Here is a 1,153,433-nt window from a genome sequence, read left to right on the forward strand (position 1 = left end):
GTACCCCTCCAAAACCTCCTGTCTCACTGGAACGTACCAATGCAGAATTCCACACAAATATGCTCTGAACCTGTACACGTCCATAAACTCCTTGTCTCACTGGAACGTACCACTGCTGAACTCCACACAAATATGCCCTGAACCTGTACCCTCCATAACCTCCCTGTCTCACTGGAACTTACCTATGCAGAATTCCAAACAAATATGCCCTGAACCTGTACCCACCCAGAACCTCCTTGTCTCACTGGAATGTACCAATGCAGAACTCCACACAAATTTGCCCTGAACCTGTACACCTCCATAACCTCCCTGTCTCACTGGAACGTACTAATGCAGAACTCCACACAAATTTGCCCTGAACCTGTACACCTCCATAACCTCCCTGTCTCACTGGAAAGTACCAATGCAGAAATACACTCAAATTTGCCCTGAACCTGTACACTCCATAACCTCCCTGTCTCACTGGAACGTACCAATGCAGAACTCCACACAAATCTGCCCTGAACCTGTACCCGTCCATAACCTCCCTGTCTCACTGGAAAGTCCCACTGCAGAACTCCACACTAATATGCCCTGAACGTGTACCCCTCCATAACCTCCCAGTCACACTGGAACGTACCAACGCAGAACTCCAAACAAATATACCCTGAACCTGTACCCCTCCAAAACGTCCCTGTCTGACTGGAACGTACCAATGCAGAACTCCACACAAATATGCTCTGAACCAGTACCCTCCATAACCTCCCTGTCTCACTGGAACGTACCAATGCAGAATTCCACACAAATATGCCCTGAACCTGTACCCGCCCATAACCTCCTTGTCTCACTGGAAAGTACCAATGCATAACTCCACACAAATTTGCCCTGAACCAGTATGCCTCCATAATCTCCCTGTCTCACTGGAAAGTACCAATGCAGAACTACATTCAGATTTGCCCTGAACCTGTACCCTCCATAACCTCCCTGTCTCACTGGAACGTACCAATGCAGAACTCCACACAAATATGCCCTGAACCTGTACCCTCCATAACCTCCCTGTCTCACTGGAACGTACCAATGCAGAACTCCACACAAATATGCCCTGAACCTGTACCCCTCCATAACCTCCCTGTCTCACTGGAACGCACCAATTCCGAACTCCACTCAAATACGCCCTGAACCTGTACCGTGCATAACCTCGCTGTCTCACTGGAACGTACCATTGCAGAACACCACACAAATATGCCCTGAACCTGTACCCCTCCAAAACCTCCTGTCTCACTGGAACGTACCAATGCAGAATTCCACACAAATATGCTCTGAACCTGTACACGTCCATAAATTCCTTGTCTAACTGGAACGTACCACTGCTGAACTCCACACAAATATGCCCAGAACCTGTACCCTCCATAACCTCCCTGTCTCACTGGAACGTCCCACTGCAGAATTCCACACAAATATGCCATGAACCTGTATCCTCCATAACCTCCCTGTCTCACTGGAAAGTACCAATGGAGAACTCCACACAAATATGCCCTGAACCTGTACCCGTCCATAACCTCGCTGTCTCAGTGGAACGTACCACTGCAGAACTCCACAGAAATATGCCCTGAAACTGTACCCTCCATAACCTCCCTGTCTCACTGGAACGTACCAATGCAGAACTACACACAAATTTGCCCTGAACCTGTACCCCTCCATAACCTCCCTGTCTCACTGGAACGTACCAATGCAGAACTCCACACAAATATGCCCTGAACCTGTACCCCTCCATAACCTCCCTGTCTCACTGGAACGTACCAATGCAGAACTCCACACAAGTGTGCCCTGAACCTGTACCCGTCCATAACCTCATGTCTCACTGGATCGTCCCACTGCAGATCTCCACACAAATATGCCCTGAACCTGTACCCTCCATAACTTCCCTGTCTAACTTGAACGTACCAATGCAGAATTCCACACAAATATAACCTGAACCTGTACCCCTCCAGAACCTCCCTGTCTCAAAGGAACGTACCAATGCAGAATTCCACACAAATATGCCCTGAACCTGTACCCCTCCATAACTTCCCTGTCTCACTGGAAGGTACCAATGCAGAACTCTACACAAATATGCCCTGAGCATGTACCCGTCCATAACCTCCCTGTCTCACTGGAACGTCACACTGCAGAACTCCACGCAAATATGCCATGAACCTGTACCCTCCATAACCCCACTGTCTCACTGGAAAGTACCAATGCAGAACTCCACACAAATATGCCCTGAACCTGTACCCGTCCATAACCTCCCTGTCTCACTGGAACGTACCACTGCAGAACTCCACACAAATATGCCCTGAACCTGTACCCCTCCATAACCTCCCTGTCTCACTGGAACGTACCAATGCAGAAATCCACACAAATATGCCCTGAACCTGTCCTCCACCTTAACCTCCCTGTCTCACTGGAACGTACCAATGCACAACTACACTCAAATTTGCTCTGAACCTGTACCCTCCATAATCTCCCTGTCTCACTGGAACGTACCAATGCAGAACTCCACACAAATATGCCCTGAACCTGTACCCCTCCGTAACCTCCCTGTCTCACTGGAACGCACCAATTCCGAGCTCCACTCAAATATGCCCTGAACCTGTACCGTGCATAACCTCGCTGTCTCACTGGAACGTACCATTGCAGAACACCACACAAATATGCCCTGAACCTGTACACGTCCATAAACTCCCTGTCTCACTGGAACGTCCCAATGCAGAACTCCACACAAATATGCCCTGAACCTGTACCCGTCCATAACCTCATGTCTCACTGGAACGTCCCACTGCAGATCTCCACACAAATATGCCCTGAACCTGTACCCTCCATAACTTCCCTGTCTAACTTGAACGTACCAATGCAGAACTCCAAAAAAATATGCCCTGAACCTGTACCCCTCCATAACCTCCCAGTCACACTGGAACGTACCAACGCAGAATTCCACACAAATATGCCCTGAACCTGTACCCTCATTAACATCCCTGTCTCACTGGAACTTACCAATGCAGAAATCCACACAAATATGCCCTGAACCTGTACTCCACCTTAACCTCCCTGTCTCACTGGAACGTACCAATGCAGAACTCCACACAAATATGCCCTGAATCTGTACCCCTCCATAACTTCCCTGTCTCACTGGAACGTACCAATGCAGAATTCCACACAAATATGCCCTGAACCTGTACCCCTCCATAACTTCCCTGTCTCACTGGAACGTACCAATGCAGAACTCTACACAAATATGCCCTGAACCTGTCCCCGTCCATAACCTCCCTGTCTCACTGGAACGTCCCACTGCAGAACTCCACTCAAATATGCCATGAACCTGTACCCTCCATAACCTCCCTGTCTCACTGGAAAGTACCAATGCAGAACTCCACACAAATATGACCTGAACCTGTACCCGTCCATAACCTCCCTGTCTCACTGGAACGTACCACTGCAGAACTCCACACAAATATGCCCAGAACCTGTACCCTCCATAACCTCCCTGTCTCACTGGAACGTACCAATGGAGAACTCCACACAAATTTGCCCTGAACCTGTACCCCTCCATAACCTCCCTGTCTCACTGGAACGTACCAATGCAGAAATCCACACAAATATGCCCTGAACCTGTACCCCACCTTAACCTCCCTGTCTCACTGGAACGTACCAATGCAGAACTCCACACAAATATGCCCTGAACCTGTACCCCTCCATATCCTCCCTGTCTCACTGGAACGCACCAATTCCGAACTCTACTCAAATACGCCCTGAACCTGTACCGAGCATAACCTCGCTGTCTCACTGGAACGTCCCACTGCAGAATTCCACACAAAATATGCCATGAACCGGTACCCTCCATAACCTCCCTGTGTCACAGGAACGTATCAATGCAGAACTCCACACAAGTGTGCCCTGAACCTGTACCCGTCCATAACCTCATGTCTCACTGGAACGTCCGACTGCAGATCTCCACACAAATATGCCCTGAACCTGTACCCTCCATAACTTCCCTGTCTAACTTGAACGTAGCAATGCAGAACTCCAAAAAAATATGCCCTGAACCTGTACCCCTCCATAACCTCCCAGTCACACTGGAACGTACCAACGCAGAATTCCACACAAATATACCCTGAACCTGTACCCCTCCAGAACCTCCCTGTCTCAAAGGAACGTACCAATGCAGACCTCCACACAAATATGCCCTGAACCTGTACCCTCCATAACATCCCTGTCTCACTGGAACTTACCAATGCAGAATTCCACACAAATATGCCCTGCACCTGTACCCACCCAGACCTCCTTGTCTCACTGGAATGTACCAATGCAGAACTCCACACAAATTTGCCCTGAACCTGTACCCCTCCATAACCTCCCTGTCTCACTGGAACGTACTAATGCAGAAATCCACACAAATATGCCCTGAACCTGTACTCCACCTTAACCTCCCTGTCTCACTGGAACGTACCAATGCAGAACTCCACACAAATATGCCCTGAATCTGTACCCCTCCATAACTTCCCTGTCTCACTGGAACGTACCAATGCAGAATTCCACACAAATATGCCCTGAACCTGTAACCCTCCATAACTTCCCTGTCTCATTGGAACGTCCCAACGCAGAACTCCACCCAAATATGCCCTGAACCTGTACCCTTCCATAACCACCCTGTCTCAGTGGAACGTACCACTGCAGAACTCCACACAAATATGCCCTGAACCTGTAACCTCCATAACCTCCCTTTCTCACTGGAACGTACCAATGCAGAAGTCCACACAAATATGCCCTGAACCTGTACCCCTCCATAACCTCCATGTCTCACTGGAACGTACCAATGCAGAACTCCACACAAATGTGCCCTGAACCTGTACCCGTCCATAACCTCATGTCTCACTGGAACGTCCCACTGCAGAACTCCCCACAAATATGCCCTGAACCTGTATCCCTCCATAACCTCCCAGTCACACAGGAACGTACCAACGCAGAACTCCACACAAATATACCCTGAACCTGTACCCCTCCATAACCTCCCTGTCTCACTGGAACGTACCAATGCAGACCTCCACAAAAATATGCCCTGAACCTGTACCCTCCATAACTTCCCTGTCTCACTGGAACTGACCTATGCAGAATTCCAAACAAATATGCCCTGAACCTGTACTCACCCAGAACCTCCTTGTCTCACTGGAATGTACCAATGCAGAACTCCACACAAATTTGCCCTGAACCTGTACACCTCCATAACCTCCGTGTCTCACTGGAACGTACTAATGCAGAACTCCACACAAATTTGCCCTGAACCTGTACACCTCCATAACCTCCCTGTCACACTGGAAAGTACCAATGCAGAAATACACTCAAATTTGCCCTGAACCTGTACACTCCATAACCTCCCTGTCTCACTGGAACGTACCAATGCAGAAATCCACAGAAATATGCCCTGAACCTGTACCCCTCCATAACCTCCCTGTCTCACTGGAACGTACCAATGCAGAACTCCACACAAATGTGCCCTGAACCTGGACCCGTCCATAACCTCCCTGTCTCACTGGAACGTCCCACTGCAGAACTCCACACAAATTTGCCCTGAACCTGTACACCTCCATAACCTCCCTGTCTCACTGGAACGTACTAATGCAGAACTCCACACAAATTTGCCCTGAACCTGTACACCTCCATAACCTCCCTGTCTCACTGGAAAGTACCAATGCAGAAATACACTCAAATTTGCCCTGAACCTGTACACTCCATAACCTCCCTGTCTCACTGGAACGTACCAATGCAGAACTCCACAGAAATATGCCCTGACCCTGTACCCTCCATAACCTCCCTGTCTCACTGGAACTTACCTATGCAGAATTCCAAACAAATATGCCCTGAACCTGTACCCACCCAGAACCTCCTTGTCTCACTGGAAAGTACCAATGCAGAAATACACTCAAATTTGCCCCGAACCTGTACACTCCATAACCTCCCTGTCTCACTGGAACGTACCAATGCAGAACTCCACAGAAATATGCCCTGAACCTGTACCCCTCCATAACCTCCCTGTCTCACTGGAACGTACCAATGCAGAACTCCACACAAATCTGCCCTGAACCTGTACCCGTCCATAACCTCCCTGTCTCACTGGAACGTCCCACTGCAGAACTCCACACAAATATGCCCTGAACGTGTACCCCTCCATAACCTCCCAGTCACACTGGAACGTACCAACGCAGAACTCCAAACAAATATACCCTGAACCTGTACCCCTCCAAAACGTCCCTGTCTGACTGGAACGTACCAATGCAGAATTCCACACAAATATGCCCTGAACCTGTACCCGCCCATAACCTCCTTGTCTCACTGGAAAGTACCAATGCATAACTCCACACAAATTTGCCCTGAACCAGTATGCCTCCATAATCTCCCTGTCTCACTGGAAAGTACCAATGCAGAACTACATTCAGATTTGCCCTGAACCTGTACCCTCCATAACCTCCCTGTGTCACTGGAACGTACCAATGCAGAACTCCTCACAAATATGCCCTGAACCTGTTCCCTCCATAACCTCCCTGTCTCACTGGAACGTACCAATGCAGAACTCCACACAAATATGCCCTGAACCTGTACCCCTCCATAACTTCCCTGTCTCACTGGAACGTACCAATGCAGAACTCTTCACAAATATGCCCTGAACCTGTCCCCGTCCATAACCTCCCTGTCTCACTGGAACGTCCCACTGCAGAACTCCACTCAAATATGCCATGAACCTGTACCCTCCATAACCTCCCTGTCTCACTGGAAAGTACCAATGCAGAACTCCACACAAATATGACCTAAACCTGTACCCGTCCATAACCTCCCTGTCTCACTGGAACGGACCACTGCAGAACTCCACACAAATATGCCCAGAACCTGTACCCTCCATAACCTCACTGTCTCACTGGAACGTACCAATGGAGAACTCCACACAAATTTGCCCTGAACCTGTAACCCACCTTAACCTCCCTGTCTCACTGGAACGTACCAATGCAGAACTCCACACAAATATGCCCTGAACCTGTACCCCTCCATATCCTCCCTGTCTCACTGGAACGCACCAATTCCGAACTCTACTCAAATACGCCCTGAACCTGTACCGAGCATAACCTCGCTGTCTCACTGGAACGTCCCACTGCAGAATTCCACACAAAATATGCCATGAACCGGTACCCTCCATAACCTCACTGTCCCACTGGAAAGTACCAATCAGAACTCCACACAAATATGCCCAGAACCTGTACCCGTCCATTACCTCCCTGTCTCACTGGAAAGTACCAAAGGAGAACTCCACACAAATTTGCCCTTAACCTGTACCCCTCCATAACCTCCCTGTCTCACTGGAACGTACCAATGCAGAAATCCGCACAAATATGCCCTGAACCTGTACTCCACCTTAACCTCCCTGTCTCAGTGGAACGTACCAATGCACAACTACACTCAAATTTGCCCTGAACTTGTACCCTCCATAACCTCCCTATCTCACTGGAACGTACCAATGCAGAACTCCACACAAATATGCCCTGAACCTGTACCCCTCCATAACCTCCCTGTCTCACTGGAACGCACCAATTCCGAACTCCACTCAAATATGCCCTGAACCTGTACCGTGCATAACCTCCCTATCTCACTGGTACGTACCAATGCAGATCTCCACACAAATATGCTCTGAACATGTACCCTCCATAACCTCCCTGTCTCACTGGAACGTACCAATGCAGAACTCCACACAAATATGCCTTGAACCTGTACCCCTCCATAACCTCCCTGTGTCACAGGAACGTATCAATGCAGAACTCCACACAAGTGTGCCCTGAACCTGTACCCGTCCATAACCTCATGTCTCACTGGAACGTCCCACTGCAGATCTCCACACAAATATGCCCTGAACCTGTACCCTCCATAACTTCCCTGTCTAACTTGAACGTACAAATGCAGACCTCCACACAAATATGCCCTGAACCTGTACCCTCCATAACATCCCTGTCTCACTGGAACTTACCAATGCAGAATTCCACACAAATATGCCCTGAACCTGTACCCACCCAGACCTCCTTGTCTCACTGGAATGTACCAATGCAGAACTCCACACAAATTTGCCCTGAACCTGTACCCCTCCATAACCTCCCTGTCTCACTGGAACGTACTAATGCAGAAATCCACACAAATATGCCCTGAACCTGTACTCCACCTTAACCTCCCTGTCTCACTGGAACGTACCAATGCAGAACTCCACACAAATATGCCCTGAATCTGTACCCCTCCATAACTTCCCTGTCTCACTGGAACGTACCAATGCAGAATTCCACACAAATATGCCCTGAACCTGTAACCCTCCATAACTTCCCTGTCTCACTGGAACGTCCCAACGCAGAACTCCACACAAATATGCCCTGAACCTGTACCCTCCATAACCTCACTGTCTCACTGCAACGTACCATTGCAGAACTCCACCCAAATATGCCCTGAACCTGTACCCTTCCATAACCACCCTGTCTCAGTGGAACGTACCACTGCAGAACTCCACACAAATATGCCCTGAACCTGTAACCTCCATAACCTCCCTGTCTCACTGGTACGTACCAATGCAGAACTACACACAAATTTGCCCTGAACCTGTACCCCTCCATAACCTCCCTTTCTCACTGGAACGTACCAATGCAGAAGTCCACACAAATATGCCCTGAACCTGTACCCCTCCATAACCTCCATGTCTCACTGGAACGTACCAATGCAGAACTCCACACAAATGTGCCCTGAACCTGTACCCGTCCATAACCTCATGTCTCACTGGAACGTCCCACTGCAGTACTCCCCACAAATATGCCCTGAACCTGTATCCCTCCATAACCTCCCAGTCACACAGGAACGTACCAACGCAGAACTCCACACAAATATACCCTGAACCTGTACCCCTCCATAACCTCCCTGTCTCACTGGAACGTACCAATGCAGACCTCCACAAAAATATGCCCTGAACCTGTACCCTCCATAACCTCCCTGTCTCACTGGAACTGACCTATGCAGAATTCCAAACAAATATGCCCTGAACCTGTACTCACCCAGAACCTCCTTGTCTCACTGGAATGTACCAATGCAGAACTCCACACAAATTTGCCCTGAACCTGTACACCTCCATAACCTCCCTGTCTCACTGGAATGTACCAATGCAGAACTCCACACAAATATGCCTTGAACCTGTACCCCTCCATAACCTCCCTGTGTCAATGGAACGTATCAATGCAGAACTCCACACAAGTGTGCCCTGAACCTGTACCCGTCCATAACCTCATGTCTCACTGGAACGTCCCACTGCAGATCTCCACACAAATATGCCCTGAACCTGTACCCTCCATAACTTCCCTGTCTAACTTGAACGTACAAATGCAGACCTCCACACAAATATGCCCTGAACCTGTACCCTCCATAACATCCCTGTCTCACTGGAACTTACCAATGCAGAATTCCACACAAATATGCCCTGAACCTGTACCCACCCAGACCTCCTTGTCTCACTGGAATGTACCAATGCAGAACTCCACACAAATTTGCCCTGAACCTGTACCCCTCCATAACCTCCCTGTCTCACTGGAACGTACTAATGCAGAAATCCACACAAATATGCCCTGAACCTGTACTCCACCTTAACCTCCCTGTCTCACTGGAACGTACCAATGCAGAACTCCACACAAATATGCCCTGAATCTGTACCCCTCCATAACTTCCCTGTCTCACTGGAACGTACCAATGCAGAATTCCACACAAATATGCCCTGAACCTGTAACCCTCCATAACTTCCCTGTCTCACTGGAACGTCCCAACGCAGAACTCCACACAAATATGCCCTGAACCTGTACCCTCCATAACCTCACTGTCTCACTGCAACGTACCATTGCAGAACTCCACCCAAATATGCCCTGAACCTGTACCCTTCCATAACCACCCTGTCTCAGTGGAACGTACCACTGCAGAACTCCACACAAATATGCCCTGAACCTGTAACCTCCATAACCTCCCTGTCTCACTGGTACGTACCAATGCAGAACTACACACAAATTTGCCCTGAACCTGTACCCCTCCATAACCTCCCTTTCTCACTGGAACGTACCAATGCAGAAGTCCACACAAATATGCCCTGAACCTGTACCCCTCCATAACCTCCATGTCTCACTGGAACGTACCAATGCAGAACTCCACACAAATGTGCCCTGAACCTGTACCCGTCCATAACCTCATGTCTCACTGGAACGTCCCACTGCAGAACTCCCCACAAATATGCCCTGAACCTGTATCCCTCCATAACCTCCCAGTCACACAGGAACGTACCAACGCAGAACTCCACACAAATATACCCTGAACCTGTACCCCTCCATAACCTCCCTGTCTCACTGGAACGTACCAATGCAGACCTCCACAAAAATATGCCCTGAACCTGTACCCTCCATAACCTCCCTGTCTCACTGGAACTGACCTATGCAGAATTCCAAACAAATATGCCCTGAACCTGTACTCACCCAGAACCTCCTTGTCTCACTGGAATGTACCAATGCAGAACTCCACACAAATTTGCCCTGAACCTGTACACCTCCATAACCTCCGTGTCTCACTGGAACGTACTAATGCAGAACTCCACACAAATTTGCCCTGAACCTGTACACCTCCATAACCTCCCTGTCTCACTGGAAAGTACCAATGCAGAAATACACTCAAATTTGCCCTGAACCTGTACACTCCATAACCTCCCTGTCTCACTGGAACGTACCAATGCAGAACTCCACAGAAATATGCCCTGAACCTGTACCCCTCCATAACCTCCCTGTCTCACTGGAACGTACCAATGCAGAACTCCACACAAATCTGCCCTGAACCTGTACACCTCCATAACCTCCCTGTCTCACTGGAACGTACTAATGCAGAACTCCACACAAATTTGCCCTGAACCTGTACACCTCCATAACCTCCGTGTCTCACTGGAACGTACTAATGCAGAACTCCACACAAATTTGCCCTGAACCTGTACACCTCCATAACCTCCCTGTCACACTGGAAAGTACCAATGCAGAAATACACTCAAATTTGCCCTGAACCTGTACACTCCATAACCTCCCTGTCTCACTGGAACGTACCAATGCAGAACTCCACAGAAATATGCCCTGAACCTGTACCCCTCCATAACCTCCCTGTCTCACTGGAACGTACCAATGCAGAACTCCACACAAATCTGCCCTGAACCTGTACCCGTCCATAACCTCCCTGTCTCACTGGAACGTCCCACTGCAGAACTCCACACAAATTTGCCCTGAACCTGTACACCTCCATAACCTCCCTGTCTCACTGGAACGTACTAATGCAGAACTCCACACAAATTTGCCCTGAACCTGTACACCTCCATAACCTCCCTGTCTCACTGGAAAGTACCAATGCAGAAATACACTCAAATTTGCCCTGAACCTGTACACTCCATAACCTCCCTGTCTCACTGGAACGTACCAATGCAGAACTCCACAGAAATATGCCCTGACCCTGTACCCTCCATAACCTCCCTGTCTCACTGGAACTTACCTATGCAGAATTCCAAACAAATATGCCCTGAACCTGTACCCACCCAGAACCTCCTTGTCTCACTGGAAAGTACCAATGCAGAAATACACTCAAATTTGCCCTGAACCTGTACACTCCATAACCTCCCTGTCTCACTGGAACGTACCAATGCAGAACTCCACAGAAATATGCCCTGAACCTGTACCCCTCCATAACCTCCCTGTCTCACTGGAACGTACCAATGCAGAACTCCACACAAATCTACCCTGAACCTGTACCCCTCCAAAACGTCCCTGTCTGACTGGAAGGTACCAATGCAGAATTCCACACAAATATGCCCTGAACCTGTACCCACCCAGACCTCCTTGTCTCACTGGAATGTACCAATGCAGAACTCCACACAAATTTGCCCTGAACCTGTACCCCTCCATAACCTCCCTGTCTCACTGGAACGTACTAATGCAGAAATCCACACAAATATGCCCTGAACCTGTACTCCACCTTAACCTCCCTGTCTCACTGGAACGTACCAATGCAGAACTCCACACAAATATGCCCTGAATCTGTACCCCTCCATAACTTCCCTGTCTCACGGGAACGTACAAATGCAGAATTCCACACAAATATGCCCTGAACCTGTACCCCTCCATAACTTCCCTGTCTCACTGGAACGTACCAATGCAGAACTCTACACAAATAAGCCCTGAACCTGTCCCCGTCCATAACCTCCCTGTCTCACTGGAACGTCCCACTGCAGAACTCCACTCAAATATGCCATGAACCTGTACCCTCCATAACCTCCCTGTCTCACTGTAAAGTACCAATGCAGAACTCCACACAAATATGACCTGAACCTGTACCCGTCCATAACCTCCCTGTCTCACTGGAACGTACCACTGCAGAACTCCACACAAATATGCCCAGAACCTGTACCCTCCATAACCTCCCTGTCTCACTGGAACGTACCAATGGAGAACTCCACACAAATTTGCCCTGAACCTGTACCCCTCCATAACCTCCCTGTCTCACTGGAACGTACCAATGCAGAAATCCACACAAATATGCCCTGAACCTGTACCCCACCTTAACCTCCCTGTCTCACTGGAACGTACCAATGCAGAACTCCACACAAATATGCCCTGAACCTGTACCCCTCCATATCCTCCCTGTCTCACTGGAACGCACCAATTCCGAACTCTACTCAAATACGCCCTGAACCTGTACCGAGCATAACCTCGCTGTCTCACTGGAACGTCCCACTGCAGAATTCCACACAAAATATGCCATGAACCGGTACCCTCCATAACCTCCCTGTCCCACTGGAAAGTACCAATGCAGAACTCCACACAAATATGCCCAGAACCTGTACCCGTCCATTACCTCCCTGTCTCACTGGAACGTACCAAAGGAGAACTCCACACAAATTTGCCCTTAACCTGTACCCCTCCATAACCTCCCTGTCTCACTGGAACGTACCAATGCAGAAATCCGCACAAATATGCCCTGAACCTGTACTCCACCTTAACCTCCCTGTCTCAGTGGAACGTACCAATGCACAACTACACTCAAATTTGCCCTGAACTTGTACCCTCCATAACCTCCCTATCTCACTGGAACGTACCAATGCAGAACTCCACACAAATATGCCCTGAACCTGTACCCCTCCATAACCTCCCTCTCTCACTGCAACGCACCAATTCCGAACTCCACTCAAATATGCCCTGAACCTGTACCGTGCATAACCTCCCTATCTCACTGGAACGTACCAATGCAGATCTCCACACAAATATGCTCTGAACTTGTACCCTCCATAACCTCCCTGTCTCACTGGAACGTACCAATGCAGAACTCCACACAAGTGTGCCCTGAACCTGTACCCGTCCATAACCTCATGTCTCACTGGAACGTCCCACTGCAGATCTCCACACAAATATGCCCTGAACCTGTACCCTCCATAACTTCCCTGTCTAACTTGAACGTACCAATGCAGAACTCCAAAAAAATATGCCCTGAACCTGTACCCCTCCATAACCTCCCAGTCACACTGGAACGTACCAACGCAGAATTCCACACAAATATACCCTGAACCTGTACCCCTCCAGAACCTCCCTGTCTCAAAGGAACGTACCAATGCAGACGTCCACACAAATATGCCCTGAACCTGTACCCTCCATAACATCCCTGTCTCACTGGAACATACCAATGCAGAATTCCACACAAATATGCCCTGAACCTGTACCCACCCAGACCTCCTTGTCTCACTGGAATGTACCAATGCAGAACTCCACACAAATTTGCCCTGAACCTGTACCCCTCCATAACCTCCCTGTCACACTAGAACGTACTAATGCAGAAATCCACACAAATATGCCCTGAACCTGTACTCCACCTTAACCTCCCTGTCTCACTGGAACGTACCAATGCAGAACTCCACACAAATATGCCCTGAATCTGTACCCCTCCATAACTTCCCTGTCTCACTGGAACGTACCAATGCAGAATTCCACACAAATATGCCCTGAACCTGTAACCCTCCATAACTTCCCTGTCTCACTGGAACGTCCCAACGCAGAACTCCACACAAATATGCCCTGAACCTGTACCCTCCATAACCTCACTGTCTCACTGCAACGTACCATTGCAGAACTCCACCCAAATATGCCCTGAACCTGTACCCTTCCATAACCACCCTGTCTCAGTGGAACGTACCACTGCAGAACTCCACACAAATATGCTCTGAACCTGTAACCTCCATAACCTCCCTGTCTCACTGGTACGTACCAATGCAGAACTACACACAAATTTGCCCTGAACCTGTACCCCTCCATAACCTGCCTTTCTCACTGGAACGTACCAATGCAGAAGTCCACACAAATATGCCCTGAACCTGTACCCCTCCATAACCTCCATGTCTCACTGGAACGTACCAATGCAGAACTCCACACAAATGTGCCCTGAACCTGTACCCGTCCATAACCTCATGTCTCACTGGAACGTCCCACTGCAGAACTCCCCACAAATATGCCCTGAACCTGTATCCCTCCATAACCTCCCAGTCACACAGGAACGTACCAACGCAGAACTCCACACAAATATACCCTGAACCTGTACCCCTCCATAACCTCCCTGTCTCACTGGAACGTACCAATGCAGAACTCCACACAAATCTACCCTGAACCTGTACCCCTCCAAAACGTCCCTGTCTGACTGGAAGGTACCAATGCAGAATTCCACACAAATATGCCCTGAACCTGTACCCACCCAGACCTCCTTGTCTCACTGGAATGTACCAATGCAGAACTCCACACAAATTTGCCCTGAACCTGTACCCCTCCATAACCTCCCTGTCTCACTGGAACGTACTAATGCAGAAATCCACACAAATATGCCCTGAACCTGTACTCCACCTTAACCTCCCTGTCTCACTGGAACGTACCAATGCAGAACTCCACACAAATATGCCCTGAATCTGTACCCCTCCATAACTTCCCTGTCTCACGGGAACGTACAAATGCAGAATTCCACACAAATATGCCCTGAACCTGTACCCCTCCATAACTTCCCTGTCTCACTGGAACGTACCAATGCAGAACTCTACACAAATAAGCCCTGAACCTGTCCCCGTCCATAACCTCCCTGTCTCACTGGAACGTCCCACTGCAGAACTCCACTCAAATATGCCATGAACCTGTACCCTCCATAACCTCCCTGTCTCACTGTAAAGTACCAATGCAGAACTCCACACAAATATGACCTGAACCTGTACCCGTCCATAACCTCCCTGTCTCACTGGAACGTACCACTGCAGAACTCCACACAAATATGCCCAGAACCTGTACCCTCCATAACCTCCCTGTCTCACTGGAACGTACCAATGGAGAACTCCACACAAATTTGCCCTGAACCTGTACCCCTCCATAACCTCCCTGTCTCACTGGAACGTACCAATGCAGAAATCCACACAAATATGCCCTGAACCTGTACCCCACCTTAACCTCCCTGTCTCACTGGAACGTACCAATGCAGAACTCCACACAAATATGCCCTGAACCTGTACCCCTCCATATCCTCCCTGTCTCACTGGAACGCACCAATTCCGAACTCTACTCAAATACGCCCTGAACCTGTACCGAGCATAACCTCGCTGTCTCACTGGAACGTCCCACTGCAGAATTCCACACAAAATATGCCATGAACCGGTACCCTCCATAACCTCCCTGTCCCACTGGAAAGTACCAATGCAGAACTCCACACAAATATGCCCAGAACCTGTACCCGTCCATTACCTCCCTGTCTCACTGGAACGTACCAAAGGAGAACTCCACACAAATTTGCCCTTAACCTGTACCCCTCCATAACCTCCCTGTCTCACTGGAACGTACCAATGCAGAAATCCGCACAAATATGCCCTGAACCTGTACTCCACCTTAACCTCCCTGTCTCAGTGGAACGTACCAATGCACAACTACACTCAAATTTGCCCTGAACTTGTACCCTCCATAACCTCCCTATCTCACTGGAACGTACCAATGCAGAACTCCACACAAATATGCCCTGAACCTGTACCCCTCCATAACCTCCCTCTCTCACTGCAACGCACCAATTCCGAACTCCACTCAAATATGCCCTGAACCTGTACCGTGCATAACCTCCCTATCTCACTGGAACGTACCAATGCAGATCTCCACACAAATATGCTCTGAACTTGTACCCTCCATAACCTCCCTGTCTCACTGGAACGTACCAATGCAGAACTCCACACAAGTGTGCCCTGAACCTGTACCCGTCCATAACCTCATGTCTCACTGGAACGTCCCACTGCAGATCTCCACACAAATATGCCCTGAACCTGTACCCTCCATAACTTCCCTGTCTAACTTGAACGTACCAATGCAGAACTCCAAAAAAATATGCCCTGAACCTGTACCCCTCCATAACCTCCCAGTCACACTGGAACGTACCAACGCAGAATTCCACACAAATATACCCTGAACCTGTACCCCTCCAGAACCTCCCTGTCTCAAAGGAACGTACCAATGCAGACGTCCACACAAATATGCCCTGAACCTGTACCCTCCATAACATCCCTGTCTCACTGGAACATACCAATGCAGAATTCCACACAAATATGCCCTGAACCTGTACCCACCCAGACCTCCTTGTCTCACTGGAATGTACCAATGCAGAACTCCACACAAATTTGCCCTGAACCTGTACCCCTCCATAACCTCCCTGTCACACTAGAACGTACTAATGCAGAAATCCACACAAATATGCCCTGAACCTGTACTCCACCTTAACCTCCCTGTCTCACTGGAACGTACCAATGCAGAACTCCACACAAATATGCCCTGAATCTGTACCCCTCCATAACTTCCCTGTCTCACTGGAACGTACCAATGCAGAATTCCACACAAATATGCCCTGAACCTGTAACCCTCCATAACTTCCCTGTCTCACTGGAACGTCCCAACACAGAACTCCACACAAATATGCCCTGAACCTGTACCCTCCATAACCTCACTGTCTCACTGCAACGTACCATTGCAGAACTCCACCCAAATATGCCCTGAACCTGTACCCTTCCATAACCACCCTGTCTCAGTGGAACGTACCACTGCAGAACTCCACACAAATATGCCCTGAACCTGTAACCTCCATAACCTCCCTGTCTCACTGGTACGTACCAATGCAGAACTACACACAAATTTGCCCTGAACCTGTACCCCTCCATAACCTGCCTTTCTCACTGGAACGTACCAATGCAGAAGTCCACACAAATATGCCCTGAACCTGTACCCCTCCATAACCTCCATGTCTCACTGGAACGTACCAATGCAGAACTCCACACAAATGTGCCCTGAACCTGTACCCGTCCATAACCTCATGTCTCACTGGAACGTCCCACTGCAGAACTCCCCACAAATATGCCCTGAAACTGTATCCCTCCATAACCTCCCAGTCACACAGGAACGTACCAACGCAGAACTCCACACAAATATACCCTGAACCTGTACCCCTCCATAACCTCCCTGTCTCACTGGAACGTACCAATGCAGACCTCCACAAAAATATGCCCTGAACCTGTACCCTCCATAACCTCCCTGTCTCACTGGAACTGACCTATGCAGAATTCCAAACAAATATGCCCTGAACCTGTACTCACCCAGAACCTCCTTGTCTCACTGGAATGTACCAATGCAGAACTCCACACAAATTTGCCCTGAACCTGTACACCTCCATAACCTCCGTGTCTCACTGGAACGTACTAATGCAGAACTCCACACAAATATACCCTGAACCTGTACCCCTCCATAACCTCCCTGTCTCACTGGAACGTACCAATGCAGACCTCCACAAAAATATGCCCTGAACCTGTACCCTCCATAACCTCCCTGTCTCACTGGAACTGACCTATGCAGAATTCCAAACAAATATGCCCTGAACCTGTACTCACCCAGAACCTCCTTGTCTCACTGGAATGTACCAATGCAGAACTCCACACAAATTTGCCCTGAACCTGTACACCTCCATAACCTCCGTGTCTCACTGGAACGTACTAATGCAGAACTCCACACAAATTTGCCCTGAACCTGTACACCTCCATAACCTCCCTGTCTCACTGGAAAGTACCAATGCAGAAATACACTCAAATTTGCCCTGAACCTGTACACTCCATAACCTCCCTGTCTCACTGGAACGTACCAATGCAGAACTCCACAGAAATATGCCCTGAACCTGTACCCCTCCATAACCTCCCTGTCTCACTGGAACGTACCAATGCAGAACTCCACACAAATCTGCCCTGAACCTGTACCCGTCCATAACCTCCCTGTCTCACTGGAACGTCCCACTGCAGAACTCCACACAAATTTGCCCTGAACCTGTACACCTCCATAACCTCCCTGTCTCACTGGAACGTACTAATGCAGAACTCCACACAAATTTGCCCTGAACCTGTACACCTCCATAACCTCCGTGTCTCACTGGAACGTACTAATGCAGAACTCCACACAAATTTGCCCTGAACCTGTACACCTCCATAACATCCCTGTCACACTGGAAAGTACCAATGCAGAAATACACTCAAATTTGCCCTGAACCTGTACACTCCATAACCTCCCTGTCTCACTGGAACGTACCAATGCAGAACTCCACAGAAATATGCCCTGAACCTGTACCCCTCCATAACCTCCCTGTCTCACTGGAACGTACCAATGCAGAACTCCACACAAATCTGCCCTGAACCTGTACCCGTCCATAACCTCCCTGTCTCACTGGAACGTCCCACTGCAGAACTCCACACAAATTTGCCCTGAACCTGTACACCTCCATAACCTCCCTGTCTCACTGGAACGTACTAATGCAGAACTCCACACAAATTTGCCCTGAACCTGTACACCTCCATAACCTCCCTGTCTCACTGGAAAGTACCAATGCAGAAATACACTCAAATTTGCCCTGAACCTGTACACTCCATAACCTCCCTGTCTCACTGGAACGTACCAATGCAGAACTCCACAGAAATATGCCCTGACCCTGTACCCTCCATAACCTCCCTGTCTCACTGGAACTTACCTATGCAGAATTCCAAACAAATATGCCCTGAACCTGTACCCACCCAGAACCTCCTTGTCTCACTGGAAAGTACCAATGCAGAAATACACTCAAATTTGCCCTGAACCTGTACACTCCATAACCTCCCTGTCTCACTGGAACGTACCAATGCAGAACTCCACAGAAATATGCCCTGAACCTGTACCCCTCCATAACCTCCCTGTCTCACTGGAACGTACCAATGCAGAACTCCACACAAATCTGCCCTGAACCTGTACCCGTCCATAACCTCCCTGTCTCACTGGAACGTCCCACTGCAGAACTCCACACAAATATGCCCTGAACGTGTACCCCTCCATAACCTCCCAGTCACACTGGAACGTACCAACGCAGAACTCCAAACAAATATACCCTGAACCTGTACCCCTCCAAAACGTCCCTGTCTGACTGGAACGTACCAATGCAGAATTCCACACAAATATGCCCTGAACCTGTACCCACCCAGACCTCCTTGTCTCACTGGAATGTACCAATGCAGAACTCCACACAAATTTGCCCTGAACCTGTACCCCTCCATAACCTCCCTGTCTCACTGGAACGTACTAATGCAGAAATCCACACAAATATGCCCTGAACCTGTACTCCACCTTAACCTCCCTGTCTCACTGGAACGTACCAATGCAGAACTCCACACAAATATGCCCTGAATCTGTACCCCTCCATAACTTCCCTGTCTCACGGGAAAGTACAAATGCAGAATTCCACACAAATATGCCCTGAACCTGTACCCCTCCATAACTTCCCTGTCTCACTGGAACGTACCAATGCAGAACTCTACACAAATAAGCCCTGAACCTGTCCCCGTCCATAACCTCCCTGTCTCACTGGAACGTCCCACTGCAGAACTCCACTCAAATATGCCATGAACCTGTACCCTCCATAACCTCCCTGTCTCACTGTAAAGTACCAATGCAGAACTCCACACAAATATGACCTGAACCTGTACCCGTCCATAACCTCCCTGTCTCACTGGAACGTACCACTGCAGAACTCCACACAAATATGCCCAGAACCTGTACCCTCCATAACCTCCCTGTCTCACTGGAACGTACCAATGGAGAACTCCACACAAATTTGCCCTTAACCTGTACCCCTCCATAACCTCCCTGTCTCACTGGAACGTACCAATGCAGAAATCCGCTCAAATATGCCCTGAACCTGTACTACACCTTAACCTCCCTGTCTCAGTGGAACGTACCAATGCACAACTACACTCAAATTTGCCCTGAACTTGTACCCTCCATAACCTCCCTATCTCACTGGAACGTACCAATGCAGAACTCCACACAAATATGCCCTGAACCTGTACCCCTCCATAACCTCCCTGTCTCACTGGAACGCACCAATTCCGAACTCCACTCAAATATGCCCTGAACCTGTACCGTGCATAACCTCCCTATCTCACTGGAACGTACCAATGCAGATCTCCACACAAATATGCTCTGAACTTGTACCCTCCATAACCTCCCTGTCTCACTGGAACGTACCAATGCAGAACTCCACACAAGTGTGCCCTGAACCTGTACCCGTCCATAACCTCATGTCTCACTGGAACGTCCCACTGCAGATCTCCACACAAATATGCCCTGAACCTGTACCCTCCATAACTTCCCTGTCTAACTTGAACGTACCAATGCAGAACTCCAAAAAAATATGCCCTGAACCTGTACACCTCCATAACCTCCCAGTCACACTGGAACGTACCAACGCAGAATTCCACACAAATATACCCTGAACCTGTACCCCTCCAGAACCTCCCTGTCTCAAAGGAACGTACCAATGCAGACCTCCACACAAATATGCCCTGAACCTGTACCCTCCATAACATCCCTGTCTCACTGGAACTTACCAATGCAGAATTCCACACAAATATGCCCTGAACCTGTACCCACCCAGACCTCCTTATCTCACTGGAACGTACCAATGCAGAACTCCACACAAATGTGCCCTGAACCTGTACCCGTCCATAACCTCATGTCTCACTGGAACGTCCCACTGCAGAACTCCCCACAAATATGCCCTGAACCTGTATCCCTCCATAACCTCCCAGTCACACAGGAACGTACCAACGCAGAACTCCACACAAATATACCCTGAACCTGTACCCCTCCATAACCTCCCTGTCTCACTGGAACGTACCAATGCAGACCTCCACAAAAATATGCCCTGAACCTGTACCCTCCATAACCACCCTGTCTCACTGGAACTGACCTATGCAGAATTCCAAACAAATATGCCCTGAACCTGTACTCACCCAGAACCTCCTTGTCTCACTGGAATGTACCAATGCAGAACTCCACACAAATTTGCCCTGAACCTGTACACCTCCATAACCTCCGTGTCTCACTGGAACGTACTAATGCAGAACTCCACACAAATTTGCCCTGAACCTGTACACCTCCATAACCTCCCTGTCTCACTGGAACGTACCAATGCAGAACTCCACACAAATCTGCCCTGAACCTGTACCCGTCCATAACCTCCCTGTCTCACTGGAACGTCCCACTGCAGAACTCCACACAAATTTGCCCTGAACCTGTACACCTCCATAACCTCCCTGTCTCACTGGAACGTACTAATGCAGAACTCCACACAAATTTGCCCTGAACCTGTACACCTCCATAACCTCCCTGTCTCACTGGAAATTACCAATGCAGAAATACACTCAAATTTGCCCTGAACCTGTACACTCCATAACCTGCCTGTCTCACTGGAACGTACCAATGCAGAACTCCACAGAAATATGCCCTGACCCTGTACCCTCCATAACCTCCCTGTCTCACTGGAACTTACCTATGCAGAATTCCAAACAAATATGCCCTGAACCTGTACCCACCCAGAACCTCCTTGTCTCACTGGAAAGTACCAATGCAGAAATACACTCAAATTTGCCCTGAACCTGTACACTCCATAACCTCCCTGTCTCACTGGAACGTACCAAAGCAGAACTCCACAGAAATATGCCCTGAACCTGTACCCCTCCATAACCTCCCTGTCTCACTGGAACGTACCAATGCAGAACTCCACACAAATCTGCCCTGAACCTGTACCCGTCCATAACCTCCCTGTCTCACTGGAACGTCCCACTGCAGAACTCCACACAAATATGCCCTGAACGTGTACCCCTCCATAACCTCCCAGTCACACTGGAACGTACCAACGCAGAACTCCAAACAAATATACCCTGAACCTGTACCCCTCCAAAACGTCCCTGTCTGACTGGAACGTACCAATGCAGAATTCCACACAAATATGCCCTGAACCTGTACCCGCCCATAACCTCCTTGTCTCACTGGAAAGTACCAATGCATAACTCCACACAAATTTGCCCTGAACCAGTATGCCTCCATAATCTCCCTGTCTCACTGGAAAGTACCAATGCAGAACTACATTCAGATTTGCCCTGAACCTGTACCCTCCATAACCTCCCTGTCTCACTGGAACGTACCAATGCAGACCTCCACAAAAATATGCCCTGAACCTGTACCCTCCATAACCACCCTGTCTCACTGGAACTGACCTATGCAGAATTCCAAACAAATATGCCCTGAACCTGTACTCACCCAGAACCTCCTTGTCTCACTGGAATGTACCAATGCAGAACTCCACACAAATTTGCCCTGAACCTGTACACCTCCATAACCTCCGTGTCTCACTGGAACGTACTAATGCAGAACTCCACACAAATTTGCCCTGAACCTGTACACCTCCATAACCTCCCTGTCACACTGGAAAGTACCAATGCAGAAATACACTCAAATTTGCCCTGAACCTGTACACTCCATAACCTCCCTGTCTCACTGGAACGTACCAATGCAGAACTCCACAGAAATATGCCCTGAACCTGTACCCCTCCATAACCTCCCTGTCTCACTGGAACGTACCAATGCAGAACTCCACACAAATCTGCCCTGAACCTGTACCCGTCCATAACCTCCCTGTCTCACTGGAACGTCCCACTGCAGAACTCCACACAAATTTGCCCTGAACCTGTACACCTCCATAACCTCCCTGTCTCACTGGAACGTACTAATGCAGAACTCCACACAAATTTGCCCTGAACCTGTACACCTCCATAACCTCCCTGTCTCACTGGAAAGTACCAATGCAGAAATACACTCAAATTTGCCCTGAACCTGTACACTCCATAACCTCCCTGTCTCACTGGAACGTACCAATGCAGAACTCCACAGAAATATGCCCTGACCCTGTACCCTCCATAACCTCCCTGTCTCACTGGAACTTACCTATGCAGAATTCCAAACAAATATGCCCTGAACCTGTACCCACCCAGAACCTCCTTGTCTCACTGGAAAGTACCAATGCAGAAATACACTCAAATTTGCCCTGAACCTGTACACTCCATAACCTCCCTGTCTCACTGGAACGTACCAATGCAGAAATCCACAGAAATATGCCCTGAACCTGTACCCCTCCATAACCTCCCTGTCTCACTGGAACGTACCAATGCAGAACTCCACACAAATCTGCCCTGAACCTGTACCCGTCCATAACCTCCCTGTCTCACTGGAACGTCCCACTGCAGAACTCCACACAAATATGCCCTGAACGTGTACCCCTCCATAACCTCCCAGTCACACTGGAACGTACCAACGCAGAACTCCAAACAAATATACCCTGAACCTGTACCCCTCCAAAACGTCCCTGTCTGACTGGAACGTACCAATGCAGAATTCCACACAAATATGCCCTGAACCTGTACCCGCCCATAACCTCCTTGTCTCACTGGAAAGTACCAATGCATAACTCCACACAAATTTGCCCTGAACCAGTATGCCTCCATAACCTCCCTGTCTCACTGGAAAGTACCAATGCAGAGCTCCACACAAATATGACCTGAACCTGTACCCGTCCATAACCTCCCTGTCTCACTGGAACGTACCACTGCAGAACTCCACACAAATATGCCCAGAACCTGTACCCTCCATAACCTCACTGTCTCACTGGAAAGTACCAATGCAGAACTCCACACAAATATGACCTGAACCTGTACCCGTCCATAACCTCCCTGTCTCACTGGAACGTACCACTGCAGAACTCCACACAAATATGCCCAGAACCTGTACCCTCCATAACCTCACTGTCTCACTGGAACGTACCAATGGAGAACTCCACACAAATTTGCCCTGAACCTGTACCCCTCCATAACCTCCCTGTCTCACTGGAACGTACCAATGCAGAAATCCACACAAATATGCCCTGAACCTGTACCCCACCTTAACCTCCCTGTCTCACTGGAACGTACCAATGCAGAACTCCACACAAATATGCCCTGAACCTGTACCCCTCCATATCGTCCCTGTCTCACTGGAACGCACCAATTCCGAACTCTACTCAAATACGCCCTGAACCTGTACCGAGCATAACCTCGCTGTCTCACTGGAACGTCCCACTGCAGAATTCCACACAAAATATGCCATGAATCGGTACCCTCCATAACCTCCCTGTCCCACTGGAAAGTACCAATGCAGAACTCCACACAAATATGCCCAGAACCTGTACCCGTCCATTACCTCCCTGTCTCACTGGAACGTACCAAAGGAGAACTCCACACAAATTTGCTCTTAACCTGTACCCCTCCATAACCTCCCTGTCTCACTGGAACGTACCAATGCAGAAATCCGCACAAATATGCCCTGAACCTGTACTCCACCTTAACCTCCCTGTCTCAGTGGAACGTACCAATGCACAACTACACTCAAATTTGCCCTGAACTTGTACCCTCCATAACCTCCCTATCTGACTGGAACGTACCAATGCAGAACTCCACACAAATATGCCCTGAACATGTACCCCTCCATAACCTCCCTGTCTCACTGGAACGCACCAATTCCGAACTCCACTCAAATATGCCCTGAACCTGTACCGTGCATAACCTCCCTATCTCACTGGTACGTACCAATGCAGATCTCCACACAAATATGCTCTGAACTTGTACCCTCCATAACCTCCCTGTCTCACTGGAACGTACCAATGCAGAACTCCACACAAATATGCCTTGAACCTGTACCCCTCCATAACCTCCCTGTGTCACAGGAACGTATCAATGCAGAACTCCACACAAGTGTGCCCTGAACCTGTACCCGTCCATAACCTCATGTCTAACTTGAACGTACCAATGCAGACCTCCACACAAATATGCCCTGAACCTGTACCCTCCATAACATCCCTGTCTCACTGGAACTTACCAATGCAGAATTCCACACAAATATGCCCTGAACCTGTACCCACCATAACCTCCCTGTCTCACTGGAACGTACTAATGCAGAAATCCACACAAATATGCCCTGAACCTGTACTCCACCTTAACATCCCTGTCTCACTGGAACGTACCAATGCAGAACTCCACACAAATATGCCCTGAATCTGTACCCCTCCATAACTTCCCTGTCTCACTGGAACGTACCAATGCAGAATTCCACACAAATATGCCCTGAACCTGTAACCCTCCATAACTTCCCTGTCTCACTGGAACGTCCCAACGCAGAACTCCACACAAATATGCCCTGAACCTGTACCCTCCATAACCTCACTGTCTCACTGCAACGTACCATTGCAGAACTCCACCCAAATATGCCCTGAACCTGTACCCTTCCATAACCACCCTGTCTCAGTGGAACGTACCACTGCAGAACTCCACACAAATATGCCCTGAACCTGTAACCTCCATAACCTCCCTGTCTCACTGGTACGTACCAATGCAGAACTACACACAAATTTGCCCTGAACCTGTACCCCTCCATAACCTCCCTTTCTCACTGGAACGTACCAATGCAGAAGTCCACACAAATATGCCCTGAACCTGTACCCCTCCATAACCTCCATGTCTCACTGGAACGTACCAATGCAGAACTCCACACAAATGTGCCCTGAACCTGTACCCGTCCATAACCTCATGTCTCACTGGAACGTCCCACTGCAGAACTCCCCACAAATATGCCCTGAACCTGTATCCCTCCATAACCTCCCAGTCACACAGGAACGTACCAACGCAGAACTCCACACAAATATACCCTGAACCTGTACCCCTCCATAACCTCCCTGTCTCACTGGAACGTACCAATGCAGACCTCCACAAAAATATGCCCTGAACCTGTACCCTCCATAACCTCCCTGTCTCACTGGAACTGACCTATGCAGAATTCCAAACAAATATGCCCTGAACCTGTACTCACCCAGAACCTCCTTGTCTCACTGGAATGTACCAATGCAGAACTCCACACAAATTTGCCCTGAACCTGTACACCTCCATAACCTCCGTGTCTCACTGGAACGTACTAATGCAGAACTCCACACAAATTTGCCCTGAACCTGTACACCTCCATAACCTCCCTGTCTCACTGGAAAGTACCAATGCAGAAATACACTCAAATTTGCCCTGAACCTGTACACTCCATAACCTCCCTGTCTCACTGGAACGTACCAATGCAGAACTCCACAGAAATATGCCCTGAACCTGTACCCCTCCATAACCTCCCTGTCTCACTGGAACGTACCAATGCAGAACTCCACACAAATCTGCCCTGAACCTGTACCCGTCCATAACCTCCCTGTCTCACTGGAACGTCCCACTGCAGAACTCCACACAAATTTGCCCTGAACCTGTACACCTCCATAACCTCCCTGTCTCACTGGAACGCACTAATGCAGAACTCCACACAAATTTGCCCTGAACCTGTACACCTCCATAACCTCCCTGTCACACTGGAAAGTACCAATGCAGAAATACACTCAAATTTGCCCTGAACCTGTACACTCCATAACCTCCCTGTCTCACTGGAACGTACCAATGCAGAACTCCACAGAAATATGCCCTGAACCTGTACCCCTCCATAACCTCCCTGTCTCACTGGAACGTACCAATGCAGAACTCCACACAAATCTGCCCTGAACCTGTACCCGTCCATAACCTCCCTGTCTCACTGGAACGTCCCACTGCAGAACTCCACACAAATTTGCCCTGAACCTGTACACCTCCATAACCTCCCTGTCTCACTGGAACGTACTAATGCAGAACTCCACACAAATTTGCCCTGAACCTGTACACCTCCATAACCTCCGTGTCTCACTGGAACGTACTAATGCAGAACTCCACACAAATTTGCCCTGAACCTGTACACCTCCATAACCTCCCTGTCTCACTGGAAAGTACCAATGCAGAAATACACTCAAATTTGCCCTGAACCTGTACACTCCATAACCTCCCTGTCTCACTGGAACGTACCAATGCAGAACTCCACAGAAATATGCCCTGAACCTGTACCCCTCCATAACCTCCCTGTCTCACTGGAACGTACCAATGCAGAACTCCACACAAATCTGCCCTGAACCTGTACCCGTCCATAACCTCCCTGTCTCACTGGAACGTCCCACTGCAGAACTCCACACAAATTTGCCCTGAACCTGTACACCTCCATAACCTCCCTGTCTCACTGGAACGTACTAATGCAGAACTCCACACAAATTTGCCCTGAACCTGTACACCTCCATAACCTCCCTGTCACACTGGAAAGTACCAATGCAGAAATACACTCAAATTTGCCCTGAACCTGTACACTCCATAACCTCCCTGTCTCACTGGAACGTACCAATGCAGAACTCCACAGAAATATGCCCTGAACCTGTACCCCTCCATAACCTCCCTGTCTCACTGGAACGTACCAATGCAGAACTCCACACAAATTTGCCCTGAACCTGTACACCTCCATAACCTCCCTGTCTCACTGGAACGTACTAATGCAGAACTCCACACAAATTTGCCCTGAACCTGTACACCTCCATAACCTCCCTGTCTCACTGGAAAGTACCAATGCAGAAATACACTCAAATTTGCCCTGAACCTGTACACTCCATAACCTCCCTGTCTCACTGGAACGTACCAATGCAGAACTCCACAGAAATATGCCCTGACCCTGTACCCTCCATAACCTCCCTGTCTCACTGGAACTTACCTATGCAGAATTCCAAACAAATATGCCCTGAACCTGTACCCACCCAGAACCTCCTTGTCTCACTGGAAAGTACCAATGCAGAAATACACTCAAATTTGCCCTGAACCTGTACACTCCATAACCTCCCTGTCTCACTGGAACGTACCAATGCAGAACTCCACAGAAATATGCCCTGAACCTGTACCCCTCCATAACCTCCCTGTCTCACTGGAACGTACCAATGCAGAACTCCACACAAATCTGCCCTGAACCTGTACCCGTCCATAACCTCCCTGTCTCACTGGAACGTCCCACTGCAGAACTCCACACAAATATGCCCTGAACGTGTACCCCTCCATAACCTCCCAGTCACACTGGAACGTACCAACGCAGAACTCCAAACAAATATACCCTGAACCTGTACCCCTCCAAAACGTCCCTGTCTGACTGGAACGTACCAATGCAGAATTCCACACAAATATGCCCTGAACCTGTACCCGCCCATAACCTCCTTGTCTCACTGGAAAGTACCAATGCATAACTCCACACAAATTTGCCCTGAACCAGTATGCCTCCATAATCTCCCTGTCTCACTGGAAAGTACCAATGCCGAACTACATTCAGATTTGCCCTGAACCTGTACCCTCCATAACCTCCCTGTCTCACTGGAACGTACCAATGCAGAACTCCACACAAATATGCCCTGAACCTGTACCCTCCATAACCTCCCTGTCTCACTGGAACGTACCAATGCAGAACTCCACACAAATATGCCCTGAACCTGTACCCCTCCATAACTTCCCTGTCTCATTGGAACGTACCAATGCAGAACTCTACACAAATATGCCCTGAACCTGTCCCCGTCCATAACCTCCCTGTCTCACTGGAACGTCCCACTGCAGAACTCCACTCAAATATGCCATGAACCTGTACCCTCCATAACCTCCCTGTCTCACTGGAAAGTACCAATGCAGAACTCCACACAAATATGACCTGAACCTGTACCCGTCCATAACCTCCCTGTCTCACTGGAACGTACCACTGCAGAACTCCACACAAATATGCCCAGAACCTGTACCCTCCATAACCTCACTGTCTCACTGGAACGTACCAATGGAGAACTCCACACAAATTTGCCCTGAACCTGTACCCCTCCATAACCTCCCTGTCTCACTGGAACGTACCAATGCAGAAATCCACACAAATATGCCCTGAACCTGTACCCCACCTTAACCTCCCTGTCTCACTGGAACGTACCAATGCAGAACTCCACACAAATATGCCCTGAACCTGTACCCCTCCATATCCTCCCTGTCTCACTGGAACGCACCAATTCCGAACTCTACTCAAATACGCCCTGAACCTGTACCGAGCATAACCTCGCTGTCTCACTGGAACGTCCCACTGCAGAATTCCACACAAAATATGCCATGAACCGGTACCCTCCATAACCTCCCTGTCCCACTGGAAAGTACCAATGCAGAACTCCACACAAATATGCCCAGAACCTGTACCCGTCCATTACCTCCCTGTCTCACTGGAACGTACCAAAGGAGAACTCCACACAAATTTGCCCTTAACCTGTACCCCTCCATAACCTCCCTGTCTCACTGGAACGTACCAATGCAGAAATCCGCACAAATATGCCCTGAACCTGTACTCCACCTTAATCTCCCTGTCTCACTGCAACGTACCATTGCAGAACTCCACCCAAATATGCCCTGAACCTGTACCCTTCCATAACCACCCTGTCTCAGTGGAACGTACCACTGCAGAACTCCACACAAATATGCCCTGAACCTGTAACCTCCATAACCTCCCTGTCTCACTGGTACGTACCAATGCAGAACTACACACAAATTTGCCCTGAACCTGTACCCCTCAATAACCTCCCTTTCTCACTGGAACGTACCAATGCAGAAGTCCACACAAATATGCCCTGAACCTGTACCCCTCCATAACCTCCATGTCTCACTGGAACGTACCAATGCAGAACTCCACACAAATGTGCCCTGAACCTGTACCCGTCCATAACCTCATGTCTCACTGGAACGTCCCACTGCAGAACTCCCCACAAATATGCCCTGAACCTGTATCCCTCCATAACCTCCCAGTCACACAGGAACGTACCAACGCAGAACTCCCCACAAATATGCCCTGAACCTGTATCCCTCCATAACCTCCCAGTCACACAGGAACGTACCAACGCAGAACTCCACACAAATATACCCTGAACCTGTACCCCTCCATAACCTCCCTGTCACACAGGAACGTACCAACGCAGAACTCCACACAAATATACCCTGAACCTGTACCCCTCCATAACCTCCCTGTCTCACTGGAACGTACCAATGCAGACCTCCACAAAAATATGCCCTGAACCTGTACCCTCCATAACCTCCCTGTCTCACTGGAACTGACCTATGCAGAATTCCAAACAAATATGCCCTGAACCTGTACTCACCCAGAACCTCCTTGTCTCACTGGAATGTACCAATGCAGAACTCCACACAAATTTGCCCTGAACCTGTACACCTCCATAACCTCCGTGTCTCACTGGAACGTACTAATGCAGAACTCCACACAAATTTGCCCTGAACCTGTACACCTCCATAACCTCCCTGTCTCACTGGAAAGTACCAATGCAGAAATACACTCAAATTTGCCCTGAACCTGTACACTCCATAACCTCCCTGTCTCACTGGAACGTACCAATGCAGAACTCCACAGAAATATGCCCTGAACCTGTACCCCTCCATAACCTCCCTGTCTCACTGGAACGTACCAATGCAGAACTCCACACAAATCTGCCCTGAACCTGTACCCGTCCATAACCTCCCTGTCTCACTGGAACGTCCCACTGCAGAACTCCGCACACATTTGCCCTGAACCTGTACACCTCCATAACCTCCCTGTCTCACTGGAACGTACTAATGCAGAACTCCACACAAATTTGCCCTGAACCTGTACACCTCCATAACCTCCGTATCTCACTGGAACGTACTAATGCAGAACTCCACACAAATTTGCCCTGAACCTGTACACCTCCATAACCTCCCTGTCACACTGGAAAGTACCAATGCAGAAATACACTCAAATTTGCCCTGAACCTGTACACTCCATAACCTCCCTGTCTCACTGGAACGTACCAATGCAGAACTCCACAGAAATATGCCCTGAACCTGTACCCCTCCATAACCTCCCTGTCTCACTGGAACGTACCAATGCAGAACTCTACACAAATATGCCCTGAACCTGTCCCCGTCCATAACCTCCCTGTCTCACTGGAACGTCCCACTGCAGAACTCCACACAAATTTGCCCTGAACCTGTACACCTCCATAACCTCCCTGTCTCACTGGAACGTACTAATACAGAACTCCACACAAATTTGCCCTGAACCTGTACACCTCCATAACCTCCCTGTCTCACTGGAAAGTACCAATGCAGAAATACACTCAAATTTGCCCTGAACCTGTACACTCCATAACCTCCCTGTCTCACTGGAACTTACCTATGCAGAATTCCAAACAAATATGCCCTGAACCTGTACCCACCCAGAACCTCCTTGTCTCACTGGAAAGTACCAATGCAGAAATACACTCAAATTTGCCCTGAACCTGTACACTCCATAACCTCCCTGTCTCACTGGAACGTACCAATGCAGAACTCCACAGAAATATGCCCTGAACCTGTACCCCTCCATAACCTCCCTGTCTCACTGGAACGTACCAATGCAGAACTCCACACAAATCTGCCCTGAACCTGTACCCGTCCATAACCTCCCTGTCTCACTGGAACGTCCCACTGCAGAACTCCACACAAATATGCCCTGAACGTGTACCCCTCCATAACCTCCCAGTCACACTGGAACGTACCAACGCAGAACTCCAAACAAATATACCCTGAACCTGTACCCCTCCAAAACGTCCCTGTCTGACTGGAACGTACCAATGCAGAATTCCACACAAATATGCCCTGAACCTGTACCCGCCCATAACCTCATTGTCTCACTGGAAAGTACCAATGCATAACTCCACACAAATTTGCCCTGAACCAGTATGCCTCCATAATCTCCCTGTCTCACTGGAAAGTACCAATGCAGAACTACATTCAGATTTGCCCTGAACCTGTACCCTCCATAACCTCCCTGTCTCACTGGAACGTACCAATGCAGAACTCCACAGAAATATGCCCTGAACCTGTACCCCTCCATAACCTCCCTGTCTCACTGGAACGTACCAATGCAGAACTCCACACAAATATGCCCTGAACCTGTACCCCTCCATAACTTCCCTGTCTCACTGGAACGTACCAATGCAGAACTCTACACAAATATGCCCTGAACCTGTCCCCGTCCATAACCTCCCTGTCTCACTGGAACGTCCCACTGCAGAACTCCACTCAAATATGCCATGAACCTGTACCCTCCATAACCTCCCTGTCTCACTGGAAAGTACCAATGCAGAACTCCACACAAATATGCCCTGAACCTGTACCCCTCCATATCCTCCCTGTCTCACTGGAACGCACCAATTCCGAACTCTACTCAAATACGCCCTGAACCTGTACCGAGCATAACCTCGCTGTCTCACTGGAACGTTCCACTGCAGAATTCCACACAAAATATGCCATGAACCGGTACCCTCCATAACCTCCCTGTCCCACTGGAAAGTACCAATGCAGAACTCCACACAAATATGCCCAGAACCTGTACCCGTCCATTACCTCCCTGTCTCACTGGAACGTACCAAAGGAGAACTCCACTCAAATTTGCCCTTAACCTGTACCCCTCCATAACCTCCCTGTCTCACTGGAACGTACCAATGCAGAAATCCGCACAAATATGCCCTGAACCTGTACTCCACCTTAACCTCCCTGTCTCAGTGGAACGTACCAATGCACAACTACACTCAAATTTGCCCTGAACTTGTACCCTCCATAACCTCCCTATCTCACTGGAACGTACCAATGCAGAACTCCACACAAATATGCCCTGAACCTGTACCCCTCCATAACCTCCCTGTCTCACTGGAACGCACCAATTCCGAACTCCACTCAAATATGCCCTGAACCTGTACCGTGCATAACCTCCCTATCTCACTGGTACGTACCAATGCAGATCTCCACACAAATATGCTCTGAACTTGTACCCTCCATAACCTCCCTGTCTCACTGGAACGTACCAATGCAGAACTCCACACAAATATGACTTGAACCTGTACCCCTCCATAACCTCCCTGTGTCACAGGAACGTATCAATGCAGAACTCCACACAAGTGTGCCCTGAACCTGTACCCGTCCATAACCTCATGTCTCACTGTAACGTCCCACTGCAGATCTCCACACAAATATGCCCTGAACCTGTACCCTCCATAACTTCCCTGTCTAACTTGAACGTACCAATGCAGAACTCCAAAAAAATATGCCCTGAACCTGTACCCCTCCATAACCTCCCAGTCACACTGGAACGTACCAACGCAGAATTCCACACAAATATACCCTGAACCTGTACCCCTCCAGAACCTCCCTGTCTCAAAGGAACGTACCAATGCAGACCTCCACACAAATATGCCCTGAACCTGTACCCTCCATAACATCCCTGTCTCACTGGAACTTACCAATGCAGAATTCCACACAAATATGCCCTGAACCTGTACCCACCCAGACCTCCTTGTCTCACTGGAATGTACCAATGCAGAACTCCACGCAAATTTGCCCTGAACCTGTACCCCTCCATAACCTCCCTGTCTCACTGGAACGTACTAATGCAGAAATCCACACAAATATGCCCTGAACCTGTACTCCACCTTAACCTCCCTGTCTCACTGGAACGTACCAATGCAGAACTCCACACAAATATGCCCTGAATCTGTACCCCTCCATAACTTCCCTGTCTCACTGGAACGTACCAATGCAGAATTCCACACAAATATGCCCTGAACCTGTACCCCTCCATAACTTCCCTGTCTCACTGGAACGTACCAATGCAGAACTCCACACAAATATGCCCTGAACCTGTACCCTCCATAACCTCACTGTCTCACTGCAACGTACCATTGCAGAACTCCACCCAAATATGCCCTGAACCTGTACCCTTCCATAACCACCCTGTCTCAGTGGAACGTACCACTGCAGAACTCCACACAAATATGCCCTGAACCTGTAACCTCCATAACCTCCCTGTCTCACTGGTACGTACCAATGCAGAACTACACACAAATTTGCCCTGAACCTGTACCCCTCCATAACCTCCCTTTCTCACTGGAACGTACCAATGCAGAAGTCCACACAAATATGCCCTGAACCTGTACCCCTCCATAACCTCCATGTCTCACTGGAACGTACCAATGCAGAACTCCACACAAATGTGCCCTGAACCTGTACCCGTCCATAACCTCATGTCTCACTGGAACGTCCCACTGCAGAACTCCCCACAAATATGCCCTGAACCTGTATCCCTCCATAACCTCCCAGTCACACAGGAACGTACCAACGCAGAACTCCACACAAATATACCCTGAACCTGTACCCCTCCATAACCTCCCTGTCTCACTGGAACGTACCAATGCAGACCTCCACAAAAATATGCCCTGAACCTGTACCCTCCATAACCTCCCTGTCTCACTGGAACTGACCTATGCAGAATTCCAAACAAATATGCCCTGAACCTGTACTCACCCAGAACCTACTTGTCTCACTGGAATGTACCAATGCAGAACCCCACACAAATTTGCCCTGAACCTGTACACCTCCATAACCTCCGTGTCTCACTGGAACGTACTAATGCAGAACTCCACACAAATTTGCCCTGAACCTGTACACCTCCATAACCTCCCTGTCTCACTGGAAAGTACCAATGCAGAAATACACTCAAATTTGCCCTGAACCTGTACACTCCATAACCTCCCTGTCTCACTGGAACGTACCAATGCAGAACTCCACAGAAATATGCCCTGAACCTGTACCCCTCCATAACCTCCCTGTCTCACTGGAACGTACCAATGCAGAACTCCACACAAATCTGCCCTGAACCTGTACCCGTCCATAACCTCCCTGTCTCACTGGAACGTCCCACTGCAGAACTCCACACAAATTTGCCCTGAACCTGTACAACTCCATAACCTCCCTGTCTCACTGGAACGTACTAATGCAGAACTCCACACAAATTTGCCCTGAACCTGTACACCTCCATAACCTCCCTGTCTCACTGGAAAGTACCAATGCAGAAATACACTCAAATTTGCCCTGAACCTGTACACTCCATAACCTCCCTGTCTCACTGGAACGTACCAATGCAGAACTCCACAGAAATATGCCCTGACCCTGTACCCTCCATAACCTCCCTGTCTCACTGGAACTTACCTATGCAGAATTCCAAACAAATATGCCCTGAACCTGTACCCACCCAGAACCTCCTTGTCTCACTGGAAAGTACCAATGCAGAAATACACTCAAATTTGCCCTGAACCTGTACACTCCATAACCTCCCTGTCTCACTGGAACGTACCAATGCAGAACTCCACAGAAATATGCCCTGAACCTGTACCCCTCCATAACCTCCCTGTCTCACTGGAACGTCCCACTGCAGAACTCCACACAAATATGCCCTGAACGTGTACCCCTCCATAACCTCCCAGTCACACTGGAACGAACCAACGCAGAATTCCACACAAATATGCCCTGAACCTGTACCCGCCCATAACCTCCTTGTCTCACTGGAAAGTACCAATGCATAACTCCACACAAATTTGCCCTGAACCAGTATGCCTCCATAATCTCCCTGTCTCAAAGGAAAGTACCAATGCAGAACTACATTCAGATTTGCCCTGAACCTGTACCCTCCATAACCTCCCTGTCTCACTGGAACGTACCAATGCAGAACTCCACACAAATATGCCCTGAACCTGTACCCTCCATAACCTCCCTGTCTCACTGGAACGTACCAATGCAGAACTCCACACAAATATGCCCTGAACCTGTACCCCTCCATAACCTCCCTGTCTCACTGGAACGTACCAATGCAGAATTCCACACAAATATGCCCTGAACCTGTACCCCTCCATAACCTCCCTGTCTCACTCGAACGCACCAATTCCGAACTCCACTCAAATACGCCCTGAACCTGTACCGTGCATAACCTCGCTGTCTCACTGGAACGTACCATTGCAGAACACCACACAAATATGCCCTGAACCTGTACCCCTCCAAAACCTCCTGTCTCACTGGAACGTACCAATGCAGAATTCCACACAAATATGCTCTGAACCTCTACACGTCCATAAACTCCTTGTCTCACTGGAACGTACCACTGCTGAACTCCACACAAATATGCCCTGAACCTGTATCCCTCCATAACCTCCCAGTCACACAGGAACGTACCAACGCAGAACTCCACACAAATATACCCTGAACCTGTACCCCTCCATAACCTCCCTGTCTCACTGGAACGTACCAATGCAGACCTCCAAACAAATATGCCCTGAACCTGTACTCACCCAGAACCTCCCTGTCTCACTGGAACGTACCAATGCAGAACTCTACACAAATATGCCCTGAACCTGTCCCCGTCCATAACCTCCCTGTCTCACTGGAACGTCCCACTGCAGAACTCCACTCAAATATGCCATGAACCTGTACCCTCCATAACCTCCCTGTCTCACTGGAAAGTACCAATGCAGAACTCCACACAAATATGACCTGAACCTGTACCCGTCCATAACCTCCCTGTCTCACTGGAACGTACCACTGCAGAACTCCACACAAATATGCCCAGAACCTGTACCCTCCATAACCTCACTGTCTCACTGGAACGTACCAATGGAGAACTCCACACAAATTTGCCCTGAACCTGTACCCCTCCATAACCTCCCTGTCTCACTGGAACGTACCAATGCAGAAATCCACACAAATATGCCCTGAACCTGTACCCCACCTTAACCTCCCTGTCTCACTGGAACGTACCAATGCAGAACTCCACACAAATATGCCCTGAACCTGTACCCCTCCATATCCTCCCTGTCTCACTGGAACGCACCAATTCCGAACTCTACTCAAATACGCCCTGAACCTGTACCGAGCATAACCTCGCTGTCTCACTGGAACGTTCCACTGCAGAATTCCACACAAAATATGCCATGAACCGGTACCCTCCATAACCTCCCTGTCCCACTGGAACGTACCAATGGAGAACTCCACACAAATTTGCCCTGAACCTGTACCCCTCCATAACCTCCCTGTCTCACTGGAACGTACCAATGCAGAAATCCGCACAAATATGCCCTGAACCTGTACTCCACCTTAACCTCCCTGTCTCAGTGGAACGTACTAATGCACAACTACACTCAAATTTGCCCTGAACTTGTACCCTCCATAACCTCCCTATCTCACTGGAACGTACCAATGCAGAACTCCACACAAATATGCCCTGAACCTGTACCCCTCCATAACCTCCCTGTCTCACTGGAACGCACCAATTCCGAACTCCACTCAAATATGCCCTGAACCTGTACCGTGCATAACCTCCCTATCTCACTGGTACGTACCAATGCAGATCTCCACACAAATATGCTCTGAACTTGTACCCTCCATAACCTCCCTGTCTCACTGGAACGTACCAATGCAGAACTCCACACAAATATGACTTGAACCTGTACCCCTCCATAACCTCCCTGTGTCACAGGAACGTATCAATGCAGAACTCCACACAAGTGTGCCCTGAACCTGTACCCGTCCATAACCTCATGTCTCACTGTAACGTCCCACTGCAGATCTCCACACAAATATGCCCTGAACCTGTACCCTCCATAACTTCCCTGTCTAACTTGAACGTACCAATGCAGAACTCCAAAAAAATATGCCCTGAACCTGTACCCCTCCATAACCTCCCAGTCACACTGGAACGTACCAACGCAGAATTCCACACAAATATACCCTGAACCTGTACCCCTCCAGAACCTCCCTGTCTCAAAGGAACGTACCAATGCAGACCTCCACACAAATATGCCCTGAACCTGTACCCTCCATAACATCCCTGTCTCACTGGAACTTACCAATGCAGAATTCCACACAAATATGCCCTGAACCTGTACCCACCCAGACCTCCTTGTCTCACTGGAATGTACCAATGCAGAACTCCACACAAATTTGCCCTGAACCTGTACCCCTCCATAACCTCCCTGTCTCACTGGAACGTACTAATGCAGAAATCCACACAAATATGCCCTGAACCTGTACTCCACCTTAACCTCCCTGTCTCACTGGAACGTACCAATGCAGAACTCCACACAAATATGCCCTGAATCTGTACCCCTCCATAACTTCCCTGTCTCACTGGAACGTACCAATGCAGAATTCCACACAAATATGCCCTGAACCTGTACCCCTCCATAACTTCCCTGTCTCACTGGAACGTACCAATGCAGAACTCCACACAAATATGCCCTGAACCTGTACCCTCCATAACCTCACTGTCTCACTGCAACGTACCATTGCAGAACTCCACCCAAATATGCCCTGAACCTGTACCCTTCCATAACCACCCTGTCTCAGTGGAACGTACCACTGCAGAACTCCACACAAATATGCCCTGAACCTGTAACCTCCATAACCTCCCTGTCTCACTGGTACGTACCAATGCAGAACTACACACAAATTTGCCCTGAACCTGTACCCCTCCATAACCTCCCTTTCTCACTGGAACGTACCAATGCAGAAGTCCACACAAATATGCCCTGAACCTGTACCCCTCCATAACCTCCATGTCTCACTGGAACGTACCAATGCAGAACTCCACACAAATGTGCCCTGAACCTGTACCCGTCCATAACCTCATGTCTCACTGGAACGTCCCACTGCAGAACTCCCCACAAATATGCCCTGAACCTGTATCCCTCCATAACCTCCCAGTCACACAGGAACGTACCAACGCAGAACTCCACACAAATATACCCTGAACCTGTACCCCTCCATAACCTCCCTGTCTCACTGGAACGTACCAATGCAGACCTCCACAAAAATATGCCCTGAACCTGTACCCTCCATAACCTCCCTGTCTCACTGGAACTGACCTATGCAGAATTCCAAACAAATATGCCCTGAACCTGTACTCACCCAGAACCTCCTTGTCTCACTGGAATGTACCAATGCCGAACCCCACACAAATTTGCCCTGAACCTGTACACCTCCATAACCTCCGTGTCTCACTGGAACGTACTAATGCAGAACTCCACACAAATTTGCCCTGAACCTGTACACCTCCATAACCTCCCTGTCTCACTGGAAAGTACCAATGCAGAAATACACTCAAATTTGCCCTGAACCTGTACACTCCATAACCACCCTGTCTCACTGGAACGTGCCAATGCAGAACTCCACAGAAATATGCCCTGAACCTGTACCCCTCCATAACCTCCCTGTCTCACTGGAACGTACCAATGCAGAACTCCACACAAATCTGCCCTGAACCTGTACCCGTCCATAACCTCCCTGTCTCACTGGAACGTCCCACTGCAGAACTCCACACAAATTTGCCCTGAACCTGTACACCTCCATAACCTCCCTGTCTCACTGGAACGTACTAATGCAGAACTCCACACAAATTTGCCCTGAACCTGTACACCTCCATAACCTCCCTGTCTCACTGGAAAGTACCAATGCAGAAATACACTCAAATTTGCCCTGAACCTGTACACTCCATAACCTCCCTGTCTCACTGGAACGTACCAATGCAGAACTCCACAGAAATATGCCCTGACCCTGTACCCTCCATAACCTCCCTGTCTCACTGGAACTTACCTATGCAGAATTCCAAACAAATATGCCCTGAACCTGTACCCACCCAGAACCTCCTTGTCTCACTGGAAAGTACCAATGCAGAAATACACTCAAATTTGCCCTGAACCTGTACACTCCATAACCTCCCTGTCTCACTGGAACGTACCAATGCAGAACTCCAAACAAATATACCCTGAACCTGTACCCCTCCAAAACGTCCCTGTCTGACTCGAACGTACCAATGCAGAATTCCACACAAATATGCCCTGAACCTGTACCCGCCCATAACCTCCTTGTCTCACTGGAAAGTACCAATGCATAACTCCACACAAATTTGCCCTGAACCAGTATGCCTCCATAATCTCCCTGTCTCACTGGAAAGTACCAATGCAGAACTACATTCAGATTTGCCCTGAACCTGTACCCTCCATAACCTCCCTGTCTCACTGGAACGTACCAATGCAGAACTCCACACAAATATGCCCTGAACCTGTACCCTCCATAACCTCCCTGTCTCACTGGAACGTACCAATGCAGAACTCCACACAAATATGCCCTGAACCTGTACCCCTCCATAACCTCCCTGTCTCACTGGAACGTACCAATGCAGAATTCCACACAAATATGCCCTGAACCTGTACCCCTCCATAACCTCCCTGTCTCACTCGAACGCACCAATTCCGAACTCCACTCAAATACGCCCTGAACCTGTACCGTGCATAACCTCGCTGTCTCACTGGAACGTACCATTGCAGAACACCACACAAATATGCCCTGAACCTGTACCCCTCCAAAACCTCCTGTCTCACTGGAACGTACCAATGCAGAATTCCACACAAATATGCTCTGAACCTCTACACGTCCATAAACTCCTTGTCTCACTGGAACGTACCACTGCTGAACTCCACACAAATATGCCCTGAACCTGTATCCCTCCATAACCTCCCAGTCACACAGGAACGTACCAACGCAGAACTCCACACAAATATACCCTGAACCTGTACCCCTCCATAACCTCCCTGTCTCACTGGAACGTACCAATGCAGACCTCCACAAAAATATGCCCTGAACCTGTACCCTCCATAACCTCCCTGTCTCACTGGAACTGACCTATGCAGAATTCCAAACAAATATGCCCTGAACCTGTACTCACCCAGAACCTCCTTGTCTCACTGGAATGTACCAATGCAGAACTCCACACAAATTTGCCCTGAACCTGTACACCTCCATAACCTCCGTGTCTCACTGGAACGTACTAATGCAGAACTCCACACAAATTTGCCCTGAACCTGTACACCTCCATAACCTCCCTGTCTCACTGGAAAGTACCAATGCAGAAATACACTCAAATTTGCCCTGAACCTGTACACTCCATAACCTCCCTGTCTCACTGGAACGTACCAATGCAGAACTCCACAGAAATATGCCCTGAACCTGTACCCCTCCATAACCTCCCTGTCTCACTGGAACGTACCAATGCAGAACTCCACACAAATCTGCCCTGAACCTGTACCCGTCCATAACCTCCCTGTCTCACTGGAACGTCCCACTGCAGAACTCCGCACACATTTGCCCTGAACCTGTACACCTCCATAACCTCCCTGTCTCACTGGAACGTACTAATGCAGAACTCCACACAAATTTGCCCTGAACCTGTACACCTCCATAACCTCCGTATCTCACTGGAACGTACTAATGCAGAACTCCACACAAATTTGCCCTGAACCTGTACACCTCCATAACCTCCCTGTCACACTGGAAAGTACCAATGCAGAAATACACTCAAATTTGCCCTGAACCTGTACACTCCATAACCTCCCTGTCTCACTGGAACGTACCAATGCAGAACTCCACAGAAATATGCCCTGAACCTGTACCCCTCCATAACCTCCCTGTCTCACTGGAACGTACCAATGCAGAACTCTACACAAATATGCCCTGAACCTGTCCCCGTCCATAACCTCCCTGTCTCACTGGAACGTCCCACTGCAGAACTCCACACAAATTTGCCCTGAACCTGTACACCTCCATAACCTCCCTGTCTCACTGGAACGTACTAATACAGAACTCCACACAAATTTGCCCTGAACCTGTACACCTCCATAACCTCCCTGTCTCACTGGAAAGTACCAATGCAGAAATACACTCAAATTTGCCCTGAACCTGTACACTCCATAACCTCCCTGTCTCACTGGAACTTACCTATGCAGAATTCCAAACAAATATGCCCTGAACCTGTACCCTCCATAACTTCCCTGTCTAACTTGAACGTACCAATGCAGAACTCCAAAAAAATATGCCCTGAACCTGTACCCCTCCATAACCTCCCAGTCACACTGGAACGTACCAACGCAGAATTCCACACAAATATACCCTGAACCTGTACCCCTCCAGAACCTCCCTGTCTCAAAGGAACGTACCAATGCAGACCTCCACACAAATATGCCCTGAACCTGTACCCTCCATAACATCCCTGTCTCACTGGAACTTACCAATGCAGAATTCCACACAAATATGCCCTGAACCTGTACCCACCCAGACCTCCTTGTCTCACTGGAATGTACCAATGCAGAACTCCACACAAATTTGCCCTGAACCTGTACCCCTCCATAACCTCCCTGTCTCACTGGAACGTACTAATGCAGAAATCCACACAAATATGCCCTGAACCTGTACTCCACCTTAACCTCCCTGTCTCACTGGAACGTACCAATGCAGAACTCCACACAAATATGCCCTGAATCTGTACCCCTCCATAACTTCCCTGTCTCACTGGAACGTACCAATGCAGAATTCCACACAAATATGCCCTGAACCTGTACCCCTCCATAACTTCCCTGTCTCACTGGAACGTACCAATGCAGAACTCCACACAAATATGCCCTGAACCTGTACCCTCCATAACCTCACTGTCTCACTGCAACGTACCATTGCAGAACTCCACCCAAATATGCCCTGAACCTGTACCCTTCCATAACCACCCTGTCTCAGTGGAACGTACCACTGCAGAACTCCACACAAATATGCCCTGAACCTGTAACCTCCATAACCTCCCTGTCTCACTGGTACGTACCAATGCAGAACTACACACAAATTTGCCCTGAACCTGTACCCCTCCATAACCTCCCTTTCTCACTGGAACGTACCAATGCAGAAGTCCACACAAATATGCCCTGAACCTGTACCCCTCCATAACCTCCATGTCTCACTGGAACGTACCAATGCAGAACTCCACACAAATGTGCCCTGAACCTGTACCCGTCCATAACCTCATGTCTCACTGGAACGTCCCACTGCAGAACTCCCCACAAATATGCCCTGAACATGTATCCCTCCATAACCTCCCAGTCACACAGGAACGTACCAACGCAGAACTCCACACAAATATACCCTGAACCTGTACCCCTCCATAACCTCCCTGTCTCACTGGAACGTACCAATGCAGACCTCCACAAAAATATGCCCTGAACCTGTACCCTCCATAACCTCCCTGTCTCACTGGAACTGACCTATGCAGAATTCCAAACAAATATGCCCTGAACCTGTACTCACCCAGAACCTCCTTGTCTCACTGGAATGTACCAATGCCGAACCCCACACAAATTTGCCCTGAACCTGTACACCTCCATAACCTCCGTGTCTCACTGGAACGTACTAATGCAGAACTCCACACAAATTTGCCCTGAACCTGTACACCTCCATAACCTCCCTGTCTCACTGGAAAGTACCAATGCAGAAATACACTCAAATTTGCCCTGAACCTGTACACTCCATAACCACCCTGTCTCACTGGAACGTGCCAATGCAGAACTCCACAGAAATATGCCCTGAACCTGTACCCCTCCATAACCTCCCTGTCTCACTGGAACGTACCAATGCAGAACTCCACACAAATCTGCCCTGAACCTGTACCCGTCCATAACCTCCCTGTCTCACTGGAACGTCCCACTGCAGAACTCCACACAAATTTGCCCTGAACCTGTACACCTCCATAACCTCCCTGTCTCACTGGAACGTACTAATGCAGAACTCCACACAAATTTGCCCTGAACCTGTACACCTCCATAACCTCCCTGTCTCACTGGAAAGTACCAATGCAGAAATACACTCAAATTTGCCCTGAACCTGTACACTCCATAACCTCCCTGTCTCACTGGAACGTACCAATGCAGAACTCCACAGAAATATGCCCTGACCCTGTACCCTCCATAACCTCCCTGTCTCACTGGAACTTACCTATGCAGAATTCCAAACAAATATGCCCTGAACCTGTACCCACCCAGAACCTCCTTGTCTCACTGGAAAGTACCAATGCAGAAATACACTCAAATTTGCCCTGAACCTGTACACTCCATAACCTCCCTGTCTCACTGGAACGTACCAATGCAGAACTCCACAGAAATATGCCCTGAACCTGTACCCCTCCTTAACCTCCCTGTCTCACTGGAACGTCCCACTGCAGAACTCCACACAAATATGCCCTGAACGTGTACCCCTCCATAACCTCCCAGTCACACTGGAACGAACCAACGCAGAACTCCAAACAAATATACCCTGAACCTGTACCCCTCCAAAACGTCCCTGTCTGACTGGAACGTACCAATGCAGAATTCCACACAAATATGCCCTGAACCTGTACCCGCCCATAACCTCCTTGTCTCACTGGAAAGTACCAATGCATAACTCCACACAAATTTGCCCTGAACCAGTATGCCTCCATAATCTCCCTGTCTCACTGGAAAGTACCAATGCAGAACTACATTCAGATTTGCCCTGAACCTGTACCCTCCATAACCTCCCTGTCTCACTGGAACGTACCAATGCAGAACTCCACACAAATATGCCCTGAACCTGTACCCTCCATAACCTCCCTGTCTCACTGGAACGTACCAATGCAGAACTCCACACAAATATGCCCTGAACCTGTACCCCTCCATAACCTCCCTGTCTCACTGGAACGTACCAATGCAGAATTCCACACAAATATGCCCTGAACCTGTACCCCTCCATAACCTCCCTGTCTCACTCGAACGCACCAATTCCGAACTCCACTCAAATACGCCCTGAACCTGTACCGTGCATAACCTCGCTGTCTCACTGGAACGTACCATTGCAGAACACCACACAAATATGCCCTGAACCTGTACCCCTCCAAAACCTCCTGTCTCACTGGAACGTACCAATGCAGAATTCCACACAAATATGCTCTGAACCTCTACACGTCCATAAACTCCTTGTCTCACTGGAACGTACCACTGCTGAACTCCACACAAATATGCCCTGAACCTGTATCCCTCCATAACCTCCCAGTCACACAGGAACGTACCAACGCAGAACTCCACACAAATATACCCTGAACCTGTACCCCTCCATAACCTCCCTGTCTCACTGGAACGTACCAATGCAGACCTCCACAAAAATATGCCCTGAACCTGTACCCTCCATAACCTCCCTGTCTCACTGGAACTGACCTATGCAGAATTCCAAACAAATATGCCCTGAACCTGTACTCACCCAGAACCTCCTTGTCTCACTGGAATGTACCAATGCAGAACTCCACACAAATTTGCCCTGAACCTGTACACCTCCATAACCTCCGTGTCTCACTGGAACGTACTAATGCAGAACTCCACACAAATTTGCCCTGAACCTGTACACCTCCATAACCTCCCTGTCTCACTGGAAAGTACCAATGCAGAAATACACTCAAATTTGCCCTGAACCTGTACACTCCATAACCTCCCTGTCTCACTGGAACGTACCAATGCAGAACTCCACAGAAATATGCCCTGAACCTGTACCCCTCCATAACCTCCCTGTCTCACTGGAACGTACCAATGCAGAACTCCACACAAATCTGCCCTGAACCTGTACCCGTCCATAACCTCCCTGTCTCACTGGAACGTCCCACTGCAGAACTCCGCACACATTTGCCCTGAACCTGTACACCTCCATAACCTCCCTGTCTCACTGGAACGTACTAATGCAGAACTCCACACAAATTTGCCCTGAACCTGTACACCTCCATAACCTCCGTATCTCACTGGAACGTACTAATGCAGAACTCCACACAAATTTGCCCTGAACCTGTACACCTCCATAACCTCCCTGTCACACTGGAAAGTACCAATGCAGAAATACACTCAAATTTGCCCTGAACCTGTACACTCCATAACCTCCCTGTCTCACTGGAACGTACCAATGCAGAACTCCACAGAAATATGCCCTGAACCTGTACCCCTCCATAACCTCCCTGTCTCACTGGAACGTACCAATGCAGAACTCTACACAAATATGCCCTGAACCTGTCCCCGTCCATAACCTCCCTGTCTCACTGGAACGTCCCACTGCAGAACTCCACACAAATTTGCCCTGAACCTGTACACCTCCATAACCTCCCTGTCTCACTGGAACGTACTAATACAGAACTCCACACAAATTTGCCCTGAACCTGTACACCTCCATAACCTCCCTGTCTCACTGGAAAGTACCAATGCAGAAATACACTCAAATTTGCCCTGAACCTGTACACTCCATAACCTCCCTGTCTCACTGGAACTTACCTATGCAGAATTCCAAACAAATATGCCCTGAACCTGTACCCACCCAGAACCTCCTTGTCTCACTGGAAAGTACCAATGCAGAAATACACTCAAATTTGCCCTGAACCTGTACACTCCATAACCTCCCTGTCTCACTGGAACGTACCAATGCAGAACTCCACAGAAATATGCCCTGAACCTGTACCCCTCCATAACCTCCCTGTCTCACTGGAACGTACCAATGCAGAACTCCACACAAATCTGCCCTGAACCTGTACCCGTCCATAACCTCCCTGTCTCACTGGAACGTCCCACTGCAGAACTCCACACAAATATGCCCTGAACGTGTACCCCTCCATAACCTCCCAGTCACACTGGAACGTACCAACGCAGAACTCCAAACAAATATACCCTGAACCTGTACCCCTCCAAAACGTCCCTGTCTGACTGGAACGTACCAATGCAGAATTCCACACAAATATGCCCTGAACCTGTACCCGCCCATAACCTCCTTGTCTCACTGGAAAGTACCAATGCATAACTCCACACAAATTTGCCCTGAACCAGTATGCCTCCATAATCTCCCTGTCTCACTGGAAAGTACCAATGCAGAACTACATTCAGATTTGCCCTGAACCTGTACCCTCCATAACCTCCCTGTCTCACTGGAACGTACCAATGCAGAACTCCACACAAATATGCCCTGAACCTGTACCCTCCATAACCTCCCTGTCTCACTGGAACGTACCAATGCAGAACTCCACACAAATATGCCCTGAACCTGTACCCCTCCATAACTTCCCTGTCTCACTGGAACGTACCAATGCAGAACTCTACACAAATATGCCCTGAACCTGTCCCCGTCCATAACCTCCCTGTCTCACTGGAACGTCCCACTGCAGAACTCCACTCAAATATGCCATGAACCTGTACCCTCCATAACCTCCCTGTCTCACTGGAAAGTACCAATGCAGAACTCCACACAAATATGACCTGAACCTGTACCCGTCCATAACCTCCCTGTCTCACTGGAACGTACCACTGCAGAACTCCACACAAATATGCCCAGAACCTGTACCCTCCATAACCTCACTGTCTCACTGGAACGTACCAATGGAGAACTCCACACAAATTTGCCCTGAACCTGTACCCCTCCATAACCTCCCTGTCTCACTGGAACGTACCAATGCAGAAATCCACACAAATATGCCCTGAACCTGTACCCCACCTTAACCTCCCTGTCTCACTGGAACGTACCAATGCAGAACTCCACACAAATATGCCCTGAACCTGTACCCCTCCATATCCTCCCTGTCTCACTGGAACGCACCAATTCCGAACTCTACTCAAATACGCCCTGAACCTGTACCGAGCATAACCTCGCTGTCTCACTGGAACGTTCCACTGCAGAATTCCACACAAAATATGCCATGAACCGGTACCCTCCATAACCTCCCTGTCCCACTGGAAAGTACCAATGCAGAACTCCACACAAATATGCCCAGAACCTGTACCCGTCCATTACCTCCCTGTCTCACTGGAACGTACCAAAGGAGAACTCCACTCAAATTTGCCCTTAACCTGTACCCCTCCATAACCTCCCTGTCTCACTGGAACGTACCAATGCAGAAATCCGCACAAATATGCCCTGAACCTGTACTCCACCTTAACCTCCCTGTCTCAGTGGAACGTACCAATGCACAACTACACTCAAATTTGCCCTGAACTTGTACCCTCCATAACCTCCCTATCTCACTGGAACGTACCAATGCAGAACTCCACACAAATATGCCCTGAACCTGTACCCCTCCATAACCTCCCTGTCTCACTGGAACGCACCAATTCCGAACTCCACTCAAATATGCCCTGAACCTGTACCGTGCATAACCTCCCTATCTCACTGGTACGTACCAATGCAGATCTCCACACAAATATGCTCTGAACTTGTACCCTCCATAACCTCCCTGTCTCACTGGAACGTACCAATGCAGAACTCCACACAAATATGACTTGAACCTGTACCCCTCCATAACCTCCCTGTGTCACAGGAACGTATCAATGCAGAACTCCACACAAGTGTGCCCTGAACCTGTACCCGTCCATAACCTCATGTCTCACTGTAACGTCCCACTGCAGATCTCCACACAAATATGCCCTGAACCTGTACCCTCCATAACTTCCCTGTCTAACTTGAACGTACCAATGCAGAACTCCAAAAAAATATGCCCTGAACCTGTACCCCTCCATAACCTCCCAGTCACACTGGAACGTACCAACGCAGAATTCCACACAAATATACCCTGAACCTGTACCCCTCCAGAACCTCCCTGTCTCAAAGGAACGTACCAATGCAGACCTCCACACAAATATGCCCTGAACCTGTACCCTCCATAACATCCCTGTCTCACTGGAACTTACCAATGCAGAATTCCACACAAATATGCCCTGAACCTGTACCCACCCAGACCTCCTTGTCTCACTGGAATGTACCAATGCAGAACTCCACACAAATTTGCCCTGAACCTGTACCCCTCCATAACCTCCCTGTCTCACTGGAACGTACTAATGCAGAAATCCACACAAATATGCCCTGAACCTGTACTCCACCTTAACCTCCCTGTCTCACTGGAACGTACCAATGCAGAACTCCACACAAATATGCCCTGAATCTGTACCCCTCCATAACTTCCCTGTCTCACTGGAACGTACCAATGCAGAACTCCACACAAATATGCCCTGAACCTGTACCCTCCATAACCTCACTGTCTCACTGCAACGTACCATTGCAGAACTCCACCCAAATATGCCCTGAACCTGTACCCTTCCATAACCACCCTGTCTCAGTGGAACGTACCACTGCAGAACTCCACACAAATATGCCCTGAACCTGTAACCTCCATAACCTCCCTGTCTCACTGGTACGTACCAATGCAGAACTACACACAAATTTGCCCTGAACCTGTACCCCTCCATAACCTCCCTTTCTCACTGGAACGTACCAATGCAGAAGTCCACACAAATATGCCCTGAACCTGTACCCCTCCATAACCTCCATGTCTCACTGGAACGTACCAATGCAGAACTCCACACAAATGTGCCCTGAACCTGTACCCGTCCATAACCTCATGTCTCACTGGAACGTCCCACTGCAGAACTCCCCACAAATATGCCCTGAACCTGTATCCCTCCATAACCTCCCAGTCACACAGGAACATACCAACGCAGAACTCCACACAAATATACCCTGAACCTGTACCCCTCCATAACCTCCCTGTCTCACTGGAACGTACCAATGCAGACCTCCACAAAAATATGCCCTGAACCTGTACCCTCCATAACCTCCCTGTCTCACTGGAACTGACCTATGCAGAATTCCAAACAAATATGCCCTGAACCTGTACTCACCCAGAACCTCCTTGTCTCACTGGAATGTACCAATGCAGAACCCCACACAAATTTGCCCTGAACCTGTACACCTCCATAACCTCCGTGTCTCACTGGAACGTACTAATGCAGAACTCCACACAAATTTGCCCTGAACCTGTACACCTCCATAACCTCCCTGTCTCACTGGAAAGTACCAATGCAGAAATACACTCAAATTTGCCCTGAACCTGTACACTCCATAACCTCCCTGTCTCACTGGAACGTACCAATGCAGAACTCCACAGAAATATGCCCTGAACCTGTACCCCTCCATAACCTCCCTGTCTCACTGGAACGTACCAATGCAGAACTCCACACAAATCTGCCCTGAACCTGTACCCGTCCATAACCTCCCTGTCTCACTGGAACGTACTAATGCAGAACTCCACACAAATTTGCCCTGAACCTGTACACCTCCATAACCTCCCTGTCTCACTGGAAAGTACCAATGCAGAAATACACTCAAATTTGCCCTGAACCTGTACCCCTCCATAACCTCCCTGTCTCACTGGAACGTACCAATGCAGAACTCTACACAAATATGCCCTGAACCTGTCCCCGTCCATAACCTCCCTGTCTCACTGGAACGTCCCACTGCAGAACTCCACACAAATTTGCCCTGAACCTGTACACCTCCATAACCTCCCTGTCTCACTGGAACGTACTAATACAGAACTCCACACAAATTTGCCCTGAACCTGTACACCTCCATAACCTCCCTGTCTCACTGGAAAGTACCAATGCAGAAATACACTCAAATTTGCCCTGAACCTGTACACTCCATAACCTCCCTGTCTCACTGGAACTTACCTATGCAGAATTCCAAACAAATATGCCCTGAACCTGTACCCACCCAGAACCTCCTTGTCTCACTGGAAAGTACCAATGCAGAAATACACTCAAATTTGCCCTGAACCTGTACACTCCATAACCTCCCTGTCTCACTGGAACGTACCAATGCAGAACTCCACAGAAATATGCCCTGAACCTGTACCCCTCCATAACCTCCCTGTCTCACTGGAACGTACCAATGCAGAACTCCACACAAATCTGCCCTGAACCTGTACCCGTCCATAACCTCCCTGTCTCACTGGAACGTCCCACTGCAGAACTCCACACAAATATGCCCTGAACGTGTACCCCTCCATAACCTCCCAGTCACACTGGAACGTACCAACGCAGAACTCCAAACAAATATACCCTGAACCTGTACCCCTCCAAAACGTCCCTGTCTGACTGGAACGTACCAATGCAGAATTCCACACAAATATGCCCTGAACCTGTACCCGCCCATAACCTCCTTGTCTCACTGGAAAGTACCAATGCATAACTCCACACAAATTTGCCCTGAACCAGTATGCCTCCATAATCTCCCTGTCTCACTGGAAAGTACCAATGCAGAACTACATTCAGATTTGCCCTGAACCTGTACCCTCCATAACCTCCCTGTCTCACTGGAACGTACCAATGCAGAACTCCACACAAATATGCCCTGAACCTGTACCCTCCATAACCTCCCTGTCTCACTGGAACGTACCAATGCAGAACTCCACACAAATATGCCCTGAACCTGTACCCCTCCATAACTTCCCTGTCTCACTGGAACGTACCAATGCAGAACTCTACACAAATATGCCCTGAACCTGTCCCCGTCCATAACCTCCCTGTCTCACTGGAACGTCCCACTGCAGAACTCCACTCAAATATGCCATGAACCTGTACCCTCCATAACCTCCCTGTCTCACTGGAAAGTACCAATGCAGAACTCCACACAAATATGACCTGAACCTGTACCCGTCCATAACCTCCCTGTCTCACTGGAACGTACCACTGCAGAACTCCACACAAATATGCCCAGAACCTGTACCCTCCATAACCTCACTGTCTCACTGGAACGTACCAGTGGAGAACTCCACACAAATTTGCCCTGAACCTGTACCCCTCCATAACCTCCCTGTCTCACTGGAACGTACCAATGCAGAAATCCACACAAATATGCCCTGAACCTGTACCCCACCTTAACCTCCCTGTCTCACTGGAACGTACCAATGCAGAACTCCACACAAATATGCCCTGAACCTGTACCCCTCCATATCCTCCCTGTCTCACTGGAACGCACCAATTCCGAACTCTACTCAAATACGCCCTGAACCTGTACCGAGCATAACCTCGCTGTCTCACTGGAACGTTCCACTGCAGAATTCCACACAAAATATGCCATGAACCGGTACCCTCCATAACCTCCCTGTCCCACTGGAAAGTACCAATGCAGACGTCCACACAAATATGCCCAGAACCTGTACCCGTCCATTACCTCCCTGTCTCACTGGAACGTACCAAAGGAGAACTCCACTCAAATTTGCCCTTAACCTGTACCCCTCCATAACCTCCCTGTCTCACTGGAACGTACCAATGCAGAAATCCGCACAAATATGCCCTGAACCTGTACTCCACCTTAACCTCCCTGTCTCAGTGGAACGTACCAATGCACAACTACACTCAAATTTGCCCTGAACTTGTACCCTCCATAACCTCCCTATCTCACTGGAACGTACCAATGCAGAACTCCACACAAATATGCCCTGAACCTGTACCCCTCCATAACCTCCCTGTCTCACTGGAACGCACCAATTCCGAACTCCACTCAAATATGCCCTGAACCTGTACCGTGCATAACCTCCCTATCTCACTGGTACGTACCAATGCAGATCTCCACACAAATATGCTCTGAACTTGTACCCTCCATAACCTCCCTGTCTCACTGGAACGTACCAATGCAGAACTCCACACAAATATGACTTGAACCTGTACCCCTCCATAACCTCCCTGTGTCACAGGAACGTATCAATGCAGAACTCCACACAAGTGTGCCCTGAACCTGTACCCGTCCATAACCTCATGTCTCACTGTAACGTCCCACTGCAGATCTCCACACAAATATGCCCTGAACCTGTACCCTCCATAACTTCCCTGTCTAACTTGAACGTACCAATGCAGAACTCCAAAAAAATATGCCCTGAACCTGTACCCCTCCATAACCTCCCAGTCACACTGGAACGTACCAACGCAGAATTCCACACAAATATACCCTGAACCTGTACCCCTCCAGAACCTCCCTGTCTCAAAGGAACGTACCAATGCAGACCTCCACACAAATATGCCCTGAACCTGTACCCTCCATAACATCCCTGTCTCACTGGAACTTACCAATGCAGAATTCCACACAAATATGCCCTGAACCTGTACCCACCCAGACCTCCTTGTCTCACTGGAATGTACCAATGCAGAACTCCACACAAATTTGCCCTGAACCTGTACCCCTCCATAACCTCCCTGTCTCACTGGAACGTACTAATGCAGAAATCCACACAAATATGCCCTGAACCTGTACTCCACCTTAACCTCCCTGTCTCACTGGAACGTACCAATGCAGAACTCCACACAAATATGCCCTGAATCTGTACCCCTCCATAACTTCCCTGTCTCACTGGAACGTACCAATGCAGAACTCCACACAAATATGCCCTGAACCTGTACCCTCCATAACCTCACTGTCTCACTGCAACGTACCATTGCAGAACTCCACCCAAATATGCCCTGAACCTGTACCCTTCCATAACCACCCTGTCTCAGTGGAACGTACCACTGCAGAACTCCACACAAATATGCCCTGAACCTGTAACCTCCATAACCTCCCTGTCTCACTGGTACGTACCAATGCAGAACTACACACAAATTTGCCCTGAACCTGTACCCCTCCATAACCTCCCTTTCTCACTGGAACGTACCAATGCAGAAGTCCACACAAATATGCCCTGAACCTGTACCCCTCCATAACCTCCATGTCTCACTGGAACGTACCAATGCAGAACTCCACACAAATGTGCCCTGAACCTGTACCCGTCCATAACCTCATGTCTCACTGGAACGTCCCACTGCAGAACTCCCCACAAATATGCCCTGAACCTGTATCCCTCCATAACCTCCCAGTCACACAGGAACATACCAACGCAGAACTCCACACAAATATACCCTGAACCTGTACCCCTCCATAACCTCCCTGTCTCACTGGAACGTACCAATGCAGACCTCCACAAAAATATGCCCTGAACCTGTACCCTCCATAACCTCCCTGTCTCACTGGAACTGACCTATGCAGAATTCCAAACAAATATGCCCTGAACCTGTACTCACCCAGAACCTCCTTGTCTCACTGGAATGTACCAATGCAGAACCCCACACAAATTTGCCCTGAACCTGTACACCTCCATAACCTCCGTGTCTCACTGGAACGTACTAATGCAGAACTCCACACAAATTTGCCCTGAACCTGTACACCTCCATAACCTCCCTGTCTCACTGGAAAGTACCAATGCAGAAATACACTCAAATTTGCCCTGAACCTGTACACTCCATAACCTCCCTGTCTCACTGGAACGTACCAATGCAGAACTCCACAGAAATATGCCCTGAACCTGTACCCCTCCATAACCTCCCTGTCTCACTGGAACGTACCAATGCAGAACTCCACACAAATCTGCCCTGAACCTGTACCCGTCCATAACCTCCCTGTCTCACTGGAACGTACTAATGCAGAACTCCACACAAATTTGCCCTGAACCTGTACACCTCCATAACCTCCCTGTCTCACTGGAAAGTACCAATGCAGAAATACACTCAAATTTGCCCTGAACCTGTACACTCCATAATCTCCCTGTCTCACTGGAACGTACCAATGCAGAACTCCACAGAAATATGCCCTGATCCTGTACCCCTCCATAACCTCCCTGTCTCACTGGAACGTCCCACTGCAGAACTCCACACAAATTTGCCCTGAACCTGTACACCTCCATAACCTCCCTGTCTCACTGGAACGTACTAATGCAGAACTCCACACAAATTTGCCCTGAACCTGTACACCTCCATAACCTCCCTGTCTCACTGGAAAGTACCAATGCAGAAATACACTCAAATTTGCCCTGAACCTGTACACTCCATAACCTCCCTGTCTCACTGGAACGTACCAATGCAGAACTCCACAGAAATATGCCCTGACCCTGTACCCTCCATAACCTCCCTGTCTCACTGGAACTTACCTATGCAGAATTCCAAACAAATATGCCCTGAACCTGTACCCACCCAGAACCTCCTTGTCTCACTGGAAAGTACCAATGCAGAAATACACTCAAATTTGCCCTGAACCTGTACACTCCATAACCTCCCTGTCTCACTGGAACGTACCAATGCAGAACTCCACAGAAATATGCCCTGAACCTGTACCCCTCCATAACCTCCCTGTCTCACTGGAACGTCCCACTGCAGAACTCCACACAAATATGCCCTGAACGTGTACCCCTCCATAACCTCCCAGTCACACTGGAACGAACCAACGCAGAACTCCAAACAAATATACCCTGAACCTGTACCCCTCCAAAACGTCCCTGTCTGACTGGAACGTACCAATGCAGAATTCCACACAAATATGCCCTGAACCTGTACCCGCCCATAACCTCCTTGTCTCACTGGAAAGTACCAATGCATAACTCCACACAAATTTGCCCTGAACCAGTATGCCTCCATAATCTCCCTGTCTCACTGGAAAGTACCAATGCAGAACTACATTCAGATTTGCCCTGAACCTGTACCCTCCATAACCTCCCTGTCTCACTGGAACGTACCAATGCAGAACTCCACACAAATATGCCCTGAACCTGTACCCTCCATAACCTCCCTGTCTCACTGGAACGTACCAATGCAGAACTCCACACAAATATGCCCTGAACCTGTACCCCTCCATAACCTCCCTGTCTCACTGGAACGTACCAATGCAGAATTCCACACAAATATGCCCTGAACCTGTACCCCTCCATAACCTCCCTGTCTCACTCGAACGCACCAATTCCGAACTCCACTCAAATACGCCCTGAACCTGTACCGTGCATAACCTCGCTGTCTCACTGGAACGTACCATTGCAGAACACCACACAAATATGCCCTGAACCTGTACCCCTCCAAAACCTCCTGTCTCACTGGAACGTACCAATGCAGAATTCCACACAAATATGCTCTGAACCTCTACACGTCCATAAACTCCTTGTCTCACTGGAACGTACCACTGCTGAACTCCACACAAATATGCCCAGAACCTGTACACTCCATAACCTCCCTGTCTCACTGGAACTGACCTATGCAGAATTCCAATCAAATATGCCCTGAACCTGTACTCACCCAGAACCTCCTTGTCTCACTGGAATGTACCAATGCAGAACTCCACACAAATTTGCCCTGAACCTGTACACCTCCATAACCTCCGTGTCTCACTGGAACGTACTAATGCAGAACTCCACACAAATTTGCCCTGAACCTGTACACCTCCATAACCTCCCTGTCTCACTGGAAAGTAGCAATGCAGAAATACACTCAAATTTGCCCTGAACCTGTACACTCCATAACCTCCCTGTCTCACTGGAACGTACCAATGCAGAACTCCACAGAAATATGCCCTGAACCTGTACCCCTCCATAACCTCCCTGTCTCACTGGAACGTACCAATGCAGAACTCCACACAAATCTGCCCTGAACCTGTACCCGTCCATAACCTCCCTGTCTCACTGGAACGTACCAATGCAGAACTCCACACAAATTTGCCCTGAACCTGTACACCTCCATAACCTCCCTGTCTCACTGGAACGTACTAATGCAGAACTCCACACAAATTTGCCCTGAACCTGTACACCTCCATAACCTCCCTGTCTCACTGGAAAGTACCAATGCAGAAATACACTCAAATTTGCCCTGAACCTGTACACTCCATAACCTCCCTGTCTCACTGGAACGTACCAATGCAGAACTCCACAGAAATATGCCCTGACCCTGTACCCTCCATAACCTCCCTGTCTCACTGGAACTTACCTATGCAGAATTCCAAACAAATATGCCCTGAACCTGTACCCACCCAGAACCTCCTTGTCTCACTGGAAAGTACCAATGCAGAAATACACTCAAATTTGCCCTGAACCTGTACACTCCATAACCTCCCTGTCTCACTGGAACGTACCAATGCAGAACTCCACAGAAATATGCCCTGAACCTGTACCCCTCCATAAACTCCCTGTCTCACTGGAACGTACCAATGCAGAACTCCACACAAATCTGCCCTGAACCTGTACCCGTCCATAACCTCCCTGTCTCACTGGAACGTCCCACTGCAGAACTCCACACAAATATGCCCTGAACGTGTACCCCTCCATAACCTCCCAGTCACACTGGAACGTACCAACGCAGAACTCCAAACAAATATACCCTGAACCTGTACCCCTCCAAAACGTCCCTGTCTGACTGGAACGTACCAATGCAGAATTCCACACAAATATGCCCTGAACCTGTACCCGCCCATAACCTCCTTGTCTCACTGGAAAGTACCAATGCATAACTCCACACAAATTTGCCCTGAACCAGTATGCCTCCATAATCTCCCTGTCTCACTGGAAAGTACCAATGCAGAACTACATTCAGATTTGCCCTGAACCTGTACCCTCCATAACCTCCCTGTCTCACTGGAACGTACCAATGCAGAACTCCACACAAATATGCCCTGAACCTGTACCCTCCATAACCTCCCTGTCTCACTGGAACGTACCAATGCAGAACTCCACACAAATATGCCCTGAACCTGTACCCCTCCATAACCTCCCTGTCTCACTGGAACGCACCAATTCCGAACTCCACTCAAATACGCCCTGAACCTGTACCGTGCATAACCTCGCTGTCTCACTGGAACGTACCATTGCAGAACACCACACAAATATGCCCTGAACCTGTACCCCTCCAAAACCTCCTGTCTCACTGGAACGTACCAATGCAGAATTCCACACAAATATGCTCTGAACCTCTACACGTCCATAAACTCCTTGTCTCACTGGAACGTACCACTGCTGAACTCCACACAAATATGCCCAGAACCTGTACCCTCCATAACCTCCCTGTCTCACTGGAACGAACCACTGCAGAATTCCACACAAATATGCCATGAACCTGTATCCTCCATAACCTCCCTGTCTCACTGGAAAGTACCAATGGAGAACTCCACACAAATATGCCCTGAACCTGTACCCGTCCATAACCTCACTGTCTCAGAGGAACGTACCACTGCAGAACTCCACAGAAATATGCCCTGAAACTGTACCCTCCATAACCTCCCTGTCTCACTGGAACGTACCAATGCAGAACTACACACAAATTTGCCCTGAACCTGTACCCCTCCATAACCTCCCTGTCTCACTGGAACGTACCAATGCAGAACTCCACACAAATATGCCCTGAACCTGTACCCCTCCATAACCTCCCTGTCTCACTGGAACGTACCAATGCAGAACTCCACACAAGTGTGCCCTGAACCTGTACCCGTCCATAACCTCATGTATCACTGGAACGTCCCACTGCAGATCTCCACACAAATATGCCCTGAACCTGTACCCTCCATAACTTCCCTGTCTAACTTGAACGTACCAATGCAGAACTCCAAAAAAATATGGCCTGAACCTGTACCCCTCCATAACCTCCCAGTCACACTGGAACGTACCAACGCAGAATTCCACACAAATATAACCTGAACCTGTACCCCTCCAGAACCTCCCTGTCTCAAAGGAACGTACCAATGCAGACCTCCACACAAATATGCCCTGAACCTGTACCCTCATTAACATCCCTGTCTCACTGGAACTTACCAATGAAGAATTCCACACAAATATGCCCTGTACCTGTACCCACCCAGACCTCGTTGTCTCACTGGAATGTACCAATGCAGAACTCCACACAACTTTGCCCTGAACCTGTACCCCTCCATAACCTCCCTGTCTCACTGGAACGTACTAATGCAGAAATCCACACAAATATGCCCAGAACCTGTACTCCACCTTAACCTCCCTGTCTCACTGGAACGTACCAATGCAGAACTCCACACAAATATGCCCTGAATCGGTACCCCTCCATAACTTCCCTGTCTCACTGGAACGTACCAATGCAGAATTCCACACAAATATGCCCTGAACCTGTACCCCTCCATAACTTCCCTGTCTCACTGGAAGGTACCAATGCAGAACTCTACACAAATATGCCCTGAGCATGTACCCGTCCATAACCTCCCTGTCTCACTGGAACGTCCCACTGCAGAACTCCACGCAAATATGCCATGAACCTGTACCCTCCATAACCCCCCTGTCTCACTGGAAAGTACCAATGCAGAACTCCACACAAATATGCCCTGAACCTGTACCCGTCCATAACCTCCCTGTCTCACTGGAACGTACCACTGCAGAACTCCACACAAATATGCCCAGAACCTGTACCCTCCATAACCTCCCTGTCTCACTCGAACGTACCAATGGAGAACTCCACACAAATTTGCCCTGAACCTGTACCCCTCCATAACCTCCCTGTCTCACTGGAACGTACCAATGCAGAAATCCACACAAATATGCCCTGAACCTGTACTCCACCTTAACCTCCCTGTCTCACTGGAACGTACCAATGCACATCTACACTCAAATTTGCTCTGAACCTGTACCCTCCATAATCTCCCTGTCTCACTGGAACGTACCAATGCAGAACTCCACACAAATATGCCCTGAACCTGTACCCCTCCATAACCTCCCTGTCTCACTGGAACGCACCAATTCCGAACTCCACTCAAATATGCCCTGAACCTGTACCGTGCATAACCTCGCTGTCTCACTGGAACGTACCATTGCAGAACACCACACAAATATGCCCTGAACCTGTACCCCTCCAAAACCTCCTGTCTCACTGGAACGTACCAATGCAGAATTCCACACAAATATGCCCTGAACCTGTACACGTCCATAAACTCCCTGTCTCACTGGAACGTCCCAATGCAGAACTCCACACAAATATGCCCTGAACCTGTACCCCTCCAGAACCTCCCTATCTCAAAGGAACGTACCAATGCAGACCTCCACACAAATATGCCCTGAACCTGTACCCTCATTAACATCCCTGTCTCACTGGAACTTACCAATGCAGAATTCCACACAAATATGCCCTGAACCTGTACCGACCCAGACCTCCTTGTCTCACTGGAATGTACCAATGCAGAACTCCACACAAATTTGCCCTGCACCTGTACCCCTCCATAACCTCCCTGTCTCACTGGAACGTACTAATGCAGAAATCCACACAAATATGCCCAGAACCTGTACTCCACCTTAACCTCCCTGTCTCACTGGAACGTACCAATGCAGAACTCCACACAAATATGCCCTGAATCGGTACCCCTCCATAACTTCCCTGTCTCACTGGAACGTACCAATGCAGAATTCCACACAAATATGCCCTGAACCTGTACCCCTCCAGAACCTCCCTGTCTCAAAGGAACGTACCAATGCAGACCTCCACACAAATATGCCCTGAACCTGTACCCTCATTAACATCCCTGTCTCACTGGAACTTACCAATGAAGAATTCCACACAAATATGCCCTGTACCTGTACCCACCCAGACCTCGTTGTCTCACTGGAATGTACCAATGCAGAACTCCACACAACTTTGCCCTGAACCTGTACCCCTCCATAACCTCCCTGTCTCACTGGAACGTACTAATGCAGAAATCCACACAAATATGCCCAGAACCTGTACTCCACCTTAACCTCCCTGTCTCACTGGAACGTACCAATGCAGAACTCCACACAAATATGCCCTGAATCGGTACCCCTCCATAACTTCCCTGTCTCACTGGAACGTACCAATGCAGAATTCCACACAAATATGCCCTGAACCTGTACCCCTCCATAACTTCCCTGTCTCACTGGAAGGTACCAATGCAGAACTCTACACAAATATGCCCTGAGCATGTACCCGTCCATAACCTCCCTGTCTCACTGGAACGTCCCACTGCAGAACTCCACGCAAATATGCCATGAACCTGTACCCTCCATAACCCCCCTGTCTCACTGGAAAGTACCAATGCAGAACTCCACACAAATATGCCCTGAACCTGTACCCGTCCATAACCTCCCTGTCTCACTGGAACGTACCACTGCAGAACTCCACACAAATATGCCCAGAACCTGTACCCTCCATAACCTCCCTGTCTCACTCGAACGTACCAATGGAGAACTCCACACAAATTTGCCCTGAACCTGTACCCCTCCATAACCTCCCTGTCTCACTGGAACGTACCAATGCAGAAATCCACACAAATATGCCCTGAACCTGTACTCCACCTTAACCTCCCTGTCTCACTGGAACGTACCAATGCACATCTACACTCAAATTTGCTCTGAACCTGTACCCTCCATAATCTCCCTGTCTCACTGGAACGTACCAATGCAGAACTCCACACAAATATGCCCTGAACCTGTACCCCTCCATAACCTCCCTGTCTCACTGGAACGCACCAATTCCGAACTCCACTCAAATATGCCCTGAACCTGTACCGTGCATAACCTCGCTGTCTCACTGGAACGTACCATTGCAGAACACCACACAAATATGCCCTGAACCTGTACCCCTCCAAAACCTCCTGTCTCACTGGAACGTACCAATGCAGAATTCCACACAAATATGCCCTGAACCTGTACACGTCCATAAACTCCCTGTCTCACTGGAACGTCCCAATGCAGAACTCCACACAAATATGCCCTGAACCTGTACCCCTCCAGAACCTCCCTATCTCAAAGGAACGTACCAATGCAGACCTCCACACAAATATGCCCTGAACCTGTACCCTCATTAACATCCCTGTCTCACTGGAACTTACCAATGCAGAATTCCACACAAATATGCCCTGAACCTGTACCGACCCAGACCTCCTTGTCTCACTGGAATGTACCAATGCAGAACTCCACACAAATTTGCCCTGCACCTGTACCCCTCCATAACCTCCCTGTCTCACTGGAACGTACTAATGCAGAAATCCACACAAATATGCCCAGAACCTGTACTCCACCTTAACCTCCCTGTCTCACTGGAACGTACCAATGCAGAACTCCACACAAATATGCCCTGAATCGGTACCCCTCCATAACTTCCCTGTCTCACTGGAACGTACCAATGCAGAATTCCACACAAATATGCCCTGAACCTGTACCCCTCCATAACTTCCCTGTCTCACTGGAAGGTACCAATGCAGAACTCTACACAAATATGCCCTGAGCATGTACCCGTCCATAACCTCCCTGTCTCACTGGAAGGTCCCACTGCAGAACTCCACGCAAATATGCCATGAACCTGTACCCTCCATAACCCCCCTGTCTCACTGGAAAGTACCAATGCAGAACTCCACACAAATATGCCCTGAACCTGTACCCGTCCATAACCTCCCTGTCTCACTGGAACGTACCACTGCAGAACTCCACACAAATCTGCCCAGAACCTGTACCCGTCCATAACCTCCCTGTCTCACTGGAACGTCCCACTGCAGAACTCCACACAAATATGCCCTGAACGTGTACCCCTCCATAACCTCCCAGTCACACTGGAACGTACCAACGCAGAACTCCAAACAAATATACCCTGAACCTGTACCCCTCCAAAACGTCCCTGTCTGACTGGAACGTACCAATGCAGAATTCCACACAAATATGCCCTGAACCTGTACCCGCCCATAACCTCCTTGTCTCACTGGAAAGTACCAATGCATAACTCCACACAAATTTGCCCTGAACCAGTATGCCTCCATAATCTCCCTGTCTCACTGGAAAGTACCAATGCAGAACTACATTCAGATTTGCCCTGAACCTGTACCCTCCATAACCTCCCTGTCTCACTGGAACGTACCAATGCAGAACTCCACACAAATATGCCCTGAACCTGTACCCTCCATAACCTCCCTGTCTCACTGGAACGTACCAATGCAGAACTCCACACAAATATGCCCTGAACCTGTACCCCTCCATAACCTCCCTGTCTCACTGGAACGCACCAATTCCGAACTCCACTCAAATACGCCCTGAACCTGTACCGTGCATAACCTCGCTGTCTCACTGGGTCGTACCATTGCAGAACACCACACAAATATGCCCTGAACCTGTACCCCTCCAAAACCTCCTGTCTCACTGGAACGTACCAATGCAGAATTCCACACAAATATGCTCTGAACCTCTACACGTCCATAAACTCCTTGTCTCACTGGAACGTACCACTGCTGAACTCCACACAAATATGCCCAGAACCTGTACCCTCCATAACCTCCCTGTCTCACTGGAACGAACCACTGCAGAATTCCACACAAATATGCCATGAACCTGTATCCTCCATAACCTCCCTGTCTCACTGGAAAGTACCAATGGAGAACTCCACACAAATATGCCCTGAACCTGTACCCGTCCATAACCTCCCTGTCTCAGTGGAACGTACCACTGCAGAACTCCACAGAAATATGCCCTGAAACTGTACTCTCCATAACCTCCCTGTCTCACTGGAACGTACCAATGCAGAACTACACACAAATTTGCCCTGAACCTGTACCCCTCCATAACCTCCCTGTCTCACTGGAACGTACCAATGCAGAACTCCACACAAATATGCCCTGAACCTGTACCCCTCCATAACCTCCCTGTCTCACTGGAACGTACCAATGCAGAACTCCACACAAGTGTGCCCTGAACCTGTACCCGTCCATAACCTCATGTATCACTGGAACGTCCCACTGCAGATCTCCACACAAATATGCCCTGAACCTGTACCCTCCATAACTTCCCTGTCTAACTTGAACGTACCAATGCAGAACTCCAAAAAAATATGGCCTGAACCTGTACCCCTCCATAACCTCCCAGTCACACTGGAACGTACCAACGCAGAATTCCACACAAATATAACCTGAACCTGTACCCCTCCAGAACCTCCCTGGCTCAAAGGAACGTACCAATGCAGACCTCCACACAAATATGCCCTGAACCTGTACCCTCATTAACATCCCTGTCTCACTGGAACTTACCAATGCAGAATTCCACACAAATATGCCCTGAACCTGTACCCACCCAGACCTCGTTGTCTCACTGGAATGTACCAATGCAGAACTCCACACAAATTTGCCCTGAACCTGTACCCCTCCATAACCTCCCTGTCTCACTGGAACGTACTAATGCAGAAATCCACACAAATATGCCCAGAACCTGTACTCCACCTTAACCTCCCTGTCTCACTGGAACGTACCAATGCAGAACTCCACACAAATATGCCCTGAATCGGTACCCCTCCATAACTTCCCTGTCTCACTGGAACGTACCAATGCAGAATTCCACACAAATATGCCCTGAACCTGTACCCCTCCATAACTTCCCTGTCTCACTGGAAGGTACCAATGCAGAACTCTACACAAATATGCCCTGAGCATGTACCCGTCCATAACCTCCCTGTCTCACTGGAACGTCCCACTGCAGAACTCCACGCAAATATGCCATGAACCTGTACCCTCCATAACCCCCCTGTCTCACTGGAAAGTACCAATGCAGAACTCCACACAAATATGCCCTGAACCTGTACCCGTCCATAACCTCCCTGTCTCACTGGAACGTACCACTGCAGAACTCCACACAAATATGCCCAGAACCTGTACCCTCCATAACCTCCCTGTCTCACTCGAACGTACCAATGGAGAACTCCACACAAATTTGCCCTGAACCTGTACCCCTCCATAACCTCCCTGTCTCACTGGAACGTACCAATGCAGAAATCCACACAAATATGCCCTGAACCTGTACTCCACCTTAACCTCCCTGTCTCACTGGAACGTACCAATGCACAACTACACTCAAATTTGCTCTGAACCTGTACCCTCCATAATCTCCCTGTCTCACTGGAACGTACCAATGCAGAACTCCACACAAATATGCCCTGAACCTGTACCCCTCCATAACCTCCCTGTCTCACTGGAACGCACCAATTCCGAACTCCACTCAAATATGCCCTGAACCTGTACCGTGCATAACCTCGCTGTCTCACTGGAACGTACCATTGCAGAACACCACACAAATATGCCCTGAACCTGTACCCCTCCAAAACCTCCTGTCTCACTGGAACGTACCAATGCAGAATTCCACACAAATATGCCCTGAACCTGTACACGTCCATAAACTCCCTGTCTCACTGGAACGTCCCAATGCAGAACTCCACACAAATATGCCCTGAACCTGTACCCCTCCAGAACCTCCCTATCTCAAAGGAACGTACCAATGCAGACCTCCACACAAATATGCCCTGAACCTGTACCCTCATTAACATCCCTGTCTCACTGGAACTTACCAATGCAGAATTCCACACAAATATGCCCTGAACCTGTACCGACCCAGACCTCCTTGTCTCACTGGAATGTACCAATGCAGAACTCCACACAAATTTGCCCTGCACCTGTACCCCTCCATAACCTCCCTGTCTCACTGGAACGTACTAATGCAGAAATCCACACAAATATGCCCAGAACCTGTACTCCACCTTAACCTCCCTGTCTCACTGGAACGTACCAATGCAGAACTCCACACAAATATGCCCTGAATCGGTACCCCTCCATAACTTCCCTGTCTCACTGGAACGTACCAATGCAGAATTCCACACAAATATGCCCTGAACCTGTACCCCTCCATAACTTCCCTGTCTCACTGGAAGGTACCAATGCAGAACTCTACACAAATATGCCCTGAGCATGTACCCGTCCATAACCTCCCTGTCTCACTGGAAGGTCCCACTGCAGAACTCCACGCAAATATGCCATGAACCTGTACCCTCCATAACCCCCCTGTCTCACTGGAAAGTACCAATGCAGAACTCCACACAAATATGCCCTGAACCTGTACCCGTCCATAACCTCCCTGTCTCACTGGAACGTACCACTGCAGAACTCCACACAAATATGCCCAGAACCTGTACCTTCCATAACCTCCCTGTCTCACTGGAACGTACCAATGGAGAACTCCACACAAATTTGACCTGAACCTGTACCCCTCCATAACCTCCCTGTCTCACTGGAACGTACCAATGCAGAAATCCACACAAATATGCCCTGAACCTGTACTCCACCTTAACCTCCCTGTCTCACTGGAACGTACCAATGCACAACTACACTCAAATTTGCTCTGAACCTGTACCCTCCATAATCTCCCTGTCTCACTGGAACGTACCAATGCAGAACTCCACACAAATATGCCCTGAACCTGTACCCCTCCATAACCTCCCTGTCTCACTGGAACGCACCAATTCCGAACTCCACTCAAATATGCCCTGAACCTGTACCGTGCATAACCTCGCTGTCTCACTGGATCGTACCATTGCAGAACACCACACAAATATGCCCTGAACCTGTACCCCTCCAAAACCTCCTGTCTCACTGGAACGTACCAATGCAGAATTCCACACAAATATGCCCTGAACCTGTACACGTCCATAAACTCCCTGTCTCACTGGAACGTCCCAATGCAGAACTCCACACAAATATGCCCTGAACCTGTACCCTCATTAACCTCCCTGTCTCACTGGAACGTACCAATGCAGAACTCCACACAAATATGCCCTGAATCGGTACCCCTCCATAACTTCCCTGTCTCACTGGAACGTACCAATGCAGAATTCCACACAAATATGCCCTGAACCTGTACCCCTCCATAACTTCCCTGTCTCACTGGAAGGTACCAATGCAGAACTCTACACAAATATGCCCTGAGCATGTACCCGTCCATAACCTCCCTGTCTCACTGGAAGGTCCCACTGCAGAACTCCACGCAAATATGCCATGAACCTGTACCCTCCATAACCCCCCTGTCTCACTGGAAAGTACCAATGCAGAACTCCACACAAATATGCCCTGAACCTGTACCCGTCCATAACCTCCCTGTCTCACTGGAACGTACCACTGCAGAACTCCACACAAATCTGCCCAGAACCTGTACCCGTCCATAACCTCCCTGTCTCACTGGAACGTCCCACTGCAGAACTCCACACAAATATGCCCTGAACGTGTACCCCTCCATAACCTCCCAGTCACACTGGAACGTACCAACGCAGAACTCCAAACAAATATACCCTGAACCTGTACCCCTCCAAAACGTCCCTGTCTGACTGGAACGTACCAATGCAGAATTCCACACAAATATGCCCTGAACCTGTACCCGCCCATAACCTCCTTGTCTCACTGGAAAGTACCAATGCATAACTCCACACAAATTTGCCCTGAACCAGTATGCCTCCATAATCTCCCTGTCTCACTGGAAAGTACCAATGCAGAACTACATTCAGATTTGCCCTGAACCTGTACCCTCCATAACCTCCCTGTCTCACTGGAACGTACCAATGCAGAACTCCACACAAATATGCCCTGAACCTGTACCCTCCATAACCTCCCTGTCTCACTGGAACGTACCAATGCAGAACTCCACACAAATATGCCCTGAACCTGTACCCCTCCATAACCTCCCTGTCTCACTGGAACGCACCAATTCCGAACTCCACTCAAATACGCCCTGAACCTGTACCGTGCATAACCTCGCTGTCTCACTGGGTCGTACCATTGCAGAACACCACACAAATATGCCCTGAACCTGTACCCCTCCAAAACCTCCTGTCTCACTGGAACGTACCAATGCAGAATTCCACACAAATATGCTCTGAACCTCTACACGTCCATAAACTCCTTGTCTCACTGGAACGTACCACTGCTGAACTCCACACAAATATGCCCAGAACCTGTACCCTCCATAACCTCCCTGTCTCACTGGAACGAACCACTGCAGAATTCCACACAAATATGCCATGAACCTGTATCCTCCATAACCTCCCTGTCTCACTGGAAAGTACCAATGGAGAACTCCACACAAATATGCCCTGAACCTGTACCCGTCCATAACCTCCCTGTCTCAGTGGAACGTACCACTGCAGAACTCCACAGAAATATGCCCTGAAACTGTACTCTCCATAACCTCCCTGTCTCACTGGAACGTACCAATGCAGAACTACACACAAATTTGCCCTGAACCTGTACCCCTCCATAACCTCCCTGTCTCACTGGAACGTACCAATGCAGAACTCCACACAAATATGCCCTGAACCTGTACCCCTCCATAACCTCCCTGTCTCACTGGAACGTACCAATGCAGAACTCCACACAAGTGTGCCCTGAACCTGTACCCGTCCATAACCTCATGTATCACTGGAACGTCCCACTGCAGATCTCCACACAAATATGCCCTGAACCTGTACCCTCCATAACTTCCCTGTCTAACTTGAACGTACCAATGCAGAACTCCAAAAAAATATGGCCTGAACCTGTACCCCTCCATAACCTCCCAGTCACACTGGAACGTACCAACGCAGAATTCCACACAAATATAACCTGAACCTGTACCCCTCCAGAACCTCCCTGGCTCAAAGGAACGTACCAATGCAGACCTCCACACAAATATGCCCTGAACCTGTACCCTCATTAACATCCCTGTCTCACTGGAACTTACCAATGCAGAATTCCACACAAATATGCCCTGAACCTGTACCCACCCAGACCTCGTTGTCTCACTGGAATGTACCAATGCAGAACTCCACACAAATTTGCCCTGAACCTGTACCCCTCCATAACCTCCCTGTCTCACTGGAACGTACTAATGCAGAAATCCACACAAATATGCCCAGAACCTGTACTCCACCTTAACCTCCCTGTCTCACTGGAACGTACCAATGCAGAACTCCACACAAATATGCCCTGAATCGGTACCCCTCCATAACTTCCCTGTCTCACTGGAACGTACCAATGCAGAATTCCACACAAATATGCCCTGAACCTGTACCCCTCCATAACTTCCCTGTCTCACTGGAAGGTACCAATGCAGAACTCTACACAAATATGCCCTGAGCATGTACCCGTCCATAACCTCCCTGTCTCACTGGAACGTCCCACTGCAGAACTCCACGCAAATATGCCATGAACCTGTACCCTCCATAACCCCCCTGTCTCACTGGAAAGTACCAATGCAGAACTCCACACAAATATGCCCTGAACCTGTACCCGTCCATAACCTCCCTGTCTCACTGGAACGTACCACTGCAGAACTCCACACAAATATGCCCAGAACCTGTACCCTCCATAACCTCCCTGTCTCACTCGAACGTACCAATGGAGAACTCCACACAAATTTGCCCTGAACCTGTACCCCTCCATAACCTCCCTGTCTCACTGGAACGTACCAATGCAGAAATCCACACAAATATGCCCTGAACCTGTACTCCACCTTAACCTCCCTGTCTCACTGGAACGTACCAATGCACAACTACACTCAAATTTGCTCTGAACCTGTACCCTCCATAATCTCCCTGTCTCACTGGAACGTACCAATGCAGAACTCCACACAAATATGCCCTGAACCTGTACCCCTCCATAACCTCCCTGTCTCACTGGAACGCACCAATTCCGAACTCCACTCAAATATGCCCTGAACCTGTACCGTGCATAACCTCGCTGTCTCACTGGAACGTACCATTGCAGAACACCACACAAATATGCCCTGAACCTGTACCCCTCCAAAACCTCCTGTCTCACTGGAACGTACCAATGCAGAATTCCACACAAATATGCCCTGAACCTGTACACGTCCATAAACTCCCTGTCTCACTGGAACGTCCCAATGCAGAACTCCACACAAATATGCCCTGAACCTGTTCCCCTCCAGAACCTCCCTATCTCAAAGGAACGTACCAATGCAGACCTCCACACAAATATGCCCTGAACCTGTACCCTCATTAACATCCCTGTCTCACTGGAACTTACCAATGCAGAATTCCACACAAATATGCCCTGAACCTGTACCGACCCAGACCTCCTTGTCTCACTGGAATGTACCAATGCAGAACTCCACACAAATTTGCCCTGCACCTGTACCCCTCCATAACCTCCCTGTCTCACTGGAACGTACTAATGCAGAAATCCACACAAATATGCCCAGAACCTGTACTACACCTTAACCTCCCTGTCTCACTGGAACGTACCAATGCAGAACTCCACACAAATATGCCCTGAATCGGTACCCCTCCATAACTTCCCTGTCTCACTGGAACGTACCAATGCAGAATTCCACACAAATATGCCCTGAACCTGTACCCCTCCATAACTTCCCTGTCTCACTGGAAGGTACCAATGCAGAACTCTACACAAATATGCCCTGAGCATGTACCCGTCCATAACCTCCCTGTCTCACTGGAAGGTCCCACTGCAGAACTCCACGCAAATATGCCATGAACCTGTACCCTCCATAACCCCCCTGTCTCACTGGAAAGTACCAATGCAGAACTCCACACAAATATGCCCTGAACCTGTACCCGTCCATAACCTCCCTGTCTCACTGGAACGTACCACTGCAGAACTCCACACAAATATGCCCAGAACCTGTACCTTCCATAACCTCCCTGTCTCACTGGAACGTACCAATGGAGAACTCCACACAAATTTGCCCTGAACCTGTACCCCTCCATAACCTCCCTGTCTCACTGGAACGTACCAATGCAGAAATCCACACAAATATGCCCTGAACCTGTACTCCACCTTAACCTCCCTGTCTCACTGGAACGTACCAATGCACAACTACACTCAAATTTGCTCTGAACCTGTACCCTCCATAATCTCCCTGTCTCACTGGAACGTACCAATGCAGAACTCCACACAAATATGCCCTGAACCTGTACCCCTCCATAACCTCCCTGTCTCACTGGAACGCACCAATTCCGAACTCCACTCAAATATGCCCTGAACCTGTACCGTGCATAACCTCGCTGTCTCACTGGATCGTACCATTGCAGAACACCACACAAATATGCCCTGAACCTGTACCCCTCCAAAACCTCCTGTCTCACTGGAACGTACCAATGCAGAATTCCACACAAATATGCCCTGAACCTGTACACGTCCATAAACTCCCTGTCTCACTGGAACGTCCCAATGCAGAACTCCACACAAATATGCCCTGAACCTGTACCCTCATTAACCTCCCTGTCTCACTGGAACGTACCAATGCAGAAATCCACACAAATATGCCCTGAACCTGTACTCCACCTTAACCTCCCTGTCTCACTGGAACGTACCAATGCACAACTACACTCAAATTTGCTCTGAACCTGTACCCTCCATAATCTCCCTGTCTCACTGGAACGTACCAATGCAGAACTCCACACAAATATGCCCTGAACCTGTACCCCTCCATAACCTCCCTGTCTCACTGGAACGCACCAATTCCGAACTCCACTCAAATATGCCCTGAACCTGTACCGTGCATAACCTCGCTGTCTCACTGGATCGTACCATTGCAGAACACCACACAAATATGCCCTGAACCTGTACCCCTCCAAAACCTCCTGTCTCACTGGAACGTACCAATGCCGAATTCCACACAAATATGCCCTGAACCTGTACACGTCCATAAACTCCCTGTCTCACTGGAACGTCCCAATGCAGAACTCCACACAAATATGCCCTGAACCTGTACCCTCATTAACATCCCTGTCTCACTGGAACTTACCAATGCAGAACTCCACACAAATATGCCCTGAACCTGTACCCTCATTAACATCCCTGTCTCACTGGAACTTACCAATGCAGAATTCCACACAAATATGCCCTGAACCTGTATCCTCCATAACCTCCCTGTCTCACTGGAAAGTACCAATGGAGAACTCCACACAAATATGCCCTGAACCTGTACCCGTCCATAACCTCCCTGTCTCAGTGGAACGTACCACTGCAGAACTCCACAGAAATATGCCCTGAAACTGTACCCTCCATAACCTCCCTGTCTCACTGGAACGTACCAATGCAGAACTACACACAAATTTGCCCTGAACCTGTACCCCTCCATAACCTCCCTGTCTCACTGGAACGTACCAATGCAGAACTCCACACAAATATGCCCTGAACCTGTACCCCTCCATAACCTCCCTGTCTCACTGGAACGTACCAATGCAGAACTCCACACAAGTGTGCCCTGAACCTGTACCCGTCCATAACCTCATGTATCACTGGAACGTCCCACTGCAGATCTCCACACAAATATGCCCTGAACCTGTACCCTCCATAACTTCCCTGTCTAACTTGAACGTACCAATGCAGAACTCCAAAAAAATATGGCCTGAACCTGTACCCCTCCATAACCTCCCAGTCACACTGGAACGTACCAACGCAGAATTCCACACAAATATAACCTGAACCTGTACCCCTCCAGAACCTCCCTGGCTCAAAGGAACGTACCAATGCAGACCTCCACACAAATATGCCCTGAACCTGTACCCTCATTAACATCCCTGTCTCACTGGAACTTACCAATGCAGAATTCCACACAAATATGCCCTGAACCTGTACCCACCCAGACCTCGTTGTCTCACTGGAATGTACCAATGCAGAACTCCACACAAATTTGCCCTGAACCTGTACCCCTCCATAACCTCCCTGTCTCACTGGAACGTACTAATGCAGAAATCCACACAAATATGCCCAGAACCTGTACTCCACCTTAACCTCCCTGTCTCACTGGAACGTACCAATGCAGAACTCAACACAAATATGCCCTGAATCGGTACCCCTCCATAACTTCCCTGTCTCACTGGAACGTACCAATGCAGAATTCCACACAAATATGCCCTGAACCTGTACCCCTCCATAACTTCCCTGTCTCACTGGAAGGTACCAATGCAGAACTCTACACAAATATGCCCTGAGCATGTACCTGTCCATAACCTCCCTGTCTCACTGGAACGTCCCACTGCAGAACTCCACGCAAATATGCCATGAACCTGTACCCTCCATAACCCCCCTGTCTCACTGGAAAGTACCAATGCAGAACTCCACACAAATATGCCCTGAACCTGTACCCGTCCATAACCTCCCTGTCTCACTGGAACGTACCACTGCAGAACTCCACACAAATATGCCCAGAACCTGTACCCTCCATAACCTCCCTGTCTCACTCGAACGTACCAATGGAGAACTCCACACAAATTTGCCCTGAACCTGTACCCCTCCATAACCTCCCTGTCTCACTGGAACGTACCAATGCAGAAATCCACACAAATATGCCCTGAACCTGTACTCCACCTTAACCTCCCTGTCTCACTGGAACGTACCAATGCACAACTACACTCAAATTTGCTCTGAACCTGTACCCTCCATAATCTCCCTGTCTCACTGGAACGTACCAATGCAGAATTCCACACAAATATGCCCTGAACCTGTACACGTCCATAAACTCCCTGTCTCACTGGAACGTCCCAATGCAGAACTCCACACAAATATGCCCTGAACCTGTACCCCTCCAGAACCTCCCTATCTCAAAGGAACGTACCAATGCAGACCTCCACACAAATATGCCCTGAACCTGTACCCTCATTAACATCCCTGTCTCACTGGAACTTACCAATGCAGAATTCCACACAAATATGCCCTGAACCTGTACCGACCCAGACCTCCTTGTCTCACTGGAATGTACCAATGCAGAACTCCACACAAATTTGCCCTGCACCTGTACCCCTCCATAACCTCCCTGTCTCACTGGAACGTACTAATGCAGAAATCCACACAAATATGCCCAGAACCTGTACTACACCTTAACCTCCCTGTCTCACTGGAACGTACCAATGCAGAACTCCACACAAATATGCCCTGAATCGGTACCCCTCCATAACTTCCCTGTCTCACTGGAACGTACCAATGCAGAATTCCACACAAATATGCCCTGAACCTGTACCCCTCCATAACTTCCCTGTCTCACTGGAAGGTCCCACTGCAGAACTCCACGCAAATATGCCATGAACCTGTACCCTCCATAACCCCCCTGTCTCACTGGAAAGTACCAATGCAGAACTCCACACAAATATGCCCTGAACCTGTACCCGTCCATAACCTCCCTGTCTCACTGGAACGTACCACTGCAGAACTCCACACAAATATGCCCAGAACCTGTACCTTCCATAACCTCCCTGTCTCACTGGAACGTACCAATGGAGAACTCCACACAAATTTGCCCTGAACCTGTACCCCTCCATAACCTCCCTGTCTCACTGGAACGTACCAATGCAGTAATCCACACAAATATGCCCTGAACCTGTACTCCACCTTAACCTCCCTGTCTCAGTGGAACGTACCAATGCACAACTACACTCAAATTTGCTCTGAACCTGTACCCTCCATAATCTCCCTGTCTCACTGGAACGTACCAATGCAGAACTCCACACAAATATGCCCTGAACCTGTACCCCTCCATAACCTCCCTGTCTCACTGGAACGCACCAATTCCGAACTCCACTCAAATATGCCCTGAACCTGTACCGTGCATAACCTCGCTGTCTCACTGGATCGTACCATTGCAGAACACCACACAAATATGCCCTGAACCTGTACCCCTCCAAAACCTCCTGTCTCACTGGAACGTACCAATGCAGAATTCCACACAAATATGCCCTGAACCTGTACACGTCCATAAACTCCCTGTCTCACTGGAACGTCCCAATGCAGAACTCCACACAAATATGCCCTGAACCTGTACCCTCATTAACATCCCTGTCTCACTGGAACTTACCAATGCAGAATTCCACACAAATATGCCCTGAACCTGTATCCTCCATAACCTCCCTGTCTCACTGGAAAGTACCAATGGAGAACTCCACACAAATATGCCCTGAACCTGTACCCGTCCATAACCTCCCTGTCTCAGTGGAACGTACCACTGCAGAACTCCACAGAAATATGCCCTGAAACTGTACCCTCCATAACCTCCCTGTCTCACTGGAACGTACCAATGCAGAACTACACACAAATTTGCCCTGAACCTGTACCCCTCCATAACCTCCCTGTCTCACTGGAACGTACCAATGCAGAAATCCACACAAATATGCCCTGAACCTGTACTCCACCTTAACCTCCCTGTCTCACTGGAACGTACCAATGCACAACTACACTCAAATTTGCTCTGAACCTGTACCCTCCATAATCTCCCTGTCTCACTGGAACGTACCAATGCAGAATTCCACACAAATATGCCCTGAACCTGTACACGTCCATAAACTCCCTGTCTCACTGGAACGTCCCAATGCAGAACTCCACACAAATATGCCCTGAACCTGTACCCCTCCAGAACATCCCTATCTCAAAGGAACGTACCAATGCAGACCTCCACACAAATATGCCCTGAACCTGTACCCTCATTAACATCCCTGTCTCACTGGAACTTACCAATGCAGAATTCCACACAAATATGCCCTGAACCTGTACCGACCCAGACCTCCTTGTCTCACTGGAATGTACCAATGCAGAACTCCACACAAATTTGCCCTGCACCTGTACCCCTCCATAACCTCCCTGTCTCACTGGAACGTACTAATGCAGAAATCCACACAAATATGCCCAGAACCTGTACTACACCTTAACCTCCCTGTCTCACTGGAACGTACCAATGCAGAATTCCACACAAATATGCCCTGAACCTGTACCCCTCCATAACTTCCCTGTCTCACTGGAAGGTACCAATGCAGAACTCTACACAAATATGCCCTGAGCATGTACCCGTCCATAACCTCCCTGTCTCACTGGAAGGTCCCACTGCAGAACTCCACGCAAATATGCCATGAACCTGTACCCTCCATAACCCCCCTGTCTCACTGGAAAGTACCAATGCAGAACTCCACACAAATATGCCCTGAACCTGTACCCGTCCATAACCTCCCTGTCTCACTGGAACGTACCACTGCAGAACTCCACACAAATATGCCCAGAACCTGTACCTTCCATAACCTCCCTGTCTCACTGGAACGTACCAATGGAGAACTCCACACAAATTTGCCCTGAACCTGTACCCCTCCATAACCTCCCTGTCTCACTGGAACGTACCAATGCAGAAATCCACACAAATATGCCCTGAACCTGTACTCCACCTTAACCTCCCTGTCTCAGTGGAACGTACCAATGCACAACTACACTCAAATTTGCTCTGAACCTGTACCCTCCATAATCTCCCTGTCTCACTGGAACGTACCAATGCAGAACTCCACACAAATATGCCCTGAACCTGTACCCCTCCATAACCTCCCTGTCTCACTGGAACGCACCAATTCCGAACTCCACTCAAATATGCCCTGAACCTGTACCGTGCATAACCTCGCTGTCTCACTGGATCGTACCATTGCAGAACACCACACAAATATGCCCTGAACCTGTACCCCTCCAAAACCTCCTGTCTCACTGGAACGTACCAATGCAGAATTCCACACAAATATGCCCTGAACCTGTACACGTCCATAAACTCCCTGTCTCACTGGAACGTCCCAATGCAGAACTCCACACAAATATGCCCTGAACCTGTACCCTCATTAACATCCCTGTCTCACTGGAACTTACCAATGCAGAATTCCACACAAATATGCCCTGAACCTGTATCCTCCATAACCTCCCTGTCTCACTGGAAAGTACCAATGGAGAACTCCACACAAATATGCCCTGAACCTGTACCCGTCCATAACCTCCCTGTCTCAGTGGAACGTACCACTGCAGAACTCCACAGAAATATGCCCTGAAACTGTACCCTCCATAACCTCCCTGTCTCACTGGAACGTACCAATGCAGAACTACACACAAATTTGCCCTGAACCTGTACCCCTCCATAACCTCCCTGTCTCACTGGAACGTACCAATGCAGAACTCCACACAAATATGCCCTGAACCTGTACCCCTCCATAACCTCCCTGTCTCACTGGAACGTACCAATGCAGAACTCCACACAAGTGTGCCCTGAACCTGTACCCGTCCATAACCTCATGTATCACTGGAACGTCCCACTGCAGATCTCCACACAAATATGCCCTGAACCTGTACCCTCCATAACTTCCCTGTCTAACTTGAACGTACCAATGCAGAACTCCAAAAAAATATGGCCTGAACCTGTACCCCTCCATAACCTCCCAGTCACACTGGAACGTACCAACGCAGAATTCCACACAAATATAACCTGAACCTGTACCCCTCCAGAACCTCCCTGGCTCAAAGGAACGTACCAATGCAGACCTCCACACAAATATGCCCTGAACCTGTACCCTCATTAACATCCCTGTCTCACTGGAACTTACCAATGCAGAATTCCACACAAATATGCCCTGAACCTGTACCCACCCAGACCTCGTTGTCTCACTGGAATGTACCAATGCAGAACTCCACACAAATTTGCCCTGAACCTGTACCCCTCCATAACCTCCCTGTCTCACTGGAACGTACTAATGCAGAAATCCACACAAATATGCCCAGAACCTGTACTCCACCTTAACCTCCCTGTCTCACTGGAACGTACCAATGCAGAACTCCACACAAATATGCCCTGAATCGGTACCCCTCCATAACTTCCCTGTCTCACTGGAACGTACCAATGCAGAATTCCACACAAATATGCCCTGAACCTGTACCCCTCCATAACTTCCCTGTCTCACTGGAAGGTACCAATGCAGAACTCTACACAAATATGCCCTGAGCATGTACCTGTCCATAACCTCCCTGTCTCACTGGAACGTCCCACTGCAGAACTCCACGCAAATAAGCCATGAACCTGTACCCTCCATAACCCCCCTGTCTCACTGGAAAGTACCAATGCAGAACTCCACACAAATATGCCCTGAACCTGTACCCGTCCATAACCTCCCTGTCTCACTGGAACGTACCACTGCAGAACTCCACACAAATATGCCCAGAACCTGTACCCTCCATAACCTCCCTGTCTCACTCGAACGTACCAATGGAGAACTCCACACAAATTTGCCCTGAACCTGTACCCCTCCATAACCTCCCTGTCTCACTGGAACGTACCAATGCAGAAATCCACACAAATATGCCCTGAACCTGTACTCCACCTTAACCTCCCTGTCTCACTGGAACGTACCAATGCACAACTACACTCAAATTTGCTCTGAACCTGTACCCTCCATAATCTCCCTGTCTCACTGGAACGTACCAATGCAGAACTCCACACAAATATGCCCTGAACCTGTACCCCTCCATAACCTCCCTGTCTCACTGGAACGCACCAATTCCGAACTCCACTCAAATATGCCCTGAACCTGTACCGTGCATAACCTCGCTGTCTCACTGGAACGTACCATTGCAGAACACCACACAAATATGCCCTGAACCTGTACCCCTCCAAAACCTCCTGTCTCACTGGAACGTACCAATGCAGAATTCCACACAAATATGCCCTGAACCTGTACACGTCCATAAACTCCCTGTCTCACTGGAACGTCCCAATGCAGAACTCCACACAAATATGCCCTGAACCTGTACCCCTCCAGAACCTCCCTATCTCAAAGGAACGTACCAATGCAGACCTCCACACAAATATGCCCTGAACCTGTACCCTCATTAACATCCCTGTCTCACTGGAACTTACCAATGCAGAATTCCACACAAATATGCCCTGAACCTGTACCGACCCAGACCTCCTTGTCTCACTGGAATGTACCAATGCAGAACTCCACACAAATTTGCCCTGCACCTGTACCCCTCCATAACCTCCCTGTCTCACTGGAACGTACTAATGCAGAAATCCACACAAATATGCCCAGAACCTGTACAACACCTTAACCTCCCTGTCTCACTGGAACGTACCAATGCAGAACTCCACACAAATATGCCCTGAATCGGTACCCCTCCATAACTTCCCTGTCTCACTGGAACGTACCAATGCAGAATTCCACACAAATATGCCCTGAACCTGTACCCCTCCATAACTTCCCTGTCTCACTGGAAGGTACCAATGCAGAACTCTACACAAATATGCCCTGAGCATGTACCCGTCCATAACCTCCCTGTCTCACTGGAAGGTCCCACTGCAGAACTCCACGCAAATATGCCATGAACCTGTACCCTCCATAACCCCCCTGTCTCACTGGAAAGTACCAATGCAGAACTCCACACAAATATGCCCAGAACCTGTACCCTCCATAACCTCCCTGTCTCACTGGAACGTACCAATGGAGAACTCCACACAAATTTGCCCTGAACCTGTACCCCTCCGTAACCTCCCTGTCTCACTGGAACGTACCAATGCAGAAATCCACAGAAATATGCCCTGAACCTGTACTCCACCTTAACCTCCCTGTCTCACTGGAACGTACCAATGCACAACTACACTCAAATTTGCTCTGAACCTGTACCCTCCATAATCTCCCTGTCTCACTGGAACGTACCAATGCAGAATTCCACACAAATATGCCCTGAACCTGTACACGTCCATAAACTCCCTGTCTCACTGGAACGTCCCAATGCAGAACTCCACACAAATATGCCCTGAACCTGTACCCCTCCAGAACCTCCCTATCTCAAAGGAACGTACCAATGCAGACCTCCACACAAATATGCCCTGAACCTGTACCCTCATTAACATCCCTGTCTCACTGGAACTTACCAATGCAGAATTCCACACAAATATGCCCTGAACCTGTACCGACCCAGACCTCCTTGTCTCACTGGAATGTACCAATGCAGAACTCCACACAAATTTGCCCTGCACCTGTACCCCTCCATAACCTCCCTGTCTCACTGGAACGTACTAATGCAGAAATCCACACAAATATGCCCAGAACCTGTACTACACCTTAACCTCCCTGTCTCACTGGAACGTACCAATGCAGAATTCCACACAAATATGCCCTGAACCTGTACCCCTCCATAACTTCCCTGTCTCACTGGAAGGTACCAATGCAGAACTCTACACAAATATGCCCTGAGCATGTACCCGTCCATAACCTCCCTGTCTCACTGGAAGGTCCCACTGCAGAACTCCACGCAAATATGCCATGAACCTGTACCCTCCATAACCCCCCTGTCTCACTGGAAAGTACCAATGCAGAACTCCACACAAATATGCCCTGAACCTGTACCCGTCCATAACCTCCCTGTCTCACTGGAACGTACCACTGCAGAACTCCACACAAATATGCCCAGAACCTGTACCTTCCATAACCTCCCTGTCTCACTGGAACGTACCAATGGAGAACTCCACACAAATTTGCCCTGAACCTGTACCCCTCCATAACCTCCCTGTCTCACTGGAACGTACCAATGCAGAAATCCACACAAATATGCCCTGAACCTGTACTCCACCTTAACCTCCCTGTCTCAGTGGAACGTACCAATGCACAACTACACTCAAATTTGCTCTGAACCTGTACCCTCCATAATCTCCCTGTCTCACTGGAACGTACCAATGCAGAACTCCACACAAATATGCCCTGAACCTGTACCCCTCCATAACCTCCCTGTCTCACTGGAACGCACCAATTCCGAACTCCACTCAAATATGCCCTGAACCTGTACCGTGCATAACCTCGCTGTCTCACTGGATCGTACCATTGCAGAACACCACACAAATATGCCCTGAACCTGTACCCCTCCAAAACCTCCTGTCTCACTGGAACGTACCAATGCAGAATTCCACACAAATATGCCCTGAACCTGTACACGTCCATAAACTCCCTGTCTCACTGGAACGTCCCAATGCAGAACTCCACACAAATATGCCCTGAACCTGTACCCTCATTAACATCCCTGTCTCACTGGAACTTACCAATGCAGAATTCCACACAAATATGCCCTGAACCTGTATCCTCCATAACCTCCCTGTCTCACTGGAAAGTACCAATGGAGAACTCCACACAAATATGCCCTGAACCTGTACCCGTCCATAACCTCCCTGTCTCAGTGGAACGTACCACTGCAGAACTCCACAGAAATATGCCCTGCAACTGTACCCTCCATAACCTCCCTGTCTCACTGGAACGTACCAATGCAGAACTACACACAAATTTGCCCTGAACCTGTACCCCTCCATAACCTCCCTGTCTCACTGGAACGTACCAATGCAGAACTCCACACAAATATGCCCTGAACCTGTACCCCTCCATAACCTCCCTGTCTCACTGGAACGTACCAATGCAGAACTCCACACAAGTGTGCCCTGAACCTGTACCCGTCCATAACCTCATGTATCACTGGAACGTCCCACTGCAGATCTCCACACAAATATGCCCTGAACCTGTACCCTCATTAACATCCCTGTCTCACTGGAACTTACCAATGCAGAATTCCACACAAATATGCCCTGAACCTGTACCCACCCAGACCTCGTTGTCTCACTGGAATGTACCAATGCAGAACTCCACACAAATTTGCCCTGAACCTGTACCCCTCCATAACCTCCCTGTCTCACTGGAACGTACTAATGCAGAAATCCACACAAATATGCCCAGAACCTGTACTCCACCTTAACCTCCCTGTCTCACTGGAACGTACCAATGCAGAACTCCACACAAATATGCCCTGAATCGGTACCCCTCCATAACTTCCCTGTCTCACTGGAACGTACCAATGCAGAATTCCACACAAATATGCCCTGAACCTGTACCCCTCCATAACTTCCCTGTCTCACTGGAAGGTACCAATGCAGAACTCTACACAAATATGCCCTGAGCATGTACCTGTCCATAACCTCCCTGTCTCACTGGAACGTCCCACTGCAGAACTCCACGCAAATATGCCATGAACCTGTACCCTCCATAACCCCCCTGTCTCACTGGAAAGTACCAATGCAGAACTCCACACAAATATGCCCTGAACCTGTACCCGTCCATAACCTCCCTGTCTCACTGGAACGTACCACTGCAGAACTCCACACAAATATGCCCAGAACCTGTACCCTCCATAACCTCCCTGTCTCACTCGAACGTACCAATGGAGAACTCCACACAAATTTGCCCTGAACCTGTACCCCTCCATAACCTCCCTGTCTCACTGGAACGTACCAATGCAGAAATCCACACAAATATGCCCTGAACCTGTACTCCACCTTAACCTCCCTGTCTCACTGGAACGTACCAATGCACAACTACACTCAAATTTGCTCTGAACCTGTACCCTCCATAATCTCCCTGTCTCACTGGAACGTACCAATGCAGAACTCCACACAAATATGCCCTGAACCTGTACCCCTCCATAACCTCCCTGTCTCACTGGAACGCACCAATTCCGAACTCCACTCAAATATGCCCTGAACCTGTACCGTGCATAACCTCGCTGTCTCACTGGAACGTACCATTGCAGAACACCACACAAATATGCCCTGAACCTGTACCCCTCCAAAACCTCCTGTCTCACTGGAACGTACCAATGCAGAATTCCACACAAATATGCCCTGAACCTGTACACGTCCATAAACTCCCTGTCTCACTGGAACGTCCCAATGCAGAACTCCACACAAATATGCCTGAACCTGTACCCCTCCAGAACCTCCCTATCTCAAAGGAACGTACCAATGCAGACCTCCACACAAATATGCCCTGAACCTGTACCCTCATTAACATCCCTGTCTCACTGGAACTTACCAATGCAGAATTCCACACAAATATGCCCTGAACCTGTACCGACCCAGACCTCCTTGTCTCACTGGAATGTACCAATGCAGAACTCCACACAAATTTGCCCTGCACCTGTACCCCTCCATAACCTCCCTGTCTCACTGGAACGTACTAATGCAGAAATCCACACAAATATGCCCTGAACCTGTACTACACCTTAACCTCCCTGTCTCACTGGAACGTACCAATGCAGAACTCCACACAAATATGCCCTGAATCGGTACCCCTCCATAACTTCCCTGTCTCACTGGAACGTACCAATGCAGAATTCCACACAAATATGCCCTGAACCTGTACCCCTCCATAACTTCCCTGTCTCATTGGAAGGTACCAATGCAGAACTCTACACAAATATGCCCTGAGCATGTACCCGTCCATAACCTCCCTGTCTCACTGGAAGGTCCCACTGCAGAACTCCACGCAAATATGCCATGAACCTGTACCCTCCATAACCCCCCTGTCTCACTGGAAAGTACCAATGCAGAACTCCTCACAAATATGCCCAGAACCTGTACCCTCCATAACCTCCCTGTCTCACTGGAACGTACCAATGGAGAACTCCACACAAATTTGCCCTGAACCTGTACCCCTCCGTAACCTCCCTGTCTCACTGGAACGTACCAATGCAGAAATCCACACAAATATGCCCTGAACCTGTACTCCACCTTAACCTCCCTGTCTCACTGGAACGTACCAATGCACAACTACACTCAAATTTGCTCTGAACCTGTACCCTCCATAATCTCCCTGTCTCACTGGAACATACCAATGCAGAACTCCACACAAATATGCCCTGAACCTGTACCCCTCCATAACCTCCCTGTCTCACTGGAACGCACCAATGCAGAACTCCACACAAATATGCCCAGAACCTGTACCCTCCATAACCTCCCTGTCTCACTGGAACGTACCAATGGAGAACTCCACACAAATTTGCCCTGAACCTGTACCCCTCCGTAACCTCCCTGTCTCACTGGAACGTACCAATGCAGAAATCCACACAAATATGCCCTGAACCTGTACTCCACCTTAACCTCCCTGTCTCACTGGAACGTACCAATGCACAACTACACTCAAATTTGCTCTGAACCTGTACCCTCCATAATCTCCCTGTCTCACTGGAACGTACCAATGCAGAACTCCACACAAATATGCCCTGAACCTGTACCCCTCCATAACCTCCCTGTCTCACTGGAACGCACCAATTCCGAACTCCACTCAAATATGCCCTGAACCTGTACCGTGCATAACCTCGCTGTCTCACTGGATCGTACCATTGCAGAACACCACACAAATATGCCCTGAACCTGTACCCCTCCAAAACCTCCTGTCTCACTGGAACGTACCAATGCAGAATTCCACACAAATATGCCCTGAACCTGTACACGTCCATAAACTCCCTGTCTCACTGGAACGTCCCAATGCAGAACTCCACACAAATATGCCCTGAACCTGTACCCTCATTAACATCCCTGTCTCACTGGAACTTACCAATGCAGAACTCCACACAAATATGCCCTGAACCTGTACCCACCCAGACATCCTTGTCTCACTGGAATGTACCAATGCAGAACTCCACACAAATTTGCCCTGAACCTGTACCCCTCCATAACCTCCCTGTCTCACTGGAACGTACTAATGCAGAAATCCACACAAATATGCCCAGAACCTGTACTCCACCTTAACCTCCCTGTCTCACTGGAACGTACCAATGCAGAACTCCACACAAATATGCCCTGAATCTGTACCCCTCCATAACTTCCCTGTCTCACTGGAACGTACCAATGCAGAATTCCACACAAATATGCCCTGAACCTGTACCCCTCCATAACTTCCCTGTCTCACTGGAACGTACCAATGCAGAACTCTACACAAATATGCCCTGAACCTGTACCCGTCCATAACCTCCCTGTCTCACTGGAACGTCCCACTGCAGAACTCCACGCAAATATGCCATGAACCTGCACCCTCCATAACCTCCCTGTCTCACTGGAACGTACAACTGCAGAAGTCCACACAAATATGCCCAGAACCTGTACCCTCCATAACCTCCCTGTCTCACTGGAACGTACCAATGGAGAACTCCACACAAATTTGCCCTGAACCTGTACCCCTCCATAACCTGCCTGTCTCACTGGAACGTACCAATGCAGAAATCCACACAAATATGCCCTGAACCTGTACTCCACCTTAACCTCCCTGTCTCACTGGAACGTACCAATGCACAACTACACTCAAATTTGCCCTGAACCTGTACCCTCCATAATCTCCCTGTCTCACTGGAACGTACCAATGCAGAACTCCACACAAATATGCCCTGAACCTGTACCCCTCCATAACCTCCCTGTCTCACTGGAACGCACCAATTCCGAACTCCACTCAAATATGCCCTGAACCTGTAACGTGCATAACCTCGCTGTCTCACTGGAACGTACCATTGCAGAACACCACACAAATATGCCCTGAACCTGTACCCCTCCAAAACCTCCTGTCTCACTGGAACGTACCAATGCAGAATTCCACACAAATATGCCCTGAACCTGTACACGTCCATAAACTCCCTGTCTCACTGGAACGTCCCACTGCTGAATTCCACACAAAATATGCCATGAACCGGTACCCTCCACAACCTCCCTGTCCCACTGGAACGTACCAACGCAGAACTACACACAAATATACCCTGAACCTGTAACCCTCCATAACCTACCTGTCTCACTGGAACGTACCAATTCAGATCTCCACACAAATATGCTCTGAACTTGTACCCTCCATAACCTCCCTGTCTCACTGGAACGTACCAATGCAGAACTCCACACTAATATGCCCTGAATCTGTACCCCTCCATAACCTCCCTGTCTCACTGGAACGTACCACTGCAGAACTCCACACAAATATGCCTTGAACCTGTACCCCTCCATAACCTCCCTGTGTCACAGGAACGTATCAATGCAGAACTCCACACAAGTGTGCCCTGAACCTGTACCCGTCCATAACCTCATGTCTCACTGGAACGTCCCACTGCAGATCTCCACACAAATATGCCCTGAACCTGTACCCTCCATAACTTCCCTGTCTAACTTGAACGTACCAATGCAGAACTCCAAAAAAATATGCCCTGAACATGTACCCCTCCATAACCTCCCAGTCACACTGGAACGTACCAACGCAGAATTCCACACAAATATACCCTGAACCTGTACCACTCCAGAACCTCCCTGTCTCAAAGGAACGTACCAATGCAGACCTCCACACAAATATGCCCTGAACCTGTACCCTCATTAACATCCCTGTCTCACTGGAACTTACCAATGCAGAATTCCACACAAATATGCCCTGAACCTGTACCCACCCAGACCTCCTTGTCTCACTGGAATGTACCAATGCAGAACTCCACACAAATTTGCCCTGAACCTGTACCCCTCCATAACCTCCCTGTCTCACTGGAACGTACTAATGCAGAAATCCACACAAATATGCCCTGAACCTGTACTCCACCTTAACCTCCCTGTCTCACTGGAACGTACCAATGCAGAACTCCACACTAATATGCCCTGAATCTGTACCCCTCCATAACCTCCCTGTCTCACTGGAACGTACCACTGCAGAACTCCACACAAATATGCCCAGAACCTGTACCCTCCATAACCTCCCTGTCTCACTGGAACGTACCAATGGAGAACTCCACACAAATTTGCCCTGAACCTGTACCCCTCCATAACCTCCCTGTCTCACTGGAACGTACCAATGCAGAAATCCACACAAATATGCCCTGAACCTGTACCCCACCTTAACCTCCCTGTCTCACTGGAACGTACCAATGCACAACTACACTCAAATTTGCCCTGAACCTGTACCCTCCATAATCTCCCTGTCTCACTGGAACGTACCAATGCAGAACTCCACACAAATATGCCCTGAACCTGTACCCCTCCATATCCTCCCTGTCTCACTGGAACGCACCAATTCCGAACTCCACTCAAATATGCCCTGAACCTGTACAGAGCATAACCTCGCTGTCTCACTGGAACGTCCCACTGCAGAATTCCACACAAAATATGCCATGAACCGGTACCCTCCATAACCTCCCTGTCCCACTGGAAAGTACCAATGCAGAACTCCACACAAATATGCCCAGAACCTGTACCCGTCCATTACCTCCCTGTCTCACTGGAACGTACCAAAGGAGAACTCCACACAAATTTGCCCTTAACCTGTACCCCTCCATAACCTCCCTGTCTCACTGGAACGTACCAATGCAGAAATCCGCACAAATATGCCCTGAACCTGTACTCCACCTTAACCTCCCTGTCTCAGTGGAACGTACCAATGCACAACTACACTCAAATTTGCCCTGAACCTGTACCCTCCATAACCTCCCTATCTCACTGGAACGTACCAATGCAGAACTCCACACAAATATGCCCTGAACCTGTACCCCTCCATAACCTACCTGTCTCACTGGAACGTACCAATTCAGATCTCCACACAAATATGCTCTGAACCTGTACCCTCCATAACCTCCCTGTCTCACTGGAACGTACCAATGCAGAACTCCACACAAATATGCCTTGAACCTCTACCCCTCCATAACCTCCCTGTGTCACAGGAACGTATCAATGCAGAACTCCACACAAGTGTGCCCTGAACCTGTACCCGTCCATAACCTCATGTCTCACTGGAACGTCCCACTGCAGATCTCCACACAAATATGCCCTGAACCTGTACCCTCCATAACTTCCCTGTCTAACTTGAACGTACCAATGCAGAACTCCAAAAAAATATGCCCTGAACATGTACCCCTCCATAACCTCCCAGTCACACTGGAACGTACCAACGCAGAATTCCACACAAATATACCCTGAACCTGTACCACTCCAGAACCTCCCTGTCTCAAAGGAACGTACCAATGCAGACCTCCACACAAATATGCCCTGAACCTGTACCCTCATTAACATCCCTGTCTCACTGGAACTTACCAATGCAGAATTCCACACAAATATGCCCTGAACCTGTACCCACCCAGACCTCCTTGTCTCACTGGAATGTACCAATGCAGAACTCCACACAAATTTTCCCTGAACCTGTACCCCTCCATAACCTCCCTGTCTCACTGGAACGTACTAATGCAGAAATCCACACAAATATGCCCTGAACCTGTACTCCACCTTAACCTCCCTGTCTCACTGGAACGTACCAATGCAGAACTCCACACTAATATGCCCTGAATCTGTACCCCTCCATAACCTCCCTGTCTCACTGGAACGTACCACTGCAGAACTCCACACAAATATGCCCAGAACCTGTACCCTCCATAACCTCCCTGTCTCACTGGAACGTACCAATGGAGAACTCCACACAAATTTGCCCTGAACCTGTACCCCTCCATAACCTCCCTGTCTCACTGGAACGTACCAATGCAGAAATCCACACAAATATGCCCTGAACCTGTACCCCACCTTAACCTCCCTGTCTCACTGGAACGTACCAATGCACAACTACACTCAAATTTGCCCTGAACCTGTACCCTCCATAATCTCCCTGTCTCACTGGAACGTACCAATGCAGAACTCCACACAAATATGCCCTGAACCTGTACCCCTCCATATCCTCCCTGTCTCACTGGAACGCACCAATTCCGAACTCCACTCAAATATGCCCTGAACCTGTACAGAGCATAACCTCGCTGTCTCACTGGAACGTCCCACTGCAGAATTCCACACAAAATATGCCATGAACCGGTACCCTCCATAACCTCCCTGTCCCACTGGAAAGTACCAATGCAGAACTCCACACAAATATGCCCAGAACCTGTACCCGTCCATTACCTCCCTGTCTCACTGGAACGTACCAAAGGAGAACTCCACACAAATTTGCCCTTAACCTGTACCCCTCCATAACCTCCCTGTCTCACTGGAACGTACCAATGCAGAAATCCGCACAAATATGCCCTGAACCTGTACTCCACCTTAACCTCCCTGTCTCAGTGGAACGTACCAATGCACAACTACACTCAAATTTGCCCTGAACCTGTACCCTCCATAACCTCCCTATCTCACTGGAACGTACCAATGCAGAACTCCACACAAATATGCCCTGAACCTGTACCCCTCCATAACCTACCTGTCTCACTGGAACGTACCAATTCAGATCTCCACACAAATATGCTCTGAACCTGTACCCTCCATAACCTCCCTGTCTCACTGGAACGTACCAATGCAGAACTCCACACAAATATGCCTTGAACCTGTACCCCTCCATAACCTCCCTGTGTCACAGGAACGTATCAATGCAGAACTCCACACAAGTGTGCCCTGAACCTGTACCCGTCCATAACCTCATGTCTCACTGGAACGTCCCACTGCAGATCTCCACACAAATATGCCCTGAACCTGTACCCTCCATAACTTCCCTGTCTAACTTGAACGTACCAATGCAGAACTCCAAAAAAATATGCCCTGAACCTGTACCCCTCCATAACCTCCCAGTCACACTGGAACGTACCAACGCAGAATTCCACACAAATATACCCTGAACCTGTACCCCTCCAGAACCTCCCTGTCTCAAAGGAACGTACCAATGACGACCTCCACACAAATATGCCCTGAACCTGTACCCTCATTAACATCCCTGTCTCACTGGAACTTACCAATGCAGAATTCCACACAAATATGCCCTGAACCTGTACCCACCCAGACCTCCTTGTCTCACTGGAATGTACCAATGCAGAACTCCACACAAATTTGCCCTGAACCTGTACCCCTCCATAACCTCCCTGTCTCACTGGAACGTACTAATGCAGAAATCCACACAAATATGCCCTGAACCTGTACTCCACCTTAACCTCCCTGTCTCACTGGAACGTACCAATGCAGAACTCCACACTAATATGCCCTGAATCTGTACCCCTCCATAACTTCCCTGTCTCACTGGAACGTACCAATGCAGAATTCCACACAAATATGCCCTGAACCTGTACCCCTCCATAACTTCCCTGTCTCACTGGAACGTACCAATGCAGAACTCTACACAAATATGCCCTGAACCTGTACCCGTCCATAACCTCCCTGTCTCAGTGGAACGTCCCACTGCAGAACTCCACTCAAATATGCCATGAACCTGTACCCTCCATAACCTCCCTGTCTCACTGGAAAGTACCCATGCAGAACTCCACACAAATATGACCTGAACCTGTACCCGTCCATAACCTCCCTGTCTCACTGGAACGTACCACTGCAGAACTCCACACAAATATGCCCAGAACCTGTACCCTCCATAACCTCCCTGTCTCACTGGAACGTACCAATGGAGAACTCCACACAAATTTGCCCTGAACCTGTACCCCTCCATAACCTCCCTGTCTCACTGGAACGTACCAATGCAGAAATCCACACAAATATTCCCTGAACCTGTACCCCACCTTAACCTCCCTGTCTCACTGGAACGTACCAATGCACAACTACACTCAAATTTGCCCTGAACCTGTACCCTCCATAATCTCCCTGTCTCACTGGAACGTACCAATGCAGAACTCCACACAAATATGCCCTGAACCTGTACCCCTCCATATCCTTCCTGTCTCACTGGAACGCACCAATTCCGAACTCCACTCAAATATGCCCTGAACCTGTACCGAGAATAACCTCGCTGTCTCACTGGAACGTCCCACTGCAGAATTCCACACAAAATACGCCATGAACCGGTACCCTCCATAACCTCCCTGTCCCACTGGAAAGTACCAATGCAGAACTCCACACAAATATGCCCAGAACCTGTACCCGTCCATTACCTCCCTGTCTCACTGGAACGTACCAAAGGAGAACTCCACACAAATTTGCCCTTAACCTGTACCCCTCCATAACCTCCCTGTCTCACTGGAACGTACCAATGCAGAAATCCGCACAAATATGCCCTGAACCTGTACTCCACCTTAACCTCCCTGTCTCAGTGGAACGTACCAATGCACAACTACACTCAAATTTGCCCTGAACCTGTACCCTCCATAACCTCCCTATCTCACTGGCACGTACCAATGCAGAACTCCACACAAATATGCCCTGAACCTGTACCCCTCCATAACCTCCCTGTCTCACTGGAACGCACCAATTCCGAACTCCTCTCAAATATGCCCTGAACCTGTACCGTGCATAACCTCCCTATCTCACTGGAACGTACCAATGCAGATCTCCACACAAATATGCTCTGAACCTGTACCCTCCATAACCTCCCTGTCTCACTGGAACGTACCAATGCAGAACTCCACACAAATATGCCTTGAACCTGTACCCCTCCATAACCTCCCTGTGTAACAGGAACGTATCAATGCAGAACTCCACACAAGTGTGCCCTGATCCTGTACCCGTCCATAACCTCATGTCTCACTGGAACGTCCCACTGCAGATCTCCACACAAATATGCCCTGAACCTGTACCCTCCATAACTTCCATGTCTAACTTGAACGTACCAATGCAGAACTCCAAAAAAATATGCCCTGAACCTGTACCCCTCCATAACCTCCCAGTCACACTGGAACGTACCAACGCAGAATTCCACACAAATATACCCTGAACCTGTACCCCTCCAGAACCTCCCTGTCTCAAAGGAACGTACCAATGCAGACCTCCACACAAATATGCCCTGAACCTGTACCCTCCATAACATCCCTGTCTCACTGGAACTTACCAATGCAGAATTCCACACAAATATGCCCTGAACCTGTACCCACCCAGACCTCCTTGTCTCACTGGAATGTACCAATGCAGAACTCCACACAAATTTGCCCTGAACCTGTACCCCTCCATAACCTCCCTGTCTCACTGGAACGTACTAATGCAGAAATCCACACAAATATGCCCTGAACCTGTACTCCACCTTAACCTCCCTGTCTCACTGGAACGTACCAATGCAGAACTCCACACTAATATGCCCTGAATCTGTACCCCTCCATAACTTCCCTGTCTCACTGGAACGTACCAATGCAGAATTCCACACAAATATGCCCTGAACCTGTACCCCTCCATAACTTCCCTGTCTCACTGGAACGTACCAATGCAGAACTCTACACAAATATGCCCTGAACCTGTACCCGTCCATAACCTCCCTGTCTCACTGGAACGTCCCACTGCAGAACTCCACTCAAATATGCCATGAACCTGTACCCTCCATAACCTCCCTGTCTCACTGGAAAGTACCAATGCAGAACTCCACACAAATATGACCTGAACCTGTACCCGTCCATAACCTCCCTGTCTCACTGGAATGTACCAATGCAGAACTCCACACAAATTTGCCCTGAACCTGTACCCCTCCATAACCTCCCTGTCTCACTGGAACGTACTAATGCAGAAATCCACACAAATATGCCCTGAACCTGTACTCCACCTTAACCTCCCTGTCTCACTGGAACGTACCAATGAAGAACTCCACACTAATATGCCCTGAATCTGTACCCCTCCATAACTTCCCTGTCTCACTGGAACGTACCAATGCAGAATTCCACACAAATATGCCCTGAACCTGTACCCCTCCATAACTTCCCTGTCTCACTGGAACGTACCAATGCAGAACTCTACACAAATATGCCCTGAACCTGTACCCGTCCATAACCTCCCTGTCTCACTGGAACGTCCCACTGCAGAACTCCACTCAAATATGCCATGAACCTGTACCCTCCATAACCTCCCTGTCTCACTGGAAAGTACCAATGCAGAACTCCACACAAATATGACCTGAACCTGTACCCGTCCATAACCTCCCTGTCTCACTGGAACGTACCACTGCAGAACTCCACACAAATATGCCCAGAACCTGTACCCTCCATAACCTCCCTGTCTCACTGGAACGTACCAATGGAGAACTCCACACAAATTTGCCCTGAACCTGTACCCCTCCATAACCTCCCTGTCTCACTGGAACGTACCAATGCAGAAATCCACACAAATATGCCCTGAACCTGTACCCCACCTTAACCTCCCTGTCTAACTGGAACGTACCAATGCACAACTACACTCAAATTTGCCCTGAACCTGTACCCTCCATAATCTCCCTGTCTCACTGGAACGTACCAATGCAGAACTCCACACAAATATGCCCTGAACCTGTACCCCTCCATATCCTCCCTGTCTCACTGGAACGCACCAATTCCGAACTCCACTCAAATATGCCCTGAACCTGTACCGAGCATAACCTCGCTGTCTCACTGGAACGTCCCACTGCAGAATTCCACACAAAATATGCCATGAACCGGTACCCTCCATAACCTCCCTGTCCCACTGGAAAGTACCAATGCAGAACTCCACACAAATATGCCCAGAACCTGTACCCGTCCATTACCTCCCTGTCTCACTGGAACGTACCAAAGGAGGACTCCACACAAATTTGCCCTTAACCTGTACCCCTCCATAACCTCCCTGTCTCACTGGAACGTACCAATGCAGAAATCCGCACAAATATGCCCTGAACCTGTACTCCACCTTAACCTCCCTGTCTCAGTGGAACGTACCAATGCACAACTACACTCAAATTTGCCCTGAACCTGTACCCTCCATAACCTCCCTATCTCACTGGAACGTACCAATGCAGAACTCCACACAAATATGCCCTGAACCTGTACCCCTCCATAACCTCCCTGTCTCACTGGAACGCACCAATTCCGAACTCCACTCAAATATGCCCTGAACCTGTACCGTGCATAACCTCCCTATCTCACTGGAACGTACCAATGCAGATCTCCACACAAATATGCTCTGAACTTGTACCCTCCATAACCTCCCTGTCTCACTGGAACGTACCAATGCAGAACTCCACACAAATATGCCTTGAACCTGTACCCCTCCATAACCTCCCTGTGTCACAGGAACGTATCAATGCAGAACTCCACACAAGTGTGCCCTGAACCTGTACCCGTCCATAACCTCATGTCTCACTGGAACGTCCCACTGCAGATCTCCACACAAATATGCCCTGAACCTGTACCCTCCATAACTTCCCTGTCTAACTTGAACGTACCAATGCAGAACTCCAAAAAAATATGCCCTGAACCTGTACCCCTCCATAACCTCCCAGTCACACTGGAACGTACCAACGCAGAATTCCACACAAATATACCCTGAACCTGTACCCCTCCAGAACCTCCCTGTCTCAAAGGAACGTACCAATGCAGACCTCCACACAAATATGCCCTGAACCTGTACCCTCCATAACATCCCTGTCTCACTGGAACTTACCAATGCAGAATTCCACACAAATATGCCCTGAACCTGTACCCACCCAGACATCCTTGTCTTACTGGAATGTACCAATGCAGAACTCCACACAAATTTGCCCTGAACCTGTACCCCTCCATAACCTCCCTGTCTCACTGGAACGTACTAATGCAGAAATCCACACAAATATGCCCTGAACCTGTACTCCACCTTAACCTCCCTGTCTCACTGGAACGTACCAATGCAGAACTCTACACAAATATGCCCTGAACCTGTACCCGTCCATAACCTCCCTGTCTCACTGGAACGTCCCACTGCAGAACTCCACGCAAATATGCCATGAACCTGCACCCTCCATAACCTCCCTGTCTCACTGGAACGTACAACTGCAGAAGTCCACACAAATATGCCCAGAACCTGTACCCTCCATAACCTGCCTGTCTCACTGGAACGTACCAATGGAGAACTCAACACAAATTTGCCCTGAACCTGTACCCCTCCATAACCTCCCTGTCTCACTGGAACGTACCAATGCAGAAATCCACACAAATATGCCCTGAACCTGTACTCCACCTTAACCTCCCTGTCTCACTGGAACGTACCAATGCACAACTACACTCAAATTTGCCCTGAACCTGTACCCTCCATAATCTCCCTGTCTCACTGGAACGTACCAATGCAGAACTCCACACAAATATGCCCTGAACCTGTACCCCTCCATAACCTCCCTGTCTCACTGGAACGCACCAATTCCGAACTCCACTCAAATATGCCCTGAACCTGTAACGTGCATAACTTCGCTGTCTCACTGGAACGTACCATTGCAGAACACCACACAAATATGCCCTGAACCTGTACCCCTCCAAAACCTCCTGTCTCACTGGAACGTACCAATGCAGAATTCCACACAAATATGCCCTGAACCTGTACACGTCCATAAACTCCCTGTCTCACTGGAACGTCCCACTGCTGAATTCCACACAAAATATGCCATGAACCGGTACCCTCCACAACCTCCCTGTCCCACTGGAATGTACCAATGCAGAACTCCACACAAATATGCCCAGAACCTGTACCCGTCCATAACCTCCCTGTCTCACTGGAACGTACCAACGCAGAACTACACACAAATATACCCTGAACCTGTAACCCTCCATAACCTACCTGTCTCACTGGAACGTACCAATTCAGATCTCCACACAAATATGCTCTGAACTTGTACCCTCCATAACCTCCCTGTCTCACTGGAACGTACCAATGCAGAACTCCACACTAATATGCCCTGAATCTGTACCCCTCCATAACCTCCCTGTCTCACTGGAACGTACCACTGCAGAACTCCACACAAATATGCCTTGAACCTGTACCCCTCCATAACCTCCCTGTGTCACAGGAACGTATCAATGCAGAACTCCACACAAGTGTGCCCTGAACCTGTACCCGTCCATAACCTCATGTCTCACTGGAACGTCCCACTGCAGATCTCCACACAAATATGCCCTGAACCTGTACCCTCCATAACTTCCCTGTCTAACTTGAACGTACCAATGCAGAACTCCAAAAAAATATGCCCTGAACATGTACCCCTCCATAACCTCCCAGTCACACTGGAACGTACCAACGCAGAATTCCACACAAATATACCCTGAACCTGTACCACTCCAGAACCTCCCTGTCTCAAAGGAACGTACCAATGCAGACCTCCACACAAATATGCCCTGAACCTGTACCCTCATTAACATCCCTGTATCACTGGAACTTACCAATGCAGAATTCCATACAAATATGCCCTGAACCTGTACCCACCCAGACCTCCTTGTCTCACTGGAATGTACCAATGCAGAACTCCACACAAATTTGCCCTGAACCTGTACCCCTCCATAACCTCCCTGTCTCACTGGAACGTACTAATGCAGAAATCCACACAAATATGCCCTGAACCTGTACTCCACCTTAACCTCCCTGTCTCACTGGAACGTACCAATGCAGAACTCCACACTAATATGCCCTGAATCTGTACCCCTCCATAACCTCCCTGTCTCACTGGAACGTACCACTGCAGAACTCCACACAAATATGCCCAGAACCTGTACCCTCCATAACCTCCCTGTCTCACTGGAACGTACCAATGGAGAACTCCACACAAATTTGCCCTGAACCTGTACCCCTCCATAACCTCCCTGTCTCACTGGAACGTACCAATGCAGAAATCCACACAAATATGCCCTGAACCTGTACCCCACCTTAACCTCCCTGTCTCACTGGAACGTACCAATGCACAACTACACTCAAATTTGCCCTGAACCTGTACCCTCCATAATCTCCCTGTCTCACTGGAACGTACCAATGCAGAACTCCACACAAATATGCCCTGAACCTGTACCCCTCCATATCCTCCCTGTCTCACTGGAACGCACCAATTCCGAACTCCACTCAAATATGCCCTGAACCTGTACAGAGCATAACCTCGCTGTCTCACTGGAACGTCCCACTGCAGAATTCCACACAAAATATGCCATGAACCGGTACCCTCCATAACCTCCCTGTCCCACTGGAAAGTACCAATGCAGAACTCCACACAAATATGCCCAGAACCTGTACCCGTCCATTACCTCCCTGTCTCACTGGAACGTACCAAAGGAGAACTCCACACAAATTTGCCCTTAACCTGTACCCCTCCATAACCTCCCTGTCTCACTGGAACGTACCAATGCAGAAATCCGCACAAATATGCCCTGAACCTGTACTCCACCTTAACCTCCCTGTCTCAGTGGAACGTACCAATGCACAACTACACTCAAATTTGCCCTGAACCTGTACCCTCCATAACCTCCCTATCTCACTGGAACGTACCAATGCAGAACTCCACACAAATATGCCCTGAACCTGTACCCCTCCATAACCTACCTGTCTCACTGGAACGTACCAATTCAGATCTCCACACAAATATGCTCTGAACCTGTACCCTCCATAACCTCCCTGTCTCACTGGAACGTACCAATGCAGAACTCCACACAAATATGCCTTGAACCTGTACCCCTCCATAACCTCCCTGTGTCACAGGAACGTATCAATGCAGAACTCCACACAAGTGTGCCCTGAACCTGTACCCATCCATAACCTCATGTCTCACTGGAACGTCCCACTGCAGATCTCCACACAAATATGCCCTGAACCTGTACCCTCCATAACTTCCCTGTCTAACTTGAACGTACCAATGCAGAACTCCAAAAAAATATGCCCTGAACATGTACCCCTCCATAACCTCCCAGTCACACTGGAACGTACCAACGCAGAGTTCCACACAAATATACCCTGAACCTGTACCACTCCAGAACCTCCCTGTCTCAAAGGAACGTACCAATGCAGACCTCCACACAAATATGCCCTGAACCTGTACCCTCATTAACATCCCTGTCTCACTGGAACTTACCAATGCAGAATTCCACACAAATATGCCCTGAACCTGTACCCACCCAGACCTCCTTGTCTCACTGGAATGTACCAATGCAGAACTCCACACAAATTTTCCCTGAACCTGTACCCCTCCATAACCTCCCTGTCTCACTGGAACGTACTAATGCAGAAATCCACACAAATATGCCCTGAACCTGTACTCCACCTTAACCTCCCTGTCTCACTGGAACGTACCAATGCAGAACTCCACACTAATATGCCCTGAATCTGTACCCCTCCATAACCTCCCTGTCTCACTGGAACGTACCACTGCAGAACTCCACACAAATATGTCCAGAACCTGTACCCTCCATAACCTCCCTGTCTCACTGGAACGTACCAATGGAGAACTCCACACAAATTTGCCCTGAACCTGTACCCCTCCATAACCTCCCTGTCTCACTGGAACGTACCAATGCAGAAATCCACACAAATATGCCCTGAACCTGTACCCCACCTTAACCTCCCTGTCTCACTGGAACGTACCAATGCACAACTACACTCAAATTTGCCCTGAACCTGTACCCTCCATAATCTCCCTGTCTCACTGGAACGTACCAATGCAGAACTCCACACAAATATGCCCTGAACCTGTACCCCTCCATATCCTCCCTGTCTCACTGGAACGCACCAATTCCGAAATCCACTCAAATATGCCCTGAACCTGTACAGAGCATAACCTCGCTGTCTCACTGGAACGTCCCACTGCAGAATTCCACACAAAATATGCCATGAACCGGTACCCTCCATAACCTCCCTGTCCCACTGGAAAGTACCAATGCAGAACTCCACACAAATATGCCCAGAACCTGTACCCGTCCATTACCTCCCTGTCTCACTGGAACGTACCAAAGGAGAACTCCACACAAATTTGCCCTTAACCTGTACCCCTCCATAACCTCCCTGTCTCACTGGAACGTACCAATGCAGAAATCCGCACAAATATGCCCTGAACCTGTACTCCACCTTAACCTCCCTGTCTCAGTGGAACGTACCAATGCACAACTACACTCAAATTTGCCCTGAACCTGTACCCTCCATAACCTCCCTATCTCACTGGAACGTACCAATGCAGAACTCCACACAAATATGCCCTGAACCTGTACCCCTCCATAACCTACCTGTCTCACTGGAACGTACCAATTCAGATCTCCACACAAATATGCTCTGAACCTGTACCCTCCATAACCTCCCTGTCTCACTGGAACGTACCAATGCAGAACTCCACACAAATATGCCTTGAACCTGTACCCCTCCATAACCTCCCTGTGTCACAGGAACGTATCAATGCAGAACTCCACACAAGTGTGCCCTGAACCTGTACCCGTCCATAACCTCATGTCTCACTGGAACGTCCCACTGCAGATCTCCACACAAATATGCCCTGAACCTGTACCCTCCATAACTTCCCTGTCTAACTTGAACGTACCAATGCAGAACTCCAAAAAAATATGCCCTGAACCTGTACCCCTCCATAACCTCCCAGTCACACTGGAACGTACCAACGCAGAATTCCACACAAATATACCCTGAACCTGTACCCCTCCAGCACCTCCCTGTCTCAAAGGAACGTACCAATGACGACCTCCACACAAATATGCCCTGAACCTGTACCCTCATTAACATCCCTGTCTCACTGGAACTTACCAATGCAGAATTCCACACAAATATGCCCTGAACCTGTACCCACCCAGACCTCCTTGTCTCACTGGAATGTACCAATGCAGAACTCCACACAAATTTGCCCTGAACCTGTACCCCTCCATAACCTCCCTGTCTCACTGGAACGTACTAATGCAGAAATCCACACAAATATGCCCTGAACCTGTACTCCACCTTAACCTCCCTGTCTCACTGGAACGTACCAATGCAGAACTCCACACTAATATGCCCTGAATCTGTACCCCTCCATAACTTCCCTGTCTCACTGGAACGTACCAATGCAGAATTCCACACAAATATGCCCTGAACCTGTACCCCTCCATAACTTCCCTGTCTCACTGGAACGTACCAATGCAGAACTCTACACAAATATGCCCTGAACCTGTACCCGTCCATAACCTCCCTGTCTCAGTGGAACGTCCCACTGCAGAACTCCACTCAAATATGCCATGAACCTGTACCCTCCATAACCTCCCTGTCTCACTGGAAAGTACCCATGCAGAACTCCACACAAATATGACCTGAACCTGTACCCGTCCATAACCTCCCTGTCTCACTGGAACGTACCACTGCAGAACTCCACACAAATATGCCCAGAACCTGTACCCTCCTTAACCTCCCTGTCTCACTGGAACGTACCAATGGAGAACTCCACACAAATTTGCCCTGAACCTGTACCCCTCCATAACCTCCCTGTCTCACTGGAACGTACCAATGCAGAAATCCACACAAATATTCCCTGAACCTGTACCCCACCTTAACCTCCCTGTCTCACTGGAACGTACCAATGCACAACTACACTCAAATTTGCCCTGAACCTGTACCCTCCATAATCTCCCTGTCTCACTGGAACGTACCAATGCAGAACTCCACACAAATATGCCCTGAACCTGTACCCCTCCATATCCTTCCTGTCTCACTGGAACGCACCAATTCCGAACTCCACTCAAATATGCCCTGAACCTGTACCGAGAATAACCTCGCTGTCTCACTGGAACGTCCCACTGCAGAATTCCACACAAAATACGCCATGAACCGGTACCCTCCATAACCTCCCTGTCCCACTGGAAAGTACCAATGCAGAACTCCACACAAATATGCCCAGAACCTGTACCCGTCCATTACCTCCCTGTCTCACTGGAACGTACCAAAGGAGAACTCCACACAAATTTGCCCTTAACCTGTACCCCTCCATAACCACCCTGTCTCACTGGAACGTACCAATGCAGAAATCCGCACAAATATGCCCTGAACCTGTACTCCACCTTAACCTCCCTGTCTCAGTGGAACGTACCAATGCACAACTACACTCAAATTTGCCCTGAACCTGTACCCTCCATAACCTCCCTATCTCACTGGCACGTACCAATGCAGAACTCCACACAAATATGCCCTGAACCTGTACCCCTCCATAACCTCCCTGTCTCACTGGAACGCACCAATTCCGAACTCCACTCAAATATGCCCTGAACCTGTACCGTGCATAACCTCCCTATCTCACTGGAACGTACCAATGCAGATCTCCACACAAATATGCTCTGAACCTGTACCCTCCATAACCTCCCTGTCTCACTGGAACGTACCAATGCAGAACTCCACACAAATATGCCTTGAACCTGTACCCCTCCATAACCTCCCTGTGTAACAGGAACGTATCAATGCAGAACTCCACACAAGTGTGCCCTGATCCTGTACCCGTCCATAACCTCATGTCTCACTGGAACGTCCCACTGCAGATCTCCACACAAATATGCCCTGAACCTGTACCCTCCATAACTTCCCTGTCTAACTTGAACGTACCAATGCAGAACTCCAAAAAAATATGCCCTGAACCTGTACCCCTCCATAACCTCCCAGTCACACTGGAACGTACCAACGCAGAATTCCACACAAATATACCCTGAACCTGTACCCCTCCAGAACCTCCCTGTCTCAAAGGAACGTACCAATGCAGACCTCCACACAAATATGCCCTGAACCTGTACCCTCCATAACATCCCTGTCTCACTGGAACTTACCAATGCAGAATTCCACACAAATATGCCCTGAACCTGTACCCACCCAGACCTCCTTGTCTCACTGGAATGTACCAATGCAGAACTCCACACAAATTTGCCCTGAACCTGTACCCCTCCATAACCTCCCTGTCTCACTGGAACGTACTAATGCAGAAATCCACACAAATATGCCCTGAACCTGTACTCCACCTTAACCTCCCTGTCTCACTGGAACGTACCAATGCAGAACTCCACACTAATATGCCCTGAATCTGTACCCCTCCATAACTTCCCTGTCTCACTGGAACGTACCAATGCAGAATTCCACACAAATATGCCCTGAACCTGTACCCCTCCATAACTTCCCTGTCTCACTGGAACGTACCAATGCAGAACTCTACACAAATATGCCCTGAACCTGTACCCGTCCATAACCTCCCTGTCTCACTGGAACGTCCCACTGCAGAACTCCACTCAAATATGCCATGAACCTGTACCCTCCATAACCTCCCTGTCTCACTGGAAAGTACCAATGCAGAACTCCACACAAATATGACCTGAACCTGTACCCGTCCATAACCTCCCTGTCTCACTGGAACGTACCACTGCAGAACTCCACACAAATATGCCCAGAACCTGTACCCTCCATAACCTCCCTGTCTCACTGGAACGTACCAATGGAGAACTCCACACAAATTTGCCCTGAACCTGTACCCCTCCATAACCTCCCTGTCTCACTGGAACGTACCAATGCAGAAATCCACACAAATATGCCCTGAACCTGTACCCCACCTTAACCTCCCTGTCTAACTGGAACGTACCAATGCACAACTACACTCAAATTTGCCCTGAACCTGTACCCTCCATAATCTCCCTGTCTCACTGGAACGTACCAATGCAGAACTCCACACAAATATGCCCTGAACCTGTACCCCTCCATATCCTCCCTGTCTCACTGGAACGCACCAATTCCGAACTCCACTCAAATATGCCCTGAACCTGTACCGAGCATAACCTCGCTGTCTCACTGGAACGTCCCACTGCAGAATTCCACACAAAATATGCCATGAACCGGTACCCTCCATAACCTCCCTGTCCCACTGGAAAGTACCAATGCAGAACTCCACACAAATATGCCCAGAACCTGTACCCGTCCATTACCTCCCTGTCTCACTGGAACGTACCAAAGGAGGACTCCACACAAATTTGCCCTTAACCTGTACCCCTCCATAACCTCCCTGTCTCACTGGAACGTACCAATGCAGAAATCCGCACAAATATGCCCTGAACCTGTACTCCACCTTAACCTCCCTGTCTCAGTGGAACGTACCAATGCACAACTACACTCAAATTTGCCCTGAACCTGTACCCTCCATAACCTCCCTATCTCACTGGAACGTACCAATGCAGAACTCCACACAAATATGCCCTGAACCTGTACCCCTCCATAACCTCCCTGTCTCACTGGAACGCACCAATTCCGAACTCCACTCAAATATGCCCTGAACCTGTACCGTGCATAACCTCCCTATCTCACTGGAACGTACCAATGCAGATCTCCACACAAATATGCTCTGAACTTGTACCCTCCATAACCTCCCTGTCTCACTGGAACGTACCAATGCAGAAATCCGCACAAATATGCCCTGAACCTGTACTCCACCTTAACCTCCCTGTCTCAGTGGAACGTACCAATGCACAACTACACTCAAATTTGCCCTGAACCTGTACCCTCCATAACCTCCCTATCTCACTGGAACGTACCAATGCAGAACTCCACACAAATATGCCCTGAACCTGTACCCCTCCATAACCTCCCTGTCTCACTGGAACGCACCAATTCCGAACTCCACTCAAATATGCCCTGAACCTGTACCGTGCATAACCTCCCTATCTCACTGGAACGTACCAATGCAGATCTCCACACAAATATGCTCTGAACTTGTACCCTCCATAACCTCCCTGTCTCACTGGAACGTACCAATGCAGAACTCCACACAAATATGCCTTGAACCTGTACCCCTCCATAACCTCCCTGTGTCACAGGAACGTATCAATGCAGAACTCCACACAAGTGTGCCCTGAACCTGTACCCGTCCATAACCTCATGTCTCACTGGAACGTCCCACTGCAGATCTCCACACAAATATGCCCTGAACCTGTACCCTCCATAACTTCCCTGTCTAACTTGAACGTACCAATGCAGAACTCCAAAAAAATATGCCCTGAACCTGTACCCCTCCATAACCTCCCAGTCACACTGGAACGTACCAACGCAGAATTCCACACAAATATACCCTGAACCTGTACCCCTCCAGAACCTCCCTGTCTCAAAGGAACGTACCAATGCAGACCTCCACACAAATATGCCCTGAACCTGTACCCTCCATAACATCCCTGTCTCACTGGAACTTACCAATGCAGAATTCCACACAAATATGCCCTGAACCTGTACCCACCCAGACATCCTTGTCTCACTGGAATGTACCAATGCAGAACTCCACACAAATTTGCCCTGAACCTGTACCCCTCCATAACCTCCCTGTCCCACTGGAACGTACTAATGCAGAAATCCACACAAATATGCCCTGAACCTGTACTCCACCTTAACCTCCCTGTCTCACTGGAACGTACCAATGCAGAACTCCACGCAAATATGCCCTGAATCTGTACCCCTCCATAATTCCCTGTCTCACTGGAACGTACCAATGCAGAATTACACACAAATATGCCCTGAACCTGTACCCCTCCATAACTTCCCTGTCTCAATGGAACGTACCAATGCAGAACTCTACACAAATATGCCCTGAACCTGTACCCGTCCATAACCTCCCTGTCTCACTGGAAAGTACCAATGCAGAACTCCACAAAAATATGACCTGAACCTGTACCCGTCCATAACCTCCCTGTCTCACTGGAACGTACCACTGCAGAACTCCACACAAATATGCCCAGTACCTGTACCCTCCATATCCTCCCTGTCTCACTGGAACGTACCAATGGAGAACTCCACACAAATTTGCCCTGAACCTGTACCCCTCCATAACCTCCCTGTCTCACTGGAACGTACCAATGCAGAAATCCACACAAATATGCCCTGAACCTGTACCCCACCTTAACCTCCCTGTCTCACTGGAACGTACCAATGCACAACTACACTCAAATTTGCCCTGAACCTGTACCCTCCATAATCTCCCTGTCTCACTGGAACGTACCAATTCCGAACTCCACTCAAATATGCCCTGAACCTGTACCGTGCATAACCTCGCTGTCTCACTGGAACGTACCATTGCAGAACACCACACAAATATGCCCTGAACCTGTACCCCTCCAAAACCTCCTGTCTCACTGGAACGTACCAATGCAGAATTCCACACAAATATGCCCTGAACCTGTACACGTCCATAAACTCCCTGTCTCACTGGAACGTCCCACTGCAGAATTCCACACAAAATATGCCATGAACCGGTACCCTCCATAACCTCCCTGTCCCACTGGAAAGTACCAATGCAGATCTCCACACAAATATGCCCAGAACCTGTACCCGTCCATTACCTCCGTGTCTCACTGGAACGTACCAAAGGAGAACTCCACACAAATTTGCCCTTAACCTGTACTCCTCCATAACCTCCCTGTCTCACTGGAACGTACCAATGCAGAAATCCGCACAAATATGCCCTGAACCTGTACTCCACCTTAACCTCCCTGTCTCACTGGAACGTACCAATGCACAACTACACTCAAATTTGCCCTGAACCTGTACCCTCCATAACCTCCCTATCTCACTGGAACGTACCAATGCAGAACTCCACACAAATATGCCCTGAACCTGTACCCCTCCATAACCTCCCTGTCTCACTGGAACGCACCAATTCCGAACTCCACTCAAATATGCCCTGAACCTGTACCGTGCATAACCTCGCTGTCTCACTGGAACGTACCATTGCAGAACACCTCACAAATATGCCCTGAACCTGTACCCCTCCAAAACCTCCTGTCTCACTGGAACGTACCAATGCAGAATTCCACACAAATATGCTCTGAACCTGTACACGTCCATAAACTCCTTGACTCACTGGAACGTCACACTGCAGAATTCCACACAAAATATGCCATGAACCGGTACCCTCCATAACCTCCCTGTCCCACTGGAATGTACCAATGCAGAACTCCACACAAATTTGCCCTGAACCTGTACCCCTCCATAACCTCCCTGTCTCACTGGAACGTACTAATGCAGAAATCCACACAAATATGCCCTGAACCTGTACTCCACCTTAACCTCCCTGTCTCACTGGAACGTACCAATGAAGAACTCCACACTAATATGCCCTGAATCTGTACCCCTCCATAACTTCCCTGTCTCACTGGAACGTACCAATGCAGAATTCCACACAAATATGCCCTGAACCTGTACCCCTCCATAACTTCCCTGTCTCACTGGAACGTACCAATGCAGAACTCTACACAAATATGCCCTGAACCTGTACCCGTCCATAACCTCCCTGTCTCACTGGAACGTCCCACTGCAGAACTCCACTCAAATATGCCATGAACCTGTACCCTCCATAACCTCCCTGTCTCACTGGAAAGTACCAATGCAGAACTCCACACAAATATGACCTGAACCTGTACCCGTCCATAACCTCCCTGTCTCACTGGAACGTACCACTGCAGAACTCCACACAAATATGCCCAGAACCTGTACCCTCCATAACCTCCCTGTCTCACTGGAACGTACCAATGGAGAACTCCACACAAATTTGCCCTGAACCTGTACCCCTCCATAACCTCCCTGTCTCACTGGAACGTACCAATGCAGAAATCCACACAAATATGCCCTGAACCTGTACCCCACCTTAACCTCCCTGTCTAACTGGAACGTACCAATGCACAACTACACTCAAATTTGCCCTGAAACTGTCCCCTCCATATCCTCCCTGTCTCACTGGAACGCACCAATTCCGAACTCCACTCAAATATGCCCTGAACCTGTACCGAGCATAACCTCGCTGTCTCACTGGAACGTCCCACTGCAGAATTCCACACAAAATATGCCATGAACCGGTACCCTCCATAACCTCCCTGTCCCACTGGAAAGTACCAATGCAGAACTCCACGCAAATATGCCCAGAACCTGTACCCGTCCATTACCTCCCTGTCTCACTGGAACGTACCAAAGGAGGACTCCACACAAATTTGCCCTTAACCTGTACACCTCCATAACCTCCCTGTCTCACTGGAACGTACCAATGCAGAAATCCGCACAAATATGCCCTGAACCTGTACTCCACCTTAACCTCCCTGTCTCAGTGGAACGTACCAATGCACAACTACACTCAAATTTGCCCTGAACCTGTACCCTCCATAACCTCCCTATCTCACTGGAACGTACCAATGCAGAACTCCACACAAATATGCCCTGAACCTGTACCCCTCCATAACCTCCCTGTCTCACTGGAACGCACCAATTCCGAACTCCACTCAAATATGCCCTGAACCTGTACCGTGCATAACCTCCCTATCTCACTGGAACGTACCAATGCAGATCTCCACACAAATATGCTCTGAACTTGTACCCTCCATAACCTCCCTGTCTCACTGGAACGTACCAATGCAGAACTCCACACAAATATGCCTTGAACCTGTACCCCTCCATAACCTCCCTGTGTCACAGGAACGTATCAATGCAGAACTCCACACAAGTGTGCCCTGAACCTGTACCCGTCCATAACCTCATGTCTCACTGGAACGTCCCACTGCAGATCTCCACACAAATATGCCCTGAACCTGTACCCTCCATAACTTCCCTGTCTAACTTGAACGTACCAATGCAGAACTCCAAAAAAATATGCCCTGAACCTGTACCCCTCCATAACCTCCCAGTCACACTGGAACGTACCAACGCAGAATTCCACACAAATATACCCTGAACCTGTACCCCTCCAGAACCTCCCTGTCTCAAAGGAACGTACCAATGCAGACCTCCACACAAATATGCCCTGAACCTGTACCCTCCATAACATCCCTGTCTCACTGGAACTTACCAATGCAGAATTCCACACAAATATGCCCTGAACCTGTACCCACCCAGACATCCTTGTCTCACTGGAATGTACCAATGCAGAACTCCACACAAATTTGCCCTGAACCTGTACCCCTCCATAACCTCCCTGTCCCACTGGAACGTACTAATGCAGAAATCCACACAAATATGCCCTGAACCTGTACTCCACCTTAACCTCCCTGTCTCACTGGAACGTACCAATGCAGAACTCCACGCAAATATGCCCTGAATCTGTACCCCTCCATAATTCCCTGTCTCACTGGAACGTACCAATGCAGAATTACACACAAATATGCCCTGAACCTGTACCCCTCCATAACTTCCCTGTCTCACTGGAACGTACCAATGCAGAACTCTACACAAATATGCCCTGAACCTGTACCCGTCCATAACCTCCCTGTCTCACTGGAAAGTACCAATGCAGAACTCCACAAAAATATGACCTGAACCTGTACCCGTCCATAACCTCCCTGTCTCACTGGAACGTACCACTGCAGAACTCCACACAAATATGCCCAGTACCTGTACCCTCCATATCCTCCCTGTCTCACTGGAACGTACCAATGGAGAACTCCACACAAATTTGCCCTGAACCTGTACCCCTCCATAACCTCCCTGTCTCACTGGAACGTACCAATGCAGAAATCCACACAAATATGCCCTGAACCTGTACCCCACCTTAACCTCCCTGTCTCACTGGAACGTACCAATGCACAACTACACTCAAATTTGCCCTGAACCTGTACCCTCCATAATCTCCCTGTCTCACTGGAACGTACCAATTCCGAACTCCACTCAAATATGCCCTGAACCTGTACCGTGCATAACCTCGCTGTCTCACTGGAACGTACCATTGCAGAACACCACACAAATATGCCCTGAACCTGTACCCCTCCAAAACCTCCTGTCTCACTGGAACGTACCAATGCAGAATTCCACACAAATATGCCCTGAACCTGTACACGTCCATAAACTCCCTGTCTCACTGGAACGTCCCACTGCAGAATTCCACACAAAATATGCCATGAACCGGTACCCTCCATAACCTCCCTGTCCCACTGGAAAGTACCAATGCAGATCTCCACACAAATATGCCCAGAACCTGTACCCGTCCATTACCTCCGTGTCTCACTGGAACGTACCAAAGGAGAACTCCACACAAATTTGCCCTTAACCTGTACTCCTCCATAACCTCCCTGTCTCACTGGAACGTACCAATGCAGAAATCCGCACAAATATGCCCTGAACCTGTACTCCACCTTAACCTCCCTGTCTCACTGGAACGTACCAATGCACAACTACACTCAAATTTGCCCTGAACCTGTACCCTCCATAACCTCCCTATCTCACTGGAACGTACCAATGCAGAACTCCACACAAATATGCCCTGAACCTGTACCCCTCCATAACCTCCCTGTCTCACTGGAACGCACCAATTCCGAACTCCACTCAAATATGCCCTGAACCTGTACCGTGCATAACCTCGCTGTCTCACTGGAACGTACCATTGCAGAACACCACACAAATATGCCCTGAACCTGTACCCCTCCAAAACCTCCTGTCTCACTGGAACGTACCAATGCAGAATTCCACACAAATATGCTCTGAACCTGTACACGTCCATAAACTCCTTGACTCACTGGAACGTCACACTGCAGAATTCCACACAAAATATGCCATGAACCGGTACCCTCCATAACCTCCCTGTCCCACTGGAAAGTACCAATGCAGAACTCCACACAAATATGCCTTGAACCTGTACCCCTCCATAACCTCTCTGTGTCACTGGAACGTATCAATGCAGAACTCCACACAAATATGCCCTGAACCTGTACCCGTCCATAACCTCCCTGTCTCACTGGAACGTCCCAACGCAGAACTCCACAGAAATATGCCCTGAACCTGTACCCTCCATACCCTCACTGTCTCACTGCAACGTACCATTGCAGAACTCCACACAAATATGCCCTGAACCTGTACCCTTCCATAACCTCCCTGTCTCAGTGGAACGTACCACTGCAGAACTCCACACAAATATGCCCTGAACCTGTAACCTCCATAACCTCCCTGTCTCACTGGTACGTACCAATGCAGAACTACACACAAATTTGCCCTGAACCTGTACCCCTCCATAACCTCCCTTTCTCACTGGAACGTCCCACTGCAGAACTCCACACAAATATGCCCTGAACCTGTATCCCTCCATAACCTCCCAGTCACACTGGAACGTACCAATGCAGACCTCCACACAAATATGCCCTGAACCTGTACCCTCCATAACCTCCCTGTCTCACTGGAACTTACCTATGCAGTATTCCAAACAAATATGCCCTGAACCTGTACCCACCCAGAACCTCCTTGTCTCACTGGAATGTACCAATGCAGAACTCCACACAAATTTGCACCTGAACCTGTACACCTCCATAACCTCCCTGTCTCACTGGAACGTACTAATGCAGAAATCCACACAAATATACCCTGAACCTGTACTCCACCTTAACCTCCCTGTCTCACTGGAAAGTACCAATGCAGAAATACACACAAATTTGCCCTGAACCTGTACCCTCCATAACCTCCCTGTCTCACTGGAACGTACCAATGCAGAACTCCACAGAAATATGCCCTGAACCTGTACCCCTCCATAACCTCCCTGTCTCACTGGAACGTTCCACTGCAGAACTCCTCACAAATATGCCCTGAACGTGTACCTTCCATAACCTCCCTGTCTCACTGGAAAGTACCAATGCAGAACTCCACACAAATATGCCCTGAACCTGTACCCGTCCATAATCTCCCTGTCTCACTGGAACGTGCCATGGCAGAACTCCACACAAATATGCCTTGAACCTGTACTCCTCCATAACCTCTCTGTGTCACTGGAACGTATCAATGCAGAACTCCACACAAATATGCCCTGAACCTGTACCCGTCCATAACCTCCCTGTCCCACTGGAACGTACTAATGCAGAAATCCACACAAATATGCCCTGAACCTGTACTCCACCTTAACCTCCCTGTCTCACTGAAACGTACCAATGCAGAACTCCACGCAAATATGCCCTGAATCTGTACCCCTCCATAATTCCCTGTCTCACTGGAACGTACCAATGCAGAATTACACACAAATATGCCCTGAACCTGTACCCCTCCATAACTTCCCTGTCTCACTGGAACGTACCAATGCAGAACTCTACACAAATATGCCCTGAACCTGTACCCGTCCATAACCTCCCTGTCTCACTGGAAAGTACCAATGCAGAACTCCACAAAAATATGACCTGAACCTGTACCCGTCCATAACCTCCCTGTCTCACTGGAACGTACCACTGCAGAACTCCACACAAATATGCCCAGTACCTGTACCCTCCATATCCTCCCTGTCTCACTGGAACGTACCAATGGAGAACTCCACACAAATTTGCCCTGAACCTGTACCCCTCCATAACCTCCCTGTCTCACTGGAACGTACCAATGCAGAAATCCACACAAATATGCCCTGAACCTGTACCCCACCTTAACCTCCCTGTCTCACTGGAACGTACCAATGCACAACTACACTCAAATTTGCCCTGAACCTGTACCCTCCATAATCTCCCTGTCTCACTGGAACGTACCAATTCCGAACTCCACTCAAATATGCCCTGAACCTGTACCGTGCATAACCTCGCTGTCTCACTGGAACGTACCATTGCAGAACACCACACAAATATGCCCTGAACCTGTACCCCTCCAAAACCTCCTGTCTCACTGGAACGTACCAATGCAGAATTCCACACAAATATGCCCTGAACCTGTACACGTCCATAAACTCCCTGTCTCACTGGAACGTCCCACTGCAGAATTCCACACAAAATATGCCATGAACCGGTACCCTCCATAACCTCCCTGTCCCACTGGAAAGTACCAATGCAGATCTCCACACAAATATGCCCAGAACCTGTACCCGTCCATTACCTCCGTGTCTCACTGGAACGTACCAAAGGAGAACTCCACACAAATTTGCCCTTAACCTGTACTCCTCCATAACCTCCCTGTCTCACTGGAACGTACCAATGCAGAAATCCGCACAAATATGCCCTGAACCTGTACTCCACCTTAACCTCCCTGTCTCACTGGAACGTACCAATGCACAACTACACTCAAATTTGCCCTGAACCTGTACCCTCCATAACCTCCCTATCTCACTGGAACGTACCAATGCAGAACTCCACACAAATATGCCCTGAACCTGTACCCCTCCATAACCTCCCTGTCTCACTGGAACGCACCAATTCCGAACTCCACTCAAATATGCCCTGAACCTGTACCGTGCATAACCTCGCTGTCTCACTGGAACGTACCATTGCAGAACACCACACAAATATGCCCTGAACCTGTACCCCTCCAAAACCTCCTGTCTCACTGGAACGTACCAATGCAGAATTCCACACAAATATGCTCTGAACCTGTACACGTCCATAAACTCCTTGACTCACTGGAACGTCACACTGCAGAATTCCACACAAAATATGCCATGAACCGGTACCCTCCATAACCTCCCTGTCCCACTGGAAAGTACCAATGCAGAACTCCACACAAATATGCCTTGAACCTGTACCCCTCCATAACCTCTCTGTGTCACTGGAACGTATCAATGCAGAACTCCACACAAATATGCCCTGAACCTGTACCCGTCCATAACCTCCCTGTCTCACTGGAACGTCCCAACGCAGAACTCCACAGAAATATGCCCTGAACCTGTACCCTCCATACCCTCACTGTCTCACTGCAACGTACCATTGCAGAACTCCACACAAATATGCCCTGAACCTGTACCCTTCCATAACCTCCCTGTCTCAGTGGAACGTACCACTGCAGAACTCCACACAAATATGCCCTGAACCTGTAACCTCCATAACCTCCCTGTCTCACTGGTACGTACCAATGCAGAACTACACACAAATTTGCCCTGAACCTGTACCCCTCCATAACCTCCCTTTCTCACTGGAACGTCCCACTGCAGAACTCCACACAAATATGCCCTGAACCTGTATCCCTCCATAACCTCCCAGTCACACTGGAACGTACCAATGCAGACCTCCACACAAATATGCCCTGAACCTGTACCCTCCATAACCTCCCTGTCTCACTGGAACTTACCTATGCAGTATTCCAAACAAATATGCCCTGAACCTGTACCCACCCAGAACCTCCTTGTCTCACTGGAATGTACCAATGCAGAACTCCACACAAATTTGCACCTGAACCTGTACACCTCCATAACCTCCCTGTCTCACTGGAACGTACTAATGCAGAAATCCACACAAATATACCCTGAACCTGTACTCCACCTTAACCTCCCTGTCTCACTGGAAAGTACCAATGCAGAAATACACACAAATTTGCCCTGAACCTGTACCCTCCATAACCTCCCTGTCTCACTGGAACGTACCAATGCAGAACTCCACAGAAATATGCCCTGAACCTGTACCCCTCCATAACCTCCCTGTCTCACTGGAACGTTCCACTGCAGAACTCCTCACAAATATGCCCTGAACGTGTACCTTCCATAACATCCCTGTCTCACTGGAAAGTACCAATGCAGAACTCCACACAAATATGCCCTGAACCTGTACCCGTCCATAATCTCCCTGTCTCACTGGAACGTGCCATGGCAGAACTCCACACAAATATGCCTTGAACCTGTACTCCTCCATAACCTCTCTGTGTCACTGGAACGTATCAATGCAGAACTCCACACAAATATGCCCTGAACCTGTACCCGTCCATAACCTCCCTGTCTCACTGGAACGTCCCAACGCAGAACTCCACACAAATATGCCCTGAACCTGTACCCTCCATACCCTCACTGTCTCACTGCAACGTACCATTGCAGAACTCCACACAAATATGCCCTGAACCTGTACCCTTCCATAACCTCCCTGTCTCAGTGGAACGTACCACTGCAGAACTCCACACAAATATGCCCTGAACCTGTACCCTCCATAACCTCCCTGTCTCACTGGTACGTACCAATGCAGAACTACACACAAATTTGCCCTGAACCTGTACCCCTCCATAACCTCCCTTTCTCACTGGAACGTACCAATGCAGAAGTCCACACAAATATGCCCTGAATCTGTACCCCTCCATAACCTCCATGTCTCACTGGAACGTACCAATGCAGAACTCCAAACAAATGTGCCCTGAACCTGTACCCGTCCATAACCTCATGTCTCACTGTAACGTCCCACTGCAGAACTCCACACAAATATGCCCTGAACCTGTATCCCTCCATAACCTCCCAGTCACACTGGAACGTACCAACGCAGAACTCAACACAAATATACCCTGAACCTGTACCCCTCCATAACCTCCCGATCTCACTGGAACGTACCAATGCAGACCTCCACACAAATATGCCCTGAACCTGTACCCTCCATAACCTCCCTGTCTCACTGGAACTTACCTATGCAGAATTCCAAACAAATATGCCCTGAACCTGTACCCACCCAGAACCTCCTTGTCTCACTGGAATGTACCAATGCAGAACTCCGCACAAATTTGCCCTGAACCTGTACACCTCCATAACCTCCCTGTCTCACTGGAACGTACTAATGCAGAAATCCACACAAATATACCCTGAACCTGTACTCCACCTTAACCTCCCTGTCTCACTGGAAAGTACCAATGCAGAAATACACTCAAATTTGCCCTGAACCTGTACCCTCCATAACCTCCCTGTCTCACTGGAACGTACCAATGCAGAACTCCACAGAAATATGCCCTGAACCTGTACCCCTCCATAACCTCCCTGTCTCACTGGAACGTACCAATGCAGAACTACACACAAATCTGCCCTGATCCTGTACCCGTCCATAATCTCCCTGTCTCACTGGAACGTCCCACTGCAGAACTCCACACAAATATGCCCTGAACGTGTACCTTCCATAACCTCCCTGTCTCACTGGAACGTACCAATGCAGAACTCCAAACAAATATGCCCTGAACCTGTACCCCTCCATAACCTCCCAGTCACACTGGAACGTACCAAAGCAGAACTCCAAACAAATATACCCTGAACCTGTACCCCTCCAAAACCTCCCTGTCTCACTGGAACGTACCAATGCAGAACTCCACACAAATATGCTCTTAACCTGTACCCTCCATAACCTCCCTTTCTCACTGGAACGTACCAATGCAGAATTCCACACAAATATGCCCTGAACCTGTACCCGCCCATAACCTCCTTGTCTCACTGGAAAGTACCAATGCATAACTCCACACAAATTTGCCCTGAACCAGTATGCCTCCATAATCTCCCTGTCTCACTGGAACGTACCAATGCAGAACTCCACACAAATATGCCCTGAACCTGTACCCCTCCAAAACCTCCTGTCTCACTGGAACGTACCAATGCAGAATTCCACACAAATATGCTCTGAACCTGTACACGTCCATAAACTCCTTGTCTCACGGGAACGTACCACTGCTGAACTCCACACAAATATGCCCAGAACCTGTACCCTCCAAAACATCCCTGTCTCACTGGAACGTCCCACTGCAGAATTCCACACAAATATGCCATGAACCTGTATCCTCCATAACCTCCCTGTCTCAATGGAAAGTACCAATGCAGAACTTCACACAAATATTCCCTGAACCTGTACCCGTCCATAACCTCCCTATCTCACTGGCACGTACCAATGCAGAACTCCACACAAATATGCCCTGAACCTGTACCCCTCCATAACCTCCCTGTCTCACTGGAACACACCAATTCCGAACTCCACTCAAATATGCCCTGAACCTGTACCGTGCATAACCTCCCTATCTCACTGGAACGTACCAATGCAGATCTCCACACAAATATGCTCTGAACCTGTACCCTCCATAACCTCCCTGTCTCACTGGAACGTACCAATGCAGAACTCCACACAAATATGCCTTGAACCTGTACCCCTCCATAACCTCCCTGTGTAACAGGAACGTATCAATGCAGAACTCCACACAAGTGTGCCCTGATCCTGTACCCGTCCATAACCTCATGTCTCACTGGAACGTCCCACTGCAGATCTCCACACAAATATGCCCTGAACCTGTACCCTCCATAACTTCCCTGTCTAACTTGAACGTACCAATGCAGAACTCCAAAAAAATATGCCCTGAACCTGTACCCCTCCATAACCTCCCAGTCACACTGGAACGTACCAATGCAGAATTCCACACAAATATGCCCTGAACCTGTACACGTCCATAAACTCCCTGTCTCACTGGAACGTCCCACTGCAGAATTCCACACAAAATATGCCATGAACCGGTACCCTCCATAACCTCCCTGTCCCACTGGAAAGTACCAATGCAGATCTCCACACAAATATGCCCAGAACCTGTACCCGTCCATTACCTCCGTGTCTCACTGGAACGTACCAAAGGAGAACTCCACACAAATTTGCCCTTAACCTGTACTCCTCCATAACCTCCCTGTCTCACTGGAACGTACCAATGCAGAAATCCGCACAAATATGCCCTGAACCTGTACTCCACCTTAACCTCCCTGTCTCACTGGAACGTACCAATGCACAACTACACTCAAATTTGCCCTGAACCTGTACCCTCCATAACCTCCCTATCTCACTGGAACGTACCAATGCAGAACTCCACACAAATATGCCCTGAACCTGTACCCCTCCATAACCTCCCTGTCTCACTGGAACGCACCAATTCCGAACTCCACTCAAATATGCCCTGAACCTGTACCGTGCATAACCTCGCTGTCTCACTGGAACGTACCATTGCAGAACACCACACAAATATGCCCTGAACCTGTACCCCTCCAAAACCTCCTGTCTCACTGGAACGTACCAATGCAGAATTCCACACAAATATGCTCTGAACCTGTACACGTCCATAAACTCCTTGACTCACTGGAACGTCACACTGCAGAATTCCACACAAAATATGCCATGAACCGGTACCCTCCATAACCTCCCTGTCCCACTGGAAAGTACCAATGCAGAACTCCACACAAATATGCCTTGAACCTGTACCCCTCCATAACCTCTCTGTGTCACTGGAACGTATCAATGCAGAACTCCACACAAATATGCCCTGAACCTGTACCCGTCCATAACCTCCCTGTCTCACTGGAACGTCCCAACGCAGAACTCCACAGAAATATGCCCTGAACCTGTACCCTCCATACCCTCACTGTCTCACTGCAACGTACCATTGCAGAACTCCACACAAATATGCCCTGAACCTGTACCCTTCCATAACCTCCCTGTCTCAGTGGAACGTACCACTGCAGAACTCCACACAAATATGCCCTGAACCTGTAACCTCCATAACCTCCCTGTCTCACTGGTACGTACCAATGCAGAACTACACACAAATTTGCCCTGAACCTGTACCCCTCCATAACCTCCCTTTCTCACTGGAACGTCCCACTGCAGAACTCCACACAAATATGCCCTGAACCTGTATCCCTCCATAACCTCCCAGTCACACTGGAACGTACCAATGCAGACCTCCACACAAATATGCCCTGAACCTGTACCCTCCATAACCTCCCTGTCTCACTGGAACTTACCTATGCAGTATTCCAAACAAATATGCCCTGAACCTGTACCCACCCAGAACCTCCTTGTCTCACTGGAATGTACCAATGCAGAACTCCACACAAATTTGCACCTGAACCTGTACACCTCCATAACCTCCCTGTCTCACTGGAACGTACTAATGCAGAAATCCACACAAATATACCCTGAACCTGTACTCCACCTTAACCTCCCTGTCTCACTGGAAAGTACCAATGCAGAAATACACACAAATTTGCCCTGAACCTGTACCCTCCATAACCTCCCTGTCTCACTGGAACGTACCAATGCAGAACTCCACAGAAATATGCCCTGAACCTGTACCCCTCCATAACCTCCCTGTCTCACTGGAACGTTCCACTGCAGAACTCCTCACAAATATGCCCTGAACGTGTACCTTCCATAACCTCCCTGTCTCACTGGAAAGTACCAATGCAGAACTCCACACAAATATGCCCTGAACCTGTACCCGTCCATAATCTCCCTGTCTCACTGGAACGTGCCATGGCAGAACTCCACACAAATATGCCTTGAACCTGTACTCCTCCATAACCTCTCTGTGTCACTGGAACGTATCAATGCAGAACTCCACACAAATATGCCCTGAACCTGTACCCGTCCATAACCTCCCTGTCTCACTGGAACGTCCCAACGCAGAACTCCACACAAATATGCCCTGAACCTGTACCCTCCATACCCTCACTGTCTCACTGCAACGTACCATTGCAGAACTCCACACAAATATGCCCTGAACCTGTACCCTTCCATAACCTCCCTGTCTCAGTGGAACGTACCACTGCAGAACTCCACACAAATATGCCCTGAACCTGTACCCTCCATAACCTCCCTGTCTCACTGGTACGTACCAATGCAGAACTACACACAAATTTGCCCTGAACCTGTACCCCTCCATAACCTCCCTTTCTCACTGGAACGTACCAATGCAGAAGTCCACACAAATATGCCCTGAATCTGTACCCCTCCATAACCTCCATGTCACACTGGAACGTACCAATGCAGAACTCCAAACAAATGTGCCCTGAACCTGTACCCGTCCATAACCTCATGTCTCACTGTAACGTCCCACTGCAGAACTCCACACAAATATGCCCTGAACCTGTATCCCTCCATAACCTCCCAGTCACACTGGAACGTACCAACGCAGAACTCCACACAAATATACCCTGAACCTGTACCCCTCCATAACCTCCCGATCTCACTGGAACGTACCAATGCAGACCTCCACACAAATATGCCCTGAACCTGTACCCTCCATAACCTCCCTGTCTCACTGGAACTTACCTATGCAGAATTCCAAACAAATATGCCCTGAACCTGTACCCACCCAGAACCTCCTTGTCTCACTGGAATGTACCAATGCAGAACTCCACACAAATTTGCCCTGAACCTGTACACCTCCATAACCTCCCTGTCTCACTGGAACGTACTAATGCAGAAATCCACACAAATATACCCTGAACCTGTACTCCACCTTAACCTCCCTGTCTCACTGGAAAGTACCAATGCAGAAATACACTCAAATTTGCCCTGAACCTGTACCCTCCATAACCTCCCTGTCTCACTGGAACGTACCAATGCAGAACTCCACAGAAATATGCCCTGAACCTGTACCCCTCCATAACCTCCCTGTCTCACTGGAACGTACCAATGCAGAACTACACACAAATCTGCCCTGATCCTGTACCCGTCCATAATCTCCCTGTCTCACTGGAACGTCCCACTGCAGAACTCCACACAAATATGCCCTGAACGTGTACCTTCCATAACCTCCCTGTCTCACTGGAACGTACCAATGCAGAACTCCAAACAAATATGCCCTGAACCTGTACCCCTCCATAACCTCCCAGTCACACTGGAACGTACCAAAGCAGAACTCCAAACAAATATACCCTGAACCTGTACCCCTCCAAAACCTCCCTGTCTCACTGGAACGTACCAATGCAGAACTCCACACAAATATGCTCTTAACCTGTACCCTCCATAACCTCCCTTTCTCACTGGAACGTACCAATGCAGAATTCCACACAAATATGCCCTGAACCTGTACCCGCCCATAACCTCCTTGTCTCACTGGAAAGTACCAATGCATAACTCCACACAAATTTGCCCTGAACCAGTATGCCTCCATAATCTCCCTGTCTCACTGGAACGTACCAATGCAGAACTCCACACAAATATGCCCTGAACCTGTACCCCTCCAAAACCTCCTGTCTCACTGGAACGTACCAATGCAGAATTCCACACAAATATGCTCTGAACCTGTACACGTCCATAAACTCCTTGTCTCACGGGAACGTACCACTGCTGAACTCCACACAAATATGCCCAGAACCTGTACCCTCCAAAACATCCCTGTCTCACTGGAACGTCCCACTGCAGAATTCCACACAAATATGCCATGAACCTGTATCCTCCATAACCTCCCTGTCTCAATGGAAAGTACCAATGCAGAACTTCACACAAATATTCCCTGAACCTGTACCCGTCCATAACCTCCCTATCTCACTGGCACGTACCAATGCAGAACTCCACACAAATATGCCCTGAACCTGTACCCCTCCATAACCTCCCTGTCTCACTGGAACACACCAATTCCGAACTCCACTCAAATATGCCCTGAACCTGTACCGTGCATAACCTCCCTATCTCACTGGAACGTACCAATGCAGATCTCCACACAAATATGCTCTGAACCTGTACCCTCCATAACCTCCCTGTCTCACTGGAACGTACCAATGCAGAACTCCACACAAATATGCCTTGAACCTGTACCCCTCCATAACCTCCCTGTGTAACAGGAACGTATCAATGCAGAACTCCACACAAGTGTGCCCTGATCCTGTACCCGTCCATAACCTCATGTCTCACTGGAACGTCCCACTGCAGATCTCCACACAAATATGCCCTGAACCTGTACCCTCCATAACTTCCCTGTCTAACTTGAACGTACCAATGCAGAACTCCAAAAAAATATGCCCTGAACCTGTACCCCTCCATAACCTCCCAGTCACACTGGAACGTACCAACGCAGAATTCCACACAAATATACCCTGAACCTGTACCCCTCCCGAACCTCCCTGTCTCAAAGGAACGTACCAATGCAGACCTCCACACAAATATGCCCTGAACCTGTACCCTCCATAACATCCCTGTCTCACTGGAACTTACCAATGCAGAATTCCACACAAATATGCCCTGAACCTGTACCCACCCAGACCTCCTTGTCTCACTGGAATGTACCAATGCAGAACTCCACACAAATTTGCCCTGAACCTGTACCCCTCCATAACCTCCCTGTCTCACTGGAACGTACTAATGCAGAAATCCACACAAATATGCCCTGAACCTGTACTCCACCTTAACCTCCCTGTCTCACTGGAACGTACCAATGCAGAACTCCACACTAATATGCCCTGAATCTGTACCCCTCCATAACTTCCCTGTCTCACTGGAACGTACCAATGCAGAATTCCACACAAATATGCCCTGAACCTGTACCCCTCCATAACTTCCCTGTCTCACTGGAACGTACCAATGCAGAACTCTACACAAATATGCCCTGAACCTGTACCCGTCCATAACCTCCCTGTCTCACTGGAACGTCCCACTGCAGAACTCCACTCAAATATGCCATGAACCTGTACCCTCCATAACCTCCCTGTCTCACTGGAAAGTACCAATGCAGAACTCCACACAAATATGACCTGAACCTGTACCCGTCCATAACCTCCCTGTCTCACTGGAATGTACCAATGCAGAACTCCACACAAATTTGCCCTGAACCTGTACCCCTCCATAACCTCCCTGTCTCACTGGAACGTACTAATGCAGAAATCCACACAAATATGCCCTGAACCTGTACTCCACCTTAACCTCCCTGTCTCACTGGAACGTACCAATGCAGAACTCCACACTAATATGCCCTGAATCCGTACCCCTCCATAACTTCCCTGTCTCACTGGAACGTACCAATGCAGAATTCCACACAAATATGCCCTGAACCTGTACCCCTCCATAACTTCCCTGTCTCACTGGAACGTACCAATGCAGAACTCTACACAAATATGCCCTGAACCTGTACCCGTCCATAACCTCCCTGTCTCACTGGAACGTCCCACTGCAGAACTCCACTCAAATATGCCATGAACCTGTACCCTCCATAACCTCCCTGTCTCACTGGAAAGTACCAATGCAGAACTCCACACAAATATGACCTGAACCTGTACCCGTCCATAACCTCCCTGTCTCACTGGAAAGTACCACTGCAGAACTCCACACAAATATGCCCAGAACCTGTACCCTCCATAACCTCCCTGTCTCACTGGAACGTACCAATGGAGAACTCCACACAAATTTGCCCTGAACCTGTACCCCTCCATAACCTCCCTGTCTCACTGGAACGTACCAATGCAGAAATCCACACAAATATGCCCTGAACCTGTACCCCACCTTAACCTCCCTGTCTAACTGGAACGTACCAATGCACAACTACACTCAAATTTGCCCTGAACCTGTACCCTCCATAATCTCCCTGTCTCACTGGAACGTACCAATGCAGAACTCCACACAAATATGCCCTGAACCTGTACCCCTCCATAACCTCCCTGTCTCACTGGAACGTCCCACTGCAGAACTCCACACAAATATGCCCTGAACCTGTACAGAGCATAACCTCGCTGTCTCACTGGAACGTCCCACTGCAGAATTCCACACAAAATATGCCATGAACCGGTACCCTCCATAACCTCCCTGTCCCACTGGAAAGTACCAATGCAGAACTCCACACAAATATGCCCAGAACCTGTACCCGTCCATTACCTCCCTGTCTCACTGGAACGTACCAAAGGAGAACTCCACACAAATTTGCCCTTAACCTGTACCCCTCCATAACCTCCCTGTCTCACTGGAACGTACCAATGCAGAAATCCGCACAAATATGCCCTGAACCTGTACTCCACCTTAACCTCCCTGTCTCAGTGGAACGTACCAATGCACAACTACACTCAAATTTGCCCTGAACCTGTACCCTCCATAACCTCCCTATCTCACTGGAACGTACCAATGCAGAACTCCACACAAATATGCCCTGAACCTGTACCCCTCCATAACCTACCTGTCTCACTGGAACGTACCAATTCAGATCTCCACACAAATATGCTCTGAACCTGTACCGTCCATAACCTCCCTGTCTCACTGGAACGTACCAATGCAGAACTCCACACAAATATGCCTTGAACCTGTACCCCTCCATAACCTCCCTGTGTCACAGGAACGTATCAATGCAGAACTCCACACAAGTGTGCCCTGAACCTGTACCCGTCCATAACCTCATGTCTCACTGGAACGTCCCACTGCAGATCTCCACACAAATATGCCCTGAACCTGTACCCTCCATAACTTCCCTGTCTAACTTGAACGTACCAATGCAGAACTCCAAAAAAATATGCCCTGAACCTGTACCCCTCCATAACCTCCCAGTCACACTGGAACGTACCAACGCAGAATTCCACACAAATATACCCTGAACCTGTACCCCTCCAGAACCTCCCTGTCTCAAAGGAACGTACCAATGACGACCTCCACACAAATATGCCCTGAACCTGTACCCTCATTAACATCCCTGTCTCACTGGAAATAACCAATGCAGAATTCCACACAAATATGCCCTGAACCTGTACCCACCCAGACCTCCTTGTCTCACTGGAATGTACCAATGCAGAACTCCACACAAATTTGCCCTGAACCTGTACCCCTCCATAACCTCCCTGTCTCACTGGAACGTACTAATGCAGAAATCCACACAAATATGCCCTGAACCTGTACTCCACCTTAACCTCCCTGTCTCACTGGAACGTACCAATGCAGAACTCCACACTAATATGCCCTGAATCTGTACCCCTCCATAACTTCCCTGTCTCACTGGAACGTACCAATGCAGAATTCCACACAAATATGCCCTGAACCTGTACCCCTCCATAACTTCCCTGTCTCACTGGAACGTACCAATGCAGAACTCTACACAAATATGCCCTGAACCTGTACCCGTCCATAACCTCCCTGTCTCAGTGGAACGTCCCACTGCAGAACTCCACTCAAATATGCCATGAACCTGTACCCTCCATAACCTCCCTGTCTCACTGGAAAGTACCCATGCAGAACTCCACACAAATATGACCTGAACCTGTACCCGTCCATAACCTCCCTGTCTCACTGGAACGTACCACTGCAGAACTCCACACAAATATGCCCAGAACCTGTACCCTCCATAACCTCCCTGTCTCACTGGAACGTACCAATGGAGAACTCCACACAAATTTGCCCTGAACCTGTACCCCTCCATAACCTCCCTGTCTCACTGGAACGTACCAATGCAGAAATCCACACAAATATGCCCTGAACCTGTACCCCACCTTAACCTCCCTGTCTAACTGGAACGTACCAATGCACAACTACACTCAAATTTGCCCTGAACCTGTACCCTCCATAATCTCCCTGTCTCACTGGAACGTACCAATGCAGAACTCCACACAAATATGCCCTGAACCTGTACCCCTCCATAACCTCCCTGTCTCACTGGAACGTCCCACTGCAGAACTCCACACAAATATGCCCTGAACCTGTACAGAGCATAACCTCGCTGTCTCACTGGAACGTCCCACTGCAGAATTCCACACAAAATATGCCATGAACCGGTACCCTCCATAACCTCCCTGTCCCACTGGAAAGTACCAATGCAGAACTCCACACAAATATGCCCAGAACCTGTACCCGTCCATTACCTCCCTGTCTCACTGGAACGTACCAAAGGAGAACTCCACACAAATTTGCCCTTAACCTGTACCCCTCCATAACCTCCCTGTCTCACTGGAACGTACCAATGCAGAAATCCGCACAAATATGCCCTGAACCTGTACTCCACCTTAACCTCCCTGTCTCAGTGGAACGTACCAATGCACAACTACACTCAAATTTGCCCTGAACCTGTACCCTCCATAACCTCCCTATCTCACTGGAACGTACCAATGCAGAACTCCACACAAATATGCCCTGAACCTGTACCCCTCCATAACCTACCTGTCTCACTGGAACGTACCAATTCAGATCTCCACACAAATATGCTCTGAACCTGTACCGTCCATAACCTCCCTGTCTCACTGGAACGTACCAATGCAGAACTCCACACAAATATGCCTTGAACCTGTACCCCTCCATAACCTCCCTGTGTCACAGGAACGTATCAATGCAGAACTCCACACAAGTGTGCCCTGAACCTGTACCCGTCCATAACCTCATGTCTCACTGGAACGTCCCACTGCAGATCTCCACACAAATATGCCCTGAACCTGTACCCTCCATAACTTCCCTGTCTAACTTGAACGTACCAATGCAGAACTCCAAAAAAATATGCCCTGAACCTGTACCCCTCCATAACCTCCCAGTCACACTGGAACGTACCAACGCAGAATTCCACACAAATATACCCTGAACCTGTACCCCTCCAGAACCTCCCTGTCTCAAAGGAACGTACCAATGACGACCTCCACACAAATATGCCCTGAACCTGTACCCTCATTAACATCCCTGTCTCACTGGAAATAACCAATGCAGAATTCCACACAAATATGCCCTGAACCTGTACCCACCCAGACCTCCTTGTCTCACTGGAATGTACCAATGCAGAACTCCACACAAATTTGCCCTGAACCTGTACCCCTCCATAACCTCCCTGTCTCACTGGAACGTACTAATGCAGAAATCCACACAAATATGCCCTGAACCTGTACTCCACCTTAACCTCCCTGTCTCACTGGAACGTACCAATGCAGAACTCCACACTAATATGCCCTGAATCTGTACCCCTCCATAACTTCCCTGTCTCACTGGAACGTACCAATGCAGAATTCCACACAAATATGCCCTGAACCTGTACCCCTCCATAACTTCCCTGTCTCACTGGAACGTACCAATGCAGAACTCTACACAAATATGCCCTGAACCTGTACCCGTCCATAACCTCCCTGTCTCAGTGGAACGTCCCACTGCAGAACTCCACTCAAATATGCCATGAACCTGTACCCTCCATAACCTCCCTGTCTCACTGGAAAGTACCCATGCAGAACTCCACACAAATATGACCTGAACCTGTACCCGTCCATAACCTCCCTGTCTCACTGGAACGTACCACTGCAGAACTCCACACAAATATGCCCAGAACCTGTACCCTCCATAACCTCCCTGTCTCACTGGAACGTACCAATGGAGAACTCCACACAAATTTGCCCTGAACCTGTACCCCTCCATAACCTCCCTGTCTCACTGGAACGTACCAATGCAGAAATCCACACAAATATTCCGTGAACCTGTACCCCACCTTAACCTCCCTGTCTCACTGGAACGTACCAATGCACAACTACACTCAAATTTGCCCTGAACCTGTACCCTCCATAATCTCCCTGTCTCACTGGAACGTACCAATGCAGAACTCCACACAAATATGCCCTGAATCTGTACCCCTCCATATCCTCCCTGTCTCACTGGAACGCACCAATTCCGAACTCCACTCAAATATGCCCTGAACCTGTACCGAGAATAACCTCGCTGTCTCACTGGAACGTCCCACTGCAGAATTCCACACAAAATACGCCATGAACCGGTACCCTCCATAACCTCCCTGTCCCACTGGAAAGTACCAATGCAGAACTCCACACAAATATGCCCAGAACCTGTACCCGTCCATTACCTCCCTGTCTCACTGGAACGTACCAAAGGAGAACTCCACACAAATTTGCCCTTAACCTGTACCCCTCCATAACCTCCCTGTCTCACTGGAACGTACCAATGCAGAAATCCGCACAAATATGCCCTGAACCTGTACTCCACCTTAACCTCCCTGTCTCAGTGGAACGTACCAATGCACAACTACACTCAAATTTGCCCTGAACCTGTACCCTCCATAACCTCCCTATCTCACTGGCACGTACCAATGCAGAACTCCACACAAATATGCCCTGAACCTGTACCCCTCCATAACCTCCCTGTCTCACTGGAACGCACCAATTCCGAACTCCACTCAAATATGCCCTGAACCTGTACCGTGCATAACCTCCCTATCTCACTGGAACGTACCAATGCAGATCTCCACACAAATATGCTCTGAACCTGTACCGTCCATAACCTCCCTGTCTCACTGGAACGTACCAATGCAGAACTCCACACAAATATGCCTTGAACCTGTACCCCTCCATAACCTCCCTGTGTAACAGGAACGTATCAATGCAGAACTCCACACAAGTGTGCCCTGATCCTGTACCCGTCCATAACCTCATGTCTCACTGGAACGTCCCACTGCAGATCTCCACACAAATATGCCCTGAACCTGTACCCTCCATAACTTCCCTGTCTAACTTGAACGTACCAATGCAGAACTCCAAAAAAATATGCCCTGAACCTGTACCCCTCCATAACCTCCCAGTCACACTGGAACGTACCAACGCAGAATTCCACACAAATATACCCTGAACCTGTACCCCTCCAGAACCTCCCTGTCTCAAAGGAACGTACCAATGCAGACCTCCACACAAATATGCCCTGAACCTGTACCCTCCATAACATCCCTGTCTCACTGGAACTTACCAATGCAGAATTCCACACAAATATGCCCTGAACCTGTACCCACCCAGACCTCCTTGTCTCACTGGAATGTACCAATGCAGAACTCCACACAAATTTGCCCTGAACCTGTACCCCTCCATAACCTCCCTGTCTCACTGGAACGTACTAATGCAGAAATCCACACAAATATGCCCTGAACCTGTACTCCACCTTAACCTCCCTGTCTCACTGGAACGTACCAATGCAGAACTCCACACTAATATGCCCTGAATCTGTACCCCTCCATAACTTCCCTGTCTCACTGGAACGTACCAATGCAGAATTCCACACAAATATGCCCTGAACCTGTACCCCTCCATAACTTCCCTGTCTCACTGGAACGTACCAATGCAGAACTCTACACAAATATGCCCTGAACCTGTACCCGTCCATAACCTCCCTGTCTCACTGGAACGTCCCACTGCAGAACTCCACTCAAATATGCCATGAACCTGTACCCTCCATAACCTCCCTGTCTCACTGGAAAGTACCAATGCAGAACTCCACACAAATATGACCTGAACCTGTACCCGTCCATAACCTCCCTGTCTCACTGGAATGTACCAATGCAGAACTCCACACAAATTTGCCCTGAACCTGTACCCCTCCATAACCTCCCTGTCTCACTGGAACGTACTAATGCAGAAATCCACACAAATATGCCCTGAACCTGTACTCCACCTTAACCTCCCTGTCTCACTGGAACGTACCAATGAAGAACTCCACACTAATATGCCCTGAATCTGTACCCCTCCATAACTTCCCTGTCTCACTGGAACGTTCCAATGCAGAATTCCACACAAATATGCCCTGAACCTGTACCCCTCCATAACTTCCCTGTCTCACTGGAACGTACCAATGCAGAACTCTACACAAATATGCCCTGAACCTGTACCCGTCCATAACCTCCCTGTCTCACTGGAACGTCCCACTGCAGAACTCCACTCAAATATGCCATGAACCTGTACCCTCCATAACCTCCCTGTCTCACTGGAAAGTACCAATGCAGAACTCCACACAAATATGACCTGAACCTGTACCCGTCCATAACCTCCCTGTCTCACTGGAACGTACCACTGCAGAACTCCACACAAATATGCCCAGAACCTGTACCCTCCATAACCTCCCTGTCTCACTGGAACGTACCAATGGAGAACTCCACACAAATTTGCCCTGAACCTGTACCCCTCCATAACCTCCCTGTCTCACTGGAACGTACCAATGCAGAAATCCACACAAATATGCCCTGAACCTGTACCCCACCGTAACCTCCCTGTCTAACTGGAACGTACCAGTGCACAACTACACTCAAATTTGCCCTGAACCTGTACCCTCCATAATCTCCCTGTCTCACTGGAACGTACCAATGCAGAACTCCACACAAATATGCCCTGAACCTGTACCCCTCCATATCCTCCCTGTCTCACTGGAACGCACCAATTCCGAACTCCACTCAAATATGCCCTGAACCTGTACCGAGCATAACCTCGCTGTCTCACTGGAACGTCCCACTGCAGAATTCCACACAAAATATGCCATGAACCGGTACCCTCCATAACCTCCCTGTCCCACTGGAAAGTACCAATGCAGAACTCCACACAAATATGCCCAGAACCTGTACCCGTCCATTACCTCCCTGTCTCACTGGAACGTACCAAAGGAGGACTCCACACAAATTTGCCCTTAACCTGTACCCCTCCATAACCTCCCTGTCTCACTGGAACGTACCAATGCAGAAATCCGCACAAATATGCCCTGAACCTGTACTCCACCTTAACCTCCCTGTCTCAGTGGAACGTACCAATGCACAACTACACTCAAATTTGCCCTGAACCTGTACCCTCCATAACCTCCCTATCTCACTGGAACGTACCAATGCAGAACTCCACACAAATTTGCCCTTAACCTGTACCCCTCCATAACCTCCCTGTCTCACTGGAACGTACCAATGCAGAAATCCGCACAAATATGCCCTGAACCTGTACTCCACCTTAACCTCCCTGTCTCAGTGGAACGTACCAATGCAGATCTCCACACAAATATGCTCTGAACTTGTACCCTCCATAACCTCCCTGTCTCACTGGAACGTACCAATGCAGAACTCCACACAAATATGCCTTGAACCTGTACCCCTCCATAACCTCCCTGTGTCACAGGAACGTATCAATGCAGAACTCCACACAAGTGTGCCCTGAACCTGTACCCGTCCATAACCTCATGTCTCACTGGAACGTCCCACTGCAGATCTCCACACAAATATGCCCTGAACCTGTACCCTCCATAACTTCCCTGTCTAACTTGAACGTACCAATGCAGAACTCCAAAAAAATATGCCCTGAACCTGTACCCCTCCATAACCTCCCAGTCACACTGGAACGTACCAACGCAGAATTCCACACAAATATACCCTGAACCTGTACCCCTCCAGAACCTCCCTGTCTCAAAGGAACGTACCAATGCAGACCTCCACACAAATATGCCCTGAACCTGTACCCTCCATAACATCCCTGTCTCACTGGAACTTACCAATGCAGAATTCCACACAAATATGCCCTGAACCTGTACCCACCCAGACCTCCTTGTCTCACTGGAATGTACCAATGCAGAACTCCACACAAATTTGCCCTGAACCTGTACCCCTCCATAACCTCCCTGTCTCACTGGAACGTACTAATGCAGAAATCCACACAAATATGCCCTGAACCTGTACTCCACCTTAACCTCCCTGTCTCACTGGAACGTACCAATGCAGAACTCCACACTAATATGCCCTGAATCTGTACCCCTCCATAACTTCCCTGTCTCACTGGAACGTACCAATGCAGAATTCCACACAAATATGCCCTGAACCTGTACCCCTCCATAACTTCCCTGTCTCACTGGAACGTACCAATGCAGAACTCTACACAAATATGCCCTGAACCTGTACCCGTCCATAACCTCCCTGTCTCACTGGAACGTCCCACTGCAGAACTCCACTCAAATATGCCATGAACCTGTACCCTCCATAACCTCCCTGTCTCACTGGAAAGTACCAATGCAGAACTCCACACAAATATGACCTGAACCTGTACCCGTCCATAACCTCCCTGTCTCACTGGAATGTACCAATGCAGAACTCCACACAAATTTGCCCTGAACCTGTACCCCTCCATAACCTCCCTGTCTCACTGGAACGTACTAATGCAGAAATCCACACAAATATGCCCTGAACCTGTACTCCACCTTAACCTCCCTGTCTCACTGGAACGTACCAATGAAGAACTCCACACTAATATGCCCTGAATCTGTACCCCTCCATAACTTCCCTGTCTCACTGGAACGTTCCAATGCAGAATTCCACACAAATATGCCCTGAACCTGTACCCCTCCATAACTTCCCTGTCTCACTGGAACGTACCAATGCAGAACTCTACACAAATATGCCCAGAACCTGTACCCGTCCATAACCTCCAAGTCTCACTGGAACGTCCCACTGCAGAACTCCACTCAAATATGCCATGAACCTGTACCCTCCATAACCTCCCTGTCTCACTGGAAAGTACCAATGCAGAACTCCACACAAATATGACCTGAACCTGTACCCGTCCATAACCTCCCTGTCTCACTGGAACGTACCACTGCAGAACTCCACACAAATATGCCCAGAACCTGTACCCTCCATAACCTCCCTGTCTCACTGGAACGTACCAATGGAGAACTCCACACAAATTTGCCCTGAACCTGTACCCCTCCATAACCTCCCTGTCTCACTGGAACGTACCAATGCAGAAATCCACACAAATATGCCCTGAACCTGTACCCCACCGTAACCTCCCTGTCTAACTGGAACGTACCAGTGCACAACTACACTCAAATTTGCCCTGAACCTGTACCCTCCATAATCTCCCTGTCTCACTGGAACGTACCAATGCAGAACTCCACACAAATATGCCCTGAACCTGTACCCCTCCATATCCTCCCTGTCTCACTGGAACGCACCAATTCCGAACTCCACTCAAATATGCCCTGAACCTGTACCGAGCATAACCTCGCTGTCTCACTGGAACGTCCCACTGCAGAATTCCACACAAAATATGCCATGAACCGGTACCCTCCATAACCTCCCTGTCCCACTGGAAAGTACCAATGCAGAACTCCACACAAATATGCCCAGAACCTGTACCCGTCCATTACCTCCCTGTCTCACTGGAACGTACCAAAGGAGGACTCCACACAAATTTGCCCTTAACCTGTACCCCTCCATAACCTCCCTGTCTCACTGGAACGTACCAATGCAGAAATCCGCACAAATATGCCCTGAACCTGTACTCCACCTTAACCTCCCTGTCTCAGTGGAACGTACCAATGCACAACTACACTCAAATTTGCCCTGAACCTGTACCCTCCATAACCTCCCTATCTCACTGGAACGTACCAATGCAGAACTCCACACAAATTTGCCCTTAACCTGTACCCCTCCATAACCTCCCTGTCTCACTGGAACGTACCAATGCAGAAATCCGCACAAATATGCCCTGAACCTGTACTCCACCTTAACCTCCCTGTCTCAGTGGAACGTACCAATGCAGATCTCCACACAAATATGCTCTGAACTTGTACCCTCCATAACCTCCCTGTCTCACTGGAACGTACCAATGCAGAACTCCACACAAATATGCCTTGAACCTGTACCCCTCCATAACCTCCCTGTGTCACAGGAACGTATCAATGCAGAACTCCACACAAGTGTGCCCTGAACCTGTACCCGTCCATAACCTCATGTCTCACTGGAACGTCCCACTGCAGATCTCCACACAAATATGCCCTGAACCTGTACCCTCCATAACTTCCCTGTCTAACTTGAACGTACCAATGCAGAACTCCAAAAAAATATGCCCTGAACCTGTACCCCTCCATAACCTCCCAGTCACACTGGAACGTACCAACGCAGAATTCCACACAAATATACCCTGAACCTGTACCCCTCCAGAACCTCCCTGTCTCAAAGGAACGTACCAATGCAGACCTCCACACAAATATGCCCTGAACCTGTACCCTCCATAACATCCCTGTCTCACTGGAACTTACCAATGCAGAATTCCACACAAATATGCCCTGAACCTGTACCCACCCAGACATCCTTGTCTCACTGGAATGTACCAATGCAGAACTCCACACAAATTTGCCCTGAACCTGTACCCCTCCATAACCTCCCTGTCTCACTGGAACGTACTAATGCAGAAATCCACACAAATATGCCCTGAACCTGTACTCCACCTTAACCTCCCTGTCTCACTGGAACGTACCAATGCAGAACTCCACGCAAATATGCCCTGAATCTGTACCCCTCCATAATTCCCTGTCTCACTGGAACGTACCAATGCAGAATTACACACAAATATGCCCTGAACCTGTACCCCTCCATAACTTCCCTGTCTCACTGGAACGTACCAATGCAGAACTCTACACAAATATGCCCTGAACCTGTACCCGTCCATAACCTCCCTGTCTCACTGGAACGTACCAATGCAGAAATCCGCACAAATATGCCCTGAACCTGTACTCCACCTTAACCTCCCTGTCTCAGTGGAACGTACCAATGCACAACTACACTCAAATTTGCCCTGAACCTGTACCCTCCATAACCTCCCTATCTCACTGGAACGTACCAATGCAGAACTCCACACAAATATGCCCTGAACCTGTACCCCTCCATAACCTACCTGTCTCACTGGAACGTACCAATTCAGATCTCCACACAAATATGCTCTGACCCTGTACCCTCCATAACCTCCCTGTCTCACTGGAACGTACCAATGCAGAACTCCACACAAATATGCCTTGAACCTGTACCCCTCCATAACCTCCCTGTGTCACAGGAACGTATCAATGCAGAACTCCACACAAGTGTGCCCTGAACCTGTACCCGTCCATAACCTCATGTCTCACTGGAACGTCCCACTGCAGATCTCCACACAAATATGCCCTGAACCTGTACCCTCCATAACTTCCCTGTCTAACTTGAACGTACCAATGCAGAACTCCAAAAAAATATGCCCTGAACCTGTACCCACCCAGACCTCCTTGTCACACTGGAACGTACCAACGCAGAATTCCACACAAATATACCCTGAACCTGTACCCCTCCAGAACCTCCCTGTCTCAAAGGAACGTACCAATGACGACCTCCACACAAATATGCCCTGAACCTGTACCCTCATTAACATCCCTGTCTCACTGGAAATAACCAATGCAGAATTCCACACAAATATGCCCTGAACCTGTACCCACCCAGACCTCCTTGTCTCACTGGAATGTACCAATGCAGAACTCCACACAAATTTGCCCTGAACCTGTACCCCTCCATAACCTCCCTGTCTCACTGGAACGTACTAATGCAGAAATCCACACAAATATGCCCTGAACCTGTACTCCACCTTAACCTCCCTGTCTCACTGGAACGTACCAATGCAGAACTCCACACTAATATGCCCTAAATCTGTACCCCTCCATAACTTCCCTGTCTCACTGGAACGTACCAATGCAGAATTCCACACAAATATGCCCTGAACCTGTACCCCTCCATAACTTCCCTGTCTCACTGGAACGTACCAATGCAGAACTCTACACAAATATGCCCTGAACCTGTACCCGTCCATAACCTCCCTGTCTCAGTGGAACGTCCCACTGCAGAAATCCACTCAAATATGCCATGAACCTGTACCCTCCATAACCTCCCTGTCTCACTGGAAAGTACCCATGCAGAACTCCACACAAATATGACCTGAACCTGTACCCGTCCATAACCTCCCTGTCTCACTGGAACGTACCACTGCAGAACTCCACACAAATATGCCCAGAACCTGTACCCTCCATAACCTCCCTGTCTCACTGGAACGTACCAATGGAGAACTCCACACAAATTTGCCCTGAACCTGTACCCCTCCATAACCTCCCTGTCTCACTGGAACGTACCAATGCAGAAATCCACACAAATATTCCCTGAACCTGTACCCCACCTTAACCTCCCTGTCTCACTGGAACGTACCAATGCACAACTACACTCAAATTTGCCCTGAACCTGTACCCTCCATAATCTCCCTGTCTCACTGGAACGTACCAATGCAGAACTCCACACAAATATGCCCTGAACCTGTACCCCTCCATATCCTCCCTGTCTCACTGGAACGCACCAATTCCGAACTCCACTCAAATATGCCCTGAACCTGTACCGAGAATAACCTCGCTGTCTCACTGGAACGTCCCACTGCAGAATTCCACACAAAATACGCCATGAACCGGTACCCTCCATAACCTCCCTGTCCCACTGGAAAGTACCAATGCAGAACTCCACACAAATATGCCCAGAACCTGTACCCGTCCATTACCTCCCTGTCTCACTGGAACGTACCAAAGGAGAACTCCACACAAATTTGCCCTTAACCTGTACCCCTCCATAACCTCCCTGTCTCACTGGAACGTACCAATGCAGAAATCCGCACAAATATGCCCTGAACCTGTACTCCACCTTAACCTCCCTGTCTCAGTGGAACGTACCAATGCACAACTACACTCAAATTTGCCCTGAACCAGTACCCTCCATAACCTCCCTATCTCACTGGCACGTACCAATGCAGAACTCCACACAAATATGCCCTGAACCTGTACCCCTCCATAACCTCCCTGTCTCACTGGAACGCACCAATTCCGAACTCCACTCAAATATGCCCTGAACCTGTACCGTGCATAACCTCCCTATCTCACTGGAACGTACCAATGCAGATCTCCACACAAATATGCTCTGAACCTGTACCCTCCATAACCTCCCTGTCTCACTGGAACGTACCAATGCAGAACTCCACACAAATATGCCTTGAACCTGTACCCCTCCATAACCTCCCTGTGTAACAGGAACGTATCAATGCAGAACTCCACACAAGTGTGCCCTGATCCTGTACCCGTCCATAACCTCATGTCTCACTGGAACGTCCCACTGCAGATCTCCACACAAATATGCCCTGAACCTGTACCCTCCATAACTTCCCTGTCTAACTTGAACGTACCAATGCAGAACTCCAAAAAAATATGCCCTGAACCTGTACCCCTCCATAACCTCCCAGTCACACTGGAACGTACCAACGCAGAATTCCACACAAATATACCCTGAACCTGTACCCCTCCAGAACCTCCCTGTCTCAAAGGAACGTACCAATGCAGACCTCCACACAAATATGCCCTGAACCTGTACCCTCCATAACATCCCTGTCTCACTGGAACTTACCAATGCAGAATTCCACACAAATATGCCCTGAACCTGTACCCACCCAGACCTCCTTGTCTCACTGGAATGTACCAATGCAGAACTCCACACAAATTTGCCCTGAACCTGTACCCCTCCATAACCTCCCTGTCTCACTGGAACGTACTAATGCAGAAATCCACACAAATATGCCCTGAACCTGTACTCCACCTTAACCTCCCTGTCTCACTGGAACGTACCAATGCAGAACTCCACACTAATATGCCCTGAATCTGTACCCCTCCATAACTTCCCTGTCTCACTGGAACGTACCAATGCAGAATTCCACACAAATATGCCCTGAACCTGTACCCCTCCATAACTTCCCTGTCTCACTGGAACGTACCAATGCAGAACTCTACACAAATATGCCCTGAACCTGTACCCGTCCATAACCTCCCTGTCTCACTGGAACGTCCCACTGCAGAACTCCACTCAAATATGCCATGAACCTGTACCCTCCATAACCTCCCTGTCTCACTGGAAAGTACCAATGCAGAACTCCACACAAATATGACCTGAACCTGTACCCGTCCATAACCTCCCTGTCTCACTGGAATGTACCAATGCAGAACTCCACACAAATTTGCCCTGAACCTGTACCCCTCCATAACCTCCCTGTCTCACTGGAACGTACTAATGCAGAAATCCACACAAATATGCCCTGAACCTGTACTCCACCTTAACCTCCCTGTCTCACTGGAACGTACCAATGAAGAACTCCACACTAATATGCCCTGAATCTGTACCCCTCCATAACTTCCCTGTCTCACTGGAACGTACCAATGCAGAATTCCACACAAATATGCCCTGAACCTGTACCCCTCCATAACTTCCCTGTCTCACTGGAACGTACCAATGCAGAACTCTACACAAATATGCCCTGAACCTGTACCCGTCCATAACCTCCCTGTCTCACTGGAACGTCCCACTGCAGAACTCCACTCAAATATGCCATGAACCTGTACCCTCCATAACCTCCCTGTCTCACTGGAAAGTACCAATGCAGAACTCCACACAAATATGACCTGAACCTGTACCCGTCCATAACCTCCCTGTCTCACTGGAACGTACCACTGCAGAACTCCACACAAATATGCCCAGAACCTGTACCCTCCATAACCTCCCTGTCTCACTGGAACGTACCAATGGAGAACTCCACACAAATTTGCCCTGAACCTGTACCCCTCCATAACCTCCCTGTCTCACTGGAACGTACCAATGCAGAAATCCACACAAATATGCCCTGAACCTGTACCCCACCTTAACCTCCCTGTCTAACTGGAACGTACCAATGCACAACTACACTCAAATTTGCCCTGAACCTGTACCCTCCATAATCTCCCTGTCTCACTGGAACGTACCAATGCAGAACTCCACACAAATATGCCCTGAACCTGTACCCCTCCATATCCTCCCTGTCTCACTGGAACGCACCAATTCCGAACTCCACTCAAATATGCCCTGAACCTGTACCGAGCATAACCTCGCTGTCTCACTGGAACGTCCCACTGCAGAATTCCACACAAAATATGCCATGAACCGGTACCCTCCATAACCTCCCTGTCCCACTGGAAAGTACCAATGCAGAACTCCACACAAATATGCCCAGAACCTGTACCCGTCCATTACCTCCCTGTCTCACTGGAACGTACCAAAGGAGGACTCCACACAAATTTGCCCTTAACCTGTACCCCTCCATAACCTCCCTGTCTCACTGGAACGTACCAATGCAGAAATCCGCACAAATATGCCCTGAACCTGTACTCCACCTTAACCTCCCTGTCTCAGTGGAACGTACCAATGCACAACTACACTCAAATTTGCCCTGAACCTGTACCCTCCATAACCTCCCTATCTCACTGGAACGTACCAATGCAGAACTCCACACAAATATGCCCTGAACCTGTACCCCTCCATAACCTCCCTGTCTCACTGGAACGCACCAATTCCGAACTCCACTCAAATATGCCCTGAACCTGTACCGTGCATAACCTCCCTATCTCACTGGAACGTACCAATGCAGATCTCCACACAAATATGCTCTGAACTTGTACCCTCCATAACCTCCCTGTCTCACTGGAACGTACCAATGCAGAACTCCACACAAATATGCCTTGAACCTGTACCCCTCCATAACCTCCCTGTGTCACTGGAACGTATCAATGCAGAACTCCACACAAGTGTGCCCTGAACCTGTACCCGTCCATAACCTCATGTCTCACTGGAACGTCCCACTGCAGATCTCCACACAAATATGCCCTGAACCTGTACCCTCCATAACTTCCCTGTCTAACTTGAACGTACCAATGCAGAACTCCAAAAAAATATGCCCTGAACCTGTACCCCTCCATAACCTCCCAGTCACACTGGAACGTACCAACGCAGAATTCCACACAAATATACCCTGAACCTGTACCCCTCCAGAACCTCCCTGTCTCAAAGGAACGTACCAATGCAGACCTCCACACAAATATGCCCTGAACCTGTACCCTCCATAACATCCCTGTCTCACTGGAACTTACCAATGCAGAATTCCACACAAATATGCCCTGAACCTGTACCCACCCAGACATCCTTGTCTCACTGGAATGTACCAATGCAGAACTCCACACAAATTTGCCCTGAACCTGTACCCCTCCATAACCTCCCTGTCTCACTGGAACGTACTAATGCAGAAATCCACACAAATATGCCCTGAACCTGTACTCCACCTTAACCTCCCTGTCTCACTGGAACGTACCAATGCAGAACTCCACGCAAATATGCCCTGAATCTGTACCCCTCCATAATTCCCTGTCTCACTGGAACGTACCAATGCAGAATTACACACAAATATGCCCTGAACCTGTACCCCTCCATAACTTCCCTGTCTCACTGGAACGTACCAATGCAGAACTCTACACAAATATGCCCTGAACCTGTACCCGTCCATAACCTCCCTGTCTCACTGGAAAGTACCAATGCAGAACTCCACAAAAATATGACCTGAACCTGTACCCGTCCATAACCTCCCTGTCTCACTGGAACGTACCACTGCAGAACTCCACACAAATATGCCCAGTACCTGTACCCTCCATATCCTCCCTGTCTCACTGGAACGTACCAATGGAGAACTCCACACAAATTTGCCCTGAACCTGTACCCCTCCATAACCTCCCTGTCTCACTGGAACGTACCAATGCAGAAATCCACACAAATATGCACTGAACCTGTACCCCACCTTAACCTCCCTGTCTCACTGGAACGTACCAATGCACAACTACACTCAAATTTGCCCTGAACCTGTACCCACCATAATCTCCCTGTCTCACTGGAACGTACCAATTCCGAACTCCACTCAGATATGCCCTGAACCTGTACCGTGCATAACCTCGCTGTCTCACTGGAACGTACCATTGCAGAACACCACACAAATATGCCCTGAACCTGTACCCCTCCAAAACCTCCTGTCTCACTGGAACGTACCAATGCAGAATTCCACACAAATATGCCCTGAACCTGTACACGTCCATAAACTCCCTGTCTCACTGGAACGTCCCACTGCAGAATTCCACACAAAATATGCCATGAACCGGTACCCTCCATAACCTCCCTGTCCCACTGGAAAGTACCAATGCAGATCTCCACACAAATATGCCCAGAACCTGTACCCGTCCATTACCTCCGTGTCTCACTGGAACGTACCAAAGGAGAACTCCACACAAATTTGCCCTTAACCTGTACTCCTCCATAACCTCCCTGTCTCACTGGAACGTACCAATGCAGAAATCCGCACAAATATGCCCTGAACCTGTACTCCACCTTAACCTCCCTGTCTCACTGGAACGTACCAATGCACAACTACACTCAAATTTGCCCTGAACCTGTACCCTCCATAACCTCCCTATCTCACTGGAACGTACCAATGCAGAACTCCACACAAATATGCCCTGAACCTGTACCCCTCCATAACCTCCCTGTCTCACTGGAACGCACCAATTCCGAACTCCACTCAAATATGCCCTGAACCTGTACCGTGCATAACCTCGCTGTCTCACTGGAACGTACCATTGCAGAACACCACACAAATATGCCCTGAACCTGTACCCCTCCAAAACCTCCTGTCTCACTGGAACGTACCAATGCAGAATTCCACACAAATATGCTCTGAACCTGTACACGTCCATAAACTCCTTGACTCACTGGAACGTCACACTGCAGAATTCCACACAAAATATGCCATGAACCGGTACCCTCCATAACCTCCCTGTCCCACTGGAAAGTACCAATGCAGAACTCCACACAAATATGCCTTGAACCTGTACCCCTCCATAACCTCTCTGTGTCACTGGAACGTATCAATGCAGAACTCCACACAAATATGCCCTGAACCTGTACCCGTCCATAACCTCCCTGTCTCACTGGAACGTCCCAACGCAGAACTCCACAGAAATATGCCCTGAACCTGTACCCTCCATACCCTCACTGTCTCACTGCAACGTACCATTGCAGAACTCCACACAAATATGCCCTGAACCTGTACCCTTCCATAACCTCCCTGTCTCAGTGGAACGTACCACTGCAGAACTCCACACAAATATGCCCTGAACCTGTACCCTCCATAACCTCCCTGTCTCACTGGTACGTACCAATGCAGAACTACACACAAATTTGCCCTGAACCTGTACCCCTCCATAACCTCCCTTTCTCACTGGAACGTCCCACTGCAGAACTCCACACAAATATGCCCTGAACCTGTATCCCTCCATAACCTCCCAGTCACACTGGAACGTACCAATGCAGACCTCCACACAAATATGCCCTGAACCTGTACCCTCCATAACCTCCCTGTCTCACTGGAACTTACCTATGCAGTATTCCAAACAAATATGCCCTGAACCTGTACCCACCCAGAACCTCCTTGTCTCACTGGAATGTACCAATGCAGAACTCCACACAAATTTGCACCTGAACCTGTACACCTCCATAACCTCCCTGTCTCACTGGAACGTACTAATGCAGAAATCCACACAAATATACCCTGAACCTGTACTCCACCTTAACCTCCCTGTCTCACTGGAAAGTACCAATGCAGAAATACACACAAATTTGCCCTGAACCTGTACCCTCCATAACCTCCCTGTCTCACTGGAACGTACCAATGCAGAACTCCACAGAAATATGCCCTGAACCTGTACCCCTCCATAACCTCCCTGTCTCACTGGAACGTTCCACTGCAGAACTCCTCACAAATATGCCCTGAACGTGTACCTTCCATAACCTCCCTGTCTCACTGGAAAGTACCAATGCAGAACTCCACACAAATATGCCCTGAACCTGTACCCGTCCATAATCTCCCTGTCTCACTGGAACGTGCCATGGCAGAACTCCACACAAATATGCCTTGAACCTGTACTCCTCCATAACCTCTCTGTGTCACTGGAACGTATCAATGCAGAACTCCACACAAATATGCCCTGAACCTGTACCCGTCCATAACCTCCCTGTCTCACTGGAACGTCCCAACGCAGAACTCCACACAAATATGCCCTGAACCTGTACCCTCCATACCCTCACTGTCTCACTGCAACGTACCATTGCAGAACTCCACACAAATATGCCCTGAACCTGTACCCTTCCATAACCTCCCTGTCTCAGTGGAACGTACCACTGCAGAACTCCACACAAATATGCCCTGAACCTGTACCCTCCATAACCTCCCTGTCTCACTGGTACGTACCAATGCAGAACTACACACAAATTTGCCCTGAACCTGTACCCCTCCATAACCTCCCTTTCTCACTGGAACGTACCAATGCAGAAGTCCACACAAATATGCCCTGAATCTGTACCCCTCCATAACCTCCATGTCTCACTGGAACGTACCAATGCAGAACTCCAAACAAATGTGCCCTGAACCTGTACCCGTCCATAACCTCATGTCTCACTGTAACGTCCCACTGCAGATCTCCACACAAATATGCCCTGAACCTGTATCCCTCCATAACCTCCCAGTCACACTGGAACGTACCAACGCAGAACTCCACACAAATATACCCTGAACCTGTACCCCTCCATAACCTCCCGATCTCACTGGAACGTACCAATGCAGACCTCCACACAAATATGCCCTGAACGTGTACCTTCCATAACCTCCCTGTCTCACTGGAACGTACCAATGCAGACCTCCACACAAATATGCCCTGAACCTGTACCCTCCATAACCTCCCTGTCTCACTGGAACTTACCTATGCAGAATTCCAAACAAATATGCCCTGAACCTGTACCCACCCAGAACCTCCTTGTCTCACTGGAATGTACCAATGCAGAACTCCACACAAATTTGCCCTGAACCTGTACACCTCCATAACCTCCCTGTCTCACTGGAACGTACTAATGCAGAAATCCACACAAATATACCCTGAACCTGTACTCCACCTTAACCTCCCTGTCTCACTGGAAAGTACCAATGCAGAAATACACTCAAATTTGCCCTGAACCTGTACCCTCCATAACCTCCCTGTCTCACTGGAACGTACCAATGCAGAACTCCACAGAAATATGCCCTGAACCTGTACCCCTCCATAACCTCCCTGTCTCACTGGAACGTACCAATGCAGAACTACACACAAATCTGCCCTGATCCTGTACCCGTCCATAACCTCCCTGTCTCACTGGAACGTCCCACTGCAGAACTCCACACAAATATGCCCTGAACGTGTACCTTCCATAACCTCCCTGTCTCACTGGAACGTACCAATGCAGAACTCCAAACAAATATGCCCTGAACCTGTACCCCTCCATAACCTCCCAGTCACACTGGAACGTACCAAAGCAGAACTCCAAACAAATATACCCTGAACCTGTACCCCTCCAAAACCTCCCTGTCTCACTGGAACGTACCAATGCAGAACTCCACACAAATATGCTCTTAACCTGTACCCTCCATAACCTCCCTTTCTCACTGGAACGTACCAATGCAGAATTCCACACAAATATGCCCTGAACCTGTACCCGCCCATAACCTCCTTGTCTCACTGGAAAGTACCAATGCATAACTCCACACAAATTTGCCCTGAACCAGTATGCCTCCATAATCTCCCTGTCTCACTGGAACGTACCAATGCAGAACTCCACACAAATATGCCCTGAACCTGTACCCCTCCAAAACCTCCTGTCTCACTGGAACGTACCAATGCAGAATTCCACACAAATATGCTCTGAACCTGTACACGTCCATAAACTCCTTGTCTCACGGGAACGTACCACTGCTGAACTCCACACAAATATGCCCAGAACCTGTACCCTCCAAAACCTCCCTGTCTCACTGGAACGTCCCACTGCAGAATTCCACACAAATATGCCATGAACCTGTATCCTCCATAACCTCCCTGTCTCAATGGAAAGTACCAATGCAGAACTTCACACAAATATTCCCTGAACCTGTACCCGTCCATAACCTCCCTGTCTCAGTGGAACGTACCACTGCAGAACTCCACAGAAATATGCCCTGAACCTGTACACCTCCATAACCTCCCTGTCTCACTGGAACGTACTAATGCAGAAATCCACACAAATATACCCTGAACCTGTACTCCACCTTAACCTCCCTGTCTCACTGGAAAGTACCAATGCAGAAATACACACAAATTTGCCCTGAACCTGTACCCTCCATAACCTCCCTGTCTCACTGGAACGTACCAATGCAGAACTCCACAGAAATATGCCCTGAACCTGTACCCCTCCATAACCTCCCTGTCTCACTGGAACGTTCCACTGCAGAACTCCTCACAAATATGCCCTGAACGTGTACCTTCCATAACCTCCCTGTCTCACTGGAAAGTACCAATGCAGAACTCCACACAAATATGCCCTGAACCTGTACCCGTCCATAATCTCCCTGTCTCACTGGAACGTGCCATGGCAGAACTCCACACAAATATGCCTTGAACCTGTACTCCTCCATAACCTCTCTGTGTCACTGGAACGTATCAATGCAGAACTCCACACAAATATGCCCTGAACCTGTACCCGTCCATAACCTCCCTGTCTCACTGGAACGTCCCAACGCAGAACTCCACACAAATATGCCCTGAACCTGTACCCTCCATACCCTCACTGTCTCACTGCAACGTACCATTGCAGAACTCCACACAAATATGCCCTGAACCTGTACCCTTCCATAACCTCCCTGTCTCAGTGGAACGTACCACTGCAGAACTCCACACAAATATGCCCTGAACCTGTACCCTCCATAACCTCCCTGTCTCACTGGTACGTACCAATGCAGAACTACACACAAATTTGCCCTGAACCTGTACCCCTCCATAACCTCCCTTTCTCACTGGAACGTACCAATGCAGAAGTCCACACAAATATGCCCTGAATCTGTACCCCTCCATAACCTCCATGTCTCACTGGAACGTACCAATGCAGAACTCCAAACAAATGTGCCCTGAACCTGTACCCGTCCATAACCTCATGTCTCACTGTAACGTCCCACTGCAGAACTCCACACAAATATGCCCTGAACCTGTATCCCTCCATAACCTCCCAGTCACACTGGAACGTACCAACGCAGAACTCCACACAAATATACCCTGAACCTGTACCCCTCCATAACCTCCCGATCTCACTGGAACGTACCAATGCAGACCTCCACACAAATATGCCCTGAACCTGTACCCTCCATAACCTCCCTGTCTCACTGGAACTTACCTATGCAGAATTCCAAACAAATATGCCCTGAACCTGTACCCACCCAGAACCTCCTTGTCTCACTGGAATGTACCAATGCAGAACTCCACACAAATTTGCCCTGAACCTGTACACCTCCATAACCTCCCTGTCTCACTGGAACGTACTAATGCAGAAATCCACACAAATATACCCTGAACCTGTACTCCACCTTAACCTCCCTGTCTCACTGGAAAGTACCAATGCAGAAATACACTCAAATTTGCCCTGAACCTGTACCCTCCATAACCTCCCTGTCTCACTGGAACGTACCAATGCAGAACTCCACAGAAATATGCCCTGAACCTGTACCCCTCCATAACCTCCCTGTCTCACTGGAACGTACCAATGCAGAACTACACACAAATCTGCCCTGATCCTGTACCCGTCCATAACCTCCCTGTCTCACTGGAACGTCCCACTGCAGAACTCCACACAAATATGCCCTGAACGTGTACCTTCCATAACCTCCCTGTCTCACTGGAACTTACCAATGCAGAACTCCAAACAAATATGCCCTGAACCTGTACCCCTCCATAACCTCCCAGTCACACTGGAACGTACCAAAGCAGAACTCCAAACAAATATACCCTGAACCTGTACCCCTCCAAAACCTCCCTGTCTCACTGGAACGTACCAATGCAGAACTCCACACAAATATGCTCTTAACCTGTACCCTCCATAACCTCCCTTTCTCACTGGAACGTACCAATGCAGAATTCCACACAAATATGCCCTGAACCTGTACCCGCCCATAACCTCCTTGTCTCACTGGAAAGTACCAATGCATAACTCCACACAAATTTGCCCTGAACCAGTATGCCTCCATAATCTCCCTGTCTCACTGGAACGTACCAATGCAGAACTCCACACAAATATGCCCTGAACCTGTACCCCTCCAAAACCTCCTGTCTCACTGGAACGTACCAATGCAGAATTCCACACAAATATGCTCTGAACCTGTACACGTCCATAAACTCCTTGTCTCACGGGAACGTACCACTGCTGAACTCCACACAAATATGCCCAGAACCTGTACCCTCCAAAACCTCCCTGTCTCACTGGAACGTCCCACTGCAGAATTCCACACAAATATGCCATGAACCTGTATCCTCCATAACCTCCCTGTCTCAATGGAAAGTACCAATGCAGAACTTCACACAAATATTCCCTGAACCTGTACCCGTCCATAACCTCCCTGTCTCAGTGGAACGTACCACTGCAGAACTCCACAGAAATATGCCCTGAACCTGTACCCTCCATAACGTCCCTGTCTCACTGGAACGTACCAATGCAGAACTCCACACAAATATGCCCTGAACCTGTACCCCTCCATAACCTTCCTGTCTCACTGGAACGTACCAATGCAGAACTCCACACAAGTGTGCCCTGAACCTGTACCCGTCCATAACCTCATGTCTCACTGGAACGTCCCACTGCAGATCTCCACACAAATATGCCCTGAACCTGTACCCTCCATAACTTCCCTGTCTAACTTGAACGTACCAATGCAGAACTCCAAAAAAATATGCCCTGAACCTGTACCCCTCCATAACCTCCCAGTCACACTGGAACGTACCAACGCAGAATTCCACACAAATATACCCTGAACCTGTACCCCTCCAGAACCTCCCTGTCTCAAAGGAACGTACCAATGCAGACGTCCAAACAAATATGCCCTGAATCTGTACCCCTCCATAATTCCCTGTCTCACTGGAACGTACCAATGCAGAATTACACACAAATATGCCCTGAACCTGTACCCCTCCATAACTTCCCTGTCTCACTGGAACGTACCAATGCAGAACTCTACACAAATATGCCCTGAACCTGTACCCGTCCATTACCTCCGTGTCTCACTGGAACGTACCAAAGGAGAACTCCACACAAATTTGCCCTTAACCTGTACTCCTCCATAACCTCCCTGTCTCACTGGAACGTACCAATGCAGAAATCCGCACAAATATGCCCTGAACCTGTACTCCACCTTAACCTCCCTGTCTCACTGGAACGTACCAATGCACAACTACACTCAAATTTGCCCTGAACCTGTACCCTCCATAACCTCCCTATCTCACTGGAACGTACCAATGCAGAACTCCACACAAATATGCCCTGAACCTGTACCCCTCCATAACCTCCCTGTCTCACTGGAACGCACCAATTCCGAACTCCACTCAAATATGCCCTGAACCTGTACCGTGCATAACCTCGCTGTCTCACTGGAACGTACCATTGCAGAACACCACACAAATATGCCCTGAACCTGTACCCCTCCAAAACCTCCTGTCTCACTGGAACGTACCAATGCAGAATTCCACACAAATATGCTCTGAACCTGTACACGTCCATAAACTCCTTGACTCACTGGAACGTCACACTGCAGAATTCCACACAAAATATGCCATGAACCGGTACCCTCCATAACCTCCCTGTCCCACTGGAAAGTACCAATGCAGAACTCCACACAAATATGCCTTGAACCTGTACCCCTCCATAACCTCTCTGTGTCACTGGAACGTATCAATGCAGAACTCCACACAAATATGCCCTGAACCTGTACCCGTCCATAACCTCCCTGTCTCACTGGAACGTCCCAACGCAGAACTCCACAGAAATATGCCCTGAACCTGTACCCTCCATACCCTCACTGTCTCACTGCAACGTACCATTGCAGAACTCCACACAAATATGCCCTGAACCTGTACCCTTCCATAACCTCCCTGTCTCAGTGGAACGTACCACTGCAGAACTCCACACAAATATGCCCTGAACCTGTACCCTCCATAACCTCCCTGTCTCACTGGTACGTACCAATGCAGAACTACACACAAATTTGCCCTGAACCTGTACCCCTCCATAACCTCCCTTTCTCACTGGAACGTCCCACTGCAGAACTCCACACAAATATGCCCTGAACCTGTATCCCTCCATAACCTCCCAGTCACACTGGAACGTACCAATGCAGACCTCCACACAAATATGCCCTGAACCTGTACCCTCCATAACCTCCCTGTCTCACTGGAACTTACCTATGCAGTATTCCAAACAAATATGCCCTGAACCTGTACCCACCCAGAACCTCCTTGTCTCACTGGAATGTACCAATGCAGAACTCCACACAAATTTGCACCTGAACCTGTACACCTCCATAACCTCCCTGTCTCACTGGAACGTACTAATGCAGAAATCCACACAAATATACCCTGAACCTGTACTCCACCTTAACCTCCCTGTCTCACTGGAAAGTACCAATGCAGAAATACACACAAATTTGCCCTGAACCTGTACCCTCCATAACCTCCCTGTCTCACTGGAACGTACCAATGCAGAACTCCACAGAAATATGCCCTGAACCTGTACCCCTCCATAACCTCCCTGTCTCACTGGAACGTTCCACTGCAGAACTCCTCACAAATATGCCCTGAACGTGTACCTTCCATAACCTCCCTGTCTCACTGGAAAGTACCAATGCAGAACTCCACACAAATATGCCCTGAACCTGTACCCGTCCATAATCTCCCTGTCTCACTGGAACGTGCCATGGCAGAACTCCACACAAATATGCCTTGAACCTGTACTCCTCCATAACCTCTCTGTGTCACTGGAACGTATCAATGCAGAACTCCACACAAATATGCCCTGAACCTGTACCCGTCCATAACCTCCCTGTCTCACTGGAACGTCCCAACGCAGAACTCCACACAAATATGCCCTGAACCTGTACCCTCCATACCCTCACTGTCTCACTGCAACGTACCATTGCAGAACTCCACACAAATATGCCCTGAACCTGTACCCTTCCATAACCTCCCTGTCTCAGTGGAACGTACCACTGCAGAACTCCACACAAATATGCCCTGAACCTGTACCCTCCATAACCTCCCTGTCTCACTGGTACGTACCAATGCAGAACTACACACAAATTTGCCCTGAACCTGTACCCCTCCATAACCTCCCTTTCTCACTGGAACGTACCAATGCAGAAGTCCACACAAATATGCCCTGAATCTGTACCCCTCCATAACCTCCATGTCTCACTGGAACGTACCAATGCAGAACTCCAAACAAATGTGCCCTGAACCTGTACCCGTCCATAACCTCATGTCTCACTGTAACGTCCCACTGCAGATCTCCACACAAATATGCCCTGAACCTGTATCCCTCCATAACCTCCCAGTCACACTGGAACGTACCAACGCAGAACTCCACACAAATATACCCTGAACCTGTACCCCTCCATAACCTCCCGATCTCACTGGAACGTACCAATGCAGACCTCCACACAAATATGCCCTGAACGTGTACCTTCCATAACCTCCCTGTCTCACTGGAACGTACCAATGCAGACCTCCACACAAATATGCCCTGAACCTGTACCCTCCATAACCTCCCTGTCTCACTGGAACTTACCTATGCAGAATTCCAAACAAATATGCCCTGAACCTGTACCCACCCAGAACCTCCTTGTCTCACTGGAATGTACCAATGCAGAACTCCACACAAATTTGCCCTGAACCTGTACACCTCCATAACCTCCCTGTCTCACTGGAACGTACTAATGCAGAAATCCACACAAATATACCCTGAACCTGTACTCCACCTTAACCTCCCTGTCTCACTGGAAAGTACCAATGCAGAAATACACTCAAATTTGCCCTGAACCTGTACCCTCCATAACCTCCCTGTCTCACTGGAACGTACCAATGCAGAACTCCACAGAAATATGCCCTGAACCTGTACCCCTCCATAACCTCCCTGTCTCACTGGAACGTACCAATGCAGAACTACACACAAATCTGCCCTGATCCTGTACCCGTCCATAACCTCCCTGTCTCACTGGAACGTCCCACTGCAGAACTCCACACAAATATGCCCTGAACGTGTACCTTCCATAACCTCCCTGTCTCACTGGAACGTACCAATGCAGAACTCCAAACAAATATGCCCTGAACCTGTACCCCTCCATAACCTCCCAGTCACACTGGAACGTACCAAAGCAGAACTCCAAACAAATATACCCTGAACCTGTACCCCTCCAAAACCTCCCTGTCTCACTGGAACGTACCAATGCAGAACTCCACACAAATATGCTCTTAACCTGTACCCTCCATAACCTCCCTTTCTCACTGGAACGTACCAATGCAGAATTCCACACAAATATGCCCTGAACCTGTACCCGCCCATAACCTCCTTGTCTCACTGGAAAGTACCAATGCATAACTCCACACAAATTTGCCCTGAACCAGTATGCCTCCATAATCTCCCTGTCTCACTGGAACGTACCAATGCAGAACTCCACACAAATATGCCCTGAACCTGTACCCCTCCAAAACCTCCTGTCTCACTGGAACGTACCAATGCAGAATTCCACACAAATATGCTCTGAACCTGTACACGTCCATAAACTCCTTGTCTCACGGGAACGTACCACTGCTGAACTCCACACAAATATGCCCAGAACCTGTACCCTCCAAAACCTCCCTGTCTCACTGGAACGTCCCACTGCAGAATTCCACACAAATATGCCATGAACCTGTATCCTCCATAACCTCCCTGTCTCAATGGAAAGTACCAATGCAGAACTTCACACAAATATTCCCTGAACCTGTACCCGTCCATAACCTCCCTGTCTCAGTGGAACGTACCACTGCAGAACTCCACAGAAATATGCCCTGAACCTGTACACCTCCATAACCTCCCTGTCTCACTGGAACGTACTAATGCAGAAATCCACACAAATATACCCTGAACCTGTACTCCACCTTAACCTCCCTGTCTCACTGGAAAGTACCAATGCAGAAATACACACAAATTTGCCCTGAACCTGTACCCTCCATAACCTCCCTGTCTCACTGGAACGTACCAATGCAGAACTCCACAGAAATATGCCCTGAACCTGTACCCCTCCATAACCTCCCTGTCTCACTGGAACGTTCCACTGCAGAACTCCTCACAAATATGCCCTGAACGTGTACCTTCCATAACCTCCCTGTCTCACTGGAAAGTACCAATGCAGAACTCCACACAAATATGCCCTGAACCTGTACCCGTCCATAATCTCCCTGTCTCACTGGAACGTGCCATGGCAGAACTCCACACAAATATGCCTTGAACCTGTACTCCTCCATAACCTCTCTGTGTCACTGGAACGTATCAATGCAGAACTCCACACAAATATGCCCTGAACCTGTACCCGTCCATAACCTCCCTGTCTCACTGGAACGTCCCAACGCAGAACTCCACACAAATATGCCCTGAACCTGTACCCTCCATACCCTCACTGTCTCACTGCAACGTACCATTGCAGAACTCCACACAAATATGCCCTGAACCTGTACCCTTCCATAACCTCCCTGTCTCAGTGGAACGTACCACTGCAGAACTCCACACAAATATGCCCTGAACCTGTACCCTCCATAACCTCCCTGTCTCACTGGTACGTACCAATGCAGAACTACACACAAATTTGCCCTGAACCTGTACCCCTCCATAACCTCCCTTTCTCACTGGAACGTACCAATGCAGAAGTCCACACAAATATGCCCTGAATCTGTACCCCTCCATAACCTCCATGTCTCACTGGAACGTACCAATGCAGAACTCCAAACAAATGTGCCCTGAACCTGTACCCGTCCATAACCTCATGTCTCACTGTAACGTCCCACTGCAGAACTCCACACAAATATGCCCTGAACCTGTATCCCTCCATAACCTCCCAGTCACACTGGAACGTACCAACGCAGAACTCCACACAAATATACCCTGAACCTGTACCCCTCCATAACCTCCCGATCTCACTGGAACGTACCAATGCAGACCTCCACACAAATATGCCCTGAACCTGTACCCTCCATAACCTCCCTGTCTCACTGGAACTTACCTATGCAGAATTCCAAACAAATATGCCCTGAACCTGTACCCACCCAGAACCTCCTTGTCTCACTGGAATGTACCAATGCAGAACTCCACACAAATTTGCCCTGAACCTGTACACCTCCATAACCTCCCTGTCTCACTGGAACGTACTAATGCAGAAATCCACACAAATATACCCTGAACCTGTACTCCACCTTAACCTCCCTGTCTCACTGGAAAGTACCAATGCAGAAATACACTCAAATTTGCCCTGAACCTGTACCCTCCATAACCTCCCTGTCTCACTGGAACGTACCAATGCAGAACTCCACAGAAATATGCCCTGAACCTGTACCCCTCCATAACCTCCCTGTCTCACTGGAACGTACCAATGCAGAACTACACACAAATCTGCCCTGATCCTGTACCCGTCCATAACCTCCCTGTCTCACTGGAACGTCCCACTGCAGAACTCCACACAAATATGCCCTGAACGTGTACCTTCCATAACCTCCCTGTCTCACTGGAACTTACCAATGCAGAACTCCAAACAAATATGCCCTGAACCTGTACCCCTCCATAACCTCCCAGTCACACTGGAACGTACCAAAGCAGAACTCCAAACAAATATACCCTGAACCTGTACCCCTCCAAAACCTCCCTGTCTCACTGGAACGTACCAATGCAGAACTCCACACAAATATGCTCTTAACCTGTACCCTCCATAACCTCCCTTTCTCACTGGAACGTACCAATGCAGAATTCCACACAAATATGCCCTGAACCTGTACCCGCCCATAACCTCCTTGTCTCACTGGAAAGTACCAATGCATAACTCCACACAAATTTGCCCTGAACCAGTATGCCTCCATAATCTCCCTGTCTCACTGGAACGTACCAATGCAGAACTCCACACAAATATGCCCTGAACCTGTACCCCTCCAAAACCTCCTGTCTCACTGGAACGTACCAATGCAGAATTCCACACAAATATGCTCTGAACCTGTACACGTCCATAAACTCCTTGTCTCACGGGAACGTACCACTGCTGAACTCCACACAAATATGCCCAGAACCTGTACCCTCCAAAACCTCCCTGTCTCACTGGAACGTCCCACTGCAGAATTCCACACAAATATGCCATGAACCTGTATCCTCCATAACCTCCCTGTCTCAATGGAAAGTACCAATGCAGAACTTCACACAAATATTCCCTGAACCTGTACCCGTCCATAACCTCCCTGTCTCAGTGGAACGTACCACTGCAGAACTCCACAGAAATATGCCCTGAACCTGTACCCTCCATAACGTCCCTGTCTCACTGGAACGTACCAATGCAGAACTCCACACAAATATGCCCTGAACCTGTACCCCTCCATAACCTTCCTGTCTCACTGGAACGTACCAATGCAGAACTCCACACAAGTGTGCCCTGAACCTGTACCCGTCCATAACCTCATGTCTCACTGGAACGTCCCACTGCAGATCTCCACACAAATATGCCCTGAACCTGTACCCTCCATAACTTCCCTGTCTAACTTGAACGTACCAATGCAGAACTCCAAAAAAATATGCCCTGAACCTGTACCCCTCCATAACCTCCCAGTCACACTGGAACGTACCAACGCAGAATTCCACACAAATATACCCTGAACCTGTACCCCTCCAGAACCTCCCTGTCTCAAAGGAACGTACCAATGCAGACGTCCAAACAAATATGCCCTGAATCTGTACCCCTCCATAATTCCCTGTCTCACTGGAACGTACCAATGCAGAATTACACACAAATATGCCCTGAACCTGTACCCCTCCATAACTTCCCTGTCTCACTGGAACGTACCAATGCAGAACTCTACACAAATATGCCCTGAACCTGTACCCGTCCATAACCTCCCTGTCTCACTGGAAAGTACCAATGCAGAACTCCACAAAAATATGACCTGAACCTGTACCCGTCCATAACCTCCCTGTCTCACTGGAACGTACCACTGCAGAACTCCACACAAATATGCCCAGTACCTGTACCCTCCATATCCTCCCTGTCTCACTGGAACGTACCAATGGAGAACTCCACACAAATTTGCCCTGAACCTGTACCCCACCTTAACCTCCCTGTCTCACTGGAACGTACCAATGCACAACTACACTCAAATTTGCCCTGAACCTGTACCCTCCATAATCTCCCTGTCTCACTGGAACGTACCAATTCCGAACTCCACTCAAATATGCCCTGAACCTGTACCGTGCATAACCTCGCTGTCTCACTGGAACGTACCATTGCAGAACACCACACAAATATGCCCTGAACCTGTACCCCTCCAAAACCTCCTGTCTCACTGGAACGTACCAATGCAGAATTCCACACAAATATGCCCTGAACCTGTACACGTCCATAAACTCCCTGTCTCACTGGAACGTCCCACTGCAGAATTCCACACAAAATATGCCATGAACCGGTACCCTCCATAACCTCCCTGTCCCACTGGAAAGTACCAATGCAGATCTCCACACAAATATGCCCAGAACCTGTACCCGTCCATTACCTCCGTGTCTCACTGGAACGTACCAAAGGAGAACTCCACACAAATTTGCCCTTAACCTGTACTCCTCCATAACCTCCCTGTCTCACTGGAACGTACCAATGCAGAAATCCGCACAAATATGCCCTGAACCTGTACTCCACCTTAACCTCCCTGTCTCACTGGAACGTACCAATGCACAACTACACTCAAATTTGCCCTGAACCTGTACCCTCCATAACCTCCCTATCTCACTGGAACGTACCAATGCAGAACTCCACACAAATATGCCCTGAACCTGTACCCCTCCATAACCTCCCTGTCTCACTGGAACGCGCCAATTCCGAACTCCACTCAAATATGCCCTGAACCTGTACCGTGCATAACCTCGCTGTCTCACTGGAACGTACCATTGCAGAACACCACACAAATATGCCCTGAACCTGTACCCCTCCAAAACCTCCTGTCTCACTGGAACGTACCAATGCAGAATTCCACACAAATATGCTCTGAACCTGTACACGTCCATAAACTCCTTGACTCACTGGAACGTCACACTGCAGAATTCCACACAAAATATGCCATGAACCGGTACCCTCCATAACCTCCCTGTCCCACTGGAAAGTACCAATGCAGAACTCCACACAAATATGCCTTGAACCTGTACCCCTCCATAACCTCTCTGTGTCACTGGAACGTATCAATGCAGAACTCCACACAAATATGCCCTGAACCTGTACCCGTCCATAACCTCCCTGTCTCACTGGAACGTCCCAACGCAGAACTCCACAGAAATATGCCCTGAACCTGTACCCTCCATACCCTCACTGTCTCACTGCAACGTACCATTGCAGAACTCCACACAAATATGCCCTGAACCTGTACCCTTCCATAACCTCCCTGTCTCAGTGGAACGTACCACTGCAGAACTCCACACAAATATGCCCTGAACCTGTACCCTCCATAACCTCCCTGTCTCACTGGTACGTACCAATGCAGAACTACACACAAATTTGCCCTGAACCTGTACCCCTCCATAACCTCCCTTTCTCACTGGAACGTCCCACTGCAGAACTCCACACAAATATGCCCTGAAACTGTATCCCTCCATAACCTCCCAGTCACACTGGAACGTACCAATGCAGACCTCCACACAAATATGCCCTGAACCTGTACCCTCCATAACCTCCCTGTCTCACTGGAACTTACCTATGCAGTATTCCAAACAAATATGCCCTGAACCTGTACCCACCCAAAACCTCCTTGTCTCACTGGAATGTACCAATGCAGAACTCCACACAAATTTGTACCTGAACCTGTACACCTCCATAACCTCCCTGTCTCACTGGAACGTACTAATGCAGAAATCCACACAAATATACCCTGAACCTGTACTCCACCTTAACCTCCCTGTCTCACTGGAACGTACCAATGCAGAACTCCACAGAAATATGCCCTGAACCTGTACCCCTCCATAACCTCCCTGTCTCACTGGAACGTTCCACTGCAGAACTCCTCACAAATATGCCCTGAACGTGTACCTTCCATAACCTCCCTGTCTCACTGGAAAGTACCAATGCAGAACTCCACACAAATATGCCCTGAACCTGTACCCGTCCATAATCTCCCTGTCTCACTGGAACGTGCCATGGCAGAACTCCACACAAATATGCCTTGAACCTGTACTCCTCCATAACCTCTCTGTGTCACTGGAACGTATCAATGCAGAACTCCACACAAATATGCCCTGAACCTGTACCCGTCCATAACCTCCCTGTCTCACTGGAACGTCCCAACGCAGAACTCCACACAAATATGCCCTGAACCTGTACCCTCCAACCCCTCACTGTCTCACTGCAACGTACCATTGCAGAACTCCACACAAATATGCCCTGAACCTGTACCCTTCCATAACCTCCCTGTCTCAGTGGAACGTACCACTGCAGAACTCCACACAAATATGCCCTGAACCTGTACCCTCCATAACCTCCCTGTCTCACTGGTACGTACCAATGCAGAACTACACACAAATTTGCCCTGAACCTGTAGCCCTCCATAACCTCCCTTTCTCACTGGAACGTACCAATGCAGAAGTCCACACAAATATGCCCTGAACCTGTACCCCTCCATAACCTCCATGTCTCACTGGAACGTACCAATGCAGAACTCCAAACAAATGTGCCCTGAACCTGTACCCGTCCATAACCTCATGTCTCACTGTAACGTCCCACTGCAGAACTCCACACAAATAAACCCTGAACCTGTATCCCTCCATAACCTCCCAGTCACACTGGAACGTACCAACGCAGAACTCCACACAAATATACCCTGAACCTGTACCCCTCCATAACCTCCCGATCTCACTGGAACGTACCAATGCAGACCTCCACACAAATATGCCCTGAACCTGTACCCTCCATAACCTCCCTGTCTCACTGGAACTTACCTATGCAGAATTCCAAACAAATATGCCCTGAACCTGTACCCACCCAGAACCTCCTTGTCTCACTGGAATGTACCAATGCAGAACTCCACACAAATTTGCCCTGAACCTGTACACCTCCATAACCTCCCTGTCTCACTGGAACGTACTAATGCAGAAATCCACACAAATATACCCTGAACCTGTACTCCACCTTAACCTCCCTGTCTCACTGGAAAGTACCAATGCAGAAATACACTCAAATTTGCCCTGAACCTGTACCCTCCATAACCTCCCTGTCTCACTGGAACGTACCAATGCAGAACTCCACAGAAATATGCCCTGAACCTGTACCCCTCCATAACCTCCCTGTCTCACTGGAACGTACCAATGCAGAACTACACACAAATCTGCCCTGATCCTGTACCCGTCCATAACCTCCCTGTCTCACTGGAACGTCCCACTGCAGAACTCCACACAAATATGCCCTGAACGTGTACCTTCCATAACCTCCCTGTCTCACTGGAACGTACCAATGCAGAATTCCACACAAATATGCCCTGAACCTGTACCCGCCCATAACCTCCTTGTCTCACTGGAAAGTACCAATGCATAACTCCACACAAATTTGCCCTGAACCAGTATGCCTCCATAATCTCCCTGTCTCACTGGAACGTACCAATGCAAAACTCCACACAAATATGCCCTGAACCTGTACCCCTCCAAAACCTCCTGTCTCACTGGAACGTACCAATGCAGAATTCCACACAAATATGCTCTGAACCTGTACACGTCCATAAACTCCTTGTCTCACGGGAACGTACCACTGCTGAACTCCACACAAATATGCCCAGAACCTGTACCCTCCAAAACCTCCCTGTCTCACTGGAACGTCCCACTGCAGAATTCCACACAAATATGCCATGAACCTGTATCCTCCATAACCTCCCTGTCTCAATGGAAAGTACCAATGCAGAACTTCACACAAATATTCCCTGAACCTGTACCCGTCCATAACCTCCCTGTCTCAGTGGAACGTACCACTGCAGAACTCCACAGAAATATGCCCTGAACCTGTACCCTCCATAACGTCCCTGTCTCACTGGAACGTACCAATGCAGAACTCCACACAAATATGCCCTGAACCTGTACCCCTCCATAACCTTCCTGTCTCACTGGAACGTACCAATGCAGAACTCCACACAAGTGTGCCCTGAACCTGTACCCGTCCATAACCTCATGTCTCACTGGAACGTCCCACTGCAGATCTCCACACAAATATGCCCTGAACCTGTACCCTCCATAACTTCCCTGTCTAACTTGAACGTACCAATGCAGAATTCCAAAAAAATATGCCCTGAACCTGTACCCCTCCATAACCTCCCAGTCACACTGGAACGTACCAACGCAGAATTCCACACAAATATACCCTGAACCTGTACCCCTCCAGAACCTCCCTGTCTCAAAGGAACGTACCAATGCAGACGTCCAAACAAATATGCCCTGAACCTGTACCCTCCATAACATCCCTGTCTCACTGGAACTTACCAATGCAGAATTCCACACAAATATGCGCTGAACCTCTACCCACCCAGACCTCCTTGTCTCACTGGAATGTACCAATGCAGAACTCCACACAAATTTGCCCTGAACCTGTACACCTCCATAACTTCCCTGTCTCACTGGTACGTACCAATGCAGAATTCCACACAAATATGCCCTGAACCTGTACCCCTCCATAACTTCCCTGTCTCACTGGAACGTACCAATGCAGAACTCTACACAAATATGCCCTGAACCTGTACCCGTCCATAACCTCCCTGTCTCACTGGAACGTCCCACTGCAGAACTCCACACAAATATGCCCAGAAACTGTACCCTCCATAACCTCCCTGTCTCACTGGAACGTACCAATGGAGAACTCCACACAAATTTGCCCTGAACCTGTACCGCTCCATAACCTCCCTGTCTCACTGGAACGTACCAAGGCAGAACTCCACACAAATATGCCCTGAACGTGTACCCCACCTTAACCTCCCTGTCTCACTGGAACGTACCAATGCACAACTACACTCAAATTTGCCCTGAACCTGTACCCTCCATAATCTCCCTGTCTCACTGGAACGTACCAATGCAGAACTCCACACAAATATGCCCTGAACCTGTACCCTCCATAATCTCCCTGTCTCACTGGAACGTACCAATGCAGAACTCCACACAAATATGCCCTGAACCTGTACCCCTCCATATCCTCCCTGTCTCACTCGAACGCACCAATTCCGAACTCCACTCAAATATGCCCTGAACCTGTACCGTGCATAACCTCGCTGTCTCACTGGAACGTACCATTGCAGAACACCACACAAATATGCCCTGAACCTGTACCCCTCCAAAACATCCTGTCTCACTGGAACGTACCAATGCAGAATTCCACACAAATATGCACTGAACCTGTACACGTCCATAAACTCCCTGTCTCACTGGAACGTCCCAATGCAGAATTCCACACAAAATATGCCATGAACCGGTACCCTCCATAACCTCCCTGTCCCACTGGAAAGTACCAATGCAGAACTCCACACAAATATGCCCAGAACCTGTACCCGTCCATAACCTCCCTGTCTCACTGGAACGTACCAAAGGAGAACTCCACACAAATTTGCCCTTAACCTGTACCCCTCCATAACCTCCATGTCTCACTGGAACGTACCAATGCAGAAATCCGCACAAATATGCCCTGAACCTGTACTCCACCTTATCCTCCCTGTCTCACTGGAACGTACCAATGCAGAACTCCAAACAAATATGCCCTGAACCTGTACCCCTCCATAACCTCCCAGTCACACTGGAACGTACCAAAGCAGAACTCCAAACAAATATACCCTGAACCTGTACCCCTCCAAAACCTCCCTGTCTCACTGGAACGTAACAATGCAGAACTCCACACAAATATGCTCTGAACCTGTACCCTCCATAACCTCCCTTTCTCACTGGAACGTACCAATGCAGAATTCCACACAAATATGCCCTGAACCTGTACCCGCCCATAACCTCCTTGTCTCACTGGAAAGTACCAATGCATAACTCCACACAAATTTGCCCTGAACCAGTATGCCTCCATAATCTCCCTGTCTCACTGGAACGTACCAATGCAGAACTCCACACAAATATGCCCTGAACCTGTACCCCTCCAAAACCTCCTGTCTCACTGGAACGTACCAATGCAGAATTCCACACAAATATGCTCTGAACCTGTACACGTCCATAAACTCCTTGTCTCACGGGAACGTACCACTGCTGAACTCCACACAAATATGCCCAGATCCTGTACCCTCCAAAACCTCCCTGTCTCACTGGAACGTCCCACTGCAGAATTCCACACAAATATGCCATGAACATGTATCCTCCATAACCTCCCTGTCTCAATGGAAAGTTCCAATGCAGAACTTCACACAAATATTCCCTGAACCTGTACCCGTCCATAACCTCGCTGTCTCACTGGAACGTACCATTGCAGAACACCACACAAATATGCCCTGAACCTGTACCCCTCCAAAACCTCCTGTCTCACTGGAACGTACCAATGCAGAATTCCACACAAATATGCTCTGAACCTGTACACGTCCATAAACTCCTTGACTCACTGGAACGTCACACTGCAGAATTCCACACAAAATATGCCATGAACCGGTACCCTCCATAACCTCCCTGTCCCACTGGAAAGTACCAATGCAGAACTCCACACAAATATGCCTTGAACCTGTACCCCTCCATAACCTCTCTGTGTCACTGGAACGTATCAATGCAGAACTCCACACAAATATGCCCTGAACCTGTACCCGTCCATAACCTCCCTGTCTCACTGGAACGTCCCAACGCAGAACTCCACAGAAATATGCCCTGAACCTGTACCCTCCATACCCTCACTGTCTCACTGCAACGTACCATTGCAGAACTCCACACAAATATGCCCTGAACCTGTACCCTTCCATAACCTCCCTGTCTCAGTGGAACGTACCACTGCAGAACTCCACACAAATATGCCCTGAACCTGTACCCTCCATAACCTCCCTGTCTCACTGGTACGTACCAATGCAGAACTACACACAAATTTGCCCTGAACCTGTACCCCTCCATAACCTCCCTTTCTCACTGGAACGTCCCACTGCAGAACTCCACACAAATATGCCCTGAAACTGTATCCCTCCATAACCTCCCAGTCACACTGGAACGTACCAATGCAGACCTCCACACAAATATGCCCTGAACCTGTACCCTCCATAACCTCCCTGTCTCACTGGAACTTACCTATGCAGTATTCCAAACAAATATGCCCTGAACCTGTACCCACCCAAAACCTCCTTGTCTCACTGGAATGTACCAATGCAGAACTCCACACAAATTTGTACCTGAACCTGTACACCTCCATAACCTCCCTGTCTCACTGGAACGTACTAATGCAGAAATCCACACAAATATACCCTGAACCTGTACTCCACCTTAACCTCCCTGTCTCACTGGAAAGTACCAATGCAGAAATACACACAAATTTGCCCTGAACCTGTACCCTCCATAACCTCCCTGTCTCACTGGAACGTACCAATGCAGAACTCCACAGAAATATGCCCTGAACCTGTACCCCTCCATAACCTCCCTGTCTCACTGGAACGTTCCACTGCAGAACTCCTCACAAATATGCCCTGAACGTGTACCTTCCATAACCTCCCTGTCTCACTGGAAAGTACCAATGCAGAACTCCACACAAATATGCCCTGAACCTGTACCCGTCCATAATCTCCCTGTCTCACTGGAACGTGCCATGGCAGAACTCCACACAAATATGCCTTGAACCTGTACTCCTCCATAACCTCTCTGTGTCACTGGAACGTATCAATGCAGAACTCCACACAAATATGCCCTGAACCTGTACCCGTCCATAACCTCCCTGTCTCACTGGAACGTCCCAACGCAGAACTCCACACAAATATGCCCTGAACCTGTACCCTCCAACCCCTCACTGTCTCACTGCAACGTACCATTGCAGAACTCCACACAAATATGCCCTGAACCTGTACCCTTCCATAACCTCCCTGTCTCAGTGGAACGTACCACTGCAGAACTCCACACAAATATGCCCTGAACCTGTACCCTCCATAACCTCCCTGTCTCACTGGTACGTACCAATGCAGAACTACACACAAATTTGCCCTGAACCTGTAGCCCTCCATAACCTCCCTTTCTCACTGGAACGTACCAATGCAGAAGTCCACACAAATATGCCCTGAACCTGTACCCCTCCATAACCTCCATGTCTCACTGGAACGTACCAATGCAGAACTCCAAACAAATGTGCCCTGAACCTGTACCCGTCCATAACCTCATGTCTCACTGTAACGTCCCACTGCAGAACTCCACACAAATAAACCCTGAACCTGTATCCCTCCATAACCTCCCAGTCACACTGGAACGTACCAACGCAGAACTCCACACAAATATACCCTGAACCTGTACCCCTCCATAACCTCCCGATCTCACTGGAACGTACCAATGCAGACCTCCACACAAATATGCCCTGAACCTGTACCCTCCATAACCTCCCTGTCTCACTGGAACTTACCTATGCAGAATTCCAAACAAATATGCCCTGAACCTGTACCCACCCAGAACCTCCTTGTCTCACTGGAATGTACCAATGCAGAACTCCACACAAATTTGCCCTGAACCTGTACACCTCCATAACCTCCCTGTCTCACTGGAACGTACTAATGCAGAAATCCACACAAATATACCCTGAACCTGTACTCCACCTTAACCTCCCTGTCTCACTGGAAAGTACCAATGCAGAAATACACTCAAATTTGCCCTGAACCTGTACCCTCCATAACCTCCCTGTCTCACTGGAACGTACCAATGCAGAACTCCACAGAAATATGCCCTGAACCTGTACCCCTCCATAACCTCCCTGTCTCACTGGAACGTACCAATGCAGAACTACACACAAATCTGCCCTGATCCTGTACCCGTCCATAACCTCCCTGTCTCACTGGAACGTCCCACTGCAGAACTCCACACAAATATGCCCTGAACGTGTACCTTCCATAACCTCCCTGTCTCACTGGAACGTACCAATGCAGAATTCCACACAAATATGCCCTGAACCTGTACCCGCCCATAACCTCCTTGTCTCACTGGAAAGTACCAATGCATAACTCCACACAAATTTGCCCTGAACCAGTATGCCTCCATAATCTCCCTGTCTCACTGGAACGTACCAATGCAAAACTCCACACAAATATGCCCTGAACCTGTACCCCTCCAAAACCTCCTGTCTCACTGGAACGTACCAATGCAGAATTCCACACAAATATGCTCTGAACCTGTACACGTCCATAAACTCCTTGTCTCACGGGAACGTACCACTGCTGAACTCCACACAAATATGCCCAGAACCTGTACCCTCCAAAACCTCCCTGTCTCACTGGAACGTCCCACTGCAGAATTCCACACAAATATGCCATGAACCTGTATCCTCCATAACCTCCCTGTCTCAATGGAAAGTACCAATGCAGAACTTCACACAAATATTCCCTGAACCTGTACCCGTCCATAACCTCCCTGTCTCAGTGGAACGTACCACTGCAGAACTCCACAGAAATATGCCCTGAACCTGTACCCTCCATAACGTCCCTGTCTCACTGGAACGTACCAATGCAGAACTCCACACAAATATGCCCTGAACCTGTACCCCTCCATAACCTTCCTGTCTCACTGGAACGTACCAATGCAGAACTCCACACAAGTGTGCCCTGAACCTGTACCCGTCCATAACCTCATGTCTCACTGGAACGTCCCACTGCAGATCTCCACACAAATATGCCCTGAACCTGTACCCTCCATAACTTCCCTGTCTAACTTGAACGTACCAATGCAGAACTCCAAAAAAATATGCCCTGAACCTGTACCCCTCCATAACCTCCCAGTCACACTGGAACGTACCAACGCAGAATTCCACACAAATATACCCTGAACCTGTACCCCTCCAGAACCTCCCTGTCTCAAAGGAACGTACCAATGCAGACGTCCAAACAAATATGCCCTGAACCTGTACCCTCCATAACATCCCTGTCTCACTGGAACTTACCAATGCAGAATTCCACACAAATATGCGCTGAACCTCTACCCACCCAGACCTCCTTGTCTCACTGGAATGTACCAATGCAGAACTCCACACAAATTTGCCCTGAACCTGTACACCTCCATAACTTCCCTGTCTCACTGGTACGTACCAATGCAGAATTCCACACAAATATGCCCTGAACCTGTACCCCTCCATAACTTCCCTGTCTCACTGGAACGTACCAATGCAGAACTCTACACAAATATGCCCTGAACCTGTACCCGTCCATAACCTCCCTGTCTCACTGGAACGTCCCACTGCAGAACTCCACACAAATATGCCCAGAAACTGTACCCTCCATAACCTCCCTGTCTCACTGGAACGTACCAATGGAGAACTCCACACAAATTTGCCCTGAACCTGTACCGCTCCATAACCTCCCTGTCTCACTGGAACGTACCAAGGCAGAACTCCACACAAATATGCCCTGAACGTGTACCCCACCTTAACCTCCCTGTCTCACTGGAACGTACCAATGCACAACTACACTCAAATTTGCCCTGAACCTGTACCCTCCATAATCTCCCTGTCTCACTGGAACGTACCAATGCAGAACTCCACACAAATATGCCCTGAACCTGTACCCCTCCATATCCTCCCTGTCTCACTCGAACGCACCAATTCCGAACTCCACTCAAATATGCCCTGAACCTGTACCGTGCATAACCTCGCTGTCTCACTGGAACGTACCATTGCAGAACACCACACAAATATGCCCTGAACCTGTACCCCTCCAAAACATCCTGTCTCACTGGAACGTACCAATGCAGAATTCCACACAAATATGCACTGAACCTGTACACGTCCATAAACTCCCTGTCTCACTGGAACGTCCCAATGCAGAATTCCACACAAAATATGCCATGAACCGGTACCCTCCATAACCTCCCTGTCCCACTGGAAAGTACCAATGCAGAACTCCACACAAATATGCCCAGAACCTGTACCCGTCCATAACCTCCCTGTCTCACTGGAACGTACCAAAGGAGAACTCCACACAAATTTGCCCTTAACCTGTACCCCTCCATAACCTCCATGTCTCACTGGAACGTACCAATGCAGAAATCCGCACAAATATGCCCTGAACCTGTACTCCACCTTATCCTCCCTGTCTCACTGGAACGTACCAATGCAGAACTCCAAACAAATATGCCCTGAACCTGTACCCCTCCATAACCTCCCAGTCACACTGGAACGTACCAAAGCAGAACTCCAAACAAATATACCCTGAACCTGTACCCCTCCAAAACCTCCCTGTCTCACTGGAACGTAACAATGCAGAACTCCACACAAATATGCTCTGAACCTGTACCCTCCATAACCTCCCTTTCTCACTGGAACGTACCAATGCAGAATTCCACACAAATATGCCCTGAACCTGTACCCGCCCATAACCTCCTTGTCTCACTGGAAAGTACCAATGCATAACTCCACACAAATTTGCCCTGAACCAGTATGCCTCCATAATCTCCCTGTCTCACTGGAACGTACCAATGCAGAACTCCACACAAATATGCCCTGAACCTGTACCCCTCCAAAACCTCCTGTCTCACTGGAACGTACCAATGCAGAATTCCACACAAATATGCTCTGAACCTGTACACGTCCATAAACTCCTTGTCTCACGGGAACGTACCACTGCTGAACTCCACACAAATATGCCCAGATCCTGTACCCTCCAAAACCTCCCTGTCTCACTGGAACGTCCCACTGCAGAATTCCACACAAATATGCCATGAACATGTATCCTCCATAACCACCCTGTCTCAATGGAAAGTTCCAATGCAGAACTTCACACAAATATTCCCTGAACCTGTACCCGTCCATAACCTCGCTGTCTCACTGGAACGTACCATTGCAGAACACCACACAAATATGCCCTGAACCTGTACCCCTCCAAAACCTCCTGTCTCACTGGAACGTACCAATGCAGAATTCCACACAAATATGCTCTGAACCTGTACACGTCCATAAACTCCTTGACTCACTGGAACGTCACACTGCAGAATTCCACACAAAATATGCCATGAACCGGTACCCTCCATAACCTCCCTGTCCCACTGGAAAGTACCAATGCAGAACTCCACACAAATATGCCTTGAACCTGTACCCCTCCATAACCTCTCTGTGTCACTGGAACGTATCAATGCAGAACTCCACACAAATATGCCCTGAACCTGTACCCGTCCATAACCTCCCTGTCTCACTGGAACGTCCCAACGCAGAACTCCACAGAAATATGCCCTGAACCTGTACCCTCCATACCCTCACTGTCTCACTGCAACGTACCATTGCAGAACTCCACACAAATATGCCCTGAACCTGTACCCTTCCATAACCTCCCTGTCTCAGTGGAACGTACCACTGCAGAACTCCACACAAATATGCCCTGAACCTGTACCCTCCATAACCTCCCTGTCTCACTGGTACGTACCAATGCAGAACTACACACAAATTTGCCCTGAACCTGTACCCCTCCATAACCTCCCTTTCTCACTGGAACGTCCCACTGCAGAACTCCACACAAATATGCCCTGAAACTGTATCCCTCCATAACCTCCCAGTCACACTGGAACGTACCAATGCAGACCTCCACACAAATATGCCCTGAACCTGTACCCTCCATAACCTCCCTGTCTCACTGGAACTTACCTATGCAGTATTCCAAACAAATATGCCCTGAACCTGTACCCACCCAAAACCTCCTTGTCTCACTGGAATGTACCAATGCAGAACTCCACACAAATTTGTACCTGAACCTGTACACCTCCATAACCTCCCTGTCTCACTGGAACGTACTAATGCAGAAATCCACACAAATATACCCTGAACCTGTACTCCACCTTAACCTCCCTGTCTCACTGGAAAGTACCAATGCAGAAATACACACAAATTTGCCCTGAACCTGTACCCTCCATAACCTCCCTGTCTCACTGGAACGTACCAATGCAGAACTCCACAGAAATATGCCCTGAACCTGTACCCCTCCATAACCTCCCTGTCTCACTGGAACGTTCCACTGCAGAACTCCTCACAAATATGCCCTGAACGTGTACCTTCCATAACCTCCCTGTCTCACTGGAAAGTACCAATGCAGAACTCCACACAAATATGCCCTGAACCTGTACCCGTCCATAATCTCCCTGTCTCACTGGAACGTGCCATGGCAGAACTCCACACAAATATGCCTTGAACCTGTACTCCTCCATAACCTCTCTGTGTCACTGGAACGTATCAATGCAGAACTCCACACAAATATGCCCTGAACCTGTACCCGTCCATAACCTCCCTGTCTCACTGGAACGTCCCAACGCAGAACTCCACACAAATATGCCCTGAACCTGTACCCTCCAACCCCTCACTGTCTCACTGCAACGTACCATTGCAGAACTCCACACAAATATGCCCTGAACCTGTACCCTTCCATAACCTCCCTGTCTCAGTGGAACGTACCACTGCAGAACTCCACACAAATATGCCCTGAACCTGTACCCTCCATAACCTCCCTGTCTCACTGGTACGTACCAATGCAGAACTACACACAAATTTGCCCTGAACCTGTAGCCCTCCATAACCTCCCTTTCTCACTGGAACGTACCAATGCAGAAGTCCACACAAATATGCCCTGAACCTGTACCCCTCCATAACCTCCATGTCTCACTGGAACGTACCAATGCAGAACTCCAAACAAATGTGCCCTGAACCTGTACCCGTCCATAACCTCATGTCTCACTGTAACGTCCCACTGCAGAACTCCACACAAATAAACCCTGAACCTGTATCCCTCCATAACCTCCCAGTCACACTGGAACGTACCAACGCAGAACTCCACACAAATATACCCTGAACCTGTACCCCTCCATAACCTCCCGATCTCACTGGAACGTACCAATGCAGACCTCCACACAAATATGCCCTGAACCTGTACCCTCCATAACCTCCCTGTCTCACTGGAACTTACCTATGCAGAATTCCAAACAAATATGCCCTGAACCTGTACCCACCCAGAACCTCCTTGTCTCACTGGAATGTACCAATGCAGAACTCCACACAAATTTGCCCTGAACCTGTACACCTCCATAACCTCCCTGTCTCACTGGAACGTACTAATGCAGAAATCCACACAAATATACCCTGAACCTGTACTCCACCTTAACCTCCCTGTCTCACTGGAAAGTACCAATGCAGAAATACACTCAAATTTGCCCTGAACCTGTACCCTCCATAACCTCCCTGTCTCACTGGAACGTACCAATGCAGAACTCCACAGAAATATGCCCTGAACCTGTACCCCTCCATAACCTCCCTGTCTCACTGGAACGTACCAATGCAGAACTACACACAAATCTGCCCTGATCCTGTACCCGTCCATAACCTCCCTGTCTCACTGGAACGTCCCACTGCAGAACTCCACACAAATATGCCCTGAACGTGTACCTTCCATAACCTCCCTGTCTCACTGGAACGTACCAATGCAGAATTCCACACAAATATGCCCTGAACCTGTACCCGCCCATAACCTCCTTGTCTCACTGGAAAGTACCAATGCATAACTCCACACAAATTTGCCCTGAACCAGTATGCCTCCATAATCTCCCTGTCTCACTGGAACGTACCAATGCAAAACTCCACACAAATATGCCCTGAACCTGTACCCCTCCAAAACCTCCTGTCTCACTGGAACGTACCAATGCAGAATTCCACACAAATATGCTCTGAACCTGTACACGTCCATAAACTCCTTGTCTCACGGGAACGTACCACTGCTGAACTCCACACAAATATGCCCAGAACCTGTACCCTCCAAAACCTCCCTGTCTCACTGGAACGTCCCACTGCAGAATTCCACACAAATATGCCATGAACCTGTATCCTCCATAACCTCCCTGTCTCAATGGAAAGTACCAATGCAGAACTTCACACAAATATTCCCTGAACCTGTACCCGTCCATAACCTCCCTGTCTCAGTGGAACGTACCACTGCAGAACTCCACAGAAATATGCCCTGAACCTGTACCCTCCATAACGTCCCTGTCTCACTGGAACGTACCAATGCAGAACTCCACACAAATATGCCCTGAACCTGTACCCCTCCATAACCTTCCTGTCTCACTGGAACGTACCAATGCAGAACTCCACACAAGTGTGCCCTGAACCTGTACCCGTCCATAACCTCATGTCTCACTGGAACGTCCCACTGCAGATCTCCACACAAATATGCCCTGAACCTGTACCCTCCATAACTTCCCTGTCTAACTTGAACGTACCAATGCAGAACTCCAAAAAAATATGCCCTGAACCTGTACCCCTCCATAACCTCCCAGTCACACTGGAACGTACCAACGCAGAATTCCACACAAATATACCCTGAACCTGTACCCCTCCAGAACCTCCCTGTCTCAAAGGAACGTACCAATGCAGACGTCCAAACAAATATGCCCTGAACCTGTACCCTCCATAACATCCCTGTCTCACTGGAACTTACCAATGCAGAATTCCACACAAATATGCGCTGAACCTCTACCCACCCAGACCTCCTTGTCTCACTGGAATGTACCAATGCAGAACTCCACACAAATTTGCCCTGAACCTGTACACCTCCATAACTTCCCTGTCTCACTGGTACGTACCAATGCAGAATTCCACACAAATATGCCCTGAACCTGTACCCCTCCATAACTTCCCTGTCTCACTGGAACGTACCAATGCAGAACTCTACACAAATATGCCCTGAACCTGTACCCGTCCATAACCTCCCTGTCTCACTGGAACGTCCCACTGCAGAACTCCACACAAATATGCCCAGAAACTGTACCCTCCATAACCTCCCTGTCTCACTGGAACGTACCAATGGAGAACTCCACACAAATTTGCCCTGAACCTGTACCGCTCCATAACCTCCCTGTCTCACTGGAACGTACCAAGGCAGAACTCCACACAAATATGCCCTGAACGTGTACCCCACCTTAACCTCCCTGTCTCACTGGAACGTACCAATGCACAACTACACTCAAATTTGCCCTGAACCTGTACCCTCCATAATCTCCCTGTCTCACTGGAACGTACCAATGCAGAACTCCACACAAATATGCCCTGAACCTGTACCCCTCCATATCCTCCCTGTCTCACTCGAACGCACCAATTCCGAACTCCACTCAAATATGCCCTGAACCTGTACCGTGCATAACCTCGCTGTCTCACTGGAACGTACCATTGCAGAACACCACACAAATATGCCCTGAACCTGTACCCCTCCAAAACATCCTGTCTCACTGGAACGTACCAATGCAGAATTCCACACAAATATGCACTGAACCTGTACACGTCCATAAACTCCCTGTCTCACTGGAACGTCCCAATGCAGAATTCCACACAAAATATGCCATGAACCGGTACCCTCCATAACCTCCCTGTCCCACTGGAAAGTACCAATGCAGAACTCCACACAAATATGCCCAGAACCTGTACACGTCCATAACCTCCCTGTCTCACTGGAACGTACCAAAGGAGAACTCCACACAAATTTGCCCTTAACCTGTACCCCTCCATAACCTCCATGTCTCACTGGAACGTACCAATGCAGAAATCCGCACAAATATGCCCTGAACCTGTACTCCACCTTATCCTCCCTGTCTCACTGGAACGTACCAATGCAGAACTCCAAACAAATATGCCCTGAACCTGTACCCCTCCATAACCTCCCAGTCACACTGGAACGTACCAAAGCAGAACTCCAAACAAATATACCCTGAACCTGTACCCCTCCAAAACCTCCCTGTCTCACTGGAACGTAACAATGCAGAACTCCACACAAATATGCTCTGAACCTGTACCCTCCATAACCTCCCTTTCTCACTGGAACGTACCAATGCAGAATTCCACACAAATATGCCCTGAACCTGTACCCGCCCATAACCTCCTTGTCTCACTGGAAAGTACCAATGCATAACTCCACACAAATTTGCCCTGAACCAGTATGCCTCCATAATCTCCCTGTCTCACTGGAACGTACCAATGCAGAACTCCACACAAATATGCCCTGAACCTGTACCCCTCCAAAACCTCCTGTCTCACTGGAACGTACCAATGCAGAATTCCACACAAATATGCTCTGAACCTGTACACGTCCATAAACTCCTTGTCTCACGGGAACGTACCACTGCTGAACTCCACACAAATATGCCCAGATCCTGTACCCTCCAAAACCTCCCTGTCTCACTGGAACGTCCCACTGCAGAATTCCACACAAATATGCCATGAACATGTATCCTCCATAACCTCCCTGTCTCAATGGAAAGTTCCAATGCAGAACTTCACACAAATATTCCCTGAACCTGTACCCGTCCATAACCTCCCTGTCTCAGTGGAACGTACCACTGCAGAACTCCACAGAAATATGCCCTGAACCTGTACCCTCCATAACCTCCCTGTCTCACTGGAACGTACTAATGCAGCACTACACACAAATTTGCCCTGAACCTGTACCCCTCCATAACGTCCCTGTCTCACTGGAACGTACCAATGCAGAACTCCACACAAATATGCTCTGAACCTGTACACGTCCATAAACTCCTTGTCTCACTGGAACGTCACACTGCAGAATTCCACACAAAATATGCCATGAACCGGTACCCTCCATAACCTCCCTGTCCCACTGGAAAGTACCAATGCAGAACTCCACACAAATATGCCTTGAACCTGTACCCCTCCATAACCTCTCTGTGTCACTGGAACGTATCAATGCAGAACTCCACACAAATATGCCCTGAACCTGTACCCGTCCATAACCTCCCTGTCTCACTGGAACGTCCCAACGCAGAACTCCACAGAAATATGCCCTGAACCTGTACCCTCCATACCCTCACTGTCTCACTGCAACGTACCATTGCAGAACTCCACACAAATATGCCCTGAACCTGTACCCTTCCATAACCTCCCTGTCTCAGTGGAACGTACCACTGCAGAACTCCACACAAATATGCCGTGAACCTGTACCCTCCATAACCTCCCTGTCTCACTGGTACGTACCAATGCAGAACTACACACAAATTTGCCCTGAACCTGTACCCCTCCATAACCTCCCTTTCTCAATGGAACGTCCCACTGCAGAACTCCACACAAATATGCCCTGAACCTGTATCCCTCCATAACCTCCCAGTCACACTGGAACGTACCAATGCAGACCTCCACACAAATATACCCTGAACCTGTACTCCACCTTAACCTCCCTGTCTCACTGGAAAGTACCAATGCAGAAATACACACAAATTTGCCCTGAACCTGTACCCTCCATAACCTCCCTGTCTCAGTGGAACGTACCAATGCAGAACTCCACAGAAATATGCCCTGAACCTGTACCCCTCCATAACCTCCCTGTCTCACTGGAACGTTCCACTGCAGAACTCCTCACAAATATGCCCTGAACGTGTACCTTCCATAACCTCCCTGTCTCACTGGAAAGTACCAATGCAGAACTCCACACAAATATGCCCTGAACCTGTACCCGTCCATAATCTCCCTGTCTCACTGGAACGTGCCATGGCAGAACTCCACACAAATATGCCTTGAACCTGTACTCCTCCATAACCTCTCTGTGTCACTGGAACGTATAAATGCAGAACTCCACACAAATATGCCCTGAACCTGTACCCGTCCATAACCTCCCTGTCTCACTGGAACGTCCCAACGCAGAACTCCACACAAATATGCCCTGAACCTGTACCCTCCATACCCTCACTGTCTCACTGCAACGTACCATTGCAGAACTCCACACAAATATGCCCTGAACCTGTACCCTTCCATAACCTCCCTGTCTCAGTGGAACGTACCACTGCAGACCTCCACACAAATATGCCCTGAACCTGTACCCTTCCATAACCTCCCTGTCTCAGTGGAACGTACCACTGCAGAACTCCACACAAATATGCCCTGAACCTGTACCCTCCATAACCTCCCTGTCTCACTGGTACGTACCAATGCAGAACTACACACAAATTTGCCCTGAACCTGTACCCCTCCATAACCTCCCTTTCTCAATGGAACGTCCCACTGCAGAACTCCACACAAATATGCCCTGAACCTGTATCCCTCCATAACCTCCCAGTCACACTGGAACGTACCAATGCAGACCTCCACACAAATATACCCTGAACCTGTACTCCACCTTAACCTCCCTGTCTCACTGGAAAGTACCAATGCAGAAATACACACAAATTTGCCCTGAACCTGTACCCTCCATAACCTCCCTGTCTCAGTGGAACGTACCAATGCAGAACTCCACAGAAATATGCCCTGAACCTGTACCCCTCCATAACCTCCCTGTCTCACTGGAACGTTCCACTGCAGAACTCCTCACAAATATGCCCTGAACGTGTACCTTCCATAACCTCCCTGTCTCACTGGAAAGTACCAATGCAGAACTACACACAAATATGCCCTGAACCTGTACCCGTCCATAATCTCCCTGTCTCACTGGAACGTGCCATGGCAGAACTCCACACAAATATGCCTTGAACCTGTACTCCTCCATAACCTCTCTGTGTCACTGGAACGTATAAATGCAGAACTCCACACAAATATGCCCTGAACCTGTACCCGTCCATAACCTCCCTGTCTCACTGGAACGTCCCAACGCAGAACTCCACACAAATATGCCCTGAACCTGTACCCTCCATACCCTCACTGTCTCACTGCAACGTACCATTGCAGAACTCCACACAAATATGCCCTGAACCTGTACCCTTCCATAACCTCCCTGTCTCAGTGGAACGTACCACTGCAGAACTCCACACAAATATGCCCTGAACCTGTACCCTCCATAACCTCCCTGTCTCACTGGTACGTACCAATGCAGAACTACACACAAATTTGCCCTGAACCTGTACCCCTCCATAACCTCCCTTTCTCACTGGAACGTACCAATGCAGAAGTCCACACAAATATGCCCTGAACCTGTACCCCTCCATAACCTCCATGTCTCACTGGAACGTACCAATGCAGAACTCCAAACAAATGTGCCCTGAACCTGTACCCGTCCATAACCTCATGTCTCACTGTAACGTCCCACTGCAGAACTCCACACAAATATGCCCTGAACCTGTATCCCTCCATAACCTCCCAGTCACACTGGAACGTACCAACGCAGAACTCCACACAAATATACCCTGAACCTGTACCCCTCCATAACCTCCCGATCTCACTGGAACGTACCAATGCAGACCTCCACACAAATATGCCCTGAACCTGTACCCTCCATAACCTCCCTGTCTCACTGGAACTTACCTATGCAGAATTCCAAACAAATATGCCCTGAACCTCTACCCACCCAGAACCTCCTTGTCTCACTGGAATGTACCAATGCAGAACTCCACACAAATTTGCCCTGAACCTGTACACCTCCATAACCTCCCTGTCTCACTGGAACGTACTAATGCAGAAATCCACACAAATATACCCTGAACCTGTACTCCACCTTAAACTCCCTGTCTCACTGGAAAGTACCAATGCAGAAATACACTCAAATTTGCCCTGAACCTGTACCCTCCATAACCTCCCTGTCTCACTGGAACGTACCAATGCAGAACTCCAAAGAAATATGCCCTGAACCTTTACCCCTCCATAACCTCCCTGTCTCACTGGAACGTACAAATGCAGAACTACACACAAATATGCTCTGAACCTGTACCCTCCATAACCTCCCTTTCTCACTGGAACGTACCAATGCAGAATTCCACACAAATATGCCCTGAACCTGTACCCGCCCATAACCTCCTTGTCTCACTGGAAAGTACCAATGCATAACTCCACACAAATTTGCCCTGAACCAGTATGCCTCCATAATCTCCCTGTCTCACTGGAACGTATAAATGCAGAACTCCACACAAATATGCCCTGAACCTGTACCCGTCCATAACCTCCCTGTCTCACTGGAACGTCCCAACGCAGAACTCCACACAAATATGCCCTGAACCTGTACCCTCCATACCCTCACTGTCTCACTGCAACGTACCATTGCAGAACTCCACACAAATATGCCCTGAACCTGTACCCTTCCATAACCTCCCTGTCTCAGTGGAACGTACCACTGCAGAACTCCACACAAATATGCCCTGAACCTGTACCCTTCCATAACCTCCCTGTCTCAGTGGAACGTACCACTGCAGAACTCCACACAAATATGCCCTGAACCTGTACCCTCCATAACCTCCCTGTCTCACTGGTACGTACCAATGCAGAACTACACACAAATTTGCCCTGAACCTGTACCCCTCCATAACCTCCCTTTCTCAATGGAACGTCCCACTGCAGAACTCCACACAAATATGCCCTGAACCTGTATCCCTCCATAACCTCCCAGTCACACTGGAACGTACCAATGCAGACCTCCACACAAATATACCCTGAACCTGTACTCCACCTTAACCTCCCTGTCTCACTGGAAAGTACCAATGCAGAAATACACACAAATTTGCCCTGAACCTGTACCCTCCATAACCTCCCTGTCTCAGTGGAACGTACCAATGCAGAACTCCACAGAAATATGCCCTGAACCTGTACCCCTCCATAACCTCCCTGTCTCACTGGAACGTTCCACTGCAGAACTCCTCACAAATATGCCCTGAACGTGTACCTTCCATAACCTCCCTGTCTCACTGGAAAGTACCAATGCAGAACTCCACACAAATATGCCCTGAACCTGTACCCGTCCATAATCTCCCTGTCTCACTGGAACGTGCCATGGCAGAACTCCACACAAATATGCCTTGAACCTGTACTCCTCCATAACCTCTCTGTGTCACTGGAACGTATAAATGCAGAACTCCACACAAATATGCCCTGAACCTGTACCCGTCCATAACCTCCCTGTCTCACTGGAACGTCCCAACGCAGAACTCCACACAAATATGCCCTGAACCTGTACCCTCCATACCCTCACTGTCTCACTGCAACGTACCATTGCAGAACTCCACACAAATATGCCCTGAACCTGTACCCTTCCATAACCTCCCTGTCTCAGTGGAACGTACCACTGCAGAACTCCACACAAATATGCCCTGAACCTGTACCCTCCATAACCTCCCTGTCTCACTGGTACGTACCAATGCAGAACTACACACAAATTTGCCCTGAACCTGTACCCCTCCATAAACTCCCTTTCTCACTGGAACGTACCAATGCAGAAGTCCACACAAATATGCCCTGAACCTGTACCCCTCCATAACCTCCATGTCTCACTGGAACGTACCAATGCAGAACTCCAAACAAATGTGCCCTGAACCTGTACCCGTCCATAACCTCATGTCTCACTGTAACGTCCCACTGCAGAACTCCACACAAATATGCCCTGAACCTGTATCCCTCCATAACCTCCCAGTCACACTGGAACGTACCAACGCAGAACTCCACACAAATATACCCTGAACCTGTACCCCTCCATAACCTCCCGATCTCACTGGAACGTACCAATGCAGACCTCCACACAAATATGCCCTGAACCTGTACCCTCCATAACCTCCCTGTCTCACTGGAACTTACCTATGCAGAATTCCAAACAAATATGCCCTGAACCTCTACCCACCCAGAACCTCCTTGTCTCACTGGAATGTACCAATGCAGAACTCCACACAAATTTGCCCTGAACCTGTACACCTCCATAACCTCCCTGTCTCACTGGAACGTACTAATGCAGAAATCCACACAAATATACCCTGAACCTGTACTCCACCTTAAACTCCCTGTCTCACTGGAAAGTACCAATGCAGAAATACACTCAAATTTGCCCTGAACCTGTACCCTCCATAACCTCCCTGTCTCACTGGAACGTACCAATGCAGAACTCCACAGAAATATGCCCTGAACCTGTACCCCTCCATAACCTCCCTGTCTCACTGGAACGTACAAATGCAGAACTACACACAAATATGCTCTGAACCTGTACCCTCCATAACCTCCCTTTCTCACTGGAACGTACCAATGCAGAATTCCACACAAATATGCCCTGAACCTGTACCCGCCCATAACCTCCTTGTCTCACTGGAAAGTACCAATGCATAACTCCACACAAATTTGCCCTGAACCAGTATGCCTCCATAATCTCCCTGTCTCACTGGAACGTACCAATGCAGAACTCCACACAAATATGCCCTGAAACTGTACCCCTCCAAAACCTCCTGTCTCACTGGAACGTACCAATGCAGAATTCCACACAAATATGCTCTGAACCTGTACACGTCCATAAACTCCTTGTCTCACGGGAACGTACCACTGCTGAACTCCACACAAATATGCCCAGAACCTGTACCCTCCAAAACCTCCCTGTCTCACTGGAACGTACCAATGCAGAAATCCACACAAATATGCCCTGAACCTGTACCCCACCTTAACCTCCCTGTCTCACTGGAACGTACCAATGCACAACTACACTCAAATTTGCCCTGAACCTGTACCCTCCATAATCTCCCTGTCTCACTGGAACGTACCAATTCCGAACTCCACTCAAATATGCCCTGAACCTGTACCGTGCATAACCTCGCTGTCTCACTGGAACGTACCATTGCAGAACACCACACAAATATGCCCTGAACCTGTACCCCTCCAAAACCTCCTGTCTCACTGGAACGTACCAATGCAGAATTCCACACAAATATGCCCTGAACCTGTACACGTCCATAAACTCCCTGTCTCACTGGAACGTCCCACTGCAGAATTCCACACAAAATATGCCATGAACCGGTACCCTCCATAACCTCCCTGTCCCACTGGAAAGTACCAATGCAGATCTCCACACAAATATGCCCAGAACCTGTACCCGTCCATTACCTCCGTGTCTCACTGGAACGTACCAAAGGAGAACTCCACACAAATTTGCCCTTAACCTGTACTCCTCCATAACCTCCCTGTCTCACTGGAACGTACCAATGCAGAAATCCGCACAAATATGCCCTGAACCTGTACTCCACCTTAACCTCCCTGTCTCACTGGAACGTACCAATGCACAACTACACTCAAATTTGCCCTGAACCTGTACCCTCCATAACCTCCCTATCTCACTGGAACGTACCAATGCAGAACTCCACACAAATATGCCCTGAACCTGTACCCCTCCATAACCTCCCTGTCTCACTGGAACGCACCAATTCCGAACTCCACCCAAATATGCCCTGAACCTGTACCGTGCATAACCTCGCTGTCTCACTGGAACGTACCATTGCAGAACACCACACAAATATGCCCTGAACCTGTACCCCTCCAAAACCTCCTGTCTCACTGGAACGTACCAATGCAGAATTCCACACAAATATGCTCTGAACCTGTACACGTCCATAAACTCCTTGACTCACTGGAACGTCACACTGCAGAATTCCACACAAAATATGCCATGAACCGGTACCCTCCATAACCTCCCTGTCCCACTGGAAAGTACCAATGCAGAACTCCACACAAATATGCCTTGAACCCGTACCCCTCCATAACCTCTCTGTGTCACTGGAACGTATCAATGCAGAACTCCACACAAATATGCCCTGAACCTGTACCCGTCCATAACCTCCCTGTCTCACTGGAACGTCCCAACGCAGAACTCCACAGAAATATGCCCTGAACCTGTACCCTCCATACCCTCACTGTCTCACTGCAACGTACCATTGCAGAACTCCACACAAATATGCCCTGAACCTGTACCCTTCCATAACCTCCCTGTCTCAGTGGAACGTACCACTGCAGAACTCCACACAAATATGCCCTGAACCTGTACCCTCCATAACCTCCCTGTCTCACTGGTACGTACCAATGCAGAACTACACACAAATTTGCCCTGAACCTGTACCCCTCCATAACCTCCCTTTCTCACTGGAACGTACCAATGCAGAAGTCCACACAAATATGCCCTGAACCTGTACCCCTCCATAACCTCCATGTCTCACTGGAACGTACCAATGCAGAACTCCAAACAAATGTGCCCTGAACCTGTACCCGTCCATAACCTCATGTCTCACTGTAACGTCCCACTGCAGAACTCCACACAAATATGCCCTGAACCTGTATCCCTGCATAACCTCCCAGTCACACTGGAACGTACCAACGCAGAACTCCACACAAATATACCCTGAACCTGTACCCCTCCATAACCTCCCGATCTCACTGGAACGTACCAATGCAGACCTCCACACAAATATGCCCTGAACCTGTACCCTCCATAACCTCCCTGTCTCACTGGAACTTACCTATGCAGAATTCCAAACAAATATGCCCTGAACCTCTACCCACCCAGAACCTCCTTGTCTCACTGGAATGTACCAATGCAGAACTCCACACAAATTTGCCCTGAACCTGTACACCTCCATAACCTCCCTGTCTCACTGGAACGTACTAATGCAGAAATCCACACAAATATACCCTGAACCTGTACTCCACCTTAAACTCCCTGTCTCACTGGAAAGTACCAATGCAGAAATACACTCAAATTTGCCCTGAACCTGTACCCTCCATAACCTCCCTGTCTCACTGGAACGTACCAATGCAGAACTCCACAGAAATATGCCCTGAACCTGTACCCCTCCATAACCTCCCTGTCTCACTGGAACGTACAAATGCAGAACTACACACAAATATGCTCTGAACCTGTACCCTCCATAACCTCCCTTTCTCACTGGAACGTACCAATGCAGAATTCCACACAAATATGCCCTGAACCTGTACCCGCCCATAACCTCCTTGTCTCACTGGAAAGTACCAATGCATAACTCCACACAAATTTGCCCTGAACCAGTATGCCTCCATAATCTCCCTGTCTCACTGGAACGTATAAATGCAGAACTCCACACAAATATGCCCTGAACCTGTACCCTTCCATAACCTCCCTGTCTCAGTGGAACGTACCACTGCAGAACTCCACACAAATATGCCCTGAACCTGTACCCTTCCATAACCTCCCTGTCTCAGTGGAACGTACCACTGCAGAACTCCACACAAATATGCCCTGAACCTGTATCCTCCATAACCTCCCTGTCTCACTGGTACGTACCAATGCAGAACTACACACAAATTTGCCCTGAACCTGTACCCCTCCATAACCTCCCTTTCTCAATGGAACGTCCCACTGCAGAACTCCACACAAATATGCCCTGAACCTGTATCCCTCCATAACCTCCCAGTCACACTGGAACGTACCAATGCAGACCTCCACACAAATATACCCTGAACCTGTACTCCACCTTAACCTCCCTGTCTCACTGGAAAGTACCAATGCAGAAATACACACAAATTTGCCCTGAACCTGTACCCTCCATAACCTCCCTGTCTCAGTGGAACGTACCAATGCAGAACTCCACAGAAATATGCCCTGAACCTGTACCCCTCCATAACCTCCCTGTCTCACTGGAACGTTCCACTGCAGAACTCCTCACAAATATGCCCTGAACGTGTACCTTCCATAACCTCCCTGTCTCACTGGAAAGTACCAATGCAGAACTCCACACAAATATGCCCTGAACCTGTACCCGTCCATAATCTCCCTGTCTCACTGGAACGTGCCATGGCAGAACTCCACACAAATATGCCTTGAACCTGTACTCCTCCATAACCTCTCTGTGTCACTGGAACGTATAAATGCAGAACTCCACACAAATATGCCCTGAACCTGTACCCGTCCATAACCTCCCTGTCTCACTGGAACGTCCCAACGCAGAACTCCACACAAATATGCCCTGAACCTGTACCCTCCATACCCTCACTGTCTCACTGCAACGTACCATTGCAGAACTCCACACAAATATGCCCTGAACCTGTACCCTTCCATAACCTCCCTGTCTCAGTGGAACGTACCACTGCAGAACTCCACACAAATATGCCCTGAACCTGTACCCTCCATAACCTCCCTGTCTCACTGGTACGTACCAATGCAGAACTACACACAAATTTGCCCTGAACCTGTACCGCTCCATAACCTCCCTTTCTCACTGGAACGTACCAATGCAGAAGTCCACACAAATATGCCCTGAACCTGTACCCCTCCATAACCTCCATGTCTCACTGGAACGTACCAATGCAGAACTCCAAACAAATGTGCCCTGAACCTGTACCCGTCCATAACATCATGTCTCACTGTAACGTCCCACTGCAGAACTCCACACAAATATGCCCTGAACCTGTATCCCTCCATAACCTCCCAGTCACACTGGAACGTACCAATGCAGACCTCCACACAAATATGCCCTGAACCTGTACCCTCCATAACCTCCCTGTCTCACTGGAACTTACCTATGCAGAATTCCAAACAAATATGCCCTGAACCTCTACCCACCCAGAACCTCCTTGTCTCACTGGAATGTACCAATGCAGAACTCCACACAAATTTGCCCTGAACCTGTACACCTCCATAACCTCCCTGTCTCACTGGAACGTACTAATGCAGAAATCCACACAAATATACCCTGAACCTGTACTCCACCTTAAACTCCCTGTCTCACTGGAAAGTACCAATGCAGAAATACACTCAAATTTGCCCTGAACCTGTACCCTCCATAACCTCCCTGTCTCACTGGAACGTACCAATGCAGAACTCCACAGAAATATGCCCTGAACCTGTACCCCTCCATAACCTCCCTGTCTCACTGGAACGTACAAATGCAGAACTACACACAAATATGCTCTGAACCTGTACCCTCCATAACCTCCCTTTCTCACTGGAACGTACCAATGCAGAATTCCACACAAATATGCCCTGAACCTGTACCCGCCCATAACCTCCTTGTCTCACTGGAAAGTACCAATGCATAACTCCACACAAATTTGCCCTGAACCAGTATGCCTCCATAATCTCCCTGTCTCACTGGAACGTACCAATGCAGAACTCCACACAAATATGCCCTGAAACTGTACCCCTCCAAAACCTCCTGTCTCACTGGAACGTACCAATGCAGAATTCCACACAAATATGCTCTGAACCTGTACACGTCCATAAACTCCTTGTCTCACGGGAACGTACCACTGCTGAACTCCACACAAATATGCCCAGAACCTGTACCCTCCAAAACCTCCCTGTCTCACTGGAACGTACCAATGCAGAAATCCACACAAATATGCCCTGAACCTGTACCCCACCTTAACCTCCCTGTCTCACTGGAACGTACCAATGCACAACTACACTCAAATTTGCCCTGAACCTGTACCCTCCATAATCTCCCTGTCTCACTGGAACGTACCAATTCCGAACTCCACTCAAATATGCCCTGAACCTGTACCGTGCATAACCTCGCTGTCTCACTGGAACGTACCATTGCAGAACACCACACAAATATGCCCTGAACCTGTACCCCTCCAAAACCTCCTGTCTCACTGGAACGTACCAATGCAGAATTCCACACAAATATGCCCTGAACCTGTACACGTCCATAAACTCCCTGTCTCACTGGAACGTCCCACTGCAGAATTCCACACAAAATATGCCATGAACCGGTACCCTCCATAACCTCCCTGTCCCACTGGAAAGTACCAATGCAGATCTCCACACAAATATGCCCAGAACCTGTACCCGTCCATTACCTCCGTGTCTCACTGGAACGTACCAAAGGAGAACTCCACACAAATTTGCCCTTAACCTGTACTCCTCCATAACCTCCCTGTCTCACTGGAACGTACCAATGCAGAAATCCGCACAAATATGCCCTGAACCTGTACTCCACCTTAACCTCCCTGTCTCACTGGAACGTACCAATGCACAACTACACTCAAATTTGCCCTGAACCTGTACCCTCCATAACCTCCCTATCTCACTGGAACGTACCAATGCAGAACTCCACACAAATATGCCCTGAACCTGTACCCCTCCATAACCTCCCTGTCTCACTGGAACGCACCAATTCCGAACTCCACCCAAATATGCCCTGAACCTGTACCGTGCATAACCTCGCTGTCTCACTGGAACGTACCATTGCAGAACACCACACAAATATGCCCTGAACCTGTACCCCTCCAAAACCTCCTGTCTCACTGGAACGTACCAATGCAGAATTCCACACAAATATGCTCTGAACCTGTACACGTCCATAAACTCCTTGACTCACTGGAACGTCACACTGCAGAATTCCACACAAAATATGCCATGAACCGGTACCCTCCATAACCTCCCTGTCCCACTGGAAAGTACCAATGCAGAACTCCACACAAATATGCCTTGAACCCGTACCCCTCCATAACCTCTCTGTGTCACTGGAACGTATCAATGCAGAACTCCACACAAATATGCCCTGAACCTGTACCCGTCCATAACCTCCCTGTCTCACTGGAACGTCCCAACGCAGAACTCCACAGAAATATGCCCTGAACCTGTACCCTCCATACCCTCACTGTCTCACTGCAACGTACCATTGCAGAACTCCACACAAATATGCCCTGAACCTGTACCCTTCCATAACCTCCCTGTCTCAGTGGAACGTACCACTGCAGAACTCCACACAAATATGCCCTGAACCTGTACCCTCCATAACCTCCCTGTCTCACTGGTACGTACCAATGCAGAACTACACACAAATTTGCCCTGAACCTGTACCCCTCCATAACCTCCCTTTCTCACTGGAACGTCCCACTGCAGAACTCCACACAAATATGCCCTGAACCTGTATCCCTCCATAACCTCCCAGTCACACTGGAACGTACCAATGCAGACCTCCACACAAATATGCCCTGAACCTGTACCCTCCATAACCTCCCTGTCTCACTGGAACTTACGTATGCAGTATTCCAAACAAATATGCCCTGAACCTGTACCTACCCAGAACCTCCTTGTCTCACTGGAATGTACCAATGCAGAACTCCACACAAATTTGCACCTGAACCTGTACACCTCCATAACCTCCCTGTCTCACTGGAACGTACTAATGCAGAAATCCACACAAATATACCCTGAACCTGTACTCCACCTTAACCTCCCTGTCTCACTGGAAAGTACCAATGCAGAAATACACACAAATTTGCCCTGAACCTGTACCCTCCATAACCTCCCTGTCTCACTGGAACGTACCAATGCAGAACTCCACAGAAATATGCCCTGAACCTGTACCCCTCCATAACCTCCCTGTCTCACTGGAACGTTCCACTGCAGAACTCCTCACAAATATGCCCTGAACGTGTACCTTCCATAACCTCCCTGTCTCACTGGAAAGTACCAATGCAGAACTCCACACAAATATGCCCTGAACCTGTACCCGTCCATAATCTCCCTGTCTCACTGGAACGTGCCATGGCAGAACTCCACACAAATATGCCTTGAACCTGTACTCCTCCATAACCTCTCTGTGTCACTGGAACGTACCAATGCAGACCTCCACACAAATATGCCCTGAACCTGTACCCTCCATAACCTCCCTGTCTCACTGGAACTTACGTATGCAGTATTCCAAACAAATATGCCCTGAACCTGTACCTACCCAGAACCTCCTTGTCTCACTGGAATGTACCAATGCAGAACTCCACACAAATTTGCACCTGAACCTGTACACCTCCATAACCTCCCTGTCTCACTGGAACGTACTAATGCAGAAATCCACACAAATATACCCTGAACCTGTACTCCACCTTAACCTCCCTGTCTCACTGGAAAGTACCAATGCAGAAATACACACAAATTTGCCCTGAACCTGTACCCTCCATAACCTCCCTGTCTCACTGGAACGTACCAATGCAGAACTCCACAGAAATATGCCCTGAACCTGTACCCCTCCATAACCTCCCTGTCTCACTGGAACGTTCCACTGCAGAACTCCTCACAAATATGCCCTGAACGTGTACCTTCCATAACCTCCCTGTCTCACTGGAAAGTACCAATGCAGAACTCCACACAAATATGCCCTGAACCTGTACCCGTCCATAATCTCCCTGTCTCACTGGAACGTGCCATGGCAGAACTCCACACAAATATGCCTTGAACCTGTACTCCTCCATAACCTCTCTGTGTCACTGGAACGTATCAATGCAGAACTCCACACAAATATGCCCTGAACCTGTACCCGTCCATAACCTCCCTGTCTCACTGGAACGTCCCAACGCAGAACTCCACACAAATATGCCCTGAACCTGTACCCTCCATACCCTCACTGTCTCACTGCAACGTACCATTGCAGAACTCCACACAAATATGCCCTGAACCTGTACCCTTCCATAACCTCCCTGTCTCAGTGGAACGTACCACTGCAGAACTCCACACAAATATGCCCTGAACCTGTACCCTCCATAACCTCCCTGTCTCACTGGTACGTACCAATGCAGAACTACACACAAATTTGCCCTGAACTTGTACCCCTCCATAACCTCCCTTTCTCACTGGAACGTACCAATGCAGAAGTCCACACAAATATGCCCTGAACCTGTACCCCTCCATAACCTCCATGTCTCACTGGAACGTACCAATGCAGAACTCCAAACAAATGTGCCCTGAACCTGTACCCGTCCATAACCTCATGTCTCACTGTAACGTCCCACTGCAGAACTCCACACAAATATGCCCTGAACCTGTATCCCTCCATAACCTCCCAGTCACACTGTAACGTACCAACGCAGAACTCCACACAAATATACCCTGAACCTGTACCCCTCCATAACCTCCCGATCTCACTGGAACGTACCAATGCAGACCTCCACACAAATATGCCCTGAACCTGTACCCTCCATAACCTCTCTGTCTCACTGGAACTTACCTATGCAGAATTCCAAACAAATATGCCCTGAACCTGTACCCACCCAGAACCTCCTTGTCTCACTGGAATGTACCAATGCAGAACTCCACACAAATTTGCCCTGAACCTGTACACCTCCATAACCTCCCTGTCTCACTGGAACGTACTAATGCAGAAATCCACACAAATATACCCTGAACCTGTACTCCACCTTAACCTCCCTGTCTCACTGGAAAGTACCAATGCAGAAATACACTCAAATTTGCCCTGAACCTGTACCCTCCATAACCTCCCTGTCTCACTGGAACGTACCAATGCAGAACTCCACAGAAATATGCCCTGAACCTGTACCCCTCCATAACCTCCCTGTCTCACTGGAACGTACCAATGCAGAACTACACACAAATCTGCCCTGATCCTGTACCCGTCCATAACCTCCCTGTCTCACTGGAACGTCCCACTGCAGAACTCCACACAAATATGCCCTGAACGTGTACCTTCCATAACCTCCCTGTCTCACTGGAACGTACCAATGCAGAACTCCAAACAAATATGCCCTGAACCTGTACCCCTCCATAACCTCCCAGTCACACTGGAACGTACCAAAGCAGAACTCCAAACAAATATACCCTGAACCTGTACCCCTCCAAAACCTCCCTGTCTCACTGAAACGTACCAATGCAGAACTCCACACAAATATGCTCTTAACCTGTACCCTCCATAACCTCCCTTTCTCACTGGAACGTACCAATGCAGAATTCCACACAAATATGCCCTGAACCTGTACCCGCCCATAACCTCCTTGTCTCACTGGAAAGTACCAATGCATAACTCCACACAAATTTGCCCTGAACCAGTATGCCTCCATAATCTCCCTGTCTCACTGGAACGTACCAATGCAGAACTCCACACAAATATGCCCTGAACCTGTACCCCTCCAAAACCTCCTGTCTCACTGGAACGTACCAATGCAGAATTCCACACAAATATGCTCTGAACCTGTACACGTCCATAAACTCCTTGTCTCACGGGAACGTACCACTGCTGAACTCCACACAAATATGCCCAGAACCTGTACCCTCCAAAATCTCCCTGTCTCACTGGAACGTCCCACTGCAGAATTCCACACAAATATGCCATGAACCTGTATCCTCCATAACCTCCCTGTCTCAATGGAAAGTACCAATGCAGAACTTCACACAAATATTCCCTGAACCTGTACCCGTCCATAACCTCCCTGTCTCACTGGAACGTTCCACTGCAGAACTCCTCACAAATATGCCCTGAACGTGTACCTTCCATAACCTCCCTGTCTCACTGGAAAGTACCAATGCAGAACTCCACACAAATATGCCCTGAACCTGTACCCGTCCATAATCTCCCTGTCTCACTGGAACGTGCCATGGCAGAACTCCACACAAATATGCCTTGAACCTGTACTCCTCCATAACCTCTCTGTGTCACTGGAACGTATAAATGCAGAACTCCACACAAATATGCCCTGAACCTGTACCCGTCCATAACCTCCCTGTCTCACTGGAACGTCCCAACGCAGAACTCCACACAAATATGCCCTGAACCTGTACCCTCCATACCCTCACTGTCTCACTGCAACGTACCATTGCAGAACTCCACACAAATATGCCCTGAACCTGTACCCTTCCATAACCTCCCTGTCTCAGTGGAACGTACCACTGCAGAACTCCACACAAATATGCCCTGAACCTGTACCCTCCATAACCTCCCTGTCTCACTGGTACGTACCAATGCAGAACTACACACAAATTTGCCCTGAACCTGTACCGCTCCATAACCTCCCTTTCTCACTGGAACGTACCAATGCAGAAGTCCACACAAATATGCCCTGAACCTGTACCCCTCCATAACCTCCATGTCTCACTGGAACGTACCAATGCAGAACTCCAAACAAATGTGCCCTGAACCTGTACCCGTCCATAACATCATGTCTCACTGTAACGTCCCACTGCAGAACTCCACACAAATATGCCCTGAACCTGTATCCCTCCATAACCTCCCAGTCACACTGGAACGTACCAATGCAGACCTCCACACAAATATGCCCTGAACCTGTACCCTCCATAACCTCCCTGTCTCACTGGAACTTACCTATGCAGAATTCCAAACAAATATGCCCTGAACCTCTACCCACCCAGAACCTCCTTGTCTCACTGGAATGTACCAATGCAGAACTCCACACAAATTTGCCCTGAACCTGTACACCTCCATAACCTCCCTGTCTCACTGGAACGTACTAATGCAGAAATCCACACAAATATACCCTGAACCTGTACTCCACCTTAAACTCCCTGTCTCACTGGAAAGTACCAATGCAGAAATACACTCAAATTTGCCCTGAACCTGTACCCTCCATAACCTCCCTGTCTCACTGGAACGTACCAATGCAGAACTCCACAGAAATATGCCCTGAACCTGTACCCCTCCATAACCTCCCTGTCTCACTGGAACGTACAAATGCAGAACTACACACAAATATGCTCTGAACCTGTACCCTCCATAACCTCCCTTTCTCACTGGAACGTACCAATGCAGAATTCCACACAAATATGCCCTGAACCTGTACCCGCCCATAACCTCCTTGTCTCACTGGAAAGTACCAATGCATAACTCCACACAAATTTGCCCTGAACCAGTATGCCTCCATAATCTCCCTGTCTCACTGGAACGTACCAATGCAGAACTCCACACAAATATGCCCTGAAACTGTACCCCTCCAAAACCTCCTGTCTCACTGGAACGTACCAATGCAGAATTCCACACAAATATGCTCTGAACCTGTACACGTCCATAAACTCCTTGTCTCACGGGAACGTACCACTGCTGAACTCCACACAAATATGCCCAGAACCTGTACCCTCCAAAACCTCCCTGTCTCACTGGAACGTACCAATGCAGAAATCCACACAAATATGCCCTGAACCTGTACCCCACCTTAACCTCCCTGTCTCACTGGAACGTACCAATGCACAACTACACTCAAATTTGCCCTGAACCTGTACCCTCCATAATCTCCCTGTCTCACTGGAACGTACCAATTCCGAACTCCACTCAAATATGCCCTGAACCTGTACCGTGCATAACCTCGCTGTCTCACTGGAACGTACCATTGCAGAACACCACACAAATATGCCCTGAACCTGTACCCCTCCAAAACCTCCTGTCTCACTGGAACGTACCAATGCAGAATTCCACACAAATATGCCCTGAACCTGTACACGTCCATAAACTCCCTGTCTCACTGGAACGTCCCACTGCAGAATTCCACACAAAATATGCCATGAACCGGTACCCTCCATAACCTCCCTGTCCCACTGGAAAGTACCAATGCAGATCTCCACACAAATATGCCCAGAACCTGTACCCGTCCATTACCTCCGTGTCTCACTGGAACGTACCAAAGGAGAACTCCACACAAATTTGCCCTTAACCTGTACTCCTCCATAACCTCCCTGTCTCACTGGAACGTACCAATGCAGAAATCCGCACAAATATGCCCTGAACCTGTACTCCACCTTAACCTCCCTGTCTCACTGGAACGTACCAATGCACAACTACACTCAAATTTGCCCTGAACCTGTACCCTCCATAACCTCCCTATCTCACTGGAACGTACCAATGCAGAACTCCACACAAATATGCCCTGAACCTGTACCCCTCCATAACCTCCCTGTCTCACTGGAACGCACCAATTCCGAACTCCACCCAAATATGCCCTGAACCTGTACCGTGCATAACCTCGCTGTCTCACTGGAACGTACCATTGCAGAACACCACACAAATATGCCCTGAACCTGTACCCCTCCAAAACCTCCTGTCTCACTGGAACGTACCAATGCAGAATTCCACACAAATATGCTCTGAACCTGTACACGTCCATAAACTCCTTGACTCACTGGAACGTCACACTGCAGAATTCCACACAAAATATGCCATGAACCGGTACCCTCCATAACCTCCCTGTCCCACTGGAAAGTACCAATGCAGAACTCCACACAAATATGCCTTGAACCCGTACCCCTCCATAACCTCTCTGTGTCACTGGAACGTATCAATGCAGAACTCCACACAAATATGCCCTGAACCTGTACCCGTCCATAACCTCCCTGTCTCACTGGAACGTCCCAACGCAGAACTCCACAGAAATATGCCCTGAACCTGTACCCTCCATACCCTCACTGTCTCACTGCAACGTACCATTGCAGAACTCCACACAAATATGCCCTGAACCTGTACCCTTCCATAACCTCCCTGTCTCAGTGGAACGTACCACTGCAGAACTCCACACAAATATGCCCTGAACCTGTACACTCCATAACCTCCCTGTCTCACTGGTACGTACCAATGCAGAACTACACACAAATTTGCCCTGAACCTGTACCCCTCCATAACCTCCCTTTCTCACTGGAACGTCCCACTGCAGAACTCCACACAAATATGCCCTGAACCTGTATCCCTCCATAACCTCCCAGTCACACTGGAACGTACCAATGCAGACCTCCACACAAATATGCCCTGAACCTGTACCCTCCATAACCTCCCTGTCTCACTGGAACTTACGTATGCAGTATTCCAAACAAATATGCCCTGAACCTGTACCTACCCAGAACCTCCTTGTCTCACTGGAATGTACCAATGCAGAACTCCACACAAATTTGCACCTGAACCTGTACACCTCCATAACCTCCCTGTCTCACTGGAACGTACTAATGCAGAAATCCACACAAATATACCCTGAACCTGTACTCCACCTTAACCTCCCTGTCTCACTGGAAAGTACCAATGCAGAAATACACACAAATTTGCCCTGAACCTGTACCCTCCATAACCTCCCTGTCTCACTGGAACGTACCAATGCAGAACTCCACAGAAATATGCCCTGAACCTGTACCCCTCCATAACCTCCCTGTCTCACTGGAACGTTCCACTGCAGAACTCCTCACAAATATGCCCTGAACGTGTACCTTCCATAACCTCCCTGTCTCACTGGAAAGTACCAATGCAGAACTCCACACAAATATGCCCTGAACCTGTACCCGTCCATAATCTCCCTGTCTCACTGGAACGTGCCATGGCAGAACTCCACACAAATATGCCTTGAACCTGTACTCCTCCATAACCTCTCTGTGTCACTGGAACGTATCAATGCAGAACTCCACACAAATATGCCCTGAACCTGTACCCGTCCATAACCTCCCTGTCTCACTGGAACGTCCCAACGCAGAACTCCACACAAATATGCCCTGAACCTGTACCCTCCATACCCTCACTGTCTCACTGCAACGTACCATTGCAGAACTCCACACAAATATGCCCTGAACCTGTACCCTTCCATAACCTCCCTGTCTCAGTGGAACGTACCACTGCAGAACTCCACACAAATATGCCCTGAACCTGTACCCTCCATAACCTCCCTGTCTCACTGGTACGTACCAATGCAGAACTACACACAAATTTGCCCTGAACTTGTACCCCTCCATAACCTCCCTTTCTCACTGGAACGTACCAATGCAGAAGTCCACACAAATATGCCCTGAACCTGTACCCCTCCATAACCTCCATGTCTCACTGGAACGTACCAATGCAGAACTCCAAACAAATGTGCCCTGAACCTGTACCCGTCCATAACCTCATGTCTCACTGTAACGTCCCACTGCAGAACTCCACACAAATATGCCCTGAACCTGTATCCCTCCATAACCTCCCAGTCACACTGTAACGTACCAACGCAGAACTCCACACAAATATACCCTGAACCTGTACCCCTCCATAACCTCCCGATCTCACTGGAACGTACCAATGCAGACCTCCACACAAATATGCCCTGAACCTGTACCCTCCATAACCTCTCTGTCTCACTGGAACTTACCTATGCAGAATTCCAAACAAATATGCCCTGAACCTGTACCCACCCAGAACCTCCTTGTCTCACTGGAATGTACCAATGCAGAACTCCACACAAATTTGCCCTGAACCTGTACACCTCCATAACCTCCCTGTCTCACTGGAACGTACTAATGCAGAAATCCACACAAATATACCCTGAACCTGTACTCCACCTTAACCTCCCTGTCTCACTGGAAAGTACCAATGCAGAAATACACTCAAATTTGCCCTGAACCTGTACCCTCCATAACCTCCCTGTCTCACTGGAACGTACCAATGCAGAACTCCACAGAAATATGCCCTGAACCTGTACCCCTCCATAACCTCCCTGTCTCACTGGAACGTACCAATGCAGAACTACACACAAATCTGCCCTGATCCTGTACCCGTCCATAACCTCCCTGTCTCACTGGAACGTCCCACTGCAGAACTCCACACAAATATGCCCTGAACGTGTACCTTCCATAACCTCCCTGTCTCACTGGAACGTACCAATGCAGAACTCCAAACAAATATGCCCTGAACCTGTACCCCTCCATAACCTCCCAGTCACACTGGAACGTACCAAAGCAGAACTCCAAACAAATATACCCTGAACCTGTACCCCTCCAAAACCTCCCTGTCTCACTGAAACGTACCAATGCAGAACTCCACACAAATATGCTCTTAACCTGTACCCTCCATAACCTCCCTTTCTCACTGGAACGTACCAATGCAGAATTCCACACAAATATGCCCTGAACCTGTACCCGCCCATAACCTCCTTGTCTCACTGGAAAGTACCAATGCATAACTCCACACAAATTTGCCCTGAACCAGTATGCCTCCATAATCTCCCTGTCTCACTGGAACGTACCAATGCAGAACTCCACACAAATATGCCCTGAACCTGTACCCCTCCAAAACCTCCTGTCTCACTGGAACGTACCAATGCAGAATTCCACACAAATATGCTCTGAACCTGTACACGTCCATAAACTCCTTGTCTCACGGGAACGTACCACTGCTGAACTCCACACAAATATGCCCAGAACCTGTACCCTCCAAAATCTCCCTGTCTCACTGGAACGTCCCACTGCAGAATTCCACACAAATATGCCATGAACCTGTATCCTCCATAACCTCCCTGTCTCAATGGAAAGTACCAATGCAGAACTTCACACAAATATTCCCTGAACCTGTACCCGTCCATAACCTCCCTGTCTCAGTGGAACGTACCACTGCAGAACTCCACAGAAATATGCCCTGAACCTGTACCCTCCATAACGTCCCTGTCTCACTGGAACGTACCAATGCAGAACTCCACACAAATATGCCCTGAACCTGTACCCCTCCATAACCTTCCTGTCTCACTGGAACGTACCAATGCAGAACTCCACACAAGTGTGCCCTGAACCTGTACCCGTCCATAACCTCATGTCTCACTGGAACGTCCCACTGCAGATCTCCACACAAATATGCCCTGAACCTGTACCCTCCATAACTTCCCTGTCTAACTTGAACGTACCAATGCAGAACTCCAAAAAAATATGCCCTGAACCTGTACCCCTCCATAACCTCCCAGTCACACTGGAACGTACCAACGCAGAATTCCACACAAATATACCCTGAACCTGTACCCCTCCAGAACCTCCCTGTCTCAAAGGAACGTACCAATGCAGACGTCCAAACAAATATGCCCTGAACGTGTACCCTCCATAACATCCCTGTCTCACTGGAACTTACCAATGCAGAATTCCACACAAATATGCGCTGAACCTGTACCCACCCAGACCTCCTTGTCTCACTGGAATGTACCAATGCAGAACTCCACACAAATTTGCCCTGAACCTGTACCCCTCCATAACTTCCCTGTCTCACTGGTACGTACCAATGCAGAATTCCACACAAATATGCCCTGAACCTGTACCCCTCCATAACTTCCCTGTCTCACTGGAACGTACCAATGCAGAACTCTACACAAATATGCCCTGAACCTGTACCCGTCCATAACCTCCCTGTCTCACTGGAACGTCCCACTGCAGAACTCCACACAAATATGCCCAGAAACTGTACCCTCCATAACCTCCCTGTCTCACTGGAACGTACCAATGGAGAACTCCACACAAATTTGCCCTGAACCTGTACCCCTCCATAACCTCCCTGTCTCACTGGAACGTACCAAGGCAGAACTCCACACAAATATGCCCTGAACGTGTACCCCACCTTAACCTCCCTGTCTCACTGGAACGTACCAATGCACAACTACACTCAAATTTGCCCTGAACCTGTACCCTCCATAATCTCCCTGTCTCACTGGAACGTACCAATTCCGAACTCCACTCAAATATGCCCTGAACCTGTACCGTGCATAACCTCGCTGTCTCACTGGAACGTACCATTGCAGAACACCAGACAAATATGCCCTGAACCTGTACCCCTCCAAAACATCCTGTCTCACTGGAACGTACCAATGCAGAATTCCACACAAATATGCACTGAACCTGTACACGTCCATAAACTCCCTGTCTCACTGGAACGTCCCACTGCAGAATTCCACACAAAATATGCCATGAACCGGTACCCTCCATAACCTCCCTGTCCCACTGGAAAGTACCAATGCAGAACTCCACACAAATATGCCCAGAACCTGTACCCGTCCATAACCTCCCTCTCTCACTGGAACGTACCAAAGGAGAACTCCACACAAATTTGCCCTTAACCTGTACCCCTCCATAACCTCCATGTCTCACTGGAACGTACCAATGCAGAAATCCGCACAAATATGCCCTGAACCTGTACTCCACCTTATCCTCCCTGTCTCACTGGAACGTACCAATGCAGAACTCCAAACAAATATGCCCTGAACCTGTACCCCTCCATAACCTCCCAGTCACACTGGAACGTACCAAAGCAGAACTCCAAACAAATATACCCTGAACCTGTACCCCTCCAAAACCTCCCTGTCTCACTGGAACGTAACAATGCAGAACTCCACACAAATATGCTCTGAACCTGTACCCTCCATAACCTCCCTTTCTCACTGGAACGTACCAATGCAGAATTCCACACAAATATGCCCTGAACCTGTACCCGCCCATAACCTCCTTGTCTCACTGGAAAGTACCAATGCATAACTCCACACAAATTTGCCCTGAACCAGTATGCCTCCATAATCTCCCTGTCTCACTGGAACGTACCAATGCAGAACTCCACACAAATATGCCTGAACCTGTACCCCTCCAAAACCTCCTGTCTCACTGGAACGTACCAATGCAGAATTCCACACAAATATGCTCTGAACCTGTACACGTCCATAAACTCCTTGTCTCACGGGAACGTACCACTGCTGAACTCCACACAAATATGCCCAGATCCTGTACCCTCCAAAACCTCCCTGTCTCACTGGAACGTCCCACTGCAGAATTCCACACAAATATGCCATGAACCTGTATCCTCCATAACCTCACTGTCTCAATGGAAAGTTCCAATGCAGAACTTCACACAAATATTCCCTGAACCTGTACCCGTCCATAACCTCCCTGTCTCAGTGGAACGTACCACTGCAGAACTCCACAGAAATATGCCCTGAACCTGTACCCTCCATAACCTCCCTGTCTCACTGGAACGTACTAATGCAGCACTACACACAAATTTGCCCTGAACCTGTACCCCTCCATAACGTCCCTGTCTCACTGGAACGTACCAATGCAGAACTCCACACAAATATGCCCTGAACCTGTACCCCTCCATAACCTCCCTGTCTCACTGGAACGTACCAATGCAGAACTCCACACAAGTGTGCCCTGAACCTGTACCGTGCATAACCTCGCTGTCTCACTGGAACGTACCATTGCAGAACACCACACAAATATGCCCTGAACCTGTACCCTTCCAAAACCTCCTGTCTCACTGGAACGTACCAATGCAGAATTCCACACAAATATGCTCTGAACCTGTACACGTCCATAAACTCCTTGTCTCACTGGAACGTCACACTGCAGAATTCCACACAAAATATGCCATGAACCGGTACCCTCCATAACCTCCCTGTCCCACTGGAAAGTACCAATGCAGAACTCCACACAAATATGCCTTGAACCTGTACCCCTCCATAACCTCTCTGTGTCACTGGAACGTATCAATGCAGAACTCCACACAAATATGCCCTGAACCTGTACCCGTCCATAACCTCCCTGTCTCACTGGAACGTCCCAACGCAGAACTCCACACAAATATGCCCTGAACCTGTACCCTCCATACCCTCACTGTCTCACTGCAACGTACCATTGCAGAACTCCACACAAATATGCCCTGAACCTGTATCCCTCCATAACCTCCCAGTCACACTGGAACGTACCAATGCAGACCTCCACACAAATATGCCCTGAACCTGTACCCTCCATAACCTCCCTGTCTCACTGGAACTTACCTATGCAGTATTCCAAACAAATATGCCCTGAACCTGTACCCACCCAGAACCTCCTTGTCTCACTGGAACGTACCAATGCAGAACTCCACAGAAATATGCCCTGAACCTGTACCCCTCCATAACCTCCCTGTCTCACTGGAACGTTCCGCTGCAGAACTCCTCACAAATATGCCCTGAACGTGTACCTTCCATAACCTCCCTGTCTCACTGGAACTTGCCATGGCAGAACTCCACACAAATATGCCTTGAACCTGTACTCCTCCATAACCTCTCTGTGTCACTGGAACGTATCAATGCAGAACTCCACACAAATATGCCCTGAACCTGTACCCGTCCATAAACTCCCTGTCTCACTGGAACGTCCCAACGCAGAACTCCACACAAATATGCCCTGAACCTGTACCCTCCATACCCTCACTGTCTCACTGCAACGTACCATTGCAGAACTCCACACAAATATGTCCTGAACCTGTACCCTTCCATAACCTCCCTGTCTCAGTGGAACGTACCACTGCAGAACTCCACACAAATATGCCCTGAACCTGTACCCTCCATAACCTCCCTGTCTCACTGGTACGTACCAATGCAGAACTACACACAAATTTGCCCTGAAACTGTACCCCTCCACAACCTCCCTTTCTCACTGGAACGTACCAATGCAGAAGTCCACACAAATATGCCCTGAACCTGTACCCCTCCATAACCTCCATGTCTCACTGGAACGTACCAATGCAGAACTCCAAACAAATGTGCCCTGAACCTGTACCCGTCCATAACCTCATGTCTCACTGTAACGTCCCACTGCAGAATTCCACACAAATATGCCCTGAACCTGTATCCCTCCATAACCTCCCAGTCACACTGGAACGTACCAACGCAGAACTCCACACAAATATACCCTGAACCTGTACCCCTCCATAACCTCCCGATCTCACTGGAACGTACCAATGCAGACCTCCACACAAATATGCCCTGAACCTGTACCCTCCATAACCTCCCTGTCTCACTGGAACTTACCTATGCAGAATTCCAAACAAATATGCCCTGAACCTCTACCCACCCAGAACCTCCTTGTCTCACTGGAATGTACCAATGCAGAACTCCACACAAATTTGCCCTGAACCTGTACACCTCCATAACCTCCCTGTCTCACTGGAACGTACTAATGCAGAAATCCACACAAATATACCCTGAACCTGTACTCCACCTTAAACTCCCTGTCTCACTGGAAAGTACCAATGCAGAAATACACTCAAATTTGCCCTGAACCTGTACCCTCCATAACCTCCCTGTCTCACTGGAACGTACCAATGCAGAACTCCACAGAAATATGCCCTGAACCTGTACCCCTCCATAACCTCCCTGTCTCACTGTAACGTACAAATGCAGAACTACACACAAATATGCTCTGAACCTGTACCCTCCATAACCTCCCTTTCTCACTGGAACGTACCAATGCAGAATTCCACACAAATATGCCCTGAACCTGTACCCGCCCATAACCTCCTTGTCTCACTGGAAAGTACCAATGCATAACTCCACACAAATTTGCCCTGAACCAGTATGCCTCCATAATCTCCCTGTCTCACTGGAACGTACCAATGCAGAACTCCACACAAATATGCCCTGAAACTGTACCCCTCCAAAACCTCCTGTCTCACTGGAACGTACCAATGCAGAATTCCACACAAATATGCTCTGAACCTGTACACGTCCATAAACTCCTTGTCTCACGGGAACGTACCACTGCTGAACTCCACACAAATATGCCCAGAACCTGTACCCTCCAAAACCTCCCTGTCTCACTGGAACGTCCCACTGCAGAATTGCACACAAATATGCCATGAACCTGTATCCTCCATAACCTCCCTGTCTCAATGGAAAGTACCAATGCAGAACTTCACACAAATATTCCCTGAACCTGTACCCGTCCATAACCTCCCTGTCTCAGTGGAACGTACCACTGCAGAACTCCACAGAAATATGCCCTGAACCTGTACCCTCCATAACCTCCCTGTCTCACTGGAACGTACTAATGCAGAACTACACACAAATTTGCCCTGAACCTGTACCCCTCCATAATGTCCCTGTCTCACTGGAACGTACCAATGCAGAACTCCACACAAATATGCCCTGAACCTGTACCCCTCCATAACCTCCCTGTCTCACTGGAACGTACCAATGCAGAACTCCACACAAGTGTGCCCTGAACCTGTACCCGTCCATAACCTCATGTCTCACTGGAACGTCCCACTGCAGATCTCCACACAAATATGCCCTGAACCTGTACCCTCCATAACTTCCCTGTCTAACTTGAACGTACCAATGCAGAACTCCAAAAAAATATGCCCTGAACCTGTACCCCTCCATAACCTCCCAGTCACACTGGAACGTACCAACGCAGAATTCCACACAAATATACCCTGAACCTGTACCCCTCCAGAACCTCCCTGTCTCAAAGGAACGTACCAATGCAGACGTCCAAACAAATATGCCCTGAACCTGTACCCTCCATAACATCCCTGTCTCACTGGAACTTACCAATGCAGAATTCCACACAAATATGCGCTGAACCTGTACCCACCCAGACCTCCTTGTCTCACTGGAATGTACCAATGCAGAACTCCACACAAATTTGCCCTGAACCTGTACCCCTCCATAACTTCCCTGTCTCACTGGTACGTACCAATGCAGAATTCCACACAAATATGCCCTGAACCTGTACCCCTCCATAACTTCCCTGTCTCACTGGAACGTACCAATGCAGAACTCTACACAAATATGCCCTGAACCTGTACCCGTCCATAACCTCCCTGTCTCACTGGAACGTCCCACTGCAGAACCACACAAATATGCCCAGAAACTGTACCCTCCATAACCTCCCTGTCTCACTGGAACGTACCAATGGAGAACTCCACACAAATTTGCCCTGAACCTGTACCCCTCCATAACCTCCCTGTCTCACTGGAACGTACCAAGGCAGAACTCCACACAAATATGCCCTGAACCTGTACCCCACCTTAACCTCCCTGTCTCACTGGAACGTACCAATGCACAACTACACTCAAATTTGCCCTGAACCTGTACCCTCCATAATCTCCCTGTCTCACTGGAACGTACCAATGCAGAACTCCACACAAATATGCCCTGAACCTGTACCCCTCCATATCCTCCCTGTCTCACTCGAACGCACCAATTCCGAACTCCACTCAAATATGCCCTGAACCTGTACCGTGCATAACCTCGCTGTCTCACTGGAACGTACCATTGCAGAACACCACACAAATATGCCCTGAACCTGTACCCCTCCAAAACATCCTGTCTCACTGGAACGTCCCACTGCAGAATTCCACACAAAATATGCCATGAACCGGTACCCTCCAAAACCTCCTGTCTCACTGGAACGTACCAATGCAGAATTCCACACAAATATGCCCTGAACCTGTACACGTCCATAAACTCCCTGTCTCACTGGAACTTACCAATGCAGAATTCCACACAAATATGCGCTGAACCTGTACCCACCCAGACCTCCTTGTCTCACTGGAATGTACCAATGCAGAACTCCACACAAATTTGACCTGAACCTGTACCCCTCCATAACTTCCCTGTCTCACTGGTACGTACCAATGCAGAATTCCACACAAATATGCCCTGAACCTGTACCCCTCCATAACTTCCCTGTCTCACTGGAACGTACCAATGCAGAACTTTACACAAATATGCCCTGAACCTGTACCCGTCCATAAACTCCCTGTCTCACTGGAACGTCCCACTGCAGAACTCCACACAAATATGCCCAGAACCTGTACCCTCCATAACCTCCCTGTCTCACTGGAACGTACCAATGGAGAACTCCACACAAATTTGCCCTGAACCTGTACCCCTCCATAACCTCCCTGTCTCACTGGAACGTACCAATGCAGAAATCCACACAAATATGCCCTGAACCTGTACCCCACCTTAACCTCCCTGTCTCACTGGAACGTACCAATGCACAACTACACTCAAATTTGCCCTGAACCTGTACCCTCCATAATCTCCCTGTCTCACTGGAACGTACCAATGCAGAACTCCACACAAATATGCCCTGTACCTGTACCCCACCATATCCTCCCTGTCTCACTCGAACGCACCAATTCCGAACTCCACTCAAATATGCCCTGAACCTGTACCGTGCATAACCTCGCTGTCTCACTGGAACGTACCATTGCAGAACACCACACAAATATCCCTGAACCTGTACCCCTCCAAAACATCCTGTCTCACAGGAACGTACCAATGCAGAATTCCACACAAATATGCCCTGAGCCTGTACACGTCCATAAACTCCCTGTCTCACTGGAACGTCCCACTGCATAATTCCACACAAAATATGCCATGAACTGGTACCCTCCATAACCTCCCTGTCCCACTGGAAAGTACCAATGCAGAACTCCACACAAATATGCCCAGAACCTGTACCCGTCCATAACCTCCCTGTCTCACTGGAACGTTCCAAAAGAGAACTCCACACAAATTTGCCCTTAACCTGTACCCCTCCATAACCTCCATTTCTCTCATGAACGTACCAATGCAGAAATCCGCACAAATATGCCCTGAACCTGTACTCCACCTTAACCTCCCTGTCTCACTGGAACGTACCAATGCACAACTACACTCAAATTTGCCCTGAACCTGTACCCTCCATAACCTCCCTATCTCGCTGGAACGTACCAATGCAGAACTCCACACAAAAATGCCCTGAACCTGTACCCCTCCATAACCTCCCTGTCTCACTGGAACGCACCAATTCCGAACTCCACTCAAAAATGCCCTGAACCTGTACCGTGCATAACCTCGCTGTCTCACTGGAAGGTACCAATGCAGAAATCCACACAAATATGTCCTGAACCTGTACCCCACCTTAACCTCCCTGTCTCACTGGAACGTACCAATGCACAACTACACTCAAATTTGCCCTGAACCTGTACCCTCCATAATCTCCCTGTCTCACTGGAACGTACCAATGCAGAACTCCACACAAATATGCCCTGAACCTGTACCCCTCCATATCCTCCCTGTCTCACTCGAACGCACCAATTCCGAACTCCACTCATATATGCCCTGAACCTGTACCGTGCATAACCTCGCTGTCTCACTGGAACGTACCATTGCAGAACATCACACAAATATGCCCTGAACCTGTACCCCTCCAAAACCTCCTGTCTCACTGGAACGTACCAATGCAGAATTCCACACAAATATGCCCTGAACCTGTACACGTCCATAAACTCCCTGTCTCACTGGAACTTACCAATGCAGAATTCCACACAAATATGCGCTGAACCTGTACCCACCCAGACCTCCTTGTCTCACTGGAATGTACCAATGCAGAACTCCACACAAATTTGACCTGATCCTGTACCCCTCCATAACTTCCCTGTCTCACTGGTACGTACCAATGCAGAATTCCACACAAATATGCCCTGAACCTGTACCCCTCCATAACTTCCCTGTCTCACTGGAACGTACCAATGCAGAACTCTACACAAATATGCCCTGAACCTGTACCCGTCCATAACCTCCCTGTCTCACTGGATCGTCCCACTGCAGAACTCCACACAAATATGCCCAGAACCTGTACCCTCCATAACCTCCCTGTCTCACTGGAACGTACCAATGGAGAACTCCACACAAATTTGCCCTGAACCTGTACCCCTCCATAACCTCCCTGTCTCACTGGAACGTACCAATGCAGAAATCCACACAAATATGCCCTGAACCTGTACCCCACCTTAACCTCCCTGTCTCACTGGAACGTACCAATGCACAACTACACTCAAATTTGCCCTGAACCTGTACCCTCCATAATCTCCCTGTCTCACTGGAACGTACCAATGCATAACTCCAGACAAATATGCCCTGAACCTGTACCCCACCATATCCTCCCTGTCTCACTCTAACGCACCAATTCCAAACTCCACTCAAATATGCCCTGAACCTGTACCGCTCCAAAACATCCTGTCTCACTGGAACGTACCAATGCAGAATTCCACACAAATATGCCCTGAACCTGTACACGTCCATAAACTCCCTGTCTCACTGGAACGTCCCACTGCAGAATTCCACACAAAATATGCCATGAACCGGTACCCTCCATAACCTCCCTGTCCCACTGGAAAGTACCAATGCAGAACTCCACACAAATATGCCCAGAACCTGTACCCGTCCATAACCTCCCTGTCTCACTGGAACGTTCCAAAGGAGAACTCCACACAAATTTGCCCTTAACCTGTACCCCTCCATAACCTCCATGTCTCTCTGAAACGTACCAATGCAGAAATCCGCACAAATATGCCCTGAACCTGTACTCCACCTTAACCTCCCTGTCTCACTGGAACGTACCAATGCACAACTACACTCAAATTTGCCCTGAACCTGTACCCTCCATAACCTCCCTATCTCACTGGAACGTACCAATGCAGAACTCCACACAAAAATGCCCTGAACCTGTACCCCTCCATAACCTCCCTGTCTCACTGGAACGCACCAATTCCGAACTCCACTCAAAAATGCCCTGAACCTGTACTGTGCATAACCTCGCTGTCTCACTGGAACGTACCATTGCAGAACACCACACAAATATTCCCTGAACCTGTACCCCTCCATAACCTCCCAGTCACACTGGAACGTACCAACGCAGAATTCCACACAAATATACCCTGAACCTGTACCCCTCCAGAACCTCCCTGTCTCAAAGGAACGTACCAATGCAGACCTCCAAACAAATATGCCCTGAACCTGTACCCACCCAGACCTCCTTGTCTCACTGGAATGTACCAATGCAGAACTCCGCACAAATTTGCCCTGAACCTGTACCCCTCCATAACCTCCCTGTCTCACTGGAACGTACTAATGCAGAAATCTACACAAATATGCCCTGAACCTGTACTCCACCTTAACCTCCCTGTCTCACTGGAACGTACCAATGCAGAACTCCACACAAATATGCCCTGAATCTGTACCCCTCCATAACTTCCCTGTCTCACTGGAACGTACCAATGCAGAATTCCACACAAATATGCCCTGAACCTGTACCCCTCCATAACTTCCCTGTCTCACTGGAACGTACCAATGCAGAACTCTACACAAATATGCCCTGAACCTGTACCCGTCCATAACCTCCCTGTCTCACTGGAACGTCCCACTGCAGAACTCCACGCAAATATGCCATGAACCTGTATGCACCATAACCTCCCTGGCTCACTGGAAAGTACCAATGCAGAACTCCACACAAATATGCCCTGAACCTGTACCCGTCCATAACCTCCCTGTCTCACTGGAACGTACCACTGCAGAACTCCACACAAATATGCCCAGAACCTGTACCCTCCATAACCTCCCTGTCTCACTGGAACGTACCAATGGAGAACTCCACACAAATTTGCCCTGAACCTGTACCCCTCCATAACCTCCCTGTCTCACTGGAACGTACCAATGCAGAAATCCACACAAATATGCCCTGAACCTGTACCCCACCTTAACCTCCCTGTCTCACTGGAACGTACCAATGCACAACTACACTCAAATTTGCCCTGAACCTGTACCCTCCATAATCTCCCTGTCTCACTGGAACGTACCAATGCAGAACTCCACACAAATATGCCCTGAACCTGTACCCCTCCATATCCTCCCTGTCTCACTCGAACGCACCAATTCCGAACTCCACTCAAATATGCCCTGAACCTGTACCGTGCATAACCTCGCTGTCTCACTGGAACGTACCATTGCAGAACACCACACAAATATGCCCTGAACCTGTACCCCTCCAAAACCTCCTGTCTCACTGGAACGTACCAATGCAGAATTCCACACAAATATGCCCAGAACCTGTACCCGTCCATAACCTCCCTCTCTCACTGGAACGTACCAAAGGAGAACTCCACACAAATTTGCCCTTAACCTGTACCCCTCCATAACCTCCCTGTCTCACTGGAACGTACCAATGCAGAAATCCGCACAAATATGCCCTGAACCTGTACTCCACCTTAACCTCCCTGTCTCACTGGAACGTACCAATGCACAACTACACTCAAATTTGCCCTGAACCTGTACCCTCCATAACCTCCCTATCTCACTGGAACGTACCAATGCAGAACTCCACACAAAAATGCCCTGAACCTGTACCCCTCCATAACCTCCCTGTCTCACTGGAACGCACCAATTCCGAACTCCACTCAAATATGCCCTGAACCTGTACCGTGCATAACCTCGCTGTCTCACTGGAACGTACCATTGCAGAACACCACACAAATATTCCCTGAACCTGTACCCCTCCAAAACCTCCTGTCTCACTGGAACGTACCAATGCAGAATTCCACACAAATATGCCCTGAACCTGTACACGTCCATAAACTCCTTGTCTCACTGGAACGTCCCACTGCAGAATTCCACACAAAATATGCCATGAACCGGTACCCTCCATAACCTCCCTGTCCCACTGGAAAGTACCAATGCAGAACTCCACACAAATATGCCCTGAACCTGTACCCGTCCATAACCTCCCTGTCTCACTGGAACGTACCATGGCAGAACTCCACACAAATATGCCTTGAACCTGTACCCCTCCATTTCCTCTCTGTGTCACTGGCACGTATCAATGCAGAACTCCACACAAATATGCCCTGAACCTGTACCCGTCCATAACCTCCCTGTCTCACTGGAACGTCCCAACGCAGAACTCCACACAAATATGCCCTGAACCTGTACCCTCCATACCCTCACTGTCTCACTGCAACGTACCATTGCAGAACTCCACACAAATATGCCCTGAACCTGTACCCTTCCATAACCTCCCTGTCTCAGTGGAACGTACCACTGCAGAACTCCACACAAATATGCCCTGAACCTGTACCCTCCATAACCTCCCTGTCTCACTGGTACGTACCAATGCAGAACTACACACAAATTTGCCCTGAACCTGTACCCCTCCATAACCTCCCTTTCTCACTGGAACGTACCAATGCAGAAGTCCACACAAATATGCCCTGAACCTGTACCCCTCCATAACCACCATGTCTCACTGGAACGTACCAATGCAGAACTCCACACAAATGTGCCCTGAACCTGTACCCGTCCATAACCTCATGTCTCACTGGAACGTCCCACTGCAGAACTCCACACAAATATGCCCTGAACCTGTATCCCTCCATAACCTCCCAGTCACACTGGAACGTACCAACGCAGAACTCCACACAAATATACCCTGAACCTGTACCCCTCCATAACCTCCCTGTCTCACTGGAACGTACCAATGCAGACCTCCACACAAATATGCCCTGAACCTGTACCCTCCATAACCTCCCTGTCTCACTGGAACTTACCTATGCAGAATTCCAAACAAATATGCCCTGAACCTGTACCCACCCAGAACCTCCTTATCTCACAAGAATGTACCAATGCAGAACTCCACACAAATTTGCCCTGAACCTGTACACCTCCATAACCTCCCTGTCTCACAGGAACGTACTAATGCAGAAATCCACACAAATATACCCTGAACCTATACTCCACCTTAACCTCCCTGTCTCACTGGAAAGTACCAATGCAGAAATACACTGAAATTTGCCCTGAACCTGTACCCACCATAACCTCCCTGTCTCACTGGAACGTACCAATGCAGAACTCCACAGAAATATGCCCTGAACCTGTACCCCTCCATAACCTCCCTGTCTCACTGGAACGTACCAATGCAGAACTCCACACAAATCTGCCCTGAACCTATACCCGTCCATAACCTCCCTGTCTCACTGGAACGTCCCACTGCAGAACTCCACACAAATATGCCCTGAACGTGTACCTTCCATTACCTCCCTGTCTCACTGGAAAGTACCAATGCAGAACCCCACACAAATATGCCCTGAACCTGTACCCGTCCATAATCTCCCTGTCTCACTGGAACGTACCATGGCAGAACTCCACACAAATATGCCTTGAACCTGTACCCCTCCATAACCTCTCTGTGTCACTTGAACGTAGCAATGCAGAACTCCGCACAAATATGCCCTGAACCTGTACCCGTCCATAACCTCCCTGTCTCACTGGAACGTCCCAACGCAGAACTCCACACAAATATGCCCTGAACCTGTACCCTCCATACCCTCACTGTCTCTCTGCAACGTACCATTGCAGAACTCCACACAAATATGCCCTGAACCTGTACCCTTCCATAACCTCCCTGTCTCAGTGGAACGTACCACTGCAGAACTCCACACAAATATGCCCTGAACCTGTACCCTCCATAACCTCCCTGTCTCACTGGTACGTACCAATGCAGAACTACACACAAATTTGCCCTGAACCTGTACCCCTCCATAACCTCCCTTTCTCACTGGAACGTACCAATGCAGAAGTCCACACAAATATGCCCTGAACCTGTACCCCTCCATAACCTCCATGTCTCACTGGAACGTACCAATGCAGAACTCCACACAAATGTGCCCTGAACCTGTACCCGTCCATAACCTCATGTCTCACTGGAACGTCCCACTGCAGAAATCCACACAAATATGCCCTGAACCTGTATCCCTCCATAACCTCCCAGTCAAACTGGAACGTACCAACGCAGAACTCCACACAAATATGCCCTGAACCTGTACCCACCCAGACCTCCTTGTCTCACTGGAATGTACCAATGCAGAACTCCGCACAAATTTGCCCTGAACCTGTACCCCTCCATAACCTCTCTGTCTCACTGGAACGTACTAATGCAGAAATCCACACAAATATGCCCTGAACCTGTACTCCACCTTAACCTCCCTGTCTCACTGGAACGTACCAATGCAGAACTCCACACAAATATGCCCTGAATCTGTACCCCTCCATAACTTCCCTGTCTCACTGGAACGTACCAATGCAGAATTCCACACAAATATGCCCTGAACCTGTACCCCTCCATAACTTCCCTGTCTCACTGGAACGTACCAATGCAGAACTCTACACAAATATGCCCTGAACCTGTACCCGTCCATAACCTGCCTGTCTCACTGGAACGTCCCACTGCAGAACTCCACGCAAATATGCCATGAACCTGTATGCTCCATAACCTCCCTGGCTCACTGGAAAGTACTAATGCAGAACTCCACACAAATATGCCCTGAACCTGTACCCGTCCATAACCTCCCTGTCTCACTGGAACGTACCACTGCAGAACTCCACACAAATATGCCCAGAACCTGTACCCTCCATAACCTCCCTGTCTCACTGGAACGTACCAATGGAGAACTCCACACAAATTTGCCCTGAACCTGTACCCCTCCATAACCTCCCTGTCTCACTGGAACGTACCAATGCAGAACTCCACACAAATATGCCCTGAAACTGTACCCCTCCATATCCTCCCTGTCTCACTCGAACGCACCAATTCCGAACTCCACTCAAATATGCCCTGAACCTGTACCGTGCATAACCTCGCTGTCTCACTGGAACGTACCATTGCAGAACATCACACAAATATGCCCTGAACCTGTACCCCTCCAAAACCTCCTGTCTCACTGGAACGTACCAATGCAGAATTCCACACAAATATGCCCTGAACCTGTACACGTCCATAAACTCCCTGTCTCACTGGAACTTACCAATGCAGAATTCCACACAAATATGCGCTGAACCTGTACCCACCCAGACCTCCTTGTCTCACTGGAATGTACCAATGCAGAACTCCACACAAATTTGACCTGAACCTGTACCCCTCCATAACTTCCCTGTCTCACTGGTACGTACCAATGCAGAATTCCACACAAATATGCCCTGAACCTGTACCCCTCCATAACTTCCCTGTCTCACTGGAACGTACCAATGCAGAACTTTACACAAATATGCCCTGAACCTGTACCCGTCCATAAACTCCCTGTCTCACTGGAACGTCCCACTGCAGAACTCCACACAAATATGCCCAGAACCTGTACCCTCCATAACCTCCCTGTCTCACTGGAACGTACCAATGGAGAACTCCACACAAATTTGCCCTGAACCTGTACCCCTCCATAACCTCCCTGTCTCACTGGAACGTACCAATGCAGAAATCCACACAAATATGCCCTGAACCTGTACCCCACCTTAACCTCCCTGTCTCACTGGAACGTACCAATGCACAACTACACTCAAATTTGCCCTGAACCTGTACCCTCCATAATCTCCCTGTCTCACTGGAACGTACCAATGCAGAACTCCACACAAATATGCCCTGAACCTGTACCCCACCATATCCTCCCTGTCTCACTCGAACGCACCAATTCCGAACTCCACTCAAATATGCCCTGAACCTGTACCGTGCATAACCTCGCTGTCTCACTGGAACGTACCATTGCAGAACACCACACAAATATCCCTGAACCTGTACCCCTCCAAAACATCCTGTCTCACTGGAACGTACCAATGCAGAATTCCACACAAATATGCCCTGAGCCTGTACACGTCCATAAACTCCCTGTCTCACTGGAACGTCCCACTGCATAATTCCACACAAAATATGCCATGAACTGGTACCCTCCATAACCTCCCTGTCCCACTGGAAAGTACCAATGCAGAACTCCACACAAATATGCCCAGAACCTGTACCCGTCCATAACCTCCCTGTCTCACTGGAACGTACCAATGCAGAACTCCACAGAAATATGCCCTGAACCTGTACCCCTCCATAACCTCCCTGTCTCACTGGAACGTACCAATGCAGAACTCCACACAAATCTGCCCTGAACCTATACCCGTCCATAACCTCCCTGTCTCACTGGAACGTCCCACTGCAGAACTCCACACAAATATGCCCTGAACGTGTACCTTCCATTACCTCCCTGTCTCACTGGAAAGTACCAATGCAGAACCCCACACAAATATGCCCTGAACCTGTACCCGTCCATAATCTCCCTGTCTCACTGGAACGTACCATGGCAGAACTCCACACAAATATGCCTTGAACCTGTACCCCTCCATAACCTCTCTGTGTCACTTGAACGTAGCAATGCAGAACTCCACACAAATATGCCCTGAACCTGTACCCGTCCATAACCTCCCTGTCTCACTGGAACGTCCCAACGCAGAACTCCACACAAATATGCCCTGAACCTGTACCCTCCATACCCTCACTGTCTCTCTGCAACGTACCATTGCAGAACTCCACACAAATATGCCCTGAACCTGTACCCTTCCATAACCTCCCTGTCTCAGTGGAACGTACCACTGCAGAACTCCACACAAATATGCCCTGAACCTGTACCCTCCATAACCTCCCTGTCTCACTGGTACGTACCAATGCAGAACTACACACAAATTTGCCCTGAACCTGTACCCCTCCATAACCTCCCTTTCTCACTGGAACGTACCAATGCAGAAGTCCACACAAATATGCCCTGAACCTGTACCCCTCCATAACCTCCATGTCTCACTGGAACGTACCAATGCAGAACTCCACACAAATGTGCCCTGAACCTGTACCCGTCCATAACCTCATGTCTCACTGGAACGTCCCACTGCAGAAATCCACACAAATATGCCCTGAACCTGTATCCCTCCATAACCTCCCAGTCAAACTGGAACGTACCAACGCAGAACTCCACACAAATATGCCCTGAACCTGTACCCACCCAGACCTCCTTGTCTCACTGGAATGTACCAATGCAGAACTCCGCACAAATTTGCCCTGAACCTGTACCCCTCCATAACCTCTCTGTCTCACTGGAACGTACTAATGCAGAAATCCACACAAATATGCCCTGAACCTGTACTCCACCTTAACCTCCCTGTCTCACTGGAACGTACCAATGCAGAACTCCACACAAATATGCCCTGAATCTGTACCCCTCCATAACTTCCCTGTCTCACTGGAACGTACCAATGCAGAATTCCACACAAATATGCCCTGAACCTGTACCCCTCCATAACTTCCCTGTCTCACTGGAACGTACCAATGCAGAACTCTACACAAATATGCCCTGAACCTGTACCCGTCCATAACCTGCCTGTCTCACTGGAACGTCCCACTGCAGAACTCCACGCAAATATGCCATGAACCTGTATGCTCCATAACCTCCCTGGCTCACTGGAAAGTACTAATGCAGAACTCCACACAAATATGCCCTGAACCTGTACCCGTCCATAACCTCCCTGTCTCACTGGAACGTACCACTGCAGAACTCCACACAAATATGCCCAGAACCTGTACCCTCCATAACCTCCCTGTCTCACTGGAACGTACCAATGGAGAACTCCACACAAATTTGCCCTGAACCTGTACCCCTCCATAACCTCCCTGTCTCACTGGAACGTACCAATGCAGAACTCCACACAAATATGCCCTGAAACTGTACCCCTCCATATCCTCCCTGTCTCACTCGAACGCACCAATTCCGAACTCCACTCAAATATGCCCTGAACCTGTACCGTGCATAACCTCGCTGTCTCACTGGAACGTACCATTGCAGAACATCACACAAATATGCCCTGAACCTGTACCCCTCCAAAACCTCCTGTCTCACTGGAACGTACCAATGCAGAATTCCACACAAATATGCCCTGAACCTGTACACGTCCATAAACTCCCTGTCTCACTGGAACTTACCAATGCAGAATTCCACACAAATATGCGCTGAACCTGTACCCACCCAGACCTCCTTGTCTCACTGGAATGTACCAATGCAGAACTCCACACAAATTTGACCTGAACCTGTACCCCTCCATAACTTCCCTGTCTCACTGGTACGTACCAATGCAGAATTCCACACAAATATGCCCTGAACCTGTACCCCTCCATAACTTCCCTGTCTCACTGGAACGTACCAATGCAGAACTTTACACAAATATGCCCTGAACCTGTACCCGTCCATAAACTCCCTGTCTCACTGGAACGTCCCACTGCAGAACTCCACACAAATATGCCCAGAACCTGTACCCTCCATAACCTCCCTGTCTCACTGGAACGTACCAATGGAGAACTCCACACAAATTTGCCCTGAACCTGTACCCCTCCATAACCTCCCTGTCTCACTGGAACGTACCAATGCAGAAATCCACACAAATATGCCCTGAACCTGTACCCCACCTTAACCTCCCTGTCTCACTGGAACGTACCAATGCACAACTACACTCAAATTTGCCCTGAACCTGTACCCTCCATAATCTCCCTGTCTCACTGGAACGTACCAATGCAGAACTCCACACAAATATGCCCTGAACCTGTACCCCACCATATCCTCCCTGTCTCACTCGAACGCACCAATTCCGAACTCCACTCAAATATGCCCTGAACCTGTACCGTGCATAACCTCGCTGTCTCACTGGAACGTACCATTGCAGAACACCACACAAATATCCCTGAACCTGTACCCCTCCAAAACATCCTGTCTCACTGGAACGTACCAATGCAGAATTCCACACAAATATGCCCTGAGCCTGTACACGTCCATAAACTCCCTGTCTCACTGGAACGTCCCACTGCATAATTCCACACAAAATATGCCATGAACTGGTACCCTCCATAACCTCCCTGTCCCACTGGAAAGTACCAATGCAGAACTCCACACAAATATGCCCAGAACCTGTACCCGTCCATAACCTCCCTGTCTCACTGGAACGTTCCAAAGGAGAACTCCACACAAATTTGCCCTTAACCTGTACCCCTCCATAACCTCCATTTCTCTCATGAACGTACCAATGCAGAAATCCGCACAAATATGCCCTGAACCTGTACTCCACCTTAACCTCCCTGTCTCACTGGAACGTACCAATGCACAACTACACTCAAATTTGCCCTGAACCTGTACCCTCCATAACCTCCCTATCTCGCTGGAACGTACCAATGCAGAACTCCACACAAAAATGCCCTGAACCTGTACCCCTCCATAACCTCCCTGTCTCACTGGAACGCACCAATTCCGAACTCCACTCAAAAATGCCCTGAACCTGTACCGTGCATAACCTCGCTGTCTCACTGGAAGGTACCAATGCAGAAATCCACACAAATATGTCCTGAACCTGTACCCCACCTTAACCTCCCTGTCTCACTGGAACGTACCAATGCACAACTACACTCAAATTTGCCCTGAACCTGTACCCTCCATAATCTCCCTGTCTCACTGGAACGTACCAATGCAGAACTCCACACAAATATGCCCTGAACCTGTACCCCTCCATATCCTCCCTGTCTCACTCGAACGCACCAATTCCGAACTCCACTCAAATATGCCCTGAACCTGTACCGTGCATAACCTCGCTGTCTCACTGGAACGTACCATTGCAGAACATCACACAAATATGCCCTGAACCTGTACCCCTCCAAAACCTCCTGTCTCACTGGAACGTACCAATGCAGAATTCCACACAAATATGCCCTGAACCTGTACACGTCCATAAACTCCCTGTCTCACTGGAACTTACCAATGCAGAATTCCACACAAATATGCGCTGAACCTGTACCCACCCAGACCTCCTTGTCTCACTGGAATGTACCAATGCAGAACTCCACACAAATTTGACCTGATCCTGTACCCCTCCATAACTTCCCTGTCTCACTGGTACGTACCAATGCAGAATTCCACACAAATATGCCCTGAACCTGTACCCCTCCATAACTTCCCTGTCTCACTGGAACGTACCAATGCAGAACTCTACACAAATATGCCCTGAACCTGTACCCGTCCATAACCTCCCTGTCTCACTGGATCGTCCCACTGCAGAACTCCACACAAATATGCCCAGAACCTGTACCCTCCATAACCTCCCTGTCTCACTGGAACGTACCAATGGAGAACTCCACACAAATTTGCCCTGAACCTGTACCCCTCCATAACCTCCCTGTCTCACTGGAACGTACCAATGCAGAAATCCACACAAATATGCCCTGAACCTGTACCCCACCTTAACCTCCCTGTCTCACTGGAACGTACCAATGCACAACTACACTCAAATTTGCCCTGAACCTGTACCCTCCATAATCTCCCTGTCTCACTGGAACGTACCAATGCATAACTCCAGACAAATATGCCCTGAACCTGTACCCCACCATATCCTCCCTGTCTCACTCTAACGCACCAATTCCAAACTCCACTCAAATATGCCCTGAACCTGTACCGTGCATAACCTCGCTGTCTCACTGGAACGTACCATTGCAGAACACCACACAAATATGCCCTGAACCTGTACCGCTCCAAAACATCCTGTCTCACTGGAACGTACCAATGCAGAATTCCACACAAATATGCCCTGAACCTGTACACGTCCATAAACTCCCTGTCTCACTGGAACGTCCCACTGCAGAATTCCACACAAAATATGCCATGAACCGGTACCCTCCATAACCTCCCTGTCCCACTGGAAAGTACCAATGCAGAACTCCACACAAATATGCCCAGAACCTGTACCCGTCCATAACCTCCCTGTCTCACTGGAACGTTCCAAAGGAGAACTCCACACAAATTTGCCCTTAACCTGTACCCCTCCATAACCTCCATGTCTCTCTGGAACGTACCAATGCAGAAATCCGCACAAATATGCCCTGAACCTGTACTCCACCTTAACCTCCCTGTCTCACTGGAACGTACCAATGCACAACTACACTCAAATTTGCCCTGAACCTGTACCCTCCATAACCTCCCTATCTCACTGGAACGTACCAATGCAGAATTCCACACAAAAATGCCCTGAACCTGTACCCCTCCATAACCTCCCTGTCTCACTGGAACGCACCAATTCCGAACTCCACTCAAAAATGCCCTGAACCTGTACTGTGCATAACCTCGCTGTCTCACTGGAACGTACCATTGCAGAACACCACACAAATATTCCCTGAACCTGTACCCCTCCATAACCTCCCAGTCACACTGGAACGTACCAACGCAGAATTCCACACAAATATACCCTGAACCTGTACCCCTCCAGAACCTCCCTGTCTCAAAGGAACGTACCAATGCAGACCTCCAAACAAATATGCCCTGAACCTGTACCCACCCAGACCTCCTTGTCTCACTGGAATGTACCAATGCAGAACTCCGCACAAATTTGCCCTGAACCTGTACCCCTCCATAACCTCCCTGTCTCACTGGAACGTACTAATGCAGAAATCTACACAAATATGCCCTGAACCTGTACTCCACCTTAACCTCCCTGTCTCACTGGAACGTACCAATGCAGAACTCCACACAAATATGCCCTGAATCTGTACCCCTCCATAACTTCCCTGTCTCACTGGAACGTACCAATGCAGAATTCCACACAAATATGCCCTGAACCTGTACCCCTCCATAACTTCCCTGTCTCACTGGAACGTACCAATGCAGAACTCTACACAAATATGCCCTGAACCTGTACCCGTCCATAACCTCCCTTTCTCACTGGAACGTCCCACTGCAGAACTCCACGCAAATATGCCATGAACCTGTATGCACCATAACCTCCCTGGCTCACTGGAAAGTACCAATGCAGAACTCCACACAAATATGCCCTGAACCTGTACCCGTCCATAACCTCCCTGTCTCACTGGAACGTACCACTGCAGAACTCCACACAAATATGCCCAGAACCTGTACCCTCCATAACCTCCCTGTCTCACTGGAACGTACCAATGGAGAACTCCACACAAATTTGCCCTGAACCTGTACCCCTCCATAACCTCCCTGTCTCACTGGAACGTACCAATGCAGAAATCCACACAAATATGCCCTGAACCTGTACCCCACCTTAACCTCCCTGTCTCACTGGAACGTACCAATGCACAACTACACTCAAATTTGCCCTGAACCTGTACCCTCCATAATCTCCCTGTCTCACTGGAACGTACCAATGCAGAACTCCACACAAATATGCCCTGAACCTGTACCCCTCCATATCCTCCCTGTCTCACTCGAACGCACCAATTCCGAACTCCACTCAAATATGCCCTGAACCTGTACCGTGCATAACCTCGCTGTCTCACTGGAACGTACCATTGCAGAACACCACACAAATATCCCTGAACCTGTACCCCTCCAAAACATCCTGTCTCACTGGAACGTACCAATGCAGAATTCCACACAAATATGCCCTGAGCCTGTACACGTCCATAAACTCCCTGTCTCACTGGAAAGTACCAATGCAGAACACCACACAAATATGCCCTGAACCTGTACCCCTCCAAAACCTCCTGTCTCACTGGAACGTACCAATGCAGAATTCCACACAAATATGCCCAGAACCTGTACCCGTCCATAACCTCCCTCTCTCACTGGAACGTACCAAAGGAGAACTCCACACAAATTTGCCCTTAACCTGTACCCCTCCATAACCTCCCTGTCTCACTGGAACGTACCAATGCAGAAATCCGCACAAATATGCCCTGAACCTGTACTCCACCTTAACCTCCCTGTCTCACTGGAACGTACCAATGCACAACTACACTCAAATTTGCCCTGAACCTGTACCCTCCATAACCTCCCTATCTCACTGGAACGTACCAATGCAGAACTCCACACAAAAATGCCCTGAACCTGTACCCCTCCATAACCTCCCTGTCTCACTGGAACGCACCAATTCCGAACTCCACTCAAATATGCCCTGAACCTGTACCGTGCATAACCTCGCTGTCTCACTGGAACGTACCATTGCAGAACACCACACAAATATTCCCTGAACCTGTACCCCTCCAAAACCTCCTGTCTCACTGGAACGTACCAATGCAGAATTCCACACAAATATGCCCTGAACCTGTACACGTCCATAAACTCCTTGTCTCACTGGAACGTCCCACTGCAGAATTCCACACAAAATATGCCATGAACCGGTACCCTCCATAACCTCCCTGTCCCACTGGAAAGTACCAATGCAGAACTCCACACAAATATGCCCTGAACCTGTACCCGTCCATAACCTCCCTGTCTCACTGGAACGTACCATGGCAGAACTCCACACAAATATGCCTTGAACCTGTACCCCTCCATTTCCTCTCTGTGTCACTGGCACGTATCAATGCAGAACTCCACACAAATATGCCCTGAACCTGTACCCGTCCATAACCTCCCTGTCTCACTGGAACGTCCCAACGCAGAACTCCACACAAATATGCCCTGAACCTGTACCCTCCATACCCTCACTGTCTCACTGCAACGTACCATTGCAGAACTCCACACAAATATGCCCTGAACCTGTACCCTTCCATAACCTCCCTGTCTCAGTGGAACGTACCACTGCAGAACTCCACACAAATATGCCCTGAACCTGTACCCTCCATAACCTCCCTGTCTCACTGGTACGTACCAATGCAGAACTACACACAAATTTGCCCTGAACCTGTACCCCTCCATAACCTCCCTTTCTCACTGGAACGTACCAATGCAGAAGTCCACACAAATATGCCCTGAACCTGTACCCCTCCATAACCACCATGTCTCACTGGAACGTACCAATGCAGAACTCCACACAAATGTGCCCTGAACCTGTACCCGTCCATAACCTCATGTCTCACTGGAACGTCCCACTGCAGAACTCCACACAAATATGCCCTGAACCTGTATCCCTCCATAACCTCCCAGTCACACTGGAACGTACCAACGCAGAACTCCACACAAATATACCCTGAACCTGTACCCCTCCATAACCTCCCTGTCTCACTGGAACGTACCAATGCAGACCTCCACACAAATATGCCCTGAACCTGTACCCTCCATAACCTCCCTGTCTCACTGGAACTTACCTATGCAGAATTCCAAACAAATATGCCCTGAACCTGTACCCACCCAGAACCTCCTTATCTCACAAGAATGTACCAATGCAGAACTCCACACAAATTTGCCCTGAACCTGTACACCTCCATAACCTCCCTGTCTCACAGGAACGTACTAATGCAGAAATCCACACAAATATACCCTGAACCTATACTCCACCTTAACCTCCCTGTCTCACTGGAAAGTACCAATGCAGAAATACACTGAAATTTGCCCTGAACCTGTACCCACCATAACCTCCCTGTCTCACTGGAACGTACCAATGCAGAACTCCACAGAAATATGCCCTGAACCTGTACCCCTCCATAACCTCCCTGTCTCACTGGAACGTACCAATGCAGAACTCCACACAAATCTGCCCTGAACCTATACCCGTCCATAACCTCCCTGTCTCACTGGAACGTCCCACTGCAGAACTCCACACAAATATGCCCTGAACGTGTACCTTCCATTACCTCCCTGTCTCACTGGAAAGTACCAATGCAGAACCCCACACAAATATGCCCTGAACCTGTACCCGTCCATAATCTCCCTGTCTCACTGGAACGTACCATGGCAGAACTCCACACAAATATGCCTTGAACCTGTACCCCTCCATAACCTCTCTGTGTCACTTGAACGTAGCAATGCAGAACTCCACACAAATATGCCCTGAACCTGTACCCGTCCATAACCTCCCTGTCTCACTGGAACGTCCCAACGCAGAACTCCACACAAATATGCCCTGAACCTGTACCCTCCATACCCTCACTGTCTCTCTGCAACGTACCATTGCAGAACTCCACACAAATATGCCCTGAACCTGTACCCTTCCATAACCTCCCTGTCTCAGTGGAACGTACCACTGCAGAACTCCACACAAATATGCCCTGAACCTGTACCCTCCATAACCTCCCTGTCTCACTGGTACGTACCAATGCAGAACTACACACAAATTTGCCCTGAACCTGTACCCCTCCATAACCTCCCTTTCTCACTGGAACGTACCAATGCAGAAGTCCACACAAATATGCCCTGAACCTGTACCCCTCCATAACCTCCATGTCTCACTGGAACGTACCAATGCAGAACTCCACACAAATGTGCCCTGAACCTGTACCCGTCCATAACCTCATGTCTCACTGGAACGTCCCACTGCAGAAATCCACACAAATATGCCCTGAACCTGTATCATTCCATAACCTCCCAGTCAAACTGGAACGTACCAACGCAGAACTCCACACAAATATGCCCTGAACCTGTACCCACCCAGACCTCCTTGTCTCACTGGAATGTACCAATGCAGAACTCCGCACAAATTTGCCCTGAACCTGTACCCCTCCATAATCTCTCTGTCTCACTGGAACGTACTAATGCAGAAATCCACACAAATATGCCCTGAACCTGTACTCCACCTTAACCTCCCTGTCTCACTGGAACGTACCAATGCAGAACTCCACACAAATATGCCCTGAATCTGTACCCCTCCATAACTTCCCTGTCTCACTGGAACGTACCAATGCAGAATTCCACACAAATATGCCCTGAACCTGTACCCCTCCATAACTTCCCTGTCTCACTGGAACGTACCAATGCAGAACTCTACACAAATATGCCCTGAACCTGTACCCGTCCATAACCTGCCTGTCTCACTGGAACGTCCCACTGCAGAACTCCACGCAAATATGCCATGAACCTGTATGCTCCATAACCTCCCTGGCTCACTGGAAAGTACCAATGCAGAACTCCACACAAATATGCCCTGAACCTGTACCCGTCCATAACCTCCCTGTCTCACTGGAACGTACCACTGCAGAACTCCACACAAATATGCCCAGAACCTGTACCCTCCATAACCTCCCTGTCTCACTGGAACGTACCAATGGAGAACTCCACACAAATTTGCCCTGAACCTGTACCCCTCCATAACCTCCCTGTCTCACTGGAACGTACCAATGCAGAAATCCACACAAATATGCCCTGAACCTGTACCCCACCTTAACCTCCCTGTCTCACTGGAACGTACCAATGCACAACTACACTCAAATTTGCCCTGAACCTGTACCCTCCATAATCTCCCTGTCTCACTGGAACGTACCAATGCAGAACTCCACACAAATATGCCCTGAACCTGTACCCCTCCATAACCTCCCTGTCTCACTGGAACGTACCAATGCAGAACCCCACACAAATATGCCCTGAACCTGTACCCGTCCATAATCTCCCTGTCTCACTGGAACGTACCATGGCAGAACTCCACACAAATATGCCTTGAACCTGTACCCCTCCATAACCTCTCTGTGTCACTTGAACGTAGCAATGCAGAACTCCACACAAATATGCCCTGAACCTGTACCCGTCCATAACCTCCCTGTCTCACTGGAACGTCCCAACGCAGAACTCCACACAAATATGCCCTGAACCTGTACCCTCCATACCCTCACTGTCTCTCTGCAACGTACCATTGCAGAACTCCACACAAATATGCCCTGAACCTGTACCCTTCCATAACCTCCCTGTCTCAGTGGAACGTACCACTGCAGAACTCCACACAAATATGCCCTGAACCTGTACCCTCCATAACCTCCCTGTCTCACTGGTACGTACCAATGCAGAACTACACACAAATTTGCCCTGAACCTGTACCCCTCCATAACCTCCCTTTCTCACTGGAACGTACCAATGCAGAAGTCCACACAAATATGCCCTGAACCTGTACCCCTCCATAACCTCCATGTCTCACTGGAACGTACCAATGCAGAACTCCACACAAATGTGCCCTGAACCTGTACCCGTCCATAACCTCATGTCTCACTGGAACGTCCCACTGCAGAAATCCACACAAATATGCCCTGAACCTGTATCCCTCCATAACCTCCCAGTCAAACTGGAACGTACCAACGCAGAACTCCACACAAATATGCCCTGAACCTGTACCCACCCAGACCTCCTTGTCTCACTGGAATGTACCAATGCAGAACTCCGCACAAATTTGCCCTGAACCTGTACCCCTCCATAACCTCCCTGTCTCACTGGAACGTACTAATGCAGAAATCCACACAAATATGCCCTGAACCTGTACTCCACCTTAACCTCCCTGTCTCACTGGAACGTCCCACTGCAGAACTCCACGCAAATATGCCATGAACCTGTATGCTCCATAACCTCCCTGGCTCACTGGAAAGTACCAATGCAGAACTCCAGACAAATATGCCCTGAACCTGTACCCGTCCATAACCTCCCTGTCTCACTGGAACGTACCACTGCAGAACTCCACACAAATATGCCCAGAACCTGTACCCTCCATAACCTCCCTGTCTCACTGGAACGTACCAATGGAGAACTCCACACAAATTTGCCCTGAACCTGTACCCCTCCATAACCTCCCTGTCTCACTGGAACGTACCAATGCAGAAATCCACACAAATATGCCCTGAACCTGTACCCCACCTTAACCTCCCTGTCTCACTGGAACGTACCAATGCACAACTACACTCAAATTTGCCCTGAACCTGTACCCTCCATAATCTCCCTGTCTCACTGGAACGTACCAATGCAGAACTCCACACAAATATGCCCTGAAACTGTACCCCTCCATATCCTCCCTGTCTCACTCGAACGCACCAATTCCGAACTCCACTCAAATATGCCCTGAACCTGTACCGTGCATAACCTCGCTGTCTCACTGGAACGTACCATTGCAGAACATCACACAAATATGCCCTGAACCTGTACCCCTCCAAAACCTCCTGTCTCACTGGAACGTACCAATGCAGAATTCCACAGAAATATGCCCTGAACCTGTACACGTCCATAAACTCCCTGTCTCACTGGAACTTACCAATGCAGAATTCCACACAAATATGCGCTGAACCTGTACCCACCCAGACCTCCATGTCTCACTGGAATGTACCAATGCAGAACTCCACACAAATTTGACCTGAACCTGTACCCCTCCATAACTTCCCTGTCTCACTGGTACGTACCAATGCAGAATTCCACACAAATATGCCCTGAACCTGTACCCCTCCATAACTTCCCTGTCTCACTGGAACGTACCAATGCAGAACTTTACACAAATATGCCCTGAACCTGTACCCGTCCATAAACTCCCTGTCTCACTGGAACGTCCCACTGCAGAACTCCACACAAATATGCCCAGAACCTGTACCCTCCATAACCTCCCTGTCTCACTGGAACGTACCAATGGAGAACTCCACACAAATTTGCCCTGAACCTGTACCCCTCCATAACCTCCCTGTCTCACTGGAACGTACCAATGCAGAAATCCACACAAATATGCCCTGAACCTGTACCCCACCTTAACCTCCCTGTCTCACTGGAACGTACCAATGCACAACTACACTCAAATTTGCCCTGAACCTGTACCCTCCATAATCTCCCTGTCTCACTGGAACGTACCAATGCAGAACTCCACACAAATATGCCCTGAACCTGTACCCCACCATATCCTCCCTGTCTCACTCGAACGCACCAATTCCGAACTCCACTCAAATATGCCCTGAACCTGTACCGTGCATAACCTCGCTGTCTCACTGGAACGTACCATTGCAGAACACCACACAAATATCCCTGAACCTGTACCCCTCCAAAACATCCTGTCTAACTGGAACGTACCAACGCAGAACTCCACACAAATATGCCCTGAACCTGTACCCACCCAGACCTCCTTGTCTCACTGGAATGTACCAATGCAGAACTCCGCACAAATTTGCCCTGAACCTGTACCCCTCCATAACCTCCCTGTCTCACTGGAACGTACTAATGCAGAAATCCACACAAATATGCCCTGAACCTGTACTCCACCTTAACCTCCCTGTCTCACTGGAACGTACCAATGCAGAACTCCACACAAATATGCCCTGAATCTGTACCCCTCCATAACTTCCCTGTCTCACTGGAACGTACCAATGCAGAATTCCACACAAATATGCCCTGAACCTGTACCCCTCCATAACTTCCCTGTCTCACTGGAACGTACCAATGCAGAACTCTACACAAATATGCCCTGAACCTGTACCCGTCCATAACCTGCCTGTCTCACTGGAACGTCCCACTGCAGAACTCCACGCAAATATGCCATGAACCTGTATGCTCCATAACCTCCCTGGCTCACTGGAAAGTACCAATGCAGAACTCCACACAAATATGCCCTGAACCTGTACCCGTCCATAACCTCCCTGTCTCACTGGAACGTACCACTGCAGAACTCCACACAAATATGCCCAGAACCTGTACCCTCCATAACCTCCCTGTCTCACTGGAACGTACCAATGGAGAACTCCACACAAATTTGCCCTGAACCTGTACCCCTCCATAACCTCCCTGTCTCACTGGAACGTACCAATGCAGAAATCCACACAAATATGCCCTGAACCTGTACCCCACCTTAACCTCCCTGTCTCACTGGAACGTACCAATGCACAACTACACTCAAATTTGCCCTGAACCTGTACCCTCCATAATCTCCCTGTCTCACTGGAACGTACCAATGCAGAACTCCACACAAATATGCCCTGAACCTGTACCCCTCCATAACCTCCCTGTCTCACTGGAACGTACCAATGCAGAACTCCACACAAATCTGCCCTGAACCTATACCCGTCCATAACCTCCCTGTCTCACTGGAACGTCCCACTGCAGAACTCCACACAAATATGCCCTGAACGTGTACCTTCCATTACCTCCCTGTCTCACTGGAAAGTACCAATGCAGAACCCCACACAAATATGCCCTGAACCTGTACCCGTCCATAATCTCCCTGTCTCACTGGAACGTACCATGGCAGAACTCCACACAAATATGCCTTGAACCTGTACCCCTCCATAACCTCTCTGTGTCACTTGAACGTAGCAATGCAGAACTCCACACAAATATGCCCTGAACCTGTACCCGTCCATAACCTCCCTGTCTCACTGGAACGTCCCAACGCAGAACTCCACACAAATATGCCCTGAACCTGTACCCTCCATACCCTCACTGTCTCTCTGCAACGTACCATTGCAGAACTCCACACAAATATGCCCTGAACCTGTACCCTTCCATAACCTCCCTGTCTCAGTGGAACGTACCACTGCAGAACTCCACACAAATATGCCCTGAACCTGTACCCTCCATAACCTCCCTGTCTCACTGGTACGTACCAATGCAGAACTACACACAAATTTGCCCTGAACCTGTACCCCTCCATAACCTCCCTTTCTCACTGGAACGTACCAATGCAGAAGTCCACACAAATATGCCCTGAACCTGTACCCCTCCATAACCTCCATGTCTCACTGGAACGTACCAATGCAGAACTCCACACCAATGTGCCCTGAACCTGTACCCGTCCATAACCTCATGTCTCACTGGAACGTCCCACTGCAGAAATCCACACAAATATGCCCTGAACCTGTATCCCTCCATAACCTCCCAGTCAAACTGGAACGTACCAACGCAGAACTCCACACAAATATGCCCTGAACCTGTACCCACCCAGACCTCCTTGTCTCACTGGAATGTACCAATGCAGAACTCCGCACAAATTTGCCCTGAACCTGTACCCCTCCATAACCTCCCTGTCTCACTGGAACGTACTAATGCAGAAATCCACACAAATATGCCCTGAACCTGTACTCCACCTTAACCTCCCTGTCTCACTGGAACGTACCAATGCAGAACTCCACACAAATATGCCCTGAATCTGTACCCCTCCATAACTTCCCTGTCTCACTGGAACGTACCAATGCAGAATTCCACACAAATATGCCCTGAACCTGTACCCCTCCATAACTTCCCTGTCTCACTGGAACGTACCAATGCAGAACTCTACACAAATATGCCCTGAACCTGTACCCGTCCATAACCTGCCTGTCTCACTGGAACGTCCCACTGCAGAACTCCACGCAAATATGCCATGAACCTGTATGCTCCATAACCTCCCTGGCTCACTGGAAAGTACCAATGCAGAACTCCACACAAATATGCCCTGAACCTGTACCCGTCCATAACCTCCCTGTCTCACTGGAACGTAAAACTGCAGAACTCCACACAAATATGCCCAGAACCTGTACCCTCCATAACCTCCCTGTCTCACTGGAACGTACCAATGGAGAACTCCACACAAATTTGCCCTGAACCTGTACCCCTCCATAACCTCCCTGTCTCACTGGAACGTACCAATGCAGAAATCCACACAAATATGCCCTGAACCTGTACCCCACCTTAACCTCCCTGTCTCACTGGAACGTACCAATGCACAACTACACTCAAATTTGCCCTGAACCTGTACCCTCCATAATCTCCCTGTCTCACTGGAACGTACCAATGCAGAACTCCACACAAATATGCCCTGAACCTGTACCCCTCCATAACCTCCCTGTCTCACTGGAACGTACCAATGCAGAACTCCACACAAATCTGCCCTGAACCTATACCCGTCCATAACCTCCCTGTCTCACTGGAACGTCCCACTGCAGAACTCCACACAAATATGCCCTGAACGTGTACCTTCCATTACCTCCCTGTCTCACTGGAAAGTACCAATGCAGAACCCCACACAAATATGCCCTGAACCTGTACCCGTCCATAATCTCCCTGTCTCACTGGAACGTACCATGGCAGAACTCCACACAAATATGCCTTGAACCTGTACCCCTCCATAACCTCTCTGTGTCACTTGAACGTAGCAATGCAGAACTCCACACAAATATGCCCTGAACCTGTACCCGTCCATAACCTCCCTGTCTCACTGGAACGTCCCAACGCAGAACTCCACACAAATATGCCCTGAACCTGTACCCTCCATACCCTCACTGTCTCTCTGCAACGTACCATTGCAGAACTCCACACAAATATGCCCTGAACCTGTACCCTTCCATAACCTCCCTGTCTCAGTGGAACGTACCACTGCAGAACTCCACACAAATATGCCCTGAACCTGTACCCTCCATAACCTCCCTGTCTCACTGGTACGTACCAATGCAGAACTACACACAAATTTGCCCTGAACCTGTACCCCTCCATAACCTCCCTTTCTCACTGGAACGTACCAATGCAGAAGTCCACACAAATATGCCCTGAACCTGTACCCCTCCATAACCTCCATGTCTCACTGGAACGTACCAATGCAGAACTCCACACAAATGTGCCCTGAACCTGTACCCGTCCATAACCTCATGTCTCACTGGAACGTCCCACTGCAGAAATCCACACAAATATGCCCTGAACCTGTATCCCTCCAAAACCTCCCAGTCAAACTGGAACGTACCAACGCAGAACTCCACACAAATATGCCCTGAACCTGTACCCACCCAGACCTCCTTGTCTCACTGGAATGTACCAAAGCAGAACTCCGCACAAATTTGCCCTGAACCTGTACCCCTCCATAACCTCCCTGTCTCACTGGAACGTACTAATGCAGAAATCCACACAAATATGCCCTGAACCTGTACTCCACCTTAACCTCCCTGTCTCACTGGAACGTACCAATGCAGAACTCCACACAAATATGCCCTGAATCTGTACCCCTCCATAACTTCCCTGTCTCACTGGAACGTACCAATGCAGAATTCCACACAAATATGCCCTGAACCTGTACCCCTCCATAACTTCCCTGTCTCACTGGAACGTACCAATGCAGAACTCTACACAAATATGCCCTGAACCTGTACCCGTCCATAACCTGCCTGTCTCACTGGAACGTCACACTGCAGAACTCCACGCAAATATGCCATGAACCTGTATGCTCCATAACCTCCCTGGCTCACTGGAAAGTACCAATGCAGAACTCCACACAAATATGCCCTGAACCTGTACCCGTCCATAACCTCCCTGTCTCACTGGAACGTACCACTGCAGAACTCCACACAAATATGCCCAGAACCTGTACCCTCCATAACCTCCCTGTCTCACTGGAACGTACCAATGGAGAACTCCACACAAATTTGCCCTGAACCTGTACCCCTCCATAACCTCCCTGTCTCACTGGAACGTACCAATGCAGAAATCCACACAAATATGCCCTGAACCTGTACCCCACCTTAACCTCCCTGTCTCACTGGAACGTACCAATGCACAACTACACTCAAATTTGCCCTGAACCTGTACCCTCCATAATCTCCCTGTCTCACTGGAACGTACCAATGCAGAACTCCACACAAATATGCCCTGAAACTGTACCCCTCCATATCCTCCCTGTCTCACTCGAACGCACCAATTCCGAACTCCACTCAAATATGCCCTGAACCTGTACCGTGCATAACCTCGCTGTCTCACTGGAACGTACCATTGCAGAACATCACACAAATATGCCCTGAACCTGTACCCCTCCAAAACCTCCTGTCTCACTGGAACGTACCAATGCAGAATTCCACACAAATATGCCCTGAACCTGTACACGTCCATAAACTCCCTGTCTCACTGGAACTTACCAATGCAGAATTCCACACAAATATGCGCTGAACCTGTACCCTTCCATAACCTCCCTGTCTCAGTGGAACGTACCACTGCAGAACTCCACACAAATATGCCCTGAACCTGTACCCTCCATAACCTCCCTGTCTCTCTGGTACGTACCAATGCAGAACTACACACAAATTTGCCCTGAACCTGTACCCCTCCATAACCTCCCTTTCTCACTGGAACGTACCAATGCAGAAGTCCACACAAATATGCCCTGAACCTGTACCCCTCCATAACCACCATGTCTCACTGGAACGTACCAATGCAGAACTCCACACAAATGTGCCCTGAACCTGTACCCGTCCATAACCTCATGTCTCACTGGAACGTCCCACTGCAGAACTCCACACAAATATGCCCTGAACCTGTATCCCTCCATAACCTCCCAGTCACACTGGAACGTACCAACGCAGAACTCCACACAAATATACCCTGAACCTGTACCCCTCCATAACCTCCCTGTCTCACTGGAACGTACCAATGCAGACCTCCACACAAATATGCCCTGAACCTGTACCCTCCATAACCTCCCTGTCTCACTGGAACTTACCTATGCAGAATTCCAAACAAATATGCCCTGAACCTGTACCCACCCAGAACCTCCTTATCTCACAAGAATGTACCAATGCAGAACACCACACAAATTTGCCCTGAACCTGTACACCTCCATAACCTCCCTGTCTCACAGGAACGTACTAATGCAGAAATCCACACAAATATACCCTGAACCTATACTCCACCTTAACCTCCCTGTCTCACTGGAAAGTACCAATGCAGAAATACACTGAAATTTGCCCTGAACCTGTACCCACCATAACCTCCCTGTCTCACTGGAACGTACCAATGCAGAACTCCACAGAAATATGCCCTGAACCTGTACCCCTCCATAACCTCCCTGTCTCACTGGAACGTACCAATGCAGAACTCCACACAAATCTGCCCTGAACCTATACCCGTCCATAACCTCCCTGTCTCACTGGAACGTCCCACTGCAGAACTCCACACAAATATGCCCTGAACGTGTACCTTCCATTACCTCCCTGTCTCACTGGAAAGTACCAATGCAGAACTCCACACAAATATGCCCTGAACCTGTACCCGTCCATAATCTCCCTGTCTCACTGGAACGTACCATGGCAGAACTCCACACAAATATGCCTTGAACCTGTACCCCTCCATAACCTCTCTGTGTCACTTGAACGTAGCAATGCAGAACTCCACACAAATATGCCCTGAACCTGTACCCGTCCATAACCTCCCTGTCTCACTGGAACGTCCCAACGCAGAACTCCACACAAATATGCCCTGAACCTGTACCCTCCATACCCTCACTGTCTCTCTGCAACGTACCATTGCAGAACTCCACACAAATATGCCCTGAACCTGTACCCTTCCATAACCTCCCTGTCTCAGTGGAACGTACCACTGCAGAACTCCACACAAATATGCCCTGAACCTGTACCCTCCATAACCTCCCTGTCTCACTGGTACGTACCAATGCAGAACTACACACAAATTTGCCCTGAACCTGTACCCCTCCATAACCTCCATGTCTCACTGGAACGTACCAATGCAGAACTCCACACAAATGTGCCCTGAACCTGTACCCGTCCATAACCTCATGTCTCACTGGAACGTCCCACTGCAGAAATCCACACAAATATGCCCTGAACCTGTATCCCTCCATAACCTCCCAGTCAAACTGGAACGTACCAACGCAGAACTCCACACAAATATACCCTGCACCTGTACCCCTCCATAACCTCCCTGTCTCACTGGAACGTATTAATGCAGACCTCCACACAAATATGCCCTGAACCTGTACCCTCCATAACCTCCCTGTCTCACTGGAACTTACCTATGCAGAATTCCAAACAAATATGCCCTGAACCTGTACCCACCCATAACATCCTTGTCTCACTGGAATGTACCAATGCAGAACTCCACACAAATTTGCCCTGAACCTGTACACCTCCATATCCTCCCTGTCTCACTGGAACGTACTAATGCAGAAATCCACACAAATATACCCTGAACCTGTACTCCACCTTAACCTCCCTGTCTCACTGGAAAGTACCAATGCAGAAATACACTCAAATTTGCCCTGAACCTGTACCCTCCATAACCTCCCTGTCTCACTGGAACGTACCAATGCAGAAATCCACAGAAATATGCCCTGAACCTGTACCCCTCCATAACCTCCCTGTCTCACTGGAACGCACCAATGCAGAACTCCACACAAATCTGCCCTGAACCTGTACCCGTCCATAACCTCCCTGTCTCACTGGAACGTCCCACTGTAGAACCCACACAAATATGCCCTGAACGTGTACCTTCCATAACCTCCCTGTCTCACTGGAACGTACCAATGCAGAACTCCAAACAAATATGCCCTGAACCTGTACCCCTCCATAACCTCCCAGTCACACTGGAACGTACCAAAGCAGATCTCCAAACAAATATGCCCTGAACCTGTACCGTGCATAACCTCGCTGTCTCACTGGAACGTACCATTGCAGAACACCACACAAATATGCCCTGAACCTGTACCCCTCCAAAACCTCCTGTCTCACTGGAACGTACCAATGCAGAATTCCACACAAATGTGCTCTGAACCTGTACACGTCCATAAACTCCTTGTCTCACTGGAACGTACCACTGCTGAACTCCACACAAATATGCCCAGAACCTGTACCCTCCATAACCTCCCTGTCTCACTGGAACGTACCAATGCAGAACTACACACAAATTTGCCCTGAACCTGTACCCCTCCATAACCTCCCTGTCTCACTGGAACGTACCAATGCAGAACTCCACACAAATATGCCCTGAACCTGTACCCCTCCATAACCTCCCTGTCTCACTGGAACGTACCAATGCAGAACTCCACACAAGTGTGCCCTGAACCTGTACCCGTCCATAACCTCATGTCTCAATGGAACGTCCCACTGCAGATCTCCACACAAATATGCCCTGAACCTGTACCCTCCATAACTTCCCTGTCTAACTTGAACGTACCAATGCAGAACTCCAAAAAAATATGCCCTGAACCTGTACCCCTCCATAACCTCCCAGTCACACTGGAACGTACCAACTCAGAATTCCACACAAATATACCCTGAACCTGTACCCCTCCAGAACCTCCCTGTCTCAAAGGAACGTACCAATGCAGACCTCCACACAAATATGCCCTGAACCTGTACCCTCATTAACATCCCTGTCCCACTGGAACTTACCAATACAGAATTCCACACAAATATGCCCTGAACCTGTACCCACCCAGACCTCCTTGTCTCACTGGAATGTACCAATGCAGAACTCCACACAAATTTGCCCTGAACCTGTACCCCTCCAAAACCTCCCTGTCTCACTGGAACGTACTAATGCAGAAATCCACACAAATATGCCCTGAACCTGTACTCCACCTTAACCTCCCTGTCTCACTGGAACGTACCAATGCAGAACTCCACACAAATATGCCCTGAATCTGTACCCCTCCATAACTTCCCTGTCTCACTGGAACGTACCAATGCAGAATTCCACACAAATATGCCCTGAACCTGTAACCCTCCATAACTTCCCTGTCTCACTGGAACGTACCAATGCAGAACTCTACACAAATATGCCCTGAACCTGTACCCGTCCATAACCTCCCTGTCTCACTGGAACGTACCAGTGCAGAACTCCACACAAATATGCCCAGAACCTGTACCCTCCATAACCTCCCTGTCTCACTGGAACGTACCAATGCAGAAATCCACAAAAATATGCCCTGAACCTGCACTCCACCTTAAACTCCCTGTCTCACTGGAACGTACCAATGCAGACTTCCACACAAATATGCCCTGAACCTGTACCCCTCTATAACCTCCCTGTCTCACTGGAACGTACCAATGCAGAAATCCACACAAATATGCCCTGAACCTGTACTCCACCTTAACCTCCCTGTCTCACTGGAACGTCCCAATGCACAACTACACTCAAATTTGCCCTGAACCTGTACCCTCCATAATCTCCCTGTCTCACTAGAACGTACCAATGCAGAACTCCACACAAATATGCCCTGAACCTGTACCCCTCCATAACCTCCCTGTCTCACTGGAACGCACCAATTCCGAACTCCACTCAAATATGCCCTGAACCTGTACCGTGCATAACCTCGCTGTCTCACTGGAACGTACCATTGCAGAACACCACACAAATATGCCCTGAACCTGTACCCCTCCAATACCTCCTGTCTCACTGGAACGTACCAATGCAGAATTCCACACAAATATGCCCTGAAACTGTACACGTCCATAAACTCCCTGTCTCACTGGAACGTCCCACTGCAGAACTCCACACAAATATGCCCTGAACCTGTATCCCTCCATAACCTCCCAGTCACACTGGAACGTACCAATGCAGGCCTCCACACAAATATGCCCTGAACCTGTACCCTCCATAACCTCCCTGTCTCACTGGAACTTACCTATGCAGAATTCCAAACAAATATGCCCTGAACCTGTACCCACCCAGAACCTCCTTATCTCACAAGAATGTACCAATGCAGAACTCCACACAAATTTGCCCTGAACCTGTACACCTCCATAACCTCCCTGTCTCACAGGAACGTACTAATGCAGAAATCCACACAAATATACCCTGAACCTATACTCCACCTTAACCTCCCTGTCTCACTGGATAGTACCAATGCAGAAATACACTGAAATTTGCCCTGAACCTGTACCCACCATAACCTCCCTGTCTCACTGGAACGTACCAATGCAGAACTCCACAGAAATATGCCCTGAACCTGTACCCCTCCATAACCTCCCTGTCTCACTGGAACGTACCAATGCAGAACTCCACACAAATCTGCCCTGAACCTATACCCGTCCTTAACCTCCCTGTCTCACTGGAACGTCCCACTGCAGAACTCCACACAAATATGCCCTGAACGTGTACCTTCCATTACCTCCCTGTCTCACAGGAAAGTACCAATGCAGAACTCCACACAAATATGCCCTGAACCTGTACCCGTCCATAATCTCCCTGTCTCACTGGAACGTACCATGGCAGAACTCCACACAAATATGCCTTGAACCTGTACCCCTCCATAACCTCTCTGTGTCACTTGAACGTAGCAATGCAGAACTCCACACAAATATGCCCTGAACCTGTACCCGTCCATAACCTCCCTGTCTCACTGGAACGTCCCAACGCAGAACTCCACACAAATATGCCCTGAACCTGTACCCTCCATACCCTCACTGTCTCTCTGCAACGTACCATTGCAGAACTCCACACAAATATGCCCTGAACCTGTACCCTTCCATAACCTCCCTGTCTCAGTGGAACGTACCACTGCAGAACTCCACACAAATATGCCCTGAACCTGTACCCTCCATAACCTCCCTGTCTCACTGGTACGTACCAATGCAGAACTACACACAAATTTGCCCTGAACCTGTACCCCTCCATAACCTCCGTTTCTCACTGGAACGTACCAATGCAGAAGTCCACACAAATATGCCCTGAACCTGTACCCCTCCATAACCTCCATGTCTCACTGGAACGTACCAATGCAGAACTCCACACAAATGTGCTCTGAACCTGTACCCGTCCATAACCTCATGTCTCACTGGAACGTCCCACTGCAGAAATCCACACAAATATGCCCTGAACCTGTATCCCTCCATAACCTCCCAGTCAAACTGGAACGTACCAACGCAGAACTCCACACAAATATACCCTGCACCTGTACCCCTCCATAACCTCCCTGTCTCACTGGAACGTATTAATGCAGACCTCCACACAAATATGCCCTGAACCTGTACCCTCCATAACCTCCCTGTCTCACTGGAACTTACCTATGCAGAATTCCAAACAAATATGCCCTGAACCTGTACCCACCCATAACATCCTTGTCTCACTGGAATGTACCAATGCAGAACTCCACACAAATTTGCCCTGAACCTGTACACCTCCATATCCTCCCTGTCTCACTGGAACGTACTAATGCAGAAATCCACACAAATATACCCTGAACCTGTACTCCACCTTAACCTCCCTGTCTCACTGGAAAGTACCAATGCAGAAATACACTCAAATTTGCCCTGAACCTGTACCCTCCATAACCTCCCTGTCTCACTGGAACGTACCAATGCAGAAATCCACAGAAATATGCTCTGAACCTGTACCCCTCCATAACCTCCCTGTCTCACTGGAACGCACCAATGCAGAACTCCACACAAATCTGCCCTGAACCTGTACCCGTCCATAACCTCCCTGTCTCACTGGAACGTCCCACTGTAGAACCCACACAAATATGCCCTGAACGTGTACCTTCCATAACCTCCCTGTCTCACTGGAACGTACCAATGCAGAACTCCAAACAAATATGCCCTGAACCTGTACCCCTCCATAACCTCCCAGTCACACTGGAACGTACCAAAGCAGATCTCCAAACAAATATGCCCTGAACCTGTACCGTGCATAACCTCGCTGTCTCACTGGAACGTACCATTGCAGAACACCACACAAATATGCCCTGAACCTGTACCCCTCCAAAACCTCCTGTCTCACTGGAACGTACCAATGCAGAATTCCACACAAATGTGCTCTGAACCTGTACACGTCCATAAACTCCTTGTCTCACTGGAACGTACCACTGCTGAACTCCACACAAATATGCCCAGAACCTGTACCCTCCATAACCTCCCTGTCTCACTGGAACGTCCCACTGCAGAATTCCACACAAATATGCCATGAACCTGTATCCTCCATAACCTCCCTGTCTCACTGGAAAGTACCAATGCAGAACTCCACACAAATATTCCCTGAACCTGTACCCGTCCATAACCTCCCTGTCTCAGTGGAACGTACCACTGCAGAACTCCACAGAAATATGCCCTGAACCTGTACCCTCCATAACCTCCCTGTCTCACTGGAACGTACCAATGCAGAACTACACACAAATTTGCCCTGAACCTGTACCCCTCCATAACCTCCCTGTCTCACTGGAACGTACCAATGCAGAACTCCACACAAATATGCCCTGAACCTGTACCCCTCCATAACCTCCCTGTCTCACTGGAACGTACCAATGCAGAACTCCACACAAGTGTGCCCTGAACCTGTACCCGTCCATAACCTCATGTCTCAATGGAACGTCCCACTGCAGATCTCCACACAAATATGCCCTGAACCTGTACCCTCCATAACTTCCCTGTCTAACTTGAACGTACCAATGCAGAACTCCAAAAAAATATGCCCTGAACCTGTACCCCTCCATAACCTCCCAGTCACACTGGAACGTACCAACTCAGAATTCCACACAAATATACCCTGAACCTGTACCCCTCCAGAACCTCCCTGTCTCAAAGGAACGTACCAATGCAGACCTCCACACAAATATGCCCTGAACCTGTACCCTCATTAACATCCCTGTCCCACTGGAACTTACCAATACAGAATTCCACACAAATATGCCCTGAACCTGTACCCACCCAGACCTCCTTGTCTCACTGGAATGTACCAATGCAGAACTCCACACAAATTTGCCCTGAACCTGTACCCCTCCAAAACCTCCCTGTCTCACTGGAACGTACTAATGCAGAAATCCACACAAATATGCCCTGAACCTGTACTCCACCTTAACCTCACTGTCTCACTGGAACGTACCAATGCAGAACTCCACACAAATATGCCCTGAATCTGTACCCCTCCATAACTTCCCTGTCTCACTGGAACGTACCAATGCAGAATTCCACACAAATATGCCCTGAACCTGTAACCCTCCATAACTTCCCTGTCTCACTGGAACGTACCAATGCAGAACTCTACACAAATATGCCCTGAACCTGTACCCGTCCATAACCTCCCTATCTCACTGGAACGTACCAGTGCAGAACTCCACACAAATATGCCCAGAACCTGTACCCTCCATAACCACCCTGTCTCACTGGAACGTACCAATGCAGAAATCCACACAAATATGCCCTGAACCTGCACTCCACCTTAAACTCCCTGTCTCACTGGAACGTACCAATGCAGACTTCCACACAAATATGCCCTGAACCTGTACCCCTCTATAACCTCCCTGTCTCACTGGAACGTACCAATGCAGAAATCCACACAAATATGCCCTGAACCTGTACTCCACCTTAACCTCCCTGTCTCACTGGAACGTCCCAATGCACAACTACACTCAAATTTGCCCTGAACCTGTACCCTCCATAATCTCCCTGTCTCACTAGAACGTACCAATGCAGAACTCCACACAAATATGCCCTGAACCTGTACCCCTCCATAACCTCCCTGTCTCACTGGAACGCACCAATTCCGAACTCCACTCAAATATGCCCTGAACCTGTACCGTGCATAACCTCGCTGTCTCACTGGAACGTACCATTGCAGAACACCACAGAAATATGCCCTGAACCTGTACCCCTCCAATACCTCCTGTCTCACTGGAACGTTCCAATGCAGAATTCCACACAAATATGCCCTGAAACTGTACACGTCCATAAACTCCCTGTCTCACTGGAACGTCCCACTGCAGAATTCCACACAAAATATGCCATGAACCGGTACCCACCATACCCTCCCTGTCCCACTGGAAAGTACCAATGCAGAACTCCACACAAATATGCCCAGAACCTGTACCCGTCCATAACCTCCCTGTCTCACTGGAACGTACCAACGCAGAACTACACACAAATATACCCTGAACCTGTAACCCTCCATAACCTACCTGTCTCACTGGAACGTACCAATTCAGATCTCCACACAAATATGCTCTGAACTTGTACCCTCCATAAACTCCCTGTCTCACTGGAACGTACCAATGCAGAACTCCACAAAAATATGCCTTGAACCTGTACCCCTCCATAACCTCCCTGTGTCACAGGAACGTATCAATGCAGAACTCCACACATGTGTGCCCTGAACCTGTACCCGTCCATAACCTCAGGTCTCACTGGAACGTCCCACTGCAGATCTCCACACAAATATGCCCTGAACCTGTACCCCTCCAATACCTCCTGTCTCACTGGAACGTACCAATGCAGAATTCCACACAAATATGCCCTGAAACTGTACACGTCCATAAACTCCCTGTCTCACTGGAACGTCCCACTGCAGAATTCCACACAAAATATGCCATGAACCGGTACCCACCATACCCTCCCTGTCCCACTGGAAAGTACCAATGCAGAACTCCACACAAATATGCCCAGAACCTGTACCCGTCCATAACCTCCCTGTCTCACTGGAACGTACCAACGCAGAACTACACACAAATATACCCTGAACCTGTAACCCTCCATAACCTACCTGTCTCACTGGAACGTACCAATTCAGATCTCCACACAAATATGCTCTGAACTTGTACCCTCCATAAACTCCCTGTCTCACTGGAACGTACCAATGCAGAACTCCACAAAAATATGCCTTGAACCTGTACCCCTCCATAACCTCCCTGTGTCACAGGAACGTATCAATGCAGAACTCCACACATGTGTGCCCTGAACCTGTACCCGTCCATAACCTCAGGTCTCACTGGAACGTCCCACTGCAGATCTCCACACAAATATGCCCTGAACCTGTACCCGTCCATAACCTCCCTGTCTAACTTGAACGTACCAATGCAGAACTCCAAAAAAATATGCCTGAACCTGTACCCCTCCATAACATCCCTGTCTCACTGGAACGTACCAATGGAGAACTCCACACAAATTTGCCCTGAACCTGTACCCCTCCATAACCTCCCTGTCTCACTGGAACGTACTAATGCAGAAATCCACACAAATATGCCCTGAACCTGTACTCCACCTTAACCTCCCAGTCTCACTGGAACGTACCAATGCAGAACTCCACACAAATATGCCCTGAATCTGTACCCCTCCATAACTTCCCTGTCTCACTGGAACGTACCAATGCAGAATTCCACACAAATATGCCCTGAACCTGTACCCCTCCATAACTTCCCTGTCTCACTGGAACGTACCAATGCAGACCTCTACACAAATTTGCCCTGAACCTGTACCCCTCCATAACCTCCCTGTCTCACTGGAACGTACCAATGCAGAGCTCCACACAAATATGCCATGAACCTGTACCCTCCATAACCTCCCTGTCTCACTGGAAAGTACCAATGCAGAACTCCACACAAATATGCCCTGAACCTGTACCCGTCCATAACCTCCCTGTCTCACTGGAACGTACCACTGCAGAACTCCACACAAATATGCCCAGAACCTGTACCCTCCATAACCTCCCTGTCTCACTGGAACGTACCAATGGAGAACTCCGCACAAATTTGCCCTGAACCTGTACCCCTCCATAACCTCCCTGTCTCACTGGAACGTACCAATGCAGAGCTCCACACAAATATACCCTGAACCTGTACCCCTCCATAACCTCCCTTTCTTACTGGAACGTACCAATGCAGAACTCCACACAAATATGCCCAGAACCTGTACCCTCCATAACCTCCCTGTCTCACTGGAACGTACCACTGCAGAACTCCACACAAATATGCCCAGAACCTGTACCCTCCATAACCTCCCTGTCTCCCTGGAACGTACCAATGGAGAACTCCACACAAATTTGCCCTGAACCTGTACCCCTCCATAACCTCCCTGTCTCACTGGAACGTACCAATGCAGAGCTCCACACAAATATACCCTGAACCTGTACCCCTCCATAACCTCCCTTTCTTACTGGAACGTACCAATGCAGAACTCCACACAAATATGCCCAGAACCTGTACCCTCCATAACCTCCCTGTCTCACTGGAACGTACCAATGGAGAACTCCACACAAATTTGCCCTGAACCTGTACCCGTCCATAACCTCCCTGTCTCACTGGAACGTACCAATGCAGAGCTCCACACAAATATACCCTGAACCTGTACCCCTCCATAACCTCCCTTTCTTACTGGAACGTACCAATGCAGAACTCCACACAAATATGCCCTGAACCTGTACCCGTCCATAACCTCCCTGTCTCACTGGAACGTACCACTGCTGAACTCCACACAAATATGCCCAGAACCTGTACCCGTCCATAACCTCCCTGTCTCACTGGAACGTCCCACTGCAGAACTGCACGCAAATATGCCATGAACCTGTACCCTCTATAACCTCCCTGTCTCACTGGAAAGTACCAATGCAGAACTCCACACAAATATGCCCTGAACCTGTACCAGTCCATAACCTCCCTGTCTCACTGGAACGTACCACTGCTGAACTCCACACAAATATGCCCAGAACCAGTACCCTCCATAACCTCCCTGTCTCACTGGAACGTACCAATGGAGAACTCCGCACAAATTTGCCCTGAACCTGTACCCCTCCATAACCTCCCTGTCTCACTGGAACGTACCAATGCAGAGCTCCACACAAATATACCCTGAACCTGTACCCCTCCATAACCTCCCTTTCTTACTGGAACGTACCAATGCAGAACTCCACACAAATATGCCCAGAACCTGTACCCTCCATAACCTCCCTGTCTCACTGGAACGTACCACTGCAGAACTCCACACAAATATGCCCAGAACCTGTACCCTCCATAACCTCCCTGTCTCCCTGGAACGTACCAATGGAGAACTCCACACAAATTTGCCCTGAACCTGTACCCCTCCATAACCTCCCTGTCTCACTGGAACGTACCAATGCAGAGCTCCACACAAATATACCCTGAACCTGTACCCCTCCATAACCTCCCTTTCTTACTGGAACGTACCAATGCAGAACTCCACACAAATATGCCCAGAACCTGTACCCTCCATAACCTCCCTGTCTCACTGGAACGTACCAATGGAGAACTCCACACAAATTTGCCCTGAACCTGTACCCGTCCATAACCTCCCTGTCTCACTGGAACGTACCAATGCAGAGCTCCACACAAATATACCCTGAACCTGTACCCCTCCATAACCTCCCTTTCTTACTGGAACGTACCAATGCAGAACTCCACACAAATATGCCCTGAACCTGTACCCGTCCATAACCTCCCTGTCTCACTGGAACGTACCACTGCTGAACTCCACACAAATATGCCCAGAACCTGTACCCGTCCATAACCTCCCTGTCTCACTGGAACGTCCCACTGCAGAACTGCACGCAAATATGCCATGAACCTGTACCCTCTATAACCTCCCTGTCTCACTGGAAAGTACCAATGCAGAACTCCACACAAATATGCCCTGAACCTGTACCAGTCCATAACCTCCCTGTCTCACTGGAACGTACCACTGCTGAACTCCACACAAATATGCCCAGAACCAGTACCCTCCATAACCTCCCTGTCTCACTGGAACGTACCAATGGAGAACTCCACAGAAATTTGCCCTGAACCTGTACCCCTCCATAACCTCACTGTCTCACTGGAACGTACCAATGCAGAAATCCACACAAATATGCCCTGAACCTGTACTCCACCTTAACCTCAGTGTCTCACTGGAACGTACCAATGCACAACTACACTCAAATTTGCCCTCAACCTGTACCTTCCATAACCTCCCTGTCTAACTGGAACGTACCAATGCAGAACTCCACACAAATATGCCCTGAACCTGTATCCCTCCATAACCTCCCTATCTCACTGGAACGCACCAATTCCGAACTCCACACAAATATGCCCTGAACCTGTACCCCACCTTAACCTCCCTGTCTCACTGGAACGTACCAATGCAGAACTCCACACAAATATGCCCTGAACCTGTACTGTGCATAACCTCGCTGTCTCACTGGAACGTACCATTGCAGAACACCACACAAATATGCCCTGAACCTGTACCCCTCCAAAACCTCCTGTCTCACTGGAACGTACCAATGCAGAATTCCACACAAATATGCCCTGAACCTGTACACGTCCATAAACTCCCTGTCTCACTGGAACGTCCCACTGCAGAATTCCACACAAAATATGCCATGAAACGGTACCCTCCATAACCTCCTTGTCCAACTGGAAAGTACCAATGCAGAACTCCACACAAATATGCCCAGAACCTGTACCCGTCCATAACCTCCCTGTCTCACTGGAACGTACCAACGCAGAACTACACACAAATATACCCTGAACCTGTAACCCTCCATAACCTACCTGTCTCACTGGAACGTTCCAATTCAGATCTCCACAAAAATATGCTCTGAACTTGTACCCTCCATAACCTCCCTGTCTCACTGGAACGTACCAATGCAGAACTCCACACAAATATGCCTTGAACCTGTACCCCTCCATAACCTCCCTGTCTCACTGGAACGTCCCAACGCAGAACTCCACACAAATATGCCCTGAACCTGTACATTCCATAACTTCCCTGTCTAACTGGTACGTACCAATGCAGAACTCCAAAAAAATACGCCCTGAACCTGTACCCCTCCATAACCTCCCAGTCACACTGGAACGTACCAACGCAGAGCTCCACACAAATAAACCCTGAACCTGTACCCCTCCATAAACTCCCTGTCTCAAAGGAACGTTCAAATGCAGACCTCCACACAAATATGCCCTGAACCTGTACCCTCCATAACCTCCCTGTCTCACTGGAACTTACCAATGCAGAATTCCACACAAATATGCCCTGACCCTGTACCCACCCAGAACCTCCTTGTCTCACTGGAATGTACCAATGCAGAACTCCACACAAATTTGCCCTGAACCTGTACCCCTCCATAACTTCCCTGTCTCACTGGTACGTACCAATGCAGAATTCCACACAAATATGCCCTGAACCTGTACCCCTCCATAACTTCCCTGTCTCACTGGAACGTACCAATGCAGAACTTTACACAAATATGCCCTGAACCTGTACCCGTCCATAAACTCCCTGTCTCACTGGAACGTCCCACTGCAGAACTCCACACAAATATGCCAAGAACCTGTACCCTCCATAACCTCCCTGTCTCACTGGAACGTACCAATGGAGAACTCCACACAAATTTGCCCTGAACCTGTACCCCTCCATAACCTCCCTGTCTCACTGGAACGTACCAATGCAGAAATCCACACAAATATGCCCTGAACCTGTACCCCACCTTAACCTCCCTGTCTCACTGGAACGTACCAATGCACAACTACACTCAAATTTGCCCTGAACCTGTACCCTCCATAATCTCCCTGTCTCACTGGAACGTACCAATGCAGAACTCCACACAAATATGCCCTGAACCTGTACCCCACCATATCCTCCCTGTCTCACTCGAACGCACCAATTCCGAACTCCACTCAAATATGCCCTGAACCTGTACCGTGCATAACCTCGCTGTCTCACTGGAACGTACCATTGCAGAACACCACACAAATATCCCTGAACCTGTACCCCTCCAAAACATCCTGTCTAACTGGAACGTACCAACGCAGAACTCCACACAAATATGCCCTGAACCTGTACCCACCCAGACCTCCTTGTCTCACTGGAATGTACCAATGCAGAACTCCGCACAAATTTGCCCTGAACCTGTACCCCTCCATAACCTCCCTGTCTCACTGGAACGTACTAATGCAGAAATCCACACAAATATGCCCTGAACCTGTACTCCACCTTAACCTCCCTGTCTCACTGGAACGTACCAATGCAGAACTCCACACAAATATGCCCTGAATCTGTACCCCTCCATAACTTCCCTGTCTCACTGGAACGTACCAATGCAGAATTCCACACAAATATGCCCTGAACCTGTACCCCTCCATAACTTCCCTGTCTCACTGGAACGTACCAATGCAGAACTCTACACAAATATGCCCTGAACCTGTACCCGTCCATAACCTGCCTGTCTCACTGGAACGTCCCACTGCAGAACTCCACGCAAATATGCCATGAACCTGTATGCTCCATAACCTCCCTGGCTCACTGGAAAGTACCAATGCAGAACTCCACACAAATATGCCCTGAACCTGTACCCGTCCATAACCTCCCTGTCTCACTGGAACGTACCACTGCAGAACTCCACACAAATATGCCCAGAACCTGTACCCTCCATAACCTCCCTGTCTCACTGGAACGTACCAATGGAGAACTCCACACAAATTTGCCCTGAACCTGTACCCCTCCATAACCTCCCTGTCTCACTGGAACGTACCAATGCAGAAATCCACACAAATATGCCCTGAACCTGTACCCCACCTTAACCTCCCTGTCTCACTGGAACGTACCAATGCACAACTACACTCAAATTTGCCCTGAACCTGTACCCTCCATAATCTCCCTGTCTCACTGGAACGTACCAATGCAGAACTCCACACAAATATGCCCTGAACCTGTACCCCTCCATAACCTCCCTGTCTCACTGGAACGTACCAATGCAGAACTCCACACAAATCTGCCCTGAACCTATACCCGTCCATAACCTCCCTGTCTCACTGGAACGTCCCACTGCAGAACTCCACACAAATATGCCCTGAACGTGTACCTTCCATTACCTCCCTGTCTCACTGGAAAGTACCAATGCAGAACCCCACACAAATATGCCCTGAACCTGTACCCGTCCATAATCTCCCTGTCTCACTGGAACGTACCATGGCAGAACTCCACACAAATATGCCTTGAACCTGTACCCCTCCATAACCTCTCTGTGTCACTTGAACGTAGCAATGCAGAACTCCACACAAATATGCCCTGAACCTGTACCCGTCCATAACCTCCCTGTCTCACTGGAACGTCCCAACGCAGAACTCCACACAAATATGCCCTGAACCTGTACCCTCCATACCCTCACTGTCTCTCTGCAACGTACCATTGCAGAACTCCACACAAATATGCCCTGAACCTGTACCCTTCCATAACCTCCCTGTCTCAGTGGAACGTACCACTGCAGAACTCCACACAAATATGCCCTGAACCTGTACCCTCCATAACCTCCCTGTCTCACTGGTACGTACCAATGCAGAACTACACACAAATTTGCCCTGAACCTGTACCCCTCCATAACCTCCCTTTCTCACTGGAACGTACCAATGCAGAAGTCCACACAAATATGCCCTGAACCTGTACCCCTCCATAACCTCCATGTCTCACTGGAACGTACCAATGCAGAACTCCACACAAATGTGCCCTGAACCTGTACCCGTCCATAACCTCATGTCTCACTGGAACGTCCCACTGCAGAAATCCACACAAATATGCCCTGAACCTGTATCCCTCCATAACCTCCCAGTCAAACTGGAACGTACCAACGCAGAACTCCACACAAATATGCCCTGAACCTGTACCCACCCAGACCTCCTTGTCTCACTGGAATGTACCAATGCAGAACTCCGCACAAATTTGCCCTGAACCTGTACCCCTCCATAACCTCCCTGTCTCACTGGAACGTACTAATGCAGAAATCCACACAAATATGCCCTGAACCTGTACTCCACCTTAACCTCCCTGTCTCACTGGAACGTACCAATGCAGAACTCCACACAAATATGCCCTGAATCTGTACCCCTCCATAACTTCCCTGTCTCACTGGAACGTACCAATGCAGAACTCCACACATGTGTGCCCTGAACCTGTACCCGTCCATAACCTCAGGTCTCACTGGAACGTCCCACTGCAGATCTCCACACAAATATGCCCTGAACCTGTACCCGTCCATAACCTCCCTGTCTAACTTGAACGTACCAATGCAGAACTCCAAAAAAATATGCCTGAACCTGTACCCCTCCATAACATCCCTGTCTCACTGGAACGTACCAATGGAGAACTCCACACAAATTTGCCCTGAACCTGTACCCCTCCATAACCTCCCTGTCTCACTGGAACGTACTAATGCAGAAATCCACACAAATATGCCCTGAACCTGTACTCCACCTTAACCTCCCAGTCTCACTGGAACGTACCAATGCAGAACTCCACACAAATATGCCCTGAATCTGTACCCCTCCATAACTTCCCTGTCTCACTGGAACGTACCAATGCAGAATTCCACACAAATATGCCCTGAACCTGTACCCCTCCATAACTTCCCTGTCTCACTGGAACGTACCAATGCAGACCTCTACACAAATTTGCCCTGAACCTGTACCCCTCCATAACCTCCCTGTCTCACTGGAACGTACCAATGCAGAGCTCCACACAAATATGCCATGAACCTGTACCCTCCATAACCTCCCTGTCTCACTGGAAAGTACCAATGCAGAACTCCACACAAATATGCCCTGAACCTGTACCCGTCCATAACCTCCCTGTCTCACTGGAACGTACCACTGCAGAACTCCACACAAATATGCCCAGAACCTGTACCCTCCATAACCTCCCTGTCTCACTGGAACGTACCAATGGAGAACTCCGCACAAATTTGCCCTGAACCTGTACCCCTCCATAACCTCCCTGTCTCACTGGAACGTACCAATGCAGAGCTCCACACAAATATACCCTGAACCTGTACCCCTCCATAACCTCCCTTTCTTACTGGAACGTACCAATGCAGAACTCCACACAAATATGCCCAGAACCTGTACCCTCCATAACCTCCCTGTCTCACTGGAACGTACCACTGCAGAACTCCACACAAATATGCCCAGAACCTGTACCCTCCATAACCTCCCTGTCTCCCTGGAACGTACCAATGGAGAACTCCACACAAATTTGCCCTGAACCTGTACCCCTCCATAACCTCCCTGTCTCACTGGAACGTACCAATGCAGAGCTCCACACAAATATACCCTGAACCTGTACCCCTCCATAACCTCCCTTTCTTACTGGAACGTACCAATGCAGAACTCCACACAAATATGCCCAGAACCTGTACCCTCCATAACCTCCCTGTCTCACTGGAACGTACCAATGGAGAACTCCACACAAATTTGCCCTGAACCTGTACCCGTCCATAACCTCCCTGTCTCACTGGAACGTACCAATGCAGAGCTCCACACAAATATACCCTGAACCTGTACCCCTCCATAACCTCCCTTTCTTACTGGAACGTACCAATGCAGAACTCCACACAAATATGCCCTGAACCTGTACCCGTCCATAACCTCCCTGTCTCACTGGAACGTACCACTGCTGAACTCCACACAAATATGCCCAGAACCTGTACCCGTCCATAACCTCCCTGTCTCACTGGAACGTCCCACTGCAGAACTGCACGCAAATATGCCATGAACCTGTACCCTCTATAACCTCCCTGTCTCACTGGAAAGTACCAATGCAGAACTCCACACAAATATGCCCTGAACCTGTACCAGTCCATAACCTCCCTGTCTCACTGGAACGTACCACTGCTGAACTCCACACAAATATGCCCAGAACCAGTACCCTCCATAACCTCCCTGTCTCACTGGAACGTACCAATGGAGAACTCCGCACAAATTTGCCCTGAACCTGTACCCCTCCATAACCTCCCTGTCTCACTGGAACGTACCAATGCAGAGCTCCACACAAATATACCCTGAACCTGTACCCCTCCATAACCTCCCTTTCTTACTGGAACGTACCAATGCAGAACTCCACACAAATATGCCCAGAACCTGTACCCTCCATAACCTCCCTGTCTCACTGGAACGTACCACTGCAGAACTCCACACAAATATGCCCAGAACCTGTACCCTCCATAACCTCCCTGTCTCCCTGGAACGTACCAATGGAGAACTCCACACAAATTTGCCCTGAACCTGTACCCCTCCATAACCTCCCTGTCTCACTGGAACGTACCAATGCAGAGCTCCACACAAATATACCCTGAACCTGTACCCCTCCATAACCTCCCTTTCTTACTGGAACGTACCAATGCAGAACTCCACACAAATATGCCCAGAACCTGTACCCTCCATAACCTCCCTGTCTCACTGGAACGTACCAATGGAGAACTCCACACAAATTTGCCCTGAACCTGTACCCGTCCATAACCTCCCTGTCTCACTGGAACGTACCAATGCAGAGCTCCACACAAATATACCCTGAACCTGTACCCCTCCATAACCTCCCTTTCTTACTGGAACGTACCAATGCAGAACTCCACACAAATATGCCCTGAACCTGTACCCGTCCATAACCTCCCTGTCTCACTGGAACGTACCACTGCTGAACTCCACACAAATATGCCCAGAACCTGTACCCGTCCATAACCTCCCTGTCTCACTGGAACGTCCCACTGCAGAACTGCACGCAAATATGCCATGAACCTGTACCCTCTATAACCTCCCTGTCTCACTGGAAAGTACCAATGCAGAACTCCACACAAATATGCCCTGAACCTGTACCAGTCCATAACCTCCCTGTCTCACTGGAACGTACCACTGCTGAACTCCACACAAATATGCCCAGAACCAGTACCCTCCATAACCTCCCTGTCTCACTGGAACGTACCAATGGAGAACTCCACAGAAATTTGCCCTGAACCTGTACCCCTCCATAACCTCACTGTCTCACTGGAACGTACCAATGCAGAAATCCACACAAATATGCCCTGAACCTGTACTCCACCTTAACCTCAGTGTCTCACTGGAACGTACCAATGCACAACTACACTCAAATTTGCCCTCAACCTGTACCTTCCATAACCTCCCTGTCTAACTGGAACGTACCAATGCAGAACTCCACACAAATATGCCCTGAACCTGTATCCCTCCATAACCTCCCTATCTCACTGGAACGCACCAATTCCGAACTCCACACAAATATGCCCTGAACCTGTACCCCACCTTAACCTCCCTGTCTCACTGGAACGTACCAATGCAGAACTCCACACAAATATGCCCTGAACCTGTACTGTGCATAACCTCGCTGTCTCACTGGAACGTACCATTGCAGAACACCACACAAATATGCCCTGAACCTGTACCCCTCCAAAACCTCCTGTCTCACTGGAACGTACCAATGCAGAATTCCACACAAATATGCCCTGAACCTGTACACGTCCATAAACTCCCTGTCTCACTGGAACGTCCCACTGCAGAATTCCACACAAAATATGCCATGAAACGGTACCCTCCATAACCTCCTTGTCCAACTGGAAAGTACCAATGCAGAACTCCACACAAATATGCCCAGAACCTGTACCCGTCCATAACCTCCCTGTCTCACTGGAACGTACCAACGCAGAACTACACACAAATATACCCTGAACCTGTAACCCTCCATAACCTACCTGTCTCACTGGAACGTTCCAATTCAGATCTCCACAAAAATATGCTCTGAACTTGTACCCTCCATAACCTCCCTGTCTCACTGGAACGTACCAATGCAGAACTCCACACAAATATGCCTTGAACCTGTACCCCTCCATAACCTCCCTGTCTCACTGGAACGTCCCAACGCAGAACTCCACACAAATATGCCCTGAACCTGTACATTCCATAACTTCCCTGTCTAACTGGTACGTACCAATGCAGAACTCCAAAAAAATACGCCCTGAACCTGTACCCCTCCATAACCTCCCAGTCACACTGGAACGTACCAACGCAGAGCTCCACACAAATAAACCCTGAACCTGTACCCCTCCATAAACTCCCTGTCTCAAAGGAACGTTCAAATGCAGACCTCCACACAAATATGCCCTGAACCTGTACCCTCCATAACCTCCCTGTCTCACTGGAACTTACCAATGCAGAATTCCACACAAATATGCCCTGACCCTGTACCCACCCAGAACCTCCTTGTCTCACTGGAATGTACCAATGCAGAACTCCACACAAATTTGCCCTGAACCTGTACCCCTCCATAACTTCCCTGTCTCACTGGTACGTACCAATGCAGAATTCCACACAAATATGCCCTGAACCTGTACCCCTCCATAACTTCCCTGTCTCACTGGAACGTACCAATGCAGAACTTTACACAAATATGCCCTGAACCTGTACCCGTCCATAAACTCCCTGTCTCACTGGAACGTCCCACTGCAGAACTCCACACAAATATGCCAAGAACCTGTACCCTCCATAACCTCCCTGTCTCACTGGAACGTACCAATGGAGAACTCCACACAAATTTGCCCTGAACCTGTACCCCTCCATAACCTCCCTGTCTCACTGGAACGTACCAATGCAGAAATCCACACAAATATGCCCTGAACCTGTACCCCACCTTAACCTCCCTGTCTCACTGGAACGTACCAATGCACAACTACACTCAAATTTGCCCTGAACCTGTACCCTCCATAATCTCCCTGTCTCACTGGAACGTACCAATGCAGAACTCCACACAAATATGCCCTGAACCTGTACCCCACCATATCCTCCCTGTCTCACTCGAACGCACCAATTCCGAACTCCACTCAAATATGCCCTGAACCTGTACCGTGCATAACCTCGCTGTCTCACTGGAACGTACCATTGCAGAACACCACACAAATATCCCTGAACCTGTACCCCTCCAAAACATCCTGTCTAACTGGAACGTACCAACGCAGAACTCCACACAAATATGCCCTGAACCTGTACCCACCCAGACCTCCTTGTCTCACTGGAATGTACCAATGCAGAACTCCGCACAAATTTGCCCTGAACCTGTACCCCTCCATAACCTCCCTGTCTCACTGGAACGTACTAATGCAGAAATCCACACAAATATGCCCTGAACCTGTACTCCACCTTAACCTCCCTGTCTCACTGGAACGTACCAATGCAGAACTCCACACAAATATGCCCTGAATCTGTACCCCTCCATAACTTCCCTGTCTCACTGGAACGTACCAATGCAGAATTCCACACAAATATGCCCTGAACCTGTACCCCTCCATAACTTCCCTGTCTCACTGGAACGTACCAATGCAGAACTCTACACAAATATGCCCTGAACCTGTACCCGTCCATAACCTGCCTGTCTCACTGGAACGTCCCACTGCAGAACTCCACGCAAATATGCCATGAACCTGTATGCTCCATAACCTCCCTGGCTCACTGGAAAGTACCAATGCAGAACTCCACACAAATATGCCCTGAACCTGTACCCGTCCATAACCTCCCTGTCTCACTGGAACGTACCACTGCAGAACTCCACACAAATATGCCCAGAACCTGTACCCTCCATAACCTCCCTGTCTCACTGGAACGTACCAATGGAGAACTCCACACAAATTTGCCCTGAACCTGTACCCCTCCATAACCTCCCTGTCTCACTGGAACGTACCAATGCAGAAATCCACACAAATATGCCCTGAACCTGTACCCCACCTTAACCTCCCTGTCTCACTGGAACGTACCAATGCACAACTACACTCAAATTTGCCCTGAACCTGTACCCTCCATAATCTCCCTGTCTCACTGGAACGTACCAATGCAGAACTCCACACAAATATGCCCTGAACCTGTACCCCTCCATAACCTCCCTGTCTCACTGGAACGTACCAATGCAGAACTCCACACAAATCTGCCCTGAACCTATACCCGTCCATAACCTCCCTGTCTCACTGGAACGTCCCACTGCAGAACTCCACACAAATATGCCCTGAACGTGTACCTTCCATTACCTCCCTGTCTCACTGGAAAGTACCAATGCAGAACCCCACACAAATATGCCCTGAACCTGTACCCGTCCATAATCTCCCTGTCTCACTGGAACGTACCATGGCAGAACTCCACACAAATATGCCTTGAACCTGTACCCCTCCATAACCTCTCTGTGTCACTTGAACGTAGCAATGCAGAACTCCACACAAATATGCCCTGAACCTGTACCCGTCCATAACCTCCCTGTCTCACTGGAACGTCCCAACGCAGAACTCCACACAAATATGCCCTGAACCTGTACCCTCCATACCCTCACTGTCTCTCTGCAACGTACCATTGCAGAACTCCACACAAATATGCCCTGAACCTGTACCCTTCCATAACCTCCCTGTCTCAGTGGAACGTACCACTGCAGAACTCCACACAAATATGCCCTGAACCTGTACCCTCCATAACCTCCCTGTCTCACTGGTACGTACCAATGCAGAACTACACACAAATTTGCCCTGAACCTGTACCCCTCCATAACCTCCCTTTCTCACTGGAACGTACCAATGCAGAAGTCCACACAAATATGCCCTGAACCTGTACCCCTCCATAACCTCCATGTCTCACTGGAACGTACCAATGCAGAACTCCACACAAATGTGCCCTGAACCTGTACCCGTCCATAACCTCATGTCTCACTGGAACGTCCCACTGCAGAAATCCACACAAATATGCCCTGAACCTGTATCCCTCCATAACCTCCCAGTCAAACTGGAACGTACCAACGCAGAACTCCACACAAATATGCCCTGAACCTGTACCCACCCAGACCTCCTTGTCTCACTGGAATGTACCAATGCAGAACTCCGCACAAATTTGCCCTGAACCTGTACCCCTCCATAACCTCCCTGTCTCACTGGAACGTACTAATGCAGAAATCCACACAAATATGCCCTGAACCTGTACTCCACCTTAACCTCCCTGTCTCACTGGAACGTACCAATGCAGAACTCCACACAAATATGCCCTGAATCTGTACCCCTCCATAACTTCCCTGTCTCACTGGAACGTACCAATGCAGAATTCCACACAAATATGCCCTGAACCTGTACCCCTCCATAACTTCCCTGTCTCACTGGAACGTACCAATGCAGAACTCTACACAAATATGCCCTGAACCTGTACCCGTCCATAACCTGCCTGTCTCACTGGAACGTCCCACTGCAGAACTCCACGCAAATATGCCATGAACCTGTATGCTCCATAACCTCCCTGGCTCACTGGAAAGTACCAATGCAGAACTCCACACAAATATGCCCTGAACCTGTACCCGTCCATAACCTCCCTGTCTCACTGGAACGTACCACTGCAGAACTCCACACAAATATGCCCAGAACCTGTACCCTCCATAACCTCCCTGTCTCACTGGAACGTACCAATGGAGAACTCCACACAAATTTGCCCTGAACCTGTACCCCTCCATAACCTCCCTGTCACACTGGAACGTACCAATGCAGAAATCCACACAAATATGCCCTGAACCTGTACCCCACCTTAACCTCCCTGTCTCACTGGAACGTACCAATGCACAACTACACTCAAATTTGCCCTGAACCTGTACCCTCCATAATCTCCCTGTCTCACTGGAACGTACCAATGCAGAACTCCACACAAATATGCCCTGAAACTGTACCCCTCCATAACCTCCCTGTCTCACTGGAACGTACCAATGCAGAACTCCACACAAATCTGCCCTGAACCTATACCCGTCCATAACCTCCCTGTCTCACTGGAACGTCCCACTGCAGAACTCCACACAAATATGCCCTGAACGTGTACCTTCCATTACCTCCCTGTCTCACTGGAAAGTACCAATGCAGAACCCCACACAAATATGCCCTGAACCTGTACCCGTCCATAATCTCCCTGTCTCACTGGAACGTACCATGGCAGAACTCCACACAAATATGCCTTGAACCTGTACCCCTCCATAACCTCTCTGTGTCACTTGAACGTAGCAATGCAGAACTCCACACAAATATGCCCTGAACCTGTACCCGTCCATAACCTCCCTGTCTCACTGGAACGTCCCAACGCAGAACTCCACACAAATATGCCCTGAACCTGTACCCTCCATACCCTCACTGTCTCTCTGCAACGTACCATTGCAGAACTCCACACAAATATGCCCTGAACCTGTACCCTTCCATAACCTCCCTGTCTCAGTGGAACGTACCACTGCAGAACTCCACACAAATATGCCCTGAACCTGTACCCTCCATAACCTCCCTGTCTCACTGGTACGTACCAATGCAGAACTACACACAAATTTGCCCTGAACCTGTACCCCTCCATAACCTCCCTTTCTCACTGGAACGTACCAATGCAGAAGTCCACACAAATATGCCCTGAACCTGTACCCCTCCATAACCTCCATGTCTCACTGGAACGTACCAATGCAGAACTCCACACAAATGTGCCCTGAACCTGTACCCGTCCATAACCTCATATCTCACTGGAACGTCCCACTGCAGAAATCCACACAAATATGCCCTGAACCTGTATCCCTCCATAACCTCCCAGTCAAACTGGAACGTACCAACGCAGAACTCCACACAAATATGCCCTGAACCGGTACCCACCCAGACCTCCTTGTCTCACTGTAATGTACCAAAGCAGAACTCCGCACAAATTTGCCCTGAACCTGTACCCCTCCATAACCTCCCTGTCTCACTGGAACGTACTAATGCAGAAATCCACACAAATATGCCCTGAACCTGTACTCCACCTTAACCTCCCTGTCTCACTGGAACGTACCAATGCAGAACTCCACACAAATATGCCCTGAATCTGTACCCCTCCATAACTTCCCTGTCTCACTGGAACGTACCAATGCAGAATTCCACACAAATATGCCCTGAACCTGTACCCCTCCATAACTTCCCTGTCTCACTGGAACGTACCAATGCAGAACTCTACACAAATATGCCCTGAACCTGTACCCGTCCATAACCTGCCTGTCTCACTGGAACGTCCCACTGCAGAACTCCACGCAAATATGCCATGAACCTGTATGCTCCATAACCTCCCTGGCTCACTGGAAAGTACCAATGCAGAACTCCACACAAATATGCCCTGAACCTGTACCCGTCCATAACCTCCCTGTCTCACTGGAACGTACCACTGCAGAACTCCACACAAATATGCCCAGAACCTGTACCCTCCATAACCTCCCTGTCTCACTGGAACGTACCAATGGAGAACTCCACACAAATTTGCCCTGAACCTGTACCCCTCCATAACCTCCCTGTCTCACTGGAACGTACCAATGCAGAAATCCACACAAATATGCCCTGAACCTGTACCCCACCTTAACCTCCCTGTCTCACTGGAACGTACCAATGCACAACTACACTCAAATTTGCCCTGAACCTGTACCCTCCATAATCTCCCTGTCTCACTGGAATGTACCAATGCAGAACTCCACACAAATATGCCCTGAAACTGTACCCCTCCATATCCTCCCTGTCTCACTCGAACGCACCAATTCCGAACTCCACTCAAATATGCCCTGAACCTGTACCGTGCATAACCTCGCTGTCTCACTGGAACGTACCATTGCAGAACATCACACAAATATGCCCTGAACCTGTACCCCTCCAAAACCTCCTGTCTCACTGGAACGTACCAATGCAGAATTCCACACAAATATGCCCTGAACCTGTACACGTCCATAAACTCCCTGTCTCACTGGAACTTACCAATGCAGAATTCCACACAAATATGCGCTGAACCTGTACCCTTCCATAACCTCCCTGTCTCAGTGGAACGTACCACTGCAGAACTCCACACAAATATGCCCTGAACCTGTACCCTCCATAACCTCCCTGTCTCACTGGTACGTACCAATGCAGAACTACACACAAATTTGCCCTGAACCTGTACCCCTCCATAACCTCCCTTTCTCACTGGAACGTACCAATGCAGAAGTCCACACAAATATGCCCTGAACCTGTACCCCTCCATAACCACCATGTCTCACTGGAACGTACCAATGCAGAACTCCACACAAATGTGCCCTGAACCTGTACCCGTCCATAACCTCATGTCTCACTGGAACGTCCCACTGCAGAACTCCACACAAATATGCCCTGAACCTGTATCCCTCCATAACCTCCCAGTCACACTGGAACGTACCAACGCAGAACTCCACACAAATATACCCTGAACCTGTACCCCTACATAACCTCCCTGTCTCACTGGAACGTACCAATGCAGACCTCCACACAAATATGCCCTGAACCTGTACCCTCCATAACCTCCCTGTCTCACTGGAACTTACCTATGCAGAATTCCAAACAAATATGCCCTGAACCTGTACCCACCCAGAACCTCCTTATCTCACAAGAATGTACCAATGCAGAACTCCACACAAATTTGCCCTGAACCTGTACACCTCCATAACCTCCCTGTCTCACAGGAACGTACTAATGCAGAAATCCACACAAATATACCCTGAACCTATACTCCACCTTAACCTCCCTGTCTCACTGGAAAGTACCAATGCAGAAATACACTGAAATTTGCCCTGAACCTGTACCCACCATAACCTCCCTGTCTCACTGGAACGTACCAATGCAGAACTCCACAAAAATATGCCCTGAACCTGTACCCCTCCATAACCTCCCTGTCTCACTGGAACGTACCAATGCAGAACTCCACACAAATCTGCCCTGAACCTATACCCGTCCATTACCTCCCTGTCTCACTGGAACGTCCCACTGCAGAACTCCACACAAATATGCCCTGAACGTGTACCTTCCATTACCTCCCTGTCTCACTGGAAAGTACCAATGCAGAACTCCACACAAATATGCCCTGAACCTGTACCCGTCCATAATCTCCCTGTCTCACTGGAACGTACCATGGCAGAACTCCACACAAATATGCCTTGAACCTGTACCCCTCCATAACCTCTCTGTGTCACTTGAACGTAGCAATGCAGAACTCCACACAAATATGCCCTGAACCTGTACCCGTCCATAACCTCCCTGTCTCACTGGAACGTCCCAACGCAGAACTCCACACAAATATGCCCTGAACCTGTACCCTCCATACCCTCACTGTCTCTCTGCAACGTACCATTGCAGAACTCCACACAAATATGCCCTGAACCTGTACCCTTCCATAACCTCCCTGTCTCAGTGGAACGTACCACTGCAGAACTCCACACAAATATGCCCTGAACCTGTACCCTCCATAACCTCCCTGTCTCACTGGTACGTACCAATGCAGAACTACACACAAATTTGCCCTGAACCTGTACCCCTCCATAACCTCCATGTCTCACTGGAACGTACCAATGCAGAACTCCACACAAATGTGCCCTGAACCTGTACCCGTCCATAACCTCATGTCTCACTGGAACGTCCCACTGCAGAAATCCACACAAATATGCCCTGAACCTGTATCCCTCCATAACCTCCCAGTCAAACTGGAACGTACCAACGCAGAACTCCACACAAATATACCCTGCACCTGTACCCCTCCATAACCTCCCTGTCTCACTGGAACGTATTAATGCAGACCTCCACACAAATATGCCCTGAACCTGTACCCTCCATAACCTCCCTGTCTCACTGGAACTTACCTATGCAGAATTCCAAACAAATATGCCCTGAACCTGTACCCACCCATAACATCCTTGTCTCACTGGAATGTACCAATGCAGAACTCCACACAAATTTGCCCTGAACCTGTACACCTCCATATCCTCCCTGTCTCACTGGAACGTACTAATGCAGAAATCCACACAAATATACCCTGAACCTGTACTCCACCTTAACCTCCCTGTCTCACTGGAAAGTACCAATGCAGAAATACACTCAAATTTGCCCTGAACCTGTACCCTCCATAACCTCCCTGTCTCACTGGAACGTACCAATGCAGAAATCCACAGAAATATGCCCTGAACCTGTACCCCTCCATAACCTCCCTGTCTCACTGGAACGCACCAATGCAGAACTCCACACAAATCTGCCCTGAACCTGTACCCGTCCATAACCTCCCTGTCTCACTGGAACGTCCCACTGTAGAACCCACACAAATATGCCCTGAACGTGTACCTTCCATAACCTCCCTGTCTCACTGGAACGTACCAATGCAGAACTCCAAACAAATATGCCCTGAACCTGTACCCCTCCATAACCTCCCAGTCACACTGGAACGTACCAAAGCAGATCTCCAAACAAATATGCCCTGAACCTGTACCGTGCATAACCTCGCTGTCTCACTGGAACGTACCATTGCAGAACACCACACAAATATGCCCTGAACCTGTACCCCTCCAAAACCTCCTGTCTCACTGGAACGTACCAATGCAGAATTCCACACAAATGTGCTCTGAACCTGTACACGTCCATAAACTCCTTGTCTCACTGGAACGTACCACTGCTGAACTCCACACAAATATGCCCAGAACCTGTACCCTCCATAACCTCCCTGTCTCACTGGAACGTACCAATGCAGAACTACACACAAATTTGCCCTGAACCTGTACCCCTCCATAACCTCCCTGTCTCACTGGAACGTACCAATGCAGAACTCCACACAAATATGCCCTGAACCTGTACCCCTCCATAACCTCCCTGTCTCACTGGAACGTACCAATGCAGAACTCCACACAAGTGTGCCCTGAACCTGTACCCGTCCATAACCTCATGTCTCAATGGAACGTCCCACTGCAGATCTCCACACAAATATGCCCTGAACCTGTACCCTCCATAACTTCCCTGTCTAACTTGAACGTACCAATGCAGAACTCCAAAAAAATATGCCCTGAACCTGTACCCCTCCATAACCTCCCAGTCACACTGGAACGTACCAACTCAGAATTCCACACAAATATACCCTGAACCTGTACCCCTCCAGAACCTCCCTGTCTCAAAGGAACGTACCAATGCAGACCTCCACACAAATATGCCCTGAACCTGTACCCTCATTAACATCCCTGTCCCACTGGAACTTACCAATACAGAATTCCACACAAATATGCCCTGAACCTGTACCCACCCAGACCTCCTTGTCTCACTGGAATGTACCAATGCAGAACTCCACACAAATTTGCCCTGAACCTGTACCCCTCCAAAACCTCCCTGTCTCACTGGAACGTACTAATGCAGAAATCCACACAAATATGCCCTGAACCTGTACTCCACCTTAACCTCCCTGTCTCACTGGAACGTACCAATGCAGAACTCCACACAAATATGCCCTGAATCTGTACCCCTCCATAACTTCCCTGTCTCACTGGAACGTACCAATGCAGAATTCCACACAAATATGCCCTGAACCTGTAACCCTCCATAACTTCCCTGTCTCACTGGAACGTACCAATGCAGAACTCTACACAAATATGCCCTGAACCTGTACCCGTCCATAACCTCCCTGTCTCACTGGAACGTACCAGTGCAGAACTCCACACAAATATGCCCAGAACCTGTACCCTCCATAACCTCCCTGTCTCACTGGAACGTACCAATGCAGAAATCCACACAAATATGCCCTGAACCTGCACTCCACCTTAAACTCCCTGTCTCACTGGAACGTACCAATGCAGACTTCCACACAAATATGCCCTGAACCTGTACCCCTCTATAACCTCCCTGTCTCACTGGAACGTACCAATGCAGAAATCCACACAAATATGCCCTGAACCTGTACTCCACCTTAACCTCCCTGTCTCACTGGAACGTCCCAATGCACAACTACACTCAAATTTGCCCTGAACCTGTACCCTCCATAATCTCCCTGTCTCACTAGAACGTACCAATGCAGAACTCCACACAAATATGCCCTGAACCTGTACCCCTCCATAACCTCCCTGTCTCACTGGAACGCACCAATTCCGAACTCCACTCAAATATGCCCTGAACCTGTACCGTGCATAACCTCGCTGTCTCACTGGAACGTACCATTGCAGAACACCACACAAATATGCCCTGAACCTGTACCCCTCCAATACCTCCTGTCTCACTGGAACGTACCAATGCAGAATTCCACACAAATATGCCCTGAAACTGTACACGTCCATAAACTCCCTGTCTCACTGGAACGTCCCACTGCAGAACTCCACACAAATATGCCCTGAACCTGTATCCCTCCATAACCTCCCAGTCACACTGGAACGTACCAACGCAGAACTCCACACAAATATACCCTGAACCTGTACCCCTCCATAACCTCCCTGTCTCACTGGAACGTACCAATGCAGACCTCCACACAAATATGCCCTGAACCTGTACCCTCCATAACCTCCCTGTCTCACTGGAACTTACCTATGCAGAATTCCAAACAAATATGCCCTGAACCTGTACCCACCCAGAACCTCCTTATCTCACAAGAATGTACCAATGCAGAACTCCACACAAATTTGCCCTGAACCTGTACACCTCCATAACCTCCCTGTCTCACAGGAACGTACTAATGCAGAAATCCACACAAATATACCCTGAACCTATACTCCACCTTAACCTCCCTGTCTCACTGGAAAGTACCAATGCAGAAATACACTGAAATTTGCCCTGAACCTGTACCCACCATAACCTCCCTGTCTCACTGGAACGTACCAATGCAGAACTCCACAGAAATATGCCCTGAACCTGTACCCCTCCATAACCTCCCTGTCTCACTGGAACGTACCAATGCAGAACTCCACACAAATCTGCCCTGAACCTATACCCGTCCATAACCTCCCTGTCTCACTGGAACGTCCCACTGCAGAACTCCACACAAATATGCCCTGAACGTGTACCTTCCATTACCTCCCTGTCTCACAGGAAAGTACCAATGCAGAACTCCACACAAATATGCCCTGAACCTGTACCCGTCCATAATCTCCCTGTCTCACTGGAACGTACCATGGCAGAACTCCACACAAATATGCCTTGAACCTGTACCCCTCCATAACCTCTCTGTGTCACTTGAACGTAGCAATGCAGAACTCCACACAAATATGCCCTGAACCTGTACCCGTCCATAACCTCCCTGTCTCACTGGAACGTCCCAACGCAGAACTCCACACAAATATGCCCTGAACCTGTACCCTCCATACCCTCACTGTCTCTCTGCAACGTACCATTGCAGAACTCCACACAAATATGCCCTGAACCTGTACCCTTCCATAACCTCCCTGTCTCAGTGGAACGTACCACTGCAGAACTCCACACAAATTTGCCCTGAACCTGTACACCTCCATATCCTCCCTGTCTCACTGGAACGTACTAATGCAGAAATCCACACAAATATACCCTGAACCTGTACTCCACCTTAACCTCCCTGTCTCACTGGAAAGTACCAATGCAGAAATACACTCAAATTTGCCCTGAACCTGTACCCTCCATAACCTCCCTGTCTCACTGGAACGTACCAATGCAGAAATCCACAGAAATATGCCCTGAACCTGTACCCCTCCATAACCTCCCTGTCTCACTGGAACGCACCAATGCAGAACTCCACACAAATCTGCCCTGAACCTGTACCCGTCCATAACCTCCCTGTCTCACTGGAACGTCCCACTGTAGAACCCACACAAATATGCCCTGAACGTGTACCTTCCATAACCTCCGTCTCACTGGAACGTACCAATGCAGAACTCCAAACAAATATGCCCTGAACCTGTACCCCTCCATAACCTCCCAGTCACACTGGAACGTACCAAAGCAGATCTCCAAACAAATATGCCCTGAACCTGTACCGTGCATAACCTCGCTGTCTCACTGGAACGTACCATTGCAGAACACCACACAAATATGCCCTGAACCTGTACCCCTCCAAAACCTCCTGTCTCACTGGAACGTACCAATGCAGAATTCCACACAAATGTGCTCTGAACCTGTACACGTCCATAAACTCCTTGTCTCACTGGAACGTACCACTGCTGAACTCCACACAAATATGCCCAGAACCTGTACCCTCCATAACCTCCCTGTCTCACTGGAACGTCCCACTGCAGAATTCCACACAAATATGCCATGAACCTGTATCCTCCATAACCTCCCTGTCTCACTGGAAAGTACCAATGCAGAACTCCACACAAATATTCCCTGAACCTGTACCCGTCCATAACCTCCCTGTCTCAGTGGAACGTACCACTGCAGAACTCCACAGAAATATGCCCTGAACCTGTACCCTCCATAACCTCCCTGTCTCACTGGAACGTACCAATGCAGAACTACACACAAATTTGCCCTGAACCTGTACCCCTCCATAACCTCCCTGTCTCACTGGAACGTACCAATGCAGAACTCCACACAAATATGCCCTGAACCTGTACCCCTCCGTAACCTCCCTGTCTCACTGGAACGTACCAATGCAGAACTCCACACAAGTGTGCCCTGAACCTGTACCCGTCCATAACCTCATGTCTCAATGGAACGTCCCACTGCAGATCTCCACACAAATATGCCCTGAACCTGTACCCTCCATAACTTCCCTGTCTAACTTGAACGTACCAATGCAGAACTCCAAAAAAATATGCCCTGAACCTGTACCCCTCCATAACCTCCCAGTCACACTGGAACGTACCAACTCAGAATTCCACACAAATATACCCTGAACCTGTACCCCTCCAGAACCTCCCTGTCTCAAAGGAACGTACCAATGCAGACCTCCACACAAATATGCCCTGAACCTGTACCCTCATTAACATCCCTGTCCCACTGGAACTTACCAATACAGAATTCCACACAAATATGCCCTGAACCTGTACCCACCCAGACCTCCTTGTCTCACTGGAATGTACCAATGCAGAACTCCACACAAATTTGCCCTGAACCTGTACCCCTCCAAAACCTCCCTGTCTCACTGGAACGTACTAATGCAGAAATCCACACAAATATGCCCTGAACCTGTACTCCACCTTAACCTCCCTGTCTCACTGGAACGTACCAATGCAGAACTCCACACAAATATGCCCTGAATCTGTACCCCTCCATAACTTCCCTGTCTCACTGGAACGTACCAATGCAGAATTCCACACAAATATGCCCTGAACCTGTAACCCTCCATAACTTCCCTGTCTCACTGGAACGTACCAATGCAGAACTCTACACAAATATGCCCTGAACCTGTACCCGTCCATAACCTCCCTGTCTCACTGGAACGTACCAGTGCAGAACTCCACACAAATATGCCCAGAACCTGTACCCTCCATAACCTCCCTGTCTCACTGGAACGTACCAATGCAGAAATCCACACAAATATGCCCTGAACCTGCACTCCACCTTAAACTCCCTGTCTCACTGGAACGTACCAATGCAGACTTCCACACAAATATGCCCTGAACCTGTACCCCTCTATAACCTCCCTGTCTCACTGGAACGTACCAATGCAGAAATCCACACAAATATGCCCTGAACCTGTACTCCACCTTAACCTCCCTGTCTCACTGGAACGTCCCAATGCACAACTACACTCAAATTTGCCCTGAACCTGTACCCTCCATAATCTCCCTGTCTCACTAGAACGTACCAATGCAGAACTCCACACAAATATGCCCTGAACCTGTACCCCTCCATAACCTCCCTGTCTCACTGGAACGCACCAATTCCGAACTCCACTCAAATATGCCCTGAACCTGTACCGTGCATAACCTCGCTGTCTCACTGGAACGTACCATTGCAGAACACCACACAAATATGCCCTGAACCTGTACCCCTCCAATACCTCCTGTCTCACTGGAACGTACCAATGCAGAATTCCACACAAATATGCCCTGAAACTGTACACGTCCATAAACTCCCTGTCTCACTGGAACGTCCCACTGCAGAACTCCACACAAATATGCCCTGAACCTGTATCCCTCCATAACCTCCCAGTCACACTGGAACGTACCAACGCAGAACTCCAAACAAATATACCCTGAACCTGTACCCCTCCATAACCTCCCTGTCTCACTGGAACGTACCAATGCAGACCTCCACACAAATATGCCCTGAACCTGTACCCTCCATAACCTCCCTGTCTCACTGGAACTTACCTATGCAGAATTCCAAACAAATATGCCCTGAACCTGTACCCACCCAGAACCTCCTTATCTCACAAGAATGTACCAATGCAGAACTCCACACAAATTTGCCCTGAACCTGTACACCTCCATAACCTCCCTGTCTCACAGGAACGTACTAATGCAGAAATCCACACAAATATACCCTGAACCTATACTCCACCTTAACCTCCCTGTCTCACTGGAAAGTACCAATGCAGAAATACACTGAAATTTGCCCTGAACCTGTACCCACCATAACCTCCCTGTCTCACTGGAACGTACCAATGCAGAACTCCACAGAAATATGCCCTGAACCTGTACCCCTCCATAACCTCCCTGTCTCACTGGAACGTACCAATGCAGAACTCCACACAAATCTGCCCTGAACCTATACCCGTCCATAACCTCCCTGTCTCACTGGAACGTCCCACTGCAGAACTCCACACAAATATGCCCTGAACGTGTACCTTCCATTACCTCCCTGTCTCACAGGAAAGTACCAATGCAGAACTCCACACAAATATGCCCTGAACCTGTACCCGTCCATAATCTCCCTGTCTCACTGGAACGTACCATGGCAGAACTCCACACAAATATGCCTTGAACCTGTACCCCTCCATAACCTCTCTGTGTCACTTGAACGTAGCAATGCAGAACTCCACACAAATATGCCCTGAACCTGTACCCGTCCATAACCTCCCTGTCTCACTGGAACGTCCCAACGCAGAACTCCACACAAATATGCCCTGAACCTGTACCCTCCATACCCTCACTGTCTCTCTGCAACGTACCATTGCAGAACTCCACACAAATATGCCCTGAACCTGTACCCTTCCATAACCTCCCTGTCTCAGTGGAACGTACCACTGCAGAACTCCACACAAATTTGCCCTGAACCTGTACACCTCCATATCCTCCCTGTCTCACTGGAACGTACTAATGCAGAAATCCACACAAATATACCCTGAACCTGTACTCCACCTTAACCTCCCTGTCTCACTGGAAAGTACCAATGCAGAAATACACTCAAATTTGCCCTGAACCTGTACCCTCCATAACCTCCCTGTCTCACTGGAACGTACCAATGCAGAAATCCACAGAAATATGCCCTGAACCTGTACCCCTCCATAACCTCCCTGTCTCACTGGAACGCACCAATGCAGAACTCCACACAAATCTGCCCTGAACCTGTACCCGTCCATAACCTCCCTGTCTCACTGGAACGTCCCACTGTAGAACCCACACAAATATGCCCTGAACGTGTACCTTCCATAACCTCCGTCTCACTGGAACGTACCAATGCAGAACTCCAAACAAATATGCCCTGAACCTGTACCCCTCCATAACCTCCCAGTCACACTGGAACGTACCAAAGCAGATCTCCAAACAAATATGCCCTGAACCTGTACCGTGCATAACCTCGCTGTCTCACTGGAACGTACCATTGCAGAACACCACACAAATATGCCCTGAACCTGTACCCCTCCAAAACCTCCTGTCTCACTGGAACGTACCAATGCAGAATTCCACACAAATGTGCTCTGAAACTGTACACGTCCATAAACTCCTTGTCTCACTGGAACGTACCACTGCTGAACTCCACACAAATATGCCCAGAACCTGTACCCTCCATAACCTCCCTGTCTCACTGGAACGTCCCACTGCAGAATTCCACACAAATATGCCATGAACCTGTATCCTCCATAACCTCCCTGTCTCACTGGAAAGTACCAATGCAGAACTCCACACAAATATTCCCTGAACCTGTACCCGTCCATAACCTCCCTGTCTCAGTGGAACGTACCACTGCAGAACTCCACAGAAATATGCCCTGAACCTGTACCCTCCATAACCTCCCTGTCTCACTGGAACGTACCAATGCAGAACTACACACAAATTTGCCCTGAACCTGTACCCCTCCATAACCTCCCTGTCTCACTGGAACGTACCAATGCAGAACTCCACACAAATATGCCCTGAACCTGTACCCCTCCATAACCTCCCTGTCTCACTGGAACGTACCAATGCAGAACTCCACACAAGTGTGCCCTGAACCTGTACCCGTCCATAACCTCATGTCTCAATGGAACGTCCCACTGCAGATCTCCACACAAATATGCCCTGAACCTGTACCCTCCATAACTTCCCTGTCTAACTTGAACGTACCAATGCAGAAATCCACACAAATATGCCCTGAACCTGTACTCCACCTTAACCTCCCTGTCTCACTGGAACGTACCAATGCAGAACTCCACACAAATATGCCCTGAATCTGTACCCCTCCATAACTTCCCTGTCTCACTGGAACGTACCAATGCAGAATTCCACACAAATATGCCCTGAACCTGTAACCCTCCATAACTTCCCTGTCTCACTGGAACGTACCAATGCAGAACTCTACACAAATATGCCCTGAACCTGTACCCGTCCATAACCTCCCTGTCTCACTGGAACGTACCAGTGCAGAACTCCACACAAATATGCCCAGAACCTGTACCCTCCATAACCTCCCTGTCTCACTGGAACGTACCAATGCAGAAATCCACACAAATATGCCCTGAACCTGCACTCCACCTTAAACTCCCTGTCTCACTGGAACGTACCAATGCAGACTTCCACACAAATATGCCCTGAACCTGTACCCCTCTATAACCTCCCTGTCTCACTGGAACGTACCAATGCAGAAATCCACACAAATATGCCCTGAACCTGTACTCCACCTTAACCTCCCTGTCTCACTGGAACGTCCCAATGCACAACTACACTCAAATTTGCCCTGAACCTGTACCCTCCATAATCTCCCTGTCTCACTAGAACGTACCAATGCAGAACTCCACACAAATATGCCCTGAACCTGTACCCCTCCATAACCTCCCTGTCTCACTGGAACGCACCAATTCCGAACTCCACTCAAATATGCCCTGAACCTGTACCGTGCATAACCTCGCTGTCTCACTGGAACGTACCATTGCAGAACACCACACAAATATGCCCTGAACCTGTACCCCTCCAATACCTCCTGTCTCACTGGAACGTACCAATGCAGAATTCCACACAAATATGCCCTGAAACTGTACACGTCCATAAACTCCCTGTCTCACTGGAACGTCCCACTGCAGAACTCCACACAAATATGCCCTGAACCTGTATCCCTCCATAACCTCCCAGTCACACTGGAACGTACCAACGCAGAACTCCACACAAATATACCCTGAACCTGTACCCCTCCATAACCTCCCTGTCTCACTGGAACGTACCAATGCAGACCTCCACACAAATATGCCCTGAACCTGTACCCTCCATAACCTCCCTGTCTCACTGGAACTTACCTATGCAGAATTCCAAACAAATATGCCCTGAACCTGTACCCACCCAGAACCTCCTTATCTCACAAGAATGTACCAATGCAGAACTCCACACAAATTTGCCCTGAACCTGTACACCTCCATAACCTCCCTGTCTCACAGGAACGTACTAATGCAGAAATCCACACAAATATACCCTGAACCTATACTCCACCTTAACCTCCCTGTCTCACTGGAAAGTACCAATGCAGAAATACACTGAAATTTGCCCTGAACCTGTACCCACCATAACCTCCCTGTCTCACTGGAACGTACCAATGCAGAACTCCACAGAAATATGCCCTGAACCTGTACCCCTCCATAACCTCCCTGTCTCACTGGAACGTACCAATGCAGAACTCCACACAAATCTGCCCTGAACCTATACCCGTCCATAACCTCCCTGTCTCACTGGAACGTCCCACTGCAGAACTCCACACAAATATGCCCTGAACGTGTACCTTCCATTACCTCCCTGTCTCACAGGAAAGTACCAATGCAGAACTCCACACAAATATGCCCTGAACCTGTACCCGTCCATAATCTCCCTGTCTCACTGGAACGTACCATGGCAGAACTCCACACAAATATGCCTTGAACCTGTACCCCTCCATAACCTCTCTGTGTCACTTGAACGTAGCAATGCAGAACTCCACACAAATATGCCCTGAACCTGTACCCGTCCATAACCTCCCTGTCTCACTGGAACGTCCCAACGCAGAACTCCACACAAATATGCCCTGAACCTGTACCCTCCATACCCTCACTGTCTCTCTGCAACGTACCATTGCAGAACTCCACACAAATATGCCCTGAACCTGTACCCTTCCATAACCTCCCTGTCTCAGTGGAACGTACCACTGCAGAACTCCACACAAATTTGCCCTGAACCTGTACACCTCCATATCCTCCCTGTCTCACTGGAACGTACTAATGCAGAAATCCACACAAATATACCCTGAACCTGTACTCCACCTTAACCTCCCTGTCTCACTGGAAAGTACCAATGCAGAAATACACTCAAATTTGCCCTGAACCTGTACCCTCCATAACCTCCCTGTCTCACTGGAACGTACCAATGCAGAAATCCAAACAAATATGCCCTGAACCTGTACCCCTCCATAACCTCCCAGTCACACTGGAACGTACCAAAGCAGATCTCCAAACAAAGATGCCCTGAACCTGTACCGTGCATAACCTCGCTGTCTCACTGGAACGTACCATTGCAGAACACCACACAAATATGCCCTGAACCTGTACCCCTCCAAAACCTCCTGTCTCACTGGAACGTACCAATGCAGAATTCCACACAAATGTGCTCTGAAACTGTACACGTCCATAAACTCCTTGTCTCACTGGAACGTACCACTGCTGAACTCCACACAAATATGCCCAGAACCTGTACCCTCCATAACCTCCCTGTCTCACTGGAACGTCCCACTGCAGAATTCCACACAAATATGCCATGAACCTGTATCCTCCATAACCTCCCTGTCTCACTGGAAAGTACCAATGCAGAACTCCACACAAATATTCCCTGAACCTGTACCCGTCCATAACCTCCCTGTCTCAGTGGAACGTACCACTGCAGAACTCCACAGAAATATGCCCTGAACCTGTACCCTCCATAACCTCCCTGTCTCACTGGAACGTACCAATGCAGAACTACACACAAATTTGCCCTGAACCTGTACCCCTCCATAACCTCCCTGTCTCACTGGAACGTACCAATGCAGAACTCCACACAAATATGCCCTGAACCTGTACCCCTCCATAACCTCCCTGTCTCACTGGAACGTACCAATGCAGAACTCCACACAAGTGTGCCCTGAACCTGTACCCGTCCATAACCTCATGTCTCAATGGAACGTCCCACTGCAGATCTCCACACAAATATGCCCTGAACCTGTACCCTCCATAACTTCCCTGTCTAACTTGAACGTACCAATGCAGAACTCCAAAAAAATATGCCCTGAACCTGTACCCCTCCATAACCTCCCAGTCACACTGGAACGTACCAACTCAGAATTCCACACAAATATACCCTGAACCTGTACCCCTCCAGAACCTCCCTGTCTCAAAGGAACGTACCAATGCAGACCTCCACACAAATATGCCCTGAACCTGTACCCTCATTAACATCCCTGTCCCACTGGAACTTACCAATACAGAATTCCACACAAATATGCCCTGAACCTGTACCCACCCAGACCTCCTTGTCTCACTGGAATGTACCAATGCAGAACTCCACACAAATTTGCCCTGAACCTGTACCCCTCCAAAACCTCCCTGTCTCACTGGAACGTACTAATGCAGAAATCCACACAAATATGCCCTGAACCTGTACTCCACCTTAACCTCACTGTCTCACTGGAACGTACCAATGCAGAACTCCACACAAATATGCCCTGAATCTGTACCCCTCCATAACTTCCCTGTCTCACTGGAACGTACCAATGCAGAATTCCACACAAATATGCCCTGAACCTGTAACCCTCCATAACTTCCCTGTCTCACTGGAACGTACCAATGCAGAACTCTACACAAATATGCCCTGAACCTGTACCCGTCCATAACCTCCCTGTCTCACTGGAACGTACCAGTGCAGAACTCCACACAAATATGCCCAGAACCTGTACCCTCCATAACCACCCTGTCTCACTGGAACGTACCAATGCAGAAATCCACACAAATATGCCCTGAACCTGCACTCCACCTTAAACTCCCTGTCTCACTGGAACGTACCAATGCAGACTTCCACACAAATATGCCCTGAACCTGTACCCCTCTATAACCTCCCTGTCTCACTGGAACGTACCAATGCAGAACTCCACAGAAATATGCCCTGAACCTGTACCCCTCCATAACCTCCCTGTCTCACTGGAACGTACCAATGCAGAACTCCACACAAATCTGCCCTGAACCTATACCCGTCCATAACCTCCCTGTCTCACTGGAACGTCCCACTGCAGAACTCCACACAAATATGCCCTGAACGTGTACCTTCCATTACCTCCCTGTCTCACAGGAAAGTACCAATGCAGAACTCCACACAAATATGCCCTGAACCTGTACCCGTCCATAATCTCCCTGTCTCACTGGAACGTACCATGGCAGAACTCCACACAAATATGCCTTGAACCTGTACCCCTCCATAACCTCTCTGTGTCACTTGAACGTAGCAATGCAGAACTCCACACAAATATGCCCTGAACCTGTACCCTCCATACCCTCACTGTCTCTCTGCAACGTACCATTGCAGAACTCCACACAAATATGCCCTGAACCTGTACCCTTCCATAACCTCCCTGTCTCAGTGGAACGTACCACTGCAGAACTCCACACAAATTTGCCCTGAACCTGTACACCTCCATATCCTCCCTGTCTCACTGGAACGTACTAATGCAGAAATCCACACAAATATACCCTGAACCTGTACTCCACCTTAACCTCCCTGTCTCACTGGAAAGTACCAATGCAGAAATACACTCAAATTTGCCCTGAACCTGTACCCTCCATAACCTCCCTGTCTCACTGGAACGTACCAATGCAGAAATCCACAGAAATATGCCCTGAACCTGTACCCCTCCATAACCTCCCTGTCTCACTGGAACGCACCAATGCAGAACTCCACACAAATCTGCCCTGAACCTGTACCCGTCCATAACCTCCCTGTCTCACTGGAACGTCCCACTGTAGAACCCACACAAATATGCCCTGAACGTGTACCTTCCATAACCTCCGTCTCACTGGAACGTACCAATGCAGAACTCCAAACAAATATGCCCTGAACCTGTACCCCTCCATAACCTCCCAGTCACACTGGAACGTACCAAAGCAGATCTCCAAACAAATATGCCCTGAACCTGTACCGTGCATAACCTCGCTGTCTCACTGGAACGTACCATTGCAGAACACCACACAAATATGCCCTGAACCTGTACCCCTCCAAAACCTCCTGTCTCACTGGAACGTACCAATGCTGAATTCCACACAAATGTGCTCTGAACCTGTACACGTCCATAAACTCCTTGTCTCACTGGAACGTACCACTGCTGAACTCCACACAAATATGCCCAGAACCTGTACCCTCCATAACCTCCCTGTCTCACTGGAACGTCCCACTGCAGAATTCCACACAAATATGCCATGAACCTGTATCCTCCATAACCTCCCTGTCTCACTGGAAAGTACCAATGCAGAACTCCACACAAATATTCCCTGAACCTGTACCCGTCCATAACCTCCCTGTCTCAGTGGAACGTACCACTGCAGAACTCCACAGAAATATGCCCTGAACCTGTACCCTCCATAACCTCCCTGTCTCACTGGAACGTACCAATGCAGAACTACACACAAATTTGCCCTGAACCTGTACCCCTCCATAACCTCCCTGTCTCACTGGAACGTACCAATGCAGAACTCCACACAAATATGCCCTGAACCTGTACCCCTCCATAACCTCCCTGTCTCACTGGAACGTACCAATGCAGAACTCCACACAAGTGTGCCCTGAACCTGTACCCGTCCATAACCTCATGTCTCAATGGAACGTCCCACTGCAGATCTCCACACAAATATGCCCTGAACCTGTACCCTCCATAACTTCCCTGTCTAACTTGAACGTACCAATGCAGAACTCCAAAAAAATATGCCCTGAACCTGTACCCCTCCATAACCTCCCAGTCACACTGGAACGTACCAACTCAGAATTCCACACAAATATACCCTGAACCTGTACCCCTCCAGAACCTCCCTGTCTCAAAGGAACGTACCAATGCAGACCTCCACACAAATATGCCCTGAACCTGTACCCTCATTAACATCCCTGTCCCACTGGAACTTACCAATACAGAATTCCACACAAATATGCCCTGAACCTGTACCCACCCAGACCTCCTTGTCTCACTGGAATGTACCAATGCAGAACTCCACACAAATTTGCCCTGAACCTGTACCCCTCCAAAACCTCCCTGTCTCACTGGAACGTACTAATGCAGAAATCCACACAAATATGCCCTGAACCTGTACTCCACCTTAACCTCACTGTCTCACTGGAACGTACCAATGCAGAACTCCACACAAATATGCCCTGAATCTGTACCCCTCCATAACTTCCCTGTCTCACTGGAACGTACCAATGCAGAATTCCACACAAATATGCCCTGAACCTGTAACCCTCCATAACTTCCCTGTCTCACTGGAACGTACCAATGCAGAACTCTACACAAATATGCCCTGAACCTGTACCCGTCCATAACCTCCCTGTCTCACTGGAACGTACCAGTGCAGAACTCCACACAAATATGCCCAGAACCTGTACCCTCCATAACCACCCTGTCTCACTGGAACGTACCAATGCAGAAATCCACACAAATATGCCCTGAACCTGCACTCCACCTTAAACTCCCTGTCTCACTGGAACGTACCAATGCAGACTTCCACACAAATATGCCCTGAACCTGTACCCCTCTATAACCTCCCTGTCTCACTGGAACGTACCAATGCAGAAATCCACACAAATATGCCCTGAACCTGTACTCCACCTTAACCTCCCTGTCTCACTGGAACGTCCCAATGCACAACTACACTCAAATTTGCCCTGAACCTGTACCCTCCATAATCTCCCTGTCTCACTAGAACGTACCAATGCAGAACTCCACACAAATATGCCCTGAACCTGTACCCCTCCATAACCTCCCTGTCTCACTGGAACGCACCAATTCCGAACTCCACTCAAATATGCCCTGAACCTGTACCGTGCATAATCTCGCTGTCTCACTGGAACGTACCATTGCAGAACACCACAGAAATATGCCCTGAACCTGTACCCCTCCAAAACCTCCTGTCTCACTGGAACGTTCCAATGCAGAATTCCACACAAATATGCCCTGAAACTGTACACGTCCATAAACTCCCTGTCTCACTGGAACGTCCCACTGCAGAATTCCACACAAAATATGCCATGAACCGGTACCCACCATACCCTCCCTGTCCCACTGGAAAGTACCAATGCAGAACTCCACACAAATATGCCCAGAACCTGTACCCGTCCATAACCTCCCTGTCTCACTGGAACGTACCAACGCAGAACTACACACAAATATACCCTGAACCTGTAACCCTCCATAACCTACCTGTCTCACTGGAACGTACCAATTCAGATCTCCACACAAATATGCTCTGAACTTGTACCCTCCATAAACTCCCTGTCTCACTGGAACGTACCAATGCAGAACTCCACAAAAATATGCCTTGAACCTGTACCCCTCCATAACCTCCCTGTGTCACAGGAACGTATCAATGCAGAACTCCACACATGTGTGCCCTGAACCTGTACCCGTCCATAACCTCAGGTCTCACTGGAACGTCCCACTGCAGATCTCCACACAAATATGCCCTGAACCTGTACCCCTCCAATACCTCCTGTCTCACTGGAACGTACCAATGCAGAATTCCACACAAATATGCCCTGAAACTGTACACGTCCATAAACTCCCTGTCTCACTGGAACGTCCCACTGCAGAATTCCACACAAAATATGCCATGAACCGGTACCCACCATACCCTCCCTGTCCCACTGGAAAGTACCAATGCAGAACTCCACACAAATATGCCCAGAACCTGTACCCGTCCATAACCTCCCTGTCTCACTGGAACGTACCAACGCAGAACTACACACAAATATACCCTGAACCTGTAACCCTCCATAACCTACCTGTCTCACTGGAACGTACCAATTCAGATCTCCACACAAATATGCTCTGAACTTGTACCCTCCATAAACTCCCTGTCTCACTGGAACGTACCAATGCAGAACTCCACAAAAATATGCCTTGAACCTGTACCCCTCCATAACCTCCCTGTGTCACAGGAACGTATCAATGCAGAACTCCACACATGTGTGCCCTGAACCTGTACCCGTCCATAACCTCAGGTCTCACTGGAACGTCCCACTGCAGATCTCCACACAAATATGCCCTGAACCTGTACCCGTCCATAACCTCCCTGTCTAACTTGAACGTACCAATGCAGAACTCCAAAAAAATATGCCTGAACCTGTACCCCTCCATAACATCCCTGTCTCACTGGAACGTACCAATGGAGAACTCCACACAAATTTGCCCTGAACCTGTACCCCTCCATAACCTCCCTGTCTCACTGGAACGTACTAATGCAGAAATCCACACAAATATGCCCTGAACCTGTACTCCACCTTAACCTCCCAGTCTCACTGGAACGTACCAATGCAGAACTCCACACAAATATGCCCTGAATCTGTACCCCTCCATAACTTCCCTGTCTCACTGGAACGTACCAATGCAGAATTCCACACAAATATGCCCTGAACCTGTACCCCTCCATAACTTCCCTGTCTCACTGGAACGTACCAATGCAGACCTCTACACAAATTTGCCCTGAACCTGTACCCCTCCATAACCTCCCTGTCTCACTGGAACGTACCAATGCAGAGCTCCACACAAATATGCCATGAACCTGTACCCTCCATAACCTCCCTGTCTCACTGGAAAGTACCAATGCAGAACTCCACACAAATATGCCCTGAACCTGTACCCGTCCATAACCTCCCTGTCTCACTGGAACGTACCACTGCAGAACTCCACACAAATATGCCCAGAACCTGTACCCTCCATAACCTCCCTGTCTCACTGGAACGTACCAATGGAGAACTCCACACAAATTTGCCCTGAACCTGTACCCCTCCATAACCTCCCTGTCTCACTGGAACGTACCAATGCAGAGCTCCACACAAATATACCCTGAACCTGTACCCCTCCATAACCTCCCTTTCTTACTGGAACGTACCAATGCAGAACTCCACACAAATATGCCCAGAACCTGTACCCTCCATAACCTCCCTGTCTCACTGGAACGTACCACTGCAGAACTCCACACAAATATGCCCAGAACCTGTACCCTCCATAACCTCCCTGTCTCCCTGGAACGTACCAATGGAGAACTCCACACAAATTTGCCCTGAACCTGTACCCCTCCATAACCTCCCTGTCTCACTGGAACGTACCAATGCAGAGCTCCACACAAATATACCCTGAACCTGTACCCCTCCATAACCTCCCTTTCTTACTGGAACGTACCAATGCAGAACTCCACACAAATATGCCCAGAACCTGTACCCTCCATAACCTCCCTGTCTCACTGGAACGTACCAATGGAGAACTCCACACAAATTTGCCCTGAACCTGTACCCGTCCATAACCTCCCTGTCTCACTGGAACGTACCAATGCAGAGCTCCTCACAAATATACCCTGAACCTGTACCCCTCCATAACCTCCCTTTCTTACTGGAACGTACCAATGCAGAACTCCACACAAATATGCCCTGAACCTGTACCCGTCCATAACCTCCCTGTCTCACTGGAACGTACCACTGCTGAACTCCACACAAATATGCCCAGAACCTGTACCCGTCCATAACCTCCCTGTCTCACTGGAACGTCCCACTGCAGAACTGCACGCAAATATGCCATGAACCTGTACCCTCTATAACCTCCCTGTCTCACTGGAAAGTACCAATGCAGAACTCCACACAAATATGCCCTGAACCTGTACCAGTCCATAACCTCCCTGTCTCACTGGAACGTACCACTGCTGAACTCCACACAAATATGCCCAGAACCAGTACCCTCCATAACCTCCCTGTCTCACTGGAACGTACCAATGGAGAACTCCACAGAAATTTGCCCTGAACCTGTACCCCTCCATAACCTCACTGTCTCACTGGAACGTACCAATGCAGAAATCCACACAAATATGCCCTGAACCTGTACTCCACCTTAACCTCAGTGTCTCACTGGAACGTACCAATGCACAACTACACTCAAATTTGCCCTCAACCTGTACCTTCCATAACCTCCCTGTCTAACTGGAACGTACCAATGCAGAACTCCACACAAATATGCCCTGAACCTGTATCCCTCCATAACCTCCCTATCTCACTGGAACGCACCAATTCCGAACTCCACACAAATATGCCCTGAACCTGTACCCCACCTTAACCTCCCTGTCTCACTGGAACGTACCAATGCAGAACTCCACACAAATATGCCCTGAACCTGTACCCCTCCAAAACCTCCTGTCTCACTGGAACGTACCAATGCAGAATTCCACACAAATATGCCCTGAACCTGTACACGTCCATAAACTCCCTGTCTCACTGGAACGTCCCACTGCAGAATTCCACACAAAATATGCCATGAAACGGTACCCTCCATAACCTCCCTGTCCAACTGGAAAGTACCAATGCAGAACTCCACACAAATATGCCCAGAACCTGTACCCGTCCATAACCTCCCTGTCTCACTGGAACGTACCAACGCAGAACTACACACAAATATACCCTGAACCTGTAACCCTCCATAACCTACCTGTCTCACTGGAACGTTCCAATTCAGATCTCCACAAAAATATGCTCTGAACTTGTACCCTCCATAACCTCCCTGTCTCACTGGAACGTACCAATGCAGAACTCCACACAAATATGCCTTGAACCTGTACCCCTCCATAACCTCCCTGTGTCACAGGAACGTATCAATGCAGAACTCCACACAAATATGCCCTGAACCTGTACCCGTCCATAACCTCCCTGTCTCACTGGAACGTCCCAACGCAGAACTCCACACAAATATGCCCTGAACCTGTACATTCCATAACTTCCCTGTCTAACTGGTACGTACCAATGCAGAACTCCAAAAAAATACGCCCTGAACCTGTACCCCTCCATAACCTCCCAGTCACACTGGAACGTACCAACGCAGAGCTCCACACAAATAAACCCTGAACCTGTACCCCTCCATAAACTCCCTGTCTCAAAGGAACGTACAAATGCAGACCTCCACACAAATATGCCCTGAACCTGTACCCTCCATAACCTCCCTGTCTCACTGGAACTTACCAATGCAGAATTCCACACAAATATGCCCTGACCCTGTACCCACCCAGAACCTCCTTGTCTCACTGGAATGTACCAATGCAGAACTCGACGCAAATGTGCCATGAACCTGTACCCTCCATAACCTCCCTGTCTCACTGGAAAGTACCAATGCAGAACTCCACACAAATATGCCCTGTACCTGTACCCGTCCATAACCTCCCTGTCTCACTGGAACGTACCACTGCTGAACTCCACACAAATATGCCCAGAACCTGTACCCTCCATAACCTCCCAGTCTCACTGGAACGTACCAATGGAGAACTCCACAGAAATTTGCCCTGAACCTGTACCCCTCCATAACCTCACTGTCTCACTGGAACGTACAATTGCAGAATTCCACACAAATATGCCCTGAACCTGTACACGTCCATAAACTCCCTGTCTCACTGGAACGTCCCACTGCAGAATTCCACACAAAATATGCCATGAACCGGTACCCTCCATAACCTCCCTGTCCCACTGGAAAGTACCAATGCAGAACTCTACACAAATATGCCCAGAACCTGTACCCGTCCATAACCTCCCTGTCTCACTGGAACGTACCAACGCAGAACTACACACAAATATGCCCTGAACCTGTAACCCTCCATAACCTACCTGTCTCACTGGAACGTACCAATTCAGATCTCCACAAAAATATGCTCTGAACTTGTACCCTCCATAACCTCCCTGTCTCACTGGAACGTACCAATGCAGAACTCCACACAAATATGCCTTGAACATGTACCCCTCCATAACCTCCCTGTGTCACAGGAACGTATCAATGCAGAACTCCACACAAATATGCCCTGAACCTGTACCCGTCCATAACCTCCCTGTCTCACTGGAACGTCCCAACGCAGAACTCCACACAAATATGCCCTGAACCTGTTCATTCCATAACTTCCCTGTCTAACTGGTACGTACCAATGCAGAACTCCAAAAAAATATGCCCTGAACCTGTACCCCTCCATAACCTCCCAGTCACACTGGAACGTACCAACGCAGAGCTCCACACAAATAAACCCTGAACCTGTACCCCTCCATAACCTCACTGTCTCAAAGGAACGTACAAATGCAGACCTCCACACAAATATGCCCTGAACCTGTACCCTCCATAACCTCCCTGTCTCACTGGAACTTACCAATGCAGAATTCCACACAAATATGCCCTGACCCTGTACCCATCCAGAACCTCCTTGTCTCACTGGAATGTACCAATGCAGAACTCAACACAAATTTGCCCTGAACGTGTACCCCTCCATAACCTCCCTGTCTCACTGGAACGTCCCACTGCAGAACTCCACGCAAATGTGCCATGAACCTGTACCCTCCATAACCTCCCTGTCTCACTGGAAAGTACCAATGCAGAATTCCACACAAATATGCCCTGAACCTGTACCCGTCCATAACCTCCCTGTCTCACTGGAACGTACCACTGCTGAACTCCACACAAATATGCCCAGATCCTGTACCCTCCATAACCTCCCTGTCTCACTGGAACGTACCAATGGAGAACTCCGCAGAAGTTTGCCCTGAACCTGTACCCCTCCATAACCTCACTGTCTCACTGGAACGTACCAATGCAGAAATCCACACAAATATGCCCTGAACCTGTACTCCACATTAACCTCAGTGTCTCACTGGAACGTACCAATGCACAACTACACTCAAATTTGCCCTGGACCTGGACCCTCCATAACCTCCCTGTCTCACTGGAACGTACAATTGCAGAACACCACACAAATATGCCCTGAACCTGTACCCCTCCAAAACCTTCTGTCTCACTGGAACGTACCAATGCAGAATTACACACAAATATGCCCTGAACCTGTACACGTCCATAAACTCCCTGTCTCACTGGAACGTCCCACTGCAGAATTCCACACAAAATATGCCATGAACCGGTACCCTCCATAACCTCCCTGTCCAACTGGAAAGTACCAATGCAGAACTCCACACAAATATGCCCTGAACCTGTACCCCTCCATAACCTCCCTGTCTCACTGGAACGCACCAATTCCGAACTCCACTCAAATATGCCCTGAACCTGTACCGTGCATAACCTCGCTGTCTCACTGGAACGTACCATTGCAGAACACCACACAAATATGCCCTGAACCTGTACCCCTCCAAAACCTCCTGTCTCTCTGGAACGTACCAATGCAGAATTCCACACAAATATGCCCTGAACCTGTACACGTCCATAAACTCCCTGTCTCACTGGAACGTCCCACTGCAGAATTCCACACAAAATATGCCATGAACCGGTACCCTCCATAACCTCCCTGTCCAACTGGAAAGTACCAATGCAGAACTCCACACAAATATGCCCAGAACCTGTACCCGTCCATAACCTCCCTGTCTCACTGGAACGTACCAACGCAGAACTACACACAAATATACCCTAAAACCTGTAACCCTCCATAACCTACCTGTCTCACTGGAACGTACCAATGCAGAACTCCACACAAATATGCCTTGAACCTGTACCCCTCCATAACCTCCCTGTGTCACAGGAACGTATCAATGCAGAACTCCACACAAATATGCCCTGAACCTGTACCCGTCCATAACCTCCCTGTCTCACTGGAACGTCCCAACGCAGAACTCCACACAAATATGCCAGGAACCTGTACATTCCATAACTTCCCTGTCTAACTGGTACGTACCAATGCAGAACTCCAAAAAAATATGCCCTGAACCTGTACCCCTCCATAACCTCCCAGTCACACTGGAACGTACCAACGCAGAGCACCACACAAATAAACCCTGAACCTGTACCCCTCCATAAACTCCCTGTCTCAAAGGAACGTACAAATGCAGACCTCCACACAAATATGCCCTGAACCTGTACCCTCCATAACCTCCCTGTCTCACTGGAACTTACCAATGCAGAATTCCACACAAATATGCCCTGACCCTGTACCCACCCAGAACCTCCTTGTCTCACTGGAATGTACCAATGCAGAACTCAACACAAATTTGCCCTGAACCTGTACCCCTCCATAACCTCCCTGTCTCACTGGAACGTCCCACTGCAGAACTCCACGCAAATGTGCCATGAACCTGTACCCTCCATAACCTCACTGTCTCACTGGAAAGTACCAATGCAGAACTCCACACAAATATGCCCTGAACCTGTACCCGTGCATAACCTCCCTGTCTCACTGGAACGTACCACTGCTGAACTCCACACAAATATGCCCAGAACCTGTACCCTCCATAACCTCCCTGTCTCACTGGAACGTACCAATGGAGAACTGCACAGAAATTTGCCCTGAACCTGTACCCCTCCATAACCTCACTGTCTCACTGGAACGTACCAATGCAGAAATCCACACAAATATGCCCTGAACCTGTACTCCACCTTAACCTCAGTGTCTCACTGGAACGTACCAATGCACAACTACACTCAAATTTGCCCTGAACCTGTACCCTCCATAACTTCCCTGTCTCACTGGAACGTACAAATGCAGAACACCACACAAATATGCCCTGAACCTGTACCCCTCCAAAACCTCCTGTCTCACTGGAACGTACCAATGCAGAATTCCACACAAATATGCCCTGAACCTGTACACGTCCATAAACTCCCTGTCTCACTGGAACGTCCCACTGCAGAATTCAACACAAAATATGCCATGAACCGGTACCCTCCATAACCTCCCTGTCCCACTGGAAAGTACCAATGCAGAACTCTACACAAATATGCCCAGAACCTGTACCCGTCCATAACCTCCCTGTCTCACTGGAACGTACCAACGCAGAACTACACACAAATATACCCTGAACCTGTATCCCTCCATAACCTACCTGTCTCACTGGAACGTACCAATTCAGATCTCCACAAAAATATGCTCTGAACTTGTACCCTCCATAACCTCCCTGTCTCACTGGAACGTACCAATGCAGAACTCCACACAAATATGGCTTGAACGTGTACCCCTCCATAACCTCCCTGTGCCACAGGAACGTATCAATGCAGAACTCCACTCAAATATGCCCTGAACCAGTACCCGTCAATAACCTCCCTGTCTCACTGGAACGTCCCAACGCAGAACTCCACACAAATATGCCCTGAACCTGTTCATTCCATAACTTCCCTGTCTAACTGGTGCGTACCAATGCAGAACGCCAAAAAAATATGCCCTGAACATGTACCCCCCCATAACCTCCCAGTCACACTGGAACGTACCAACGCAGAGCTCCACACAAATAAACCCTGAACCTGTACCCCTCCATAACCTCACTGTCTCAAAGGAACGTACAAATGCAGACCTCCACACAAATATGCCCTGAACCTGTACCCTCCATAACCTCCCTGTCTCACTGGAACTTACCAATGCAGAATTCCACACAAATATGCCCTGACCCTGTACCCACCCAGAACCTCCTTGTCTCACTGGAATGTACCAATGCAGAACTCAACACAAATTTGCCCTGAACCTGTACCCCTCCATAACCTCCCTGTCTCATTGGAACGTCCCACTGCAGAACTCCACGCAAATGTGCCATGAACCTGTACCCTCCATAACCTCCCTGTCTCACTGGAAAGTACCAATGCAGAACTCCACACAAATATGCCCTGAACCTGTACCCGTCCATAACCTCCCTGTCTCACTGGAACGTACCACTGCTGAACTCCACACAAATATGCCCAGAACCTGTACCCTCCATAACCTCCCTGTCTCACTGGAACGTACCAATGGAGAACTCCACAGAAATTTGCCCTGAACCTGTACCCCTCCATAACCTCACTGTCTCACTGGAACGTACCAATGCAGAAATCCACACAAATATGCCCTGAACCTGTACTCCACCTTAACCTCAGTGTCTCACTGGAACGTACCAATGCACAACTACACTCAAATTTGCCCGGAACCTGTACCCTCCATAACCTCCCTGTCTCACTGGAACGTACAATTGCAGAACACCACACAAATATGCCCTGAACCTGTACCCCTCCAAAACCTCCTGTCTCACTGGAACGTACCAATGCAGAATTCCACACAAATATGCCCTGAACCTGTACACGTCCATAAACTCCTGTCTCACTGGAACGTCCCACTGCAGAATTCCACACAAAATATGCCATGAACCGGTACCCTCCATAACCTCCCTGTCCCACTGGAAAGTACCAATGCAGAACTCCACACAAATATGCCCTGAACCTGTACCCGTCCATAACCTCCCTGTCTCACTGGAACGTACCAATGCAGAACTCCACACAAATATGCTCTGAACTTGTACCCTCCATAAACTCCCTGTCTCACTGGAACGTACCAATGCAGAACTCCACACAAATGTGCCTTGAACCTGTACCCCTCCATAACCTCCCTGTGTCACAGGAACGTATCAATGCAGAACTCCACACAAATATGCCCTGAACCTGTACCCGTCCATAACAACCCTGTCTCACTGGAACGTCCCAACGCAGAACTCCACACAAATATGCCCTGAACCAGTACCCTCCATAACCTCACTGTCACACTGCAACGTCCCAACGCAGAACTCCACACAAATATGCCCTGAACCTGTTCATTCCATAACTTCCCTGTCTAACTGGTGCGTACCAATGCAGAACGCCAAAAAAATATGCCCTGAACATGTACCCCCCCATAACCTCCCAGTCACACTGGAACGTACCAACGCAGAGCTCCACACAAATAAACCCTGAACCTGTACCCCTCCATAACCTCACTGTCTCAAAGGAACGTACAAATGCAGACCTCCACACAAATATGCCCTGAACCTGTACCCTCCATAACCTCCCTGTCTCACTGGAACTTACCAATGCAGAATTCCACACAAATATGCCCTGACCCTGTACCCACCCAGAACCTCCTTGTCTCACTGGAATGTACCAATGCAGAACTCAACACAAATTTGCCCTGAACCTGTACCCCTCCATAACCTCCCTGTCTCATTGGAACGTCCCACTGCAGAACTCCACGCAAATGTGCCATGAACCTGTACCCTCCATAACCTCCCTGTCTCACTGGAAAGTACCAATGCAGAACTCCACACAAATATGCCCTGAACCTGTACCCGTCCATAACCTCCCTGTCTCACTGGAACGTACCACTGCTGAACTCCACACAAATATGCCCAGAACCTGTACCCTCCATAACCTCCCTGTCTCACTGGAACGTACCAATGGAGAACTCCACAGAAATTTGCCCTGAACCTGTACCCCTCCATAACCTCACTGTCTCACTGGAACGTACCAATGCAGAAATCCACACAAATATGCCCTGAACCTGTACTCCACCTTAACCTCAGTGTCTCACTGGAACGTACCAATGCACAACTACACTCAAATTTGCCCGGAACCTGTACCCTCCATAACCTCCCTGTCTCACTGGAACGTACAATTGCAGAACACCACACAAATATGCCCTGAACCTGTACCCCTCCAAAACCTCCTGTCTCACTGGAACGTACCAATGCAGAATTCCACACAAATATGCCCTGAACCTGTACACGTCCATAAACTCCTGTCTCACTGGAACGTCCCACTGCAGAATTCCACACAAAATATGCCATGAACCGGTACCCTCCATAACCTCCCTGTCCCACTGGAAAGTACCAATGCAGAACTCCACACAAATATGCCCTGAACCTGTACCCGTCCATAACCTCCCTGTCTCACTGGAACGTACCAATGCAGAACTCCACACAAATATGCTCTGAATTTGTACCCTCCATAAACTCCCTGTCTCACTGGAACGTACCAATGCAGAACTCCACACAAATATGCCTTGAACCTGTACCCCTCCATAACCTCCCTGTGTCACAGGAACGTATCAATGCAGAACTCCACACAAATATGCCCTGAACCTGTACCCGTCCATAACAACCCTGTCTCACTGGAACGTCCCAACGCAGAACTCCACACAAATATGCCCTGAACCAGTACCCTCCATAACCTCACTGTCACACTGCAACGTAACATTGCAGAGCACCACACAAATATGCCCTGAACCTGTACCCCTCCATAACCTCCCTGTCTCAGTGGAACGTACCACTGCAGAACTCCACACAAATATGCCCTGAACCTGTACCCTCCATAACCTCCCTGTCTCACTGGAACGTACCAATGCAGAACTACGCACAAATTTGCCATGAACCTGTACCCCTCCATAACCTCCCTTTCTCACTGGAACGTACCAATGCAGAACTCCACACAAATATGGCCTGAACCTGTACCCCTCCATAACCTCATGTCTCACTGGAACGTCCCACTGCAGAACTCCACACAAAAATGCCCTGAACCTGTATCCCTCCATAACCTCCCAGTCACACTGGAACGTTCCAACGCAGAACTCCACACAAATATACCCTGAACCTGTCCCGCTCCATAACCTCCCTGTCTCACTGGAACGTACCAATGCAGACCTCCACACAAATATGCCCTGAACCTGTACCCTCCATAAACTGCCTGTCTCACTGGAACTTACCAATGCAGAATTCCACACAAATATGCCCTGAACCTGTACCCCTCCAAAACCTCCCTGTCTCACCGGAACATACCAATGCGGAATTCCACACAAATATGCCCTGAACCTGTACACGTCCATAAACTCCCTGTCTCACTGGAACGTCCCACTGCAGAATTCCACACTAATATGCCATGAACCGGTAGCCTCCATAACATCCCTGTCCCACTGGAAAGTACCAATGCAGAACTCCGCAAAAAATATGCACTGAACCTGTACCCCTCCATAACCTCCCTGTGTCACTGGAACGTACCAATGCAGAACTCCACACAAATATGCCCTGAACCTGTACCCGTCCATAACCTCCCTGTCTCACTGCAACGACCCAACGCAGAACTCCACACAAGTGTGCCCTGAACCTGTTCCCGTCCATAACCTCATGTCTCACTGGAACGTCCCACTGCAGAACTCCACACAAATATGCCCTGAACCTGTACACTCCATAACCTCACTGTCTCACTGGAACGTACCATTGCAGAACACCACACAAATATGCCCTGAACCTGTACCCCTCGATAACCTCCCTGTCTCACTGGAACGTACCAATGCAGAACTCCAAACAAATATGCCCTGAACCTGTACCCCTCCATAACTTCCCTGTCTCACTGGAACGTACCAATGCAGAACTCCACACAAATATGCCTTGAACCTGTACACGTCCATAACCACCCTGTCTCACTGGAACGTACCAATGCAGAACTCCACACAAATATGCCCTGAACCTGTACCCCTCCATATCCTCCCAGTCTCACTGGAACTTACCAATGCAGAACTCCACACAAAAATGCCCTGACCCTGTACCCCACCCTAACATCCCTGTCTGACTGGAACGAACCAATGCAGAAATCCACACAAATATGCCCTGTCCCTGTACCCCTACATAACCTCCCTGTCTCACTGTAAAGTACCAATGCAGAAGTCCACACAAATATGCCCTGTTCCTGTACCCCTCCATATCCTCCCTGTCTCACTGGAACGTACCAATGCAGAACTCCAAACAAATATGCCCTGAACCTGTACTCCTCCATAACCTCCCAGTCACACTGGAACGTACCAACGCAGAACTCCACACAAATATACCCTGAACCTGTACCCCTCCATAACCTCCTTGTCTCACTGGAACGTACCAATGCAGAACCCACACAAATATGCCCTGAACCTGTACCCTCCATAACCTCCCTGTCTCACTGGAATGTACCAATGCAGAACTCCACACAAATTTGCCCTGAATCTGTACCCCTCCATAACCTCCCTGTCTCACTGGAAAGTGCCAATGCAGAACTGCACTCAAATGTGCCCTGAACCTGTACACGTCCATAAACTCCCTGTCTCACTGGAACGTCCCACTGCAGAATTCCACACAAATATGCCATGTACCGGTACCCTCCATAACCTCCCAGTCCCACTGGAAAGTACCACTGCAGAACTCCACACAAATATGCCCTGAACCTGTACACATCCATAACCTCCCTGTCTCACTGAAACGTACCAATGCAGAACTCCACACAAATATGCCCTGAACTTGTACCCTCCATAACCTCCCTGTCTCACTGGAATGTACCAATGCAGAACTCCACACAAATTTGCCCTGAACCTGTACCCCTCCATAACCTCCCTGTCTCACTGGAACGTACCAATGCAGAACTCCACACAAATATGCCCTGAACCTGTACCCCTCCATAACCTCCCGGTCACACTGGAACGTACCAATGCAGAAGTCCACACAAATGTGCCCTGAACCTGTACCCGTCCATAACCTCCCTGTCTCACTGGAACGTACCAATGCAGAACTCCACACAAGTGTGCCCTGAACCTGTTCCCGTCCATAACCTCATGTCTCACTTGAACGTCCCACTGCAGAACTCCACACAAATATGCCCTGAACCTGTACCCTCCATAACTTCCCTGTCTAACTGGAACGTACCAATGCAGAACTCCAAAAAAATATGCCCTGAACTTGTACCCCTCCATAACCTCCCAGTCACACTGGAACGTACCAACGCAGAACTCCACAAAAATATACCCTGAACCTGTACCACTCCATAACCTCCCTGTCTCAAAGGAACGTACCAATGCAGAACTCCACACAAATATGCCCTGAACCTGTACCCTCCATAACCTCCCTGTCTCACTGGAACTTACCAATGCAGAATTCCACACAAATATGCCCTGAACCTGTACCCACCCAGAACCTCCTTGTCTCACTGGAATGTACCAATGCAGAACTCCACACAAATTTGCCCTGAACCTGTACCCCGCCATAACCTCCCTGTCTCACTGGAACGTACCAATGCAGAACTCCACACAAGTGTGCCCTGAACCTGTTCCCGTCCATAACCTCATGTCTCACTGGAACGTCCCACTGCAGAACTCCACACAAATATGCCCTGAACCTGTACCCTCCATATCTTCCCTGTCTAACTGGAACGTACCAATGCAGAACTCAACACAAATTTGCCCTGAACCTGTACCCCTCCATAACCTCCCTGTCTCATTGGAACGTCCCACTGCAGAACTCCACGCAAATGTGCCATGAACCTGTACCCTCCATAACCTCCCTGTCTCACTGGAAAGTACCAATGCAGAACTCCACACAAATATGCCCTGAACCTGTACCCGTCCATAACCTCCCTGTCTCACTGGAACGTACCACTGCTGAACTCCACACAAATATGCCCAGAACCTGTACCCTCCATAACCTCCCTGTCTCACTGGAACGTACCAATGGAGAACTCCACAGAAATTTGCCCTGAACCTGTACCCCTCCATAACCTCACTGTCTCACTGGAACGTACCAATGCAGAAATCCACACAAATATGCCCTGAACCTGTACTCCACCTTAACCTCAGTGTCCCACTGGAACGTACCAATGCACAACTACACTCAAATTTGCCCGGAACCTGTACCCTCCATAACCTCCCTGTCTCACTGGAACGTACAATTGCAGAACACCACACAAATATGCCCTGAACCTGTACCCCTCCAAAACCTCCTGTCTCACTGGAACGTACCAATGAAGAATTCCACACAAATATGCCCTGAACCTGTACACGTCCATAAACTCCCTGTCTCACTGGAACGTCCCACTGCAGAATTCCACACAAAATATGCCATGAACCGGTACCCTCCATAACCTCCCTGTCCCACTGGAAAGTACCAATGCAGAACTCCACACAAATATGCCCTGAACCTGTACCCTTCCATAACCTCCCTGTCTCACTGGAACGTACCAACGCAGAACTACACACAAATATACCCTGAACCTGTAACCCTCCATAACCTACCTGTCTCACTGGAACGTACCAATGCAGAACTCCACACAAATATGCTCTGAACTTGTACCCTCCATAAACTCCCTGTCTCACTGGAACGTACCAATGCAGAACTCCACACAAATATGCCTTGAACCTGTACCCCTCCATAACCTCCCTGTGTCACAGGAACGTATCAATGCAGAACTCCACACAAATATGCCCTGAACCTGTACCCGTCCATAACAACCCTGTCTCACTGGAACGTCCCAACGCAGAACTCCACACAAATATGCCCTGAACCAGTACCCTCCATAACCTCACTGTCACACTGCAACGTAACATTGCAGAGCACCACACAAATATGCCCTGAACCTGTACCGCTCCATAACCTCCCTGTCTCAGTGGAACGTACCACTGCAGAACTCCACACAAATATGCCCTGAACCTGTACCCTCCATAACCTCCCTGTCTCACTGGAACGTACCAATGCAGAACTACGCACAAATTTGCCATGAACCTGTACCCCTCCATAACCTCCCTTTCTCACTGGAACGTACCAATGCAGAACTCCACACAAATATGGCCTGAACCTGTACCCCTCCATAACCTCATGTCTCACTGGAACGTCCCACTGCAGAACTCCACACAAAAATGCCCTGAACCTGTATCCCTCCATAACCTCCCAGTCACACTGGAACGTTCCAACGCAGAACTCCACACAAATATACCCTGAACCTGTCCCGCTCCATAACCTCCCTGTCTCACTGGAACGTACCAATGCAGACCTCCACACAAATATGCCCTGAACCTGTACCCTCCATAAACTGCCTGTCTCACTGGAACTTACCAATGCAGAATTCCACACAAATATGCCCTGAACCTGTACCCCTCCAAAACCTCCCTGTCTCACCGGAACATACCAATGCGGAATTCCACACAAATATGCCCTGAACCTGTACACGTCCATAAACTCCCTGTCTCACTGGAACGTCCCACTGCAGAATTCCACACTAATATGCCATGAACCGGTAGCCTCCATAACATCCCTGTCCCACTGGAAAGTACCAATGCAGAACTCCGCAAAAAATATGCACTGAACCTGTACCCCTCCATAACCTCCCTGTGTCACTGGAACGTACCAATGCAGAACTCCACACAAATATGCCCTGAACCTGTACCCGTCCATAACCTCCCTGTCTCACTGCAACGACCCAACGCAGAACTCCACACAAGTGTGCCCTGAACCTGTTCCCGTCCATAACCTCATGTCTCACTGGAACGTCCCACTGCAGAACTCCACACAAATATGCCCTGAACCTGTACACTCCATAACCTCACTGTCTCACTGGAACGTACCATTGCAGAACACCACACAAATATGCCCTGAACCTGTACCCCTCGATAACCTCCCTGTCTCACTGGAACGTACCAATGCAGAACTCCAAACAAATATGCCCTGAACCTGTACCCCTCCATAACTTCCCTGTCTCACTGGAACGTACCAATGCAGAACTCCACACAAATATGCCTTGAACCTGTACACGTCCATAACCACCCTGTCTCACTGGAACGTACCAATGCAGAACTCCACACAAATATGCCCTGAACCTGTACCCCTCCATATCCTCCCAGTCTCACTGGAACTTACCAATGCAGAACTCCACACAAAAATGCCCTGACCCTGTACCCCACCCTAACATCCCTGTCTGACTGGAACGAACCAATGCAGAAATCCACACAAATATGCCCTGTCCCTGTACCCCTACATAACCTCCCTGTCTCACTGTAAAGTACCAATGCAGAAGTCCACACAAATATGCCCTGTTCCTGTACCCCTCCATATCCTCCCTGTCTCACTGGAACGTACCAATGCAGAACTCCAAACAAATATGCCCTGAACCTGTACTCCTCCATAACCTCCCAGTCACACTGGAACGTACCAACGCAGAACTCCACACAAATATACCCTGAACCTGTACCCCTCCATAACCTCCTTGTCTCACTGGAACGTACCAATGCAGAACCCACACAAATATGCCCTGAACCTGTACCCTCCATAACCTCCCTGTCTCACTGGAATGTACCAATGCAGAACTCCACACAAATTTGCCCTGAATCTGTACCCCTCCATAACCTCCCTGTCTCACTGGAAAGTGCCAATGCAGAACTGCACTCAAATGTGCCCTGAACCTGTACACGTCCATAAACTCCCTGTCTCACTGGAACGTCCCACTGCAGAATTCCACACAAATATGCCATGTACCGGTACCCTCCATAACCTCCCAGTCCCACTGGAAAGTACCACTGCAGAACTCCACACAAATATGCCCTGAACCTGTACACATCCATAACCTCCCTGTCTCACTGAAACGTACCAATGCAGAACTCCACACAAATATGCCCTGAACTTGTACCCTCCATAACCTCCCTGTCTCACTGGAATGTACCAATGCAGAACTCCACACAAATTTGCCCTGAACCTGTACCCCTCCATAACCTCCCTGTCTCACTGGAACGTACCAATGCAGAACTCCACACAAATATGCCCTGAACCTGTACCCCTCCATAACCTCCCGGTCACACTGGAACGTACCAATGCAGAAGTCCACACAAATGTGCCCTGAACCTGTACCCGTCCATAACCTCCCTGTCTCACTGGAACGTACCAATGCAGAACTCCACACAAGTGTGCCCTGAACCTGTTCCCGTCCATAACCTCATGTCTCACTTGAACGTCCCACTGCAGAACTCCACACAAATATGCCCTGAACCTGTACCCTCCATAACTTCCCTGTCTAACTGGAACGTACCAATGCAGAACTCCAAAAAAATATGCCCTGAACTTGTACCCCTCCATAACCTCCCAGTCACACTGGAACGTACCAACGCAGAACTCCACAAAAATATACCCTGAACCTGTACCACTCCATAACCTCCCTGTCTCAAAGGAACGTACCAATGCAGAACTCCACACAAATATGCCCTGAACCTGTACCCTCCATAACCTCCCTGTCTCACTGGAACTTACCAATGCAGAATTCCACACAAATATGCCCTGAACCTGTACCCACCCAGAACCTCCTTGTCTCACTGGAATGTACCAATGCAGAACTCCACACAAATTTGCCCTGAACCTGTACCCCGCCATAACCTCCCTGTCTCACTGGAACGTACCAATGCAGAACTCCACACAAGTGTGCCCTGAACCTGTTCCCGTCCATAACCTCATGTCTCACTGGAACGTCCCACTGCAGAACTCCACACAAATATGCCCTGAACCTGTACCCTCCATATCTTCCCTGTCTAACTGGAACGTACCAATGCAGAACTCAACACAAATTTGCCCTGAACCTGTACCCCTCCATAACCTCCCTGTCTCATTGGAACGTCCCACTGCAGAACTCCACGCAAATGTGCCATGACCCTGTACCCTCCATAACCTCCCTGTCTCACTGGAAAGTACCAATGCAGAACTCCACACAAATATGCCCTGAACCTGTACCCGTCCATAACCTCCCTGTCTCACTGGAACGTACCACTGCTGAACTCCACACAAATATGCCCAGAACCTGTACCCTCCATAACCTCCCTGTCTCACTGGAACGTACCAATGGAGAACTCCACAGAAATTTGCCCTGAACCTGTACCCCTCCATAACCTCACTGTCTCACTGGAACGTACCAATGCAGAAATCCACACAAATATGCCCTGAACCTGTACTCCACCTTAACCTCAGTGTCCCACTGGAACGTACCAATGCACAACTACACTCAAATTTGCCCGGAACCTGTACCCTCCATAACCTCCCTGTCTCACTGGAACGTACAATTGCAGAACACCACACAAATATGCCCTGAACCTGTACCCCTCCAAAACCTCCTGTCTCACTGGAACGTACCAATGAAGAATTCCACACAAATATGCCCTGAACCTGTACACGTCCATAAACTCCCTGTCTCACTGGAACGTCCCACTGCAGAATTCCACACAAAATATGCCATGAACCGGTACCCTCCATAACCTCCCTGTCCCACTGGAAAGTACCAATGCAGAACTCCACACAAATATGCCCTGAACCTGTACCCTTCCATAACCTCCCTGTCTCACTGGAACGTACCAACGCAGAACTACACACAAATATACCCTGAACCTGTAACCCTCCATAACCTACCTGTCTCACTGGAACGTACCAATGCAGAACTCCACACAAATATGCTCTGAACTTGTACCCTCCATAAACTCCCTGTCTCACTGGAACGTACCAATGCAGAACTCCACACAAATATGCCTTGAACCTGTACCCCTCCATAACCTCCCTGTGTCACAGGAACGTATCAATGCAGAACTCCACACAAATATGCCCTGAACCTGTACCCGTCCATAACAACCCTGTCTCACTGGAACGTCCCAACGCAGAACTCCACACAAATATGCCCTGAACCAGTACCCTCCATAACCTCACTGTCACACTGCAACGTAACATTGCAGAGCACCACACAAATATGCCCTGAACCTGTACCCCTCCATAACCTCCCTGTCTCAGTGGAACGTACCACTGCAGAACTCCACACAAATATGCCCTGAACCTGTACCCTCCATAACCTTCCTGTCTCACTGGAACGTCCCACTGCAGAACTCCACACAAATATGCCCTGAACCTGTACCCCACCAAAACCTCCCTGTCTCACTGGAACGTACCAATGCAGAATTCCACACAAATATGCCCTGAACCGGTACACGTCCATAAACTCCCTGTCTCTCTGGAACGTCCCACTGCAGAATTCCACACAAATATGCCATGTACCGGTACCCTCCATAACCTCCCAGTCCCACTGGAAAGTACAACTGCAGAACTCCACACAAATATGCCCTGAACCTGTACACATCCATAACCTCCCTGTCTCACTGAAACGTACCAATGCAGAACTCCACACAAATATGCCCTGAACTTGTACCCTCCATAACCTCCCTGTCTCACTGGAATGTACCAATGCAGAACTCCACACAAATTTGCCCTGAACCTGTACCCCTCCATAACCTCCCTGTCTCACTGGAACGTACCAATGCAGAACTCCACACAAATATGCCCTGAACCTGTACCCCTCCATAACCTCCCGGTCACACTGGAACGTACCAATGCAGAAGTCCACACAAATGTGCCCTGAACCTGTACCCGTCCATAACCTCCCTGTCTCACTGGAACGTACCAATGCAGAACTCCACACAAGTGTGCCCTGAACCTGTTCCCGTCCATAACCTCATGTCTCACTGGAACGTCCCACTGCAGAACTCCACACAAATATGCCCTGAACCTGTACCCTCCATAACTTCCCTGTCTAACTGGAACGTACCAATGCAGAACTCAACACAAATTTGCCCTGAACCTGTACCCCTCCATAACCTCCCTGTCTCATTGGAACGTCCCACTGCAGAACTCCACGCAAATGTGCTATGAACCTGTACCCTCCATAACCTCCCTGTCTCACTGGAAAGTACCAATGCAGAACTCCACACAAATATGCCCTGAACCTGTACCCGTCCATAACCTCCCTGTCTCACTGGAACGTACCACTGCTGAACTCCACACAAATATGCCCAGAACCTGTACCCTCCATAACCTCCCTGTCTCACTGGAACGTACCAATGGAGAACTCCACAGAAATTTGCCCTGAACCTGTACCCCTCCATAACCTCACTGTCTCACTGGAACGTACCAATGCAGAAATCCACACAAATATGCCCTGAACCTGTACTCCACCTTAACCTCAGTGTCTCACTGGAACGTACCAATGCACAACTACACTCAAATTTGCCCGGAACCTGTACCCTCCATAACCTCCCTGTCTCACTGGAACGTACAATTGCAGAACACCACACAAATATGCCCTGAACCTGTACCCCTCCAAAACCTCCTGTCTCACTGGAACGTACCAATGAAGAATTCCACACAAATATGCCCTGAACCTGTACACGTCCATAAACTCCCTGTCTCACTGGAACGTCCCACTGCAGAATTCCACACAAAATATGCCATGAACCGGTACCCTCCATAACCTCCCTGTCCCACTGGAAAGTACCAATGCAGAACTCCACACAAATATGCCCTGAACCTGTACCCGTCCATAACCTCCCTGTCTCACTGGAACGTACCAACGCAGAACTACACACAAATATACCCTGAACCTGTAACCCTCCATAACCTACCTGTCTCACTGGAACGTACCAATGCAGAACTCCACACAAATATGCTCTGAACTTGTACCCTCCATAAACTCCCTGTCTCACTGGAACGTACCAATGCAGAACTCCACACAAATATGCCTTGAACCTGTACCCCTCCATAACCTCCCTGTGTCACAGGAACGTATCAATGCAGAACTCCACACAAATATGCCCTGAACCTGTACCCGTCCATAACAACCCTGTCTCACTGGAACGTCCCAGCGCAGAACTCCACACAAATATGCCCTGAACCAGTACCCTCCATAACCTCACTGTCACACTGCAACGTAACATTGCAGAGCACCACACAAATATGCCCTGAACCTGTACCCCTCCATAACCTCCCTGTCTCAGTGGAACGTACCACTGCAGAACTCCACACAAATATGCCCTGAACCTGTACCCTCCATAACCTTCCTGTCTCACTGGAACGTCCCACTGCAGAACTCCACACAAATATGCCCTGAACCTGTACCCCACCAAAACCTCCCTGTCTCACTGGAACGTACCAATGCAGAATTCCACACAAATATGCCCTGAACCTGTACACGTCCATAAACTCCCTGTCTCTCTGGAACGTCCCACTGCAGAATTCCACACAAATATGCCATGTACCGGTACCCTCCAAAACCTCCCAGTCCCACTGGAAAGTACAACTGCAGAACTCCACACAAATATGCCCTGAACCTGTACACATCCATAACCTCCCTGTCTCACTGAAACGTACCAATGCAGAACTCCACACAAATATGCCCTGAACTTGTACCCTCCATAACCTCCCTGTCTCACTGGAATGTACCAATGCAGAACTCCACACAAATTTGCCCTGAACCTGTACCCCTCCATAACCTCCCTGTCTCACTGGAACGTACCAATGCAGAACTCCACACAAATATGCCCTGAACCTGTACCCCTCCATAACCTCCCGGTCACACTGGAACGTACCAATGCAGAAGTCCACACAAATGTGCCCTGAACCTGTACCCGTCCATAACCTCCCTGTCTCACTGGAACGTACCAATGCAGAACTCCACACAAGTGTGCCCTGAACCTGTTCCCGTCCATAACCTCATGTCTCACTGGAACGTCCCACTGCAGAACTCCACACAAATATGCCCTGAACCTGTACCCTCCATAACTTCCCTGTCTAACTGGAACGTACCAATGCAGAACTCAACACAAATTTGCCCTGAACCTGTACCCCTCCATAACCTCCCTGTCTCATTGGAACGTCCCACTGCAGAACTCCACGCAAATGTGCCATGAACCTGTACCCTCCATAACCTCCCTGTCTCACTGGAAAGTACCAATGCAGAACTCCACACAAATATGCCCTGAACCTGTACCCGTCCATAACCTCCCTGTCTCACTGGAACGTACCACTGCTGAACTCCACACAAATATGCCCAGAACCTGTACCCTCCATAACCTCCCTGTCTCACTGGAACGTACCAATGGAGAACTCCACAGAAATTTGCCCTGAACCTGTACCCCTCCATAACCTCACTGTCTCACTGGAACGTACCAATGCAGAAATCCACACAAATATGCCCTGAACCTGTACTCCACCTTAACCTCAGTGTCTCACTGGAACGTACCAATGCACAACTACACTCAAATTTGCCCGGAACCTGTACCCTCCATAACCTCCCTGTCTCACTGGAACGTACAATTGCAGAACACCACACAAATATGCCCTGAACCTGTACCCCTCCAAATCCTCCTGTCTCACTGGAACGTACCAATGCAGAATTCCACACAAATATGCCCTGAACCTGTACACGTCCATAAACTCCCTGTCTCACTGGAACGTCCCACTGCAGAATTCCACACAAAATATGCTATGAACCGGTACCCTCCATAACCTCCCTGTCCCACTGGAAAGTACCAATGCAGAACTCCACACAAATATGCCCTGAACCTGTACCCGTCCATAACCTCCCTGTCTCACTGGAACGTACCAACGCAGAACTATACACAAATATACCCTGAACCTGTAACCCTCCATAACCTACCTGTCTCACTGGAACGTACCAATGCAGAACTCCACACAAATATGCTCTGAACTTGTACCCTCCATAAACTCCCTGTCTCACTGGAACGTACCAATGCAGAACTCCACACAAATATGCCCTGAACCTGTACCCGTCCATAACAACCCTGTCTCACTGGAACGTCCCAACGCAGAACTCCACACAAATATGCCCTGAACCAGTACCCTCCATAACCTCACTGTCACACTGCAACGTAACATTGCAGAGCACCACACAAATATGCCCTGAACCTGTACCCCTCCATAACCTCCCTGTCTCAGTGGAACGTACCACTGCAGAACTCCACACAAATATGCCCTGAACCTGTACCCTCCATAACCTCCCTGTCTCACTGGAACGTACCAATGCAGAACTACGCACAAATTTGCCATGAACCTGTACCCCTCCATAACCTCCCTTTCTCACTGGAACGTACCAATGCAGAACTCCACACAAATATGGCCTGAACCTGTACCCCTCCATAACCTCATGTCTCACTGGAACGTCCCACTGCAGAACTCCACACAAAAATGCCCTGAACCTGTATCCCTCCATAACCTCTCAGTCACACTGGAACGTACCAACGCAGAACTCCACACAAATATACCCTGAACCTGTCCCGCTCCAGAACCTCCCTGTCTCACTGGAACGTACCAATGCAGACCTCCACACAAATATGCCCTGAACCTGTACCCTCCATAAACTGCCTGTCTCACTGGAACTTACCAATGCGGAATTCCACACAAATATGCCCTGAACCTGTACACGTCCATAAACTCCCTGTCTCACTGGAACGTCCCACTGCAGAATTCCACACAAATATGCCATGAACCGGTAGCCTCCATAACATCCCTGTCCCACTGGAAAGTACCAATGCAGAACTCCGCAAAAAATATGCACTGAACCTGTACCCCTCCATAACCTCCCTGTGTCACTGGAACGTACCAATGCAGAACTCCACACAAATATGCCCTGAACCTGTACCCGTCCATAACCTCCCTGTCTCACTGCAACGACCCAACGCAGAACTCCACACAAGTGTGCCCTGAACCTGTTCCCGTCCATAACCTCATGTCTCACTGGAACGTCCCACTGCAGAACTCCACACAAATATGCCCTGAACCTGTACACTCCATAACCTCACTGTCTCACTGGAACGTACCATTGCAGAACACCACACAAATATGCCCTGAACCTGTACCCCTCGATAACCTCCCTGTCTCACTGGAACGTACCAATGCAGAACTCCACACAAATATGCCCTGAACCTGTACCCCTCCATAACTTCCCTGTCTCACTGGAACGTACCAATGCAGAACTCCACACAAATATGCCTTGAACCTGTACACGTCCATAACCACCCTGTCTCACTGGAACGTACCAATGCAGAACTCCACACAAATATGCCCTGAACCTGTACCCCTCCATATCCTCCCAGTCTCACTGGAACTTACCAATGCAGAACTCCACACAAAAATGCCCTGACCCTGTACCCCACCCTAACATCCCTGTCTGACTGGAACGAACCAATGCAGAAATCCACACAAATATGCCCTGTCCCTGTACCCCTACATAACCTCCCTGTCTCACTGTAAAGTACCAATGCAGAAGTCCACACAAATATGCCCTGTTCCTGTACCCCTCCATAACCTCCCTGTCTCACTGGAACGTACCAATGCAGAACTCCAAACAAATATGCCCTGAACCTGTACTCCTCCATAACCTCCCAGTCACACTGGAACGTACCAACGCAGAACTATACACAAATATACCCTGAACCTGTAACCCTCCATAACCTACCTGTCTCACTGGAACGTACCAATGCAGAACTCCACACAAATATGCTCTGAACTTGTACCCTCCATAAACTCCCTGTCTCACTGGAACGTACCAATGCAGAACTCCACACAAATATGCCCTGAACCTGTACCCGTCCATAACAACCCTGTCTCACTGGAACGTCCCAACGCAGAACTCCACACAAATATGCCCTGAACCAGTACCCTCCATAACCTCACTGTCACACTGCAACGTAACATTGCAGAGCACCACACAAATATGCCCTGAACCTGTACCCCTCCATAACCTCCCTGTCTCAGTGGAACGTACCACTGCAGAACTCCACACAAATATGCCCTGAACCTGTACCCTCCATAACCTCCCTGTCTCACTGGAACGTACCAATGCAGAACTACGCACAAATTTGCCATGAACCTGTACCCCTCCATAACCTCCCTTTCTCACTGGAACGTACCAATGCAGAACTCCACACAAATATGGCCTGAACCTGTACCCCTCCATAACCTCATGTCTCACTGGAACGTCCCACTGCAGAACTCCACACAAAAATGCCCTGAACCTGTATCCCTCCATAACCTCTCAGTCACACTGGAACGTACCAACGCAGAACTCCACACAAATATACCCTGAACCTGTCCCGCTCCAGAACCTCCCTGTCTCACTGGAACGTACCAATGCAGACCTCCACACAAATATGCCCTGAACCTGTACCCTCCATAAACTGCCTGTCTCACTGGAACTTACCAATGCGGAATTCCACACAAATATGCCCTGAACCTGTACACGTCCATAAACTCCCTGTCTCACTGGAACGTCCCACTGCAGAATTCCACACAAATATGCCATGAACCGGTAGCCTCCATAACATCCCTGTCCCACTGGAAAGTACCAATGCAGAACTCCGCAAAAAATATGCACTGAACCTGTACCCCTCCATAACCTCCCTGTGTCACTGGAACGTACCAATGCAGAACTCCACACAAATATGCCCTGAACCTGTACCCGTCCATAACCTCCCTGTCTCACTGCAACGACCCAACGCAGAACTCCACACAAGTGTGCCCTGAACCTGTTCCCGTCCATAACCTCATGTCTCACTGGAACGTCCCACTGCAGAACTCCACACAAATATGCCCTGAACATGTACACTCCATAACCTCACTGTCTCACTGGAACGTACCATTGCAGAACACCACACAAATATGCCCTGAACCTGTACCCCTCGATAACCTCCCTGTCTCACTGGAACGTACCAATGCAGAACTCCACACAAATATGCCCTGAACCTGTACCCCTCCATAACTTCCCTGTCTCACTGGAACGTACCAATGCAGAACTCCACACAAATATGCCTTGAACCTGTACACGTCCATAACCACCCTGTCTCACTGGAACGTACCAATGCAGAACTCCACACAAATATGCCCTGAACCTGTACCCCTCCATATCCTCCCAGTCTCACTGGAACTTACCAATGCAGAACTCCACACAAAAATGCCCTGACCCTGTACCCCACCCTAACATCCCTGTCTGACTGGAACGAACCAATGCAGAAATCCACACAAATATGCCCTGTCCCTGTACCCCTACATAACCTCCCTGTCTCACTGTAAAGTACCAATGCAGAAGTCCACACAAATATGCCCTGTTCCTGTACCCCTCCATAACCTCCCTGTCTCACTGGAACGTACCAATGCAGAACTCCAAACAAATATGCCCTGAACCTGTACTCCTCCATAACCTCCCAGTCACACTGGAACGTACCAACGCAGAACTCCACACAAATATGCCCTTAACCTGTACCCCACCAAAACATCCCTGTCTCACTGGAACGTACCAATGCAGAATTCCACACAAATATGCCCTGAACCTGTACACGTCCATAAACTCCCTGTCTCACTGGAACGTCCCACTGCAGAATTCCACACAAATATGCCATGTACCGGTACCCTCCATAACCTCCCAGTCCCACTGGAAAGTACCACTGCAGAACTCCACACAAATATGCCCTGAACCTGTACACATCCATAACCTCCCTGTCTCACTGAAACGTACCAATGCAGAACTCCACACAAATATGCCCTGAACTTGTACCCTCCATAACCTCCCTGTCTCACTGGAATGTACCAATGCAGAACTCCACACAAATTTGCCCTGAACCTGTACCCCTCCATAACCTCCCTGTCTCACTGGAACGTACCAATGCAGAACTCCACACAAATATGCCCTGAACCTGTACCCCTCCATAACCTCCCGGTCACATTGGAACGTACCAATGCAGAAGTCCACACAAATGTGCCCTGAACCTGTACCCGTCCATAACCTCCCTGTCTCACTGGAACGTACCAATGCAGAACTCCACACAAGTGTGCCCTGAACCTGTTCCCGTCCATAACCTCATGTCTCACTTGAACGTCCCACTGCAGAACTCCACACAAATATGCCCTGAACCTGTACCCTCCATAACTTCCCTGTCTAACTGGAACGTACCAATGCAGAACTCCAAAAAAATATGCCCTGAACCTGTACCACTCCATAACCTCCCAGTCACACTGGAACGTACCAACGCAGAACTCCACAAAAATATACCCTGAACCTGTACCACTCCATAACCTCCCTGTCTCAAAGGAACGTACCAATGCAGAACTCCACACAAATATGCCCTGAACCTGTACCCTCCATAACCTCCCTGTCTCACTGGAACGTACCAATGCAGAACTCCACACAAATATGCCTTGAACCTGTACCCCTCCATAACCTCCCTGTGTCACAGGAACGTATCAATGCAGAACTCCACACAAATATGCCCTGAACCTGTACCCGTCCATAACAACCCTGTCTCACTGGAACGTCCCAACGCAGAACTCCACACAAATATGCCCTGAACCAGTACCCTCCATAACCTCACTGTCACACTGCAACGTAACATTGCAGAGCACCACACAAATATGCCCTGAACCTGTACCCCTCCATAACCTCCCTGTCTCAGTGGAACGTACCACTGCAGAACTCCACACAAATATGCCCTGAACCTGTACCCTCCATAACCTCCCTGTCTCACTGGAACGTACCAATGCAGAACTACGCACAAATTTGCCATGAACCTGTACCCCTCCATAACCTCCCTTTCTCACTGGAACGTACCAATGCAGAACTCCACACAAATATGGCCTGAACCTGTACCCCTCCATAACCTCATGTCTCACTGGAACGTCCCACTGCAGAACTCCACACAAAAATGCCCTGAACCTGTATCCCTCCATAACCTCCCAGTCACACTGGAACGTACCAACGCAGAACTCCACACAAATATGCCCTGAACCTGTACCCTCCATAAACTGCCTGTCTCACTGGAACTTACCAATGCAGAATTCCACACAAATATGCCCTGAACCTGTACCCCTCCAAAACCTCCCTGTCTCACCGGAACATACCAATGCGGAATTCCACACAAATATGCCCTGAACCTGTACACGTCCATAAACTCCCTGTCTCACTGGAACGTCCCACTGCAGAATTCCACACAAATATGCCATGAACCGGTAGCCTCCATAACATCCCTGTCCCACTGGAAAGTACCAATGCAGAACTCCGCAAAAAATATGCACTGAACCTGTACCCCTCCATAACCTCCCTGTCTCACTGGAACGTACCAATGCAGAACTCCACACAAATATGCCCTGAACCTGTACCCGTCCATAACCTCCCTGTCTCACTGCAACGACCCAACGCAGAACTCCACACAAGTGTGCCCTGAACCTGTTCCCGTCCATAACCTCATGTCTCACTGGAACGTCCCACTGCAGAACTCCACACAAATATGCCCTGAACCTGTACACTCCATAACCTCACTGTCTCACTGGAACGTACCATTGCAGAACACCACACAAATATGCCCTGAACCTGTACCCCTCGATAACCTCCCTGTCTCACTGGAACGTACCAATGCAGAACTCCACACAAATATGCCCTGAACCTGTACCCCTCCATAACTTCCCTGTATCACTGGAACGTACCAATGCAGAACTCCACACAAATATGCCTTGAACCTGTACACGTCCATAACCACCCTGTCTCACTGGAACGTACCAATGCAGAACTCCACACAAATATGCCCTGAACCTGTACCCCTCCATATCCTCCCAGTCTCACTGGAACTTACCAATGCAGAACTCCACACAAAAATGCCCTGACCCTGTACCCCACCCTAACATCCCTGTCTGACTGGAACGAACCAATGCAGAAATCCACACAAATATGCCCTGTCCCTGTACCCCTACATAACCTCCCTGTCTCACTGTAAAGTACCAATGCAGAAGTCCACACAAATATGCCCTGTTCCTGTACCCCTCCATAACCTCCCTGTCTCACTGGAACGTACCAATGCAGAACTCCAAACAAATATGCCCTGAACCTGTACTCCTCCATAACCTCCCAGTCACACTGGAACGTACCAACGCAGAACTCCACACAAATATACCCTGAACCTGTACCCCTCCATAACCTCCTTGTCTCACTGGAACGTACCAATGCAGAACTCCACACAAATATGCCCTGAACCTGTACCCTCCATAACCTCCCTTTCTCACTGGAACGTACCAATGCAGAACTCCACACAAATATGGCCTGAACCTGTACCCCTCCATAACCTCATGTCTCACTGGAACGTCCCACTGCAGAACTCCACACAAAAATGCCCTGAACCTGTATCCCTCCATAACCTCTCAGTCACACTGGAACGTACCAACGCAGAACTCCACACAAATATACCCTGAACCTGTCCCGCTCCATAACCTCCCTGTCTCACTGGAACGTACCAATGCAGACCTCCACACAAATATGCCCTGAACCTGTACCCTCCATAAACTGCCTGTCTCACTGGAACTTACCAATGCGGAATTCCACACAAATATGCCCTGAACCTGTACACGTCCATAAACTCCCTGTCTCACTGGAACGTCCCACTGCAGAATTCCACACAAATATGCCATGAACCGGTAGCCTCCATAACATCACTGTCCCACTGGAAAGTACCAATGCAGAACTCCGCAAAAAATATGCACTGAACCTGTACCCCTCCATAACCTCCCTGTGTCACTGGAACGTACCAATGCAGAACTCCACACAAATATGCCCTGAACCTGTACCCGTCCATAACCTCCCTGTCTCACTGCAACGACCCAACGCAGAACTCCACACAAGTGTGCCCTGAACCTGTTCCCGTCCATAACCTCATGTCTCACTGGAACGTCCCACTGCAGAACTCCACACAAATATGTCCTGAACCTGTACACTCCATAACCTCACTGTCTCACTGGAACGTACCATTGCAGAACACCACACAAATATGCCCTGAACCTGTACCCCTCGATAACCTCCCTGTCTCACTGGAACGTACCAATGCAGAACTCCACACAAATATGCCCTGAACCTGTACCCCTCCATAACTTCCCTGTCTCACTGGAACGTACCAATGCAGAACTCCACACAAATATGCCTTGAACCTGTACACGTCCATAACCACCCTGTCTCACTGGAACGTACCAATGCAGAACTCCACACAAATATGCCCTGAACCTGTACCCCTCCATATCCTCCCAGTCTCACTGGAACTTACCAATGCAGAACTCCACACAAAAATGCCCTGACCCTGTACCCCACCCTAACATCCCTGTCTGACTGGAACGAACCAATGCAGAAATCCACACAAATATGCCCTGTCCCTGTACCCCTACATAACCTCCCTGTCTCACTGTAAAGTACCAATGCAGAAGTCCACACAAATATGCCCTGTTCCTGTACCCCTCCATAACCTCCCTGTCTCACTGGAACGTACCAATGCAGAACTCCAAACAAATATGCCCTGAACCTGTACTCCTCCATAACCTCCCAGTCACACTGGAACGTACCAACGCAGAACTCCACACAAATATGCCCTGAACCTGTACCCCACCAAAACCTCCCTGTCTCACTGGAACGTACCAATGCAGAATTCCACACAAATATGCCCTGAACCTGTACACGTCCATAAACTCCCTGTCTCACTGGAACGTCCCACTGCAGAATTCCACACAAATATGCCATGTACCGGTACCCTCCATAACCTCCCAGTCCCACTGGAAAGTACCACTGCAGAACTCCACACAAATATGCCCTGAACCTGTACACATCCATAACCTCCCTGTCTCACTGAAACGTACCAATGCAGAACTCCACACAAATATGCCCTGAACTTGTACCCTCCATAACCTCCCTGTCTCACTGGAATGTACCAATGCAGAACTCCACACAAATTTGCCCTGAACCTGTACCCCTCCATAACCTCCCTGTCTCACTGGAACGTACCAATGCAGAACTCCACACAAATATGCCCTGAACCTGTACCCCTCCATAACCTCCCGGTCACACTGGAACGTACCAATGCAGAAGTCCACACAAATGTGCCCTGAACCTGTACCCGTCCATAACCTCCCTGTCTCACTGGAACGTACCAATGCAGAACTCCACACAAGTGTGCCCTGAACCTGTTCCCGTCCATAACCTCATGTCTCACTTGAACGTCCCACTGCAGAACTCCACACAAATATGCCCTGAACCTGTACCCTCCATAACTTCCCTGTCTAACTGGAACGTACCAATGCAGAACTCCAAAAAAATATGCCCTGAACCTGTACCACTCCATAACCTCCCAGTCACACTGGAACGTACCAACGCAGAACTCCACAAAAATATACCCTGAACGTGTACCACTCCATAACCTCCCTGTCTCAAAGGAACGTACCAATGCAGAACTCCACACAAATATGCCCTGAACCTGTACCCTCCATAACCTCCCTGTCTCACTGGAACGTACCAATGCAGAACTCCACACAAATATGCCTTGAACCTGTACCCCTCCATAACCTCCCTGTGTCACAGGAACGTATCAATGCAGAACTCCACACAAATATGCCCTGAACCTGTACCCGTCCATAACAACCCTGTCTCACTGGAACGTCCCAACGCAGAACTCCACACAAATATGCCCTGAACCAGTACCCTCCATAACCTCACTGTCACACTGCAACGTAACATTGCAGAGCACCACACAAATATGCCCTGAACCTGTACCCCTCCATAACCTCCCTGTCTCAGTGGAACGTACCACTGCAGAACTCCACACAAATATGCCCTGAACCTGTACCCTCCATAACCTCCCTGTCTCACTGGAACGTACCAATGCAGAATTACGCACAAATTTGCCATGAAACTGTACCCCTCCATAACCTCCCTTTCTCACTGGAACGTACCAATGCAGAACTCCACACAAATATGGCCTGAAGCTGTACCCCTCCATAACCTCATGTCTCACTGGAACGTCCCACTGCAGAACTCCACACAAAAATGCCCTGAACCTGTATCCCTCCATAACCTCCCAGTCACACTGGAACGTACCAACGCAGAACTCCACACAAATATGCCCTGAACCTGTACCCTCCATAAACTGCCTGTCTCACTGGAACTTACCAATGCAGAATTCCACACAAATATGCCCTGAACCTGTACCCCTCCAAAACCTCCCTGTCTCACCGGAACATACCAATGCGGAATTCCACACAAATATGCCCTGAACCTGTACACGTCCATAAACTCCCTGTCTCACTGGAACGTCCCACTGCAGAATTCCACACAAATATGCCATGAACCGGTAGCCTCCATAACATCCCTGTCCCACTGGAAAGTACCAATGCAGAACTCCGCAAAAAATATGCACTGAACCTGTACCCCTCCATAACCTCCCTGTGTCACTGGAACGTACCAATGCAGAACTCCACACAAATATGCCCTGAACCTGTACCCGTCCATAACCTCCCTGTCTCACTGCAACGACCCAACGCAGAACTCCACACAAGTGTGCCCTGAACCTGTTCCCGTCCATAACCTCATGTCTCACTGGAACTTCCCACTGCAGAACTCCACACAAATATGCCCTGAACCTGTACACTCCATAACCTCACTGTCTCACTGGAACGTACCATTGCAGAACACCACACAAATATGCCCTGAACCTGTACCCCTCGATAACCTCCCTGTCTCACTGGAACGTACCAATGCAGAACTCCACACAAATATGCCCTGAACCTGTACCCCTCCATAACTTCCCTGTATCACTGGAACGTACCAATGCAGAACTCCACACAAATATGCCTTGAACCTGTACACGTCCATAACCACCCTGTCTCACTGGAACGTACCAATGCAGAACTCCACACAAATATGCCCTGAACCTGTACCCCTCCATATCCTCCCAGTCTCACTGGAACTTACCAATGCAGAACTCCACACAAAAATGCCCTGACCCTGTACCCCACCCTAACATCCCTGTCTGACTGGAACGAACCAATGCAGAAATCCACACAAATATGCCCTGTCCCTGTACCCCTACATAACCTCCCTGTCTCACTGTAAAGTACCAATGCAGAAGTCCACACAAATATGCCCTGTTCCTGTACCCCTCCATAACCTCCCTGTCTCACTGGAACGTACCAATGCAGAACTCCAAACAAATATGCCCTGAACCTGTACTCCTCCATAACCTCCCAGTCACACTGGAACGTACCAACGCAGAACTCCACACAAATATACCCTGAACCTGTACCCCTCCATAACCTCCTTGTCTCACTGGAACGTACCAATGCAGAACTCCACACAAATATGCCCTGAACCTGTACCCTCCATAACCTCCCTGTCTCACTGGAATGTACCAATGCAGAACTCCACACAAATTTGCCCTGAATCTGTACCCCTCCATAACCTCCCTGTCTCACTGGAAAGTGCCAATGCAGAACTGCATTCAAATGTGCCCTGAACCTGTACCCGTCCATAACCTCCCTGTCTCACTGGAACGTCCCACTGCAGAACTCCACACAAATACGCCCTGAACCTGTACCCCACCAAAACCTCCCTGTCTCACTGGAACGTACCAATGCAGAATTCCACACAAATATGCCCTGAACCTGTACACGTCCATAAACTCCCTGTCTCACTGGAACGTCCCACTGCAGAATTCCACACAAATATGCCATGTACCGGTACCCTCCATAACCTCCCAGTCCCACTGGAAAGTACCACTGCAGAACTCCACACAAATATGCCCTGAACCTGTACACATCCATAACCTCCCTGTCTCACTGAAACGTACCAATGCAGAACTCCACAAAAAATATGCCCTGAACTTGTACCCTCCATAACCTCCCTGTCTCACTGGAATGTACCAATGCAGAACTCCACACAAATTTGCCCTGAACCTGTACCCCTCCATAACCTCCCTGTCTCACTGGAACGTACCAATGCAGAACTCCACACAAATATGCCCTGAACCTGTACCCCTCCATAACCTCCCGGTCACACTGGAACGTACCAATGCAGAACTCCACACAAATGTGCCCTGAACCTGTACCCGTCCATAACCTCCCTGTCTCACTGGAACGTACCAATGCAGAACTCCACACAAGTGTGCCCTGAACCTGTTCCCGTCCATAACCTCATGTCTCACTTGAACGTCCCACTGCAGAACTCCACACAAATATGCCCTGAACCTGTACCCGTCCATAACCTCCCTGTCTCACTGCAACGACCCAACGCAGAACTCCACACAAGTGTGCCCTGAACCTGTTCCCGTCCATAACCTCATGTCTCACTGGAACGTCCCACTGCAGAACTCCACACAAATATGCCCTGAACCTGTACACTCCATAACCTCACTGTCTCACTGGAACGTACCATTGCAGAACACCACACAAATATGCCCTGAACCTGTACCCCTCGATAACCTCCCTGTCTCACTGGAACGTACCAATGCAGAACTCCACACAAATATGCCCTGAACCTGTACCCCTCCATAACCTCCCGGTCACACTGGAACGTACCAATGCAGAAGTCCACACAAATGTGCCCTGAACCTGTACCCGTCCATAACCTCCCTGTCTCACTGGAACGTACCAATGCAGAACTCCACACAAGTGTGCCCTGAACCTGTTCCCGTCCATAACCTCATGTCTCACTGGAACGTCCCACTGCAGAACTCCACACAAATATGCCCTGAACCTGTACCCTCCATAACTTCCCTGTCTAACTGGAACGTACCAATGCAGAACTCAACACAAATTTGCCCTGAACCTGTACCCCTCCATAACCTCCCTGTCTCATTGGAACGTCCCACTGCAGAACTCCACGCAAATGTGCCATGAACCTGTACCCTCCATAACCTCCCTGTCTCACTGGAAAGTACCAATGCAGAACTCCACACAAATATGCCCTGAACCTGTACCCGTCCATAACCTCCCTGTCTCACTGGAACGTACCACTGCTGAACTCCACACAAATATGCCCAGAAACTGTACCCTCCATAACCTCCCTGTCTCACTGGAACGTACCAATGGAGAACTCCACAGAAATTTGCCCTGAACCTGTACCCCTCCATAACCTCACTGTCTCACTGGAACGTACCAATGCAGAAATCCACACAAATATGCCCTGAACCTGTACTCCACCTTAACCTCAGTGTCTCACTGGAACGTACCAATGCACAACTACACTCAAATTTGCCCGGAACCTGTACCCTCCATAACCTCCCTGTCTCACTGGAACGTACAATTGCAGAACACCACACAAATATGCCCTGAACCTGTACCCCTCCAAAACCTCCTGTCTCACTGGAACGTACCAATGCAGAATTCCACACAAATATGCCCTGAACCTGTACACGTCCATAAACTCCCTGTCTCACTGGAACGTCCCACTGCAGAATTCCACACAAAATATGCTATGAACCGGTACCCTCCATAACCTCCCTGTCCCACTGGAAAGTACCAATGCAGAACTCCACACAAATATGCCCTGAACCTGTACCCGTCCATAACCTCCCTGTCTCACTGGAACGTACCAACGCAGAACTATACACAAATATACCCTGAACCTGTAACCCTCCATAACCTACCTGTCTCACTGGAACGTACCAATGCAGAACTCCACACAAATATGCTCTGAACTTGTACCCTCCATAAACTCCCTGTCTCACTGGAACGTACCAATGCAGAACTCCACACAAATATGCCCTGAACCTGTACCCGTCCATAACAACCCTGTCTCACTGGAACGTCCCAACGCAGAACTCCACACAAATATGCCCTGAACCAGTACCCTCCATAACCTCACTGTCACACTGCAACGTAACATTGCAGAGCACCACACAAATATGCCCTGAACCTGTACCCCTCCATAACCTCCCTGTCTCAGTGGAACGTACCACTGCAGAACTCCACACAAATATGCCCTGAACCTGTACCCTCCATAACCTCCCTGTCTCACTGGAACGTACCAATGCAGAACTGCGCACAAATTTGCCATGAACCTGTACCCCTCCATAACCTCCCTTTCTCACTGGAACGTACCAATGCAGAACTCCACACAAATATGGCCTGAACCTGTACCCCTCCATAACCTCATGTCTCACTGGAACGTCCCACTGCAGAACTCCACACAAAAATGCCCTGAACCTGTATCCCTCCATAACCTCTCAGTCACACTGGAACGTACCAACGCAGAACTCCACACAAATATACCCTGAACCTGTCCCGCTCCATAACCTCCCTGTCTCACTGGAACGTACCAATGCAGACCTCCACACAAATATGCCCTGAACCTGTACCCTCCATAAACTGCCTGTCTCACTGGAACTTACCAATGCAGAATTCCACACAAATATGCCCTGAACCTGTACCCCTCCAAAACCTCCCTGTCTCACCGGTACATACCAATGCGGAATTCCACACAAATATGCCCTGAACCTGTACACGTCCATAAACTCCCTGTCTCACTGGAACGTCCCACTGCAGAATACCACACAAATATGCCATGAACCGGTAGCCTCCATAACATCCCTGTCCCACTGGAAAGTACCAATGCAGAACTCCGCAAAAAATATGCACTGAACCTGTACCACTCCATAACCTCCCTGTGTCACTGGAACGTACCAATGCAGAACTCCACACAAATATGCCCTGAACCTGTACCCGTCCATAACCTCCCTGTCTCACTGCAACGACCCAACGCAGAACTCCACACAAGTGTGCCCTGAACCTGTTCCCGTCCATAACCTCATGTCTCACTGGAACGTCCCACTGCAGAACTCCACACAAATATGCCCTGAACCTGTACACTCCATAACCTCACTGTCTCACTGGAACGTACCATTGCAGAACACCACACAAATATGCCCTGAACCTGTACCCCTCGATAACCTCCCTGTCTCACTGGAACGTACCAATGCAGAACTCCACACAAATATGCCCTGAACCTGTACCCCTCCATAACTTCCCTGTCTCACTGGAACGTACCAATGCAGAACTCCACACAAATATGCCTTGAACCTGTACACGTCCATAACCACCCTGTCTCACTGGAACGTACCAATGCAGAACTCCACACAAATATGCCCTGAACCTGTACCCCTCCATATCCTCCCAGTCTCACTGGAACTTACCAATGCAGAACTCCACACAAAAATGCCCTGACCCTGTACCCCACCCTAACATCCCCGTCTGACTGGAACGAACCAATGCAGAAATCCACACAAATATGCCCTGTCCCTGTACCCCTACATAACCTCCCTGTCTCACTGTAAAGTACCAATGCAGAAGTCCACACAAATATGCCCTGTTCCTGTACCCCTCCATAACCTCCCTGTCTCACTGGAACGTACCAATGCAGAACTCCAAACAAATATGCCCTGAACCTGTACTCCTCCATAACCTCCCAGTCACACTGGAACGTACCAACGCAGAACTCCACACAAATATACCCTGAACCTGTACCCCTCCATAACCTCCTTGTCTCACTGGAACGTACCAATGCAGAACTCCACACAAATATGCCCTGAACCTGTACCCTCCATAACCTCCCTGTCTCACTGGAATGTACCAATGCAGAACTCCACACAAATTTGCCCTGAATCTGTACCCCTCCATAACCTCCCTGTCTCACTGGAAAGTGCCAATGCAGAACTGCACTCAAATGTGCCCTGAACCTGTACCCGTCCATAACCTCCCTGTCTCACTGGAACGTCCCACTGCAGAACTCCACACAAATATGCCCTGAACCTGTACCCCACCAAAACCTCCCTGTCTCACTGGAACGTACCAATGCAGAATTCCACACAAATATGCCCTGAACCTGTACACGTCCATAAACACCCTGTCTCACTGGAACGTCCCACTGCAGAATTCCACACAATTATGCCATGTACCGGTACCCTCCATAACCTCCCAGTCCCACTGGAAAGTACCACTGCAGAACTCCACACAAATATGCCCTGAACCTGTAAACATCCATAACCTCCCTGTCTCACTGAAACGTACCAATGCAGAACTCCACACAAATATGCCCTGAACTTGTACCCTCCATAACCTCCCTGTCTCACTGGAATGTACCAATGCAGAACTCCACACAAATTTGCCCTGAACCTGTACCCCTCCATAACCTCCCTGTCTCACTGGAACGTACCAATGCAGAACTCCACACAAATATGCCCTGAACCTGTACCCCTCCATAACCTCCCGGTCACACTGGAACGTACCAATGCAGAAGTCCACACAAATGTGCCCTGAACCTGTACCCGTCCATAACCTCCCTGTCTCACTGGAACGTACCAATGCAGAACTCCACACAAGTGTGCCCTGAACCTGTTCCCGTCCATAACCTCATGTCTCACTTGAACGTCCCACTGCAGAACTCCACACAAATATGCCCTGAACCTGTACCCTCCATAACTTCCCTGTCTAACTGGAACGTACCAATGCAGAACTCCAAAAAAATATGCCCTGAACCTGTACCACTCCATAACCTCCCAGTCACACTGGAACGTACCAACGCAGAACTCCACAAAAATATACCCTGAACCTGTACCACTCCATAACCTCCCTGTCTCAAAGGAACGTACCAATGCGGAACTCCACACAAATATGCCCTGAACCTGTACCCTCCATAACCTCCCTGTCTCACTGGAACGTACCAATGCAGAACTCCACACAAATATGCCTTGAACCTGTACCCCTCCATAACCTCCCTGTGTCACAGGAACGTATCAATGCAGAACTCCACACAAATATGCCCTGAACCTGTACCCGTCCATAACAACCCTGTCTCACTGGAACGTCCCAACGCAGAACTCCACACAAATATGCCCTGAACCAGTACCCTCCATAACCTCACTGTCACACTGCAACGTAACATTGCAGAGCACCACACAAATATGCCCTGAACCTGTACCCCTCCATAACCTCCCTGTCTCAGTGGAACGTACCACTGCAGAACTCCACACAAATATGCCCTGAACCTGTACCCTCCATAACCTCCCTGTCTCACTGGAACGTACCAATGCAGAACTACGCACAAATTTGCCATGAACCTGTACCCCTCCATAACCTCCCTTTCTCACTGGAACGTACCAATGCAGAACTCCACACAAATATGGCCTGAACCTGTACCCCTCCATAACCTCATGTCTCACTGGAACGTCCCACTGCAGAACTCCACACAAAAATGCCCTGAACCTGTATCCCTCCATAACCTCCCAGTCACACTGGAACGTACCAACGCAGAACTCCACACAAATATACCCTGAACCTGTCCCGCTCCATAACCTCCCTGTCTCACTGGAACGTACCAATGCAGACCTCCACACAAATATGCCCTGAACCTGTACCCTCCATAAACTGCCTGTCTCACTGGAACTTACCAATGCAGAATTCCACACAAATATGCCCTGAACCTGTACCCCTCCAAAACCTCCCTGTCTCACTGGAACGTCCCACTGCAGAATTCCACACAAATATGCCATGAACCGGTAGCCTCCATAACATCCCTGTCCCACTGGAAAGTACCAATGCAGAACTCCGCAAAAAATATGCACTGAACCTGTACCCCTCCATAACCTCCCTGTGTCACTGGAACGTACCAATGCAGAACTCCACACAAATATGCCCTGAACCTGTACCCGTCCATAACCTCCCTGTCTCACTGCAACGACCCAACGCAGAACTCCACACAAGTGTGCCCTGAACCTGTTCCCGTCCATAACCTCATGTCTCACTGGAACGTCCCACTGCAGAACTCCACACAAATATGCCCTGAACCTGTACACTCCATAACCTCACTGTCTCACTGGAACGTACCATTGCAGAACACCACACAAATATGCCCTGAACCTGTACCCCTCGATAACCTCCCTGTCTCACTGGAACGTACCAATGCAGAACTCCACACAAATATGCCCTGAACCTGTACCCCTCCATAACTTCCCTGTCTCACTGGAACGTACCAATGCAGAACTCCACACAAATATGCCTTGAACCTGTACACGTCCATAACCACCCTGTCTCACTGGAACGTACCAATGCAGAACTCCACACAAATATGCCCTGAACCTGTACCCCTCCATATCCTCCCAGTCTCACTGGAACTTACCAATGCAGAACTCCACACAAAAATGCCCTGACCCTGTACCCCACCCTAACATCCCTGTCTGACTGGAACGAACCAATGCAGAAATCCACACAAATATGCCCTGTCCCTGTACCCCTACATAACCTCCCTCTCTCACTGTAAAGTACCAATGCAGAAGTCCACACAAATATGCCCTGTTCCTGTACCCCTCCATAACCTCCCTGTCTCACTGGAACGTACCAATGCAGAACTCCAAACAAATATGCCCTGAACCTGTACTCCTCCATAACCTCCCAGTCACACTGGAACGTACCAACGCAGAACTCCACACAAATATACCCTGAACCTGTACCCCTCCATAACCTCCTTGTCTCACTGGAACGTACCAATGCAGAACTCCACACAAATATGCCCTGAACCTGTACCCTCCATAGCCTCCCTGTCTCACTGGAATGTACCAATGCAGAACTCCACACAAATTTGCCCTGAATCTGTACCCCTCCATAACCTCCCTGTCTCACTGGAAAGTGCCAATGCAGAACTGCACTCAAATGTGCCCTGTACCTGTACCCGTCCATAACCTCCCTGTCTCACTGGAACGTCCCACTGCAGAACTCCACACAAATATGCCCTGAACCTGTACCCCACCAAAACCTCCCTGTCTCACTGGAACGTACCAATGCAGAATTCCACACAAATATGCCCTGAACCTGTACACGTCCATAAACTCCCTGTCTCACTGGAACGTCCCACTGCAGAATTCCACACAAATATGCCATGTACCGGTACCCTCCATAACCTCCCAGTCCCACTGGAAAGTACCACTGCAGAACTCCACACAAATATGCCCTGAACCTGTACACATCCATAACCTCCCTGTCTCACTGAAACGTACCAATGCAGAACTCCACACAAATATGCCCTGAACTTGTACCCTCCATAACCTCCCTGTCTCACTGGAATGTACCAATGCAGAACTCCACACAAATTTGCCCTGAACCTGTACCCCTCCATAACCTCCCTGTCTCACTGGAACGTACCAATGCAGAACTCCACACAAATATGCCCTGAACCTGTACCCCTCCATAACCTCCCGGTCACACTGGAACGTACCAATGCAGAAGTCCACACAAATGTGCCCTGAACCTGTACCCGTCCATAACCTCCCTGTCTCACTGGAACGTACCAATGCAGAACTCCACACAAGTGTGCCCTGAACCTGTTCCCGTCCATAACCTCATGTCTCACTTGAACGTCCCACTGCAGAACTCCACACAAATATGCCCTGAACCTGTACCCGTCCATAACCTCCCTGTCTCACTGCAACGACCCAACGCAGAACTCCACACAAGTGTGCCCTGAACCTGTTCCCGTCCATAACCTCATGTCTCACTGGAACGTCCCACTGCAGAACTCCACACAAATATGCCCTGAACCTGTACACTCCATAACCTCACTGTCTCACTGGAACGTACCATTGCAGAACACCACACAAATATGCCCTGAACCTGTACCCCTCGATAACCTCCCTGTCTCACTGGAACGTACCAATGCAGAACTCCATTCAAATATGCCCTGAACCTGTACCCCTCCATAACTTCCCTGTCTCACTGGAACGTACCAATGCAGAACTCCACACAAATATGCCTTGAACCTGTACACGTCCATAACCACCCTGTCTCACTGGAACGTACCAATGCAGAACTCCACACAAAAATGCCCTGACCCTGTACCCCACCCTAACATCCCTGTCTGACTGGAACGAACCAATGCAGAAATCCACACAAATATGCCCTGAACCTGTACCCGTCCATAACAACCCTGTCTCACTGGAACGTCCCAACGCAGAACTCCACACAAATATGCCCTGAACCAGTACCCTCCATAACCTCACTGTCACACTGCAACGTAACATTGCAGAGCACCACACAAATATGCCCTGAACCTGTACCCCTCCATAACCTCCCTGTCTCAGTGGAACGTACCACTGCAGAACTCCACACAAATATGCCCTGAACCTGTACCCTCCATAACCTCCCTGTCTCACTGGAACGTACCAATGCAGAACTGCGCACAAATTTGCCATGAACCTGTACCCCTCCATAACCTCCCTTTCTCACTGGAACGTACCAATGCAGAACTCCACACAAATATGGCCTGAACCTGTACCCCTCCATAACCTCATGTCTCACTGGAACGTCCCACTGCAGAACTCCACACAAAAATGCCCTGAACCTGTATCCCTCCATAACCTCTCAGTCACACTGGAACGTACCAACGCAGAACTCCACACAAATATACCCTGAACCTGTCCCGCTCCATAACCTCCCTGTCTCACTGGAACGTACCAATGCAGACCTCCACACAAATATGCCCTGAACCTGTACCCTCCATAAACTGCCTGTCTCACTGGAACTTACCAATGCAGAATTCCACACAAATATGCCCTGAACCTGTACCCCTCCAAAACCTCCCTGTCTCACCGGTACATACCAATGCGGAATTCCACACAAATATGCCCTGAACCTGTACACGTCCATAAACTCCCTGTCTCACTGGAACGTCCCACTGCAGAATACCACACAAATATGCCATGAACCGGTAGCCTCCATAACATCCCTGTCCCACTGGAAAGTACCAATGCAGAACTCCGCAAAAAATATGCACTGAACCTGTACCACTCCATAACCTCCCTGTGTCACTGGAACGTACCAATGCAGAACTCCACACAAATATGCCCTGAACCTGTACCCGTCCATAACCTCCCTGTCTCACTGCAACGACCCAACGCAGAACTCCACACAAGTGTGCCCTGAACCTGTTCCCGTCCATAACCTCATGTCTCACTGGAACGTCCCACTGCAGAACTCCACACAAATATGCCCTGAACCTGTACACTCCATAACCTCACTGTCTCACTGGAACGTACCATTGCAGAACACCACACAAATATGCCCTGAACCTGTACCCCTCGATAACCTCCCTGTCTCACTGGAACGTACCAATGCAGAACTCCACACAAATATGCCCTGAACCTGTACCCCTCCATAACTTCCCTGTCTCACTGGAACGTACCAATGCAGAACTCCACACAAATATGCCTTGAACCTGTACACGTCCATAACCACCCTGTCTCACTGGAACGTACCAATGCAGAACTCCACACAAATATGCCCTGAACCTGTACCCCTCCATATCCTCCCAGTCTCACTGGAACTTACCAATGCAGAACTCCACACAAAAATGCCCTGACCCTGTACCCCACCCTAACATCCCCGTCTGACTGGAACGAACCAATGCAGAAATCCACACAAATATGCCCTGTCCCTGTACCCCTACATAACCTCCCTGTCTCACTGTAAAGTACCAATGCAGAAGTCCACACAAATATGCCCTGTTCCTGTACCCCTCCATAACCTCCCTGTCTCACTGGAACGTACCAATGCAGAACTCCAAACAAATATGCCCTGAACCTGTACTCCTCCATAACCTCCCAGTCACACTGGAACGTACCAACGCAGAACTCCACACAAATATACCCTGAACCTGTACCCCTCCATAACCTCCTTGTCTCACTGGAACGTACCAATGCAGAACTCCACACAAATATGCCCTGAACCTGTACCCTCCATAACCTCCCTGTCTCACTGGAATGTACCAATGCAGAACTCCACACAAATTTGCCCTGAATCTGTACCCCTCCATAACCTCCCTGTCTCACTGGAAAGTGCCAATGCAGAACTGCACTCAAATGTGCCCTGAACCTGTACCCGTCCATAACCTCCCTGTCTCACTGGAACGTCCCACTGCAGAACTCCACACAAATATGCCCTGAACCTGTACCCCACCAAAACCTCCCTGTCTCACTGGAACGTACCAATGCAGAATTCCACACAAATATGCCCTGAACCTGTACACGTCCATAAACACCCTGTCTCACTGGAACGTCCCACTGCAGAATTCCACACAATTATGCCATGTACCGGTACCCTCCATAACCTCCCAGTCCCACTGGAAAGTACCACTGCAGAACTCCACACAAATATGCCCTGAACCTGTAAACATCCATAACCTCCCTGTCTCACTGAAACGTACCAATGCAGAACTCCACACAAATATGCCCTGAACTTGTACCCTCCATAACCTCCCTGTCTCACTGGAATGTACCAATGCAGAACTCCACACAAATTTGCCCTGAACCTGTACCCCTCCATAACCTCCCTGTCTCACTGGAACGTACCAATGCAGAACTCCACACAAATATGCCCTGAACCTGTACCCCTCCATAACCTCCCGGTCACACTGGAACGTACCAATGCAGAAGTCCACACAAATGTGCCCTGAACCTGTACCCGTCCATAACCTCCCTGTCTCACTGGAACGTACCAATGCAGAACTCCACACAAGTGTGCCCTGAACCTGTTCCCGTCCATAACCTCATGTCTCACTTGAACGTCCCACTGCAGAACTCCACACAAATATGCCCTGAACCTGTACCCTCCATAACTTCCCTGTCTAACTGGAACGTACCAATGCAGAACTCCAAAAAAATATGCCCTGAACCTGTACCACTCCATAACCTCCCAGTCACACTGGAACGTACCAACGCAGAACTCCACAAAAATATACCCTGAACCTGTACCACTCCATAACCTCCCTGTCTCAAAGGAACGTACCAATGCGGAACTCCACACAAATATGCCCTGAACCTGTACCCTCCATAACCTCCCTGTCTCACTGGAACGTACCAATGCAGAACTCCACACAAATATGCCTTGAACCTGTACCCCTCCATAACCTCCCTGTGTCACAGGAACGTATCAATGCAGAACTCCACACAAATATGCCCTGAACCTGTACCCGTCCATAACAACCCTGTCTCACTGGAACGTCCCAACGCAGAACTCCACACAAATATGCCCTGAACCAGTACCCTCCATAACCTCACTGTCACACTGCAACGTAACATTGCAGAGCACCACACAAATATGCCCTGAACCTGTACCCCTCCATAACCTCCCTGTCTCAGTGGAACGTACCACTGCAGAACTCCACACAAATATGCCCTGAACCTGTACCCTCCATAACCTCCCTGTCTCACTGGAACGTACCAATGCAGAACTACGCACAAATTTGCCATGAACCTGTACCCCTCCATAACCTCCCTTTCTCACTGGAACGTACCAATGCAGAACTCCACACAAATATGGCCTGAACCTGTACCCCTCCATAACCTCATGTCTCACTGGAACGTCCCACTGCAGAACTCCACACAAAAATGCCCTGAACCTGTATCCCTCCATAACCTCCCAGTCACACTGGAACGTACCAACGCAGAACTCCACACAAATATACCCTGAACCTGTCCCGCTCCATAACCTCCCTGTCTCACTGGAACGTACCAATGCAGACCTCCACACAAATATGCCCTGAACCTGTACCCTCCATAAACTGCCTGTCTCACTGGAACTTACCAATGCAGAATTCCACACAAATATGCCCTGAACCTGTACCCCTCCAAAACCTCCCTGTCTCACTGGAACGTCCCACTGCAGAATTCCACACAAATATGCCATGAACCGGTAGCCTCCATAACATCCCTGTCCCACTGGAAAGTACCAATGCAGAACTCCGCAAAAAATATGCACTGAACCTGTACCCCTCCATAACCTCCCTGTGTCACTGGAACGTACCAATGCAGAACTCCACACAAATATGCCCTGAACCTGTACCCGTCCATAACCTCCCTGTCTCACTGCAACGACCCAACGCAGAACTCCACACAAGTGTGCCCTGAACCTGTTCCCGTCCATAACCTCATGTCTCACTGGAACGTCCCACTGCAGAACTCCACACAAATATGCCCTGAACCTGTACACTCCATAACCTCACTGTCTCACTGGAACGTACCATTGCAGAACACCACACAAATATGCCCTGAACCTGTACCCCTCGATAACCTCCCTGTCTCACTGGAACGTACCAATGCAGAACTCCACACAAATATGCCCTGAACCTGTACCCCTCCATAACTTCCCTGTCTCACTGGAACGTACCAATGCAGAACTCCACACAAATATGCCTTGAACCTGTACACGTCCATAACCACCCTGTCTCACTGGAACGTACCAATGCAGAACTCCACACAAATATGCCCTGAACCTGTACCCCTCCATATCCTCCCAGTCTCACTGGAACTTACCAATGCAGAACTCCACACAAAAATGCCCTGACCCTGTACCCCACCCTAACATCCCTGTCTGACTGGAACGAACCAATGCAGAAATCCACACAAATATGCCCTGTCCCTGTACCCCTACATAACCTCCCTCTCTCACTGTAAAGTACCAATGCAGAAGTCCACACAAATATGCCCTGTTCCTGTACCCCTCCATAACCTCCCTGTCTCACTGGAACGTACCAATGCAGAACTCCAAACAAATATGCCCTGAACCTGTACTCCTCCATAACCTCCCAGTCACACTGGAACGTACCAACGCAGAACTCCACACAAATATACCCTGAACCTGTACCCCTCCATAACCTCCTTGTCTCACTGGAACGTACCAATGCAGAACTCCACACAAATATGCCCTGAACCTGTACCCTCCATAGCCTCCCTGTCTCACTGGAATGTACCAATGCAGAACTCCACACAAATTTGCCCTGAATCTGTACCCCTCCATAACCTCCCTGTCTCACTGGAAAGTGCCAATGCAGAACTGCACTCAAATGTGCCCTGTACCTGTACCCGTCCATAACCTCCCTGTCTCACTGGAACGTCCCACTGCAGAACTCCACACAAATATGCCCTGAACCTGTACCCCACCAAAACCTCCCTGTCTCACTGGAACGTACCAATGCAGAATTCCACACAAATATGCCCTGAACCTGTACACGTCCATAAACTCCCTGTCTCACTGGAACGTCCCACTGCAGAATTCCACACAAATATGCCATGTACCGGTACCCTCCATAACCTCCCAGTCCCACTGGAAAGTACCACTGCAGAACTCCACACAAATATGCCCTGAACCTGTACACATCCATAACCTCCCTGTCTCACTGAAACGTACCAATGCAGAACTCCACACAAATATGCCCTGAACTTGTACCCTCCATAACCTCCCTGTCTCACTGGAATGTACCAATGCAGAACTCCACACAAATTTGCCCTGAACCTGTACCCCTCCATAACCTCCCTGTCTCACTGGAACGTACCAATGCAGAACTCCACACAAATATGCCCTGAACCTGTACCCCTCCATAACCTCCCGGTCACACTGGAACGTACCAATGCAGAAGTCCACACAAATGTGCCCTGAACCTGTACCCGTCCATAACCTCCCTGTCTCACTGGAACGTACCAATGCAGAACTCCACACAAGTGTGCCCTGAACCTGTTCCCGTCCATAACCTCATGTCTCACTTGAACGTCCCACTGCAGAACTCCACACAAATATGCCCTGAACCTGTACCCGTCCATAACCTCCCTGTCTCACTGCAACGACCCAACGCAGAACTCCACACAAGTGTGCCCTGAACCTGTTCCCGTCCATAACCTCATGTCTCACTGGAACGTCCCACTGCAGAACTCCACACAAATATGCCCTGAACCTGTACACTCCATAACCTCACTGTCTCACTGGAACGTACCATTGCAGAACACCACACAAATATGCCCTGAACCTGTACCCCTCGATAACCTCCCTGTCTCACTGGAACGTACCAATGCAGAACTCCATTCAAATATGCCCTGAACCTGTACCCCTCCATAACTTCCCTGTCTCACTGGAACGTACCAATGCAGAACTCCACACAAATATGCCTTGAACCTGTACACGACCATAACCACCCTGTCTCACTGGAACGTACCAATGCAGAACTCCACACAAAAATGCCCTGACCCTGTACCCCACCCTAACATCCCTGTCTGACTGGAACGAACCAATGCAGAAATCCACACAAATATGCCCTGTCCCTGTACCCCTACATAACCTCCCTGTCTCACTGTAAAGTACCAATGCAGAACTCCAAACAAATATGCCCTGAACCTGTACTCCTCCATAACCTCCCAGTCACACTGGAACGTACCAACGCAGAACTCCACACAAATATACCCTGAACCTGTACTCCTCCATAACCTCCCAGTCACACTGGAACGTACCAACGCAGAACTCCACACAAATATACCCTGAACCTGTACCCCTCCATAACCTCCTTGTCTCACTGGAACGTACCAATGCAGAACTCCACACAAATATGCCCTGAACCTGTACCCTCCATAACCTCCCTGTCTCACTGGAATGTACCAATGCAGAACTCCACACAAATTTGCCCTGAATCTGTACCCCTCCATAACCTCCCTGTCTAACTGGAAAGTGCCAATGCAGAACTGCACTCAAATGTGCCCTGAACCTGTACCCGTCCATAACCTCCCTGTCTCACTGGAACGTCCCACTGCAGAACTCCACACAAATATGCCCTGAACCTGTACCCCACCAAAACCTCCCTGTCTCACTGGAACGTACCAATGCAGAATTCCACACAAATATGCCCTGAACCTGTACACGTCCATAAACTCCCTGTCTCACTGGAACGTCCCACTGCAGAATTCCACACAAATATGCCATGTACCGGTACCCTCCATAACCTCCCAGTCCCACTGGAAAGTACCACTGCAGAACTCCACACAAATATGCCCTGAACCTGTACACATCCATACCCTCCCTGTCTCACTGAAACGTACCAATGCAGAACTCCACACAAATATGCCCTGAACTTGTACCCTCCATAACCTCCCTGTTTCACTGGAATGTACCAATGCAGAACTCCACACAAATTTGCCCTGAACCTGTACCCCTCCATAACCTCCCTGTCTCACTGGAACGTACCAATGCAGAACTCCACACAAATATGCCCTGAACCTGTACCCCTCCATAACCTCCCGGTCACACTGGAACGTACCAATGCAGAAGTCCACACAAATGTGCTCTGAACCTGTACCCGTCCATAACCTCCCTGTCTCACTGGAACGTACCAATGCAGAACTCCACACAAGTGTGCCCTGAACCTGTTCCCGTCCATAACCTCATGTCTCACTTGAACGTCCCACTGCAGAACTCCACACAAATATGCCCTGAACCTGTACCCTCCATAACTTCCCTGTCTAACTGGAACGTACCAATGCAGAACTCCAAAAAAATATGCCCTGAACCTGTACCACTCCATAACCTCCCAGTCACACTGGAACGTACCAACGCAGAACTCCACAAAAATATACCCTGAACCTGTACCACTCCATAACCTCCCTGTCTCAAAGGAACGTACCAATGCAGAACTCCACACAAATATGCCCTGAACCTGTACCCTCCATAACCTCCCTGTCTCACTGGAACTTACCAATGCAGAATTCCACACAAATATGCCCTGAACCTGTACCCACCCAGAACCTCCTTGTCTCACTGGAATGTACCAATGCAGAACTCCACACAAATTTGCTCTGAACCTGTACCCCGCCATAACCTCCCTGTCTCACTGGAACGTACCAATGCAGAACTCCACACAAGTGTGCCCTGAACCTGTTCCCGTCCATAACCTCATGTCTCACTGGAACGTCCCACTGCAGAACTCCACACAAATATGCCCTGAACCTGTACCCTCCATAACTTCCCTGTCTAACTGGAACGCACCAATTCCGAACTCCACTCAAATATGCCCTGAACCTGTACCGTGCATAACCTCGCTGTCTCACTGGAATGTACCATTGCAGAACCCCACACAAATATGCCCTGAACCTGTACCCCTCCAAAACCTCCTGTCTCACTGGAACTTACCAATGCAGTATTCCACACAAATATGCTCTGAACCTGTACACGTCCATCAACTCCTTGTCTCACTGGAACGTCCCACTGCAGAATTCCACACAAAATATGCCATGAACCGGTACCCTCCATAACCTCTCTGTGTCACTGGAACGTATCAATGCAGAACTCCACACAAATATGCCCAGAACCTGTACCCGTCCATAACCTCCCTGTCTCACTGGAACGTCCCAACGCAGAACTCCACACAAATATGCCCTGAACCTGTACCCTCCATAACCTCACTGTCTCACTGCAACGTACCATTGCAGAACTCCACACAAATATGCCCTGAACCTGTACCCTTCCATAACCTCCCTGTCTCAGTGGAACGTACCACTGCAGAACTCCACACAAATATGCCCTGAACCTGTACCCTCCATAACCTCCCTGTCTCACTGGTACGTACCAATGCAGAACTACACACAAATTTGCCCTGAACCTGTACCCCTCCATAACCTCCCTTTCTCACTGGAACGTACCAATGCAGAAGTCCACACAAATATGCCCTGAACCTGTACCCCTCCATAACCTCCATGTCTCACTGGAACGTACCAATGCAGAACTCCACACAAATATGCCTTGAACCTGTACCCCTCCATAACCTCCCTGTGTCACAGAAACGTATCAATGCAGAACTCCACACAAATATGCCCTGAACCTGTACCCGTCCATAACCTCCCTTTCTCACTGGAACGTCCCAACGCAGAACTCCACACAAATATGCCCTGAACCTGTGCCCTCCTTAACCTCACTGTCACACTGCAACGTAACATTGCAGAGCACCACACAAATATGCCCTGAACCTGTACCCCTCCATAACCTCCCTGTCTCAGTGGAACGTACCACTGCAGAACTCCACACAAATATGCCCTGAACCTGTACCCTGCATAACCTCCCTGTCTCACTGGAACGTACCAATGCAGACCTCCACACAAATATGCCCTGAACCTGTTCCCTCCATAACCTCCCTGTCTCACTGGAACTTACCAATGCAGAATTCCACACAAATATGCCCTGAACATGCACCCATCCATTACCTACCCGTCTCCCTGGAACTAACCAATGCAGAACTCCACACAAATTTGCCCTGAACCTGTACCCTCCATAACATCCCTGTCTCGCTGGAACGTACCAATGCAGAACTCCACACAAATATGCCCTGAACCTGTACCCCTCCATAACCTCCCTGTATCACTGGAACGTACCAATGCAGAACTCCACACAAATATGCCCTGAACCTGTACCCCTCCATATCCTCCCAGGCTCACTGGAACTTACCAATGAAGAACTCCACACAAAAATGCCCTGACCCTGTATCTGACCCTAACATCCCTGTCTGACTGGAACGAACCAATGCAGAAATCCACACAAATATGCCCTGTCCCTGTACCCCTACATAACCTCCCTGTCTCACTGTAAAGTACCAATGCAGAAGTCCACACAAATATGCCCTGTTCCTGTACCCCTCCATAACCTCCCTGTATCACTGGAACGTACCAATGCAGAACTCCACACAAATAAGCCCTGAACATGTACCCCTCCATAACCTCCCTGTCCCACTGGAACTTACCAGTGCAGAACTCCACACAAATATGCCCTGAACCTGTACCCCTCCATAACCCCCCTGTCGCACTGGAACGTACCAATGCAGAACTCCACACAAATATGCCTGAACCTGTACCCCTCCATAACCCCCCTGTCGCACTGGAACGTACCAATGCAGAACTCCACACAAATATGCCCTGAACCTGTACCCTCCATAAACTCCCTGTCTCACTGGAACGTCCCACTGCAGAATTCCACACAAATATGCCATGTACCGGTACCCTCCATAACCTCCCTGTCTCACTGGAATGTACCAATGCAGAACTCCACACAAATTTGCCCTGAACCTGTACCCCTCCATAACCTCCCTGTCTCACTGGAACGTACCAATGCAGAACTCCACACAAATATGCCCTGAACCTGTACCCCTCCATAACCTCCCGGTCACACTGGAACGTACCAATGCAGAAGTCCACACAAATGTGCCCTGAACCTGTACCCGTCCATAACCTCCCTGTCTCACTGGAACGTACCAATGCAGAACTCCACACAAGTGTGCCCTGAACCTGTTCCCGTCCATAACCTCATGTCTCACTTGAACGTCCCACTGCAGAACTCCACACAAATATGCCCTGAACCTGTACCCGTCCATAACCTCCCTGTCTCACTGCAACGACCCAACGCAGAACTCCACACAAGTGTGCCCTGAACCTGTTCCCGTCCATAACCTCATGTCTCACTGGAACGTCCCACTGCAGAACTCCACACAAATATGCCCTGAACCTGTACACTCCATAACCTCACTGTCTCACTGGAACGTACCATTGCAGAACACCACACAAATATGCCCTGAACCTGTACCCCTCGATAACCTCCCTGTCTCACTGGAACGTACCAATGCAGAACTCCATTCAAATATGCCCTGAACCTGTACCCCTCCATAACTTCCCTGTCTCACTGGAACGTACCAATGCAGAACTCCACACAAATATGCCTTGAACCTGTACACGTCCATAACCACCCTGTCTCACTGGAACGTACCAATGCAGAACTCCACACAAAAATGCCCTGACCCTGTACCCCACCCTAACATCCCTGTCTGACTGGAACGAACCAATGCAGAAATCCACACAAATATGCCCTGTCCCTGTACCCCTACATAACCTCCCTGTCTCACTGTAAAGTACCAATGCAGAACTCCAAACAAATATGCCCTGAACCTGTACTCCTCCATAACCTCCCAGTCACACTGGAACGTACCAACGCAGAACTCCACACAAATATACCCTGAACCTGTACTCCTCCATAACCTCCCAGTCACACTGGAACGTACCAACGCAGAACTCCACACAAATATACCCTGAACCTGTACCCCTCCATAACCTCCTTGTCTCACTGGAACGTACCAATGCAGAACTCCACACAAATATGCCCTGAACCTGTACCCTCCATAACCTCCCTGTCTCACTGGAATGTACCAATGCAGAACTCCACACAAATTTGCCCTGAATCTGTACCCCTCCATAACCTCCCTGTCTAACTGGAAAGTGCCAATGCAGAACTGCACTCAAATATGCCCTGAACCTGTACCTCTCCATAACCTCCCTGTCTCACTGGAACGTACCACTGCAGAACTCCACACAAATATGCCCTGAACCTGAACCCCTCCATAACCTCCCAGTCACACTGGAAAGTACCACTGCAGAACTCCACACAAATATGCCCTGAACCTGTACCCCTCCAAAACCTCCCTGTCTCACTGGAACGTACCAATGCAGAACTCCACACAAATATGCCCTGAACCTGTACCCTCCATAACCTCCCTGTCTCACTGGAACGTACCAATGCAGAATTCCACACAAATATGCCCTGAACATGTACCCGCCCATAACCTCCTTGTCTCACTGGAACGTACCAATGCAGAACTCCAGACAAATTTGCCCTGAACCTGTACCCCTCCATAATCTCCCTGTCTCACTGGAACGTACCAATGCAGAACTCCACACAAATATGCCCTGAACCTGTATCCTCCATAAACTCCCTGTCTCACTGGAACGTACCAATGCAGAACTACACTCAAATATGCCCTGAACCTGTACCCTCCATAACATCCCTGTCACACTTGAACGTACAAATGCAGAACTCCACACAAATATGCCCTGAACCCGTATCCCACCAAAACCTCCTTGTCTCACTGGAACGTACCAATGCAGAACTCCACACAAATATGCCCTGAACCTGTACCCCTCCATAACCTCCCTGTCTCACTGGAACGCACCAATGCCGAACTCCACTCAAATATGCCCTGATCCTGTACCGTGCATAACCTCGCTGTCTCAATGCAACGTACCAATGCAGAACTACACACAAATATGCCCTGAACCTGTAACTCTCCATAACCTCCATGTCTCTCTGGAACGTACCAATGCAGAACTCCAAACAAATATGCCCTGAAACTGTACCCCTCCATAACCTCCCAGTCACACTGGAACGTACCACTGCAGAACTCCACACTAATATGCGCTGAACCTGTACCCCTCCAAAACCTCCCCGTCTCACTGGAACGTACGAATGCAGAACTCCACACAAATAAGCCCTGAACCTGTACCCTCCATAGCCTCTCTGTCTCACTGGAACGTACCAATGCAGAATTCCACAAAAATTTGCCCTGAACCTGTACCCCTCCATAATCTCCCTGTCTCACTGGAACGTACCAATGCAGAAATCCACAGAAATATGCCCTGAACCTGTACCCCACCATAACCTCACTGTCTCACTGGAACGTACCACTGTAGAACTCCACACAAATATGCCCTGAACATGTACCATCCATAACCTCCCTGTCTGACTGGAACGTACCAATGCAGAACTCCACACAAACATGCCATGAACCTGTATCCTCCATAACCTCCCTGTCTCACTGGAACGTGCCAAAGCAGAACTACACACAAATATGCCCTGAATCTGTACCCCTCCATAACCTCCCTGTCTCACTGGAACGCACCAATGCCGAACTCCACTCAAATATGCCCTGATGCTGTACCGTGCATAACCACCCTGTCTCACTGGAACGTACCATTGCAGAACACCACACAGATATGCCCTGAACCTGTACCTCTCCATAACCTCCCTGTCTCACTGGAACGTACCACTGCAGAACTCCACACAAATATGCCCTGAACCTGTACCCTGCATAACCTCGCTGTCTCAATGGAACGTACCAATGCAGAACTACACACAAATATGCCCTGAACCTGTACCTCTCCATAACCTCCCTGTCTCACTGGAACGTACCAATGCAGAAGTCCACACAAATATGCCCTGAACCTGTAACCCCCCATAACCTCCCTTTCTCACTGGAACATACCAATGCAGAACTCCACACAAATATGCCCTGAACCTGTACCCCTCCATAACCTCCCTGTCTGACTGGAACGTACCAATGCAGAACTCCACACAAACATGCCATGAACCTGTATCATCGATAACCTCCCTGTCTCACTGGAACGTACCAAAGCAGAACTACACACAAATATGCCCTGAATCTGTACCCCTCCATAACCTCCCTGTCTCACTGGAACGTACCAAAGCAGAACTCCAATCAAATATGCCCTGAACCTGTACCCTCCATAACCTCCCTTTCTCACTGGAACGCACGAATGCAGAACTCCGCACAAAAATGCCCAGCAACTGTACCCGCCCATAACCTCCTTGTCTGACTGGAACGTACCAATGCAGAACTCCACACAAACATGCCATGAACCTATATCCTCCATAACCTCCCTGTCTCACTGGAACGTACCAATGCAGAACTACACACAAATATGCCCTGAATCTGTACACCGCCATAACCTCCCTGTCTCACTGTAACATACCAAAGCAGAACTCCACACAAATATGCCCTGAACCTGTACCCCTCCATAACCTCCCTGTCTCACTGGAAAGTACCAATGCAGAAATCCACACAAATATGCCCTGAACCAGTACCGCTCCATAACCTCCCTGTCTGACTGGAGCGTACCAATGCAGAACTCCACACAAATATGCCATGAACCTGTATCCTCCATAACGTCCCTGTCTCACTGGAACGTACCAATGCAGAACTACACACAAATATGCCCTGAACGTGTACCCTCCATAACCTCCCTGTCTCACTGGAACGTCCCACTGCAGAACTCCACAGAAATATGCCCTGAACGTGTACCCTCCATAACCTCCCTGTCTCACTGGAACGTACCAATGCAGAACTCCACACGAATATGCCCTGAAACTGTACCCCTCCATAACCTCCCTGTCTCACTGGAACGTACCAATGCAGAACTCCACACAAATGTGCCCTGCACCAGTACCCGTCCATAACCTTCCTGTCTCACTGGAACGTCCCACTGCAGAACTCCACACAAATATGACCTGAACTTGTTCACTCCATAAAATCCCTGTCTCACTGGAACGTACCAAAGCAGAACTCCAAACAAATATGCCCTGAACGTGTACCCCTCCATAACCTCCCAGTCACACTGTAACGTACCAACACTGAACTCCAAACAAATATACCCTGAACCTGTACCCCTCCAAAACCTCCCTGTCTCACTGGAACGTACCAATGCAGAACTCCACTCAAATATGCCCTGAACCTGTACCCTCCATAACATCCCTGTCACACTTGAACGTACCAATGCAGAACTCCACACAAATATGCCCTGAACCCGTATCCCTCCATAAACTTCCTGTCTCACTGGAACGTCCCACTGCAGAACTCCACACAAATATGACCTGAACTTGTTCCCTCCTTAAAATCCTTGTCTCACTGGAACGTACCAAAGCAGAACTCCAAACAAATATGCCCTGAACCTGTACCCCTCCATAACCTCCCAGTCACACTGAAACGTACCAACGCAGAACTCCAAACAAATATACCCTGAACCTGTACCCCTCCAAAACCTCCCTGTCTCACTGGAACGTACCAATGCAGAACTCCACTCAAATATGCCCTGAACCTGTACCCTCCATAAGATCCCTATCACACTTGAACGTACCAATGCAGAACTCCACACAAATATGCCCTGAACCCGTATCCCTCCATAACCTCCTTGTCTCACTGGAACGTACCAATGCAGAACTCCACACAAATATGCCCTGAACCTGTACCCCTCCATAACATCCCTGTCTCACTGGAAAGCACCAATGCCGAACTCCACTCAATTAAGCCCTGAACCTGTACCCTCCATAACCTCCCTGTCTCACTGGAACGTACCAATGCAGAGCTACACACAAATTTGCCCTGAACCTGTACCCTCCATAATCTCCATGTCTCACTGGAACGTACCAATGCAGAACTCCACACAAATATGCCCTGAACCTGTACCGTGCATAACCTCGCTGTCTCAATGGAAAGTACCAATGCAGAACTACACACAAATATGCCCTGAAACTGTACCTCTCCATAACCTCCATGTCTCACTGGAACGTACCAATGCAGAACTCCAAACAAATATGCCCTGAACCTGTACCCCTCCATAACCTCCCAGTCACACTGGAACGTAGCACTGCAGAACTCCACACAAATATGCCCTGAACCTGTACCCCTCCAAAACCTCCCTGTCTCACTGGAACGTACGAATGCAGAACTCCACACAAATAAGCCCTGAACCTGTACCCTCCATAACCTCCATGTCTCACTGGAACGTACCAATGCAGAACTCCACACAAATATGCCCTGAACCTGTACCCCTCCATTACCTCCCTGTCTCACTGGAACGTCCCACTGCAGAACTCCACACAAACATGCCATGAACCTGTATCATCGATAACCTCCCTGTCTCACTGGAACGTACCAAAGCAGAACTACACACAAATATGCCCTGAATCTGTACCCCTCCATAACCTCCCTGTCTCACTGGAACGTACCAAAGCAGAACTCCAATCAAATATGCCCTGAACCTGTACCCTCCATAACCTCCCTTTCTCACTGGAACGCACGAATGCAGAACTCCGCACAAAAATGCCCAGCAACTGTACCCGCCCATAACCTCCTTGTCTGACTGGAACGTACCAATGCAGAACTCCACACAAACATGCCATGAACCTATATCCTCCATAACCTCCCTGTCTCACTGGAACGTACCAATGCAGAGCTACACACAAATTTGCCCTGAACCTGTACCCTCCATAATCTCCATGTCTCACTGGAACGTACCAATGCAGAACTCCACTCAAATATGCCCTGATCCTGTACCGTGCATAACCTCGCTGTCTCAATGCAACGTACCAATGCAGAACTACACACAAATATGCCCTGAACCTGTAACTCTCCATAACCTCCATGTCTCTCTGGAACGTACCAATGCAGAACTCCAAACAAATATGCCCTGAAACTGTACCCCTCCATAACCTCCCAGTCACACTGGAACGTACCACTGCAGAACTCCACACTAATATGCGCTGAACCTGTACCCCTCCAAAACCTCCCCGTCTCACTGGAACGTACGAATGCAGAACTCCACACAAATAAGCCCTGAACCTGTACCCTCCATAGCCTCTCTGTCTCACTGGAACGTACCAATGCAGAATTCCACAAAAATTTGCCCTGAACCTGTACCCCTCCATAATCTCCCTGTCTCACTGGAACGTACCAATGCAGAAATCCACAGAAATATGCCCTGAACCTGTACCCCACCATAACCTCACTGTCTCACTGGAACGTACCACTGTAGAACTCCACACAAATATGCCCTGAACATGTACCATCCATAACCTCCCTGTCTGACTGGAACGTACCAATGCAGAACTCCACACAAACATGCCATGAACCTGTATCCTCCATAACCTCCCTGTCTCACTGGAACGTGCCAAAGCAGAACTACACACAAATATGCCCTGAATCTGTACCCCTCCATAACCTCCCTGTCTCACTGGAACGCACCAATGCCGAACTCCACTCAAATATGCCCTGATGCTGTACCGTGCATAACCACCCTGTCTCACTGGAACGTACCATTGCAGAACACCACACAGATATGCCCTGAACCTGTACCTCTCCATAACCTCCCTGTCTCACTGGAACGTACCACTGCAGAACTCCACACAAATATGCCCTGAACCTGTACCCTGCATAACCTCGCTGTCTCAATGGAACGTACCAATGCAGAACTACACACAAATATGCCCTGAACCTGTACCTCTCCATAACCTCCCTGTCTCACTGGAACGTACCAATGCAGAAGTCCACACAAATATGCCCTGAACCTGTAACCCCCCATAACCTCCCTTTCTCACTGGAACATACCAATGCAGAACTCCACACAAATATGCCCTGAACCTGTACCCCTCCATAACCTCCCTGTCTGACTGGAACGTACCAATGCAGAACTCCACACAAACATGCCATGAACCTGTATCATCGATAACCTCCCTGTCTCACTGGAACGTACCAAAGCAGAACTACACACAAATATGCCCTGAATCTGTACCCCTCCATAACCTCCCTGTCTCACTGGAACGTACCAAAGCAGAACTCCAATCAAATATGCCCTGAACCTGTACCCTCCATAACCTCCCTTTCTCACTGGAACGCACGAATGCAGAACTCCGCACAAAAATGCCCAGCAACTGTACCCGCCCATAACCTCCTTGTCTGACTGGAACGTACCAATGCAGAACTCCACACAAACATGCCATGAACCTATATCCTCCATAACCTCCCTGTCTCACTGGAACGTACCAATGCAGAACTACACACAAATATGCCCTGAATCTGTACACCGCCATAACCTCCCTGTCTCACTGTAACATACCAAAGCAGAACTCCACACAAATATGCCCTGAACCTGTACCCCTCCATAACCTCCCTGTCTCACTGGAAAGTACCAATGCAGAAATCCACACAAATATGCCCTGAACCAGTACCGCTCCATAACCTCCCTGTCTGACTGGAGCGTACCAATGCAGAACTCCACACAAATATGCCATGAACCTGTATCCTCCATAACGTCCCTGTCTCACTGGAACGTACCAATGCAGAACTACACACAAATATGCCCTGAACGTGTACCCTCCATAACCTCCCTGTCTCACTGGAACGTCCCACTGCAGAACTCCACAGAAATATGCCCTGAACGTGTACCCTCCATAACCTCCCTGTCTCACTGGAACGTACCAATGCAGAACTCCACACGAATATGCCCTGAAACTGTACCCCTCCATAACCTCCCTGTCTCACTGGAACGTACCAATGCAGAACTCCACACAAATGTGCCCTGCACCAGTACCCGTCCATAACCTTCCTGTCTCACTGGAACGTCCCACTGCAGAACTCCACACAAATATGACCTGAACTTGTTCACTCCATAAAATCCCTGTCTCACTGGAACGTACCAAAGCAGAACTCCAAACAAATATGCCCTGAACCTGTACCCCTCCATAACCTCCCAGTCACACTGTAACGTACCAACACTGAACTCCAAACAAATATACCCTGAACCTGTACCCCTCCAAAACCTCCCTGTCTCACTGGAACGTACCAATGCAGAACTCCACTCAAATATGCCCTGAACCTGTACCCTCCATAACATCCCTGTCACACTTGAACGTACCAATGCAGAACTCCACACAAATATGCCCTGAACCCGTATCCCTCCATAAACTTCCTGTCTCACTGGAACGTCCCACTGCAGAACTCCACACAAATATGACCTGAACTTGTTCCCTCCTTAAAATCCTTGTCTCACTGGAACGTACCAAAGCAGAACTCCAAACAAATATGCCCTGAACCTGTACCCCTCCATAACCTCCCAGTCACACTGAAACGTACCAACGCAGAACTCCAAACAAATATACCCTGAACCTGTACCCCTCCAAAACCTCCCTGTCTCACTGGAACGTACCAATGCAGAACTCCACTCAAATATGCCCTGAACCTGTACCCTCCATAAGATCCCTATCACACTTGAACGTACCAATGCAGAACTCCACACAAATATGCCCTGAACCCGTATCCCTCCATAACCTCCTTGTCTCACTGGAACGTACCAATGCAGAACTCCACACAAATATGCCCTGAACCTGTACCCCTCCATAACATCCCTGTCTCACTGGAAAGCACCAATGCCGAACTCCACTCAATTAAGCCCTGAACCTGTACCCTCCATAACCTCCCTGTCTCACTGGAACGTACCAATGCAGAGCTACACACAAATTTGCCCTGAACCTGTACCCTCCATAATCTCCATGTCTCACTGGAACGTACCAATGCAGAACTCCACACAAATATGCCCTGAACCTGTACCGTGCATAACCTCGCTGTCTCAATGGAAAGTACCAATGCAGAACTACACACAAATATGCCCTGAAACTGTACCTCTCCATAACCTCCATGTCTCACTGGAACGTACCAATGCAGAACTCCAAACAAATATGCCCTGAACCTGTACCCCTCCATAACCTCCCAGTCACACTGGAACGTAGCACTGCAGAACTCCACACAAATATGCCCTGAACCTGTACCCCTCCAAAACCTCCCTGTCTCACTGGAACGTACGAATGCAGAACTCCACACAAATAAGCCCTGAACCTGTACCCTCCATAACCTCCATGTCTCACTGGAACGTACCAATGCAGAACTCCACACAAATATGCCCTGAACCTGTACCCCTCCATTACCTCCCTGTCTCACTGGAACGTCCCACTGCAGAACTCCACACAAATATGCCCTGAACGTGTACCCTCCATAACCTCCCTGTCTCACTGGAACGTGCCAAAGCAGAACTACACACAAATATGCCCTGAATCTGTACCCCTCCATAACCTCCCTGTCTCACTGGAACGCACCAATGCCGAACTCCACTCAAATATGCCCTGATGCTGTACCGTGCATAACCACCCTGTCTCACTGGAACGTACCATTGCAGAACACCACACAGATATGCCCTGAACCTGTACCTCTCCATAACCTCCCTGTCTCACTGGAACGTACCACTGCAGAACTCCACACAAATATGCCCTGAACCTGTACCCTGCATAACCTCGCTGTCTCAATGGAACGTACCAATGCAGAACTACACACAAATATGCCCTGAACCTGTACCTCTCCATAACCTCCCTGTCTCACTGGAACGTACCAATGCAGAAGTCCACACAAATATGCCCTGAACCTGTAACCCCCCATAACCTCCCTTTCTCACTGGAACATACCAATGCAGAACTCCACACAAATATGCCCTGAACCTGTACCCCTCCATAACCTCCCTGTCTAACTGGAACGTACCAATGCAGAACTCCACACAAACATGCCATGAACCTGTATCATCGATAACCTCCCTGTCTCACTGGAACGTACCAAAGCAGAACTACACACAAATATGCCCTGAATCTGTACCCCTCCATAACCTCCCTGTCTCACTGGAACGTACCAAAGCAGAACTCCAATCAAATATGCCCTGAACCTGTACCCTCCATAACCTCCCTTTCTCACTGGAACGCACGAATGCAGAACTCCGCACAAAAATGCCCAGCAACTGTACCCGCCCATAACCTCCTTGTCTGACTGGAACGTACCAATGCAGAACTCCACACAAACATGCCATGAACCTATATCCTCCATAACCTCCCTGTCTCACTGGAACGTACCAATGCAGAACTACACACAAATATGCCCTGAATCTGTACACCGCCATAACCTCCCTGTCTCACTGTAACATACCAAAGCAGAACTCCACACAAATATGCCCTGAACCTGTACCCCTCCATAACCTCCCTGTCTCACTGGAAAGTACCAATGCAGAAATCCACACAAATATGCCCTGAACCAGTACCGCTCCATAACCTCCCTGTCTGACTGGAGCGTACCAATGCAGAACTCCACACAAATATGCCATGAACCTGTATCCTCCATAACGTCCCTGTCTCACTGGAACGTACCAATGCAGAACTACACACAAATATGCCCTGAACGTGTACCCTCCATAACCTCCCTGTCTCACTGGAACGTCCCACTGCAGAACTCCACAGAAATATGCCCTGAACGTGTACCCTCCATAACCTCCCTGTCTCACTGGAACGTACCAATGCAGAACTCCACACGAATATGCCCTGAAACTGTACCCCTCCATAACCTCCCTGTCTCACTGGAACGTACCAATGCAGAACTCCACACAAATGTGCCCTGCACCAGTACCCGTCCATAACCTTCCTGTCTCACTGGAACGTCCCACTGCAGAACTCCACACAAATATGACCTGAACTTGTTCACTCCATAAAATCCCTGTCTCACTGGAACGTACCAAAGCAGAACTCCAAACAAATATGCCCTGAACCTGTACCCCTCCATAACCTCCCAGTCACACTGTAACGTACCAACACTGAACTCCAAACAAATATACCCTGAACCTGTACCCCTCCAAAACCTCCCTGTCTCACTGGAACGTACCAATGCAGAACTCCACTCAAATATGCCCTGAACCTGTACCCTCCATAACATCCCTGTCACACTTGAACGTACCAATGCAGAACTCCACACAAATATGCCCTGAACCCGTATCCCTCCATAAACTTCCTGTCTCACTGGAACGTCCCACTGCAGAACTCCACACAAATATGACCTGAACTTGTTCCCTCCTTAAAATCCTTGTCTCACTGGAACGTACCAAAGCAGAACTCCAAACAAATATGCCCTGAACCTGTACCCCTCCATAACCTCCCAGTCACACTGAAACGTACCAACGCAGAACTCCAAACAAATATACCCTGAACCTGTACCCCTCCAAAACCTCCCTGTCTCACTGGAACGTACCAATGCAGAACTCCACTCAAATATGCCCTGAACCTGTACCCTCCATAAGATCCCTATCACACTTGAACGTACCAATGCAGAACTCCACACAAATATGCCCTGAACCCGTATCCCTCCATAACCTCCTTGTCTCACTGGAACGTACCAATGCAGAACTCCACACAAATATGCCCTGAACCTGTACCCCTCCATAACATCCCTGTCTCACTGGAAAGCACCAATGCCGAACTCCACTCAATTAAGCCCTGAACCTGTACCCTCCATAACCTCCCTGTCTCACTGGAACGTACCAATGCAGAGCTACACACAAATTTGCCCTGAACCTGTACCCTCCATAATCTCCATGTCTCACTGGAACGTACCAATGCAGAACTCCACACAAATATGCCCTGAACCTGTACCGTGCATAACCTCGCTGTCTCAATGGAAAGTACCAATGCAGAACTACACACAAATATGCCCTGAAACTGTACCTCTCCATAACCTCCATGTCTCACTGGAACGTACCAATGCAGAACTCCAAACAAATATGCCCTGAACCTGTACCCCTCCATAACCTCCCAGTCACACTGGAACGTAGCACTGCAGAACTCCACACAAATATGCCCTGAACCTGTACCCCTCCAAAACCTCCCTGTCTCACTGGAACGTACGAATGCAGAACTCCACACAAATAAGCCCTGAACCTGTACCCTCCATAACCTCCATGTCTCACTGGAACGTACCAATGCAGAACTCCACACAAATATGCCCTGAACCTGTACCCCTCCATTACCTCCCTGTCTCACTGGAACGTCCCACTGCAGAACTCCACACAAATATGCCCTGAACGTGTACCCTCCATAACCTCCCTGTCTCACTGGAACGTACCAATGCAGAACTCCACACAAATATGCCCTGAACCTGTACCCCTCCATAACCTCCCTGTCTCACTGGAACGTACCAATGCAGAACTCCACACAAATGTGCCCTGAACCAGTACCCGTCCATAACCTCCCTGTCTCACTGGAACGTCCCTCTGCAGAACTCCACACAAATATGACCTGAACGTGTACCCTCCATAACCTCCCTGTCTCACTGTAACGTACCAAAGCAGAACTCCAAACAAATATACCCTGAACCTGTACCCCTCCAAATCCTCCCTGTCGCACTGGAACGTACCAATGCAGAACTCCACACAAATATGCCCTGAACCTGTACCCTCCATAACCTCCCTGTCTCACTGGAACATAACAATGCAGAATTCCACACAAATATGCCCTGAACCAGTACCCGCCCATAACCACCCTGTCTCACTATAAAGTACCAATGCAGATCTCCACACAAATATGCCCTGAACCTGTACCCCTCCAAACCTCCCTGTCTCACTGGAATGTACCAATGCAGAACTCCAATCAAATATGCCCTGAACCTGTACCCTCCATAACCTCCCTGTCTCACTGGAACGCACGAATGCAGAACTCCGCACAAAAATGCCCAGCAACTGTACCCGCCCGTAACCTCCTTGTCTGACTGGAACGTACCAATGCAGAACTCCACACAAACATGCCAAGAACCTGTATCCTCCATAACCTCCCTGTCTCACTGGAACGTACCAATGCAGAACTACACACAAATATGCCCTGAATCTGTACACCGCCATAACCTCGCTGTCTCACTGTAACATACCAAAGCAGAACTCCACACAAATATGCCCTGAACGTGTACCCTCCATAACCTCCCTGTCTCACTGGAACGTCCCACTGCAGAACTCCACACAAATATGCCCTGAACGTGTACCCTCCATAACCCCCCTGTCTCACTGGAACGTACCAATGCATAACTCCACACGAATATGCCCTGAAACTGTACCCCTCCATAACCTCCCTGTCTCACTGGAACGTACAAATGCAGAACTCCACACAAATGTGCCCTGCACCAGTACCCTTCCATAACCTTCCTGTCTCACTGGAACGTCCACTGCAGAACTCCACACAAATATGACCTGAACTTGTTCCCTCCATAAAATCCCTGTCTCACTGGAACGTACCAAAGCAGAACTCCAAACAAATATGCCCTGAACCTGTACCCCTCCATAACCTCTCAGTCACACTGGAACGTGCCAACGCAGAACTCCAAACAAATATATCCTGAACCTGTACCCCTCCAAAACCTCCCTGTCTCACTGGAACGTACCAATGCAGAACTCCACACAAATATGCCCTGAACCTGTACCCCTCCAAATCCTCCCTGTCGAACTGGAACGTACCAATGCAGAACTCCACACAAATATGCCCTGAACCTGTACCCTCCATAACCTCCCTGTCTCACTGGAAGATAACAATGCAGAATTCCACACAAATATGCCCTGAACCAGTACCCGCCCATAACCACCCTGTCTCACTATAAAGTACCAATGCAGATCTCCACACAAATATGCCCTGAACCTGTACCCCTCCAAACCTCCCTGTCTCACTGGAATGTACCAATGCAGAACTCCAATCAAATATGCCCTGAACCTGTACCCTCCATAACCTCCCTGTCTGACTGGCACGTACCAATGCAGAACTCCACACAAACATGCCATGAACCTGTATCCTCCATAACCTCCCTGTCTCACTGGAACATACCAAAGCAGAACTACACACAAATATGCCCTGAATCTGTACCCCTCCATAACCTCCCTGTCTCACTGGAACATACCAAAGCAGAACTCCACACAAATATGCCCTGAACCTGTACCCCTCCATAACCTCCCTGTCTCACTGGAAAGTACCAATGCAGAAATCCACACAAATATGCCCTTAACCTGTACCGCTCCATAACCTCCCTGTCTGACTGGAACGTACCAATGCAGAACTCCATTCAAATATGCCCTGATCCCGTACCGTGCATTACCTCCCTGTCTCACTGGAACGTACCATTGCAGAACTACACTCAAATATGCCCTGAACCTGTACCCTCCATAACATCCCTGTCTCACTTGAACGTACCAATGCAGAACTCCACACAAATATGCCCTGAACCCGTATCCCTCCATAACCTCCTTGTCTCACTGGAACGTACCAATGCAGAACTCCACTCAAATATGCCCTGATCCTGTACCGTGCATAACCACCCTGTCTCACTGGAACGTACCATTGCAGAACACCACACAAATATGCCCTGAACCTGTACCTCTCCATAACCTCCCTGTCTCACTGGAACGTACCACTGCAGAACTCCACACAAATATGCCCTGAACCTGAACCCCTCCATAACCTCCCAGTCACACTGGAAAGTACCACTGCAGAACTCCACACAAATATGCCCTGAACCTGTACCCCTCCAAAACCTCCCTGTCTCACTGGAACGTACCAATGCAGAACTCCACACAAATATGCCCTGAACCTGTACCCTCCATAACCTCCCTGTCTCACTGGAACGTACCAATGCAGAATTCCACACAAATATGCCCAAAACATGTACCCGCCCATAACCTCCTTGTCTCACTGGAACGTACCAATGCAGAACTCCAGACAAATTTGCCCTGAACCTGTACCCCTCCATAATCTCCCTGTCTCACTGGAACGTACCAATGCAGAACTCCACACAAATATGCCCTGAACCTGTATCCTCCATAAACTCCCTGTCTCACTGGAACGTACCAATGCAGAACTACACTCAAATATGCCCTGAACCTGTACCCTCCATAACATCCCTGTCACACTTGAACGTACAAATGCAGAACTCCACACAAATATGCCCTGAACCCGTATCCCACCAAAACCTCCTTGTCTCACTGGAACGTACCAATGCAGAACTCCACACAAATATGCCCTGAACCTGTACCCCTCCATAACCTCCCTGTCTCACTGGAACGCACCAATGCCGAACTCCACTCAAATATGCCCTGATCCTGTACCGTGCATAACCTCGCTGTCTCAATGCAACGTACCAATGCAGAACTACACACAAATATGCCCTGAACCTGTAACTCTCCATAACCTCCATGTCTCTCTGGAACGTACCAATGCAGAACTCCAAACAAATATGCCCTGAAACTGTACCCCTCCATAACCTCCCAGTCACACTGGAACGTACCACTGCAGAACTCCACACTAATATGCGCTGAACCTGTACCCCTCCAAAACCTCCCCGTCTCACTGGAACGTACGAATGCAGAACTCCACACAAATAAGCCCTGAACCTGTACCCTCCATAGCCTCTCTGTCTCACTGGAACGTACCAATGCAGAATTCCACAAAAATTTGCCCTGAACCTGTACCCCTCCATAATCTCCCTGTCTCACTGGAACGTACCAATGCAGAAATCCACAGAAATATGCCCTGAACCTGTACCCCACCATAACCTCACTGTCTCACTGGAACGTACCACTGTAGAACTCCACACAAATATGCCCTGAACATGTACCATCCATAACCTCCCTGTCTGACTGGAACGTACCAATGCAGAACTCCACACAAACATGCCATGAACCTGTATCCTCCATAACCTCCCTGTCTCACTGGAACGTGCCAAAGCAGAACTACACACAAATATGCCCTGAATCTGTACCCCTCCATAACCTCCCTGTCTCACTGGAACGCACCAATGCCGAACTCCACTCAAATATGCCCTGATGCTGTACCGTGCATAACCACCCTGTCTCACTGGAACGTACCATTGCAGAACACCACACAGATATGCCCTGAACCTGTACCTCTCCATAACCTCCCTGTCTCACTGGAACGTACCACTGCAGAACTCCACACAAATATGCCCTGAACCTGTACCCTGCATAACCTCGCTGTCTCAATGGAACGTACCAATGCAGAACTACACACAAATATGCCCTGAACCTGTACCTCTCCATAACCTCCCTGTCTCACTGGAACGTACCAATGCAGAAGTCCACACAAATATGCCCTGAACCTGTAACCCTCCATAACCTCCCTTTCTCACTGGAACATACCAATGCAGAACTCCACACAAATATGCCCTGAACCTGTACCCCTCCATAACCTCCCTGTCTGACTGGAACGTACCAATGCAGAACTCCACACAAACATGCCATGAACCTGTATCATCGATAACCTCCCTGTCTCACTGGAACGTACCAAAGCAGAACTACACACAAATATGCCCTGAATCTGTACCCCTCCATAACCTCCCTGTCTCACTGGAACGTACCAAAGCAGAACTCCAAACAAATATGCCCTGAACCTGTACCCCTCCATAACCTCCCAGTCACACTGGAACGTACCAACGCAGAACTCCAAACAAATATATCCTGAACCTGTACCCCTCCAAAACCTCCCTGTCTCACTGGAACGTACCAATGCAGAACTCCACTCAAATATGCCCTGAACCTGTACCCTCCATAACATCCCTGTCACACTTGAACGTCCCACTGCAGAACTCCACACAAATATGACCTGAACGTGTACCCTCCATAACCTCCCTGTCTCACTGTAACGTACCAAAGCAGAACTCCAAACAAATATACCCTGAACCTGTACCCCTCCAAATCCTCCCTGTCGAACTGGAACGTACCAATGCAGAACTCCACACAAATATGCCCTGAACCTGTACCCTCCATAACCTCCCTGTCTCACTGGAACATAACAATGCAGAATTCCACACAAATATGCCCTGAACCAGTACCCGCCCATAACCACCCTGTCTCACTATAAAGTACCAATGCAGATCTCCACACAAATATGCCCTGAACCTGTACCCCTCCAAACCTCCCTGTCTCACTGGAATGTACCAATGCAGAACTCCAATCAAATATGCCCTGAACCTGTACCCTCCATAACCTCCCTGTCTGACTGGCACGTACCAATGCAGAACTCCACACAAACATGCCATGAACCTGTATCCTCCATAACCTCCCTGTCTCACTGGAACATACCGAAGCAGAACTACACACAAATATGCCCTGAATCTGTACCCCTCCATAACCTCCCTGTCTCACTGGAACATACCAAAGCAGAACTCCACACAAATATGCCCTGAACCTGTACCCCTCCATAACCTCCCTGTCTCACTGGAAAGTACCAATGCAGAAATCCACACAAATATGCCCTTAACCTGTACCGCTCCATAACCTCCCTGTCTGACTGGAACGTACCAATGCAGAACTCCACACAAATATGCCATGAAACTGTATCCCCCATAACCTCCCTGTCTCACTGGAACGTACCAATGCAGAACTACACTCAAATATGCCCTGAACCTGTACCCTCCATAACATCCCTGTCTCACTTGAACGTACCAATGCAGAACTCCACACAAATATGCCCTGAATCCGTATCCCTCCATAACCTCCTTGTCTCACTGGAACGTACCAATGCAGAACTCCACTCAAATATGCCCTGATCCTGTACCGTGCATAACCACCCTGTCTCACTGGAACGTACCATTGCAGAACACCACACAAATATGCCCTGAACCTGTACCTCTCCATAACCTCCCTGTCTCACTGGAACGTACCATTGCAGAACTCCACACAAATATGCCCTGAACCTGAACCCCTCCATAACCTCCCAGTCACACTGGAAAGTACCACTGCAGAACTCCACACAAATATGCCCTGAACCTGTACCCCTCCAAAACCTCCCTGTCTCACTGGAACGTACCAATGCAGAACTCCACACAAATATGCCCTGAACCTGTACCCTCCATAACCTCCCTGTCTCACTGGAACGTACCAATGCAGAATTCCACACAAATATGCCCTTAACATGTACCCGCCCATAACCTCCTTGTCTCACTGGAACGTACCAATGCAGAACTCCAGACAAATTTGCCCTGAACCTGTACCCCTCCATAATCTCCCTGTCTCACTGGAACGTACCAATGCAGAAATCCACACAAATATGCCCTGAACCTGTATCCTCCATAAACTCCCTGTCTCACTGGAACGTACCAATGCAGAACTACACTCAAATATGCCCTGAACCTGTACCCTCCATAACATCCCTGTCACACTTGAACGTACAAATGCAGAACTCCACACAAATATGCCCTGAACCCGTATCCCACCAAAACCTCCTTGTCTCACTGGAACGTACCAATGCAGAACTCCACACAAATATGCCCTGAACCTGTACCCCTCCATAACCTCCCTGTCTGACTGGAACGCACCAATGCCGAACTCCACTCAATATGCCCTGATCCTGTACCGTGCATAACCTCGCTGTCTCAATGCAACGTACCAATGCAGAACTACACACAAATATGCCCTGAACCTGTAACTCTCCATAACCTCCATGTCTCACTGGAACGTACCAATGCAGAACTCCAAACAAATATGCCCTGAAACTGTACCCCTCCATAACCTCCCAGTCACACTGGAACGTACCACTGCAGAACTCCACACTAATATGCGCTGAACCTGTACCCCTCCAAAACCTCCCTGTCTCACTGGAACGTACGAATGCAGAACTCCACACAAATAAGCCCTGAACCTGTACCCTCCATAGCCTCTCTGTCTCACTGGAACGTACCAATGCAGAATTCCACAAAAATTTGCCCTGAACCTGTACCCCTCCATAATCTCCCTGTCTCACTGGAACGTACCAATGCAGAAATCCACAGAAATATGCCCTGAACCTGTACCCCACCATAACCTCACTGTCTCACTGGAACGTACCACTGTAGAACACCACACAAACATGCCATGAACCTGTATCCTCCATAACCTCCATGTCTCACTGGAACGTGCCAAAGCAGAACTACACACAAATATGCCCTGAATCTGTACCCCTCCATAACCTCCCTGTCTCACTGGAACGCACCAATGCCGAACTCCACTCAAATATGCCCTGATCCTGTACCGTGCATAACCACCCTGTCTCACTGGAACGTACCATTGCAGAACACCACACAGATATGCCCTGAACCTGTACCTCTCCATAACCTCCCTGTCTCACTGGAACGTACCACTGCAGAACTCCACACAAATATGCCCTGAACCTGTACCCAGCATAACCTCGCTGTCTCAATGGAACGTACCAATGCAGAACTACACACAAATATGCCCTGAATCTGTACCCCTCCATAACCTCCCTGTCTCACTGGAACGCACCAATGCCGAACTCCACTCAAATATGCCCTGATGCTGTACCGTGCATAACCACCCTGTCTCACTGGAACGTACCATTGCAGAACACCACACAGATATGCCCTGAACCTGTACCTCTCCATAACCTCCCTGTCTCACTGGAACGTACCACTGCAGAACTCCACACAAATATGCCCTGAACCTGTACCCTGCATAACCTCGCTGTCTCAATGGAACGTACCAATGCAGAACTACACACAAATATGCCCTGAACCTGTACCTCTCCATAACCTCCCTGTCTCACTGGAACGTACCAATGCAGAAGTCCACACAAATATGCCCTGAACCTGTAACCCTCCATAACCTCCCTTTCTCACTGGAACATACCAATGCAGAACTCCACACAAATATGCCCTGAACCTGTACCCCTCCATAACCTCCCTGTCTGACTGGAACGTACCAATGCAGAACTCCACACAAACATGCCATGAACCTGTATCATCGATAACCTCCCTGTCTCACTGGAACGTACCAAAGCAGAACTACACACAAATATGCCCTGAATCTGTACCCCTCCATAACCTCCCTGTCTCACTGGAACGTACCAAAGCAGAACTCCAAACAAATATGCCCTGAACCTGTACCCCTCCATAACCTCCCAGTCACACTGGAACGTACCAACGCAGAACTCCAAACAAATATATCCTGAACCTGTACCCCTCCAAAACCTCCCTGTCTCACTGGAACGTACCAATGCAGAACTCCACTCAAATATGCCCTGAACCTGTACCCTCCATAACATCCCTATCACACTTGAACGTCCCACTGCAGAACTCCACACAAATATGACCTGAACGTGTACCCTCCATAACCTCCCTGTCTCACTGTAACGTACCAAAGCAGAACTCCAAACAAATATACCCTGAACCTGTACCCCTCCAAATCCTCCCTGTCGAACTGGAACGTACCAATGCAGAACTCCACACAAATATGCCCTGAACCTGTACCCTCCATAACCTCCCTGTCTCACTGGAACATAACAATGCAGAATTCCACACAAATATGCCCTGAACCAGTACCCGCCCATAACCACCCTGTCTCACTATAAAGTACCAATGCAGATCTCCACACAAATATGCCCTGAACCTGTACCCCTCCAAACCTCCCTGTCTCACTGGAATGTACCAATGCAGAACTCCAATCAAATATGCCCTGAACCTGTACCCTCCATAACCTCCCTGTCTGACTGGCACGTACCAATGCAGAACTCCACACAAACATGCCATGAACCTGTATCCTCCATAACCTCCCTGTCTCACTGGAACATACCGAAGCAGAACTACACACAAATATGCCCTGAATCTGTACCCCTCCATAACCTCCCTGTCTCACTGGAACATACCAAAGCAGAACTCCACACAAATATGCCCTGAACCTGTACCCCTCCATAACCTCCTTGTCTCACTGGAAAGTACCAATGCAGAAATCCACACAAATATGCCCTTAACCTGTACCGCTCCATAACCTCCCTGTCTGACTGGAACGTACCAATGCAGAACTCCACACAAATATGCCATGAAACTGTATCCCCCATAACCTCCCTGTCTCACTGGAACGTACCAATGCAGAACTACACTCAAATATGCCCTGAACCTGTACCCTCCATAACATCCCTGTCTCACTTGAACGTACCAATGCAGAACTCCACACAAATATGCCCTGAACCCGTATCCCTCCATAACCTCCTTGTCTCACTGGAACGTACCAATGCAGAACTCCACTCAAATATGCCCTGATCCTGTACCGTGCATAACCACCCTGTCTCACTGGAACGTACCATTGCAGAACACCACACAAATATGCCCTGAACCTGTACCTCTCCATAACCTCCCTGTCTCACTGGAACGTACCATTGCAGAACTCCACACAAATATGCCCTGAACCTGAACCCCTCCATAACCTCCCAGTCACACTGGAAAGTACCACTGCAGAACTCCACACAAATATGCCCTGAACCTGTACCCCTCCAAAACCTCCCTGTCTCACTGGAACGTACCAATGCAGAACTCCACACAAATATGCCCTGAACCTGTACCCTCCATAACCTCCCTGTCTCACTGGAACGTACCAATGCAGAATTCCACACAAATATGCCCTTAACATGTACCCGCCCATAACCTCCTTGTCTCACTGGAACGTACCAATGCAGAACTCCAGACAAATTTGCCCTGAACCTGTACCCCTCCATAATCTCCCTGTCTCACTGGAACGTACCAATGCAGAAATCCACACAAATATGCCCTGAACCTGTATCCTCCATAAACTCCCTGTCTCACTGGAACGTACCAATGCAGAACTACACTCAAATATGCCCTGAACCTGTACCCTCCATAACATCCCTGTCACACTTGAACGTACAAATGCAGAACTCCACACAAATATGCCCTGAACCCGTATCCCACCAATACCTCCTTGTCTCACTGGAACGTACCAATGCAGAACTCCACACAAATATGCCCTGAACCTGTACCCCTCCATAACCTCCCTGTCTGACTGGAACGCACCAATGCCGAACTCCACTCAAATATGCCCTGATCCTGTACCGTGCATAACCTCGCTGTCTCAATGCAACGTACCAATGCAGAACTACACACAAATATGCCCTGAACCTGTAACTCTCCATAACCTCCATGTCTCACTGGAACGTACCAATGCAGAACTCCAAACAAATATGCCCTGAAACTGTACCCCTCCATAACCTCCCAGTCACACTGGAACGTACCACTGCAGAACTCCACACTAATATGCGCTGAACCTGTACCCCTCCAAAACCTCCCTGTCTCACTGGAACGTACGAATGCAGAACTCCACACAAATAAGCCCTGAACCTGTACCCTCCATAGCCTCTCTGTCTCACTGGAACGTACCAATGCAGAATTCCACAAAAATTTGCCCTGAACCTGTACCCCTCCATAATCTCCCTGTCTCACTGGAACGTACCAATGCAGAAATCCACAGAAATATGCCCTGAACCTGTACCCCACCATAACCTCACTGTCTCACTGGAACGTACCACTGTAGAACACCACACAAACATGCCATGAACCTGTATCCTCCATAACCTCCATGTCTCACTGGAACGTGCCAAAGCAGAACTACACACAAATATGCCCTGAATCTGTACCCCTCCATAACCTCCCTGTCTCACTGGAACGCACCAATGCCGAACTCCACTCAAATATGCCCTGATCCTGTACCGTGCATAACCACCCTGTCTCACTGGAACGTACCATTGCAGAACACCACACAGATATGCCCTGAACCTGTACCTCTCCATAACCTCCCTGTCTCACTGGAACGTACCACTGCAGAACTCCACACAAATATGCCCTGAACCTGTACCCAGCATAACCTCGCTGTCTCAATGGAACGTACCAATGCAGAACTACACACAAATATGCCCTGAACCTGTACCTCTCCATAACCTCCCTGTCTCACTGGAACGTACCAATGCAGAAGTCCACACAAATATGCCCTGAACCTGTAACCCTCCATAACCTCCCTTTCTCACTGGAACATACCAATGCAGAACTCCACACAGATATGCCCTGAACCTGTACCCCTCCATAACCTCCCTGTCTGACTGGAACGTACCAATGCAGAACTCCACACAAACATGCCATGAACCTGTATCATCGATAACCTCCCTGTCTCACTGGAACGTACCAAAGCAGAACTACACACAAATATGCCCTGAATCTGTACCCCTCCATAACCTCCCTGTCTCACTGGAACATACCAAAGCAGAACTCCACACAAATATGCCCTGAACCTGTACCCCTCCATAACCTACCTGTCTCACTGGAACATACCAAAGCAGAACTCCACACAAATATGCCCTGAACCTGTACCCCTCCATAACCTCCCTGTCTCACTGGAAAGTACCAATGCAGAAATCCACACAAATATGCCCTTAACCTGTACCGCTCCATAACCTCCCTGTCTGACTGGAACGTACCAATGCAGAACTCCACACAAATATGCCATGAAACTGTATCCCCCATAACCTCCCTGTCTCACTGGAGCGTACCAATGCAGAACTACACTCAAATATGCCCTGAACCTGTACCCTCCATAACATCCCTGTCTCACTTGAACGTACCAATGCAGAACTCCACACAAATATGCCCTGAACCCGTATCCCTCCATAACCTCCTTGTCTCACTGGAACGTACCAATGCAGAACTCCACTCAAATATGCCCTGATCCTGTACCGTGCATAACAACCCTGTCTCACTGGAACGTACCATTGCAGAACACCACACAAATATGCCCTGAACCTGTACCTCTCCATAACCTCCCTGTCTCACTGGAACGTACCACTGCAGAACTCCACAAAATCTGCCCTGAACCTGAACCCCTCCATAACCTCCCAGTCACACTGGAAAGTATCACTGCAGAACTCCACACAAATATGCCCTGAACCTGTACCCCTCCAAAACCTCCCTGTCTCACTGGAACGTACCAATGCAGAACTCCACACAAATATGCCCTGAACCTGTACCCTCCATAACCTCCCTGTCTCACTGGAACGTACCAATGCAGAATTCCACACAAATATGCCCTGAACATGTACCCGCCCATAACCTCCTTGTCTCACTGGAACGTACCAATGCAGAACTCCAGACAAATTTGCCCTGAACCTGTACCCCTCCATAATCTCCCTGTCTCACTGGAATGTACCAATGCAGAACTCCACACAAATATGCCCTGAACCTGTATCCTCCATAAACTCCCTGTCTCACTGGAACGTACCAATGCAGAACTACACTCAAATATGCCCTGAACCTGTACCCTCCATAACATCCCTGTCACACTTGAACGTACAAATGCAGAACTCCACACAAATATGCCCTGAACCCGTATCCCACCATAACCTCCTTGTCTCACTGGAACGTACCAATGCAGAACTCCACACAAATATGCCCTGAACCTGTACCCCTCCATAACCTCCCTGTCTCACTGGAACGCACCAATGCCGAACTCCACTCAAATATGCCCTGATCCTGTACCGTGCATAACCTCGCTGTCTCAATGCAACGTACCAATGCAGAACTACACACAAATATGCCCTGAACCTGTAACTCTCCATAACCTCCATGTCTCACTGGAAAGTACCAATGCAGAACTCCACAGAAATATGCCCTGAACCTGTACCCCACCATAACCTCACTGTCTCACTGGAACGTACCACTGTAGAACTCCACACAAATATGCCCTGAACATGTACCCTCCATAACCTCCCTGTCTGACTGGAACGTACCAATGCAGAACTCCACACAAACATGCCATGAACCTGTATCCTCCATAACCTCCCTGTCTCACTGGAACGTGCCAAAGCAAAACTACACACAAATATGCCCTGAATCTGTACCCCTCCATAACCTCCCTGTCTCACTGGAACGCACCAATGCCGAACTCCACTCAAATATGCCCTGATCCTGTACCGTGCATAACCACCCTGTCTCACTGGAACGTACCTTTGCAGAACACCACACAGATATGCCCTGAACCTGTACCTCTCCATAACCTCCCTGTCTCACTGGAACGTACCACTGCAGAACTCCACACAAATATGCCCTGAACCTGTACCCTGCATAACCTCGCTGTCTGACTGGAACGTACCAATGCAGAACTCCACACAAACATGCCATGAACCTGTATCATCGATATCCTCCCTGTCTCACTGGAACGTACCAAAGCAGAACTACACACAAATATGCCCTGAATCTGTACCCCTCCATTACCTCCCTGTCTCACTGGAACATACCAAAGCAGAACTCCACACAAATATGCCCTGAACCTGTACCCCTCCATAACCTCCCTGTCTCACTGGAAAGTACAAATGCAGAAATCCACACAAATATGCCTTGAACCTGTACCGCTCCATAACCTCCCTGTCTCACTGGAACGTACCAATGCAGAACTCCACACAAATATGACCTGAACGTGTACCCTCCATAAAATCCCTGTCTCACTGGAACGTACCAAAGCAGAACTCCAAACAAATATGCCCTGAACCTGTACCCCTCCATAACCTCCCAGTCACACTGGAACGTACCAACACAGAACTCCAAACAAATATACCCTGAAACTGTACCCCTCCAAAACCTCCCTGTCTCACTGGAACGTACCAATGCAGAACTCCACACAAATATGCCCTGAACCTGTACCCTCCATAACTTCCCTATCTCACTGGAACATACCAATGCAGAATTCCACACAAATATGCCCTGAACCTGTACCTCTCCATAACCTCCCTGTCTCACTGGAACGTACCACTGCAGAACTCCACACAAATAAGCCCTGAACCTGTACCCTCCATAGCCTCTCTGTCTCACTGGAACGTACCAATGCAGAATTCCACAAAAATTTGCCCTGAACCTGTACCCCTCCATAATCTCCCTGTCTCACTGGAACGTACCAATGCAGAAATCCACAGAAATATGCCCTGAACCTGTACCCCACCATAACCTCACTGTCTCACTGGAACGTACCACTGTAGAACACCACACAAACATGCCATGAACCTGTATCCTCCATAACCTCCATGTCTCACTGGAACGTGCCAAAGCAGAACTACACACAAATATGCCCTGAATCTGTACCCCTCCATAAACTCCCTGTCTCACTGGAACGCACCAATGCCGAACTCCACTCAAATATGCCCTGATCCTGTACCGTGCATAACCACCCTGTCTCACTGGAACGTACCATTGCAGAACACCACACAGATATGCCCTGAACCTGTACCTCTCCATAACCTCCCTGTCTCACTGGAACGTACCACTGCAGAACTCCACACAAATATGCCCTGAACCTGTACCCAGCATAACCTCGCTGTCTCAATGGAACGTACCAATGCAGAACTACACACAAATATGCCCTGAACCTGTACCTCTCCATAACCTCCCTGTCTCACTGGAACGTACCAATGCAGAAGTCCACACAAATATGCCCTGAACCTGTAACCCTCCATAACCTCCCTTTCTCACTGGAACATACCAATGCAGAACTCCACACAGATATGCCCTGAACCTGTACCCCTCCATAACCTCCCTGTCTGACTGGAACGTACCAATGCAGAACTCCACACAAACATGCCATGAACCTGTATCATCGATAACCTCCCTGTCTCACTGGAACGTACCAAAGCAGAACTACACACAAATATGCCCTGAATCTGTACCCCTCCATAACCTCCCTGTCTCACTGGAACATACCAAAGCAGAACTCCACACAAATATGCCCTGAACCTGTACCCCTCCATAACCTACCTGTCTCACTGGAACATACCAAAGCAGAACTCCACACAAATATGCCCTGAACCTGTACCCCTCCATAACCTCCCTGTCTCACTGGAAAGTACCAATGCAGAAATCCACACAAATATGCCCTTAACCTGTACCGCTCCATAACCTCCCTGTCTGACTGGAACGTACCAATGCAGAACTCCACACAAATATGCCATGAAACTGTATCCCCCATAACCTCCCTGTCTCACTGGAGCGTACCAATGCAGAACTACACTCAAATATGCCCTGAACCTGTACCCTCCATAACATCCCTGTCTCACTTGAACGTACCAATGCAGAACTCCACACAAATATGCCCTGAACCCGTATCCCTCCATAACCTCCTTGTCTCACTGGAACGTACCAATGCAGAACTCCACTCAAATATGCCCTGATCCTGTACCGTGCATAACCACCCTGTCTCACTGGAACGTACCATTGCAGAACACCACACAAATATGCCCTGAACCTGTACCTCTCCATAACCTCCCTGTCTCACTGGAACGTACCACTGCAGAACTCCACAAAATCTGCCCTGAACCTGAACCCCTCCATAACCTCCCAGTCACACTGGAAAGTATCACTGCAGAACTCCACACAAATATGCCGTGAACCTGTACCCCTCCAAAACCTCCCTGTCTCACTGGAACGTACCAATGCAGAACTCCACACAAATATGCCCTGAACCTGTACCTCTCCATAACCTCCCTGTCTCACTGGAACGTACCAATGCAGAAGTCCACACAAATATGCCCTGAACCTGTAACCCTCCATAACCTCCCTTTCTCACTGGAACATACCAATGCAGAACTCCACACAGATATGCCCTGAACCTGTACCCCTCCATAACCTCCCTGTCTGACTGGAACGTACCAATGCAGAACTCCACACAAACATGCCATGAACCTGTATCATCGATAACCTCCCTGTCTCACTGGAACGTACCAAAGCAGAACTACACACAAATATGCCCTGAATCTGTACCCCTCCATAACCTCCCTGTCTCACTGGAACATACCAAAGCAGAACTCCACACAAATATGCCCTGAACCTGTACCCCTCCATAACCTACCTGTCTCACTGGAACATACCAAAGCAGAACTCCACACAAATATGCCCTGAACCTGTACCCCTCCATAACCTCCCTGTCTCACTGGAAAGTACCAATGCAGAAATCCACACAAATATGCCCTTAACCTGTACCGCTCCATAACCTCCCTGTCTGACTGGAACGTACCAATGCAGAACTCCACACAAATATGCCATGAAACTGTATCCCCCATAACCTCCCTGTCTCACTGGAGCGTACCAATGCAGAACTACACTCAAATATGCCCTGAACCTGTACCCTCCATAACATCCCTGTCTCACTTGAACGTACCAATGCAGAACTCCACACAAATATGCCCTGAACCCGTATCCCTCCATAACCTCCTTGTCTCACTGGAACGTACCAATGCAGAACTCCACTCAAATATGCCCTGATCCTGTACCGTGCATAACCACCCTGTCTCACTGGAACGTACCATTGCAGAACACCACACAAATATGCCCTGAACCTGTACCTCTCCATAACCTCCCTGTCTCACTGGAACGTACCACTGCAGAACTCCACAAAATCTGCCCTGAACCTGAACCCCTCCATAACCTCCCAGTCACACTGGAAAGTATCACTGCAGAACTCCACACAAATATGCCCTGAACCTGTACCCCTCCAAAACCTCCCTGTCTCACTGGAACGTACCAATGCAGAACTCCACACAAATATGCCCTGAACCTGTACCCTCCATAACCTCCCTGTCTCACTGGAACGTACCAATGCAGAATTCCACACAAATATGCCCTGAACATGTACCCGCCCATAACCTCCTTGTCTCACTGGAACGTACCAATGCAGAACTCCAGACAAATTTGCCCTGAACCTGTACCCCTCCATAATCTCCCTGTCTCACTGGAATGTACCAATGCAGAACTCCACACAAATATGCCCTGAACCTGTATCCTCCATAAACTCCCTGTCTCACTGGAACGTACCAATGCAGAACTACACTCAAATATGCCCTGAACCTGTACCCTCCATAACATCCCTGTCACACTTGAACGTACAAATGCAGAACTCCACACAAATATGCCCTGAACCCGTATCCCACCATAACCTCCTTGTCTCACTGGAACGTACCAATGCAGAACTCCACACAAATATGCCCTGAACCTGTACCCCTCCATAACCTCCCTGTCTCACTGGAACGCACCAATGCCGAACTCCACTCAAATATGCCCTGATCCTGTACCGTGCATAACCTCGCTGTCTCAATGCAACGTACCAATGCAGAACTACACACAAATATGCCCTGAACCTGTAACTCTCCATAACCTCCATGTCTCACTGGAAAGTACCAATGCAGAACTCCACAGAAATATGCCCTGAACCTGTACCCCACCATAACCTCACTGTCTCACTGGAACGTACCACTGTAGAACTCCACACAAATATGCCCTGAACATGTACCCTCCATAACCTCCCTGTCTGACTGGAACGTACCAATGCAGAACTCCACACAAACATGCCATGAACCTGTATCCTCCATAACCTCCCTGTCTCACTGGAACGTGCCAAAGCAAAACTACACACAAATATGCCCTGAATCTGTACCCCTCCATAACCTCCCTGTCTCACTGGAACGCACCAATGCCGAACTCCACTCAAATATGCCCTGATCCTGTACCGTGCATAACCACCCTGTCTCACTGGAACGTACCTTTGCAGAACACCACACAGATATGCCCTGAACCTGTACCTCTCCATAACCTCCCTGTCTCACTGGAACGTACCACTGCAGAACTCCACACAAATATGCCCTGAACCTGTACCCTGCATAACCTCGCTGTCTGACTGGAACGTACCAATGCAGAACTCCACACAAACATGCCATGAACCTGTATCATCGATATCCTCCCTGTCTCACTGGAACGTACCAAAGCAGAACTACACACAAATATGCCCTGAATCTGTACCCCTCCATTACCTCCCTGTCTCACTGGAACATACCAAAGCAGAACTCCACACAAATATGCCCTGAACCTGTACCCCTCCATAACCTCCCTGTCTCACTGGAAAGTACAAATGCAGAAATCCACACAAATATGCCTTGAACCTGTACCGCTCCATAACCTCCCTGTCTCACTGGAACGTACCAATGCAGAACTCCACACAAATATGACCTGAACGTGTACCCTCCATTAAATCCCTGTCTCACTGGAACGTACCAAAGCAGAACTCCAAACAAATATGCCCTGAACCTGTACCCCTCCATAACCTCCCAGTCACACTGGAACGTACCAACACAGAACTCCAAACAAATATACCCTGAAACTGTACCCCTCCAAAACCTCCCTGTCTCACTGGAACGTACCAATGCAGAACTCCACACAAATATGCCCTGAACCTGTACCCTCCATAACTTCCCTATCTCACTGGAACATACCAATGCAGAATTCCACACAAATATGCCCTGAACCTGTACCTCTCCATAACCTCCCTGTCTCACTGGAACGTACCACTGCAGAACTCCACACAAATAAGCCCTGAACCTGTACCCTCCATAGCCTCTCTGTCTCACTGGAACGTACCAATGCAGAATTCCACAAAAATTTGCCCTGAACCTGTACCCCTCCATAATCTCCCTGTCTCACTGGAACGTACCAATGCAGAAATCCACAGAAATATGCCCTGAACCTGTACCCCACCATAACCTCACTGTCTCACTGGAACGTACCACTGTAGAACACCACACAAACATGCCATGAACCTGTATCCTCCATAACCTCCATGTCTCACTGGAACGTGCCAAAGCAGAACTACACACAAATATGCCCTGAATCTGTACCCCTCCATAACCTCCCTGTCTCACTGGAACGCACCAATGCCGAACTCCACTCAAATATGCCCTGATCCTGTACCGTGCATAACCACCCTGTCTCACTGGAACGTACCATTGCAGAACACCACACAGATATGCCCTGAACCTGTACCTCTCCATAACCTCCCTGTCTCACTGGAACGTACCACTGCAGAACTCCACACAAATATGCCCTGAACCTGTACCCAGCATAACCTCGCTGTCTCAATGGAACGTACCAATGCAGAACTACACACAAATATGCCCTGAACCTGTACCTCTCCATAACCTCCCTGTCTCACTGGAACGTACCAATGCAGAAGTCCACACAAATATGCCCTGAACCTGTAACCCTCCATAACCTCCCTTTCTCACTGGAACATACCAATGCAGAACTCCACACAGATATGCCCTGAACCTGTACCCCTCCATAACCTCCCTGTCTGACTGGAACGTACCAATGCAGAACTCCACACAAACATGCCATGAACCTGTATCATCGATAACCTCCCTGTCTCACTGGAACGTACCAAAGCAGAACTACACACAAATATGCCCTGAATCTGTACCCCTCCATAACCTCCCTGTCTCACTGGAACATACCAAAGCAGAACTCCACACAAATATGCCCTGAACCTGTACCCCTCCATAACCTACCTGTCTCACTGGAACATACCAAAGCAGAACTCCACACAAATATGCCCTGAACCTGTACCCCTCCATAACCTCCCTGTCTCACTGGAAAGTACCAATGCAGAAATCCACACAAATATGCCCTTAACCTGTACCGCTCCATAACCTCCCTGTCTGACTGGAACGTACCAATGCAGAACTCCACACAAATATGCCATGAAACTGTATCCCCCATAACCTCCCTGTCTCACTGGAGCGTACCAATGCAGAACTACACTCAAATATGCCCTGAACCTGTACCCTCCATAACATCCCTGTCTCACTTGAACGTACCAATGCAGAACTCCACACAAATATGCCCTGAACCCGTATCCCTCCATAACCTCCTTGTCTCACTGGAACGTACCAATGCAGAACTCCACTCAAATATGCCCTGATCCTGTACCGTGCATAACCACCCTGTCTCACTGGAACGTACCATTGCAGAACACCACACAAATATGCCCTGAACCTGTACCTCTCCATAACCTCCCTGTCTCACTGGAACGTACCACTGCAGAACTCCACAAAATCTGCCCTGAACCTGAACCCCTCCATAACCTCCCAGTCACACTGGAAAGTATCACTGCAGAACTCCACACAAATATGCCGTGAACCTGTACCCCTCCAAAACCTCCCTGTCTCACTGGAACGTACCAATGCAGAACTCCACACAAATATGCCCTGAACCTGTACCCTCCATAACCTCCCTGTCTCACTGGAACGTACCAATGCAGAATTCCACACAAATATGCCCTGAACATGTACCCGCCCATAACCTCCTTGTCTCACTGGAACGTACCAATGCAGAACTCCAGACAAATTTGCCCTGAACCTGTACCCCTCCATAATCTCCCTGTCTCACTGGAATGTACCAATGCAGAACTCCACACAAATATGCCCTGAACCTGTATCCTCCATAAACTCCCTGTCTCACTGGAACGTACCAATGCAGAACTACACTCAAATATGCCCTGAACCTGTACCCTCCATAACATCCCTGTCACACTTGAACGTACAAATGCAGAACTCCACACAAATATGCCCTGAACCCGTATCCCACCATAACCTCCTTGTCTCACTGGAACGTACCAATGCAGAACTCCACACAAATATGCCCTGAACCTGTACCCCTCCATAACCTCCCTGTCTCAATGGAACGCACCAATGCCGATCTCCACTCAAATATGCCCTGATCCTGTACCGTGCATAACCTCGCTGTCTCAATGCAACGTACCAATGCAGAACTACACACAAATATGCCCTGAACCTGTAACTCTCCATAACCTCCATGTCTCACTGGAAAGTACCAATGCAGAACTCCACAGAAATATGCCCTGAACCTGTACCCCACCATAACCTCACTGTCTCACTGGAACGTACCACTGTAGAACTCCACACAAATATGCCCTGAACATGTACCCTCCATAACCTCCCTGTCTGACTGGAACGTACCAATGCAGAACTCCACACAAACATGCCATGAACCTGTATCCTCCATAACCTCCCTGTCTCACTGGAACGTGCCAAAGCAAAACTACACACAAATATGCCCTGAATCTGTACCCCTCCATAACCTCCCTGTCTCACTGGAACGCACCAATGCCGAACTCCACTCAAATATGCCCTGATCCTGTACCGTGCATAACCACCCTGTCTCACTGGAACGTACCTTTGCAGAACACCACACAGATATGCCCTGAACCTGTACCTCTCCATAACCTCCCTGTCTCACTGGAACGTACCACTGCAGAACTCCACACAAATATGCCCTGAACCTGTACCCTGCATAACCTCGCTGTCTGACTGGAACGTACCAATGCAGAACTCCACACAAACATGCCATGAACCTGTATCATCGATATCCTCCCTGTCTCACTGGAACGTACCAAAGCAGAACTACACACAAATATGCCCTGAATCTGTACCCCTCCATTACCTCCCTGTCTCACTGGAACATACCAAAGCAGAACTCCACACAAATATGCCCTGAACCTGTACCCCTCCATAACCTCCCTGTCTCACTGGAAAGTACAAATGCAGAAATCCACACAAATATGCCTTGAACCTGTACCGCTCCATAACCTCCCTGTCTCACTGGAACGTACCAATGCAGAACTCCACACAAATATGACCTGAACGTGTACCCTCCATAAAATCCCTGTCTCACTGGAACGTACCAAAGCAGAACTCCAAACAAATATGCCCTGAACCTGTACCCCTCCATAACCTCCCAGTCACACTGGAACGTACCAACACAGAACTCCAAACAAATATACCCTGAAACTGTACCCCTCCAAAACCTCCCTGTCTCACTGGAACGTACCAATGCAGAACTCCACACAAATATGCCCTGAACCTGTACCCTCCATAACTTCCCTATCTCACTGGAACATACCAATGCAGAATTCCACACAAATATGCCCTGAACCTGTACCTCTCCATAACCTCCCTGTCTCACTGGAACGTACCACTGCAGAACTCCACACAAATATGCCCTGAACCTGTACCCTGCATAACCTCGCTGTCTCAATGGAACGTACCAATGCAGAACTACACACAAATATGCCCTGAACCTGTACCTCTCCATAGCCTCCCTGTCTCACTGGAACGTACCAATGCAGAAGTTCACACAAATATGCCCTCAACCTGTAACCCTCCATAACCTCCCTTTCTCACTGGAACATACCAATGCAGAACTCCACACTAATATGCCCTTAACCTGTACAGCTCCATAACCTCCCTGTCTGACTGGAACGTACCAATGCAGAACTCCACACAAATATGCCATGAAACTGTATCCTCCATAACCTCCCTGTCTCACTGGAACGTACCAATGCAGAACTACACTCAAATATGCCCTGATCCTGTACCGTGCATAACCACCCTGTCTCACTGGAACGTACCATTGCAGAACACCACACAAATATGCCCTGAACCTGTACCTCTCCATAACCTCCCTGTCTCACTGGAACGTACCACTGCAAAATTCCACACAAATATGCCCTGAACCTGAACCCCTCCATAACCTCCCAGTCACACTGGAAAGTACCACTGCAGAATTCCACACAAATATGCCCTGAACCTGTACCCCTCCAAAACCTCCCTGTCTCACTGGAACGTACCAATGCAGAACTCCACACAAATATGCCCTGAACCTGTACCCTCCATAACCTCCCTGTCTCACTGGAACGTACCAATGCAGAATTCCACACAAATATGCCCTGAACATGTACCCGCCCATAACCTCCTTGTCTCACTGGAACGTACCAATGCAGAACTCCAGACAAATTTGCCCTGAACCTGTACCCCTCCATAATCTCCCTGTCTCACTGGAACGTACCAATGCAGAACTCCACACAAATATGCCCTGAACCTGTATCCTCCATAAACTCCCTGTCTCACTGGAACGTACCAATGCAGAACTACACTCAAATATGCCCTGAACCTGTACCCTCCATAACATCCCTGTCACATTTGAACGTACAAATGCAGAACTCCACTCAAATATGCCCTGATCCTGTACCGTGCATAACCTCGCTGTCTCAATGCAACGTACCAATGCAGAACTCCACACAAACATGCCATGAACCTGTATCCTCCATAACCTCCCTGTCTCACTGGAACGTGCCAAAGCAGAACGACACACAAATATGCCCTGAATCTGTACCCCTCCATAACCTCCCTGTCTCACTGGAACGCACCAATGCCGAACTCCACACAAATATGCCCTGATCCTGTACCGTGCATAACCACCCTGTCTCACTGGAACGTACCATTGCAGAACATCACACAGATATGCCCTGAACCTGTACCTCTCCATAACCTCCCTGTCTCACTGGAACGTACCACTGCAGAACTCCACACAAATATGCCCTGAACCTGTACCCTGCATAACCTCGCTGTCTCAATGGAACGTACCAATGCAGAACTACACACAAATATGCCCTGAACCTGTACCTCTCCATAACCTCCCTGTCTCACTGGAACGTACCAATGCAGAAGTCCACACAAATATGCCCTGAACCTGTAACCCTCCATAACCTCCCTTTCTCACTGGAACATACCAATGCAGATCTCCACACAAATATGCCCTGAACCTGTACCCCTCCATAACCTCACTGTCTGACTGGAACGTACGAATGCAGAACTCCACACAAACATGCCATGAACCTGTACCTCTCCATAACCTCCCTGTCTCACTGGAACGTACCAATGCAGAACTCCACACAAATATGCCCTGAACCTGTACCCTGCATAACCTCGCTGTCTCAATGGAACGTACCAATGCAGAACTACACACAAATATGCCCTGAACCTGTGCCTCTCCATAACCTCCCTGTCTCACTGGAACGTACCAATGCAGAAGTCCACACAAATATGCCCTGAACCTGTAACCCTCCATAACCTCCCTTTCTCACTGGAACATACCAATGCAGAACTCCACACAAATATGCCCTGAACCTGTACCCCTCCATAACCTCCCTGTCTGACTGGAACGTACCAATGCAGAACTCCACACAAACATGCCATGAACCTGTATCATCGATAACCTCCCTGTCTCACTGGAACGTACCAAAGCAGAACTACACACAAATATGCTCTGAATCTGTACCCCTCCATAACCTCCCTGTCTCACTGGAACATACCAAAGCAGAACTCCACACAAATATGCCCTGAACCTGTACCCCTCCATAACCTCCCTGTCTCACTGGAAAGTACAAATGCAGAAATCCACACAAATATGCCCTGAACCTGTACCGCTCCAAAACCTCCCTGTCTCACTGGAACGTACCAATGCAGAACTCCACACAAATATGACCTGAACGTGTACCCTCCATAAAATCCCTGTCTCACTGGAACGTACCAAAGCAGAACTCCAAACAAATATGCCCTGAACCTGTACCCCTCCATAACCTCCCAGTCACACTGGAACGTACCAACGCAGAACTCCAAACAAATATACCCTGAAACTGTACCCCTCCAAAACCTCCCTGTCTCACTGGAACGTACCAATGCAGAACTCCACACAAATATGCCCTGAACCTGTACCCTCCATAACTTCCCTATCTCACTGGAACATACCAATGCAGAATTCCACACTAATAAGCCCTGAACCTGTACCCCTCCATAACCTCCCTGTCTGACTGGAACGTACCAATGCAGAACTCCACACAAACTTGCCATGAACCTGTATCCTCCATAACCTCCCTGTCTCACTGGAACGTACCAATGCAGAACTACACTCAAATATGCCCTGAACCTGTACCCTCCATAACATCCCTGTCTCACTTGAACGTACCAATGCAGAACTCCACACAAGTATGCCCTGAACCCGTATCCCTCCATAACCTCCTTGTCTCACTGGAACGTACCAATGCAAAACTCCACACAAATATGCCCTGAACCTGTACCCCTCCATAACCTTCCTGTCTCACTGGAACGCACCAATGCCGAACTCCACTCAAATATGCCCTGATCCTGTACCGTGCATAACCACCCTGTCTCACTGGAACGTACCATTGCAGAGCACCACACAAATATGCCCTGAACCTGTAACTCTCCATAACCTCCCTGTCTCACTGGAACGTACCACTGCAGAACTCCACACAAATATGCCCTGAACCTGAACCCCTCCATAACCTCCCAGTCACACTGGAAAGTACCACTGCAGAACTCCACACAAATATGCCCTGAACCTGTACCCCTCCAAAACCTCCTTGTCTCACTGGAACGTACCAATGCAGAACTCCAGACAAATTTGCCCTGAACCTGTACCCCTCCATAATCTCCCTGTCTCACTGGAACGTACCAATGCAGAACTCCACACAAATATGCCCTGAACCTGTATCCTCCATAAACTCCCTGTCTCACTGGAACGTACCAATGCAGAACTACACTCAAATATGCCCTGAACCTGTACCCTCCATAACATCCCTGTCACACTTGAACGTACAAATGCAGAACTCCACACAAATATGCCCTGAACCCGTATCCCACCATAACCTCCTTGTCTCACTGGAACGTACCAATGCAGAACTCCACACAAATATGCCCTGAACCTGTACCCCTCCATAACCTCCCTGTCTCACTGGAACGCACCAATGCCGAACTCCACTCAAATATGCCCTGATCCTGTACCGTGCATAACCTCGCTGTCTCAATGCAACGTACCAATGCAGAACTACACACAAATATGCCCTGATCCTGTAACTCTCCATAACCTCCATGTCTCACTGGAACGTACCAATGCAGAACTCCAAACAAATATGCCCTGAAACTGTACCCCTCCATAACCTCCCAGTCACACTGGAACGTACCACTGCAGAACTCCACACTAATATGCGCTGAACCTGTACCCCTCCAAAACCTCCCTGTCTCACTGGAACGTACGAATGCAGAACTCCACACAAATAAGCCCTGAACCTGTACCCTCCATAACCTCCCTGTCTGACTGGAACGTACCAATGCAGAACTCCACACAAATATGCCATGAAACTGTATCCTCCATAACCTCCCTGTCTCACTGGAACGTACCAATGCAGAACTACACTCAAATATGCCCTGATCCTGTACCGTGCATAACCACCCTGTCTCACTGGAACGTACCATTGCAGAACACCACACAAATATGCCCTGAACCTGTACCTCTCCATAACCTCCCTGTCTCACTGGAACGTACCACTGCAGAACTCCACACAAATATGCCCTGAACCTGAACCCCTCCATAACCTCCCAGTCACACTGGAAAGTACCACTGCAGAACTCCACACAAATATGCCCTGAACCTGTACCCCTCCAAAACCTCCCTGTCTCACTGGAACGTACCAATGCAGAACTCCACACAAATATGCCCTGAACCTGTACCCTCCATAACCTCCCTGTCTCACTGGAACGTACCAATGCAGAATTCCACACAAATATGCCCTGAACATGTACCCGCCCATAACCTCCTTGTCTCACTGGAACGTACCAATGCAGAACTCCAGACAAATTTGCCCTGAACCTGTACCCCTCCATAATCTCCCTGTCTCACTGGAACGTACCAATGCAGAACTCCACACAAATATGCCCTGAACCTGTATCCTCCATAAACTCCCTGTCTCACTGGAACGTACCAATGCAGAACTACACTCAAATATGCCCTGAACCTGTACCCTCCATAACATCCCTGTCACATTTGAACGTACAAATGCAGAACTCCACACAAATATGCCCTGAACCCGTATCCCACCATAACCTCCTTGTCTCACTGGAACGCACCAATGCCGAACTCCACTCAAATATGCCCTGATCCTGTACCGTGCATAACCTCGCTGTCTCAATGCAACGTACCAATGCAGAACTACACACAAATATGCCCTGAACCTGTAACTCTCCATAACCTCCATGTCTCACTGGAACGTACCAATGCAGAACTCCAAACAAATATGCCCTGAAACTGTACCCCTCCATAACCTCCCAGTCACACTGGAACGTACCACTGCAGAACTCCACACTAATATGCGCTGAACCTGTACACGTCCAAAACCTCCCTGTCTCACTGGAACGTACGAATGCAGAACTCCACACAAATAAGCCCTGAACCTGTACCCTCCATAGCCCCTCTGTCTCACTGGAACGTACCAATGCAGAATTCCACAAAAATTTGCCCTGAACGTGTACCCCTCCATAATCTCCCTGTCTCACTGGAACGTACCAATGCAGAACTCCACAGAAATATGCCCTGAACCTGTACCCCACCATAACCTCACTGTCTCACTGGAACGTACCACTGCAGAAGTCCACACAAATATGCCCTGAACATGTAACCCTCCATAACCTCCCTTTCTCACTGGAACATACCAATGCAGAACTCCACACAAATATGCCCTGAACCTGTACCCCTCCATAACCTCACGGTCTGACTGGAATGTACGAATGCAGAACTCCACACAAACATGCCATGAACCTGTATCATCGATAACCTCCCTATCTCACTGGAACATACCAATGCAGAATTCCACACAAATATGCCCTGAACCTGTACCTCTCCATAACCTCCCTGTCTCACTGGAACGTACCAATGCAGAACTCCACACAAATATGCCCTGAACCTGTACCCTGCATAACCTCGCTGTCTCAATGGAACGTACCAATGCAGAACTACACACAAATATGCCCTGAACCTGTGCCTCTCCATAACCTCCCTGTCTCACTGGAACGTACCAATGCAGAAGTCCACACAAATATGCCCTGAACCTGTAACCCTCCATAACCTCCCTTTCTCACTGGAACATACCAATGCAGAACTCCACACAAATATGCCCTGAACCTGTACCCCTCCATAACCTCCCTGTCTGACTGGAACGTACCAATGCAGAACTCCACACAAACATGCCATGAACCTGTATCATCGATAACCTCCCTGTCTCACTGGAACGTACCAAAGCAGAACTACACACAAATATGCTCTGAATCTGTACCCCTCCATAACCTCCCTGTCTCACTGGAACATACCAAAGCAGAACTCCACACAAATATGCCCTGAACCTGTACCCCTCCATAACGTCCCTGTCTCACTGGAAAGTACAAATGCAGAAATCCACACAAATATGCCCTGAACCTGTACCGCTCCATAACCTCCCTGTCTCACTGGAACGTACCAATGCAGAACTCCACACAAATATGACCTGAACGTGTACCCTCCATAAAATCCCTGTCTCACTGGAACGTACCAAAGCAGAACTCCAAACAAATATGCCCTGAACCTGTACCCCTCCATAACCTCCCAGTCACACTGGAACGTACCAACGCAGAACTCCAAACAAATATACCCTGAAACTGTACCCCTCCAAAACCTCCCTGTCTCACTGGAACGTACCAATGCAGAACTCCACACAAATATGCCCTGAACCTGTACCCTCCATAACTTCCCTATCTCACTGGAACATACCAATGCAGAATTCCACACAAATAAGCCCTGAACCTGTACCCCTCCATAACCTCCCTGTCTGATTGGAACGTACCAATGCAGAACTCCACACAAACTTGCCATGAACCTGTATCCTCCATAACCTCCCTGTCTCACTGGAACATACCAAAGCAGAACTACACACAAATATGCCCTGAATCTGTACCCCTCCATAACCTCCCTGTCTCACTGGAACATACCAAAGCAGAACTCCACACAAATATGCCCTGAACCTGTACCCCTCCATAACCTCCCTGTCTCACTGGAAAGTACCAATGCAGAAATCCACACAAATATGCCCTTAACCTGTACCGCTCCATAACCTCCCTGTCTGACTGGAACGTACCAATGCAGAACTCCACACAAATATGCCATGAAACTGTATCCTCCATAACCTCCCTGTCTCACTGGAACGTACCAATGCAGAACTACACTCAAATATGCCCTGAACCTGTACCCTCCATAACATCCCTGTCTCACTTGAACGTACCAATGCAGAACTCCACACAAGTATGCCCTGAACCCGTATCCCTCCATAACCTCCTTGTCTCACTGGAACGTACCAATGCAAAACTCCACACAAATATGCCCTGAACCTGTACCCCTCCATAACCTCCCTGTCTCACTGGAACGCACCAATGCCGAACTCCACTCAAATATGCCCTGATCCTGTACCGTGCATAACCACCCTGTCTCACTGGAACGTACCATTGCAGAACACCACACAAATATGCCCTGAACCTGTACCTCTCCATAACCTCCCTGTCTCACTGGAACGTACCACTGCAGAACTCCACACAAATATGCCCTGAACCTGAACCCCTCCATAACCTCCCAGTCACACTGGAAAGTACCACTGCAGAACTCCACACTAATATGCCCTGAACCTGTACCCCTCCAAAACCTCCTTGTCTCACTGGAACGTACCAATGCAGAACTACAGACAAATTTGCCCTGAACCTGTACCCCTCCATAATCTCCCTGTCTCACTGGAACGTTCCAATGCAGAACTCCACACAAATATGCCCTGAACCTGTATCCTCCATAAACTCCCTGTCTCACTGGAACGTACCAATGCAGAACTACACTCAAATATGCCCTGAACCTGTACCCTCCATAACATCCCTGTCACACTTGAACGTACAAATGCAGAACTCCACACAAATATGCCCTGAACCCGTATCCCACCATAACCTCCTTGTCTCACTGGAACGTACCAATGCAGAACTCCACACAAATATGCCCTGAACCTGTACCCCTCCATAACCTCCCTGTCTCACTGGAACGCACCAATGCCGAACTCCACTCAAATATGCCCTGATCCTGTACCGTGCATAACCTCGCTGTCTCAATGCAACGTACCAATGCAGAACTACACACAAATATGCCCTGATCCTGTAACTCTCCATAACCTCCAAGTCTCACTGGAACGTACCAATGCAGAACTCCAAACAAATATGCCCTGAAACTGTACCCCTCCATAACCTCCCAGTCACACTGGAACGTACCACTGCAGAACTCCACACTAATATGCGCTGAACCTGTACCCCTCCAAAACCTCCCAGTCACACTGGAACGTACCAATGCAGAACTCCACACAAATATGCCCTGAACGTGTACCCTCCATAACCTCCCTGTCTCACTGGAACGTACCACTGCAGAACTCCACACAAATATGCCCTGAACCTGTACCCTGCATAACCTCGCTGTCTCAATGGAACGTACCAATGCAGAACTACACACAAATATGCCCTGAACCTGTACCTCTCCATAGCCTCCCTGTCTCACTGGAACGTACCAATGCAGAAGTTCACACAAATATGCCCTCAACCTGTAACCCTCCATAACCTCCCTTTCTCACTGGAACATACCAATGCAGAACTCCACACAAATATGCCCTTAACCTGTACAGCTCCATAACCTCCCTGTCTGACTGGAACGTACCAATGCAGAACTCCACACAAATATGCCATGAAACTGTATCCTCCATAACCTCCCTGTCTCACTGGAACGTACCAATGCAGAACTACACTCAAATATGCCCTGATCCTGTACCGTGCATAACCACCCTGTCTCACTGGAACGTACCATTGCAGAACACCACACAAATATGCCCTGAACCTGTACCTCTCCATAACCTCCCTGTCTCACTGGAACGTACCACTGCAAAACTCCACACAAATATGCCCTGAACCTGAACCCCTCCATAACCTCCCAGTCACACTGGAAAGTACCACTGCAGAATTCCACACAAATATGCCCTGAACCTGTACCCCTCCAAAACCTCCCTGTCTCACTGGAACGTACCAATGCAGAACTCCACACAAATATGCCCTGAACCTGTACCCTCCATAACCTCCCTGTCTCACTGGAACGTACCAATGCAGAATTCCACACAAATATGCCCTGAACATGTACCCGCCCATAACCTCCTTGTCTCACTGGAACGTACCAATGCAGAACTCCAGACAAATTTGCCCTGAACCTGTACCCCTCCATAATCTCCCTGTCTCACTGGAACGTACCAATGCAGAACTCCACACAAATATGCCCTGAACCTGTATCCTCCATAAACTCCCTGTCTCACTGGAACGTACCAATGCAGAACTACACTCAAATATGCCCTGAACCTGTACCCTCCATAACATCCCTGTCACATTTGAACGTACAAATGCAGAACTCCACTCAAATATGCCCTGATCCTGTACCGTGCATAACCTCGCTGTCTCAATGCAACGTACCAATGCAGAACTCCACACAAACATGCCATGAACCTGTATCCTCCATAACCTCCCTGTCTCACTGGAACGTGCCAAAGCAGAACGACACACAAATATGCCCTGAATCTGTACCCCTCCATAACCTCCCTGTCTCACTGGAACGCACCAATGCCGAACTCCACACAAATATGCCCTGATCCTGTACCGTGCATAACCACCCTGTCTCACTGGAACGTACCATTGCAGAACATCACACAGATATGCCCTGAACCTGTACCTCTCCATAACCTCCCTGTCTCACTGGAACGTACCACTGCAGAACTCCACACAAATATGCCCTGAACCTGTACCCTGCATAACCTCGCTGTCTCAATGGAACGTACCAATGCAGAACTACACACAAATATGCCCTGAACCTGTACCTCTCCATAACCTCCCTGTCTCACTGGAACGTACCAATGCAGAAGTCCACACAAATATGCCCTGAACCTGTAACCCTCCATAACCTCCCTTTCTCACTGGAACATACCAATGCAGATCTCCACACAAATATGCCCTGAACCTGTACCCCTCCATAACCTCACTGTCTGACTGGAACGTACGAATGCAGAACTCCACACAAACATGCCATGAACCTGTACCTCTCCATAACCTCCCTGTCTCACTGGAACGTACCAATGCAGAACTCCACACAAATATGCCCTGAACCTGTACCCTGCATAACCTCGCTGTCTCAATGGAACGTACCAATGCAGAACTACACACAAATATGCCCTGAACCTGTGCCTCTCCATAACCTCCCTGTCTCACTGGAACGTACCAATGCAGAAGTCCACACAAATATGCCCTGAACCTGTAACCCTCCATAACCTCCCTTTCTCACTGGAACATACCAATGCAGAACTCCACACAAATATGCCCTGAACCTGTACCCCTCCATAACCTCCCTGTCTGACTGGAACGTACCAATGCAGAACTCCACACAAACATGCCATGAACCTGTATCATCGATAACCTCCCTGTCTCACTGGAACGTACCAAAGCAGAACTACACACAAATATGCTCTGAATCTGTACCCCTCCATAACCTCCCTGTCTCACTGGAACATACCAAAGCAGAACTCCACACAAATATGCCCTGAACCTGTACCCCTCCATAACCTCCCTGTCTCACTGGAAAGTACAAATGCAGAAATCCACACAAATATGCCCTGAACCTGTACCGCTCCAAAACCTCCCTGTCTCACTGGAACGTACCAATGCAGAACTCCACACAAATATGACCTGAACGTGTACCCTCCATAAAATCCCTGTCTCACTGGAACGTACCAAAGCAGAACTCCAAACAAATATGCCCTGAACCTGTACCCCTCCATAACCTCCCAGTCACACTGGAACGTACCAACGCAGAACTCCAAACAAATATACCCTGAAACTGTACCCCTCCAAAACCTCCCTGTCTCACTGGAACGTACCAATGCAGAACTCCACACAAATATGCCCTGAACCTGTACCCTCCATAACTTCCCTATCTCACTGGAACATACCAATGCAGAATTCCACACAAATAAGCCCTGAACCTGTACCCCTCCATAACCTCCCTGTCTGACTGGAACGTACCAATGCAGAACTCCACACAAACTTCCCATGAACCTGTATCCTCCATAACCTCCCTGTCTCACTGGAACGTACCAATGCAGAACTACACTCAAATATGCCCTGAACCTGTACCCTCCATAACATCCCTGTCTCACTTGAACGTACCAATGCAGAACTCCACACAAGTATGCCCTGAACCCGTATCCCTCCATAACCTCCCTGTCTCACTGGAACGCACCAATGCCGAACTCCACTCAAATATGCCCTGATCCTGTACCGTGCATAACCACCCTGTCTCACTGGAACGTACCATTGCAGAACACCACACAAATATGCCTTGATCCTGTAACTCTCCATAACCTCCCTGTCTCACTGGAACGTACCACTGCAGAACTCCACACAAATATGCCCTGAACCTGAACCCCTCCATAACCTCCCAGTCACACTGGAAAGTACCACTGCAGAACTCCACACAAATATGCCCTGAACCTGTACCCCTCCAAAACCTCCTTGTCTCACTGGAACGTACCAATGCAGAACTCCAGACAAATTTGCCCTGAACCTGTACCCCTCCATAATCTCCCTGTCTCACTGGAACGTACCAATGCAGAACTCCACACAAATATGCCCTGAACCTGTATCCTCCATAAACTCCCTGTCTCACTGGAACGTACCAATGCAGAACTACACTCAAATATGCCCTGAACCTGTACCCTCCATAACATCCCTGTCACACTTGAACGTACAAATGCAGAACTCCACACAAATATGCCCTGAACCCGTATCCCACCATAACCTCCTTGTCTCACTGGAACGTACCAATGCAGAACTCCACACAAATATGCCCTGAACCTGTACCCCTCCATAACCTCCCTGTCTCACTGGAACGCACCAATGCCGAACTCCACTCAAATATGCCCTGATCCTGTACCGTGCATAACCTCGCTGTCTCAATGCAACGTACCAATGCAGAACTACACACAAATATGCCCTGATCCTGTAACTCTCCATAACCTCCATGTCTCACTGGAACGTACCAATGCAGAACTCCAAACAAATATGCCCTGAAACTGTACCCCTCCATAACCTCCCAGTCACACTGGAACGTACCACTGCAGAACTCCACACTAATATGCGCTGAACCTGTACCCCTCCAAAACCTCCCTGTCTCACTGGAACGTACGAATGCAGAACTCCACACAAATAAGCCCTGAACCTGTACCCTCCATAACCTCCCTGTCTGACTGGAACGTACCAATGCAGAACTCCACACAAATATGCCATGAAACTGTATCCTCCATAACCTCCCTGTCTCACTGGAACGTACCAATGCAGAACTACACTCAAATATGCCCTGATCCTGTACCGTGCATAACCACCCTGTCTCACTGGAACGTACCATTGCAGAACACCACACAAATATGCCCTGAACCTGTACCTCTCCATAACCTCCCTGTCTCACTGGAACGTACCACTGCAGAACTCCACACAAATATGCCCTGAACCTGAACCCCTCCATAACCTCCCAGTCACACTGGAAAGTACCACTGCAGAACTCCACACAAATATGCCCTGAACCTGTACCCCTCCAAAACCTCCCTGTCTCACTGGAACGTACCAATGCAGAACTCCACACAAATATGCCCTGAACCTGTACCCTCCATAACCTCCCTGTCTCACTGGAACGTACCAATGCAGAATTCCACACAAATATGCCCTGAACATGTACCCGCCCATAACCTCCTTGTCTCACTGGAACGTACCAATGCAGAACTCCAGACAAATTTGCCCTGAACCTGTACCCCTCCATAATCTACCTGTCTCACTGGAACGTACCAATGCAGAACTCCACACAAATATGCCCTGAACCTGTATCCTCCATAAACTCCCTGTCTCACTGGAACGTACCAATGCAGAACTACACTCAAATATGCCCTGAACCTGTACCCTCCATAACATCCCTGTCACATTTGAACGTACAAATGCAGAACTCCACACAAATATGCCCTGAACCCGTATCCCACCATAACCTCCTTGTCTCACTGGAACGCACCAATGCCGAACTCCACTCAAATATGCCCTGATCCTGTACCGTGCATAACCTCGCTGTCTCAATGCAACGTACCAATGCAGAACTACACACAAATATGCCCTGAACCTGTAACTCTCCATAACCTCCATGTCTCACTGGAACGTACCAATGCAGAACTCCAAACAAATATGCCCTGAAACTGTACCCCTCCATAACCTCCCAGTCACACTGGAACGTACCACTGCAGAACTCCACACTAATATGCGCTGAACCTGTACACGTCCAAAACCTCCCTGTCTCACTGGAACGTACGAATGCAGAACTCCACACAAATAAGCCCTGAACCTGTACCCTCCATAGCCCCTCTGTCTCACTGGAACGTACCAATGCAGAATTCCACAAAAATTTGCCCTGAACGTGTACCCCTCCATAATCTCCCTGTCTCACTGGAACGTACCAATGCAGAACTCCACAGAAATATGCCCTGAACCTGTACCCCACCATAACCTCACTGTCTCACTGGAACGTACCACTGCAGAAGTCCACACAAATATGCCCTGAACATGTAACCCTCCATAACCTCCCTTTCTCACTGGAACATACCAATGCAGAACTCCACACAAATATGCCCTGAACCTGTACCCCTCCATAACCTCACGGTCTGACTGGAATGTACGAATGCAGAACTCCACACAAACATGCCATGAACCTGTATCATCGATAACCTCCCTATCTCACTGGAACATACCAATGCAGAATTCCACACAAATATGCCCTGAACCTGTACCTCTCCATAACCTCCCTGTCTCACTGGAACGTACCAATGCAGAACTCCACACAAATATGCCCTGAACCTGTACCCTGCATAACCTCGCTGTCTCAATGGAACGTACCAATGCAGAACTACACACAAATATGCCCTGAACCTGTGCCTCTCCATAACCTCCCTGTCTCACTGGAACGTACCAATGCAGAAGTCCACACAAATATGCCCTGAACCTGTAACCCTCCATAACCTCCCTTTCTCACTGGAACATACCAATGCAGAACTCCACACAAATATGCCCTGAACCTGTACCCCTCCATAACCTCCCTGTCTGACTGGAACGTACCAATGCAGAACTCCACACAAACATGCCATGAACCTGTATCATCGATAACCTCCCTGTCTCACTGGAACGTACCAAAGCAGAACTACACACAAATATGCTCTGAATCTGTACCCCTCCATAACCTCCCTGTCTCACTGGAACATACCAAAGCAGAACTCCACACAAATATGCCCTGAACCTGTACCCCTCCATAACGTCCCTGTCTCACTGGAAAGTACAAATGCAGAAATCCACACAAATATGCCCTGAACCTGTACCGCTCCATAACCTCCCTGTCTCACTGGAACGTACCAATGCAGAACTCCACACAAATATGACCTGAACGTGTACCCTCCATAAAATCCCTGTCTCACTGGAACGTACCAAAGCAGAACTCCAAACAAATATGCCCTGAACCTGTACCCCTCCATAACCTCCCAGTCACACTGGAACGTACCAACGCAGAACTCCAAACAAATATACCCTGAAACTGTACCCCTCCAAAACCTCCCTGTCTCACTGGAACGTACCAATGCAGAACTCCACACAAATATGCCCTGAACCTGTACCCTCCATAACTTCCCTATCTCACTGGAACATACCAATGCAGAATTCCACACAAATAAGCCCTGAACCTGTACCCCTCCATAACCTCCCTGTCTGATTGGAACGTACCAATGCAGAACTCCACACAAAATTGCCATGAACCTGTATCCTCCATAACCTCCCTGTCTCACTGGAACATACCAAAGCAGAACTACACACAAATATGCCCTGAATCTGTACCCCTCCATAACCTCCCTGTCTCACTGGAACATACCAAAGCAGAACTCCACACAAATATGCCCTGAACCTGTACCCCTCCATAACCTCCCTGTCTCACTGGAAAGTACCAATGCAGAAATCCACACAAATATGCCCTTAACCTGTACCGCTCCATAACCTCCCTGTCTGACTGGAACGTACCAATGCAGAACTCCACACAAATATGCCATGAAACTGTATCCTCCATAACCTCCCTGTCTCACTGGAACGTACCAATGCAGAACTACACTCAAATATGCCCTGAACCTGTACCCTCCATAACATCCCTGTCTCACTTGAACGTACCAATGCAGAACTCCACACAAGTATGCCCTGAACCCGTATCCCTCCATAACCTCCTTGTCTCACTGGAACGTACCAATGCAAAACTCCACACAAATATGCCCTGAACCTGTACCCCTCCATAACCTCCCTGTCTCACTGGAACGCACCAATGCCGAACTCCACTCAAGTATGCCCTGATCCTGTACCGTGCATAACCACCCTGTCTCACTGGAACGTACCATTGCAGAACACCACACAAATATGCCCTGAACCTGTACCTCTCCATAACCTCCCTGTCTCACTGGAACGTACCACTGCAGAACTCCACACAAATATGCCCTGAACCTGAACCCCTCCATAACCTCCCAGTCACACTGGAAAGTACCACTGCAGAACTCCACACAAATATGCCCTGAACCTGTACCCCTCCAAAACCTCCTTGTCTCACTGGAACGTACCAATGCAGAACTACAGACAAATTTGCCCTGAACCTGTACCCCTCCATAATCTCCCTGTCTCACTGGAACGTTCCAATGCAGAACTCCACACAAATATGCCCTGAACCTGTATCCTCCATAAACTCCCTGTCTCACTGGAACGTACCAATGCAGAACTACACTCAAATATGCCCTGAACCTGTACCCTCCATAACATCCCTGTCACACTTGAACGTACAAATGCAGAACTCCACACAAATATGCCCTGAACCCGTATCCCACCATAACCTCCTTGTCTCACTGGAACGTACCAATGCAGAACTCCACACAAATATGCCCTGAACCTGTACCCCTCCATAACCTCCCTGTCTCACTGGAACGCACCAATGCCGAACTCCACTCAAATATGCCCTGATCCTGTACCGTGCATAACCTCGCTGTCTCAATGCAACGTACCAATGCAGAACTACACACAAATATGCCCTGATCCTGTAACTCTCCATAACCTCCATGTCTCACTGGAACGTACCAATGCAGAACTCCAAACAAATATGCCCTGAAACTGTACCCCTCCATAACCTCCCAGTCACACTGGAACGTACCACTGCAGAACTCCACACTAATATGCGCTGAACCTGTACCCCTCCAAAACCTCCCTGTCTCACTGGAACGTACGAATGCAGAACTCCACACAAATAAGCCCTGAATCTGTACCCTCCATAACCTCCCTGTCTGACTGGAACGTACCAATGCAGAACTCCACACAAATATGCCATGAAACTGTATCCTCCATAACCTCCCTGTCTCACTGGAACGTACCAATGCAGAACTACACTCAAATATGCCCTGAACCTGTACCCTCCATAACATCCCTGTCTCACTTGAACGTACCAATGCAGAACTCCACACAAGTATGCCCTGAACCCGTATCCCTCCATAACCTCCTTGTCTCACTGGAACGTACCAATGCAGAACTCCACACAAATATGCCCTGAACCTGTACCCCTCCATAACCTCCCTGTCTCACTGGAACGCACCAATGCCGAACTCCACTCAAATATGCCCTGATCCTGTACCGTGCATAACCACCCTGTCTCACTGGAACGTACCATTGCAGAACACCACACAAATATGCCCTGAACCTGTACCTCTCCATAACCTCCCTGTCTCACTGGAACGTACCACTGCAGAACTCCACACAAATATCCCTGAACCTGAACCCCTCCATAACCTCCCAGTCACACTGGAAAGTACCACTGCAGAACTCCACACAAATATGCCCTGAACCTGTACCCCTCCAAAACCTCCTTGTCTCACTGGAACGTACCAATGCAGAACTCCAGACAAATTTGCCCTGAACCTGTACCCCTCCATAATCTCATTGTCTCACTGGAACGTACCAATGCAGAACTCCACACAAATATGCCCTGAACCTGTATCCTCCATAAACTCCCTGTCTCACTGGAACGTACCAATGCAGAACTACACTCAAATATGCCCTGAACCTGTACCCTCCATAACATCCCTGTCACACTTGAACGTACAAATGCAGAACTCCACACAAATATGCCCTGAACCCGTATCCCACCATAACCTCCTTGTCTCACTGGAACGTACCAATGCAGAACTCCACACAAATATGCCCTGAACCTGTACCCCTCCATAACCTCCCTGTCTCACTGGAACGCACCAATGCCGAACTCCACTCAAATATGCCCTGATCCTGTACCGTGCATAACCTCGCTGTCTCAATGCAACGTACCAATGCAGAACTACACACAAATATGCCCTGATCCTGTAACTCTCCATAACCTCCATGTCTCACTGGAACGTACCAATGCAGAACTCCAAACAAATATGCCCTGAAACTGTACCCCTCCATAACCTCCCAGTCACACTGGAACGTACCACTGCAGAACTCCACACTAATATGCGCTGAACCTGTACCCCTCCAAAACCTCCCTGTCTCACTGGAACGTACGAATGCAGAACTCCACACAAATAAGCCCTGAACCTGTACCCTCCATAGCCTCTCTGTCTCACTGGAACGTACCAATGCAGAATTCCACAAAAATTTGCCCTGAACCTGTACCCCTCCATAATCTCCCTGTCTCACTGGAACGTACCAATGCAGAACTCCACAGAAATATGCCCTGAACCTGTACCCCACCATAACCTCACTGTCTCACTGGAACGTACCACGGTAGAACTCCACACAAATATGCCCTGAACATGTACCCTCCATAACCTCCCTGTCTCACTGGAATGTACCAATGCAGAGCGACACACAAATTTGCCCTGAACCTGTACCCTCCATAACCTCCCTGTCTCACTGGAACGTACCAATGCAGAACTCCACACAAATATGCCCTGAACCTGTACCCCTCCATAAACTCCCTGTCTGACTGGAACGTACCAATGCAGAACTCCACGCAAATATGCCCTGAACCTGTACCCCTCCATAACCTCCCTGTCGCACTGGAACGTCCCACTGCAGAACTCCACACAAATATGCCCTGAACGTGTACCCTCCATAACCTCCCTGTCTCCCTGGAACGTACCAATGCAGAACTCCACACAAATATGCCCTGAACCTGTACCCCTCCAAAACCTCCCTGTCTCACTGGAACGTACCAATGCAGAACTCCACACAAATATGCCCTGAACCTGTACCCTCCATAACCTCCCTCTCTCACTGGAACGTACCAATGCAGAATTCCACACAAATATGCCCTGAACCTGTACCCGCCCATAACCTCCTTGTCTCACTGGAACGTACCAATGCAAAACTCCAGACAAATTTGCCCTGAACCTGTACCCCTCCATAATCTCCCTGTCTCACTGGAACGTACCAATGCAGAACTCCACACAAATATGCCCTGAACCTGTACCCCTCCATAACCTCCCTGTCTCACTGGAACGCACCAAGGCCGAACTCCACTCAAATATGCCCTGATCCTGTACCGTGCATAACCACCCTGTCTCACTGGAACGTACCATTGCAGAACACCACACAAATATGCCCTGAACCTGTACCTCTCCATAACCTCCCTGTCTCACTGGAACGTACCACTGCAGAACTCCACACAAATATGCCCTGAACCTGAACCCCTCCATAACCTCCCAGTCACACTGGAAAGTACCACTGCAGAACTCCACACAAATATGACCTGAACTTGTTCCCTCCATAAAATCCCTGTCTCACTGGAACGTACCAAAGCAGAACTCCAAACAAATATGCCCTGAACCTGTACCCCTCCATAACCTCCCAGTCACACTGGAACGTACCAACGCAGAACTCCAAACAAATATACCCTGAACCTGTACCCCTCCAAAACATCCCTGTCTCACTGGAACGTACTAATGCAGAACTCCACTCAAATATGCCCTGAACCTGTACCCCTCCATAACCTCCCTGTCTCACTGGAACGCACCAATGCCGAACTCCACTCAAATATGCCCTGATCCTGTACCGTGCATAACCTCGCTCTCTCAATGGAACGTACCAATGCAGAACTACACACAAATATGCCCTGAACCTGTACCTCTCCATAACCTCCATGTCTCACTGGAACGTACCAATGCAGAACTCCAAACAAATATGCCCTTAACCTGTACCCCTCCATAACCTCCCAGTCACACTGGAACGTACCACTGCAGAACTCCACACAAACATGCCCTGAACCTGTACCCCTCCAAAACCTCCCTGTCTCACTGGAACGTACGAATGCAGAACTCCACACAAATATGACCTGAACTTGTTCCCTCCATAAAATCCCTGTCTCACTGGAACGTACCAAAGCAGAACTCCAAACAAATATGCCCTGAACCTGTACCCCTCCATAACCTCCCAGTCACACTGGAACGTACCAACGCAGAACTCCAAACAAATATAACCTGAACCTGTACCCCTCCAAAACCTCCCTGTCTCACTGGAACGTACCAATGCAGAACTCCACTCAAACATGCCCTGAACCTGTATCCTCCATAACATCCCTGTCACACTTGAACGTACCAATGCAAAACTCCACACAAATATGCCCTGAACCCGTATCCCTCCATAACCTTCCTGTATCACTGGAACGTCCCACTGCAGAACTCCACACAAATATGACCTGAACTTGTTCCCTCCATAAAATCCCTGTCTCACTGGAACGTACCAAAGCAGAACTCCAAACAAATATGCCCTGAACCTGTACCCCTCCATAACCTCCCAGTCACACTGGAACGTACCAACGCAGAACTCCAAACAAATATACCCTGAACCTGTACCCCTCCAAAACATCCCTGTCTCACTGGAACGTACTAATGCAGAACTCCACTCAAATATGCCCTGAACCTGTACCCCTCCATAACCTCCCTGTCTCACTGGAACGCACCAATGCCGAACTCCACTCAAATATGCCCTGATCCTGTACCGTGCATAACCTCGCTCTCTCAATGGAACGTACCAATGCAGAACTACACACAAATATGCCCTGAACCTGTACCTCTCCATAACGTCCATGTCTCACTGGAACGTACCAATGCAGAACTCCAAACAAATATGCCCTTAACCTGTACCCCTCCATAACCTCCCAGTCACACTGGAACGTACCACTGCAGAACTCCACACAAACATGCCCTGAACCTGTACCCCTCCAAAACCTCCCTGTCTCACTGGAACGTACGAATGCAGAACTCCACACAAATAAGCCCTGAACCTGTACCCTCCATAACTTCCCTGTCTCACTGGAACGTACCAATGCAGAATTCCACACTAATATGCCCTGAACATGTACACTCCATAACCTCCCTGTCTCACTGGAACGTACCAATGAGGAACTCCACACAAATGTGCCCTGAACCAGTACCCGTCCATAACCTCCCTGTCTCACTGGAACGTCCCACTGCAGAACTCCACACAAATATGACCTGAACGTGTACCCTCCATAACCTCCCTGTCTCACTGTAACGTACCAAAGCAGAACTCCAAACAAATATGCCCTGAACCTGTACCCCTCCATAACCTCCCAATCACACTGGAACGTACCAACGCAGAACTCCAAACAAATATACCCTGAACCTGTACCCCTCCAAATCCTCCCTGTCTCACTGGAACGTACCAATGCAGAACTCCACACAAATATGCCCTGAACCTGTACCCTCCATAACCTCACTGTCTCACTGGAACGTAACAATGCAGAATTCCACAGAAATATGCCCTGAACCAGTACCCGCCCATAACCTCCCTGTCTCACTATAAAGTACCAATGCAGAACTCCACACAAATATGACCTGAACGTGTACCCCGCCATAACCTCCCTGTCTCACTGTAACATACCAAAGCAGAACTCCACACAAATATGCCCTGAACCTGTACCCCTCCATAACCTCCCTGTCTCACTGGAAAGTACCAATGCAGAAATCCACACAAATATGCCCTGAACCAGTACCGCTCCATAACCTCCCTGTCTGACTGGAGCGTACCAATGCAGAACTCCACACAAATATGCCATGAACCTGTATCCTCCATAACGTCCCTGTCTCACTGGAACGTACCAATGCAGAACTACACACAAATATGCCCTGAACGTGTACCCTCCATAACATCCCTGTCTCACTGGAACGTCCCATTGCAGAACTCCACACAAATATGCCCTGAACGTGTACCCTCCATAACCTCCCTGTCTCACTGGAACGTACCAATGCAGAACTCCACACGAATATGCCCTGAAACTGTACCCCTCCATAACCTCCCTGTCTCACTGGAACGTCCCACTGCAGAACTCCACACAAATATGACCTGAACTTGTTCCCTCCATAAAATCCCTGTCTCACTGGAACGTACCAAAGCAGAACTCCAAACAAATATGTCCTGACCCTGTACCCCTCCATAACCTCCCAGTCACACTGGAACGTACCAACGGTGAACTCCAAACATATATACCCTGAACCTGTACCCCTCCAAAACCTCCCTGTCTCACTGGAACGTACTAATGCAGAACTCCACTCAAATATGCCCTGAACCTGTACCCTCCATAACATCCCTGTCACACTTGAACGTACCAATGCAGAACTCCACACAAATATGCCCTGAACCGTATCCCTCCATAACCTTCCTGTATCACTGGAACGTCCCACTGCAGAACTCCACACAAATATGACCTGAACTTGTTCCCTCCATAAAATCCCTGTCTCACTGGAACGTACCAAAGCAGAACTCCAAACAAATATGCCCTGAACCTGTACCCCTCCATAACCTCCCAGTCACACTGGAACGTACCAACGCAGAACTCCAAACAAATATAACCTGAACCTGTACCCCTCCAAAACCTCCCTGTCTCACTGGAACGTACCAATGCAGAACTCCACTCAAACATGCCCTGAACCTGTATCCTCCATAACATCCCTGTCACACTTGAACGTACCAATGCAAAACTCCACACAAATATGCCCTGAACCCGTATCCCTCCATAACCTCCTTGTCTCACTGGAACGTACCAATGCAGAACTCCACACAAATATGCCCTGAACCTGTACCGTGCATAACCTCGCTCTCTCAATGGAACGTACCAATGCAGAACTACACACAAATATGCCCTGAACCTGTACCTCTCCATAACCTCCATGCCTCACTGGAACGTACCAAAGCAGAACTACACACAAATATGCCCTGAACCTGTACCGCGCCATAACCTCCCTGTCTCACTGTAATATACCAAAGCAGAACTCCACACAAATATGCCCTGAACCTGTACCCGTCCATAACCTCCCTGTCTCACTGGAATGTCCCACTGCAGAACTCCACACAAATATGACCTGAACGTGTACCCTCCATAACCTCACTGTCTCACTGTAACGTACCAAAGCAGAACTCCAAACAAATATGCCCTGAACCTGTACCCCTCCATAACCTCCCAGTCACACTGGAACGTACCAACGCAGAACTCCAAACAAATATACCCTGACCCTGTACCCCTCCAAATCCTCCCTGTCGCACTGGAACGTACCAATGCAGAACTCCACACAAATATGCCCTGAACCTGTACCCTCCATAACCTCCCTGTCTCACTGGAACATAACAATGCAGAATTCCACACAAATATGCCCTGAACCAGTACCCGCCCATAACCACCCTGTCTCACTATAAAGTACCAATGCAGATCTCCACACAAATATGCCCTGAACCTGTACCCCTCCAAACCTCCCTGTCTCACTGGAATGTACCAATGCAGAACTCCACACAAATATGCCCTGAACCCGTATCCCTCCATAACCTCCTTGTCTCACTGGAACGTACCAATGCAGAACTCCACACAAATATGCCCTGAACCTGTACCCCTCCATAACCTCCCTGTCTCACTGGAACGCACCAATGCCGAACTCCACTCAAATATGCCCTGATCCTGTACCGTACATAACCTCGCTCTCTCAATGGAACGTACCAATGCAGAACTACACACAAATATGCCCTGAACCTGTATCCTCCATAACATCCCTGTCACACTTGAACGTACCAATGCAAAACTCCACACAAATATGCCCTGAACCCGTATCCCTCCATAACCTTCCTGTATCACTGTAACGTCCCACTGCAGATCTCCACACAAATATGACCTGAACTTGTTCCCTCCATAAAATCCCTGTCTCACTGGAACGTACCAAAGCAGAACTCCAAACAAATATGCCCTGAACCTGTACCCCTCCATAACCTCCCAGTCACACTGGAACGTACCAACGCAGAACTCCAAACAAATATACCCTGAACCTGTACCCCTCCAAAACATCCCTGTCTCACTGGAACGTACTAATGCAGAACTCCACTCAAATATGCCCTGAACCTGTACCCCTCCATAACCTCCCTGTCTCACTGGAACGCACCAATGCCGAACTCCACTCAAATATGCCCTGATCCTGTACCGTGCATAACCTCGCTCTCTCAATGGAACGTACCAATGCAGAACTACACACAAATATGCCCTGAACCTGTACCTCTCCATAACCTCCATGTCTCACTGGAACGTACCAATGCAGAACTCCAAACAAATATGCCCTGAACCTGTACCCCTCCATAACCTCCCAGTCACACTGGAACGTACCACTGCAGAACTCCACACAAACATGCCCTGAACCTGTACCCCTCCAAAACCTCCCTGTCGCACTGGAACGTACGAATGCAGAACTCCACACAAATAAGCCCTGAACCTGTACCCTCCATAACTTCCCTGTCTCACTGGAACGTACCAATGCAGAATTCCACACTAATATGCCCTGAACATGTACACTCCATAACCTCCCTGTCTCACTGGAACGTACCAATGAGGAACTCCACACAAATGTGCCCTGAACCAGTACCCGTCCATAACCTCCCTGTCTCACTGGAACGTCCCACTGCAGAACTCCACACAAATATGACCTGAACGTGTACCCTCCATAACCTCCCTGTCTCACTGTAACGTACCAAAGCAGAACTCCAAACAAATATGCCCTGAACCTGTACCCCTCCATAACCTCCCAATCACACTGGAACGTACCAACGCAGAACTCCAAACAAATATACCCTGAACCTGTACCCCTCCAAATCCTCCCTGTCTCACTGGAACGTACCAATGCAGAACTCCACACAAATATGCCCTGAACCTGTACCCTCCATAACCTCACTGTCTCACTGGAACGTAACAATGCAGAATTCCACAGAAATATGCCCTGAACCAGTACCCGCCCATAACCTCCCTGTCTCACTATAAAGTACCAATGCAGAACTCCACACAAATATGACCTGAACGTGTACCCCGCCATAACCTCCCTGTCTCACTGTAACATACCAAAGCAGAACTCCACACAAATATGCCCTGAACCTGTACCCCTCCATAACCTCCCTGTCTCACTGGAAAGTACCAATGCAGAAATCCACACAAATATGCCCTGAACCAGTACCGCTCCATAACCTCCCTGTCTGACTGGAGCGTACCAATGCAGAACTCCACACAAATATGCCATGAACCTGTATCCTCCATAACGTCCCTGTCTCACTGGAACGTACCAATGCAGAACTACACACAAATATGCCCTGAACGTGTACCCTCCATAACATCCCTGTCTCACTGGAACGTCCCATTGCAGAACTCCACACAAATATGCCCTGAACGTGTACCCTCCATAACCTCCCTGTCTCACTGGAACGTACCAATGCAGAACTCCACACGAATATGCCCTGAAACTGTACCCCTCCATAACCTCCCTGTCTCACTGGAACGTCCCACTGCAGAACTCCACACAAATATGACCTGAACTTGTTCCCTCCATAAAATCCCTGTCTCACTGGAACGTACCAAAGCAGAACTCCAAACAAATATGTCCTGACCCTGTACCCCTCCATAACCTCCCAGTCACACTGGAACGTACCAACGGTGAACTCCAAACATATATACCCTGAACCTGTACCCCTCCAAAACCTCCCTGTCTCACTGGAACGTACTAATGCAGAACTCCACTCAAATATGCCCTGAACCTGTACCCTCCATAACATCCCTGTCACACTTGAACGTACCAATGCAGAACTCCACACAAATATGCCCTGAACCCGTATCCCTCCATAACCTTCCTGTATCACTGGAACGTCCCACTGCAGAACTCCACACAAATATGACCTGAACTTGTTCCCTCCATAAAATCCCTGTCTCACTGGAACGTACCAAAGCAGAACTCCAAACAAATATGCCCTGAACCTGTACCCCTCCATAACCTCCCAGTCACACTGGAACGTACCAACGCAGAACTCCAAACAAATATAACCTGAACCTGTACCCCTCCAAAACCTCCCTGTCTCACTGGAACGTACCAATGCAGAACTCCACTCAAACATGCCCTGAACCTGTATCCTCCATAACATCCCTGTCACACTTGAACGTACCAATGCAAAACTCCACACAAATATGCCCTGAACCCGTATCCCTCCATAACCTCCTTGTCTCACTGGAACGTACCAATGCAGAACTCCACACAAATATGCCCTGAACCTGTACCGTGCATAACCTCGCTCTCTCAATGGAACGTACCAATGCAGAACTACACACAAATATGCCCTGAACCTGTACCTCTCCATAACCTCCATGTCTCACTGGAACGTACCAAAGCAGAACTACACACAAATATGCCCTGAACCTGTACCGCGCCATAACCTCCCTGTCTCACTGTAATATACCAAAGCAGAACTCCACACAAATATGCCCTGAACCTGTACCCGTCCATAACCTCCCTGTCTCACTGGAATGTCCCACTGCAGAACTCCACACAAATATGACCTGAACGTGTACCCTCCATAACCTCACTGTCTCACTGTAACGTACCAAAGCAGAACTCCAAACAAATATGCCCTGAACCTGTACCCCTCCATAACCTCCCAGTCACACTGGAACGTACCAACGCAGAACTCCAAACAAATATACCCTGACCCTGTACCCCTCCAAATCCTCCCTGTCGCACTGGAACGTACCAATGCAGAACTCCACACAAATATGCCCTGAACCTGTACCCTCCATAACCTCCCTGTCTCACTGGAACATAACAATGCAGAATTCCACACAAATATGCCCTGAACCAGTACCCGCCCATAACCACCCTGTCTCACTATAAAGTACCAATGCAGATCTCCACACAAATATGCCCTGAACCTGTACCCCTCCAAACCTCCCTGTCTCACTGGAATGTACCAATGCAGAACTCCACACAAATATGCCCTGAACCCGTATCCCTCCATAACCTCCTTGTCTCACTGGAACGTACCAATGCAGAACTCCACACAAATATGCCCTGAACCTGTACCCCTCCATAACCTCCCTGTCTCACTGGAACGCACCAATGCCGAACTCCACTCAAATATGCCCTGATCCTGTACCGTACATAACCTCGCTCTCTCAATGGAACGTACCAATGCAGAACTACACACAAATATGCCCTGAACCTGTATCCTCCATAACATCCCTGTCACACTTGAACGTACCAATGCAAAACTCCACACAAATATGCCCTGAACCCGTATCCCTCCATAACCTTCCTGTATCACTGGAACGTCCCACTGCAGAACTCCACACAAATATGACCTGAACTTGTTCCCTCCATAAAATCCCTGTCTCACTGGAACGTACCAAAGCAGAACTCCAAACAAATATGCCCTGAACCTGTACCCCTCCATAACCTCCCAGTCACACTGGAACGTACCAACGCAGAACTCCAAACAAATATACCCTGAACCTGTACCCCTCCAAAACATCCCTGTCTCACTGGAACGTACTAATGCAGAACTCCACTCAAATATGCCCTGAACCTGTACCCCTCCATAACCTCCCTGTCTCACTGGAACGCACCAATGCCGAACTCCACTCAAATATGCCCTGATCCTGTACCGTGCATAACCTCGCTCTCTCAATGGAACGTACCAATGCAGAACTACACACAAATATGCCCTGAACCTGTACCTCTCCATAACCTCCATGTCTCACTGGAACGTACCAATGCAGAACTCCAAACAAATATGCCCTGAACCTGTACCCCTCCATAACCTCCCAGTCACACTGGAACGTACCACTGCAGAACTCCACACAAACATGCCCTGAACCTGTACCCCTCCAAAACCTCCCTGTCGCACTGGAACGTACGAATGCAGAACTCCACACAAATAAGCCCTGAACCTGTACCCTCCATAACTTCCCTGTCTCACTGGAACGTACCAATGCAGAATTCCACACAAATATGCCCTGAACATGTACACTCCATAACCTCCCTGTCTCACTGGAACGTACCAATGCAGAACTCCACACAAATGTGCCCTGAACCAGTACCCGTCCATAACCTCCCTGTCTCACTGGAACGTCCCACTGCAGAACTCCACACAAATATGACCTGAACGTGTACCCTCCATAACCTCCCTGTCTCACTGTAACGTACCAAAGCAGATCTCCAAACAAATATGCCCTGAACCTGTACCCCTCCATAACCTCCCAATCACACTGGAACGTACCAACGCAGAACTCCAAACAAATATACCCTGAACCTGTACCCCTCCAAATCCTCCCTGTCTCACTGGAACGTACCAATGCAGAACTCCACACAAATATGCCCTGAACCTGTACCCTCCATAACCTCACTGTCTCACTGGAACGTAACAATGCAGAATTCCACAGAAATATGCCCTGAACCAGTACCCGCCCATAACCTCCCTGTCTCACTATAAAGTACCAATGCAGAACTCCACACAAATATGACCTGAACGTGTACCCCGCCATAACCTCCCTGTCTCACTGTAACATACCAAAGCAGAACTCCACACAAATATGCCCTGAACCTGTACCCCTCCATAACCTCCCTGTCTCACTGGAAAGTACCAATGCAGAAATCCACACAAATATGCCCTGAACCAGTACCGCTCCATAACCTCCCTGTCTGACTGGAGCGTACCAATGCAGAACTCCACACAAATATGCCATGAACCTGTATCCTCCATAACGTCCCTGTCTCACTGGAACGTACCAATGCAGAACTACACACAAATATGCCCTGAACGTGTACCCTCCATAACATCCCTGTCTCACTGGAACGTCCCATTGCAGAACTCCACACAAATATGCCCTGAACGTGTACCCTCCATAACCTCCCTGTCTCACTGGAACGTACCAATGCAGAACTCCACACGAATATGCCCTGAAACTGTACCCCTCCATAACCTCCCTGTCTCACTGGAACGTCCCACTGCAGAACTCCACACAAATATGACCTGAACTTGTTCCCTCCATAAAATCCCTGTCTCACTGGAACGTACCAAAGCAGAACTCCAAACAAATATGTCCTGACCCTGTACCCCTCCATAACCTCCCAGTCACACTGGAACGTACCAACGGTGAACTCCAAACATATATACCCTGAACCTGTACCCCTCCAAAACCTCCCTGTCTCACTGGAACGTACTAATGCAGAACTCCACTCAAATATGCCCTGAACCTGTACCCTCCATAACATCCCTGTCACACTTGAACGTACCAATGCAGAACTCCACACAAATATGCCCTGAACCCGTATCCCTCCATAACCTTCCTGTATCACTGGAACGTCCCACTGCAGAACTCCACACAAATATGACCTGAACTTGTTCCCTCCATAAAATCCCTGTCTCACTGGAACGTACCAAAGCAGAACTCCAAACAAATATGCCCTGAACCTGTACCCCTCCATAACCTCCCAGTCACACTGGAACGTACCAACGCAGAACTCCAAACAAATATAACCTGAACCTGTACCCCTCCAAAACCTCCCTGTCTCACTGGAACGTACCAATGCAGAACTCCACTCAAACATGCCCTGAACCTGTATCCTCCATAACATCCCTGTCACACTTGAACGTACCAATGCAAAACTCCACACAAATATGCCCTGAACCCGTATCCCTCCATAACCTCCTTGTCTCACTGGAACGTACCAATGCAGAACTCCACACAAATATGCCCTGAACCTGTACCGTGCATAACCTCGCTCTCTCAATGGAACGTACCAATGCAGAACTACACACAAATATGCCCTGAACCTGTACCTCTCCATAACCTCCATGTCTCACTGGAACGTACCAAAGCAGAACTACACACAAATATGCCCTGAACCTGTACCGCGCCATAACCTCCCTGTCTCACTGTAATATACCAAAGCAGAACTCCACACAAATATGCCCTGAACCTGTACCCGTCCATAACCTCCCTGTCTCACTGGAATGTCCCACTGCAGAACTCCACACAAATATGACCTGAACGTGTACCCTCCATAACCTCACTGTCTCACTGTAACGTACCAAAGCAGAACTCCAAACAAATATGCCCTGAACCTGTACCCCTCCATAACCTCCCAGTCACACTGGAACGTACCAACGCAGAACTCCAAACAAATATACCCTGACCCTGTACCCCTCCAAATCCTCCCTGTCGCACTGGAACGTACCAATGCAGAACTCCACACAAATATGCCCTGAACCTGTACCCTCCATAACCTCCCTGTCTCACTGGAACATAACAATGCAGAATTCCACACAAATATGCCCTGAACCAGTACCCGCCCATAACCACCCTGTCTCACTATAAAGTACCAATGCAGATCTCCACACAAATATGCCCTGAACCTGTACCCCTCCAAACCTCCCTGTCTCACTGGAATGTACCAATGCAGAACTCCACACAAATATGCCCTGAACCCGTATCCCTCCATAACATCCCTGTCACACTTGAACGTACCAATGCAGAACTCCACACAAATATGCCCTGAACCCGTACCCCTCCATAACCTCCCTGTCTCACTGGAACGCACCAATGCCGAACTCCACTCAAATATGCCCTGATCCTGTACCGTACATAACCTCGCTCTCTCAATGGAACGTACCAATGCAGAACTACACACAAATATGCCCTGAACCTGTACCTCTCCATAACCTCCATGTCTCACTGGAACGTACCAATGCAGAACTCCAAACAAATATGCCCTGAACCTGTACCCCTCCATAACCTCCCAGTCACACTGGAACGTACCACTGCAGAACTCCACACAAACATGCCCTGAACCTGTACCCCTCCAAAACCTCCCTGTCTCACTGGAACGTACGAATGCAGAACTCCACACAAATAAGCCCTGAACCTGTACCCTCCATAACTTCCCTGTCTCACTGGAACGTACCAATGCAGAATTCCACACAAATATGCCCTGAACATGTACACTCCATAACATCCCTGTCTCACTGGAACGTACCAATGCAGAACTCCACACAAATATGCCCTGAACCTGTACCCCTCCATAACCTCCCTGTCTCACTGGAACGTCCCACTGCAGAACTCCACACAAATATGCCCTGAACGTGTACCCTCCATAACCTCCCTGTCTCACTGGAACGTACCATTGCAGAACTCCACACACATATGCCCTGAACCTGTACCCCTCCATAACCTCCCTGTCTCACTGGAACGTACCAATGCAGAACTCCACACAAATGTGCCCTGAACCTGTACCCGTCCATAACCTCCCTGTCTCACTGGAACGTCCCACTGCAGAACTCCACACAAATATGACCTGAACGTGTACCCTCCATAACCTCACTGTCTCACTGTAACGTACCAAAGCAGAACTCCAAACAAATATGCCCTGAACCTGTACCCCTCCATAACCTCCCAGTCACACTGGAACGTACCAACGCAGAACTCCAAACAAATATACCCTGACCCTGTACCCCTCCAAATCCTCCCTGTCGCACTGGAACGTACCAATGCAGAACTCCACACAAATATGCCCTGAACCTGTACCCTCCATAACCTCCCTGTCTCACTGGAACATAACAATGCAGAATTCCACACAAATATGCCCTGAACCAGTACTCGCCCATAACCACCCTGTCTCACTATAAAGTACCAATGCAGATCTCCGCACAAATATGCCCTGAACCTGTACCCCTCCAATCCTCCCTGTCTCACTGGAATGTACCAATGCAGAACTCCAATCAAATATGCCCTGAACCTGTACCCTCCATAACCTCCCTGTCTCACTGGAACGCACGAATGCAGAACTCCGCACAAAAATGCCCAGCAACTGTACCCCCCCATAACCTCCTTGTCTGACTGGAACGTACCAATGCAGAACTCCACACATACATGCCATGAACCTGTATCCTCCATAACATCCCTGTCTCACTGGAACGTACCAATGCAGAACTACACACAAATATGCCCTGAATCTGTACCCCGCCATAACCTCCCTGTCTCACTGTAACATACCAAAGCAGAACTCCACACAAATATGCCCTGAACCTGTACACCTCCATAACCTCCCTGTCTCACTGGAAAGTACCAATGCAGAAATCCACACAAATATGCCCTAAACCAGTACCGCTCCATAACCTCCCTGTCTGACTGGAGCGTACCAATGCAGAACTCCACACAAATATGCCATGAACCTGTATCCTCCATAACGTCCCTGTCTCACTGGAACGTACCAATGCAGAACTACACACAAATATGCCCTGAACGTGTACCCTCCATAACCTCCCTGTCTCACTGGAACGTCCCACTGCAGAACTCCACACAAATATGCCCTGAACGTGTACCCTCCATAACCTCCCTGTCTCACTGGAACGTACCAATGCCGAACTCCACACGAATATGCCCTGAAACTGTACCCCTCCATAACCTCCCTGTCTCACTGGAAAGTACCAATGCAGAAATCCACACAAATATGCCCTGAACCAGTACCGCTCCATAACCTCCCTGTCTGACTGGAGCGTACCAATGCAGAACTCCACACAAATATGCCATGAACCTGTATCCTCCATAACGTCCCTGTCTCACTGGAACGTACCAATGCAGAACTCCACACGAATATGCCCTGAAACTGTACCACTCCATAACCTCCCTGTCTCACTGGAACGTCCCACCGCAGAACTCCACACAAATATGACCTGAACTTGTTCCCTCCATAAAATCCCTGTCTCACTGGAACGTACCAAAGCAGAACTCCAAACAAATATGCCCTGACCCTGTACCCCTCCATAACCTCCCAGTCACACTGGAACGTACCAACGGTGAACTCCAAACATATATACCCTGAACCTGTACCCCTCCAAAACATCCCTGTCTCACTGGAACGTACTAATGCAGAACTCCACTCAAATATGCCCTGAACCTGTACCCTCCATAACATCCCTGTCACACTTGAACGTACCAATGCAGAACTCCACACAAATATGCCCTGAACCCGTATCCCTCCATAACCTTCCTGTATCACTGGAACGTCCCACTGCAGAACTCCACACAAATATGACCTGAACTTGTTCCCTCCATAAAATCCCTGTCTCACTGGAACGTACCAAAGCAGAACTCCAAACAAATATGCCCTGAACCTGTACCCCTCCATAACCTCCCAGTCACACTGGAACGAACCAACGCAGAACTCCAAACAAATATAACCTGAACCTGTACCCCTCCAAAACCTCCCTGTCTCACTGGAACGTACCAATGCAGAACTCCACTCAAACATGCCCTGAACCTGTATCCTCCATAACATCCCTGTCACACTTGAACGTACCAATGCAAAACTCCACACAAATATGCCCTGAACCCGTATCCCTCCATAACCTCCTTGTCTCACTGGAACGTACCAATGCAGAACTCCACACAAATATGCCCTGAACCTGTACCGTGCATAACCTCGCTCTCTCAATGGAACGTACCAATGCAGAACTACACACAAATATGCCCTGAACCTGTACCTCTCCATAACCTCCATGTCTCACTGGAACGTACCAAAGCAGAACTACACACAAATATGCCCTGAACCTGTACCGCGCCATAACCTCCCTGTCTCACTGTAATATACCAAAGCAGAACTCCACACAAATATGCCCTGAACCTGTACCCCTCCATAAACTCCCTGTCTCACTGGAAAGTACCAATGCAGAAATCCACACAAATATGCCCTGAAACAGTACCGCTCCATAACCTCCCTGTCTGACTGGAGCGTACCAATGCAGAACTCCACACAAATATGCCATGAACCTGTATCCTCCATAACGTCCCTGTCTCACTGGAACGTACCAATGCAGAACTACACACAAATATGCCCTGAACGTGTACCCTCCATAACCTCCCTGTCTCACTGGAACGTCCCACTGCAGAACTCCACACAAATATGCCCTGAACGTGTACCCTCCATAACCTCCCTGTCTCACTGGAACGTACCAATTCAGAACTCCACACGAATATGCCCTGAAACTGTACCCCTCCATAACCTCCTTGTCTGATTGGAACGTACCAATGCAGAACTCCACACAAACATGCCATGAACCTGTATCCTCCATAACCTCCCTGTCTGACTGGAGCGTACCAATGCAGAACTCCACACAAATATGCCCTGAACCTGTACCCCTCCATAACCTCCCTGTCTCACTGGAAAGTACCAATGCAGAAATCCACACAAATATGCCCTGAACCAGTACCGCTCCATAACCTCCCTGTCTGACTGGAGCGTACCAATGCAGAACTCCACACAAATATGCCATGAACCTGTATCCTCCATAACGTCCCTGTCTCACTGGAACGTACCAATGCAGAACTACACACAAATATGCCCTGAACGTGTACCCTCCATAACATTCCTGTCTCACTGGAACGTACCAATGCAGAACTCCACACGAATATGCCCTGAAACTGTACCACTCCATAACCTCCCTGTCTCACTGGAACGTCCCACCGCAGAACTCCACACAAATATGACCTGAACTTGTTCCCTCCATAAAATCCCTGTCTCACTGGAACGTACCAAAGCAGAACTCCAAACAAATATGCCCTGACCCTGTACCCCTCCATAACCTCCCAGTCACACTGGAACGTACCAACGGTGAACTCCAAACATATATACCCTGAACCTGTACCCCTCCAAAACATCCCTGTCTCACTGGAACGTACTAATGCAGAACTCCACTCAAATATGCCCTGAACCTGTACCCTCCATAACATCCCTGTCACACTTGAACGTACCAATGCAGAACTCCACACAAATATGCCCTGAACCCGTATCCCTCCATAACCTTCCTGTATCACTGGAACGTCCCACTGCAGAACTCCACACAAATATGACCTGAACTTGTTCCCTCCATAAAATCCCTGTCTCACTGGAACGTACCAAAGCAGAACTCCAAACAAATATGCCCTGAACCTGTACCCCTCCATAACCTCCCAGTCACACTGGAACGTACCAACGCAGAACTCCAAACAAATATAACCTGAACCTGTACCCCTCCAAAACCTCCCTGTCTCACTGGAACGTACCAATGCAGAACTCCACTCAAACATGCCCTGAACCTGTATCCTCCATAACATCCCTGTCACACTTGAACGTACCAATGCAAAACTCCACACAAATATGCCCTGAACCCGTATCCCTCCATAACCTCCTTGTCTCACTGGAACGTACCAATGCAGAACTCCACACAAATATGCCCTGAACCTGTACCCCTCCATAACCTCCCTGTCTCACTGGAACGCACCAATGCCGAACTCCACTCAAATATGCCCTGATCCTGTACCGTGCATAACCTCGCTCTCTCAATGGAACGTACCAATGCAGAACTACACACAAATATGCCCTGAACCTGTACCTCTCCATAACCTCCATGTCTCACTGGAACGTACCAATGCAGAACTCCAAACAAATATGCCCTGAACCTGTACCCCTCCATAACCTCCCAGTCACACTGGAACGTACCACTGCAGAACTCCACACAAACATGCCCTGAACCTGTACCCCTCCAAAACCTCCCTGTCTCACTGGAACGTACGAATGCAGAACTCCACACAAATAAGCCCTGAACCTGTACCCTCCATAACTTCCCTGTCTCACTGGAACGTACCAATGCAGAATTCCACACAAATATGCCCTGAACATGTACACTCCATAACCTCCCTGTCTCACTGGAACGTACCAATGCAGAACTCCACACAAATGTGCCCTGAACCAGTACCCGTCCATAACCTCCCTGTCTCACTGGAACGTCCCACTGCAGAACTCCACACAAATATGACCTGAACGTGTACCCTCCATAACCTCCCTGTCTCACTGTAACGTACCAAAGCAGAACTCCAAACAAATATGCCCTGAACCTGTACCCCTCCATAACCTCCCAATCACACTGGAACGTACCAACGCAGAACTCCAAACAAATATACCCTGAACCTGTACCCCTCCAAATCCTCCCTGTCTCACTGGAACGTACCAATGCAGAACTCCACACAAATATGCCCTGAACCTGTACCCTCCATAACCTCACTGTCTCACTGGAACGTAACAATGCAGAATTCCACAGAAATATGCCCTGAACCAGTACCCGCCCATAACCTCCCTGTCTCACTATAAAGTACCAATGCAGAACTCCACACAAATATGACCTGAACGTGTACCCCGCCATAACCTCCCTGTCTCACTGTAACATACCAAAGCAGAACTCCACACAAATATGCCCTGAACCTGTACCCCTCCATAACCTCCCTGTCTCACTGGAAAGTACCAATGCAGAAATCCACACAAATATGCCCTGAACCAGTACCGCTCCGTAACCTCCCTGTCTGACTGGAGCGTACCAATGCAGAACTCCACACAAATATGCCATGAACCTGTATCCTCCATAACGTCCCTGTCTCACTGGAACTTACCAATGCAGAACTACACACAAATATGCCCTGAACGTGTACCCTCCATAATATCCCTGTCTCACTGGAACGTCCCATTGCAGAACTCCACACAAATATGCCCTGAACGTGTACCCTCCATAACCTCCTGTCTCACTGGAACGTACCAATGCAGAACTCCACACGAATATGCCCTGAAACTGTACCCCTCCATAACCTCCCTGTCTCACTGGAACGTCCCACTGCAGAACTCCACACAAATATGACCTGAACTTGTTCCCTCCATAAAATCCCTGTCTCACTGGAACGTACCAAAGCAGAACTCCAAACAAATATGCCCTGACCCTGTACCCCTCCATAACCTCCCAGTCACACTGGAACGTACCAACGGTGAACTCCAAACATATATACCCTGAACCTGTACCCCTCCAAAACATCCCTGTCTCACTGGAACGTACTAATGCAGAACTCCACTCAAATATGCCCTGAACCTGTACCCTCCATAACATCCCTGTCACACTTGAACGTACCAATGCAGAACTCCACACAAATATGCCCTGAACCCGTATCCCTCCATAACCTTCCTGTATCACTGGAACGTCCCACTGCAGAACTCCACACAAATATGACCTGAACTTGTTCCCTCCATAAAATCCCTGTCTCACTGGAACGTACCAAAGCAGAACTCCAAACAAATATGCCCTGAACCTGTACCCCTCCATAACCTCCCAGTCACACTGGAACGTACCAACGCAGAACTCCAAACAAATATAACCTGAACCTGTACCCCTCCAAAACCTCCCTGTCTCACTGGAACGTACCAATGCAGAACTCCACTCAAACATGCCCTGAACCTGTATCCTCCATAACATCCCTGTCACACTTGAACGTACCAATGCAAAACTCCACACAAATATGCCCTGAACCCGTATCCCTCCATAACCTCCTTGTCTCACTGGAACGTACCAATGCAGAACTCCACACAAATATGCCCTGAACCTGTACCCCTCCATAACCTCCCTGTCTCACTGGAACGCACCAATGCCGAACTCCACTCAAATATGCCCTGATCCTGTACCGTGCATAACCTCGCTCTCTCAATGGAACGTACCAATGCAGAACTACACACAAATATGCCCTGAACCTGTACCTCTCCATAACCTCCATGTCTCACTGGAACGTACCAATGCAGAACTGCAAACAAATATGCCCTGAACCTGTACCCCTCCATAACCTCCCAGTCACACTGGAACGTACCACTGCAGAACTCCACACAAACATGCCCTGAACCTGTACCCCTCCAAAACCTCCCTGTCTCACTGGAACGTACGAATGCAGAACTCCACACAAATAAGCCCTGAACCTGTACCCTCCATAACTTCCCAATCACACTGGAACGTACCAACGCAGAACTCCAAACAAATATACCCTGAACCTGTACCCCTCCAAATCCTCCCTGTCTCACTGGAACGTACCAATGCAGAACTCCACACAAATATGCCCTGAACCTGTACCCTCCATAACCTCACTGTCTCACTGGAACGTACCAATGCAGAATTCCACACAAATATGCCCTGAACCTGTACCCGACCATAACCTCCCTGTCTCACTGGAACGTACCACTGCAGAACTCCACACAAATATGCCCTGAACCTGTACCCTCCATAACCTCCCTGTCTCACTGGAACGTACCAATGCAGAACTACACACAAATATGCCCTGAACCTGTACCCCTCCATAACCTGCCTGTCTCACTGGAACGCACCAATGCTGAACTCCACTCAAATGTGCCCTGATCCTGTACCCGACCATAAACTCCCTGTCTCACTGGAACGTCCCACTGCAGAACTCCACATAAATATGCCATGAACCGGTACCCTCCATAACCTCCCTGTCTCACTGGAAAGTACCAATGCAGAACTCGACACAAATATGCCGTGAACCTGTACCCTCCATAACCTCCCTGTCTCACTGGAACGTACCAATGCAGAACAACACACAAATATGCCCTGAACCTGTACCCCTCCATAACCTCCCTGTCTCAATGGAACGTACCAATGCAGAATTCCACACAAATATGCCCTGAACCTGTACCCCTCCATAACCTCCCTGTCTCACTGGAACACACCAATGCCGAACTCCACTCAAATAAGCCCTGATCCTGTACCCGACCATAACCTCCCTGTCTCACTGGAACGTACCAATGCAGAACTCCGCACAAATATGCCCTGAACCTGTACCCTCCATAACGTCCCTGTCTCACTGGAACGTACCAATGCAGAACTCCACACAAATATGCCCTGAACCTGTACCCCTCCATAACCTCCCTGTCTCACTGGAACGTACCAATGCAGAACTCCACACAAGTATGCCCAGAACCTGTACCCCTCCATAACCTCCCTGTCTCACTGGAACGTACCAATGCAGAACTCCACACAAATATGCCCTGAACCTGTACCCCTCCATAACTTCCCTGTCTCACTGGAACGCACCAATGCCGAACTCCACTCAAATATGCCCTGAACCTGTACCCCTCCATAACCTTCTGTCTCACTGGAACGTACCATTGCAGAACACCACACAAATATGCCCTGAAAGTTACCCGCCCATAACCTACTTGTCTCACTGGAACGCACCAATGCAGAACTCCACACAAATTTGCCCTGAACCTGCACCCCTCCATAACCTCCCTCTCTCACTGGAATGTACCAATGCAGAACTCCACACAAGTATGCCCTGAACCTGTACCCCTCCATAACCTCCCTGTCTCACTGGAACGTACCAATGCAGAACACCACACAAATATGCCCTGAACCTGTCCCCCTCCATAACCTACCTGTCTCAGTGGAACACACCAATGCCGAACTCCACTCAAATATGCCCTGATCCTGTACCCGACCATAACCTCCCTGTCTCACTGGAACGTACCAATGCAGAACTCCGCACAAATATGCCCTGAACCTGTACCCTCCATAACGTCCCAGTCTCACTGGAACGTACCAATGCAGAACTCCACACAAATATGCCCTGAACCTGTACACCTCCATAACCTCCTTGTCTCACTGGAACGCACCAATGCAGAACTCTACACAAATATGCCCTGAACCTGTACCCCTCCATAACCTCCCTGTCTCACTGGAACGTACCAATGCAGAACTCCACACAAGTATGCCCTGAACCTGTACCCCTCCATAACCTCCCTGTCTCACAGGAACGTACCAATGCAGAACTCCACACAAATATGCCCTGAACCTGTACCCCTCCATAACTTCCCTGTCTCACTGGAACGCACCAATGCCGAACTCCACTCAAATATGCCCTGAACCTGTACCCCTCCATAACCTCCCAGTCTCACTGGAACGTACCAATGCAGAACTCCACACAAATATGCCCTGAACCTGTCCCCCTCCATAACCTCCCTGTCTCACTGGAACGTACCAATGCAGAACTCCACACAAATATGCCCTGAACCTGTACCCCTCCATAACTTCCCTGTCTCACTGGAACGCACCAATGCCGAACTCCACTCAAATATGCCCTGAACCTGTACCCCTCCATAACCTCCCAGTCTCACTGGAACGTACCAATGCAGAACTCCACACAAATATGCCCTGAACCTGTACACCTCCATAACCTCCTTGTCTCACTGGAACGCACCAATGCAGAACTCTACACAAATATGCCCTGAACCTGTACCCCTCCATAACCTCCCTGTCTCACTGGAACGTACCAATGCAGAACTCCACAGAAATATGCCCTGAAAGTTACCCGCCCGTAACCTCCTTGGCTCACTGGAACGCACCAATGCAGAACTCCACACATATTTGCCCTGAACCTGTACCCATCGATAACTTCCCTGCCTCACTGGAAAGTACCAATGCAGAACTCCACACAAATATGCCCTGATCCTGTACCCGACCATAACCTCCCTGTCTCACTGGAACGTACCACTGCAGAACTGCACACAAATATGCCCTGAACCTGTAACCTCCATAACCTGCCTGTCTCACTGGAACGTACCAATGCAGAACTCCAGACAAATGTGCCCTGAACCTGTACACTCCATAACCTCCCTGACTAACTGGAACGTACAAATGCAGAACTACACTCAAATATGCCCTGAACCTGTACCCCTCCATAACCTCCCAGTCTCACTGGAACGTACCATTGCAGAACACCACACAAATATGCCCTGAACGTGTACCCGCCCATAAGCTCCTTGTCTCACTGGAACGTACCAACGCAGAACTCCACACAAATATGCCCTGAACCTGTACCCGACCATAACCTCCCTGTCTCACTGGAACGTACCAATGCAGAACTCCACACAAATATCCCCTGAACCTGTACCCGACCATAACCTCCCTGTCTCACTGGAACGCACCAATGCAGAACTCCACACAAATATGCCCTGAAACTGTACCCCTCCATAACCTCCCTGTCTCACTGGAACGTACCAATGCAGAACTCCACACAAATATGCCCTGAACCTGTCCCCCTCCATAACCTACCTGTCTCACTGGAACACACCAATGCCGAACTCCACTCAAATATGCCCTGATCCTGTACCCGACCATAACCTCCCTGTCTCACTGGAACGTACCAATGCAGAACTCCGCACAAATATGCCCTGAACCTGTACCCTCCATAACGTCCCTGTCTCACTGGAACGTACCAATGCAGAACTCCACACAAATATGCCCTGAACCTGTACACCTCCATAACCTCCTTGTCTCACCGGAACGCACCAATGCAGAACTCCACACAAATATGCCCTGAACCTGTACCCCTCCATAACCTCCCTGTCTCACTGGAACGTACCAATGCAGAACTCCACACAAGTATGCCCTGAACCTGTACCCCTCCATAACCTCCCTGTCTCACTGGAACGTACCAATGCAGAACTCCACACAAATATGCCCTGAACCTGTACCCCTCCATAACTTCCCTGTCTCACTGGAACGCACCAATGCCGAACTCCACTCAAATATGCCCTGAACCTGTACCCCTCCATAAACTTCTGTCTCACTGGAACGTACCATTGCAGAACACCACAGAAATATGCCCTGAAAGTTACCCGCCCATAAGCTCCTTGTCTCACTGGAACGTACCAATGCAGAACTCCACACAAATATGCCCTGAACCTGTACACGACCATAACCTCACTGTCTCACTGCAACGTACCAATGCAGAACTCCACACAAATATCCCCTGAACCTGTACCCGACCATAACCTCCCTGTCTCACTGGAACGCACCAATGCCGAACTCCACTCAAATATGCCCTGATCCTGTACCGTGCATAACCTCCCTGTCTCACTGGAACGTACCATTGCAGAACACCACACAAATATGCCCTGAACCTGTACCTTCCATAACCTCACTGTCTCACTGGAACGTACCAATGCAGAACTCCTCACAAATATGCCCTGAACCTGTAACCCTCCATAATCTCCCTGTCTCACTGGAACGTACCAATGCAGAACTACGCACCAATATGCCCTGAAACTGTACCCTCCATAACCTCCCTGTCTCACTGGAACGTACCAATGCAGAACTACACACAAATATGCCCTGAACCTGTACCACTCCATAACCTCCCTATCTCACTGGAACGTACCAATGCAGAACTACACACAAATATGCCCTGAACCTGTACACCTCCATAACTTCCCTGCCTCACTGGAAAGTACCAATGCAGAACTCCACACAAATATGCCCTGAACCTGTACCCGACCATAACCTCCCTGTCTCACTGGAACGTACCACTGCAGAACTGCACACAAATATGCCCTGAACCTGTACCCTCCATAACCTGCCTGTCTCACTGGAACGTACCAATGCAGAACTCCACACAAATATGCCCTGAACCTGTAGCCCTCCATAACCTCCCTGTCTCACTGGAACGTACCAATGCAGAATTCCACACAAATATGCCCTGAAAGTGTACCCGCCCATAACCTCCCTGTCTCACTGGAACGCACCAATGCAGAACTCCACACAAATTTGCCCTGAACCTGTACCCCTCAATAACCTCCCTGTCTCACTGGAACGTACCAATGCAGAACTCCACTCAAATATGCCCTGATCCTGTACCGTGCATAACCTCCCTCTCTCACTGGAATGTACCAATGCAGAATTCCACACAAATATGCCCTGAACGTGTACCCGCCCATAACCTCCTTGTCTCACTGGAACGCACCAATGCAGAACTCCACACAAATTTGCCCTGAACCTGTACCCCTCCATAACCTCCCTGTCTCACTGGAACGTACCAATGCAGAACTCCACACAAATATGCCCTGAACGTGTACCCGCCCATAACCTCCTTGTCTCACTGGAACGCACCAATGCAGAACTCCACACAAATTTGCCCTGAACCTGTACCCCTCCATAACCTCCCTGTCTCACTGGAACGTACCAATGCAGAACTCCACACAAATATGCCCTGAACGTGTACCCTCCATAACCTCCTGTCTCACTGGAACGTACCAATGCAGAACTCCACACGAATATGCCCTGAAACTGTACCCCTCCATAACCTCCCTGTCTCACTGGAACGTCCCACTGCAGAACTCCACACAAATATGACCTGAACTTGTTCCCTCCATAAAATCCCTGTCTCACTGGAACGTACCAAAGCAGAACTCCAAACAAATATGCCCTGACCCTGTACCCCTCCATAACCTCCCAGTCACACTGGAACGTACCAACGGTGAACTCCAAACATATATACCCTGAACCTGTACCCCTCCAAAACATCCCTGTCTCACTGGAACGTACTAATGCAGAACTCCACTCAAATATGCCCTGAACCTGTACCCTCCATAACATCCCTGTCACACTTGAACGTACCAATGCAGAACTCCACACAAATATGCCCTGAACCCGTATCCCTCCATAACCTTCCTGTATCACTGGAACGTCCCACTGCAGAACTCCACACAAATATGACCTGAACTTGTTCCCTCCATAAAATCCCTGTCTCACTGGAACGTACCAAATCAGAACTCCAAACAAATATGCCCTGAACCTGTACCCCTCCATAACCTCCCAGTCACACTGGAACGTACCAACGCAGAACTCCAAACAAATATAACCTGAACCTGTACCCCTCCAAAACCTCCCTGTCTCACTGGAACGTACCAATGCAGAACTCCACTCAAACATGCCCTGAACCTGTATCCTCCATAACATCCCTGTCACACTTGAACGTACCAATGCAAAACTCCACACAAATATGCCCTGAACCCGTATCCCCCCATAACCTCCTTGTCTCACTGGAACGTACCAATGCAGAACTCCACACAAATATGCCCTGAACCTGTACCCCTCCATAACCTCCCTGTCTCACTGGAACGCACCAATGCCGAACTCCACTCAAATATGCCCTGATCCTGTACCGTGCATAACCTCGCTCTCTCAATGGAACGTACCAATGCAGAACTACACACAAATATGCCCTGAACCTGTACCTCTCCATAACCTCGATGTCTCACTGGAACGTACCAATGCAGAACTGCAAACAAATATGCCCTGAACCTGTACCCCTCCATAACCTCCCAGTCACACTGGAACGTACCACTGCAGAACTCCACACAAACATGCCCTGAACCTGTACCCCTCCAAAACCTCCCTGTCTCACTGGAACGTACGAATGCAGAACTCCACACAAATAAGCCCTGAACCTGTACCCTCCATAACTTCCCAATCACACTGGAACGTACCAACGCAGAACTCCAAACAAATATACCCTGAACCTGTACCCCTCCAAATCCTCCCTGTCTCACTGGAACGTACCAATGCAGAACTCCACACAAATATGCCCTGAACCTGTACCCTCCATAACCTCACTGTCTCACTGGAACGTACCAATGCAGAATTCCACACAAATATGCCCTGAACCTGTACCCGACCATAACCTCCCTGTCTCACTGGAACGTACCACTGCAGAACTCCACACAAATATGCCCTGAACCTGTACCCTCCATAACCTCCCTGTCTCACTGGAACGTACCAATGCAGAACTACACACAAATATGCCCTGAACCTGTACCCCTCCATAACCTGCCTGTCTCACTGGAACGCACCAATGCTGAACTCCACTCAAATGTGCCCTGATCCTGTACCCGACCATAAACTCCCTGTCTCACTGGAACGTCCCACTGCAGAACTCCACATAAATATGCCATGAACCGGTACCCTCCATAACCTCCCTGTCTCACTGGAAAGTACCAATGCAGAACTCGACACAAATATGCCCTGAACCTGTACCCGACCATAACCTCCCTGTCTCACTGGAACGTACCACTGCAGAACTCCACACAAATATGCCGTGAACCTGTACCCTCCATAACCTCCCTGTCTCACTGGAACGTACCAATGCAGAACAACACACAAATATGCCCTGAACCTGTACCCCTCCATAACCTCCCTGTCTCAATGGAACGTACCAATGCAGAATTCCACACAAATATGCCCTGAACCTGTACCCCTCCATAACCTCCCTGTCTCACTGGAACACACCAATGCCGAACTCCACTCAAATAAGCCCTGATCCTGTACCCGACCATAACCTCCCTGTCTCACTGGAACGTACCAATGCAGAACTCCGCACAAATATGCCCTGAACCTGTACCCTCCATAACGTCCCTGTCTCACTGGAACGTACCAATGCAGAACTCCACACAAATATGCCCTGAACCTGTACCCCTCCATAACCTCCCTGTCTCACTGGAACGTACCAATGCAGAACTCCACACAAGTATGCCCTGAACCTGTACCCCTCCATAACCTCCCTGTCTCACTGGAACGTACCAATGCAGAACTCCACACAAATATGCCCTGAACCTGTACCCCTCCATAACTTCCCTGTCTCACTGGAACGCACCAATGCCGAACTCCACTCAAATATGCCCTGAACCTGTACCCCTCCATAACCTTCTGTCTCACTGGAACGTACCATTGCAGAACACCACACAAATATGCCCTGAAAGTTACCCGCCCATAACCTACTTGTCTCACTGGAACGCACCAATGCAGAACTCCACACAAATTTGCCCTGAACCTGCACCCCTCCATAACCTCCCTGTCTCACTGGAATGTACCAATGCAGAACTCCACACAAGTATGCCCTGAACCTGTACCCCTCCATAACCTCCCTGTCTCACTGGAACGTACCAATGCAGAACACCACACAAATATGCCCTGAACCTGTCCCCCTCCATAACCTACCTGTCTCAGTGGAACACACCAATGCCGAACTCCACTCAAATATGCCCTGATCCTGTACCCGACCATAACCTCCCTGTCTCACTGGAACGTACCAATGCAGAACTCCGCACAAATATGCCCTGAACCTGTACCCTCCATAACGTCCCAGTCTCACTGGAACGTACCAATGCAGAACTCCACACAAATATGCCCTGAACCTGTACACCTCCATAACCTCCTTGTCTCACTGGAACGCACCAATGCAGAACTCTACACAAATATGCCCTGAACCTGTACCCCTCCATAACCTCCCTGTCTCACTGGAACGTACCAATGCAGAACTCCACACAAGTATGCCCTGAACCTGTACCCTCCATAACCTCCCTGTCTCACTGGAACGTACCAATGCAGAACTACACACAAATATGCCCTGAACCTGTACCCCTCCATAACCTGCCTGTCTCACTGGAACGCACCAATGCTGAACTCCACTCAAATGTGCCCTGATCCTGTACCCGACCATAAACTCCCTGTCTCACTGGAACGTCCCACTGCAGAACTCCACATAAATATGCCATGAACCGGTACCCTCCATAACCTCCCTGTCTCACTGGAAAGTACCAATGCAGAACTCGACACAAATATGCCCTGAACCTGTACCCGACCATAACCTCCCTGTCTCACTGGAACGTACCACTGCAGAACTCCACACAAATATGCCGTGAACCTGTACCCTCCATAACCTCCCTGTCTCACTGGAACGTACCAATGCAGAACAACACACAAATATGCCCTGAACCTGTACCCCTCCATAACCTCCCTGTCTCAATGGAACGTACCAATGCAGAATTCCACACAAATATGCCCTGAACCTGTACCCCTCCATAACCTCCCTGTCTCACTGGAACACACCAATGCCGAACTCCACTCAAATAAGCCCTGATCCTGTACCCGACCATAACCTCCCTGTCTCACTGGAACGTACCAATGCAGAACTCCGCACAAATATGCCCTGAACCTGTACCCTCCATAACGTCCCTGTCTCACTGGAACGTACCAATGCAGAACTCCACACAAATATGCCCTGAACCTGTACCCCTCCATAACCTCCCTGTCTCACTGGAACGTACCAATGCAGAACTCCACACAAGTATGCCCAGAACCTGTACCCCTCCATAACCTCCCTGTCTCACTGGAACGTACCAATGCAGAACTCCACACAAATATGCCCTGAACCTGTACCCCTCCATAACTTCCCTGTCTCACTGGAACGCACCAATGCCGAACTCCACTCAAATATGCCCTGAACCTGTACCCCTCCATAACCTTCTGTCTCACTGGAACGTACCATTGCAGAACACCACACAAATATGCCCTGAAAGTTACCTGCCCATAACCTACTTGTCTCACTGGAACGCACCAATGCAGAACTCCACACAAATTTGCCCTGAACCTGCACCCCTCCATAACCTCCCTGTCTCACTGGAATGTACCAATGCAGAACTCCACACAAGTATGCCCTGAACCTGTACCCCTCCATAACCTCCCTGTCTCACTGGAACGTACCAATGCAGAACACCACACAAATATGCCCTGAACCTGTCCCCCTCCATAACCTACCTGTCTCAGTGGAACACACCAATGCCGAACTCCACTCAAATATGCCCTGATCCTGTACCCGACCATAACCTCCCTGTCTCACTGGAACGTACCAATGCAGAACTCCGCACAAATATGCCCTGAACCTGTACCCTCCATAACGTCCCAGTCTCACTGGAACGTACCAATGCAGAACTCCACACAAATATGCCCTGAACCTGTACACCTCCATAACCTCCTTGTCTCACTGGAACGCACCAATGCAGAACTCTACACAAATATGCCCTGAACCTGTACCCCTCCATAACCTCCCTGTCTCACTGGAACGTACCAATGCAGAACTCCACACAAGTATGCCCTGAACCTGTACCCCTCCATAACCTCCCTGTCTCACAGGAACGTACCAATGCAGAACTCCACACAAATATGCCCTGAACCTGTACCCCTCCATAACTTCCCTGTCTCACTGGAACGCACCAATGCCGAACTCCACTCAAATATGCCCTGAACCTGTACCCCTCCATAACCTCCCAGTCTCACTGGAACGTACCAATGCAGAACTCCACACAAATATGCCCTGAACCTGTCCCCCTCCATAACCTCCCTGTCTCACTGGAACGTACCAATGCAGAACTCCACACAAATATGCCCTGAACCTGTACCCCTCCATAACTTCCCTGTCTCACTGGAACGCACCAATGCCGAACTCCACTCAAATATTCCCTGAACCTGTACCCCTCCATAACCTCCCAGTCTCACTGGAACGTACCAATGCAGAACTCCACACAAATATGCCCTGAACCTGTACACCTCCATAACCTCCTTGTCTCACTGGAACGCACCAATGCAGAACTCTACACAAATATGCCCTGAACCTGTACCCCTCCATAACCTCCCTGTCTCACTGGAACGTACCAATGCAGAACTCCACAGAAATATGCCCTGAAAGTTACCCGCCCGTAACCTCCTTGGCTCACTGGAACGCACCAATGCAGAACTCCACACATATTTGCCCTGAACCTGTACCCATCGATAACTTCCCTGCCTCACTGGAAAGTACCAATGCAGAACTCCACACAAATATGCCCTGATCCTGTACCCGACCATAACCTCCCTGTCTCACTGGAACGTACCACTGCAGAACTGCACACAAATATGCCCTGAACCTGTACCCTCCATAACCTGCCTGTCTCACTGGAACGTACCAATGCAGAACTCCAGACAAATGTGCCCTGAACCTGTACACTCCATAACCTCCCTGACTAACTGGAACGTACAAATGCAGAACTACACTCAAATATGCCCTGAACCTGTACCCCTCCATAACCTCCCAGTCTCACTGGAACGTAGCATTGCAGAACACCACACAAATATGCCCTGAACGTGTACCCGCCCATAAGCTCCTTGTCTCACTGGAACGTACCAACGCAGAACTCCACACAAATATGCCCTGAACCTGTACCCGACCATAACCTCCCTGTCTCACTGGAACGTACCAATGCAGAACTCCACACAAATATCCCCTGAACCTGTACCCGACCATAACCTCCCTGTCTCACTGGAACGCACCAATGCAGAACTCCACACAAATATGCCCTGAAACTGTACCCCTCCATAACCTCCCTGTCTCACTGGAACGTACCAATGCAGAACTCCACACAAATATGCCCTGAACCTGTCCCCCTCCATAACCTACCTGTCTCACTGGAACACACCAATGCCGAACTCCACTCAAATATGCCCTGATCCTGTACCCGACCATAACCTCCCTGTCTCACTGGAACGTACCAATGCAGAACTCCGCACAAATATGCCCTGAACCTGTACCCTCCATAACGTCCCTGTCTCACTGGAACGTACCAATGCAGAACTCCACACAAATATGCCCTGAACCTGTACACCTCCATAACCTCCTTGTCTCACCGGAACGCACCAATGCAGAACTCCACACAAATATGCCCTGAACCTGTACCCCTCCATAACCTCCCTGTCTCACTGGAACGTACCAATGCAGAACTCCACACAAGTATGCCCTGAACCTGTACCCCTCCATAACCTCCCTGTCTCACTGGAACGTACCAATGCAGAACTCCACACAAATATCCCCTGAACCTGTACCCGACCATAACCTCCCTGTCTCACTGGAACGCACCAATGCCGAACTCCACTCAAATATGCCCTGATCCTGTACCGTGCATAACCTCCCTGTCTCACTGGAACGTACCATTGCAGAACACCACACAAATATGCCCTGAACCTGTACCTTCCATAACCTCACTGTCTCACTGGAACGTACCAATGCAGAACTCCTCACAAATATGCCCTGAACCTGTAACCCTCCATAATCTCCCTGTCTCACTGGAACGTACCAATGCAGAACTACGCACCAATATGCCCTGAAACTGTACCCTCCATAACCTCCCTGTCTCACTGGAACGTACCAATGCAGAACTACACACAAATATGCCCTGAACCTGTACCACTCCATAACCTCCCTATCTCACTGGAACGTACCAATGCAGAACTACACACAAATATGCCCTGAACCTGTACACCTCCATAACTTCCCTGCCTCACTGGAAAGTACCAATGCAGAACTCCACACAAATATGCCCTGAACCTGTACCCGACCATAACCTCCCTGTCTCACTGGAACGTACCACTGCAGAACTGCACACAAATATGCCCTGAACCTGTACCCTCCATAACCTGCCTGTCTCACTGGAACGTACCAATGCAGAACTCCACACAAATATGCCCTGAACCTGTAGCCCTCCATAACCTCCCTGTCTCACTGGAACGTACCAATGCAGAATTCCACACAAATATGCCCTGAAAGTGTACCCGCCCATAACCTCCCTGTCTCACTGGAACGCACCAATGCAGAACTCCACACAAATTTGCCCTGAACCTGTACCCCTCAATAACCTCCCTGTCTCACTGGAACGTACCAATGCAGAACTCCACTCAAATATGCCCTGATCCTGTACCGTGCATAACCTCCCTCTCTCACTGGAATGTACCAATGCAGAATTCCACACAAATATGCCCTGAACGTGTACCCGCCCATAACCTCCTTGTCTCACTGGAACGCACCAATGCAGAACTCCACACAAATTTGCCCTGAACCTGTACCCCTCCATAACCTCCCTGTCTCACTGGAACGTACCAATGCAGAACTCCACACAAATATGCCCTGAACGTGTACCCGCCCATAACCTCCTTGTCTCACTGGAACGCACCAATGCAGAACTCCACACAAATTTGCCCTGAACCTGTACCCCTCCATAACCTCCCTGTCTCACTGGAACGTACCAATGCAGAACTCCACACAAATATGCCCTGAACGTGTACCCTCCATAACCTCCTGTCTCACTGGAACGTACCAATGCAGAACTCCACACGAATATGCCCTGAAACTGTACCCCTCCATAACCTCCCTGTCTCACTGGAACGTCCCACTGCAGAACTCCACACAAATATGACCTGAACTTGTTCCCTCCATAAAATCCCTGTCTCACTGGAACGTACCAAAGCAGAACTCCAAACAAATATGCCCTGACCCTGTACCCCTCCATAACCTCCCAGTCACACTGGAACGTACCAACGGTGAACTCCAAACATATATACCCTGAACCTGTACCCCTCCAAAACATCCCTGTCTCACTGGAACGTACTAATGCAGAACTCCACTCAAATATGCCCTGAACCTGTACCCTCCATAACATCCCTGTCACACTTGAACGTACCAATGCAGAACTCCACACAAATATGCCCTGAACCCGTATCCCTCCATAACCTTCCTGTATCACTGGAACGTCCCACTGCAGAACTCCACACAAATATGACCTGAACTTGTTCCCTCCATAAAATCCCTGTCTCACTGGAACGTACCAAATCAGAACTCCAAACAAATATGCCCTGAACCTGTACCCCTCCATAACCTCCCAGTCACACTGGAACGTACCAACGCAGAACTCCAAACAAATATAACCTGAACCTGTACCCCTCCAAAACCTCCCTGTCTCACTGGAACGTACCAATGCAGAACTCCACTCAAACATGCCCTGAACCTGTATCCTCCATAACATCCCTGTCACACTTGAACGTACCAATGCAAAACTCCACACAAATATGCCCTGAACCCGTATCCCTCCATAACCTCCTTGTCTCACTGGAACGTACCAATGCAGAACTCCACACAAATATGCCCTGAACCTGTACCCCTCCATAACCTCCCTGTCTCACTGGAACGCACCAATGCCGAACTCCACTCAAATATGCCCTGATCCTGTACCGTGCATAACCTCGCTCTCTCAATGGAACGTACCAATGCAGAACTACACACAAATATGCCCTGAACCTGTACCTCTCCATAACCTCCATGTCTCACTGGAACGTACCAATGCAGAACTGCAAACAAATATGCCCTGAACCTGTACCCCTCCATAACCTCCCAGTCACACTGGAACGTACCACTGCAGAACTCCACACAAACATGCCCTGAACCTGTACCCCTCCAAAACCTCCCTGTCTCACTGGAACGTACGAATGCAGAACTCCACACAAATAAGCCCTGAACCTGTACCCTCCATAACTTCCCAATCACACTGGAACGTACCAACGCAGAACTCCAAACAAATATACCCTGAACCTGTACCCCTCCAAATCCTCCCTGTCTCACTGGAACGTACCAATGCAGAACTCCACACAAATATGCCCTGAACCTGTACCCTCCATAACCTCACTGTCTCACTGGAACGTACCAATGCAGAATTCCACACAAATATGCCCTGAACCTGTACCCGACCATAACCTCCCTGTCTCACTGGAACGTACCACTGCAGAACTCCACACAAATATGCCCTGAACCTGTACCCTCCATAACCTCCCTGTCTCACTGGAACGTACCAATGCAGAACTACACACAAATATGCCCTGAACCTGTACCCCTCCATAACCTGCCTGTCTCACTGGAACGCACCAATGCTGAACTCCACTCAAATGTGCCCTGATCCTGTACCCGACCATAAACTCCCTGTCTCACTGGAACGTCCCACTGCAGAACTCCACATAAATATGCCATGAACCGGTACCCTCCATAACCTCCCTGTCTCACTGGAAAGTACCAATGCAGAACTCGACACAAATATGCCCTGAACCTGTACCCGACCATAACCTCCCTGTCTCACTGGAACGTACCACTGCAGAACTCCACACAAATATGCCGTGAACCTGTACCCTCCATAACCTCCCTGTCTCACTGGAACGTACCAATGCAGAACAACACACAAATATGCCCTGAACCTGTACCCCTCCATAACCTCCCTGTCTCAATGGAACGTACCAATGCAGAATTCCACACAAATATGCCCTGAACCTGTACCCCTCCATAACCTCCCTGTCTCACTGGAACACACCAATGCCGAACTCCACTCAAATAAGCCCTGATCCTGTACCCGACCATAACCTCCCTGTCTCACTGGAACGTACCAATGCAGAACTCCGCACAAATATGCCCTGAACCTGTACCCTCCATAACGTCCCTGTCTCACTGGAACGTACCAATGCAGAACTCCACACAAATATGCCCTGAACCTGTACCCCTCCATAACCTCCCTGTCTCACTGGAACGTACCAATGCAGAACTCCACACAAGTATGCCCTGAACCTGTACCCCTCCATAACCTCCCTGTCTCACTGGAACGTACCAATGCAGAACTCCACACAAATATGCCCTGAACCTGTACCCCTCCATAACTTCCCTGTCTCACTGGAACGCACCAATGCCGAACTCCACTCAAATATGCCCTGAACCTGTACCCCTCCATAACCTTCTGTCTCACTGGAACGTACCATTGCAGAACACCACACAAATATGCCCTGAAAGTTACCCGCCCATAACCTACTTGTCTCACTGGAACGCACCAATGCAGAACTCCACACAAATTTGCCCTGAACCTGCACCCCTCCATAACCTCCCTGTCTCACTGGAATGTACCAATGCAGAACTCCACACAAGTATGCCCTGAACCTGTACCCCTCCATAACCTCCCTGTCTCACTGGAACGTACCAATGCAGAACACCACACAAATATGCCCTGAACCTGTCCCCCTCCATAACCTACCTGTCTCAGTGGAACACACCAATGCCGAACTCCACTCAAATATGCCCTGATCCTGTACCCGACCATAACCTCCCTGTCTCACTGGAACGTACCAATGCAGAACTCCGCACAAATATGCCCTGAACCTGTACCCTCCATAACGTCCCAGTCTCACTGGAACGTACCAATGCAGAACTCCACACAAATATGCCCTGAACCTGTACACCTCCATAACCTCCTTGTCTCACTGGAACGCACCAATGCAGAACTCTACACAAATATGCCCTGAACCTGTACCCCTCCATAACCTCCCTGTCTCACTGGAACGTACCAATGCAGAACTCCACACAAGTATGCCCTGAACCTGTACCCTCCATAACCTCCCTGTCTCACTGGAACGTACCAATGCAGAACTACACACAAATATGCCCTGAACCTGTACCCCTCCATAACCTGCCTGTCTCACTGGAACGCACCAATGCTGAACTCCACTCAAATGTGCCCTGATCCTGTACCCGACCATAAACTCCCTGTCTCACTGGAACGTCCCACTGCAGAACTCCACATAAATATGCCATGAACCGGTACCCTCCATAACCTCCCTGTCTCACTGGAAAGTACCAATGCAGAACTCGACACAAATATGCCCTGAACCTGTACCCGACCATAACCTCCCTGTCTCACTGGAACGTACCACTGCAGAACTCCACACAAATATGCCGTGAACCTGTACCCTCCATAACCTCCCTGTCTCACTGGAACGTACCAATGCAGAACAACACACAAATATGCCCTGAACCTGTACCCCTCCATAACCTCCCTGTCTCAATGGAACGTACCAATGCAGAATTCCACACAAATATGCCCTGAACCTGTACCCCTCCATAACCTCCCTGTCTCACTGGAACACACCAATGCCGAACTCCACTCAAATAAGCCCTGATCCTGTACCCGACCATAACCTCCCTGTCTCACTGGAACGTACCAATGCAGAACTCCGCACAAATATGCCCTGAACCTGTACCCTCCATAACGTCCCTGTCTCACTGGAACGTACCAATGCAGAACTCCACACAAATATGCCCTGAACCTGTACCCCTCCATAACCTCCCTGTCTCACTGGAACGTACCAATGCAGAACTCCACACAAGTATGCCCAGAACCTGTACCCCTCCATAACCTCCCTGTCTCACTGGAACGCACCAATGCCGAACTCCACTCAAATATGCCCTGAACCTGTACCCCTCCATAACCTTCTGTCTCACTGGAACGTACCATTGCAGAACACCACACAAATATGCCCTGAAAGTTACCCGCCCATAACCTACTTGTCTCACTGGAACGCACCAATGCAGAACTCCACACAAATTTGCCCTGAACCTGCACCCCTCCATAACCTCCCTGTCTCACTGGAATGTACCAATGCAGAACTCCACACAAGTATGCCCTGAACCTGTACCCCTCCATAACCTCCCTGTCTCACTGGAACGTACCAATGCAGAACACCACACAAATATGCCCTGAACCTGTCCCCCTCCATAACCTACCTGTCTCAGTGGAACACACCAATGCCGAACTCCACTCAAATATGCCCTGATCCTGTACCCGACCATAACCTCCCTGTCTCACTGGAACGTACCAATGCAGAACTCCGCACAAATATGCCCTGAACCTGTACCCTCCATAACGTCCCAGTCTCACTGGAACGTACCAATGCAGAACTCCACACAAATATGCCCTGAACCTGTACACCTCCATAACCTCCTTGTCTCACTGGAACGCACCAATGCAGAACTCTACACAAATATGCCCTGAACCTGTACCCCTCCATAACCTCCCTGTCTCACTGGAACGTACCAATGCAGAACTCCACACAAGTATGCCCTGAACCTGTACCCCTCCATAACCTCCCTGTCTCACAGGAACGTACCAATGCAGAACTCCACACAAATATGCCCTGAACCTGTACCCCTCCATAACTTCCCTGTCTCACTGGAACGCACCAATGCCGAACTCCACTCAAATATGCCCTGAACCTGTACCCCTCCATAACCTCCCAGTCTCACTGGAACGTACCAATGCAGAACTCCACACAAATATGCCCTGAACCTGTCCCCCTCCATAACCTCCCTGTCTCACTGGAACGTACCAATGCAGAACTCCACACAAATATGCCCTGAACCTGTACCCCTCCATAACTTCCCTGTCTCACTGGAACGCACCAATGCCGAACTCCACTCAAATATTCCCTGAACCTGTACCCCTCCATAACCTCCCAGTCTCACTGGAACGTACCAATGCAGAACTCCACACAAATATGCCCTGAACCTGTACACCTCCATAACCTCCTTGTCTCACTGGAACGCACCAATGCAGAACTCTACACAAATATGCCCTGAACCTGTACCCCTCCATAACCTCCCTGTCTCACTGGAACGTACCAATGCAGAACTCCACAGAAATATGCCCTGAAAGTTACCCGCCCGTAACCTCCTTGGCTCACTGGAACGCACCAATGCAGAACTCCACACATATTTGCCCTGAACCTGTACCCATCGATAACTTCCCTGCCTCACTGGAAAGTACCAATGCAGTACTCCACACAAATATGCCCTGATCCTGTACCCGACCATAACCTCCCTGTCTCACTGGAACGTACCACTGCAGAACTGCACACAAATATGCCCTGAACCTGTACCCTCCATAACCTGCCTGTCTCACTGGAACGTACCAATGCAGAACTCCAGACAAATGTGCCCTGAACCTGTACACTCCATAACCTCCCTGACTAACTGGAACGTACAAATGCAGAACTACACTCAAATATGCCCTGAACCTGTACCCCTCCATAACCTCCCAGTCTCACTGGAACGTAGCATTGCAGAACACCACACAAATATGCCCTGAACGTGTACCCGCCCATAAGCTCCTTGTCTCACTGGAACGTACCAACGCAGAACTCCACACAAATATGCCCTGAACCTGTACCCGACCATAACCTCCCTGTCTCACTGGAACGTACCAATGCAGAACTCCACACAAATATCCCCTGAACCTGTACCCGACCATAACCTCCCTGTCTCACTGGAACGCACCAATGCAGAACTCCACACAAATATGCCCTGAAACTGTACCCCTCCATAACCTCCCTGTCTCACTGGAACGTACCAATGCAGAACTCCACACAAATATGCCCTGAACCTGTCCCCCTCCATAACCTACCTGTCTCACTGGAACACACCAATGCCGAACTCCACTCAAATATGCCCTGATCCTGTACCCGACCATAACCTCCCTGTCTCACTGGAACGTACCAATGCAGAACTCCGCACAAATATGCCCTGAACCTGTACCCTCCATAACGTCCCTGTCTCACTGGAACGTACCAATGCAGAACTCCACACAAATATGCCCTGAACCTGTACACCTCCATAACCTCCTTGTCTCACCGGAACGCACCAATGCAGAACTCCACACAAATATGCCCTGAACCTGTACACGACCATAACCTCACTGTCTCACTGCAACGTACCAATGCAGAACTCCACACAAATATCCCCTGAACCTGTACCCGACCATAACCTCCCAGTCTCACTGGAACGCACCAATGCCGAACTCCACTCAAATATGCCCTGATCCTGTACCGTGCATAACCTCCCTGTCTCACTGGAACGTACCATTGCAGAACACCACACAAATATGCCCTGAACCTGTACCTTCCATAACCTCACTGTCTCACTGGAACGTACCAATGCAGAACTCCTCACAAATATGCCCTGAACCTGTAACCCTCCATAATCTCCCTGTCTCACTGGAACGTACCAATGCAGAACTACGCACCAATATGCCCTGAAACTGTACCCTCCATAACCTCCCTGTCTCACTGGAACGTACCAATGCAGAACTACACACAAATATGCCCTGAACCTGTACCCCTCCATAACCTCCCTATCTCACTGGAACGTACCAATGCAGAACTACACACAAATATGCCCTGAACCTGTACACCTCCATAACTTCCCTGCCTCACTGGAAAGTACCAATGCAGAACTCCACACAAATATGCCCTGAACCTGTACCCGACCATAACCTCCCTGTCTCACTGGAACGTACCACTGCAGACCTGCACACAAATATGCCCTGAACCTGTACCCTCCATAACCTGCCTGTCTCACTGGAACGTACCAATGCAGAACTCCACACAAATATGCCCTGAACCTGTAGCCCTCCATAACCTCCCTGTCTCACTGGAAAGTACCAATGCAGAATTCCACACAAATATGCCCTGAAAGTGTACCCGCCCATAACCTCCCTGTCTCACTGGAACGCACCAATGCAGAACTCCACACAAATTTGCCCTGAACCTGTACCCCTCAATAACCTCCCTGTCTCACTGGAACGTACCAATGCAGAACTCCACTCAAATATGCCCTGATCCTGTACCGTGCATAACCTCCCTCTCTCACTGGAATGTACCAATGCAGAATTCCACACAAATATGCCCTGAACGTGTACCCGCCCATAACCTCCTTGTCTCACTGGAACGCACCAATGCAGAACTCCACACAAATTTGCCCTGAACCTGTACCCCTCCATAACCTCCCTGTCTCACTGGAACGTACCAATGCAGAACTCCACACAAATATGCCCTGAACGTGTACCCGCCCATAACCTCCTTGTCTCACTGGAACGCACCAATGCAGAACTCCACACAAATTTGCCCTGAACCTGTACCCCTCCATAACCTCCCTGTCTCACTGGAACGTACCAATGCAGAACTCCACACAAATATGCCCTGAACGTGTACCCTCCATAACCTCCTGTCTCACTGGAACGTACCAATGCAGAACTCCACACGAATATGCCCTGAAACTGTACCCCTCCATAACCTCCCTGTCTCACTGGAACGTCCCACTGCAGAACTCCACACAAATATGACCTGAACTTGTTCCCTCCATAAAATCCCTGTCTCACTGGAACGTACCAAAGCAGAACTCCAAACAAATATGCCCTGACCCTGTACCCCTCCATAACCTCCCAGTCACACTGGAACGTACCAACGGTGAACTCCAAACATATATACCCTGAACCTGTACCCCTCCAAAACATCCCTGTCTCACTGGAACGTACTAATGCAGAACTCCACTCAAATATGCCCTGAACCTGTACCCTCCATAACATCCCTGTCACACTTGAACGTACCAATGCAGAACTCCACACAAATATGCCCTGAACCCGTATCCCTCCATAACCTTCCTGTATCACTGGAACGTCCCACTGCAGAACTCCACACAAATATGACCTGAACTTGTTCCCTCCATAAAATCCCTGTCTCACTGGAACGTACCAAAGCAGAACTCCAAACAAATATGCCCTGAACCTGTACCCCTCCATAACCTCCCAGTCACACTGGAACGTACCAACGCAGAACTCCAAACAAATATAACCTGAACCTGTACCCCTCCAAAACCTCCCTGTCTCACTGGAACGTACCAATGCAGAACTCCACTCAAACATGCCCTGAACCTGTATCCTCCATAACATCCCTGTCACACTTGAACGTACCAATGCAAAACTCCACACAAATATGCCCTGAACCCGTATCCCTCCATAACCTCCTTGTCTCACTGGAACGTACCAATGCAGAACTCCACACAAATATGCCCTGAACCTGTACCCCTCCATAACCTCCCTGTCTCACTGGAACGCACCAATGCCGAACTCCACTCAAATATGCCCTGATCCTGTACCGTGCATAACCTCGCTCTCTCAATGGAACGTACCAATGCAGAACTACACACAAATATGCCCTGAACCTGTACCTCTCCATAACCTCCATGTCTCACTGGAACGTACCAATGCAGAACTGCAAACAAATATGCCCTGAACCTGTACCCCTCCATAACCTCCCAGTCACACTGGAACGTACCACTGCAGAACTCCACACAAACATGCCCTGAACCTGTACCCCTCCAAATCCTCCCTGTCTCACTGGAACGTACCAATGCAGAACTCCACACAAATATGCCCTGAACCTGTACCCTCCATAACCTCACTGTCTCACTGGAACGTACCAATGCAGAATTCCACACAAATATGCCCTGAACCTGTACCCGACCATAACCTCCCTGTCTCACTGGAACGTACCACTGCAGAACTCCACACAAATATGCCCTGAACCTGTACCCTCCATAACCTCCCTGTCTCACTGGAACGTACCAATGCAGAACTACACACAAATATGCCCTGAACCTGTACCCCTCCATAACCTGCCTGTCTCACTGGAACGCACCAATGCTGAACTCCACTCAAATGTGCCCTGATCCTGTACCCGACCATAAACTCCCTGTCTCACTGGAACGTCCCACTGCAGAACTCCACATAAATATGCCATGAACCGGTACCCTCCATAACCTCCCTGTCTCACTGGAAAGTACCAATGCAGAACTCGACACAAATATGCCCTGAACCTGTACCCGACCATAACCTCCCTGTCTCACTGGAACGTACCACTGCAGAACTCCACACAAATATGCCGTGAACCTGTACCCTCCATAACCTCCCTGTCTCACTGGAACGTACCAATGCAGAACAACACACAAATATGCCCTGAACCTGTACCCCTCCATAACCTCCCTGTCTCAATGGAACGTACCAATGCAGAATTCCACACAAATATGCCCTGAACCTGTACCCCTCCATAACCTCCCTGTCTCACTGGAACACACCAATGCCGAACTCCACTCAAATAAGCCCTGATCCTGTACCCGACCATAACCTCCCTGTCTCACTGGAACGTACCAATGCAGAACTCCGCACAAATATGCCCTGAACCTGTACCCTCCATAACGTCCCTGTCTCACTGGAACGTACCAATGCAGAACTCCACACAAATATGCCCTGAACCTGTACCCCTCCATAACCTCCCTGTCTCACTGGAACGTACCAATGCAGAACTCCACACAAGTATGCCCTGAACCTGTACCCTTCCATAACCTCCCTGTCTCACTGGAACGTACCAATGCAGAACTCCACACAAATATGCCCTGAACCTGTACCCCTCCATAACTTCCCTGTCTCACTGGAACGCACCAATGCCGAACTCCACTCAAATATGCCCTGAACCTGTACCCCTCCATAACCTTCTGTCTCACTGGAACGTACCATTGCAGAACACCACACAAATATGCCCTGAAAGTTACCCGCCCATAACCTACTTGTCTCACTGGAACGCACCAATGCAGAACTCCACACAAATTTGCCCTGAACCTGCACCCCTCCATAACCTCCCTGTCTCACTGGAATGTACCAACGCAGAACTCCACACAAGTATGCCCTGAACCTGTACCCCTCCATAACCTCCCTGTCTCACTGGAACGTACCAATGCAGAACACCACACAAATATGCCCTGAACCTGTCCCCCTCCATAACCTACCTGTCTCAGTGGAACACACCAATGCCGAACTCCACTCAAATATGCCCTGATCCTGTACCCGACCATAACCTCCCTGTCTCACTGGAACGTACCAATGCAGAACTCCGCACAAATATGCCCTGAACCTGTACCCTCCATAACGTCCCAGTCTCACTGGAACGTACCAATGCAGAACTCCACACAAATATGCCCTGAACCTGTACACCTCCATAACCTCCTTGTCTCACTGGAACGCACCAATGCAGAACTCTACACAAATATGCCCTGAACCTGTACCCCTCCATAACCTCCCTGTCTCACTGGAACGTACCAATGCAGAACTCCACACAAGTATGCCCTGAACCTGTACCTCTCCATAACCTCCCTGTCTCACAGGAACGTACCAATGCAGAACTCCACACAAATATGCCCTGAACCTGTACCCCTCCATAACTTCCCTGTCTCACTGGAACGCACCAATGCCGAACTCCACTCAAATATGCCCTGAACCTGTACCCCTCCATAACCTCCCAGTCTCACTGGAACGTACCAATGCAGAACTCCACACAAATATGCCCTGAACCTGTCCCCCTCCATAACCTCCCTGTCTCACTGGAACGTACCAATGCAGAACTCCACACAAATATGCCCTGAACCTGTACCCCTCCATAACTTCCCTGTCTCACTGGAACGCACCAATGCCGAACTCCACTCAAATATGCCCTGAACCTGTACCCCTCCATAACCTCCCAGTCTCACTGGAACGTACCAATGCAGAACTCCACACAAATATGCCCTGAACCTGTACACCTCCATAACCTCCTTGTCTCACTGGAACGCACCAATGCAGAACTCTACACAAATATGCCCTGAACCTGTACCCCTCCATAACCTCCCTGTCTCACTGGAACGTACCAATGCAGAACTCCACAGAAATATGCCCTGAAAGTTACCCGCCCGTAACCTCCTTGGCTCACTGGAACGCACCAATGCAGAACTCCACACATATTTGCCCTGAACCTGTACCCATCGATAACTTCCCTGCCTCACTGGAAAGTACCAATGCAGAACTCCACACAAATATGCCCTGATCCTGTACCCGACCATAACCTCCCTGTCTCACTGGAACGTACCACTGCAGAACTGCACACAAATATGCCCTGAACCTGTACCCTCCATAACCTGCCTGTCTCACTGGAACGTACCAATGCAGAACTCCAGACAAATGTGCCCTGAACCTGTACACTCCATAACCTCCCTGACTAACTGGAACGTACAAATGCAGAACTACACTCAAATATGCCCTGAACCTGTACCCCTCCATAACCTCCCAGTCTCACTGGAACGTAGCATTGCAGAACACCACACAAATATGCCCTGAACGTGTACCCGCCCATAAGCTCCTTGTCTCACTGGAACGTACCAACGCAGAACTCCACACAAATATGCCCTGAACCTGTACCCGACCATAACCTCCCTGTCTCACTGGAACGTACCAATGCAGAACTCCACACAAATATCCCCTGAACCTGTACCCGACCATAACCTCCCTGTCTCACTGGAACGCACCAATGCAGAACTCCACACAAATATGCCCTGAAACTGTACCCCTCCATAACCTCCCTGTCTCACTGGAACGTACCAATGCAGAACTCCACACAAATATGCCCTGAACCTGTCCCCCTCCATAACCTACCTGTCTCACTGGAACACACCAATGCCGAACTCCACTCAAATATGCCCTGATCCTGTACCCGACCATAACCTCCCTGTCTCACTGGAACGTACCAATGCAGAACTCCGCACAAATATGCCCTGAACCTGTACCCTCCATAACGTCCCTGTCTCACTGGAACGTACCAATGCAGAACTCCACACAAATATGCCCTGAACCTGTACACCTCCATAACCTCCTTGTCTCACCGGAACGCACCAATGCAGAACTCCACACAAATATGCCCTGAACCTGTACCCCTCCATAACCTCCCTGTCTCACTGGAACGTACCAATGCAGAACTCCACACAAGTATGCCCTGAACCTGTACCCCTCCATAACCTCCCTGTCTCACTGGAACGTACCAATGCAGAACTCCACACAAATATGCCCTGAACCTGTACCCCTCCATAACTTCCCTGTCTCACTGGAACGCACCAATGCCGAACTCCACTCAAATATGCCCTGAACCTGTACCCCTCCATAAACTTCTGTCTCACTGGAACGTACCAATGCAGAACACCACAGAAATATGCCCTGAAAGTTACCCGCCCATAAGCTCCTTGTCTCACTGGAACGTACCAATGCAGAACTCCACACAAATATGCCCTGAACCTGTACACGACCATAACCTCACTGTCTCACTGCAACGTACCAATGCAGAACTCCACACAAATATCCCCTGAACCTGTACCCGACCATAACCTCCCAGTCTCACTGGAACGCACCAATGCCGAACTCCACTCAAATATGCCCTGATCCTGTACCGTGCATAACCTCCCTGTCTCACTGGAACGTACCATTGCAGAACACCACACAAATATGCCCTGAACCTGTACCTTCCATAACCTCACTGTCTCACTGGAACGTACCAATGCAGAACTCCTCACAAATATGCCCTGAACCTGTAACCCTCCATAATCTCCCTGTCTCACTGGAACGTACCAATGCAGAACTACGCACCAATATGCCCTGAAACTGTACCCTCCATAACCTCCCTGTCTCACTGGAACGTACCAATGCAGAACTACACACAAATATGCCCTGAACCTGTACCCCTCCATAACCTCCCTATCTCACTGGAACGTACCAATGCAGAACTACACACAAATATGCCCTGAACCTGTACACCTCCATAACTTCCCTGCCTCACTGGAAAGTACCAATGCAGAACTCCACACAAATATGCCCTGAACCTGTACCCGACCATAACCTCCCTGTCTCACTGGAACGTACCACTGCAGACCTGCACACAAATATGCCCTGAACCTGTACCCTCCATAACCTGCCTGTCTCACTGGAACGTACCAATGCAGAACTCCACACAAATATGCCCTGAACCTGTAGCCCTCCATAACCTCCCTGTCTCACTGGAAAGTACCAATGCAGAATTCCACACAAATATGCCCTGAAAGTGTACCCGCCCATAACCTCCCTGTCTCACTGGAACGCACCAATGCAGAACTCCACACAAATTTGCCCTGAACCTGTACCCCTCAATAACCTCCCTGTCTCACTGGAACGTACCAATGCAGAACTCCACTCAAATATGCCCTGATCCTGTACCGTGCATAACCTCCCTCTCTCACTGGAATGTACCAATGCAGAATTCCACACAAATATGCCCTGAACGTGTACCCGCCCATAACCTCCTTGTCTCACTGGAACGCACCAATGCAGAACTCCACACAAATTTGCCCTGAACCTGTACCCCTCCATAACCTCCCTGTCTCACTGGAACGTACCAATGCAGAACTCCACACAAATATGCCCTGAACGTGTACCCGCCCATAACCTCCTTGTCTCACTGGAACGCACCAATGCAGAACTCCACACAAATTTGCCCTGAACCTGTACCCCTCCATAACCTCCCTGTCTCACTGGAACGTACCAATGCAGAACTCCACACAAATATGCCCTGAACGTGTACCCTCCATAACCTCCTGTCTCACTGGAACGTACCAATGCAGAACTCCACACGAATATGCCCTGAAACTGTACCCCTCCATAACCTCCCTGTCTCACTGGAACGTCCCACTGCAGAACTCCACACAAATATGACCTGAACTTGTTCCCTCCATAAAATCCCTGTCTCACTGGAACGTACCAAAGCAGAACTCCAAACAAATATGCCCTGACCCTGTACCCCTCCATAACCTCCCAGTCACACTGGAACGTACCAACGGTGAACTCCAAACATATATACCCTGAACCTGTACCCCTCCAAAACATCCCTGTCTCACTGGAACGTACTAATGCAGAACTCCACTCAAATATGCCCTGAACCTGTACCCTCCATAACATCCCTGTCACACTTGAACGTACCAATGCAGAACTCCACACAAATATGCCCTGAACCCGTATCCCTCCATAACCTTCCTGTATCACTGGAACGTCCCACTGCAGAACTCCACACAAATATGACCTGAACTTGTTCCCTCCATAAAATCCCTGTCTCACTGGAACGTACCAAAGCAGAACTCCAAACAAATATGCCCTGAACCTGTACCCCTCCATAACCTCCCAGTCACACTGGAACGTACCAACGCAGAACTCCAAACAAATATAACCTGAACCTGTACCCCTCCAAAACCTCCCTGTCTCACTGGAACGTACCAATGCAGAACTCCACTCAAACATGCCCTGAACCTGTATCCTCCATAACATCCCTGTCACACTTGAACGTACCAATGCAAAACTCCACACAAATATGCCCTGAACCCGTATCCCTCCATAACCTCCTTGTCTCACTGGAACGTACCAATGCAGAACTCCACACAAATATGCCCTGAACCTGTACCCCTCCATAACCTCCCTGTCTCACTGGAACGCACCAATGCCGAACTCCACTCAAATATGCCCTGATCCTGTACCGTGCATAACCTCGCTCTCTCAATGGAACGTACCAATGCAGAACTACACACAAATATGCCCTGAACCTGTACCTCTCCATAACCTCCATGTCTCACTGGAACGTACCAATGCAGAACTGCAAACAAATATGCCCTGAACCTGTACCCCTCCATAACCTCCCAGTCACACTGGAACGTACCACTGCAGAACTCCACACAAACATGCCCTGAACCTGTACCCCTCCAAAACCTCCCTGTCTCACTGGAACGTACGAATGCAGAACTCCACACAAATAAGCCCTGAACCTGTACCCTCCATAACTTCCCAATCACACTGGAACGTACCAACGCAGAACTCCAAACAAATATACCCTGAACCTGTACCCCTCCAAATCCTCCCTGTCTCACTGGAACGTACCAATGCAGAACTCCACACAAATATGCCCTGAACCTGTACCCTCCATAACCTCACTGTCTCACTGGAACGTACCAATGCAGAATTCCACACAAATATGCCCTGAACCTGTACCCGACCATAACCTCCCTGTCTCACTGGAACGTACCACTGCAGAACTCCACACAAATATGCCCTGAACCTGTACCCTCCATAACCTCCCTGTCTCACTGGAACGTACCAATGCAGAACTACACACAAATATGCCCTGAACCTGTACCCCTCCATAACCTGCCTGTCTCACTGGAACGCACCAATGCTGAACTCCACTCAAATGTGCCCTGATCCTGTACCCGACCATAAACTCCCTGTCTCACTGGAACGTCCCACTGCAGAACTCCACATAAATATGCCATGAACCGGTACCCTCCATAACCTCCCTGTCTCACTGGAAAGTACCAATGCAGAACTCGACACAAATATGCCCTGAACCTGTACCCGACCATAACCTCCCTGTCTCACTGGAACGTACCACTGCAGAACTCCACACAAATATGCCGTGAACCTGTACCCTCCATAACCTCCCTGTCTCACTGGAACGTACCAATGCAGAACAACACACAAATATGCCCTGAACCTGTACCCCTCCATAACCTCCCTGTCTCAATGGAACGTACCAATGCAGAATTCCACACAAATATGCCCTGAACCTGTACCCCTCCATAACCTCCCTGTCTCACTGGAACACACCAATGCCGAACTCCACTCAAATAAGCCCTGATCCTGTACCCGACCATAACCTCCCTGTCTCACTGGAACGTACCAATGCAGAACTCCGCACAAATATGCCCTGAACCTGTACCCTCCATAACGTCCCTGTCTCACTGGAACGTACCAATGCAGAACTCCACACAAATATGCCCTGAACCTGTACCCCTCCATAACCTCCCTGTCTCACTGGAACGTACCAATGCAGAACTCCACACAAGTATGCCCTGAACCTGTACCCCTCCATAACCTCCCTGTCTCACTGGAACGTACCAATGCAGAACTCCACACAAATATGCCCTGAACCTGTACCCCTCCATAACTTCCCTGTCTCACTGGAACGCACCAATGCCGAACTCCACTCAAATATGCCCTGAACCTGTACCCCTCCATAACCTTCTGTCTCACTGGAACGTACCATTGCAGAACACCACACAAATATGCCCTGAAAGTTACCCGCCCATAACCTACTTGTCTCACTGGAACGCACCAATGCAGAACTCCACACAAATTTGCCCTGAACCTGCACCCCTCCATAACCTCCCTGTCTCACTGGAATGTACCAACGCAGAACTCCACACAAGTATGCCCTGAACCTGTACCCCTCCATAACCTCCCTGTCTCACTGGAACGTACCAATGCAGAACACCACACAAATATGCCCTGAACCTGTCCCCCTCCATAACCTACCTGTCTCAGTGGAACACACCAATGCCGAACTCCACTCAAATATGCCCTGATCCTGTACCCGACCATAACCTCCCTGTCTCACTGGAACGTACCAATGCAGAACTCCGCACAAATATGCCCTGAACCTGTACCCTCCATAACGTCCCAGTCTCACTGGAACGTACCAATGCAGAACTCCACACAAATATGCCCTGAACCTGTACACCTCCATAACCTCCTTGTCTCACTGGAACGCACCAATGCAGAACTCTACACAAATATGCCCTGAACCTGTACCCCTCCATAACCTCCCTGTCTCACTGGAACGTACCAATGCAGAACTCCACACAAGTATGCCCTGAACCTGTACCCCTCCATAACCTCCCTGTCTCACAGGAACGTACCAATGCAGAACTCCACACAAATATGCCCTGAACCTGTACCCCTCCATAACTTCCCTGTCTCACTGGAACGCACCAATGCCGAACTCCACTCAAATATGCCCTGAACCTGTACCCCTCCATAACCTCCCAGTCTCACTGGAACGTACCAATGCAGAACTCCACACAAATATGCCCTGAACCTGTCCCCCTCCATAACCTCCCTGTCTCACTGGAACGTACCAATGCAGAACTCCACACAAATATGCCCTGAACCTGTACCCCTCCATAACTTCCCTGTCTCACTGGAACGCACCAATGCCGAACTCCACTCAAATATGCCCTGAACCTGTACCCCTCCATAACCTCCCAGTCTCACTGGAACGTACCAATGCAGAACTCCACACAAATATGCCCTGAACCTGTACACCTCCATAACCTCCTTGTCTCACTGGAACGCACCAATGCAGAACTCTACACAAATATGCCCTGAACCTGTACCCCTCCATAACCTCCCTGTCTCACTGGAACGTACCAATGCAGAACTCCACAGAAATATGCCCTGAAAGTTACCCGCCCGTAACCTCCTTGGCTCACTGGAACGCACCAATGCAGAACTCCACACATATTTGCCCTGAACCTGTACCCATCGATAACTTCCCTGCCTCACTGGAAAGTACCAATGCAGAACTCCACACAAATATGCCCTGATCCTGTACCCGACCATAACCTCCCTGTCTCACTGGAACGTACCACTGCAGAACTGCACACAAATATGCCCTGAACCTGTACCCTCCATAACCTGCCTGTCTCACTGGAACGTACCAATGCAGAACTCCAGACAAATGTGCCCTGAACCTGTACACTCCATAACCTCCCTGACTAACTGGAACGTACAAATGCAGAACTACACTCAAATATGCCCTGAACCTGTACCCCTCCATAACCTCCCAGTCTCACTGGAACGTACCATTGCAGAACACCACACAAATATGCCCTGAACGTGTACCCGCCCATAAGCTCCTTGTCTCACTGGAACGTACCAACGCAGAACTCCACACAAATATGCCCTGAACCTGTACCCGACCATAACCTCCCTGTCTCACTGGAACGTACCAATGCAGAACTCCACACAAATATCCCCTGAACCTGTACCCGACCATAACCTCCCTGTCTCACTGGAACGCACCAATGCAGAACTCCACACAAATATGCCCTGAAACTGTACCCCTCCATAACCTCCCTGTCTCACTGGAACGTACCAATGCAGAACTCCACACAAATATGCCCTGAACCTGTACACGACCATAACCTCACTGTCTCACTGCAACGTACCAATGCAGAACTCCACACAAATATCCCCTGAACCTGTACCCGACCATAACCTCCCTGTCTCACTGGAACGCACCAATGCCGAACTCCACTCAAATATGCCCTGATCCTGTACCGTGCATAACCTCCCTGTCTCACTGGAACGTACCATTGCAGAACACCACACAAATATGCCCTGAACCTGTACCTTCCATAACCTCACTGTCTCACTGGAACGTACCAATGCAGAACTCCTCACAAATATGCCCTGAACCTGTAACCCTCCATAATCTCCCTGTCTCACTGGAACGTACCAATGCAGAACTACGCACCAATATGCCCTGAAACTGTACCCTCCATAACCTCCCTGTCTCACTGGAACTTACCAATGCAGAACTACACACAAATATGCCCTGAACCTGTACCCCTCCATAACATCCCTATCTCACTGGAACGTACCAATGCAGAACTACACACAAATATGCCCTGAACCTGTACACCTCCATAACTTCCCTGCCTCACTGGAAAGTACCAATGCAGAACTCCACACAAATATGCCCTGAACCTGTACCCGACCATAACCTCCCTGTCTCACTGGAACGTACCACTGCAGAACTGCACACAAATATGCCCTGAACCTGTACCCTCCATAACCTGCCTGTCTCACTGGAACGTACCAATGCAGAACTCCACACAAATATGCCCTGAACCTGTAGCCCTCCATAACCTCCCTGTCTCACTGGAACGTACCAATGCAGAATTCCACACAAATATGCCGTGAAAGTGTACCCGCCCATAACCTCCCTGTCTCACTGGAACGCACCAATGGAGAACTCCACACAAATTTGCCCTGAACCTGTACCCCTCAATAACCTCCCTGTCTCACTGGAACGTACCAATGCAGAACTCCACTCAAATATGCCCTGATCCTGTACCGTGCATAACCTCCCTCTCTCACTGGAATGTACCAATGCAGAATTCCACACAAATATGCCCTGAACGTGTACCCGCCCATAACCTCCTTGTCTCACTGGAACGCACCAATGCAGAACTCCACACAAATTTGCCCTGAACCTGTACCCCTCCATAACCTCCCTGTCTCACTGGAACGTACCAATGCAGAACTCCACACAAGTATGCCCTGAACCTGTACCCCTCCATAACCTCCCTGTCTCACTGGAACGCACCAACGCCGAACTCCACTCAAATATGCCCTGATCCAGTACCGTGCATAATCTCCCTGTCACACTGGAACGTACCATTGCAGAACACCACACAAATATGCCCTGAACCTGTGCCCCTCCATAACCTCCCTGTTTCACTGGAACGTACCAATGCAGAATTCCACACAAATATGCCCTGAACCTGTACCCGACCATAACCTCCCTGTCTCACTGGAACGTACCACTGCAGAACTACACACAAATATGCCCTGAACCTGTACCCCTCCATAACCTCCCTGTCTCACTGGAACGCACCAATGCCGAACTCCACTCAAATGTGCCCTGATCCTGTACCCGACCATAAACTCCCTGTCTCACTGGAACGTCCCACTGCAGAACTCCACACAAATATGCCATGAACCGGTACCCTCCATAACCTCCCTGTCTCACTGGAAAGTACCAATGCAGAACTCGACACAAATATGCCCTGAACCTGTACCCGACCATAACCTCCCTGTCTCACTGGAACGTACCACTGCAGAACTCCACACAAATATGCCGTGAACCTGTACCCTCCATAACCTCCCTGTCTCACTGGAACGTACCAATGCAGAACTACACACAAATATGCCCTGAACCTGTACCCCTCCATAACCTCCCTGTCTCAATGGAACGTACCAATGCAGAATTCCACACAAATATGCCCTGAACCTGTACCCCTCCATAACCTCCCTGTCTCACTGGAACACACCAATGCCGAACTCCACTCAAATATGCCCTGATCCTGTACCCGACCATAACCTCCCTGTCTCACTGGAACGTACCAATGCAGAACTCCGCACAAATATGCCCTGAACCTGTACCCTCCATAACGTCCCTGTCTCACTGGAACGTACCAATGCAGAACTCCACACAAATATGCCCTGAACCTGTACCCCTCCATAATCTCCCTGTCTCACTGGAACGTACCAATGCAGAACTCCACACAAGTATGCCCTGAACCTGTACCCCTCCATAACCTCCCTGTCTCACTGGAACGTACCAATGCAGAACTCCACACAAATATGCCCTGAACCTGTACCCCTCCATAACTTCCCTGTCTCACTAGAACGCACCAATGCCGAACTCCACTCAAATATGCCCTGAACCTGTACCCCTCCATAACCTTCTGTCTCACTGGAACGTACCATTGCAGAACACCACACAAATATGCCCTGAAATTTACCCGCCCATAACCTACTTGTCTCACTGGAACGCACCAATGCAGAACTCCACACAAATTTGCCCTGAACCTGTACCCCTCCATAACCTCCCTGTCTCACTGGAATGTACCAATGCAGAACTCCACACAAGTATGCCCTTATCCTGTACCCGACCATAACCTCCCTGTCTCACTGGAACGTACCAATGCAGAACTCCGCACAAATATGCCCTGAACCTGTACCCTCCATAACGTCCCTGTCTCACTGGAACGTACCAATGCAGAACTCCACACAAATATGCCCTGAACCTGTACCCCTCCATAACCTCCCTGTCTCACTGGAACGTACCAATGCAGAACTCCACACAAATATGCCCTGAACCTGTACACCTCCATAACCTACCTGTCTCACTGGAACACACCAATGCCGAACTCCACTCTAATATGCCCTGATCCTGTACCCGACCATAACCTCCCTGTCTCACTGGAACGTACCAATGCAGAACTCCGCACAAATATGCCCTGAACCTGTACCCTCCATAACGTCCCTGTCTCACTGGAACGTACCAATGCAGAACTCCACACAAATATGCCCTGAACCTGTACACCTCCATAACCTCCTTGTCTCACTGGAACGCACCAATGCAGAACTCCACACAACTATGCCCTGAACCTGTACCCCTCCATAACCTCCCTGTCTCACTGGAACGTACCAATGCAGAACTCCACACAAGTATGCCCTGAACCTGTACCCCTCCATAACCTCCCTGTCTCACTGGAACGTACCAATGCAGAACTCCACACAAATATGCCCTGAACCTGTACCCCTCCATAACTTCCCTGTCTCACTGGAACGCACCAATGCCGAACTCCACTCAAATATGCCCTGAACCTGTACCCCTCCATAAACTTCTGTCTCACTGGAACGTACCATTGCAGAACACCACAGAAATATGCCCTGAAAGTTGCCCGCCCGTAACCTCCTTGTCTCACTGGAACGCACCAATGCAGAACTCCACACATATTTCCCTGAACCTGTACACCTCCATAACCTCCCTGTCTCACTGGAACGTACCAATGCAGAACTACGCACAAATATGCCCTGAACCTGTACCCTCCATAACCTCCCTGTCTCACTGGAACGTACCAATGCAGAACTCCACACAAATTTGCCCTGAACCTGTACCACTCCATAACCTCCCTGTCTCACTGGAACGTACCAATGCAGAACTCCACACAAGTATGCCCTGAACCTGTACCCCTCCATAACCTCCCTGTCTCACTGGAACGCACCAATGCCGAACTCCACTCAAATATGCCCTGATCCAGTACCGTGCATAATCTCCCTGTCACATTGGAACGTACCATTGCAGAACACCACACAAATATGCCCTGAACCTGTGCCCCTCCATAACCTCCCTGTCTCACTGGAACGTACCAATGCAGAAGTCCACACAAATATGCCATGAACCTGTACCCGACCATAACCTCCCTGTCTCACTGGAACGTACCAATGCAGAACTCCGCACAAATATGCCCTGAACCTGTACCCTCCATAACGTCCCTGTCTCACTGGAACGTACCAATGCAGAACTCCACACAAATATGCCCTGAACCTGTACCCCTCCATAACTTCCCTGTCTCACTGGAACGTACCAATGCAGAACTCCACACAAATATGCCCTGAACCTGTACCCCTCCATAACCTACCTGTCTCACTGGAACACACCAATGCCGAACTCCACTCAAATATGCCCTGATCCTGTACCCGACCATAACCTCCCTGTCTCACTGGAACGTACCAATGCAGAACTCCGCACAAATATGCCCTGAACCTGTACCCTCCATAACGTCCCTGTCTCACTGGAACGTACCAATGCAGAACTCCACACAAATATGCCCTGAACCTGTACACCTCCATAACCTCCTTGTCTCACTGGAACGCACCAATGCAGAACTCCACACAACTATGCCCTGAACCTGTACCCCTCCATAACCTCCCTGTCTCACTGGAACGTACCAATGCAGAACTCCACACAAGTATGCCCTGAACCTGTACCCCTCCATAACCTCCCTGTCTCACTGGAACGTACCAATGCAGAACTCCACACAAATATGCCCTGAACCTGTACCCCTCCATAAACTTCTGTCTCACTGGAACGTACCATTGCAGAACACCACAGAAATATGCCCTGAAAGTTACCCGCCCGTAACCTCCTTGTCTCACTGGAACGCACCAATGCAGAACTCCACACATATTTCCCTGAACCTGTACACCTCCACAACCTCCCTGTCTCACTGGAACGTACCAATGCAGAACTACGCACAAATATGCCCTGAACCTGTACCCTCCATAACCTCCCTGTCTCACTGGAACGTACCAATGCAGAACTCCACACAAATTTGCCCTGAACCTGTACCACTCCATAACCTCCCTGTCTCACTGGAACGTACCAATGCAGAACTCCACACAAGTATGCCCTGAACCTGTACCCCTCCATAACCTCCCTGTCTCACTGGAACGCACCAATGCCGAACTCCACTCAAATATGCCCTGATCCAGTACCGTGCATAATCTCCCTGTCACATTGGAACGTACCATTGCAGAACACCACACAAATATGCCCTGAACCTGTGCCCCTCCATAACCTCCCTGTCTCACTGGAACGTACCAATGCAGAAGTCCACACAAATATGCCATGAACCTGTACCCGACCATAACCTCCCTGTCTCACTGGAACGTACCACTGCAGAACTCCACACAAATATGCCCTGAACCTGTACCCTCCATAACCTCCCTGTCTCACTGGAACGTACCAATGCAGAACTACACACAAATATGCCCTGAACCTGTACCCCTCCATAACATCCCTGTCTCACTGGAACGCACCAATGCCGAACTCCACTCAAATGTGCCCTGATCCTGTACCCGACCATAAAATCCCTGTCTCACTGGAACGTCCCACTGCAGAACTCCACACAAATATGCCATGAACCGGTACCCTCCATAACCTCCCTGTCTCACTGGAAAGTACCAATGCAGAACTCGACACAAATATGCCCTGAACCTGTACCCGACCATAACCTCCCTGTCTCACTGGAACGTACCACTGCAGAACTCCACACAAATATGCCGTGAACCTGTACCCTCCATAACCTCCCTGTCTCACTGGAACGTACCAATGCAGAACTGCACACAAATATGCCCTGAACCTGTACCCTCCATAACCTGCCTGTCTCACTGGAACGTACCAATGCAGAACTCCAGACAAATGTGCCCTGAACCTGTACACTACATAACCTCCCTGACTAACTGGAACGTACAAATGCAGAACTACACTCAAATATGCCCTGAACCTGTACCCCTCCATAACCTCCCAGTCTCACTGGAACGTACCATTGCAGAACACCACACAAATATGCCCTGAACGTGTACCCGCCCATAAGCTCCTTGTCTCACTGGAACGTACCAACGCAGAACTCCACACAAATATGCCCTGAACCTGTACCCGACCATAACCTCCCTGTCTCACTGGAACGTACCAATGCAGAACTCCACACAAATATCCCCTGAACCTGTACCCGACCATAACCTCCCTGTCTCACTGGAACGCACCAATGCAGAACTCCACACAAATATGCCCTGAACCTGTACCCCTCCATAACCTCCCTGTCTCACTGGAACGTACCAATGCAGAACTCCACACAAATATGCCCTGAACCTGTCCCCCTCCATAACCTACCTGGCTCACTGGAACACACCAATGCCGAACTCCACTCAAATATGCCCTGATCCTGTACCCGACCATAACCTCCCTGTCTCACTGGAACGTACCAATGCAGAACTCCGCACAAATATGCCCTGAACCTGTACCCTCCATAACGTCCCTGTCTCACTGGAACGTACCAATGCAGAACTCCACACAAATATGCCCTGAACCTGTACACCTCCATAACCTCCTTGTCTCACTGGAACGCACCAATGCAGAACTCCACACAAATATGCCCTGAACCTGTACCCCTCCATAACCTCCCTGTCTCACTGGAACGTACCAATGCAGAACTCCACACAAATATGCCCTGAACCTGTACCCCTCCATAACTTCCCTGTCTCACTGGAACGCACCAATGCCGAACTCCACTCAAATATGCCCTGAACCTGTACCCCTCCATAAACTTCTGTCTCACTGGAACGTACCATTGCAGAACACCACAGAAATATGCCCTGAAAGTTACCCGCCCGTAACCTCCTTGGCTCACTGGAACGCACCAATGCAGAACTCCACACATATTTGCCCTGAACCTGTACCCCTCCATAACCTCCCTGTCTCACTGGAACGTATCAATGCAGAACTACGCACAAATATGCCCTGAACCTGTACCCTCCATAACCTCCCTGTCTCACTGGAACGTACCAATGCAGAACTACACACAAATATGCCCTGAACCTGTACCCCTCCATAACCTCCCTATCTCACTGGAACGTACCAATGCAGAACTCCACACAAATATGCCCTGAACCTGTACCCCTCGATAACTTCCCTGCCTCACTGGAAAGTACCAATGCAGAACTCCACACAAATATGCCCTGATCCTGTACCCGACCATAACCTCCCTGTCTCACTGGAACGTACCACTGCAGAACTGCACACAAATATGCCCTGAACCTGTACCCTCCATAACCTGCCTGTCTCACTGGAACGTACCAATGCAGAACTCCAGACAAATGTGCCCTGAACCTGTACACTCCATAACCTCCCTGACTAACTGGAACGTACAAATGCAGAACTACACTCAAATATGCCCTGAACCTGTACCCCTCCATAACCTCCCAGTCTCACTGGAACGTACCATTGCAGAACACCACACAAATATGCCCTGAACGTGTACCCGCCCATAAGCTCCTTGTCTCACTGGAACGTACCAACGCAGAACTCCACACAAATATGCCCTGAACCTGTACCCGACCATAACCTCCCTGTCTCACTGCAACGTACCAATGCAGATCTCCACACAAATATCCCCTGAACCTGTACCCGACCATAACCTCCCTGTCTCACTGGAACGCACCAATGCCGAACTCCACTCAAATATGCCCTGATCCTGTACCGTGCATAACCTCCCTGTCTCACTGGAACGTACCATTGCAGAACACCACACAAATATGCCCTGAACCTGTACCTTCCATAACCTCACTGTCTCACTGGAACGTACCAATGCAGAACTCCTCACAAATATGCCCTGAACCTGTAACCCTCCATAATCTCCCTGTCTCACTGTAACGTACCAATGCAGAACTCCACACAAATATGCCCTGAACCTGTACCCCTCCATAACCTCCCTGTCTCACTGGAACGCACCAATGCCGAACTCCACTCAAATGTGCCCTGATCCTGTACCCGACCATAAACTCCCTGTCTCACTGGAACGTCCCACTGCAGAACTCCACACAAATATGCCATGAACCGGTACCCTCCATAACCTCCCTGTCTCACTGGAACGTACCAATGCAGAACTACGCACCAATATGCCCTGAACCTGTACCCTCCATAACCTCCCTGTCTCACTGGAACGTACCAATGCAGAACTACACACAAATATGCCCTGAACCTGTACCCCTCCATAACCTCCCTATCTCACTGGAACGTACCAATGCAGAACTACACACAAATATGCCCTGAACCTGTACACCTCCATAACTTCCCTGCCTCACTGGAAAGTACCAATGCAGAACTCCACACAAATATGCCCTGAACCTGTACCCGACCATAACCTCCCTGTCTCACTGGAACGTACCACTGCAGAACTGCACACAAATATGCATTGAACCTGTACCCTCCATAACCTGCCTGTCTCACTGGAACGTACCAATGCAGAACTCCACACAAATATGCCCTGAACCTGTAGCCCTCCATAACCTCCCTGTCTCACTGGAACGTACCAATGCAGAATTCCACACAAATATGCCCTGAAAGTGTACCCGCCCATAACCTCCCTGTCTCACTGGAACGCACCAATGCAGAACTCCACACAAATTTGCCCTGAACCTGTACCCCTCAATAACCTCCCTGTCTCACTGGAACGTACCAATGCAGAACTCCACTCAAATATGCCCTGATCCTGTACCGTGCATAACCTCCCTCTCTCACTGGAATGTACCAATGCAGAATTCCACACAAATATGCCCTGAACGTGTACCCGCCCATAACCTCCTTGTCTCACTGGAACGCACCAATGCAGAACTCCACACAAATTTGCCCTGAACCTGTACCCCTCCATAACCTCCCTGTCTCACTGGAACGTACCAATGCAGAACTCCACACAAGTATGCCCTGAACCTGTACCCCTCCATAACCTCCCTGTCTCACTGGAACGCACCAACGCCGAACTCCACTCAAATATGCCCTGATCCAGTACCGTGCATAATCTCCCTGTCACACTGGAACGTACCATTGCAGAACACCACACAAATATGCCCTGAACCTGTGCCCCTCCATAACCTCCCTGTTTCACTGGAACGTACCAATGCAGAATTCCACACAAATATGCCCTGAACCTGTACCCGACCATAACCTCCCTGTCTCACTGGAACGTACCACTGCAGAACTCCACACAAATATGCCCTGAACCTGTACCCTCCATAACCTCCCTGACTCACTGGAACGTACCAATGCAGAACTACACACAAATATGCCCTGAACCTGTACCCCTCCATAACCTCCCTGTCTCACTGGAACGCACCAATGCCGAACTCCACTCAAATGTGCCCTGATCCTGTACCCGACCATAAACTCCCTGTCTCACTGGAACGTCCCACTGCAGAACTCCACACAAATATGCCATGAACAGGTACCCTCCATAACCTCCCTGTCTCACTGGAAAGTACCAATGCAGAACTCGACACAAATATGCCCTGAACCTGTACCCGACCATAACCTCCCTGTCTCACTGGAACGTACCACTGCAGAACTCCACACAAATATGCCGTGAACCTGTACCCTCCATAACCTCCCTGTCTCACTGGAACGTACCAATGCAGAACTACACACAAATATGCCCTGAACCTGTACCCCTCCATAACCTCCCTGTCTCAATGGAACGTACCAATGCAGAATTCCACACAAATATGCCCTGAACCTGTACCCCTCCATAACCTCCCTGTCTCACTGGAACACACCAATGCCGAACTCCACTCAAATATGCCCTGATCCTGTACCCGACCATAACCTCCCTGTCTCACTGGAACGTACCAATGCAGAACTCCGCACAAATATGCCCTGAACCTGTACCCTCCATAACGTCCCTGTCTCACTGGAACGTACCAATGCAGAACTCCACACAAATATGCCCTGAACCTGTACCCCTCCATAACCTCCCTGTCTCACTGGAACGTACCAATGCAGAACTCCACACAAGTATGCCCTGAACCTGTACCCCTCCATAACCTCCCTGTCTCACTGGAACGTACCAATGCAGAACTCCACACAAATATGCCCTGAACCTGTACCCCTCCATAACTTCCCTGTCTCACTGGAACGCACCAATGCCGAACTCCACTCAAATATGCCCTGATCCTGTACCGTGCATAACCTCCCTGTCTCAATGGAACGTACCATTGCAGAACACCACACAAATATGCCCTGAACCTGTACCTTCCATAACCTCACTGTCTCACTGGAACGTACCAATGCAGAACTCCTCACAAATATGCCCTGAACCTGTAACCCTCCATAATCTCCCTGTCTCACTGGAACGTACCAATGCAGAACTCCACACAAATATGCCCTGAACCTGTACCCCTCCATAACCTCCCTGTCTCACTGGAACGCACCAATGCCGAACTCCACTCAAATGTGCCCTGATCCTGTACCCGACCATAAACTCCCTGTCTCACTGGAACGTCCCACTGCAGAACTCCACACAAATATGCCATGAACCGGTACCCTCCATAACCTCCCTGTCTCACTGGAACGTACCAATGCAGAACTACGCACCAATATGCCCTGAACCTGTACCCTCCATAACCTCCCTGTCTCACTGGAACGTACCAATGCAGAACTACACACAAATATGCCATGAACCTGTACCCCTCCATAACCTCCCTATCTCACTGGAACGTACCAATGCAGAACTACACACAAATATGCCCTGAACCTGTACACCTCCATAACTTCCCTGCCTCACTGGAAAGTACCAATGCAGAACTCCACACAAATATGCCCTGAACCTGTACCCGACCATAACCTCCCTGTCTCACTGGAACGTACCACTGCAGAACTGCACACAAATATGCCCTGAACCTGTACCCTCCATAACCTGCCTGTCTCACTGGAACGTACCAATGCAGAACTCCACACAAATATGCCCTGAACCTGTAGCCCTCCATAACGTCCCTGTCTCACTGGAACGTACCAATGCAGAATTCCACACAAATATGCCCTGAAAGTGTACCCGCCCATAACCTCCCTGTCTCACTGGAACGCACCAATGCAGAACTCCACACAAATTTGCCCTGAACCTGTACCCCTCAATAACCTCCCTGTCTCACTGGAACGTACCAATGCAGAACTCCACTCAAATATGCCCTGATCCTGTACCGTGCATAACCTCCCTCTCTCACTGGAATGTACCAATGCAGAATTCCACACAAATATGCCCTGAACGTGTACCCGCCCATAACCTCCTTGTCTCACTGGAACGCACCAATGCAGAACTCCACACAAATTTGCCCTGAACCTGTACCCCTCCATAACCTCCCTGTCTCACTGGAACGTACCAATGCAGAACTCCACACAAGTATGCCCTGAACCTGTACCCCTCCATAACCTCCCTGTCTCACTGGAACGCACCAACGCCGAACTCCACTCAAATATGCCCTGATCCAGTACCGTGCAGAATCTCCCTGTCACACTGGAACGTACCATTGCAGAACACCACACAAATATGCCCTGAAAGTTACCCGCCCGTAACCTCCTTGTCTCACTGGAACGCACCAATGCAGAACTCCACACATATTTCCCTGAACCTGTACACCTCCATAACCTCCCTGTCTCACTGGAACGTACCAATGCAGAACTACGCACAAATATGCCCTGAACCTGTACCCTCCATTACCTCCCTGTCTCACTGGAACGTACCAATGCAGAACTACACACAAATATGCCCTGAACCTGTACCCCTCCATAACCTCCCTGTCTCACTGGAACGCACCAATGCCGAACTCCACTCAAATGTGCCCTGATCCTGTACCCGACCATAAACTCCCTGTCTCACTGGAACGTCCCACTGCAGAACTCCACACAAATATGCCATGAACCGGTACCCTCCATAACCTCCCTGTCTCACTGGAAAGTACCAATGCAGAACTCGACACAAATATGCCCTGAACCTGTACCCGACCATAACCTCCCTGTCTCACTGGAACGTACCACTGCAGAACTCCACACAAATATGCCGTGAACCTGTACCCTCCATAACCTCCCTGTCTCACTGGAACGTACCAATGCAGAACTACACACAAATATGCCCTGAACCTGTACCCCTCCATAACCTCCCTGTCTCAATGGAACGTACCAATGCAGAATTCCACACAAATATGCCCTGAACCTGTACCCCTCCATAACCTCCCTGTCTCACTGGAACACACCAATGCCGAACTCCACTCAAATATGCCCTGATCCTGTACCCGACCATAACCTCCCTGTCTCACTGGAACGTACCAATGCAGAACTCCGCACAAATATGCCCTGAACCTGTACCCTCCATAACGTCCCTGTCTCACTGGAACGTACCAATGCAGAACTCCACACAAATATGCCCTGAACCTGTACCCCTCCATAACCTCCCTGTCTCACTGGAACGTACCAATGCAGAACTCCACACAAGTATGCCCTGAACCTGTACCCCTCCATAACCTCCCTGTCTCACTGGAACGTACCAATGCAGAACTCCACACAAATATGCCCTGAACCTGTACCCCTCCATAACTTCCCTGTCTCACTGGAACGCACCAATGCCGAACTCCACTCAAATATGCCCTGAACCTGTACCCCTCCATAACCTTCTGTCTCACTGGAACGTACCATTGCAGAACACCACACAAATATGCCCTGAAATTTACCCGCCCATAACCTACTTGTCTCACTGGAACGCACCAATGCAGAACTCCACACAAATTTGCCCTGAACCTGTACCCCTCCATAACCTCCCTGTCTCACTGGAATGTACCAATGCAGAACTCCACACAAGTATGCCCTGATCCTGTACCCGACCATAACCTCCCTGTCTCACTGGAACGTACCAATGCAGAACTCCGCACAAATATGCCCTGAACCTGTACCCTCCATAACGTCCCTGTCTCACTGGAACGTACCAATGCAGAACTCCACACAAATATGCCCTGAACCTGTACCCCTCCATAACCTCCCTGTCTCACTGGAACGTACCAATGCAGAACTCCACACAAATATGCCCTGAACCTGTACCCCTCCATAACCTACCTGTCTCACTGGAACACACCAATGCCGAACTCCACTCAAATATGCCCTGATCCTGTACCCGACCATAACCTCCCTGTCTCACTGGAACGTACCAATGCAGAACTCCGCACAAATATGCCCTGAACCTATACCCTCCATAATGTCCCTGTCTCACTGGAACGTACCAATGCAGAACTCCACACAAATATGCCCTGAACCTGTACACCTCCATAACCTCCTTGTCTCACTTGAACGCACCAATGCAGAACTCCACACAAATATGCCCTGAACCTGTACCCCTCCATAACCTCCCTGTCTCACTGGAACGTACCAATGCAGAACTCCACACAAGTATGCCCTGAACCTGTACCCCTCCATAACCTCCCTGTCTCACTGGAACGTACCAATGCAGAACTCCACACAAATATGCCCTGAACCTGTACCCCTCCATAACTTCCCTGTCTCACTGGAACGCACCAATGCCGAACTCCACTCAAATATGCCCTGAACCTGTACCCCTCCATAAACTTCTGTCTCACTGGAACGTACCATTGCAGAACACCACAGAAATATGCCCTGAATGTTACCCGCCCGTAACCTCCTTGTCTCACTGGAACGCACCAATGCAGAACTCCACACATATTTCCCTGAACCTGTACACCTCCATAACCTCCCTGTCTCACTGGAACGTACCAATGCAGAACTACGCACAAATATGCCCTGAACCTGTACCCTCCATAACCTCCCTGTCTCACTGGAACGTACCAATGCAGAACTACACACAAATATGCCCTGAACCTGTACCCCTCCATAACCTCCCTATCTCACTGGAACGTACCAATGCAGAACTCCACACAAATATGCCCTGAACCTGTACCCCTCCATAACTTCCCTGCCTCACTGGAAAGTACCAATGCAGAACTCCACACAAATATGCCCTGAACCTGTACCCGACCATAACCTCCCTGTCTCACTGGAACGTACCACTGCAGAACTGCACACAAATATGCCCTGAACCTGTACCCTCCATAACCTGCCTGTCTCACTGGAACGTACCAATGCAGAACTCCAGACAAATGTGCCCTGAACCTGTACACTCCATAACCTCCCTGACTCACTGGAACGTACAAATGCAGAACTACACTCAAATATGCCCTGAACCTGTACCCCTCCATAACCTCACTGTCTCACTGGAACATACCAATGCAGAACTCCACACAAATATGCCCTGAACCTGTAACCCTCCATAACCTCCCTGTCTCACTGGAACGTACCAATGCAGAATTCCACACAAATATGCCCTGAAAGTGTACCCGCCCATAACCTCCCTGTCTCACTGGAACGCACCAATGCAGAACTCCACACAAATTTGCCCTGAACCTGTACCCCTCAATAACCTCCCTGTCTCACTGGAACGTACCAATGCAGAACTCCACTCAAATATGCCCTGATCCTGTACCGTGCATAACCTCCCTCTCTCACTGGAATGTACCAATGCAGAATTCCACACAATTATGCCCTGAACGTGTACCCGCCCATAACCTCCTTGTCTCACTGGAACGCACCAATGCAGAACTCCACACAAATTTGCCCTGAACCTGTACCCCTCCATAACCTCCCTGTCTCACTGGAACGTACCAATGCAGAACTCCACACAAGTATGCCCTGAACCTGTACCCCTCCATAACCTCCTTGTCTCACTGGAACGCACCAATGCAGAACTACGCACCAATATGCCCTGAACCTGTACCCTCCATAACCTCCCTGTCTCACTGGAACGTACCAATGCAGAACTACACACAAATATGCCATGAACCTGTACCCCTCCATAACCTCCCTATCTCACTGGAACGTACCAATGCAGAACTACACACAAATATGCCCTGAACCTGTACACCTCCATAACTTCCCTGCCTCACTGGAAAGTACCAATGCAGAACTCCACACAAATATGCCCTGAACCTGTACCCGACCATAACCTCCCTGTCTCACTGGAACGTACCACTGCAGAACTGCACACAAATATGCCCTGAACCTGTACCCTCCATAACCTGCCTGTCTCACTGGAACGTACCAATGCAGAACTCCACACAAATATGCCCTGAACCTGTAGCCCTCCATAACGTCCCTGTCTCACTGGAACGTACCAATGCAGAATTCCACACAAATATGCCCTGAAAGTGTACCCGCCCATAACCTCCCTGTCTCACTGGAACGCACCAATGCAGAACTCCACACAAATTTGCCCTGAACCTGTACCCCTCAATAACCTCCCTGTCTCACTGGAACGTACCAATGCAGAACTCCACTCAAATATGCCCTGATCCTGTACCGTGCATAACCTCCCTCTCTCACTGGAATGTACCAATGCAGAATTCCACACAAATATGCCCTGAACGTGTACCCGCCCATAACCTCCTTGTCTCACTGGAACGCACCAATGCAGAACTCCACACAAATTTGCCCTGAACCTGTACCCCTCCATAACCTCCCTGTCTCACTGGAACGTACCAATGCAGAACTCCACACAAGTATGCCCTGAACCTGTACCCCTCCATAACCTCCCTGTCTCACTGGAACGCACCAACGCCGAACTCCACTCAAATATGCCCTGATCCAGTACCGTGCATAATCTCCCTGTCACACTGGAACGTACCATTGCAGAACACCACACAAATATGCCCTGAAAGTTACCCGCCCGTAACCTCCTTGTCTCACTGGAACGCACCAATGCAGAACTCCACACATATTTCCCTGAACCTGTACACCTCCATAACCTCCCTGTCTCACTGGAACGTACCAATGCAGAACTACGCACAAATATGCCCTGAACCTGTACCCTCCATAACCTCCCTGTCTCACTGGAACGTACCAATGCAGAACTACACACAAATATGCCCTGAACCTGTACCCCTCCATAACCTCCCTGTCTCACTGGAACGCACCAATGCCGAACTCCACTCAAATGTGCCCTGATCCTGTACCCGACCATAAACTCCCTGTCTCACTGGAACGTCCCACTGCAGAACTCCACACAAATATGCCATGAACCGGTACCCTCCATAACCTCCCTGTCTCACTGGAAAGTACCAATGCAGAACTCGACACAAATATGCCCTGAACCTGTACCCGACCATAACCTCCCTGTCTCACTGGAACGTACCACTGCAGAACTCCACACAAATATGCCGTGAACCTGTACCCTCCATAACCTCCCTGTCTCACTGGAACGTACCAATGCAGAACTACACACAAATATGCCCTGAACCTGTACCCCTCCATAACCTCCCTGTCTCAATGGAACGTACCAATGCAGAATTCCACACAAATATGCCCTGAACCTGTACCCCTCCATAACCTCCCTGTCTCACTGGAACACACCAATGCCGAACTCCACTCAAATATGCCCTGATCCTGTACCCGACCATAACCTCCCTGTCTCACTGGAACGTACCAATGCAGAACTCCGCACAAATATGCCCTGAACCTGTACCCTCCATAACGTCCCTGTCTCACTGGAACGTACCAATGCAGAACTCCACACAAATATGCCCTGAACCTGTACCCCTCCATAACCTCCCTGTCTCACTGGAACGTACCAATGCAGAACTCCACACAAGTATGCCCTGAACCTGTACCCCTCCATAACCTCCCTGTCTCACTGGAACGTACCAATGCAGAACTCCACACAAATATGCCCTGAACCTGTACCCCTCCATAACTTCCCTGTCTCACTGGAACGCACCAATGCCGAACTCCACTCAAATATGCCCTGAACCTGTACCCCTCCATAACCTTCTGTCTCACTGGAACGTACCATTGCAGAACACCACACAAATATGCCCTGAAATTTACCCGCCCATAACCTACTTGTCTCACTGGAACGCACCAATGCAGAACTCCACACAAATTTGCCCTGAACCTGTACCCCTCCATAACCTCCCTGTCTCACTGGAATGTACCAATGCAGAACTCCACACAAGTATGCCCTGATCCTGTACCCGACCATAACCTCCCTGTCTCACTGGAACGTACCAATGCAGAACTCCGCACAAATATGCCCTGAACCTGTACCCTCCATAACGTCCCTGTCTCACTGGAACGTACCAATGCAGAACTCCACACAAATATGCCCTGAACCTGTACCCCTCCATAACCTCCCTGTCTCACTGGAACGTACCAATGCAGAACTCCACACAAATATGCCCTGAACCTGTACCCCTCCATAACCTACCTGTCTCACTGGAACACACCAATGCCGAACTCCACTCAAATATGCCCTGATCCTGTACCCGACCATAACCTCCCTGTCTCACTGGAACGTACCAATGCAGAACTCCGCACAAATATGCCCTGAACCTATACCCTCCATAATGTCCCTGTCTCACTGGAACGTACCAATGCAGAACTCCACACAAATATGCCCTGAACCTGTACACCTCCATAACCTCCTTGTCTCACTTGAACGCACCAATGCAGAACTCCACACAAATATGCCCTGAACCTGTACCCCTCCATAACCTCCCTGTCTCACTGGAACGTACCAATGCAGAACTCCACACAAGTATGCCCTGAACCTGTACCCCTCCATAACCTCCCTGTCTCACTGGAACGTACCAATGCAGAACTCCACACAAATATGCCCTGAACCTGTACCCCTCCATAACTTCCCTGTCTCACTGGAACGCACCAATGCCGAACTCCACTCAAATATGCCCTGAACCTGTACCCCTCCATAAACTTCTGTCTCACTGGAACGTACCATTGCAGAACACCACAGAAATATGCCCTGAATGTTACCCGCCCGTAACCTCCTTGTCTCACTGGAACGCACCAATGCAGAACTCCACACATATTTCCCTGAACCTGTACACCTCCATAACCTCCCTGTCTCACTGGAACGTACCAATGCAGAACTACGCACAAATATGCCCTGAACCTGTACCCTCCATAACCTCCCTGTCTCACTGGAACGTACCAATGCAGAACTACACACAAATATGCCCTGAACCTGTACCCCTCCATAACCTCCCTATCTCACTGGAACGTACCAATGCAGAACTCCACACAAATATGCCCTGAACCTGTACCCCTCCATAACTTCCCTGCCTCACTGGAAAGTACCAATGCAGAACTCCACACAAATATGCCCTGAACCTGTACCCGACCATAACCTCCCTGTCTCACTGGAACGTACCACTGCAGAACTGCACACAAATATGCCCTAACCTGTACCCTCCATAACCTGCCTGTCTCACTGGAACGTACCAATGCAGAACTCCAGACAAATGTGCCCTGAACCTGTACACTCCATAACCTCCCTGACTCACTGGAACGTACAAATGCAGAACTACACTCAAATATGCCCTGAACCTGTACCCCTCCATAACCTCACTGTCTCACTGGAACATACCAATGCAGAACTCCACACAAATATGCCCTGAACCTGTAACCCTCCATAACCTCCCTGTCTCACTGGAACGTACCAATGCAGAATTCCACACAAATATGCCCTGAAAGTGTACCCGCCCATAACCTCCCTGTCTCACTGGAACGCACCAATGCAGAACTCCACACAAATTTGCCCTGAACCTGTACCCCTCAATAACCTCCCTGTCTCACTGGAACGTACCAATGCAGAACTCCACTCAAATATGCCCTGATCCTGTACCGTGCATAACCTCCCTCTCTCACTGGAATGTACCAATGCAGAATTCCACACAATTATGCCCTGAACGTGTACCCGCCCATAACCTCCTTGTCTCACTGGAACGCACCAATGCAGAACTCCACACAAATTTGCCCTGAACCTGTACCCCTCCATAACCTCCCTGTCTCACTGGAACGTACCAATGCAGAACTCCACACAAGTATGCCCTGAACCTGTACCCCTCCATAACCTCCTTGTCTCACTGGAACGCACCAATGCCGAACTCCACTCAAATATGCCCTGATCCAGTACCGTGCATAATCTCCCTGTCACATTGGAACGTACCATTGCAGAACACCACACAAATATGCCCTGAACCTGTGCCCCTCCATAACCTCCCTGTCTCACTGGAACGTACCAATGCAGAATTCCACACAAATATGCCATGAACCTGTACCCGACCATAACCTCCCTGTCTCACTGGAACGTACCACTGCAGAACTCCACACAAATATGCCCTGAACCTGTACCCTCCATAACCTCCCTGTCTCACTGGAACGTACCAATGCAGAACTACACACAAATATGCCCTGAACCTGTACCCCTCCATAACATCCCTGTCTCACTGGAACGCACCAATGCCGAACTCCACTCAAATGTGCCCTGATCCTGTACCCGACCATAAACTCCCTGTCTCACTGGAACGTCCCACTGCAGAACTCCACACAAATATGCCATGAACCGGTACCCTCCATAACCTCCCTGTCTCACTGGAAAGTACCAATGCAGAACTCGACACAAATATGCCCTGAACCTGTACCCGACCATAACATCCCTGTCTCACTGGAACGTACCACTGCAGAACTCCACACAAATATGCCGTGAACCTGTACCCTCCATAACCTCCCTGTCTCACTGGAACGTACCAATGCAGAACTACACACAAATATGCCCTGAACCTGTACCCCTCCATAACCTCCCTGTCTCAATGGAACGTCCCAATGCAGAATTCCACACAAATATGCCCTGAACCTGTACCCCTCCATAAACTCCCTGTCTCACTGGAACACACCAATGCCGAACTCCACTCAAAAATGCCCTGATCCTGTACCCGACCATAACCTCCCTGTCTCACTGGAACGTACCAATGCAGAACTCCGCACAAATATGCCCTGAACCTGTACCCTCCATAACGTCCCTGTCTCACTGGAACGTACCAATGCAGAACTCCACACAAATATGCCCTGAACCTGTACCCCTCCATAACCTCCCTGTCTCACTGGAACGTACAAATGCAGAACTCCACACAAGTATGCCCTGAACCTGTACCCCTCCATAACCTCCCTGTCTCACTGGAACGTACCAATGCAGAACTCCACACAAATATGCCCTGAACCTGTACCCCTCCATAACTTCCCTGTCTCACTGGAACGCACCAATGCCGAACTCCACTCAAATATGCCCTGAACCTGTACCCCTCCATAACCTCCCTGTCTCACTGGAACGTACCAATGCAGAACTCCACACAAATATGCCCTGAACCTGTCCCCCTCCATAACCTACCTGTCTCACTGGAACACACCAATGCCGAACTCCACTCAAATATGCCCTGATCCTGTACCCGACCATAACCTCCCTGTCTCACTGGAACGTACCAATGCAGAACTCCGCACAAATATGCCCTGAACCTGTACCCTCCATAACGTCCCTGTCTCACTGGAACGTACCAATGCAGAACTCCACACAAATATGCCCTGAACCTGTACACCTCCATAACCTCCTTGTCTCACTGGAACGCACCAATGCAGAACTCCACACAAATATGCCCTGAACCTGTACCCCTCCATAACCTCCCTGTCTCACTGGAACGTACCAATGCAGAACTCCACACAAGTATGCCCTGAACCTGTACCCCTCCATAACCTCCCTGTCTCACTGGAACGTACCAATGCAGAACTCCACACAAATATGCCCTGAACCTGTACCCCTCCATAACTTCCCTGTCTCACTGGAACGCACCAATGCCGAACTCCACTCAAATATGCCCTGAACCTGTACCCCTCCATAAACTTCTGTCTCACTGGAACGTACCATTGCAGAACACCACAGAAATATGCCCTGAAAGTTACCCGCCCGTAACCTCCTTGGCTCACTGGAACGCACCAATGCAGAACTCCACACATATTTGCCCTGAACCTGTACCCCTCCATAACCTCCCTGTCTCACTGGAACGTACCAATGCAGAACTACGCACAAATATGCCCTGAACCTGTACCCTCCATAACCTCCCTGTCTCACTGGAATGTACCAATGCAGAACTACACACAAATATGCCCTGAACCTGTACCCCTCCATAACCTCCCTATCTCACTGGAACGTACCAATGCAGAACTCCACACAAATATGCCCTGAACCTGTACCCCTCGATAACTTCCCTGCCTCACTGGAAAGTACCAATGCCGAACTCCACACAAATATGCCCTGATCCTGTACCCGACCATAACCTCCCTGTCTCACTGGAACGTACCACTGCAGAACTGCACACAAATATGCCCTGAACCTGTACCCTCCATAACCTGCCTGTCTCACTGGAACGTACCAATGCAGAACTCCAGACAAATGTGCCCTGAACCTGTACACTCCATAACATCCCTGACTAACTGGAACGTACAAATGCAGAACTACACTCAAATATGCCCTGAACCTGTACCCCTCCATAACCTCCCAGTCTCACTGGAACGTACCATTGCAGAACACCACACAAATATGCCCTGAACGTGTACCCGCCCATAAGCTCCTTGTCTCACTGGAACGTACCAACGCAGAACTCCACACAAATATGCCCTGAACCTGTACCCGACCATAACCTCCCTGTCTCACTGGAACGTACCAATGCAGAACTCCACACAAATATCCCCTGAACCTGTACCCGACCATAACCTCCCTGTCTCACTGGAACGCACCAATGCCGAACTCCACTCAAATATGCCCTGATCCTGTACCGTGCATAACCTCCCTGTCTCACTGGAACGTACCATTGCAGAACACCACACAAATATGCCCTGAACCTGTACCTTCCATAACCTCACTGTCTCACTGGAACGTACCAATGCAGAACTCCTCACAAATATGCCCTGAACCTGTAACCCTCCATAATCTCCCTGTCTCACTGGAACGTACCAATGCAGAACTCCACACAAATATGCCCTGAACCTGTACCCCTCCATAACCTCCCTGTCTCACTGGAACCCACCAATGCCGAACTCCACTCAAATGTGCCCTGATCCAGTACCCGACCATAAACTCCCTGTCTCACTGGAACGTCCCACTGCAGAACTCCACACAAATATGCCATGAACCGGTACCCTCCATAACCTCCCTGTCTCACTGGAACGTACCAATGCAGAACTACGCACCAATATGCCCTGAACCTGTACCCTCCATAACCTCCCTGTCTCACTGGAACGTACCAATGCAGAACTACACACAAATATGCCCTGAACCTGTACCCCTCCATAACCTCCCTATCTCACTGGAGCGTACCAATGCAGAACTCCACACAAATATGCCCTGAACCTGTACACCTCCATAACTTCCCTGCCTCACTGGAAAGTACCAATGCAGAACTCCACACAAATATGCCCTGAACCTGTACCCGACCATAACCTCCCTGTCTCACTGGAACGTACCACTGCAGAACTGCACACAAATATGCCATGAACCTGTACCCTCCATAACCTGCCTGTCTCACTGGAACGTACCAATGCAGAACTCCACACAAATATGCCCTGAACCTGTAACCCTCCATAACCTCCCTGTCTCACTGGAACGTACCAATGCAGAATTCCACACAAATATGCCCTGAAAGTGTACCCGCCCATAACCTCCCTGTCTCACTGGAACGCACCAATGCAGAACTCCACACAAATTTGCCCTGAACCTGTACCCCTCAATAACCTCCCTGTCTCACTGGAACGTACCAATGCAGAACTCCACTCAAATATGCCCTGATCCTGTACCGTGCATAACCTCCCTCTCTCACTGGAATGTACCAATGCAGAATTCCACACAAATATGCCCTGAACGTGTACCCGCCCATAACCTCCTTGTCTCACTGGAGCGCACCAATGCAGAACTCCACACAAATTTGCCCTGAACCTGTACCCCTCCATAACCTCCCTGTCTCACTGGAACGTACCAATGCAGAACTCCACACAAGTATGCCCTGAACCTGTACCCCTCCATAACCTCCCTGTCTCACTGGAACGCACCAATGCCGAACTCCACTCAAATATGCCCTGATCCAGTACCGTGCATAATCTCCCTGTCACACTGGAACGTACCATTGCAGAACACCACACAAATATGCCCTGAACCTGTGCCCCTCCATAACCTCCCTGTCTCACTGGAACGTACCATTGCAGAACACCACACAAATATGCCCTGAACCTGTACCTTCCATAACCTCACTGTCTCACTGGAACGTACCAATGCAGAACTCCTCACAAATATGCCCTGAACCTGTAACCCTCCATAATCTCCCTGTCTCACTGGAACGTACCAATGCAGAACTCCACACAAATATGCCCTGAACCTGTACCCCTCCATAACCTCCCTGTCTCACTGGAACCCACCAATGCCGAACTCCACTCAAATGTGCCCTGATCCTGTACCCGACCATAAACTCCCTGTCTCACTGGAACGTCCCACTGCAGAACTCCACACAAATATGCCATGAACCGGTACCCTCCATAACCTCCCTGTCTCACTGGAACGTACCAATGCAGAACTACGCACCAATATGCCCTGAACCTGTACCCTCCATAACCTCCCTGTCTCACTGGAACGTACCAATGCAGAACTACACACAAATATGCCCTGAACCTGTACCCCTCCATAACCTCCCTATCTCACTGGAGCGTACCAATGCAGAACTCCACACAAATATGCCCTGAACCTGTACACCTCCATAACTTCCCTGCCTCACTGGAAAGTACCAATGCAGAACTCCACACAAATATGCCCTGAACCTGTACCCGACCATAACCTCCCTGTCTCACTGGAACGTACCACTGCAGAACTGCACACAAATATGCCATGAACCTGTACCCTCCATAACCTGCCTGTCTCACTGGAACGTACCAATGCAGAACTCCACACAAATATGCCCTGAACCTGTAACCCTCCATAACCTCCCTGTCTCACTGGAACGTACCAATGCAGAATTCCACACAAATATGCCCTGAAAGTGTACCCGCCCATAACCTCCCTGTCTCACTGGAACGCACCAATGCAGAACTCCACACAAATTTGCCCTGAACCTGTACCCCTCAATAACCTCCCTGTCTCACTGGAACGTACCAATGCAGAACTCCACTCAAATATGCCCTGATCCTGTACCGTGCATAACCTCCCTCTCTCACTGGAATGTACCAATGCAGAATTCCACACAAATATGCCCTGAACGTGTACCCGCCCATAACCTCCTTGTCTCACTGGAACGCACCAATGCAGAACTCCACACAAATTTGCCCTGAACCTGTACCCCTCCATAACCTCCCTGTCTCACTGGAACGTACCAATGCAGAACTCCACACAAGTATGCCCTGAACCTGTACCCCTCCATAACCTCCCTGTCTCACTGGAACGCACCAATGCCGAACTCCACTCAAATATGCCCTGATCCAGTACCGTGCATAATCTCCCTGTCACACTGGAACGTACCATTGCAGAACACCACACAAATATGCCCTGAACCTGTGCCCCTCCATAACCTCCCTGTCTCACTGGAACGTACCAATGCAGAATTCCACACAAATATGCCCTGAACCTGTACCCGACCATAACCTCCCTGTCTCACTGGAACGTACCACTGCAGAACTCCACACAAATATGCCCTGAACCTGTACCCTCCATAACCTCCCTGACTCACTGGAACGTACCAATGCAGAACTACACACTAATATGCCCTGAACCTGTCCCCCTCCATAACCTACCTGTCTCACTGGAACACACCAATGCCGAACTCCACTCAAATATGCCCTGATCCTGTACCCGACCATAACCTCCCTGTCTCACTGGAACGTACCAATGCAGAACTCCGCACAAATATGCCCTGAACCTGTACCCTCCATAACGTCCCTGTCTCACTGGAACGTACCAATGCAGAACTCCACACAAATATGCCCTGAACCTGTACACCTCCATAACCTCCTTGTCTCACTGGAACGCACCAATGCAGAACTCCACACAAATATGCCCTGAACCTGTACCCCTCCATAACCTCCCTGTCTCACTGGAACGTACCAATGCAGAACTCCACACAAGTATGCCCTGAACCTGTACCCCTCCATAACCTCCCTGTCTCACTGGAACGTACCAATGCAGAACTCCACACAAATATGCCCTGAACCTGTACCCCTCCATAACTTCCCTGTCTCACTGGAACGCACCAATGCCGAACTCCACTCAAATATGCCCTGAACCTGTACCCCTCCATAAACTTCTATCTCACTGGAACGTACCATTGCAGAACACCACAGAAATATGCCCTGAAAGTTACCCGCCCGTAACCTCCTTGGCTCACTGGAACGCACCAATGCAGAACTCCACACATATTTGCCCTGAACCTGTACCCCTCCATAACCTCCCTGTCTCACTGGAACGTACCAATGCAGAACTACGCACAAATATGCCCTGAACCTGTACCCTCCATAACCTCCCTGTCTCACTGGAACGTACCAATGCAGAACTACACACAAATATGCCCTGAACCTGTACCCCTCCATAACCTCCCTATCTCACTGGAACGTACCAATGCAGAACTCCACACAAATATGCCCTGAACCTGTACCCCTCGATAACTTCCCTGCCTCACTGGAAAGTACCAATGCCGAACTCCACACAAATATGCCCTGATCCTGTACCCGACCATAACCTCCCTGTCTCACTGGAACGTACCACTGCAGAACTGCACAAAAATATGCCCTGAACCTGTACCCTCCATAACCTGCCTGTCTCACTGGAACGTACCAATGCAGAACTCCAGACAAATGTGCCCTGAACCTGTACACTCCATAACCTCCCTGACTAACTGGAACGTACAAATGCAGAACTACACTCAAATATGCCCTGAACCTGTACCCCTCCATAACCTCCCAGTCTCACTGGAACGTACCATTGCAGAACACCACACAAATATGCCCTGAACGTGTACCCGCCCATAAGCTCCTTTCTCACTGGAACGTACCAACGCAGAACTCCACACAAATATGCCCTGAACCTGTACCCGACCATAACCTCCCTGTCTCACTGGAACGTACCAATGCAGAACTCCACACAAATATCCCCTGAACCTGTACCCGACCATATCCTCCCTGTCTCACTGGAACGCACCAATGCCGAACTCCACTCAAATATGCCCTGATCCTGTACCGTGCATAACCTCCCTGTCTCACTGGAACGTACCATTGCAGAACACCACACAAATATGCCCTGAACCTGTACCTTCCATAACCTCACTGTCTCACTGGAACGTACCAATGCAGAACTCCTCACAAATATGCCCTGAACCTGTAACCCTCCATAATCTCCCTGTCTCACTGGAACGTACCAATGCAGAACTCCACACAAATATGCCCTGAACCTGTACCCCTCCATAACCTCCCTGTCTCACTGGAACGCACCAATGCCGAACTCCACTCAAATGTGCCCTGATCCTGTACCCGACCATAAACTCCCTGTCTCACTGGAACGTCCCACTGCAGAACTCCACACAAATATGCCATGAACCGGTACCCTCCATAACCTCCCTGTCTCACTGGAACGTACCAATGCAGAACTACGCACCAATATGCCCTGAACCTGTACCCTCCATAACCTCCCTGTCTCACTGGAACGTACCAATGCAGAACTACACACAAATATGCCCTGAACCTGTACCCCTCCATAACCTCCCTATCTCACTGGAACGTACCAATGCAGAACTCCACACAAATATGCCCTGAACCTGTACACCTCCATAACTTCCCTGCCTCACTGGAAAGTACCAATGCAGAACTCCACACAAATATGCCCTGAACCTGTACCCGACCATAACCTCCCTGTCTCACTGGAACGTACCACTGCAGAACTGCACACAAATATGCCATGAACCTGTACCCTCCATAACCTGCCTGTCTCACTGGAACGTACCAATGCAGAACTCCACACAAATATGCCCTGAACCTGTAACCCTCCATAACCTCCCTGTCTCACTGGAACGTACCAATGCAGAATTCCACACAAATATGCCCTGAAAGTGTACCCGCCCATAACCTCCCTGTCTCACTGGAACGCACCAATGCAGAATTCCACACAAATATGCCCTGAACGTGTACCCGCCCATAACCTCCTTGTCTCACTGGAACGCACCAATGCAGAACTCCACACAAATTTGCCCTGAACCTGTACCCCTCCATAACCTCCCTGTCTCACTGGAACGTACCAATGCAGAACTCCACACAAGTATGCCCTGAACCTGTACCCCTCCATAACCTCCCTGTCTCACTGGAACGCACCAATGCCGAACTCCACTCAAATATGCCCTGATCCAGTACCGTGCATAATCTCCCTGTCACACTGGAACGTACCATTGCAGAACACCACACAAATATGCCCTGAACCTGTGCCCCTCCATAACCTCCCTGTCTCACTGGAACGTACCAATGCAGAATTCCACACAAATATGCCCTGAACCTGTACCCGACCATAACCTCCCTGTCTCACTGGAACGTACCACTGCAGAACTCCACACAAATATGCCCTGAACCTGTACCCTCCATAACCTCCCTGACTCACTGGAACGTACCAATGCAGAACTACACACTAATATGCCCCGAACCTGTACCCCTCCATAACCTCCCTGTCTCACTGGAACGCACCAATGCCGAACTCCACTCAAATGTGCCCTGATCCTGTACCCGACCATAAACTCCCTGTCTCACTGGAGCGTCCCACTGCAGAACTCCACACAAATATGCCATGAACCGGTACCCTCGGTAACCTCCCTGTCTCACTGGAAAGTACCAATGCAGAACTCGACACAAATATGCCCTGAACCTGTACCCGACCATAACCTCCCTGTCTCACTGGAACGTACCACTGCAGAACTCCACACAAATATGCCGTGAACCTGTACCCTCCATAACCTCCCTGTCTCACTGGAACGTACCAATGCAGAACTACACACAAATATGCCCTGAACCTGTACCCCTCCATAACCTCCCTGTCTCAATGGAACGTACCAATGCAGAATTCCACACAAATATGCCCTGAACCTGTACCCCTCCATAACCTCCATGTCTCACTGGAACACACCAATGCCGAACTCCACTCAAATATGCCCTGATCCTGTACCCGACCATAACCTCCCTGTCTCACTGGAACGTACCAATGCAGAACTCCGCACAAATATGCCCTGAACCTGTACCCTCCATAACGTCCCTGTCTCACTGGAACGTACCAATGCAGAACTCCACACAAATATGCCCTGAACCTGTACCCCTCCATAACCTCCCTGTCTCACTGGAACGTACCAATGCAGAACTCCACACAAGTATGCCCTGAACCTGTACCCCTCCATAACCTCCCTGTCTCACTGGAACGTACCAATGCAGAACTCCACACAAATATGCCCTGAACCTGTACCCCTCCATAACCTCCCTGTCTCACTGGAACGTACCAATGCAGAACTCCACACAAGTATGCCCTGAACCTGTACCCCTCCATAACCTCCCTGTCTCACTGGAACGCACCAATGCCGAACTCCACTCAAATATGCCCTGATCCAGTACCGTGCATAATCTCCCTGTCACACTGGAACGTACCATTGCAGAACGCCACACAAATATGCCCTGAACCTGTGCCCCTCCATAACCTCCCTGTCTCACTGGAACGTACCAATGCAGAATTCCACACAAATATGCCCTGAACCTGTACCCGACCATAACCTCCCTGTCTCACTGGAACGTACCACTGCAGAACTCCACACAAATATGCCCTGAACCTGTACCCTCCATAACCTCCCTGACTCACTGGAACGTACCAATGCAGAACTACACACTAATATGCCCCGAACCTGTACCCCTCCATAACCTCCCTGTCTCACTGGAACGCACCAATGCCGAACTCCACTCAAATGTGCCCTGATCCTGTACCCGACCATAAACTCCCTGTCTCACTGGAGCGTCCCACTGCAGAACTCCACACAAATATGCCATGAACCGGTACCCTCGATAACCTCCCTGTCTCACTGGAAAGTACCAATGCAGAACTCGACACAAATATGCCCTGAACCTGTACCCGACCATAACCTCCCTGTCTCACTGGAACGTACCACTGCAGAACTCCACACAAATATGCCGTGAACCTGTACCCTCCATAACCTCCCTGTCTCACTGGAACGTACCAATGCAGAACTACACACAAATATGCCCTGAACCTGTACCCCTCCATAACCTCCCTGTCTCAATGGAACGTACCAATGCAGAATTCCACACAAATATGCCCTGAACCTGTACCCCTCCATAACCTCCATGTCTCACTGGAACACACCAATGCCGAACTCCACTCAAATATGCCCTGATCCTGTACCCGACCATAACCTCCCTGTCTCACTGGAACGTACCAATGCAGAACTCCGCACAAATATGCCCTGAACCTGTACCCTCCATAACGTCCCTGTCTCACTGGAACGTACCAATGCAGAACTCCACACAAATATGCCCTGAACCTGTACCCCTCCATAACCTCCCTGTCTCACTGGAACGTACCAATGCAGAACTCCACACAAGTATGCCCTGAACCTGTACCCCTCCATAACCTCCCTGTCTCACTGGAACGTACCAATGCAGAACTCCACACAAATATGCCCTGAACCTGTACCCCTCCATAACTTCCCTGTCTCACTGGAACGCACCAATGCCGAACTCCACTCAAATATGCCCTGAACCTGTACCCCTCCATAACCTTCTGTCTCACTGGAACGTACCATTGCAGAACCCCCACAAATATGCCCTGAAAGTTACCCGCCCATAACCTACTTGTCTCACTGGAACGCACCAATGCAGAACTCCACACAAATTTGCCCTGAACCTGTACCCCTCCATAACCTCCCTGTCTCACTGGAATGTACCAATGCAGAACTCCACACAAGTATGCCCTGAACCTGTACACCTCCATAACCTCCTTGTCTCACTGGAACGCACCAATGCAGAACTCCACACAAATATGCCCTGAACCTGTACCCCTCCATAACCTCCCTGTCTCACTGGAACGTACCATTGCAGAACACCACAGAAATATGCCCTGAAAGTTACCCGCCCGTAACCTCCTTGTCTCACTGGAACGCACCAATGCAGAACTCCACACATATTTGCCCTGAACCTGTACACCTCCATAAACTCCCTGTCTCACTGGAACGTACCAATGCAGAACTACGCACAAATATGCCCTGAACCTGTACCCTCCATAACCTCCCTGTCTCACTGGAACGTACCAATGCAGAACTACACACAAATATGCCCTGAACCTGTACCCCTCCATAACCTCCCTATCTCACTGGAACGTACCAATGCAGAACTCCACACAAATATGCCCTGAACCTGTACCCCTCCATAACTTCCCTGCCTCACTGGAAAGTACCAATGCAGAACTCCACACAAATATGCCCTGAACCTGTACCCGACCATAACCTCCCTGTCTCACTGGAGCGTCCCACTGCAGAACTCCACACAAATATGCCATGAACCGGTACCCTCGATAACCTCCCTGTCTCACTGGAAAGTACCAATGCAGAACTCGACACAAATATGCCCTGAACGTGTACCCGACCATAACCTCCCTGTCTCACTGGAACGTACCACTGCAGAACTCCACACAAATATGCCGTGAACCTGTACCCTCCATAACCTCCCTGTCTCACTGGAACGTACCAATGCAGAACTACACACAAATATGCCCTGAACCTGTACCCCTCCATAACCTCCCTGTCTCAATGGAACGTACCAATGCAGAATTCCACACAAATATGCCCTGAACCTGTACCCCTCCATAACCTCCATGTCTCACTGGAACACACCAATGCCGAACTCCACTCAAATATGCCCTGATCCTGTACCCGACCATAACCTCCCTGTCTCACTGGAACGTACCAATGCAGAACTCCGCACAAATATGCCCTGAACCTGTACCCTCCATAACGTCCCTGTCTCACTGGAACGTACCAATGCAGAACTCCACACAAATATGCCCTGAACCTGTACCCCTCCATAACCTCCCTGTCTCACTGGAACGTACCAATGCAGAACTCCACACAAGTATGCCCTGAACCTGTACCCCTCCATAACCTCCCTGTCTCACTGGAACGTACCAATGCAGAACTCCACACAAATATGCCCTGAACCTGTACCGCTCCATAACCTCCCTGTCTCACTGGAACGTACCAATGCAGAACTCCACACAAGTATGCCCTGAACCTGTACCCCTCCATAACCTCCCTGTCTCACTGGAACGCACCAATGCCGAACTCCACTCAAATATGCCCTGATCCAGTACCGTGCATAATCTCCCTGTCACACTGGAACGTACCATTGCAGAACACCACACAAATATGCCCTGAACCTGTGCCCCTCCATAACCTCCCTGTCTCACTGGAACGTACCAATGCAGAATTCCACACAAATATGCCCTGAACCTGTACCCGACCATAACCTCCCTGTCTCACTGGAACGTACCACTGCAGAAATCCACACAAATATGCCCTGAACCTGTACCCTCCATAACCTCCCTGACTCACTGGAACGTACCAATGCAGAACTACACACTAATATGCCCCGAACCTGTACCCCTCCATAACCTCCCTGTCTCACTGGAACGCACCAATGCCGAACTCCACTCAAATGTGCCCTGATCCTGTACCCGACCATAAACTCCCTGTCTCACTGGAGCGTCCCACTGCAGAACTCCACACAAATATGCCATGAACCGGTACCATCGATAACCTCCCTGTCTCACTGGAAAGTACCAATGCAGAACTCGACACAAATATGCCCTGAACCTGTACCCGACCATAACCTCCCTGTCTCACTGGAACGTACCACTGCAGAACTCCACACATATATGCCGTGAACCTGTACCCTCCATAACCTCCCTGTCTCACTGGAACGTACCAATGCAGAACTACACACAAATATGCCCTGAACCTGTACCCCTCCATAACCTCCCTGTCTCAATGGAACGTACCAATGCAGAATTCCACACAAATATGCCCTGAACCTGTACCCCTCCATAACCTCCATGTCTCACTGGAACACACCAATGCCGAACTCCACTCAAATATGCCCTGATCCTGTACCCGACCATAACCTCCCTGTCTCACTGGAACGTACCAATGCAGAACTCCGCACAAATATGCCCTGAACCTGTACCCTCCATAACGTCCCTGTCTCACTGGAACGTACCAATGCAGAACTCCACACAAATATGCCCTGAACCTGTACCCCTCCATAACCTCCCTGTCTCACTGGAACGTACCAATGCAGAACTCCACACAAGTATGCCCTGAACCTGTACCCCTCCATAACCTCCCTGTCTCACTGGAACGTACCATTGCAGAACCCCCACAAATATGCCCTGAAAGTTACCCGCCCATAACCTACTTGTCTCACTGGAACGCACCAATGCAGAACTCCACACAAATTTGCCCTGAACCTGTACCCCTCCATAACCTCCCTGTCTCACTGGAATGTACCAATGCAGAACTCCACACAAGTATGCCCTGAACCTGTACACCTCCATAACCTCCTTGTCTCACTGGAACGCACCAATGCAGAACTCCACACAAATATGCCCTGAACCTGTACCCCTCCATAACCTCCCTGTCTCACTGGAACGTACCATTGCAGAACACCACAGAAATATGCCCTGAAAGTTACCCGCCCGTAACCTCCTTGTCTCACTGGAACGCACCAATGCAGAACTCCACACATATTTGCCCTGAACCTGTACACCTCCATAAACTCCCTGTCTCACTGGAACGTACCAATGCAGAACTACGCACAAATATGCCCTGAACCTGTACCCTCCATAACCTCCCTGTCTCACTGGAACGTACCAATGCAGAACTACACACAAATATGCCCTGAACCTGTACCCCTCCATAACCTCCCTGTCTCACTGGAACGTACCAATGCAGAATTCCACACAAATATGCCCTGAAAGTGTACCCGCCCATAACCTCCCTGTCTCACTGGAACGCACCAATGCAGAACTCCACACAAATTTGCCCTGAACCTGTACCCCTCAATAACCTCCCTGTCTCACTGGAACGTACCAATGCAGAACTCCACTCAAATATGCCCTGATCCTGTACCGTGCATAACCTCCCTCTCTCACTGGAATGTACCAATGCAGAATTCCACACAAATATGCCCTGAACGTGTACCCGCCCATAACCTCCTTGTCTCACTGGAACGCACCAATGCAGAACTCCACACAAATTTGCCCTGAACCTGTACCCCTCCATAACCTCCCTGTCTCACTGGAACGTACCAATGCAGAACTCCACACAAGTATGCCCTGAACCTGTACCCCTCCATAACCTCCCTGTCTCACTGGAACGCACCAATGCCGAACTCCACTCAAATATGCCCTGATCCAGTACCGTGCATAATCTCCCTGTCACATTGGAACGTACCATTGCAGAACACAACACAAATATGCCCTGAACCTGTGCCCCTCCATAACCTCCCTGTCTCACTGGAACGTACCAATGCAGAATTCCACACAAATATGCCATGAACCTGTACCCGACCATAACCTCCCTGTCTCACTGGAATGTACCACTGCAGAACTCCACACAAATATGCCCTGAACCTGTACCCTCCATAACCTCCCTGTCTCATTGGAACGTACCAATGCAGAACTACACACAAATATGCCCTGAACCTGTACCCCTCCATAACCTCCCTGTCTCACTGGAACACACCAATGCCGAACTCCACTCAAATGTGCCCTGATCCTGTACCCGACCATAAACTCCCTGTCTCACTGGAACGTCCCACTGCAGAACTCCACACAAATATGCCATGAACCGGTACCCTCCATAACCTCCCTGTCTCACTGGAAGGTACCAATGCAGAACTCGACACAAATATGCCCTGAACCTGTACCCGACCATAACCTCCCTGTCTCACTGGAACGTACCACTGCAGAACTCCACACAAATATGCCGTGAACCTGTACCCTCCATAACCTCCCTGTCTCACTGGAACGTACCAATGCAGAACTACACACAAATATGCCCTGAACCTGTACCCCTCCATAACCTCCCTGTCTCAATGGAACGTACCAATGCAGAATTCCACACAAATATGCCCTGAACCTGTACACCTCCATAACCTCCCTGTCTCACTGGAACACACCAATGCCGAACTCCACTCAAATATGCCCTGATCCTGTACCCGACCATAACCTCCCTGTCTCACTGGAACGTACCAATGCAGAACTCCGCACAAATATGCCCTGAACCTGTACCCTCCATAACGTCCCTGTCTCACTGGAACGTACCAATGCAGAACTCCACACAAATATGCCCTGAACCTGTACCCCTCCATAACCTCCCTGTCTCACTGGAACGTACAAATGCAGAACTCCACACAAGTATGCCCTGAACCTGTACCCCTCCATAACCTCCCTGTCTCACTGGAACGTACCAATGCAGAACTCCACACAAATATGCCCTGAACCTGTACCCCTCCATAACTTCCCTGTCTCACTGGAACGCACCAATGCCGAACTCCACTCAAATATGCCCTGAACCTGTACCCCTCCATAACCTTCTGTCTCACTGGAACGTACCATTGCAGAACACCACACAAATATGCCCTGAAAGTTACCCGCCCATAACCTACTTGTCTCACTGGAACGCACCAATGCAGAACTCCACACAAATTTGCCCTGAACCTGTACCCCTCCATAACCTCCCTGTCTCACTGGAATGTACCAATGCAGAACTCCACACAAGTATGCCCTGAACCTGTACCCCTCCATAACCTCCCTGTCTCACTGGAACGTACCAATGCAGAACTCCACACAAATATGCCCTGAACCTGTACCCCTCCATAACTTCCCTGTCTCACTGGAGCGTCCCACTGCAGAACTCCACACAAATATGCCATGAACCGGTACCATCGATAACCTCCCTGTCTCACTGGAAAGTACCAATGCAGAACTCGACACAAATATGCCCTGAACCTGTACCCGACCATAACCTCCCTGTCTCACTGGAACGTACCACTGCAGAACTCCACACAAATATGCCGTGAACCTGTACCCTCCATAACCTCCCTGTCTCACTGGAACGTACCAATGCAGAACTACACACAAATATGCCCTGAACCTGTACCCCTCCATAACCTCCCTGTCTCAATGGAACGTACCAATGCAGAATTCCACACAAATATGCCCTGAACCTGTACCCCTCCATAACCTCCATGTCTCACTGGAACACACCAATGCCGAACTCCACTCAAATATGCCCTGATCCTGTACCCGACCATAACCTCCCTGTCTCACTGGAACGTACCAATGCAGAACTCCACACAAGTATGCCCTGAACCTGTACCCCTCCATAACCTCCCTGTCTCACTGGAACGTACCATTGCAGAACCCCCACAAATATGCCCTGAAAGTTACCCGCCCATAACCTACTTGTCTCACTGGAACGCACCAATGCAGAACTCCACACAAATTTGCCCTGAACCTGTACCCCTCCATAACCTCCCTGTCTCACTGGAATGTACCAATGCAGAACTCCACACAAGTATGCCCTGAACCTGTACACCTCCATAACCTCCTTGTCTCACTGGAACGCACCAATGCAGAACTCCACACAAATATGCCCTGAACCTGTACCCCTCCATAACCTCCCTGTCTCACTGGAACGTACCATTGCAGAACACCACAGAAATATGCCCTGAAAGTTACCCGCCCGTAACCTCCTTGTCTCACTGGAACGCACCAATGCAGAACTCCACACATATTTGCCCTGAACCTGTACACCTCCATAAACTCCCTGTCTCACTGGAACGTACCAATGCAGAACTACGCACAAATATGCCCTGAACCTGTACCCTCCATAACCTCCCTGTCTCACTGGAACGTACCAATGCAGAACTACACACAAATATGCCCTGAACCTGTACCCCTCCATAACCTCCCTGTCTCACTGGAACGTACCAATGCAGAATTCCACACAAATATGCCCTGAAAGTGTACCCGCCCATAACCTCCCTGTCTCACTGGAACGCACCAATGCAGAACTCCACACAAATTTGCCCTGAACCTGTACCCCTCAATAACCTCCCTGTCTCACTGGAACGTACCAATGCAGAACTCCACTCAAATATGCCCTGATCCTGTACCGTGCATAACCTCCCTCTCTCACTGGAATGTACCAATGCAGAATTCCACACAAATATGCCCTGAACGTGTACCCGCCCATAACCTCCTTGTCTCACTGGAACGCACCAATGCAGAACTCCACACAAATTTGCCCTGAACCTGTACCCCTCCATAACCTCCCTGTCTCACTGGAACGTACCAATGCAGAACTCCACACAAGTATGCCCTGAACCTGTACCCCTCCATAACCTCCCTGTCTCACTGGAACGCACCAATGCCGAACTCCACTCAAATATGCCCTGATCCAGTACCGTGCATAATCTCCCTGTCACATTGGAACGTACCATTGCAGAACACAACACAAATATGCCCTGAACCTGTGCCCCTCCATAACCTCCCTGTCTCACTGGAACGTACCAATGCAGAATTCCACACAAATATGCCATGAACCTGTACCCGACCATAACCTCCCTGTCTCACTGGAATGTACCACTGCAGAACTCCACACAAATATGCCCTGAACCTGTACCCTCCATAACCTCCCTGTCTCATTGGAACGTACCAATGCAGAACTACACACAAATATGCCCTGAACCTGTACCCCTCCATAACCTCCCTGTCTCACTGGAACACACCAATGCCGAACTCCACTCAAATGTGCCCTGATCCTGTACCCGACCATAAACTCCCTGTCTCACTGGAACGTCCCACTGCAGAACTCCACACAAATATGCCATGAACCGGTACCCTCCATAACCTCCCTGTCTCACTGGAAGGTACCAATGCAGAACTCGACACAAATATGCCCTGAACCTGTACCCGACCATAACCTCCCTGTCTCACTGGAACGTACCACTGCAGAACTCCACACAAATATGCTGTGAACCTGTACCCTCCATAACCTCCCTGTCTCACTGGAACGTACCAATGCAGAACTACACACAAATATGCCCTGAACCTGTACCCCTCCATAACCTCCCTGTCTCAATGGAACGTACCAATGCAGAATTCCACACAAATATGCCCTGAACCTGTACACCTCCATAACCTCCCTGTCTCACTGGAACACACCAATGCCGAACTCCACTCAAATATGCCCTGATCCTGTACCCGACCATAACCTCCCTGTCTCACTGGAACGTACCAATGCAGAACTCCGCACAAATATGCCCTGAACCTGTACCCTCCATAACGTCCCTGTCTCACTGGAACGTACCAATGCAGAACTCCACACAAATATGCCCTGAACCTGTACCCCTCCATAACCTCCCTGTCTCACTGGAACGTACAAATGCAGAACTCCACACAAGTATGCCCTGAACCTGTACCCCTCCATAACCTCCCTGTCTCACTGGAACGTACCAATGCAGAACTCCACACAAATATGCCCTGAACCTGTACCCCTCCATAACTTCCCTGTCTCACTGGAACGCACCAATGCCGAACTCCACTCAAATATGCCCTGAACCTGTACCCCTCCATAACCTTCTGTCTCACTGGAACGTACCATTGCAGAACACCACACAAATATGCCCTGAAAGTTACCCGCCCATAACCTACTTGTCTCACTGGAACGCACCAATGCAGAACTCCACACAAATTTGCCCTGAACCTGTACCCCTCCATAACCTCCCTGTCTCACTGGAATGTACCAATGCAGAACTCCACACAAGTATGCCCTGAACCTGTACCCCTCCATAACCTCCCTGTCTCACTGGAACGTACCAATGCAGAACTCCACACAAATATGCCCTGAACCTGTACCCCTCCATAACTTCCCTGTCTCACTGGAACGCACCAATGCCGAACTCCACTCAAATATGCCCTGAACCTGTACCCCTCCATAACCTTCTGTCTCACTGGAACGTACCATTGCAGAACCCCCACAAATATGCCCTGAAAGTTACCCGCCCATAACCTACTTGTCTCACTGGAACGCACCAATGCAGAACTCCACACAAATTTGCCCTGAACCTGTACCCCTCCATAACCTCCCTGTCTCACTGGAATGTACCAATGCAGAACTCCACACAAGTATGCCCTGAACCTGTACACCTCCATAACCTCCTTGTCTCACTGGAACGCACCAATGCAGAACTCCACACAAATATGCCCTGAACCTGTACCCCTCCATAAACTTCTGTCTCACTGGAACGTACCATTGCAGAACACCACAGAAATATGCCCTGAAAGTTACCCGCCCGTTACCTCCTTGTCTCACTGGAACGCACCAATGCAGAACTCCACACATATTTGCCCTGAACCTGTACACCTCCATAAACTCCCTGTATAACTGGAACGTACCAATGCAGAACTACGCACAAATATGCCCTGAACCTGTACCCTCCATAACCTCCCTGTCTCACTGGAACGTACCAATGCAGAACTACACACAAATATGCCCTGAACCTGTACCCCTCCATAACCTCCCTATCTCACTGGAACGTACCAATGCAGAACTCCACACAAATATGCCCTGAACCTGTACCCCTCCATAACTTCCCTGCCTCACTGGAAAGTACCAATGCAGAACTCCACACAAATATGCCCTGAACCTGTACCCGACCATAACCTCCCTGTCTCACTGGAACGTACCACTGCAGAACTGCACACAAATATGCCCTGAACCTGTACCCTCCATAACCTGCCTGTCTCACTGGAACGTACCAATGCAGAACTCCAGACAAATGTGCCCTGAACCTGTACACTCCATAACCTCCCTGACTCACTGGAACGTACAAATGCAGAACTACACTCAAATATGCGCTGAACCTGTACCCCTCCATAACCTCACTGTCTCACTGGAACGTACCAATGCAGAACTCCACACAAATATGCCCTGAACCTGTAACCCTCCATAACCTCCCTGTCTCACTCGAACGTACCAATGCAGAATTCCACACAAATATGCCCTGAAAGTGTACCCGCCCATAACCTCCCTGTCTCACTGGAACGCACCAATGCAGAACTCCACACAAATTTGCCCTGAACCTGTACCCCTCAATAACCTCCCTGTCTCACTGGAACGTACCAATGCAGAACTCCACTCAAATATGCCCTGATCCTGTACCGTGCATAACCTCCCTCTCTCACTGGAATGTACCAATGCAGAATTCCACACAAATATGCCCTGAAGGTATACCCGCCCATAACCTCCTTGTCTCACTGGAACGCACCAATCCAGAACTCCTCACAAATTTGCCCTGAACCTGTACCCCTCCATAACCTCCCTGTCTCACTGGAACGTACCAATGCAGAACTCCACACAAGTATGCCCTGAACCTGTACCCCTCCATAACCTCCCTGTCTCACTGGAACGCACCAATGCCGAACTCCACTCAAATATGCCCTGATCCAGTACCGTGCATAATCTCCCTGTCACATTGGAACGTACCATTGCAGAACACCACACAAATATGCCCTGAACCTGTGCCCCTCCATAACCTCCCTGTCTCACTGGAACGTACCAATGCAGAATTCCACACAAATATGCCATGAACCTGTACCCGACCATAACCTCCCTGTCTCACTGGAACGTACCACTGCAGAACTCCACACAAATATGCCCTGAACCTGTACCCTCCATAACCTCCCTGTCTCACTGGAACGTACCAATGCAGAACTACACACAAATATGCCCTGAACCTGTACCCCTCCATAACCTCCCTGTCTCACTGGAACACACCAATGCCGAACTCCACTCAAATGTGCCCTGATCCTGTACCCGACCATAAACTCCCTGTCTCACTGGAACGTCCCACTGCAGAACTCCACACAAATATGCCATGAACCGGTACCCTCCATAACCTCCCTGTCTCACTGGAAAGTACCAATGCAGAACTCGACACAAATATGCCCTGAACCTGTACCCGACCATAACCTCCCTGTCTCACTGGAACGTACCACTGCAGAACTCCACACAAATATGCCGTGAACCTGTACCCTCCATAACCTCCCTGTCTCACTGGAACGTACCAATGCAGAACTACACACAAATATGCCCTGAACCTGTACCCCTCCATAACCTCCCTGTCTCAATGGAACGTACCAATGCAGAATTCCACACAAATATGCCCTGAACCTGTACCCCTCCATAACCTCCCTGTCTCACTGGAACACACCAATGCCGAACTCCACTCAAATATGCCCAGATCCTGTACCCGACCATAACCTCCCTGTCTCACTGGAACGTACCAATGCAGAACTCCGCACAAATATGCCCTGAACCTGTACCCTCCATAACGTCCCTGTCTCACTGGAACGTACCAATGCAGAACTCCACACAAATATGCCCTGAACCTGTACCCCTCCATAACCTCCCTGTCTCACTGGAACGTACAAATGCAGAACTCCACACAAATTTGCCCTGAACCTGTACACCTCCATAACCTCCCTGTCTCACTGGAACGTACTAATGCAGAACTCCACACAAATTTGCCCTGAACCTGTACACCTCCATAACCTCCCTGTCTCACTGGAAAGTACCAATGCAGAAATACACTCAAATTTGCCCTGAACCTGTACACTCCATAACCTCCCTGTCTCACTGGAACGTACCAATGCAGAACTCCACAGAAATATGCCCTGACCCTGTACCCTCCATAACCTCCCTGTCTCACTGGAACTTACCTATGCAGAATTCCAAACAAATATGCCCTGAACCTGTACCCACCCAGAACCTCCTTGTCTCACTGGAAAGTACCAATGCAGAAATACACTCAAATTTGCCCTGAACCTGTACACTCCATAACCTCCCTGTCTCACTGGAACGTACCAATGCAGAACTCCACAGAAATATGCCCTGAACCTGTACCCCTCCTTAACCTCCCTGTCTCACTGGAACGTCCCACTGCAGAACTCCACACAAATATGCCCTGAACGTGTACCCCTCCATAACCTCCCAGTCACACTGGAACGAACCAACGCAGAACTCCAAACAAATATACCCTGAACCTGTACCCCTCCAAAACGTCCCTGTCTGACTGGAACGTACCAATGCAGAATTCCACACAAATATGCCCTGAACCTGTACCCGCCCATAACCTCCTTGTCTCACTGGAAAGTACCAATGCATAACTCCACACAAATTTGCCCTGAACCAGTATGCCTCCATAATCTCCCTGTCTCACTGGAAAGTACCAATGCAGAACTACATTCAGATTTGCCCTGAACCTGTACCCTCCATAACCTCCCTGTCTCACTGGAACGTACCAATGCAGAACTCCACACAAATATGCCCTGAACCTGTACCCTCCATAACCTCCCTGTCTCACTGGAACGTACCAATGCAGAACTCCACACAAATATGCCCTGAACCTGTACCCCTCCATAACCTCCCTGTCTCACTGGAACGTACCAATGCAGAATTCCACACAAATATGCCCTGAACCTGTACCCCTCCATAACCTCCCTGTCTCACTCGAACGCACCAATTCCGAACTCCACTCAAATACGCCCTGAACCTGTACCGTGCATAACCTCGCTGTCTCACTGGAACGTACCATTGCAGAACACCACACAAATATGCCCTGAACCTGTACCCCTCCAAAACCTCCTGTCTCACTGGAACGTACCAATGCAGAATTCCACACAAATATGCTCTGAACCTCTACACGTCCATAAACTCCTTGTCTCACTGGAACGTACCACTGCTGAACTCCACACAAATATGCCCTGAACCTGTATCCCTCCATAACCTCCCAGTCACACAGGAACGTACCAACGCAGAACTCCACACAAATATACCCTGAACCTGTACCCCTCCATAACCTCCCTGTCTCACTGGAACGTACCAATGCAGACCTCCACAAAAATATGCCCTGAACCTGTACCCTCCATAACCTCCCTGTCTCACTGGAACTGACCTATGCAGAATTCCAAACAAATATGCCCTGAACCTGTACTCACCCAGAACCTCCTTGTCTCACTGGAATGTACCAATGCAGAACTCCACACAAATTTGCCCTGAACCTGTACACCTCCATAACCTCCGTGTCTCACTGGAACGTACTAATGCAGAACTCCACACAAATTTGCCCTGAACCTGTACACCTCCATAACCTCCCTGTCTCACTGGAAAGTACCAATGCAGAAATACACTCAAATTTGCCCTGAACCTGTACACTCCATAACCTCCCTGTCTCACTGGAACGTACCAATGCAGAACTCCACAGAAATATGCCCTGAACCTGTACCCCTCCATAACCTCCCTGTCTCACTGGAACGTACCAATGCAGAACTCCACACAAATCTGCCCTGAACCTGTACCCGTCCATAACCTCCCTGTCTCACTGGAACGTCCCACTGCAGAACTCCGCACACATTTGCCCTGAACCTGTACACCTCCATAACCTCCCTGTCTCACTGGAACGTACTAATGCAGAACTCCACACAAATTTGCCCTGAACCTGTACACCTCCATAACCTCCGTATCTCACTGGAACGTACTAATGCAGAACTCCACACAAATTTGCCCTGAACCTGTACACCTCCATAACCTCCCTGTCACACTGGAAAGTACCAATGCAGAAATACACTCAAATTTGCCCTGAACCTGTACACTCCATAACCTCCCTGTCTCACTGGAACGTACCAATGCAGAACTCCACAGAAATATGCCCTGAACCTGTACCCCTCCATAACCTCCCTGTCTCACTGGAACGTACCAATGCAGAACTCTACACAAATATGCCCTGAACCTGTCCCCGTCCATAACCTCCCTGTCTCACTGGAACGTCCCACTGCAGAACTCCACACAAATTTGCCCTGAACCTGTACACCTCCATAACCTCCCTGTCTCACTGGAACGTACTAATACAGAACTCCACACAAATTTGCCCTGAACCTGTACACCTCCATAACCTCCCTGTCTCACTGGAAAGTACCAATGCAGAAATACACTCAAATTTGCCCTGAACCTGTACACTCCATAACCTCCCTGTCTCACTGGAACTTACCTATGCAGAATTCCAAACAAATATGCCCTGAACCTGTACCCACCCAGAACCTCCTTGTCTCACTGGAAAGTACCAATGCAGAAATACACTCAAATTTGCCCTGAACCTGTACACTCCATAACCTCCCTGTCTCACTGGAACGTACCAATGCAGAACTCCACAGAAATATGCCCTGAACCTGTACCCCTCCATAACCTCCCTGTCTCACTGGAACGTACCAATGCAGAACTCCACACAAATCTGCCCTGAACCTGTACCCGTCCATAACCTCCCTGTCTCACTGGAACGTCCCACTGCAGAACTCCACACAAATATGCCCTGAACGTGTACCCCTCCATAACCTCCCAGTCACACTGGAACGTACCAACGCAGAACTCCAAACAAATATACCCTGAACCTGTACCCCTCCAAAACGTCCCTGTCTGACTGGAACGTACCAATGCAGAATTCCACACAAATATGCCCTGAACCTGTACCCGCCCATAACCTCCTTGTCTCACTGGAAAGTACCAATGCATAACTCCACACAAATTTGCCCTGAACCAGTATGCCTCCATAATCTCCCTGTCTCACTGGAAAGTACCAATGCAGAACTACATTCAGATTTGCCCTGAACCTGTACCCTCCATAACCTCCCTGTCTCACTGGAACGTACCAATGCAGAACTCCACACAAATATGCCCTGAACCTGTACCCTCCATAACCTCCCTGTCTCACTGGAACGTACCAATGCAGAACTCCACACAAATATGCCCTGAACCTGTACCCCTCCATAACTTCCCTGTCTCACTGGAACGTACCAATGCAGAACTCTACACAAATATGCCCTGAACCTGTCCCCGTCCATAACCTCCCTGTCTCACTGGAACGTCCCACTGCAGAACTCCACTCAAATATGCCATGAACCTGTACCCTCCATAACCTCCCTGTCTCACTGGAAAGTACCAATGCAGAACTCCACACAAATATGACCTGAACCTGTACCCGTCCATAACCTCCCTGTCTCACTGGAACGTACCACTGCAGAACTCCACACAAATATGCCCAGAACCTGTACCCTCCATAACCTCACTGTCTCACTGGAACGTACCAATGGAGAACTCCACACAAATTTGCCCTGAACCTGTACCCCTCCATAACCTCCCTGTCTCACTGGAACGTACCAATGCAGAAATCCACACAAATATGCCCTGAACCTGTACCCCACCTTAACCTCCCTGTCTCACTGGAACGTACCAATGCAGAACTCCACACAAATATGCCCTGAACCTGTACCCCTCCATATCCTCCCTGTCTCACTGGAACGCACCAATTCCGAACTCTACTCAAATACGCCCTGAACCTGTACCGAGCATAACCTCGCTGTCTCACTGGAACGTTCCACTGCAGAATTCCACACAAAATATGCCATGAACCGGTACCCTCCATAACCTCCCTGTCCCACTGGAAAGTACCAATGCAGAACTCCACACAAATATGCCCAGAACCTGTACCCGTCCATTACCTCCCTGTCTCACTGGAACGTACCAAAGGAGAACTCCACTCAAATTTGCCCTTAACCTGTACCCCTCCATAACCTCCCTGTCTCACTGGAACGTACCAATGCAGAAATCCGCACAAATATGCCCTGAACCTGTACTCCACCTTAACCTCCCTGTCTCAGTGGAACGTACCAATGCACAACTACACTCAAATTTGCCCTGAACTTGTACCCTCCATAACCTCCCTATCTCACTGGAACGTACCAATGCAGAACTCCACACAAATATGCCCTGAACCTGTACCCCTCCATAACCTCCCTGTCTCACTGGAACGCACCAATTCCGAACTCCACTCAAATATGCCCTGAACCTGTACCGTGCATAACCTCCCTATCTCACTGGTACGTACCAATGCAGATCTCCACACAAATATGCTCTGAACTTGTACCCTCCATAACCTCCCTGTCTCACTGGAACGTACCAATGCAGAACTCCACACAAATATGACTTGAACCTGTACCCCTCCATAACCTCCCTGTGTCACAGGAACGTATCAATGCAGAACTCCACACAAGTGTGCCCTGAACCTGTACCCGTCCATAACCTCATGTCTCACTGTAACGTCCCACTGCAGATCTCCACACAAATATGCCCTGAACCTGTACCCTCCATAACTTCCCTGTCTAACTTGAACGTACCAATGCAGAACTCCAAAAAAATATGCCCTGAACCTGTACCCCTCCATAACCTCCCAGTCACACTGGAACGTACCAACGCAGAATTCCACACAAATATACCCTGAACCTGTACCCCTCCAGAACCTCCCTGTCTCAAAGGAACGTACCAATGCAGACCTCCACACAAATATGCCCTGAACCTGTACCCTCCATAACATCCCTGTCTCACTGGAACTTACCAATGCAGAATTCCACACAAATATGCCCTGAACCTGTACCCACCCAGACCTCCTTGTCTCACTGGAATGTACCAATGCAGAACTCCACACAAATTTGCCCTGAACCTGTACCCCTCCATAACCTCCCTGTCTCACTGGAACGTACTAATGCAGAAATCCACACAAATATGCCCTGAACCTGTACTCCACCTTAACCTCCCTGTCTCACTGGAACGTACCAATGCAGAACTCCACACAAATATGCCCTGAATCTGTACCCCTCCATAACTTCCCTGTCTCACTGGAACGTACCAATGCAGAACTCCACACAAATATGCCCTGAACCTGTACCCTCCATAACCTCACTGTCTCACTGCAACGTACCATTGCAGAACTCCACCCAAATATGCCCTGAACCTGTACCCTTCCATAACCACCCTGTCTCAGTGGAACGTACCACTGCAGAACTCCACACAAATATGCCCTGAACCTGTAACCTCCATAACCTCCCTGTCTCACTGGTACGTACCAATGCAGAACTACACACAAATTTGCCCTGAACCTGTACCCCTCCATAACCTCCCTTTCTCACTGGAACGTACCAATGCAGAAGTCCACACAAATATGCCCTGAACCTGTACCCCTCCATAACCTCCATGTCTCACTGGAACGTACCAATGCAGAACTCCACACAAATGTGCCCTGAACCTGTACCCGTCCATAACCTCATGTCTCACTGGAACGTCCCACTGCAGAACTCCCCACAAATATGCCCTGAACCTGTATCCCTCCATAACCTCCCAGTCACACAGGAACATACCAACGCAGAACTCCACACAAATATACCCTGAACCTGTACCCCTCCATAACCTCCCTGTCTCACTGGAACGTACCAATGCAGACCTCCACAAAAATATGCCCTGAACCTGTACCCTCCATAACCTCCCTGTCTCACTGGAACTGACCTATGCAGAATTCCAAACAAATATGCCCTGAACCTGTACTCACCCAGAACCTCCTTGTCTCACTGGAATGTACCAATGCAGAACCCCACACAAATTTGCCCTGAACCTGTACACCTCCATAACCTCCGTGTCTCACTGGAACGTACTAATGCAGAACTCCACACAAATTTGCCCTGAACCTGTACACCTCCATAACCTCCCTGTCTCACTGGAAAGTACCAATGCAGAAATACACTCAAATTTGCCCTGAACCTGTACACTCCATAACCTCCCTGTCTCACTGGAACGTACCAATGCAGAACTCCACAGAAATATGCCCTGAACCTGTACCCCTCCATAACCTCCCTGTCTCACTGGAACGTACCAATGCAGAACTCCACACAAATCTGCCCTGAACCTGTACCCGTCCATAACCTCCCTGTCTCACTGGAACGTACTAATGCAGAACTCCACACAAATTTGCCCTGAACCTGTACACCTCCATAACCTCCCTGTCTCACTGGAAAGTACCAATGCAGAAATACACTCAAATTTGCCCTGAACCTGTACCCCTCCATAACCTCCCTGTCTCACTGGAACGTACCAATGCAGAACTCTACACAAATATGCCCTGAACCTGTCCCCGTCCATAACCTCCCTGTCTCACTGGAACGTCCCACTGCAGAACTCCACACAAATTTGCCCTGAACCTGTACACCTCCATAACCTCCCTGTCTCACTGGAACGTACTAATACAGAACTCCACACAAATTTGCCCTGAACCTGTACACCTCCATAACCTCCCTGTCTCACTGGAAAGTACCAATGCAGAAATACACTCAAATTTGCCCTGAACCTGTACACTCCATAACCTCCCTGTCTCACTGGAACTTACCTATGCAGAATTCCAAACAAATATGCCCTGAACCTGTACCCACCCAGAACCTCCTTGTCTCACTGGAAAGTACCAATGCAGAAATACACTCAAATTTGCCCTGAACCTGTACACTCCATAACCTCCCTGTCTCACTGGAACGTACCAATGCAGAACTCCACAGAAATATGCCCTGAACCTGTACCCCTCCATAACCTCCCTGTCTCACTGGAACGTACCAATGCAGAACTCCACACAAATCTGCCCTGAACCTGTACCCGTCCATAACCTCCCTGTCTCACTGGAACGTCCCACTGCAGAACTCCACACAAATATGCCCTGAACGTGTACCCCTCCATAACCTCCCAGTCACACTGGAACGTACCAACGCAGAACTCCAAACAAATATACCCTGAACCTGTACCCCTCCAAAACGTCCCTGTCTGACTGGAACGTACCAATGCAGAATTCCACACAAATATGCCCTGAACCTGTACCCGCCCATAACCTCCTTGTCTCACTGGAAAGTACCAATGCATAACTCCACACAAATTTGCCCTGAACCAGTATGCCTCCATAATCTCCCTGTCTCACTGGAAAGTACCAATGCAGAACTACATTCAGATTTGCCCTGAACCTGTACCCTCCATAACCTCCCTGTCTCACTGGAACGTACCAATGCAGAACTCCACACAAATATGCCCTGAACCTGTACCCTCCATAACCTCCCTGTCTCACTGGAACGTACCAATGCAGAACTCCACACAAATATGCCCTGAACCTGTACCCCTCCATAACTTCCCTGTCTCACTGGAACGTACCAATGCAGAACTCTACACAAATATGCCCTGAACCTGTCCCCGTCCATAACCTCCCTGTCTCACTGGAACGTCCCACTGCAGAACTCCACTCAAATATGCCATGAACCTGTACCCTCCATAACCTCCCTGTCTCACTGGAAAGTACCAATGCAGAACTCCACACAAATATGACCTGAACCTGTACCCGTCCATAACCTCCCTGTCTCACTGGAACGTACCACTGCAGAACTCCACACAAATATGCCCAGAACCTGTACCCTCCATAACCTCACTGTCTCACTGGAACGTACCAATGGAGAACTCCACACAAATTTGCCCTGAACCTGTACCCCTCCATAACCTCCCTGTCTCACTGGAACGTACCAATGCAGAAATCCACACAAATATGCCCTGAACCTGTACCCCACCTTAACCTCCCTGTCTCACTGGAACGTACCAATGCAGAACTCCACACAAATATGCCCTGAACCTGTACCCCTCCATATCCTCCCTGTCTCACTGGAACGCACCAATTCCGAACTCTACTCAAATACGCCCTGAACCTGTACCGAGCATAACCTCGCTGTCTCACTGGAACGTTCCACTGCAGAATTCCACACAAAATATGCCATGAACCGGTACCCTCCATAACCTCCCTGTCCCACTGGAAAGTACCAATGCAGACGTCCACACAAATATGCCCAGAACCTGTACCCGTCCATTACCTCCCTGTCTCACTGGAACGTACCAAAGGAGAACTCCACTCAAATTTGCCCTTAACCTGTACCCCTCCATAACCTCCCTGTCTCACTGGAACGTACCAATGCAGAAATCCGCACAAATATGCCCTGAACCTGTACTCCACCTTAACCTCCCTGTCTCAGTGGAACGTACCAATGCACAACTACACTCAAATTTGCCCTGAACTTGTACCCTCCATAACCTCCCTATCTCACTGGAACGTACCAATGCAGAACTCCACACAAATATGCCCTGAACCTGTACCCCTCCATAACCTCCCTGTCTCACTGGAACGCACCAATTCCGAACTCCACTCAAATATGCCCTGAACCTGTACCGTGCATAACCTCCCTATCTCACTGGTACGTACCAATGCAGATCTCCACACAAATATGCTCTGAACTTGTACCCTCCATAACCTCCCTGTCTCACTGGAACGTACCAATGCAGAACTCCACACAAATATGACTTGAACCTGTACCCCTCCATAACCTCCCTGTGTCACAGGAACGTATCAATGCAGAACTCCACACAAGTGTGCCCTGAACCTGTACCCGTCCATAACCTCATGTCTCACTGTAACGTCCCACTGCAGATCTCCACACAAATATGCCCTGAACCTGTACCCTCCATAACTTCCCTGTCTAACTTGAACGTACCAATGCAGAACTCCAAAAAAATATGCCCTGAACCTGTACCCCTCCATAACCTCCCAGTCACACTGGAACGTACCAACGCAGAATTCCACACAAATATACCCTGAACCTGTACCCCTCCAGAACCTCCCTGTCTCAAAGGAACGTACCAATGCAGACCTCCACACAAATATGCCCTGAACCTGTACCCTCCATAACATCCCTGTCTCACTGGAACTTACCAATGCAGAATTCCACACAAATATGCCCTGAACCTGTACCCACCCAGACCTCCTTGTCTCACTGGAATGTACCAATGCAGAACTCCACACAAATTTGCCCTGAACCTGTACCCCTCCATAACCTCCCTGTCTCACTGGAACGTACTAATGCAGAAATCCACACAAATATGCCCTGAACCTGTACTCCACCTTAACCTCCCTGTCTCACTGGAACGTACCAATGCAGAACTCCACACAAATATGCCCTGAATCTGTACCCCTCCATAACTTCCCTGTCTCACTGGAACGTACCAATGCAGAACTCCACACAAATATGCCCTGAACCTGTACCCTCCATAACCTCACTGTCTCACTGCAACGTACCATTGCAGAACTCCACCCAAATATGCCCTGAACCTGTACCCTTCCATAACCACCCTGTCTCAGTGGAACGTACCACTGCAGAACTCCACACAAATATGCCCTGAACCTGTAACCTCCATAACCTCCCTGTCTCACTGGTACGTACCAATGCAGAACTACACACAAATTTGCCCTGAACCTGTACCCCTCCATAACCTCCCTTTCTCACTGGAACGTACCAATGCAGAAGTCCACACAAATATGCCCTGAACCTGTACCCCTCCATAACCTCCATGTCTCACTGGAACGTACCAATGCAGAACTCCACACAAATGTGCCCTGAACCTGTACCCGTCCATAACCTCATGTCTCACTGGAACGTCCCACTGCAGAACTCCCCACAAATATGCCCTGAACCTGTATCCCTCCATAACCTCCCAGTCACACAGGAACATACCAACGCAGAACTCCACACAAATATACCCTGAACCTGTACCCCTCCATAACCTCCCTGTCTCACTGGAACGTACCAATGCAGACCTCCACAAAAATATGCCCTGAACCTGTACCCTCCATAACCTCCCTGTCTCACTGGAACTGACCTATGCAGAATTCCAAACAAATATGCCCTGAACCTGTACTCACCCAGAACCTCCTTGTCTCACTGGAATGTACCAATGCAGAACCCCACACAAATTTGCCCTGAACCTGTACACCTCCATAACCTCCGTGTCTCACTGGAACGTACTAATGCAGAACTCCACACAAATTTGCCCTGAACCTGTACACCTCCATAACCTCCCTGTCTCACTGGAAAGTACCAATGCAGAAATACACTCAAATTTGCCCTGAACCTGTACACTCCATAACCTCCCTGTCTCACTGGAACGTACCAATGCAGAACTCCACAGAAATATGCCCTGAACCTGTACCCCTCCATAACCTCCCTGTCTCACTGGAACGTACCAATGCAGAACTCCACACAAATCTGCCCTGAACCTGTACCCGTCCATAACCTCCCTGTCTCACTGGAACGTACTAATGCAGAACTCCACACAAATTTGCCCTGAACCTGTACACCTCCATAACCTCCCTGTCTCACTGGAAAGTACCAATGCAGAAATACACTCAAATTTGCCCTGAACCTGTACACTCCATAATCTCCCTGTCTCACTGGAACGTACCAATGCAGAACTCCACAGAAATATGCCCTGATCCTGTACCCCTCCATAACCTCCCTGTCTCACTGGAACGTCCCACTGCAGAACTCCACACAAATTTGCCCTGAACCTGTACACCTCCATAACCTCCCTGTCTCACTGGAACGTACTAATGCAGAACTCCACACAAATTTGCCCTGAACCTGTACACCTCCATAACCTCCCTGTCTCACTGGAAAGTACCAATGCAGAAATACACTCAAATTTGCCCTGAACCTGTACACTCCATAACCTCCCTGTCTCACTGGAACGTACCAATGCAGAACTCCACAGAAATATGCCCTGACCCTGTACCCTCCATAACCTCCCTGTCTCACTGGAACTTACCTATGCAGAATTCCAAACAAATATGCCCTGAACCTGTACCCACCCAGAACCTCCTTGTCTCACTGGAAAGTACCAATGCAGAAATACACTCAAATTTGCCCTGAACCTGTACACTCCATAACCTCCCTGTCTCACTGGAACGTACCAATGCAGAACTCCACAGAAATATGCCCTGAACCTGTACCCCTCCATAACCTCCCTGTCTCACTGGAACGTCCCACTGCAGAACTCCACACAAATATGCCCTGAACGTGTACCCCTCCATAACCTCCCAGTCACACTGGAACGAACCAACGCAGAACTCCAAACAAATATACCCTGAACCTGTACCCCTCCAAAACGTCCCTGTCTGACTGGAACGTACCAATGCAGAATTCCACACAAATATGCCCTGAACCTGTACCCGCCCATAACCTCCTTGTCTCACTGGAAAGTACCAATGCATAACTCCACACAAATTTGCCCTGAACCAGTATGCCTCCATAATCTCCCTGTCTCACTGGAAAGTACCAATGCAGAACTACATTCAGATTTGCCCTGAACCTGTACCCTCCATAACCTCCCTGTCTCACTGGAACGTACCAATGCAGAACTCCACACAAATATGCCCTGAACCTGTACCCTCCATAACCTCCCTGTCTCACTGGAACGTACCAATGCAGAACTCCACACAAATATGCCCTGAACCTGTACCCCTCCATAACCTCCCTGTCTCACTGGAACGTACCAATGCAGAATTCCACACAAATATGCCCTGAACCTGTACCCCTCCATAACCTCCCTGTCTCACTCGAACGCACCAATTCCGAACTCCACTCAAATACGCCCTGAACCTGTACCGTGCATAACCTCGCTGTCTCACTGGAACGTACCATTGCAGAACACCACACAAATATGCCCTGAACCTGTACCCCTCCAAAACCTCCTGTCTCACTGGAACGTACCAATGCAGAATTCCACACAAATATGCTCTGAACCTCTACACGTCCATAAACTCCTTGTCTCACTGGAACGTACCACTGCTGAACTCCACACAAATATGCCCAGAACCTGTACACTCCATAACCTCCCTGTCTCACTGGAACTGACCTATGCAGAATTCCAATCAAATATGCCCTGAACCTGTACTCACCCAGAACCTCCTTGTCTCACTGGAATGTACCAATGCAGAACTCCACACAAATTTGCCCTGAACCTGTACACCTCCATAACCTCCGTGTCTCACTGGAACGTACTAATGCAGAACTCCACACAAATTTGCCCTGAACCTGTACACCTCCATAACCTCCCTGTCTCACTGGAAAGTAGCAATGCAGAAATACACTCAAATTTGCCCTGAACCTGTACACTCCATAACCTCCCTGTCTCACTGGAACGTACCAATGCAGAACTCCACAGAAATATGCCCTGAACCTGTACCCCTCCATAACCTCCCTGTCTCACTGGAACGTACCAATGCAGAACTCCACACAAATCTGCCCTGAACCTGTACCCGTCCATAACCTCCCTGTCTCACTGGAACGTACCAATGCAGAACTCCACACAAATTTGCCCTGAACCTGTACACCTCCATAACCTCCCTGTCTCACTGGAACGTACTAATGCAGAACTCCACACAAATTTGCCCTGAACCTGTACACCTCCATAACCTCCCTGTCTCACTGGAAAGTACCAATGCAGAAATACACTCAAATTTGCCCTGAACCTGTACACTCCATAACCTCCCTGTCTCACTGGAACGTACCAATGCAGAACTCCACAGAAATATGCCCTGACCCTGTACCCTCCATAACCTCCCTGTCTCACTGGAACTTACCTATGCAGAATTCCAAACAAATATGCCCTGAACCTGTACCCACCCAGAACCTCCTTGTCTCACTGGAAAGTACCAATGCAGAAATACACTCAAATTTGCCCTGAACCTGTACACTCCATAACCTCCCTGTCTCACTGGAACGTACCAATGCAGAACTCCACAGAAATATGCCCTGAACCTGTACCCCTCCATAAACTCCCTGTCTCACTGGAACGTACCAATGCAGAACTCCACACAAATCTGCCCTGAACCTGTACCCGTCCATAACCTCCCTGTCTCACTGGAACGTCCCACTGCAGAACTCCACACAAATATGCCCTGAACGTGTACCCCTCCATAACCTCCCAGTCACACTGGAACGTACCAACGCAGAACTCCAAACAAATATACCCTGAACCTGTACCCCTCCAAAACGTCCCTGTCTGACTGGAACGTACCAATGCAGAATTCCACACAAATATGCCCTGAACCTGTACCCGCCCATAACCTCCTTGTCTCACTGGAAAGTACCAATGCATAACTCCACACAAATTTGCCCTGAACCAGTATGCCTCCATAATCTCCCTGTCTCACTGGAAAGTACCAATGCAGAACTACATTCAGATTTGCCCTGAACCTGTACCCTCCATAACCTCCCTGTCTCACTGGAACGTACCAATGCAGAACTCCACACAAATATGCCCTGAACCTGTACCCTCCATAACCTCCCTGTCTCACTGGAACGTACCAATGCAGAACTCCACACAAATATGCCCTGAACCTGTACCCCTCCATAACCTCCCTGTCTCACTGGAACGCACCAATTCCGAACTCCACTCAAATACGCCCTGAACCTGTACCGTGCATAACCTCGCTGTCTCACTGGAACGTACCATTGCAGAACACCACACAAATATGCCCTGAACCTGTACCCCTCCAAAACCTCCTGTCTCACTGGAACGTACCAATGCAGAATTCCACACAAATATGCTCTGAACCTCTACACGTCCATAAACTCCTTGTCTCACTGGAACGTACCACTGCTGAACTCCACACAAATATGCCCAGAACCTGTACCCTCCATAACCTCCCTGTCTCACTGGAACGAACCACTGCAGAATTCCACACAAATATGCCATGAACCTGTATCCTCCATAACCTCCCTGTCTCACTGGAAAGTACCAATGGAGAACTCCACACAAATATGCCCTGAACCTGTACCCGTCCATAACCTCACTGTCTCAGAGGAACGTACCACTGCAGAACTCCACAGAAATATGCCCTGAAACTGTACCCTCCATAACCTCCCTGTCTCACTGGAACGTACCAATGCAGAACTACACACAAATTTGCCCTGAACCTGTACCCCTCCATAACCTCCCTGTCTCACTGGAACGTACCAATGCAGAACTCCACACAAATATGCCCTGAACCTGTACCCCTCCATAACCTCCCTGTCTCACTGGAACGTACCAATGCAGAACTCCACACAAGTGTGCCCTGAACCTGTACCCGTCCATAACCTCATGTATCACTGGAACGTCCCACTGCAGATCTCCACACAAATATGCCCTGAACCTGTACCCTCCATAACTTCCCTGTCTAACTTGAACGTACCAATGCAGAACTCCAAAAAAATATGGCCTGAACCTGTACCCCTCCATAACCTCCCAGTCACACTGGAACGTACCAACGCAGAATTCCACACAAATATAACCTGAACCTGTACCCCTCCAGAACCTCCCTGTCTCAAAGGAACGTACCAATGCAGACCTCCACACAAATATGCCCTGAACCTGTACCCTCATTAACATCCCTGTCTCACTGGAACTTACCAATGAAGAATTCCACACAAATATGCCCTGTACCTGTACCCACCCAGACCTCGTTGTCTCACTGGAATGTACCAATGCAGAACTCCACACAACTTTGCCCTGAACCTGTACCCCTCCATAACCTCCCTGTCTCACTGGAACGTACTAATGCAGAAATCCACACAAATATGCCCAGAACCTGTACTCCACCTTAACCTCCCTGTCTCACTGGAACGTACCAATGCAGAACTCCACACAAATATGCCCTGAATCGGTACCCCTCCATAACTTCCCTGTCTCACTGGAACGTACCAATGCAGAATTCCACACAAATATGCCCTGAACCTGTACCCCTCCATAACTTCCCTGTCTCACTGGAAGGTACCAATGCAGAACTCTACACAAATATGCCCTGAGCATGTACCCGTCCATAACCTCCCTGTCTCACTGGAACGTCCCACTGCAGAACTCCACGCAAATATGCCATGAACCTGTACCCTCCATAACCCCCCTGTCTCACTGGAAAGTACCAATGCAGAACTCCACACAAATATGCCCTGAACCTGTACCCGTCCATAACCTCCCTGTCTCACTGGAACGTACCACTGCAGAACTCCACACAAATATGCCCAGAACCTGTACCCTCCATAACCTCCCTGTCTCACTCGAACGTACCAATGGAGAACTCCACACAAATTTGCCCTGAACCTGTACCCCTCCATAACCTCCCTGTCTCACTGGAACGTACCAATGCAGAAATCCACACAAATATGCCCTGAACCTGTACTCCACCTTAACCTCCCTGTCTCACTGGAACGTACCAATGCACATCTACACTCAAATTTGCTCTGAACCTGTACCCTCCATAATCTCCCTGTCTCACTGGAACGTACCAATGCAGAACTCCACACAAATATGCCCTGAACCTGTACCCCTCCATAACCTCCCTGTCTCACTGGAACGCACCAATTCCGAACTCCACTCAAATATGCCCTGAACCTGTACCGTGCATAACCTCGCTGTCTCACTGGAACGTACCATTGCAGAACACCACACAAATATGCCCTGAACCTGTACCCCTCCAAAACCTCCTGTCTCACTGGAACGTACCAATGCAGAATTCCACACAAATATGCCCTGAACCTGTACACGTCCATAAACTCCCTGTCTCACTGGAACGTCCCAATGCAGAACTCCACACAAATATGCCCTGAACCTGTACCCCTCCAGAACCTCCCTATCTCAAAGGAACGTACCAATGCAGACCTCCACACAAATATGCCCTGAACCTGTACCCTCATTAACATCCCTGTCTCACTGGAACTTACCAATGCAGAATTCCACACAAATATGCCCTGAACCTGTACCGACCCAGACCTCCTTGTCTCACTGGAATGTACCAATGCAGAACTCCACACAAATTTGCCCTGCACCTGTACCCCTCCATAACCTCCCTGTCTCACTGGAACGTACTAATGCAGAAATCCACACAAATATGCCCAGAACCTGTACTCCACCTTAACCTCCCTGTCTCACTGGAACGTACCAATGCAGAACTCCACACAAATATGCCCTGAATCGGTACCCCTCCATAACTTCCCTGTCTCACTGGAACGTACCAATGCAGAATTCCACACAAATATGCCCTGAACCTGTACCCCTCCATAACTTCCCTGTCTCACTGGAAGGTACCAATGCAGAACTCTACACAAATATGCCCTGAGCATGTACCCGTCCATAACCTCCCTGTCTCACTGGAAGGTCCCACTGCAGAACTCCACGCAAATATGCCATGAACCTGTACCCTCCATAACCCCCCTGTCTCACTGGAAAGTACCAATGCAGAACTCCACACAAATATGCCCTGAACCTGTACCCGTCCATAACCTCCCTGTCTCACTGGAACGTACCACTGCAGAACTCCACACAAATCTGCCCAGAACCTGTACCCGTCCATAACCTCCCTGTCTCACTGGAACGTCCCACTGCAGAACTCCACACAAATATGCCCTGAACGTGTACCCCTCCATAACCTCCCAGTCACACTGGAACGTACCAACGCAGAACTCCAAACAAATATACCCTGAACCTGTACCCCTCCAAAACGTCCCTGTCTGACTGGAACGTACCAATGCAGAATTCCACACAAATATGCCCTGAACCTGTACCCGCCCATAACCTCCTTGTCTCACTGGAAAGTACCAATGCATAACTCCACACAAATTTGCCCTGAACCAGTATGCCTCCATAATCTCCCTGTCTCACTGGAAAGTACCAATGCAGAACTACATTCAGATTTGCCCTGAACCTGTACCCTCCATAACCTCCCTGTCTCACTGGAACGTACCAATGCAGAACTCCACACAAATATGCCCTGAACCTGTACCCTCCATAACCTCCCTGTCTCACTGGAACGTACCAATGCAGAACTCCACACAAATATGCCCTGAACCTGTACCCCTCCATAACCTCCCTGTCTCACTGGAACGCACCAATTCCGAACTCCACTCAAATACGCCCTGAACCTGTACCGTGCATAACCTCGCTGTCTCACTGGGTCGTACCATTGCAGAACACCACACAAATATGCCCTGAACCTGTACCCCTCCAAAACCTCCTGTCTCACTGGAACGTACCAATGCAGAATTCCACACAAATATGCTCTGAACCTCTACACGTCCATAAACTCCTTGTCTCACTGGAACGTACCACTGCTGAACTCCACACAAATATGCCCAGAACCTGTACCCTCCATAACCTCCCTGTCTCACTGGAACGAACCACTGCAGAATTCCACACAAATATGCCATGAACCTGTATCCTCCATAACCTCCCTGTCTCACTGGAAAGTACCAATGGAGAACTCCACACAAATATGCCCTGAACCTGTACCCGTCCATAACCTCCCTGTCTCAGTGGAACGTACCACTGCAGAACTCCACAGAAATATGCCCTGAAACTGTACTCTCCATAACCTCCCTGTCTCACTGGAACGTACCAATGCAGAACTACACACAAATTTGCCCTGAACCTGTACCCCTCCATAACCTCCCTGTCTCACTGGAACGTACCAATGCAGAACTCCACACAAATATGCCCTGAACCTGTACCCCTCCATAACCTCCCTGTCTCACTGGAACGTACCAATGCAGAACTCCACACAAGTGTGCCCTGAACCTGTACCCGTCCATAACCTCATGTATCACTGGAACGTCCCACTGCAGATCTCCACACAAATATGCCCTGAACCTGTACCCTCCATAACTTCCCTGTCTAACTTGAACGTACCAATGCAGAACTCCAAAAAAATATGGCCTGAACCTGTACCCCTCCATAACCTCCCAGTCACACTGGAACGTACCAACGCAGAATTCCACACAAATATAACCTGAACCTGTACCCCTCCAGAACCTCCCTGGCTCAAAGGAACGTACCAATGCAGACCTCCACACAAATATGCCCTGAACCTGTACCCTCATTAACATCCCTGTCTCACTGGAACTTACCAATGCAGAATTCCACACAAATATGCCCTGAACCTGTACCCACCCAGACCTCGTTGTCTCACTGGAATGTACCAATGCAGAACTCCACACAAATTTGCCCTGAACCTGTACCCCTCCATAACCTCCCTGTCTCACTGGAACGTACTAATGCAGAAATCCACACAAATATGCCCAGAACCTGTACTCCACCTTAACCTCCCTGTCTCACTGGAACGTACCAATGCAGAACTCCACACAAATATGCCCTGAATCGGTACCCCTCCATAACTTCCCTGTCTCACTGGAACGTACCAATGCAGAATTCCACACAAATATGCCCTGAACCTGTACCCCTCCATAACTTCCCTGTCTCACTGGAAGGTACCAATGCAGAACTCTACACAAATATGCCCTGAGCATGTACCCGTCCATAACCTCCCTGTCTCACTGGAACGTCCCACTGCAGAACTCCACGCAAATATGCCATGAACCTGTACCCTCCATAACCCCCCTGTCTCACTGGAAAGTACCAATGCAGAACTCCACACAAATATGCCCTGAACCTGTACCCGTCCATAACCTCCCTGTCTCACTGGAACGTACCACTGCAGAACTCCACACAAATATGCCCAGAACCTGTACCCTCCATAACCTCCCTGTCTCACTCGAACGTACCAATGGAGAACTCCACACAAATTTGCCCTGAACCTGTACCCCTCCATAACCTCCCTGTCTCACTGGAACGTACCAATGCAGAAATCCACACAAATATGCCCTGAACCTGTACTCCACCTTAACCTCCCTGTCTCACTGGAACGTACCAATGCACAACTACACTCAAATTTGCTCTGAACCTGTACCCTCCATAATCTCCCTGTCTCACTGGAACGTACCAATGCAGAACTCCACACAAATATGCCCTGAACCTGTACCCCTCCATAACCTCCCTGTCTCACTGGAACGCACCAATTCCGAACTCCACTCAAATATGCCCTGAACCTGTACCGTGCATAACCTCGCTGTCTCACTGGAACGTACCATTGCAGAACACCACACAAATATGCCCTGAACCTGTACCCCTCCAAAACCTCCTGTCTCACTGGAACGTACCAATGCAGAATTCCACACAAATATGCCCTGAACCTGTACACGTCCATAAACTCCCTGTCTCACTGGAACGTCCCAATGCAGAACTCCACACAAATATGCCCTGAACCTGTACCCCTCCAGAACCTCCCTATCTCAAAGGAACGTACCAATGCAGACCTCCACACAAATATGCCCTGAACCTGTACCCTCATTAACATCCCTGTCTCACTGGAACTTACCAATGCAGAATTCCACACAAATATGCCCTGAACCTGTACCGACCCAGACCTCCTTGTCTCACTGGAATGTACCAATGCAGAACTCCACACAAATTTGCCCTGCACCTGTACCCCTCCATAACCTCCCTGTCTCACTGGAACGTACTAATGCAGAAATCCACACAAATATGCCCAGAACCTGTACTACACCTTAACCTCCCTGTCTCACTGGAACGTACCAATGCAGAACTCCACACAAATATGCCCTGAATCGGTACCCCTCCATAACTTCCCTGTCTCACTGGAACGTACCAATGCAGAATTCCACACAAATATGCCCTGAACCTGTACCCCTCCATAACTTCCCTGTCTCACTGGAAGGTACCAATGCAGAACTCTACACAAATATGCCCTGAGCATGTACCCGTCCATAACCTCCCTGTCTCACTGGAAGGTCCCACTGCAGAACTCCACGCAAATATGCCATGAACCTGTACCCTCCATAACCCCCCTGTCTCACTGGAAAGTACCAATGCAGAACTCCACACAAATATGCCCTGAACCTGTACCCGTCCATAACCTCCCTGTCTCACTGGAACGTACCACTGCAGAACTCCACACAAATATGCCCAGAACCTGTACCTTCCATAACCTCCCTGTCTCACTGGAACGTACCAATGGAGAACTCCACACAAATTTGACCTGAACCTGTACCCCTCCATAACCTCCCTGTCTCACTGGAACGTACCAATGCAGAAATCCACACAAATATGCCCTGAACCTGTACTCCACCTTAACCTCCCTGTCTCACTGGAACGTACCAATGCACAACTACACTCAAATTTGCTCTGAACCTGTACCCTCCATAATCTCCCTGTCTCACTGGAACGTACCAATGCAGAACTCCACACAAATATGCCCTGAACCTGTACCCCTCCATAACCTCCCTGTCTCACTGGAACGCACCAATTCCGAACTCCACTCAAATATGCCCTGAACCTGTACCGTGCATAACCTCGCTGTCTCACTGGATCGTACCATTGCAGAACACCACACAAATATGCCCTGAACCTGTACCCCTCCAAAACCTCCTGTCTCACTGGAACGTACCAATGCAGAATTCCACACAAATATGCCCTGAACCTGTACACGTCCATAAACTCCCTGTCTCACTGGAACGTCCCAATGCAGAACTCCACACAAATATGCCCTGAACCTGTACCCTCATTAACCTCCCTGTCTCACTGGAACGTACCAATGCAGAACTCCACACAAATATGCCCTGAATCGGTACCCCTCCATAACTTCCCTGTCTCACTGGAACGTACCAATGCAGAATTCCACACAAATATGCCCTGAACCTGTACCCCTCCATAACTTCCCTGTCTCACTGGAAGGTACCAATGCAGAACTCTACACAAATATGCCCTGAGCATGTACCCGTCCATAACCTCCCTGTCTCACTGGAAGGTCCCACTGCAGAACTCCACGCAAATATGCCATGAACCTGTACCCTCCATAACCCCCCTGTCTCACTGGAAAGTACCAATGCAGAACTCCACACAAATATGCCCTGAACCTGTACCCGTCCATAACCTCCCTGTCTCACTGGAACGTACCACTGCAGAACTCCACACAAATCTGCCCAGAACCTGTACCCGTCCATAACCTCCCTGTCTCACTGGAACGTCCCACTGCAGAACTCCACACAAATATGCCCTGAACGTGTACCCCTCCATAACCTCCCAGTCACACTGGAACGTACCAACGCAGAACTCCAAACAAATATACCCTGAACCTGTACCCCTCCAAAACGTCCCTGTCTGACTGGAACGTACCAATGCAGAATTCCACACAAATATGCCCTGAACCTGTACCCGCCCATAACCTCCTTGTCTCACTGGAAAGTACCAATGCATAACTCCACACAAATTTGCCCTGAACCAGTATGCCTCCATAATCTCCCTGTCTCACTGGAAAGTACCAATGCAGAACTACATTCAGATTTGCCCTGAACCTGTACCCTCCATAACCTCCCTGTCTCACTGGAACGTACCAATGCAGAACTCCACACAAATATGCCCTGAACCTGTACCCTCCATAACCTCCCTGTCTCACTGGAACGTACCAATGCAGAACTCCACACAAATATGCCCTGAACCTGTACCCCTCCATAACCTCCCTGTCTCACTGGAACGCACCAATTCCGAACTCCACTCAAATACGCCCTGAACCTGTACCGTGCATAACCTCGCTGTCTCACTGGGTCGTACCATTGCAGAACACCACACAAATATGCCCTGAACCTGTACCCCTCCAAAACCTCCTGTCTCACTGGAACGTACCAATGCAGAATTCCACACAAATATGCTCTGAACCTCTACACGTCCATAAACTCCTTGTCTCACTGGAACGTACCACTGCTGAACTCCACACAAATATGCCCAGAACCTGTACCCTCCATAACCTCCCTGTCTCACTGGAACGAACCACTGCAGAATTCCACACAAATATGCCATGAACCTGTATCCTCCATAACCTCCCTGTCTCACTGGAAAGTACCAATGGAGAACTCCACACAAATATGCCCTGAACCTGTACCCGTCCATAACCTCCCTGTCTCAGTGGAACGTACCACTGCAGAACTCCACAGAAATATGCCCTGAAACTGTACTCTCCATAACCTCCCTGTCTCACTGGAACGTACCAATGCAGAACTACACACAAATTTGCCCTGAACCTGTACCCCTCCATAACCTCCCTGTCTCACTGGAACGTACCAATGCAGAACTCCACACAAATATGCCCTGAACCTGTACCCCTCCATAACCTCCCTGTCTCACTGGAACGTACCAATGCAGAACTCCACACAAGTGTGCCCTGAACCTGTACCCGTCCATAACCTCATGTATCACTGGAACGTCCCACTGCAGATCTCCACACAAATATGCCCTGAACCTGTACCCTCCATAACTTCCCTGTCTAACTTGAACGTACCAATGCAGAACTCCAAAAAAATATGGCCTGAACCTGTACCCCTCCATAACCTCCCAGTCACACTGGAACGTACCAACGCAGAATTCCACACAAATATAACCTGAACCTGTACCCCTCCAGAACCTCCCTGGCTCAAAGGAACGTACCAATGCAGACCTCCACACAAATATGCCCTGAACCTGTACCCTCATTAACATCCCTGTCTCACTGGAACTTACCAATGCAGAATTCCACACAAATATGCCCTGAACCTGTACCCACCCAGACCTCGTTGTCTCACTGGAATGTACCAATGCAGAACTCCACACAAATTTGCCCTGAACCTGTACCCCTCCATAACCTCCCTGTCTCACTGGAACGTACTAATGCAGAAATCCACACAAATATGCCCAGAACCTGTACTCCACCTTAACCTCCCTGTCTCACTGGAACGTACCAATGCAGAACTCCACACAAATATGCCCTGAATCGGTACCCCTCCATAACTTCCCTGTCTCACTGGAACGTACCAATGCAGAATTCCACACAAATATGCCCTGAACCTGTACCTTCCATAACCTCCCTGTCTCACTGGAACGTACCAATGGAGAACTCCACACAAATTTGCCCTGAACCTGTACCCCTCCATAACCTCCCTGTCTCACTGGAACGTACCAATGCAGAAATCCACACAAATATGCCCTGAACCTGTACTCCACCTTAACCTCCCTGTCTCACTGGAACGTACCAATGCACAACTACACTCAAATTTGCTCTGAACCTGTACCCTCCATAATCTCCCTGTCTCACTGGAACGTACCAATGCAGAACTCCACACAAATATGCCCTGAACCTGTACCCCTCCATAACCTCCCTGTCTCACTGGAACGCACCAATTCCGAACTCCACTCAAATATGCCCTGAACCTGTACCGTGCATAACCTCGCTGTCTCACTGGATCGTACCATTGCAGAACACCACACAAATATGCCCTGAACCTGTACCCCTCCAAAACCTCCTGTCTCACTGGAACGTACCAATGCAGAATTCCACACAAATATGCCCTGAACCTGTACACGTCCATAAACTCCCTGTCTCACTGGAACGTCCCAATGCAGAACTCCACACAAATATGCCCTGAACCTGTACCCTCATTAACCTCCCTGTCTCACTGGAACGTACCAATGCAGAAATCCACACAAATATGCCCTGAACCTGTACTCCACCTTAACCTCCCTGTCTCACTGGAACGTACCAATGCACAACTACACTCAAATTTGCTCTGAACCTGTACCCTCCATAATCTCCCTGTCTCACTGGAACGTACCAATGCAGAACTCCACACAAATATGCCCTGAACCTGTACCCCTCCATAACCTCCCTGTCTCACTGGAACGCACCAATTCCGAACTCCACTCAAATATGCCCTGAACCTGTACCGTGCATAACCTCGCTGTCTCACTGGATCGTACCATTGCAGAACACCACACAAATATGCCCTGAACCTGTACCCCTCCAAAACCTCCTGTCTCACTGGAACGTACCAATGCCGAATTCCACACAAATATGCCCTGAACCTGTACACGTCCATAAACTCCCTGTCTCACTGGAACGTCCCAATGCAGAACTCCACACAAATATGCCCTGAACCTGTACCCTCATTAACATCCCTGTCTCACTGGAACTTACCAATGCAGAACTCCACACAAATATGCCCTGAACCTGTACCCTCATTAACATCCCTGTCTCACTGGAACTTACCAATGCAGAATTCCACACAAATATGCCCTGAACCTGTATCCTCCATAACCTCCCTGTCTCACTGGAAAGTACCAATGGAGAACTCCACACAAATATGCCCTGAACCTGTACCCGTCCATAACCTCCCTGTCTCAGTGGAACGTACCACTGCAGAACTCCACAGAAATATGCCCTGAAACTGTACCCTCCATAACCTCCCTGTCTCACTGGAACGTACCAATGCAGAACTACACACAAATTTGCCCTGAACCTGTACCCCTCCATAACCTCCCTGTCTCACTGGAACGTACCAATGCAGAACTCCACACAAATATGCCCTGAACCTGTACCCCTCCATAACCTCCCTGTCTCACTGGAACGTACCAATGCAGAACTCCACACAAGTGTGCCCTGAACCTGTACCCGTCCATAACCTCATGTATCACTGGAACGTCCCACTGCAGATCTCCACACAAATATGCCCTGAACCTGTACCCTCCATAACTTCCCTGTCTAACTTGAACGTACCAATGCAGAACTCCAAAAAAATATGGCCTGAACCTGTACCCCTCCATAACCTCCCAGTCACACTGGAACGTACCAACGCAGAATTCCACACAAATATAACCTGAACCTGTACCCCTCCAGAACCTCCCTGGCTCAAAGGAACGTACCAATGCAGACCTCCACACAAATATGCCCTGAACCTGTACCCTCATTAACATCCCTGTCTCACTGGAACTTACCAATGCAGAATTCCACACAAATATGCCCTGAACCTGTACCCACCCAGACCTCGTTGTCTCACTGGAATGTACCAATGCAGAACTCCACACAAATTTGCCCTGAACCTGTACCCCTCCATAACCTCCCTGTCTCACTGGAACGTACTAATGCAGAAATCCACACAAATATGCCCAGAACCTGTACTCCACCTTAACCTCCCTGTCTCACTGGAACGTACCAATGCAGAACTCAACACAAATATGCCCTGAATCGGTACCCCTCCATAACTTCCCTGTCTCACTGGAACGTACCAATGCAGAATTCCACACAAATATGCCCTGAACCTGTACCCCTCCATAACTTCCCTGTCTCACTGGAAGGTACCAATGCAGAACTCTACACAAATATGCCCTGAGCATGTACCTGTCCATAACCTCCCTGTCTCACTGGAACGTCCCACTGCAGAACTCCACGCAAATATGCCATGAACCTGTACCCTCCATAACCCCCCTGTCTCACTGGAAAGTACCAATGCAGAACTCCACACAAATATGCCCTGAACCTGTACCCGTCCATAACCTCCCTGTCTCACTGGAACGTACCACTGCAGAACTCCACACAAATATGCCCAGAACCTGTACCCTCCATAACCTCCCTGTCTCACTCGAACGTACCAATGGAGAACTCCACACAAATTTGCCCTGAACCTGTACCCCTCCATAACCTCCCTGTCTCACTGGAACGTACCAATGCAGAAATCCACACAAATATGCCCTGAACCTGTACTCCACCTTAACCTCCCTGTCTCACTGGAACGTACCAATGCACAACTACACTCAAATTTGCTCTGAACCTGTACCCTCCATAATCTCCCTGTCTCACTGGAACGTACCAATGCAGAATTCCACACAAATATGCCCTGAACCTGTACACGTCCATAAACTCCCTGTCTCACTGGAACGTCCCAATGCAGAACTCCACACAAATATGCCCTGAACCTGTACCCCTCCAGAACCTCCCTATCTCAAAGGAACGTACCAATGCAGACCTCCACACAAATATGCCCTGAACCTGTACCCTCATTAACATCCCTGTCTCACTGGAACTTACCAATGCAGAATTCCACACAAATATGCCCTGAACCTGTACCGACCCAGACCTCCTTGTCTCACTGGAATGTACCAATGCAGAACTCCACACAAATTTGCCCTGCACCTGTACCCCTCCATAACCTCCCTGTCTCACTGGAACGTACTAATGCAGAAATCCACACAAATATGCCCAGAACCTGTACTACACCTTAACCTCCCTGTCTCACTGGAACGTACCAATGCAGAACTCCACACAAATATGCCCTGAATCGGTACCCCTCCATAACTTCCCTGTCTCACTGGAACGTACCAATGCAGAATTCCACACAAATATGCCCTGAACCTGTACCCCTCCATAACTTCCCTGTCTCACTGGAAGGTCCCACTGCAGAACTCCACGCAAATATGCCATGAACCTGTACCCTCCATAACCCCCCTGTCTCACTGGAAAGTACCAATGCAGAACTCCACACAAATATGCCCTGAACCTGTACCCGTCCATAACCTCCCTGTCTCACTGGAACGTACCACTGCAGAACTCCACACAAATATGCCCAGAACCTGTACCTTCCATAACCTCCCTGTCTCACTGGAACGTACCAATGGAGAACTCCACACAAATTTGCCCTGAACCTGTACCCCTCCATAACCTCCCTGTCTCACTGGAACGTACCAATGCAGTAATCCACACAAATATGCCCTGAACCTGTACTCCACCTTAACCTCCCTGTCTCAGTGGAACGTACCAATGCACAACTACACTCAAATTTGCTCTGAACCTGTACCCTCCATAATCTCCCTGTCTCACTGGAACGTACCAATGCAGAACTCCACACAAATATGCCCTGAACCTGTACCCCTCCATAACCTCCCTGTCTCACTGGAACGCACCAATTCCGAACTCCACTCAAATATGCCCTGAACCTGTACCGTGCATAACCTCGCTGTCTCACTGGATCGTACCATTGCAGAACACCACACAAATATGCCCTGAACCTGTACCCCTCCAAAACCTCCTGTCTCACTGGAACGTACCAATGCAGAATTCCACACAAATATGCCCTGAACCTGTACACGTCCATAAACTCCCTGTCTCACTGGAACGTCCCAATGCAGAACTCCACACAAATATGCCCTGAACCTGTACCCTCATTAACATCCCTGTCTCACTGGAACTTACCAATGCAGAATTCCACACAAATATGCCCTGAACCTGTATCCTCCATAACCTCCCTGTCTCACTGGAAAGTACCAATGGAGAACTCCACACAAATATGCCCTGAACCTGTACCCGTCCATAACCTCCCTGTCTCAGTGGAACGTACCACTGCAGAACTCCACAGAAATATGCCCTGAAACTGTACCCTCCATAACCTCCCTGTCTCACTGGAACGTACCAATGCAGAACTACACACAAATTTGCCCTGAACCTGTACCCCTCCATAACCTCCCTGTCTCACTGGAACGTACCAATGCAGAAATCCACACAAATATGCCCTGAACCTGTACTCCACCTTAACCTCCCTGTCTCACTGGAACGTACCAATGCACAACTACACTCAAATTTGCTCTGAACCTGTACCCTCCATAATCTCCCTGTCTCACTGGAACGTACCAATGCAGAATTCCACACAAATATGCCCTGAACCTGTACACGTCCATAAACTCCCTGTCTCACTGGAACGTCCCAATGCAGAACTCCACACAAATATGCCCTGAACCTGTACCCCTCCAGAACATCCCTATCTCAAAGGAACGTACCAATGCAGACCTCCACACAAATATGCCCTGAACCTGTACCCTCATTAACATCCCTGTCTCACTGGAACTTACCAATGCAGAATTCCACACAAATATGCCCTGAACCTGTACCGACCCAGACCTCCTTGTCTCACTGGAATGTACCAATGCAGAACTCCACACAAATTTGCCCTGCACCTGTACCCCTCCATAACCTCCCTGTCTCACTGGAACGTACTAATGCAGAAATCCACACAAATATGCCCAGAACCTGTACTACACCTTAACCTCCCTGTCTCACTGGAACGTACCAATGCAGAATTCCACACAAATATGCCCTGAACCTGTACCCCTCCATAACTTCCCTGTCTCACTGGAAGGTACCAATGCAGAACTCTACACAAATATGCCCTGAGCATGTACCCGTCCATAACCTCCCTGTCTCACTGGAAGGTCCCACTGCAGAACTCCACGCAAATATGCCATGAACCTGTACCCTCCATAACCCCCCTGTCTCACTGGAAAGTACCAATGCAGAACTCCACACAAATATGCCCTGAACCTGTACCCGTCCATAACCTCCCTGTCTCACTGGAACGTACCACTGCAGAACTCCACACAAATATGCCCAGAACCTGTACCTTCCATAACCTCCCTGTCTCACTGGAACGTACCAATGGAGAACTCCACACAAATTTGCCCTGAACCTGTACCCCTCCATAACCTCCCTGTCTCACTGGAACGTACCAATGCAGAAATCCACACAAATATGCCCTGAACCTGTACTCCACCTTAACCTCCCTGTCTCAGTGGAACGTACCAATGCACAACTACACTCAAATTTGCTCTGAACCTGTACCCTCCATAATCTCCCTGTCTCACTGGAACGTACCAATGCAGAACTCCACACAAATATGCCCTGAACCTGTACCCCTCCATAACCTCCCTGTCTCACTGGAACGCACCAATTCCGAACTCCACTCAAATATGCCCTGAACCTGTACCGTGCATAACCTCGCTGTCTCACTGGATCGTACCATTGCAGAACACCACACAAATATGCCCTGAACCTGTACCCCTCCAAAACCTCCTGTCTCACTGGAACGTACCAATGCAGAATTCCACACAAATATGCCCTGAACCTGTACACGTCCATAAACTCCCTGTCTCACTGGAACGTCCCAATGCAGAACTCCACACAAATATGCCCTGAACCTGTACCCTCATTAACATCCCTGTCTCACTGGAACTTACCAATGCAGAATTCCACACAAATATGCCCTGAACCTGTATCCTCCATAACCTCCCTGTCTCACTGGAAAGTACCAATGGAGAACTCCACACAAATATGCCCTGAACCTGTACCCGTCCATAACCTCCCTGTCTCAGTGGAACGTACCACTGCAGAACTCCACAGAAATATGCCCTGAAACTGTACCCTCCATAACCTCCCTGTCTCACTGGAACGTACCAATGCAGAACTACACACAAATTTGCCCTGAACCTGTACCCCTCCATAACCTCCCTGTCTCACTGGAACGTACCAATGCAGAACTCCACACAAATATGCCCTGAACCTGTACCCCTCCATAACCTCCCTGTCTCACTGGAACGTACCAATGCAGAACTCCACACAAGTGTGCCCTGAACCTGTACCCGTCCATAACCTCATGTATCACTGGAACGTCCCACTGCAGATCTCCACACAAATATGCCCTGAACCTGTACCCTCCATAACTTCCCTGTCTAACTTGAACGTACCAATGCAGAACTCCAAAAAAATATGGCCTGAACCTGTACCCCTCCATAACCTCCCAGTCACACTGGAACGTACCAACGCAGAATTCCACACAAATATAACCTGAACCTGTACCCCTCCAGAACCTCCCTGGCTCAAAGGAACGTACCAATGCAGACCTCCACACAAATATGCCCTGAACCTGTACCCTCATTAACATCCCTGTCTCACTGGAACTTACCAATGCAGAATTCCACACAAATATGCCCTGAACCTGTACCCACCCAGACCTCGTTGTCTCACTGGAATGTACCAATGCAGAACTCCACACAAATTTGCCCTGAACCTGTACCCCTCCATAACCTCCCTGTCTCACTGGAACGTACTAATGCAGAAATCCACACAAATATGCCCAGAACCTGTACTCCACCTTAACCTCCCTGTCTCACTGGAACGTACCAATGCAGAACTCCACACAAATATGCCCTGAATCGGTACCCCTCCATAACTTCCCTGTCTCACTGGAACGTACCAATGCAGAATTCCACACAAATATGCCCTGAACCTGTACCCCTCCATAACTTCCCTGTCTCACTGGAAGGTACCAATGCAGAACTCTACACAAATATGCCCTGAGCATGTACCTGTCCATAACCTCCCTGTCTCACTGGAACGTCCCACTGCAGAACTCCACGCAAATAAGCCATGAACCTGTACCCTCCATAACCCCCCTGTCTCACTGGAAAGTACCAATGCAGAACTCCACACAAATATGCCCTGAACCTGTACCCGTCCATAACCTCCCTGTCTCACTGGAACGTACCACTGCAGAACTCCACACAAATATGCCCAGAACCTGTACCCTCCATAACCTCCCTGTCTCACTCGAACGTACCAATGGAGAACTCCACACAAATTTGCCCTGAACCTGTACCCCTCCATAACCTCCCTGTCTCACTGGAACGTACCAATGCAGAAATCCACACAAATATGCCCTGAACCTGTACTCCACCTTAACCTCCCTGTCTCACTGGAACGTACCAATGCACAACTACACTCAAATTTGCTCTGAACCTGTACCCTCCATAATCTCCCTGTCTCACTGGAACGTACCAATGCAGAACTCCACACAAATATGCCCTGAACCTGTACCCCTCCATAACCTCCCTGTCTCACTGGAACGCACCAATTCCGAACTCCACTCAAATATGCCCTGAACCTGTACCGTGCATAACCTCGCTGTCTCACTGGAACGTACCATTGCAGAACACCACACAAATATGCCCTGAACCTGTACCCCTCCAAAACCTCCTGTCTCACTGGAACGTACCAATGCAGAATTCCACACAAATATGCCCTGAACCTGTACACGTCCATAAACTCCCTGTCTCACTGGAACGTCCCAATGCAGAACTCCACACAAATATGCCCTGAACCTGTACCCCTCCAGAACCTCCCTATCTCAAAGGAACGTACCAATGCAGACCTCCACACAAATATGCCCTGAACCTGTACCCTCATTAACATCCCTGTCTCACTGGAACTTACCAATGCAGAATTCCACACAAATATGCCCTGAACCTGTACCGACCCAGACCTCCTTGTCTCACTGGAATGTACCAATGCAGAACTCCACACAAATTTGCCCTGCACCTGTACCCCTCCATAACCTCCCTGTCTCACTGGAACGTACTAATGCAGAAATCCACACAAATATGCCCAGAACCTGTACAACACCTTAACCTCCCTGTCTCACTGGAACGTACCAATGCAGAACTCCACACAAATATGCCCTGAATCGGTACCCCTCCATAACTTCCCTGTCTCACTGGAACGTACCAATGCAGAATTCCACACAAATATGCCCTGAACCTGTACCCCTCCATAACTTCCCTGTCTCACTGGAAGGTACCAATGCAGAACTCTACACAAATATGCCCTGAGCATGTACCCGTCCATAACCTCCCTGTCTCACTGGAAGGTCCCACTGCAGAACTCCACGCAAATATGCCATGAACCTGTACCCTCCATAACCCCCCTGTCTCACTGGAAAGTACCAATGCAGAACTCCACACAAATATGCCCAGAACCTGTACCCTCCATAACCTCCCTGTCTCACTGGAACGTACCAATGGAGAACTCCACACAAATTTGCCCTGAACCTGTACCCCTCCGTAACCTCCCTGTCTCACTGGAACGTACCAATGCAGAAATCCACACAAATATGCCCTGAACCTGTACTCCACCTTAACCTCCCTGTCTCACTGGAACGTACCAATGCACAACTACACTCAAATTTGCTCTGAACCTGTACCCTCCATAATCTCCCTGTCTCACTGGAACGTACCAATGCAGAATTCCACACAAATATGCCCTGAACCTGTACACGTCCATAAACTCCCTGTCTCACTGGAACGTCCCAATGCAGAACTCCACACAAATATGCCCTGAACCTGTACCCCTCCAGAACCTCCCTATCTCAAAGGAACGTACCAATGCAGACCTCCACACAAATATGCCCTGAACCTGTACCCTCATTAACATCCCTGTCTCACTGGAACTTACCAATGCAGAATTCCACACAAATATGCCCTGAACCTGTACCGACCCAGACCTCCTTGTCTCACTGGAATGTACCAATGCAGAACTCCACACAAATTTGCCCTGCACCTGTACCCCTCCATAACCTCCCTGTCTCACTGGAACGTACTAATGCAGAAATCCACACAAATATGCCCAGAACCTGTACTACACCTTAACCTCCCTGTCTCACTGGAACGTACCAATGCAGAATTCCACACAAATATGCCCTGAACCTGTACCCCTCCATAACTTCCCTGTCTCACTGGAAGGTACCAATGCAGAACTCTACACAAATATGCCCTGAGCATGTACCCGTCCATAACCTCCCTGTCTCACTGGAAGGTCCCACTGCAGAACTCCACGCAAATATGCCATGAACCTGTACCCTCCATAACCCCCCTGTCTCACTGGAAAGTACCAATGCAGAACTCCACACAAATATGCCCTGAACCTGTACCCGTCCATAACCTCCCTGTCTCACTGGAACGTACCACTGCAGAACTCCACACAAATATGCCCAGAACCTGTACCTTCCATAACCTCCCTGTCTCACTGGAACGTACCAATGGAGAACTCCACACAAATTTGCCCTGAACCTGTACCCCTCCATAACCTCCCTGTCTCACTGGAACGTACCAATGCAGAAATCCACACAAATATGCCCTGAACCTGTACTCCACCTTAACCTCCCTGTCTCAGTGGAACGTACCAATGCACAACTACACTCAAATTTGCTCTGAACCTGTACCCTCCATAATCTCCCTGTCTCACTGGAACGTACCAATGCAGAACTCCACACAAATATGCCCTGAACCTGTACCCCTCCATAACCTCCCTGTCTCACTGGAACGCACCAATTCCGAACTCCACTCAAATATGCCCTGAACCTGTACCGTGCATAACCTCGCTGTCTCACTGGATCGTACCATTGCAGAACACCACACAAATATGCCCTGAACCTGTACCCCTCCAAAACCTCCTGTCTCACTGGAACGTACCAATGCAGAATTCCACACAAATATGCCCTGAACCTGTACACGTCCATAAACTCCCTGTCTCACTGGAACGTCCCAATGCAGAACTCCACACAAATATGCCCTGAACCTGTACCCTCATTAACATCCCTGTCTCACTGGAACTTACCAATGCAGAATTCCACACAAATATGCCCTGAACCTGTATCCTCCATAACCTCCCTGTCTCACTGGAAAGTACCAATGGAGAACTCCACACAAATATGCCCTGAACCTGTACCCGTCCATAACCTCCCTGTCTCAGTGGAACGTACCACTGCAGAACTCCACAGAAATATGCCCTGCAACTGTACCCTCCATAACCTCCCTGTCTCACTGGAACGTACCAATGCAGAACTACACACAAATTTGCCCTGAACCTGTACCCCTCCATAACCTCCCTGTCTCACTGGAACGTACCAATGCAGAACTCCACACAAATATGCCCTGAACCTGTACCCCTCCATAACCTCCCTGTCTCACTGGAACGTACCAATGCAGAACTCCACACAAGTGTGCCCTGAACCTGTACCCGTCCATAACCTCATGTATCACTGGAACGTCCCACTGCAGATCTCCACACAAATATGCCCTGAACCTGTACCCTCATTAACATCCCTGTCTCACTGGAACTTACCAATGCAGAATTCCACACAAATATGCCCTGAACCTGTACCCACCCAGACCTCGTTGTCTCACTGGAATGTACCAATGCAGAACTCCACACAAATTTGCCCTGAACCTGTACCCCTCCATAACCTCCCTGTCTCACTGGAACGTACTAATGCAGAAATCCACACAAATATGCCCAGAACCTGTACTCCACCTTAACCTCCCTGTCTCACTGGAACGTACCAATGCAGAACTCCACACAAATATGCCCTGAATCGGTACCCCTCCATAACTTCCCTGTCTCACTGGAACGTACCAATGCAGAATTCCACACAAATATGCCCTGAACCTGTACCCCTCCATAACTTCCCTGTCTCACTGGAAGGTACCAATGCAGAACTCTACACAAATATGCCCTGAGCATGTACCTGTCCATAACCTCCCTGTCTCACTGGAACGTCCCACTGCAGAACTCCACGCAAATATGCCATGAACCTGTACCCTCCATAACCCCCCTGTCTCACTGGAAAGTACCAATGCAGAACTCCACACAAATATGCCCTGAACCTGTACCCGTCCATAACCTCCCTGTCTCACTGGAACGTACCACTGCAGAACTCCACACAAATATGCCCAGAACCTGTACCCTCCATAACCTCCCTGTCTCACTCGAACGTACCAATGGAGAACTCCACACAAATTTGCCCTGAACCTGTACCCCTCCATAACCTCCCTGTCTCACTGGAACGTACCAATGCAGAAATCCACACAAATATGCCCTGAACCTGTACTCCACCTTAACCTCCCTGTCTCACTGGAACGTACCAATGCACAACTACACTCAAATTTGCTCTGAACCTGTACCCTCCATAATCTCCCTGTCTCACTGGAACGTACCAATGCAGAACTCCACACAAATATGCCCTGAACCTGTACCCCTCCATAACCTCCCTGTCTCACTGGAACGCACCAATTCCGAACTCCACTCAAATATGCCCTGAACCTGTACCGTGCATAACCTCGCTGTCTCACTGGAACGTACCATTGCAGAACACCACACAAATATGCCCTGAACCTGTACCCCTCCAAAACCTCCTGTCTCACTGGAACGTACCAATGCAGAATTCCACACAAATATGCCCTGAACCTGTACACGTCCATAAACTCCCTGTCTCACTGGAACGTCCCAATGCAGAACTCCACACAAATATGCCTGAACCTGTACCCCTCCAGAACCTCCCTATCTCAAAGGAACGTACCAATGCAGACCTCCACACAAATATGCCCTGAACCTGTACCCTCATTAACATCCCTGTCTCACTGGAACTTACCAATGCAGAATTCCACACAAATATGCCCTGAACCTGTACCGACCCAGACCTCCTTGTCTCACTGGAATGTACCAATGCAGAACTCCACACAAATTTGCCCTGCACCTGTACCCCTCCATAACCTCCCTGTCTCACTGGAACGTACTAATGCAGAAATCCACACAAATATGCCCTGAACCTGTACTACACCTTAACCTCCCTGTCTCACTGGAACGTACCAATGCAGAACTCCACACAAATATGCCCTGAATCGGTACCCCTCCATAACTTCCCTGTCTCACTGGAACGTACCAATGCAGAATTCCACACAAATATGCCCTGAACCTGTACCCCTCCATAACTTCCCTGTCTCACTGGAAGGTACCAATGCAGAACTCTACACAAATATGCCCTGAGCATGTACCCGTCCATAACCTCCCTGTCTCACTGGAAGGTCCCACTGCAGAACTCCACGCAAATATGCCATGAACCTGTACCCTCCATAACCCCCCTGTCTCACTGGAAAGTACCAATGCAGAACTCCTCACAAATATGCCCAGAACCTGTACCCTCCATAACCTCCCTGTCTCACTGGAACGTACCAATGGAGAACTCCACACAAATTTGCCCTGAACCTGTACCCCTCCGTAACCTCCCTGTCTCACTGGAACGTACCAATGCAGAAATCCACACAAATATGCCCTGAACCTGTACTCCACCTTAACCTCCCTGTCTCACTGGAACGTACCAATGCACAACTACACTCAAATTTGCTCTGAACCTGTACCCTCCATAATCTCCCTGTCTCACTGGAACATACCAATGCAGAACTCCACACAAATATGCCCTGAACCTGTACCCCTCCATAACCTCCCTGTCTCACTGGAACGCACCAATGCAGAACTCCACACAAATATGCCCAGAACCTGTACCCTCCATAACCTCCCTGTCTCACTGGAACGTACCAATGGAGAACTCCACACAAATTTGCCCTGAACCTGTACCCCTCCATAACCTCCCTGTCTCACTGGAACGCACCAATTCCGAACTCCACTCAAATATGCCCTGAACCTGTACCGTGCATAACCTCGCTGTCTCACTGGATCGTACCATTGCAGAACACCACACAAATATGCCCTGAACCTGTACCCCTCCAAAACCTCCTGTCTCACTGGAACGTACCAATGCAGAATTCCACACAAATATGCCCTGAACCTGTACACGTCCATAAACTCCCTGTCTCACTGGAACGTCCCAATGCAGAACTCCACACAAATATGCCCTGAACCTGTACCCTCATTAACATCCCTGTCTCACTGGAACTTACCAATGCAGAACTCCACACAAATATGCCCTGAACCTGTACCCACCCAGACATCCTTGTCTCACTGGAATGTACCAATGCAGAACTCCACACAAATTTGCCCTGAACCTGTACCCCTCCATAACCTCCCTGTCTCACTGGAACGTACTAATGCAGAAATCCACACAAATATGCCCAGAACCTGTACTCCACCTTAACCTCCCTGTCTCACTGGAACGTACCAATGCAGAACTCCACACAAATATGCCCTGAATCTGTACCCCTCCATAACTTCCCTGTCTCACTGGAACGTACCAATGCAGAATTCCACACAAATATGCCCTGAACCTGTACCCCTCCATAACTTCCCTGTCTCACTGGAACGTACCAATGCAGAACTCTACACAAATATGCCCTGAACCTGTACCCGTCCATAACCTCCCTGTCTCACTGGAACGTCCCACTGCAGAACTCCACGCAAATATGCCATGAACCTGCACCCTCCATAACCTCCCTGTCTCACTGGAACGTACAACTGCAGAAGTCCACACAAATATGCCCAGAACCTGTACCCTCCATAACCTCCCTGTCTCACTGGAACGTACCAATGGAGAACTCCACACAAATTTGCCCTGAACCTGTACCCCTCCATAACCTGCCTGTCTCACTGGAACGTACCAATGCAGAAATCCACACAAATATGCCCTGAACCTGTACTCCACCTTAACCTCCCTGTCTCACTGGAACGTACCAATGCACAACTACACTCAAATTTGCCCTGAACCTGTACCCTCCATAATCTCCCTGTCTCACTGGAACGTACCAATGCAGAACTCCACACAAATATGCCCTGAACCTGTACCCCTCCATAACCTCCCTGTCTCACTGGAACGCACCAATTCCGAACTCCACTCAAATATGCCCTGAACCTGTAACGTGCATAACCTCGCTGTCTCACTGGAACGTACCATTGCAGAACACCACACAAATATGCCCTGAACCTGTACCCCTCCAAAACCTCCTGTCTCACTGGAACGTACCAATGCAGAATTCCACACAAATATGCCCTGAACCTGTACACGTCCATAAACTCCCTGTCTCACTGGAACGTCCCACTGCTGAATTCCACACAAAATATGCCATGAACCGGTACCCTCCACAACCTCCCTGTCCCACTGGAACGTACCAACGCAGAACTACACACAAATATACCCTGAACCTGTAACCCTCCATAACCTACCTGTCTCACTGGAACGTACCAATTCAGATCTCCACACAAATATGCTCTGAACTTGTACCCTCCATAACCTCCCTGTCTCACTGGAACGTACCAATGCAGAACTCCACACTAATATGCCCTGAATCTGTACCCCTCCATAACCTCCCTGTCTCACTGGAACGTACCACTGCAGAACTCCACACAAATATGCCTTGAACCTGTACCCCTCCATAACCTCCCTGTGTCACAGGAACGTATCAATGCAGAACTCCACACAAGTGTGCCCTGAACCTGTACCCGTCCATAACCTCATGTCTCACTGGAACGTCCCACTGCAGATCTCCACACAAATATGCCCTGAACCTGTACCCTCCATAACTTCCCTGTCTAACTTGAACGTACCAATGCAGAACTCCAAAAAAATATGCCCTGAACATGTACCCCTCCATAACCTCCCAGTCACACTGGAACGTACCAACGCAGAATTCCACACAAATATACCCTGAACCTGTACCACTCCAGAACCTCCCTGTCTCAAAGGAACGTACCAATGCAGACCTCCACACAAATATGCCCTGAACCTGTACCCTCATTAACATCCCTGTCTCACTGGAACTTACCAATGCAGAATTCCACACAAATATGCCCTGAACCTGTACCCACCCAGACCTCCTTGTCTCACTGGAATGTACCAATGCAGAACTCCACACAAATTTGCCCTGAACCTGTACCCCTCCATAACCTCCCTGTCTCACTGGAACGTACTAATGCAGAAATCCACACAAATATGCCCTGAACCTGTACTCCACCTTAACCTCCCTGTCTCACTGGAACGTACCAATGCAGAACTCCACACTAATATGCCCTGAATCTGTACCCCTCCATAACCTCCCTGTCTCACTGGAACGTACCACTGCAGAACTCCACACAAATATGCCCAGAACCTGTACCCTCCATAACCTCCCTGTCTCACTGGAACGTACCAATGGAGAACTCCACACAAATTTGCCCTGAACCTGTACCCCTCCATAACCTCCCTGTCTCACTGGAACGTACCAATGCAGAAATCCACACAAATATGCCCTGAACCTGTACCCCACCTTAACCTCCCTGTCTCACTGGAACGTACCAATGCACAACTACACTCAAATTTGCCCTGAACCTGTACCCTCCATAATCTCCCTGTCTCACTGGAACGTACCAATGCAGAACTCCACACAAATATGCCCTGAACCTGTACCCCTCCATATCCTCCCTGTCTCACTGGAACGCACCAATTCCGAACTCCACTCAAATATGCCCTGAACCTGTACAGAGCATAACCTCGCTGTCTCACTGGAACGTCCCACTGCAGAATTCCACACAAAATATGCCATGAACCGGTACCCTCCATAACCTCCCTGTCCCACTGGAAAGTACCAATGCAGAACTCCACACAAATATGCCCAGAACCTGTACCCGTCCATTACCTCCCTGTCTCACTGGAACGTACCAAAGGAGAACTCCACACAAATTTGCCCTTAACCTGTACCCCTCCATAACCTCCCTGTCTCACTGGAACGTACCAATGCAGAAATCCGCACAAATATGCCCTGAACCTGTACTCCACCTTAACCTCCCTGTCTCAGTGGAACGTACCAATGCACAACTACACTCAAATTTGCCCTGAACCTGTACCCTCCATAACCTCCCTATCTCACTGGAACGTACCAATGCAGAACTCCACACAAATATGCCCTGAACCTGTACCCCTCCATAACCTACCTGTCTCACTGGAACGTACCAATTCAGATCTCCACACAAATATGCTCTGAACCTGTACCCTCCATAACCTCCCTGTCTCACTGGAACGTACCAATGCAGAACTCCACACAAATATGCCTTGAACCTCTACCCCTCCATAACCTCCCTGTGTCACAGGAACGTATCAATGCAGAACTCCACACAAGTGTGCCCTGAACCTGTACCCGTCCATAACCTCATGTCTCACTGGAACGTCCCACTGCAGATCTCCACACAAATATGCCCTGAACCTGTACCCTCCATAACTTCCCTGTCTAACTTGAACGTACCAATGCAGAACTCCAAAAAAATATGCCCTGAACATGTACCCCTCCATAACCTCCCAGTCACACTGGAACGTACCAACGCAGAATTCCACACAAATATACCCTGAACCTGTACCACTCCAGAACCTCCCTGTCTCAAAGGAACGTACCAATGCAGACCTCCACACAAATATGCCCTGAACCTGTACCCTCATTAACATCCCTGTCTCACTGGAACTTACCAATGCAGAATTCCACACAAATATGCCCTGAACCTGTACCCACCCAGACCTCCTTGTCTCACTGGAATGTACCAATGCAGAACTCCACACAAATTTTCCCTGAACCTGTACCCCTCCATAACCTCCCTGTCTCACTGGAACGTACTAATGCAGAAATCCACACAAATATGCCCTGAACCTGTACTCCACCTTAACCTCCCTGTCTCACTGGAACGTACCAATGCAGAACTCCACACTAATATGCCCTGAATCTGTACCCCTCCATAACCTCCCTGTCTCACTGGAACGTACCACTGCAGAACTCCACACAAATATGCCCAGAACCTGTACCCTCCATAACCTCCCTGTCTCACTGGAACGTACCAATGGAGAACTCCACACAAATTTGCCCTGAACCTGTACCCCTCCATAACCTCCCTGTCTCACTGGAACGTACCAATGCAGAAATCCACACAAATATGCCCTGAACCTGTACCCCACCTTAACCTCCCTGTCTCACTGGAACGTACCAATGCACAACTACACTCAAATTTGCCCTGAACCTGTACCCTCCATAATCTCCCTGTCTCACTGGAACGTACCAATGCAGAACTCCACACAAATATGCCCTGAACCTGTACCCCTCCATATCCTCCCTGTCTCACTGGAACGCACCAATTCCGAACTCCACTCAAATATGCCCTGAACCTGTACAGAGCATAACCTCGCTGTCTCACTGGAACGTCCCACTGCAGAATTCCACACAAAATATGCCATGAACCGGTACCCTCCATAACCTCCCTGTCCCACTGGAAAGTACCAATGCAGAACTCCACACAAATATGCCCAGAACCTGTACCCGTCCATTACCTCCCTGTCTCACTGGAACGTACCAAAGGAGAACTCCACACAAATTTGCCCTTAACCTGTACCCCTCCATAACCTCCCTGTCTCACTGGAACGTACCAATGCAGAAATCCGCACAAATATGCCCTGAACCTGTACTCCACCTTAACCTCCCTGTCTCAGTGGAACGTACCAATGCACAACTACACTCAAATTTGCCCTGAACCTGTACCCTCCATAACCTCCCTATCTCACTGGAACGTACCAATGCAGAACTCCACACAAATATGCCCTGAACCTGTACCCCTCCATAACCTACCTGTCTCACTGGAACGTACCAATTCAGATCTCCACACAAATATGCTCTGAACCTGTACCCTCCATAACCTCCCTGTCTCACTGGAACGTACCAATGCAGAACTCCACACAAATATGCCTTGAACCTGTACCCCTCCATAACCTCCCTGTGTCACAGGAACGTATCAATGCAGAACTCCACACAAGTGTGCCCTGAACCTGTACCCGTCCATAACCTCATGTCTCACTGGAACGTCCCACTGCAGATCTCCACACAAATATGCCCTGAACCTGTACCCTCCATAACTTCCCTGTCTAACTTGAACGTACCAATGCAGAACTCCAAAAAAATATGCCCTGAACCTGTACCCCTCCATAACCTCCCAGTCACACTGGAACGTACCAACGCAGAATTCCACACAAATATACCCTGAACCTGTACCCCTCCAGAACCTCCCTGTCTCAAAGGAACGTACCAATGACGACCTCCACACAAATATGCCCTGAACCTGTACCCTCATTAACATCCCTGTCTCACTGGAACTTACCAATGCAGAATTCCACACAAATATGCCCTGAACCTGTACCCACCCAGACCTCCTTGTCTCACTGGAATGTACCAATGCAGAACTCCACACAAATTTGCCCTGAACCTGTACCCCTCCATAACCTCCCTGTCTCACTGGAACGTACTAATGCAGAAATCCACACAAATATGCCCTGAACCTGTACTCCACCTTAACCTCCCTGTCTCACTGGAACGTACCAATGCAGAACTCCACACTAATATGCCCTGAATCTGTACCCCTCCATAACTTCCCTGTCTCACTGGAACGTACCAATGCAGAATTCCACACAAATATGCCCTGAACCTGTACCCCTCCATAACTTCCCTGTCTCACTGGAACGTACCAATGCAGAACTCTACACAAATATGCCCTGAACCTGTACCCGTCCATAACCTCCCTGTCTCAGTGGAACGTCCCACTGCAGAACTCCACTCAAATATGCCATGAACCTGTACCCTCCATAACCTCCCTGTCTCACTGGAAAGTACCCATGCAGAACTCCACACAAATATGACCTGAACCTGTACCCGTCCATAACCTCCCTGTCTCACTGGAACGTACCACTGCAGAACTCCACACAAATATGCCCAGAACCTGTACCCTCCATAACCTCCCTGTCTCACTGGAACGTACCAATGGAGAACTCCACACAAATTTGCCCTGAACCTGTACCCCTCCATAACCTCCCTGTCTCACTGGAACGTACCAATGCAGAAATCCACACAAATATTCCCTGAACCTGTACCCCACCTTAACCTCCCTGTCTCACTGGAACGTACCAATGCACAACTACACTCAAATTTGCCCTGAACCTGTACCCTCCATAATCTCCCTGTCTCACTGGAACGTACCAATGCAGAACTCCACACAAATATGCCCTGAACCTGTACCCCTCCATATCCTTCCTGTCTCACTGGAACGCACCAATTCCGAACTCCACTCAAATATGCCCTGAACCTGTACCGAGAATAACCTCGCTGTCTCACTGGAACGTCCCACTGCAGAATTCCACACAAAATACGCCATGAACCGGTACCCTCCATAACCTCCCTGTCCCACTGGAAAGTACCAATGCAGAACTCCACACAAATATGCCCAGAACCTGTACCCGTCCATTACCTCCCTGTCTCACTGGAACGTACCAAAGGAGAACTCCACACAAATTTGCCCTTAACCTGTACCCCTCCATAACCTCCCTGTCTCACTGGAACGTACCAATGCAGAAATCCGCACAAATATGCCCTGAACCTGTACTCCACCTTAACCTCCCTGTCTCAGTGGAACGTACCAATGCACAACTACACTCAAATTTGCCCTGAACCTGTACCCTCCATAACCTCCCTATCTCACTGGCACGTACCAATGCAGAACTCCACACAAATATGCCCTGAACCTGTACCCCTCCATAACCTCCCTGTCTCACTGGAACGCACCAATTCCGAACTCCTCTCAAATATGCCCTGAACCTGTACCGTGCATAACCTCCCTATCTCACTGGAACGTACCAATGCAGATCTCCACACAAATATGCTCTGAACCTGTACCCTCCATAACCTCCCTGTCTCACTGGAACGTACCAATGCAGAACTCCACACAAATATGCCTTGAACCTGTACCCCTCCATAACCTCCCTGTGTAACAGGAACGTATCAATGCAGAACTCCACACAAGTGTGCCCTGATCCTGTACCCGTCCATAACCTCATGTCTCACTGGAACGTCCCACTGCAGATCTCCACACAAATATGCCCTGAACCTGTACCCTCCATAACTTCCATGTCTAACTTGAACGTACCAATGCAGAACTCCAAAAAAATATGCCCTGAACCTGTACCCCTCCATAACCTCCCAGTCACACTGGAACGTACCAACGCAGAATTCCACACAAATATACCCTGAACCTGTACCCCTCCAGAACCTCCCTGTCTCAAAGGAACGTACCAATGCAGACCTCCACACAAATATGCCCTGAACCTGTACCCTCCATAACATCCCTGTCTCACTGGAACTTACCAATGCAGAATTCCACACAAATATGCCCTGAACCTGTACCCACCCAGACCTCCTTGTCTCACTGGAATGTACCAATGCAGAACTCCACACAAATTTGCCCTGAACCTGTACCCCTCCATAACCTCCCTGTCTCACTGGAACGTACTAATGCAGAAATCCACACAAATATGCCCTGAACCTGTACTCCACCTTAACCTCCCTGTCTCACTGGAACGTACCAATGCAGAACTCCACACTAATATGCCCTGAATCTGTACCCCTCCATAACTTCCCTGTCTCACTGGAACGTACCAATGCAGAATTCCACACAAATATGCCCTGAACCTGTACCCCTCCATAACTTCCCTGTCTCACTGGAACGTACCAATGCAGAACTCTACACAAATATGCCCTGAACCTGTACCCGTCCATAACCTCCCTGTCTCACTGGAACGTCCCACTGCAGAACTCCACTCAAATATGCCATGAACCTGTACCCTCCATAACCTCCCTGTCTCACTGGAAAGTACCAATGCAGAACTCCACACAAATATGACCTGAACCTGTACCCGTCCATAACCTCCCTGTCTCACTGGAATGTACCAATGCAGAACTCCACACAAATTTGCCCTGAACCTGTACCCCTCCATAACCTCCCTGTCTCACTGGAACGTACTAATGCAGAAATCCACACAAATATGCCCTGAACCTGTACTCCACCTTAACCTCCCTGTCTCACTGGAACGTACCAATGAAGAACTCCACACTAATATGCCCTGAATCTGTACCCCTCCATAACTTCCCTGTCTCACTGGAACGTACCAATGCAGAATTCCACACAAATATGCCCTGAACCTGTACCCCTCCATAACTTCCCTGTCTCACTGGAACGTACCAATGCAGAACTCTACACAAATATGCCCTGAACCTGTACCGAGCATAACCTCGCTGTCTCACTGGAACGTCCCACTGCAGAATTCCACACAAAATATGCCATGAACCGGTACCCTCCATAACCTCCCTGTCCCACTGGAAAGTACCAATGCAGAACTCCACACAAATATGCCCAGAACCTGTACCCGTCCATTACCTCCCTGTCTCACTGGAACGTACCAAAGGAGGACTCCACACAAATTTGCCCTTAACCTGTACCCCTCCATAACCTCCCTGTCTCACTGGAACGTACCAATGCAGAAATCCGCACAAATATGCCCTGAACCTGTACTCCACCTTAACCTCCCTGTCTCAGTGGAACGTACCAATGCACAACTACACTCAAATTTGCCCTGAACCTGTACCCTCCATAACCTCCCTATCTCACTGGAACGTACCAATGCAGAACTCCACACAAATATGCCCTGAACCTGTACCCCTCCATAACCTCCCTGTCTCACTGGAACGCACCAATTCCGAACTCCACTCAAATATGCCCTGAACCTGTACCGTGCATAACCTCCCTATCTCACTGGAACGTACCAATGCAGATCTCCACACAAATATGCTCTGAACTTGTACCCTCCATAACCTCCCTGTCTCACTGGAACGTACCAATGCAGAACTCCACACAAATATGCCTTGAACCTGTACCCCTCCATAACCTCCCTGTGTCACAGGAACGTATCAATGCAGAACTCCACACAAGTGTGCCCTGAACCTGTACCCGTCCATAACCTCATGTCTCACTGGAACGTCCCACTGCAGATCTCCACACAAATATGCCCTGAACCTGTACCCTCCATAACTTCCCTGTCTAACTTGAACGTACCAATGCAGAACTCCAAAAAAATATGCCCTGAACCTGTACCCCTCCATAACCTCCCAGTCACACTGGAACGTACCAACGCAGAATTCCACACAAATATACCCTGAACCTGTACCCCTCCAGAACCTCCCTGTCTCAAAGGAACGTACCAATGCAGACCTCCACACAAATATGCCCTGAACCTGTACCCTCCATAACATCCCTGTCTCACTGGAACTTACCAATGCAGAATTCCACACAAATATGCCCTGAACCTGTACCCACCCAGACATCCTTGTCTTACTGGAATGTACCAATGCAGAACTCCACACAAATTTGCCCTGAACCTGTACCCCTCCATAACCTCCCTGTCTCACTGGAACGTACTAATGCAGAAATCCACACAAATATGCCCTGAACCTGTACTCCACCTTAACCTCCCTGTCTCACTGGAACGTACCAATGCAGAACTCTACACAAATATGCCCTGAACCTGTACCCGTCCATAACCTCCCTGTCTCACTGGAACGTCCCACTGCAGAACTCCACGCAAATATGCCATGAACCTGCACCCTCCATAACCTCCCTGTCTCACTGGAACGTACAACTGCAGAAGTCCACACAAATATGCCCAGAACCTGTACCCTCCATAACCTGCCTGTCTCACTGGAACGTACCAATGGAGAACTCAACACAAATTTGCCCTGAACCTGTACCCCTCCATAACCTCCCTGTCTCACTGGAACGTACCAATGCAGAAATCCACACAAATATGCCCTGAACCTGTACTCCACCTTAACCTCCCTGTCTCACTGGAACGTACCAATGCACAACTACACTCAAATTTGCCCTGAACCTGTACCCTCCATAATCTCCCTGTCTCACTGGAACGTACCAATGCAGAACTCCACACAAATATGCCCTGAACCTGTACCCCTCCATAACCTCCCTGTCTCACTGGAACGCACCAATTCCGAACTCCACTCAAATATGCCCTGAACCTGTAACGTGCATAACTTCGCTGTCTCACTGGAACGTACCATTGCAGAACACCACACAAATATGCCCTGAACCTGTACCCCTCCAAAACCTCCTGTCTCACTGGAACGTACCAATGCAGAATTCCACACAAATATGCCCTGAACCTGTACACGTCCATAAACTCCCTGTCTCACTGGAACGTCCCACTGCTGAATTCCACACAAAATATGCCATGAACCGGTACCCTCCACAACCTCCCTGTCCCACTGGAATGTACCAATGCAGAACTCCACACAAATATGCCCAGAACCTGTACCCGTCCATAACCTCCCTGTCTCACTGGAACGTACCAACGCAGAACTACACACAAATATACCCTGAACCTGTAACCCTCCATAACCTACCTGTCTCACTGGAACGTACCAATTCAGATCTCCACACAAATATGCTCTGAACTTGTACCCTCCATAACCTCCCTGTCTCACTGGAACGTACCAATGCAGAACTCCACACTAATATGCCCTGAATCTGTACCCCTCCATAACCTCCCTGTCTCACTGGAACGTACCACTGCAGAACTCCACACAAATATGCCTTGAACATGTACCCCTCCATAACCTCCCTGTGTCACAGGAACGTATCAATGCAGAACTCCACACAAGTGTGCCCTGAACCTGTACCCGTCCATAACCTCATGTCTCACTGGAACGTCCCACTGCAGATCTCCACACAAATATGCCCTGAACCTGTACCCTCCATAACTTCCCTGTCTAACTTGAACGTACCAATGCAGAACTCCAAAAAAATATGCCCTGAACATGTACCCCTCCATAACCTCCCAGTCACACTGGAACGTACCAACGCAGAATTCCACACAAATATACCCTGAACCTGTACCACTCCAGAACCTCCCTGTCTCAAAGGAACGTACCAATGCAGACCTCCACACAAATATGCCCTGAACCTGTACCCTCATTAACATCCCTGTATCACTGGAACTTACCAATGCAGAATTCCATACAAATATGCCCTGAACCTGTACCCACCCAGACCTCCTTGTCTCACTGGAATGTACCAATGCAGAACTCCACACAAATTTGCCCTGAACCTGTACCCCTCCATAACCTCCCTGTCTCACTGGAACGTACTAATGCAGAAATCCACACAAATATGCCCTGAACCTGTACTCCACCTTAACCTCCCTGTCTCACTGGAACGTACCAATGCAGAACTCCACACTAATATGCCCTGAATCTGTACCCCTCCATAACCTCCCTGTCTCACTGGAACGTACCACTGCAGAACTCCACACAAATATGCCCAGAACCTGTACCCTCCATAACCTCCCTGTCTCACTGGAACGTACCAATGGAGAACTCCACACAAATTTGCCCTGAACCTGTACCCCTCCATAACCTCCCTGTCTCACTGGAACGTACCAATGCAGAAATCCACACAAATATGCCCTGAACCTGTACCCCACCTTAACCTCCCTGTCTCACTGGAACGTACCAATGCACAACTACACTCAAATTTGCCCTGAACCTGTACCCTCCATAATCTCCCTGTCTCACTGGAACGTACCAATGCAGAACTCCACACAAATATGCCCTGAACCTGTACCCCTCCATATCCTCCCTGTCTCACTGGAACGCACCAATTCCGAACTCCACTCAAATATGCCCTGAACCTGTACAGAGCATAACCTCGCTGTCTCACTGGAACGTCCCACTGCAGAATTCCACACAAAATATGCCATGAACCGGTACCCTCCATAACCTCCCTGTCCCACTGGAAAGTACCAATGCAGAACTCCACACAAATATGCCCAGAACCTGTACCCGTCCATTACCTCCCTGTCTCACTGGAACGTACCAAAGGAGAACTCCACACAAATTTGCCCTTAACCTGTACCCCTCCATAACCTCCCTGTCTCACTGGAACGTACCAATGCAGAAATCCGCACAAATATGCCCTGAACCTGTACTCCACCTTAACCTCCCTGTCTCAGTGGAACGTACCAATGCACAACTACACTCAAATTTGCCCTGAACCTGTACCCTCCATAACCTCCCTATCTCACTGGAACGTACCAATGCAGAACTCCACACAAATATGCCCTGAACCTGTACCCCTCCATAACCTACCTGTCTCACTGGAACGTACCAATTCAGATCTCCACACAAATATGCTCTGAACCTGTACCCTCCATAACCTCCCTGTCTCACTGGAACGTACCAATGCAGAACTCCACACAAATATGCCTTGAACCTGTACCCCTCCATAACCTCCCTGTGTCACAGGAACGTATCAATGCAGAACTCCACACAAGTGTGCCCTGAACCTGTACCCATCCATAACCTCATGTCTCACTGGAACGTCCCACTGCAGATCTCCACACAAATATGCCCTGAACCTGTACCCTCCATAACTTCCCTGTCTAACTTGAACGTACCAATGCAGAACTCCAAAAAAATATGCCCTGAACATGTACCCCTCCATAACCTCCCTGTCTCAAAGGAACGTACCAATGCAGACCTCCACACAAATATGCCCTGAACCTGTACCCTCATTAACATCCCTGTCTCACTGGAACTTACCAATGCAGAATTCCACACAAATATGCCCTGAACCTGTACCCACCCAGACCTCCTTGTCTCACTGGAATGTACCAATGCAGAACTCCACACAAATTTTCCCTGAACCTGTACCCCTCCATAACCTCCCTGTCTCACTGGAACGTACTAATGCAGAAATCCACACAAATATGCCCTGAACCTGTACTCCACCTTAACCTCCCTGTCTCACTGGAACGTACCAATGCAGAACTCCACACTAATATGCCCTGAATCTGTACCCCTCCATAACCTCCCTGTCTCACTGGAACGTACCACTGCAGAACTCCACACAAATATGTCCAGAACCTGTACCCTCCATAACCTCCCTGTCTCACTGGAACGTACCAATGGAGAACTCCACACAAATTTGCCCTGAACCTGTACCCCTCCATAACCTCCCTGTCTCACTGGAACGTACCAATGCAGAAATCCACACAAATATGCCCTGAACCTGTACCCCACCTTAACCTCCCTGTCTCACTGGAACGTACCAATGCACAACTACACTCAAATTTGCCCTGAACCTGTACCCTCCATAATCTCCCTGTCTCACTGGAACGTACCAATGCAGAACTCCACACAAATATGCCCTGAACCTGTACCCCTCCATATCCTCCCTGTCTCACTGGAACGCACCAATTCCGAAATCCACTCAAATATGCCCTGAACCTGTACAGAGCATAACCTCGCTGTCTCACTGGAACGTCCCACTGCAGAATTCCACACAAAATATGCCATGAACCGGTACCCTCCATAACCTCCCTGTCCCACTGGAAAGTACCAATGCAGAACTCCACACAAATATGCCCAGAACCTGTACCCGTCCATTACCTCCCTGTCTCACTGGAACGTACCAAAGGAGAACTCCACACAAATTTGCCCTTAACCTGTACCCCTCCATAACCTCCCTGTCTCACTGGAACGTACCAATGCAGAAATCCGCACAAATATGCCCTGAACCTGTACTCCACCTTAACCTCCCTGTCTCAGTGGAACGTACCAATGCACAACTACACTCAAATTTGCCCTGAACCTGTACCCTCCATAACCTCCCTATCTCACTGGAACGTACCAATGCAGAACTCCACACAAATATGCCCTGAACCTGTACCCCTCCATAACCTACCTGTCTCACTGGAACGTACCAATTCAGATCTCCACACAAATATGCTCTGAACCTGTACCCTCCATAACCTCCCTGTCTCACTGGAACGTACCAATGCAGAACTCCACACAAATATGCCTTGAACCTGTACCCCTCCATAACCTCCCTGTGTCACAGGAACGTATCAATGCAGAACTCCACACAAGTGTGCCCTGAACCTGTACCCGTCCATAACCTCATGTCTCACTGGAACGTCCCACTGCAGATCTCCACACAAATATGCCCTGAACCTGTACCCTCCATAACTTCCCTGTCTAACTTGAACGTACCAATGCAGAACTCCAAAAAAATATGCCCTGAACCTGTACCCCTCCATAACCTCCCAGTCACACTGGAACGTACCAACGCAGAATTCCACACAAATATACCCTGAACCTGTACCCCTCCAGCACCTCCCTGTCTCAAAGGAACGTACCAATGACGACCTCCACACAAATATGCCCTGAACCTGTACCCTCATTAACATCCCTGTCTCACTGGAACTTACCAATGCAGAATTCCACACAAATATGCCCTGAACCTGTACCCACCCAGACCTCCTTGTCTCACTGGAATGTACCAATGCAGAACTCCACACAAATTTGCCCTGAACCTGTACCCCTCCATAACCTCCCTGTCTCACTGGAACGTACTAATGCAGAAATCCACACAAATATGCCCTGAACCTGTACTCCACCTTAACCTCCCTGTCTCACTGGAACGTACCAATGCAGAACTCCACACTAATATGCCCTGAATCTGTACCCCTCCATAACTTCCCTGTCTCACTGGAACGTACCAATGCAGAATTCCACACAAATATGCCCTGAACCTGTACCCCTCCATAACTTCCCTGTCTCACTGGAACGTACCAATGCAGAACTCTACACAAATATGCCCTGAACCTGTACCCGTCCATAACCTCCCTGTCTCAGTGGAACGTCCCACTGCAGAACTCCACTCAAATATGCCATGAACCTGTACCCTCCATAACCTCCCTGTCTCACTGGAAAGTACCCATGCAGAACTCCACACAAATATGACCTGAACCTGTACCCGTCCATAACCTCCCTGTCTCACTGGAACGTACCACTGCAGAACTCCACACAAATATGCCCAGAACCTGTACCCTCCTTAACCTCCCTGTCTCACTGGAACGTACCAATGGAGAACTCCACACAAATTTGCCCTGAACCTGTACCCCTCCATAACCTCCCTGTCTCACTGGAACGTACCAATGCAGAAATCCACACAAATATTCCCTGAACCTGTACCCCACCTTAACCTCCCTGTCTCACTGGAACGTACCAATGCACAACTACACTCAAATTTGCCCTGAACCTGTACCCTCCATAATCTCCCTGTCTCACTGGAACGTACCAATGCAGAACTCCACACAAATATGCCCTGAACCTGTACCCCTCCATATCCTTCCTGTCTCACTGGAACGCACCAATTCCGAACTCCACTCAAATATGCCCTGAACCTGTACCGAGAATAACCTCGCTGTCTCACTGGAACGTCCCACTGCAGAATTCCACACAAAATACGCCATGAACCGGTACCCTCCATAACCTCCCTGTCCCACTGGAAAGTACCAATGCAGAACTCCACACAAATATGCCCAGAACCTGTACCCGTCCATTACCTCCCTGTCTCACTGGAACGTACCAAAGGAGAACTCCACACAAATTTGCCCTTAACCTGTACCCCTCCATAACCACCCTGTCTCACTGGAACGTACCAATGCAGAAATCCGCACAAATATGCCCTGAACCTGTACTCCACCTTAACCTCCCTGTCTCAGTGGAACGTACCAATGCACAACTACACTCAAATTTGCCCTGAACCTGTACCCTCCATAACCTCCCTATCTCACTGGCACGTACCAATGCAGAACTCCACACAAATATGCCCTGAACCTGTACCCCTCCATAACCTCCCTGTCTCACTGGAACGCACCAATTCCGAACTCCACTCAAATATGCCCTGAACCTGTACCGTGCATAACCTCCCTATCTCACTGGAACGTACCAATGCAGATCTCCACACAAATATGCTCTGAACCTGTACCCTCCATAACCTCCCTGTCTCACTGGAACGTACCAATGCAGAACTCCACACAAATATGCCTTGAACCTGTACCCCTCCATAACCTCCCTGTGTAACAGGAACGTATCAATGCAGAACTCCACACAAGTGTGCCCTGATCCTGTACCCGTCCATAACCTCATGTCTCACTGGAACGTCCCACTGCAGATCTCCACACAAATATGCCCTGAACCTGTACCCTCCATAACTTCCCTGTCTAACTTGAACGTACCAATGCAGAACTCCAAAAAAATATGCCCTGAACCTGTACCCCTCCATAACCTCCCAGTCACACTGGAACGTACCAACGCAGAATTCCACACAAATATACCCTGAACCTGTACCCCTCCAGAACCTCCCTGTCTCAAAGGAACGTACCAATGCAGACCTCCACACAAATATGCCCTGAACCTGTACCCTCCATAACATCCCTGTCTCACTGGAACTTACCAATGCAGAATTCCACACAAATATGCCCTGAACCTGTACCCACCCAGACCTCCTTGTCTCACTGGAATGTACCAATGCAGAACTCCACACAAATTTGCCCTGAACCTGTACCCCTCCATAACCTCCCTGTCTCACTGGAACGTACTAATGCAGAAATCCACACAAATATGCCCTGAACCTGTACTCCACCTTAACCTCCCTGTCTCACTGGAACGTACGAATGCAGAACTCCACACTAATATGCCCTGAATCTGTACCCCTCCATAACTTCCCTGTCTCACTGGAACGTACCAATGCAGAATTCCACACAAATATGCCCTGAACCTGTACCCCTCCATAACTTCCCTGTCTCACTGGAACGTACCAATGCAGAACTCTACACAAATATGCCCTGAACCTGTACCCGTCCATAACCTCCCTGTCTCACTGGAACGTCCCACTGCAGAACTCCACTCAAATATGCCATGAACCTGTACCCTCCATAACCTCCCTGTCTCACTGGAACGCACCAATTCCGAAATCCACTCAAATATGCCCTGAACCTGTACAGAGCATAACCTCGCTGTCTCACTGGAACGTCCCACTGCAGAATTCCACACAAAATATGCCATGAACCGGTACCCTCCATAACCTCCCTGTCCCACTGGAAAGTACCAATGCAGAACTCCACACAAATATGCCCAGAACCTGTACCCGTCCATTACCTCCCTGTCTCACTGGAACGTACCAAAGGAGAACTCCACACAAATTTGCCCTTAACCTGTACCCCTCCATAACCTCCCTGTCTCACTGGAACGTACCAATGCAGAAATCCGCACAAATATGCCCTGAACCTGTACTCCACCTTAACCTCCCTGTCTCAGTGGAACGTACCAATGCACAACTACACTCAAATTTGCCCTGAACCTGTACCCTCCATAACCTCCCTATCTCACTGGAACGTACCAATGCAGAACTCCACACAAATATGCCCTGAACCTGTACCCCTCCATAACCTACCTGTCTCACTGGAACGTACCAATTCAGATCTCCACACAAATATGCTCTGAACCTGTACCCTCCATAACCTCCCTGTCTCACTGGAACGTACCAATGCAGAACTCCACACAAATATGCCTTGAACCTGTACCCCTCCATAACCTCCCTGTGTCACAGGAACGTATCAATGCAGAACTCCACACAAGTGTGCCCTGAACCTGTACCCGTCCATAACCTCATGTCTCACTGGAACGTCCCACTGCAGATCTCCACACAAATATGCCCTGAACCTGTACCCTCCATAACTTCCCTGTCTAACTTGAACGTACCAATGCAGAACTCCAAAAAAATATGCCCTGAACCTGTACCCCTCCATAACCTCCCAGTCACACTGGAACGTACCAACGCAGAATTCCACACAAATATACCCTGAACCTGTACCCCTCCAGCACCTCCCTGTCTCAAAGGAACGTACCAATGACGACCTCCACACAAATATGCCCTGAACCTGTACCCTCATTAACATCCCTGTCTCACTGGAACTTACCAATGCAGAATTCCACACAAATATGCCCTGAACCTGTACCCACCCAGACCTCCTTGTCTCACTGGAATGTACCAATGCAGAACTCCACACAAATTTGCCCTGAACCTGTACCCCTCCATAACCTCCCTGTCTCACTGGAACGTACTAATGCAGAAATCCACACAAATATGCCCTGAACCTGTACTCCACCTTAACCTCCCTGTCTCACTGGAACGTACCAATGCAGAACTCCACACTAATATGCCCTGAATCTGTACCCCTCCATAACTTCCCTGTCTCACTGGAACGTACCAATGCAGAATTCCACACAAATATGCCCTGAACCTGTACCCCTCCATAACTTCCCTGTCTCACTGGAACGTACCAATGCAGAACTCTACACAAATATGCCCTGAACCTGTACCCGTCCATAACCTCCCTGTCTCAGTGGAACGTCCCACTGCAGAACTCCACTCAAATATGCCATGAACCTGTACCCTCCATAACCTCCCTGTCTCACTGGAAAGTACCCATGCAGAACTCCACACAAATATGACCTGAACCTGTACCCGTCCATAACCTCCCTGTCTCACTGGAACGTACCACTGCAGAACTCCACACAAATATGCCCAGAACCTGTACCCTCCTTAACCTCCCTGTCTCACTGGAACGTACCAATGGAGAACTCCACACAAATTTGCCCTGAACCTGTACCCCTCCATAACCTCCCTGTCTCACTGGAACGTACCAATGCAGAAATCCACACAAATATTCCCTGAACCTGTACCCCACCTTAACCTCCCTGTCTCACTGGAACGTACCAATGCACAACTACACTCAAATTTGCCCTGAACCTGTACCCTCCATAATCTCCCTGTCTCACTGGAACGTACCAATGCAGAACTCCACACAAATATGCCCTGAACCTGTACCCCTCCATATCCTTCCTGTCTCACTGGAACGCACCAATTCCGAACTCCACTCAAATATGCCCTGAACCTGTACCGAGAATAACCTCGCTGTCTCACTGGAACGTCCCACTGCAGAATTCCACACAAAATACGCCATGAACCGGTACCCTCCATAACCTCCCTGTCCCACTGGAAAGTACCAATGCAGAACTCCACACAAATATGCCCAGAACCTGTACCCGTCCATTACCTCCCTGTCTCACTGGAACGTACCAAAGGAGAACTCCACACAAATTTGCCCTTAACCTGTACCCCTCCATAACCACCCTGTCTCACTGGAACGTACCAATGCAGAAATCCGCACAAATATGCCCTGAACCTGTACTCCACCTTAACCTCCCTGTCTCAGTGGAACGTACCAATGCACAACTACACTCAAATTTGCCCTGAACCTGTACCCTCCATAACCTCCCTATCTCACTGGCACGTACCAATGCAGAACTCCACACAAATATGCCCTGAACCTGTACCCCTCCATAACCTCCCTGTCTCACTGGAACGCACCAATTCCGAACTCCACTCAAATATGCCCTGAACCTGTACCGTGCATAACCTCCCTATCTCACTGGAACGTACCAATGCAGATCTCCACACAAATATGCTCTGAACCTGTACCCTCCATAACCTCCCTGTCTCACTGGAACGTACCAATGCAGAACTCCACACAAATATGCCTTGAACCTGTACCCCTCCATAACCTCCCTGTGTAACAGGAACGTATCAATGCAGAACTCCACACAAGTGTGCCCTGATCCTGTACCCGTCCATAACCTCATGTCTCACTGGAACGTCCCACTGCAGATCTCCACACAAATATGCCCTGAACCTGTACCCTCCATAACTTCCCTGTCTAACTTGAACGTACCAATGCAGAACTCCAAAAAAATATGCCCTGAACCTGTACCCCTCCATAACCTCCCAGTCACACTGGAACGTACCAACGCAGAATTCCACACAAATATACCCTGAACCTGTACCCCTCCAGAACCTCCCTGTCTCAAAGGAACGTACCAATGCAGACCTCCACACAAATATGCCCTGAACCTGTACCCTCCATAACATCCCTGTCTCACTGGAACTTACCAATGCAGAATTCCACACAAATATGCCCTGAACCTGTACCCACCCAGACCTCCTTGTCTCACTGGAATGTACCAATGCAGAACTCCACACAAATTTGCCCTGAACCTGTACCCCTCCATAACCTCCCTGTCTCACTGGAACGTACTAATGCAGAAATCCACACAAATATGCCCTGAACCTGTACTCCACCTTAACCTCCCTGTCTCACTGGAACGTACGAATGCAGAACTCCACACTAATATGCCCTGAATCTGTACCCCTCCATAACTTCCCTGTCTCACTGGAACGTACCAATGCAGAATTCCACACAAATATGCCCTGAACCTGTACCCCTCCATAACTTCCCTGTCTCACTGGAACGTACCAATGCAGAACTCTACACAAATATGCCCTGAACCTGTACCCGTCCATAACCTCCCTGTCTCACTGGAACGTCCCACTGCAGAACTCCACTCAAATATGCCATGAACCTGTACCCTCCATAACCTCCCTGTCTCACTGGAAAGTACCAATGCAGAACTCCACACAAATATGACCTGAACCTGTACCCGTCCATAACCTCCCTGTCTCACTGGAACGTACCACTGCAGAACTCCACACAAATATGCCCAGAACCTGTACCCTCCATAACCTCCCTGTCTCACTGGAACGTACCAATGGAGAACTCCACACAAATTTGCCCTGAACCTGTACCCCTCCATAACCTCCCTGTCTCACTGGAACGTACCAATGCAGAAATCCACACAAATATGCCCTGAACCTGTACCCCACCTTAACCTCCCTGTCTAACTGGAACGTACCAATGCACAACTACACTCAAATTTGCCCTGAACCTGTACCCTCCATAATCTCCCTGTCTCACTGGAACGTACCAATGCAGAACTCCACACAAATATGCCCTGAACCTGTACCCCTCCATATCCTCCCTGTCTCACTGGAACGCACCAATTCCGAACTCCACTCAAATATGCCCTGAACCTGTACCGAGCATAACCTCGCTGTCTCACTGGAACGTCCCACTGCAGAATTCCACACAAAATATGCCATGAACCGGTACCCTCCATAACCTCCCTGTCCCACTGGAAAGTACCAATGCAGAACTCCACACAAATATGCCCAGAACCTGTACCCGTCCATTACCTCCCTGTCTCACTGGAACGTACCAAAGGAGGACTCCACACAAATTTGCCCTTAACCTGTACCCCTCCATAACCTCCCTGTCTCACTGGAACGTACCAATGCAGAAATCCGCACAAATATGCCCTGAACCTGTACTCCACCTTAACCTCCCTGTCTCAGTGGAACGTACCAATGCACAACTACACTCAAATTTGCCCTGAACCTGTACCCTCCATAACCTCCCTATCTCACTGGAACGTACCAATGCAGAACTCCACACAAATATGCCCTGAACCTGTACCCCTCCATAACCTCCCTGTCTCACTGGAACGCACCAATTCCGAACTCCACTCAAATATGCCCTGAACCTGTACCGTGCATAACCTCCCTATCTCACTGGAACGTACCAATGCAGATCTCCACACAAATATGCTCTGAACTTGTACCCTCCATAACCTCCCTGTCTCACTGGAACGTACCAATGCAGAAATCCGCACAAATATGCCCTGAACCTGTACTCCACCTTAACCTCCCTGTCTCAGTGGAACGTACCAATGCACAACTACACTCAAATTTGCCCTGAACCTGTACCCTCCATAACCTCCCTATCTCACTGGAACGTACCAATGCAGAACTCCACACAAATATGCCCTGAACCTGTACCCCTCCATAACCTCCCTGTCTCACTGGAACGCACCAATTCCGAACTCCACTCAAATATGCCCTGAACCTGTACCGTGCATAACCTCCCTATCTCACTGGAACGTACCAATGCAGATCTCCACACAAATATGCTCTGAACTTGTACCCTCCATAACCTCCCTGTCTCACTGGAACGTACCAATGCAGAACTCCACACAAATATGCCTTGAACCTGTACCCCTCCATAACCTCCCTGTGTCACAGGAACGTATCAATGCAGAACTCCACACAAGTGTGCCCTGAACCTGTACCCGTCCATAACCTCATGTCTCACTGGAACGTCCCACTGCAGATCTCCACACAAATATGCCCTGAACCTGTACCCTCCATAACTTCCCTGTCTAACTTGAACGTACCAATGCAGAACTCCAGAAAAATATGCCCTGAACCTGTACCCCTCCATAACCTCCCAGTCACACTGGAACGTACCAACGCAGAATTCCACACAAATATACCCTGAACCTGTACCCCTCCAGAACCTCCCTGTCTCAAAGGAACGTACCAATGCAGACCTCCACACAAATATGCCCTGAACCTGTACCCTCCATAACATCCCTGTCTCACTGGAACTTACCAATGCAGAATTCCACACAAATATGCCCTGAACCTGTACCCACCCAGACATCCTTGTCTCACTGGAATGTACCAATGCAGAACTCCACACAAATTTGCCCTGAACCTGTACCCCTCCATAACCTCCCTGTCCCACTGGAACGTACTATTGCAGAAATCCACACAAATATGCCCTGAACCTGTACTCCACCTTAACCTCCCTGTCTCACTGGAACGTACCAATGCAGAACTCCACGCAAATATGCCCTGAATCTGTACCCCTCCATAATTCCCTGTCTCACTGGAACGTACCAATGCAGAATTACACACAAATATGCCCTGAACCTGTACCCCTCCATAACTTCCCTGTCTCAATGGAACGTACCAATGCAGAACTCTACACAAATATGCCCTGAACCTGTACCCGTCCATAACCTCCCTGTCTCACTGGAAAGTACCAATGCAGAACTCCACAAAAATATGACCTGAACCTGTACCCGTCCATAACCTCCCTGTCTCACTGGAACGTACCACTGCAGAACTCCACACAAATATGCCCAGTACCTGTACCCTCCATATCCTCCCTGTCTCACTGGAACGTACCAATGGAGAACTCCACACAAATTTGCCCTGAACCTGTACCCCTCCATAACCTCCCTGTCTCACTGGAACGTACCAATGCAGAAATCCACACAAATATGCCCTGAACCTGTACCCCACCTTAACCTCCCTGTCTCACTGGAACGTACCAATGCACAACTACACTCAAATTTGCCCTGAACCTGTACCCTCCATAATCTCCCTGTCTCACTGGAACGTACCAATTCCGAACTCCACTCAAATATGCCCTGAACCTGTACCGTGCATAACCTCGCTGTCTCACTGGAACGTACCATTGCAGAACACCACACAAATATGCCCTGAACCTGTACCCCTCCAAAACCTCCTGTCTCACTGGAACGTACCAATGCAGAATTCCACACAAATATGCCCTGAACCTGTACACGTCCATAAACTCCCTGTCTCACTGGAACGTCCCACTGCAGAATTCCACACAAAATATGCCATGAACCGGTACCCTCCATAACCTCCCTGTCCCACTGGAAAGTACCAATGCAGATCTCCACACAAATATGCCCAGAACCTGTACCCGTCCATTACCTCCGTGTCTCACTGGAACGTACCAAAGGAGAACTCCACACAAATTTGCCCTTAACCTGTACTCCTCCATAACCTCCCTGTCTCACTGGAACGTACCAATGCAGAAATCCGCACAAATATGCCCTGAACCTGTACTCCACCTTAACCTCCCTGTCTCACTGGAACGTACCAATGCACAACTACACTCAAATTTGCCCTGAACCTGTACCCTCCATAACCTCCCTATCTCACTGGAACGTACCAATGCAGAACTCCACACAAATATGCCCTGAACCTGTACCCCTCCATAACCTCCCTGTCTCACTGGAACGCACCAATTCCGAACTCCACTCAAATATGCCCTGAACCTGTACCGTGCATAACCTCGCTGTCTCACTGGAACGTACCATTGCAGAACACCTCACAAATATGCCCTGAACCTGTACCCCTCCAAAACCTCCTGTCTCACTGGAACGTACCAATGCAGAATTCCACACAAATATGCTCTGAACCTGTACACGTCCATAAACTCCTTGACTCACTGGAACGTCACACTGCAGAATTCCACACAAAATATGCCATGAACCGGTACCCTCCATAACCTCCCTGTCCCACTGGAATGTACCAATGCAGAACTCCACACAAATTTGCCCTGAACCTGTACCCCTCCATAACCTCCCTGTCTCACTGGAACGTACTAATGCAGAAATCCACACAAATATGCCCTGAACCTGTACTCCACCTTAACCTCCCTGTCTCACTGGAACGTACCAATGAAGAACTCCACACTAATATGCCCTGAATCTGTACCCCTCCATAACTTCCCTGTCTCACTGGAACGTACCAATGCAGAATTCCACACAAATATGCCCTGAACCTGTACCCCTCCATAACTTCCCTGTCTCACTGGAACGTACCAATGCAGAACTCTACACAAATATGCCCTGAACCTGTACCCGTCCATAACCTCCCTGTCTCACTGGAACGTCCCACTGCAGAACTCCACTCAAATATGCCATGAACCTGTACCCTCCATAACCTCCCTGTCTCACTGGAAAGTACCAATGCAGAACTCCACACAAATATGACCTGAACCTGTACCCGTCCATAACCTCCCTGTCTCACTGGAACGTACCACTGCAGAACTCCACACAAATATGCCCAGAACCTGTACCCTCCATAACCTCCCTGTCTCACTGGAACGTACCAATGGAGAACTCCACACAAATTTGCCCTGAACCTGTACCCCTCCATAACCTCCCTGTCTCACTGGAACGTACCAATGCAGAAATCCACACAAATATGCCCTGAACCTGTACCCCACCTTAACCTCCCTGTCTAACTGGAACGTACCAATGCACAACTACACTCAAATTTGCCCTGAAACTGTCCCCTCCATATCCTCCCTGTCTCACTGGAACGCACCAATTCCGAACTCCACTCAAATATGCCCTGAACCTGTACCGAGCATAACCTCGCTGTCTCACTGGAACGTCCCACTGCAGAATTCCACACAAAATATGCCATGAACCGGTACCCTCCATAACCTCCCTGTCCCACTGGAAAGTACCAATGCAGAACTCCACGCAAATATGCCCAGAACCTGTACCCGTCCATTACCTCCCTGTCTCACTGGAACGTACCAAAGGAGGACTCCACACAAATTTGCCCTTAACCTGTACACCTCCATAACCTCCCTGTCTCACTGGAACGTACCAATGCAGAAATCCGCACAAATATGCCCTGAACCTGTACTCCACCTTAACCTCCCTGTCTCAGTGGAACGTACCAATGCACAACTACACTCAAATTTGCCCTGAACCTGTACCCTCCATAACCTCCCTATCTCACTGGAACGTACCAATGCAGAACTCCACACAAATATGCCCTGAACCTGTACCCCTCCATAACCTCCCTGTCTCACTGGAACGCACCAATTCCGAACTCCACTCAAATATGCCCTGAACCTGTACCGTGCATAACCTCCCTATCTCACTGGAACGTACCAATGCAGATCTCCACACAAATATGCTCTGAACTTGTACCCTCCATAACCTCCCTGTCTCACTGGAACGTACCAATGCAGAACTCCACACAAATATGCCTTGAACCTGTACCCCTCCATAACCTCCCTGTGTCACAGGAACGTATCAATGCAGAACTCCACACAAGTGTGCCCTGAACCTGTACCCGTCCATAACCTCATGTCTCACTGGAACGTCCCACTGCAGATCTCCACACAAATATGCCCTGAACCTGTACCCTCCATAACTTCCCTGTCTAACTTGAACGTACCAATGCAGAACTCCAAAAAAATATGCCCTGAACCTGTACCCCTCCATAACCTCCCAGTCACACTGGAACGTACCAACGCAGAATTCCACACAAATATACCCTGAACCTGTACCCCTCCAGAACCTCCCTGTCTCAAAGGAACGTACCAATGCAGACCTCCACACAAATATGCCCTGAACCTGTACCCTCCATAACATCCCTGTCTCACTGGAACTTACCAATGCAGAATTCCACACAAATATGCCCTGAACCTGTACCCACCCAGACATCCTTGTCTCACTGGAATGTACCAATGCAGAACTCCACACAAATTTGCCCTGAACCTGTACCCCTCCATAACCTCCCTGTCCCACTGGAACGTACTAATGCAGAAATCCACACAAATATGCCCTGAACCTGTACTCCACCTTAACCTCCCTGTCTCACTGGAACGTACCAATGCAGAACTCCACGCAAATATGCCCTGAATCTGTACCCCTCCATAATTCCCTGTCTCACTGGAACGTACCAATGCAGAATTACACACAAATATGCCCTGAACCTGTACCCCTCCATAACTTCCCTGTCTCACTGGAACGTACCAATGCAGAACTCTACACAAATATGCCCTGAACCTGTACCCGTCCATAACCTCCCTGTCTCACTGGAAAGTACCAATGCAGAACTCCACAAAAATATGACCTGAACCTGTACCCGTCCATAACCTCCCTGTCTCACTGGAACGTACCACTGCAGAACTCCACACAAATATGCCCAGTACCTGTACCCTCCATATCCTCCCTGTCTCACTGGAACGTACCAATGGAGAACTCCACACAAATTTGCCCTGAACCTGTACCCCTCCATAACCTCCCTGTCTCACTGGAACGTACCAATGCAGAAATCCACACAAATATGCCCTGAACCTGTACCCCACCTTAACCTCCCTGTCTCACTGGAACGTACCAATGCACAACTACACTCAAATTTGCCCTGAACCTGTACCCTCCATAATCTCCCTGTCTCACTGGAACGTACCAATTCCGAACTCCACTCAAATATGCCCTGAACCTGTACCGTGCATAACCTCGCTGTCTCACTGGAACGTACCATTGCAGAACACCACACAAATATGCCCTGAACCTGTACCCCTCCAAAACCTCCTGTCTCACTGGAACGTACCAATGCAGAATTCCACACAAATATGCCCTGAACCTGTACACGTCCATAAACTCCCTGTCTCACTGGAACGTCCCACTGCAGAATTCCACACAAAATATGCCATGAACCGGTACCCTCCATAACCTCCCTGTCCCACTGGAAAGTACCAATGCAGATCTCCACACAAATATGCCCAGAACCTGTACCCGTCCATTACCTCCGTGTCTCACTGGAACGTACCAAAGGAGAACTCCACACAAATTTGCCCTTAACCTGTACTCCTCCATAACCTCCCTGTCTCACTGGAACGTACCAATGCAGAAATCCGCACAAATATGCCCTGAACCTGTACTCCACCTTAACCTCCCTGTCTCACTGGAACGTACCAATGCACAACTACACTCAAATTTGCCCTGAACCTGTACCCTCCATAACCTCCCTATCTCACTGGAACGTACCAATGCAGAACTCCACACAAATATGCCCTGAACCTGTACCCCTCCATAACCTCCCTGTCTCACTGGAACGCACCAATTCCGAACTCCACTCAAATATGCCCTGAACCTGTACCGTGCATAACCTCGCTGTCTCACTGGAACGTACCATTGCAGAACACCACACAAATATGCCCTGAACCTGTACCCCTCCAAAACCTCCTGTCTCACTGGAACGTACCAATGCAGAATTCCACACAAATATGCTCTGAACCTGTACACGTCCATAAACTCCTTGACTCACTGGAACGTCACACTGCAGAATTCCACACAAAATATGCCATGAACCGGTACCCTCCATAACCTCCCTGTCCCACTGGAAAGTACCAATGCAGAACTCCACACAAATATGCCTTGAACCTGTACCCCTCCATAACCTCTCTGTGTCACTGGAACGTATCAATGCAGAACTCCACACAAATATGCCCTGAACCTGTACCCGTCCATAACCTCCCTGTCTCACTGGAACGTCCCAACGCAGAACTCCACAGAAATATGCCCTGAACCTGTACCCTCCATACCCTCACTGTCTCACTGCAACGTACCATTGCAGAACTCCACACAAATATGCCCTGAACCTGTACCCTTCCATAACCTCCCTGTCTCAGTGGAACGTACCACTGCAGAACTCCACACAAATATGCCCTGAACCTGTAACCTCCATAACCTCCCTGTCTCACTGGTACGTACCAATGCAGAACTACACACAAATTTGCCCTGAACCTGTACCCCTCCATAACCTCCCTTTCTCACTGGAACGTCCCACTGCAGAACTCCACACAAATATGCCCTGAACCTGTATCCCTCCATAACCTCCCAGTCACACTGGAACGTACCAATGCAGACCTCCACACAAATATGCCCTGAACCTGTACCCTCCATAACCTCCCTGTCTCACTGGAACTTACCTATGCAGTATTCCAAACAAATATGCCCTGAACCTGTACCCACCCAGAACCTCCTTGTCTCACTGGAATGTACCAATGCAGAACTCCACACAAATTTGCACCTGAACCTGTACACCTCCATAACCTCCCTGTCTCACTGGAACGTACTAATGCAGAAATCCACACAAATATACCCTGAACCTGTACTCCACCTTAACCTCCCTGTCTCACTGGAAAGTACCAATGCAGAAATACACACAAATTTGCCCTGAACCTGTACCCTCCATAACCTCCCTGTCTCACTGGAACGTACCAATGCAGAACTCCACAGAAATATGCCCTGAACCTGTACCCCTCCATAACCTCCCTGTCTCACTGGAACGTTCCACTGCAGAACTCCTCACAAATATGCCCTGAACGTGTACCTTCCATAACCTCCCTGTCTCACTGGAAAGTACCAATGCAGAACTCCACACAAATATGCCCTGAACCTGTACCCGTCCATAATCTCCCTGTCTCACTGGAACGTGCCATGGCAGAACTCCACACAAATATGCCTTGAACCTGTACTCCTCCATAACCTCTCTGTGTCACTGGAACGTATCAATGCAGAACTCCACACAAATATGCCCTGAACCTGTACCCGTCCATAACCTCCCTGTCCCACTGGAACGTACTAATGCAGAAATCCACACAAATATGCCCTGAACCTGTACTCCACCTTAACCTCCCTGTCTCACTGAAACGTACCAATGCAGAACTCCACGCAAATATGCCCTGAATCTGTACCCCTCCATAATTCCCTGTCTCACTGGAACGTACCAATGCAGAATTACACACAAATATGCCCTGAACCTGTACCCCTCCATAACTTCCCTGTCTCACTGGAACGTACCAATGCAGAACTCTACACAAATATGCCCTGAACCTGTACCCGTCCATAACCTCCCTGTCTCACTGGAAAGTACCAATGCAGAACTCCACAAAAATATGACCTGAACCTGTACCCGTCCATAACCTCCCTGTCTCACTGGAACGTACCACTGCAGAACTCCACACAAATATGCCCAGTACCTGTACCCTCCATATCCTCCCTGTCTCACTGGAACGTACCAATGGAGAACTCCACACAAATTTGCCCTGAACCTGTACCCCTCCATAACCTCCCTGTCTCACTGGAACGTACCAATGCAGAAATCCACACAAATATGCCCTGAACCTGTACCCCACCTTAACCTCCCTGTCTCACTGGAACGTACCAATGCACAACTACACTCAAATTTGCCCTGAACCTGTACCCTCCATAATCTCCCTGTCTCACTGGAACGTACCAATTCCGAACTCCACTCAAATATGCCCTGAACCTGTACCGTGCATAACCTCGCTGTCTCACTGGAACGTACCATTGCAGAACACCACACAAATATGCCCTGAACCTGTACCCCTCCAAAACCTCCTGTCTCACTGGAACGTACCAATGCAGAATTCCACACAAATATGCCCTGAACCTGTACACGTCCATAAACTCCCTGTCTCACTGGAACGTCCCACTGCAGAATTCCACACAAAATATGCCATGAACCGGTACCCTCCATAACCTCCCTGTCCCACTGGAAAGTACCAATGCAGATCTCCACACAAATATGCCCAGAACCTGTACCCGTCCATTACCTCCGTGTCTCACTGGAACGTACCAAAGGAGAACTCCACACAAATTTGCCCTTAACCTGTACTCCTCCATAACCTCCCTGTCTCACTGGAACGTACCAATGCAGAAATCCGCACAAATATGCCCTGAACCTGTACTCCACCTTAACCTCCCTGTCTCACTGGAACGTACCAATGCACAACTACACTCAAATTTGCCCTGAACCTGTACCCTCCATAACCTCCCTATCTCACTGGAACGTACCAATGCAGAACTCCACACAAATATGCCCTGAACCTGTACCCCTCCATAACCTCCCTGTCTCACTGGAACGCACCAATTCCGAACTCCACTCAAATATGCCCTGAACCTGTACCGTGCATAACCTCGCTGTCTCACTGGAACGTACCATTGCAGAACACCACACAAATATGCCCTGAACCTGTACCCCTCCAAAACCTCCTGTCTCACTGGAACGTACCAATGCAGAATTCCACACAAATATGCTCTGAACCTGTACACGTCCATAAACTCCTTGACTCACTGGAACGTCACACTGCAGAATTCCACACAAAATATGCCATGAACCGGTACCCTCCATAACCTCCCTGTCCCACTGGAAAGTACCAATGCAGAACTCCACACAAATATGCCTTGAACCTGTACCCCTCCATAACCTCTCTGTGTCACTGGAACGTATCAATGCAGAACTCCACACAAATATGCCCTGAACCTGTACCCGTCCATAACCTCCCTGTCTCACTGGAACGTCCCAACGCAGAACTCCACAGAAATATGCCCTGAACCTGTACCCTCCATACCCTCACTGTCTCACTGCAACGTACCATTGCAGAACTCCACACAAATATGCCCTGAACCTGTACCCTTCCATAACCTCCCTGTCTCAGTGGAACGTACCACTGCAGAACTCCACACAAATATGCCCTGAACCTGTAACCTCCATAACCTCCCTGTCTCACTGGTACGTACCAATGCAGAACTACACACAAATTTGCCCTGAACCTGTACCCCTCCATAACCTCCCTTTCTCACTGGAACGTCCCACTGCAGAACTCCACACAAATATGCCCTGAACCTGTATCCCTCCATAACCTCCCAGTCACACTGGAACGTACCAATGCAGACCTCCACACAAATATGCCCTGAACCTGTACCCTCCATAACCTCCCTGTCTCACTGGAACTTACCTATGCAGTATTCCAAACAAATATGCCCTGAACCTGTACCCACCCAGAACCTCCTTGTCTCACTGGAATGTACCAATGCAGAACTCCACACAAATTTGCACCTGAACCTGTACACCTCCATAACCTCCCTGTCTCACTGGAACGTACTAATGCAGAAATCCACACAAATATACCCTGAACCTGTACTCCACCTTAACCTCCCTGTCTCACTGGAAAGTACCAATGCAGAAATACACACAAATTTGCCCTGAACCTGTACCCTCCATAACCTCCCTGTCTCACTGGAACGTACCAATGCAGAACTCCACAGAAATATGCCCTGAACCTGTACCCCTCCATAACCTCCCTGTCTCACTGGAACGTTCCACTGCAGAACTCCTCACAAATATGCCCTGAACGTGTACCTTCCATAACATCCCTGTCTCACTGGAAAGTACCAATGCAGAACTCCACACAAATATGCCCTGAACCTGTACCCGTCCATAATCTCCCTGTCTCACTGGAACGTGCCATGGCAGAACTCCACACAAATATGCCTTGAACCTGTACTCCTCCATAACCTCTCTGTGTCACTGGAACGTATCAATGCAGAACTCCACACAAATATGCCCTGAACCTGTACCCGTCCATAACCTCCCTGTCTCACTGGAACGTCCCAACGCAGAACTCCACACAAATATGCCCTGAACCTGTACCCTCCATACCCTCACTGTCTCACTGCAACGTACCATTGCAGAACTCCACACAAATATGCCCTGAACCTGTACCCTTCCATAACCTCCCTGTCTCAGTGGAACGTACCACTGCAGAACTCCACACAAATATGCCCTGAACCTGTACCCTCCATAACCTCCCTGTCTCACTGGTACGTACCAATGCAGAACTACACACAAATTTGCCCTGAACCTGTACCCCTCCATAACCTCCCTTTCTCACTGGAACGTACCAATGCAGAAGTCCACACAAATATGCCCTGAATCTGTACCCCTCCATAACCTCCATGTCTCACTGGAACGTACCAATGCAGAACTCCAAACAAATGTGCCCTGAACCTGTACCCGTCCATAACCTCATGTCTCACTGTAACGTCCCACTGCAGAACTCCACACAAATATGCCCTGAACCTGTATCCCTCCATAACCTCCCAGTCACACTGGAACGTACCAACGCAGAACTCAACACAAATATACCCTGAACCTGTACCCCTCCATAACCTCCCGATCTCACTGGAACGTACCAATGCAGACCTCCACACAAATATGCCCTGAACCTGTACCCTCCATAACCTCCCTGTCTCACTGGAACTTACCTATGCAGAATTCCAAACAAATATGCCCTGAACCTGTACCCACCCAGAACCTCCTTGTCTCACTGGAATGTACCAATGCAGAACTCCGCACAAATTTGCCCTGAACCTGTACACCTCCATAACCTCCCTGTCTCACTGGAACGTACTAATGCAGAAATCCACACAAATATACCCTGAACCTGTACTCCACCTTAACCTCCCTGTCTCACTGGAAAGTACCAATGCAGAAATACACTCAAATTTGCCCTGAACCTGTACCCTCCATAACCTCCCTGTCTCACTGGAACGTACCAATGCAGAACTCCACAGAAATATGCCCTGAACCTGTACCCCTCCATAACCTCCCTGTCTCACTGGAACGTACCAATGCAGAACTACACACAAATCTGCCCTGATCCTGTACCCGTCCATAATCTCCCTGTCTCACTGGAACGTCCCACTGCAGAACTCCACACAAATATGCCCTGAACGTGTACCTTCCATAACCTCCCTGTCTCACTGGAACGTACCAATGCAGAACTCCAAACAAATATGCCCTGAACCTGTACCCCTCCATAACCTCCCAGTCACACTGGAACGTACCAAAGCAGAACTCCAAACAAATATACCCTGAACCTGTACCCCTCCAAAACCTCCCTGTCTCACTGGAACGTACCAATGCAGAACTCCACACAAATATGCTCTTAACCTGTACCCTCCATAACCTCCCTTTCTCACTGGAACGTACCAATGCAGAATTCCACACAAATATGCCCTGAACCTGTACCCGCCCATAACCTCCTTGTCTCACTGGAAAGTACCAATGCATAACTCCACACAAATTTGCCCTGAACCAGTATGCCTCCATAATCTCCCTGTCTCACTGGAACGTACCAATGCAGAACTCCACACAAATATGCCCTGAACCTGTACCCCTCCAAAACCTCCTGTCTCACTGGAACGTACCAATGCAGAATTCCACACAAATATGCTCTGAACCTGTACACGTCCATAAACTCCTTGTCTCACGGGAACGTACCACTGCTGAACTCCACACAAATATGCCCAGAACCTGTACCCTCCAAAACATCCCTGTCTCACTGGAACGTCCCACTGCAGAATTCCACACAAATATGCCATGAACCTGTATCCTCCATAACCTCCCTGTCTCAATGGAAAGTACCAATGCAGAACTTCACACAAATATTCCCTGAACCTGTACCCGTCCATAACCTCCCTATCTCACTGGCACGTACCAATGCAGAACTCCACACAAATATGCCCTGAACCTGTACCCCTCCATAACCTCCCTGTCTCACTGGAACACACCAATTCCGAACTCCACTCAAATATGCCCTGAACCTGTACCGTGCATAACCTCCCTATCTCACTGGAACGTACCAATGCAGATCTCCACACAAATATGCTCTGAACCTGTACCCTCCATAACCTCCCTGTCTCACTGGAACGTACCAATGCAGAACTCCACACAAATATGCCTTGAACCTGTACCCCTCCATAACCTCCCTGTGTAACAGGAACGTATCAATGCAGAACTCCACACAAGTGTGCCCTGATCCTGTACCCGTCCATAACCTCATGTCTCACTGGAACGTCCCACTGCAGATCTCCACACAAATATGCCCTGAACCTGTACCCTCCATAACTTCCCTGTCTAACTTGAACGTACCAATGCAGAACTCCAAAAAAATATGCCCTGAACCTGTACCCCTCCATAACCTCCCAGTCACACTGGAACGTACCAATGCAGAATTCCACACAAATATGCCCTGAACCTGTACACGTCCATAAACTCCCTGTCTCACTGGAACGTCCCACTGCAGAATTCCACACAAAATATGCCATGAACCGGTACCCTCCATAACCTCCCTGTCCCACTGGAAAGTACCAATGCAGATCTCCACACAAATATGCCCAGAACCTGTACCCGTCCATTACCTCCGTGTCTCACTGGAACGTACCAAAGGAGAACTCCACACAAATTTGCCCTTAACCTGTACTCCTCCATAACCTCCCTGTCTCACTGGAACGTACCAATGCAGAAATCCGCACAAATATGCCCTGAACCTGTACTCCACCTTAACCTCCCTGTCTCACTGGAACGTACCAATGCACAACTACACTCAAATTTGCCCTGAACCTGTACCCTCCATAACCTCCCTGTCTCACTGGAACGCACCAATTCCGAACTCCACTCAAATATGCCCTGAACCTGTACCGTGCATAACCTCGCTGTCTCACTGGAACGTACCATTGCAGAACACCACACAAATATGCCCTGAACCTGTACCCCTCCAAAACCTCCTGTCTCACTGGAACGTACCAATGCAGAATTCCACACAAATATGCTCTGAACCTGTACACGTCCATAAACTCCTTGACTCACTGGAACGTCACACTGCAGAATTCCACACAAAATATGCCATGAACCGGTACCCTCCATAACCTCCCTGTCCCACTGGAAAGTACCAATGCAGAACTCCACACAAATATGCCTTGAACCTGTACCCCTCCATAACCTCTCTGTGTCACTGGAACGTATCAATGCAGAACTCCACACAAATATGCCCTGAACCTGTACCCGTCCATAACCTCCCTGTCTCACTGGAACGTCCCAACGCAGAACTCCACAGAAATATGCCCTGAACCTGTACCCTCCATACCCTCACTGTCTCACTGCAACGTACCATTGCAGAACTCCACACAAATATGCCCTGAACCTGTACCCTTCCATAACCTCCCTGTCTCAGTGGAACGTACCACTGCAGAACTCCACACAAATATGCCCTGAACCTGTAACCTCCATAACCTCCCTGTCTCACTGGTACGTACCAATGCAGAACTACACACAAATTTGCCCTGAACCTGTACCCCTCCATAACCTCCCTTTCTCACTGGAACGTCCCACTGCAGAACTCCACACAAATATGCCCTGAACCTGTATCCCTCCATAACCTCCCAGTCACACTGGAACGTACCAATGCAGACCTCCACACAAATATGCCCTGAACCTGTACCCTCCATAACCTCCCTGTCTCACTGGAACTTACCTATGCAGTATTCCAAACAAATATGCCCTGAACCTGTACCCACCCAGAACCTCCTTGTCTCACTGGAATGTACCAATGCAGAACTCCACACAAATTTGCACCTGAACCTGTACACCTCCATAACCTCCCTGTCTCACTGGAACGTACTAATGCAGAAATCCACACAAATATACCCTGAACCTGTACTCCACCTTAACCTCCCTGTCTCACTGGAAAGTACCAATGCAGAAATACACACAAATTTGCCCTGAACCTGTACCCTCCATAACCTCCCTGTCTCACTGGAACGTACCAATGCAGAACTCCACAGAAATATGCCCTGAACCTGTACCCCTCCATAACCTCCCTGTCTCACTGGAACGTTCCACTGCAGAACTCCTCACAAATATGCCCTGAACGTGTACCTTCCATAACCTCCCTGTCTCACTGGAAAGTACCAATGCAGAACTCCACACAAATATGCCCTGAACCTGTACCCGTCCATAATCTCCCTGTCTCACTGGAACGTGCCATGGCAGAACTCCACACAAATATGCCTTGAACCTGTACTCCTCCATAACCTCTCTGTGTCACTGGAACGTATCAATGCAGAACTCCACACAAATATGCCCTGAACCTGTACCCGTCCATAACCTCCCTGTCTCACTGGAACGTCCCAACGCAGAACTCCACACAAATATGCCCTGAACCTGTACCCTCCATACCCTCACTGTCTCACTGCAACGTACCATTGCAGAACTCCACACAAATATGCCCTGAACCTGTACCCTTCCATAACCTCCCTGTCTCAGTGGAACGTACCACTGCAGAACTCCACACAAATATGCCCTGAACCTGTACCCTCCATAACCTCCCTGTCTCACTGGTACGTACCAATGCAGAACTACACACAAATTTGCCCTGAACCTGTACCCCTCCATAACCTCCCTTTCTCACTGGAACGTACCAATGCAGAAGTCCACACAAATATGCCCTGAATCTGTACCCCTCCATAACCTCCATGTCACACTGGAACGTACCAATGCAGAACTCCAAACAAATGTGCCCTGAACCTGTACCCGTCCATAACCTCATGTCTCACTGTAACGTCCCACTGCAGAACTCCACACAAATATGCCCTGAACCTGTATCCCTCCATAACCTCCCAGTCACACTGGAACGTACCAACGCAGAACTCCACACAAATATACCCTGAACCTGTACCCCTCCATAACCTCCCGATCTCACTGGAACGTACCAATGCAGACCTCCACACAAATATGCCCTGAACCTGTACCCTCCATAACCTCCCTGTCTCACTGGAACTTACCTATGCAGAATTCCAAACAAATATGCCCTGAACCTGTACCCACCCAGAACCTCCTTGTCTCACTGGAATGTACCAATGCAGAACTCCACACAAATTTGCCCTGAACCTGTACACCTCCATAACCTCCCTGTCTCACTGGAACGTACTAATGCAGAAATCCACACAAATATACCCTGAACCTGTACTCCACCTTAACCTCCCTGTCTCACTGGAAAGTACCAATGCAGAAATACACTCAAATTTGCCCTGAACCTGTACCCTCCATAACCTCCCTGTCTCACTGGAACGTACCAATGCAGAACTCCACAGAAATATGCCCTGAACCTGTACCCCTCCATAACCTCCCTGTCTCACTGGAACGTACCAATGCAGAACTACACACAAATCTGCCCTGATCCTGTACCCGTCCATAATCTCCCTGTCTCACTGGAACGTCCCACTGCAGAACTCCACACAAATATGCCCTGAACGTGTACCTTCCATAACCTCCCTGTCTCACTGGAACGTACCAATGCAGAACTCCAAACAAATATGCCCTGAACCTGTACCCCTCCATAACCTCCCAGTCACACTGGAACGTACCAAAGCAGAACTCCAAACAAATATACCCTGAACCTGTACCCCTCCAAAACCTCCCTGTCTCACTGGAACGTACCAATGCAGAACTCCACACAAATATGCTCTTAACCTGTACCCTCCATAACCTCCCTTTCTCACTGGAACGTACCAATGCAGAATTCCACACAAATATGCCCTGAACCTGTACCCGCCCATAACCTCCTTGTCTCACTGGAAAGTACCAATGCATAACTCCACACAAATTTGCCCTGAACCAGTATGCCTCCATAATCTCCCTGTCTCACTGGAACGTACCAATGCAGAACTCCACACAAATATGCCCTGAACCTGTACCCCTCCAAAACCTCCTGTCTCACTGGAACGTACCAATGCAGAATTCCACACAAATATGCTCTGAACCTGTACACGTCCATAAACTCCTTGTCTCACGGGAACGTACCACTGCTGAACTCCACACAAATATGCCCAGAACCTGTACCCTCCAAAACATCCCTGTCTCACTGGAACGTCCCACTGCAGAATTCCACACAAATATGCCATGAACCTGTATCCTCCATAACCTCCCTGTCTCAATGGAAAGTACCAATGCAGAACTTCACACAAATATTCCCTGAACCTGTACCCGTCCATAACCTCCCTATCTCACTGGCACGTACCAATGCAGAACTCCACACAAATATGCCCTGAACCTGTACCCCTCCATAACCTCCCTGTCTCACTGGAACACACCAATTCCGAACTCCACTCAAATATGCCCTGAACCTGTACCGTGCATAACCTCCCTATCTCACTGGAACGTACCAATGCAGATCTCCACACAAATATGCTCTGAACCTGTACCCTCCATAACCTCCCTGTCTCACTGGAACGTACCAATGCAGAACTCCACACAAATATGCCTTGAACCTGTACCCCTCCATAACCTCCCTGTGTAACAGGAACGTATCAATGCAGAACTCCACACAAGTGTGCCCTGATCCTGTACCCGTCCATAACCTCATGTCTCACTGGAACGTCCCACTGCAGATCTCCACACAAATATGCCCTGAACCTGTACCCTCCATAACTTCCCTGTCTAACTTGAACGTACCAATGCAGAACTCCAAAAAAATATGCCCTGAACCTGTACCCCTCCATAACCTCCCAGTCACACTGGAACGTACCAACGCAGAATTCCACACAAATATACCCTGAACCTGTACCCCTCCCGAACCTCCCTGTCTCAAAGGAACGTACCAATGCAGACCTCCACACAAATATGCCCTGAACCTGTACCCTCCATAACATCCCTGTCTCACTGGAACTTACCAATGCAGAATTCCACACAAATATGCCCTGAACCTGTACCCACCCAGACCTCCTTGTCTCACTGGAATGTACCAATGCAGAACTCCACACAAATTTGCCCTGAACCTGTACCCCTCCATAACCTCCCTGTCTCACTGGAACGTACTAATGCAGAAATCCACACAAATATGCCCTGAACCTGTACTCCACCTTAACCTCCCTGTCTCACTGGAACGTACCAATGCAGAACTCCACACTAATATGCCCTGAATCTGTACCCCTCCATAACTTCCCTGTCTCACTGGAACGTACCAATGCAGAATTCCACACAAATATGCCCTGAACCTGTACCCCTCCATAACTTCCCTGTCTCACTGGAACGTACCAATGCAGAACTCTACACAAATATGCCCTGAACATGTACCCGTCCATAACCTCCCTGTCTCACTGGAACGTCCCACTGCAGAACTCCACTCAAATATGCCATGAACCTGTACCCTCCATAACCTCCCTGTCTCACTGGAAAGTACCAATGCAGAACTCCACACAAATATGACCTGAACCTGTACCCGTCCATAACCTCCCTGTCTCACTGGAATGTACCAATGCAGAACTCCACACAAATTTGCCCTGAACCTGTACCCCTCCATAACCTCCCTGTCTCACTGGAACGTACTAATGCAGAAATCCACACAAATATGCCCTGAACCTGTACTCCACCTTAACCTCCCTGTCTCACTGGAACGTACCAATGCAGAACTCCACACTAATATGCCCTGAATCTGTACCCCTCCATAACTTCCCTGTCTCACTGGAACGTACCAATGCAGAATTCCACACAAATATGCCCTGAACCTGTACCCCTCCATAACTTCCCTGTCTCACTGGAACGTACCAATGCAGAACTCTACACAAATATGCCCTGAACCTGTACCCGTCCATAACCTCCCTGTCTCACTGGAACGTCCCACTGCAGAACTCCACTCAAATATGCCATGAACCTGTACCCTCCATAACCTCCCTGTCTCACTGGAAAGTACCAATGCAGAACTCCACACAAATATGACCTGAACCTGTACCCGTCCATAACCTCCCTGTCTCACTGGAAAGTACCACTGCAGAACTCCACACAAATATGCCCAGAACCTGTACCCTCCATAACCTCCCTGTCTCACTGGAACGTACCAATGGAGAACTCCACACAAATTTGCCCTGAACCTGTACCCCTCCATAACCTCCCTGTCTCACTGGAACGTACCAATGCAGAAATCCACACAAATATGCCCTGAACCTGTACCCCACCTTAACCTCCCTGTCTAACTGGAACGTACCAATGCACAACTACACTCAAATTTGCCCTGAACCTGTACCCTCCATAATCTCCCTGTCTCACTGGAACGTACCAATGCAGAACTCCACACAAATATGCCCTGAACCTGTACCCCTCCATAACCTCCCTGTCTCACTGGAACGTCCCACTGCAGAACTCCACACAAATATGCCCTGAACCTGTACAGAGCATAACCTCGCTGTCTCACTGGAACGTCCCACTGCAGAATTCCACACAAAATATGCCATGAACCGGTACCCTCCATAACCTCCCTGTCCCACTGGAAAGTACCAATGCAGAACTCCACACAAATATGCCCAGAACCTGTACCCGTCCATTACCTCCCTGTCTCACTGGAACGTACCAAAGGAGAACTCCACACAAATTTGCCCTTAACCTGTACCCCTCCATAACCTCCCTGTCTCACTGGAACGTACCAATGCAGAAATCCGCACAAATATGCCCTGAACCTGTACTCCACCTTAACCTCCCTGTCTCAGTGGAACGTACCAATGCACAACTACACTCAAATTTGCCCTGAACCTGTACCCTCCATAACCTCCCTATCTCACTGGAACGTACCAATGCAGAACTCCACACAAATATGCCCTGAACCTGTACCCCTCCATAACCTACCTGTCTCACTGGAACGTACCAATTCAGATCTCCACACAAATATGCTCTGAACCTGTACCGTCCATAACCTCCCTGTCTCACTGGAACGTACCAATGCAGAACTCCACACAAATATGCCTTGAACCTGTACCCCTCCATAACCTCCCTGTGTCACAGGAACGTATCAATGCAGAACTCCACACAAGTGTGCCCTGAACCTGTACCCGTCCATAACCTCATGTCTCACTGGAACGTCCCACTGCAGATCTCCACACAAATATGCCCTGAACCTGTACCCTCCATAACTTCCCTGTCTAACTTGAACGTACCAATGCAGAACTCCAAAAAAATATGCCCTGAACCTGTACCCCTCCATAACCTCCCAGTCACACTGGAACGTACCAACGCAGAATTCCACACAAATATACCCTGAACCTGTACCCCTCCAGAACCTCCCTGTCTCAAAGGAACGTACCAATGACGACCTCCACACAAATATGCCCTGAACCTGTACCCTCATTAACATCCCTGTCTCACTGGAAATAACCAATGCAGAATTCCACACAAATATGCCCTGAACCTGTACCCACCCAGACCTCCTTGTCTCACTGGAATGTACCAATGCAGAACTCCACACAAATTTGCCCTGAACCTGTACCCCTCCATAACCTCCCTGTCTCACTGGAACGTACTAATGCAGAAATCCACACAAATATGCCCTGAACCTGTACTCCACCTTAACCTCCCTGTCTCACTGGAACGTACCAATGCAGAACTCCACACTAATATGCCCTGAATCTGTACCCCTCCATAACTTCCCTGTCTCACTGGAACGTACCAATGCAGAATTCCACACAAATATGCCCTGAACCTGTACCCCTCCATAACTTCCCTGTCTCACTGGAACGTACCAATGCAGAACTCTACACAAATATGCCCTGAACCTGTACCCGTCCATAACCTCCCTGTCTCAGTGGAACGTCCCACTGCAGAACTCCACTCAAATATGCCATGAACCTGTACCCTCCATAACCTCCCTGTCTCACTGGAAAGTACCCATGCAGAACTCCACACAAATATGACCTGAACCTGTACCCGTCCATAACCTCCCTGTCTCACTGGAACGTACCACTGCAGAACTCCACACAAATATGCCCAGAACCTGTACCCTCCATAACCTCCCTGTCTCACTGGAACGTACCAATGGAGAACTCCACACAAATTTGCCCTGAACCTGTACCCCTCCATAACCTCCCTGTCTCACTGGAACGTACCAATGCAGAAATCCACACAAATATTCCGTGAACCTGTACCCCACCTTAACCTCCCTGTCTCACTGGAACGTACCAATGCACAACTACACTCAAATTTGCCCTGAACCTGTACCCTCCATAATCTCCCTGTCTCACTGGAACGTACCAATGCAGAACTCCACACAAATATGCCCTGAATCTGTACCCCTCCATATCCTCCCTGTCTCACTGGAACGCACCAATTCCGAACTCCACTCAAATATGCCCTGAACCTGTACCGAGAATAACCTCGCTGTCTCACTGGAACGTCCCACTGCAGAATTCCACACAAAATACGCCATGAACCGGTACCCTCCATAACCTCCCTGTCCCACTGGAAAGTACCAATGCAGAACTCCACACAAATATGCCCAGAACCTGTACCCGTCCATTACCTCCCTGTCTCACTGGAACGTACCAAAGGAGAACTCCACACAAATTTGCCCTTAACCTGTACCCCTCCATAACCTCCCTGTCTCACTGGAACGTACCAATGCAGAAATCCGCACAAATATGCCCTGAACCTGTACTCCACCTTAACCTCCCTGTCTCAGTGGAACGTACCAATGCACAACTACACTCAAATTTGCCCTGAACCTGTACCCTCCATAACCTCCCTATCTCACTGGCACGTACCAATGCAGAACTCCACACAAATATGCCCTGAACCTGTACCCCTCCATAACCTCCCTGTCTCACTGGAACGCACCAATTCCGAACTCCACTCAAATATGCCCTGAACCTGTACCGTGCATAACCTCCCTATCTCACTGGAACGTACCAATGCAGATCTCCACACAAATATGCTCTGAACCTGTACCGTCCATAACCTCCCTGTCTCACTGGAACGTACCAATGCAGAACTCCACACAAATATGCCTTGAACCTGTACCCCTCCATAACCTCCCTGTGTAACTTGAACGTACCAATGCAGAACTCCAAAAAAATATGCCCTGAACCTGTACCCCTCCATAACCTCCCAGTCACACTGGAACGTACCAACGCAGAATTCCACACAAATATACCCTGAACCTGTACCCCTCCAGAACCTCCCTGTCTCAAAGGAACGTACCAATGCAGACCTCCACACAAATATGCCCTGAACCTGTACCCTCCATAACATCCCTGTCTCACTGGAACTTACCAATGCAGAATTCCACACAAATATGCCCTGAACCTGTACCCACCCAGACCTCCTTGTCTCACTGGAATGTACCAATGCAGAACTCCACACAAATTTGCCCTGAACCTGTACCCCTCCATAACCTCCCTGTCTCACTGGAACGTACTAATGCAGAAATCCACACAAATATGCCCTGAACCTGTACTCCACCTTAACCTCCCTGTCTCACTGGAACGTACCAATGCAGAACTCCACACTAATATGCCCTGAATCTGTACCCCTCCATAACTTCCCTGTCTCACTGGAACGTACCAATGCAGAATTCCACACAAATATGCCCTGAACCTGTACCCCTCCATAACTTCCCTGTCTCACTGGAACGTACCAATGCAGAACTCTACACAAATATGCCCTGAACCTGTACCCGTCCATAACCTCCCTGTCTCACTGGAACGTCCCACTGCAGAACTCCACTCAAATATGCCATGAACCTGTACCCTCCATAACCTCCCTGTCTCACTGGAAAGTACCAATGCAGAACTCCACACAAATATGACCTGAACCTGTACCCGTCCATAACCTCCCTGTCTCACTGGAATGTACCAATGCAGAACTCCACACAAATTTGCCCTGAACCTGTACCCCTCCATAACCTCCCTGTCTCACTGGAACGTACTAATGCAGAAATCCACACAAATATGCCCTGAACCTGTACTCCACCTTAACCTCCCTGTCTCACTGGAACGTACCAATGAAGAACTCCACACTAATATGCCCTGAATCTGTACCCCTCCATAACTTCCCTGTCTCACTGGAACGTTCCAATGCAGAATTCCACACAAATATGCCCTGAACCTGTACCCCTCCATAACTTCCCTGTCTCACTGGAACGTACCAATGCAGAACTCTACACAAATATGCCCTGAACCTGTACCCGTCCATAACCTCCCTGTCTCACTGGAACGTCCCACTGCAGAACTCCACTCAAATATGCCATGAACCTGTACCCTCCATAACCTCCCTGTCTCACTGGAAAGTACCAATGCAGAACTCCACACAAATATGACCTGAACCTGTACCCGTCCATAACCTCCCTGTCTCACTGGAACGTACCACTGCAGAACTCCACACAAATATGCCCAGAACCTGTACCCTCCATAACCTCCCTGTCTCACTGGAACGTACCAATGGAGAACTCCACACAAATTTGCCCTGAACCTGTACCCCTCCATAACCTCCCTGTCTCACTGGAACGTACCAATGCAGAAATCCACACAAATATGCCCTGAACCTGTACCCCACCGTAACCTCCCTGTCTAACTGGAACGTACCAGTGCACAACTACACTCAAATTTGCCCTGAACCTGTACCCTCCATAATCTCCCTGTCTCACTGGAACGTACCAATGCAGAACTCCACACAAATATGCCCTGAACCTGTACCCCTCCATATCCTCCCTGTCTCACTGGAACGCACCAATTCCGAACTCCACTCAAATATGCCCTGAACCTGTACCGAGCATAACCTCGCTGTCTCACTGGAACGTCCCACTGCAGAATTCCACACAAAATATGCCATGAACCGGTACCCTCCATAACCTCCCTGTCCCACTGGAAAGTACCAATGCAGAACTCCACACAAATATGCCCAGAACCTGTACCCGTCCATTACCTCCCTGTCTCACTGGAACGTACCAAAGGAGGACTCCACACAAATTTGCCCTTAACCTGTACCCCTCCATAACCTCCCTGTCTCACTGGAACGTACCAATGCAGAAATCCGCACAAATATGCCCTGAACCTGTACTCCACCTTAACCTCCCTGTCTCAGTGGAACGTACCAATGCACAACTACACTCAAATTTGCCCTGAACCTGTACCCTCCATAACCTCCCTATCTCACTGGAACGTACCAATGCAGAACTCCACACAAATTTGCCCTTAACCTGTACCCCTCCATAACCTCCCTGTCTCACTGGAACGTACCAATGCAGAAATCCGCACAAATATGCCCTGAACCTGTACTCCACCTTAACCTCCCTGTCTCAGTGGAACGTACCAATGCAGATCTCCACACAAATATGCTCTGAACTTGTACCCTCCATAACCTCCCTGTCTCACTGGAACGTACCAATGCAGAACTCCACACAAATATGCCTTGAACCTGTACCCCTCCATAACCTCCCTGTGTCACAGGAACGTATCAATGCAGAACTCCACACAAGTGTGCCCTGAACCTGTACCCGTCCATAACCTCATGTCTCACTGGAACGTCCCACTGCAGATCTCCACACAAATATGCCCTGAACCTGTACCCTCCATAACTTCCCTGTCTAACTTGAACGTACCAATGCAGAACTCCAAAAAAATATGCCCTGAACCTGTACCCCTCCATAACCTCCCAGTCACACTGGAACGTACCAACGCAGAATTCCACACAAATATACCCTGAACCTGTACCCCTCCAGAACCTCCCTGTCTCAAAGGAACGTACCAATGCAGACCTCCACACAAATATGCCCTGAACCTGTACCCTCCATAACATCCCTGTCTCACTGGAACTTACCAATGCAGAATTCCACACAAATATGCCCTGAACCTGTACCCACCCAGACCTCCTTGTCTCACTGGAATGTACCAATGCAGAACTCCACACAAATTTGCCCTGAACCTGTACCCCTCCATAACCTCCCTGTCTCACTGGAACGTACTAATGCAGAAATCCACACAAATATGCCCTGAACCTGTACTCCACCTTAACCTCCCTGTCTCACTGGAACGTACCAATGCAGAACTCCACACTAATATGCCCTGAATCTGTACCCCTCCATAACTTCCCTGTCTCACTGGAACGTACCAATGCAGAATTCCACACAAATATGCCCTGAACCTGTACCCCTCCATAACTTCCCTGTCTCACTGGAACGTACCAATGCAGAACTCTACACAAATATGCCCTGAACCTGTACCCGTCCATAACCTCCCTGTCTCACTGGAACGTCCCACTGCAGAACTCCACTCAAATATGCCATGAACCTGTACCCTCCATAACCTCCCTGTCTCACTGGAAAGTACCAATGCAGAACTCCACACAAATATGACCTGAACCTGTACCCGTCCATAACCTCCCTGTCTCACTGGAATGTACCAATGCAGAACTCCACACAAATTTGCCCTGAACCTGTACCCCTCCATAACCTCCCTGTCTCACTGGAACGTACTAATGCAGAAATCCACACAAATATGCCCTGAACCTGTACTCCACCTTAACCTCCCTGTCTCACTGGAACGTACCAATGAAGAACTCCACACTAATATGCCCTGAATCTGTACCCCTCCATAACTTCCCTGTCTCACTGGAACGTTCCAATGCAGAATTCCACACAAATATGCCCTGAACCTGTACCCCTCCATAACTTCCCTGTCTCACTGGAACGTACCAATGCAGAACTCTACACAAATATGCCCAGAACCTGTACCCGTCCATAACCTCCAAGTCTCACTGGAACGTCCCACTGCAGAACTCCACTCAAATATGCCATGAACCTGTACCCTCCATAACCTCCCTGTCTCACTGGAAAGTACCAATGCAGAACTCCACACAAATATGACCTGAACCTGTACCCGTCCATAACCTCCCTGTCTCACTGGAACGTACCACTGCAGAACTCCACACAAATATGCCCAGAACCTGTACCCTCCATAACCTCCCTGTCTCACTGGAACGTACCAATGGAGAACTCCACACAAATTTGCCCTGAACCTGTACCCCTCCATAACCTCCCTGTCTCACTGGAACGTACCAATGCAGAAATCCACACAAATATGCCCTGAACCTGTACCCCACCGTAACCTCCCTGTCTAACTGGAACGTACCAGTGCACAACTACACTCAAATTTGCCCTGAACCTGTACCCTCCATAATCTCCCTGTCTCACTGGAACGTACCAATGCAGAACTCCACACAAATATGCCCTGAACCTGTACCCCTCCATATCCTCCCTGTCTCACTGGAACGCACCAATTCCGAACTCCACTCAAATATGCCCTGAACCTGTACCGAGCATAACCTCGCTGTCTCACTGGAACGTCCCACTGCAGAATTCCACACAAAATATGCCATGAACCGGTACCCTCCATAACCTCCCTGTCCCACTGGAAAGTACCAATGCAGAACTCCACACAAATATGCCCAGAACCTGTACCCGTCCATTACCTCCCTGTCTCACTGGAACGTACCAAAGGAGGACTCCACACAAATTTGCCCTTAACCTGTACCCCTCCATAACCTCCCTGTCTCACTGGAACGTACCAATGCAGAAATCCGCACAAATATGCCCTGAACCTGTACTCCACCTTAACCTCCCTGTCTCAGTGGAACGTACCAATGCACAACTACACTCAAATTTGCCCTGAACCTGTACCCTCCATAACCTCCCTATCTCACTGGAACGTACCAATGCAGAACTCCACACAAATTTGCCCTTAACCTGTACCCCTCCATAACCTCCCTGTCTCACTGGAACGTACCAATGCAGAAATCCGCACAAATATGCCCTGAACCTGTACTCCACCTTAACCTCCCTGTCTCAGTGGAACGTACCAATGCAGATCTCCACACAAATATGCTCTGAACTTGTACCCTCCATAACCTCCCTGTCTCACTGGAACGTACCAATGCAGAACTCCACACAAATATGCCTTGAACCTGTACCCCTCCATAACCTCCCTGTGTCACAGGAACGTATCAATGCAGAACTCCACACAAGTGTGCCCTGAACCTGTACCCGTCCATAACCTCATGTCTCACTGGAACGTCCCACTGCAGATCTCCACACAAATATGCCCTGAACCTGTACCCTCCATAACTTCCCTGTCTAACTTGAACGTACCAATGCAGAACTCCAAAAAAATATGCCCTGAACCTGTACCCCTCCATAACCTCCCAGTCACACTGGAACGTACCAACGCAGAATTCCACACAAATATACCCTGAACCTGTACCCCTCCAGAACCTCCCTGTCTCAAAGGAACGTACCAATGCAGACCTCCACACAAATATGCCCTGAACCTGTACCCTCCATAACATCCCTGTCTCACTGGAACTTACCAATGCAGAATTCCACACAAATATGCCCTGAACCTGTACCCACCCAGACATCCTTGTCTCACTGGAATGTACCAATGCAGAACTCCACACAAATTTGCCCTGAACCTGTACCCCTCCATAACCTCCCTGTCTCACTGGAACGTACTAATGCAGAAATCCACACAAATATGCCCTGAACCTGTACTCCACCTTAACCTCCCTGTCTCACTGGAACGTACCAATGCAGAACTCCACGCAAATATGCCCTGAATCTGTACCCCTCCATAATTCCCTGTCTCACTGGAACGTACCAATGCAGAATTACACACAAATATGCCCTGAACCTGTACCCCTCCATAACTTCCCTGTCTCACTGGAACGTACCAATGCAGAACTCTACACAAATATGCCCTGAACCTGTACCCGTCCATAACCTCCCTGTCTCACTGGAACGTACCAATGCAGAAATCCGCACAAATATGCCCTGAACCTGTACTCCACCTTAACCTCCCTGTCTCAGTGGAACGTACCAATGCACAACTACACTCAAATTTGCCCTGAACCTGTACCCTCCATAACCTCCCTATCTCACTGGAACGTACCAATGCAGAACTCCACACAAATATGCCCTGAACCTGTACCCCTCCATAACCTACCTGTCTCACTGGAACGTACCAATTCAGATCTCCACACAAATATGCTCTGACCCTGTACCCTCCATAACCTCCCTGTCTCACTGGAACGTACCAATGCAGAACTCCACACAAATATGCCTTGAACCTGTACCCCTCCATAACCTCCCTGTGTCACAGGAACGTATCAATGCAGAACTCCACACAAGTGTGCCCTGAACCTGTACCCGTCCATAACCTCATGTCTCACTGGAACGTCCCACTGCAGATCTCCACACAAATATGCCCTGAACCTGTACCCTCCATAACTTCCCTGTCTAACTTGAACGTACCAATGCAGAACTCCAAAAAAATATGCCCTGAACCTGTACCCACCCAGACCTCCTTGTCACACTGGAACGTACCAACGCAGAATTCCACACAAATATACCCTGAACCTGTACCCCTCCAGAACCTCCCTGTCTCAAAGGAACGTACCAATGACGACCTCCACACAAATATGCCCTGAACCTGTACCCTCATTAACATCCCTGTCTCACTGGAAATAACCAATGCAGAATTCCACACAAATATGCCCTGAACCTGTACCCACCCAGACCTCCTTGTCTCACTGGAATGTACCAATGCAGAACTCCACACAAATTTGCCCTGAACCTGTACCCCTCCATAACCTCCCTGTCTCACTGGAACGTACTAATGCAGAAATCCACACAAATATGCCCTGAACCTGTACTCCACCTTAACCTCCCTGTCTCACTGGAACGTACCAATGCAGAACTCCACACTAATATGCCCTAAATCTGTACCCCTCCATAACTTCCCTGTCTCACTGGAACGTACCAATGCAGAATTCCACACAAATATGCCCTGAACCTGTACCCCTCCATAACTTCCCTGTCTCACTGGAACGTACCAATGCAGAACTCTACACAAATATGCCCTGAACCTGTACCCGTCCATAACCTCCCTGTCTCAGTGGAACGTCCCACTGCAGAAATCCACTCAAATATGCCATGAACCTGTACCCTCCATAACCTCCCTGTCTCACTGGAAAGTACCAATGCAGAACTCCACACAAATATGACCTGAACCTGTACCCGTCCATAACCTCCCTGTCTCACTGGAACGTACCACTGCAGAACTCCACACAAATATGCCCAGAACCTGTACCCTCCATAACCTCCCTGTCTCACTGGAACGTACCAATGGAGAACTCCACACAAATTTGCCCTGAACCTGTACCCCTCCATAACCTCCCTGTCTCACTGGAACGTACCAATGCAGAAATCCACACAAATATTCCCTGAACCTGTACCCCACCTTAACCTCCCTGTCTCACTGGAACGTACCAATGCACAACTACACTCAAATTTGCCCTGAACCTGTACCCTCCATAATCTCCCTGTCTCACTGGAACGTACCAATGCAGAACTCCACACAAATATGCCCTGAACCTGTACCCCTCCATATCCTCCCTGTCTCACTGGAACGCACCAATTCCGAACTCCACTCAAATATGCCCTGAACCTGTACCGAGAATAACCTCGCTGTCTCACTGGAACGTCCCACTGCAGAATTCCACACAAAATACGCCATGAACCGGTACCCTCCATAACCTCCCTGTCCCACTGGAAAGTACCAATGCAGAACTCCACACAAATATGCCCAGAACCTGTACCCGTCCATTACCTCCCTGTCTCACTGGAACGTACCAAAGGAGAACTCCACACAAATTTGCCCTTAACCTGTACCCCTCCATAACCTCCCTGTCTCACTGGAACGTACCAATGCAGAAATCCGCACAAATATGCCCTGAACCTGTACTCCACCTTAACCTCCCTGTCTCAGTGGAACGTACCAATGCACAACTACACTCAAATTTGCCCTGAACCAGTACCCTCCATAACCTCCCTATCTCACTGGCACGTACCAATGCAGAACTCCACACAAATATGCCCTGAACCTGTACCCCTCCATAACCTCCCTGTCTCACTGGAACGCACCAATTCCGAACTCCACTCAAATATGCCCTGAACCTGTACCGTGCATAACCTCCCTATCTCACTGGAACGTACCAATGCAGATCTCCACACAAATATGCTCTGAACCTGTACCCTCCATAACCTCCCTGTCTCACTGGAACGTACCAATGCAGAACTCCACACAAATATGCCTTGAACCTGTACCCCTCCATAACCTCCCTGTGTAACAGGAACGTATCAATGCAGAACTCCACACAAGTGTGCCCTGATCCTGTACCCGTCCATAACCTCATGTCTCACTGGAACGTCCCACTGCAGATCTCCACACAAATATGCCCTGAACCTGTACCCTCCATAACTTCCCTGTCTAACTTGAACGTACCAATGCAGAACTCCAAAAAAATATGCCCTGAACCTGTACCCCTCCATAACCTCCCAGTCACACTGGAACGTACCAACGCAGAATTCCACACAAATATACCCTGAACCTGTACCCCTCCAGAACCTCCCTGTCTCAAAGGAACGTACCAATGCAGACCTCCACACAAATATGCCCTGAACCTGTACCCTCCATAACATCCCTGTCTCACTGGAACTTACCAATGCAGAATTCCACACAAATATGCCCTGAACCTGTACCCACCCAGACCTCCTTGTCTCACTGGAATGTACCAATGCAGAACTCCACACAAATTTGCCCTGAACCTGTACCCCTCCATAACCTCCCTGTCTCACTGGAACGTACTAATGCAGAAATCCACACAAATATGCCCTGAACCTGTACTCCACCTTAACCTCCCTGTCTCACTGGAACGTACCAATGCAGAACTCCACACTAATATGCCCTGAATCTGTACCCCTCCATAACTTCCCTGTCTCACTGGAACGTACCAATGCAGAATTCCACACAAATATGCCCTGAACCTGTACCCCTCCATAACTTCCCTGTCTCACTGGAACGTACCAATGCAGAACTCTACACAAATATGCCCTGAACCTGTACCCGTCCATAACCTCCCTGTCTCACTGGAACGTCCCACTGCAGAACTCCACTCAAATATGCCATGAACCTGTACCCTCCATAACCTCCCTGTCTCACTGGAAAGTACCAATGCAGAACTCCACACAAATATGACCTGAACCTGTACCCGTCCATAACCTCCCTGTCTCACTGGAATGTACCAATGCAGAACTCCACACAAATTTGCCCTGAACCTGTACCCCTCCATAACCTCCCTGTCTCACTGGAACGTACTAATGCAGAAATCCACACAAATATGCCCTGAACCTGTACTCCACCTTAACCTCCCTGTCTCACTGGAACGTACCAATGAAGAACTCCACACTAATATGCCCTGAATCTGTACCCCTCCATAACTTCCCTGTCTCACTGGAACGTACCAATGCAGAATTCCACACAAATATGCCCTGAACCTGTACCCCTCCATAACTTCCCTGTCTCACTGGAACGTACCAATGCAGAACTCTACACAAATATGCCCTGAACCTGTACCCGTCCATAACCTCCCTGTCTCACTGGAACGTCCCACTGCAGAACTCCACTCAAATATGCCATGAACCTGTACCCTCCATAACCTCCCTGTCTCACTGGAAAGTACCAATGCAGAACTCCACACAAATATGACCTGAACCTGTACCCGTCCATAACCTCCCTGTCTCACTGGAACGTACCACTGCAGAACTCCACACAAATATGCCCAGAACCTGTACCCTCCATAACCTCCCTGTCTCACTGGAACGTACCAATGGAGAACTCCACACAAATTTGCCCTGAACCTGTACCCCTCCATAACCTCCCTGTCTCACTGGAACGTACCAATGCAGAAATCCACACAAATATGCCCTGAACCTGTACCCCACCTTAACCTCCCTGTCTAACTGGAACGTACCAATGCACAACTACACTCAAATTTGCCCTGAACCTGTACCCTCCATAATCTCCCTGTCTCACTGGAACGTACCAATGCAGAACTCCACACAAATATGCCCTGAACCTGTACCCCTCCATATCCTCCCTGTCTCACTGGAACGCACCAATTCCGAACTCCACTCAAATATGCCCTGAACCTGTACCGAGCATAACCTCGCTGTCTCACTGGAACGTCCCACTGCAGAATTCCACACAAAATATGCCATGAACCGGTACCCTCCATAACCTCCCTGTCCCACTGGAAAGTACCAATGCAGAACTCCACACAAATATGCCCAGAACCTGTACCCGTCCATTACCTCCCTGTCTCACTGGAACGTACCAAAGGAGGACTCCACACAAATTTGCCCTTAACCTGTACCCCTCCATAACCTCCCTGTCTCACTGGAACGTACCAATGCAGAAATCCGCACAAATATGCCCTGAACCTGTACTCCACCTTAACCTCCCTGTCTCAGTGGAACGTACCAATGCACAACTACACTCAAATTTGCCCTGAACCTGTACCCTCCATAACCTCCCTATCTCACTGGAACGTACCAATGCAGAACTCCACACAAATATGCCCTGAACCTGTACCCCTCCATAACCTCCCTGTCTCACTGGAACGCACCAATTCCGAACTCCACTCAAATATGCCCTGAACCTGTACCGTGCATAACCTCCCTATCTCACTGGAACGTACCAATGCAGATCTCCACACAAATATGCTCTGAACTTGTACCCTCCATAACCTCCCTGTCTCACTGGAACGTACCAATGCAGAACTCCACACAAATATGCCTTGAACCTGTACCCCTCCATAACCTCCCTGTGTCACTGGAACGTATCAATGCAGAACTCCACACAAGTGTGCCCTGAACCTGTACCCGTCCATAACCTCATGTCTCACTGGAACGTCCCACTGCAGATCTCCACACAAATATGCCCTGAACCTGTACCCTCCATAACTTCCCTGTCTAACTTGAACGTACCAATGCAGAACTCCAAAAAAATATGCCCTGAACCTGTACCCCTCCATAACCTCCCAGTCACACTGGAACGTACCAACGCAGAATTCCACACAAATATACCCTGAACCTGTACCCCTCCAGAACCTCCCTGTCTCAAAGGAACGTACCAATGCAGACCTCCACACAAATATGCCCTGAACCTGTACCCTCCATAACATCCCTGTCTCACTGGAACTTACCAATGCAGAATTCCACACAAATATGCCCTGAACCTGTACCCACCCAGACATCCTTGTCTCACTGGAATGTACCAATGCAGAACTCCACACAAATTTGCCCTGAACCTGTACCCCTCCATAACCTCCCTGTCTCACTGGAACGTACTAATGCAGAAATCCACACAAATATGCCCTGAACCTGTACTCCACCTTAACCTCCCTGTCTCACTGGAACGTACCAATGCAGAACTCCACGCAAATATGCCCTGAATCTGTACCCCTCCATAATTCCCTGTCTCACTGGAACGTACCAATGCAGAATTACACACAAATATGCCCTGAACCTGTACCCCTCCATAACTTCCCTGTCTCACTGGAACGTACCAATGCAGAACTCTACACAAATATGCCCTGAACCTGTACCCGTCCATAACCTCCCTGTCTCACTGGAAAGTACCAATGCAGAACTCCACAAAAATATGACCTGAACCTGTACCCGTCCATAACCTCCCTGTCTCACTGGAACGTACCACTGCAGAACTCCACACAAATATGCCCAGTACCTGTACCCTCCATATCCTCCCTGTCTCACTGGAACGTACCAATGGAGAACTCCACACAAATTTGCCCTGAACCTGTACCCCTCCATAACCTCCCTGTCTCACTGGAACGTACCAATGCAGAAATCCACACAAATATGCACTGAACCTGTACCCCACCTTAACCTCCCTGTCTCACTGGAACGTACCAATGCACAACTACACTCAAATTTGCCCTGAACCTGTACCCACCATAATCTCCCTGTCTCACTGGAACGTACCAATTCCGAACTCCACTCAGATATGCCCTGAACCTGTACCGTGCATAACCTCGCTGTCTCACTGGAACGTACCATTGCAGAACACCACACAAATATGCCCTGAACCTGTACCCCTCCAAAACCTCCTGTCTCACTGGAACGTACCAATGCAGAATTCCACACAAATATGCCCTGAACCTGTACACGTCCATAAACTCCCTGTCTCACTGGAACGTCCCACTGCAGAATTCCACACAAAATATGCCATGAACCGGTACCCTCCATAACCTCCCTGTCCCACTGGAAAGTACCAATGCAGATCTCCACACAAATATGCCCAGAACCTGTACCCGTCCATTACCTCCGTGTCTCACTGGAACGTACCAAAGGAGAACTCCACACAAATTTGCCCTTAACCTGTACTCCTCCATAACCTCCCTGTCTCACTGGAACGTACCAATGCAGAAATCCGCACAAATATGCCCTGAACCTGTACTCCACCTTAACCTCCCTGTCTCACTGGAACGTACCAATGCACAACTACACTCAAATTTGCCCTGAACCTGTACCCTCCATAACCTCCCTATCTCACTGGAACGTACCAATGCAGAACTCCACACAAATATGCCCTGAACCTGTACCCCTCCATAACCTCCCTGTCTCACTGGAACGCACCAATTCCGAACTCCACTCAAATATGCCCTGAACCTGTACCGTGCATAACCTCGCTGTCTCACTGGAACGTACCATTGCAGAACACCACACAAATATGCCCTGAACCTGTACCCCTCCAAAACCTCCTGTCTCACTGGAACGTACCAATGCAGAATTCCACACAAATATGCTCTGAACCTGTACACGTCCATAAACTCCTTGACTCACTGGAACGTCACACTGCAGAATTCCACACAAAATATGCCATGAACCGGTACCCTCCATAACCTCCCTGTCCCACTGGAAAGTACCAATGCAGAACTCCACACAAATATGCCTTGAACCTGTACCCCTCCATAACCTCTCTGTGTCACTGGAACGTATCAATGCAGAACTCCACACAAATATGCCCTGAACCTGTACCCGTCCATAACCTCCCTGTCTCACTGGAACGTCCCAACGCAGAACTCCACAGAAATATGCCCTGAACCTGTACCCTCCATACCCTCACTGTCTCACTGCAACGTACCATTGCAGAACTCCACACAAATATGCCCTGAACCTGTACCCTTCCATAACCTCCCTGTCTCAGTGGAACGTACCACTGCAGAACTCCACACAAATATGCCCTGAACCTGTACCCTCCATAACCTCCCTGTCTCACTGGTACGTACCAATGCAGAACTACACACAAATTTGCCCTGAACCTGTACCCCTCCATAACCTCCCTTTCTCACTGGAACGTCCCACTGCAGAACTCCACACAAATATGCCCTGAACCTGTATCCCTCCATAACCTCCCAGTCACACTGGAACGTACCAATGCAGACCTCCACACAAATATGCCCTGAACCTGTACCCTCCATAACCTCCCTGTCTCACTGGAACTTACCTATGCAGTATTCCAAACAAATATGCCCTGAACCTGTACCCACCCAGAACCTCCTTGTCTCACTGGAATGTACCAATGCAGAACTCCACACAAATTTGCACCTGAACCTGTACACCTCCATAACCTCCCTGTCTCACTGGAACGTACTAATGCAGAAATCCACACAAATATACCCTGAACCTGTACTCCACCTTAACCTCCCTGTCTCACTGGAAAGCACCAATGCAGAAATACACACAAATTTGCCCTGAACCTGTACCCTCCATAACCTCCCTGTCTCACTGGAACGTACCAATGCAGAACTCCACAGAAATATGCCCTGAACCTGTACCCCTCCATAACCTCCCTGTCTCACTGGAACGTTCCACTGCAGAACTCCTCACAAATATGCCCTGAACGTGTACCTTCCATAACCTCCCTGTCTCACTGGAAAGTACCAATGCAGAACTCCACACAAATATGCCCTGAACCTGTACCCGTCCATAATCTCCCTGTCTCACTGGAACGTGCCATGGCAGAACTCCACACAAATATGCCTTGAACCTGTACTCCTCCATAACCTCTCTGTGTCACTGGAACGTATCAATGCAGAACTCCACACAAATATGCCCTGAACCTGTACCCGTCCATAACCTCCCTGTCTCACTGGAACGTCCCAACGCAGAACTCCACACAAATATGCCCTGAACCTGTACCCTCCATACCCTCACTGTCTCACTGCAACGTACCATTGCAGAACTCCACACAAATATGCCCTGAACCTGTACCCTTCCATAACCTCCCTGTCTCAGTGGAACGTACCACTGCAGAACTCCACACAAATATGCCCTGAACCTGTACCCTCCATAACCTCCCTGTCTCACTGGTACGTACCAATGCAGAACTACACACAAATTTGCCCTGAACCTGTACCCCTCCATAACCTCCCTTTCTCACTGGAACGTACCAATGCAGAAGTCCACACAAATATGCCCTGAATCTGTACCCCTCCATAACCTCCATGTCTCACTGGAACGTACCAATGCAGAACTCCAAACAAATGTGCCCTGAACCTGTACCCGTCCATAACCTCATGTCTCACTGTAACGTCCCACTGCAGATCTCCACACAAATATGCCCTGAACCTGTATCCCTCCATAACCTCCCAGTCACACTGGAACGTACCAACGCAGAACTCCACACAAATATACCCTGAACCTGTACCCCTCCATAACCTCCCGATCTCACTGGAACGTACCAATGCAGACCTCCACACAAATATGCCCTGAACGTGTACCTTCCATAACCTCCCTGTCTCACTGGAACGTACCAATGCAGACCTCCACACAAATATGCCCTGAACCTGTACCCTCCATAACCTCCCTGTCTCACTGGAACTTACCTATGCAGAATTCCAAACAAATATGCCCTGAACCTGTACCCACCCAGAACCTCCTTGTCTCACTGGAATGTACCAATGCAGAACTCCACACAAATTTGCCCTGAACCTGTACACCTCCATAACCTCCCTGTCTCACTGGAACGTACTAATGCAGAAATCCACACAAATATACCCTGAACCTGTACTCCACCTTAACCTCCCTGTCTCACTGGAAAGTACCAATGCAGAAATACACTCAAATTTGCCCTGAACCTGTACCCTCCATAACCTCCCTGTCTCACTGGAACGTACCAATGCAGAACTCCACAGAAATATGCCCTGAACCTGTACCCCTCCATAACCTCCCTGTCTCACTGGAACGTACCAATGCAGAACTACACACAAATCTGCCCTGATCCTGTACCCGTCCATAACCTCCCTGTCTCACTGGAACGTCCCACTGCAGAACTCCACACAAATATGCCCTGAACGTGTACCTTCCATAACCTCCCTGTCTCACTGGAACGTACCAATGCAGAACTCCAAACAAATATGCCCTGAACCTGTACCCCTCCATAACCTCCCAGTCACACTGGAACGTACCAAAGCAGAACTCCAAACAAATATACCCTGAACCTGTACCCCTCCAAAACCTCCCTGTCTCACTGGAACGTACCAATGCAGAACTCCACACAAATATGCTCTTAACCTGTACCCTCCATAACCTCCCTTTCTCACTGGAACGTACCAATGCAGAATTCCACACAAATATGCCCTGAACCTGTACCCGCCCATAACCTCCTTGTCTCACTGGAAAGTACCAATGCATAACTCCACACAAATTTGCCCTGAACCAGTATGCCTCCATAATCTCCCTGTCTCACTGGAACGTACCAATGCAGAACTCCACACAAATATGCCCTGAACCTGTACCCCTCCAAAACCTCCTGTCTCACTGGAACGTACCAATGCAGAATTCCACACAAATATGCTCTGAACCTGTACACGTCCATAAACTCCTTGTCTCACGGGAACGTACCACTGCTGAACTCCACACAAATATGCCCAGAACCTGTACCCTCCAAAACCTCCCTGTCTCACTGGAACGTCCCACTGCAGAATTCCACACAAATATGCCATGAACCTGTATCCTCCATAACCTCCCTGTCTCAATGGAAAGTACCAATGCAGAACTTCACACAAATATTCCCTGAACCTGTACCCGTCCATAACCTCCCTGTCTCAGTGGAACGTACCACTGCAGAACTCCACAGAAATATGCCCTGAACCTGTACACCTCCATAACCTCCCTGTCTCACTGGAACGTACTAATGCAGAAATCCACACAAATATACCCTGAACCTGTACTCCACCTTAACCTCCCTGTCTCACTGGAAAGTACCAATGCAGAAATACACACAAATTTGCCCTGAACCTGTACCCTCCATAACCTCCCTGTCTCACTGGAACGTACCAATGCAGAACTCCACAGAAATATGCCCTGAACCTGTACCCCTCCATAACCTCCCTGTCTCACTGGAACGTTCCACTGCAGAACTCCTCACAAATATGCCCTGAACGTGTACCTTCCATAACCTCCCTGTCTCACTGGAAAGTACCAATGCAGAACTCCACACAAATATGCCCTGAACCTGTACCCGTCCATAATCTCCCTGTCTCACTGGAACGTGCCATGGCAGAACTCCACACAAATATGCCTTGAACCTGTACTCCTCCATAACCTCTCTGTGTCACTGGAACGTATCAATGCAGAACTCCACACAAATATGCCCTGAACCTGTACCCGTCCATAACCTCCCTGTCTCACTGGAACGTCCCAACGCAGAACTCCACACAAATATGCCCTGAACCTGTACCCTCCATACCCTCACTGTCTCACTGCAACGTACCATTGCAGAACTCCACACAAATATGCCCTGAACCTGTACCCTTCCATAACCTCCCTGTCTCAGTGGAACGTACCACTGCAGAACTCCACACAAATATGCCCTGAACCTGTACCCTCCATAACCTCCCTGTCTCACTGGTACGTACCAATGCAGAACTACACACAAATTTGCCCTGAACCTGTACCCCTCCATAACCTCCCTTTCTCACTGGAACGTACCAATGCAGAAGTCCACACAAATATGCCCTGAATCTGTACCCCTCCATAACCTCCATGTCTCACTGGAACGTACCAATGCAGAACTCCAAACAAATGTGCCCTGAACCTGTACCCGTCCATAACCTCATGTCTCACTGTAACGTCCCACTGCAGAACTCCACACAAATATGCCCTGAACCTGTATCCCTCCATAACCTCCCAGTCACACTGGAACGTACCAACGCAGAACTCCACACAAATATACCCTGAACCTGTACCCCTCCATAACCTCCCGATCTCACTGGAACGTACCAATGCAGACCTCCACACAAATATGCCCTGAACCTGTACCCTCCATAACCTCCCTGTCTCACTGGAACTTACCTATGCAGAATTCCAAACAAATATGCCCTGAACCTGTACCCACCCAGAACCTCCTTGTCTCACTGGAATGTACCAATGCAGAACTCCACACAAATTTGCCCTGAACCTGTACACCTCCATAACCTCCCTGTCTCACTGGAACGTACTAATGCAGAAATCCACACAAATATACCCTGAACCTGTACTCCACCTTAACCTCCCTGTCTCACTGGAAAGTACCAATGCAGAAATACACTCAAATTTGCCCTGAACCTGTACCCTCCATAACCTCCCTGTCTCACTGGAACGTACCAATGCAGAACTCCACAGAAATATGCCCTGAACCTGTACCCCTCCATAACCTCCCTGTCTCACTGGAACGTACCAATGCAGAACTACACACAAATCTGCCCTGATCCTGTACCCGTCCATAACCTCCCTGTCTCACTGGAACGTCCCACTGCAGAACTCCACACAAATATGCCCTGAACGTGTACCTTCCATAACCTCCCTGTCTCACTGGAACTTACCAATGCAGAACTCCAAACAAATATGCCCTGAACCTGTACCCCTCCATAACCTCCCAGTCACACTGGAACGTACCAAAGCAGAACTCCAAACAAATATACCCTGAACCTGTACCCCTCCAAAACCTCCCTGTCTCACTGGAACGTACCAATGCAGAACTCCACACAAATATGCTCTTAACCTGTACCCTCCATAACCTCCCTTTCTCACTGGAACGTACCAATGCAGAATTCCACACAAATATGCCCTGAACCTGTACCCGCCCATAACCTCCTTGTCTCACTGGAAAGTACCAATGCATAACTCCACACAAATTTGCCCTGAACCAGTATGCCTCCATAATCTCCCTGTCTCACTGGAACGTACCAATGCAGAACTCCACACAAATATGCCCTGAACCTGTACCCCTCCAAAACCTCCTGTCTCACTGGAACGTACCAATGCAGAATTCCACACAAATATGCTCTGAACCTGTACACGTCCATAAACTCCTTGTCTCACGGGAACGTACCACTGCTGAACTCCACACAAATATGCCCAGAACCTGTACCCTCCAAAACCTCCCTGTCTCACTGGAACGTCCCACTGCAGAATTCCACACAAATATGCCATGAACCTGTATCCTCCATAACCTCCCTGTCTCAATGGAAAGTACCAATGCAGAACTTCACACAAATATTCCCTGAACCTGTACCCGTCCATAACCTCCCTGTCTCAGTGGAACGTACCACTGCAGAACTCCACAGAAATATGCCCTGAACCTGTACCCTCCATAACGTCCCTGTCTCACTGGAACGTACCAATGCAGAACTCCACACAAATATGCCCTGAACCTGTACCCCTCCATAACCTTCCTGTCTCACTGGAACGTACCAATGCAGAACTCCACACAAGTGTGCCCTGAACCTGTACCCGTCCATAACCTCATGTCTCACTGGAACGTCCCACTGCAGATCTCCACACAAATATGCCCTGAACCTGTACCCTCCATAACTTCCCTGTCTAACTTGAACGTACCAATGCAGAACTCCAAAAAAATATGCCCTGAACCTGTACCCCTCCATAACCTCCCAGTCACACTGGAACGTACCAACGCAGAATTCCACACAAATATACCCTGAACCTGTACCCCTCCAGAACCTCCCTGTCTCAAAGGAACGTACCAATGCAGACGTCCAAACAAATATGCCCTGAATCTGTACCCCTCCATAATTCCCTGTCTCACTGGAACGTACCAATGCAGAATTACACACAAATATGCCCTGAACCTGTACCCCTCCATAACTTCCCTGTCTCACTGGAACGTACCAATGCAGAACTCTACACAAATATGCCCTGAACCTGTACCCGTCCATAACCTCCCTGTCTCACTGGAAAGTACCAATGCAGAACTCCACAAAAATATGACCTGAACCTGTACCCGTCCATAACCTCCCTGTCTCACTGGAACGTACCACTGCAGAACTCCACACAAATATGCCCAGTACCTGTACCCTCCATATCCTCCCTGTCTCACTGGAACGTACCAATGGAGAACTCCACACAAATTTGCCCTGAACCTGTACCCCACCTTAACCTCCCTGTCTCACTGGAACGTACCAATGCACAACTACACTCAAATTTGCCCTGAACCTGTACCCTCCATAATCTCCCTGTCTCACTGGAACGTACCAATTCCGAACTCCACTCAAATATGCCCTGAACCTGTACCGTGCATAACCTCGCTGTCTCACTGGAACGTACCATTGCAGAACACCACACAAATATGCCCTGAACCTGTACCCCTCCAAAACCTCCTGTCTCACTGGAACGTACCAATGCAGAATTCCACACAAATATGCCCTGAACCTGTACACGTCCATAAACTCCCTGTCTCACTGGAACGTCCCACTGCAGAATTCCACACAAAATATGCCATGAACCGGTACCCTCCATAACCTCCCTGTCCCACTGGAAAGTACCAATGCAGATCTCCACACAAATATGCCCAGAACCTGTACCCGTCCATTACCTCCGTGTCTCACTGGAACGTACCAAAGGAGAACTCCACACAAATTTGCCCTTAACCTGTACTCCTCCATAACCTCCCTGTCTCACTGGAACGTACCAATGCAGAAATCCGCACAAATATGCCCTGAACCTGTACTCCACCTTAACCTCCCTGTCTCACTGGAACGTACCAATGCACAACTACACTCAAATTTGCCCTGAACCTGTACCCTCCATAACCTCCCTATCTCACTGGAACGTACCAATGCAGAACTCCACACAAATATGCCCTGAACCTGTACCCCTCCATAACCTCCCTGTCTCACTGGAACGCGCCAATTCCGAACTCCACTCAAATATGCCCTGAACCTGTACCGTGCATAACCTCGCTGTCTCACTGGAACGTACCATTGCAGAACACCACACAAATATGCCCTGAACCTGTACCCCTCCAAAACCTCCTGTCTCACTGGAACGTACCAATGCAGAATTCCACACAAATATGCTCTGAACCTGTACACGTCCATAAACTCCTTGACTCACTGGAACGTCACACTGCAGAATTCCACACAAAATATGCCATGAACCGGTACCCTCCATAACCTCCCTGTCCCACTGGAAAGTACCAATGCAGAACTCCACACAAATATGCCTTGAACCTGTACCCCTCCATAACCTCTCTGTGTCACTGGAACGTATCAATGCAGAACTCCACACAAATATGCCCTGAACCTGTACCCGTCCATAACCTCCCTGTCTCACTGGAACGTCCCAACGCAGAACTCCACAGAAATATGCCCTGAACCTGTACCCTCCATACCCTCACTGTCTCACTGCAACGTACCATTGCAGAACTCCACACAAATATGCCCTGAACCTGTACCCTTCCATAACCTCCCTGTCTCAGTGGAACGTACCACTGCAGAACTCCACACAAATATGCCCTGAACCTGTACCCTCCATAACCTCCCTGTCTCACTGGTACGTACCAATGCAGAACTACACACAAATTTGCCCTGAACCTGTACCCCTCCATAACCTCCCTTTCTCACTGGAACGTCCCACTGCAGAACTCCACACAAATATGCCCTGAAACTGTATCCCTCCATAACCTCCCAGTCACACTGGAACGTACCAATGCAGACCTCCACACAAATATGCCCTGAACCTGTACCCTCCATAACCTCCCTGTCTCACTGGAACTTACCTATGCAGTATTCCAAACAAATATGCCCTGAACCTGTACCCACCCAAAACCTCCTTGTCTCACTGGAATGTACCAATGCAGAACTCCACACAAATTTGTACCTGAACCTGTACACCTCCATAACCTCCCTGTCTCACTGGAACGTACTAATGCAGAAATCCACACAAATATACCCTGAACCTGTACTCCACCTTAACCTCCCTGTCTCACTGGAACGTACCAATGCAGAACTCCACAGAAATATGCCCTGAACCTGTACCCCTCCATAACCTCCCTGTCTCACTGGAACGTTCCACTGCAGAACTCCTCACAAATATGCCCTGAACGTGTACCTTCCATAACCTCCCTGTCTCACTGGAAAGTACCAATGCAGAACTCCACACAAATATGCCCTGAACCTGTACCCGTCCATAATCTCCCTGTCTCACTGGAACGTGCCATGGCAGAACTCCACACAAATATGCCTTGAACCTGTACTCCTCCATAACCTCTCTGTGTCACTGGAACGTATCAATGCAGAACTCCACACAAATATGCCCTGAACCTGTACCCGTCCATAACCTCCCTGTCTCACTGGAACGTCCCAACGCAGAACTCCACACAAATATGCCCTGAACCTGTACCCTCCAACCCCTCACTGTCTCACTGCAACGTACCATTGCAGAACTCCACACAAATATGCCCTGAACCTGTACCCTTCCATAACCTCCCTGTCTCAGTGGAACGTACCACTGCAGAACTCCACACAAATATGCCCTGAACCTGTACCCTCCATAACCTCCCTGTCTCACTGGTACGTACCAATGCAGAACTACACACAAATTTGCCCTGAACCTGTAGCCCTCCATAACCTCCCTTTCTCACTGGAACGTACCAATGCAGAAGTCCACACAAATATGCCCTGAACCTGTACCCCTCCATAACCTCCATGTCTCACTGGAACGTACCAATGCAGAACTCCAAACAAATGTGCCCTGAACCTGTACCCGTCCATAACCTCATGTCTCACTGTAACGTCCCACTGCAGAACTCCACACAAATAAACCCTGAACCTGTATCCCTCCATAACCTCCCAGTCACACTGGAACGTACCAACGCAGAACTCCACACAAATATACCCTGAACCTGTACCCCTCCATAACCTCCCGATCTCACTGGAACGTACCAATGCAGACCTCCACACAAATATGCCCTGAACCTGTACCCTCCATAACCTCCCTGTCTCACTGGAACTTACCTATGCAGAATTCCAAACAAATATGCCCTGAACCTGTACCCACCCAGAACCTCCTTGTCTCACTGGAATGTACCAATGCAGAACTCCACACAAATTTGCCCTGAACCTGTACACCTCCATAACCTCCCTGTCTCACTGGAACGTACTAATGCAGAAATCCACACAAATATACCCTGAACCTGTACTCCACCTTAACCTCCCTGTCTCACTGGAAAGTACCAATGCAGAAATACACTCAAATTTGCCCTGAACCTGTACCCTCCATAACCTCCCTGTCTCACTGGAACGTACCAATGCAGAACTCCACAGAAATATGCCCTGAACCTGTACCCCTCCATAACCTCCCTGTCTCACTGGAACGTACCAATGCAGAACTACACACAAATCTGCCCTGATCCTGTACCCGTCCATAACCTCCCTGTCTCACTGGAACGTCCCACTGCAGAACTCCACACAAATATGCCCTGAACGTGTACCTTCCATAACCTCCCTGTCTCACTGGAACGTACCAATGCAGAATTCCACACAAATATGCCCTGAACCTGTACCCGCCCATAACCTCCTTGTCTCACTGGAAAGTACCAATGCATAACTCCACACAAATTTGCCCTGAACCAGTATGCCTCCATAATCTCCCTGTCTCACTGGAACGTACCAATGCAAAACTCCACACAAATATGCCCTGAACCTGTACCCCTCCAAAACCTCCTGTCTCACTGGAACGTACCAATGCAGAATTCCACACAAATATGCTCTGAACCTGTACACGTCCATAAACTCCTTGTCTCACGGGAACGTACCACTGCTGAACTCCACACAAATATGCCCAGAACCTGTACCCTCCAAAACCTCCCTGTCTCACTGGAACGTCCCACTGCAGAATTCCACACAAATATGCCATGAACCTGTATCCTCCATAACCTCCCTGTCTCAATGGAAAGTACCAATGCAGAACTTCACACAAATATTCCCTGAACCTGTACCCGTCCATAACCTCCCTGTCTCAGTGGAACGTACCACTGCAGAACTCCACAGAAATATGCCCTGAACCTGTACCCTCCATAACGTCCCTGTCTCACTGGAACGTACCAATGCAGAACTCCACACAAATATGCCCTGAACCTGTACCCCTCCATAACCTTCCTGTCTCACTGGAACGTACCAATGCAGAACTCCACACAAGTGTGCCCTGAACCTGTACCCGTCCATAACCTCATGTCTCACTGGAACGTCCCACTGCAGATCTCCACACAAATATGCCCTGAACCTGTACCCTCCATAACTTCCCTGTCTAACTTGAACGTACCAATGCAGAACTCCAAAAAAATATGCCCTGAACCTGTACCCCTCCATAACCTCCCAGTCACACTGGAACGTACCAACGCAGAATTCCACACAAATATACCCTGAACCTGTACCCCTCCAGAACCTCCCTGTCTCAAAGGAACGTACCAATGCAGACGTCCAAACAAATATGCCCTGAACCTGTACCCTCCATAACATCCCTGTCTCACTGGAACTTACCAATGCAGAATTCCACACAAATATGCGCTGAACCTCTACCCACCCAGACCTCCTTGTCTCACTGGAATGTACCAATGCAGAACTCCACACAAATTTGCCCTGAACCTGTACACCTCCATAACTTCCCTGTCTCACTGGTACGTACCAATGCAGAATTCCACACAAATATGCCCTGAACCTGTACCCCTCCATAACTTCCCTGTCTCACTGGAACGTACCAATGCAGAACTCTACACAAATATGCCCTGAACCTGTACCCGTCCATAACCTCCCTGTCTCACTGGAACGTCCCACTGCAGAACTCCACACAAATATGCCCAGAAACTGTACCCTCCATAACCTCCCTGTCTCACTGGAACGTACCAATGGAGAACTCCACACAAATTTGCCCTGAACCTGTACCGCTCCATAACCTCCCTGTCTCACTGGAACGTACCAAGGCAGAACTCCACACAAATATGCCCTGAACGTGTACCCCACCTTAACCTCCCTGTCTCACTGGAACGTACCAATGCACAACTACACTCAAATTTGCCCTGAACCTGTACCCTCCATAATCTCCCTGTCTCACTGGAACGTACCAATGCAGAACTCCACACAAATATGCCCTGAACCTGTACCCTCCATAATCTCCCTGTCTCACTGGAACGTACCAATGCAGAACTCCACACAAATATGCCCTGAACCTGTACCCCTCCATATCCTCCCTGTCTCACTCGAACGCACCAATTCCGAACTCCACTCAAATATGCCCTGAACCTGTACCGTGCATAACCTCGCTGTCTCACTGGAACGTACCATTGCAGAACACCACACAAATATGCCCTGAACCTGTACCCCTCCAAAACATCCTGTCTCACTGGAACGTACCAATGCAGAATTCCACACAAATATGCACTGAACCTGTACACGTCCATAAACTCCCTGTCTCACTGGAACGTCCCAATGCAGAATTCCACACAAAATATGCCATGAACCGGTACCCTCCATAACCTCCCTGTCCCACTGGAAAGTACCAATGCAGAACTCCACACAAATATGCCCAGAACCTGTACCCGTCCATAACCTCCCTGTCTCACTGGAACGTACCAAAGGAGAACTCCACACAAATTTGCCCTTAACCTGTACCCCTCCATAACCTCCATGTCTCACTGGAACGTACCAATGCAGAAATCCGCACAAATATGCCCTGAACCTGTACTCCACCTTATCCTCCCTGTCTCACTGGAACGTACCAATGCAGAACTCCAAACAAATATGCCCTGAACCTGTACCCCTCCATAACCTCCCAGTCACACTGGAACGTACCAAAGCAGAACTCCAAACAAATATACCCTGAACCTGTACCCCTCCAAAACCTCCCTGTCTCACTGGAACGTAACAATGCAGAACTCCACACAAATATGCTCTGAACCTGTACCCTCCATAACCTCCCTTTCTCACTGGAACGTACCAATGCAGAATTCCACACAAATATGCCCTGAACCTGTACCCGCCCATAACCTCCTTGTCTCACTGGAAAGTACCAATGCATAACTCCACACAAATTTGCCCTGAACCAGTATGCCTCCATAATCTCCCTGTCTCACTGGAACGTACCAATGCAGAACTCCACACAAATATGCCCTGAACCTGTACCCCTCCAAAACCTCCTGTCTCACTGGAACGTACCAATGCAGAATTCCACACAAATATGCTCTGAACCTGTACACGTCCATAAACTCCTTGTCTCACGGGAACGTACCACTGCTGAACTCCACACAAATATGCCCAGATCCTGTACCCTCCAAAACCTCCCTGTCTCACTGGAACGTCCCACTGCAGAATTCCACACAAATATGCCATGAACATGTATCCTCCATAACCTCCCTGTCTCAATGGAAAGTTCCAATGCAGAACTTCACACAAATATTCCCTGAACCTGTACCCGTCCATAACCTCGCTGTCTCACTGGAACGTACCATTGCAGAACACCACACAAATATGCCCTGAACCTGTACCCCTCCAAAACCTCCTGTCTCACTGGAACGTACCAATGCAGAATTCCACACAAATATGCTCTGAACCTGTACACGTCCATAAACTCCTTGACTCACTGGAACGTCACACTGCAGAATTCCACACAAAATATGCCATGAACCGGTACCCTCCATAACCTCCCTGTCCCACTGGAAAGTACCAATGCAGAACTCCACACAAATATGCCTTGAACCTGTACCCCTCCATAACCTCTCTGTGTCACTGGAACGTATCAATGCAGAACTCCACACAAATATGCCCTGAACCTGTACCCGTCCATAACCTCCCTGTCTCACTGGAACGTCCCAACGCAGAACTCCACAGAAATATGCCCTGAACCTGTACCCTCCATACCCTCACTGTCTCACTGCAACGTACCATTGCAGAACTCCACACAAATATGCCCTGAACCTGTACCCTTCCATAACCTCCCTGTCTCAGTGGAACGTACCACTGCAGAACTCCACACAAATATGCCCTGAACCTGTACCCTCCATAACCTCCCTGTCTCACTGGTACGTACCAATGCAGAACTACACACAAATTTGCCCTGAACCTGTACCCCTCCATAACCTCCCTTTCTCACTGGAACGTCCCACTGCAGAACTCCACACAAATATGCCCTGAAACTGTATCCCTCCATAACCTCCCAGTCACACTGGAACGTACCAATGCAGACCTCCACACAAATATGCCCTGAACCTGTACCCTCCATAACCTCCCTGTCTCACTGGAACTTACCTATGCAGTATTCCAAACAAATATGCCCTGAACCTGTACCCACCCAAAACCTCCTTGTCTCACTGGAATGTACCAATGCAGAACTCCACACAAATTTGTACCTGAACCTGTACACCTCCATAACCTCCCTGTCTCACTGGAACGTACTAATGCAGAAATCCACACAAATATACCCTGAACCTGTACTCCACCTTAACCTCCCTGTCTCACTGGAAAGTACCAATGCAGAAATACACACAAATTTGCCCTGAACCTGTACCCTCCATAACCTCCCTGTCTCACTGGAACGTACCAATGCAGAACTCCACAGAAATATGCCCTGAACCTGTACCCCTCCATAACCTCCCTGTCTCACTGGAACGTTCCACTGCAGAACTCCTCACAAATATGCCCTGAACGTGTACCTTCCATAACCTCCCTGTCTCACTGGAAAGTACCAATGCAGAACTCCACACAAATATGCCCTGAACCTGTACCCGTCCATAATCTCCCTGTCTCACTGGAACGTGCCATGGCAGAACTCCACACAAATATGCCTTGAACCTGTACTCCTCCATAACCTCTCTGTGTCACTGGAACGTATCAATGCAGAACTCCACACAAATATGCCCTGAACCTGTACCCGTCCATAACCTCCCTGTCTCACTGGAACGTCCCAACGCAGAACTCCACACAAATATGCCCTGAACCTGTACCCTCCAACCCCTCACTGTCTCACTGCAACGTACCATTGCAGAACTCCACACAAATATGCCCTGAACCTGTACCCTTCCATAACCTCCCTGTCTCAGTGGAACGTACCACTGCAGAACTCCACACAAATATGCCCTGAACCTGTACCCTCCATAACCTCCCTGTCTCACTGGTACGTACCAATGCAGAACTACACACAAATTTGCCCTGAACCTGTAGCCCTCCATAACCTCCCTTTCTCACTGGAACGTACCAATGCAGAAGTCCACACAAATATGCCCTGAACCTGTACCCCTCCATAACCTCCATGTCTCACTGGAACGTACCAATGCAGAACTCCAAACAAATGTGCCCTGAACCTGTACCCGTCCATAACCTCATGTCTCACTGTAACGTCCCACTGCAGAACTCCACACAAATAAACCCTGAACCTGTATCCCTCCATAACCTCCCAGTCACACTGGAACGTACCAACGCAGAACTCCACACAAATATACCCTGAACCTGTACCCCTCCATAACCTCCCGATCTCACTGGAACGTACCAATGCAGACCTCCACACAAATATGCCCTGAACCTGTACCCTCCATAACCTCCCTGTCTCACTGGAACTTACCTATGCAGAATTCCAAACAAATATGCCCTGAACCTGTACCCACCCAGAACCTCCTTGTCTCACTGGAATGTACCAATGCAGAACTCCACACAAATTTGCCCTGAACCTGTACACCTCCATAACCTCCCTGTCTCACTGGAACGTACTAATGCAGAAATCCACACAAATATACCCTGAACCTGTACTCCACCTTAACCTCCCTGTCTCACTGGAAAGTACCAATGCAGAAATACACTCAAATTTGCCCTGAACCTGTACCCTCCATAACCTCCCTGTCTCACTGGAACGTACCAATGCAGAACTCCACAGAAATATGCCCTGAACCTGTACCCCTCCATAACCTCCCTGTCTCACTGGAACGTACCAATGCAGAACTACACACAAATCTGCCCTGATCCTGTACCCGTCCATAACCTCCCTGTCTCACTGGAACGTCCCACTGCAGAACTCCACACAAATATGCCCTGAACGTGTACCTTCCATAACCTCCCTGTCTCACTGGAACGTACCAATGCAGAATTCCACACAAATATGCCCTGAACCTGTACCCGCCCATAACCTCCTTGTCTCACTGGAAAGTACCAATGCATAACTCCACACAAATTTGCCCTGAACCAGTATGCCTCCATAATCTCCCTGTCTCACTGGAACGTACCAATGCAAAACTCCACACAAATATGCCCTGAACCTGTACCCCTCCAAAACCTCCTGTCTCACTGGAACGTACCAATGCAGAATTCCACACAAATATGCTCTGAACCTGTACACGTCCATAAACTCCTTGTCTCACGGGAACGTACCACTGCTGAACTCCACACAAATATGCCCAGAACCTGTACCCTCCAAAACCTCCCTGTCTCACTGGAACGTCCCACTGCAGAATTCCACACAAATATGCCATGAACCTGTATCCTCCATAACCTCCCTGTCTCAATGGAAAGTACCAATGCAGAACTTCACACAAATATTCCCTGAACCTGTACCCGTCCATAACCTCCCTGTCTCAGTGGAACGTACCACTGCAGAACTCCACAGAAATATGCCCTGAACCTGTACCCTCCATAACGTCCCTGTCTCACTGGAACGTACCAATGCAGAACTCCACACAAATATGCCCTGAACCTGTACCCCTCCATAACCTTCCTGTCTCACTGGAACGTACCAATGCAGAACTCCACACAAGTGTGCCCTGAACCTGTACCCGTCCATAACCTCATGTCTCACTGGAACGTCCCACTGCAGATCTCCACACAAATATGCCCTGAACCTGTACCCTCCATAACTTCCCTGTCTAACTTGAACGTACCAATGCAGAACTCCAAAAAAATATGCCCTGAACCTGTACCCCTCCATAACCTCCCAGTCACACTGGAACGTACCAACGCAGAATTCCACACAAATATACCCTGAACCTGTACCCCTCCAGAACCTCCCTGTCTCAAAGGAACGTACCAATGCAGACGTCCAAACAAATATGCCCTGAACCTGTACCCTCCATAACATCCCTGTCTCACTGGAACTTACCAATGCAGAATTCCACACAAATATGCGCTGAACCTCTACCCACCCAGACCTCCTTGTCTCACTGGAATGTACCAATGCAGAACTCCACACAAATTTGCCCTGAACCTGTACACCTCCATAACTTCCCTGTCTCACTGGTACGTACCAATGCAGAATTCCACACAAATATGCCCTGAACCTGTACCCCTCCATAACTTCCCTGTCTCACTGGAACGTACCAATGCAGAACTCTACACAAATATGCCCTGAACCTGTACCCGTCCATAACCTCCCTGTCTCACTGGAACGTCCCACTGCAGAACTCCACACAAATATGCCCAGAAACTGTACCCTCCATAACCTCCCTGTCTCACTGGAACGTACCAATGGAGAACTCCACACAAATTTGCCCTGAACCTGTACCGCTCCATAACCTCCCTGTCTCACTGGAACGTACCAAGGCAGAACTCCACACAAATATGCCCTGAACGTGTACCCCACCTTAACCTCCCTGTCTCACTGGAACGTACCAATGCACAACTACACTCAAATTTGCCCTGAACCTGTACCCTCCATAATCTCCCTGTCTCACTGGAACGTACCAATGCAGAACTCCACACAAATATGCCCTGAACCTGTACCCCTCCATATCCTCCCTGTCTCACTCGAACGCACCAATTCCGAACTCCACTCAAATATGCCCTGAACCTGTACCGTGCATAACCTCGCTGTCTCACTGGAACGTACCATTGCAGAACACCACACAAATATGCCCTGAACCTGTACCCCTCCAAAACATCCTGTCTCACTGGAACGTACCAATGCAGAATTCCACACAAATATGCACTGAACCTGTACACGTCCATAAACTCCCTGTCTCACTGGAACGTCCCAATGCAGAATTCCACACAAAATATGCCATGAACCGGTACCCTCCATAACCTCCCTGTCCCACTGGAAAGTACCAATGCAGAACTCCACACAAATATGCCCAGAACCTGTACCCGTCCATAACCTCCCTGTCTCACTGGAACGTACCAAAGGAGAACTCCACACAAATTTGCCCTTAACCTGTACCCCTCCATAACCTCCATGTCTCACTGGAACGTACCAATGCAGAAATCCGCACAAATATGCCCTGAACCTGTACTCCACCTTATCCTCCCTGTCTCACTGGAACGTACCAATGCAGAACTCCAAACAAATATGCCCTGAACCTGTACCCCTCCATAACCTCCCAGTCACACTGGAACGTACCAAAGCAGAACTCCAAACAAATATACCCTGAACCTGTACCCCTCCAAAACCTCCCTGTCTCACTGGAACGTAACAATGCAGAACTCCACACAAATATGCTCTGAACCTGTACCCTCCATAAACTCCCTTTCTCACTGGAACGTACCAATGCAGAATTCCACACAAATATGCCCTGAACCTGTACCCGCCCATAACCTCCTTGTCTCACTGGAAAGTACCAATGCATAACTCCACACAAATTTGCCCTGAACCAGTATGCCTCCATAATCTCCCTGTCTCACTGGAACGTACCAATGCAGAACTCCACACAAATATGCCCTGAACCTGTACCCCTCCAAAACCTCCTGTCTCACTGGAACGTACCAATGCAGAATTCCACACAAATATGCTCTGAACCTGTACACGTCCATAAACTCCTTGTCTCACGGGAACGTACCACTGCTGAACTCCACACAAATATGCCCAGATCCTGTACCCTCCAAAACCTCCCTGTCTCACTGGAACGTCCCACTGCAGAATTCCACACAAATATGCCATGAACATGTATCCTCCATAACCACCCTGTCTCAATGGAAAGTTCCAATGCAGAACTTCACACAAATATTCCCTGAACCTGTACCCGTCCATAACCTCGCTGTCTCACTGGAACGTACCATTGCAGAACACCACACAAATATGCCCTGAACCTGTACCCCTCCAAAACCTCCTGTCTCACTGGAACGTACCAATGCAGAATTCCACACAAATATGCTCTGAACCTGTACACGTCCATAAACTCCTTGACTCACTGGAACGTCACACTGCAGAATTCCACACAAAATATGCCATGAACCGGTACCCTCCATAACCTCCCTGTCCCACTGGAAAGTACCAATGCAGAACTCCACACAAATATGCCTTGAACCTGTACCCCTCCATAACCTCTCTGTGTCACTGGAACGTATCAATGCAGAACTCCACACAAATATGCCCTGAACCTGTACCCGTCCATAACCTCCCTGTCTCACTGGAACGTCCCAACGCAGAACTCCACAGAAATATGCCCTGAACCTGTACCCTCCATACCCTCACTGTCTCACTGCAACGTACCATTGCAGAACTCCACACAAATATGCCCTGAACCTGTACCCTTCCATAACCTCCCTGTCTCAGTGGAACGTACCACTGCAGAACTCCACACAAATATGCCCTGAACCTGTACCCTCCATAACCTCCCTGTCTCACTGGTACGTACCAATGCAGAACTACACACAAATTTGCCCTGAACCTGTACCCCTCCATAACCTCCCTTTCTCACTGGAACGTCCCACTGCAGAACTCCACACAAATATGCCCTGAAACTGTATCCCTCCATAACCTCCCAGTCACACTGGAACGTACCAATGCAGACCTCCACACAAATATGCCCTGAACCTGTACCCTCCATAACCTCCCTGTCTCACTGGAACTTACCTATGCAGTATTCCAAACAAATATGCCCTGAACCTGTACCCACCCAAAACCTCCTTGTCTCACTGGAATGTACCAATGCAGAACTCCACACAAATTTGTACCTGAACCTGTACACCTCCATAACCTCCCTGTCTCACTGGAACGTACTAATGCAGAAATCCACACAAATATACCCTGAACCTGTACTCCACCTTAACCTCCCTGTCTCACTGGAAAGTACCAATGCAGAAATACACACAAATTTGCCCTGAACCTGTACCCTCCATAACCTCCCTGTCTCACTGGAACGTACCAATGCAGAACTCCACAGAAATATGCCCTGAACCTGTACCCCTCCATAACCTCCCTGTCTCACTGGAACGTTCCACTGCAGAACTCCTCACAAATATGCCCTGAACGTGTACCTTCCATAACCTCCCTGTCTCACTGGAAAGTACCAATGCAGAACTCCACACAAATATGCCCTGAACCTGTACCCGTCCATAATCTCCCTGTCTCACTGGAACGTGCCATGGCAGAACTCCACACAAATATGCCTTGAACCTGTACTCCTCCATAACCTCTCTGTGTCACTGGAACGTATCAATGCAGAACTCCACACAAATATGCCCTGAACCTGTACCCGTCCATAACCTCCCTGTCTCACTGGAACGTCCCAACGCAGAACTCCACACAAATATGCCCTGAACCTGTACCCTCCAACCCCTCACTGTCTCACTGCAACGTACCATTGCAGAACTCCACACAAATATGCCCTGAACCTGTACCCTTCCATAACCTCCCTGTCTCAGTGGAACGTACCACTGCAGAACTCCACACAAATATGCCCTGAACCTGTACCCTCCATAACCTCCCTGTCTCACTGGTACGTACCAATGCAGAACTACACACAAATTTGCCCTGAACCTGTAGCCCTCCATAACCTCCCTTTCTCACTGGAACGTACCAATGCAGAAGTCCACACAAATATGCCCTGAACCTGTACCCCTCCATAACCTCCATGTCTCACTGGAACGTACCAATGCAGAACTCCAAACAAATGTGCCCTGAACCTGTACCCGTCCATAACCTCATGTCTCACTGTAACGTCCCACTGCAGAACTCCACACAAATAAACCCTGAACCTGTATCCCTCCATAACCTCCCAGTCACACTGGAACGTACCAACGCAGAACTCCACACAAATATACCCTGAACCTGTACCCCTCCATAACCTCCCGATCTCACTGGAACGTACCAATGCAGACCTCCACACAAATATGCCCTGAACCTGTACCCTCCATAACCTCCCTGTCTCACTGGAACTTACCTATGCAGAATTCCAAACAAATATGCCCTGAACCTGTACCCACCCAGAACCTCCTTGTCTCACTGGAATGTACCAATGCAGAACTCCACACAAATTTGCCCTGAACCTGTACACCTCCATAACCTCCCTGTCTCACTGGAACGTACTAATGCAGAAATCCACACAAATATACCCTGAACCTGTACTCCACCTTAACCTCCCTGTCTCACTGGAAAGTACCAATGCAGAAATACACTCAAATTTGCCCTGAACCTGTACCCTCCATAACCTCCCTGTCTCACTGGAACGTACCAATGCAGAACTCCACAGAAATATGCCCTGAACCTGTACCCCTCCATAACCTCCCTGTCTCACTGGAACGTACCAATGCAGAACTACACACAAATCTGCCCTGATCCTGTACCCGTCCATAACCTCCCTGTCTCACTGGAACGTCCCACTGCAGAACTCCACACAAATATGCCCTGAACGTGTACCTTCCATAACCTCCCTGTCTCACTGGAACGTACCAATGCAGAATTCCACACAAATATGCCCTGAACCTGTACCCGCCCATAACCTCCTTGTCTCACTGGAAAGTACCAATGCATAACTCCACACAAATTTGCCCTGAACCAGTATGCCTCCATAATCTCCCTGTCTCACTGGAACGTACCAATGCAAAACTCCACACAAATATGCCCTGAACCTGTACCCCTCCAAAACCTCCTGTCTCACTGGAACGTACCAATGCAGAATTCCACACAAATATGCTCTGAACCTGTACACGTCCATAAACTCCTTGTCTCACGGGAACGTACCACTGCTGAACTCCACACAAATATGCCCAGAACCTGTACCCTCCAAAACCTCCCTGTCTCACTGGAACGTCCCACTGCAGAATTCCACACAAATATGCCATGAACCTGTATCCTCCATAACCTCCCTGTCTCAATGGAAAGTACCAATGCAGAACTTCACACAAATATTCCCTGAACCTGTACCCGTCCATAACCTCCCTGTCTCAGTGGAACGTACCACTGCAGAACTCCACAGAAATATGCCCTGAACCTGTACCCTCCATAACGTCCCTGTCTCACTGGAACGTACCAATGCAGAACTCCACACAAATATGCCCTGAACCTGTACCCCTCCATAACCTTCCTGTCTCACTGGAACGTACCAATGCAGAACTCCACACAAGTGTGCCCTGAACCTGTACCCGTCCATAACCTCATGTCTCACTGGAACGTCCCACTGCAGATCTCCACACAAATATGCCCTGAACCTGTACCCTCCATAACTTCCCTGTCTAACTTGAACGTACCAATGCAGAACTCCAAAAAAATATGCCCTGAACCTGTACCCCTCCATAACCTCCCAGTCACACTGGAACGTACCAACGCAGAATTCCACACAAATATACCCTGAACCTGTACCCCTCCAGAACCTCCCTGTCTCAAAGGAACGTACCAATGCAGACGTCCAAACAAATATGCCCTGAACCTGTACCCTCCATAACATCCCTGTCTCACTGGAACTTACCAATGCAGAATTCCACACAAATATGCGCTGAACCTCTACCCACCCAGACCTCCTTGTCTCACTGGAATGTACCAATGCAGAACTCCACACAAATTTGCCCTGAACCTGTACACCTCCATAACTTCCCTGTCTCACTGGTACGTACCAATGCAGAATTCCACACAAATATGCCCTGAACCTGTACCCCTCCATAACTTCCCTGTCTCACTGGAACGTACCAATGCAGAACTCTACACAAATATGCCCTGAACCTGTACCCGTCCATAACCTCCCTGTCTCACTGGAACGTCCCACTGCAGAACTCCACACAAATATGCCCAGAAACTGTACCCTCCATAACCTCCCTGTCTCACTGGAACGTACCAATGGAGAACTCCACACAAATTTGCCCTGAACCTGTACCGCTCCATAACCTCCCTGTCTCACTGGAACGTACCAAGGCAGAACTCCACACAAATATGCCCTGAACGTGTACCCCACCTTAACCTCCCTGTCTCACTGGAACGTACCAATGCACAACTACACTCAAATTTGCCCTGAACCTGTACCCTCCATAATCTCCCTGTCTCACTGGAACGTACCAATGCAGAACTCCACACAAATATGCCCTGAACCTGTACCCCTCCATATCCTCCCTGTCTCACTCGAACGCACCAATTCCGAACTCCACTCAAATATGCCCTGAACCTGTACCGTGCATAACCTCGCTGTCTCACTGGAACGTACCATTGCAGAACACCACACAAATATGCCCTGAACCTGTACCCCTCCAAAACATCCTGTCTCACTGGAACGTACCAATGCAGAATTCCACACAAATATGCACTGAACCTGTACACGTCCATAAACTCCCTGTCTCACTGGAACGTCCCAATGCAGAATTCCACACAAAATATGCCATGAACCGGTACCCTCCATAACCTCCCTGTCCCACTGGAAAGTACCAATGCAGAACTCCACACAAATATGCCCAGAACCTGTACACGTCCATAACCTCCCTGTCTCACTGGAACGTACCAAAGGAGAACTCCACACAAATTTGCCCTTAACCTGTACCCCTCCATAACCTCCATGTCTCACTGGAACGTACCAATGCAGAAATCCGCACAAATATGCCCTGAACCTGTACTCCACCTTATCCTCCCTGTCTCACTGGAACGTACCAATGCAGAACTCCAAACAAATATGCCCTGAACCTGTACCCCTCCATAACCTCCCAGTCACACTGGAACGTACCAAAGCAGAACTCCAAACAAATATACCCTGAACCTGTACCCCTCCAAAACCTCCCTGTCTCACTGGAACGTAACAATGCAGAACTCCACACAAATATGCTCTGAACCTGTACCCTCCATAACCTCCCTTTCTCACTGGAACGTACCAATGCAGAATTCCACACAAATATGCCCTGAACCTGTACCCGCCCATAACCTCCTTGTCTCACTGGAAAGTACCAATGCATAACTCCACACAAATTTGCCCTGAACCAGTATGCCTCCATAATCTCCCTGTCTCACTGGAACGTACCAATGCAGAACTCCACACAAATATGCCCTGAACCTGTACCCCTCCAAAACCTCCTGTCTCACTGGAACGTACCAATGCAGAATTCCACACAAATATGCTCTGAACCTGTACACGTCCATAAACTCCTTGTCTCACGGGAACGTACCACTGCTGAACTCCACACAAATATGCCCAGATCCTGTACCCTCCAAAACCTCCCTGTCTCACTGGAACGTCCCACTGCAGAATTCCACACAAATATGCCATGAACATGTATCCTCCATAACCTCCCTGTCTCAATGGAAAGTTCCAATGCAGAACTTCACACAAATATTCCCTGAACCTGTACCCGTCCATAACCTCCCTGTCTCAGTGGAACGTACCACTGCAGAACTCCACAGAAATATGCCCTGAACCTGTACCCTCCATAACCTCCCTGTCTCACTGGAACGTACTAATGCAGCACTACACACAAATTTGCCCTGAACCTGTACCCCTCCATAACGTCCCTGTCTCACTGGAACGTACCAATGCAGAACTCCACACAAATATGCTCTGAACCTGTACACGTCCATAAACTCCTTGTCTCACTGGAACGTCACACTGCAGAATTCCACACAAAATATGCCATGAACCGGTACCCTCCATAACCTCCCTGTCCCACTGGAAAGTACCAATGCAGAACTCCACACAAATATGCCTTGAACCTGTACCCCTCCATAACCTCTCTGTGTCACTGGAACGTATCAATGCAGAACTCCACACAAATATGCCCTGAACCTGTACCCGTCCATAACCTCCCTGTCTCACTGGAACGTCCCAACGCAGAACTCCACAGAAATATGCCCTGAACCTGTACCCTCCATACCCTCACTGTCTCACTGCAACGTACCATTGCAGAACTCCACACAAATATGCCCTGAACCTGTACCCTTCCATAACCTCCCTGTCTCAGTGGAACGTACCACTGCAGAACTCCACACAAATATGCCGTGAACCTGTACCCTCCATAACCTCCCTGTCTCACTGGTACGTACCAATGCAGAACTACACACAAATTTGCCCTGAACCTGTACCCCTCCATAACCTCCCTTTCTCAATGGAACGTCCCACTGCAGAACTCCACACAAATATGCCCTGAACCTGTATCCCTCCATAACCTCCCAGTCACACTGGAACGTACCAATGCAGACCTCCACACAAATATACCCTGAACCTGTACTCCACCTTAACCTCCCTGTCTCACTGGAAAGTACCAATGCAGAAATACACACAAATTTGCCCTGAACCTGTACCCTCCATAACCTCCCTGTCTCAGTGGAACGTACCAATGCAGAACTCCACAGAAATATGCCCTGAACCTGTACCCCTCCATAACCTCCCTGTCTCACTGGAACGTTCCACTGCAGAACTCCTCACAAATATGCCCTGAACGTGTACCTTCCATAACCTCCCTGTCTCACTGGAAAGTACCAATGCAGAACTCCACACAAATATGCCCTGAACCTGTACCCGTCCATAATCTCCCTGTCTCACTGGAACGTGCCATGGCAGAACTCCACACAAATATGCCTTGAACCTGTACTCCTCCATAACCTCTCTGTGTCACTGGAACGTATAAATGCAGAACTCCACACAAATATGCCCTGAACCTGTACCCGTCCATAACCTCCCTGTCTCACTGGAACGTCCCAACGCAGAACTCCACACAAATATGCCCTGAACCTGTACCCTCCATACCCTCACTGTCTCACTGCAACGTACCATTGCAGAACTCCACACAAATATGCCCTGAACCTGTACCCTTCCATAACCTCCCTGTCTCAGTGGAACGTACCACTGCAGACCTCCACACAAATATGCCCTGAACCTGTACCCTTCCATAACCTCCCTGTCTCAGTGGAACGTACCACTGCAGAACTCCACACAAATATGCCCTGAACCTGTACCCTCCATAACCTCCCTGTCTCACTGGTACGTACCAATGCAGAACTACACACAAATTTGCCCTGAACCTGTACCCCTCCATAACCTCCCTTTCTCAATGGAACGTCCCACTGCAGAACTCCACACAAATATGCCCTGAACCTGTATCCCTCCATAACCTCCCAGTCACACTGGAACGTACCAATGCAGACCTCCACACAAATATACCCTGAACCTGTACTCCACCTTAACATCCCTGTCTCACTGGAAAGTACCAATGCAGAAATACACACAAATTTGCCCTGAACCTGTACCCTCCATAACCTCCCTGTCTCAGTGGAACGTACCAATGCAGAACTCCACAGAAATATGCCCTGAACCTGTACCCCTCCATAACCTCCCTGTCTCACTGGAACGTTCCACTGCAGAACTCCTCACAAATATGCCCTGAACGTGTACCTTCCATAACCTCCCTGTCTCACTGGAAAGTACCAATGCAGAACTACACACAAATATGCCCTGAACCTGTACCCGTCCATAATCTCCCTGTCTCACTGGAACGTGCCATGGCAGAACTCCACACAAATATGCCTTGAACCTGTACTCCTCCATAACCTCTCTGTGTCACTGGAACGTATAAATGCAGAACTCCACACAAATATGCCCTGAACCTGTACCCGTCCATAACCTCCCTGTCTCACTGGAACGTCCCAACGCAGAACTCCACACAAATATGCCCTGAACCTGTACCCTCCATACCCTCACTGTCTCACTGCAACGTACCATTGCAGAACTCCACACAAATATGCCCTGAACCTGTACCCTTCCATAACCTCCCTGTCTCAGTGGAACGTACCACTGCAGAACTCCACACAAATATGCCCTGAACCTGTACCCTCCATAACCTCCCTGTCTCACTGGTACGTACCAATGCAGAACTACACACAAATTTGCCCTGAACCTGTACCCCTCCATAACCTCCCTTTCTCACTGGAACGTACCAATGCAGAAGTCCACACAAATATGCCCTGAACCTGTACCCCTCCATAACCTCCATGTCTCACTGGAACGTACCAATGCAGAACTCCAAACAAATGTGCCCTGAACCTGTACCCGTCCATAACCTCATGTCTCACTGTAACGTCCCACTGCAGAACTCCACACAAATATGCCCTGAACCTGTATCCCTCCATAACCTCCCAGTCACACTGGAACGTACCAACGCAGAACTCCACACAAATATACCCTGAACCTGTACCCCTCCATAACCTCCCGATCTCACTGGAACGTACCAATGCAGACCTCCACACAAATATGCCCTGAACCTGTACCCTCCATAACCTCCCTGTCTCACTGGAACTTACCTATGCAGAATTCCAAACAAATATGCCCTGAACCTCTACCCACCCAGAACCTCCTTGTCTCACTGGAATGTACCAATGCAGAACTCCACACAAATTTGCCCTGAACCTGTACACCTCCATAACCTCCCTGTCTCACTGGAACGTACTAATGCAGAAATCCACACAAATATACCCTGAACCTGTACTCCACCTTAAACTCCCTGTCTCACTGGAAAGTACCAATGCAGAAATACACTCAAATTTGCCCTGAACCTGTACCCTCCATAACCTCCCTGTCTCACTGGAACGTACCAATGCAGAACTCCAAAGAAATATGCCCTGAACCTTTACCCCTCCATAACCTCCCTGTCTCACTGGAACGTACAAATGCAGAACTACACACAAATATGCTCTGAACCTGTACCCTCCATAACCTCCCTTTCTCACTGGAACGTACCAATGCAGAATTCCACACAAATATGCCCTGAACCTGTACCCGCCCATAACCTCCTTGTCTCACTGGAAAGTACCAATGCATAACTCCACACAAATTTGCCCTGAACCAGTATGCCTCCATAATCTCCCTGTCTCACTGGAACGTATAAATGCAGAACTCCACACAAATATGCCCTGAACCTGTACCCGTCCATAACCTCCCTGTCTCACTGGAACGTCCCAACGCAGAACTCCACACAAATATGCCCTGAACCTGTACCCTCCATACCCTCACTGTCTCACTGCAACGTACCATTGCAGAACTCCACACAAATATGCCCTGAACCTGTACCCTTCCATAACCTCCCTGTCTCAGTGGAACGTACCACTGCAGAACTCCACACAAATATGCCCTGAACCTGTACCCTTCCATAACCTCCCTGTCTCAGTGGAACGTACCACTGCAGAACTCCACACAAATATGCCCTGAACCTGTACCCTCCATAACCTCCCTGTCTCACTGGTACGTACCAATGCAGAACTACACACAAATTTGCCCTGAACCTGTACCCCTCCATAACCTCCCTTTCTCAATGGAACGTCCCACTGCAGAACTCCACACAAATATGCCCTGAACCTGTATCCCTCCATAACCTCCCAGTCACACTGGAACGTACCAATGCAGACCTCCACACAAATATACCCTGAACCTGTACTCCACCTTAACCTCCCTGTCTCACTGGAAAGTACCAATGCAGAAATACACACAAATTTGCCCTGAACCTGTACCCTCCATAACCTCCCTGTCTCAGTGGAACGTACCAATGCAGAACTCCACAGAAATATGCCCTGAACCTGTACCCCTCCATAACCTCCCTGTCTCACTGGAACGTTCCACTGCAGAACTCCTCACAAATATGCCCTGAACGTGTACCTTCCATAACCTCCCTGTCTCACTGGAAAGTACCAATGCAGAACTCCACACAAATATGCCCTGAACCTGTACCCGTCCATAATCTCCCTGTCTCACTGGAACGTGCCATGGCAGAACTCCACACAAATATGCCTTGAACCTGTACTCCTCCATAACCTCTCTGTGTCACTGGAACGTATAAATGCAGAACTCCACACAAATATGCCCTGAACCTGTACCCGTCCATAACCTCCCTGTCTCACTGGAACGTCCCAACGCAGAACTCCACACAAATATGCCCTGAACCTGTACCCTCCATACCCTCACTGTCTCACTGCAACGTACCATTGCAGAACTCCACACAAATATGCCCTGAACCTGTACCCTTCCATAACCTCCCTGTCTCAGTGGAACGTACCACTGCAGAACTCCACACAAATATGCCCTGAACCTGTACCCTCCATAACCTCCCTGTCTCACTGGTACGTACCAATGCAGAACTACACACAAATTTGCCCTGAACCTGTACCCCTCCATAACCTCCCTTTCTCACTGGAACGTACCAATGCAGAAGTCCACACAAATATGCCCTGAACCTGTACCCCTCCATAACCTCCATGTCTCACTGGAACGTACCAATGCAGAACTCCAAACAAATGTGCCCTGAACCTGTACCCGTCCATAACCTCATGTCTCACTGTAACGTCCCACTGCAGAACTCCACACAAATATGCCCTGAACCTGTATCCCTCCATAACCTCCCAGTCACACTGGAACGTACCAACGCAGAACTCCACACAAATATACCCTGAACCTGTACCCCTCCATAACCTCCCGATCTCACTGGAACGTACCAATGCAGACCTCCACACAAATATGCCCTGAACCTGTACCCTCCATAACCTCCCTGTCTCACTGGAACTTACCTATGCAGAATTCCAAACAAATATGCCCTGAACCTCTACCCACCCAGAACCTCCTTGTCTCACTGGAATGTACCAATGCAGAACTCCACACAAATTTGCCCTGAACCTGTACACCTCCATAACCTCCCTGTCTCACTGGAACGTACTAATGCAGAAATCCACACAAATATACCCTGAACCTGTACTCCACCTTAAACTCCCTGTCTCACTGGAAAGTACCAATGCAGAAATACACTCAAATTTGCCCTGAACCTGTACCCTCCATAACCTCCCTGTCTCACTGGAACGTACCAATGCAGAACTCCACAGAAATATGCCCTGAACCTGTACCCCTCCATAACCTCCCTGTCTCACTGGAACGTACAAATGCAGAACTACACACAAATATGCTCTGAACCTGTACCCTCCATAACCTCCCTTTCTCACTGGAACGTACCAATGCAGAATTCCACACAAATATGCCCTGAACCTGTACCCGCCCATAACCTCCTTGTCTCACTGGAAAGTACCAATGCATAACTCCACACAAATTTGCCCTGAACCAGTATGCCTCCATAATCTCCCTGTCTCACTGGAACGTACCAATGCAGAACTCCACACAAATATGCCCTGAAACTGTACCCCTCCAAAACCTCCTGTCTCACTGGAACGTACCAATGCAGAATTCCACACAAATATGCTCTGAACCTGTACACGTCCATAAACTCCTTGTCTCACGGGAACGTACCACTGCTGAACTCCACACAAATATGCCCAGAACCTGTACCCTCCAAAACCTCCCTGTCTCACTGGAACGTACCAATGCAGAAATCCACACAAATATGCCCTGAACCTGTACCCCACCTTAACCTCCCTGTCTCACTGGAACGTACCAATGCACAACTACACTCAAATTTGCCCTGAACCTGTACCCTCCATAATCTCCCTGTCTCACTGGAACGTACCAATTCCGAACTCCACTCAAATATGCCCTGAACCTGTACCGTGCATAACCTCGCTGTCTCACTGGAACGTACCATTGCAGAACACCACACAAATATGCCCTGAACCTGTACCCCTCCAAAACCTCCTGTCTCACTGGAACGTACCAATGCAGAATTCCACACAAATATGCCCTGAACCTGTACACGTCCATAAACTCCCTGTCTCACTGGAACGTCCCACTGCAGAATTCCACACAAAATATGCCATGAACCGGTACCCTCCATAACCTCCCTGTCCCACTGGAAAGTACCAATGCAGATCTCCACACAAATATGCCCAGAACCTGTACCCGTCCATTACCTCCGTGTCTCACTGGAACGTACCAAAGGAGAACTCCACACAAATTTGCCCTTAACCTGTACTCCTCCATAACCTCCCTGTCTCACTGGAACGTACCAATGCAGAAATCCGCACAAATATGCCCTGAACCTGTACTCCACCTTAACCTCCCTGTCTCACTGGAACGTACCAATGCACAACTACACTCAAATTTGCCCTGAACCTGTACCCTCCATAACCTCCCTATCTCACTGGAACGTACCAATGCAGAACTCCACACAAATATGCCCTGAACCTGTACCCCTCCATAACCTCCCTGTCTCACTGGAACGCACCAATTCCGAACTCCACCCAAATATGCCCTGAACCTGTACCGTGCATAACCTCGCTGTCTCACTGGAACGTACCATTGCAGAACACCACACAAATATGCCCTGAACCTGTACCCCTCCAAAACCTCCTGTCTCACTGGAACGTACCAATGCAGAATTCCACACAAATATGCTCTGAACCTGTACACGTCCATAAACTCCTTGACTCACTGGAACGTCACACTGCAGAATTCCACACAAAATATGCCATGAACCGGTACCCTCCATAACCTCCCTGTCCCACTGGAAAGTACCAATGCAGAACTCCACACAAATATGCCTTGAACCCGTACCCCTCCATAACCTCTCTGTGTCACTGGAACGTATCAATGCAGAACTCCACACAAATATGCCCTGAACCTGTACCCGTCCATAACCTCCCTGTCTCACTGGAACGTCCCAACGCAGAACTCCACAGAAATATGCCCTGAACCTGTACCCTCCATACCCTCACTGTCTCACTGCAACGTACCATTGCAGAACTCCACACAAATATGCCCTGAACCTGTACCCTTCCATAACCTCCCTGTCTCAGTGGAACGTACCACTGCAGAACTCCACACAAATATGCCCTGAACCTGTACCCTCCATAACCTCCCTGTCTCACTGGTACGTACCAATGCAGAACTACACACAAATTTGCCCTGAACCTGTACCCCTCCATAACCTCCCTTTCTCACTGGAACGTACCAATGCAGAAGTCCACACAAATATGCCCTGAACCTGTACCCCTCCATAACCTCCATGTCTCACTGGAACGTACCAATGCAGAACTCCAAACAAATGTGCCCTGAACCTGTACCCGTCCATAACCTCATGTCTCACTGTAACGTCCCACTGCAGAACTCCACACAAATATGCCCTGAACCTGTATCCCTGCATAACCTCCCAGTCACACTGGAACGTACCAACGCAGAACTCCACACAAATATACCCTGAACCTGTACCCCTCCATAACCTCCCGATCTCACTGGAACGTACCAATGCAGACCTCCACACAAATATGCCCTGAACCTGTACCCTCCATAACCTCCCTGTCTCACTGGAACTTACCTATGCAGAATTCCAAACAAATATGCCCTGAACCTCTACCCACCCAGAACCTCCTTGTCTCACTGGAATGTACCAATGCAGAACTCCACACAAATTTGCCCTGAACCTGTACACCTCCATAACCTCCCTGTCTCACTGGAACGTACTAATGCAGAAATCCACACAAATATACCCTGAACCTGTACTCCACCTTAAACTCCCTGTCTCACTGGAAAGTACCAATGCAGAAATACACTCAAATTTGCCCTGAACCTGTACCCTCCATAACCTCCCTGTCTCACTGGAACGTACCAATGCAGAACTCCACAGAAATATGCCCTGAACCTGTACCCCTCCATAACCTCCCTGTCTCACTGGAACGTACAAATGCAGAACTACACACAAATATGCTCTGAACCTGTACCCTCCATAACCTCCCTTTCTCACTGGAACGTACCAATGCAGAATTCCACACAAATATGCCCTGAACCTGTACCCGCCCATAACCTCCTTGTCTCACTGGAAAGTACCAATGCATAACTCCACACAAATTTGCCCTGAACCAGTATGCCTCCATAATCTCCCTGTCTCACTGGAACGTATAAATGCAGAACTCCACACAAATATGCCCTGAACCTGTACCCTTCCATAACCTCCCTGTCTCAGTGGAACGTACCACTGCAGAACTCCACACAAATATGCCCTGAACCTGTACCCTTCCATAACCTCCCTGTCTCAGTGGAACGTACCACTGCAGAACTCCACACAAATATGCCCTGAACCTGTATCCTCCATAACCTCCCTGTCTCACTGGTACGTACCAATGCAGAACTACACACAAATTTGCCCTGAACCTGTACCCCTCCATAACCTCCCTTTCTCAATGGAACGTCCCACTGCAGAACTCCACACAAATATGCCCTGAACCTGTATCCCTCCATAACCTCCCAGTCACACTGGAACGTACCAATGCAGACCTCCACACAAATATACCCTGAACCTGTACTCCACCTTAACCTCCCTGTCTCACTGGAAAGTACCAATGCAGAAATACACACAAATTTGCCCTGAACCTGTACCCTCCATAACCTCCCTGTCTCAGTGGAACGTACCAATGCAGAACTCCACAGAAATATGCCCTGAACCTGTACCCCTCCATAACCTCCCTGTCTCACTGGAACGTTCCACTGCAGAACTCCTCACAAATATGCCCTGAACGTGTACCTTCCATAACCTCCCTGTCTCACTGGAAAGTACCAATGCAGAACTCCACACAAATATGCCCTGAACCTGTACCCGTCCATAATCTCCCTGTCTCACTGGAACGTGCCATGGCAGAACTCCACACAAATATGCCTTGAACCTGTACTCCTCCATAACCTCTCTGTGTCACTGGAACGTATAAATGCAGAACTCCACACAAATATGCCCTGAACCTGTACCCGTCCATAACCTCCCTGTCTCACTGGAACGTCCCAACGCAGAACTCCACACAAATATGCCCTGAACCTGTACCCTCCATACCCTCACTGTCTCACTGCAACGTACCATTGCAGAACTCCACACAAATATGCCCTGAACCTGTACCCTTCCATAACCTCCCTGTCTCAGTGGAACGTACCACTGCAGAACTCCACACAAATATGCCCTGAACCTGTACCCTCCATAACCTCCCTGTCTCACTGGTACGTACCAATGCAGAACTACACACAAATTTGCCCTGAACCTGTACCGCTCCATAACCTCCCTTTCTCACTGGAACGTACCAATGCAGAAGTCCACACAAATATGCCCTGAACCTGTACCCCTCCATAACCTCCATGTCTCACTGGAACGTACCAATGCAGAACTCCAAACAAATGTGCCCTGAACCTGTACCCGTCCATAACATCATGTCTCACTGTAACGTCCCACTGCAGAACTCCACACAAATATGCCCTGAACCTGTATCCCTCCATAACCTCCCAGTCACACTGGAACGTACCAATGCAGACCTCCACACAAATATGCCCTGAACCTGTACCCTCCATAACCTCCCTGTCTCACTGGAACTTACCTATGCAGAATTCCAAACAAATATGCCCTGAACCTCTACCCACCCAGAACCTCCTTGTCTCACTGGAATGTACCAATGCAGAACTCCACACAAATTTGCCCTGAACCTGTACACCTCCATAACCTCCCTGTCTCACTGGAACGTACTAATGCAGAAATCCACACAAATATACCCTGAACCTGTACTCCACCTTAAACTCCCTGTCTCACTGGAAAGTACCAATGCAGAAATACACTCAAATTTGCCCTGAACCTGTACCCTCCATAACCTCCCTGTCTCACTGGAACGTACCAATGCAGAACTCCACAGAAATATGCCCTGAACCTGTACCCCTCCATAACCTCCCTGTCTCACTGGAACGTACAAATGCAGAACTACACACAAATATGCTCTGAACCTGTACCCTCCATAACCTCCCTTTCTCACTGGAACGTACCAATGCAGAATTCCACACAAATATGCCCTGAACCTGTACCCGCCCATAACCTCCTTGTCTCACTGGAAAGTACCAATGCATAACTCCACACAAATTTGCCCTGAACCAGTATGCCTCCATAATCTCCCTGTCTCACTGGAACGTACCAATGCAGAACTCCACACAAATATGCCCTGAAACTGTACCCCTCCAAAACCTCCTGTCTCACTGGAACGTACCAATGCAGAATTCCACACAAATATGCTCTGAACCTGTACACGTCCATAAACTCCTTGTCTCACGGGAACGTACCACTGCTGAACTCCACACAAATATGCCCAGAACCTGTACCCTCCAAAACCTCCCTGTCTCACTGGAACGTACCAATGCAGAAATCCACACAAATATGCCCTGAACCTGTACCCCACCTTAACCTCCCTGTCTCACTGGAACGTACCAATGCACAACTACACTCAAATTTGCCCTGAACCTGTACCCTCCATAATCTCCCTGTCTCACTGGAACGTACCAATTCCGAACTCCACTCAAATATGCCCTGAACCTGTACCGTGCATAACCTCGCTGTCTCACTGGAACGTACCATTGCAGAACACCACACAAATATGCCCTGAACCTGTACCCCTCCAAAACCTCCTGTCTCACTGGAACGTACCAATGCAGAATTCCACACAAATATGCCCTGAACCTGTACACGTCCATAAACTCCCTGTCTCACTGGAACGTCCCACTGCAGAATTCCACACAAAATATGCCATGAACCGGTACCCTCCATAACCTCCCTGTCCCACTGGAAAGTACCAATGCAGATCTCCACACAAATATGCCCAGAACCTGTACCCGTCCATTACCTCCGTGTCTCACTGGAACGTACCAAAGGAGAACTCCACACAAATTTGCCCTTAACCTGTACTCCTCCATAACCTCCCTGTCTCACTGGAACGTACCAATGCAGAAATCCGCACAAATATGCCCTGAACCTGTACTCCACCTTAACCTCCCTGTCTCACTGGAACGTACCAATGCACAACTACACTCAAATTTGCCCTGAACCTGTACCCTCCATAACCTCCCTATCTCACTGGAACGTACCAATGCAGAACTCCACACAAATATGCCCTGAACCTGTACCCCTCCATAACCTCCCTGTCTCACTGGAACGCACCAATTCCGAACTCCACCCAAATATGCCCTGAACCTGTACCGTGCATAACCTCGCTGTCTCACTGGAACGTACCATTGCAGAACACCACACAAATATGCCCTGAACCTGTACCCCTCCAAAACCTCCTGTCTCACTGGAACGTACCAATGCAGAATTCCACACAAATATGCTCTGAACCTGTACACGTCCATAAACTCCTTGACTCACTGGAACGTCACACTGCAGAATTCCACACAAAATATGCCATGAACCGGTACCCTCCATAACCTCCCTGTCCCACTGGAAAGTACCAATGCAGAACTCCACACAAATATGCCTTGAACCCGTACCCCTCCATAACCTCTCTGTGTCACTGGAACGTATCAATGCAGAACTCCACACAAATATGCCCTGAACCTGTACCCGTCCATAACCTCCCTGTCTCACTGGAACGTCCCAACGCAGAACTCCACAGAAATATGCCCTGAACCTGTACCCTCCATACCCTCACTGTCTCACTGCAACGTACCATTGCAGAACTCCACACAAATATGCCCTGAACCTGTACCCTTCCATAACCTCCCTGTCTCAGTGGAACGTACCACTGCAGAACTCCACACAAATATGCCCTGAACCTGTACCCTCCATAACCTCCCTGTCTCACTGGTACGTACCAATGCAGAACTACACACAAATTTGCCCTGAACCTGTACCCCTCCATAACCTCCCTTTCTCACTGGAACGTCCCACTGCAGAACTCCACACAAATATGCCCTGAACCTGTATCCCTCCATAACCTCCCAGTCACACTGGAACGTACCAATGCAGACCTCCACACAAATATGCCCTGAACCTGTACCCTCCATAACCTCCCTGTCTCACTGGAACTTACGTATGCAGTATTCCAAACAAATATGCCCTGAACCTGTACCTACCCAGAACCTCCTTGTCTCACTGGAATGTACCAATGCAGAACTCCACACAAATTTGCACCTGAACCTGTACACCTCCATAACCTCCCTGTCTCACTGGAACGTACTAATGCAGAAATCCACACAAATATACCCTGAACCTGTACTCCACCTTAACCTCCCTGTCTCACTGGAAAGTACCAATGCAGAAATACACACAAATTTGCCCTGAACCTGTACCCTCCATAACCTCCCTGTCTCACTGGAACGTACCAATGCAGAACTCCACAGAAATATGCCCTGAACCTGTACCCCTCCATAACCTCCCTGTCTCACTGGAACGTTCCACTGCAGAACTCCTCACAAATATGCCCTGAACGTGTACCTTCCATAACCTCCCTGTCTCACTGGAAAGTACCAATGCAGAACTCCACACAAATATGCCCTGAACCTGTACCCGTCCATAATCTCCCTGTCTCACTGGAACGTGCCATGGCAGAACTCCACACAAATATGCCTTGAACCTGTACTCCTCCATAACCTCTCTGTGTCACTGGAACGTATCAATGCAGAACTCCACACAAATATGCCCTGAACCTGTACCCGTCCATAACCTCCCTGTCTCACTGGAACGTCCCAACGCAGAACTCCACACAAATATGCCCTGAACCTGTACCCTCCATACCCTCACTGTCTCACTGCAACGTACCATTGCAGAACTCCACACAAATATGCCCTGAACCTGTACCCTTCCATAACCTCCCTGTCTCAGTGGAACGTACCACTGCAGAACTCCACACAAATATGCCCTGAACCTGTACCCTCCATAACCTCCCTGTCTCACTGGTACGTACCAATGCAGAACTACACACAAATTTGCCCTGAACTTGTACCCCTCCATAACCTCCCTTTCTCACTGGAACGTACCAATGCAGAAGTCCACACAAATATGCCCTGAACCTGTACCCCTCCATAACCTCCATGTCTCACTGGAACGTACCAATGCAGAACTCCAAACAAATGTGCCCTGAACCTGTACCCGTCCATAACCTCATGTCTCACTGTAACGTCCCACTGCAGAACTCCACACAAATATGCCCTGAACCTGTATCCCTCCATAACCTCCCAGTCACACTGTAACGTACCAACGCAGAACTCCACACAAATATACCCTGAACCTGTACCCCTCCATAACCTCCCGATCTCACTGGAACGTACCAATGCAGACCTCCACACAAATATGCCCTGAACCTGTACCCTCCATAACCTCTCTGTCTCACTGGAACTTACCTATGCAGAATTCCAAACAAATATGCCCTGAACCTGTACCCACCCAGAACCTCCTTGTCTCACTGGAATGTACCAATGCAGAACTCCACACAAATTTGCCCTGAACCTGTACACCTCCATAACCTCCCTGTCTCACTGGAACGTACTAATGCAGAAATCCACACAAATATACCCTGAACCTGTACTCCACCTTAACCTCCCTGTCTCACTGGAAAGTACCAATGCAGAAATACACTCAAATTTGCCCTGAACCTGTACCCTCCATAACCTCCCTGTCTCACTGGAACGTACCAATGCAGAACTCCACAGAAATATGCCCTGAACCTGTACCCCTCCATAACCTCCCTGTCTCACTGGAACGTACCAATGCAGAACTACACACAAATCTGCCCTGATCCTGTACCCGTCCATAACCTCCCTGTCTCACTGGAACGTCCCACTGCAGAACTCCACACAAATATGCCCTGAACGTGTACCTTCCATAACCTCCCTGTCTCACTGGAACGTACCAATGCAGAACTCCAAACAAATATGCCCTGAACCTGTACCCCTCCATAACCTCCCAGTCACACTGGAACGTACCAAAGCAGAACTCCAAACAAATATACCCTGAACCTGTACCCCTCCAAAACCTCCCTGTCTCACTGAAACGTACCAATGCAGAACTCCACACAAATATGCTCTTAACCTGTACCCTCCATAACCTCCCTTTCTCACTGGAACGTACCAATGCAGAATTCCACACAAATATGCCCTGAACCTGTACCCGCCCATAACCTCCTTGTCTCACTGGAAAGTACCAATGCATAACTCCACACAAATTTGCCCTGAACCAGTATGCCTCCATAATCTCCCTGTCTCACTGGAACGTACCAATGCAGAACTCCACACAAATATGCCCTGAACCTGTACCCCTCCAAAACCTCCTGTCTCACTGGAACGTACCAATGCAGAATTCCACACAAATATGCTCTGAACCTGTACACGTCCATAAACTCCTTGTCTCACGGGAACGTACCACTGCTGAACTCCACACAAATATGCCCAGAACCTGTACCCTCCAAAATCTCCCTGTCTCACTGGAACGTCCCACTGCAGAATTCCACACAAATATGCCATGAACCTGTATCCTCCATAACCTCCCTGTCTCAATGGAAAGTACCAATGCAGAACTTCACACAAATATTCCCTGAACCTGTACCCGTCCATAACCTCCCTGTCTCACTGGAACGTTCCACTGCAGAACTCCTCACAAATATGCCCTGAACGTGTACCTTCCATAACCTCCCTGTCTCACTGGAACGTCCCAACGCAGAACTCCACAGAAATATGCCCTGAACCTGTACCCTCCATACCCTCACTGTCTCACTGCAACGTACCATTGCAGAACTCCACACAAATATGCCCTGAACCTGTACCCTTCCATAACCTCCCTGTCTCAGTGGAACGTACCACTGCAGAACTCCACACAAATATGCCCTGAACCTGTACCCTCCATAACCTCCCTGTCTCACTGGTACGTACCAATGCAGAACTACACACAAATTTGCCCTGAACCTGTACCCCTCCATAACCTCCCTTTCTCACTGGAACGTCCCACTGCAGAACTCCACACAAATATGCCCTGAACCTGTATCCCTCCATAACCTCCCAGTCACACTGGAACGTACCAATGCAGACCTCCACACAAATATGCCCTGAACCTGTACCCTCCATAACCTCCCTGTCTCACTGGAACTTACGTATGCAGTATTCCAAACAAATATGCCCTGAACCTGTACCTACCCAGAACCTCCTTGTCTCACTGGAATGTACCAATGCAGAACTCCACACAAATTTGCACCTGAACCTGTACACCTCCATAACCTCCCTGTCTCACTGGAACGTACTAATGCAGAAATCCACACAAATATACCCTGAACCTGTACTCCACCTTAACCTCCCTGTCTCACTGGAAAGTACCAATGCAGAAATACACACAAATTTGCCCTGAACCTGTACCCTCCATAACCTCCCTGTCTCACTGGAACGTACCAATGCAGAACTCCACAGAAATATGCCCTGAACCTGTACCCCTCCATAACCTCCCTGTCTCACTGGAACGTTCCACTGCAGAACTCCTCACAAATATGCCCTGAACGTGTACCTTCCATAACCTCCCTGTCTCACTGGAAAGTACCAATGCAGAACTCCACACAAATATGCCCTGAACCTGTACCCGTCCATAATCTCCCTGTCTCACTGGAACGTGCCATGGCAGAACTCCACACAAATATGCCTTGAACCTGTACTCCTCCATAACCTCTCTGTGTCACTGGAACGTATCAATGCAGAACTCCACACAAATATGCCCTGAACCTGTACCCGTCCATAACCTCCCTGTCTCACTGGAACGTCCCAACGCAGAACTCCACACAAATATGCCCTGAACCTGTACCCTCCATACCCTCACTGTCTCACTGCAACGTACCATTGCAGAACTCCACACAAATATGCCCTGAACCTGTACCCTTCCATAACCTCCCTGTCTCAGTGGAACGTACCACTGCAGAACTCCACACAAATATGCCCTGAACCTGTACCCTCCATAACCTCCCTGTCTCACTGGTACGTACCAATGCAGAACTACACACAAATTTGCCCTGAACTTGTACCCCTCCATAACCTCCCTTTCTCACTGGAACGTACCAATGCAGAAGTCCACACAAATATGCCCTGAACCTGTACCCCTCCATAACCTCCATGTCTCACTGGAACGTACCAATGCAGAACTCCAAACAAATGTGCCCTGAACCTGTACCCGTCCATAACCTCATGTCTCACTGTAACGTCCCACTGCAGAACTCCACACAAATATGCCCTGAACCTGTATCCCTCCATAACCTCCCAGTCACACTGTAACGTACCAACGCAGAACTCCACACAAATATACCCTGAACCTGTACCCCTCCATAACCTCCCGATCTCACTGGAACGTACCAATGCAGACCTCCACACAAATATGCCCTGAACCTGTACCCTCCATAACCTCTCTGTCTCACTGGAACTTACCTATGCAGAATTCCAAACAAATATGCCCTGAACCTGTACCCACCCAGAACCTCCTTGTCTCACTGGAATGTACCAATGCAGAACTCCACACAAATTTGCCCTGAACCTGTACACCTCCATAACCTCCCTGTCTCACTGGAACGTACTAATGCAGAAATCCACACAAATATACCCTGAACCTGTACTCCACCTTAACCTCCCTGTCTCACTGGAAAGTACCAATGCAGAAATACACTCAAATTTGCCCTGAACCTGTACCCTCCATAACCTCCCTGTCTCACTGGAACGTACCAATGCAGAACTCCACAGAAATATGCCCTGAACCTGTACCCCTCCATAACCTCCCTGTCTCACTGGAACGTACCAATGCAGAACTACACACAAATCTGCCCTGATCCTGTACCCGTCCATAACCTCCCTGTCTCACTGGAACGTCCCACTGCAGAACTCCACACAAATATGCCCTGAACGTGTACCTTCCATAACCTCCCTGTCTCACTGGAACGTACCAATGCAGAACTCCAAACAAATATGCCCTGAACCTGTACCCCTCCATAACCTCCCAGTCACACTGGAACGTACCAAAGCAGAACTCCAAACAAATATACCCTGAACCTGTACCCCTCCAAAACCTCCCTGTCTCACTGAAACGTACCAATGCAGAACTCCACACAAATATGCTCTTAACCTGTACCCTCCATAACCTCCCTTTCTCACTGGAACGTACCAATGCAGAATTCCACACAAATATGCCCTGAACCTGTACCCGCCCATAACCTCCTTGTCTCACTGGAAAGTACCAATGCATAACTCCACACAAATTTGCCCTGAACCAGTATGCCTCCATAATCTCCCTGTCTCACTGGAACGTACCAATGCAGAACTCCACACAAATATGCCCTGAACCTGTACCCCTCCAAAACCTCCTGTCTCACTGGAACGTACCAATGCAGAATTCCACACAAATATGCTCTGAACCTGTACACGTCCATAAACTCCTTGTCTCACGGGAACGTACCACTGCTGAACTCCACACAAATATGCCCAGAACCTGTACCCTCCAAAATCTCCCTGTCTCACTGGAACGTCCCACTGCAGAATTCCACACAAATATGCCATGAACCTGTATCCTCCATAACCTCCCTGTCTCAATGGAAAGTACCAATGCAGAACTTCACACAAATATTCCCTGAACCTGTACCCGTCCATAACCTCCCTGTCTCACTGGAACGTTCCACTGCAGAACTCCTCACAAATATGCCCTGAACGTGTACCTTCCATAACCTCCCTGTCTCACTGGAAAGTACCAATGCAGAACTCCACACAAATATGCCCTGAACCTGTACCCGTCCATAATCTCCCTGTCTCACTGGAACGTGCCATGGCAGAACTCCACACAAATATGCCTTGAACCTGTACTCCTCCATAACCTCTCTGTGTCACTGGAACGTATAAATGCAGAACTCCACACAAATATGCCCTGAACCTGTACCCGTCCATAACCTCCCTGTCTCACTGGAACGTCCCAACGCAGAACTCCACACAAATATGCCCTGAACCTGTACCCTCCATACCCTCACTGTCTCACTGCAACGTACCATTGCAGAACTCCACACAAATATGCCCTGAACCTGTACCCTTCCATAACCTCCCTGTCTCAGTGGAACGTACCACTGCAGAACTCCACACAAATATGCCCTGAACCTGTACCCTCCATAACCTCCCTGTCTCACTGGTACGTACCAATGCAGAACTACACACAAATTTGCCCTGAACCTGTACCGCTCCATAACCTCCCTTTCTCACTGGAACGTACCAATGCAGAAGTCCACACAAATATGCCCTGAACCTGTACCCCTCCATAACCTCCATGTCTCACTGGAACGTACCAATGCAGAACTCCAAACAAATGTGCCCTGAACCTGTACCCGTCCATAACATCATGTCTCACTGTAACGTCCCACTGCAGAACTCCACACAAATATGCCCTGAACCTGTATCCCTCCATAACCTCCCAGTCACACTGGAACGTACCAATGCAGACCTCCACACAAATATGCCCTGAACCTGTACCCTCCATAACCTCCCTGTCTCACTGGAACTTACCTATGCAGAATTCCAAACAAATATGCCCTGAACCTCTACCCACCCAGAACCTCCTTGTCTCACTGGAATGTACCAATGCAGAACTCCACACAAATTTGCCCTGAACCTGTACACCTCCATAACCTCCCTGTCTCACTGGAACGTACTAATGCAGAAATCCACACAAATATACCCTGAACCTGTACTCCACCTTAAACTCCCTGTCTCACTGGAAAGTACCAATGCAGAAATACACTCAAATTTGCCCTGAACCTGTACCCTCCATAACCTCCCTGTCTCACTGGAACGTACCAATGCAGAACTCCACAGAAATATGCCCTGAACCTGTACCCCTCCATAACCTCCCTGTCTCACTGGAACGTACAAATGCAGAACTACACACAAATATGCTCTGAACCTGTACCCTCCATAACCTCCCTTTCTCACTGGAACGTACCAATGCAGAATTCCACACAAATATGCCCTGAACCTGTACCCGCCCATAACCTCCTTGTCTCACTGGAAAGTACCAATGCATAACTCCACACAAATTTGCCCTGAACCAGTATGCCTCCATAATCTCCCTGTCTCACTGGAACGTACCAATGCAGAACTCCACACAAATATGCCCTGAAACTGTACCCCTCCAAAACCTCCTGTCTCACTGGAACGTACCAATGCAGAATTCCACACAAATATGCTCTGAACCTGTACACGTCCATAAACTCCTTGTCTCACGGGAACGTACCACTGCTGAACTCCACACAAATATGCCCAGAACCTGTACCCTCCAAAACCTCCCTGTCTCACTGGAACGTACCAATGCAGAAATCCACACAAATATGCCCTGAACCTGTACCCCACCTTAACCTCCCTGTCTCACTGGAACGTACCAATGCACAACTACACTCAAATTTGCCCTGAACCTGTACCCTCCATAATCTCCCTGTCTCACTGGAACGTACCAATTCCGAACTCCACTCAAATATGCCCTGAACCTGTACCGTGCATAACCTCGCTGTCTCACTGGAACGTACCATTGCAGAACACCACACAAATATGCCCTGAACCTGTACCCCTCCAAAACCTCCTGTCTCACTGGAACGTACCAATGCAGAATTCCACACAAATATGCCCTGAACCTGTACACGTCCATAAACTCCCTGTCTCACTGGAACGTCCCACTGCAGAATTCCACACAAAATATGCCATGAACCGGTACCCTCCATAACCTCCCTGTCCCACTGGAAAGTACCAATGCAGATCTCCACACAAATATGCCCAGAACCTGTACCCGTCCATTACCTCCGTGTCTCACTGGAACGTACCAAAGGAGAACTCCACACAAATTTGCCCTTAACCTGTACTCCTCCATAACCTCCCTGTCTCACTGGAACGTACCAATGCAGAAATCCGCACAAATATGCCCTGAACCTGTACTCCACCTTAACCTCCCTGTCTCACTGGAACGTACCAATGCACAACTACACTCAAATTTGCCCTGAACCTGTACACTCCATAACCTCCCTATCTCACTGGAACGTACCAATGCAGAACTCCACACAAATATGCCCTGAACCTGTACCCCTCCATAACCTCCCTGTCTCACTGGAACGCACCAATTCCGAACTCCACCCAAATATGCCCTGAACCTGTACCGTGCATAACCTCGCTGTCTCACTGGAACGTACCATTGCAGAACACCACACAAATATGCCCTGAACCTGTACCCCTCCAAAACCTCCTGTCTCACTGGAACGTACCAATGCAGAATTCCACACAAATATGCTCTGAACCTGTACACGTCCATAAACTCCTTGACTCACTGGAACGTCACACTGCAGAATTCCACACAAAATATGCCATGAACCGGTACCCTCCATAACCTCCCTGTCCCACTGGAAAGTACCAATGCAGAACTCCACACAAATATGCCTTGAACCCGTACCCCTCCATAACCTCTCTGTGTCACTGGAACGTATCAATGCAGAACTCCACACAAATATGCCCTGAACCTGTACCCGTCCATAACCTCCCTGTCTCACTGGAACGTCCCAACGCAGAACTCCACAGAAATATGCCCTGAACCTGTACCCTCCATACCCTCACTGTCTCACTGCAACGTACCATTGCAGAACTCCACACAAATATGCCCTGAACCTGTACCCTTCCATAACCTCCCTGTCTCAGTGGAACGTACCACTGCAGAACTCCACACAAATATGCCCTGAACCTGTACCCTCCATAACCTCCCTGTCTCACTGGTACGTACCAATGCAGAACTACACACAAATTTGCCCTGAACCTGTACCCCTCCATAACCTCCCTTTCTCACTGGAACGTCCCACTGCAGAACTCCACACAAATATGCCCTGAACCTGTATCCCTCCATAACCTCCCAGTCACACTGGAACGTACCAATGCAGACCTCCACACAAATATGCCCTGAACCTGTACCCTCCATAACCTCCCTGTCTCACTGGAACTTACGTATGCAGTATTCCAAACAAATATGCCCTGAACCTGTACCTACCCAGAACCTCCTTGTCTCACTGGAATGTACCAATGCAGAACTCCACACAAATTTGCACCTGAACCTGTACACCTCCATAACCTCCCTGTCTCACTGGAACGTACTAATGCAGAAATCCACACAAATATACCCTGAACCTGTACTCCACCTTAACCTCCCTGTCTCACTGGAAAGTACCAATGCAGAAATACACACAAATTTGCCCTGAACCTGTACCCTCCATAACCTCCCTGTCTCACTGGAACGTACCAATACAGAACTCCACAGAAATATGCCCTGAACCTGTACCCCTCCATAACCTCCCTGTCTCACTGGAACGTTCCACTGCAGAACTCCTCACAAATATGCCCTGAACGTGTACCTTCCATAACCTCCCTGTCTCACTGGAAAGTACCAATGCAGAACTCCACACAAATATGCCCTGAACCTGTACCCGTCCATAATCTCCCTGTCTCACTGGAACGTGCCATGGCAGAACTCCACACAAATATGCCTTGAACCTGTACTCCTCCATAACCTCTCTGTGTCACTGGAACGTATCAATGCAGAACTCCACACAAATATGCCCTGAACCTGTACCCGTCCATAACCTCCCTGTCTCACTGGAACGTCCCAACGCAGAACTCCACACAAATATGCCCTGAACCTGTACCCTCCATACCCTCACTGTCTCACTGCAACGTACCATTGCAGAACTCCACACAAATATGCCCTGAACCTGTACCCTTCCATAACCTCCCTGTCTCAGTGGAACGTACCACTGCAGAACTCCACACAAATATGCCCTGAACCTGTACCCTCCATAACCTCCCTGTCTCACTGGTACGTACCAATGCAGAACTACACACAAATTTGCCCTGAACTTGTACCCCTCCATAACCTCCCTTTCTCACTGGAACGTACCAATGCAGAAGTCCACACAAATATGCCCTGAACCTGTACCCCTCCATAACCTCCATGTCTCACTGGAACGTACCAATGCAGAACTCCAAACAAATGTGCCCTGAACCTGTACCCGTCCATAACCTCATGTCTCACTGTAACGTCCCACTGCAGAACTCCACACAAATATGCCCTGAACCTGTATCCCTCCATAACCTCCCAGTCACACTGTAACGTACCAACGCAGAACTCCACACAAATATACCCTGAACCTGTACCCCTCCATAACCTCCCGATCTCACTGGAACGTACCAATGCAGACCTCCACACAAATATGCCCTGAACCTGTACCCTCCATAACCTCTCTGTCTCACTGGAACTTACCTATGCAGAATTCCAAACAAATATGCCCTGAACCTGTACCCACCCAGAACCTCCTTGTCTCACTGGAATGTACCAATGCAGAACTCCACACAAATTTGCCCTGAACCTGTACACCTCCATAACCTCCCTGTCTCACTGGAACGTACTAATGCAGAAATCCACACAAATATACCCTGAACCTGTACTCCACCTTAACCTCCCTGTCTCACTGGAAAGTACCAATGCAGAAATACACTCAAATTTGCCCTGAACCTGTACCCTCCATAACCTCCCTGTCTCACTGGAACGTACCAATGCAGAACTCCACAGAAATATGCCCTGAACCTGTACCCCTCCATAACCTCCCTGTCTCACTGGAACGTACCAATGCAGAACTACACACAAATCTGCCCTGATCCTGTACCCGTCCATAACCTCCCTGTCTCACTGGAACGTCCCACTGCAGAACTCCACACAAATATGCCCTGAACGTGTACCTTCCATAACCTCCCTGTCTCACTGGAACGTACCAATGCAGAACTCCAAACAAATATGCCCTGAACCTGTACCCCTCCATAACCTCCCAGTCACACTGGAACGTACCAAAGCAGAACTCCAAACAAATATACCCTGAACCTGTACCCCTCCAAAACCTCCCTGTCTCACTGAAACGTACCAATGCAGAACTCCACACAAATATGCTCTTAACCTGTACCCTCCATAACCTCCCTTTCTCACTGGAACGTACCAATGCAGAATTCCACACAAATATGCCCTGAACCTGTACCCGCCCATAACCTCCTTGTCTCACTGGAAAGTACCAATGCATAACTCCACACAAATTTGCCCTGAACCAGTATGCCTCCATAATCTCCCTGTCTCACTGGAACGTACCAATGCAGAACTCCACACAAATATGCCCTGAACCTGTACCCCTCCAAAACCTCCTGTCTCACTGGAACGTACCAATGCAGAATTCCACACAAATATGCTCTGAACCTGTACACGTCCATAAACTCCTTGTCTCACGGGAACGTACCACTGCTGAACTCCACACAAATATGCCCAGAACCTGTACCCTCCAAAATCTCCCTGTCTCACTGGAACGTCCCACTGCAGAATTCCACACAAATATGCCATGAACCTGTATCCTCCATAACCTCCCTGTCTCAATGGAAAGTACCAATGCAGAACTTCACACAAATATTCCCTGAACCTGTACCCGTCCATAACTTCCCTGTCTCAGTGGAACGTACCACTGCAGAACGCCACAGAAATATGCCCTGAACCTGTACCCTCCATAACGTCCCTGTCTCACTGGAACGTACCAATGCAGAACTCCACACAAATATGCCCTGAACCTGTACCCCTCCATAACCTTCCTGTCTCACTGGAACGTACCAATGCAGAACTCCACACAAGTGTGCCCTGAACCTGTACCCGTCCATAACCTCATGTCTCACTGGAACGTCCCACTGCAGATCTCCACACAAATATGCCCTGAACCTGTACCCTCCATAACTTCCCTGTCTAACTTGAACGTACCAATGCAGAACTCCAAAAAAATATGCCCTGAACCTGTACCCCTCCATAACCTCCCAGTCACACTGGAACGTACCAACGCAGAATTCCACACAAATATACCCTGAACCTGTACCCCTCCAGAACCTCCCTGTCTCAAAGGAACGTACCAATGCAGACGTCCAAACAAATATGCCCTGAACGTGTACCCTCCATAACATCCCTGTCTCACTGGAACTTACCAATGCAGAATTCCACACAAATATGCGCTGAACCTGTACCCACCCAGACCTCCTTGTCTCACTGGAATGTACCAATGCAGAACTCCACACAAATTTGCCCTGAACCTGTACCCCTCCATAACTTCCCTGTCTCACTGGTACGTACCAATGCAGAATTCCACACAAATATGCCCTGAACCTGTACCCCTCCATAACTTCCCTGTCTCACTGGAACGTACCAATGCAGAACTCTACACAAATATGCCCTGAACCTGTACCCGTCCATAACCTCCCTGTCTCACTGGAACGTCCCACTGCAGAACTCCACACAAATATGCCCAGAAACTGTACCCTCCATAACCTCCCTGTCTCACTGGAACGTACCAATGGAGAACTCCACACAAATTTGCCCTGAACCTGTACCCCTCCATAACCTCCCTGTCTCACTGGAACGTACCAAGGCAGAACTCCACACAAATATGCCCTGAACGTGTACCCCACCTTAACCTCCCTGTCTCACTGGAACGTACCAATGCACAACTACACTCAAATTTGCCCTGAACCTGTACCCTCCATAATCTCCCTGTCTCACTGGAACGTACCAATTCCGAACTCCACTCAAATATGCCCTGAACCTGTACCGTGCATAACCTCGCTGTCTCACTGGAACGTACCATTGCAGAACACCAGACAAATATGCCCTGAACCTGTACCCCTCCAAAACATCCTGTCTCACTGGAACGTACCAATGCAGAATTCCACACAAATATGCACTGAACCTGTACACGTCCATAAACTCCCTGTCTCACTGGAACGTCCCACTGCAGAATTCCACACAAAATATGCCATGAACCGGTACCCTCCATAACCTCCCTGTCCCACTGGAAAGTACCAATGCAGAACTCCACACAAATATGCCCAGAACCTGTACCCGTCCATAACCTCCCTCTCTCACTGGAACGTACCAAAGGAGAACTCCACACAAATTTGCCCTTAACCTGTACCCCTCCATAACCTCCATGTCTCACTGGAACGTACCAATGCAGAAATCCGCACAAATATGCCCTGAACCTGTACTCCACCTTATCCTCCCTGTCTCACTGGAACGTACCAATGCAGAACTCCAAACAAATATGCCCTGAACCTGTACCCCTCCATAACCTCCCAGTCACACTGGAACGTACCAAAGCAGAACTCCAAACAAATATACCCTGAACCTGTACCCCTCCAAAACCTCCCTGTCTCACTGGAACGTAACAATGCAGAACTCCACACAAATATGCTCTGAACCTGTACCCTCCATAACCTCCCTTTCTCACTGGAACGTACCAATGCAGAATTCCACACAAATATGCCCTGAACCTGTACCCGCCCATAACCTCCTTGTCTCACTGGAAAGTACCAATGCATAACTCCACACAAATTTGCCCTGAACCAGTATGCCTCCATAATCTCCCTGTCTCACTGGAACGTACCAATGCAGAACTCCACACAAATATGCCTGAACCTGTACCCCTCCAAAACCTCCTGTCTCACTGGAACGTACCAATGCAGAATTCCACACAAATATGCTCTGAACCTGTACACGTCCATAAACTCCTTGTCTCACGGGAACGTACCACTGCTGAACTCCACACAAATATGCCCAGATCCTGTACCCTCCAAAACCTCCCTGTCTCACTGGAACGTCCCACTGCAGAATTCCACACAAATATGCCATGAACCTGTATCCTCCATAACCTCACTGTCTCAATGGAAAGTTCCAATGCAGAACTTCACACAAATATTCCCTGAACCTGTACCCGTCCATAACCTCCCTGTCTCAGTGGAACGTACCACTGCAGAACTCCACAGAAATATGCCCTGAACCTGTACCCTCCATAACCTCCCTGTCTCACTGGAACGTACTAATGCAGCACTACACACAAATTTGCCCTGAACCTGTACCCCTCCATAACGTCCCTGTCTCACTGGAACGTACCAATGCAGAACTCCACACAAATATGCCCTGAACCTGTACCCCTCCATAACCTCCCTGTCTCACTGGAACGTACCAATGCAGAACTCCACACAAGTGTGCCCTGAACCTGTACCGTGCATAACCTCGCTGTCTCACTGGAACGTACCATTGCAGAACACCACACAAATATGCCCTGAACCTGTACCCTTCCAAAACCTCCTGTCTCACTGGAACGTACCAATGCAGAATTCCACACAAATATGCTCTGAACCTGTACACGTCCATAAACTCCTTGTCTCACTGGAACGTCACACTGCAGAATTCCACACAAAATATGCCATGAACCGGTACCCTCCATAACCTCCCTGTCCCACTGGAAAGTACCAATGCAGAACTCCACACAAATATGCCTTGAACCTGTACCCCTCCATAACCTCTCTGTGTCACTGGAACGTATCAATGCAGAACTCCACACAAATATGCCCTGAACCTGTACCCGTCCATAACCTCCCTGTCTCACTGGAACGTCCCAACGCAGAACTCCACACAAATATGCCCTGAACCTGTACCCTCCATACCCTCACTGTCTCACTGCAACGTACCATTGCAGAACTCCACACAAATATGCCCTGAACCTGTATCCCTCCATAACCTCCCAGTCACACTGGAACGTACCAATGCAGACCTCCACACAAATATGCCCTGAACCTGTACCCTCCATAACCTCCCTGTCTCACTGGAACTTACCTATGCAGTATTCCAAACAAATATGCCCTGAACCTGTACCCACCCAGAACCTCCTTGTCTCACTGGAACGTACCAATGCAGAACTCCACAGAAATATGCCCTGAACCTGTACCCCTCCATAACCTCCCTGTCTCACTGGAACGTTCCGCTGCAGAACTCCTCACAAATATGCCCTGAACGTGTACCTTCCATAACCTCCCTGTCTCACTGGAACGTGCCATGGCAGAACTCCACACAAATATGCCTTGAACCTGTACTCCTCCATAACCTCTCTGTGTCACTGGAACGTATCAATGCAGAACTCCACACAAATATGCCCTGAACCTGTACCCGTCCATAAACTCCCTGTCTCACTGGAACGTCCCAACGCAGAACTCCACACAAATATGCCCTGAACCTGTACCCTCCATACCCTCACTGTCTCACTGCAACGTACCATTGCAGAACTCCACACAAATATGTCCTGAACCTGTACCCTTCCATAACCTCCCTGTCTCAGTGGAACGTACCACTGCAGAACTCCACACAAATATGCCCTGAACCTGTACCCTCCATAACCTCCCTGTCTCACTGGTACGTACCAATGCAGAACTACACACAAATTTGCCCTGAAACTGTACCCCTCCACAACCTCCCTTTCTCACTGGAACGTACCAATGCAGAAGTCCACACAAATATGCCCTGAACCTGTACCCCTCCATAACCTCCATGTCTCACTGGAACGTACCAATGCAGAACTCCAAACAAATGTGCCCTGAACCTGTACCCGTCCATAACCTCATGTCTCACTGTAACGTCCCACTGCAGAATTCCACACAAATATGCCCTGAACCTGTATCCCTCCATAACCTCCCAGTCACACTGGAACGTACCAACGCAGAACTCCACACAAATATACCCTGAACCTGTACCCCTCCATAACCTCCCGATCTCACTGGAACGTACCAATGCAGACCTCCACACAAATATGCCCTGAACCTGTACCCTCCATAACCTCCCTGTCTCACTGGAACTTACCTATGCAGAATTCCAAACAAATATGCCCTGAACCTCTACCCACCCAGAACCTCCTTGTCTCACTGGAATGTACCAATGCAGAACTCCACACAAATTTGCCCTGAACCTGTACACCTCCATAACCTCCCTGTCTCACTGGAACGTACTAATGCAGAAATCCACACAAATATACCCTGAACCTGTACTCCACCTTAAACTCCCTGTCTCACTGGAAAGTACCAATGCAGAAATACACTCAAATTTGCCCTGAACCTGTACCCTCCATAACCTCCCTGTCTCACTGGAACGTACCAATGCAGAACTCCACAGAAATATGCCCTGAACCTGTACCCCTCCATAACCTCCCTGTCTCACTGTAACGTACAAATGCAGAACTACACACAAATATGCTCTGAACCTGTACCCTCCATAACCTCCCTTTCTCACTGGAACGTACCAATGCAGAATTCCACACAAATATGCCCTGAACCTGTACCCGCCCATAACCTCCTTGTCTCACTGGAAAGTACCAATGCATAACTCCACACAAATTTGCCCTGAACCAGTATGCCTCCATAATCTCCCTGTCTCACTGGAACGTACCAATGCAGAACTCCACACAAATATGCCCTGAAACTGTACCCCTCCAAAACCTCCTGTCTCACTGGAACGTACCAATGCAGAATTCCACACAAATATGCTCTGAACCTGTACACGTCCATAAACTCCTTGTCTCACGGGAACGTACCACTGCTGAACTCCACACAAATATGCCCAGAACCTGTACCCTCCAAAACCTCCCTGTCTCACTGGAACGTCCCACTGCAGAATTGCACACAAATATGCCATGAACCTGTATCCTCCATAACCTCCCTGTCTCAATGGAAAGTACCAATGCAGAACTTCACACAAATATTCCCTGAACCTGTACCCGTCCATAACCTCCCTGTCTCAGTGGAACGTACCACTGCAGAACTCCACAGAAATATGCCCTGAACCTGTACCCTCCATAACCTCCCTGTCTCACTGGAACGTACTAATGCAGAACTACACACAAATTTGCCCTGAACCTGTACCCCTCCATAATGTCCCTGTCTCACTGGAACGTACCAATGCAGAACTCCACACAAATATGCCCTGAACCTGTACCCCTCCATAACCTCCCTGTCTCACTGGAACGTACCAATGCAGAACTCCACACAAGTGTGCCCTGAACCTGTACCCGTCCATAACCTCATGTCTCACTGGAACGTCCCACTGCAGATCTCCACACAAATATGCCCTGAACCTGTACCCTCCATAACTTCCCTGTCTAACTTGAACGTACCAATGCAGAACTCCAAAAAAATATGCCCTGAACCTGTACCCCTCCATAACCTCCCAGTCACACTGGAACGTACCAACGCAGAATTCCACACAAATATACCCTGAACCTGTACCCCTCCAGAACCTCCCTGTCTCAAAGGAACGTACCAATGCAGACGTCCAAACAAATATGCCCTGAACCTGTACCCTCCATAACATCCCTGTCTCACTGGAACTTACCAATGCAGAATTCCACACAAATATGCGCTGAACCTGTACCCACCCAGACCTCCTTGTCTCACTGGAATGTACCAATGCAGAACTCCACACAAATTTGCCCTGAACCTGTACCCCTCCATAACTTCCCTGTCTCACTGGTACGTACCAATGCAGAATTCCACACAAATATGCCCTGAACCTGTACCCCTCCATAACTTCCCTGTCTCACTGGAACGTACCAATGCAGAACTCTACACAAATATGCCCTGAACCTGTACCCGTCCATAACCTCCCTGTCTCACTGGAACGTCCCACTGCAGAACCACACAAATATGCCCAGAAACTGTACCCTCCATAACCTCCCTGTCTCACTGGAACGTACCAATGGAGAACTCCACACAAATTTGCCCTGAACCTGTACCCCTCCATAACCTCCCTGTCTCACTGGAACGTACCAAGGCAGAACTCCACACAAATATGCCCTGAACCTGTACCCCACCTTAACCTCCCTGTCTCACTGGAACGTACCAATGCACAACTACACTCAAATTTGCCCTGAACCTGTACCCTCCATAATCTCCCTGTCTCACTGGAACGTACCAATGCAGAACTCCACACAAATATGCCCTGAACCTGTACCCCTCCATATCCTCCCTGTCTCACTCGAACGCACCAATTCCGAACTCCACTCAAATATGCCCTGAACCTGTACCGTGCATAACCTCGCTGTCTCACTGGAACGTACCATTGCAGAACACCACACAAATATGCCCTGAACCTGTACCCCTCCAAAACATCCTGTCTCACTGGAACGTCCCACTGCAGAATTCCACACAAAATATGCCATGAACCGGTACCCTCCAAAACCTCCTGTCTCACTGGAACGTACCAATGCAGAATTCCACACAAATATGCCCTGAACCTGTACACGTCCATAAACTCCCTGTCTCACTGGAACTTACCAATGCAGAATTCCACACAAATATGCGCTGAACCTGTACCCACCCAGACCTCCTTGTCTCACTGGAATGTACCAATGCAGAACTCCACACAAATTTGACCTGAACCTGTACCCCTCCATAACTTCCCTGTCTCACTGGTACGTACCAATGCAGAATTCCACACAAATATGCCCTGAACCTGTACCCCTCCATAACTTCCCTGTCTCACTGGAACGTACCAATGCAGAACTTTACACAAATATGCCCTGAACCTGTACCCGTCCATAAACTCCCTGTCTCACTGGAACGTCCCACTGCAGAACTCCACACAAATATGCCCAGAACCTGTACCCTCCATAACCTCCCTGTCTCACTGGAACGTACCAATGGAGAACTCCACACAAATTTGCCCTGAACCTGTACCCCTCCATAACCTCCCTGTCTCACTGGAACGTACCAATGCAGAAATCCACACAAATATGCCCTGAACCTGTACCCCACCTTAACCTCCCTGTCTCACTGGAACGTACCAATGCACAACTACACTCAAATTTGCCCTGAACCTGTACCCTCCATAATCTCCCTGTCTCACTGGAACGTACCAATGCAGAACTCCACACAAATATGCCCTGTACCTGTACCCCACCATATCCTCCCTGTCTCACTCGAACGCACCAATTCCGAACTCCACTCAAATATGCCCTGAACCTGTACCGTGCATAACCTCGCTGTCTCACTGGAACGTACCATTGCAGAACACCACACAAATATCCCTGAACCTGTACCCCTCCAAAACATCCTGTCTCACAGGAACGTACCAATGCAGAATTCCACACAAATATGCCCTGAGCCTGTACACGTCCATAAACTCCCTGTCTCACTGGAACGTCCCACTGCATAATTCCACACAAAATATGCCATGAACTGGTACCCTCCATAACCTCCCTGTCCCACTGGAAAGTACCAATGCAGAACTCCACACAAATATGCCCAGAACCTGTACCCGTCCATAACCTCCCTGTCTCACTGGAACGTTCCAAAAGAGAACTCCACACAAATTTGCCCTTAACCTGTACCCCTCCATAACCTCCATTTCTCTCATGAACGTACCAATGCAGAAATCCGCACAAATATGCCCTGAACCTGTACTCCACCTTAACCTCCCTGTCTCACTGGAACGTACCAATGCACAACTACACTCAAATTTGCCCTGAACCTGTACCCTCCATAACCTCCCTATCTCGCTGGAACGTACCAATGCAGAACTCCACACAAAAATGCCCTGAACCTGTACCCCTCCATAACCTCCCTGTCTCACTGGAACGCACCAATTCCGAACTCCACTCAAAAATGCCCTGAACCTGTACCGTGCATAACCTCGCTGTCTCACTGGAAGGTACCAATGCAGAAATCCACACAAATATGTCCTGAACCTGTACCCCACCTTAACCTCCCTGTCTCACTGGAACGTACCAATGCACAACTACACTCAAATTTGCCCTGAACCTGTACCCTCCATAATCTCCCTGTCTCACTGGAACGTACCAATGCAGAACTCCACACAAATATGCCCTGAACCTGTACCCCTCCATATCCTCCCTGTCTCACTCGAACGCACCAATTCCGAACTCCACTCATATATGCCCTGAACCTGTACCGTGCATAACCTCGCTGTCTCACTGGAACGTACCATTGCAGAACATCACACAAATATGCCCTGAACCTGTACCCCTCCAAAACCTCCTGTCTCACTGGAACGTACCAATGCAGAATTCCACACAAATATGCCCTGAACCTGTACACGTCCATAAACTCCCTGTCTCACTGGAACTTACCAATGCAGAATTCCACACAAATATGCGCTGAACCTGTACCCACCCAGACCTCCTTGTCTCACTGGAATGTACCAATGCAGAACTCCACACAAATTTGACCTGATCCTGTACCCCTCCATAACTTCCCTGTCTCACTGGTACGTACCAATGCAGAATTCCACACAAATATGCCCTGAACCTGTACCCCTCCATAACTTCCCTGTCTCACTGGAACGTACCAATGCAGAACTCTACACAAATATGCCCTGAACCTGTACCCGTCCATAACCTCCCTGTCTCACTGGATCGTCCCACTGCAGAACTCCACACAAATATGCCCAGAACCTGTACCCTCCATAACCTCCCTGTCTCACTGGAACGTACCAATGGAGAACTCCACACAAATTTGCCCTGAACCTGTACCCCTCCATAACCTCCCTGTCTCACTGGAACGTACCAATGCAGAAATCCACACAAATATGCCCTGAACCTGTACCCCACCTTAACCTCCCTGTCTCACTGGAACGTACCAATGCACAACTACACTCAAATTTGCCCTGAACCTGTACCCTCCATAATCTCCCTGTCTCACTGGAACGTACCAATGCATAACTCCAGACAAATATGCCCTGAACCTGTACCCCACCATATCCTCCCTGTCTCACTCTAACGCACCAATTCCAAACTCCACTCAAATATGCCCTGAACCTGTACCGCTCCAAAACATCCTGTCTCACTGGAACGTACCAATGCAGAATTCCACACAAATATGCCCTGAACCTGTACACGTCCATAAACTCCCTGTCTCACTGGAACGTCCCACTGCAGAATTCCACACAAAATATGCCATGAACCGGTACCCTCCATAACCTCCCTGTCCCACTGGAAAGTACCAATGCAGAACTCCACACAAATATGCCCAGAACCTGTACCCGTCCATAACCTCCCTGTCTCACTGGAACGTTCCAAAGGAGAACTCCACACAAATTTGCCCTTAACCTGTACCCCTCCATAACCTCCATGTCTCTCTGAAACGTACCAATGCAGAAATCCGCACAAATATGCCCTGAACCTGTACTCCACCTTAACCTCCCTGTCTCACTGGAACGTACCAATGCACAACTACACTCAAATTTGCCCTGAACCTGTACCCTCCATAACCTCCCTATCTCACTGGAACGTACCAATGCAGAACTCCACACAAAAATGCCCTGAACCTGTACCCCTCCATAACCTCCCTGTCTCACTGGAACGCACCAATTCCGAACTCCACTCAAAAATGCCCTGAACCTGTACTGTGCATAACCTCGCTGTCTCACTGGAACGTACCATTGCAGAACACCACACAAATATTCCCTGAACCTGTACCCCTCCATAACCTCCCAGTCACACTGGAACGTACCAACGCAGAATTCCACACAAATATACCCTGAACCTGTACCCCTCCAGAACCTCCCTGTCTCAAAGGAACGTACCAATGCAGACCTCCAAACAAATATGCCCTGAACCTGTACCCACCCAGACCTCCTTGTCTCACTGGAATGTACCAATGCAGAACTCCGCACAAATTTGCCCTGAACCTGTACCCCTCCATAACCTCCCTGTCTCACTGGAACGTACTAATGCAGAAATCTACACAAATATGCCCTGAACCTGTACTCCACCTTAACCTCCCTGTCTCACTGGAACGTACCAATGCAGAACTCCACACAAATATGCCCTGAATCTGTACCCCTCCATAACTTCCCTGTCTCACTGGAACGTACCAATGCAGAATTCCACACAAATATGCCCTGAACCTGTACCCCTCCATAACTTCCCTGTCTCACTGGAACGTACCAATGCAGAACTCTACACAAATATGCCCTGAACCTGTACCCGTCCATAACCTCCCTGTCTCACTGGAACGTCCCACTGCAGAACTCCACGCAAATATGCCATGAACCTGTATGCACCATAACCTCCCTGGCTCACTGGAAAGTACCAATGCAGAACTCCACACAAATATGCCCTGAACCTGTACCCGTCCATAACCTCCCTGTCTCACTGGAACGTACCACTGCAGAACTCCACACAAATATGCCCAGAACCTGTACCCTCCATAACCTCCCTGTCTCACTGGAACGTACCAATGGAGAACTCCACACAAATTTGCCCTGAACCTGTACCCCTCCATAACCTCCCTGTCTCACTGGAACGTACCAATGCAGAAATCCACACAAATATGCCCTGAACCTGTACCCCACCTTAACCTCCCTGTCTCACTGGAACGTACCAATGCACAACTACACTCAAATTTGCCCTGAACCTGTACCCTCCATAATCTCCCTGTCTCACTGGAACGTACCAATGCAGAACTCCACACAAATATGCCCTGAACCTGTACCCCTCCATATCCTCCCTGTCTCACTCGAACGCACCAATTCCGAACTCCACTCAAATATGCCCTGAACCTGTACCGTGCATAACCTCGCTGTCTCACTGGAACGTACCATTGCAGAACACCACACAAATATGCCCTGAACCTGTACCCCTCCAAAACCTCCTGTCTCACTGGAACGTACCAATGCAGAATTCCACACAAATATGCCCAGAACCTGTACCCGTCCATAACCTCCCTCTCTCACTGGAACGTACCAAAGGAGAACTCCACACAAATTTGCCCTTAACCTGTACCCCTCCATAACCTCCCTGTCTCACTGGAACGTACCAATGCAGAAATCCGCACAAATATGCCCTGAACCTGTACTCCACCTTAACCTCCCTGTCTCACTGGAACGTACCAATGCACAACTACACTCAAATTTGCCCTGAACCTGTACCCTCCATAACCTCCCTATCTCACTGGAACGTACCAATGCAGAACTCCACACAAAAATGCCCTGAACCTGTACCCCTCCATAACCTCCCTGTCTCACTGGAACGCACCAATTCCGAACTCCACTCAAATATGCCCTGAACCTGTACCGTGCATAACCTCGCTGTCTCACTGGAACGTACCATTGCAGAACACCACACAAATATTCCCTGAACCTGTACCCCTCCAAAACCTCCTGTCTCACTGGAACGTACCAATGCAGAATTCCACACAAATATGCCCTGAACCTGTACACGTCCATAAACTCCTTGTCTCACTGGAACGTCCCACTGCAGAATTCCACACAAAATATGCCATGAACCGGTACCCTCCATAACCTCCCTGTCCCACTGGAAAGTACCAATGCAGAACTCCACACAAATATGCCCTGAACCTGTACCCGTCCATAACCTCCCTGTCTCACTGGAACGTACCATGGCAGAACTCCACACAAATATGCCTTGAACCTGTACCCCTCCATTTCCTCTCTGTGTCACTGGCACGTATCAATGCAGAACTCCACACAAATATGCCCTGAACCTGTACCCGTCCATAACCTCCCTGTCTCACTGGAACGTCCCAACGCAGAACTCCACACAAATATGCCCTGAACCTGTACCCTCCATACCCTCACTGTCTCACTGCAACGTACCATTGCAGAACTCCACACAAATATGCCCTGAACCTGTACCCTTCCATAACCTCCCTGTCTCAGTGGAACGTACCACTGCAGAACTCCACACAAATATGCCCTGAACCTGTACCCTCCATAACCTCCCTGTCTCACTGGTACGTACCAATGCAGAACTACACACAAATTTGCCCTGAACCTGTACCCCTCCATAACCTCCCTTTCTCACTGGAACGTACCAATGCAGAAGTCCACACAAATATGCCCTGAACCTGTACCCCTCCATAACCACCATGTCTCACTGGAACGTACCAATGCAGAACTCCACACAAATGTGCCCTGAACCTGTACCCGTCCATAACCTCATGTCTCACTGGAACGTCCCACTGCAGAACTCCACACAAATATGCCCTGAACCTGTATCCCTCCATAACCTCCCAGTCACACTGGAACGTACCAACGCAGAACTCCACACAAATATACCCTGAACCTGTACCCCTCCATAACCTCCCTGTCTCACTGGAACGTACCAATGCAGACCTCCACACAAATATGCCCTGAACCTGTACCCTCCATAACCTCCCTGTCTCACTGGAACTTACCTATGCAGAATTCCAAACAAATATGCCCTGAACCTGTACCCACCCAGAACCTCCTTATCTCACAAGAATGTACCAATGCAGAACTCCACACAAATTTGCCCTGAACCTGTACACCTCCATAACCTCCCTGTCTCACAGGAACGTACTAATGCAGAAATCCACACAAATATACCCTGAACCTATACTCCACCTTAACCTCCCTGTCTCACTGGAAAGTACCAATGCAGAAATACACTGAAATTTGCCCTGAACCTGTACCCACCATAACCTCCCTGTCTCACTGGAACGTACCAATGCAGAACTCCACAGAAATATGCCCTGAACCTGTACCCCTCCATAACCTCCCTGTCTCACTGGAACGTACCAATGCAGAACTCCACACAAATCTGCCCTGAACCTATACCCGTCCATAACCTCCCTGTCTCACTGGAACGTCCCACTGCAGAACTCCACACAAATATGCCCTGAACGTGTACCTTCCATTACCTCCCTGTCTCACTGGAAAGTACCAATGCAGAACCCCACACAAATATGCCCTGAACCTGTACCCGTCCATAATCTCCCTGTCTCACTGGAACGTACCATGGCAGAACTCCACACAAATATGCCTTGAACCTGTACCCCTCCATAACCTCTCTGTGTCACTTGAACGTAGCAATGCAGAACTCCGCACAAATATGCCCTGAACCTGTACCCGTCCATAACCTCCCTGTCTCACTGGAACGTCCCAACGCAGAACTCCACACAAATATGCCCTGAACCTGTACCCTCCATACCCTCACTGTCTCTCTGCAACGTACCATTGCAGAACTCCACACAAATATGCCCTGAACCTGTACCCTTCCATAACCTCCCTGTCTCAGTGGAACGTACCACTGCAGAACTCCACACAAATATGCCCTGAACCTGTACCCTCCATAACCTCCCTGTCTCACTGGTACGTACCAATGCAGAACTACACACAAATTTGCCCTGAACCTGTACCCCTCCATAACCTCCCTTTCTCACTGGAACGTACCAATGCAGAAGTCCACACAAATATGCCCTGAACCTGTACCCCTCCATAACCTCCATGTCTCACTGGAACGTACCAATGCAGAACTCCACACAAATGTGCCCTGAACCTGTACCCGTCCATAACCTCATGTCTCACTGGAACGTCCCACTGCAGAAATCCACACAAATATGCCCTGAACCTGTATCCCTCCATAACCTCCCAGTCAAACTGGAACGTACCAACGCAGAACTCCACACAAATATGCCCTGAACCTGTACCCACCCAGACCTCCTTGTCTCACTGGAATGTACCAATGCAGAACTCCGCACAAATTTGCCCTGAACCTGTACCCCTCCATAACCTCTCTGTCTCACTGGAACGTACTAATGCAGAAATCCACACAAATATGCCCTGAACCTGTACTCCACCTTAACCTCCCTGTCTCACTGGAACGTACCAATGCAGAACTCCACACAAATATGCCCTGAATCTGTACCCCTCCATAACTTCCCTGTCTCACTGGAACGTACCAATGCAGAATTCCACACAAATATGCCCTGAACCTGTACCCCTCCATAACTTCCCTGTCTCACTGGAACGTACCAATGCAGAACTCTACACAAATATGCCCTGAACCTGTACCCGTCCATAACCTGCCTGTCTCACTGGAACGTCCCACTGCAGAACTCCACGCAAATATGCCATGAACCTGTATGCTCCATAACCTCCCTGGCTCACTGGAAAGTACTAATGCAGAACTCCACACAAATATGCCCTGAACCTGTACCCGTCCATAACCTCCCTGTCTCACTGGAACGTACCACTGCAGAACTCCACACAAATATGCCCAGAACCTGTACCCTCCATAACCTCCCTGTCTCACTGGAACGTACCAATGGAGAACTCCACACAAATTTGCCCTGAACCTGTACCCCTCCATAACCTCCCTGTCTCACTGGAACGTACCAATGCAGAACTCCACACAAATATGCCCTGAAACTGTACCCCTCCATATCCTCCCTGTCTCACTCGAACGCACCAATTCCGAACTCCACTCAAATATGCCCTGAACCTGTACCGTGCATAACCTCGCTGTCTCACTGGAACGTACCATTGCAGAACATCACACAAATATGCCCTGAACCTGTACCCCTCCAAAACCTCCTGTCTCACTGGAACGTACCAATGCAGAATTCCACACAAATATGCCCTGAACCTGTACACGTCCATAAACTCCCTGTCTCACTGGAACTTACCAATGCAGAATTCCACACAAATATGCGCTGAACCTGTACCCACCCAGACCTCCTTGTCTCACTGGAATGTACCAATGCAGAACTCCACACAAATTTGACCTGAACCTGTACCCCTCCATAACTTCCCTGTCTCACTGGTACGTACCAATGCAGAATTCCACACAAATATGCCCTGAACCTGTACCCCTCCATAACTTCCCTGTCTCACTGGAACGTACCAATGCAGAACTTTACACAAATATGCCCTGAACCTGTACCCGTCCATAAACTCCCTGTCTCACTGGAACGTCCCACTGCAGAACTCCACACAAATATGCCCAGAACCTGTACCCTCCATAACCTCCCTGTCTCACTGGAACGTACCAATGGAGAACTCCACACAAATTTGCCCTGAACCTGTACCCCTCCATAACCTCCCTGTCTCACTGGAACGTACCAATGCAGAAATCCACACAAATATGCCCTGAACCTGTACCCCACCTTAACCTCCCTGTCTCACTGGAACGTACCAATGCACAACTACACTCAAATTTGCCCTGAACCTGTACCCTCCATAATCTCCCTGTCTCACTGGAACGTACCAATGCAGAACTCCACACAAATATGCCCTGAACCTGTACCCCACCATATCCTCCCTGTCTCACTCGAACGCACCAATACCGAACTCCACTCAAATATGCCCTGAACCTGTACCGTGCATAACCTCGCTGTCTCACTGGAACGTACCATTGCAGAACAGCACACAAATATCCCTGAACCTGTACCCCTCCAAAACATCCTGTCTCACTGGAACGTACCAATGCAGAATTCCACACAAATATGCCCTGAGCCTGTACACGTCCATAAACTCCCTGTCTCACTGGAACGTCCCACTGCATAATTCCACACAAAATATGCCATGAACTGGTACCCTCCATAACCTCCCTGTCCCACTGGAAAGTACCAATGCAGAACTCCACACAAATATGCCCAGAACCTGTACCCGTCCATAACCTCCCTGTCTCACTGGAACGTACCAATGCAGAACTCCACAGAAATATGCCCTGAACCTGTACCCCTCCATAACCTCCCTGTCTCACTGGAACGTACCAATGCAGAACTCCACACAAATCTGCCCTGAACCTATACCCGTCCATAACCTCCCTGTCTCACTGGAACGTCCCACTGCAGAACTCCACACAAATATGCCCTGAACGTGTACCTTCCATTACCTCCCTGTCTCACTGGAAAGTACCAATGCAGAACCCCACACAAATATGCCCTGAACCTGTACCCGTCCATAATCTCCCTGTCTCACTGGAACGTACCATGGCAGAACTCCACACAAATATGCCTTGAACCTGTACCCCTCCATAACCTCTCTGTGTCACTTGAACGTAGCAATGCAGAACTCCACACAAATATGCCCTGAACCTGTACCCGTCCATAACCTCCCTGTCTCACTGGAACGTCCCAACGCAGAACTCCACACAAATATGCCCTGAACCTGTACCCTCCATACCCTCACTGTCTCTCTGCAACGTACCATTGCAGAACTCCACACAAATATGCCCTGAACCTGTACCCTTCCATAACCTCCCTGTCTCAGTGGAACGTACCACTGCAGAACTCCACACAAATATGCCCTGAACCTGTACCCTCCATAACCTCCCTGTCTCACTGGTACGTACCAATGCAGAACTACACACAAATTTGCCCTGAACCTGTACCCCTCCATAACCTCCCTTTCTCACTGGAACGTACCAATGCAGAAGTCCACACAAATATGCCCTGAACCTGTACCCCTCCATAACCTCCATGTCTCACTGGAACGTACCAATGCAGAACTCCACACAAATGTGCCCTGAACCTGTACCCGTCCATAACCTCATGTCTCACTGGAACGTCCCACTGCAGAAATCCACACAAATATGCCCTGAACCTGTATCCCTCCATAACCTCCCAGTCAAACTGGAACGTACCAACGCAGAACTCCACACAAATATGCCCTGAACCTGTACCCACCCAGACCTCCTTGTCTCACTGGAATGTACCAATGCAGAACTCCGCACAAATTTGCCCTGAACCTGTACCCCTCCATAACCTCTCTGTCTCACTGGAACGTACTAATGCAGAAATCCACACAAATATGCCCTGAACCTGTACTCCACCTTAACCTCCCTGTCTCACTGGAACGTACCAATGCAGAACTCCACACAAATATGCCCTGAATCTGTACCCCTCCATAACTTCCCTGTCTCACTGGAACGTACCAATGCAGAATTCCACACAAATATGCCCTGAACCTGTACCCCTCCATAACTTCCCTGTCTCACTGGAACGTACCAATGCAGAACTCTACACAAATATGCCCTGAACCTGTACCCGTCCATAACCTGCCTGTCTCACTGGAACGTCCCACTGCAGAACTCCACGCAAATATGCCATGAACCTGTATGCTCCATAACCTCCCTGGCTCACTGGAAAGTACTAATGCAGAACTCCACACAAATATGCCCTGAACCTGTACCCGTCCATAACCTCCCTGTCTCACTGGAACGTACCACTGCAGAACTCCACACAAATATGCCCAGAACCTGTACCCTCCATAACCTCCCTGTCTCACTGGAACGTACCAATGGAGAACTCCACACAAATTTGCCCTGAACCTGTACCCCTCCATAACCTCCCTGTCTCACTGGAACGTACCAATGCAGAACTCCACACAAATATGCCCTGAAACTGTACCCCTCCATATCCTCCCTGTCTCACTCGAACGCACCAATTCCGAACTCCACTCAAATATGCCCTGAACCTGTACCGTGCATAACCTCGCTGTCTCACTGGAACGTACCATTGCAGAACATCACACAAATATGCCCTGAACCTGTACCCCTCCAAAACCTCCTGTCTCACTGGAACGTACCAATGCAGAATTCCACACAAATATGCCCTGAACCTGTACACGTCCATAAACTCCCTGTCTCACTGGAACTTACCAATGCAGAATTCCACACAAATATGCGCTGAACCTGTACCCACCCAGACCTCCTTGTCTCACTGGAATGTACCAATGCAGAACTCCACACAAATTTGACCTGAACCTGTACCCCTCCATAACTTCCCTGTCTCACTGGTACGTACCAATGCAGAATTCCACACAAATATGCCCTGAACCTGTACCCCTCCATAACTTCCCTGTCTCACTGGAACGTACCAATGCAGAACTTTACACAAATATGCCCTGAACCTGTACCCGTCCATAAACTCCCTGTCTCACTGGAACGTCCCACTGCAGAACTCCACACAAATATGCCCAGAACCTGTACCCTCCATAACCTCCCTGTCTCACTGGAACGTACCAATGGAGAACTCCACACAAATTTGCCCTGAACCTGTACCCCTCCATAACCTCCCTGTCTCACTGGAACGTACCAATGCAGAAATCCACACAAATATGCCCTGAACCTGTACCCCACCTTAACCTCCCTGTCTCACTGGAACGTACCAATGCACAACTACACTCAAATTTGCCCTGAACCTGTACCCTCCATAATCTCCCTGTCTCACTGGAACGTACCAATGCAGAACTCCACACAAATATGCCCTGAACCTGTACCCCACCATATCCTCCCTGTCTCACTCGAACGCACCAATTCCGAACTCCACTCAAATATGCCCTGAACCTGTACCGTGCATAACCTCGCTGTCTCACTGGAACGTACCATTGCAGAACACCACACAAATATCCCTGAACCTGTACCCCTCCAAAACATCCTGTCTCACTGGAACGTACCAATGCAGAATTCCACACAAATATGCCCTGAGCCTGTACACGTCCATAAACTCCCTGTCTCACTGGAACGTCCCACTGCATAATTCCACACAAAATATGCCATGAACTGGTACCCTCCATAACCTCCCTGTCCCACTGGAAAGTACCAATGCAGAACTCCACACAAATATGCCCAGAACCTGTACCCGTCCATAACCTCCCTGTCTCACTGGAACGTTCCAAAGGAGAACTCCACACAAATTTGCCCTTAACCTGTACCCCTCCATAACCTCCATTTCTCTCATGAACGTACCAATGCAGAAATCCGCACAAATATGCCCTGAACCTGTACTCCACCTTAACCTCCCTGTCTCACTGGAACGTACCAATGCACAACTACACTCAAATTTGCCCTGAACCTGTACCCTCCATAACCTCCCTATCTCGCTGGAACGTACCAATGCAGAACTCCACACAAAAATGCCCTGAACCTGTACCCCTCCATAACCTCCCTGTCTCACTGGAACGCACCAATTCCGAACTCCACTCAAAAATGCCCTGAACCTGTACCGTGCATAACCTCGCTGTCTCACTGGAAGGTACCAATGCAGAAATCCACACAAATATGTCCTGAACCTGTACCCCACCTTAACCTCCCTGTCTCACTGGAACGTACCAATGCACAACTACACTCAAATTTGCCCTGAACCTGTACCCTCCATAATCTCCCTGTCTCACTGGAACGTACCAATGCAGAACTCCACACAAATATGCCCTGAACCTGTACCCCTCCATATCCTCCCTGTCTCACTCGAACGCACCAATTCCGAACTCCACTCAAATATGCCCTGAACCTGTACCGTGCATAACCTCGCTGTCTCACTGGAACGTACCATTGCAGAACATCACACAAATATGCCCTGAACCTGTACCCCTCCAAAACCTCCTGTCTCACTGGAACGTACCAATGCAGAATTCCACACAAATATGCCCTGAACCTGTACACGTCCATAAACTCCCTGTCTCACTGGAACTTACCAATGCAGAATTCCACACAAATATGCGCTGAACCTGTACCCACCCAGACCTCCTTGTCTCACTGGAATGTACCAATGCAGAACTCCACACAAATTTGACCTGATCCTGTACCCCTCCATAACTTCCCTGTCTCACTGGTACGTACCAATGCAGAATTCCACACAAATATGCCCTGAACCTGTACCCCTCCATAACTTCCCTGTCTCACTGGAACGTACCAATGCAGAACTCTACACAAATATGCCCTGAACCTGTACCCGTCCATAACCTCCCTGTCTCACTGGATCGTCCCACTGCAGAACTCCACACAAATATGCCCAGAACCTGTACCCTCCATAACCTCCCTGTCTCACTGGAACGTACCAATGGAGAACTCCACACAAATTTGCCCTGAACCTGTACCCCTCCATAACCTCCCTGTCTCACTGGAACGTACCAATGCAGAAATCCACACAAATATGCCCTGAACCTGTACCCCACCTTAACCTCCCTGTCTCACTGGAACGTACCAATGCACAACTACACTCAAATTTGCCCTGAACCTGTACCCTCCATAATCTCCCTGTCTCACTGGAACGTACCAATGCATAACTCCAGACAAATATGCCCTGAACCTGTACCCCACCATATCCTCCCTGTCTCACTCTAACGCACCAATTCCAAACTCCACTCAAATATGCCCTGAACCTGTACCGTGCATAACCTCGCTGTCTCACTGGAACGTACCATTGCAGAACACCACACAAATATGCCCTGAACCTGTACCGCTCCAAAACATCCTGTCTCACTGGAACGTACCAATGCAGAATTCCACACAAATATGCCCTGAACCTGTACACGTCCATAAACTCCCTGTCTCACTGGAACGTCCCACTGCAGAATTCCACACAAAATATGCCATGAACCGGTACCCTCCATAACCTCCCTGTCCCACTGGAAAGTACCAATGCAGAACTCCACACAAATATGCCCAGAACCTGTACCCGTCCATAACCTCCCTGTCTCACTGGAACGTTCCAAAGGAGAACTCCACACAAATTTGCCCTTAACCTGTACCCCTCCATAACCTCCATGTCTCTCTGGAACGTACCAATGCAGAAATCCGCACAAATATGCCCTGAACCTGTACTCCACCTTAACCTCCCTGTCTCACTGGAACGTACCAATGCACAACTACACTCAAATTTGCCCTGAACCTGTACCCTCCATAACCTCCCTATCTCACTGGAACGTACCAATGCAGAATTCCACACAAAAATGCCCTGAACCTGTACCCCTCCATAACCTCCCTGTCTCACTGGAACGCACCAATTCCGAACTCCACTCAAAAATGCCCTGAACCTGTACTGTGCATAACCTCGCTGTCTCACTGGAACGTACCATTGCAGAACACCACACAAATATTCCCTGAACCTGTACCCCTCCATAACCTCCCAGTCACACTGGAACGTACCAACGCAGAATTCCACACAAATATACCCTGAACCTGTACCCCTCCAGAACCTCCCTGTCTCAAAGGAACGTACCAATGCAGACCTCCAAACAAATATGCCCTGAACCTGTACCCACCCAGACCTCCTTGTCTCACTGGAATGTACCAATGCAGAACTCCGCACAAATTTGCCCTGAACCTGTACCCCTCCATAACCTCCCTGTCTCACTGGAACGTACTAATGCAGAAATCTACACAAATATGCCCTGAACCTGTACTCCACCTTAACCTCCCTGTCTCACTGGAACGTACCAATGCAGAACTCCACACAAATATGCCCTGAATCTGTACCCCTCCATAACTTCCCTGTCTCACTGGAACGTACCAATGCAGAATTCCACACAAATATGCCCTGAACCTGTACCCCTCCATAACTTCCCTGTCTCACTGGAACGTACCAATGCAGAACTCTACACAAATATGCCCTGAACCTGTACCCGTCCATAACCTCCCTTTCTCACTGGAACGTCCCACTGCAGAACTCCACGCAAATATGCCATGAACCTGTATGCACCATAACCTCCCTGGCTCACTGGAAAGTACCAATGCAGAACTCCACACAAATATGCCCTGAACCTGTACCCGTCCATAACCTCCCTGTCTCACTGGAACGTACCACTGCAGAACTCCACACAAATATGCCCAGAACCTGTACCCTCCATAACCTCCCTGTCTCACTGGAACGTACCAATGGAGAACTCCACACAAATTTGCCCTGAACCTGTACCCCTCCATAACCTCCCTGTCTCACTGGAACGTACCAATGCAGAAATCCACACAAATATGCCCTGAACCTGTACCCCACCTTAACCTCCCTGTCTCACTGGAACGTACCAATGCACAACTACACTCAAATTTGCCCTGAACCTGTACCCTCCATAATCTCCCTGTCTCACTGGAACGTACCAATGCAGAACTCCACACAAATATGCCCTGAACCTGTACCCCTCCATATCCTCCCTGTCTCACTCGAACGCACCAATTCCGAACTCCACTCAAATATGCCCTGAACCTGTACCGTGCATAACCTCGCTGTCTCACTGGAACGTACCATTGCAGAACACCACACAAATATCCCTGAACCTGTACCCCTCCAAAACATCCTGTCTCACTGGAACGTACCAATGCAGAATTCCACACAAATATGCCCTGAGCCTGTACACGTCCATAAACTCCCTGTCTCACTGGAAAGTACCAATGCAGAACACCACACAAATATGCCCTGAACCTGTACCCCTCCAAAACCTCCTGTCTCACTGGAACGTACCAATGCAGAATTCCACACAAATATGCCCAGAACCTGTACCCGTCCATAACCTCCCTCTCTCACTGGAACGTACCAAAGGAGAACTCCACACAAATTTGCCCTTAACCTGTACCCCTCCATAACCTCCCTGTCTCACTGGAACGTACCAATGCAGAAATCCGCACAAATATGCCCTGAACCTGTACTCCACCTTAACCTCCCTGTCTCACTGGAACGTACCAATGCACAACTACACTCAAATTTGCCCTGAACCTGTACCCTCCATAACCTCCCTATCTCACTGGAACGTACCAATGCAGAACTCCACACAAAAATGCCCTGAACCTGTACCCCTCCATAACCTCCCTGTCTCACTGGAACGCACCAATTCCGAACTCCACTCAAATATGCCCTGAACCTGTACCGTGCATAACCTCGCTGTCTCACTGGAACGTACCATTGCAGAACACCACACAAATATTCCCTGAACCTGTACCCCTCCAAAACCTCCTGTCTCACTGGAACGTACCAATGCAGAATTCCACACAAATATGCCCTGAACCTGTACACGTCCATAAACTCCTTGTCTCACTGGAACGTCCCACTGCAGAATTCCACACAAAATATGCCATGAACCGGTACCCTCCATAACCTCCCTGTCCCACTGGAAAGTACCAATGCAGAACTCCACACAAATATGCCCTGAACCTGTACCCGTCCATAACCTCCCTGTCTCACTGGAACGTACCATGGCAGAACTCCACACAAATATGCCTTGAACCTGTACCCCTCCATTTCCTCTCTGTGTCACTGGCACGTATCAATGCAGAACTCCACACAAATATGCCCTGAACCTGTACCCGTCCATAACCTCCCTGTCTCACTGGAACGTCCCAACGCAGAACTCCACACAAATATGCCCTGAACCTGTACCCTCCATACCCTCACTGTCTCACTGCAACGTACCATTGCAGAACTCCACACAAATATGCCCTGAACCTGTACCCTTCCATAACCTCCCTGTCTCAGTGGAACGTACCACTGCAGAACTCCACACAAATATGCCCTGAACCTGTACCCTCCATAACCTCCCTGTCTCACTGGTACGTACCAATGCAGAACTACACACAAATTTGCCCTGAACCTGTACCCCTCCATAACCTCCCTTTCTCACTGGAACGTACCAATGCAGAAGTCCACACAAATATGCCCTGAACCTGTACCCCTCCATAACCACCATGTCTCACTGGAACGTACCAATGCAGAACTCCACACAAATGTGCCCTGAACCTGTACCCGTCCATAACCTCATGTCTCACTGGAACGTCCCACTGCAGAACTCCACACAAATATGCCCTGAACCTGTATCCCTCCATAACCTCCCAGTCACACTGGAACGTACCAACGCAGAACTCCACACAAATATACCCTGAACCTGTACCCCTCCATAACCTCCCTGTCTCACTGGAACGTACCAATGCAGACCTCCACACAAATATGCCCTGAACCTGTACCCTCCATAACCTCCCTGTCTCACTGGAACTTACCTATGCAGAATTCCAAACAAATATGCCCTGAACCTGTACCCACCCAGAACCTCCTTATCTCACAAGAATGTACCAATGCAGAACTCCACACAAATTTGCCCTGAACCTGTACACCTCCATAACCTCCCTGTCTCACAGGAACGTACTAATGCAGAAATCCACACAAATATACCCTGAACCTATACTCCACCTTAACCTCCCTGTCTCACTGGAAAGTACCAATGCAGAAATACACTGAAATTTGCCCTGAACCTGTACCCACCATAACCTCCCTGTCTCACTGGAACGTACCAATGCAGAACTCCACAGAAATATGCCCTGAACCTGTACCCCTCCATAACCTCCCTGTCTCACTGGAACGTACCAATGCAGAACTCCACACAAATCTGCCCTGAACCTATACCCGTCCATAACCTCCCTGTCTCACTGGAACGTCCCACTGCAGAACTCCACACAAATATGCCCTGAACGTGTACCTTCCATTACCTCCCTGTCTCACTGGAAAGTACCAATGCAGAACCCCACACAAATATGCCCTGAACCTGTACCCGTCCATAATCTCCCTGTCTCACTGGAACGTACCATGGCAGAACTCCACACAAATATGCCTTGAACCTGTACCCCTCCATAACCTCTCTGTGTCACTTGAACGTAGCAATGCAGAACTCCACACAAATATGCCCTGAACCTGTACCCGTCCATAACCTCCCTGTCTCACTGGAACGTCCCAACGCAGAACTCCACACAAATATGCCCTGAACCTGTACCCTCCATACCCTCACTGTCTCTCTGCAACGTACCATTGCAGAACTCCACACAAATATGCCCTGAACCTGTACCCTTCCATAACCTCCCTGTCTCAGTGGAACGTACCACTGCAGAACTCCACACAAATATGCCCTGAACCTGTACCCTCCATAACCTCCCTGTCTCACTGGTACGTACCAATGCAGAACTACACACAAATTTGCCCTGAACCTGTACCCCTCCATAACCTCCCTTTCTCACTGGAACGTACCAATGCAGAAGTCCACACAAATATGCCCTGAACCTGTACCCCTCCATAACCTCCATGTCTCACTGGAACGTACCAATGCAGAACTCCACACAAATGTGCCCTGAACCTGTACCCGTCCATAACCTCATGTCTCACTGGAACGTCCCACTGCAGAAATCCACACAAATATGCCCTGAACCTGTATCATTCCATAACCTCCCAGTCAAACTGGAACGTACCAACGCAGAACTCCACACAAATATGCCCTGAACCTGTACCCACCCAGACCTCCTTGTCTCACTGGAATGTACCAATGCAGAACTCCGCACAAATTTGCCCTGAACCTGTACCCCTCCATAATCTCTCTGTCTCACTGGAACGTACTAATGCAGAAATCCACACAAATATGCCCTGAACCTGTACTCCACCTTAACCTCCCTGTCTCACTGGAACGTACCAATGCAGAACTCCACACAAATATGCCCTGAATCTGTACCCCTCCATAACTTCCCTGTCTCACTGGAACGTACCAATGCAGAATTCCACACAAATATGCCCTGAACCTGTACCCCTCCATAACTTCCCTGTCTCACTGGAACGTACCAATGCAGAACTCTACACAAATATGCCCTGAACCTGTACCCGTCCATAACCTGCCTGTCTCACTGGAACGTCCCACTGCAGAACTCCACGCAAATATGCCATGAACCTGTATGCTCCATAACCTCCCTGGCTCACTGGAAAGTACCAATGCAGAACTCCACACAAATATGCCCTGAACCTGTACCCGTCCATAACCTCCCTGTCTCACTGGAACGTACCACTGCAGAACTCCACACAAATATGCCCAGAACCTGTACCCTCCATAACCTCCCTGTCTCACTGGAACGTACCAATGGAGAACTCCACACAAATTTGCCCTGAACCTGTACCCCTCCATAACCTCCCTGTCTCACTGGAACGTACCAATGCAGAAATCCACACAAATATGCCCTGAACCTGTACCCCACCTTAACCTCCCTGTCTCACTGGAACGTACCAATGCACAACTACACTCAAATTTGCCCTGAACCTGTACCCTCCATAATCTCCCTGTCTCACTGGAACGTACCAATGCAGAACTCCACACAAATATGCCCTGAACCTGTACCCCTCCATAACCTCCCTGTCTCACTGGAACGTACCAATGCAGAACCCCACACAAATATGCCCTGAACCTGTACCCGTCCATAATCTCCCTGTCTCACTGGAACGTACCATGGCAGAACTCCACACAAATATGCCTTGAACCTGTACCCCTCCATAACCTCTCTGTGTCACTTGAACGTAGCAATGCAGAACTCCACACAAATATGCCCTGAACCTGTACCCGTCCATAACCTCCCTGTCTCACTGGAACGTCCCAACGCAGAACTCCACACAAATATGCCCTGAACCTGTACCCTCCATACCCTCACTGTCTCTCTGCAACGTACCATTGCAGAACTCCACACAAATATGCCCTGAACCTGTACCCTTCCATAACCTCCCTGTCTCAGTGGAACGTACCACTGCAGAACTCCACACAAATATGCCCTGAACCTGTACCCTCCATAACCTCCCTGTCTCACTGGTACGTACCAATGCAGAACTACACACAAATTTGCCCTGAACCTGTACCCCTCCATAACCTCCCTTTCTCACTGGAACGTACCAATGCAGAAGTCCACACAAATATGCCCTGAACCTGTACCCCTCCATAACCTCCATGTCTCACTGGAACGTACCAATGCAGAACTCCACACAAATGTGCCCTGAACCTGTACCCGTCCATAACCTCATGTCTCACTGGAACGTCCCACTGCAGAAATCCACACAAATATGCCCTGAACCTGTATCCCTCCATAACCTCCCAGTCAAACTGGAACGTACCAACGCAGAACTCCACACAAATATGCCCTGAACCTGTACCCACCCAGACCTCCTTGTCTCACTGGAATGTACCAATGCAGAACTCCGCACAAATTTGCCCTGAACCTGTACCCCTCCATAACCTCCCTGTCTCACTGGAACGTACTAATGCAGAAATCCACACAAATATGCCCTGAACCTGTACTCCACCTTAACCTCCCTGTCTCACTGGAACGTCCCACTGCAGAACTCCACGCAAATATGCCATGAACCTGTATGCTCCATAACCTCCCTGGCTCACTGGAAAGTACCAATGCAGAACTCCAGACAAATATGCCCTGAACCTGTACCCGTCCATAACCTCCCTGTCTCACTGGAACGTACCACTGCAGAACTCCACACAAATATGCCCAGAACCTGTACCCTCCATAACCTCCCTGTCTCACTGGAACGTACCAATGGAGAACTCCACACAAATTTGCCCTGAACCTGTACCCCTCCATAACCTCCCTGTCTCACTGGAACGTACCAATGCAGAAATCCACACAAATATGCCCTGAACCTGTACCCCACCTTAACCTCCCTGTCTCACTGGAACGTACCAATGCACAACTACACTCAAATTTGCCCTGAACCTGTACCCTCCATAATCTCCCTGTCTCACTGGAACGTACCAATGCAGAACTCCACACAAATATGCCCTGAAACTGTACCCCTCCATATCCTCCCTGTCTCACTCGAACGCACCAATTCCGAACTCCACTCAAATATGCCCTGAACCTGTACCGTGCATAACCTCGCTGTCTCACTGGAACGTACCATTGCAGAACATCACACAAATATGCCCTGAACCTGTACCCCTCCAAAACCTCCTGTCTCACTGGAACGTACCAATGCAGAATTCCACACAAATATGCCCTGAACCTGTACACGTCCATAAACTCCCTGTCTCACTGGAACTTACCAATGCAGAATTCCACACAAATATGCGCTGAACCTGTACCCACCCAGACCTCCATGTCTCACTGGAATGTACCAATGCAGAACTCCACACAAATTTGACCTGAACCTGTACCCCTCCATAACTTCCCTGTCTCACTGGTACGTACCAATGCAGAATTCCACACAAATATGCCCTGAACCTGTACCCCTCCATAACTTCCCTGTCTCACTGGAACGTACCAATGCAGAACTTTACACAAATATGCCCTGAACCTGTACCCGTCCATAAACTCCCTGTCTCACTGGAACGTCCCACTGCAGAACTCCACACAAATATGCCCAGAACCTGTACCCTCCATAACCTCCCTGTCTCACTGGAACGTACCAATGGAGAACTCCACACAAATTTGCCCTGAACCTGTACCCCTCCATAACCTCCCTGTCTCACTGGAACGTACCAATGCAGAAATCCACACAAATATGCCCTGAACCTGTACCCCACCTTAACCTCCCTGTCTCACTGGAACGTACCAATGCACAACTACACTCAAATTTGCCCTGAACCTGTACCCTCCATAATCTCCCTGTCTCACTGGAACGTACCAATGCAGAACTCCACACAAATATGCCCTGAACCTGTACCCCACCATATCCTCCCTGTCTCACTCGAACGCACCAATTCCGAACTCCACTCAAATATGCCCTGAACCTGTACCGTGCATAACCTCGCTGTCTCACTGGAACGTACCATTGCAGAACACCACACAAATATCCCTGAACCTGTACCCCTCCAAAACATCCTGTCTAACTGGAACGTACCAACGCAGAACTCCACACAAATATGCCCTGAACCTGTACCCACCCAGACCTCCTTGTCTCACTGGAATGTACCAATGCAGAACTCCGCACAAATTTGCCCTGAACCTGTACCCCTCCATAACCTCCCTGTCTCACTGGAACGTACTAATGCAGAAATCCACACAAATATGCCCTGAACCTGTACTCCACCTTAACCTCCCTGTCTCACTGGAACGTACCAATGCAGAACTCCACACAAATATGCCCTGAATCTGTACCCCTCCATAACTTCCCTGTCTCACTGGAACGTACCAATGCAGAATTCCACACAAATATGCCCTGAACCTGTACCCCTCCATAACTTCCCTGTCTCACTGGAACGTACCAATGCAGAACTCTACACAAATATGCCCTGAACCTGTACCCGTCCATAACCTGCCTGTCTCACTGGAACGTCCCACTGCAGAACTCCACGCAAATATGCCATGAACCTGTATGCTCCATAACCTCCCTGGCTCACTGGAAAGTACCAATGCAGAACTCCACACAAATATGCCCTGAACCTGTACCCGTCCATAACCTCCCTGTCTCACTGGAACGTACCACTGCAGAACTCCACACAAATATGCCCAGAACCTGTACCCTCCATAACCTCCCTGTCTCACTGGAACGTACCAATGGAGAACTCCACACAAATTTGCCCTGAACCTGTACCCCTCCATAACCTCCCTGTCTCACTGGAACGTACCAATGCAGAAATCCACACAAATATGCCCTGAACCTGTACCCCACCTTAACCTCCCTGTCTCACTGGAACGTACCAATGCACAACTACACTCAAATTTGCCCTGAACCTGTACCCTCCATAATCTCCCTGTCTCACTGGAACGTACCAATGCAGAACTCCACACAAATATGCCCTGAACCTGTACCCCTCCATAACCTCCCTGTCTCACTGGAACGTACCAATGCAGAACTCCACACAAATCTGCCCTGAACCTATACCCGTCCATAACCTCCCTGTCTCACTGGAACGTCCCACTGCAGAACTCCACACAAATATGCCCTGAACGTGTACCTTCCATTACCTCCCTGTCTCACTGGAAAGTACCAATGCAGAACCCCACACAAATATGCCCTGAACCTGTACCCGTCCATAATCTCCCTGTCTCACTGGAACGTACCATGGCAGAACTCCACACAAATATGCCTTGAACCTGTACCCCTCCATAACCTCTCTGTGTCACTTGAACGTAGCAATGCAGAACTCCACACAAATATGCCCTGAACCTGTACCCGTCCATAACCTCCCTGTCTCACTGGAACGTCCCAACGCAGAACTCCACACAAATATGCCCTGAACCTGTACCCTCCATACCCTCACTGTCTCTCTGCAACGTACCATTGCAGAACTCCACACAAATATGCCCTGAACCTGTACCCTTCCATAACCTCCCTGTCTCAGTGGAACGTACCACTGCAGAACTCCACACAAATATGCCCTGAACCTGTACCCTCCATAACCTCCCTGTCTCACTGGTACGTACCAATGCAGAACTACACACAAATTTGCCCTGAACCTGTACCCCTCCATAACCTCCCTTTCTCACTGGAACGTACCAATGCAGAAGTCCACACAAATATGCCCTGAACCTGTACCCCTCCATAACCTCCATGTCTCACTGGAACGTACCAATGCAGAACTCCACACCAATGTGCCCTGAACCTGTACCCGTCCATAACCTCATGTCTCACTGGAACGTCCCACTGCAGAAATCCACACAAATATGCCCTGAACCTGTATCCCTCCATAACCTCCCAGTCAAACTGGAACGTACCAACGCAGAACTCCACACAAATATGCCCTGAACCTGTACCCACCCAGACCTCCTTGTCTCACTGGAATGTACCAATGCAGAACTCCGCACAAATTTGCCCTGAACCTGTACCCCTCCATAACCTCCCTGTCTCACTGGAACGTACTAATGCAGAAATCCACACAAATATGCCCTGAACCTGTACTCCACCTTAACCTCCCTGTCTCACTGGAACGTACCAATGCAGAACTCCACACAAATATGCCCTGAATCTGTACCCCTCCATAACTTCCCTGTCTCACTGGAACGTACCAATGCAGAATTCCACACAAATATGCCCTGAACCTGTACCCCTCCATAACTTCCCTGTCTCACTGGAACGTACCAATGCAGAACTCTACACAAATATGCCCTGAACCTGTACCCGTCCATAACCTGCCTGTCTCACTGGAACGTCCCACTGCAGAACTCCACGCAAATATGCCATGAACCTGTATGCTCCATAACCTCCCTGGCTCACTGGAAAGTACCAATGCAGAACTCCACACAAATATGCCCTGAACCTGTACCCGTCCATAACCTCCCTGTCTCACTGGAACGTAAAACTGCAGAACTCCACACAAATATGCCCAGAACCTGTACCCTCCATAACCTCCCTGTCTCACTGGAACGTACCAATGGAGAACTCCACACAAATTTGCCCTGAACCTGTACCCCTCCATAACCTCCCTGTCTCACTGGAACGTACCAATGCAGAAATCCACACAAATATGCCCTGAACCTGTACCCCACCTTAACCTCCCTGTCTCACTGGAACGTACCAATGCACAACTACACTCAAATTTGCCCTGAACCTGTACCCTCCATAATCTCCCTGTCTCACTGGAACGTACCAATGCAGAACTCCACACAAATATGCCCTGAACCTGTACCCCTCCATAACCTCCCTGTCTCACTGGAACGTACCAATGCAGAACTCCACACAAATCTGCCCTGAACCTATACCCGTCCATAACCTCCCTGTCTCACTGGAACGTCCCACTGCAGAACTCCACACAAATATGCCCTGAACGTGTACCTTCCATTACCTCCCTGTCTCACTGGAAAGTACCAATGCAGAACCCCACACAAATATGCCCTGAACCTGTACCCGTCCATAATCTCCCTGTCTCACTGGAACGTACCATGGCAGAACTCCACACAAATATGCCTTGAACCTGTACCCCTCCATAACCTCTCTGTGTCACTTGAACGTAGCAATGCAGAACTCCACACAAATATGCCCTGAACCTGTACCCGTCCATAACCTCCCTGTCTCACTGGAACGTCCCAACGCAGAACTCCACACAAATATGCCCTGAACCTGTACCCTCCATACCCTCACTGTCTCTCTGCAACGTACCATTGCAGAACTCCACACAAATATGCCCTGAACCTGTACCCTTCCATAACCTCCCTGTCTCAGTGGAACGTACCACTGCAGAACTCCACACAAATATGCCCTGAACCTGTACCCTCCATAACCTCCCTGTCTCACTGGTACGTACCAATGCAGAACTACACACAAATTTGCCCTGAACCTGTACCCCTCCATAACCTCCCTTTCTCACTGGAACGTACCAATGCAGAAGTCCACACAAATATGCCCTGAACCTGTACCCCTCCATAACCTCCATGTCTCACTGGAACGTACCAATGCAGAACTCCACACAAATGTGCCCTGAACCTGTACCCGTCCATAACCTCATGTCTCACTGGAACGTCCCACTGCAGAAATCCACACAAATATGCCCTGAACCTGTATCCCTCCAAAACCTCCCAGTCAAACTGGAACGTACCAACGCAGAACTCCACACAAATATGCCCTGAACCTGTACCCACCCAGACCTCCTTGTCTCACTGGAATGTACCAAAGCAGAACTCCGCACAAATTTGCCCTGAACCTGTACCCCTCCATAACCTCCCTGTCTCACTGGAACGTACTAATGCAGAAATCCACACAAATATGCCCTGAACCTGTACTCCACCTTAACCTCCCTGTCTCACTGGAACGTACCAATGCAGAACTCCACACAAATATGCCCTGAATCTGTACCCCTCCATAACTTCCCTGTCTCACTGGAACGTACCAATGCAGAATTCCACACAAATATGCCCTGAACCTGTACCCCTCCATAACTTCCCTGTCTCACTGGAACGTACCAATGCAGAACTCTACACAAATATGCCCTGAACCTGTACCCGTCCATAACCTGCCTGTCTCACTGGAACGTCCCACTGCAGAACTCCACGCAAATATGCCATGAACCTGTATGCTCCATAACCTCCCTGGCTCACTGGAAAGTACCAATGCAGAACTCCACACAAATATGCCCTGAACCTGTACCCGTCCATAACCTCCCTGTCTCACTGGAACGTACCACTGCAGAACTCCACACAAATATGCCCAGAACCTGTACCCTCCATAACCTCCCTGTCTCACTGGAACGTACCAATGGAGAACTCCACACAAATTTGCCCTGAACCTGTACCCCTCCATAACCTCCCTGTCTCACTGGAACGTACCAATGCAGAAATCCACACAAATATGCCCTGAACCTGTACCCCACCTTAACCTCCCTGTCTCACTGGAACGTACCAATGCACAACTACACTCAAATTTGCCCTGAACCTGTACCCTCCATAATCTCCCTGTCTCACTGGAACGTACCAATGCAGAACTCCACACAAATATGCCCTGAAACTGTACCCCTCCATATCCTCCCTGTCTCACTCGAACGCACCAATTCCGAACTCCACTCAAATATGCCCTGAACCTGTACCGTGCATAACCTCGCTGTCTCACTGGAACGTACCATTGCAGAACATCACACAAATATGCCCTGAACCTGTACCCCTCCAAAACCTCCTGTCTCACTGGAACGTACCAATGCAGAATTCCACACAAATATGCCCTGAACCTGTACACGTCCATAAACTCCCTGTCTCACTGGAACTTACCAATGCAGAATTCCACACAAATATGCGCTGAACCTGTACCCTTCCATAACCTCCCTGTCTCAGTGGAACGTACCACTGCAGAACTCCACACAAATATGCCCTGAACCTGTACCCTCCATAACCTCCCTGTCTCTCTGGTACGTACCAATGCAGAACTACACACAAATTTGCCCTGAACCTGTACCCCTCCATAACCTCCCTTTCTCACTGGAACGTACCAATGCAGAAGTCCACACAAATATGCCCTGAACCTGTACCCCTCCATAACCACCATGTCTCACTGGAACGTACCAATGCAGAACTCCACACAAATGTGCCCTGAACCTGTACCCGTCCATAACCTCATGTCTCACTGGAACGTCCCACTGCAGAACTCCACACAAATATGCCCTGAACCTGTATCCCTCCATAACCTCCCAGTCACACTGGAACGTACCAACGCAGAACTCCACACAAATATACCCTGAACCTGTACCCCTCCATAACCTCCCTGTCTCACTGGAACGTACCAATGCAGACCTCCACACAAATATGCCCTGAACCTGTACCCTCCATAACCTCCCTGTCTCACTGGAACTTACCTATGCAGAATTCCAAACAAATATGCCCTGAACCTGTACCCACCCAGAACCTCCTTATCTCACAAGAATGTACCAATGCAGAACACCACACAAATTTGCCCTGAACCTGTACACCTCCATAACCTCCCTGTCTCACAGGAACGTACTAATGCAGAAATCCACACAAATATACCCTGAACCTATACTCCACCTTAACCTCCCTGTCTCACTGGAAAGTACCAATGCAGAAATACACTGAAATTTGCCCTGAACCTGTACCCACCATAACCTCCCTGTCTCACTGGAACGTACCAATGCAGAACTCCACAGAAATATGCCCTGAACCTGTACCCCTCCATAACCTCCCTGTCTCACTGGAACGTACCAATGCAGAACTCCACACAAATCTGCCCTGAACCTATACCCGTCCATAACCTCCCTGTCTCACTGGAACGTCCCACTGCAGAACTCCACACAAATATGCCCTGAACGTGTACCTTCCATTACCTCCCTGTCTCACTGGAAAGTACCAATGCAGAACTCCACACAAATATGCCCTGAACCTGTACCCGTCCATAATCTCCCTGTCTCACTGGAACGTACCATGGCAGAACTCCACACAAATATGCCTTGAACCTGTACCCCTCCATAACCTCTCTGTGTCACTTGAACGTAGCAATGCAGAACTCCACACAAATATGCCCTGAACCTGTACCCGTCCATAACCTCCCTGTCTCACTGGAACGTCCCAACGCAGAACTCCACACAAATATGCCCTGAACCTGTACCCTCCATACCCTCACTGTCTCTCTGCAACGTACCATTGCAGAACTCCACACAAATATGCCCTGAACCTGTACCCTTCCATAACCTCCCTGTCTCAGTGGAACGTACCACTGCAGAACTCCACACAAATATGCCCTGAACCTGTACCCTCCATAACCTCCCTGTCTCACTGGTACGTACCAATGCAGAACTACACACAAATTTGCCCTGAACCTGTACCCCTCCATAACCTCCATGTCTCACTGGAACGTACCAATGCAGAACTCCACACAAATGTGCCCTGAACCTGTACCCGTCCATAACCTCATGTCTCACTGGAACGTCCCACTGCAGAAATCCACACAAATATGCCCTGAACCTGTATCCCTCCATAACCTCCCAGTCAAACTGGAACGTACCAACGCAGAACTCCACACAAATATACCCTGCACCTGTACCCCTCCATAACCTCCCTGTCTCACTGGAACGTATTAATGCAGACCTCCACACAAATATGCCCTGAACCTGTACCCTCCATAACCTCCCTGTCTCACTGGAACTTACCTATGCAGAATTCCAAACAAATATGCCCTGAACCTGTACCCACCCATAACATCCTTGTCTCACTGGAATGTACCAATGCAGAACTCCACACAAATTTGCCCTGAACCTGTACACCTCCATATCCTCCCTGTCTCACTGGAACGTACTAATGCAGAAATCCACACAAATATACCCTGAACCTGTACTCCACCTTAACCTCCCTGTCTCACTGGAAAGTACCAATGCAGAAATACACTCAAATTTGCCCTGAACCTGTACCCTCCATAACCTCCCTGTCTCACTGGAACGTACCAATGCAGAAATCCACAGAAATATGCCCTGAACCTGTACCCCTCCATAACCTCCCTGTCTCACTGGAACGCACCAATGCAGAACTCCACACAAATCTGCCCTGAACCTGTACCCGTCCATAACCTCCCTGTCTCACTGGAACGTCCCACTGTAGAACCCACACAAATATGCCCTGAACGTGTACCTTCCATAACCTCCCTGTCTCACTGGAACGTACCAATGCAGAACTCCAAACAAATATGCCCTGAACCTGTACCCCTCCATAACCTCCCAGTCACACTGGAACGTACCAAAGCAGATCTCCAAACAAATATGCCCTGAACCTGTACCGTGCATAACCTCGCTGTCTCACTGGAACGTACCATTGCAGAACACCACACAAATATGCCCTGAACCTGTACCCCTCCAAAACCTCCTGTCTCACTGGAACGTACCAATGCAGAATTCCACACAAATGTGCTCTGAACCTGTACACGTCCATAAACTCCTTGTCTCACTGGAACGTACCACTGCTGAACTCCACACAAATATGCCCAGAACCTGTACCCTCCATAACCTCCCTGTCTCACTGGAACGTACCAATGCAGAACTACACACAAATTTGCCCTGAACCTGTACCCCTCCATAACCTCCCTGTCTCACTGGAACGTACCAATGCAGAACTCCACACAAATATGCCCTGAACCTGTACCCCTCCATAACCTCCCTGTCTCACTGGAACGTACCAATGCAGAACTCCACACAAGTGTGCCCTGAACCTGTACCCGTCCATAACCTCATGTCTCAATGGAACGTCCCACTGCAGATCTCCACACAAATATGCCCTGAACCTGTACCCTCCATAACTTCCCTGTCTAACTTGAACGTACCAATGCAGAACTCCAAAAAAATATGCCCTGAACCTGTACCCCTCCATAACCTCCCAGTCACACTGGAACGTACCAACTCAGAATTCCACACAAATATACCCTGAACCTGTACCCCTCCAGAACCTCCCTGTCTCAAAGGAACGTACCAATGCAGACCTCCACACAAATATGCCCTGAACCTGTACCCTCATTAACATCCCTGTCCCACTGGAACTTACCAATACAGAATTCCACACAAATATGCCCTGAACCTGTACCCACCCAGACCTCCTTGTCTCACTGGAATGTACCAATGCAGAACTCCACACAAATTTGCCCTGAACCTGTACCCCTCCAAAACCTCCCTGTCTCACTGGAACGTACTAATGCAGAAATCCACACAAATATGCCCTGAACCTGTACTCCACCTTAACCTCCCTGTCTCACTGGAACGTACCAATGCAGAACTCCACACAAATATGCCCTGAATCTGTACCCCTCCATAACTTCCCTGTCTCACTGGAACGTACCAATGCAGAATTCCACACAAATATGCCCTGAACCTGTAACCCTCCATAACTTCCCTGTCTCACTGGAACGTACCAATGCAGAACTCTACACAAATATGCCCTGAACCTGTACCCGTCCATAACCTCCCTGTCTCACTGGAACGTACCAGTGCAGAACTCCACACAAATATGCCCAGAACCTGTACCCTCCATAACCTCCCTGTCTCACTGGAACGTACCAATGCAGAAATCCACAAAAATATGCCCTGAACCTGCACTCCACCTTAAACTCCCTGTCTCACTGGAACGTACCAATGCAGACTTCCACACAAATATGCCCTGAACCTGTACCCCTCTATAACCTCCCTGTCTCACTGGAACGTACCAATGCAGAAATCCACACAAATATGCCCTGAACCTGTACTCCACCTTAACCTCCCTGTCTCACTGGAACGTCCCAATGCACAACTACACTCAAATTTGCCCTGAACCTGTACCCTCCATAATCTCCCTGTCTCACTAGAACGTACCAATGCAGAACTCCACACAAATATGCCCTGAACCTGTACCCCTCCATAACCTCCCTGTCTCACTGGAACGCACCAATTCCGAACTCCACTCAAATATGCCCTGAACCTGTACCGTGCATAACCTCGCTGTCTCACTGGAACGTACCATTGCAGAACACCACACAAATATGCCCTGAACCTGTACCCCTCCAATACCTCCTGTCTCACTGGAACGTACCAATGCAGAATTCCACACAAATATGCCCTGAAACTGTACACGTCCATAAACTCCCTGTCTCACTGGAACGTCCCACTGCAGAACTCCACACAAATATGCCCTGAACCTGTATCCCTCCATAACCTCCCAGTCACACTGGAACGTACCAATGCAGGCCTCCACACAAATATGCCCTGAACCTGTACCCTCCATAACCTCCCTGTCTCACTGGAACTTACCTATGCAGAATTCCAAACAAATATGCCCTGAACCTGTACCCACCCAGAACCTCCTTATCTCACAAGAATGTACCAATGCAGAACTCCACACAAATTTGCCCTGAACCTGTACACCTCCATAACCTCCCTGTCTCACAGGAACGTACTAATGCAGAAATCCACACAAATATACCCTGAACCTATACTCCACCTTAACCTCCCTGTCTCACTGGAAAGTACCAATGCAGAAATACACTGAAATTTGCCCTGAACCTGTACCCACCATAACCTCCCTGTCTCACTGGAACGTACCAATGCAGAACTCCACAGAAATATGCCCTGAACCTGTACCCCTCCATAACCTCCCTGTCTCACTGGAACGTACCAATGCAGAACTCCACACAAATCTGCCCTGAACCTATACCCGTCCATAACCTCCCTGTCTCACTGGAACGTCCCACTGCAGAACTCCACACAAATATGCCCTGAACGTGTACCTTCCATTACCTCCCTGTCTCACAGGAAAGTACCAATGCAGAACTCCACACAAATATGCCCTGAACCTGTACCCGTCCATAATCTCCCTGTCTCACTGGAACGTACCATGGCAGAACTCCACACAAATATGCCTTGAACCTGTACCCCTCCATAACCTCTCTGTGTCACTTGAACGTAGCAATGCAGAACTCCACACAAATATGCCCTGAACCTGTACCCGTCCATAACCTCCCTGTCTCACTGGAACGTCCCAACGCAGAACTCCACACAAATATGCCCTGAACCTGTACCCTCCATACCCTCACTGTCTCTCTGCAACGTACCATTGCAGAACTCCACACAAATATGCCCTGAACCTGTACCCTTCCATAACCTCCCTGTCTCAGTGGAACGTACCACTGCAGAACTCCACACAAATATGCCCTGAACCTGTACCCTCCATAACCTCCCTGTCTCACTGGTACGTACCAATGCAGAACTACACACAAATTTGCCCTGAACCTGTACCCCTCCATAACCTCCGTTTCTCACTGGAACGTACCAATGCAGAAGTCCACACAAATATGCCCTGAACCTGTACCCCTCCATAACCTCCATGTCTCACTGGAACGTACCAATGCAGAACTCCACACAAATGTGCTCTGAACCTGTACCCGTCCATAACCTCATGTCTCACTGGAACGTCCCACTGCAGAAATCCACACAAATATGCCCTGAACCTGTATCCCTCCATAACCTCCCAGTCAAACTGGAACGTACCAACGCAGAACTCCACACAAATATACCCTGCACCTGTACCCCTCCATAACCTCCCTGTCTCACTGGAACGTATTAATGCAGACCTCCACACAAATATGCCCTGAACCTGTACCCTCCATAACCTCCCTGTCTCACTGGAACTTACCTATGCAGAATTCCAAACAAATATGCCCTGAACCTGTACCCACCCATAACATCCTTGTCTCACTGGAATGTACCAATGCAGAACTCCACACAAATTTGCCCTGAACCTGTACACCTCCATATCCTCCCTGTCTCACTGGAACGTACTAATGCAGAAATCCACACAAATATACCCTGAACCTGTACTCCACCTTAACCTCCCTGTCTCACTGGAAAGTACCAATGCAGAAATACACTCAAATTTGCCCTGAACCTGTACCCTCCATAACCTCCCTGTCTCACTGGAACGTACCAATGCAGAAATCCACAGAAATATGCTCTGAACCTGTACCCCTCCATAACCTCCCTGTCTCACTGGAACGCACCAATGCAGAACTCCACACAAATCTGCCCTGAACCTGTACCCGTCCATAACCTCCCTGTCTCACTGGAACGTCCCACTGTAGAACCCACACAAATATGCCCTGAACGTGTACCTTCCATAACCTCCCTGTCTCACTGGAACGTACCAATGCAGAACTCCAAACAAATATGCCCTGAACCTGTACCCCTCCATAACCTCCCAGTCACACTGGAACGTACCAAAGCAGATCTCCAAACAAATATGCCCTGAACCTGTACCGTGCATAACCTCGCTGTCTCACTGGAACGTACCATTGCAGAACACCACACAAATATGCCCTGAACCTGTACCCCTCCAAAACCTCCTGTCTCACTGGAACGTACCAATGCAGAATTCCACACAAATGTGCTCTGAACCTGTACACGTCCATAAACTCCTTGTCTCACTGGAACGTACCACTGCTGAACTCCACACAAATATGCCCAGAACCTGTACCCTCCATAACCTCCCTGTCTCACTGGAACGTCCCACTGCAGAATTCCACACAAATATGCCATGAACCTGTATCCTCCATAACCTCCCTGTCTCACTGGAAAGTACCAATGCAGAACTCCACACAAATATTCCCTGAACCTGTACCCGTCCATAACCTCCCTGTCTCAGTGGAACGTACCACTGCAGAACTCCACAGAAATATGCCCTGAACCTGTACCCTCCATAACCTCCCTGTCTCACTGGAACGTACCAATGCAGAACTACACACAAATTTGCCCTGAACCTGTACCCCTCCATAACCTCCCTGTCTCACTGGAACGTACCAATGCAGAACTCCACACAAATATGCCCTGAACCTGTACCCCTCCATAACCTCCCTGTCTCACTGGAACGTACCAATGCAGAACTCCACACAAGTGTGCCCTGAACCTGTACCCGTCCATAACCTCATGTCTCAATGGAACGTCCCACTGCAGATCTCCACACAAATATGCCCTGAACCTGTACCCTCCATAACTTCCCTGTCTAACTTGAACGTACCAATGCAGAACTCCAAAAAAATATGCCCTGAACCTGTACCCCTCCATAACCTCCCAGTCACACTGGAACGTACCAACTCAGAATTCCACACAAATATACCCTGAACCTGTACCCCTCCAGAACCTCCCTGTCTCAAAGGAACGTACCAATGCAGACCTCCACACAAATATGCCCTGAACCTGTACCCTCATTAACATCCCTGTCCCACTGGAACTTACCAATACAGAATTCCACACAAATATGCCCTGAACCTGTACCCACCCAGACCTCCTTGTCTCACTGGAATGTACCAATGCAGAACTCCACACAAATTTGCCCTGAACCTGTACCCCTCCAAAACCTCCCTGTCTCACTGGAACGTACTAATGCAGAAATCCACACAAATATGCCCTGAACCTGTACTCCACCTTAACCTCACTGTCTCACTGGAACGTACCAATGCAGAACTCCACACAAATATGCCCTGAATCTGTACCCCTCCATAACTTCCCTGTCTCACTGGAACGTACCAATGCAGAATTCCACACAAATATGCCCTGAACCTGTAACCCTCCATAACTTCCCTGTCTCACTGGAACGTACCAATGCAGAACTCTACACAAATATGCCCTGAACCTGTACCCGTCCATAACCTCCCTATCTCACTGGAACGTACCAGTGCAGAACTCCACACAAATATGCCCAGAACCTGTACCCTCCATAACCACCCTGTCTCACTGGAACGTACCAATGCAGAAATCCACACAAATATGCCCTGAACCTGCACTCCACCTTAAACTCCCTGTCTCACTGGAACGTACCAATGCAGACTTCCACACAAATATGCCCTGAACCTGTACCCCTCTATAACCTCCCTGTCTCACTGGAACGTACCAATGCAGAAATCCACACAAATATGCCCTGAACCTGTACTCCACCTTAACCTCCCTGTCTCACTGGAACGTCCCAATGCACAACTACACTCAAATTTGCCCTGAACCTGTACCCTCCATAATCTCCCTGTCTCACTAGAACGTACCAATGCAGAACTCCACACAAATATGCCCTGAACCTGTACCCCTCCATAACCTCCCTGTCTCACTGGAACGCACCAATTCCGAACTCCACTCAAATATGCCCTGAACCTGTACCGTGCATAACCTCGCTGTCTCACTGGAACGTACCATTGCAGAACACCACAGAAATATGCCCTGAACCTGTACCCCTCCAATACCTCCTGTCTCACTGGAACGTTCCAATGCAGAATTCCACACAAATATGCCCTGAAACTGTACACGTCCATAAACTCCCTGTCTCACTGGAACGTCCCACTGCAGAATTCCACACAAAATATGCCATGAACCGGTACCCACCATACCCTCCCTGTCCCACTGGAAAGTACCAATGCAGAACTCCACACAAATATGCCCAGAACCTGTACCCGTCCATAACCTCCCTGTCTCACTGGAACGTACCAACGCAGAACTACACACAAATATACCCTGAACCTGTAACCCTCCATAACCTACCTGTCTCACTGGAACGTACCAATTCAGATCTCCACACAAATATGCTCTGAACTTGTACCCTCCATAAACTCCCTGTCTCACTGGAACGTACCAATGCAGAACTCCACAAAAATATGCCTTGAACCTGTACCCCTCCATAACCTCCCTGTGTCACAGGAACGTATCAATGCAGAACTCCACACATGTGTGCCCTGAACCTGTACCCGTCCATAACCTCAGGTCTCACTGGAACGTCCCACTGCAGATCTCCACACAAATATGCCCTGAACCTGTACCCCTCCAATACCTCCTGTCTCACTGGAACGTACCAATGCAGAATTCCACACAAATATGCCCTGAAACTGTACACGTCCATAAACTCCCTGTCTCACTGGAACGTCCCACTGCAGAATTCCACACAAAATATGCCATGAACCGGTACCCACCATACCCTCCCTGTCCCACTGGAAAGTACCAATGCAGAACTCCACACAAATATGCCCAGAACCTGTACCCGTCCATAACCTCCCTGTCTCACTGGAACGTACCAACGCAGAACTACACACAAATATACCCTGAACCTGTAACCCTCCATAACCTACCTGTCTCACTGGAACGTACCAATTCAGATCTCCACACAAATATGCTCTGAACTTGTACCCTCCATAAACTCCCTGTCTCACTGGAACGTACCAATGCAGAACTCCACAAAAATATGCCTTGAACCTGTACCCCTCCATAACCTCCCTGTGTCACAGGAACGTATCAATGCAGAACTCCACACATGTGTGCCCTGAACCTGTACCCGTCCATAACCTCAGGTCTCACTGGAACGTCCCACTGCAGATCTCCACACAAATATGCCCTGAACCTGTACCCGTCCATAACCTCCCTGTCTAACTTGAACGTACCAATGCAGAACTCCAAAAAAATATGCCTGAACCTGTACCCCTCCATAACATCCCTGTCTCACTGGAACGTACCAATGGAGAACTCCACACAAATTTGCCCTGAACCTGTACCCCTCCATAACCTCCCTGTCTCACTGGAACGTACTAATGCAGAAATCCACACAAATATGCCCTGAACCTGTACTCCACCTTAACCTCCCAGTCTCACTGGAACGTACCAATGCAGAACTCCACACAAATATGCCCTGAATCTGTACCCCTCCATAACTTCCCTGTCTCACTGGAACGTACCAATGCAGAATTCCACACAAATATGCCCTGAACCTGTACCCCTCCATAACTTCCCTGTCTCACTGGAACGTACCAATGCAGACCTCTACACAAATTTGCCCTGAACCTGTACCCCTCCATAACCTCCCTGTCTCACTGGAACGTACCAATGCAGAGCTCCACACAAATATGCCATGAACCTGTACCCTCCATAACCTCCCTGTCTCACTGGAAAGTACCAATGCAGAACTCCACACAAATATGCCCTGAACCTGTACCCGTCCATAACCTCCCTGTCTCACTGGAACGTACCACTGCAGAACTCCACACAAATATGCCCAGAACCTGTACCCTCCATAACCTCCCTGTCTCACTGGAACGTACCAATGGAGAACTCCGCACAAATTTGCCCTGAACCTGTACCCCTCCATAACCTCCCTGTCTCACTGGAACGTACCAATGCAGAGCTCCACACAAATATACCCTGAACCTGTACCCCTCCATAACCTCCCTTTCTTACTGGAACGTACCAATGCAGAACTCCACACAAATATGCCCAGAACCTGTACCCTCCATAACCTCCCTGTCTCACTGGAACGTACCACTGCAGAACTCCACACAAATATGCCCAGAACCTGTACCCTCCATAACCTCCCTGTCTCCCTGGAACGTACCAATGGAGAACTCCACACAAATTTGCCCTGAACCTGTACCCCTCCATAACCTCCCTGTCTCACTGGAACGTACCAATGCAGAGCTCCACACAAATATACCCTGAACCTGTACCCCTCCATAACCTCCCTTTCTTACTGGAACGTACCAATGCAGAACTCCACACAAATATGCCCAGAACCTGTACCCTCCATAACCTCCCTGTCTCACTGGAACGTACCAATGGAGAACTCCACACAAATTTGCCCTGAACCTGTACCCGTCCATAACCTCCCTGTCTCACTGGAACGTACCAATGCAGAGCTCCACACAAATATACCCTGAACCTGTACCCCTCCATAACCTCCCTTTCTTACTGGAACGTACCAATGCAGAACTCCACACAAATATGCCCTGAACCTGTACCCGTCCATAACCTCCCTGTCTCACTGGAACGTACCACTGCTGAACTCCACACAAATATGCCCAGAACCTGTACCCGTCCATAACCTCCCTGTCTCACTGGAACGTCCCACTGCAGAACTGCACGCAAATATGCCATGAACCTGTACCCTCTATAACCTCCCTGTCTCACTGGAAAGTACCAATGCAGAACTCCACACAAATATGCCCTGAACCTGTACCAGTCCATAACCTCCCTGTCTCACTGGAACGTACCACTGCTGAACTCCACACAAATATGCCCAGAACCAGTACCCTCCATAACCTCCCTGTCTCACTGGAACGTACCAATGGAGAACTCCGCACAAATTTGCCCTGAACCTGTACCCCTCCATAACCTCCCTGTCTCACTGGAACGTACCAATGCAGAGCTCCACACAAATATACCCTGAACCTGTACCCCTCCATAACCTCCCTTTCTTACTGGAACGTACCAATGCAGAACTCCACACAAATATGCCCAGAACCTGTACCCTCCATAACCTCCCTGTCTCACTGGAACGTACCACTGCAGAACTCCACACAAATATGCCCAGAACCTGTACCCTCCATAACCTCCCTGTCTCCCTGGAACGTACCAATGGAGAACTCCACACAAATTTGCCCTGAACCTGTACCCCTCCATAACCTCCCTGTCTCACTGGAACGTACCAATGCAGAGCTCCACACAAATATACCCTGAACCTGTACCCCTCCATAACCTCCCTTTCTTACTGGAACGTACCAATGCAGAACTCCACACAAATATGCCCAGAACCTGTACCCTCCATAACCTCCCTGTCTCACTGGAACGTACCAATGGAGAACTCCACACAAATTTGCCCTGAACCTGTACCCGTCCATAACCTCCCTGTCTCACTGGAACGTACCAATGCAGAGCTCCACACAAATATACCCTGAACCTGTACCCCTCCATAACCTCCCTTTCTTACTGGAACGTACCAATGCAGAACTCCACACAAATATGCCCTGAACCTGTACCCGTCCATAACCTCCCTGTCTCACTGGAACGTACCACTGCTGAACTCCACACAAATATGCCCAGAACCTGTACCCGTCCATAACCTCCCTGTCTCACTGGAACGTCCCACTGCAGAACTGCACGCAAATATGCCATGAACCTGTACCCTCTATAACCTCCCTGTCTCACTGGAAAGTACCAATGCAGAACTCCACACAAATATGCCCTGAACCTGTACCAGTCCATAACCTCCCTGTCTCACTGGAACGTACCACTGCTGAACTCCACACAAATATGCCCAGAACCAGTACCCTCCATAACCTCCCTGTCTCACTGGAACGTACCAATGGAGAACTCCACAGAAATTTGCCCTGAACCTGTACCCCTCCATAACCTCACTGTCTCACTGGAACGTACCAATGCAGAAATCCACACAAATATGCCCTGAACCTGTACTCCACCTTAACCTCAGTGTCTCACTGGAACGTACCAATGCACAACTACACTCAAATTTGCCCTCAACCTGTACCTTCCATAACCTCCCTGTCTAACTGGAACGTACCAATGCAGAACTCCACACAAATATGCCCTGAACCTGTATCCCTCCATAACCTCCCTATCTCACTGGAACGCACCAATTCCGAACTCCACACAAATATGCCCTGAACCTGTACCCCACCTTAACCTCCCTGTCTCACTGGAACGTACCAATGCAGAACTCCACACAAATATGCCCTGAACCTGTACTGTGCATAACCTCGCTGTCTCACTGGAACGTACCATTGCAGAACACCACACAAATATGCCCTGAACCTGTACCCCTCCAAAACCTCCTGTCTCACTGGAACGTACCAATGCAGAATTCCACACAAATATGCCCTGAACCTGTACACGTCCATAAACTCCCTGTCTCACTGGAACGTCCCACTGCAGAATTCCACACAAAATATGCCATGAAACGGTACCCTCCATAACCTCCTTGTCCAACTGGAAAGTACCAATGCAGAACTCCACACAAATATGCCCAGAACCTGTACCCGTCCATAACCTCCCTGTCTCACTGGAACGTACCAACGCAGAACTACACACAAATATACCCTGAACCTGTAACCCTCCATAACCTACCTGTCTCACTGGAACGTTCCAATTCAGATCTCCACAAAAATATGCTCTGAACTTGTACCCTCCATAACCTCCCTGTCTCACTGGAACGTACCAATGCAGAACTCCACACAAATATGCCTTGAACCTGTACCCCTCCATAACCTCCCTGTCTCACTGGAACGTCCCAACGCAGAACTCCACACAAATATGCCCTGAACCTGTACATTCCATAACTTCCCTGTCTAACTGGTACGTACCAATGCAGAACTCCAAAAAAATACGCCCTGAACCTGTACCCCTCCATAACCTCCCAGTCACACTGGAACGTACCAACGCAGAGCTCCACACAAATAAACCCTGAACCTGTACCCCTCCATAAACTCCCTGTCTCAAAGGAACGTTCAAATGCAGACCTCCACACAAATATGCCCTGAACCTGTACCCTCCATAACCTCCCTGTCTCACTGGAACTTACCAATGCAGAATTCCACACAAATATGCCCTGACCCTGTACCCACCCAGAACCTCCTTGTCTCACTGGAATGTACCAATGCAGAACTCCACACAAATTTGCCCTGAACCTGTACCCCTCCATAACTTCCCTGTCTCACTGGTACGTACCAATGCAGAATTCCACACAAATATGCCCTGAACCTGTACCCCTCCATAACTTCCCTGTCTCACTGGAACGTACCAATGCAGAACTTTACACAAATATGCCCTGAACCTGTACCCGTCCATAAACTCCCTGTCTCACTGGAACGTCCCACTGCAGAACTCCACACAAATATGCCAAGAACCTGTACCCTCCATAACCTCCCTGTCTCACTGGAACGTACCAATGGAGAACTCCACACAAATTTGCCCTGAACCTGTACCCCTCCATAACCTCCCTGTCTCACTGGAACGTACCAATGCAGAAATCCACACAAATATGCCCTGAACCTGTACCCCACCTTAACCTCCCTGTCTCACTGGAACGTACCAATGCACAACTACACTCAAATTTGCCCTGAACCTGTACCCTCCATAATCTCCCTGTCTCACTGGAACGTACCAATGCAGAACTCCACACAAATATGCCCTGAACCTGTACCCCACCATATCCTCCCTGTCTCACTCGAACGCACCAATTCCGAACTCCACTCAAATATGCCCTGAACCTGTACCGTGCATAACCTCGCTGTCTCACTGGAACGTACCATTGCAGAACACCACACAAATATCCCTGAACCTGTACCCCTCCAAAACATCCTGTCTAACTGGAACGTACCAACGCAGAACTCCACACAAATATGCCCTGAACCTGTACCCACCCAGACCTCCTTGTCTCACTGGAATGTACCAATGCAGAACTCCGCACAAATTTGCCCTGAACCTGTACCCCTCCATAACCTCCCTGTCTCACTGGAACGTACTAATGCAGAAATCCACACAAATATGCCCTGAACCTGTACTCCACCTTAACCTCCCTGTCTCACTGGAACGTACCAATGCAGAACTCCACACAAATATGCCCTGAATCTGTACCCCTCCATAACTTCCCTGTCTCACTGGAACGTACCAATGCAGAATTCCACACAAATATGCCCTGAACCTGTACCCCTCCATAACTTCCCTGTCTCACTGGAACGTACCAATGCAGAACTCTACACAAATATGCCCTGAACCTGTACCCGTCCATAACCTGCCTGTCTCACTGGAACGTCCCACTGCAGAACTCCACGCAAATATGCCATGAACCTGTATGCTCCATAACCTCCCTGGCTCACTGGAAAGTACCAATGCAGAACTCCACACAAATATGCCCTGAACCTGTACCCGTCCATAACCTCCCTGTCTCACTGGAACGTACCACTGCAGAACTCCACACAAATATGCCCAGAACCTGTACCCTCCATAACCTCCCTGTCTCACTGGAACGTACCAATGGAGAACTCCACACAAATTTGCCCTGAACCTGTACCCCTCCATAACCTCCCTGTCTCACTGGAACGTACCAATGCAGAAATCCACACAAATATGCCCTGAACCTGTACCCCACCTTAACCTCCCTGTCTCACTGGAACGTACCAATGCACAACTACACTCAAATTTGCCCTGAACCTGTACCCTCCATAATCTCCCTGTCTCACTGGAACGTACCAATGCAGAACTCCACACAAATATGCCCTGAACCTGTACCCCTCCATAACCTCCCTGTCTCACTGGAACGTACCAATGCAGAACTCCACACAAATCTGCCCTGAACCTATACCCGTCCATAACCTCCCTGTCTCACTGGAACGTCCCACTGCAGAACTCCACACAAATATGCCCTGAACGTGTACCTTCCATTACCTCCCTGTCTCACTGGAAAGTACCAATGCAGAACCCCACACAAATATGCCCTGAACCTGTACCCGTCCATAATCTCCCTGTCTCACTGGAACGTACCATGGCAGAACTCCACACAAATATGCCTTGAACCTGTACCCCTCCATAACCTCTCTGTGTCACTTGAACGTAGCAATGCAGAACTCCACACAAATATGCCCTGAACCTGTACCCGTCCATAACCTCCCTGTCTCACTGGAACGTCCCAACGCAGAACTCCACACAAATATGCCCTGAACCTGTACCCTCCATACCCTCACTGTCTCTCTGCAACGTACCATTGCAGAACTCCACACAAATATGCCCTGAACCTGTACCCTTCCATAACCTCCCTGTCTCAGTGGAACGTACCACTGCAGAACTCCACACAAATATGCCCTGAACCTGTACCCTCCATAACCTCCCTGTCTCACTGGTACGTACCAATGCAGAACTACACACAAATTTGCCCTGAACCTGTACCCCTCCATAACCTCCCTTTCTCACTGGAACGTACCAATGCAGAAGTCCACACAAATATGCCCTGAACCTGTACCCCTCCATAACCTCCATGTCTCACTGGAACGTACCAATGCAGAACTCCACACAAATGTGCCCTGAACCTGTACCCGTCCATAACCTCATGTCTCACTGGAACGTCCCACTGCAGAAATCCACACAAATATGCCCTGAACCTGTATCCCTCCATAACCTCCCAGTCAAACTGGAACGTACCAACGCAGAACTCCACACAAATATGCCCTGAACCTGTACCCACCCAGACCTCCTTGTCTCACTGGAATGTACCAATGCAGAACTCCGCACAAATTTGCCCTGAACCTGTACCCCTCCATAACCTCCCTGTCTCACTGGAACGTACTAATGCAGAAATCCACACAAATATGCCCTGAACCTGTACTCCACCTTAACCTCCCTGTCTCACTGGAACGTACCAATGCAGAACTCCACACAAATATGCCCTGAATCTGTACCCCTCCATAACTTCCCTGTCTCACTGGAACGTACCAATGCAGAACTCCACACATGTGTGCCCTGAACCTGTACCCGTCCATAACCTCAGGTCTCACTGGAACGTCCCACTGCAGATCTCCACACAAATATGCCCTGAACCTGTACCCGTCCATAACCTCCCTGTCTAACTTGAACGTACCAATGCAGAACTCCAAAAAAATATGCCTGAACCTGTACCCCTCCATAACATCCCTGTCTCACTGGAACGTACCAATGGAGAACTCCACACAAATTTGCCCTGAACCTGTACCCCTCCATAACCTCCCTGTCTCACTGGAACGTACTAATGCAGAAATCCACACAAATATGCCCTGAACCTGTACTCCACCTTAACCTCCCAGTCTCACTGGAACGTACCAATGCAGAACTCCACACAAATATGCCCTGAATCTGTACCCCTCCATAACTTCCCTGTCTCACTGGAACGTACCAATGCAGAATTCCACACAAATATGCCCTGAACCTGTACCCCTCCATAACTTCCCTGTCTCACTGGAACGTACCAATGCAGACCTCTACACAAATTTGCCCTGAACCTGTACCCCTCCATAACCTCCCTGTCTCACTGGAACGTACCAATGCAGAGCTCCACACAAATATGCCATGAACCTGTACCCTCCATAACCTCCCTGTCTCACTGGAAAGTACCAATGCAGAACTCCACACAAATATGCCCTGAACCTGTACCCGTCCATAACCTCCCTGTCTCACTGGAACGTACCACTGCAGAACTCCACACAAATATGCCCAGAACCTGTACCCTCCATAACCTCCCTGTCTCACTGGAACGTACCAATGGAGAACTCCGCACAAATTTGCCCTGAACCTGTACCCCTCCATAACCTCCCTGTCTCACTGGAACGTACCAATGCAGAGCTCCACACAAATATACCCTGAACCTGTACCCCTCCATAACCTCCCTTTCTTACTGGAACGTACCAATGCAGAACTCCACACAAATATGCCCAGAACCTGTACCCTCCATAACCTCCCTGTCTCACTGGAACGTACCACTGCAGAACTCCACACAAATATGCCCAGAACCTGTACCCTCCATAACCTCCCTGTCTCCCTGGAACGTACCAATGGAGAACTCCACACAAATTTGCCCTGAACCTGTACCCCTCCATAACCTCCCTGTCTCACTGGAACGTACCAATGCAGAGCTCCACACAAATATACCCTGAACCTGTACCCCTCCATAACCTCCCTTTCTTACTGGAACGTACCAATGCAGAACTCCACACAAATATGCCCAGAACCTGTACCCTCCATAACCTCCCTGTCTCACTGGAACGTACCAATGGAGAACTCCACACAAATTTGCCCTGAACCTGTACCCGTCCATAACCTCCCTGTCTCACTGGAACGTACCAATGCAGAGCTCCACACAAATATACCCTGAACCTGTACCCCTCCATAACCTCCCTTTCTTACTGGAACGTACCAATGCAGAACTCCACACAAATATGCCCTGAACCTGTACCCGTCCATAACCTCCCTGTCTCACTGGAACGTACCACTGCTGAACTCCACACAAATATGCCCAGAACCTGTACCCGTCCATAACCTCCCTGTCTCACTGGAACGTCCCACTGCAGAACTGCACGCAAATATGCCATGAACCTGTACCCTCTATAACCTCCCTGTCTCACTGGAAAGTACCAATGCAGAACTCCACACAAATATGCCCTGAACCTGTACCAGTCCATAACCTCCCTGTCTCACTGGAACGTACCACTGCTGAACTCCACACAAATATGCCCAGAACCAGTACCCTCCATAACCTCCCTGTCTCACTGGAACGTACCAATGGAGAACTCCGCACAAATTTGCCCTGAACCTGTACCCCTCCATAACCTCCCTGTCTCACTGGAACGTACCAATGCAGAGCTCCACACAAATATACCCTGAACCTGTACCCCTCCATAACCTCCCTTTCTTACTGGAACGTACCAATGCAGAACTCCACACAAATATGCCCAGAACCTGTACCCTCCATAACCTCCCTGTCTCACTGGAACGTACCACTGCAGAACTCCACACAAATATGCCCAGAACCTGTACCCTCCATAACCTCCCTGTCTCCCTGGAACGTACCAATGGAGAACTCCACACAAATTTGCCCTGAACCTGTACCCCTCCATAACCTCCCTGTCTCACTGGAACGTACCAATGCAGAGCTCCACACAAATATACCCTGAACCTGTACCCCTCCATAACCTCCCTTTCTTACTGGAACGTACCAATGCAGAACTCCACACAAATATGCCCAGAACCTGTACCCTCCATAACCTCCCTGTCTCACTGGAACGTACCAATGGAGAACTCCACACAAATTTGCCCTGAACCTGTACCCGTCCATAACCTCCCTGTCTCACTGGAACGTACCAATGCAGAGCTCCACACAAATATACCCTGAACCTGTACCCCTCCATAACCTCCCTTTCTTACTGGAACGTACCAATGCAGAACTCCACACAAATATGCCCTGAACCTGTACCCGTCCATAACCTCCCTGTCTCACTGGAACGTACCACTGCTGAACTCCACACAAATATGCCCAGAACCTGTACCCGTCCATAACCTCCCTGTCTCACTGGAACGTCCCACTGCAGAACTGCACGCAAATATGCCATGAACCTGTACCCTCTATAACCTCCCTGTCTCACTGGAAAGTACCAATGCAGAACTCCACACAAATATGCCCTGAACCTGTACCAGTCCATAACCTCCCTGTCTCACTGGAACGTACCACTGCTGAACTCCACACAAATATGCCCAGAACCAGTACCCTCCATAACCTCCCTGTCTCACTGGAACGTACCAATGGAGAACTCCACAGAAATTTGCCCTGAACCTGTACCCCTCCATAACCTCACTGTCTCACTGGAACGTACCAATGCAGAAATCCACACAAATATGCCCTGAACCTGTACTCCACCTTAACCTCAGTGTCTCACTGGAACGTACCAATGCACAACTACACTCAAATTTGCCCTCAACCTGTACCTTCCATAACCTCCCTGTCTAACTGGAACGTACCAATGCAGAACTCCACACAAATATGCCCTGAACCTGTATCCCTCCATAACCTCCCTATCTCACTGGAACGCACCAATTCCGAACTCCACACAAATATGCCCTGAACCTGTACCCCACCTTAACCTCCCTGTCTCACTGGAACGTACCAATGCAGAACTCCACACAAATATGCCCTGAACCTGTACTGTGCATAACCTCGCTGTCTCACTGGAACGTACCATTGCAGAACACCACACAAATATGCCCTGAACCTGTACCCCTCCAAAACCTCCTGTCTCACTGGAACGTACCAATGCAGAATTCCACACAAATATGCCCTGAACCTGTACACGTCCATAAACTCCCTGTCTCACTGGAACGTCCCACTGCAGAATTCCACACAAAATATGCCATGAAACGGTACCCTCCATAACCTCCTTGTCCAACTGGAAAGTACCAATGCAGAACTCCACACAAATATGCCCAGAACCTGTACCCGTCCATAACCTCCCTGTCTCACTGGAACGTACCAACGCAGAACTACACACAAATATACCCTGAACCTGTAACCCTCCATAACCTACCTGTCTCACTGGAACGTTCCAATTCAGATCTCCACAAAAATATGCTCTGAACTTGTACCCTCCATAACCTCCCTGTCTCACTGGAACGTACCAATGCAGAACTCCACACAAATATGCCTTGAACCTGTACCCCTCCATAACCTCCCTGTCTCACTGGAACGTCCCAACGCAGAACTCCACACAAATATGCCCTGAACCTGTACATTCCATAACTTCCCTGTCTAACTGGTACGTACCAATGCAGAACTCCAAAAAAATACGCCCTGAACCTGTACCCCTCCATAACCTCCCAGTCACACTGGAACGTACCAACGCAGAGCTCCACACAAATAAACCCTGAACCTGTACCCCTCCATAAACTCCCTGTCTCAAAGGAACGTTCAAATGCAGACCTCCACACAAATATGCCCTGAACCTGTACCCTCCATAACCTCCCTGTCTCACTGGAACTTACCAATGCAGAATTCCACACAAATATGCCCTGACCCTGTACCCACCCAGAACCTCCTTGTCTCACTGGAATGTACCAATGCAGAACTCCACACAAATTTGCCCTGAACCTGTACCCCTCCATAACTTCCCTGTCTCACTGGTACGTACCAATGCAGAATTCCACACAAATATGCCCTGAACCTGTACCCCTCCATAACTTCCCTGTCTCACTGGAACGTACCAATGCAGAACTTTACACAAATATGCCCTGAACCTGTACCCGTCCATAAACTCCCTGTCTCACTGGAACGTCCCACTGCAGAACTCCACACAAATATGCCAAGAACCTGTACCCTCCATAACCTCCCTGTCTCACTGGAACGTACCAATGGAGAACTCCACACAAATTTGCCCTGAACCTGTACCCCTCCATAACCTCCCTGTCTCACTGGAACGTACCAATGCAGAAATCCACACAAATATGCCCTGAACCTGTACCCCACCTTAACCTCCCTGTCTCACTGGAACGTACCAATGCACAACTACACTCAAATTTGCCCTGAACCTGTACCCTCCATAATCTCCCTGTCTCACTGGAACGTACCAATGCAGAACTCCACACAAATATGCCCTGAACCTGTACCCCACCATATCCTCCCTGTCTCACTCGAACGCACCAATTCCGAACTCCACTCAAATATGCCCTGAACCTGTACCGTGCATAACCTCGCTGTCTCACTGGAACGTACCATTGCAGAACACCACACAAATATCCCTGAACCTGTACCCCTCCAAAACATCCTGTCTAACTGGAACGTACCAACGCAGAACTCCACACAAATATGCCCTGAACCTGTACCCACCCAGACCTCCTTGTCTCACTGGAATGTACCAATGCAGAACTCCGCACAAATTTGCCCTGAACCTGTACCCCTCCATAACCTCCCTGTCTCACTGGAACGTACTAATGCAGAAATCCACACAAATATGCCCTGAACCTGTACTCCACCTTAACCTCCCTGTCTCACTGGAACGTACCAATGCAGAACTCCACACAAATATGCCCTGAATCTGTACCCCTCCATAACTTCCCTGTCTCACTGGAACGTACCAATGCAGAATTCCACACAAATATGCCCTGAACCTGTACCCCTCCATAACTTCCCTGTCTCACTGGAACGTACCAATGCAGAACTCTACACAAATATGCCCTGAACCTGTACCCGTCCATAACCTGCCTGTCTCACTGGAACGTCCCACTGCAGAACTCCACGCAAATATGCCATGAACCTGTATGCTCCATAACCTCCCTGGCTCACTGGAAAGTACCAATGCAGAACTCCACACAAATATGCCCTGAACCTGTACCCGTCCATAACCTCCCTGTCTCACTGGAACGTACCACTGCAGAACTCCACACAAATATGCCCAGAACCTGTACCCTCCATAACCTCCCTGTCTCACTGGAACGTACCAATGGAGAACTCCACACAAATTTGCCCTGAACCTGTACCCCTCCATAACCTCCCTGTCTCACTGGAACGTACCAATGCAGAAATCCACACAAATATGCCCTGAACCTGTACCCCACCTTAACCTCCCTGTCTCACTGGAACGTACCAATGCACAACTACACTCAAATTTGCCCTGAACCTGTACCCTCCATAATCTCCCTGTCTCACTGGAACGTACCAATGCAGAACTCCACACAAATATGCCCTGAACCTGTACCCCTCCATAACCTCCCTGTCTCACTGGAACGTACCAATGCAGAACTCCACACAAATCTGCCCTGAACCTATACCCGTCCATAACCTCCCTGTCTCACTGGAACGTCCCACTGCAGAACTCCACACAAATATGCCCTGAACGTGTACCTTCCATTACCTCCCTGTCTCACTGGAAAGTACCAATGCAGAACCCCACACAAATATGCCCTGAACCTGTACCCGTCCATAATCTCCCTGTCTCACTGGAACGTACCATGGCAGAACTCCACACAAATATGCCTTGAACCTGTACCCCTCCATAACCTCTCTGTGTCACTTGAACGTAGCAATGCAGAACTCCACACAAATATGCCCTGAACCTGTACCCGTCCATAACCTCCCTGTCTCACTGGAACGTCCCAACGCAGAACTCCACACAAATATGCCCTGAACCTGTACCCTCCATACCCTCACTGTCTCTCTGCAACGTACCATTGCAGAACTCCACACAAATATGCCCTGAACCTGTACCCTTCCATAACCTCCCTGTCTCAGTGGAACGTACCACTGCAGAACTCCACACAAATATGCCCTGAACCTGTACCCTCCATAACCTCCCTGTCTCACTGGTACGTACCAATGCAGAACTACACACAAATTTGCCCTGAACCTGTACCCCTCCATAACCTCCCTTTCTCACTGGAACGTACCAATGCAGAAGTCCACACAAATATGCCCTGAACCTGTACCCCTCCATAACCTCCATGTCTCACTGGAACGTACCAATGCAGAACTCCACACAAATGTGCCCTGAACCTGTACCCGTCCATAACCTCATGTCTCACTGGAACGTCCCACTGCAGAAATCCACACAAATATGCCCTGAACCTGTATCCCTCCATAACCTCCCAGTCAAACTGGAACGTACCAACGCAGAACTCCACACAAATATGCCCTGAACCTGTACCCACCCAGACCTCCTTGTCTCACTGGAATGTACCAATGCAGAACTCCGCACAAATTTGCCCTGAACCTGTACCCCTCCATAACCTCCCTGTCTCACTGGAACGTACTAATGCAGAAATCCACACAAATATGCCCTGAACCTGTACTCCACCTTAACCTCCCTGTCTCACTGGAACGTACCAATGCAGAACTCCACACAAATATGCCCTGAATCTGTACCCCTCCATAACTTCCCTGTCTCACTGGAACGTACCAATGCAGAATTCCACACAAATATGCCCTGAACCTGTACCCCTCCATAACTTCCCTGTCTCACTGGAACGTACCAATGCAGAACTCTACACAAATATGCCCTGAACCTGTACCCGTCCATAACCTGCCTGTCTCACTGGAACGTCCCACTGCAGAACTCCACGCAAATATGCCATGAACCTGTATGCTCCATAACCTCCCTGGCTCACTGGAAAGTACCAATGCAGAACTCCACACAAATATGCCCTGAACCTGTACCCGTCCATAACCTCCCTGTCTCACTGGAACGTACCACTGCAGAACTCCACACAAATATGCCCAGAACCTGTACCCTCCATAACCTCCCTGTCTCACTGGAACGTACCAATGGAGAACTCCACACAAATTTGCCCTGAACCTGTACCCCTCCATAACCTCCCTGTCACACTGGAACGTACCAATGCAGAAATCCACACAAATATGCCCTGAACCTGTACCCCACCTTAACCTCCCTGTCTCACTGGAACGTACCAATGCACAACTACACTCAAATTTGCCCTGAACCTGTACCCTCCATAATCTCCCTGTCTCACTGGAACGTACCAATGCAGAACTCCACACAAATATGCCCTGAAACTGTACCCCTCCATAACCTCCCTGTCTCACTGGAACGTACCAATGCAGAACTCCACACAAATCTGCCCTGAACCTATACCCGTCCATAACCTCCCTGTCTCACTGGAACGTCCCACTGCAGAACTCCACACAAATATGCCCTGAACGTGTACCTTCCATTACCTCCCTGTCTCACTGGAAAGTACCAATGCAGAACCCCACACAAATATGCCCTGAACCTGTACCCGTCCATAATCTCCCTGTCTCACTGGAACGTACCATGGCAGAACTCCACACAAATATGCCTTGAACCTGTACCCCTCCATAACCTCTCTGTGTCACTTGAACGTAGCAATGCAGAACTCCACACAAATATGCCCTGAACCTGTACCCGTCCATAACCTCCCTGTCTCACTGGAACGTCCCAACGCAGAACTCCACACAAATATGCCCTGAACCTGTACCCTCCATACCCTCACTGTCTCTCTGCAACGTACCATTGCAGAACTCCACACAAATATGCCCTGAACCTGTACCCTTCCATAACCTCCCTGTCTCAGTGGAACGTACCACTGCAGAACTCCACACAAATATGCCCTGAACCTGTACCCTCCATAACCTCCCTGTCTCACTGGTACGTACCAATGCAGAACTACACACAAATTTGCCCTGAACCTGTACCCCTCCATAACCTCCCTTTCTCACTGGAACGTACCAATGCAGAAGTCCACACAAATATGCCCTGAACCTGTACCCCTCCATAACCTCCATGTCTCACTGGAACGTACCAATGCAGAACTCCACACAAATGTGCCCTGAACCTGTACCCGTCCATAACCTCATATCTCACTGGAACGTCCCACTGCAGAAATCCACACAAATATGCCCTGAACCTGTATCCCTCCATAACCTCCCAGTCAAACTGGAACGTACCAACGCAGAACTCCACACAAATATGCCCTGAACCGGTACCCACCCAGACCTCCTTGTCTCACTGTAATGTACCAAAGCAGAACTCCGCACAAATTTGCCCTGAACCTGTACCCCTCCATAACCTCCCTGTCTCACTGGAACGTACTAATGCAGAAATCCACACAAATATGCCCTGAACCTGTACTCCACCTTAACCTCCCTGTCTCACTGGAACGTACCAATGCAGAACTCCACACAAATATGCCCTGAATCTGTACCCCTCCATAACTTCCCTGTCTCACTGGAACGTACCAATGCAGAATTCCACACAAATATGCCCTGAACCTGTACCCCTCCATAACTTCCCTGTCTCACTGGAACGTACCAATGCAGAACTCTACACAAATATGCCCTGAACCTGTACCCGTCCATAACCTGCCTGTCTCACTGGAACGTCCCACTGCAGAACTCCACGCAAATATGCCATGAACCTGTATGCTCCATAACCTCCCTGGCTCACTGGAAAGTACCAATGCAGAACTCCACACAAATATGCCCTGAACCTGTACCCGTCCATAACCTCCCTGTCTCACTGGAACGTACCACTGCAGAACTCCACACAAATATGCCCAGAACCTGTACCCTCCATAACCTCCCTGTCTCACTGGAACGTACCAATGGAGAACTCCACACAAATTTGCCCTGAACCTGTACCCCTCCATAACCTCCCTGTCTCACTGGAACGTACCAATGCAGAAATCCACACAAATATGCCCTGAACCTGTACCCCACCTTAACCTCCCTGTCTCACTGGAACGTACCAATGCACAACTACACTCAAATTTGCCCTGAACCTGTACCCTCCATAATCTCCCTGTCTCACTGGAACGTACCAATGCAGAACTCCACACAAATATGCCCTGAAACTGTACCCCTCCATATCCTCCCTGTCTCACTCGAACGCACCAATTCCGAACTCCACTCAAATATGCCCTGAACCTGTACCGTGCATAACCTCGCTGTCTCACTGGAACGTACCATTGCAGAACATCACACAAATATGCCCTGAACCTGTACCCCTCCAAAACCTCCTGTCTCACTGGAACGTACCAATGCAGAATTCCACACAAATATGCCCTGAACCTGTACACGTCCATAAACTCCCTGTCTCACTGGAACTTACCAATGCAGAATTCCACACAAATATGCGCTGAACCTGTACCCTTCCATAACCTCCCTGTCTCAGTGGAACGTACCACTGCAGAACTCCACACAAATATGCCCTGAACCTGTACCCTCCATAACCTCCCTGTCTCACTGGTACGTACCAATGCAGAACTACACACAAATTTGCCCTGAACCTGTACCCCTCCATAACCTCCCTTTCTCACTGGAACGTACCAATGCAGAAGTCCACACAAATATGCCCTGAACCTGTACCCCTCCATAACCACCATGTCTCACTGGAACGTACCAATGCAGAACTCCACACAAATGTGCCCTGAACCTGTACCCGTCCATAACCTCATGTCTCACTGGAACGTCCCACTGCAGAACTCCACACAAATATGCCCTGAACCTGTATCCCTCCATAACCTCCCAGTCACACTGGAACGTACCAACGCAGAACTCCACACAAATATACCCTGAACCTGTACCCCTACATAACCTCCCTGTCTCACTGGAACGTACCAATGCAGACCTCCACACAAATATGCCCTGAACCTGTACCCTCCATAACCTCCCTGTCTCACTGGAACTTACCTATGCAGAATTCCAAACAAATATGCCCTGAACCTGTACCCACCCAGAACCTCCTTATCTCACAAGAATGTACCAATGCAGAACTCCACACAAATTTGCCCTGAACCTGTACACCTCCATAACCTCCCTGTCTCACAGGAACGTACTAATGCAGAAATCCACACAAATATACCCTGAACCTATACTCCACCTTAACCTCCCTGTCTCACTGGAAAGTACCAATGCAGAAATACACTGAAATTTGCCCTGAACCTGTACCCACCATAACCTCCCTGTCTCACTGGAACGTACCAATGCAGAACTCCACAAAAATATGCCCTGAACCTGTACCCCTCCATAACCTCCCTGTCTCACTGGAACGTACCAATGCAGAACTCCACACAAATCTGCCCTGAACCTATACCCGTCCATTACCTCCCTGTCTCACTGGAACGTCCCACTGCAGAACTCCACACAAATATGCCCTGAACGTGTACCTTCCATTACCTCCCTGTCTCACTGGAAAGTACCAATGCAGAACTCCACACAAATATGCCCTGAACCTGTACCCGTCCATAATCTCCCTGTCTCACTGGAACGTACCATGGCAGAACTCCACACAAATATGCCTTGAACCTGTACCCCTCCATAACCTCTCTGTGTCACTTGAACGTAGCAATGCAGAACTCCACACAAATATGCCCTGAACCTGTACCCGTCCATAACCTCCCTGTCTCACTGGAACGTCCCAACGCAGAACTCCACACAAATATGCCCTGAACCTGTACCCTCCATACCCTCACTGTCTCTCTGCAACGTACCATTGCAGAACTCCACACAAATATGCCCTGAACCTGTACCCTTCCATAACCTCCCTGTCTCAGTGGAACGTACCACTGCAGAACTCCACACAAATATGCCCTGAACCTGTACCCTCCATAACCTCCCTGTCTCACTGGTACGTACCAATGCAGAACTACACACAAATTTGCCCTGAACCTGTACCCCTCCATAACCTCCATGTCTCACTGGAACGTACCAATGCAGAACTCCACACAAATGTGCCCTGAACCTGTACCCGTCCATAACCTCATGTCTCACTGGAACGTCCCACTGCAGAAATCCACACAAATATGCCCTGAACCTGTATCCCTCCATAACCTCCCAGTCAAACTGGAACGTACCAACGCAGAACTCCACACAAATATACCCTGCACCTGTACCCCTCCATAACCTCCCTGTCTCACTGGAACGTATTAATGCAGACCTCCACACAAATATGCCCTGAACCTGTACCCTCCATAACCTCCCTGTCTCACTGGAACTTACCTATGCAGAATTCCAAACAAATATGCCCTGAACCTGTACCCACCCATAACATCCTTGTCTCACTGGAATGTACCAATGCAGAACTCCACACAAATTTGCCCTGAACCTGTACACCTCCATATCCTCCCTGTCTCACTGGAACGTACTAATGCAGAAATCCACACAAATATACCCTGAACCTGTACTCCACCTTAACCTCCCTGTCTCACTGGAAAGTACCAATGCAGAAATACACTCAAATTTGCCCTGAACCTGTACCCTCCATAACCTCCCTGTCTCACTGGAACGTACCAATGCAGAAATCCACAGAAATATGCCCTGAACCTGTACCCCTCCATAACCTCCCTGTCTCACTGGAACGCACCAATGCAGAACTCCACACAAATCTGCCCTGAACCTGTACCCGTCCATAACCTCCCTGTCTCACTGGAACGTCCCACTGTAGAACCCACACAAATATGCCCTGAACGTGTACCTTCCATAACCTCCCTGTCTCACTGGAACGTACCAATGCAGAACTCCAAACAAATATGCCCTGAACCTGTACCCCTCCATAACCTCCCAGTCACACTGGAACGTACCAAAGCAGATCTCCAAACAAATATGCCCTGAACCTGTACCGTGCATAACCTCGCTGTCTCACTGGAACGTACCATTGCAGAACACCACACAAATATGCCCTGAACCTGTACCCCTCCAAAACCTCCTGTCTCACTGGAACGTACCAATGCAGAATTCCACACAAATGTGCTCTGAACCTGTACACGTCCATAAACTCCTTGTCTCACTGGAACGTACCACTGCTGAACTCCACACAAATATGCCCAGAACCTGTACCCTCCATAACCTCCCTGTCTCACTGGAACGTACCAATGCAGAACTACACACAAATTTGCCCTGAACCTGTACCCCTCCATAACCTCCCTGTCTCACTGGAACGTACCAATGCAGAACTCCACACAAATATGCCCTGAACCTGTACCCCTCCATAACCTCCCTGTCTCACTGGAACGTACCAATGCAGAACTCCACACAAGTGTGCCCTGAACCTGTACCCGTCCATAACCTCATGTCTCAATGGAACGTCCCACTGCAGATCTCCACACAAATATGCCCTGAACCTGTACCCTCCATAACTTCCCTGTCTAACTTGAACGTACCAATGCAGAACTCCAAAAAAATATGCCCTGAACCTGTACCCCTCCATAACCTCCCAGTCACACTGGAACGTACCAACTCAGAATTCCACACAAATATACCCTGAACCTGTACCCCTCCAGAACCTCCCTGTCTCAAAGGAACGTACCAATGCAGACCTCCACACAAATATGCCCTGAACCTGTACCCTCATTAACATCCCTGTCCCACTGGAACTTACCAATACAGAATTCCACACAAATATGCCCTGAACCTGTACCCACCCAGACCTCCTTGTCTCACTGGAATGTACCAATGCAGAACTCCACACAAATTTGCCCTGAACCTGTACCCCTCCAAAACCTCCCTGTCTCACTGGAACGTACTAATGCAGAAATCCACACAAATATGCCCTGAACCTGTACTCCACCTTAACCTCCCTGTCTCACTGGAACGTACCAATGCAGAACTCCACACAAATATGCCCTGAATCTGTACCCCTCCATAACTTCCCTGTCTCACTGGAACGTACCAATGCAGAATTCCACACAAATATGCCCTGAACCTGTAACCCTCCATAACTTCCCTGTCTCACTGGAACGTACCAATGCAGAACTCTACACAAATATGCCCTGAACCTGTACCCGTCCATAACCTCCCTGTCTCACTGGAACGTACCAGTGCAGAACTCCACACAAATATGCCCAGAACCTGTACCCTCCATAACCTCCCTGTCTCACTGGAACGTACCAATGCAGAAATCCACACAAATATGCCCTGAACCTGCACTCCACCTTAAACTCCCTGTCTCACTGGAACGTACCAATGCAGACTTCCACACAAATATGCCCTGAACCTGTACCCCTCTATAACCTCCCTGTCTCACTGGAACGTACCAATGCAGAAATCCACACAAATATGCCCTGAACCTGTACTCCACCTTAACCTCCCTGTCTCACTGGAACGTCCCAATGCACAACTACACTCAAATTTGCCCTGAACCTGTACCCTCCATAATCTCCCTGTCTCACTAGAACGTACCAATGCAGAACTCCACACAAATATGCCCTGAACCTGTACCCCTCCATAACCTCCCTGTCTCACTGGAACGCACCAATTCCGAACTCCACTCAAATATGCCCTGAACCTGTACCGTGCATAACCTCGCTGTCTCACTGGAACGTACCATTGCAGAACACCACACAAATATGCCCTGAACCTGTACCCCTCCAATACCTCCTGTCTCACTGGAACGTACCAATGCAGAATTCCACACAAATATGCCCTGAAACTGTACACGTCCATAAACTCCCTGTCTCACTGGAACGTCCCACTGCAGAACTCCACACAAATATGCCCTGAACCTGTATCCCTCCATAACCTCCCAGTCACACTGGAACGTACCAACGCAGAACTCCACACAAATATACCCTGAACCTGTACCCCTCCATAACCTCCCTGTCTCACTGGAACGTACCAATGCAGACCTCCACACAAATATGCCCTGAACCTGTACCCTCCATAACCTCCCTGTCTCACTGGAACTTACCTATGCAGAATTCCAAACAAATATGCCCTGAACCTGTACCCACCCAGAACCTCCTTATCTCACAAGAATGTACCAATGCAGAACTCCACACAAATTTGCCCTGAACCTGTACACCTCCATAACCTCCCTGTCTCACAGGAACGTACTAATGCAGAAATCCACACAAATATACCCTGAACCTATACTCCACCTTAACCTCCCTGTCTCACTGGAAAGTACCAATGCAGAAATACACTGAAATTTGCCCTGAACCTGTACCCACCATAACCTCCCTGTCTCACTGGAACGTACCAATGCAGAACTCCACAGAAATATGCCCTGAACCTGTACCCCTCCATAACCTCCCTGTCTCACTGGAACGTACCAATGCAGAACTCCACACAAATCTGCCCTGAACCTATACCCGTCCATAACCTCCCTGTCTCACTGGAACGTCCCACTGCAGAACTCCACACAAATATGCCCTGAACGTGTACCTTCCATTACCTCCCTGTCTCACAGGAAAGTACCAATGCAGAACTCCACACAAATATGCCCTGAACCTGTACCCGTCCATAATCTCCCTGTCTCACTGGAACGTACCATGGCAGAACTCCACACAAATATGCCTTGAACCTGTACCCCTCCATAACCTCTCTGTGTCACTTGAACGTAGCAATGCAGAACTCCACACAAATATGCCCTGAACCTGTACCCGTCCATAACCTCCCTGTCTCACTGGAACGTCCCAACGCAGAACTCCACACAAATATGCCCTGAACCTGTACCCTCCATACCCTCACTGTCTCTCTGCAACGTACCATTGCAGAACTCCACACAAATATGCCCTGAACCTGTACCCTTCCATAACCTCCCTGTCTCAGTGGAACGTACCACTGCAGAACTCCACACAAATTTGCCCTGAACCTGTACACCTCCATATCCTCCCTGTCTCACTGGAACGTACTAATGCAGAAATCCACACAAATATACCCTGAACCTGTACTCCACCTTAACCTCCCTGTCTCACTGGAAAGTACCAATGCAGAAATACACTCAAATTTGCCCTGAACCTGTACCCTCCATAACCTCCCTGTCTCACTGGAACGTACCAATGCAGAAATCCACAGAAATATGCCCTGAACCTGTACCCCTCCATAACCTCCCTGTCTCACTGGAACGCACCAATGCAGAACTCCACACAAATCTGCCCTGAACCTGTACCCGTCCATAACCTCCCTGTCTCACTGGAACGTCCCACTGTAGAACCCACACAAATATGCCCTGAACGTGTACCTTCCATAACCTCCGTCTCACTGGAACGTACCAATGCAGAACTCCAAACAAATATGCCCTGAACCTGTACCCCTCCATAACCTCCCAGTCACACTGGAACGTACCAAAGCAGATCTCCAAACAAATATGCCCTGAACCTGTACCGTGCATAACCTCGCTGTCTCACTGGAACGTACCATTGCAGAACACCACACAAATATGCCCTGAACCTGTACCCCTCCAAAACCTCCTGTCTCACTGGAACGTACCAATGCAGAATTCCACACAAATGTGCTCTGAACCTGTACACGTCCATAAACTCCTTGTCTCACTGGAACGTACCACTGCTGAACTCCACACAAATATGCCCAGAACCTGTACCCTCCATAACCTCCCTGTCTCACTGGAACGTCCCACTGCAGAATTCCACACAAATATGCCATGAACCTGTATCCTCCATAACCTCCCTGTCTCACTGGAAAGTACCAATGCAGAACTCCACACAAATATTCCCTGAACCTGTACCCGTCCATAACCTCCCTGTCTCAGTGGAACGTACCACTGCAGAACTCCACAGAAATATGCCCTGAACCTGTACCCTCCATAACCTCCCTGTCTCACTGGAACGTACCAATGCAGAACTACACACAAATTTGCCCTGAACCTGTACCCCTCCATAACCTCCCTGTCTCACTGGAACGTACCAATGCAGAACTCCACACAAATATGCCCTGAACCTGTACCCCTCCATAACCTCCCTGTCTCACTGGAACGTACCAATGCAGAACTCCACACAAGTGTGCCCTGAACCTGTACCCGTCCATAACCTCATGTCTCAATGGAACGTCCCACTGCAGATCTCCACACAAATATGCCCTGAACCTGTACCCTCCATAACTTCCCTGTCTAACTTGAACGTACCAATGCAGAACTCCAAAAAAATATGCCCTGAACCTGTACCCCTCCATAACCTCCCAGTCACACTGGAACGTACCAACTCAGAATTCCACACAAATATACCCTGAACCTGTACCCCTCCAGAACCTCCCTGTCTCAAAGGAACGTACCAATGCAGACCTCCACACAAATATGCCCTGAACCTGTACCCTCATTAACATCCCTGTCCCACTGGAACTTACCAATACAGAATTCCACACAAATATGCCCTGAACCTGTACCCACCCAGACCTCCTTGTCTCACTGGAATGTACCAATGCAGAACTCCACACAAATTTGCCCTGAACCTGTACCCCTCCAAAACCTCCCTGTCTCACTGGAACGTACTAATGCAGAAATCCACACAAATATGCCCTGAACCTGTACTCCACCTTAACCTCCCTGTCTCACTGGAACGTACCAATGCAGAACTCCACACAAATATGCCCTGAATCTGTACCCCTCCATAACTTCCCTGTCTCACTGGAACGTACCAATGCAGAATTCCACACAAATATGCCCTGAACCTGTAACCCTCCATAACTTCCCTGTCTCACTGGAACGTACCAATGCAGAACTCTACACAAATATGCCCTGAACCTGTACCCGTCCATAACCTCCCTGTCTCACTGGAACGTACCAGTGCAGAACTCCACACAAATATGCCCAGAACCTGTACCCTCCATAACCTCCCTGTCTCACTGGAACGTACCAATGCAGAAATCCACACAAATATGCCCTGAACCTGCACTCCACCTTAAACTCCCTGTCTCACTGGAACGTACCAATGCAGACTTCCACACAAATATGCCCTGAACCTGTACCCCTCTATAACCTCCCTGTCTCACTGGAACGTACCAATGCAGAAATCCACACAAATATGCCCTGAACCTGTACTCCACCCTAACCTCCCTGTCTCACTGGAACGTCCCAATGCACAACTACACTCAAATTTGCCCTGAACCTGTACCCTACATAATCTCCCTGTCTCACTAGAACGTACCAATGCAGAACTCCACACAAATATGCCCTGAACCTGTACCCCTCCATAACCTCCCTGTCTCACTGGAACGCACCAATTCCGAACTCCACTCAAATATGCCCTGAACCTGTACCGTGCATAACCTCGCTGTCTCACTGGAACGTACCATTGCAGAACACCACACAAATATGCCCTGAACCTGTACCCCTCCAATACCTCCTGTCTCACTGGAACGTACCAATGCAGAATTCCACACAAATATGCCCTGAAACTGTACACGTCCATAAACTCCCTGTCTCACTGGAACGTCCCACTGCAGAACTCCACACAAATATGCCCTGAACCTGTATCCCTCCATAACCTCCCAGTCACACTGGAACGTACCAACGCAGAACTCCAAACAAATATACCCTGAACCTGTACCCCTCCATAACCTCCCTGTCTCACTGGAACGTACCAATGCAGACCTCCACACAAATATGCCCTGAACCTGTACCCTCCATAACCTCCCTGTCTCACTGGAACTTACCTATGCAGAATTCCAAACAAATATGCCCTGAACCTGTACCCACCCAGAACCTCCTTATCTCACAAGAATGTACCAATGCAGAACTCCACACAAATTTGCCCTGAACCTGTACACCTCCATAACCTCCCTGTCTCACAGGAACGTACTAATGCAGAAATCCACACAAATATACCCTGAACCTATACTCCACCTTAACCTCCCTGTCTCACTGGAAAGTACCAATGCAGAAATACACTGAAATTTGCCCTGAACCTGTACCCACCATAACCTCCCTGTCTCACTGGAACGTACCAATGCAGAACTCCACAGAAATATGCCCTGAACCTGTACCCCTCCATAACCTCCCTGTCTCACTGGAACGTACCAATGCAGAACTCCACACAAATCTGCCCTGAACCTATACCCGTCCATAACCTCCCTGTCTCACTGGAACGTCCCACTGCAGAACTCCACACAAATATGCCCTGAACGTGTACCTTCCATTACCTCCCTGTCTCACAGGAAAGTACCAATGCAGAACTCCACACAAATATGCCCTGAACCTGTACCCGTCCATAATCTCCCTGTCTCACTGGAACGTACCATGGCAGAACTCCACACAAATATGCCTTGAACCTGTACCCCTCCATAACCTCTCTGTGTCACTTGAACGTAGCAATGCAGAACTCCACACAAATATGCCCTGAACCTGTACCCGTCCATAACCTCCCTGTCTCACTGGAACGTCCCAACGCAGAACTCCACACAAATATGCCCTGAACCTGTACCCTCCATACCCTCACTGTCTCTCTGCAACGTACCATTGCAGAACTCCACACAAATATGCCCTGAACCTGTACCCTTCCATAACCTCCCTGTCTCAGTGGAACGTACCACTGCAGAACTCCACACAAATTTGCCCTGAACCTGTACACCTCCATATCCTCCCTGTCTCACTGGAACGTACTAATGCAGAAATCCACACAAATATACCCTGAACCTGTACTCCACCTTAACCTCCCTGTCTCACTGGAAAGTACCAATGCAGAAATACACTCAAATTTGCCCTGAACCTGTACCCTCCATAACCTCCCTGTCTCACTGGAACGTACCAATGCAGAAATCCACAGAAATATGCCCTGAACCTGTACCCCTCCATAACCTCCCTGTCTCACTGGAACGCACCAATGCAGAACTCCACACAAATCTGCCCTGAACCTGTACCCGTCCATAACCTCCCTGTCTCACTGGAACGTCCCACTGTAGAACCCACACAAATATGCCCTGAACGTGTACCTTCCATAACCTCCGTCTCACTGGAACGTACCAATGCAGAACTCCAAACAAATATGCCCTGAACCTGTACCCCTCCATAACCTCCCAGTCACACTGGAACGTACCAAAGCAGATCTCCAAACAAATATGCCCTGAACCTGTACCGTGCATAACCTCGCTGTCTCACTGGAACGTACCATTGCAGAACACCACACAAATATGCCCTGAACCTGTACCCCTCCAAAACCTCCTGTCTCACTGGAACGTACCAATGCAGAATTCCACACAAATGTGCTCTGAAACTGTACACGTCCATAAACTCCTTGTCTCACTGGAACGTACCACTGCTGAACTCCACACAAATATGCCCAGAACCTGTACCCTCCATAACCTCCCTGTCTCACTGGAACGTCCCACTGCAGAATTCCACACAAATATGCCATGAACCTGTATCCTCCATAACCTCCCTGTCTCACTGGAAAGTACCAATGCAGAACTCCACACAAATATTCCCTGAACCTGTACCCGTCCATAACCTCCCTGTCTCAGTGGAACGTACCACTGCAGAACTCCACAGAAATATGCCCTGAACCTGTACCCTCCATAACCTCCCTGTCTCACTGGAACGTACCAATGCAGAACTACACACAAATTTGCCCTGAACCTGTACCCCTCCATAACCTCCCTGTCTCACTGGAACGTACCAATGCAGAACTCCACACAAATATGCCCTGAACCTGTACCCCTCCATAACCTCCCTGTCTCACTGGAACGTACCAATGCAGAACTCCACACAAGTGTGCCCTGAACCTGTACCCGTCCATAACCTCATGTCTCAATGGAACGTCCCACTGCAGATCTCCACACAAATATGCCCTGAACCTGTACCCTCCATAACTTCCCTGTCTAACTTGAACGTACCAATGCAGAAATCCACACAAATATGCCCTGAACCTGTACTCCACCTTAACCTCCCTGTCTCACTGGAACGTACCAATGCAGAACTCCACACAAATATGCCCTGAATCTGTACCCCTCCATAACTTCCCTGTCTCACTGGAACGTACCAATGCAGAATTCCACACAAATATGCCCTGAACCTGTAACCCTCCATAACTTCCCTGTCTCACTGGAACGTACCAATGCAGAACTCTACACAAATATGCCCTGAACCTGTACCCGTCCATAACCTCCCTGTCTCACTGGAACGTACCAGTGCAGAACTCCACACAAATATGCCCAGAACCTGTACCCTCCATAACCTCCCTGTCTCACTGGAACGTACCAATGCAGAAATCCACACAAATATGCCCTGAACCTGCACTCCACCTTAAACTCCCTGTCTCACTGGAACGTACCAATGCAGACTTCCACACAAATATGCCCTGAACCTGTACCCCTCTATAACCTCCCTGTCTCACTGGAACGTACCAATGCAGAAATCCACACAAATATGCCCTGAACCTGTACTCCACCTTAACCTCCCTGTCTCACTGGAACGTCCCAATGCACAACTACACTCAAATTTGCCCTGAACCTGTACCCTCCATAATCTCCCTGTCTCACTAGAACGTACCAATGCAGAACTCCACACAAATATGCCCTGAACCTGTACCCCTCCATAACCTCCCTGTCTCACTGGAACGCACCAATTCCGAACTCCACTCAAATATGCCCTGAACCTGTACCGTGCATAACCTCGCTGTCTCACTGGAACGTACCATTGCAGAACACCACACAAATATGCCCTGAACCTGTACCCCTCCAATACCTCCTGTCTCACTGGAACGTACCAATGCAGAATTCCACACAAATATGCCCTGAAACTGTACACGTCCATAAACTCCCTGTCTCACTGGAACGTCCCACTGCAGAACTCCACACAAATATGCCCTGAACCTGTACCCCTCCATAACCTCCCAGTCACACTGGAACGTACCAACGCAGAGCTCCACACAAATAAACCCTGAACCTGTACCCCTCCATAAACTCCCTGTCTCAAAGGAACGTTCAAATGCAGACCTCCACACAAATATGCCCTGAACCTGTACCCTCCATAACCTCCCTGTCTCACTGGAACTTACCAATGCAGAATTCCACACAAATATGCCCTGACCCTGTACCCACCCAGAACCTCCTTGTCTCACTGGAATGTACCAATGCAGAACTCCACACAAATTTGCCCTGAACCTGTACCCCTCCATAACTTCCCTGTCTCACTGGTACGTACCAATGCAGAATTCCACACAAATATGCCCTGAACCTGTACCCCTCCATAACTTCCCTGTCTCACTGGAACGTACCAATGCAGAACTTTACACAAATATGCCCTGAACCTGTACCCGTCCATAAACTCCCTGTCTCACTGGAACGTCCCACTGCAGAACTCCACACAAATATGCCAAGAACCTGTACCCTCCATAACCTCCCTGTCTCACTGGAACGTACCAATGGAGAACTCCACACAAATTTGCCCTGAACCTGTACCCCTCCATAACCTCCCTGTCTCACTGGAACGTACCAATGCAGAAATCCACACAAATATGCCCTGAACCTGTACCCCACCTTAACCTCCCTGTCTCACTGGAACGTACCAATGCACAACTACACTCAAATTTGCCCTGAACCTGTACCCTCCATAATCTCCCTGTCTCACTGGAACGTACCAATGCAGAACTCCACACAAATATGCCCTGAACCTGTACCCCACCATATCCTCCCTGTCTCACTCGAACGCACCAATTCCGAACTCCACTCAAATATGCCCTGAACCTGTACCGTGCATAACCTCGCTGTCTCACTGGAACGTACCATTGCAGAACACCACACAAATATCCCTGAACCTGTACCCCTCCAAAACATCCTGTCTAACTGGAACGTACCAACGCAGAACTCCACACAAATATGCCCTGAACCTGTACCCACCCAGACCTCCTTGTCTCACTGGAATGTACCAATGCAGAACTCCGCACAAATTTGCCCTGAACCTGTACCCCTCCATAACCTCCCTGTCTCACTGGAACGTACTAATGCAGAAATCCACACAAATATGCCCTGAACCTGTACTCCACCTTAACCTCCCTGTCTCACTGGAACGTACCAATGCAGAACTCCACACAAATATGCCCTGAATCTGTACCCCTCCATAACTTCCCTGTCTCACTGGAACGTACCAATGCAGAATTCCACACAAATATGCCCTGAACCTGTACCCCTCCATAACTTCCCTGTCTCACTGGAACGTACCAATGCAGAACTCTACACAAATATGCCCTGAACCTGTACCCGTCCATAACCTGCCTGTCTCACTGGAACGTCCCACTGCAGAACTCCACGCAAATATGCCATGAACCTGTATGCTCCATAACCTCCCTGGCTCACTGGAAAGTACCAATGCAGAACTCCACACAAATATGCCCTGAACCTGTACCCGTCCATAACCTCCCTGTCTCACTGGAACGTACCACTGCAGAACTCCACACAAATATGCCCAGAACCTGTACCCTCCATAACCTCCCTGTCTCACTGGAACGTACCAATGGAGAACTCCACACAAATTTGCCCTGAACCTGTACCCCTCCATAACCTCCCTGTCTCACTGGAACGTACCAATGCAGAAATCCACACAAATATGCCCTGAACCTGTACCCCACCTTAACCTCCCTGTCTCACTGGAACGTACCAATGCACAACTACACTCAAATTTGCCCTGAACCTGTACCCTCCATAATCTCCCTGTCTCACTGGAACGTACCAATGCAGAACTCCACACAAATATGCCCTGAACCTGTACCCCTCCATAACCTCCCTGTCTCACTGGAACGTACCAATGCAGAACTCCACACAAATCTGCCCTGAACCTATACCCGTCCATAACCTCCCTGTCTCACTGGAACGTCCCACTGCAGAACTCCACACAAATATGCCCTGAACGTGTACCTTCCATTACCTCCCTGTCTCACTGGAAAGTACCAATGCAGAACCCCACACAAATATGCCCTGAACCTGTACCCGTCCATAATCTCCCTGTCTCACTGGAACGTACCATGGCAGAACTCCACACAAATATGCCTTGAACCTGTACCCCTCCATAACCTCTCTGTGTCACTTGAACGTAGCAATGCAGAACTCCACACAAATATGCCCTGAACCTGTACCCGTCCATAACCTCCCTGTCTCACTGGAACGTCCCAACGCAGAACTCCACACAAATATGCCCTGAACCTGTACCCTCCATACCCTCACTGTCTCTCTGCAACGTACCATTGCAGAACTCCACACAAATATGCCCTGAACCTGTACCCTTCCATAACCTCCCTGTCTCAGTGGAACGTACCACTGCAGAACTCCACACAAATATGCCCTGAACCTGTACCCTCCATAACCTCCCTGTCTCACTGGTACGTACCAATGCAGAACTACACACAAATTTGCCCTGAACCTGTACCCCTCCATAACCTCCCTTTCTCACTGGAACGTACCAATGCAGAAGTCCACACAAATATGCCCTGAACCTGTACCCCTCCATAACCTCCATGTCTCACTGGAACGTACCAATGCAGAACTCCACACAAATGTGCCCTGAACCTGTACCCGTCCATAACCTCATGTCTCACTGGAACGTCCCACTGCAGAAATCCACACAAATATGCCCTGAACCTGTATCCCTCCATAACCTCCCAGTCAAACTGGAACGTACCAACGCAGAACTCCACACAAATATGCCCTGAACCTGTACCCACCCAGACCTCCTTGTCTCACTGGAATGTACCAATGCAGAACTCCGCACAAATTTGCCCTGAACCTGTACCCCTCCATAACCTCCCTGTCTCACTGGAACGTACTAATGCAGAAATCCACACAAATATGCCCTGAACCTGTACTCCACCTTAACCTCCCTGTCTCACTGGAACGTACCAATGCAGAACTCCACACAAATATGCCCTGAATCTGTACCCCTCCATAACTTCCCTGTCTCACTGGAACGTACCAATGCAGAATTCCACACAAATATGCCCTGAACCTGTACCCCTCCATAACTTCCCTGTCTCACTGGAACGTACCAATGCAGAACTCTACACAAATATGCCCTGAACCTGTACCCGTCCATAACCTGCCTGTCTCACTGGAACGTCCCACTGCAGAACTCCACGCAAATATGCCATGAACCTGTATGCTCCATAACCTCCCTGGCTCACTGGAAAGTACCAATGCAGAACTCCACACAAATATGCCCTGAACCTGTACCCGTCCATAACCTCCCTGTCTCACTGGAACGTACCACTGCAGAACTCCACACAAATATGCCCAGAACCTGTACCCTCCATAACCTCCCTGTCTCACTGGAACGTACCAATGGAGAACTCCACACAAATTTGCCCTGAACCTGTACCCCTCCATAACCTCCCTGTCACACTGGAACGTACCAATGCAGAAATCCACACAAATATGCCCTGAACCTGTACCCCACCTTAACCTCCCTGTCTCACTGGAACGTACCAATGCACAACTACACTCAAATTTGCCCTGAACCTGTACCCTCCATAATCTCCCTGTCTCACTGGAACGTACCAATGCAGAACTCCACACAAATATGCCCTGAAACTGTACCCCTCCATAACCTCCCTGTCTCACTGGAACGTACCAATGCAGAACTCCACACAAATCTGCCCTGAACCTATACCCGTCCATAACCTCCCTGTCTCACTGGAACGTCCCACTGCAGAACTCCACACAAATATGCCCTGAACGTGTACCTTCCATTACCTCCCTGTCTCACTGGAAAGTACCAATGCAGAACCCCACACAAATATGCCCTGAACCTGTACCCGTCCATAATCTCCCTGTCTCACTGGAACGTACCATGGCAGAACTCCACACAAATATGCCTTGAACCTGTACCCCTCCATAACCTCTCTGTGTCACTTGAACGTAGCAATGCAGAACTCCACACAAATATGCCCTGAACCTGTACCCGTCCATAACCTCCCTGTCTCACTGGAACGTCCCAACGCAGAACTCCACACAAATATGCCCTGAACCTGTACCCTCCATACCCTCACTGTCTCTCTGCAACGTACCATTGCAGAACTCCACACAAATATGCCCTGAACCTGTACCCTTCCATAACCTCCCTGTCTCAGTGGAACGTACCACTGCAGAACTCCACACAAATATGCCCTGAACCTGTACCCTCCATAACCTCCCTGTCTCACTGGTACGTACCAATGCAGAACTACACACAAATTTGCCCTGAACCTGTACCCCTCCATAACCTCCCTTTCTCACTGGAACGTACCAATGCAGAAGTCCACACAAATATGCCCTGAACCTGTACCCCTCCATAACCTCCATGTCTCACTGGAACGTACCAATGCAGAACTCCACACAAATGTGCCCTGAACCTGTACCCGTCCATAACCTCATATCTCACTGGAACGTCCCACTGCAGAAATCCACACAAATATGCCCTGAACCTGTATCCCTCCATAACCTCCCAGTCAAACTGGAACGTACCAACGCAGAACTCCACACAAATATGCCCTGAACCGGTACCCACCCAGACCTCCTTGTCTCACTGTAATGTACCAAAGCAGAACTCCGCACAAATTTGCCCTGAACCTGTACCCCTCCATAACCTCCCTGTCTCACTGGAACGTACTAATGCAGAAATCCACACAAATATGCCCTGAACCTGTACTCCACCTTAACCTCCCTGTCTCACTGGAACGTACCAATGCAGAACTCCACACAAATATGCCCTGAATCTGTACCCCTCCATAACTTCCCTGTCTCACTGGAACGTACCAATGCAGAATTCCACACAAATATGCCCTGAACCTGTACCCCTCCATAACTTCCCTGTCTCACTGGAACGTACCAATGCAGAACTCTACACAAATATGCCCTGAACCTGTACCCGTCCATAACCTGCCTGTCTCACTGGAACGTCCCACTGCAGAACTCCACGCAAATATGCCATGAACCTGTATGCTCCATAACCTCCCTGGCTCACTGGAAAGTACCAATGCAGAACTCCACACAAATATGCCCTGAACCTGTACCCGTCCATAACCTCCCTGTCTCACTGGAACGTACCACTGCAGAACTCCACACAAATATGCCCAGAACCTGTACCCTCCATAACCTCCCTGTCTCACTGGAACGTACCAATGGAGAACTCCACACAAATTTGCCCTGAACCTGTACCCCTCCATAACCTCCCTGTCTCACTGGAACGTACCAATGCAGAAATCCACACAAATATGCCCTGAACCTGTACCCCACCTTAACCTCCCTGTCTCACTGGAACGTACCAATGCACAACTACACTCAAATTTGCCCTGAACCTGTACCCTCCATAATCTCCCTGTCTCACTGGAACGTACCAATGCAGAACTCCACACAAATATGCCCTGAAACTGTACCCCTCCATATCCTCCCTGTCTCACTCGAACGCACCAATTCCGAACTCCACTCAAATATGCCCTGAACCTGTACCGTGCATAACCTCGCTGTCTCACTGGAACGTACCATTGCAGAACATCACACAAATATGCCCTGAACCTGTACCCCTCCAAAACCTCCTGTCTCACTGGAACGTACCAATGCAGAATTCCACACAAATATGCCCTGAACCTGTACACGTCCATAAACTCCCTGTCTCACTGGAACTTACCAATGCAGAATTCCACACAAATATGCGCTGAACCTGTACCCTTCCATAACCTCCCTGTCTCAGTGGAACGTACCACTGCAGAACTCCACACAAATATGCCCTGAACCTGTACCCTCCATAACCTCCCTGTCTCACTGGTACGTACCAATGCAGAACTACACACAAATTTGCCCTGAACCTGTACCCCTCCATAACCTCCCTTTCTCACTGGAACGTACCAATGCAGAAGTCCACACAAATATGCCCTGAACCTGTACCCCTCCATAACCACCATGTCTCACTGGAACGTACCAATGCAGAACTCCACACAAATGTGCCCTGAACCTGTACCCGTCCATAACCTCATGTCTCACTGGAACGTCCCACTGCAGAACTCCACACAAATATGCCCTGAACCTGTATCCCTCCATAACCTCCCAGTCACACTGGAACGTACCAACGCAGAACTCCACACAAATATACCCTGAACCTGTACCCCTACATAACCTCCCTGTCTCACTGGAACGTACCAATGCAGACCTCCACACAAATATGCCCTGAACCTGTACCCTCCATAACCTCCCTGTCTCACTGGAACTTACCTATGCAGAATTCCAAACAAATATGCCCTGAACCTGTACCCACCCAGAACCTCCTTATCTCACAAGAATGTACCAATGCAGAACTCCACACAAATTTGCCCTGAACCTGTACACCTCCATAACCTCCCTGTCTCACAGGAACGTACTAATGCAGAAATCCACACAAATATACCCTGAACCTATACTCCACCTTAACCTCCCTGTCTCACTGGAAAGTACCAATGCAGAAATACACTGAAATTTGCCCTGAACCTGTACCCACCATAACCTCCCTGTCTCACTGGAACGTACCAATGCAGAACTCCACAAAAATATGCCCTGAACCTGTACCCCTCCATAACCTCCCTGTCTCACTGGAACGTACCAATGCAGAACTCCACACAAATCTGCCCTGAACCTATACCCGTCCATTACCTCCCTGTCTCACTGGAACGTCCCACTGCAGAACTCCACACAAATATGCCCTGAACGTGTACCTTCCATTACCTCCCTGTCTCACTGGAAAGTACCAATGCAGAACTCCACACAAATATGCCCTGAACCTGTACCCGTCCATAATCTCCCTGTCTCACTGGAACGTACCATGGCAGAACTCCACACAAATATGCCTTGAACCTGTACCCCTCCATAACCTCTCTGTGTCACTTGAACGTAGCAATGCAGAACTCCACACAAATATGCCCTGAACCTGTACCCGTCCATAACCTCCCTGTCTCACTGGAACGTCCCAACGCAGAACTCCACACAAATATGCCCTGAACCTGTACCCTCCATACCCTCACTGTCTCTCTGCAACGTACCATTGCAGAACTCCACACAAATATGCCCTGAACCTGTACCCTTCCATAACCTCCCTGTCTCAGTGGAACGTACCACTGCAGAACTCCACACAAATATGCCCTGAACCTGTACCCTCCATAACCTCCCTGTCTCACTGGTACGTACCAATGCAGAACTACACACAAATTTGCCCTGAACCTGTACCCCTCCATAACCTCCATGTCTCACTGGAACGTACCAATGCAGAACTCCACACAAATGTGCCCTGAACCTGTACCCGTCCATAACCTCATGTCTCACTGGAACGTCCCACTGCAGAAATCCACACAAATATGCCCTGAACCTGTATCCCTCCATAACCTCCCAGTCAAACTGGAACGTACCAACGCAGAACTCCACACAAATATACCCTGCACCTGTACCCCTCCATAACCTCCCTGTCTCACTGGAACGTATTAATGCAGACCTCCACACAAATATGCCCTGAACCTGTACCCTCCATAACCTCCCTGTCTCACTGGAACTTACCTATGCAGAATTCCAAACAAATATGCCCTGAACCTGTACCCACCCATAACATCCTTGTCTCACTGGAATGTACCAATGCAGAACTCCACACAAATTTGCCCTGAACCTGTACACCTCCATATCCTCCCTGTCTCACTGGAACGTACTAATGCAGAAATCCACACAAATATACCCTGAACCTGTACTCCACCTTAACCTCCCTGTCTCACTGGAAAGTACCAATGCAGAAATACACTCAAATTTGCCCTGAACCTGTACCCTCCATAACCTCCCTGTCTCACTGGAACGTACCAATGCAGAAATCCACAGAAATATGCCCTGAACCTGTACCCCTCCATAACCTCCCTGTCTCACTGGAACGCACCAATGCAGAACTCCACACAAATCTGCCCTGAACCTGTACCCGTCCATAACCTCCCTGTCTCACTGGAACGTCCCACTGTAGAACCCACACAAATATGCCCTGAACGTGTACCTTCCATAACCTCCCTGTCTCACTGGAACGTACCAATGCAGAACTCCAAACAAATATGCCCTGAACCTGTACCCCTCCATAACCTCCCAGTCACACTGGAACGTACCAAAGCAGATCTCCAAACAAATATGCCCTGAACCTGTACCGTGCATAACCTCGCTGTCTCACTGGAACGTACCATTGCAGAACACCACACAAATATGCCCTGAACCTGTACCCCTCCAAAACCTCCTGTCTCACTGGAACGTACCAATGCAGAATTCCACACAAATGTGCTCTGAACCTGTACACGTCCATAAACTCCTTGTCTCACTGGAACGTACCACTGCTGAACTCCACACAAATATGCCCAGAACCTGTACCCTCCATAACCTCCCTGTCTCACTGGAACGTACCAATGCAGAACTACACACAAATTTGCCCTGAACCTGTACCCCTCCATAACCTCCCTGTCTCACTGGAACGTACCAATGCAGAACTCCACACAAATATGCCCTGAACCTGTACCCCTCCATAACCTCCCTGTCTCACTGGAACGTACCAATGCAGAACTCCACACAAGTGTGCCCTGAACCTGTACCCGTCCATAACCTCATGTCTCAATGGAACGTCCCACTGCAGATCTCCACACAAATATGCCCTGAACCTGTACCCTCCATAACTTCCCTGTCTAACTTGAACGTACCAATGCAGAACTCCAAAAAAATATGCCCTGAACCTGTACCCCTCCATAACCTCCCAGTCACACTGGAACGTACCAACTCAGAATTCCACACAAATATACCCTGAACCTGTACCCCTCCAGAACCTCCCTGTCTCAAAGGAACGTACCAATGCAGACCTCCACACAAATATGCCCTGAACCTGTACCCTCATTAACATCCCTGTCCCACTGGAACTTACCAATACAGAATTCCACACAAATATGCCCTGAACCTGTACCCACCCAGACCTCCTTGTCTCACTGGAATGTACCAATGCAGAACTCCACACAAATTTGCCCTGAACCTGTACCCCTCCAAAACCTCCCTGTCTCACTGGAACGTACTAATGCAGAAATCCACACAAATATGCCCTGAACCTGTACTCCACCTTAACCTCCCTGTCTCACTGGAACGTACCAATGCAGAACTCCACACAAATATGCCCTGAATCTGTACCCCTCCATAACTTCCCTGTCTCACTGGAACGTACCAATGCAGAATTCCACACAAATATGCCCTGAACCTGTAACCCTCCATAACTTCCCTGTCTCACTGGAACGTACCAATGCAGAACTCTACACAAATATGCCCTGAACCTGTACCCGTCCATAACCTCCCTGTCTCACTGGAACGTACCAGTGCAGAACTCCACACAAATATGCCCAGAACCTGTACCCTCCATAACCTCCCTGTCTCACTGGAACGTACCAATGCAGAAATCCACACAAATATGCCCTGAACCTGCACTCCACCTTAAACTCCCTGTCTCACTGGAACGTACCAATGCAGACTTCCACACAAATATGCCCTGAACCTGTACCCCTCTATAACCTCCCTGTCTCACTGGAACGTACCAATGCAGAAATCCACACAAATATGCCCTGAACCTGTACTCCACCTTAACCTCCCTGTCTCACTGGAACGTCCCAATGCACAACTACACTCAAATTTGCCCTGAACCTGTACCCTCCATAATCTCCCTGTCTCACTAGAACGTACCAATGCAGAACTCCACACAAATATGCCCTGAACCTGTACCCCTCCATAACCTCCCTGTCTCACTGGAACGCACCAATTCCGAACTCCACTCAAATATGCCCTGAACCTGTACCGTGCATAACCTCGCTGTCTCACTGGAACGTACCATTGCAGAACACCACACAAATATGCCCTGAACCTGTACCCCTCCAATACCTCCTGTCTCACTGGAACGTACCAATGCAGAATTCCACACAAATATGCCCTGAAACTGTACACGTCCATAAACTCCCTGTCTCACTGGAACGTCCCACTGCAGAACTCCACACAAATATGCCCTGAACCTGTATCCCTCCATAACCTCCCAGTCACACTGGAACGTACCAACGCAGAACTCCACACAAATATACCCTGAACCTGTACCCCTCCATAACCTCCCTGTCTCACTGGAACGTACCAATGCAGACCTCCACACAAATATGCCCTGAACCTGTACCCTCCATAACCTCCCTGTCTCACTGGAACTTACCTATGCAGAATTCCAAACAAATATGCCCTGAACCTGTACCCACCCAGAACCTCCTTATCTCACAAGAATGTACCAATGCAGAACTCCACACAAATTTGCCCTGAACCTGTACACCTCCATAACCTCCCTGTCTCACAGGAACGTACTAATGCAGAAATCCACACAAATATACCCTGAACCTATACTCCACCTTAACCTCCCTGTCTCACTGGAAAGTACCAATGCAGAAATACACTGAAATTTGCCCTGAACCTGTACCCACCATAACCTCCCTGTCTCACTGGAACGTACCAATGCAGAACTCCACAGAAATATGCCCTGAACCTGTACCCCTCCATAACCTCCCTGTCTCACTGGAACGTACCAATGCAGAACTCCACACAAATCTGCCCTGAACCTATACCCGTCCATAACCTCCCTGTCTCACTGGAACGTCCCACTGCAGAACTCCACACAAATATGCCCTGAACGTGTACCTTCCATTACCTCCCTGTCTCACAGGAAAGTACCAATGCAGAACTCCACACAAATATGCCCTGAACCTGTACCCGTCCATAATCTCCCTGTCTCACTGGAACGTACCATGGCAGAACTCCACACAAATATGCCTTGAACCTGTACCCCTCCATAACCTCTCTGTGTCACTTGAACGTAGCAATGCAGAACTCCACACAAATATGCCCTGAACCTGTACCCGTCCATAACCTCCCTGTCTCACTGGAACGTCCCAACGCAGAACTCCACACAAATATGCCCTGAACCTGTACCCTCCATACCCTCACTGTCTCTCTGCAACGTACCATTGCAGAACTCCACACAAATATGCCCTGAACCTGTACCCTTCCATAACCTCCCTGTCTCAGTGGAACGTACCACTGCAGAACTCCACACAAATTTGCCCTGAACCTGTACACCTCCATATCCTCCCTGTCTCACTGGAACGTACTAATGCAGAAATCCACACAAATATACCCTGAACCTGTACTCCACCTTAACCTCCCTGTCTCACTGGAAAGTACCAATGCAGAAATACACTCAAATTTGCCCTGAACCTGTACCCTCCATAACCTCCCTGTCTCACTGGAACGTACCAATGCAGAAATCCACAGAAATATGCCCTGAACCTGTACCCCTCCATAACCTCCCTGTCTCACTGGAACGCACCAATGCAGAACTCCACACAAATCTGCCCTGAACCTGTACCCGTCCATAACCTCCCTGTCTCACTGGAACGTCCCACTGTAGAACCCACACAAATATGCCCTGAACGTGTACCTTCCATAACCTCCGTCTCACTGGAACGTACCAATGCAGAACTCCAAACAAATATGCCCTGAACCTGTACCCCTCCATAACCTCCCAGTCACACTGGAACGTACCAAAGCAGATCTCCAAACAAATATGCCCTGAACCTGTACCGTGCATAACCTCGCTGTCTCACTGGAACGTACCATTGCAGAACACCACACAAATATGCCCTGAACCTGTACCCCTCCAAAACCTCCTGTCTCACTGGAACGTACCAATGCAGAATTCCACACAAATGTGCTCTGAACCTGTACACGTCCATAAACTCCTTGTCTCACTGGAACGTACCACTGCTGAACTCCACACAAATATGCCCAGAACCTGTACCCTCCATAACCTCCCTGTCTCACTGGAACGTCCCACTGCAGAATTCCACACAAATATGCCATGAACCTGTATCCTCCATAACCTCCCTGTCTCACTGGAAAGTACCAATGCAGAACTCCACACAAATATTCCCTGAACCTGTACCCGTCCATAACCTCCCTGTCTCAGTGGAACGTACCACTGCAGAACTCCACAGAAATATGCCCTGAACCTGTACCCTCCATAACCTCCCTGTCTCACTGGAACGTACCAATGCAGAACTACACACAAATTTGCCCTGAACCTGTACCCCTCCATAACCTCCCTGTCTCACTGGAACGTACCAATGCAGAACTCCACACAAATATGCCCTGAACCTGTACCCCTCCATAACCTCCCTGTCTCACTGGAACGTACCAATGCAGAACTCCACACAAGTGTGCCCTGAACCTGTACCCGTCCATAACCTCATGTCTCAATGGAACGTCCCACTGCAGATCTCCACACAAATATGCCCTGAACCTGTACCCTCCATAACTTCCCTGTCTAACTTGAACGTACCAATGCAGAACTCCAAAAAAATATGCCCTGAACCTGTACCCCTCCATAACCTCCCAGTCACACTGGAACGTACCAACTCAGAATTCCACACAAATATACCCTGAACCTGTACCCCTCCAGAACCTCCCTGTCTCAAAGGAACGTACCAATGCAGACCTCCACACAAATATGCCCTGAACCTGTACCCTCATTAACATCCCTGTCCCACTGGAACTTACCAATACAGAATTCCACACAAATATGCCCTGAACCTGTACCCACCCAGACCTCCTTGTCTCACTGGAATGTACCAATGCAGAACTCCACACAAATTTGCCCTGAACCTGTACCCCTCCAAAACCTCCCTGTCTCACTGGAACGTACTAATGCAGAAATCCACACAAATATGCCCTGAACCTGTACTCCACCTTAACCTCCCTGTCTCACTGGAACGTACCAATGCAGAACTCCACACAAATATGCCCTGAATCTGTACCCCTCCATAACTTCCCTGTCTCACTGGAACGTACCAATGCAGAATTCCACACAAATATGCCCTGAACCTGTAACCCTCCATAACTTCCCTGTCTCACTGGAACGTACCAATGCAGAACTCTACACAAATATGCCCTGAACCTGTACCCGTCCATAACCTCCCTGTCTCACTGGAACGTACCAGTGCAGAACTCCACACAAATATGCCCAGAACCTGTACCCTCCATAACCTCCCTGTCTCACTGGAACGTACCAATGCAGAAATCCACACAAATATGCCCTGAACCTGCACTCCACCTTAAACTCCCTGTCTCACTGGAACGTACCAATGCAGACTTCCACACAAATATGCCCTGAACCTGTACCCCTCTATAACCTCCCTGTCTCACTGGAACGTACCAATGCAGAAATCCACACAAATATGCCCTGAACCTGTACTCCACCCTAACCTCCCTGTCTCACTGGAACGTCCCAATGCACAACTACACTCAAATTTGCCCTGAACCTGTACCCTACATAATCTCCCTGTCTCACTAGAACGTACCAATGCAGAACTCCACACAAATATGCCCTGAACCTGTACCCCTCCATAACCTCCCTGTCTCACTGGAACGCACCAATTCCGAACTCCACTCAAATATGCCCTGAACCTGTACCGTGCATAACCTCGCTGTCTCACTGGAACGTACCATTGCAGAACACCACACAAATATGCCCTGAACCTGTACCCCTCCAATACCTCCTGTCTCACTGGAACGTACCAATGCAGAATTCCACACAAATATGCCCTGAAACTGTACACGTCCATAAACTCCCTGTCTCACTGGAACGTCCCACTGCAGAACTCCACACAAATATGCCCTGAACCTGTATCCCTCCATAACCTCCCAGTCACACTGGAACGTACCAACGCAGAACTCCAAACAAATATACCCTGAACCTGTACCCCTCCATAACCTCCCTGTCTCACTGGAACGTACCAATGCAGACCTCCACACAAATATGCCCTGAACCTGTACCCTCCATAACCTCCCTGTCTCACTGGAACTTACCTATGCAGAATTCCAAACAAATATGCCCTGAACCTGTACCCACCCAGAACCTCCTTATCTCACAAGAATGTACCAATGCAGAACTCCACACAAATTTGCCCTGAACCTGTACACCTCCATAACCTCCCTGTCTCACAGGAACGTACTAATGCAGAAATCCACACAAATATACCCTGAACCTATACTCCACCTTAACCTCCCTGTCTCACTGGAAAGTACCAATGCAGAAATACACTGAAATTTGCCCTGAACCTGTACCCACCATAACCTCCCTGTCTCACTGGAACGTACCAATGCAGAACTCCACAGAAATATGCCCTGAACCTGTACCCCTCCATAACCTCCCTGTCTCACTGGAACGTACCAATGCAGAACTCCACACAAATCTGCCCTGAACCTATACCCGTCCATAACCTCCCTGTCTCACTGGAACGTCCCACTGCAGAACTCCACACAAATATGCCCTGAACGTGTACCTTCCATTACCTCCCTGTCTCACAGGAAAGTACCAATGCAGAACTCCACACAAATATGCCCTGAACCTGTACCCGTCCATAATCTCCCTGTCTCACTGGAACGTACCATGGCAGAACTCCACACAAATATGCCTTGAACCTGTACCCCTCCATAACCTCTCTGTGTCACTTGAACGTAGCAATGCAGAACTCCACACAAATATGCCCTGAACCTGTACCCGTCCATAACCTCCCTGTCTCACTGGAACGTCCCAACGCAGAACTCCACACAAATATGCCCTGAACCTGTACCCTCCATACCCTCACTGTCTCTCTGCAACGTACCATTGCAGAACTCCACACAAATATGCCCTGAACCTGTACCCTTCCATAACCTCCCTGTCTCAGTGGAACGTACCACTGCAGAACTCCACACAAATTTGCCCTGAACCTGTACACCTCCATATCCTCCCTGTCTCACTGGAACGTACTAATGCAGAAATCCACACAAATATACCCTGAACCTGTACTCCACCTTAACCTCCCTGTCTCACTGGAAAGTACCAATGCAGAAATACACTCAAATTTGCCCTGAACCTGTACCCTCCATAACCTCCCTGTCTCACTGGAACGTACCAATGCAGAAATCCACAGAAATATGCCCTGAACCTGTACCCCTCCATAACCTCCCTGTCTCACTGGAACGCACCAATGCAGAACTCCACACAAATCTGCCCTGAACCTGTACCCGTCCATAACCTCCCTGTCTCACTGGAACGTCCCACTGTAGAACCCACACAAATATGCCCTGAACGTGTACCTTCCATAACCTCCGTCTCACTGGAACGTACCAATGCAGAACTCCAAACAAATATGCCCTGAACCTGTACCCCTCCATAACCTCCCAGTCACACTGGAACGTACCAAAGCAGATCTCCAAACAAATATGCCCTGAACCTGTACCGTGCATAACCTCGCTGTCTCACTGGAACGTACCATTGCAGAACACCACACAAATATGCCCTGAACCTGTACCCCTCCAAAACCTCCTGTCTCACTGGAACGTACCAATGCAGAATTCCACACAAATGTGCTCTGAAACTGTACACGTCCATAAACTCCTTGTCTCACTGGAACGTACCACTGCTGAACTCCACACAAATATGCCCAGAACCTGTACCCTCCATAACCTCCCTGTCTCACTGGAACGTCCCACTGCAGAATTCCACACAAATATGCCATGAACCTGTATCCTCCATAACCTCCCTGTCTCACTGGAAAGTACCAATGCAGAACTCCACACAAATATTCCCTGAACCTGTACCCGTCCATAACCTCCCTGTCTCAGTGGAACGTACCACTGCAGAACTCCACAGAAATATGCCCTGAACCTGTACCCTCCATAACCTCCCTGTCTCACTGGAACGTACCAATGCAGAACTACACACAAATTTGCCCTGAACCTGTACCCCTCCATAACCTCCCTGTCTCACTGGAACGTACCAATGCAGAACTCCACACAAATATGCCCTGAACCTGTACCCCTCCATAACCTCCCTGTCTCACTGGAACGTACCAATGCAGAACTCCACACAAGTGTGCCCTGAACCTGTACCCGTCCATAACCTCATGTCTCAATGGAACGTCCCACTGCAGATCTCCACACAAATATGCCCTGAACCTGTACCCTCCATAACTTCCCTGTCTAACTTGAACGTACCAATGCAGAAATCCACACAAATATGCCCTGAACCTGTACTCCACCTTAACCTCCCTGTCTCACTGGAACGTACCAATGCAGAACTCCACACAAATATGCCCTGAATCTGTACCCCTCCATAACTTCCCTGTCTCACTGGAACGTACCAATGCAGAATTCCACACAAATATGCCCTGAACCTGTAACCCTCCATAACTTCCCTGTCTCACTGGAACGTACCAATGCAGAACTCTACACAAATATGCCCTGAACCTGTACCCGTCCATAACCTCCCTGTCTCACTGGAACGTACCAGTGCAGAACTCCACACAAATATGCCCAGAACCTGTACCCTCCATAACCTCCCTGTCTCACTGGAACGTACCAATGCAGAAATCCACACAAATATGCCCTGAACCTGCACTCCACCTTAAACTCCCTGTCTCACTGGAACGTACCAATGCAGACTTCCACACAAATATGCCCTGAACCTGTACCCCTCTATAACCTCCCTGTCTCACTGGAACGTACCAATGCAGAAATCCACACAAATATGCCCTGAACCTGTACTCCACCTTAACCTCCCTGTCTCACTGGAACGTCCCAATGCACAACTACACTCAAATTTGCCCTGAACCTGTACCCTCCATAATCTCCCTGTCTCACTAGAACGTACCAATGCAGAACTCCACACAAATATGCCCTGAACCTGTACCCCTCCATAACCTCCCTGTCTCACTGGAACGCACCAATTCCGAACTCCACTCAAATATGCCCTGAACCTGTACCGTGCATAACCTCGCTGTCTCACTGGAACGTACCATTGCAGAACACCACACAAATATGCCCTGAACCTGTACCCCTCCAATACCTCCTGTCTCACTGGAACGTACCAATGCAGAATTCCACACAAATATGCCCTGAAACTGTACACGTCCATAAACTCCCTGTCTCACTGGAACGTCCCACTGCAGAACTCCACACAAATATGCCCTGAACCTGTATCCCTCCATAACCTCCCAGTCACACTGGAACGTACCAACGCAGAACTCCACACAAATATACCCTGAACCTGTACCCCTCCATAACCTCCCTGTCTCACTGGAACGTACCAATGCAGACCTCCACACAAATATGCCCTGAACCTGTACCCTCCATAACCTCCCTGTCTCACTGGAACTTACCTATGCAGAATTCCAAACAAATATGCCCTGAACCTGTACCCACCCAGAACCTCCTTATCTCACAAGAATGTACCAATGCAGAACTCCACACAAATTTGCCCTGAACCTGTACACCTCCATAACCTCCCTGTCTCACAGGAACGTACTAATGCAGAAATCCACACAAATATACCCTGAACCTATACTCCACCTTAACCTCCCTGTCTCACTGGAAAGTACCAATGCAGAAATACACTGAAATTTGCCCTGAACCTGTACCCACCATAACCTCCCTGTCTCACTGGAACGTACCAATGCAGAACTCCACAGAAATATGCCCTGAACCTGTACCCCTCCATAACCTCCCTGTCTCACTGGAACGTACCAATGCAGAACTCCACACAAATCTGCCCTGAACCTATACCCGTCCATAACCTCCCTGTCTCACTGGAACGTCCCACTGCAGAACTCCACACAAATATGCCCTGAACGTGTACCTTCCATTACCTCCCTGTCTCACAGGAAAGTACCAATGCAGAACTCCACACAAATATGCCCTGAACCTGTACCCGTCCATAATCTCCCTGTCTCACTGGAACGTACCATGGCAGAACTCCACACAAATATGCCTTGAACCTGTACCCCTCCATAACCTCTCTGTGTCACTTGAACGTAGCAATGCAGAACTCCACACAAATATGCCCTGAACCTGTACCCGTCCATAACCTCCCTGTCTCACTGGAACGTCCCAACGCAGAACTCCACACAAATATGCCCTGAACCTGTACCCTCCATACCCTCACTGTCTCTCTGCAACGTACCATTGCAGAACTCCACACAAATATGCCCTGAACCTGTACCCTTCCATAACCTCCCTGTCTCAGTGGAACGTACCACTGCAGAACTCCACACAAATTTGCCCTGAACCTGTACACCTCCATATCCTCCCTGTCTCACTGGAACGTACTAATGCAGAAATCCACACAAATATACCCTGAACCTGTACTCCACCTTAACCTCCCTGTCTCACTGGAAAGTACCAATGCAGAAATACACTCAAATTTGCCCTGAACCTGTACCCTCCATAACCTCCCTGTCTCACTGGAACGTACCAATGCAGAAATCCAAACAAATATGCCCTGAACCTGTACCCCTCCATAACCTCCCAGTCACACTGGAACGTACCAAAGCAGATCTCCAAACAAAGATGCCCTGAACCTGTACCGTGCATAACCTCGCTGTCTCACTGGAACGTACCATTGCAGAACACCACACAAATATGCCCTGAACCTGTACCCCTCCAAAACCTCCTGTCTCACTGGAACGTACCAATGCAGAATTCCACACAAATGTGCTCTGAAACTGTACACGTCCATAAACTCCTTGTCTCACTGGAACGTACCACTGCTGAACTCCACACAAATATGCCCAGAACCTGTACCCTCCATAACCTCCCTGTCTCACTGGAACGTCCCACTGCAGAATTCCACACAAATATGCCATGAACCTGTATCCTCCATAACCTCCCTGTCTCACTGGAAAGTACCAATGCAGAACTCCACACAAATATTCCCTGAACCTGTACCCGTCCATAACCTCCCTGTCTCAGTGGAACGTACCACTGCAGAACTCCACAGAAATATGCCCTGAACCTGTACCCTCCATAACCTCCCTGTCTCACTGGAACGTACCAATGCAGAACTACACACAAATTTGCCCTGAACCTGTACCCCTCCATAACCTCCCTGTCTCACTGGAACGTACCAATGCAGAACTCCACACAAATATGCCCTGAACCTGTACCCCTCCATAACCTCCCTGTCTCACTGGAACGTACCAATGCAGAACTCCACACAAGTGTGCCCTGAACCTGTACCCGTCCATAACCTCATGTCTCAATGGAACGTCCCACTGCAGATCTCCACACAAATATGCCCTGAACCTGTACCCTCCATAACTTCCCTGTCTAACTTGAACGTACCAATGCAGAACTCCAAAAAAATATGCCCTGAACCTGTACCCCTCCATAACCTCCCAGTCACACTGGAACGTACCAACTCAGAATTCCACACAAATATACCCTGAACCTGTACCCCTCCAGAACCTCCCTGTCTCAAAGGAACGTACCAATGCAGACCTCCACACAAATATGCCCTGAACCTGTACCCTCATTAACATCCCTGTCCCACTGGAACTTACCAATACAGAATTCCACACAAATATGCCCTGAACCTGTACCCACCCAGACCTCCTTGTCTCACTGGAATGTACCAATGCAGAACTCCACACAAATTTGCCCTGAACCTGTACCCCTCCAAAACCTCCCTGTCTCACTGGAACGTACTAATGCAGAAATCCACACAAATATGCCCTGAACCTGTACTCCACCTTAACCTCACTGTCTCACTGGAACGTACCAATGCAGAACTCCACACAAATATGCCCTGAATCTGTACCCCTCCATAACTTCCCTGTCTCACTGGAACGTACCAATGCAGAATTCCACACAAATATGCCCTGAACCTGTAACCCTCCATAACTTCCCTGTCTCACTGGAACGTACCAATGCAGAACTCTACACAAATATGCCCTGAACCTGTACCCGTCCATAACCTCCCTGTCTCACTGGAACGTACCAGTGCAGAACTCCACACAAATATGCCCAGAACCTGTACCCTCCATAACCACCCTGTCTCACTGGAACGTACCAATGCAGAAATCCACACAAATATGCCCTGAACCTGCACTCCACCTTAAACTCCCTGTCTCACTGGAACGTACCAATGCAGACTTCCACACAAATATGCCCTGAACCTGTACCCCTCTATAACCTCCCTGTCTCACTGGAACGTACCAATGCAGAACTCCACAGAAATATGCCCTGAACCTGTACCCCTCCATAACCTCCCTGTCTCACTGGAACGTACCAATGCAGAACTCCACACAAATCTGCCCTGAACCTATACCCGTCCATAACCTCCCTGTCTCACTGGAACGTCCCACTGCAGAACTCCACACAAATATGCCCTGAACGTGTACCTTCCATTACCTCCCTGTCTCACAGGAAAGTACCAATGCAGAACTCCACACAAATATGCCCTGAACCTGTACCCGTCCATAATCTCCCTGTCTCACTGGAACGTACCATGGCAGAACTCCACACAAATATGCCTTGAACCTGTACCCCTCCATAACCTCTCTGTGTCACTTGAACGTAGCAATGCAGAACTCCACACAAATATGCCCTGAACCTGTACCCTCCATACCCTCACTGTCTCTCTGCAACGTACCATTGCAGAACTCCACACAAATATGCCCTGAACCTGTACCCTTCCATAACCTCCCTGTCTCAGTGGAACGTACCACTGCAGAACTCCACACAAATTTGCCCTGAACCTGTACACCTCCATATCCTCCCTGTCTCACTGGAACGTACTAATGCAGAAATCCACACAAATATACCCTGAACCTGTACTCCACCTTAACCTCCCTGTCTCACTGGAAAGTACCAATGCAGAAATACACTCAAATTTGCCCTGAACCTGTACCCTCCATAACCTCCCTGTCTCACTGGAACGTACCAATGCAGAAATCCACAGAAATATGCCCTGAACCTGTACCCCTCCATAACCTCCCTGTCTCACTGGAACGCACCAATGCAGAACTCCACACAAATCTGCCCTGAACCTGTACCCGTCCATAACCTCCCTGTCTCACTGGAACGTCCCACTGTAGAACCCACACAAATATGCCCTGAACGTGTACCTTCCATAACCTCCGTCTCACTGGAACGTACCAATGCAGAACTCCAAACAAATATGCCCTGAACCTGTACCCCTCCATAACCTCCCAGTCACACTGGAACGTACCAAAGCAGATCTCCAAACAAATATGCCCTGAACCTGTACCGTGCATAACCTCGCTGTCTCACTGGAACGTACCATTGCAGAACACCACACAAATATGCCCTGAACCTGTACCCCTCCAAAACCTCCTGTCTCACTGGAACGTACCAATGCAGAATTCCACACAAATGTGCTCTGAACCTGTACACGTCCATAAACTCCTTGTCTCACTGGAACGTACCACTGCTGAACTCCACACAAATATGCCCAGAACCTGTACCCTCCATAACCTCCCTGTCTCACTGGAACGTCCCACTGCAGAATTCCACACAAATATGCCATGAACCTGTATCCTCCATAACCTCCCTGTCTCACTGGAAAGTACCAATGCAGAACTCCACACAAATATTCCCTGAACCTGTACCCGTCCATAACCTCCCTGTCTCAGTGGAACGTACCACTGCAGAACTCCACAGAAATATGCCCTGAACCTGTACCCTCCATAACCTCCCTGTCTCACTGGAACGTACCAATGCAGAACTACACACAAATTTGCCCTGAACCTGTACCCCTCCATAACCTCCCTGTCTCACTGGAACGTACCAATGCAGAACTCCACACAAATATGCCCTGAACCTGTACCCCTCCATAACCTCCCTGTCTCACTGGAACGTACCAATGCAGAACTCCACACAAGTGTGCCCTGAACCTGTACCCGTCCATAACCTCATGTCTCAATGGAACGTCCCACTGCAGATCTCCACACAAATATGCCCTGAACCTGTACCCTCCATAACTTCCCTGTCTAACTTGAACGTACCAATGCAGAACTCCAAAAAAATATGCCCTGAACCTGTACCCCTCCATAACCTCCCAGTCACACTGGAACGTACCAACTCAGAATTCCACACAAATATACCCTGAACCTGTACCCCTCCAGAACCTCCCTGTCTCAAAGGAACGTACCAATGCAGACCTCCACACAAATATGCCCTGAACCTGTACCCTCATTAACATCCCTGTCCCACTGGAACTTACCAATACAGAATTCCACACAAATATGCCCTGAACCTGTACCCACCCAGACCTCCTTGTCTCACTGGAATGTACCAATGCAGAACTCCACACAAATTTGCCCTGAACCTGTACCCCTCCAAAACCTCCCTGTCTCACTGGAACGTACTAATGCAGAAATCCACACAAATATGCCCTGAACCTGTACTCCACCTTAACCTCACTGTCTCACTGGAACGTACCAATGCAGAACTCCACACAAATATGCCCTGAATCTGTACCCCTCCATAACTTCCCTGTCTCACTGGAACGTACCAATGCAGAATTCCACACAAATATGCCCTGAACCTGTAACCCTCCATAACTTCCCTGTCTCACTGGAACGTACCAATGCAGAACTCTACACAAATATGCCCTGAACCTGTACCCGTCCATAACCTCCCTGTCTCACTGGAACGTACCAGTGCAGAACTCCACACAAATATGCCCAGAACCTGTACCCTCCATAACCACCCTGTCTCACTGGAACGTACCAATGCAGAAATCCACACAAATATGCCCTGAACCTGCACTCCACCTTAAACTCCCTGTCTCACTGGAACGTACCAATGCAGACTTCCACACAAATATGCCCTGAACCTGTACCCCTCTATAACCTCCCTGTCTCACTGGAACGTACCAATGCAGAAATCCACACAAATATGCCCTGAACCTGTACTCCACCTTAACCTCCCTGTCTCACTGGAACGTCCCAATGCACAACTACACTCAAATTTGCCCTGAACCTGTACCCTCCATAATCTCCCTGTCTCACTAGAACGTACCAATGCAGAACTCCACACAAATATGCCCTGAACCTGTACCCCTCCATAACCTCCCTGTCTCACTGGAACGCACCAATTCCGAACTCCACTCAAATATGCCCTGAACCTGTACCGTGCATAATCTCGCTGTCTCACTGGAACGTACCATTGCAGAACACCACAGAAATATGCCCTGAACCTGTACCCCTCCAAAACCTCCTGTCTCACTGGAACGTTCCAATGCAGAATTCCACACAAATATGCCCTGAAACTGTACACGTCCATAAACTCCCTGTCTCACTGGAACGTCCCCACTGCAGAATTCCACACAAAATATGCCATGAACCGGTACCCACCATACCCTCCCTGTCCCACTGGAAAGTACCAATGCAGAACTCCACACAAATATGCCCAGAACCTGTACCCGTCCATAACCTCCCTGTCTCACTGGAACGTACCAACGCAGAACTACACACAAATATACCCTGAACCTGTAACCCTCCATAACCTACCTGTCTCACTGGAACGTACCAATTCAGATCTCCACACAAATATGCTCTGAACTTGTACCCTCCATAAGCTCCCTGTCTCACTGGAACGTACCAATGCAGAACTCCACACAAATATGCCCTGAACCTGTACCCGACCATAACCTCCCTGTCTCACTGGAACGCACCAATGCCGAACTCCACTCAAATATGCCCTGATCCTGTACCGTGCATAACCTCCCTGTCTCACTGGAACGTACCAATGCAGAACTCCTCACAAATATGCCCTGAACCTGTAACCCTCCATAACCTCCCTGTCTCACTGGAACGTACCAATTCAGAACTCCACACAAATATGCCCTAAACCTGTACACCTCCATAACCTCCCTGTCTCACTGGAACGTACCAATGCAGAACTCCACACAAGTATGCCCTGAACCTGTACACCTCCATAACCTCCCTGTCTCACTGGAACGTACCAATGCAGAACTCCACACAAATATGCCCTGAACCTGTACCCCTCCATAACTTCCCTGTCTCACTGGAACGCACCAATGCCGAACTCCACTCAAATATGCCCTGACCCTGTACCCCTCCATAACCTTCTGTCTCACTGGAACGTACCATTGCAGAACACCACACAAATATGCCCTGAAAGTTACCCGCCCATAACCTCCTTGTCTCACTGGAACGTACCAATGCAGAACTCCACACAATTATGCCCTGAACCTGTACCCCTCCATAACCTCCCTGTCTCACTGGAACACACCAATGCCGAACTCCACTCAAATATGCCCTGAACCTGTACCCTCCATAACGTCCCTGTCTCACTGGAACGTACCAATGCAGAACTCCACACAAATATGTCCTGAACCTGTACACCTCCATAACCTCCTTGTCTCACTGGAACGCACCAATGCAAAACTCCACACAAATATGCCCTGAACCTGTACCCCTCCATAACCTCCCTGTCTCACTGGAACGTACCAATGCAGAACTCCACACAAGTATGCCCTGAACCTGTACCCCTCCATAACCTCCCTGTCTCACTGGAACGTACCAATGCAGAACTCCACACAAATATGCCCTGAACCTGTACCCCTCCATAACTTCCCTGTCTCACTGGAACGCACCACTGCCGAACTCCACTCAAATATGCCCTGAACCTGTACCCCTCCATAACCTTCTGTCTCACTGGAACGTACCATTGCAGAACACCACACAAATATGCCCTGAGAGTGTACCCGCCCATAACCTCCTTGTCTTACTGGAACGCACCAATGCAGAACCCCACACAAATTTGCCCTGAACCTGTACCCCTCCATAACCTCCCTGTCTCACTGGAACGTACCAATGCAGAACTACGCACCAATATGCCCTGAACCTGTACCCTCCATAACCTCCCTGTCTCACTGGAACGTACCAATGCAGAACTACACACAAATATTCCCTGAACCTGTACCCCTCCATAACCTCCCTATCTCACTGGAACGTACCAATGCAGAACTCCACACAAATATGCCCTGAACCTGTACACCTCCATAACTTCCCTGCCTCACTGGAAAGTACCAATGCAGAACTCCACACAAATATGCCCTGAACCTGTACCCGACAATAACCTCCCTGTCTCACTGGAACGTACCACTGCAGAACTGCACACAAATATGCCCTGAACCTGTACCCTCCATAACCTGCCTGTCTCACTGGAACGTACCAATGCAGAACTCCAGACAAATGTGCCCTGAACCTGTACACTCCATAACCTCCCTGACTCACTGGAACGTACAAATGCAGAACTACACTCAAATATGCCCTGAACCTGTACCCCTCCATAACCTCACTGTCTCACTGGAACGTACCAATGCAGAACTCCACACAAATATGCCCTGAACCTGTAACCCTCCATAACCTCCCTGTCTCACTGGAACGTACCAATGCAGAATTCCACACAAATATGCCCTGAAAGTGTACCCGCCCATAACCTCCCTGTCTCACTGGAACGCACCAATGCAGAACTCCACACAAATTTGCCCTGAACCTGAACCGCTCAATAACTTCCCTGTCTCACTGGAACGTACCAATGCAGAACTCCACTCAAATATGCCCTAATCCTGTACCGTGCATAACCTCCTTGTCTCACTGGAACGCACCAATGCAGAACTCCACACAAATTTGCCCTGAACCTGTACCCCTCCATAACCTCCCTGTCTCACTGGAACGTACCAATGCAGAACTCCACACAAGTATGCCCTGAACCTGTACCCCTCCATAACCTCCCTGTCTCACTGGAACGCACCAATGCCGAACTCCACTCAAATATGCCCTGATCCAGTACCGTGCATAATCTCCCTGTCACACTGGAACGTACCATTGCAGAACACCACACAAATATGCCCTGAACCTGTGCCCCTCCATAACCTCCCTGTCTACCTGGAACGTACCAATGCAGAACTACACACAAATATGCCCTGAACCTGTACTCCTCCATAACCTCCCTGTCTCACTGGAACGCACCAATGCCGAACTCCACTCAATTGTGCCCTGATCCTGTACCCGACCATAAACTCCCTGTCTCACTGGAACGTCCCACTGCAGAACTCCACACAAATATGCCATGAACCGGTACCCTCCATAACCTCCCTGTCTCACTGGAAAGTACCAATGCAGAACTCGACACAAATATGCCCTGAACCTGTACCCGACCATAACCTCCCTGTCTCACTGGAACGTACCACTGCAGAACTCCATACAAATATGCCGTGAACCTGTACCCTCCATAACCTCCCTGTCTCACTGGAACGTACCAATGCAGAACTACACACAAATATGCCCTGAACCTGTACCCCTCCATAACCTCCCTGTCTCAATGGAACGTACCAATGCAGAATTCAACACAAATATGCCCTGAACCTGTACCCCTCCATAACCTCCCTGTCTCACTGGAACACACCAATGCCGAACTCCACTCAAATATGCCCTGATCCTGTACCCGACCATAACCTCCCTGTCTCACTGGAACGTACCAATGCAGAACTCCGCACAAATATGCCCTGAACCTGTACCCTCCATAACGTCCCTGTCTCACTGGAACGTACCAATGCAGAAATCCACACAAATATGCCCTGAACCTGTACCCCTCCATAACCTCCCTGTCTCACTGGAACGTACCAATGCAGAACTCCACACAAGTATGCCCTGAACCTGTACCCCTCCATAACTTCCCTGTCTCACTGGAACGCACCAATGCCGAACTCCACTCAAATATGCCCTGACCCTGTACCCCTCCATAACCTTCTGTCTCACTGGAACGTACCATTGCAGAACACCACACAAATATGCCCTGAAAGTTACCCGCCCATAACCTCCTTGTCTCACTGGAACGCACCAATGCAGAACACCACACAAATTTGCCCTGAAACTGTACCCCTCCATAACCTCCCTGTCTCACTGGAATGTACCAATGCAGAACTCCACACAAGTATGCCCTGAACCTGTACCTCTCCATAACCTCCCTGTCTCACTGGAACGTACCATTGCAGAACACCACACAAATATGCCCTGAAAGTGTACCCGCCCATAACCTCCTTGTCTTACTGGAACGCACCAATGCAGAACTCCACACAAATTTGCCCTGAACCTGTACCCCTCCATAACCTCCCTGTCTCACTGGAACGTACCAATGCAGAACTCCACACAATTATGGCCTGAACCTGTACCCCTCCATAACCTCCCTGTCTCACTGGAACACACCAATGCCGAACTCCACTCAAATATGCCCTGAACCTGTACCCTCCATAACGTCCCTGTCTCACTGGAACGTACCAATGCAGAACTCCACACAAATATGTCCTGAACCTGTACACCTCCATAACCTCCTTGTCTCACTGGAACGCACCAATGCAAAACTCCACACAAATATGCCCTGAACCTGTACCCCTCCATAACCTCCCTGTCTCACTGGAACGTACCAATGCAGAACTCCACACAAGTATGCCCTGAACCTGTACCCCTCCATAACCTCCCTGTCTCACTGGAACGTACCAATGCAGAACTCCACACAAATATGCCCTGAACCTGTACCCCTCCATAACTTCCCTGTCTCACTGGAACGCACCACTGCCGAACTCCACTCAAATATGCCCTGAACCTGTACCCCTCCATAACCTTCTGTCTCACTGGAACGTACCATTGCAGAACACCACACAAATATGCCCTGAGAGTGTACCCGCCCATAACCTCCTTGTCTTACTGGAACGCACCAATGCAGAACCCCACACAAATTTGCCCTGAACCTGTACCCCTCCATAACCTCCCTGTCTCACTGGAACGTACCAATGCAGAACTACGCACCAATATGCCCTGAACCTGTACCCTCCATAACCTCCCTGTCTCACTGGAACGTACCAATGCAGAACTACACACAAATATGCCCTGAACCTGTACCCCTCCATAACCTCCCTATCTCACTGGAACGTACCAATGCAGAACTCCACACAAATATGCCCTGAACCTGTACACCTCCATAACTTCCCTGCCTCACTGGAAAGTACCAATGCAGAACTCCACACAAATATGCCCTGAACCTGTACCCGACAATAACCTCCCTGTCTCACTGGAACGTACCACTGCAGAACTGCACACAAATATGCCCTGAACCTGTACCCTCCATAACCTGCCTGTCTCACTGGAACGTACCAATGCAGAACTCCAGACAAATGTGCCCTGAACCTGTACACTCCATAACCTCCCTGACTCACTGGAACGTACAAATGCAGAACTACACTCAAATATGCCCTGAACCTGTACCCCTCCATAACCTCACTGTCTCACTGGAACGTACCAATGCAGAACTCCACACAAATATGCCCTGAACCTGTAACCCTCCATAACCTCCCTGTCTCACTGGAACGTACCAATGCAGAATTCCACACAAATATGCCCTGAAAGTGTACCCGCCCATAACCTCCCTGTCTCACTGGAACGCACCAATGCAGAACTCCACACAAATTTGCCCTGAACCTGAACCGCTCAATAACTTCCCTGTCTCACTGGAACGTACCAATGCAGAACTCCACTCAAATATGCCCTAATCCTGTACCGTGCATAACCTCCCTCTCTCACTGGAATGTACCAATGCAGAATTCCACACAAATATGCCCTGAACCTGTGCCCCTCCATAACCTCCCTGTCTCACTGGAACGTACCAATGCAGAACTACACACAAATATGCCCTGAACCTGTACTCCTCCATAACCTCCCTGTCTCACTGGAACGCACCAATGCCGAACTCCACTCAATTGTGCCCTGATCCTGTACCCGACCATAAACTCCCTGTCTCACTGGAACGTCCCACTGCAGAACTCCACACAAATATGCCATGAACCGGTACCCTCCATAACCTCCCTGTCTCACTGGAAAGTACCAATGCAGAACTCGACACAAATATGCCCTGAACCTGTACCCGACCATAACCTCCCTGTCTCACTGGAACGTACCACTGCAGAACTCCATACAAATATGCCGTGAACCTGTACCCTCCATAACCTCCCTGTCTCACTGGAACGTACCAATGCAGAACTACACACAAATATGCCCTGAACCTGTACCCCTCCATAACCTCCCTGTCTCAATGGAACGTACCAATGCAGAATTCAACACAAATATGCCCTGAACCTGTACCCCTCCATAACCTCCCTGTCTCACTGGAACACACCAATGCCGAACTCCACTCAAATATGCCCTGATCCTGTACCCGACCATAACCTCCCTGTCTCACTGGAACGTACCAATGCAGAACTCCGCACAAATATGCCCTGAACCTGTACCCTCCATAACGTCCCTGTCTCACTGGAACGTACCAATGCAGAAATCCACACAAATATGCCCTGAACCTGTACCCCTCCATAACCTCCCTGTCTCACTGGAACGTACCAATGCAGAACTCCACACAAGTATGCCCTGAACCTGTACCCCTCCATAACCTCCCTGTCTCACTGGAACGTACCAATGCAGCACTCCACACAAATATGCCCTGAACCTGTACCCCTCCATAACTTCCCTGTCTCACTGGAACGCACCAATGCCGAACTCCACTCAAATATGCCCTGAACCTGTACCCCTCCATAACCTTCTGTCTCACTGGAACGTACCATTGCAGAACACCACACAAATATGCCCTGAAAGTTACCCGCCCATAACCTACTTGTCTCACTGGAACGCACCAATGCAGAACTCCACACAAATTTGCCCTGAACCTGTACCCGACCATAACCTCCCTGTCTCACTGGAACGTACCAATGCAGAACTCCGCACAAATATGCCCTGAACCTGTACCCTCCATAACGTCCCTGTCTCACTGGAACGTACCAATGCAGAACTCCACACAAATATGCCCTGAACCTGTACACCTCCATAACCTCCTTGTCTCACTGGAACGCACCAATGCAGAACTCCACACAAATATGCCCTGAACCTGTACCCCTCCATAACCTCCCTGTCTCACTGGAACGTACCAATGCAGAACTCCACACAAGTATGCCCTGAACCTGTACCCCTCCATAACCTCCCTGTCTCACTGGAACGTACCAATGCAGAACTCCACACAAATATGCCCTGAACCTGTACCCCTCCATAACTTCCCTGTCTCACTGGAACGCACCAATGCCGAACTCCACTCAAATATGCCCTGAACCTGTACCCCTCCATAACCTTCTGTCTCACTGGAACGTACCATTGCAGAACACTACAGAAATATGCCCTGAAAGTTACCATCCCGTAACCTCCTTGTCTCACTGGAACGCACCAATGCAGAACTCCACACATATTTGCCCTGAACCTGTATCCCTCCATAACCTCCCTGTCTCACTGGAACGTACCAATGCAGAACTACGCACAAATATGCCCTGAACCTGTACCCTCCATAACCTCCCTGTCTCACTGGAACGTACCAATGCAGAACTACACACAAATATGCCCTGAACCTGTACCCCTCCATAACCTCCCTATCTCACTGGAACGTACCAATGCAGAACTCCACACAAATATGCCCTGAACCTGTACCCCTGCATAACTTCCCTGCCTCACTAGAAAGTACCAATGCAGAACTCCACACAAATATGCCCTGAACCTGTACCCGACCATAACCTCCCTGTCTCACTGGAACGTACCACTGCAGAACTGCACACAAATATGCCCTGAACCTGTACCCTCCATAACCTGCCTGTCTCACTGGAACGTACCAATGCAGAACTCCAGACAAATGTACCCTAAACCTGTACACTCCATAACCTCCCTGACTAACTGGAACGTACAAATGCAGAACTACACTCAAATATGCCCTGAACCTGTACCCCTCCATAACCTCCCAGTCTCACTGGAACGTACCATTGCAGAACACCACACAAATATGCCCTGAACGTGTACCCGCCCATAAGCTCCTTGTCTCACTGGAACGTACCAACGCAGAACTCCACACAAATATGCCCTGAACCTGTACCCGACCATAACCTCCCTGTCTCACTGGAACGCACCAATGCCGAACTCCACTCAAATATGCCCTGATCCTGTACCGTGCATAACCTCCCTGTCTCACTGGAACGTACCATTGCAGAACACCACACAAATATGCCCTGAACCTGTACCTTCCATAACCTCACTGTCTCACTGGAACGTACCAATGCAGAACTCCTCACAAATATGCCCTGAACCTGTAACCCTCCATAATCTCCCTGTCTCACTGGAACGTACCAATGCAGAACTCCACACAAATATGCCCTGAACCGGTACTCTCCATAACCTCCCTGTCTCACTGGAACGTACCAATGCAGAATTCCACACAAATATGCCCTGAAAGTGTACACGCCCATAACCTCCCTGTCTGACTGGAACGCACCAATGCAGAACTCCACACAAATTTGCCCTGAACCTGTACCCCTCAATAACCTTCTGTCTCACTGGAACGTACCATTGCAGAACACCACACAAATATGCCCTGAAAGTTACCCGCCCATAACCTACTTGTCTCACTGGAACGCACCAATGCAGAACTCCACACAAATTTGCCCTGAACCTGTACCCGACCATAAACTCCCTGTCTCACTGGAACGTACCAATGCAGAACTCCGCACAAATATGCCCTGAACCTGTACCCTCCATAACGTCCCTGTCTCACTGGAACGTACCAATGCAGAACTCCACACAAATATGCCCTGAACCTGTACACCTCCATTACCTCCTTGTCTCACTGGAACGCACCAATGCAGAACTCCACACAAATATGCCCTGAACCTGTACCCCTCCATAACCTCCCTGTCTCACTGGAACGTACCAATGCAGAACTCCACACAGGTATGCCCTGAACCTGTACCCCTCCATAACCTCCCTGTCTCACTGGAACGTACCAATGCAGAACTCCACACAAATATGCCCTGAACCTGTACCCCTCCATAACTTCCCTGTCTCACTGGAACGCACCAATGCCGAACTCCACTCAAATATGCCCTGAACCTGTACCCCTCCATAACCTTCTGTCTCACTGGAACGTACCATTGCAGAACACTACAGAAATATGCCCTGAAATTTACCCTCCCGTAACCTCCTTGTCTCACTGGAACGCACCAATGCAGAACTCCACACATATTTGCCCTGAACCTGTACCCCTCCATAACCTCCCTGTCTCACTGGAACGTACCAATGCAGAACTACGCACAAATATGCCCTGAACCTGTACCCTGCATAACCTCCCTGTCTCACTGGAACCTACCAATGCAGAACTACACACAAATATGCCCTGAACCTGTACCCTCCATAACCTCCCTGTCACACTGGAACGTACCAATGCAGAATTCCACACAAATATGCCCTGAACGTGTACCCGCCAATAACCTCCTTGTCTCACTGGAACGCACCAATGCAGAACTCCACACAAATTTGCCCTGAACCTGTACCCCTCCATAACCTCCCTGTCTCACTGGAACGTACCAATGCAGAACTCCACACAAGTATGCCCTGAACCTGCACCCCTCCATAACCTCCCTGTCTCACTGAAACGTACCAATGCAGAACTCAACACAAATATGCCCTGAACCTGTACCCCTCCATAACTTCCCTGTCTCACTGGAACGCACCAATGCCGAACTCCACTCAAATATGCCCTGAAAGTGTACACGCCCATAACCTCCCTGTCTGACTGGAACGCACCAATGCAGAACTCCACACAAATTTGCCCTGAACCTGTACCCCTCAATAACCTTCTGTCTCACTGGAACGTACCATTGCAGAACACCACACAAATATGCCCTGAAAGTTACCCGCCCATAACCTACTTGTCTCACTGGAACGCACCAATGCAGAACTACACACAAATATGCCCTGAACCTGTACCCCTCCATAACCTCCCTATCTCACTGGAACGTACCAATGCAGAACTCCACACAAATATGCCCTGAACCTGTACCCGACCATAACATCCCTGTCTCACTGGATCGTACCACTGCAGAACTGCACACAAATATGCCCTGAACCTGTACCCTCCATAACCTCCCTGTCTCACTGGAATGTACCAATGCAGAACTCCAGACAAATGTGCCCTGAACCTGTACCCGACCATAACCTCCCTGTCTCACGGGAACGTACCACTGCAGAACTGCACACAAATATGCCCTGAACCTGTACCCTCCATAACCTCCCTGTCACACTGGAACGTACCAATGCAGAATTCCACACAAATATGCCCTGAACGTGTACCCGCCAATAACCTCCTTGTCTCACTGGAACGCACCAATGCAGAACTCCACACAAATTTGCCCTGAACCTGTACCCCTCCATAACCTCCCTGTCTCACTGGAACGTACCAATGCAGAACTCCACACAAGTATGCCCTGAACCTGCACCCCTCCATAACCTCCCTGTCTCACTGAAACGTACCAATGCAGAACTCAACACAAATATGCCCTGAACCTGTACCCCTCCATAACCTCCCTGTCTCACTGGAACGCACCATTGCAGAACACCACACAAATATGCCCTGAACCTGTACCCGACCATAATCTCCCTGTCTCATTGGATCGTCCCACTGCAGAACTCCACACAAATATGCCATGAACCGGTACCCCTCCATAACCTCCCATTCTCACTGGAAAGTACCAATGCAGAACTCCACACAAATATGCCCTGAACCTGTACCCGACCATAACCTCCCTGGCTCACTGGAACGTACCACTGCAGAACTGCACACAAATATGCCCTGAAAATGTACCGGTCCATAAGCTCCCTGTCTCATTGGATCGTCCCACTGCAGAACTCCACACAAATATGCCCTGAACCTGTACCCTCCATAACCTCCCTGTCTCACTGGAACGTACCAATGCAGAACTACGCACAAATATGCCCTGAACCTGTACCCGACCATAATCTCCCTGTCTCACTGGAATGTACCACTGCAGAACTCCACACAAATATGCCCTGAACCTGTACCCTCCATAACCTCCCTGTCTCACTGGAACGTACCAATGCAGAACTCCACACAAATATGCCCTGAACCTGTACCCCTCCATAACCTCCCTATCTCACTGGAACGTACCAATGCAGAACTCAACACAAATATGCCCTGAACCTGTACCCCTCCATAACCTCCCTGTCTCACTGGAACGCACCATTGCAGAACACCACACAAATATGCCCTGAACCTGTACCCGACCATAATCTCCCTGTCTCATTGGATCGTCCCACTGCAGAACTCCACACAAATATGCCATGAACCGGTACCCCTCCATAACCTCCCATTCTCACTGGAAAGTACCAATGCAGAACTCCACACAAATATGCCCTGAACCTGTACCCGACCATAACCTCCCTGGCTCACTGGAACGTACCACTGCAGAACTGCACACAAATATGCCCTGAACGTGTACCCGCCCATAACCTCCTTGTCTCACTGGAACGCACCAATGCAGAACTCCACACAAATTTGCCCTGAACCTGTACCCCTCCATAACCTCCCTGTCTCACTGGAACGTACCAATGCAGAACTCCACACAAGTATGCCCTGAACCTGTACCCCTCCATAACCTCCCTGTCTCACTGGAACGCACCAATGCCGAACTCCACTCAAATATGCCCTGATCCTGTACCGTGCATAATCTCCCTGTCACACTGGAACGTACCATTGCAGAACACCACACAAATATGCCCTGAACCTGTACCCCTCCATAACCTCCCTGTCTCACTGGAACGTACCAATACAGAATTCCACACAAATATGCCCTGAAAATGTACCGGTCCATAAGCTCCCTGTCTCATTGGATCGTCCCACTGCAGAACTCCACACAAATATGCCCTGAACCTGTACCCTCCATAACCTCCCTGTCTCACTGGAACGTACCAATGCAGAACTACGCACAAATATGCCCTGAACCTGTACCCGACCATAATCTCCCTGTCTCACTGGAATGTACCACTGCAGAACTCCACACAAATATGCCCTGAACCTGTACCCTCCATAACCTCCCTGTCTCACTGGAACGTACCAATGCAGAACTACACACAAATATGCCCTGAACCTGTACCCATCCATAACCTCCCTATCTCACTGGAACGTACCAATGCAGAACTCCACACAAATATGCCCTGAACCTGTACCCGACCATAACATCCCTGTCTCACTGGATCGTACCACTGCAGAACTGCACACAAATATGCCCTGAACCTGTACCCTCCATAACCTCCCTGTCTCACTGGAATGTACCAATGCAGAACTCCAGACAAATGTGCCCTGAACCTGTACCCGACCATAACCTCCCTGTCTCACGGGAACGTACCACTGCAGAACTGCACACAAATATGCCCTGAACCTGTACCCTCCATAACCTCCCTGTCACACTGGAACGTACCAATGCAGAATTCCACACAAATATGCCCTGAACGTGTACCCGCCAATAACCTCCTTGTCTCACTGGAACGCACCAATGCAGAACTCCACACAAATTTGCCCTGAACCTGTACCCCTCCATAACCTCCCTGTCTCACTGGAACGTACCAATGCAGAACTCCACACAAGTATGCCCTGAACCTGCACCCCTCCATAACCTCCCTGTCTCACTGAAACGTACCAATGCAGAACTCAACACAAATATGCCCTGAACCTGTACCCCTCCATAACTTCCCTGTCTCACTGGAACGCACCAATGCCGAACTCCACTCAAATATGCCCTGAAAGTGTACACGCCCATAACCTCCCTGTCTGACTGGAACGCACCAATGCAGAACTCCACACAAATTTGCCCTGAACCTGTACCCCTCAATAACCTTCTGTCTCACTGGAACGTACCATTGCAGAACACCACACAAATATGCCCTGAAAGTTACCCGCCCATAACCTACTTGTCTCACTGGAACGCACCAATGCAGAACTCCACACAAATTTGCCCTGAACCTGTACCCGACCATAAACTCCCTGTCTCACTGGAACGTACCAATGCAGAACTCCGCACAAATATGCCCTGAACCTGTACCCTCCATAACGTCCCTGTCTCACTGGAACGTACCAATGCAGAACTCCACACAAATATGCCCTGAACCTGTACACCTCCATTACCTCCTTGTCTCACTGGAACGCACCAATGCAGAACTCCACACAAATATGCCCTGAACCTGTACCCCTCCATAACCTCCCTGTCTCACTGGAACGTACCAATGCAGAACTCCACACAGGTATGCCCTGAACCTGTACCCCTCCATAACCTCCCTGTCTCACTGGAACGTACCAATGCAGAACTCCACACAAATATGCCCTGAACCTGTACCCCTCCATAACTTCCCTGTCTCACTGGAACGCACCAATGCCGAACTCCACTCAAATATGCCCTGAACCTGTACCCCTCCATAACCTTCTGTCTCACTGGAACGTACCATTGCAGAACACTACAGAAATATGCCCTGAAATTTACCCTCCCGTAACCTCCTTGTCTCACTGGAACGCACCAATGCAGAACTCCACACATATTTGCCCTGAACCTGTACCCCTCCATAACCTCCCTGTCTCACTGGAACGTACCAATGCAGAACTACGCACAAATATGCCCTGAACCTGTACCCTGCATAACCTCCCTGTCTCACTGGAACCTACCAATGCAGAACTACACACAAATATGCCCTGAACCTGTACCCCTCCATAACCTCCCTATCCCACTGGAACGTACCAATGCAGAACTCCACACAAATATGCCCTGAACCTGTACCCCTCCATAACTTCCCTGCCTCACTAGAAAGTACCAATGCAGAGCTCCACACAAATATGCCCTGAACCTGTACCCGACCATAACCTCCCTGTCTCACTGGAACGTACCACTGCAGAACTGCACACAAATATGCCCTGAACCTGTACCCTCCATAACCTGCCTGTCTCACTGGAACGTACCAATGCTGAACTCCAGACAAATGTACCCTAAACCTGTACACTCCATAACCTCCCTGACTAACTGGAACGTACAAATGCAGAACTACACTCAAATATGCCCTGAACCTGTACCCCTCCATAACCTCCCAGTCTCACTGGAACGTACCATTGCAGAACACCACACAAATATGCCCTGAACGTGTACCCGCCCATAAGCTCCTTGTCTCACTGGAACGTACCAACGCAGAACTCCACACAAATATGCCCTGAACCTGTACCCGACCATAACCTCCCTGTCTCACTGGAACGTACCAATGCAGAACTCCACACAAATATGCCCTGAACCTGTACCCGACCATAACCTCCCTGTCTCACTGGAACGCACCAATGCCGAACTCCACTCAAATATGCCCTGATCCTGTACCGTGCATAACCTCCCTGTCTCACTGGAACGTACCATTGCAGAACACCACACAAATATGCCCTGAACCTGTACCTTCCATAACCTCACTGTCTCACTGGAACGTACCAATGCAGAACTCCTCACAAATATGCCCTGAACCTGTAACCCTCCATAATCTCCCTGTCTCACTGGAACGTACCAATGCAGAACTCCACACAAATATGCCCTGAACCGGTACCCTCCATAACCTCCCTGTCTCACTGGAACGTACCAATGCAGAATTCCACACAAATATGCCCTGAAAGTGTACCCCTCCATAACCTCCCTGTCTCACTGGAACGCACCATTGCAGAACTCCACACAAATATGCCATGAACCGGTACCCCTCCATAACCTCCCTGTCTCACTGGAACGTACCAATACAGAATTCCACACAAATATGCCCTGAAAATGTACCGGTCCATAAGCTCCCTGTCTCATTGGATCGTCCCACTGCAGAACTCCACACAAATATGCCCTGAACCTGTACCCTCCATAACCTCCCTGTCTCACTGGAACGTACCAATGCATAACTACGCACAAATATGCCCTGAACCTGTACCCGACCATAATCTCCCTGTCTCACTGGAATGTACCACTGCAGAACTCCACACAAATATGCCCTGAACCTGTACCCTCCATAACCTCCCTGTCTCACTGGAACGTACCAATGCAGAACTACACACAAATATGCCCTGAACCTGTACCCCTCCATAACCTCCCTATCTCACTGGAACGTACCAATGCAGAACTCCACACAAATATGCCCTGAACCTGTACCCCTCCATAACCTCCCTGTCTCACTGGAACGCACCATTGCAGAACACCACACAAATATGCCCTGAACCTGTACCCCTCCATAACCTCCCTGTCTCACTGGAACGTACCAATGCAGAATTCCACACAAATATGCCCTGAAACTGTACCGGTCCATAAGCTCCCTGTCTCATTGGATCGTCCCACTGCAGAACTCCACACAAATATGCCATGAACCGGTACCCCTCCATAACCTCCCATTCTCACTGGAAAGTACCAATGCAGAACTCCACACAAATATGCCCTGAACCTGTACCCGACCATAACCTCCCTGGCTCACTGGAACGTACCACTGCAGAACTGCACACAAATATGCCCTGAACGTGTACCCGCCCATAACCTCCTTGTCTCACTGGAACGCACCAATGCAGAACTCCACACAAATTTGCCCTGAACCTGTACCCCTCCATAACCTCCCTGTCTCACTGGAACGTACCAATGCAGAACTCCACACAAGTATGCCCTGAACCTGTACCCCTCCATAACCTCCCTGTCTCACTGGAACGCACCAATGCCGAACTCCACTCAAATATGCCCTGATCCTGTACCGTGCATAATCTCCCTGTCACACTGGAACGTACCATTGCAGAACACCACACAAATATGCCCTGAACCTGTACCCCTCCATAACCTCCCTGTCTCACTGGAACGTACCAATACAGAATTCCACACAAATATGCCCTGAAAATGTACCGGTCCATAAGCTCCCTGTCTCATTGGATCGTCCCACTGCAGAACTCCACACAAATATGCCCTGAACCTGTACCCTCCATAACCTCCCTGTCTCACTGGAACGTACCAATGCAGAACTACGCACAAATATGCCCTGAACCTGTACCCGACCATAATCTCCCTGTCTCACTGGAATGTACCACTGCAGAACTCCACACAAATATGCCCTGAACCTGTACCCTCCATAACCTCCCTGTCTCACTGGAACGTACCAATGCAGAACTACACACAAATATGCCCTGAACCTGTACCCCTCCATAACCTCCCTATCTCACTGGAACGTACCAATGCAGAACTCCACACAAATATGCCCTGAACCTGTACCCGACCATAACCTCCCTGTCTCACTGGATCGTACCACTGCAGAACTGCACACAAATATGCCCTGAACCTGTACCCTCCATAACCTCCCTGTCTCACTGGAATGTACCAATGCAGAACTCCAGACAAATGTGCCCTGAACCTGTACCCGACCATAACCTCCCTGTCTCACGGGAACGTACCACTGCAGAACTGCACACAAATATGCCCTGAACCTGTACCCTCCATAACCTCCCTGTCACACTGGAACGTACCAATGCAGAATTCCACACAAATATGCCCTGAACGTGTACCCGCCAATAACCTCCTTGTCTCACTGGAACGCACCAATGCAGAACTCCACACAAATTTGCCCTGAACCTGTACCCCTCCATAACCTCCCTGTCTCACTGGAACGTACCAATGCAGAACTCCACACAAGTATGCCCTGAACCTGCACCCCTCCATAACCTCCCTGTCTCACTGAAACGTACCAATGCAGAACTCAACACAAATATGCCCTGAACCTGTACCCCTCCATAACTTCCCTGTCTCACTGGAACGCACCAATGCCGAACTCCACTCAAATATGCCCTGAACCTGTACCACTCCATAACCTTCTGTCTCACTGGAACGTACCATTGCAGAACACCACACAGATATGCCCTGAAAGTTACCCGCCCATAACCTCCTTGTCTCACTGGAACGCACCAATGCAGATCACCTCACAAATATGCCCTGAACGTGTACCCGCCAATAACCTCCTTGTCTCACTGGAACGCACCAATGCAGAACTCCACACAAATTTGCCCTGAACCTGTTCCCCTCCATAACCTCCCTGTCTCACTGGAAAGTACCAATGCAGAACTCCACACAAATATGCCCTGAACCTGTACCCGACCATAACCTCCCTGTCTCACTGGAACGTACCACTGGAGAACTGCACACAAATATGCCCTGAACCTGTACCCTCCATAACCTCCCTGTCTCTCTGGAACGTACCAATGCAGAACTCCAGACAAATGTGCCCTGATCCTGTACACTCCATAACCTCCCTGACTCTCTGGAACGTACAAATGCAGAACTACACTCAAATATGCCCTGAACCTGTACCCCTCCATAACCTCCCAGTCTCACTGGAACGTACCATTGCAGAACACCACACAAATATGCCCTGAATGTGTACCCGCCCATAAGCTCCTTGTCTCACTGGAACGTACCAACGCAGAACTCCACACAAATATGCCCTGAACCTGTACCCTCCATAACCTCCCTGTCTCACTGGAACGTACCAATGCAGAACTCCACACAAATATGCCCTGAACCGGTACCCTCCATAACCTCCCTGTCTCACTGGAACGCACCAATGCAGAATTCCACACAAATAAGCCCTGAACGTGTACCCGCCCATAACCTCCTTGTCTCACTGGAACGCACCAATGCAGAACTCCACACAAATTTGCCCTGAACCTGTACCCCTCCATAACCTCCCTGTCTCACTGGAACGTACCAATGCAGAACTCCACACAAGTATGCCCTGAACCTGTACCCCTCCATGACCTCCCTGTCTCACTGGAACGCACCAATGCCGAACTCCACTCAAATATGCCCTGATCCTGTACCGTGCATAATCTCCCTGTCACACTGGAACGTACCATTGCAGAACACCACACAAATATGCCCTGAACCTGTACCCCTCCATAACCTCCCTGTCTCACTGGAACGTACCAATGCAGAATTCCACACAAATATGCCCTGAAACTGTACCGGTCCATAAGCTCCCTGTCTCATTGGATCGTCCCACTGCAGAACTCCACACAAATATGCCATGAACCGGTACCCCTCCATAACCTCCCATTCTCACTGGAAAGTACCAATGCAGAACTCCACACAAATATGCCCTGAACCTGTACCCGACCAAAACCTCCCTGGCTCACTGGAACGTACCACTGCAGAACTGCACACAAATATGCCCTGAACGTGTACCCGCCCATAACCTCCTTGTCTCACTGGAACGCACCAATGCAGAACTCCACACAAATTTGCCCTGAACCTGTACCCCTCCATAACCTCCCTGTCTCACTGGAACGTACCAATGCAGAACTCCACACAAGTATGCCCTGAACCTGTACCCCTCCATAACCTCCCTGTCTCACTGGAACGCACCAATGCCGAACTCCACTCAAATATGCCCTGATCCTGTACCGTGCATAATCTCCCTGTCACACTGGAACGTACCATTGCAGAACACCACACAAATATGCCCTGAACCTGTTCCCCTCCATAACCTCCCTGTCTCACTGGAACGTACCAATGCAGAATTCCACACAAATATGCCCTGAAACTGTACCGGTCCATAAGCTCCCTGTCTCATTGGATCGTCCCACTGCAGAACTCCACACAAATATGCCATGAACCGTTACCCCTCCATAACCTCCCATTCTCACTGGAAAGTACCAATGCAGAACTCCACACAAATATGCCCTGAACCTGTACCCGACCATAACCTCCCTGTCTCACTGGAACGTACCACTGCAGAACTGCACACAAATATGCCCTGAACCTGTACCCTCCATACCCTCCCTGTCAACACCGGAACGTACCAATGCAGAACTACACACAAATATGCCCTGAACCTGTACCCCTCCATAACCTCCCTGTCTCACTGGAACGTACCAATGCAGAACTACACACAAATATGCCCTGAACCTGTACCCCTCCATAACCTCCCTATCTCACTGGAACGTACCAATGCAGAACTCCACACAAATATGCCCTGAACCTGTACCCCTCCATAACATACCTGTCTCACTGGAAAGTACCAATGCAGAACTCCACACAAATATGCCCTGAACCTGTACCCCTCCATAACATACCTGTCTCACTGAAAGTACCAATGCAGAACGCCAGACAAATATGCCCTGAACCTGTACCCGACCATAACCTCCCTGTCTCACTGGAACGTACCACTGGAGAACTGCACACAAATATGCCCTGAACCTGTACCCTCCATATCCTCCCTGTCTCTCTGGAACGTACCAATGCAGAACTCCAGACAAATGTGCCCTGATCCTGTACACTCCATAACCTCCCTGTCTCACTGGAACGTACCAATGCAGAACTCCACACAAATATGCCCTGAACCGGTACCCTCCATAACCTCCCTGTCTCACTGGAACGCACCAATGCAGAATTCCACACAAATATGCCCTGAACGTGTACCCGCCCATAACCTCCTTGTCTCACTGGAACGCACCAATGCAGAACTCCACACAAATTTGCCCTGAACCTGTACCCCTCCATAACCTCCCTGTCTCACTGGAACGTACCAATGCAGAACTCCACACAAGTATGCCCTGTACCTGTACCCCTCCATAACCTCCCTGTCTCACTGGAACGCACCAATGCCGAACTCCACTCAAATATGCCCTGATCCTGTACCGTGCATAATCTCCCTGTCACACTGGAACGTACCATTGCAGAACACCACACAAATATGCCCTGAACCTGTACCCCTCCATAACCTCCCTGTCTCACTGGATCGTACCAATGCAGAATTCCACACAAATATGCCCTGAAACTGTACCGGTCCATAAGCTCCCTGTCTCATTGGATCGTCCCACTGCAGAACTCCACACAAATATGCCATGAACCGGTACCCCTCCATAACCTTCTGTCTCACTGGAACGTACCATTGCAGAACACCACACAAATATGCCCTGAAAGTGTACCCGCCCTTAACCTCCTTGTCTTACTGGAATGCACCAATGCAGAACTCCACACAAATTTGCACTGAACCTGTACCCCTCCATAACCTCCCTGTCTCACTGGAACGTACCAATGCTGAACTACGCACAAATATGCCCTGAACCTGTACCCGACCATAATCTCCCTGTCTCACTGGAATGTACCACTGCAGAACTCCACACAAATATGCCCTGAACCTGTACCCTCCTTAACCTCCCTGTCTCACTGGAACGTACCAATGCAGAACTACACACAAATATGCCCTGATCCTGTACCCCTCCATAACCTCCCTATCTCACTGGAACGTACCAATGCAGAACTCCACACAAATATGCCCTGAACCTGTACCCCTCCATAACATCCCTGTCTCACTGGAAAGTACCAATGCAGAACTCCACACAAATATGCCCTGAACCTGTACCCGACCATAACCTCCCTGCCTCACTGGAACGTACCACTGGAGAACTGCACACAAATATGCCCTGAACCTGTACCCTCCATAACCTCCCTGTCTCTCTGGAACGTACCATTGCAGAACACCACACAAATATGCCCTGAATGTGTACCCGCCCATAAGCTCCTTGTCTCACTGCAACGTACCAACGCAGAACTCCACACAAATATGCCCTGAACCTGTACCCTCCATAACCTCCCTGTCTCACTGGAACGTACCAATGCAGAACTCCACACAAATATGCCCTGAACCGGTCCCCGCCATAACCTCCCTGTCTCACTGGAACGCACCAATGCAGAATTCCACACAAATATGCCCTGAACGTGTACCCGCCCATAACCTCCTTGTCTCACTGGAACGCACCAATGCAGAACTCCACACAAATTTGCCCTGAACCTGTACCCCTCCATAACCTCCCTGTCTCACTGGAACGTACCAATGCAGAACTCCACTCAAGTATGCCCTGAACCTGTACCCCTCCATAACCTCCCTGTCTCACTGGAACGCACCAATGCCGAACTCCACTCAAATATGCCCTGATCCTGTACCGTGCATAATCTCCCTGTCACACTGGAACGTACCATTGCAGAACACCACACAAATATGCCCTGAACCTGTACCCCTCCATAACCTCCCTGTCTCACTGGAACGTACCAATGCAGAATTCCACACAAATATGCCCTGAAACTGTACCGGTCCATAAGCTCCCTGTCTCATTGGATCGTCCCACTGCAGAACTCCACACAAATATGCCATGAACCGGTACCCCTCCATAACCTCCCATTCTCACTGGAAAGTACCAATGCAGAACTCCACACAAATATGCCCTGAACCTGTACCCTCCATAACCTCCCTGGCTCACTGGAACGTACCAATGCAGAACTCCACACAAATATGCCCTGAACCGGTCCCCGCCATAACCTCCCTGTCTCACTGGAACGCACCAATGCAGAATTCCACACAAATATGCCCTGAACGTGTACCCGCCCATAACCTCCTTGTCTCACTGGAACGCACCAATGCAGAACTCCACACAAATTTGCCCTGAACCTGTACCCCTCCATAACCTCCCTGTCTCACTGGAACGTACCAATGCAGAACTCCACTCAAGTATGCCCTGAACCTGTACCCCTCCATAACCTCCCTGTCTCACTGGAACGCACCAATGCCGAACTCCACTCAAATATGCCCTGATCCTGTACCGTGCATAATCTCCCTGTCACACTGGAACGTACCATTGCAGAACACCACACAAATATGCCCTGAACCTGTACCCCTCCATAACCTCCCTGTCTCACTGGAACGTACCAATGCAGAATTCCACACAAATATGCCCTGAAACTGTACCGGTCCATAAGCTCCCTGTCTCATTGGATCGTCCCACTGCAGAACTCCACACAAATATGCCCTGAACCTGTACCCCTCCATAACATCCCTGTCTCACTGGAAAGTACCAATGCAGAACTCCACACAAATATGCCCTGAACCTGTACCCGACCATAACCTCCCTGCCTCACTGGAACGTACCACTGGAGAACTCCACACAAATATGCCATGAACCGGTACCCCTCCATAACCTTCTGTCTCACTGGAACGTACCATTGCAGAACACCACACAAATATGCCCTGAAAGTGTACCCGCCCTTAACCTCCTTGTCTTACTGGAATGCACCAATGCAGAACTCCACACAAATTTGCACTGAACCTGTACCCCTCCATAACCTCCCTGTCTCACTGGAACGTACCAATGCTGAACTACGCACAAATATGCCCTGAACCTGTACCCGACCATAATCTCCCTGTCTCACTGGAATGTACCACTGCAGAACTCCACACAAATATGCCCTGAACCTGTACCCTCTTTAACCTCCCTGTCTCACTGGAACGTACCAATGCAGAACTACACACAAATATGCCCTGATCCTGTACCCCTCCATAACCTCCCTATCTCACTGGAACGTACCAATGCAGAACTCCACACAAATATGCCCTGAACCTGTACCCCTCCATAACATCCCTGTCTCACTGGAAAGTACCAATGCAGAACTCCACACAAATATGCCCTGAACCTGTACCCGACCATAACCTCCCTGCCTCACTGGAACGTACCACTGGAGAACTGCACACAAATATGCCCTGAACCTGTACCCTCCATAACCTCCCTGTCTCTCTGGAACGTACCATTGCAGAACACCACACAAATATGCCCTGAATGTGTACCCGCCCATAAGCTCCTTGTCTCACTGCAACGTACCAACGCAGAACTCCACACAAATATGCCCTGAACCTGTACCCTCCATAACCTCCCTGTCTCACTGGAACGTACCAATGCAGAACTCCACACAAATATGCCCTGAACCGGTCCCCGCCATAACCTCCCTGTCTCACTGGAACGCACCAATGCAGAATTCCACACAAATATGCCCTGAACGTGTACCCGCCCATAACCTCCTTGTCTCACTGGAACGCACCAATGCAGAACTCCACACAAATTTGCCCTGAACCTGTACCCCTCCATAACCTCCCTGTCTCACTGGAACGTACCAATGCAGAACTCCACTCAAGTATGCCCTGAACCTGTACCCCTCCATAACCTCCCTGTCTCACTGGAACGCACCAATGCCGAACTCCACTCAAATATGCCCTGATCCTGTACCGTGCATAATCTCCCTGTCACACTGGAACGTACCATTGCAGAACACCACACAAATATGCCCTGAACCTGTACCCCTCCATAACCTCCCTGTCTCACTGGAACGTACCAATGCAGAATTCCACACAAATATGCCCTGAAACTGTACCGGTCCATAAGCTCCCTGTCTCATTGGATCGTCCCACTGCAGAACTCCACACAAATATGCCATGAACCGGTACCCCTCCATAACCTCCCATTCTCACTGGAAAGTACCAATGCAGAACTCCACACAAATATGCCCTGAACCTGTACCCTCCATAACCTCCCTGGCTCACTGGAACGTACCAATGCAGAACTCCACACAAATATGCCCTGAACCGGTCCCCGCCATAACCTCCCTGTCTCACTGGAACGCACCAATGCAGAATTCCACACAAATATGCCCTGAACGTGTACCCGCCCATAACCTCCTTGTCTCACTGGAACGCACCAATGCAGAACTCCACACAAATTTGCCCTGAACCTGTACCCCTCCATAACCTCCCTGTCTCACTGGAACGTACCAATGCAGAACTCCACTCAAGTATGCCCTGAACCTGTACCCCTCCATAACCTCCCTGTCTCACTGGAACGCACCAATGCCGAACTCCACTCAAATATGCCCTGATCCTGTACCGTGCATAATCTCCCTGTCACACTGGAACGTACCATTGCAGAACACCACACAAATATGCCCTGAACCTGTACCCCTCCATAACCTCCCTGTCTCACTGGAACGTACCAATGCAGAATTCCACACAAATATGCCCTGAAACTGTACCGGTCCATAAGCTCCCTGTCTCATTGGATCGTCCCACTGCAGAACTCCACACAAATATGCCATGAACCGGTACCCCTCCATAACCTCCCATTCTCACTGGAAAGTACCAATGCAGAACTCCACACAAATATGCCCTGAACCTGTACCCGACCATAACCTCCCTGGCTCACTGGAACGTACCACTGCAGAACTGCACACAAATATGCCCTGAACCTGTACCCTCCATAACCTCCCTGTCTACACTGGAACGTACCAATGCAGAACTACACACAAATATGCTCTGAACCTGTACCCCTCCATAACCTCCCTATCTCACTGGAACGTACCAATGCAGAACTCCACACAAATATGCCCTGAACCTGTACCCCTCCATAACATACCTGTCTCACTGGAAAGTACCAATGCAGAACTCCACACAAATATGCCCTGAACCTGTACCCCTCCATAACCTCCCTGTCTCACTGGAACGCACCAATGCCGAACTCCACTCAAATATGCCCTGATCCTGTACCGTGCATAATCTCCCTGTCACACTGGAACGTACCATTGCAGAACACCACACAAATATGCCCTGAACCTGTACCCCTCCATAACCTCCCTGTCTCACTAGAACGTACCAATGCAGAATTCCACACAAATATGCCCTGAAACTGTACCGGTCCATAAGCTCCCTGTCTCATTGGATCGTCCCACTGCGGAACTCCACACAAATATGCCATGAACCGGTACCCCTCCATAACCTTCTGTCTCACTGGAACGTACCATTGCAGAACACCACACAAATATGCCCTGAAAGTGTACCCGCCCTTAACCTCCTTGTCTTACTGGAATGCACCAATGCAGAACTCCACACAAATTTGCACTGAACCTGTACCCCTCCATAACCTCCCTGTCTCACTGGAACGTGCCAATGCTGAACAACGCACAAATATGCCCTGAACCTGTACCCGACCATAATCTCCCTGTCTCACTGGAATGTACCACTGCAGAACTCCACACAAATATGCCCTGAACCTGTACCCTCCATAACCTCCCTGTCTCACTGGAACGTACCAATGCAGAACTACACACAAATATGCCCTGAACCTGTACCCCTCCATAACCTCCCTATCTCACTGGAACGTACCAATGCAGAACTCCACACAAATATGCCCTGAACCTGTACCCCTCCATAACATCCCTGTCTCACTGGAAAGTACCAATGCAGAACTCCACACAAATATGCCCTGAACCTGTACCCGACCATAACCTCCCTGCCTCACTGGAACGTACCACTGGAGAACTGCACACAAATATGCCCTGAACCTGTACCCTCCATAACCTCCCTGTCTCTCTGGAACGTACCAATGCAGAACTCCAGACAAATGTGCCCTGAACCTGTACACTCCATAACCTCCCTGACTCACTGGAACGTACAAATGCAGAACTACATTCAAATATGCCCTGAACCAGTACCCCTCCATAACCTCCCAGTCTCACTGGAACGTACTATTGCAGAACACCACACAAATATGCCCTGAATGTGTACCCGCCCATAAGCTCCTTGTCTCACTGGAACGTACCAACGCAGAACTCCACACAAATATGCCCTGAACCTGTACCCTCCATAACCTCCCTGTCTCACTGGAACGTACCAATGCAGAACTCCACACAATTATGCCCTGAACCGGTACCCTCCATAACCTCCCTGTCTCACTGGAACGCACCAATGCAGAATTCCACACAAATATGCCCTGAACCTGTACCCCTCCATAACCTCCCTGTCTCACTGGAACGTACCAATGCAGAACTCCACTCAAGTATGCCCTGAACCTGTACCCCTCCATAACCTCCCTGTCTCACTGGAACGTACCAATGCAGAATTCCACACAAATATGCCCTGAACCTGTACCCGACCATAACCTCCCTGGCTCACTGGAACGTACCACTGCAGAACTGCACACAAATATGCCCTGAACCTGTACCCTCCATAACCTCCCTGTCAACACTGGAACGTACCAATGCAGAACTACACACAAATATGCCCTGAACCTGTACCCCTCCATAACCTTCCTATCTCACTGGAACGTACCAATGCAGAACTCCACACAAATATGCCCTGAACCTGTACCCCTCCATAACATACCTGTCTCACTGGAAAGTACCAATGCAGAACTCCACACAAATATGCCCTGAACCTGTACCCGACCATAACCTCCCTGTCTCACTGGAACGTACCACTGGAGAACTGCACACAAATATGCCCTGAACCTGTACCCTCCATAACCTCCCTGTCTCTCTGGAACGTACCAATGCAGAACTCCAGACAAATGTGCCCTGATCCTGTACACTCCATAACCTCCCTGACTCACTGGAACGTACAAATGCAGAACTACAATCAAATATGCCCTGAACCTGTACCCCTCCATAACCTCCCAGTCTCACTGGAACGTACCATTGCAGAACACCACACAAATATGCCCTGAATGTGTACCCGCCCATAAGCTCCTTGTCTCACTGGAACGTACCAACGCAGAACTCCACACAAATATGCCCTGAACCTGTACCCTCCATAACCTCCCTGTCTCACTGGAACGTACCAATGCAGAACTCCACACAAATATGCCCTGAACCGGTACCCTCCATAACCTCCCTGTCTCACTGGAACGCACCAATGCAGAATTCCACACAAATATGCCCTGAACGTGTACCCGCCCATAACCTCCTTGTCTCACTGGAACGCACCAATGCAGAACTCCACACAAATTTGCCCTGAACTTGTACCCCTCCATAACCTCCCTGTCTCACTGGAACGTACCAATGCAGAACTCCACACAAGTATGCCCTGAACCTGTACCCCTACATGACCTCCCTGTCTCACTGGAACGCACCAATGCCGAACTCCACTCAAATATGCCCTGATCCTGTACCGTGCATAATCTCCCTGTCACACTGGAACGTACCATTGCAGAACACCACACAAATATGCCCTGACCCTGTACCCCTCCATAACCTCCCTGTCTCACTGGAACGTACCAATGCAGAATTCCACACAAATATGCCCTGAAACTGTACCGGTCCATAAGCTCCCTGTCTCATTGGATCGTCCCACTGCAGAACTCCACACAAATATGCCATGAACCGGTACCCCTCCATAACCTCCCATTCTCACTGGAAAGTACCAGTGCAGAACTCCACACAAATATTCCCTGAACCTGTACCCGACCATAACCTCCCTGGCTCACTGGAACGTACCACTGCAGAACTGCACACAAATATGCCCTGAACGTGTACCCGCCCATAACCTCCTTGTCTCACTGGAACGCACCAATGCAGAACTCCACACAAATTTGCCCTGAACCTGTACCCCTCCATAACCTCCCTGTCTCACTGGAACGCACCAATGCCGAACTCCACTCAAATATGCCCTGATCCTGTACCGTGCATAATCTCCCTGTCACACTAGAACGTACCATTGCAGAACACCACACAAATATGCCCTGAACCTGTACCCCTCCATAACCTCCCTGTCTCACTGGAACGTACCAATGCAGAATTCCACACAAATATGCCCTGAAACTGTACCGGTCCATAAGCTCCCTGTCTCATTGGATCGTCCCACTGCAGAACTCCACACAAATATGCCATGAACCGGTACCCCTCCATAACCTCCTATTCTCACTGGAAAGTACCAATGCAGAACTCCACACAAATATGCCCTGAACCTGTACCCGACCATAACCTCCGTGGCTCACTGGAACGTACCACTGCAGAACTGCACACAAATATGCCCTGAACCTGTACCCTCCATAACCTCCCTGTCAACACTGGAACGTACCAATGCAGAACTACACACAAATATGCCCTGAACCTGTACCCCTCCATAACCTCCCTGTCTCACTGGAACGTACCAATGCAGAACTACACACAAATATGCCCTGAACCTGTACCCCTCCATAACCTCCCTATCTCACTGGAACGTACCAATGCAGAACTCCACACAAATATGCCCTGAACCTGTACCCCTCCATAACATACCTGTCTCACTGGAAAGTACCAATGCAGAACTCCACACAAATATGCCCTGAACCTGTACCCCTCCATAACATACCTGTCTCACTGGAAAGTACCAATGCAGAACTCCACACAAATATGCCCTGAACCTGTACCCGACCATAACCTCCCTGTCTCACTGGAACGTACCACTGGAGAACTGCACACATATACGCCCTGAACCTGTACCCTCCATAACCTCCCTGTCTCTCTGGAACGTACCAATGCAGAACTCCAGACAAATGTGCCCTGATCCTGTACACTCCATAACCTCCCTGACTCTCTGGAACGTACAAATGCAGAACTACACTCAAATATGCCCTGAACCTGTACCCCTCCATAACCTCCCAGTCTCACTGGAACGTACCATTGCAGAACACCACACAAATATGCCCTGAATGTGTACCCGCCCATAAGCTCCTTGTCTCACTGGAACGTACCAACGCAGAACTCCACACAAATATGCCCTGAACCTGTACCCTCCATAACCTCCCTGTCTCACTGTAACGTACCAATGCAGAACTCCACACAAATATGCCCTGAACCGGTACCCTCCATAACCTCCCTGTCTCACTGGAACGCACCAATGCAGAATTCCACACAAATATGCCCTGAACGTGTACCCGCCCATAACCTCCTTGTCTCACTGGAACGCACCAATGCAGAACTCCACACAAATTTGCCCTGAACCTGTACCCCTCCATAACCTCCCTGTCTCACTGGAACGTACCAATGCAGAACTCCACACAAGTATGCCCTGAACCTGTACCCCTCCATATCCTCCCTGTCTCACTGGAACGCACCAATGCCGAACTCCACTCAAATATGCCCTGATCCTGTACCGTGCATAATCTCCCTGTCACACTGGAACGTACCATTGCAGAACACCACACAAATATGCCTTGAACCTGTACCCCTCCATAACCTCCCTGTCTCACTGGAACGTACCAATGCAGAATTCCACACAAATATGCCCTGAAACTGTACCGGTCCATAAGCTCCCTGTCTCATTGGATCGTCCCACTGCAGAACTCCACACAAATATGCCATGAACCGGTACCCCTCCATAACCTCCCATTCTCACTGGAAAGTACCAATGCAGAACTCCACACAAATATGCCCTGAACCTGTACCCTCCATAACCTCCCTGGCTCACTGGAACGTACCAATGCAGAACTCCACACAAATATGCCCTGAACCGGTCCCCGCCATAACCTCCCTGTCTCACTGGAACGCACCAATGCAGAATTCCACACAAATATGCCCTGAACGTGTACCCGCCCATAACCTCCTTGTCTCACTGGAACGCACCAATGCAGAACTCCACACAAATTTGCCCTGAACCTGTACCCCTCCATAACCTCCCTGTCTCACTGGAACGTACCAATGCAGAACTCCACTCAAGTATGCCCTGAACCTGTACCCCTCCATAACCTCCCTGTCTCACTGGAACGCACCAATGCCGAACTCCACTCAAATATGCCCTGATCCTGTACCGTGCATAATCTCCCTGTCACACTGGAACGTACCATTGCAGAACACCACACAAATATGCCCTGAACCTGTACCCCTCCATAACCTCCCTGTCTCACTGGAACGTACCAATGCAGAATTCCACACAAATATGCCCTGAAACTGTACCGGTCCATAAGCTCCCTGTCTCATTGGATCGTCCCACTGCAGAACTCCACACAAATATGCCATGAACCGGTACCCCTCCATAACCTCCCATTCTCACTGGAAAGTACCAATGCAGAACTCCACACAAATATGCCCTGAACCTGTACCCGACCATAACCTCCCTGGCTCACTGGAACGTACCACTGCAGAACTGCACACAAATATGCCCTGAACCTGTACCCTCCATAACCTCCCTGTCTACACTGGAACGTACCAATGCAGAACTACACACAAATATGCTCTGAACCTGTACCCCTCCATAACCTCCCTATCTCACTGGAACGTACCAATGCAGAACTCCACACAAATATGCCCTGAACCTGTACCCCTCCATAACATACCTGTCTCACTGGAAAGTACCAATGCAGAACTCCACACAAATATGCCCTGAACCTGTACCCCTCCATAACCTCCCTGTCTCACTGGAACGCACCAATGCCGAACTCCACTCAAATATGCCCTGATCCTGTACCGTGCATAATCTCCCTGTCACACTGGAACGTACCATTGCAGAACACCACACAAATATGCCCTGAACCTGTACCCCTCCATAACCTCCCTGTCTCACTGGAACGTACCAATGCAGAATTCCACACAAATATGCCCTGAAACTGTACCGGTCCATAAGCTCCCTGTCTCATTGGATCGTCCCACTGCAGAACTCCACACAAATATGCCATGAACCGGTACCCCTCCATAACCTTCTGTCTCACTGGAACGTACCATTGCAGAACACCACACAAATATGCCCTGAAAGTGTACCCGCCCTTAACCTCCTTGTCTTACTGGAATGCACCAATGCAGAACTCCACACAAATTTGCACTGAACCTGTACCCCTCCATAACCTCCCTGTCTCACTGGAACGTACCAATGCTGAACAACGCACAAATATGCCCTGAACCTGTACCCGACCATAATCTCCCTGTCTCACTGGAATGTACCACTGCAGAACTCCACACAAATATGCCCTGAACCTGTACCCTCCATAACCTCCCTGTCTCACTGGAACGTACCAATGCAGAACTACACACAAATATGCCCTGAACCTGTACCCCTCCATAACCTCCCTATCTCACTGGAACGTACCAATGCAGAACTCCACACAAATATGCCCTGAACCTGTACCCCTCCATAACATCCCTGTCTCACTGGAAAGTACCAATGCAGAACTCCACACAAATATGCCCTGAACCTGTACCCGACCATAACCTCCCTGCCTCACTGGAACGTACCACTGGAGAACTGCACACAAATATACCCTGAACCTGTACCCTCCATGACCTCCCTGTCTCTCTGGAACGTACCAATGCAGAACTCCAGACAAATGTGCCCTGAACCTGTACACTCCATAACCTCCCTGACTCACTGGAACGTACAAATGCAGAACTACATTCAAATATGCCCTGAACCAGTACCCCTCCATAACCTCCCAGTCTCACTGGAACGTACCATTGCAGAACACCACACAAATATGCCCTGAATGTGTACCCGCCCATAAGCTCCTTGTCTCACTGGAACGTACCAACGCAGAACTCCACACAAATATGCCCTGAACCTGTACCCTCCATAACCTCCCTGTCTCACTGGAACGTACCAATGCAGAACTCCACACAATTATGCCCTGAACCGGTACCCTCCATAACCTCCCTGTCTCACTGGAACGCACCAATGCAGAATTCCACACAAATATGCCCTGAACGTGTACCCGCCCATAACCTCCTTGTCTCACTGGAACGCACCAATGCAGAACTCCACACAAATTTGCCCTGAACCTGTACCCCTCCATAACCTCCCTGTCTCACTGGAACGTACCAATGCAGAACTCCACTCAAGTATGCCCTGAACCTGTACCCCTCCATAACCTCCCTGTCTCACTGGAACGTACCAATGCAGAATTCCACACAAATATGCCCTGAAACTGTACCGGTCCATAAGCTCCCTGTCTCATTGGATCGTCCCACTGCAGAACTCCACACAAATATGCCATGAACCGGTACCCCTTCATAACCTCCCATTCTCACTGGAAAGTACCAATGCAGAACTCCACACAAATATGCCCTGAACCTGTACCCGACCATAACCTCCCTGGCTCACTGGAACGTACCACTGCAGAACTGCACACAAATATGCCCTGAACCTGTACCCTCCATAACCTCCCTGTCAACACTGGAACGTACCAATGCAGAACTACACACAAATATGCCCTGAACCTGTACCCCTCCATAACCTCCCTATCTCACTGGAACGTACCAATGCAGAACTCCACACAAATATGCCCTGAACCTGTACCCCTCCATAACATACCTGTCTCACTGGAAAGTACCAATGCAGAACTCCACACAAATATGCCCTGAACCTGTACCCGACCATAACCTCCCTGTCTCACTGGAACGTACCACTGGAGAACTGCACACAAATATGCCCTGAACCTGTACCCTCCATAACCTCCCTGTCTCTCTGGAACGTACCAATGCAGAACTCCAGACAAATGTGCCCTGATCCTGTACACTCCATAACCTCCCTGACTCACTGGAACGTACAAATGCAGAACTACAATCAAATATGCCCTGAACCTGTACCCCTCCATAACCTCCCACTCTCACTGGAACGTACCATTGCAGAACACCACACAAATATGCCCTGAATGTGTACCCGCCCATAAGCTCCTTGTCTCACTGGAACGTACCAACGCAGAACTCCACACAAATATGCCCTGAACCTGTACCCTCCATAACCTCCCTGTCTCACTGGAACGTACCAATGCAGAACTCCACACAAATATGCCCTGAACCGGTACCCTCCATAACCTCCCTGTCTCACTGGAACGCACCAATGCAGAATTCCACACAAATATGCCCTGAACGTGTACCCGCCCATAACCTCCTTGTCTCACTGGAACGCACCAATGCAGAACTCCACACAAATTTGCCCTGAACTTGTACCCCTCCATAACCTCCCTGTCTCACTGGAACGTACCAATGCAGAACTCCACACAAGTATGCCCTGAACCTGTACCCCTACATGACCTCCCTGTCTCACTGGAACGCACCAATGCCGAACTCCACTCAAATATGCCCTGATCCTGTACCGTGCATAATCTCCCTGTCACACTGGAACGTACCATTGCAGAACACCACACAAATATGCCCTGACCCTGTACCCCTCCATAACCTCCCTGTCTCACTGGAACGTACCAATGCAGAATTCCACACAAATATGCCCTGAAACTGTACCGGTCCATAAGCTCCCTGTCTCATTGGATCGTCCCACTGCAGAACTCCACACAAATATGCCATGAACCGGTACCCCTCCATAACCTCCCATTCTCACTGGAAAGTACCAATGCAGAACTCCACACAAATATTCCCTGAACCTGTACCCGACCATAACCTCCCTGGCTCACTGGAACGTACCACTGCAGAACTGCACACAAATATGCCCTGAACGTGTACCCGCCCATAACCTCCTTGTCTCACTGGAACGCACCAATGCAGAACTCCACACAAATTTGCCCTGAACCTGTACCCCTCCATAACCTCCCTGTCTCACTGGAACGCACCAATGCCGAACTCCACTCAAATATGCCCTGATCCTGTACCGTGCATAATCTCCCTGTCACACTAGAACGTACCATTGCAGAACACCACACAAATATGCCCTGAACCTGTACCCCTCCATAACCTCCCTGTCTCACTGGAACGTACCAATGCAGAATTCCACACAAATATGCCCTGAAACTGTACCGGTCCATAAGCTCCCTGTCTCATTGGATCGTCCCACTGCAGAACTCCACACAAATATGCCATGAACCGGTACCCCTCCATAACCTCCTATTCTCACTGGAAAGTACCAATGCAGAACTCCACACAAATATGCCCTGAACCTGTACCCGACCATAACCTCCGTGGCTCACTGGAACGTACCACTGCAGAACTGCACACAAATATGCCCTGAACCTGTACCCTCCATAAACTCCCTGTCAACACTGGAACGTACCAATGCAGAACTACACACAAATATGCCCTGAACCTGTACCCCTCCATAACCTCCCTGTCTCACTGGAACGTACCAATGCAGAACTACACACAAATATGCCCTGAACCTGTACCCCTCCATAACCTCCCTATCTCACTGGAACGTACCAATGCAGAACTCCACACAAATATGCCCTGAACCTGTACCCCTCCATAACATACCTGTCTCACTGGAAAGTACCAATGCAGAACTCCACACAAATATGCCCTGAACCTGTACCCGACCATAACCTCCCTGTCTCACTGGAACGTACCACTGCAGAACTGCACACAAATATGCCCTGAACCTGTACCCTCCATAACCTCCCTGTCTCTCTGGAACGTACCAATGCAGAACTCCAGACAAATGTGCCCTGATCCTGTACACTCCATAACCTCCCTGACTCTCTGGAACGTACAAATGCAGAACTACACTCAAATATGCCCTGAACCTGTACCCCTCCATAACCTCCCAGTCTCACTGGAACGTACCATTGCAGAACACCACACAAATATGCCCTGAATGTGTACCCGCCCATAAGCTCCTTGTCTCACTGGAACGTACCAACGCAGAACTCCACACAAATATGCCCTGAACCTGTACCCTCCATAACCTCCCTGTCTCACTGTAACGTACCAATGCAGAACTCCACACAAATATGCCCTGAACCGGTACCCTCCATAACCTCCCTGTCTCACTGGAACGCACCAATGCAGAATTCCACACAAATATGCCCTGAACGTGTACCCGCCCATAACCTCCTTGTCTCACTGGAACGCACCAATGCAGAACTCCACACAAATTTGCCCTGAACCTGTACCCCTCCATAACCTCCCTGTCTCACTGGAACGTACCAATGCAGAACTCCACACAAGTATGCCCTGAACCTGTACCCCTCCATATCCTCCCTGTCTCACTGGAACGCACCAATGCCGAACTCCACTCAAATATGCCCTGATCCTGTACCGTGCATAATCTCCCTGTCACACTGGAACGTACCATTGCAGAACACCACACAAATATGCCCTGAACCTGTACCCCTCCATAACCTCCCTGTCTCACTGGAACGTACCAATGCAGAATTCCACACAAATATGCCCTGAAACTGTACCGGTCCATAAGCTCCCTGTCTCATTGGATCGTCCCACTGCAGAACTCCACACAAATATGCCATGAACCGGTACCCCTCCATAACCTCCCATTCTCACTGGAAAGTACCAATGCAGAACTCCACACAAATATGCCCTGAACCTGTACCCGACCATAACCTCCCTGGCTCACTGGAACGTACCAATGCAGAACTACACACAAATATGCCCTGAACCTGTACTCCTCCATAACCTCCCTGTCTCACTGGAACGCACCAATGCCGAACTCCACTCAAATGTGCCCTGATCCTGTACCCGACCATAAACTCCCTGTCTCACTGGAACGTCCCACTGCAGAACTCCACACAAATATGCCATGAACCGGTACCCTCCATAACCTCCATGTCTCACTGGAAAGTACCAATGCAGAACTCCACACAAATATGCCCTGAACCTCTACCCGACCATAACCTCCCTGTCTCACTGGAACGTACGAATGCAGAACTCCACACAAATATGCCCTGAACCTGTACCCCTCCATAACCTCCCTGTCTCACTGGAACACACCAATGCCGAACTCCACTCAAATATGCCCTGATCCTGTACCCGACCATAACCTCCCTGTCTCACTGGAACGTACCAATGCAGAACTCCACACAAATATGCCCTGAACCTGTTCCCTCCATAACGTCCCTGTCTCACTGGAACGTACCAATGCAGAACTCCACACAAATGTGCCCTGAACCTGTACACCTACATAACCTCCCTGTCTCACTGGAACGTACCAATGCAGAACTCCACACAAATATGCCCTGAACCTGTAACCCTCCATAACCTCCCTGTCTCACTGGAACGTACCAATGCAGAACTCCACACAAATATGCCCTGAACCGGTACCCTCCATAACCTCCCTGTCTCACTGGAACGTACCAATGCAGAATTCCACACAAATATGCCCTGAACATGTACCAGCCCATAACCTCCTTGTCTCACTGGAACGCACCAATGCAGAACTCCACACAAATTTGCCCTGAACCTGTACTTCTCAATAACCTCCCTGTCTCACTGGAACGTACCAATGCAGAACTCCACTCAAATATGCCCTGATCCTGTACCGTGCATAACCTCCCTGTCTGACTGGAACGTACCAATGCAGAACTCCACACAAATATGCCCTGAACGTGTACCCGCCAATCACCTCCTTGTCTACTGGAACGCAATAATGCAGAACTCCACACAAATTTGCCCTGAACCTGTACCCCTCCATAACCTCCCTGTCTCACTAGAACGTACCAATGCAGAACTCCACACAAGTATGCCCTGAACCTGCACCCCTCCATAACCTCCCTGTCTCACTGCAACGTACCAATGCAGAACTACACACAAATATGCCCTGAACCTGTACCCCTCCATAACCTCCCTGTCTCACTGGAACGCACCAATGCCGAACTCCACTCAAATGTGCCCTGATCCTGTACCCGACCATAAACTCCCTGTTTCACTGGAACGTCCCACTGCAGAACTCCACACAAATATGCCATGAACCGGTACCCTCCATAACCTCCATGTCTCACTGGAAAGTACCAATGCAGAACTCCACACAAATATGCCCTGAACCTGTACCCGACCATAACCTCCCTGTCTCACTGGAACGTACGAATGCAGAACTCCACACAAATATGCCCTGAACCTGTACCCCTCCATAACCTCCCTGTCTCACTGGAACACACCAATGCCGAACTCCACTCAAATATGCCCTGATCCTGTACCCGACCATAACCTCCCGGTCTCACTGGAACGTACCAATGCAGAACTCCACACAAATATGCCCTGAACCTGTACCCTCCATAACGTCCCTGTCTCACTGGAACGTACCAATGCAGAACTCCACACAAATGTGCCCTGAACCTGTACACCTACATAACCTCCCTGTCTCACTGGAACGTACCAATGCAGAACTCCACACAAATATGCCCTGAACCTGTAACCCTCCATAACCTCCCTGTCTCACTGGAACGTACCAATGCAGAACTCCACACAAATATGCCCTGAACCGGTAACCTCCATAACCTCCCTGTCTCACTGGAACGTACCAATGCAGAATTCCACACAAATATGCCCTGAACGTGTACCAGCCCATAACCTCCTTGTCTCACTGGAACGCACCAATGCAGAACTCCACACAAATTTGCCCTGAACCTGTACTTCTCAATAACCTCCCTGTCTCACTGGAACGTACCAATGCAGAACTCCACTCAAATATGCCCTGATCCTGTACCGTGCATAAACTCCCTGTCTCACTGGAACGTACCAATGCAGAATTCCACACAAATATGCCCTGAACGTGTACCCGCCAATAACCTCCTTGTCTCACTGGAACGCAATAATGCAGAACTCCACACAAATTTGCCCTGAACCTGTACCCCTCCATAACCTCCCTGTCTCACTAGAACGTACCAATGCAGAACTCCACACAAGTATGCCCTGAACCTGCACCCCTCCATAACCTCCCTGTCTCACTGGAACGTACCAATGCAGAACTCCACACAAATATACCCTGAACCTGTACCCCTCCATAACTTCCCTGTCTCACTGGAACGCACCAATGCCGAACTCCACTCAAATATGCCCTGAACCAGTACCCCTCCATAACCTTCTGTCTCACTGGAACATACCATTGCAGAACACCACACAGATATGCCCTGAAAGTTACCCGCCCATAACCTCCTTGTCTCACTGGAATGTACCAATGCAGAACTCCACACAAGTATGCCCTGAACCTGTACCCCTCCATAACCTCCCTGTCTCACTGGAACGTACCAATGCATAACTACACACAAATATGGCCTGAACCTATACCCCTCCATAACTTCCCTGTCTCACTGCAACGCACCAATGCCGAACTCCACTCAAATATGCCCTGAACCTGTACCCCTCCATAACCTTCTGTCTCACTGGAACGTACCATTGCAGAACACCACACAGATATGCCCTGAAAGTGTACCCGTCCATAACCTCCTTGTCTTACTGGAATGCACCAATGCAGAACTCCACACAAATTTGCCATGAACCTGTACCCCTCCATAACCTCCCCGTCTCACTGGAACGTACCAATGCAGAACTACGCACAAATATGCCCTGAACCTGTACCCGACCATAATCTCCCTGTCTCACTGGAATGTACCACTGCAGAACTCCACACAAATATGCCCTGAACCTGTACTCTCCATAACCTCCCTGTCTCACTGGAACGTACCAATGCAGAACTGCACACAAATATGCCCTGAACCTGTACCCCTCCATTACCTCCCTATCTCACTGGAACGTACCAATGCAGAACTCCACACAAATATGCCCTGAACCTGTACCCCTCCATAACATCCCTGTCTCACTGGAAAGTACCAATGCAGAACTCCACACAAATATGCCCTGAACCTGTACCCGACCATAACCTCCCTGTCTCACTGGAACGTACCACTGCAGAACTGCACACAAATATGCCCTGAACCTGTACCCTCCGTAACCTCCCTGTCTCACTGGAACGTACCAATGCAGAACTCCAGACAAATGTGCCCTGAACCTGTACACTCCATAACCTCCCTGACTCACTGGAACGTACAAATGCAGAACTACACTCAAATATGCCCTGAACCTGTACCCCTCCATAACCTCCCAGTCTCACTGGAACGTACCATTGCAGAACACCACACAAATATGCCCTGAATGTGTACCCGCCCATAAGCTCCTTGTCTCACTGGAACGTACCAACGCAGAACTCCACACAAATATGCCCTGAACCTGTACCCTCCATAACCTCCCTGTCTCACTGGAACGTACCAATGCAGAACTCCACACAAATATGCCCTGAACCGGTACCCTCCATAACCTCCCTGTCTCACTGGAACGCACCAATGCAGAATTCCACACAAATATGCCCTGAACGTGTACCCGCCCATAACCTCCTTGTCTCACTGGAACGCACCAATGCAGAACTCCACACAAATTTGCCCTGAACCTGTACCCCTCCATAACCTCCCTGTCTCACTGGAACGTACCAATGCAGAACTCCACTCAAGTATGCCCTGATCCTGTACCGTGCATAAACTCCCTGTCTCACTGGAACGTACCAATGCAGAATTCCACACAAATATGCCCTGAACGTGTACCCGCCAATAACCTCCTTGTCTCACTGGAACGCAATAATGCAGAACTCCACACAAAATTGCCCTGAACCTGTACCCCTCCATAACCTCCCTGTCTCACTAGAACGTACCAATGCAGAACTCCACACAAGTATGCCCTGAACCTGCACCCCTCCATAACCTCCCTGTCTCACTGGAACGTACCAATGCAGAACTCCACACAAATATACCCTGAACCTGTACCCCTCCATAACTTCCCTGTCTCACTGGAACGCACCAATGCCGAACTCCACTCAAATATGCCCTGAACCAGTACCCCTCCATAACCTTCTGTCTCACTGGAACATACCATTGCAGAACACCACACAGATATGCCCTGAAAGTTACCCGCCCATAACCTCCTTGTCTCACTGGAATGTACCAATGCAGAACTCCACACAAGTATGCCCTGAACCTGTACCCCTCCATAACCTCCCTGTCTCACTGGAACGTACCAATGCAGAACTACACACAAATATGGCCTGAACCTATACCCCTCCATAACTTCCCTGTCTCACTGCAACGCACCAATGCCGAACTCCACTCAAATATGCCCTGAACCTGTACCCCTCCATAACCTTCTGTCTCACTGGAACGTACCATTGCAGAACACCACACAGATATGCCCTGAAAGTGTACCCGTCCATAACCTCCTTGTCTTACTGGTATGCACCAATGCAGAACTCCACACAAATTTGCCATGAACCTGTACCCCTCCATAACCTCCCCGTCTCACTGGAACGTACCAATGCAGAACTACGCACAAATATGCCCTGAACCTGTACCCGACCATAATCTCCCTGTCTCACTGGAATGTACCACTGCAGAAATCCACACAAATATGCCCTGAACCTGTAAACTCCATAACCTCCCTGTCTCACTGGAACGTACCAATGCAGAACTGCACACAAATATGCCCTGAACCTGTACCCCTCCATTACCTCCCTATCTCACTGGAACGTACCAATGCAGAACTCCACACAAATATGCCCTGAACCTGTACCCCTCCATAACATCCCTGTCTCACTGGAACGTACCACTGCAGAACTGCACACAAATATGCCCTGAACCTGTACCCTCCGTAACCTCCCTGTCTCACTGGAACGTACCAATGCAGAACTCCAGACAAATGTGCCCTGAACCTGTACACTCCATAACCTCCCTGACTCACTGGAACGTACAAATGCAGAACTACACTCAAATATGCCCTGAACCTGTACCCCTCCATAACCTCCCAGTCTCACTGGAACGTACCATTGCAGAACACCACACAAATATGCCCTGAATGTGTACCCGCCCATAAGCTCCTTGTCTCACTGGAACGTACCAACGCAGAACTCCACACAAATATGCCCTGAACCTGTACCCTCCATAACCTCCCTGTCTCACTGGAACGTACCAATGCAGAACTCCACACAAATATGCCCTGAACCGGTACCCTCCATAACCTCCCTGTCTCACTGGAACGCACCAATGCAGAATTCCACACAAATATGCCCTGAACGTGTACCCGCCCATAACCTCCTTGTCTCACTGGAACGCACCAATGCAGAACTCCACACAAATTTGCCCTGAACCTGTACCCCTCCATAACCTCCCTGTCTCACTGGAACGTACCAATGCAGAACTCCACTCAAGTATGCCCTGAACCTGTACCCCTCCATAACCTCCCTGTCTCACTGGAACGTACCAATGCAGAACTCCACACAAATATGCCCTGAACCGGTACCCTCCATAACCTCCCTGTCTCACTGGAACGCACCAATGCAGAATTCCACACAAATATGCCCTGAACGTGTACCCGCCCATAACCTCCTTGTCTCACTGGAACGCACCAATGCAGAACTCCACACAAATTTGCCCTGAACTTGTACCCCTCCATAACCTCCCTGTCTCACTGGAACGTACCAATGCAGAACTCCACACAAGTATGCCCTGAACCTGTACCCCTACATGACCTCCCTGTCTCACTGGAACGCACCAATGCCGAACTCCACTCAAATATGCCCTGATCCTGTACCGTGCATAATCTCCCTGTCACACTGGAACGTACCATTGCAGAACACCACACAAATATGCCCTGACCCTGTACCCCTCCATAACCTCCCTGTCTCACTGGAACGTACCAATGCAGAATTCCACACAAATATGCCCTGAAACTGTACCGGTCCATAAGCTCCCTGTCTCATTGGATCGTCCCACTGCAGAACTCCACACAAATATGCCATGAACCGGTACCCCTCCATAACCTCCCATTCTCACTGGAAAGTACCAATGCAGAACTCCACACAAATATTCCCTGAACCTGTACCCGACCATAACCTCCCTGGCTCACTGGAACGTACCACTGCAGAACTGCACACAAATATGCCCTGAACGTGTACCCGCCCATAACCTCCTTGTCTCACTGGAACGCACCAATGCAGAACTCCACACAAATTTGCCCTGAACCTGTACCCCTCCATAACCTCCCTGTCTCACTGGAACGCACCAATGCCGAACTCCACTCAAATATGCCCTGATCCTGTACCGTGCATAATCTCCCTGTCACACTAGAACGTACCATTGCAGAACACCACACAAATATGCCCTGAACCTGTACCCCTCCATAACCTCCCTGTCTCACTGGAACGTACCAATGCAGAATTCCACACAAATATGCCCTGAAACTGTACCGGTCCATAAGCTCCCTGTCTCATTGGATCGTCCCACTGCAGAACTCCACACAAATATGCCATGAACCGGTACCCCTCCATAACCTCCTATTCTCACTGGAAAGTACCAATGCAGAACTCCACACAAATATGCCCTGAACCTGTAACCGACCATAACCTCCGTGGCTCACTGGAACGTACCACTGCAGAACTGCACACAAATATGCCCTGAACCTGTACCCTCCATAACCTCCCTGTCAACACTGGAACGTACCAATGCAGAACTACACACAAATATGCCCTGAACCTGTACCCCTCCATAACCTCCCTGTCTCACTGGAACGTACCAATGCAGAACTACACACAAATATGCCCTGAACCTGTACCCCTCCATAACCTCCCTATCTCACTGGAACGTACCAATGCAGAACTCCACACAAATATGCCCTGAACCTGTACCCCTCCATAACATACCTGTCTCACTGGAAAGTACCAATGCAGAACTCCACACAAATATGCCCTGAACCTGTACCCCTCCATAACATACCTGTCTCACTGGAAAGTACCAATGCAGAACTCCACACAAATATGCCCTGAACCTGTACCCGACCATAACCTCCCTGTCTCACTGGAACGTACCACTGGAGAACTGCACACATATACGCCCTGAACCTGTACCCTCCATAACCTCCCTGTCTCTCTGGAACGTACCAATGCAGAACTCCAGACAAATGTGCCCTGATCCTGTACACTCCATAACCTCCCTGACTCTCTGGAACGTACAAATGCAGAACTACACTCAAATATGCCCTGAACCTGTACCCCTCCATAACCTCCCAGTCTCACTGGAACGTACCATTGCAGAACACCACACAAATATGCCCTGAATGTGTACCCGCCCATAAGCTCCTTGTCTCACTGGAACGTACCAACGCAGAACTCCACACAAATATGCCCTGAACCTGTACCCTCCATAACCTCCCTGTCTCACTGTAACGTACCAATGCAGAACTCCACACAAATATGCCCTGAACCGGTACCCTCCATAACCTCCCTGTCTCACTGGAACGCACCAATGCAGAATTCCACACAAATATGCCCTGAACGTGTACCCGCCCATAACCTCCTTGTCTCACTGGAACGCACCAATGCAGAACTCCACACAAATTTGCCCTGAACCTGTACCCCTCCATAACCTCCCTGTCTCACTGGAACGTACCAATGCAGAACTCCACACAAGTATGCCCTGAACCTGTACCCCTCCATATCCTCCCTGTCTCACTGGAACGTACCAATGCAGAACTCCACACAAATGTGCACTGAACCTGTACACCTCCATAACCTCCCTGTCTCACTGGAACTTACCAATGCAGAATTCCGCAGAAATATGCCCTGAACGTGTACCAGCCCATAACCTCCTTGTCTCACTGGAACGCACCAATGCAGAACTCCACACAAATTTGCCCTGAACCTGTACTTCTCAATAACCTCCCTGTCTCACTGGAACGTACCAATGCAGAACTCCACTCAAATATGCCCTGATCCTGTACCGTGCATAAACTCCCTGTCTCACTGGAACGTACCAATGCAGAATTCCACACAAATATGCCCTGAACGTGTACCCGCCAATAACCTCCTTGTCTCACTGGAACGCAATAATGCAGAACTCCACACAAATTTGCCCTGAACCTGTACCCCTCCATAACATCCCTGTCTCACTAGAACGTACCAATGCAGAACTCCACACAAGTATGCCCTGAACCTGCACCCCTCCATAACCTCCCTGTCTCACTGGAACGTACCAATGCAGAACTCCACACAAATATGCCCTGAACCTGTACCCCTCCATAACTTCCCTGTCTCACTGGAACGCAACAATGCCGAACTCCACTCAAATATGCCCTGAACCAGTACCCCTCCATAACCTTCTGTCTCACTGGAACATACCATTGCAGAACTCCACACAAATATGGCCTGAACCTATACCCCTCCATAACTTCCCTGTCTCACTGCAACGCACCAATGCCGAACTCCACTCAAATATGCCCTGCACCTGTACCCCTCCATAACCTTCTGTCTCACTGGAATGTACCACTGCAGAACTCCACACAAATATGCCCTGAACCTGTACTCTCCATAACCTCCCTGTCTCACTGGAACGTACCAATGCAGAACTGCACACAAATATGCCCTGAACCTGTACCCCTCCATTACCTCCCTATCTCACTGGAACGTACCAATGCAGAACTCCACACAAATATGCCCTGAACCTGTACCCCTCCATAACATCCCAGTCTCACTGGAAAGTACCAATGCAGAACTCCACACAAATATGCCCTGAACCTGTACCCGACCATAACCTCCCTGTCTCACTGGAACGTACCACTGCAGAACTGCACACAAATATGCCCTGAACCTGTACACTCCGTAACCTCCCTGTCTCACTGGAACGTACCAATGCAGAACTCCAGACAAATGTGCCCTGAACCTGTACACTCCATAACCTCCCTGACTCACTGGAACGTACAAATGCAGAACTACACTCAAATATGCCCTGAACCTGTACCCCTCCATAACCTCCCAGTCTCACTGGAACGTACCATTGCAGAACACCACACAAATATGCCCTGAATGTGTACCCGCCCATAAGCTCCTTGTCTCACTGGAACGTACCAACGCAGAACTCCACACAAATATGCCCTGAACCTGTACCCTCCATAACCACCCTGTCTCACTGGAACGCACCAATGCCGAACTCCACTCAAATATGCCCTGATCCTGTACCGTGCATAACCTCCCTGTCTCAGTGGAACGTACCATTGCAGAACAACACACAAATATGCCCTGAACCTGTACCCCTCCATAACCTCACTGTCTCACTGGAACGTACCAATGCAGAACTCCACACAAATATGCCCTGAACCTGTAACCCTCCATAAACACCCTGTCTCACTGGAACGTACCAATGCAGAACTCCACACAAATATGCCCTGAACCGGTACCCTCCATAACCTCCCTGTCTCACTGGAACGCACCAATGCCGAACTCCACTCAAATATGCCCTGATCCTGTACCGTGCATAACCTCCCTGTCTCACTGGAACGTACCAATGCAGAACTCCACACAAATATGCCCTGAACCTGTAACCCTCCATAAACACCCTGTCTCACTGGAACGTACCAATGCAGAACTCCACACAAATATGCCCTGAACCGGTACCCTCCATAACCTCCCTGTCTCACTGGAACGTACCACTGGAGAACTGCACACAAATATGCCCTGAACCTGTACCCTCCATAACCTCCCTGTCTCTCTGGAACGTACCAATGCAGAACTCCAGACAAATGTGCCCTGAACCTGTACACTCCATAACCTCCCTGACTCACTGGAACGTACAAATGCAGAACTACACTCAAATATGCCCTGAACCTGTACCCCTCCATAACCTCCCAGTCTCACTGAAACGTACCATTGCAGAACACCACACAAATATGCCCTGAATGTGTACCCGCCCATAAGCTCCTTGTTTCACTGGAACGTACCAACGCAGAACTCCACACAAATATGCCCTGAACCTGTACCCTCCATAACCTCCCTGTCTCACTGGAACGTACCAATGCAGAACTCCACACAAATATGCCCTGAACCGGTACCCTCCATAACCTCCCTGTCTCACTGGAACGCACCAATGCAGAATTCCACACAAATATGCCCTGAACGTGTACCCGCCCATAACCTCCTTGTCTCACTGGAACGCACCAATGCAGAACTCCACACAAATTTGCCCTGAACCTGTACCCCTCCATAACCTCCCTGTCTCACTGGAACGTACCAATGCAGAACTCCACACAAGTATGCCCTGAACCTGTACCCCTCCATAACCTCCCTGTCTCACTGGAACGCACCAATGCCGAACTCCACTCAAATATGCCCTGATCCTGTACCGTGCATAATCTCCCTGTCACACTGGAACGTACCATTGCAGAACACCACACAAATATGCCCTGAACCTGTACCCCTCCATAACCTCCCTGTCTCACTGGAACGTACCAATGCAGAATTCCACACAAATATGCCCTGAAACTGTACCGGTCCATAAGCTCCCTGTCTCATTGGATCGTCCCACTGCAGAACTCCACACAAATATGCCATGAACCGGTACCCCTCCATAACCTCCCATTCTCACTGGAAAGTACCAATGCAGAACTCCACACAAATATGCCCTGAACCTGTACCCGACCATAACCTCCCTGGCTCACTGGAACGTACCACTGCAGAACTGCACACAAATATGCCCTGAACCTGTACCCCTCCATAACCTCCCTGTCTCACTGGAACGTACCAATGCAGAATTCCACACAAATATGCCCTGAACGTGTACCCGCCAATAACCTCCTTGTCTCACTGGAACGCAATAATGCAGAACTCCACACAAATTTGCCCTGAACCTGTACCCCTCCATAACCTCCCTGTCTCACTAGAACGTACCAATGCAGAACTCCACACAAGTATGCCCTGAACCTGCACACCTCCATAACCTCCCTGTCTCACTGGAACGTACCAATGCAGAACTACACACAAATATGCCCTGAACCTGTACCCCTCCATAACCTCCCTGTCTCACTGGAACGCACCAATGCCGAACTCCACTCAAATGTGCCCTGATCCTGTACCCGACCATAAACTCCCTGTCTCACTGGAACGTCCCACTGCAGAACTCCATACAAATATGCCATGAACCGGTACTCTCCATAACCTCCATGTCTCACTGGAAAGTACCAATGCAGAACTCCACACAAATATGCCCTGAACCTGTACCCGACCATAACCTCCCTGTCTCACTGGAACGTACGAATGCAGAACTCCACACAAATATGCCCTGAACCTGTACCCCTCCATAACCTCCCTGTCTCACTGGAACACACCAATGCCGAACTCCACTCAAATATGCCCTGATCCTGTACCCGACCATAACCTCCCGGTCTCACTGGAACGTACCAATGCAGAACTCCACACAAATATGCCCTGAACCTGTACCCTCCATAACGTCCCTGTCTCACTGGAACGTACCAATGCAGAACTCCACACAAATGTGCCCTGAACCTGTACACCTACATAACCTCCCTGTCTCACTGGAACGTACCAATGCAGAACTCCACACAAATATGCCCTGAACCTGTAACCCTCCATAACCTCCCTGTCTCACTGGAACGTACCAATGCAGAACTCCACACAAATATGCCCTGAACCGGTACCCTCCATAACCTCCTTGTCTCACTGGAACGTACCAATGCAGAATTCCGCAGAAATATGCCCTGAACGTGTACCAGCCCATAACATCCCTGTCTCACTGGAAAGTACCAATGCAGAACTCCACACAAATATGCCCTGAACCTGTACCCGACCATTACCTCCCTGTCTCACTGGAACGTACCACTGCAGAACTGCACACAAATATGCCCTGAACCTGTACCCTCCGTAACCTCCCTGTCTCACTGGAACGTAGCAATACAGAACTCCAGACAAATGTGCCCTGAACCTGTACACTCCATAACCTCCCTGACTCACTGGAACGTACAAATGCAGAACTACACTCAAATATGCCCTGAACCTGTACCCCTCCATAACCTCCCAGTCTCACTGGAACGTACCATTGCAGAACACCACACAAATATGCCCTGAATGTGTACCCGCCCATAAGCTCCTTGTCTCACTGGAACGTACCAACGCAGAACTCCACACAAATATGCCCTGATCCTGTACCGTGCATAACCTCCCTGTCTCACTGGAACGTACCATTGCAGAACAACACACAAATATGCCCTGAACCTGTACCCCTCCATAACCTCACTGTCTCACTGGAACGTACCAATGCAGAACTCCACACAAATATGCCCTGAACCGGTACCCTCCATAACCTCCCTGTCTCACTGGAACGCACCAATGCCGAACTCCACTCAAATATGCCCTGATCCTGTACCGTGCATAACCTCCCTGTCTCACTGGAACGTACCAATGCAGAACTCCACACAAATATGCCCTGAACCTGTAACCCTCCATAAACACCCTGTCTCACTGGAACGTACCAATGCAGAACTCCACACAAATATGCCCTGAACCGGTACCCTCCATAACCTCCCTGTCTCACTGGAACGTACCATTGCAGAACACCACACAAATATGCCCTGAATGTGTACCCGCCCATAATCTCCTTGTCTCACTGGAACGTACCAACGCAGAACTCCACACAAATATGCCCTGAACCTGCACCCTCCATAACCACCCTGTCTCACTGGAACGCACCAATGCCGAACTCCACTCAAATATGCCCTGATCCTGCACCGTGCATAACCTCCCTGTCTCACTGGAACGTACCAATGCAGAACTCCACACAAATATGCCTTGAACCGGTACCCTCCATAACCTCCCTGTCTCACTGGAACGTACCAATGCAGAATTCCACACAAATATGCCCTGAACGTGTACCAGCCCATAACCTCCTTGTCTCACTGGAACGCACCAATGCAGAACTCCACACAAATTTGCCCTGAACCTGTACTTCTCAATAACCTCCCTGTCTCACTGGAACGTACCAATGCAGAACTCCACTCAAATATGCCCTGATCCTGTACCGTGCATAACCTCCCTGTCTCACTGGAACGTACCAATGCAGAATTCCACACAAATATGCCCTGAACGTGTACCCGCCAATAACCTCCTTGTCTCACTGGAACGCACCAATGCAGAACTCCACACAAATTTGCCCTGAACCTGTACACCTCCATAACCTCCCTGTCTCACTGGAACGTACCAATGCAGAACTCCACACAAGTATGCCCTGAACCTGCACCCCTCCATAACCTCCCTGTCTCAGTGGAACGTACCAATGCAGAACTCCACACAAATATGCCCTGAACCTGTACCCCTCCATAACTTCCCTGTCTCACTTGAACGCACCAATGCCGAACTCCACTCAAATATGCCCTGAACCTGTAGCCCTCCATAACCTTCTGTCTCACTGGAACGTACCATTGCAGAACACCACACAAATATGCCCTGAAAGTGTACCCGCCCATAACCTCCTTGTCTTACTGGAATGCACCAATGCAGAACTACGCACAAATATGCCCTGAACCTGTACCCGACCATAATCTCCCTGTCTCACTGGAACGTACCAATGCAGAACTACACACAAATATGCCCTGAACCTGTATCCCTCCATAACCTCCCTATCTCACTGGAACGTACCAATGCAGAACTCCACACAAATATGCCCTGAATCTGTACCCCTCCATAACATCCCTGTCTCACTGGAAAGTACCAATGCAGAACTCCACACAAATATGCCCTGAACCTGTACCCGACCATAACCTCCCTGTCTCACTGGAACGTACCACTGCAGAACTGCACACAAATATGCCCTGAACCTGTACCCTCCGTAACCTCCCTGTCTCACTGGAACGTAGCAATACAGAACTCCAGACAAATGTGCCCTGAACCTGTACACTCCATAACCTCCTTGTCTCACTGGAACGCACCAATGCAGAACTCCACACAAATTTGCCCTGAACCAGTACCCCTCCATAACCTTCTGTCTCACTGGAACATACCATTGCAGAACTCCACACAAATATGGCCTGAACCTATACCCCTCCATAACTTCCCTGTCTCACTGCAACGCACCAATGCCGAACTCCACTCAAATATGCCCTGAACCTGTACCCCTCCATAACCTTCTGTCTCACTGGAATGTACCACTGCAGAACTCCACACAAATATGCCCTGAACCTGTACTCTCCATAACCTCCCTGTCTCACTGGAACGCACCAATGCCGAACTCCACTCAAATATGCCCTGAACCTGTACCCCTCCATAACCTTCTGTCTCACTGGAATGTACCACTGCAGAACTCCACACAAATATGCCCTGAACCTGTACTCTCCATAACCTCCCTGTCTCACTGGAACGTACCAATGCAGAACTGCACACAAATATGCCCTGAACCTGTACCCCTCCATTACCTCCCTATCTCACTGGAACGTACCAATGCAGAACTCCACACAAATATGCCCTGAACCTGTACCCCTCCATAACATCCCAGTCTCACTGGAAAGTACCAATGCAGAACTCCACACAAATATGCCCTGAACCTGTACCCGACCATAACCTCCCTGTCTCACTGGAACGTACCACTGCAGAACTGCACACAAATATGCCCTGAACCTGTACCCTCCGTAACCTCCCTGTCTCACTGGAATGTACCAATGCAGAACTCCAGACAAATGTGCCCTGAACCTGTACACTCCATAACCTCCCTGACTCACTGGAACGTACAAATGCAGAACTACACTCAAATATGCCCTGAACCTGTACCCCTCCATAACCTCCCAGTCTCACTGGAACGTACCATTGCAGAACACCACACAAATATGCCCTGAATGTGTACCCGCCCATAAGCTCCTTGTCTCACTGGAACGTACCAACGCAGAACTCCACACAAATATGCCCTGAACCTGTACCCTCCATAACCACCCTGTCTCACTGGAACGCACCAATGCCGAACTCCACTCAAATATGCCCTGATCCTGTACCGTGCATAACCTCCCTGTCTCAGTGGAACGTACCATTGCAGAAGAACACACAAATATGCCCTGAACCTGTACCCCTCCATAACCTCACTGTCTCACTGGAACGTACCAATGCAGAACTCCACACAAATATGCCCTGAACCTGTAACCCTCCATAAACACCCTGTCTCACTGGAACGTACCAATGCAGAACTCCACACAAATATGCCGAACTCCACTCAAATATGCCCTGATCCTGTACCGTGCATAACCTCCCTGTCTCACTGGAACGTACCAATGCAGAACTCCACTCAAATATGCCCTGATCCTGTACCGTGCATAACCTCCCTGTCTCACTGGAACGTACCAATGCAGAACTCCACACAAATATGCCCTGAAACTGTAACCCTCCATAAACACCCTGTCTCACTGGGACGTACCAATGCAGAACTCCACACAAATATGCCCTGAACCGGTACCCTCCATAACCTCCCTGTCTCACTGGAACGTACCACTGGAGAACTGCACACAAATATGCCCTGAACCTGTACCCTCCATAACCTCCCTGTCTCTCTGGAACGTACCAATGCAGAACTCCAGACAAATGTGCCCTGAACCTGTACACTCCATAACCTCCCTGACTCACTGGAACGTACAAATGCAGAACTACACTCAAATATGCCCTGAACCTGTACCCCTCCATAACCTCCCAGTCTCACTGGAACGTACCATTGCAGAACACCACACAAATATGCCCTGAATGTGTACCCGCCCATAAGCTCCTTGTCTCACTGGAACGTACCAACGCAGAACTCCACACAAATATGCCCTGAACCTGTACCCTCCATAACCTCCCTGTCTCACTGGAACGTACCAATGCAGAACTCCACACAAATATGCCCTGAACCGGTACCCTCCATAACCTCCCTGTCTCACTGGAACGCACCAATGCAGAATTCCACACAAATATGCCCTGAACGTGTACTCGCCCATAACCTCCTTGTCTCACTGGAACGCACCAATGCAGAACTCCACACAAATTTGCCCTGAACCTGTACCCCTCCATAACCTCCCTGTCTCACTGGAACGTACCAATGCAGAACTCCACACAAGTATGCCCTGAACCTGTACCCCTCCATAACCTCCCTGTCTCACTGGAACGCACCAATGCCGAACTCCACTCAAATATGCCCTGATCCTGTACCGTGCATAATCTCCCTGTCACACTGGAACGTACCATTGCAGAACACCACACAAATATGCCCTGAACCTGTACCCCTCCATAACCTCCCTGTCTCACTGGAACGTACCAATGCAGAATTCCACACAAATATGCCCTGAAACTGTACCGGTCCATAAGCTCCCTGTCTCATTGGATCGTCCCACTGCAGAACTCCACACAAATATGCCATGAACCGGTACCCCTCCATAACCTCCCATTCTCACTGGAAAGTACCAATGCAGAACTCCACACAAATATGCCCTGAACCTGTACCCGACCATAACCTCCCTGGCTCACTGGAACGTACCACTGCAGAACTGCACACAAATATGCCATGAACCTGTACCCCTCCATAACCTCCCTGTCTCACTGGAACGCACCAATGCCGAACTCCACTCAAATGTGCCCTGATCCTGTACCCGACCATAAACTCCCTGTCTCACTGGAACGTCCCACTGCAGAACTCCACACAAATATGCCATGAACCGGTACCCTCCATAACCTCCATGTCTCACTGGAAAGTACCAATGCAGAACTCCACACAAATATGCCCTGAACCTGTACCCGACCATAACCTCCCTGTCTCACTGGAACGTACGAATGCAGAACTCCACACAAATATGCCCTGAACCTGTACCCCTCCATAACCTCCCTGTCTCACTGGAACACACCAATGCCGAACTCCACTCAAATATGCCCTGATCCTGTACCCGACCATAACCTCCCGGTCTCACTGGAACGTACCAATGCAGAACTCCACACAAATATGCCCTGAACCTGTACCCTCCATAACGTCCCTGTCTCACTGGAACGTACCAATGCAGAACTCCACACAAATGTGCCCTGAACCTGTACACCTACATAACCTCCCTGTCTCACTGGAACGTACCAATGCAGAACTCCACACAAATATGCCCTGAACCTGTAACCCTCCATAACCTCCCTGTCTCACTGGAACGTACCAATGCAGAACTCCACACAAATATGCCCTGAACCGGTACCCTCCATAACCTCCCTGTCTCACTGGAACGTACCAATGCAGAATTCCGCACAAATATGCCCTGAACGTGTACCAGCCCATAACCTCCTTGTCTCACTGGAACGCACCAATGCAGAACTCCACACAAATTTGCCCTGAACCTGTACTTCTCAATAACCTCACTGTCTCACTGGAACGTACCAATGCAGAACTCCACTCAAATATGCCCTGATCCTGTACCGTGCATAAACTCCCTGTCTCACTGGAACGTACCAATGCAGAATTCCACACAAATATGCCCTGAACGTGTACCCGCCAATAACCTCCTTGTCTCACTGGAACGCAATAATGCAGAACTCCACACAAATATGCCCTGAACCTGTACCCCTCCATTACCTCCCTATCTCACTGGAACGCAATAATGCAGAACTCCACACAAATATGCCCTGAACCTGTACCCCTCCATAACATCCCAGTCTCACTGGAAAGTACCAATGCAGAACTCCACACAAATATGACCTGAACCTGTACCCGACCATAACCTCCCTGTCTCACTGGAACGTACCACTGCAGAACTGCACACAAATATGCCCTGAACCTGTACCCTCCGTAACCTCCCTGTCTCACTGGAACGTACCAATGCAGAACTCCAGACAAATGTGCCCTGAACCTGTACACTCCATAACCTCCCTGACTCACTGGAACGTACAAATGCAGAACTCCACACAAATATGCCCTGAACCTGTACCCCTCCATAACCTCCCTGTCTCACTGGAACACACCAATGCCGAACTCCACTCAAATATGCCCTGATCCTGTACCCGACCATAACCTCCCTGTCTCACTGGAACGCACCAATGCAGAACTCCACACAAATTTGCCCTGAACCTGTACTTCTCAATAACCTCCCTGTCTCACTGGAACGTACCAATGCAGAACTCCACTCAAATATGCCCTGATCCTGTACCGTGCATAACCTCCCTGTCTCACTGGAACGTACCAATGCAGAATTCCACACAAATATGCCCTGAACGTGTACCCGCCAATAACCTCCTTGTCTCACTGGAACGCACCAATGCAGAACTCCACACAACTTTGCCCTGAACCTGTACCCCTCCATAACCTCCCTGTCTCACTGGAACGTACCAATGCAGAACTCCACACAAGTATGCCCTGAACCTGCACACCTCCATAACCTCCCTGTCTCACTGGAACGTACCAATGCAGAACTCCACACAAATATGCCCTGAACCTGTACCCCTCCATAACTTCCCTGTCTCACTGGAACGCACCAATGCCGAACTCCACTCAAATATGCCCTGAACCTGTACCCCTCCATAACCTTCTGTCTCACTGGAACGTACCATTGCAGAACACCACACAGATATGCCCTGAAAGTTACCCGCCCATAACCTCCTTGTCTCACTGGAATGTACCAATGCAGAACTCCACACAAGTATGCCCTGAACCTGTACACCTCCATAACCTCCCTGTCTCACTGGAACGTACGAATGCAGAACTCCACACAAATATGGCCTGAACCTATACCCCTCCATAACTTCCCTGTCTCACTGCAACGCACCAATGCCGAACTCCACTCAAATATGCCCTGAACCTGTACCCCTCCATAACCTTCTGTCTCACTGGAACGTACCATTGCAGAACACCACACAAATAAGCCCTGAAAGTGTACCCGCCCATAACCTCCTTGTCTTACTGGAATGCACCACTGCAGAACTCCACACAAATTTGCCCTGAACCTGTACCCCTCCATAACCTCCCTATCTCACTGGAACGTACCAATGCAGAACTACGCACAAATATGCCCTGAACCTGTACCCGACCATAATCTCCCTGTCTCACTGGAATGTACCACTGCAGAACTCCACACAAATATGCCCTGAACCTGTACTCTCCATAACCTCCCTGTCTCACTGGAACGTACCAATGCAGAACTACACACAAATATGCCCTGAACCTGTACCCCTCCATAACCTCCCTATCTCACTGGAACGTACCAATGCAGAACTCCACACAAATATGCCCTGAATCTGTACCCCTCCATAACATCCCTGTCTCACTGGAAAGTACCAATGCAGAACTCCACACAAATATGCCCTGAACCTGTACCCGACCATAACCTCCCTGTCTCACTGGAACGTACCACTGCAGAACTGCACACAAATATGCCCTGAACCTGTACCCTCCGTAACCTCCCTGTCTCACTGGAACGTAGCAATACAGAACTCCAGACAAATGTGCCCTGAACCTGTACACTCCATAACCTCCCTGACTCACTGGAACGTACAAATGCAGAACTACACTCAAATATGCCCTGAACCTGTACCCCTCCATAACCTCCCAGTCTCACTGGAACGTACCATTGCAGAACACCACACAAATATGCCCTGAATGTGTACCCGCCCATAAGCTCCTTGTCTCACTGGAACGTACCAACGCAGAACTCCACACAAATATGCCCTGATCCTGTACCGTGCATAACCTCCCTGTCTCACTGGAACGTACCATTGCAGAACAACACACAAATATGCTCTGAACCTGTACCCCTCCATAACCTCACTGTCTCACTGGAACGTACCAATGCAGAACTCCACACAAATATGCCCTGAACCTGTAACCCTCCATAAACACCCTGTCTCACTGGAACGTACCAATGCAGAACTCCACACAAATATGCCCTGAACCGGTACCCTCCATAACCTCCCTGTCTCACTGGAACGCACCAATGCCGAACTCCACTCAAATATGCCCTGATCCTGTACCGTGCATAACCTCCCTGTCTCACTGGAACGTACCAATGCAGAACTCCACACAAATATGCCCTGAACCTGTAACCCTCCATAAACACCCTGGCTCACTGGAACGTACCAATGCAGAACTCCACACAAATATGCCCTGAACCGGTACCCTCCATAACCTCCCTGTCTCACTGGAACGTACCATTGCAGAACACCACACAAATATGCCCTGAATGTGTACCCGCCCATAATCTCCTTGTCTCACTGGAACGTACCAACGCAGAACTCCACACAAATATGCCCTGAACCTGTACCCTCCATAACCACCCTGTCTCTCTGGAACGCACCAATGCCGAACTCCACTCAAATATGCCCTGATCCTGTACCGTGCATAACCTCCCTGTCTCACTGGAACGTACCAATGCAGAACTCCACACAAATATGCCCTGAACCGGTACCCTCCATAACCTCCCTGTCTCACTGGAACGTACCAATGCAGAATTCCACACAAATATGCCCTGAACGTGTACCAGCCCATAACCTCCTTGTCTCACTGGAACGCACCAATGCAGAACTCCACACAAATTTGCCCTGAACCTGTACTTCTCAATAACCTCCCTGTCTCACTGGAACGTACCAATGCAGAACTCCACTCAAATATGCCCTGATCCTGTACCGTGCATAACCTCCCTGTCTCACTGGAACGTACCAATGCAGAATTCCACACAAATATGCCCTGAACGTGTACACGCCAATAACCTCATTGTCTCACTGGAACGCACCAATGCAGAACTCCACACAAATTTGCCCTGAACCTGTACCCCTCCATAACCTCCCTGTCTCACTGGAACGTACCAATGCAGAACTCCACACAAGTATGCCCTGAACCTGCACCCCTCCATAACCTCCCTGTCTCAGTGGAACGTACCAATGCAGAACTACACACAAATATGCCCTGAACCTGTACCCCTCCATAACTTCCCTGTCTCACTGGAACGCACCAATGCCGAACTCCACTCAAATATGCCCTGAACCTGTAGCCCTCCATAACCTTCTGTCTCACTGGAACGTACCATTGCAGAACACCACACAAATATGCCCTGAAAGTGTACCCGCCCATAACCTCCTTGTCTTACTGGAATGCACCAATGCAGAACTACGCACAAATATGCCCTGAACCTGTACCCGACCATAATCTCCCTGTCTCACTGGAATGTACCACTGCAGAACTCCACACAAATATGCCCTGAACCTGTACTCTCCATAACCTCCCTGTCTCACTGGAACGTACCAATGCAGAACTACACACAAATATGCCCTGAACCTGTATCCCTCCATAACCTCCCTATCTCACTGGAACGTACCAATGCAGAACTCCACACAAATATGCCCTGAATCTGTACCCCTCCATAACATCCCTGTCTCACTGGAAAGTACCAATGCAGAACTCCACACAAATATGCCCTGAACCTGTACCCGACCATAACCTCCCTGTCTCACTGGAACGTACCAACGCAGAACTCCACACAAATATGCCCTGATCCTGTACCGTGCATAACCTCCCTGTCTCACTGGAACGTACCATTGCAGAACAACACACAAATATGCTCTGAACCTGTACCCCTCCATAACCTCACTGTCTCACTGGAACGTACCAATGCAGAACTCCACACAAATATGCCCTGAACCTGTAACCCTCCATAAACACCCTGTCTCACTGGAACGTACCAATGCAGAACTCCACACAAATATGCCCTGAACCGGTACCCTCCATAACCTCCCTGTCTCACTGGAACGCACCAATGCCGAACTCCACTCAAATATGCCCTGATCCTGTACCGTGCATAACCTCCCTGTCTCACTGGAACGTACCAATGCAGAACTCCACACAAATATGCCCTGAACCTGTAACCCTCCATAAACACCCTGTCTCACTGGAACGTACCAATGCAGAACTCCACACAAATATGCCCTGAACCGGTACCCTCCATAACCTCCCTGTCTCACTGGAACGTACCATTGCAGAACACCACACAAATATGCCCTGAATGTGTACCCGCCCATAATCTCCTTGTCTCACTGGAACGTACCAACGCAGAACTCCACACAAATATGCCCTGAACCTGTACCCTCCATAACCACCCTGTCTCTCTGGAACGCACCAATGCCGAACTCCACTCAAATATGCCCTGATCCTGTACCGTGCATAACCTCCCTGTCTCACTGGAACGTACCAATGCAGAACTCCACACAAATATGCCCTGAACCGGTACCCTCCATAACCTCCCTGTCTCACTGGAACGTACCAATGCAGAATTCCACACAAATATGCCCTGAACGTGTACCAGCCCATAACCTCCTTGTCTCACTGGAACGCACCAATGCAGAACTCCACACAAATTTGCCCTGAACCTGTACTTCTCAATAACCTCCCTGTCTCACTGGAACGTACCAATGCAGAACTCCACTCAAATATGCCCTGATCCTGTACCGTGCATAACCTCCCTGTCTCACTGGAACGTACCAATGCAGAATTCCACACAAATATGCCCTGAACGTGTACACGCCAATAACCTCATTGTCTCACTGGAACGCACCAATGCAGAACTCCACACAAATTTGCCCTGAACCTGTACCCCTCCATAACCTCCCTGTCTCACTGGAACGTACCAATGCAGAACTCCACACAAGTATGCCCTGAACCTGCACCCCTCCATAACCTCCCTGTCTCAGTGGAACGTACCAATGCAGAACTACACACAAATATGCCCTGAACCTGTACCCCTCCATAACTTCCCTGTCTCACTGGAACGCACCAGTGCCGAACTCCACTCAAATATGCCCTGAACCTGTAGCCCTCCATAACCTTCTGTCTCACTGGAACGTACCATTGCAGAACACCACACAAATATGCCCTGAAAGTGTACCCGCCCATAACCTCCTTGTCTTACTGGAATGCACCAATGCAGAACTACGCACAAATATGCCCTGAACCTGTACCCGACCATAATCTCCCTGTCTCACTGGAATGTACCACTACAGAACTCCACACAAATATGCCCTGAACCTGTACTCTCCATAACCTCCCTGTCTCACTGGAACGTACCAATGCAGAACTACACACAAATATGCCCTGAACCTGTATCCCTCCATAACCTCCCTATCTCACTGGAACGTACCAATGCAGAACTCCACACAAATATGCCCTGAATCTGTACCCCTCCATAACATCCCTGTCTCACTGGAAAGTACCAATGCAGAACTCCACACAAATATGCCCTGAACCTGTACCCGACCATAACCTCCCTGTCTCACTGGAACGTACCACTGCAGAACTGCACACAAATATGCCCTGAACCTGTACCCTCCGTAACCTCCCTGTCTCACTGGAACGTAGCAATACAGAACTCCAGACAAATGTGCCCTGAACCTGTACACTCCATAACCTCCCTGACTCACTGGAACGTACAAATGCAGAACTACACTCAAATATGCCCTGAACCTGTACCCCTCCATAACCTCCCAGTCTCACTGGAACGTACCATTGCAGAACACCACACAAATATGCCCTGAATGTGTACCCGCCCATAAGCTCCTTGTCTCACTGGAACGTACCAACGCAGAACTCCACACAAATATGCCCTGATCCTGTACCGTGCATAACCTCCCTGTCTCACTGGAACGTACCATTGCAGAACAACACACAAATATGCCCTGAACCTGTACCCCTCCATAACCTCACTGTCTCACTGGAACGTACCAATGCAGAACTCCACACAAATATGCCCTGAACCTGTAACCCTCCATAAACACCCTGTCTCACTGGAACGTACCAATGCAGAACTCCACACAAATATGCCCTGAACCGGTACCCTCCATAACCTCCCTGTCTCACTGGAACGCACCAATGCCGAACTCCACTCAAATATGCCCTGATCCTGTACCGTGCATAACCTCCCTGTCTCACTGGAACGTACCAATGCAGAACTCCACACAAATATGCCCTGAACCTGTAACCCTCCATAAACACCCTGTCTCACTGGAACGTACCAATGCAGAACTCCACACAAATATGCCCTGAACCGGTACCCTCCATAACTTCCCTGTCTCACTGGAACGTACCATTGCAGAACACCACACAAATATGCCCTGAATGTGTACCCGCCCATAATCTCCTTGTCTCACTGGAACGTACCAACGCAGAACTCCACACAAATATGCCCTGAACCTGTACCCTCCATAACCACCCTGTCTCACTGGAACGCACCAATGCCGAACTCCACTCAAATATGCCCTGATCCTGTACCGTGCATAATCTCCCTGTCACACTGGAACGTACCATTGCAGAACACCACACAAATATGCCCTGAACCTGTACCCCTCCATAACCTCCCTGTCTCACTGGAACGTACCAATGCAGAATTCCACACAAATATGCCCTGAAACTGTACCGGTCCATAAGCTCCCTGTCTCATTGGATCGTCCCACTGCAGAACTCCACACAAATATGCCATGAACCGGTACCCCTCCATAACCTCCCATTCTCACTGGAAAGTACCAATGCAGAACTCCACACAAATATGCCCTGAACCTGTACCCGACCATAACCTCCCTGGCTCACTGGAACGTACCACTGCAGAACTGCACACAAATATGCCCTGAACCTGTACCCCTCCATAACCTCCCTGTCTCACTGGAACGCACCAATGCCGAACTCCACTCAAATGTGCCCTGATCCTGTATCCGACCATAAACTCCCTGTCTCACTGGAACGTCCCACTGCAGAACTCCACACAAATATGCCATGAACCGGTACCCTCCATAACCTCCATGTCTCACTGGAAAGTACCAATGCAGAACTCCACACAAATATGCCCTGAACCTGTACCCGACCATAACCTCCCTGTCTCACTGGAACGTACCACTGCAGAACTCCACACAAATATGCCCTGAACCTGTACCCTCCATAACCTCCCTGTCTCACTGGAACGTACCAATGCAGAACTACACACAAATATGCCCTGAACCTGTACCCCTCCATAACCTCCCTGTCTCACTGGAACGTACCAATGCAGAACTCCACACAAATATGCCCTGAACCTGTACCCCTCCATAACCTCCCTGTCTCACTGGAACACACCAATGCCGAACTCCACTCAAATATGCCCTGATCCTGTACCCGACCATAACCTCCCTGTCTCACTGGAACGCACCAATGCAGAACTCCACACAAATTTGCCCTGAACCTGTACTTCTCAATAACCTCCCTGTCTCACTGGAACGTACCAATGCAGAACTCCACTCAAATATGCCCTGATCCTGTACCGTGCATAACCTCCCTGTCTCACTGGAACGTACCAATGCAGAATTCCACACAAATATGCCCTGAACGTGTACCCGCCAATAACCTCCTTGTCTCACTGGAACGCACCAATGCAGAACTCCACACAACTTTGCCCTGAACCTGTACCCCTCCATAACCTCCCTGTCTCACTGGAACGTACCAATGCAGAACTCCACACAAGTATGCCCTGAACCTGCACCCCTCCATAACCTCCCTGTCTCACTGGAACGTACCAATGCAGAACTGCACACAAATATGCTCTGAACCTGTACCCCTCCATAACTTCCCTGTCTCACTGGAACGCACCAATGACGAACTCCACTCAAATATGCCCTGAACCTGTACCCCTCCATAACCTTCTGTCTCACTGGAACGTACCATTGCAGAACACCACACAGATATGCCCTGAAAGTTACCCGCCCATAACCTCCTTGTCTCACTGGAATGTACCAATGCAGAACTCCACACAAGTATGCCCTGAACCTGTACCCCTCCATAACCTCCCTGTCTCACTGGAACGTACGAATGCAGAACTCCACACAAATATGGCCTGAACCTATACCCCTCCATAACTTCCCTGTCTCACTGCAACGCACCAATGCCGAACTCCACTCAAATATGCCCTGAACCTGTACCCCTCCTTAACCTTCTGTCTCACTGGAACGTACCATTGCAGAACACCACACAAATAAGCCCTGAAAGTGTACCCGCCCATAACCTCCTTGTCTTACTGGAATGCACCAATGCAGAACTCCACACAAATTTGCCCTGAACCTGTACCCCTCCATAACCTCCCTGTCTCACTGGAACGTACCAATGCAGAACTACGCACAAATATGCCCTGAACCTGAACCCGACCATAATCTCCCTGTCTCACTGGAATGTACCACTGCAGAACTCCACACAAATATGCCCTGAACCTGTACTCTCCATAACCTCCCTGTCTCACTGGAACGTACCAATGCAGAACTACACACAAATATGCCCTGAACCTGTACCCCTCCATAACCTCCCGATCTCACTGGAACGTACCAATGCAGAACTCCACACAAATATGCCCTGAATCTGTACCCCTCCATAACATCCCTGTCTCACTGGAAAGTACCAATGCAGAACTCCACACAAATATGCCCTGAACCTGTACCCGACCATTACCTCCCTGTCTCACTGGAACGTACCACTGCAGAACTGCACACAAATATGCCCTGAACCTGTACCCTCCGTAACCTCCCTGTCTCACTGGAACGTAGCAATACAGAACTCCAGACAAATGTGCCCTGAACCTGTACACTCCATAACCTCCCTGACTCACTGGAACGTACAAATGCAGAACTACACTCAAATATGCCCTGAACCTGTACCCCTCCATAACCTCCCAGTCTCACTGGAACGTACCATTGCAGAACACCACACAAATATGCCCTGAATGTGTACCCGCCCATAAGCTCCTTGTCTCACTGGAACGTACCAACGCAGAACTCCACACAAATATGCCCTGATCCTGTACCGTGCATAACCTCCCTGTCTCACTGGAACGTACCATTGCAGAACAACACACAAATATGCCCTGAACCTGTACCCCTCCATAACCTCACTGTCTCACTGGAACGTACCAATGCAGAACTCCACACAAATATGCCCTGAACCGGTACCCTCCATAACCTCCCTGTCTCACTGGAACGCACCAATGCCGAACTCCACTCAAATATGCCCTGATCCTGTACCGTGCATAACCTCCCTGTCTCACTGGAACGTACCAATGCAGAACTCCACACAAATATGCCCTGAACCTGTAACCCTCCATAAACACCCTGTCTCACTGGAACGTACCAATGCAGAACTCCACACAAATATGCCCTGAACCGGTACCCTCCATAACCTCCCTGTCTCACTGGAACGTACCATTGCAGAACACCACACAAATATGCCCTGAATGTGTACCCGCCCATAATCTCCTTGTCTCACTGGAACGTACCAACGCAGAACTCCACACAAATATGCCCTGAACCTGCACCCTCCATAACCACCCTGTCTCACTGGAACGCACCAATGCCGAACTCCACTCAAATATGCCCTGATCCTGCACCGTGCATAACCTCCCTGTCTCACTGGAACGTACCAATGCAGAACTCCACACAAATATGCCTTGAACCGGTACCCTCCATAACCTCCCTGTCTCACTGGAACGTACCAATGCAGAATTCCACACAAATATGCCCTGAACGTGTACCAGCCCATAACCTCCTTGTCTCACTGGAACGCACCAATGCAGAACTCCACACAAATTTGCCCTGAACCTGTACTTCTCAATAACCTCCCTGTCTCACTGGAACGTACCAATGCAGAACTCCACTCAAATATGCCCTGATCCTGTACCGTGCATAACCTCCCTGTCTCACTGGAACGTACCAATGCAGAATTCCACACAAATATGCCCTGAACGTGTACCCGCCAATAACCTCCTTGTCTCACTGGAACGCACCAATGCAGAACTCCACACAAATTTGCCCTGAACCTGTACACCTCCATAACCTCCCTGTCTCACTGGAACGTACCAATGCAGAACTCCACACAAGTATGCCCTGAACCTGCACCCCTCCATAACCTCCCTGTCTCAGTGGAACGTACCAATGCAGAACTCCACACAAATATGCCCTGAACCTGTACCCCTCCATAACTTCCCTGTCTCACTTGAACGCACCAATGCCGAACTCCACTCAAATATGCCCTGAACCTGTAGCCCTCCATAACCTTCTGTCTCACTGGAACGTACCATTGCAGAACACCACACAAATATGCCCTGAAAGTGTACCCGCCCATAACCTCCTTGTCTTACTGGAATGCACCAATGCAGAACTACGCACAAATATGCCCTGAACCTGTACCCGACCATAATCTCCCTGTCTCACTGGAACGTACCAATGCAGAACTACACACAAATATGCCCTGAACCTGTATCCCTCCATAACCTCCCTATCTCACTGGAACGTACCAATGCAGAACTCCACACAAATATGCCCTGAATCTGTACCCCTCCATAACATCCCTGTCTCACTGGAAAGTACCAATGCAGAACTCCACACAAATATGCCCTGAACCTGTACCCGACCATAACCTCCCTGTCTCACTGGAACGTACCACTGCAGAACTGCACACAAATATGCCCTGAACCTGTACCCTCCGTAACCTCCCTGTCTCACTGGAACGTAGCAATACAGAACTCCAGACAAATGTGCCCTGAACCTGTACACTCCATAACCTCCTTGTCTCACTGGAACGCACCAATGCAGAACTCCACACAAATTTGCCCTGAACCTGTACACCTCCATAACCTCCCTGTCTCACTGGAACGTACCAATGCAGAACTCCACACAAGTATGCCCTGAACCTGCACCCCTCCATAACCTCCCTGTCTCAGTGGAACGTACCAATGCAGAACTCCACACAAATATGCCCTGAACCTGTACCCCTCCATAACTTCCCTGTCTCACTTGAACGCACCAATGCCGAACTCCACTCAAATATGCCCTGAACCTGTAGCCCTCCATAACCTTCTGTCTCACTGGAACGTACCATTGCAGAACACCACACAAATATGCCCTGAAAGTGTACCCGCCCATAACCTCCTTGTCTTACTGGAATGCACCAATGCAGAACTACGCACAAATATGCCCTGAACCTGTACCCGACCATAATCTCCCTGTCTCACTGGAACGTACCAATGCAGAACTACACACAAATATGCCCTGAACCTGTATCCCTCCATAACCTCCCTATCTCACTGGAACGTACCAATGCAGAACTCCACACAAATATGCCCTGAATCTGTACCCCTCCATAACATCCCTGTCTCACTGGAAAGTACCAATGCAGAACTCCACACAAATATGCCCTGAACCTGTACCCGACCATAACCTCCCTGTCTCACTGGAACGTACCACTGCAGAACTGCACACAAATATGCCCTGAACCTGTACCCTCCGTAACCTCCCTGTCTCACTGGAACGTAGCAATACAGAACTCCAGACAAATGTGCCCTGAACCTGTACACTCCATAACCTCCCTAACTCACTGGAACGTACAAATGCAGAACTACACTCAAATATGCCCTGAACCTGTACCCCTCCATAACCTCCCAGTCTCACTGGAACGTACCATTGCAGAACACCACACAAATATGCCCTGAATGTGTACCCGCCCATAAGCTCCTTGTCTCACTGGAACGTACCAACGCAGAACTCCACACAAATATGCCCTGATCCTGTACCGTGCATAACCTCCCTGTCTCACTGGAACGTACCATTGCAGAACAACACACAAATATGCCCTGAACCTGTACCCCTCCATAACCTCACTGTCTCACTGGAACGTACCAATGCAGAACTCCACACAAATATGCCCTGAACCTGTAACCCTCCATAAACACCCTGTCTCACTGGAACGTACCAATGCAGAACTCCACACAAATATGCCCTGAACCGGTACCCTCCATAACCTCCCTGTCTCACTGGAACGCACCAATGCCGAACTCCACTCAAATATGCCCTGATCCTGTACCGTGCATAACCTCCCTGTCTCACTGGAACGTACCAATGCAGAACTCCACACAAATATGCCCTGAACCTGTAACCCTCCATAAACACCCAGTCTCACTGGAACGTACCAATGCAGAACTCCACACAAATATGCCCTGAACCGGTACCCTCCATAACTTCCCTGTCTCACTGGAACGTACCATTGCAGAACACCACACAAATATGCCCTGAATGTGTACCCGCCCATAATCTCCTTGTCTCACTGGAACGTACCAACGCAGAACTCCACACAAATATGCCCTGAACCTGTACCCTCCATAACCACCCTGTCTCACTGGAACGCACCAATGCCGAACTCCACTCAAATATGCCCTGATCCTGTACCGTGCATAATCTCCCTGTCACACTGGAACGTACCATTGCAGAACACCACACAAATATGCCCTGAACCTGTACCCCTCCATAACCTCCCTGTCTCACTGGAACGTACCAATGCAGAATTCCACACAAATATGCCCTGAAACTGTACCGGTCCATAAGCTCCCTGTCTCATTGGATCGTCCCACTGCAGAACTCCACACAAATATGCCGTGAACCGGTACCCCTCCATAACCTCCCATTCTCACTGGAAAGTACCAATGCAGAACTCCACACAAATATGCCCTGAACCTGTACCCGACCATAACCTCCCTGGCTCACTGGAACGTACCACTGCAGAACTGCACACAAATATGCCCTGAACCTGTACCCCTCCATAACCTCCCTGTCTCACTGGAACGCACCAATGCCGAACTCCACTCAAATGTGCCCTGATCCTGTACCCGACCATAAACTCCCTGTCTCACTGGAACGTCCCACTGCAGAACTCCACACAAATATGCCATGAACCGGTACCCTCCATAACCTCCATGTCTCACTGGAAAGTACCAATGCAGAACTCCACACAAATATGCCCTGAACCTGTACCCGACCATAACCTCCCTGTCTCACTGGAACGTACCACTGCAGAACTCCACACAAATATGCCCTGAACCTGTACCCTCCATAACCTCCCTGTCTCACTGGAACGTACCAATGCAGAACTACACACAAATATGCCCTGAACCTGTAACCCTCCATAACCTCCCTGTCTCACTGGAACGTACCAATGCAGAACTCCACACAAATATGCCCTGAACCTGTACCCCTCCATAACCTCCCTGTCTCACTGGAACACACCAATGCCGAACTCCACTCAAATATGCCCTGATCCTGTACCCGACCATAACCTCCCTGTCTCACTGGAACGCACCAATGCAGAACTCCACACAAATTTGCCCTGAACCTGTACTTCTCAATAACCTCCCTGTCTCACTGGAACGTACCAATGCAGAACTCCACTCAAATATGCCCTGATCCTGTACCGTGCATAACCTCCCTGTCTCACTGGAACGTACCAATGCAGAATTCCACACAAATATGCCCTGAACGTGTACCCGCCAATAACCTCCTTGTCTCACTGGAACGCACCAATGCAGAACTCCACACAACTTTGCCCTGAACCTGTACCCCTCCATAACCTCCCTGTCTCACTGGAACGTACCAATGCAGAACTCCACACAAGTATGCCCTGAACCTGCACCCCTCCATAACCTCCCTGTCTCACTGGAACGTACCAATGCAGAACTGCACACAAATATGCCCTGAACCTGTACCCCTCCATAACTTCCCTGTCTCACTGGAACGCACCAATGCCGAACTCCACTCAAATATGCCCTGAACCTGTACCCCTCCATAACCTTCTGTCTCACTGGAACGTACCATTGCAGAACACCACACAGATATGCCCTGAAAGTTACCCGCCCATAACCTCCTTGTCTCACTGGAATGTCCCAATGCAGAACTCCACACAAGTATGCCCTGAACCTGTACCCCTCCATAACCTCCCTGTCTCACTGGAACGTACGAATGCAGAACTCCACACAAATATGGCCTGAACCTATACCCCTCCATAACTTCCCTGTCTCACTGCAACGCACCAATGCCGAACTCCACTCAAATATGCCCTGAACCTGTACCCCTCCATAACCTTCTGTCTCACTGGAACGTACCATTGCAGAACACCACACAAATAATCCCTGAAAGTGTACCCGCCCATAACCTCCTTGTCTTACTGGAATGCACCAATGCAGAACTCCACACAAATTTGCCCTGAACCTGTACCCCTCCATAACCTCCCTGTCTCACTGGAACGTACCAATGCAGAACTACGCACAAATATGCCCTGAACCTGTACCCGACCATAATCTCCCTGTCTCACTGGAATGTACCACTGCAGAACTCCACACAAATATGCCCTGAACCTGTACTCTCCATAACCTCCCTGTCTCACTGGAAAGTACCAATGCAGAACTACACACAAATATGCCCTGAACCTGTACCCCTCCATAACCTCCCTATCTCACTGGAACGTACCAATGCAGAACTCCACACAAATATGCCCTGAATCTGTACCCCTCCATAACATCCCTGTCTCACTGGAAAGTACCAATGCAGAACTCCACACAAATATGCCCTGAACCTGTACCCGACCATAACCTCCCTGTCTCACTGGAACGTACCACTGCAGAACTGCACACAAATATGCCCTGAACCTGTACCCTCCGTAACCTCCCTGTCTCACTGGAACGTAGCAATACAGAACTCCAGACAAATGTGCCCTGAACCTGTACACTCCATAACCTCCCTGACTCACTGGAACGTACAAATGCAGAACTACACTCAAATATGCCCTGAACCTGTACCCCTCCATAACCTCCCAGTCTCACTGGAACGTACCATTGCAGAACACCACACAAATATGCCCTGAATGTGTACCCGCCCATAAGCTCCTTGTCTCACTGGAACGTACCAACGCAGAACTCCACACAAATATGCCCTGATCCTGTACCGTGCAAAACCTCCCTGTCTCACTGGAACGTACCATTGCAGAACAACACACAAATATGCCCTGAACCTGTACCCCTCCATAACCTCACTGTCTCACTGGAACGTACCAATGCAGAACTCCACACAAATATGCCCTGAACCGGTACCCTCCATAACCTCCCTGTCTCACTGGAACGCACCAATGCCGAACTCCACTCAAATATGCCCTGATCCTGTACCGTGCATAACCTCCCTGTCTCACTGGAACGTACCAATGCAGAACTCCACACAAATATGCCCTGAACCTGTAACCCTCCATAAACACCCTGTCTCACTGGAACGTACCAATGCAGAACTCCACACAAATATGCCCTGAACCGGTACCCTCCATAACCTCCCTGTCTCACTGGAACGTACCATTGCAGAACACCACACAAATATGCCCTGAATGTGTACCCGCCCATAATCTCCTTGTCTCACTGGAACGTACCAACGCAGAACTCCACACAAATATGCCCTGAACCTGTACCCTCCATAACCACGCTGTCTCACTGGAACGCACCAATGCCGAACTCCACTCAAATATGCCCTGATCCTGTACCGTGCATAACCTCCCTGTCTCACTGGAACGTACCAATGCAGAACTCCACACAAATATGCCCTGAACCGGTACCCTCCATAACCTCCCTGTCTCACTGGAACGTACCAATGCAGAATTCCACACAAATATGCCCTGAACGTGTACCAGCCCATAACCTCCTTGTCTCACTGGAACGCACCAATGCAGAACTCCACACAAATTTGCCCTGAACCTGTACTTCTCAATAACCTCCCTGTCTCACTGGAACGTACCAATGCAGAACTCCACTCAAATATGCCCTGATCCTGTACCGTGCATAACCTCCCTGTCTCACTGGAACGTACCAATGCAGAATTCCACACAAATATGCCCTGAACGTGTACCCGCCAATAACCTCCTTGTCTCACTGGAACGCACCAATGCAGAACTCCACACAAATTTGCCCTGAACCTGTACCCCTCCATAACCTCCCTGTCTCACTGGAACGTACCAATGCAGAACTCCACACAAGTATGCCCTGAACCTGCACCCCTCCATAACCTCCCTGTCTCAGTGGAACGTACCAATGCAGAACTCCACACAAATATGCCCTGAACCTGTACCCCTCCATAACTTCCCTGTCTCACTGGAACGCACCAATGCCGAACTCCACTCAAATATGCCCTGAACCTGTAGCCCTCCATAACCTTCTGTCTCACTGGAACGTACCATTGCAGAACACCACACAAATATGCCCTGAAAGTGTACCCGCCCATAACCTCCTTGTCTTACTGGAATGCACCAATGCAGAACTACGCACAAATATGCCCTGAACCTGTACCCGACCATAATCTCCCTGTCTCACTGGAATGTACCACTGCAGAACTCCACACAAATATGCCCTGAACCTGTACTCTCCATAACCTCCCTGTCTCACTGGAACGTACCAATGCAGAACTACACACAAATATGCCCTGAACCTGTACCCCTCCATAACCTCCCTGTCTCACTGGAACGCACCAATGCCGAACTCCACTCAAATGTGCCCTGATCCTGTACCCGACCATAAACTCCCTGTCTCACTGGAACGTCCCACTGCAGAACTCCACACAAATATGCCATGAACCGGTACCCTCCATAACCTCCATGTCTCACTGGAAAGTACCAATGCAGAACTCCACACAAATATGCCCTGAACCTGTACCCGACCATAACCTCCCTGTCTCACTGGAACGTACCACTGCAGAACTCCACACAAATATGCCCTGAACCTGTACCCTCCATAACCTCCCTGTCTCACTGGAACGTACCAATGCAGAACTACACACAAATATGCCCTGAACCTGTAACCCTCCATAACCTCCCTGTCTCACTGGAACGTACCAATGCAGAACTCCACACAAATATGCCCTGAACCTGTACCCCTCCATAACCTCCCTGTCTCACTGGAACACACCAATGCCGAACTCCACTCAAATATGCCCTGATCCTGTACCCGACCATAACCTCCCTGTCTCACTGGAACGCACCAATGCAGAACTCCACACAAATTTGCCCTGAACCTGTACTTCTCAATAACCTCCCTGTCTCACTGGAACGTACCAATGCAGAACTCCACTCAAATATGCCCTGATCCTGTACCGTGCATAACCTCCCTGTCTCACTGGAACGTACCAATGCAGAATTCCACACAAATATGCCCTGAACCTGTACTCTCCATAACCTCCCTGTCTCACTGGAACGTACCATTGCAGAACACCACACAAATATGCCCTGAAAGTGTACCCGCCCATAACCTCCTTGTCTCACTGGAACGTACCAATGCAGAACTCCACACAAATATGCCCTGAACCGTTACCCTCCATAACCTCCCTGTCTCACTGGAACGTACCAATGCAGAATTCCACACAAATATGCCCTGAACGTGTACCAGCCCATAACCTCCTTGTCTCACTGGAACGCACCAATGCAGAACTCCACACAAATTTGCCCTGAACCTGTACTTCTCAATAACCTCCCTGTCTCACTGGAACGTACCAATGCAGAACTCCACTCAAATATGCCCTGATCCTGTACCGTGCATAACCTCCCTGTCTCACTGGAACGTACCAATGCAGAATTCCACACAAATATGCCCTGAACGTGTACCCGCCAATAACCTCCTTGTCTCACTGGAACGCACCAATGCAGAACTCCACACAAATTTGCCCTGAACCTGTACCCCTCCATAACCTCCCTGTCTCACTGGAACGTACCAATGCAGAACTCCACACAAGTATGCCCTGAACCTGCACCCCTCCATAACCTCCCTGTCTCAGTGGAACGTACCAATGCAGAACTCCACACAAATATGCCCTGAACCTGTACCCCTCCATAACTTCCCTGTCTCACTGGAACGCACCAATGCCGAACTCCACTCAAATATGCCCTGAACCTGTAGCCCTCCATAACCTTCTGTCTCACTGGAACGTACCATTGCAGAACACCACACAAATATGCCCTGAAAGTGTACCCGCCCATAACCTCCTTGTCTTACTGGAATGCACCAATGCAGAACTACGCACAAATATGCCCTGAACCTGTACCCGACCATAATCTCCCTGTCTCACTGGAATGTACCACTGCAGAACTCCACACAAATATGCCCTGAACCTGTACTCTCCATAACCTCCCTGTCTCACTGGAACGTACCAATGCAGAACTACACACAAATATGCCCTGAACCTGTACCCCTCCATAACCTCCCTGTCTCACTGGAACGCACCAATGCCGAACTCCACTCAAATGTGCCCTGATCCTGTACCCGACCATAAACTCCCTGTCTCACTGGAACGTCCCACTGCAGAACTCCACACAAATATGCCATGAACCGGTACCCTCCATAACCTCCATGTCTCACTGGAAAGTACCAATGCAGAACTCCACACAAATATGCCCTGAACCTGTACCCGACCATAACCTCCCTGTCTCACTGGAACGTACCACTGCAGAACTCCACACAAATATGCCCTGAACCTGTACCCTCCATAACCTCCCTGTCTCACTGGAACGTACCAATGCAGAACTACACACAAATATGCCCTGAACCTGTAACCCTCCATAACCTCCCTGTCTCACTGGAACGTACCAATGCAGAACTCCACACAAATATGCCCTGAACCTGTACCCCTCCATAACCTCCCTGTCTCACTGGAACACACCAATGCCGAACTCCACTCAAATATGCCCTGATCCTGTACCCGACCATAACCTCCCTGTCTCACTGGAACGCACCAATGCAGAACTCCACACAAATTTGCCCTGAACCTGTACTTCTCAATAACCTCCCTGTCTCACTGGAACGTACCAATGCAGAACTCCACTCAAATATGCCCTGATCCTGTACCGTGCATAACCTCCCTGTCTCACTGGAACGTACCAATGCAGAATTCCACACAAATATGCCCTGAACGTGTACCCGCCAATAACCTCCTTGTCTCACTGGAACGCACCAATGCAGAACTCCACACAAATTTGCCCTGAACCTGTACCCCTCCATAACCTCCCTGTCTCACTGGAACGTACCAATGCAGAACTCCACACAAGTATGCCCTGAACCTGCACCCCTCCATAACCTCCCTGTCTCAGTGGAACGTACCAATGCAGAACTCCACACAAATATGCCCTGAACCTGTACCCCTCCATAACTTCCCTGTCTCACTGGAACGCACCAATGCCGAACTCCACTCAAATATGCCCTGAACCTGTAGCCCTCCATAACCTTCTGTCTCACTGGAACGTACCATTGCAGAACACCACACAAATATGCCCTGAAAGTGTACCCGCCCATAACCTCCTTGTCTTACTGGAATGCACCAATGCAGAACTACGCACAAATATGCCCTGAACCTGTACCCGACCATAATCTCCCTGTCTCACTGGAATGTACCACTGCAGAACTCCACACAAATATGCCCTGAACCTGTACTCTCCATAACCTCCCTGTCTCACTGGAACGTACCAATGCAGAACTACACACAAATATGCCCTGAACCTGTACCCCTCCATAACCTCCCTGTCTCACTGGAACGCACCAATGCCGAACTCCACTCAAATGTGCCCTGATCCTGTACCCGACCATAAACTCCCTGTCTCACTGGAACGTCCCACTGCAGAACTCCACACAAATATGCCATGAACCGGTACCCTCCATAACCTCCATGTCTCACTGGAAAGTACCAATGCAGAACTCCACACAAATATGCCCTGAACCTGTACCCGACCATAACCTCCCTGTCTCACTGGAACGTACCACTGCAGAACTCCACACAAATATGCCCTGAACCTGTACCCTCCATAACCTCCCTGTCTCACTGGAACGTACCAATGCAGAACTACACACAAATATGCCCTGAACCTGTAACCCTCCATAACCTCCCTGTCTCACTGGAACGTACCAATGCAGAACTCCACACAAATATGCCCTGAACCTGTACCCCTCCATAACCTCCCTGTCTCACTGGAACACACCAATGCCGAACTCCACTCAAATATGCCCTGATCCTGTACCCGACCATAACCTCCCTGTCTCACTGGAACGCACCAATGCAGAACTCCACACAAATTTGCCCTGAACCTGTACTTCTCAATAACCTCCCTGTCTCACTGGAACGTACCAATGCAGAACTCCACTCAAATATGCCCTGATCCTGTACCGTGCATAACCTCCCTGTCTCACTGGAACGTACCAATGCAGAATTCCACACAAATATGCCCTGAACGTGTACCCGCCAATAACCTCCTTGTCTCACTGGAACGCACCAATGCAGAACTCCACACAACTTTGCCCTGAACCTGCACCCCTCCATAACCTCCCTGTCTCAGTGGAACGTACCAATGCAGAACTCCACACAAATATGCCCTGAACCTGTACCCCTCCATAACTTCCCTGTCTCACTGGAACGCACCAATGCCGAACTCCACTCAAATATGCCCTGAACCTGTACCCCTCCATAATCTTCTGTCTCACTGGAACGTACCATTGCAGAACACCACACAAATATGCCCTGAAAGTGTACCCGCCCATAACCTCCTTGTCTTACTGGAATGCACCAATGCAGAACTCCACACAAATTTGCCCTGAACCTGTACCCCTCCATAACCTCCCTGTCTCACTGGAACGTACCAATGCAGAACTACGCACAAATATGCCCTGAACCTGTACCCGACCATAATCTCCCTGTCTCACTGGAATGTACCACTGCAGAACTCCACACAAATATGCCCTGAACCTGTACTCTCCAAAACCTCCCTGTCTCACTGGAACGTACCATTGCAGAACACCACACAAATATGCCCTGAAAGTGTACCCGCCCATAACCTCCTTGTCTTACTGGAATGCACCAATGCAGAACTACGCACAAATATGCCCTGAACCTGCACCCCTCCATAACCTCCCTGTCTCAGTGGAACGTACCAATGCAGAACTCCACACAAATATGCCCTGAACGTGTACCAGCCCATAACCTCCTTGTCTCACTGGAACGCACCAATGCAGAACTCCACACAAATTTGCCCAGAACCTGTACTTCTCAATAACCTCCCTGTCTCACTGGAACGTACCAATGCAGAACTCCACTCAAATATGCCCTGATCCTGTACCGTGCATAACCTCCCTGTCTCACTGGAACGTACCAATGCAGAATTCCACACAAATATGCCCTGAACGTGTACCCGCCAATAACCTCCTTGTCTCACTGGAACGCACCAATGCAGAACTCCACACAAATTTGCCCTGAACCTGTACCCCTCCATAACCTCCCTGTCTCACTGGAACGTACCAATGCAGAACTCCACACAAGTATGCCCTGAACCTGCACCCCTCCATAACCTCCCTGTCTCAGTGGAACGTACCAATGCAGAACTCCACACAAATATGCCCTGAACCTGTACCCCTCCATAACTTCCCTGTCTCACTGGAACGCACCAATGCCGAACTCCACTCAAATATGCCCTGAACCTGTACCCCTCCATAATCTTCTGTCTCACTGGAACGTACCATTGCAGAACACCACACAAATATGCCCTGAAAGTGTACCCGCCCATAACCTCCTTGTCTTACTGGAATGCACCAATGCAGAACTCCACACAAATTTGCCCTGAACCTGTACCCCTCCATAACCTCCCTGTCTCACTGGAACGTACCAATGCAGAACTACGCACAAATATGCCCTGAACCTGTACCCGACCATAATCTCCCTGTCTCACTGGAATGTACCACTGCAGAACTCCACACAAATATGCCCTGAACCTGTACTCTCCATAACCTCCCTGTCTCACTGGAACGTACCATTGCAGAACACCACACAAATATGCCCTGAAAGTGTACCCGCCCATAACCTCCTTGTCTCACTGGAACGTACCAATGCAGAACTCCACACAAATATGCCCTGAACCGGTACCCTCCATAACCTCCCTGTCTCACTGGAACGTACCAATGCAGAATTCCACACAAATATGCCCTGAACGTGTACCAGCCCATAACCTCCTTGTCTCACTGGAACGCACCAATGCAGAACTCCACACAAATTTGCCCTGAACCTGTACTTCTCAATAACCTCCCTGTCTCACTGGAACGTACCAATGCAGAACTCCACTCAAATATGCCCTGATCCTGTACCGTGCATAACCTCCCTGTCTCACTGGAACGTACCAATGCAGAATTCCACACAAATATGCCCTGAACGTGTACCCGCCAATAACCTCCTTGTCTCACTGGAACGCACCAATGCAGAACTCCACACAAATTTGCCCTGAACCTGTACCCCTCCATAACCTCCCTGTCTCACTGGAACGTACCAATGCAGAACTCCACACAAGTATGCCCTGAACCTGCACCCCTCCATAACCTCCCTGTCTCAGTGGAACGTACCAATGCAGAACTCCACACAAATATGCCCTGAACCTGTACCCCTCCATAACTTCCCTGTCTCACTGGAACGCACCAATGCCGAACTCCACTCAAATATGCCCTGAACCTGTAGCCCTCCATAACCTTCTGTCTCACTGGAACGTACCATTGCAGAACACCACACAAATATGCCCTGAAAGTGTACCCGCCCATAACCTCCTTGTCTTACTGGAATGCACCAATGCAGAACTACGCACAAATATGCCCTGAACCTGTACCCGACCATAATCTCCCTGTCTCACTGGAATGTACCACTGCAGAACTCCACACAAATATGCCCTGAACCTGTACTCTCCATAACCTCCCTGTCTCACTGGAACGTACCAATGCAGAACTACACACAAATATGCCCTGAACCTGTACTTCTCAATAACCTCCCTGTCTCACTGGAACGCACCAATGCCGAACTCCACTCAAATGTGCCCTGATCCTGTACCCGACCATAAACTCCCTGTCTCACTGGAACGTCCCACTGCAGAACTCCACACAAATATGCCATGAACCGGTACCCTCCATAACCTCCATGTCTCACTTGAAAGTACCAATGCAGAACTCCACACAAATATGCCCTGAACCTGTACCCGACCATAACCTCCCTGTCTCACTGGAACGTACCACTGCAGAACTCCACACAAATATGCCCTGAACCTGTACCCTCCATAACCTCCCTGTCTCACTGGAACGTACCAATGCAGAACTACACACAAATATGCCCTGAACCTGTAACCCTCCATAACCTCCCTGTCTCACTGGAACGTACCAATGCAGAACTCCACACAAATATGCCCTGAACCTGTACCCCTCCATAACCTCCCTGTCTCACTGGAACACACCAATGCCGAACTCCACTCAAATATGCCCTGATCCTGTACCCGACCATAACCTCCCTGTCTCACTGGAACGCACCAATGCAGAACTCCACACAAATTTGCCCTGAACCTGTACTTCTCAATAACCTCCCTGTCTCACTGGAACGTACCAATGCAGAACTCCACTCAAATATGCCCTGATCCTGTACCGTGCATAACCTCCCTGTCTCACTGGAACGTACCAATGCAGAATTCCACACAAATATGCCCTGAACGTGTACCCGCCAATAACCTCCTTGTCTCACTGGAACGCACCAATGCAGAACTCCACACAACTTTGCCCTGAACCAGTACCCCTCCATAACCTCCCTGTCTCACTGGAACGTACCAATGCAGAACTCCACACAAGTATGCCCTGAACCTGCACCCCTCCATAACCTCCCTGTCTCACTGGAACGTACCAATGCAGAACTGCACACAAATATGCCCTGAACCTGTACCCCTCCATAACTTCCCTGTCTCACTGGAACGCACCAATGCCGAACTCCACTCAAATATGCCCTGAACCTGTACCCCTCCATAACCTTCTGTCTCACTGGAACGTACCATTGCAGAACACCACACAGATATGCCCTGAAAGTTACCCGCCCATAACCTCCTTGTCTCACTGGAATGTCCCAATGCAGAACTCCACACAAGTATGCCCTGAACCTGTACCCCTCCATAACCTCCCTGTCTCACTGGAACGTACGAATGCAGAACTCCACACAAATATGGCCTGAACCTATACCCCTCCATAACTTCCCTGTCTCACTGCAACGCACCAATGCCGAACTCCACTCAAATATGCCCTGAACCTGTACCCCTCCATAACCTTCTGTCTCACTGGAACGTACCATTGCAGAACACCACACAAATAATCCCTGAAAGTGTACCCGCCCATAACCTCCTTGTCTTACTGGAATGCACCAATGCAGAACTCCACACAAATTTGCCCTGAACCTGTACCCCTCCATAACCTCCCTGTCTCACTGGAACGTACCAATGCAGAACTACGCACAAATATGCCCTGAACCTGTACCCGACCATAATCTCCCTGTCTCACTGGAATGTACCACTGCAGAACTCCACACAAATATGCCCTGAACCTGTACCCCTCCATAACCTCCCTGTCTCACTGGAACGCACCAATGCCGAACTCCACTCAAATGTGCCCTGATCCTGTACCCGACCATAAACTCCCTGTCTCACTGGAACGTCCCACTGCAGAACTCCACACAAATATGCCATGAACCGGTACCCTCCATAACCTCCATGTCTCACTGGAAAGTACCAATGCAGAACTCCACACAAATATGCCCTGAACCTGTACCCGACCATAACCTCCCTGTCTCACTGGAACGTACCACTGCAGAACTCCACACAAATATGCCCTGAACCTGTACCCTCCATAACCTCCCTGTCTCACTGGAACGTACCAATGCAGAACTACACACAAATATGCCCTGAACCTGTAACCCTCCATAACCTCCCTGTCTCACTGGAACGTACCAATGCAGAACTCCACACAAATATGCCCTGAACCTGTACCCCTCCATAACCTCCCTGTCTCACTGGAACACACCAATGCCGAACTCCACTCAAATATGCCCTGATCCTGTACCCGACCATAACCTCCCTGTCTCACTGGAACGCACCAATGCAGAACTCCACACAAATTTGCCCTGAACCTGTACTTCTCAATAACCTCCCTGTCTCACTGGAACGTACCAATGCAGAACTCCACTCAAATATGCCCTGATCCTGTACCGTGCATAACCTCCCTGTCTCACTGGAACGTACCAATGCAGAATTCCACACAAATATGCCCTGAACGTGTACCCGCCAATAACCTCCTTGTCTCACTGGAACGCACCAATGCAGAACTCCACACAACTTTGCCCTGAACCTGCACCCCTCCATAACCTCCCTGTCTCAGTGGAACGTACCAATGCAGAACTCCACACAAATATGCCCTGAACCTGTACCCCTCCATAACTTCCCTGTCTCACTGGAACGCACCAATGCCGAACTCCACTCAAATATGCCCTGAACCTGTACCCCTCCATAATCTTCTGTCTCACTGGAACGTACCATTGCAGAACACCACACAAATATGCCCTGAAAGTGTACCCGCCCATAACCTCCTTGTCTTACTGGAATGCACCAATGCAGAACTCCACACAAATTTACCCTGAACCTGTACCCCTCCATAACCTCCCTGTCTCACTGGAACGTACCAATGCAGAACTACGCACAAATATGCCCTGAACCTGTACCCGACCATAATCTCCCTGTCTCACTGGAATGTACCACTGCAGAACTCCACACAAATATGCCCTGAACCTGTACTCTCCAAAACCTCCCTGTCTCACTGGAACGTACCATTGCAGAACACCACACAAATATGCCCTGAAAGTGTACCCGCCCATAACCTCCTTGTCTTACTGGAATGCACCAATGCAGAACTACGCACAAATATGCCCTGAACCTGCACCCCTCCATAACCTCCCTGTCTCAGTGGAACGTACCAATGCAGAACTCCACACAAATATGCCCTGAACGTGTACCAGCCCATAACCTCCTTGTCTCACTGGAACGCACCAATGCAGAACTCCACACAAATTTGCCCTGAACCTGTACTTCTCAATAACCTCCCTGTCTCACTGGAACGTACCAATGCAGAACTCCACTCAAATATGCCCTGATCCTGTACCGTGCATAACCTCCCTGTCTCACTGGAACGTACCAATGCAGAATTCCACACAAATATGCCCTGAACGTGTACCCGCCAATAACCTCCTTGTCTCACTGGAACGCACCAATGCAGAACTCCACACAAATTTGCCCTGAACCTGTACCCCTCCATAACCTCCCTGTCTCACTGGAACGTACCAATGCAGAACTCCACACAAGTATGCCCTGAACCTGCACCCCTCCATAACCTCCCTGTCTCAGTGGAACGTACCAATGCAGAACTCCACACAAATATGCCCTGAACCTGTACCCCTCCATAACTTCCCTGTCTCACTGGAACGCACCAATGCCGAACTCCACTCAAATATGCCCTGAACCTGTACCCCTCCATAATCTTCTGTCTCACTGGAACGTACCATTGCAGAACACCACACAAATATGCCCTGAAAGTGTACCCGCCCATAACCTCCCTGTCTCACTGGAACGTACCAATGCAGAACTACGCACAAATATGCCCTGAACCTGTACCCGACCATAATCTCCCTGTCTCACTGGAATGTACCACTGCAGAACTCCACACAAATATGCCCTGAACCTGTACTCTCCATAACCTCCCTGTCTCACTGGAACGTACCATTGCAGAACACCACACAAATATGCCCTGAAAGTGTACCCGCCCATAACCTCCTTGTCTCACTGGAACGTACCAATGCAGAACTCCACACAAATATGCCCTGAACCGGTACCCTCCATAACCTCCCTGTCTCACTGGAACGTACCAATGCAGAATTCCACACAAATATGCCCTGAACGTGTACCAGCCCATAACCTCCTTGTCTCACTGGAACGCACCAATGCAGAACTCCACACAAATTTGCACTGAACCTGTACTTCTCAATAACCTCCCTGTCTCACTGGAACGTACCAATGCAGAACTCCACTCAAATATGCCCTGATCCTGTACCGTGCATAACCTCCCTGTCTCACTGGAACGTACCAATGCAGAATTCCACACAAATATGCCCTGAACGTGTACCCGCCAATAACCTCCTTGTCTCACTGGAACGCACCAATGCAGAACTCCACACAAATTTGCCCTGAACCTGTACCCCTCCATAACCTCCCTGTCTCACTGGAACGTACCAATGCAGAACTCCACACAAGTATGCCCTGAACCTGCACCCCTCCATAACCTCCCTGTCTCAGTGGAACGTACCAATGCAGAACTCCACACAAATATGCCCTGAACCTGTACCCCTCCATAACTTCCCTGTCTCACTGGAACGCACCAATGCCGAACTCCACTCAAATATGCCCTGAACCTGTAGCCCTCCATAACCTTCTGTCTCACTGGAACGTACCATTGCAGAACACCACACAAATATGCCCTGAAAGTGTACCCGCCCATAACCTCCTTGTCTTACTGGAATGCACCAATGCAGAACTACGCACAAATATGCCCTGAACCTGTACCCGACCATAATCTCCCTGTCTCACTGGAATGTACCACTGCAGAACTCCACACAAATATGCCCTGAACCTGTACTCTCCATAACCTCCCTGTCTCACTGGAACGTACCAATGCAGAACTCCACACAAATATGCCCTGAACCTGTACCCCTCCATAACCTCCCTGTCTCACTGGAACGCACCAATGCCGAACTCCACTCAAATGTGCCCTGATCCTGTACCCGACCATAAACTCCCTGTCTCACTGGAACGTCCCACTGCAGAACTCCACACAAATATGCCATGAACCGGTACCCTCCATAACCTCCATGTCTCACTGGAAAGTACCAATGCAGAACTCCACACAAATATGCCCTGAACCTGTACCCGACCATAACCTCCCTGTCTCACTGGAACGTACCACTGCAGAACTCCACACAAATATGCCCTGAACCTGTACCCTCCATAACCTCCCTGTCTCACTGGAACGTACCAATGCAGAACTACACACAAATATGGCCTGAACCTATACCCCTCCATAACTTCCCTGTCTCACTGCAACGCACCAATGCCGAACTCCACTCAAATATGCCCTGAACCTGTACCCCTCCATAACCTTCTGTCTCACTGGAACGTACCATTGCAGAACACCACACAAATAATCCCTGAAAGTGTACCCGCCCATAACCTCCTTGTCTTACTGGAATGCACCAATGCAGAACTCCACACAAATTTGCCCTGAACCTGTACCCCTCCATAACCTCCCTGTCTCACTGGAACGTACCAATGCAGAACTACGCACAAATATGCCCTGAACCTGTACCCGACCATAATCTCCCTGTCTCACTGGAATGTACCACTGCAGAACTCCACACAAATATGCCCTGAACCTGTACCCCTCCATAACCTCCCTGTCTCACTGGAACGCACCAATGCCGAACTCCACTCAAATGTGCCCTGATCCTGTACCCGACCATAAACTCCCTGTCTCACTGGAACGTCCCACTGCAGAACTCCACACAAATATGCCATGAACCGGTACCCTCCATAACCTCCATGTCTCACTGGAAAGTACCAATGCAGAACTCCACACAAATATGCCCTGAACCTGTACCCGACCATAACCTCCCTGTCTCACTGGAACGTACCACTGCAGAACTCCACACAAATATGCCCTGAACCTGTACCCTCCATAACCTCCCTGTCTCACTGGAACGTACCAATGCAGAACTACACACAAATATGCCCTGAACCTGTAACCCTCCATAACCTCCCTGTCTCACTGGAACGTACCAATGCAGAACTCCACACAAATATGCCCTGAACCTGTACCCCTCCATAACCTCCCTGTCTCACTGGAACACACCAATGCCGAACTCCACTCAAATATGCCCTGATCCTGTACCCGACCATAACCTCCCTGTCTCACTGGAACGCACCAATGCAGAACTCCACACAAATTTGCCCTGAACCTGTACTTCTCAATAACCTCCCTGTCTCACTGGAACGTACCAATGCAGAACTCCACTCAAATATGCCCTGATCCTGTACCGTGCATAACCTCCCTGTCTCACTGGAACGTACCAATGCAGAATTCCACACAAATATGCCCTGAACGTGTACCCGCCAATAACCTCCTTGTCTCACTGGAACGCACCAATGCAGAACTCCACACAACTTTGCCCTGAACCTGCACCCCTCCATAACCTCCCTGTCTCAGTGGAACGTACCAATGCAGAACTCCACACAAATATGCCCTGAACCTGTACCCCTCCATAACTTCCCTGTCTCACTGGAACGCACCAATGCCGAACTCCACTCAAATATGCCCTGAACCTGTACCCCTCCATAATCTTCTGTCTCACTGGAACGTACCATTGCAGAACACCACACAAATATGCCCTGAAAGTGTACCCGCCCATAACCTCCTTGTCTTACTGGAATGCACCAATGCAGAACTCCACACAAATTTACTTCTGAACCTGTACCCCTCCATAACCTCCCTGTCTCACTGGAACGTACCAATGCAGAACTACGCACAAATATGCCCTGAACCTGTACCCGACCATAATCTCCCTGTCTCACTGGAATGTACCACTGCAGAACTCCACACAAATATGCCCTGAACCTGTACTCTCCAAAACCTCCCTGTCTCACTGGAACGTACCATTGCAGAACAATACACAAATATGCCCTGAAAGTGTACCCGCCCATAACCTCCTTGTCTTACTGGAATGCACCAATGCAGAACTACGCACAAATATGCCCTGAACCTGCACCCCTCCATAACCTCCCTGTCTCAGTGGAACGTACCAATGCAGAACTCCACACAAATATGCCCTGAACGTGTACCAGCCCATAACCTCCTTGTCTCACTGGAACGCACCAATGCAGAACTCCACACAAATTTGACTTGAACCTGTACTTCTCAATAACCTCCCTGTCTCACTGGAACGTACCAATGCAGAACTCCACTCAAATATGCCCTGATCCTGTACCGTGCATAACCTCCCTGTCTCACTGGAACGTACCAATGCAGAATTCCACACAAATATGCCCTGAACGTGTACCCGCCAATAACCTCCTTGTCTCACTGGAACGCACCAATGCAGAACTCCACACAAATTTGCCCTGAACCTGTACCCCTCCATAACCTCCCTGTCTCACTGGAACGTACCAATGCAGAACTCCACACAAGTATGCCCTGAACCTGCACCCCTCCATAACCTCCCTGTCTCAGTGGAACGTACCAATGCAGAACTCCACACAAATATGCCCTGAACCTGTACCCCTCCATAACTTCCCTGTCTCACTGGAACGCACCAATGCCGAACTCCACTCAAATATGCCCTGAACCTGTACCACTCCATAATCTTCTGTCTCACTGGAACGTACCATTGCAGAACACCACACAAATATGCCCTGAAAGTGTACCCGCCCATAACCTCCTTGTCTTACTGGAATGCACCAATGCAGAACTCCACACAAATTTGCCCTGAACCTGTACCCCTCCATAACCTCCCTGTCTCACTGGAACGTACCAATGCAGAACTACGCACAAATATGCCCTGAACCTGTACCCGACCATAATCTCCCTGTCTCACTGGAATGTACCACTGCAGAACTCCACACAAATATGCCCTGAACCTGTACTCTCCATAACCTCCCTGTCTCACTGGAACGTACCATTGCAGAACACCACACAAATATGCCCTGAAAGTGTACCCGCCCATAACCTCCTTGTCTCACTGGAACGTACCAATGCAGAACTCCACACAAATATGCCCTGAACCGGTACCCTCCATAACCTCCCTGTCTCACTGGAACGTACCAATGCAGAATTCCACACAAATATGCCCTGAACGTGTACCAGCCCATAACCTCCTTGTCTCACTGGAACGCACCAATGCAGAACTCCACACAAATTTGCCCTGAACCTGTACTTCTCAATAACCTCCCTGTCTCACTGGAACGTACCAATGCAGAACTCCACTCAAATATGCCCTGATCCTGTACCGTGCATAACCTCCCTGTCTCACTGGAACGTACCAATGCAGAATTCCACACAAATATGCCCTGAACGTGTACCCGCCAATAACCTCCTTGTCTCACTGGAACGCACCAATGCAGAACTCCACACAAATTTGCCCTGAACCTGTACCCCTCCATAACCTCCCTGTCTCACTGGAACGTACCAATGCAGAACTCCACACAAGTATGCCCTGAACCTGCACCCCTCCATAACCTCCCTGTCTCAGTGGAACGTACCAATGCAGAACTCCACACAAATATGCCCTGAACCTGTACCCCTCCATAACTTCCCTGTCTCACTGGAACGCACCAATGCCGAACTCCACTCAAATATGCCCTGAACCTGTAGCCCTCCATAACCTTCTGTCTCACTGGAACGTACCATTGCAGAACACCACACAAATATGCCCTGAAAGTGTACCCGCCCATAACCTCCTTGTCTTACTGGAATGCACCAATGCAGAACTACGCACAAATATGCCCTGAACCTGTACCCGACCATAATCTCCCTGTCTCACTGGAATGTACCACTGCAGAACTCCACACAAATATGCCCTGAACCTGTACTCTCCATAACCTCCCTGTCTCACTGGAACGTACCAATGCAGAACTCCACACAAATATGCCCTGAACCTGTACCCCTCCATAACCTCCCTGTCTCACTGGAACGCACCAATGCCGAACTCCACTCAAATGTGCCCTGATCCTGTACCCGACCATAAACTCCCTGTCTCACTGGAACGTCCCACTGCAGAACTCCACACAAATATGCCATGAACCGGTACCCTCCATAACCTCCATGTCTCACTGGAAAGTACCAATGCAGAACTCCACACAAATATGCCCTGAACCTGTACCCGACCATAACCTCCCTGTCTCACTGGAACGTACCACTGCAGAACTCCACACAAATATGCCCTTAACCTGTACCCTCCATAACCTCCCTGTCTCACTGGAACGTACCAATGCAGAACTACACACAAATATGCCCTGAACCTGTAACCCTCCATAACCTCCCTGTCTCACTGGAACGTACCAATGCAGAACTCCACACAAATATGCCCTGAACCTGTACCCCTCCATAACCTCCCTGTCTCACTGGAACACACCAATGCCGAACTCCACTCAAATATGCCCTGATCCTGTACCCGACCATAACCTCCCTGTCTCACTGGAACGCACCAATGCAGAACTCCACACAAATTTGCCCTGAACCTGTACTTCTCAATAACCTCCCTGTCTCACTGGAACGTACCAATGCAGAACTCCACTCAAATATGCCCTGATCCTGTACCGTGCATAACCTCCCTGTCTCACTGGAACGTACCAATGCAGAATTCCACACAAATATGCCCTGAACGTGTACCCGCCAATAACCTCCTTGTCTCACTGGAACGCACCAATGCAGAACTCCACACAACTTTGCCCTGAACCTGTACCCCTCCATAACCTCCCTGTCTCACTGGAACGTACCAATGCAGAACTCCACACAAGTATGCCCTGAACCTGCACCCCTCCATAACCTCCCTGTCTCACTGGAACGTACCAATGCAGAACTGCACACAAATATGCCCTGAACCTGTACCCCTCCATAACTTCCCTGTCTCACTGGAACACACCAATGCCGAACTCCACTCAAATATGCCCTGAACCTGTACCCCTCCATAACCTTCTGTCTCACTGGAACGTACCATTGCAGAACACCACACAGATATGCCCTGAAAGTTACCCGCCCATAACCTCCTTGTCTCACTGGAATGTCCCAATGCAGAACTCCACACAAGTATGCCCTGAACCTGTACCCCTCCATAACCTCCCTGTCTCACTGGAACGTACGAATGCAGAACTCCACACAAATATGGCCTGAACCTATACCCCTCCATAACTTCCCTGTCTCACTGCAACGCACCAATGCCGAACTCCACTCAAATATGCCCTGAACCTGTACCCCTCCATAACCTTCTGTCTCACTGGAACGTACCATTGCAGAACACCACACAAATAATCCCTGAAAGTGTACCCGCCCATAACCTCCTTGTCTTACTGGAATGCACCAATGCAGAACTCCACACAAATTTGCCCTGAACCTGTACCCCTCCATAACCTCCCTGTCTCACTGGAACGTACCAATGCAGAACTACGCACAAATATGCCCTGAACCTGTACCCGACCATAATCTCCCTGTCTCACTGGAATGTACCACTGCAGAACTCCACACAAATATGCCCTGAACCTGTACTCTCCATAACCTCCCTGTCTCACTGGAACGTACCAATGCAGAACTACACACAAATATGCCCTGAACCTGTACCCCTCCATAACCTCCCTATCTCACTGGAACGTACCAATGCAGAACTCCACACAAATATGCCCTGAATCTGTACCCCTCCATAACATCCCTGTCTCACTGGAAAGTACCAATGCAGAACTCCACACAAATATGCCCTGAACCTGTACCAGACCATAACCTCCCTGTCTCACTGGAACGTACCACTGCAGAACTGCACACAAATATGCCCTGAACCTGTACCCTCCGTAACCTCCCTGTCTCACTGGAACGTAGCAATACAGAACTCCAGACAAATGTGCCCTGAACCTGTACACTCCATAACCTCCCTGACTCACTGGAACGTACAAATGCAGAACTACACTCAAATATGCCCTGAACCTGTACCCCTCCATAACCTCCCAGTCTCACTGGAACGTACCATTGCAGAACACCACACAAATATGCCCTGAATGTGTACCCGCCCATAAGCTCCTTGTCTCACTGGAACGTACCAACGCAGAACTCCACACAAATATGCCCTGATCCTGTACCGTGCATAACCTCCCTGTCTCACTGGAACGTACCATTGCAGAACAACACACAAATATGCCCTGAACCTGTACCCCTCCATAACCTCACTGTCTCACTGGAACGTACCAATGCAGAACTCCACACAAATATGCCCTGAACCGGTACCCTCCATAACCTCCCTGTCTCACTGGAACGCACCAATGCCGAACTCCACTCAAATATGCCCTGATCCTGTACCGTGCATAACCTCCCTGTCTCACTGGAACGTACCAATGCAGAACTCCACACAAATATGCCCTGAACCTGTAACCCTCCATAAACACCCTGTCTCACTGGAACGTACCAATGCAGAACTCCACACAAATATGCCCTGAACCGGTACCCTCCATAACCTCCCTGTCTCACTGGAACGTACCATTGCAGAACACCACACAAATATGCCCTGAATGTGTACCCGCCCATAATCTCCTTGTCTCACTGGAACGTACCAACGCAGAACTCCACACAAATATGCCCTGAACCTGTACCCTCCATAACCACGCTGTCTCACTGGAACGCACCAATGCCGAACTCCACTCAAATATGCCCTGATCCTGTACCGTGCATAACCTCCCTGTCTCACTGGAACGTACCAATGCAGAACTCCACACAAATATGCCCTGAACCGGTACCCTCCATAACCTCCCTGTCTCACTGGAACGTACCAATGCAGAATTCCACACAAATATGCCCTGAACGTGTACCAGCCCATAACCTCCTTGTCTCACTGGAACGCACCAATGCAGAACTCCACACAAATTTGCCCTGAACCTGTACTTCTCAATAACCTCCCTGTCTCACTGGAACGTACCAATGCAGAACTCCACTCAAATATGCCCTGATCCTGTACCGTGCATAACCTCCCTGTCTCACTGGAACGTACCAATGCAGAATTCCACACAAATATGCCCTGAACGTGTACCCGCCAATAACCTCCTTGTCTCACTGGAACGCACCAATGCAGAACTCCACACAAATTTGCCCTGAACCTGTACCCCTCCATAACCTCCCTGTCTCACTGGAACGTACCAATGCAGAACTCCACACAAGTATGCCCTGAACCTGCACCCCTCCATAACCTCCCTGTCTCAGTGGAACGTACCAATGCAGAACTCCACACAAATATGCCCTGAACCTGTACCCCTCCATAACTTCCCTGTCTCACTGGAACGCACCAATGCCGAACTCCACTCAAATATGCCCTGAACCTGTAGCCCTCCATAACCTTCTGTCTCACTGGAACGTACCATTGCAGAACACCACACAAATATGCCCTGAAAGTGTACCCGCCCATAACCTCCTTGTCTTACTGGAATGCACCAATGCAGAACTACGCACAAATATGCCCTGAACCTGTACCCGACCATAATCTCCCTGTCTCACTGGAATGTACCACTGCAGAACTCCACACAAATATGCCCTGAACCTGTACTCTCCATAACCTCCCTGTCTCACTGGAACGTACCAATGCAGAACTACACACAAATATGCCCTGAACCTGTACCCCTCCATAACCTCCCTATCTCACTGGAACGTACCAATGCAGAACTCCACACAAATATGCCCTGAATCTGTACCCCTCCATAACATCCCTGTCTCACTGGAAAGTACCAATGCAGAACTCCACACAAATATGCCCTGAACCTGTACCCGACCATAACCTCCCTGTCTCACTGGAACGTACCACTGCAGAACTGCACACAAATATGCCCTGAACCTGTACCCTCCGTTCCCTCCCTGTCTCACTGGAACGTAGCAATACAGAACTCCAGACATATGTGCCCTGAACCTGTACACTCCATAACCTCCCTGACTCACTGGAACGTACAAATGCAGAACTACACTCAAATATGCCCTGAACCTGTACCCCTCCATAACCTCCCAGTCTCACTGGAACGTACCATTGCAGAACACCACACAAATATGCCCTGAATGTGTACCCGCCCATAAGCTCCTTGTCTCACTGGAACGTACCAACGCAGAACTCCACACAAATATGCCCTGATCCTGTACCGTGCATAACCTCCCTGTCTCACTGGAACGTACCATTGCAGAACAACACACAAATATGCCCTCAACCTGTACCCCTCCATAACCTCACTGTCTCACTGGAACGTACCAATGCAGAACTCCACACAAATATGCCCTGAACCTGTAACCCTCCATAAACACCCTGTCTCACTGGAACGTACCAATGCAGAACTCCACACAAATATGCCCTGAACCGGTACCCTCCATAACCTCCCTGTCTCACTGGAACGCACCAATGCCGAACTCCACTCAAATATGCCCTGATCCTGTACCGTGCATAACCTCCCTGTCTCACTGGAACGTACCAATGCAGAACTCCACACAAATATGCACTGAACCTGTAACCCTCCATAAACACCCTGTCTCACTGGAACGTACCAATGCAGAACTCCACACAAATATGCCCTGAACCGGTACACTCCATAACCTCCCTGTCTCACTGGAACGTACCATTGCAGAACACCACACAAATATGCCCTGAATGTGTACCCGCCCATAATCTCCTTGTCTCACTGGAACGTACCAACGCAGAACTCCACACAAATATGCCCTGAACCTGTACCCTCCATAACCACCCTGTCTCACTGGAACGCACCAATGCAGAACTCCACTCAAATATGCCCTGATCCTGTACCGTGCATAACCTCTCTGTCTCACTGGAACGTACCAATGCAGAACTCCACACAAATATGCCCTGAACCGGTACCCTCCATAACCTCCCTGTCTCACTGGAACGTACCAATGCAGAATTCCACACAAATATGCCCTGAACGTGTACCAGCCCATAACATCCTTGTCTCATTGGAACGCACCAATGCAGAACTCCACACAAATTTGCCCTGAACCTGTACTTCTCAATAACCTCCCTGTCTCACTGGAACGTACCAATGCAGAACTCCACTCAAATATGCCCTGATCCTGTACCGTGCATAACCTCCCTGTCTCACTGGAACGTACCAATGCAGAATTCCACACAAATATGCCCTGAACGTGTACCCGCCAATAACCTCCTTGTCTCACTGGAACGCACCAATGCAGAACTCCACACAAATTTGCCCTGAACCTGTACCCCTCCATAACCTCCCTGTCTCACTGGAACGTACCAATGCAGAACTCCACACAAGTATGCCCTGAACCTGCACCCCTCCATAACCTCCCTGTCTCAGTGGAACGTACCAATGCAGAACTCCACACAAATATGCCCAGAACCTGTACCCCTCCATAACTTCCCTGTCTCACTGGAACGCACCAATGCCGAACTCCACTCAAATATGCCCTGAACCTGTACCCCTCCATAATCTTCTGTCTCACTGGAACGTACCATTGCAGAACACCACACAAATATGCCCTGAAAGTGTACCCGCCCATAACCTCCTTGTCTTACTGGAATGCACCAATGCAGAACTCCACACAAATTTGCCCTGAACCTGTACCCCTCCATAACCTCCCTGTCTCACTGGAACGTACCAATGCAGAACTACGCACAAATATGCCCTGAACCTGTACCCGACCATAATCTCCCTGTCTCACTGGAATGTACCACTGCAGAACTCCACACAAATATGCCCTGAACCTGTACTCTCCATAACCTCCCTGTCTCACTGGAACGTACCAATGCAGAACTACACACAAATATGCCCTGAACCTGTACCCCTCCATAACCTCCCTATCTCACTGGAACGTACCAATGCAGAACTCCACACAAATATGCCCTGAACCTGTACCCCTCCATAACATCCCTGTCTCACTGGAAGTACCAATGCAGAACTCCACACAAATATGCCCTGAACCTGTACCCTCCGTAACCTCCCTGTCTCACTGGAACGTACCAATGCAGAACTCCAGACAAATGTGCCCTGAACCTGTACACTCCATAACCTCCCTGACTCACTGGAACGTACAAATGCAGAACTACACTCAAAATTGCCCTGAACCTGTACCCCTCCATAACCTCCCAGTCTCACTGGAACGTACCATTGCAGAACACCACACAAATATGCCCTGAATGTGTACCCGCCCATAGCCTCCCTGTCTCACTGGAACGTACCACTGCAGAACTGCACACAAATATGCCCTGAACCTGTACCCTCCGTAACCTCCCTGTCTCACTGGAACGTACCAATGCCGAACTCCACTCAAATATGCCCTGATCCTGTACCGTGCATAACCTCCCTGTCTCACTGGAACGTACCAATGCAGAACACCACACAAATATGCCCTGAATGTGTACCCGCCCATAAGCTCCTTGTCTCACTGGAACGTACCAACGCAGAACTCCACACAAATATGCCCTGATCCTGTACCGTGCATAACCTCCCTGTCTCACTGGAACGTACCATTGCAGAACAACACACAAATATGCCCTGAACCTGTACCCCTCCATAACCTCACTGTCTCACTGGAACGTACCAATGCAGAACTCCACACAAATATGCCCTGAACCTGTAACCCTCCATAAACACCCTGTCTCACTGGAACGTACCAATGCAGAACACCACACAAATATGCCCTGAATGTGTACCCGCCCATAAGCTCCTTGTCTCACTGGAACGTACCAACGCAGAACTCCACACAAATATGCCCTGAACCTGTACCCTCCATAACCACCCTGTCTCACTGGAACGCACCAATGCCGAACTCCACTCAAATATGCCCTGATCCTGTACCGTGCATAACCTCCCTGTCTCACTGGAACGTACCATTGCAGAACAACACACAAATATGCCCTGAACCTGTAACCCTCCATAAACACCCTGTCTCACTGGAACGTACCAATGCAGAACTCCACACAAATATGCCCTGAACCGGTACCCTCCATAACCTCCCTGTCTCACTGGAACGTACCAATGCAGAATTCCACACAAATATGCCCTGAAAGTGTACCCGCCCATAACCTCCCTGTCTCACTGGAACGCACCAATGCAGAACTCCACACAAATTTGCCCTGAACCTGTACCCCTCAATAACCTCCCTGTCTCACTGGAACGTACCAATGCAGAATTCCACTCAAATATGCCCAGATCCTGTACCGTGCATAACCTCCCTGTCTCACTGGAACGTAGCAATGCAGAACTCCACACAAGTATGCCCTGAACCTGTACCCCTCCATAACCTCCCTGTCTCACTGGAACGCACCAATGCCGAACTCCACTCAAATATGCCCTGATCCTGTACCGTGCATAATCTCCCTGTATCACTGGAACGTACCATTGCAGAACACCACACAAATATGCCCTGAACCTGTACCCGACCATAACCTCCCTGTCTCACTGGAACGTACCACTGCAGAACTCCACTCAAATATGCCCTGAACCTGTACCCCTCAATAACCTTCTGTCTCACTGGAACGTACCATTGCAGAAACCCACACAAATATGCCCTGAAAGTGTACCCGCCCATAACCTCCTTGTCTTACTGGAATGCACCAATGCAGAACTCCACACAAATTTGCCCTGAACCTGTACCCCTCCATAACCTCCCTGTCTCACTGGAACGTACCAATGCAGAACTACGCACAAATATGCCCTGAACCTGTACCCGACCATAATCTCCCTGTCTCACTGGAATGTACCACTGCAGAACTCCACACAAATATGCCCTGAACCTGTACTCTCCATAACCTCCTTGTCTCACTGGAACGTACCAATGCAGAACTACACACAAATATGCCCTGAACCTGTAGCCGTCCATAACCTCCCTATCTCACTGGAACGTACCAATGCAGAACTCCACACAAATAAGCCCTGAACCTGTACCCCTCCATAACATCCCTGTCTCACTGGAAAGTACCAATGCAGAACTCCACACAAATATGCCCTGAACCTGTACCCGACCATAACCTCCCTGTCTCACTGGAACGTACCACTGCAGAACTGCACACAAATATGCCCTGAACCTGTACCCTCCGTAACCTCCCTGTCTCACTGGAACGTACCAATGCAGAACTCCAGACAAATGTGCCCTGAATGTGTACCCGCCCATAAGCTCCTTGTCTCACTGGAACGTACCAACGCAGAACTCCACACAAATATGCCCTGAACCTGTACCCTCCATAACCACCCTGTCTCACTGGAACGCACCAATGCCGAACTCCACTCAAATATGCCCTGATCCTGTACCGTGCATAACCTCCCTGTCTCACTGGAACGTACCATTGCAGAACAACACACAAATATGCCCTGAACCTGTAACCCTCCATAAACACACTGTCTCACTGGAACGTACCAATGCAGAACTCCACACAAATATTCCCTGAACCGGTACCCTCCATAACCTCCCTGTCTCACTGGAACGTACCAATGCAGAATTCCACACAAATATGCCCTGAAAGTGTACCCGCCCATAACCTCCCTGTCTCACTGGAACGCACCAATGCAGAACTCCACACAAATTTGCCCTGAACCTGTACCCCTCAATAACCTCCCTGTCTCACTGGAAAGTACCAATGCAGAATTCCACTCAAATATGCCCTGATCCTGTACAGTGCATAACCTCCCTGTCTCACTGGAACGTAGCAATGCAGAACTCCACACAAGTATGCCCTGAACCTGTACCCCTCCATAACCTCCCTGTCTCACTGGAACGCACCAATGCCGAACTCCACTCAAATATGCCCTGATCCTGTACCGTGCATAATCTCCCTGTATCACTGGATCGTACCATTGCAGAACTGCACACAAATATGCCCTGAACCTGTACCCTCCGTAACCTCCCTGTCTCACTGGAACGTAGCAATGCAGAACTCCAGACAAATGTGCCCTGAACCTGTACACTCCATAACCTCCCTGACTCACTGGAACGTACAAATGCAGAACTACACTCAAATATGCCCTGAACCTGTACCCCTCCATAACCTCCCAGTCTCACTGGAACGTACCATTGCAGAACACCACACAAATATGCCCTGAATGTGTACCCGCCCATAAGCTCCTTGTCTCACTGGAACGTAAAAACGCAGAACTCCACACAAATATGCCCTGAACCTGTGCCCTCCATAACCACCCTGTCTCACTGGAACGCACCAATGCCGAACTGCACACAAATATGCCCTGAACCTGTACCCTCCGTAACCTCCCTGTCTCACTGGAACGTAGCAATACAGAACTCCAGACAAATGTGCCCTGAACCTGTACACTCCATAACCTCCCTGACTCACTGGAACGTACAAATGCAGAACTACACTCAAATATGCCCTGAACCTGTACCCCTCCATAACCTCCCAGTCTCACTGGAACGTACCATTGCAGAACACCACACAAATATGCCCTGAATGTGTACCCGCCCATAAGCTCCTTGTCTCACTGGAACGTACCAACGCAGAACTCCACACAAATATGCCCTGATCCTGTACCGTGCATAACCTCCCTGTCTCACTGGAACGTACCATTGCAGAACAACACACAAATATGCCCTGAACCTGTACCCCTCCATAACCTCACTGTCTCACTGGAACGTACCAATGCAGAACTCCACACAAATATGCCCTGAACCTGTAACCCTCCATAAACACCCTGTCTCACTGGAACGTACCAATGCAGAACTCCACACAAATATGCCCTGAACCGGTACCCTCCATAACCTCCCTGTCTCACTGGAACGCACCAATGCCGAACTCCACTCAAATATGCCCTGATCCTGTACCGTGCATAACCTCCCTGTCTCACTGGAACGTACCAATGCAGAACTCCACACAAATATGCCCTGAACCTGTAACCCTCCATAAACACCCTGTCTCACTGGAACGTACCAATGCAGAACTCCACACAAATATGCCCTGAACCGGTACCCTCCATAACCTCCCTGTCTCACTGGAACGTACCATTGCAGAACACCACACAAATATGCCCTGAATGTGTACCCGCCCATAATCTCCTTGTCTCACTGGAACGTACCAACGCAGAACTCCACACAAATATGCCCTGAACCTGTACCCTCCATAACCACCCTGTCTCACTGGAACGCACCAATGCCGAACTCCACTCAAATATGCCCTGATCCTGTACCGTGCATAACCTCCCTGTCTCACTGGAACGTACCAATGCAGAACTACACTCAAATATGCCCTGAACCTGTACCCCTCCATAACCTCCCAGTCTCACTGGAACGTACCATTGCAGAACACCACACAAATATGCCCTGAATGTGTACCCGCCCATAAGCTCCTTGTCTCACTGGAACGTACCAACGCAGAACTCCACACAAATATGCCCTGATCCTGTACCGTGCATAACCTCCCTGTCTCACTGGAACGTACCATTGCAGAACAACACACAAATATGCCCTGAACCTGTACCCCTCCATAACCTCACTGTCTCACTGGAACGTACCAATGCAGAACTCCACACAAATATGCCCTGAACCTGTAACCCTCCATAAACACCCTGTCTCACTGGAACGTACCAATGCAGAACTCCACACAAATATGCCCTGAACCGGTACCCTCCATAACCTCCCTGTCTCACTGGAACGCACCAATGCCGAACTCCACTCAAATATGCCCTGATCCTGTACCGTGCATAATCTCCCTGTATCACTGGATCGTACCATTGCAGAACTGCACACAAATATGCCCTGAACCTGTACCCTCCGTAACCTCCCTGTCTCACTGGAACGTAGCAATGCAGAACTCCAGACAAATGTGCCCTGAACCTGTACACTCCATAACCTCCCTGACTCACTGGAACGTACAAATGCAGAACTACACTCAAATATGCCCTGAACCTGTACCCCTCCATAACCTCCCAGTCTCACTGGAACGTACCATTGCAGAACACCACACAAATATGCCCTGAATGTGTACCCGCCCATAAGCTCCTTGTCTCACTGGAACGTACCAACGCAGAACTCCACACAAATATGCCCTGAACCTGTGCCCTCCATAACCACCCTGTCTCACTGGAACGCACCAATGCCGAACTGCACACAAATATGCCCTGAACCTGTACCCTCCGTAACCTCCCTGTCTCACTGGAACGTAGCAATACAGAACTCCAGACAAATGTGCCCTGAACCTGTACACTCCATAACCTCCCTGACTCACTGGAACGTACAAATGCAGAACTACACTCAAATATGCCCTGAACCTGTACCCCTCCATAACCTCCCAGTCTCACTGGAACGTACCATTGCAGAACACCACACAAATATGCCCTGAATGTGTACCCGCCCATAAGCTCCTTGTCTCACTGGAACGTACCAACGCAGAACTCCACACAAATATGCCCTGATCCTGTACCGTGCATAACCTCCCTGTCTCACTGGAACGTACCATTGCAGAACAACACACAAATATGCCCTGAACCTGTACCCCTCCATAACCTCACTGTCTCACTGGAACGTACCAATGCAGAACTCCACACAAATATGCCCTGAACCTGTAACCCTCCATAAACACCCTGTCTCACTGGAACGTACCAATGCAGAACTCCACACAAATATGCCCTGAACCGGTACCCTCCATAACCTCCCTGTCTCACTGGAACGCACCAATGCCGAACTCCACTCAAATATGCCCTGATCCTGTACCGTGCATAACCTCCCTGTCTCACTGGAACGTACCAATGCAGAACTCCACACAAATATGCCCTGAACCTGTAACCCTCCATAAACACCCTGTCTCACTGGAACGTACCAATGCAGAACTCCACACAAATATGCCCTGAACCGGTACCCTCCATAACCTCCCTGTCTCACTGGAACGTACCATTGCAGAACACCACACAAATATGCCCTGAATGTGTACCCGCCCATAATCTCCTTGTCTCACTGGAACGTACCAACGCAGAACTCCACACAAATATGCCCTGAACCTGTACCCTCCATAACCACCCTGTCTCACTGGAACGCACCAATGCCGAACTCCACTCAAATATGCCCTGATCCTGTACCGTGCATAACCTCCCTGTCTCACTGGAACGTACCAATGCAGAACTACACTCAAATATGCCCTGAACCTGTACCCCTCCATAACCTCCCAGTCTCACTGGAACGTACCATTGCAGAACACCACACAAATATGCCCTGAATGTGTACCCGCCCATAAGCTCCTTGTCTCACTGGAACGTACCAACGCAGAACTCCACACAAATATGCCCTGATCCTGTACCGTGCATAACCTCCCTGTCTCACTGGAACGTACCATTGCAGAACAACACACAAATATGCCCTGAACCTGTACCCCTCCATAACCTCACTGTCTCACTGGAACGTACCAATGCAGAACTCCACACAAATATGCCCTGAACCTGTAACCCTCCATAAACACCCTGTCTCACTGGAACGTACCAATGCAGAACTCCACACAAATATGCCCTGAACCGGTACCCTCCATAACCTCCCTGTCTCACTGGAACGCACCAATGCCGAACTCCACTCAAATATGCCCTGATCCTGTACCGTGCATAACCTCCCTGTCTCACTGGAACGTACCAATGCAGAACTCCACACAAATATGCCCTGAACCTGTAACCCTCCATAAACACCCTGTCTCACAGGAACGTACCAATGCAGAACTCCACACAAATATGCCCTGAACCGGTACCCTCCATAACCTCCCTGTCTCACTGGAACGCACCAATGCCGAACTCCACTCAAATATGCCCTGATCCTGTACCGTGCATAACCTCCCTGTCTCACTGGAACGTACCAATGCAGATCTCCACACAAATATGCCCTGAACCTGTAACCCTCCATAAACACCCTGTCTCACTGGAACGTACCAATGCAGAACTCCACACAAATATGCCCTGAACCGGTACCCTCCATAACCTCCCTGTCTCACTGGAACGTACCATTGCAGAACACCACACAAATATGCCCTGAATGTGTACCCGCCCATAATCTCCTTGTCTCACTGGAACGTACCAACGCAGAACTCCACACAAATATGCCCTGAACCTGTACCCTCCATAACCACCCTGTCTCACTGGAACGCACCAATGCCGAACTCCACTCAAATATGCCCTGATCCTGTACCGTGCATAACCTCCCTGTCTCACTGGAACGTACCAATGCAGAACTCCACACAAATATGCCCTGAACCGGTACCCTCCATAACCTCCCTGTCTCACTGGAACGTACCAATGCAGACTTCCACACAAATATGCCCTGAACGTGTACCAGCCCATAACCTCTTTGTCTCACTGGAACGCACCAATGCAGAACTCCACACAAATTTGCCCTGAACCTGTACTTCTCAATAACCTCCCTGTCTCACTGGAACGTACCAATGCAGAACTCCACTCAAATATGCCCTGATCCTGTACCGTGCATAACCTCCCTGTCTCTCTGGAACGTACCAATGCAGAATTCCACACAAATATGCCCTGAACGTGTACCCGCCAATAACCTCCTTGTCTCACTGGAACGCACCAATGCAGAACTCCACACAAATTTGCCCTAAACCTGTACCCCTCCATAACCTCCCTGTCTCACTGGAACGTACCAATGCAGAACTCCACACAAGTATGCCCTGAACCTGCACCCCTCCATAACCTCCCTGTCTCACTGGAACGTACCAATGCAGAACTCCACACAAATATGCCCTGAACCTGTACCCCTCCATAACTTCCCTGTCTCACTGGAACGCACCAATGCCGAACTCCACTCAAATATGCCCTGAACCTGTACCCCTCCATAACCTTCTGTCTCACTGGAACGTACCATTGCAGAACACCACACAAATATGCCCTGAAAGTGTACCCGCCGATAACCTCCTTGTCTTACTGGAATGCACCAATGCAGAACTCCACACAAATTTGCCCTGAACCTGTACCCCTCCATAACCTCCCTGTCTCACTGGAACGTACCAATGCAGAACTACGCACAAATATGCCCTGAACCTGTACCCGACCATAATCTCCCTGTCTCACTGGAATGTACCACTGCAGAACTCCACACAAATATGCCCTGAACCTGTACTCTCCATAACCTCCCTGTCTCACTGGAACGTACCAATCCAGAACTACACACAAATATGCCCTGAACCTGTAACCCTCCATAACCTCCCTATCTCACTGGAACGTACCAATGCAGAACTCCACACAAATATGCCCTGAATCTGTACCCCTCCATAACATCCCTGTCTCACTGGAAGTACCAATGCAGAACTCCACACAAATATGCCCTGAACCTGTACCCGACCATAACCTCCCTGTCTCACTGGAACGTACCACTGCAGAACTGCACACAAATATGGCCTGAACCTGTACCCTCCGTAACCTCCCTGTCTCACTGGAACGTACCAATGCAGAACTCCAGACAAATGTGCCCTGAACCTGTACACTCCATAACCTCCCTGACTCACTGGAACGTACAAATGCAGAACTACACTCAAATATGCCCTGAACCTGTACCCCTCCATAACCTCCCAGTCTCACTGGAACGTACCATTGCAGAACACCACACAAATATGCCCTGAATGTGTAACAGCCCATAAGCTCCTTGTCTCACTGGAACGTACCAACGCAGAACTCCACACAAATATGCCCTGAACCTGTACCCTCCATAACCACCCTGTCTCACTGGAACGCACCAATGCCGAACTCCACTCAAATATGCCCTGATCCTGTACCGTGCATAACCTCCCTGTCTCACTGGAACGTACCATTGCAGAACAACACACAAATATGCCCTGAACCTGTAACCCTCCATAAACACCCTGTCGCACTGGAACGTACCAATGCAGAACTCCACACAAATATGCCCTGAACCGGTACCCTCCATAACCTCCCTGTCTCACTGGAACGTACCAATGCAGAATTCCACACAAATATGCCCTGAAAGTGTACCCGCCCATAACCTCCCTGTCTCACTGGAACGCACCAATGCAGAACTCCACACAAATTTGCCCTGAACCTGTACCCCTCAATAACCTCCCTGTCTCACTGGAACGTACCAATGCAGAATTCCACTCAAATATGCCCAGATCCTGTACCGTGCATAACCTCCCTGTCTCACTGGAACGTAGCAATGCAGAACTCCACACAAGTATGCCCTGAACCTGTACCCCTCCATAACCTCCCTGTCTCACTGGAACGCACCAATGCCGAACTCCACTCAAATATGCCCTGATACTGTACCGTGCATAATCTCCCTGTATCACTGGAACGTACCATTGCAGAACACCACACAAATATGCCCTGAACCTGTACCCGACCATAACCTACCTGTCTCACTGGAACGTACCACTGCAGAACTCCACTCAAATATGCCCTGAACCTGTACCCCTCAATAACCTTCTGTCTCACTGGAACGTACCATTGCAGAAACCCACACAAATATGCCCTGAAAGTGTACCCGCCCATAACCTCCTTGTCTTACTGGAATGCACCAATGCAGAACTCCACACAAATTTGCCCTGAACCTGTACCCCTCCATAACCTCCCTGTCTCACTGGAACGTACCAATGCAGAACTACGCACAAATATGCCCTGAACCTGTACCCGACCATAATCTCCCTGTCTCACTGGAATGTACCACTGCAGAACTCCACACAAATATGCCCATAACCTGTACTCTCCATAACCTCCCTGTCTCACTGGAACGTACCAATGCAGAACTACACACAAATATGCCCTGAACCTGTACCCCTCCATAACCTCCCTATCTCACTGGAACGTACCAATGCAGAACTCCACACAAATAAGCCCTGAACCTGTACCCCTCCATAACATCCCTGTCTCACTGGAAAGTACCAATGCAGAACACCACACAAATATGCCCTGAATGTGTACCCGCCCATAAGCTCCTTGTCTCACTGGAACGTACCAACGCAGAACTCCACACAAATATGCCCTGAACCTGTACCCTCCATAACCACCCTGTCTCAATGGAGCGCACCAATGCCGAACTCCACTCAAATATGCCCTGATCCTGTACCGTGCATAACCTCATGTGTCTCACTGGAACGTACCAATGCAGAACTCCACACAAATATGCCCTGAACCTGTACCCCTCCATAACATCCCTGTCTCACTGGAAAGTACCATTGCAGAACTCCACACAAATATGCCCTGAACCTGTACCCGACCATAGCCTCCCTGTCTCACTGGAACGTACCACTGCAGAACTGCACACAAATATGCCCTGAACCTGTACCCTCCGTAACCTCCCTGTCTCACTGGAACGTACCAATGCAGAACTCCAGACAAATGTGCCCTGAACCTGTACCGTGCATAACCTCCCTGACTCACTGGAACGTACAAATGCAGAACTACACTCAAATATGCCCTGAACCTGTACCCCTCCATAACCTCCCAGTCTCACTGGAACGTACCATTGCAGAACACCACACAAATATGCCCTGAATGTGTACCCGCCCATAAGCTCCTTGTCTCCCTGGAACGTACCAACGCAGAACTCCACACAAATATGCCCTGAACCTGTACCCTCCATAACCACCCTGTCTCACTGGAACGCACCAATGCCGAACTCCACTCAAATATGCCCTGATCCTGTACCGTGCATAACCTCCCTGTCTCACTGGAACGTACCATTGCAGAACAACACACAAATATGCCCTGAACCTGTAACCCTCCATAAACACCCTGTCTCACTGGAACGTACCAATGCAGAGCTCCACACAAATATTCCCTGAACCGGTACCCTCCATAACCTCCCTGTCTCACTGGAACGTACCAATGCAGAATTCCACACAAATATGCCCTGAAAGTGTACCCGCCCATAACCTCCCTGTCTCACTGGAACGCACCAATGCAGAACTCCACACAAATTTGCCCTGAACCTGTACCCCTCAATAACCTCCCTGTCTCACTGGAAAGTACCAATGCAGGATTCCACTCAAATATGCCCTGATCCTGTACAGTGCATAACCTCCCTGTCTCACTGGAACGTAGCAATGCAGAACTCCACACAAGTATGCCCTGAACCTGTACCCCTCCATAACCTCCCTGTCTCACTGGAACGCACCAATGCCGAACTCCACTCAAATATGCCCTGATCCTGTACCGTGCATAATCTCCCTGTATCACTGGAACGTACCATTGCAGAACACCACACAAATATGCCCTGAACCTGTACCCGACCATAACCTCCCTGTCTCACTGGAACGTACCACTGCAGAACTGCACACAAATATGCCCTGAACCTGTACCCTCCGTAACCTCCCTGTCTCACTGGAACGTAGCAATGCAGAACTCCAGACAAATGTGCCCTGAACCTGTACACTCCATAACCTCCCTGACTCACTGGAACGTACAAATGCAGAACTACACTCAAATATGCCCTGAACCTGTACCCCTCCATGACCTCCCAGTCTCACTGGAACGTACCATTGCAGAACACCACACAAATATGCCCTGAATGTGTACCCGCCCATAAGCTCCTTGTCTCACTGGAACGTACCAACGCAGAACTCCACACAAATATGCCCTGAACCTGTGCCCTCCATAACCACCCTGTCTCACTGGAACGCACCAATGCCGAACTCCACTCAAATATGCCCTGATCCTGTACCGTGCATAACCTCCCTGTCTCACTGGAACGTACCATTGCAGAACAACACACAAATATGCCCTGAACCTGTACCCCTCCATAACCTCACTGTCTCACTGGAACGTACCAATGCAGAACTCCACACAAATATGCCCTGAACCGGTACCCTCCATAACCTCCCTGTCTCACTGGAACGTACCAACGCAGAACTCCACACAAATATGCCCTGAACCTGTACCCTCCATAACCACCCTGTCTCACTGGAACGCACCAATGCCGAACTCCACACAAATATGCCCTGAACCTGTAACCCTCCATAAACACCCTGTCTCACTGGAACGTACCAATGCAGAACTCCACACAAATATGCCCTGAACCGGTACCCTCCATAACCTCCCTGTCTCACTGCAACGTACCAATGCAGAATTCCACACAAATATGCCCTGAACGTGTACCAGCCCATAACCTCCTTGTCTCACTGGAACGCACCAATGCAGAACTCCACACAAATTTGCCCTGAACCTGTACTTCTCAATAACCTCCCTGTCTCACTGGAACGTACCAATGCAGAACTCCACTCAAATATGCCCTGATCCTGTACCGTGCATAACCTCCCTGTCTCACTGGAACGTACCAATGCAGAATTCCACACAAATATGCCCTGAACGTGTACCCGCCAATAACCTCCTTGTCTCACTGGAACGCACCAATGCAGAACTCCACACAAATTTGCCCTGAACCTGTACCCCTCCATAACCTCCCTGTCTCACTGGAACGTACCAATGCAGAACTCCACACAAGTATGCCCTGAACCTGCACCCCTCCATAACATCCCTGTCTCACTGGAACGTACCAATGCAGAACTCCACACAAATATGCCCTGAACCTGTACCCCTCCATAACTTCCCTGTCTCACTGGAACGCACCAATGCCGAACTCCACTCAAATATGCCCTGAACCTGTACCCCTCCATAACCTTCTGTCTCACTGGAACGTACCATTGCAGAACACCACACAAATATGCCCTGAAAGTGTACCCGCCCATAACCTCCTTGTCTTACCTGAATGCACCAATGCAGAACTCCACACAAATTTGCCCTGAACCTGTACCCCTCCATAACCTCCCTGTCTCACTGGAACGTACCAATGCAGAACTACGCACAAATATGCCCTGAACCTGTACCCGACCATAATCTCCCTGTCTCACTGGAATGTACCACTGCAGAACTCCACACAAATATGCCCTGAACCTGTACTCTCCATAACCTCCCTGTCTCACTGGAACGTACCAATGCAGAACTACACACAAATATGCCCTGAACCTGTACCCCTCCATAACCTCCCTATCTCACTGGAACGTACCAATGCAGAACTCCACACAAATATGCCCTTAACCTGTACCCCTCCATAACATCCCTGTCTCACTGGAAAGTACCAATGCAGAACTCCACACAAATATGCCCTGAACCTGTACCAGACCATAACCTCCCTGTCTCACTGGAACGTACCACTGCAGAACTGCACACAAATATGCCCTGAACCTGTACCCTCCGTAACCTCCCTGTCTCACTGGAACGTACCAATGCAGAACTCCAGACAAATGTGCCCTGAACCTGTACACTCCATAACCTCCCTGACTCACTGGAACGTACAAATGCAGAACTACACTCAAATATGCCCTGAACCTGTACCCCTCCATAACCTCCCAGTCTCACTGGAACGTACCATTGCAGAACACCACACAAATATGCCCTGAATGTGTACCCGCCCATAAGCTCCTTGTCTCACTGGAACGTACCAACGCAGAACTCCACACAAATATGCCCTGAACCTGTACCCTCCATAACCACCCTGTCTCACTGGAACGCACCAATGCCGAACTCCATTCAAATATGCCCTGATCCTGTACCGTGCATAACCTCCCTGTCTCACTGGAACGTACCATTGCAGAACAACACACAAATATGCCCTGAACCTGTAACCCTCCATAAACACACTGTCTCACTGGAACGTACCAATGCAGAACTCCACACAAATATTCCCTGAACCGGTACCCTCCATAACCTTCCTGTCTCACTGGAACGTACCAATGCAGAATTCCACACAAATATGCCCTGAAAGTGTACCCGCCCATAACCTCCCTGTCTCACTGGAACGCACCAATGCAGAACTCCACACAAATTTGCCCTGAACCTGTACCCCTCAATAACCTCCCTGTCTCACCGGAACGTACCAATGCAGAATTCCACTCAAATATGCCCAGATCCTGTACCGTGCATATCCTCCCTGTCTCACTGGAACGTAGCAATGCAGAACTCCACACAAGTATGCCCTGAACCTGTACCCCTCCATAACCTCCCTGTCTCACTGGAACGCACCAATGCCGAACTCCACTCAAATATGCCCTGATCCTGTACCGTGCATAATCTCCCTGTATCACTGGAACGTACCATTGCATAACACCACACAAATATGCCCTGAACCTGTACCCGAACATAACCTCCCTGTCTCACTGGAACGTACCACTGCAGAACTCCACTCAAATATGCCCTGAACCTGTACCCCTCCATAACCTTCTGTCTCACTGGAACGTACCATTGCAGAACACCACACAAATATGCCCTGAAAGTGTACCCGCCCATAACCTCCTTGTCTTACTGGAATGCACCAATGCAGAACTCCACAAAAATTTGCCCTGAAACTGTACCCCTCCATAACCTCCCTGTCTCACTGGAACGTACCAATGCAGAACTACGCACAAATATGCCCTGAACCTGTACCCGACCATAATCTCCCTGTCTCACTGGAATGTACCACTGCAGAACTCCACACAAATATGCCCTTAACCTGTACTCTCCATAACCTCCCTGTCTCACTGGAACGTACCAATGCAGAACTACACACAAATATGCCCTGAACCTGTACCCCTCCATAACCTCCCTATCTCACTGGAACGTACCAATGCAGAACTCCACACAAATATGCCCTGAACCTGTACCCCTCCATAACATCCCTGTCTCACTGGAAAGTACCAATGCAGAACTCCACACAAATATGCCCTGAACCTGTACCCGACCATAACCTCCCTGTCTCACTGGAACGTACCACTGCAGAACTGCACACAAATATGCCCTGAACCTGTACCCTCCGTAACCTCCCTGTCTCACTGGAACGTACCAATGCAGAACTCCAGACAAATGTGCCCTGAACCTGTACACTCCATAACCTCCCTGACTCACTGGAAAGTACCAATGCAGAACTCCACACAAATATGCCCTGAACCTGTACCCGACCATAACCTCCCTGTCTCACTGGAACGTACCATTGCAGAACACCACACAAATATGCCCTGAATGTGTACCCGCCCATAAGCTCCTTGTCTCACTGGAACGTACCAACGCAGAACTCCACACAAATATGCCCTGAACCTGTACCCTCCATAACCACCCTGTCTCACTGGAACGCACCAATGCCGAACTCCACTCAAATATGCCCTGATCCTGTACCGTGCATAACCTCCCTGTCTCACTGGAACGTACCATTGCAGAACAACACACAAATATGCCCTGAACCTGTAACCCTCCATAAACACACTGTCTCACTGGAACGTACCAATGCAGAACTCCACACAAATATTCCCTGAACCGGTACCCTCCATAACCTCCCTGTCTCACTGGAACGTACCAATGCAGAATTCCACACAAATATGCCCTGAAAGTGTACCCGCCCATAACCTCCCTGTCTCACTGGAACGCACCAATGCAGAACTCCACACAAATTTGCCCTGAACCTGTACCCCTCAATAACCTCCCTGTCTCACTGGAAAGTACCAATGCAGAATTCCACTCAAATATGCCCTGATCCTGTACAGTGCATAACCTCCCTGTCTCACTGGAACGTAGCAATGCAGAACTCCACACAAGTATGCCCTGAACCTGTACCCCTCCATAACCTCCCTGACTCACTGGAACGTACAAATGCAGAACTACACTCAAATATGCCCTGAACCTGTACCCCTCCATAACCTCCCAGTCTCACTGGAACGAACCATTGCAGAACACCACACAAATATGCCCTGAATGTGTACCCGCCCATAAGCTCCTTGTCTCACTGGAACGTACCAACGCAGAACTCCACACAAATATGCCCTGAACCTGTACCGTGCATAATCTCCCTGTATCACTGGAACGTACCATTGCAGAACACCACACAAATATGCCCTGAACCTGTACCCGACCATAACCTCCCTGTCTCACTGGAACGTACCACTGCAGAACTGCACACAAATATGCCCTGAACCTGTACCCTCCGTAACCTCCCTGTCTCACTGGAACGTAGCAATGCAGAACTCCAGACAAATGTGCCCTGAACCTGTACACTCCATAACCTCCCTGACTCACTGGAACGTACAAATGCAGAACTACACTCAAATATGCCCTGAACCTGTACCCCTCCATAACCTCCCAGTCTCACTGGAACGAACCATTGCAGAACACCACACAAATATGCCCTGAATGTGTACCCGCCCATAAGCTCCTTGTCTCACTGGAACGTACCAACGCAGAACTCCACACAAATATGCCCTGAACCTGCGCCCTCCATAACCACCCTGTCTCACTGGAACGCACCAATGCCGAACTGCACACAAATATGCCCTGAACCTGTACCCTCCGTAACCTCCCTGTCTCACTGGAACGTAGCAATACAGAACTCCAGACAAATGTGCCCTGAACCTGTACACTCCATAACCTCCCTGACTCACTGGAACGTACAAATGCAGAACTACACTCAAATATGCCCTGAACCTGTACCCCTCCATAACCTCCCAGTCTCACTGGAACGTACCATTGCAGAACACCACACAAATATGCCCTGAATGTGTACCCGCCCATAAGCTCCTTGTCTCACTGGAACGTACCAACGCAGAACTCCACACAAATATGCCCTGATCCTGTACCGTGCATAACCTCCCTGTCTCACTGGAACGTACCATTGCAGAACAACACACAAATATGCCCTGAACCTGTACCCCTCCATAACCTCACTGTCTCACTGGAACGTACCAATGCAGAACACCACACAAATATGCCCTGAATGTGTACCCGCCCATAAGCTCCTTGTCTCACTGGAACGTACCAACGCAGAACTCCACACAAATATGCCCTGATCCTGTACCGTGCATAACCTCCCTGTCTCACTGGAACGTACCATTGCAGAACAACACACAAATATGCCCTGAACCTGTACCCCTCCATAACCTCACTGTCTCACTGGAACGTACCAATGCAGAACTCCACACAAATATGCCCTGAACCTGTAACCCTCCATAAACACCCTGTCTCACTGGAACGTACCAATGCAGAACTCCACACAAATATGCCCTGAACCGGTACCCTCCATAACCTCCCTGTCCACTGGAACGCACCAATGCCGAACTCCACTCAAATATGCCCTGATCCTGTACCGTGCATAACCTCCCTGTCTCACTGGAACGTACCAATGCAGAACTCCACACAAATATGCCCTGAACCTGTAACCCTCCATAAACACCCTGTCTCACTGGAACTTACCAATGCAGAACTCCACACAAATATGCCCTGAACCGGTACCCTCCATAACCTCCCTGTCTCACTGGAACGTACCATTGCAGAACACCACACAAATATGCCCTGAATGTGCACCCGCCCATAATCTCCTTGTCTCACTGGAACGTACCAACGCAGAACTCCACACAAATATGCCCTGAACCTGTACCCTCCATAACCACCCTGTCTCACTGGAACGCACCAATGCCGAACTCCACTCAAATATGCCCTGATCCTGTACCGTGCATAACCTCCCTGTCTCACTGGAACGTACCAATGCAGAACTCCACACAAATATGCCCTGAACCGGTACCCTCCATAACCTCCCTGTCTCACTGGAACGTACCAATGCAGAATTCCACACAAATATGCCCTGAACGTGTACCAGCCCATAACCTCCTTGTCTCACTGGAACGCACCAATGCAGAACTCCACACAAATTTGCCCTGAACCTGTACTTCTCAATAACCTCCCTGTCTCACTGGAACGTACCAATGCAGAACTCCACTCAAATATGCCCTGATCCTGTACCGTGCATAACCTCCCTGTCTCACTGGAACGTACCAATGCAGAATTCCACACAAATATGCCCTGAACGTGTACCCGCCAATAACCTCCTTGTCTCACTGGAACGCACCAATGCAGAACTCCACACAAGTATGCCCTGAACCTGCACCCCTCCATAACCTCCCTGTCTCACTGGAACGTACCAATGCAGAACTCCACACAAATATGCCCTGAACCTGTACCCCTCCATAACTTCCCTGACTCACTGGAACGCACCAATGCCGAACTCCACTCAAATATGCCCTGAACCTGTACCCCTCCATAACCTTCTGTCTCACTGGAACGTACCATTGCAGAACACCACACAAATATGCCCTGAAAGTGTACCCGCCCATAACCTCCTTGTCTTACTGGAATGCACCAATGCAGAACTCCACACAAATTTGCCCTGAACCTGTACCCCTCCATAACCTCCCTGTCTCACTGGAACGTACCAATGCAGAACTACACACAAATATGCCCTGAACCTGTACCCCTCCATAACCTCCCTATCTCACTGGAACGTACCAATGCAGAACTCCACACAAATATGCCCTGAACCTGTACCCCTCCATAACATCCCTGTCTCACTGGAAGTACCAATGCAGAATTCCACACAAATATGCCCTGAACCTGTACCCGAGCATAACCTCCCTGTCTCACTGGAAAGTACCACTGCAGAACTGCACACAAAAATGCCCTGAACCTGTACCCTCCGTAACATCCCTGTCTCACTGGAACGTACCAATGCAGAACTCCAGACAAATGTGCCCTGAATCTGTACACTCCATAACCTCCCTGACTCACTGGAACGTACAAATGCAGAACTACACTCAAATATGCCCTGAACCTGTACCCCTCCATAACCTCCCAGTCTCACTGGAACGTACCATTGCAGAACACCACACAAATATGCCCTGAATGTGTACCCGCCCATAAGCTCCTTGTCTCACTGGAACGTACCAACGCAGAATTCCACATAAATATGCCCTGAACCTGTACCCTCCATAACCACCCTGTCTCACTGGAACGCACCAATGCCGAACTCCACTCAAATATGCCCTGATCCTGTACCGTGCATAACCTCCCTGTCTCACTGGAACGTACCATTGCAGAACAACACACAAATATGCCCTGAACCTGTAACCCTCCATAAACACCCTGTCTCACTGGAACGTACCAATGCAGAACTCCACACAAATATGCCCTGAACCGGTACCCTCCATAACCTCCCTGTCTCACTGGAACGTACCAATGCAGAATTCCACACAAATATGCCCTGAAAGTGTACCCGCCCATAACCTCCCTGTCTCACTGGAACGCACCAATGCAGAACTCCACACAAATTTGCCCTGAACCTGTACCCCTCAATAACCTCCCTGTCTCACTGGAACATACCAATGCAGAATTCCACTCAAATATGCCCAGATCCTGTACCGTGAATAACCTCCCTGTCTCACTGGAACGTACCAATGCAGAATTCCACACAAATATGCCCTGAACGTGTACCCGCCAATAACCTCCTTGTCTCACTGGAACGCACCAATGCAGAACTCCACACAAATTTGCCCTGAACCTGTACCCCTCCATAACCTCCCTGTCTCACTGGAACGTACCAATGCAGAACTCCACACAAGTATGCCCTGAACCTGCACCCCTCCATAACCTCCCTGTCTCACTGGAACGTACCATTGCAGAACAACACACAAATATGCCCTGAACCTGTAACCCTCCATAAACACACTGTCTCACTGGAACGTACCAATGCAGAACTCCACACAAATATTCCCTGAACCGGTACCCTCCATAACCTCCCTGTCTCACTGGAACGTACCAATGCAGAATTCCACACAAATATGCCCTGAAAGTGTACCCGCCCATAACCTCCCTGTCTCACTGGAACGCACCAATGCAGAACTCCACACAAATTTGCCCTGAACCTGTACCCCTCAATAACCTCCCTGTCTCACTGGAACGTACCAATGCAGAATTCCACTCAAATATGCCCAGATCCTGTACCGTGCATATCCTCCCTGTCTCACTGGAACGTAGCAATGCAGAACTCCACACAAGTATGCCCTGAACCTGTACCCCTCCATAACCTCCCTGTCTCACTGGAACGCACCAATGCCGAACTCCACTCAAATATGCCCTGATCCTGTACCGTGCATAATCTCCCTGTATCACTGGAACGTACCATTGCAGAACACCACACAAATATGCCCTGAACCTGTACCCGACCATAACCTCCCTGTCTCACTGGAAAGTACCACTGCAGAACTCCACTCAAATATGCCCTGAACCTGTACCCCTCCATAACCTTCTGTCTCACTGGAACGTACCATTGCAGAACACCACACAAATATGCCCTGAAAGTGTACCCGCCCATAACCTCCTTGTCTTACTGGAATGCACCAATGCAGAACTCCACACAAATTTGCACTGAAACTGTACCCCTCCATAACCTCCCTGTCTCACTGGAACGTACCAATGCAGAACTACGCACAAATATGCCCTGAACCTGTACCCGACCATAATCTCCCTGTCTCACTGGAATGTACCACTGCAGAACTCCACACAAATATGCCCTTAACCTGTACTCTCCATAACCTCCCTGTCTCCCTGGAACGTACCAATGCAGAACTACACACAAATATGCCCTGAACCTGTACCCCTCCATAACCTCCCTATCTCACTGGAACGTACCAATGCAGAACTCCACACAAATATGCCCTGAACCTGTACCCCTCCATAACATCCCTGTCTCACTGGAAAGTACCAATGCAGAACTCCACACAAATATGCCCTGAACCTGTACCCGACCATAACCTCCCTGTCTCACTGGAACGTTCCACTGCAGAACTGCACACAAATATGCCCTGAACCTGTACCCTCCGTAACCTCCCTGTCTCACTGGAAAGTACCACTGCAGAACTGCACACAAAAATGCCCTGAACCTGTACCCTCCGTAACATCCCTGTCTCACTGGAACGTACCAATGCAGAACTCCAGACAAATGTGCCCTGAACCTGTACACTCCATAACCTCCCTGACTCACTGGAACGTACAAATGCAGAACTACACTCAAATATGCCCTGAACCTGTACCCCTCCATAACCTCCCAGTCTCACTGGAACGTACCATTGCAGAACACCACACAAATATGCCCTGAATGTGTACCCGCCCATAAGCTCCTTGTCTCACTGGAACGTACCAACGCAGAATTCCACATAAATATGCCCTGAACCTGTACCCTCCATAACCACCCTGTCTCACTGGAACGCACCAATGCCGAACTCCACTCAAATATGCCCTGATCCTGTACCGTGCATAACCTCCCTGTCTCACTGGAACGTACCATTGCAGAACAACACACAAATATGCCCTGAACCTGTAACCCTCCATAAACACCCTGTCTCACTGGAACGTACCAATGCAGAACTCCACACAAATATGCCCTGAACCGGTACCCTCCATAACCTCCCTGTCTCACTGGAACGTACCAATGCAGAATTCCACACAAATATGCCCTGAAAGTGTACCCGCCCATAACCTCCCTGTCTCACTGGAACGCACCAATGCAGAACTCCACACAAATTTGCCCTGAACCTGTACCCCTCAATAACCTCCCTGTCTCACTGGAACATACCAATGCAGAATTCCACTCAAATATGCCCAGATCCTGTACCGTGCATAACCTCCCTGTCTCACTGGAACGTACCAATGCAGAATTCCACACAAATATGCCCTGAACGTGTACCCGCCAATAACCTCCTTGTCTCACTGGAACGCACCAATGCAGAACTCCACACAAATTTGCCCTGAACCTGTACCCCTCCATAACCTCCCTGTCTCACTGGAACGTACCAATGCAGAACTCCACACAAGTATGCCCTGAACCTGCACCCCTCCATAACCTCCCTGTCTCACTGGAACGTACCATTGCAGAACAACACACAATTATGCCCTGAACCTGTAACCCTCCATAAACACACTGTCTCACTGGAACGTACCAATGCAGAACTCTACACAAATATTCCCTGAACCGGTACCCTCCATAACCTCCCTGTCTCACTGGAACGTACCAATGCAGAATTCCACACAAATATGCCCTGAAAGTGTACCCGCCCATAACCTCCCTGTCTCACTGGAACGCACCAATGCAGAACTCCACACAAATTTGCCCTGAACCTGTACCCCTCAATAACCTCCCTGTCTCACTGGAAAGTACCAATGCAGAATTCCACTCAAATATGCCCAGATCCTGTACCGTGCATATCCTCCCTGTCTCACTGGAACGTAGCAATGCAGAACTCCACACAAGTATGCCCTGAACCTGTACCCCTCCATAACCTCCCTGTCTCACTGGAACGCACCAATGCCGAACTCCACTCAAATATGCCCTGATCCTGTACCGTGCATAATCTCCCTGTATCACTGGAACGTACCATTGCAGAACACCACACAAATATGCCCTGAACCTGTACCCGACCATAACCTCCCTGTCTCACTGGAAAGTACCACTGCAGAACTCCACTCAAATATGCCCTGAACCTGTACCCCTCCATAACCTTCTGTCTCACTGGAACGTACCATTGCAGAACACCACACAAATATGCCCTGAAAGTGTACCCGCCCATAACCTCCTTGTCTTACTGGAATGCACCAATGCAGAACTCCACACAAATTTGCCCTGAAACTGTACCCCTCCATAACCTCCCTGTCTCACTGGAACGTACCAATGCAGAACTACGCACAAATATGCCCTGAACCTGTACCCGACCATAATCTCCCTGTCTCACTGGAATGTACCACTGCAGAACTCCACACAAATATGCCCTTAACCTGTACTCTCCATAACCTCCCTGTCTCACTGGAACGTACCAATGCAGAACTACACACAAATATGCCCTGAACCTGTACCCCTCCATAACCTCCCTATCTCACTGGAACGTACCAATGCAGAACTCCACACAAATATGCCCTGAACCTGTACCCCTCCATAACATCCCTGTCTCACTGGAAAGTACCAATGCAGAACTCCACACAAATATGCCCTGAACCTGTACCCGACCATAACCTCCCTGTCTCACTGGAACGTTCCACTGCAGAACTGCACACAAATATGCCCTGAACCTGTACCCTCCGTAACCTCCCTGTCTCACTGGAACGTACCAATGCAGAACTCCAGACAAATGTGCCCTGAACCTGTACACTCCATAACCTCCCTGACTCACTGGAACGTACAAATGCAGAACTACACTCAAATATGCCCTGAACCTGTACCCCTCCATAACCTCCCAGTCTCACTGGAACGTACCATTGCAGAACACCACACAAATATGCCCTGAACCTGTACCCGCCCATAAGCTCCTTGTCTCACTGGAACGTACCAACGCAGAACTCCACACAAATATGCCCTGAACCTGTACCCTCCATAACCACCCTGTCTCACTGGAACGCACCAATGCCGAACTCCACTCAAATATGCCCTGATCCTGTACCGTGCATAAACTCATGTGTCTCACTGGAACGTACCAATGCAGAACTCCACACAAATATGCCCTGAACCTGTACCCCTCCATAACATCCCTGTCTCACTGGAAAGTACCATTGCAGAACTCCACACAAATATGCCCTGAACCTGTACCCGACCATAGCCTCCCTGTCTAACTGGAACGTACCACTGCAGAACTGCACACAAATATGCCCTGAACCTGTACCCTCCGTAACCTCCCTGTCTCACTGGAACGTACCAATGCAGAACTCCAGACAAATGTGCCCTGAACCTGTACACTCCATAACCTCCCTGACTCACTGGAACGTACAAATGCAGAACTACACTCAAATATGCCCTGAACCTGTACCCCTCCATAACCTCCCAGTCTCACTGGAACGTACCATTGCAGAACACCACACAAATATGCCCTGAATGTGTACCCGCCCATAAGCTCCTTCTCTCACTGGAACGTACCAACGCAGAACTCCACACAAATATGCCCTGAACCTGTACCCTCCATAACCACCCTGTCTCACTGGAACGCACCAATGCCGAACTCCACTCAAATATGCCCTGATCCTGTACCGTGCATAACCTCCCTGTCTCACTGGAACGTACCATTGCAGAACAACACACAAATATGCCCTGAACCTGTAACCCTCCATAAACACCCTGTCTCACTGGAACGTACCAATGCAGAACTCCACACAAATATTCCCTGAACCGGTACCCTCCATAACCTCCCTGTCTCACTGGAACGTACCAATGCAGAATTCCACACAAATATGCCCTGAAAGTGTACCAGCCCATAACCTCCCTGTCTCACTGGAACGCACCAATGCAGAACTCCACACAAATTTGCCCTGAACCTGTACCCCTCAATAACCTCCCTGTCTCACTGGAAAGTACCAATGCAGGATTCCACTCAAATATGCCCTGATCCTGTACAGTGCATAACCTCCCTGTCTCACTGGAACGTAGCAATGCAGAACTCCACACAAGTATGCCCTGAACCTGTACCCCTCCATAACCTCCCTGTCTCACTGGAACGCACCAATGCCGAACTCCACTCAAATATGCCCTGATCCTGTACCGTGCATAATCTCCCTGTATCACTGGAACGTACCATTGCAGAACACCACACAAATATGCCCTGAACCTGTACCCGACCATAACCTCCCTGTCTCACTGGAACGTACCACTGCAGAACTGCACACAAATATGCCCTGAACCTGTACCCTCCGTAACCTCCCTGTCTCACTGGAACGTAGCAATGCAGAACTCCAGACAAATGTGCCCTGAACCTGTACACTCCATAACCTCCCTGACTCACTGGAACGTACAAATGCAGAACTACACTCAAATATGCCCTGAACCTGTACCCCTCCATGACCTCCCAGTCTCACTGGAACGTACCATTGCAGAACACCACACAAATATGCCCTGAATGTGTACCCGCCCATAAGCTCCTTGTCTCACTGGAACGTACCAACGCAGAACTCCACACAAATATGCCCTGAACCTGTGCCCTCCATAACCACCCTGTCTCACTGGAACGCACCAATGCCGAACTCCACTCAAATATGCCCTGATCCTGTACCGTGCATAACCTCCCTGTCTCACTGGAACGTACCATTGCAGAACAACACACAAATATGCCCTGAACCTGTACCCCTCCATAACCTCACTGTCTCACTGGAACGTACCAATGCAGAACTCCACACAAATATGCCCTGAACCGGTACCCTCCATAACCTCCCTGTCTCACTGGAACGCACCAATACCGAACTCCACTCAAATATGCCCTGATCCTGTACCGTGCATAACCTCCCTGTCTCACTGGAACGTACCAATGCAGAACTCCACACAAATATGCCCTGAACCTGTAACCCTCCATAAACACCCTGTCTCACTGGAACGTACCAATGCAGAACTCCACACAAATATGCCCTGAACCGGTACCCTCCATAACAACCCTGTCTCACTGGAACGTACCATTGCAGAACACCACACAAATATGCCCTGAATGTGTACCCGCCCATAATCTCCTTGTCTCACTGGAACGTACCAACGCAGAACACCACACAAATATGCCCTGAACCTGTACCCTCCATAACCACCCTGTCTCACTGGAACGCACCAATGCCGAACTCCACTCAAATATGCCCTGATCCTGTACCGTGCATAACCTCCCTGTCTCACTGGAACGTACCAATGCAGAACTCCACACAAATATGCCCTGAACCTGTAACCCTCCATAAACACCCTGTCTCACTGGAACGTACCAATGCAGAACTCCACACAAATATGCCCTGAACCGGTACCCTCCATAACCTCCCTGTCTCACTGGAACGTACCAATGCAGAATTCCACACAAATATGCCCTGAACGTGTACCAGCCCATAACCTCCTTGTCTCACTGGAACGCACCAATGCAGAACTCCACACAAATTTGCCCTGAACCTGTACTTCTCAATAACCTCCCTGTCTCACTGGAACGTACCAATGCAGAACTCCACTCAAATATGCCCTGATCCTGTACCGTGCATAACCTCCCTGTCTCACTGGAACGTACCAATGCAGAATTCCACACAAATATGCCCTGAACGTGTACCCGCCAATAACCTCCTTGTCTCACTGGAACGCACCAATGCAGAACTCCACACAAATTTGCCCTGAACCTGTACCCCTCCATAACCTCCCTGTCTCACTGGAACGTACCAATGCAGAACTCCACACAAGTATGCCCTGAACCTGCACCCCTCCATAACCTCCCTGTCTCACTGGAACGTACCAATGCAGAACTACACTCAAATATGCCCTGAACCTGTACCCCTCCATAACCTCCCAGTCTCACTGGAACGTACCAATGCAGAACTACACACAAATATGCCCTGAACCTGTACCCCTCCATAACCTCCCTATCTCACTGGAACGTACCAATGCAGAACTCCACACAAATTTGCCCTGAACCTGTACCCCTCCATAACATCCCTGTCTCACTGGAAGTACCAATGCAGAACTACACACAAATATGCCCTGAACCTGTACCCCTCCATAACCTCCCTATCTCACTGGAACGTACCAATGCAGAACTCCACACAAATATGCCCTGAACCTGTACCCCTCCATAACATCCCTGTCTCACTGGAAGTACCAATGCAGAATTCCACACAAATATGCCCTGAACCTGTACCCGACCATAACCTCCCTGTCTCACTGGAAAGTACCACTGCAGAACTGCACAGAAAAATGCCCTGAACCTGTACCCTCCGTAACCTCCCTGTCTCACTGGAACGTACCAATGCAGAACTACACACAAATATGCCCTGAACCTGTACCCCTCCATAACCTCCCTATCTCACTGGAACGTACCAATGCAGAACTCCACACAAATATGCCCTGAACCTGTACCCCTCCATAACATCCCTGTCTCACTGGAAGTACCAATGCAGAATTCCACACAAATATGCCCTGAACCTGTACCCGACCATAACCTCCCTGTCTCACTGGAAAGTACCACTGCAGAACTGCACACAAAAATACCCTGAACCTGTACCCTCCGTAACCTCCCTGTCTCACTGGAACGTACCAATGCAGAACTCCAGACAAATGTGCCCTGAACCTGTACACTCCATAACCTCCCTGACTCACTGGAACGTACAAATGCAGAACTACACTCAAATATGCCCTGAACCTGTACCCCTCCATAACCTCCCAGTCTCACTGGAACGTACCATTGCAGAACACCACACAAATATGCCCTGAATGTGTACCCGCCCATAAGCTCCTTGTCTCACTGGAACGTACCAACGCAGAATTCCACATAAATATGCCCTGAACCTGTACCCTCCATAACCACCCTGTCTCACTGGAACGCACCAATGCCGAACTCCACTCAAATATGCCCTGATCCTGTACCGTGCATAACCTCCCTGTCTCACTGGAACGTACCATTGCAGAACAACACACAAATATGCCCTGAACCTGTAACCCTCCATAAACACCCTGTCTCACTGGAACGTACCAATGCAGAACTCCACACAAATATGCCCTGAACCGGTACCCTCCATAACCTCCCTGTCTCACTGGAACGTACCAATGCAGAATTCCACACAAATATGCCCTGAAAGTGTACCCGCCCATAACCTCCCTGTCTCACTGGAACGCACCAATGCAGAACTCCACACAAATTTGCCCTGAACCTGTACCCCTCAATAACCTCCCTGTCTCACTGGAACATACCAATGCAGAATTCCACTCAAATATGCCCAGATCCTGTACCGTGCATAACCTCCCTGTCTCACTGGAACGTACCAATGCAGAATTCCACACAAATATGCCCTGAACGTGTACCCGCCAATAACCTCCTTGTCTCACTGGAACGCACCAATGCAGAACTCCACACAAATTTGCCCTGAACCTGTACCCCTCCATAACCTCCCTGTCTCACTGGAACGTACCAATGCAGAACTCCACACAAGTATGCCCTGAACCTGCACCCCTCCATAACCTCCCTGTCTCACTGGAACGTACCATTGCAGAACAACACACAAATATGCCCTGAACCTGTAACCCTCCATAAACACACTGTCTCACTGGAACGTACCAATGCAGAACTCCACACAAATATTCCCTGAACCGGTACCCTCCATAACCTCCCTGTCTCACTGGAACGTACCAATGCAGAATTCCACACAAATATGCCCTGAAAGTGTACCCGCCCATAACCTCCCTGTCTCACTGGAACGCACCAATGCAGAACTCCACACAAATTTGCCCTGAACCTGTACCCCTCAATAACCTCCCTGTCTCACTGGAACGTACCAATGCAGAATTCCACTCAAATATGCCCAGATCCTGTACCGTGCATATCCTCCCTGTCTCACTGGAACGTAGCAATGCAGAACTCCACACAAGTATGCCCTGAACCTGTACCCCTCCATAACCTCCCTGTCTCACTGGAACGCACCAATGCCGAACTCCACTCAAATATGCCCTGATCCTGTACCGTGCATAATCTCCCTGTATCACTGGAACGTACCATTGCAGAACACCACACAAATATGCCCTGAACCTGTACCCGACCATAACCTCCCTGTCTCACTGGAACGTACCACTGCAGAACTCCACTCAAATATGCCCTGAACCTGTACCCCTCCATAACCTTCTGTCTCACTGGAACGTACCATTGCAGAACACCACACAAATATGCCCTGAAAGTGTACCCGCCCATAACCTCCTTGTCTTACTGGAATGCACCAATGCAGAACTCCACACAAATTTGCCCTGAAACTGTACCCCTCCATAACCTCCCTGTCTCACTGGAACGTACCAATGCAGAACTACGCACAAATATGCCCTGAACCTGTACCCGACCATAATCTCCCTGTCTCACTGGAATGTACCACTGCAGAACTCCACACAAATATGCCCTTAACCTGTACTCTCCATAACCTCCCTGTCTCACTGGAACGTACCAATGCAGAACTACACACAAATATGCCCTGAACCTGTACCCCTCCATAACCTCCCTATCTCACTGGAACGTACCAATGCAGAACTCCACACAAATATGCCCTGAACCTGTACCCCTCCATAACATCCCTGTCTCACTGGAAAGTACCAATGCAGAACTCCACACAAATATGCCCTGAACCTGTACCCGACCATAACCTCCCTGTCTCACTGGAACGTTCCACTGCAGAACTGCACACAAATATGCCCTGAACCTGTACCCTCCGTAACCTCCCTGTCTCACTGGAACGTACCAATGCAGAACTCCAGACAAATGTGCCCTGAACCTGTACACTCCATAACCTCCCTGACTCACTGGAACGTACAAATGCAGAACTACACTCAAATATGCCCTGAACCTGTACCCCTCCATAACCTCCCAGTCTCACTGGAACGTACCATTGCAGAACACCACACAAATATGCCCTGAACCTGTACCCGCCCATAAGCTCCTTGTCTCACTGGAACGTACCAACGCAGAACTCCACACAAATATGCCCTGAACCTGTACCCTCCATAACCACCCTGTCTCACTGGAACGCACCAATGCCGAACTCCACTCAAATATGCCCTGATCCTGTACCGTGCATAACCTCATGTGTCTCACTGGAACGTACCAATGCAGAACTCCACACAAATATGCCCTGAACCTGTACCCCTCCATAACATCCCTGTCTCACTGGAAAGTACCATTGCAGAACTCCACACAAATATGCCCTGAACCTGTACCCGACCATAGCCTCCCTGTCTCACTGGAACGTACCACTGCAGAACTGCACACAAATATGCCCTGAACCTGTACCCTCCGTAACCTCCCTGTCTCACTGGAACGTAACAATGCAGAACTCCAGACAAATGTGCCCTGAACCTGTACACTCCATAACCTCCCTGACTCACTGGAACGTACAAATGCAGAACTACACTCAAATATGCCCTGAACCTGTACCCCTCCATAACCTCCCAGTCTCACTGGAACGTACCATTGCAGAACACCACACAAATATGCCCTGAATGTGTACCCGCCCATAAGCTCCTTCTCTCACTGGAACGTACCAACGCAGAACTCCACACAAATATGCCCTGAACCTGTACCCTCCATAACCACCCTGTCTCACTGGAACGCACCAATGCCGAACTCCACTCAAATATGCCCTGATCCTGTACCGTGCATAACCTCCCTGTCTCACTGGAACGTACCATTGCAGAACAACACACAAATATGCCCTGAACCTGTACCCCTCCATAACCTCACTGTCTCACTGGAACGTACCAATGCAGAACTCCACACAAATATGCCCTGAACCGGTACCCTCCATAACCTCCCTGTCTCACTGGAACGCACCAATACCGAACTCCACTCAAATATGCCCTGATCCTGTACCGTGCATAACCTCCCTGTCTCACTGGAACGTACCAATGCAGAACTCCACACAAATATGCCCTGAACCTGTAACCCTCCATAAACACCCTGTCTCACTGGAACGTACCAATGCAGAACTCCACACAAATATGACCTGAACCGGTACCCTCCATAACAACCCTGTCTCACTGGAACGTACCATTGCAGAACACCACACAAATATGCCCTGAATGTGTACCCGCCCATAATCTCCTTGTCTCACTGGAACGTACCAACGCAGAACACCACACAAATATGCCCTGAACCTGTACCCTCCATAACCACCCTGTCTCACTGGAACGCACCAATGCCGAACTCCACTCAAATATGCCCTGATCCTGTACCGTGCATAACCTCCCTGTCTCACTGGAACGTACCAATGCAGAATTCCACACAAATATGCCCTGAACGTGTACCCGCCAATAACCTCCTTGTCTCACTGGAACGCACCAATGCAGAACTCCACACAAATTTGCCCTGAACCTGTACCCCTCCATAACCTCCCTGTCTCACTGGAACGTACCAATGCAGAACTCCACACAAGTATGCCCTGAACCTGCACCCCTCCATAACCTCCCTGTCTCACTGGAACGTACCAATGCAGAACTCCACACAAATATGCCCTGAACCTGTACCCCTCCATAACTTCCCTGTCTCACTGGAACGCACCAATGCCGAACTCCACTCAAATATGCCCTGAACCTGTACCCCTCCATAACCTTCTGTCTCACTGGAACGTACCATTGCAGAACACCACACAAATATGCCCTGAAAGTGTACCCGCCCATAACCTCCTTGTCTTACCTGAATGCACCAATGCAGAACTCCACACAAATTTGCCCTGAACCTGTACCCCTCCATAACCTCCCTGTCTCACTGGAACGTACCAATGCAGAACTACGCACAAATATGCCCTGAACCTGTACCCGACCATAATCTCCCTGTCTCACTGGAATGTACCACTGCAGAACTCCACACAAATATGCCCTGAACCTGTACTCTCCATAACCTCCCTGTCTCACTGGAACGTACCAATGCAGAACTACACACAAATATGCCCTGAACCTGTACCCCTCCATAACCTCCCTATCTCACTGGAACGTACCAATGCAGAACTCCACACAAATATGCCCTGAACCTGTACACCTCCATAACATCCCTGTCTCACTGGAAAGTACCAATGCAGAACTCCACACAAATATGCCCTGAACCTGTACCCGACCATAACCTCCCTGTCTCACTGGAACGTACCACTGCAGAACTGCACACAAATATGCCCTGAACCTGTACCCTCCGTAACCTCCCTGTCTCACTGGAACGTACCAATGCAGAACTCCAGACAAATGTGCCCTGAACCTGTACACTCCATAACCTCCCTGACTCACTGGAACGTACAAATGCAGAACTACACTCAAATATGCCCTGAACCTGTACCCCTCCATAACCTCCCAGTCTCACTGGAACGTACCATTGCAGAACACCACACAAATATGCCCTGAATGTGTACCCGCCCATAAGCTCCTTGTCTCACTGGAACGTACCAACGCAGAACTCCACACAAATATGCCCTGAACCTGTACCCTCCATAACCACCCTGTCTCACTGGAACGCACCAATGCCGAACTCCACTCAAATATGCCCTGATCCTGTACCGTGCATAACCTCCCTGTCTCACTGGAACGTACCATTGCAGAACAACACACAAATATGCCCTGAACCTGTAACCCTCCATAAACACACTGTCTCACTGGAACGTACCAATGCAGAACTCCACACAAATATTCCCTGAACCGGTACCCTCCATAACCTTCCTGTCTCACTGGAACGTACCAATGCAGAATTCCACACAAATATGCCCTGAAAGTGTACCCGCCCATAACCTCCCTGTCTCACTGGAACGCACCAATGCAGAACTCCACACAAATTTGCCCTGAACCTGTACCCCTCAATAACCTCCCTGTCTCACTGGAACGTACCAATGCAGAATTCCACTCAAATATGCCCAGATCCTGTACCGTGCATATCCTCCCTGTCTCACTGGAACGTAGCAATGCAGAACTCCACACAAGTATGCCCTGAACCTGTACCCCTCCATAACCTCCCTGTCTCACTGGAACGCACCAATGCCGAACTCCACTCAAATATGCCCTGATCCTGTACCGTGCATAATCTCCCTGTATCACTGGAACGTACCATTGCAGAACACCACACAAATATGCCCTGAACCTGTACCCGAACATAACCTCCCTGTCTCACTGGAACGTACCACTGCAGAACTCCACTCAAATATGCCCTGAACCTGTACCCCTCCATAACCTTCTGTCTCACTGGAACGTACCATTGCAGAACACCACACAAATATGCCCTGAAAGTGTACCCGCCCATAACCTCCTTGTCTTACTGGAATGCACCAATGCAGAACTCCACACAAATTTGCCCTGAAACTGTACCCCTCCATAACCTCCCTGTCTCACTGGAACGTACCAATGCAGAACTACGCACAAATATGCCCTGAACCTGTACCCGACCATAATCTCCCTGTCTCACTGGAATGTACCACTGCAGAACTCCACACAAATATGCCCTTAACCTGTACTCTCCATAACCTCCCTGTCTCACTGGAACGTACCAATGCAGAACTACACACAAATATGCCCTGAACCTGTACCCCTCCATAACATCCCTGTCTCACTGGAAAGTACCAATGCAGAACTCCACACAAATATGCCCTGAACCTGTACCCGACCATAACCTCCCTGTCTCACTGGAACGTACCACTGCAGAACTGCACACAAATATGCCCTGAACCTGTACCCTCCGTAACCTCCCTGTCTCACTGGAACGTACCAATGCAGAACTCCAGACAAATGTGCCCTGAACCTGTACACTCCATAACCTCCCTGACTCACTGGAAAGTACCAATGCAGAACTCCACACAAATATGCCCTGAACCTGTACCCGACCATAACCTCCCTGTCTCACTGGAACGTACCATTGCAGAACACCACACAAATATGCCCTGAATGTGTACCCGCCCATAAGCTCCTTGTCTCACTGGAACGTACCAACGCAGAACTCCACACAAATATGCCCTGAACCTGTACCCTCCATAACCACTCTGTCTCACTGGAACGCACCAATGCCGAACTCCACTCAAATATGCCCTGATCCTGTACCGTGCATAACCTCCCTGTCTCACTGGAACGTACCATTGCAGAACAACACACAAATATGCCCTGAACCTGTAACCCTCCATAAACACACTGTCTCACTGGAACGTACCAATGCAGAACTCCACACAAATATTCCCTGAACCGGTACCCTCCATAACCTCCCTGTCTCACTGGAACGTACCAATGCAGAATTCCACACAAATATGCCCTGAAAGTGTACCCGCCCATAACCTCCCTGTCTCACTGGAACGCACCAATGCAGAACTCCACACAAATTTGCCCTGAACCTGTACCCCTCAATAACCTCCCTGTCTCACTGGAAAGTACCAATGCAGAATTCCACTCAAATATGCCCTGATCCTGTACAGTGCATAACATCCCTGTCTCACTGGAACGTAGCAATGCAGAACTCCACACAAGTATGCCCTGAACCTGTACCCCTCCATAACCTCCCTGACTCACTGGAACGTACAAATGCAGAACTACACTCAAATATGCCCTGAACCTGTACCCCTCCATAACCTCCCAGTCTCACTGGAACGAACCATTGCAGAACACCACACAAATATGCCCTGAATGTGTACCCGCCCATAAGCTCCTTGTCTCACTGGAACGTACCAACTCAGAACTCCACACAAATATGCCCTGAACCTGTACCGTGCATAATCTCCCTGTATCACTGGAACGTACCATTGCAGAACACCACACAAATATGCCCTGAACCTGTACCCGACCATAACCTCCCTGTCTCACTGGAACGTACCACTGCAGAACTGCACACAAATATGCCCTGAACCTGTACCCTCCGTAACCTCCCTGTCTCACTGGAACGTAGCAATGCAGAACTCCAGACAAATGTGCCCTGAACCTGTACACTCCATAACCTCCCTGACTCACTGGAACGTACAAATGCAGAACTACACTCAAATATGCCCTGAACCTGTACCCCTCCATAACCTCCCAGTCTCACTGGAACGAACCATTGCAGAACACCACACAAATATGCCCTGAATGTGTACCCGCCCATAAGATCCTTGTCTCACTGGAACGTACCAACGCAGAACTCCACACAAATATGCCCTGAACCTGTGCCCTCCATAACCACCCTGTCTCACTGGAACGCACCAATGCCGAACTGCACACAAATATGCCCTGAACCTGTACCCTCCGTAACCTCCCTGTCTCACTGGAACGTAGCAATACAGAACTCCAGACAAATGTGCCCTGAACCTGTACACTCCATAACCTCCCTGACTCACTGGAACGTACAAATGCAGAACTACACTCAAATATGCCCTGAACCTGTACCCCTCCATAACCTCCCAGTCTCACTGGAACGTACCATTGCAGAACACCACACAAATATGCCCTGAATGTGTACCCGCCCATAAGCTCCTTGTCTCACTGGAACGTAACAACGCAGAACTCCACACAAATATGCCCTGATCCTGTACCGTACATAACCTCCCTGTCTCACTGGAACGTACCATTGCAGAACAACACACAAATATGCCCTGAACCTGTACCCCTCCATAACCTCACTGTCTCACTGGAACGTACCAATGCAGAACACCACACAAATATGCCCTGAATGTGTACCCGCCCATAAGCTCCTTGTCTCACTGGAACGTACCAACGCAGAGCTCCACACAAATATGCCCTGATCCTGTACCGTGCATAACCTCCCTGTCTCACTGGAACGTACCATTGCAGAACAACACACAAATATGCCCTGAACCTGTACCCCTCCATAACCTCACTGTCTCACTGGAACGTACCAATGCAGAACTCCACACAAATATGCCCTGAACCTGTAACCCTCCAGAAACACCCTGTCTCACTGGAACGTACCAATGCAGAACTCCACACAAATATGCCCTGAACCGGTACCCTCCATAACCTCCCTGTCTCACTGGAACGCACCAATGCCGAACTCCACTCAAATATGCCCTGATCCTGTACCGTGCATAACCTCCCTGTCTCACTGGAACGTACCAATGCAGAACTCCACACAAATATGCCCTGAACCTGTAACCCTCCATAAACACCCTGTCTCACTGGAACTTACCAATGCAGAACTCCACACAAATATGCCCTGAACCGGTACCCTCCATAACCTCCCTGTCTCACTGGAACGTACCATTGCAGAACACCACACAAATATGCCCTGAATGTGTACCCGCCCATAATCTCCTTGTCTCACTGGAACGTACCAACGCAGAACTCCACACAAATATGCCCTGAACCTGTACCCTCCATAACCACCCTGTCTCACTGGAACGCACCAATGCCGAACTCCACTCAAATATGCCCTGATCCTGTACCGTGCATAACCTCCCTGTCTCACTGGAACGTACCAATGCAGAACTCCACACAAATATGCCCTGAACCGGTACCCTCCATAACCTCCCTGTCTCACTGGAACGTACCAATGCAGAATTCCACACAAATATGCCCTGAACGTGTACCAGCCCATAACCTCCTTGTCTCACTGGAACGCACCAATGCAGAACTCCACACAAATTTGCCCTGAACCTGTACTTCTCAATAACCTCCCTGTCTCACTGGAACGTACCAATGCAGAACTCCACTCAAATATGCCCTGATCCTGTACCGTGCATAACCTCCCTGTCTCACTGGAACGTACCAATGCAGAATTCCACACAAATATGCCCTGAACGTGTACCCGCCAATAACCTCCTTGTCTCACTGGAACGCACCAATGCAGAACTCCACACAAGTATGCCCTGAACCTGCACCCCTCCATAACCTCCCTGTCTCACTGGAACGTACCAATGCAGAACTCCACACAAATATGCCCTGAACCTGTACCCCTCCATAACTTCCCTGACTCACTGGAACGCACCAATGCCGAACTCCACTCAAATATGCCCTGAACCTGTACCCCTCCATAACCTTCTGTCTCACTGGAACGTACCATTGCAGAACACCACACAAATATGCCCTGAAAGTGTACCCGCCCATAACCTCCTTGTCTTACTGGAATGCACCAATGCAGAACTCCACACAAATTTGCCCTGAACCTGTACCCCTCCATAACCTCCCTGTCTCACTGGAACGTACCAATGCAGAACTACACACAAATATGCCCTGAACCTGTACCCCTCCATAACCTCCCTATCTCACTGGAACGTACCAATGCAGAACTCCACACAAATATGCCCTGAACCTGTACCCCTCCATAACATCCCTGTCTCACTGGAAGTACCATTGCAGAATTCCACACAAATATGCCCTGAACCTGTACCCGACCATAACCTCCCTGTCTCACTGGAAAGTACCACTGCAGAACTGCACACAAATATGCCCTGAACCTGTACCCTCCGTAACCTCCCTGTCTCACTGGAACGTACCAATGCAGAACTCCAGACAAATGTGCCCTGAACCTGTACACTCCATAACCTCCCTGACTCACTGGAACGTACAAATGCAGAACTACACTCAAATATGCCCTGAACCTGTACCCCTCCATAACCTCCCAGTCTCACTGGAACGTACCATTGCAGAACACCACACAAATATGCCCTGAATGTGTACCCGCCCATAAGCTCCTTGTCTCACTGGAACGTACCAACGCAGAATTCCACATAAATATGCCCTGAACCTGTACCCTCCATAACCGCCCTGTCTCACTGGAACGCACCAATGCCGAACTCCACTCAAATATGCCCTGATCCTGTACCGTGCATAACCTCCCTGTCTCACTGGAACGTACCATTGCAGAACAACACACAAATATGCCCTGAACCTGTAACCCTCCATAAACACCCTGTCTCACTGGAACGTACCAATGCAGAACTCCACACAAATATGCCCTGAACCGGTACCCTCCTTAACCTCCCTGTCTCACTGGAACGTACCAATGCAGAATTCCACACAAATATGCCCTGAAAGTGTACCCGCCCATAACCTCCCTGTCTCACTGGAACGCACCAATGCAGAACTCCACACAAATTTGCCCTGAACCTGTACCCCTCAATAACCTCCCTGTCTCACTGGAACATACCAATGCAGAATTCCACTCAAATATGCCCAGATCCTGTACCGTGCATAACCTCCCTGTCTCACTGGAACGTACCAATGCAGAATTCCACACAAATATGCCCTGAACGTGTACCCGCCAATAACCTCCTTGTCTCACTGGAACGCACCAATGCAGAACTCCACACAAATTTGCCCTGAACCTGTACCCCTCCATAACCTCCCTGTCTCACTGGAACGTACCAATGCAGAACTCCACACAAGTATGCCCTGAACCTGCACCCCTCCATAACCTCCCTGTCTCACTGGAACGTACCATTGCAGAACAACACACAAATATGCCCTGAACCTGTAACCCTCCATAAACACACTGTCTCACTGGAACGTACCAATGCAGAACTCCACACAAATATTCCCTGAACCGGTACCCTCCATAACCTCCCTGTCTCACTGGAACGTACCAATGCAGAATTCCACACAAATATGCCCTGAAAGTGTACCCGCCCATAACCTCCCTGTCTCACTGGAACGCACCAATGCAGAACTCCACACAAATTTGCCCTGAACCTGTACCCCTCAATAACCTCCCTGTCTCATTGGAACGTACCAATGCAGAATTCCACTCAAATATGCCCAGATCCTGTACCGTGTATATCCTCCCTGTCTCACTGGAACGTAGCAATGCAGAACTCCACACAAGTATGCCCTGAACCTGTACCCCTCCATAACCTCCCTGTCTCACTGGAACGCACCAATGCCGAACTCCACTCAAATATGCCCTGATCCTGTACAGTGCATAATCTCCCTGTATCACTGGAACGTACCATTGCAGAACACCACACAAATATGCCCTGAACCTGTACCCGACCATAACCTCCCTGTCTCACTGGAACGTACCACTGCAGAACTCCACTCAAATATGCCCTGAACCTGTACCCCTCCATAACCTTCTGTCTCACTGGAACGTACCATTGCAGAACACCACACAAATATGCCCTGAAAGTGTACCCGCCCATAACCTCCTTGTCTTACTGGAATGCACCAATGCAGAACTCCACACAAATTTGCCCTGAAACTGTACCCCTCCATAACCTCCCTGTCTCACTGGAACGTACCAATGCAGAACTACGCACAAATATGCCCTGAACCTGTACCCGACCATAATCTCCCTGTCTCACTGGAATGTACCACTGCAGAACTCCACACAAATATGCCCTTAACCTGTACTCTCCATAACCTCCCTGTCTCACTGGAACGTACCAATGCAGAACTACACACAAATATGCCCTGAACCTGTACCCCTCCATAACCTCCCTATCTCACTGGAACGTACCAATGCAGAACTCCACACAAATATGCCCTGAACCTGTACCCCTCCATAACTTCCCTGTCTCACTGGAAAGTACCAATGCAGAACTCCACACAAATATGCCCTGAACCTGTACCCTCCGTAACCTCCCTGTCTCACTGGAACGTACCAATGCAGAACTCCAGACAAATGTGCCCTGAACCTGTACACTCCATAACCTCCCTGACTCACTGGAACGTACAAATGCAGAACTACACTCAAATATGCCCTGAACCTGTACCCCTCCATAACCTCCCAGTCTCACTGGAACGTACCATTGCAGAACACCACACAAATATGCCCTGAATGTGTACCCGCCCATAAGCTCCTTGTCTCACTGGAACGTACCAACGCAGAACTCCACACAAATATGTCCTGAACCTGTACCCTCCATAACCACCCTGTCTCACTGGAACGCACCAATGCCGAACTCCACTCAAATATGCCCTGATCCTGTACCGTGCATAACCTCCCTGTCTCACTGGAACGTACCATTGCAGAACAACACACAAATATGCCCTGAACCTGTAACCCTCCATAAACACACTGTCTCACTGGAACGTACCAATGCAGAACTCCACACAAATATTCCCTGAACCGGTACCCTCCATAACCTCCCTGTCTCACTGGAACGTACCAATGCAGAACTCCACACAAGTATGCCCTGAACCTGCACCCCTCCATAACCTCCCTGTCTCACTGGAACGTACCATTGCAGAACAACACACAAATATGCCCTGAACCTGTAACCCTCCATAAACACACTGTCTCACTGGAACGTACCAATGCAGAACTCCACACAAATATTCCCTGAACCGGTACCCTCCATAACCTCCCTGTCTCACTGGAACGTACCAATGCAGAATTCCACACAAATATGCCCTGAAAGTGTACCCGCCCATAACCTCCCTGTCTCACTGGAACGCACCAATGCAGAACTCCACACAAATTTGCCCTGAACCTGTAACCCTCAATAACCTCCCTGTCTCACTGGAACGTACCAATGCAGAATTCCACTCAAATATTCCCAGATCCTGTACCGTGCATATCCTCCCTGTCTCACTGGAACGTAGCAATGCAGAACTCCACACAAGTATGCCCTGAACCTGTACCCCTCCATAACCTCCCTGTCGCACTGGAACGCACCAATGCCGAACTCCACTCAAATATGCCCTGATCCTGTACCGTGCATAATCTCCCTGTATCACTGGAACGTACCATTGCAGAACACCACACAAATATGCCCTGAACCTGTACCCGACCATAACCTCCCTGTCTCACTGGAACGTACCACTGCAGAACTCCACTCAAATATGCCCTGAACCTGTACCCCTCCATAACCTTCTGTCTCACTGGAACGTACCATTGCAGAACACCACACAAATATGCCCTGAAAGTGTACCCGCCCATAACCTCCTTGTCTTACTGGAATGCACCAATGCAGAACTCCACACAAATTTGCCCTGAAACTGTACCCCTCCATAACCTCCCTGTCTCACTGGAACGTACCAATGCAGAACTACGCACAAATATGCCCTGAACCTGTACCCGACCATAATCTCCCTGTCTCACTGGAATGTACCACTGCAGAACTCCACACAAATATGCCCTTAACCTGTACTCTCCATAACCTCCCTGTCTCACTGGAACGTACCAATGCAGAACTACACACAAATATGCCCTGAACCTGTACCCCTCCATAACCTCCCTATCTCACTGGAACGTACCAATGCAGAACTCCACACAAATATGCCCTGAACCTGTACCCCTCCATAACATCCCTGTCTCACTGGAAAGTACCAATGCAGAACTCCACACAAATATGCCCTGAACCTGTACCCGACCATAACCTCCCTGTCTCACTGGAACGTTCCACTGCAGAACTGCACACAAATATGCCCTGAACCTGTACCCTCCGTAAGCTCCCTGTCTCACTGGAACGTACCAATGCAGAACTCCAGACAAATGTGCCCTGAACCTGTACACTCCATAACCTCCCTGACTCACTGGAACGTACAAATGCAGAACTACACTCAAATATGCCCTGAACCTGTACCCCTCCATAACCTCCCTGTCTCACTGGAACGTACCAATGCAGAACTACGCACAAATATGCCCTGAACCTGTACCCGACCATAATCTCCCTGTCTCACTGGAATGTACCACTGCAGAACTCCACACAAATATGCCCTTAACCTGTACTCTCCATAACCTCCCTGTCTCACTGGAACGTACCAATGCAGAACTACACACAAATATGCCCTGAACCTGTACCCCTCCATAACCTCCCTATCTCACTGGAACGTACCAATGCAGAACTCCACACAAATATGCCCTGAACCTGTACCCCTCCATAACATCCCTGTCTCACTGGAAAGTACCAATGCAGAACTCCACACAAATATGCCCTGAACCTGTACCCGACCATAACCTCCCTGTCTCACTGGAACGTTCCACTGCAGAACTGCACACAAATATGCCCTGAACCTGTACCCTCCGTAACCTCCCTGTCTCACTGGAACGTACCAATGCAGAACTCCAGACAAATGTGCCCTGAACCTGTACACTCCATAACCTCCCTGACTCACTGGAACGTACAAATGCAGAACTACACTCAAATATGCCCTGAACCTGTACCCCTCCATAACCTCCCAGTCTCACTGGAACGTACCATTGCAGAACACCACACAAATATGCCCTGAATGTGTACCCGCCCATAAGCTCCTTGTCTCACTGGAACGTACCAACGCAGAACTCCACACAAATATGCCCTGAACCTGTACCCTCCATAACCACCCTGTCTCACTGGAACGCACCAATGCCGAACTCCACTCAAATATGCCCTGATCCTGTACCGTGCATAACCTCCCTGTCTCACTGGAACGTACCATTGCAGAACAACACACAAATATGCCCTGAACCTGTAACCCTCCATAAACACACTGTCTCACTGGAACGTACCAATGCAGAACTCCACACAAATATTCCCTGAACCGGTACCCTCCATAACCTCCCTGTCTCACTGGAACGTACCAATGCAGAATTCCACACAAATATGCCCTGAAAGTGTACCCGCCCATAACCTCCCTGTCTCACTGGAACGCACCAATGCAGAACTCCACACAAATTTGCCCTGAACCTGTACCCCTCAATAACCTCCCTGTCTCACTGGAACGTACCAATGCAGAATTCCACTCAAATATGCCCAGATCCTGTACCGTGCATATCCTCCCTGTCTCACTGGAACGTAGCAATGCAGAACTCCACACAAGTATGCCCTGAACCTGTACCCCTCCATAACCTCCCTGTCTCACTGGAACGCACCAATGCCGAACTCCACTCAAATATGCCCTGATCCTGTACCGTGCATAATCTCCCTGTATCACTGGAACGTACCATTGCAGAACACCACACAAATATGCCCTGAACCTGTACCCGACCATAACCTCCCTGTCTCACTGGAACGTACCACTGCAGAACTCCACTCAAATATGCCCTGAACCTGTACCCCTCCATAACCTTCTGTCTCACTGGAACGTACCATTGCAGAACACCACACAAATATGCCCTGAAAGTGTACCCGCCCATAACCTCCTTGTCTTACTGGAATGCACCAATGCAGAACTCCACACAAATTTGCCCTGAAACTGTACCCCTCCATAACCTCCCTGTCTCACTGGAACGTACCAATGCAGAACTACGCACAAATATGCCCTGAACCTGTACCCGACCATAATCTCCCTGTCTCACTGGAATGTACCACTGCAGAACTCCACACAAATATGCCCTTAACCTGTACTCTCCATAACCTCCCTGTCTCACTGGAACGTACCAATGCAGAACTACACACAAATATGCCCTGAACCTGTACCCCTCCATAACCTCCCTATCTCACTGGAACGTACCAATGCAGAACTCCACACAAATATGCCCTGAACCTGTACCCCTCCATAACATCCCTGTCTCACTGGAAAGTACCAATGCAGAACTCCACACAAATATGCCCTGAACCTGTACCCGACCATAACCTCCCTGTCTCACTGGAACGTTCCACTGCAGAACTGCACACAAATATGCCCTGAACCTGTACCCTCCGTAACCTCCCTGTCTCACTGGAACGTACCAATGCAGAACTCCAGACAAATGTGCCCTGAACCTGTACACTCCATAACCTCCCTGACTCACTGGAACGTACAAATGCAGAACTACACTCAAATATGCCCTGAACCTGTACCCCTCCATAACCTCCCTGTCTCACTGGAACGTACCAATGCAGAACTACGCACAAATATGCCCTGAACCTGTACCCGACCATAATCTCCCTGTCTCACTGGAATGTACCACTGCAGAACTCCACACAAATATGCCCTTAACCTGTACTCTCCATAACCTCCCTGTCTCACTGGAACGTACCAATGCAGAACTACACACAAATATGCCCTGAACCTGTACCCCTCCATAACCTCCCTATCTCACTGGAACGTACCAATGCAGAACTCCACACAAATATGCCCTGAACCTGTACCCCTCCATAACATCCCTGTCTCACTGGAAAGTACCAATGCAGAACTCCACACAAATATGCCCTGAACCTGTACCCGACCATAACCTCCCTGTCTCACTGGAACGTTCCACTGCAGAACTGCACACAAATATGCCCTGAACCTGTACCCTCCGTAACCTCCCTGTCTCACTGGAACGTACCAATGCAGAACTCCAGACAAATGTGCCCTGAACCTGTACACTCCATAACCTCCCTGACTCACTGGAACGTACAAATGCAGAACTACACTCAAATATGCCCTGAACCTGTACCCCTCCATAACCTCCCAGTCTCACTGGAACGTACCATTGCAGAACACCACACAAATATGCCCTGAATGTGTACCCGCCCATAAGCTCCTTGTCTCACTGGAACGTACCAACGCAGAACTCCACACAAATATGCCCTGAACCTGTACCCTCCATAACCACCCTGTCTCACTGGAACGCACCAATGCCGAACTCCACTCAAATATGCCCTGATCCTGTACCGTGCATAACCTCCCTGTCTCACTGGAACGTACCATTGCAGAACAACACACAAATATGCCCTGAACCTGTAACCCTCCATAAACACACTGTCTCACTGGAACGTACCAATGCAGAACTCCACACAAATATTCCCTGAACCGGTACACTCCATAACCTCCCTGTCTCACTGGAACGTACCAATGCAGAATTCCACACAAATATGCCCTGAAAGTGTACCCGCCCATAACCTCCCTGTCTCACTGGAACGCACCAATGCAGAACTCCACACAAATTTGCCCTGAACCTGTACCCCTCAATAACCTCCCTGTCTCACTGGAAAGTACCAATGCAGAATTCCACTCAAATATGCCCTGATCCTGTACAGTGCATAACCTCCCTGTCTCACTGGAACGTAGCAATGCAGAACTCCACACAAGTATGCCCTGAACCTGTACCCCTCCATAACCTCCCTGTCTCACTGGAACGCACCAATGCCGAACTCCACTCAAATATGCCCTGATCCTGTACCGTGCATAATCTCCCTGTATCACTGGAACGTACCATTGCAGAACACCACACAAATATGCCCTGAACCTGTACCCGACCATAACCTCCCTGTCTCACTGGAACGTACCACTGCAGAACTGCACACAAATATGCCCTCAACCTGTACCCTCCGTAACCTCCCTGTCTCACTGGAACGTAGCAATGCAGAACTCCAGACAAATGTGCCCTGAACCTGTACACTCCATAACCTCCCTGACTCACTGGAACGTACAAATGCAGAACTACACTCAAATATGCCCTGAACCTGTACCCCTCCATAACCTCCCAGTCTCACTGGAACGAACCATTGCAGAACACCACACAAATATGCCCTGAATGTGTACCCGCCCATAAGCTCCTTGTCTCACTGGAACGTACCAACGCAGAACTCCACACAAATATGCCCTGATCCTGTACCGTGCATAACCTCCCTGTCTCACTGGAACGTACCATTGCAGAACAACACACAAATATGCCCTGAACCTGTACCCCTCCATAACCTAACTGTCTCACTGGAACGTAGCAATACAGAACTCCAGACAAATGTGCCCTGAACCTGTACACTCCATAACCTCCCTGACTCACTGGAACGTACAAATGCAGAACTACACTCAAATATGCCCTGAACCTGTACCCCTGCATAACCTCCCAGTCTCACTGGAACGTACCATTGCAGAACACCACACAAATATGCCCTGAATGTGTACCCGCCCATAAGCTCCTTGTCTCACTGGAACGTACCAACGCAGAACTCCACACAAATATGCCCTGATCCTGTACCGTGCATAACCTCCCTGTCTCACTGGAACGTACCATTGCAGAACAACACACAAATATGCCCTGAACCTGTACCCCTCCATAACCTCACTGTCTCACTGGAACGTACCAATGCAGAACACCACACAAATATGCCCTGAATGTGTACCCGCCCATAAGCTCCTTGTCTCACTGGAACGTACCAACGCAGAACTCCACACAAATATGCCCTGATCCTGTACCGTGCATAACCTCCCTGTCTCACTGGAACGTACCATTGCAGAACAACACACAAATATGCCCTGAACCTGTACCCCTCCATAACCTCACTGTCTCACTGGAACGTACCAATGCAGAACTCCACACAAATATGCCCTGAACCTGTAACCCTCCATAAACACCCTGTCTCACTGGAACGTACCAATGCAGAACTCCACACAAATATGCCCTGAACCGGTACCCTCCATAACCTCCCTGTCTCACTGGAACGCACCAATGCCGAACTCCACTCAAATATGCCCTGATCCTGTACCGTGCATAACCTCCCTGTCTCACTGGAACGTACCAATGCAGAACTCCACACAAATATGCCCTGAACCTGTAACCCTCCATAAACACCCTGTCTCACTGGAACGTACCAATGCAGAACTCCACACAAATATGCCCTGAACCGGTACCCTCCATAACCTCCCTGTCTCACTGGAACGTACCATTGCAGAACACCACACAAATATGCCCTGAATGTGTACCCGCCCATAAGCTCCTTGTCTCACTGGAATGCACCAATGCAGAACTCCACACAAATTTGCCCTGAAACTGTACCCCTCCATAACCTCCCTGTCTCACTGGAACGTACCAATGCAGAACTACGCACAAATATGCCCTGAACCTGTACCCGACCATAATCTCCCTGTCTCACTGGAATGTACCACTGCAGAACTCCACACAAATATGCCCTTAACCTGTACTCTCCATAACCTCCCTGTCTCACTGGAACGTACCAATGCAGAACTACACACAAATATGCCCTGAACCTGTACCCCTCCATAACCTCCCTATCTCACTGGAACGTACCAATGCAGAACTCCACACAAATATGCCCTGAACCTGTACCCCTCCATAACATCCCTGTCTCACTGGAAAGTACCAATGCAGAACTCCACACAAATATGCCCTGAACCTGTACCCGACCATAACCTCCCTGTCTCACTGGAACGTACCACTGCAGAACTGCACACAAATATGCCCTGAACCTGTACCCTCCGTAACCTCCCTGTCTCACTGGAACGTACCAATGCAGAACTCCAGACAAATGTGCCCTGAACCTGTACACTCCATAACCTCCCTGACTCACTGGAAAGTACCAATGCAGAACTCCACACAAATATGCCCTGAACCTGTACCCGACCATAACCTCCCTGTCTCACTGGAACGTACCATTGCAGAACACCACACAAATATGCCCTGAATGTGTACCCGCCCATAAGCTCCTTGTCTCACTGGAACGTACCAACGCAGAACTCCACACAAATATGCCCTGAACCTGTACCCTCCATAACCACCCTGTCTCACTGGAACGCACCAATGCCGAACTCCACTCAAATATGCCCTGATCCTGTACCGTGCATAACCTCCCTGTCTCACTGGAACGTACCATTGCAGAACAACACACAAATATGCCCTGAACCTGTAACCCTCCATAAACACACTGTCTCACTGGAACGTACCAATGCAGAACTCCACACAAATATTCCCTGAACCGGTACCCTCCATAACTTCCCTGTCTCACTGGAACGTACCAATGCAGAATTCCACACAAATATGCCCTGAAAGTGTACCCGCCCATAACCTCCCTGTCTCACTGGAACGCACCAATGCAGAACTCCACACAAATTTGCCCTGAACCTGTACCCCTCAATAACCTCCCTGTCTCACTGGAAAGTACCAATGCAGAATTCCACTCAAATATGCCCTGATCCTGTACAGTGCATAACCTCCCTGTCTCACTGGAACGTAGCAATGCAGAACTCCACACAAGTATGCCCTGAACCTGTACCCGACCATAACCTCCCTGTCTCACTGGAACGTACAAATGCAGAACTACACTCAAATATGCCCTGAACCTGTACCCCTCCATAACCTCCCAGTCTCACTGGAACATACCATTGCAGAACACCACACAAATATGCCCTGAATGTGTACCCGCCCATAAGCTCCTTGTCTCACTGGAACGTACCAACGCAGAACTCCACACAAATATGCCCTGATCCTGTACCGTGCATAACCTCCCTGTCTCACTGGAACGTACCATTGCAGAACAACACACAAATATGCCCTGAACCTGTACCCCTCCATAACCTCACTGTCTCACTGGAACGTACCAATGCAGAACTCCACACAAATATGCCCTGAACCTGTAACCCTCCATAAACACCCTGTCTCACTGGAACGTACCAATGCAGAACTCCACACAAATATGCCCTGAACCGGTACCCTCCATAACCTCCCTGTCTCACTGGAACGCACCAATGCCGAACTCCACTCAAATATGCCCTGATCCTGTAGCGTGCATAACCTCCCTGTCTCACTGGAACGTACCAATGCAGAACTCCACACAAATATGCCCTGAACCTGTAACCCTCCATAGACACCCTGTCTCACTGGAACTTACCAATGCAGAGCTCCACACAAATATGCCCTGAACCGGTACCCTCCATAACCTCCCTGTCTCACTGGAACGTACCATTGCAGAACACCACACAAATATGCCCTGAATGTGTACCCGCCCATAATCTCCTTGTCTCACTGGAACGTACCAACGCAGAACTCCACACAAATATGCCCTGAACCTGTACCCTCCATAACCACCCTGTCTCACTGGAACGCACCAATGCCGAACTCCACTCAAATATGCCCTGATCCTGTACCGTGCATAACCTCCCTGTCTCACTGGAACGTACCAATGCAGAACTCCACACAAATATGCCCTGAACCGGTACCCTCCATAACCTCCCTGTCTCACTGGAACGTACCAATGCAGAATTCCACACAAATATGCCCTGAACGTGTACCAGCCCATAACCTCCTTGTCTCACTGGAACGCACCAATGCAGAACTCCACACAAATTTGCCCTGAACCTGTACTTCTCAATAACCTCCCTGTCTCACTGGAACGTACCAATGCAGAACTCCACTCAAATATGCCCTGATCCTGTACCGTGCATAACCTCCCTGTCTCACTGGAACGTACCAATGCAGAATTCCACACAAATATGCCCTGAACGTGTACCCGCCAATAACCTCCTTGTCTCACTGGAACGCACCAATGCAGAACTCCACACAAGTATGCCCTGAACCTGCACCCCTCCATAACCTCCCTGTCTCACTGGAACGTACCAATGCAGAACTCCACACAAATATGCCCTGAACCTGTACCCCTCCATAACTTCCCTGTCTCACTGGAACGCACCAATGCCGAACTCCACTCAAATATGCCCTGAACCTGTACCCCTCCATAACCTTCTGTCTCACTGGAACGTACCATTGCAGAACACCACACAAATATGCCCTGAAAGTGTACCCGCCCATAACCTCCTTGTCTTACTGGAATGCACCAATGCAGAACTCCACACAAATTTGCCCTGAACCTGTACCCCTCCATAACCTCCCTGTCTCACTGGAACGTACCAATGCAGAACTACACACAAATATGCCCTGAACCTGTACCCCTCCATAACCTCCCTATCTCACTGGAACGTACCAATGCAGAACTCCACTCAAATATGCCCTGAACCTGTACCCCTCCATAACATCCCTGTCTCACTGGAAGTACCAATGCAGAATTCCACACAAATATGCCCTGAACCTGTACCCGACCATAACCTCCCTGTCTCACTGGAAAGTACCACTGCAGAACTGCACACAAATATGCCCTGAACCTGTACCCTCCGTAACCTCCCTGTCTCACTGGAACGTACCAATGCAGAACTCCAGACAAATGTGCCCTGAACCTGTACACTCCATAACCTCCCTGACTCACTGGAACGTACAAATGCAGAACTACACTCAAATATGCCCTGAACCTGTACCCCTCCATAACCTCCCCGTCTCACTGGAACGTACCATTGCAGAACACCACACAAATATGCCCTGAATGTGTACCCGCCCATAAGCTCCTTGTCTCACTGGAACGTACCAACGCAGAATTCCACATAAATATGCCCTGAACCTGTACCCTCCATAACCACCCTGTCTCACTGGAACGCACCAATGCCGAACTCCACTCAAATATGCCCTGATCCTGTACCGTGCATAACCTCCCTGTCTCACTGGAACGTACCATTGCAGAACAACACACAAATATGCCCTGAACCTGTAACCCTCCATAAACACCCTGTCTCACTGGAAGGTACCAATGCAGAACTCCACACAAATATGCCCTGAACCGGTACCCTCCATAACCTCCCTGTCTCACTGGAACGTACCAATGCAGAATTCCACACAAATATGCCCTGAAAGTGTACCCGCCCATAACCTCCCTGTCTCACTGGAACGCACCAATGCAGAACTCCACACAAATTTGCCCTGAACCTGTACCCCTCAATAACCTCCCTGTCTCACTGGAACATACCAATGCCGAACTGCACACAAATATGCCCTGAACCTGTACCCTCCGTAACCTCCCTGTCTCACTGGAACGTAGCAATACAGAACTCCAGACAAATGTGCCCTGAACCTGTACACTCCATAACCTCCCTGACTCACTGGAACGTACAAATGCAGAACTACACTCAAATATGCCCTGAACCTGTACCCCTCCATAACCTCCCAGTCTCACTGGAACGTACCATTGCAGAACACCACACAAATATGCCCTGAATGTGTACCCGCCCATAAGCTCCTTGTCTCACTGGAACGTACCAACGCAGAACTCCACACAAATATGCCCTGATCCTGTACCGTGCATAACCTCCCTGTCTCACTGGAACGTACCATTGCAGAACAACACACAAATATGCCCTGTACCTGTACCCCTCCATAACCTCACTGTCTCACTGGAACGTACCAATGCAGAACACCACACAAATATGCCCTGAATGTGTACCCGCCCATAAGCTCCTTGTCTCACTGGAACGTACCAACGCAGAACTCCACACAAATATGCCCTGATCCTGTACCGTGCATAACCTCCCTGTCTCACTGGAACGTACCATTGCAGAACAACACACAAATATGCCCTGAACCTGTACCCCTCCATAACCTCACTGTCTCACTGGAACGTACCAATGCAGAACTCCACACAAATATGCCCTGAACCTGTAACCCTCCATAAACACCCTGTCTCACTGGAACGTACCAATGCAGAACTCCACACAAATATGCCCTGAACCGGTACCCTCCATAACCTCCCTGTCTCACTGGAACGCACCAATGCCGAACTCCACTCAAATATGCCCTGATCCTGTAGCGTGCATAACCTCCCTGTCTCACTGGAACGTACCAATGCAGAACTCCACACAAATATGCCCTGAACCTGTAACCCTCCATAGACACCCTGTCTCACTGGAACTTACCAATGCAGAGCTCCACACAAATATGCCCTGAACCGGTACCCTCCATAACCTCCCTGTCTCACTGGAACGTACCATTGCAGAACACCACACAAATATGCCCTGAATGTGTACCCGCCCATAATCTCCTTGTCTCACTGGAACGTACCAACGCAGAACTCCACACAAATATGCCCTGAACCTGTACCCTCCATAACCACCCTGTCTCACTGGAACGCACCAATGCCGAACTCCACTCAAATATGCCCTGATCCTGTACCGTGCATAACCTCCCTGTCTCACTGGAACGTACCAATGCAGAACTCCACACAAATATGCCCTGAACCGGTACCCTCCATAACCTCCCTGTCTCACTGGAACGTACCAATGCAGAATTCCACACAAATATGCCCTGAACGTGTACCAGCCCATAACCTCCTTGTCTCACTGGAACGCACCAATGCAGAACTCCACACAAATTTGCCCTGAACCTGTACTTCTCAATAACCTCCCTGTCTCACTGGAACGTACCAATGCAGAACTCCACTCAAATATGCCCTGATCCTGTACCGTGCATAACCTCCCTGTCTCACTGGAACGTACCAATGCAGAATTCCACACAAATATGCCCTGAACGTGTACTCGCCAATAACCTCCTTGTCTCACTGGAACGCACCAATGCAGAACTCCACACAAGTATGCCCTGAACCTGCACCCCTCCATAACCTCCCTGTCTCACTGGAACGTACCAATGCAGAACTCCACACAAATATGCCCTGAACCTGTACCCCTCCATAACCTTCTGTCTCACTGGAACGTACCATTGCAGAACACCACACAAATATGCCCTGAAAGTGTACCCGCCCATAACCTCCTTGTCTTAATGGAATGCACCAATGCAGAACTCCACACAAATTTGCCCTGAACCTGTACCCCTCCATAACCTCCCTGTCTCACTGGAACGTACCAATGCAGAACTACACACAAATATGCCCTGAACCTGTACCCCTCCATAACCTCCCTATCTCACTGGAACGTACCAATGCAGAACTCCACACAATTATGCCCTGAACCTGTACCCCTCCATAACATCCCTGTCTCACTGGAAGTACCAATGCAGAATTCCACACAAATATGCCCTGAACCTGTACCCGACCATAACCTCCCTGTCTCACTGGAACGTACCAATGCAGAACTCCAGACAAATGTGCCCTGAACCTGTACACTCCATAACCTCCCTGACTCACTGGAACGTACAAATGCAGAACTACACTCAAATATGCCCTGAACCTGTACCCCTCCATAACCTCCCAGTCTCACTGGAACGTACCATTGCAGAACACCACACAAATATGCCCTGAATGTGTACCCGCCCATAAGCTCCTTGTCTCACTGGAACGTACCAACGCAGAATTCCACATAAATATGCCCTGAACCTGTACCCTCCATAACCACCCTGTCTCACTGGAACGCACCAATGCCGAACTCCACTCAAATATGCCCTGATCCTGTACCGTGCATAACCTCCCTGTCTCACTGGAACGTCCCATTGCAGAACAACACACAAATATGCCCTGAACCTGTAACCCTCCATAAACACCCTGTCTCACTGGAAGGTACCAATGCAGAACTCCACACAAATATGCCCTGAACCGGTACCCTCCATAACCTCCCTGTCTCACTGGAACGTACCAATGCAGAATTCCACACAAATATGCCCTGAAAGTGTACCCGCCCATAACCTCCCTGTCTCACTGGAACGCACCAATGCAGAACTCCACACAAATTTGCCCTGAACCTGTACCCCTCAATAACCTCCCTGTCTCACTGGAACATACCAATGCAGAATTCCACTCAAATATGCCCAGATCCTGTACCGTGCATAACCTCCCTGTCTCACTGGAACGTACCAATGCAGAATTCCACACAAATATGCCCTGAACGTGTACCCGCCAATAACCTCCTTGTCTCACTGGAACGCACCAATGCAGAACTCCACACAAATTTGCCCTGAACCTGTACCCCTCCATAACCTCCCTGTCTCACTGGAACGTACCAATGCAGAACTCCACACAAGTATGCCCTGAACCTGCACCCCTCCATAACCTCCCTGTCTCACTGGAACGTACCATTGCAGAACAACACACAAATATGCCCTGAACCTGTAACCCTCCATAAACACACTGTCTCACTGGACCGTACCAATGCAGAACTCCACACAAATATTCCCTGAACCGGTACCCTCCATAACCTCCCTGTCTCACTGGAACGTACCAATGCAGAATTCCACACAAATATGCCCTGAAAGTGTACCCGCCCATAACCTCCCTGTCTCACTGGAACGCACCAATGCAGAACTCCACACAAATTTGCCCTGAACCTGTACCCCTCAATAACCTCCCTGTCTCACTGGAACGTACCAATGCAGAATTCCACTCAAATATGCCCAGATCCTGTACCGTGCATATCCTCCCTGTCTCACTGGAACGTAGCAATACAGAACTCCACACAAGTATGCCCTGAACCTGTACCCCTCCATAACCTCCCTGTCTCACTGGAACGCACCAATGCCGAACTCCACTCAAATATGCCCTGATCCTGTACCGTGCATAATCTCCCTGTATCACTGGAACGTACCATTGCAGAACACCACACAAATATGCCCTGAACCTGTACCCGACCATAGCCTCCCTGTCTCACTGGAACGTACCACTGCAGAACTCCACTCAAATATGCCCTGAACCTGTACCCCTCCATAACCTTCTGTCTCACTGGAACGTACCATTGCAGAACACCACACAAATATGCCCTGAAAGTGTACCCGCCCATAACCTCCTTGTCTTACTGGAATGCACCAATGCAGAACTCCACACAAATTTGCCCTGAAACTGTACCCCTCCATAACCTCCCTGTCTCACTGGAACGTACCAATGCAGAACTACGCACAAATATGCCCTGAACCTGTACCCGACCATAATCTCCCTGTCTCACTGGAATGTACCACTGCAGAACTCCACACAAATATGCCCTTAACCTGTACTCTCCATAACCTCCCTGTCTCACTGGAACGTACCAATGCAGAACTACACACAAATATGCCCTGAACCTGTACCCCTCCATAACCTCCCTATCTCACTGGAACGTACCAATGCAGAACTCCACACAAATATGCCCTGAACCTGTACCCCTCCATAACATCCCTGTCTCACTGGAAAGTACCAATGCAGAACTCCACACAAATATGCCCTGAACCTGTACCCGACCATAACCTCCCTGTCTCACTGGAACGTTCCACTGCAGAACTGCACACAAATATGCCCTGAACCTGTACCCTCCGTAACCTCCCTGTCTCACTGGAACGTACCAATGCAGAACTCCAGACAAATGTGCCCTGAACCTGTACACTCCATAACCTCCCTGACTCACTGGAACGTACAAATGCAGAACTACACTCAAATATGCCCTGAACCTGTACCCCTCCATAACCTCCCAGTCTCACTGGAACGTACCATTGCAGAACACCACACAAATATGCCCTGAATGTGTACCCGCCCATAAGCTCCTTGTCTCACTGGAACGTACCAACGCAGAACTCCACACAAATATGCCCTGAACCTGTACCCTCCATAACCACCCTGTCTCACTGGAACGCACCAATGCCGAACTCCACTCAAATATGCCCTGATCCTGTACCGTGCATAACCTCCCTGTCTCACTGGAACGTACCATTGCAGAACAACACACAAATATGCCCTGAACCTGTAACCCTCCATAAACACACTGTCTCACTGGAACGTACCAATGCAGAACTCCACACAAATATTCCCTGAACCGGTACCCTCCATAACCTCCCTGTCTCACTGGAACGTACCAATGCAGAATTCCACACAAATATGCCCTGAACCTGTACCCCTCAATAACCTCCCTGTCTCACTGGAAAGTACCAATGCAGAATTCCACTCAAATATGCCCTGATCCTGTACAGTGCATAACCTCCCTGTCTCACTGGAACGTAGCAATGCAGAACTCCACACAAGTATGCCCTGAACCTGTACCCCTCCATAACCTCCCTGTCTCACTGGAACGCACCAATGCCGAACTCCACTCAAATATGCCCTGATCCTGTACCGTGCATAATCTCCCTGTATCACTGGAACGTACCATTGCAGAACACCACACAAATATGCCCTGAACCTGTACACGACCATAACCTCCCTGTCTCACTGGAACGTACCACTGCAGAACTGCACACAAATATGCCCTGAACCTGTACCCTCCGTAACCTCCCTGTCTCACTGGAACGTAGCAATGCAGAACTCCAGACAAATGTGCCCTGAACCTGTACACTCCATAAACTCCCTGACTCACTGGAACGTACAAATGCCGAACTCCACTCAAATATGCCCTGATCCTGTACCGTGCATAATCTCCCTGTATCACTGGAACGTACCATTGCAGAACACCACACAAATATGCCCTGAACCTGTACCCGACCATAGCCTCCCTGTCTCACTGGAACGTACCACTGCAGAACTCCACTCAAATATGCCCTGAACCTGTACCCCTCCATAACCTTCTGTCTCACTGGAACGTACCATTGCAGAACACCACACAAATATGCCCTGAAAGTGTACCCGCCCATAACCTCCTTGTCTTACTGGAATGCACCAATGCAGAACTCCACACAAATTTGCCCTGAAACTGTACCCCTCCATAACCTCCCTGTCTCACTGGAACGTACCAATGCAGAACTACGCACAAATATGCCCTGAACCTGTACCCGACCATAATCTCCCTGTCTCACTGGAATGTACCACTGCAGAACTCCACACAAATATGCCCTTAACCTGTACTCTCCATAACCTCCCTGTCTCACTGGAACGTACCAATGCAGAACTACACACAAATATGCCCTGAACCTGTACCCCTCCATAACCTCCCTATCTCACTGGAACGTACCAATGCAGAACTCCACACAAATATGCCCTGAACCTGTACCCCTCCATAACATCCCTGTCTCACTGGAAAGTACCAATGCAGAACTCCACACAAATATGCCCTGAACCTGTACCCGACCATAACCTCCCTGTCTCACTGGAACGTTCCACTGCAGAACTGCACACAAATATGCCCTGAACCTGTACCCTCCGTAACCTCCCTGTCTCACTGGAACGTACCAATGCAGAACTCCAGACAAATGTGCCCTGAACCTGTACACTCCATAACCTCCCTGACTCACTGGAACGTACAAATGCAGAACTACACTCAAATATGCCCTGAACCTGTACCCCTCCATAACCTCCCAGTCTCACTGGAACGTACCATTGCAGAACACCACACAAATATGCCCTGAATGTGTACCCGCCCATAAGCTCCTTGTCTCACTGGAACGTACCAACGCAGAACTCCACACAAATATGCCCTGAACCTGTACCCTCCATAACCACCCTGTCTCACTGGAACGCACCAATGCCGAACTCCACTCAAATATGCCCTGATCCTGTACCGTGCATAACCTCCCTGTCTCACTGGAACGTACCATTGCAGAACAACACACAAATATGCCCTGAACCTGTAACCCTCCATAAACACACTGTCTCACTGGAACGTACCAATGCAGAACTCCACACAAATATTCCCTGAACCGGTACCCTCCATAACCTCCCTGTCTCACTGGAACGTACCAATGCAGAATTCCACACAAATATGCCCTGAACCTGTACCCCTCAATAACCTCCCTGTCTCACTGGAAAGTACCAATGCAGAATTCCACTCAAATATGCCCTGATCCTGTACAGTGCATAACCTCCCTGTCTCACTGGAACGTAGCAATGCAGAACTCCACACAAGTATGCCCTGAACCTGTACCCCTCCATAACCTCCCTGTCTCACTGGAACGCACCAATGCCGAACTCCACTCAAATATGCCCTGATCCTGTACCGTGCATAATCTCCCTGTATCACTGGAACGTACCATTGCAGAACACCACACAAATATGCCCTGAACCTGTACACGACCATAACCTCCCTGTCTCACTGGAACGTACCACTGCAGAACTGCACACAAATATGCCCTGAACCTGTACCCTCCGTAACCTCCCTGTCTCACTGGAACGTAGCAATGCAGAACTCCAGACAAATGTGCCCTGAACCTGTACACTCCATAACCTCCCTGACTCACTGGAACGTACAAATGCAGAACTACACTCAAATATGCCCTGAACCTGTACCCCTCCATAACCTCCCAGTCTCACTGGAACGAACCATTGCAGAACACCACACAAATATGCCCTGAATGTGTACCCGCCCATAAGCTCCTTGTCTCACTGGAACGTACCAACGCAGAACTCCACACAAATATGCCCTGATCCTGTACCGTGCATAACCTCCCTGTCTCACTGGAACGTACCATTGCAGAACAACACACAAATATGCCCTGAACCTGTACCCCTCCATAACCTCACTGTCTCACTGGAACGCAGCAATACAGAACTCCAGACAAATGTGCCCTGAACCTGTACACTCCATAACCTCCCTGACTCACTGGAACGTACAAATGCAGAACTACACTCAAATAGGCCCTGAACCTGTACCCCTCCATAACCTCCCTGTCTCACTGGAACGTACCATTGCAGAACAACACACAAATATGCCCTGAACCTGTACCCCTCCATAACCTCACTGTCTCACTGGAACGTACCAATGCAGAACACCACACAAATATGCCCTGAATGTGTACCCGCCCATAAGCTCCTTGTCTCACTGGAACGTACCAACGCAGAACTCCACACAAATATGCCCTGATCCTGTACCGTGCATAAACTCCCTGTCTCACTGGAACGTACCATTGCAGAACAACACACAAATATGCCCTGAACCTGTACCCCTCCATAACCTCACTGTCTCACTGGAACGTACCAATGCAGAACTCCACACAAATATGCCCTGAACCTGTAACCCTCCATAAACACCCTGTCTCACTGGAACGTACCAATGCAGAACTCCACACAAATATGCCCTGAACCGGTACCCTCCATAACCTCCCTGTCTCACTGGAACGCACCAATGCCGAACTCCACTCAAATATGCCCTGATCCTGTACCGTGCATAACCTCCCTGTCTCACTGGAACGTACCAATGCAGAACTCCACACAAATATGCCCTGAACCTGTAACCCTCCATAAACACCCTGTCTCACTGGAACGTACCAATGCAGAACTCCACACAAATATGCCCTGAACCTGTACCCCTCCATAACCTTCTGTCTCACTGGAACGTACCATTGCAGAACACCACACAAATATGCCCTGAAAGTGTACCCGCCCATAACCTCCTTGTCTTACTGGAATGCACCAATGCAGAACTCCACACAAATTTGCCCTGAAACTGTACCCCTCCATAACCTCCCTGTCTCACTGGAACGTACCAATGCAGAACTACGCACAAATATGCCCTGAACCTGTACCCGACCATAATCTCCCTGTCTCACTGGAATGTACCACTGCAGAACTCCACACAAATATGCCCTTAACCTGTACTCTCCATAACCTCCCTGTCTCACTGGAACGTACCAATGCAGAACTACACACAAATATGCCCTGAACCTGTACCCCTCCATAACCTCCCTATCTCACTGGAACGTACCAATGCAGAACTCCACACAAATATGCCCTGAACCTGTACCCCTCCATAACATCCCTGTCTCACTGGAAAGTACCAATGCAGAACTCCACACAAATATGCCCTGAACCTGTACCCGACCATAACCTCCCTGTCTCACTGGAACGTTCCACTGCAGAACTGCACACAAATATGCCCTGAACCTGTACCCTCCGTAACCTCCCTGTCTCACTGGTAACGTACCAATGCAGAACTCCAGACAAATGTGCCCTGAACCTGTACACTCCATAACCTCCCTGACTCACTGGAACGTACAAATGCAGAACTACACTCAAATATGCCCTGAACCTGTACCCCTCCATAACCTCCCAGTCTCACTGGAACGTACCATTGCAGAACACCACACAAATATGCCCTGAATGTGTACCCGCCCATAAGCTCCTTGTCTCACTGGAACGTACCAACGCAGAACTCCACACAAATATGCCCTGAACCTGTACCCTCCGTAACCACCCTGTCTCACTGGAACGCACCAATGCCGAACTCCACTCAAATATGCCCTGATCCTGTACCGTGCATAACCTCCCTGTCTCACTGGAACGTACCATTGCAGAACAACACACAAATATGCCCTGAACCTGTAACCCTCAATAAACACACTGTCTCACTGGAACGTACCAATGCAGAACTCCACACAAATATTCCCTGAACCGGTACCCTCCATAACCTCCCTGTCTCACTGGAACGTACCAATGCAGAATTCCACACAAATATGCCCTGAAAGTGTACCCGCCCATAACCTCCCTGTCTCACTGGAACGCACCAATGCGAACTCCACACAAATTTGCCCTGAACCTGTACCCCTCAATAACCTCCCTGTCTCACTGGAAAGTACCAATGCAGAATTCCACTCAAATATGCCCTGATCCTGTACAGTGCATAACCTCCCTGTCTCACTGGAACGTAGCAATGCAGAACTCCACACAAGTATGCCCTGAAACTGTACCCCTCCATAACCTCCCTGTCTCACTGGAACGCACCAATGCCGAACTCCACTCAAATATGCCCTGATCCTGTACCGTGCATAATCTCCCTGTATCACTGGAACGTACCATTGCAGAACACCACACAAATATGCCCTGAACCTGTACCCGACCATAACCTCCCTGTCTCACTGGAACGTACCACTGCAGAACTGCACACAAATATGCCCTGAACCTGTACCCTCCGTAACCTCCCTGTCTCACTGGAACGTAGCAATGCAGAACTCCAGACAAATGTGCCCTGAACCTGTACACTCCATAACCTCCCTGACTCACTGGAACGTACAAATGCAGAACTACACTCAAATATGCCCTGAACCTGTACCCCTCCATAACCTCCCAGTCTCACTGGAACGAACCATTGCAGAACACCACACAAATATGCCCTGAATGTGTACCCGCCCATAAGCTCCTTGTCTCACTGGAACGTACCAACGCAGAACTCCACACAAATATGCCCTGATCCTGTACCGTGCATAACCTCCCTGTCTCACTGGAACGTACCATTGCAGAACAACACACAAATATGCCCTGAACCTGTACCCCTCCATAACCTCACTGTCTCACTGGAACGTAGCAATACAGAACTCCAGACAAATGTGCCCTGAACCTGTACACTCCATAACCTCCCTGACTCACTGGAACGTACAAATGCAGAACTACACTCAAATATGCCCTGAACCTGTACCCCTCCATAACCTCCCAGTCTCACTGGAACGTACCATTGCAGAACACCACACAAATATGCCCTGAACCTGTAACCCTCCATAAACACCCTGTCTCACTGGAACGTACCAATGCAGAACTCCACACAAATATGCCCTGAACCGGTACCCTCCATAACCTCCCTGTCTCACTGGAACGTACCATTGCAGAACACCACACAAATATGCCCTGAATGTGTACCCGCCCATAAGCTCCTTGTCTCACTGGAACGTACCAAAGCAGAACTCCACACAAATATGCCCTGATCCTGTACCGTGCATAACCTCCCTGTCTCACTGGAACGTACCATTGCAGAACAACACACAAATATGCCCTGAACCTGTACCCCTCCATAACCTCACTGTCTCACTGGAACGTACCAATGCAGAACTCCACACAAATATGCCCTGAACCTGTAACCCTCCATAAACACCCTGTCTCACTGGAACGTACCAATGCAGAACTCCACACAAATATGCCCTGAACCGGTACCCTCCATAACCTCCCTGTCTCACTGGAACGCACCAATGCCGAACTCCACTCAAATATGCCCTGATCCTGTACCGTGCATAACCTCCCGGTCTCACTGGAACGTACCAATGCAGAACTCCACACAAATATGCCCTGAACCTGTAACCCTCCATAAACACCCTGTCTCACTGGAACTTACCAATGCAGAACTCCACACAAATATGCCCTGAACCGGTACCCTCCATAACCTCCCTGTCTCACTGGAACGTACCATTGCAGAACACCACACAAATATGCCCTGAATGTGTACCCGCCCATAATCTCCTTGTCTCACTGGAACGTACCAACGCAGAACTCCACACAAATATGCCCTGAACCTGTACCCTCCATAACCACCCTGTCTCACTGGAACGCACCAATGCCGAACTACACTCAAATATGCCCTGATCCTGTACCGTGCATAACCTCCCTGTCTCACTGGAACGTACCAATGCAGAACTCCACACAAATATGCCCTGAACCGGTACCCTCCATAACCTCCCTGTCTCACTGGAACGTACCAATGCAGAATTCCACACAAATATGCCCTGAACGTGTACCAGCCCATAACCTCCTTGTCTCACTGGAACGCACCAATGCAGAACTCCACACAAATTTGCCCTGAACCTGTACTTCTCAATAACCTCCCTGTCTCACTGGAACGTACCAATGCAGAACTCCACTCAAATATGCCCTGATCCTGTACCGTGCATAACCTCCCTGTCTCACTGGAACGTACCAATGCAGAATTCCACACAAATATGCCCTGAACGTGTACCCGCCAATAACCTCCTTGTCTCACTGGAACGCACCAATGCAGAACTCCACACAAATTTGCCCTGAACCTGTACCCCTCCATAACCTCCCTGTCTCACTGGAACGTACCAATGCAGAACTCCACACAAGTATGCCCTGAACCTGCACCCCTCCATAACCTCCCTGTCTCACTGGAACGTACCAATGCAGAACTCCACACAAATATGCCCTGAACCTGTACCCCTCCATAACTTCCCTGTCTCACTGGACGCACCAATGCCGAACTCCACTCAAATATGCCCTGACCCTGTACCCCTCCATAACCTTCTGTCTCACTGGAACGTACCATTGCAGAACACCACACAAATATGCCCTGAAAGTGTACCCGCCCATAACCTCCTTGTCTTACTGGAATGCACCAATGCAGAACTCCACACAAATTTGCCCTGAACCTGTACCCCTCCATAACCTCCCTGTCTCACTGGAACGTACCAATGCAGAACTACACACAAATATGCCCTGAACCTGTACCCCTCCATAACCTCCCTATCTCACTGGAACGTACCAATGCAGAACTCCACACAAATATGCCCTGAACCTGTACCCCTCCATAACATCCCTGTCTCACTGGAAGTACCAATGCAGAATTCCACACAAATATGCCCTGAACCTGTACCCGACCATAACCTCCCTGTCTCACTGGAAAGTACCACTGCAGAACTGCACACAAATATGCCCTGAACCTGTACCCTCCGTAACCTCCCTGTCTCACTGGAACGTACCAATGCAGAACTCCAGACAAATGTGCCCTGAACCTGTACACTCCATAACCTCCCTGACTCACTGGAACGTACAAATGCAGAACTACACTCAAATATGCCCTGAACCTGTACCCCTCCATAACCTCCCAGTCTCACTGGAACGTACCATTGCAGAACACCACACAAATATGCCCTGAATGTGTACCCGCCCATAAGCTCCTTGTCTCACTGGAACGTACCAACGCAGAATTCCACATAAATATGCCCTGAACCTGTACCCTCCATAACCACCCTGTCTCACTGGAACGCACCAATGCCGAACTCCACTCAAATATGCCCTGATCCTGTACCGTGCATAACCTCCCTGTCTCACTGGAACGTACCATTGCAGAACAACACACAAATATGCCCTGAACCTGTAACCCTCCATAAACACCCTGTCTCACTGGAACGTACCAATGCAGAACTCCACACAAATATGCCCTGAACCGGTACCCTCCATAACCTCCCTGTCTCACTGGAACGTACCAATGCAGAATTCCACACAAATATGAACTGAAAGTGTACCCGCCCATAAACTCCCTGTCTCACTGGAACGCACCAATGCAGAACTCCACACAAATTTGCCCTGAACCTGTACCCCTCAATAACCTCCCTGTCTCACTGGAACATACCAATGCAGAATTCCACTCAAATATGCCCAGATCCTGTACCGTGCATAACCTCCCTGTCTCACTGGAACGTACCAATGCAGAATTCCACACAAATATGCCCTGAACGTGTACCCGCCAATAACCTCCTTGTCTCACTGGAACGCACCAATGCAGAACTCCACACAAATTTGCCCTGAACCTGTACCCCTCCATAACCTCCCTGTCTCACTGGAACGTACCAATGCAGAACTCCACACAAGTATGCCCTGAACCTGCAACCCTCCATAACCTCCCTGTCTCACTGGAACGTACCATTGCAGAACAACACACAAATATGCCCTGAACCTGTAACCCTCCATAAACACACTGTCTCACTGGAACGTACCAATGCAGAACTCCACACAAATATTCCCAGAACCGGTACCCTCCATAACCTCCCTGTCTCACTGGAACGTACCAATGCAGAATTCCACACAAATATGCCCTGAAAGTGTACCCGCCCATAACCTCCCTGTCTCACTGGAACGCACCAATGCAGAACTCCACACAAATTTGCCCTGAACCTGTACCCCTCAATAAACTCCCTGTCTCACTGGAACGTACCAATGCAGAATTCCACTCAAATATGCCCAGATCCTGTACCGTGCATATACTCCCTGTCTCACTGGAACGTAGCAATGCAGAACTCCACACAAGTATGCCCTGAACCTGTACCCCTCCATAACCTCCCTGTCTCACTGGAACGCACCAATGCCGAACTCCACTCAAATATGCCCTGATCCTGTACCGTGCATAATCTCCCTGTATCACTGGAACGTACCATTGCAGAACACCACACAAATATGCCCTGAACCTGTACCCGACCATAACCTCCCTGTCTCACTGGAACGTACCACTGCAGAACTCCACTCAAATATGCCCTGAAACTGTACCCCTCCATAACCTTCTGTCTCACTGGAACGTACCATTGCAGAACAACACACAAATATGCCCTGAAAGTGTACCCGCCCATAACCTCCTTGTCTTACTGGAATGCACCAATGCAGAACTCCACACAAATTTGCCCTGAAACTGTACCCCTCCATAACCTCCCTGTCTCACTGGAACGTACCAATGCAGAACTACGCACAAATATGCCCTGAACCTGTACCCGACCATAATCTCCCTGTCTCACTGGAATGTACCACTGCAGAACTCCACACAAATATGCCCTTAACCTGTACTCTCCATAACCTCCCTGTCTCACTGGAACGTACCAATGCAGAACTACACACAAATATGCCCTGAACCTGTACCCCTCCATAACCTCCCTATCTCACTGGAACGTACCAATGCAGAACTCCACACAAATATGCCCTGAACCTGTACCCCTCCATAACATCCCTGTCTCACTGGAAAGTACCAATGCAGAACTCCACACAAATATGCCCTGAACCTGTACCCGACCATAACCTCCCTGTCTCACTGGAACGTTCCACTGCAGAACTGCACACAAATATGCCCTGAACCTGTACCCTCCGTAACCTCCCTGTCTCACTGGAACGTACCAATGCAGAACTCCAGACAAATGTGCCCTGAACCTGTACACTCCATAACCTCCCTGACTCACTGGAACGTACAAATGCAGAACTACACTCAAATATGCCCTGAACCTGTACCCCTCCATAACCTCCCAGTCTCACTGGAACGTACCATTGCAGAACACCACACAAATATGCCCTGAATGTGTACCCTCCATAACCAGCCTGTCTCACTGGAACGCACCAATGCCGAACTCCACTCAAATATGCCCTGATCCTGTACCGTGCATAACCTCCCTGTCTCACTGGAACGTACCATTGCAGAACAACACACAAATATGCCCTGAACCTGTAACCCTCCATAAACACACTGTCTCACTGGAACGTACCAATGCAGAACTCCACACAAATATTCCCTGAACCGGTACCCTCCATAACCTCCCTGTCTCACTGGAATGTACCAATGCAGAATTCCACTCAAATATGCCCTGATCCTGTACAGTGCATAACCTCCCTGTCTCACTGGAACGTAGCAATGCAGAACTCCACACAAGTATGCCCTGAACCTGTACCCCTCCATAACCTCCCTGTCTCACTGGAACGCACCAATGCCGAACTCCACTCAAATATGCCCTGATCCTGTACCGTGCATAATCTCCCTGTATCACTGGAACGTACCATTGCAGAACACCACACAAATATGCCCTGAACCTGTACCCGACCATAACCTCCCTGTCTCACTGGAACGTACCACTGCAGAACTGCACACAAATATGCCCTGAACCTGTACCCTCCGTAACCTCCCTGTCTCACTGGAACGTAGCAATGCAGAACTCCAGACAAATGTGCCCTGAACCTGTACACTCCATAACCTCCCTGACTCACTGGAACGTACAAATGCAGAACTACACTCAAATATGCCCTGAACCTGTACCCCTCCATAACTCCCAGTCTCACTGGAACGAACCATTGCAGAACACCACACAAATATGCCCTGAATGTGTACCCGCCCATAAGCTCCTTGTCTCACTGGAACGTACCAACGCAGAACTCCACACAAATATGCCCTGATCCTGTACCGTGCATAACCTCCCTGTCTCACTGGAACGTACCATTGCAGAACAACACACAAATATGCCCTGAACCTGTACCCCTCCATAACCTCACTGTCTCACTGGAACGTAGCAATACAGAACTCCAGACAAATGTGCCCTGAACCTGTACACTCCATAACCTCCCTGACTCACTGGAACGTACAAATGCAGAACTACACTCAAATATGCCCTGAACCTGTACCCCTCCATAACCTCCCAGTCTCACTGGAACGTACCATTGCAGAACACCACACAAATATGCCCTGAATGTGTACCCGCCCATAAGCTCCTTGTCTCACTGGAACGTACCAACGCAGAACTCCACACAAATATGCCCTGATCCTGTACCATGCATAACCTCCCTGTCTCACTGGAACGTACCATTGCAGAACAACACACAAATATGCCCTGAACCTGTACCCCTCCATAACCTCACTGTCTCACTGGAACGTACCAATGCAGAACACCACACAAATATGCCCTGAATGTGTACCCGCCCATAAGCTCCTTGTCTCACTGGAACGTACCAACGCAGAACTCCACACAAATATGCCCTGATCCTGTACCGTGCATAACCTCCCTGTCTCACTGGAACGTACCATTGCAGAACAACACACAAATATGCCCTGAACCTGTACCCCTCCATAACCTCACTGTCTCACTGGAACGTACCAATGCAGAACTCCACACAAATATGCCCTGAACCTGTAACCCTCCATAAACACCCTGTCTCACTGGAACGTACCAATGCAGAACTCCACACAAATATGCCCTGAACCGGTACCCTCCATAACCTCCCTGTCTCACTGGAACGCAACAATGCCGAACTCCACTCAAATATACCCTGATCCTGTACCGTGCATAACCTCCCTGTCTCACTGGAACGTACCAATGCAGAACTCCACACAAATATGCCCTGAACCTGTAACCCTCCATAAACACCCTGTCTCACTGGAACGTACCAATGCAGAACTCCACACAAATATGCCCTGAACCGGTACCCTCCATAACCTCCCTGTCTCACTGGAACATACCATTGCAGAACACCACACAAATATGCCCTGAATGTGTACCCGCCCATAATCTCCTTGTCTCACTGGAACGTACCAACGCAGAACTCCACACAAATATGCCCTGAACCTGTACCCTCCATAACCACCCTGTCTCACTGGAACGCACCAATGCCGAACTCCACTCAAATATGCCCTGATCCTGTACCGTGCATAACCTCCCTGTCTCACTGGAACGTACCAATGCAGAACTCCACACAAATATGCCCTGAACCGGTACCCTCCATAACCTCCCTGTCTCACTGGAACGTACCAATGCAGAATTCCACACAAATATGCCCTGAACGTGTACCAGCCCATAACCTCCTTGTCTCACTGGAACGCACCAATGCAGAACTCCACACAAATTTGCCCTGAACCTGTACTTCTCAATAACCTCCCTGTCTCACTGGAACGTACCAATGCAGAACTCCACTCAAATATGCCCTGATCCTGTACCGTGCATAACCTCCCTGTCTCACTGGAACGTACCAATGCAGAATTCCACACAAATATGCCCTGAACGTGTACCCGCCAATAACCTCCTTGTCTCACTGGAACGCACCAATGCAGAACTCCACACAAATTTGCCCTGAACCTGTACCCCTCCATAACCTCCCTGTCTCACTGGAACGTACCAATGCAGAACTCCACACAAGTATGCCCTGAACCTGCACCCCTCCATAACCTCCCTGTCTCACTGGAACGTACCAATGCAGAACTCCACACAAATATGCCCTGAACCTGTACCCCTCCATAACATCCCTGTCTCACTGGAAGTACCACTGCAGAACTGCACACAAATATGCCCTGAACCTGTACCCTCCGTAACCTCCCTGTCTCACTGGAACGTACCAATGCAGAACTCCAGACAAATGTGCCCTGAACCTGTACACTCCATAACCTCCCTGACTCACTGGAACGTACAAATGCAGAACTACACTCAAATATGCCCTGAAACTGTACCCCTCCATAACCTCCCAGTCTCACTGGAACGTACCATTGCAGAACACCACACAAATATGCCCTGAATGTGTACCCGCCCATAAGCTCCTTGTCTCACTGGAACGTACCAACGCAGAACTCCACATAAATATGCCCTGAACCTGTACCCTCCATAACCACCCTGTCTCACTGGAACGCACCAATGCCGAACTCCACTCAAATATGCCCTGATCCTGTACCGTGCATAACCTCCCTGTCTCACTGGAACGTACCATTGCAGAACAACACACAAATATGCCCTGAACCTGTAACCCTCCATAAACACCCTGTCTCACTGGAACGTACCAATGCAGAACTCCACACAAATATGCCCTGAACCGGTACCCTCCATAACCTCCCTGTCTCACTGGAACGTACCAATGCAGAATTCCACACAAATATGCCCTGAAAGTGTACCCGCCCATAACCTCCCTGTCTCACTGGAACGCACCAATGCAGAACTCCACACAAATTTGCCCTGAACCTGTACCCCTCAATAACCTCCCTGTCTCACTGGAACATACCAATGCAGAATTCCACTCAAATATGCCCAGATCCTGTACCGTGCATAACCTCCCTGTCTCACTGGAACGTACCAATGCAGAATTCCACACAAATATGCCCTGAACGTGTACCCGCCAATAACCTCCTTGTCTCACTGGAACGCACCAATGCAGAACTCCACACAAATTTGCCCTGAACCTGTACCCCTCCATAACCTCCCTGTCTCACTGGAACGTACCAATGCAGAACTCCACACAAGTATGCCCTGAACCTGCACCCCTCCATAACCTCCCTGTCTCACTGGAACGTACCAATGCAGAACTCCACACAAATATGCCCTGAACCTGTACCCCTCCATAACTTCCCTGTCTCACTGGAACGCACCAATGCCGAACTCCACTCAAATATGCCCTGAACCTGTACCCCTCCATAACCTTCTGTCTCACTGGAACGTACCATTGCAGAACACCACACAAATATGCCCTGAAAGTGTACCCGCCCATAACCTCCTTGTCTTACTGGAATGCACCAATGCAGAACTCCACACAAATTTGCCCTGAACCTGTACCCCTCCATAACCTCCCTGTCTCACTGGAACGTACCAATGCAGAACTACGCACAAATATGCCCTGAACCTGTACCCGACCATAATCTCCATGTCTCACTGGAATGTACCACTGCAGAACTCCACACAAATATGCCCTGAACCTGTACTCTCCATAACCTCCCTGTCTCACTGGAACGTACCAATGCAGAACTACACACAAATATGCCCTGAACCTGTACCCCTCCATAACCTCCCTATCTCACTGGAACGTACCAATGCAGAACTCCACACAAATATGCCCTGAACCTGTACCCCTCCATAACATCCCTGTCTCACTGGAAGTACCAATGCAGAACTCCACACAAATATGCCCTGAACCTGTACCCGACCATAACTTCCCTGTCTCACTGGAACGTACCACTGCAGAACTGCACACAAATATGCCCTGAGCCTGTACCCTCCGTAACCTCCCTGTCTCACTGGAACGTACCAATGCAGAACTCCAGACAAATGTGCCCTGAACCTGTACACTCCATAACCTCCCTGACTCACTGGAACGTACAAATGCAAAACTACACTCAAATATGCCCTGAACCTGTACCCCTCCATAAACACCCTGTCTCACTGGAACGTACCAATGCAGAACTCCACACAAATATGCCCTGATCCTGTACCGTGCATAACCTCCCTGTCTCACTGGAACGTACCAATGCAGAATTCCACACAAATATGCCCTGAAAGTGTACCCGCCCATAACCTCCCTGTCTCACTGGAACGCACCAATGCAGAACTCCACACAAATTTGCCCTGAACCTGTACCCCTCAATAACCTCCCTGTCTCACTGGAACGTACCAATGCAGAACTCCACACAAATATGCCCTGAACCGGTACCCTCCATAACCTCCCTGTCTCACTGGAACGTACCATTGCAGAACACCACACAAATATGCCCTGAATGTGTACCCGCCCATAATCTCCTTGTCTCACTGGAACGTACCAACGCAGAACTCCACACAAATATGCCCTGAACCTGTACCCTCCATAACCACCCTGTCTCACTGGAACGCACCAATGCCGAACTCCACTCAAATATGCCCTGATCCTGTACCGTGCATAACCTCCCTGTCTCACTGGAACGTACCAATGCAGAACTCCACACAAATATGCCCTGAACCGGTACCCTCCATAACCTCCCTGTCTCACTGGAACGTACCAATGCAGAATTCCACACAAATATGCCCTGAACGTGTACCAGCCCATAACCTCCTTGTCTCACTGGAACGCACCAATGCAGAACTCCACACAAATTTGCCCTGAACCAGTACTTCTCAATAACCTCCCTGTCTCACTGGAACGTACCAATGCAGAACTCCACTCAAATATGCCCTGATCCTGTACCGTGCATAACCTCCCTGTCTCACTGGAACGTACCAATGCAGAATTCCACACAAATATGCCCTGAACGTGTACCCGCCAATAACCTCCTTGTCTCACTGGAACGCACCAATGCAGAACTCCACACAAATTTGCCCTGAACCTGTACCCCTCCATAACCTCCCTGTCTCACTGGAACGTACCAATGCAGAACTCCACACAAGTATGCCCTGAACCTGCACCCCTCCATAACCTCCCTGTCTCACTGGAACGTACCAATGCAGAACTCCACACAAATATGCCCTGAACCTGTACCCCTCCATAACTTCCCTGTCTCACTGGAACGCACCAATGCCGAACTCCACTCAAATATGCCCTGAACCTGTACCCCTCCATAACCTTCTGTCTCACTGGAACGTACCATTGCAGAACACCACACAAATATGCCCTGAAAGTGTACCCGCCCATAACCTCCTTGTCTTACTGGAATGCACCAATGCAGAACTCCACACAAATTTGCCCTGAACCTGTACCCCTCCATAACCTCCCTGTCTCACTGGAATGTACCACTGCAGAACTCCACACAAATATGCCCTGAACCTGTACTCTCCATAACCTCCCTGTCTCACTGGAACGTACCAATGCAGAACTACACACAAATATGCCCTGAACCTGTACCCCTCCATAACCTCCCTATCTCACTGGAACGTACCAATGCAGAACTCCACACAAATATGCCCTGAACCGGTACACTCCATAACCTCCCTGTCTCACTGGAACGTACCAATGCAGAATTCCACACAAATATGCCCTGAACGTGTACCAGCCCATAACCTCCTTGTCTCACTGGAACGCACCAATGCAGAACTCCACACAAATTTGCCCTGAACCTGTACTTCTCAATAACCTCCCTGTCTCACTGGAACGTACCAATGCAGAACTCCACTCAAATATGCCCTGATCCTGTACCGTGCATAACCTCCCTGTCTCACTGGAACGTACCAATGCAGAACTCCACACAAATATGCCCTGAACCTGTACCCCTCCATAACTTCCCTGTCTCACTGGAACGCACCAATGCCGAACTCCACTCAAATATGCCCTGAACCTGTACCCCTCCATAACCTTCTGTCTCACTGGAACGTACCATTGCAGAACACCACACAAATATGCACTGAAAGTGTACCCGCCCATAACGTCCTTGTCTTACTGGAACGCACCAATGCAGAACTCCACACAAATTTGCCCTGAACCTGTACCCCTCCATAACCTCCCTGTCTCACTGGAACGTACCAATGCAGAACTACGCACAAATATGCCCTGAACCTGTACCCGACCATAATCTCCCTGTCTCACTGGAATGTACCACTGCAGAACTCCACACAAATATGCCCTGAACCTGTACCCTCCATAACCTCCCTGTCTCACTGGAACGTACCAATGCAGAACTACACACAAATATGCCCTGAACCTGTACCCCTCCATAACCTCCCTATCTCACAGGAACGTACCAATGCAGAACTCCACACAAATATGCCCTGAACCTGTACCCCTCCATAACTTCCCTGTCTCACTGGAAAGTACCAATGCAGCAACTCCACACAAATATGCCCTGAACCTGTACCCGACCATAACCTCCCTGTCTCACTGGAACGTACCAATTCAGAACTCCACACAAATATGCCCTGAACCGATACCCTCCATAACCTCCCTGTCTCACTGGAACGTAGCAAAGCGGAACTACGCACAAATATGCCCTGAACCTGTACCAGACCATAACCTCCCTGTCTCACTGGAACGTAACACTGCAGAACTCCACACAAATATGCCCTGAACCTGTACCCTCCATAACCTCCCTGTCTCACTGGAACGTACCAATGCAGAACTCCACACAAATATGCCCTGAACCTGTACCCTCCATAACCTCCCTGACTCACTGCAACGTACAAATGCAGAACTACACTCAAATATGCCCTGAACCTGTACCCCTCCATAACCTCCCAGTCGCACTGGAACGTACCATTGCAGAACACCACACAAATATGCCCTGAACGTTTACCCGCCCATAAGATCCTTGTCTCACTGGAACATACCAACGCAGAATTCCACACAAATATGCCCTGAACGTGTACCAGCCCATAACCTCCTTGTCTCACTGGAACGCACCAATGCAGAACTCCACACAAATTTGCCCTGAACCTGTACTTCTCAATAACCTCCCTGTCTCACTGGAACGTACCAATGCAGAACTCCACTCAAATATGCCCTGATCCTGTACCGTGCATAACCTCCCTGTCTCACTGGAACGTACCAATGCAGAATTCCACACAAATATGCCCTGAACGTGTACCCGCCAATAACCTCCTTGTCTCACTGGAACGCACCAATGCAGAACTCCACACAAATTTGCCCTGAACCTGTACCCCTCCATAACCTCCCTGTCTCACTGGAACGTACCAATGCAGAACTCCACACAAGTATGCCCTGAACCTGCACCCCTCCATAACCTCCCTGTCTCACTGGAACGTACCAATGCAGAACTCCACACAAATATGCCCTGAACCTGTACCCCTCCATAACTTCCCTGTCTCACTGGAACGCACCAATGCCGAACTCCACTCAAATATGCCCTGAACCTGTACCCCTCCATAACCTTCTGTCTCACTGGAACGTACCATTGCAGAACACCACACAAATATGCCCTGAAAGTGTACCCGCCCATAACCTCCTTGTCTTACTGGAATGCACCAATGCAGAACTCCACACAAATTTGCCCTGAACCTGTACCCGACCATAACCTCCCTGTCTCACTGGAACGTACCACTGCAGAACTACACACAAATATGCCCTCAACCTGTACCCCTCCATAACCTCCCTGTCTCACTGGAACGTACCAATGCAGCACTCCACACAAATATGCCCTGAACCTGTAACCCTCCATAACCTCCCTGTCTCACTGGAAAGTACCAATGCAGAACTCCACACAAATATGCCCTGAACCTGTACCCGACCATAACCTCCCTGTATCACTGGAAAGTACCACTGCAGAACTCCACACAAATATGCCCTGAACCTGTACCCTCCATAACCTCCCTGTCTCACTGGAACGTACCAATGCAGAACTACACACAAATATGCCCTGAACCTGTACCCCTCCATAACCTCCCAGTCTCACTGGAACACACCAATGCAGAACTCCACTCAAATATGCCCTGATCCTGTACCGTGCATAACCTCCCTGTCTCACTGGAATGTACCAATGCAGAATTCCACACAAATATGCCCTGAACGTGTACCCGCCGATAAACTCCTTGTCTCACTGGAACGCACCAATGCAGAACTCCACACAAATTTGCCCTGAACCTGTACCCCTCCATAACTTCCCTGTCTCACTGGAACGTCCCACTGCAGAACTCCACACAAGTATGCCCTGAACCTGTACCCCTCCATAACCTCCCTGTCTCACTGGAACACACCAATGCCGAACTCCACTCAAATATGCCCTGATCCTGTACCCGACCATAACCTCCCTGTCTCACTGGAAATTACCAATGCAGAACTCCGCACAAATATGCCCTGAACCTGTAACCCTCCATAACCTCCCTGTCTCACTGGAACGTACCAATGCAGAACTCCACACAAATATGCCCTGAACCGGTAGCCTCCATAACCTCCCTGTCTCACTGGAACGTACCAATGCAGAATTCCACACAAATATGCCCTGAACGTGTACCAGCCCATAACCTCCTTGTCTCACTGGAACGCACCAATGCAGAACTCCACACAAATTTGCCCTGAACCTGTACTTCTCAATAACCTCCCTGTCTCACTGGAACGTACCAATGCAGAACTCCACTCAAATATGCCCTGATCCTGTACCGTGCATAACCTCCCTGTCTCACTGGAACGTACCAATGCAGAATTCCACACAAATATACCCTGAACATGTACCCGCCCATAACCTCCTTGTCTCACTGGAACGCACCAATGCAGAACTCCACACAAACTTGCCCTGAACCTGTACCCCTCCATAACCTCCCTGTCTCACTGGAACGTACCAATGCAGAACTCCACACAAACATGCCCTGAACCTGTACCCCTCCATAACTTCCCTGTCTCACTGGAACGCACCAATGCCGAACTCCACTCAAATATGCCCTGAACCTGTACCCCTCCATAACCTTCTGTCTCACTGGAACGTACCATTGCAGAACACCACACAAATATGCCCTGAAAGTTACCCGCCCATAACCTCCTTGTCTCACTGGAACGCACCAATGCAGAACTCCACACAAATTTGCCCTGAACCTGTACACCTCCATAACCTCCCTGTCTCACTGGAATGTACCAATGCAGAACTCCACACAAGTATGCCCTGAACCTGTACCCCTCCATAACCTCCCTGTCTCACTGGAACGTACCAATGCAGAACTCCACACAAATATGCCCTGAACCTGTACCCCTCCATAACTTCCCTGTCTCACTGGAACGCACCAATGCCGAACTCCACTCAAATATGCCCTGAACCTGTACCCCTCCATAACCTTCTGTCTCACTGGAACGTACCATTGCAGAACACCACACAAATATGCACTGAAAGTGTACCCGCCCATAACGTCCTTGTCTTACTGGAACGCACCAATGCAGAACTCCACACAAATTTGCCCTGAACCTGTACCCCTCCATAACCTCCCTGTCTCACTGGAACGTACCAATGCAGAACTACGCACAAATATGCCCTGAACCTGTACCCGACCATAATCTCCCTGTCTCACTGGAATGTACCACTGCAGAACTCCACACAAATATGCCCTGAACCTGTACCCTCCATAACCTCCCTGTCTCACTGGAACGTACCAATGCAGAACTACACACAAATATGCCCTGAACCTGTACCCCTCCATAACCTCCCTATCTCACAGGAACGTACCAATGCAGAACTCCACACAAATATGCCCTGAACCTGTACCCCTCCATAACTTCCCTGTCTCACTGGAAAGTACCAATGCAGCAACTCCACACAAATATGCCCTGAACCTGTACCCGACCATAACCTCCCTGTCTCACTGGAACGTACCAATTCAGAACTCCACACAAATATGCCCTGAACCGATACCCTCCATAACCTCCCTGTCTCACTGGAACGTAGCAAAGCGGAACTACGCACAAATATGCCCTGAACCTGTACCAGACCATAACCTCCCTGTCTCACTGGAACGTAACACTGCAGAACTCCACACAAATATGCCCTGAACCTGTACCCTCCATAACCTCCCTGTCTCACTGGAACGTACCAATGCAGAACTCCACACAAATATGCCCTGAACCTGTACCCTCCATAACCTCCCTGACTCACTGCAACGTACAAATGCAGAACTACACTCAAATATGCCCTGAACCTGTACCCCTCCATAACCTCCCAGTCGCACTGGAACGTACCATTGCAGAACACCACACAAATATGCCCTGAACGTTTACCCGCCCATAAGATCCTTGTCTCACTGGAACATACCAACGCAGAATTCCACACAAATATGCCCTGAACGTGTACCAGCCCATAACCTCCTTGTCTCACTGGAACGCACCAATGCAGAACTCCACACAAATTTGCCCTGAACCTGTACTTCTCAATAACCTCCCTGTCTCACTGGAACGTACCAATGCAGAACTCCACTCAAATATGCCCTGATCCTGTACCGTGCATAACCTCCCTGTCTCACTGGAACGTACCAATGCAGAATTCCACACAAATATGCCCTGAACGTGTACCCGCCAATAACCTCCTTGTCTCACTGGAACGCACCAATGCAGAACTCCACACAAATTTGCCCTGAACCTGTACCCCTCCATAACCTCCCTGTCTCACTGGAACGTACCAATGCAGAACTCCACACAAGTATGCCCTGAACCTGCACCCCTCCATAACCTCCCTGTCTCACTGGAACGTACCAATGCAGAACTCCACACAAATATGCCCTGAACCTGTACCCCTCCATAACTTCCCTGTCTCACTGGAACGCACCAATGCCGAACTCCACTCAAATATGCCCTGAACCTGTACCCCTCCATAACCTTCTGTCTCACTGGAACGTACCATTGCAGAACACCACACAAATATGCCCTGAAAGTGTACCCGCCCATAACCTCCTTGTCTTACTGGAATGCACCAATGCAGAACTCCACACAAATTTGCCCTGAACCTGTACCCCTCCATAACCTCCCTGTCTCACTGGAACGTACCAATGCAGAACTACGCACAAATATGCCCTGAACCTGTACCCGACCATAATCTCCCTGTCTCACTGGAATGTACCACTGCAGAACTCCACACAAATATGCCCTGAACCTGTACTCTCCATAACCTCCCTGTCTCACTGGAACGTACCAATGCAGAACTACACACAAATATGCCCTGAACCTGTACCCCTCCATAACCTCCCTATCTCACTGGAACGTACCAATGCAGAACTCCACACAAATATGCCCTGAACCTGTACCCCTCCATAACATCCCTGTCTCACTGGAAGTACCAATGCAGAATTCCACACAAATATGCCCTGAACCTGTACCCGACCATAACCTCCCTGTCTCACTGGAAAGTACCACTGCAGAACTGCACACAAATATGCCCTGAACCTGTACCCTCCGTAACCTCCCTGTCTCACTGGAACGTACCAATGCAGAACTCCACACAAATATGCCCTGAACCTGTACCCCTCCATAACATCCCTGTCTCACTGGAAGTACCAATGCAGAACTCCACACAAATATGCCCTGAACCTGTACCCGACCATAACTTCCCTGTCTCACTGGAACGTACCACTGCAGAACTGCACACAAATATGCCCTGAGCCTGTACCCTCCGTAACCTCCCTGTCTCACTGGAACGTACCAATGCAGAACTCCAGACAAATGTGCCCTGAACCTGTACACTCCATAACCTCCCTGACTCACTGGAACGTACAAATGCAAAACTACACTCAAATATGCCCTGAACCTGTACCCCTCCATAACCTCCCAGTCTCACTGGAACGTACCATTGCAGAACACCACACAAATATGCCCTGAATGTGTACCCGCCCATAAGCTCCTTGTCTCACTGGAACGTACCAACGCAGAACTCCACACAAATATGCCCTGAACCTGTACCCTCCATAACCACCCTGTCTCACTGGAACGCACCAATGCCGAACTCCACTCAAATATGCCCTGATCCTGTACCGTGCATAACCTCCCTGTCTCACTGGAACGTACCATTGCAGAACAACACACAAATATGCCCTGAACCTGTAACCCTCCATAAACACCCTGTCTCACTGGAACGTACCAATGCAGAACTCCACACAAATATGCCCTGAACCGGTACCCTCCATAACCTCCCTGTCTCACTGGAACGTACCAATGCAGAATTCCACACAAATATGCCCTGAAAGTGTACCCGCCCATAACCTCCCTGTCTCACTGGAACGCACCAATGCAGAACTCCACACAAATTTGCCCTGAACCTGTACCCCTCAATAACCTCCCTGTCTCACTGGAACGTACCAATGCAGAACTCCACACAAATATGCCCTGAACCGGTACCCTCCATAACCTCCCTGTCTCACTGGAACGTACCATTGCAGAACACCACACAAATATGCCCTGAATGTGTACCCGCCCATAATCTCCTTGTCTCACTGGAACGTACCAACGCAGAACTCCACACAAATATGCCCTGAACCTGTACCCTCCATAACCACCCTGTCTCACTGGAACGCACCAATGCCGAACTCCACTCAAATATGCCCTGATCCTGTACCGTGCATAACCTCCCTGTCTCACTGGAACGTACCAATGCAGAACTCCACACAAATATGCCCTGAACCGGTACCCTCCATAACCTCCCTGTCTCACTGGAACGTACCAATGCAGAATTCCACACAAATATGCCCTGAACGTGTACCAGCCCATAACCTCCTTGTCTCACTGGAACGCACCAATGCAGAACTCCACACAAATTTGCCCTGAACCTGTACTTCTCAATAACCTCCCTGTCTCACTGGAACGTACCAATGCAGAACTCCACTCAAATATGCCCTGATCCTGTACCGTGCATAACCTCCCTGTCTCACTGGAACGTACCAATGCAGAATTCCACACAAATATGCCCTGAACGTGTACCCGCCAATAACCTCCTTGTCTCACTGGAACGCACCAATGCAGAACTCCACACAAATTTGCCCTGAACCTGTACCCCTCCATAACCTCCCTGTCTCACTGGAACGTACCAATGCAGAACTCCACACAAGTATGCCCTGAACCTGCACCCCTCCATAACCTCCCTGTCTCACTGGAACGTACCAATGCAGAACTCCACACAAATATGCCCTGAACCTGTACCCCTCCATAACTTCCCTGTCTCACTGGAACGCACCAATGCCGAACTCCACTCAAATATGCCCTGAACCTGTACCCCTCCATAACCTTCTGTCTCACTGGAACGTACCATTGCAGAACACCACACAAATATGCCCTGAAAGTGTACCCGCCCATAACCTCCTTGTCTTACTGGAATGCACCAATGCAGAACTCCACACAAATTTGCCCTGAACCTGTACCCCTCCATAACCTCCCTGTCTCACTGGAATGTACCACTGCAGAACTCCACACAAATATGCCCTGAACCTGTACTCTCCATAACCTCCCTGTCTCACTGGAACGTACCAATGCAGAACTACACACAAATATGCCCTGAACCTGTACCCCTCCATAACCTCCCTATCTCACTGGAACGTACCAATGCAGAACTCCACACAAATATGCCCTGAACCTGTACCCCTCAATAACCTCCCTGTCTCACTGGAACGTACCAATGCAGAACTCCACACAAATATGCCCTGAACCGGTACCCTCCATAACCTCCCTGTCTCACTGGAACGTACCATTGCAGAACACCACACAAATATGCCCTGAATGTGTACCCGCCCATAATCTCCTTGTCTCACTGGAACGTACCAACGCAGAACTCCACACAAATATGCCCTGAACCTGTACCCTCCATAACCACCCTGTCTCACTGGAACGCACCAATGCCGAACTCCACTCAAATATGCCCTGATCCTGTACCGTGCATAACCTCCCTGTCTCACTGGAACGTACCAATGCAGAACTCCACACAAATATGCCCTGAACCGGTACCCTCCATAACCTCCCTGTCTCACTGGAACGTACCAATGCAGAATTCCACACAAATATGCCCTGAACGTGTACCAGCCCATAACCTCCTTGTCTCACTGGAACGCACCAATGCAGAACTCCACACAAATTTGCCCTGAACCTGTACTTCTCAATAACCTCCCTGTCTCACTGGAACGTACCAATGCAGAACTCCACTCAAATATGCCCTGATCCTGTACCGTGCATAACCTCCCTGTCTCACTGGAACGTACCAATGCAGAATTCCACACAAATATGCCCTGAACGTGTACCCGCCAATAACCTCCTTGTCTCACTGGAACGCACCAATGCAGAACTCCACACAAATTTGCCCTGAACCTGTACCCCTCCATAACCTCCCTGTCTCACTGGAACGTACCAATGCAGAACTCCACACAAGTATGCCCTGAACCTGCACCCCTCCATAACCTCCCTGTCTCACTGGAACGTACCAATGCAGAACTCCACACAAATATGCCCTGAACCTGTACCCCTCCATAACTTCCCTGTCTCACTGGAACGCACCAATGCCGAACTCCACTCAAATATGCCCTGAACCTGTACCCCTCCATAACCTTCTGTCTCACTGGAACGTACCATTGCAGAACACCACACAAATATGCCCTGAAAGTGTACCCGCCCATAACCTCCTTGTCTTACTGGAATGCACCAATGCAGAACTCCACACAAATTTGCCCTGAACCTGTACCCCTCCATAACCTCCCTGTCTCACTGGAATGTACCACTGCAGAACTCCACACAAATATGCCCTGAACCTGTACTCTCCATAACCTCCCTGTCTCACTGGAACGTACCAATGCAGAACTACACACAAATATGCCCTGAACCTGTACCCCTCCATAACCTCCCTATCTCACTGGAACGTACCAATGCAGAACTCCACACAAATATGCCCTGAACCGGTACACTCCATAACCTCCCTGTCTCACTGGAACGTACCAATGCAGAATTCCACACAAATATGCCCTGAACGTGTACCAGCCCATAACCTCCTTGTCTCACTGGAACGCACCAATGCAGAACTCCACACAAATTTGCCCTGAACCTGTACTTCTCAATAACCTCCCTGTCTCACTGGAACGTACCAATGCAGAACTCCACTCAAATATGCCCTGATCCTGTACCGTGCATAACCTCCCTGTCTCACTGGAACGTACCAATGCAGAATTCCACACAAATATGCCCTGAACGTGTACCCGCCAATAACCTCCTTGTCTCACTGGAACGCACCAATGCAGAACTCCACACAAATTTGCCCTGAACCTGTACCCCTCCATAACCTCCCTGTCTCACTGGAACGTACCAATGCAGAACTCCACACAAGTATGCCCTGAACCTGCACCCCTCCATAACCTCCCTGTCTCACTGGAACGTACCAATGCAGAACTCCACACAAATATGCCCTGAACCTGTACCCCTCCATAACTTCCCTGTCTCACTGGAACGCACCAATGCCGAACTCCACTCAAATATGCCCTGAACCTGTACCCCTCCATAACCTTCTGTCTCACTGGAACGTACCATTGCAGAACACCACACAAATATGCCCTGAAAGTGTACCCGCCCATAACCTCCTTGTCTTACTGGAATGCACCAATGCAGAACTCCACACAAATTTGCCCTGAACCTGTACCCCTCCATAACCTCCCTGTCTCACTGGCACGTACCAATGCAGAACTACGCACAAATATGCCCTGAACCTGTACCCGACCATAATCTCCCTGTCTCACTGGAATGTACCACTGCAGAACTCCACACAAATATGCCCTGAACCTGTACTCTCCATAACCTCCCTATCTCACTGGAAGTACCAATGCAGAATTCCACACAAATATGCCCTGAACCTGTACCCGACCATAACCTCCCTGTCTCACTGGAAAGTACCACTGCAGAACTGCACACAAATATGCCCTGAACCTGTACCCTCCGTAACCTCCCTGTCTCACTGGAACGTACCAATGCAGAACTCCAGACAAATGTGCCCTGAACCTGTACACTCCATAACCTCCCTGACTCACTGGAACGTACAAATGCAGAACTACACTCAAATATGCCCTGAACCTGTACCCCTCCATAACCTCCCAGTCTCACTGGAACGTACCATTGCAGAACACCACACAAATATGCCCTGAATGTGTACCCGCCCATAAGCTCCTTGTCTCACTGGAACGTACCAACGCAGAACTCCACATAAATATGCCCTGAACCTGTACCCTCCATAACCACCCTGTCTCACTGGAACGCACCAATGCCGAACTCCACTCAAATATGCCCTGATCCTGTACCGTGCATAACCTCCCTGTCTCACTGGAACGTACCATTGCAGAACAACACACAAATATGCCCTGAACCTGTAACCCTCCATAAACACCCTGTCTCACTGGAACGTACCAATGCAGAACTCCACACAAATATGCCCTGAACCGGTACCCTCCATAACCTCCCTGTCTCACTGGAACGTACCAATGCAGAATTCCACACAAATATGCCCTGAAAGTGTACCCGCCCATAACCTCCCTGTCTCACTGGAACGCACCAATGCAGAACTCCACACAAATTTGCCCTGAACCTGTACCCCTCAATAACCTCCCTGTCTCACTGGAACATACCAATGCAGAATTCCACTCAAATATGCCCAGATCCTGTACCGTGCATAACCTCCCTGTCTCACTGGAACGTACCAATGCAGAATTCCACACAAATATGCCCTGAACGTGTACCCGCCAATAACCTCCTTGTCTCACTGGAACGCACCAATGCAGAACTCCACACAAATTTGCCCTGAACCTGTACCCCTCCATAACCTCCCTGTCTCACTGGAACGTACCAATGCAGAACTCCACACAAGTATGCCCTGAACCTGCACCCCTCCATAACCTCCCTGTCTCACTGGAACGTACCAATGCAGAACTCCACACAAATATGCCCTGAACCTGTACCCCTCCATAACTTCCCTGTCTCACTGGTACGCACCAATGCCGAACTCCACTCAAATATGCCCTGAACCTGTACCCCTCCATAACCTTCTGTCTCACTGGAACGTACCATTGCAGAACACCACACAAATATGCCCTGAAAGTGTACCCGCCCATAACCTCCTTGTCTTACTGGAATGCACCAATGCAGAACTCCACACAAATTTGCCCTGAACCTGTACCCCTCCATAACCTCCCTGTCTCACTGGAACGTACCAATGCAGAACTACGCACAAATATGCCCTGAACCTGTACCCGACCATAATCTCCCTGTCTCACTGGAATGTACCACTGCAGAACTCCACACAAATATGCCCTGAACCTGTACTCTCCATAACCTCCCTGTCTAACTGGAACGTACCAATGCAGAACTACACACAAATATGCCCTGAACCTGTACCCCTCCATAACCTCCCTATCTCACTGGAACGTACCAATGCAGAACTCCACACAAATATGCCCTGAACCTGTACCCCTCCATAACATCCCTGTCTCACTGGAAGTACCAATGCAGAACTCCACACAAATATGCCCTGAACCTGTACCCGACCATAACTTCCCTGTCTCACTGGAACGTACCACTGCAGAACTGCACACAAATATGCCCTGAACCCGTACCCTCCGTAACCTCCCTGTCTCACTGGAACGTACCAATGCAGAACTCCAGACAAATGTGCCCTGAACCTGTACACTCCATAACCTCCCTGACTCACTGGAACGTACCATTGCAGGACACCACACAAATATGCCCTGAATGTGTACCCGCCCATAAGCTCCTTGTCTCACTGGAACGTACCAACGCAGAACTCCACACAAATATGCCCTGAACCTGTACCCTCCATAACCACCCTGTCTCACTGGAACGCACCAATGCCGAACTCCACTCAAATATGCCCTGATCCTGTACCGTGCATAACCTCCCTGTCTCACTGGAACGTACCATTGCAGAACAACACACAAATATGCCCTGAACCTGTAACCCTCCATAAACACCCTGTCTCACTGGAACGTACCAATGCAGAATTCCACACAAATATGCCCTGAAAGTGTACCCGCCCATAACCTCCCTGTCTCACTGGAACGCACCAATGCAGAACTCCACACAAATTTGCCCTGAACCTGTACCCCTCAATAACCTCCCTGTCTCACTGGAACGTACCAATGCAGAATTCCACTCAAATATGCCCAGATCCTGTACCGTGCATAACCTCCCTGTCTCACTGGAACGTAGCAATGCAGAACTCCACACAAGTATGCCCTGAACCTGTACCCCTCCATAACCTCCCTGTCTCACTGGAACGCACCAATGCCGAACTCCACTCAAATATGCCCTGATCCTGTACCGTGCATAATCTCCCTGTATCACTGGAACGTACCATTGCAGAACACCACACAAATATGCCCTGAACCTGTACCCGACCATAACCTCCCTGTCTCACTGGAACGTACCACTGCAGAACTCCACTCAAATATGCCCTGAACCTGTACCCCTCCATAACCTTCTGTCTCACTGGAACGTACCATTGCAGAACACCACACAAATATGCCCTGAAAGTGTACCCGCCCATAACCTCCTTGTCTTACTGGAATGCACCAATGCAGAACTCCACACAAATTTGCCCTGAACCTGTACCCCTCCATAACCTCCCTGTCTCACTGGAACGTACCAATGCAGAACTACGCACAAATATGCCCTGAACCTGTACCCTCCATAACCACCCTGTCTCACTGGAACGCACCAATGCCGAACTCCACTCAAATATGCCCTGATCCTGTACCGTGCATAACCTCCCTGTCTCACTGGAACGTACCAATGCAGAACTCCACACAAATATGCCCTGAACCGGTACCCTCCATAACCTCCCTGTCTCACTGGAACGTACCAATGCAGAATTCCACACAAATATGCCCTGAACGTGTACCAGCCCATAACCTCCTTGTCTCACTGGAACGCACCAATGCAGAACTCCACACAAATTTGCCCTGAACCAGTACTTCTCAATAACCTCCCTGTCTCACTGGAACGTACCAATGCAGAACTCCACTCAAATATGCCCTGATCCTGTACCGTGCATAACCTCCCTGTCTCACTGGAACGTACCAATGCAGAATTCCACACAAATATGCCCTGAACGTGTACCCGCCAATAACCTCCTTGTCTCACTGGAACGCACCAATGCAGAACTCCACACAAATTTGCCCTGAACCTGTACCCCTCCATAACCTCCCTGTCTCACTGGAACGTACCAATGCAGAACTCCACACAAGTATGCCCTGAACCTGCACCCCTCCATAACCTCCCTGTCTCACTGGAACGTACCAATGCAGAACTCCACACAAATATGCCCTGAACCTGTACCCCTCCATAACTTCCCTGTCTCACTGGAACGCACCAATGCCGAACTCCACTCAAATATGCCCTGAACCTGTACCCCTCCATAACCTTCTGTCTCACTGGAACGTACCATTGCAGAACACCACACAAATATGCCCTGAAAGTGTACCCGCCCATAACCTCCTTGTCTTACTGGAATGCACCAATGCAGAACTCCACACAAATTTGCCCTGAACCTGTACCCCTCCATAACCTCCCTGTCTCACTGGAATGTACCACTGCAGAACTCCACACAAATATGCCCTGAACCTGTACTCTCCATAACCTCCCTGTCTCACTGGAACGTACCAATGCAGAACTACACACAAATATGCCCTGAACCTGTACCCCTCCATAACCTCCCTATCTCACTGGAACGTACCAATGCAGAACTCCACACAAATATGCCCTGAACCGGTACACTCCATAACCTCCCTGTCTCACTGGAACGTACCAATGCAGAATTCCACACAAATATGCCCTGAACGTGTACCAGCCCATAACCTCCTTGTCTCACTGGAACGCACCAATGCAGAACTCCACACAAATTTGCCCTGAACCTGTACTTCTCAATAACCTCCCTGTCTCACTGGAACGTACCAATGCAGAACTCCACTCAAATATGCCCTGATCCTGTACCGTGCATAACCTCCCTGTCTCACTGGAACGTACCAATGCAGAATTCCACACAAATATGCCCTGAACGTGTACCCGCCAATAACCTCCTTGTCTCACTGGAACGCACCAATGCAGAACTCCACACAAATTTGCCCTGAACCTGTACCCCTCCATAACCTCCCTGTCTCACTGGAACGTACCAATGCAGAACTCCACACAAGTATGCCCTGAACCTGCACCCCTCCATAACCTCCCTGTCTCACTGGAACGTACCAATGCAGAACTCCACACAAATATGCCCTGAACCTGTACCCCTCCATAACTTCCCTGTCTCACTGGAACGCACCAATGCCGAACTCCACTCAAATATGCCCTGAACCTGTACCCCTCCATAACCTTCTGTCTCACTGGAACGTACCATTGCAGAACACCACACAAATATGCCCTGAAAGTGTACCCGCCCATAACCTCCTTGTCTTACTGGAATGCACCAATGCAGAACTCCACACAAATTTGCCCTGAACCTGTACCCCTCCATAACCTCCCTGTCTCACTGGAACGTACCAATGCAGAACTACGCACAAATATGCCCTGAACCTGTACCCGACCATAATCTCCCTGTCTCACTGGAATGTACCACTGCAGAACTCCACACAAATATGCCCTGAACCTGTACTCTCCATAACCTCCCTGTCTCACTGGAACGTACCAATGCAGAACTACACACAAATATGCCCTGAACCTGTACCCCTCCATAACCTCCCTATCTCACTGGAACGTACCAATGCAGAACTCCACACAAATATGCCCTGAACCTGTACCCCTCCATAACATCCCTGTCTCACTGGAAGTACCAATGCAGAATTCCACACAAATATGCCCTGAACCTGTACCCGACCATAACCTCCCTGTCTCACTGGAAAGTACCACTGCAGAACTGCACACAAATATGCCCTGAACCTGTACCCTCCGTAACCTCCCTGTCTCACTGGAACGTACCAATGCAGAACTCCACACAAATATGCCCTGAACCTGTACCCCTCCATAACATCCCTGTCTCACTGGAAGTACCAATGCAGAACTCCACACAAATATGCCCTGAACCTGTACCCGACCATAACTTCCCTGTCTCACTGGAACGTACCACTGCAGAACTGCACACAAATATGCCCTGAGCCTGTACCCTCCGTAACCTCCCTGTCTCACTGGAACGTACCAATGCAGAACTCCAGACAAATGTGCCCTGAACCTGTACACTCCATAACCTCCCTGACTCACTGGAACGTACAAATGCAAAACTACACTCAAATATGCCCTGAACCTGTACCCCTCCATAACCTCCCAGTCTCACTGGAACGTACCATTGCAGAACACCACACAAATATGCCCTGAATGTGTACCCGCCCATAAGCTCCTTGTCTCACTGGAACGTACCAACGCAGAACTCCACACAAATATGCCCTGAACCTGTACCCTCCATAACCACCCTGTCTCACTGGAACGCACCAATGCCGAACTCCACTCAAATATGCCCTGATCCTGTACCGTGCATAACCTCCCTGTCTCACTGGAACGTACCATTGCAGAACAACACACAAATATGCCCTGAACCTGTAACCCTCCATAAACACCCTGTCTCACTGGAACGTACCAATGCAGAACACCACACAAATATGCCCTGAATGTGTACCCGCCCATAATCTCCTTGTCTCACTGGAACGTACCAACGCAGAACTCCACACAAATATGCCCTGAACCTGTACCCTCCATAACCACCCTGTCTCACTGGAACGCACCAATGCCGAACTCCACTCAAATATGCCCTGATCCTGTACCGTGCATAACCTCCCTGTCTCACTGGAACGTACCAATGCAGAACTCCACACAAATATGCCCTGAACCGGTACCCTCCATAACCTCCCTGTCTCACTGGAACGTACCAATGCAGAATTCCACACAAATATGCCCTGAACGTGTACCAGCCCATAACCTCCTTGTCTCACTGGAACGCACCAATGCAGAACTCCACACAAATTTGCCCTGAACCTGTACTTCTCAATAACCTCCCTGTCTCACTGGAACGTACCAATGCAGAACTCCACTCAAATATGCCCTGATCCTGTACCGTGCATAACCTCCCTGTCTCACTGGAACGTACCAATGCAGAATTCCACACAAATATGCCCTGAACGTGTACCCGCCAATAACCTCCTTGTCTCACTGGAACGCACCAATGCAGAACTCCACACAAATTTGCCCTGAACCTGTACCCCTCCATAACCTCCCTGTCTCACTGGAACGTACCAATGCAGAACTCCACACAAGTATGCCCTGAACCTGCACCCCTCCATAACCTCCCTGTCTCACTGGAACGTACCAATGCAGAACTCCACACAAATATGCCCTGAACCTGTACCCCTCCATAACTTCCCTGTCTCACTGGAACGCACCAATGCCGAACTCCACTCAAACATGCCCTGAACCTGTACCCCTCCATAACCTTCTGTCTCACTGGAACGTACCATTGCAGAACACCACACAAATATGCCCTGAAAGTGTACCCGCCCATAACCTCCTTGTCTTACTGGAATGCACCAATGCAGAACTCCACACAAATTTGCCCTGAACCTGTACCCCTCCATAACCTCCCTGTCTCACTGGAATGTACCACTGCAGAACTCCACACAAATATGCCCTGAACCTGTACTCTCCATAACCTCCCTGTCTCACTGGAACGTACCAATGCAGAACTACACACAAATATGCCCTGAACCTGTACCCCTCCATAACCTCCCTATCTCACTGGAACGTACCAATGCAGAACTCCACACAAATATGCCCTGAACCGGTACACTCCATAACCTCCCTGTCTCACTGGAACGTACCAATGCAGAATTCCACACAAATATGCCCTGAACGTGTACCAGCCCATAACCTCCTTGTCTCACTGGAACGCACCAATGCAGAACTCCACACAAATTTGCCCTGAACCTGTACTTCTCAATAACCTCCCTGTCTCACTGGAACGTACCAATGCAGAACTCCACTCAAATATGCCCTGATCCTGTACCGTGCATAACCTCCCTGTCTCACTGGAACGTACCAATGCAGAATTCCACACAAATATGCCCTGAACGTGTACCCGCCAATAACCTCCTTGTCTCACTGGAACGCACCAATGCAGAACTCCACACAAATTTGCCCTGAACCTGTACCCCTCCATAACCTCCCTGTCTCACTGGAACGTACCAATGCAGAACTCCACACAAGTATGCCCTGAACCTGCACCCCTCCATAACCTCCCTGTCTCACTGGAACGTACCAATGCAGAACTCCACACAAATATGCCCTGAACCTGTACCCCTCCATAACTTCCCTGTCTCACTGGAACGCACCAATGCCGAACTCCACTCAAATATGCCCTGAACCTGTACCCCTCCATAACCTTCTGTCTCACTGGAACGTACCATTGCAGAACACCAAACAAATATGCCCTGAAAGTGTACCCGCCCATAACCTCCTTGTCTTACTGGAATGCACCAATGCAGAACTCCACACAAATTTGCCCTGAACCTGTACCCCTCCATAACCTCCCTGTCTCACTGGCACGTACCAATGCAGAACTACGCACAAATATGCCCTGAACCTGTACCCGACCATAATCTCCCTGTCTCACTGGAATGTACCACTGCAGAACTCCACACAAATATGCCCTGAACCTGTACTCTCCATAACCTCCCTGTCTCACTGGAACGTACCAATGCAGAACTACACACAAATATGCCCTGAACCTGTACCCCTCCATAACCTCCCTATCTCACTGGAACGTACCAATGCAGAACTCCACACAAATATGCCCTGAACCTGTACCCCTCCATAACATCCCTGTCTCACTGGAAGTACCAATGCAGAATTCCACACAAATATGCCCTGAACCTGTACCCGACCATAACCTCCCTGTCTCACTGGAAAGTACCACTGCAGAACTGCACACAAATATGCCCTGAACCTGTACCCTCCGTAACCTCCCTGTCTCACTGGAACGTACCAATGCAGAACTCCAGACAAATGTGCCCTGAACCTGTACACTCCATAACCTCCCTGACTCACTGGAACGTACAAATGCAGAACTACACTCAAATATGCCCTGAACCTGTACCCCTCCATAACCTCCCAGTCTCACTGGAACGTACCATTGCAGAACACCACACAAATATGCTCTGAATGTGTACCCGCCCATAAGCTCCTTGTCTCACTGGAACGTACCAACGCAGAACTCCACATAAATATGCCCTGAACCTGTACCCTCCATAACCACCCTGTCTCACTGGAACGCACCAATGCCGAACTCCACTCAAATATGCCCTGATCCTGTACCGTGCATAACCTCCCTGTCTCACTGGAACGTACCATTGCAGAACAACACACAAATATGCCCTGAACCTGTAACCCTCCATAAACACCCTGTCTCACTGGAACGTACCAATGCAGAACTCCACACAAATATGCCCTGAACCGGTACCCTCCATAACCTCCCTGTCTCACTGGAACGTACCAATGCAGAATTCCACACAAATATGCCCTGAAAGTGTACCCGCCCATAACCTCCCTGTCTCACTGGAACGCACCAATGCAGAACTCCACACAAATTTGCCCTGAACCTGTACCCCTCAATAACCTCCCTGTCTCACTGGAACATACCAATGCAGAATTCCACTCAAATATGCCCAGATCCTGTACCGTGCATAACCTCCCTGTCTCACTGGAACGTACCAATGCAGAATTCCACACAAATATGCCCTGAACGTGTACCCGCCAATAACCTCCTTGTCTCACTGGAACGCACCAATGCAGAACTCCACACAAATTTGCCCTGAACCTGTACCCCTCCATAACCTCCCTGTCTCACTGGAACGTACCAATGCAGAACTCCACACAAGTATGCCCTGAACCTGCACCCCTCCATAACCTCCCTGTCTCACTGGAACGTACCAATGCAGAACTCCACACAAATATGCCCTGAACCTGTACCCCTCCATAACTTCCCTGTCTCACTGGAACGCACCAATGCCGAACTCCACTCAAATATGCCCTGAACCTGTACCCCTCCATAACCTTCTGTCTCACTGGAACGTACCATTGCAGAACACCACACAAATATGCCCTGAAAGTGTACCCGCCCATAACCTCCTTGTCTTACTGGAATGCACCAATGCAGAACTCCACACAAATTTGCCCTGAACCTGTACCCCTCCATAACCTCCCTGTCTCACTGGAACGTACCAATGCAGAACTACGCACAAATATGCCCTGAACCTGTACCCGACCATAATCTCCCTGTCTCACTGGAATGTACCACTGCAGAACTCCACACAAATATGCCCTGAACCTGTACTCTCCATAACCTCCCTGTCTAACTGGAACGTACCAATGCAGAACTACACACAAATATGCCCTGAACCTGTACCCCTCCATAACCTCCCTATCTCACTGGAACGTACCAATGCAGAACTCCACACAAATATGCCCTGAACCTGTACCCCTCCATAACATCCCTGTCTCACTGGAAGTACCAATGCAGAACTCCACACAAATATGCCCTGAACCTGTACCCGACCATAACTTCCCTGTCTCACTGGAACGTACCACTGCAGAACTGCACACAAATATGCCCTGAACCCGTACCCTCCGTAACCTCCCTGTCTCACTGGAACGTACCAATGCAGAACTCCAGACAAATGTGCCCTGAACCTGTACACTCCATAACCTCCCTGACTCACTGGAACGTACCATTGCAGAACACCACACAAATATGCCCTGAATGTGTACCCGCCCATAAGCTCCTTGTCTCACTGGAACGTACCAACGCAGAACTCCACACAAATATGCCCTGAACCTGTACCCTCCATAACCACCCTGTCTCACTGGAACGCACCAATGCCGAACTCCACTCAAATATGCCCTGATCCTGTACCGTGCATAACCTCCCTGTCTCACTGGAACGTACCATTGCAGAACAACACACAAATATGCCCTGAACCTGTAACCCTCCATAAACACCCTGTCTCACTGGAACGTACCAATGCAGAATTCCACACAAATATGCCCTGAAAGTGTACCCGCCCATAACCTCCCTGTCTCACTGGAACGCACCAATGCAGAACTCCACACAAATTTGCCCTGAACCTGTACCCCTCAATAACCTCCCTGTCTCACTGGAACGTACCAATGCAGAATTCCACTCAAATATGCCCAGATCCTGTACCGTGCATAACCTCCCTGTCTCACTGGAACGTAGCAATGCAGAACTCCACACAAGTATGCCCTGAACCTGTACCCCTCCATAACCTCCCTGTCTCACTGGAACGCACCAATGCCGAACTCCACTCAAATATGCCCTGATCCTGTACCGTGCATAATCTCCCTGTATCACTGGAACGTACCATTGCAGAACACCACACAAATATGCCCTGAACCTGTACCCGACCATAACCTCCCTGTCTCACTGGAACGTACCACTGCAGAACTCCACTCAAATATGCCCTGAACCTGTACCCCTCCATAACCTTCTGTCTCACTGGAACGTACCATTGCAGAACACCACACAAATATGCCCTGAAAGTGTACCCGCCCATAACCTCCTTGTCTTACTGGAATGCACCAATGCAGAACTCCACACAAATTTGCCCTGAACCTGTACCCCTCCATAACCTCCCTGTCTCACTGGAACGTACCAATGCAGAACTACGCACAAATATGCCCTGAACCTGTACCCGACCATAATCTCCCTGTCTCACTGGAATGTACCACTGCAGAACTCCACACAAATATGCCCTGAACCTGTACTCTCCATAACCTCCCTGTCTCACTGGAACGTACCAATGCAGAACTACACACAAATATGCCCTGAACCTGTACCCCTCCATAACCTCCCTATCTCACTGGAACGTACCAATGCAGAACTCCACAGAAATATGCCCTGAACCTGTACCCCTCCATAACATCCCTGTCTCACTGGAAAGTACCAATGCAGAACTCCACACAAATATGCCCTGAACCTGTACCCGACCATAACCTCCCTGTCTCACTGGAACGTACCACTGCAGAACTGCACACAAATATGCCCTGAACCTGTACCCTCCGTAACCTCCCTGTCTCACTGGAACGTACCAATGCAGAACTCCACACAAATGTGCCCTAAACCTGTACACTCCATAACCTCCCTGACTCACTGGAACGTACAAATGCAGAACTACACTCAAATATGCCCTGAACCTGTACCCCTCCATAACCTCCCAGTCTCACTGGAACGTACCATTGCAGAACACCACACAAATATGCCCTGAATGTGTACCCGCCCATAAGCTCCTTGTCTCACTGGAACGTACCAACGCAGAACTCCACACAAATATGCCCTGAACCTGTACCCTCCATAACCACCCTGTCTCACTGGAACGCACCAATGCCGAACTCCACTCAAATATGCCCTGATCCTGTACCGTGCATAACCACCCTGTCTCACTGGAACGTACCACTGCAGAACAACACACAAATATGCCCTGAACCTGTAACCCTCCATAAACACCCTGTCTCACTGGAACGTACCAATGCAGAACTCCACACAAATATTCCCTGAACCGGTACCCTCCATAACCTCCCTGTCTCACTGGAACGTACCAATGCAGAATTCCACACAAATATGCCCTGAAAGTGTACCCGCCCATAACCTCCCTGTCTCACTGGAACGCACCAATGCAGAACTCCACACAAATTTGCCCTGAACCTGTACCCCTCAATAACCTCCCTGTCTCACTGGAAAGTACCAATGCAGAATTCCACTCAAATATGCCCTGATCCTGTACAGTGCATAACCTCCCTGTCTCACTGGAACGTAGCAATGCAGAACTCCGCACAAGTATGCCCTGAACCTGTACCCCTCCATAACCTCCCTGTCTCACTGGAACGCACCAATGCCGAACTCCACTCAAATATGCCCTGATCCTGTACCGTGCATAATCTCCCTGTATCACTGGAACGTACCATTGCAGAACACCACACAAATATGCCCTGAACCTGTACCCGACCATAACCTCCCTGTCTCACTGGAACGTACCACTGCAGAACTGCACACAAATATGCCCTGAACCTGTACCCTCCGTAACCTCCCTGTCTCACTGGAACGTACCAATGCAGAACTACACTCAAATATGCCCTGAACCTGTACCCCTCCATAACCTCCCAGTCTCACTGGAACGTACCATTGCAGAACACCACACAAATATGCCCTGAATGTGTACCCGCCCATAAGCTCCTTGTCTCACTGGAACGTACCAACGCAGAACTCCACACAAATATGCCCTGAACCTGTACCCTCCATAACCACCCTGTCTCACTGGAACGCACCAATGCCGAACTCCACTCAAATATGCCCTGATCCTGTACCGTGCATAACCTCCCTGTCTCACTGGAACGTACCATTGCAGAACAACACACAAATATGCCCTGAACCTGTAACCCTCAATAAACACCCTGTCTCACTGGAACGTACCAATGCAGAACTCCACACAAATATGACCTGAACCGGTACCCTCCATAACCTCCCTGTCTCACTGGAACGTACCAATGCAGAATTCCACACAAATATGCCCTGAAGGTGTACCCGCCCATAACCTCCCTGTCTCACTGGAACGCACCAATGCAGAACTCCACACAAATTTGCCCTGAACCTGTACCCCTCAATAACCTCCCTGTCTCACTGGAACGTACCAATGCAGAATTCCACTCAAATATGCCCAGATCCTGTACCGTGCATATCCTCCCTGTCTCACTGGAACGTAGCAATGCAGAACTCCACACAAGTATGCCCTGAACCTGTACCCCTCCATAACCTCCCTGTCTCACTGGAACGCACCAATGCCGAACTCCACTCAAATATGCCCTGATCCTGTACCGTGCATAATCTCCCTGTGTCACTGGAAAGTACCATTGCAGAACACCACACAAATATGCCCTGAACCTGTACCCGACCATAACCTCCCTGTCTCACTGGAACGTACCAATGCAGAACTACACACAAATATGCCCTGAACCTGTACCCCTCCATAACCTCCCTATCTCACTGGAACGTACCAATGCAGAACTCCACACAAATATGCCCTGAACCTGTACCCCTCCATAACATCCCTGTCTCACTGGAAAGTACCAATGCAGAACTCCACACAAATATGCCCTGAACCTGTACCCGACCATAACCTCCCTGTCTCACTGGAACGTACCACTGCAGAACTGCACACAAATATGCCCTGAACCTGTACCCTCCGTAACCTCCCTGTCTCACTGGAACGTACCAATGCAGAACTCCAGACAAATGTGCCCTGAACCTGTACACTCCATAACCTCCCTGACTCACTGGAACGTACAAATGCAGAACAACACTCAAATATGCCCTGAACCTGTACCCCTCCATAACCTCCCAGTCTCACTGGAACGTACCATTGCAGAACACCACACAAATATGCCCTGAATGTGTACCCGCCCATAAGCTCCTTGTCTCACTGGAACGTACCAACGCAGAACTCCACACAACTATGCCCTGAACCTGTACCCTCCATAACCACCCTGTCTCACTGGAACGCACCAATGCCGAACTCCACTCAAATATGCCCTGATCCTGTACCGTGCATAACCTCCCTGTCTCACTGGAACGTACCATTGCAGAACAACACACAAATATGCCCTGAACCTGTAACCCTCCATAAACACACTGTCTCACTGGAACGTACCAATGCAGAACTCCACACAAATATTCCCTGAACCGGTACCCTCCATAACCTCCCTGTCTCACTGGAACGTACCAATGCAGAATTCCACACAAATATGCCCTGAAAGTGTACCCGCCCATAACCTCCCTGTCTCACTGGAACGCACCAATGCAGAACTCCACACAAATTTGCCCTGAACCTGTACCCCTCAATAACCTCCCTGTCTCACTGGAAAGTACCAATGCAGAATTCCACTCAAATATGCCCTGATCCTGTACAGTGCATAACCTCCCTGTCTCACTGGAACGTAGCAATGCAGAACTCCACACAAGTATGCCCTGAACCTGTACCCCTCCATAACCTCCCTGTCTCACTGGAACGCACCAATGCCGAACTCCACTCAAATATGCCCTGATCCTGTACCGTGCATAATCTCCCTGTATCACTGGAACGTACCATTGCAGAACACCACACAAATATGCCCTGAACCTGTACCCGACCATAACCTCCCTGTCTTACTGGAACGTACCTCTGCAGAACTGCACACAAATATGCCCTGAACCTGTACCCTCCGTAACCTCCCTGTCTCACTGGAACGTAGCAATGCAGAACTCCAGACAAATGTGCCCTGAACCTGTACACTCCATAACCTCCCTGACTCACTGGAACGTACAAATGCAGAACTACACTCAAATATGCCCTGAACCTGTACCCCTCCATAACCTCCCAGTCTCACTTGAACGTACCATTGCAGAACACCACACAAATATGCCCTGAATGTGTACCCGCCCATAATCTCCTTGTCTCACTGGAACGTACCAACGCAGAACTCCACACAAATATGCCCTGAACCTGTGCCCTCCATAACCACCCTGTCTCACTGGAACGCACCAATGCCGAACTGCACACAAATATGCCCTGAACCTGTACCCTCCGTAACCTCCCTGTCTCACTGGAACGTAGCAATACAGAACTCCAGACAAATGTGCCCTGAACCTGTACACTCCATAACCTCCCTGACTCACTGGAACGTACAAATGCAGAACTACACTCAAATATGCCCTGAACCTGTACCCGTCCATAACCTCCCAGTCTCACTGGAACGTACCATTGCAGAACACCACACAAATATGCCCTGAATGTGTACCCGCCCATAAGCTCCTTGTCTCACTGGAACGTACCAACGCAGAACTCCACACAAATATGCCCTGATCCTGTACCGTGCATAACCTCCCTGTCTCACTGGAACGTACCATTGCAGAACAACACACAAATATGCCCTGAACCTGTACCCCTCCATAACCTCTCTGTCTCACTGGAACGTACCAATGCAGAACTCCACACAAATATGCCCTGAATGTGTACCCGCCCATAAGCTCCTTGTCTCACTGGAACGTACCAACGCAGAACTCCACACAAATATGCCCTGATCCTGTACCGTGCATAACCTCCCTGTCTCACTGGAACGTACCATTGCAGAACAACACACAAATATGCCCTGAACCTGTACCCCTCCATAACCTCACTGTCTCACTGGAACGTACCAATGCCGAACTCCACTCAAATATGCCCTGATCCTGTACGGTGCATAACCTCCCTGTCTCACTGGAACGTACCAATGCAGAACTCCACACAAATATGCCCTGAACCTGTAACCCTCCATAAACACCCTGTCTCACTGGAACGTACCAATGCAGAACTCCACACAAATATGCCCTGAACCGGTACCCTCCATAACCTCCCTGTCTCACTGGAACGTACCATTGCAGAACACCACACAAATATGCCCTGAATGTGTACCCGCCCATAATCTCCTTGTCTCACTGGAACGTACCAACGCAGAACTCCACACAAATATGCCCTGAACCTGTACCCTCCATAACCACCCTGTCTCACTGGAACGCACCAATGCCGAACTCCACTCAAATATGCCCTGATCCTGTACCGTGCATAACCTCCCTGTCTCACTGGAACGTACCAATGCAGAACTCCACACAAATATGCCCTGAACCGGTACCCTCCATAACCTCCCTGTCTCACTGGAACGTACCAATGCAGAATTCCACACAAATATGCCCTGAACGTGTACCAGCACATAACCTCCTTGTCTCACTGGAACGCACCAATGCAGAACTCCACACAAATTTGCCCTGAACCTGTACTTCTCAATAACCTCCCTGTCTCACTGGAACGTACCAATGCAGAACTCCACTCAAATATGCCCTGATCCTGTACCGTGCATAACCTCCCTGTCTCACTGGAACGTACCAATGCAGAATTCCACACAAATATGCCCTGAACGTGTACCCGCCAATAACCTCCTTGTCTCACTGGAACGCACCAATGCAGAACTCCACACAAATTTGCCCTGAACCTGTACCCCTCCATAACCTCCCTGTCTCACTGGAACGTACCAATGCAGAACTCCACACAAGTATGCCCTGAACCTGCACCCCTCCATAACCTCCCTGTCTCACTGGAACGTACCAATGCAGAACTCCACACAAATATGCCCTGAACCTGTACCCCTCCATAACTTCCCTGTCTCACTGAAACGCACCAATGCCGAACTCCACTCAAATATGCCCTGAACCTGTACCCCTCCATAACCATCTGACTCACTGGAACGTACCATTGCAGAACACCACACAAATATGCCCTGAAAGTGTACCCGCCCATAACCTCCTTGTCTTACTGGAATGCACCAATGCAGAACTCCACACAAATTTGCCCTGAACCTGTACCCCTCCATAACCTCCCTGTCTCACTGGAACGTACCAATGCAGAACTACGCACAAATATGCCCTGAACCTGTACCCGACCATAATCTCCCTGTCTCACTGGAATGTACCACTGCAGAACTCCACACAAATATGCCCTGAACCTGTATACTCCATAACCTCCCTGTCTCACTGGAACGTACCAATGCAGAACTACACACAAATATGCCCTGAACCTGTACCCCTCCATAACCTCCCTATCTCACTGGAACGTACCAATGCAGAACTCCACACAAATATGCCCTGAACCTGTACCCCTCCATAACCTCCCTGTCTCACTGGAAGTACCAATGCAGAACTCCACACAAATATGCCCTGAACCTGTACCCGACCATAACCTCCCTGTCTCACTGGAACGTACCACTGCAGAACTGCACACAAATATGCCCTGAACCTGTACCCTCCGTAACCTCCCTGTCTCACTGGAACGTACCAATGCAGAACTCCAGACAAATGTGCCCTGAACCTGTACACTCCATAACCTCCCAGACTCACTGGAACGTACAAATGCAGAACTACACTCAAATATGCCCTGAACCTGTACCCCTCCATAACCTCCCAGTCTCACTGGAACGTACCATTGCAGAACACCACACAAATATGCCCTGAATATGTACCCGCCCATAAGCTCCTTGTCTCACTGGAACGTACCAACGCAGAACTCCACACAAATATGCCCTGAACCTGTACCCTCCATAACCACCCTGTCTCACTGGAACGCACCAATGCCGAACTCCACTCAAATATGCCCTGATCCTGTACCGTGCATAACCTCCCTGTCTCACTGGAACGTACCATTGCAGAACAACACACAAATATGCCCTGAACCTGTAACCCTCCATAAACACCCTGTCTCACTGGAACGTACCAATGCAGAACTCCACACAAATATGCCCTGAACCGGTACCCTCCATAACCTCCCTGTCTCACTGGAACGTACCAATGCAGAATTCCACACAAATATGCCCTGAAAGTGTACCCGCCCATAACCTCCCTGTCTCACTGGAACGCACCAATGCAGAACTCCACACAAATTTGCCCTGAACCTGTACCCCTCAATAACCTCCCTGTCTCACTGGAACGTACCAATGCAGAATTCCACTCAAATATGCCCAGATCCTGTACCGTGCATAACCTCCCTGTCTCACTGGAACGTAGCAATGCAGAACTCCACACAAGTATGCCCTGAACCTGTACCCCTCCATAACCTCCCTGTCTCACTGGAACGCACCAATGCCGAACTCCACTCAAATATGCCCTGATCCTGTACCGTGCATAATCTCCCTGTATCACTGGAACGTACCATTGCAGAACACCACACAAATATGCCCTGAACCTGTACCCGACCATAACCTCCCTGTCTCACTGGAACGTACCACTGCAGAACTCCACTCAAATATGCCCTGAACCTGTACCCCTCCATAACCTTCTGTCTCACTGGAACGTACCATTGCAGAACACCACACAAATATGCCCTGAAAGTGTACCCGCCCATAACCTCCTTGTCTTACTGGAATGCACCAATGCAGAACTCCACACAAATTTGCCCTGAACCTGTACCCCTCCATAACCTCCCTGTCTCACTGGAACGTACCAATGCAGAACTACGCACAAATATGCCCTGAACCTGTACCCGACCATAATCTCCCTGTCTCACTGGAATGTACCACTGCAGAACTCCACACAAATATGCCCTGAACCTGTACTCTCCATAACCTCCCTGTCTCACTGGAACGTACCAATGCAGAACTACACACAAATATGCCCTGAACCTGTACCCCTCCATAACCTCCCTATCTCACTGGAACGTACCAATGCAGAACTCCAAACAAATATGCCCTGAACCTGTACCCCTCCATAACATCCCTGTCTCACTGGAAAGTACCAATGCAGAACTCCACACAAATATGCCCTGAACCTGTACCCGACCATAACCTCCCTGTCTCACTGGAACGTACCATTGCAGAACTGCACACAAATATGCCCTGAACCTGTACCCTCCGTAACCTCCCTGTCTCACTGGAACGTACCAATGCAGAACTCCAGACAAATGTGCCCTGAACCTGTACACTCCATAACCTCCCTGACTCACTGGAACGTACAAATGCAGAACTACACTCAAATATGCCCTGAACCTGTACCCCTCCATAACCTCCCAGTCTCACTGGAACGTACCATTGCAGAACACCACACAAATATGCCCTGAATGTGTACCCGCCCATAAGCTCCTTGTCTCACTGGAACGTACCAACGCAGAACTCCACACAAATATGCCCTGAACCTGTAACCCTCCATAAACACCCTGTCTCACTGGAACGTACCAATGCAGAACTCCACACAAATATGCCCTGAACCGGTACCCTCCATAACCTCCCTGTCTCACTGGAACGCACCAATGCCGAACTCCACTCAAATATGCCCTGATCCTGTACGGTGCATAACCTCCCTGTCTCACTGGAACGTACCAATGCAGAACTCCACACAAATATGCCCTGAACCTGTAACCCTCCATAAACACCCTGTCTCACTGGAACGTACCAATGCAGAACTCCACACAAATATGCCCTGAACCGGTACCCTCCATAACCTCCCTGTCTCACTGGAACGTACCATTGCAGAACACCACACAAATATGCCCTGAATGTGTACCCGCCCATAATCTCCTTGTCTCACTGGAACGTACCAACGCCGAACTCCACACAAATATGCCCTGAACCTGTACCCTCCATAACCACCCTGTCTCACGGGAACGCACCAATGCCGAACTCCACTCAAATATGCCCTGATCCTGTACCGTGCATAACCTCCCTGTCTCACTGGAACGTACCAATGCAGAACTCCACACAAATATGCCCTGAACCGGTACCCTCCATAACCTCCCTGTCTCACTGGAACGTACCAATGCAGAATTCCACACAAATATGCCCTGAACGTGTACCAGCCCATAACCTCCTTGTCTCACTGGAACGCACCAATGCAGAACTCCACACAAATTTGCCCTGAACCTGTACTTCTCAATAACCTCCCTGTCTCACTGGAACGTACCAATGCAGAACTCCACTCAAATATGCCCTGATCCTGTACCGTGCATAACCTCCCTGTCTCACTGGAACGTACCAATACAGAATTCCACACAAATATGCCCTGAACGTGTACCCGCCAATAACCTCCTTGTCTCACTGGAACGCACCAATGCAGAACTCCACACAAATTTGCCCTGAACCTGTACCCCTCCATAACCTCCCTGTCTCACTGGAACGTACCAATGCAGAACTCCACACAAGTATGCCCTGAACCTGCACCCCTCCATAACCTCCCTGTCTCACTGGAACGTACCAATGCAGAACTCCACACAAATATGCCCTGAACCTGTACCCCTCCATAACTTCCCTGTCTCACTGAAACGCACCAATGCCGAACTCCACTCAAATATGCCCTGAACCTGTACCCCTCCATAACCTTCTGACTCACTGGAACGTACCATTGCAGAACACCACACAAATATGCCCTGAAAGTGTACCCGCCCATAACCTCCTTGTCTTACTGGAATGCACCAATGCAGAACTCCACACAAATTTGCCCTGAACCTGTACCCCTCCATAACCTCCCTGTCTCACTGGAACGTACCAATGCAGAACTACGCACAAATATGCCCTGAACCTGTACCCGACCATAATCTCCCTGTCTCACTGGAATGTACCACTGCAGAACTCCACACAAATATGCCCTGAACCTGTACTCTCCATAACCTCCCTGTCTCACTGGAACGTACCAATGCAGAACTACACACAAATATGCCCTGAACCTGTACCCCTCCATAACCTCCCTATCTCACTGGAACGTACCAATGCAGAACTCCACACAAATATGCCCTGAACCTGTACCCCTCCATAACCTCCCTGTCTCACTGGAAGTACCAATGCAGAACTCCACACAAATATGCCCTGAACCTGTACCCGACCATAACCTCCCTGTCTCACTGGAACGTACCACTGCAGAACTGCACACAAATATGCCCTGAACCTGTACCCTCCGTAACCTCCCTGTCTCACTGGAACGTACCAATGCAGAACTCCAGACAAATGTGCCCTGAACCTGTACACTCCATAACCTCCCTGACTCACTGGAACGTACAAATGCAGAACTACACTCAAATATGCCCTGAACCTGTACCCCTCCATAACCTCCCAGTCTCACTGGAACGTACCATTGCAGAACACCACACAAATATGCCCTGAATTTGTACCCGCCCATAAGCTCCTTGTCTCACTGGAACGTACCAACGCAGAACTCCACACAAATATGCCCTGAACCTGTACCCTCCATAACCACCCTGTCTCACTGGAACGCACCAATGCCGAACTCCACTCAAATATGCCCTGATCCTGTACCGTGCATAACCTCCCTGTCTCACTGGAACGTACCATTGCAGAACAACACACAAATATGCCCTGAACCTGTAACCCTCCATAAACACCCTGTCTCACTGGAACGTACCAATGCAGAACTCCACACAAATATGCCCTGAACCGGTACCCTCCATAACCTCCCTGTCTCACTGGAACGTACCAATGCAGAATTCCACACAAATATGCCCTGAAAGTGTACCCGCCCATAACCTCCCTGTCTCACTGGAACGCACCAATGCAGAACTCCACACAAATTTGCCCTGAACCTGTATCCCTCAATAACCTCCCTGTCTCACTGGAACGTACCAATGCAGAATTCCACTCAAATATGCCCAGATCCTGTACCGTGCATAACCTCCCTGTCTCACTGGAACGTAGCAATGCAGAACTCCACACAAGTATGCCCTGAACCTGTACCCCTCCATAACCTCCCTGTCTCACTGGAACGCACCAATGCCGAACTCCACTCAAATATGCCCTGATCCTGTACCGTGCATAATCTCCCTGTATCACTGGAACGTACCATTGCAGAACACCACACAAATATGCCCTGAACCTGTACCCGACCATAACCTCCCTGTCTCACTGGAACGTACCACTGCAGAACTCCACTCAAATATGCCCTGAACCTGTACCCCTCCATAACCTTCTGTCTCACTGGAACGTACCATTGCAGAACACCACACAAATATGCCCTGAAAGTGTACCCGCCCATAACCTCCTTGTCTTACTGGAATGCACCAATGCAGAACTCCACACAAATTTGCCCTGAACCTGTACCCCTCCATAACCTCCCTGTCTCACTGGAACGTACCAATGCAGAACTACGCACAAATATGCCCTGAACCTGTACCCGACCATAATCTCCCTGTCTCACTGGAATGTACCACTGCAGAACTCCACACAAATATGCCCTGAACCTGTACTCTCCATAACCTCCCTGTCTCACTGGAACGTACCAATGCAGAACTACACACAAATATGCCCTGAACCTGTACCCCTCCATAACCTCCCTATCTCACTGGAACGTACCAATGCAGAACTCCACACAAATATGCCCTGAACCTGTACCCCTCCATAACATCCCTGTCTCACTGGAAAGTACCAATGCAGAACTCCACACAAATATGCCCTGAACCTGTACCCGACCATAACCTCCCTGTCTCACTGGAACGTACCACTGCAGAACTGCACACAAATATGCCCTGAACCTGTACCCTCCGTAACCTCCCTGTCTCACTGGAACGTACCAATGCAGAACTCCAGACAAATGTGCCCTGAACCTGTACACTCCATAACCTCCCTGACTCACTGGAACGTACAAATGCAGAACTACACTCAAATATGCCCTGAACCTGTACCCCTCCATAACCTCCCAGTCTCACTGGAACGTACCATTGCAGAACACCACACAAATATGCCCTGAATGTGTACCCGCCCATAAGCTCCTTGTCTCACTGGAACGTACCAACGCAGAACTCCCCGCAAATATGCCCTGAACCAGTACCCTCCATAACCACCCTGTCTCACTGGAACGCACCAATGCCGAACTCCACTCAAATATGCCCTGATCCTGTACCGTGCATAACCACCCTGTCTCACTGGAACGTACCATTGCAGAACAACACACAAATATGCCCTGAACCTGTAACCCTCCATAAACACCCTGTCTCACTGGAACGTACCAATGCAGAACTCCACACAAATATTCCCTGAACCGGTACCCTCCATAACCTCCCTGTCTCACTGGAACTTACCAATGCAGAATTCCACACAAATATGCCCTGAAAGTGTACCCGCCCATAACCTCCCTGTCTCACTGGAACGCACCAATGCAGAACTCCACACAAATTTGCCCTGAACCTGTACCCCTCAATAACCTCCCTGTCTCACTGGAAAGTACCAATGCAGAATTCCACTCAAATATGCCCTGATCCTGTACAGTGCATAACCTCCCTGTCTCACTGGAACGTAGCAATGCAGAACTCCACACAAATTTGCCCTGAACCTGTACCCCTCCATAACCTCCCTGTCTCACTGGAACGTACCATTGCAGAACAACACACAAATATGCCCTGAACCTGTAACCCTCCATAAACACCCTGTCTCACTGGAACGTACCAATGCAGAACTCCACACAAATATTCCCTGAACCGGTACCCTCCATAACCTCCCTGTCTCACTGGAACGTACCAATGCAGAATTCCACACAAATATGCCCTGAAAGTGTACCCGCCCATAACCTCCCTGTCTCACTGGAACGCACCAATGCAGAACTCCACACAAATTTGCCCTGAACCTGTACCCCTCAATAACCTCCCTGTCTCACTGGAAAGTACCAATGCAGAATTCCACTCAAATATGCCCTGATCCTGTACAGTGCATAACCTCCCTGTCTCACTGGAACGTAGCAATGCAGAACTCCACACAAGTATGCCCTGAACCTGTACCCCTCCATAACCTCCCTGTCTCACTGGAACGCACCAATGCCGAACTCCACTCAAATATGCCCTGATCCTGTACCGTGCATAATCTCCCTGTATCACTGGAACGTACCATTGCAGAACACCACACAAATATGCCCTGAAAGTGTACCCGCCCATAACCTCCTTGTCTTACTGGAATGCACCAATGCAGAACTCCACACAAATTTGCCCTGAACCTGTACCCCTCCATAACCTCCCTGTCTCACTGGAACGTACCAATGCAGAACTACGCACAAATATGCCCTGAACCTGTACCCGACCATAATCTCCCTGTCTCACTGGAATGTACCACTGCAGAACTCCACACAAATATGCCCTGAACCTGTACTCTCCATAACCTCCCTGTCTCACTGGAACGTACCAATGCAGAACTACACACAAATATGCCCTGAACCTGTACCCCTCCATAACCTCCCTATCTCACTGGAACGTACCAATGCAGAACTCCACACAAATATGCCCTGAACCTGTACCCCTCCATAACCTCCCTGTCTCACTGGAAGTACCAATGCAGAACTCCACACAAATATGCCCTGAACCTGTACCCGACCATAACCTCCCTGTCTCACTGGAACGTACCACTGCAGAACTGCACACAAATATGCCCTGAACCTGTACCCTCCGTAACCTCCCTGTCTCACTGGAACGTACCAATGCAGAACTCCAGACAAATGTGCCCTGAACCTGTACACTCCATAACCTCCCTGACTCACTGGAACGTACAAATGCAGAACTACACTCAAATATGCCCTGAACCTGTACCCCTCCATAACCTCCCAGTCTCACTGGAACGTACCATTGCAGAACACCACACAAATATGCCCTGAATTTGTACCCGCCCATAAGCTCCTTGTCTCACTGGAACGTACCAACGCAGAACTCCACACAAATATGCCCTGAACCTGTACCCTCCATAACCACACTGTCTCACTGGAACGCACCAATGCCGAACTCCACTCAAATATGCCCTGATCCTGTACCGTGCATAACCTCCCTGTCTCACTGGAACGTACCATTGCAGAACAACACACAAATATGCCCTGAACCTGTAACCCTCCATAAACACCCTGTCTCACTGGAACGTACCAATGCAGAACTCCACACAAATATGCCCTGAACCGGTACCCTCCATAACCTCCCTGTCTCACTGGAACGTACCAATGCAGAATTCCACACAAATATGCCCTGAAAGTGTACCCGCCCATAACCTCCCTGTCTCACTGGAACGCACCAATGCAGAACTCCACACAAATTTGCCCTGAACCTGTATCCCTCAATAACCTCCCTGTCTCACTGGAACGTACCAATGCAGAATTCCACTCAAATATGCCCAGATCCTGTACCGTGCATAACCTCCCTGTCTCACTGGAACGTAGCAATGCAGAACTCCACACAAGTATGCCCTGAACCTGTACCCCTCCATAACCTCCCTGTCTCACTGGAACGCACCAATGCCGAACTCCACTCAAATATGCCCTGATCCTGTACCGTGCATAATCTCCCTGTATCACTGGAACGTACCATTGCAGAACACCACACAAATATGCCCTGAACCTGTACCCGACCATAACCTCCCTGTCTCACTGGAACGTACCACTGCAGAACTCCACACAAGTATGCCCTGAACCTGTACCCCTCCATAACCTTCTGTCTCACTGGAACGTACCATTGCAGAACACCACACAAATATGCCCTGAAAGTGTACCCGCCCATAACCTCCTTGTCTTACTGGAATGCACCAATGCAGAACTCCACACAAATTTGCCCTGAACCTGTACCCCTCCATAACCTCCCTGTCTCACTGGAACGTACCAATGCAGAACTACACACAAATATGCCCTGAACCTGTACCCCTCCATAACCTCCCTATCTCACTGGAACGTACCAATGCAGAACTCCACACAAATATGCCCTGAACCTGTACCCCTCCATAACATCCCTGTCTCACTGGAAAGTACCAATGCAGAACTCCACACAAATATGCCCTGAACCTGTACCCGACCATAACCTCCCTGTCTCACTGGAACGTACCACTGCAGAACTGCACACAAATATGCCCTGAACCTGTACCCTCCGTAACCTCCCTGTCTCACTGGAACGTACCAATGCAGAACTCCAGACAAATGTGCCCTGAACCTGTACACTCCATAACCTCCCTGACTCACTGGAACGTACAAATGCAGAACTACACTCAAATATGCCCTGAACCTGTACCCCTCCATAACCTCCCAGTCTCACTGGAACGTACCATTGCAGAACACCACACAAATATGCCCTGAATGTGTACCCGCCCATAAGCTCCTTGTCTCACTGGAACGTACCAACGCAGAACTCCACACAAATATGCCCTGAACCTGTACCCTCCATAACCACCCTGTCTCACTGGAACGCACCAATGCCGAACTCCACTCAAATATGCCCTGATCCTGTACCGTGCATAACCACCCTGTCTCACTGGAACGTACCATTGCAGAACAACACACAAATATGCCCTGAACCTGTAACCCTCCATAAACACCCTGTCTCACTGGAACGTACCAATGCAGAACTCCACACAAATATTCCCTGAACCGGTACCCTCCATAACCTCCCTGTCTCACTGGAACTTACCAATGCAGAATTCCACACAAATATGCCCTGAAAGTGTACCCGCCCATAACCTCCCTGTCTCACTGGAACGCACCAATGCAGAACTCCACACAAATTTGCCCTGAACCTGTACCCCTCAATAACCTCCCTGTCTCACTGGAAAGTACCAATGCAGAATTCCACTCAAATATGCCCTGATCCTGTACAGTGCATAACCTCCCTGTCTCACTGGAACGTAGCAATGCAGAACTCCACACAAATTTGCCCTGAACCCGTACCCCTCCATAACCTCCCTGTCTCACTGGAACGTACCATTGCAGAACAACACACAAATATGCCCTGAACCTGTAACCCTCCATAAACACCCTGTCTCACTGGAACGTACCAATGCAGAACTCCACACAAATATTCCCTGAACCGGTACCCTCCATAACCTCCCTGTCTCACTGGAACGTACCAATGCAGAATTCCACACAAATATGCCCTGAAAGTGTACCCGCCCATAACCTCCCTGTCTCACTGGAACGCACCAATGCAGAACTCCACACAAATTTGCCCTGAACCTGTACCCCTCAATAACCTCCCTGTCTCACTGGAAAGTACCAATGCAGAATTCCACTCAAATATGCCCTGATCCTGTACAGTGCATAACCTCCCTGTCTCACTGGAACGTAGCAATGCAGAACTCCACACAAGTATGCCCTGAACCTGTACCCCTCCATAACCTCCCTGTCTCACTGGAACGCACCAATGCCGAACTCCACTCAAATATGCCCTGATCCTGTACCGTGCATAATCTCCCTGTATCACTGGAACGTACCATTGCAGAACACCACACAAATATGCCCTGAACCTGTACCCGACCATAACCTCCCTGTCTCACTGGAACGTACCACTGCAGAACTGCACACAAATATGCCCTGAACCTGTACCCTCCGTTACCTCCCTGTCTCACTGGAACGTAGCAATGCAGAACTCCAGACAAATGTGCCCTGAACCTGTACACTCCATAACCTCCCTGACTCACTGGAACGTACAAATGCAGAACTACACTCAAATATGCCCTGAACCTGTACCCCTCCATAACCTCCCAGTCTCACTGGAACGTACCATTGCAGAACACCACACAAATATGCCCTGAATGTGTACCCGCCCATAAGCTCCTTGTCTCACTGGAACGTACCAACGCAGAACTCCACACAAATATGCCCTGAACCTGTGCCCTCCATAACCACCCTGTCTCACTGGAACGCACCAATGCCGAACTCCACTCAAATATGCCCTGATCCTGTACCGTGCATAACCTCCCTGTCTCACTGGAACGTACCATTGCAGAACAACACACAAATATGCCCTGAACCTGTACCCCTCCATAACCTCACTGTCTCACTGGAACGTACCAATGCAGAACTCCACACAAATATGCCCTGAACCTGTAACCCTCCATAAACACCCTGTCTCACTGGAACGTACCAATGCAGAACTCCACACAAATATGCCCTGAACCGGTACCCTCCATAACCTCCCTGTCTCACTGGAACGTACCATTTCAGAACACCACACAAATATGCCCTGAATGTGTACCCGCCCATAATCTCCTTGTCTCACTGGAACGTACCAACGCAGAACACCACACAAATATGCCCTGAACCTGTACCCTCCATAACCACCCTGTCTCACTGGAACGCACCAATGCCGAACTCCACTCAAATATGCCCTTATCCTGTACCGTGCATAACCTCCCTGTCTCACTGGAACGTACCAATGCAGAACTCCACACAAATATGCCCTGAACCTGTAACCCTCCATAAACACCCTGTCTCACTGGAACGTACCAATGCAGAACTCCACACAAATATGCCCTAAACCGGTACCCTCCATAACCTCCCTGTCTCACTGGAACGTACCAATGCAGAATTCCACACAAATATGCCCTGAACGTGTACCAGCCCATAACCTCCTTGTCTCACTGGAACGCACCAATGCAGAACTCCACACAAATTTGCCCTGAACCTGTACTTCTCAATAACCTCCCTGTCTCACTGGAACGTACCAATGCAGAACTCCACTCAAATATGCCCTGATCCTGTACCGTGCATAACCTCCCTGTCTCACTGGAACGTACCAATGCAGAATTCCACACAAATATGCCCTGAACGTGTACCCGCCAATAACCTCCTTGTCTCACTGGAACGCACCAATGCAGAACTCCACACAAATTTGCCCTGAACCTGTACCCCTCCATAACCTCCCTGTCTCACTGGATCGTCCCACTGCAGAACTTCACACAAATATGCCATGAACCGGTACCCCTCCATAACCTTCTGTCTCACTGGAACGTACCATTGCAGAACACCACACAAATATGCCCTGAAAGTGTACCCGCCCTTAACCTCCTTGTCTTACTGGAATGCACCAATGCAGAACTCCACACAAATTTGCACTGAACCTGTACCCGACCATAACCTCCCTGTCTCACTGGAACGTACCACTGGAGAACTGCACACAAATATGCCCTGAACCTGTACCCTCCATAACCTCCCTGTCTCTCTGGAACGTACCAATGCAGAACTCCAGACAAATGTGCCCTGAACCTGTACACTCCATAACCTCCCTGACTCACTGGAACGTACAAATGCAGAACTACACTCAAATATGCCCTGAACCTGTACCCCTCCATAACCTCCCAGTCTCACTGGAACGTACCATTGCAGAACACCACACAAATATGCCCTGAATGTGTACCCGCCCATAAGCTCCTTGTCTCACTGGAACGTACCAACGCAGAACTCCACACAAATATGCCCTGAACCTGTACCCTCCATAACCTCCCTGTCTCACTGGAACGTACCAATGCAGAACTCCACACAAATATGCCCTGAACCGGTACCCTCCATAACCTCCCTGTCTCAGTGGAACGCACCAATGCAGAATTCCACACAAATATGCCCTGAACGTGTACCCGCCCATAACCTCCTTGTCTCACTGGAACGCACCAATGCAGAACTCCACACAAATTTGCCCTGAACCTGTACCCCTCCATAACCTCCCTGTCTCACTGGAACGTACCATTGCAGAACAACACACAAATATGCCCTGAACCTGTAACCCTCCATAAACACCCTGTCTCACTGGAACGTACCAATGCAGAACTCCACACAAATATTCCCTGAACCGGTACCCTCCATAACCTCCCTGTCTCACTGGAACGTACCAATGCAGAATTCCACACAAATATGCCCTGAAAGTGTACCCGCCCATAACCTCCCTGTCTCACTGGAACGCACCAATGCAGAACTCCACACAAATTTGCCCTGAACCTGTACCCCTCAATAACCTCCCTGTCTCACTGGAAAGTACCAATGCAGAATTCCACTCAAATATGCCCTGATCCTGTACAGTGCATAACCTCCCTGTCTCACTGGAACGTAGCAATGCAGAACTCCACACAAGTATGCCCTGAACCTGTACCCCTCCATAACCTCCCTGTCTCACTGGAACGCACCAATGCCGAACTCCACTCAAATATGCCCTGATCCTGTACCGTGCATAATCTCCCTGTATCACTGGAACGTACCATTGCAGAACACCACACAAATATGCCCTGAACCTGTACCCGACCATAACCTCCCTGTCTCACTGGAACGTACCACTGCAGAACTGCAAACAAATATGCCCTGAACCTGTACCCTCCGTTACCTCCCTGTCTCACTGGAACGTAGCAATGCAGAACTCCAGACAAATGTGCCCTGAACCTGTACACTCCATAACCTCCCTGACTCACTGGAACGTACAAATGCAGAACTACACTCAAATATGCCCTGAACCTGTACCCCTCCATAACCTCCCAGTCTCACTGGAACGTACCATTGCAGAACACCACACAAAAATGCCCTGAATGTGTACCCGCCCATAAGCTCCTTGTCTCACTGGAACGTACCAACGCAGAACTCCACACAAATATGCCCTGAACCTGTGCCCTCCATAACCACCCTGTCTCACTGGAACGCACCAATGCCGAACTCCACTCAAATATGCCCTGATCCTGTACCGTGCATAAACTCCCTGTCTCACTGGAACGTACCATTGCAGAACAACACACAAATATGCAATGAACCTGTACCCCTCCATAACCTCACTGTCTCACTGGAACGTACCAATGCAGAACTCCACACAAATATGCCCTGAACCTGTAACCCTCCATAAACACCCTGTCTCACTGGAACGTACCAATGCAGAACTCCACACAAATATGCCCTGAACCGGTACCCTCCATAACCTCCCTGTCTCACTGGAACGCACCAATACCGAACTCCACTCAAATATGCCCTGATCCTGTACCGTGCATAACCTCCCTGTCTCACTGGAACGTACCAATGCAGAACTCCACACAAATATGCCCTGAACCTGTAACCCTCCATAAACACCCTGTCTCACTGGAACGTACCAATGCAGAACTCCACACAAATATGCCCTGAACCGGTACCCTCCATAACCTCCCTGTCTCACTGGAACGTACCATTTCAGAACACCACACAAATATGCCCTGAATGTGTACCCGCCCATAATCTCCTTGTCTCACTGGAACGTACCAACGCAGAACACCACACAAATATGCCCTGAACCTGTACCCTCCATAACCACCCTGTCTCACTGGAACGCACCAATGCCGAACTCCACTCAAATATGCCCTTATCCTGTACCGTGCATAACCTCCCTGTCTCACTGGAACGTACCAATGCAGAACTCCACACAAATATGCCCTGAACCTGTAACCCTCCATAAACACCCTGTCTCACTGGAACGTACCAATGCAGAACTCCACACAAATATGCCCTGAACCGGTACCCTCCATAACCTCCCTGTCTCACTGGAACGTACCAATGCAGAATTCCACACAAATATGCCCTGAACGTGTACCAGCCCATAACCTCCTTGTCTCACTGGAACGCACCAATGCAGAACTCCACACAAATTTGCCCTGAACCTGTACTTCTCAATAACCTCCCTGTCTCACTGGAACGTACCAATGCAGAACTCCACTCAAATATGCCCTGATCCTGTACCGTGCATAACCTCCCTGTCTCACTGGAACGTACCAATGCAGAATTCCACACAAATATGCCCTGAACGTGTACCCGCCAATAACCACCTTGTCTCACTGGAACGCACCAATGCAGAACTCCACACAAATTTGCCCTGAACCTGTACCCCTCCATAACCTCCCTGTCTCACTGGAACGTACCACTGCAGAACTGCACACAAATATGCCCTGAACCTGTACCCTCCGTAACCTCCCTGTCTCACTGGAACGTACCAATGCAGAACTCCAGACAAATGTGCCCTGAACCTGTACACTCCATAACCTCCCTGACTCACTGGAACGTACAAATGCAGAACTACACTCAAATATGCCCTGAACCTGTACCCCTCCATAACCTCCCAGTCTCACTGGAACGTACCATTGCAGAACACCACACAAATATGCCCTGAATGTGTACCCGCCCATAAGCTCCTTGTCTCACTGGAACGTACCAACGCAGAACTCCACACAAATATGCCCTGAACCTGTACCCTCCATAACCACCCTGTCTCACTGGAACGCACCAATGCCGAACTCCACTCAAATATGCCCTGATCCTGTACCGTGCATAATCTCCCTGTATCACTGGAACGTACCATTGCAGAACACCACACAAATATGCCCTGAACCTGTACCCGACCATAACCTCCCTGTCTCACTGGAACGTACCACTGCAGAACTGCACACAAATATGCCCTGAACCTGTACCCTCCGTTACCTCCCTGTCTCACTGGAACGTAGCAATGCAGAACTCCAGACAAATGTGCCCTGAACCTGTACACTCCATAACCTCCCTGACTCACTGGAACGTACAAATGCAGAACTACACTCAAATATGCCCTGAACCTGTACCCCTCCATAACCTCCCTGTCTCACTGGAACGTACCAATGCAGAACTACGCACAAATATGCCCTGAACCTGTACCCGACCATAATCTCCCTGTCTCACTGGAATGTACCACTGCAGAACTCCACACAAATATGCCCTGAACCTGTACTCTCCATAACCTCCCTGTCTCACTGGAACGTACCAATGCAGAACTACACACAAATATGCCCTGAACCTGTACCCCTCCATAACCTCCCTATCTCACTGGAACGTACCAATGCAGAACTCCACACAAATATGCCCTGAACCTGTACCCCTCCATAACATCCCTGTCTCACTGGAAAGTACCAATGCAGAACTCCACACAAATATGCCCTGAACCTGTACCCGACCATAACCTCCCTGTCTCACTGGAACGTACCACTGCAGAACTGCACACAAATATGCCCTGAACCTGTACCCTCCGTAACCTCCCTGTCTCACTGGAACGTACCAATGCAGAACTCCAGACAAATGTGCCCTGAACCTGTACACTCTATAACCTCCCTGACTCACTGGAACGTACAAATGCAGAACTACACTCAAATATGCCCTGAACCTGTACCCCTCCATAACCTCCCAGTCTCACTGGAACGTACCATTGCAGAACACCACACAAATATGCCCTGAATGTGTACCCGCCCATAAGCTCCTTGTCTCACTGGAACGTACCAACGCAGAACTCCACACAAATATGCCCTGAACCTGTACCCTCCATAACCACCCTGTCTCACTGGAACGCACCATTGCAGAACAACACACAAATATGCCCTGAACCTGTAACCCTCCATAAACACCCTGTCTCACTGGAACGTACCAATGCAGAACTCCACACAAATATTCCCTGAACCGGTACCCTCCATAACCTCCCTGTCTCACTGGAACGTACCAATGCAGAATTCCACACAAATATGCCCTGAAAGTGTACCCGCCCATAACCTCCCTGTCTCACTGGAACGCACCAATGCAGAACTCCACACAAATTTGCCCTGAACCTGTACCCCTCAATAACCTCCCTGTCTCACTGGAAAGTACCAATGCAGAATTCCACTCAAATATGCCCTGATCCTGTACAGTGCATAACCTCCCTGTCTCACTGGAACGTAGCAATGCAGAACTCCACACAAGTATGCCCTGAACCTGTACCCCTCCATAACCTCCCTGTCTCACTGGAACGCACCAATGCCGAACTCCACTCAAATATGCCCTGATCCTGTACCGTGCATAATCTCCCTGTATCACTGGAACGTACCATTGCAGAACACCACACAAATATGCCCTGAACCTGTACCCGACCATAACCTCCCTGTCTCACTGGAACGTACCACTGCAGAACTGCACACAAATATGCCCTGAACCTGTACCCTCCGTTACCTCCCTGTCTCACTGGAACGTAGCAATGCAGAACTCCAGACAAATGTGCCCTGAACCTGTACACTCCATAACCTCCCTGACTCACTGGAACGTACAAATGCAGAACTACACTCAAATATGCCCTGAACCTGTACCCCTCCATAACCTCCCAGTCTCACTGGAACGTACCATTGCAGAACACCACACAAATATGCCCTGAATGTGTACCCGCCCATAAGCTCCTTGTCTCACTGGAACGTACCAACGCAGAACTCCACACAAATATGCCCTGAACCTGTGCCCTCCATAACCACCCTGTCTCACTGGAACGCACCAATGCCGAACTCCACTCAAATATGCCCTGATCCTGTACCGTGCATAACCTCCCTGTCTCACTGGAACGTACCATTGCAGAACAACACACAAATATGCCCTGAACCTGTACCCCTCCATAACCTCACTGTCTCACTGGAACGTACCAATGCAGAACTCCACACAAATATGCCCTGAACCTGTAACCCTCCATAAACACCCTGTCTCACTGGAACGTACCAATGCAGAACTCCACACAAATATGCCCTGAACCGGTACCCTCCATAACCTCCCTGTCTCACTGGAACGCACCAATACCGAACTCCACTCAAATATGCCCTGATCCTGTACCGTGCATAACCTCCCTGTCTCACTGGAACGTACCAATGCAGAACTCCACACAAATATGCCCTGAACCTGTAACCCTCCATAAACACCCTGTCTCACTGGAACGTACCAATGCAGAACTCCACACAAATATGCCCTGAACCGGTACCCTCCATAACCTCCCTGTCTCACTGGAACGTACCATTTCAGAACACCACACAAATATGCCCTGAATGTGTACCCGCCCATAATCTCCTTGTCTCACTGGAACGTACCAACGCAGAACACCACACAAATATGCCCTGAACCTGTACCCTCCATAACCACCCTGTCTCACTGGAACGCACCAATGCCGAACTCCACTCAAATATGCCCTTATCCTGTACCGTGCATAACCTCCCTGTCTCACTGGAACGTACCAATGCAGAACTCCACACAAATATGCCCTGAACCTGTAACCCTCCATAAACACCCTGTCTCACTGGAACGTACCAATGCAGAACTCCACACAAATATGCCCTGAACCGGTACCCTCCATAACCTCCCTGTCTCACTGGAACGTACCAATGCAGAATTCCACACAAATATGCCCTGAACGTGTACCAGCCCATAACCTCCTTGTCTCACTGGAACGCACCAATGCAGAACTCCACACAAATTTGACCTGAACCTGTACTTCTCAATAACCTCCATGTCTCACTGGAACGTACCAATGCAGAACTCCACTCAAATATGCCCTGATCCTGTACCGTGCATAACCTCCCTGTCTCACTGGAACGTACCAATGCAGAATTCCACACAAATATGCCCTGAACGTGTACCCGCCAATAACCTCCTTGTCTCACTGGAACGCACCAATGCAGAACTCCACACAAATTTGCCCTGAACCTGTACCCCTCCATAACCTCCCTGTCTCACTGGAACGTACCAATGCAGAACTCCACACAAGTATGCCCTGAACCTGCACCCCTCCATAACCTCACTGTCTCACTGGAACGTACCAATGCAGAACTCCACACAAATATGCCCTGAACCTGTACCCCTCCATAACTTCCCTGTCTCACTGGAACGCACCAATGCCGAACTCCACTCAAATATGCCCTGAACCTGTACCCCTCCATAACCTTCTGTCTCACTGGAACGTACCATTGCAGAACTACGCACAAATATGCCCTGAACCTGTACCCGACCATAATCTCCCTGTCTCACTGGAATGTACCACTGCAGAACTCCACACAAATATGCCCTGAACCTGTACTCTCCATAACCTCCCTGTCTCACTGGAACGTACCAATGCAGAACTACACACAAATATGCCCTGAACCTGTACCCCTCCATAACCTCCCTATCTCACTGGAACGTACCAATGCAGAACTCCACACAAATATGCCCTGAACCTGTACCCCTCCATAACATCCCTGTCTCACTGGAAAGTACCAATGCATAACTCCACACAAATATGCCCTGAACCTGTACCCGACCATAACCTCCCTGTCTCACTGGAACGTACCACTGCAGAACTGCACACAAATATGCCCTGAACCTGTACCCTCCGTAACCTCCCTGTCTCACTGGAACGTACCAATGCAGAACTCCAGACAAATGTGCCCTGAACCTGTACACTCCATAACCTCCCTGACTCACTGGAACGTACAAATGCAGAACTACACTCAAATATGCCCTGAACCTGTACCCCTCCATAACCTCCCAGTCTCACTGGAACGTACCATTGCAGAACACCACACAAATATGCCCTGAATGTGTACCCGCCCATAAGCTCCTTGTCTCACTGGAACGTACCAACGCAGAACTCCACACAAATATGCCCTGAACCTGTACCCTCCATAACCACCCTGTCTCACTGGAACGCACCAATGCCGAACTCCACTCAAATATGCCCTGATCCTGTACCGTGCATAACCTCCCTGTCTCACTGGAACGTACCATTGCAGAACAACACAGAAATATGCCCTGAACCTGTAACCCTCCATAAACACCCTGTCTCACTGGAACGTACCAATGCAGAACTCCACACAAATATGCCCTGAACCGGTACCCTCCCTAACCTCCCTGTCTCACTGGAACGTACCAATGCAGAATTCCACACAAATATGCCCTGAAAGTGTACCCGCCCATAACCTCCCTGTCTCACTGGAACGCACCAATGCAGAACTCCACACAAATTTGCCCTGAACCTGTACCCCTCAATAACCTCCCTGTCTCACTGGAACGTACCAATGCAGAACTACACACAAATATGCCCTGAACCTGTACCCCTCCATAACCTCCCTGTCTCACTGGAACGTACCACTGCAGAACTCCACACAAATATGCCCTGAACGTGTACCAGCCCATAACTTCCTTGTCTCACTGGAACGCACCAATGCAGAACTCCACACAAATTTGCCCTGAACCTGTACTTCTCAATAACCTCCCTGTCTCACTGGAACGTACCAATGCAGAACTCCACTCAAATATGCCCTGATCCTGTACCGTGCATAACCTCCCTGTCTCACTGGAACGTACCATTGCAGAACAACACACAAATATGCCCTGAACCTGCAACCCTCCATAAACACCCTGTCTCACTGGAACGTACCAATGCAGAACTCCACACAAATATGCCCTGAACCGGTACCCTCCATAACCTCCCTGTCTCACTGGAACGTACCAATGCAGAATTCCACACAAATATGCCCTGAAAGTGTACCCGCCCATAACCTCCCTGTCTCACTGGAACGCACCAATGCAGAACTCCACACAAATTTGCCCTGAACCTGTACCCCTCAATAACCTCCCTGTCTCACTGGAACGTACCAATGCAGAATTCCACTCAAATATCCCCAGATCCTGTACCGTGCATAACCTCCCTGTCTCACTGGAACGCACCAATGCCGAACTCCACTCAAATATGCCCTGATCCTGTACCGTGCATAATCTCCCTGTATCACTGGAACGTACCATTGCAGAACACCACACAAATATGCCCTGAACCTGTACCCGACCATAACCTCCCTGTCTCACTGGAACGTACCACTGCAGAACTGCACACAAATATGCCCTGAACCTGTACCCTCCGTTACCTCCCTGTCTCACTGGAACGTAGCAATGCAGAACTCCAGACAAATGTGCCCTGAACCTGTACACTCCATAACCTCCCTGACTCACTGGAACGTACAAATGCAGAACTACACTCAAATATGCCCTGAACCTGTACCCCTCCATAACCTCCCAGTCTCACTGGAACGTACCATTGCAGAACACCACACAAATATGCCCTGAATGTGTACCCGCCCATAAGCTCCTTGTCTCACTGGAACGTACCAACGCAGAACTCCACACAAATATGCCCTGAACCTGTGCCCTCCATAACCACCCTGTCTCACTGGAACGCACCAATGCCGAACTCCACTCAAATATGCCCTGATCCTGTACCGTGCATAACCTCCCTGTCTCACTGGAACGTACCATTGCAGAACAACACACAAATATGCCCTGAACCTGTACCCCTCCATAACCTCACTGTCTCACTGGAACGTACCAATGCAGAACTCCACACAAATATGCCCTGAACCTGTAACCCTCCATAAACACCCTGTCTCACTGGAACGTACCAATGCCGAACTCCACTCAAATATGCCCTTATCCTGTACCGTGCATAACCTCCCTGTCTCACTGGAACGTACCAATGCAGAACTCCACACAAATATGCCCTGAACCTGTAACCCTCCATAAACACCCTGTCTCACTGGAACGTACCAATGCAGAACTCCACACAAATATGCCCTGAACCGGTACCCTCCATAACCTCCCTGTCTCACTGGAACGTACCAATGCAGAATTCCACACAAATATGCCCTGAACGTGTACCAGCCCATAACCTCCTTGTCTCACTGGAACGCACCAATGCAGAACTCCACACAAATTTGCCCTGAACCTGTACTTCTCAATAACCTCCATGTCTCACTGGAACGTACCAATGCAGAACTCCACTCAAATATGCCCTGATCCTGTACCGTGCATAACCTCCCTGTCTCACTGGAACGTACCAATGCAGAATTCCACACAAATATGCCCTGAACGTGTACCCGCCAATAACCTCCTTGTCTCACTGGAACGCACCAATGCAGAACTCCACACAAATTTGCCCTGAACCTGTACCCCTCCATAACCTCCCTGTCTCACTGGAACGTACCAATGCAGAACTCCACACAAGTATGCCCTGAACCTGCACCCCTCCATAACCTCACTGTCTCACTGGAACGTACCAATGCAGAACTCCACACAAATATGCCCTGAACCTGTACCCCTCCATAACTTCCCTGTCTCACTGGAACGCACCAATACCGAACTCCACTCAAATATGCCCTGAACCTGTACCCCTCCATAACCTTCTGTCTCACTGGAACGTACCATTGCAGAACTACGCACAAATATGCCCTGAACCTGTACCCGACCATAATCTCCCTGTCTCACTGGAATGTACCACTGCAGAACTCCACACAAATATGCCCTGAACCTGTACTCTCCATAACCTCCCTGTCTCACTGGAACGTACCAATGCAGAACTACACACAAATATGCCCTGAACCTGTACCCCTCCATAACCTCCCTATCTCACTGGAACGTACCAATGCAGAACTCCACACAAATATGCCCTGAACCTGTACCCCTCCATAACATCCCTGTCTCACTGGAAAGTACCAATGCATAACTCCACACAAATATGCCCTGAACCTGTACCCGACCATAACCTCCCTGTCTCACTGGAACGTACCACTGCAGAACTGCACACAAATATGCCCTGAACCTGTACCCTCCGTAACCTCCCTGTCTCACTGGAACGTACCAATGCAGAACTCCAGACAAATGTGCCCTGAACCTGTACACTCCATAACCTCCCTGACTCACTGGAACGTACAAATGCAGAACTACACTCAAATATGCCCTGAACCTGTACCCCTCCATAACCTCCCAGTCTCACTGGAACGTACCATTGCAGAACACCACACAAATATGCCCTGAATGTGTACCCGCCCATAAGCTCCTTGTCTCACTGGAACGTACCAACGCAGAACTCCACACAAATATGCCCTGAACCTGTACCCTCCATAACCACCCTGTCTCACTGGAACGCACCAATGCCGAACTCCACTCAAATATGCCCTGATCCTGTACCGTGCATAACCTCCCTGTCTCACTGGAACGTACCATTGCAGAACAACACAGAAATATGCCCTGAACCTGTAACCCTCCATAAACACCCTGTCTCACTGGAACGTACCAATGCAGAACTCCACACAAATATGCCCTGAACCGGTACCCTCCCTAACCTCCCTGTCTCACTGGAACGTACCAATGCAGAATTCCACACAAATATGCCCTGAAAGTGTACCCGCCCATAACCTCCCTGTCTCACTGGAACGCACCAATGCAGAACTCCACACAAATTTGCCCTGAACCTGTACCCCTCAATAACCTCCCTGTCTCACTGGAACGTACCAATGCAGAACTACACACAAATATGCCCTGAACCTGTACCCCTCCATAACCTCCCTGTCTCACTGGAACGTACCACTGCAGAACTCCACACAAATATGCCCTGAACGTGTACCAGCCCATAACTTCCTTGTCTCACTGGAACGCACCAATGCAGAACTCCACACAAATTTGCCCTGAACCTGTACTTCTCAATAACCTCCCTGTCTCACTGGAACGTACCAATGCAGAACTCCACTCAAATATGCCCTGATCCTGTACCGTGCATAACCTCCCTGTCTCACTGGAACGTACCATTGCAGAACAACACACAAATATGCCCTGAACCTGTAACCCTCCATAAACACCCTGTCTCACTGGAACGTACCAATGCAGAACTCCACACAAATATGCCCTGAACCGGTACCCTCCATAACCTCCCTGTCTCACTGAAACGTACCAATGCAGAATTCCACACAAATATGCCCTGAAAGTGTACCCGCCCATAACCTCCCTGTCTCACTGGAACGCACCAATGCAGAACTCCACACAAATTTGCCCTGAACCTGTACCCCTCAATAACCTCCCTGTCTCACTGGAACGTACCAATGCAGAATTCCACTCAAATATCCCCAGATCCTGTACCGTGCATAACCTCCCTGTCTCACTGGAACGTAGCAATGCAGAACTCCACACAAGTATGCCCTGAACCTGTACCCCTCCATAACCTCCCTGTCTCACTGGAACGCACCAATGCCGAACTCCACTGAAATATGCCCTGATCCTGTACCGTGCATAATCTCCCTGTATCACTGGAACGTACCATTGCAGAAAACCACACAAATATGCTCTGAACCTGTACCCCTCCATAACCTCCCTGTCTCACTGGAACGTACCAATGCAGAATTCCACACAAATATGCCCTGAAACTGTACCGGTCCATAACCTCCCTGTCTCATTGGATCGTCCCACTGCAGAACTCCACACAAATATGCCATGAACCGGTACCCTCCATAACCTCCCTGTCTCAATTGGAACGTACCAATGCAGAACTCCACACAAATATGCCCTGAACCTGTACCCTCCATAACCACCCTGTCTCACTGGAACGTACCAATGCAGAACTACACACAAATATGCCCTGAACCTGTACCCCTCCATAACCTCCCTGTCTCACTGGAACGTACCACTGCAGAACTCCACACAAATATGCCCTGAACCTGTACCCTCCATAACCTCCCTGACTCACTGGAACGTACCAATGCAGAACTACACACAAATATGCCCTGAACGTGTACCCCTCCATAACCTCCCTGTCTCACTGGAACGTACCAATGCAGAACTCCACACAAATATGCCCTGAACCTGTACCCGACCATAACCTCCCTGTCTCACTGGAACGTACCACTGCAGAACTGCACACAAATATGCCCTGAACCTGTACCCTCCGTAACCTCCCTGTCTCACTGGAACGTACCAATGCAGAACTCCAGACAAATGTGCCCTGAACCTGTACCCTCCATAACCTCCCTGACTCACTGGAACGTACAAATGCAGAATTACACTCAAATATGCCCTGAAACTGTACCGGTCCATAACCTCCCTGTCTCATTGGATCGTCCCACTGCAGAACTCCACTCAAATATGCCATGAACCTGTACCCTCCATAACCACCCTGTCTCACTGGAACGTACCAATGCAGAACTCCACACAAATATGCCCTGAACCTGTACCCTCCATAACCACCCTGTCTCACTGGAACGTACCAATGCAGAACTACACACAAATATGCCCTGAACCTGTACCCCTCCATAACCTCCCTGTCTCACTGGAACGTACCACTGCAGAACTCCACACAAATATGCCCTGAACCTGTACCCTCCATAACCTCCCTGACTCACTGGAACGTACCAATGCAGAACTCCACACAAATATGCCCTGAACCTGTACCCGACCATAACCTCCCTGTCTCACTGGAACGTACCACTGCAGAACTGCACACAAATATGCCCTGAACCTGTACCCTCCGTAACCTCCCTGTCTCACTGGAACGTACCAATGCAGAACTCCAGACAAATGTGCCCTGAACCTGTACACTCCATAACCTCCCTGACTCACTGGAACGTACAAATGCAGAACTACACTCAAATATGCCCTGAACATGTACCCCTCCATAACCTCCCAGTCTCACTGGAACGTACCATTGCAGAACACCACACAAATATGCCCTGAATGTGTACCCGCCCATAAGCTCCTTGTCTCACTGGAACGTACCAACGCAGAACTCCACACAAATATGCCCTGAACCTGTACCCTCCATAACCACCCTGTCTCACTGGAACGCACCAATGCCGAACTCCACTCAAATATGCCCTGATCCTGTACCGTGCATAACCTCCCTGTCTCACTGGAACGTACCATTGCAGAACAACACAGAAATATGCCCTGAACCTGTAACCCTCCATAAACACCCTGTCTCACTGGAACGTACCAATGCAGAACTCCACACAAATATGCCCTGAACCGGTACCCTCCCTAACCTCCCTGTCTCACTGGAACGTACCAATGCAGAATTCCACACAAATATTGCCCTGAAAGTGTACCCGCCCATAACCTCCCTGTCTCACTGGAACGCACCAATGCAGAACTACACACAAATATGCCCTGAACCGGTACCCTCCCTAACCTCCCTGTCTCACTGGAACGTACCAATGCAGAATTCCACACAAATTTGCCCTGAACCTGTACCCCTCAATAACCTCCCTGTCTCACTGGAACGTACCAATGCAGAACTACACACAAATATGCCCTGAACCTGTACCCCTCCATAACCTCCCTGTCTCACTGGAACGTACCACTGCAGAGCTCCACACAAATATGCCCTGAACGTGTACCAGCCCATAACTTCCTTGTCTCACTGGAACGCACCAATGCAGAACTCCACACAAATTTGCCCTGAACCTGTACTTCTCAATAACCTCCCTGTCTCACTGGAACGTACCAATGCAGAACTCCACTCAAATATGCCCTGATCCTGTACCGTGCATAACCTCCCTGTCTCACTGGAACGTACCATTGCAGAACAACACACAAATATGCCCTGAACCTGTAACCCTCCATAAACACCCTGTCTCACTGGAACGTACCAATGCAGAACTCCACACAAATATGCCCTGAACCTGTACCCGACATAACCACCCTGTCTCACTGGAACGTACCAATGCAGAACTACACACAAATATGCCCTGAACCTGTACCCCTCCATAACCTCCCTGTCTCACTGGAACGTACCAATGCAGAACTACACACAAATATGCCCTGAACGTGTACCCCTCCATAACCTCCCTGTCTCACTGGAACGTACCAATGCAGAACTCCACACAAATATGCCCTGAACCTGTACCCGACCATAACCTCCCTGTCTCACTGGAACGTACCACTGCAGAACTGCACACAAATATGCCCTGAACCTGTACCCTCCGTAACCTCCCTGTCTCACTGGAACGTACCAATGCAGAACTCCAGACAAATGTGCCCTGAACCTGTACCCTCCATAACCTCCCTGACTCACTGGAACGTACAAATGCAGAATTACACTCAAATATGCCCTGAAACTGTACCGGTCCATAACCTCCCTGTCTCATTGGATCGTCCCACTGCAGAACTCCACTCAAATATGCCATGAACCTGTACCCTCCATAACCACCCTGTCTCACTGGAACGTACCAATGCAGAACTCCACACAAATATGCCCTGAACCTGTACCCTCCATAACCACCCTGTCTCACTGGAACGTACCAATGCAGAACTACACACAAATATGCCCTGAACCTGTACCCCTCCATAACCTCCCTGTCTCACTGGAACGTACCACTGCAGAACTCCACACAAATATGCCCTGAACCTGTACCCTCCATAACCTCCCTGACTCACTGGAACGTACCAATGCAGAACTCCACACAAATATGCCCTGAACCTGTACCCGACCATAACCTCCCTGTCTCACTGGAACGTACCACTGCAGAACTGCACACAAATATGCCCTGAACCTGTACCCTCCGTAACCTCCCTGTCTCACTGGAACGTACCAATGCAGAACTCCAGACAAATGTGCCCTGAACCTGTACACTCCATAACCTCCCTGACTCACTGGAACGTACAAATGCAGAACTACACTCAAATATGCCCTGAACATGTACCCCTCCATAACCTCCCAGTCTCACTGGAACGTACCATTGCAGAACACCACACAAATATGCCCTGAATGTGTACCCGCCCATAAGCTCCTTGTCTCACTGGAACGTACCAACGCAGAACTCCACACAAATATGCCCTGAACCTGTACCCTCCATAACCACCCTGTCTCACTGGAACGCACCAATGCCGAACTCCACTCAAATATGCCCTGATCCTGTACCGTGCATAACCTCCCTGTCTCACTGGAACGTACCATTGCAGAACAACACAGAAATATGCCCTGAACCTGTAACCCTCCATAAACACCCTGTCTCACTGGAACGTACCAATGCAGAACTCCACACAAATATGCCCTGAACCGGTACCCTCCCTAACCTCCCTGTCTCACTGGAACGTACCAATGCAGAATTCCACACAAATATTGCCCTGAAAGTGTACCCGCCCATAACCTCCCTGTCTCACTGGAACGCACCAATGCAGAACTACACACAAATATGCCCTGAACCGGTACCCTCCCTAACCTCCCTGTCTCACTGGAACGTACCAATGCAGAATTCCACACAAATTTGCCCTGAACCTGTACCCCTCAATAACCTCCCTGTCTCACTGGAACGTACCAATGCAGAACTACACACAAATATGCCCTGAACCTGTACCCCTCCATAACCTCCCTGTCTCACTGGAACGTACCACTGCAGAGCTCCACACAAATATGCCCTGAACGTGTACCAGCCCATAACTTCCTTGTCTCACTGGAACGCACCAATGCAGAACTCCACACAAATTTGCCCTGAACCTGTACTTCTCAATAACCTCCCTGTCTCACTGGAACGTACCAATGCAGAACTCCACTCAAATATGCCCTGATCCTGTACCGTGCATAACCTCCCTGTCTCACTGGAACGTACCATTGCAGAACAACACACAAATATGCCCTGAACCTGTAACCCTCCATAAACACCCTGTCTCACTGGAACGTACCAATGCAGAACTCCACACAAATATGCCCTGAACCTGTACCCGACATAACCACCCTGTCTCACTGGAACGTACCAATGCAGAACTACACACAAATATGCCCTGAACCTGTACCCCTCCATAACCTCCCTGTCTCACTGGAACGTACCACTGCAGAACTCCACACAAATATGCCCTGAACCTGTACCCTCCATAACCTCCCTGACTCACTGGAACGTACCAATGCAGAACTCCACACAAATATGCCCTGAACCTGTACCCGACCATAACCTCCCTGTCTCACTGGAACGTACCACTGCAGAACTGCACACAAATATGCCCTGAACCTGTACCCTCCGTAACCTCCCTGTCTCACTGGAACGTACCAATGCAGAACTCCAGACAAATGTGCCCTGAACCTGTACACTCCATAACCTCCCTGACTCACTGGAACGTACAAATGCAGAACTACACTCAAATATGCCCTGAACATGTACCCCTCCATAACCTCCCAGTCTCACTGGAACGTACCATTGCAGAACACCACACAAATATGCCCTGAATGTGTACCCGCCCATAAGCTCCTTGTCTCACTGGAACGTACCAACGCAGAACTCCACACAAATATGCCCTGAACCTGTACCCTCCATAACCACCCTGTCTCACTGGAACGCACCAATGCCGAACTCCACTCAAATATGCCCTGATCCTGTACCGTGCATAACCTCCCTGTCTCACTGGAACGTACCATTGCAGAACAACACAGAAATATGCCCTGAACCTGTAACCCTCCATAAACACCCTGTCTCACTGGAACGTACCAATGCAGAACTCCACACAAATATGCCCTGAACCGGTACCCTCCCTAACCTCCCTGTCTCACTGGAACGTACCAATGCAGAATTCCACACAAATATTGCCCTGAAAGTGTACCCGCCCATAACCTCCCTGTCTCACTGGAACGCACCAATGCAGAACTACACACAAATATGCCCTGAACCGGTACCCTCCCTAACCTCCCTGTCTCACTGGAACGTACCAATGCAGAATTCCACACAAATTTGCCCTGAACCTGTACCCCTCAATAACCTCCCTGACTCACTGGAACGTACCAATGCAGAACTACACACAAATATGCCCTGAACCTGTACCCCTCCATAACCTCCCTGTCTCACTGGAACGTACCACTGCAGAGCTCCACACAAATATGCCCTGAACGTGTACCAGCCCATAACTTCCTTGTCTCACTGGAACGCACCAATGCAGAACTCCACACAAATTTGCCCTGAACCTGTACTTCTCAATAACCTCCCTGTCTCACTGGAACGTACCAATGCAGAACTCCACTCAAATATGCCCTGATCCTGTACCGTGCATAACCTCCCTGTCTCACTGGAACGTACCATTGCAGAACAACACACAAATATGCCCTGAACCTGTAACCCTCCATAAACACCCTGTCTCACTGGAACGTACCAATGCAGAACTCCACACAAATATGCCCTGAACCGGTACCCTCCATAACCTCCCTGTCTCACTGGAACGTACCAATGCAGAATTCCACACAAATATGCCCTGAAAGTGTACCCACCCATAACCTCCCTGTCTCACTGGAACGCACCAATGCAGAACTCCACACAAATTTGCCCTGAGCCTGTACCCCTCAATAACCTCCCTGTCTCACTGGAACGTACCAATGCAGAATTCCACTCAAATATCTCCAGATCCTGTACCGTGCATAAACTCCCTGTCTCACTGGAACGTAGCAATGCAGAACTCCACACAAGTATGCCCTGAACCTGTACCCCTCCATAACCTCCCTGTCTCACTGGAACGCACCAATGCCGAACTCCACTCAAATATGCCCTGATCCAGTACCGTGCATAATCTCCCTGTATCACTGGAACGTACCATTGCAGAAAACCACACAAATATGCTCTGAACCTGTACCCCTCCATAACCTCCCTGTCTCACTGGAACGTACCAATGCAGAATTCCACACAAATATGCCCTGAAACTGTACCGGTCCATAACCTCCCTGTCTCATTGGATCGTCCCACTGCAGAACTCCACACAAATATGCCATGAACCGGTACCCTCCATAACCTCCCTGTCTCACTGGAACGTACCAATGCAGAACTCCACACAAATATGCCCTGAACCTGTACCCTCCATAACCACCCTGTCTCACTGGAACGTACCAATGCAGAACTACACACAAATATGCCCTGAACCTGTACCCCTCCATAACCTCCCTGTCTCACTGGAACGTACCACTGCAGAACTCCACACAAATATGCCCTGAACCTGTACCCTCCATAACCTCCCTGACTCACTGGAACGTACCAATGCAGAACTACACACAAATGTGCCCTGAACCTGTACCCTCCATAACCTCCCTGACTCACTGGAACGTACAAATGCAGAATTACACTCAAATATGCCCTGAAACTGTACCGGTCCATAACCTCCCTGTCTCATTGGATCGTCCCACTGCAGAACTCCACACAAATATGCCATGAACCGGTACCCTCCATAACCTCCCTGTCTCACTGGAACGTACCAATGCAGAACTCCACACAAATATGCCCTGAACCTGTACCCTCCATAACCACCCTGTCTCACTGGAACGTACCAATGCAGAACTACACACAAATATGCCCTGAACCTGTACCCCTCCATAACCTCCCTGTCTCACTGGAACGTACCACTGCAGAACTCCACACAAATATGCCCTGAACCTGTACCCTCCATAACCTCCCTGACTCACTGGAACGTACCAATGCAGAACTCCACACAAATATGCCCTGAACCTGTACCCGACCATAACCTCCCTGTCTCACTGGAACGTACCACTGCAGAACTGCACACAAATATGCCCTGAACCTGTACCCTCCGTAACCTCCCTGTCTCACTAGAACGTACCAATGCAGAACTCCAGACAAATGTGCCCTGAACCTGTACACTCCATAACCTCCCTGACTCACTGGAACGTACAAATGCAGAACTACACTCAAATATGCCCTGAACATGTACCCCTCCATAACCTCCCAGTCTCACTGGAACGTACCATTGCAGAACACCACACAAATATGCCCTGAATGTGTACCCGCCCATAAGCTCCTTGTCTCACTGGAACGTACCAACGCAGAACTCCACACAAATATGCCCTGAACCTGTACCCTCCATAACCACCCTGTCTCACTGGAACGCACCAATGTCGAACTTCACTCAAATATGCCCTGATCCTGTACCGTGCATAACCTCCCTGTCTCACTGGAACGTACCATTGCAGAACAACACAGAAATATGCCCTGAACCTGTAACCCTCCATAAACACCCTGTCTCACTGGAACGTACCAATGCAGAACTCCACACAAATATGCCCTGAACCGGTACCCTCCCTAACCTCCCTGTCTCACTGGAACGTACCAATGCAGAATTCCACACAAATATTGCCCTGAAAGTGAACCCGCCCATAACCTCCCTGTCTCACTGGAACGCACCAATGCAGAACTACACACAAATATGCCCTGAACCGGTACCCTCCCTAACCTCCCTGTCTCACTGGAACGTACCAATGCAGAATTCCACACAAATTTGCCCTGAGCCTGTACCCCTCAATAACCTCCCTGTCTCACTGGAACGTACCAATGCAGAATTCCACTCAAATATCCCCAGATCCTGTACCGTGCATAACCTCCCTGTCTCACTGGAACGTAGCAATGCAGAACTCCACACAAGTATGCCCTGAACCTGTACCCCTCCATAACCTCCCTGTCTCACTGGAACGCACCAATGCCGAACTCCACTCAAATATGCCCTGATCCTGTACCGTGCATAATCTCCCTGTATCACTGGAACGTACCATTGCAGAAAACCACACAAATATGCTCTGAACCTGTACCCCTCCATAACCTCCCTGTCTCACTGGAACGTACCAATGCAGAATTCCACACAAATATGCCCTGAAACTGTACCGGTCCATAACCTCCCTGTCTCATTGGATCGTCCCACTGCAGAACTCCACACAAATATGCCATGAACCGGTACCCTCCATAACCTCCCTGTCTCACTGGAACGTACCAATGCAGAACTTCACACAAATATGCCCTGAACCTGTACCCTCCATAACCACCCTGTCTCACTGGAACGTACCAATGCAGAACTACACACAAATATGCCCTGAACCTGTACCCCTCCATAACCTCCCTGTCTCACTGGAACGTACCCCTGCAGAACTCCACACAAATATGCCCTGAACCTGTACCCTCCATAACCTCCCTGACTCACTGGAACGTACCAATGCAGAACTACACACAAATATGCCCTGAACCTGTACCCCTCCATAACCTCCCTGTCTCACTGGAACGTACCACTGCAGAACTCCACACAAATATGCCCTGAACGTGTACCAGCCCATAACTTCCTTGTCTCACTGGAACGCACCAATGCAGAACTCCACACAAATTTGCCCTGAACCTGTACTTCTCAATAACCTCCCTGTCTCACTGGAACGTACCAATGCAGAACTCCACTCAAATATGCCCTGATCCTGTACCGTGCATAACCTCCCTGTCTCACTGGAACGTACCATTGCAGAACAACACACAAATATGCCCTGAACCTGTAACCCTCCATAAACACCCTGTCTCACTGGAACGTACCAATGCAGAACTCCACACAAATATGCCCTGAACCGGTACCCTCCATAACCTCCCTGTCTCACTGGAACGTACCAATGCAGAATTCCACACAAATATGCCCTGAAAGTGTACCCGCCCATAACCTCCCTGTCTCACTGGAACGCACCAATGCAGAACTCCACACAAATTTGCCCTGAACCTGTACCCCTCAATAACCTCCCTGTCTCACTGGAACGTACCAATGCAGAATTCCACTCAAATATCCCCAGATCCTGTACCGTGCATAACCTCCCTGTCTCACTGGAACGTAGCAATGCAGAACTCCACACAAGTATGCCCTGAACCTGTACCCCTCCATAACCTCCCTGTCTCCCTGGAACGCACCAATGCCGAACTCCACTGAAATATGCCCTGATCCTGTACCGTGCATAATCTCCCTGTATCACTGGAACGTACCATTGCAGAAAACCACACAAATATGCTCTGAACCTGTACCCCTCCATAACCTCCCTGTCTCACTGGAACGTACCAATGCAGAATTCCACACAAATATGCCCTGAAACTGTACCGGTCCATAACCTCCCTGTCTCATTGGATCGTCCCACTGCAGAACTCCACACAAATATGCCATGAACCGGTACCCTCCATAGCCTCCCTGTCTCACTGGAACGTACCAATGCAGAACTCCACACAAATATGCCCTGAACCTGTACCCTCCATAACCACCCTGTCTCACTGGAACGTACCAATGCAGAACTACACACAAATATGCCCTGAACCTGTACCCCTCCATAACCTCCCTGTCTCACTGGAACGTACCACTGCAGAACTCCACACAACTATGCCCTGAACCTGTACCCTCCATAACCTCCCTGACTCACTGGAACGTACCAATGCAGAACTACACACAAATATGCCCTGAACCTGTACCCCTCCATAACCTCCCTGTCTCACTGGAACGTACCAATGCAGAACTCCACACAAATATGCCCTGAACCTGTACCCGACCATAACCTCCCTGTCTCACTGGAACGTACCTCTGCAGAACTGCACACAAATATGCCCTGAACCTGTACCCTCCGTAACCTCCCTGTCTCACTGGAACGTACCAATGCAGAACTCCAGACAAATGTGCCCTGAACCTGTACCCTCCATAACCTCCCTGACTCACTGGAACGTACAAATGCAGAATTACACTCAAATATGCCCTGAAACTGTACCGGTCCATAACCTCCCTGTCTCATTGGATCGTCCCACTGCAGAACTCCACACAAATATGCCATGAACCGGTACCCTCCATAACCTCCCTGTCTCACTGGAACGTACCAATGCAGAACTCCACACAAATATGCCCTGAACCTGTACCCTCCATAACCACCCTGTCTCACTGGAACGTACCAATGCAGAACTACACACAAATATGCCCTGAACCTGTACCCCTCCATAACCTCCCTGTCTCACTGGAACGTACCACTGCAGAACTCCACACAAATATGCCCTGAACCTGTACCCTCCATAACCTCCCTGACTCACTGGAACGTACCAATGCAGAACTCCACACAAATATGCCCTGAACCTGTACCCGACCATAACCTCCCTGTCTCACTGGAACGTACCACTGCAGAACTGCACACAAATATGCCCTGAACCTGTACCCTCCGTAACCTCCCTGTCTCACTGGAACGTACCAATGCAGAACTCCAGACAAATGTGCCCTGAACCTGTACACTCCATAACCTCCCTGACTCACTGGAACGTACAAATGCAGAACTACACTCAAATATGCCCTGAACATGTACCCCTCCATAACCTCCCAGTCTCACTGGAACGTACCATTGCAGAACACCACACAAATATGCCCTGAATGTGTACCCGCCCATAACCTCCCTGTCTCACTGGAACGTACCAATGCAGAACTACACACAAATATGCCCTGAACCTGTACCCCTCCATAACCTCCCTGTCTCACTGGAACGTACCACTGCAGAACTCCACACAAATATGCCCTGAACCTGTACCCTCCATAACCTCCCTGACTCACTGGAACGTACCAATGCAGAACTACACACAAATATGCCCTGAACCTGTACCCCTCCATAACCTCCCTGTCTCACTGGAACGTACCAATGCAGAACTCCACACAAATATGCCCTGAACCTGTACCCGACCATAACCTCCCTGTCTCACTGGAACGTACCTCTGCAGAACTGCACACAAATATGCCCTGAACCTGTACCCTCCGTAACCTCCCTGTCTCACTGGAACGTACCAATGCAGAACTCCAGACAAATGTGCCCTGAACCTGTACCCTCCATAACCTCCCTGACTCACTGGAACGTACAAATGCAGAATTACTCTCAAATATGCCCTGAAACTGTACCGGTCCATAACCTCCCTGTCTCATTGGATCGTCCCACTGCAGAACTCCACACAAATATGCCATGAACCGTTACCCTCCATAACCTCCCTGTCTCACTGGAACGTACCAATGCAGAACTCCACACAAATATGCCCTGAACCTGTACCCTCCATAACCACCCTGTCTCACTGGAACGTACCAATGCAGAACTACACACAAATATGCCCTGAACCTGTACCCCTCCATAACCTCCCTGTCTCACTGGAACGTACCACTGCAGAACTCCACACAAATATGCCCTGAACCTGTACCCTCCATAACCTCCCTGACTCACTGGAACGTACCAATGCAGAACTCCACACAAATATGCCCTGAACCTGTACCCGACCATAACCTCCCTGTCTCACTGGAACGTACCACTGCAGAACTGCACACAAATATGCCCTGAACCTGTACCCTCCGTAACCTCCCTGTCTCACTGGAACGTACCAATGCAGAATTCCAGACAAATGTGCCCTGAACCTGTACACTCCATAACCTCCCTGACTCACTGGAACGTACAAATGCAGAACTACACTCAAATATGCCCTGAACATGTACCCCTCCATAACCTCCCAGTCTCACTGGAACGTACCATTGCAGAACACCACACAAATATGCCCTGAATGTGTACCCGCCCATAAGCTCCTTGTCTCACTGGAACGTACCAACGCAGAACTCCACACAAATATGCCCTGAACCTGTACCCTCCATAACCACCCTGTCTCACTGGAACGCACCAATGCCGAACTCCACTCAAATATGCCCTGATCCTGTACCGTGCATAACCTCCCTGTCTCACTGGAACGTACCATTGCAGAACAACACAGAAATATGCCCTGAACCTGTAACCCTCCATAAACACCCTGTCTCACTGGAACGTACCAATGCAGAACTCCACACAAATATGCCCTGAACCGGTACCCTCCCTAACCTCCCTGTCTCACTGGAACGTACCAATGCAGAATTCCACACAAATATTGCCCTGAAAGTGTACCCGCCCATAACCTCCCTGTCTCACTGGAACGCACCAATGCAGAACTACACACAAATATGCCCTGAACCGGTACCCTCCCTAACCTCCCTGTCTCACTGGAACGTACCAATGCAGAATTCCACACAAATTTGCCCTGAACCTGTACCCCTCAATAACCTCCCTGTCTCACTGGAACGTTCCAATGCAGAACAACACACAAATATGCCCTGAACCTGTAACCCTCCATAAACACCCTGTCTCACTGGAACGTACCAATGCAGAACTCCACACAAATATGCCCTGAACCGGTACCCTCCATAACCTCCCTGTCTCACTGGAACGTACCAATGCAGAATTCCACACAAATATGCCCTGAAAGTGTACCCGCCCATAACCTCCCTGTCTCACTGGAACGCACCAATGCAGAACTCCACACAAATTTGCCCTGAGCCTGTACCCCTCAATAACCTCCCTGTCTCACTGGAACGTACCAATGCAGAATTCCACTCAAATATCTCCAGATCCTGTACCGTGCATAACCTCCCTGTCTCACTGGAACGTAGCAATGCAGAACTCCACACAAGTATGCCCTGAACCTGTACCCCTCCATAACCTCCCTGTCTCACTGGAACGCACCAATGCCGAACTCCACTCAAATATGCCCTGATCCAGTACCGTGCATAATCTCCCTGTATCACTGGAACGTACCATTGCAGAAAACCACACAAATATGCTCTGAACCTGTACCCCTCCATAACCTCCCTGTCTCACTGGAACGTACCAATGCAGAATTCCACACAAATATGCCCTGAAACTGTACCGGTCCATAACCTCCCTGTCTCATTGGATCGTCCCACTGCAGAACTCCACACAAATATGCCATGAACCGGTACCCTCCATAACCTCCCTGTCTCACTGGAACGTACCAATGCAGAACTCCACACAAATATGCCCTGAACCTGTACCCTCCATAACCACCCTGTCTCACTGGAACGTACCAATGCAGAACTACACACAAATATGCCCTGAACCTGTACCCCTCCATAACCTCCCTGTCTCACTGGAACGTACCACTGCAGAACTCCACACAAATATGCCCTGAACCTGTACCCTCCATAACCTCCCTGACTCACTGGAACGTACCAATGCAGAACTACACACAAATGTGCCCTGAACCTGTACCCTCCATAACCTCCCTGACTCACTGGAACGTACAAATGCAGAATTACACTCAAATATGCCCTGAAACTGTACCGGTCCATAACCTCCCTGTCTCATTGGATCGTCCCACTGCAGAACTCCACACAAATATGCCATGAACCGGTACCCTCCATAACCTCCCTGTCTCACTGGAACGTAACAATGCAGAACTCCACACAAATATGCCCTGAACCTGTACCCTCCATAACCACCCTGTCTCACTGGAACGTACCAATGCAGAACTACACACAAATATGCCCTGAACCTGTACCCCTCCATAACCTCCCTGTCTCACTGGAACGTACCACTGCAGAACTCCACACAAATATGCCCTGAACCTGTACCCTCCATAACCTCCCTGACTCACTGGAACGTACCAATGCAGAACTCCACACAAATATGCCCTGAACCTGTACCCGACCATAACCTCCCTGTCTCACTGGAACGTACCACTGCAGAACTGCACACAAATATGCCCTGAACCTGTACCCTCCGTAACCTCCCTGTCTCACTGGAACGTACCAATGCAGAACTCCAGACAAATGTGCCCTGAACCTGTACACTCCATAACCTCCCTGACTCACTGGAACGTACAAATGCAGAACTACACTCAAATATGCCCTGAACATGTACCCCTCCATAACCTCCCAGTCTCACTGGAACGTACCATTGCAGAACACCACACAAATATGCCCTGAATGTGTACCCGCCCATAAGCTCCTTGTCTCACTGGAACGTACCAACGCAGAACTCCACACAAATATGCCCTGAACCTGTACCCTCCATAACCACCCTGTCTCACTGGAACGCACCAATGCCGAACTCCACTCAAATATGCCCTGATCCTGTACCGTGCATAACCTCCCTGTCTCACTGGAACGTACCATTGCTGAACAACACAGAAATATGCCCTGAACCGGTACCCTCCCTAAACTCCCTGTCTCACTGGAACGTACCAATGCAGAATTCCACACAAATATTGCCCTGAAAGTGTACCCGCCCATAACCTCCCTGTCTCACTGGAACGCACCAATGCAGAACTACACACAAATATGCCCTGAACCGGTACCCTCCCTAACCTCCCTGTCTCACTGGAACGTACCAATGCAGAATTCCACACAAATTTGCCCTGAGCCTGTACCCCTCAATAACCTCCCTGTCTCACTGGAACGTACCAATGCAGAATTCCACTCAAATATCCCCAGATCCTGTACCGTGCATAACCTCCCTGTCTCACTGGAACGTAGCAATGCAGAACTCCACACAAGTATGCCCTGAACCTGTACCCCTCCATAACCTCCCTGTCTCACTGGAACGCACCAATGCCGAACTCCACTCAAATATGCCCTGATCCTGTACCGTGCATAATCTCCCTGTATCACTGGAACGTACCATTGCAGAAAACCACACAAATATGCTCTGAACCTGTACCCCTCCATAACCTCCCTGTCTCACTGGAACGTACCAATGCAGAATTCCACACAAATATGCCCTGAAACTGTACCGGTCCATAACCTCCCTGTCTCATTGGATCGTCCCACTGCAGAACTCCACACAAATATGCCATGAACCGGTACCCTCCATAACCTCCCTGTCTCACTGGAACGTACCAATGCAGAACTTCACACAAATATGCCCTGAACCTGTACCCTCCATAACCACCCTGTCTCACTGGAACGTACCAATGCAGAACTACACACAAATATGCCCTGAACCTGTACCCCTCCATAACCTCCCTGTCTCACTGGAACGTACCACTGCAGAACTCCACACAAATATGCCCTGAACCTGTACCCTCCATAACCTCCCTGACTCACTGGAACGTACCAATGCAGAACTACACACAAATATGCCCTGAACCTGTACCCCTCCATAAACTCCCTGTCTCACTGGAACGTACCACTGCAGAACTCCACACAAATATGCCCTGAACGTGTACCAGCCCATAACTTCCTTGTCTCACTGGAACGCACCAATGCAGAACTCCACACAAATTTGCCCTGAACCTGTACTTCTCAATAACCTCCCTGTCTCACTGGAACGTACCAATGCAGAACTCCACTCAAATATGCCCTGATCCTGTACCGTGCATAACCTCCCTGTCTCACTGGAACGTACCATTGCAGAACAACACACAAATATGCCCTGAACCTGTAACCCTCCATAAACACCCTGTCTCACTGGAACGTACCAATGCAGAACTCCACACAAATATGCCCTGAACCGGTACCCTCCATAACCTCCCTGTCTCACTGGAACGTACCAATGCAGAATTCCACACAAATATGCCCTGAAAGTGTACCCGCCCATAACCTCCCTGTCTCACTGGAACGCACCAATGCAGAACTCCACACAAATTTGCCCTGAACCTGTACCCCTCAATAACCTCCCTGTCTCACTGGAACGTGCCAATGCAGAATTCCACTCAAATATCCACAGATCCTGTACCGTGCATAACCTCCCTGTCTCACTGGAACGTAGCAATGCAGAACTCCACACAAGTATGCCCTGAACCTGTACCCCTCCATAACCTCCCTGTCTCACTGGAACGCACCAATGCCGAACTCCACTGAAATATGCCCTGATCCTGTACCGTGCATAATCTCCCTGTATCACTGGAACGTACCATTGCAGAAAACCACACAAATATGCTCTGAACCTGTACCCCTCCATAACCTCCCTGTCTCACTGGAACGTACCAATGCAGAATTCCACACAAATATGCCCTGAAACTGTACCGGTCCATAACCTCCCTGTCTCATTGGATCGTCCCACTGCAGAACTCCACACAAATATGCCATGAACCGGTACCCTCCATAGCCTCCCTGTCTCACTGGAACGTACCAATGCAGAACTCCACACAAATATGCCCTGAACCTGTACCCTCCATAACCACCCTGTCTCACTGGAACGTACCAATGCAGAACTACACACAAATATGCCCTGAACCTGTACCCCTCCATAACCTCCCTGTCTCACTGGAACGTACCACTGCAGAACTCCACACAAATATGCCCTGAACCTGTACCCTCCATAACCTCCCTGACTCACTGGAACGTACCAATGCAGAACTACACACAAATATGCCCTGAACCTGTACCCCTCCATAACCTCCCTGTCTCACTGGAACGTACCAATGCAGAACTCCACACAAATATGCCCTGAACCTGTACCCGACCATAACCTCCCTGTCTCACTGGAACGTACCTCTGCAGAACTGCACACAAATATGCCCTGAACCTGTACCCTCCGTAACCTCCCTGTCTCACTGGAACGTACCAATGCAGAACTCCAGACAAATGTGCCCTGAACCTGTACCCTCCATAACCTCCCTGACTCACTGGAACGTACAAATGCAGAATTACACTCAAATATGCCCTGAAACTGTACCGGTCCATAACCTCCCTGTCTCATTGGATCGTCCCACTGCAGAACTCCACACAAATATGCCATGAACCGGTAACCTCCATAACCTCCCTGTCTCACTGGAACGTACCAATGCAGAACTCCACACAAATATGCCCTGAACCTGTACCCTCCATAACCACCCTGTCTCACTGGAACGTACCATTGCAGAACTACACACAAATATGCCCTGAACCTGTACCCCTCCATAACCTCCCTGTCTCACTGGAACGTACCACTGCAGAACTCCACACAAATATGCCCTGAACCTGTACCCTCCATAACCTCCCTGACTCACTGGAACGTACCAATGCAGAACTCCACACAAATATGCCCTGAACCTGTACCCGACCATAACCTCCCTGTCTCACTGGAACGTACCACTGCAGAACTGCACACAAATATGCCCTGAACCTGTACCCTCCGTAACCTCCCTGTCTCACTGGAACGTACCAATGCAGAACTCCAGACAAATGTGCCCTGAACCTGTACACTCCATAACCTCCCTGACTCACTGGAACGTACAAATGCAGAACTACACTCAAATATGCCCTGAACATGTACCCCTCCATAACCTCCCAGTCTCACTGGAACGTACCATTGCAGAACACCACACAAATATGCCCTGAATGTGTACCCGCCCATAACCTCCCTGTCTCACTGGAACGTACCAATGCAGAACTACACACAAATATGCCCTGAACCTGTACCCCTCCATAACCTCCCTGTCTCACTGGAACGTACCACTGCAGAACTCCACACAAATATGCCCTGAACCTGTACCCTCCATAACCTCCCTGACTCACTGGAACGTACCAATGCAGAACTACACACAAATATGCCCTGAACCTGTACCCCTCCATAACCTCCCTGTCTCACTGGAACGTACCAATGCAGAACTCCACACAAATATGCCCTGAACCTGTACCCGACCATAACCTCCCTGTCTCACTGGAACGTACCTCTGCAGAACTGCACACAAATATGCCCTGAACCTGTACCCTCCGTAACCTCCCTGTCTCACTGGAACGTACCAATGCAGAACTCCAGACAAATGTGCCCTGAACCTGTACCCTCCATAACCTCCCTGACTCACTGGAACGTACAAATGCAGAATTACTCTCAAATATGCCCTGAAACTGTACCGGTCCATAACCTCCCTGTCTCATTGGATCGTCCCACTGCAGAACTCCACACAAATATGCCATGAACCGGTACCCTCCATAACCTCCCTGTCTCACTGGAACGTACCAATGCAGAACTCCACACAAATATGCCCTGAACCTGTACCCTCCATAACCACCCTGTCTCACTGGAACGTACCAATGCAGAACTACACACAAATATGCCCTGAACCTGTACCCCTCCATAACCTCCCTGTCTCACTGGAACGTACCACTGCAGAACTCCACACAAATATGCCCTGAACCTGTACCCTCCATAACCTCCCTGACTCACTGGAACGTACCAATGCAGAACTCCACACAAATATGCCCTGAACCTGTACCCGACCATAACCTCCCTGTCTCACTGGAACGTACCACTGCAGAACTGCACACAAATATGCCCTGAACCTGTACCCTCCGTAACCTCCCTGTCTCACTGGAACGTACCAATGCAGAACTCCAGACAAATGTGCCCTGAACCTGTACACTCCATAACCTCCCTGACTCACTGGAACGTACAAATGCAGAACTACACTCAAATATGCCCTGAACATGTACCCCTCCATAACCTCCCAGTCTCACTGGAACGTACCATTGCAGAACACCACACAAATATGCCCTGAATGTGTACCCGCCCATAAGCTCCTTGTCTCACTGGAACGTACCAACGCAGAACTCCACACAAATATGCCCTGAACCTGTACCCTCCATAACCACCCTGTCTCACTGGAACGCACCAATGCCGAACTCCACTCAAATATGCCCTGATCCTGTACCGTGCATAACCTCCCTGTCTCACTGGAACGTACCATTGCAGAACAACACAGAAATATGCCCTGAACCTGTAACCCTCCATAAACACCCTGTCTCACTGGAACGTACCAATGCAGAACTCCACACAAATATGCCCTGAACCGGTACCCTCCCTAACCTCCCTGTCTCACTGGAACGTACCAATGCAGAATTCCACACAAATATTGCCCTGAAAGTGTACCCGCCCATAACCTCCCTGTCTCACTGGAACGCACCAATGCAGAACTACACACAAATATGCCCTGAACCGGTACCCTCCCTAACCTCCCTGTCTCACTGGAACGTACCAATGCAGAATTCCACACAAATTTGCCCTGAACCTGTACCCCTCAATAACCTCCCTGTGTCACTGGAACGTTCCAATGCAGAACTACACACAAATATGCCCTGAACCTGTACCCCTCCATAACCTCCCTGTCTCACTGGAACGTACCACTGCAGAACTCCACACAAATATGCCATGAACCGGTACCCTCCATAGCCTCCCTGTCTCACTGGAACGTACCAATGCAGAACTCCACACAAATATGCCCTGAACCTGTACCCTCCATAACCACCCTGTCTCACTGGAACGTACCAATGCAGAACTACACACAAATATGCCCTGAACCTGTACCCCTCCATAACCTCCCTGTCTCACTGGAACGTACCACTGCAGAACTCCACACAAATATGCCCTGAACCTGTACCCTCCATAACCTCCCTGACTCACTGGAACGTACCAATGCAGAACTACACACAAATATGCCCTGAACCTGTACCCCTCCATAACCTCCCTGTCTCACTGGAACGTACCAATGCAGAACTCCACACAAATATGCCCTGAACCTGTACCCGACCATAACCTCCCTGTCTCACTGGAACGTACCTCTGCAGAACTGCACACAAATATGCCCTGAACCTGTACCCTCCGTAACCTCCCTGTCTCACTGGAACGTACCAATGCAGAACTCCAGACAAATGTGCCCTGAACCTGTACCCTCCATAACCTCCCTGACTCACTGGAACGTACAAATGCAGAATTACACACAAATATGCCCTGAAACTGTACCGGTCCATAACCTCCCTGTCTCATTGGATCGTCCCACTGCAGAACTCCACACAAATATGCCATGAACCGGTACCCTCCATAACCTCCCTGTCTCACTGGAACGTACCAATGCAGAACTCCACACAAATATGCCCTGAACCTGTACCCTCCATAACCACCCTGTCTCACTGGAACGTACCAATGCAGAACTACACACAAATATGCCCTGAACCTGTACCCCTCCATAACCTCCCTGTCTCACTGGTACGTACCACTGCAGAACTCCACACAAATATGCCCTGAACCTGTACCCTCCATAACCTCCCTGACTCACTGGAACGTACCAATGCAGAACTCCACACAAATATGCCCTGAACCTGTACCCGACCATAACCTCCCTGTCTCACTGGAACGTACCACTGCAGAACTGCACACAAATATGCCCTGAACCTGTACCCTCCGTAACCTCCCTGTCTCACTGGAACGTACCAATGCAGAACTCCAGACAAATGTGCCCTGAACCTGTACACTCCATAACCTCCCTGACTCACTGGAACGTACAAATGCAGAACTACACTCAAATATGCCCTGAACATGTACCCCTCCATAACCTCCCAGTCTCACTGGAACGTACCATTGCAGAACACCACACAAATATGCCCTGAATGTGTACCCGCCCATAACCTCCCTGTCTCACTGGAACGTACCAATGCAGAACTACACACAAATATGCCCTGAACCTGTACCCCTCCATAACCTCCCTGTCTCACTGGAACGTACCACTGCAGAACTCCACACAAATATGCCCTGAACCTGTACCCTCCATAACCTCCCTGACTCACTGGAACGTACCAATGCAGAACTACACACAAATATGCCCTGAACCTGTACCCCTCCATAACCTCCCTGTCTCACTGGAACGTACCAATGCAGAACTCCACACAAATATGCCCTGAACCTGTACCCGACCATAACCTCCCTGTCTCACTGGAACGTACCTCTGCAGAACTGCACACAAATATGCCCTGAACCTGTACCCTCCGTAACCTCCCTGTCTCACTGGAACGTACCAATGCAGAACTCCAGACAAATGTGCCCTGAACCTGTACCCTCCATAACCTCCCTGACTCACTGGAACGTACAAATGCAGAATTACTCTCAAATATGCCCTGAAACTGTACCGGTCCATAACCTCCCTGTCTCATTGGATCGTCCCACTGCAGAACTCCACACAAATATGCCATGAACCGGTACCCTCCATAACCTCCCTGTCTCACTGGAACGTACCAATGCAGAACTCCACACAAATATGCCCTGAACCTGTACCCTCCATAACCACCCTGTCTCACTGGAACGTACCAATGCAGAACTACACACAAATATGCCCTGAACCTGTACCCCTCCATAACCTCCCTGTCTCACTGGAACGTACCACTGCAGAACTCCACACAAATATGCCCTGAACCTGTACCCTCCATAACCTCCCTGACTCACTGGAACGTACCAATGCAGAACTCCACACAAATATGCCCTGAACCTGTACCCGACCATAACCTCCCTGTCTCACTGGAACGTACCACTGCAGAACTGCACACAAATATGCCCTGAACCTGTACCCTCCGTAACCTCCCTGTCTCACTGGAACGTACCAATGCAGAACTCCAGACAAATGTGCCCTGAACCTGTACACTCCATAACCTCCCTGACTCACTGGAACGTACAAATGCAGAACTACACTCAAATATGCCCTGAACATGTACCCCTCCATAACCTCCCAGTCTCACTGGAACGTACCATTGCAGAACACCACACAAATATGCCCTGAATGTGTACCCGCCCATAAGCTCCTTGTCTCACTGGAACGTACCAACGCAGAACTCCACACAAATATGCCCTGAACCTGTACCCTCCATAACCACCCTGTCTCACTGGAACGCACCAATGCCGAACTCCACTCAAATATGCCCTGATCCTGTACCGTGCATAACCTCCCTGTCTCACTGGAACGTACCATTGCAGAACAACACAGAAATATGCCCTGAACCTGTAACCCTCCATAAACACCCTGTCTCACTGGAACGTACCAATGCAGAACTCCACACAAATATGCCCTGAACCGGTACCCTCCCTAACCTCCCTGTCTCACTGGAACGTACCAATGCAGAATTCCACACAAATATTGCCCTGAAAGTGTACCCGCCCATAACCTCCCTGTCTCACTGGAACGCACCAATGCAGAACTACACACAAATATGCCCTGAACCGGTACCCTCCCTAACCTCCCTGTCTCACTGGAACGTACCAATGCAGAATTCCACACAAATCTGCCCTGAACCTGTACCCCTCAATAACCTCCCTGTGTCACTGGAACGTTCCAATGCAGAACTACACACAAATATGCCCTGAACCTGTACCCCTCCATAACCTCCCTGTCTCACTGGAACGTACCACTGCAGAACTCCACACAAATATGCCATGAACCGGTACCCTCCATAGCCTCCCTGTCTCACTGGAACGTACCAATGCAGAACTCCACACAAATATGCCCTGAACCTGTACCCTCCATAACCACCCTGTCTCACTGGAACGTACCAATGCAGAACTACACACAAATATGCCCTGAACCTGTACCCCTCCATAACCTCCCTGTCTCACTGGAACGTACCACTGCAGAACTCCACACAAATATGCCCTGAACCTGTACCCTCCATAACCTCCCTGACTCACTGGAACGTACCAATGCAGAACTACACACAAATATGCCCTGAACCTGTACCCCTCCATAACCTCCCTGTCTCACTGGAACGTACCAATGCAGAACTCCACACAAATATGCCCTGAACCTGTACCCGACCATAACCTCCCTGTCTCACTGGAACGTACCTCTGCAGAACTGCACACAAATATGCCCTGAACCTGTACCCTCCGTAACCTCCCTGTCTCACTGGAACGTACCAATGCAGAACTCCAGACAAATGTGCCCTGAACCTGTACCCTCCATAACCTCCCTGACTCACTGGAACGTACAAATGCAGAATTACACTCAAATATGCCCTGAAACTGTACCGGTCCATAACCTCCCTGTCTCATTGGATCGTCCCACTGCAGAACTCCACACAAATATGCCATGAACCGGTACCCTCCATAACCTCCCTGTCTCACTGGAACGTACCAATGCAGAACTCCACACAAATATGCCCTGAACCTGTACCCTCCATAACCACCCTGTCTCACTGGAACGTACCAATGCAGAACTACACACAAATATGCCCTGAACCTGTACCCCTCCATAACCTCCCTGTCTCACTGGTACGTACCACTGCAGAACTCCACACAAATATGCCCTGAACCTGTACCCTCCATAACCTCCCTGACTCACTGGAACGTACCAATGCAGAACTCCACACAAATATGCCCTGAACCTGTACCCGACCATAACCTCCCTGTCTCACTGGAACGTACCACTGCAGAACTGCACACAAATATGCCCTGAACCTGTACCCTCCGTAACCTCCCTGTCTCACTGGAACGTACCAATGCAGAACTCCAGACAAATGTGCCCTGAACCTGTACACTCCATAACCTCCCTGACTCACTGGAACGTACAAATGCAGAACTACACTCAAATATGCCCTGAACATGTACCCCTCCATAACCTCCCAGTCTCACTGGAACGTACCATTGCAGAACACCACACAAATATGCCCTGAATGTGTACCCGCCCATAACCTCCCTGTCTCACTGGAACGTACCAATGCAGAACTACACACAAATATGCCCTGAACCTGTACCCCTCCATAACCTCCCTGTCTCACTGGAACGTACCACTGCAGAACTCCACACAAATATGCCCTGAACCTGTACCCTCCATAACCTCCCTGACTCACTGGAACGTACCAATGCAGAACTACACACAAATATGCCCTGAACCTGTACCCCTCCATAACCTCCCTGTCTCACTGGAACGTACCAATGCAGAACTCCACACAAATATGCCCTGAACCTGTACCCGACCATAACCTCCCTGTCTCACTGGAACGTACCTCTGCAGAACTGCACACAAATATGCCCTGAACCTGTACCCTCCGTAACCTCCCTGTCTCACTGGAACGTACCAATGCAGAACTCCAGACAAATGTGCCCTGAACCTGTACCCTCCATAACCTCCCTGACTCACTGGAACGTACAAATGCAGAATTACTCTCAAATATGCCCTGAAACTGTACCGGTCCATAACCTCCCTGTCTCATTGGATCGTCCCACTGCAGAACTCCACACAAATATGCCATGAACCTGTACCCTCCATAACCACCCTGTCTCACTGGAACGTACCAATGCAGAACTACACACAAATATGCCCTGAACCTGTACCCCTCCATAACCTCCCTGTCTCACTGGAACGTACCACTGCAGAACTCCACACAAATATGCCCTGAACCTGTACCCTCCATAACCTCCCTGACTCACTGGAACGTACCAATGCAGAACTCCACACAAATATGCCCTGAACCTGTACCCGACCATAACCTCCCTGTCTCACTGGAACGTACCACTGCAGAACTGCACACAAATATGCCCTGAACCTGTACCCTCCGTAACCTCCCTGTCTCACTGGAACGTACCAATGCAGAACTCCAGACAAATGTGCCCTGAACCTGTACACTCCATAACCTCCCTGACTCACTGGAACGTACAAATGCAGAACTACACTCAAATATGCCCTGAACATGTACCCCTCCATAACCTCCCAGTCTCACTGGAACGTACCATTGCAGAACACCACACAAATATGCCCTGAATGTGTACCCGCCCATAAGCTCCTTGTCTCACTGGAACGTACCAACGCAGAACTCCACACAAATATGCCCTGAACCTGTACCCTCCATAACCACCCTGTCTCACTGGAACGCACCAATGCCGAACTCCACTCAAATATGCCCTGATCCTGTACCGTGCATAACCTCCCTGTCTCACTGGAACGTACCATTGCAGAACAACACAGAAATATGCCCTGAACCTGTAACCCTCCATAAACACCCTGTCTCACTGGAACGTACCAATGCAGAACTCCACACAAATATGCCCTGAACCGGTACCCTCCCTAACCTCCCTGTCTCACTGGAACGTACCAATGCAGAATTCCACACAAATATTGCCCTGAAAGTGTACCCGCCCATAACCTCCCTGTCTCACTGGAACGCACCAATGCAGAACTACACACAAATATGCCCTGAACCGGTACCCTCCCTAACCTCCCTGTCTCACTGGAACGTACCAATGCAGAATTCCACACAAATTTGCCCTGAACCTGTACCCCTCAATAACCTCCCTGTGTCACTGGAACGTTCCAATGCAGAACTACACACAAATATGCCCTGAACCTGTACCCCTCCATAACCTCCCTGTCTCACTGGAACGTACCACTGCAGAGCTCCACACAAATATGCCCTGAACGTGTACCAGCCCATAACTTCCTTGTCTCACTGGAACGCACCAATGCAGAACTCCACACAAATTTGCCCTGAACATGTACTTCTCAATAACCTCCCTGTCTCACTGGAACGTACCAATGCAGAACTCCACTCAAATATGCCCTGATCCTGTACCGTGCATAACCTCCCTGTCTCACTGGAACGTACCATTGCAGAACAACACACAAATGTGCCCTGAACCTGTAACCCTCCATAAACACCCTGTCTCACTGGAACGTACCAATGCAGAACTCCACACAAATATGCCCTGAACCGGTACCCTCCATAACCTCCCTGTCTCACTGGAACGTACCACTGCAGAACTCCACACAAATATGCCCTGAACCTGTACCCTCCATAACCTCCCTGACTCACTGGAACGTACCAATGCAGAACTCCACACAAATATGCCCTGAACCTGTACCCGACCATAACCTCCCTGTCTCACTGGAACGTACCAATGCAGAACTCCACACAAATATGCCCTGAACCTGTACCGGTCCATAACCTCCCTGTCTCATTGGATCGTCCCACTGCAGAACTCCACACAAATATGCCATGAACCGGTACCCTCCATAACCTCCCTGTCTCACTGGAACGTACCAATGCAGAACTCCACACAAATATGCCCTGAACCTGTACCCTCCATAACCACCCTGTCTCACTGGAACGTACCAATGCAGAACTACACACAAATATGCCCTGAACCTGTACCCCTCCATAACCTCCCTGTCTCACTGGAACGTACCACTGCAGAACTCCACACAAATATGCCCTGAACCTGTACCCTCCATAACCTCCCTGACTCACTGGAACGTACCAATGCAGAACTACACACAAATATGCCCTGAACCTGTACCCCTCCATAACCTCCCTGTCTCACTGGAACGTACCACTGCAGAACTCCACACAAATATGCCCTGAACGTGTACCAGCCCATAACTTCCTTGTCTCACTGGAACGCACCAATGCAGAACTCCACACAAATATGCCCTGATCCTGTACCGTGCATAACCTCCCTGTCTCACTGGAACGTACCATTGCAGAACAACACACAAATATGCCCTGAACCTGTAACCCTCCATAAACACCCTGTCTCACTGGAACGTACCAATGCAGAACTCCACACAAATATGCCCTGAACCGGTACCCTCCATAACCTCCCTGTCTCACTGGAACGTACCAATGCAGAATTCCACACAAATATGCCCTGAAAGTGTACCCGCCCATAACCTCCCTGTCTCACTGGAACGCACCAATGCAGAACTCCACACAAATTTGCCCTGAACCTGTACCCCTCAATAACCTCCCTGTCTCACTGGAACGTACCAATGCAGAATTCCACTCAAATATCCCCAGATCCTGTACCGTGCATAACCTCCCTGTCTCACTGGAACGTAGCAATGCAGAACTCCACACAAGTATGCCCTGAACCTGTACCCCTCCATAACCTCCCTGTCTCACTGGAACGCACCAATGCCGAACTCCACTGAAATATGCCCTGATCCTGTACCGTACATAATCTCCCTGTATCACTGGAACGTACCATTGCAGAAAACCACACAAATATGCTCTGAACCTGTACCCCTCCATAACCTCCCTGTCTCACTGGAACGTACCAATGCAGAATTCCACACAAATATGCCCTGAAACTGTACCGGTCCATAACCTCCCTGTCTCACTGGAACGTACCACTGCAGAACTGCACACAAATATGCCCTGAACCTGTACCCTCCGTAACCTCCCTGTCTCACTGGAACGTACCAATGCAGAACTCCAGACAAATGTGCCCTGAACCTGTACACTCCATAACCTCCCTGACTCACTGGAACGTACAAATGCAGAACTACACTCAAATATGCCCTGAACATGTACCCCTCCATAACCTCCCAGTCTCACTGGAACGTACCATTGCAGAACACCACACAAATATGCCCTGAATGTGTACCCGCCCATAACCTCCCTGTCTCACTGGAACGTACCAATGCAGAACTACACACAAATATGCCCTGAACCTGTACCCCTCCATAACCTCCCTGTCTCACTGGAACGTACCACTGCAGAACTCCACACAAATATGCCCTGAACCTGTACCCTCCATAACCTCCCTGACTCACTGGAACGTACCAATGCAGAACTACACACAAATATGCCCTGAACCTGTACCCCTCCATAACCTCCCTGTCTCACTGGAACGTACCAATGCAGAACTCCACACAAATATGCCCTGAACCTGTACCCGACCATAACCTCCCTGTCTCACTGGAACGTACCTCTGCAGAACTGCACACAAATATGCCCTGAACCTGTACCCTCCGTAACCTCCCTGTCTCACTGGAACGTACCAATGCAGAACTCCAGACAAATGTGCCCTGAACCTGTACCCTCCATAACCTCCCTGACTCACTGGAACGTACAAATGCAGAATTACTCTCAAATATGCCCTGAAACTGTACCGGTCCATAACCTCCCTGTCTCATTGGATCGTCCCACTGCAGAACTCCACACAAATATGCCATGAACCGGTACCCTCCATAACCTCCCTGTCTCACTGGAACGTACCAATGCAGAACTCCACACAAATATGCCCTGAACCTGTACCCTCCATAACCACCCTGTCTCACTGGAACGTACCAATGCAGAACTACACACAAATATGCCCTGAACCTGTACCCCTCCATAACCTCCCTGTCTCACTGGAACGTACCACTGCAGAACTCCACACAAATATGCCCTGAACCTGTACCCTCCATAACCTCCCTGACTCACTGGAACGTACCAATGCAGAACTCCACACAAATATGCCCTGAACCTGTACCCGACCATAACCTCCCTGTCTCACTGGAACGTACCACTGCAGAACTGCACACAAATATGCCCTGAACCTGTACCCTCCGTAACCTCCCTGTCTCACTGGAACGTACCAATGCAGAACTCCAGACAAATGTGCCCTGAACCTGTACACTCCATAACCTCCCTGACTCACTGGAACGTACAAATGCAGAACTACACTCAAATATGCCCTGAACATGTACCCCTCCATAACCTCCCAGTCTCACTGGAACGTACCATTGCAGAACACCACACAAATATGCCCTGAATGTGTACCAGCCCATAAGCTCCTTGTCTCACTGGAACGTACCAACGCAGAACTCCACACAAATATGCCCTGAACCTGTACCCTCCATAACCACCCTGTCTCACTGGAACGCACCAATGCCGAACTCCACTCAAATATGCCCTGATCCTGTACCGTGCATAACCTCCCTGTCTCACTGGAACGTACCATTGCAGAACAACACAGAAATATGCCCTGAACCTGTAACCCTCCATAAACACCCTGTCTCACTGGAACGTACCAATGCAGAACTCCACACAAATATGCCCTGAACCGGTACCCTCCCTAACCTCCCTGTCTCACTGGAACGTACCAATGCAGAATTCCACACAAATATTGCCCTGAAAGTGTACCCGCCCATAACCTCCCTGTCTCACTGGAACGCACCAATGCAGAACTACACACAAATATGCCCTGAACCGGTACCCTCCCTAACCTCCCTGTCTCACTGGAACGTACCAATGCAGAATTCCACACAAATTTGCCCTGAACCTGTACCCCTCAATAACCTCCCTGTGTCACTGGAACGTTCCAATGCAGAACTACACACAAATATGCCCTGAACCTGTACCCCTCCATAACCTCCCTGTCTCACTGGAACGTACCACTGCAGAGCTCCACACAAATATGCCCTGAACGTGTACCAGCCCATAACTTCCTTGTCTCACTGGAACGCACCAATGCAGAACTCCACACAAATTTGCCCTGAACCTGTACTTCTCAATAACCTCCCTGTCTCACTGGAACGTACCAATGCAGAACTCCACTCAAATATGCCCTGATCCTGTACCGTGCATAACCTCCCTGTCTCACTGGAACGTACCATTGCAGAACAACACACAAATATGCCCTGAACCTGTAACCCTCCATAAACACCCTGTCTCACTGGAACGTACCAATGCAGAACTCCACACAAATATGCCCTGAACCGGTACCCTCCATAACCTCCCTGTCTCACTGGAACGTACCACTGCAGAACTCCACACAAATATGCCCTGAACCTGTACCCTCCATAACCTCCCTGACTCACTGGAACGTACCAATGCAGAACTCCACACAAATATGCCCTGAACCTGTACCCGACCATAACCTCCCTGTCTCACTGGAACGTACCACTGCAGAACTGCACACAAATATGCCCTGAACCTGTACCCTCCGTAACCTCCCTGTCTCACTGGAACGTACCAATGCAGAACTCCAGACAAATGTGCCCTGAACCTGTACACTCCATAACCTCCCTGACTCACTGGAACGTACAAATGCAGAACTACACTCAAATATGCCCTGAACATGTACCCCTCCATAACCTCCCAGTCTCACTGGAACGTACCATTGCAGAACACCACACAAATATGCCCTGAATGTGTACCCGCCCATAAGCTCCTTGTCTCACTGGAACGTACCAACGCAGAACTCCACACAAATATGCCCTGAACCTGTACCCTCCATAACCACCCTGTCTCACTGGAACGCACCAATGCCGAACTCCACTCAAATATGCCCTGATCCTGTACCGTGCATAACCTCCCTGTCTCACTGGAACGTACCATTGCAGAACAACACAGAAATATGCCCTGAACCTGTAACCCTCCATAAACACCCTGTCTCACTGGAACGTACCAATGCAGAACTCCACACAAATATGCCCTGAACCGGTACCCTCCCTAACCTCCCTGTCTCACTGGAACGTACCAATGCAGAATTCCACACAAATATTGCCCTGAAAGTGTACCCGCCCATAACCTCCCTGTCTCACTGGAACGCACCAATGCAGAACTACACACAAATATGCCCTGAACCGGTACCCTCCCTAACCTCCCTGTCTCACTGGAACGTACCAATGCAGAATTCCACACAAATTTGCCCTGAGCCTGTACCCCTCAATAACCTCCCTGTCTCACTGGAACGTACCAATGCAGAATTCCACTCAAATATCCCCAGATCCTGTACCGTGCATAACCTCCCTGTCTCACTGGAACGTAGCAATGCAGAACTCCACACAAGTATGCCCTGAACCTGTACCCCTCCATAACCTCCCTGTCTCACTGGAACGCACCAATGCCGAACTCCACTCAAATATGCCCTGATCCTGTACCGTGCATAATCTCCCTGTATCACTGGAACGTACCATTGCAGAAAACCACACAAATATGCTCTGAACCTGTACCCCTCCATAACCTCCCTGTCTCACTGGAACGTACCAATGCAGAATTCCACACAAATATGCCCTGAAACTGTACCGGTCCATAACCTCCCTGTCTCATTGGATCGTCCCACTGCAGAACTCCACACAAATATGCCATGAACCGGTACCCTCCATAACCTCCCTGTCTCACTGGAACGTACCAATGCAGAACTCCACACAAATATGCCCTGAACCTGTACCCTCCATAACCACCCTGTCTCACTGGAACGTACCAATGCAGAACTACACACAAATATGCCCTGAACCTGTACCCCTCCATAACCTCCCTGTCTCACTGGAACGTACCACTGCAGAACTCCACACAAATATGCCCTGAACCTGTACCCTCCATAACCTCCCTGACTCACTGGAACGTACCAATGCAGAACTACACACAAATATGCCCTGAACCTGTACCCCTCCATAACCTCCCTGTCTCACTGGAACGTACCACTGCAGAACTCCACACAAATATGCCCTGAACGTGTACCAGCCCATAACTTCCTTGTCTCACTGGAACGCACCAATGCAGAACTCCACACAAATTTGCCCTGAACCTGTACTTCTCAATAACCTAACTGTCTCACTGGAACGTACCAATGCAGAACTCCACTCAAATATGCCCTGATCCTGTACCGTGCATAACCTCCCTGTCTCACTGGAACGTACCATTGCAGAACAACACACAAATATGCCCTGAACCTGTAACCCTCCATAAACACCCTGTCTCACTGGAACGTACCAATGCAGAACTCCACACAAATATGCCCTGAACCGGTACCCTCCATAACCTCCCTGTCTCACTGGAACGTACCAATGCAGAATTCCACACAAATATGCCCTGAAAGTGTACCCGCCCATAACCTCCCTGTCTCACTGGAACGCACCAATGCAGAACTCCACACAAATTTGCCCTGAACCTGTACCCCTCAATAACCTCCCTGTCTCACTGGAACGTACCAATGCAGAATTCCACTCAAATATCCCCAGATCCTGTACCGTGCATAACCTCCCTGTCTCACTGGAACGTAGCAATGCAGAACTCCACACAAGTATGCCCTGAACCTGTACCCCTCCATAACCTCCCTGTCTCACTGGAACGCACCAATGCCGAACTCCACTGAAATATGCCCTGATCCTGTACCGTGCATAATCTCCCTGTATCACTGGAACGTACCATTGCAGAAAACCACACAAATATGCTCTGAACCTGTACCCCTCCATAACCTCCCTGTCTCACTGGAACGTACCAATGCAGAATTCCACACAAATATGCCCTGAAACTGTACCGGTCCATAACCTCCCTGTCTCATTGGATCGTCCCACTGCAGAACTCCACACAAATATGCCATGAACCGGTACCCTCCATAACCTCCCTGTCTCACTGGAACGTACCAATGCAGAACTCCACACAAATATGCCCTGAACCTGTACCCTCCATAACCACCCTGTCTCACTGGAACGTACCAATGCAGAACTACACACAAATATGCCCTGAACCTGTACCCCTCCATAACCTCCCTGTCTCACTGGAACGTACCACTGCAGAACTCCACACAAATATGCCCTGAACCTGTACCCTCCATAACCTCCCTGACTCACTGGAACGTACCAATGCAGAACTACACACAAATATGCCCTGAACCTGTACCCCTCCATAACCTCCCTGTCTCACTGGAACGTACCAATGCAGAACTCCACACAAATATGCCCTGAACCTGTACCCGACCATAACCTCCCTGTCTCACTGGAACGTACCTCTGCAGAACTGCACACAAATATGCCCTGAACCTGTACCCTCCGTAACCTCCCTGTCTCACTGGAACGTACCAATGCAGAACTCCAGACAAATGTGCCCTGAACCTGTACCCTCCATAACCTCCCTGACTCACTGGAACGTACAAATGCAGAATTACACTCAAATATGCCCTGAAACTGTACCGGTCCATAACCTCCCTGTCTCATTGGATCGTCCCACTGCAGAACTCCACACAAATATGCCATGAACCGGTACCCTCCATAACCTCCCTGTCTCACTGGAACGTACCAATGCAGAACTCCACACAAATATGCCCTGAACCTGTACCCTCCATAACCACCCTGTCTCACTGGAACGTACCAATGCAGAACTACACACAAATATGCCCTGAACCTGTACCCCTCCATAACCTCCCTGTCTCACTGGAACGTACCACTGCAGAACTCCACACAAATATGCCCTGAACCTGTACCCTCCATAACCTCCCTGACTCACTGGAACGTACCAATGCAGAACTCCACACAAATATGCCCTGAACCTGTACCCGACCATAACCTCCCTGTCTCACTGGAACGTACCACTGCAGAACTGCACACAAATATGCCCTGAACCTGTACCCTCCGTAACCTCCCTGTCTCACTGGAACGTACCAATGCAGAACTCCAGACAAATGTGCCCTGAACCTGTACACTCCATAACCTCCCTGACTCACTGGAACGTACAAATGCAGAACTACACTCAAATATGCCCTGAACATGTACCCCTCCATAACCTCCCAGTCTCACTGGAACGTACCATTGCAGAACACCACACAAATATGCCCTGAATGTGTACCCGCCCATAAGCTCCTTGTCTCACTGGAACGTACCAACGCAGAACTCCACACAAATATGCCCTGAACCTGTACCCTCCATAACCACCCTGTCTCACTGGAACGCACCAATGCCGAACTCCACTCAAATATGCCCTGATCCTGTACCGTGCATAACCTCCCTGTCTCACTGGAACGTACCATTGCAGAACAACACAGAAATATGCCCTGAACCTGTAACCCTCCATAAACACCCTGTCTCACTGGAACGTACCAATGCAGAACTCCACACAAATATGCCCTGAACCGGTACCCTCCCTAACCTCCCTGTCTCACTGGAACGTACCAATGCAGAATTCCACACAAATATTGCCCTGAAAGTGTACCCGCCCATAACCTCCCTGTCTCACTGGAACGCACCAATGCAGAACTACACACAAATATGCCCTGAACCGGTACCCTCCCTAACCTCCCTGTCTCACTGGAACGTACCAATGCAGAATTCCACACAAATTTGCCCTGAACCTGTACCCCTCAATAACCTCCCTGTCTCACTGGAACGTACCAATGCAGAACTACACACAAATATGCCCTGAACCTGTACCCCTCCATAACCTCCCTGTCTCACTGGAACGTACCACTGCAGAACTCCACACAAATATGCCCTGAACGTGTACCAGCCCATAACTTCCTTGTCTCACTGGAACGCACCAATGCAGAACTCCACACAAATTTGCCCTGAACCTGTACTTCTCAATAACCTCCCTGTCTCACTGGAACGTACCAATGCAGAACTCCACTCAAATATGCCCTGATCCTGTACCGTGCATAACCTCCCTGTCTCACTGGAACGTTCCATTGCAGAACAACACACAAATATGCCCTGAACCTGTAACCCTCCATAAACACCCTGTCTCACTGGAACGTACCAATGCAGAACTCCACACAAATATGCCCTGAACCGGTACCCTCCATAACCTCCCTGTCTCACTGGAACGTACCAATGCAGAATTCCACACAAATATGCCCTGAAAGTGTACCCGCCCATAACCTCCCTGTCTCACTGGAACGCACCAATGCAGAACTCCACACAAATTTGCCCTGAGCCTGTACCCCTCAATAACCTCCCTGTCTCACTGGAACGTACCAATGCAGAATTCCACTCAAATATCCCCAGATCCTGTACCGTGCATAACCTCCCTGTCTCACTGGAACGTAGCAATGCAGAACTCCACACAAGTATGCCCTGAACCTGTACCCCTCCATAACCTCCCTGTCTCACTGGAACGCACCAATGCCGAACTCCACTCAAATATGCCCTGATCCTGTACCGTGCATAATCTCCCTGTATCACTGGAACGTACCATTGCAGAAAACCACACAAATATGCTCTGAACCTGTACCCCTCCATAACCTCCCTGTCTCACTGGAACGTACCAATGCAGAATTCCACACAAATATGCCCTGAAACTGTACCGGTCCATAACCTCCCTGTCTCATTGGATCGTCCCACTGCAGAACTCCACACAAATATACCATGAACCGGTACCCTCCATAACCTCCCTGTCTCACTGGAACGTACCAATGCAGAACTCCACACAAATATGCCCTGAACCTGTACCCTCCATAACCACCCTGTCTCACTGGAACGTACCAATGCAGAACTACACACAAATATGCCCTGAACCTGTACCCCTCCATAACCTCCCTGTCTCACTGGAACGTACCACTGCAGAACTCCACACAAATATGCCCTGAACCTGTACCCTCCATAACCTCCCTGACTCACTGGAACGTACCAATGCAGAACTACACACAAATATGCCCTGAACCTGTACCCCTCCATAACCTCCCTGTCTCACTGGAACGTACCAATGCAGAACTCCACACAAATATGCCCTGAACCTGTACCCGACCATAACCTCCCTGTCTCACTGGAACGTACCACTGCAGAACTGCACACAAATATGCCCTGAACCTGTACCCTCCGTAACCTCCCTGTCTCACTGGAACGTACCAATGCAGAACTCCAGACAAATGTGCCCTGAACCTGTACCCTCCATAATCTCCCTGCCTCACTGGAACGTACAAATGCAGAACTACACTCAAATATGCCCTGAAACTGTACCGGTCCATAACCTCCCTGTCTCATTGGATCGTCCCACTGCAGAACTCCACACAAATATGCCATGAACCGGTACCCTCCATAACCTCCCTGACTCACTGGAACGTACCAATGCAGAACTCCACACAAATATGCCCTGAACCTGTACCCGACCATAACCTCCCTGTCTCACTGGAACGTACCACTGCAGAACTGCACACAAATATGCCCTGAACCTGTACCCTCCGTAACCTCCCTGTCTCACTGGAACGTACCAATGCAGAACTCCAGAGAAATGTGCCCTGAACCTGTACACTCCATAACCTCCCTGACTCACTGGAACGTACAAATGCAGAACTACACTCAAATATGCCCTGAACATGTACCCCTCCATAACCTCCCAGTCTCACTGGAACGTACCATTGCAGAACACCACACAAATATGCCCTGAATGTGTACCCGCCCATAAGCTCCTTGTCTCACTGGAACGTACCAACGCAGAACTCCACACAAATATGCCCTGAACCTGTACCCTCCATAACCACCCTGTCTCACTGGAACGCACCAATGCCGAACTCCACTCAAATATGCCCTGATCCTGTACCGTGCATAACCTCCCTGTCTCACTGGAACGTACCATTGCAGAACAACACAGAAATATGCCCTGAACCTGTAACCCTCCATAAACACCCTGTCTCACTGGAACGTACCAATGCAGAACTCCACACAAATATGCCCTGAACCGGTACCCTCCCTAACCTCCCTGTCTCACTGGAACGTACCAATGCAGAATTCCACACAAATATTGCCCTGAAAGTGTACCCGCCCATAACCTCCCTGTCTCACTGGAACGCACCAATGCAGAACTCCACACAAATATGCCCTGAACCGGTACCCTCCCTAACCTCCCTGTCTCACTGGAACGTACCAATGCAGAATTCCACACAAATATTGCCCTGAAAGTGTACCCGCCCATAACCTCCCTGTCTCACTGGAACGCACCAATGCAGAACTACACACAAATATGCCCTGAACCGGTACCCTCCCTAACCTCCCTGTCTCACTGGAACGTACCAATGCAGAATTCCACACAAATTTGCCCTGAACCTGTACCCCTCAATAACCTCCCTGTCTCACTGGAACGTACCAATGCAGAACTACACACAAATATGCCCTGAACCTGTACCCCTCCATAACCTCCCTGTCTCACTGGAACGTACCACTGCAGAACTCCACACAAATATGCCCTGAACGTGTACCAGCCCATAACTTCCTTGTCTCACTGGAACGCACCAATGCAGAACTCCACACAAATTTGCCCTGAACCTGTACTTCTCAATAACCTCCCTGTCTCACTGGAACGTACCAATGCAGAACTCCACTCAAATATGCCCTGATCCTGTACCGTGCATAACCTCCCTGTCTCACTGGAACGTTCCATTGCAGAACAACACACAAATATGCCCTGAACCTGTAACCCTCCATAAACACCCTGTCTCACTGGAACGTACCAATGCAGAACTCCACACAAATATGCCCTGAACCGGTACCCTCCATAACCTCCCTGTCTCACTGGAACGTACCAATGCAGAATTCCACACAAATATGCCCTGAAAGTGTACCCGCCCATAACCTCCCTGTCTCACTGGAACGCACCAATGCAGAACTCCACACAAATTTGCCCTGAGCCTGTACCCCTCAATAACCTCCCTGTCTCACTGGAACGTACCAATGCAGAATTCCACTCAAATATCCCCAGATCCTGTACCGTGCATAACCTCCCTGTCTCACTGGAACGTAGCAATGCAGAACTCCACACAAGTATGCCCTGAACCTGTACCCCTCCATAACCTCCCTGTCTCACTGGAACGCACCAATGCCGAACTCCACTCAAATATGCCCTGATCCTGTACCGTGCATAATCTCCCTGTATCACTGGAACGTACCATTGCAGAAAACCACACAAATATGCTCTGAACCTGTACCCCTCCATAACCTCCCTGTCTCACTGGAACGTACCAATGCAGAATTCCACACAAATATGCCCTGAAACTGTACCGGTCCATAACCTCCCTGTCTCATTGGATCGTCCCACTGCAGAACTCCACACAAATATACCATGAACCGGTACCCTCCATAACCTCCCTGTCTCACTGGAACGTACCAATGCAGAACTCCACACAAATATGCCCTGAACCTGTACCCTCCATAACCACCCTGTCTCACTGGAACGTACCAATGCAGAACTACACACAAATATGCCCTGAACCTGTACCCCTCCATAACCTCCCTGTCTCACTGGAACGTACCACTGCAGAACTCCACACAAATATGCCCTGAACCTGTACCCTCCATAACCTCCCTGACTCACTGGAACGTACCAATGCAGAACTACACACAAATATGCCCTGAACCTGTACCCCTCCATAACCTCCCTGTCTCACTGGAACGTACCAATGCAGAACTCCACACAAATATGCCCTGAACCTGTACCCGACCATAACCTCCCTGTCTCACTGGAACGTACCACTGCAGAACTGCACACAAATATGCCCTGAACCTGTACCCTCCGTAACCTCCCTGTCTCACTGGAACGTACCAATGCAGAACTCCAGACAAATGTGCCCTGAACCTGTACCCTCCATAATCTCCCTGCCTCACTGGAACGTACAAATGCAGAACTACACTCAAATATGCCCTGAAACTGTACCGGTCCATAACCTCCCTGTCTCATTGGATCGTCCCACTGCAGAACTCCACACAAATATGCCATGAACCGGTACCCTCCATAACCTCCCTGACTCACTGGAACGTACCAATGCAGAACTCCACACAAATATGCCCTGAACCTGTACCCGACCATAACCTCCCTGTCTCACTGGAACGTACCACTGCAGAACTGCACACAAATATGCCCTGAACCTGTACCCTCCGTAACCTCCCTGTCTCACTGGAACGTACCAATGCAGAACTCCAGAGAAATGTGCCCTGAACCTGTACACTCCATAACCTCCCTGACTCACTGGAACGTACAAATGCAGAACTACACTCAAATATGCCCTGAACATGTACCCCTCCATAACCTCCCAGTCTCACTGGAACGTACCATTGCAGAACACCACACAAATATGCCCTGAATGTGTACCCGCCCATAAGCTCCTTGTCTCACTGGAACGTACCAACGCAGAACTCCACACAAATATGCCCTGAACCTGTACCCTCCATAACCACCCTGTCTCACTGGAACGCACCAATGCCGAACTCCACTCAAATATGCCCTGATCCTGTACCGTGCATAACCTCCCTGTCTCACTGGAACGTACCATTGCAGAACAACACAGAAATATGCCCTGAACCTGTAACCCTCCATAAACACCCTGTCTCACTGGAACGTACCAATGCAGAACTCCACACAAATATGCCCTGAACCGGTACCCTCCCTAACCTCCCTGTCTCACTGGAACGTACCAATGCAGAATTCCACACAAATATTGCCCTGAAAGTGTACCCGCCCATAACCTCCCTGTCTCACTGGAACGCACCAATGCAGAACTACACACAAATATGCCCTGAACCGGTACCCTCCCTAACCTCCCTGTCTCACTGGAACGTACCAATGCAGAATTCCACACAAATTTGCCCTGAACCTGTACCCCTCAATAACCTCCCTGTCTCACTGGAACGTACCAATGCAGAACTACACACAAATATGCCCTGAACCTGTACCCCTCCATAACCTCCCTGTCTCACTGGAACGTACCACTGCAGAACTCCACACAAATATGCCCTGAACGTGTACCAGCCCATAACTTCCTTGTCTCACTGGAACGCACCAATGCAGAACTCCACACAAATTTGCCCTGAACCTGTACTTCTCAATAACCTCCCTGTCTCACTGGAACGTACCAATGCAGAACTCCACTCAAATATGCCCTGATCCTGTACCGTGCATAACCTCCCTGTCTCACTGGAACGTTCCATTGCAGAACAACACACAAATATGCCCTGAACCTGTAACCCTCCATAAACACCCTGTCTCACTGGAACGTACCAATGCAGAACTCCACACAAATATGCCCTGAACCGGTACCCTCCATAACCTCCCTGTCTCACTGGAACGTACCAATGCAGAATTCCACACAAATATGCCCTGAAAGTGTACCCGCCCATAACCTCCCTGTCTCACTGGAACGCACCAATGCAGAACTCCACACAAATTTGCCCTGAGCCTGTACCCCTCAATAACCTCCCTGTCTCACTGGAACGTACCAATGCAGAATTCCACTCAAATATCCCCAGATCCTGTACCGTGCATAACCTCCCTGTCTCACTGGAACGTAGCAATGCAGAACTCCACACAAGTATGCCCTGAACCTGTACCCCTCCATAACCTCCCTGTCTCACTGGAACGCACCAATGCCGAACTCCACTCAAATATGCCCTGATCCTGTACCGTGCATAATCTCCCTGTATCACTGGAACGTACCATTGCAGAAAACCACACAAATATGCCCTGAAACTGTACCGGTCCATAACCTCCCTGTCTCATTGGATCGTCCCACTGCAGAACTCCACACAAATATGCCATGAACCGGTACCCTCCATAACCTCCCTGTCTCACTGGAACGTACCAATGCAGAACTCCACACAAATATGCCCTGAACCTGTACCCTCCATAACCACCCTGTCTCACTGGAACGTACCAATGCAGAACTACACACAAATATGCCCTGAACCTGTACCCCTCCATAACCTCCCTGTCTCACTGGAACGTACCACTGCAGAACTCCACACAAATATGCCCTGAACCTGTACCCTCCATAACCTCCCTGACTCACTGGAACGTACCAATGCAGAACTACACACAAATATGCCCTGAACCTGTACCCCTCCATAACCTCCCTGTCTCACTGGAACGTACCAATGCAGAACTCCACACAAATATGCCCTGAACCTGTACCCGACCATAACCTCCCTGTCTCACTGGAACGTACCACTGCAGAACTGCACACAAATATGCCCTGAACCTGTACCCTCCGTAACCTCCCTGTCTCACTGGAACGTACCAATGCAGAACTCCAGACAAATGTGCCCTGAACCTGTACCCTCCATAACCTCCCTGCCTCACTGGAACGTACAAATGCAGAACTACACTCAAATATGCCCTGAAACTGTACCGGTCCATAACCTCCCTCTCTCATTGGATCGTCCCACTGCAGAACTCCACACAAATATGCCATGAACCGGTACCCTCCATAACCTCCCTGTCTCACTGGAACGTACCAATGCAGAACTCCACACAAATATGCCCTGAACCTGTACCCTCCATAACCACCCTGTCTCACTGGAACGTACCAATGCAGAACTACACACAAATATGCCCTGAACCTGTACCCCTCCATAACCTCCCTGTCTCACTGGAACGTACCACTGCAGAACTCCACACAAATATGCCCTGAACCTGTACCCTCCATAACCTCCCTGACTCACTGGAACGTACCAATGCAGAACTACACACAAATATGCCCTGAACCTGTAGCCCTCCATAACCTCCCTGTCTCACTGGAACGTACCAATGCAGAACTCCACACAAATATGCCCTGAACCTGTACCCGACCATAACCTCCCTGTCTCACTGGAACGTACCACTGCAGAACTGCACACAAGTATGCCCTGAACCTGTACCCTCCGTAACCTCCCTGTCTCACTGGAACGTACCAATGCAGAACTCCAGACAAATGTGCCCTGAACCTGTACCCTCCATAACCTCCCTGACTCACTGGAACGTACAAATGCAGAACTACACTCAAATATGCCCTGAACCTGTACCCCTCCATAACCTCCCAGTCTCACTGGAACGTACCATTGCAGAACACCACACAAATATGCCCTGAATGTGTACCCGCCCATAAGCTCCTTGTCTCACTGGAACGTACCAACGCAGAACTCCACACAAATATGCCCTGAACCTGTACCCTCCATAACCACCCTGTCTCACTGGAACGCACCAATGCCGAACTCCACTCAAATATGCCCTGATCCTGTACCGTGCATAACCTCCCTGTCTCATTGGATCGTCCCACTGCAGAACTCCACACAAATATGCCATGAACCGGTACCCTCCATAACCTCCCTGTCTCACTGGAACGTACCAATGCAGAACTCCACACAAATATGCCCTGAACCTGTACCCTCCATAACCACCCTGTCTCACTGGAACGTACCAATGCAGAACTACACACAAATATGCCCTGAACCTGTACCCCTCCATAACCTCCCTGTCTCACTGGAACGTACCACTGCAGAACTCCACACAAATATGCCCTGAACCTGTACCCTCCATAACCTCCCTGACTCACTGGAACGTACCAATGCAGAACTCCACACAAATATGCCCTGAACCTGTACCCGACCATAACCTCCCTGTCTCACTGGAACGTACCACTGCAGAACTGCACACAAATATGCCCTGAACCTGTACCCTCCGTAACCTCCCTGTCTCACTGGAACGTACCAATGCAGAACTCCAGACAAATGTGCCCTGAACCTGTACACTCCATAACCTCCCTGACTCACTGGAACGTACAAATGCAGAACTACACTCAAATATGCCCTGAACATGTACCCCTCCATAACCTCCCAGTCTCACTGGAACGTACCATTGCAGAACACCACACAAATATGCCCTGAATGTGTACCCGCCCATAAGCTCCTTGTCTCACTGGAAAGTACCAACGCAGAACTCCACACAAATATGCCCTGAACCTGTACCCTCCATAACCACCCTGTCTCACTGGAACGCACCAATGCCGAACTCCACTCAAATATGCCCTGATCCTGTACCGTGCATAACCTCCCTGTCTCACTGGAACGTACCATTGCAGAACAACACAGAAATATGCCCTGAACCTGTAACCCTCCATAAACACCCTGTCTCACTGGAACGTACCAATGCAGAACTCCACACAAATATGCCCTGAACCGGTACCCTCCCTAACCTCCCTGTCTCACTGGAACGTACCAATGCAGAATTCCACACAAATATTGCCCTGAAAGTGTACCCGCCCATAACCTCCCTGTCTCACTGGAACGCACCAATGCAGAACTACACACAAATATGCCCTGAACCGGTACCCTCCCTAACCTCCCTGTCTCACTGGAACGTACCAATGCAGAATTCCACACAAATTTGCCCTGAACCTGTACCCCTCAATAACCTCCCTGTCTCACTGTAACGTACCAATGCAGAACTACACACAAATATGCCCTGAACCTGTACCCCTCCATAACCTCCCTGTCTCACTGGAACGTACCACTGCAGAACTCCACACAAATATGCCCTGAACGTGTACCAGCCCATAACTTCCTTGTCTCACTGGAACGCACCAATGCAGAACTCCACACAAATTTGCCCTGAACCTGTACTTCTCAATAACCTCCCTGTCTCACTGGAACGTACCAATGCAGAACTCCACTCAAATATGCCCTGATCCTGTACCGTGCATAACCTCCCTGTCTCACTGGAACGTACCATTGCAGAACAACACACAAATATGCCCTGAACCTGTAACCCTCCATAAACACCCTGTCTCACTGGAACGTACCAATGCAGAACTCCACACAAATATGCCCTGAACCGGTACCCTCCATAACCTCCCTGTCTCACTGGAACGTACCAATGCAGAATTCCACACAAATATGCCCTGAAAGTGTACCCGCCCATAACCTCCCTGTCTCACTGGAACGCACCAATGCAGAACTCCACACAAATTTGCCCTGAGCCTGTACCCCTCAATAACCTCCCTGTCTCACTGGAACGTACCAATGCAGAATTCCACTCAAATATCCCCAGATCCTGTACCGTGCATAACCTCCCTGTCTCACTGGAACGTAGCAATGCAGAACTCCACACAAGTATGCCCTGAACCTGTACCCCTCCATAACCTCCCTGTCTCACTGGAACGCACCAATGCCGAACTCCACTCAAATATGCCCTGATCCTGTACCGTGCATAATCTCCCTGTATCACTGGAACGTACCATTGCAGAAAACCACACAAATATGCTCTGAACCTGTACCCCTCCATAACCTCCCTGTCTCACTGGAACGTACCAATGCAGAATTCCACACAAATATGCCCTGAAACTGTACCGGTCCATAACCTCCCTGTCTCATTGGATCGTCCCACTGCAGAACTCCACACAAATATGCCATGAACCGGTACACTCCATAACCTCCCTGTCTCACTGGAACGTACCAATGCAGAACTCCACACAAATATGCCCTGAACCTGTACCCTCCATAACCACCCTGTCTCACTGGAACGTACCAATGCAGAACTACACACAAATATGCCCTGAACCTGTACCCCTCCATAACCTCCCTGTCTCACTGGAACGTACCACTGCAGAACTCCACACAAATATGCCCTGAACCTGTACCCTCCATAACCTCCCTGACTCACTGGAACGTACCAATGCAGAACTCCACACAAATATGCCCTGAACCTGTACCCCTCCATAACTTCCCTGTCTCACTGGAACGCACCAATGCCGAACTCCACTCAAATATGCCCTGAACCTGTACCCCTCCATAACCTTCTGTCTCACTGGAACGTACCATTGCAGAACAGCACACAAATATGCCCTGAAAGTGTACCCGCCCATAACCTCCTTGTCTTACTGGAACGCACCAATGCAGAACTCCACACAAATTTGCCCTGAACCTGTACCCCTCCATAACCTCCCTGTCTCACTGGAACGTACCAATGCAGAACTACGCACAAATATGCCCTGAACCTGTACCCGACCATAATCTCCCTGTCTCACTGGAATGTACCACTGCAGAACTCCACACAAATATGCCCTGAACCTGTACCCTCCATAACCTCCCTGTCTCACTGGAACGTACCAATGCAGAACTACACACAAATATGCCCTGAACCTGTACCCCTCCATAACCTCCCTATCTCACTGGAACGTACCAATGCAGAACTCCACACAAATATGCCCTGAACCTGTACCCCTCCATAACTTCCCTGTCTCACTGGAAAGTACCAATGCAGAACTCCACACAAATATGCCCTGAACCTGTACCCGACCATAACCTCCATGTCTCACTGGAACGTACCACTGCTGAACTGCACACAAATATGCCCTGAACCTGTACCCTCCATAACCTCCCTGTCTCACTGGAACGTACCAATGCAGAACTCCAGACAAATGTGCCCTGAACCTGTACACTCCATAACCTCCCTGACTCACTGGAACGTACAAATGCAGAACTACACTCAAATATGCCCTGAACCTGTACCCCTCCATAACCTCCCAGTCTCACTGGAACGTACCATTGCAGAACAGCACACAAATATGCCCTGAACGTGTACCCGCCCATAGGCTCCTTGTCTCACTGGAACGTACCAACGCAGAACTCCACACAAATATGCCCTGAACCTGTACCCGACCATAACCTCCCTGTCTCACTGGAACGTACCAATGTAGAACTCCACACAAATATGCCCTGAACCAGTACCCGACCATAACCTCCCTGTCTCCCTGGAACGCACCAATGCCGAACTCCACCCAAATATGCCCTGAACCTGTACCGTGCATAACCTCCCTGTCTCACTGGAATGTACCATTGCAGAACACCACACAAATATGCCCTCAACCTGTAACCCTCCATAACCTCCCTGTCTCACTGGAACGTACCAATGCAGAACTCCACACAAATATGCCCTGAACCGGTACCCTCCATAACCTCCCTGTCTCACTGGAACGCACCAATGCAGAACTCCACACAAATTTGCCCTGAACCTGTACCCCTCAATAACCTCCCTGTTTCACTGGAACGTACCAATGCAGAACTCCACTCAAATATGCCCTGATCCTGTACCGTGCATAACCTCCCTGTCTCACTGGAATGTACCAATGCAGAATTCCACTCAAATATGCCCTGAACCTGTACCCCTCCATAAACTTCTGTCTCACTGGAACGTACCATTGCAGAACACCACACAAATATGCCCTGAAAGTGTACCCGCCCATAACCTCCTTGTCTTACTGGAACGCACCAATGCAGAACTCCACACAAATTTGCCCTGAACCTGTACCCCTCCATAACCTCCCTGTCTCACTGGAACGTACCAATGCAGAACTACACACAAATATTCCCTGAACCTGTACCCGACCATAATCTCCCTGTCTCACTGGAATGTACCACTGCAGAACTCCACACAAATATGCCCTGAACCTGTACCCTCTATAACCTCCCTGTCGCACTGGAACGTACCAATGCAGAACTACACACAAATATTCCCTGAACCTGTACCCCTCCATAACCTCCCTATCTCACTGGAACGTACCAATGCAGAACTCCACACAAATATGCCCTGAACCTGTACCCCTCCATAACTTCCCTGTCTCACTGGAAAGTACCAATGCAGAACTCCACACAAATATGCCCTGAACCTGTACCCGACCATAACCTCCCTGTCTCACTGGAACGTACCACTGCAGAACTGCACACAAATATGCCCTGAACCTGTACCCTCCATAACCTCCCTGTCTCACTGGAACGTACCAATGCAGAACTCCAGACAAATGTGCCCTGAACCTGTACACTCCATAACCTCCCTGACTCACTGGAACGTACAAATGCAGAACTACACTCAAATGTGCCCTGAACCTGTACCCCTCCATAACCTCCCAGTCTCACTGGAACGTACCATTGCAGAACACCACACAAATATGCACTGAACGTGTACCCGCCCATAAGCTCCTTGACTCACTGGAAGGTACCAACGCAGAACTCCACACAAATATGCCCTGAACCTGTACCCGACCATAACCTCCCTGTCTCACTGGAACGTACCAATGCAGAACTCCACACAAATATGCCCTGAACCTGTACCCGACCATAACCTCCCTGTCTCACTGGAACGCACCAATGCCGAACTCCATTCAAATATGCCCTGATCCTGTACCGTGCATAATCTCCCTGTCTCACTGGAACGTACCATTGCAGAACACCACACAAATATGCCCTGAACCTTTACCCCTCCATAACCTCCCTGTCTCACTGGAACGTACCAATGCAGAACTCAACACAAATATGCCCTGAACCTGTAACCCTGAATAACCTCCCTGTCTCACTGGAACGTACCAATGCAGAACTCCACACAAATATGCCCTGAACCGGTACCCTCCATAACCTCCCTGTCTCACTGGAACGTACCAATGCAGAATTCCACACAAATATGCCCTGAAAGTGTACCCGCACATAACCTCCCTGTCTCACTGGAACGCACCAATGCAGAACTCCACACAAATTTGCCCTGAACCTGTACCCCTCAATAACCTCCCTGTCTCACTGGAACGTACCAATGCAGAACTCCACTCAAATATGCCCTGATCCTGTACCGTGCATAACCTCCCTGTCTCACTGGAATGTACCATTGCAGAACACCACACAAATATGCCCTGAACCTGTACCCCTCCATAACCTCCCTGTCTCACTGGAACGTACCAATGCAGAACTCAACACAAATATGCCCTGAACCTGTAACCCTGAATAACCTCCCTGTCTCACTGGAACGTACCAATGCAGAACTCCACACAAATATGCCCTGAACCGGTACCCTCCATAACCTCCCTGTCTCACTGGAACGTACCAATGCAGAATTCCACACAAATATGCCCTGAAAGTGTACCCGCCCATAACCTCCCTGTCTCACTGGAACGCACCAATGCAGAACTCCACACAAATTTGCCCTGAACGTGTACCCGCCCATAAGCTCCTTGACTCACTGGAACGTACCAACGCAGAACTCCACACAAATATGCCCTGAACCTGTACCCGACCATAACCTCCCTGTCTCACTGGAACGTACCAATGCAGAACTCCACACAAATATGCCCTGAACCTGTACCCGACCATAACCACCCTGTCTCACTGGAACGCACCAATGCCGAACTCCATTCAAATATGCCCTGATCCTGTACCGTGCATAACCTCCCTGTCTCCCTGGAACGTACCATTGCAGAACACCACACAAATATGCCCTGAACCTGTACCCCTCCATAACCTCCCTGTCTCACTGGAACGTACCAATGCAGAACTCAACACAAATATGCCCTGAACCTGTAACCCTGAATAACCTCCCTGTCTCACTGGAACGTACCAATGCAGAACTCCACACAAATATGCCCTGAACCGGTACCCTCCATAACCTCCCTGTCTCACTGGAACGTACCAATGCAGAATTCCACACAAATATGCCCTGAAAGTGTACCCGCCCATAACCTCCCTGTCTCACTGGAACGCACCAATGCAGAACTCCACACAAATTTGCCCTGAACCTGTACCCCTCAATAACCTCCCTGTCTCACTGGAACGTACCAATGCAGAACTCCTCTCAAATATGCCCTGATCCTGTACCGTGCATAACCTCCCTGTCTCACTGGAATGTACCAATGCAGAATTCCACACAAATATGCCCTGAAAGTGTACCCGCCCATAACCTCCTTGTCTCACTGGAACGCACCAATGCAGAACTCCACACAAATTTGCCCTGAACCTGTACCCCTCCATAACCTCCCTGTCTCACTGGAACGTACCAATGCAGAACTCCACACAAGTATGCCCTGAAGCTGTACCCCTCCATAACCTCCCTGACTCACTGGAACGCACCAATGCCGAAATCCACTCAAATATGCCCTGATCCTGTACCGTGCATAATCTCCCTGTCACACTGGAACGTACCATTGCAGAACACCACACAAATATGCCCTGAACCTGTACCCCTCCATAACCTCCCTGTCTCACTGGAACGTACCAATGCAGAATTCCACACAAATATGCCCTGAAACTGTACCGGTCCATAAGCTCCCTGATTCATTGGATCGTCCCACTGCAGAACTCCACACAAATATGCCATGAACCGGTACCCCTCCATAACCTCCCATTCTCACTGGAAAGTACCAATGCAGAACTCCACACAAATATGCCCTGAACCTGTACCCGACCATAACCTCCCTGTCTCACTGGAACGTACCACTGCAGAACTCCACACAAATATGCCCTGAAACTGTACCCTCCATAACCTCCCTGTCTCACTGGAACGTACCAATGCAGAACTACACACAAATATGCCCTGAACCTGTACCCCTCCATAACCTCCCTGTCTCACTGGAACGCAGCAATGCCGAACTCCACTCAAATGTGCCCTGATCCTGTACACGACCATAAACTCCCTGTCTCACTGGAACGTCCCACTGCAGAACTCCACACAAATATGCCACGAACCGGTACCCTCCATAACCTCCCTGTCTCACTGGAACGTACCACTGCAGAACTCCACACAAATATGCCCTGAACCTGTACCCTCCATAACTTCCCTGTCTCACTGGAACGTACCAATGCAGAACTACACACAAATATGCCCTGAACCTGTACCCCTCCATAACCTCCTTGTCTCACTGGAACGTACCAATGCAGAACTCCACACAAATATGCCCTGAACCTGTACCCCTCCATAACCTTCCTGTCTCACTGGAACGCACCAATGCCGAACTCCACTCAAATATGCCCTGATCCTGTACCCGACCATAACCTCCCTGTCTCACTGGAACGTACCAATGCAGAACTCCGCACAAATATGCCTTGAACCTGTACCCTCCATAACGTCCCTGTCTCACTGGAACGTACCAATGCAGAACTCCACACAAATGTGCCCTGAACCTGTACACCTCCATAACCTCCCTGTCTCACTGGAACGTACCAATGCAGAACTCCACACAAATATGCCCTGAACCTGTAACCCTCCATAACCTCCCTGTCTCACTGGAACGTACCAATGCAGAACTCCACACAAATATGCCCTGATCCGGTACCCTCCATAACCTCCCTGTCTCACTGGAACGTACCAATGCAGAATTCCACACAAATATGACCTGAACGTGTACCAGCCCATACCCTCCTTGTCTCACTGGAACGCACCAATGCAGAACTCCACACAAATTTGCCCTGGACCTGTACTTCTCAATAACCTCCCTGTCTCACTGGAACGTACCAATGCAGAACTCCACTCAAATATGCCCTGATCCTGTACCGTGCATAACCTCCCTGTCTCACTGGAACGTACCAATGCAGAATTCCACACAAATATGCCCTGAACGTGTACCCGCCCATAACCTCCTTGTCTCACTGGAACGCACCAATGCAGAACTCCACACATATTTGCCCTGAACCTGTAAACCTCCATAACCACCCTGTCTCACTGGAACGTACCAATGCAGAATTCCACACAAATATGCCCCGAACCTGTACCCCTCCATAACTTCCCTGTCTCACTGGAACGCACCAATGCCGAACTCCACTCAAATATGCCCTGAACCTGTACCCCTCCATAACCTTCTGTCTCACTGGAACGTACCATTGCAGAACACCACACAGATATGCCCTGAAAGTTACCCGCCCATTACCTCCTTGTCTCACTGGAACGCACCAATGCAGAACTCCACACAAATTTGCCCTGTACCTGTACCCCTCCATAACATCCCTGTCTCACTGGAACGTACCAATGCAGAACTACGCACAAATATGCCCTGAACCTGTACCCGACCATAATCTCCATGTCTCACTGGAATGTACCACTGCAGAACTCCACACAAATATGCCCTGAACCTGTACCCTCCATAACCTCCCTGTCTCACTGGAACGTACCAATGCAGAACTACACACAAATATGCCCTGAACCTGTACCCCTCCATAACCTCCCTATCTCACTGGAACGTACCAATGCAGAACTCCACACAAATATGCCCTGAACCTGTACCCCTCCATAACTTCCCTGTCTCACTGGAAAGTACCAATGCAGAACTCCACACAAATATGCCCTGAACCTGTACCCGACCATAACCTCCCTGTCTCACTGGAACGTACCACTGCAGAACTGCACACAAATATGCCCTGAACCTGTACCCTCCATAACCTCCCTGTCTCACTGGAACGTACCAATGCAGAACTCCAGACAAATGTGCCCTGAACCTGTACACTCCATAACCTCCCTGACTCACTGGAACGTACAAATGCAGAACTACACTCAAATATGCCCTGAACCTGTACCCCTCCATAACCTCCCAGTCTCACTGGAACGTACCATTGCAGAACACCACACAAATATACCCTGAATGTGTACCCGCCCATAAGCTCCTTGTCTCACTGGAACGTACCAACGCAGAACTCCACACAAATATGCCCTGAACCTGTACCCTCCATAACCTCGCTGTCTCCCTGGAACGTACCAATGCAGAACTCCACACAAATATGCCCTGAACCGGTACCCTCCATAACCTCCCTGTCTCACTGGAACGCACCAATGCCGAACTCCACTCAAATATGCCCTGATCCTGTACCGTGCATATCCTCCCTGTCTCACTGGAACGTACCATTGCAGAACAACACACAAATATGCCCTGAACCTGTACCCCTCCATAACCTCACTGTCTCACTGGAACGTACCAATGCAGAACTCCACACAAATATGCCCTGAACCTGTAACCCTCCATAAACACCCTGGCTCACTGGAACGTACCAATGCAGAACTCCGCACAAATATGCCCTGAACCGGTACCCTCCATAACCTCCCTGTCTCACTGGAACGTACCAATGCAGAATTCCACACAAATATGCCCTGAAAGTGTACCCGCCCATAACCTCCCTGTCTCACTGGAACGCACCAATGCAGAACTCCACACAAATTTGCCCTGAACCTGTACCCCTCAATAAACTCCCTGTCTCACTGGAACGTACCAATGCAGAATTCCACTCAAATATGCCCTGATCCTGTACCGTGCATAACCTCCCTGTCTCACTGGAATGTAGCAATGCAGAATTCCACACAAATATGCCCTGAACGTTTACCCGCCCATAAGATCCTTGTCTCACTGGAACGTACCAACGCAGAACTCCATACAAATATGCCCTGAACCTGTACCCTCCATAAGCTCCCTGTCTCACTGGAACGTACCACTGCAGAACTCCACACAAATATGCCCTGAACCTGTACCCTCCATAACCTCCCTGTCTCACTGGAACGTACCAATGCAGAACTCCACACAAATATGCCCTGAACCTGTACCCCTCCATAACTTCCCTGTCTCACAGGAAAGTACCACTGCAGAACTCCACACAAATATGCCCTGAACCTGTACCCTCCATAACCACCCAGTCTCACTGGAACGTACCATTGCAGAACACCACAGAAATATGCCCTGAACTTTTACCCGCCCATAAGATCCTTGTCTCACTGGAACGTACCAACGCAGAACTCCACTCAAATATGCCCTGAAACTGTACCCTCCATAACCTCCCTGTCTCACTGGAACGTACCAATGCAGAACTCCACTCAAATATGCCCTGATCCTGTACCGTGCATAACCTCCCTGTCTCACTGGAACGTACCAATGCAGAATTCCACACAAATATGCCCTGAACGTGTACCCGCCCATAACCTCCTTGTCTCACTGGAACGCACCAATGCAGAACTCCACACATATTTGCCCTGAACCTGTACCCCTCAATAACCTCCCTGTCTCACTGGAACGTACCAATGCAGAACTCCACACAAGTATGCCCTGAACCTGTACCCCTCCATAACCACCCTGTCTCACTGGAACGTACCAATGCAGAACTCCACACAAATATGCCCCGAACCTGTACCCCTCCATAACTTCCCTGTCTCACTGGAACGCACCAATGCCGAACTCCACTCAAATATGCCCTGAGCCTGTACCCCTCCATAACCTTCTGTCTCACTGGAACGTACCATTGCAGAACACCACACAGATATGCCCTGAAAGTTACCCGCCCATTACCTCCTTGTCTCACTGGAACGCACCAATGCAGAACTCCACACAAATTTGCCCTGAAAGTGTACCCGCCCATAACCTCCTTGTCTTACTGGAACGCACCAATGCAGAACTCCACACAAATTTGCCCTGAACCTGTACCCCTTCATAACATCCCTGTCTCACTGGAACGTACCAATGCAAAACTACGCACAAATATGCCCTGAACCTGTACCCGACCATAATCTCCATGTCTCACTGGAATGTACCACTGCAGAACTCCACACAAATATGCCCTGAACCTGTACCCTCCATAACCTCCCTGTCTCACTGGAACTTACCAATGCAGAACTACACACAAATATGCCCTGAACCTGTACCCCTCCATAACCTCCCTATCTCACTGGAACGTACCAATGCAGAACTCCACACAAATATGCCCTGAACCTGTACCCCTCCATAACTTCCCTGTCTCACTGGAAAGTACCAATGCAGAACTCCACACAAATATGCCCTGAACCTGTACCCGACCATAACCTCCCTGTCTCACTGGAACGTACCACTGCAGAACTGCACACAAATATGCCCTGAACCTGTACCCTCCATAACCTCCCTGTCTCACTGGAACGTACCAATGCAGAACTCCAGACAAATGTGCCCTGAACCTGTACACTCCATAACCTCCCTGACTCACTGGAACGTACAAATGCAGAACTACACTCAAATATGCCCTGAACCTGTACCCCTCCATAACCTCCCAGTCTCACTGGAACGTACCATTGCAGAACACCACACAAATATACCCTGAATGTGTACCCGCCCATAAGCTCCTTGTCTCACTGGAACGTACCAACGCAGAACTCCACACAAATATGCCCTGAACCTGTACCCTCCATAACCTCGCTGTCTCTCTGGAACGTACCAATGCAGAACTCCACACAAATATGCCCCGAACCTGTACCCCTCCATAACTTCCCTGTCTCACTGGAACGCACCAATGCCGAACTCCACTCAAATATGCCCTGAACCTGTACCCCTCCATAACCTTCTGTCTCACTGGAACGTACCATTGCAGAACACCACACAGATATGCCCTGAAAGTTACCCGCCCATTACCTCCTTGTCTCACTGGAACGCACCAATGCAGAACTCCACACAAATTTGCCCTGAACCTGTACCCCTCCATAACCTCCCTGTCTCACTGGAATGTACCAATGCAGAACTCCACACAAGTATGCCCTGAACCTGTACCCCTCCATAACCTCCCTGTCGCACTGGAACGTACCAATGCAGAACTCCACACAAATATGCCCTAAACCTGTACCCCTCCATAACTTCCCTGTCTCACTGCAACGCACCAATGCCGAACTCCACTCAAATATGCCCTGAACCTGTACCCCTCCATAACCTTCTGTCTCACTGGAACGTACCTTTGCAGAACACCACACAAATATGCCCTGAAAGTGTACCCGCCCATAACCTCCTTGTCTTACTGGAACGCACCAATGCAGAACTCCACACAAATTTGCCCTGAACCTGTACCCCTTCATAACATCCCTGTCTCACTGGAACGTACCAATGCAGAACTACGCACAAATATGCCCTGAACCTGTACCCGACCATAATCTCCATGTCTCACTGGAATGTACCACTGCAGAACTCCACACAAATATGCCCTGAACCTGTACCCTCCATAACCTCCCTGTCTCACTGGAACCTACCAATGCAGAACTACACACAAATATGCCCTGAACCTGTACCCCTCCATAACCTCCCTATCTCACTGGAACGTACCAATGCAGAACTCCACACAAATATGCCCTGAACCTGTACCCCTCCATAACTTCCCTGTCTCACTGGAAAGTACCAATGCAGAACTCCACACAAATATGCCCTGAACCTGTACCGACCATAACCTCCCTGTCTCACTGGAACGTACCACTGCAGAACTGCACACAAATATGCCCTGAACCTGTACCCTCCATAACCTCCCTGTCTCACTGGAACGTACCAATGCAGAACTCCAGACAAATGTGCCCTGAACCTGTACACTCCATAACCTCCCTGACTCACTGGAACGTACAAATGCAGAACTACACTCAAATATGCCCTGAACCTGTACCCCTCCATAACCTCCCAGTCTCACTGGAACGTACCATTGCAGAACACCACACAAATATACCCTGAATGTGTACCCGCCCATAAGCTCCTTGTCTCACTGGAACGTACCAACGCAGAACTCCACACAAATATGCCCTGAACCTGTACCCTCCATAACCTCGCTGTCTCTCTGGAACGTACCAATGCAGAACTCCACACAAATATGCCCTGAACCGGTACCCTCCATAACCTCCCTGTCTCACTGGAACGCACCAATGCCGAACTCCACTCAAATATGCCCTGATCCTGTACCGTGCATATCCTCCCTGTCTCACTGGAACGTACCATTGCAGAACAACACACAAATATGCCCTGAACCTGTACCCCTCCATAACCTCACTGTCTCACTGGAACGTACCAATGCAGAACTCCACACAAATATGCCCTGAACCTGTAACCCTCCATAAACACCCTGGCTCACTGGAACGTACCAATGCAGAACTCCGCACAAATATGCCCTGAACCGGTACCCTCCATAACCTCCCTGTCTCACTGGAACGTACCAATGCAGAACTCCACACAAATTTGCCCTGAACCTGTACCCCTCAATAAACTCCCTGTCTCACTGGAACGTACCAATGCAGAATTCCACTCAAATATGCCCTGATCCTGTACCGTGCATAACCTCCCTGTCTCACTGGAATGTAGCAATGCAGAATTCCACACAAATATGCCCTGAACGTTTACCCGCCCATAAGATCCTTGTCTCACTGGAACGTACCAACGCAGAACTCCATACAAATATGCCCTGAATCTGTACCCTCCATAAGCTCCCTGTCTCACTGGAACGTACCACTGCAGAACTCCACACAAATATGCCCTGAACCTGTACCCTCCATAACCTCCCTGTCTCACTGGAACGTACCAATGCAGAACTCCACACAAATATGCCCTGAACCTGTACCCCTCCATAACGTCCCTGTCTCACAGGAAAGTACCACTGCAGAACTCCACACAAATATGCCCTGAACCTGTACCCTCCATAACCACCCAGTCTCACTGGAACGTACCATTGCAGAACACCACAGAAATATGCCCTGAACTTTTACCCGCCCATAAGATCCTTGTCTCAATGGAACGTACCAACGCAGAACTCCACACAAATATGCCCTGAAACTGTACCCTCCATAACCTCCCTGTCTCACTGGAACGTAACAATGCAGAACTCCACACAAATATGCCCTGAACCTGTACCCTCCAAAACCTCCCTGTCTCACTGGAACGTACCAATGCAGAACTACACACAAATATGCCTTGAACCTGTACCCCTCCATAACCTCCCTGTCTCACTGGAACGTACCAATGCAGAACTACGCACAAATATGCCCTGATCCTGTACCGTGCATAACCTCCCTGTCTCACTGGAACGTACCAATGCAGAACTCCACACAAATATGCCCTGAACCGGTACCCTCCATAACCTCCCTGTCTCACTGGAACGTACCAATGCAGAATTCCACACAAATATGCCCTGAAAGTGTACCCGCCCATAACCTCCCTGTCTCACTGGAACGTACCACTGCAGAACTGCACACAAATATGCCCTGAACCTGTACCCTCCATAACCTCCCTGTCTCACTGGAACGTACCAATGCAGAACTCCAGACAAATGTGCCCTGAACCTGTACACTCCATAACCTCCCTGACTCACTGGAACGTACAAATGCAGAACTACACTCAAATATGCCCTGAACCTGTACCCCTCCATAACCTCCCAGTCTCACTGGAACGTACCATTGCAGAACACCACACAAATATACCCTGAATGTGTACCCGCCCATAAGCTCCTTGTCTCACTGGAACGTACCAACGCAGAACTCCACACAAATATGCCCTGAACCTGTACCCTCCATAACCTCGCTGTCTCTCTGGAACGTACCAATGCAGAACTCCACACAAATATGCCCTGAACCGGTACCCTCCATAACCTCCCTGTCTCACTGGAACGCACCAATGCCGAACTCCACTCAAATATGCCCTGATCCTGTACCGTGCATATCCTCCCTGTCTCACTGGAACGTACCATTGCAGAACAACACACAAATATGCCCTGAACCTGTACCCCTCCATAACCTCACTGTCTCACTGGAACGTACCAATGCAGAACTCCACACAAATATGCCCTGAACCTGTAACCCTCCATAAACACCCTGGCTCACTGGAACGTACCAATGCAGAACTCCGCACAAATATGCCCTGAACCGGTACCCTCCATAACCTCCCTGTCTCACTGGAACGTACCAATGCAGAACTCCACACAAATTTGCCCTGAACCTGTACCCCTCAATAAACTCCCTGTCTCACTGGAACGTACCAATGCAGAATTCCACTCAAATATGCCCTGATCCTGTACCGTGCATAACCTCCCTGTCTCACTGGAATGTAGCAATGCAGAATTCCACACAAATATGCCCTGAACGTTTACCCGCCCATAAGATCCTTGTCTCACTGGAACGTACCAACGCAGAACTCCATACAAATATGCCCTGAATCTGTACCCTCCATAAGCTCCCTGTCTCACTGGAACGTACCACTGCAGAACTCCACACAAATATGCCCTGAACCTGTACCCTCCATAACCTCCCTGTCTCACTGGAACGTACCAATGCAGAACTCCACACAAATATGCCCTGAACCTGTACCCCTCCATAACGTCCCTGTCTCACAGGAAAGTACCACTGCAGAACTCCACACAAATATGCCCTGAACCTGTACCCTCCATAACCACCCAGTCTCACTGGAACGTACCATTGCAGAACACCACAGAAATATGCCCTGAACTTTTACCCGCCCATAAGATCCTTGTCTCAATGGAACGTACCAACGCAGAACTCCACACAAATATGCCCTGAAACTGTACCCTCCATAACCTCCCTGTCTCACTGGAACGTAACAATGCAGAACTCCACACAAATATGCCCTGAACCTGTACCCTCCAAAACCTCCCTGTCTCACTGGAACGTACCAATGCAGAACTACACACAAATATGCCTTGAACCTGTACCCCTCCATAACCTCCCTGTCTCACTGGAACGTACCAATGCAGAACTACGCACAAATATGCCCTGATCCTGTACCGTGCATAACCTCCCTGTCTCACTGGAACGTACCAATGCAGAACTCCACACAAATATGCCCTGAACCGGTACCCTCCATAACCTCCCTGTCTCACTGGAACGTACCAATGCAGAATTCCACACAAATATGCCCTGAAAGTGTACCCGCCCATAACCTCCCTGTCTCACTGGAACGTACCACTGCAGAACTCCACACAAATATGCCCTGAACCTGTACCCTCCATAACCTCCCTGTCTCACTGGAACGTACCAATGCAGAACTACACACAAATATGCCCTGAACCTGTACCCCTCCATAACCTCCCTGTCTCACTGGAACGCACCAATGCCGAACTCCACTCAAATGTGCCCTGATCCTGTACCCGACCATAAAATCCCTGTCTCACTGGAACGTCCCACTGCAGAGCTCCACACAAATATGCCACGAACCGGTACCCTCCATAACCTCCATGTCTCACTGGAAAGTACCAATGCAGAACTCCACACAAATATGCCCTGAACCTGTACCCGACCATAACCTCCCTGTCTCACTGGAACGTACCACTGCAGAACTCCACACAAATATGCCCTGAACCTGTACCCTCCATAACCTCCCTGTCTCACTGGAACGTACCAATGCAGAACTACACACAAATATGCCCTGAACCTGTACCCCTCCATAACCTCCTTGTCTCACTGGAACGTACCAATGCAGAACTCCACACAAATATGCCCTGAACCTGTACCCCTCCATAATCTCCCTGTCTCACTGGAACACACCAATGCCGAACTCCACTCAAATATGCCCTGATCCTGTACCCGACCATAACCTCCCTGTCTCACTGGAACGTACCAATGCAGAACTCCACACAAATATGCCCTGAACCTGTACCCTCCATAACCTCCCTGTCTCACTGGAACGTACCAATGCAGAACTACACACAAATATGCCCTGAACCTGTACCCCTCCATAACCTCCCTGTCTCACTGGAACGCACCAATGCCGAACTCCACTCAAATGTGCCCTGATCCTGTACCCGACCATAAACTCCCTGTCTCACTGGAACGTCCCACTGCAGAACTCCACACAAATATGCCACGAACCGGTACCCTCCATAACCTCCATGTCTCACTGGAAAGTACCAATGCAGAACTCCACACAAATATGCCCTGAACCTGTACCCGACCATAACCTCCCTGTCTCACTGGAACGTACCAATGCAGAACTCCACACAAATATGCCCTGAACCTGTACCCCTCCATAACCTCCCTGTCTCACTGGAACACACCAATGCCGAACTCCACTCAAATATGCCCTGATCCTGTACCCGACCAAAACCTCCCTGTCTCACTGGAACGTACCAATGCAGAACTCCGCACAAATATGCCCTGAACCTGTACCCTCCATAACGTCCCTGTCTCACTGGAACGTACCAATGCAGAACTCCACACAAATGTGCCCTGAACCTGTACACCTCCATAACCTCCCTGTCTCACTGGAACGTACCAATGCAGAACTCCACACAAATATGCCCTGAACCTGTAACCCTCCATAACCTCCCTGTCTCACTGGAACGTACCAATGCAGAACTCCACACAAATATGCCCTGATCCGGTACCCTCCATAACCTCCCTGTCTCACTGGAACGTACCAATGCAGAATTCCACACAAATATGCCCTGAACGTGTACCAGCCCATACCCTCCTTGTCTCACTGGAACGCACCAATGCAGAACTCCACACAAATTTGCCCTGAACCTGTACTTCTCAATAACCTCCCTGTCTCACTGGAACGTACCAATGCAGAACTCCACTCAAATATGCCCTGATCCTGTACCGTGCATAACCTCCCTGTCTCACTGGAACGTACCAATGCAGAATTCCACACAAATATGCCCTGAACGTGTACCCGCCCATAACCTCCTTGTCTCACTGGAACGCACCAATGCAGAACTCCACACATATTTGCCCTGAACCTGTACCCCTCCATAACCTCCCTGTCTCACTGGAACTTACCAATGCAGAACTACACACAAATATGCCCTGAACCTGTACCCCTCCATAACCTCCCTATCTCACTGGAACGTACCAATGCAGAACTCCACACAAATATGCCCTGAACCTGTACCCCTCCATAACTTCCCTGTCTCACTGGAAAGTACCAATGCAGAACTCCACACAAATATGCCCTGAACCTGTACCCGACCATAACCTCCCTGTCTCACTGGAACGTACCACTGCAGAACTGCACACAAATATGCCCTGAACCTGTACCCTCCATAACCTCCCTGTCTCACTGGAACGTACCAATGCAGAACTCCAGACAAATGTGCCCTGAACCTGTACACTCCATAACCTCCCTGACTCACTGGAACGTACAAATGCAGAACTACACTCAAATATGCCCTGAACCTGTACCCCTCCATAACCTCCCAGTCTCACTGGAACGTACCATTGCAGAACACCACACAAATATACCCTGAATGTGTACCCGCCCATAAGCTCCTTGTCTCACTGGAACGTACCAACGCAGAACTCCACACAAATATGCCCTGAACCTGTACCCTCCATAACCTCGCTGTCTCTCTGGAACGTACCAATGCAGAACTCCACACAAATATGCCCCGAACCTGTACCCCTCCATAACTTCCCTGTCTCACTGGAACGCACCAATGCCGAACTCCACTCAAATATGCCCTGAACCTGTACCCCTCCATAACCTTCTGTCTCACTGGAACGTACCATTGCAGAACACCACACAGATATGCCCTGAAAGTTACCCGCCCATTACCTCCTTGTCTCACTGGAACGCACCAATGCAGAACTCCACACAAATTTGCCCTGAACCTGTACCCCTCCATAACCTCCCTGTCTCACTGGAATGTACCAATGCAGAACTCCACACAAGTATGCCCTGAACCTGTACCCCTCCATAACCTCCCTGTCGCACTGGAACGTACCAATGCAGAACTCCACACAAATATGCCCTAAACCTGTACCCCTCCGTAACTTCCCTGTCTCACTGCAACGCACCAATGCCGAACTCCACTCAAATATGCCCTGAACCTGTACCCCTCCATAACCTTCTGTCTCACTGGAACGTACCAATGCAGAACTACACACAAATATGCCCTGAACCTGTACCCCTCCATAACCTCCCTGTCTCACTGGAACGCACCAATGCCGAACTCCACTCAAATGTGCCCTGATCCTGTACCCGACCATAAACTCCCTGTCTCACTGGAACGTCCCACTGCAGAACTCCACACAAATATGCCACGAACCGGTACCCTCCATAACCTCCATGTCTCACTGGAAAGTACCAATGCAGAACTCCACACAAATATGCCCTGAACCTGTACCCGACCATAACCTCCCTGTCTCACTGGAACGTACCACTGCAGAACTCCACACAAATATGCCCTGAACCTGTACCGTCCATAACCTCCCTGTCTCACTGGAACGTACCAATGCAGAACTACACACAAATATGCCCTGAACCTGTACCCCTCCATAACCTCCTTGTCTCACTGGAACGTACCAATGCAGAACTCCACACAAATATGCCCTGAACCTGTACCCCTCCATAACCTCCTTGTCTCACTGGAACACACCAATGCCGAACTCCACTCAAATATGCCCTGATCCTGTACCCGACCAAAACCTCCCTGTCTCACTGGAACGTACCAATGCAGAACTCCGCACAAATATGCCCTGAACCTGTACCCTCCATAACGTCCCTGTCTCACTGGAACGTACCAATGCAGAACTCCACACAAATGTGCCCTGAACCTGTACACCTCCATAACCTCCCTGTCTCACTGGAACGTACCAATGCAGAACTCCACACAAATATGCCCTGAACCTGTAACCCTCCATAACCTCCCTGTCTCACTGGAACGTACCAATGCAGAACTCCACACAAATATGCCCTGATCCGGTACCCTCCATAACCTCCCTGTCTCACTGGAACGTACCAATGCAGAATTCCACACAAATATGCCCTGAACGTGTACCAGCCCATACCCTCCTTGTCTCACTGGAACGCACCAATGCAGAACTCCACACAAATTTGCCCTGAACCTGTACTTCTCAATAACCTCCCTGTCTCACTGGAACGTACCAATGCAGAACTCCACTCAAATATGCCCTGATCCTGTACCGTGCATAACCTCCCTGTCTCACTGGAACGTACCAATGCAGAATTCCACACAAATATGCCCTGAACGTGTACCCGCCCATAACCTCCTTGTCTCACTGGAACGCACCAATGCAGAACTCCACACATATTTGCCCTGAACCTGTACCCCTCCATAACCTCCCTGTCTCACTGGAACTTACCAATGCAGAACTACACACAAATATGCCCTGAACCTGTACCCCTCCATAACCTCCCTATCTCACTGGAACGTACCAATGCAGAACTCCACACAAATATGCCCTGAACCTGTACCCCTCCATAACTTCCCTGTCTCACTGGAAAGTACCAATGCAGAACTCCACACAAATATGCCCTGAACCTGTACCCGACCATAACCTCCCTGTCTCACTGGAACGTACCACTGCAGAACTGCACACAAATATGCCCTGAACCTGTACCCTCCATAACCTCCCTGTCTCACTGGAACGTACCAATGCAGAACTCCAGACAAATTTGCCCTGAACCTGTACTTCTCAATAACCTCCCTGTCTCACTGGAACGTACCAATGCAGAACTCCACTCAAATATGCCCTGATCCTGTACCGTGCATAACCTCCCTGTCTCACTGGAACGTACCAATGCAGAATTCCACACAAATATGCCCTGAACGTGTACCCGCCCATAACCTCCTTGTCTCACTGGAACGCACCAATGCAGAACTCCACACATATTTGCCCTGAACCTGTACCCCTCCATAACCTCCCTGTCTCACTGGAACTTACCAATGCAGAACTACACACAAATATGCCCTGAACCTGTACCCCTCCATAACCTCCCTATCTCACTGGAACGTACCAATGCAGAACTCCACACAAATATGCCCTGAACCTGTACCCCTCCATAACTTCCCTGTCTCACTGGAAAGTACCAATGCAGAACTCCACACAAATATGCCCTGAACCTGTACCCGACCATAACCTCCCTGTCTCACTGGAACGTACCACTGCAGAACTGCACACAAATATGCCCTGAACCTGTACCCTCCATAACCTCCCTGTCTCACTGGAACGTACCAATGCAGAACTCCAGACAAATGTGCCCTGAACCTGTACACTCCATAACCTCCCTGACTCACTGGAACGTACAAATGCAGAACTACACTCAAATATGCCCTGAACCTGTACCCCTCCATAACCTCCCAGTCTCACTGGAACGTACCATTGCAGAACACCACACAAATATACCCTGAATGTGTACCCGCCCATAAGCTCCTTGTCTCACTGGAACGTACCAACGCAGAACTCCACACAAATATGCCCTGAACCTGTACCCTCCATAACCTCGCTGTCTCTCTGGAACGTACCAATGCAGAACTCCACACAAATATGCCCCGAACCTGTACCCCTCCATAACTTCCCTGTCTCACTGGAACGCACCAATGCCGAACTCCACTCAAATATGCCCTGAACCTGTACCCCTCCATAACCTTCTGTCTCACTGGAACGTACCATTGCAGAACACCACACAGATATGCCCTGAAAGTTACCCGCCCATTACCTCCTTGTCTCACTGGAACGCACCAATGCAGAACTCCACACAAATTTGCCCTGAACCTGTACCCCTCCATAACCTCCCTGTCTCACTGGAATGTACCAATGCAGAACTCCACACAAGTATGCCCTGAACCTGTACCCCTCCATAACCTCCCTGTCGCACTGGAACGTACCAATGCAGAACTCCACACAAATATGCCCTAAACCTGTACCCCTCCGTAACTTCCCTGTCTCACTGCAACGCACCAATGCCGAACTCCACTCAAATATGCCCTGAACCTGTACCCCTCCATAACCTTCTGTCTCACTGGAACGTACCAATGCAGAACTACACACAAATATGCCCTGAACCTGTACCCCTCCATAACCTCCCTGTCTCACTGGAACGCACCAATGCCGAACTCCACTCAAATGTGCCCTGATCCTGTACCCGACCATAAACTCCCTGTCTCACTGGAACGTCCCACTGCAGAACTCCACACAAATATGCCACGAACCGGTACCCTCCATAACCTCCATGTCTCACTGGAAAGTACCAATGCAGAACTCCACACAAATATGCCCTGAACCTGTACCCGACCATAACCTCCCTGTCTCACTGGAACGTACCACTGCAGAACTCCACACAAATATGCCCTGAACCTGTACCGTCCATAACCTCCCTGTCTCACTGGAACGTACCAATGCAGAACTACACACAAATATGCCCTGAACCTGTACCCCTCCATAACCTCCTTGTCTCACTGGAACGTACCAATGCAGAACTCCACACAAATATGCCCTGAACCTGTACCCCTCCATAACCTCCTTGTCTCACTGGAACACACCAATGCCGAACTCCACTCAAATATGCCCTGATCCTGTACCCGACCAAAACCTCCCTGTCTCACTGGAACGTACCAATGCAGAACTCCGCACAAATATGCCCTGAACCTGTACCCTCCATAACGTCCCTGTCTCACTGGAACGTACCAATGCAGAACTCCACACAAATGTGCCCTGAACCTGTACACCTCCATAACCTCCCTGTCTCACTGGAACGTACCAATGCAGAACTCCACACAAATATGCCCTGAACCTGTAACCCTCCATAACCTCCCTGTCTCACTGGAACGTACCAATGCAGAACTCCACACAAATATGCCCTGATCCGGTACCCTCCATAACCTCCCTGTCTCACTGGAACGTACCAATGCAGAATTCCACACAAATATGCCCTGAACGTGTACCAGCCCATACCCTCCTTGTCTCACTGGAACGCACCAATGCAGAACTCCACACAAATTTGCCCTGAACCTGTACTTCTCAATAACCTCCCTGTCTCACTGGAACGTACCAATGCAGAACTCCACTCAAATATGCCCTGATCCTGTACCGTGCATAACCTCCCTGTCTCACTGGAACGTACCAATGCAGAATTCCACACAAATATGCCCTGAACGTGTACCCGCCCATAACCTCCTTGTCTCACTGGAACGCACCAATGCAGAACTCCACACATATTTGCCCTGAACCTGTACCCCTCCATAACCTCCCTGTCTCACTGGAACTTACCAATGCAGAACTACACACAAATATGCCCTGAACCTGTACCCCTCCATAACCTCCCTATCTCACTGGAACGTACCAATGCAGAACTCCACACAAATATGCCCTGAACCTGTACCCCTCCATAACTTCCCTGTCTCACTGGAAAGTACCAATGCAGAACTCCACACAAATATGCCCTGAACCTGTACCCGACCATAACCTCCCTGTCTCACTGGAACGTACCACTGCAGAACTGCACACAAATATGCCCTGAACCTGTACCCTCCATAACCTCCCTGTCTCACTGGAACGTACCAATGCAGAACTCCAGACAAATGTGCCCTGAACCTGTACACTCCATAACCTCCCTGACTCACTGGAACGTACAAATGCAGAACTACACTCAAATATGCCCTGAACCTGTACCCCTCCATAACCTCCCAGTCTCACTGGAACGTACCATTGCAGAACACCACACAAATATACCCTGAATGTGTACCCGCCCATAAGCTCCTTGTCTCACTGGAACGTACCAACGCAGAACTCCACACAAATATGCCCTGAACCTGTACCCTCCATAACTTCCCTGTCTCACTGGAACGCACCAATGCCGAACTCCACTCAAATATGCCCTGAACCTGTACCCCTCCATAACCTTCTGTCTCACTGGAACGTACCATTGCAGAACACCACACAGATATGCCCTGAAAGTTACCCGCCCATTACCTCCTTGTCTCACTGGAACGCACCAATGCAGAACTCCACACAAATTTGCCCTGAACCTGTACCCCTCCATAACCTCCCTGTCTCACTGGAATGTACCAATGCAGAACTCCACACAAGTATGCCCTGAACCTGTACCCCTCCATAACCTCCCTGTCGCACTGGAACGTACCAATGCAGAACTCCACACAAATATGCCCTAAACCTGTACCCCTCCATAACTTCCCTGTCTCACTGCAACGCACCAATGCCGAACTCCACTCAAATAAGCCCTGAACCTGTACCCCTCCATAACCTTCTGTCTCACTGGAACGTACCTTTGCAGAACACCACACAAATATGCCCTGAAAGTGTACCCGCCCATAACCTCCTTGTCTTACTGGAACGCACCAATGCAGAACTCCACACAAATTTGCCCTGAACCTGTACCCCTTCATAACATCCCTGTCTCACTGGAACGTACCAATGCAGAACTACGCACAAATATGCCCTGAACCTGTACCCGACCATAATCTCCATGTCTCACTGGAATGTACCACTGCAGAACTCCACACAAATATGCCCTGAACCTGTACCCTCCATAACCTCCCTGTCTCACTGGAACCTACCAATGCAGAACTACACACAAATATGCCCTGAACCTGTACCCCTCCATAACCTCCCTATCTCACTGGAACGTACCAATGCAGAACTCCACACAAATATGCCCTGAACCTGTACCCCTCCATAACGTCCCTGTCTCACTGGAAAGTACCAATGCAGAACTCCACACAAATATGCCCTGAACCTGTACCCGACCATAACCTCCCTGTCTCACTGGAACGTACCACTGCAGAACTGAACACAAATATGCCCTGAACCTGTACCCTCCATAACCTCCCTGTCTCACTGGAACGTTCCAATGCAGAACTCCAGACAAATGTGCCCTGAACCTGTACACTCCATAACCTCCCTGACTCACTGGAACGTACAAATGCAGAACTACACTCAAATATGCCCTGAACCGGTACCCTCCATAACCTCCCTGTCTCACTGGAACGCACCAATGCCGAACTCCACTCAAATATGCCCTGATCCTGTACCGTGCATATCCTCCCTGTCTCACTGGAACCTACCAATGCAGAACTACACACAAATATGCCCTGAACCTGTACCCCTCCATAACCTCCCTATCTCACTGGAACGTACCAATGCAGAACTCCACACAAATATGCCCTGAACCTGTACCCCTCCATAACGTCCCTGTCTCACTGGAAAGTACCAATGCAGAACTCCACACAAATATGCCCTGAACCTGTACCCGACCATAACCTCCCTGTCTCACTGGAACGTACCACTGCAGAACTGAACACAAATATACCCTGAATGTGTACCCGCCCATAAGCTCCTTGTCTCACTGGAACGTACCAACGCAGAACTCCACACAAATATGCCCTGAACCTGTACCCTCCATAACCTCGCTGTCTCTCTGGAACGTACCAATGCAGAACTCCACACAAATATGCCCTGAACCGGTACCCTCCATAACCTCCCTGTCTCACTGGAACGCACCAATGCCGAACTCCACTCAAATATGCCCTGATCCTGTACCGTGCATATCCTCCCTGTCTCACTGGAACGTACCATTGCAGAACAACACACAAATATGCCCTGAACCTGTACCCCTCCATAACCTCACTGTCTCACTGGAACGTACCAATGCAGAACTCCACACAAATATGCCCTGAACCTGTAACCCTCCATAAACACCCTGGCTCACTGGAACGTACCAATGCAGAACTCCGCACAAATATGCCCTGAACCGGTACCCTCCATAACCTCCCTGTCTCACTGGAACGTACCAATGCAGAACTCCACACAAATTTGCCCTGAACCTGTACCCCTCAATAAACTCCCTGTCTCACTGGAACGTACCAATGCAGAATTCCACTCAAATATGCCCTGATCCTGTACCGTGCATAACCTCCCTGTCTCACTGGAATGTAGCAATGCAGAATTCCACACAAATATGCCCTGAACGTTTACCCGCCCATAAGATCCTTGTCTCACTGGAACGTACCAACGCAGAACTCCATACAAATATGCCCTGAACCTGTACCCTCCATAAGCTCCCTGTCTCACTGGAACGTACCACTGCAGAACTCCACACAAATATGCCCTGAACCTGTACCCTCCATAACCTCCCTGTCTCACTGGAACGTACCAATGCAGAACTCCACACAAATATGCCCTGAACCTGTACCCCTCCATAACGTCCCTGTCTCACAGGAAAGTACCACTGCAGAACTCCACACAAATATGCCCTGAACCTGTACCCTCCATAACCACCCAGTCTCACTGGAACGTACCATTGCAGAACACCACAGAAATATGCCCTGAACTTTTACCCGCCCATAAGATCCTTGTCTCAATGGAACGTACCAACGCAGAACTCCACACAAATATGCCCTGAAACTGTACCCTCCATAACCTCCCTGTCTCACTGGAACGTAACAATGCAGAACTCCACACAAATATGCCCTGAACCTGTACCCTCCAAAACCTCCCTGTCTCACTGGAACGTACCAATGCAGAACTACACACAAATATGCCTTGAACCTGTACCCCTCCATAACCTCCCTGTCTCACTGGAACGTAGCAATGCCGAACTCCACTCAAATGTGCCCTGATCCTGTACCCGACCATAAACTCCCTGTCTCACTGGAACGTCCCACTGCAGAGCTCCACACAAATATGCCACGAACCGGTACCCTCCATAACCTCCATGTCTCACTGGAAAGTACCAATGCAGAACTCCACACAAATATGCCCTGAACCTGTACCCGACCATAACCTCCCTGTCTCACTGGAACGTACCACTGCAGAACTCCACACAAATATGCCCTGAACCTGTACCCTCCATAACCTCCCTGTCTCACTGGAACGTACCAATGCAGAACTACACACAAATATGCCCTGAACCTGTACCCCTCCATAACCTCCTTGTCTCACTGGAACGTACCAATGCAGAACTCCACACAAATATGCCCTGAACCTGTACCCCTCCATAACCTCCCTGTCTCACTGGAACACACCAATGCCGAACACCACTCAAATATGCCCTGATCCTGTACCCGACCATAACCTCCCTGTCTCACTGGAACGTACCAATGCAGAACTCCGCACAAATATGCCCTGAACCTGTACCCTCCATAACGTCCCTGTCTCACTGGAACGTACCAATGCAGAACTCCACACAAATATGCCCTGAACCTGTACCCTCCATAACCTCCCTGTCTCACTGGAACGTACCAATGCAGAACTACACACAAATATGCCCTGAACCTGTACCCCTCCATAACCTCCCTGTCTCACTGGAACGCACCAATGCCGAACTCCACTCAAATGTGCCCTGATCCTGTACCCGACCATAAACTCCCTGTCTCACTGGAACGTCCCACTGCAGAACTCCACACAAATATGCCACGAACCGGTACCCTCCATAACCTCCATGTCTCACTGGAAAGTACCAATGCAGAACTCCACACAAATATGCCCTGAACCTGTACCCGACCATAACCTCCCTGTCTCACTGGAACGTACCACTGCAGAACTCCACACAAATATGCCCTGAACCTGTAACCCTCCATAACCTCCCAGTCACACTGGAACACACCAATGCCGAACTCCACTCAAATATGCCCTGATCCTGTACCCGACCAAAACCTCCCTGTCTCACTGGAACGTACCAATGCAGAACTCCGCACAAATATGCCCTGAACCTGTACCCTCCATAACGTCCCTGTCTCACTGGAACGTACCAATGCAGAACTCCACACAAATGTGCCCTGAACCTGTACACCTCCATAACCTCCCTGTCTCACTGGAACGTACCAATGCAGAACTCCACACAAATATGCCCTGAACCTGTAACCCTCCATAACCTCCCTGTCTCACTGGAACGTACCAATGCAGAACTCCACACAAATATGCCCTGATCCGGTACCCTCCATAACCTCCCTGTCTCACTGGAACGTACCAATGCAGAATTCCACACAAATATGCCCTGAACGTGTACCAGCCCATACCCTCCTTGTCTCACTGGAACGCACCAATGCAGAACTCCACACAAATTTGCCCTGAACCTGTACTTCTCAATAACCTCCCTGTCTCACTGGAACGTACCAATGCAGAACTCCACTCAAATATGCCCTGATCCTGTACCGTGCATAACCTCCCTGTCTCACTGGAACGTACCAATGCAGAATTCCACACAAATATGCCCTGAACGTGTACCCGCCCATAACCTCCTTGTCTCACTGGAACGCACCAATGCAGAACTCCACACATATTTGCCCTGAACCTGTACCCCTCCATAACCTCCCTGTCTCACTGGAACGTACCAATGCAGAACTCCACACAAGTATGCCCTGAACCTGTACCCCTCCATAACTTCCCTGTCTCACTGGAACGCACCAATGCCGAACTCCACTCAAATATGCCCTGAACCTGTACCCCTCCATAACCTTCTGTCTCACTGGAACGTACCATTGCAGAACACCACACAGATATGCCCTGAAAGTTACCCGCCCATTACCTCCTTGTCTCACTGGAACGCACCAATGCAGAACTCCACACAAATTTGCCCTGAACCTGTACCCCTCCATAACCTCCCTGTCTCACTGGAATGTACCAATGCAGAACTCCACACAAGTATGCCCTGAACCTGTACCCCTCCATAACCTCCCTGTCGCACTGGAAAGTACCAATGCAGAACTCCACACAAATATGCCCTGAACCTGTACCCGACCATAACCTCCCTGTCTCACTGGAACGTACCACTGCAGAACTGAACACAAATATGCCCTGAACCTGTACCCTCCATAACCTCCCTGTCTCACTGGAACGTACCAATGCAGAACTCCAGACAAATGTGCCCTGAACCTGTACACTCCATAACCTCCCTGACTCACTGGAACGTACAAATGCAGAACTACACTCAAATATGCCCTGAACCTGTACCCCTCCATAACCTCCCAGTCTCACTGGAACGTACCATTGCAGAACACCACACAAATATACCCTGAATGTGTACCCGCCCATAAGCTCCTTGTCTCACTGGAACGTACCAACGCAGAACTCCACACAAATATGCCCTGAAACTGTACCCTCCATAACCTCGCTGTCTCTCTGGAACGTACCAATGCAGAACTCCACACAAATATGCCCTGAACCGGTACCCTCCATAACCTCCCTGTCTCACTGGAACGCACCAATGCCGAACTCCACTCAAATATGCCCTGATCCTGTACCGTGCATATCCTCCCTGTCTCACTGGAACGTACCATTGCAGAACAACACACAAATATGCCCTGAACCTGTACCCCTCCATAACCTCACTGTCTCACTGGAACGTACCAATGCAGAACTCCACACAAATATGCCCTGAACCTGTAACCCTCCATAAACACCCTGGCTCACTGGAACGTACCAATGCAGAACTCCGCACAAATATGCCCTGAACCGGTACCCTCCATAACCTCCCTGTCTCACTGGAACGTACCAATGCAGAACTCCACACAAATTTGCCCTGAACCTGTACCCCTCAATAAACTCCCTGTCTCACTGGAACGTACCAATGCAGAATTCCACTCAAATATGCCCTGATCCTGTACCGTGCATAACCTCCCTGTCTCACTGGAATGTAGCAATGCCGAATTCCACACAAATATGCCCTGAACGTTTACCCGCCCATAAGATCCTTGTCTCACTGGAACGTACCAACGCAGAACTCCATACAAATATGCCCTGAACCTGTACCCTCCATAAGCTCCCTGTCTCACTGGAACGTACCACTGCAGAACTCCACACAAATATGCCCTGAACCTGTACCCTCCATAACCTCCCTGTCTCACTGGAACGTACCAATGCAGAACTCCACACAAATATGCCCTGAACCTGTACCCCTCCATAACGTCCCTGTCTCACAGGAAAGTACCACTGCAGAACTCCACACAAATATGCCCTGAACCTGTACCCTCCATAACCACCCAGTCTCACTGGAACGTACCATTGCAGAACACCACAGAAATATGCCCTGAACTTTTACCCGCCCATAAGATCCTTGTCTCAATGGAACGTACCAACGCAGAACTCCACACAAATATGCCCTGAAACTGTACCCTCCATAACCTCCCTGTCTCACTGGAACGTAACAATGCAGAACTCCACACAAATATGCCCTGAACCTGTACCCTCCAAAACCTCCCTGTCTCACTGGAACGTACCAATGCAGAACTACACACAAATATGCCTTGAACCTGTACCCCTCCATAACCTCCCTGTCTCACTGGAACGTACCAATGCAGAACTACGCACAAATATGCCCTGATCCTGTACCGTGCATAACCTCCCTGTCTCACTGGAACGTACCAATGCAGAACTCCACACAAATATGCCCTGAACCGGTACCCTCCATAACCTCCCTGTCTCACTGGAACGTACCAATGCAGAATTCCACACAAATATGCCCTGAAAGTGTACCCGCCCATAACCTCCCTGTCTCACTGGAACGTACCACTGCAGAACTCCACACAAATATGCCCTGAACCTGTACCCTCCATAACCTCCCTGTCTCACTGGAACGTACCAATGCAGAACTACACACAAATATGCCCTGAACCTGTACCCCTCCATAGCCTCCCTGTCTCACTGGAACGCACCAATGCCGAACTCCACTCAAATGTGCCCTGATCCTGTACCCGACCATAAACTCCCTGTCTCACTGGAACGTCCCACTGCAGAGCTCCACACAAATATGCCACGAACCGGTACCCTCCATAACCTCCATGTCTCACTGGAAAGTACCAATGCAGAACTCCACACAAATATGCCCTGAACCTGTACCCGACCATAACCTCCCTGTCTCACTGGAACGTACCACTGCAGAACTCCACACAAATATGCCCTGAACCTGTACCCTCCATAACCTCCCTGTCTCACTGGAACGTACCAATGCAGAACTACACACAAATATGCCCTGAACCTGTACCCCTCCATAACCTCCTTGTCTCACTGGAACGTACCAATGCAGAACTCCACACAAATATGCCCTGAACCTGTACCCCTCCATAACCTCCCTGTCTCACTGGAACACACCAATGCCGAACTCCACTCAAATATGCCCTGATCCTGTACCCGACCATAACCTCCCTGTCTCACTGGAACGTACCAATGCAGAACTCCGCACAAATATGCCCTGAACCTGTACCCTCCATAACGTCCCTGTCTCACTGGAACGTACCAATGCAGAACTCCACACAAATATGCCCTGAACCTGTACCCTCCATAACCTCCCTGTCTCACTGGAACGTACCAATGCAGAACTACACACAAATATGCCCTGAACCTGTACCCCTCCATAACCTCCCTGTCTCACTGGAACGCACCAATGCCGAACTCCACTCAAATGTGCCCTGATCCTGTACCCGACCATAAACTCCCTGTCTCACTGGAACGTCCCACTGCAGAACTCCACACAAATATGCCACGAACCGGTACCCTCCATAACCTCCATGTCTCACTGGAAAGTACCAATGCAGAACTCCACACAAATATGCCCTGAACCTGTACCCGACCATAACCTCCCTGTCTCACTGGAACGTACCACTGCAGAACTCCACACAAATATGCCCTGAACCTGTAACCCTCCATAACCTCCCAGTCACACTGGAACACACCAATGCCGAACTCCACTCAAATATGCCCTGATCCTGTACCCGACCAAAACCTCCCTGTCTCACTGGAACGTACCAATGCAGAACTCCGCACAAATATGCCCTGAACCTGTACCCTCCATAACGTCCCTGTCTCACTGGAACGTACCAATGCAGAACTCCACACAAATGTGCCCTGAACCTGTACACCTCCATAACCTCCCTGTCTCACTGGAACGTACCAATGCAGAACTCCACACAAATATGCCCTGAACCTGTAACCCTCCATAACCTCCCTGTCTCACTGGAACGTACCAATGCAGAACTCCACACAAATATGCCCTGATCCGGTACCCTCCATAACCTCCCTGTCTCACTGGAACGTACCAATGCAGAATTCCACACAAATATGCCCTGAACGTGTACCAGCCCATACCCTCCTTGTCTCACTGGAACGCACCAATGCAGAACTCCACACAAATTTGCCCTGAACCTGTACTTCTCAATAACCTCCCTGTCTCACTGGAACGTACCAATGCAGAACTCCACTCAAATATGCCCTGATCCTGTACCGTGCATAACCTCCCTGTCTCACTGGAACGTACCAATGCAGAATTCCACACAAATATGCCCTGAACGTGTACCCGCCCATAACCTCCTTGTCTCACTGGAACGCACCAATGCAGAACTCCACACATATTTGCCCTGAACCTGTACCCCTCCATAACCTCCCTGTCTCACTGGAACGTACCAATGCAGAACTCCACACAAGTATGCCCTGAACCTGTACCCCTCCATAACTTCCCTGTCTCACTGGAACGCACCAATGCCGAACTCCACTCAAATATGCCCTGAACCTGTACCCCTCCATAACCTTCTGTCTCACTGGAACGTACCATTGCAGAACACCACACAGATATGCCCTGAAAGTTACCCGCCCATTACCTCCTTGTCTCACTGGAACGCACCAATGCAGAACTCCACACAAATTTGCCCTGAACCTGTACCCCTCCATAACCTCCCTGTCTCACTGGAATGTACCAATGCAGAACTCCACACAAGTATGCCCTGAACCTGTACCCCTCCATAACCTCCCTGTCGCACTGGAACGTACCAATGCAGAACTCCACACAAATATGCCCTGAACCTGTAACCCTCCATAAACACACTGGCTCACTGGAACGTACCAATGCAGAACTCCGCACAAATATGCCCTGCACCTGTACCCCTCCATAACCTCCCTGTCTCACTGGAACGTGCCAATGCAGAACTACGCACAAATATGCCCTGATCCTGTACCGTGCATAACCTCCCTGTCTCACTGCAAACGTACCAATGCAGAACTCCACACAAATATGCCCTGAACCGGTACCCTCCATAACCTCCCTGTCTCACTGGAACGTACCAATGCAGAATTCCACACAAATATGCCCTGAAAGTGTACCCGCCCATAACCTCCCTGTCTCACTGGAACGCACCAATGCAGAACTCCACACAAATTTGCCCTGAACCTGCACCCCTCAATAACCTCCCTGTCTCACTGGAACGTACCAATGCAGAACTCCACTCAAATATGCCCTGATCCTGTAACGTGCATAATCTCCCTGTCTCACTGGAATGTACCAATGCAGAATTCCACACAAATATGCCCTGAACGTGAACCCGCCCATAACCTCCTTGTCTCACTGGAACGCACCAATGCAGAGCTCCACACAAATTTGCCCTGAACCTGTACCCCTCCATAACCTCCCTGTCTCACTGGAACGTCCCACTGCAGAACTCCACACAAGTATGCCCTAAACCTGTACCCCTCCATAACCTCCCTGTCTCACTGGAACGCACCAATGCCGAACTCCACTCAAATATGCCCTGATCCTGTACCATGCATAATCTCCCTGTCACACTGGAACGTACCATTGCAGAACACCACACAAATATGCCCTGAAACTGTACCCCTCCATAACCTCCCAGTCTCACTGGAACGTACCATTGCAGAACACCACACAAATATGCCCTGAACGTTTTCCCGCCCATAAGATCCTTGTCTCACTGGAACGTACCAACGCAGAACTCCATACAAATATGCCCTGAACCTGTACCCTCCATAAGCTCCCTGTCTCACTGGAACGTAGCAAAGCAGAACTACGCACAAATATGCCCTGAACCTGTTCCCGACCATAACCTCCCTGTCTCACTGGAACGTACCACTGAAGAACTCCACACAAATATGCCCTGAACCTGTACCCTCCATAACCTCCCTGTCTCACTGGAACGTAGCAATGCAGAACTCCACACAAATATGCCCTGAACCTTGTACCCCTCCATAACTTCCCTGTCTCACAGGAAAGTACCACTGCAGAACTCCACACAAATATGCCCTGAACCTGTACCCTCCATAACCACCCAGTCTCACTGGAAAGTACCAATGCAGAACTCCACACAAATATGCCCTGAACCTGTACCCGACCATAACCTCCCTGTCTCACTGGAACGTACCACTGCAGAACTGCACACAAATATGCCCTGAACCTGTACCCTCCATAACCTCCCTGTCTCACTGGAACGTACCAATGCAGAACTCCAGACAAATGTGCCCTGAACCTGTACACTCCATAACCTCCCTGACTCACTGGAACGTACAAATGCAGAACTACACTCAAATATGCCCTGAACCTGTACCCCTCCATAACCTCCCAGTCTCACTGGAACGTACCATTGCAGAACACCACACAAATATACCCTGAATGTGTACCCGCCCATAAGCTCCTTGTCTCACTGGAACGTACCAACGCAGAACTCCACACAAATATGCCCTGAACCTGTACCCTCCATAACCTCGCTGTCTCTCTGGAACGTACCAATGCAGAACTCCACACAAATATGCCCCGAACCTGTACCCCTCCATAACTTCCCTGTCTCACTGGAACGCACCAATGCCGAACTCCACTCAAATATGCCCTGAACCTGTACCCCTCCATAACCTTCTGTCTCACTGGAACGTACCATTGCAGAACACCACACAGATATGCCCTGAAAGTTACCCGCCCATTACCTCCTTGTCTCACTGGAACGCACCAATGCAGAACTCCACACAAATTTGCCCTGAACCTGTACCCCTCCATAACCTCCCTGTCTCACTGGAATGTACCAATGCAGAACTCCACACAAGTATGCCCTGAACCTGTACCCCTCCATAACCTCCCTGTCGCACTGGAACGTACCAATGCAGAACTCCACACAAATATGCCCTAAACCTGTACCCCTCCATAACTTCCCTGTCTCACTGCAACGCACCAATGCCGAACTCCACGCAAATATGCCCTGAACCTGTACCCCTCCATAACCTTCTGTCTCACTGGAACGTACCTTTGCAGAACACCACACAAATATGCCCTGAAAGTGTACCCGCCCATAACCTCCTTGTCTTACTGGAACGCACCAATGCAGAACTCCACACAAATTTGCCCTGAACCTGTACCCCTTCATAACATCCCTGTCTCACTGGAACGTACCAATGCAGAACTACGCACAAATATGCCCTGAACCTGTACCCGACCATAATCTCCATGTCTCACTGGAATGTACCACTGCAGAACTCCACACAAATATGCCCTGAACCTGTACCCTCCATAACCTCCCTGTCTCACTGGAACCTACCAATGCAGAACTACACACAAATATGCCCTGAACCTGTACCCCTCCATAACCTCCCTATCTCACTGGAACGTACCAATGCAGAACTCCACACAAATATGCCCTGAACCTGTACCCCTCCATAACTTCCCTGTCTCACTGGAAAGTACCAATGCAGAACTCCACACAAATATGCCCTGAACCTGTACCCGACCATAACCTCCCTGTCTCACTGGAACGTACCACTGCAGAACTGCACACAAATATGCCCTGAACCTGTACCCTCCATAACCTCCCTGTCTCACTGGAACGTACCAATGCAGAACTCCAGACAAATGTGCCCTGAACCTGTACACTCCATAACATCCCTGACTCACTGGAACGTACAAATGCAGAACTACACTCAAATATGCCCTGAACCTGTACCCCTCCATAACCTCCCAGTCTCACTGGAACGTACCATTGCAGAACACCACACAAATATACCCTGAATGTGTACCCGCCCATAAGCTCCTTGTCTCACTGGAACGTACCAACGCAGAACTCCACACAAATATGCCCTGAACCTGTACCCTCCATAACCTCGCTGTCTCTCTGGAACGTACCAATGCATAACTCCACACAAATATGCCCTGAACCGGTACCCTCCATAACCTCCCTGTCTCACTGGAACGCACCAATGCCGAACTCCACTCAAATATGCCCTGATCCTGTACCGTGCATATCCTCCCTGTCTCACTGGAACGTACCATTGCAGAACAACACACAAATATGCCCTGAACCTGTACCCCTCCATAACCTCACTGTCTCACTGGAACGTACCAATGCAGAACTCCACACAAATATGCCCTGAACCTGTAACCCTCCATAAACACCCTGGCTCACTGGAACGTACCAATGCAGAACTCCGCACAAATATGCCCTGAACCGGTACCCTCCATAACCTCCCTGTCTCACTGGAACGTACCAATGCAGAACTCCACACAAATTTGCCCTGAACCTGTACCCCTCAATAAACTCCCTGTCTCACTGGAACGTACCAATGCAGAATTCCACTCAAATATGCCCTGATCCTGTACCGTGCATAACCTCCCTGTCTCACTGGAATGTAGCAATGCAGAATTCCACACAAATATGCCCTGAACGTTTACCCGCCCATAAGATCCTTGTCTCACTGGAACGTACCAACGCAGAACTCCATACAAATATGCCCTGAACCTGTACCCTCCATAAGCTCCCTGTCTCACTGGAACGTACCACTGCAGAACTCCACACAAATATGCCCTGAACCTGTACCCTCCATAACCTCCCTGTCTCACTGGAACGTACCAATGCAGAACTCCACACAAATATGCCCTGAACCTGTACCCCTCCATAACGTCCCTGTCTCACAGGAAAGTACCACTGCAGAACTCCACACAAATATGCCCTGGACCTGTACCCTCCATAACCACCCAGTCTCACTGGAACGTACCATTGCAGAACACCACAGAAATATGCCCTGAACTTTTACCCGCCCATAAGATCCTTGTCTCAATGGAACGTACCAACGCAGAACTCCACACAAATATGCCCTGAAACTGTACCCTCCATAACCTCCCTGTCTCACTGGAACGTAACAATGCAAAACTCCACACAAATATGCAATGAACCTGTACCCTCCAAAACCTCCCTGTCTCACTGGAACGTACCAATGCAGAACTACACACAAATATGCCTTGAACCTGTACCCCTCCATAACCTCCCTGTCTCACTGGAACGTACCAATGCAGAACTACGCACAAATATGCCATGATCCTGTACCGTGCATAACCTCCCTGTCTCACTGGAACGTACCAATGCAGAACTCCACACAAATATGCCCTGAACCGGTACCCTCCATAACCTCCCTGTCTCACTGGAACGTACCAATGCAGAATTCCACACAAATATGCCCTGAAAGTGTACCCGCCCATAACCTCCCAGTCTCACTGGAACGTACCACTGCAGAACTCCACACAAATATGCCCTGAACCTGTACCCTCCATAACCTCCCTGTCTCACTGGAACGTACCAATGCAGAACTACACACAAATATGCCCTGAACCTGTACCCCTCCATAACCTCCCTGTCTCACTGGAACGCACCAATGCCGAACTCCACTCAAATGTGCCCTGATCCTGTACCCGACCATAAACTCCCTGTCTCACTGGAACGTCCCACTGCAGAGCTCCACACAAATATGCCACGAACCGGTACCCTCCATAACCTCCATGTCTCACTGGAAAGTACCAATGCAGAACTCCACACAAATATGCCCTGAACCTGTACTCGACCATAACCTCCCTGTCTCACTGGAACGTACCACTGCAGAACTCCACACAAATATGCCCTGAACCTGTACCCTCCATAACCTCCCTGTCTCACTGGAACGTACCAATGCAGAACTACACACAAATATGCCCTGAACCTGTACCCCTCCATAACCTCCTTGTCTCACTGGAACGTACCAATGCAGAACTCCACACAAATATGCCCTGAACCTGTACCCCTCCATAACCTCCCTGTCTCACTGGAACACACCAATGCCGAACTCCACTCAAATATGCCCTGATCCTGTACCCGACCATAACCTCCCTGTCTCACTGGAACGTACCAATGCAGAACTCCGCACAAATATGCCCTGAACCTGTACCCTCCATAACGTCCCTGTCTCACTGGAACGTACCAATGCAGAACTCCACACAAATATGCCCTGAACCTGTACCCTCCATAACCTCCCTGTCTCACTGGAACGTACCAATGCAGAACTACACACAAATATGCCCTGAACCTGTACCCCTCCATAACCTCCCTGTCTCACTGGAACGCACCAATGCCGAACTCCACTCAAATGTGCCCTGATCCTGTACCCGACCATAAACTCCCTGTCTCACTGGAACGTCCCACTGCAGAACTCCACACAAATATGCCACGAACCGGTACCCTCCATAACCTCCATGTCTCACTGGAAAGTACCAATGCAGAACTCCACACAAATATGCCCTGAACCTGTACCGTCCATAACCTCCCTGTCTCACTGGAACGTACCAATGCAGAACTACACACAAATATGCCCTGAACCTGTACCCCTCCATAACCTCCTTGTCTCACTGGAACGTACCAATGCAGAACTCCACACAAATATGCCCTGAACCTGTACCCCTCCATAACCTCCCTGTCTCACTGGAACACACCAATGCCGAACTCCACTCAAATATGCCCTGATCCTGTACCCGACCAAAACCTCCCTGTCTCACTGGAACGTACCAATGCAGAACTCCGCACAAATATGCCCTGAACCTGTACCCTCCATAACGTCCCTGTCTCACTGGAACGTACCAATGCAGAACTCCACACAAATGTGCCCTGAACCTGTACACCTCCATAACCTCCCTGTCTCACTGGAACGTACCAATGCAGAACTCCACACAAATATGCCCTGAACCTGTAACCCTCCATAACCACCCTGTCTCACTGGAACGTACCAATGCAGAACTCCACACAAATATGCCCTGATCCGGTACCCTCCATAACCTCCCTGTCTCACTGGAACGTACCAATGCCGAATTCCACACAAATATGCCCTGAACGTGTACCAGCCCATACCCTCCTTGTCTCACTGGAACGCACCAATGCAGAACTCCACACAAATTTGCCCTGAACCTGTACTTCTCAATAACCTCCCTGTCTCACTGGAACGTACCAATGCAGAACTCCACTCAAATATGCCCTGATCCTGTACCGTGCATAACCTCCCTGTCTCACTGGAACGTACCAATGCAGAATTCCACACAAATATGCCCTGAACGTGTACCCGCCCATAACCTCCTTGTCTCACTGGAACGCACCAATGCAGAACTCCACACATATTTGCCCTGAACCTGTACCCCTCCATAACCTCCCTGTCTCACTGGAACGTACCAATGCAGAACTCCACACAAGTATGCCCTGAACCTGTACCCCTCCATAACTTCCCTGTCTCACTGGAACGCACCAATGCCGAACTCCACTCAAATATGCCCTGAACCTGTACCCCTCCATAACCTTCTGTCTCACTGGAACGTACCATTGCAGAACACCACACAGATATGCCCTGAAAGTTACCCGCCCATTACCTCCTTGTCTCACTGGAACGCACCAATGCAGAACTCCACACAAATTTGCCCTGAACCTGTACCCCTCCATAACCTCCCTGTCTCACTGGAATGTACCAATGCAGAACTCCACACAAGTATGCCCTGAACCTGTACCCCTCCATAACCTCCCTGTCGCACTGGAACGTACCAATGCAGAACTCCACACAAATATGCCCTGAACCTGTACCCCTCCATAACATCCCTGTCTCACTGCAACGCACCAATGCCGAACTCCACTCAAATATGCCCTGAACCTGTACCCCTCCATAACCTCACTGTCTCACTGGAACGTACCAATGCAGAACTCCACACAAATATGCCCTGAACCTGTAACCCTCCATAAACACCCTGGCTCACTGGAACGTACCAATGCAGAACTCCGCACAAATATGCCCTGAACCGGTACCCTCCATAACCTCCCTGTCTCACTGGAACGTACCAATGCAGAATTCCACACAAATATGCCCTGAAAGTGTACCCGCCCATTACCTCCCTGTCTCACTGGAACGCACCAATGCAGAACTCCACACAAATTTGCCCTGAACCTGTACCCCTCAATAAACTCCCTGTCTCACTGGAACGTACCAATGCAGAATTCCACTCAAATATGCCCTGATCCTGTACCGTGCATAACCTCCCTGTGTCACTGGAATGTAGCAATGCAGAATTCCACACAAATATGCCCTGAACGTTTACCCGCCCATAAGATCCTTGTCTCACTGGAACGTACCAACGCAGAACTCCATACAAATATGCCCTGAACCTGTACCCTCCATAAGCTCCCTGTCTCACTGGAACGTACCACTGCAGAACTCCACACAAATATGCCCTGAACCTGTACCCTCCATAACCTCCCTGTCTCACTGGAACGTACCAATGCAGAACTCCACACAAATATGCCCTGAACCTGTACCCCACCATAACTTCCCTGTCTCACAGGAAAGTACCACTGCAGAACTCCACACAAATATGCCCTGAACCTGTACCCTCCATAACCACCCAGTCTCACTGGAAAGTACCATTGCAGAACACCACAGAAATATGCCCTGAACTTTTACCCGCCCATAAGATCCTTGTCTCACTGGAACGTACCAACGCAGAACTCCACTCAAATATGCCCTGAAACTGTACCCTCCATAACCTCCCTGTCTCACTGGAACGTACCAATGCAGAACTCCACACAAATATGCCCTGAACCTGTACCCTCCAAAACCTCCCTGTCTCACTGGAACGTACCAATGCAGAACTACACACAAATATGCCCTGCACCTGTACCCCTCCATAACCTCCCTGTCTCACTGGAACGTGCCAATGCAGAACTACGCACAAATATGCCCTGATCCTGTACCGTGCATAACCTCCCTGTCTCACTGCAAACGTACCAATGCAGAACTCCACACAAATATGCCCTGAACCGGTACCCTCCATAACCTCCCTGTCTCACTGGAACGTACCAATGCAGAATTCCACACAAATATGCCCTGAAAGTGTACCCGCCCATAACCTCCCTGTCTCACTGGAACGCACCAATGCAGAACTCCACACAAATTTGCCCTGAACCTGCACCCCTCAATAACCTCCCTGTCTCACTGGAACGTACCAATGCAGAACTCCACTCAAATATGCCCTGATCCTGTAACGTGCATAATCTCCCTGTCTCACTGGAATGTACCAATGCAGAATTCCACACAAATATGCCCTGAACGTGAACCCGCCCATAACCTCCTTGTCTCACTGGAACGCACCAATGCAGAGCTCCACACAAATTTGCCCTGAACCTGTACCCCTCCATAACCTCCCTGTCTCACTGGAACTTCCCACTGCAGAACTCCATACAAATATGCCCTGAACCTGTACCCTCCATAAGCTCCCTGTCTCACTGGAACGTAGCAATGCAGAACTCCACACAAATATGCCCTGAACCTGTACCCCTCCATAACTTCCCTGTCTCACAGGAAAGTACCACTGCAGAACTCCACACAAATATGCCCTGAACCTGTACCCTCCATAAGCTCCCTGTCTCACTGGAACGTAGCAATGCAGAACTCCACACAAATATGCCCTGAACCTGTACCCCTCCATAACTTCCCTGTCTCACAGGAAAGTACCACTGCAGAACTCCACACAAATATGCCCTGAACCTGTACCCTCCATAACCACCCAGTCTCACTGGAACGTACCATTGCAGAACACCACAGAAATATGCCCTGAACTTTTACCCGCCCATAAGATCCTTGTCTCACTGGAACGTACCAACGCAGAACTCCACTCAAATATGCCCTGAAACTGTACCCTCCATAACCTCCCTGTCTCACTGGAACGTACCAATGCAGAACTCCACACAAATATGCCCTGAACCTGTACCCTCCATAACCTCCCTGTCTCACTGGAATGTACCAATGCAGAATTCCACACAAATATGCCCTGAACGTGAACCCGCCCATAACCTCCTTGTCTTACTGGAACGCACCAATGCAGAGCTCCACACAAATTTGCCCTGAACCTGTACCCCTCCATAACCTCCCTGTCTCACTGGAACGTCCCACTGCAGAACTCCACACAAGTATGCCCTAAACCTATACCCCTCCATAACCTCCCTGTCTCACTGGAACGCACCAATGCCGAACTCCACTCAAATATGCCCTGATCCTGTACCATGCATAATCTCCCTGTCACACTGGAACTTACCATTGCAGAACACCACACAAATATGCCCTGAAACTGTACCCCTCCATAACCTCCCAGTCTCACTGGAACGTACCATTGCAGAACACCACACAAATATGCCCTGAACGTTTTCCCGCCCATAAGATCCTTGTCTCACTGGAACGTACCAACGCAGAACTCCATACAAATATGCCCTGAACCTGTACCCTCCATAAGCTCCCTGTCTCACTGGAACGTAGCAAAGCAGAACTACGCACAAATATGCCCTGAACCTGTACCCGACCATAACCTCCCTGTCTCACTGGAACGTACCACTGAAGAACTCCACACAAATATGCCCTGAACCTGTACCCTCCATAACCTCCCTGTCTCACTGGAACGTAGCAATGCAGAACTCCACACAAATATGCCCTGAACCTGTACCCCTCCATAACTTCCCTGTCTCACAGGAAAGTACCACTGCAGAACTCCACACAAATATGCCCTGAACCTGTACCCTCCATAACCACCCAGTCTCACTGGAACGTACCATTGCAGAACACCACAGAAATATGCCCTGAACTTTTACCCGCCCATAAGATCCTTGTCTCACTGGAACGTACCAACGCAGAACTCCACTCAAATATGCCCTGAAACTGTACCCTCCATAACCTCCCTGTCTCACTGGAACGTACCAATGCAGAACTCCACACAAATATGCCCTGAACCTGTACCCTCCATAACCTCCCTGTCTCACTGGAATGTACCAATGCAGAACACCACACAAATATGCCCTGAACCTGTACCCCTCCATAACTTCCCTGTCTCACTGGAAAGTACCAATGCAGAACTCCACAGAAATATGCCCTGAACCTGTACCCGACCATAACCTCCCTGTCTCACTGGAACGTACCACTGCAGAACTCCACACAAATGTGCCCTGAACCTGTACACCACCATAACCTCCGTGTCTCACTGGAACGTACCAATGCAGAACTCCGCACAAATATGCTCTGAACCTGTACCCTCTATAACCTCCCTGTCTCACTGGAACGTACCAATGCAGAACTCCAGACAAATGTGCCCTGAATCTGTACACCTCCATAACCTCCCTGTCTCACTGGAACGTACCAATGCAGAAATCCACACAAATATGCCCTGAACCTGTAACCCTCCATAACCTCCCTGTCTCACTGGAACGTACCAATTCAGAACTCCACACAAATATGCCCTGAACCGATACCCTCCATAACCTCCCTGTCTCACTGGAACGTACCAATGCAGAATTCCACACAAATATGCCCTGAACGTGTACCCGCCCATAACCTACTTTTCTCAATGGAACGCACCAATGCAAAGCTCCACACAAATTTGCCCTGAACCTGTACCCCTCAATAACCTCCCTGTCTCACTGGAACGTACCAATGCAGAACTCCACTCAAATATTCCCTGATCCTGTACCGTGCATAACCTCCCTGTCTCACTGGAACGTAGAAAAGCAGAACTACGCACAAATATGCCCTGAACCTGTACCCGACCATAACCTCCCTGTCTCACTGGAACGTAACACTGCAGAACTCCACACAAATATGCCCTGAACCTGTACCCTCCATAACCTCCCTGTCTCACTGGAACGTACCAATGCAGTACTCCACACAAATATGCCCTGAACCTGTACCCTCCATAACCTCCCTGACTCACTGCAACGTACAAATGCAGAACTACACTCAAATATGCCCTGAACCTGTACCCCTCCATAACCTCCCAGTCTCACTGGAACGTACCATTGCAGAACACCACACAAATATGCCCTGAACGTTTACCCGCCAATAAGATCCTTGTCTCACTGGAACATACCAACGCAGAACTCCACACAAATATGCCCTGAAACTGTACACTCCATAACCTCCCTGTCTCACTGGAACGTACCAATGCAGAACTACGCACAAATATGCCCTGATCCTGTACCGTGCATAACCTCCCTGTCTCACTGGAACGTACCAATGCAGAACTCAACACAAGTATGCCCTGAACCGGTACCCTCCATAACCTCACTGTCTCACTGGAACGTACCAATGCAGAATTCCACACAAATTTGCCCTGAAAGTGCACCCGCCCATAACCTCCCTGTCTCACTGGAACGCACCAATGCAGAACTCCACACAAATTTGCCCTGAACCTGCACCCCTCAATAACCTCCCTGTCTCACTGGAACGTACCAATGCAGAACTCCACTCAAATATGCCCTGATACTGTACCGTGCATAACCTCCCTGTCTCACTGGAATGTACCAATGCAGAATTCCACACAAATATGCCCTGAACGTGTACCCGCCGATAACCTCCTTGTCTCACTGGAACGCACCAATGCAGAACTCCACACAAATTTGCCCTGAACCTGTACCCCTCCATAACCTCCCTGTCTCACTGGAACGTACCAATGCAGAACTACGCACAAATATGCCCTGATCCTGTACCGTGCATAACCTCCCTGTCTCACTGGAACGTACCAATGCAGAACTCAACACAAATATGCCCTGAACCGGTACCCTCCATAACCTCACTGTCTCACTGGAACGTACCAATGCAGAATTCCACACAAATATGCCCTGAAAGTGCACCCGCCCATAACCTCCCTGTCTCACTGGAACGCACCAATGCAGAACTCCACACAAATTTGCCCTGAACCTGCACCCCTCAATAACCTCCCTGTCTCACTGGAACGTACCAATGCAGAACTCCACTCAAATATGCCCTGATCCTGTACCGTGCATAACCTCCCTGTCTCACTGGAATGTACCAATGCAGAATTCCACACAAATATGCCCTGAACGTGTACCCGCCGATAACCTCCTTGTCTCACTGGAACGCACCAATGCAGAACTCCACACAAATTTGCCCTGAACCTGTACCCCTCCATAACCTCCCTGTCTCACTGGAACGTCCCACTGCAGAACTCCACACAAGTATGCCCTGAACCTGTACCCCTCCATAACCTCCCTGTCTCACTGGAACGCACCAATGCCGAACTCCACTCAAATATGCCCTGATCCTGTACCGTGCATAATCTCCCTGTCACACTGGAACGTACCATTGCAGAACACCACACAAATATGCCCTGAAACTGTACCCCTCCATAACCTCCCTGTCTCACTGGAACGTACCAATGCAGAACTCCACACAAATATGCCCTGAACCTGTACCCGACCATAACCTCCCTGTCTCACTGGAACGTACCACTGCAGAACTCCACACAAATATGCCCTGAACCTGTACCCTCCATAACCTCCCTGTCTCACTGGAACGTACCAATGCAGAACTACACACAAATATGCCCTGAACCTGTACCCCTCCATAACCTCCCTGTCTCACTGGAACGTACCAATGCAGCACTCCACACAAATATGCCCTGAACCTGTACCCCTCCATAACCTCCCTGTCTCACTGGAACGTACCAATGCAGAACTCCGCACAAATATGCCCTGAACCTGTACCCTCCATAACGTCCCTGTCTCACTGGAACGTACCAATGCAGAACTCCACACAAATGTGCCCTGAACCTGTACACCTCCATAACCTCCCTGTCTCACTGGAACGTACCAATGCAGAACTCCACACAAATATGCCCTGAACCTGTAACCCTCCATAACCTCCCTGTCTCACTGGAACGTACCAATGCAGAACTCCACACAAATATGCCCTGATCCGGTACCCTCCATAACCTCCCTGTCTCACTGGAACGTACCAATGCAGAATTCCACACAAATATGCCCTGAACGTGTACCAGCCCATACCCTCCTTGTCTCACTGGAACGCACCAATGCAGAACTCCACACAAATTTGCCCTGAACCTGTACTTCTCAATAACCTCCCTGTCTCACTGGAACGTACCAATGCAGAACTCCACTCAAATATGCCCTGATCCTGTACCGTGCATAACCTCCCTGTCTCACTGGAACGTACCAATGCAGAATTCCACACAAATATGCCCTGAACGTGTACCCGCCCATAACCTCCTTGTCTCACTGGAACGCACCAATGCAGAACTCCACACATACTTGCCCTGAACCTGTACCCCTCCATAACCTCCCTGTCTCACTGGAACGTACCAATGCAGAACTCCACACAAGTATGCCCTGAACCTGTACCCCTCCATAGCTTCCCTGTCTCACTGGAACGCACCAATGCCGAACTCCACTCAAATATGCCCTGAACCTGTACCCCTCCATAACCTTCTGTCTCACTGGAACGTACCATTGCAGAACACCCCACAGATATGCCCTGAAAGTTACCCGCCCATTACCTCCTTGTCTCACTGGAACGCACCAATGCAGAACTCCACAAAAATTTGCCCTGAACCTGTACCCCTCCATAACCTCCCTGTCTCACTGGAATGTACCAATGCAGAACTCCACACAAGTATGCCCTGAACCTGTACCCCTCCATAACCTCCCTGTCGCACTGGAACGTACCAATGCAGAACTCCACACAAATATGCCCTGAACCTGTACCCCTCCATAACTTCCCTGTCTCACTGCAACGCACCAATGCCGAACTCCACTCAAATATGCCCTGAACCTGTACCCCTCCATAACCTTCTGTCTCACTGGAACGTACCTTTGCAGAACACCACACAAATATGCCCTGAAAGTGTACCCGCCCATAACCTCCTTGTCTTACTGGAACGCACCAATGCAGAACTCCACACAAATTTGCCCTGAACCTGTACCCCTCCATAACGTCCCTGTCTCACTGGAACGTACCAATGCAGAACTACGCACAAATATGCCCTGAACCTGTACCCGACCATAATCTCCATGTCTCACTGGAATGTACCACTGCAGAATTCCACACAAATATGCCCTGAACCTGTACCCTCCATAACCTCCCTGTCTCACTGGAACGTACCAATGCAGAACTACACACAAATATGCCCTGAACCTGTACCCCTCCATAACCTCCCTATCTCACTGGAACGTACCAATGCAGAACTCCACACAAATATGCCCTGAACCTGTACCCCTCCATAACTTCCCTGTCTCACTGGAAAGTACCAATGCAGAACTCCACACAAATATGCCCTGAACCTGTACCCGACCATAACCTCCCTGTCTCACTGGAACGTACCACTGCAGAACTGCACACAAATATGCCCTGAACCTGTACCCTCCATAACCTCCCTGTCTCACTGGAACGTACCAATGCAGAACTCCAGACAAATGTGCCCTGAACCTGTACACTCCATAACCTCCCTGACTCACTGGAACGTACAAATGCAGAACTACACTCAAATATGCCCTGAACCTGTACCCCTCCATAACCTCCCAGTCTCACTGGAACGTACCATTGCAGAACACCACACAAATATACCCTGAATGTGTACCCGCCCATAAGCTCCTTGTCACACTGGAACGTACCAACGCAGAACTCCACACAAATATGCCCTGAACCTGTACCCTCCATAACCTCGCTGTCTCTCTGGAACGTACCAATGCAGAACTCCACACAAATATGCCCTGAACCGGTACCCTCCATAACCTCCCTGTCTCACTGGAACGCACCAATGCCGAACTCCACTCAAATATGCCCTGATCCTGTACCGTGCATATCCTCCCTGTCTCACTGGAACGTACCATTGCAGAACAACACACAAATATGCCCGGAACCTGTACCCCTCCATAACCTCACTGTCTCACTGGAACGTACCAATGCAGAACTCCACACAAATATGCCCTGAACCTGTAACCCTCCATAAACACCCTGGCTCACTGGAACGTACCAATGCAGAACTCCGCACAAATATGCCCTGAACCGGTACCCTCCATAACCTCCCTGTCTCACTGGAACGTACCAATGCAGAATTCCACACAAATATGCCCTGAAAGTGTACCCGCCCATTACCTCCCTGTCTCACTGGAACGCACCAATGCAGAACTCCACACAAATTTGCCCTGAACCTGTACCCCTCAATAAACTCCCTGTCTCACTGGAACGTACCAATGCAGAATTCCACTCAAATATGCCCTGATCCTGTACCGTGCATAACCTCCCTGTCTCACTGGAATGTAGCAATGCAGAATTCCACACAAATATGCCCTGAACATTTACCCGCCCATAAGATCCTTGTCTCACTGGAACGTACCAACGCAGAACTCCATACAAATATGCCCTGAACCTGTACCCTCCATAAGCTCCCTGTCTCACTGGAACGTACCACTGCAGAACTCCACACAAATATGCCCTGAACCTGTACCCTCCATAACCTCCCTGTCTCACTGGAACGTACCAATGCAGAACTCCACACAAATATGCCCTGAACCTGTACCCCTCCATAACTTCCCTGTCTCACAGGAAAGTACCACTGCAGAACTCCACACAAATATGCCCTGAACCTGTACCCTCCATAACCACCCAGTCTCACTGGAACGTACCATTGCAGAACACCACAGAAATATGCCCTGAACTTTTACCCGCCCATAAGATCCTTGTCTCACTGGAACGAACCAACGCAGAACTCCACTCAAATATGCCCTGAAACTGTACCCTCCAAAACCTCCCTGTCTCACTGGAACGTACCAATGCAGAACTACACACAAATATGCCCTGAACCTGTACCCCTCCATAACCTCCCTGTCTCACTGGAACGTGCCAATGCAGAACTACGCACAAATATGCCCTGATCCTGTACCGTGCATAACCTCCCTGTCTCACTGGAACGTACCAATGCAGAACTCCACACAAATATGCCCTGAACCGGTACCCTCCATAACCTCCCTGTCTCACTGGAACGTACCAATGCAGAATTCCACACAAATATGCCCTGAAAGTGTACCCGCCCATAACCTCCCTGTCTCACTGGAACGCACCAATGCAGAACTCCACACAAATTTGCCCTGAACCTGCACCCCTCAATAACCTCCCTGTCTCACTGGAACGTACCAATGCAGAACTCCACTCAAATATGCCCTGATCCTGTAACGTGCATAATCTCCCTGTCTCAGTGGAATGTACCAATGCAGAATTCCACACAAATATGCCCTGAACGTGTACCCGCCCATAACCTCCTTGTCTCACTGGAACGCACCAATGCAGAGCTCCACACAAATTTGCCCTGAACCTGTACCCCTCCATAACCTCCCTGTCTCACTGGAACGTCCCACTGCAGAACTCCACACAAGTATGCCCTGAACCTGTACCCCTCCATAACCTCCCTGTCTCACTGGAACGCACCAATGCCGAACTCCACTCAAATATGCCCTGATCCTGTACCATGCATAATCTCCCTGTCACACTGGAACGTACCATTGCAGAACACCACACAAATACGCCCTGAAACTGTACCCCTCCATAACCTCCCAGTCTCACTGGAACGTACCATTGCAGAACACCACACAAATATGCCCTGAACGTTTTCCCGCCCATAAGATCCTTGTCTCACTGGAACGTACCAACGCAGAACTCCATACAAATATGCCCTGAACCTGTACCCTCCATAAGCTCCCTGTCTCACTGGAACGTAGCAAAGCAGAACTACGCACAAATATGCCCTGAACCTGTACCCGACCATAACCTCCCTGTCTCACTGGAACGTACCACTGAAGAACTCCACACAAATATGCCCTGAACATGTACCCTCCATAACCTCCCTGTCTCACTGGAACGTAGCAATGCAGAACTCCACACAAATATGCCCTGAACCTGTACCCCTCCATAACTTCCCTGTCTCACAGGAAAGTACCACTGCAGAACTCCACACAAATATGCCCTGAACCTGTACCCTCCATAACCGCCCAGTCTCACTGGAACGTACCATTGCAGAACACCACAGAAATATGCCCTGAACTTTTACCCGCCCATAAGATCCTTGTCTCACTGGAACGTACCAACGCAGAACTCCACTCAAATATGCCCTGAAACTGTACCCTCCATAACCTCCCTGTCTCACTGGAACGTACCAATGCAGAACTCCACACAAATATGCCCTGAACCTGTACCCTCCATAACCTCCCTGTCTCACTGGAATGTACCAATGCAGAACACCACACAAATATGCCCTGAACCTGTACCCCTCCATAACTTCCCTGTCTCACTGGAAAGTACCAATGCAGAACTCCACACAAATATGCCCTGAACCTGTACCCGACCATAACCTCCCTGTCTCACTGGAACGTACCAATGCAGAACTCCAGACAAATGTGCCCTGAATCTGTACACCTCCATAACCTCCCTGTCTCACTGGAACGTACCAATGCAGAAATCCACACAAATATGCCCTGCACCTGTAACCCTCCATAACCTCCCTGTCTCACTGGAACGTACCAATTCAGAACTCCACACAAATATGCCCTGAACCGATACCCTCCATAACCTCCCTGTCTCACTGGAAAGTACCAATGCAGAACTCCACACAAATATGCCCTGAACCTGTACCCGACCATAACCTCCCTGTCTCACTGGAACGTACCACTGCAGAACTGCACACAAATATGCCCTGAACCTGTACCCTCCATAACCTCCCTGTCTCACTGGAACGTACCAATGCAGAACTCCAGACAAATGTGCCCTGAACCTGTACACTCCATAACCTCCCTGACTCACTGGAACGTACAAATGCAGAACTACACTCAAATATGCCCTGAACCTGTACCCCTCCATAACCTCCCAGTCTCACTGGAACGTACCATTGCAGAACACCACACAAATATACCCTGAATGTGTACCCGCCCATAAGCCCCTTGTCACACTGGAACGTACCAACGCAGAACTCCACACAAATATGCCCTGAACCTGTACCCTCCATAACCTCGCTGTCTCTCTGGAACGTACCAATGCAGAACTCCACACAAATATGCCCTGAACCGGTACCCTCCATAACCTCCCTGTCTCACTGGAACGCACCAATGCCGAACTCCACTCAAATATGCCCTGATCCTGTACCGTGCATATCCTCCCTGTCTCACTGGAACGTACCATTGCAGAACAACACACAAATATGCCCTGAACCTATACCCCTCCATAACCTCACTGTCTCACTGGAACGTACCAATGCAGAACTCCACACAAATATGCCCTGAACCTGTAACCCTCCATAAACACCCTGGCTCACTGGAACGTACCAATGCAGAACTCCGCACAAATATGCCCTGAACCGGTACCCTCCATAACCTCCCTGTCTCACTGGAACGTACCAATGCAGAATTCCACACAAATATGCCCTGAAAGTGTACCCGCCCATTACCTCCCTGTCTCACGGGAACGCACCAATGCAGAACTCCACACAAATTTGCCCTGAACCTGTACCCCTCAATAAACTCCCTGTCTCACTGGAACGTACCAATGCAGAATTCCACTCAAATATGCCCTGATCCTGTACCGTGCATAACCTCCCTGTCTCACTGGAATGTAGCAATGCAGAATTCCACACAAATATGCCCTGAACGTTTACCCGCCCATAAGATCCTTGTCTCACTGGAACGTACCAACGCAGAACTCCATACAAATATGCCCTGAACCTGTACCCTCCATAAGCTCCCTGTCTCACTGGAACGTACCACTGCAGAACTCCACACAAATATGCCCTGAACCTGTACCCTCCATAACCTCCCTGTCTCACTGGAACGTACCAATGCAGAACTCCACACAAATATGCCCTGAACCTGTACCCCTCCATAACTTCCCTGTCTCACAGGAAAGTACCACTGCAGAACTCCACACAAATATGCCCTGAACCTGTACCCTCCATAACCACCCAGTCTCACTGGAACGTACCATTGCAGAACACCACAGAAATATGCCCTGAACTTTTACCCGCCCATAAGATCCTTGTCTCACTGGAACGTACCAACGCAGAACTCCACTCAAATATGCCCTGAAACTGTACCCTCCATAACCTCCCTGTCTCACTGGAACGTACCAATGCAGAACTCCACACAAATATGCCCTGAACCTGTACCCTCCAAAACCTCCCTGTCTCACTGGAACGTACCAATGCAGAACTACACACAAATATGCCCTGAACCTGTACCCCTCCATAACCTCCCTGTCTCACTGGAACGTGCCAATGCAGAACTACGCACAAATATGCCCTGATCCTGTACCGTGCATAACCTCCCTGTCTCACTGGAACGTACCAATGCAGAACTCCACACAAATATGCCCTGAACCGGTACCCTCCATAACCTCCCTGTCTCACTGGAACGTACCAATGCAGAATTCCACACAAATATGCCCTGAAAGTGTACCCGCCCATAACCTCCCTGTCTCACTGGAACGCACCAATGCAGAACTCCACACAAATTTGCCCTGAACCTGCACCCCTCAATAACCTCCCTGTCTCACTGGAACGTACCAATGCAGAACTCCACTCAAATATGCCCTGATCCTGTAACGTGCATAATCTCCCTGTCTCACTGGAATGTACCAATGCAGAATTCCACACAAATATGCCCTGAACGTGTAACCGCCCATAACCTCCTTGTCTCACTGGAACGCACCAATGCAGAGCTCCACACAAATTTGCCCTGAACCTGTACCCCTCCATAACCTCCCTGTCTCACTGGAACGTCCCACTGCAGAACTCCACACAAGTATGCCCTGAACCTGTACCCCTCCATAACCTCCCTGTCTCACTGGAACGCACCAATGCCGAACTCCACTCAAATATGCCCTGATCCTGTACCATGCATAATCTCCCTGTCACACTGGAACGTACCATTGCAGAACACCACACAAATATGCCCTGAAACTGTACCCCTCCATAATCTCCCAGTCTCACTGGAACGTACCATTGCAGAACACCACACAAATATGCCCTGAACGTTTTCCCACCCATAAGATCCTTGTCTCACTGGAACGTACCAACGCAGAACTCCATACAAATATGCCCTGAACCTGTACCCTCCATAAGCTCCCTGTCTCACTGGAACGTAGCAAAGCAGAACTACGCACAAATATGCCCTGAACCTGTACCCGACCATAACCTCCCTGTCTCACTGGAACGTACCACTGAAGAACTCCACACAAATATGCCCTGAACCTGTACCCTCCATAACCTCCCTGTCTCACTGGAACGTAGCAATGCAGAACTCCACACAAATATGCCCTGAACCTGTACCCCTCCATAACTTCCCTGTCTCACAGGAAAGTACCACTGCAGAACTCCACACAAATATGCCCTGAACCTGTACCCTCCATAACCACCCAGTCTCACTGGAACGTACCATTGCAGAACACCACAGAAATATGCCCTGAACTTTTACCCGCCCATAAGATCCTTGTCTCACTGGAACGTACCAACGCAGAACTCCACTCAAATATGCCCTGAAACTGTACCCTCCATAACCTCCCTGTCTCACTGGAACGTACCAATGCAGAACTCCACACAAATATGCCCTGAACCTGTACCCTCCATAACCTCCCTGTCTCACTGGAATGTACCAATGCAGAACACCACACAAATATGCCCTGAACCTGTACCCCTCCATAACTTCCCTGTCTCACTGGAAAGTACCAATGCAGAACTCCACACAAATATGCCCTGAACCTGTACCCGACCATAACCTCCCTGTCTCACTGGAACGTACCAATGCAGAACTCCAGACAAATGTGCCCTGAATCTGTACACCTCCATAACCTCCCTGTCTCACTGGAACGTACCAATGCAGAAATCCTCACAAATATGCCATGAACCTGTAACCCTCCATAACCTCCCTGTCTCACTGGAACGTACCAATTCAGAACTCCACACAAATATGCCCTGAACCGATACCCTCCATAACCTCCCTGTCTCACTGCAACGTACAAATGCAGAACTACACTCAAGTATGCCCTGAACCTGTACCCCTCCATAACCTCCCTGTCTCACTGGAACGCACCAATGCCGAACTCCACTCAAATATGCCCTGATCCTGTACCATGCATAATCTCCCTGTCACACTGGAACGTACCATTGCAGAACACCACACAAATATGCCCTGAAACTGTACCCCTCCATAACCTCCCAGTCTCACTGGAACGTACCATTGCAGAACACCACACAAATATGCCCTGAACGTTTTCCCGCCCATAAGATCCTTGTCTCACTGGAACGTACCAACGCAGAACTCCATACAAATATGCCCTGAACCTGTACCCTCCATAAGCTCCCTGTCTCACTGGAACGTAGCAAAGCAGAACTACGCACAAATATGCCCTGAACCTGTACCCGACCATAACCTCCCTGTCTCACTGGAACGTACCACTGAAGAACTCCACACAAATATGCCCTGAACCTGTACCCTCCATAACCTCCCTGTCTCACTGGAACGTAGCAATGCAGAACTCCACACAAATATGCCCTGAACCTGTACCCCTCCATAACTTCCCTGTCTCACAGGAAAGTACCACTGCAGAACTCCACACAAATATGCCCTGAACCTGTACCCTCCATAACCACCCAGTCTCACTGGAACGTACCATTGCAGAACACCACAGAAATATGCCCTGAACTTTTACCCGCCCATAAGATCCTTGTCTCACTGGAACGTACCAACGCAGAACTCCACTCAAATATGCCCTGAAACTGTACCCTCCATAACCTCCCTGTCTCACTGGAACGTACCAATGCAGAACTCCACACAAATATGCCCTGAACCTGTACCCTCCATAACCTCCCTGTCTCACTGGAATGTACCAATGCAGAACACCACACAAATATGCCCTGAACCTGTACCCCTCCATAACTTCCCTGTCTCACTGGAAAGTACCAATGCAGAACTCCACACAAATATGCCCTGAACCTGTACCCGACCATAACCTCCCTGTCTCACTGGAACGTACCAATGCAGAACTCCAGACAAATGTGCCCTGAATCTGTACACCTCCATAACCTCCCTGTCTCACTGGAACGTACCAATGCAGAAATCCACACAAATATGCCCTGAACCTGTAACCCTCCATAACCTCCCTGTCTCACTGGAACGTACCAATTCAGAACTCCACACAAATATGCCCTGAACCGATACCCTCCATAACCTCCCTGTCTCACTGGAACGTACCAATGCAGAATTCCACACAAATATGCCCTGAACGTGTACCGTGCATAACCTCCCTGTCTCACTGGAACGTAGCAAAGCAGAACTACGCACAAATATGCCCTGAACCTGTACCCGACCATAACCTCCCTGTCTCACTGGAACGTAACACTGCAGAACTCCACACAAATATGCCCTGAACCTGTACCCTCCATAACCTCCCTGTCTCACTGGAACGTACCAATGCAGAACTCCACACAAATATGCCCTGAACCTGTACCCTCCATAACCTCCCTGACTCACTGCAACGTACAAATGCAGAACTACACTCAAATATGCCCTGAACCTGTACCCCTCCATAACCTCCCAGTCTCACTGGAACGTACCATTGCAGAACACCACACAAATATGCCCTGAACGTTTACCCGCCAATAAGATCCTTGTCTCACTGGAACATACCAACGCAGAACTCCACACAAATATGCCCTGAACCTGTACACTCCATAAACTCCCTGTCTCACTGGAACGTACCAATGCAGAACTACGCACAAATATGCCCTGATCCTGTACCGTGCATAACCTCCCTGTCTCACTGGAACGTACCAATGCAGAACTCAACACAAATATGCCCTGAACCGGTACCCTCCATAACCTCACTGTCTCACTGGAACGTACCAATGCAGATTTCCACACAAATTTGCCCTGAAAGTGCACCCGCCCATAACCTCCCTGTCTCACTGGAACGCACCAATGCAGAACTCCACACAAATTTGCCCTGAACCTGCATCCCGCAATAACCTCCCTGTCTCACTGGAACGTACCAATGCAGAACTCCACTCAAATATGCCCTGATCGTGTACCGTGCATAACCTCCCTGTCTCACTGGAATGTACCAATGCAGAATTCCACACAAATATGCCCTGAACGTGTACCCGCCGATAACCTCCTTGTCTCACTGGAACGCACCAATGCAGAACTCCACACAAATTTGCCCTGAACCTGTACCCCTCCATAACCTCCCTGTCTCACTGGAACGTACCAATGCAGAACTACGCACAAATATGCCCTGATCCTGTACCGTGCATAACCTCCCTGTCTCACTGGAACGTACCAATGCAGAACTCAACACAAATATGCCCTGAACCGGTACCCTCCATAACCTCACTGTCGCACTGGAACGTACCAATGCAGAATTCCACACAAATATGCCATGAAAGTGCACCCGCCCATAACCTCCCTGTCTCACTGGAACGCACCAATGCAGAACTCCACACAAATTTGCCCTGAACCTGCACCCCTCAATAACCTCCCTGTCTCACTGGAACGTACCAATGCAGAACTCCACTCAAATATGCCCTGATCCTGTACCGTGCATAACCTCCCTGTCTCACTGGAATGTACCAATGCAGAATTCCACACAAATATGCCCTGAACGTGTACCCGCCGATAACCTCCTTGTCTCACTGGAACGCACCAATGCAGAACTCCGCACAAATTTGCCCTGAACCTGTACCCCTCCATAACCTCCCTGTCTCACTGGAACGTCCCACTGCAGAACTCCACACAAGTATGCCCTGAACCTGTACCCCTCCATAACCTCCCTGTCTCACTGGAACGCACCAATGCCGAACTCCACTCAAATATGCCCTGATCCTGTACCGTGCATAATCTCCCTGTCACACTGGAACTTACCATTGCAGAACACCACACAAATATGCCCTGAAACTGTACCCCTCCATAACCTCCCTGTCTCACTGGAACGTACCTGTACCCCTCCATAACCTCCCTGTCTCACTGGAAAGTACCAATGCAGAACTCCACACAAATATGCCCTGAACCTGTACCCGACCATAACCTCCCTGTCTCACTGGAACGTACCAATGCAGAACTCCACACAAGTATGCCCTGAAACTGTACCCCTCAATAACCTCCCTGTCTCACTGGAACGTACCTGTACCCCTCCATAACCTCCCTGTCTCACAGGAACGTACCAATGCAGCACTCCACACAAATATGCCCTGAACCTGTACCCCTCCATAACCTCCCTGTCTCACTGGAAAGTACCAATGCAGAACTCCACACAAATATGCCCTGAACCTGTACCCGACCATAACCTCCCTGTCTCACTGGAACGTACCACTGCAGAACTCCACACAAATATGCCCTGAACCTGTACCCTCCATAACCTCCCTGTCTCACTGGAACGTACCAATGCAGAACTACACACAAATATGCCCTGAACCTGTACCCGACCATAACCTCCCTGTCTCACTGGAACGCACCAATGCCGAACTCCATTCAAATAGGCCCTGATCCTGTACCGTGCATAACCTCCCTGTCTCACTGGAACGTACCATTGCAGAACACCACACAAATATGCCCTGAACCTGTACCCCTCCATAACCTCACTGACTCACTGGAACGTACCAATGCAGAACTCAACACAAATATGCCCTGAACCTGTAACCCTGAATAACCTCCCTGTCTCACTGGAACGTACCAATGCAGAACTCCACACAAATATGCCCTGAACCGGTACCCTCCATAACCTCCCTGTCTCACTGGAACGTACCAATGCAGAATTCCACAGAAATATGCCCTGAAAGTGTACCCGCCCATAACCTCCCTGTCTCACTGGAACGCACCAATGCAGAACTCCACACAAATTTGCCCTGAACCTGTACCCCTCAATAACCTCCCTGTCTCACTGGAACGTACCAATGCAGAACTCCACTCAAATATGCCCTGATCCTGTACCGTGCATAACCTCCCTGTCTCACTGGAATGTACCAATGCAGAATTCCACACAAATATGCCCTGAACGTGTACCCGCCCATAACCTCCTTGTCTCACTGGAACGCACCAATGCAGAACTCCACACAAATTTGCCCTGAACCTGTACCCCTCCATAACCTCCCTGTCTCACTGGAAAGTACCAATGCAGAACTCCACACAAGTATGCCCTGAACCTGTACCCCTCCATAACCTCCCTGTCTCACTGGAACGCACCAATGCCGAAATCCACTCAAATATGCCCTGATTCTGTACCGTGCATAATCTCCCTGTCACACTGGAACGTACCATTGCAGAACACCACACAAATATGCCCTGAACCTGTACCCCTCCATAACCTCCCTGTCTCACTGGAACGTACCAATGCAGAATTCCACACAAATATGCCCTGAAACTGTACCGGTCCATAAGCTCCCTGTCTCATTGGATCGTCCCACTGCAGAACTCCACACAAATATGCCATGAACCGGTACCCCTCCATAACCTCCCATTCTCACTGGAAAGTACCAATGCAGAACTCCACACAAATATGCCCTGAACCTGTACCCGACCATAACCTCCCTGTCTCACTGGAACGTACCACTGCAGAACTCCACACAAATATGCCCTGAACCTGTACCCTCCATAACCTCCCTGTCTCACTGGAACGTACCAATGCAGAACTACACACAAATATGCCCTGAACCTGTACCCCTCCATAACCTCCCTGTCTCACTGGAACGCACCAATGCCGAACTCCACTCAAATGTGCCCTGATCCTGTACCCGACCATAAACTCCCTGTCTCACTGGAACGTCCCACTGCAGAAATCCACACAAATATGCCCTGAACCTGTAACCCTCCATAACCTCCCTGTCTCACTGGAACGTACCAATTCAGAACTCCACACAAATATGCCCTGAACCGATACCCTCCATAACCTCCCTGTCTCACTGGAACGTACCAATGCAGAATTCCACACAAATATGCCCTGAACGTGTACCCGCCATTAACCTACTTTTATCAATGGAACGCAACAATGCAAAGCTCCACACAAATTTGCCCTGAACCTGTACCCCTCAATAACCTCCCTGTCTCACTGGAACGTACCAATGCAGAACTCCACTCAAATATTCCCTGATCCTGTACCGTGCATAACCTCCCTGTCTCACTGGAACGTAGCAAAGCAGAACTTCGCACAAATATGCCCTGAACCTGTACCCGACCATAACCTCCCTGTCTCACTGGAACGTAACACTGCAGAACTCCACACAAATATGCCCTGAACCTGTACCCTCCATAACCTCCCTGTCTCACTGGAACGTACCAATGCAGAACTCCACACAAATATGCCCTGAACCTGTACCCTCCATAACCTCCCTGACTCACTGCAACGTACAAATGCAGAACTACACTCAAATATGCCCTGAACCTGTACCCCTCCATAACCTCCCAGTCTCTCTGGAACGTACCATTGCAGAACACCACACAAATATGCCCTGAACGTTTACCCGCCAATAAGATCCTTGTCTCACTGGAACATACCAACGCAGAACTCCACACAAATATGCCCTGAACCTGTACACTCCATAACCTCCCTGTCTCACTGGAACGTACCAATGCAGAACTACGCACAAATATGCCCTGATCCTGTACCGTGCATAACCTCCCTGTCTCACTGGAACGTACCAATGCAGAACTCAACACAAATATGCCCTGAACCGGTACCCTCCATAACCTCACTGTCTCACTGGAACGTACCAATGCAGAATTCCACACAAATTTGCCCTGAAAGTGCACCCGCCCATAACCTCCCTGTCTCACTGGAACGCACCAATGCAGAACTCCACACAAATTTGCCCTGAACCTGCACCCCTCAATAACCTCTCTGTCTCACTGGAACGTACCAATGCAGAACTCCACTCAAATATGCCCTGATCCTGTACCGTGCATAACCTCCCTGTCTCACTGGAATGTACCAATGCAGAATTCCACACAAATATGCCCTGAACGTGTACCCGCCGATAACCTCCTTGTCTCACTGGAACGCACCAATGCAGAACTCCACACAAATTTGCCCTGAACCTGTACCCCTCCATAACCTCCCTGTCTCACTGGAACGTACCAATGCAGAACTACGCACAAATATGCCCTGATCCTGTACCGTGCATAACCTCCCTGTCTCACTGGAACGTACCAATGCAGAACTCAACACAAATATGCCCTGAACCGGTACCCTCCATAACCTCACTGTCTCACTGGAACGTACCAATGCAGAATTCCACACAAATATGCCCTGAAAGTGCACCCGCCCATAACCTCCCTGTCTCACTGGAACGCACCAATTCAGAACTCCACACAAATTTGCCCTGAACCAGCACCCCTCAATAACCTCCCTGTCTCACTGGAACGTACCAATGCAGAACTCCACTCAAATATGCCCTGATCCTGTACCGTGCATAACCTCCCTGTCTCACTGGAATGTACCAATGCAGAATTCCACACAAATATGCCCTGAACGTGTACCCGCCGATAACCTCCTTGTCTCACTGGAACGCACCAATGCAGAACTCCACACAAATTTGCCCTGAACCTGTACCCCTCCATAACCTCCCTGTCTCACTGGAACGTCCCACTGCAGAACTCCACACAAGTATGCCCTGAACCTGTACCCCTCCATAACCTCCCTGTCTCACTGGAACGCACCAATGCCGAACTCCACTCAAATATGCCCTGATCCTGTACCGTGCATAATCTCCCTGTCACACTGGAACGTACCATTGCAGAACACCACACAAATATGCCCTGAAACTGTACCCCTCCATAACCTCCCTGTCTCACTGGAACGTACCTGTACCCCTCCATAACCTCCCTGTCTCACTGGAAAGTACCAATGCAGAACTCCACACAAATATGCCCTGAACCTGTACCCGACCATAACCTCCCTGTCTCACTGGAACGTACCACTGCAGAACTCCACACAAATATGCCCTGAACCTGTACCCTCCATAACCTCCCTGTCTCACTGGAACGTACCAATGCAGAACTACACACAAATATGCCCTGAACCTGTACCCCTCCATAACCTCCCTGTCTCACTGGAACGTACCAATGCAGCACTCCACACAAATATGCCCTGAACCTGTACCCCTCCATAACCTCCCTGTCTCACTGGAAAGTACCAATGCAGAACTCCACACAAATATGCCCTGAACCTGTACCCGACCATAACCTCCCTGTCTCACTGGAACGTACCACTGCAGAACTCCACACAAATATGCCCTGAACCTGTACCCTCCATAACCTCCCTGTCTCACTGGAACGTACCAATGCAGAACTACACACAAATATGCCCTGAACCTGTACCCGACCATAACCTCCCTGTCTCACTGGAACGCACCAATGCCGAACTCCATTCAAATATGCCCTGATCCTGTACCGTGCATAACCTCCCTGTCTCACTGGAACGTACCATTGCAGAACACCACACAAATATGCCCTGAACCTGTACCCCTCCATAACCTCACTGACTCACTGGAACGTACCAATGCAGAACTCAACACAAATAAGCCCTGAACCTGTAACCCTGAATAACCTCCCTGTCTCACTGGAACGTACCAATGCAGAACTCCACACAAATATGCCCTGAACCGGTACCCTCCATAACCTCCCTGTCTCACTGGAACGTACCAATGCAGAATTCCACAGAAATATGCCCTGAAAGTGTACCCGCCCATAACCTCCCTGTCTCACTGGAACGCACCAATGCAGAACTCCACACAAATTTGCCCTGAACCTGTACCCCTCAATAACCTCCCTGTCTCACTGGAACGTACCAATGCAGAACTCCACTCAAATGTGCCCTGATCCTGTACCCGACCATAAACTCCCTGTCTCACTGGAACGTCCCACTGCAGAAATCCACACAAATATGCCCTGAACCTGTAACCCTCCATAACCTCCCTGTCTCACTGGAACGTACCAATTCAGAACTCCACACAAATATGCCCTGAACCGATACCCTCCATAACCTCCCTGTCTCACTGGAACGTACCAATGCAGAATTCCACACAAATATGCCCTGAACGTGTACCCGCCATTAACCTACTTTTATCAATGGAACGCAACAATGCAAAGCTCCACACAAATTTGCCCTGAACCTGTACCCCTCAATAACCTCCCTGTCTCACTGGAACGTACCAATGCAGAACTCCACTCAAATATTCCCTGATCCTGTACCGTGCATAACCTCCCTGTCTCACTGGAACGTAGCAAAGCAGAACTTCGCACAAATATGCCCTGAACCTGTACCCGACCATAACCTCCCTGTCTCACTGGAACGTAACACTGCAGAACTCCACACAAATATGCCCTGAACCTGTACCCTCCATAACCTCCCTGTCTCACTGGAACGTACCAATGCAGAACTCCACACAAATATGCCCTGAACCTGTACCCTCCATAACCTCCCTGACTCACTGCAACGTACAAATGCAGAACTACACTCAAATATGCCCTGAACCTGTACCCCTCCATAACCTCCCAGTCTCTCTGGAACGTACCATTGCAGAACACCACACAAATATGCCCTGAACGTTTACCCGCCAATAAGATCCTTGTCTCACTGGAACATACCAACGCAGAACTCCACACAAATATGCCCTGAACCTGTACACTCCATAACCTCCCTGTCTCACTGGAACGTACCAATGCAGAACTACGCACAAATATGCCCTGATCCTGTACCGTGCATAACCTCCCTGTCTCACTGGAACGTACCAATGCAGAACTCAACACAAATATGCCCTGAACCGGTACCCTCCATAACCTCACTGTCTCACTGGAACGTACCAATGCAGAATTCCACACAAATTTGCCCTGAAAGTGCACCCGCCCATAACCTCCCTGTCTCACTGGAACGCACCAATGCAGAACTCCACACAAATTTGCCCTGAACCTGCACCCCTCAATAACCTCTCTGTCTCACTGGAACGTACCAATGCAGAACTCCACTCAAATATGCCCTGATCCTGTACCGTGCATAACCTCCCTGTCTCACTGGAATGTACCAATGCAGAATTCCACACAAATATGCCCTGAACGTGTACCCGCCGATAACCTCCTTGTCTCACTGGAACGCACCAATGCAGAACTCCACACAAATTTGCCCTGAACCTGTACCCCTCCATAACCTCCCTGTCTCACTGGAACGTACCAATGCAGAACTACGCACAAATATGCCCTGATCCTGTACCGTGCATAACCTCCCTGTCTCACTGGAACGTACCAATGCAGAACTCAACACAAATATGCCCTGAACCGGTACCCTCCATAACCTCACTGTCTCACTGGAACGTACCAATGCAGAATTCCACACAAATATGCCCTGAAAGTGCACCCGCCCATAACCTCCCTGTCTCACTGGAACGCACCAATTCAGAACTCCACACAAATTTGCCCTGAACCTGCACCCCTCAATAACCTCCCTGTCTCACTGGAACGTACCAATGCAGAACTCCACTCAAATATGCCCTGATCCTGTACCGTGCATAACCTCCCTGTCTCACTGGAATGTACCAATGCAGAATTCCACACAAATATGCCCTGAACGTGTACCCGCCGATAACCTCCTTGTCTCACTGGAACGCACCAATGCAGAACTCCACACAAATTTGCCCTGAACCTGTACCCCTCCATAACCTCCCTGTCTCACTGGAACGTCCCACTGCAGAACTCCACACAAGTATGCCCTGAACCTGTACCCCTCCATAACCTCCCTGTCTCACTGGAACGCACCAATGCCGAACTCCACTCAAATATGCCCTGATCCTGTACCGTGCATAATCTCCCTGTCACACTGGAACGTACCATTGCAGAACACCACACAAATATGCCCTGAAACTGTACCCCTCCATAACCTCCCTGTCTCACTGGAACGTACCTGTACCCCTCCATAACCTCCCTGTCTCACTGGAAAGTACCAATGCAGAACTCCACACAAATATGCCCTGAACCTGTACCCGACCATAACCTCCCTGTCTCACTGGAACGTACCACTGCAGAACTCCACACAAATATGCCCTGAACCTGTACCCTCCATAACCTCCCTGTCTCACTGGAACGTACCAATGCAGAAGTACACACAAATATGCCCTGAACCTGTACCCCTCCATAACCTCCCTGTCTCACTGGAACGTACCAATGCAGCACTCCACACAAATATGCCCTGAACCTGTACCCCTCCATAACCTCCCTGTCTCACTGGAAAGTACCAATGCAGAACTCCACACAAATATGCCCTGAACCTGTACCCGACCATAACCTCCCTGTCTCACTGGAACGTACCACTGCAGAACTCCACACAAATATGCCCTGAACCTGTACCCTCCATAACCTCCCTGTCTCACTGGAACGTACCAATGCAGAACTACACACAAATATGCCCTGAACCTGTACCCGACCATAACCTCCCTGTCTCACTGGAACGCACCAATGCCGAACTCCATTCAAATATGCCCTGATCCTGTACCGTGCATAACCTCCCTGTCTCACTGGAACGTACCATTGCAGAACACCACACAAATATGCCCTGAACCTGTACCCCTCCATAACCTCACTGACTCACTGGAACGTACCAATGCAGAACTCAACACAAATAAGCCCTGAACCTGTAACCCTGAATAACCTCCCTGTCTCACTGGAACGTACCAATGCAGAACTCCACACAAATATGCCCTGAACCGGTACCCTCCATAACCTCCCTGTCTCACTGGAACGTACCAATGCAGAATTCCACAGAAATATGCCCTGAAAGTGTACCCGCCCATAACCTCCCTGTCTCACTGGAACGCACCAATGCAGAACTCCACACAAATTTGCCCTGAACCTGTACCCCTCAATAACCTCCCTGTCTCACTGGAACGTACCAATGCAGAACTCCACTCAAATATGCCCTGATCCTGTACCGTGCATAACCTCCCTGTCTCACTGGAATGTACCAATGCAGAATTCCACACAAATATGCCCTGAACGTGTACCCGCCCATAACCTCCTTGTCTCACTGGAACGCACCAATGCAGAACTCCACACAAATTTGCCCTGAACCTGTACCCCTCCATAACCTCCCTGTCTCACTGGAAAGTACCAATGCAGAACTCCACACAAGTATGCCCTGAACCTGTACCCCTCCATAACCTCCCTGTCTCACTGGAACGCACCAATGCCGAAATCCACTCAAATATGCCCTGATTCTGTACCGTGCATAATCTCCCTGTCACACTGGAACGTACCATTGCAGAACACCACACAAATATGCCCTGAACCTGTACCCCTCCATAACCTCCCTGTCTCACTGGAACGTACCAATGCAGAATTCCACACAAATATGCCCTGAAACTGTACCGGTCCATAAGCTCCCTGTCTCATTGGATCGTCCCACTGCAGAACTCCACACAAATATGCCATGAACCGGTACCCCTCCATAACCTCCCATTCTCACTGGAAAGTACCAATGCAGAACTCCACACAAATATGCCCTGAACCTGTACCCGACCATAACCTCCCTGTCTCACTGGAACATACCACTGCAGAACTCCACACAAATATGCCCTGAACCTGTACCCTCCATAACCTCCCTGTCTCACTGGAACGTACCAATGCAGAACTACACACAAATATGCCCTGAACCTGTACCCCTCCATAACCTCCCTGTCTCACTGGAACGCACCAATGCCGAACTCCACTCAAATGTGCCCTGATCCTGTACCCGACCATAAACTCCCTGTCTCACTCTAACGTCCCACTGCAGAACTCCACACAAATATGCCCTGAACCTGTACCCCTCCATAACCTCCCTGTCTCACTGGAACACACCAATGCCGAACTCCACTCAAATATGCCCTGATCCTGTACCCGACCATAACCTCCCTGTCTCACTGGAACGTACCAATGCAGAACTCCGCACAAATATGCCCTGAACCTGTACCCTCCATAACGTCCCTGTCTCACTGGAACGTACCAATGCAGAACTCCACACAAATGTGCCCTGAACCTGTACACCTCCATAACCTCCCTGTCTCACTGGAACGTACCAATGCAGAACTCCACACAAATATGCCCTGAACCTGTAACCCTCCATAACCTCCATGTCTCACTGGAACGTACCAATGCAGAACTCCACACAAATATGCCCTGATCCGTTACCCTCCATAACCTCCCTGTCTCACTGGAACGTACCAATGCAGAATTCCACACAAATATGCCCTGAACGTGTACCAGCCCATAACCTCCTTGTCTCACTGGAACGCACCAATGCAGAACTCCACACAAATTTGCCCTGAACCTGTACTTCTCAATAACCTCCCTGTCTCACTGGAACGTACCAATGCAGAACTCCACTCAAATATGCCCTGATCCTGTACCGTGCATAACCTCCCTGTCTCACTGGAACGTACCAATGCAGAATTCCACACAAATATGCCCTGAACGTGTACCCGCCCATAACCTCCTTGTCTCACTGGAACGCACCAATGCAGAACTCCACACATATTTGCCCTGAACCTGTACCCCTCCATAACCTCCCTGTCTCACTGGAACGTACCAATGCAGAACTCCACACAAATATGCCCTGAACCTGTACCCGACCATAACCTCCCTGTCTCACTGGAACGTAACACTGCAGAACTCCACACAAATATGCCCTGAACCTGTACCCTCCATAACCTCCCTGTCTCACTGGAACGTACCAATGCAGAACTCCACACAAATATGCCCTGAACCTGTACCCTCCATAACCTCCCTGACTCACTGCAACGTACAAATGCAGAACTACACTCAAATATGCCCTGAACCTGTACCCCTCCATAACCTCCCAGTCTCACTGGAACGTACCATTGCAGAACACCACACAAATATGCCCTGAACGTTTACCCGCCAATAAGATCCTTGTCTCACTGGAACATACCAACGCAGAACTCCACACAAATATGCCCTGAACCTGTACACTCCATAAACTCCCTGTCTCACTGGAACGTACCAATGCAGAACTACGCACAAATATGCCCTGATCCTGTACCGTGCATAACCTCCCTGTCTCACTGGAACGTACCAATGCAGAACTCAACACAAATATGCCCTGAACCGGTACCCTCCATAACCTCACTGTCTCACTGGAACGTACCAATGCAGATTTCCACACAAATTTGCCCTGAAAGTGCACCCGCCCATAACCTCCCTGTCTCACTGGAACGCACCAATGCAGAACTCCACACAAATTTGCCCTGAACCTGCATCCCGCAATAACCTCCCTGTCTCACTGGAACGTACCAATGCAGAACTCCACTCAAATATGCCCTGATCGTGTACCGTGCATAACCTCCCTGTCTCACTGGAATGTACCAATGCAGAATTCCACACAAATATGCCCTGAACGTGTACCCGCCGATAACCTCCTTGTCTCACTGGAACGCACCAATGCAGAACTCCACACAAATTTGCCCTGAACCTGTACCCCTCCATAACCTCCCTGTCTCACTGGAACGTACCAATGCAGAACTACGCACAAATATGCCCTGATCCTGTACCGTGCATAACCTCCCTGTCTCACTGGAACGTACCAATGCAGAACTCAACACAAATATGCCCTGAACCGGTACCCTCCATAACCTCACTGTCGCACTGGAACGTACCAATGCAGAATTCCACACAAATATGCCATGAAAGTGCACCCGCCCATAACCTCCCTGTCTCACTGGAACGCACCAATGCAGAACTCCACACAAATTTGCCCTGAACCTGCACCCCTCAATAACCTCCCTGTCTCACTGGAACGTACCAATGCAGAACTCCACTCAAATATGCCCTGATCCTGTACCGTGCATAACCTCCCTGTCTCACTGGAATGTACCAATGCAGAATTCCACACAAATATGCCCTGAACGTGTACCCGCCGATAACCTCCTTGTCTCACTGGAACGCACCAATGCAGAACTCCGCACAAATTTGCCCTGAACCTGTACCCCTCCATAACCTCCCTGTCTCACTGGAACGTCCCACTGCAGAACTCCACACAAGTATGCCCTGAACCTGTACCCCTCCATAACCTCCCTGTCTCACTGGAACGCACCAATGCCGAACTCCACTCAAATATGCCCTGATCCTGTACCGTGCATAATCTCCCTGTCACACTGGAACTTACCATTGCAGAACACCACACAAATATGCCCTGAAACTGTACCCCTCCATAACCTCCCTGTCTCACTGGAACGTACCTGTACCCCTCCATAACCTCCCTGTCTCACTGGAAAGTACCAATGCAGAACTCCACACAAATATGCCCTGAACCTGTACCCGACCATAACCTCCCTGTCTCACTGGAACGTACCAATGCAGAACTCCACACAAGTATGCCCTGAAACTGTACCCCTCAATAACCTCCCTGTCTCACTGGAACGTACCTGTACCCCTCCATAACCTCCCTGTCTCACTGGAACGTACCAATGCAGCACTCCACACAAATATGCCCTGAACCTGTACCCCTCCATAACCTCCCTGTCTCACTGGAAAGTACCAATGCAGAACTCCACACAAATATGCCCTGAACCTGTACCCGACCATAACCTCCCTGTCTCACTGGAACGTACCACTGCAGAACTCCACACAAATATGCCCTGAACCTGTACCCTCCATAACCTCCCTGTCTCACTGGAACGTACCAATGCAGAACTACACACAAATATGCCCTGAACCTGTACCCGACCATAACCTCCCTGTCTCACTGGAACGCACCAATGCCGAACTCCATTCAAATATGCCCTGATCCTGTACCGTGCATAACCTCCCTGTCTCACTGGAACGTACCATTGCAGAACACCACACAAATATGCCCTGAACCTGTACCCCTCCATAACCTCACTGACTCACTGGAACGTACCAATGCAGAACTCAACACAAATATGCCCTGAACCTGTAACCCTGAATAACCTCCCTGTCTCACTGGAACGTACCAATGCAGAACTCCACACAAATATGCCCTGAACCGGTACCCTCCATAACCTCCCTGTCTCACTGGAACGTACCAATGCAGAATTCCACAGAAATATGCCCTGAAAGTGTACCCGCCCATAACCTCCCTGTCTCACTGGAACGCACCAATGCAGAACTCCACACAAATTTGCCCTGAACCTGTACCCCTCAATAACCTCCCTGTCTCACTGGAACGTACCAATGCAGAACTCCACTCAAATATGCCCTGATCCTGTACCGTGCATAACCTCCCTGTCTCACTGGAATGTACCAATGCAGAATTCCACACAAATATGCCCTGAACGTGTACCCGCCCATAACCTCCTTGTCTCACTGGAACGCACCAATGCAGAACTCCACACAAATTTGCCCTGAACCTGTACCCCTCCATAACCTCCCTGTCTCACTGGAAAGTACCAATGCAGAACTCCACACAAGTATGCCCTGAACCTGTACCCCTCCATAACCTCCCTGTCTCACTGGAACGCACCAATGCCGAAATCCACTCAAATATGCCCTGATTCTGTACCGTGCATAATCTCCCTGTCACACTGGAACGTACCATTGCAGAACACCACACAAATATGCCCTGAACCTGTACCCCTCCATAACCTCCCTGTCTCACTGGAACGTACCAATGCAGAATTCCACACAAATATGCCCTGAAACTGTACCGGTCCATAAGCTCCCTGTCTCATTGGATCGTCCCACTGCAGAACTCCACACAAATATGCCATGAACCGGTACCCCTCCATAACCTCCCATTCTCACTGGAAAGTACCAATGCAGAACTCCACACAAATATGCCCTGAACCTGTACCCGACCATAACCTCCCTGTCTCACTGGAACGTACCACTGCAGAACTCCACACAAATATGCCCTGAACCTGTACCCTCCATAACCTCCCTGTCTCACTGGAACGTACCAATGCAGAACTACACACAAATATGCCCTGAACCTGTACCCCTCCATAACCTCCCTGTCTCACTGGAACGCACCAATGCCGAACTCCACTCAAATGTGCCCTGATCCTGTACCCGACCATAAACTCCCTGTCTCACTGGAACGTCCCACTGCAGAAATCCACACAAATATGCCCTGAACCTGTAACCCTCCATAACCTCCCTGTCTCACTGGAACGTACCAATTCAGAACTCCACACAAATATGCCCTGAACCGATACCCTCCATAACCTCCCTGTCTCACTGGAACGTACCAATGCAGAATTCCACACAAATATGCCCTGAACGTGTACCCGCCATTAACCTACTTTTATCAATGGAACGCAACAATGCAAAGCTCCACACAAATTTGCCCTGAACCTGTACCCCTCAATAACCTCCCTGTCTCACTGGAACGTACCAATGCAGAACTCCACTCAAATATTCCCTGATCCTGTACCGTGCATAACCTCCCTGTCTCACTGGAACGTAGCAAAGCAGAACTTCGCACAAATATGCCCTGAACCTGTACCCGACCATAACCTCCCTGTCTCACTGGAACGTAACACTGCAGAACTCCACACAAATATGCCCTGAACCTGTACCCTCCATAACCTCCCTGTCTCACTGGAACGTACCAATGCAGAACTCCACACAAATATGCCCTGAACCTGTACCCTCCATAACCTCCCTGACTCACTGCAACGTACAAATGCAGAACTACACTCAAATATGCCCTGAACCTGTACCCCTCCATAACCTCCCAGTCTCTCTGGAACGTACCATTGCAGAACACCACACAAATATGCCCTGAACGTTTACCCGCCAATAAGATCCTTGTCTCACTGGAACATACCAACGCAGAACTCCACACAAATATGCCCTGAACCTGTACACTCCATAACCTCCCTGTCTCACTGGAACGTACCAATGCAGAACTACGCACAAATATGCCCTGATCCTGTACCGTGCATAACCTCCCTGTCTCACTGGAACGTACCAATGCAGAACTCAACACAAATATGCCCTGAACCGGTACCCTCCATAACCTCACTGTCTCACTGGAACGTACCAATGCAGAATTCCACACAAATTTGCCCTGAAAGTGCACCCGCCCATAACCTCCCTGTCTCACTGGAACGCACCAATGCAGAACTCCACACAAATTTGCCCTGAACCTGCACCCCTCAATAACCTCTCTGTCTCACTGGAACGTACCAATGCAGAACTCCACTCAAATATGCCCTGATCCTGTACCGTGCATAACCTCCCTGTCTCACTGGAATGTACCAATGCAGAATTCCACACAAATATGCCCTGAACGTGTACCCGCCGATAACCTCCTTGTCTCACTGGAACGCACCAATGCAGAACTCCACACAAATTTGCCCTGAACCTGTACCCCTCCATAACCTCCCTGTCTCACTGGAACGTACCAATGCAGAACTACGCACAAATATGCCCTGATCCTGTACCGTGCATAACCTCCCTGTCTCACTGGAACGTACCAATGCAGAACTCAACACAAATATGCCCTGAACCGGTACCCTCCATAACCTCACTGTCTCACTGGAACGTACCAATGCAGAATTCCACACAAATATGCCCTGAAAGTGCACCCGCCCATAACCTCCCTGTCTCACTGGAACGCACCAATTCAGAACTCCACACAAATTTGCCCTGAACCAGCACCCCTCAATAACCTCCCTGTCTCACTGGAACGTACCAATGCAGAACTCCACTCAAATATGCCCTGATCCTGTACCGTGCATAACCTCCCTGTCTCACTGGAATGTACCAATGCAGAATTCCACACAAATATGCCCTGAACGTGTACCCGCCGATAACCTCCTTGTCTCACTGGAACGCACCAATGCAGAACTCCACACAAATTTGCCCTGAACCTGTACCCCTCCATAACCTCCCTGTCTCACTGGAACGTCCCACTGCAGAACTCCACACAAGTATGCCCTGAACCTGTACCCCTCCATAACCTCCCTGTCTCACTGGAACGCACCAATGCCGAACTCCACTCAAATATGCCCTGATCCTGTACCGTGCATAATCTCCCTGTCACACTGGAACATACCATTGCAGAACACCACACAAATATGCCCTGAAACTGTACCCCTCCATAACCTCCCTGTCTCACTGGAACGTACCTGTACCCCTCCATAACCTCCCTGTCTCACTGGAAAGTACCAATGCAGAACTCCACACAAATATGCCCTGAACCTGTACCCGACCATAACCTCCCTGTCTCACTGGAACGTACCACTGCAGAACTCCACACAAATATGCCCTGAACCTGTACCCTCCATAACCTCCCTGTCTCACTGGAACGTACCAATGCAGAACTACACACAAATATGCCCTGAACCTGTACCCCTCCATAACCTCCCTGTCTCACTGGAACGTACCAATGCAGCACTCCACACAAATATGCCCTGAACCTGTACCCCTCCATAACCTCCCTGTCTCACTGGAAAGTACCAATGCAGAACTCCACACAAATATGCCCTGAACCTGTACCCGACCATAACCTCCCTGTCTCACTGGAACGTACCACTGCAGAACTCCACACAAATATGCCCTGAACCTGTACCCTCCATAACCTCCCTGTCTCACTGGAACGTACCAATGCAGAACTACACACAAATATGCCCTGAACCTGTACCCGACCATAACCTCCCTGTCTCACTGGAACGCACCAATGCCGAACTCCATTCAAATATGCCCTGATCCTGTACCGTGCATAACCTCCCTGTCTCACTGGAACGTACCATTGCAGAACACCACACAAATATGCCCTGAACCTGTACCCCTCCATAACCTCACTGACTCACTGGAACGTACCAATGCAGAACTCAACACAAATAAGCCCTGAACCTGTAACCCTGAATAACCTCCCTGTCTCACTGGAACGTACCAATGCAGAACTCCACACAAATATGCCCTGAACCGGTACCCTCCATAACCTCCCTGTCTCACTGGAACGTACCAATGCAGAATTCCACAGAAATATGCCCTGAAAGTGTACCCGCCCATAACCTCCCTGTCTCACTGGAACGCACCAATGCAGAACTCCACACAAATTTGCCCTGAACCTGTACCCCTCAATAACCTCCCTGTCTCACTGGAACGTACCAATGCAGAACTCCACTCAAATGTGCCCTGATCCTGTACCCGACCATAAACTCCCTGTCTCACTGGAACGTCCCACTGCAGAAATCCACACAAATATGCCCTGAACCTGTAACCCTCCATAACCTCCCTGTCTCACTGGAACGTACCAATTCAGAACTCCACACAAATATGCCCTGAACCGATACCCTCCATAACCTCCCTGTCTCACTGGAACGTACCAATGCAGAATTCCACACAAATATGCCCTGAACGTGTACCCGCCATTAACCTACTTTTATCAATGGAACGCAACAATGCAAAGCTCCACACAAATTTGCCCTGAACCTGTACCCCTCAATAACCTCCCTGTCTCACTGGAACGTACCAATGCAGAACTCCACTCAAATATTCCCTGATCCTGTACCGTGCATAACCTCCCTGTCTCACTGGAACGTAGCAAAGCAGAACTTCGCACAAATATGCCCTGAACCTGTACCCGACCATAACCTCCCTGTCTCACTGGAACGTAACACTGCAGAACTCCACACAAATATGCCCTGAACCTGTACCCTCCATAACCTCCCTGTCTCACTGGAACGTACCAATGCAGAACTCCACACAAATATGCCCTGAACCTGTACCCTCCATAACCTCCCTGACTCACTGCAACGTACAAATGCAGAACTACACTCAAATATGCCCTGAACCTGTACCCCTCCATAACCTCCCAGTCTCTCTGGAACGTACCATTGCAGAACACCACACAAATATGCCCTGAACGTTTACCCGCCAATAAGATCCTTGTCTCACTGGAACATACCAACGCAGAACTCCACACAAATATGCCCTGAACCTGTACACTCCATAACCTCCCTGTCTCACTGGAACGTACCAATGCAGAACTACGCACAAATATGCCCTGATCCTGTACCGTGCATAACCTCCCTGTCTCACTGGAACGTACCAATGCAGAACTCAACACAAATATGCCCTGAACCGGTACCCTCCATAACCTCACTGTCTCACTGGAACGTACCAATGCAGAATTCCACACAAATTTGCCCTGAAAGTGCACCCGCCCATAACCTCCCTGTCTCACTGGAACGCACCAATGCAGAACTCCACACAAATTTGCCCTGAACCTGCACCCCTCAATAACCTCTCTGTCTCACTGGAACGTACCAATGCAGAACTCCACTCAAATATGCCCTGATCCTGTACCGTGCATAACCTCCCTGTCTCACTGGAATGTACCAATGCAGAATTCCACACAAATATGCCCTGAACGTGTACCCGCCGATAACCTCCTTGTCTCACTGGAACGCACCAATGCAGAACTCCACACAAATTTGCCCTGAACCTGTACCCCTCCATAACCTCCCTGTCTCACTGGAACGTACCAATGCAGAACTACGCACAAATATGCCCTGATCCTGTACCGTGCATAACCTCCCTGTCTCACTGGAACGTACCAATGCAGAACTCAACACAAATATGCCCTGAACCGGTACCCTCCATAACCTCACTGTCTCACTGGAACGTACCAATGCAGAATTCCACACAAATATGCCCTGAAAGTGCACCCGCCCATAACCTCCCTGTCTCACTGGAACGCACCAATTCAGAACTCCACACAAATTTGCCCTGAACCTGCACCCCTCAATAACCTCCCTGTCTCACTGGAACGTACCAATGCAGAACTCCACTCAAATATGCCCTGATCCTGTACCGTGCATAACCTCCCTGTCTCACTGGAATGTACCAATGCAGAATTCCACACAAATATGCCCTAAACGTGTACCCGCCGATAACCTCCTTGTCTCACTGGAACGCACCAATGCAGAACTCCACACAAATTTGCCCTGAACCTGTACCCCTCCATAACCTCCCTGTCTCACTGGAACGTCCCACTGCAGAACTCCACACAAGTATGCCCTGAACCTGTACCCCTCCATAACCTCCCTGTCTCACTGGAACGCACCAATGCCGAACTCCACTCAAATATGCCCTGATCCTGTACCGTGCATAATCTCCCTGTCACACTGGAACGTACCATTGCAGAACACCACACAAATATGCCCTGAAACTGTACCCCTCCATAACCTCCCTGTCTCACTGGAACGTACCTGTACCCCTCCATAACCTCCCTGTCTCACTGGAAAGTACCAATGCAGAACTCCACACAAATATGCCCTGAACCTGTACCCGACCATAACCTCCCTGTCTCACTGGAACGTACCACTGCAGAACTCCACACAAATATGCCCTGAACCTGTACCCTCCATAACCTCCCTGTCTCACTGGAACGTACCAATGCAGAACTACACACAAATATGCCCTGAACCTGTACCCCTCCATAACCTCCCTGTCTCACTGGAACGTACCAATGCAGCACTCCACACAAATATGCCCTGAACCTGTACCCCTCCATAACCTCCCTGTCTCACTGGAAAGTACCAATGCAGAACTCCACACAAATATGCCCTGAACCTGTACCCGACCATAACCTCCCTGTCTCACTGGAACGTACCACTGCAGAACTCCACACAAATATGCCCTGAACCTGTACCCTCCATAACCTCCCTGTCTCACTGGAACGTACCAATGCAGAACTACACACAAATATGCCCTGAACCTGTACCCGACCATAACCTCCCTGTCTCACTGGAACGCACCAATGCCGAACTCCATTCAAATATGCCCTGATCCTGTACCGTGCATAACCTCCCTGTCTCACTGGAACGTACCATTGCAGAACACCACACAAATATGCCCTGAACCTGTACCCCTCCATAACCTCACTGACTCACTGGAACGTACCAATGCAGAACTCAACACAAATAAGCCCTGAACCTGTAACCCTGAATAACCTCCCTGTCTCACTGGAACGTACCAATGCAGAACTCCACACAAATATGCCCTGAACCGGTACCCTCCATAACCTCCCTGTCTCACTGGAATGTACCAATGCAGAATTCCACACAAATATGCCCTGAACGTGTACCCGCCCATAACCTCCTTGTCTCACTGGAACGCACCAATGCAGAACTCCACACAAATTTGCCCTGAACCTGTACCCCTCCATAACCTCCCTGTCTCACTGGAAAGTACCAATGCAGAACTCCACACAAGTATGCCCTGAACCTGTACCCCTCCATAACCTCCCTGTCTCACTGGAACGCACCAATGCCGAAATCCACTCAAATATGCCCTGAAACTGTACCGGTCCATAAGCTCCCTGTCTCATTGGATCGTCCCACTGCAGAACTCCACACAAATATGCCATGAACCGGTACCCCTCCATAACCTCCCTGTCTCACTGGAAAGTACCAATGCAGAACTCCACACAAATATGCCCTGAACCTGTACCCGACCATAACCTCCCTGTCTCACTGGAACATACCACTGCAGAACTCCACACAAATATGCCCTGAACCTGTACCCTCCATAACCTCCCTGTCTCACTGGAACGTACCAATGCAGAACTACACACAAATATGCCCTGAACCTGTACCCCTCCATAACCTCCCTGTCTCACTGGAACGCACCAATGCCGAACTCCACTCAAATGTGCCCTGATCCTGTACCCGACCATAAACTCCCTGTCTCACTCTAACGTCCCACTGCAGAACTCCACACAAATATGCCCTGAACCTGTACCCCTCCATAACCTCCCTGTCTCACTGGAACACACCAATGCCGAACTCCACTCAAATATGCCCTGATCCTGTACCCGACCATAACCTCCCTGTCTCACTGGAACGTACCAATGCAGAACTCCGCACAAATATGCCCTGAACCTGTACCCTCCATAACGTCCCTGTCTCACTGGAACGTACCAATGCAGAACTCCACACAAATGTGCCCTGAACCTGTACACCTCCATAACCTCCCTGTCTCACTGGAACGTACCAATGCAGAACTCCACACAAATATGCCCTGAACCTGTAACCCTCCATAACCTCCATGTCTCACTGGAACGTACCAATGCAGAACTCCACACAAATATGCCCTGATCCGTTACCCTCCATAACCTCCCTGTCTCACTGGAACGTACCAATGCAGAATTCCACACAAATATGCCCTGAACGTGTACCAGCCCATAACCTCCTTGTCTCACTGGAACGCACCAATGCAGAACTCCACACAAATTTGCCCTGAACCTGTACTTCTCAATAACCTCCCTGTCTCACTGGAACGTACCAATGCAGAACTCCACTCAAATATGCCCTGATCCTGTACCGTGCATAACCTCCCTGTCTCACTGGAACGTACCAATGCAGAATTCCACACAAATATGCCCTGAACGTGTACCCGCCCATAACCTCCTTGTCTCACTGGAACGCACCAATGCAGAACTCCACACATATTTGCCCTGAACCTGTACCCCTCCATAACCTCCCTGTCTCACTGGAACGTACCAATGCAGAACTCCACACAAGTATGCCCTGAACCTGTACCCCTCCATAACCACCCTGTCTCACTGGAACGTACCAATGCAGAACTCCACACAAATATGCCCCGAACCTGAACCCCTCCATAACTTCCCTGTCTCACTGGAACGCACCAATGCCGATCTCCACTCAAATATGCCCTGAACCTGTACCCCTCCATAACCTTCTGTCTCACTGGAACGTACCATTGCAGAACACCACACAGATATGCCCTGAAAGTTACCCGCCCATTACCTCCTTGTCTCACTGGAACGCACCAATGCAGAACTCCACACAAATTTGCCCTGAACCTGTACCCCTCCATAACCTCCCTGTCTCACTGGAATGTACCAATGCAGAACTCCACACAAGTATGCCCTGAACCTGTACCCCTCCATAACCTCCCTGTCGCACTGGAACGTACCAATGCAGAACTCCACACAAATATGCCCTGAACCTGTACCCCTCCATAACTTCCCTGTCTCACTGCAACGCACCAATGCCGAACTCCACTCAAATATGCCCTGAACCTGTACCCCTCCATAACCTTCTGTCTCACTGGAACGTACCTTTGCAGAACACCACACAAATATGCCCTGAAAGTGTACCCGCCCATAACCTCCTTGTCTTACTGGAACGCACCAATGCAGAACTCCACACAAATTTGCCCTGAACCTGTACACCTCCATAACGTCCCTGTCTCACTGGAACGTACCAATGCAGAACTACGCACAAATATGCCCTGAACCTGTACCCGACCATAATCTCCATGTCTCACTGGAATGTACCACTGCAGAACTCCACACAAATATGCCCTGAACCTGTACCCTCCATAACCTCCCTGTCTCACTGGAACGTACCAATGCAGAACTACACACAAATATGCCCTGAACCTGTACCCCTCCATAACCTCCCTATCTCACTGGTACGTACCAATGCAGAACTCCACACAAATATGCCCTGAACCTGTACCCGACCATAACCTCCCTGTCTCACTGGAACGTACCACTGCAGAGCTGCACACAAATATGCCCTGAACCTGTACCCTCCATAACCTCCCTGTCTCACTGGGACGTACCAATGCAGAACTCCAGACAAATGTGCCCTGAACCTGTACACTCCATAACCTCCCTGACTCACTGGAACGTACAAATGCAGAACTACACTCAAATATGCCCTGAACCTGTACCCCTCCATAACCTTCCAGTCTCACTGGAACGTACCATTGCAGAACACCACACAAATATACCCTGAATGTGTACCCGCCCATAAGCTCCTTGTCTCACTGGAACGTACCAACGCAGAACTCTACACAAATATGCCCTGAACCTGTACCATCCATAACCTCGCTGTCCCTCTGGAACGTACCAATGCAGAACTCCACACAAATATGCCCTGAACCGGTACCCTCCATAAACTCCCTGTCTCACTGGAACGTACCATTGCAGAACTCCACACAAATATGCCCTGAACCTGTACCCTCCATAACCTCCCTGTCTCACTGGAACGTACCAATGCAGAACTACACACAAATATGCCCTGAACCTGTACCCCTCCATAACCTCCCTGTCTCACTGGAACGTACCAATGCAGCACTCCACACAAATATGCCCTGAACCTGTACCCCTCCATAACCTCCCTGTCTCACTGGAAAGTACCAATGCAGAACTCCACACAAATATGCCCTGAACCTGTACCCGACCATAACCTCCCTGTCTCACTGGAACGTACCACTGCAGAACTCCACACAAATATGCCCTGAACCTGTACCCTCCATAACCTCCCTGTCTCACTGGAACGTACCAATGCAGAACTACACACAAATATGCCCTGAACCTGTACCCGACCATAACCTCCCTGTCTCACTGGAACGCACCAATGCCGAACTCCATTCAAATATGCCCTGATCCTGTACCGTGCATAACCTCCCTGTCTCACTGGAACGTACCATTGCAGAACACCACACAAATATGCCCTGAACCTGTACCCCTCCATAACCTCACTGACTCACTGGAACGTACCAATGCAGAACTCAACACAAATAAGCCCTGAACCTGTAACCCTGAATAACCTCCCTGTCTCACTGGAACGTACCAATGCAGAACTCCACACAAATATGCCCTGAACCGGTACCCTCCATAACCTCCCTGTCTCACTGGAACGTACCAATGCAGAATTCCACAGAAATATGCCCTGAAAGTGTACCCGCCCATAACCTCCCTGTCTCACTGGAACGCACCAATGCAGAACTCCACACAAATTTGCCCTGAACCTGTACCCCTCAATAACCTCCCGGTCTCACTGGAACGTACCAATGCAGAACTCCACTCAAATATGCCCTGATCCTGTACCGTGCATAACCTCCCTGTCTCACTGGAATGTACCAATGCAGAATTCCACACAAATATGCCCTGAACGTGTACCCGCCCATAACCTCCTTGTCTCACTGGAACGCACCAATGCAGAACTCCACACAAATTTGCCCTGAACCTGTACCCCTCCATAACCTCCCTGTCTCACTGGAAAGTACCAATGCAGAACTCCACACAAGTATGCCCTGAACCTGTACCCCTCCATAACCTCCCTGTCTCACTGGAACGCACCAATGCCGAAATCCACTCAAATATGCCCTGATTCTGTACCGTGCATAATCTCCCTGTCACACTGGAACGTACCATTGCAGAACACCACACAAATATGCCCTGAACCTGTACCCCTCCATAACCTCCCTGTCTCACTGGAACGTACCAATGCAGAATTCCACACAAATATGCCCTGAAACTGTACCGGTCCATAAGCTCCCTGTCTCATTGGATCGTCCCACTGCAGAACTCCACACAAATATGCCATGAACCGGTACCCCTCCATAACCTCCCATTCTCACTGGAAAGTACCAATGCAGAACTCCACACAAATATGCCCTGAACCTGTACCCGACCATAACCTCCCTGTCTCACTGGAACATACCACTGCAGAACTCCACACAAATATGCCCTGAACCTGTACCCTCCATAACCTCCCTGTCTCACTGGAACGTACCAATGCAGAACTACACACAAATATGCCCTGAACCTGTACCCCTCCATAACCTCCCTGTCTCACTGGAACGCACCAATGCCGAACTCCACTCAAATGTGCCCTGATCCTGTACCCGACCATAAACTCCCTGTCTCACTCTAACGTCCCACTGCAGAACTCCACACAAATATGCCCTGAACCTGTACCCCTCCATAACCTCCCTGTCTCACTGGAACACACCAATGCCGAACTCCACTCAAATATGCCCTGATCCTGTACCCGACCATAACCTCCCTGTCTCACTGGAACGTACCAATGCAGAACTCCGCACAAATATGCCCTGAACCTGTACCCTCCATAACGTCCCTGTCTCACTGGAACGTACCAATGCAGAACTCCACACAAATGTGCCCTGAACCTGTACACCTCCATAACCTCCCTGTCTCACTGGAACGTACCAATGCAGAACTCCACACAAATATGCCCTGAACCTGTAACCCTCCATAACCTCCATGTCTCACTGGAACGTACCAATGCAGAACTCCACACAAATATGCCCTGATCCGTTACCCTCCATAACCTCCCTGTCTCACTGGAACGTACCAATGCAGAATTCCACACAAATATGCCCTGAACGTGTACCAGCCCATAACCTCCTTGTCTCACTGGAACGCACCAATGCAGAACTCCACACAAATTTGCCCTGAACCTGTACTTCTCAATAACCTCCCTGTCTCACTGGAACGTACCAATGCAGAACTCCACTCAAATATGCCCTGATCCTGTACCGTGCATAACCTCCCTGTCTCACTGGAACGTACCAATGCAGAATTCCACACAAATATGCCCTGAACGTGTACCCGCCCATAACCTCCTTGTCTCACTGGAACGCACCAATGCAGAACTCCACACATATTTGCCCTGAACCTGTACCCCTCCATAACCTCCCTGTCTCACTGGAACGTACCAATGCAGAACTCCACACAAGTATGCCCTGAACCTGTACCCCTCCATAACCACCCTGTCTCACTGGAACGTACCAATGCAGAACTCCACACAAATATGCCCCGAACCTGAACCCCTCCATAACTTCCCTGTCTCACTGGAACGCACCAATGCCGATCTCCACTCAAATATGCCCTGAACCTGTACCCCTCCATAACCTTCTGTCTCACTGGAACGTACCATTGCAGAACACCACACAGATATGCCCTGAAAGTTACCCGCCCATTACCTCCTTGTCTCACTGGAACGCACCAATGCAGAACTCCACACAAATTTGCCCTGAACCTGTACCCCTCCATAACCTCCCTGTCTCACTGGAATGTACCAATGCAGAACTCCACACAAATATGCCCTGAACCTGTACCCCTCCATAACTTCCCTGTCTCACTGCAACGCACCAATGCCGAACTCCACTCAAATATGCCCTGAACCTGTACCCCTCCATAACCTTCTGTCTCACTGGAACGTACCTTTGCAGAACACCACACAAATATGCCCTGAAAGTGTACCCGCCCATAACCTCCTTGTCTTACTGGAACGCACCAATGCAGAACTCCACACAAATTTGCCCTGAACCTGTACACCTCCATAACGTCCCTGTCTCACTGGAACGTACCAATGCAGAACTACGCACAAATATGCCCTGAACCTGTACCCGACCATAATCTCCATGTCTCACTGGAATGTACCACTGCAGAACTCCACACAAATATGCCCTGAACCTGTACCCTCCATAACCTCCCTGTCTCACTGGAACGTACCAATGCAGAACTACACACAAATATGCCCTGAACCTGTACCCCTCCATAACCTCCCTATCTCACTGGTACGTACCAATGCAGAACTCCACACAAATATGCCCTGAACCTGTACCCGACCATAACCTCCCTGTCTCACTGGAACGTACCACTGCAGAGCTGCACACAAATATGCCCTGAACCTGTACCCTCCATAACCTCCCTGTCTCACTGGGACGTACCAATGCAGAACTCCAGACAAATGTGCCCTGAACCTGTACACTCCATAACCTCCCTGACTCACTGGAACGTACAAATGCAGAACTACACTCAAATATGCCCTGAACCTGTACCCCTCCATAACCTTCCAGTCTCACTGGAACGTACCATTGCAGAACACCACACAAATATACCCTGAATGTGTACCCGCCCATAAGCTCCTTGTCTCACTGGAACGTACCAACGCAGAACTCTACACAAATATGCCCTGAACCTGTACCATCCATAACCTCGCTGTCCCTCTGGAACGTACCAATGTAGAACTCCACACAAATATGCCCTGAACCGGTACCCTCCATAAACTCCCTGTCTCACTGGAACGCACCAATGCCGAACTCCACTCAAATATGCCCTGATCCTGTACCGTGCATATCCTCCCTGTCTCACTGGAACGTACCATTGCAGAACTCCACACAAATATGCCCTGAACCTGTACCCTCCATAACCTCCCTGTCTCACTGGAACGTACCAATGCAGAACTACACACAAATATGCCCTGAACCTGTACCCCTCCATAACCTCCCTGTCTCACTGGAACGTACCAATGCAGCACTCCACACAAATATGCCCTGAACCTGTACCCCTCCATAACCTCCCTGTCTCACTGGAAAGTACCAATGCAGAACTCCACACAAATATGCCCTGAACCTGTACCCGACCATAACCTCCCTGTCTCACTGGAACGTACCACTGCAGAACTACACACAAATATGCCCTGAACCTGTACCCGACCATAACCTCCCTGTCTCACTGGAACGCACCAATGCCGAACTCCATTCAAATATGCCCTGATCCTGTACCGTGCATAACCTCCCTGTCTCACTGGAACGTACCATTGCAGAACACCACACAAATATGCCCTGAACCTGTACCCCTCCATAACCTCACTGACTCACTGGAACGTACCAATGCAGAACTCAACACAAATATGCCCTGAACCTGTAACCCTGAATAACCTCCCTGTCTCACTGGAACGTACCAATGCAGAACTCCACACAAATATGCCCTGAACCGGTACCCTCCATAACCTCCCTGTCTCACTGGAACGTACCAATGCAGAATTCCACAGAAATATGCCCTGAAAGTGTACCCGCCCATAACCTCCCTGTCTCACTGGAACGCACCAATGCAGAACTCCACACAAATTTGCCCTGAACCTGTACCCCTCAATAACCTCCCTGTCTCACTGGAACGTACCAATGCAGAACTCCACTCAAATATGCCCTGATCCTGTACCGTGCATAACCTCCCTGTCTCACTGGAATGTACCAATGCCGAATTCCACACAAATATGCCATGAACCGGTACCCCTCCATAACCTCCCATTCTCACTGGAAAGTACCAATGCAGAACTCCACACAAATATGCCCTGAACCTGTACCCGACCATATCCTCCCTGTCTCACTGGAACGTACCACTGCAGAACTCCACACAAATATGCCCTGAACCTGTACCCTCCATAACCTCCCTGTCTCACTGGAACGTACCAATGCAGAACTACACACAAATATGCCCTGAACCTGTACCTCTCCATAACCTCCCTGTCTCACTGGAACGCACCAATGCAGAACTCCACACAAATATGCCCTGAACCTGTACCCGACCATAACCTCCCTGTCTCACTGGAACGTACCACTGCAGAACTCCACACAAATATGCCCTGAACCTGTACCCTCCATAACCTCCCTGTCTCACTGGAACGTACCAATGCAGAACTCCACACAAATATGCCCTGAACCTGTACCCCTCCATAACCTCCTTCTCTCACTGGAACGAACCAATGCAGAACTCCACACAAATATGCCCTGAACCTGTACCCCTCCATAACCTCCCTGTCTCACTGGAACACACCAATGCCGAACTCCACTCAAATATGCCCTGATCCTGTACCCGACCATAACCTCCCTGTCTCACTGGAACGTACCAATGCAGAACTCCGCACAAATATGCCCTGAACCTGTACCCTCCATAACGTCCCTGTCTCACTGGAACGTACCAATGCAGAACTCCACACAAATGTGCCCCGAACCTGTACACCTCCATAACCTCCCTGTCTCACTGGAACGTACCAATGCAGAACTCCACACAAATATGCCCTGAACCTGTAACCCTCCATAACCTCCCTGTCTCACTGGAACGTACCAATGCAGAATTCCACACAAATATGCCCTGAACGTGTACCAGCCCATAACCTCCTTGTCTCACTGGAACGCACCAATGCAGAACTCCACACAAATTTGCCCTGAACCTGTACTTCTCAATAACCTCCCTGTCTCACTGGAACGTACCAATGCAGAACTCCACTCAAATATGCCCTGATCCTGTACCGTGCATAACCTCCCTGTCTCACTGGAACGTACCAATGCAGAATTCCACACAAATATGCCCTGAACGTGTACCCGCCCATAACCTCCTTGTCTCACTGGAACGCACCAATGCAGAACTCCACACATATTTGCCCTGAACCTGTACCCCTCCATAACCTCCCTGTCTCACTGGAACGTACCAATGCAGAACTCCACACAAGTATGCCCTGAACCTGTACCCCTCCATAACCACCCTGTCTCACTGGAACGTACCAATGCAGAACTCCACACAAATATGCCCCGAACCTGTACCCCTCCATAACTTCCCTGTCTCACTGGAACGCACCAATGCCGAACTCCACTCAAATATGCCCTGAACCTGTACCCCTCCATAACCTTCTGTCTCACTGGAACGTACCATTGCAGAACACCACACAGATATGCCCTGAAAGTTACCCGCCCATTACCTCCTTGTCTCACTGGAACGCACCAATGCAGAACTCCACACAAATTTGCCCTGAACCTGTACCCCTCCATAACCTCCCTGTCTCACTGGAATGTACCAATGCAGAACTCCACACAAGTATGCCCTGAACCTGTACCCCTCCATAACCTCCCTGTCGCACTGGAACGTACCAATGCAGAACTCCACACAAATATGCCCTGAACCTGTACCCCTCCATAACTTCCCTGTCTCACTGCAACGCACCAATGCCGAACTCCACTCAAATATGCCCTGAACCTGTACCCCTCCATAACCTTCTGTCTCACTGGAACGTACCTTTGCAGAACACCACACAAATATGCCCTGAAAGTGTACCCGCCCATAACCTCCTTGTCTTACTGGAACGCACCAATGCAGAACTCCACACAAATTTGCCCTGAACCTGTACCCCTCCATAACGTCCCTGTCTCACTGGAACGTACCAATGCAGAACTACGCACAAATATGCCCTGAACCTGTACCCGACCATAATCTCCATGTCTCACTGGAATGTACCACTGCAGAACTCCACACAAATATGCCCTGAACCTGTACCCTCCATAACCTCCCTGTCTCACTGGAACGTACCAATGCAGAACTACACACAAATATGCCCTGAACCTGTACCCCTCCATAACCTCCCTATCTCACTGGAACGTACCAATGCAGAACTCCACACAAATATGCCCTGAACCTGTACCCCTCCATAACTTCCATGTCTCACTGGAAAGTACCAATGCAGAACTCCACACTAATATGCCCTGAACCTGTACCCGACCATAACCTCCCTGTCTCACTGGAACGTACCACTGCAGAACTGCACACAAATATGCCCTGAACCTGTACCCGCCATAACCTCCCTGTCTCACTGGAACGTACAAATGCAGAACTCCAGACAAATATGCCCTGAACCTGTACACTCCATAACCTCCCTGACTCACTGGAACGTACAAATACATAACTACACTCAAATATGCCCTGAACCTGTACCCCTCCATAACCTTCCAGTCTCACTGGAACGTACCATTGCAGAACACCACACAAATATACCCTGAATGTGTACCCGCCCATAAGCTCCTTGTCTCACTGGAACGTACCAACGCAGAACTCTACACAAATATGCCCTGAAGCTGTACCCTCCATAACCTCGCTGTCTCTCTGGAACGTACCAATGCAGAACTCCACACAAATATGCCCTGAACCGGTACCCTCCATAACCTCCCTGTCTCACTGGAACGCACCAATGCCGGAATCCACTCAAATATGCCCTGATCCTGTACCGTGCATATCCTCCCTGTCTCACTGGAACGTACCATTGCAGAACAACACACAAATATGCCCTGAACCTGTACCCCTCCATAACCTCACTGTCTCACTGGAACGTACCAATGCAGAACTCCACACAAATATGCCCTGAAGCTGTAACCCTCCATAAACACCCTGGCTCACTGGAACGTACCAATGCAGAACTCCGCCCAAATATGCCCTGAACCGGTACCCTCCATAACCTCCCTGTCTCACTGGAACGTACCATTGCAGAACAACACACAAATATGCCCTGAACCTGCACCCCTCCATAACCTCCTTGTCTCACTGGAACGCACCAATGGAGAACTCCACACAAATTTGTCCTGAACCTGTACCCCTCAATAAACTCCCTGTCTCACTGGAACGTACCAATGCAGAATTCCACTCAAATATGACCTGATCCTGTACCGTGCATAACCTCCCTGTCTCACTGGAACGTACCAATGCAGAACTCCACACAAATATGCCCTGAACCTATACCCCTCCATAACCTCCCTGTCTCACTGGAACACACCAATGCCGAACACCACTCAAATATGCCCTGATCCTGTACCCGACCATAACCTCCCTGTCTCACTGGAACGTACCAATGCAGAACTCCGCACAAATATGCCCTGAACCTGTACCCTCCATAACGTCCCTGTCTCACTGGAACGTACCAATGCAGAACTCCACATAAATGTGCCCTGAACCTGTACACCTCCATAACCTCCCTGTCTCACTGGAACGTACCAATGCAGAACTCCACACAAATATGCCCTGAACCTGTAACCCTCCATAACCTCCCTGTCTCACTGGAACGTACCAATGCAGAACTCCACACAAATATGCCCTGATCCGGTACCCTCCATAACCTCCCTGTCTCACTGGAACGTACCAATGCAGAATTCCACACAAATATGCCCTGAACGTGTACCAGCCCATAACCTCCTTGTCTCACTGGAACGCACCAATGCAGAACTCCACACAAATTTGCCCTGAACCTGTACTTCTCAATAACCTCCCTGTCTCACTGGAACGTACCAATGCAGAACTCCACTCAAATATGCCCTGATCCTGTACCGTGCATAACCTCCCTGTCTCACTGGAACGTACCAATGCAGAATTCCACACAAATATGCCCTGAACGTGTACCCGCCCATAACCTCCTTGTCTCACTGGAACGCACCAATGCAGAACTCCACACATATTTGCCCTGAACCTGTACCCCTCCATAACCTCCCTGTCTCACTGGAACGTACCAATGCAGAACTCCACACAAGTATGCCCTGAACCTGTACCCCTCCATAACCACCCTGTCTCACTGGAACGTACCAATGCAGAACTCCACACAAATATGCCCCGAAACTGTACCCCTCCATAACTTCCCTGTCTCACTGTAACGCACCAATGCCGAACTCCACTCAAATATGCCCTGAACCTGTACCCCTCCATAACCTTCTGTCTCACTGGAACGTACCATTGCAGAACACCACACAGATATGCCCTGAAAGTTACCCGCCCATTACCTCCTTGTCTCACTGGAACGCACCAATGCAGAACTCCACACAAATTTGCCCTGAACCTGTACCCCTCCATAACCTCCCTGTCTCACTGGAATGTACCAATGCAGAACTCCACACAAGTATGCCCTGAACCTGTACCCCTCCATAACCTCCCTGTCGCACTGGAACGTACCAATGCAGAACTCCACACAAATATGCCCTGAACCTGTACCCCTCCATAACTTCCCTGTCTCACTGCAACGCACCAATGCCGAACTCCACTCAAATATGCCCTGAACCTGTACCCCTCCATAACCTTCTGTCTCACTGGAACGTACCTTTGCAGAACACCACACAAATATGCCCTGAAAGTGTACCCGCCCATAACCTCCTTGTCTTACTGGAACGCACCAATGCAGAACTCCACACTAATTTGCCCTGAACCTGTACCCCTCCATAACGTCCCTGTCTCACTGGAACGTACCAATGCAGAACTACGCACAAATATGCCCTGAACCTGTACCCGACCATAATCTCCATGTCTCACTGGAATGTACCACTGCAGAACTCCACACAAATATGCCCTGAACCTGTACCCTCCATAACCTCCCTGTCTCACTGGAACGTACCAATGCAGAACTACACACAAATATGCCCTGAACCTGTACCCCTCCATAACCTCCCTATCTCACTGGAACGTACCAATGCAGAACTCCACACAAATATGCCCTGAACCTGTACCCCTCCATAACTTCCCTGTCTCACTGGAAAGTACCAATGCAGAACTCCACACAAATATGCCCTGAACCTGTACCCGACCATAACCTCCCTGTCTCACTGGAACGTACCAATGCAGAACTGCACACAAATATGCCCTGAACCTGTACCGTCCATAACCTCCCTGTCTCACTGGAACGTACCAATGCAGAACTCCAGACAAATGTGCCCTGAACCTGTAAACTCCATAACCTCCCTGACTCACTGGAACGAACAAATGCAGAACTACACTCAAATATGCCCTGAACCTGTACCCCTCCATAACCTCCCAGTCTCACTGGAACGTACCATTGCAGAACACCACACAAATATACCCTGAATGTGTACCCGCCCATAAGCTCCTTGTCTCACTGGAACGTACCAACGCAGAACTCCACACAAATATGCCCTGAACCTGTACCCTCCATAACCTCGCTGTCTCTCTGGAACGTACCAATGCAGAACTCCACACAAATATGCCCTGAACCGGTACCCTCCATAAACTCCCTGTCTCACTGGAACGCACCAATGCCGAACACCACTCAAATATGCCCTGATCCTGTACCGTGCATAACCTCCCTGTCTCACTGGAATGTAGCAATGCAGAATTCCACACAAATATTCCCTGAACGTTTACCCGCCCATAAGATCCTTGTCTCACTGGAACTTACCAACGCAGAACTCCATACAAATATGCCCTGAACCTGTACCCTCCATAAGCTCCCTGTCTCACTGGAACGTACCACTGCAGAACTCCACACAAATATGCCCTGAACCTGTACCCTCCATAACCTCCCTGTATCACTGGAACGTACCAATGCAGAACTCCACACAAATATGCCCTGAAACTGTACCCCTCCATAACTTCCCTGTCTCACAGGAAAGTACCACTGCAGAACTCCACACAAATATGCCCAGAACCTGTACCCTCCATAACCACCCAGTCTCACTGGAACGTACCATTGCAGAACACCACAGAAATATGCCCTGAACTTTTCCCCGCCCATAAGATCCTTGTCTCACTGGAACGTACCAACGCAGAACTCCACTCAAATATGCCCTGAAACTGTACCCTCCATAACCTCCCTGTCTCACTGGAACGTACCAATGCAGAACTCCACACAAATATGCCCTGAACCTGTACCCCTCCATAACTTCCCTGTCTCACTGCAACGCACCAATGCCGAACTCCACTCAAATATGCCCTGAACCTGTACCCCTCCTTAACCTTCTGTCTCACTGGAACGTACCTTTGCAGAACACCACACAAATATGCCCTGAAAGTGTACCCGCCCATAACCTCCTTGTCTTACTGGAACGCACCAATGCAGAACTCCACACAAATTTGCCCTGAACCTGTACCCCTCCATAACGTCCCTGTCTCACTGGAACGTACCGATGCAGAACTACGCACAAATATGCCCTGAACCTGTACCCGACCATAATCTCCATGTCTCACTGGAATGTACCACTGCAGAACTCCACACAAATATGCCCTGAACCTGTACCCTCCATAACCTCCCTGTCTCACTGGAACGTACCAATGCAGAACTACACACAAATATGCCCTGAACCTGTACCCCTCCATAACCTCCCTATCTCACTGGAAAGTACCAATGCAGAACTGCACACAAATATGCCCTGAACCTGTACCCCTCCATAACCTTCTGTCTCACTGGATCGTACCTTTGCAGAACACCACACAAATATGCCCTGAAAGTGTACCCGCCCATAACCTAATTGTCTTACTGGAACGCACCAATGCAGAACTCCACACAAATTTGCCCTGAACCTGTACCCCGCCATAACGTCCCTGTCTCACTGGAACGTACCAATGCAGAACTACACACAAATATGCCCTGAACCTGTACCCCTCCATAACCTCCCTATCTCACTGGAACGTAACAATGCAGAACTCCACACAAATATGCCCTGAACCTGTACCCCTCCATAACTTCCCTGTCTCACTGGAAAGTACCAATGCAGAACTCCACACAAATATGCCCTGAACCTGTACCCGACCATAACCTCCCTGTCTCACTGGAACGTACCACTGCAGAACTGCACACAAATATGCCCTGAACCTGTACCCTCCATAACCTCCCTGTCTCACTGGAACGTACCAATGCAGAACTCCAGACAAATGTGCCCTGAACCTGTACACTCCATAACCTCCCTGACTCACTGGAACGTACAAATGCAGAACTACACTCAAATATGCCCTGAACCTGTACCCCTCCATAACCTCCCAGTCTCACTGGAACGTACCATTGCAGAACACCACACAAATATACCCTGAATGTGTACCCGCCCATAAGCTCCTTGTCTCACTGGAACGTACCAACGCAGAACTCCACACAAATATGCCCTGAACCTGTACCCTCCATAACCTCGCTGTCTCTCTGGAACGTACCAATGCAGAACTCCACACAAATATGCCCTGAACCGGTACCCTCCATAACCTCCCTGTCTCACTGGAACGCACCAATGCCGAACTCCACTCAAATATGCCCTGATCCTGTACCGTGCATATCCTCCCTGTCTCACTGGAACGTACCAATGCAGAACTCCAGACAAATATGCCCTGAACCTGTAACCCTCCATAAACACCCTGGCTCACTGGAACGTACCAATGCAGAACTCCGCACAAATATGCCCTGAACCGGTACCCTCCATAACCTCCCTGTCTCACTGGAACGTACCAATGCAGAATTCCACACAAATATGCCCTGATAGTGTACCCGCCCATAACCTCCCTGTCTCACTGGAACGCACCAATGCAGAACTCCACACAAATTTGCCCTGAACCTGTACCCCTCAATAAACTCCCTGTCTCACTGGAACGTACCAATGCGGAATTCCACTCAAATATGACCTGATCCTGTACCGTGCATAACCTCCCTGTCTCACTGGAATGTAGCAATGCAGAATTCCACACAAATATGCCCTGAACGTTTACCCGCCCATAAGATCCTTGTCTCACTGGAACGTACCAACGCAGAACTCCATACAAATATGCCCTGAACCTGTACCCTCCATAAGCTCCCTGTCTCACTGGAACGTACCACTGCAGAACTCCACACAAATATGCCCTGAACCTGTACCCTCCATAACCTCCCTGTCTCACTGGAACGTACCAATGCAGAACTCCACACAAATATGCCCTGAACCTGTACCCCTCCATAACTTCCCTGTCTCACAGGAAAGTACCACTGCAGAACTCCACACAAATATGCCCTGAACCTGTACCCTCCATAACCACCCAGTCTCACTGGAACGTACCATTGCAGAACACCACAGAAATATGCCCTGAACTTTTACCCGCCCATAAGATCCTTGTCTCACTGGAACGTACCAACGCAGAACTCCACACAAATATGCCCTGAAACTGTACCCTCCATAACCTCCCAGTCTCACTGGAACGTACCAATGCAGAACTCCACACAAATATGCCCTGAACCTGTACCCTCCAAAACCTCCCTGTCTCACTGGAACGTACCAATGCAGAACTACACACAAATATGCCCTGAACCTGTACCGCTCCATAACCTCACTGTCTCACTGGAACGTACCAATGCAGAACTACGCACAAATATGCTCTGATCCTGTACCGTGCATAACCTCCCTGTCTCACTGGAACGTACCAATGCAGAACTCCACACAAATATGCCCTGAACCGGTACCCTCCATAACCTCCCTGTCTCACTGGAACGTACCAATGCAGAATTCCACACAAATATGCCCTGAAAGTGTACCCGCCCATAACCTCCCTGTCTCACTGGAACGCACCAATGCAGAACTCCACACAAATTTGCCCTGAACCTGCACCCCTCAATAACCTCCCTGTCTCACTGGAACGTACCAATGCAGAACTCCACTCAAATATGCCCTGATCCTGTACCGTGCATAATCTCCCTGTCTCACTGGAATGTACCAATGCAGAATTCCACACAAATATGCCCTGAACGTGTACCCGCCCATAACCTCCTTGTCTCACTGGAACGCACCAATGCAGAACTCCACACAAGTATGCCCTGAACCTGTACCCCTCCATAACCTCCCTGTCTCACTGGAACGCACCAATGCCGAACTCCACTCAAATATGCCCTAATCCTGTACCGTGCATAATCTCCCTGTCTCACTGGAATGTACCAATGCAGAATTCCACACAAATATGCCCTGAACGTGTACCCGCCCATAACCTCCTTGTCTCACTGGAACGTACCATTACAGAACACCACACAAATATGCCCTGAAACTGTACCCCTCCATAACCTCCCAGTCTCACTGGAACGTACCATTGCAGAGCACCACACAAATATGCCCTGAACGTTTACCCGCCCATAAGATCCTTGTCTCACTGGAACGTACCAACGCAGAACTCCACTCAAATATGCCCTGAAACTGTACCCTCCATAACCTCCCTGTCTCACTGGAACGTACCAATGCAGAACTCCACACAAATATGCCCTGAACCTGTACCCTCCATAACCTCCCTGTCTCACTGGAACGTACCAATGCAGAACACCACACAAATATGCCCTGAACCTGTACCCCTCCATAACTTCCCTGTCTCACTGGAAAGTACCAATGCAGAACTCCACACAAATATGCCCTGAACCTGTACCCGACCATAACCTCCCTGTCTCACTGGAACGTACCACTGCAGAACTGCACACAAATGTGCCCTGAACCTGTACACCACCATAACCTCCGTGTCTCACTGGAACGTACCAATGCAGAACTCCGCACAAATATGCTCTGAACCTGTAACCTCTATAACCTCCCTGTCTCACTGGAACGTACCAATGCAGAACTCCAGACAAATGTGCCCTGAATCTGTACACCTCCATAACCTCCCTGTCTCACTGGAACGTACCAATGCAGAAATCCACACAAATATGCCCTGAACCTGTAACCCTCCATAACCTCCCTGTCTCACTGGAACGTACCAATTCAGAACTCCACACAAATAAGCCCTGAACCGATACCCTCCATAACCTCCCTGTCTCACTGGAACGTAGCAAAGCAGAACTACGCACAAATATGCCCTGAACCTGTACCCGACCATAACCTCCCTGTCTCACTGGAACGTAACACTGCAGAACTCCACACAAATATGCCCTGAACCTGTACCCACCATAACCTCCCTGTCTCACTGGAACGTACCAATGCAGAATTCCACACAAATATGCCCTGATAGTGTACCCGCCCATAACCTCCCTGTCTCACTGGAACGCACCAATGCAGAACTCCACACAAATTTGCCCTGAACCTGTACCCCTCAATAAACTCCCTGTCTCACTGGAACGTACCAATGCGGAATTCCACTCAAATATGACCTGATCCTGTACCGTGCATAACCTCCCTGTCTCACTGGAATGTAGCAATGCAGAATTCCACACAAATATGCCCTGAACGTTTACCCGCCCATAAGATCCTTGTCTCACTGGAACGTACCAACGCAGAACTCCATACAAATATGCCCTGAACCTGTACCCTCCATAAGCTCCCTGTCTCACTGGAACGTACCACTGCAGAACTCCACACAAATATGCCCTGAACCTGTACCCTCCATAACCTCCCTGTCTCACTGGAACGTACCAATGCAGAACTCCACACAAATATGCCCTGAACCTGTACCCCTCCATAACTTCCCTGTCTCACAGGAAAGTACCACTGCAGAACTCCACACAAATATGCCCTGAACCTGTACCCTCCATAACCACCCAGTCTCACTGGAACGTACCATTGCAGAACACCACAGAAATATGCCCTGAACTTTTACCCGCCCATAAGATCCTTGTCTCACTGGAACGTACCAACGCAGATCTCCACACAAATATGCCCTGAAACTGTACCCTCCATAACCTCCCAGTCTCACTGGAACGTACCAATGCAGAACTCCACACAAATATGCCCTGAACCTGTACCCTCCAAAACCTCCCTGTCTCACTGGAACGTACCAATGCAGAACTACACACAAATATGCCCTGAACCTGTACCGCTCCATAACCTCACTGTCTCACTGGAACGTACCAATGCAGAACTACGCACAAATATGCTCTGATCCTGTACCGTGCATAACCTCCCTGTCTCACTGGAACGTACCAATGCAGAACTCCACACAAATATGCCCTGAACCGGTACCCTCCATAACCTCCCTGTCTCACTGGAACGTACCAATGCAGAATTCCACACAAATATGCCCTGAAAGTGTACCCGCCCATAACCTCCCTGTCTCACTGGAACGCACCAATGCAGAACTCCACACAAATTTGCCCTGAACCTGCACCCCTCAATAACCTCCCTGTCTCACTGGAACGTACCAATGCAGAACTCCACTCAAATATGCCCTGATCCTGTACCGTGCATAATCTCCCTGTCTCACTGGAATGTACCAATGCAGAATTCCACACAAATATGCCCTGAACGTGTACCCGCCCATAACCTCCTTGTCTCACTGGAACGCACCAATGCAGAACTCCACACAAGTATGCCCTGAACCTGTACCGCTCCATAACCTCCCTGTCTCACTGGAACGCACCAATGCCGAACTCCACTCAAATATGCCCTGATCCTGTACCGTGCATAATCTCCCTGTCTCACTGGAATGTACCAATGCAGAATTCCACACAAATATGCCCTGAACGTGTACCCGCCCATAACCTCCTTGTCTCACTGGAACGTACCATTACAGAACACCACACAAATATGCCCTGAAACTGTACCCCTCCATAACCTCCCAGTCTCACTGGAACGTACCATTGCAGAGCACCACACAAATATGCCCTGAACGTTTACCCGCCCATAAGATCCTTGTCTCACTGGAACGTACCAACGCAGAACTCCACTCAAATATGCCCTGAAACTGTACCCTCCATAACCTCCCTGTCTCACTGGAACGTACCAATGCAGAACTCCACACAAATATGCCCTGAACCTGTACCCTCCATAACCTCCCTGTCTCACTGGAACGTACCAATGCAGAACACCACACAAATATGCCCTGAACCTGTACCCCTCCATAACTTCCCTGTCTCACTGGAAAGTACCAATGCAGAACTCCACACAAATATGCCCTGAACCTGTACCCGACCATAACCTCCCTGTCTCACTGGAACGTACCACTGCAGAACTGCACACAAATGTGCCCTGAACCTGTACACCACCATAACCTCCGTGTCTCACTGGAACGTACCAATGCAGAACTCCGCACAAATATGCTCTGAACCTGTAACCTCTATAACCTCCCTGTCTCACTGGAACGTACCAATGCAGAACTCCAGACAAATGTGCCCTGAATCTGTACACCTCCATAACCTCCCTGTCTCACTGGAACGTACCAATGCAGAAATCCACACAAATATGCCCTGAACCTGTAACCCTCCATAACCTCCCTGTCTCACTGGAACGTACCAATTCAGAACTCCACACAAATAAGCCCTGAACCGATACCCTCCATAACCTCCCTGTCTCACTGGAACGTAGCAAAGCAGAACTACGCACAAATATGCCCTGAACCTGTACCCGACCATAACCTCCCTGTCTCACTGGAACGTAACACTGCAGAACTCCACACAAATTTGCCCTGAACCTGCACCCCTCAATAACCTCCCTGTCTCACTGGAACGTACCAATGCAGAACTCCACTCAAATATGCCCTGATCCTGTACCGTGCATAACCTCCCTGTCTCACTGGAATGTACCAATGCAGAATTCCACAGAAATATGCCCTGAACGTGTACCCGCCGATAACCTCCTTGTCTCACTGGAACGCACCAATGCAGAACTCCACACAAATTTGCCCTGAACCTGTACCCCTCCATAACCTCCCTGTCTCACTGGAACGTCCCACTGCAGAACTCCACACAAGTATGCCCTGAACCTGTACCCCTCCATAACCTCCCTGTCTCACTGGAACGCACCAATGCCGAACTCCACTCAAATATGCCCTGATCCTGTACCGTGCATAATCTCCCTGTCACACTGGAACGTACCAATGCAGAATTCCACACAAATATGCCCTGAACCTGTACCCCTCCATAACCTCCCTGTCTCACTGGAAAGTACCAATGCAGATCTCCACACAAATATGCCCTGAACCTGTACCCGACCATAACCTCCCTGTCTCACTGGAACGTACCACTGCAGAACTACACACAAATATGCCCTCAACCTGTACCCCTCCATAACCTCCCTGTCTCACTGGAACGTACCAATGCAGCACTCCACACAAATATGCCCTGAACCTGTAACCCTCCATAACCTCCCTGTCTCACTGGAAAGTACCAATGCAGAACTCCACACAAATATGCCCTGAACCTGTACCCGACCATAACCTCCCTGTATCACTGGAAAGTACCACTGCAGAACTCCACACAAATATGCCCTGAACCTGTACCCTCCATAACCTCCCTGTCTCACTGGAACGTACCAATGCAGAACTACACACAAATATGCCCTGAACCTGTACCCCTCCATAACCTCCCAGTCTCACTGGAACACACCAATGCAGAACTCCACTCAAATATGCCCTGATCCTGTACCGTGCATAACCTCCCTGTCTCACTGGAATGTACCAATGCAGAATTCCACACAAATATGCCCTGAACGTGTACCCGCCGATAAACTCCTTGTCTCACTGGAACGCACCAATGCAGAACTCCACACAAATTTGCCCTGAACCTGTACCCCTCCATAACTTCCCTGTCTCACTGGAACGTCCCACTGCAGAACTCCACACAAGTATGCCCTGAACCTGTACCCCTCCATAACCTCCCTGTCTCACTGGAACACACCAATGCCGAACTCCACTCAAATATGCCCTGATCCTGTACCCGACCATAACCTCCCTGTCTCACTGGAAATTACCAATGCAGAACTCCGCACAAATATGCCCTGAACCTGTAACCCTCCATAACCTCCCTGTCTCACTGGAACGTACCAATGCAGAACTCCACACAAATATGCCCTGAACCGGTAGCCTCCATAACCTCCCTGTCTCACTGGAACGTACCAATGCAGAATTCCACACAAATATGCCCTGAACGTGTACCAGCCCATAACCTCCTTGTCTCACTGGAACGCACCAATGCAGAACTCCACACAAATTTGCCCTGAACCTGTACTTCTCAATAACCTCCCTGTCTCACTGGAACGTACCAATGCAGAACTCCACTCAAATATGCCCTGATCCTGTACCGTGCATAACCTCCCTGTCTCACTGGAACGTACCAATGCAGAATTCCACACAAATATACCCTGAACATGTACCCGCCCATAACCTCCTTGTCTCACTGGAACGCACCAATGCAGAACTCCACACAAACTTGCCCTGAACCTGTACCCCTCCATAACCTCCCTGTCTCACTGGAACGTACCAATGCAGAACTCCACACAAACATGCCCTGAACCTGTACCCCTCCATAACTTCCCTGTCTCACTGGAACGCACCAATGCCGAACTCCACTCAAATATGCCCTGAACCTGTACCCCTCCATAACCTTCTGTCTCACTGGAACGTACCATTGCAGAACACCACACAAATATGCCCTGAAAGTTACCCGCCCATAACCTCCTTGTCTCACTGGAACGCACCAATGCAGAACTCCACACAAATTTGCCCTGAACCTGTACACCTCCATAACCTCCCTGTCTCACTGGAATGTACCAATGCAGAACTCCACACAAGTATGCCCTGAACCTGTACCCCTCCATAACCTCCCTGTCTCACTGGAACGTACCAATGCAGAACTCCACACAAATATGCCCTGAACCTGTACCCCTCCATAACTTCCCTGTCTCACTGGAACGCACCAATGCCGAACTCCACTCAAATATGCCCTGAACCTGTACCCCTCCATAACCTTCTGTCTCACTGGAACGTGCCATTGCAGAACACCACACAAATATGCACTGAAAGTGTACCCGCCCATAACGTCCTTGTCTTACTGGAACGCACCAATGCAGAACTCCACACAAATTTGCCCTGAACCTGTACCCCTCCATAACCTCCCTGTCTCACTGGAACGTACCAATGCAGAACTACGCACAAATATGCCCTGAACCTGTACCCGACCATAATCTCCCTGTCTCACTGGAATGTACCACTGCAGAACTCCACACAAATATGCCCTGAACCTGTACCCTCCATAACCTCCCTGTCTCACTGGAACGTACCAATGCAGAACTACACACAAATATGCCCTGAACCTGTACCCCTCCATAACCTCCCTATCTCACAGGAACGTACCAATGCAGAACTCCACACAAATATGCCCTGAACCTGTACCCCTCCATAACTTCCCTGTCTCACTGGAAAGTACCAATGCAGCAACTCCACACAAATATGCCCTGAACCTGTACCCGACCATAACCTCCCTGTCTCACTGGAACGTACCAATTCAGAACTCCACACAAATATGCCCTGAACCGATACCCTCCATAACCTCCCTGTCTCACTGGAACGTAGCAAAGCGGAACTACGCACAAATATGCCCTGAACCTGTACCAGACCATAACCTCCCTGTCTCACTGGAACGTAACACTGCAGAACTCCACACAAATATGCCCTGAACCTGTACCCTCCATAACCTCCCTGTCTCACTGGAACGTACCAATGCAGAACTCCACACAAATATGCCCTGAACCTGTACCCTCCATAACCTCCCTGACTCACTGCAACGTACAAATGCAGAACTACACTCAAATATGCCCTGAACCTGTACCCCTCCATAACCTCCCAGTCGCACTGGAACGTACCATTGCAGAACACCACACAAATATGCCCTGAACGTTTACCCGCCCATAAGATCCTTGTCTCACTGGAACATACCAACGCAGAACTCCACACAAATATGCCCTGAACCTGTACACTCCATAACCTCCCTGTCTCACTGGAACGTACCAATGCAGAACTACGCACAAATATGCCCTGATCCTGTACCGTGCATAACCTCCCTGTCTCACTGGAACGTACCAATGCAGAACTCAACACAAATATGCCCTGAACCGGTACCCTTCATAACCTCACTGTCTCACTGGAACGTACCAATGCAGAATTCCACACAAATATGCCCTGAAAGTGCACCCGCCCATAACCTCCCTGTCTCACTGGAACGCACCAATGCAGAACTCCACACAAATTTGCCCTGAACCTGTACCCCTCCATAACCTCCCTGTCTCACTGGAACGTACCAATGCAGAACTACGCACAAATATGCCCTGAACCTGTACCCGACCATAATCTCCCTGTCTCACTGGAAAGTACCACTGCAGAACTCCACACAAATATGCCCTGAACCTGTACCCTCCATAACCTCCCTGTCTCACTGGAACGTACCAATGCAGAACTACACACAAATATGCCCTCAACCTGTACCCCTCCATAACCTCCCTGTCTCACTGGAACGTACCAATGCAGCACTCCACACAAATATGCCCTGAACCTGTACCCCTCCATAACCTCCCTGTCTCACTGGAAAGTACCAATGCAGAACTCCACACAAATATGCCCTGAACCTGTACCCGACCATAACCTCCCTGTATCACTGGAACGTACCACTGCAGAACTCCACACAAATATGCCCTGAACCTGTACCCTCCATAACCTCCCTGTCTCACTGGAACGTACCAATGCAGAACTACACACAAATATGCCCTGAACCTGTACCCCTCCATAACCTCCCAGTCTCACTGGAACACACCAATGCAGAACTCCACTCAAATATGCCCTGATCCTGTACCGTGCATAACCTCCCTGTCTCACTGGAATGTACCAATGCAGAATTCCACACAAATATGCCCTGAACGTGTACCCGCCGATAAACACCTTGTCTCACTGGAACGCACCAATGCAGAACTCCACACAAATTTGCCCTGAACCTGTACCCCTCCATAACCTCCCTGTCTCACTGGAACGTCCCACTGCAGAACTCCACACAAGTATGCCCTGAACCTGTACCCCTCCATAACCTCCCTGTCTCACTGGAAAGCACCAATGCCGAACTCCACTCAAATATGCCCTGATCCTGTACCGTGCATAATCTCCCTGTCACACTGGAACGTACCATTGCAGAACACCACACAAATATGCCCTGAAACTGTACCCCTCCATAACCTCCCTCTCTCACTGGAACGTACCAATGCAGAATTCCACACAAATATGCCCTGAACCTGTACCCCTCCATAACCTCCCTGTCTCACTGGAAAGTACCAATGCAGAACTCCACACAAATATGCCCTGAACCTGTACCCGACCATAACCTCCCTGTCTCACTGGAACGTACCAATGCAGAACTACACACAAATATGCCCTGAACCTGTACCCCTCCATAACCTCCCTGTCTCACTGGAACACACCAATGCCGAACTCCACTCAAATATGCCCTGATCCTGTACCCGACCATAACCTCCCTGTCTCACTGGAAATTACCAATGCAGAACTCCGCACAAATATGCCCTGAACCTGTACCCGACCATAACCTCCCTGTCTCACTGGAACGTACCACTGCAGAACTGCACAAAAATATGCCCTGAACCTGTACCCTCCATAACCTCCCTGTCTCACTGGAACGTACCAATGCAGAACTCCAGACAAATGTGCGCTGAACCTGTACACTCCATAACCTCCCTGACTCACTGGAACGTACAAATGCAGAACTACACTCAAATATGCCCTGAACCTGTACCCCTCCATAACCTCCCAGTCTCACTGGAACGTACCATTGCAGAACACCACACAAATATGCCCTGAATGTGTACCCGCCCATTAGCTCCTTGTCTCACTGGAACGTACCATCGCAGAACTCCACACAAATATGCCCTGAAACTGTACCCTCCATAACCTCCCTGTCTCTCTGGAACGTACCAATGCAGAACTCCACACAAATATGCCCTGAACCGGTACCCTCCATAACCTCCCTGTCTAACTGGAACGCACCAATGCCGAACTCCACTCAAATATGCCCTGATCCTGTACCGTGCATAATCTCCCTGTCACACTGGAACGTACCAATGCAGAATACCACACAAATATGCCCTGAACCTGTACCCCTCCATAACCTCCCTGTCTCACTGGAAAGTACCAATGCAGATCTCCACACAAATATGCCCTGAACCTGTACCCGACCATAAACTCCCTGTCTCACTGGAACGTACCACTGCAGAACTCCACACAAATATGCCATGAACCTGTACCCTCCATAACCTCCCTGTCTCACTGGAACGTACCAATGCAGAACTACACACAAATATGCCCTCAACCTGTACCCCTCCATAACCTCCCTGTCTCACTGGAACGTACCAATGCAGCACTCCACACAACTATGCCCTGAACCTGTACCCCTCCATAACCTCCCTGTCTCACTGGAAAGTACCAATGCAGAACTCCACACAAATATGCCCTGAACCTGTACCCGACCATAACCTCCCTGTATCACTGGAACGTACCACTGCAGAACTCCACACAAATATGCCCTGAACCTGTACCCTCCATAACCTCCCTGTCTCACTGGAACGTACCAATGCAGAACTACACACAAATATGCCCTGAACCTGTACCCCTCCATAACCTCCCAGTCTCACTGGAACACACCAATGCAGAACTCCACTCAAATATGCCCTGATCCTGTACCGTGCATAACCTCCCTGTCTCACTGGAATGTACCAATGCAGAATTCCACACAAATATGCCCTGAACGTGTACCCGCCGATAAACTCCTTGTCTCACTGGAACGCACCAATGCAGAACTCCACACAAATTTGCCCTGAACCTGTACCCCTCCATAACCTCCCTGTCTCACTGGAACGTCCCACTGCAGAACTCCACACAAGTATGCCCTGAACCTGTACCCCTCCATAACCTCCCTGTCTCACTGGAACGCACCAATGCCGAACTCCACTCAAATATGCCCTGATCCTGTACCGTGCATAATCTCCCTGTCACACTGGAACGTACCATTGCAGAACACCACACAAATATGCCCTGAAACTGTACCCCTCCATAACCTCCCTCTCTCACTGGAACGTACCAATGCAGAATTCCACACAAATATGCCCTGAACCTGTACCCCTCCATAACCTCCCTGTCTCACTGGAAAGTACCAATGCAGAACTCCACACAAATATGCCCTGAACCTGTACCCGACCATAACCTCCCTGTCTCACTGGAACGTACCAATGCAGAACTACACACAAATATGCCCTGAACCTGTACCCCTCCATAACCTCCCTGTCTCACTGGAACACACCAATGCCGAACTCCACTCAAATATGCCCTGATCCTGTACCCGACCATAACCTCCCTGTCTCACTGGAAATTACCAATGCAGAACTCCGCACAAATATGCCCTGAACCTGTAACCCTCCATAACCTCCCTGTCTCACTGGAACGTACCAATGCAGAACTCCACACAAATATGCCCTGAACCGGTAGCCTCCATAACCTCCCTGTCTCACTGGAACGTACCAATGCAGAATTCCACACAAATATGCCCTGAACGTGTACCAGCCCATAACCTCCTTGTCTCACTGGAACGCACCAATGCAGAACTCCACACAAATTTGCCCTGAACCTGTACTTCTCAATAACCTCCCTGTCTCACTGGAACGTACCAATGCAGAACTCCACTCAAATATGCCCTGATCCTGTACCGTGCATAACCTCCCTGTCTCACTGGAACGTACCAATGCAGAATTCCACACAAATATGCCCTGAACATGTACCCGCCCATAACCTCCTTGTCTCACTGGAACGCACCAATGCAGAACTCCACACAAACTTGCCCTGAACCTGTACCCCTCCATAACCTCCCTGTCTCACTGGAACGTACCAATGCAGAACTCCACACAAGTATGCCCTGAACCTGTACCCCTCCATAACCTCCCTGTCTCACTGGAACGTACCAATGCAGAACTCCACACAAACATGCCCTGAACCTGTACCCCTCCATAACCTCCGTGTCTCACTGGAACGTACCAATGCAGAACTCCGCACAAATATGCTCTGAACCTGTAACCTCTATAACCTCCCTGTCTCACTGGAACGTACCAATGCAGAACTCCAGACAAATGTGCCCTGAATCTGTACACCTCCATAACCTCCCTGTCTCACTGGAACGTACCAATGCAGAAATCCACACAAATATGCCCTGAACCTGTAACCCTCCATAACCTCCCTGTCTCACTGGAACGTACCAATTCAGAACTCCACACAAATAAGCCCTGAACCGATACCCTCCATAACCTCCCTGTCTCACTGGAACGTAGCAAAGCAGAACTACGCACAAATATGCCCTGAACCTGTACCCGACCATAACCTCCCTGTCTCACTGGAACGTAACACTGCAGAACTCCACACAAATATGCCCTGAACCTGTACCCACCATAACCTCCCTGTCTCACTGGAACGTACCAATGCAGAACTCCACACAAATATGCCCTGAACCTGTACCCTCCATAACCTCCCTGACTCACTGCAACGTACAAATGCAGAACTACACTCAAATATGCCCTGAACCTGTACCCCTCCATAACCTCCCAGTCTCACTGGAACGTACCATTGCAGAACACCACACAAATATGCCCTGAACGTTTACCCGCCCATAAGATCCTTGTCTCACTGGAACATACCAACGCAGAACTCAACACAAATATGCCCTGAACCGGTACCCTCCATAACCTCACTGTCTCACTGGAACGTACCAATGCAGAATTCCACACAAATATGCCCTGAAAGTGCACCCGCCCATAACCTCCCTGTCTCACTGGAACGCACCAATGCAGAACTCCACACAAATTTGCCCTGAACCTGCACCCCTCAATAACCTCCCTGTCTCACTGGAACGTACCAATGCAGAACTCCACTCAAATATGCCCTGATCCTGTACCGTGCATAACCTCCCTGTCTCACTGGAATGTACCAATGCAGAATTCCACAGAAATATGCCCTGAAAGTGTACCCGCCGATAACCTCCTTGTCTCACTGGAACGCACCAATGCAGAACTCCACACAAATTTGCCCTGAACCTGTACCCCTCCATAACCTCCCTGTCTCACTGGAACGTCCCACTGCAGAACTCCACACAAGTATGCCCTGAACCTGTACCCCTCCATAACCTCCCTGTCTCACTGGAACGCACCAATGCCGAACTCCACTCAAATATGCCCTGATCCTGTACCGTGCATAATCTCCCTGTCACACTGGAACGTACCAATGCAGAATTCCACACAAATATGCCCTGAACCTGTACCCCTCCATAACCTCCCTGTCTCACTGGAAAGTACCAATGCAGATCTCCACACAAATATGCCCTGAACCTGTACCCGACCATAACCTCCCTGTCTCACTGGAACGTACCACTGCAGAACTACACACAAATATGCCCTCAACCTGTACCCCTCCATAACCTCCCTGTCTCACTGGAACGTACCAATGCAGCACTCCACACAAATATGCCCTGAACCTGTAACCCTCCATAACCTCCCTGTCTCACTGGAAAGTACCAATGCAGAACTCCACACAAATATGCCCTGAACCTGTACCCGACCATAACCTCCCTGTATCACTGGAAAGTACCACTGCAGAACTCCACACAAATATGCCCTGAACCTGTACCCTCCATAACCTCCCTGTCTCACTGGAACGTACCAATGCAGAACTACACACAAATATGCCCTGAACCTGTACCCCTCCATAACCTCCCAGTCTCACTGGAACACACCAATGCAGAACTCCACTCAAATATGCCCTGATCCTGTACCGTGCATAACCTCCCTGTCTCACTGGAATGTACCAATGCAGAATTCCACACAAATATGCCCTGAACGTGTACCCGCCGATAAACTCCTTGTCTCACTGGAACGCACCAATGCAGAACTCCACACAAATTTGCCCTGAACCTGTACCCCTCCATAACCTCCCTGTCTCACTGGAACGCACCAATGCAGAACTCCACACAAGTATGCCCTGAACCTGTACCCCTCCATAACCTCCCTGTCTCACTGGAACACACCAATGCCGAACTCCACTCAAATATGCCCTGATCCTGTACCCGACCATAACCTCCCTGTCTCACTGGAAATTACCAATGCAGAACTCCGCACAAATATGCCCTGAACCTGTAACCCTCCATAACCTCCCTGTCTCACTGGAACGTACCAATGCAGAACTCCACACAAATATGCCCTGAACCGGTAGCCTCCATAACCTCCCTGTCTCACTGGAACGTACCAATGCAGAATTCCACACAAATATGCCCTGAACGTGTACCAGCCCATAACCTCCTTGTCTCACTGGAACGCACCAATGCAGAACTCCACACAAATTTGCCCTGAACCTGTACTTCTCAATAACCTCCCTGTCTCACTGGAACGTACCAATGCAGAACTCCACTCAAATATGCCCTGATCCTGTACCGTGCATAACCTCCCTGTCTCACTGGAACGTACCAATGCAGAATTCCACACAAATATACCCTGAACATGTACCCGCCCATAACCTCCTTGTCTCACTGGAACGCACCAATGCAGAACTCCACACAAACTTGCCCTGAACCTGTACCCCTCCATAACCTCCCTGTCTCACTGGAACGTACCAATGCAGAACTCCACACAAACATGCCCTGAACCTGTACCCCTCCATAACTTCCCTGTCTCACTGGAACGCACCAATGCCGAACTCCACTCAAATATGCCCTGAAACTGTACCCCTCCATAACCTTCTGTCTCACTGGAACGTACCATTGCAGAACACCACACAAATATGCCCTGAAAGTTACCCGCCCATAACCTCCTTGTCTCACTGGAACGCACCAATGCAGAACTCCACACAAATTTGCCCTGAACCTGTACACCTCCATAACCTCCCTGTCTCACTGGAATGTACCAATGCAGAACTCCACACAAGTATGCCCTGAACCTGTACCCCTCCATAACCTCCCTGTCTCACTGGAACGTACCAATGCAGAACTCCACACAAATATGCCCTGAACCTGTACCCCTCCATAACTTCCCTGTCTCACTGGAACGCACCAATGCCGAACTCCACTCAAATATGCCCTGAACCTGTACCCCTCCATAACCTTCTGTCTCACTGGAACGTACCATTGCAGAACACCACACAAATATGCACTGAAAGTGTACCCGCCCATAACGTCCTTGTCTTACTGGAACGCACCAATGCAGAACTCCACACAAATTTGCCCTGAACCTGTACCCCTCCATAACCTCCCTGTCTCACTGGAACGTACCAATGCAGAACTACGCACAAATATGCCCTGAACCTGTACCCGACCATAATCTCCCTGTCTCACTGGAATGTACCACTGCAGAACTCCACACAAATATGCCCTGAACCTGTACCCTCCATAACCTCCCTGTCTCACTGGAACGTACCAATGCAGAACTACACACAAATATGCCCTGAACCTGTACCCCTCCATAACCTCCCTATCTCACAGGAACGTACCAATGCAGAACTCCACACAAATATGCCCTGAACCTGTACCCCTCCATAACTTCCCTGTCTCACTGGAAAGTACCAATGCAGCAACTCCACACAAATATGCCCTGAACCTGTACCCGACCATAACCTCCCTGTCTCACTGGAACGTACCAATTCAGAACTCCACACAAATATGCCCTGAACCGATACCCTCCATAACCTCCCTGTCTCACTGGAACGTAGCAAAGCGGAACTACGCACAATTATGCCCTGAACCTGTACCAGACCATAACCTCCCTGTCTCACTGGAACGTAACACTGCAGAACTCCACACAAATATGCCCTGAACCTGTACCCTCCATAACCTCCCTGTCTCACTGGAACGTACCAATGCAGAACTCCACACAAATATGCCCTGAACCTGTACCCTCCATAACCTCCCTGACTCACTGCAACGTACAAATGCAGAACTACACTCAAATATGCCCTGAACCTGTACCCCTCCATAACCTCCCAGTCGCACTGGAACGTACCATTGCAGAACACCACACAAATATGCCCTGAACGTTTACCCGCCCATAAGATCCTTGTCTCACTGGAACATACCAACGCAGAACTCCACACAAATATGCCCTGAACCTGTACACCCCATAACCTCCCTGTCTCACTGGAACGTACCAATGCAGAACTACGCACAAATATGCCCTGATCCTGTACCGTGCATAACCTCCCTGTCTCACTGGAACGTACCAATGCAGAACTCAACACAAATATGCCCTGAACCGGTACCCTTCATAACCTCACTGTCTCACTGGAACGTACCAATGCAGAATTCCACACAAATATGCCCTGAAAGTGCACCCGCCCATAACCTCCCTGTCTCACTGGAACGCACCAATGCAGAACTCCACACAAATTTGCCCTGAACCTGTACCCCTCCATAACCTCCCTGTCTCACTGGAACGTACCAATGCAGAACTACGCACAAATATGCCCTGAACCTGTACCCGACCATAATCTCCCTGTCTCACTGGAAAGTACCACTGCAGAACTCCACACAAATATGCCCTGAACCTGTACCCTCCATAACCTCCCTGTCTCACTGGAACGTACCAATGCAGAACTACACACAAATATGCCCTGAACCTGTACCCCTCCATAACCTCCCTATCTCACAGGAACGTACCAATGCAGAACTCCACACAAATATGCCCTGAACCTGTACCCGACCATAACCTCCCTGTCTCACTGGAACGTACCAATTCAGAACTCCACACAAATATGCCCTGAACCGATACCCTCCATAAAATCCCTGTCTCACTGGAACGTAGCAAAGCAGAACTACGCACAAATATGCCCTTAACCTGTACCCGACCATAACCTCCCTGTCTCACTGGAACGTAACACTGCAGAACTCCACACAAATATGCCCTGAACCTGTACCCTTCATAACCTCCCTGTCTCACTGGAACGTACCAATGCAGAACTCCACACAAATATGCCCTGAACCTGTACCCGACCATAACCTCCCTGTCTCACTGGAACGTACCACTGCAGAACTGCACACAAATATGCCCTGAACCTGTACCCTCCATAACCTCCCTGTCTCACTGGAACGTACCAATGCAGAACTCCAGACAAATGTGCGCTGAACCTGTACACTCCATAACCTCCCTGACTCACTGGAACGTACAAATGCAGAACTACACTCAAATATGCCCTGAACCTGTACCCCTCCATAACCTCCCAGTCTCACTGGAACGTACCATTGCAGAACACCACACAAATATGCCCTGAATGTGTACCCGCCCATAAGCTCCTTGTCTCACTGGAACGTACCAACGCAGAACTCCACACAAATATGCCCTGAAACTGTACCCTCCATAACCTCCCTGTCTCTCTGGAACGTACCAATGCAGAACTCCACACAAATATGCCCTGAACCGGTACCCTCCATAACCTCCCTGTCTCACTGGAACGCACCAATGCCGAACTCCACTCAAATATGCCCTGATCCTGTACCGTGCATAATCTCCCTGTCACACTGGAACGTACCAATGCAGAATACCACACAAATATGCCCTGAACCTGTACCCCTCCAAAACCTCCCTGTCTCACTGGAAAGTACCAATGCAGAACTCCACACAAATATGCCCTGAACCTGTACCCGACCATAACCTCCCTGTATCACTGGAACGTACCACTGCAGAACTCCACACAAATATGCCCTGAACCTGTACCCTCCATAACCTCCCTGTCTCACTGGAACGTACCAATGCAGAACTACACACAAATATGCCCTGAACCTGTACCCCTCCATAACCTCCCAGTCTCACTGGAACACACCAATGCAGAACTCCACTCAAATATGCCCTGATCCTGTACCGTGCATAACCTCCCTGTCTCACTGGAATGTACCAATGCAGAATTCCACACAAATATGCCCTGAACGTGTACCCGCCGATAAACTCCTTGTCTCACTGGAACGCACCAATGCAGAACTCCACACAAATTTGCCCTGAACCTGTACCCCTCCATAACCTCCCTGTCTCACTGGAACGTCCCACTGCAGAACTCCACACAAGTATGCCCTGAACCTGTACCCCTCCATAACCTCCCTGTCTCACTGGAACGCACCAATGCCGAACTCCACTCAAATATGCCCTGATCCTGTACCGTGCATAATCTCCCTGTCACACTGGAACGTACCATTGCAGAACACCACACAAATATGCCCTGAAACTGTACCCCTCCATAACCTCCCTCTCTCACTGGAACGTACCAATGCAGAATTCCACACAAATATGCCCTGAACCTGTACCCCTCCATAACCTCCCTGTCTCACTGGAAAGTACCAATGCAGAACTCCACACAAATATGCCCTGAACCTGTACCCGACCATAACCTCCCTGTCTCACTGGAACGTACCAATGCAGAACTACACACAAATATGCCCTGAACCTGTACCCCTCCATAACCTCCCTGTCTCACTGGAACACACCAATGCAGAACTCCACTCAAATATGCCCTGATCCTGTACCGTGCATAACCTCCCTGTCTCACTGGAATGTACCAATGCAGAATTCCACACAAATATGCCCTGAACGTGTACCCGCCGATAAACTCCTTGTCTCACTGGAACGCACCAATGCAGAACTCCACACAAATTTGCCCTGAACCTGTACCCTCCATAACCTCCCTGTCTCACTGGAACGTACCAATGCAGAACTCCAGACAAATGTGCGCTGAACCTGTACACTCCATAACCTCCCTGACTCACTGGAACGTACAAATGCAGAACTACACTCAAATATGCCCTGAACCTGTACCCCTCCATAACCTCCCAGTCTCACTGGAACGTAACATTGCAGAACACCACACAAATATGCCCTGAATGTGTACCCGCCCATTTGCTCCTTGTCTCACTGGAACGTACCATCGCAGAACTCCACACAAATATGCCCTGAAACTGTACCCTCCATAACCTCCCTGTCTCTCTGGAACGTACCAATGCAGAACTCCACACAAATATGCCCTGAACCGGTACCCTCCATAACCTCCCTGTCTAACTGGAACGCACCAATGCCGAACTCCACTCAAATATGCCCTGATCCTGTACCGTGCATAATCTCCCTGTCACACTGGAACGTACCAATGCAGAATACCACACAAATATGCCCTGAACCTGTACCCCTCCATAACCTCCCTGTCTCACTGGAAAGTACCAATGCAGATCTCCACACAAATATGCCCTGAACCTGTACCCGACCATAAACTCCCTGTCTCACTGGAACGTACCACTGCAGAACTCCACACAAATATGCCATGAACCTGTACCCTCCATAACCTCCCTGTCTCACTGGAACGTACCAATGCAGAACTACACACAAATATGCCCTCAACCTGTACCCCTCCATAACCTCCCTGTCTCACTGGAACGTACCAATGCAGCACTCCACACAAATATGCCCTGAACCTGTACCCCTCCATTACCTCCCTGTCTCACTGGAAAGTACCAATGCAGAACTCCACACAAATATGCCCTGAACCTGTACCCGACCATAACCTCCCTGTATCACTGGAACGTACCACTGCAGAACTCCACACAAATATGCCCTGAACCTGTACCCTCCATAACCTCCCTGTCTCACTGGAACGTACCAATGCAGAACTACACACAAATATGCCCTGAACCTGTACCCCTCCATAACCTCCCAGTCTCACTGGAACACACCAATGCAGAACTCCACTCAAATATGCCCTGATCCTGTACCGTGCATAACCTCCCTGTCTCACTGGAATGTACCAATGCAGAATTCCACACAAATATGCCCTGAACGTGTACCCGCCGATAAACTCCTTGTCTCACTGGAACGCACCAATGCAGAACTCCACACAAATTTGCCCTGAACCTGTACCCCTCCATAACCTCCCTGTCTCACTGGAACGTCCCACTGCAGAACTCCACACAAGTATGCCCTGAACCTGTACCCCTCCATAACCTCCCTGTCTCACTGGAACGCACCAATGCCGAACTCCACTCAAATATGCCCTGATCCTGTACCGTGCATAATCTCCCTGTCACACTGGAACGTACCATTGCAGAACACCACACAAATATGCCCTGAAACTGTACCCCTCCATAACCTCCCTCTCTCACTGGAACGTACCAATGCAGAATTCCACACAAATATGCCCTGAACCTGTACCCCTCCATAACCTCCCTGTCTCACTGGAAAGTACCAATGCAGAACTCCACACAAATATGCCCTGAACCTGTACCCGACCATAACCTCCCTGTCTCACTGGAACGTACCAATGCAGAACTACACACAAATATGCCCTGAACCTGTACCCCTCCATAACCTCCCTGTCTCACTGGAACACACCAATGCCGAACTCCACTCAAATATGCCCTGATCCTGTACCCGACCATAACCTCCCTGTCTCACTGGAAATTACCAATGCAGAACTCCGCACAAATATGCCCTGAACCTGTAACCCTCCATAACCTCCCTGTCTCACTGGAACGTACCAATGCAGAACTCCACACAAATATGCCCTGAACCGGTAGCCTCCATAACCTCCCTGTCTCACTGGAACGTACCAATGCAGAATTCCACACAAATATGCCCTGAACGTGTACCAGCCCATAACCTCCTTGTCTCACTGGAACGCACCAATGCAGAACTCCACACAAATTTGCCCTGAACCTGTACTTCTCAATAACCTCCCTGTCTCACTGGAACGTACCAATGCAGAACTCCACTCAAATATGCCCTGATCCTGTACCGTGCATAACCTCCCTGTCTCACTGGAACGTACCAATGCAGAATTCCACACAAATATGCCCTGAACATGTACCCGCCCATAACCTCCTTGTCTCACTGGAACGCACCAATGCAGAACTCCACACAAACTTGCCCTGAACCTGTACCCCTCCATAACCTCCCTGTCTCACTGGAACGTACCAATGCAGAACTCCACACAAGTATGCCCTGAACCTGTACCCCTCCATAACCTCCCTGTCTCACTGGAACGTACCAATGCAGAACTCCACACAAACATGCCTTGAACCTGTACCCCTCCATAACTTCCCTGTCTCACTGGAACGCACCAATGCCGAACTCCACTCAAATATGCCCTGAACCTGTACCCCTCCATAACCTTCTGTCTCACTGGAACGTACCATTGCAGAACACCACACAAATATGCCCTGAAAGTTACCCGCCCATAACCTCCTTGTCTCACTGGAACGCACCAATGCAGAACTCCACACAAATTTGCCCTGAACCTGTACACCTCCATAACCTCCCTGTCTCACTGGAATGTACTAATGCAGAACTCCACACAAGTATGCCCTGAACCTGTACCCCTCCATAACCTCCCTGTCTCACTGGAACGTACCAATGCAGAACTCCACACAAATATGCCCTGAACCTGTACCCCTCCATAACTTCCCTGTCTCACTGGAACGCACCAATGCCGAACTCCACTCAAATATGCCCTGAACCTGTACCCCTCCATAACCTTCTGTCTCACTGGAACGTACCATTGCAGAACACCACACAAATATGCCCTGAAAGTGTACCCGCCCATAACGTCCTTGTCTTACTGGAACGCACCAATGCAGAACTCCACACAAATTTGCCCTGAACCTGTACCCCTCCATAACCTCCCTGTCTCACTGGAACGTACCAATGCAGAACTACGCACAAATATGCCCTGAACCTGTACCCGACCATAATCTCCCTGTCTCACTGGAATGTACCACTGCAGAACTCCACACAAATATGCCCTGAACCTGTACCCTCCATAACCTCCCTGTCTCACTGGAACGTACCAATGCAGAACTACACACAAATATGCCCTGAACCTGTACCCCTCCATAACCTCCCTATCTCACAGGAACGTACCAATGCAGAACTCCACACAAATATGCCCTGAATCTGTACCCCTCCATAACTTCCCTGTCTCACTGGAAAGTACCAATGCAGCAACTCCACACAAATATGCCCTGAACCTGTACCCGACCATAACCTCCCTGTCTCACTGGAACGTACCAATTCAGAACTCCACACAAATATGCCCTGAACCGATACCCTCCATAACCTCCCTGTCTCACTGGAACGTAGCAAAGCGGAACTACGCACAAATATGCCCTGAACCTGTACCCGACCATAACCTCCCTGTCTCACTGGAACGTAACCCTGCAGAACTCCACACAAATATGCCCTGAACCTGTACCCTCCATAACCTCCCTGTCTCACTGGAACGTACCAATGCAGAACTCCACACAAATATGCCCTGAACCTGTACCCTCCATAACCTCCCTGACTCACTGCAACGTACAAATGCAGAACTACACTCAAATATGCCCTGAACCTGTACCCCTCCATAACCTCCCAGTCTCACTGGAACGTACCATTGCAGAACACCACACAAATATGCCCTGAACGTTTACCCGCCCATAAGATCCTTGTCTCACTGGAACATACCAACGCAGAACTCCACACAAATATGCCCTGAACCTGTACACTCCATAACCTCCCTGTCTCACTGGAACGTACCAATGCAGAACTACGCACAAATATGCCCTGATCCTGTACCGTGCATAACCTCCCTGTCTCACTGGAACGTACCAATGCAGAACTCAACACAAATATGCCCTGAACCGGTACCCTTCATAACCTCACTGTCTCACTGGAACGTACCAATGCAGAATTCCACACAAATATGCCCTGAAAGTGCACCCGCCCATAACCTCCCTGTCTCACTGGAACGCACCAATGCAGAACTCCACACAAATTTGCCCTGAACCTGTACCCCTCCATAACCTTCCTGTCTCACTGGAACGTACCAATGCAGAACTATGCACAAATATGCCCTGAACCTGTACCCGACCATAATCTCCCTGTCTCACTGGAATGTACCACTGCAGAACTCCACACAAATATGCCCTGAACCTATACCCTCCATAACCTCCCTGTCTCACTGGAACGTACCACTGCAGAACTACACACAAATATGCCCTGAACCTGTACCCCTCCATAACCTCCCTATCTCACAGGAACGTACCAATGCAGAACTCCACACAAATATGCCCTGAACCTGTACCCGACCATAACCTCCCTGTCTCACTGGAACGTACCAATTCAGAACTCCACACAAATATGCCCTGAACCGATACCCTCCATCACCTCCCTGTCTCACTGGAACGTAGCAAAGCAGAACTACGCACAAATATGCCCTTAACCTGTACCCGACCATAACCTCCCTGTCTCACTGGAACGTAAAACTGCAGAACTCCACACAAATATGCCCTGAACCTGTACCCTTCATAACCTCCCTGTCTCACTGGAACGTACCAATGCAGAACTCCACACAAATATGCCCTGAACCTGTACCCGACCATAACCTCCCTGTCTCACTGGAACGTACCACTGCAGAACTGCAAACAAATATGCCCTGAACCTGTACCCTCCATAACCTCCCTGTCTCACTGGAACGTACCAATGCAGAACTCCAGACAAATGTGCGCTGAACCTGTACACTCCATAACCTCCCTGACTCACTGGAACGTACAAATGCAGAACTACACTCAAATATGCCCTGAACCTGTACCCCTCCATAACCTCCCAGTCTCACTGGAACGTACCATTGCAGAACACCACACAAATATGCCCTGAATGTGTACCCGCCCATAAGCTCCTTGTTTCACTGGAACGTACCAACGCAGAACTCCACACAAATATGCCCTGAAACTGTACCCTCCATAACCTCCCTGTCTCTCTGGAACGTACCAATGCAGAACTCCACACAAATATGCCCTGAACCGGTACCCTCCATAACCTCCCTGTCTCCCTGGAACGCACCAATGCCGAACTCCACTCAAATATGCCCTGATCCTGTACCGTGCATAACCTCCCTGTCTCACTGGAACGTACCATTGCAGAACAACACACAAATATGCCCTGAACCTGTACCCCTCCATAACCTCACTGTCTCACTGGAACGTACCAATGCAGAACTCCACACAAATATGCCCTGAACCTGTACCCCTCCAAAACCTCCCTGTCTCACTGGAACACACCAATGCCGAACTCCACTCAAATATGCCCTGATCCTGTACCCGACCATAACCTCCCTGTCTCACTGGAAATTACCAATGCAGAACTCCGCACAAATATGCCCTGAACCTGTAACCCTCCATAACCTCCCTGTCTCACTGGAACGTACCAATGCAGAACTCCACACAAATATGCCCTGAACCGGTACCCTCCATAACCTCCCTGTCTCACTGGAACGTACCAATGCAGAATTCCACACAAATATGCCCTGAACGTGTACCAGCCCATTACCTCCTTGTCTCACTGGAACGCACCAATGCAGAACTCCACACAAATTTGCCCTGAACCTGTACTTCTCAATAACCTCCCTGTCTCACTGGAACGTACCAATGCAGAACTCCACTCAAATATGCCCTGATCCTGTACCGTGCATAACCTCCCTGTCTCACTGGAACGTACCAATGCAGAATTCCACACAAATATGCCGTAAACATGTACCCGCCCATAACCTCCTTGTCTCACTGGAACGCACCAATGCAGAACTCCACACAAACTTGCCCTGAACCTGTACCCCTCCATAACCTCCCTGTCTCACTGGAACGTACCAATGCAGAACTCCACACAAGTAAGCCCTGAACCTGTACCCCTCCATAACCTCCCTGTCTCACTGGAACGTACCAATGCAGAACTCCACACAAACATGCCCTGAACCTGTACCCCTCCATAACTTCCCTGTCTCACTGGAACGCACCAATGCCGAACTCCACTCAAATATGCCCTGAACCTGTACCCCTCCATAACCTTCTGTCTCACTGGAACGTACCATTGCAGAACACCACACAAATATGCCCTGAAAGTTACCCGCCCATAACCTCCTTGTCTCACTGGAACGCACCAATGCAGAACTCCACTCAAATTTGCCCTGAACCTGTACACCTCCATAACCTCCCTGTCTCACTGGAATGTACCAATGCAGAACTCCACACAAGTATGCCCTGAATCTGTACCCCTCCATAACCTCCCTGTCTCACTGGAACGTACCAATGCAGAACTACACACAAATATGCCCTGAACCTGTACCCCTCCATAACCTCCCTATCTCACAGGAACGTACCAATGCAGAACTCCACACAAATATGCCCTGAACCTGTACCCCTCCATAACCTCCCTGTCTCACTGGAAAGTACCAATGCAGCAACTCCACACAAATATGCCCTGAACCTGTACCCGACCATAACCTCCCTGTCTCACTGGAACGTACCAATTCAGAACTCCACACAAATATGCCCTGAACCGATACCCTCCATAACCTCCCTGTCTCACTGGAACGTAGCAAAGCAGAACTACGCACAAATATGCCCTGAACCTGTACCAGACCATACCCTCCCTGTCTCACTGGAACGTAACACTGCAGAACTCCACACAAATATGCCCTGAACCTGTACCCTCCATAACCTCCCTGACTCACTGGAACGTACCAATGCAGAACTCCACACAAATATGCCCTGAACCTGTACCCTCCATAACCTCCCTGACTCACTGCAACGTACAAATGCAGAACTACACTCAAATATGCCCTGAACCTGTACCCCTCCATAACCTCCCAGTCTCACTGGAACGTACCATTGCAGAACACCACACAAATATGCCCTGAACGTTTACCCGCCCATAAGATCCTTGTCACACTGGAACATACCAACGCAGAACTCCACACAAATATGCCCTGAACCTGTACACTCCATAACCTCCCTGTCTCACTGGAACGTACCAATGCAGAACTACGCACAAATGTGCCCTGATCCTGTACCGTGCATAACCTCCCTGTCTCACTGGAACGTACCAATGCAGAACTCAACACAAATATGTCCTGAACCGGTACCCTTCATAACCTCACTGTCTCACTGGAACGGACCAATGCAGAATTCCACACAAATATGCCCTGAAAGTGCACCCGCCCATAACCTCCCTGTCTCACTGGAACGCACCAATGCAGAACTCCACACAAATTTGCCCTGAACCTGTACCCCTCCATAACCTCCCTGTCTCACTGGAACGTACCAATGCAGAACTACGCACAAATATGCCCTGAACCTGTACCCGACCATAATCTCCCTGTCTCACTGGAATGTACCACTGCAGAACTCCACACAAATATGCCCTGAACCTGTACCCTCCATATCCTCCCTGTCTCACTGGAACGTAACAATGCAGAACTACACACAAATATGCCCTGAACCTGTACCCCTCCATAACCTCCCTATCTCACAGGAACGTACCAATGCAGAACTCCACACAAATATGCCCTGAACCTGTACCCGACCATAACCTCCCTGTCTCACTGGAACGTACCAATTCAGAACTCCACACAAATATGCCCTGAACCGATACCCTCCATAACCTCCCTGTCTCACTGGAACGTAGCAAAGCAGAACTACGCACAAATATGCCCTGAACCTGTACCCGACCATAACCTCCCTGTCTCACTGGAACGTAACACTGCAGAACTCCACACAAATATGCCCTGAACCTGTACCCTCCATAACCTCCCTGTCTCACTGGAACGTACCAATGCAGAACTCCACACAAATATGCCCTGAACCTGTACCCGACCATAACCTCCCTGTCTCACTGGAACGTACCACTGCAGAACTGCACACAAATATGCCCTGAACCTGTACCCTCCATAACCTCCCTGTCTCACTGGAACGTACCAATGCAGAACTCCAGACAAATGTGCGCTGAACCTGTACACTCCATAACCTCCCTGACTCACTGGAACGTACAAATGCAGAACTACACTCAAATATGCCCTGAACCTGTACCCCTCCATAACCTCCCAGTCTCACTGGAACGTACCATTGCAGAACACCACACAAATATGCCCTGAATGTGTACCCGCCCATAAGCTCCTTGTCTCACTGGAACGTACCAACGCAGAACTCCACACAAATATGCCCTGAAACTGTACCCTCCATAAACTCCCTGTCTCTCTGGAACGTACCAATGCAGAACTCCACACAAATATGCCCTGAACCGGTACCCTCCATAACCTCCCTGTCTCCCTGGAACGCACCAATGCCGAACTCCACTCAAATATGCCCTGATCCTGTACCGTGCATAACCTCCCTGTCTCACTGGAACGTACCATTGCAGAACAACACACAAATATGCCCTGAACCTGTACCCCTCCATAACCTCACTGTCTCACTGGAACGTACCAATGCAGAACTCCACACAAATATGCCCTGAACCTGTACCCCTCCATAACCTCCCTGTCTCACTGGAACACACCAATGCCGAACTCCACTCAAATATGCCCTGATCCTGTACCCGACCATAACCTCCCTGTCTCACTGGAAATTACCAATGCAGAACTCCGCACAAATATGCCCTGAACCTGTAACCCTCCATAACCTCCCTGTCTCACTGGAACGTACCAATGCAGAACTCCACACAAATATGCCCTGAACCGGTACCCTCCATAACCTCCCTGTCTCACTGGAACGTACCAATGCAGAATTCCACACAAATATGCCCTGAACGTGTACCAGCCCATAACCTCCTTGTCTCACTGGAACGCACCAATGCAGAACTCCACACAAATTTGCCCTGAACCTGTACTTCTCAATAACCTCCCTGTCTCACTGGAACGTACCAATGCAGAACTCCACTCAAATATGCCCTGATCCTGTACCGTGCATAACCTCCCTGTCTCACTGGAACGTACCAATGCAGAATTCCACACAAATATGCCCTGAACCTGTACCCGCCCATAACCTCCTTGTCTCACTGGAACGCACCAATGCAGAACTCCACACAAACTTGCCCTGAACCTGTACCCCTCCATAACCTCCCTGTCTCACTGGAACGTACCAATGCAGAACTCCACACAAGTATGCCCTGAACCTGTACCCCTCCATAACCTCCCTGTCTCACTGGAACGTACCAATGCAGAACTCCACACAAACATGCCCTGAACCTGTACCCCTCCATAACTTCCCTGTCTCACTGGAACGCACCAATGCCGAACTCCACTCAAATATGCCCTGAACCTGTACCCCTCCATAACCTTCTGTCTCACTGGAACGTACCATTGCAGAACACCACACAAATATGCCCTGAAAGTTACCCGCCCATAACCTCCTTGTCTCACTGGAACGCACCAATGCAGAACTCCACACAAATTTGCCCTGAACCTGTACACCTCCATAACCTCCCTGTCTCACTGGAATGTACCAATGCAGAACTCCACACAAGTATGCCCTGAATCTGTACCCCTCCATAACCTCCCTGTCTCACTGGAACGTACCAATGCAGAACCACACACAAATATGCCCTGAACCTGTACCCCTCCATAACCTCCCTATCTCACAGGAACGTACCAATGCAGAACTCCACACAAATATGCCCTGAACCTGTACCCCTCCATAACCTCCCTGTCTCACTGGAAAGTACCAATGCAGCAACTCCACACAAATATGCCCTGAACCTGTACCCGACCATAACCTCCCGGTCTCACTGGAACGTACCAATTCAGAACTCCACACAAATATGCCCTGAACCGATACCATCCATAACCTCCCTGTCTCACTGGAACGTAGCAAAGCAGAACTACGCACAAATATGCCCTGAACCTGTACCAGACCATAACCTCCCTGTCTCACTGGAACGTAACACTGCAGAACTCCACACAAATATGCCCTGAACCTGTACCCTCCATAACCTCCCTGACTCACTGGAACGTACCAATGCAGAACTCCACACAAATATGCCCTGAACCTGTACCCTCCATAACCTCCCTGACTCACTGCAACGTACAAATGCAGAACTACACTCAAATATGCCCTGAACCTGTACCCCTCCATAACCTCCCAGTCTCACTGGAACGTACCATTGCAGAACACCACACAAATATGCCCTGAACGTTTACCCGCCCATAAGATCCTTGTCTCACTGGAACATACCAACGCAGAACTCCACACAAATATGCCCTGAACCTGTACACTCCATAACCTCCCTGTCTCACTGGAACGTACCAATGCAGAACTACGCACAAATATGCCCTGATCCTGTACCGTGCATAACCTCCCTGTCTCACTGGAACGTACCAATGCAGAACTCAACACAAATATGCCCTGAACCGGTACCCTTCATAACCTCACTGTCTCACTGGAACGTACCAATGCAGAATTCCACACAAATATGCCCTGAAAGTGCACCCGCCCATAACCTCCCTGTCTCACTGGAACGCACCAATGCAGAACTCCACACAAATTTGCCCTGAACCTGTACCCCTCCATAATCTCCCTGTCTCACTGGAACGTACCAATGCAGAACTACGCACAAATATGCCCTGAACCTGTACCCGACCATAATCTCCCTGTCTCACTGGAATGTACCACTAAAGAACTCCACACAAATATGCCCTGAACCTGTACCCTCCATATCCTCCCTGTCTCACTGGAACGTACCAATGCAGAACTACACACAAATATGCCCTGAACCTGTACCCCTCCATAACCTCCCTATCTCACAGGAACGTACCAATGCAGAACTCCACACAAATATGCCCTGAACCTGTACCCGACCATAACCTCCCTGTCTCACTGGAACGTACCAATTCAGAACTCCACACAAATATGCCCTGAACCGATACCCTCCATAACCTCCCTGTCTCACTGGAACGTAGCAAAGCAGAACTACGCACAAATATGCCCTGAACCTGTACCCGACCATAACCTCCCTGTCTCACTGGAACGTAACACTGCAGAACTCCACACAAATATGCCCTGAACCTGTACCCTCCATAACCTCCCTGTCTCACTGGAACGTACCAATGCAGAACTCCACACAAATATGCCCTGAACCTGTACCCGACCATAACCTCCCTGTCTCACTGGAACGTACCACTGCAGAACTGCACACAAATATGCCCTGAACCTGTACCCTCCATAACCTCCCTGTCTCACTGGAACGTACCAATGCAGAACTCCAGACAAATGTGCGCTGAACCTGTACACTCCATAACCTCCCTGACTCACTGGAACGTACAAATGCAGAACTACACTCAAATATGCCCTGAACCTGTACCCCTCCATAACCTCCCAGTCTCACTGGAACGTACCATTGCAGAACACCACACAAATATGCCCTGAATGTGTACCCGCCCATAAGCTCCTTGTCTCACTGGAACGTACCAACGCAGAACTCCACACAAATATGCCCTGAAACTGTACCCTCCATAACCTCCCTGTCTCTCTGGAACGTACCAATGCAGAACTCCACACAAATATGCCCTGAACCGGTACCCTCCATAACCTCCCTGTCTCCCTGGAACGCACCAATGCCGAACTCCACGCAAATATGCCCTGATCCTTTACCGTGCATAACCTCCCTGTCTCACTGGAACGTACCATTGCAGAACAACACACAAATATGCCCTGAACCTGTACCCCTCCATAACCTCACTGTCTCACTGGAACGTACCAATGCAGAACTCCACACAAATATGCCCTGAACCTGTACCCCTCCATAACCTCCCTGTCTCACTGGAACACACCAATGCCGAACTCCACTCAAATATGCCCTGATCCTGTACCCGACCATAACCTCCCTGTCTCACTGGAAATTACCAATGCAGAACTCCGCACAAATATGCCCTGAACCTGTAACCCTCCATAACCTCCCTGTCTCACTGGAACGTACCAATGCAGAACTCCACACAAATATGCCCTGAACCGGTACCCTCCATAACCTCCCTGTCTCACTGGAACGTACCAATGCAGAATTCCACACAAATATGCCCTGAACGTGTACCAGCCCATAACCTCCTTGTCTCACTGGAACGCACCAATGCAGAACTCCACACAAATTTGCCCTGAACCTGTACTTCTCAATAACCTCCCTGTCTCACTGGAACGTACCAATGCAGAACTCCACTCAAATATGCCTTGATCCTGTACCGTGCATAACCTCCCTGTCTCACTGGAACGTACCAATGCAGAATTCCACACAAATATGCCCTGAACCTGTACCCGCCCATAACCTCCTTGTCTCACTGGAACGCACCAATGCAGAACTCCACACAAACTTGCCCTGAACCTGTACCCCTCCATAACCTCCCTGTCTCACTGGAACGTACCAATGCAGAACTCCACACAAGTATGCCCTGAACCTGTACCCCTCCATAACCTCCCTGTCTCACTGGAACGTACCAATGCAGAACTCCACACAAACATGCCCTGAACCTGTACCCCTCCATAACTTCCCTGTCTCACTGGAACGCACCAATGCCGAACTCCACTCAAATATGCCCTGAACCTGTACCCCTCCATAACCTTCTGTCTCACTGGAACGTACCATTGCAGAACACCACACAAATATGCCCTGAAAGTTACCCGCCCATAACCTCCTTGTCTCACTGGAACGCACCAATGCAGAACTCCACACAAATTTGCCCTGAACCTGTACACCTCCATAACCTCCCTGTCTCACTGGAATGTACCAATGCAGAACTCCACACAAGTATGCCCTGAATCTGTACCCCTCCATAACCTCCCTGTCTCACTGGAAAGTACCAATGCAGAACTCCACACAAATATGCCCTGAACCTGTACCCCTCCATAAATTCCCTGTCTCACTGGAACGCACCAATGCCGAACTCCACTCAAATATGCCCTGAACCTGTACCCCTCCATAACCTTCTGTCTCACTGGAACGTACCATTGCAGAACACCACACAAATATGCCCTGAAAGTGTACCCGCCCATAACGTCCTTGTCTTACTGGAACGCACCAATGCAGAACTCCACACAAATTTGCCCTGAACCTGTACCCCTCCATAACCTCCCTGTCTCACTGGAACGTACCAATGCAGAACTACGCACAAATATGCCCTGAACCTGTACCCGACCATAATCTCCCTGTCTCACTGGAATGTACCACTGCAGAACTCCACACAAATATGCCCTGAACCTGTACCCTCCATAACCTCCCTGTCTCACTGGAACGTACCAATGCAGAACTACACACAAATATGCCCTGAACCTGTACCCCTCCATAACCTCCCTATCTCACAGGAACGTACCAATGCAGAACTCCACACAAATATGCCCTGAACCTGTACCCCTCCATAACTTGCCTGTCTCACTGGAAAGTACCAATGCAGCAACTCCACACAAATATGCCCTGAACCTGTACCCGACCATAACCTCCCTGTCTCACTGGAACGTACCACTGCAGAACTGCACACAAATATGCCCTGAACCTGTACCCTCCATAACCTCCCTGTCTCACTGGAACGTACCAATGCAGAACTCCAGACAAATGTGCGCTGAACCTGTACACTCCATAACCTCCCTGACTCACTGGAACGTACAAATGCAGAACTACACTCAAATATGCCCTGAACCTGTACCCCTCCATAACCTCCCAGTCTCACTGGAACGTACCATTGCAGAACACCACACAAATATGCCCTGAATGTGTACCCGCCCATAAGCTCCTTGTCTCACTGGAACGTACCAACGCAGAACTAAACACAAATATGCCCTGAAACTGTACCCTCCATAACCTCCCTGTCTCTCTGGAACGTACCAATGCAGAACTCCACACAAATATGCCCTGAACCGGTACCCTCCATAACCTCCCTGTCTCACTGGAACGCACCAATGCCGAACTCCACTCAAATATGCCCTGATCCTGTACCGTGCATAACCACCCTGTCTCACTGGAACGTACCATTGCAGAACAACACACAAATATGCCCTGAACCTGTACCCCTCCATAACCTCACTGTCTCACTGGAACGTACCAATGCAGAACTCCACACAAATTTGCCCTGAACCTGTCCTTCTCAATAACCTCCCTGTCTCACTGGAACGTACCAATGCAGAACTCCACTCAAATATGCCCTGATCCTGTACCGTGCATAACCTCCCTGTCTCACTGGAACGTACCAATGCAGAATTCCACACAAATATGCCCTTAACATGTACCCGCCCATAACCTCCTTGTCTCACTGGAACGCACCAATGCAGAACTCCACACAAACTTGCCCTGAACCTGTACCCCTCCATAACCTCCCTGTCTCTCTGGAACGTACCAATGCAGAACTCCACACAAGTATGCCCTGAACCTGTACCCCTCCATAACCTCCCTGTCTCACTGGAACGTACCAATGCAGAACTCCACACAAACATGCCCTGAACCTGTACCCCTCCATAACTTCCCTGTCTCACTGGAACGCACCAATGCCGAACTCCACTCAAATATGCCCTGAACCTGTACCCCTCCATAACCTTCTGTCTCACTGGAACGTACCATTGCAGAACACCACACAAATATGCCCTGAAAGTTACCCGCCCATAACCTCCTTGTCTCACTGGAACGCACCAATGCAGAACACCACACAAATTTGCCCTGAACCTGTACACCTCCATAACCTCCCTGTCTCACTGGAATGTACCAATGCAGAACTCCACACAAGTATGCCCTGAACCTGTACCCCTCCATAACCTCCATGTCTCACTATAACGTACCAATGCAGAACTCCACACAAATATGCCCTGAACCTGTACCCCTCCATAACTTCCCTGTCTCACTGGAACGCACCAATGCCGAACTCCACTCAAATATGCCCTGAACCTGTACCCCTCCATAACCTTCTGTCTCACTGGAACGTACCATTGCAGAACACCACACAAATATGCCCTGAAAGTGTACCCGCCCATAACGTCCTTGTCTTACTGGAACGCACCAATGCAGAACTCCACACAAACTTGCCCTGAACCTGTACCCGCCCATAACCTCCTTGTCTCACTGGAACGCACCAATGCAGAACTCCACACAAACTTGCCCTGAACCTGTACCCCTCCATAACCTCCCTGTCTCACTGGAACGTACCAATGCAGAACTCCACACAAGTATGCCCTGAACCTGTACCCCTCCATAACCTCCCTGTCTCACTGGAACGTACCAATGCAGAACTCCACACAAACATGCCCTGAACCTGTACCCCTCCATAACTTCCCTGTCTCACTGGAACGCACCAATGCCGAACTCCACTCAAATATGCCCTGAACCTGTACCCCTCCATAACCTTCTGTCTCACTGGAACGTACCATTGCAGAACACCACACAAATATGCCCTGAAAGTTACCCGCCCATAACCTCCTTGTCTCACTGGAACGCACCAATGCAGAACTCCACACAAATTTGCCCTGAACCTGTACACCTCCATAACCTCCCTGTCTCACTGGAATGTACCAATGCAGAACTCCACACAAGTATGCCCTGAATCTGTACCCCTCCATAACCTCCCTGTCTCACTGGAACGTACCAATGCAGAACTCCACACAAATATGCCCTGAACCTGTACCCCTCCATAAATTCCCTGTCTCACTGGAACGCACCAATGCCGAACTCCACTCAAATATGCCCTGAACCTGTACCCCTCCATAACCTTCTGTCTCACTGGAACGTACCATTGCAGAACACCACACAAATATGCCCTGAAAGTGTACCCGCCCATAACGTCCTTGTCTTACTGGAACGCACCAATGCAGAACTCCACACAAATTTGCCCTGAACCTGTACCCCTCCATAACCTCCCTGTCTCACTGGAACGTACCAATGCAGAACTACGCACAAATATGCCCTGAACCTGTACCCGACCATAATCTCCCTGTCTCACTGGAATGTACCACTGCAGAACTCCACACAAATATGCCCTGAACCTGTACCCTCCATAACCTCCCTGTCTCACTGGAACGTACCAATGCAGAACTACACACAAATATGCCCTGAACCTGTACCCCTCCATAACCTCCCTATCTCACAGGAACGTACCAATGCAGAACTCCACACAAATATGCCCTGAACCTGTACCCCTCCATAACTTGCCTGTCTCACTGGAAAGTACCAATGCAGCAACTCCACACAAATATGCCCTGAACCTGTACCCGACCATAACCTCCCTGTCTCACTGGAACGTACCACTGCAGAACTGCACACAAATATGCCCTGAACCTGTACCCTCCATAACCTCCCTGTCTCACTGGAACGTACCAATGCAGAACTCCAGACAAATGTGCGCTGAACCTGTACACTCCATAACCTCCCTGACTCACTGGAACGTACAAATGCAGAACTACACTCAAATATGCCCTGAACCTGTACCCCTCCATAACCTCCCAGTCTCACTGGAACGTACCATTGCAGAACACCACACAAATATGCCCTGAATGTGTACCCGCCCATAAGCTCCTTGTCTCACTGGAACGTACCAACGCAGAACTAAACACAAATATGCCCTGAAACTGTACCCTCCATAACCTCCCTGTCTCTCTGGAACGTACCAATGCAGAACTCCACACAAATATGCCCTGAACCGGTACCCTCCATAACCTCCCTGTCTCACTGGAACGCACCAATGCCGAACTCCACTCAAATATGCCCTGATCCTGTACCGTGCATAACCTCCCTGTCTCACTGGAACGTACCATTGCAGAACAACACACAAATATGCCCTGAACCTGTACCCCTCCATAACCTCACTGTCTCACTGGAACGTACCAATGCAGAACTCCACACAAATTTGCCCTGAACCTGTCCTTCTCAATAACCTCCCTGTCTCACTGGAACGTACCAATGCAGAACTCCACTCAAATATGCCCTGATCCTGTACCGTGCATAACCTCCCTGTCTCACTGGAACGTACCAACGCAGAATTCCACACAAATATGCCCTGAACCTGTACCCGACCATAACCTCCCTGTCTCACTGGAACGTACCACTGCAGAACTGCACACAAATATGCCCTGATCCTGTACCGTGCATAACCTCCCTGTCTCACTGGAACGTACCAACGCAGAATTCCACACAAATATGCCCTGAACATGTACCCGCCCATAACCTCCTTGTCTCACTGGAACGCACCAATGCAGAACTCCACACAAACTTGCCCTGAACCTGTACCCCTCCATAACCTCCCTGTCTCTCTGGAACGTACCAATGCAGAACTCCACACAAGTATGCCCTGAACCTGTACCCCTCCATAACCTCCCTGTCTCACTGGAACGTACCAATGCAGAACTCCACACAAACATGCCCTGAACCTGTACCCCTCCATAACTTCCCTGTCTCACTGGAACGCACCAATGCCGAACTCCACTCAAATATGCCCTGAACCTGTACCCCTCCATAACCTTCTGTCTCACTGGAACGTACCATTGCAGAACACCACACAAATATGCCCTGAAAGTTACCCGCCCATAACCTCCTTGTCTCACTGGAACGCACCAATGCAGAACTCCACACAAATTTGCCCTGAACCTGTACACCTCCATAACCTCCCTGTCTCACTGGAATGTACCAATGCAGAACTCCACACAAGTATGCCCTGAACCTGTACCCCTCCATAACCTCCCTGTCTCACTATAACGTACCAATGCAGAACTCCACACAAATATGCCCTGAACCTGTACCCCTCCATAACTTCCCTGTCTCACTGGAACGCACCAATGCCGAACTCCACTCAAATATGCCCTGAACCTGTACCCCTCCATAACCTTCTGTCTCACTGGAACGTACCATTGCAGAACACCACACAAATATGCCCTGAAAGTGTACCCGCCCATAACGTCCTTGTCTTACTGGAACGCACCAATGCAGAACTCCACACAAATTTGCCCTGAACCTGTACCCCTCCATAACCTCCCTGTCTCACTGGAACGTACCAATGCAGAACTACGCACAAATATGCCCTGAACCTGTACCCGACCATAATCTCCCTGTCTCACTGGAATGTACCACTGCAGAACTCCACACAAATATGCCCTGAACGTGTACCCTCCATAACCTCCCTGTCTCACAGGAACGTACCAATGCAGAACTCCAGACAAATATGCCCTGAACCTGTACCCCTCCATAACTTCCCTGTCTCACTGGAAAGTACCAATGCAGCAACTCCACACAAATATGCCCTGAACCTGTACCCGACCATAACCTCCCTGTCTCACTGGAACGTACCAATTCAGAACTCCACACAAATATGCCCTGAACCGATACCCTCCATAACCTCCCTGTCTCACTGGAACGTAGCAAAGCAGAACTACGCACAAATATGCCCTGAACCTGTACCCGACCATAACCTCCCTGTCTCACTGGAACGTAACACTGCAGAACTCCACACAAATATGCCCTGAACCTGTACCCTGCATAACCTCCCTGTCTCACTGGAACGTACCAATGCAGAACTCCACACAAATATGCCCTGAACCTGTACCCTCCATAACCTCCCTGACTCACTGCAACGTACAAATGCAGAACTACACTCAAATATGCCCTGAACCTGTACCCCTCCATAACCTCCCAGTCTCACTGGAACGTACCATTGCAGAACACCACACAAATATGCCCTGAACGTTTACCCGCCCATAAGATCCTTGTCTCACTGGAACATACCAACGCAGAACTCCACACAAATATGCCCTGAACCTGTACACTCCATAACCTCCCTGTCTCACTGGAACGTACCAATGCAGAACTACGCACAAATATGCCCTGATCCTGTACCGTGCATAACCTCCCTGTCTCACTGGAACGTACCAATGCAGAACTCAACACAAATATGCCCTGAACCGGTACCCTTCATAACCTCACTGTCTCACTGGAACGTACCAATGCAGAATTCCACACAAATATGCCCTGAAAGTGCACCCGCCCATAACCTCCCTGTCTCACTGGAACGCACCAATGCAGAACTCCACACAAATTTGCCCTGAACCTGTACCCCTCCATAACCTCCCTGTCTCACTGGAACGTACCAATGCAGAACTACGCACAAATATGCCCTGAACCTGTACCCGACCATAATCTCCCTGTCTCACTGGAATGTACCACTGCAGAACTCCACACAAATATGCCCTGAACCTGTACCCTCCATAACCTCCCTGTCTCACTGGAACGTACCAATGCAGAACTCCACTCAAATATGCCCTGATCCTGTACCGTGCATAACCTCCCTGTCTCACTGGAACGTACCAATGCAGAATTCCACACAAATATGCCCTGAACATGTACCCGCCCATAACCTCCTTGTCTCACTGGAACGCACCAATGCAGAACTCCACACAAACTTGCCCTGAACCTGTACCCCTCCATAACCTCCCTGTCTCACTGGAACGTACCAATGCAGAACTCCACACAAGTATGCCCTGAACCTGTACCCCTCCATAACCTCCCTGTCTCACTGGAACGTACCAATGCAGAACTCCACACAAACATGCCCTGAACCTGTACCCCTCCATAACTTCCCTGTCTCACTGGAACGCACCAATGCCGAACTCCACTCAAATATGCCCTGAACCTGTACCCCTCCATAACCTTCTGTCTCACTGGAACGTACCATTGCAGAACACCACACAAATATGCCCTGAAAGTTACCCGCCCATAACCTCCTTGTCTCACTGGAACGCACCAATGCAGAACTCCACACAAATTTGCCCTGAACCTGTACACCTCCATAACCTCCCTGTCTCACTGGAATGTACCAATGCAGAACTCCACACAAGTATGCCCTGAATCTGTACCCGTCCATAACCTCCCTGTCTCACTGGAACGTACCAATGCAGAACTCCACACAAATATTCCCTGAACCTGTACCCCTCCATAAATTCCCTGTCTCACTGGAACGCACCAATGCCGAACTCCACTCAAATATGCCCTGAACCTGTACCCCTCCATAACCTTCTGTCTCACTGGAACGTACCATTGCAGAACACCACACAAATATGCCCTGAAAGTGTACCCGCCCATAACGTCCTTGTCTTACTGGAACGCACCAATGCAGAACTCCACACAAATTTGCCCTGAACCTGTACCCCTCCATAACCTCCCTGTCTCACTGGAACGTACCAATGCAGAACTACGCACAAATATGCCCTGAACCTGTACCCGACCATAATCTCCCTGTCTCACTGGAATGTACCACTGCAGAACTCCACACAAATATGCCCTGAAACTGTACCCTCCATAACCTCCCTGTCTCACTGGAACGTACCAATGCAGAACTACACACAAATATGCCCTGAACCTGTACCCCTCCATAACCTCCCTATCTCACAGGAACGTACCAATGCAGAACTCCACACAAATATGCCCTGAACCTGTACCCCTCCATAACTTGCCTGTCTCACTGGAACGTACCACTGCAGAACTGCACACAAATGTGCCCTTTACCTGTACCCTCCATAACCTCCCTGTCTCACTGGAACGTACCAATGCAGAACTCCAGACAAATGTGCGCTGAACCTGTACACTCCATAACCTCCCTGACTCACTGGAACGTACAAATGCAGAACTACACTCAAATATGCCCTGAACCTGTACCCCTCCATAACCTCCCAGTCTCACTGGAACGTACCATTGCAGAACACCACACAAATATGCCATGAATGTGTACCCGCCCATAAGCTCCTTGTCTCACTGGAACGTACCAACGCAGAACTCCACACAAATATGCCCTGAAACTGTACCCTCCATAACCTCCCTGTCTCTCTGGAACGTACCAATGCAGAACTCCACACAAATAAGCCCTGAACCGGTACCCTCCATAACCTCCCTGTCTCACTGGAACGCACCAATGCCGAACTCCACTCAAATATGCCCTGATCCTGTACCGTGCATAACCTCCCTGTCTCACTGGAACGTACCATTGCAGAACAACACACAAATATGCCCTGAACCTGTACCCCTCCATAACCTCACTGTCTCACTGGAACGTACCAATGCAGAACTCCACACAAATTTGCCCTGAACCTGTACTTCTCAATAACCTCCCTGTCTCACTGGAACGTACCAATGCAGAACTCCACTCAAATATGCCCTGATCCTGTACCGTGCATAACCTCCCTGTCTCACTGGAACGTACCAATGCAGAACTCCACTCAAATATGCCCTGATCCTGTACCGTGCATAACCTCCCTGTCTCACTGGAACGTACCAATGCAGAATTCCACACAAATATGCCCTGAACATGTACCCGCCCATAACCTCCTTGTCTCACTGGAACGCACCAATGCAGAACTCCACACAAGTATGCCCTGAACCTGTACCCCTCCATAACTTCCCTGTCTCACTGGAACGCACCAATGCCGAACTCCACTCAAATATGCCCTGAACCTGTACCCCTCCATAACCTTCTGTCTCACTGGAACGTACCATTGCAGAACACCACACAAATATGCCCTGAAAGTGTACCCGCCCATAACGTCCTTGTCTTACTGGAACGCACCAATGCAGAACTCCACACAAATTTGCCCTGAACCTGTACCCCTCCATAACCTCCCTGTCTCACTGGAACGTACCAATGCAGAACTACGCACAAATATGCCCTGAACCTGTACCCGACCATAATCTCCCTGTCTCACTGGAATGTACCACTGCAGAACTCCACACAAATATGCCCTGAACCTGTACCCTCCATAACCTCCCTGTCTCACTGGAACGTACCAATGCAGAACTACACACAAATATGCCCTGAACCTGTACCCCTCCATAACCTCCCTATCTCACAGGAACGTACCAATGCAGAACTCCACACAAATATGCCCTGAACCTGTACCCCTCCATAACTTGCCTGTCTCACTGGAAAGTACCAATGCAGCAACTCCACACAAATATGCCCTGAACCTGTACCCGACCATAACCTCCCTGTCTCACTGGAACGTACCACTGCAGAACTGCACACAAATATGCCCTGAACCTGTACCCTCCATAACCTCCCTGTCTCACTGGAACGTACCAATGCAGAACTCCAGACAAATGTGCGCTGAACCTGTACACTCCATAACCTCCCTGACTCACTGGAACGTACAAATGCAGAACTACACTCAAATATGCCCTGAACCTGTACCCCTCCATAACCTCCCAGTCTCACTGGAACGTACCATTGCAGAACACCACACAAATATGCCCTGAATGTGTACCCGCCCATAAGCTCCTTGTCTCACTGGAACGTACCAACGCAGAACTAAACACAAATATGCCCTGAAACTGTACCCTCCATAACCTCCCTGTCTCTCTGGAACGTACCAATGCAGAACTCCACACAAATATGCCCTGAACCGGTACCCTCCATAACCTCCCTGTCTCACTGGAACGCACCAATGCCGAACTCCACTCAAATATGCCCTGATCCTGTACCGTGCATAACCTCCCTGTCTCACTGGAACGTACCATTGCAGAACAACACACAAATATGCCCTGAACCTGTACCCCTCCATAACCTCACTGTCTCACTGGAACGTACCAATGCAGAACTCCACACAAATTTGCCCTGAACCTGTCCTTCTCAATAACCTCCCTGTCTCACTGGAACGTACCAATGCAGAACTCCACTCAAATATGCCCTGATCCTGTACCGTGCATAACCTCCCTGTCTCACTGGAACGTACCAATGCAGAATTCCACACAAATATGCCCTGAACATGTACCCGCCCATAACCTCCTTGTCTCACTGGAACGCACCAATGCAGAACTCCACACAAACTTGCCCTGAACCTGTACCCCTCCATAACCTCCCTGTCTCTCTGGAACGTACCAATGCAGAACTCCACACAAGTATGCCCTGAACCTGTACCCCTCCATAACCTCCCTGTCTCACTGGAACGTACCAATGCAGAACTCCACACAAATATGCCCTGAACCTTTACCCGACCATAGCCTCCCTGTCTCACTGGAACGTACCACTGCAGAACTGCACACAAATATGCCCTGAACCTGTACCCTCCATAACCTCCCTGTCTCACTGGAACGTACAAATGCAGAACTCCAGACAAATGTGCGCTGAACCAGTACACTCCATAACCTCCCTGACTCACTGGAACGTACCAATGCAGAACTCCAGACAAATGTGCCCTGAACCTGTACACTCCATAACCTCCCTGACTCACTGGAACGTACAAATGCAGAACTACACTCAAATATGCCCTGAACCTGTACCCCTCCATAACCTCCCAGTCTCACTGGAACGTACCATTGCAGAACACCACACAAATATGCCCTGAATATGTACCCGCCCATAAGATCCTTGTCTCACTGGAACGTACCAACGCAGAACTCCACACAAATATGCCCTGAAACTGTACCCTCCATAACCTCCCTGTCTCACTGGAACGTACCAATGCAGAACTCCACACAAATATGCCCTGAACCTGTACCCGACCATAACCTCCCTGTCTCACTGGAACGTACCACTGCAGAACTCCACACAAATGTGCCCTGAACCTGTACACCACCATAACCTCCCTGTCTTACTGGAACGTACCAATGCAGAACTCCGCACAAATATGCTCTGAACCCGTACCCTCTATAACCTCCCTGTCTCACTGGAACGTACCAATGCAGAACTCCAGACAAATGTGCCCTGAATCTGTACACCTCCATAACTTCCCTGTCTCACTGGAACGTACCAATGCAGAAATCCACACAAATATGCCCTGAACCTGTAACCCTCCATAACCTCCCTGTCTCACTGGAACGTACCAATGCAGAACTCCACACAAATATGCCCTGAACCGATACCCTCCATAACCTCCCTGTCTCACTGGAACGTACCAATGCAGAATTCCACACAAATATGCCCTTAACATGTACCCACCCATAACCTCCTTGTCTCACTGGAACGCACCAATGCAGAACTCCACACAAATTTGCCCTGAACCTGTACCCCTCAATAAACTCCCTGTCTCACTGGAACGTACCAATGCAGAACTCCACTCAAATATTCCCTGATCCTGTACCGTGCATAACCTCCCTGTCTCACTGGAACGTACCAATGCAGAACTCCACACAAATATGCCCTGAACCTGTACCCCTCCATAACCTTCTGTCTCACTGGAACGTACCATTGCAGAACACCACACAAATATGCCCTGAAAGTGTACCCGCCCATAAACTCCTTGGCTCACTGGAACGCACCAATGCAGAACTCCACACAAATTTGCCCTGAACCTGTACCCCTCCATAACCTCCCTGTCTCACTGGAACGTACCAATGCAGAACTACGCACAAATATGCCCTGAACCTGTAGCCGACCATAATCTCCCTGTCTCACTGGAATGTACAACTGCAGAACTACACTCAAATATGCCCTGAACCTGTACCCCTCCATAACCTCCCAGTCTCACTGGAACGTACCATTGCAGAACACCACACAAATATGCCCTGAACGTTTACCCGCCCATAAGATCCTTGTCTCACTGGAACGTACCAACGCAGAACTCCATACAAATATGCCCTGAAACTGTACCCTCCATAACCTCCCTGTCACACTGGAACGTAGCAAAGCAGAACTACGCACAAATATGCCCTGAACCAGTACACGACCATAACCTCCCTGTCTCACTGGAACGTAGCACTGCAGAACTCCACACAAATATGCCCTGAACCTGTACCCTCCATAACCTCCCTGTCTCACTGGAACGTACCAATGCAGACCTACACACAAATATGCCCTGAACCTGTACCCCTCCATAATCTCCCTGCCTCACTGGAACGTACCAATGCAGAACTCCACACAAATATGCCCTGAACCTGTACCCTCCATAACCTCGCCGTCTCACTGGAACGTACCATTGCAGAACACCACAGAAATATGCCCTGAACGTTTACCCGCCCATAAGATCCTTGTCTCACTGGAACGTACCAACGCAGAACTCCACACAAATATGCCCTGAACCTGTACCCTCCATAACCTCCCTGTCTCACTGGAACGTACCAATGCAGAACTACACACAAATATGCCCTGAACCTGTACTCTCCATAACCTCCCTGTCTCACTGGAACGTACCAATGCAGATCTACACACAAATATGCCCTGAACCTGTACCCCTACATAACCTCCCTGTCTCACTGGAACGTACGAATGCAGATCTCCACACAAATGTGCCCTGAACCTGTACACCTCCATAACCTCCCTGTCTCACTGGAACGTACCAATGCAAAACTCCGCACAAATATGCCCTGAACCTGTAACCCTCCATAACCTCCCTGTCTCACTGGAACGTACCAATGCAGAACTCCACACAAATATGCCCTGAACCGGTACCCTCCATAACCTCCCTGTCTCACTGGAACGTACCAATGCAGAATTCCACACAAATATGCCCTGAACGTGTACGAGCCCATAACCTCCTTGTCTCACTGGAACGCACCAATGCAGAACTCCACACAAATTTGCCCTGAACCTGTACTTCTCAATAACCTCCCTGTCTCACTGGAACGTACCAATGCAGAACTCCACTCAAATATGCCCTGATCCTGTACCGTGCATAACCTCCCTGTCTCACTGGAACGTACCAATGCAGAATTCCACACAAATATGCCCTGAACATGTACCCGCCCATAACCTCCTTGTCTCACTGGAACGCACCAATGCAGAACTCCACACAAATTTGCCCTGAACCTGTACCCCTCCATAACCTCCCTGTCTCACTGGAACGAACCAATGCAGAACTCCACACAAGTATGCCCTGAACCTGTACCCCTCCATAACCTCCCTGTCTCACTGGAACGTACAAATGCAGAACTCCACACAAATATGCCCTGAACCTGTACCCCTCCATAACTTCCCTGTCTCACTGGAACGCACCAATGCCGAACTCCACTCAAATATGCCCTGAACCTGTACCCCTCCATAACCTTCTGTCTCACTGGAACGTACCATTGCAGAACACCACACAAATATGCCCTGAAAGTTACCCGCCCATAACCTCCCTGTCTCACTGGAACGGACCAATGCAGAACTCCACACAAATATGCCCTGTACCTGTACCCCTCCATAACTTCCCTGTCTCACTGGAACGCCCCAATGCCGAACTCCATTCAAATATGCCCTGAACCTGTACCCCTCCATAACCTTCTGTCTCACTGGAACGTACCATTGCAGAACACCACACAAATATGCCCTGAAAGTGTACCCGCCCATAACGTCCTTGTCTTACTGGAACGCACCAATGCAGAACTCCACACAAATATGCCCAGAACCTGTACCCCTCCATAACCTCCCTGTCTCACTGGAACGTACCAATGCAGAACTACGCACAAATATGCCCTGAACCTGTACCCGACCATAATCTCCCTGTCTCACTGGAATGTACCACTGCAGAACTCCGCACAAATATGCCCTGAACCTGTACCCTCCATAACCTCCCTGTCTCACTGGAACGTACCAATGCAGAACTACACACAAATATGCCCTGAACCTGTACCCCTCCATAACCTCCCTATCTCACAGGAACGTACCAATGCAGAACTCCACACAAATATGCCCTGAACCTGTACCCCTCCGTAACTTCCCTGTCTCACTGGAAAGTACCAATGCAGCAACTCCACACAAATATACCCTGAACCTGTACCCGACCATAACCTCCCTGTCTCACTGGAACGTACCACTGCAGAACAGCACACAAATATGCCCTGAACCTGTACCCTCCATAACCTCCCTGTCTCACTGGAACGTACCAATGCAGAACTCCAGACAAATGTGCCCTGAACCTGTACACTCCATAACCTCCCTGACTCACTGGAACGTACAAATGCAGAACTACACTCAAATATGCCCTGAACCTGTACCCCTCCATAACCTCCCAGTCTCACTGGAACGTACCATTGCAGAACACCACACAAATATGCCCTGAATATGTACCCGCCCATAAGCTCCTTGTCTCACTGGAACGTACCAACGCAGAACTGCACACAAATATGCCCTGAACCTGTACCCCTCCAAAATCTCCCTGTCTCACTGGAATGTACCAATGCAGAACACCACACAAATATGCCCTGAACCTGTACCCTCCATAACCTCCCCGTCTCACTGGAACGTACCAATGCAGAACTCCACACAAGTATGCCCTGAACCTGTACCCCTCCATAACCTCCCTGTCTCACTGGAACGCACCAATGCCGAACTCCACTCAAATATGCCCTGATCCTGTACCGTGCATAATCTCCCTGTATCACTGGAACGTACCATTGCAGAACACAACACAAATATGCTCTGAAACTATACCCCTCCATAACCTCCCTGTCTCACTGGAACGTACCAATGCAGAATTCCACACAAATATGCCCTGAAACTGTACCGGTCCATAACCTCCCTGTCTCATTGGATCGTCCCACTGCAGAACTCCACAGAAATATGCCATGAACCGGTACCCTCCATAAACTCCCTGTCTCACTGGAAAGTACCAATGCAGAACTCCACACAAATATGCCCTGAACCTGTACCCGACCATAACCTCCCTGTCTCACTGGAACGTACCACTGCAGAACTCCACACAAATATGCCCTGAACCTGTACCCTCCATAACCTCCCTGTCTCACTGAAACGTACCAATGCAGAAATACACACAAATATGCCCTGAACCTGTACCCCTCCATTACCTCCCTGTCTCACTGGAATGTACCAATGCAGAACTCCACACAAATATGCCCTGAACCTGTATCCCTCCATAACCTCCCTGTCTCACTGGAACGCACCAATGCCGAACTCCACTCAAATATGCCCTGATCCTGTACCCGACCATAACCTCCCTGTCTCACTGGAACGTACCACTGCAGAACTCCACACAAATATGCCCTGAACCTGTACCCTCCATAACCTCCCCGTCTCACTGGAACGTACCAATGCAGAACTACACACAAATATGCCCTGAACCTGTGCCCCTCCATAACCTCCCTGTCTCACTGGAACGTACCAATGCAGAACTCCACACAAATATGCCCTGAACCTGTACCCCTCCATAACTTCCCTGTCTCACTGGAACGCACCAATGCCGAACTCCACTCAAATATGCCCTGAAAGTGTACACGCCCATAACCTCCTTGTCTCACTGGAACGCACCAATGCAGAACTCCACACAAATTTGCCCTGAACCTGTACCCCTCCATAACCTCCATGTCGCACTGGAACGTACCAATGCAGAACTCCACACAAATATGCCCTGAACCTGTACCCTCCATAACCTCCCTGACTCACTGGAACGTACAAATGCAGAACTACACACAAATATGCCCTGAACCTGTACCCTCCATAACCTGCCTGACTCACTGGAACGTACAACTGCAGAACTACACTCAAATATGCCCTGAACCTGTACCCCTCCATAACCTCCCAGTCTCACTGGAACGTACCATTGCAGAACACCACACAAATATGCCCTGAACGTTTACCCGCCCATAAGATCCTTGTCTCACTGGAACGTACCAACGCAGAACTCCATACAAATATGCCCTGAACCTGTACCCTCCATAAGCTCCCTGTCTCACTGGAACGTAGCAAAGCAGAACTACGCACAAATATGCCCTGAACCTGTACCCGACCAGAACGTCCCTGTCTCACTGGAACGTACCACTGCAGAACTCCACACAAATATGCCCTGAAACTGTACCCACCATAACCTCCCTGTCTCACTGGAACGTACCAATGCAGAACTACACACAAATATGCCCTGAACCTGTACCCCTCCATAACCTCCCTGTCTCACTGGAACGTACCAATGCAGAACTCCACACAAATATGCCCTGAACCTGTACCCCTCCATAACTTCCCTGTCTCACAGGAAAGTACCACTGCAGAACTCCACACAAATATGCCCTGAACCTGTACCCTCCATAACCACCCAGTCTCACTGGAACGTACCATTGCAGAACACCACAGAAATATGCCCTGAACGTTTACCCGCCCATAAGATCCTTGTCTCACTGGAACGTACCAACGCAGAACTCCACACAAATATGCCCTGAAACTGTACCCTCCATAACCTCCCTGTCTCACTGGAACGTACCAATGCAGAACTCCACACAAATATGCCCTGAACCTGTACCCAACATAACCTCCATGTCTCACTGGAACGTACCAATGCAGAACTACACACAAATATGCCCTGAACCTGTACCCCTCCAAAATCTCCCTGTCTCACTGGAATGTACCAATGCAGAACACCACACAAATATGCCCTGAACCTGTACCCTCCATAACCTCCCCGTCTCACTGGAACGTACCAATGCAGAACTACACACAAATATGCCCTGAACCTGTGCCCCTCCATATCCTCCCTGTCTCACTGGAACGTACCAATGCAGAACTCCACACAAATATGCCCTGAACCTGTACCCCTCCATAACTTCCCTGCCTCACTGGAACGCACCAATGCCGAACTCCACTCAAATATGCCCTGAAAGTGTACCCGCCCATAACCTCCTTGTCTCACTGGAACGCACCAATGCAGAACTCCACACAAATTTGCCCTGAACCTGTACCCCTCCATAACCTCCCTGTCGCACTGGAACGTACCAATGCAGAACTCCACACAAATATGCCCTGAACCTGTACCCTCCATAACCTCCCTGACTCACTGGAACGTACAAATGCAGAACTACACACAAATATGCCCTGAACCTGTACCCTCCATAACCTGCCTGACTCACTGGAACGTACAACTGCAGAACTACACTCAAATATGCCCTGAACCTGTACCCCTCCATCACCTCCCAGTCTCACTGGAACGTACCATTGCAGAACACCACACAAATATGCCCTGAACGTTTACCCGCCCATAAGATCCTTGTCACACTGGAACGTACCAACGCAGAACTCCATACAAATATGCCCTGAACCTGTACCCTCCATAAGCTCCCTGTCTCACTGGAACGTAGCAAAGCAGAACTCCGCACAAATATGCCCTGAACCTGAAACCCTCCATAACCTCCCTGTCTCACTGGAACGTACCAATGCAGAACTCCACACAAATATGCCCTGAACCGGTACCCTCCATAACCTCCCTGTCTCACTGGAACGTACCAATGCAGAATTCCACACAAATATGCCCTGAACGTGTACGAGCCCATAACCTCCTTGTCTCACTGGAACGCACCAATGCAGAACTCCACACAAATTTGCCCTGAACCTGTACTTCTCAATAACCTCCCTGTCTCACTGGAACGTACCAATGCAGAACTCCACTCAAATATGCCCTGATCCTGTACCGTGCATAACCTCCCTGTCTCACTGGAACGTACCAATGCTGAATTCCACACAAATATGCCCTGAACATGTACCCGCCCATAACCTCCTTGTCTCACTGGAACGCACCAATGCAGAACTCCACACAAATTTGCCCTGAACCTGTACCCCTCAATAACCTCCCTGTCTCACTGGAACGAACCAATGCAGAACTCCACACAAGTATGCCCTGAACCTGTACCCCTCCATAACCTCCCTGTCTCACTGGAACGTACCAATGCAGAACTCCACACAAATATGCCCTGAACCTGTACCCCTCCATAACTTCCCTGTCTCACTGGAACGCACCAATGCCGAACTCCACTCAAATATGCCCTGAACCTGTACCCCTCCATAACCTTCTGTCTCACTGGAACGTACCATTGCAGAACACCACACAAATATGCCCTGAAAGTTACCCGCCCATAACCTCCCTGTCTCACTGGAACGGACCAATGCAGAACTCCACACAAATATGCCCTGAACCTGTACCCCTCCATAACTTCCCTGTCTCACTGGAACGCACCAATGCCGAACTCCATTCAAATATGCCCTGAACCTGTACCCCTCCATAACCTTCTGTCTCACTGGAACGTACCATTGCAGAACACCACACAAATATGCCCTGAAAGTGTACCCGCCCATAACGTCCTTGTCTTACTGGAACGCACCAATGCAGAACTCCACACAAATATGCCCAGAACCTGTACCCCTCCATAACCTCCCTGTCTCACTGGAACGTACCAATGCAGAACTACGCACAAATATGCCCTGAACCTGTACCCGACCATAATCTCCCTGTCTCACTGGAATGTACCACTGCAGAACTCCGCACAAATATGCCCTGAACCTGTACCCTCCATAACCTCCCTGTCTCACTGGAACGTACCAATGCAGAACTACACACAAATATGCCCTGAACCTGTACCCCTCCATAACCTCCCTATCTCACAGGAACGTACCAATGCAGAACTCCACACAAATATGCCCTGAACCTGTACCCCTCCATAACTTCCCTGTCTCACTGGAAAGTACCAATGCAGCAACTCCACACAAATATACCCTGAACCTGTACCCGACCATAACCTCCCTGTCTCACTGGAACGTACCACTGCAGAACAGCACACAAATATGCCCTGAACCTGTACCCTCCATAACCTCCCTGTCTCACTGGAACGTACCAATCCAGAACTCCAGACAAATGTGCCCTGAACCTGTACACTCCATAACCTCCCTGACTCACTGGAACGTACAAATGCAGAACTACACTCAAATATGCCCTGAACCTGTACCCCTCCATAACCTCCCAGTCTCACTGGAACGTACCATTGCAGAACACCACACAAATATGCCCTGAATATGTACCCGCCCATAAGCTCCTTGTCTCACTGGAACGTACCAACGCAGAACTACACACAAATATGCCCTGAACCTGTACCCCTCCAAAATCTCCCTGTCTCACTGGAATGTACCAATGCAGAACACCACACAAATATGCCCTGAACCTGTACCCTCCATAACCTCCCCGTCTCACTGGAACGTACCAATGCAGAACTCCACACAAGTATGCCCTGAACCTGTACCCCTCCATAACCTCCCCGTCTCACTGGAACGTACCAATGCAGAACTCCACACAAATATGCCCTGAACCTGTACCCTCCATAACCTCGCCGTCTCACTGGAACGTACCATTGCAGAACACCACAGAAATATGCCCTGAACGTTTACCCGCCCATAAGATCCTTGTCTCACTGGAACGTACCAACGCAGAACTCCACACAAATATGCCCTGAACCTGTACCCTCCATAACCTCCCTGTCTCACTGGAACGTACCAATGCAGAACTACACACAAATATGCCCTGAACCTGTACTCTCCATAACCTCCCTGTCTCACTGGAACGTACCAATGCAGATCTACACACAAATATGCCCTGAACCTGTACCCCTCCATAACCTCCCTGTCTCACTGGAACGTACGAATGCAGATCTCCACACAAATGTGCCCTGAAACTGTACACCTCCATAACCTCCCTGTCTCACTGGAACGTACCAATACAAAACTCCGCACAAATATGCCCTGAACCTGTAACCCTCCATAACCTCCCTGTCTCACTGGAACGTACCAATGCAGAACTCCACACAAATATGCCCTGAACCGGTACCCTCCATAACCTCCCTGTCTCACTGGAACGTACCAATGCAGAATTCCACACAAATATGCCCTGAACGTGTACGAGCCCATAACCTCCTTGTCTCACTGGAACGCACCAATGCAGAACTCCACACAAATTTGCCCTGAACCTGTACTTCTCAATAACCTCCCTGTCTCACTGGAACGTACCAATGCAGAACTCCACTCAAATATGCCCTGATCCTGTACCGTGCATAACCTCCCTGTCTCACTGGAACGTACCAATGCAGAATTCCACACAAATATGCCCTGAACATGTACCCGCCCATAACCTCCTTGTCTCACTGGAACGCACCAATGCAGAACTCCACACAAATTTGCCCTGAACCTGTACCCCTCCATAACCTCCCTGTCTCACTGGAACGAACCAATGCAGAACTCCACACAAGTATGCCCTGAACCTGTACCCCTCCATAACCTCCCTGTCTCACTGGAACGTACAAATGCAGAACTCCACACAAATATGCCCTGAACCTGTACCCCTCCATAACTTCCCTGTCTCACTGGAACGCACCAATGCCGAACTCCACTCAAATATGCCCTGAACCTGTACCCCTCCATAACCTTCTGTCTCACTGGAACGTACCATTGCAGAACACCACACAAATATGCCCTGAAAGTTACCCGCCCATAACCTCCCTGTCTCACTGGAACGGACCAATGCAGAACTCCACACAAATATGCCCTGAACCTGTACCCCTCCATAACTTCCCTGTCTCACTGGAACGCCCCAATGCCGAACTCCATTCAAATATGCCCTGAACCTGTACCCCTCCATAACCTTCTGTCTCACTGGAACGTACCATTGCAGAACACCACACAAATATGCCCTGAAAGTGTACCCGCCCATAACGTCCTTGTCTTACTGGAACGCACCAATGCAGAACTCCACACAAATATGCCCAGAACCTGTACCCCTCCATAACCTCCCTGTCTCACTGGAACGTACCAATGCAGAACTACGCACAAATATGCCCTGAACCTGTACCCGACCATAATCTCCCTGTCTCACTGGAATGTACCACTGCAGAACTCCGCACAAATATGCCCTGAACCTGTACCCTCCATAACCTCCCTGTCTCACTGGAACGTACCAATGCAGAACTACACACAAATATGCCCTGAACCTGTACCCCTCCATAACCTCCCTATCTCACAGGAACGTACCAATGCAGAACTCCACACAAATATGCCCTGAACCTGTACCCCTCCGTAACTTCCCTGTCTCACTGGAAAGTACCAATGCAGCAACTCCACACAAATATACCCTGAACCTGTACCCGACCATAACCTCCCTGTCTCACTGGAACGTACCACTGCAGAACAGCACACAAATATGCCCTGAACCTGTACCCTCCATAACCTCCCTGTCTCACTGGAACGTACCAATGCAGAACTCCAGACAAATGTGCCCTGAACCTGTACACTCCATAACCTCCCTGACTCACTGGAACGTACAAATGCAGAACTACACTCAAATATGCCCTGAACCTGTACCCCTCCATCACCTCCCAGTCTCACTGGAACGTACCATTGCAGAACACCACACAAATATGCCCTGAATATGTACCCGCCCATAAGCTCCTTGTCTCACTGGAACGTACCAACGCAGAACTGCACACAAATATGCCCTGAACCTGTACCCCTCCAAAATCTCCCTGTCTCACTGGAATGTACCAATGCAGAACACCACACAAATATGCCCTGAACCTGTACCCTCCATAACCTCCCCGTCTCACTGGAACGTACCAATGCAGAACTCCACACAAGTATGCCCTGAACCTGTACCCCTCCATAACCTCCCTGTCTCACTGGAACGCACCAATGCCGAACTCCACTCAAATATGCCCTGATCCTGTACCGTGCATAATCTCCCTGTATCACTGGAACGTACCATTGCAGAACACCACACAAATATGCTCTGAAACTATACCCCTCCATAACCTCCCTGTCTCACTGGAACGTACCAATGCAGAATTCCACACAAATATGCCCTGAAACTGTACCGGTCCATAACCTCCCTGTCTCATTGGATCGTCCCACTGCAGAACTCCACAGAAATATGCCATGAACCGGTACCCTCCATAAACTCCCTGTCTCACTGGAAAGTACCAATGCAGAACTCCACACAAATATGCCCTGAACCTGTACCCGACCATAACCTCCCTGTCTCACTGGAACGTACCACTGCAGAACTCCACACAAATATGCCCTGAACCTGTACCCTCCATAACCTCCCTGTCTCACTGAAACGTACCAATGCAGAAATACACACAAATATGCCCTGAACCTGTACCCCTCCATTACCTCCCTGTCTCACTGGAATGTACCAATGCAGAACTCCACACAAATATGCCCTGAACCTGTATCCCTCCATAACCTCCCTGTCTCACTGGAACGCACCAATGCCGAACTCCACTCAAATATGCCCTGATCCTGTACCCGACCATAACCTCCCTGTCTCACTGGAACGTACCACTGCAGAACTCCACACAAATATGCCCTGAACCTGTACCCTCCATAACCTCCCCGTCTCACTGGAACGTACCAATGCAGAACTACACACAAATATGCCCTGAACCTGTGCCCCTCCATAACCTCCCTGTCTCACTGGAACGTACCAATGCAGAACTCCACACAAATATGCCCTGAACCTGTACCCCTCCATAACTTCCCTGTCTCACTGGAACGCACCAATGCCGAACTCCACTCAAATATGCCCTGAAAGTGTACACGCCCATAACCTCCTTGTCTCACTGGAACGCACCAATGCAGAACTCCACACAAATTTGCCCTGAACCTGTACCCCTCCATAACCTCCATGTCGCACTGGAACGTACCAATGCAGAACTCCACACAAATATGCCCTGAACCTGTACCCTCCATAACCTCCCTGACTCACTGGAACGTACAAATGCAGAACTACACACAAATATGCCCTGAACCTGTACCCTCCATAACCTGCCTGACTCACTGGAACGTACAACTGCAGAACTACACTCAAATATGCCCTGAACCTGTACCCCTCCATAACCTCCCAGTCTCACTGGAACGTACCATTGCAGAACACCACACAAATATGCCCTGAACGTTTACCCGCCCATAAGATCCTTGTCTCACTGGAACGTACCAACGCAGAACTCCATACAAATATGCCCTGAACCTGTACCGTCCATAAGCTCCCTGTCTCACTGGAACGTAGCAAAGCAGAACTACGCACAAATATGCCCTGAACCTGTACCCGACCAGAACGTCCCTGTCTCACTGGAACGTACCACTGCAGAACTCCACACAAATATGCCCTGAAACTGTACCCACCATAACCTCCCTGTCTCACTGGAACGTACCAATGCAGAACTACACACAAATATGCCCTGAACCTGTACCCCTCCATAACCTCCCTGTCTCACTGGAACGTACCAATGCAGAACTCCACACAAATATGCCCTGAACCTGTACCCCTCCATAACTTCCCTGTCTCACAGGAAAGTACCACTGCAGAACTCCACACAAATATGCCCTGAACCTGTACCCTCCATAACCACCCAGTCTCACTGGAACGTACCATTGCAGAACACCACAGAAATATGCCCTGAACGTTTACCCGCCCATAAGATCCTTGTCTCACTGGAACGTACCAACGCAGAACTCCACACAAATATGCCCTGAAACTGTACCCTCCATAACCTCCCTGTCTCACTGGAACGTACCAATGCAGAACTCCACACAAATATGCCCTGAACCTGTACCCAACATAACCTCCATGTCTCACTGGAACGTACCAATGCTGAACTACACACAAATATGCCCTGAACCTGTACCCCTCCAAAATCTCCCTGTCTCACTGGAATGTACCAATGCAGAACACCACACAAATATGCCCTGAACCTGTACCCTCCATAACCTCCCCGTCTCACTGGAACGTACCAATGCAGAACTACACACAAATATGCCCTGAACCTGTGCCCCTCCATATCCTCCCTGTCTCACTGGAACGTACCAATGCAGAACTCCACACAAATATGCCCTGAACCTGTACCCCTCCATAACTTCCCTGTCTCACTGGAACGCACCAATGCCGAACTCCACTCAAATATGCCCTGAAAGTGTACCCGCCCATAACCTCCTTGTCTCACTGGAACGCACCAATGCAGAACTCCACACAAATTTGCCCTGAACCTGTACCCCTCCATAACCTCCCTGTCGCACTGGAACGTACCAATGCAGAACTCCACACAAATATGCCCTGAACCTGTACCCTCCATAACCTCCCTGACTCACTGGAACGTACAAATGCAGAACTACACACAAATATGCCCTGAACCTGTACCCTCCATAACCTGCCTGACTCACTGGAACGTACAACTGCAGAACTACACTCAAATATGCCCTGAACCTGTACCCCTCCATCACCTCCCAGTCTCACTGGAACGTACCATTGCAGAACACCACACAAATATGCCCTGAACGTTTACCCGCCCATAAGATCCTTGTCACACTGGAACGTACCAACGCAGAACTCCATACAAATATGCCCTGAACCTGTACCCTCCATAAGCTCCCTGTCTCACTGGAACGTAGCAAAGCAGAACTCCGCACAAATATGCCCTGAACCTGTAACCCTCCATAACCTCCCTGTCTCACTGGAACGTACCAATGCAGAACTCCACACAAATATGCCCTGAACCGGTACCCTCCATAACCTCCCTGTCTCACTGGAACGTACCAATGCAGAATTCCACACAAATATGCCCTGAACGTGTACGAGCCCATAACCTCCTTGTCTCACTGGAACGCACCAATGCAGAACTCCACACAAATTTGCCCTGAACCTGTACTTCTCAATAACCTCCCTGTCTCACTGGAACGTACCAATGCAGAACTCCACTCAAATATGCCCTGATCCTGTACCGTGCATAACCTCCCTGTCTCACTGGAACGTACCAATGCTGAATTCCACACAAATATGCCCTGAACATGTACCCGCCCATAACCTCCTTGTCTCACTGGAACGCACCAATGCAGAACTCCACACAAATTTGCCCTGAACCTGTACCCCTCAATAACCTCCCTGTCTCACTGGAACGAACCAATGCAGAACTCCACACAAGTATGCCCTGAACCTGTACCCCTCCATAACCTCCCTGTCTCACTGGAACGTACCAATGCAGAACTCCACACAAATATGCCCTGAACCTGTACCCCTCCATAACTTCCCTGTCTCACTGGAACGCACCAATGCCGAACTCCACTCAAATATGCCCTGAACCTGTACCCCTCCATAACGTTCTGTCTCACTGGAACGTACCATTGCAGAACACCACACAAATATGCCCTGAAAGTTACCCGCCCATAACCTCCCTGTCTCACTGGAACGGACCAATGCAGAACTCCACACAAATATGCCCTGAACCTGTACCCCTCCATAACTTCCCTGTCTCACTGGAACGCACCAATGCCGAACTCCATTCAAATATGCCCTGAACCTGTACCCCTCCATAACCTTCTGTCTCACTGGAACGTACCATTGCAGAACACCACACAAATATGCCCTGAAAGTGTACCCGCCCATAACGTCCTTGTCTTACTGGAACGCACCAATGCAGAACTCCACACAAATATGCCCAGAACCTGTACCCCTCCATAACCTCCCTGTCTCACTGGAACGTACCAATGCAGAACTACGCACAAATATGCCCTGAACCTGTACCCGACCATAATCTCCCTGTCTCACTGGAATGTACCACTGCAGAACTCCGCACAAATATGCCCTGAACCTGTACCCTCCATAACCTCCCTGTCTCACTGGAACGTACCAATGCAGAACTACACACAAATATGCCCTGAACCTGTACCCCTCCATAACCTCCCTATCTCACAGGAACGTACCAATGCAGAACTCCACACAAATATGCCCTGAACCTGTACCCCTCCATAACTTCCCTGTCTCACTGGAAAGTACCAATGCAGCAACTCCACACAAATATACCCTGAACCTGTACCCGACCATAACCTCCCTGTCTCACTGGAACGTACCACTGCAGAACAGCACACAAATATGCCCTGAACCTGTACCCTCCATAACCTCCCTGTCTCACTGGAACGTACCAATCCAGAACTCCAGACAAATGTGCCCTGAACCTGTACACTCCATAACCTCCCTGACTCACTGGAACGTACAAATGCAGAACTACACTCAAATATGCCCTGAACCTGTACCCCTCCATAACCTCCCAGTCTCACTGGAACGTACCATTGCAGAACACCACACAAATATGCCCTGAATATGTACCCGCCCATAAGCTCCTTGTCTCACTGGAACGTACCAACGCAGAACTACACACAAATATGCCCTGAACCTGTACCCCTCCAAAATCTCCCTGTCTCACTGGAATGTACCAATGCAGAACACCACACAAATATGCCCTGAACCTGTACCCCTCCATAACCTCCCTGTCTCACTGGAACGTACCAATGCAGAATTCCACACAAATATGCCCTGAAACTGTACCGGTCCATAACCTCCCTGTCTCATTGGATCGTCCCACTGCAGAACTCCACACAAATATGCCATGAACCGGTACCCTCCATAAACTCCCTGTCTCACTGGAAAGTACCAATGCAGAACTCCACACAAATATGCCCTGAACCTGTACCCGACCATAACCTCCCTGTCTCACTGGAACGTACCACTGCAGAACTCCACACAAATATGCCCTGAACCTGTACCCTCCATAACCTCCCTGTCTCACTGAAACGTACCAATGCAGAAATACACACAAATATGCCCTGAACCTGTACCCCTCCATTACCTCCCTGTCTCACTGGAATGTACCAATGCAGAACTCCACACAAATATGCCCTGAACCTGTATCCCTCCATAACCTCCCTGTCTCACTGGAACGCACCAATGCCGAACTCCACTCAAATATGCCCTGATCCTGTACCCGACCATAACCTCCCTGTCTCACTGGAACGTACCACTGCAGAACTCCACACAAATATGCCCTGAACCTGTACCCTCCATAACCTCCCCGTCTCACTGGAACGTACCAATGCAGAACTACACACAAATATGCCCTGAACCTGTGCCCCTCCATAACCTCCCTGTCTCACTGGAACGTACCAATGCAGAACTCCACACAAATATGCCCTGAACCTGTACCCCTCCATAACTTCCCTGTCTCACTGGAACGCACCAATGCCGAACTCCACTCAAATATGCCCTGAAAGTGTACACGCCCATAACCTCCTTGTCTCACTGGAACGCACCAATGCAGAACTCCACACAAATTTGCCCTGAACCTGTACCCCTCCATAACCTCCCTGTCGCACTGGAACGTACCAATGCAGAACTCCACACAAATATGCCCTGAACCTGTACCCTCCATAACCTCCCTGACTCACTGGAACGTACAAATGCAGAACTACACACAAATATGCCCTGAACCTGTACACTCCATAACCTGCCTGACTCACTGGAACGTACAACTGCAGAACTACACTCAAATATGCCCTGAACCTGTAACCCTCCATAACCTCCCAGTCTCACTGGAACGTACCATTGCAGAACACCACACAAATATGCCCTGAACGTTTACCCGCCCATAAGATCCTTGTCTCACTGGAACGTACCAACGTAGAACTCCATACAAATATGCCCTGAACCTGTACCCTCCATAAGCTCCCTGTCTCACTGGAACGTAGCAAAGCAGAACTACGCACAAATATGCCCTGAACCTGTACCCGACCATAACGTCCCTGTCTCACTGGAACGTACCACTGCAGAACTCCACACAAATATGCCCTGAAACTGTACCCACCATAACCTCCCTGTCTCACTGGAACGTACCAATGCAGAACTCCACACAAATATGCCCTGAACCTGTACCCCTCCATAACTTCCCTGTCTCACAGGAAAGTACCACTGCAGAACTCCACACAAATATGCCCTGAACCTGTACCCTCCATAACCACCCAGTCTCACTGGAACGTACCATTGCAGAACACCACAGAAATATGCCCTGAACGTTTACCCGCCCATAAGATCCTTGTCTCACTGGAACGTACCAACGCAGAACTCCACACAAATATGCCCTGAAACTGTACCCTCCATAACCTCCCTGTCTCACTGGAACGTACCAATGCAGAACTCCACACAAATATGCCCTGAACCTGTACCCAACATAACCTCCCTGTCTCACTGGAACGTACCAATGCAGAACTACACACAAATATGCCCTGAACCTGTACCCCTCCAAAATCTCCCTGTCTCACTGGAATGTACCAATGCAGAACACCACACAAATATGCCCTGAACCTGTACCCTCCATAACCTCCCCGTCTCACTGGAACGTACCAATGCAGAACTACACACAAATATGCCCTGAACCTGTGCCCCTCCATAACCTCCCTGTCTCACTGGAACGTACCAATGCAGAACTCCACACAAATATGCCCTGAACCTGTACCCCCCCATAACTTCCCTGTCTCACTGGAACGCACCAATGCCGAACTCCACTCAAATATGCCCTGAAAGTGTACCCGCCCATGACCTCCTTGTCTCACTGGAACGCACCAATGCAGAACTCCACACAAATTTGCCCTGAACCTGTACCCCTCCATAACCTCCCTGTCGCACTGGAACGTACCAATGCAGAACTCCACACAAATATGCCCTGAACCTGTACCCTCCATAACCTCCCTGACTCACTGGAACGTACAAATGCAGAACTACACACAAATATGCCCTGAACCTGTACACTCCATAACCTGCCTGACTCACTGGAACGTACAACTGCAGAACTACACTCAAATATGCCCTGAACCTGTACCCCTCCATAACCTCCCAGTATCACTGGAACGTACCATTGCAGAACACCACACAAATATGCCCTGAACGTTTACCCGCCCATAAGATCCTTGTCACACTGGAACGTACCAACGCAGAACTCCATACAAATATGCCCTGAACCTGTACCCTCCATAAGCTCCCTGTCTCACTGGAACGTAGCAAAGCAGAACTACGCACAAATATGCCCTGAACCTGTACCCGACCATAACGTCCCTGTCTCACTGGAACGTACCACTGCAGAACTCCACACAAATATGCCCTGAAACTATACCCTCCATAACCTCCCTGTCTCACTGGAACGTACCAATGCAGAACTACACACAAATATGCCCTGAACCTGTACCCCTCCATAACCTCCCTGTCTCACTGGAACGTACCAATGCAGAACTCCACACAAATATGCCCTGAACCTGTACCCTCCATAACCACCCAGTCTCACTGGAACGTACCATTGCAGAACACCACAGAAATATGCCCTGAACGTTTACCCGCCCATAAGATCCTTGTCTCACTGGAACGTACCAACGCAGAACTCCACACAAATATGCCCTGAAACTGTACCCTCCATAACCTCCCTGTCTCACTGGAACGTACCAATGCAGAACTCCACACAAATATGCCCTGAACCTGTACCCAACATAACCTCCCTGTCTCACTGGAACGTACCAATGCAGAACTACACACAAATATGCCCTGAACCTGTACCCCTCCAAAATCTCCCTGTCTCACTGGAATGTACCAATGCAGAACACCACACAAATATGTCCTGAACCTGTACCCCTCCATAACTTCCTTGTCTCACTGGAAAGTACCAATGCAGAACTCCACACAAATATGCCCTGAACCTGTACCCGACCATAACCTCCCTGTCTCACTGGAACGTACCACTGCAGAACTCCACACAAATGTGCCCTGAACCTGTACACTACCATAATCTCCCTGTCTTACTGGAACGTACCAATGCAGAACTCCGCACAAATATGCTCTGAACATGTACCCTCTATAACCTCCCTGTCTCACTGGAACGTACCAATGCAGAACTCCAGACAAATGTGCCCTGAATCTGTACACCTCCATAACCTCCCTGTCTCACTGGAACGTACCAATGCAGAAATCCACACAAATATGCCCTGAACCTGTAACCCTCCATAACCTCCCTGTCTCACTGGAACGTACCAATGCAGAACTCCACACAAATATGCCCTGAACCGATACCCTCCATAACCTCCCTGTCTCACTGGAACGTACCAATGCAGAATTCCACACAAATATGCCCTTAACATGTACCCGCCCATAACCTCCTTGTCTCACTGGAACGCACCAATGCAGAACTCCACACAAATTTGCCCTGAACCTGTACCCCTCAATAACCTCCCTGTCTCACTGGAACGTTCCAATGCAGAACTCCACTCAAATATTCCCTGATCCTGTACCGTGCATAACCTCCCTGTCTCACTGGAACGTACCAATGCAGAACTCCACACAAATATGCCCTGAACCTGTACCCCTCCATAACCTTCTGTCTCACTGGAACGTACCATTGCAGAACACCACACAAATATGCCCAGAACATGTAGCCGACCATAATCTCCCTGTCTCACTGGAATGTACAACTGCAGAACTACACTCAAATATGCCCTGAACCTGTACCCCTCCATAACCTCCCAGTCTCACTGGAACGTACCATTGCAGAACACCACACAAATATGCCCTGAACGTTTACCCGCCCATAAGATCCTTGTCTCACTGGAACGTACCAACGCAGAACTCCATACAAATATGCCCTGAACCAGTACCCGACCATAACCTCCCTGTCTCACTGGAACGTAGCACTGCAGAACTCCGCACAAATATGCCCTGAACCTGTACCCTCCATAACCTCCCTGTCTCACTGGAACGTACCAATGCAGAACTACACACAAATATGCCCTGAACCTGTACCCCTCCATAATCTCCCTGCCTCACTGGAACGTACAAATGCAGAACTCCACACAAATATGCCCTGAACCTGTACCCTCCATAACCTCCCAGTCTCACTGGAACGTACCATTGCAGAACACCACAGAAATATGCCCTGAACGTTTACCCGCCCATAAGATCCTTGTCTCACTGTAACGTACCAACGCAGAACTCCACACAAATATGCCCTGAACCTGTACCCTCCATAACCTCCCTGTCTCACTGGAACGTACCAATGCAGAACTCCACACAAATATGCCCTGAACCTGTACTCTCCATAACCTCCCTGTCTCACTGGAACGTACCAATGCAGAACTACACACAAATATGCCCTGAACCTGTACCCCTCCATAACGTCCCTGTCTCACTGGAACGTACCAATGCAGATCTCCACACAAATGTGCCCTGAACCTGTACACCTCCATAACCTCCCTGTCTCACTGGAACGTACCAATGCAAAACTCCGCACAAATATGCCCTGAACCTGTAACCCTCCATAACCTCCCTGTCTCACTGGAACGTACCAATGCAGAACTCCACACAAATATGCCCTGAACCGGTACCCTCCATAACCTCCCTGTCTCACTGGAACGTACCAATGCAGAATTCCACACAAATATGCCCTGAACGTGTACGAGCCCATAACCTCCTTGTCTCACTGGAACGCACCAATGCAGAACTCCACACAAATTTGCCCTGAACCTGTACTTCTCAATAACCTCCCTGTCTCACTGGAACGTACCAATGCAGAACTCCACTCAAATATGCCCTGATCCTGTACCGTGCATAACCTCCCTGTCTCACTGGAACGTACCAATGCAGAATTCCGCACAAATATGCCCTGAACATGTACCCGCCCATAACCTCCTTGTCTCACTGGAACGCACCAATGCAGAACTCCACACAAATTTGCCCTGAACCTGTACCCCTCCATAACCTCCCAGTCTCACTGGAACGAACCAATGCAGAACTCCACACAAGTATGCCCTGAACCTGTACCCCTCCATAACCTCCCTGTCTCAATGGAACGTACCAATGCAGAACTCCACACAAATATGCCCTGAACCTGTACCCCTCCATAACTTCCCTGTCTCACTGGAACGCACCAATGCCGAACTCCACTCAAATATGCCCTGAACCTGTACCCCTCCATAACCTTCTGTCTCACTCGAACGTACCATTGCAGGACACCACACAAATATGCCCTGAAAGTTACCCGCCCATAACCTCCTTGTCTCACTGGAACGCACCAATGCAGAACTCCACACAAATTTCCCCTGAACCTGTACCCCTCCATAACCTCCCTGACTCACTGGAATGTACCAATGCAGAACTCCACACAAGTATGCCCTGAACCTGTACCCCTCCATAACCTCCCTGTCTCACTGGAACGCACCAATGCAGAACTCCACACAAATATGCCCTGAACCTGTACCCCTCCATAACATCCCTGTCTCACTGGAACGCACCAATGCCGAACTCCATTCAAATATGCCCTGAACCTGTACCCGTCCATAACTTTCTGTCTCACTGGAACGTACCATTGCAGAACACCACACAAATATGCCCTGAAAGTGTACCCGCCCATAACGTCCTTGTCTTACTGGAACGCACCAATGCAGAACTCCACACAAATATGCCCTGAACCTGTACCCCTCCATAACCTCCCTGTCTCACTGGAACGTACCAATGCAGAACTCCACTCAAATATGCCCTGATCCTGTACCGTGCATAACCTCCCTGTCTCACTGGAACGTACCAATGCAGAATTCCGCACAAATATGCCCTGAACATGTACCCGCCCATAACCTCCTTGTCTCACTGGAACGCACCAATGCAGAACTCCACACAAATTTGCCCTGAACCTGTACCCCTCCATAACCTCCCAGTCTCACTGGAACGAACCAATGCAGAACTCCACACAAGTATGCCCTGAACCTGTACCCCTCCATAACCTCCCTGTCTCAATGGAACGTACCAATGCAGAACTCCACACAAATATGCCCTGAACCTGTACCCCTCCATAACTTCCCTGTCTCACTGGAACGCACCAATGCCGAACTCCACTCAAATATGCCCTGAACCTGTACCCCTCCATAACCTTCTGTCTCACTCGAACGTACCATTGCAGAACACCACACAAATATGCCCTGAAAGTTACCCGCCCATAACCTCCTTGTCTCACTGGAACGCACCAATGCAGAACTCCACACAAATTTCCCCTGAACCTGTACCCCTCCATAACCTCCCTGACTCACTGGAATGTACCAATGCAGAACTCCACACAAGTATGCCCTGAACCTGTACCCCTCCATAACCTCCCTGTATCACTGGAACGTACCAATGCAGAACTCCACACAAATATGCCCTGAACCTGTACCCCTCCATAACATCCCTGTCTCACTGGAACGCACCAATGCCGAACTCCATTCAAATATGCCCTGAACCTGTACCCGTCCATAACTTTCTGTCTCACTGGAACGTACCATTGCAGAACACCACACAAATATGCCCTGAAAGTGTACCCGCCCATAACGTCCTTGTCTTACTGGAACGCACCAATGCAGAACTCCACACAAATATGCCCTGAACCTGTACCCCTCCATAACCTCCCTGTCTCACTGGAACGTACCAATGCAGAACTACGCACAAATATGCCCTGAACCTGTACCCGACCATAATCTCCCTGTCTCACTGGAATGTACCACTGCAGAACTCCGCACAAATATGCCCTGAACCTGTACCCTCCATAACCTCCCTGTCTCACTGGAAAGTACCACTGCAGAACTGCACACAAATATGCCCTGAACCTGTACCTACCATAACCTCCCTGTCTCACTGGAACGTACCAATGCAGAACTCCACACAAATATGCCCTGAACCTGTACCCTCCATAACCTCCCTGAATCACTGGAACGTACAAATGCAGAACTACACACAAATATGCCCTGAACCTGTACCCTCCATAACCTGCCTGACTCACTGGAACGTACAACTGCAGAACTACACTCAAATATGCCCTGAACCTGTACCCCTCCATCACCTCCCAGTCTCACTGGAACGTACCATTGCAGAACACCACACAAATATGCCCTGAACGTTTACCCGCCCATAAGATCCTTGTCACACTGGAACGTACCAACGCAGAACTCCATACAAATATGCCCTGAACCTGTACCCTCCATAAGCTCCCTGTCTCACTGGAACGTAGCAAAGCAGAACTCCGCACAAATATGCCCTGAACCTGTAACCCTCCATAACCTCCCTGTCTCACTGGAACGTACCAATGCAGAACTCCACACAAATACGCCCTGAACCGGTACCCTCCATAACCTCCCTGTCTCACTGGAACGTACCAATGCAGAATTCCACACAAATATGCCCTGAACGTGTACGAGCCCATAACCTCCTTGTCTCACTGGAACGCACCAATGCAGAACTCCACACAAATTTGCCCTGAACCTGTACTTCTCAATAACCTCCCTGTCTCACTGGAACGTACCAATGCAGAACTCCACTCAAATATGCCCTGATCCTGTACCGTGCATAACCTCCCTGTCTCACTGGAACGTACCAATGCTGAATTCCACACAAATATGCCCTGAACATGTACCCGCCCATAACCTCCTTGTCTCACTGGAACGCACCAATGCAGAACTCCACACAAATTTGCCCTGAACCTGTACCCCTCCATAACTTCCCTGTCTCACTGGAACGCACCAATGCCGAACTCCACTCAAATATGCCCTGAACCTGTACCCCTCCATAACCTTCTGTCTCACTGGAACGTACCATTGCAGAACACCACACAAATATGCCCTGAAAGTTACCCGCCCATAACCTCCCTGTCTCACTGGAACGGACCAATGCAGAACTCCACACAAATATGCCCTGAACCTGTACCCCTCCATAACTTCCCTGTCTCACTGGAACGCTCCAATGCCGAACTCCATTCAAATATGCCCTGAACCTGTACCCCTCCATAACCTTCTGTCTCACTGGAACGTACCATTGCAGAACACCACACAAATATGCCCTGAAAGTGTACCCGCCCATAACGTCCTTGTCTTACTGGAACGCACCAATGCAGAACTCCACACAAATATGCCCAGAACCTGTACCCCTCCATAACCTCCCTGTCTCACTGGAACGTACCAATGCAGAACTACGCACAAATATGCCCTGAACCTGTACCCGACCATAATCTCCCTGTCTCACTGGAACGTACCAATGCAGAACTACACACAAATATGCCCTGAACCTGTACCCCTCCATAACCTCCCTATCTCACAGGAACGTACCAATGCAGAACTCCACACAAATATGCCCTGAACCTGTACCCCTCCATAACTTCCCTGTCTCACTGGAAAGTACCAATGCAGCAACACCACACAAATATACCCTGAACCTGTACCCGACCATAACCTCCCTGTCTCACTGGAACGTACCACTGCAGAACAGCACACAAATATGCCCTGAACCTGTACCCTCCATAACCTCCCTGTCTCACTGGAACGTACCAATCCAGAACTCCAGACAAATGTGCCCTGAACCTGTACACTCCATAACCTCCCTGACTCACTGGAACGTACAAATGCAGAACTACACTCAAATATGCCCTGAACCTGTACCCCTCCATAACCTCCCAGTCTCACTGGAACGTACCATTGCAGAACACCACACAAATATGCCCTGAATATGTACCCGCCCATAAGCTCCTTGTCTCACTGGAACGTACCAACGCAGAACTACACACAAATATGCCCTGAACCTGTACCCCTCCAAAATCTCCCTGTCACACTGGAATGTACCAATGCAGAACACCACACAAATATGCCCTGAACCAGTACCCTCCATAACCTCCCCGTCTCACTGGAACGTACCAATGCAGAACTCCACACAAGTATGCCCTGAACCTGTACCCCTCCATAACCTCCCTGTCTCACTGGAACGCACCAATGCCGAACTCCACTCAAATATGCCCTGATCCTGTACCGTGCATAATCTCCCTGTATCACTGGAACGTACCATTGCAGAACACCACACAAATATGCTCTGAAACTATACCCCTCCATAACCTCCCTGTCTCACTGGAACGTACCAATGTAGAATTCCACACAAATATGCCCTGAAACTGTACCGGTCCATAACCTCCCTGTCTCATTGGATCGTCCCACTGCAGAAATCCACACAAATATGCCATGAACCGGTACCCTCCATAAACTCCCTATCTCACTGGAAAGTACCAATGCAGAACTCCACACAAATATGCCCTGAACCTGTACCCGACCATAACCTCCCTGTCTCACTGGAACGTACCACTGCAGAACTCCACACAAATATGCCCTGAACCTGTACCCTCCATAACCTCCCTGTCTCACTGAAACGTACCAATGCAGAAATACACACAAATATGCCCTGAACCTGTACCCCTCCATTACCTCCCTGTCTCACTGGAATGTACCAATGCAGAACTCCACACAAATATGCCCTGAACCTGTATCCCTCCATAACCTCCCTGTCTCACTGGAACGCACCAATGCCGAACTCCACTCAAATATGCCCTGATCCTGTACCCGACCATAACCTCCCTGTCTCACTGGAACGTACCACTGCAGAACTCCACACAAATATGCCCTGAACCTGTACCCTCCATAACCTCCCCGTCTCACTGGAACGTACCAATGCAGAACTACACACAAATATGCCCTGAACCTGTGCCCCTCCATAACCTCCCTGTCTCACTGGAACGTACCAATGCAGAACTCCACACAAATATGCCCTGAACCTGTACACCTCCATAACTTCCCTGTCTCACTGGAACGCACCAATGCCGAACTCCACTCAAATATGCCCTGAAAGTGTACACGCCCATAACCTCCTTGTCTCACTGGAACGCACCAATGCAGAACTCCACACAAATTTGCCCTGAACCTGTACCCCTCCATAACCTCCCTGTCGCACTGGAACGTACCAATGCAGAACTCCACACAAATATGCCCTGAACCTGTACCCTCCATAACCTCCCTGACTCACTGGAACGTACAAATGCAGAACTACACACAAATATGCCCTGAACCTGTACCCTCCATAACCTGCCTGACTCACTGGAACGTACAACTGCAGAACTACACTCAAATATGCCCTGAACCTGTACCCCTCCATAACCTCCCAGTCTCACTGGAACGTACCATTGCAGAACACCACACAAATATGCCCTGAACGTTTACCCGCCCATAAGATCCTTGTCTCACTGGAACGTACCAACGCAGAACTCCATACAAATATGCCCTGAACCTGTACCCTCCATAAGCTCCCTGTCTCACTGGAACGTAGCAAAGCAGAACTACGCACAAATATGCCCTGAACCTGTACCCGACCATAACGTCCCTGTCTCACTGGAACGTACCACTGCAGAACTCCACACAAATATGCCCTGAAACTGTACCCACCATAACCTCCCTGCCTCACTGGAACGTACCAATGCAGAACTACACACAAATATGCCCTGAACCTGTACCCCTCCATAACCTCCCTGTCTCACTGGAACGTACCAATGCAGAACTCCACACAAATATGCCCTGAACCTGTACCCCTCCATAACTTCCCTGTCTCACAGGAAAGTACCACTGCAGAACTCCACACAAATATGCCCTGAACCTGTACCCTCCATAACCACCCAGTCTCACTGGAACGTACCATTGCAGAACACCACAGAAATATGCCCTGAACGTTTACCCGCCCATAAGATCCTTGTCTCACTGGAACGTACCAACGCAGAACTCCACACAAATATGCCCTGAAACTGTACCCTCCATAACCTCCCTGTCTCACTGGAACGTACCAATGCAGAACTCCACACAAATATGCCCTGAACCTGTACCCAACATAACCTCCCTGTCTCACTGGAACGTACCAATGCAGAACTACACACAAATATGCCCTGAACCTGTACCCCTCCAAAATCTCCCTGTCTCACTGGAATGTACCAATGCAGAACACCACACAAATATGCCCTGAACCTGTACCCTCCATAACCTCCCCGTCTCACTGGAACGTACCAATGCAGAACTACACACAAATATGCCCTGAACCTGTGCCCCTCCATAACCTCCCTGTCTCACTGGAACGTACCAATGCAGAACTCCACACAAATATGCCCTGAACCTGTACCCCCCCATAACTTCCCTGTCTCACTGGAACGCACCAATGCCGAACTCCACTCAAATATGCCCTGAAAGTGTACCCGCCCATAACCTCCTTGTCTCACTGGAACGCACCAATGCAGAACTCCACACAAATTTGCCCTGAACCTGTACCCCTCCATAACCTCCCTGTCGCACTGGAACGTACCAATGCAGAACTCCACACAAATATGCCCTGAACCTGTACCCTCCATAACCTCCCTGACTCACTGGAACGTACAAATGCAGAACTACACACAAATATGCCCTGAACCTGTACCCTCCATAAGCTCCCTGTCTCACTGGAACGTAGCAAAGCAGAACTACGCACAAATATGCCCTGAACCTGTACCCCTCCATAACCTCCCAGTCTCACTGGAACGTACCATTGCAGAACACCACACAAATATGCCCTGAACGTTTACCCGCCCATAAGATCCTTGTCACTCTGGAACGTACCAACGCAGAACTCCATACAAATATGCCCTGAACCTGTACCCTCCATAAGCTCCCTGTCTCACTGGAACGTAGCAAAGCAGAACTACGCACAAATATGCCCTGAACCTGTACCCGACCATAACGTCCCTGTCTCACTGGAACGTACCACTGCAGAACTCCACACAAATATGCCCTGAAACTGTACCCCTCCATAACCTCCCTGTCTCACTGGAACGTACCAATGCAGAACTCCACACAAATATGCCCTGAACCTGTACCCTCCATAACCACCCAGTCTCACTGGAACGTACCAATGCAGAACTACACACAAATATGCCCTGAACCTGTACCCCTCCAAAATCTCCCTGTCTCACTGGAATGTACCAATGCAGAACACCACACAAATATGTCCTGAACCTGTACCCCTCCATAACTTCCTTGTCTCACTGGAAAGTACCAATGCAGAACTCCACACAAATATGCCCTGAACCTGTACCCGACCATAACCTCCCTGTCTCACTGGAACGTACCACTGCAGAACTCCACACAAATGTGCCCTGAACCTGTACACTACCATAATCTCCCTGTCTTACTGGAACGTACCAATGCAGAACTCCGCACAAATATGCTCTGAACATGTACCCTCTATAACCTCCCTGTCTCACTGGAACGTACCAATGCAGAACTCCAGACAAATGTGCCCTGAATCTGTACACCTCCATAACCTCCCTGTCTCACTGGAACGTACCAATGCAGAAATCCACACAAATATGCCCTGAACCTGTAACCCTCCATAACCTCCCTGTCTCACTGGAACGTACCAATGCAGAATTTCACACAAATATGCCCTTAACATGTACCCGCCCATAACCTCCTTGTCTCACTGGAACGCACCAATGCAGAACTCCACACAAATTTGCCCTGAACCTGTACCCCTCAATAACCTCCCTGTCTCACTGGAACGTTCCAATGCAGAACTCCACTCAAATATTCCCTGATCCTGCACCGTGCATAACCTCCCTGTCTCACTGGAACGTACCAATGCAGAACTCCACACAAATATGCCCTGAACCTGTACCCCTCCATAACCTTCTGTCTCACTGGAACGTACCATTGCAGAACACCACACAAATATGCCCTGAAAGTGTACCCGCCCATAACCTCCTTGGCTCACTGGAACGCACCAATGCAGAACTCCACACAAATATGCCCTGAACCTGTACCCCTCCATAACCTCCCAGTCTCACTGGAACGTACCATTGCAGAACACCACACAAATATGCCCTGAACGTTTACCCGCCCATAAGATCCTTGTCTCACTGGAACGTACCAACGCAGAACTCCATACAAATATGCCCTGAAACTGTACCCTCCATAACCTCCCTGTCACACTGGAACGTAGCAAAGCAGAACTACGCACAAATATGCCCTGAACCAGTACCCGACCATAACCTCCCTGTCTCACTGGAACGTAGCACTGCAGAACTCCGCACAAATATGCCCTGAACCTGTACCCTCCATAACCTCCCTGTCTCACTGGAACGTACCAATGCAGAACTACACACAAATATGCCCTGAACCTGTACCCCTCCATAATCTCCCTGCCTCACTGGAACGTACAAATGCAGAACTCCACACAAATATGCCCTGAACCTGTACCCTCCATAACCTCCCAGTCTCACTGGAACGTACCATTGCAGAACACCACAGAAATATGCCCTGAACGTTTACCCGCCCATAAGATCCTTGTCTCACTGGAACGTACCAACGCAGAACTCCACACAAATATGCCCTGAACCTGTACCCTCCATAACCTCCCTGTCTCACTGGAACGTACCAATGCAGAACTCCACACAAATATGCCCTGAACCTGTACTCTCCATAACCTCCCTGTCTCACTGGAACGTACCAATGCAGAACTACACACAAATATGCCCTGAACCTGTACCCCTCCATAACCTCCCTGTCTCACTGGAACGTACCAATGCAGATCTCCACACAAATGTGCCCTGAACCTGTACACCTCCATAACCTCCCTGTCTCACTGGAACGTACCAATGCAAAACTCCGCACAAATATGCCCTGAACCTGTAACCCTCCATAACCTCCCTGTCTCACTGGAACGTACCAATGCAGAACTCCACACAAATATGCCCTGAACATGTACCCGCCCATAACCTCCTTGTCTCACTGGAACGCACCAATGCAGAACTCCACACAAATTTGCCCTGAACCTGTACCCCTCCATAACCTCCCTGTCTCACTGGAACGAACCAATGCAGAACTCCACACAAGTATGCCCTGAACCTGTACCCCTCCATAACCTCCCTGTCTCAATGGAACGTACCAATGCAGAACTCCACACAAATATGCCCTGAACCTGTACCCCTCCATAACTTCCCTGTCTCACTGGAACGCACCAATGCCGAACTCCACTCAAATATGCCCTGAACCTGTACCCCTCCATAACCTTCTGTCTCACTCGAACGTACCATTGCAGAACACCACACAAATATGCCCTGAAAGTTACCCGCCCATAACCTCCTTGTCTCACTGGAACGCACCAATGCAGAACTCCACACAAATTTCCCCTGAACCTGTACCCCTCCATAACCTCCCTGACTCACTGGAATGTACCAATGCAGAACTCCACACAAGTATGCCCTGAACCTGTACCCCTCCATAACCTCCCTGTCTCACTGGAACGTACCAATGCAGAACTCCACACAAATATGCCCTGAACCTGTACCCCTCCATAACATCCCTGTCTCACTGGAACGCACCAATGCCGAACTCCATTCAAATATGCCCTGAACCTGTACCCGTCCATAACCTTCTGTCTCACTGGAACGTACCATTGCAGAACACCACACAAATATGCCCTGAAAGTGTACCCGCCCATAACGTCCTTGTCTTACTGGAACGCACCAATGCAGAACTCCACACAAATATGCCCTGAACCTGTACCCCTCCATAACCTCCCTGTCTCACTGGAACGTACCACTGCAGAACTGCACACAAATATGCCCTGAACCTGTACCTACCATAACCTCCCTGTCTCACTGGAACGTACCAATGCAGAACTCCAGACAAATGTGCCCTGAACCTGTACACTCCATAACCTCCCTGACTCACTGGAACGTACAAATGCAGAACTACACTCAAATATGCCGTGAACCTGTACCCCTCCATAACCTCCCAGTCTCAGTGGAACGTACCATTGCAGAACACCACACAAATATGCCCTGAATGTGTACCCGCCCATAAGCTCCTTGTCTCACTGGAACGTACCAACGCAGAACTCCACACAAATATGCCCTGAAACTAAACCCTCCATAACCTCCCTATCTCACTGGAACGTACCAATGCAGAACTCCACACAAATATGCCCTGAACCGGTACCCTCCATAACCTCCCTGTCTCACTGGAACGCACCAATGCCGAACTCCACTCAAATATGCCCTGATCCTGTACCGTGCATAACCTCCCTGTCTCACTGGAACGTACCATTGCAGAACAACACACAAATATGCCCTGAACCTGTACCCCTCCATAACCTCACTGTCTCACTGGAACGTACCAATGCAGAACTCCACACAAATATGATCTGAACCTGTAACCCTCCATAAACACCCTGTCTCACTGGAACGTACCAATGCAGAACTCCACACAAATATGCCCTGAACCGGTACCCTCCATAACCTACCTGTCTCACTGTAACGTAGCAATGCAGAATTCAACACAAATATGCCCTGAACGTGTACCCGCCCATAACCTCCTTGTCTCACTGGAACGCACCAATGCAGATCTCCACACAAATTTGCCCTGAACTTTACCCCTCCATAACCCTGTCTCCCTGGAACGTACCAATGCAGAACTCCACACAAGTATGCCCTGAACCTGTACCCCTCCATAACCTCCCTGTCTCACTGGAACGCACCAATGCCGAACTCCACTCAAATATACCCTGATCCTGTACCGTGCATAATCTCCCTGTATCACTGGAACGTACCATTGCAGAACACCACACAAATATGCTCTGAAACTATACCCCTCCATAACCTCCCTGTCTCAGTGGAACGTACCAATGCAGAAATCCACACAAATATGCCCTGAACCTGTAACCCTCCATAAACTCCCTGTCTCACTGGAACGTACCAATGCAGAACTCCACACAAATATGCCCTGAACCGATACCCTCCATAACCTCCCTGTCTCACTGGAACGTACCAATGCAGAATTTCACACAAATATGCCCTTAACATGTACCCGCCCATAACCTCCTTGTCTCACTGGAACGCACCAATGCAGAACTCCACACAAATTTGCCCTGAACCTGTACCCCTCAATAACCTCCCTGTCTCACTGGAACGTTCCAATGCAGAACTCCACTCAAATATTCCCTGATCCTGTACCGTGCATAAGCTCCCTGTCTCACTGGAACGTACCAATGCAGAACACCACACAAATATGCCCTGAAAGTGTACCCGCCCATAACCTCCTTGGCTCACTGGAACGCACCAATGCAGAACTCCACACAAATTTGCCCTGAACCTGTACCCCTCCATAACCTCCCTGTCTCACTGGAACGTACCAATGCAGAACACCACACAAATATGCCCTGAACGTTTACCCGCCCATAAGATCCTTGTCTCACTGGAACGTACCAACGCAGAACTCCATACAAATATGCCCTGAAACTGTACCCTCCATAACCTTCTGTCTCACTGGAACGTACCATTGCAGAACACCACACAAATATGCCCTGAACCTGTAGCCGACCATAATCTCCCTGTCTCACTGGAATGTACAACTGCAGAACTACACTCAAATATGCCCTGAACCTGTACCCCTCCATAACCTCCCAGTCTCACTGGAACGTACCATTGCAGAACACCACACAAATATGCCCTGAACGTTTACCCGCCCATAAGATCCTTGTCTCACTGGAACGTACCAACGCAGAACTCCATACAAATATGCCCTGAAACTGTACCCTCCATAACCTCCCTGTCACACTGGAACGTAGCAAAGCAGAACTACGCACAAATATGCCCTGAACCAGTACCCGACCATAACCTCCCTGTCTCACTGGAACGTAGCACTGCAGAACTCCGCACAAATATGCCCTGAACCTGTACCCTCCATAACCTCCCTGTCTCACTGGAACGTACCAATGCAGAACTACACACAAATATGCCCTGAACATGTACCCCTCCATAATCTCCCTGCCTCACTGGAACGTACAAATGCAGAACTCCACACAAATATGCCCTGAACCTGTACCCTCCATAACCTCCCAGTCTCACTGGAACGTACCATTGCAGAACACCACAGAAATATGCCCTGAACGTTTACCCGCCCATAAGATCCTTGTCTCACTGGAACGTACCAACGCAGAACTCCACACAAATATGCCCTGAACCTGTACCCTCCATAACCTCCCTGTCTCACTGGAACGTACCAATGCAGAACTCCACACAAATATGCCCTGAACCTGTACTCTCCATAACCTCCCTGTCTCACTGGAACGTACCAATGCAGAACTACACACAAATATGCCCTGAACCTGTACCCCTCCATAACCTCCCTGTCTCACTGGAACGTACCAATGCAGATCTCCACACAAATGTGCCCTGAACCTGTACACCTCCATAACCTCCCTGTCTCACTGGAACGTACCAATGCAAAACTCCGCACAAATATGCCCTGAACCTGTAACCCTCCATAACCTCCCTGTCTCACTGGAACGTACCAATGCAGAACTCCACACAAATATGCCCTGAACCGGTACCCTCCATAACCTCCCTGTCTCACTGGAAAGTACCAATGCAGAATTCCACACAAATATGCCCTGAACGTGTACGAGCCCATAACCTCCTTGTCTCACTGGAACGCACCAATGCAGAACTCCACACAAATTTGCCCTGAACCTGTACTTCTCAATAACCTCCCTGTCTCACTGGAACGTACCAATGCAGAACTCCACTCAAATATGCCCTGATCCTGTACCGTGCATAACCTCCCTGTCTCACTGGAACGTACCAATGCAGAATTCCGCACAAATATGCCCTGAACATGTACCCGCCCATAACCTCCTTGTCTCACTGGAACGCACCAATGCAGAACTCCACACAAATTTGCCCTGAACCTGTACCCCTCCATAACCTCCCTGTCTCACTGGAACGAACCAATGCAGAACTCCACACAAGTATGCCCTGAACCTGTACCCCTCCATAACCTCCCTGTCTCAATGGAACGTACCAATGCAGAACTCCACACAAATATGCCCTGAACCTGTACCCCTCCATAACTTCCCTGTCTCACTGGAACGCACCAATGCCGAACTCCACTCAAATATGCCCTGAACCTGTACCCCTCCATAACCTTCTGTCTCACTCGAACGTACCATTGCAGAACACCACACAAATATGCCCTGAAAGTTACCCGCCCATAACCTCCTTGTCTCACTGGAACGCACCAATGCAGAACTCCACACAAATTTCCCCTGAACCTGTACCCCTCCATAACCTCCCTGACTCACTGGAATGTACCAATGCAGAACTCCACACAAGTATGCCCTGAACCTGTACCCCTCCATAACCTCCCTGTCTCACTGGAACGTACCAATGCAGAACTCCACACAAATATGCCCTGAACCTGTACCCCTCCATAACATCCCTGTCTCACTGGAACGCACCAATGCCGAACTCCATTCAAATATGCCCTGAACCTGTACCCGTCCATAACCTTCTGTCTCACTGGAACGTACCATTGCAGAACACCACACAAATATGCCCTGAAAGTGTACCCGCCCATAACGTCCTTGTCTTACTGGAACGCACCAATGCAGAACTCCACACAAATATGCCCTGAACCTGTACCCCTCCATAACCTCCCTGTCTCACTGGAAAGTACCAATGCAGAACTACGCACAAATATGCCCTGAACCTGCACCCGACCATAATCTCCCTGTCTCACTGGAATGTACCACTGCAGAACTCCGCACAAATATGCCCTGAAGCTGTACCCTCCATAACCTCCCTGTCTCACTGGAACGGACCTCTGCAGAACTGCACACAAATATGCCCTGAACCTGTACCTACCATAACCTCCCTGTCTCACTGGAACGTACCAATGCAGAACTCCAGACAAATGTGCCCTGAACCTGTACACTCCATAACCTCCCTGACTCACTGGAACGTACAAATGCAGAACTACACTCAAATATGCCGTGAACCTGTACCCCTCCATAACCTCCCAGTCTCACTGGAACGTACCATTGCAGAACACCACACAAATATGCCCTGAATGTGTACCCGCCCATAAGCTCCTTGTCTCACTGGAACGTACCAACGCAGAACTCCACACAAATATGCCCTGAAACTAAACCCTCCATAACCTCCCTATCTCACTGGAACGTACCAATGCAGAACTCCACACAAATATGCCCTGAACCGGTACCCTCCATAACCTCCCTGTCTCACTGGAACGCACCAATGCCGAACTCCACTCAAATATGCCCTGATCCTGTACCGTGCATAACCTCCCTGTCTCACTGGAACGTACCATTGCAGAACAACACACAAATATGCCCTGAACCTGTACCCCTCCATAACCTCACTGTCTCACTGGAACGTACCAATGCAGAACTCCACACAAATATGATCTGAACCTGTAACCCTCCATAAACACCCTGTCTCACTGGAACGTACCAATGCAGAACTCCACACAAATATGCCCTGAACCGGTACCCTCCATAACCTACCTGTCTCACTGTAACGTAGCAATGCAGAATTCCACACAAATATGCCCTGAACGTGTACCCGCCCATAACCTCCTTGTCTCACTGGAACGCACCAATGCAGATCTCCACACAAATTTGCCCTGAACTTTACCCCTCCATAACCCTGTCTCCCTGGAACGTACCAATGCAGAACTCCACACAAGTATGCCCTGAACCTGTACCCCTCCATAACCTCCCTGTCTCACTGGAACGCACCAATGCCGAACTCCACTCAAATATACCCTGATCCTGTACCGTGCATAATCTCCCTGTATCACTGGAACGTACCATTGCAGAACACCACACAAATATGCTCTGAAACTATACCCCTCCATAACCTCCCTGTCTCACTGGAACGTACCAATGCAGAATTCCACACAAATATGCCCTGAAACTGTACCGGTCCATAACCTCCCTGTCTCATTGGATCGTCCCACTGCAGAACTCCACACAAATATGCCATGAACCGGTACCCTCCATAAACTCCCTGTCTCACTGGAAAGTACCAATGCAGAACTCCACACAAATATGCCCTGAACCTGTACCCGACCATAACCTCCCTGTCTCACTGGAACGTACCACTGCAGAACTCCACACAAATATGCCCTGAACCAGTACCCTCCATAACCTCCCTGTCTCACTGAAACGTACCAATGCAGAAATACACACAAATATGCCCTGAACCTGTACCCCTCCATTACCTCCCTGTCTCACTGGAATGTACCAATGCAGAACTCCACACAAATATGCCCTGAACCTGTATCCCTCCATAACCTCCCTGTCTCACTGGAACGCACCAATGCCGAACTCCACTCAAATATGCCCTGATCCTGTACCCGACCATAACCTCCCTGTCTCACTGGAACGTACCACTGCAGAACTCCACACAAATATGCCCTGAACCTGTACCCTCCATAACCTCCCCGTCTCACTGGAACGTACCAATGCAGAACTACACACAAATATGCCCTGAACCTGTGCCCCTCCATAACCTCCCTGTCTCACTGGAACGTACAAATGCAGAACTCCACACAAATATGCCCTGAACCTGTACCCTCCATAACCTCCCTGACTCACTGGAACGTACAAATGCAGAACTACACACAAATATGCCCTGAACCTGTACCCTCCATAACCTGCCTGACTCACTGGAACGTACAACTGCAGAACTACACTCAAATATGCCCTGAACCTGTACCCCTCCATAACCTCCCAGTCTCACTGGAACGTACCATTGCAGAACACCACACAAATATGCCCTGAACGTTTACCCGCCCATAAGATCCTTGTCTCACTGGAACGTACCAACGCAGAACTCCATACAAATATGCCCTGAACCTGTACCCTCCATAAGCTCCCTGTCTCACTGGAACGTAGCAAAGCAGAACTACGCACAAATATGCCCTGAAACTGTACCCTCCATAACCTCCCTGTCTCACTGGAACGTACCAATGCAGAACTACACACAAATATGCCCTGAACCTGTACCCCTCCATAACCTCCCTGTCTCACTGGAACGTACCAATGCAGAACTCCACACAAATATGCCCTGAACCTGTACCCCTCCATAACTTCCCTGTCTCACAGGAAAGTACCACTGCAGAACTCCACACAAATATGCCCTGAAGCTGTACCCTCCATAACCACCCAGTCTCACTGGAACGTACCATTGCAGAACACCACAGAAATATGCCCTGAACGTTTACCCGCCCATAAGATCCTTGTCTCACTGGAACGTACCAACGCAGAACTCCACACAAATATGCCCTGAAACTGTACCCTCCATAACCTCCCTGTCTCACTGGAACGTACCAATGCAGAACTCCACACAAATATGCCCTGAACCTGTACCCAACATAACCTCCCTGTCTCCCTGGAACGTACCAATGCAGAACTACACACAAATATGCCCTGAACCTGTACCCCTCCAAAATCTCCCTGTCTCACTGGAATGTACCAATGCAGAACACCACACAAATATGCCCTGAACCTGTACCCCTCCATAACTTCCTTGTCTCACTGAAAAGTACCAATGCAGAACTCCACACAAATATGCCCTGAACCTGTACCCGACCATAACCTCCCTGTCTCACTGGAACGTACCACTGCAGAACTACACACAAATGTGCCCTGAACCTGTACACCACCATAACCTCCCTGTCTTACTGGAACGTACCAATGCAGAACTCCGCACAAATATGCTCTGAACCTGTACCCTCTATAACCTCCCTGTCTCACTGGAACGTACCAATGCAGAACTCCAGACAAATGTGCCCTGAATCTGTACACCTCCATAACCTCCCTGTCTCACTGGAACGTACCAATGCAGAAATCCACACAAATATGCCCTGAACCTGTAACCCTCCATAACCTCCCTGTCTCACTGGAACGTACCAATGCAGAACTCCACACAAATATGCCCTGAACCGATACCCTCCATAACCTCCCTGTCTCACTGGAACGTACCAATGCAGAATTCCACACAAATATGCCCTTAACATGTACCCGCCCATAACCTCCTTGTCTCACTGGAACGCACCAATGCAGAACTCCACACAAATTTGCCCTGAACCTGTACCCCTCAATAACCTCCCTGTCTCACTGGAACGTACCAATGCAGAATTCCACTCAAATATTCCCTGATCCTCTACCGTGCATAACCTCCCTGTCTCACTGGAACGTACCAATGCAGAACTCCACACAAATATGCCCTGAACCTGTACCCCTCCATAACCTTCTGTCTCACTGGAACGTACCATTGCAGAACACCACACAAATATGCCCTGAAAGTGTACCCGCCCATAACCTCCTTGGCTCACTGGAACGCACCAATGCAGAACTCCACACAAATTTGCCCTGAACCTGTACCCCTCCATAACCTCCCTGTCTCACTGGAACGTACCAATGCAGAACTACGCACAAATATGCCCTGAACCTGTAGCCGACCATAATCTCCCTGTCTCACTGGAATGTACAACTGCAGAACTACACTCAAATATGCCCTGAACCTGTACCCCTCCATAACCTCCCAGTCTCACTGGAACGTACCATTGCAGAACACCACACAAATATGCCCTGAACGTTTACCCGCCCATAAGATCCTTGTCTCACTGGAACGTACCAACGCAGAACTCCATACAAATATGCCCTGAAACTGTACCCTCCATAACCTCCCTGTCTCACTGGAACGTACCACTGCAGAACTCCACACAAATATGCCCTGAACCAGTACCCTCCATAACCTCCCTGTCTCACTGAAACGTACCAATGCAGAAATACACACAAATATGCCCTGAACCTGTACCCCTCCATTACCTCCCTGTCTCACTGGAATGTACCAATGCAGAACTCCACACAAATATGCCCTGAACCTGTATCCCTCCATAACCTCCCTGTCTCACTGGAACGCACCAATGCCGAACTCCACTCAAATATGCCCTGATCCTGTACCCGACCATAACCTCCCTGTCTCACTGGAACGTACCACTGCAGAACTCCACACAAATATGCCCTGAACCTGTACCCTCCATAACCTCCCCGTCTCACTGGAACGTACCAATGCAGAACTACACACAAATATGCCCTGAACCTGTGCCCCTCCATAACCTCCCTGTCTCACTGGAACGTACAAATGCAGAACTCCACACAAATATGCCCTGAACCTGTACCCTCCATAACCTCCCTGACTCACTGGAACGTACAAATGCAGAACTACACACAAATATGCCCTGAACCTGTACCCTCCATAACCTGCCTGACTCACTGGAACGTACAACTGCAGAACTACACTCAAATATGCCCTGAAACTGTACCCTCCATAACCTCCCTGTCACACTGGAACGTAGCAAAGCAGAACTACGCACAAATATGCCCTGAACCAGTACCCGACCATCAACTCCCTGTCTCACTGGAACGTACCAACGCAGAACTCCATACAAATATGCCCTGAACCTGTACCCTCCATAAGCTCCCTGTCTCACTGGAACGTAGCAAAGCAGAACTACGCACAAATATGCCCTGAAACGGTACCCTCCATAACCTCCCTGTCTCACTGGAACGTACCAATGCAGAACTACACACAAATATGCCCTGAACCTGTACCCCTCCATAACCTCCCTGTCTCACTGGAACGTACCAATGCAGAACTCCACACAAATATGCCCTGAACCTGTACCCCTCCATAACTTCCCTGTCTCGCAGGAAAGTACCACTGCAGAACTCCACACAAATATGCCCTGAACCTGTACCCTCCATAACCACCCAGTCTCACTGGAACGTACCATTGCAGAACACCACAGAAATATGCCCTGAACGTTTACCCGCCCATAAGATCCTTGTCTCACTGGAACGTACCAACGCAGAACTCCACACAAATATGCCCTGAAACTGTACCCTCCATAACCTCCCTGTCTCACTGGAACGTACCAATGCAGAACTCCACACAAATATGCCCTGAACCTGTACCCAACATAACCTCCCTGTCTCCCTGGAACGTACCAATGCAGAACTACACACAAATATGCCCTGAACCTGTACCCCTCCAAAATCTCCCTGTCTCACTGGAATGTACCAATGCAGAACACCACACAAATATGCCCTGAACCTGTACCCCTCCATAACTTCCTTGTCTCACTGAAAAGTACCAATGCAGAACTCCACACAAATATGCCCTGAACCTGTACCCGACCATAAGCTCCCTGTCTCACTGGAACGTACCACTGCAGAACTACACACAAATGTGCCCTGAACCTGTACACCACCATAACCTCCCTGTCTTACTGGAACGTACCAATGCAGAACTCCGCACAAATATGCTCTGAACCTGTACCCTCTATAACCTCCCTGTCTCACTGGAACGTACCAATGCAGAACTCCAGACAAATGTGCCCTGAATCTGTACAACTCCATAACCTCCCTGTCTCACTGGAACGTACCAATGCAGAAATCCACACAAATATGCCCTGAACCTGTAACCCTCCATAACCTCCCTGTCTCACTGGAACGTACCAATGCAGAACTCCACACAAATATGCCCTGAACCGATACCCTCCATAACCTCCCTGTCTCACTGGAACGTACCAATGCAGAATTCCACACAAATATGCCCTTAACATGTACCCGCCCATAACCTCCTTGTCTCACTGGAACGCACCAATGCAGAACTCCACACAAATTTGCCCTGAACCTGTACCCCTCAATAACCTCCCTGTCTCACTGGAACGTACCAATGCAGAATTCCACTCAAATATTCCCTGATCCTCTACCGTGCATAACCTCCCTGTCTCACTGGAACGTACCAATGCAGAACTCCACACAAATATGCCCTGAACCTGTACCCCTCCATAACCTTCTGTCTCACTGGAACGTACCATTGCAGAACACCACACAAATATGCCCTGAAAGTGTACCCGCCCATAACCTCCTTGGCTCACTGGAACGCACCAATGCAGAACTCCACACAAATTTGCCCTGAACCTGTACCCCTCCATAACCTCCCTGTCTCACTGGAACGTACCAATGCAGAACTACGCACAAATATGCCCTGAACCTGTAGCCGACCATAATCTCCCTGTCTCACTGGAATGTACAACTGCAGAACTACACTCAAATATGCCCTGAACCTGTACCCCTCCATAACCTCCCAGTCTCACTGGAACGTACCATTGCAGAACACCACACAAATATGCCCTGAACGTTTACCCGCCCATAAGATCCTTGTCTCACTGGAACGTACCAACGCAGAACTCCATACAAATATGCCCTGAAACTGTACCCTCCATAACCTCCCTGTCACACTGGAACGTAGCAAAGCAGAACTACGCACAAATATGCCCTGAACCAGTACCCGACCATCAACTCCCTGTCTCACTGGAACGTAGCACTGCAGAACTCCACACAAATATGCCCTGAACCTGTACCCTCCATAACCTCCCTGTCTCACTGGAACGTACCAATGCAGAACTACACACAAATATGCCCTGAACCTGTACCCCTCCATAACCTCCCTGTCGCACTGGAACGTACCATTGCAGAACACCACACAAATATGCCCTGAACGTTTACCCGCCCATAAGATCCTTGTCTCACTGGAACGTACCAACGCAGAACTCCATACAAATATGCCCTGAACCTGTACCCTCCATAAGCTCCCTGTCTCACTGGAACGTAGCAAAGCAGAACTACGCACAAATATGCCCTGAACCTGTACCCGACCATAACGTCCCTGTCTCACTGGAACGTACCACTGCAGAACTCCACACAAATATGCCCTGAAACTGTACCCACCATAACCTCCCTGCCTCACTGGAACGTACCAATGCAGAACTACACACAAATATGCCCTGAACCTGTACCCCTCCATAACCTCCCTGTCTCACTGGAACGTACCAATGCAGAACTCCACACAAATATGCCCTGAACCTGTACCCCTCCATAACTTCCCTGTCTCACAGGAAAGTACCACTGCAGAACTCCACACAAATATGCCCTGAACCTGTACCCTCCATAACCACCCAGTCTCACTGGAACGTACCATTGCAGAACACCACAGAAATATGCCCTGAACGTTTACCCGCCCATAAGATCCTTGTCTCACTGGAACGTACCAACGCAGAACTCCACACAAATATGCCCTGAAACTGTACCCTCCATAACCTCCCTGTCTCACTGGAACGTACCAATGCAGAACTCCACACAAATATGCCCTGAACCTGTACCCAACATAACCTCCCTGTCTCACTGGAACGTACCAATGCAGAACTACACACAAATATGCCCTGAACCTGTACCCCTCCAAAATCTCCCTGTCTCACTGGAATGTACCAATGCAGAACACCACACAAATATGCCCTGAACCTGTACCCTCCATAACCTCCCCGTCTCACTGGAACGTACCAATGCAGAACTACACACAAATATGCCCTGAACCTGTGCCCCTCCATAACCTCCCTGTCTCACTGGAACGTACCAATGCAGAACTCCACACAAATATGCCCTGAACCTGTACCCCCCCATAACTTCCCTGTCTCAATGGAACGCACCAATGCCGAACTCCACTCAAATATGCCCTGAAAGTGTACCCGCCCATAACCTCCTTGTCTCACTGGAACGCACCAATGCAGAACTCCACACAAATTTGCCCTGAACCTGTACCCCTCCATAACCTCCCTGTCGCACTGGAACGTACCAATGCAGAACTCCACACAAATATGCCCTGAACCTGTACCCTCCATAACCTCCCTGACTCACTGGAACGTACAAATGCAGAACTACACACAAATATGCCCTGAACCTGTACCCTCCATAAGCTCCCTGTCTCACTGGAACGTAGCAAAGCAGAACTACGCACAAATATGCCCTGAACCTGTACCCCTCCATAACCTCCCAGTCTCACTGGAACGTACCATTGCAGAACACCACACAAATATGCCCTGAACGTTTACCCGCCCATAAGATCCTTGTCACTCTGGAACGTACCAACGCAGAACTCCATACAAATATGCCCTGAACCTGTACCCTCCATAAGCTCCCTGTCTCACTGGAACGTAGCAAAGCAGAACTACGCACAAATATGCCCTGAACCTGTACCCGACCATAACGTCCCTGTCTCACTGGAACGTACCACTGCAGAACTCCACACAAATATGCCCTGAAACTGTACCCCTCCATAACCTCCCTGTCTCACTGGAACGTACCAATGCAGAACTCCACACAAATATGCCCTGAAACTGTACCCTCCATAACCACCCAGTCTCACTGGAACGTACCAATGCAGAACTACACACAAATATGCCCTGAACCTGTACCCCTCCAAAATCTCCCTGTCTCACTGGAATGTACCAATGCAGAACACCACACAAATATGTCCTGAACCTGTACCCCTCCATAACTTCCTTGTCTCACTGGAAAGTACCAATGCAGAACTCCACACAAATATGCCCTGAACCTGTACCCGACCATAACTTCCCTGTCTCACTGGAACGTACCACTGCAGAACTCCACACAAATGTGCCCTGAACCTGTACACTACCATAATCTCCCTGTCTTACTGGAACGTACCAATGCAGAACTCCGCACAAATATGCTCTGAACATGTACCCTCTATAACCTCCCTGTCTCACTGGAACGTACCAATGCAGAACTCCAGACAAATGTGCCCTGAATCTGTACACCTCCATAACCTCCCTGTCTCACTGGAACGTACCAATGCAGAAATCCACACAAATATGCCCTGAACCTGTAACCCTCCATAACCTCCCTGTCTCACTGGAACGTACCAATGCAGAATTTCACACAAATATGCCCTTAACATGTACCCGCCCATAACCTCCTTGTCTCACTGGAACGCACCAATGCAGAACTCCACACAAATTTGCCCTGAACCTGTACCCCTCAATAACCTCCCTGTCTCACTGGAACGTTCCAATGCAGAACTCCACTCAAATATTCCCTGATCCTGTACCGTGCATAACCTCCCTGTCTCACTGGAACGTACCAATGCAGAACTCCACACAAATATGCCCTGAACCTGTACCCCTCCATAACCTTCTGTCTCACTGGAACGTACCATTGCAGAACACCACACAAATATGCCCTGAAAGTGTACCCGCCCATAACCTCCTTGGCTCACTGGAACGCACCAATGCAGAACTCCACACAAATTTGCCCTGAACCTGTACCCCTCCATAACCTCCCTGTCTCACTGGAACGTACCAATGCAGAACACCACACAAATATGCCCTGAACGTTTACCCGCCCATAAGATCCTTGTCTCACTGGAACGTACCAACGCAGAACTCCATACAAATATGCCCTGAAACTGTACCCTCCATAACCTTCTGTCTCACTGGAACGTACCATTGCAGAACACCACACAAATATGCCCTGAACCTGTAGCCGACCATAATCTCCCTGTCTCACTGGAATGTACAACTGCAGAACTACACTCAAATATGCCCTGAACCTGTACCCCTCCATAACCTCCCAGTCTCACTGGAACGTACCATTGCAGAACACCACACAAATATGCCCTGAACGTTTACCCGCCCATAAGATCCTTGTCTCACTGGAACGTACCAACGCAGAACTCCATACAAATATGCCCTGAAACTGTACCCTCCATAACCTCCCTGTCACACTGGAACGTAGCAAAGCAGAACTACGCACAAATATGCCCTGAACCAGTACCCGACCATAACCTCCCTGTCTCACTGGAACGTAGCACTGCAGAACTCCGCACAAATATGCCCTGAACCTGTACCCTCCATAACCTCCCTGTCTCACTGGAACGTACCAATGCAGAACTACACACAAATATGCCCTGAACCTGTACCCCTCCATAATCTCCCTGCCTCACTGGAACGTACAAATGCAGAACTCCACACAAATATGCCCTGAACCTGTACCCTCCATAACCTCCCAGTCTCACTGGAACGTACCATTGCAGAACACCACAGAAATATGCCCTGAACGTTTACCCGCCCATAAGATCCTTGTCTCACTGGAACGTACCAACGCAGAACTCCACACAAATATGCCCTGAACCTGTACCCTCCATAACCTCCCTGTCTCACTGGAACGTACCAATGCAGAACTCCACACAAATATGCCCTGAACCTGTACTCTCCATAACCTCCCTGTCTCACTGGAACGTACCAATGCAGAACTACACACAAATATGCCCTGAACCTGTACCCCTCCATAACCTCCCTGTCTCACTGGAACGTACCAATGCAGATCTCCACACAAATGTGCCCTGAACCTGTACACCTCCATAACCTCCCTGTCTCACTGGAACGTACCAATGCAAAACTCCGCACAAATATGCCCTGAACCTGTAACCCTCCATAACCTCCCTGTCTCACTGGAACGTACCAATGCAGAACTCCACACAAATATGCCCTGAACATGTACCCGCCCATAACCTCCTTGTCTCACTGGAACGCACCAATGCAGAACTCCACACAAATTTGCCCTGAACCTGTACCCCTCCATAACCTCCCTGTCTCACTGGAACGAACCAATGCAGAACTCCACACAAGTATGCCCTGAATCTGTACCCCTCCATAACCTCCCTGTCTCAATGGAACGTACCAATGCAGAACTCCACACAAATATGCCCTGAACCTGTACCCCTCCATAACTTCCCTGTCTCACTGGAACGCACCAATGCCGAACTCCACTCAAATATGCCCTGAACCTGTACCCCTCCATAACCTTCTGTCTCACTCGAACGTACCATTGCAGAACACCACACAAATATGCCCTGAAAGTTACCCGCCCATAACCTCCTTGTCTCACTGGAACGCACCAATGCAGAACTCCACACAAATTTCCCCTGAACCTGTACCCCTCCATAACCTCCCTGACTCACTGGAATGTACCAATGCAGAACTCCACACAAGTATGCCCTGAACCTGTACCCCTCCATAACCTCCCTGTCTCACTGGAACGTACCAATGCAGAACTCCACACAAATATGCCCTGAACCTGTACCCCTCCATAACATCCCTGTCTCACTGGAACGCACCAATGCCGAACTCCATTCAAATATGCCCTGAACCTGTACCCGTCCATAACCTTCTGTCTCACTGGAACGTACCATTGCAGAACACCACACAAATATGCCCTGAAAGTGTACCCGCCCATAACGTCCTTGTCTTACTGGTACGCACCAATGCAGAACTCCACACAAATATGCCCTGAACCTGTACCCCTCCATAACCTCCCTGTCTCACTGGAACGTACCACTGCAGAACTGCACACAAATATGCCCTGAACCTGTACCTACCATAACCTCCCTGTCTCACTGGAACGTACCAATGCAGAACTCCAGACAAATGTGCCCTGAACCTGTACACTCCATAACCTCCCTGACTCACTGGAACGTACAAATGCAGAACTACACTCAAATATGCCGTGAACCTGTACCCCTCCATAACCTCCCAGTCTCACTGGAACGTACCATTGCAGAACACCACACAAATATGCCCTGAATGTGTACCCGCCCATAAGCTCCTTGTCTCACTGGAACGTTCCAACGCAGAACTCCACACAAATATGCCCTGAAACTAAACCCTCCATAACCTCCCTATCTCACTGGAACGTACCAATGCAGAACTCCACACAAATATGCCCTGAACCGGTACCCTCCATAACCTCCCTGTCTCACTGGAACGCACCAATGCCGAACTCCACTCAAATATGCCCTGATCCTGTACCGTGCATAACCTCCCTGTCTCACTGGAACGTACCATTGCAGAACAACACACAAATATGCCCTGAACCTGTACCCCTCCATAACCTCACTGTCTCACTGGAACGTACCAATGCAGAACTCCACACAAATATGATCTGAACCTGTAACCCTCCATAAACACCCTGTCTCACTGGAACGTACCAATGCAGAACTCCACACAAATATGCCCTGAACCGGTACCCTCCATAACCTACCTGTCTCACTGTAACGTAGCAATGCAGAATTCCACACAAATATGCCCTGAACGTGTACCCGCCCATAACCTCCTAGTCTCACTGGAACGCACCAATGCAGATCTCCACACAAATTTGCCCTGAACTTTACCCCTCCATAACCCTGTCTCCCTGGAACGTACCAATGCAGAACTCCACACAAGTATGCCCTGAACCTGTACCCCTCCATAACCTCCCTGTCTCACTGGAACGCACCAATGCCGAACTCCACTCAAATATACCCTGATCCTGTACCGTGCATAATCTCCCTGTATCACTGGAACGTACCATTGCAGAACACCACACAAATATGCTCTGAAACTATACCCCTCCATAACCTCCCTGTCTCAGTGGAACGTACCAATGCAGAAATCCACACAAATATGCCCTGAACCTGTAACCCTCCATAAACTCCCTGTCTCACTGGAACGTACCAATGCAGAACTCCACACAAATATGCCCTGAACCGATACCCTCCATAACCTCCCTGTCTCACTGGAACGTACCAATGCAGAATTTCACACAAATATGCCCTTAACATGTACCCGCCCATAACCTCCTTGTCTCACTGGAACGCACCAATGCAGAACTCCACACAAATTTGCCCTGAACCTGTACCCCTCAATAACCTCCCTGTCTCACTGGAACGTTCCAATGCAGAACTCCACTCAAATATTCCCTGATCCTGTACCGTGCATAACCTCCCTGTCTCACTGGAACGTACCAATGCAGAACTCCACACAAATATGCCCTGAACCTGTACCCCTCCATAACCTTCTGTCTCACTGGAACGTACCATTGCAGAACACCACACAAATATGCCCTGAAAGTGTACCCGCCCATAACCTCCTTGGCTCACTGGAACGCACCAATGCAGAACTCCACACAAATTTGCCCTGAACCTGTACCCCTCCATAACCTCCCTGTCTCACTGGAACGTACCAATGCAGAACACCACACAAATATGCCCTGAACGTTTACCCGCCCATAAGATCCTTGTCTCACTGGAACGTACCAACGCAGAACTCCATACAAATATGCCCTGAAACTGTACCCTCCATAACCTTCTGTCTCACTGGAACGTACCATTGCAGAACACCACACAAATATGCCCTGAATGTTTACCCGCCCATAAGATCCTTGTCTCACTGGAACGTACCAACGCAGAACTCCATACAAATATGCCCTGAAACTGTACCCTCCATAACCTCCCTGTCACACTGGAACGTAGCAAAGCAGAACTACGCACAAATATGCCCTGAACCAGTACCCGACCATAACCTCCCTGTCTCACTGGAACGTAGCACTGCAGAACTCCGCACAAATATGCCCTGAACCTGTACCCTCCATAACCTCCCTGTCTCACTGGAACGTACCAATGCAGAACTACACACAAATATGCCCTGAACCTGTACCCCTCCATAATCTCCCTGCCTCACTGGAACGTACAAATGCAGAACTCCACACAAATATGCCCTGAACCTGTACCCTCCATAACCTCCCAGTCTCACTGGAACGTACCATTGCAGAACACCACAGAAATATGCCCTGAACGTTTACCCGCCCATACGATCCTTGTCTCACTGGAACGTACCAACGCAGAACTCCACACAAATATGCCCTGAACCTGTACCCTCCATAACCTCCCTGTCTCACTGGAACGTACCAATGCAGAACTCCACACAAATATGCCCTGAACCTGTACTCTCCATAACCTCCCTGTCTCACTGGAACGTACCAATGCAGAACTACACACAAATATGCCCTGAACCTGTACCCCTCCATAACCTCCCTGTCTCACTGGAACGTACCAATGCAGATCTCCACACAAATGTGCCCTGAACCTGTACACCTCCATAACCTCCCTGTCTCACTGGAACGTACCAATGCAAAACTCCGCACAAATATGCCCTGAACCTGTAACCCTCCATAACCTCCCTGTCTCACTGGAACGTACCAATGCAGAACTCCACACAAATATGCCCTGAACCGGTACCCTCCATAACCTCCCTGTCTCACTGGAACGTACCAATGCAGAATTCCACACAAATATGCCCTGAACGTGTACGAGCCCATAACCTCCTTGTCTCACTGGAACGCACCAATGCAGAACTCCACACAAATTTGCCCTGAACCTGTACTTCTCAATAACCTCCCTGTCTCACTGGAACGTACCAATGCAGAACTCCACTCAAATATGCCCTGATCCTGTACCGTGCATAACCTCCCTGTCTCACTGGAACGTACCAATGCAGAATTCCGCACAAATATGCCCTGAACATGTACCCGCCCATAACCTCCTTGTCTCACTGGAACGCACCAATGCAGAACTCCACACAAATTTGCCCTGAACCTGTACCCCTCCATAACCTCCCTGTCTCACTGGAACGAACCAATGCAGAACTCCACACAAGTATGCCCTGAACCTGTACCCCTCCATAACCTCCCTGTCTCAATGGAACGTACCAATGCAGAACTCCACACAAATATGCCCTGAACCTGTACCCCTCCATAACTTCCCTGTCTCACTGGAACGCACCAATGCCGAACTCCACTCAAATATGCCCTGAACCTGTACCCCTCCATAACCTTCTGTCTCACTCGAACGTACCATTGCAGAACACCACACAAATATGCCCTGAAATTTACCCGCCCATAACCTCCTTGTCTCACTGGAACGCACCAATGCAGAACTCCACACAAATTTCCCCTGAACCTGTACCCCTCCATAACCTCCCTGACTCACTGGAATGTACCAATGCAGAACTCCACACAAGTATGCCCTGAACCTGTACCCCTCCATAACCTCCCTGTCTCACTGGAACGTACCAATGCAGAACTCCACACAAATATGCCCTGAACCTGTACCCCTCCATAACATCCCTGTCTCACTGGAACGCACCAATGCCGAACTCCATTCAAATATGCCCTGAACCTGTACCCGTCCATAACCTTCTGTCTCACTGGAACGTACCATTGCAGAACACCACACAAATATGCCCTGAAAGTGTACCCGCCCATAACGTCCTTGTCTTACTGGAACGCACCAATGCAGAACACCACACAAATATGCCCTGAACCTGTACCCCTCCATAACCTCCCTGTCTCACTGGAAAGTACCAATGCAGAACTACGCACAAATATGCCCTGAACCTGCACCCGACCATAATCTCCCTGTCTCACTGGAATGTACCACTGCAGAACTCCGCACAAATATGCCCTGAACCTGTACCCTCCATAACCTCCCTGTCTCACTGGAACGGACCTCTGCAGAACTGCACACAAATATGCCCTGAACCTGTACCTACCATAACCTCCCTGTCTCACTGGAACGTACCAATGCAGAACTCCAGACAAATGTGCCCTGAACCTGTACACTCCATAACCTCCCTGACTCACTGGAACGTACAAATGCAGAACTACACTCAAATATGCCGTGAACCTGTACCCCTCCATAACCTCCCAGTCTCACTGGAACGTACCATTGCAGAACACCACACAAATATGCCCTGAATGTGTACCCGCCCATAAGCTCCTTGTCTCACTGGAACGTACCAACGCAGAACTCCACACAAATATGCCCTGAAACTAAACCCTCCATAACCTCCCTATCTCACTGGAACGTACCAATGCAGAACTCCACACAAATATGCCCTGAACCGGTACCCTCCATAACCTCCCTGTCTCACTGGAACGCACCAATGCCGAACTCCACTCAAATATGCCCTGATCCTGTACCGTGCATAACCTCCCTGTCTCACTGGAACGTACCATTGCAGAACAACACACAAATATGCCCTGAACCTGTACCCCTCCATAACCTCACTGTCTCACTGGAACGTACCAATGCAGAACTCCACACAAATATGATCTGAACCTGTAACCCTCCATAAACACCCTGTCTCACTGGAACGTACCAATGCAGAACTCCACACAAATATGCCCTGAACCGGTACCCTCCATAACCTACCTGTCTCACTGTAACGTAGCAATGCAGAATTCCACACAAATATGCCCTGAACGTGTACCCGCCCATAACCTCCTTGTCTCACTGGAACGCACCAATGCAGATCTCCACACAAATTTGCCCTGAACTTTACCCCTCCATAACCCTGTCTCCCTGGAACGTACCAATGCAGAACTCCACACAAGTATGCCCTGAACCTGTACCCCTCCATAACCTCCCTGTCTCACTGGAACGCACCAATGCCGAACTCCACTCAAATATACCCTGATCCTGTACCGTGCATAATCTCCCTGTATCACTGGAACGTACCATTGCAGAACACCACACAAATATGCTCTGAAACTATACCCCTCCATAACCTCCCTGTCTCACTGGAACGTACCAATGCAGAATTCCACACAAATATGCCCTGAAACTGTACCGGTCCATAACCTCCCTGTCTCATTGGATCGTCCCACTGCAGAACTCCACACAAATATGCCATGAACCGGTACCCTCCATAAACTCCCTGTCTCACTGGAAAGTACCAATGCAGAACTCCACACAAATATGCCCTGAACCTGTACCCGACCATAACCTCCCTGTCTCACTGGAACGTACCACTGCAGAACTCCACACAAATATGACCTGAACCAGTACCCTCCATAAACTCCCTGTCTCACTGAAACGTACCAATGCAGAAATACACACAAATATGCCCTGAACCTGTACCCCTCCATTACCTCCCTGTCTCACTGGAATGTACCAATGCAGAACTCCACACAAATATGCCCTGAACCTGTATCCCTCCATAACCTCCCTGTCTCACTGGAACGCACCAATGCCGAACTCCACTCAAATATGCCCTGATCCTGTACCCGACCATAACCTCCCTGTCTCACTGGAACGTACCACTGCAGAACTCCACACAAATATGCCCTGAACCTGTACCCTCCATAACCTCCCCGTCTCACTGGAACGTACCAATGCAGAACTACACACAAATATGCCCTGAACCTGTGCCCCTCCATAACCTCCCTGTCTCACTGGAACGTACAAATGCAGAACTCCACACAAATATGCCCTGAACCTGTACCCTCCATAACCTCCCTGACTCACTGGAACGTACAAATGCAGAACTACACACAAATATGCCCTGAACCTGTACCCTCCATAACCTGCCTGACTCACTGGAACGTACAACTGCAGAACTACACTCAAATATGCCCTGAACCTGTACCCCTCCATAACCTCCCAGTCTCACTGGAACGTACCATTGCAGAACACCACACAAATATGCCCTGAACGTTTACCCGCCCATAAGATCCTTGTCTCACTGGAACGTACCAACGCAGAACTCCATACAAATATGCCCTGAACCTGTACCCTCCATAAGCTCCCTGTCTCACTGGAACGTAGCAAAGCAGAACTACGCACAAATATGCCCTGAAACTGTACCCTCCATAACCTCCCTGTCTCACTGGAACGTACCAATGCAGAACTACACACAAATATGCCCTGAACCTGTACCCCTCCATAACCTCCCTGTCTCACTGGAACGTACCAATGCAGAACTCCACACAAATATGCCCTGAACCTGTACCCCTCCATAACTTCCCTGTCTCACAGGAAAGTACCACTGCAGAACTCCACACAAATATGCCCTGAACCTGTACCCTCCATAACCACCCAGTCTCACTGGAACGTACCATTGCAGAACACCACAGAAATATGCCCTGAACGTTTACCCGCCCAAAAGATCCTTGTCTCACTGGAACGTACCAACGCAGAACTCCACACAAATATGCCCTGAAACTGTACCCTCCATAACCTCCCTGTCTCACTGGAACGTACCAATGCAGAACTCCACACAAATATGCCCTGAACCTGTACCCAACATAACCTCCCTGTCTCCCTGGAACGTACCAATGCAGAACTACACACAAATATGCCCTGAACCTGTACCCCTCCAAAATCTCCCTGTCTCACTGGAATGTACCAATGCAGAACACCACACAAATATGCCCTGAACCTGTACCCCTCCATAACTTCCTTGTCTCACTGAAAAGTACCAATGCAGAACTCCACACAAATATGCCCTGAACCTGTACCCGACCATAACCTCCCTGTCTCACTGGAACGTACCACTGCAGAACTACACACAAATGTGCCCTGAACCTGTACACCACCATAACCTCCCTGTCTTACTGGAACGTACCAATGCAGAACTCCGCACAAATATGCTCTGAACCTGTACCCTCTATAACCTCCCTGTCTCACTGGAACGTACCAATGCAGAACTCCAGACAAATGTGCCCTGAATCTGTACACCTCCATAACCTCCCTGTCTCACTGGAACGTACCAATGCAGAAATCCACACAAATATGCCCTGAACCTGTAACCCTCCATAACCTCCCTGTCTCACTGGAACGTACCAATGCAGAACTCCACACAAATATGCCCTGAACCGATACCCTCCATAACCTCCCTGTCTCACTGGAACGTACCAATGCAGAATTCCACACAAATATGCCCTTAACATGTACCCGCCCATAACCTCCTTGTCTCACTGGAACGCACCAATGCAGAACTCCACACAAATTTGCCCTGAACCTGTACCCCTCAATAACCTCCCTGTCTCACTGGAACGTACCAATGCAGAATTCCACTCAAATATTCCCTGATCCTCTACCGTGCATAACCTCCCTGTCTCACTGGAACGTACCAATGCAGAACTCCACACAAATATGCCCTGAACCTGTACCCCTCCATAACCTTCTGTCTCACTGGAACGTACCATTGCAGAACACCACACAAATATGCCCTGAAAGTGTACCCGCCCATAACCTCCTTGGCTCACTGGAACGCACCAATGCAGAACTCCACACAAATTTGCCCTGAACCTGTACCCCTCCATAACCTCCCTGTCTCACTGGAACGTACCAATGCAGAACTACGCACAAATATGCCCTGAACCTGTAGCCGACCATAATCTCCCTGTCTCACTGGAATGTACAACTGCAGAACTACACTCAAATATGCCCTGAACCTGTACCCCTCCATAACCTCCCAGTCTCACTGGAACGTACCATTGCAGAACACCACACAAATATGCCCTGAACGTTTACCCGCCCATAAGATCCTTGTCTCACTGGAACGTACCAACGCAGAACTCCATACAAATATGCCCTGAAACTGTACCCTCCATAACCTCCCTGTCACACTGGAACGTAGCAAAGCAGAACTACGCACAAATATGCCCTGAACCAGTACCCGACCATCAACTCCCTGTCTCACTGGAACGTAGCACTGCAGAACTCCACACAAATATGCCCTGAACCTGTACCCTCCATAACCTCCCTGTCTCACTGGAACGTACCAATGCAGAACTACACACAAATATGCCCTGAACCTGTACCCCTCCATAATCTCCCTGCCTCACTGGAACGTACCAATGCAGAACTCCACACAAATATGCCCTGAACCTGTACCCTCCATAACCTCCCAGTCTCACTGGAACGTACCATTGCAGAACACCACAGAAATATGCCCTGAACGTTTACCCGCCCATAAGATCCTTGTCTCACTGGAACGTACCAACGCAGAACTCCACACAAATATGCCCTGAACCTGTACCCTCCATAACCTCCCTGTCTCACTGGAACGTACCAATGCAGAACTCCACACAAATATGCCCTGAACCTGTACTCTCCATAACCTCCCTGTCTCACTGGAACGTACCAATGCAGAACTACACACAAATATGCCCTGAACCTGTACCCCTCCATAACCTCCCTGTCTCACTGGAACGTACCAATGCAGATCTACACACAAATGTGCCCTGAACCTGTACACCTCCATAACCTCCATGTCTCACTGGAACGTACCAATGCAAAACTCCGCACAAATATGCCCTGAACCTGTAACCCTCCATAACCTCCCTGTCTCACTGGAACGTACCAATGCAGAACTCCACACAAATATGCCCTGAACCGGTACCCTCCATAACCTCCCTGTCTCACTGGCACGTACCAATGCAGAATTCCACACAAATATGCCCTGAACGTGTACGAGCCCATAACCTCCTTGTCTCACAGGAACGCACCAATGCAGAACTCCACACAAATTTGCCCTGAACCTGTACCCCTCCATAACCTCCCTGTCTCATTGGAACGTACCAATGCAGAACTCCAGACAAATGTGCCCTGAACCTGTACACTCCATAACCTCCCTGACTCACTGGAACGTACAAATGCAGAACTACACTCAAATATGCCCTGAACCTGTACCCCTCCATAACCTCCCAGTCTCACTGGAACGTACCATTGCAGAACACCACACAAATATGCCCTGAATGTGTACCCGCCCATAAGCTCCTTGTCTCACTGGAACGTACCAACGCAGAACTCCACACAAATATGCCCTGAAACTGTACCCTCCATAACCTCCCTATCTCACTGGAACGTACCAATGCAGAACTCCACACAAATATGCCCTGAACCGGTACCCTCCATAACCTCCCTGTCTCACTGGAACGCACCAATGCCGAACTCCACTCAAATATGCCCTGATCCTGTACCGTGCATAACCTCCCTGTCTCACTGGAACGTACCATTGCAGAACAACACACAAATATGCCCTGAACCTGTACCCCTCCATAACCTCACTGTCTCACTGGAACGTACCAATGCAGAACTCCACACAAATATGCCCTGAACCTGTAACCCTCCATAAACACCCTGTCTCACTGGAACGTACCAATGCAGAACTCCACACAAATATGCCCTGAACCTGTACGGCTCCATAACTTCCCTGTCTCACTGGAACGCACCAATGCCGAACTCCACTCAAATATGCCCTGAACCTGTACCCCTCCATAACCTTCTGTCTCACTGGAACGTACCATTGCAGAACACCACACAAATATGCCCTGAAAGTTACCCGCCCATAACCTCCTTGTCTCACTGGAACGTACCAACGCAGAACTCCACACAAATATGCCCTGAAACTGTACCCTCCATAACCTCCCTATCTCACTGGAACGTACCACTGCAGAACTACACACAAATGTGCCCTGAACCTGTACACCACCATAACCTCCCTGTCTTACTGGAACGTACCAATGCAGAACTCCGCACAAATATGCTCTGAACCTGTACCCTCTATAACCTCCCTGTCTCACTGGAACGTACCAATGCAGAACTCCAGACAAATGTGCCCTGAATCTGTACACCTCCATAACCTCCCTGTCTCACTGGAACGTACCAATGCAGAAATCCACACAAATATGCCCTGAACCTGTAACCCTCCATAACCTCCCTGTCTCACTGGAACGTACCAATGCAGAACTCCACACAAATATGCCCTGAACCGATACCCTCCATAACCTCCCTGTCTCACTGGAACGTACCAATGCAGAATTCCACACAAATATGCCCTTAACATGTACCCGCCCATAACCTCCTTGTCTCACTGGAACGCACCAATGCAGAACTCCACACAAATTTGCCCTGAACCTGTACCCCTCAATAACCTCCCTGTCTCACTGGAACGTACCAATGCAGAATTCCACTCAAATATTCCCTGATCCTCTACCGTGCATAACCTCCCTGTCTCACTGGAACGTACCAATGCAGAACTCCACACAAATATGCCCTGAACCTGTACCCCTCCATAACCTTCTGTCTCACTGGAACGTACCATTGCAGAACACCACACAAATATGCCCTGAAAGTGTACCCGCCCATAACCTCCTTGGCTCACTGGAACGCACCAATGCAGAACTCCACACAAATTTGCCCTGAACCTGTACCCCTCCATAACCTCCCTGTCTCACTGGAACGTACCAATGCAGAACTACGCACAAATATGCCCTGAACCTGTAGCCGACCATAATCTCCCTGTCTCACTGGAATGTACAACTGCAGAACTACACTCAAATATGCCCTGAACCTGTACCCCTCCATAACCTCCCAGTCTCACTGGAACGTACCATTGCAGAACACCACACAAATATGCCCTGAACGTTTACCCGCCCATAAGATCCTTGTCTCACTGGAACGTACCAACGCAGAACTCCATACAAATATGCCCTGAAACTGTACCCTCCATAACCTCCCTGTCACACTGGAACGTAGCAAAGCAGAACTACGCACAAATATGCCCTGAACCAGTACCCGACCATCAACTCCCTGTCTCACTGGAACGTAGCACTGCAGAACTCCACACAAATATGCCCTGAACCTGTACCCTCCATAACCTCCCTGTCTCACTGGAACGTACCAATGCAGAACTCCACACAAATATGCCCTGAACCTGTACCCCTCCATAATCTCCCTGCCTCACTGGAACGTACCAATGCAGAACTCCACACAAATATGCCCTGAACCTGTACCCTCCATAACCTCCCAGTCTCACTGGAACGTACCATTGCAGAACACCACAGAAATATGCCCTGAACGTTTACCCGCCCATAAGATCCTTGTCTCACTGGAACGTACCAACGCAGAACTCCACACAAATATGCCCTGAACCTGTACCCTCCATAACCTCCCTGTCTCACTGGAACGTACCAATGCAGAACTCCACACAAATATGCCCTGAACCTGTACTCTCCATAACCTCCCTGTCTCACTGGAACGTACCAATGCAGAACTACACACAAATATGCCCTGAACCTGTACCCCTCCATAACCTCCCTGTCTCACTGGAACGTACCAATGCAGATCTACACACAAATGTTCCCTGAACCTGTACACCTCCATAACCTCCATGTCTCACTGGAACGTACCAATGCAAAACTCCGCACAAATATGCCCTGAACCTGTAACCCTCCATAACCTCCCTGTCTCACTGGAACGTACCAATGCAGAACTCCACACAAATATGCCCTGAACCGGTACCCTCCATAACCTCCCTGTCTCACTGGCACGTACCAATGCAGAATTCCACACAAATATGCCCTGAACGTGTACGAGCCCATAACCTCCTTGTCTCACAGGAACGCACCAATGCAGAACTCCACACAAATTTGCCCTGAACCTGTACCCCTCCATAACCTCCCTGTCTCATTGGAACGTACCAATGCAGAACTCCAGACAAATGTGCCCTGAACCTGTACACTCCATAACCTCCCTGACTCACTGGAACGTACAAATGCAGAACTACACTCAAATATGCCCTGAACCTGTACCCCTCCATAACCTCCCAGTCTCACTGGAACGTACCATTGCAGAACACCACACAAATATGCCCTGAATGTGTACCCGCCCATAAGCTCCTTGTCTCACTGGAACGTACCAACGCAGAACTCCACACAAATATGCCCTGAAACTGTACCCTCCATAACCTCCCTATCTCACTGGAACGTACCAATGCAGAACTCCACACAAATATGCCCTGAACCGGTACCCTCCATAACCTCCCTGTCTCACTGGAACGCACCAATGCCGAACTCCACTCAAATATGCCCTGATCCTGTACCGTGCATAACCTCCCTGTCTCACTGGAACGTACCATTGCAGAACAACACACAAATATGCCCTGAACCTGTACCCCTCCATAACCTCACTGTCTCACTGGAACGTACCAATGCAGAACTCCACACAAATATGCCCTGAACCTGTAACCCTCCATAAACACCCTGTCTCACTGGAACGTACCAATGCAGAACTCCACACAAATATGCCCTGAACCTGTACGGCTCCATAACTTCCCTGTCTCACTGGAACGCACCAATGCCGAACTCCACTCAAATATGCCCTGAACCTGTACCCCTCCATAACCTTCTGTCTCACTGGAACGTACCATTGCAGAACACCACACAAATATGCCCTGAAAGTTACCCGCCCATAACCTCCTTGTCTCACTGGAACGCACCAATGCAGAGCTCCACACAAATTTGCCCTGAACCTGTACCCCTCCATAACCTCCCTGTCTCACTGGAATGTACCAATGCAGAACTCCACACAAGTATGCCCTGAACCTGTACCCCTCCATAACCTCCCTGTCTCACTGGAACGTACCAATGCAGAACTCCACACAAATATGCCCTGAACCTGTACCCCTCCATAACTTCCCTGTCTCACTGGAACGCACCAATGCCGAACTCCACTCAAATATGCCCTGAACCTGTACCCCTCCATAACCTTCTGTCTCACTGGAACGTACCATTGCAGAACACCACACAAATATGCCCTGAAAGTGTACCCGCCCATAACGTCCTTGTCTTACTGGATCGCACCAATGCAGAACTCCACACAAATAGGCCCTGAACCTGTACCCCTCCATAACCTCCCTGTCTCACTGGAACGTACCAATGCAGAACTACGCACAAATATGCCCTGAACCTGTACCCGACCATAATCTCCCTGTCTCACTGGAATGTACCACTGCAGAACTCCACACAAATATGCCCTGAACCTGTACCCTCCATAAACTCCCTGTCTCACTGGAACGTACCAATGCAGAACTACACACAAATATGCCCTGAACCTGTGCGCCTCCATAACCTCCCTATCTCACAGGAACGTACCAATGCAGAACTCCACACAAATATGCCCTGAACCTGTACCCCTCCATAACTTCCCTGTCTCACTGGATAGTACCAATGCAGCAACTCCACACAAATATGCCCTGAACCTGTACCCGACCATAACCTCCCTGTCTCACTGGAACGTACCACTGCAGAACTGCACACAAATATGCCCTGATCCTGTACCCTCCATAACCTCCCTGTCTCACTGGAACGTACCAATGCAGAACTCCAGACAAATGTGCCCTGAACCTGTACACTCCATAACCTCCCTGACTCACTGGAACGTACAAATGCAGAACTACACTCAAATATGCCCTGAACCTGTACCCCTCCATAACTTCCCAGTCTCACTGGAACGTACCATTGCAGAACACCACACAAATATGCCCTGAATGTGTACCCGCCCATAAGCTCCTTGTCTCACTGGAACGTACCAACGCAGAACTCCACACAAATATGCCCTGAAACTGTACCCTCCATAACCTCCCGGTCTCACTGGAACGTACCAATGCAGAACTCCACACAAATATGCCCTGAACCGGTACCCTACATAACCTCCCTGTCTCACTGGAACGCACCAATGCCGAACTCCACTCAAATATGCCCTGATCCTGTAACGTGCATAACCTCCCTGTCTCACTGGAACGTACCATTGCAGAACAACACACAAATATGCCCTGAACCTGTACCCCTCCATAACCTCACTGTCTCACTGGAACGTACCAATGCAGAACTCCACACAAATATGCCCTGAACCTGTAACCCTCCATAAACACCCTGTCTCACTGGAACGTACCAATGCAGAACTCCACACAAATATGCCCTGAACCGGTACCCTCCATAACCTACCTGTCTCACTGGAACGTAGCAATGCAGAATTCCACACAAATATGCCCTGAACGTGTACCCGCCCATAACCTCCTTGTCTCACTGGAACGCACCAATGCAGAACTCCACACAAATTTGCCCTGAACTTTACCCCTCCATAACCCTGTCTCACTGGAACGTACCAATGCAGAACTCCACACAAGTATGCCCTGAACCTGTACCCCTCCATAAACTCCCTGTCTCACTGGAACGCACCAATGCCGAACTCCACTCAAATATGCCCTGAACCTGTACCCCTCCATAAACTTCTGTCTCACTGGAACGTACCATTGCAGAACACCACACAAATATGCCCTGAAAGTTACCCGCCCATAACCTCCTTGTCTCACTGGAACGCACCAATGCAGAACTCCACACAAATTTGCCCTGAACCTGTACCCCTCCATAACCTCCCTGTCTCACTGGAATGTACCAATGCAGAACTCCACACAAGTATGCCCTGAACCTGTACCCCTCCATAACCTCCCTGTCTCACTGGAACGTACCAATGCAGAACTCCACACAAATATGCCCTGAACCTGTACCCCTCCATAACTTCCCTGTCTCACTGGAACGCACCAATGCCGAACTCCACTCAAATATGCCCTGAACCTGTACCCCTCCATAACCTTCTGTCTCACTGGAACGTACCATTGCAGAACACCACACAAATATGCCCTGAAAGTGTACCCGCCCATAACGTCCTTGTCTTACTGGATCGCACCAATGCAGAACTCCACACAAATAGGCCCTGAACCTGTACCCCTCCATAACCTCCCTGTCTCACTGGAACGTACCAATGCAGAACTACGCACAAATATGCCCTGAACCTGTACCCGACCATAATCTCCCTGTCTCACTGGAATGTACCACTGCAGAACTCCACACAAATATGCCCTGAACCTGTACCCTCCATAAACTCCCTGTCTCACTGGAACGTACCAATGCAGAACTACACACAAATATGCCCTGAACCTGTGCCCCTCCATAACCTCCCAATCTCACAGGAACGTACCAATGCAGAACTCCACACAAATATGCCCTGAACCTGTACCCCTCCATAACTTCCCTGTCTCACTGGATAGTACCAATGCAGCAACTCCACACAAATATGCCCTGAACCTGTACCCGACCATAACCTCCCTGTCTCACTGGAACGTACCACTGCAGAACTGCACACAAATATGCCCTGAACCTGTACCCTCCATAACCTCCCTGTCTCACTGGAACGTACCAATGCAGAACTCCAGACAAATGTGCCCTGAACCTGTACACTCCATAACCTCCCTGACTCACTGGAACGTACAAATGCAGAACTACACTCAAATATGCCCTGAACCTGTACCCCTCCATAACCTCCCAGTCTCACTGGAACGTACCATTGCAGAACACCACACAAATATGCCCTGAATGTGTACCCGCCCATAAGCTCCTTGTCTCACTGGAACGTACCAACGCAGAACTCCACACAAATATGCCCTGAAACTGTACCCTCCATAACCTCCCTGTCTCACTGGAACGTACCAATGCAGAACTCCACACAAATATGCCCTGAACCGGTACCCTCCATAACCTCCCTGTCTCACTGGAACGCACCAATGCCGAACTCCACTCAAATATGCCCTGATCCTGTAACGTGCATAACCTCCCTGTCTCACTGGAACGTAACATTGCAGAACAACACACAAATATGCCCTGAACCTGTACCCCTCCATAACCTCACTGTCTCACTGGAACGTACCAATGCAGAACTCCACACAAATATGCCCTGAACCTGTAACCCTCCATAAACACCCTGTCTCACTGGAACGTACCAATGCAGAACTCCACACAAATATGCCCTGAACCGGTACCCTCCATAACCTACCTGTCTCACTGGAACGTAGCAATGCAGAATTCCACACAAATATGCCCTGAACGTGTACCCGCCCATAACCTCCTTGTCTCACTGGAACGCACCAATGCAGAACTCCACACAAATTTGCCCTGAACTTTACCCCTCCATAACCCTGTCTCACTGGAACGTACCAATGCAGAACTCCACACAAGTATGCCCTGAACCTGTACCCCTCCATAACCTCCCTGTCTCACTGGAACGCACCAATGCCGAACTCCACTCAAATATGCACTGATCCTGTACCGTGCATAATCTCCCTGTATCACTGGAACGTACCATTGCAGAACACCACACAAATATGCTCTGAACCTATACCCCTCCATAACCTCCCTGTCCCACTGGAACGTACCAATGCAGAATTCCACACAAATATGCCCTGAAACTGTACCGGTCCATAACCTCCCTGTCTCATTGGATCGTCCCACTGCAGAACTCCACACAAATATGCCATGAACCGGTACCCTCCATAAACTCCCTGTCTCACTGGAAAGTACCAATGCAGAACTCCACACAAATATGCCCTGAACCTGTACCCGACCATAACCTCCCTGTCTCACTGGAACGTACCACTGCAGAACTCCACACAAATATGCCCTGAACCTGTATCCCTCCATAACCTCCCTGTCTCACTGGAACGCACCAATGCCGAACTCCACTCAAATATGCCCTGATCCTGTACCCGACCATAACCTCCCTGTCTCACTGGAACGTACCACTGCAGAACTCCACACAAATATGCCCTGAACCTGTACCCTCCATAACCTCCCCGTCTCACTGGAACGTACCAATGCAGAACTACACACAAATATGCCCTGAACCTGTACCCCTCCATAACCTCCCTGTCTCACTGGAACGTACCAATGCAGAACTCCACACAAATATGCCCTGAACCTGTACCCCTCCATAACTTCCCTGTCTCACTGGAACGCACCAATGCCGAACTCCACTCAAATATGCCCAGAAAGTGTACCCGCCCATAACCTCCTTGTCTCACTGGAACGCACCAATGCAGAACTCCACACAAATTTGCCCTGAACCTGTACCCCTCCATAACCTCCCTGTCGCACTGGAACGTACCAATGCAGAACTCCACACAAATATGCCCTGAACCTGTACCCTCCATAACCTCCCTGACTCACTGGAACGTACAAATGCAGAACTACACACAAATATGCCCTGAACCTGTACCCTCCATAACCTGCCTGACTCACTGGAACGTACAACTGCAGAACTACACTCAAATATGCCCTGAACCTGTACCCCTCCATAACCTCCCAGTCTCACTGGAACGTACCATTGCAGAACACCACACAAATATGCCCTGAACGTTTACCCGCCCATAAGATCCTTGTCTCACTGGAACGTACCAACGCAGAACTCCATACAAATATGCCCTGAACCTGTACCCTCCATAAGCTCCCTGTCTCACTGGAACGTAGCAAAGCAGAACTACGCACAAATATGCCCTGAACCTGTACCCGACCATAAACTCCCTGTCTCACTGGAACGTACCACTGCAGAACTCCACACAAATATGCCCTGAACCTGTACCCTCCATAACCTCCCTGTCTCACTGGAACGTACCAATGCAGAACTACACACAAATATGCCCTGAACCTGTACCCCTCCATAACCTCCCTGTCTCACTGGAACGTACCAATGCAGAACTCCACACAAATATGCCCTGAACCTGTACCCCTCCATAACTTCCCTGTCTCACAGGAAAGTACCACTGCAGAACTCCACACAAATATGCCCTGAACCTGTACCCTCCATAACCACCCGGTCTCACTGGAACGTACCATTGCAGAACACCACAGAAATATGCCCTGAACGTTTACCCGCCCATAAAATCCTTGTCTCACTGGAACGTACCAATGCAGAACTCCACACAAATATGCCCTGAACCTGTACCCCTCCATAACTTCCCTGTCTCACAGGAAAGTACCACTGCAGAACTCCACACAAATATGCCCTGAACCTGTACCCTCCATAACCACCCGGTCTCACTGGAACGTACCATTGCAGAACACCACAGAAATATGCCCTGAACGTTTACCCGCCCATAAAATCCTTGTCTCACTGGAACGTACCAATGCAGAACTCCACACAAATATGCCCTGAACCTGTACCCAACATAACCTCCCTGTCTCACTGGAACGTACCAATGCAGAACTACACACAAATATGCCCTGAACCTGTACCCCTCAATAACCTCCCTGTCTCACTGGAATGTACCAATGCAGAACACCACACAAATATGCCCTGAACCTGTACCCCTCCATAACTTCCCTGTCTCACTGGAAAGTACCAATGCAGAACTCCACACAAATATGCCCTGAACCTGTACCCGACCATAACCTCCCTGTCTCACTGGAACGTACCACTGCAGAACTCCACACAAATGTGCCCTGAACCTGTACACCACCATAACCTCCCTGTCTTACTGGAACGTACCAATGCAGAACTCCGCACAAATATGCTCTGAACCTGTACCCTCTATAACCTCCCTGTCTCACTGGAACGTACCAATGCAGAACTCCAGACAAATGTGCCCTGAATCTGTACACCTCCATAACCTCCCTGTCTCACTGGAACGTACCAATGCAGAAATCCACACAAATATGCCCTGAACCTGTAACCCTCCATAACCTCCCTGTCTCACTGGAACGTACCAATGCAGAACTCCACACAAATATGCCCTGAACCGATACCCTCCATAACCTCCCTGTCTCACTGGAACGTAGCAATGCAGAATTCCACACAAATATGCCCTTAACATGTACCCGCCCATAACCTCCTTGTCTCACTGGAACGCACCAATGCAGAACTCCACACAAATTTGCCCTGAACCTGTACCCCTCAATAACCTCCCTGTCTCACTGGAACGTACCAATGCAGAAATCCACACAAATATGCCCAGAACCTGTAACCCTCCATAACCTCCTTGTCTCACTGGAACGTACCAATGCAGAACTCCACTCAAATATTCCCTGATCCTGTACCGTGCATAACCTCCCTGTCTCACTGGAACGTACCAATGCAGAACTCCACACAAATATGCCCTGAACCTGTACCCCTCCATAACCTTCTGTCTCACTGGAACGTACCATTGCAGAACACCACACAAATATGCCCTGAAAGTGTACCCGCCCATAACCTCCTTGTCTCACTGGAACGCACCAATGCAGAACTCCACACAAATTTGCCCTGAACCTGTACCCCTCCATAACCTACCTGTCTCACTGGAACGTACCAATGCAGAACTACGCACAAATATGCCCTGAACCTGTAGCCGACCATAATCTCCCTGTCTCACTGGAATGTACAACTGCAGAACTACACTCAAATATGCCCTGAACCTGTACCCCTCCATAACCTCCCAGTCTCACTGGAACGTACCATTGCAGAACACCACACAAATATGCCCTGAACGTTTACCCGCCCATAAGATCCTTGTCTCACTGGAACGTACCAACGCAGAACTCCATACAAATATGCCCTGAACCTGTACCCTCCATAACCTCCCTGTCTCACTGGAACGTAGCAAAGCAGAACTACGCACAAATATGCCCCGAACCTGTACCCGACCATAACCTCCCTGTCTCACTGGAACGTACCACTGCAGAACTCCACACAAATATGCCCTGAACCTGTACCCTCCATAACCTCCCTGTCTCACTGGAACTTACCAATGCAGAACTACACACAAATATGCCCTGAACCTGTACCCCTCCATAATCTCCCTGTCTCACTGGAACGTACCAATGCAGAACTCCACACAAATATGCCCTGAACCTGTACCCCTCCATAACTTCCCTGTCTCACAGGAAAGTACCAATGCAGAACTCCACACAAATAAGCCCTGAACCTGTACCCTCCATAACCTCCCAGTCTCACTGGAACGTACCATTGCAGAACACCACAGAAATATGCCCTGAACGTTTACCCGACCATAAGATCCTTGTCTCACTGGAACGTACCAACGCAGAACTCCACACAAATATGCCCTGAACCTGTACCCTCCATAACCTCCCTGTCTCACTGGAACGTACCAATGCAGAACTCCACACAAATATGCCCTGAACCTGTACTCTCCATAACCTCCCTGTCTCACTGGAACGTACCAATGCAGAACTACACACAAATATGCCCTGAACCTGTACCCCTCCATAACCTCCCTGTCTCACTGGAACGTACCAATGCAGAACTCCACACAAATATGCCCTGAACCTGTACCCGACCATAACCTCCCTGTCTCACTGGAACGTACCACTGCAGAACTCCACACAAATGTGCCCTGAACCTGTACACCACCATAACCTCCCTGTCTCACTGGAACGTACCAATGCAGAACTCCACACAAGTATGCCCTGAACATGTAACCCTCCATAACCTCCCTGTCTCACTGGAACGTACCAATGCAGAACTCCACACAAATATGCCCTGAACCGGTACCCTCCATAACCTCCCTGTCTCACTGGAACGTACCAATGCAGAATTCCACACAAATATGACCTGAACGTGTACCCGCCCATAACCTCCTTGTCTCACTGGAACGCACCAATGCAGAACTCCACACAAATTTGCCCTGAACCTGTACCCCTCAATAACCTCCCTGTCTCGCTGGAACGTACCAATGCAGAACTCCACTCAAATATTCCCTGATCCTGTACCCTCCATAACCTCCCTGTCTCACTGGAACGTACCAATGCAGAACTCCACACAAATATGCCCTGAACCTGTACCCCTCCATAACTTCCCTGTCTCACTGGAACGCACCAATGTCGAACTCCACTCAAATATGCCCTGAACCTGTACCCCTCCATAACCTTCTGTCTCACTGGAACGTACCATTGCAGAACACCACAGAAATATGCCCTGAACGTGTACCCGCCCATAAGCTCCTTGTCTCACTGGAACGCACCAATGCAGAACTCCACACAAATTTGCCCTGAACCTGTACCCCTCCATAACCTCCCTGTCTCACTGGAACGCACCAATGCCGAACTCCACTCAAATATGCCCTGATCCTGTACCGTGCATAATCTCCCTGTCTCACTGCAACGTACCATTGCAGAACACCACACAAATATGCCCTGAACCTGTACCCCTCCATAACCTTCCTGTCTCACTGGAACGTACCAATGCAGAACTCCACACAAATATGCCCTGAAACTGTACCGGTCCATAACCTCCCTGTCTCATTGGATCGTCCCACTGCAGAACTCCACACAAATATGCCATGAACCGGTACCCTCCATAACCTCCCTGTCTCACTGGAAAGTACCAATGCAAAACTCCACACAAATATGCCCTGAACCTGTACCCGACCATAACCTCCCTGTCTCACTGGAACGTACCACTGCAGAACTCCACACAAATATGCCCTGAACCTGTACCCCCCATAACCTCCCTGTCTCACTGGAACGTACCAATGCAGAACTACACACAAATATGCCCTGAACCTGTACCCCTCCATAACCTCCCTGTCTCACTGGAACGTACCAATGCAGAACTCCACACAAATATGCCCTGAACCTGTACCCGACCATAACCTCCCTGCCTCACTGGAACGTACCAATGCTGAACTCCACACTAGTATGCCCTGAACCTGTACCCCTCCATAACCTCCCTGTCTCACTGGAACGCACCAATGCCAAACTCCACTCAAATATGCCCTGATCCTGTACCCGACCATAACCTCCCTGACTCACTGGAACGTACCACTGCAGAACTCCACACAAATATGCCCTGAACCTGTACCATACATAACCTCCCTGTCTCACTGGAACGTACCAATGCAGAACTACACACAAATATGCCCTGATCGTGTACCCGCCCATAACCTCCTTGTCTCACTGGAACGCACCAATGCAGAACTCCACACAAATTTGCCCTGAACCTGTACCGTGCATAACCTCCCTGTCTCACTGGAACGTACCAAGGCAGAATTCCACACAAATATGCCCTGAACGTGTACCCGCCCATAACTTCCTTGTCTCACTGGAACGCACCAATGCAGAACTCCACACAAATTTGCCCTGAACCTGTACCCCTCCATAACCTCCCTGTCTCACTGGAACGTACCAATGCAGAAATCCACACAAATATGCCCAGAACCTGTAACCCTCCATAACCTCCTTGTCTCACTGGAACGTACCAATGCAGAACTCCACTCAAATATTCCCTGATCCTGTACCGTGCATAACCTCCCTGTCTCACTGGAACGTACCAATGCAGAACTCCACACAAATATGCCCTGAACCTGTACCCCTCCATAACCTTCTGTCTCACTGGAACGTACCATTGCAGAACACCACACAAATATGCCCTGAAAGTGTACCCGCCCATAACCTCCTTGTCTCACTGGAACGCACCAATGCAGAACTCCACACAAATTTGCCCTGATCCTGTACCCCTCCATAACCTACCTGTCTCACTGGAACGTACCAATGCAGAACTACGCACAAATATGCCCTGAACCTGTAGCCGACCATAATCTCCCTGTCTCACTGGAATGTACAACTGCAGAACTACACTCAAATATGCCCTGAACCTGTACCCCTCCATAACCTCCCAGTCTCACTGGAACGTACCATTGCAGAACACCACACAAATATGCCCTGAACGTTTACCCGCCCATAAGATCCTTGTCTCACTGGAACGTACCAACGCAGAACTCCATACAAATATGCCCTGAACCTGTACCCTCCATAACCTCCCTGTCTCACTGGAACGTAGCAAAGCAGAACTACGCACAAATATGCCCCGAACCTGTACCCGACCATAACCTCCCTGTCTCACTGGAACGTACCACTGCAGAACTCCACACAAATATGCCCTGAACCTGTACCCTCCATAACCTCCCTGTCTCACTGGAACTTACCAATGCAGAACTACACACAAATATGCCCTGAACCTGTACCCCTCCATAATCTCCCTGTCTCACTGGAACGTACCAATGCAGAACTCCACACAAATATGCCCTGAACCTGTACCCCTCCATAACTTCCCTGTCTCACAGGAAAGTACCAATGCAGAACTCCACACAAATAAGCCCTGAACCTGTACCCTCCATAACCTCCCAGTCTCACTGGAACGTACCATTGCAGAACACCACAGAAATATGCCCTGAACGTTTACCCGCCCATAAGATCCTTGTCTCACTGGAACGTACCAACGCAGAACTCCACACAAATATGCCCTGAACCTGTACCCTCCATAACCTCCCTGTCTCACTGGAACGTACCAATGCAGAACTCCACACAAATATGCCCTGAACCTGTACTCTCCATAACCTCCCTGTCTCACTGGAACGTACCAATGCAGAACTACACACAAATATGCCCTGAACCTGTACCCCTCCATAACCTCCCTGTCTCACTGGAACGTACCAATGCAGAACTCCACACAAATATGCCCTGAACCTGTACCCGACCATAACCTCCCTGTCTCACTGGAACGTACCACTGCAGAACTCCACACAAATGTGCCCTGAACCTGTACACCACCATAACCTCCCTGTCTCACTGGAACGTACCAATGCAGAACTCCACACAAGTATGCCCTGAACATGTAACCCTCCATAACCTCCCTGTCTCACTGGAACGTACCAATGCAGAACTCCACACAAATATGCCCTGAACCGGTACCCTCCATAACCTCCCTGTCTCACTGGAACGTACCAATGCAGAATTCCACACAAATATGCCCTGAACGTGTACCCGCCCATAACCTCCTTGTCTCACTGGAACGCACCAATGCAGAACTCCACACAAATTTGCCCTGAACCTGTACCCCTCAATAACCTCCCTGTCTCACTGGAACGTACCAATGCAGAACTCCACTCAAATATTCCCTGATCCTGTACCCTCCATAACCTCCCTGTCTCACTGGAACGTACCAATGCAGAACTCCACACAAATATGCCCTGAACCTGTACCCCTCCATAACTTCCCTGTCTCACTGGAACGCACCAATGTCGAACTCCACTCAAATATGCCCTGAACCTGTACCCCTCCATAACCTTCTGTCTCACTGGAACGTACCATTGCAGAACACCACAGAAATATGCCCTGAACGTGTACCCGCCCATAAGCTCCTTGTCTCACTGGAACGCACCAATGCAGAACTCCACACAAATTTGCCCTGAACCTGTACCCCTCCATAACCTCCCTGTCTCACTGGAACGCACCAATGCCGAACTCCACTCAAATATGCCCTGATCCTGTACCGTGCATAATCTCCCTGTCTCACTGGAACGTACCATTGCAGAACACCACACAAATATGCCCTGAACCTGTACCCCTCCATAACCTTCCTGTCTCACTGGAACGTACCAATGCAGAACTCCACACAAATATGCCCTGAAACTGTACCGGTCCATAACCTCCCTGTCTCATTGGATCGTCCCACTGCAGAACTCCACACAAATATGCCATGAACCGGTACCCTCCATAACCTCCCTGTCTCACTGGAAAGTACCAATGCAAAACTCCACACAAATATGCCCTGAACCTGTACCCGACCATAACCTCCCTGTCTCACTGGAACGTACCACTGCAGAACTCCACACAAATATGCCCTGAACCTGTACCCTCCATAACCTCCCTGTCTCACTGGAACGTACCAATGCAGAACTCCACACAAATATGCCCTGAACCTGTACCCGACCATAACCTCCCTGTCTCACTGGAACGTACCAATGCTGAACTCCACACTAGTATGCCCTGAACCTGTACCCCTCCATAACCTCCCTGTCTCACTGGAACGCACCAATGCCAAACTCCACTCAAATATGCCCTGATCCTGTACCCGACCATAACCTCCCTGACTCACTGGAACGTACCA

Source organism: Hemitrygon akajei, unplaced genomic scaffold (genome assembly GCF_048418815.1).
Source record: "Hemitrygon akajei unplaced genomic scaffold, sHemAka1.3 Scf000094, whole genome shotgun sequence".
Classification (NCBI taxonomy): domain Eukaryota; kingdom Metazoa; phylum Chordata; class Chondrichthyes; order Myliobatiformes; family Dasyatidae; genus Hemitrygon; species Hemitrygon akajei.